The 1,135,000-nt window shown below is 35.9% G+C and overlaps 36 protein-coding genes, 1 long non-coding RNA gene and 1 other non-coding gene across 60 annotated transcripts in view; 19 read left to right on the top strand and 19 right to left on the bottom strand.

Annotated features, from left to right (window-relative positions):
- Positions 1-12,107, top strand: part of LOC113519936 (ankyrin repeat domain-containing protein 13D) — a 19,508-nt gene extending 7,401 nt beyond the window's left edge. Inside the window, 7 exon segments of the mRNA XM_052902237.1 lie at positions 431-677; positions 1,282-1,428; positions 2,318-2,435; positions 3,035-3,279; positions 4,820-4,965; positions 7,177-7,426; positions 8,664-12,107. Of these exon segments, the coding sequence (XP_052758197.1) occupies positions 431-677; positions 1,282-1,428; positions 2,318-2,435; positions 3,035-3,279; positions 4,820-4,965; positions 7,177-7,387 (1,114 nt within the window). The 3' untranslated portion in view covers positions 7,388-7,426; positions 8,664-12,107.
- Positions 12,108-17,904: 5,797 nt separating this feature from the next.
- LOC113519916 (uncharacterized) lies at positions 17,905-144,057 on the bottom strand. 3 transcript variants are annotated; one of them, XM_052902229.1, is made up of 2 exons: positions 140,735-144,056; positions 17,905-26,714 (listed from the first exon to the last, which is right to left on the bottom strand). In XM_052902229.1, the coding sequence occupies exons 1-2, from the start codon at positions 143,566-143,568 to the stop codon at positions 26,657-26,659; spliced, it is 2,892 nt and encodes a 963-aa protein (XP_052758189.1). In that variant the 5' UTR covers positions 143,569-144,056; the 3' UTR covers positions 17,905-26,656. The 3 variants fall into 3 exon arrangements, with proteins under 3 accessions (XP_052758189.1, XP_052758191.1, XP_052758190.1); XM_052902231.1 differs by lacking the exon at positions 17,905-26,714 and adding an exon at positions 98,138-98,339 and having other exon boundaries at positions 140,735-144,057; XM_052902230.1 differs by lacking the exon at positions 17,905-26,714 and adding an exon at positions 102,630-102,991 and having other exon boundaries at positions 140,735-144,057.
- On the bottom strand, positions 143,573-145,517 carry LOC128202325 (skin secretory protein xP2-like). Its single transcript, XM_052902250.1, has 3 exons — positions 145,416-145,517; positions 143,633-144,558; positions 143,573-143,588 (listed from the first exon to the last, which is right to left on the bottom strand). The coding sequence occupies exons 1-3, from the start codon at positions 145,515-145,517 to the stop codon at positions 143,573-143,575; spliced, it is 1,044 nt and encodes a 347-aa protein (XP_052758210.1).
- Positions 145,518-147,780: 2,263 nt separating this feature from the next.
- Positions 147,781-153,446, bottom strand: LOC113519943 (phosphatidylinositol-glycan biosynthesis class X protein). The gene is made up of 5 exons (XM_026905177.3): positions 153,126-153,446; positions 151,975-152,122; positions 151,022-151,176; positions 149,596-149,752; positions 147,781-148,977 (listed from the first exon to the last, which is right to left on the bottom strand). Exons 1-5 carry the CDS (start codon positions 153,257-153,259, stop codon positions 148,822-148,824), a joined length of 750 nt encoding a protein of 249 aa, XP_026760978.2. The 5' UTR covers positions 153,260-153,446; the 3' UTR covers positions 147,781-148,821.
- Positions 153,447-162,642: 9,196 nt separating this feature from the next.
- LOC113519931 (protein yellow) lies at positions 162,643-191,655 on the top strand. The gene is made up of 3 exons (XM_052902234.1): positions 162,643-162,812; positions 183,449-183,722; positions 188,339-191,655. The coding sequence occupies exons 2-3, from the start codon at positions 183,458-183,460 to the stop codon at positions 189,457-189,459; spliced, it is 1,386 nt and encodes a 461-aa protein (XP_052758194.1). The 5' UTR covers positions 162,643-162,812; positions 183,449-183,457; the 3' UTR covers positions 189,460-191,655.
- A 233-nt stretch (positions 191,656-191,888) lies between these two features.
- On the top strand, positions 191,889-205,675 carry LOC113522312 (uncharacterized). Its single transcript, XM_052902236.1, has 10 exons — positions 191,889-193,403; positions 194,428-194,529; positions 195,479-195,610; positions 196,586-196,733; positions 197,966-198,166; positions 199,218-199,366; positions 200,158-200,285; positions 200,777-200,930; positions 201,580-201,675; positions 204,083-205,675. The coding sequence occupies exons 1-10, from the start codon at positions 193,380-193,382 to the stop codon at positions 204,311-204,313; spliced, it is 1,365 nt and encodes a 454-aa protein (XP_052758196.1). The 5' UTR covers positions 191,889-193,379; the 3' UTR covers positions 204,314-205,675.
- A 36,199-nt stretch (positions 205,676-241,874) lies between these two features.
- On the top strand, positions 241,875-265,758 carry LOC113519944 (myosin heavy chain, muscle). The gene is made up of 25 exons (XM_026905193.3): positions 241,875-241,974; positions 242,636-242,904; positions 243,502-243,645; positions 245,493-245,677; positions 246,262-246,457; positions 247,005-247,068; positions 247,264-247,362; positions 247,901-248,004; positions 249,762-249,899; positions 250,040-250,309; positions 251,080-251,250; positions 252,980-253,159; positions 253,565-253,724; positions 254,458-254,510; positions 255,200-255,287; positions 255,835-255,952; positions 257,312-257,429; positions 257,784-257,920; positions 258,305-258,431; positions 258,875-259,084; positions 260,347-261,233; positions 261,698-261,776; positions 262,255-262,500; positions 262,732-264,567; positions 265,285-265,758. The coding sequence occupies exons 2-25, from the start codon at positions 242,698-242,700 to the stop codon at positions 265,366-265,368; spliced, it is 5,901 nt and encodes a 1,966-aa protein (XP_026760994.2). The 5' UTR covers positions 241,875-241,974; positions 242,636-242,697; the 3' UTR covers positions 265,369-265,758.
- A 1,856-nt stretch (positions 265,759-267,614) lies between these two features.
- Positions 267,615-281,864, top strand: LOC113516510 (multiple inositol polyphosphate phosphatase 1-like). Its single transcript, XM_052902233.1, has 7 exons — positions 267,615-267,918; positions 271,673-271,821; positions 272,335-272,601; positions 273,929-274,027; positions 277,503-277,690; positions 278,999-279,265; positions 281,366-281,864. Exons 1-7 carry the CDS (start codon positions 267,630-267,632, stop codon positions 281,532-281,534), a joined length of 1,428 nt encoding a protein of 475 aa, XP_052758193.1. The 5' UTR covers positions 267,615-267,629; the 3' UTR covers positions 281,535-281,864.
- A 2,116-nt stretch (positions 281,865-283,980) lies between these two features.
- On the bottom strand, positions 283,981-294,736 carry LOC113513830 (multiple inositol polyphosphate phosphatase 1-like). The gene is made up of 7 exons (XM_052902232.1): positions 294,419-294,736; positions 290,923-291,071; positions 289,700-289,978; positions 288,557-288,655; positions 287,535-287,744; positions 285,889-286,136; positions 283,981-284,738 (listed from the first exon to the last, which is right to left on the bottom strand). The coding sequence occupies exons 1-7, from the start codon at positions 294,618-294,620 to the stop codon at positions 284,483-284,485; spliced, it is 1,443 nt and encodes a 480-aa protein (XP_052758192.1). The 5' UTR covers positions 294,621-294,736; the 3' UTR covers positions 283,981-284,482.
- A 12,133-nt stretch (positions 294,737-306,869) lies between these two features.
- On the bottom strand, positions 306,870-339,111 carry LOC113509981 (uncharacterized). Its single transcript, XM_052902249.1, has 16 exons — positions 338,912-339,111; positions 338,191-338,407; positions 324,134-324,244; positions 323,563-323,761; positions 322,672-322,851; positions 321,194-321,298; positions 318,688-318,843; positions 318,086-318,143; positions 314,033-314,191; positions 312,797-313,013; positions 311,842-311,952; positions 310,400-310,454; positions 309,454-309,597; positions 308,670-308,849; positions 307,701-307,805; positions 306,870-307,076 (listed from the first exon to the last, which is right to left on the bottom strand). The coding sequence occupies exons 1-16, from the start codon at positions 339,060-339,062 to the stop codon at positions 306,885-306,887; spliced, it is 2,340 nt and encodes a 779-aa protein (XP_052758209.1). The 5' UTR covers positions 339,063-339,111; the 3' UTR covers positions 306,870-306,884.
- Positions 339,112-340,530: 1,419 nt separating this feature from the next.
- On the top strand, positions 340,531-347,971 carry LOC128202324 (uncharacterized). Its single transcript, XM_052902248.1, has 4 exons — positions 340,531-340,624; positions 340,732-341,438; positions 343,679-346,472; positions 347,832-347,971. The coding sequence occupies exons 1-4, from the start codon at positions 340,531-340,533 to the stop codon at positions 347,969-347,971; spliced, it is 3,735 nt and encodes a 1,244-aa protein (XP_052758208.1).
- Positions 347,972-349,357: 1,386 nt separating this feature from the next.
- On the bottom strand, positions 349,358-362,196 carry LOC113509186 (odorant receptor Or1). Of its 2 annotated transcripts, XM_052902257.1 has the most exons (8): positions 361,498-362,196; positions 360,233-360,446; positions 357,324-357,434; positions 356,137-356,335; positions 354,291-354,470; positions 352,919-353,023; positions 352,110-352,265; positions 349,358-350,231 (listed from the first exon to the last, which is right to left on the bottom strand). In XM_052902257.1, the coding sequence occupies exons 1-8, from the start codon at positions 361,646-361,648 to the stop codon at positions 350,157-350,159; spliced, it is 1,191 nt and encodes a 396-aa protein (XP_052758217.1). In that variant the 5' UTR covers positions 361,649-362,196; the 3' UTR covers positions 349,358-350,156. The 2 variants fall into 2 exon arrangements, with proteins under 2 accessions (XP_052758217.1, XP_052758218.1); XM_052902258.1 differs by lacking the exon at positions 357,324-357,434.
- Positions 362,197-364,351: 2,155 nt separating this feature from the next.
- On the bottom strand, positions 364,352-366,211 carry LOC128202323 (uncharacterized). Its single transcript, XM_052902247.1, has 2 exons — positions 364,478-366,211; positions 364,352-364,363 (listed from the first exon to the last, which is right to left on the bottom strand). Exons 1-2 carry the CDS (start codon positions 366,209-366,211, stop codon positions 364,352-364,354), a joined length of 1,746 nt encoding a protein of 581 aa, XP_052758207.1.
- A 784-nt stretch (positions 366,212-366,995) lies between these two features.
- LOC113515160 (uncharacterized) lies at positions 366,996-368,391 on the bottom strand. Its single transcript, XM_052902256.1, has one exon. The coding sequence runs from the start codon at positions 368,343-368,345 to the stop codon at positions 367,131-367,133; it is 1,215 nt and encodes a 404-aa protein (XP_052758216.1). The 5' UTR covers positions 368,346-368,391; the 3' UTR covers positions 366,996-367,130.
- Positions 368,392-372,357: 3,966 nt separating this feature from the next.
- On the top strand, positions 372,358-426,123 carry LOC113519918 (sodium-dependent serotonin transporter). 2 transcript variants are annotated; one of them, XR_008253717.1, is made up of 14 exons: positions 372,358-372,531; positions 388,922-389,065; positions 390,313-390,472; positions 390,890-391,024; positions 401,194-401,413; positions 410,551-410,689; positions 413,491-413,625; positions 414,378-414,556; positions 414,705-414,874; positions 415,453-415,577; positions 419,892-420,076; positions 420,541-420,724; positions 422,746-422,867; positions 426,020-426,123. XR_008253717.1 is itself a non-coding variant. In XM_052902255.1 (13 exons), the coding sequence occupies exons 2-13, from the start codon at positions 388,973-388,975 to the stop codon at positions 422,815-422,817; spliced, it is 1,797 nt and encodes a 598-aa protein (XP_052758215.1). In that variant the 5' UTR covers positions 372,358-372,531; positions 388,922-388,972; the 3' UTR covers positions 422,818-425,579. The 2 variants fall into 2 exon arrangements, 1 of the variants encoding a protein (XP_052758215.1); XM_052902255.1 differs by lacking the exon at positions 426,020-426,123 and having other exon boundaries at positions 422,746-425,579.
- A 1,765-nt stretch (positions 426,124-427,888) lies between these two features.
- On the top strand, positions 427,889-434,854 carry LOC113519919 (uncharacterized). 3 transcript variants are annotated; one of them, XM_026905146.3, is made up of 7 exons: positions 427,889-428,069; positions 429,969-430,154; positions 431,086-431,181; positions 431,572-431,777; positions 433,006-433,137; positions 433,716-433,914; positions 434,695-434,854. In XM_026905146.3, the coding sequence occupies exons 1-7, from the start codon at positions 428,034-428,036 to the stop codon at positions 434,779-434,781; spliced, it is 942 nt and encodes a 313-aa protein (XP_026760947.1). In that variant the 5' UTR covers positions 427,889-428,033; the 3' UTR covers positions 434,782-434,854. The 3 variants fall into 3 exon arrangements, with proteins under 3 accessions (XP_026760947.1, XP_052758214.1, XP_052758213.1); XM_052902253.1 differs by lacking the exon at positions 427,889-428,069 and adding an exon at positions 428,744-428,912 and having other exon boundaries at positions 433,714-433,914; XM_052902254.1 differs by lacking the exon at positions 431,086-431,181 and having other exon boundaries at positions 433,714-433,914.
- A 1,334-nt stretch (positions 434,855-436,188) lies between these two features.
- On the top strand, positions 436,189-440,250 carry LOC113519920 (uncharacterized). Of its 2 annotated transcripts, XM_026905148.3 has the most exons (5): positions 436,189-436,483; positions 436,947-437,102; positions 437,816-437,911; positions 438,381-438,520; positions 439,889-440,250. In XM_026905148.3, exons 1-5 carry the CDS (start codon positions 436,397-436,399, stop codon positions 440,082-440,084), a joined length of 675 nt encoding a protein of 224 aa, XP_026760949.2. In that variant the 5' UTR covers positions 436,189-436,396; the 3' UTR covers positions 440,085-440,250. The 2 variants fall into 2 exon arrangements, with proteins under 2 accessions (XP_026760949.2, XP_052758212.1); XM_052902252.1 differs by lacking the exon at positions 437,816-437,911.
- Positions 440,251-441,425: 1,175 nt separating this feature from the next.
- LOC113519947 (U1 spliceosomal RNA) lies at positions 441,426-441,590 on the top strand. Its single transcript, XR_003402335.1, has one exon. It is a non-coding gene; the product is annotated as a U1 spliceosomal RNA (small nuclear RNA).
- A 3,186-nt stretch (positions 441,591-444,776) lies between these two features.
- LOC113519933 (probable ATP-dependent RNA helicase DDX56) lies at positions 444,777-454,747 on the bottom strand. Its single transcript, XM_026905164.3, has 11 exons — positions 454,482-454,747; positions 454,166-454,390; positions 452,790-453,052; positions 451,613-451,873; positions 450,218-450,413; positions 449,362-449,511; positions 448,322-448,419; positions 447,179-447,320; positions 446,063-446,290; positions 445,035-445,105; positions 444,777-444,903 (listed from the first exon to the last, which is right to left on the bottom strand). The coding sequence occupies exons 1-10, from the start codon at positions 454,539-454,541 to the stop codon at positions 445,040-445,042; spliced, it is 1,689 nt and encodes a 562-aa protein (XP_026760965.2). The 5' UTR covers positions 454,542-454,747; the 3' UTR covers positions 444,777-444,903; positions 445,035-445,039.
- Positions 454,748-456,875: 2,128 nt separating this feature from the next.
- On the top strand, positions 456,876-608,067 carry LOC113519921 (E3 ubiquitin-protein ligase Ubr3). The gene is made up of 32 exons (XM_052902242.1): positions 456,876-457,471; positions 494,335-494,548; positions 509,056-509,181; positions 510,273-510,417; positions 510,936-511,057; positions 511,976-512,117; positions 513,943-514,351; positions 515,766-515,998; positions 517,565-517,720; positions 574,806-574,987; positions 576,595-576,719; positions 583,290-583,432; positions 584,130-584,293; positions 585,226-585,374; positions 586,090-586,253; positions 586,324-586,519; positions 586,763-586,875; positions 587,985-588,059; positions 589,690-589,810; positions 591,079-591,152; positions 592,397-592,541; positions 596,488-596,623; positions 597,953-598,190; positions 598,691-598,924; positions 599,289-599,609; positions 599,983-600,232; positions 600,577-600,837; positions 601,010-601,320; positions 603,315-603,590; positions 605,566-605,784; positions 606,492-606,631; positions 607,813-608,067. Exons 1-32 carry the CDS (start codon positions 457,255-457,257, stop codon positions 607,928-607,930), a joined length of 5,919 nt encoding a protein of 1,972 aa, XP_052758202.1. The 5' UTR covers positions 456,876-457,254; the 3' UTR covers positions 607,931-608,067.
- On the bottom strand, positions 519,528-529,249 carry LOC116413096 (uncharacterized). The gene is made up of 10 exons (XM_052902243.1): positions 528,709-529,249; positions 527,767-527,923; positions 526,519-526,656; positions 524,315-524,532; positions 523,761-523,886; positions 522,433-522,557; positions 522,104-522,337; positions 521,492-521,623; positions 520,527-520,696; positions 519,528-519,733 (listed from the first exon to the last, which is right to left on the bottom strand). Exons 1-10 carry the CDS (start codon positions 529,171-529,173, stop codon positions 519,600-519,602), a joined length of 1,899 nt encoding a protein of 632 aa, XP_052758203.1. The 5' UTR covers positions 529,174-529,249; the 3' UTR covers positions 519,528-519,599.
- LOC116413097 (uncharacterized) lies at positions 534,589-544,745 on the bottom strand. Of its 2 annotated transcripts, XM_052902244.1 has the most exons (10): positions 544,198-544,745; positions 543,467-543,623; positions 542,485-542,622; positions 541,059-541,276; positions 540,144-540,245; positions 539,664-539,788; positions 537,765-538,004; positions 536,501-536,629; positions 535,526-535,695; positions 534,589-534,817 (listed from the first exon to the last, which is right to left on the bottom strand). In XM_052902244.1, exons 1-10 carry the CDS (start codon positions 544,660-544,662, stop codon positions 534,672-534,674), a joined length of 1,890 nt encoding a protein of 629 aa, XP_052758204.1. In that variant the 5' UTR covers positions 544,663-544,745; the 3' UTR covers positions 534,589-534,671. The 2 variants fall into 2 exon arrangements, with proteins under 2 accessions (XP_052758204.1, XP_052758205.1); XM_052902245.1 differs by lacking the exon at positions 540,144-540,245.
- Positions 547,003-571,308, bottom strand: LOC113519932 (uncharacterized). 4 transcript variants are annotated; one of them, XM_026905162.3, is made up of 10 exons: positions 570,733-571,308; positions 551,963-552,104; positions 550,525-550,662; positions 549,939-550,156; positions 549,638-549,730; positions 549,132-549,259; positions 548,424-548,663; positions 548,214-548,345; positions 547,889-548,058; positions 547,003-547,251 (listed from the first exon to the last, which is right to left on the bottom strand). In XM_026905162.3, the coding sequence occupies exons 1-10, from the start codon at positions 571,288-571,290 to the stop codon at positions 547,073-547,075; spliced, it is 1,998 nt and encodes a 665-aa protein (XP_026760963.1). In that variant the 5' UTR covers positions 571,291-571,308; the 3' UTR covers positions 547,003-547,072. The 4 variants fall into 4 exon arrangements, with proteins under 4 accessions (XP_026760963.1, XP_026760961.2, XP_026760962.2 ...); XM_026905160.2 differs by lacking the exon at positions 570,733-571,308 and adding an exon at positions 564,326-565,024; XM_026905161.2 differs by lacking the exons at positions 549,132-549,259; positions 570,733-571,308 and adding exons at positions 548,875-549,002; positions 564,326-565,024.
- Positions 576,845-581,041, bottom strand: LOC128202321 (uncharacterized). The gene is made up of 2 exons (XM_052902246.1): positions 579,504-581,041; positions 576,845-578,979 (listed from the first exon to the last, which is right to left on the bottom strand). The coding sequence occupies exon 2, from the start codon at positions 578,972-578,974 to the stop codon at positions 577,103-577,105; it is 1,872 nt and encodes a 623-aa protein (XP_052758206.1). The 5' UTR covers positions 578,975-578,979; positions 579,504-581,041; the 3' UTR covers positions 576,845-577,102.
- Positions 608,068-619,346: 11,279 nt separating the features above from the next.
- On the bottom strand, positions 619,347-632,110 carry LOC113519938 (forkhead box protein fkh-2-like). The gene is made up of 6 exons (XM_026905170.3): positions 631,527-632,110; positions 630,353-630,476; positions 629,116-629,262; positions 627,883-628,090; positions 621,011-621,085; positions 619,347-619,748 (listed from the first exon to the last, which is right to left on the bottom strand). The coding sequence occupies exons 1-6, from the start codon at positions 631,718-631,720 to the stop codon at positions 619,558-619,560; spliced, it is 939 nt and encodes a 312-aa protein (XP_026760971.2). The 5' UTR covers positions 631,721-632,110; the 3' UTR covers positions 619,347-619,557.
- On the top strand, positions 622,033-627,625 carry LOC128202322 (uncharacterized). Its single transcript, XR_008253716.1, has 2 exons — positions 622,033-622,171; positions 627,474-627,625. It is a non-coding gene; the product is annotated as an uncharacterized LOC128202322 (long non-coding RNA).
- Positions 632,111-633,152: 1,042 nt separating the features above from the next.
- LOC113519922 (unconventional myosin ID) lies at positions 633,153-928,774 on the top strand. 2 transcript variants are annotated; one of them, XR_008253718.1, is made up of 18 exons: positions 633,153-633,403; positions 664,170-664,350; positions 670,547-670,668; positions 671,768-671,987; positions 675,394-675,591; positions 677,880-678,119; positions 679,050-679,200; positions 680,132-680,289; positions 681,187-681,308; positions 682,325-682,475; positions 683,380-683,526; positions 684,784-685,010; positions 686,387-686,536; positions 687,762-688,057; positions 688,481-688,674; positions 689,116-689,297; positions 690,116-690,621; positions 928,569-928,774. XR_008253718.1 is itself a non-coding variant. In XM_052902261.1 (17 exons), the coding sequence occupies exons 1-17, from the start codon at positions 633,315-633,317 to the stop codon at positions 690,303-690,305; spliced, it is 3,018 nt and encodes a 1,005-aa protein (XP_052758221.1). In that variant the 5' UTR covers positions 633,153-633,314; the 3' UTR covers positions 690,306-693,828. The 2 variants fall into 2 exon arrangements, 1 of the variants encoding a protein (XP_052758221.1); XM_052902261.1 differs by lacking the exon at positions 928,569-928,774 and having other exon boundaries at positions 690,116-693,828.
- Positions 720,919-739,825, top strand: LOC116413098 (uncharacterized). The gene is made up of 5 exons (XM_031910112.2): positions 720,919-721,051; positions 735,747-735,874; positions 737,224-737,360; positions 738,657-738,841; positions 739,528-739,825. Exons 2-5 carry the CDS (start codon positions 735,752-735,754, stop codon positions 739,578-739,580), a joined length of 498 nt encoding a protein of 165 aa, XP_031765972.1. The 5' UTR covers positions 720,919-721,051; positions 735,747-735,751; the 3' UTR covers positions 739,581-739,825.
- LOC113519923 (cationic amino acid transporter 2) lies at positions 741,965-771,410 on the top strand. Of its 2 annotated transcripts, none has more exons than XM_052902267.1 (14): positions 741,965-742,293; positions 756,631-756,879; positions 757,301-757,429; positions 758,048-758,203; positions 758,715-758,819; positions 759,331-759,468; positions 760,118-760,266; positions 760,828-760,925; positions 761,492-761,631; positions 762,731-762,833; positions 764,077-764,234; positions 764,806-764,972; positions 766,269-766,377; positions 766,539-771,410. In XM_052902267.1, exons 1-14 carry the CDS (start codon positions 742,191-742,193, stop codon positions 766,673-766,675), a joined length of 1,941 nt encoding a protein of 646 aa, XP_052758227.1. In that variant the 5' UTR covers positions 741,965-742,190; the 3' UTR covers positions 766,676-771,410. The 2 variants fall into 2 exon arrangements, with proteins under 2 accessions (XP_052758227.1, XP_052758226.1); XM_052902266.1 differs by lacking the exon at positions 741,965-742,293 and adding an exon at positions 746,705-747,100.
- On the bottom strand, positions 774,851-837,917 carry LOC113519946 (high affinity cationic amino acid transporter 1). Its single transcript, XM_026905200.3, has 11 exons — positions 837,743-837,917; positions 793,479-793,710; positions 790,833-791,117; positions 789,179-789,283; positions 787,446-787,732; positions 786,149-786,386; positions 785,182-785,284; positions 784,337-784,497; positions 782,816-782,958; positions 780,261-780,369; positions 774,851-779,482 (listed from the first exon to the last, which is right to left on the bottom strand). The coding sequence occupies exons 2-11, from the start codon at positions 793,708-793,710 to the stop codon at positions 779,364-779,366; spliced, it is 1,782 nt and encodes a 593-aa protein (XP_026761001.2). The 5' UTR covers positions 837,743-837,917; the 3' UTR covers positions 774,851-779,363.
- Positions 809,383-814,541, bottom strand: LOC128202327 (uncharacterized protein K02A2.6-like). The gene is made up of 2 exons (XM_052902259.1): positions 814,390-814,541; positions 809,383-813,437 (listed from the first exon to the last, which is right to left on the bottom strand). The coding sequence occupies exon 2, from the start codon at positions 813,428-813,430 to the stop codon at positions 809,570-809,572; it is 3,861 nt and encodes a 1,286-aa protein (XP_052758219.1). The 5' UTR covers positions 813,431-813,437; positions 814,390-814,541; the 3' UTR covers positions 809,383-809,569.
- On the top strand, positions 848,363-866,496 carry LOC113519941 (cationic amino acid transporter 2-like). Of its 2 annotated transcripts, none has more exons than XM_026905174.3 (15): positions 848,363-848,655; positions 855,531-855,668; positions 856,267-856,418; positions 856,954-857,082; positions 857,290-857,445; positions 858,705-858,809; positions 860,006-860,163; positions 860,340-860,456; positions 861,078-861,175; positions 862,075-862,214; positions 862,718-862,820; positions 863,489-863,607; positions 863,802-863,944; positions 864,397-864,505; positions 864,725-866,496. In XM_026905174.3, exons 2-15 carry the CDS (start codon positions 855,586-855,588, stop codon positions 866,170-866,172), a joined length of 3,060 nt encoding a protein of 1,019 aa, XP_026760975.1. In that variant the 5' UTR covers positions 848,363-848,655; positions 855,531-855,585; the 3' UTR covers positions 866,173-866,496. The 2 variants fall into 2 exon arrangements, with proteins under 2 accessions (XP_026760975.1, XP_026760973.1); XM_026905172.3 differs by lacking the exon at positions 848,363-848,655 and adding an exon at positions 852,094-852,251.
- LOC113519928 (uncharacterized) lies at positions 866,524-948,810 on the bottom strand. 5 transcript variants are annotated; one of them, XM_052902262.1, is made up of 21 exons: positions 948,661-948,803; positions 948,213-948,280; positions 947,266-947,392; positions 945,125-945,243; positions 944,724-944,859; positions 943,624-943,737; positions 943,125-943,227; positions 941,970-942,093; positions 941,578-941,694; positions 940,892-941,059; positions 939,233-939,322; positions 937,678-937,762; positions 936,806-936,902; positions 936,111-936,203; positions 935,583-935,682; positions 934,763-935,035; positions 933,225-933,386; positions 880,244-880,317; positions 868,259-868,367; positions 867,331-867,545; positions 866,524-866,672 (listed from the first exon to the last, which is right to left on the bottom strand). In XM_052902262.1, exons 2-21 carry the CDS (start codon positions 948,276-948,278, stop codon positions 866,573-866,575), a joined length of 2,472 nt encoding a protein of 823 aa, XP_052758222.1. In that variant the 5' UTR covers positions 948,279-948,280; positions 948,661-948,803; the 3' UTR covers positions 866,524-866,572. The 5 variants fall into 5 exon arrangements, with proteins under 5 accessions (XP_052758222.1, XP_052758224.1, XP_052758225.1 ...); XM_052902264.1 differs by having other exon boundaries at positions 868,259-868,355; positions 948,661-948,801; XM_052902265.1 differs by lacking the exon at positions 934,763-935,035 and having other exon boundaries at positions 948,661-948,797.
- Positions 883,503-932,947, top strand: LOC113519930 (transforming growth factor beta-1-induced transcript 1 protein-like). The gene is made up of 6 exons (XM_026905157.3): positions 883,503-883,652; positions 920,567-920,617; positions 921,389-921,562; positions 929,163-929,258; positions 930,285-930,419; positions 930,875-932,947. The coding sequence occupies exons 1-6, from the start codon at positions 883,650-883,652 to the stop codon at positions 930,947-930,949; spliced, it is 534 nt and encodes a 177-aa protein (XP_026760958.2). The 5' UTR covers positions 883,503-883,649; the 3' UTR covers positions 930,950-932,947.
- LOC128202328 (uncharacterized) lies at positions 917,362-918,683 on the top strand. Its single transcript, XM_052902273.1, has one exon. It carries the CDS (start codon positions 917,469-917,471, stop codon positions 918,222-918,224), a length of 756 nt encoding a protein of 251 aa, XP_052758233.1. The 5' UTR covers positions 917,362-917,468; the 3' UTR covers positions 918,225-918,683.
- On the top strand, positions 945,908-971,567 carry LOC113519926 (uncharacterized). Of its 5 annotated transcripts, none has more exons than XM_052902272.1 (10): positions 945,908-946,183; positions 956,672-956,843; positions 957,806-957,897; positions 958,394-958,518; positions 959,679-959,934; positions 962,109-962,239; positions 963,309-963,412; positions 964,175-964,279; positions 964,749-964,877; positions 967,381-971,567. In XM_052902272.1, the coding sequence occupies exons 2-10, from the start codon at positions 956,792-956,794 to the stop codon at positions 967,446-967,448; spliced, it is 1,062 nt and encodes a 353-aa protein (XP_052758232.1). In that variant the 5' UTR covers positions 945,908-946,183; positions 956,672-956,791; the 3' UTR covers positions 967,449-971,567. The 5 variants fall into 5 exon arrangements, with proteins under 5 accessions (XP_052758232.1, XP_052758231.1, XP_052758228.1 ...); XM_052902268.1 differs by lacking the exon at positions 945,908-946,183 and adding an exon at positions 949,008-949,283; XM_052902269.1 differs by lacking the exon at positions 945,908-946,183 and adding an exon at positions 949,010-949,283 and having other exon boundaries at positions 959,679-959,862.
- Positions 971,568-975,269: 3,702 nt separating this feature from the next.
- On the bottom strand, positions 975,270-980,758 carry LOC113519925 (uncharacterized). Its single transcript, XM_026905153.3, has 5 exons — positions 980,464-980,758; positions 979,797-979,966; positions 978,910-979,052; positions 977,169-977,347; positions 975,270-975,683 (listed from the first exon to the last, which is right to left on the bottom strand). Exons 1-5 carry the CDS (start codon positions 980,577-980,579, stop codon positions 975,314-975,316), a joined length of 978 nt encoding a protein of 325 aa, XP_026760954.1. The 5' UTR covers positions 980,580-980,758; the 3' UTR covers positions 975,270-975,313.
- A 2,119-nt stretch (positions 980,759-982,877) lies between these two features.
- Positions 982,878-1,079,285, bottom strand: LOC113511366 (metabotropic glutamate receptor 2-like). The gene is made up of 16 exons (XM_052902260.1): positions 1,078,606-1,079,285; positions 1,073,140-1,073,282; positions 1,068,659-1,068,829; positions 1,065,230-1,065,374; positions 1,043,048-1,043,299; positions 1,038,290-1,038,464; positions 1,007,260-1,007,366; positions 1,005,258-1,005,407; positions 1,004,626-1,004,759; positions 1,003,175-1,003,341; positions 1,002,531-1,002,689; positions 996,914-997,076; positions 991,020-991,233; positions 987,388-987,539; positions 986,360-986,471; positions 982,878-986,048 (listed from the first exon to the last, which is right to left on the bottom strand). Exons 1-16 carry the CDS (start codon positions 1,079,216-1,079,218, stop codon positions 985,819-985,821), a joined length of 3,087 nt encoding a protein of 1,028 aa, XP_052758220.1. The 5' UTR covers positions 1,079,219-1,079,285; the 3' UTR covers positions 982,878-985,818.
- Between the last annotated feature and the right edge of the window lie 55,715 nt (positions 1,079,286-1,135,000).

Here is a 1,135,000-nt window from a genome sequence, read left to right as displayed (position 1 = left end):
CAATGCTTTTGATTTGCAGAATTTGGTAATTTGATGTAAATCAATATACATGTCTCGCTCTGATCATGTAATATTAAACATTGCTGGATAATCACTGCATAGTATAAAACAAAGTCGCTTGCCACTGTCTGTCTCTATGTATGTTTAGTTGCGGTTTTTTTTAAATAGATAGAATCATTCAAGAGAAAGTTTTATATGTATAATATAATAGAAAAACACTGATAATTTTATTGTACTTATAAGTACGTTATGATACATTTATTATGTTTATATATTTATTATATTCTGTATTCGAAATTATATTCTGTAGTATATTTAGTAACAGCATTGCATTCGTGCGCAAGTATAAAGTAAAGGATCTTTTAACCTTTCCATGGGTCGGCCATTCTTTTCATTCAAAATTGCATAAAAAATTCGCTCCACTCAACAGAAACAAGAGCGGCATCTGGGGCTGGCGGCAAGACAAGACCGAGAACGTGAATGACTTCGAGTGCAAAGTGTTCAGCGCCAACAACGTGGAGCTGGTGTCGAAGACGCGCACCGAGCACTTACCAAATGCCAGCAGCAGCCACGCCAGCGCGGCCGCCGCCGGCGCTGCTCGCGCGCCGCTTGCCGGGCTGCTGGCGCTGGCCGAGCCCTCGCCCGCCGACACATCCACTGTCACCACGCCCGACGAGGTCACTACTTTGCAATTCATATTTAATTGCATGGCATATAGTAGTCATAAATATATTACCAAAAAAAATATAGGTCTTATATGAAAGATTACTATCTGAACGACTTAACAGACGGCGGACGCAAATTGTCGACACGTGGACGTTAACGCATGAAGACGATGGCGGGGACTGCAGGAGGTGTGGGTTATCGATTGGCAGTTGAGTCGCTGCATACCGCAGCGCGACCTTTCAATATGTTAAAGATAAACCAGTGGTCCTTCGTGCCGGATCAGTGGTTTATCTTCTAAGATGTGATTGCCGATAAATTAAAATATTTATGCAAATACTAAAGAATTTATAATAGTATTAGAATGACTGGTGAAAAGTCATTGAAAAGTCAAGTGTCGTGCTGCGGCGGGCAGCGACCCTCGCTGCCAGTCGATGCCCTGCGGCTTTCGCGATTCTCGTTGTCACAAATATTCCACAGCGTTACGTCGGCTAGTGACTCAGTTGTTCGGTGCAGTGTGATAAAAAGTAGGGATTTAAATATGTTAAAGTTTCATCATTTCTAGTATTAATTGTATGCGTGATGAAATGGACGCGTGATGAAATGGACGCTTTCCAGGAGCCGCGTGGTGAGGGTCCGGTGTCGTGGCAGCAGTACTTCTCCGCGGGCTGGCTGCCGCGCGACGTGGGCCGCGCCCGCTGCGTCGCCACCAAGCTGCAGAAGTTCCGTGCCACGCTCTGGCTCTGCGAGGACTACCCGCTGCAGGTCACTATTATTACTTTTTTTATAATTATTATATTTATTTATTTATTCATAGGAAAACCAGGGCTGCACTAGAGCAAATAGATTAGCAAACAGTTTAGGATCACAAAACAAGCCACTGATAGGTTTTCACAAGTAGCAACAATATAGATACAAAGCGCTGTACACAAAGCAACAAAAATAGGCGTTAACAAAAAAAAAAATGAACAGACAAGAGGAATGAAAACAAAAAAATAATCTATACTTATAATAAATCTGTAGAGAGGTCAATTCTGCACATGAAATATATTTCCAAAATAATTATCAGGCGGTGATTAGTGATCGATACTGATGCCAAAAATGCAATCAGTAAAATTTTTGTCTCTCTGTATGTATGTATGTTCGTTATAGAACCAAAAACTACTCGACGGATTTTAACGAAATTTGGTACAATTATTCTTCATACTCCTGGGCAGGTTATAGTATACTTTTCATCACGTTACGATCAAAAGGAGCAGATCAGTGAAGGGAAATATTGGGAACACACAAAGAAAAAGATCACTAAGGATGACCAATATGCGATTCATACATACTTTCTCAGATTCTTACTACATATATATTTTAATTTTTAAATTAATGCCAACTCAACCTCCTTTTTTTTAATGGTAACCCCACCTACGCTATCAGTATACATCGGTGAAAATGAAAGAGCAAGTCAGTTTGTCCATCATGATAAAAACACCTGGAATTCGGCACGATGGTTTCCAGGGGCGACCACGTGGAGGTCGACCTGACGTGGGACATTGCTAACAATGGGACTGGTAGTCCGCATCATTAACAATCCTCCCCCCCCCCCTCACTCAACCTACCTAGGACATACAAATATTTTTTTTTACTTCAAATTGTTCCACAGTTACAAGAGCAAATAATGCCAATCCTGGACTTGATGGCGGCCATCTCATCACCACACTTCGCCAAGTTGAAGGACTTCATACAAATGCAATTGCCGTCCGGTTTCCCTATCAAGATCGGTAAGTTTTGTTAACTCTATATTTTTGAAAAGTGCCTTGTTTAATCTTTGGTTGCCAATCATAGTTTTTATATTATCTGTGCTTGCCACTATATTTGTGTGTGAGCGCATAACTAGTTTCTGATTTTTTTACTTGCATACTCGTAGTAGTAAGAAAACCATCAAATTGGTCCTTCGAGTCTAATGGGCGCAAAGTATTTTACAGAGTGCTATCAGGCTCGAAGGACCAATTTTTCAACAGTTTGGTGGGGGATTTTACCAAAGGGAGACTTTGTACAAAAGTCGTTTGCTTGGGCATCTCTATCCCGTTCCTGTTTCTACCGTGAAGCAGTGGTGTTTGCATGGCTGTGTTTCCGTTTGAAGGGTGGAATATGGCGGTGAATTTACAAGGTACAGAGGAATAACACCTGAGTCCTCAGGAATGGCAACGCATGGGGGTATCATGGACAAAACAGTATACTCTGTTATGTCCATGGTACTGCTCATGTCTATAGGCGACGGTTACCACTTTCCATCAGTTGGGCCGTCAGCTTGTTTGCCATTCTAAGTTGCGTAATAAAAGGTATGATACATTATATCTTTATCTCTGTGAACACGCAGAAATCCCTCTGTTCCACGTGATGAACGCCAGGATCACGTTCGGTAACATCTTCGCCACATCGAGTCCTGTTCGGCACGTGGAGTGCATACAGGAGGGGACGCGGCCCGCATGTATAGTCGACGATGGCTGTTTCGCGATAGGCAACGGGTACAGGGACGCGGCATGCCGTACTTCCTGCGATGACGATGGCCTGCTTCAATACGCTATCCAGCAGAGCCTGCTTGACGGTTCCTGCGATGATCAGGTCAGGTCAAAATACCATAACAACTTTGTAAATTTTGTAGCAGAATTAAAAACAAAACGACGATTTAAAAGGCAAATAAGTCAATTTGAGTAGAGATTGTTTGTATTTAGCTTGAGATATCAGCTAATATTTCCGTAGTGGAAAGGAATAGGATAAACACAATATAAAAGTACGATAAAATTTAATAGAAGAGCAAATACAGAAAAGCAACGATTGATTTTAGCAGTGTGTCAACTAAATTTAAAAACATGTTTTTAAATTACAACCGGCCAGTAATTTATAGCTGTATGAAAATAAACCTATTTCTAACAGAGATGATTTGAATTTGAAAATGGAATGGTAATTCCATTTGTATTATTGATAACTACTGGTGGGGCATATGATTAATGATAGGTTAGGATGAAAGCCTGTTGTACTTTTTAAGAAGACGTTTGCTTGTTATAATATGCTATTCAGTATAGCTGGCTCGATATCTCCTGGGGGCCTACCACGAAATGATATTCCGAAGTTTCGGACTCAGTTTCGTGTTTTTATTCATACCTAAATTGGCCCAGTAAATGGAGCTTAACATTTCGTTCGTCATAAATCCTACCATAAAAGTCCAATAGAATAATATTTTAATATTCTTAATAATTTTAAACGGTAAATATTATGTCATTTTAACATCAAATTTGTGTTTCGTTCGGCTCCGAAAATACGGAAAACATTTCATGGTAGGCCCTCTGGAGCTTTTGTTTAAATTAATATTATAAATAGGAAAGATTAGATTTTTTTTTTTGTAAAGGACAAACTCAAAAATATTGAGCAAATTTTAAACATTATTTTACCTATTAACAACTACATTATCAATGTGTAATAAGACTGTATTTATTTTATTTTTGAAAAATTTATAGATTGCTACTGTTGTAGCACTTAAGGTTCGAAAATATTTTTGCTTGATCTGTTTTAGAAAATCAAATGACACGTCTTCTTACTACGTTGTTTTATTGCGAACTGAAGTAATAATCCCATTTTACTAGTACTTATATTATAAAACATTAGGTGACGGCGTGTAGTGTGTTTGTGTGCGTAAAGTATGGATGTAAGGTATATGCTGGGGGCCTACCATGAAATGAAATTATGAATTTTCGGGCTCAATTTCGTATTTTTATTCGTACCTAAATCGACCTAGTAAATGGAGCTTAACGTTTCGTTCATCATAAATCTTATCCTAATAATCCAGAGGAATGATATTTTAATATTTTTAATAATTTTAAGCGGCATGTATTACGTAATTTTAACATCAAATTTTTATTTCGTTCGTCCCCGAAATTTCGGAATATATTTCATGGTAGATCCTCAGTATGGATTGGTGTGTGGACTGTATGTTAATATTACATAATATATATATATATATATATATATATATATATATTCCTTTATTGATCTTTATGAATAATATACTGTAAATAGCTACAACACCTGTAGGTGTACGAACTAAGCGTGTGAAGTCGGGGCGTGTCGCTAGTTATTGAATGAATGGAATCCTGGTGGTGTGCAGGTGGACGTGTGGGAGGCGCTGCGTTGCGAGCGGCCGCGCAACCCTTCGCCGCCGCACCTGCCGCCCTCGCCGCCCTCGCCGCCCTCGCCGCCCTCGCCCACCGCCGCCGCCGGCCTGCTCTCGCACGAGGACTGCCAGCTGCAGAGGTTAGCACGCACGCACACACGCACGCACGCACGCACGTACAGACACGAATACGCACACATACAAAGCGAGAGAAGGAGAAAAGATGAACTTTATTTGAGGAATAACACCTGAGTCCTCAGGAATGGCAACACATGGGGGGTATCATGGGCGAAACAGTATACTCTGTTATGTCCATAGTACTGCTCATGTATATAGGCGACGGTTACAACTTTCCATTAGGTGGGCCATCAGCTTGTTTGCCGTTCTAAATTGTATGTATATATATATATATATATATATATATATAATAGTCGAAAATAATTTTGGCTTTATTATTAAATATAAAATGGCTAATAAGGCAAATTAATTAATGGGTTAATATAAAAATGATAAAGTGAAAATTTTACTAGAACACACACTACTTGATGATGCCGTGTAACACATTAATTGCACAACACATTCAAATACCTATATCTGTTTGTTTTTGCCATATATTGATTGATCGAGATAAAAAAAAGCCTATGCTATTCACCATATTAAAATTTCATGGCGGTTTGTTGAGCGATTTGGCCGCTAAAGTTTAATATATAAAACAAACTCACTTTCACATTATTATAATTGTATTATTATTGTATTTGCTTTTGACGCGTCACTATTGGCTTGACGTTTTTCTAGTTTAAACAAATTTTATTTGCAGGCGCTGGCGGTTATAAACTAGTATTATATAACTGGCTATTAAATTAGAATTATTTTGGCTAATTCCGCTACCATTAGTATGTGTGTGAGACTGACAACACATTTTTTTTTGATGGGTGGAAACGGTATGGTAACCCCGCCTGCGCTAACGGGATACGCTGGCGGAGCACCAGTGAAGGGTGATAGATGAGAATGAAAACAGGCCAGTTAGCCCATCATGATGAATTCATCAGGAATTAACCATGATAGTTTCCAGGGGGAACCGCGTGGAGGTCGACCTGGTTGGGTATATTGCTAGCAATGGGATTCTCAGTCTCCATTACTAACAATCCCTTGTTAAAAAGTGGCAACACATTGTTAAAAAGGTATAAATAACAACACGGTCGAAAATTTGTCATTTGTAGTTTGGGCGTTGATCGATTTTAACTTCGAATAAGTTACTAGCAGCAATCTAATTATTTACCTAAAGATCCCTCCTTTAGAGGTACAACACGTATTGCAAAACGTGCGTGAACAAAATGCCAGTCGGAGATTGATGGCTAATATGGAAGGTTAGATTATAAGTTTTGGTAGTAATAGTGGTGGTCAATCCTCGAGTGTTGCCAGTCACACACGTACAAATGGTAGCGGAATTAAACAAAATAATTCTATTTAAATAAGCAGTGATATGGACTTCCGTAAGATAAGACCTAGTTCAGTAAATATTGTTGTATACATTCGCGCGTGTAGTTTGAAGAGTGGTCGTTCTTGTTCTTGTTTGAGTTTTATAAGTTGTACTTATTTATTGGCTGCTAAAAGAGGCTAGGTGTTTTTATTAAAGCAAAATTGCGTATATATTTGTATGTTTCTTATATTTTTATAAGCTATTTAACTTGCAATGTTTTTTAGCCTCATGAACTTACATTCTTGGTTGTGCTCTCAGATATAGCGTGTGGTACTTTATAACTATTTTCTTACTGTTTTGTACAAAAAGATAAATCTTAAATATATATATATATATATATATATATATATATATATATATATATATATATATATATATATATATATATATATAGGTATATTTATTATATAAGTAAGTAGGTATTATATGTATTTATGTAATATTTTATTATATATTATATTTTTTTTATTTAACTATGTATTTGTTTATGTATTAATAGTTTTAGCACTTCAGCTGCCCGCTAACGAAATGTTTTCTAACTATATCGGGTTGACTGGAAGAGATCTCTGTCAGAGATAAGTCCACCCTTGTTCACAACATTTATAAATACATTATTTTACATGTAACTTACAAGTGCAATAAAGATAGATAATTTATTTGCATTACTTACAACACACAAATTACAATATAAATATAATATACATAAAAAACGAGAACATAAATGATTAAAAAATATACATAAAGCTAAGTAAAATTTTTGATTTGTGCGTGTGCCATAACAATACAAAACGGTCGCAACTCGGTGAACTCAACAAGAATTGGAAGTGGAAGCTACGTAGTTGCTACCAGTTGACCGCTAGCGGTTCCGCAGAGCGATCGAGGCGTCGCTGCGGTCGATGTCGCTGGGCGAGCGGCCGCCGGAGCTGGCGCCGCCGGAGCTGGAGCCGGACGCGGAGCTGCAGGCCGCGCTCGCGCTGTCGGCGCGCGAGCACTCGGCGCGCGAGCACGAGCGGCTCGCCGAGCGGCTCGCCGAGCAGCGCGCGCTCGACGAGGCGCTGCGCCTCTCGCTGCTCGACAACTAGCGCCCGCCGGCGACACTCGCAGCTGCTGCACCACCAGCGGTGAGTGCGGCCAGCGGGGGGACACTGACACCTGCTCCACGACTAGCGGTGAGTGCAGCCAGCAGGGGGGACATTGACAGCTGCTCCACTACTAGCGGTGAGTGCGGCCAGCGGGGGGACACTGACAGCTGCTCCACGACTAGCGGTGAGTGCAGCCAGCAGGGGGAACACTGACACCTGCTCGACGACTAGCGGTGAGTGCAGCCAGCAGGGGGGACACTGACAGCTGCTCCACGACTAGCGGTGAGTGCAGCCAGCAGGGGGAACACTGACACCTGCTCGACGACTAGCGGTGAGTGCGGCCAGCAGGGGGGACATTGACAGCTGCTCTACCACTAGCGGTGAGTGCGGCCAGCGGGGGGACACTGACAGCTGCTCCACGACTAGCGGTGAGTGCAGCCAGCAGGGGGAACACTGACACCTGCTCGACGACTAGCGGTGAGTGCAGCCAGCAGGGGGAACACTGACACCTGCTCGACGACTAGCGGTGAGTGCAGCCAGCGGGGGGACACTCACAGCTGCTCCACGACTAGCGGTGAGTGCAGCCAGCAGGGGGAACACTGACACCTGCTCGACCACTAGCGGTGAGTGCTGCCAGCGGGGGGACACTCGCAGCTGCTCGACCACTAGCGGTGAGTGCAGTCAGCGGGGGGACACTCTCAGCTGCTCGACCACTAGCGGTGAGTGCAGCCAGCAGGGGGGACACTGACAGCTGCTCCACGACTAGCGGTGAGTGCGGCCAGCAGGGGGAACACTGACAGCTGCTCGACGACTAGCGGTGAGTGCAGCCAGCAGGGGGAACACTGACACCTGCTCGACGACTAGCGGTGAGTGCAGCCAGCAGGGGGGACACTGACAGCTGCTCGACGACTAGCGGTGAGTGCAGCCAGCGGGGGGATACTCACAGCTGCTCTGCCACTAACGACAATTTTGATCGATGGATTGACCACGTGACAAGAGATGATTACCAAATAACGATGATTGTACGTGCACGTGTGTGTAAACAGGCAAGAGCTGTTCGTCTAAATATATTGAAAGAAATTTATATTTTTTTTTATACCACTGAGGTGGCAAACAAGCATACGGCCCACCTGATGGCAAGTGGTTACCGTAGCCTATGAACACCTGCAATACCAGAGAAGATAAATGAATCTGATTTATATAGAGAAACAATTTATTTTAGTAGAAAACAACAATAAGGTAATAAGTCATTAATCAAAATGTTTTTAATTTTCAGATCTCAATAGAAAAATATGATGCGTCCACTAAAAGAAGACTTTGCGCCTAAAAGTACTTTATGTTAGTTAAAATGTGTACTCTAGTGAACCGTTCATATATTTATTCAGCGTTATAGTAACTGACGAGGTTGATCGCTACCCGACTGTGACACTTATGATGATGGCATGAAAGTTTATAATTGTTTGTCGAATGTTTGAGAAATAGGGGGGTCTATATAAGATGTGTTCGAAATAAGGTGGATTTAGAATAAGCAAGCGTATATTTTTAAATTTTCCTTTAATGTAATCGTGTTAAGAGCATTCTATGAGTATTTTTTAGTTATGCAACTTTATTAGCGAACAAATTTTGTTTTTTTAATTGTAAATCCACCTTTATAACATCGTTCCAAATTCAAAACCAGTTTTATTTTCAATTATATTTATAACAGATGAAAATATAAATTGAATAAATTTAGGAATTTTGTAGATATAACTTTGTCGCGTGAAGCGTATAAATAAAATAAGAAAAAAGGTTGTGTTCCAAATTTGAAAATTGTTTAGAATGTAATGGACGCTGTGGCTTCGTGAGCATTTACTGGTCAAATTAACGATGGAAATATTTATTATTCCTTTTAAATTATTCCTTTATCTTTTTATCTCAGTGTGTGCTAAACAATGATTGGTTATTATTGGCTAATACCTTTGTGAAGTCATTTTTCATCCCTATTTTTACCAAATGTGAGTAAAACTTAAGAACTGACTCTTAATAATAATGTTAAATAATAACTATCGGGAGTTATACTGTGTTGTAGTTATTAATTTGTCGGCTTTACTCGTGTTTTAACTACAGGGATGCCCGACTAGTTACTAAATGGGAGCTCTTATTCATGTGCGCGGTTCATTGCTGTGTCGCGAGCAGCGTGTTTTTATACCGATTTTATAGCAATGTTACGCAAACATACGTTCTCATGTCACCGGGTGACGGGTTTGATTCCTGGGTCAATCCATCGGGTGCAGTTGGGTGTCATTACAAACGACGCTCTGGCGAACCGCGCTCATGAATAAGGGCTCCTGTTGAGTTTGAAGCTAGTCGAGCTTCCACGAATTTAAAACTGAGTAAAGCTGACACAAATGATTGCAAGGCTTTTAATATGTAGTTCGAAATTAAAAATCTTGTTTTAAAGACAAACACACATTCCGTCTTCTTATTTATTAAAAGGTTCGTTTAACGTCGTATATATTTTTTATAATTTATCACTTTTTCAAATTAAGATAGTAGTATAAAAAATAAATGACAACGATCCATTAATTCAAGTAAGTGTTTAAGACTATGAAATATTAAATAATTCCCAATATTTAATAATGATAAATTAATATTTTCCAATATTTATTAGTAATTAATTAAATGCTTTCCAATATTTAATAGTAACTAATTAAATATTTTCCAATATTTAATAATAACTAATTAAATATTTGCCAATATTTAATAATAATTAATTAAATATTTTCCAATATTTAATAACAATTAATTATATTCCACTAATTAATAATGTAAATTAATATTTTCCAACATTTAATCCAAAAAGTCCGTCCAATTGTTCTTATTAAACTATATAATTTTTTTTTCATATTGCCAATCATTGGGTAGTATACTGCACTGAAATATTACAAAATTATTTAAATATATTTTTTTTTTTACAATTCGTAATAATTTTAAAATTGTAATAAATTTGTTTAAGTTACAAATAAATAATTGAAGTTACAAAATATACAATTAGTTAACATAGATATATTGTGAGTCGTATGTTTTTTTTCCTTATGGATTTATATTGGAATGACCATAATATTTTTTTATTTATTAATTTATTTATTAAAATAATTATAATAATAAAATACCAAATAAATATAACAATAATGCTTATATATAAAATTGCATTATATGTAATGCTTCAATGTATGAATTATGTATGATGGCTATTGGTTATTTAACATTAGTGGTTTGATTTGATGTTACTATAATGTCATCCTTCTCAATCCTTCACTGTTAGACAGGGATGGTAACACGAGATAGGAATAGTTTTATCAACTAGACCAATATATCGAAAAAGATCTACGAGTTTCCTTGAAATAATTGTAAGTAATTAAATATTAGAGACTTATACCAAGGGGTTTAAAAACACTTATGTATACGAATCATAATAGGACTTGCTATCAACCCACAACATCAACGGCATTGCATGTGTGCTGCCGGCCTTTTAAAAAGGAATATGATCTTTTCTTGAAGGTTACGATGTCGTATCGGTTCGGAAATACTGCTGCTGGAAGTATGGGTGTAATAGGAAACAAGTCATGTACTTTTTGATGGGTGGTAATGGAATGGTAATCCCGCCTGCGTTATCGGTATACGCGATCAGGGCACTAGTGATGGGTGACAGGTGAGGATGAAGCAGGTTTATTAGCCCATCATGACGAATTAAATAAGAATTGTTCACTATGGTTTCCAGGGGGAAGCATGTGGAGGTCGACCTAATAGGGCATATTGCTAGCGATGAGGCTGTCAAACTCCATTGTTAACAATCCTTTTCCCCCCTACAAGTCATGTATTAGGTGCATTTAAGTGTTAAATAAATAAATAACTGGTGTTGTCACGATTGAATCGGTTTTGTTTTTTGTAATATAATCGTAAATTTTTCATTTGCAAATAATATAATAATAATAATATATTACCTTTGTTCTTTTTTTTTTTTTTTAAGAATGTAATCAGTTATAAATGTTTTTTTTTTTCTAATGTATAACTGGGCGATGTAAATGCACTAGAATGTTAATATTTCTCTCTCACCACGAGAGGTGTTTTAAATTCTGCGGGTTATACAAAGTAAGTCTATTATGATTCGTGTAAGGGGGCCTTTTTAATTTCCCAAAGAAGTATGGTATTTTTGATTTATAACAATATTTGCAGAATAATGAAAATGGGTAAATATCTTACTACATTTACACAGTCTATTCGTCCAGTGTCTCGACAGAATACCGTCCCGAATTGGCACGTAATTATCCGGGACGTGTTGGACTACTGGTTGTTCCTTACACTGTGATATTATGTTTATCACATGCAATATGTTTTACTTTTAATACCTTGACGCTATTATGAAGTCGCTAAACATTCTTACTTTTAGTAATTCATAGGTCGAGTATATTTGTATGTTGAAGGCAAAATACTAAGTTTTATTTTTCATATGTCCATCTATGTTGTATATGTATTTATTTTTATTGTAAAATTTTACTCTTGGCAATTTTAAGTTTAATGAGGTTATTTCTGTGTTGCCATGTTGCTGGGTTTTAATTTAATAATTGTATTTTTATCATGGCTACTTAATTTCTAATGTATTTTAATTTATATTGATTTTATTGCTACAATTTGTAAAGGTATCTAAAATGATCACTCTTAAATACATTTGCACTGGTCAGATAGTGTTTTTTTATTTTATTTTTTTATTTGAAGGGTGAAAATTGATATTTCACAGAATGAAGTCATATTAGTTGACTTATCGTGACGAATTTACTAAGAATTATCCACGATGGTTTACTGAGAGCCACATGGTAGGCAACCGGATAGGGTATATTGCTAGTAATATATACAGCTAAGTATGGCCCGTTACTAAAAATCCCTTCCTCTCATGTTTGCTATTTGTACTCTTTTAAAAATGAATGAGTAATGTGGCTATTTTAAACTTTAAACCTTACTGATGTCGCCAATAAATTGTTGCAATAAAGTGTTATATATATATATATATATATATATATATATATATATATATATATATATATATATATATATATATATATATATATATATATATATATATATATATTATATATATATATCTGATAACTATATATTATGTTCCTATATTGATGGTGAAAAAAATATCGTCACCCATTTCAATATCGCCCTAATTGGTTGGACAACTATTTTCGAATATGTTAAAATGCCAGCCTAATTATATATATATATATATATATATATATATATATATATATATATATATATATATATATATATATATATATATATGACATATTTACTACACATAACATGTTTAAATAGAATTTAATGAAAATGTAAACAAATGAATTCTTTTGTTAATTTATCAATTAAGACAATCTTCAGGTGTCTATTGGTATGCAATGAGACAGGTTGGCGGAGAGTGAAATACCACTCGTTGATGGCTGTAAACTGTTGTACTTCAGATTTACATGATAAGTACTCTGGACTTAACTATTTACAATATCTCCTTTATATTAACTGTTATGTGATAATATGTAATATAATATTAGGAATATGTAGTCCACTCCTTTAAACCGATGTTAGTTTTAATAATACGGTATCAAAAAATATTTTTCCCTAAAAAAAATTTTTAAAAAGAACAACCTGTACGTAACTTAACAGCACTACCAAAGTACGACATGTACATGACTTTTATTATATTGTCCTTGATACATACATCATCGTCATTATATCAGCCTTTAACTGTCCACTGCTGAACCTTCCCCATAAGGAATATAGTCGTTGATACAGATACATCTATATTCGGGGTTTTTATTATTATTATTTATTGGTAATATATTTTTTTTTCAAGGAAATTAAAAATGCTTTTTGAACCACCCTATTAATAAAGACTGACACCAATTTTAAGGAATGGGTTACCTTAATTGACATACTGTAAACAGTCTCAGCGACTAGGCATATGAGTTAACGACGTGATTATCTGAATTATTGATCTCGCTGGCGTTCTCCAAATGATCATTATGTCATTATTGTTGATTTAGTTTCATCATTTACTATATTCTCTAAATAAAGTTTTATCAGGCAGACAAATTTGATCAGTATCATTAAATGTCTCTATCAAGTTTATTGTCGTCATTTAGTCATATGACAAGCTCTGATCTAGTTAATTTTAAACTTCAATTTCAATTTGTCAAATTTAAATTCAATTTATTCGCAACAATACTACATACATTGTGTTGGATATTTTTTTAAGTAACAACAAGATATGATAAAACAACTTTACAATAAAACAGAAAAAGTATAAAGTAACAAAATAACTGTCCACCAATAAAAATTGTATTTCGCATTGTTTACACATATTTTAAATACACAATCGGGACTTAATGCGATGTAAAACGTTTTACAGGTAAATAGTATACTTGCTTTATTGCTTACGTTTTCTATATATACATATATATTATATACACGTTATAATTATCAATAGAAAATGTACTTCACATTTCTTATTGCCAAAATGGCTGCTCCAAACCATACTCACTCACTCGTATATCTACTTATATTTACTTATTGAAAGTCCTTCTACAATTCATGTTATATTGGTGCAATAAAGTGTTATATAAAGTAAATATATGCAATTTATAAATATTAATAAATTAACAAGTGTCTAATCGTGTTTGGTTATTAAGATTTATTATTATTTATTTTTGATTTTTGATTTATTAAAATTTCTAAAATCATGAATGTTACATTAGCATTGTACAATAAACCTTATTTTTATACCCACAGTTAAAGAATAGAACCTCAAACGTAGGAAAATAGGAATCGAATCCGTTTACTTCCGTTTTGGTTTCCTAATTTTCTTCGCACTGGTGATAAAATACTTCGATTAAGATGGTACGTGCTAAATAATATTGTAGTATTGTGAATTGCGTAGCAATAATTGAGTTGTTATATTTAAGACTATATATATACATTAATATAATATTTCGGTTAACCACGAATATATATATATATATGATGGTCATCTCCTGTCCATCATCATTTCAACCATTATCTGTCCACTGCTGGACATAGGTCTCCCCCATAGATCGCTATAAGGAACGGTCCTGAGCCACCTGACTCCATCCACTGACTCTCTGCAATGCATTTGAGGTCGTCACTCAATCTAGTGAGGGGCCGTCCTACACTGAATTGGCCCGTACGAGGTCGCCACTCAAGAACCTTTCTTCCCTGTTCTCGGTTCTTCGAGTTATGTGACCAGCCCATTGCCACTTCAGTTTGCTTATCCTTCCTTATACCATACCATACCAGCCGTGAATTGTCCACTGCTGAACATAGGCCTTTCTCTATTAGAGGGGGGGGGGGGGGGGTTGCCAGTAGCTGCCACGCTTGGTAGTCGTGGCAACTACTGCCATCTTATAAATGTTAAGAGGTTTTGACGCTTAACCGTCGATGTATATAAACTTTGATGGACATTTTGACAGTTTTTACTGTCCTGAGCGGGACTTTTGTACCCGAAGTCATTTATTATAATAATTGTCACTGACTTCCCTACAATTAAATGGTTTTTAGAATCCTTACGTTATGTCTTAGTAATATTTGTTTTGTTTTAATCACATGTCATCCACACCGTACTGTAGTGTTCGTAACATAGTTCTGGAAGAGATATACAGTAAAAGTTCTTTATTCGCAGGGTATACTCTCCGTAAATTTGAAACCGTGAATATAGACAGGCGAAGTACTTATACAGTAGCGTTACCATTTGACAACATACTTTAGGCATAGTTGTAATAAAGTCTGTTTTACTTTTTTATTAGTCCATTTGCTGACGCGTTTACAAAGGATACCTAATCCTTTTTAATAATATTTACCGATTAGAACCGCGAATATAGAAATCTTTAACCGCGAATATAGGAATTGGGTCGCAATTTTTTAATCCGCGAATAGTGAAAACGTGAATAAAGGAAGCGTGAATAAAGAGCTTTTACTGTAAATGTATAGCTTATACGAATGGTGTGGCAAAGTGTAAAAGGTTTTTATATTATATATAGGTGACGGATACCACTTTCCATCAGGTGGGCCGTCAGTTTGTTTGCCATGCCATTTAAAAATATAAAAAATGTAACACCTATACAGTGTAATTTGTATAGAATTAATTATACGTGTTATTGTAAATAATCACTTATGTATTTATTTCAATAAGATATTATTCTTGTTCCAATCAAATGTACAACCCTTTAACTGTATTGTAATGGTTTAATGTAATTATATTTCTGTATATTGAATTTTTAATGGTTGTTTTATTTGGATGCCGTACTCTTTTTTAATGGATGATAATGAAATGGTGCCCTGTCACCATATACCTTTTTGATGGGTGAAAATGGTATGGTAACCCCGCCTGCGCTAACAGGATACGCTGGCGGAGCACCAGTGAAGGGTGATAGATGAGAGTGAAAACAGGTCAGTTAGCCCATCATGATGAATTCATCAAGAAATAACCATGATAGTTTCCAGGGGGAACAGCGAGGAGGTCGACCTGGTTGGGTATATTGCTAGCAATGTGATTCTCAGTCTCCATTACTAACAATCCCTTTCCCCACGTCACCATATACTGTTAGAGCAGGCGGGGTTCCTATACCATTATCATCCATTATAAAAAAAAACCTAAAGGTTATCTGGAAGAGATTGCCTAGCGATAAGGCCGCCTTTTGTATCACTTCTCATTAAAATTTACTGTATTGATTTTTTTTATAAATGATGCATTAGAGTGTAAATAAATAAATGCACATCCCCGTGTATGTACACTTGCACTACAAAACGAATAATGCAAGTGTGTTACTTGCTTAATAATTTTATTTAGATATGACCCTATAAATTCGACAGTGTAATAAATGCCTAACGTAAAATATTCCGCAATGGTCTGCTGGTTATTAAGACCTTGATTTTTCAAACTGCTTTTTTGTTATTAGCATTCGCATATTCATACCTATTTGCAATTCATCTAATTGTTAGTGTGAGAAAAAAGCTAACAAGAAATTACATAGAAGTAATGATAAAAACTGTAAATCATATGGTTGCCTCCTTTCTTCTTATGCAAATATAATTAGTAAAAAGAGGATGAAAGATACACCACCTGTTGTCATCTTTCTCAATTCATAGCAGTGTATAGAAAATGTTTGATACGTCAATTATTTATCAATAACAAATTTTACATTACTAGATAATATATTGTGTTGATAGTTTATGTAGAAAGTATGCAAGCAGGTTGTGTCTAAATTTATATCAAAACTATTATTAAATGGTAGTTATATTTGGTTATACGGCCTATAGTATAACATTTTCTAATTTACTTACCAATATTTACAGCCAAACACTATTAATTATACAATTATATATACAATCTAATACACAATATATAAATAAAACTTCCTTATATAATTAAAAATTTAATTTAAAGTAAAAAAACACTCCCGCAAACGTTTCCCGTTTTTTCTGTTACTTTTTCAGTTTTGTCACATGTTTGTAAAACTTGTGAGTTTTTTTCTTTTCTACAATGGCAATCGGTCTTTATTTTTACCAATTCAGCCAGCATCAAGTATTTTATTTTTAGCTTCATTCTTCAGAATATCGCCAAGTTTAATGTTTCCCGCCTTTTTCGATCACCATATTATATATTCAACGATCATTATTTATTTGAATCAACGAAAATCTTTTTAACCAACATCAATTACAATTAAGGTAGTAGTAACAGAAGAACATAAGCATTCCTCTTGAGGGATTTTGCCAGTAGTTGCCACGCTTGGTAGGTGGATTGGCTTTGGTTTTAAGAGGAACGCTGCTGCCCGTCCCTTTCCCTCCTTTAGTCGCCTCTTACGACACCCACGGTAGTAATTGTTATTAATATCAAATGAAATCAAAGACATCATGGATTCGTCTGTTTATTAAGAATAGATAGTGTTGCCATGCGATGGAATTGTAGTTTTAAGAATCATAAATATTCAGTTTTTGGCAGTTCGAAAAATATACATCTTTTAGTTTTATCTTAAAAGTTATTTAACAATATACTTTTTATATAATTTAATTCTTACTTTCCATGTTGATTTAAATTTATATCAACATGTAATATATATACATCAGACTGTATCGGAAAATGTATAATAATCCGAAGCTTGTGACCTATTCATAAAACTGAACAACTTTTCAAAGGAACTCGAATCAAATTAGAAATATCATTTTTGTACCCCTTATACTTACTAAATTGAGCACATCAGCACACCATATGAAAAGTAGGTATATCGTTATTTTCATATTTCAATATGAAACTGAACAACTGGGAATGTTATTCAGTTTAATGATAAATTATCACTTGTTTTCAAATTAGCATACTTTTTCTATCTAATCCTGCATATTATTATGTTTATACACAACGTTCAGAAATACTTATTTTTTAAGGGAGAGAAATAAATAAACGCGCACAATGTTATCTATGTATTTAAAATTTAATTTTCGTTACTTATATACAAATTACAACATTCACTATTATAGTAGTTATTAGTTCACCTATATTTACACATGTAATAGTACACTTTAGAAGCGTAATTTCATTTATTCAAGTCATAAATTACACCAGGAAACTTCGGAATACGAGTACTCACGAACGATAATAACCAACAACATTGTTACACGGGAATCGAACCGGCCACCGGTGTTGACAACCATATTGTATCAATCGGAATAGAAAAATGGGATTGTACACTAGAAAAGTAAGGTTTGCCGATGTTAATATACAAGAGGAGAAAGGGTATAACAGTCCAAAAGGTAATAGTTACGAAACTGAACAACTGTCACCAAGAAGCATGATCTCTCATGATCAATATAATCATCACGATCAATTGAAATCTAAATGTGAAAATAATTTTTTAGATATTAGATTTTTTCATATTTCGACTTTCAACTTTTTTGAGGAAAGTTGTTCAGTTTCATTAACAACATTGTTCTGTTTAATTAATAATACGCTCAATTTCGGATTGATATACTTTTTCTCTTATATCATGTAAACTAACCGGTGTTCGCCAATACTTCGATTTCCCGTTCATTTTATACTGCACAGGAATAATTAATTGTACTTACTAAATCTATAATGTATAAAGATTCCCAAAGAAAGTAACGAGAACAATTAAAATCATCGAAAACTTAAATAATAACGAAATAAATAGTTATATATTTTTTTTTATATATATAAAAAAGTTTTCACCGACATCAAGTTCTTATGATTCCTATGAAAATATTGATTTTCTAACGCATGATGTTATTTTTATAATTCTAAAGTAATCTATAACCATATTTAGGTACACTGGAAACTATACAGGTTGTGATTTGTGACAGAACAAATAATTTCAAATCTTATTTATTTTAAGAGCTTCTAAGAAACTGAACAACTTTCTTTAAAAGCAACAATCTTTTATACAAACTGCGCATTCATAGTATGGTAGATTTAGCATAAAAAATTCAAAAATTGTTTTCATATTTCGATCTCTGTATTTACTTCGCAAAAATTGTTCAGTTTCATTAATACCGATACTAGATTTTTTATTATTGTAGATACTATATTTCTATTACACCTTATTACTGTCCATATGGAAATGATCATAATCTGAAAATATGTTATGTGTAATATTTAATAATTCATATAATTTAACACGCTTTCAATTCCGTCACAAAACAAAAGATGCTAGACTAGACCATAACGATTTTTGTCACGCTAATTCAACCTCTATTTACTGCATTTAAAACAAAAATTCAAATGTACATAGAATTATAATATATATATATATATATATATATATATATATATATATATATATATATATATATATATATATATATATATTATATGAGATGCACTCTTCACTGGTTTCAGACACACAGTTATATTGCATATCGTTAATTTACGATTAGTATTATAATGTGAATAACTATAGATTGAGGTTGTGGTTACATGCGGGCATTAGCGACTGCATATGAGCGTTAGTGTCTTCATGCGGTCGTTAGCGACTACATGCTGACATTAGCGACTGTATGCGGGCTTTAGTAACCGCATACATAACGGAGTTATTACTATAAGAATTGCAATTGAATAGAAAACAGAACATTTGAGTTCAACCGCAAAATTATAGTCTTTTATATTGGAAAAACTAACATTAAGTATATAAGACATGCTATAGAAAACGAGCTAATTGTTTAGAAATCACAAGAAAGTGAATCGGTGTATCTACTAAGCTAACACATACGAGGCTGGCTCAAACAAGAGTATCCATCGTCTCACTTGATATAGCGGAAAAGAGATCACGAGCTATGGATACTTCTCGTTCTAGCCAGATGACACTGGTAGCCGACAATTTTAAATTTAAATATTTTTAAAACTGGCACATAAGAAAATGTAATAAAAAAAAATATTAGCTGTGACAATAGTTTCATATTCGAAATTTGAATTATGTACTTAAAGGTGTTTAAGTGTATTTTTTCCTATAGTTTTTAATAAATCGAATGGTCTTTCTAGTTTCGCACGGTACAAAAAACATCAATTTACTAAGTATTTAATAAATAGCTATGAAATTTTAAAACATGCCGACCATTCATTTGAAACAGGAAAAGAGGATGTTATTTAAGTAGTAGTAGTATAAACTGTTTTCAGATGATATTTATTCACATAAAAATTAAATACTGGGCGAAATTAAATACTATCCATTCTGTAGTGCCATTTCTCTTAACTTTTCTTTAAAATTAAAATTTCATTTTGTTGTCACAACGAAATCTGCGGCTCGTGAACTATATGCGGCTCTTTGTATGTGAAATGCGGTTCTTTAATTCCATACGCAAGTATTATTTATTTTATAAAAAAAAAAAAAGATTAAAAATTAAAGGATTAGGCGCCAAACTTTATTTATGAACGTACTATTTATTATTGGCAAGAAAAAAAAAATGTGCCTGTTTAAAAACTTTAAAAATTTTATTTATGAAATTTGAAATTCTATTAAGAAAAATGGCGCATTCAAAGCTCAGTCCCACTGTTTAACATTCTCAGTATACTTACGTGCATTATTACAGTTTATTTAATTGTATCTTTCAATTGAGAAGTTATTAACATTCCTGAAAAATGTTTGAATAATATATGTAGACTACCAAGTAGGTATACGGCCAGTTTACTTAATTCATATTATTTTTTATATATGTACTCGTAATTTAATTGTCGGCTAACTACATTGTCTAAATATTGAAGTGACCGCCGGACGTTACATTTGAAAATCGAAACAGTCTTTATCAACGTACCTATACAAATCATTATTAAAAAGTATTCGAATGTAACCGACACACAGGAATTTAAATTTCAAATCCAACGTCCAACAGTCCCTCTGTCAATGGTATACAAAAAAAAAACAAGACTCCCGTACAAAAGTTACACTTAATATTGGCCCAGAAGATTGATAATTCATAAAAATAAGTCATTATCTCGTCATAGTCGTAGAATACTGACGGATGTTTACATGTAATCTTTGTCAGATCCGTCAGTATTCTACGACTATGACGATCTGAGGACGAGACATAAGTGGAGTAGAATACTTATTAAAAAAATAAAAATTTCTTTGTCTATACACTATAATTTCTTGTTTTATTTTTTTTTTTTTTAAACAATTGGGAACGTTTGATAACAGCTATCAGTAGCTGGTTAGAAATGAGTGTACAATTATTTTAATGCGTTCTATTTTCAGGGTCGTTTAGTGTCGCACTGTAGGTGCATCTTGTATTTTTTTTTTGTATACCAATGACTGCTGTACATAAATTAAATGCATCGTACATCGCCACTTAACTTGTCTAACTACATTAATTACACAGTCCAACTGGATTGCACTCGTTTGGAACTATGCGCTGCCGCCGGCGCGCCTTGTCATATATCACAACTAAATAATAAATTATATACTATATGCACTTTATATTTCGTCACTGTACGTACCCGACTGTACTTAATTTAGGGATATGGTATTTTGTGAGCATCTACAATATTTCTACGATCAATTTGAGATTCTTTAATCGATAATTTAAAAAAATTCGAAAGTTTTTTTTTAAAGAATCTTCGGAAGCGACGCGTTCAGCCAGTAACATTTTATAAGTACTTAAATGCAGTTTTTATTTTTTTATTTTTACTTACACTGTTTTGGTCATTGTCAACGACTTCCGTGTACTAGTTAAGTGCACACGCGGCTAACGTGTGGAAAATGTATGTCGATAGAAAGAGACAAGATAATAATTTTTAAGTTTTAAATTCTTAGTTGGTCGAGTCATCGTTTTTCTAAGTGCTTTTCTAACGGGTACTCAAAATGCAAATTCACTTTTTACCACACTCTTCAATTGGCGGAAGATAATGTTTAACCATATTAGTTAACATTTTTAATACAGAAATTATTAATTATTCAAGCAAAATATGTAATAAACCTAAGCAAGTTATTTGCAGGAATTTATTACTTAATTTTGATATTAGATTACCTATTTACCTACATATATGTACTTGTCAACGTTAATGGTCGCAAAAACCATTTACATGTCATAAGTGTTATTTATCATTGTATAAAATAAATCTTTAGTTTATGTTTTCATATTTACTATGATGTTCGGTACTTGGGCTGCGGCCAATATTAGCTATTGTCTACTAAGTGAAATTGGCAAGTCGAAATTGGCAAGTTTTCGCAACGCCTATTCTATATAAGAACAAATAACTAGGTTGTACCACTTCCATAGGTTTTTATATAAATCATATGACTTGACCGGTTTCGCAGTATGAAACTTATAAATTTTATGAATTTAAAAATCGCCAAATTTACATAGGTAACGGTAATAAACAGAATTTACAATAAAACATAATTATTATTTTTAACAGATTACGTTAACTACATTCATCATTTAATTTTAATTAATTGATTGATCAGCTTTCAATGAAATTTGGTACATGGATATACTATGTCATAGATAGGACACTTGTATTAAATAAACGCGGGCAAAATTTCTAGGTTCAACAATAAGTTACATAAAAATAACCGCTTACCAACGAGCGTTTTTTATAGTAGCATATCATTGCAGCGATATATAAAAAAAAAGTTATAAAGTAGTTAACATGTTACTGGCTGGTCGGTCACTATGAGATGCTACAAAGGTTCGCAGAAGATTAGCAAGGCATAACTGTGTGAACTTATCTGTATTGTGACGCCTGTTACTAGTAAGAAACGCGTGGGAATGACAGTACCCTATAATTATTGTATTGCAGTGTTCTTTTTTTTACAACTCAGGGGGCAAACGAGCATGCGGCTCACCTGATGGTAAGTGACTATCGCCGCCCACGATCACCCACAACACCAACGGCATTGCAGGTGTGCTGCCGGCCGTTTAAAAAGGGATATGCTCTTTTCTTTAAGGTTATGATGTCGTATCGGTTCGGAAATACTTATGTTCTTAACACGCCTAGGTTTTAATACTGCACGTTGTAATGGCAGCTTACATGTAACATTCAAGGTTTATAAAAATGATAATAAATCAATTAAAAGTAATTGCTATTAGGTACATAGTGTTATATAATCTAGATAGAGTATCTGTCAGCAAACGCTTCGCCAAAAATAGGACAACTTTTTCATTCTTTTAATTTTGAGTCATTATGCAGATTTTACGAATCATCAGTGCGTGACTAGGAATAGTAAAATTTTACAATTATTGTTTGCAACATAAAAAACGATGTCGCAAGTTTTGTTTTAAAAAATACACACCAGCCAATAGCTGGCTTATCATTTTTTTGATATTCAGTGCTCCGTCTAGATGTATATATCTAGTACGTATACCTACGTATAAAGATTTATAAAAATGCCTAATGATAAATGTAATTCAGTAGGTAGTTTTATAATAATTAATTGATATTCGTAAGTAAAAAACACATGATATACATTTTCGTTTTATAAATTCACGTATAGTGGTTACAAAACATAATTGCTTGATAGTATTTATTTGATATCTTAATGCAAACATGATTTTATACAGTATTAAAACTTAAGCTAAATTAAAATACAAATGAAGTGTTTTACATTAAAATGCTATTAAACATAATAATAAAAGCTCAGATATTTAATAGTTAACACAATTTTTCAAATATAATAACTTATAAAAATACAACAAAGATGAGAATTCGATGGATCACCCCACTTTTATATATAAAAAGCCAATATGCGTCATCTATCAAAACCAATATCAGTGTATATAAATACATAAATAAAGGATTAGTAGCTATGTTACTAGATCTACGTCTAGATAGAGTTTCAATTTCATTATTATTACGTGAGAGAGTATTACGCGTCAGCAAAAAGTTGGCTGTTTTTAAGACGTTTTTGACACTCGATGCTCTATCTAGATGCATATGATCTAATGTAAGTATACATATAATATTAAAACAGAAACCATTAGGTACAATACTTTTAGGCTTTGGTTTCTAATAAAAGTATTTATAGGAAATAGTAGTTAAAGCTTCAATTATAGACACCATCGTTTCTCAACGTCAAAGTCAAGCATTACAAGCGCCAAAAATAGATATCTTTCATACAAACTTGTGGTCCTTCCTTCACTGTCGTGACTTCCAAGTTGAGAAATGATGAATTACAAATACAGATCTTTTTTTTTTAATGTTGGCATCATAAGAACATTAGTTAGTGTAACAATTAGACACAGACGATCGGAACTTCGTGAAACGGAACGGAAATGTGATAAAATGTTTCACTCGATGGACAAGGAACTATGTACACAAATTTACTGTACTATAAATCGAAAAATACATTTCTTATGTTCAAATTTTATTAAGGTAAACGTTCTGATCGCCTTGTTATACAGATCAGTTCACAGGCTATGGTCACAGTCCAGGTGGGACGGCCGCAGTGTTGCGACGATGGGGGACTAACAACATCGGACGGATCATTTCGTTCACCATTGGGCTCCACGAGTATGGGGTGAAGAGTGTTTGTTAAATATGTAGTGAACTAATAATGACAGAATAGTTTTTTCTTTATCTTTGACAAGAATTTTGTTCTATATTTAAAGTTATATTTTTTTCAATGCTCGACGACAATAATTTTGTTCCGTATTTAAATTCAATTTAGTTGTTTTTTTGTTGATGGCCAGTAAGTAACAAAGGAAATTAGACTAACACATTATTTACAGCTATCAAATGCGAAGAGTATTCGTTGGTGTGTCCCATTAAAACTTTTAAAATTCGTAAAGGTAGTTTGTTACCTATATATGTATACATTTATATAGGTCCATATAGGTCTTAAAATGATTTATCATTGACAATATTCTTTTGTAAATGATATTTAAAATTTTATAACTTATTTGTGTCGAGATACTTGTAAATCAGACTTTAAAATTAAAATACTATAATGTATTATTTGAACCAGAGATATTGAATGTGTCTCAGAGAGCAAAAATTTACTCGCGAGTGGGACTAAGGGCATTTCCATAGGAATAAGGACAATGTTGTTTACTCTTATGGCATCGTATAGAAGCTATTACAGTTATAGCAGTATGGAATGCATAACGGCCAGTATGTTTATAAAATTACTGGCAACTCGCTCATTGCAATGATACGTTGATGATATATTTTTTTATTCGTAAGACACGAGCAAGGAAACAAAGTGTCATACGCCACGGCAAGAATGAAAAAACTTGAAACAAAATTTTATAGTATATTTCAATAGAATTCAATGAAAATGCAAAAAAGAATAATTAAATAGACCGAAAGACAGTTTGTTGATGTTCAGTACGTACGAAAAATCGATTCGTACGATTAAATAATCGACTAATTAATCGATCGAATGTTTCAATTCTATCTATTTATATTTCTGATATTATTATTATTTCATGACGATTTTCATGAAACTTGGTTGCCTTTTCATTAGTTCTATTGAAACAGGTTTTTTTTTATTGGCTTTTGTGGTAATAGTAGGCTAATGTTAATATAGCCCTATTAAGGTACTCTAGCTCATTTATGTCCCACTACTGGGCATTATGATATAACACCGTTATTGTTTGATAATATTTTAAGTTAAGAGTTATACCTACTTGGTAAAACTCTTAATTTTTTCTATGAAAATAAAATACATATAAATTTTAGATTAGGTACTTGGTTTCATATAAAATAAAATATATTTCGTATAATTCTAAGTCTCTTGAAATAGTGTCAATAATTATATTTTAATAACCATTCGGTTTAAGTATGTTTAATTTTGGCCATAAATATTTTTTATACTTATGTTAATAATATAAATATTAAAATATCTAATATTCTGTCATTTGTTATCGTTTAGATAGAACTCTCCACCCGGACTCGGGGAACTTACGAACAGAGCAATCAATGACCAATTCGGTAGTTGGTACTTGATGGTTACATAAATTGTATTTGACTTATTTGGTACCAATAGTCTTGGTATTTCATATTAATGAATTAAAACAAAAAAGTATAGACATAACGCTATTGGTTACAAGAGTTGCGTAGGTGTTGCCATGTTTAAATACTTTGATAACTGATGTAAATAACCACTGCAGTTTCGTCTCAGGATTTATTTATTTTATAATGTTTATCAAGATCGAACAGTCCAGAACGTAATAATATAATAGAAAAAAATTACAGTGTTTTGAATTGATTAATAACGTTTTTTAGTAGTTTGAGGTAATTTAAAAACGAATTTCTGACAACATTTCTGCGTGAAAAGATGTTGATATTGATTTTTAGGAAGTATTTTCTTGAGTACGATTTAAAATATTTATTTGTATGGTTTTGGTACAAATTTTGTATAAAATTATTTGACTGAGCGTGGCTTTGTCACATTGAGATGGTACCTAATTATATATTGAGCTGCGAAGTTGTCGTGTTTGCTAGGTCTCAACTCGGACTAGCTTGCGTCGATTTGATAATAGATGGCGGTAACTTACGTAGTCTATACTTTTTTATTTATCCGAGATTATTTTTGTGTCTATGTAACAATCATTAGGTACCTTCCAGACTGAGCATTGATTGCTGTTTGTTGCTTGCTGTGTCGGTAGGGTCCCCGTGCCCCGGACTCGTGTAAGGCCGCACCCCTCCCCCCCTGCCGTCGTCGCTCACTGCGGGTGCGCGGGCGCAGGCGGCCCGCGCGGGGCTCGCGGTCAGTCGCCCGTTGCGGTCACTGTAGTCCAACTCCACGGGCTGTTGTAGCTCTTTTGACTGGAAAGAAGAGAAGGCATATATTAGGTTTTATTTTAGTGCAATTTTGAACGAGCATGGTAACGCATAAGGGCTATTGTGTGTGTCACAGTATATTCTGTGATGTCCATGGTAATCAACATGTTCGCCATTCACATTCAAAGGTGAGAAATAAAATAGGGAAGAAGGTCTCTATAAAAAATTGGGGGTTGTTAGAAAATTAATATAAAATCTTCATGGGAGTAAACTATTGATTGTAAAAAGATGGTGTCCCACAAAGAAACTGACTTCATTTGTGACAAAACCAGTTAATTTGCTGTAAAACTAAACTGCTGAACCGATTTTGATATTTTTTTTATACAACTTAGAATGGCAAACAAGCTGAGGGCCCACCTGATGGAAAGTGGTAACCGTCGCCTATAGACATGAGCAGTACCATGGACATAACAAAATATACTGTTTCGCCCATGATACCCCTCATGCGTTGCCATTCCTGAGGACTCAGCTGTTATTCCTCTGTACCCAGTAAATTCACGCCATATCCCACCCTTCAAACCGAAACACAGTCATGCAAACACAGCTGCTTCACGGTTGAAACACGAATGGGACAGAGGTACCCAAGCAATCGACTTTTGTACAAAGTCTCCCTCTGGTAATATTTTGTGAGACCAATCTGCCAGTATATCTTTTCAGAAAAAAAGAATTTTTCAAATCGGCTTTCAACTGACGGAGTCATGAGGTAACAAACATATTATGAAGTACTTTTGACTGATTTTGCTAGTCAACAGTACTTTTGATTGGTTAAGAGTTTAGACCGCAACATGTATAGTATTAAACGTCGCAGGAAAGTTGGCTGTACAGTTAAAAGTCCATCAACTGTAAAATATAAACTACCTCAAGCGAACTTAAAGGCTAATGAGTAATTACGTCCCTCCACATTTTACTATATCAGACGTTATCGATCAATCTTCTTGCATGCAATTCAGGTTTTTATCAATTTGATCTCTATTACAAAAGGTTGAACGTTTTTATTCGTCTGCGATATCAAAGTTACATATTAATTAATTAAAAAAATATTGTATTTTAGTCTAAGATCTCGCTGCTGACTTGTGCAGGTATCAGACTTTTAATGAAAGATGGCGAAAATATACTGAGTACAGAGGAATAACATCTGAGTCCTCAAGAATGGCAACGCATGGGGGGTATCATGGGCAAAACAGTATACTCTGTTATGTCCATGGTACTGCTCATGTCTATAGGCGACGATTACCACTTTCAATTAGGTGGGCCGTCAGCTTGTTTGCCATTCTAAGTTGTATAAAAAAAAAATATAATACATTGCACCAGGGTTGCATGCTCTGCATCAATTCCCTATGACCACAGATAATATAATACTATTGCTGTTACTACATCATGATCACTTAGAACAAAACAAAGATATTGGATTAAAATCCTTGCGGTTGCTTTGAATTCGGATTTATTATTTTTATCTTTGTTACCTCATAACTTTGTCAATTCTAAACTGATTTTGAAAAATTCTTATTTTATCTGAAAGGATACATTTACGGGATTCATCTTATAGAAATTTCATTAAAATAGTTTCAATAGTTCAGTTGTTAAACCAAAACAACTGCTACAAATGAAGTCGTTTTTTTTTGTGGGACACCATCTTTTTACAATCGATAATTGACTCCCATGACGATCCCCAAGAAAGCTCGTGTATAGAAAAGAATAATTAGACTTCTGTTTAGTGTAAATCTTATTAAAAAGCAAGTTTATCAAATTTATCAAAATTACCCATTTTCACAAGCAAACCAACATAAAGCAGGCAATTAAATGAAATTAAATAAAATGCATCCGGCATTTGTATTATATTTTCGCTTATTCTCGTTTAAAAACTTCATAATTTATTTTAATTTCCAAAGGTTTGTAAGAGATTGCTCTAGCAATAAGACCGCCATTTTTATCTTTATGTATATACATGTATATTTACATTTTATGCTACTATATTTCACTGCATTGTTTATATGCTATTATTTATTTTTGTTGCTGGTACAATAAAGAGTTAAACAAATAAATAATAAAGATATAAATAAATTTATTAAAAAAAAAGTATTATTGCAGAAATCAGCGTTGGGATCTTAGTCTATTTGTAATCACTTTATCGGATTAATTCTTGTATGAAGTATAGTGTTTGCACGCTACGTGCTTATGCGCTGATCGACGGTTTTGATGAAAGAAAAACTTATTTGTATGTTAACTAGAGTCCGGAGGTTGCTTTCAATAATTACTTTGATATGTTAATCCTGTAGACGCAATATGTGTTACTTTTATTATAAAAATCTTTTATTAATCAGAAATTTTAAATGCAATAACTTATAGGGAATAATATAGATAAAATGGGGAAAGAGATTATTAGTGGCTGTAAATTCATTGTTTGCATCTTAAATTATATAGATGGAGTATCGAGTCTCAAAAACGGGAGAACTTTTTGTCAGCTAATTGTCAAATTAGGAGGGAAAGGGATTGTTAGTAATGGGGTCAAAATAGCCATATTACTAGCAATATACCCTGTCAGGTCGACCTCCACGTGGTTCCCCCTGGAAACCATCGTGACTAATTCTAGTTTAATTCGTCAGGATGGGCTAACTGACCTACTTTCATCTTCATCTGTCATCCCTCACTGGTGCCCCGCCAGTGTGTGCCGATAGCGCAGACGGGGTTACCATACCATTATCACCTATTAAAAAAAAATTGTCAAATTAGCTGACTCGTTTTATCAGTGTTCTATATACTTACACCTACAGTGCATTTTGACGTATCTATATTGAATTATTTAATAAATAAAATTAGTTTATGCGCATTGAAAAGGTGCAAAAATAACTTGAAACAAAATAAACATAGAAGTTATAAAGGAAACACTGATAACTATTTATCACGCAAAATTGTATGAAAAAGTTGGCCCGCTTTTATCGAAGCATTTGTATGGAGATATTCTATCTATTCTATATAATCTAAGGCTAACATATAGATAGAGGTGGATAATACATATATAGTGGGGGGAAAGGGATTGTTAGCAATGGAGTTTGACAGCCCCATTGCCAGCAATATGCCCTATTAGGTCGAACACCACGTGGTTCCCCCTGGAAACCATCGTGCACAATTCTTGTTGAATTCATCACGATGGGCCAACTGACCTGCTTCATCCTCACCTATCACCCCTCACGCTGCCCCGCCAGCGCATCCCGATAGCGCAGGCGGGGTTACCATACCATTATCACCCATTAAAAAAATACATATATAGTAATATATATATATTTCAGTTACAATATTTATATATTGGTTTAATAATGAATATGTTAAAAGTCTGTTATCCAATACTATTTTTATAATCCGACCGATATGGGTGATATCGTGACCTTTTCTTACGCCATCAATGACCAGAGGAACCCAATATATAGATATTGGATCAGTACTGATATTACCTAATACCGTATCAGGTCAATCTTCACGTGGTTTCCCTATAAACCTTTGTATTTAATTCTTTTTAAATTCGTTACGTTGGCCAACCTATCATCTTTCACTGGCGCTCTGCCATCGTATATCGAGAGCGCAGGCTGGGTTACCATTCCATTTTCACAGATTAAAAAACAAGATTTTTTGTAGGGAAATTTGGCAGTTGATAAATTAGTAACATCAAATAATATTAGCATGTTTATAATTTAATTTAGTGATTTAAAACGCAGCGATAAACGATGTCACGTTTCGTAGACACAATAGATTTAAAATATTTGAATTCAGGACGCAGATTTCGGTGTTTAAAATATTACTTGTTTGTCAACAAGCAACAAGTTGCTTCCAGATGTTTTGTAAAGAAAATAGTCATAAAATAATATGTCCTTTTGGAAGTCGCTTAAGTAACCGCCGTTAATCTTGAGTTAATCTCGAATTAAACCGGACTCAAGATTAACTAATTATGAATACAAATTAATTAATATGGAACCAATATAAACAATAGAAGATATCGCGTAATACATAAACACACAAAAAAAATATTTCGAACTGCCTTTAAAAATTATCTTTACTCACAATTACGGTAACTGTCATTAAAATAACAGACAAATTCATGTCAAGTGTAGTAACAAGGTTTTATAATGGCAACATTTGTGTGCATTAACATGCGTTTTTACCGGCCTTAAATGGTTTAAGTAGTTATAGAGCATTCCACTATTGCGTGCCATGAATTTATTCATTTGTACACGTTATGAATGACGGGTATTCGCATTAGCAAACAATTAAATGTTGATCGATATACATTATTAAATAATTATTCTGAGTAAATATTTCTCTCGATATTTACGAAAAAATATAAATATATACATATTGCACACAACGCCATCTAGTTTCAAATTTAGTAAACTTGTACTATAGATACTAAATAATCGATACATATTTACTTTTTTTTTAAATACATAAATACTCATAGGACAATTAACAGCCGATATGGTAAGTGAACGTCGAGGACTTCACCGCGGTCCCCTTAGAAGCCATTCTTGGGGACCCGAATTGACTTCATCCCTATTGTTTCATCTTTTAATATTCCATCCTTATACATTAAAAAAAAATGTGGTAACGCACAATCTACAGATGCGCCAAGCCAACTGTCCGCACGACGCAGCAGACTGGAGCGATGCACGCGAACTTGACCCAGTTGTTGGAAGCGATGAATTATTTAGCGAATACCGGCGGCGTAGTCCGCGCTACACGATTGCACGCAACATTTTGCATGCGGTGCGTTACTTACTGGCCGTCAGTGTTGCCAGGTTGGATACTATTTTCGCATTTTTCGGTAAAAATTTATGTTATGGAAAAATTTTGATGAAATACAATTGTTAGTCGGTAAAATATGTATATTTCTTATGGCAGTCTATGGTTCCCCATAGACTAGGTTCAGCAGTGGACAGATAACGGCTGATACATGATGATGAAAATATGTATGTAAATAAATACTGGAAAGATCGCTTTTAACGATAAGGTCGCCTATTGTTTTCCCATTGTGATCATTTCTTGTAATTGTTTATATCTATAATAAGTTTACTATTGTAATCTTTTGGAGGAAACAATAAAGAAATCTATCTATCTATATACTTATATATAACGTAGTTGGTCTAGAAAGTAACAATTAAAAAAAAATTAGAGCCAAAATCACACTCATACACGTAATAAACCATTGCAGTGGAGGATAAAAACAAGGAAGTTAGAATGTTGTGTTTCAAACTACTTTGGTGGTGGGAAGATATCTATGCCCTTGTTGTTAAGATATGCTCTTGTTGAATCTAAATTTGAGATACAGTATTAAATTCTGGGGACATAGCTGTGATTACAATATACATAAAGCTTTTATATTGCAAAAAAGATCTTAAAGTTCTCACAGTACCTGGGTTATATTTGCTAGTGCTTCTTACTGACATGTGGAGAACTCTAAGTTTATATGAAAATGAAGAGGGAAGACAGATAAGATTGAATACAAGAAAATAAGATGTGGTAAATACTTTTTGTCGGGGGGTAAGAGATTGTTAGTAACGGAGACTGAAAATCCCATTGCTAGCAATATATCCAACCAGGTCGACCTCCTCGCGGTTCCCCCTGGAAACTATCATGGTTAATTCCTGGTGAATTCATCATGTTGGGCTAACTGGCCTGTTTTCATTCTCATCTATTACCCTTCACTGGTGCTCCGCCAGCGTATCCCGTTAGCGCAGGCGGGGTTACCATACCATTTTCACCCATAAAAAAAAAAAACTTTTTGTCCCAGACTCCAAGTTGCAAAACAATGTGCCTTGTACCATTCAATCAAATTATTTAATAAGTTACCCACTGATATGAAAAACAGAGCTATTTTGTTGAAATAATGTTTTTATACTTTAGACGAATTTATTGTGTGTTTGACAAGTAATTTAACTTTGTTATGACAAGTAATTTATCTACTTTTTTTTATACAACTTAGAATGGCAAACAAGCTGACGGCCCACCTGATGGAAAGTGGTAACCGTCGCCTATAGACATGAGCAGTCCCATGCACATAACAGAGTATACTGTTTCGCCCATGACACCCCCCATGCGTTGCCATTTCTGAGGACTCAGATGTTATTCCTTTGTACCCAGTAAATTCACGCCATATTCCACCCTTCAAAGCGAAACACAGCCATGCAAACACAACTGCTTCACGGTTGAAACACGAATGGGGCAGAGGTACTCAAGCAATCGACTTTTGTGCAGTCTCCCTCTGGTATCACTATCTATTATAAGCTATCATTTTGTTTTCTTTTATTTTTCCATTATTTTTAAATTGACCTTATTGTTTATACTTTATTATTTCTTTAATTTTTTGTTTATAAAATATTGTAACTTATTTAAAACACAACTGTATGATTGTTATTGAATAAATAAATGAAATGAAATGAAATGAAATGAAAAATTGAGGATTTGTTGGATAATTTAAATTAATTTCAGGACGCGGCGCCCATAACTGATGGGTGGGTTCTAGGCAGTTACCAACACTGTATAATGGACAATCCGGCCCAATGTATGTATGTAGTTGTTTAATATACAGGTAGGAGAACACATAAAAACAAATTGCGCCTTGCGGCAAGCGTGAAATCACATCAGATTGGAGTCCACGTAACGTTTCACAAGAGGAGATCACATTAGAAATGCATTTAATTAATTTCATTACCTGTGACTTTTATGTTTATAGCCTCATTTAATTAATGTATGAACGAGATAAAGCGACGTTAATGTAATTGGATTCACCGTTAGGTGGATCCGTGAATGTTCTTTACAGGACTTTTTGTCGTATACCACTCGTCGTATATTACTTACAAGAATTTCTGAAATATGCACATTTTAATGGGTGAAAACGGAACGGTAATGTCGTCCGCGCTATCGGTATATGCAGTGACGGATAATAGGTGAGGATGAAAGGGGGAGACTTTGTACAAAAATCGATTGCTTGGGTACCACTGTCCCATTCGTGTTTCAACCGTGAGGCAGTTGTGTTTGTATGGCTGTGTTTCGGTTTGAAGGGTGGGATATGGCGTGAATTTACCGGGTACAGAGGAATAACACCTGTGTCCTCAGGAATGGCATCGCATGGGGGGGTATCATGGGCGAAACAGTATACTCTGTTATGTCCATGGTACTGCTCATGTCTATAGGCGACGGTTACCACTTTCTATCAGGTGGACCGTCAGCTTGTTTGCCATTCTAAGTTGTATAAAAAAAAAGCAGGTCAGTTAGTTAATCGGGAAGAGTTCGAGAATCAATCACGATGGCTTTTAGAGGGAATCGCGTGGAAGTCGATCTGACAGGGTTTGTTGCAAACAATGGGGCCACTAGATCATACTATTACTAAAAATCTCTTTGCACTCGTAATACGAAGATTCGCAAGAATTAGTACCTCTATTTTGCTTTGCAATAAATATATCTTTACTAGCTTTTCCTGCGGATTCGTCTGCGTCACCGTTGTAATAAGTAATTTATTATTATTTCTTTACATACCTCATAATTTAATAACTTAAGGTAGATATGTAAAATCTTAATATATATATATATATATTACATCTCTAGATGTATTTCATTATTATTCACGTTACCTCCAATCAAACTGTTTTTATAACGGCTCCTCTCCTTTCAAAGGTTGCCTGGAAGAGATCGCTCTTAGCGATAAGGTTGCCCATTGTTTTCTCATTGTGATTATTTCTTGTAATTGTTTATATCTATGTATAATAAGTTTTCTACTGTAATGTTTTGGAGGGAACAAGAGTGTCTGTCTATCTATCTATCCATGTCCTTCACTATCCTAAATAAACAGTAAGTTTACGTGCACGAGCGGCTTTACCCGCACGAATCTATCTAAGTATATAAAATCTATATAAAAGACGATATCGATTGACTCTCCGACCTATTTACTAATGGATAATCAAAACCATTCGGTTTAGTATTTTGAAATTTTGCAAATAGTTTCTTTATCTATTTATCTGTTTTACCCCTAGGGGTAAAATGGGAATTGGACTCTCATTTCCGCGCTTAGCCTCTCATTTGGGCCGTTGTGCGTATGAGTCGTGGCTAGTACAGCCAACCCAGATCCGCCCAGAAACACAGAAGCTCCCTGAGATCTTCACAGTCCTCACGGAGCGACCTCACCGTTCCGAGGATTTCTAAACGTTGATGGGCCACAGCTAAAAAATCTGTTATTTTGATTTAAAAACTAAACTACTGCACCGAATTTGATAAAATTTCTACGAGATCATTCTATAAGTATAGCATTTTGGATAAAAAAAGAATTTTCCAAATCGGTTTATAACTGACGGAGTAATAAAGGTGATGAATATAAAAAAAAAATTGAGACCTCCTTTTTGAAGTCGTTTGAAAATCAATGAATACTATAAATGGATTGTATATTACATTATTCATTGTTTGTTTAACAAATATTTTACAATACTTTTACACCATACTTTAATATAATGAAAACAATAGAATTGGCTATTGTTTATGTTAGACTCAATGGTTTTAACCTTTAAACATAGGATTCAAGTTTCCTTAGGTTGGTTATTTTAACCGGTAGGGCCGTAAGAATGGCAAATGGGCTGGAGTTCCGTGACGTACGGATAAACAATCTCACGTCTAGAAAGTTTGTAGCATTTTCTATACTTTTTACATTTTCTAGACTTTAAAAAGAAGGAAATTTTCAATTTGTTTGTGTTTTTTTTTTTTTATATGTTTGTTACCTCATAACTCCGGCTGTTGTAAACCGATGCGGAAAATTATTTGTGTATTTAAAAGGACATATATACAATTTGGTCCCAATCTAATTTTATCAAAATCGATTTTGTAGTTTAGTTTTGACATTGTTATAACTGGTTTTGCCGCTGGCTTTTTTTAAATCAATTAGTTTTTTGTTATAAACACAATACAATACTCTGTATCCTATAATTTAAGACGTTACTGTAAATATACATATATAATAAAGTGTTACAAACAAATAAACTTAATTATATATCGATAACATAGTCGACTGTTACTATTTTCAGTTGGGTGAACTGTCAACTTATTTTGCTATTTATAGTGATACAAAAAGTCGAAAGATCAATTCGAAATAAGTATATAATATGTATGCACAGAGATATTGCATATCTATGCATCTTTTACCGAATATATCTTGTACTCCAATATTGCTTTTTTAAAGCTTTTGCAAAAGATGCTTTTTTAATTATACAGCACTATCATACCTATTTGTACAACAATTAGTCCATTACCTTAAGGTTATCTTGAAAAGATTGCTCTCAGCAATTAGAACGCCTTACTGTACTTATACAATTGTATCGTTGTGTTTGAAAATTGTCTCGCTTACTTCCTATATTGTATAATGCAAATAAAGTGTACTCATTCATTCATTCGTTTGTTTTCGATCAAGATTTGCGGTTTGAATTATTGCCGATCAACGCCTTACTGTCCGACTCGACCCACTAAAACTGCGTAGAGATGTTGCATCTCTGTGCATCTTCTAGCGAATTTATTATGGGGAGTGTTCTGAGGAATTGTTCGGATTGATACCTGCTGCTGATTTTAACTATCGTACAAACCGCCACAAACTAAAGTTACATTCCAACCATCTGGACGTAAGTCATAATTAGGTCCAATTATCCACTAACTTATTGACAGATAAGATCAAAATTGGGGTCGAAACGAGAAAATTTCATTATTTATTAATAATCACATTTATTTAGCAGGTATTCGTAGACTGAAAAGTAACATTTCGCTTAAGTATTAATCTAAGTTATGTTTTATATTATGGCATGTGAAACGTCTCCCTACCTCTATACGGTGCGTTAAATTTTTGACTATTTTTAAAAACTTAGTTAAATCCCACTACTTTTCCTTATAATCACTTAGTTCCGCAGGGGGAAGAGATAATTAGTAATGCGGACTGCCACTGCCATTGCTAGCAATTTACCCTGTCAAATCTACCTACCCGCGGTCTGCTCTGTTAACCATCGTGCTGAATTTCAGGTATATTCGTCACGATGGGCTAACTGAACCGCCTTTTCATTCACACCTATCATCCCTCATTGGTGCTCCGGCAGCGTATACAGTATATCTTTATAGCATTATACCCAACTAGGTCGACCTCCTCGCTGTTACCCCTGGAAATTATCATGGTTAATTCCTGATGAATTCATCATGATGGGCTAACTGGCCTGTTTTCATTCTCATCTATCACCCTTCACTGGTGCTCCGCTAGCGTATCCCATTAGCGCAGTCGGAGTTACCGTTGCCATACCATTTACACCCATAAAAAATAAAAATAAAAAATACCTACTTGTACAACAATTAGATTGTCTTGAAAAGATTGCTCTCAGCAATAAGACCGCCTTACTGTACTTATACAATTGTATTGTTGTGTTTGTAAATTGTCTTGCTTATTCCCTATATTGTATAATGCAAATAAAGTGTACTCATTCATTCATTCATTCAAATTATTAATGTTAAAGAAAAGACTGTCTGCATTCAACCGTGTGACGTAGAATTTAAAATGGAATTTGTTTCTAAAATGTTTCATTTAAATAGTATTCCAGTGAAAAATATATAGCAAGCATTACCTATATATTTTATTTGCAAAATCTATAAATTAGTTCAATAATGGATATATTATATATCCAATATATAATACAGATACGAAGAACCCTAGCGAATTTATAAACATCCCGACTGGTATGAGCGAAATTAAAATAATCTTTTTCATAGCCATTCAAAATTGCATAAAAAAATCTATTTATGGCCGTAGGTAGGGGGTAGGGGCATTGAGAGGCACTGCCCTACCTTAAAACAAAAAACCCCAAGAAAATTAGACAGATTCGCTTTTTCGGAGTCACTTAAACAGGGCTTTTGGCCTACCAAAGAGTTCGTTTGCCCTACCTTACATTTGGGTCTAGCGACGGTCCTGAATCTAATGTAAATATATATCCCTACTCATTGTTTTTTAAATGGATGATAATGGAATGGTAACCCCACCCGCGCTATCGGTATACACCGGCGGGGCACCAGTGAAGGATGATAGGTGAGGATGAAGCAGGTCAGTTAGCCCATCGTGACGAATTCAACAAGAATTGTTCACGATGGTTTCCAGGGGGAACCACGTGGAGGTCGACCTAATAAGGTGTATTGCTAGCAATGGGGCTGTCAAACTCCATTACCAACAATCCTTTCCCCCCCTATTTATTGTTAGGTAACAGTACGAAATAATGCCATTATGATTTGCAACAATCAGATGATATTTTAATACTTGGCACGTTGGCATTTGGTCCTCACAGTAACCACACAAAAGATTTGAACGTTAAATGTCATTGTTACCCAAGTTGTGATTTATAATTCCGCACGTTAAACTCGGTTTAATGTGTTTTAGTTACAAAGTACCAAGTTTATCTCACGAATCTTGATATCGGTTTGGAATTCTCCTTCTAATGACCAATCTATACATATAATAAAATCGTAACTGGTCGCTGTCTGCACTTGGAAGATATATTTTTTTTATATCACTGTGGTGGCAAACAAACATACGGCCCGCCTGATGGTAAGCGGTTACCGTAGCTTATAAACGCTTGCAATACTAACGGTATTACGCGCGCGTTGCCGACTCTGAACAAAACCTCTTTACGCTTCTTTAAAAGAACCCTATGCTGTAGTCTCTTGGAAAAATCTTTGACAGGTAGCTCAATCCATAACTTAAGCGTTCGTGGGAGAAAACATACTTGAAACACAAGGGAGTTTGATGACCAAATTCCCTTGTTAAAATTATTCTGCAGTCATATTTTTTTTTAAACAACTTAGAATGGCAAACAAGCTGACGGCCCACCTGATGAAAAGTGGTAACCGTCGCCTATAGACATGAGCAGTACCATGGACATAACAGAGTATACTGTTTCGCCCATCATACCCCCCATGCGTTGCCATTCCTGAGGACTCAGGTATTATTCCTCTGTACCTCTGGACAGAGGTACCCAAGCAATCAACTTTTGTACAAAGTCTCCCTCTGGTTGGATGTTTATTATAGTTCGATTATGGATTTAAATAAAAATCTAATTTGGACAGAACCACGTATTTCTCGAGTCAGCCAATATCTACTTTTCTATGTCTGGAAAACTTACGTAATAATACATAGATTATGACCTTCTTTCGACTTATGAGGGAAATTTAGTGCGTGCGAAACCCGAGGCAAAAGTTAGTGATCCACAAGGCCATTAATAAACCTAAATAGAAGGTAACAGAAATTGCATTATTAACCCAAAACGGGAACTAGGTCGGGGGGTATCCCCATGCCTGAGGACTCAGGTGTTATTCCTCTGTACCCTGTAAATTCACGCCATATCCCACCCTTCAAACCGAAACACAGCCATGCAAACACAACAGCTTCACGGTTGAAACACGAATGGGGCAGAGGTGCCCAAGCAATCAACTTTTGTACAAAGTCTCCCTCTGGTGAAAGAAGTTATTATTAGATAATTTAAACACCATATCAGTTATTTTGTGCCATTCTAACGAGCCATTTGATTATCCAGCGCGCCTAATGACCTATAACATTTTAATGGTTGCTACACAAACGAACATACTGTAATAAAAACAAAAAAAAAACCAGTCAAGTGCGAGTCGGATTCGCGCAACTAGGTTTCCGTATCAAGTTAATTTTTTTTTAAATAACTACAAATTTACGGTTTTCGCATTTTTTCTTTACCTGTGCTACATGATATTGCTTCTTGCCAAATTTCATGATTCTAAGTCGACGAGAAGTACCCTATATATATAGGTTTTGATTCCCTTTGCGAATGTCAAAATATGCGATATAAATGGTACAAAAACGGTCGTATCTTTTGATTGCGTCGATTTAGAAGCTTGATTTTTTCACTGGTTTATGATATTGGAGACCTGAGTATGTGATATTAATTTCAAATTGATATCTCCACGCGTTACTAAGAAAAAGGGTCTTGACAAACGGATAGACGGACAACAAAGTGATCCTATAAGGATTCCGTTTTTTCCTTTAGAGTACGGAAATTTTAAACCTTTAAAGTACGGAACCTTAAAAGCAACATAAATCGAACTGTAGCTGCCATTAGGTCTCTGTAATAAACTTTCATTATTGCGTTTTTATATTATATTACCTATCGACGACTCGTACTCAGTCTGCCTCCACATCGAATATTTCAGACATAAAAATTACATGCAAAGAATTTGCTGATTAAATTTATTTGTTTATTTATTTTTATTTAACACTTTATTACACCAATATAAAAATAGGACTTGTATATATATATATATATATATATATATATATATATATATATATATATATATATATATATATATATATATATATATATATATATATATATATATATATATATATATATATATGTATATGTATATGTATATGTATTAAATTTCATAATAAATAAAAGTTATCATTCAAAGTTATTATTCATTCACTTACCCTTACTGGTAACTACATCGATGTTATCCTGTATCTTTAATGAGTTATCGAAGTTGCCTTTTTTGCGCATTATAATCTACTTGTTCTATTACAAACTAGAAAAAGTTGCGATGCAGTTATAATTGACCTTCAGTGGTCTAGGTTCACGTACTGGTCACATGCCAATTGGCTCAATTAACTGACCCCGGGGTCGGTTGACAACTGTTGACATCTCGTGATGTCAATCGAAGCCGCTTAACAGTAATACACAACTATACGAGGTCTGTCCGGAAAGTTCGTATAAAAGTGTTCTGGAATGCGAGAAAGAGGAGTGGGGAGGCCATGCGCAGGACCCCTTCCTTATGTCCCTAACAATGCTTCAGTTCTGGTCTGACCGCCGTGCGGTGCGAACTGGCTTGTCACGCCATCTGTGAAGTTACCTCGAACTTAACGAAACCCCGTCGGCATGGAGCCCGCTTCCGTTGAAGAGCAGCGCGTCGTAATCAAGTTTCTCTCGTCGGCAAGAATCACGTAAATTTTTGCCGATCTCAGAACAGGTGAAGGAACCAACCGTCCACAAGTGGCTAAAAAGATTCAGAGAGGGCAGAGAAAGCGTTCAAGATGACCCACGTTCAGGACGTCCTTCCACTTCACATTCCGACGAAAACGTGGAAAGAATTCGAACTTGTGTTAATGGGGACCGTCGTTTAACGGTCAGACAGTCGTGTGGCACGAGTTCGTCCAGAATTGGCGCGAGAGGGGCGTTGGATTCTTCACCACGACAATGCCCCTGCCCACACCTCTCTTGTTGTCCGTGAGTTTTTGAGTAAAAATTCCATTACGGTGACCGAACACCCCCCCTATTCGCCGGATTTGGCCCCGTGTGACTTCTTCTTGTTCCCAAAAACCAAATTGGTACTTCGGGGGCGGCATTTGGGGGACATAAATGAGATAAAAAAAGCTACGACGGGGCAGCTGAGAAACCTACAACCAGAGGACTTTCAAGGAGCCTTCTCACAGTGGAAACGGCGTAGGCACAAGTGCCGTATGTCACCGGGGGAGTACTTTGAAGGGGATAAAATTGATTTACCTGAATAATTGTAAAATAAAATTTTTAAAAAACTTTTATACGTACTTTCCGACAAACCTACACCTTTTATAAGGATATAGGTGAAGGATAAGCACCATAAACGATGGTGATTGAATTTAATAGACAATAATAAATAGACTCTTTATTGCGCACAAAAGAGATGTATACAAAAGTCGTTTGCTTGGCTACCTCTGTCCAATTCGTGTTTCTACCGTGATGCAGTTGTGTTTGCATGGCTGTGTTTCGGTTGGAAAGGTGGGTTATGGCAGTGAATTTACAGGGTACAGAGGATCTATACTTGAGTCCTCGGGAATGGCAATGCATGGGAAGTATTTGCCACCTTTGTTTGTGGTATAAAAAAAGTGCGTAAAGTAATAGAAATTAGGAAATATCCGAAAATTTTCAATAAGAAAGACAGGCTTTCAACAGCTTGGAGACAAGTGATTAATACACTCAAGACACACGATAATTCGTTTAAACGCAGTGTGGATACCGTGAGTGCGTTATGTGGGGGTTTTTTTTTATTGGATGAAAATGGTGTGGTAACCCCGCCTGTGCTAACGGTACGCTGGCGGGGCACCAGTGAATGGTGATCGATGAGGATGAAAACAGGCCAGTTAGCCTATCATGATGAATTCATCAGGAATTAATCATGATAGTTTCCAAGGGGAACCGCGAGGAGGTCAACTTGGTTGGGTATATTGCTAGCAATGGGATTCTCAGTTTTCATTACTAACAATCCCTTTCCCCCCTATATTACATTATTATCATATATGAGAAATAAATCTTAAAAAAAAAACATTTGTGAATTACAATTAAGTGCTGTTTAGCTCGAAGGGAGATAGCGTCGGCATAATTTCGCAATCCGCAAACCGATGCCAGTTTTATTCTTTCACATAAAAAAAGTATGAACGTATAAAAAAATTACATGGCTGTTCCTGAATTGCGGATAGCAAAAACCTTTCCCCTTTTTTTTGTTCACTTGTACATGTCGGGGGAAAGGGTGGTAGGGGGGAGACTGGAACATTCGACATTTGGTAGATAGAAAATTCGACGGAACGTTTCAGCGTTCCTATTGTATTAAACGAGTTAAGTTCTTTAAAATTTCTATTTTCATTATAATATGAACATTATGGTAAACCATTTTGATAAAGAGTGAAAAAATAGTCATCAAAACCGGTCCACAATTGGCGAAAATATCGCGTAACGAATGTGTGTAACATGATCAATGCAGTCGAGCTTATTGCTTCCCCATTTTTTAGTCTGTTAATTTATTAAGGTTATTCACCAGGTAAATAAATTATATATGTATATATACTGTACTGGTCGGTACTGTTCATGTCTAGCGACGTTTACCATTTTCCATCAGGTGGGCCGTCAGCTTGTTTAACATTTATTTATTAATTAAAATAACTATCTATTGACCAAAGATACAAAAGGTGTACTTCATGCTAGTAGCATTATCTACCAGTGAATCTTTAGGATTAACAATGAATCGCGAACGTGGTATTTTATTATCGAGATAGGTAAAGAAAATAAGTTAATTATGTATATACAATTAACCCTTAAATACGTGAAGTTTCAAATTTGATACCGGGGTTATAAATCGCATTGGGCGCCTACAATCGATTTTATTTTAATATTTGGCTATTTATATGTTACGAAATGTTTTTTTCAAAATAAATATATAAAAATATCGTTTTGATTTTCTTCTATTATTTTTCCCCATTAGTAAACACAGTAAAGGGTACACTTATATTTTTTTTATTTGATTTAAAACATTAGGCTTTTAAGGGTTAATTATGTATACATACATAACATAAAATGATAATTATAATAATTACATACATTGGGGGGAAAGGGATTGTTAGTAATGAGGACTAATGGTCCCATTGCTATCAAGCCCTGTCAGGTCGACCTCCACGCGGTTCCCCCTGGAAACCATCGTGAACAATTCTTGTTGAATTCGTCACGATGGGCTAATTGATCTGCTTTATCCTCATGATATGAGGATGATAGATCCTTCACTGGTGCCCCGCCGGTGTATACCGATAGCGCGGGTGGGGTTACCATACCATTATCACCCATTAAAAAAAAATCTTGGTGAGTCCGTCACAATGGTCTAACTGACCTGCATTCGTCCTCATCTATCACTACTCCCTAGTGCCTCGCCAGTCTGTACCGTTACCATTCTATTACAATCCATTAAGTACGTACAACTATGTTAAAGTAAATGCTGTGAATACCTATAATAAGGCATGTGCATTAATATTGTATTATATTTAACGTTTGTTATACCTATATGTTATAATGCAATATGCTGCTGGTGTTCCTTAAATAAATAAATAAGTAAATAAATAAATAAATAAGTACGTATATTTACAATATATACAATTCACGATGACAAAGTCAATTTAACTAAAATAGCATCTAAACCTATGTAAACTGGGTGTAAAATTGTATCCTGTTTTCGTGGAAATTCCTCATAATTCACCTTTACGGCGGAAATTAATTAATTAAATTGACGCATCTTCCGTGTAGTAATGGTGGAAGAATACAATGTCAGCCACTCGTTCTCGCCGCCAGGACGCAGTAAGGCGAGGGAACAATACACAATGGAGCGTGGGATAAAAGAAAAATTCGAGAGAAAACCTACCTAAAACATGGTCCTTTTATAGGGTATTTTTTTTAATGGGTGGTAATGGAATGGTAACCCCGCCTGCGCGGTTGAAGGTGAGGATGAAACAGGTCAGTTGGCCCATAGTGGTGAATTCATAAAGAATGAATTACAATGGTTTCCAGGAGAAGCCGCATGGAGGTCGACCTGATAGGGTATATTTGTTAGCAATTGGGCTGTTAGATCCTGTTACTAACCCTGGAAGAGATCGCTCTTAGCGATAAGGTCGCCCATTGTTTTCTCATTGTGATTATTTCTTGTAATTGTTTATATTTATAATAAGTTTACTATTGTAATCTTTTGGAGGAAACGATAAAGAGTATCTATCTATCTATGTACTAACGATTCCTCTCCTCCCTCTTATGGGATATTGAAGGCATAGAAAACGTTGTATATATTAGTACTCCCGTATTCATAAGAACGTCAAACATTTCATAAGCTATTTTATCTATTGAACTGTTTTGTCTCTTTCTTTTTAATTAAATTTACAATTTGAAAGGAAGTCACAGTGTAATAGTTAGTTGTATATTGTTTGTTGCTACTTGAGACATAAGATACCTTTTATCTTGTTAAGAAAAAATATATCCGATTGGAGGAAAACAACATTCGCTATGATAATTTTTATTTTGGACTTTTTTTGGTCCATTAAAATTTATTAGTAACAATGTTCTTAAAACTAATGTTAGTAAATTTACATACACACATACACACAAACACATACACACTCACTCACACACACACACACACACACACACACACACACACACACACACACGCACGCACGCACGCACGCACACACACACACACACACACGCACGCACGCACGCACACGCACACACGCGCGCGCAAACACACACGTATTTTTAGAGCATTAAACAGTAAATAAATAAATAAATAATCCCAAAGAAAAATTGTTTTAACAGAGAATTATTATCGACCAAATAAAGTATCGTGGAAAAATTATTGGTATTTAATTAACGCAGTTTATCATTTACTTGTACAAAAACTATGTAGACACAAAAAAAAATCTAATTACGAATTGTAGAAAAAAAGAGGAAGGCACCCAATTCGAACACGCACAGGGGGTGTGCCACCCCCTCTTTAGTGTGGGGTGGGACCACCCCGGGCACACCCCCTGACCCAGTAACCACCCGGCGCCCTTACGCTTAGGGCACACTATAAACAATCCCGTGGGACTACACCGAGATTCACGTGATATTGTTTATAATATAAACGTTTTGTTTAATAACATAATATATGTTAATAAATATATGTTATTATTTTATTTATATAAATATTTTATTTATTTATTTTATGTGAGAAATTAATAATAAGAAAATTTACAATCTGGTTAAATATTGTTTATTTAATTTATGATTTAGGGTATTGAAAGTAAATAAATAAATAATTATTTTAAATTAAATATAAATATATATTCATTACAGTATATATAAATATATACTGTAATGAAGTTGTATAAATAGATAAATAAAAAACTTTTTTTTTTTTATTTAAAGCGAATTGGTGTGCTTATTAAAAATTACTTTTCTGAATAAATTAATAAGATAGAGAAACAAGAAGAGAAGAAGGAGACTGGAGTTGCAGAAGTTATCACAAAAAATAATATAACAATTAAATTAAATTTAATAATCTTGCAATAATTATAAATAATGTCTAAATATATATATTTACTTTCTTATATATGTATATATATACATACATATTTATATATATAAGAAAGTATAAATGTCGATGTACACCGTGCCTAATTTGGGATTTGGATAAATGATAACGAATCAGATCAATCTAGATTGGAATTTGTTCCTAGGAACACAGCGGATTTAATTCTGAAAGATAATCTAACTAGATAAAGATAACTTTAACGGTAGATCTAGGGAATGACACTCTACAATCGATCTCAATTGTAAATTTAGCCTTATAACTCTAGATTTCCACGTCCTGGTTTTATCAATAGACTTCAAAAACAAGGAGGCTCCCCAATTCGGTTGCATTTTTTTTTATGTTTATGAACCTCATAACTTTGTCAGTTGTAATACGATTTAGAGAGTTCCTTTTTTTATCTGAAACGATATACTTACCGATTGCTCCCTATAGACATTTTATCAAAATCTATGCGGTGGTTAAGTTTTTACTCTACAACATTTTCAAAATGTTTTTCACTTCTGTAAAGCTGTGTTTAAATTTGTTACTCTACAAAATTTATAAAACACTTGTGTTTTATAGGTGAATTTTTCGAGTCCCTCACCATCGACAACTTCAGTTGTAGATTCTATTTTTAAATGAATTTTAAAAATATTCCATTTTTAAATGCCGAAATTGTACTAGTATCGAATTTTGTGATTGACGTAATGATAACGTTCGATACATTTATCGGTATTTAAGTTCAAGTCAGTTTTGTTTCGATATTCAAATCTGTCTAAACTTAGGTTCAAAGCTTATTTAAATTTCATAACATAATATTAATAAAGCAGTATTAGATTTTCGAATTATAATGAAGAATCCTATTATATAATATAATTATATATATAGAGGGGAAAGGCATTGTTAGCAATGGAGTTTGGCAGCCCCATTGCTAGCAATATGCCCTATCAGGTCGACCTCCGCGTGGTTTCCCCCCGGACGGATAATGGTTGAAATGATGATAACAGTTCTGAAAGTAAGGATTTTGCTTAAATATTAAGTTGAAATTTTATTTTTAAAAGATATAAAATGGCCTTCAGCATCGATCCCAATGTCACCACAACACGTGCGTGTGTTCACGGCCGTTATGAAACATAGTGGTGTGCACAGTACAATGACGCGTCGCTGCGTAACGAGATTACAGACGTGACTGCCATCTCGCAATGTATATCTACGCGTACGTATACTACGGACGTGTGATCTCGTAATGACATTTAACATTTTATACCAATTTTATCCAAATATTGTGGTAAATATTAGGGATAGACCTATGTACACTTGGAATGTATACACGTACCAGAAAGAGACTTTGTACAAAAGTCGTTTGCTTGGGTACCTCTGCCACATTCGTATTTCTATGGTGAAGCAGTTGCGTTTGCATGACTGTGTTTCGGTTTGAAGGGTGGGATATGGCGTGAATTTACTGGGTACAGAAGAATTTTTAATGAGTAATAATAGAATAGTAACCCCGCCTGCGCTATCGGTATACGCTGGCGGGGCACCTGTAAGCGGTGATAGGTGAGGATGAAAGCAGGTAAGTTAGCCCATCGTGACGAATTCCACTGGAATTAACCACGATGGTTTCCAGGGGGAACCGCGTGGAGGTCGACCTGATAGGGTGTATTGCTGGCAATGGGTCAATTAGACCCCATTACTAACAATCTCTTTCCCATCCTCGGTTTGAAAAGTGGGATATAGCAATAATTTACTGGGTACAGAGGAATAACACCTGAGTCCTCAGGAATGGCAACGCATGAGGGGTATCATGGGCGAAACAGTATACTCTATTATCTCCATGGTACTGCTCATGTCTATATACGACGGTTACCACTTTCCATCAGGTAGGCTGTCAGCTTGTTTGCCATTCTAAGCTGCATAAAAAAACGTACGTGTACTATTTTGCAATATATACGTATCAATATATGTACTATCTCGTAATATGCATATATATATACACGTATATATACGTTTTTTATAGCAATGTATATATAAAATACGTATTTCAGTTTGTCAATTAATTAATTTAGCTCCATTGACGACTAGACAGGACGTCCTGTTAATATTACAATGTATATACATATGTATATGTTAGCGAATCCGCTTACGTCCGTTTGCGTTTACATCGGACTGGGAGACGTTAATGAAGAGATCAGGTTCAATGTACTTTTTAGTCGATTTAAAAAAGGAAGCCCCTCTATTCGACTGTATTTATATTATATATTACACCAGAGGGAGACTTTGTACAAAAGTTGATTGCTTGGGTACCTCTGTCCCATTCGTGTTTCAAGCGTGAAGCAGTTGTGTTTGCATGGCTGTGTTTCCATTTGAAGGGTGGGATATGGCGTGAATTTACTGGGTACAGAGGAATAACACCTGAGTCCTCAGGAATGGCAACGCATGGGGGGTATCATGAGCGAAACAGAATACTCTGTTATGTCCATGGTACTGCTCGTGTCTATAGGCGACGGTTACCACTTTCCATCAGGTGTACCGTCAGTTTGTTTGCCATTCTAAGTTGTATAATATATATATATATATATATATATATATATATATATATATATATATATATATATATATATATATATATATATATATATATATATATATATATATATATATATATATATAAATAAATTTTGTTAAAAAAACTACTAAAAGACTAGCGCCATCTATCTTTCTCTCTGTACTACTATTTATGCCAGGTTGTCTGTAAGAGCTTGCTTCTAGCGATAAGGCCGCCTTTTGTATATGCACGTTCTGTATAAATACCTACTCCTTGTATACATCTCTACTGTACGCATTAGTTTGTTATATTATTATATCTATCCTATTTAAGAGCTGCGCTCTTGTCGGTGGATCTCTTGCCACTCACTACGATTTTCAGCGAGTCTCTTCACCTCTTGATACGACACGACACCAACTCCTTCCTTGATCTACCTGATGTAACTATGTCTCGGTCTCCCTCTCCCCCTCCTTCCATTATAATGTTAATATTATTATTATTACAAGAAAAAAATTGCCTCTAAAATTATTCTTAACTACCTATATCACGCGGTTTTACCCGTGTGAATCAGTATATAAAGTTTCCTATGTGCTAAGTTAGGATTTAACCTATTCGTGTATTAAATTTCATTCAAATCTGTTCAGTAGTTTTTACGTGGAAGAGTAACAAACACCCATTCGTCCATCGTTATAAAATTTGCATTTATAATATTAATATATTTTCAAATTGATAATATTGGTAATTATAATGAGATATAGCGCTGTGACACACGGACGGACGTGTGAACAAACTCGTATCAGAAATGGTTCTTTTGTACCATTTTTGTACGGAATCCTAAAAAGTGACTTTGAGGAAGCTCCCTATAGAGACTGCTCTGCTTTGGTCACTGCAACCATTTTTTTTTAATTTGTTTCAATTATATATATTTTAAATTTTATGATTTGATACTGTTAAATTGTATAGTCCTCTCGTGAGAATGTTCGCCGAGAGGACTAGATTATTATTAGTGATTAAGTATTAACATAGTTTTTAAGTACACTTACTAACAAGAATGGATCCAAGTTATCTAAAAATAAATAAATAAATAAACATATAAAAATACTATGTATTCACACAAATACATTATTTGTATGGTTAAACTTATTGAAAAAAGCCAATAGCTGATTTTCTTGCCTGTTCTTCTTGGCTGAGATTGCGCTCCGAATGGACGGTAATGAAAAAATGACTATTCAAAAATGCTTAAATCTAAGTTTACTTTATTTGTTTACTTCCTTCTTTCTTACTTCTTTCTTTTTCTGCACTATAGGGAAGTGAAATTAAAAAGTTAAATAATAATTATTAAAAAAAAAAAAAACAAATAGCTTCCCTTTCCACGCCAGCAGTATTGAGGCGAGTTACTGGCCACGTGTGCGTACAGCTCGCGTGCAAGTATGTCCTGCGAGTCGATTGACAACTTGTTGGCTTGCTGTCGTCAATTCGAGGAAAACTTTTCTAATATTGTGCACGGTATTGTTTGTGATTAATTTATTTTCTTACTAGGGTTCCGTATGTAGTAATCTTATTTTTTTTTTTTTAAATGGATGATAATGGAACTGTTATCCCGTCTGTGTTAACAGTATACGCTGGCGGGGCACCAGTTAAGAGTGATAGGTGAGGATGAAAATGCAGATCAGTTAGTCCATTGTGATTAATTCATTTGGAACTGGGCACCATAGTTTCCTGGAGGAACCGTGAGGAGGTCGACCTGACAGGGTGTATTGCTAGCAATGGGACTACTAACTTACGAGCACGTCCGAGGGCCACAAGCAAATCCGAGGGATACAGCAAGTGAAATAATACAACTGTATTTATATGATTTGGTTGTTTATAGTTTTTTTTTTAATGGAATGGTAACCCCGCCTGCGCTATCGGTATACACTGGCGGGGCACCAGTGAAGAATGATAGGTGAGGATGAAGCAGGTCAGTTGGCCCATCGTGACGAATTCAACAAGAATTGTTCACTATGGTTTCCAGGGGGAACCACGTGGAAGTCGACCTAATAGGGCATATTGCTAGCAATGGGGCTGTCAAACTCCATTCCTAACAATCCCTTTCCCCTCTATGTTTATAGTTTAGCAATGGACAGAGCAAGAGTCGGCACTACCCTTATATTCATGAAACTAGTTAATGAATTTATGCAACCATTTTAGAAGTATCAACACGATAAAATTAAATAAATACTCATAGTGTTGTACAACTACATATCTATAATTTACTGCTTTAAAATATCGATATAATAAAAAACTTGACTACTTTACGTGTGTTAAACTTTAGTTTTTTTTTTACTTATTAAAAAGTTGTAAAAGCCAAAGAAATGAGCTTGGAGTGATGTCTTTCTTAATGAGAGTTCGAGTCTATCTAACTTTACTAAATTAGTAACAGTCTGGAGACTGGATGCTGCCTTTCCCTATCAATTCATTATTAAGTGGTTTTATTTAATTCAAGACTAGCTTCAACTCGCCGTTTTGCTCGTAATAATAAAGACAAAACATATTCTATGCTAATCCAAACAGTTTATTATATTCATCTATGTATGAAATTCCATTTAAATTCAAACTATAAGCAGAATGTTTTTTTTTTGGTGGGTGAAAATGGTATTGTAACCCCGCCTGCGCTAACGGGATACGCTGGCGGAGCACCAGTGAAGGGTGATAGATAAGAATGAAAACAGGCCAGTTAGCCCATCATGATGAATTCATCAGGAATTAACCATGATAGTTTCCAGGGGGAACTGCGAGGAGGTCGACCTGGTTGGGTATATTGCTAGCAATGGGATTCTCAATCTCCATTACTAAAAATCCCTTCCCCCCCACTATAAGCATAATTAGTTAACGAACGTCAATACAAACATTTACGTACTTAATAATACTAGAAACTTAAAAAAACGACTTCTAGTTACTGTGATTTAAAAACTAAAGTGCTGAATCGATTTTTAAAATATTTCTTTGCAACTATGCAACCAAGACCAATTATTTTTTTTTAGATAAAAAATAAATAATTCCAAATAGGTTTACAACTGATAGAGTTATGTATGAAGTAACAAACATAAAAAAAAAAAAAAAAACTGAAAATAAGAACCTCCTTCCTTTTGAAGTCATTTGAAAAGAGAACAGAGACAATATATATCGAAACTACATATTTTTTTTTTATAACACAGAGAGCGTACGAGCATACAACTCACCTGATGGTAAGTGACTCCATCCACGATCACCCACAACATTGGAGCCTTTATAATTTTTTTTAACAACACGGGGGGCAAAGGAGCATGCGGCTCACCTGATGGTAAGTGACTACCGCCGCCTATGGTCACCCACTACACCTACGGCATTGCAGGTGTGCTGCCGGCCTTTTAAAAAGGAATATGCTCTTTTCTTGAAGGTTATGTTGTCGTATCGGTTCGGAAATACTGCTACTGGAAGTTGATTCCAAAGAGTGGTTGTGCGTGGAAGAAAGTGCCTTGAAAGACGCACGGTGGAGGACCGCCACTCGTCCAGATGGTTGGGATGAAATTTTAGTTTATGGCGGGTTGTACGATGGTGAAAATCAGCAGCAGGTATCAATCCGAACAATTCCTCAGAGCACTCCCCATGATAAATTGGGAAGATGCACAGAGACGCAACATCTCTACGCAGTTTCAGTGAGTCTAACCGGACAGTATTTTACAAACATAATATTATTGGGGGGAAAGGGATTGTTAGTAATGGAGACTAAAAATCCAATTGCTAGCAATATACCCAACCAGGTCGACCTCCACGCGGTTCCCCCTGGAAACTATCATGGTTAATTCCTGATGAATTCATCATGATGGGCTAACTGGCCTGTTTTCATTCTCAACTATCACTCTTCACTGGTGCTCCGCCAGCGTATCCCCGTTAGCGCAGGCGGGGTTACCATACTATTTTCACCGAAAAAAAAAAAAAAAAATTTATAAACTTCATTCATTATTGAACCAAATAAGCCAATTAACGATAAAGATTTATGAATAAATGTATGTGTTCGCTGTGGATTTATGCAAATAAATCAGTAATATGAAGGAAACGATGCGTCGCGTCGTACGTACGCCGACCCATTCTGCCGTGACGGTTAGCGTTAAGATATTTGTGTATGGTACGCGTGCCGGCGTCAGGATTGTATTAATTAATGATTAATTCAGTTTTAAAATGGATGATAATGGTATGGTAACCCCGCCTGCGCTATCGGGATACGCTGGCGGGACACCAGTGAGAGATGACAGATGAGGGTGAAAGTAGGTCAGTTAGTTCGTCCTGACGAATTCAACTAGAGTTAACCATGATGGTGGGAGGAAAGGGATTGTTAGTAATGGAGACTGAGAATCCCGTTGCTAGTAATATACCCAACCAGGTCGACCACCTCGCGGTTCCCCCTGGAAACTATCGTGGTTAATTCCTGATGAATTCATCATGACGGGCTAACTGACATGTTTTCATTCTCATCTATCACCTTTCACTGGTGCTCCGCCTGCGTATCCCGTTAGCGCAGGCGGAGTTACCATTTCATTTTCACCCATCAAAAAAAGAAACCATGATGGTTTCCAGGGTGAACCACATGGAAGTCGACCTGACAGGGTATATTGCTAGTAATGGGGCTATTTGACCCCATTACTAACAATCCCCTTCCCTCCGATTAATTCAGTTATTCATAACTTGTTTTGTGTATATGTTGTTCCGGGTTCGATTCCTAGATCTGGTCAATTTTACAGGGAGCACTCTATTCGGGTGTATGGTAACTCGTGAGATTAAAAATCCGGGGACGAATTCTAAATGTTAACTACAGAAAAATAATATTTCCAACAAATAAAAAGAAAAAGGAAAAGGGAAAAAGAGCAGGAAATTTTTTTACTAACGTCAAAATAATTTCCAATAAAAATGTAGGTCGCTAAATGTGGAAATATTAAAATTGTGTTCTATAAAAGAACTCGACTTCAATTGTAGTAAAAACAATTATTTATATTTAAAAAAATCCAACTATTTTATTTAACAACTAAATTACTCAACCGATTTCGATAAAATTTCTGTAGGACCAATCTGTAAGTACATACTTTTGTTTAAAAAAAAGTTCGAATCAATTTATAACTGACGCACACATATAAAAAATAATACTGAATAGATAGATAGATAGATAATTTATTTGTATTACTTACAGCACACAAATTACAACATACATATACAAAAAAGCGACATAACATAAATGATAAAAAAAAAAATACATAAAGCTAAATACAATTTTCGTTTGTGAGTGTGCCATAGCAATACAAAATGGCCACAACTCAGTTTAACTCAAAAGAGCAAAGCACTGATATTCTGTTGCGGCCAAAGGGAATAGGGTAACAATAAAACAATACTACCAGATTATCCAGAATTGAAAATTTCTTCTTTTTTTAAATCGGTAGTAAGCAACCAAGTATATCTGATTTAAAACTAGATAGTAGCTAGGTATTTTATGATACAAATTACGACTAATGACGTATAATGGTCACTATTGCATTAAGCAAGTAATAATTCTATGTAACAATTGTATATTGCATGAATATTTTGAGATAAACATACTGACAAATGTATCTATATAATTATCATCATACTATGAGGAAGCTTGCCAAATAACCAAGTAGACAATAATAATATGTTACTCACACGACTTGGCGACATGCGACATATTAATTTAATGGCAAGCGAAAAAAAAAAGAGAGAATTTTTCACAACTCCAAATGCGACCCTGTTGCAATTTAAGCCGGCTGAGTTTTTAGGTCGAGATGGGCCGTCAAACGAAATTTATATTTATGCCAACAGCGATACGAATGATTTTCCTATGTCAATAACGTTTTATGTGGCACATGTATGTTGTATCCCGGCGAGATCGATAACGTACGCCTGTGTGTGTTGTATATGTATACGTACATGGTATTGGCGTGTGTGCGTTAAAAGGAAGGATTACAACAGAACAAAAATAGGTTTTATTTATTTAGGATTTCTCTGTTTGCCGTAACTACGTACTTACAAATTGAATATCTCTATTTGTCAAGTAAGATGAGACAAATCGACAGAAAAATGTGAAAACGATTCATGGCTTAACATAGATTTGACTGTAATTCAGCTGTACGTTTTCAAAAAAATAAAAAAAAAAAAAAAACCTAATTTGATCGTATTGAAGTAAAGAGATTTTTTTTTCATAAACGTGGTACGAACGAACGAATTGATTTAATCAGATTTTTTTTTTATAATTAATAAATTATATGCGCGTGGTATTTGAGATAACATTTATTGTTGGAACGAGATAAAAAAATATGATGTCCGTTTCTATGCCAAATAAGTTCATGTATGTGGAATGTATGTTGATTGGTTGAGTCGATAAAGAGCTAGGTTTTTTTTTTAATGGATGATAATGGTATGGTAACCGCCTGCGCTATCGGTATACACTGGCGGGGCACCATTGAGAGATGGCAGATGAGGATGAAAGCAGGTCAGTTATCCTATCCTGATGAATTCAACTAGAATTAAACACGATGGTTTCCAGGGGGAAACCACGTGGAGTTCGACGTGATAGGGTACACGCTAGTAATGCGGCTATTTGACCCCACTACTAACAATCCTTTTCCCCCCAAAGAGCTAGGTGAGAAATAAACATATTTTTAAATTTATAATATTACTAGTTTGTTTGATTAAAATTATTTTGTTTAATTCCACTACCGTTAGTATGCGTGCGACTAATGTTAGCGGAATTAAACAAAATAATAATTTAAATCAACTAATTAATGGTACTAACTTCCGCAAAATAACACCTAGCTTAGTAACATTAATATTTGTTAGGAGTGTTCCACGAATTTCTTTGCGTGAATTGAAATAAAATATAGAAATAAAATGCAAACCTATGTGAAAATATTTACAACTATATTATTAATAGATAAATGTGGTGGTATGATCCCGGCATAGAATGAGTATCCTCTTCCTTTCCCGTGGGTGTCGAAGGATGAGCAGCAGCGTCCTTCTTAAAATATCACCAAAACGCTTAGATTAAGCGTGGCAATTACCAGCAACCCTCTCTCCTCTCTTTGGTGAGCGAGGTGTGTGAGGTTGTGTGTTCCCTCGACAATAGGTCACACAATCCTCAGAATTTCGTGAAATATTCTTGTAAAATAAAAAAAAAAAAAAAAAAAAAACCCTCTCTCCTCTTACAAAGGAGGCCTATGTTTAGCAGTGGACAGTTAATGGCAGATATCGTATGGTATGGTAATGGCAAATGTATAGTTGTATATAATTTTTTTTTAAACACAAAAGAAAACATTAAAGTATGCATTCGTGACGACTTGTCTATTATGATTATGTACTTATGGTACATACATGCGAAAAGTTTATACTTGCAACTATCGCCATGATTGCATTGTACAGTTTGAATTGTAATGTGGATAGCAGAAAATTGTATAGTTTATTTTTGTATTTATTTTATTTAAGTTTTTTATTTTTATTTTTTTATACAACTTAGAATGGCAAACAAGCTGATGGCCCACCTGATGGAAAGTGGTAACCGTCGCCTATAGACATGAGCAGTACCATGGACATAACAGAGTATACTCTTTCGCCCGTGATACCCGCCATCCGTTGCCATTCCTGAGAACTCAGGTGTTATTCCTCTGTACCCAGTAAATACACGCCATATCCCACCGTTCAAACCGAAACACAGCCATGCAAACAGAGCTTTACAACATTTTTAAAAGTAGTTATTGTGACATAACGATAATAGTTGGACATATAGTATCGCCAAGTTATTTGTAGTTATTGATATTTTCTTCAATATTGTAGAACATACTTTTGTTCTATCACCAATAGTTTCCGCAGCGCACGCGACGAAAGATATTTTATAGCATTTTTTTACATCTCGAGTTACCTTACTAAAGTTTTAGTAAGGATTCCTAATCTTTTCTACCAATAAATATAGCTTATGTTACTCAGGGTGAATGTAGCTTTCTAATGGTGAAAGAATTTTTGAAATCGGCAAAGTAGTTTTTGAGTTTATTAATTACAAACATATATATATACACACAAAAATACAAATCTTTTCTCTTTATAATATTAGTGTAGATATTGTGTTTACATACTTGTTTGACTGTGTGTTTATGTTTTGATCATGCTGTTTACACATATTTTTGGAGGATTAGCTTGAACAGAAGATTATTGTACCGTATAAATTAATATAACATTGTTCATACTCTGCCTATTGAAGTAAAATAAAATAAAAATTGTTCATGTTTTAATGGTAACTGTTATGCGCCAAATAAATTTCTTTCTTTCTTCTTTCTTTCTTTCTGTACAAATAAATTGTGTTTTATTCTTGTAGTTCGAACGGCATAGATGCAGCGTGTAGCCCGTAATAAAAATTTATGCTAGTTAGAATTTTTTTTCTGTATGCAAAAACATCTACTATTCAACTGATTTAATAAATAATTTGTATAAATGTTGGGAATTTTGAACGAGTTTGTATGAAAAGTAAATATTTTCCGAGGTAGGAGACCAGAGATTTTGTATTTAGATTCTTGGTATAAAACTATAATAGTAATATCTTTCAATATCTTGCTAGTAATGGATAGAAATAAAAAGTAGGAATAATATCTGAAACTACTGAATTAATTCTGATTTCTATTAGAAAATATTATAATTTTCACTAATAGAAAGTTAAGTGTATCATTAAAAAAAAAACTAAAATGAAATGAAGTTGTTCTTGACCAATATAGATTATTCACTTCAGAACGGCTGCAATTATTTGGTTGTTTGTTTTGTTGTGTTTGTTTAAAAACTCGTACGGAATAGTAAAGACGATGGTTTAAAAAGTCTTCATGTAGAAAAAGTAAGTGGGCAAGTGAGAGAGAAGACAAATTTTTTGATTTTTTTTTTAATTTTAAAAAAATTTGAATTTTTGGACAGATTTTTAAAATTATCGACAAATTTGAGTTTTGTTCTCATTTGCTTCACTAGTACATCCGAGCGAAGCCGGGCGGATTGCTAGTAAATAATATTTATTACCTTTTGATATAATAATCTTGATAGAACATCAGAAATGTACAAAATGGCACAAATAACAGGACGGTACCATTTAGAATAGCGCATCGCCTTAAGCCTTAAAGGAAACGGATGTAATTTATAACAACTGTAGTTGTACATCAACATCTAACTTTCACCCTTACGCCTGTTACAATAAGAGTTTGCCATTTGTACAGAAAGTTTTAACTGCTATCTCGTGGCCATTGTTTTAATTTCACCTTTATTGCTTTCGTAATAAGAGCTTAAGAATAAATGGGGTAAATGTACCTATATCTTATACGTGTATGGTTGATTTATTGATTGTTAAATATTAAACAGCTACATCTGTAGAATCTGTAGATTGTGCTGTAGCTACATTTGTTTTTATAATGATTAATATCAGCGGGTCTACCATGAAATGAAATTCCGATATCGTCACCTCTATGGAAAATTTACGAATCTGCAGTTTTTTCAAATTTGACATTTCTTTAAAAATCTACATTTTGCGTCGTATTTTTATAAGTAGTACTTATTGTGGCTTATTTTCAAATTTCTATCTCTAACGGTTAAAGAAATCGAGTAGTTCGAATCTCCATATTTTTGTGATATACCCAAAGTAAGCTTACTTAGCATATTTTTAAAGTATTTTCTATAATAAACACTTTAATTTGAAAATTTCAATATTTATTTTATCAATTTTTCAATCCTAATTTAGTTATTTTACATGAATGATTGCTATAACGTTGTTATTAAAACTGAAGTTTTCTCCAAAACACGTGATTTATACCTTGGTATATTTACGAAAGTGGCACTTTCGTTAGTTTGCCAGATATTAAAATAAATTATTTTCTTTGGCAACTTACGAAACTGCCACTTTTGTAGATTTGCTGTTGTATAACTCAACACCTAGGAACTTTCATGTATGAAGGTGCAAAATAACGAATATGCATTTATTTCTGACACTTGTAATATAATAATAATTAATTAATTAAGTACATTTAATAAAAAACAGGATTTTAAAACTAAAATGTTAGCATAATCTTTTACAGTAGTCTTCTGTCAATAGTTATTTGCATTCTAACGTTTCAAAACGTTCCCCTGTAAAATGTATCTTTTTCAGTTTCGTCAAAACCAGTTATTTTGATTTAAAAAAATTAACTACTAGACCGATTTTGCAAAAAAAAATATGAGAAAATCCCTTTATTTATTTGAAAAATATAAATCGATTTGAAAAAGATTTATATTAAAGACGGCTTAGATATAAAGTAACAAGCATAAAAAAATACAACCGAATTGAGGATCTCCTTTTTTTTAAATCGGTTAACGAATAGCTAAATCACCTTAAAATTGGCGAATGTATCCCATCTCAACGGACATATATCAAAATACCCACAAAACGGATTGGCGCTGATCCCTACGCTGTCAATTGGCGCATCCCGGCCGCATCGATCCCACGGGACGCTGGGGATTACCTCGCAAACGTAATGGGATTACATCACTGATTCCTTTTACGTCCCACCACGCCCACATCCATTCTTATATGTCTACAGTCCATAGATGTAGGAAGGGAATGTCAGGTATTATCTGTTTTTTTTTTTTTATTGTTTTTATACAACTTAGAATGGCAAACAAGCTGACGGCCCACCTGATGGAAAGTGGTAACCGTCGCCTATAGACATGAACAGTACCATGGACATAACAGAGTATACTGTTTCGCCCATGATATCTCTCATGCGTTGCCATTCCTGAGGACTCAGGTGTTTTTCCTCTGTACCCAGTAAATTCACGCCATATCCCACCCTTCAAACGGAAACACAGCCATGCAAACACAACTGTTTCACGGTTGAAACACGAACGGGACAGAGGTACCCAAGCAATCGACTTTTGTACAAAGTCTCCCTCTGGTTTAATCTATGTTCTTAATTGTTTATAATAAGTTTGCTATTGTAATCTTTTAGAGGCAACAATAAAGAGTCTCTATCTATCTATTGTATATCTGGTATTGCAGTTTCGGCCACTTTCTATCATCGTACGGTTCGCCATCGGCGGGGAGTTCACCCTCATACCTTACAGCTTAAATGGTCGCGTACAACGCGGTTTCAGAGATGTTTTCTCCCATGAACACTCAGGTTATGGAATGAGCTCCCCGCAGAGGTTTTCCTTCCCAAGAGACTACAGCATGGGGTTCTTCAAAAGGGGGGTAAAGAGGTTTCTTCAGGGTCGGCAACGCGCGCGTAATACCTCTGGTATTGCAGGCGTTCATAGGCTACGGTAACCGCTTACCATCAGGTGGGCCGTATGCTTGTTTGCCACCTCAGTGGTATAAAAAAAAAGTTTTTATCATTTTTCATCGTAATATTTATATATATAATATGAACAAGCGTGTCGTGGCGGCCTTTAATTGAGGCAGCGTTTTATAATGTAACCTTATTATTATGTACTAGCGGCCCGTCCCGGCTTTACTCGGGTGGACATTTTTACATTTTAAAAAGTGGCCATTAAGGCTGCACACGCGACGGGAGCTTAAAAATGGAATAACTTCTCCCATTTTCCCAACATTTCCCTTCACTGCTCTGCTCCTATTGATCGTAGCGTGATGAAAAGTATACTATAACCTGCCCAGGAGTATGAAGAATAATTGTACCAAGTTTCGTTAAAATCCGTCGAGTAGTTTTTGTTTATATAACGAACATACAGACAGACAGAAAAAAAAATTACTGATTGCATTTTTGGCATCAGTATCGATCACTAATCACCGCCTGATAGTTATTTTGGAAATATATTTCATGTACAGAATTGACCTCTCTACAGATTTATTATAAGTATAGATTATATTATTTTACACTTTAATTAAGCAGAAAACGCTTTTTATTTGTATTTTATTTTTTTTTTTTTGTTTCTTTGGCTTAAGCAGTCACTATGAATTAAGGTATAAGCTACTTTTTACCCCAGTCAGAGGATAGGACGAAGTTTTAAGTAAATACCAGTATATAAATGAATCCGCAGGGGGAAAAGGATTATTAGTGATGGAGACTGAGAATCCCATTGCTAGCAATATACCCAAACAGGTCGACCTCCCCGCGGTTCCCCCTGGAAACTATCATGGTTAATTCCTGATGAATTCGTCATGATCTAACTGGCCTGTTTTCATTCTCATCTATCACCCTTCACTGGTGCTCCGCCAGCGTATCCCGTTAGCGCAGGCGAGGTTACCATACCATTTTCACCCATCAATATATATATTTTTTTTTTTTTTTTTTTTTTTTTTTTTTACAACACAGGGGGCAAACGAGCATGCGGCTCACCTGATGGTAAGTGACTACCGCCGCCCATGGTCACCCACAACACCTACGGCATTGCAGGTGTGCTGCCGGCCTTTTAAAAAGGAATATGCTCTTTTCTTGAAGGTTATGTTGTCGTATCGGTTCGGAAATATATATATATATATATATATATATGATTTTAGTTTATGGCGGGTTGTACGATGGTGAAAATCTGCAGCAGGTATCAATCCGAACAATTCTTCAGAGCACTCCCCATGATAAATTCGGTAGAAGATGCACAGAGATGCAACATCTCTACGCAGTTTCAGTGGGTCGAGCCGGACAGTAAGACGCCGATCGTCAACAATTCGAGCTGCCCGACTTTGAATGCGGTCTAACGGAAGGAGTTGGTACTGTGGCGCTCCTGCCCACAGGTGAGAACAGTATTCCATGTGTGGCCTCACTTGAGCTTTATACAGTTTCAGGCGGTTTTCTGGCGTGAAATACCGTCTCACCCTATTGAGCACCCCCAACTTTTTGGAAGCTATCTTAGCTTTTTCCTCCAGATGACCGCAAAACTGGACGTATATATATATCGATATATATATATCCCCAGACTCGACTTATTATCAAGGGAAGTGCCCTGAAAGTGAGGTGATACGACAAACGGTGTCTTTTTTGCGGTGAACGCGCAGACTTGTGTCTTCTTAGGGTTAAAGTGAACAAGATTGCGTTCACCCCAGATCGAAACTTTATCGAGTGAAGTTTCGATTTTAGACACAAGTCTGTTCCGGAGCTCATCGGTATGTGCCCGCGAGATATATATAATATCTCCTGTATATATATATGAATATCACTATATATATATATATATATATTTTAGTGTTTTAACACAACTTTATAAAACGGTAACCAAGTTTTGTCGGAGTAGAAACATTCAAGTGAAATTAATGACAAATCCAAATGTTTTTTTATGCAACTTAGAATGGCAAACAAACTGACGGCCCACCTGTATGTATATATATGCCCATATATATATATATATATATATATATATATATACATGAATAGCACACTCACCTATAGAGTGCTGTGAACCGTGACCCCTTCACGAAGCTGATATTTGTGAACGTCTATTTGCCCCGAGTCGCGCGAGGTCATTGAATGGTGACCCACTTACGTTCGACCCCCAAACTCCTGAAGGATCAAGTCAAGGGTGCTTTTGCATTTAATTTGTAAACCAGTAAGTGTTAATACATTTATATTGAGGAACAATGTAAATTTGTTGTAGATTCACTTTTTTTTGATGGGTGAAAATGGTATGGTAGCCCCGCCTGCGCTAACGGGATACACTGGCGGAGCACCAGTGAAGGGTGATAACAGGCCAATTGGCCCATCATGATGAATTCATCAGGAATTAACCATGATAGTTTCCAGGGAGAACCGCGAGGAGGTCGACCTGATTGGGTATATTGCTAGCAATGGGATTCTCAGTCTCTATTACTAACAATCCCTTTCCCCTCTATGCGTATATATTATGAACATATTTAGAAAATTATATGCTCATATCAGTCGTTTACTGTCCACTGCTGGACATAAGCCTCCCCCATTTGGGGGAGTTTTGCCAGTAATTGCCACGCTTGGCAGGCGGGCTGGCAACCGCAGTTAGGCTTTGGAGATGTTTTAAGAGGGACGTTGTTATACGTCCTTCGCTCATTATATTCCCTTAGTCGCCTCTTACGACACCCACGGGAAAAGGATGGCCCATTCTATGCCGGGACCACTAGCATTAAGAAAATTACTTACGATTATTTTTTTATTTATTTAAATAAATTTTAACTCAATACACTTTGTAATATAAGCTTAAGTGACTTGTAAAACTAGATATCTAAAGCGCACAGGAACGGATTAAGGGATTTAGAATTACGTACCAAGTAACTAGAGCTTGTCGTGATTTACAACTTTAATACGCGGACGAGGTAGGCAGGGGCACGCCGACTGTCCAGACGGTTTGAATGCAACACTAATTGCTCGCGTTTGCCTAAACATATTTTAAATATGTATCCAGCATCCATAGAGAAAAGCTTTATTATTATCTATTTATTTATTTTTAATATTTAAATTTTCATTTATTTACTGCGCTTATTTATATAAATACTACTTTCTGTATGAATACGTCTTTATATTAAATTTAAATGCAAAAATTAAAAAAATAAATTTAATAAAAGTTTCTTTCTACTCATGATTACTCATACTGCCCGCTGGTAATTAATGCTGGTTTCCACTTAGGGTCTTGCATGAAGAGAACTCTTACAGAGTTAAAGTCGTCTGTTGTACATCTTTATTTAATATATACTATATGTTTGTAACTTTTTGTGTACAATAAAGAAAAAATAAATAAGGTGGCCAAGCAAACGACTTTTGCACAGTTTGGTGTTTCGAGAAGACGATTGTGAGTTGACCGACTTGTAATTTATGAATATGTGGGACGAATAAGGGAACAGGCTAAGGTCGCGGTTAAAAAAATAGTTAAATTATATAGCCCCTCTTTACTTAGATCCGGCCCTGTCTGTAACTAAGTCGCAACAAATCAGGTCGCTTAACTCTGAACACGTTTATAACTACCAACAATGTTATTAGATTTGTAGATTGACGCAGTTACCTAGTTAGTACAATGGTTACACTGATTGACTAGTTTGTTTTTTTTTTTAAATGGATTATAATGGAATGGTAACCCCCACCCGCGCTATCGGTATACACCGGCGGGGCACCAGTGAAGAATGATAGGTGAGGATGAAGTAGGTCAGTTAGCCCATCGTGACGAATTCAACAAGAATTGTTCACGATGGTTTCCAGGGGGAACCACGTGCAGGTCGACCTAATAAGGTATATTGCTAGCAATGGGGCTGTTAAACTCCATTGCTAACAATCCTTACTGATTGACTAGTTTGTTTTCCGTTTGACTAGTTGCGTCTCACGGTCTCGTCTGTGCGGGACCCGTTAGTCCTGGCGTGAAAAATAATAGCAAATTTATCAGGACTACGACGTGTCTTGAGAGAGGAGACCTGCTCTTACCATCAGGGGGCGGGTCGCTGCCGTCGGAAATGTGGTGAGTGCGAAAGCGAACCCATGTCTCCGACATATGGCACCTCGAGGTTATATCGTCTGGTTTTTGGTGGGTACACTCCCACCTTATGGAGGGATTCTCACAGTACCCATTCACCTCCCACAAGGTGTATGGGGACCCATATAATGCATAAAGCATTTTCCAGACGTTAAAAAAAAAAAGGACTACGACGTGTGGTCAGCATAGAATGGGCCGTCAACTTGTTTGTCGTTCTAAATAGAATAAAAAAGTACCACTTTCCATCTGGTCGGCATTAAGCTAGTTTCATAAAAGATTACCTATGACTTTAAAAAAACAGTACATTCATATGGTTCGTTGGGTGGGTGTCCTCAAAAATCAATTACTACTTGCACGCCGTCAATGTTTTCCCTTCGCGCTCTACCGTACGGAACCCTCCGTTTGTCAAGTGATTGTCACTTATTCCTAGTCCCCTCTTATTGTTCTTTTTGATTAAATCAGTTGAAGGTGTCACGCGAGTGTTGTAGGTAGTTGGGTTCCTTGGATTATTATTTATTTAATAATATTAATTTAGTAATGGCGGTATTAAAAAGTAGAATTAATGCTATTTACGCTTAACTGCGATTGCCAGAGGGGAAAGGGATTGTTTGTAATGGAGACTAAGAATCGCATTGCTAGCAATATACAAAATCAGGTCGACTTCCTCGCGGTTCCCCCTGGAAACTATTATGTTTAATTCCTGATGAATTCATCATGATGGGCTAGTTAGCCTGTTTTCATCTTCATCGATCACCCTTCACTGGTGTCCCGTCAGCGTATCCCGTTAGCGCAGACGGGGTTACCACTCCATTTTCATCCAATAAAAAAAAACTGCGATTGCCAATCCGCCTGCCAAACGTGGCATGCAATTACTGGCAAAACTTAAGCATAACACAGTTAAGCAAACACAACTGCTTCACGGTAGAAACACGAATGGGTCAGAGGTGCTCAATCAAACGGCTTTTGTACAGTCTCCCTCTGGTCATGATATGAGATGACATGATATTCAGGATGATATTTTCCAAGGGGGACCACGTGGAGGTCGATCTGACAGGATATATTGTTGGCAGTGGGACTGATAGTCCGCATAACTAACAATCCCTTCCTCCACTGAGTTTGTTTAAGTACTATTTACTGTTAAATTGATCACACAGGTTACACTCTGGGTTTGTTGCACGCGTCCGTGTAACCTAACTTCAGGTTGCAGCTGAAAATCAGTGCTTTGCTTTTAAGCAGAACTATCACTGAGCTGTAGCTTATTTGGGACACTGCTACACACATGGCGAAAACATATTTTCGTATTTCTTTTGTTTTATATTAAAAAAAAGTGTAAATAATTTGATTCTATAAACTCATTTGTTAAATTTACATGTATCATGAATGCCTCAAATAAAGTGTTTATCTATCTATCTATCTATTTACCTGTAATTGCGTTGCATAAAGTTCAGATAGTATACTTAAAATATTTGTATTTTTTTATTTATTTATCTCGGCCAATAGACAGTATTCGCGTAAAATCGCGAGTAAAGCCTAGCTAGGTTGCCAAGTCAAGCTGGGAGGTGATTGCTCCGACATTACCACGTATCCGGCTCATCATCAATTCGTTGGATTTGTAAATAATGAGCCAGTCCGCTAGTTAAATTCACAGTTATAGCAACTGATCGCGTACAGTTAGCGCGAAAACTTAACTGTTGGTTGCCGCATCTATTTACCTAGTTATCGTGGGACGCATCAAGAGATACTATCGACTTTTTTCTTTTCTTTTTTTCTTTTTTTTTTTACTAAAGAATACTTGCAAATAGTGGCAATGGTAGAACCACTAACGTCTTTAATGCAAGAGGTGATTTGTTATTCACGCAGACGTGATAGAATTTGAATTTTAGATTAGTCTTAAAGTTGTTAATGGAGGTGATTGTAGTTTGTAACTTGTTACTTAACAAACGAGCGTTATACATTAAGTTTTGGCAAACTAAACGTGCTGTCTGTAGACAAAGGGTTTAGTGACTATTTTTTTTATACAACTTAGAATGGCAAACAAGCTGACGGCTCACCTGGTGGAAAGTGGTAACCGTCGCCTATAGACATGAGCAGTACCATGGACATAACAGAGTATACTGTTTCGCCCATGATACCCCCCATGTGTCGCCATTCCTGAGAACTCAGGTGTTATTCCTCTGTACCCTGTAAATTCACGCCATATCCCACCCTTCAAACCGAAACACAGTCATGCAAACATAACTACTTCGCGGTTAAAACACGAATGGGACAGAAGTACCCAAGCAATCGACTTTTGTACAGAATCTCCCTCTGGTGAGATGGTTTATGTTATTTACATATATATTATTTATTTTGTATAGGTATACATTATTAGCTCTTACTTTCTTTACATATCCCCAATAATAAATTTACCGCATTCGTGATTTTCTATTCATCTCGAAGGTTGATTAGTAGAGAACGCTACTAGCATTAAGTCCGTATTTTGTGCCATATTTTCTTTATTTAAATAAAAAAAAAAAATATAATGGACACACATTTTTTTAATTATTTACTGTTGCGGGGCTGGTTTTTGGCCACAATAGAGAAGCAATGTTTTGCCCTATTTGAGGGCAATTCAATAAATTGAATTGTGACCATTTTGTGTTGCTGTGTTTGCGTTTCTGATGAACAAAACATTCAGTTCCATTTACTGGGCCGATTACGGTATGAATGAAAACACGAAATTGCATGTGAAAACTCGAAATTTTATTTCATGTTAGACCATTGTCAAGTTTACATTGATGTTTCCATATAAAATATTGTTATAAATTGTTTATGGTATTATTTATATATATTTTTTTGATGGGTGAAAATGGTATGGTAACCCCGCCTGCGCTAACGGGATACACTGGCGGAGCACCAGTGAAGGGTGATAGATGAGAATGAGTTTTCATTTAGTTAGGTCAGTTAGCCCATCATGATGAATTCATCAGGAATTAACCATGATAGTTTCCAGGGAGAACCGCGAGAATGTCGACCTGGTTGGGTATATAGTTAGCAATGGGATCCTCAGTCTCCAGTACTAACAATCCCTTTCCCCCCGGTATTATTTATATATATACTAGGTATACCTATGTTAAAATAAAATATAAGTTTTGATCTCTGAAATTTTATTTCATGTTAAACCATCTTAGTAAGATAGTAAGTGATCATCGCAGTCTATAACAAGACCAGAGTTGTTACTGTTTCCAAAAACGGCGTCACAGTATAAATCACAGTCTAAAGAACAAAGAACTCTTGTATAATGATGCACAATTCTGGCCTGTTACAATAGCGTTCTGAAAATTTGTCATCTAACAATGAGGTACAACTGTGCCTTCAAAAGCAGCTGTTAATATTTACGGATTTTCTAAACGGATGAACGTCAAAAACAGCAGCAGAGTCCTTTAAAAACAATAGATAATTAGAGGCCGAGAAGGATTTGTTCTCGAAAAAAATATCGACTGTGTTAGTGCAGAATCAAAACAAGGTAAATAGCAAAAAGGAATTTTTAAAATTATACGTTCTATTAGTGTGGGACACTTGTTTATACAAAAAAAAAAAAAAAACTTTTTTCCACACACCGAAATTATCTATTTCACTAGTTTGAAGGTTCACTTTGACCCTTGGTTCAGGGTTTTATTGAGCCTGTATGAATGTAACTAGTTAGTTTTACTGGCCAGACCGGCGGCCAGAAACCAGGTCCGTAGCTAGGCAGTAATTTGGCTAGCTAAATTACGCCTGATTGATTTAGAGTTTGTATGAGTTTATATAGGCATAATACTGCTGATTTAAATGGAAATTTACGGGGTAACAAACATAAAAAAAACAACCGAATAGAGAACATTCCTCTTTTTGAAGTCGGTTGAAGAAGTAATAAAAATCGCCGATCACTGTACACAGCAGAGGAAGTACTTTCCAAATCGGTTTTACAACTGAAGGAGTTATGAGGTAACAAAAAAATATACAACCGAATCGAAAACCTCTCTCTTTTCGAAGTTGGTTGAAAATGTAATAAAAATCGCCAATCACTGTACACGGCAGAGTAGGTAAGTACTTACCGCCTGCAATGGCGTTACACCAACATATCTTAGATCTTTTCTGCAAAATATGACAAGTTTATTACTTATATAGAATTCCTTGCGATGAATCGGCGGTACAGCCGGCGAGGGGGCGGCGGGGGGTGGCGGGGCGCGGGGGCGGCAAGGGTCATCGACCGCGTGGATGGAGACTGCGCGGCTCCACGATACAACGTGAGTACGGACCGAGTATCAAGTCACTCGGCTTCAAGAGCACGTATTGTATTTTTAGCAAACATCAAACAGGAGGTTCTATTTTTAAATATATATAAAGCATTTTTGTGTACACACACACACACACACACATACAAAAGTGTACATATACATGTTGCAGTCAAAATTCTTAACTAGTCAAAAGTACTTTTTTTATGGATGATAATGGAATGGTAACCTGCCTGCGCTATCGGTGTACGTTGGCGGGGCACCAGTGAGGGATGATTGGTGAGGATGAAAAGGCAGGTCAGTTAGCCCATAGTGACGAATTCAACGATAAATTAGTCACGATGGTTTCCAGGGGGAACCGCGTGGAGGTTGACCCGATAACGTATATTGATAGCGATGGGGACTAATCTCTCCATTACTAGCAATCCCTTCCTCCCGAGGGAGTCAAAAGTACTTTTGACTGAACAGGTTGGTTAAAAGTGGTTTTGACTGAATATTATTGGTTATTAGTACTTTTGACTGCAAATTTGCGGTTTTTTTTAATGGATGATAATGGAATGGTAACCCCACCCGCGCTATCGGTATACGCTGGCGGGACACCAGTGAGGGATGATAGGTGATGATGAAAGCAGATCAGTTAGCCCCTCTTGAGCAATTCTGCTAGAATTAATCACGATGGTTTCTAGGCGGAACCGTGTGGAGGTCGACCTGATATGGGTGTATTGCTGGCAATGGGATTGGTAGCCCGCATTACTAACGATCTCTTCCCCCCAGTCAATATAGGTTTGTAAAAGGTTTTTTTCATGAATAAAGGAGATAGATTACAAATTAGCATTATTGTTGTTGTTAAGTTTTGATAAATTGACATATCTCTGAAGGAGGGAAGATGGCAAACTAACCCCTGAAGAAGGCCCGGAGTTTAGAGCCCCAGGGCAAAACTAAAACCGGCGCACTATGCGAGCAGTATTCAAGCTTCCTGCATCTTTCCTGGAAGAGAATCGCCCCGGAAATGAAACTGTCTCAGGTGTCGGAACAGATTTGTTTAGATAAGACCGTTTTTCTCATAATGGAATGGTAACCCCGTCTGCGGTATACATTAGCGGGGCACCAGTGACAAATGACAGTCGAGAATGAAAAGGTTAGTTAATCCATCGTGATGAATACACCTGGAAATCAGCACGATGCTTTCCAGGGGCGATCACGTGGAGGTCGACCTGACCAAGCATATTGCCACTGTCCACTGCTGATCACAAGCCTTCCTCATAAGGAGAGTTTTTCCAAGAGTTGCCACGAAAAAGCTAGTAAACAGTATAAAATTTCAATTTAATATTACAAAAAAAAAAATCTGTAAAATTTCAAATTCATAAAATTAGCGGTGATTATCTGTATACTGCTTAATATATTGTATGTGTGTATGTGTGTGTATGTATATTGTGTATGTAAATTTACTTACATTAGTTTTTAAGAATATTGTTACTAATAAATATTTAATGGACCAAAAAGTCTGAAATAAAAATTATTATTATTATTATTATAAAAACGTTAAATATTTCATAAATCTATTTTAGCTATTGAACTCTTTTGTCTCTTTTTTTTCTGCTAAAATCTCGCTTCGAATGAAAGTAACAAAACACGAAAGTGAAAAAAAAATAGTACATTATGAGAACTCTTCTGTTAAATTCTCAGTTTGAATGAAAGTGTTAAAACACGAAAATGAAAAAAATTAGCACATTATGATGTTTTTATAATGAAAACAAAATATAGCAAATAATACTTAATCTAATATGCTTAGGTTAGGTTTATATTAAGTTTAGATAAATTATGTTTAATATAAGTTACATTGACGTGACCTCAAGCATGCTTGAACCCAATAAAACATTGATTTCTCAACACTGTTTACCGTCGTGGTGAACATATTACATTCTGTTCGTGGCAATCGGGTGCAAAATTATATAGTAGCATTTATTAAATAAATGACTTAGTATACCTAACTCTGTATATATCTCTAACTATACTCTTTGGAATCAACTCTCAGCAGCAGTATTTTCAAACCGACACGACATCATAACCTGCAAGAAAAGAGCATATTTCTTTTTAAAAGACCGGCGGCACACCTGCAACGCCGTTAGTGTTGTGGATGATCATGGGCGGCGGTAGTCACTTACCATCAGGTGAGCCGCATGCTCGTTTGCCCCGTGTTGTAAAAAAAATCCTTACAATAATATAAAGATAAAAAGTGCAGTAGCTGAATAAGTATATTCGTAAAAAAGTAGGGTTAAATTTAAAAAAAATTGTAATTTTCATAATGCCAGTTTTTAAATTTTTTTAAATTGAACAGTCGATACGTATAGCATCGGTATGGGTGCTGAAACTCGTGTTTTGGAAACTCAAATCGGGTAACTTTTCGTTCGAATCGAAAGTTGATAAATATTCATTATCATCATCATCATCATCATATCAGCAGTTAGCTCTCCACTGCTGATCATAGACTTTCCCCATACGACGAATTTTGCAAGTAGTTGTCATGTTTGACAGGCAAGTTGGCAACTGCAGTTAGGTTTTTGGTGATGTTTTCAGAGAGCCGCTGCTGCCTATTCCTCGACAATAAAGTCCCTTTAGTGGCCAATTACGACAGCCACGGGAAAGGAAGGGGCGGCACAATCTTTGTCGAAACCACGGGGCAAATTGATAAATTACTTATTTACAATCAAATGAAATATCTCAAGCGGTTCCATCCATTTCAATATTAAAAAAGTTAACTTTAAAAAACACTTAAAAAAGTTAAAGAAACACGAAAGGGTGAAAACAAAACAAAACACAATTTATTTCATACTGGTCCTAAGAACAATAATTTTACTATAATATTGAATTCACTCCACTGTTTTACCATTAAAATACGGTGCGTGGAATATTGGGAGTTTTGGCGCGACACGAGCGGCGCGCCTTGCGGTTGAAACGGAATCCATAGCACGAATTACTTAATTACTCTGTGGTCGTATAGAGCCTGTGGTCATTTGTGTGGCGTGGCCTGTACTCGGCAGACTATTTAGTTATATATTATATAGATAGATATTATATAGAAATAGAACTTAAGTTATACAGATAGAGATATTTTATAAAAATTATATAAATATAAATTATAAAAAAAAAAAAATTACATTTAAATATCGAAACTATTTCCAAAAACTTTTACATGCATGATGTTAGTTGGATTAATATATTTTTTTTATGTATTATAATGGAATGGGTTTTTTAATGAATGATAATGGAATGGTGATAACCTTGCTAGTGTTACGCCATATACGTATACGCCATCACCAGAGAAGCTCACCAGTTTGTATAAAAATCGATTGCTTGGGTACCTCTGTCCAATTCGTATGTCTACCGTGAAGCTGTTGTGTTTGCATGGCTGTGTTTCGGTTTGAAGGGTGGGATATGGCGTGAATTTACAGGGTACAGAGGAATAACACCTGAGTCCTCAGGAATGGCAACGCATGGGAGGTATCATGGGCGAAGCAGTATACTCTGTTATGTCCATGGTACTGCTCATGTCTATAGACGACGGTTACCACTTTCCATCAGATGAACCGTCAGCTTGTTTGCCATTCTAAGTTGCATAAAAAAAAGAAAATAAACTTTAGAGGAAAAAAAAAACAAAACAAAGGAATAAAATTTAAAAGAAAAAAAATTATATATTTAAAAAAGTAATTGTTGAATCTCTTGTGGGCTCTTCTCAACAGAGCAATTTTCCAAAGCAGAGGCAGTAGATTTAAAAAAAAAATACGATCTAAAACTGCTTGTAAACAAGAATATTTGAATAAAGGTAATTTAAATTTGAATAGACGAAGTCTCAAAATCTATCATAGGTATCATGACCCGAGATCTAGCAACTACGATAGTTATACAAATATTCTAGGTTAGTATTTACATGTGTATCTAATATCTATCTGGGTTACAGGTCATCACCCTGACTCTGAAATGTTCGTTCGCTGAGTTCGGCGTAGTGATGTACCGAGTTAGACTCATTCGAGTATTGACTCGAATATCTGGTATCTCTGTCCCATTCGTGTTTCTACCGTGAAGCAGCTGTGTTTGTATGGCTGTGTTTCGGTTTGAAGGGTGGGATATGGCGTGAATTTACAGGGTACAGAGGAATAACATCCTGAGGCGACGGTTACCACTTTCCATCAGGTGGGCCGTCAGCTTGTTTGTCATTCTAAGTTGTATAAAAAAAAAATCTAATAGGTACTCGTCGGAGAAGGGAAGAAATGGATAGTAATGGGGTTGAAATTCTCATTGTTAACAATATAGGGTATAATACCATGTCGACATTCCCGTGGTTGCCCCTGGAAACCGTCTTAATTAATTCTTATTGAATTTGTACAATGGGCCTACTAACTAAGCTGCTTTCATCTTTACCCATAATTTTTCAGTCAGTGTAACGTACCAATAGATAATGTGGACCACCAGTCTCATTGGTAGCAATATATCTTATCTGGTCGACCTCCATGTGATCCCACCTGGAAACCATCGTGTTGAATTCCAAATGTATTCATCACGATGGGCTAACTGATCTGCCTTTTCATTCTTCAGCGCAGGTGGGGTTAACACTGCATTGTTATCCATTATACCATTCCATTTTCATCTATAAAATAAATAGAAACTCAGGTACCCATTATACAAAAGTCGGATAATGAATTTTCGAGTATTTACAGTACGAGTCTGATAGTAAAAAGAACTCGAATGCTTGATCGAGTACAGGATATGATTTTTTTACGGGTAACAAGATACTCGAATACTAAAAAAGGTCATCTGAGCACATCACTAGTTTAGTGTTGTAAAACTGGTGAACGAACTGTTTGTTGCGACAGATCGGTAATATCTGAACATACAGTCTTATTATTATTATAAGTGAGAAAGATGTGTGAATATTTGTTATTCAATCAATGTTTACTAGGCATTATCCATGCCATATACATATGGATACCGATCCGATATATATATATATATATATATATATATATATATATATATATATATATATATATATATATATATATATATATATATATATATATATATATATATATATATATGATTATAGGTCGTCACCCATTTCGAAGTTTGAAGGGTGGGTGGGTGGATTTATATGTACCACCTTAGTCCTCAAGAATGGCAACGCATGGGGGGTATCATGGGCGAAACAGTATACTCTGTTGTGTTCATGGTACTGCTCATGTCTGTAGGCGATGGTTACCACATTTCATCAGGTGTCCGTCAACTTGTTTGCCATGCTAAGTTGTATAATATATATATATATATATATATATATGTGTGTGTGTTATAGTATAACGAAAGTAAGGCATATTTTAAATGTAAGGCACATTTTCACACACAGGGCACACCTTCGACTCACTATCTGCAACATAGCGACAATGCAATGAAGCTTTTTTTTTTAATGGATGATAATGGAATGGTAACCCCGCCTGCGCTATCAGTATACACCAACCAGGCACCAGTGGAAGATGATAGGTCAGAATGAATGCAGGTTAGTTGCCTCACCATTACGAATTGGACAAGAATTAACCATGATGCTTTCCAGTGGGAACCGCGTGGAGGTCGACTTGAGAAGGTATATTGCTAGCAATGGGGCTACTAGACCTCATTACTAACAATCCCTTTCCCCCCAGCAGCTTGTATTTTTTTGAATGGATGATAATAGAATGGTAATCCCGCCTGCGCTATCGGTATACACCGGCGGGGCACCAGTGAAGGATGATAGGTGAGGATGAAGTAGGTCAGTTAGCCCATCGTGACGAATTTAACAAGAATTGTTCATGATGGTTTCCAGGGGGAACCACGTGGAGGTCGACCTAATAAGGCATATTGCTAGCAATGGGGCTACTAGACCTCTATACTAACAATCCCTTTCCCTCCAGCACCTTAATACAAGCTTAATAAAAAGCGAACAACGCCGCCGGGCGGAATGTTATCGAAATATTGCGAACGGAATGGAATTCGTGGCATTTATGTAATAATCGAAGTTGCTGTAACCTATTAAATGAAATGAACGAAGTTATGTGTCTAATTATATTAGCCACATCACTTTGTTTATTCTAAGATTTTTTTTTAATTATTATCGATTTACTAATACGATAAAGCTGAAGAGTTTGTTTGTTTGTTTGAACGCGCTTACCAGAGGGAGACTTTGTACAAAAGTCGATTGCTTAGGTACCTCTGTCCCATTCGTGGTTCAATCGTGAAGCAGTTTTGTTTGCATGGCTGTGTTTCGGTTTGAAGGGTGGGATATGGAGTGTATTTACTGGGTACGGAAGAATAACACCTGAGTCCTCTGGAATGGCAACGCATGGGGGGTATCATTTGCGAAACAGTATACTCTGTTATGTCCATGTTACTGCTCATGTCTAAAGGCAACGGTTACCACTTTCCATCAGTTGGGCCGTTAGCTTGTTTGCCATTCTAAGTTGTATAAAAACAAATATGGGAGATATTTTAAAAAAATAATATATAAGGGGTTTTAATGAAAGAAATAGAAGCCGAAAGAATATATTATTTTTTAATTTTTGTCTGTCTGTATGTTTGTTCCAGCATCTAGCAAAAACTAATGCACGATATTTAATGCAGGTTTCACAATTATATATCTGAAGGTCTCACTTTATAATTGAGATTGTGTTCCACAAAAAAAAATACAACCGAATCGAGAATCTCCTTCTTTTTGAAGTCGGTTGAGCACAGTGTTTTAATTTGATACGTCATCTAGATGTCATCATATCCATGATTCCCTACTCCACGCGTACGAGGGGGGGGGGGGGAAGGGGAGTGTTAGTAATGGGGTCAAATAGTCACATTACTAGCAATATACCCTGTCTCCTCCACGTACACGAACACGAACCTCCACGTGGTTCCCCCTGGAAACCATCGTGGCTAATTCCAGTTGAATTCGTCAGGATGGGCTAACTGACCTGCTTTCATCCTCATCAGTCATCTCTCACTGGTGCCCCGCCAGTGTATACCGATAGCGCAGACGGGGCTAACACAGCATTATCACCCATTAAAAAAAAACTCTACGCGTACGAAGTAGTGGGCAAAGAACCACTAGCGAATAGATATAAATCATAAAAAAAAAAAAAAAACCGCCACTAATTACGACTGTTTTTTTGACAAACATCCTATTGATGTTGAAATGTGTGTCGGGACCAATTGTGGTGTAATGTACACCTTGGCAAGCGGCCAACTGCCAACAAACGTCACCCCGAATAACCCTGTCCCTTGACTGTCTAATGACATAAACACTTCACGCAGAACTGACAGATGCGCACGATATTCTGGTAAGTTGTTTATTCCACAAATGATGATTACGCGACGCATTATTTAGGAACATGATTTCACAAAGTCAACAAATCTGATATGAACTTTTAGGCGATGTATACTGTATTAGCTGAACCCCGGAGTTTCGCTCGCGGTCATATCGTGATGTTAAATAACTCTCCTTAAGAAATGAGCTGTCAAATGTAAAAAGAATTTGTGAAATTCGACTGGTTGTTTTAAAAATTATCAAAGCCTAATCGCATTTGCCAACCTTGGCAAGCATGGCAACTACTGACAAAACCCACCATATGGGGAGGCTTATGTTCAGCAGTGGATAGTTAATGATAGTTTATATATATATATATATATATATATATATGATTGGTATTTCTAAGAATTGTCGCTTTATTATATTAGTATAGATTTATCCCCTTTTTTATATAAATGAATTATAAATGTATGTATGGATATAGAAATTTGACACTAATCTCTCTATGCCTATCTTGCAAGGGACTTGGCGTGAACAAAGTAGTCGATTCTAAATCCATCTGTATTTTTTGTGCGTATGTTAAGCAATACCTTTGCCTATTCCAAACCGATTTTGTGAACTCTTTCTGTATTGGACTATTCCCATATAACACAAGTTTGTTGTTTTTTTTTTTTTAAGAATAAAATTGTCTTATTATAATTGTGAATATAAGTCATTTTATAAATTGCAAATGTGACAAATTTTGGAATCGTTACGAAATAACATATTTTGTGTATCGTATAAAACTGTGGTTCAAATGAACTGAAGAGATTATTTATTTTAGTATCAATTAAACAAAATTGATTCTTGTAGACTTATTAAATATGTGAATAGGTTTGAATTATTCAATTGGTCTATAATTCTAGATTGTTTTTAGGTCGACATGCGTATTAGTCGACGACAGTGAATCAATAATGCTGTATTATCATTGATACTAAGTCTAGTTACTTGAATAGAAATTAATGTAAGACCTTCACAGAGTCGTATCCACAAGACGTATGAATCAATAAATTTAAAATTTATTAACATAAATTAATAATTTGTGTTTATTAATAAACTAACTGTACTGGCTGATTGTAAATTTCTGTATTTTGCTATAGTAATAAGGTATTTGATCTTATTAAATTCACTATAAGTGTTTAAACATGTTTGTATTATTCTTTACGTGGTGCAATAAACAAATAAACCAAATTTTGCCATAATTCAATCGGTATTGATGCGTGGATAGATTCGGTCTATTTACAATTTTATAGTATAATCGGTATAATTAAAAGTACCCGTAACCGGCGAGCGTGTATGAAAAGATTGATGAATGTGGAAGAAGCAAAATAGTTCTATTTGAATCGAAGCATTTGACGTTCCCTACCTAATGGGAGACAGGGGTTTTTAGTAATATGGACTACCAATCCCATTGCTAGCAATATACCTTGTTAGGTTGACCTCGACGTGGTTCCCTCTGGAAACTATAGTACTGAATTCCTCGTTTATTCTTCACGATGGGTTAACTGATCTGTCTTTTCGTCTCACCTATCATTCCTCACTGGTGTCCCACCAGTGTATACCGTTAGCGCTGGCGAGGTTACCTTTCCATTGTCATCTATTAAAAAAAATGGGAGACCAGCGTGACAGATATGTATATATAATTCTGTAAATATACCTATTTTTGATCTTAGTTAATATAATAAACTTGTAATTAGACGAAGTATCTACTACACTGAAGATATTTAAGAAAAAATGATGAAGATTTATTAATTTTTCTTAGATTTTTTGTCTGTCTGTCTGTAAGTTTGTTACGACATTATGCACTACAGTATCAAATAGGTTACGTCTGATAGTTGTTTAAAAACGACCGTTTTTGAGAAGTTTATGTTACTCGTCGCTCCATCTAAATTGTATCTGATCTATGTTAATAGGGATCTTGATAGTTGCATGGAAACCGAGTTGGTGGGTGAGTATAGGTATTTATACACCATAAATATGTATGTCGGTCTGTCGCACCTAGCGGATACATGTCAAGAACACACCTTTTAGTACTCATTGCAATTTGTATGAATAAGGTATGATTAGACGCCATTTATCACTTAAAACACTACGTACGTTGAGTTTTATTCTAGAAACTAACTGCATCCTGTGACTTTTCACGCGTGATTTATGATGGAAGTATTTATAAGTATGTTAATGTGAAACATCCGGTGATGGAGTGAAAATACCTACAATATGGTCTAAAACTGTTTAAACTAAAGATTTAAGTATATAGGGTGAGGGATGGGCAGCAGCGTCCCTCTTAAAACATTTCGAAAAGTCTAACCTAGCCTGTTTGGCAGACGGTTAGCCTAAAGCCTAACTGCCTGCCAAGCGGAGCAACTACTAGCAAAATTCTCATTATGTGGAGGACTTAACAATGTCCAGCAGTGGACAGTTAACGGCTGAAATAAATATAATAAAATATATATGTTTATATACATATTTTTTTTAATATTTACTAAAACTTATATATATATATATATATATATATATATATATATATATATATATATATATATATATATATATATATATATGTACTAAACAGATCAGCCTGTGATTGAGTCGTTGAGAAGAGCAATTGAGTAATAAATAATTCGACTTATCAAAAAATATGGTAAACATTTTGTTTTACATTTTTATGCACAGAACCCTATAACGTACAATAAGGTAACAACTTAATACAGACTTTACTTAGTGTTTTTATGCACGGAACCCTAAAAAATACTTTAAAACAATCCATTTCGGACATAACAGTGTACTTGAACGGATTTGAAAAATTCTTTTTTTCCTCTTAACTCGGTGCAGTCATCAGATGATGGCGCGCTTTTTCTGTACCGTAATCTCTTTTAATGCGCTTAACATCACAAAAATTTATTTTATACTTTTTTTCCCCTTTACACGAACTTTTTATTTATAATGAGTTTGTATTATCTACAAAGGCGGTTAATGAATTCTTTTTTTAATTATTTTATATTAAAAAAAATTACAGGTGGTTCAGGACCGTTGCTTATGGCATTCTATGGGAGAGGCCTATGTCCAGCAGTGGACAGACAATGCCTGAAATAATAATGATGATATTAAAAGAAATTGTCATATTTTTCATGATAATTATAGTAGAGAAGTAAACACATTTTTATGCAACTTAGAATGGCAAACGAGCTGACGGCCCACCTGATGGAAAGTGGTAACCTTCGCCTATGACATATGAGACATGAACCTTTGAAAAAAATCTTAAACATAGTTTAAGTTGGTATGACTTGAACCTTTCTATTTTTTTAAAGATGATAATGGAATGGTAACCGCGCCTGCGCTTACGGTATAAGCTGGCGGGGCACCAGTGAGGGATGATTTGTGAAGATGAAAAGGCAGGTCAGTTACCCTATCGTGACGAAAACACCTGTTCACCACGATGGTTTCCAGGGGGGACCCGCGTGGAGGTCGAACTGAAGGGGTATATTGCTAGCAATGGGACTGATAATTTGCATTGCTAATAATCTAATTTCCCTCTCCTTAACCTTTGTATTACGTCAATAATATGAAACTTGAAGCTAACTAAAGGTAGCCAACAAGAAACAGTTGTAAAAATGTCACCAGGACATCATGTCACCGTCAAAGACTGGCAGCGGTAATAAAGGTAGTCCGCTGTTCGCACCCTCGATAATTTTGTCGTTACCCGTTACCACAACAATGGACACGTGCCCACAGCCGCGCTACAACAAAACATCGAATTACTCAACGCACACCGCTCATTTAACCTTTAACACTTCGAAATAACGTTTAAACTTCTTTGACACCACGAGGTTACCTTTCAGAATTGCAAATTCCCATTGCGGTTGCTTTCGACCTTAAAACGTTTCAATTAAAGTTCTTTTTTGTTCGGCAAATGTTATTGTGGTGGCATGATGGGAATTCCTATAGGTGCTCGCTCGGCAGCCATTCTATACGATGTATTAGCATTGCGACGCGGAACGACGTGTGTCTGTATGTCTGTGGTGCGAAACTCTTGAATTACGAGTAAATCGGTTTCAATGGACTTTTAATTGACGTCATTTTTGTAATTGGGAAATAAAATTTGTATTAACACGATTTTTTTGGGTTTGGAGTAAAAAAATATGTATATATGAAATGATAACTCCTTTTTTTTTCCAGTGCAACGTTTAATAAATTTGCATCCTTTAATTGTATGCGTCGATTCATTTTTTTTTTAATTATAAACAAGGCGAAAGCGATATACATGTAATTATCTAAAAAAGAAACCTATTTTTGTATTGCTTTGCTATCGCCCACAATTTTACAATATTCAAGACACATATAAATACACTAGAATGTTTACATTAGTAATTTAATTATGTTTACGTTAAAGTTCATATGTGTAGCCGTTTATACTATGTGGAGGGATAGACAAATAAACATAGAGACATGAATAATTTCTAAATCTATGCACCGCTATTTGCTCTCTCTCTGTTTAGCGTAATGGTTGACTGGTAGAGAATGTCAACAGGCTTTAAGTGGGGGAGGGGGGATTAAAAATAAAGAGTTTAAATAAACTGAAAAAAATAAAAAAAAAATAAAAATAATATCGGAATAATATTTGAATTTTCATTAAGTTGGTAAAAAATTTATAAAAATAAAAAAAAAATTGCCTGGAAGAGATCGCTCTTAGCGATAAGGCCGCCCATTGTTTTCTCAGTGTAATATTTTCTTGTAATTGTTTGTATTTATAAGTTTACTATTGTCTAATCTTATGGAGGTAACAATCAATATATCTCTCTCTCTTCAGTCGTACACTCTTGGCAGAATGGTCGTGGTTTTCACAATGACGGTGGATCGTCGGTGAGTCGTCTCCTTCGCGATTGAGGTCCTCGCAATATGTCTCCATCTACTTCTGTCCGCCGCCGAGCGAGAGCACTCCACAATAGATTTCTGTGTGGCCGTTTTGATGAGGTCAGTCCATCGCGTTGGCGATCTACTCCGAGAACGTTTGCCAATCAATATACAATCTATCTATTTATTTATTTATTAGTTTAGTTACAAAATTAATTTAAAAAAATTCTTAATTGAGAGGCAAAAGTTACATATTCCAGCAAGTTATCTCTATGTTCCATTTGTCTGCTAGATTAGACTGTCATATCTGTCTATTTACTCTATTTACTGTATATCTGTCTGTTTACTGTATGGATAATCTGGTAGTATTGTTTTATTGTTACCCTATTCCCTTTGGCCGCAACAGAATATCAGTGCTTTGCTCTTTTGAGGGCGAAGCAATAAACTGAGTTGTGGCCATTTTGTATTGTTATGGCACAATTTTTTTTTAATAATTAACTGACCTGCTTTTATCGTCACCTATCATCCCTCACTGGTGCCCCGCCAGCGTATGCCGTTAGCGCAAGCGGAGTTACCATTCCATTTTCATTCATAAAAAAAAATGTAGATACCTAGATAGAGGGGGGAAAAGGATTGTTAGTAATAGAGACTGAGAATCCCATTGCTAGCAATATACCCAACCAGGTCGACCTCCTCGCGGTTCCCCCTGGAAACTATCATGATTAATTCCTGATGAATTCATCATGATGGCCTAACTGACCTGTCTTCATCTTCATCGATCACCATTCACTGGTGCCCCGCCAGCGTATCCCGTTAGCGCGGACAGGGTTACCATTCCATTTTCATCCAATAAAAAAAAAAGATACCTAGATAGATAAATAAACATAGCTGAATGTACATAGGTATCTTAAGAACGAATATAACACACGGCAACCACAACACACGACCTCAAACTGAGGTCACGACTTATGGAGTGGTTGGCGTGACATACTAAAGGGTTACGACTCTAAAATACTAGTTTAATACCTACATTTTAACATTACAGCTTCGGTATAACCCTAAAACTTGTACAAATACCACAGTTATATTTACAACTATTTTATTTTTTTATTTATTTAACCAATAATCACTTGAAACACACTTGTAACTTTTTTCCAAAATAATAGATCGTCAATGATCACAAATATATTTATAGATAGATAGATACTATTTACTGTTCCCCCTATAGATAGATAGATAGATAGATAATTTATTTGCATTACTTACAGCACACAAATTATAACATATATAAACCAGAGGGAAACTGTACAAAAGTCGATTGCTTGGGTACCTCTGTCCCATTCGTGTTTCAACCGTGAAGCAGTTGTGCTTGCATGGCTGTGTTTTGGTTTGAAGGGTGGGATATGGCGTGAATTTACTGGGTACAGAGGAATAACACCTGAGTCCTCAGGAATGGCAACGCATGGGGGGTATCATGGGCGAAACAGTATACTCTGTTATGTCCATGGTACTACTCATGTCTATAGGCGACGGTTACCACTTTCCATCAGGTGGGCCGTCAGCTTGTTTGCCATTCTAAGTTGAATAAAAAAAAGCTCGCACGTGACATCCTTGGTGTTGCAAGGATTGTTAGATTAAAGCTCCCATTACTATAGTTCCCCCTCCACCCTTCTAGTTGCCTCTTACAGCGCTCTGGGGATGAAAGAGGGATTATAACTCTAAATTAAACCACATAGAAAATGTATATGAATCCACATCTAATAGAGTGATATGTACATTGTAGTGGGACGTTAAATGGGTCGTCACAGTATTATTATATTTATTGATAGAAATTATTAGGGATCCTTACTAAAACTTAGTAACGTAACTCAAGGTGTAAAAAAATGTTATAAAATATCTTTCGTCGCGTGCGCTGCGGGAGCTATTGGTGATAGAACAAAAGTATGTTCTACAATATTGAAGAAAATATCAATAACTAGAAAAAACTTCGCGATACTGTGTGTTCAACTATTATCGTTATGTCACAATAACCACTTTTAAAACGTAAAAATGTCTACCCGTGCGAAGCCGGGATGGACCGCTAGTATTAGATAAAGTTCGAGCCTATTTAGCTATTACAAAATAGCATGCAAATGTCCCATTTTGATAGGAACTGATTAATTTATGCATCGCCAACAATTATACTAGATATATATCTATTCTTTTTTGAAAAATTCGTCTACGGAGTAAGAGCTTTTGCTAAGTAACCATTTATCAGAGGGAGACTTCGTACAAAAGTCGATTGCTTGGGTACCTCTGTCCCATTCGTGTTTCAACCGTGAAGCAGTTGCGTTTGCATAGCTGTGTTTCGGTTTGAAGGGTGGGATATGGCGTGAATTTACTGGGTACAGAGGAATAACACCTGAGTCCTCAGGAATGGCAATGCATGGGGGGTATCATGGACGAAACAGTATACTCTGTTATTTCCATGGTACTGCTCATGTCTATAGGCGACGGATACCGCTTTCCATCAGGTGGGCCGTCAGCTTGTTTGCCATTCTAAGTTGTATAAAAGAAAAGGTAATCCAATTTTTTTTTTATTATTAATAATGGTTGTCATAGTAACGGATTTGAAATAAAACTTGATAATGACACAAGAATACTTGAATTGTATGGGCGCAGTTTATTTTTAGCTGGCTTCGCCGCTGTATTCACAAATGTTGATTTACTGGACAGCACGAGCTGTGTTCTTGAATTCTTTCGACCTATTAGTATACAACTCACGGCCTGCTTCACTTGGCGGCGTCTAGACAATTTTTTTAGAACTGGATCTAGGCGGACTCGTTGCCCGTTTTGGGCCGGTCTAATCCTGTTAATTCTCGGGACAGATTGTTTTCAATCTTTATTTAATGCAACGGTGTTTTATTAAAATTGTATAGTGACAAAGAGGATGTAAATATAAGATGCAAATAATGTAAAATACATTTTTTTTTTAATATTTTAATTGATAGATAGACAGATACTCTTTATTGTTTCCTCCAAAAGATTACAATAGTAAACTTCTTATAAATATAAATAATTACAAGAAATAATCACAATGAGAAAAATTATAGATAGAAAAATAAATTATTTAAATCATTATTATTAAAAAACAATGTTATTTTATAACTGATGGAGTTTTTTTTTAATGGGTAATAATGGAATGGTAACCCCACCCGCGCTATCGGTATACACCGGCGGAGCACCAGTGAGGGATGATAGGTGAGGATGAAAGCAGGTTAGACTATCGTGACGAATTCAACAAGTAGGTATTAGCCGTGATGGTTTCCAGGACCGCGTGGAGGTCGACCTGACAGGGTATATTGCTAGCAATGGGGCTGTCAAACCCCATTACTAACAATCCCTTTCCGCCCAACTGGCGGAGTTATGAGGTGACAAACGTAAAAAACAAACAAATTGAGAATCTCCTTCTTTTTAAGTCGGTTAAAAATAGATCCAGTTAGATAAGTTACACGCGAATAAAGTCATAGGCAAAGCGATAGTCAACAAACAATGTGAGAGCACTTGGAAATATCACACTGTACAATCAAAACAGTACGCGGCGATGGATCCCGTAACTCTTTGTTCCACGTCCAGTGACAAACGGACAGACAATTGAAGTCAAAACCATGAGCGTTTATTGTCCCGGCATTGTTTAACGATATAATGAATGGGGGACAGTTGTTAAAGGAGAATAAACCATAATAGTTATGTATCTAGGGTTGACATTTGAAAACTATGAACAGATTAGTTGTGGTAAATCGAAAGCGTGTAAGAAAATTATGTTTAATATGAGTTGAGACATACAGTATATAATATAAATCATCTCAGTATAACATACGTAGGAAATACCAAAGGGAGACTTTGTACAAAAGTCGTTTGCTTTAGCACCTCTGTCCCATTCGTGTTTCAACCGTGAAGCAGTTGTGTTTGCATGGCTGTGTTTCGGTTTGATGGGTGGGATATGGCAGTGAATTTACTGGGTACAGAGGAATAACACCCGAGTCCTCAGGAATGGCAACGCATGGGGGGTATCATGGGTGAAACAGTATACTCTGTTATGTTTATAGTAGTGCTCATGTCTATAGGCGACGGTTACCACTTTATATCAGGTGGACCGTCAGCTTGTTCTAATTAAAATAACCTTTTTAATATACCAACTCATTTGTATTTGACATTTTATATTAGCTTTTACTCGTGATATGTTTCATCACCGTTATCATCATACCAGTCCTTAACTGTTCACTGATGAACATAAGCCTTAGGTTTTGTCAGTAGTTGCCACGCTTGTCAGGCAGGTTTGGCAACCGCAGTTAGATTTTGGTGACATTTTGAGAGAGACGTTGCTGCCCATCCCTCGGTTATCCCTTAGTTGCCTCTTACGACGTCCATGGGAAAGGAAGGGGTGGCTCATTCTATATCGGGACCACATGCTTCTTATAGGGGAGGCCTATGTTCAGCAGTGGACAGTAAGAGGCTGATATGACGAAGTACAAAATTAAGCACTAAATAAATATGTATTATTTTGTTTCTTTCCTTCTATATATATATAAATTTCTGTCTTGCACTACTACTGCCCACTGACTACTTCCTATGCCACTGCGTTAGGTTGACTGGAAGAAATCTCTTTTAGAGATAAGTTCGCCTTTGCTAACATTGTTATTAACTTTAACTTATTGTTGTTACTGTATGTTTTAGTGCAATAAAGAATATATATATATATATATATATATATATATATATATATATATATATATATATATATATATATATATATATATATATATATATATATATATATATATTATTAACTATCGAACATGCTATGTAACCGATTAATTTACTACGGTGCGATTCAAAATGGTGTGATTACGACAAATCGATAATAAATTAACACGCTGTTTAGTTCAGGTTTAAAAGAATATAAAATAGCGTAAAGCGTAAATGCAAAAAAAGTCTCTCGACACGTGTAAACGAATGATCGAAATGAACTTGGTACGATTACATTCGATTAGTTGGGTATATTTTCGTGCAAAACACGCGAAACATTGTTTCGTCGTTACTCGTGTGTTTGTTTGTTGTTACTTCCTATTTCTTAAACAGTTTTAGTCATTTATTTATTTATTATATCAACTGGATTAGTTTTACAGTCTCCTTATACGCTCACTCGGGGGGAAAGAGATTGTTAGTAATGGGGTCAAATAGTCCCATTACTAGGAATATACCCTGTCAGGTCGACATCCAGGTGGTTCCCCTGAAAACCATCGGGGCTAATTCTAGTTGAATTTGTTAGGATGGGCTAACTGATCTGCTTTCATTCTCATCAGTCATCTATCACTGGTGCCTCATCAGTGTATACTGATAGCGCAGACGGGGTTACCATACCAGTATTATCCATTAAAAAAAAATACGCTCACTCAGGAAGCATCATGCCTTTTTACAGCAACTAGTGGTCGTTCCGGAGTCGAAATTCGACCATAATATATATATGTGTGTCCCAGCATAGAATAGGCCACCCCTTCCTTTCCCGTGGGTGTCGTAAGAGGCGACTAAGGAACTTATGTTCGAGGGAAGAGCGTCTCTTTTAAAACATCTTCAAAAGCCTAACTGCGATTACCAACCTGCCTGCTAAGTGTGGCAACTACTGGCAAAAATCCACTTATGAGGAAGGCTTATGTTCAGCAGTGGACAGTTAAAGGCTGAAATAATAATAATAAAATGGTGACAAACAAACAAACTCACTTTCACGTTTATAATATTATAAAACATAATCAATGATCAAAAACAATTATGATTTAATGCAAAAAAATTCACAAGTGACATCACACTGTATTTCAACTGCAAGAAAAACCGAATCGACCCACATGTATTTTTTGGTCGACACTAAAAAACACACGTAATTCAATCCAGTTCTCGTCACAGTTAAAATAATATAACAAATTTAGTTAAAAAAAAAAAGGGTCAAGACTGTTTACCAACTCTGATAAGAGAGCATCGAACGTTTCCAGGAAAAATGTCTGCGAATCGAGATTAGTTGTTGGAAAAAAGGCAATTTTTCCTGTAAGCGATGTCGGTATATTATTTTACAGGAATACAGAGCGGACCCGATGTGGATAATTTTGAAACATATAATATATATAAATAATAACAAACAATATGTAAACAATGCATGTTTTTAAAGTATCGTCGTAGCAGTCATTAACTGTGGGGTGCAGTTCAGCAGTGAAGTTAATGCTTTTAGAACAGTATTTGTTTATAAGTATTGTACTCAAAAGGGAAGGGGGGGGGGGGTATTAAGGGGACTTTTTTTAATGATGATAGTGGAATGGTAACCGCGCCTGCGTTCTACGGTGCCTGGACGCCAACGAGTGGTGATGGGTGTGGATGAAAGCAGGTCAGTTGGACCATCGTGATAAATTCAACAAGAATTACCCCCGGTGGTTTCCAGGAGGAACCACGTGGAGGTCTAGTAGGGTATATTGCTAGCAATGGGGCTGTCAAACCCCATCAATCCAATGGTAGAAGGATGGGCAGCAGCATCCCTTTTAAAACATCTCCAAACGCCTGACTGCGGTTGCCAACCCGCCTGCCAAGCGTGGTAACTATTGGCAAAAACCCCCAATAGAAGGGAGAGCTATGTTACAGTGGAATGTTAACCACGACCACTTAGAGCTCGACCTGATAGTATATATTGCTAGCAATGGGTCTGGAAAGTTTGCATTACTGGCAATCCATTCCTCCCAAAAGAGAAGGTAAGTACCATCATATGTTTTTTTTTATACAACTTAGAATGGCAAACAAGCTAACGGCCCACCTGATGGAAAGTGGTAACCGTCGCCTATAGACATGAGCAGTACCATGGACATAACAGAGTATACTGTTTCGCCCATCATACCCCCCATGCGTTGCCATTCCTGAGGACTCAGGTATTATTCCTCTGTACCTCTGGACAGAGGTACCCAAGCAATCGACTTTTGTACAAAGTCTCCCTCTGGTTGGATGTTTATTATAGTTCAATTATGGATTTAAATAAAAATCTAATTTGGACAGAACCACGTATTTCTCGAGTCAGCCAATATCTACTTACCTATGTCTGGAAAACTTACGTAATAATACATGGATTATGACCTTCTTTCGACTTATGAGGGAAATTTAGTGCGTGCCAAACCCGAGGCAAAAGTTAGTGATCCACAAGGTCATTAATAAACCTAAATAGAAGGTAACAGAACTTGCATCATTAACCCAAAACGGGAACTAGGTCGGCTTGTTACGCGGGAATCGCGGGATTGGCATAGATTAATGACATTTGTTACATCTCCACTAGTCATTTTAACATCGGATGAATTTAAAAAATGAACGTCAATTTTAAAAATGGAAGTCAGTATTCGTTTTATAAAATGTCACTTTTGTCGATGGCTTTTTAAAAATGGAATTTATAGATACCTATATGTGAAGCAATAATACATTCATTCTCATTTTTTTAAATCATTTCTATTAGGTGGCAACGACATGATTTTATTCAAATATTCATATATTGGGGGGAAAGGGATTGTTAGTAATGGGGTCAAATAGCCCTATTATAGCCATATTACTAGCAATATACCCTGTCAGGTCGACCTCCACGTGGTTCCCCCTGGAAGCCATCGTGACTAATTCTAGTTGAATTCGTCAGGATGGGCTAACTGACCTGCTTTCATCCTCATCTGTCATCCATCACTGGTACCCCGCCAGTGTATACCAATAGCGCAGACGGGGTATATATATATATATTAAAAAAAATTCATATATATATATATATATATGAATATTATATATATATATATATATATATATATATATATATATATATATATATATATATATAAGAGAAAGACTGCCTCTACTTAAGAAGCCTCAATTATTTTTAGGCATACAAAATTACCACTAAGTGACTACGCCTACTTAAGATTGTTTTAACAATTTACTCAAGCGGCGAGTAGTCAAGTAGCTAAACGTTTCAACAACAAAATTTTAATTAAATGTAATCGCATAGATTATATTTTTATTAGTCTACTCGTCACTTGACTAAATAACTGACGGTTAGAACGAGCCTTTATTGACATATGCGAAAGTACCGCATGTGACGGTAATAACAAGTGTATTGATTTAGTATTTCTGCTATACTACTCGTCACTCGACTAAATTACTGACAGCTTGTTAGGGGCTTTATTGACTTGGGCGAAAGTACCGCGTGTGAAGTGTTATATTGATTTAGTACATCGACAGTTCGTTTAGTGCAGGGGTTTCCAAACTTATTTTGTTTACTGCCCACTTTGAGAATTTTTTTTTGGTGGCCCCCATTTTTCACCTACTTAAAAACCACTATTACTTCAAATTAAATTAAACCCCCTAAACCTCTACACAACGCCCCCATTTTTTTTCTGGGTCTCTTGCCGCCCCCCTTTAGACCTGCAGCGAGATTTTGTACAAAAGTCGATTGCTTGGATACCTCTGTCCCATTCGTGTTTCAACCGTAAAGCAGTTGTATTTGCATGGCTGTGTTTCGGTTTGAAGGGTGGGATATAGCGTGAATTTACTGGGTACGGAGGAGTAACACCTGAGTCCTCAGGAATGGCAATGCATGGGGGTATCATGGGCGAAACAGTATACTCTGTTATGACCACGGTACTGCTCATGTCTATAGACGACGGTTACCACTTTCCATCAGGTGGGCCGTCAGCTAGTTTGCCATTCTAAGTTGTATAAAAAGAAAAACAAGGGGGCGTTATCGCCCACTTTGGGAAAGGCTGGTTTAGTGCATTGTTGACATTATTTCGTGTAAAAGTAGCAGTAAAAATAATAATAAGCAAAGTGTACAAGGGGTACAAATATAATAAGAGCATCCTGGTGTCGATATCCATTCGTATACCTTCTAATTATGCTCGAGCACGTCGAAGGACTTTTTCCATGTTCCGTTGTGAAGAATAGAGCTAGCAAAACAGGCTCCTCTTCCACTAGCACTGACTCTGCTCGACGGTGTCGTGAGCCAGTATCCGGACTTGGATATGTTTACTTGTAAACTTGTCGAGTTTCAGCAGTATGGCAATAAATTATTTAGAAAGCTTCCAATTATTAAATAATAAATAAAGTAATAGTTTGTATATATTGTGATAGCTGAGGGAGCGAATTGGGAAACTGTCAAACTCACTTAGTTGATTAATATGAATAAATAAATGAATATTTAATCGTAATTTACATTTATATTTATAATTACATTTATATCTATTACGTTCTAGATCAGACCTGGCCAAATGGCGGCTCGCGGGCCAAATGGCGGCTCGCGAGTCAAATGGCGGCTCGCGAGTCAAATGGCGGCTCGCGGGCCGAATCCGACCCGTGGTAGAATTTTGTCTGGCCCCTGAAGCATTGTATATATTATTATTAGTTCTTGTCTAACATAAATTAATGCATAAAAAATTTTAGATAAAATATTAAGCAATACTTATACACATTATCAGGGCCGGTGGGAGCCAAAATTTTCTTCCGGACAACCGCTTTTTTTCAGAGCTTAATAAATATTTCGATTCAAAAATGTTGGTTTTAAAATTCATTAATCGACATCCTTAGCAAAAATTAAACTTAAAATTAGAAAAAAAAAAACTGTTTAGCCCGGGGTCAAATTGTCATCTGCAATATGGCTCGACTATCAAAATATTTGCCCACCCCTGCTCTAGATTATATAAATAGAGTATCGAGCTACAAAAATGGGTCAAATTTTTGTCAGCTAATTGTCAAATTAGCTGACTAGTTTTTTTATCAGTGTTTGTTATTTATTTATTTATTACCAGAGGGAGATTTTGTACAAAACTCGTTTGCTTGGGTACCTCTATCCCATTCGTGTTTCAACCATAAAGCAGTTGTGTTTGCATGGCTGTGAAAACACAGGCGACTTTTGTACAAAGTCTTCTCCCTGGTAATTATAAATTAAATTTTAATTCCACCTTTTTTATAGTCGCTTGAGAATCGATCCAAATAGCGTGCTACTGCGAAATAAACCGCGATACTATCTTATTGTCAGTTACGTAACAATACCAATGACCCTTGTAGGTCATATTGAATGCTGAAGGGTCGAGACTAAAGGGCATTAGCATCGAATTATGCAACCAGATGAAAAGCAAAAAACTATAAAGCCAACAGCGCGGGTCATCATCCTTGGATGATGATCTTAGTGCGGGGTGGACGATAGGATTATCGATTGTCGATAAATTATTTACTCGAATTCAATTAGAATAATCCATTATATTGTAATTAAAAACGGCGCTGGTAGGAGAGGAGGGCAGCGACAATAATAAAATAATATTAAGAGAGGCTTACCAGTATAATTTCTTAGACAATCACAATGTAACACAAATATGTCAATCAAGAATAAAAACAAAAGTATCAAAGACATATTCATATTATAAAAATATAAATCTAAAAAAGGTAAACTTGTATGAAAGGAGGTCTGTCGCCAACAGTAATAAACTAAGATGTAATACTTAATTTACTATTTGTACTATAATAATAACAATATAATTTATTTGCTCAAATATGGGTATTACAGATGTTACATTAATAGGTTATTACGCCTCCGTATTTTACCATAAATGGTGTACAAATCTCTTAATATAAATATTACTCAATTTCATATATCAGAATGTCTTCATTATAATAGATTACAGAAAACAGAGAAAACCACTACATCAAAATTTGTCTTGTCTCTTGTCTCATGGGAATACAACGCAGTCATTTATCGTTTGTTCACTGCATCAGACCATCGCATACGTAATTGTTATAATAATCACATAGAAAATTTGCTTGTGTTTTCAACAATCAGTCGGCTTTGCAATCGTTTCCATAGTAGTACGCACAGAACCGGAGTGTGATTGACACGACTTCAGATCCACTCATTGAGTGGCACTTGAATCGATTAAGCAATTATTACGAATAGAATCGATATCTCGCGCCCGGCGCATCACTACGTCGGCTGAGAAATACCGACAAAAACATAGCTGTAGGTAGCGGACGTCGTTAACTACCGTTGTTGTTTTATTATTTGTAAAAACTAAAAATGTCGTGTATTAAACTTAGCTTAATGCATGAATACCTATTTTAGAGTTTTTTTTTTAATGGATGATAATGGAATGGTAACCCCGCCTGTGCTATCGGTATACACTAGCGGGGCACCAGTGAGAGATGATTGATGAGCATGCAAGCATGTCAGTTAGCCCATCGTCACAAATGCAACAAGTATTAGTTACAATAGTTTCCAGGGGGAACCGCGTGGAGGTCGACCTAACAGAGCTTGCTAGCAATCATCAGTTCTCATTACTAACAATCCCTTCCCCCCCCCCCCCCCCCTATTTTAGAGTTAATTTTTTTTATGGTCGTCATCATAATTCTCCATTACCGACAATGTTTCAGCCGACTTCAAAAAAGGAGGTTTTCAATTCAGTTGTGTTTTTTTTTTATGTTTGTTACCTCATAACTTCGTCCGTTGAAAACCGATTTGAAATTTTTTTTTCATCTGAAAGGATATACTTACAGATTAGTCCCGTAGAAATGTTATCAAAATCGATTCAAAAATTTTGTTTTTAAATCGAAATTAATAGATTTGGCACGTTTTTTTTTTGTTGGATGAAAATGGTGTGGTAACCCCGCCTGCGCTAACGGTATACGCTGGCGGAGCACCAGTGAAGGGTGATAGGTGAGAATGAAAACAGGCCAGTTAAGTCAACATGATGAATTCATCAGGAATTAACCATGATAGTTTTCAGGGGGAACCACGAGGAGGTCGACCTGGTTGGTTATATTACTAGCAATGGGATTTTTAGTCTCCATTACTAACAATCCCTTTCCCCCCCTAATTTGGCACGTTTGTAGTCGGAGGTTCTTTTTGTTAAATAAAATCTTAAATTATTTATAATCATACTTTTGTCTCTCGGTTTTCTTTGTTTATGCTATAAAAAGACTGATGTCTATATATTTTTTTTATACAACTTAGAATGGCAAACAAGCTGACGGCCCACCTGATGGAAAGTGGTAACCGTCGCCTATAGACATGAGCAGTACCATGGACATAACAGAGTATACTGTTTCGCCCATGATACCCCCATTCGTTGCCATTCCTGAGGACTCAGGTGTTATTCCTCTGTACCCTGTAAATTCACTGCAATATCCCACCCTTCAAACCGAAACACAGCTTTGCAAACACAACTGTTTCACGGTAGAAACACGAATGGGACAGAGGTACTCGAGCAATCTACTTTTGTACAAAGTCTTTCTATGGTAAATGATGTCTACATGTGGAATGTTTAATTTATGGTAAATTTATTCTCTCACCACATCTTACTTGAACATGGGTGCCATGAATAATTTGACGGCTCATTTACCCATCGATTAGCGGTTGATTATAGTTATTAAGTATTTATACGTACGACTTTACATTTTAATACCAACAAGCCATGTAGTGCAGTGATGGGCACGTTAACATACTATAAGCTGGGGGGAAAGGGATTGTAAGTAATGGAGACTGAGAATCCTTGCGGTTTTCCCTGGAAACTATCGTGGTTAATTCCTGATGAATTCATCATGATGGGCTAACTGGCCTGTTTTCATTCTCATCTATCACCCTTCACTGGTGCTCCGCCAGCGTATCCCGTTAGCGCAGGAGGGGTTACCATACCATTTTCACCCAACAAAAAAACATAATATAAGCTTCCTTAGCTTCCTTGGGAGGTTCTGTCAGTAGTTGCCACGCTCCTAGACTCCCTTAGTCGCCTGTTACGACATTTACGGGAAAGGACGGGATTTTTTTTTAATGGATGATAATGGAATGGTAACCCCACCCGCGCTATCGGTATACACCAGCGGAGCACCAGTGAAGGATGATAGGTGAGGATGATAATTTAGTATTTGAATAGCCCATCGTGACGAATTCAACAAAAGTGTTCACGATGGTTTCCCATTCGTGTTTCAACCGTGAAGAGGTGTTTGATAGGGCATATTGCTTTAAAGGGTGTTATATGGCAATTTACTCCATTGGAATAACACCTTTCCCCAGGAAAGGAGGGGGGGTTCATTAGCGAAACATTCTATGTCCATGACCACACGGCGCAATTCTAAAATAAAAATAGGTAATTTACTAGTAGTATTTGAATAGTATACTTATTAAATTTGAATTCTACGCTCGTATACTGAAACTATGAGTGATTATTAATTCTACATGCCGACTCCTTATTAATTATACTGAAATTAATTTATTTATAATTATGTAGGTATGTATCTAATTATTATGAGTTTTATTAAAATAATACAGTTAAGAATGTCTTAAATATGTGCCCTATTTAACCCTCCGCCAACCGTGTGTTTTTTATTGTACACCGTCAACCGTCACGGACGATATCGTCCCAGACGATAATTAGACCTGCTTAAAGGTAAAGAAAAATTCCAAAAAAATTCCGGGAATATGTTCTAGATTTCTTTTTTCCGTTTCCATAGTTCTTGACTTGAATACTTTGCCCGCTGGTGAAATAAAATTTTGTAACCTTTACAAAAACCGTAATTTCTAAGATTTCACTCAAAAATCGATATCTTGGATTTAAATTAGTTTTGAGAAGAAATGTTTCGGAGGTTTATTCTTCATATAATCGCCTTTCAAAACCTTGCCTGTGAGGTACGCGCGTGTGTAAATTTTTTTAACAGAGGTGTTCGGGGCTCTCTCCTTTATTTTCTTACAAAGATACACGTCAGGTCCAAACTTGGCGCGGACGATATTGTCCTATACGGTTGGCGGAGGGTTAATAAAAGCGTTATAAAGTGTAGGCACGTACTTATATTTAATTAAAAAACCATAACGCATAATCATAATTGGCGCTCTCGAAAAACATCTCGAAGCTTCCACAGTGTCGCCGGTAACGAGTCTTTATTATTAATGGCCAATTATTTTAATTAGTTTGAAACTAATTGAACATGCCACGTCACTGGTGATAGTAACTTTTTTATTTTGTCCGTTGACTTTGTAAAAGAAACTTTAATTGTCCGCTCTATGAGATTGTTAGAAAAAAAAAAAACAATTTTAATGAAGAGCTTATTAACCGTCATGTCTTGGGGGGGGGGGGATTGTTAGTAGTGGAGACTGAGAATCCCATTGCTAGCAATGTACCCAACCAGGTCGATCTCCTCGCTGTTCCCCGTGGAAACTATCATGGTTAATTCCTGATGAATTCATCATGATGGACTAACTGGCCTGTTTTCATTCTCATCTATCACCCTTCACTGGTGCTCCGCCAGCGTATCCCGTTAGCGCAAGTGGGGTTACCATTCCATTTTCATCCACTAAATATATATATATATATATATATATATACTGTAATCAAAATACATAGATATTCTAGTATATTATTCACCCCTAATACTAATCCTCTTTATGGGGAAATATGGGATAATAATAATAATAATAATAATAATAATAAATATACACAAAAAATTAGTATTACAAGAATCAAGTTGAAATAATCAACAATGGTTACAATTCACTCGCATATGAATAAAATGGTCTGTTCTCAGTGAAGCGTTTATAGATAAGACAGCCTATCTAGATATATATGATCTCACGATATCCACTATAGATACCTACCTACAGTGTTACAGTGGTGGTGAACGGCACAGGAAAGTTACACAAACTGCCGTAGAAAGTCAGACATCGCTTTTCCATCAGTGTCTATTTGGAAAGTTACTCGTAAGAGTTTACTCTAAGCCTTTTAATATATTTACTAGCAATGTATAAAATGTGACTAGTTTTTTTTATGGGTGAAAATGGTATGGTAACCCCGCCTGCGCTAACGGGACACGCTGGCGGAGCACCAGTGAAGGGTGATAGATGAGAATGAAAACAGGCCAGTTAGCCCATCATGATGAATTCATCAGGAATTAACCATGGTAGTTTCCAGGGGGAACCGCGAGGAGGTCGACCTGGTTGGGTATATTGCTAGCAATGGGATTCTCAGTCTCCATTACTAACAATCCCTTTCCCTCATAAAATAAATGTGTGACTAGTTAGGTGGGTGTGTATCTTTATTTTTTTTTAATGAGTGATAATGGAATGGTAACCCTGCCCGCGCTATCGGTATACACCGGCGGGGCACCAGTGAAGGATGATAGGTGAAGATGAAGTAGGTCAGTTAGCCCATCGTGACGAATTCAACAAGAATTGTTCACGATGGTTTCTAGGGGGAACCATGTGGAAGTCGACCTAATAGGGCATATTGCTAGCAATGGGGCTGTCAAACTACATTGCTAACAATCCCTCCCCCCTTCCCCCCCAATATGTATCTTGATTATATAGATAGAGCTTCGAGTCTCAAAAACGGGTCATTTAATTTTAGATATAGTACATTTACATAAATACACATAATGTTAACAGAGATTTAAAAGAGTAGGTAAAAATAAACGAAAGAAATAAAAAATAAAATTCAACCAAATTGAGAAACAAATTTTTTTTTTAAATCCGTTCGGTAGTTTGGTTTTGAAATTAAAATAAATGGTTGTGTCACAATTGAATTAGTTTTTTTTTTATGAAACAATCTTTTAACTCCGTGGAATGAAAGTGATAGTGAATGTATCTAATAATGTTATCAACGTATACGAGTATACTGGTGGTCTACCATGAAACGAAAATCCGAATTTTCGGGCTCAATTTCGTGTACCAAAATCGACCCAGTAAATGAAACTTAACGTTTCGTTCATCATAAATCCTATCCTAATGGTCCAGATGAATGATATTTTAACATTTTTAATAATTTTAAACGGCATGTTTTATGTAATTTTAACATCAAATTTCTGTTTCGTTCGCGCCCGAAATTTCGGAAAATATTTCATGGTTGGCCCTCTGATACGTTCTGAAGTTCTACATATTTTATAACGGAGCTCGTGGTATTAATATTTTATCATCTTCACCCTTCAGCCATGTTGGAGCATATCGTCACGTTTTATCACGTTACGCCTCTTGATATTTAATCTAGTGTAAAAATGCCGGTGCGTACAGTTTCATAGTAAACAGGTGGGTGTCAAAGAGTATATAACCGAGGAATAAGTGAACGCACTTCATACAAGCTACGTAAAACGACTCGGTCAGGAATATCTTACCAATCTACACAAAAAATTCTCCTTTTCTTGTTATGTTGGCCAGCTTGATATTCAAAATAGAAACGAATAGATTATAATTATACTATAGTTTGATAGTAGTAACGCGAATCATGTGATAAAAAAAATATATAAATATTGTCTCAAATTGCACGTTCTGATGAACATTTATTTGGCAAAATGAAAACAAAAGATACCATTCTTAAATATAATTATTAATTTATACAATAGTACTTTGTGGTCTCAATTTCGTAAAATTATATCATGGGCGAAACAGTATACTCCGTTATGTCCATGCTACTGCTCATGTCTATAGGCGACGGTTGTCACTTTCCATCAGGTGGACCGTCAGCTTGTTTGCCATTCTAAGTCGTATAAAAAAAAAATATTGACACAAGTTCTCAACGCTTCCCGTAATATCTGGTAAATTTGTAGAGTAGACCTCGTAATAGAATCGGTATTAATTATATACAGTCGTAATTCTTACGTCAAAATAAAAAAAAAAACATATGAAATACAAAGCTAAAACTGCTGTTACACAAGTAGTTTAGATGGCAACCATTTGTATCACATTTGACAGTATCTTTGTTAGTTAAGTTGGCACTATTGTGTTTTCATCATTTAACTAAACGTTGGCATGATGTTTCCTGACCAAATTCATACATTAAAAGCTAGTATGGAATTTACGCAAGGCTGGTAGGTACAGCGTAAAGCGGAGACAGTTGGTAGGAACGACACGTGACGTCACACAGTTATATTGTGCGGAAAATGTGTCTTTAAGACCTACGTACACGTTCATTTTGACGTCAAAGAAGATGAATCAGAAATGTAAATCGTTTGGTCCAGTCTATGTACAATATATTGAATAAAAAAAATTAAGTTGTTCTAAATCTACAAATCTTTTATAACTACATATTTTGTTTCGTCTTCTGAAACAAATTGAATTTCGAATTTGATATGCGACGGCCTGCTCGTTAATTTTACATTATTGGGGGGAATGGGATTGTTAGTAATGGAGACTGAGAATCCCATTGCTAGCAATATACCCAACCAGGTCGACCTCTTCGCGGTTTCCCTTGGAAATTATTATGGTTAATTCCTGATGAATTCATCATGATGGGCTAACTGGCCTGTTTTCATTCTCATTTATCACCCTTCACTGGTGCCCCGCCAGCGTATCCCGTAAAAAAAAAAAAAAAAATACATTATTGAGATATTAGATTCACCTTTTTTTTTCAATGGACGATAATGAAAATATAAAAAAAATACAACAGAATTGAGAATCACCTTTTTTTAAGTCGATTTTTTCGCCATGCGCTAACGGTATACGCTGGCGGGGCACCAGTGAGGGATGATAGGTCAGAATGAACAGGTAGGTCAATTAGCCCATCATGATGAATAAAGCTGGAATTTTACACGATGGTTTCCAGGGGATATTGCTAACGATGGGATTTGTAGTCCGCTTTACTAACAATCCCTTCCCCTCTCATTATTGAGTATTGTATATTATATGTGTTAAATGTTATAAATATTAATCTTTTAATTACACATATATATATATATATATATATATATATATATATATATATATATATATATATATATATATATATATATATATATATATATATATATTGTACTGATGCTTTCCTGGGTGAGCGTTTTTTTTGTTTTTGTTGGTTGAAAATGGTATGTAGTAACCCCGCCTGCGCTAACGGGATACGCTGGCGGAGCACCAGTGAATGGGTGATAGATGAGAATGAAAACAGGCCAGTTGGCCCACCATGATGAATTCACTAGGAATTAACCATGATAGTTTCCAGGGGGAACCGTGAGGAGGTCGACCTGGTTGGGTATAATTGCTAGCAATGGGACTTTCAGTCTCCATTACTAACAATCCCTTTCCCCCCTAGTAATTTTGGTTAAAGTGATCAATTTGCAAGATTTTGACGTAATAATGAACAAACATTGCAGCTTAAAAGCTTGTAATAATGGTATAAAGATGTTTACCAGGAGACTGCGGAGTACGTAGATCTGTTTGTACTTACCTGAAACAAAAGAATATATATATTGTTAGTTACAGTTGTATTTAATTTTTTTTATACAACTTAGAATGGTAAGCAAGCTGACGGCCCACTTGATGGAAAGTGGTAACCGTCGCCTATAGACATGAGCAGTACCATGGACATAACAGAGTATACTGTTTAGCCCATGATACTCCCCATGCCATTCCTGAGAACTCAGGTGTTATTCCTCTGTACCCAGTAAATTCACGACATATCCCACCCTTCAAACCGAAACACAGCCATGCAAACACAATTGCATCACGGTTGTAACACGAATGGGACAGAGGTACTCAAGCAACGACTTTTGTACAGTTTCCCTCTGGTATATATATATATATATATATATATATATATATATATATATATATATATATATATATATATATATATATATATACATCTCTGATGGTTCGTACATCTGAAGTAAATACATGTATTATTAATTATTTATTTATTTGTTAGAATACGGTACAAGATGATAATATTTGTGCTGTCCTAGTATGGGAGGTGGCTGTAGAAAATACATAATAAACAATAACATGTCAACGCGGTTTTTTTTGATGGATGAAAATGGTATAGAAACGGGATACGCCTGCGCTAACGGGATACGCTGGCGGAGCAACAGTGAATTTTCTAGTCGATTATCAACTTTTTAACTATGTAAACAACAAAAACCCAATTAAAAAAAAAAAAACATCATTTATAAGAAAAAAAAAAACAAATAATCGAATAATGACTGTTTAGAGCTTAGATAAAGAACTTTTGTTATTCAACTTGGCGTATTTGGTAAACAGTAAACACAGAAATCAATTAACACAAAAACCTTTTCAGTCTAGTTGTTTGTTTATTTTATTTGCTGTTATTTCGATGAAAAGATATCCAAGTAGGTAGCTACGACAACTGTTTACTAAATATGTCAAGTAAAAAAAAAATAGATGACAGACAGTTTTATTTGGAGTATCTACCTACACAGAGTAATGTCGTATAAATTATTGTGAATCAATAAATTATTCTATTAAAATGCTCTCAAAAATGGAAATGTAATAAAGGAGGTCGACCTGGTTGGGTATATTGCTAGCAATGGGATTCTCAGCCTCCATTACTAACAATCCCTTTCACCCCGAGACAAAACAGTTTAACAGCTAAAATAGGTTTATGAGACGTTTGACGTTATTGTCAAAAAGAGGATATATTTATTACATGGTTTAAAATTTAAGCTTTGCAGTTTTTTTTTTTTTTATTTTAGATTAAGTTTAATAAATTTAGGTGTTTTGTCTACTTTGTGGAGTTTTTCTGCTTTAAGAGCGATCATACTAAAGTGTCAGACGATTATTAAAAAAACATCGAATAATATTCATTCATTTAAAAAGAAATGTTCTGGTAAAAATTTCAACATTTTTAGTTTTTTCAGTCAAAATCCAAACTTTTAGCGACAGCTTAATGGATGATAAACATTTTAGTTCGCTGTTAGGTAAATTTTTAAATAATTGTTTAGAAATATTGGACATTGTTTCGTTATCACACTTTAGTATGAAGTTTATAACGGATAAGTAACTATAAAAAAAAAAGTTATTATAAAACAAACCCATTCGTACGGATGGTTAATTCTAGAAAAGCATTTAAATTTACGAAAATTGAATATAATAGAAGTGTTCGAATTTTTAAAAATGGAACATAATCGTGGTGCTCATGAATGGAGGAGTCGCGTGAACAGCGGCAGTGACCTTGTGGACTACTCGACTGGGCCAGGCTATTGCACCGCACGAGCTGTGTGCCCCCCCACGCTGCCCCCGCGGGGCCCGCACGCAAATTATTGAGCCACCTCCCTCTGCCCGCGCGCCGCTGCACTTCCTTCCGCGGTGTTCGCGGCCTCGCCTCCCCTCCCCGCTCCGCCGCTCGCCCGGGAATTTAGTTTCACTGAGCACCGGGATTGTGTTAGGTTATGATTTATAAGGATAGATGCGGGTTTTGGGACCAGACGAGTAAAGTAGGTTTAATTATAAGCTAGTGTTAGTACGTCGAGTATTTCTATGCATTTCAGTTTGTAGCATTTTGAAAAAAAAAGTTTTGAAAATATGGGCGAAACAGTATACTCTGTTATGTCCATGATACTGCTCATGTCTATAGGCGACGGTTACCACTTTACATCAGGTGGGTCAATAGTACAATATTCGATTATATAGGTACCTGCATACAAATGAATGCAATGTTGTGATTTTAAGTACTTTAAAAGGAGAAAAGTTAGACAAAATATAATACTATATCTTACATAACATCTCTATCCTAGAAATAAAAATAAGTAGTACTTTTTTTTTTTAATGGGTGAAAATAGTATGGTAACCCCGCCTGCGCAAACGGGATACGCTGGCGGAGCACCAGTGAAGCGTGATAGATGAGAATGAAAACAGGCCAGTTAGCCCATCATGATGAATTCATCAGGAATTAACCACGATAGTTTCCAGGGAGAGCCGCGAGGAGGTCGACCTGGTTGGGTATATTGCTAGCAATGGGATTCTCAGTCTCCATTACTAACAATCCCTTTCCCCCTATATAAGTAGTACTGTATTCTAGTTTCATATATATATATGTAGATACAGCGACAGATACACTGCATTTGAATAATATTTTATTATTTTACAAAAACAAAAGAAAAACAGCATCTGTTAAAATCTGTGCTTCCCATAGCATCGACATGGGAGTGAATCCCAGCAATTGTAAAGTCAAATTAGAAATTTCCCCTTTTTTTGTGGCAGTAATAGTTGTGAAATGGATAACTTAATTTCATAATTATGGATAAATTTATGGCAATACTTAACATAAAAAAAAAATACATTAATCTTATTACACAAAACTTATTAACCTATTCAATTAAAAACATATCATATAGGTTTAATATGTCAGTTAAAAAGATAGTTTTTATCTATCTATCCTATTTAAGAGCTGCGCCCTTGTCGGTGGATCTCTTGCCACTCACTACGATTTTCAGCGAGTCTCTTCACCTCTTGATACGACACGACACCAACTCCTTCCTTGATCTGCCTGATGTAACTATGTCTCGGTCTCCCTCTCCCCCTCCTTCCTTCTATCTTACCTTCTATTATAATGTTCAAAAGTTCGTCATGTCGTATCAAGTGTGCCAACATTTAGTTAATTATAGTTTTTATGTTAAAAGTAGATTTAATTTTACAAGCCGTTTATTTTAAAATCTTAGAGAATATTAGGGCATTTTTTTTATAGGTGATAATGAAATAGTAACCCCACCCGCGCTATCGGTATATACCGGCGGAGCACCAGTGAAGGATGATAGGTGAGGATGAAACAGGTCAGTTAGTCCATCGTGACGAATTCAACGAGAATTGTTCACGATGGTTTCCAGGGGGAACCACTTGGAGGTCGACCTGATAGGACATATTGCTAGCAATGGGGCTGTCAAACTCCATTGCTAACATCCCTTTTCCCCCCAATATTAGGGCATTCGTTCATACACGCCAAAATACCAGACTTAGTAAAATGTGTTGAACAGTTTTAAAGTTTCACAAACAAATAATCCACCCGTGCGAAGCCGGGGCGGGTCGCTAGTTATAACTATTTTCGGCATTTCAGATCTCACTCCTTTGCTCGCCACGTCAACTTTCCCACAGTCCATCAATCTCTTTTTTAATTTACTTTTATTACTTAAACTATGGAAAAAAATAATAAAAAAAAAAACACTTAGGCAAGGGAATAAAATGGTAGAGTTCCATTTATCTTGTAAGATTCATTGTATGTATGTACAACTTAGAATGGAGAGCAAACTGATGGCCCTGTGATGGAAAGTGGTAACCGTCGCCTCATAGACATGAGCAGTACCATGGACATAACAGAGTATGTTATACTGTTTCCCCCATGATACTTCCCACGCGTTGCCATTCCTGAGGACTCAGGTGTTATTCATCTGTACCTTGTAAATTCACTGTTATATCCCACTCTTCAAATCGAAACAGCCATGCAAACCTCGTTTGCTTGGGTACCTCTGTCCAATTCGTGTTTCAACCGTGAAGCAGTTGTGTTTGTATGGCTGTGTTTTGGTTTGAAGGGTGAGATATGGCGTGAATTTACAGGGTACAGAGGAACAACACCTGAGTCCTCAGGAATGGCAACACATGGAGGGTATCATGGGCGAAATAGTATACTCTGTTATGTCCATAGTATTACTCCTGTCTATAGGCGACGGTAACCACTTTCCATCAGGTGGACCGTCAGCTTGTTTGCCATTCTAAGCTGCATAAAAAAAAAGAAAAAAAACATCGTTTTGTGTAAATATCTAAATTGGCACAACCATTCTTAAGTAGTATTATAGACTATAGAACTATTTATAAAGCTAAACTAAAATTAAGTTCCTTGTTTGAAAACCGCATATTTCGCGGAGCCGGCCGTCCCACATTTACCTCCCAGAGGACTCGGGGAATGTCACGTTTTTGCAGCCTGTTTTGAATTATAAAACGATCCGTGCAACAGCTGATCGGCGAGGTTGCCGCGCCGCGCCTCCCCCGCGCCTTGCGACGTTGCCGCTACGTGCGAGCCCGGCTCAGAGGCGATCGACCGACTAGCCGACCCCCCTACCACCGGCACACGACATTTTCCGACATCTGCATCTGAAATAGTTATATCGAACCCTTTTCGGTCGAGAATTTTCGTTGCCGTATCTGTTTTCGCGTGTACCTTCTCGTAATGTATTCAGGTTACGCGGTCGGTGTTTTGGACATATAGGTATCTATTGTATTAGAGCATTCTGTGGTACCTAGTCTCTTCTACTAATAGGAAGTGTAACTCGCCTTAACAAGATAATTTTTAAGTATATTTAGTCTCCTATCCGAATAATGGGTATTGGTGACCCGTACGCATGCTAAAGTTAAATGAGTTAAGTGGCCGCTTGAAAATCAGCGCTGTATAGGTACATCTCGCTGGAGGTGTACGTATATATAATAGCAACAGCTGAAGCGGCTCCAGCAACCAGCAAAATGAATTGTTTTTTTCTTTTTTATTGTTGTTTTCTTAAATATTATTAGTGGTAATAAAGACTATCTATCTATCTATCCATGAAAACTAAGGTGTTACACTTCACTATCCTATAATTTGATTACAACCAGCTTGATTTACAGGGAAACGGCGTTGGCACAAGTGCATTATGTACATGAATAAAATCCAATGGAAAAAACTCTCACACGCTTTGTCATTGTTGTTTTCTTCTAATCTATCTATCCATGAAAACTAAGACACTAATGATTACCGCTTGATTTAGGTACTCCATGTTGACTGTTTCTGTTGATTGTTGTCTTTCAGATCAAAGCACAATTTCCGTATTGCTTCATTTAGGATGTATAGGACTGTAGGATTATAATTTTCATTATCTCCGTCTTTGAGGTTACCTGTTTTTTTAGTTTAAAAAAATGGAGTCATTTTAAATTGCCGTATGCCTTCAACTACCCATTTTTTATTATTCTCCATAACAGTAATAGTCGGGGGAAAGGGATTGTTAGTAATGGAGACTGAGAATCCCATTGCTAGCAATATACCCAACCAGGTCGATCTCCTCGCGGTTCCCCCTGGAAACTATCATGGTTAATTCCTGATGAATTCATCATGATGGGCTAACTGGCCTGTTTTCATTCTCATCTATCACCCTTCACTGGTGCTCCGCCAGCGTATCCCGTTAGCGCAGGCGGGGTTACCATACCATTTTCACCATTCAAAAAAAAAAACAGTAATAGTCGAAAAATGCCATTGTATAATCCATTTATTACGATTTATAGAGCATTTATTTATTATTACTATATCAGCATAAATGTTCACTGCTGAACATAGGCCTGTCCCATAAGGAGAGTTTTGGCAGTAGTTGCCATACTTGGCAGGCGAGTTGGCAACCACAGTTACACTTTGATCTTACGCAAAAGGCCGCAGTTTTTTTTTATGAATGATAATGAAATGGTATACGCTAACGGTATACGCTGGCGGGGCACCAGTGAGGGATGATAGGTGAGGATGAAAAGACAGGCCAGTTAGCCCATCGTGATAAATACACTTAGAATTCAGCACGATGGTTTCCAAGGGGGACCACGGGGAGGTCGACCTGTAAGGGTATATTGTTAGCAATGGGATTGATAATACGCATTACTAACAATCCCTTTCCCCCCCAGGCAACCGCAGTTAGGCTTTGGTGACATTTTAAGAGAGACACTGATGCACATTCCTCGACCATTAATCGCCTTTTACGACATCCACGGGAGACGGCTTATTTATTTATATTATTGTTTAATACAATAAATCTTACTTTATCTTCCTTAATGTAATTAATTTTGCTTCCTCCGAATTCAGAGATTTCTTCCGAGTAAAACGTCAGTTACCAGGAACGCTTGTACTCTCAACATTTCTAGTAAAGATATAATGCAAACGTCAGTTTGGAGGATACCCGATAATTTGGCGGATATTGCTACATATATGTTGTATGAGGAAGTCCTTGACCGACTTCTCTGAATGCTCTACAAACCCATATATGATTATTAGGTCACGTCCTTTAAAATTAACGATTTTCCTCTTTTATTTTTGTCCACAGCTCAGTACGCGTGGATTTTGAAAATCCAGTAACCAATTCTAGAAGGCATATCAAGATAATACAAGATTTTAAATAGATTCTTTTTATACAACTTAGAATGGCAAACAAGCTGACGGCCCACCTGATGTAAAGTGGTAACCGTCGCCTATAAACAACAGAGTATACTGTTTCGCCCATGATACTCCCCCATGCGTTGCCATTCCTGAGGACTCAGGTGTTATTCCTCTGTACCCAATAAATTCACGCCATATTCCACCCTTCAAACCGAAACACAGGCATGCAAACACAACTGCTTCACGGTTGAAACACGAATGGGACAGAGGTACTCAAGCAATCGACTTTTGTACAAAGTCTCCCTTTGGTGACTGATAGATTAAAAAATTTTGAGTTAAATCTTCAGGTGCACAACTGTGACAACCACATTTAATTTTGTTTAACAGACATTGCGTGATGCAAAAACAATTGGCAGTCAGACGAAAATTCTAAAAAATATTCTTTTGTCTTCTATTGCTTTCATTAACCCAGGACCCCTCATCAATTTTTATTAAATATCTCTCATACATTCATAGTTACAACTTTATTATATTAGTAATTCAGAAAGGCCTTGACCGACTTACTTGACTTTTTACATATAGGTCAAGTCCTTCAAAATTAACGACTTTTCTCTTCCTTGAGAATTGTTTGTAATATACTAACTTTAGCCTGCAACTTCATACGCGCAAATCTTGGAAGTTACCAATTTTAGAAGACATATCAAGATAATATCAGGTTTTAAATACTAAAGAATTTTGAACTGGATCTTAAGGAACACAGCACTGAAAATCACATGCAATTTTGTGCAACAGGCTATGCGTGATCATGGGTAAAATATAGAGACGCGAAAATTCCATAAGTTATTATGTTGTCTTCTATTCTTCTCAATAAAACTTCTAACATTATTTCTTATTAATTGTCTTCTATTATGTCCACTGCTAAACATAGGCTTCATCTTATTGGGGGTTTAGCTAATAGTTGCCACGCTTGGCAGGCGGGTGTGCAACCGCAATTAGGCTTTGGTGATGTCTTAAAAGGGACGCTGCATATCCTTCGACTATTAAGTTGCTTTAGTGGTCTCTTACAAAACCTACGGTAAAGTAAGGAGTGGCCTATTGTATTCTGGGACCACACGGCAGTGTACAGTCATAATCTAGTTACAATTTTGTTATATCTACCTCAGAACATCTTTTTTTTTATGGGTGAAAATGGTATGGTAACCCCGCCTGCGCTAACGGGATACGCTGGTGGGGCACCAGTGAAGGGTGATAGATGAGAGTGAAAACAGGCCAGTTAGCCCATCATGATGAATTCACTAGGAATTAACCATGATAGTTTCCAGGGGGACCGCGAGGAGATCGACCTGGTTGGGTACATTGCTAGCAATGGGATTTTCAGTCTCCGTTACTAACAGTCCCTTCCCCCCCCCCCCCCTAAAAATCATGTGGTTTCAGCAGAATTAGAAGCGGAGTTTTGAACAATAGGCAAATACAAATCTAAGACTACATACGCGCCTTTTTTAAGGGATCAGGCCTTCTTGGAAATTAATATTAAATACGCCAATGATTGGGCTAGAATCGTATATCAACAGTTAGATATAAGCACATATTTCCTTTGAGAAAGTAATTTTTTATCATCATCTACTTCTTTCCCATTATTTGGGAATGATACAGCACGTTTTGCGTTCCATTCATTTGTCATTACAAAAAATAAATTCATATTTTGTCTTTTATTTTTATTACCATTTGCGTGTTTATTCTTTATTTCCAATCGTCAACTTTTTTTAGAAACATGATCTGAAATACAGTAGAAAGAGTCTATTATACGTTCAAGACTTGAACATTCTATATATAATTGTAAATACAAAGTAGGATATATATATATATATATATATATATATAGCACTTGTAAATTACATTGTTAATGCATTTATAAATGTTGTGAGCAAGGGTGGACTTATCTCTGACAGAGATCTCTTCCAGTCAACCCAATGCAGTTAGAAAGCATGTCGTTAGCGGGCAGCTGAAGTGCTACAACTATTAATATTTAAGAATACGATATATATTATATATATTTGGTACACTATTCCCAAAGAGGGTTGACGTCAGGCAGGTGGCCGGTCGTAAAACTAAAGAACCAAATCTTTTTGTGATGCAAATAATTGGGATAAGGTCAGGAAGATGATGATATGCTAAAACAATGCAGTCTATATAAATATATAATATCAAATATTTTAAATTCGCCATTGTCTATCTTTAAATTTGATATTACAGCGAAATTATCCTAAGCAATAGTGTGAGGTAAATTTCCAGTATGACTACTGGAATAAAAATTGCCGAGTCTTGGTGATACTCTGGAATTTTTCCGTCATGCATCCTGCATAATTTTGTCATTCGTCTCGGAATTTGTTTTTTTTTTTGTTATATTAACAATGATATTTCCCAAAGATGTGGGAATTTAAAAACATTTAATTACATAATATGTGCCAGGATCACCATATTCTAAGACAAGACTGAGCCTCTAATACAACCTAATCCTGACAATCACTACTAACAAACCTCCCTCTACCTACACTCATGATATCAATTAGACAGCGGCCTCTTTACAAGAATTTATTTTGCTTCTAACCATATATTAAATATGACAACGGAAATATCTCACGACTTCTGACTGGCTGATGGTTTTTGAACAAATCCTGGATCCAGATGTTTTCCCAACAATGTTTTTATATTTTCCTAAAAGATTACAGCATCAGATTAAAAAAAAGGCTTAATAAGGTTTTTTAAGTTTGGTAAACGCGCACCCATCACCATTGACATTACAAGGATTCCATAAATTGCGAGAACGGTTTCTAGTCTTTTTGGTGGTTGAAAATTGAATGGTAACAGTGTACTTCGGGGGGGAAAGGGATTGTTAGTAATGGAGACTGAGATGCCTATTGCTAGCAATATGCCCAACCATGTCGAACTCCTCGCGATTCTCCCTGGAAACTATCATGGTTAATTCCTGATGAATTCATCATGATAGGCTAACGGGCCTGTTTTAATTCTCATCTATCACCCTTCACTGGTGCTCCGCCCGTCGTTTCCCATTAGCGCAGGCGGGGTTACCATACCATTTTCACCCAGCAAAAAAAAAAACAAAAAAACAGTGTATTTGATAGCGCTGGTTGGGCTCTAGTAAGTGGTGATACCTGACTATGAAATTAGGTCAGTTAGCTCCTTGTGACAGATTCAACAAGAATTAACCACGATGGTTTTCAAGAGGTCGACCTGACAGGCTATACTGCTAGCTTCGTTCCCATTACTAACGATCCCTCTCCCCCAACTTTTATTAACCAGGCGTACATGTTTGTTTGCTACTTCAGTAATATACAAAATTTGGATGTAGAACCAGATTGTAGATCCCAGTGAATGAGGGACCAGTTTCGCTGATAAGCACAGGGGATGCTATAAACCTTAATGGGGGACTTACAGAACGTCAATCGGCCAATTTACCTCTGAAATTACTGTCCCTTTTTAATTAAGGAAATACGAAACTCTGCAACGAAATTTCTGCAATGTACAAGTAGTCATGGTTCGTAGCACCGTCCACATTTTATTTGAATTAAAAATGGCTAACGACTAGCATCAGCTTTGCATAGATTTTTTTAATAACATACAGTCCATGTTATTCCCTTAATATGTAGATATGATGTTACCAGAGGGAGACTTTGTACAAAAGTCGATTGCTTGGGTACCTCTGTCCCATTCGTGTTTCTACCGTGAAGCAGTCGTGTTTGCATGGCTGTATTTCGGTTTGAAGGGTGGGATATGGCGTGAATTTACAGGGTACACAGGAATAACATCTGAGTCCTCAAGAATGACAACGGATGGGGGGTATCATGGGCGAAACAGTATATACTCTGTTATGTCCATGGTACTACTCATGTCTATAGGTGACGGTTACCACTTTCCATCAGGTGGGCCGTCAGTTTGTTTGCCATTCTAAGTTGTATAAAAAAAAGATGTATATAGTATAGATGAACGAATTTTTAAAATCTGATATATATTTTTTAAATTTATTCATAATAAATAAATAAATAAATCTTAAATTCTTGACTTATTATAATATGAGTTTAAATTTATGTTCAGCAGTGGAAAAATATTGGCTGAAATGAAAATGAGGACATGTTGTTTTTATATTTTATTATTTTATTTAAATATAATTTATATTTCTTGAATATCTAAATCCAAAGACGTTGATAAAAATCAGACCCATCTTTTTACGAGCGAACTGAAATATTTTTCCTAAACAAACACGTGTTGATAGACTATAAAAATCTTTTTAAGTCTCCTCTCTTATATGGCGCGTCCTACGGTCAAATATTAGAGTCGAAACGTAAGAAAAAGATTTTTATTCTGCTACATGATCAACCAGAGTTTACGAACGCAATTTAAAAAAAAAAAGAACTTGACAGTTCACTTTTCCTATTTTTCCCAGTCATTTTACCTATTTTAGGTAATTTATTAAGTTTCGTCGAATTTTTAAACCATTTTTTTTATACAACTTAGAATGGCAAACAAGCTGACGGCCCACCTGATGTAAAGTTGTAACCGTCAACTATAGACATGAGCAGTACCATGGACATAACAGAGTATACTGTTTCGCCCATGATAAATTGCATTGCATTGCATGACTGTGTTTCGGTTTGAAGGGTGGGATATGACGTAAATTTACAGGGTACATAGGAATAACATCTGAGTCCTCAAGAATGGCAACGCATGGGTAGTATCATGGGCGAAACAGTATACTCTGTTATGTCCTTGGTTACTGCTCATGTCTATAGGCGACGGTTACCACTTTCTATCAGGTAAGCCATCAGCTTGTTTACCATTCTAAGTTGTATAAAAAAAACCTCCTTGTTCGTTTTGAAGTCACAAGTCTGACTCCAGTCAGTCAGAGAAGTCAGAAAACTCGTAAGAGCTATAAAATCTTTCTTTCTTCTTCTTTCTTTCTATTTCTTTTAGGATATATTTATTCAATTACATTGTAGTAATATCTAGAACTAAAATCGCTTGTCACTAATGTAAACCAAGCATTACAGTCCATTACCTCACTGCTTTTAGTTCGAGTCCCTGAGTGCATTGTCCTTACTGACACTAATACATCACTTCAAAATTAACTTACAACACCATTTTGAACTTTATTCCCTATGGAACAAGTGTGCAGGTGCGCCGCGACAGGGCGTGCTCTTTGCCAGACTTTCCCACAGTTTTATAAAGCGCAATTCCTATACATTGTAAGAGGTATTGAACTCTCAAGAATTAACAGTTTCTAACCTTTTAAGGCCTGTCTACTCTTAAATTGTCTGTCACTGTTTAGAATTGGTATGTATTATGTTACCAGCCTAGTTTCGCAAGTAAATTCAACTGAAGTATAATGTTCACTCGACTTTTTTTTTAATGAATGATAATGGAATGGTAACCCCACCCGCGCTATCGGTATACACCGGCGGGGCACCAGTGAAGGATGATAGGTGAGGATGAAGTAGGTCAGTTAGCCCATCGTGACGAATTCAACAAGAATTGTTCACGATGGTTTCCAGGTGGAAGCACGTGGAGGTCGACCTAATAAGGCATATTGCTAGCAATATGGCTGTCAAACCCCATTGCTAACAATCCCTTTCCCCCCTGTTCACTCGACTTGTCTTTGGTGAGACAATGGGATCGATTCTGAAGTGTCATTTCTTTAAAGCTATCTTCTAAACTAACGTTTTAATTTGATACTTTCGTAAAAGCATTATTTTCAAGTTCATTATAAACTAACCTCTTATTCATAAAAATTGAAACCTATAAATCTTTTTCAACAATTACATTGTTCCTTCACTTTCTTTCAAATTAAGAATTTAACTCAATAGAAAGGGAGGATTGTTAGTAATGGGGAGGGTAGTCCCCATTGCTATCAATATATTTATTTATTTATTTAACTCTTTATTGTACCATAAATAAAAATATACAATGACAAGTGAATAATTCAAGTGAAATACAATAACATAAATACAGACTGAAGTATACACATAAAGGTACAAAAGGCGGTCTTATCGCTAGGGCGATCTCTTACAGACAACCTTTGGTTGAAGGAGAACAGATAGAAATGGGCAGGTGGCGCAAGAGTGAATTAATAGAGAATTAAGTGAGTCAATATACCCTATCAGGTCGACCTCCGCGCGGTTCCCCCTGGAAACTACCGTGACTTGAATTCGTCACGGTGGGTTAACTGACCTGCCTTTTCATTCTCACCTATCATCCCTCACTGGTACCCCGCCAGCGTATACCGATAGCGCAGGCGGGGTTACCATGCCATTTTCACCCATTAAAAAAAACTCAATAGAAAGACAGCAGTTCAACAGTTAAAATAGTTTTTTTAAGAGATTTTCATAAATAAGGAGGTTATTTTATAATAATTTAGACTTAAATCTTTCAGAAATTTAATTCATATTGATTTTTAGAATAAAGATTTCGTTGTAATATCAAATTAGAATTTTAAATTTAGACAAGGTTTTCTTTTTTCAAAAGAAACTTTATTTTCTGTCGTTAATTTTTATACGACAACTTTTTTGCTATTTTAGCTTTGCTACTGATGGTCTACCTGGGGTCTTTTTTTTATTTATTTTTATTTTTTTTTCCTTTATTAATATATATATAATATATAACATAATAATCCAATCAGATCTGTTCCAGTAAAATTGTCAATCAATAGACATAGGTACAGAAAACTGCGTCATAGAATCGACTACGTTGGCAACATTGTGTAGGAGTAGTCTATGGATTTTAAGTTCAGCATGCTCGAGTTACGTTGAAGGTTAGTTAAGTTTGACAAAATAATGTTCACTGATAATCTGATAGTAATAAATAGTCCAGAATGTGTCACATGGTGTTCTCTACAATAGTCCCAAACAACAAAGTTTGTACTAGACAACAGGTAACTGAAAAGGGATGGCCTACCATTGTATGTACTGTGAGACTGTAGACAAAGTTCGAATTTCAAATATAAAAAATAAAAAAAAAACAATAATAACAAAAAAAAGTATAATAAAAAAGGTCGATATAAAAACCGGTTACTTATGAGAACTGTAATCTTTAATCGTCTTACAAGGACGAGTGTTTCAAACGATGAAGTTAATATGAAAAGTTTGGATCTCCCCAATAAGGTATTTATCGGAAAAAAGTTCCCGGAAAGATTCTTAACTGCCGAAAATAGAATTTGCCCAAGTTCTTGTTGACTAAAGTCTTTGCGTAACAATATTGTTTTAGTTAACGATTATAGTACCTTACCAGGGTGTAATGATTAAGAAATTTTGATTGATGATTGATTGAGATGATTATGAAATGATGATGATGATCCTTCATCATCATCATTTCAGCCATTATCTATCCATTGCTGAATATAGGCTTCCCCCATAGACTGTGTTAAGGACTAAGGAATAAAACATCACCAAAAGCCTAACTGCGGTTGCCAACCCGGGGCAAACTGGGGGGAAAGGGATTGTTAGTAATGGAGACTGAGAATCCCATTGCTAGCAATATACCCAACCAGGTCGACCTCCTCGCGTTTCTCCCTGGAAACTATCATGGTTAATATTCCTGATGAATTCATCATGATGGGCTAACTGGCCTGTTTTCATTCTCATCTATCACCATTCACTGGTGCTCCGCCGGCGTATCCCGTTAGCGCAGGCGGGGTTACCATACCATTTTCACCCATCAAAAAAAAAAAACCCGGGGCAAACTGAAGATAGATAAAATTCAAAAAAAATATTGTTTTGTATTTATTCTGTTGCTCTTAATAAGACCACTCATTTTTTTTAATATTTTCCATGTACATGCATCATCGTCATCATCACTACCTGTCCACTACTGAATATAGGCCTCCCCCATAGACTGCCATAAGGAATGGTCCTGAGCCACTTTCATCCACTGACTCCTTGCAATGCATTTGAGTTCGTCACTCCATCTAGTGGGGGGTCGTTCTACACTGCATTTGGCCGTACGAGGTCGTTACTCAAGTACGTTTCTTCCCTATTGTCATACAAATTTTTTCTAGTTAAAATTTTATTGCGTTAGTAAAATAAAATATTAGTAAAATTTAAGAACCCCATACACGATTTTTCATAACCCTCGTATATTTAGTGTGAACATAATTTAATAAACAGACTTCACAGATGTGGCGCATCTGTCAATGTCAGAATTAATTTGTGACAGTATCCAATGGGTGGTTTCTTTGATCACCATCAAAGTTAATCGTTCGAGATGAATAGCACACATCCGGAGTCGATTCAAAGCGTAGTGATTAGAGAGAAACGAAATATCTGAGTGTTCATTCGTTTGTCAATTAAGAAATAGATTAAAATTGGCCAATTTGTTTGAAATGGAAATAAATTAGTTACTACTAACCGAGAAGTGCTAAAGATAAACTTATCTTTGCCACTTCTTTAGAATTTTTAATTTCGTAAGTTGTGATGTAATATATACCAACTATATGAAAAGACCAATTAGTTAACGGCAGTTTATGGGGGAGGCTTATGTCCAGCAATGGACGAATAATGGCTGATAATGATGGTGATATATACATAAACAAATACACAGATATTACTATAACAAACAATTAACTGTATTAGAAGAGCAAATGAAATAGTCTATGACTCGAACAGAGTAACCAGCAAGATTAAGTTTAAAGGGAAAGTAAGAAAAAAAAAGTTTATATAATATATATATATATATATATATATATATATATATATATATATATATATATATATATATATATATATATATATATATATATATATATATATATATATATATATATATACAACTTAGAATGGCAAACAAGCTGACGGTCCACCCGATGGAAAGTGGTAATCGTCGCCTATAGACATGAGCAGTAGCATGGACATAACAGAGTATACTGTTTTATACTTATGTATTATAAAGTATACTGGTTTCGTCAGTAAACAGTAGATCTTGGGTCTAGTCAAGTCAGTCACTTCTGCTATAGACAATATTTTACTTACTCGTAAAAAAAAAAAAAATTAAAATTCACAGTCTCTTAATTCAGCTTCCATAGACATTGTCTATGATAACTGACTTAGTTTACCTTGAGATCTTGCCAACAATCAACAACATAGTGGTAGAACTGCGTTGCAAGACATGGCATATTTTTTACATTTTATGTTTTAAATAGTTACCTACGCATCTAATAAAGTTTACATCATGCTTTCATAACCTTAACTCATCCAAGTATTCGCAGAGCGTAATATTTAACAACGTACAGCGAAAGTGACAGAAATATCGCGTGACAGGAACATAACACTGACTCGAGATTGCGTCATAATTTTCATAGAGCTCAGTATGGCGCGCCCTTAAATCTTCATATAGCCAAGAATGACTTTATGGTTAATATTCAGTTTTACACACGTCTTAATGGCTTCAGTGTGTGCGGCCCATGTCTATGGGTTTTGCTATATTCTACATAAATGTAAGCAAGTTTTATTGGAATTATCACGGGAACAGTTTCTATATAAAAAAAAAAATAGTATATAATTGCAAATGATAGTATAATATCCTCTTTATATTGTGTTGTGTTTGCATGGCTGTGTTTCGGTTTGAAGGGTGGGATATGGCGTGAATTTACTGGGTACAGAAGAATAACACCTGAGTCCTCAGGAATGGCAACGCATGGGGGTATCATGGGCGAAACAGTATACTCTGTTATGTCCATGGTACTGCTCATGTCTATAGGCGACGGTTATCACTTTCCATCAGGTGTTTCTGAGCATTAAAAAGGTCCAGAAATAATAAGACGAAATAAATATAGAAGTTAGAAAAGAATCACTCATAACTATTTATTACGCAAAATTTCATGAAGAAGTTGGCCGCTTTTTGTATGTATGGAGACACTCTATTTATGTATATAGTCTAAGGTAGTAATATATACAATCGGATCAAAGTATTAAAACTACGAAGGAGGCGACAGGCGCGTTACGTTTGACGCAGACAATGGCGCGGTTGTATTTCTAGTCATCTACATACAAAACCGAAACAGGCCTATATTACAACTGGCATGCTCCTACAAATAGGGTTGGCACTAAAACAAACTCGAAGTATTATTTAAATACGATTTATAACACGAAGAACTTATGTACAATATAATAGAAGGTAAGGTAGAAGGATGGTGGGGTAGAGGGAGAGTGGCGTAGTTACATCAGGTAGATCAAGGAAAAAGTTGGTGTCGTGTCGTATCAAGAGGTGAAGAGACTCGCTGAAAATCGTAGTAAGTGGCAAGAGATCCACCGACAAGAGCGCAGCTCTTAAATAGGATAGATAGATAGGTGATTTATAAATCTTAAATGATCGGAATTTTGAATCTTTTTTTATAAAACTTGATAAAATGGAAAGAAAAGTTGACGGCCCACCTTATAGACATTATAGAGTAAAATGCCATACTCATGGTACAACTCATGCATTGCCATTCCTAAGGACTAAAGTATTAAATACATACATATCTGTCACGCCTGTCTCCCATTAGGGCAGGCAATAACAAAGGAACGCCAAATGTTTCGATTCAAACAAACCTCTTTCGCTTCCTCCACATTCATCAATCTTTTCATACACGCTCGCCGATTATGAGTACTTTTAATTTGGTCCTTCTTCTAAATACTAAAGTATTATAGCTACGAATTCCGTATTATTTTTCGCATTGGCATAATCTTTGCCTATTGCCTATCCTTCAAACCGAAATACAGAGGGGAAAGGGATTGTTAGGAATGAGGATCTAACATCTCCATTGCTAACAATATAGCCTATCCGGTGGACCTCCAAGCGGTTCCCCCTGGAAACAATCCTGGTTAATTCTTGTGAATTCCGTCACGATGGGCTAAATGAACTGCTTTCATCCTCACATATCGTCCCTCATTGGTGCCCTACCAGCGTATATTGATAGCGCAGGCGGAGTTACCATATCATTATCACCAATTAAATAAAAAAAAAAACGAACGTACGTTGACGCACAAAGTTTGTTAAATTGATGAGATTCATTTATCATTTATTTAATTCAGTTATTAACATTTGTTTCTGGCAAGTAAATTTCATTTCGTTTCATTCATTTTAAAGAGACTATGTTACAACTGTGAAGCAATTGAATGCATGCCTGTATTTCCAATTATTTTTGGTGATAATAATATATTAACTCCGCTGCCGTAAGTGTTTTACAGTTGTAACATAGTCTCTTTAAAATGAATGAAATGAAATGAAATTTACTTGCCAGAAACAAATGATAATAATTGAATTAAATAAATGAGGAATGAATCTCGTCAATTTAATAAACTTTGTATGTCAATGTAAATTTCATTTCGTTTCATTAATTTTAAAGAGACTATGTTACAACTATGAAGTACTTGATGCATAGCTGTATTTCAATTTTTATTTTTGGTGATAATGCTAACTCCGCTGCCGTAACTGTTTCACAGTTGTAACATAGTCTCTTTAAAATTAATGAAATGAAATTTACTTGCCAGAAACAAATGATAATAAATGAATTAAATAAATGAGTGAATGAATCTGATCAATTTAACAAACTTTGTGTGTCATTAGAAACTCCCAACTAACTCTCGGATGATTGAACACAACAAATTGGGTTAACAAACTAAACTAGAATGATGACCGTATGTAAATTGGTCTCATGACATATTGGATTCAAATATACTCGGTGAAATAAAGGTATATCGAGTGACACGTTTGTTGGTAACAGAGGTTTTTTATACCATGGATGTGGTAAACAATAAACAACTAAAGTTATCGTATTTCTCTGATCATCATCATCATGTCCGCTGTTTACTGTCCACTGCTGAATACAGGCATCCCATTATTGGTGGTTTTGCCTGTAGTTGCCACGTTTGGCAGGCGGGTTGGCGACCGCAGTTAGGCTTTGGTGATGTTTTAATAGGGACGCTGCTGCCCATTTCCCGACCTTGAAGTTCTTTTAGTTGCCTCTTACGACAAACACAGGAAAGGAAGGGCTGGCCTATTCTATGCCAAAACTTCGCAACTGCTTGCTAATATTATAAACTAGCTGTATTTCGCGGATTGACTCACGTCAATCAGATGGCAGATTAGACTAAGAATGCATTTTACGTAATAATATTAATAATATGACATGTACAATTTTAATGCTTTATAACTATAATATCGACTATTTTTAAACGTTGACATAATTAACTAATTCAATGTAACAATTAATATGTATTTAGAATAATTATTTGGACATACATAATTGATAAATTTTTACTTAACATGTGCTAAGACAAAATTTGCATGCCTTTAGATAAGGCGAAATGTGTAGCTCAGTTACCATTTTAAGACCTTTGTACCACATTTCGAGCAAATAAATTATTCTTATTCTTATTCTAATCAGAATATAAAGTACACTATGTGCTAAGTTAGGATATAAAATATTTGTGTACCAAATTTTATTCAAATTTGTTCAGTAGTTTCATTTCATTCATTCGTTGTTACAAACTTTGGCATTTATTATATTAATAGGATGTGAAAGTGAGTTCGTTTGTATGTTTTAAGTATTGCTACTTAGCTAATCAACAGGTAAATAAATACTGGCAAATAAAACATTGTATAGACAAATACGTGAATAAATTTATTTCGCTCAAATATAGAGAGAAAACATAAGAGTTGGCAACCCTGTGTATCTAAGTATACCCACAACAGCATATTGTCATGCAAATCTCTGAAACGAACGGTATGGAAAAACATAATTTCGTAAAGGACTGAAGGTTTTTTTTTATACAACTTAGAATAGCAAACAAGCTGACGGCCTACCTGATGGAAAGTGGTAACCGTCGCCTATAGACATGAGCAGTACCGTGGACATAACAGAGTATACCGTTTCGCCCATGATACCCGATCGCGTTGCCATTCCTGAGGACTCAGGTGTTATTCCTCTGTACCCAGTAAATTGACGCCATATCGCACCCTTCAAACCGAAACACAGACATGCAAACACAACTGCTTCACTGTTGAAACATGAATGGGACAAGGGTACCCAAGCAATCGACTTTTGTACATTTTGAAGAATAATATTATACAATACGATATAGATTTTTTTAATAGCGACTAGAGACCTGCCCGGTGTCACTTAACTCTATCAAACTAATATACCATATTAAGGTGGTTGGTCATAAACAAAATTAGATAAGACACACTAGATGGCGCTGGTATTGGAACATGTGGTTATTATTAATTAATTAATCGGGCCTTCTCTTGACCCGCCGATCGGTAGGGCGGGTGAGGTAGGGGCCTCGGGGCGTACCCCATTGCCCCGGCTTCAACTCTGGAGGCTACTACCTCCGGGTCACTTGATTTTAAGCCGACATTTTTTTTTATACAATTTAGAATGGCAAACAATCTGACGGCCCACCTGATGGAAAGTGGTAACCGTCGCCTATAGACATGAGCAGTACCGTGGACATAACAGAGTATACTGTTTCACCCATGATAACAAAGTTCCCCTCAGGTTTAAAATATAGTTATTTTACGATAGAACATTTTTTTTATAACCGGATTGGTTTTTTTAATAGATGATAATGAAATGGTAACCTGCGTTAACGGTATAAGCCGGCGGGACACCAATGAGGGACGATACATAAAAATTAAAAGGCAGGTCAGTTAGCCCATTGTGATGAATATATCTGAAATTCAGCACGATGATTTCCAGGGGGGACCGTGTGAAGGTCGACTTAGTAGGGTGTATGGCTAGCAATAGGACTGATACTCCGTATTACTAACAATCCTTCCCCTCCCCCCCGTGTGGATGTAACTAGAAAGACATAATGATTAAAGTACTCTCTTCCTATATTATATATAGGGTATATTGCTAGCAATGAGACTGGTAGTTTGTCGATCGGATTCGTTAAGTCATTGCAGTTAGTGAAAGGTGTCTTAGTAACAATTAACTACAGTATTCAATACAATTAACATGTTACCTTTGTCTGTCCATGCATATTCATAACTAACACAAAAGGCCCGCGGGGTCGATGAACTGATATTATTTGGTGTTATAAGACCGCGTTACACAAAGGAACCTTTACGTATATATATATGTCCCGCCAGTAAGAACTAACCTACTTCAGCGCGCTCCCTTAACTCACACATTACGGTTACTAAATAATATTATAAACATCATTGATATATTTAGTAGCAGCCTGCCAAAGATATTAGAAGCGGCTCAGAAATATCTAGAGTCGGGTTAAATACATTTATTATAACTTTGTATGTTAGCACACTAGATTTATAATATTGATTTGGCTTTTGCTGTTATAATGTTATAATTATTTTTAATGAATATATATATATATATATATATATATATATATATATATATATATATATATATATATATATATATATATATATATATATATATATATATATATATATATGACATGAGACATACCATGGACATAACAGAGTATATTGTTTTGCCGATGATACCCTCCATGCGTTGCCATTCCTGAGGACTCAGGTATTGTAAATTCACTGACATATCCCATCCTTCAAACCGTTTTTCAAGGCGCTTTCTTTCACGCACAACCATTCTTTGGAATCAACTTCCAGCAGCAGTATTTCCGAACCGATACGACAACATAACCTTCAAGAAAAGAATATATTCCTTTTTAAAAGCCCGGCAGCACACCTGCAAAGCCACTGGTGTTGTGGGTGACCATGGGCGGCGGTAGTCACTTACCATCAAGTGAGCCGCATGCTCGTTTGCCCCGTGTTGTAAAAAAAAAACACAGCTATGCAAACAAAACTGCTTCACGGTAGAAACACGAATGGGACAGAGGTGCCTAAGCAAACGACTTTTGAACAAAGTCTCCCTCTGGTAAATTTCTACCCGTTTTTGTTATTCAGTTTATAATACTTTAAATGTCTTCTCGAAATTCTTAAGTTACACAAATTGCGGTAAAGTAATATTATTATGTTATGTAAGCAAGGTGAACGCACTTAGCTTACCGAGTTTGAACCTGTGACCCCGTATTCGCAGTCGGATGAGCACGGCTCCCGATTCTTTGCATCCAATATTCTTTCAGGTAGATGTTACTTTATGTATCTATGTATTATTATTGATATTTCCTTTCCCTTATAAATACTTCCATTTAATTCTGCCATCTACTTTATATAATAAATATATACAAAAGTCGTTTGCTTGGGTATCTCTGTCCCATTCGTGTTTCCCGTGAAGTAGTTGTGTTTGTATGATTGTGTTTCGGTTTGAAGGGTGGGATATGGGGTGAATTTACTGGGTACAGAGGAATAACACCTGAGTCCTCAGGAATGGCAATGCAAGATAGGTATCATTGGCGAAACAGTATACTCTATTATGTCCATGCTACTGCTCATGTCTATAGATGACGGTTACCACTTTCTATCAGGTGGGCTGTCGGCTTGTTTGCCATTCTAAGTTGTATGAAAAAAAAGAAAAAAAAAACTTTTTATGTTTTTACGTAATAAGTCCGTAATTTCTAAGCTGATTTGTAAATTTTTTTATCTGAATAAGTAGGTATATTTACAAATTGATCCCATACATATATTATCAAAATGGGGTAGTAGTTCAGTTCAGGGGGAAATGCAGCAAGTCTCCTAGGTACTTTCTTATTCCTCTGTACCCTGTAAATTCACGCCATATCCCACCCTTCAAACCGAAACACAGCCATAACAAACACAACTGCTTCACGGTAGTAACACGAATGGGACAGAGGTACCCAAGCAATCGACTTTTTTACAAAGTCTCCCTCTGGCAAAACCGAATATAACCGTCTGGTATAACCGAATTGAAAACATCTTTTTACTTGAAATCGGTTGAATTGAAAAAGCACAATGGATATCTGGCAACCCTAAGTTGGCTTGTAACTGATGAATGATAGATAGATAGATAGATAATTTATTAACATTACTTACAGTACACAAATTACAATAAAAAAATAACATACACATAATACACAGCAAAAGAGACAAAAGAATAAAAATAAAAAAGCACAAATAAAAAAATACAAAAACAAAAATATATACTCTAACAATCTCCTTTCTTACCCTTCCTTCATGCGTGTGCCATAGTAACACAAAATGGCCACAACTCAGTTTATTGCTTTGCCCTTAAAAGAGCAAAACAATGATATTCTGCTGTGGCCAAGAGTCAGTCGCGAAACTTCTCATTAAAAATTTACAATATAAAAATATATATATATTATATATAAATAAACTGCATTGTATGTGTCCATTATATTTGCCTTCATTTGATATTATATTCTAAATAAATAAATAACAGATACCATTAGATGAGGGGTAGTCAGAGGTCACTTTCTGTCACATTCAGATGAATGAATGAATGATACGATTTATAACAAGAACTGTCAAATAGTGTATTAATCGCGAATAAGTTTGATAATAATTTACATAATTCAGTCGAAAATTAAAAGTGTTCGTAGACGCGGCATTAGGAAACTACCAGTTGTCTATAAAAATAAGAAACACGATCGGTCCTATAAAGAATTCACGTCGTATTCTAAAAATTAGAGCCAATAAAATTTAGTACATTTAATAGGGTATAAAATATTTTTTTCTTCTTTTCTAAACTTGGCCCGATACAGTTATGACCCGAACGTTACACGAAACTGAGTTATGGGTTTAATAAATTTTACGAGCCATTTTACTGGCAACACTTATTTAGGTTTCCAAACCTAGGATGCCTGTACACTGTTTTATGTATTTCTCGGAATATTTTCTACTCGGGTGAAAGTGTCGCCCTCTAGTGTCAGGAGTATCTAGTCATATTTAGTAATTATTATTATTATAATTTTTTTTATACAACTTAGAATGGCAAACAAGCTGACGGCCCACTTGATGGAAAGTGGCAACCGTCGCCTATAGATATGAGCAGTACCATGGACATAACAGAGTATATTGTTTCCCCCATGATACCCCCCCCCCCCGCCCCGCGTTGTCATTCCTGAAAACTCAGATGTTATTCCTCTGTACCCTGTAAATTCACGCCATATCCCACCCTTCAAACCGAAACACAGCCATGCAAACACAACTGCTTCACGGTAGAAACACGAATGGGACAGAGGTACCCAAGCAAAGTCTCCCTCTGGTGAACATTATCAACATCATACCAGGCGTTAATTTTCCATTACTAAATATACTCCTTCCGAACATAGTGTTCTTCTATAAGTGATAATGGAATAGTAACCCCGTCTGCGCTTACCGGTATATACTGGTGGGGCACCTGTGAGGGGTGATAGGCTAGGATAAAAGCAGGTTAGTTAGCCCATCGTGACGAATTCAACTAGAATTAACCACGATAGTTTCCAGGGGGAATCGCGTGGAGATCGACCTGATAGGGTGTATTGCTAGTAATGGGAAAATTAGACCCCATTACTAACAATCCCCTCCCCCCTCCCCCCAATATAGTATCCCCGGAATAGAATAGGCCACCCTTTCTTTTCCCGTGGGTGTCGTAAGAGGCGACTAAGGGGACTTAATGGTCGAGGGATGGGCAGTTCCTAAAACATTAATCACCAAAAGCCTACCTGCGGTTGCCAGCCCGCCTGCCAAGTGTGGCAACTATTGGCAAAACCTCCTTTATAGGGGAGACCTATATTCAGCAGTGGATATTTAACGGTTGATGATGTTGATGAAGCGATATCACTTTTCATCTGAAGATCTGGCAGCTTTTTGTTCTTTATAGGATTACCAACATAAGATACAGCTAAACATTTCAGTACAATACACTGGTATTAGATTTAACTGTTCTTACATTTATAGGCAACCACATCATGTCTTGTATATACATATATATAGTATAGGTATGTCGTTATAAACTGTCCCAAGTACAATGATGTCAGATCTAATCAGATATATCAATATTTGTTACGTCAACAAAAACATAAAATGGGTGGACTCTCTGATCCAGTACAGACTGGTGACACAAGAGGCAGGATGTGACAGATTTTTTTGAGGTACCGTACTATTATTGTAATAATTATTAATTCTGATTACAAAACACTAGATATATTATATATACCTAGTCCTGTATGTCTCTACCGTGAAGCAGTTGTGTTTGCATGACTGTGTTTCGGTTTGAAGGGTGGGATATGGTAGTGAATTTACAGGGTACAGAGGAATAACACATGAGTCCTCAGAAATGACAACGCATAGGGGTAATCATGGGCGAAACAGTATACTCTGTTATGTCCATGGTACTGCTCATTTCTATAGGCGACGGTTACCACTTTCCATCAGGTGGGCCGTCAGCTTGTTTGCTATTCTAAGTTGTATAATAAATTATTTATGAATAAATAAGAGGAAATTATATATGTATATCATACTGTAATAGTAATATAACATATATAATATATTTTGATGCTACGTTTGAAGTCGTTCTGTTTTGGCGGCAAAAATCGATTTGAGAAACCTTAATTTTTGTACCAAGCGACTAATTAGTATGTTCCAATCCAAACAAAGAGCGTTCCTAAGTTTTGATTTATATTTAGAAAAATCTTGACGCACTACCGAGCTTTCCAGTAGATATTAAAACTTTTATGAGTTGGTATCAAAATAAAGATACATTTATATATATATATATATATATATATATATATATATATATATATATATATAAACGACAAACAAGCTGAAGTATCAATGGGCTAGTAAAAGAACCGACTACCGATGGGGAAGGAAGGTTTTTGAATGGCGACCCCGTACGACCAACCGCAGTGTAGGACGACGCCTCCACTAGATGCAGTGATAACTTCAAATGCATTGCAAGTAGTCAGTCATTGTATGTGGCACAAGGCTGTTCTTTATGGAAGTCTATGGGGGAGGCTTATGTCCAGCAGTGGACGGATAATGGCTGAGATGATGATAATGAGGTTTCGCCGATTAGGGTATTTTCAAAGGTTAATTTTACCCAAGTTTTATTGCGTGCAATCAATTGAAGTATGGCTGGGAATTAATTCTATTTGTTGTCTTCAACTAAGATTAATTGACAGACAACAATCACTTTTCCATTTATATTATTACTTCAAATATTAATTAATACAAGAGAACATAATTATACGAATTGAATGGAAACACGCCGCCCCGAAAGCTTTCAGTCAGAAGTTAAAAACATTCCGCACTTGTTTGTGTATTGATTTATTTAAATCCCCAAATCTGTTGACAGCGAGACGAGAAAAACAAGTGTTTCCGTGAAAATAAAATGTTTTCCACCTCTGTAGATCTCCAAAATAGGTATATTTGAACGCACTAATTGGAGTGACGTAATTAATTAAATGCGAAACACGAAACGTCTCTAATAAAAACAAAACGGTGGAACTAATTAATTAAAAATATGAAAGCCCAAAGGGTGAAGTAATTTGTATCATTTATCCAACTGCGGAACGTAGGGTAATGTTTTTATTATTTTTTTTTTATACAACTTAGAATGGCAAACAAGCTGACGGCCCACCTGATGTAAAGTGGTAACCGTCGCCTATAGACATGAGCAGTAGCATGGACATAACAGAGTATACTGTTTCGTCCATGATACCCCCCATGCGTTGTTATTCCTGAGGACTCAGGTGTTATTCCTCTGTACCCAGTAAATTCACGCCATATCCCACCCTTCAAACCGAAACACAGCTATGCAAACACAACAGCTTCACGGTTGAAACACGAATGATGATTTACCAGATGGAGATTTTGCACAAAAGTCGTTTGTTCGGACACTTCTGTGCCATTCGTGTTTCTACTGTGACGTAGTTGTTTGCATGGCTGTGTTTCGGTTTGAAGGGTGGGATATGCCAGTGAATTTACAGGGTACAGAGGAATGACACCCGATTCCTCAGGAATAGCAACGCATGGGAGTATCATGAGCGAAACAGTATACTCGATTATGACCATGGCACTGGTCATGTCTATAGGCGACGGTTTCCACTTTCCAACAGGTGGGCCATCAGCTTGTTTGCTATTCTAAGTTGTATAAAAAAAACAGGTCGAGCATTTTTGACAAAAATACACGTAATTTGATCCGGTTTTTCTTACAGTTAATACGTTACTCAAAAAATTTATTTAATTTACAAATTGTTTTTGGTAAACCAAAATTAAACCAATGTACCGTCATTTACTCTCTCTGTTTAGCGTAACAGTTGACTGGTAGAGAATGCCATCAGGCATTAAGTCTGCTCCGTAGACATATTACAATGTCTGCAAAAATATAAATGAACAAATAAATGTGTACTTATGAAACTTTTAAAAAGAAAATATATAAATAATTATATACATAAAATAGAATACTACGAATACGAAACTGCTAATTCTAGAATTCTAAAATTTTGGACATAGGTTTTTTATACAACATAAGTGAAATGTTTGTATATGACAATATTTAAAGGAGTTAAGGGGTTAAGGGGCCGTCTGAAAATCAGCGCTATATAGGTACATCTCGCTGGAGCTGTACATATATAGCAACAGCTGAGGCGGCTCCAGCAACCAGCAACATTAATTGTTTTTTTATTTCTTTTTGTTGTTTTAATTTTTTGTTTTCTTAATACTGGTAATAAAGGTTATCTATCTATTTATCTATCTATGTATATAATAGTGCGTCATCTGCCCTTTGTCTTTTTCTCAAATTCAAATCATTTATTGCACGAATATGGGTACATACATAAGATGAAAATAATAATTACATGTCCATTATTCCACATTCTACCATATCGGCATGTACAATATAAAATTAAAGTAATAATAACTTATATAACAATAAAAACTGTCAATAATAATCGAAAGCGACAGCGTCAGGCTCTACTGGGACCGATCCATCATCACGGACAGGACAGTTCTTGCGAACAAACCTGATATCGTGGTGATGGATCGGGCACTTTCGAGGGTGTTTTCGGTGGATGTCACCATACCGCATGACGAGAACCTCGTGAAAGCCGAAACTGAGAAAAAGAGAAAATATCTCGACCTGGCTCACGAGGTGACCGAAATGTGGGGGGTGGCGTCCACCGAAATCATTCCAATCGTTTTGTCGGTGAACGGTCTTATCCCAACCAGTCTGGAACAACATCACAGACGGTTGGGATTCCAAGGGGGCTCACTCCCGGGAAAGATGCAGAAAGCGGTGCTCTTAGATTCTGCTCGCATTGTACGCCGGTTTTCCTCCCTGGGGCCCTGAACCCGAGCAGACTGTCGGGAGTTAGTTGCCATCTCCTCTCCTTAAGAGGGGAGATGTGAATTTTGTAAAAATTTAAAAAATAATAATAAAATGTAAAAATGACAATAAAAATAATGTCTCAATGTCCTGTACCAGACCCAAAGGTTGTCTGGAAGAGACTGCTCAGCGATAAGACCGCCTTCTGTATCACTCTTTATTAATATTTACTGTATTTGTTATTTTTTTTTTACTTGGTGCCTAATAAAGTGTCAAATAAAATAATAAAATAAAGTATAAGAAAGGAATTGTGAATATTCAATCTCTAATGGAGTAAAATTTCCAAACTTTACGCGTACGAGGTCGCGGGGAAAAGCTTGTATAGCATTGCTTAAAGTAACAGGGGCGCAATAAAATCAATGTAGCTCTGCTTCAAACCTTGGACCAGGCAGGCTGAATGCCGTGGGTGTGAATAGCACAGTTGTATATTTTATATTCGAGAGAGAAAAGGACAAAAGACATCTGTCGATTTATGCGTTGCAACCTGCAGTGTAGTTCCTCTTACCAATTATTTATAAACGATTTCGTAAAAGAAGGAGGTTGACAATCAATTCGTCTTTTTTTGTAGCTATGTTGCGCAGTTACGTCGTCACGTCTGAACCGATTTTAATAAATCTTTTTTTCATTGTTAAGTTGTCAAAATATTTGCATGCCTACATCTCTACAAGGCAATTAAACAGGTGCCAAAATAGTACCACGTGGCTTTTGTAATAATTTTAAACTGTTTAATGCAAATAAATTAATTTAATTTCATTGATAAGTGTTTACTCTCGTATAGGTTCCCTATTATTTTTTGTACCAATCTGTAAGTATATATTTTCAGATAAAAATATTTTTTTTAAATCGATTTACAACTGATGGAGTTATGAGGTAATAAACATAAACAAAAAAAAAAATACAACGGAATTTAAGAACGGTAATGGAATTCAAACTGTAAGTACACTCTTTCAAATAAAAGAAAAAAAAAAAAGATTTTTCCAAATCGACGGAGAGATATATATATATATATATATATATATATATATATATATATATATATATATATATATATATATATATATATATATATATATATATATATATATATATATATATATATATATATATATACAGGGGGCAAACGAGCATACGGCTCACCTGGTGGTAAGTGACTACCACCGCCTATAATCACCCACAACACTAGCCTCATTGCAGGTGTACTGCTGGCCTTTTGAAAACGAATATGCTCTTTTCTTGAAGGTTATGATGTCGTATTGTTGTATTTTCGAAAATTTTAATCTACTCAGGCGAAAGTCGAACCTGATCTCTCTCTCTTCATCCGCTTCATTACTGAAGATCGTGTCCTTGAAATGTGTCTGTATATATGTACCTGATCACTAACATATAAGTAAGGATTTGGTCCTATAGAAAAAACCGATTTCAAATATGACAAAACCAGTTACTTTGTTAAACTCCAACGTATATTGTTAGCTCAGACGGGGTTACCATTTTATTATCGTCCATTAAAAAAAAATAGAAATAAAAGGGTGGTAACACCAAGCAAGGCATAATAGCAACACGCTCTCATTAAATCTTTTTCTGTAATGTACTTTAATAAGATTTTTATGCTTATTTTCATGTAATTTATGAATCGAGGCAAAGGAAACATTAATTCTACAGCCCTTCCGTTCCCACCGTTAACATAAAGGTACCTACGTCTATAAATATACAAGCATCTACATATGCTTGTACATATGTATGTCTGTCTATATTACAATCTAGATTTTTCAGTTTCTGAGTTACGATTCGCCATGTAATCTCGGCATAGAATGGACGAAACCTTCTTTTCCTTTAGCTCATCATGACGAATTCAACTAGAACCAACCACGATGGTTTTCAGGGGGAATCAACCACGTGGAGGTCGACCTGACAGGGAATATTGCTCGTAATGGGGTAATTTGACCCCATTACTAACCCTTTATCCACATTACGCCACAATTAGGCAGGCAAAGTTTAAAATACTTAAATATTGAATGAACAATGTTAACAATTCTTAGGGAGACCTTGTACAAAAGTCGATTGCTTGGGTACCTCCGTCCCAGTCGTGTTTCAACCGTGAAACAGTTGTGTTTGCATGGCTATGTTTCGGTTTGAAGGGTGGGATATGGCGTGAATTTACTGGATACAGAGGTATAACACCTGAGTCCTCAGGAATGGCAACGCATGGGCGGTATCATGGGTGAAACAGTATACTCTGTTATGTCCATGGTACTGCTCATGTTTATAGGCGACGGTTACCACTTTACATCAGGTGGGCCGTCAGCTTGTTTGGCATTCTAAGTTGTATAAAAAAAAAAACAACAATAAAAAACTTCACTATCCTTGTCTAGATTAAGTAACCTACCATTTATTTATACAGAGGAAATCAAATAAAATTGATTGATAATCTGCCTATTAGCTATAAAGTGCCCATAATGGACTATAACAAGACTAAGAATGCCCGAGTCGATCATTATGCAATTTCTTGCAAATCAAAATGTCAGCCCTTTGATAAAGATTGTAAATAAATAGGCACAATGTCCAATTATTGGCCCATCAAAGTGTAGTGTATTTTAAAAAAAAAAAGAAAATATACTTTTCACCATCGATTTTCGCTGTCCTTTACTCGCGACTTTGTCTGTGTACGTGGGAGACATTGATAGACAGTGAGAAATAGTCATCGCCATGTAGTCCCGGCATAGAATAGGCCATCCCTTCCTTTCCCGTGGGTGTCGTAAGAGACGACTACAGAGAGCGAGTGATGGGCAGTAGTGTCCCTCTTAAAACATCTCCAAAACCTAACACCTAACAGTTGTATGTCGGGGGGAAAGGGATTGTTAGCAATGGACTTTGACAGCTCCATTGCTAGCAATATGCCCTATCAGGTCGAACTCCACGTGGTTCCCCCTAGAAACCATCGTGAACAATTCTTGTTGAATTCGTCACGATGGGCTTACTGACCTACTTCATCCCCACCTATCATCCTTCACTGGTGCCCCGCCGGTGTATACCGATAGCGCGGGTGGGGTTACCATTTCATTATCACCCATTAAAAAAAAAACACCTTACAGTTGTATGTCGACCCATCGGGATCTTTTGTGCTTAATCGGACCCTTAGTTTCCATTATTAACAATCCCTTCCCCCCAGTTTAAATGGTTGAGCCATATGAGCACCAAGAGGTAATAAGCAAATTCACTATTTATAAAGTTAGTAATAGAAGTAAGGGTTACCAGAGCGACACTGTATAAAGGTCATCTGCATGGACGCCTCTGTTTGACTTTTTTATGCAACTCAGTATGGTAAATAAGCTGAAACACCCATCTGATGGAAAGTGGTAACCATCGCCTATAAACATGAACAGTACCATGGATATAGCAGAGTATACTCTGCCAGCCATGATACCATATTTTGGTAAGACTAAGGTATTATGACTTTGTGCCCTGTAATTTCACAGCCATATTCCACCTTTCATCAGAGGGAGACTTTGTACAAAAGTCGATTGCGTGGTTACCTCTGTTCTATTCGTGTTTTAATCGTGAAGCAGTTGTGTTTGCATGGCTGTGTTTCGGTTTGAAGGGTGGGATATGGAATGAATTTACTAGGTACAGAGGAATAACACCTGAGTCTTCAGGAATGGCAACGCATGGGGGGTATCATGGGCGAAACAGTATACTCTGTTATGTCCATGCTACTGCTCACGTCTATAGGCAACGGTTACCACTTTCCATCAGGTGGGCCGTCAGCTTGTTTGCCATTCTAAGTTGTATGAAAAAAAAGCCATGCAAACATAACTGCTTCATTGCAGAAACACGAATGGGACAGAGTTTTCCGCAAAACATTTGTTCTTACATGACTGTATTTCGGTATGAAGGGTGGGATATGGTAGAGAAATTACCGGGAACTGAACAGAGGTAGGGGGAACCGTGTGGAGGCCAACTTGAAAGGGTATATTGCTAGCAATGGGGTTATTAGATCCAATTACTAAAAAACCTTTTATCCCCAGCAAAATGTATTTGTAAAATTATAAAAATGGAATGGTAACTCTACCTGCGTTTTCAATAACATCGTAGTTCTCAGGAATGGCGCGAACGTATGAGGGGTACAATGGGTATTCTGTTATATCTATGATAGTGTCTATAGGCGACGGTTACCACTTTCCCTCAAGTGGGACGACAGCTTGTTTGTAATTCTAGGTCTCATAAAAAAAGTATATGGATGATATAGTTTTCCTATTGATTGCGCCTACGATAATATTGATTTTACTTTAATGAAACCGTTTTATAAAATGGATTACGATTCAAGACAGACAGCCGTCGTCTTCCCACGGTTTCCTCTAATTATTTTAATTTGTGGCCTAGTTTTCTAACAGTTAGCAAAGTTTAAGTAAATAATCGTGTATATATATATATATATATATATATATATATATATATATATATATATATATATATATATATATCAACGGTCAACTATTTTTTTATTCTTTATTGATACCAGCTAACCATTAGGTAAAAACAAAAAGCGTATGAAGGGTAAATGTATAATACTAATTACCAGAGGGAGACTTTGTACAAAAGTCGTTTGCTTGGGTACCTCTGTCCTATTCGTGTTTCAATCGTGAAGCAGTTGTGTTTCGATTGCCAACGTATACTCATGTATACGATTGCCAACCTGCCAAGCGTGACAACTATTGCCAAAACACTCAAATGGGAGGTCTGTGTTTAGCAGTGGACAGTTAAGGGCTGACATCATCTTCATCTATAATTTAAGATTGTGTTCCAAAGAAGAAACTGGCTCCAATTGTGGCAAAGCCAATTATTTTGATTTCAAAACTAAACTACTAAACTTATTCTGATAAAATTTCTATGGGACCAATCTATAAGTTCGCCGCCGGTTCGCACCTGTACTGCTCAGTTTGCTGCCACTTATCAGGCTATTTCTATGCTCAATTCTCTGATTGCTCAGCAGCCAGTTAGCCTATTAATAAATAAATAAATAAGTATGTCCTTTCGGATAAGAAAAGAATTTCCCAAATTGATTTACAACTGACGGAAAATATCGTATAGGAATTTATTTATTATTGTGACATGGGCTTTCTTCAGACTCAGATACTTGCAACACTACGACCTCGATGGTATATTGTGCTGGCCCATTTTTTTAAGTTCGTACTTGTAAAAATATACTGAGAGTGACTCCACGCAAAATAAAAAAATTCTGGAATAACTTTTAGGATTACAGACCATCGGAAGTTTCATCTTAATTAGTTTTCATGGCTGCCAACTTCCAAAAAAAACAGTATAATAGAAAATAATTTACGGAATCGTAATTGATTTTGGATTACACCGTTTTGTGTGTTGGCAGCTTTGGAGATGAGGAAATCACTTTTTTAACGGGATGCAAATGGAACGGGGCGTGTTCTGTCCAGCTGTCAAGTTGACATGATTTAAATTATGTCATCTTTCGACCCGAGTCTCCTTAAGGAAATTTTTTTTTATACAACTTAGAATGGCAAACAAGCTGACGGCCCACCTGATGGAAAGTGGTAACCGTCGCCTATAGACATGAGCAGTACCATGGACACAACAGAGTATACGGTTTCGCCCATGATACCACCCATGTGTTGCCATTCCTGAGGACTCAGGTGTTATTCCTCTGTACCACGTGGAGGTCGATCTGACAGGGTGTATTGCTAGCAATGGGTTAATTAGACCCCATTACTAATAACCCTTTTCCTTCCGAAAAGGTAGGTCAGTTAGCCCATCGTGATGAATACACCAGGAATTCAACACGATGGTTTCCAGGGCGGACCGCGTGGAGGTCGACCTGGTAGGGTGTATGGCTAGCAATAGGACTGACAATAGGACTGTGCCCCGCCGGTGTATACCGATAGCGCGGGTGGGGTCACCATTCCATTATCATCTATTAAAAAAAAAAAAACCCAAGCGAGTTGCACAAAACATAAATCGATTGATTACCTATAATTGTTTGACTTAACAAGATATGATAAATTTGCAAATAGATCAACTACTAGGTATATTTTTGCTCTAATATATTACTGTAGATACGTTTTAAAATGTTAATACATCTAGATACATTAAACTGTACTTAATACAAATAGGTTTCTAGATAATACTAAGACGGCCGACATAGATTTAAACCGTTAATTACAGCGCTTTAATGGCGACCTACATTACTGAACATAGACTAAATGAAGATAGATAACGCAAACTATAAAAACTAAAGTATAACATATTCAACTAGATGCAAAAATATATATTTTTCGGTTGCAAATCGTCTTTCATAGATAGCGTTGTAATCGTCATCATCATATCTGTTCACTGATAAAAATAGGCCTCCCCCATAAGGAGGGGTTTGTCAGTAGTTGCCACGCTTGGCAACTAGCCGAAACAGTTTAAAAAGTATCCTATGTATTAAGTTAGATTATTACTTATTCGTGTAACAAATTTTAATATTTATTTATTTATTTATATAATATTATTAATAATATATTATTATAATAAAATAAAATCCATTCAGTAGTTTTTGCATGCAAGAATAAGCTTCAGGCATATAACATTACGCTGCGACCAATAGGAGCGAAGCATTTGTGAAAAATGTTGCAAAAACGGGGAAAATTATTCATTCTTCAGGGCTTCTATTGCGTGCGCTGCGTAAACGGTTCAAGTTACCCAAAAAATATGTATGAAAGAATTAATTCTCTTTAAATGATCTAAAAAAAATTTTCGCGACAGTATATGTCTGTCTTTTAAAATTGACTCACTGTAACATTTTTTATGGTAATCAAATTTGGTCGAAATTAATGAGTTATTATCAATTATTTGCCAAAGAGTTTTATCAACATAATAATACACCTATCCCCCGATTTACACGGTAGATACGTTCCTGAGGAAAACGTGTAAATCGAAAATTAAAAATTTTCAAGTCAAAACCGTGTAAATCGAAAAGCTTGCAGAAAATGCATAATTTTGCTGTTTAACAGTTGTGATTTTTTTCAATATTTTTAGGTGTACACAGAAATAAAAATAAAATGCATTGACAGGTTAAAATATGTAATATATTGTATTAATCCTTATCCAAATAAATGTGTAGTCGATTAAGAGTATTTAATTATGAACAAAATTGTTCTTGACTTTATTTAATTTCAATTAACATCTTAGAAGATACTACAATTTTACAATAACCCCGCAACAAGTAAGGGGGGGGGGGAAGGGATTGTTAGTAATGGAGTCTAATAGCCCCATTACTAGCAATATACTCTTTCAGGTTGACCTCCACGCGGTTTCCCCTGGAAACTACCATGTTTAATTCTTGACGAATTCATCAGTAGCGTTTGTATGGTTGTGTTTCGGTTTGAAGGGTGGGATATGGCGTGAATTTACTGGGAATAGAGGAATAACACCTGAGTCCTCAGGAATGGCAACGCATTGGGGGGCGTCATGGGCGAAACAGTATACTCTGTTATGTCCATGGCACTGCTCATGTCTATAGGCGACGGTTACCACTTTCCATTAGGTGGGCCGTCAGCTTGTTCGCCATTTTAAGTTGTATAAAAAAAAAAAATGTTTTGACATAAACGCTCTTTTGACCATAATCTGCGAAACAAACTATACATAAGAGCACTTGTGCATGTCGATGCGATATCTATTTAAATGCATATCTATGTTATAGACTGTAATTTACATGTACAGATGCAAATGGACGTTAATAGAGAATAATGTGTGTTTATCTGTTTATGTAGGTATCTAAAAAGCGGAAAACTTCGTATCTCCACCATGTGTTTAGACACTTTAGATAGAAAATTCTACATAGACTATTATTTATTCTAAATCGCCGTGTGTGCTCGGCATAAATTTACCAGAGGGAGACTTTGTACAAAAGTCATTTGCTAAGCCACCTCTGTCCCATTCGTGTTTCTACCGTGAAGCAGTTGTGTTTGCATGGCTGTATTTCGGTTTGGAGGGTGGGATATGGCAGTGAATTCACAGGGTACAGAGGAATAACATCTGAGTCCTCAGGAATGGCAACGCATGGCGGGTATCATAGGCGAAACAGTATACTCTGTTATGTCCATGGTACTGCTCATGTCTATAGGCGACGGTTACCACTTTCCATCAGGTGAAAATTGATGAACCTCCATCTTTTTTTAGTCATAAAAAATGCATGTAATTAAGTATATTTGATGAAAAACTATTCCAAATGGAAGATTTTCATTCCAAATGCAATGAGCATGCCAAATAAGTGGATAGGCAGACGGAAGCCTGATATTAAAGGGGTGTGGTATCATCAATAGACAGACCCCTAATGATAAGATTTATGACAAGAGCGTTCGTGCTTTTTTTAATGGATGATAATGGATTAGCTACTCCTGTCTGCACTGTAGGTTAGGATGAATTAGATCAGTTGGCCCATCATGACAAATTTAGCAATAAATAAATCACGAGGTTTTCCAGGAGGATAGGTGTAGATTCCGCGTGTAGGTTTTTTTTTTATGCAGCTTAGAATGGGAAACAAGCTGACGGCCCATCTGATGGTAAGTGTTTACCGTCGCCTATAGACATGAGCAGTACCATGGACATTACAGAGTCAACTATAACAAATATACTGTTTCTTCCATGATACTTCCCATGCATATCTGAGGACACAGTTGTTATTCGTCTGTACCCTGTAAATTCACTGCCTAATCCCACCCTTCAAACCGAAACACAGCCATGCAAACACAACTGATTCACGGTTGAAACACGAATGGGACAGAGGTGTACAAGCAAACGACTTTTGTACAAAGTCTCTCTCTGATAAATACTTGAGGGAGAATTTAAAAAATGTACAAATTAAAAATAAAAAAAAAAAGTGATACTAATTTTGTCATAATTAAAGTTCTTTTTTGAGAAGCAATGAATGAATGGATGAATGTTGTTTTTTCATATACAAACTTGAATGTGAAGAAATCGAAAGAGGCTTGTTTGAATTAAGGCATTTTGGCATTCCATTGTTTCTGCCTACCCTAATGGGAGATAGGCGTGACAGATATGTGTGTATGTATATAAATGTCTTAAATACATAACCACAATAGAAAAAAAAAACACTTTAAAAACATATTTATTTAAATAAAATAAGTTTTAAAATTATAATCTAAGTTTAGGTTTGGCGCCAAATTATTTCGGTTTGATTAATGGATTCTATAAAAAAAAAAAATATTTTAAAAAAAGAAACTAATTTCCATATTCAAATTTATCCGTGTCCAGGTCTCTCTGTGTGGGTGGAACCATTTAAATGTATTTTCAATGAAGTTATTAATATTGCTATTTCATCATTGTGATAAATTGACGCGATAACAAATATAAATTAACGCCCCTAATAATTAATATTGATAAATAGCCTTTGCCAATGACGTAATGGCGAATATTTTTTTTACAAGTTAATTATGCGACCATTTTTTTTTTATTGTTTTTATTTTTACGTAATACGCTGTGTGGTTCCGTAATAGGGTCAAATAGCCCTATTACTATCAATATACCCTGTCAGGTCGACCTCCACGTAGTTCCTTCCTGGAAAGCATCGTGGCTAATTCTAGTTGAATTCGTCAGGATAGGCTAACTGATCTGCTTTCATCCTCATCAGTCATCTATCACTGGTGCCCCGCCAGTGTTTACCGATTGCCATACCAATATCACCCATTAAAAAAAAGCCCCCTATAATAGTTTTTCTAATATATCTTCTAGTACAGACAGCGACCATTTACGATTTTATTATACGTATTGATAGGTTGATGTGACGAGTCCGGCTTGACGCAGAATCATCGTACTACGAGAATATTGATTGACTCACCCATCCCGGCGCGTTTAGTATCGATGCGCCTATATATTTTATCCTATACATTTTTTCTGTGAAGGAACAATGCACAAACAAGATGGATAACATTATTTGCATAAATTTGTATAAATTATTCGAATGGATACCTCTGTCACACTTATTGATTATCGTCGTCAAGAAGCATGTTCGCATCCTGTGTCCCAATTTCAACGAAGAGACACTGTATACTCTGCTTAAACAGAACTGCTTAAATATATTATAGTAAAATCACTGGATACTAGGATTTAAGTTTTTTATCACTTCACAAGGTTTGGCATTCGCAAACAATACCCGGATGAAGAACATGATGTAGTGAATGTTCATAGTTTCCTATCAAGAAGAATTGTTATCATCATTGCTATCTTAGTAAAAAATGCTCGATGTACGAGGTTTGTCCGGAAAGTACGTATAAAAGTTTTTAAAAATTTTATTTTACAATTATTCAGGTAAATCAATTTTATCCCCTTCAAAGTACTCCCCCTGTGACATAATGCACTTGTGCCAACGCCGTTTCCACTGTGAGAAGGCTCCTTGAAAGTCCTCTGGTTGTAGGTTTCTCAGCTGCCCCGTCGTAGCTTTTTTTATCTCATTTATGTCCCCCAAATGCCGCCCCCGAAGTACCAATTTGGTTTTTGGGAACAAGAAGAAGTCACACGGGGCCAAATCCGGCGAATAGGGGGGTGTTCGGTCACCGTAATGGAATTTTTACTCAAAAACTCACGGACAACAAGAGAGGTGTGGGCAGGGGCATTGTCGTGGTGAAGAATCCAACGCCCCTCTCGCGCCAATTCTGGACGAACTCGTGCCACACGAGCTTTGAGGCGTCTGAGCACATCGACGTAGAATTTTCCATCAACTGTCTGGCCTGGAGGGACGAATTCTTGATGGACAATCTCCCGAACATCGAAAAAAACAATCAACATTGTCTCGGCCCTCTCTGAATCTTTTTAGCCACTTGTGGACGGTTGGTTCCTTCACAGCATCATCCTCATAAACTGTTCTGAGATCGGCAAAAATTTCACGGCCATTCTTGCCGAGTTTCGAGAGAAACTTGATTACGACGCGCTGCTCTTCAACGGAAGCGGGCTCCATGCCGACGGGGTTTCGTTAAGAGGTAACTTCACAGATGGCGTGACAAGCCAGTTCGCACCGGACGGCGGTCAGACCAGAACTGAAGCATTGTTAGGGACATAAGGAAGGGGTCCTGCGCTTACCTGGCCTCCCCACTCCTCTTTCTCGCATTCCAGAACACTTTTATACGAACTTTCCGGACAGACCTCGTATTATAGAAAATGCTGGTTGCATTATATAATATGCTTGTTGTATTACAGAACGTATTCGTCGTATTATGAAACATGCTTCACGTATTATAGGTAATGCTTGTTATATTATATAAGGTGCTTGTTGTATTACAAAACATTTTCGTCGTATTATGAAACATGCTTCATGTATTATAGGTAATGCTTGTTATATTATATAAGGTGCTTGTTGTATTACAAAACATTTTCGTCGTATTATGAAACATGCTTCATGTATTATAGGTAATGCTTGTTATATTATATAAGGTGCTTGTTGTATTACAAAACATATTTGTTGCATTATAAAACATGCTTCATGTGTTATAGAAAATATGCATTGTACTATATAAGGTGCTTGTTGTATTACAGAACATATTTGTGGTATTATGAAACTTACTTCGTGTATTATAGAAAATGCTCGTTTTATTATAATATGTGCTTGTTGTATTACATAACATATAAGTAGTATTATGAAACATGCTTCGTGTATTATAAAAATGCTCGTTGCATTATATAACATGTTCGATGCATTATAGAAAACGCTTGTTGTATTATTGACTGTTGTAATTGCATTATAGGAAACGCTTTTTGTACTATAAAAAATATATATTTGCTAATTTTAACTCGGCACTCTTGTTAGTTAAAACAAACGCGCTTTGTTAAATGAGTGGACCATTGAGCTGGACGTTCGGTTATTCAATTAGAACATTAGTATTGCGTCATACGAGATAACTGTGTTTGTTTTATGGTTCTGCCAATGTAGCTAGACGGGTAACGTTATTAGATGAAAGATAATATATTTATTCGTTTATCCATTGCATTTTATAAAGCTTAATACTTATATAAATTTATATAATAATTTAGAGGTCAAAAGAGGAACAGGAAGACCGAGGATTAACTACATGGGACAGATAAAGGAAACACTAGGCATCATGTCGTATAGGGAGATAAAGGATATGGCCTGGGATAGAGCTGGCTGGAGGAAGATGCATGAATTAGTTGCAACGACAAGAGGAAACTCTTAAATGAAAATGAATGAATACTTATATAGTATGCCTTTTAGTCTGGTTAGTAACAATATGTTCCGGACATGGAAAGTCTCGGGTCAAGACTTATAGAAATAAATTTAAAAAAATATTGATTAAAACACCTTTCTTTTATGGAAATAGTTGTGAGTCCAGCAGTGGGCATAGGTTATTTTAAAGGTCTATGATAATTCAAACATATGATGATCAATAAAAGGCATAGCTGCCTTTTAATTCTCATCTATCATCCCTGGTACCCCGCCAGCGTATACCATTGGGTTGCCATTTCATTATAATCCACTAAAAAAAAGTAATTTCAGAAATTTGCACCTTCATATAAAATTAAATTTCGACTAGACGACACTAATGTGCGTGTGAGACATACATAAAATTATGTTACCATGGCCTCTTAATACCTCTTCAATGACGATTGGGTTAAATAAATTAAGGTTTCACGCGAAACTACGCTAGTGGATAAATGATAATTAATTCTGTTTAAAAAACGTTTAAATAAATTTAATTTGATAGGAAGGGTCTTAATAAGACCCCAATATGCGACAAAACAGTATATTTAAAATTTTATCTGCCTGTATGTTTGTTCCGACATCACGCAAAAATTACTGCGCTAATTTCAATGCGATTTTTACAGTTGCATTCCTGAAGGTGTAACTTAAAATTTGATGTATATTTTATTTTGACACACCAATCAGGAGTGCTCCATTTTAATAGATTTTCTACTTTTGAAGTCCAAGCGTATGAAGTAACGGACAGTAATGTGTTAAAAAATATATAGACTGTGTTATGTTCATATAAATACCTAGTATTTATCTAAAAATACCACAGTCTCTGTGGAAATAATCTTTTTTAGCGTGTCATTTTGTTTTTTAGACGTTTAATACCTAATGAGTTGGACGTTCGTTCGTTAAAGCATTTATGGGAAGGGAACAGTTTTATTACGACTTTAAAAGTGAATTGTGATTTAAATTATTTAAATATTTTTTTATCATCAGTTTTCCATCATAAAAAAAGCTCTATTCATACAGTTTTCCTAGTATTATGTGAAGATGAAAAAATTTTGAAAAAACTGTTATGAAAAAAAGTTTGTGTGGAATTTAATATAACTACGCTTGTATCATTATTTTTGACATGTCACTGTTTCTAAAGTAAACATTTTACGTAACTACAAAAATTTTTACGACACTAAAACTAAACACATTTTTAAAAAAGAACTTAATTTTTTTTTAATTAATAAACAATAAATTGGCATAACTAATAGGTACGTAGCGGAAATATTTATTGCCTGAATGCCTGAATGTGACAGAAAGTGACCTCTGACTACCCCTCGTCTATGTTATTTATTTATTTAGAATATAATATCAAATAGAAGCGAATGTAATGGACACACAATGCATTTTATTTATATTTCTTTTTATTATTATTTTTAATAAGGAATTTCGCGACTGACTCTTGGCCACAACAGAATATCAGTGTTTTGCTCGTTTAAGGGCAAAGCAATAAACTGAGTTGTGGCCATTTTGTGTTACTATGGCACACGCGTGAAGGAAAGAAAAGAAAGGAAATTGTTGGTTTATATATTTTGCTTTTTGTTTTTTTTTTTTTGTTTTGTTGCTTTATTTTATTTTCATTCTTTTATTTCTTTTACAGTGTATTATGTGTATGTTTGTATTGTAATTTGTGTGCTGTAAGTAATGCAAATAAATTATCTATCTATCTATCTACTGTTATGGATTTATAGTAACAGGATAATACGTTCGGGGGCAAATTTGTCGCGACTCGTAAGTATGTAAGCGGGGTGGGACACCGTTTTGCACACAAATGACCCGCGTGTGTGAACATTGAACCCGACACGCTATTTTAAGATCTATTGATTCTCAAATGGACCGCCTGTCTGACCCAATAAACTATTACATAAATAAACAACCCAAATAATACGGGGCAATAATATGAAATCTCGTAGTTTGATGGAGTAACAGCATAAATATAATAATAACACTTTATAATTCAGACTACAATTTGGTCCATTTTGTTAGTAACATTTCCTTACAAACTATGTTAGTAAAAAAAGAAAAGCAATTAAAGTAAACATTTAATTAGAGCAATTCACTCAGATGTGACCCAGCCGACTAGATCAGCATCTGAATGAAAAAATATATAGTATATTATTTCGATAAAGAAATACAAAATAGTATGCGAAATATTAACGTACTCACTTGCCAAATAACGGGTGCCAAAGATGGAATGATGATGGATCATGAGGATGCGGTGGGAGATGCGGCGGTGGCTCCCCTAATGGTGTAGTGCTGCCAACTTCCGGTTCATCTCTCCGTCGGCCCATAGAAGCTGCAGGGGGGTTGGCAGACCTTCTCGAGGTGCCCACCCCGGATGCAGCGGCTGCCGTAGGCTCCAAAAGGTTTTGTAGGGATTTCACACTGATCCTTGGCCGCGGAGACTCTTGAGAACTAGTGCTGCTACTTCTTTGACTCGACTGTGTTTCAGATTGTTTTATTGATTGCAGATAATTGTTGTTCGGGTAGTACGGTGATGTTGGACTCTTCTGTTGTCCTGTTCTTGGGGACCGTTGACTCCCCATCATATTTGGGTTGAAGTAGGGTATCTGAAGCCCCGGCAGTGGCATGTTAGGTCGGATGTTTGGATTCATTCCGGGATACATGCTCTGGAGGAATGGATTGTGTGCCATCGACCGCTGGTTGCTGTTGTAATTATGGGCTATTGGGCTAGTGCGAGCTGACGAATGTGGTTTACTTTGATGATTCTTTGTCGAGTGAACATAGGGATTCTGAACGTCACTTGTTTTAGATGCCAATTCTTTCATCTGAGCTTCCATAGCACTGGGCTTCTGTCTTTGTGATGCGTTCGCATGATTCATTGCTTCTTGCCACATCGCAAATTGTAACCGATTGTCATAGTCCATAGGGGGCATCATAGGAAATCCGGTGGGGCCCATAAATCTGGCGGAAGGATTAAACATCTGAGATAAGTCTGGATAATTTGACCCTGTATATCCGGATGAATTTAGGGCTTTTAAAAAGTCCATATTTTGTGAACAAGCAGCCATTGCTTCTAACTGACTGAGATAGGGTAACCACAACATCTGATTGAGAGCTGCTGATGTCGCAGCGTCGATGTCGCCAGCAAGAGCATCCATCGATGGGATAGGTTTTGGCTGGCTTGTTTGATCAGGTTGCGGCGTCGTGCGTGTTTGTTCGCTACTAGGCGTACTTTTTACAGAAGCCGGTTTTGGTTCTTTCACCTTAGGAGATGTTAGCTGATTTTTGGCATCATTCTCGATTATGTTTTCTAACTGTTGTAACGATACGACGAGTATCTCGGGATCTTGTAGTACAGCTGGGAATGCAAACGCTTCGGGTAATCTTAATTCTGGCCTTTGTATTAATAATGCTGGGATTTCTCTCCCAGGTGCTTCTAAAATATCATTAAGTTTGTCTTTTGGTATTAATAAAGGATCTGGAATGTTAAAATCTGGGCTTGTCTTTAAAACGTGTAACTGTTTCATTGGGGATGCTTCTGTACCCGATTTATGTGTTGGTCGATCTGGCTTTTTCTGTTTAGACTCGTGGTCATCACTGCATTTATTAAATACTTTACTAATTTTTGCTAAGTCTTCTGAGGACTCACGCTTTATTCTTTTCTCTTGTGGTTCACCAAAATCTTTGTTTAACTTTCTTATTTCATCTGAGCAACTAGACACAGTAGGACTGGCAGATTTTCTGTGTTTACCCAAATTTAATGGCTCACACTGTTGTTTAGTTATCGTGACTTCAGACGTATACATTTTAGGAGACGGCGACGATAAAAGTGTTTCTAAAAATAATGTTTGTTTGCTTTTTGTAAGTGGCATAGTGAATATTTCTGGTGATGACGGCACAGCGGGAATACCACTAGGCTGTGGGGATTGCATAGCATCCGATTCTCTAGAAGGTGCTCGCGGTATTTCTATCCTTCTCGGCGACGCATGCGGAGTGGGTAACCTACGATGTACACTCAAATCCTTAGGTTGTTCATCACTTTTATCTGATAAACTGTCTTCTGCTGCATTCGTGGTTTCTGCAGCACTTGCCACGACAACAGGTGAAATATTTTTCTCGACATGTTTTATACTCAAATCCGTTGGCACTAATTCTTCATTGTTAGACGTCTGTTCTAAATCTTTCGCAAAATCTACTGATGTAATCTCAGGTGCAACAGAGGATTGATCATTTAAGTCACACATTTCCGCATTATTTATTTCATCTTTCTCCACTTGTTCACTAATATTTACACTTGAATCATCATTATGCGTTTCACTTGATACCATGGTATCACTTTGATCGGGTACTGATTGTGACTGTTGTTCTTCATAAGTTTCTTGAGTGTCAGGTACATTTTCAGTATACAATATGTCAGAGTTATCGATATCACTCTGTAGCCTCTTTTCAGCATTATGATCGTAATCTAAATGGTTAACTTCATTTGGTTCTTGCAATTCTGATCCGGTATTTAACGTTTCAATCGTGCATTCCGCTGGTGGATCTGGCACAAACACTTCATCTGACATATACGTTTGTTCAACGGATTGCTGGTGTTCCGGTGGAGGAAGATGATCACCAATATGATGAAGATGAAGAAGACCTTGCGCAGCAGTAATACTACTACGGCCTGGTGACTCTAACGATTGTTCCAGTCGATCAATGATATCTGCGACTGGTGCACCACCTAATAACATATCTTCTTCCTCCTCAGCATAATCACCAGAGCCATGAACGAGATGAGCGAGCTTGTCCAGCGCCTGCCCTAGTATTTGATTATCTTCACAGCCTTTCTCGACCAGAGATTCCAATAGCGCTTCATCATGCGGACCACCTAGTTCTGGCAAGTAATGTGCTTCGCTAATCGTATCAAACAAGTCCTTATGCACGACCATGTCATTCGGAAAAGTGTCCTCCTCCACTGTGCGTTCCGGTGCATGTGTTTTACGCTCGAAAAACATCTCATCTGCCTTCGGTTCTCCAAGTTCGAAGGACATCACGTCACGCGCCACTTCCTCTTCGGGTAAGAACGCGTACTGACCGTTCGTAGACGCCTGCAACTCCAACTCAAGTTCTTCACCGCGCTGCTGATTAAACTCCAGTTCGGCCACCGCTAGCAAGTTGTCCAGCGGGGTGGGCTCCGCCGGAGGCGGAGGCTGCTGCACCACTCGCGGCACCGCGATCGTGTGCGAGGGGATGTGTGACTCCAGATCGGGAGCTAGCCACGCGGGCTGGACCGTGGCCGGCTCGGCGCACTGCTCGGCCCCCCGGTCCGGGCGGTCGACCCTTCTCCGGCGCGACCTGCCCGAGCGGCCGCGGCGGCGGCGCTCCTTGCGCTCGCGCGGCGGCGGCGCCGGCACACGGATCGAGTTGTAGATCTCCGTCCGCGGGATCACGCGCCAACCGTTCGGGGTGCGCGCTATACGAATACGATTTCGCGGGTCGTAGTCCTCGCAGTGGACCTCCTGCACGGTGCCGTCGTGCTGGCGAGCCCAGAGGAAGACGGGGCGCAGACGAGGTGCAGGCGCGGGCGCGGGCGCGGCGGCGGCGGGTGCGCCGGCGCGGGCGGCCAGGCTGCGCGCGCGGCGGCGGGCGGCGGCGGGCGCGGGCGCGGGAGCGGGCGCGCTGCGGCTGCGGGCGGGCGAGCGGCGGGCGGGCGCGGCATGGGCGCGGGGGCGGGCGGCGCGAGGCTCGCCGCCGCCGCCGGGCGCCCGCGGTCGCGGAGACACTCCGGCGCGCCGCAGCGGACAGCGACAGCGACAGGCGACGACCGCGCGGACGCGGCCCCGAGGCGGACTGGCGCCGGGCGCGGCGCGCGGCGCTCGCCCCGCCCAGCATCGATCGCCGCCCGCTGCACCCGCCGCCTGCCGCCTGCCGCCTGCACCCGCGTGTAAACACGCCGCGCGCCCCGGCCCTCGCGTCACACCCGCGCCTCGCCGTGCCTCGCCGCGCCCGCGTTTTACAAGTGTGACCGTAACTGGCACTTTCTTGCCATTTTAGCACTTATGCTGTAGCGCGTATTGAAATAATGTACATAATATTACTCTGAGTTTAATTTAGTTTAGTAGAAATTATTTCTAATATTTCATTACTTAGTTAAAGGCCTGGGAAATATTTAAATTACTTGTAATTAAAGTACAAATACATATTTGGTATTTGTGTTTCAATTATCTCCTAAAATTGTAATTAATAATTCGTATTTCAAATACCCGATAATGAGTTTTGCTATTAATATTTCAAATAATTATTATGGTTTAAAAATACAATTAATTTTATTCATGAATACATTTAGCGATAAAGAAAATAACGCTTGATAGCTTTCATGAGGAAAATATCGTGTTTACGAAAGAAAATTTTTTTTTATTGATTTTATCTAAACAAAAAAATGCTTAAATTTTATACATTTTGCCTAGCATTGCTTAGTTTATAAAATTATAAGAGTTTATGTTTTAGTGCTATTTGTTAATTTGTTAAACGTAAAATAACTTGGAAAGTTTAACTTGCGTATGTTAAAAAAAACTAGGTTTCTTATCTGAAATTACATTCCGAACTGACCAATAGAATCAATAGAAAAATATATAATAAAATCATAAAATTACCATTTTATTTTCTTTTATATTAAAAATATATTAAAGTAAAAATTATTTTAATTTATCAGGCAGACTATAAGATTTAATTTTTTTTTAAATATTTAACCATTATTTTTTAATAGAATCTTATCATATGCAGAGTCAAGAGATTTCTTGTCAAAATTAGCTAAAAATAAATAAATCACTTTCAGATTTGATAGATTTTTAGCAAAAATCTGCACTTTGAAGATGGCCACACTGCACGTTTACGTGGCCTCGTTAATCTTAAATCCATATCTGTGGGGCGCGCGTCCACGGTCGCGCGTCTCCGGCACGCCCCCGGCCGGACTTGAGCCGTGGCAGAGGTCGCCACACATGCCTCCGTGCCTGACGTGACTCCTCAAGAAGGGGGGGGGTTGTTGTTAGTCGTTAGTCATGGGACCTAGTGGCACCATTACCAGCAATATATTCTCTCAAGATCTCTACGCGCTCGACAATGATTTGACTTCATCATCATCATGCTTCACCTGTCTATAGGTGACTGTTACCACTTTCCTTTTTTGTCAATTATATATATAAAAAAAAAAAAAAAACTTATCCCTCCCTGATACCCAGTTAGTGTACATCGATAGTGCAGGCGGGGTTAAGGACCTTTCTATCGTAGCCTTTAAAAAAAATAATTACTTCTCGAACGGCAGAAATAGCTGATTGTTCATAATTGGCTTTCACAGAGTAAACATTATCGACGGGGGGTGTAGTCCCCAGTCTGCAGTTAATGCGTTTACCACTTAAATGAGGTAAACATCAGTAACTAATGTGTAGTAAGTAGGTATTTATTTAGAAGGGAAATAACGTCAATAAATATAAGGAGAAATATACGTTACTTGTATATTTAAGATTAATATATACTATATATTTTTTTTATTTAAATTATACTTAGAAATAATATTAAGTTTAAGTTAAAATAGAATCAATAAATAAGTAAGTAAAAACTTTAACATGTTTTAAGCCCGGTTTTTTTTTTAGAAAAGCAAGGGATCCTATATTGCTTCAGCATTGAAGCCCTGCGAAGAGCATCTCACATGCTCTTTACAAGAATTTAAAATAATAAGCATACTGTTTCACACATTTAAGAGGTTGAGGCAGGAGAGGACAATGTACAATCACAGATGGCGCTATAGTGTTCTGCTATTCGATATTTAAACGAAAGTATTGCGGTATTTCTAAAAGTTATTTTATTTCTGTCATTATGGCACTTTTTTATTTAAAAAAAAATTAATTAAAAGAATTCCAAATAATGCTTAAAAGTACCATGGATTTTCACTATGGAAAATATAGCTATCGAGAGAATAATTTTCCTATATTATTTTCTAGTGAAAAGAAAGAGGTTTAATTGGTGAGTACAGTATCATATTATAGTCAGGACGACCTCCAAATGGTTACCACTAGAAACCATCACGATTAATTCTTATTGAACCCTTCGCGGTGGGCTAACTGAACTATCATCGGGGAAAAAGGGATTGTTAACAATGGAGTTTGACAGTTCCATTGGTAGCAATATATGCTATAATAATAGGTATTAGGTCGACCTCCACGTGGTTCCCCCTGGTAAACCATCGTGAACAATTCTTGTTGAATTCGTCACGATGGGCTAACTGACCTGCTTCATCCTCACCTATCATCCTTCACTGATGCCCCGCCGGTGTATACCGGTAGCGCGGGTGGGGTAGCCATTCCATTATCACTCATTAAAAAAAACTGACTTATCATCCCTCACTGGTACTCCACCAGCGTATACCGATAGCGCAAACGGGGTTACCGTTCCATTATCATCCAATAAGAAGTATTGAAAATGAGTAATGAAAATGGTATGGTAACCCCGCCTGCGCTAACGAGATACGCTGGCGGAGCACTTGTGAAGGGTGATAGATGAGAATGAAAACAGGCCAGTTAACCCATCATGATGAATTCATCAGGAATTAACCATGATAGTTTCCTGGGGGAACCACGAGGAGGTCGACCTGGTTGGGTATATTGCTAGCAATGGGATTTTTAGTCTCCATTACTAACAATCCCTTTCCCCCCTAAGTATTTTATTATCTCTGATTAAATAGAGATTGGAGAATGAACTTTAAAATATAAATATTTTCTTTAAATACTTTCATCATCAAGAGAGGGCCAAACTTGGTAGAGAAAATAAAAAATATATAATTTTTACTATTATTTTTTTTTAATATAAAATTTTTTAACAAATTAATTATAATTAAAATTTCCAGTCATGTTTAACAAACAAATAAACATTTAAATTTTACCCCCTTATTTATAAAATTGTCTTATAAACTCATTTTAGCTATTGAACTGTTTTGTCTCTTTTTTTAGTGCTAAATTCTCAATTTGAAAGAAAGTGACAAAACATTGTAATAGTTAAAATAGGTTTGTAGGAGAATTTAGTTTTTATTAATAAGCGAATGTTTTTTATACAACTTAGAATAGCAAACAAGCTGACGGCCCACCTGATGTAAAGTAGTAACCGTCGCCTATAGACATGAGCAGTACCATGGACATAACAGTACACACACATACTGTTTCGCCCATGATACCCCCCATGTGTTGCCATTCCTGAGGAATCAGGTGTTCACGCCATATTCCACCCTTCAAACCGAAACACAGCCATGCAAACACAACTGCTTCACGGTAGAAACACGAATGGAACAAAGGAATGGAACAAAAGCAATCGACTTTTGTACAAAGTCTACCTCTGGTGAGTATTAAGTCCGTCTTTTGTACCAGACTTTTTTCTGTATTGTGGTCAATAAAGAATAAATAAAATAAATAAATAAACGTGGATTATTCCTGGACATTTACTTTCACATTACAACCCAGAACATCCAAATTTGAGGCAACTCAAAAAATTTCCTTTCCCAAATTGATTCAATTGAGAATTGAATATACAACCTCATATGCAAAGCAATGCAAGTATTGCACCATGGAGGATATCGAATATTTTTTTTTTTAATTTCAAGTAACTCTGTGTTAGATTGACTGAAAGAAGTCTCTTTTAGAGATAAGTATGATACAATGGATTGTGCTCAGAGGAATTGTTCAATATGATGCCCACAGCCACTTTCTACCATCGTACGGCTCGCCATCGACAGGGAGTTCATCCTCATGTCCTACAGTCTCAGTGGTTGCGTACTGCGCGGTTTCAGAGATGTTACCTCCCACGAACACTCAGGTTGTGGAATGAGTTCCTTGCCGAGGTTTTCCTAAGAGACTACAGCATGGGGTTCTTCAAAAGGGGGGTAAAGAGGTTTCTTCAGGGTCGGCAACACACACGTAATACCTCTGGTATTGCAGGTGTTCATAGGCTACGGTAACCACTCACCATCAGGTGAGCCGTATGCTTGTTTGCCACCTGTGGTATAAAAAAAAAGTTTGCCTTTGCTAACATTGTTATTAACTTCTTGTTGTTACTGTATGTTTTAGTGCAATATAGAATTTTTTTTATACCACGAGCCGTACGATGGTAGAAAGTGGCTGTGGGCATCATATTTAACAATTCCTCTGAGCACAACCCATTGTACAGGCGGTAGAACACGCAGAGTGAGGCAAAATCTCTCCTAAGATTCAAGGGATCGATACCGCTTGTGAGTCTGGGATCATCGACAATTCTCATAAAAATCACAGTGTCTTCTTTCGTAGCCCAACTTTGTACTCGTGTATGGTCTTGAGCAGGTACATGGAGCCCACCACTATGACGACGCTGGTGCCCACCGCCACTATGTAGTAGTGGTCCGTATTCCCCACAGGAACATCCCATATCAATGTGTCTGTCATCTGAAAACGATTTGTACAGGAATCATTGTTACGAACATCATATTGGGTTTGCTGGAAGAAATCTCTATTGGAGATAAGCTCGACTTTGTGCACTATTATGTTTTTTTTTGATGGTTGAAACTGGTATGGTAACCCCGCCTGCGCTAACGGGATACGCTGGCGGAGCGCCAGTGAAGGGTGATAGATGAGAATGAAAACAGGCCAGTTAGCGCATTATGATGAATTCATCAGGAATTAATCATGATAGTTTCCAGGGGGAACCGCGTGGAGTTTGACCTGGTTGGGTATATTGCTAGCAATAAGATACTTAGTCTTAATTACTAACAATCCCTTTCCCCCCAGAGAGGATGGGGAGGACCGAGGAATAACTGCAAAGGACAGATAAAGGAAACACTAGGTGTCATGTCGTATAGGGAGATCAAAGATATGGCCTAGGATAGAGCTGGCTGGAAGAAAACGCATGTATTAGTTGCTCCAACAAGAGCAACTCTTAAATGAAAAGAGAGAGTTTAGTTTTTAAATCAATATAAACAGTTTTTGCCACGAAATATACAAGTAAACTTTCTTGTAAGACAAAATCGTAAATTGATATACATATATTAATATTTTTAGACATACCATAGTGTACGGTATCACTTTCCAGCTGCACTTCTCTTTAGAGCTGCCATTGCATAGGAGGCTTATAGATGGGACGACTGCCTTGTTGCATAGCTCTAGACGCTGGTCGGGACAGCGCAGGTACAATTTTGGTGCCTCTATTTCATTTCTTGCTGTGCTATAAATTGTATTTTAGGATAAAGTTTCATGTGTACTTATTATACCACTGAGGCGGTAAACAAGCACACGGCCCACCTGATGGTAAGCGGTTACCATAGCCTACAAACGCCTGCAATATCAGAGACATTGTGCGCGCATGGCTGACCCTGAAGAAACCTCTTTTGAAGAATCTCAAGCTGTAGTCTCTTGGGAAAACCTCGGCAAGGAGCTCATTCCATAACCTGAGTGTTCTTGGGAGAAAACATCTTTGAAACCGCGTTATACGCGACCATTTAGGCTATGAGGTATAATGTATAGGGTATGAGGGTAAACTCCCCGCCGATGGCGAGCCGTACGATGGTAGAAAGTAGCATCATATTGAACAATTCCTCTGAGCACAATCCGTTGTACAAGCGGTAGAACATGCAGAGTGAGGCAAAATCTCTCCTAAGACTTATGAGTTTGATATCGCTTGTAACTGTGCTTGTAAGCTTAATACTTTGATACCGATAATATTATGTAAATAAATAAATTGTTAATTTATTTATTTACATTTTAATTATTTTAGTCAATATACATTAGGAACACATTAAGTTTATATTCATGCATTTCATCCCACAAAACTCCTCGTTTTTATATCTCTTCTAAAGACTAAGGATCATTCTAGACCAACAGAGTAATGGCGAAGAGCATTGAAATAGTCATACTATAGCAGACTGAGTGATGCCTTTGCTTACTACGGAGCAATAAGCCGCCTTGTATGCGACTCTAAGTGCTCTTGAGTGTAGGTAATTTTTTTTTAATGTATGAAAATGGAATAATCCCACCTGTGCTATCGGTATATACCGGCGGATTATAAGTAAGGTATGATAGGTGAAGATAAAAACAGGTCAGTTTGCTTATCGTGACAACTCAACTTAACCACGATAGTTTCCAATAGGGGAACTTTGCGGAGACCGACCTGACCAATTGCTAGCAATATACTCTATATTGTTAGCAATAAGCCTGTGAGATCCCATTACTAAAAATCATTTCTCCCTGGAGCTAAGGGTTACAGTAAGGTATGGTTACAGTTACCACTTTTATTAGTATAAAATTTATTAGTATAATTATTTTAACGGTGAGGTCGTTCCGTGAGGCCTGTGAAGAACCCAGGAAGCTTCTGCGCTTCTGGGCGGAGCTTGGTTGACTGTACTAGCCACGACTCATACGCACAACGGCCCAAATGAGAGGCTAAGCGCGGAAAATAGAGTCTTTCTCACATTCACATTCATAGTAAAAAAATTACCTTCCACCAGACACTGCCTGATGATATCTAGCATGCACTGGCAACCACAAATATGCTTCATTATGCCTGATGTTATCCATCACATAAACAGTACTCGGGTCGGATTGTTCGGCCGGTAGTTCTATATTTATGGGATTCTTTGGTATCGCATTTAGCTGAAACATATAAGCACAAAATTAATTTTTTTTTTATACCACTGTGTTGGCAAACAAGCATACGGCCCACCTGATGGTAAGCGGTTACCGTAGCCTATGAACGCCTGTAATACCAGAGGTATACCGCGAAACCGCGTTGTACGCGACCATTTAGGCTGTAAGGTATGAGGGTGAACTCCCTGTCGATGGCGAGCCGTACGATGATAGAAAGTGACCGTAGGCATTCCATTTTTATTATAATTTAATAATTTATATTCGGTCAAGACACAAGCGATCGATGCGGTGTCTAACCGACTGCAGAGGTCGCAAGGTGCAGGGCGATAGACAACCGACTTGCGATCCGCTAATCTTCGACACATGTCATGTAGCACCATATTTAGTATTTATATATTTTTTTAATTATAAGTATATTTTATGACTTGACTGGATTCACTTTTATCATATCATCATCACTCACTGGTGTCCCGCCAGCAAATATTATAGTATTACCAAGTTGGGGTTGTCATTATCAGCCATGAAAGAGAGGGTGGGGAAGAAGAGATTCATTAGAAATGGGAACTAGCAATACTATTGCTAGAATAACATATCCTTACAGGTTGAACTCCATGTAGTTCCTTTAAAACCTATCACAGTTCATTATTTTTGAATTCATCACAATAGGCTAACTGGCCTGCTTTTATCCTCACCATCATATCATTGGTGACCTGTCTGCATATGCCAATATTGCAGGTGGAGTTGCCACTCCATTATCATCAATTAAAATAAAACTTACGATAATAAAACATAAAAAATACTTACTCTATTGGTTCGTCTCAAGTCTCCCAACTCGTCAGGGTTGGTGTACACTCCGGGCGGCAGGGTCTGCTCCAGTCCCACTATACAGTCTCTGTATAACCATCTTTCTTCATCCTCTTCAGTGTTGAACAGTATCCTATATGTTATATTTCTGGAAAATGTGATTAATTCAGGTTTAGTGAATTTATTTTCAAGTTAATTCAGGATTGAAGTAGTTTGTAAAAATTAGAAAGAATATATTAGGATAAAAAGATGTTATCCTTTAAACTAATATTTTAAAATAATTTAAAATATTTTAAAGTAATATATAAATTAGAAATGTATTACTATTGTAATTTTTACATTTTTAACTGACTTTACAAAAAGGATGTGCTCAATTTAGTTGATATTTTTTGTTACCTTGAATACTATTTTATTTAAAGGGATATACTTAGAGTTTGGTCCCATAGAAACAAAATTGGTTGTGTTTACCAAAATTGTTTTTAAGAATTTTTTTTTTACCAAAATAGTTTATAAACATAAAAAAATTGGTAGTTTAATTTTTAATCTAAAATAATTGGTTTTGTCACAGCTGAAATCAGTTTTTGGTGAGATATTTAATTATGTAGCAAACAATTAAATTTATATCTATCTACAACTTCTTTATAATATTTATTAATATGAATATTAATGAATGAAAATGAATACTTAAAATGGTTACACAGATTCATATAAAATTTGATATATGGGCCAAAGGATACAGTTAATACTAAAAATGCAAAAATTTAAAAGAATGTTTTGATAAAGGTTATTCATTTACAGATATTTGTGCCTTCATCACAACATATTAGGAATTATCTATCCACTACTCAACATAGGCCTCCTCATAGTCCTTGTAACTTAATCATAGTTAAATGGCTGAACTTATTTCAATAAAATTTGGTAAACAAATGGATTATATCTTAAATTTATTATTTTTTATCCTATCACTATTAGCTAGTAACGCTTATTATAAATTGTGAGTTTAATTAGCGTAAAAATGCTTTTTAATAAGTAAATATGATAATTAATGAACATCTCTTTGTGAAGAATTCGAATGGAATTCTCAAACATATAATTAAAGTAAAATAATATAAAAGTTTGTTTTTATTTTAAATTATATAGAATATTTATACCTGTGAAAGCCTTCGTTGTGAATACCTTGTTCTACTTTTACGTTAAATTCGCACGGATTTGCAGTAATATCAAAAATAAAAGATAAAAAAAGAAGGCATATCTTCAACACAGCTATTCTATTATTAACATACATAATTTCTATAAAACTACATAAATGCTGCTGGAATGGTTATGACTAATCTTGTGGGCTTATATTCAGTATACGCTTTATTACATTTTAACACTTATTTATTATTAAATTTAATTAAATCTTTTAGAATTGCATACTGAAAATCAACATCATTATGTATTTCATTTCATTTATCCTACCTACCTATAAAACGTCACAGATGACAGCTGACATTAACTGTCAATATGGTTATAATAGCTAATGACATTTTGTATCGTTTAGTTTTACGCATAAATTTAATAATTACAGCCATTACTTCTAGAAGAATTATAGTACGTACAGTGCTAATAGTGTCTTTTAAGATGAAAAAATTTCTCGATATGAAGGAAATTTCATTTACCTTAATGTCTTTAATTGCCTTAACGTCCTTATTATTGGTATTACCTAAATTTCGGAAGGTTCCGTGTGGTTCAGTGACAGTGACAATCTTTATTAAGGACTATTTCTCAAAGCTATTTCATGTTGTCTATAGCAAATGCTGGGCAAACACCCGGAATGGGCAAAAAGGCATCAATGTTTAAGATTGTTTTTCCACAAAAATAACCGAATTTGATTGTGGTAACACCACTTATTTTGATTTAAAAGCTTCTAGCTTCTGAATACATGCATACATACATGTTGCGTTTATGTACAGTTGTACTTATTAAAAAATCGCTCTTATGATAAACACCTACCTACATTATAAAGTATATAATATTATAAAATAAAAAATATGATCACACTTATAATTATTAAACGGGTAATCAGGCATTTGTTGCACGGAACATTCGATATGCCTAACATTAAATAACTGGGGAAAAGGGATTGGTAGTGATGTGGTCTAACAGCCCCATTACTAGCAATATACCATATCAGATCGACCTCCATGCGGTTGCCTCTAGAAACCAACATGGTTAACTCTTATGGAATTCGACACGATGAGCTAGCTGGCCTACTTGTGTCCTTACCTATCATGGGGAGTGTTCTGAGGAATTGTTCGGATTGATACCTGCTGCTGATTTTCACCACCGTACAACCCGCCACAAACTAAAGTTTCACCCCAATCATCTGGACGAGTGGCGGTCTTCCACCGTGCGTTTTTTAAGGCACTTTCTTCCACGCACAACCATTCTTTGGAATCAACTTCCAGCAGCAGTATTTCCGAACCGATACGACAACATAACCTTCAAGAAACGAGTATATTCCTTTTTAAAAGGCCGGCAGCACACCTGCAATGCCGCTGGTGTTGTGGGTGATCATGGGCGACGGTAGTCACTTACCATCAGGTGAGCCGCATGCTCGTTTGCCCCCTGTGTTATAAAAAAAAAATCTATCATCTACCATTGGTGTCTCGCCAGCATATACCGTTAACGCAGGCAGGCTTACCATTTCATTATCATCCCATAAAAAAAAACATTAAAAAACTTTTATGCATGACACTCGCATTCTTATCTAATCGAGGTATAACCTACATACACATGCAAACTTAACAAGCATGTGCCCCAACTAGTCTTATGCTTTAAAAATACTTGTAGATTTTGTTACAGTGAGGAAGAAACGCCGCAGCACTTGATTTGTGGCTGTAGCCACACTCACACTTACACATAAACGATATATTTCTTTTGGAAAATACACTGAGGAGAAAAAAAAAATCGCTAAAAAACGTTTTAAAATTTCTATCATTGATAGGAATTAAGAGCGAACTTTAAAAAAGGGTGAGCACAAAATATCATGGAAAGGTCGCAGTGTCACATGTTTTTGTTTCTGTAAAAAGCCTGTTTTTCAATAAAAAGAATAATAATTATAACCTACATGTGGTAATACTACAAAAAAAAAAATCAGAATTACTTTTTTTTATTTCATTTTAATTATTTATTTTGTGATACATAGGTAACATACCTCTATGATCAACCTCATCTATCGAGGTATACAAATTAGTAATTATATAAGAAATTATATATATATATGTGTACACATTTACAGTAAAATTGCATTTATCTCCAAGGAAATTGTGTTTCTGAAAACCTGTGTGTGTGTGAAAATCTGAATAGGACAAAGGTACCCAAATACACGACTTTTGTACAATGTTTTGCTCTGATAAAACTTGTACTTGTTTATATTTATTAGAAAGATATTCTTTCGCGTTTCTGGACTGAGGGTTAGCCTTTAAATACGAAGTGTATTCATTAATTCTTCACTTGGCTTACCTTTTGTTCGGACCGGGCTCGGAATCGGGAATTCAAGGCCTAAAACCGGTCAAACCAGTAAAACAATGCGTCGTTAGTCACACAATCCAGGCGCTATTGAATTTGCTAGCTAATAATCCAAAACCTCGTCCAAATCGAGAAAATCTTATAACAAAATAAAAATGTAAAATAAAAACCAAATACGAGTAATGGAGAATTTGAGTTGAGTATGTATTGGGTATTGTTTAAGTTCAAGTGTAGCTGTAGATAATATGTAGCTAGCTATTGTTTAAGTTACTTACCTCTAGATAATATGTAGCTATATCTATCTATTTTAGTTTTATAATTCTATAACGAATAAATAAAATAATAGATTCTACAACGAATACGTTAAAATGTTTAAGATATTGGATAACAGACTTGTTAAAATATTTGAAAGTATATATGTTTTTTGTTTGTTTTATACAACTTAGAATGGCAAACAAGCTGACGGCCCACCTGATGGAAAGTGGTAACCGTCGCCTATAGACATTAGCAGTACCATGGACATAACAGAGTGTACTGTTTCGCCCATGTAACCCCCATACGTTGCCATTCTTAAAAACTCAGGTGTTATTCCTTTGTACCCTGTAAATTCACGCCATATCCCACCTTTCAAACCGAAACACAGCCATGCAAACACAACTGCTTTACGGTTGAGACACGAATGGGACAGAGGTACCCAAGCAATCGACTTCTCAAACAATCAGGTGGACCGTCAGCGTGTTTGCCATTCTAAGTTGTATAAAAAAAATACCACTCCTTATACAGGATATATTCTCACACCCACTAAAAATGGCTGCATACCATTTCAGAGTCTTTTCTTCTAAGGAACGTTCAATTAGTGAAATAGGTTTCCTTCTCAAGATTTTCTTTAGAGATTACAATATGAGGGTATTTAAAATGTACGTAGATATAACGGTCAACAAAGCTCACGTGACACCGCTATTTTTTTTAATATGAAATAGCAGTCGGTTAAATCGAAAAGGCGCTATAAGATAACAAACAAACAAGTTTACTTTTACATTTATAATATTAGTAAGGATTGTAACTGAACATTTTTCCCTAATAAAGAGTTTTCTAGTGGTTGATAATGGAATAGTAACCCTTTCTTCGCTGTCGGTATACGCTGGCGAGGCACCAGTGGGGGATGATAGGTGAGAATGAAAAAGCAGGTCAGTTAGCTCATCAAGATGAATACATATAGAATCCAGCACGATGGTTTCCAGGGGGAACCACGTGGAGGTCGACCTGACATATTGCTAGTAATGGGACTGGTAGTCCGCATTACTAGCAATCCCTTCCCCCCGGGATGACAGGAGACTTTGTACAAAAGTCGATTGCTTGGGTATCTTTGTCCCATTCGTGTTTTTTACCGTAAAGCAGTTGTGTTTGCATAGCTGTGTGCTGTGAATTTACAGAGTACAGAGGAATAACACATGAGTCCTCAGAAATGACAACGCATAGGGGTAATCATGGGCGAAACAGTATACTCTGTTATGTCCATGGTACTGCTCATGTCTATAGGCGACGGTTACCACTTTCCATCAGGTGGGACGTCAGCTTGTTTGCCATTCTAAGTTGTATTAAAAAAAAAGGTGAGGATGAAGCAGGTCATCTAGCTCATTGTGACGAATGCAACAATAATTAACCATGATAGGGCATCTACATTGTTAGCAATGGGGTAGTCACATTTCATCAACAATTCCTTTCTCCCCTGACACTTTTGTTTTTTTTTTCCATAAACTACAATGACCGTTCACTATCAAATAAGCTGTACGCTTGCTTACCCTTGCCACATTTGTTAGATATAAAAAAATAAATCATAAACTGAACTCGTGAGCTAATTTATCTTCTCATTCTACCTCCTTGACATATTTCCTAACATGTTAATGAAGGACTAGTTAGAAATTAACTACTTTTTAACAAAATGCTCCCACTTAATTTTCATTAATTTTGTTAGAAGCTCTAATATGAGGTCAAAGGAACTATAGTTAGTGTGGTCGTATTTCATAATGCAAACAAAACGTTTAACATACTATTAAAAACGTTAACTGAATCATGTTTAAATATGGTTACACTAACTAGTTAATTTACCTACCAGAGGGAGACTTTGTACAAAAGTCGATTGCTTGGGTACCTCTGTCCTATTCGTGTTTCAACCATAAAGCAGTTGTGTTTGTATGGCTGTATTTCGGTTTGAAGGGTAGGATATGGCGTGAATTTACTGGGTACAGAGGAATTACACCTGAGTCCTTAGGAATGGCAACGCATGGGGGTATCATGGGCGAAACAGTATATTCTGTTATGTCCATGGTACTGCTCATGTCGTTAGGCGACGGTTACCACTTTCCATCAGGTGGGCCGTCAGCTTGTTTGCCATTCTAAGTTATATAAAAAAAAATTAGGTCACTGACCTTCTACTTCATCCATTTTTAATGGATTTATCATCATCATATTAGATATTAACTATCCATTGTTGAACATAGGCCTTTCTCGTACGGGAGAGTTTTGCCAATAGTTGCCACGCTTAGCTGGCGGGTTGGTAACCATCAAGGTTTTTTTTTCAATGGGTGATAATGGAATGGTAATCCCACCCGCGCTATTGGTATACACCGGCGGGGCACCAGTGAGGGATGATAGATGAGGATGAAGCAGGTCAGTTAGCCCATCGTGACGAATTCAACAAAAAATTGTCCAGGGGGAACCACGTGGAGGTCGACCTGATATTGCTAGTAATGTCGAACTCCATTGCTAACAATCCCTTTCCCCCCGCAACCAGCAAGGTTGAAGTTAGGCTTTGGTGATGTTATCAGAGAAGACGCTTCTTCCCATCCCTCGATTAATAGACGTCCATTCTATTCTGGGACCACATGGAATTTCCCCACAAACGACACCCACTAATATGTACTCTATTAAATGTAAATGACGTTATTAATGATGGTATAAACCGACATTAATAATGTCGTATTGATAATAATATCAGCGGGTCTACCATGAAATGAAATACCGAAATTTCGGATTTAATTTCGTGATTTTGTTTATACCAAAATCGGTCTAATAAATGGAGTTTAACATATATGTTAATAATGGAGTTTGTCATACATCCTATCATAAAAGTCCAATGGAACAATATTTTAACATTTTTGATATTTCCAAATGACATGTATTGTGTAATTTTAACATCAAATTTGTGTTTCGTTTGGCTCCGAAATTTCGGAAAACATTTCATGGTAGGCCCTCAGTTCTCAGAAAAAAATTTGATGTTATTCATTATATGTAGGTACGTTTATTTTACACCGAGGAACTGTTAGTCATAAAAACAAGGAATCGAATTTGTCATTCGCTAGTTCAAGTTTGGTGTCTCGTTGTCTATAAACGTCGTGAATTATTGGCAATAGTAGGGTTACAATCTATTCAGATTTATGCGGACGTATGTATGCGGCCGTGTTGTCCCGGTATAGAATAGGCCACTCCTTCCTTTTCCGTTGGTGTCGTAAGAGGCGACTAAGGGATGGGCAACAGCGACCCTCTTAAAACATCTCTAAAGCTTGACTGTTTGCCAAGCGTGGCAACTACGGGCAAAACCCCCCAAGGGAGGATTATGTTCAGCAGTGGACAGTTAAAGGCTGATATGATGATGTAAAAATGACTATTCAAGAATGCTTAATTCTAAGTTTACTTGAATAAAAATAGCCCCATCAATCCAAAACATAAGCATTAGAAGCCCTTACATAGTCCTAAAGTGACAGTTTGAGCATCTATGTCAGCGTCAGCCCGTGGCATCGTAGGGTCTTACTTCTTTGAGGACAGCAGAGGGTAACCGCGCGGTTACTGTTACTTCAGACCGATATGTGGCTATGATCGAGGAGTTTTTCATACCAGAATAGCAAAACTTTTCAGGTTTTAATGCCCGGACGTGGTTTCAACAGGATAAAGATAAAGATAAATTTATTTGCAAACATGTGTACATAGTAAGTGCAAAGACATACTTGTTGTTCATTGTAGGATTTGTATAGTCCTAACATGTTTTGCTAACATTAACGTGCAAAATATTATTTCAAGGACAGTGGCAATTTCAAGTGCCTTACAAAGTAAATCTATACTTTCTATCTATCTATGCCTTACAAAACATATTAATATTTTGTGAAGATTAGATATAAACTAAATACTTAATGTTTTTGTTAGGAAAGAACAATATTAACAAAACCATATTAACAAAGTCAAATAAAATCATATAAAATTCAAAAGAATGGAGGATTCAGGAATTCAGGATGGAGCTACTTCCCACACCTCTAACACTGCTATGCCCGATGTCAACTTTTCCCTAGCAAAGTTATCTCTAAGAGAGGAGACATTTCCTGGCTACCACGTCGGGATCTGACTCCGATGGATTTTTTTGCGGGGCTACCTTAAGGCTAAAGTGTACGATACTAACCTGCAGTCAATTGATGCCCTGAAAGAAAACATCCGCAGAGGAATGCAAGCATTTCAGCAGTGATGTACCGCGCAGTCATAGACAATTTTAGAAGTCGTTTGCAAGAGTTTATTTTTAATTTTTTTTTAAACAACTTAGAATGACAAACAAGCTGACGGCCCACTTGATGGAAAGTGGTAACTGTCGCCTATAGACATGAGCAGTACCGTGGACATAACAGAGTATACTGTTTCGCCCATGATACCCCCCATGCGTTGCCATTCCTGAGGACTCAGGTATTATTCCTCTGTACCCAGTAAAATAAATTCTAAATATAATCCGTGGTCGTAACGGATTATATTTAGAAGACGTTATTTTCAAAAAATAATTCTCGTTTTTTAAATAAATAAAAATTTGTATTGTAAATAAAAATTCATAATGTAATTAGTTTTATTTTAATTTTTTTTTTCAAAAGACTTATAGGGCCACCTGTAGGTATGTAATGATATTTTTAATTGTATATAATTGCTAGCAATGGGGCTATTAGACCTCATTACCAACAATCCCTTTTTCACGATTAAGTTATATTGAAACAGATTACAGTTAGCAGTGTTTTATTACCAGTTATTAAAAGGTTATTAAAGGGGTAAAAGGGATTGTTAGCAATTTAGTTTGACAGCCCCATTGCTAACAATATGCCTTATTAGGTCAACCTTCACGTGGTTTCCCCTGGAAACCATCGTGAACAATTCTTGTTGAATTCGTCACGATGGGCTAACTGACCTACTTCATCCTCACCTATCATCCTTCACTGGTGCCCCGCCGGTGTATACCGATAGCGCGGGTGGGGTTACCATACCATTATCATCCATTAAAAAAAAGGTATAACAATAAAGCTCTGTAATTTCAAATAATAAAAAAAAAGAATTTAGAACAATAGTCTATTTTATGAGTAAAAGTACAGGTGCACTAGACTAGACAGACAAATGATAAACACATTTCATTTAATGTAAAACCTTATTGCGTTGCAATAAAGATCATTAATGTACGTTATCCGGTGTCATGCAGTGGGAGTGAGATAATTTCGGCAGATATTCTGCGTTTGACCTCTAGTCTCTTGAGGCACGTTGCGTGTTATAGGCGGTGTCTATAGGTCCACAAGTCATTGAAGACACACTTGGAATAGGGTGACACTACTTAGCGAGAAAATAGTACAGTCCGACTGATTACTAGTTAGGTTGACTAGAAGAGATCGCTATTTTGCGATAAGGCCGCCCATTTTTGCCTCTTTACCTATTTTGTTGTAATTAAGATAATTTTTTCTTTGTGTACATATTTTTTATTTTGTGTATCTTGGAATGGCAAACAAGCTGACGGCCTGCCTGATGGAAAGTGGTAACCGACGCCTATAGATATAAGCAGTACCATGGACATAATACAGTATACTGTTTCGCCCATGATACCTCCCATGCGTTGCCATTCCTGAAGATTCAGGTGTTTTTCTCTGTACCCTGTAAATTCACTGCCATATCACACCCTTCAAACCGCAACACAGCCGTGTAAATACAACTGCTTCACGGTTGAAACACGAATGGAACAGAGGTGCCCAAGCAAACGACTTTTGTACAAAGTCTCCCTCTGGTAGATGTTATGTAACTTTGTCATTTTTTGAGGGGTATAATAGTGTTTTCATTCATTTTCATACATTCATTCTCTCAGTGTGATAAGTCTTCCAGGCCTTGTATGTTTATTGCCTTATCAGAATTTTGGGTTTTGGTAAAGTACTATGGAACTGTTCATATCTTTATATCTATAATAGAAAGTTACCACTTTCCAATAGGTAAGGCGTCAGCTTATTTGGCATTGTAAGTTAAATATAAAAAAATACCTTCAATATTGAAGTTTCATTAGTTCTAAATAGCTTTAGTGACGTTCCTGGACTATTCAAGGTGAAAGCCTGTCGAGAGCAGTTTTTTTATTGGCGAAAATGCTTCAGTGATTGTAAATTGTAGTTGCCACGCTGAGCAAACACTGAGCAGATTGGCAACCGCTGTTAGGTTTTAGAGATGTTTTAAGAGGGACACTGCTGCCCATTTCTAGCCCTCCCTTAGTCGCCTCTTACGACACCCACAGGAAAGGAAGAGGTGGTATTCTATGTCGGGACAAAACGGCCTATAAAGTATTACGATACAAAAAGTTGTGAATTTTTCACGTACGTTTATTTCTAGAGGGAGAATTTGTATTAAAGTCGTTTGCTTGAGTACCTTTGTCTCATTCGTGTTTTAACCGCGAAGCAGTTGTGTTTGCATGCATGTGTTTCGATTTGAAGGTTTGGATATGGCGTGAATTTACAGGGTAAAGAGGTATAATGCGTGAGTCCTCAGAAATGGCAATGCATGGGGGGTATCATGGGCGAAATAGTATACTCTGTTATGTCCATGGTACTGCTCATGTCTATAGGCGACGGTTACCACTTTACATCAGGTGGGCCATCAGCTTGTTTGCCATTATAAGTTGTATAAAAAAAAGTACGTTTTATTATTTTTATAGACTGTCTCACAGATAGTTCTAAAGTGTGGTCACCCGCGCATGACGGTATGCGACCTGCAGTTTACTATGAAACGATTTACTCGCTCCTCGTAATTACCTACTATGCACTATCTGTCTCTTTCCTTCGCTTTATGTCAGAATAAGTGGACACTTAAGAACCTGTCTTGCTCGGTTCGCGGCTTCGTGGTAGCACTGCAGATCGGCACAGCAATTGGGCCGGTCTCACCTCAGTTTACGTTGGTTCACGACACTTGTTGCCCGCGTTTGCATTCGAAACAAACAATTATCAACTTGTGCTGCAGTGACAGTGGTGATTTCAATACGAACTTCACCAGAGTTTTCATAGGTGAGTGAAATATTTTTTTTTCTTTTTAAAAGATTACAAATGGCCAGTCTTATAACGGATATTGCCACAGATCAAACATCGTTCGTTGAAGCTTTTTTTTTTATTTGAACTTTTTGGATGTTAATGAAAAATATATCTTTAAATTACCGTTCTCATGATTTATACTCTACTTATGGAGGAATAACTAATACCGTAGTTGGAAAATCATTCAAAAATCATTCACGCGATGATCTCGATATGCACTTGCAATTAGTCAGCGATTCGGCTTGGCATGATTAGTTTTTTTTTTTTTTTTTTTTTTTTTAATAAATAATCTTTAATATACTCTTTGTTACAATACAGTTTGAAGTCCCTAACTCCCGAGGTAGGTATGAAAAAACCTGTGTATCAGGAGTTAGTGCCCTCTTCCATATCTTGTTGTTTTACATTTTTAGTGAAACAATATGAAACAGAGAAGTAACAAATACAAAAACAAAAATTACAATGGAGCCCATAATTTTAGAGAAACAATAATTTATGGGTTCAGTGAAATTGTGATAAAAATGTATGCGTGTGTATGTGTGTGAATGTGTGTGTGTGTGTGTGTAGTTAAATCAGTGAACTAACTAATCATCCAGTAATTTTTTTTTAATGGATGATAATGAAATGCTTAAACCGCCTGCGCTATCGGTATACACTGGCGGGGCACCAGTGAGGGTTGATTGGTAAGAATGAAAAGACATGTCAGTTAGCCCATCATGACGAATTCAATGATAAATTTGTCACGATGGGTTCCAGAGGGAACCGCGTGGAGGTTTTCTTTTTTTTAGAACTTTGAATGGCAAACAAGCTGACGGCCCACCTGATGGAAAATGGTAATCGTCGCCTATACACATGAGCAGTACCATAGACATAACAGAGTATACTGTTTCGCCCATGATACCCCCCATGCTTTGCCATTCCTGAGGATTCGGGTGTTATTCCTCCGTACCCAGTAAATTCACGGCATATCCCACCCTTCAAACCGAAACACAGCCATGCAAACACAACTGCTTCACGGTTGAAACACGAATGGGACAGAGGTACCCAAGCAATCGACTTTTGTACAAAGTCTCCCTTTGGTAAATGATGATGATGGTGAAGATGAGGACTGCTTCCGAATTATTATACAGATTTTTAAATTTAATTTAATTTACATTATGTTTACGTACATTTTTGAATTTTCCAAGTGAGATGTTTATGTCGTAACTCAAAAGGGCTTGCGTATAATGTTACCGCGTTATCTAATAAGATAGGTACACGTTGGACTAACCCACGACGATATTTGCCTACAAATAGTGTCCACTTAGCGGAAAGGTACCAATAGATATACGATTTGTCACATCAAGTTTGAACCTTGCCACAATGGCATAAGGCTCATTATAGATTATCGGATCCTATTGCTGACAGGATATATTTATATTATGATCACTATTTGGATGCAGGAGTTGTTCTAATTATGATAATCCTAGTCCGCAAATTAGAATATTTTGTACTATAAAACTAGGTGCTACCATGAAACTATTCGTTCCGAAGGCGAACGATGCGAGACCTAGATGTAATTATATCTTTAAATTCCGAATTAAGTTTTGTGTTAAAAATTGAATATTTAATAAAATACACTTATCTGCGGTCAAGCAGCTGTGCTTAAATTACTCTGTGCTTAGTTTCAAATACGCGTTATGGGAGTTCAGGTTTTTTTAATGGGTGGTAATGGAATGGTAACCCCGCTTGCGCTATCGGTATACACTGGCGGGGCACCAGTGAGAAGTGATAGGTGAGGATGAAAAGGCAGGTCAGTTAGCCCCTCGTGACGGATTCAAAGATAAATTAGTCACGATAGTTTCCAGAGTAACCACGTGGAGGTCGACCTGATAGGGTATAATGATAGGAATGGGGACTAACCTCCCCATTACTAACAATCCCTTCCTCTCTGTCACACCTACGTATGTAGATAGGTATGCACTATATCAAAATGAAATTCGAATATATTTCAAAACATTCTATAAAAAACCTTTTTAAAGCATCCTTACATATGGGATACAAAAATAGACAGCCAAACATCACCGACTTGGTTTCCTAATCAGACATCTGTCGACGAAATCCTAAAATAAATCTTAGCAAAATATGCAGATACGGTAACCGATTAGCATTCAGTACCACTGACACGAATTTAAATAGATGTCGCAACTGAATTAACTTTATGCGACAATTTTTGGCCCTAACCAAATTAGGTCCGTATTCTTAAAAAAAAAATCTATGAAATGCATGCAGTTATTTTAATTTTATTTGAACATTTTTTATTACAAAGTAGATGTGAAAGAAGCGAAAGAGGTTTGTTTGTATCGAAACATTTGGTGTTCCATTGTTTCTGCCTACTTTAATGGGAGATAGGCGTGATAGATATGTATGTATGTATGTAGATGGGTCTTTTATGATACATATTAATATTTTGGGTAGAGTTAGTGTCCTCAGATTATATAGATAGAGCATCGAGTTTCAAAAACGTGTCAACTTTTTGTCTGCTAATTGTCAAATTAGGCGACTTGATTTTTTTATCATACGTATATATTGTTTCAACCGTAAAGCAAATGTGTTTGCATGGCTGTGTTTGAAGGGTGAGATATGGCGTGAATTTACAGAGTACAGAGGAATAACTCAGGAATGGCAACGCATGGGGGGTATCATGGGTGAAACAGTATTATCTGTTATGTCCATGGTACTGCTCATGTTTATAGGCGACGGTTACCACTTTCCATCAGGTGGGCCGTCAGCTTGTTTGCCATTCTAAGTTACATAAAAAAATAGAACTAACACACAAAAAAGTATAAAACAAAATAAATATGGAAGTTAAAACCTCACCAAAACTCAAAGCCAAACCGCCAGCCAAGCGTATAATATATTATTCTTTAAGTGGTTCAATAAAGAGTTAAAAAGAATTAATGATATTAAATAAATAAATATTTTTTTATTTTTTATAACAATAATAGGATATCTCATAATACGAACGTGGAAATGTGGGCCGAGGTGTAGCCGAGGCACGCATACGTAAGTCCATCAATGCCTAGTTGTGGCCAAGGTTTATATAGTTCTTTTCTCAAACAATGCGCGGAAATCAAAAACACAATTTTATTTTTTAAATTCAATGACGAATAACGAACAATAATAATTTTTCACGCGCCATAATGTCCCTTTGTTTTTTTTTTTTCAATAAACAGCTTTCTATTTGCAAGCCAGTTCGAAATTTAAATAAAACCTTTTATTAGTTCCCTTGGTAGCCATGTTTCGAAGTAAAAGGTATTTTACACATTTTTAAATTACAGGACAGATATGAGTTTACATATATTTATCTGGCCGCAAAACACGACAGATATGGATATTCATACAACTTTTGCCGGCCGCTGCCCGCATGTATCTGGCCAGTATGGCAATTTTGATTTATCTCGAAGAAGATTGTCAAAATAATGCTCACATTTCCAAGCATGTTTGAGAAAAGTATATAGCTACTATTTTTTACATAATACCGTAGAATAAGTATAACTAATGCATTATGTATGTATGATAATATGTAACGTAACATCGCCCTTAATAAATCTTTGGGTATATTATAACTTAATTATATCATAAATGTTCTAAGAATATCATCTAGCGATACGCAACTACTAATCCGGCTATTAATTATTCGGCTGAGCAAATCATTTAGATTATTCGAATGATTTGAAAATCATTCGACTATTAATTTTATTCATTCTCCATTCATCCATTTTGCAAGTATTGCGACGCACGCGCACACACACACACACACACACATTTTTTTGTAGTTGTACATCATTGTAGTTTCTTTATTATAATTTTTAATATTTTTTTTACTCCTATATAGGTGTAGTCGTATATTTCTGTAAAATAAAGTTTCATTCTTTGTCGTCTAATGTCGTCCGATTACTAATATCGTTCATTAGTATTCGTTGGCGTACGAGTCGCCACGAACATAGCCGAGTCGACCCGATCGTTCGAATGTTTTAATTTTTTAACGGATAAGAATGTTGCCAATTTAAATTCAGTAAAAATTACCAATTTTCGATAAAAGTAATTACAGTTTTTATTAGAAAATTGTGAAAGTATTACAACACGTATTATAAAATTATATCATCATTGTATCATCTGAATTCACACAGTATATAGTAAATGTTTGTTAAACACAAGGTATGCTGTGGTTGCCTATAAATGTAAGAACAGGAGATTTAATCTACCAGTGTATTGTACTAAAATGTTTAGCTGTGTCTTATGTTGGTAATCCTATAAATAAATAAATAAATAAATGGTTACTACTATAAGAGAGTGGAAAGAAAAAAAAATACATATTAATCTTTTTCCACTGACTTATAAAAGAAGGAAGTTCTCAATGAGTTTGTATTTTTTTTTTATGTTAGTTACCTCATAACTCCGTCAACTGTAAACTGATTTGGTATTTATTGTTTATTTGAAAATATATTATAATACTTACAAATTTGTCCTATAGAAATTTTATGAAAATCTGTTCCGTGGTTTAATTTTGAAACCAAAATAATTGGTTTTTCTATAAATGAAGTCAGTTTTTTTTGTGGACCACAATCTTACGCGTAAATTATTGTATCTGTCGAATAATTTGTTTGAAGCTGGTGTGTTTAGTGGTCTACTCATAACGCAGATATACTGATCATATTATCAGCCGTTTTTTTCAATGGATGATAATGGAATGGTAACCCCACCCGCGCTATCGGTATACACCGGCGGAGCACCAGTGAAGGACTATAGGTGGGGATGAAGTAGGTCAGTTAGCCCATCGTGACGAATTCAACAAGAATTGCTCACGATGGTTTCCAGGGGGACCCACGTGGAGGTCGACCTAATAAGGCATACTGCTAGCAATGGGGCTGTCAAACTCCATTGCTAACAATTCCTTTTCCCCCATGCTTTTAGTATTAGGTCCGGAAAGGTGAGCATGAAAAAGCAGGTCAGTTAGCCCACCGTGATGAATACACCTGGAATTCAGCACGATGGTTTCCGGTGGAAACCAGGTGGAGGTCGACATGATAGTGTATATTACTAGCAATATGACTGATAGTGCTTATTACTAACAATTCCTTCCCCCCACCATTTCAGCCGTTAACTGTCCACTGCTGAACATAGGCCTCACCTATAAGCAGGGTTTTGCCAATATTTGCCATGTTTTTACGCAAGTAAAGCTTTGGTAATGTTTAAAGAGGTATGCTGTTGCTCGATCATTAAATTTCCTTAGTTGCTTCTTATGACATCCACGGAAAAGGAAGGGCCACCCCTTCTATTTTGAGTCCACACAGCTATTTATGTTTTAATTATATGCAATTATATTATTTTTAAATTTCTCCTTAACTTTTTTTTATAGATAGATATATACACTTTATTGTTTCCTCCAAAAGATTACAATAGTAAACTTATTATAAATATAAATAATTACAAGAAATAATCATAATGAGAAAACAATGGGCGACCTTATTGCTAAAAGCGATCTCTTCCAGACAACATTTGGATGGAGTGGAGTAATTAGTATTACTATTTGCTAGCTCTATCCCGTGGTTTTGCCTGCACGAATCAGTATATAAAGAAAGAAGTGGCCCGTTCTGTGCCGTGGCCACAGCGGGGGTTGCCATACCATTATCATCAATAAAAAAACCAATTCAGCAATTTTTTTTTGTATGAAATAGGTCGTTATTATGATAGTTATAATAATAATAATGTGCCATACATAGAAATAAAACTGCAACCGCTCGCTTCAACAAGAACAAAGCGCTATAATATAGAAATAAAAAGGCAAATTAACACGTCTGCAACGTTTGTAATTAGCGGAGCGTGGCTGTATAATGGTTTCAACAGAAAAATTCAGTCGAAAACTGGCCTTGTGATTGCATACGGGAAGTTATTGGTCGTTATTTTCGACAGAATTTCAAATAAATTGTCTACGTTAACATGGCGCGCCCCTCCAACTTTTTACTTCGACGTGTGTGACTGTTTTTTTTTTAACTTAGAATGGCAAACAAGCTGACCATCCACCTGATGAAAAGTGGTAACCGTCGCCTATAGATATGAACAGTACCATGGACATAACAGAATATACTGTTTCCCCCATGATACCCCCCATGTGTTGCCATTCCTGAGGACTCAGGTGTTATTTATAAAAAAAAAACAAGGTTTCGAGCAAGGAATTTTATCCTCATGCCGGACCGCCACTGAAGGTATTTCCTTACGAACACAAACAGAGCACTACGTCTGTACATAGTCAATTGCTTGGGTACCTCTGTCCCATTCGTGTTTCTGCCGTGAAGCAGTTGTGTTTACATCGCTGTGTTTCGGTTTGAAGAGTGGAATATGGTAGTGAATTTACTGGGTACAAAGGAATAATACCTTAGTTCTCAAGAATGACAACGCATGGGGAGTATCATGGGCGAAACAGTATACTCTGTTATGTCCATGGTACTGTTCATGTCTATAGGCGACGGTTACCACTTTCCATCAGGTGGGCCGTCAGCTTGTTTGCCATTCTAAGTTGTATACAAATAATCAGATTGACTATGAGCTTGTTAGTCATTCCAAGTTGAATATAGAAACACGAAAAAAACATTTTATGTAGGTAGATTTAAAGTGCGTAGGCGAGGATTAGTTAACCTAAGTTTTAATGAATGCAGTAATGCTATATCATATAATGTCACCTTGAAAATGTCGGTGTTACCTGCTTAATTTGGGAAGTACATAGCATTCTCTGTACTCAGTAAATTCACGCCATATCCCACCCTTCAAACCAAAACACAGCCATGCAAACACAACTGCTTCACGGTTGAAACACGAATGGGACAGAGGTACCCAAGCAATCGACTTTTGTACAAAGTCTCCCTCTGGTACAATCTATTTATTCGACTTAATTAAAAGAATTCACTTATCAGCAAACTTATCACTAATCGAGAAAGCCAATAAAGGACTTGCATCCAGAGCCGTAAAACTCATTTTCATTCCATTTAGTGGAGGCTCGTCTTACATTGTGTTTGTATGTACGGGGTCGCCATTCAAGAGTCATTCTTCTCCATCGGTTGTCGATTCTTCGAGCTGTATGCCCAGCACATTGTCAATTCAGTTTACATATCCTTCGAGCTTTCGTTTGTCATTTTGGTTCTTTGGCGGATATCATAACTTCGGATTTGATCACGCGTTTGCTCGTACGGGGTCGCCACTCAAGAACCTTTCTTCCTCATCAGTTGTCGGTTCTTCGAGCTCGTGACTATCCACTGCCACTTCAGCATCAGACTGGAATATTGCATATCATATAAAATACGGTTTTACAAGTTAATTAACATTCAAATTGCAATATTTTTTGTCATCTAAAGTGACATTTTACATTATTAAGGTAAATAAAAAAACAATGTGCAGGCCGGTTTATTCTTTATGTTCTTAAAATTGCTACGGTGGCATCAGTCAAGTCAGCGTCTCAATATACGCTCACCCATCCCATATATGGGACGCGATATTGCTTAACCTCCTCAATCGAAACCAACTACGAGTTCTAGCTGTGAACGCATCTTTTTACACATTTACACAATACTGTAGACAATTTCTTTTTCTAAAAATCCCCAATTAATACGGCGGCTGAGAATAGAACTCAATATTTTTATTTATTTAACACTTTATTTCACCAATATTACAATAGTGGCAATGGACTGGTTACATAGCTCGAAGAATCGACAACCGATAGGCTAAAAAGGTTCTTGAGTGGCGACCATGTACGGGTAAACGCAGTGTAGGACGACCCCCCACGATGAAACGACGATTCAGTGGACGTAGGTGGCTCAGGACCGTTCTTTAGTCTAGTTCGTTTAGTCTAGACCGTTCTTTACTTTAGTCTATGGGGGAGGCTTATATCCAGCAGTGGACGTATAATGGCTATACCATATATATATATATATATATATATATATATATATATATATATATATATATATATATATATATATATATATATATATATAGTGGGAAGTAGAGTGGAGTAGAATTGGATTATAGTTTTCAACCGACTTCGAAAAGAAGCTTTTCAATTCTGTTGTATTGTTTATACACACCCATTTAATATTATTATTATTGCCTATACACTGATTTGACAATCTTAAAATCTTAAATATTACATTCACAAAGTTATGTGTTAATTGACTCCCAAATTATACCTAACACTCGCAGGTGTTTCTATAACAATAAATATATATCTAAAAACAAACAACTCTCTTTGCTAAAACACAATACCCCTTTTATTCATTTGCAGTTGAGTCATACGTTTGCTATTGAGTGATATATTACACATATATTCATATTTCATTTGAACTATTGTTATTAAATTAACTATTTTCCATTACTGAAGCGTGAATTTTGTATTTTAAAAACATATTAAGGAATTCATTGTTTGTTTTACTTGTATTGACTCAGTTGGCGATAATTAAGCGGTTTTTGAAAAGACGGACGTTTTGAACCCGTCTGTATGTTTTTGTATACATATACCTATTCTCATTGGCGTATTTAAATATATTTGTTAGGGAAGCCTGGCGTCTTAAATATGGTACACAGCCCATTAAATATGGTATGATTGGACACAAGACGTGTCTGAGAGTAACTTCTCAGACATGTCTATGTTTTTTTATGCAACTTAGAATAGCGAACAAGCTGACGGCCCATCTAAGGGAAAGTGGTAACCGTCGCCTATAGACATGAACATAACAGACTATACTGTTTTGCCCATGATACCCCTAGCGTTATCAATATTGAGGACTAAAGTGTTATACCTCTGTACCCTGTAAATTCACTGCCATATTTCACCGTTCAAACCGAAACAGCCATACAAACACAACTGCTTCACGGTAGGAACACGAATAGGATTGTGGTGCCCAAGCAAACGACTTTTGTACAAAGTCTCCCTCTGGTATTCTATGTATCATGAAACAATAATACGATTCCCCGTTCTAAATTCAAATATTTTTAAAACAAAAATTTAAAAAGAAAAGGTCTCGACAACCATCTGTGTGTATTACATATTTGGTTTTTGAAATAAGAATACTGACATTAAATGCCAGTATCAGTGGTATTCTATGTATCATGAAACAAGAACAATACGATTCCCCGTTCTAAATTCAAATATTTTTAAAATAAAAATAAACAAAAAAGGTCTCGACAACCATCTGCGTGTATTACATTTTTTGGTTTTTGAAATAAGAATACTGACATTAAATGCCAATATCAATGTTACCACGATTGTAATTGCTACTTTTGACGGTGCAATCTAGTTGTCTATATTTTTGTTTGTCTGTCTTTAAAAATAGAGCAGTGATTGTTTAAATCAATCGTTCCTACGTAAAGTACCATAATTCTTGTCACGTAGTACTGTGTAAGTTGGTGCCGAATTTGTAGGTCATGGCGTACTGGTCGGGGCGTGTCTTGCGAGGAAATGTCATATGTTGGTTTTTTTTTTTATTCTCTCTATGTATTTACAAGGCTCTCGTCTTGTTTATAATCTAAATTACATTATTCTATAAACGTCACTGCGTAGAAACGATCCAATTTGTATATTATGCGGTCGTGCCTTATAATAGCAGCTTTTTAATGCTGCTTTTCGTATTGGTAGCTTTTTTAATGCTGCTATTTCTATTGGTTTACACTGGCAGGCCATTTGTTTTTTTAGTGGATGATAATGAAATGGTAACCCCGCCTGCACTAACGTTATACGCTGGCGGGGCACCAGTGAGGGATGATGGGTGAGAATGAAAGGCAGGTCAGTTAGCCCATCGTTATAAATAGGTACACAGTGGAATTCAGTACGATGGTTTTCAGGAGGAACCACGTGGAGGTCGACCTGACAGGGTTTATTTGCTAGCAATGGAACTGCTATAGTCCGCATTACTAACAATCCCTTTTCTCTCAGATGAAACAGGACAGTTGGCCCATGATGAAGAATTAATCAACCAATTAACGATACTAAATTAACCAAGATGGTTATCAAGAACTGCGTGGAGGTCGGCCTAATAGAGTACATTTGGGGGGAACAACACTCGAGGATTGACTACTTTTACAACGAGCAGAATTTCTATAACCTTCCATAGTTGCCATCAATCTCCGACTGCCATTTTGTTCACGCAGATTTTGTGACACGCCTTTCACGCGTTTCGAGCTTAACTGACCTGCTTCATCCTCATCTATCATCATTCACTGGTGCCCCGCTGGTGTATACCGATAGCGCGGGTGGGGTTACCATTCCATTATCAGCCATTAAAAAAAATTGCCTGCTTATGTTGAACAGTGGGCAGTTAATGGCTGTTAAAAAAAAAAACAAATATATGTTGTAACACAATTTACGATACCTATACCGATATATACCAGAGGGAGACTTTGTACAAAAGTCGATTGCTTGGGTATCTCTGCCCCATTTGTGTTTCAACCGTGAAGCAGTTGTGTTTGCATGGCTGTGTTTCGCTTTGAAGGGTGGGATATGGCGTGAATTTACCGGGTACAGAGGAATAACACCTGAGTCCTCAGGAATGGCAATGCATGGGGGTATTATGGGGGAAACAGTATACTCTGTTATGTCCATGGTACTGCTCATGTCTATAGGCGACGGTTACTACTTTACATCAGGTGGGCCGTCAGCTTGTTTGCCATTATAAGTTGTATAAAAAAAAAACGATTAAAATAAATTATTATTGTTAAATACCGATATGTCATTTCTCATTAATAACATCAATTAACCTTGTTATCAAGGTGTAATGGGGTTTTGTTCATGACATATTCAATGGGTAATGTTTTTAAAACGCTTTGAATGTTCAATGAAAATGACGTTTGTTTTCGTCACATGGACGAATTCTAAGAACAAGGAATTACATAGAAGGAGTGATAAAATTGTCAATTCACACCAGGCTAGTGTATAGAAAATGTTATACGGCCGTATAACCCTACCAAATTCAGATGCAACCTGCTTGCATACTTTCTACATAAACTGTGTCGAATATATATACTACTATGAATTGGGAAAAATGACAACTGATCGTGTATCTTTCGTGCTCTTTTTACTAATTATATTTGCATAAGAAGAAAGAAGACAACTATATGATTTACAGTTTTTATTTTTATCATTACGTCTATGTAATTCCTTGTTCTTAGGGACCAACTGACCTGTAGGGTCACTCTTAAAATAAATTCCAATGAATCGACATTGATATTGAGACGTTTTGCACTCTCGAATTGCAACACTAGCGACATAATGGTTCCATATTGTACTGATAGCTGCATATTAGCGTAACTTGTCAATGCAAACTATTGTGAACCGATCCCAATTATAACTTAATTCCTAACTGTTGTTTCATGAGTGCAGTATAAAATTGTCATTGGCAGTACATTAGATTAGAGGGGGAAAGGGATTGTTAGTAATGGAGATTGACACCCCTATTGTTAGCAATATACCTTATCAGGTCGACCTCCACGTGGTTCCCCCTGGAAACCATCGTGAACAATTCTTATTGAATTCGTCACGATGGGCTAACTGACTTGCTTCATCCTCATCTATCATTCTTCACTGGTGCCCCGCCGGTGTATACCGATATTTTTTTTTTGGACGATAATGGAATGGCAACCCCGCCTGCGCTAACGTTATACGCTGGCGGGGCACCAGTGAGGGACGATTAGTGAAGATGAAAAGGCAGGTCAGTTAGTCCATCGTGACGAATTCAACGATAATTTAGTCACGATGGTTTCCAGAGAAAACCGCGTGGAGGTCGACCTGATAAGGTATATTGATAGCGATGGGAACTAACCTCCCCATTACTAACAATCCCTTCCTTTTGCAGGCGATTCCATTTCTACGAATTAAAAAAAAAAGACAATAGTAAGGAAATAGGAAAATCGACGACTATCGCATGCAACGATTAGGTCACCAGTGAGCCCTTCGTGATGCATTACAATTAAACTCGTTAGACCTCGTCACGAGAACAGTCGCAAACGCGATGACCGCCCATTAATGTAATTAATTAGAATTCCCCACTTAATTGTGTTTTAAGGTTTTTTTGAAGGCAAGGCTGTATAATGTACGCTCCTTAGCACATTAAGAATTACTTATTAAATTCAAATTATCTTCATTCAAACAGAACTTGTTTATAAGCACTTTTAAACCGACCTTTTTTAATCTACTGCAGTTTTATATATATATATATATATATATATATATATATATATATATATATATATATATATATATATATATATATATATATATATATATATATATAATATGTTAACAGCGATTTAAAAGATTAACTGTTGAGTTTCTTGTGGACTCTTCGTCGTTATATATATAAAGATATAGGCGATCAATGACAATTCCGGCATATCCAGGCCATAAGGACGAAGTTGCAGGTAAAAGCTACTATTTAAATAAAGATTAATTATTTATACTCTATTTAATGATTTAACTAAGATTTTAATAATCAAATAAATCTGAATCACAACATAATACCATCAGGCTGGTTGTATGCTTGTTTACTGCTTTCGTGGTATAAAAAATAATAATAAGTACATTATAAGACTGTACTGTCATATTTAATACGTAAAAAGTGGGAAGAAAGGGATTGTTACTAATGGGGTCTAACTGACTCTTTACTAGAAATACACCCTATCAGGTCGAACTCCACGTGTTTCTCATTGAAAGCAATACAGGGTGTATTCAGTACACATTAATCAGGTCGAACTCCACGCGATTCTCATTGGAAACCATCGTAGTTAATTCTAATGGGATTCATCACGATGGGCTAACAGACCTGCTTTCATCGTCACCTGTCATCCCTCACTAGTGCCTCCCCAGCGTAAACTGTTAGCACAGACGGTGTTATGGAATAGTTCGTTATCGCCCATTAAAAAAATACGTGAAAAGTTTTTTAATTGACAAATAATGAGTTCAAAATACATTCTAAGTATGTATAGGTAATTATTCATAGAGTGTTTTTCCCAACATTACTGGTATATTTGCAATTCCATGCCTATACAAACGAGGACACGGTCAATTAATTAGTTACATTGACACCAAAGACTTGTACATAATATCACATAGATTGCTATTTATCACTTATAAACAAAATTTTATATTACATATGCAATAAATGGTATGTATTTCTATTTAATAATCGTGACAGAAATACGTGTGAGACAGAGGTTACTAGAGGTACCCAAGCAGTTTTGTATAAAGTTTTCATCATGTTTCTCGTTGAATACATATGTATAATATAAATAAAATAGATAGATAGATAGATAATTTATTTGCATTACTTACAGCACACAAATTACAACATATATTGATATATATAAAAAGTGAGATAACATAAATTGTTAAAAAAAAATACATAAAGCTAAATACAATTTTTCGTTTGTGCGTGTGCCATAGCAATACAAAATGGCCACAACTCAGTTTATTGCTTCGCCCACAAAAGAGCAAAGCATTGATATTCTGTTGCGGCCAAAGGGAATAGGGTAACAATAAAACAATACCACCAGATTATCCATACAGTAAACAGACAGATATGACAGTTTATCTAGCATACAAATGGAACGTAGAGGTAACTTGCTGGAATGTCTAAAAATAAATATATATAATATATATTTATACTGAAATACAAGTGTCAGTGTTGCCAGATTGGATATTTTTCGCACTTTTCAGTATTTTTTTTTCTATTGGTGAAATTTTGGAGAAATTTTAGAAAGTGTAAGAAGTGAAAAGTGAAATAGACTTGGAGAATTATGGGTGTTTTTTTGGAAATTTCGGATAATACTTTTAGTACTTGTAGGTATAAAGATAATTAATTACAGTAAAATATATGACTAAAAATATATAACGGAAAGAGAAGAAGACGCAAAATTAAAAACAGAAGGAACGACCTTTTTTTACTTGTCCTTCATTTGTGTTGGAAAACGTAGTAAAAAAATCAATACAATTTTATGATAGGGCAAAAAAACCTGAAAATTCTATCGATAAGGAGAAAAAAATATTTAACGTTTGGGTAAAAATCAAAATTCTCACCTGGCAACCCTGTATATATACACTATTTCGTACCTTGTAATTAATTATATAATTAGTAATGCAAATAAATTAAATATCTATCTGATTTATCAAATTTCACGGCCATGTCTTACTACTCAAATTTAAATGATTGGACAGACGGAGGCGTTGTCTTGTCAAAGGCTATGTTTGACGTAAATATTTGATTGAAATGTATGAAATAGTTTGCTTGTATGTATAAATGATATGAATGTATGAATATGTATAAAGCATATTGTTCGGTCTTTTTCCAAAAAAATATTGTAATTTTTCTTTCTATAAACCATCCTCGAACAAATATATAAGAAAAAAGTTATTCGAACTGGTCCAGCCCTTTTTGAGTTATGCGCTTAGCGTTTTATTTTTATTTACAAAGAATTCTCATCCCCAATGTTTTTTTATGCAACTTACAATAGCAAACTAGCTGACGGCCCGCCCGATAGAAAATGATAACCAATACGAAATAAAGTTATTCTTTCCAGAAATAGGAATCTTCATCATCATTATATCAGCCGTTAACAGGTCCACTGGTAAATATAGGCCTCATCCATTTTTTTTTTTAATTAGTGATAATGGAGTGGTAACCCTGCCTGCGCTTTCAGTATACGCTAGCGGGGCACCAGTGAGGGATGAGAAGGGTGAGGATGAAACAGGTCAGTTGGCCTTTAATGACGAATTCCTAAAGTATTAATCAAGATGGTTTCCAGGGGGAACCGCGTGGAGGTCGACCTGATGGAGTACCTAGATCTCCATTACTGACAATCCCTTTCTCCCGGCCTCATCCATTAGGGAGGTTTTGCCAGTAGTTGCTACGCTTGGCAGGCGGATTGGTAACCGCAGTTAGGCTTTGTCGATGTTCTAAGACGATTAAGTTCCTTACTCGCCTCTTACCAACTTCTTAATTCGCTATAAATTATTTTATCGCGGTACTTTTACGGTAACTTAAGATGTACAACAGTCTATTCAATAACATACCTTATTTCTATACATTATTGGTCACACAATCGATTGTATTTATAAACAATGACCGCTTTACTACAATAGTTTTACAATGGTTATTTATAAAGTCCAATAAGGTTTTAGGTCATTCACCGCATATAAAATTACTAGCTTTTACCCGCGACTTAGTCCGTGTGATCGGATATGTTTACTGCCTGGGATATTAATGTAAAGAGAGGGACTGGCTGAAAGCCAGCGCTGTGCTGCTGTACACATTGCATTGGGACACTCACAGCATCAGTTGAGCTAGTTCCTTTTGCCTAATATGATAATATGGACTACCAATCCCATTGCTAGCAATATATCTTGTCTGGTCGACCTTCACGTGGTCCCTCCTGGAAACTATCATGGTTAATTCTTCATGAATTTATTATGATGGATGGCCTCTTTTCATTCTCATCTATCATTCTTCACTGGTGATCCGCCTGCGTATACCGTTAGCGTAGCATTACATTTTCACCATAAAAAAATGTAATGTATCTAGAAAACATCCTGTCGTTCATCAGTGTGTTTTATTACGGTTTAAATGGGGGAGAAGGGATTGTTAATAATGGGGATTAAAAAATTTGTTAGCCAATATTGTATTTTAGATAACAGATCAGACAATATTGTATTTATACATATCCGTTATGGGCCCAGTATATAGATATTGTAACTAAAATATATAGATATAGCTACATATATATTACTCATACCTAATAATTAGGTAAAAGAAAATAAAAAGTAATGTTTTTATTTTACTTAACAAGTTACAGTTGGAAGATCAAAATTTTTTATGCAATTTAGAATGGCAAACAAGCTGACAGCTCACCTGATGGAAAGTGGTAACCGTCGCCTATAGACATGAGCAGTACTATGGACATAACAGAATATACTGTTTCGTCCACGATACTCCCCATGCGTTGCCATTCCTGAGGACTCAGGTGTTATTCCTCTGTACCCTGCCACTGCTAAATCCCACCCTTTATACCGAAACAAAGCCATGCAAACACAACTGCTTCACGGTAGAAACATTAATGGGACAGAGGTGGCCAAGCAAACGACTTTTGCACGAAGTCTTTGGTTAATAGAATATATATACATATATAGAATATAATATCTAGAATGTGAATGTTTTTTATTTAGAAACATGAATGAAATAATTAAAAAAAGTTCTGCAGTCAGAACTTTACCAGAGGGAGACTTTGTACAAAAGTCGTTTGCTTGAGCACCTGTGTCCTATTCGTGTTTCTATCATGAAGCAGTTGTGTTTGCATGGCTGTGTTTCGGTTTGAAGGGTGGAACATGGCAGTGAATTTACAGGGTACAGAGGAATAACACCTGAGTCCTCAGGAATGGCAACGCATGGGGGGTATCATGGGCGAAACAGTATATTTTATTATGTCCATGGTACTGAAGTATAAGGTAAGAATTTACTAATCGTGTTATAAAGAAATGACGGTTACTAATATAATATATATGTGTGTGTATGTATGTGTAAATATATGCATAGATGTAGGTATATATTTATGTATATGTGTATTTATACGATTAAATGTAATGTAATTAATTTAATTTTGTCAAGTTTGTTTAAAAATTGTCACAATATTGTACACCGCTCTACCCGCTTACATTGATGCTTCTTTCCACTTTGGGTGTTGCTGGAAGAGAACTCTATTAGAGTTAAGCTCGCCTTTGTACATTTCATTACCTCTGTCAGATTCTTATAACTGGTTTGTACAATAAATAATTAAATAAATAAATAAATATGAAAGCGAATTAGTTTATTACTTATCTTAGTTTTTTAATTCAAATGCTTAATCAATCACCATTAGATTGAACAGTACACACGCAGTATTCGACAAAGCCGCGCGTAAGAACTAGTATTACTGTATATTAAGCTTCTGTTAACTTTATAGGTGCGTGCATACCTAATTGACATTAAATAGTTTCATTAACTATCTACTTAGTTTGACTGCATATATTTCCTTCTGACCGAGGTCTCTCGGAACTCCATTCTGGCCTCATCCAAGGTCTAATTCCGGGGTACCTTTCTATTCACACGGTACCGACAGTGCGCGGTCGATTCTAGAAACTTCTGACTATTTTACTATCAAGTAATCAAGTGAAAGGGTAAATAATAATGGTAAAGACATTAATTACGTAGAGTTATAATTATTCTTCAAGAGAATTATTATTAAAAATTAAATAATTTACTATTTACTATTTACTATTAAATAAGTTACTATTAATTTTTGAATTTACAGAGTACAGAGTAATAACACCTGAGTCCTTAGGGATGGCAACGCATGGGGGTATCATGGGCGAAACAGTATGCTCTGTTATGTCCATAGTACTGCACATGTCTATAGGCGACGGTTACCATTTTTCATAAGATGGGCCGTCAGCTTGTTTGCTATTCTAAGTAAAAAAATAATTTTATTTGCGATTGATCTTATTGCCGGGATATTTACATTATAGTCGTGTGGTCCCGGCATAGAACGGTGGTCCGTTGTTAACCCTCATGCGTTGCTATTCCTGAGGACTAAAATATTATGTATGGGGTCCCGGCACTTCTGTGTGGTCCTAGCATAAAATAGACCCATATATCATCCCTCACTAGTGCCCCGCCAGCGTATACCATTTCATTATCATTCATTAAAAAAAATACCAGGAAATCTGTGTATTTCAGGCGGGACGTATGCTTGTTTACAAACTCAGTGGTATAAAAAAAAAATTCCTGAGTAAATTTAGAAAGGTTCGTTTTCTATATTAAGCCCCATAGAGAACCGAACACGGGACCCCATTTCAAAGCCCCCATTCCATTCACATCCATTAAAAAAAAAACATTTCAAAGCAACGTGTTCGCTTCTGAATCACCGAGTTTGAAACGTATGATGGCATGTCAGAAATATTAATATACATTGCAAATAAATGTGGAGAGTAAACGAGGTGATTCACCTGAACAAACAGACAGTCAGACAAACAATTATTATTGTTATGTTATTGTGAAATACTTAAATAAACTTACGCTATATCGTAGACAATGCCAATTGTGAGTGTTACCTGTTAGAAAAATATGTTTTTCTAATTGAACAATCATTGTAGGACAGTAATATGTGGAAAATTACATGTGAGTTTATACAATTCTTGTCTTTTGTCTTTATTATTGTTTTTTTTTTAATACAACTCAGAATGGCAAACAAACTGACGGCCCACCTGATGGAAAGTTGTAACCGCCGCCTATAGACATAAGCAGATAATATACTGTTTCGCCCATGATACCCCCCATGCGTTGCCATTCCTGAGGACTCAGATGTTATTCCTTCGTACCCAGTAAATTCACGCCATATGCCATCCTTCAAACCAAAACACAGCCATGCAAACACAACTGCTTCACGGTTGAAACACGAATGGGACAGAGGCACCGAAGCAAACGACTTTTGTACAAAGTATCCTTCTAATAAATTATTAATATACGTACTAATATTTAGCCGTGACTTTATCCGCGTGATTTTTTTCAAAAATTCGCACCTGGCATAGAATAAGCCACCCCTTTCTTCCCAGTGGGTATTGTAAGAAGCGATTAAGGGAGGGCGTAGGATGGGCAGCAGGGCCTCTTAAAACATTTTCAAAGCCTAATTGCGGTTGCCAATCCGACTGCCAAGCGTGGCAAATACTGGCAAAACTGCCTTTATGGGGCAGACAGTTAATGGCTGAAATAATATATAAATTATTATATAAACTCGAGCGCGAAATACGCAAATGGCCCCGAAATATCGACAATATCAAGGTCATCGGTTCGAATACATCTCGAACTCGTTCGTTTTGCCATTTCAATATATAATTACGTCATACGATATAATAATTTTATTCTTATATAATAACTGGCGACCCGTCTCCGATTCGCATGATGTTTTTTTTTAATGGGTGATGATGGAATGGTAACCCCGTTCGCGCTATCGGTGTACGCTGACTGGGCACCAGTGAGGGATGATAGGTGACGATGAAAGCAGGTCAGTTAGCCCATCTTGACGAATTCCACTAGTCTTAACTACGATGGTTTCCAGGGCAAACCGCGTGGAGGTCGACCTGACAGGGTGTATTTTTTATGGGTGATAATGGAATGGTAACCCCACCCGCGCTAACATTATACACCGGAGGGGCACCAGTGAAGGATGATAGGTGAGGATGAAGCAGGTCAGTTAGCCCACCGTGACGAATTCAACAAGAATTGTGCACGATGGTTTCCAGGGGGAATCGCGTGCAGGTCGACCTGATAGGATGTATGACAATGACAATGGGTCAGTTGGACCTAATTACTAACAATTCCTCTCCCCCGCATGATATGTTCTTAATAAGTTATTATAATGTATCTCGTTGGTTTAACTATTGTAAGCTATAGGCATTTCTAATATCGATACGGCTTCAATATCCATATATTGGGTTTCTCTGGATATTGACCGTGGAAGAAAAGGTCATCGTTTATTTAATTTTTTTTATACAACTTAGAATGGCAAACAAGCTGACGGCCCACCTGATGGAAAGTGGTAACCGTCGCCTATAGACATGAGCAGTACCATGGACATAATAGAGTATACTGTTTCGCCCATGATGCCCCCCATGCGTTGCCATTCCTGAGGACTCAGGTGTTATTCGTCTGTACCCAGTAAATTATCCATATCCCACCCTTCAAACCGAAACATAGCCATGCAAACACAAGTACTTCACGGTTGAAACACGAATGCGACAGAGGTACCCAAGCAATCGACTTTTATACAATCTCTCTGGTATTTTTAAGGATATTGCCCATACCATATCAGACTTAAGCTAAGGTTGCCAATCTGCCTGCTAAACGTGGCAACTGCTGACAAAACCCTCCATCCTTGGAGGGTTCGTTCGTTCTGCTTACGTTCAGCAGTGGACAGTTAAAGGCCGATATGGTGATGATGAAATGAAAGTTTACTTGTTAGCATATTATTGTCAGTAACAGGACATCATGCTTAACGATCCCTTATCCACCATAAATTCAAAGTTATAATGTTATTAAACTAGTTTACTACAGTCATAAGCTATTTATTTATTTACTAGCAACCCGTCCCGGTTTCGCACGGGTGGACATTTTTACAACATTTCAAAAAGTGGTTATTGTGACATAACGATAATAGTTGGACATATAGTATCGTGAAGTTTTTTGTAGTTATTGATATTTTCTTCAATATTGTAGAACATACTTTTGTTCTATCACCAATAGTTCCCGCAGCGCACGTGACCAAAGATATTTTATAACATTTTTTACACCTTGAGTTACGTTACTAAAGTTTTAGTAAGGATTCCTAATCTTTTCTAGCAATAAATATAGCCTATGTTACTCAGGGTGAATGTAGCTTTCTAATGGTGAAAGAATTTTTGAAATTGTTAAAGTAGTTTTTGAGTTTATTCATTACTAACATACACACAAAAATACAAATCTTTCCTCCTTATAATATTAATGTAGATAACTTTTTTTTTATACTTCCAGCTCACTACAATGGGGGGTAGGAGAGCCCTCATAATCTTGTACCTGGCGTACAGTGCCACATGCATGGACCAGCTGAACATACGCTTCGAGTGGAGACAATTGGATTATCAGTTCACATCTCCCGAAGCGAGGCAGCAAGCCATCGACAACAAGAACTTCATACCGAAGAATAATATACCCATGGGCATAGAGATCTTCGAGGAGAAACTCTTTCTGACCGTCCCGAGGTGGCGTTCAGGAGTTCCGGCTAGTTTGAACTATGTTAATCTAAAAGGTTGGTATTTTCTTTTTTTTTTATGATACTTAAAATGGCAAAGAACAGTTCCTTCGAAGCATTCATCCCTGTTTTTTTTTTCAATAATAATAATGCTTATTTATTTATCTCACAATTTTTTTAAATAAATAAATAATAAATAATAATAAATAAATATATAATATATAATATATATATAATAATAATAATAAATAATAAATAATAATAAATAAATAATAATAATTTTTAAATACAATGAAACATTTAAAATAATACCATAGATACATCGAAGTTGTAGAGAACTGGTGCCTGAACTGGGTATTCAAAGAACCCGTATCACAAGGCACCAGGCCCCCTCCCTGGCATAAAACAGTTTATGGTAATACATACAATTGGAGAACACAAAAGTTGTTAGGCGTAGCAGATGTGTGTATATGTATTATGTGTTCGTAACACATGTAGATACATATACACACGTAGTTATATAATATTGTGTTATGTTTATTAAGATACTTCCCTGTAATCTCACCCTTTAAACTGAAACATCACGCACCAAGCACCTGCTTAACGGCTGTAATTCGAGTGGACTGCGGGGCGGGGCTGGGGGGGGGGAGGGATTGTTAGTAATTTGGAGGTTAGTCCCCATTGCTATCAATATACCCAATTAGGTCGACCTCCATGTGGTTTACCTGGAAAGCATCGTGATTAATTTATCGTTGAAATCGTCACGATGGGCAAACTGACCTGCCTTTTCATCCTCACCAATCAACCCTCACTGGTGCTCCGCCGGTGTATACCGAATTTACAAGGTTCAGAGGAATAACGTCTGAGTCGTCAGGAATGGCAACGCATTGGGGGTATCATGGGCGAAACAGTATACTCTGTTATGTCCATGGTACTGCTCACGTCTATAGGCGACGGTTACCACTTTCCATCAGGTGGGCCGTCAGCTTGTTTGCCATTCTAAGTTGTATAAAAAAAAAGCGCAGGCGTGGTTACCGTTCCATTATCATCCATTAAAAAACCCGAGTGGGACAGAGATGCCCATGCAATCTACCTCTAATATGTTGGTATGTATAGATTGTAGAACTAGTTTATAACTATTTGATCAAGGTCGCGTTCGTAGGAGCAATGTCGAATTGCATAAGTGTTATGCGCCGTACACTATAACAGTATACCGCAGCGCTACAATGTCACAAAATCAAAAGAACTCGCTCCCATTTTGATGTTACAAATTTTTTTTATACAACTTAGAATGGCAAACAAGCTGTAGGTCCACCTGATGTAAAGTAATAACAGTTGCCTATAGATATAAGCAGTACCATGGACATAACAGAGTATGCTGGTTCGCCCATAATACCCCCCATGCGTTGTCATTCCTGAGGACTCAGGTATTACTCCTCTGTACATTGTAAATTCACGCCATATTCCACCCTTCAAACCAAAACAGCTATGCAGACAAATGCTTCACGGTTGAAACACGAATAGGACAGAGGTATTCAAGCAATCGACTTTTGTACAAAGTCTCCCTGGTAAATTCACTTCGCCATTGTATTTCAATTTCTTTTATGTTCAGTTGAAAACTGTTAAAGAAGATCTCATTTTCAGTGGATCTTCAAAAAATTCGCCTGTATTTTCTTTTGTTCATATATTACGCGACTTTAAGAAGAGAGAGGTATTTAATTCGGTTTTACTTAAAAAAGTTCTTAATTTGTGTTTTTACGTTTGTTACCTCATAACTCCGTCATTAACAAATCGGTTTGGTAAATACTTTTTTTTTTATCAGATTGATCCCATAGAAATTTTATCAAAACTGGTTTTGCTACAGTCTTATTTTTTTTTAATGGATGATAATGGAATGGTAACCCAACCCGCGCTACCGGTATACACCGGCGGGGCACCAGTGAAGGATGATAGGTGAGGATGAAGTAGGTCAGTTAGCCCATCGTGACGAATTCAACAAGAATTGTTCACGATGGTTTCCAGGGGGAGCCACGTGGAGTTCGACCTAATAAGGCATATTGCTAGCAATGGGTCTGTCAAACGCCATTGCTAACAATCCCTTTCCCCCCGGTTTTGCTACAGTTAAAGTGGGGGTTTTTATGGAACACAATCCAGTGTTTTCGGTTTGACAGAAATAGGTATCATATTATTTTGTTTTTGCGAAGCTCAGTCCTGAGGGCCTACCATGAAGTGTTTTCCGAAATTTCGGAGCCAAACGAAACACAAATTTGATGTTAAAATTATATAATACATGCCGTTTGGAAATATTAAAAATGTTAAAATATTGTTCCTTTGGACTTTTATGATAGGATGTATGATAAACGAAATGTTAAACTCCATTTATTGGTCCGATTTTGGTATAAACAAAAACACGAAATTGAGTCCGAAATATCGGAATTTCATTTCATGGTAGACCCCCTGTTTCTTGTTCGTACGTTATTGTCTAGATTCCTTCTAAAGTTAATAGATTAATTTAAAAAACAAGGAAAATCTATGCCGTGGCTTTAACATGTAAAGTACTTCGTGTGGGTTGCAATGAACTTGTAAGTGCATCTCGATGGAATATAATAGACGGAATTTCCATTCGCAGGATATCCTTTTAAAAGTTGTTGGTAATGTGCATTTATTTCATAGATACGGACTAGTTAATTATCGTTTCCCATCCGATGCCATTTTTATCGATGCATCGTTGAGATTGTATTTTTAAATAGTTCATTAATTAGTTACTAGATATATCTCGCGACATTGCCTCCGCTCCGCTTCACTTCATTCAAATCCTTTCAGCAGTCTGAGTTACAAATATTATAATGTTGATATATTTGCTTCTAAACCATTAATTTTCATAAAAATGGTAGCTAAACAATTAGTAACAGCCACCCTCTCTCACGAATTTAGTAATGCGTGCACATAATTAGTAAATTATAAAATACATGTGTATATTTAAATATCTTTTTTTTTGTTTGTTTCGTATAATTGGTACCAGTGATGTGGTTGTGTCAATGTTATTTATAATTTAACTTAATTAATAGATATAATGGTCAGCTCCATTTCTCGGCAATATTTGCATGTTTACATACTTTCTTTCGTTCTGTAGTTAACGTTATTGGTAGTACTATTAATCACATTTAAATGTAATTTCCCTCCTATCTTCGTGAACGTTTTGATTTTCTAGATCCCCATAAATGTGTCTTCCCGTTCGACGAAATCTCTTATCCTCAAAATTCCTTCACACTCATCTACGCGCTATAGTGGTTCTTTTGCCGTCCATGCTGCTAGATTGTGGAACTCTCTTCCCATATCTATCCGTGAGAGTCAATCCCTAAATATTTTTAAGAGTAGACTTAAAGAGCATCTTCTAACTCTATGAACATATATTTATTTATCTATATATCTAGTACGTATATTGTATATATATGTGTATGTGTGTGTAAGTATATGCATAGATGTAGGTATGTATGTATGTATATGTATATGTGTATTTGTACGATTAAATATAATGTAATTAATTTAATTTTGTTTGTTTAAAAATTGTCACAATATTGTACACCGCTCTAGCCGCTGACATTGATGCTCCTTTCCACTTTGGGTGTTATTGTAAGAAAACTCTTTTAGAGTTAAGCTCACCTTTGTACTTTTGATTACCTCTGTCATATTCTTAAAACTAGTGAGTACAATAAAGAAATAAATAAATAAATAAATAATATTGTATTACTGTTTGTTAACTTTATTAAATAAAAAAAAAAAAACCCTAATGCTGATGTCCAATACTAGTGCAAACAAAAAGTGCTGTAAATGAAAAATGCGTTAATATTAATAACTATACAATAGGATACATTTGATTGTTTGTTTTTAATGAATAAACCTAAAAACTACTTAAACGATTTTAAAAATTCTTTCACTTATAGAAAGCAACATTTTTAGATGGTAACATAATATTTATATTATTTTTGGAAATTTTATTTACCCATGCGAAACTTGCTGAATCACTAGTTTCAAATGAGAATGGAATGCTCGCCATTAATGTTTAACTGCTGTTTTTTGGTCTTTCCTGTTGATCAAATATAAGTTCTAAACAAACAAATTACAATATGTTCACGTACTTTCCAAATGAAATCTACTTTTACATATTAAATACCACTGTTCTTGAAGGGGAAAAGTAATTGTTAGCAAAGGAGTTTGACAGCACCATTGCTAGCAATATGCCCTATTAAGTCGACCTTCACGTGGTTCCCCCTGGAAGCCATCGTGAACAATTCTTGTTGAATTCGTCACGATGGGCTAACTAAACTGCTTCATCCTCATTTATCAACCATCACTGGTACCTCGCTAGTGTATACCGATAGCACAGGCGACGTAACCATTCCAATATCACCCATTAAAAAAAATACCACTGTTCAATTAAAAACAAACAAGAGCAAGCGATCAATTTACGATCGTCTAAAACTACAAACATCATGAGGTAGATTGTAAGGAAATAAAAGAATGATTTGTTAAGTAATGACTCAGGATATTCATCATATAGGTGATTATGAAGTGATTTTTTTCCTAAGTCATAGACAAAAATTTCAATTACATGTCGATCGTATTGTTTACTAAACTGCGTTTTTATTAAAATTAAACTTTTTGCATTACAGACAATTCGACTACATCTCCGAAGCTCATGCCTTACCCAAGTTGGGCAGCTCACGCTACCGGCTTGGATGGAAAACCACCAGAAATAATCTCCCCATTCAGGGTTCGCGCTGACCGTTGCGGTCGTCTCTGGGTGTTGGACAATGGAAAAATTGGGAATTTAGAAACCAGCCCCACTAAATACCCGCCGTCCATTATTGTTTACGATCTTAAGACAGATAATCTCCTTCGAAAATACGTGATACCTGCTGATCAAGTTAAAGAGGAATCAGGTTTTGTGAATATTGTGATTGAAGACACAGATTGTCAGAAAACCTATGCTTATGCAGGTGATGTTGGCAAAGCGGGTATTGTTGTTTACTCGTGGGACAGAAACGAATCCTGGAGAATATCACACCACTTTTTCTACCCGGATCCTTTTGCTTGCGATTTCAATGTCAAAGGTCTCAACTTTAGTTGGACTGATGCCATTTTCGGTATGGGCATATCAGGTCCAAATTCCGATGGTTATAGCACACTGTACTTCCATCCGATGGCTAGTTACAACGAGTTTAAAGTGTCCACAGAATATCTTCGAAACGTAACCGTAGCTGAGAATAATTTCGAAGCCTTCCAACAATTGGGAACTAGAGGTCCTAACTCGCAATCGAGCGTCTCTTTTCTCGATCAAAAGACCGGTGTTCTCTTCTACTCTCTTGTGAATCTGAACGCTGTCGCGTGCTGGAAGACCTCGAACAGGGAATATCTGATGAAGAACCAAGGCAGAATCTATATGAACGACGAAACTATGGTATATCCCACTGACATAAAGGTTGATTACAATGACAATTTGTGGATTTTATCAAATAAATTGCCGATTTGGATGTACACGGATTTAAACGAAAATGAAGTGAACTTTAGGGTGTTCTCCGCCCCTGTCCTCGAAGCGATCAGCCACACCGCTTGTGACGTGACCCCTCGATCGGATATTCTCGATAAATTCAATCGATTTGGCAACAAAGTCAAGAATGTCACGAATAATATTGTGTCAAAATTGAAGCCTAACTCCGCAGTGACCTGCAGTTCTACATCGATAGGCATGCTTGTGTTACTAAGCTGGTTTGCGTTTCTTGTGTCTAATTAAATTGTGAAAGGTGAAGCACACGCTCGATTTATCGACTGAAGTCCAAATGGCATCGTTTGGCATGGCATACTGATCAGTATACTTGAGTTATTAAATACTAACATGCGGCAAGTGTTCATGGGCGACGGTAACCGCTTCCTATCAAGTGGTCCGTCTGATACTTTGCCTCCCCAATTAGACGAAAAAAAAACTTTCTTTTACGCGCCAGTATGATGCAGCCATGATATTTTTTCTCATCAAACGAGAACATGATTTAGAATTGGATGTATGTCGACGATAATGATTGAAAAGTGAATTCAAAAGTGTATTTTTTTTATTACGATCGAAATAATTGTTAGTGTCAATATTTATTGCGGTGCAGTGACTCAGTAATGGGTCGTATAACGTTAAACGTCATTATGCCAGTTACATTTTTTACTCTTTTCTTTTTATGACGTAATTGATTTTCTTGAACTACTTTACTTGATCTTGGTAATGTTTGAATAATCATTTAGAGCTGTGCAGTAGCACTTTGTGTGTCAATTTTATATCTTATATTAGGCCGAATAGAGACCAAAATATTCTGACAATATCAAGATGGAAAAAATTGCTAAATCGCAGTTGACATTAAAAAGGTTTAGACTGGAAGAAGGTTTGCTATTAATGAATAGTTTTGTTGCGTCAAGGCAGTTCAGTCATTTCCAATTATTAAAATTTTCATTAGTACATTATTCTGAGTAGTATTATCTATATGTATGTATGTATATATATATATATATATATATATATAAAAGGAAAGATTTGTGAGTTTGTAATGTTTTTTTTTTAAAAACTATACTACATTAGCAGCGAGTAACATGGGCTGTAAATTATTTTTTGAAATTCTACCTACCCGTGCGAAATCACACGACTGTAATCCCATACGGGGTAATTAGAGGCGCATGCCAACTGTTGCCGTCGACATGTCCACATTCCGACGTGCATATTAGAATTTATTGTAGCAGGGGCAAGTCCACCGCTAATTGGACATATGATTGGTGTTTACCGTCACCGGAGAGTTGGTCGAAAATTAAAAATTGACACATATAGTTTTTTTTTTTTCTATAAAACAATGATTAGTCTAAATAGTCGATTGTTGACCGTGTGTGTATTATAATATGAATGCTGTGTTTGTAATTAATAAATAATAATTGGTCTTTGATTATTTAAATGTCTAGAACTTCTACAAGGGGGTCGCGGAAGGTCGCGAAGCAGTGAAAAATCAACAGTTCCGTAAATACATCGATCAATCAATAATGAAGTATCAATACATAATGAAGTATTTACAACAGACATCGATTACATGCCTGTTTGAGATACTTCATTATGTATTATTTATTTTATTTTATCGATACCTAGCTGTGAATATAAATACAACTGTACGGATTTCATAATTGTGCTATAATAAAATTTATACACATACGAAACCATGGAGGGTAGGGGGTCGCAAGATATTTTTACATAATAAGGGGGTCGCGTCATGAAAAAGATTTGTACAAAGTCTCCCTCTAGTGAGGGAGATTTTGTCCCTCTGAGACAAGTCGATTACTTGGGTACCTCTGTCCCATTCGTGTTTCTACCGTGAAGCAGTTGTGTTTGCATGGCTGTGTTTCGGTTTGAAGGGTGGGATATGGCGTGAATTTACAGGGTACAGAGGAATAACATCTGAATCCTCAGGAATGGCAACGCATGGGGGGTATCATGAGCGAAACAGTATACTCTGTTATGTCCATGGTACTGCTCATGTCTATAGGCGACGGTTACCACTTTCCATCAGGTAAGCCGTCAGCTTGTTTGCTATTCTAAGTTGTATAAAAAAAAAAGATTGAAAAAATACTGTTTTAAAGGAAGTATTGTAATTGTTATAGGTACATAGTATACTCTATTTAATTTTTTACAATTGGATAAATTCATTATTTAAATTTAGATATATAATATAAAGCATATACAGACAAATAAATAATCAAAGATGCAACCCTGTGATTGTGACAGCCATAGGCGTAAGTCGTTACCGATCTATTTATTGTAATTAATCTATATTTTGTCAGTCTGTTTGTACTTACATAATGTCTGTCTTAAAAAGTGATATTGTATGTTAAGCAACGTTAGTTAGCCTATACTAAGTCATGTTTCGCTGTAAATATATAAATTTATATGTTAATTAAACGCTGTAAGCTTTATGTGACTTTTATTTGATTGTTTTTCTTTTTTTGCAATCGATGATAATAGAATAGTAAGGAGTATCATATTAACTGTGATTTCAGTTTTGAAATGTAATTCAGATGTATGAGCTTATATATCTATATATATGTATATTTATATACATTAGTATTTAAAAGATTAAATACTTCTGAAAAGTATATATATATATATATATATATATATATATATATATATTGATGGGTGAAAATGGTATGGTAACCCCGCCTGCGCTAACGGGATACGCTGGCGGAGCACCAGTGAAGGGTGATAGATGAGAATGAAAACAGGCCAGTTAGCCCATCATGATGAATTCATCAGGAATTAACCTTGATAGTTTCCAGGGGAACCGCGAGTAGGTCGACCCGATTGGGTATATAGCTAGCAATGGGATTCTAAGTCTCTATTATTAACAATCCGTTTCCCACCGAACAAAGCAGGTCAGTTGACCCATAGTGATGAATTCATAGAAAAACAATCAAGATGATCTCCACGAGGAATCGCGTGGAGGTCGACCTGATGAGGTATATTGTTAGCAATGGGGCCTCTAGTCCCATTACTAACAGTTCCTTCTATTGGATTGGTTATTTGATTAGTTGTTTTTTTTTGTTTAATTCCGTTACAATAACTATATGTGCGATTACTAACACTCGAAGATTATCAACTATGATCACAGCTATTATTGTTACCAGAAGTTCTGTAACCTTCCAAGTTCAAATCGAGGTCATATTATCTGAACAAAATTAGAATGTTAGATAAAACTTAGCATTCATTTCCAATTCGACTATTGCAATTAAACTACGTATTATTGTTTTTTGGATGGCGAACGTGCTGATGGCTTACCTGATGATGTAACAGACTATTATATTAGTATAAGTGATTTACAAACGAAGTTAATACCAATATACCCTAAAATATATTCTGAGGTACTCGTATAGCGTCATCTGTTGGTAATTATGTCAAATATTGATTTCTTGTACCATTAACTAGATGGCGTTACTAGTTTCAGAGTGGGTTTAACTATTATGCCGAATAAGTTTGTAATCTAATACATTATGAAATAATAGAGCCTTGTTACCATCGCTTTACCAGAGGGAGACTATGTACAAAAGTCGATTGCTTGGGTACCTCTGTCCCATTCGTATTTCTACCGTGAAGCAGTTGTGTTTGTATGGCTGTGTTTCGGTTTGAAGGGTGGGATATGGCGTGAATTTACAGGGTACAGAGGAATAACACCTGAGTCCTCAGGAACGGCAACGCATGGGAAGTATCATGGGCGAAACAGTATACTCTGTTATGTCCATGGTACTGCTCATGTCTATAGGCGACGGTTACCACTTTCCATCAGGTGGGCCGTCAGCTTGTTTGCCATTCTAAGTTGTATAAAAAAAAAGCTCATCTTCACCTTATAAAAAAAAAAAAAACTAACTCTTCTGCCTTATATATTAATAGGTATAGACAATAAATACAACACCATAAATTGCAGGCCCATAAATTGTATAACAGATTATGAAACGGCGTTCAATATTGTTATCTACTTTTTATGGTACGTAAGTACCCTATAAATATTGCGGAATTGTTATTAAATAATGCATGTATACTTTGAAATACAAAGGCACCGAACGTACCTCTAATAAACAATTGACGTATTATTTTTGAAAAAAAATGTTACTGTTCAAGATATTCATAAATTAAACCTCAAAATGGCGGAAGTGATGGAAGAAAACGTATGTTTTAAATTATTATTATTATATTAAATATATTGTAAATACTTATATATTATTAAAATATAATGTTTTTCCATTTTTAATGTAGTAAGTAATTATTTAATATATAATTCACTGTATGGTGAATAAACTATTATTTACGGCATAATATTATATTTTATTACATTAATTATTATTATTATTTAATTAATTCTTTATAACACAATAAAACTTTGCACAAGTGGCGAATTTATTGCAATATGGCATTCTCTTCCTAATAGTTAGCCAACTATTAGGTAAAAACAGAAAGCGTATGATAAAATAATTATTGTATAATACTAAATTATACATGATATATAAAAAATACACATATAGTACATATAAATTACTTTTAATATATATGGATATACTAATACATATGATATATACATTAAAATAACGATAAGCATTATGAGATATAGTAACTATTGAGTAACCTGTAACTAGAGCTGGGTTTGTTAACAAATAATTGAATAATTCTTCTTTTAGAAATAAGCTTACTGGGTGCTCTGTGTAGGGCAACAGGGATTTTTTTAATGCAACTTAGAATGACAAACAAGCCGACGGCCCACTTGATAGAAAGTGGTAACCGTCGTCTATAGACACGAGCAGTACCATGGACATAACAGAGTATACTGTTTCGTCTATGATACCCCCCATGCGTTGCCATTCCTGAGGACTTAGGTGTTATTCCTATGTACCCTGTAAATTCACTGCTATATCCCACCCTTTAAATCGAATCACAGTCATGCAAACAACTGCTTTACGAAAGAAACATGAATGGGACAGAGTGCCCAAGCAATCTGTACAAAGTCTTCCTCTCTTTTATTCCAAAGGCTGACAGCAGTGATGGTGAAAGAATTGGACATTTTATATAAATAAGATAGTTGTAATAAATTTTACAATACCTAGATATATTTTTGGAGTGAAAATTTCATTTAATCAGTCAACTATAGCTAAATAAAGGATTATAATATTTTTTTTTATATCATAATCTATTTTTAAGGAGGTCGTTACCATAAAACAAAAATGTGTCAATTTCATCAGAGGTCCGAATTTGTTAAAATCCCTCATAGTTCTTATTTGCATGGGAGTTGTAATACAGCAGGTAAGAAAAAATTTAACTTTTTATACCCTTTGAACAAAGCAATCATAGCCTATGGTGTCCCATTGCTGAACAAAGACCTAAATCAACTGCTTCCATCTCGCACGATCGCTTGTCAATCCAAAGGAGTCTTCGTGCAACCGCTCAAGTTTGTTTCACCATCGCATACGAGATCTTCCGCGACTTTTTTGTTTTTCACCTATCACTTGGTATGTGTAGTACTCATATGTCCTGCCCAGATGCCGTTTATTGTGTTACGTCAGCCATTTTTGTTTTTCTTTTTCTATTTAATTTGTACTTTTATAATCGGCTTCAATATAAAATAATGAAAATGTAAGCTTACCAATAAATTACCTGACCATAAGACAGTTTGTTTTAGTCCAAATCAATAATGGTACAAATCAAAAATAAATTAATTGATTGAATATTTTGATTTATTACTAAACTTAGTTACTAATTCTATATCATATTAGTTCTAATCTATAATAGATTATTTAACTGATTAATGTTTCGATTTGTTATTGATTTTCATTACTAATTCAATATCATCTTAGTACTAACCAATAATAGACTGAATATTTTGATTTATTACTAAATTCAGTTACTAATTCTATATCATATTAGTTCTAATCTATAATAGCTTATTTTAACTAATTAATGTTTCGATTTGTTATTGATTTTCGTTACTAATTCAATATCATCTTAGTACTAACCAATAATAGATTAAATGTTTTGATTTGTTATTAATTTTAGTTATTAATTTAATATCATATTAGTAAAATAAAAAAAATAGACTAATTGAATGTATGTGTCTGTGATAATTTCATCAAAACTAAAGATAATTTCATTAAGAGACAGACAATAAATTAAATAATATACATGTTCAGTCTATGCATTTAATCAACTTGCATTATTATCAACATTGTTTCACATTCTTCTGTTAATTTTTAAGGTTACATTGTGTGTCACAAAAATATTAAATAAACCAATAACAACGTACACACATTTCGACTTCAACAAAACAATACTGTACCCGAGCGTGACTTTCTGTCGTGAGCCACCGTACAAATACGACAAGCTACTGGTATGTAAATATATATTTAAATCAAAAAAATATTTTATTTATTTATTTAACTTTTTATTGCACCAGTAACATAAAAATATACAATACCAATTCAAGTGAAATACAGTAACATAAAATACAGATTGAAATATAAACATAAAGGTGCAAAAGACGGTCTTATCGCTAGGGCAATCTTATAGACAACCTTTGGTTAAAAGAGAATAGATAGAAGGTGAAAATGATGTAACCACTAGCGCATCTGTTAGTATTTGATTGAATTAATAATTTTTACACGTGTGTGCACGAGTACTTATATTGTTAATAATATTAAATATATATATATATATATATATATATATATATATATATATATATATATATATATATATATATATATATATATATATATATATATATATAATTTATTAAACTAATCCCCAAAGAGGTTGACGTCAGGCGGCTGGTCGTAAAACTATAAACCAAATAATTTAGTAATATGGATAAAACCATATTATGTCGACCCCAAATAATACTTGGGATAAGGGCAGGAAGATGATGACGATAATTTATTAAAATACTTATCTATCTTATATCTTATATTAACTTTTCAACAGTCTTTAAAAAGGAGTTCTTAATTCGTTTATATATTTTTTTATATTTGTTACCTCATAACTCCATTCAGTTATATACCGATTGCGAAATATTTTTTTTTTGCTGATAGGATATACTCGTACTCACAGACTGGTCTCATAAAAATATTATCAAAATCCGTTTAGTTCTAAAATTTCGTACTTCAATAACTTAAAAATTATTACTATCCATTTTGAGGTTTGGAGAGCACGTAATGCCATCTTTTGGTAAGCTACGACAGACTGTTTATAACGAAGACGGTCTAAAAACTTTTGAAACCAGAGGGCGCTTTCACGAGTAGTATAAATTAAACACGAATAGTATAGCTAATAGTATTATTATATTGTTCTAACAACAAATTTGCAGGAATACGGCCTCTTTTCTCATCCTCGATTGACATCGACATGGGCGACGTTCAATTTCTCTGCAGTCGATCTCGACGTGCTGTGGCAAGACATCACTTACGATGCTGAGGAAATATTTGTGGATTTCTCGTTGGATGGACGCAACGATAGTGAGTTTTATCCTAATTACTCACCAGATTGAGGCTTTGCACAAAAGATGAAGATGTCAGCATGCGTACCTTAGACTTACTTATTTCTGAATCCAAATAACTTTTTTTATACAAAAGTCGATTGCTTAGGTACCTCTGTCCCATTCATGTTTCTACCGTGAAGCAGTTGTGTTTGCATGGCTGTGTTTCGGTTTGAAGGATGGGATTTGGCGTGAATTTACAGGGTACAGAGGAATAACACCTGAGTCCTCAGGAATGGCAACGCATGGGGGTATCATGAGCGAAACAGTATACTCTGTTATATCCATGGTACTGCTCATATCTATAGGCGACGGTTATCACTTTCCATCAGGTGGGCCGTTAGCTTGTTTGCCATTATAAGTTGTATAAAAAAAAACTTACCATATCCGTTCTTAACTATTCACTGCTGAACATAGGTCGCCCCTATCGAAAGGTTTTGCCAGTAGTTTGTGTTTTTTCTTGTGGATCTATTGAATGATTTCTATGAACGTCAATCATATAAAAATATTCTATGTGGGAAAGTCCACAGCATTTGTATGTTTTTGGATTTAAGATATTGAAGTTTATAAGAGGTAGGTATTTTGGGTTTTTTCTTGTGGATCTATTAAATGATTTCTATGAAGTAATTAATAAAAATATGCTGAGGGTAAGTCATTTGTTGTAAGTAATTTGAAATGGCAAACAAGCTCACCTGTTGAAAATTACCAATTGTCGCTTATAGATAAAAACATAATTATGTACATTATACCATAAACTGTAATATTTTTATCTCCCATGTTGTGGATTTCCTTAAGAATAAGCTGTTATGTTCACAGACTCAGTGATTTCAAGTCTTATCCAGGCAGTAAATTTTTGTACAATTTTATTTTCAATACATTGAAATTTGTGTACAAAAGGGGACTTAATTTAGATAGATAGATAATTTATTTACATTAATTACAGCACACAAATTACCATAAAAAAATACACATAATACACAGTAAAAGGGATAAAAGAATGAAAATAAAAAAGCACAAATAAAAAAAAACAAAATATATAAACTAACAATCTCCTTTCTTTCCCTTCCTTCATGCGTGTGCCATAGTATCACAAAATGGCCACAACTCAGTTTATTGCTTTGCTCTTAAAAGAACAAAAGTATTTAGTTATTTTTAATAATGCAATAACTATAAAGAACACAAGACAAATATTAATATTCTCTTCACAAATAGATTTGGAGTTAAAATCGACATTGGGCTTCATGTACGGCCGTTGCTACACCCTCTCTCCTAAAATCATCAGCACAGAAGCAACGAAAGCTTCCGGCTACTCGATTAAGTTGCAGCACAGCGCAGCCGATGTGGCCACCGCGAGTGGCACCTCTCCGCCAGGATATCATGTTCATTTACATTACTACAGGGAGCCGTTTACAGGTAACTTTGTTTTTCTATAAAATTCCTCCCTCCTCCTCCTCCACCCCTCCCCCTTCTTCAGCAGTGGACAAAACAGGACAGTGGATTCTTTGGCTTAGATGGTGTTTTAAGAGGAACACTGCTGTTCATTTCTTGACCATAGTTCTCTTAGTTGCCTTTTATGACACCCACGGGAAAGGAAGGTGTGACCTATTCTACAACGGGACCACATAGCAAAAAAAGTCATTACATGTTGCTTAATAAATTTTGCATTCCCAGCGTTGGCATGTTGTTTTAATATATATCGGGAACTTACAAATATAGGTGTCATTATCATCAGTCGTTAACTGTCCACTGCTGAACATATGCCTTTCCCAGAAGGGGAGTTTTGCCGGTAGTTGCCACGCTTGGCATGTTGGTTGACAACCGCAGTCATGTTGTCAATCCGCTGATTAAACTTAACAATGATGTTAATTTTAATTTGCTTGCCTACTGGGATGGTATTTTTATCACCAAAAATGGTAATGCATGAGGGAAACCCTTAATATAATAGTGAATTCTGTGATAACAGTTGTGCTGTTTATGTTTATAGAAGTTGCTTATCACATACCACCAGATGGGTCGGTTTCTTTGTTATTCTAAGACACAAAAAAGATGCATAGGAGCCTAGATCAGACCCAGTAAATAAATGCCAAATAAATTTATACATACTTATACGCTGCTGTATCTTTGAGGTAGTTACCATCATATCAGCTTTTAACTGTTCACTGCTGAACATAAGCATCCCCCTTGGGAGATTTTGCCAGTAGTTGCCATGTTTGGCAGGCGAATTGGCAGCCACAATTAGGCATTAGAGATGTTTTAAAAGGGACGCTGCTTCTCATCCCTCGCTCTCCCTTAGTTGCCCCTTACGACACCCACGGGAAAGGAAGGGGTAGCCTATTCTATGCCGGGACCACACGGCCAATATTGTAAACGAGGGTAGTACTAAATAGCAACATCTGGAGTATCATTTTCATGCATACGGTAGAGAAGTCCTCTAGAGAGCTCTTTTTCTTTTTCCTTCCTCTAGAAGTTTACGTATACAATGGTGGACAAGTGGACTACATATACGTTAATATAGGGGACACGATGGACGTCAAGTTGAAAGTTGAGCAGTACGTGAAGATCAGCGCAGAAGACGACCCCTGTACCTATATGGACAATTACAGCGCCAACGAAGTATGCAATTATAGAATTTAAACCTTATATCAAAAACAGAGGAGTTAGAATTAGTTGGTAGAGTTTCGTGTCTTTTGCTACAGCAATATCATTTTGTGATTTTGATATAAGGTAGCAAAACAGGTAAAAATTTATTTTATCAGTTTGAAAGGTATGAGCGATTTGAGACCCAGAGCTAAGTACCTCATTTTAGTGTTTAGTAGTGGAAAATATATTTAATTCCAACCGACTTCAAATATAAGGAGGTCCTTATTCGGTTGTGTTTTTTTTTTGTATTTGTTACCTCATAACTTGGTAAGTTCGAAATCGATTTGGAATTTTTTATTTACTTAAAAGGAACAAATTATAAATTGGTACCATATAAACTTTATTAAAATTGGTTTTGTATTTTCACTCATTAAAAAAATACTCAAATTGCTAGCAATGGGTTTATTAGGCGTCTTTTTTAGGCGTCTCTTTCCCTCATCTCGTAGGGGGTTATTAATAATGGCCACAAGTTAAGCTGTATATTGTAATAAAAAAAGAGTCTGTTCCCTTACAATATTACGCTTCAAAGACCCTTACAAAATGTATATTCTGTGATTAACTACTTCTTCTTATTTAAGAGTTTCCAACTAATTGAGAATTTAATTGTCTTTGACCTCTCTATACGACATGACATTTAGTGCTTCCTTTATCTGTGATCAATATCAAACGATTTTTAAGCTCACAGTTATATGTAATTCATAATTTAAAATTCTGTATCATTCAAATATACAAAAATGACATAAAATTAATTTTGTTCTAACCAGTGTACTACGCAATTCGTATGGGATCAATCAGGAAACCAGGCCGGCTGTTCAGGGCCTTGGATGAACAGCAGTCTACCGTACTGTAACACTTTTAGAGGAATGAGAGAACTTATTACTTCTTATTTGACGCAAGTATCGAAATATCTTACTTATATTATATATATATGAAAATTTATTTATTATTATTATTTAAGCCGTTAACTGTCCACTGCTGGACATAAGCCTTCCCCATAAGGGGAGTTTTTTTTGATGGGTGAAAATGGTATGGTAACCCCGCCTGTGCTGTCGGTATACACTGGCGGGGTACCAGTGAGAGGTGACAGGTGAGGATGAAAAGGCAGGCCAGTTAGCCCATTGTGACGAATTCAATGATAAATTAGTCACGATAGTTTCCAAGGGGGATCCGTGTGGAGGTCGACCTGATCCCTTTGCTATCAGTATACCCTATATTGATAGCAATGGGAACTAACCTCTCCATTACTAACAATATCTTCCCCCCTCCTAAATTAGTTAATATAATAACCTGTGTTAAGGGGCCACAGCTTCAACCCCCTTTATTATTATAGTTTTTTTTTTTTACTTTAGATTAACTAACCCTAATTAATTTTACTTTTATCAGTTTCTACATCAAACCAAATTGCAGCGTTTGTCCACGTTTCTGCCGTTCCTATCTGTACAATTCATTCGTCAACGACCGCCAGAGCTTCTACGCCTGGGACTCAGCTATGAGACAGTGGGCGGTGCGAACTGGCGATGATACATTGGAGTCACAAGTAAATATCTAATACTACATTAAAGGACTAGGTAATATGGATACCGATCCAATATCTGCATATATATTTAATTCTTCTGGACATTGATAGCGGAAAAAAGGTCATCGCCCATTTCGATATCGCCCATATCGGTCGGTGGTAGATTATCACGATAAACTTTAGAGCAAAACTATGGGATTTTATTCACCTGCCTAGAAAATATATTAGGAATTCTTAGAATCCAACAGAAGAGTATGCATTGACGGATATAGAAAGCAGAAAATAGGACTCACCGACCGGGTTAACTTGCTGAGTAGTTGAAGCCTTTTTTTTATACAACTTAGAATGGCAAACAAGCTGACGGCCCACCTGATGGAAAATGGTAATCGTCGCCTATAGACATGAGCAGTACCATGCACATAACAGAGTATACTGTTTTGCGCATGATACACCCCATGCGTTGCCATTCCTGAGGACTCAGGTGTTATTCCTCTGTATCCAGTAAATTCACGCCATATCCCACCCTTCAAACAGAAACACAGTCATGCAAACACAGCTGCTTCACGGTTGAAACACGAATAGGACAGAGGTATCCAAGCAATCGATTTTTGTTCAGTCTCCCTCCTGCCTAAATGAAATATGGGGAAATCAAGTTATTTTGTTGTTTCAGCTTTATATTTATTTTAACGGAATGGTGGTAACGGTGTATGAGGAACGTTACAACTATGACTGGAGTTTGTTTTTATCGGACCTTGGAGGAAGCATTGTAAGTATTTATTTAAGATTTACACTTTAATAGTTTTTTTTTAATGGATGAAAATGGAATGGTAACCCCGACTGCGCTATCGGTATACGCTGGCGGGACATCTGTGAGACGATAGATAAAAAAAAGGCAAGAAAAAAGCAAGACAGTTGGTCCATCATGACGAATTTATTAAAAATTAACCATGATGGTTTCCAGAGGGAACCGCGTGGAAGTCGACTTGACAGAATATATTTCTAGCAATGGGACTGGTAGTCACATTACCACCAATGCCTTCTCCCCCTAACAGCTTCATTTGTGGCAATAATCTCTATTAGTTGAACTTCACGCTGTTTCCCCTAGAAATCGTGTTTATCCTCTCTTTTCGGGGGAAAGGGATTGTTAGTAATGGAGACTGAGAATCCTATTGCTAGCAATACACCCATCCAGGTCGACCTCCTCGCGGTTCTCCATGGAAACTATCATGGTTAATTCCTGATGAATTCATCATGATGGGTTAACTGGCCTGTTTTCATTCTCATCTATCACCCTTCACTGGTGCTCCGCCAGCGTATTCGGTTAGCGCAGGGGGGGTAACCATACCATTTTCACCCATCAAAAAAATCCTCTCTTTTCATCCCTCACTGGTCCCCGTCAGCGTATACCAAGAGCGCAGGCGGTTTTAGTTACTTTAGTTACACTCATTAAAAAAAAAATTATCGATTGAAAACATTCAATCATTTATATATATATATATATATATATATATATATATATATATATATATATATATATATATATATATATATATATATATATATATATATATATATATTTATGTATCTTTTCTACTTTTTCTTGAAGTCCTATCTACTGAACAGGTGTAACCTCGCCAAAGAACAGAAATCTCATCAGCCAGCCTTGAAATTGAAGCAAATAAACCCCACATATGCGTTGCCGAGCGAGCATTCCTTATTATATCACCACGATAAATATTTCATTGACGAATATTGATTGTTACGTCTCTGGCTTCAAGCCAGTCTTTACGTATTTAGTACTAAAATGAAAAACAAGTTGCTTTTTTTTAAAAAAAAAACAAAAAGAATTTCATACGTCAATATTTTTAAATGTCTACCAAAAGTGAATGATTTTAGTATGCTTTTATTCTTTCAACCGACTTTAAAAGGGGAGAAAGGGATTGTTAGTAATAGAGACTGAGAATCCTATTGCTAGCAATATACCCAACCAGGTCGAGCTCGCGGTTCTACCTGGAAACTATCATGGTTAATTCCTGATGAATTCATCATGATGGGCTAACTGGTCTGTTTTCATTCTCATCTATCACCCTTCACTGGTGCTCCGCCAGCGTATCCCGTTAGCGTAGGCGGGGTTACCATACCATTTTCACCCATAAAAAAAAAAAACTGACTGAAAAGGAGATCTCCATTCGTATTTTTTTTATGTTTGTTACCCCATAACTTCGTCAGTTTTAAACAGGTTTGGAAAATTATTTTTTTGTTTATAGAAATAAATAGTTATCTTGATTTAAAAACTAAACTATTGAATAGATTTTAATATAATTACTATGGGACGAATCTGTAAGTATATCTTTTCAGATATATAAAGAATTTTCCAAATCGATTTACAACTGACGGAGTTATGAGGTGACAAACATATAAAACAAAACACAACCGAATCGAGAACCTCCTTCTTTTTGAAGTCGATTGATAAAAACAACAGAAGCCTTTGCTTTTTGAAAAGCCTATTTATAATTCTGTTGAGCAGCAGCAGAAAGTGTGTTGGTTGCTTTAAAGGAAGCTGGCGTGATGATATGGTGATGTTTTAAATAAAATACAAAATTTGTTCACAACACTGCATTGTCTTCTGATGTAGCAAGAAGAAGAAGAGCGATTGTTGCCATATACGTAAAATATAAATTTTATTTTAGTGCTGCAATAAAAAAGGTTGCAACATCTGTACATGCTGATAGGATGACAGCTAAATGCATATCGAAAAACTATGTAAAACATATTATATATAACATTTTGAGACGTGTTTTTGGTAGGAGTAATAGGTATAAACTATTTGTGACCATTATTACTCGTATGCAGCTTTGTACAAAACTCTTTTGCTTGGCCACCTCTGTCCTATTCGTGCTTCTACCGTGAAGCAGTTGTGTTTGCATGGCTGTGTTTCAGTTTGAAGGGTGAGATATGGCGTGAATTTACAGGGTACAGAGGAATAACATCTAAGTCTTCAGGAATGGCAACGCATGGGAGGTATAATGGGAGAAACAGTATACTCTGTTATGTCCATGATACTGTTTATGTTTATAGGCGACGGTTCTCACTTTTCATCGGGTGGATCGTCAGCTTGTTTGCCATTCTAAGTCACATAAAAAAATTTACATTATATTTTTTATTTCTTTCAGGGGTTCCTTCTAGGCCTCTCCGTGATCAGTCTGCTGACGATATGTGGAAATATATGGCGCAATATTATTAAACCTTCGATCAAACCTTCAATTAAGAACGGCATCAGGAACATCAGTAACACCACTATCATGCCCAAACAGACGTCCAAATACGAGGAGTTTATTAAGAATTGCACTGAATGGAACTTCAAAAATAAACCTTATCGTCCTTCAAACGGTCTTATTATGTAATTGATGTAATTTGAATGCTATCGACGGTGTCCATTAAATCTATTTTTGTTTGCTTCAGCCACCTTTAGCTGCGAGCCAAGCTGAAGGCGGCTATTTTAGAACTATTTGATTGTTACGACACAGTTTCCTAATCTTGATATTTTCATGTTCGGAAATGTTTAGTATTTAGTGAATATTGACAATTATGAGGGAAAATTATATCAGATTGCTAGAGTTTTCTTTTAATGAATTATAATGGAATGGTAATCCCGCTCTTCTTCTTTATCTAAGCTCTAAACAGTCCTTATTCAATTGTTTTTTTTTTCTTATACTTGATGTTTTTTTTTTTAATTAGGATTTTGTTGTTTACATAGTAAAAAAATTTATAATTGACTAGAAAATTGTTTTGTACCCGTAGGATTTTTTTTTAATAGATGATAATGGAATGACAATCCCGCTTGCGCCAACAATATACGCTGGCGGGGCATCAGTGAGGGATGATAGGTGAGGATGAAAAGGCGGATCAGTTAGCCCATCGTGATGAATACACCTGGAATTCAGCACGATGATTTTCTGAAGGGACGCCGGACATACATATCTATTTACGAAAAATTGATGTTATGAGCAAAAGAATCCAAAACACTATTTTTTTTTTATAAAATTACTCTGTCTGCCTATTTATATGTTTATTCTAGTATCACACAAAAACTACTAAACCAAATTGAATGCGGTTTTTAGAGTTATATTCTTGAAGATTTAACTTAAAGTCTGGTATATATTTTTCTCAAACATGCTTGGAAATGTGAGCATTATTTTGACAATCTTCTTCGAGATAAATCAAAATTGCCGTACTGGCCAGATACATGCGGGCAGCGGCCGGCAAAAGTTGTATGAAAATCCATATCTGTCGTGTTTTGCGGCCAGATAAATTAACTCATATCTGTCCTGTAATTTAAAAATGGAATGACCTTTTACTTCGAAACATGGCTACCAAGGAGGTAACTAATAAAAGCTGTTTATTAAAAAAAAACAAAGGAACATTATGACGCGTGAAAAATTATTATTGTTCGTTATTCGTCATTGAACTTAAAAGTACTATACAAGCCTTGGCCACAACTGGGCATTGATGGACTCACGTATGTTTGCCTCGGCTACGCCTCAGCCCACATTTGTACGTTCGTCCATCAATGCCTCAGTTGCTGGCCGCTGCAGTAATGTACTATTATCTTGGTATATCATCTAGAATTGGTCTATTTAATTGTTCTTTCTACTTCTCAAATCCGTATACGAAGCAGCGGGCAAAAAATACATAGATATAAATGTAAACCGGGATTTTATTATCATATTAAAGTTTAACCTTATATATAAAATTGATATATAAATAAAAAATAATACATAAGTTTAAAAAAAGATTTTTAAATTCCATTATTATTTAAACATTATTTACAAGTGCTTTTTAGAATATTGGTCATATTTATATCTTTAAGTAAGGTACTTAGATAATTTAATTTAGTTAATTAAAGTATTTTATTCAAATTTGAGTTCTAGTAATTACGTTTAAGTATGATTTAATTATAATTATTAGAACTAATATTTTTTTTTTATTATTAAAACAATAATAATAAAATAAAAGTTATGATTGCACGTAAATGTAAGATCTTTATGGCCAGTAATAAAATATTTACGCTGTAAAATTGTAAATGTCTTTGAAGTCAAAGTTTATTTATTATATTAATAATAAATGGTTAATCGAGCATCCATATTGGTTTTTATTATGTGGCAATATAGTTTATTTATTCGATGCAATGTGTAAACATTTTGGTACACTTTATAAACTTATCTTATGTGGGTGGAAAGGGATTGTTAGTAACGGGTTTATATGGTTTGAAGGGTGGGATATGGCGTGAATTTACTGGGTACAGAGGAATAACACCTGAGTCCTCAGGAATGGCAACGCATGGGGAGTATCATTGGCGAAACAGTATACTCTGTTATGTCCATGGTACTGCTCATGTCTATAGGCGACGGTTACCACTTTCCATCAGGTGGGCCGTCAGCTTGTTTGCCATTCTAAGATGTATAAAAAAAAAAAAACGGGATCTAACAGCCCCACTGCGGGGGGAAAAGGATTGTTAGTAATGGAGACTGAGAATCCCATTGCTAGCAATATACCCAACCTAGTCGACCTCCTCGCGGTTCCCCCTGGAAACTATCATGGTTAATTCTTGATGAATTCATCATTATCATGATGGGCTAACTGGCCTGTTTTCATTTTCATCTATCACCCTTCACTGGTGCTCCGCCAGCGTATCCCGTTAGCGCAGGCGGAGTTACCGTTACTATACCATTTTCACCCATAAAAAAAAAACAGCCCCATTGCTAGCAATATATCCTATCAGTTCGACCTCCACGCGGTTAAGGTATAATTAAAAAACTGGTATGTATCTTATTTTGATACATCATCTAGAAGTAGTCTATTTCACTGGATTTCCTACTTCAGAAATCCACGCATGCGAAGTAGCGGGCAAAATCTAGTATTTTATTAATTTCATATTATATACATATATACATGACTTCTTATTTTTGCTAATTTGCTAAATTATGAACAGTGAATTTACAGGGTACAGAGGAATAACACCTGCGTCCTCAGGAATGGCAACGCCTGGGGGGTTTCATGGGTGAAACAGTATACTCTGTTATGTCTATGGTACTGCTCATGTCTATAGGCGACGGTTACCACTTTCCATCAGGTGGGCCGTCAGCTTGTTTGCCATTCTAAGTTGCATAAAAAATATATAACACACTTATAACAACCTCGGTGCAAAGTGTAGGAAATAAACTAAACCGGCCGCTTTGGTTTTATTTATTATGTTAGTAAAAATATATGTGCTCATACGGGAAACGGAATGCGGACTGTGACCGCTTCGGACGAAGCATTCTGGAGTTTGAAGCTTAGAATAAGACACGAGAATCTTTTCAAATAATTCGAAATAAGGACAATCAGCAAATTACTAGATACATTTCCGTTACGGCGTACAAATAATAGAAAAAGATGCCATATGTTGTTGTCTCGTTTTATCCCATGCATACCGTGATGCCACAGCGAAAATGTATCTGTCGATAGATTCGATTGCCACTTATCTAGGGAGCAAGCACGGCAGTTGTTTTTTATTAATATATTTATATTGTGTGTAATTTTGTTTTTAAATTTAATTAATTTAAAAACAAATTAGAAATTATAAAGGTATTATTTATTCTTAAAACTTGAAGTACTGCTGTAGGGAGTTAGTTTTTATAGTTTGTCTCACGATTTGTGACGATTGAAAACACGGTTTTTCTTTGTAGAGCACTTTTGCGTTCTAAATTCAAATATTTTAAATCTAACGTGTTTACGAAGCATCTCGTCGCTCATCAGTGCATTTTATTCGATTCAAAATAAGAATAGTGGTATTTCTAGCCAGTATTTATTTTGTCACGATGAAGTCTCTATTTTTATTTCGGAGCAGTATCTATTCATTGTCAATCCACCGTAAAGATTATAGTGTTCTTAAAATATAGATTAGTATAGAATTACGACAGATATTTAAAAAAATCATAGCGTATTCTTTGATGTTCATAGTTCAATTCACGTCAATAGTCGATAATATTGGACATGGTACATTTAAATAAATACACATAACGTTAATAGAGATTTAAAAGAGTAACTTTTGAGTTTTTTGCGTACTTTTCTCAACAGATTACAATTTTACGAACCCTACAGTAGATTAAAAAAAATGGCGATTTAAAAGACTTTGAATTTTGAATTTCTGATAAGTTAATAATTTCCATCAAGTGAACCGCTGGCTCGAATTAAAAAATAGCAAAAAATTTTTATGTTGCAAAAAACACAATCCGCATTATTATTTCAGTGAGTCAAGCCAGCACTATGCCACTGCCAATAACTAACATACTTTTTCTTCTGCCAGTACTAACGAAAATAAAAAGCGCACATTATGTTTTTTTTTTAAGACGACAAAACCAGCCATTTTGTAACGAGTGCCAGTGTTAATATGAAATAATTAAATTTTTTACAATTGCTATTTCTAAATAAATTATAAAACAATTTATTATTTTCATGTATCTTCATTTTGTGAAACCGGAAAATGACTTATCATTATTTTTTATCATTACATTTCTATTTATATTTGAAATACAATACACACACAGTCCCTGTTCATATACACTAAACGGATTTTGATAAAGTTTAGTGTGGTGATAACATAGTATATCTATGAATATGTCTTTTTTTATACAACTTAGAATGGCAAACAAGCTGACGGTCCACCTGATGGAAAGTGGTAACCGTCGCCTATAGACATGAGCAGTACCATGGACATAACAGAGTATACTGTTTCACCCATGATACCCCCCATGCGTTGCCATTCCTGAGGACTCGGGTGTTATTCCTCTGTACCCTGTAAATTCACGCCATATCCCACCCTTCAAACCGAATGTGCTCTTTTCTTGAAGGTTTCGATATGGATATATAAACATGGTTACAAAATATTAGATACCCTGACCACGATATTGTACAGTTTTCAGTTCCACGTGTGCAAAGTAGAATACTAGTAAACTAATATAACCTGAAAAACGTTAATTTGTTCGCTCACGAAAGTAACAAAAGTGTTAAAGAGTTTTAAACTGTTTTAAACGAAAGTTGAAAAAGTTCGGATATGATAACACCAGCCTAACGACTTCAAAAGACCGAGAAAGTGTGACGTCACAAGACAATTTCTTTTTTAAATGTATGAATATAGAATAGTTACTCCGCCTGCGCTATCGGTATACGCTGGCGGGGGACCAGTGAAAGATGATAGGTGAGGATGAAAACAGGTCCGTTAGCCCATCGTGATGAATCCAAAAAGAATTAACCACGATGATTTCCAGGGGGAACCGCCTGGAGTACGACCTAATAGAGTATTTTTTTTTATGGGTGAAAATGGTATGGTAATCCCGCCTGCGCTAACGGTATACGCTGGCGGAGCACCAGTGAAGGGTGATAGATGAGAATGAAAACAGGCCAGTTAACCCATCATGATGAACTCATTAGGAATTAGCCATAATAGTTGCCAGGAGGAATTGCGAGGAGATCGACCTGGTTGGATATATTGCTAGCAATGGGATTCTCAGTCTCCATTACTAACAATCTCTTTCCCCCCGAAAGAGTATATTATTAGGGTTGTGGGCATGTAGGGGTGTGTGGCACCATCGTGCCCCCAGCAGTGGATCCTCGCTTGGCACTCATTAAGCATATGGTTTTGACCATAACCCGATATATTTTAATAGCTGCTTCAGAATTGAATTGGTTGGCAGCGCTCAACAGGTGCATACCAAATGATGCATAGGGAGAGAGCTTAGTGCATCAACTTTACGGATTATGAATTTTTTTATGATATTTAGTAAACAAGTTGACGGCCCACCTGATGGAAGGTGGTAACTGTTGCCTATAGACATGAATAGTACCATGGGCATCATTGAATACATAATTATACCCATGGTGTTATAGACTTATATTAATTTTTGTTTCTATATCTGGCAATAAGCGCAAATATTGGCTCCACATCAGCAGTTAACTGTCCACTGCTGATTATAGGCCTTCCCCTATTGGGGGGTTTTGCCAGTTAGGCTTTGGTGGTGTTTTAAGAAAATCGCTACTGCCCACCCGTTGATTACATTATGCTCTTTTAGTCGCCTCTCACGGTACCTACAGGAAAGAAAGGGGCGGCCCATTCCATGTTGACGCCACACAATTTAGGCTCGTACCAATGTAATTTGTATGTGGTAATACAACGATAACATTCTCTCTTGTAACCAGTGGGTCTACCATGAAAAGAAATCCCGAAAATTCGGACTCAATTTCGTGTTTTTGTTTATACCAAAACCAGACCAATAAATGGAGTTTAACATTTCGTTCGTCATACATCCTATCATAAAAGTCAAAAGGAACGATATTTTAACATTTTTAATATTTCCAAACGGCATGTATTATGTAATTTTAACATCAAATTTCTGTTTCGTTTGGCTCCGAAATTTCGGAAAACATTTCATGGTAGGCCCTCTGATTTCTTGTAACGATACTCGTTCGAAATTATTCACTTCACACCGCGGTTTTTTTATTATTGCTATATGAACCTACAGTCTAGTTGTCAACCATACATCCAACCCATTCCATACACGTGGTATCCCATATGCATTTTCATTCCTAAGGACTAAGATGTTTTTTTTAACGAATGATAATGGAATAGTAACCCCGCCTGTGCTAACGGCATACGCTGGCGGGGCACCAGTGAGGGATTATAGGTGAGAATAAAAAGGCAGGTTCGTTAACCTCGTTAAATCGTTCGTTAAGTGATAAATATATCTGTAATTCAGCACAATGGTTTCCAGGACCACGTTGAGGTCGACCGTACAAGGTATATTGTTAGCAAATGAGACTGGTTGGCCGTATTATTAACAATGCCTAGAATAAGTGTGTGTATGTGTATGTATGTTTATGCGTATATGTATGTATGTATGTGTGTGTATGTGTATATATTTATTATTGAATGTATATATATGTATACATATGTGTTGCGTATGTGTAAAAATATTATTGTGACTTCAACGATTGCCTATTTATTTGATTTTTTTATTTTTTCTGCTTTTCCTTTCACAATTGTCAACTACATAACCTACGAAATTAATTTAGAAAAACCTGTTATTGGTCAAACTGCTTTGTTATAAAATATTTGTTAATTTTATTCGTAAACCGCTGTTGGTTTTTTAAAATAAATAAATAAATAAGATGTCATGCCTTCGAACTATGTACTCTTCAAACATAAACACACGGGGAGAAAGGGGTTGTTAGCAATGGAGTTTGACAGCCCTATTGCTAGCAATATGCCCTATCAGGTCGACCTCCACGTGGTTCCCCCTGGTAACCATCGTGAACAATTCTTGTTGAATTCGTCACGATGGACTAACTGGCCTGCTGCATCCTCACCTATCATCCTTCACTGGTGTCCCGCCGGTGTATACCGATAGCGCGGGTGGGGTTACCATTCCATTATAACCCATAAAAAAAAAAATAAACATACACTTTTATATTCCCTATGCACTATATCCATTGCCTTATAATATTAGTCACTCAAATGTACGTAGATAAATTGTAACTTCAATCAATTTAGATGCAGCCAATACGAATTGGGATCACACTCATCGATTTATTATTGGTTAGGATTTAATTAATTAAATAATAGATATTATTGCAACAGATACATAATTAGAATTAACGGACCTTTTTTTAATGCAATTTAAAATGGCAAGCAAGCTGACGGCCCACCTGATGGAAAGTGGTAACCGTCGGCTATAGACATGAGCAGGGTCATGGACACAACAGAGTATACTGTTTCGTCCATGATATCCCCCATGCGTTGCCATTCCTCAGGTGTTATTCCTCTGTACTCTGTAAATTCACGCCATATCCCATCCTTCAAACCAAAACACAGCCATGGAAACACAACTGCTTCACGGTTGAAACATGGATGGGACAGAGGTACCCAAGCAAACGACTTTTGTACGAAGTCTCCCTCTGGACCTCTTTTTTCAACCGACATCAAGAACCTCCTTCGTTCTCAATCTGAATGTATTTTTTTATGTTTCTCACCTCATAACTCCGTCAGTTCTAAACCGATTTGCACAATTCTTTTTTTATCTGAAAATATATATTTACAGATTATCACATGAAAATTTTATCAAAATCAGATCAAAATGACATGTTTTGTCACAATTAGAGGATTCGATCTCGGGATCCCAAAACCGGGATCCCGGGATCCCGGTTTTGGGATCCGGGGTCGAAATTTCGGTCCCGAAAATCTCGGGATTTTATGTAACAAATCCCGGGATTTTCGGGATTAACAAAAATTTTTACGAATTAAATTAAATTAATAAAAACAAAACACATTTAATGTCTATTTGGTATTTATTGGTCATCTTGGATAAACAGCTGATCGATTGAATTAGTCTACGACGGCGTTGTGTGTGAATGTGTACAAAAGTTCGTCTTCACGGCGTTGTGTGTATGTAAGTATTATTAAACTATATTATTATGGTGGTAATTAGCGCAACAATGTTGTATTATGAATGAATAAGGAGTAATGAAAACATATTAAAAATAACAAGTTTTCATTTTCTAGGTTATGTTGTTCTTATTAAATTTATTTCATAGTGAAAGGTGTAGGGTAGGGGACTAAAATCTATACAGCCTAATCTTATTTCAATTCTTTTCTTGAATCCTCTTTGTTATTGGGGGTCTTATTTTTTTTTCTGTTTTAGGCTACTAAAATATCGCTATCTAAAGAAAGTTTTTTATATTAGACGCAAAGAAGATTTTGTCTGTGTGGAGTCATTACTTAGTCAAAAAACAGGGTAACGACATTTCTAAAATTATTAAGAAGGAAATGAATATACTGGAGGCAAGTTTCACTTGAGGCTTCAATTTGGAACAAGTCTTTATTGACAATTCCTCCAACTTCAATTGAGCCTGAACGCGCTTCTCATCTTCTGCATATATGTCCAACAAACTCACAAGCAGGCTTCGAGATGAAACATTGGACGCTTTATTATTTTTAAGATTTTATTTTCGCAATATTAAATTAGTCTATTTTAAATATAAAACGTGATTACTGATTTATCTAGAATAAAACAAAATACGTATTGTTAATTATTTTTCTAGGGTTCTTTAAGTGAGTTTAATAAAGTTGATTTTCTCAAAGTTTAATTTTTAGTAAGTATGTATTACAATTTGTAAAGTACAAATTTGTTTAATATAGCCTTAAAATGAAACTATTGCCTATTACCAAAATAAAAATAGAATAATTGAAGATAATTTACCGACTTTTTATTGCCACTGCATTCCTAAATTGATCCTGGGATAGATCCCGGGATCCCGGTATTATCTTTCAGTAATCCCGAAATCCCGGGATTAAAAAAACCAGTCGGGATCGTATTCTCTATTTACTGGGTACAGAGGAATAACACCTGAGTCCTCAAGAATGGCAACGCATGGAGAGTATCATACAACAGTATACCCTGTTATGTCCATGGTACTGCTCATGTCTATAGGCGACGGTTACTAATTTCTATTAGGTGGGCCGTCAGCTTGTTTGCCATTCTAAGTAGTATAAAAAAATATATATAAAAAAATGGTGTTCAGAAATTATTAAAATATGTCTACTAGTCTTTCAATGAATGAAGATGGAATGATGCACGCGCCTATACGAATATACCAATAGCGCAGGTGGGTTTACCACTCCATCTTCGCCCATTAACCCTTCTTTGCATAATAGTGGAAATTTCCATCACAACATTCAAGCCCAAAAATTATATAAAAAGACAATTTCACTTTAAGTTGATCGTGTCTGGATACCTTTTTAATGTTCATTGCAGATAAAAAAAAAAAATAGCTGACAAATTTATTTTTTAACCATTTTTCCTTTAATTTTGAATATCAATTATATCACCTTGATTTATTTCACCAATAAAAAAAAACATGAAAAGAACGGTTAAAAAAACGACTTGCTTCATCCTCACCTATCATACCTCACTGGTGCTCCGCCAGCGTATACCGATAGCACAACTGGGGTTACCATTCCATTATCACTCATGAAGAAACAAATAGCAATTTGTACCTTTTTGCATAGTGATTACGTTACAATTCCACGTCTTCACCCAACTATATATAGGTCACAATACAGATTTGGTGCTCATTTGTCATGCTCCGGTGTTCAGGGTGTCGTGACGTTGTGAATATATATAGACACGACGCTCAGCGTGAGTCACTGGGCCTGGACGCGCGGGAATAGGTGGCAGACTGTGAGAGATTGCCCGATTTTAGACAACCTTATCGACAACAAGTATGTTCTATTTTGAAATGCTAAAAGAAAAAAAAAATAAGCGATTTGACATGCAGATTGAAAATATTTGAATTTAGAACAAAAAAAAATAATAACTGATTTTGCCGCATAGTCCCGGTATAGAATGGGCTACTCCTTTCTTTTCGATATGTATCGTAACAAGCGACTAAACGAATTTAATGTTCGAGAGATAGGCTTTGGCGTAGTTCTTTAAACATCACCAAAGCCTAATTTCCGTTGCTAAAAGACCTGCCAAGCGTGGCAAGTACTTGCAAAACTCTCTTGTATGGGGATGTCTATGGTCAACAATGGATAATTAACGGCTAATATAAAGGGTTATATCAAAGAGGGTTGACGTCAGGAAGGCGGCCGGTCGTAAAAGTATAAGCCAAATCCTTTAGTAATATGGATAAAACCATATTACGCCGACCCCAAATAATAATTCGGATAAGGGTAGGAAGATCATGATGAAGGATTATACTCAGCGAGCGTGATCTTTGTCCAACTTGAGTAAATCTTTCAATTGAGCTCTCAATTTCGATTCCAAGAAAAGCCAACGTCGTCGAAATATAAAATTTTATAAAACACTCGAGACATCAAGTTTTCTGAAGATTCGAAATTTAAAACAGGTCACTAAAATTAGACAGAAATCGTACTTGTTGAAATTCACCCGGAATTATGTATCTACAAGGAGCTTAATACAAGGGAATCTAATTTCAAATTAGAATCCAAAACCGAACAGTTTCTTTTAGAAAGCCTTATTAATTACCAATTATTAGAATATTATTGGACAAGAGCTGATAGCACACCTGATGAAAAGTATCAACCGTCACCTTTAGACATACCAGAGACTTTGTACAAAAGTCGATTGCTTAATAGACATAAATGCACAGTGAAAAAAGATAAAAAAGATACATGTACAAAAAATTAAAAAACATAAAAACAAAATGCATAAAATTAGTAAAAAAATTTTCCCTTCATACGTGTGGCACAGTAACACAAAATGGTCACAACTCAGTTTATTGCTTTGCTTTAAAAAGAGCAAAACACTGATATTCTGTTGTGGCCAAAAGTGAAATTCTATAGAAAAAAAAAATAAAATAAAGAAATATAGATAAAATACATTGTGTGTGTTCATTACATTCGCTAGGTGCTAGTGAGCATCCGGAAACAGTTTATTTTGTATCAGAAACTCATAATGTGTTGGCGGTCAGCCGACGGTAGTTTACAACATGCGAGATGATATATTATTCAATACATTACTAAGACTAAAGACACGGGTGTCGGTTAGACGAATAGTTTCGCTTTTAGAAGATGCAAGCTGTTTACAGAAATTATCTAGAATTCTCTTGGCAGATCTGTTGATGTGCACTGCTGTAACGTCAGTACCATCGTCATAATATTTTGATTAATATATATCTCTAAGGTTGCTGGTTATATATATCTAGTATATGATTTTATGTGCTAGTTGACCCGACAGATTTTGTCCTGTAACTTTAACGGAGTATTCATCAACTTGGAACATAAAAAAAATGACAATTTGTTCTCAGATGATGAAACTAACTAGCAAAGGATTTATTTCTTGCTATGCTACTTTCATCTCGAATGATGATGATGGTTGATGATCAAAAATCAATATACATAATTTTAATACTACAAGCAACCTTCACGTTTAGACGCCACGCCAGCATACACTGACCATCAGTGTATGCCGGCTGCAAATCCAGCGATCCGGAGGTTGACGCCTACGGAGTAGAAGCCGGGATAATGGGGTACGCCCCGAAGCCCCTACCTCGCCCGCCCACACTCCGGCAGGCAAAGAGAAGCCCTTGATTGATGATTGCAACCTTCACCACTTCTATCTGTTCTCCTTTAACCAAAGGTTGTCTGTAAGAGATTGCTCTATTTATGTTATGTTAGTGTATTTCATTGGAATTATTCAATTGTCATTGTATATTTTTGTTTCTAGTCTAATACAGAGTTAAATAAAATAAATAAACAAACCTTACGCTAGGTTTCTAAAAGAGAAGCCAAAGAAACCAGAGTGACAATAACTTCTGTCCTTTACGCATTGCAAGTTTTAATCCAATACGTCTACATGTAATTTTTTGCCGTGTGGTCCTGGCATAAATGGACCACCCCTTCCTTTTGTGTCGTAAGAAGCGACTAAGAGGACTTAATGGACGAGGGATGGGCAGAAGAGTCCCTCTTAAAATATTTAATTACTAACAGTACAAGACATAAATTTAAGAAAGTTAGGAAAAAGATGCAAGATATTTTGCTTAATTTTAATAATGATTTGTCGGTATTTTTATTGAGTATTTATTTAATTCAATAGTACACTTTATTTCTTAAATAAATAAACAAATATAGGGAGATATATTAAGTTTAAAACGTTATGTAAATATGTAATAACTTTTTAAGTAATCTTATAAATGGTTTGCATTTAATTTTATAACATTCACGCATTTATTGAAGGCGTTGAGTTGTTAATTTAAGAAACGGGAATTCTAATGAAAGCTGTAATAGGTATGTATGCTATTTTAGTGACTAGGGCATTTGGGTATGTACGTAGATTCAATTTCAATGTAGTGTTGAGCTTTTAGCTACATAGCTAAAACCTCAAACTGAAAGCCTTATAGGATCTCTTTATTCATCTGCTTTTTTTTATTTATTTTTTTATACAACTTAGAATGGCAAAAATGGTGCCTGTTAATCTGATGGAAAGTGATAACCGTCGCTTGTAGACATGAACAGTACCATGGACATAACAGAGTATACTGTTTCGCCCATGGTACCCCCTATGCGTTGCCATTTCTGAGGACTCAGGTATTATTCCTCTGTACCCTGTAAATTCACGCCATATCCCACCCTTCAAACCGAAACACAGCCATGCAAACACAACTGCTTCATGGTAGAAACACGAATGGGACAGAGGTACCCAAGCAATCTTACTTTTTCTATTATGACATTTTTTTATACAAGGTGATAGACATCAATTGTTTAATGTAGAAGATATTAAAATATAAAGCCTTATTTACTTATAAATTAAATTTGTAACTAAATTTAAGAAATGTTATGTCCTATCAGACACGTACATATGTGTGATGCGAAAAAAAAGTTTTCCAAATTTTGTTTAAAATTGTGAATATTTTCTTGTGAAAAATTTAAGAAGTGTTATGCCCTATCAGACACGTATGTGTGATGTGAAAGGAAAAGCTTTTTCCATTTCTTTTTCAGATTTGTGAAATTTCTCTTATGTTAAATTTAAGAGAAATATTATGCCCTATCAGACACGTATATGTGATGTGAAAGGAAAAAAATTTTCCAATTTTTTTTTCAGATTTATGAAATTTCTCTTGTGTAAAATTTTGAACAAAAAAATATGCATATATAATAAAAAGAATTTAACATAATTAAATTGTATTTTTATTATTAAAAATTAAAATAAGTAATATTTTTTTACACATGACTATATTTTATTTATTTAAACGTTAATAAACAGTAAAATTATATGTGCATTTGGTGTTTTCTACCTATATTCACAAAAAAAATCTTATCTATCATTAAAGCTGCATAGTATTGCCGTCAATGGTAAAAAAACCATTAAAAAAGCTCCACATTACAGAAATAACCTGACCTACAAATGTTAAAGGACATTGTCTTGCAACTACAGAATAGGTGTTTTATCGTGCGGGCTATATTTGGCCTGTGTGAGACACAGGCCAGCTGGAGTGTCTCCAGTCCATGTGTTTATACACTCATTCATAACCTTCGAGCTATTTAGGCCGGCCGCGTATTGTTGGACATTTTGTAAAAAAAAATATTAAGCCCATCGGACCTTTTCACAAACAAACAAACAAAACAGGGGGAAGGTATTGTTTGTAATGTGGACTACCAGCCCCATTACTAGCAAAATACTCTGTCAGGTCGACCTCCACATGGTTCCCCCTGGAACTTCATCATGCTGAATTCCAGGTATATTCATCACGATGGGCTAACAGACCTGCCTTTTCATGCTCACCTTTCCTCTCCACTGGTGCCCCGCCAGCGTATACCGTTAGCGCAGTTACCGTTACCATTCCATTAACAATAAAAAAATACATGCAAAATGTTGGAATTCTTTCTAATAGTCGGGTGGAGAAAGAAAGAGAGAGAGAAGACAGTATCTGATCGTATGCGACTAGCCTTAATCTACGATAAGTGTGGGAAGCTCTTAAATTTAGGGTGAAAATATAAGAGACGTGAATCATCTGTACCTTTTTAGACGGCGTTGATGGATGTTACTGGAACGCAATATGTTATTTACATTGACATTAAAATGCTATTTCAATTCACATTTGCATTTGTCCTTTATTAAAATACTGTATTAAAAGAATGAGATTTTTTATTACGCAGTTGCAACGGTTGCATAGTGGGCATATAAAAATAAAAATGTAAAAAAATAATAAAAAGAATGTCTCAGTAGCCAGTAACAGTAGAAGTATTATCATATTTGGAATTTGAATTTATTATTTATTTACTAAATATTGGTGATTGGCAATCACCAATATTTAGTAAATAAATAATTATAGTAGCAGATATTTTAGCAGCATTTTTTTTTCAATATATTACCTATTATTATTAAAATATTCATAACCAACGATATTTATAGGTTCTTCTTTTCTATGCATAAACTAATTCTTTTACTTTTAATATTTGGCTGTATAGTACTAGTTCCGTAGCCTGGTTTGTAAAAAAAAATTGTAAAATGGCGGAACAAAAAAAAGAATGCGATTAGTGTTGCAATAATATCGAATGTTTAATTACTTTTTAAGAATACATTAAATCTTTTATTTCGCGTAGAAATAATTAAATTCAGATAGTTTTACGACGTTTACGTTGGCATTGTGTCATATGCATGACATTAAAGATGTTCCAGAAAACATTATCACAGGTAAAACAGAATATTCTAGATAGTCTGTGACATTCGATTACGTTCGATCTATTATAAAGTGACGTTTGGCGATACTAATCTCGATTAAAGCCCGGCAAATACTTTAATATGTAAATTAAACTATAATACACGTGTAAACAGTCGAGATTTCCTTGTAACATCTTGTAATGAGTGTACAAACGAATAAAAAGCTAGTGCTTCGCATTTTAAAGTCGGGAATTGATTGTAAATTATTTTTATTAAGAATAGAATTGGCAAGCAGTCGGTTGTGAGGTGGATTATGTTACTGTCGATGCCCAGTTCTGGTGAGTCACGACTCTGACAGGTCAGTTAACTAGACCTCGCTTCTGGCTTCTGGATGTAGGCCGTGAGATTCTTTAACCAGAGGAAGGTTCTCCAAGGAGTATCTTGATTTTTTAAAATACAATATCAAACAAGCTGACAGCCTACCTGGTGGAAAATGGTAACCCATAGACATAAATCGCACTATGGATGCCACATAGCACACTCAAGTGTCCGTAGTGCCCCCCATGCGTTATCATTCCTGAGGATTATGGAATAGATAAGGAGGTATAACAATACCTCTATATCCTGCTGCAATTTCACTCCCATTTCCAACTATTCATACCGGAAGGAAAGGGATTGTTAGTAATGAGGTCTAACTGACTCATTCTTAGCAATACACCCTATTTGGTCGACCTCCACGCGGTTCTCCCTGGAAACCGTCGTGATTAATTCTAGTGGAATTCTTCACGATGGGCTAACTGACCTGCCTTTTCATCCTCGCCTTTCATCCCTCACTGGTGTCCCGCCAGTGTATACCGGTAGCGCAGGCGGGGTTACCATTCCATTATCATCCATTAAAAAAAACTATTCATACCGGAGGGAAAGGGATTGTTAGTAAAGGGTTCTAACTTTTTTATTGCTAGCAATACAGGGTGTATGTATGAAGTCGACCTCGACGCAGTCCCCCTGAAAACTATCGTGATTGATTCATTGATAAATTCGTCACAGTGGGCTGACTGACCTGCTTCATCCTCACCTATCATCCCTCACTGGTGCTGCGCCGGTGTATACCGATAGCGCAGGTAGGGTTACCATTCCATTATCATCCATTAAAAATACTATTCATACTGTAACACAACCATGCAAGCATAGCTACTTCATGGCAGAAACACGTGGGTTTTTGATGAAGCTTTAAAATGTAATCTAACTTTTATCATCTTCATATCAGCTTTTAACCGTTGACTGCTGCTTAAGCCTCCCACTTGGCGAGTTTTGCCAGTAGTTGCCACGCTTGGCAGGCGGATTGTATGGCAACTATATTTAGCCTATATTCAGCAGTGGATAGTATGGTATGGTATATTAAGATGTAAGCGAAATAAACCACTACAATAGCAATGTCCATTTCATGACAATTCAATATCAATTTGTTTAGAAAGGTCTGTTTGAATCGAAGCATTTGGCGTTCCATTGTTTCTGCCTACCCTAATGGGAGACAGGCGTGACAGATATGTATGTATGTATGTCAATATCAATTGAAAGTGAGTCAAACTCCATATAGATATTTAGAAAATACGAATGCTAAAAAGGACTTTAAAGGGAGACTTTGTACAAAAGTCGTTTGCTTGGGTACCTCCGTCCCATTCGTGTTTCAACCGTGAAGCAGTTGTGTTTGCATGGCTGTGTTCCTGTTTGAAGGTTGGGATATGGCGTGAATTTACAGGGTACAGAGGAATAAAACCTGAGTCCTCAGGAATGGCAACGCATGGGGGGTATCATAGGCGAAACAGTATACTCTGTTATGTCCATGGTACTGCTCATGTCTATAGATGACGGTTACCACTTTCCATCAGGTGGGCCGTCAGCTTGTTTGCCATTCTAAGTTGCATAAAAATAAAATTAACAAATTTAAAATGTAAGCCAGATATATCACTATATCAGCCGGTAAATGTCCACTGGTGAACATAGGCCTCTCTCTTACGGGTTATGCCATTAGTTGCCACGCTTGGTTGGCGGGTTGGCAACCGCAGTTAGGCTTTGGTAATATTTTAAGAACTACATTATCGCCAATTCCTCCACCTTTAAATCCCTTAAGTTAACTTTTAAACCGTAGATAGTAATTTTCAATAGAAATTAATAAAAATATAAGCAAACAAATAATTGACTCGGGGGAAAGGGATTGTTAGTAATGGAGATTGAGAATCCTATTGCTAGCAATATACCCAACCAGGTCGACCTCCTCGCGGTTCCCCTGGAAACTATCATGGTTAATTCCTGATGAATTCATCATGATGGGCTAACTGGCCTGTTTTCATTCTCATCTATCACCCTTCACTGGTGCTCCGCCAGCGTATCCCGTTAGCGCAGGCGGGGTTAATACCATTTTCACATATATAAAAAAAAAAATAAAAAAAAATAAAAAAAAAATAATAATAATTGACTCAACCATAAGACAATCTATTAGTGTCCATAAAAAGTACATTTAAAAAGTTAATTAATTGATTCAATGTTTCGATTAGTTACAAATAACATTTAGGAAGTGTTTCTGTTCATAATTTTAACAAAATTTGCTTACGTTATCTATTTATTTATTTTTTATTGCATTCCATAATAATTATAATTAGTACATTTCAATTATGGACCCTGTTGGGCACAGCAAGTAGGAGAGAGGAGGACAACACTTTTTTCACTTTCGAAATAGTCTAAGGATCTGTTACAATATTATCCAGTCATTGAAATTGTATCACGATAGCTACGTATTTTCTGTAGTATTATTATATAAGTATTGGTGTGTATGTATTCATATCGTAATTGTTATTAGTATTATATAGTTATTTAATATATTCTGTAGTTTATAATTATTTATATTCATATTGTAAAATTAATTAATAAATAGTTTAATAATAAAATTTCAGCGATGTCACTTTTAGCTATATCATTAAATTATATTGAAACTGGCTATGAATAACATGCTCTTTTATTGGATAGTTGTGTTAAAGGCATTATGAATGACAATATCACTCGTAATCTGGGCACAGTTCGTTTAACAGAAACTTCATAAATATTTTCTAATTTGAAACGTGTACTCTACTGTTTTCTTTATTTATAGTTTAATGTACTCGGTTACCAATAAGAAGGATTTACGATCCGTACGAACGTTTCACACTTTGTGTTCAGTGTAAGAATTTCAGTATGTGTAAGTGTAGGTTTATAGGTTCCAGTAAATAGATAGATAGATAGATACTCTTTATTGTTTCCTCCATAAGATTACAATAATAAACTTGTTATAAATGCAAACAATTACAACAAAATATTACACTAAGAAAACAATGGGCGGCCTTATCGCTAAGAGCGATCTCTTCCAGGCAACCTTTGGATGGAGAGGAGTAATTATAAACTGAATTATAAATATTACAAATTAATTTTATAACACAATAATAATAATATATATATTTATTTAATCAGACTACATAAGGCCCATTTTGTTATTTATAAATTGACTTAACCTATGTTAGTAAATGAGCGGTCATAACGCTCTTGCATTGACAACCTGTCCCACCCAATATTTTAGGATGCGACAGTACATTTTATCAGCAGTTGTCTTCAGGACACTGTTTGGGCTAACACGCGCCCTACCCAACAGCGAAACAATTCGTTTGCGCCGTATTACGTAAAAATCATCCGTACGCTCCCGTGCAAACATGTGTGACGCACTACAGCGCCACAGCACACACAGCACGATATATTGAAATAAGACAAAAAAAAAACCGAGAAGTCGATTGAAAAGTAAATTTATACTAAGGAAGCTAAATAGGGGATGAATAATAAGAGAAAATGATCTATCCAGATATCTTCCATTATCTCAAAATTTATCAGATAAGATCTATGCTATAATAATTATAGGACAGTAAGAGATATTATAAAGTTCCAAATAGAAGCTTAGGCAAGAGAATAGAAAATTGAGACGTTTAGAGTGTCCTCTTGCTTTGTCTAAATAATTATTATATAGACAAAAGCCGTTGACAATAGATTATCTCTGTCTATTCCTTTAAAGGCTTGGAACAAATCGATGATTAAACAAATATGTAACATTTTACAAGAATCGCAAATATTAATGCAAATGTCCAAAAGAAACTTATTTATTTTGTTAGATTAGATTGAAAAAATATTTGAAAGCTTTCGAAATGTTTGAAAGATTCCCGAATGCGCGGTAAGGATTATGAAATGTTTATTTTGTCAGTCAAGTGGAGCAATATTAATATATAATATTGCTCCACTTGATAATCCCGTTATTAATTATAAATATGAAAGTTTACGAAAAAGTCTTGGACGTTTGGAACTCATTCATGTAAAAATAAATGACGTCTAGTCATGAGGTGGTTTGTTGTTTGGCATAACAAGTTATATAAAAAGAAAAAAAAATATTTGATACCACTTTTTATATTAGTAGATCACGACCTGAGTTAGGACTACTTGGACTAATTTTCAAATTTATTTTATTACTTACTCAGACAATAAGATAATCAATGAAATGTTTTCTTATTATTTTAATAAAAAAAAAGGTTTTTTTATGCAACCTACAATGACAAACAAGCTGATGGCCCACCCGATGGAAAGTGGTTACCGTCGCCTATAGACATGAGCAGTAGCATGCACATAACAGAGTATACTGTTTCGCACATGATAATATAATATTGATGTTCCCTTCAAAGTATATGTCGGCTATTAAAAACATCTCTTCTAAAGTCTTGGTTGCTTTCCAAATACTGTTCTCTACACACTATCCACCTATTTCGTAAGAGAAAAACTGTGTAAAAGTCATCTGCATTATCTGATAACTTTGTTTAACTCTTACTCTTTCTGCCAAGCAATTGTACTTGCATAGTTACCAGAGGGAGACTTTGTACAAAAGTCGATTGCTTGGGTACCTCTGTCCCATTCGTGTTTCAACCGTGAAGCAGTTGTGTTTGCATAGCTGTGTTTCGGTTTGAAGGGTGGGATATAGCGTGAATTTACTGGGTACAGAGGACTAACACCTGAGTCCTCAGTAATGGCAACGCATGGGGGGTATCATGGATGAAACAGTATACTCTGTTATGTCCATGGTACTGCTCATGTCTATAGGCGACGGTTACCACTTTCCATCAGGTGGGCCGTCAGCTTGTTTGCCATTCTAAGTAGTATAAAAAAAAAAAAAAGTTAAGTTTGAAGAGTGCGATATGAGACTGAAATTATAGGGTATTCCACTACTATTTCATTCGACGATCTTGAGTGTGTATCTACACAAATTTATTGGTTTTTTTTTAGTGGGTGATAATGTAATGGTAACCTGACCCGCGCTATCGGTATACACCGTTGGGGCACCAGTGAAGGATGATAGGTGAGGATGAAGCAGGTCAGTTAGCCCATCGTGACAAATTCAACAAGAATTGTTCACGATGGTTTCCAGGGGGAATCAAGTAAAGGTCGACCTAATAGGGTATATTGCTAGCAATGGGACTATCAAACTCTATTGCTAACAATCCCTTTCCCCCCAAATTTATTGGTTTGATTTGAAAGTGTTTTTTTTTTTAATCTTAATAGTCACAGACTTTAATCTTGTATCTTTAAATTATTAAATTAAATTTGCACGCCTACAATTTGAAGGCAATTAAACAGATGCCAAAAAGTTCTGTCACATGGCCTTTATTATGTTAAATGTATGTTTAAAGCGAATAAGTATTTCATTTCATTTCACATCATTTCATTTCATTACGATATCTTAAGCCTCAGGAGTAACACATGAGAGATTCCATGGATGTCACAGTGTATTCTGTAATTACGAAGACCATGTTTATTCTAGTAATCTTAAACAATACAATTACAAAATCAGACTCTGTCTTATGCCATGCGAATCTCCTGCGAGCTATTATGGTATCACAATCAGTACGCTGTAGTGTAGTGGGCGCGTTACGGAAGACGTTGTATTTTATTGAGGTCGTAAATTTTTTGTACAACAAACGTAATTTGTCCGATCTTTAGATACGGCCCCAAAATAAAACTCATAGTTGTGTCGGTTTGAACAAAGTAACCAGCACTTTACGTTTTTTTTGTGTATCTTTTACTCATGCTGATGATCAGGTTATTGAAATAAGAATGCTACCATATTGTACAAAAGTCGATTGCTTGGGTACCTCTGTCCCATTCGTGTTTCAACCGTGAAGCAGCTGTGTTTGCATGGCTGTGTTTCGATTTGAAGGGTGGGATATGGCGTGAATTTACTGGGTACAGAGGAATAACACCTGAGTCCTCAGGAATGGCAACGCATGGGGTATATCATGGGTGAAACAGTATACTCTGTTATATCCATGGTACTGCTCATGTCTATAGGCGACAATTACAATTTTCCATCAGGTGGACCGTCAGTTTGTTTGCCATTCTAAGTTGTATAAAAAAAATTAACATATGTTCTGAAAGATGACAAATTTAGAATGTATTCTATTTTATGCATTTTTTTGTGTTTTTGGAAATTGCAATAAAGCTGAAGACAAGTGACACCCGAAGAAAAGTGACAACCATCGCCTTTAGACATGAAAAACACCATGGGGCATGCTTTGTTGGTTTAAAGACTAAGTTGCCATACTTCTGTACTCTGTAATTTCATTTTTATATCGTATCATATCATATCAGCCGTTAACTGACCACTGTTGAACTACCTTCTTGGAGGTTTTCCATTAGTTGCTACGATTAGCAAGAGATTTGACAACCGCGGTTAGGCTTTGGTGATGTTTGGAAAGGGATGCTGCGGCCCATTTCTCGGCTATTAAATTCGTTTAGTTGCCTCTTATGACACCTGCGTTTACTGTGGTAGAGCCACGCTGTAATCCTATATGTATCATCAAGTATGTATTCAAGGCATTTCCAATTTCATCCTTCAAACCTAAATACAGTAATGGAAGTACCATTATTTGGTGGTAGAAACAAGTGGGGTAGAGGTAGTTATGTAATCAACTTTGATACAAAGTATTTCTTTATTTTTCTAGTAGTTTCTTCATCTTGTACAAAAACTGCAGTTAGGCTTTGGAGATATTTTAAGAGGGACGCTGCTGCCCATCCCTCGCCCTCCCATAGTCGCTTCTTGCGACACCCACGGGAAAGGAAGGGGTGGCCTATCCTATACCGGGACCGCACAGCAAACGGGTTATAATTCCATTATCATCCATTTAAAAAAGCTACGTTAGAAGTTTACGTTTATAACAATGGCGGCCTAGACAATGAAGAAACTCTTCCGACCAGAGGGCGTCATTACGCGAGTGGTAGTCGTAAATATTTAAAACGGTAGAACGTTTTTATTTAGATGCCACCGGAAACATGCGAGTTCCTGGGCAAAAGCCCTTTAAAAACAAACGTCACATTTTTTATGTCGACAGAAATATCTGAAGTTATGTGTAAATCTGGCCAACGTTTGAATAGCATTCACTGATGTTCCAGATTCATGGTTATTATGTTACTCTAGTGGGAGACTATAAAATATTGTCATTTTGCTTACATACTGTGTTCTCATTTTTAGTCGCGTATGGTCGGTCGCGTACAGTGCGGTTTCAAAGGAATTTTTGTTGCGAACGCTCAGGCTGTAGAATGAACTCCTTGTCGAGTTTCTTTTTAAAGACTACAGTATGAGGTTCTTCTAAAAGTGTATTTTTAAATGTTTTTTCAGGGTCGACAACGAGTACGTGATCTATATGCTATAGGCTATAGGATACAGTGACCGTTTACCATCAGATGGGCTGTATGTTCCCTTGCCATTTTTGTGGTACACAACAATTTAGAAGATAGGTGAGGGTGAAAGTAATCCAGCAGATCTACTCTTGAATCTAATATCAATATCAATCCAATCTATTTTTTTTTATGGGTGAAAATGGTATGGCCTGCGCTAATGGGATACGCTGACGGAGCACCAGTGAAGGGTGATAGATGAGAATGAAAACAGGCCTGTTAGCCCATCATGATGAATTCATCAAGCATTAACCATGATAGTTTCCAGGGGGAATCGCGAGGAGGTCGACCTGGTTGAGTATATTGTTAGCAATGGGATTGTCAGTCTCCATTACTAACAATCTCTTTTCCCCTAATCCAATCTATTGCCAATGACAATTTTATACTGCACTCATGTAACAAGTTAGGAATTAGGTTATAATTGGGATCGGTTTACAATAGTTTGCATTGACAAGTTGCACTAATATGCATCTATCAGAACAATATGGAACCATTATGTCGCTAATACTGCAATTCGAGAGTGTAAAACGTCTCAATTTCCATATCCCACAGGTTAACCCGTCGTGACAAAAGACAAGTCGCTTCCCGCCGTCTGTATGCTTAACATAAATATTTTAAACTACGTAACGAATTTTTATGTTTTTTACATCAATACATAGAGCAATTTAAATTGTTTCGTATTAATTTGTTGAAATATGCACGATTGTCAAGATATCAAAAAAAAAATTAAATCGACTAAGAAAATGCTGAAATATAATATAACAAAATAATATACGAGGAAATTGCTTCTTCTTTTTTTTAGAACTACAAAAAGTCAGAATTGGCATTCTATATTAGAAAACTATTTCTTTTTATTTTATTTACTTTTCTTTATTGTACACACCAGTTATAAGAACATGACAGAGGTAAACAAATGTACAAAGGCGAGCTTAACTCTAATAGAGTTCTCCTCCAGCAACACCCAAAGTGGAAAGGAGCATCAATGTAAGCAGGTAGAGCGGTGTACTCGTACAATATTGTGACAATTTTTAAACAAACTAGACGAAATTAAATTAATTATATTATAATTAATCGTATAAATACACATATATAGACAAATAAAAATATATTCATAAAGATAGAAGATGTTCTTTAAGTCTATTCTTAAAAATATTTAGGGATTGACTCTCACGGATAGATATGGGAAGAGAGTTCCACAATCTAGCAGCATGGACGGTAAAATATCCACTATAGCGCGTATAATTTCTATAAACATTTTAATGTTTAAAGACGTGGTCCAAGGTCGACCTCCTCGCGGTTCCCCCTGGAAACTATCATGGTTAATTCTTGATGAATTCATCATGATGGGCTAACTGGCCTGTTTTCATTCTCATCTATCACCCTTCGCTGGTGCTCCGCCAGCGTATCCCGTTAGCGCAGACGGGGTTACCATACTATTTTCAACTATCAAAAAAAAAGTATACTGAGCGGATAGTGGTCATGTCGAAAATTACGTTTACTACAATTTCAATAAACATCTTTTACTACTTCATTAGGAAATATATTCATAATAAGCCTTGAACTAATGCATAAATTAAAACTAAATGCACCTATCAAATCTAAAAGACATAACTTTACTCTATTTGTCCCTCTAGTGTCATTGAATTATGGACAAAATTCGTTCCTTTGGCAAGCTAGCAACTACTTAAGTACTCTCTCTAAAACCTTTAATCTTCTATACTTATAATAAATCTGTAGAGAGGTCGATTATGTACATGAAATATATTTCCAAAATAACTATCAGGCGGTGAGTAGTGACCGATACTAATGCCAAAAATGCTATCAGTAAAATTTGTCTGTCTGTCTGTATGTTTGTTATAGAAACAAAAACTACTCGACGGATTTTAACGAAACTTGGTACAATTATTCTTCATACTCCTGGGCAGGTTATAGTATACTTTTCATCACGTTACGATCAATAGGAGCAGAGCAGTGAAGGGAAATGTTAAAAATGCCCACCCGTGCGACGCCGGGACGGGCCGTCTAGTATATAATATAAGTAAGATATTTCGATATTTGCGTCAAGTGCCTGGCGTCGCTAGTAAATAAATAAAAGCTTACAGCCCACCTGATGGAAAGCGGTAACCGTCGCCTATAGACATGAGCAGTAGCATGGACATAAAGTATGTAAGTAAGTAAGTAGATTGCATTTTTGGCATCAGTATCGATCACTAATCACCCCCTGATAGTTATTTTGGAAATATATTTCATGTACAGAATTGACCTCTCTACAGATTTATTATAAGTATAGATTTATTTATTTCATCAACTGAGCGAGCTTTACAGTCTCCCAATACGCTCACTCAGGGAAGCATCAGTACAGTAACACATATGTATAATTAAATGGAATAATAATAATAATCATCATCATATCAGCCTTTAGCTGCTCACTGCTGAACGTAAGCCTCCCCCATGGGTGGGGTTTTCCAGTAATTCCCACGCTTGGCAGGTAGATAGGCAACCGCAGTTAGGCTTTGGAGGTGTTTTAAGAGAGACGTTAACGCAAAACCTCGTAACCCCGTCTGCGCTATTGGTATACACTGGCGGGGCACCAGTGATAGATGACTAATGAGGATAAAAGCAGGTCAGTTAGCTCATCCTGACGAATTCAACTAGAATTAGCCACGATCGTTTCCAGGGGGAACCACGTGGAGGTCGACCTGACAAGGTATATTGCTAGTATTGGGGCTATTTGACCCCATTACTAACAATCCCTTTCCCCCTAATTCCAGCAATTTGGAGGCGAGCATATAAAAGAGTCACGCGATCTCAGATTAAGGTGTTCAGTTACATTGAACATAAAACCTTATCAGAGGCGCCACACGTTTGCGACAATCGCACGACCGTTTCTAAATCGGTCGCACGCCCTGCCGGTTATTTCAGCTCCGCTAAATATATCCCGACAAAGAACGTTAATGTGGGTCGAAGCGGGATGCCTTTTGCTTTTCGCTTACGGGCACGTGTGTTTGCGTAACGCGCCGTTTGATTTTATTTTTTCGATCGACAGATGTCGAGGGATAAGGTCGTTTGTTCTGTAACAAGTCCGTATAGAGGAATACATAAAAAGCATATATATTTTTTGTTCTTATTAAAAAACGAAAAAAATATTATTTTTTTATTTTTATTTTTTGTAATTTTTTAATTAAGTGATTATTTTTATTCGTATGAAGTGTATTATGCGTTTCAGATGAGTGTATCAAAATATTAAATGTTATTATATTTTCTATAATTTAAATTTAATATTGAATAGTTAATTTTTTGCATTTTAAATAAAATTAAATAATTATAGATTATATTACAATTTGAAACAGCAGCAGTATCTAATTATAAAAGTTTTTTTTTTCAATCCGCAAGAACAACAAGTATAGCGTAAAGATAGCCAAATTATTTTCGATTTGGTTTCTTCAAAGAATTATTTTATTTTTATATATTTTTTTGTATATTTTGTATTTTTTTTTATAACTCAAGCATTAGAATGGGAAGTCCAAAATGTCCATATAATCTCGTGCCAAGAAATAAACTATTCGTATAAACTCATGTTTTTTATACATGTTTATTTCCTTTTGTCAAATAAAAAAAAATTTAACCAGTCTATATGAGTGTTTTATTAAAAAAAAAATATCTACATAGAATTTTTTAAAATAAGATTCTTCAAAACTTGTCTATCTCGTTTTAGTTTATCAGTCAGTTTTACATATTTATAAATTTTTGAAATTGAGTTTATTTATTTAATATAGCAGTCAACGAGACATCTGAAGTAAACATATTCTCTGTCCAAATAATTAACAAAGTCTGAAAGCAAATTTCAGTTCATACAATTCATAATGTAAATAAAACAAGCAATCCTGTGGTATTAGTAACAGAAACAAAGAATTAGAATTTAGAATACAATTCCATGGTAAGAATACATAACATGCCCGAAAGATAAGCAATCTGTAGTAACAGTGGGCTGGCTATATAACTAGAAGAGTCAACAAACGATGGGGAAGAAAGATTCTTGAGTGGCGACCCCGTATGGGAAAACGCAGTGTAGGACTACTTCCCACTAGATGGAATAACGACCTCAAATATATTGTAGGGAGTCAGTGGATACAGTTGGCTCACCTCTATCCACTGATCAGTCTATGGAGAAGTCAGCAGTGGATAGATGTGATGATGATGATATGATGATGATGAGATGATGATGATGATGATATTTACACTTGATAATGTCTAAATTGCAATTATCTAAGAGCAGACAATTCTTGCTATTCACCTTTTTCAAGATATCTTTTCTTCTTTTAATTCGACTTATGAAATGAGCCCCCTGTTGAGGTTTCTCCAAGAGACTACAGCATGAGAGTCTTCGAAAAAGGGGTAAAGAGGTTTCTTAAGGGTCTGCAACACGCGCGTAGTGGCTACGTTAACTGCTTACTATCAGGTGAGCTGTGTGCTTGTTTGCCACCTCAGTGGTGTAAAAAAAAACAAATATTTGTCCAGCAATGGGACTCCTCAGGCTATTAATTGTCTGAGTGACACTCACAGCATTATAATAAATAATCCTTACGTTTTATGTTTATTATGGGCATTGTACCAGAGAGAGACTTTGTATCTACAAAAGTCGTTTGCTTGAGCACCTCTGTACCACTCGTGTTTCTATCGTGAAGCAGTTGTGTTTGCATGGCTGTATTTCGGTTTGAAGTTTGGGATATGGCAATGAATTTACAGGGTACAGAGGAATAACACCTGAGTCCTCAGGAATGGTTACACATGGGGAGTATCGTTGGCGAAACGGTATACTCTGTTATGTCCATGGTACTGCTCATGTCTATAGGCGACGGTTACCACTTTCCATCAGGTGGGCCGTCAGCTTGTTTGCCATTCTAAGAAGCATAAAAAACAATTGTATATAGGCCCCAATTTACAACATGTAATGACAATCAGTCGACAATAATTCTCTCATACTTTTGTTACAGCTTAGCGAGTCGACAGAAATGAGTCTATAGCAACAAAAATTTTTTTATTCAGTGCCGAACTAAAATAACCTGAGTCTTCAAACTTAACAATTGAACATTCTTGGCAGCGGCGGAGCATAAACTGGGATTTTGCATTTGACCAACGCAAACATTTCGTACCTATTTCTCTTCGTGTTACGTGAATTGCACATGTATTTGCATGTTTTTATGATATTTTAAACATATCTACATATATATGTATTATATGGCCGTGTGGTGCCGGCCTAGATTAGACCATTCCTTCTTTTCCCCTAGGTGTCGTAAGAGGCGACTAAGGGAAAGCGAGGGATAAGCAACAACGTTTCTCTTAAAACATCTCTAAAGGCTTACTACTGTTGTCAATCCGCCTGTCAAACGTGGCAACTACTGGCAAAACCCCCAAGGAGGTTTATGTCCAGCAGTGGACAGTTAAAGGCTGATATGATGATGATGATGATGGTGATATATTATGAATATGTTATAAAAAGACGAACTCGAGACTTGACGTGATACAAATTACTACATATATTTTAATTTATTATACATATTTTAAATACACTACTTTCTTGCTCGTTCTTCTTGTGATGAGACAGCTTTCCGAACGAGCGGTAGATTAAAAAAAATGTAATGACTTTTCAAAAGTGCTTCAATGTAAGTTTATTTGAATAAATGATTTTCTATTCTATTCTATTCTATTCTATTCTACTATCGGGATAGTGTATTTAAAATGTGTTAACAACGCGAAAGTTTAAAAATAACTGTAACTATGTATTATAAGTAATTTTTCGAAATAAAGTTCCTAATTTATTTAATATTTTCAATCGACTTCAAGAAAGGAAAGTATTCTTAATTAGTATGTTTTTTTTTTATATATTTGCCACCTCAGAACTTCGTCATCTATAAACCGATTTGGAAAATTCTTTTTTTATCAGAAAGGATAAATTTTAGAACGGTCTCATAGCAATTTCATCAAAATCGGTACAGTCAGCGGCGGCCTAGGGGGCGGCGAACAGGGCAATATCCCGGGGCCTCGCTCTTGCAGTGGCCTCGCATAACATCCCAAGCAAATTTTAAACAACTAGTGTGTGGCATTTTGTCTAGTGGCAAATCGCAAAAACTTCCTGATTTAGGCATTTTAATCGTGAATGAACAAAATTGCCAAAAACAATTGTAGAAAAAAAAATGTAAAATAAGACATAGCTTTTTTGAGTCAGCGGAAAATTCCCAATAATTTGATATATAGTTGCCACACTTGGCAGGCGGATTGGCAACCGCAGTTAGACCTTTGAGCATGTTTTAAGAGGATCGCTGCTGCCCATCCCTCGACCTCGCTGTATATACAATGGCATAACCAATTTTGAATTTATTTTAAATGTTATATTTGCAATCGATTGAGTGCAAACACGTGTTGTACCATTAATAATTTTATGACAACTATATCTTTTATTTTTCTTTGTGGAACAAATAAACTTATTTACTGCGAAGAAGTATCCACTTGTAAACATATTCAGCATTCTAAATTCAGATATTTTTGAAATAATATGTTTACGAAGTTGCTATTTTTTTGGAATGTCATTTATTATTAAAACAGTATTATTGTGGAAAAGAACATGCGTTTTTTCTAAAAATATCGGTGTTTTTAATGGAAATCAAAATATACTAGTGTTTTTAGGGATCCTTACCAAAAAGGTATAGACGAACCTTTAACCATAAAGCTACTATAACTATAAATTCGATGTATGGTCCCAGCATAAAATGGGCCACACCTTCCTTTCCCATAGTGTCGTAAAAGGCGACTAATGGAACTTAATGGTCAAGGGATAGGCAGCAACGTCCTTCTTAAAACATCACCAAAGGTTAACTGCAATTTGCCAATCCGCCTACCAAGCGTGGCAATTACTGGCAAGACCTTCCTCTTTATGGGGGAGATCTATGTTCTACAGTGGGCAATTAACGGCTAATATGATATGAATGATACGGTGGCTAGCAAGCATACAGCCCGTCTGATGGTAAACGGTCACTGTAGCCTATGGACGCTTGCAACACCGGGCATGTCACGTGCCAGTTGCTGACCCTGAAGAAATCTTAATGGACCCTTTTTGAACAACCTCATACTGTAGTCTTTAGGGAAAACCTCGGCAGGGAGCTCATCCCACAAGTTAGGCCCCATTACTAACAAACCTTTCCCCCTCCATCGTTTCACCTTATCGGTATAACCTATGTATTAGTGCTTCCTTCGCGGTAGATATAGGTAAATATGTAGGCGTGATACCAATTGCTAAAGAACATCTTAGCTCTATTTATAAGGCGAGTCTGTTATAGCACGTCAGAGGCAGTCTTATTACAGTATGTTTACCCTGACCGCCCGCGTACACAAGATAGAATATTTCAACAATGATTCGTCCTCGACTCCCATACTACGGACCGCTTAGTTAAATGATAAAACGGTTGGCATTCTGGCGGTTATGGAAAATCTATTTCGCCATTTTCATTTTCACCTATAAAAAAATTCGTTTATTTTTTTATAGGTGAAAATGGTATGGTAACCCCGCCTGCGTTAACGGGATACGCTGGCGGAGCACCAGTGAAGGGTGATAGATGAGAATGACAATGGGGTTCTTAGTCTCCATTACTAACATTCCCTTTCCCCCCAAATTCGTTTATTTGTTTGTTACTTAATAGCACCTTAGTGGTTTGATGAGTCACTATGTCCTTTGATAAGTCCCGGTTATGTGGGCAAAGTCGCGGATAAAAGCTAGTAAAAGAATATTATTATTTTATCAGCCGTCATTGGTCGGCTCTATAAGGAGAGTTTTACTAGTATTTGCCACGCTTAGAAGACTTATTGGCAACAGCAATTAGGCTTTGGTAATGTTTAAGAGGGACGCTGATATCCATACCTCGACCATAAAATTTCTATAGTTACCTCTTAAGACACCCAAGGAAAAGAAAGAGATGGCTCATTTTATGGCGTTCCGTTACATTATATTACTAAACATTTAACAACTTATTTTTAACTAGCGGCCCGTCCCGGCGTCGCACGGGTGGACATTTTTAACATTTCCCTTCACTGCTCTGCTCCTATTGATCGCAGCGTGATGAAAAGTATACTATAATCTGCCCAGGAGTATGACGAATAATTGTACTAAATTTCTTTAAAATCCGTCGAGTAGTTTTTGTTTCTATAACGCACATACAGACAGACAACAATTTTACTGATTGCATTTTTGGCATCAGTATCGATCACTTATCACCGCCTGATAGTTATTTTGGAAATATATTTCATGTACAGAATTGACCTCTCTACAGATTTATTATAAGGATACATAAGAAGTGTTTTATATTTGGCAAAACGAACTGGCTCAGCTGATGCAGCTGAAGCTGCACAGCGCTGGTTTTCAGCCAGTACCTCTCTTAACAAAATACTCGTTTTGTCCGTTTTAAAACGAGTCGAATCCCTATGAAAAATTCTATGTAGCCAGAATATCGTTTTTTTTTCATAATAAGCTAATTTGGAATAATAATAAAAATATTGTGATAGTTATAACAGCCTATCTATATTTTTTTTTATCTTGGGCATGTTAGTTTTTTGTACTGTCTATTTATTTACAAGAATGCACTTTTCTATTCTCTTTAGTACCATCTGAATACGTCAGCTAAACCGTCATTATTTTTTAATGGGATTTAAATCTGTAAATATACTCTTTGGTACATCCAGAAACAGTTTTATCTAAACTCAACTACTGAATTCAAACTATACGATATTTTTTTTTATAATTTTAAAAATAGAACACAATAATTATCTGTGCTCATTAAATTTAACTTTTTTTTTATTGTGTCTATGCCCTAGTATAACCGCACTTAATTACTAAATTCAAATTATACGAATTCATTTTTTTTTAATTTTAAAAATAGAAAACAATAAATATCTGTTTTAAATAAATTTACCTGATTTTTTTATTGTCTGTGCTCTACTATAACCGCAAGCACCGACAGCGTTCGGATATTCTCACCGATGTTTATATTTTGTGCAACGTTATATAAAGGTTGAAGAATGCCAGAACATTACACCAGGTCATAGATAGACTTAGGTATTTAGTTTGCCTGCGAAATTTTTAAAGCATCGTCTTATATTTACTTACTGTATTAGTAAATCTTTGCCGTATATTGTCAGCATGGAATGGACCACCTAGGTTTATTCAAATAAATTGAAATTCATTAAAAAGGATCAATAACGATTCAAAACAAGTTAAAATAATAATCTTTTCTCAAACATGCTTGAAAAAGTGAGCATTATTTTCACAATCTTCTTTGAGATAAATCAAAATTGCCGTACTGGCCAGATACATGCGGGCAGCGGCCGGCAAAAGTTGTATGAAAATCCATATCTGTCGTGTTTGCGGCCAGAAAAATTACTAAGTAAGCTCATATCTGTCCTGTATTTTAAAAATGGAATGACCTTTTACTTCGAAACATGGCTAAAAACCAGTTTATATAACAAGCCTTGGCCACAACTAGGCATTGATGGACTCACGTATGTGTGCGTCGGCTACGTCTCGGCCCACATTTACACGTTCGTCCATCAATGCCTCAGTTGCTTGCCGCTGCAGTATTGTACTATTAATCGCGGCGGCACTTACGTACTTGATCCCTGGACATTTTTTATGTGTGCTATTCTATTTCATCATCATCCACCTGCATCCACTGACTCCCTGCAATGCATTTCAGGTCGTCATTCCATCCAGTGGGGGTCTTTTTTTTAATGACTGAGAATGGTAACCCCGCCTGCGCTATCGGTATACACTGGCGGGGCACCAGTAAGAGATAATAGATGAGGATGAAAGCAGGTCAGTTAGCCCATCCTGGTGAATTCAACTAGAATTAAACTCGATGGTTTCCAGGGGGAATCACGTGGAGGTCGACCTGATAGGGTATATTGTTAGTAATGGGGCTATTTGACCCCATTACTAATAATCCCTTTCCCTCCTCAAGTGGGGGGTCGTCCCACATCTAATTACATTAAGGTAATTCACTTATCCCGGTAACGAATTAATCTAAGCCAGTCTATTTAAACAAATTAATACCTTGCTACCTGAACTGTTAATAAAGGTGCGATGGCGTCGAGCCAACGACCACGCGATGTGTCGTTTGTGTGTGTGTGTAACAGATTACTTGCAAATAACTATAGATTTGCAAATTCGTTTTTGAACACCATGGATTTGGTATTATTTTTGAGGATGAAAATAGAATGGTAACCCCGCCAGCGCTATCAGTATACACAGGCGGGGCACCAGTGAGGGATGATAGGTGAGGATGAATGCAGGTAACCCATCATGATGAATTCAACTAGAATTAACCACGATGGTTTTTAGGGAGAACCACATGCAGGTTTGAAGGGTGGGATATGGCGTGAATTTACTGGGTACAAAGGAATAACACCCGAGTCCTCAGGAATGGCAACGCATCGGAGGTATCATGGGCGAAACAGTATACTCTGTTATGTCCACGGTACTGCTCATGTCTATAGGCGACGGTTACCACTTTCCATCAGGTAGGCTGTCAGCTTGTTTGTCATTCTAAGTTGTATAAAAAAAATCTAATCTGTACAAAGTCTATTTAGAGAAGAAAAATGAAGGAAGGCGTAGTAGTGTGCAAGTTACTATGCGCCAATTAATTTTGCATTTTCCATTTGGTAATACGAAATTTACACTCGAAACTTCGTCTCACGATACGAGTAAACTGCTAGATCGACGAGGAATTAAATAATTAAAAAAAAAAAAGTTACCGTCATCTGTTGAATCTAGCGTAAATATAATAGTTAATACTCATCGAGTGACTCATTTTTAACTCCAGCCGGTTATAAATAAAAAAATCTCCAGATTAATTTATTACAAGTATTTACAGAGACATCTGTAATAGTATGACGACAGTGTACCTAAATAATTCTTAGATTTATTATTCTGTAAATTAGTTTAATGACCTTATTATGTTATAATATGGTTAATGACCTCCATAAGATTTTATTTTTACATTATTTTGCGTAAATTAGAGAGAGAGAGAGTTAGGTTCCCGATCGTCTCCCGATGTCGTGAGAGTTTAACTCACTATTCTAAATGGCCATACTAGAAAAGGTGTAACCAAATCTATCTATCAAATCACAAGACAACAAGAGAGGACAAGAAAGAACAAGACAGCAAATATTTTCATCCCATTCTATCTTATAGACTCGTAAGCCTCTATATTATAACGTTTCTATCAATAGATTCGTTTGTACTTTTTCAATCGAGCAGAATTCACCGATTGGATCGTCATCATTAATGAGACGATCTATTTCTCATTCCCACTCAATCGTTTGTCACTTCTCTAGAGGAATGGAGGGTTTACCGTGAAATGAAATTCCGAGTTTTCGGACTCAATTTCATGTTTTCGTTCATAGAAAAATCAACACCGTAAATGGAGTTTAACATTTCGTCCGTCATAAATCCTACCATAACAGTCCAAAGGAATTGTATTTTAATATTTTCAATATTTTTAAACAGTATGTAATAAGTAATAACATCAAATTTGTGTTTTGTTCAGTCCCGAAATTTTGGAAAATATTTCATGGCAATTTCCTCTATTCTCTGTTTGATATTGTGTTCACAAATTAGAGTTTATGATCTCAATTCCAATATATTTCGAAAATCGATGTGTCGAACCTCCATTTTCGATTTTCTGAATCGATTATTGAGGTCCATCGATAGATATAAGATAGATCGATACAAAAATGAATAGATCTAGATTGATCTATTCTGTATTATGTAGATACTGTAATTATTTATTACTTTACTCACGTTTTGAATTTAGGAATATTCGACTAATTTCGAACTTATTTGGAGTCTTTATTCATGAGCTCGGTTCACGGCTTTGTCGCGAGCTGCACTATATACAATACAGTGTGACTCACGATAGTTATTATATAGATATTGTAGCCTAGCAAGGCTGAGAATTTTGCTCTTTTTTGTAGAAACCTGTTCATTTTTTTGTGTAATTTCATTTTTTACCAAAATGCATATGAAAAGATCGAAAATGTTTATTTGAACGTCGGTTTTCTCATGGATCGTGATGAGATTTCATTTCGAATCGATTCAATAGATATTTTTTTCTCAAATTCATATTCATCATCGTCATCATTCCAGCCATTATTCGTCCACTGCTGGACATAGGCCTATCCCATAGATTGCTATAAGTGACGGTCCTAAATTACCTACATTTGGGGGAAAGGATCGTTAGTAATGTGAAGTAATGGCCTCATTGCTAGCAAACCTTGTTAGGTCGACCTCGACGCGGTTCCCCCTGGAAACCATTGTGATTAATACTTCTTGCATTCGTCACGATGGGCTAACTGACCTGCTTTCATACTCATCTATCATCCCTCACTGGTGCCCCGCCAGTGTATACTGATAGCGCAGGCGGGGTTACCATTTCATTATCATCCATTAAAAAAACCACCTACATCCACTAACTCCCTACAACGTACTCGTATTTAAGGTTGTCATTCCATTTCAATTCATATTATTAGAAATAAAAATGTCAATCTAGCCTACAATTTGATAAACAATCTTCACGGATATTAAGATACCTGACAGACCGAAGTCCAGTATGAATAAATATATTAAGAGATTCATATTTCGATGTAATTCGACATGTTGTGACAGGAGAGAACTGTTTGTTTTGATAGTTAATTAAATTATGATTTTGGTGGATCGTAGCGTAAGTTACATGGATTATAACAGTATTTAATATTTAACTACGTATCTGTCATATTTCACTTGAATTTTATGCTTTAATTTGCATTTCACATACATAATCAAAGCCACTTTAAAGTAATTCATTTATATATTACATACTTTTATTCTTTATTTTTATTGAGAAACCTTTTTTTTTTTAAACAACTTAGAATGGCAAACAAGCTGACGACCCACCTGATGGAAAGTGGTAACCGTCGCCTATATACATGAGCAGTACCATGGACATAACAGACTATACTGTTTCGCCCATGATACCCTCCATGCATTGCCATTCCTGAGGACTCAGGTGTTATTCCTCTGTACCCTGTAAATTCACGCCATATCCCACCCTTCAAACCGAAACACAGCCATGCAAACACAGCTGCTTCACGGTAGAAACACGAATGGGACAGAGGTACCCAAGCAATCGACTTTTGTTTAATTATTGCTGACAAAATGGACTGTCCCATCCTAAAATATTGGGTGGGACAGGTTATCAATGCAAGAGCGTTATGACCGCTGATTTACTAACATAGGTTAAGTCAATTTATAACTAACAAAATGGGCCTTATGTGGTCTGATTAAATAAATATTATTATTATTAATTAATCTTAATTCTTATTAGTGGATTAAAAAGTAAGAAAAAATAAGTTATCCCCGTGTAGATCCTGACTGTAGATTCACGTGAGTCTAGACTTGAAACACAGAGTAATGATATATTTTTATAGTCTGCTTCATCTTTATAGGTGTCATCCCTCATTGGTGCTCCGCCAGTGTTTACTGATAGCACAGGAGGGCTTATCATTCCATTTTTATTCATTAAAACACCTGATGGAAAGTGATAATCATCACTTACATGTAGCATGCATGTATATAGATAGCTCCTTAATCCAGTGATCGCTTTTTGCAATCTCTAAAGAAAGAAAACAAGTAATGACTTATGAAAACTCAAAAGTGATAACTGATATTGTTTTCAATCGACCTTCATCAATGACATCAGACGGATAAAGAATTCTATCTTTACGTGTCTTTTGTTTATTTCACTTTTATATGACTATTATTATAATACGAACATGAACATATGTTCTGTAGATTTTCCTGAATTTCCTAATTTATTATATGTTCAAAATAATCCTATATAAATATTGATAATTACAATTTTTTTTTTATTGAAAAGAAAATTGAAAATAAATTAATAATAACAAAAATACAATAAATCACGTTAACAGACAGTATAATGAATTCAACTATTAACAGATTTAAAGTAAATACAATTAATAAATAACAAAATAAATAAAAAGGAATCAGAAAAAAAAATTGTAATCAATATTGTCAAAAAAAAAAGAGACCAACACAGAAATAAACTTTGTCAAATGAAATTGTTACTGAGAATTTAATTAAAGAGGGTATTTAATTGAATAATATTTTTAACGGCTAACCCTGACATTTTGTTTTGAGAAAGCTTAACACCATAGTCCTCGAGAGTATAAGTATTTTGTAATGTTCATGGTAAAAACAAGGAAATCTTTGTGTTCATGCTGTTGTTTATGTCTATAGGCGACGGTGACCATTTTCCATTAGGTAGGCCTTTTACTAGTTTTTCATTTGGAGTCGCATGTCAAAAAATGTTAATATATCAACGAATTTAGATCTGATAAATAAATAAATACAGTTTATTCGAGTTAGTTTGCACTATTATGGGTCCAGTCGTTTTTTACTTCTTACTTTTCAAAATAAAAATATAATATTAAAAATAAAAATTTTCCTAATTCTGAAAAACTTGTTTAGCTTAAACAATGTTTTTAACGCGTGAGAAAAATCGAAAACAGCGCTGTCTATTTCAGATAATTGTTTAAACAACTCATTCTGTTTTGAATCAAGATTCCAAGAAAGTCTTCAACGTCTTAAAACTAAAATTAAATTATTGCCCGTAAACAATATTTTATAATTTACCATCAACTCTATAAATACTAAAAACCATACCGGATATCATTTTTAATAATCATTCCAGTGTCATTCCATTTGCAGCATGCAAAATCAAGATCGAGATCACCCGTAGAGGAAACGCCAACGAGCATGAGGCATCCAGACGCGAGTGAGTGTTGGGGACTCGCTTCAGCGAACGCTCCCGCTGTAGTGAAAGCTAAGCTCGTCTGAAAGTGTAGCCTGGGCAGGTTGGCATCCGCCTAAAATGGGGTGATCGCGAGCGATGGTATCGAATTGCTGGTATAAAAAGCATCAGAGCGCCCCGCCGCCGGTCAGAACGGCTTCAAACGTGAGTACGCACGCACGTACCCCGCGCGCCCAGCGCTGCGTCTATAGTGTCCGCGAGTGCTTATGCACATCAGTGCATCAGTGTACATCCGCCAGCTGATTTATCGATTGGATTGATTTGTGAAGTGGTCTGTCGAGAAGTGAGAAACTTCGTGGTGTTTGGTTTATGGTTCAGTCGATCGTTGAGCGAAATTTCTAAGTGATTGATTGATAATGTTGATCCATGCCGACATAGATGAACTGTTTGTTTAATTAACATGACAAATAGTATATGAAAGTATAAATAAAACAGACACATTTAATATTTGCACTAGTTATTTAATAGCAAACAAGTTTACTTTTAAATTTTAACTGACTGGACAAAACGTAATTGACCCATCGACCAGCACCATAAAAGACAATAATAAGAATCGAATAAATCGGTTGGCGTGTGTCCAGACTCGCATTCCATGTGACGTAACATCCGTGAAGGGCCGATTGGGATAAGCTAATAAAAAACTTGCGCATAAAAGTCGTGTATTACGCAAACGGCGTGCGCGCTGGCACCGTTCCCGAATCTGCTACTACTCGGATTACAGCCACAAATAGACGCGCGTTTCGGGGCCGGTTCTTGATCTTTGAAAAGTTTCGTAGACATTAACGTGTGGTGTATATATTCGCAGGAAGGCTCCAGGGCTGTGTTCTCGTGTCTCGACTAGCCCAAAAGTCTCGTTAGCCCTCCGAAATGCCGAAGCCTGTGGTCCAAGAGGGAGACGATCCCGATCCGACCCCATACCTGTTCGTTTCTCTTGAGCAGAAGCGTATCGATCAGAGCAAGCCCTACGATGGCAAGAAGGCATGTTGGGTGCCAGACGAAAAGGAGGGCTTCGTGCAGGGCGAGATTAAGGCCACCAAGGGTGATCTGGTGACCGTCAACCTTCCAGGAGGCGAGGTAAAGGAGCCAATATCGAATGGCAATCTTAACATAATACAGTTATCTCTAGATAGCTAATTAAAATAAATGAATGAAAGAAATTTAGATTAGGGTTACATACATATTGAAAACCATAAGGGTTTTTTTTTTTGAGTTAGTAACAATCAATTAGTAATAACATTATCAACAATCTATCCATCTAAATTATTATTTATACATTAATATTAGTACACATCGATTATCGAATTATAAGATAAAATAAATTATTGGGTATTAAAAATCATTAATAGAACAGAAACCATACTATTACAAAATTCATTCATTGTAAAATATAATTAATGTTGGGAATGTAATTGAGGAATCGTTTTTAACGGTATTAATAAGTCATTACATTAGTAAAAAGTTTTGGAAACTACTGTAAAAGTAGTAAATTAATTTAAAAAGAAAATAGTTGTGGTGAATGGATTCATGTATTTCAGATCACATGCACTATATTTTACAACTGACATAGGAATAGATGTTTAATGAATTACTCAACTTGATTTTAATATTTATGAACGAATTAATAAAGTCTAATTTTCTTACATATACTAAATCCATCTATTAAATGAGCAGGAGAAGACATTAAAAAAGGAACTCCTCTCACAAGTAAACCCGCCGAAATTCGAGAAAGTCGAAGACATGGCTGATCTCACGTACTTAAACGATGCGGCTGTGCTCCATAATCTTCGACAGCGATACTATGCGAAACTCATTTATGTAAGTAGGCGCTACAAGCGCCTTTACCATTATTAGAAACTAATGTAACCTTCTGTTCCACAGACAAAAGACTTCAAGAAGGATCTTGTAGGTCAAGTCAACCCACCTAAATACGAGAAATGCGAGGATATGTCCAACTTGACATACCTCAACGACGCTTCAGTTTTGTATAACTTGAAGCAAAGATATTACCATAAGCTTATCTACGTAAGTCAGGAATAGGGCCAGCGGTTGGAGTTAGCGTTGCAGTGTGCATGTTCACCTCACCTTTCTTATCTGTCATCGCTGTAGACACGTCTATTGGATATTGGATTGCAACCAAGTACTAAAGTGCACTCGTTACCCGTGAAGAGCGCAATTAATCTTGGATGGATGTTTTAATTTGTGTATTATAAATAGAATCGTCAATACGTTGGCTGAATCTATTTTGGTGGCGATTTATTAGTTATTTTGGTGGTGTGAAAATATTCTCCGCGCTTCGTAAATCTTTTCAATACAGCTCCCAAAGTGAACGGATATAGATAAATTGTGTTAGACAAATATAGATAACGGATGCATTCGCCCGGTTTTCTTAACATAGTATCTTATTTCTCTTTAATATACAATGCATATAAGCATCGAGCAATACACTGTAGATATATTATCGAGTCAATACTCGACTTTGAATGTATTAATCAAATTAAATATATTATTTATAAGTAAGTAGTACATAAAACATATATTTACTCTATATCCAGCACATAACTTGGCAATAGATCAATGAAGCTATTTTCGAATCGTCAACTAACGAAAGTATTTACGATTTTTGATTATTCAATTTTGTTTTGTCAAGTATAATTTTAAAATAGAACGTGTCTACAGGACTGGACAGTCCAATCCAATTTCCAAATGTGACTAATCCCTGACCTCCTTTTACCAGACTTGAAACCTTTTGACAGGACAAGTCGGTGTTCGGGACTTCGTTGGAGCTCTTCATTTCTATTTAGGTCTTTGCGTTTAGATTATTTATGTTTTGTTTAGTATAAAATTGGGTGTGTTTTTTTTTATTTCCTATTCTCTTGATAGAATCTGTTACTCTGTTTTGATTTCCTGTAGAGTATAAAAGTACCACTACAGTACTCAACCTCTACGTGTCATTATAAGTCTATTTTCGTTTTTAATTTTTTTTTTATTATGTTTCTTTCGTGTCAAATGTGTGCAAGAGAAACTCTGTAATTAACAATAAACTCATATTTTGGTTCACAAATTTGAATTACTGATCTATAAAAAAATACGTTTTTGCAGAGAATTCTTTTGCACAATATTCAAAATCAGAGATTTAAAGTATCAATACAATACTATCTCTGTATTTGTGTGTGAGTTGTGTCTAAATTATGTCATTTCATCATGATTCATCACATTCGATTCGTTTATCTTTTCTATTCTATTTTACATACAATCAATTAATTAGTAAATCCTTAAATATTATGGTATTCATATATAAAATTAGTTGACGAGAATTTAATGAACTCTAAAGTACGTATGAGTAGTAATTTCATTAAATTCTCGTCAATCAGTTAAATTAATATAAAATTTATTTTTCATATATTAAAAAATGAACATAAATTTTAAATGTAACATTTTCGAATTCTTCATTTTCTTTATTTTCCATCACATTCACTGATATGATAAGGAATAATTATCACTTTCGTCATCACAATATAATTTTTAAAACATGTTCATTTTTTTGTATATTCAGTCATTTTTAATCATGACGCTATGGTATTCTTCTATTCTTTTCACTTTATTCATATCATCAGATGCATTGTTATCACCAGAAGGAATAATCGTCACTTTCATCACCGCAGACGTACTCGGGTCTCTTCTGCGTCGCCATCAATCCCTACAAGAGGTTCCCCGTGTACACCACACGATGCGCCAGGCTGTACCGTGGCAAGCGTCGTTCGGAAGTGCCCCCCCATATCTTCGCCATTTCCGATGGTGCTTACGTAAACATGTTGACCAACCACGAGAATCAATCTATGTTGATTACGTAAGTATGAAAATACTTTTATTGTATTTTATTGTAAAATCTTTATTGTAAATAAATTACATTGGACACATTAAAATATTTACACTACAGTGAGACTTTGTACAAAAATCGATTGCTTGGGTACCTCTGTCCCAGTCGTTTCTACTGTCAAGCAGTTGTGTTTGCATGACTGTGTTTCGGTTTGAAGGGTGGGATATGGCGTGAATTTACAGGGTACAGAGGAATAACATTTGAGTGCTCAGGAATGGCAACGCAATTCAACAAGAATCGTTCACAATGGTTTCCAGGGGGAACCACGTGGTTCTTAATCGTTTCTTACGACACCCACGGTAAAGGAAGGGGTAGCCCATTCTATGCCGGGACCACACGGCAGTGTTAATCATATTTTTTGTTAATTGATTTTAAGTTATTCTAAAATTTTTAAATTGTTAATCAACCGAATACAAAAAAGGAGATTGTCGTTTCTGTGTATGTATTTTTTTATTAGTCTATTACTTCATAACTTCGTCGTTTTTAAACCATTCATTCTTAGGTAATGGACTATCTATGAATGATAATAATAAATTGTTTTCTACCCTGACCAGCGGTGAGTCTGGTGCTGGTAAGACTGAGAACACGAAGAAGGTAATTGCGTACTTCGCCACCGTCGGTGCGTCGCAGAAGAAGGATGCCAGCCAGGAGAAGAAGGGATCCTTGGAAGATCAAGTCGTCCAGACTAACCCTGTCCTTGAAGCCTTTGGTAACGCCAAGACCACCCGTAACGACAACTCTTCCCGTTTCGTAAGTATATATTTTTTTTTAATTAATTTTATATTCTTATAGATCCATCTTCACACCAAGTTCTTTATTCACTCCCTTATCCCTTGATTCACTCACTATCATAAGAACGTTCATACGAAAGCTCACCTAAGTGTGGCAATGTCGGAATTAGCTGCCAATTTTCAAAAATAATTTAACAATTTTCAATGATCTTGATTAATTTATTCGAAAACCGCTTTGATCAGGAATTAAAACGTTTAAACTATAAAAATAAGTTGGAAATAAATGTACCATTAAAGATATTTTTTTAATTTACTGCATCTTTTGCTTTGAAAGTTTTGGATTACTTTGTCGCTATCAAAATATTTTCCTATTGCATGACCGACATTTTGAATCACTATTAGAGTACTTAAAATTTGAACCTAGAAATAACCACAAAACTAGTTAGTCAGTCAGTCAAAACTGTATCAAAAGAAAATCTACTTCTTCGAACATCTAATATCAGTCTATTGACATTAAGCATTTTGTTTGTTACCGTACTAACAAAAATGTATCCTCTCTTCCACAGGGTAAATTCATTCGTATTCACTTCGGTAACTCCGGCAAATTGGCTGGTGCCGACATTGAAACCTGTAAGTACTATGGAAGTCGACTGTACCCTTAAGGCTAGCACCACATTAGGCTGATCTTTGGTTGCTATCATCTACTATAAACGCCAATACACCAAATTGCATCTAAATTACTACCGGCATCGAAGATACGCTAAATGTGACCCTAGCCTAAAATCTTTATTGGAATTAGTATCTAAAACAACTTGTTTTCGCCAGACCTGCTCGAGAAGGCTCGTGTAATCTCCCAACAAGCTCTTGAGCGTTCCTACCACATCTTCTACCAAATGATGTCCGGCTCTGTACCTGGACTTAAGGGTGCGTATACGTAAAACTGGAATGAACATACACAATTGAAATTTACTTTCACAATAGTTGAATCTAATTTTGGATTTTATTTTAAATTCTTGCCATGATATTCAAGATTAATTTATTATAATTAATTAAACTTTAGTTTTAGATATCAAATGGCAAAATGAAAAAAATAATGTTTATATTATGACAAAAATTATTAATAAAGAGATAGAATAATAATAAGAATTGGAAATTATAGTAGTTATATATTACAGTATTAACAAGTTATATTAGTTCTTAAGATGTCCGAAATAATTCTTTACACATATACACACTACACACAAATACACAATACTATGTCATGACCGTCATTTAAAAATTCAATTACTATAATTTACGACTTATGATTATTTGTAGCATTTTACAGTTTACTACATTTAAAAATTCTCTTGGAACTATATATTGATACACAGATATATTGGCGTCCTCACTTTCTACAAATAATGTCTACACTACAACAAAACAGTATGTTATGTGAATTAACATGCATTTCAATATTTAGAGATGTGTCAGCTGTCAAACGACATATATGACTATGTCATCGTATCACAAGGAAAAACTACCATCCCCAACGTAGACGATGGCGAGGAATGTACTTTGACCGACGTAAGTGCCTACCTACTGAGACTAGGTGACCTGTCGGCAATTACCACTGTTTTTCTTACCACCCCAATTGCTGTTCCGCATAGAACCGGTCAGCAATTGAGATATTTTGCTACTGAATATGCACGAGAACACAAAATAGTTATAGTACTTTTCTTATCCCCGAAAGCCACAAGGACGTTGGCGTGTTTCCTTAAGTTTGGTTTTCCATCATCAATTATTAAACATGACTGTAATTGATGACCTTTTTAGACATCTGCTTTTTGTCCAACAACATCATGGACTACAACATCGTCTCACAAGGCAAGACTGTTATTCCCGGCGTCAATGACGGCGAGGAAATGCAAATCACTGACGTGAGTCCAGATTATGACTACTGGCTCATTTGGTCTTATCGATGTTTTGTACTTTGGCTACCTTTATCGCTTCCTGCTTCGCTTAAGGCTGAGCTGTAACTCAGTCAATGCATGTGTAAGTCAGATCTTGGCTTGATGTTCACAGAAATGACGATGCTAAGCAACCGGGTGTCCGACTATCCCCTCTTAAGTCAAGGGACGACACGTATACCTGGAGTCAACGACGCAGCAGAGTTCGAATTGACGGTTGTAAGTCGCGAACTGAGCATGGAGCGTGCGTCTTGATTCAGATATACGGTGATTGGTTATATATATTGAAGGTGAAATTTCAGATCTGACCTATACATGACATGCTCGCTCCTTGCAAGTGTTCAAAAGGGCTTTATGCACAAGTTTTATCACGGAAATATGTAATCGGCCCAGATCCCGATCCAGCACAAGCACCCCAAAAAACTAATATGTATACTTACACAACACAGACATATAGGGTACCCCACAACTTAGGATCTGGCAGCTTTGGCGTCGTGTTAATTCCGGTTGTTTAATCTACAGAAATGTGCTTCTTATCAAACGACATTTACGATTACCATAACGTCGCCCAGGGTAAGATTACTATCCCCAACGTCGATGACGGTGAAGAATGTACATTAACCGATGTAAGTGTAAAGGGAAATCGAACTTTCTGACTGTTGACATGATCTGATCGAAATGGCTACGTGACGCACACGGTATATTCTGTATTTTATAATACAAATACAGAACAAGTATGTGAAAGGACCATTAATATTGACTATAATGGATATAAGTGTAAACAAATCTATCATAGAAAATAGTTAAATTAGATTTTTTAAGTAGATATTTTTGCGACAGTCCCATAGGTTTGAATTGGTAAATTGTATACACTCTATATATGTGAAATTCAAAATTCTTTTTGTGCACCCCTTTTGAAAAGTATACTTTTCTTAATGCTCCTCCTGTGTGCTAATGCTTTTCTTCAATAACTAACACCTCCGTAAGTATTTTAATGTGTTTTAATAGAATTTACTATTAGAGTAATAATTTTAATTACTCTAATATCAATATCTCAAATATTTACGAGTATATATGTAAAATCAATATCATTATCATTATTTAAATTATTTTACCTATAAACCTGAATATTATTTCCCTTAGAACTTTAAATCGAAAGACAATAAAAACTTCGAGCTTCTTGTACTAACACGGTATGTTCAAGTTACTACAGGCCTCAAAATTTTCTGTTAATTTCGGTCCATTTATCTTTGGCAAGATGCTAATGATTGCGATTTTTTTTTACAATTTTATTAGTATAATAAAATTGATCGAGTGAAGATTTTTGAAGTAGTTTAAAAAACAGAAACATTAATATATTTTATGGTATTATAGCAAGCCTTCGACATTCTGGGTTTCACCCAAGAGGAAAAGGACAACGTTTACAAGATCACCGCCGCTGTCATGCACATGGGTGGTATGAAGTTCAAGCAGAGGGGTCGCGAGGAACAGGCTGAAGCTGACGGTACTGAGGCAAGTATCAGTTAAAGTAGTATATATCTTCAACTTCCAAGAAGAGTATTTACTCACAAAAAATTTACTTCATCGCGATGTCCCAAGATTTTCTCAATTGTTAATGTGAATATTCTAATATATTTTTTATATTTTTCCAGGATGGTGAGAGGGTTGCCAAACTTCTCGGTGTCGACTGTCAGGACTTGTACATGAACTTGTTGAAACCCAAGATCAAGGTCGGTAACGAGTTCGTCACCCAGGGTCGTAACAAGGACCAGGTGTTCAACTCCGTCGGTGCCCTTTGCAAGGGTGTGTTCGATCGTCTCTTCAAATGGCTGGTCAAGAAATGTAACGAGACCCTAGATACCAAGCAGAAGAGGCAGCACTTCATCGGTGTACTGGATATCGCCGGTTTCGAGATCTTCGACGTAAGTATTGAGGACTTGGGTCTTTTGAAAAGGTGATTGGCCTAAATAAGTCAGACTTATCCATACATGGATCATAAGTCAATTTATAGATGAAATAAAAAAATATAGCCTGAACTTAGATATATCCATATATGGAATATAGTTTAAACATATCATACATTTGAATTGTGATGTACATCCTAAACCAAAAAAATTGCATCACTACAATTAAAATGACATTCTACGTACAGTCAACATGACTACGAATTTGTTTAATTGCTTCACTAATAAAAGAATTGTTATTTATTTTTTGTTAAAGAATGTTATGATTATGTACCATTATATTATTATTATATTGACTAGTTATTATATATATTATTTTATAAGTAAAGAGGAGGAGTAATCAACAAAACTTGTCAATATGTATGATGTTAATGATAATTTATTTCTTAGTACAATGGCTTTGAGCAACTTTGTATTAACTTCACCAACGAGAAACTCCAACAATTCTTCAATCACCACATGTTTGTATTGGAACAAGAAGAATATACCAAAGAAGGAATTCACTGGGAGTTCATTGATTTCGGAATGGACTTACTGGCCTGCATAGATCTTATTGAGAAGGTATACCGAGTGCGCTTAATCCTCGGTTGGACCATGAGTCATCTATAGTGGCATAAATTTTAGCTTTTCATGTCGTTCCGCGCTCACTAATGGTGGATAGGCTAATTTAGTATTTCCTAACTGTGCTAACCTGTCCATTTATATGGGTTTCCTATTCTTTATAAAAGTACAACGGTTTCGAGCAACTCTGCATTAACTTCACCAATGAGAAGCTGCAGCAGTTCTTTAACCACCACATGTTCGTACTCGAACAAGAAGAGTACAAGAAAGAGGGCATCAACTGGGCTTTCATCGATTTTGGAATGGACTTGCTCGCTTGTATCGATCTTATTGAGAAGGTAATAGTCGAATGGGTTAAATATCATACCCGTCGACGCTGGGGCTCTCACGACGGGATCAGTGGTTGTATCGTTGTCATAGGCTGTCCGAGTAGAGACAGGAGTAGCCTTAATATCTATCCCAACTCATTATTGTAACTGAAGTGCGGAACAGAATCCGCAACCAGTCTTTTTCCTTCGCTTAACATTTCACATTCACCTGCAGTACAACGGTTTTGAACAACTCTGCATTAACTTCACCAACGAGAAACTACAGCAGTTCTTTAACCATCACATGTTCGTCTTGGAGCAAGAGGAATACCACCGCGAGGGCATCGAATGGACTTTCATTGACTTTGGCATGGATCTCCAAAATTGCATTGACCTTATTGAAAAGGTATATGGCGACAAAGCAACAATGAACGCTTGCATCTCGCCATTAGAGTATTCGAATAATGTCTGTTATTTTTTATTTATGTTTTATAATTAAAGTAAAATTTCTCATGTTCAGAAATGTATAACAACTGAACACCTTGACTGACTTTACTCGAATCACTCTATCAATGCTATCTGCTCGTTGTGATTTTGTAATTCCAATTGTGTGTCTCTGTTTGTTACTATCTCACATAAAGACACCAACATCCACATCAAACAGTTATCCACGACAGTTATTAATAATCATATACGATTATTTTACATGTTTCAACGGTCCAGGTGAACGGGTTTAATCAGCTCTGTGTTAACTTTACCAATGAAAAATTGCAACAGTACTTTAACCATTTCATGTTCGTACTAGAACAAGAGGAATATGAAAGGGAAGGGATTCAGTGGACCTTTATAGACTTTGGTATGGATCTTCAAGCGACAATAAATTTAATAGAAAAGGTATATCATACAAAGCTTGAAGTTTAGGGTCGCGATAGAAGAAGCTTCAGGCTGCAAAGGCATCGCCTGCAAATGCAAAAGTAATGATTACTGGCTGCATACTCCCCGCTCCCAGTAATTGCGTAGTAAAGGATAAAATCGCTTTCACACGCAATCGTTCGTTTAGAGAAACTAAGCTATTTGCATATCCTCTTGTACGTTATGAGATTCCTTAAGCTGACGCGTAATTTAATAGAACAATAATACACTGCTCTCGTAGGACTGCACAATGTTACAGAAACGTAGTTTAATTTTACAAATGTAAGATCAACTGTCAACCATCACCATTTTGCTTAAGCTATATATTCTTAATAAAATTATTTATTTACTATAAATATTTATTGTAAGCACGAAAAATATATATATCTTGATAAATATAGTTTTCGCATAGGTTAAAATCGCAGCTACAAAGTAAGCTATGGGCTTCCTAATATTACAAAGCCAATTACTTATTACATTATACTTATGCTACAACACAAACACATACAAATAAACAATTTGCATGCTGCTTCAATCATAACGCTTAACAATTAAAATACACGTGTTTAATACAGACTATGTTTTTTAATATAGAAAATATATTATAAAATATAGTTTTGCACTTCTTGGTTAATTCACAAAAAGAGACAGAACATTATCTTCTTTATTTTTAGTTCTGTTTTTTAATTTTTTTTATATATATATTACTGTACATTTTTTGGTGTAATATTTAATCAGAAAATTTGATTTAAAATAGTACTTACTCATGTTCAGCCAACAAAAGGACAGTATTCCTTCCAGGACATTATAATCGCTTCGTGTTCTAATCATTCCGGTTCAATTTCAGCCCATGGGTGTCTTGTCCATCTTGGAGGAAGAGTCTATGTTCCCCAAAGCCACCGATAAGACCTTCGCCGACAAGTTGAACAACAACCACTTGGGCAAATCTGCTTGCTTCGTCAAGCCCAAGCCCCCCAAGCCCGGTTGCCAGGAGGCTCACTTCGCCATTGGCCACTACGCCGGTAATGTAAGTATCTAAAAGCCTTACCTTACCTTTTGAGATTTCAACATTCATTATCAACATTCATATTCGAATAAAAACATAAGAAAGAATATTACACTATAGGAACTGTGACATATACAGTGTATTATGTCTATAGTGCTGTTCTTGTTTATAAGCGTCGTTTACTAGTTTGCATCAGATCGACCATTAGTTATATTTTCATTCCACTTAAAAAAAACAAACTATATATGGAAATAACCTACTATCTCGTGGTAAACTTTAATAGGTTCAACTGTGTTGACTATGTCTAACGTTCAAGAGCCATGACGGAAATTCTAATGAACACAAATTTTGCACATTAGATTTGAACTCACGACCATTTGTTTATTTTTCCTGATTTAATAGTTAATTAACATATTTGTGAAATAGGTCGGCTACAACATCACTGGCTGGCTTGAAAAGAACAAGGATCCCCTCAACGACACTGTCGTAGATCAATTCAAGAAGGGTCAGAACAAACTGTTGGTTGAGATCTTTGCTGACCATCCCGGCCAATCTGGTGATGCTGGCGGTGGTGGCGGTGGCAAGGGTACGTATCATTTCTTTTTGACTTAGTACTTAAGACTTCATTATTCTTCCATTTATAAATATAATAATGAGTTTACTAGCTATATTAGATAGGGCGAAGCTGAGCGTACAGGTATGAGCTGATTACATCTGTGAACATACTAGAGCAAAACTAGAGCACCGTATACGGATGGTACGTTGCACAATTCACGACATACTATTATGTTGCATCATAGAAATTTCATCGTGGAACCAAAACCAAGTTCAAGCTATACTTCAATGTTCTTGGTCCATAAACAAAAAATATCATAACACCATACTAAATGGTAATGGAAACTGTGTATCTAACTGCGATCATTCTGACTTACTGTTTTGAATAAAATAGGCGCTGGTGGCAAACGTGCCAAGGGTTCTGCCTTCCAGACCGTATCATCGCTCTACAGGGTAAACATGTTGACCATGCCCTTACTTTGCTTCTGTGACCATCTCGTCGCTTTCTTCGTCTGTCAAACGCTTTCAACTGTCACCAATACTTCTATATGAATGGTGTTACTATCATTTTTACTTTTATCATCTATATCACTGTTGCAACTTCAACTGCTTTTACCTTCGTGTCCGTCCGTGTCAGTGTGTTTGCAGCACAGCTCATGTCGGCGTTACGCTCCCTGGTTATTTCTAGTAGTACAGTTGGTACCTCAATGATAATGTTGCAATCGTCCACGAACTAATCAATGCTTATACATGTATATTCATAGGCGGTCGCGGTAAGAAGGGTGGTGGTTTCGCTACTGTCTCCTCAGCTTACAAGGTTATTTAATTTACGTAAACGAGTTGTTTTTCTTTTGTTTATCATCTAATCGATGTATAATCCTACCTGGATGTAGCTATACACCGATTTTAATGTTGAGTGTAGTTGGACATCATATTTTGAGTATCGTAGATGTTTTAAGGTAATCACAACAATACTCAATTGTGATTAATATGGATTTTAATAATGTAATATAATGCACCACCACAGACATTTGCGCGCACTGATCACTAAGTGTGGCAATATGATTTATCGCACAGCTGCGTTTGTAGTCCAGAAGAACAGAATATACCCACTTACTGGAATTATTTTTTTCAAATGCATGCAATTTCAGTAAGAATGTTCTAGTGAGACCAATTACTGTAGCACAGCTGGTAATACTAAGCTTATGTTTGTTCGTGTGTTTCTATGTGTAACCTGTGTTATTAATATATTATTAGGTATCATGATTAATTGTCTCATTATTTAATTTATTATGTCTATACTTCAATGACATATCATTATCATTCATTATAATGTGTGTGAATTTCTGTAATCACAAATTTGTATATTATTTCACTTTATTGTGAAATTATAAGGATATTGTTTCTTTTGAGCAAATAAGAATATTTTTTTATGTAACGCTTTATTTCGTTTGCAAATGCGAGCCGTTATAGCTAGATTGTTACTTACATTTTTAAACACTACAGGAACAACTTAACAACCTGATGACAACGCTGAGGTCCACTCAGCCTCACTTCGTGCGTTGTATCATCCCCAACGAGTTGAAACAGCCTGGTAAGTTAGAAACAAAACATTGTCTTGTACAGATCTTAAAGAACTACTTTCCAAAGCTCCCAAAACTTGCATCACTTAATTTGAAGTTCGAATATGAATTGTTAAATTTCCAACAGCTATACACTTATGTAAATTTTCAAACCTTCATTTACTTTTGGGAAGTCATTTATGAAATCTATTTTCTTTATACGAAAAATGTATGTTAATTTAGATTTTTCTCTCATTTAGACATCTACAACTGAAACATCTTTTTCTGATATTCTTTACAAACATTTTAATACTCTTGTACACGTATGTATAAAGTTAACCTATTTTAAAATTATTACCAAAGAAAAAATGATCTGAATATTATTAAAAAATAGTCACATTTCAATGATCGTCTCATGACGGCCTTTTTAATTATGGTTGTTCATGCAGAATTTAAAGAAAAATATCTATAACAATATCCTTTCCGTCAGTTAAAGTATAGTATAAAACATTTCTATTTTCTTGTTTAGGTTTATGTTGTAAATATGATTCGGTGTTGATAATCAACTTTGTCCATTAGGTCTCATTGACTCCCACTTGGTTATGCACCAGCTGACTTGTAACGGTGTACTTGAAGGTATCCGTATTTGCCGTAAAGGTTTCCCCAACCGAATGGTCTACCCTGACTTCAAGCATCGGTAAGACTCTAAAGCTCATGAAAAATTTTCAGCCCACAAACTATTTTTGCATTAATTCGACAAATATATTTGAAACATTATCAAATGATATTATTTATTATGTTATTAAATCAAGAGATAAAAATTTGTTTTAAAACCACTATAAATTCAGTTGCTGAGTCTAAACAAATTTATTTTAACACTGGAAATATGTGGAACGATTTTATTTCTGGTATTGCAGCTGACTCTTTTGACGTCAAATAGCCTTCCAGTCATGCATTACTATGAGTAACACTTTCTAAAATTATTTTGATGAGTGTGATTCAATTCTGATTTATACTTTAAAATGTTGAGTGTTTATTATGTTTAGACTATGATATTTCTTTCTTAGTATCGGTTTGTTTAAATTTTATAATTTCAAATTTATCTAAGATATGAATAATCAACAGCATTATTTAATGAACAGTTACATGATTCTTGCACCAGCCATCATGACTGCTGAAAAAGATCCCAAAGAAGCAGCTAGGAAGTGTTTGGAATCGGTTAATCTTGACCCTGAAAGCTATCGTATCGGTCATACTAAGGCAAGGATTTTAAAAATAGATACCATTACCGAATGGCGTTAGCATGAACTCTTTATTCCCCGAAGACTCACGTAAACTCTAAAGAATAGAGTTGGTTTATTATACCCTACCAATAAGTAGTGATACCTGTATGCTCATTGTTTCTAGGTTTCTCTTCTGAGTAGTAGTTATTATTTTGGTTTGCACCTATAGAATAAAACTTGTCCATGACATACAAAAAGTATGTACGAGTTTTATAAATATGATAATTAAGAAAGTTCTAACTCACGCGTAGTATTAGAATAACCGTGTTTACATAATTAGATACCTAATCATGCGTTAGAAATTTCTTAAGTATTCGAATCCTTTCTTCCTTGTGACATTCGGATTAGATGAACGATTCGACTTCATTGACTTTCCTTCATTGTGTGCCAATATTTGATAATGTAGCTACAAGATCCTGGCCCCTCAAGCTGTGGACAAGGAAACTGATCCTAAGAAAATCGCCCAAGTCATCCTGGAGGCCACTGGTTTGGATGTCGAGTCCTACCGTCTCGGTCACACCAAGGCATGTCTTGAACCCGTTTCTGTAGTTAGCCGTGTGATACCCACAGGCGAATTGCGAAGCTTCAATGCTTTGTCAAGTTACAATACCACCTTTTGACTGGTGCCGTAATTTGGCAGAAGTATACACTCAAAGCTGCTTATTGTCAGAGCCCAAGATACTCTGGCTCTCGTTTGTATTTCAGCTGTCCTCACCACCCTACACACCCAATAATCAGTAGTAGTATTTTATTTTGTGTGCTCCCTAACGCAGATACAAAATTCTGTGCCCGAACCTGATCAAAGAGCCAATAACACCAGAGAAAGCCACAGAGAAAATTCTCGAACAAACCGGCTTGGATTCGGAGTCTTTCAGGCTTGGAAAGACCAAGGTAGCAACAGCATGCCACACATCACATTACTAATCGCTATATGTCGGTGTTAGCATGTCATTTCCTGGCTTTACTACATCTAAGCTGCATTTTTTCTTCTCAATTACAATTAATGCTTAATTCTTTTACAATGTCCTGATCCACTAACTTTTATGTTATCGTAATGAAAATTTGTGTTCGTCCTTATTATATATACATATATCTTAACTGTATATTTTTCTTAGAAGAATATATATTTACATTTCTATTTACAAATTTATTAAGAATATTTATAAATATATATGTAACATTAATATTAATTTATACTTGCTACAATAACGTAGCTGTCTCTTAACACTTAATACGTACGAGCAGGTATTCTTCCGCGCTGGTGTCCTGGGTCAGATGGAAGAGTTGCGTGACGACAGGTTGTCCAAAATCGTCTCATGGCTCCAAGCCTACATCCGTGGTTACTTGTCCCGTAAGGAGTACAAGAAGCTACAGGAACAGAGGTAAGCAATAGACTTTAATTTCAATATATGGACAGATGCTCTTGGATTTAATAGCTTTCATTTATATAATAATATAACTGGATTATGTCTGATATAGGAGATATTAAAGAAAAATTTTCGTAATAAGTTTAATAGAATTCTATTTTTTTTTTATTATTTTCGTCTATCTTTCTGTCTGTCTACATATTTGTTCCGGTATCACACAAAAAACTACTTGATCAAAATAAATTTCAACAGTTGCTGAATGTTTAATTTAAAATATGGTGTATATTTTATTGTGATATTTAATTTAAAAGTAGCCATCTACCTACTTACTAACTTCAGAAATCCACACGTACGAAATTGCGGACAAATTCTAGTTTCAAATTAAAATATTTTGTTTAGGCTCGCTCTCCAAGTTGTACAACGCAACTTGCGCAAATACCTGCAGCTCCGCACCTGGCCATGGTGGAAAATGTGGCAGAAGGTCAAGCCTCTGCTCAACGTCACCCGTGTCGAGGATGAGATCGCGGTAAGTGTCTCTCATCGCTGCGTACCTGATTAATATGATTAACCGCTATGGCCCATATACTTTAATATAGTACGCGTGATTCATTTGAACGCAAATAGATCGACCGCACCCACCTGCCCGTTACGTGACACCGCAGCACCTGCCGCTGCCATTTCTGGATTCCTCCCCTCTTCAGCCGCTACCCGCGCGCTTTTTCCTTGCACAATATTAATGCGGGGGCGATCGTCCCGCCGCTGGAAAACTCCAGCGGTGCTCAGTAGTGGATCGGTCGGCGTCGCGCGCACCCTTCCTGCACTTACGAACGAACCGAACCTTTTGTATTCCTCAGTGATTTGATTAATGATTTAATATAAATTATAATAATTAGGATGGCTACGATGACGGAAGTATTACATGTGACTGAATGGGATGGGACAATGAATAAAAGTGGTGATGTTTTGCAGAAATTGGAGGAGAAGGCACAAAAAGCACAGGAAGACTTCGAGAAGGAAGAGAAACTCCGCAAGGAGCTCGAGGCCCTTAACGCCAAGCTCCTTGAGGAGAAGACCAACCTGCTGTCCAGCCTTGAGGGAGAGAAGGGCTCTCTATCTGAGATCCAGGAGCGTGCCGCTAAACTCCAGGCGCAGAAGTCTGATATCGAATCTCAACTTAGGGTGAGTACTTATGATCATGCAATTAATTATTACTCCACTTTGTAAACACTAATTAAACCATCAGTGACAGCATCATTAACATAGTGACAGATACGCGTAAATGACATCCTATCGCTCGATCGATTAGCTTAATAATTATTTAGGAAAATAAAGTTTCTTAAAATGTTTTGGATTCTAGAAAGCACTTTTTGATATTAATATTGCTTTTGAGAATTGAGAAAGTGTCCTAATTGTATGCAGTGATTAAAAGAATTAGTATTTTTTTTTTAATTAAAATTGGTTGAGGAATGAGTAGCAGTGTTCCTCTTAAAACATCACCAAAGTCGAGCTACGGTCGCCAACTCGCCTGCTAAGCTTGGCAACTTTTGACCAAACTCCCCTTATGGGGGAGGTCTATGTTCAGCAGTAGACGGCAGTTAACGGCTGATATAATGATGATGATTCAATTTAACATCAATACATATATAATAATATGAAAAATTATTTTAGTTCTAAAAACTGTATGTAATATATATAATTTACCAGCTTGTTTTTTATTATTGAACTAAATAAAATCATCGCTAAAAATAAGAAAAGTAATTTGGTATTATTAATGACAGTATTTGACACTCCTAGGGGCGTAGTACATTAATTTCTGCAACTGAGATCTCGGGTTTAATTCTCGGGTGAAACGACTTAAGAAAAAACTTTTATAAATTGACTCAAGTGTAGGTGTTCTGGGTGGTGCTGCCAGATATTAGTCATTTAGTTTTTCGTAACTGGGTAAATCAGGAAATTGGTGTAATTATGAGGCATTTATTTTTATTATAAATAATTTTGTTTACATTGAGTTAGTTTTAAATAAAAGGAAGTAAATACAAGATACAGTGTTGCAAATGACTTCACTGTAACTGTAAATCGACTTGTTTCTCTAAATAAACACAGATTTGTTTACGTGTTTGGTACAGTTTGAGTTAAAAATATATTGCGCGTCCGCTAGTTGCACGGTTTTATTGCAAACCATTAATTGATATTAGGTGACGATTGATAAGAAGCAAACTTATAGATACTAAATACTTATCGGTTGTCTAGTAGTCACAGTACAGGCTCTGATTACACAAGTACATACACGTTCAACATAGAAATTGCTGGTAACTAAAGCGAAAGTCGTGTTTCATCTTAACATTATTCACTCGTGTAAAACTAGAGCGTGTAACTCTATATTTACTTAATTATAATTTTAACTAAGTAAATTGTTAATAAAATACTTTACTTTCTTACAGGACACCCAAGACCGCCTTACCCAGGAAGAGGATGCTCGCAACCAGCTCTTCCAAGCTAAGAAGAAGCTGGAACAAGAAGTATCTGGTCTGAAGAAGGACATTGAAGACCTGGAATTGGCCCTCCAAAAGACCGAGCAAGACAAGGCCACCAAGGACCACCAGATCCGCAACTTGAACGATGAGATCGCCCACCAGGATGAGCTCATCAACAAGCTCAACAAGGAGAAGAAACACATGCAGGAGGTCAACCAGAAGACCGCCGAAGATCTCCAGGCCTCCGAAGACAAAGTCAACCACCTGAACAAGGTTAAGGCTAAGCTGGAGCAGACCCTTGATGAGTTGGAGGACTCTTTGGAGCGCGAGAAGAAACTCCGTGGTGATGTTGAGAAGCAAAGGAGGAAGGCTGAGGGTGACTTGAAGCTGACCCAGGAGGCTGTTGCCGATCTGGAACGCAACAAGAAGGAACTGGAACAGACCATCCAGCGCAAGGACAAGGAAATCGCCTCTTTGAACGCCAAGTTGGAAGATGAGCAGTCCTTGGTTGCCAAGCTCCAGAAACAGATCAAGGAGCTCCAGTCCCGCATTGAGGAGCTCGAGGAGGAAGTCGAATCCGAACGTCAAGCGCGCGCTAAGGCTGAGAAGCAGCGTGCTGACCTCGCTCGCGAACTCGAGGAGCTTGGTGAGCGCCTTGAAGAGGCTGGTGGCGCCACCTCCGCTCAGATCGAGCTCAACAAGAAGCGCGAGGCTGAGCTCAGCAAACTCCGCCGCGACCTCGAGGAGGCCAACATCCAACACGAGTCCACTCTTGCCAATCTCCGCAAGAAGCACAACGATGCTGTCTCCGAGATGGGTGAGCAACTCGACCAGCTCAACAAACTCAAGGCCAAGTACGTATATTTCATAAACTTTTTACTTAATTGAAAATATTATGTATACAAAACTTCGGAATCGATTTTACAGTATGAACGGTATTATTTGTAACTACGTTAATCAAAAGATATTGTATTGAAATTGTTTATTGAACTTAAATGTAATTCAGGGCTGAGCATGATCGTGCGTCTTGCTACAACGAGCTTAACAACACGCGCGCGGCTATCGATCAAGTCGCAAGGGAGAAGGTAACATGTCACCTTAGAGGCATGTGTACCGCCTGGGGTGAATCCTGCATGGAATCTAAATTTTTTACTATCCGGACAAACACATAAACACAAACCTGTATACAACATAGTGACAGAATTGTGGTCCTCCAAATAATCACCCCCTTGATCATCAGCAGAGCGACAATGATCCCTCGGTTGATACCGGTTTTGGTGGTTTATTAAATTGTTCTTGTGATATTCTATCTATTCAGGGCTGAGAAAGAGCGCTCTCAATACTTTAGCGAAGTCAATGACCTTCGTGCCGGTCTCGACCACTTGTCCAACGAAAAGGTACAAATGGATAAAAAATAAGTGTTGGCATCAGCAATATTATGGCAGGACATATAGCTTCGCTTTCGCAAATAGTGGACGATATAAATAAAAACACAACATTCAAAATCAAATACATAACTCATCATATTATTCAAATTATTTTTACTAAACAATTTAAAAATTTTATTCGAATAGCATGAAAGATAAAATATTTTTTGTTACCATAAATGTGTGTTTAATAACAATTTATAGCTATAGTTTAGAAGAGGTAAGAAATCGACTAACGCATGCTGAAAAGAAAAATAGGGAAATCGCATAAGCAAATTAACATTTAGTCATCTAATAAAAAGAAATTGTGTGTATTTAACAATAATTCAATTCTTTATCCAGATTTGATTATTGTTATTATTATAACATAGTTTAATAATAATTGCAACAAAAGTTAATTGCTATTAACTTTTGAGTATGAAATGCTAATAAAACGTTTTTGAAATAGGCTGCCCAGGAGAAGATTGTCAAGCAATTGCAACACCAACTCAATGAAGTCCAGAGCAGGTCTGATGAGGCCAACCGCACCCTCAATGACCTGGATGCCGCCAAGAAGAAGCTGTCCATCGAGAACTCTGACCTTCTCCGCCAATTGGAGGAGGCCGAGTCCCAGGTGTCCCAGCTTTCCAAGATCAAGGTGTCGCTCACCACACAATTGGAGGACACCAAGAGGCTCGCCGACGAGGAAGCCAGGGTTAGTATCATAAAAAATGAAATTTAATTTACATATAATATACGAATTTTTTAGATGACGGTATTATTATCAAAGGTTTTGTTTTGTAAAACAAATTTGTGTTCGATTTTGTTAATATTGATATAAAATATCTTTCTTTTAAAAAGGGCATAAAAATTTTTGAGATCAGTTATAAAGTTTAGTAAATTTATTTATACCGAATTAGCTTATTTCTTTTTTTTTTATTTACAGGAACGCGCTACTCTTCTTGGCAAGTTCCGCAACCTGGAGCACGACTTGGACAACATCCGCGAACAGGTCGAGGAGGAGGCCGAAGGCAAGGCTGACTTACAACGCCAATTGTCCAAGGCCAACGCCGAATCTCAACTGTGGCGCTCCAAGTACGAGTCCGAAGGTGTTGCTCGCTCGGAGGAACTCGAGGAAGCCAAGCGCAAGCTCCAGGCTCGCCTCGCCGAAGCCGAGGAGACCATTGAGTCCCTCAACCAGAAGGTTGTCGCCCTCGAAAAGACCAAGCAGCGCCTCGCCACCGAGGTCGAGGATCTGCAACTCGAGGTTGACCGTGCCACCGCTATTGCCAACGCTGCCGAGAAGAAACAAAAGGCATTCGACAAGATCATTGGAGAATGGAAACTCAAGGTTGACGATCTCGCCGCCGAGCTTGACGCCAGCCAGAAGGAATGCCGCAACTATTCCACTGAATTGTTCCGCCTTAAGGGCGCCTATGAGGAAGGCCAGGAACAACTCGAGGCCGTCCGCCGTGAGAACAAGAACCTTGCTGATGAAGTCAAGGATCTCCTTGACCAGATCGGTGAAGGTGGCCGCAACATCCATGAAATCGAGAAGGCTAGGAAGCGCCTTGAAGCTGAAAAAGACGAGCTTCAGGCCGCTCTTGAAGAGGCCGAAGCTGCCCTCGAACAAGAAGAAAACAAGGTCCTGCGTGCACAGCTCGAACTGTCTCAGGTCAGACAGGAGATCGACAGGCGTATTCAGGAGAAGGAGGAGGAATTCGAGAACACACGCAAGAACCACCAGCGAGCCCTCGACTCCATGCAGGCTTCCCTCGAAGCCGAGGCTAAGGGCAAGGCTGAGGCCCTACGCATGAAGAAGAAGCTTGAGGCCGACATCAATGAGCTCGAAATTGCTCTTGACCATGCTAACAAGGCTAACGCCGAGGCCCAGAAGAACATCAAGCGTTATCAAGGCCAAATCAAGGACTTGCAGACCGCTCTCGAAGAAGAACAACGTGCCCGTGACGATGCCCGTGAACAACTCGGCATCTCGGAACGCCGTGCTAATGCCCTCCAGAATGAGCTCGAAGAGTCGCGTACACTTCTGGAACAGGCCGACCGTGCCCGCCGCCAAGCTGAACAGGAACTCGGCGATGCTCATGAACAACTTAATGAATTATCCGCCCAAAACGCTTCCCTTTCTGCCGCGAAGAGGAAACTTGAGTCTGAATTACAGACCTTACATTCTGACCTGGATGAGCTTCTCAACGAGACCAAGAACAGCGAGGAGAAGGCCAAGAAGGCCATGGTCGATGCCGCCCGTCTTGCCGACGAGCTCCGTGCTGAACAGGAACATGCTCAGACCCAGGAGAAACTGCGCAAGGCCCTTGAACAACAAATCAAGGAATTGCAGGTCAGACTGGATGAGGCCGAAGCTAATGCCCTTAAAGGAGGAAAGAAGGCTATCCAGAAACTCGAACAGAGAGTTAGGGAGCTCGAGAATGAGCTTGATGGCGAACAAAGGAGACACGCCGACGCCCAAAAGAACCTGCGTAAGGCCGAGAGGCGTATCAAGGAATTGACCTTCCAGGCCGAGGAAGACCGCAAGAACCACGAACGCATGCAGGACCTTGTCGACAAACTCCAACAGAAGATCAAGACCTACAAGAGGCAGATCGAGGAGGCAGAAGAGATCGCCGCTCTCAACTTGGCTAAGTTCCGCAAGGCGCAACAGGAGTTGGAAGAGGCGGAAGAGAGGGCAGACCTGGCCGAACAAGCTATCAGCAAATTCCGTGGCAAGGGACGCGCGGGATCCGCAGCGAGAGGAGTCAGTCCGGCGGTGAGTTAAATAGTATTTGTTTACATTATAAATTCTATATCTTCTCTGTTACTTATTAAAGTATTCGTATTTCTTCCGTTCAGGCGTCCATTAAAGGGCGTCCATAAGTCAGCACTGGAGTATTATGTAAGTTGGCAACTCTTCGTTGCACGTCCCCCACGGCACATAGAACAGTGCATCTTTGTATCGAGTCCAATATAGACATTAGTTCCTCCATCTTGCATTCTATACCAAGCACGTGTCCTGCATGTGATCGAATAAAGGGGCTCTTACATGGGCAATTTTTATACATCAACGGACCGAAAGTAATTAACATATGTAATGGATTATACAATTTTTCCATATCGATCAATATTTGTATGGCATCATGTCTAGCCACAGTTTAAATATAGTATGTATATCATACATAACCTCATCAAATGTAACATCATAGTAATAACAGTTTAATGTTACGAGTAACATGTCATATTGGTTATATTAACGGTCAAATTTAAAAAAAATTAAGTGTTCTGAACAGACATTGAAACCAATAATATAGGGGTTGGTTACTGTTAATTACCCTCCAATATCAATGACAGGATAATACGCTCTAAGGAGAGTAGCTTACCTTGTCTTGGCCGGTCCAATCAGAAATATTGTGTATTCTGAATTGCCCATGTAAAGGGGCCTTAACTTGTTACAGCAACAGATGTTACAACGTTTGTTTTTGTGTTGCAGCCCCAGCGCTCGCGCCCCGCGCTCGCTGACGCCTTCGGCACCTTCCCACCTAGGTTCGACCTGGCGCCCGAAAACGATTTCTAAACGTTCCACAAATAAAAACGGACTGTACAGATTTTTCGTTGATATTATTGTAACCTAGTTTTTTATACCAGTTGAATGTGTTACGAAAGCGTGAAACGAGAAACTGTAAAAATCATTTTTTTTTAAAACAACAAAAAAATATACACTAGTGATCTAATCTTTTTACGAAAGGCTATTTTATAACTTGTTGATATTTATTTATATTATTTATTACCGTGAAATACTGTATGTATCGAGCGTATGCGAGTGCGCGAGAGTGTGGCGCGCGGCGGCCGCTAGCTCCGCAGAGACACGCCCCCCACCCCCCTCACCGGCGCCCGCGCGCCCCACCCTCGCGCTGCTCCTTTGACATCTAATAAAGCGATATCGTTGTCATAAAATACTAAAATATTGATGGGTTTTATTTCATATCACCTTTAATTATTACCCCAAAAATAGTTGTTTTTAAATGGAAATATAAAAACGTAGAAAAAAATATAAAAATGCATTAATAGGTTAAAATTTGCATTTATTTATAATTTTCCCAGGAAACTTAATAATTTAAAACAAATATATAATTATTGTATTTATTATGAATACAGTTAATGTAATTGTAGAGAATAATGTATCTTTGGAATATTACATTTTAATACATTGCTTGAGCAGTGCTTGTCAAACTTTTTGCAAAATCTCTTGTTTTTCATTTCTAGTTAAACCTAATTTAGGACCAATGATAGTTTTTTTTTATACAACTTAGAATGGCAAACAAACTGACGGTCTACCTGATGAAAAGTGGTAACCGTCACCTATAGACATGAGCAGTACCATGGACATAACAGAGTATACTGTTTCGCCCATGATACCCCCCATGCGTTGTCATTCCTGAAGACTCAGGTGTTACTCCTCTGTACCCTGTAAATTCACGCCATATCCCACCCTTCAAACCGAAACACAGCCATGCAAACACAACTGCTTCACGGTTGAAACACGAATAAGACATAGGTACCCAAGCAATCGACTTTTGTACAAAGTCTCCCTCTGGTAAAACGTAAGAGTCTAGTATTATACTATATATTTAGTACTATACTCATTTTAAGTAACTTAAATAACAATTTTTTACTTCAAAAGTAGTTTTAAAATATATACTATTATGCCATCAGGCCTCCCCAAGGGGGAGAGGGTTCCACGCTTGTCAGGCGGGTTGGCAACTACAGATAAGCTCTTGACAATGTTTTAAGAAGGACGCTGCTGCCCATCCTCCAGTCATTCCGTTAGTCGCCTCTTACGACACCCACAAGAAAGGAAGCGATGGGGGAAAGGGATTGTTAGTAATGGAGACTGAGAATCCCATTGCTAGCAATATACCCAACCAGGTCGACCTCCTCGCTGTTCTCCCTGGAAACTATCATGGTTAATTCCTGATGAATTCATCATGATGGGCTAACTGGCCTGTTTTCATTCTCATCTATCGCCCTTCACTGGTGCTCCGCCAGCGTATCCCGTTAGCGCAGGCGCAGTTACCAGACCATTTTCACCCATCAAAAAAAAGGAAGCGATGGCTCATTCTAAGCCAGATCACAAAACGTTAATATATATGAATATGAAATCAGAATTAATAATATCTATAAAGCAAAGTGAAACTGAGAAATTTTCACAAAGAAAAGACCTTGCGGGCCCGTGAATACTTAAGCAGCTAATTCCAGTAACTTTTTGAAACTCACGATCGTAACCTTCGTTCCAGTAATACTCTCCAACTATGTATTCCCTCTCACCGTACTGGTTTCGCTTCAAACTCTTTTCTCCTACATTCTTCACGACTCTGGAACGCACTTCCTCATGCTATTAAGAGAGTACCGACTAAACCGTCTTTCAAAAAAAAACGTTCACGCTGGCTTTTTTACTTTATCCGAGCAGTATAAGTACTTTATATTATTTTCAATTTCGTGTATAATATAGTATATGTCATATATGTGTAAGTATATTTGTTATTTATATATATTTATTCATTTATATATGTAATTTTAGTATGTATGTATATCAATAATTAGTAGTACCGCATTCGAGTATTCTGACACTTCCCTATGGTTGACTGGGAGAGAATGCTTTTAACATTAAGTCATTAATGTTAAATCATTAATGTACACATATTTGTACTAATGAATAAATAAATAAATAGCCTATTGGCCTAGATTATATGTGATAGGAGAAACGAGCAGGGAGAGAGTTCCACTCCTTGGCCCTACGCATGAGGAGGGAAGACGCAAAGCGCTTCGTACGTACAAATGTTACTCTCAAAGGAGCTAGAAATAACGCGTTCGCGAGCAAACCCGTGTAAGCAATTAGTTTTAATCAATCAGTACAAGGCAAACATTGCCGAATGTTACGTTACCATTCAGTTCAACGGTAACAGCGTACCGAATATGCTGGCTCGTTTAATTATAACAAATTTATTTCTTCACATTGCATTCTGTAAAGAATGTTATTGGAATTCTTGTCCTTACGTGCTTTTTGGCGGGAAAACCCTTTACGACGATGTACGAGGTGATATTAGAGACATTACGGATTTGAAAGGTAAGTAGTTCACTTCCCGTTATTTTACATTAAAATATAAATTCAGATAATTTTAAAGACAAGAATTTTAGACGTGGAATATAAATGGGGTGATAGGTTCGCGCGAAATCTTATAAAATCTCGTATACCTATAGTCAGCGAACCGGGCAATTGCCCTGGCCGGCAATTAGAAGCAATGGAACCAGTAGTCCTTATAATTAAAAGGGCATATTCCTTTTTAAAAATCCGGCAGCACACTAGCAATGCCGTTGGTGTTGTGGGCGATCATGGGCGGCGGTAGTCACTTACCATCAGGTGAGCTGCATGCTCGTTTGCCCCCTGTGTTGTAAAAAAAAATTAGCAATCCTTCCCCGCCGACGATTGACGGTTCACCTATATAGCCACGAGCACTCGCGTCATCTTTTTTTTTTCTCGTCATACATTGATGACAAAAGAAAACATGCATACATGAAATGAAATGAAATGAAATGAAATGAAATGAAATGAAGTTAATTTATTTTGCATGTATACTTTAAGGTATCATAAGACTAAAGAGTCGTTGTCAAATGATGTCGTAAGGCTCGATATTTTAAAAATTATTAATTTAGCATCGATCGCTCTTGTTAAGAGCGATTACATAATTTTTTCTCAACTATCTCTCAAATGTGCAAATGTCGTCTAGTGTGTTGGAAGAGATCTCTTTTAGAAATAAGTTTACCCTCGCTTATATTGCTATTGATAAGATATATATATATATATCTTATATATAAAATTCTCGTGTCACGGTGTTTGTTACCAAACTCCTCCGAAACGGCTTTACCGATTTTTATGAAATTTTGTGTGCATATTGGGTAGGTCTGAGAATAGCCCAACATCTATTTTTCATACCTCTCAATGATAATGGTGACCAACACCAAAATATTCTTTTTTATTTTTTTTGACAATTTTTTTTTTATTTTTATTTTATTATAACTAAGCATTGAAAATACACACAACTTAAAATTTTCACCGTTTTACGATCAACCCCTGTTTTTTAATTGCGATATTTATATTCTGAAAAAGGCAAGATGGCAATCGAATATAATAATTGTAGTACGAGAAATTTTCATGTATAGTTTTAGAAATAATGTATATGGTAAAACAACGTTTGCCGAGTCAGCTAGTATATATATATATTTCATACTTCCAGTCAACCTAATATAGTGGTATAGGGGGAAAAGGGATTGTTAGTAATGGAGACTGGGAATCCCATTGTTGGCAATATACCTAAACAGGTCAACCTCCTTGCGGAGAAAATATCATGGTTTATTGTTGAGAGATACATCATGATGGCCTGTTTTCATTCTCATCTATCGCCCTTCACTGGTGCTCCGCCGGCGTGTCCCGTTGGCGCGGGTGGGGTTGCCATGCCAATTTCACCCAACAAAAAAAAACATTGTGGTATAGGAAGTAGTGAGTTGACAGTATTTTAAAATAGAAAATACAATACTAATATATAAAAATATATACATGTTAAATATACAACAATACATATTAAATAAATAAGAACACATTAATGAAAATGTAACACATTTATACACTGCATCTTTGACCTTGGCACGCCATTTACAAGTCTATTAATTTGGTTTTCTATTTTAGAAATCCTCGCGTATAAAGTATCGAGCAAAACGCTATTTTATAATATAGGGGCATTGGGGGAAGGGATTGTTAGTAATGTGGAGTTTAGCCCCCATTGCTATCAATATACCCTATCAGGTCGACCTCCACGCGGTTCCCCCTAGGAACTATTGTGACTAATTTATCGTTAAATTCGTCACAATGGGCTAAATGGCTTTACCGTCTTCACCTATCATCCCTCACTGGTGCTCCGTCAGCGTATACCGTTAACGCAGGCAAGATTACCATGCCACTATCATTCATTAGAAAAAATATATACGGGCATTCCCTAATTAATTAAATTGACAATGTGTTTTGTATATATATGGAACAATATCTACGAATAATTATGCGTATATTTATAGTCAGTCAAGGTCAAATTCGAGATTATAACGCGATTATATTTTTTCTCCATCTTTGTATGCCAATTATACATGTATGTACACGTGTATGTATGTATAGATACATCTCTAGATTTATCGATGCGTTGACGATTAAAAACTTTGCTTTTCAATCGACTTTAAAAACAGAGAGACTTTGTACAAAAGTCGATTGTTTGGGTACCACTGTCTCATTCGTGTTTCAATCGTGAAGCAGTTGTGTTTGCATGGCTGTGTTTCGGTTTGAAGGGTGGGATATGGCGTGAATTTACTGAGTACAGAGGAATAACACCTGAGTCCTCAGGAATGGCAACGCATGGGGAGTATTATGGGCGAAACAGTATACTCTGTTATATCCATAGTACCGCTCATGTCTATAGGCGACGGTTAACACTTTCCATCAGGTGGACCGTCAGCTTGTTTGCCATTTTAAGTTGTATAAAACAACGAAAAGAGAATTTTTTTTTATATTTTTCACCTCATAACTCCATCAGTCATAAACTGATTTGGAAAATTATTTAACCGTAAGGATATACTTACAGATTACTCCCAAACAAATTTTAAATAAACCAGTTTCGTCGTTTAGTTTTTAGATCGAAATAACTGCTGGTTTGGTTTTAGTGTATATTCAATTTAGTTAGCAGGATACTGCTTTCAAAAGATGCTTAGCCCTTCTTTGCATAATGGTGACATTGAATGCCCAAAAAGTATATAAAATAACAATGTCACTTTAAGTTGATCGTGTCTGGATACCTTTTGAATGTACATTGCAGAAAAAAAAATATAGCTGTCAAATTTATTTTTTAACCCTTTTTCCTATAATTTAAAACATGAATATATATATATATATATATATCATCTTGATTAATAAATCATGCAAACAAGGGTTAAGATTCCGCTATCACTCTGTATACTCTTCTAGAACTAATTCACAGAAATAATCAATTATATTGTTAATACAGTTGAGGGGGGAGGGGGGAAAGGGATTGTTAGTAATGGAGACTGACAATCCTATTGCTAGCAATATACCCAACCAGGTCGACGTCCTCGCGGTTCCCCCTGGAAACTATCATTGTTAATTTCTGATGAATTCATCATGATGGGCTAACTGGCCTAAAAAAGAAATACAGTTGTGGGATGTGCAGCAGTGTCCATCACCAAAGCCTAACTGGGGTTGCCGACCCGTCTACCAAGCGTGAGAATTAATGGCAACACAAATAGTTTGACAATTAATGTTATTATATGGTTTGGTAAAAAATCCTATCATAGGATAGGAATTAGCAGCGAACTTTAAAAAAGGGCGAATACAAAAGATCATGGAAAAGTCGCAGTGTCACAGGTTTTTCTGCATGTCTTTTTTTTATACAATTTAAAATGGCAAACAAGCTGACGGCCCACCTGATGGAAAGTGGTAACCGTCGCCTATAGACATGAGCAGTACTATGGACATAACAAAGTATACTGTTTCGCCCATGATACCTCCCATGCGTTGCCATTCCTGAGGACTCAGGTGTTATTCCTCTGTACCCTATAAATTCACGCCATATCCCACCCTTCAAACCGAAACACAGCCATGCAAACACAACTGCTTCACGGTTGAAACACGAATGGGACAGAGGTAGCCAAGCAATCGACTTTTGTACAAAGTCTCCCTCTGGTAAGCCTCTGGTATGCCTGCTTGTTTTTCAATAATAATAAAATGGTATGGTATTGTTAATAACTTTGCTATTTATCATCAGGATGCGTACCGACCAGCGTTTGGATACTCGCCAGGCATGGGACCAGGAACCCGAGCTCCTACGATGTCCGTCATATGATGGAAACTGCTAAATTAAAAGAAGAGATATTAAATTGTTATTATAAAGGTCGAGGACAAATGTGTGCTGAAGTGAGTGTCAAATGATAGGTCCTTTTTTTTTAATGGATGACAATGGAATGGGAACCCCGTCTGTGCCAACGGTATACAGTAACGAAGCACCAGTGAGGGGTGATAGGTGAAATGAAAGGGCAGGTCAGTTAGTCCATCATGATGAATACAAGAATTCAGCACGATGGTTTCCAGGGGGGACCACGTGGAGGTCGACCTGACAGGGTATATTGCTAGCAATGGGATTGGTAGTCCGCATTACAAATAATCTCTTCCTTCAGCTAACAGCTTCCTATTATTACTAGCATTCTCATCTATTATCTATCACTGGTGCCCCTACACTGTATACCGACAGCGTAAGCGGGGTTACCATTTCATTTTTATTTAAAAAAAGCCAACACATTCTGTCTCGTGAACTCGCTAGCGATAACGATTCTATCGATAGATTTGTTAGCAGTTTATCCAGAAGGACTTATTAATTAGAAAACTAGATGGCGCTGTTTCATGTATACTAGTTTTATTGATCCATTACAGGATATCAGTAATCTCTACAATTGGAAATGGAATGAAACTATGAGTTCAGAACCTGATTGTCTGGTAAATAAAGGATACAACGAGCTCAGGCAACTCGGAAACAGGATCAAGGAGAAATTCACAAATCTTCTAGAAAACGTGAAACACTACCAAATCAGGCCAACAAACCAACAGAGAACAATTGAGAGTGCCAAAGCGTTTACACAGGGTCTCAAGAATTTTACGTTCAACATCACTGATCCCGTAGAAAAAGACGTGATTTTAACTGTGAGTATTCTGTATCAAGACCTTTGGATCCTGGCATAAAATAGGCCAACCCTTTCTATCCGGTGGGTGTCGTAAGAACCGACTAAGGAGGGCGAGGGATGAGCAGCAGCGCCCCTCTTAAAACATCTCTAAAGCCTTACTGCTTTTTAAAAACCTTTAATATTAACAAATTTGATGTGGGGATTGTTCAGAGCATAATACATGCTACTATGACCAAAATTGCTTTGTGCTTAAGTGAATTAGTAAGTAGTATTGTTTAGTCATAATTATAATAGTAGATAACTTGTTTAGATTTTAGGGGATTGACATGTTAAAATACAAAAATCCCAAATTAAACGTAGATTAAAAAAAAAGCTTTACTGCGGTTGCCAATCCGCCTGCCAAGTGTGGTAACTACTGGCAAAACTCCCCAAGTGGAAGGCTTATGTTTATCGTTGGACAGTTAAAGTCTGATATGATAATAACTCTGTATCAGGTCAATTAGAACAATAAACATACAGACCACAGATATATTTTTTTTTTATACAACTTAGAATAGCAAACAAGCTGACGGCCCACCTGATGGAAAGTGGTAACCGTCGCCTATAGGCATGAGCAGTACCGTGGACATAACCGAGTATATTGTTTTGCCTACGATACCCTCCACGCGTTGCCATTTCGAGGACTCAAGTGTTTATTCCTCTGTACCCTGTAAATTCACTGCAATATCCCACCCTTCAAACCGAAACACAGCCATGGAAACACAACTACTTCATGTTAGAAACACGAATGGGATAGAGGTGTTCAAGCAAACGGCTTTTGCACAAAGTCTCCCTCTGGTAGAGTTTCTGTGATAATGTTAGCATTACTATATTTTGAGCTTAAATAAGGCAGTAAAATTATTTGTTATGAAAACATATTTATGGCTTGACACCATTAAAAAATGGCAACAAATGAAGGGTACTATGATCATCAATCACCGTTTCTTTTATGTATCAAATATTTATCTACAATATCCGTGGTATTGTTCACGTCAGTTATTTTACTGTTACCAATTGTCATCAGGCTAGATCTAGTTGACAATTATTGTAAGTTATTATAGTAATTATTGATGACAAATATTGTAAGATGTAATAAAAATTGTAAAACTATATTGCAAAAATAATATATTTGAAAACTTTTAAGTAAAATAAATAAGTAATGAGAATTTTTTGTGTTAGAAATGAATTTCAAGCATGGAACTTGTTTAATAAATTAAGTTTCATTTTAGTGAGACATTTCGAATATTTTTGAATTCGTTCTAGTGTATTATAATTTATACTGTATAATAAATTTACCTTTTTCTCAGCCTTATAAATATTGTTCCAAATACCTGAAAGAAGTATGGGATGGGACTCGAACTCAGATGGAGATGAACCGCTACTATGAGACCGAAGAATTCAAACAAGTAAGAGTATATTACTTAATAAACTAGCCGTTTCTTGCGGCGTTGTTCGCTTCTAACTATATAGTTCCCGTAGGTATATCATTGCCGTTGGAACTCTTCATGAATCTGTTCTTATATTGTATTATATAGTAAAATGATAATTACGTGCCCAATACCTTCATAAAGTTTCAGCCAATTCAACTGATCGGTTATTTTATAGCATTTTATATGTGATTCGTTAGATTAATATAACTTTTTTTTATTTATGAACCGATTGAAATAAAATAAGCATTTAATATTAAATGGAGTAAAGCGCAACGCATTAGTGAAAACCGTGTTAAAATCGGTCAAGTCGTTTCTTAAGATTAGCGCGCACAAACGTACAGACAAACAGACAAGCGAACAAAAATTCTAAAAATCATTGTTTTGGCCATCATTTAAACAAGGGGGTTTTATATAATAGTTTTTCTTATACATCTTCCATGTATAGATAGCGACCAGTTACAATATTATTATATGTATCGATTGATTGATGAAAAAAATAAATAATTTGACTAAATGTTTTATTTATATATTCAACAATTTATATTTATACTGCACGAACAAACCTGCACGTGCTTTACCTACTCCAGTTAACCTTGTTAACAATAGCTTGAAGTGAGAACCAGTTCTAGCAACTATACGTACGTATATGATTCTTTTTATCTAATATATAAAATTCTCGTGTAGAATGACAAACAAACTGACGGTGCACCTGATGGAAAGTGGTAACCGTCGCCTATAGACATGGGTAGTACCATGGACATAACAGAGTATACTGTTTGTATTTCTGGTTAAATTAATTATATATATATATATATATACATATATATACATATATATATATACATATATATACATATATATACATATATATATATATATATATGGCAGATTTTTTTATACAACTCTGTAGCAAAGAAGCATACGGCCTGTCTGATGGTAAACAGGGTCACCGTACGTCAATCTTTGAGTGTTATCCATCGTACGCATACTAATGGCAGTGGAATTAAACAAAATAATTCTAATCAAAAACCCAGATGTACCAAATATGGAATTTCTCATAATAACACCTAGTTCAATAAAATAGATAATTATACATATTGGCAAACACATATTAGCATATTTTGCAACGCGATGTAAAATGCAAAGTGACTTTGTGAAACCAATTCTTCACGGCTGTAATAATAATAAATTTATTTGCTTTAAATAGGGTAGATATCGGTGGTCTTACATTACATAAAGTTTCGTGCCTATTTAGCCATTACAGAATAGCATGCAAATGTCACATTTTGACAGGAATTGATTAATTTAATTTATGCATCGACAACTATATTAGATATTTATCTATTCTTTCTTGAAAAATTCGTCAACAGAGTAAAAACTTTTGCTAAGTAACCATTCACGTAACACAATTTTAAATTTATTTAATGGAAGTTCCTTTATATCCGTAGGTATATTGTTAAAGATTTTCAAACACATCATATAGGAATTTCTTAATTAACGGCTAGTTTTAGGAATTGTATTGGTCATTAGTTTTTTAGGGTATCTTGCGCTTCTTTGTATTTGCTCTTTTGCTTCTGTAAACATGTGCTTATTCAATTTAACAAATATACCTGCTTCAAGTATATACAGACTGGGAACAGGTAATATATTTAGAGACTTAAAATAAGGCCTACAAGAAACATCAGGTGCAATATTACATATAGCACGTATACAACTTTTTTGCGCGACTAGAATTTTCCCAACATCAACGCCATTACCCCAAAGTAGCAATCCATATCTAATCATGGATTCAACATATGAAAAATATGCTGTAATAGCAGTATTTTTATTGGCTATCTTGGTTAATTTGTAGAGTGCAAAAGGGAATCTTTTAATCTTTGCACATACCTTTTCTATTTGTTCTTTCAATGTCAATTTAGAATTTATTGTTAATCCTAGAAATGTCACACAATTTGCAACATTCACAAGAACGCTATTTGATATTAATAGCTACAAAATATATTTATTTTTGTATATATTTTAAAAATTGCGTATATGTAAAATTCATTGCTAAATTATTTTGAATTAGGCTGAACTTGGCGGTTTTATTTTTGGTGAATTTTTATTAAGATATCTTCCCGGCTTAAAACCTCGTGACCCAGAGGCGGTAGTCTACGGAATTGAAGCCGGGGCAAAGGGGTATGCCCCAAGGCTCCTACCTTGCCCGCCCACACCATCTGACGGGCAAAGAGAAGACTCGGATTGATGATATATATATATATATATATATATATATATATATATATATATATATATATATATATATATATATATATATATATATATGATGTAATGATAACCCTGCGCCTGCGCTGTCACTGTACACTGGTGTTGCATTATAAGTTGGGATGAAATCAGAGAGACTCATCGTGATGAATTTATCAAGAAATATGAGGAACCTTCTGGAGTACGACCTGACAGGGTCCGCAGCGAATGGAACCTTTCACGTTGTAATCCCTCCTTACCTTACTTAATGGTACAGGAGTAACATAATTTATTTATTTTATTTCTTCTTATTTATTCCCTGTCTTGACGAGGTGGGCGTTGACAGCCCCGACACAGTTATATTAACTAATGTGGCTGTTGTCGTTACACTACCCTACTTTTGTAATTTATAACAATTTTTTATAGTTCCAATAAATAAATGTAATACCATTTACTTTGGCTATAAAAGCAAAAACGCCGGTTCGCACCTGTACTGCTCAGTTTGCTCCCACTTATCAGACTATTTCTCTGCTCAATTCTCTGATTACTCAGCAGCCAAATATTGATATATTTAATGACAAAATAAATATATTTTTAAAATGTTGTACAAAATTTGTAAGTTTGTAAAATAAACCTATGGCTCACTACACGTTTTGGGAGACTGTAAGCGTGGTGAGTAATTTTCAAATAAATAAATAAAATAACAAACAGACCTATCAAAAACCACAGAGGCTTGTCTGGAAAAAAAAATACAACCGAAAAGAGAACGTCTTTATTTTTGAATTCAGTTAAAAATGAATGAAGCAAAAGATATGTAAGGATAAAGGTCTTTTTTCTTTTTGCCTACCCCATACCCGCTACCCCGCCTGCGCTAACGAGATACGCTGGCGGAGCACCAGTGAAGGGTGATAGATGAGAATGAAAACAGGCCAGTTAGCCCTTCATGATGAATTCATCAGGAATTAACCGTGATAATTTCCAGAGGCAACCGCGAGGAGGTCGACGTAGTTGGGTATATTGCTAGCAATGGCATTCTTAATCACCATTACTAACAATCCCTCTCCCCCCCACCTACAAGAAATTTAGCGTGTAAATAGATAGATAGATATGACTTTAACTTAATCGACTGTTTTCGACCTAACACAGGGACCTAGAGTTTTTAGAGGAATTCTTGATATAATTTTTCAATAATCGTATCTCTTTTCAGTTACAGACAAACATGAAAACTCGCACGAATCTTACTGAACTATCAATAAACAATATAATAAGTTTATACGACCTGTGTAGATTCTATCGAGGGTACTCCGAGTCTAACATGTCACCATGGTGCGCCTTGTTCACGAATGACGAATTACCGCTGCTTGAATACTCTAAAGACTTACAACATTATTACAGGTAAATATTTCAACTATTTGATAATTTATACTTTTTTTTTTTATTTAATTCTACACAAATCCAAATTCACTTGTTGATCTGTGTTTGAAAAGGTTTCAAGACATTTTATGTAAATGATTAATTGCATAATGTTTCTATAAATTAAAAGATTATTTTGCAAGTAAAATGGATGATATAATAATATAATATAATTGAATCTTAAATGTAGGATGTTGTATCTACACTGTCTACACTCTACACTAATATTATAAAGAGGAAAGATGTGTATTTTTATGCGTATGTTTGTAATGAATAAACTCAAAAACTACTTTGCCGTTTACAAAATTTCTTTCATCATTAGAAAGCTATATTCACCCTGAGTAACATAGGCTATATTTATTGCTAGAAAATATAAGGGATCCTTACTAAAACTTTAGTAACGTAACTCAAGGTGTAAAAAAAATGTTATGAAATATCTTTAGTCGCGTGCGCTGCGGAAACTATTGGTGATAGAACAAAAATATGTTCTACAATATTGAAAAGAGTATCAATAACTAGAAAAAACATCGCGATACTATATGTCCAACTATTATCGTTATGTCACAATATCCACTTTTTAAAATGTTGTAAAAATGTCCACCCGTGCGAAGCCGGGACGGGCCGCTAGTACAATATATATTTGTAAATGTATGATTGTAGTAACTTACTTCAAAAATTTGAATATTAATGTGACTTTAGTATTAATATAACTTATAATTAATAGTTGGCAATAAATATAATACATGTAAAAATGTTGCATGCCAGGCTGCCTTAATGTTAAGGCTACACAAAATGTACAATACTATCTAAATTTACTACATTCATCGCAATAAATTTCATTTCATTTCATTTTACCAGTGGGAGACTTTGTACAAAAGTCAATTGCTTAGGTACCTCTGTCCTATTCGTGTTACAACCGTAAAGCAGTTGTGTTTGCATGGCTGTGTTTCGGTTTGAAGGGTGGAATATGGCGTGAATTTACTGGGTACAGAGGAATAACACCTGAGTCCTCAGGAATGGCAACGCATGGGGAGTATCATGGGTGAAACAATATACTTTGTTTTGTCCATGGCACTGCTCATGTCTATAGGTGACGGTTACCACTGTGTTCACACAGTGGGCTGACAGCTTGTTTGCCATTCTAAGTTATATAAAAATAAAAAATCATTTCAATTCATTACATTTTAGGTTTTGCCGCAATTACAGTCATATTTTTACATTTCGGAATACAATTTTTATCGTTCATATTAAACCTATTAGTAAGATCGTAAAATAACCTTTTATTCCCAGAAATGGCTACGGCAATGCAATAAATCCTAAACTTGGTGAATTGGTACTAAAAGACTTATATCAGAGTTTCAATAATACTATTCAAACTAACGATAGGAGTTTCACTGCGTACTTCTCACACGACAGCCTGATCGAAATGGTTTATAGCGCTCTGGGACTATTCCAAGATCATCCACGATTAACTGGCTCCGTAAGAGTAAAAGATAGGAAGTGGAGGACCAGCTTGCACACGCCATTTGCAGCTAATATAATCGTTGTTCTTAATAGGTAAGTTGATAGTAGATAAGCTATCGTAAGTTGCCTTGAAAAGAAGTAGTCGCTGCTCTATTTGGCTTGGCGTGGCTGCGTTTCTGCTTGAAGGATAGAATATGGCAGTGCCATTACAGAGTACAGAGGTTTACCACCGTCAACTGGGGGAAAAGGGATTAGTGATAATCTAATGGCTTCATTGCTAGCAGTATACGCTATGAAGTTAACCTTACCTCGATTTGCTAGAAAAATGATTTCTAGGAAATTAGGTGATTCTAAGAATCTAGGTAGATTTCCGTGTAGTCCCAGCATAGAATAGACCTTTCATTTCCCGTGGGTGTCGTAAAAGGCGACTAAGGAAGATGAAGGATAGACAGCAACGTCCCTCTTTAAACATCTCCAAAGCCTAACTGCGGTTGTCAGCCCGCTTGTCAAGCGTGGCAACAACTAGCAAAATCTCCCTAGCGGGAGGCTTACGTTCAGCAGTGGATAGTTAAAGACTGATATGATGATACGATGAACTCTTGTTGAATTCATCATACATCGTTCATCCTCACCTATCATCCCTCACTAGTTCCCGCCAGTCTATACCAATAGCACAGGCGGGGTTACTATGTTATTTTCACAAAAAAAAACACTATCAACTTCAGGATTAGAAACAAATGAAAAGTAAACTATGAACATCACATTCCACTGTTCATATCTATACGCGGCAGTTACCAATCAGGTGAGCTATCAGCTTGTTTGCCATATAAAAAAAATCACCTTTGAACAATAAGTCACCTTTTTGTATTTATACAAGTGCATCTATCACTACATAGTATAAAACAAAGTTGCTGTCGCTGTCTGTCCGTCCTTATGTATGCTTAAGTGTTTAAAACCATGCAACGGATTTCGAAGCATTGCGGCGGTACCGGCCCGGCCGGCAGCGTGTGCCTATAAATAGCGCGTCGAAGGCCGCGCTTCGTCCTATAGCACTTTGTCATGTTTGTATTGTCTAATGACAAAAAAAAGCTGTAAACGTTGTTTATAAGGACAATCTGTAGTAGGTAGGTATATTTAGTATCAGCTATGCACTCGTGCGAAGCCGGGGCGGATCGCTAGTTGTATTATAAATTCCAAATTTACTCGTATGCTTGTGTCTTCATATTATGTCTTTTATCATCATAATCATTTCAGCCGTTAATTTTATGGTCGAGGGATGGGCAGCAGCGTTCCTCTTAAAATATCTCTAAAAGTCTAACTGCGGCAGCCAACCCGCCTGCCAAGCGTGAAAGCAACCCCCCCCCCCCTTTTTTGCCTGAATTCGGCAGTGGACAGTTAACGGCAGATATGATGATGATGAATGATCTATTTTCTTTTTCGGCTTCAGTATCTTATTATATTTTTACGGATGTTTAGGTTTATAGCTTCTTGTCTTTCTTGGAATCATAGGCATAGTAAGGAATATTTACAAGAAGTACCTGGTATCTTTAAAAAGCCACATCTCAGGCGTGCCTTTGTTCAAACTACTCGGACTCTGGAGTAGATAGTTCTGGTTTCATCACCCTCCACTACATTATATAAACCTATGCTTACATTCGACGCCGAAGAAACGGCTGCTCGCGTAATCCTGGAATGTAAAGCTGTAGCCTATCAACGTTTAGAAATCCTCGGAACGTTGAGGTCGCTCTGTGAGGCCTGTGAAGAACCCAGGAAGCTTCTGCGCTTCTGGGCGGAGCTAGGTTGGCTGTACTGGCCACGACTCATACGCACAGTGGCCCAAATGAGAGGCTAAGCGCGGAAAATAGAGTCTTTTTCACATTCACATTCACCTCCACTACTTTATATAAACCTATGCTTACATTCGACGCCGAAGAAACGGCTGCTCGCGTAATCCTGGAATGTGAAGCTGTGACCTATCAACGTTTAGAAATCCTCGGAACGTTGAGGTCGCTCCGTGAGGCCTGTGAAGAACCCAGGAAGCTTCTGCGCTTCTGGGCGGAGCTAGGTTGGCTGTACTGGCCACGACTCATACGCACAGTGGCCCAAATGAGAGGCTAAGCGCGAAAAATAGAGTCTTTTTCACATTCACATTCACACATGCTTACAATCAATATTTTCATTTCATTCCATCAGATGCAGTACAGAAACAGAAGCCCTCGTTAACCAGAAATATAGAGTGCAGTTCTTCATAAACGAAATTGAGTTCCAACTCTGTGACAACAAGACGTGCGATTGGAAATCCTTTGAAAACAAATTGAAGCCCTTCCTTAATAGCAGTTTGGATTTCTGTGGAACTACTTAGTGATAAAGAGGGATAAAAGGAGAGAGAGGGGACCCTCCTTGCTGCATTTCTCTTCTCTTTGCTGTTTCTGACAGGATCCATTATTAAATCAAATATATGTAATAGCAAATCTTGAACTGCTTTTAATAATTCTTTTCGTAAACTATAGAATTTGCTCCCACGTTGGTGCCATATTTATATGAATTAAAAATTTAATTTTACGCAGAAGTTTTTTTTAATGTTTTATATGTTTTTTTTTATACAATTTAGAATGGCAAACAAGCTGACGGCCCACCTAATGGAAAGTGGTAACCGTCGCCTAAAGACATGAGCAGTAACATGGACGTAACAGAGTATACTGTTTCGCCCATGATACCCCCCATGCGTTGCCATTCCTGAGGACTCAGGTGTTATTTCTCTATACCCTGTAAATTCACGCCATATTCCACCCTTCAAACTGAAACACAGCTATGCAAACACAACTGCTTCCCGGTAGAAACACGAATGGGACAGAGGTGGCCAAGCAAACGACTTTTGTACAAAGTCTCCCTCTGGTGTTCAAATTGTTACATCATATAAATTGTAAATATTCATAAATTTTATAATTTATTTTTAATACAAGTAGAGAATAGAATATTTAAAAATAAATTATTTATTAATTGTTAATTTAACACTAGTATTTATAACTTAAAAATTAAAATTAAAGGTGTTACACTTTATACATGTTGCAGTCAAAACTCTTAACCAGTCAAAAGTACTATTGACTGAACAGGTTGGTTAAAAGTGGTTTAGATTGAAAATTATCGGTTATTAGTTCTATTGACTGCAAATTTGCGGTTAGGTTAGGTTAGGTTTTCTTTTTTTTTTTTATACAACTTAGAATGGCAAACAAGCTGACGGCCCACCTGATGAAAATTGGTAACCGTCGCCTATAGACATGAGCAGTACCATGGACATAACAGAGTATACTGTTTCGCCCATGATACCCCCCATGCGTTGCCATTCCTGAGGACTCAGGTGTTATTCCTCCGTAACCAGTAAATTCACGCCATATCCCACCCTTTAAACCGAAACACAGCCATGCAAATACAACTGCTTTACGGTTGAAACACGAATGGGACAGAGGTTGTGTACTATCTCCGACACTGTTTCTTCTGCATATCAATGATATGTTACAGATCAGTGATATTCATTGTTATGCAGATGACAGTACAGGAGATGCATTATACACCGGTCATGCAAAGATCTCGCGGGCACATACCGATGAGCTCCGGAACAGACTTGTGTCTGAAATCGAAACTTCACTCGATAAAGTTTCGATCTGGGGTGAACGCAATTTTGTTCACTTTAACCGTAAGAAGACACAAGTCTGCGCGTTCACCGCAAAAAAGACACCGTTTGTCGTATCTCCTCACTTTCAGGGCACTTCCCTCGATAATAAGTCGAGTCTGGGGATTCTTGGCGTCAATATATCTAGCGACGTCCAGTTTTGCGGTCATCTGGAGGAAAAAGCTAAGATAGCTTCCAAAAAGTTGGGGGTGCTCAATAGGGTGAGACGGTATTTCACGCCAGAAAACCGCCTGAAACTATATAAAGCTCAAGTGAGGCCACACATGGAATACTGTTCTCACCTGTGGGCAGGAGCGCCACAGTACCAACTCCTTCCGTTAGACCGCATTCAAAGTCGGGCAGCTCGAATTGTTGACGATCGGCGTCTTACTGTCCGGCTCGACCCACTGAAACTGCGTAGAGATGTTGCATCTCTGTGCATCTTCTACCGAATTTATCATGGGGAGTGCTCTGAAGAATTGTTCGGATTGATACCTGCTGCAGATTTTCACCATCGTACAACCCGCCATAAACTAAAATTTCATCCCAACCATCTGGACAAGTGGCGGTCCTCCACCGTGCGTTTTTCAAGACACTTTCTCCCACGCACAACCACTCTTTGGAATCAACTTCCAGCAGCAGTATTTCCGAACCGATACGACAACATAACCTTCAAGAAAAGAGCATATTCCTTTTTAAAAGGCCGGCAGCACAACTGCAATGCCGTAGGTGTTGTGGGTGACCATGGGCGGCGGTAGTCACTTACCATCAGGTGAGCCGCATGCTCGTTTGCCCCCTGTGTTGTAAAAAAAAAAGGTACCCAAGCAATCGACTTTTGTACAAAGTCTCCCTCTGGTAGGTACTTTTAACTGTTATTTTAGTCAAAAGTATTATTGACTAAAGCATACGGTCAAAAGTACTTTTGACTGATTTTGCTAGTCAATAGTACTTTTGACTGGTTAAGACTATTGACTGCAACATGCATACGTTATTAACTGAAATAAATTCACTATCTTTGTATATAAAATCTGGAATACGATCCTTAAATATTTCCAATGATTTATATGTATTAATTTATTCAAAAAGAAGAATTTTTAAAATACCTAATAAATAATAATAATAAAAAAAAATATTTCGGTCTTTTTTGGTCCATTAAATATTTATTAGTAACAATATTCTTAAAACTAATGTTAGTAAATTTATATACACAATACACACACACACACACACACACACACATATAATATATTAAATAATATGCAGATAATCACCGCTGCACAATTCCATTGGAAATTGCGCAGCAGTGACCAACGTACACACAGTGCAGCCTGCTTGCTATCATACTCAGGATGCTGTTGGCGCCGGCACGTACTCTGCGCACCAGGGATGCACACCTTTTTCACATCGTGGCATAAAAACATTTTATACAATGCTCAGCAAACATCCCTGACGCGCTACAGAATCGTGGCAGCCCCATCAACACCCTGAACGCGTTATTATATTGGATACGGAGGTCGCTGTAGGAATTTTGAGTATAACATGCATAGAAAGATGTGCAATATGATAAACACTTCCATTATGAAAACATAGGCATGGCTAACTCCATGTCTTAAGCTAAATAACATGCTTACTTCACATAATTATCTCCATAAACAAACAATAAGTAATTGAATTAGGAAAACAATGGGACCGATTCCGTTTATTCTCGCGTTACTAGATAGAGATGCCAGATTTGGATTGGCATAATCTAAACTGCAGAAGTCCAAGCTCGAGGTGTAAGACGCAAATTTCCTCTCGAACTCTTCCCATGTGCATCCTTCGGGGGGACAAAGTTCAGTTTCGTCCTCGTTAACAAAAAGCTGGACGCGGTAAGACTGGCCGTCTGATTCGTGGCATCTGCAATTTTTTAAATTGAATATTCATTATTGGTTAATCAAATACATTATAATTATTGGTATACACATATCATATTAGACCATTCAAAGAGGTTTTTTTTTTATACAACCTAGAATGGCAAACAAGCTGACGGCCCACCTGATGGAAAGTGGTAACCGTCGCCTATACACATGAGCAGTACCATAGACATAACAGAGTATACCGTTTCGCCCATGATACCCCCCATGCGTTGCCATTCCTGAGGACTCAGGTGTTATTCCTCTGTACCCAGTAAATTCACGCCATATCCCACCCTTCAAACCAAAACACAGCCATGCAAATACAATTGCTGTACGGTTGAAACACACATACACACGTAATAACTCTGATATTGCAGGTGTTCATAGGCTACGGTAACCACTTACCATCAGGTGGGCCGTATGCTTGTTTGCCACCTCAGTGGTATAAAAAAAATTCAATTTCTGACTTAACACATTTTGTCTTTTTTGCATTTTTTACGCTTACTTCTCTACATAGTATAAAATAAAGTCGCTTCTATCTGTCTGTACGCTTAGATCTTTTAAACTACGCTACGGATTTTATTTCGGTTTTCCTCAACAGATTAAGTTATATAATTTAGATTTTTTTTTATTATTTCAGCCGTTAACTGTCCACTGTTGGACATAAGCTTTGCCCATAAGGGGAGTTTTGCTAGTAGTTGCCACGCTTGGAAAGCGGATTGGCAACCGCAGGTAGGCTTCTTCGAGGCTTTGCCCTCCCTTAGACGCCTCTCACGACACCCATAGAAAAAGAAGCGGTGGCCTATTCTACGCCGGGACACACACGCCAGTATGGTTTTAGCATTGTCGTAACCCAATATGGTACATGTGTACTAAATTATACATATATATATATATATATATATATACATGTATATATATATATATATATATATGTATATACATGTATAATATGTATATATATATATATATATATATATATATATATATATATATATATATATATATATATATATATATATATATATATATATATATATATATATATATATATATATATATATATGAGATACAGAAGGACATAAGTTATTTATCATAACTCGATCAAACGGACGAAGTTGCGGTCATAAACTAGTCATCAATAACCTTACCTGTTTAAGACAGCTATGATGTTAACAGAGAAAGAAGATATGTAACTGGTCCGCCACTTTCTGTTCGGCTGTCTCCTTATACCTTCTAGAACGAAATCGTCTTTGTATAAGCCCAGTGCGCTGAACGTCATTTCAAGCATGGTATCGTGAGTGAAGTACGAGACGATCTTCCTACCTCCACCTTGCACTACTGCTTCGAAGTTGTCGAACATATCTTTCAGGACTGGACCACCGAGTCTTACGTTGACCTGATGGTATAAATTACCTTTAGTATCATTTAAATTATATATATAAAAATGACGATTTATAAACTAGATTCCCTTTTATTGTTTTTTTTTTATACTACTGAGAATGACAAACAAGCTGACGGCCCATCTAATGGAAAGTGGTAACCGTCGCCTATTAACATGTGCATTACCATGGACATAACAGAGTGTTTCGCCCATGCCCCCTATGCGTTGCCATTCCTGAGGATTAGTATTATGCCTCTGTACCCAGTAAATTCGCTGCCAAATCCCATCCTTCAAACTGAAACACAGCCATGCAAACACAACTGCTTTACGGTTGAAACACGAATGGCACAGAGGTACCCAAGCAATCGACTTTTGTACAAAGTCTGTCTCTGGTAAATATTTATCTATTTTTTACTCACATTTCTCTTTAAACTTATCTTGCTGATTACTCTAAATTATTTTATTTGCTCTTCTAATACATACAATTGATGTATGTACTTATTTATGCATGTATATATTTATTTATTTATTTCATTATGTGTATATTTATATTAATATATTTAAATATTTATAACATATAAATATATTATAAGATAAAATAGATAAATAATATAAAATCCTGGCTTTTAATATTCTATTAAATTAAACTATAAACTATATCATAAATAACATACAATTCTACGCAATACATAATTAATTGAGTACAATAAAGATTTTACAATAACACCTAAACATATTATTAATAAATGTGAATTACATAATCTATTATATATATATATATATATATATATATATATATATATATATATATATATATATATATATATAAACTAATACATTTCACATATACATGAATATATTAAATATTACTTTTTATATTTTCTCTATTCAATAATGCACCACTTACTTATTTCTCTGTTGGCCCAATAGTTGAGTGGTAGAGAACAATGACCAGTGTTAAATCCACTATATATACATTGTTTTAATATGCATTAAAGTTTAAATAAATAAATATATACATATATATACTAAAAGATAATTTGATTTTTTTTCAAGAATAGACTCTTTACCTTTAACAAACAAGCACTTTGGGATTAATTCATTTTAATCCTATATTTTTGTTTGTATTTTGTAATTGTTGTTTGTCATTATATCTCAAAGCCTTTCGATTAAAAGTAAAAATCATCAAAAAATGCCTCTATCTTTAATATAAATAACAAAATACACAAAAAAATCAAGTCATTTTAAAAAGAGAAAACGAGATAATATTTTTTTTTTTATATTTCTGGACTTGAGCTTCTACATTTTAAATATGGATATTGGAAGGTCATTCTTGATTTCCTAATAATTTCATTTCTTAATATTGATGACATCTCATAATCTTTTAATGAAAATATTTCAATACAAACTCACCCAAGACCCGTAACCATTTCTATAGTAATGCCACACATCATCTTCATACTCCAAGACGACTAAATCATCATCGGTGAACACTGAACACCAAGGAGACTTCAGAGTCGGCGTCCAGGAGCGGTCAAATCGACAGAGCTCGTAAATGGAGTATATGTCGTTGGAAGACAACTTTGTATTGATACCAAGACGTTGCTGGACATTATTCTGAACCTGTTACACATTAAAATTGTTTATCGATTCATCTATAAATAGTTAAAACTGCCATTCAAAATTGGCAATTACAAGCATTTTTTATATGCCACTTAGAATGGCAAACAAGCTAACGGCCCATCTGATGGAAAGTGGTAACCGTCGCCTAAAAACATGAGCAGTGACATGGACATAACAGAATATACTGTTTCGACCATGATAACCCCATGCATTGCCATTCCTAAGGGCTAAGATGCTATGCCTATGTACTCTGTAAATTCACTGCCATATCCCACCTTTCAAACCGAAATGCAAATACAACTGCTTTACGGTAGAAACACGAATAGGACTGAGATAATCAAGCAAACGATATTTGTACAAAGTCTCCCTCTGGTGAAACACAAGAACACGAGTTATTTCTAATAAGGATTATAAGCATCCTTCCTTTGCTGTAGTCGTCATAAATGGCGACTAAGAGAACTTTATAGTAGAGGGATGGGTAGCAGCGTCCTTTTAAAACATTACCAAAGCCTAACTGCGGTTGCCAACCTATTTGCCAAGCGTGGGAACTACCGGCATAACTAACTTTATGGGGGAAGCCTATGTTCAGCAATATTAACGGCTGATATGATATGATGTTCAAAACGTTCAATCCATAAAATGGATAAAATGTTCGGTTTGAAGCATTACTGTATGTTTGCAAGCAAGGTTATGTAGATTACGTGACGAAAATAATAACTCGTGTACATACATTGTATTTTGCAACTAAATATTGGTTGTTTGTGTATCTAATTTAAATTCATATCTACTTAATTACGAATTAGAATACTCACTGCTATAAACTCAGCTGAACTATAATAAGCAGTTAGTTGATCGTCCAATTCTTGACTTGCTTTTGTCTCCACTTGATATTTCTCACAATTTTCGTAAGGCTAAAACAGATAATGATATAAATAACGAAAGCTTGCAAAGACTACAAGTCGGATTCAAAAGGTTGTTTACTTTTAAAATATCTACAACGAAAGGATTTTTTTTTGATGAGTGAAAATGGTATGGCAACCCCGCCCGCGCTAACGAGATACGCTGGCGGAGCACCAGTGAAGGGTGATTGATGAGAATGAAAACAGGCCAGTTATCCCATCATGATGAATTCATCAGGAATTAACCATGATAGTTTCCAGGGGGAACCGCGAGGAGGTCGACCTGGTTGGGTATATTGCTAGCAATGGGATTCTCAGTCTCCATTACTAACAATCTCTTTCCCCCCACAACGAAAGGATTAGAGTTGGTAGTCTGAAAGACATAAAAATAATGCCAGGGACATCTTGAATATATATCGTTGTTTGTCGAATAGTTGCAAATCAAATTTTAGAAATTAATAGTAGGTAATCGTCGCCTATAAACATGTACTACGGACATAACAGAGTGTACTGTTTCGTCCATGAAACCTTCTATGCGTTGCCATTCTTGAGGAATGCTATGACTCTGTACCCTGTAAATTCACTGCCATATCCCACCCTTCAAACCGAAACACAGCCATGAAAACACAAGTGCTTCAGGGTAAAAACACGATTGGAGCAGAGGCACCCAAGCAAGCGAATTTTGTACAAAGTCTCCTATTGGTAAATACAATTATAGATTACTGTACACCATAAAAATAATCAGAATAATTACTGACCTTCTTCGTTTGTAAATAGTTTAAATATAAAGCAGTACTTGTCTTACCTTATAATCGCATATGGGGTCAGCTAAGCTGTTGCACGTCGACCCATTGGGATCTTTTGTGCTTCCCCCTGCCTTATACCATCATTTCATAGTTCCTTTGTGTTACATTAACGATATCCCGCGGTTTAAGATATCTGTAGTCCCCTGGTTCTGGATAAGCCGTTCCCAGTAGACTCATACGCATACTTGCCAACGAATCGCAGTTGCACATCAAGTGTTCCATGGATTCCGATTTCTCAAGCAGTACTTACTCTTATAAGATCATCTCTATCCCACGGACCATCAACTGAGAGACTCAAATTGGTGTTATCAGTGAATCCGTGCACAAAAGCTTTAGAGCTAGTAACAGTTCTCTGCTCATTTGTAGTTCTGAAGTAATAGCTGTCATTAGAACTCGGCAGCAGTTGAGGGTACTTTTCTCGGAGCCGTTTGCCAATACCATACAGTTCTTCATACCCTGTCCCTGTTAAAAACGACGCGGATGCATCGATAGTCTCGTTCCAGGACCAGCGACGTAAATTTTCGATATCCTGGAGAATTCATAAATTAAATAGAAAATAATATGCATTGCGCGACAAAAAAATCAAAGAACGTATTAACCTTAATTCCTAATGTCTCATAAATGACCGTGATATAAATTAAAAATACCTATTTTATATAAAAATAATTTTATAAGTTTTTTGTAAGTTTATTTTTGTCTCTGTAGAACACACAGACGAAGTGATCGAATCTGTTTCCTGTGTGTATTTCTTTTTCTAAATAAGAACAGGTCGTTTTACCAATTTTATTGTTAAAAGTTTCGTAAGCATTATATTTTAATGTAATAACTGCCGGTTGAACTCACGTGTAATTAGATCGAAAACTAAGTTCAGCACGACTAGTTTCGGTATCAATTCGTGATCCTTAATCGTGAAGCGAACACGGGCGTGACTGCGTGTCTCTATGTGACTAGTCGAGTATTTTCAATCTAATTACATGTAAGTTAAACCGGTAATTTTTACGTTTTACCAATAACAAATATACCGTAATTTTACCAAAACATGTAACAATTTCTTACTTATGTTACCTACTATCTTAGATTATATAGATAGAACATCGACACTCCATTGTCAAATTTATGATACCATCGATGATGTAGGACATATACTATTAGAGTGTCGTATAAACACGAAGGAAAGAGAAGAATTCATGCGCCACTTTGACTTAAATAAATTTAATGTTGGTCTTATTCATTCTATATTAGCTGAAGCTAAACCAGAAATTTTTGAAATTCTCTGTAAATTATTGATGCCCATTAATCCTCTCTTTCCGTGTCTAGGAAATACAGATAAAGCTTTATTTGAGAAATCAGTGCAGGGTACGATAGGGTTGATATACCAGAAGAAGGAAAAAGCCCTTAAAAACAATAAGAAAATAAATATAAAAGATACAGGTCTAAAGAATCCAATGTTCCAAACTCTTATAGTGTTAATACCTGTGAGCACAGTTGACTAGAGCCAGCTTCGTAGCTGGATATAATCTCGTCTTTTAGTCCAATTATCACTTTGATATCATCAATAACGCTATCTCCAGGGTTCCTGTTGCCATGTCTGTTCAATGTCCACGCACTTACCGCCTCGCAATCTGTACAAACATAAACCATAATGTTAGTAGTAAAAAATACATAAACGGTTCCTAATGACTTTAAATTTAGTAAGTTTTACCAGAAGGAGACTTTGTACAAAAGTCGTTTGCACCTCTGTCCTATTCGTAAGCCGCTCGTAAATAACCCGCTAAAGACAACAATAACAATTGTTTGTACGTATGGATATTACAGTATACTTCGAGACGTGTATAATCTCTTATACCAAGACTTGACTAGACCCAAGATCTACTGTTTACTGACGAAACCCTGTGCGATCCACCAATTACATATTTCTTGAAATCACAAATGAAACAACATAGTTCAGTGCACAATTACGTAGTATTGTAGTATTGTTTTTATTTTATTAAGAGGGAGAACATAAAGCTGAAAATTATTCTTAGTAAATACTTGTTTATATTAGTGTGAGCATTGCGTCTGAGCATCTTCCGCTAGATTAGCAAAATATTATATCTTTTTGCCTTGCCATGATCGACCTACTAGCGTCTATTACGTTAGATATATCCACAGGAAACAAATTCTCGATCATAACACTAGTTGTATGTAAAGTGTCAATCACTCAACTGATACATGATAATATATCGTTTACATCAATGATAAGTAATGATTGAGATCATCGTCTCTGTAACTCACTTCCTAATAACTTGAAGACGGCATAATCATTAAAAAAACTTTAAAGCAAATATCATAAGATTCCATTTTGAAACTTCTATTTCATTGAGCCAAATTTGATTAAATATATCTATGTATGTATTGTTAATATGTATATGTAGGAGGGAAAGGAATTGTTAGTAATGTGGACTATTAGCCCCATTGCTAGCAATCCCTGTCAGCTCGACCTCCACGCGGTTCCCCACGGAAACCATTGTGATTAATACATCTTGCATTCGTTACTATGGGCTAACTGACCTGCTTTCATCCTCATCTATCATTTCTCACTGGTGCCCCACCTGTGTATACCGATAGCGCAGGCGGGGTTACAATTTCATTGTCATCCATTAAAAAAAAATTATATATGTGTATATGAGGGATTGTCACTAATGCTTACTACTAGTTCCATTGCTAGAAATATTCCTTGTTAGGTCGAGCTTCAAGTGGCCTTTTCTGGAAACAATCGTGCTGAAATCCATATGAATTCATCACGATAGGCTAACTGACATGCCTTTTCATTCTCACCTATTATTCTTTACTGGTGCCCCGCCAGCGTATACCGATAGCGCAGGCGGGGTTACCATTCCATTATCACCTATTCAAAAAAGAACAAGTAAATTTGATTATTTATTTATTCATAGGAAAACCAGGGCTACACTAGAGCAAAAAGATACAGTTTAGGATCACAAAATAAGCCACTAATAGGTCTTCACAAGTAGCAACAATATAGATACAAGGCGCTGTGTACACAAAGCAACAAAAATAGGAGTGAACAAAAAAAAAATATGAACAAACAAGAGGAACGAAAACAAAAAAAAAAATGATGAATAAAATACAAAATAAAAATTAATTGCTAGTATTTGATTAAAATATGGCCTTCTTATCCATACAATATTTATTCAAACTGACTATAAATAAAAAATTGCCTACTCAGTTGGTCTCTCACTGATATTATATTTTTCGAAAATAGATCTATATTAGGACTTTTAGAAATAGTATTAAAGTTGTTGCTAGCTCGCCAAAGGATATAATTATATAATGAAATATAATAATATAATGAAAAAATGCAATGATACCCAGCTCTAAGATTTTAACGCTAGTGACTTAACATAATTCGCTGGAAATTAACATAAAATGATAACGTCCAGATAGGTTATCTATCAATACACACTGGAGATGGCATGGTTCAAGAACAACATACACTATATCAGATTGCTTAGATAAAACTGTGATTATTTATTTTACCATTTATTTTTTTAAATTTTAAAATATCTCTTTTCTCGAAACCTTTGTAATGGAGACACTATGTCTATATAATCTAAAACTAGACCAATTAAATAAAAAAATCGATAATTTAAATTAATTAATTAATTTAATTTCAAACCTTTTATAATTATATCCTCTCCATCCAATGGTTGCCAGGGAAAGATCGCTTTTAGCGATAAGGTCGCTTATTGTTTTCTCTACTGTGATTATTTCTTGTAATTGTTTGTATCTATAATAAATTTACTATTGTAATCTTTTGGAGGAAACAATAAAGAGTATCTATCCATCTAATAAAAAATATGAATTTCAGATGAATTCATCACAATTGGCTAACTGACTTGCCTTTTCATTTCTCATCTATCATCCCTCACTAGCGTCCCGCCAGCGTATACCGTTAGCGTAGTCGGGGGTACAAATCATGTATTGAAAAAGTCTTTCCTTGGTGCCCCGCCAACGTAAACCGATACCACAGGAGGGACATTTCACTTCCAGTCATTTAAAAAAGTTCTACATCTCTATTTGACATAATGTTACATAGTTACTCAATTTAATAGAGGGAGACTGTACAAAAGTCGTTTGCTTGGGTACCTCTGTCCCATTCTTGTTTCTACGGTGAAGCAGTTGTATTTGCATGGCTGTGTTTCGGTTTGAAGGGTGGGATGTGGCAGTGAATTTACAGGGTGCAGAGGAATAACACCTGAGTCCTCAGGAATCGCAACGCGTGGGGGGTATCATGGGCGAAACAGTATACTCTGTTATGTCCATGGTACTGTTCATACTGACTGAAAGATAAATTTTTCTGCCAACTTAAAACATGATATAACTTTATTTTTTTCTTTATGACCTTTGATTTTATTGTTGAAACCCACTTTTTATTATAAAAACTTATTTTTTACGAGATAAAATCTAGAAATTCTAAATTCCAATATTCTCTTAACGATCATTGAATTCTTTTTTTTTTTAAACGTGATAATACAATATTTATTTACGTCAATACTTATATTTATTACTTATTCATTTATTTCGGCACAGCAACAGTAATACAATTCACATTACATTGACTATAATAAGCTTTATAACTAAATAATTGTTTTAAAATTTTACACCGTTAAAGGTTATTACGTTTACAGTCACCGGGTTTTGTTGCGAAGTATATTAGTTCTTATACAGGTTCAATTCGAAATAGTTAGCATCTTTTATTTTATAAGTACACTACCATAAAAAAAAAGTACACTACCAGTAAAACTGAATACATTTCCATAGAAACATGGGTTACAATTATTTTTTTATTTAAAATTTTCGGATTTTTTTAAGTGATATATTATTCTTTCTATAGCTTGGGTAGTTCGTTAGTTTCATATATAGCTTACGACTTCGATATCATACCTGTTTAAAACTATGGTTTACTTACTTGGTAGATTAGGTTGGTCCCTTATGTCCCCTCGGACGGTGTCGTATGGTGTTTTCGAGGAGTACAACTGAAAGGAGCACTGCGCGTTCCAGTAGCATGATCTCCCACTGAGCACGCCACTTACAGATATGAACACGAATATTAGATATGGCAACATTTGTGTCTGTATTCTAAAATAAATCAAATCTGCCATCTCTGACATATATATGTAATATTTATCTGATTATCGCTTTATCCACACTTGAAATTAACGGTATGTTCACACACTGTGTTTTTATTTTCCGCTTGCCAAAATATTATTTAATTAAATTAAATAAATAAAATAAATTTTTATTTTTCCATTTCTCAATCGCAATAATTTTATTCTTGAAATTCAATTTATTTAATGTCTAATTTTTATTTTGTTTTATTAAATTAAATTAATTATTTTGTTTGCATTTCACAAGCACAATAATTTATGATATTTAATCTTGTAATCCAATTAATTTGTTATGATATTATTATTTTATTAAAATAAAATTTCTAATTGCAATTCACAATCACAATAATTTTAATCTTGAAGTTCAATTTATTTTTTGTCTAATTATTATTTTGTTTCATTAAATTAAATTTATTATTTTGTTTGCATTTCACAAACAATAATTTATGATATTTAATCCTACGATCCAATTTTTACGATCATTTGTTATATAATAATATTATTTGTTTATTAAATTAAATTTCATTTTTTTGCATTTCACAATCACAATAATTTTACGTTTGTTATTTAACTTTTTGTTGTTGAATTATTTTACATAAATTAATTAAATAAAATAAAGTTTTGCATTTGCAATTCACAATAATTATTTATATTTAAGGTTATTATTATTGATTTATTAGTGAATACACTTAATAATTATTTACAAATGTTATTTGCATTTATACGAAAACACGTTAGCACCACAATTCGCTTCGGTTGAAATGAATGAAGTAACAGTCATTTGCATTTTTTGTACGTACATTTTATTTTTTTATTTTATTTTACTTTATTTTACTTTACATATAAAAACTTACATCAATTATACCTAAATATTACTGGAAGTCCTCGTCCTAATAACTTGAATACATCATGATGATTTTAAAGCAATCATTTATGTACAGTATATTTATATAAAGGTATTGAAATTATGTATGTATAGTACATAATAGATCATTTAGTTGTATGTTTTATAAAATCGCACACTTAGTTTTATTGTTACTAACTATTAATAACTAAATACTTCATTATACTAAATAAATAGTATATTTACTTACAGTAAAAACTTTATATTTGATTTTAAAGTTATATATTTGTTTTAATGTTTTTTTTTTTTTTTTACAACACAGGGGGCAAACGAGCATGCGGCTCACCTGATGGTAAGTGACTACCGCCGCCCATAATCACCCACAACACCTACGGCATTGCAGGTGTGCTGCCGGCCTTTTAAAAAGGAATATGCTCTTTTCTTGAAGGTTATGTTGTCGTATCGGTTCGGAAATACTGCTGCAGGAAGTTGATTCCAAAGAGTGGTTGTGCGTGGGAGAAAGTGCCTTGAAAAACGCACAGTGGAGGACCGCCACTCGTCCAGATGGTTGGGATGAAATTTTAGTGTAAAAGGACAGTTGGCCTATCGTGATGAATTCAACAATAAATCAGTCATGATGCTTTCCAGAGCGAACCGTATGGAGGTCGACCTAGTAGAGTCTATTGTTAGCAATGGGTTTGCTTATCTCCATTACTAACAATCCCTTCTCCCCCCTTAAATTCATATTGGTATTCTTTTTTTATACAACTTAGAATGGCAAACAAGCTGACGGCCCACCTGATGGAAAGTGGTAACTGTCGCCTATAGACATGACCAGTACCATGGACATAACAGAGTATACTGTTTCGCCCATGATACCCCCCATGCGTTGCCATTCCTGAGGACTCAGGTGTTAATCCTCTGTACCTTGTAAATTCACGCCATATCCCACCCTTCAAACCGAAACACAGCCATGCAAACACAACTGCTTCACGATAGAAACACGTACGGGATTCGTATTATTTATTCTAATATTGATACCACAATGATATTAATATCACGACCATCGTTATTATTGTTAATAATTCTCCTTACCGATATGGCAACGTAGCAATTCCTTTTCTTCTTGCCCTTTTCCTATATCTATTTGGGATCGACGTAATGTTTTTGCGCAGTGCACAACCCAAGAGGTTTTTAGTGGGTGAGAATCCCATAGCACCCATTCGTCGTCCCACCGGCGGATGGATCACTTTCGAAGAATTTCCCCTTGATAAAAAAGTCGGGTTAGGTGGGAGCCTCCGGATGGACCACTTTGCCCCAGCTTAAATTCCGGAGTCAACTACCTCCGGTTGACGGGAACTATGTTTCGCTGAGAGTGAGGCGTGGTTTTCTGGTAGCGTTGTTGGACGTCCTCTCCTCTCTTCCAAATAATGAGGATTTTTTTAATCATTTTTCGACTTTATAATTGTAATATATAATGTAGAGACTAAATTACCTTTTACCTTACCTTACTTACCTTACATTTGCATACCTCTGCGGGCTGCTGCATGTTGTGTATCTACTTGTATATGTAACTTCTTATTGTACCATTTAGCAAGCGAATAAATATGATTTGATTTAAATATAATAATTATTTAATAATTGAATATATGTGGATATATATATATATATATATATATATATATATATATATATATATATATATATATATATATATATATATATATATATATATATATATATATATATATATATATATATGTTTTATTTTAAATATACCGGGTGTAAGGGGCAAGTTGGCAAAAACTAAAATAGTGAAAACATAACATTATCCTGAACTGAAAACCATAGGAAATTCTTTCCACAAAATTTAAAATTTATTTCTTGCTTTTCATTTAAAATTTTGTAATCTATGAATACTATACTTTTTTTGTTATTCAACTTAGAATGAATACAATTTAATAATTCACAGTGGAATCAGCTGTATCAATATATATATATATCAAGGGAAAAAGGTACGTACAAAAACTACCTACGAAGAAGCGCGTTATTGAACGCACATTGTAGGTATCACACGTCGTTTGGATCGTATTTCAATGACATTGCATGATGTCAAAACTGGCAATCATTAATTCTATGGCTGTGGTGCATTTCTGACGAGAAAATAATCTGCCATTTGTTTCAGACCATTCATTTGTATCAGCTATTTTCGTATGGGCAAGTCTGTATTTAAAAAATATTAATACATATCCTATCAATCAATAAGGTCGTCTCTTTGCCCGCTAGATGGTGTGGGTGAGCGAGGTAGGGGCCTCGGGGCATACCCCTTTGCCCCGGCTTCAACTCCGGAGGCAACAACCTCCGGGTCACTTGGTTTTAAGCCGACATACACGGATGGTCTGTGTATGTCGGCGTGGCGTATTAAATACACATACATACATATCCTACAACAACAACAACATGGCCATCTCTTGCCCACCGGATGATGTGTGGGCAGGCGAGGTAGGAGCCTCGGGATGTACCCCACTACCCCGGCTTTTACTCCGGAGGCGACGACCTCCGGGTCACTGGGTTTCTTCAGCCGGCATACAATGATGGTCTGTGTATGCCGGCGTGGTGTCTTCACATATCCTACAGACACCATCACAATACCCATTCGACACAAGGTGGCGCCACTAGTTAAAAATAAACATATATTTTTAAACATACATTCTGTTACTAGCAACATTCGTAATATGTGGAAAAAATTTCAAAACACACCGCCTTGTACAAACCTGATATCTGTGGTATTTTCATTCGCATTACAATGTAAATAAATTATGTAAATGAAGTAAAATTACAAACTAGTAAAACTACCATGTCTTAATCACCATCTTCCATTACACTGGTTATAAATTTCTCATGCAGCACGTTCTTTATGCTAATAAAGAAATGCAAATTATTTTTTATTAGTACTCCCTGCCGCCTGCAGCGGGCCTGCCTCACCCCCTCTCAAACACTCGTCAGTTACCATTCCCTGATGGGTGTCTCTAGTCTTTTTTTTTATACAACTTAGAATAGTAAACAAGCTGACGACCCAACTGATGGAAAGTGGTAACCGTCGCCTATAGATATCAGCAGTACCATGGACATAATAGAGTATACTGTTTCGCCCATGATACCCCCCATGTGTTGCCATTCCTGAGGACTCAGGTGTTATTTCTCTGTACCCTGTAAATTCACGCCATATCCCAATCTTCAAACCGAAACACAGCCATGCAAACACAACTGCTTTAAGGTTGAAACACGAGTGGGACAGAGGTACCCAAGCAATCAACTTTTGTACAAAATTTTCCTCTGGTAAAGTCTCTAGTCTACACTTCAATAGCCGCTGATGTCAGAGAAGGATAGGGGATACAATATTTACGAGGTATGAAGAGAAGTAACACCTGAATTCACATTTTTTTTGATGGGTGAAAATGGTATGGTAACCCCGCCTGCCTTAACGGGATACGCTGGCGAAGCACCAGTGAAGGGTGATAGATGAGAATAAAAACAGGCCAGTTAGCCCATCATGATGAATTCATCAGGAATTAACCATGATAGTTTCCAGGAGGAACCGCGAAGAGGGCGACCTGGTTGGGTATATATATAAATATTATTAATTATTATTTAATTTTATAATATCTTATTTATATGTTTGATCAAGGTAATTGCTCTTTTTCTTCTTGTTTATCGTCATCTAGTTATGATTCTACTTTCAGTGACCCTATCCCTCTAAATGAGATTTTAAAATGGAATTTTGACAGCACACATAAGAACTTCAATATAGTTCATATTAACGCACAAAGTAGTCCAGCCCACTACCCGGATCTACTTGCATCTTTTGACGTCAATAATGTACATGCTATTCTAGTCTCGGAATCCTGGCTGAAACCATGTCTGTCATCTGCCTCATACGATTTGCCTGGTTTTAATCTTATTCGTAATGACCGAGCATTGGCAGGTGGCGGTGGAGTCGCAATTTATCTTCGCGTTAATTTTGCTTACAAGATTATAAATTGTTCTAATAATTCCAATCCTTCTTATGATCCTGAATTCCTATTTATCGATGTCAATCTTTCACATTCCTTGGCGTATTTTATAGTCCTCTATCGATTATTTTGATTCTCTTGAAAATACCCTAGAAAACTTAATTCCATCCTATAATCACACCATTATTATGGGTGATTTTAACACATGTCTCCTGAAAGATGACTTCCGCGCAAAACGTCTCACCTCTCTTGCTGTCTCTTGTAACCTCCATATCCTACCTCTTCAGCCAACGCACTTTTTCCCCAATAGTAATCCTTCCCTGTTAGATCTTATGTTTGTTTCGTCCTCTGATCTTGTCGCTAGGCATGGTCAGTGTCCTGCAGATGCCTTTTCATACCACAATTTAATTTACCTTTCTTACAAAATTCGCCCGCCTAAACCTAAGCGTAGAGTGGTAATGCAGCGCAGTTTTGGTACCATGAACTTGGAGCAGTTGCGAACTGATGCTGCCGCATGCAACTGGTCAACGATTGGTAGCCAGAACTCAGTTGATGAGCAAGTCAAATTGTTCAACTCCTTTCTCCTAGAGTTATACGATCGTCATGCTCCTGTTCGTCCGGTGCGTCTCAAGCATATTCCTGCTCCCTGGCTAACTGATGATATTAAAGCTCTTCAGGCTAAAAAAAACAAGGCAAAAACGAAATTTAAATTAAACCCTGATAAATATCGCGACCATTACATTAGAGCTAGGAATCTCTGTAATAGATCAAGTAGGGAGGCTCAACGTCGCCACATCCATACATCTGTCGAAAACGAAGACCCAGCTAAAGTCTGGAGGTTTCTCAAATCACTTGGAGTTGGAAAAACTCAAAGCTCTCATAATAATAATACTGACATTGAAAGTCTTAATAGACATTTCTGCTCTTCTGTCGATTTCAATATCAAAGACAAAACTAGTACATTAAATTCTCTTTCATCTTTTCCAACTCCTAATATAACTCCTTTTTCATTTAATCAATTTTCCGATTGTGATGTTAGGAGAAACATACTGGCTATTACGTCGAATGCCACTGGAAATGACAGCGTTAGTCGTAACATGATTATCCCTATCCTTGATATTATCCTTCCCACTATTACTTCCCTCCTTAATAATTCTGTTTCCTGTAGTGTCTTTCCTACTGTATGGAAAGATGCTAATGTAATACCTCTCTCCAAAAATAATAAACCATTGACTTTCTCTGACTATCGCCCTATTTCTATACTCCCTTTTCTGTCCAAAGTTTTAGAACGCCTTGTGCATCATCAGATTTATACCTTTCTTTTGCGAAATTGTCTCCTAATTCCTTTTCAATCAGGTTTTCGCCCAGGTCATAGTACGACTACCGCTCTCATCAAAATATCTGATGACATTCGGCTTGGCATGGACAAGTCGCAATTGACGGTGTTGACATTACTGGATTTTAGTAATGCCTTCAACACCGTGGATTTTGACATTTTACTCGCCATTTTACGTTCTCTTAACATATCTCCAACGGCTATTGATTGGTTTCGTTCTTACCTGTCTGGGCGTCGGCAGCGTATTCGTATTGAGGATATTAACTCTTCTTGGTGCAACACGACTGCTGGCGTTCCTCATATATATATATATTATCTCCTCTTCTTTTCGCATTATTTATCAATTCCATTACACATAATCTTCGATCTTCCTACCATCTCTATGCAGACGATCTCCAAATTTACTCTCAAGCCAGTTTTAGTAATATCACTGATGCAATTTGTATCATTAATGAAGACCTTTCCCGTATATCAGACTGGAGCAAAGCTTACGGCCTCACCGTAAATCCATCAAAAACGCAATGTATTATTATCGGTAGCCCTCATTATATATCTAAATTAAATTCAATTAATCTTCCACCAGTAGTTTTTAACGGTCAAGTAATTAAATATAGTACTAGTGTGAAAAATCTCGGAATACATTTTGATCAAACACTTACCTGGTCTTATCAAATATCTCAGTTAAGCCGTAAAATATTTGCTTCAATAGGTAGTCTCAATCGGCTGCGAAACTTTCTACCAGTCGGTACCAAGACTGCATTGGCACACTGTCTACTACTTCCTATTCTAGATTACGCTGATTCCTGTTATGTTAATCTTACAGAAGATCAATTAAATAAACTTGAGCGACTTCAGAACATATGTATACGGTTTATATTTAATCTTCGCAAATATGACCACATTTCTGATTTCCGCAATCAACTCAAGTGGCTTCCAATTCGCCTTCGCAGGAACTGGCACATCCTATCTCTTCTTTACACTATTCTTTTTCATCCTTCAACTCCCGATTACCTCAAAATGTGCTTTGAGTTTCATGTCGATTCTCAGGGTCGTACATTGCGCAGCGCGAGATCCTTTCGTTTAGTAACTCCTATTCATTCTTCTAAATTCTATTCCTATTCTTTCACTATAAAAGCTATCCGTCTCTGGAACTCCTTACCTCTTTCTATTAGATCAGCGCAATCTCTTGCCTCGTTCAAGAGGCAGGTAAAATCTCATTTCCTATCTCTCTAATTTGCTTTGACGTTTACTATGTGTAAGATTTATCTTGATCTATTTAGTATATTTATGTTTATGTATTATTATTTATATTATATATATGTATGTTTATGTATTATTATTTATATTATATATGTATGTTTATGTATTATTATTTTTATTATATATGTATGTTTATTTAGGTTATGTAATCTTATTTTTATATTTAGAATTTTTTGCATTTTGTCTGATTCCTTTTATGCATTTACTGTGTCCGATTTGCGCCATCTACCTTTCTCTCTGTACTTATCCATTCTTTATGCCAGGTTGTCTGTAAGAGATTGCTTGTAGCGATAAGGCCGCCTTTTGTATATGCACGTTCTGTATAAATACTCCTTGTATACATCTTTACTGTGCGCAATAAAGAGTTTATTATTATTTTTTAAATTTCACTAAAATTCTCATCTCCCCTCTTAAGGAGAGGAGATGGCAACTAACCCCCGGCAGAAGCACTATTATTATTATTATTATTATTATATTGCTAGCAATGGGATTCTCAGTCTCCATTCCTAAAAATCTCTTTCCCCCCACTGAATTCACATTATATTATTATTCATATATATATATATGATATTGTCTGTCCCATTGGTATATGCTGGGGTTGTCACCAATGAGTGATGATAGCTGAGAATAAAAGTGGATCAGTTAGCATATCTGAAGAATTAACCACGATGGTTTCCAGAAGGAACCGCGTGCAAGTCGACCTGATTGCTATCATCTCTCACTGGTGCCACGCCAGCATATACAATTAGCACAGATGGGGCTACCATTCTATTATCATCCATTAAAAAAAACATAGTATGCCACTATGTTACAGAGCTTAATAAAAAAAATAAAAATAAAAAAATTAGATTAATTCGTTCTTGTCAATATATCACACGTTTATAAAGCAACTACGTATGAAGAATAGATACATCAATCACCAATAGTAGTGATAGAAAATGACTCAAACATCGCAAAATACCAAGAATATAATTCTAAATAGAATATCGTTATCATACATATATTATATTATATAATATACCTATTATATCTTCGATTGTGACGTACTGTTCACACCTTCGTAGCGTGTTAAACAATTAGTCAAGTGTAATTCAATGGTAAATAAAAAATTTATAAATTTATTTGCATTAAATAGGATAGGTATCGGTGATCTTATATGACATGAAGTTTCCAGCCTATTTACAGAATAGCAAGCTTTGTACAAAAGTCGATTGCTTGGGTACCTCTGTCCCGTTCGTGTTTCAACCGTGAAGCAGTTGTGTTTGCATGGCTGTGTTTCGGTTTCAAGGGTGGGGTATGGCGTGAATTTACAGGGTACAGAGGAATAACACCTGAGTCCTCAGGAGTGGCACGCATGGGGGGTATCATGGGCGAAACAGTATACTCTGTTATGTCCATGGTACTGCTCATGTCTATAGGCGACGGTTACCACTTTCCATTAGGTGGACCGTCAGCTTGTTTGCCATTCTAAGGTGTATAAAAAAAATGCAAATGTCACATTTTGATAGGAACTGATTAACTTATGCATCGACAACATTTACTAGATATTTATCTATTCTTTTTTGAAAAATTCGTCTACCGGCTAAAAGCTTTTGTTTATTGACCATTTACGTAATCCAATTTAAATTTTGTTTAATGAAAGTTCCCTTATATCCATAGAAATATTATTAAAGTTTTTTTACGATTGGTGTCTATTTTTTATAGGATTTTTTTTCTAGTAAATGGCTTGTTTTTAGTAATTGTACTTTTTTATTTAAATTTATGATAATGGAATGGTAATCGGTATACACCAGCGGGGCACTAGTGAAGGATGACAGGTGAGGATGAAGTAGGTCAGTTAGTCCATCGTGACGAATTCAACAAGAATAGTTCACGATGGTTTCCAGGGGGAACCACGTGGAGGTCGACCTAATAAGGTATATTGCTAGCAATGCAGCTGTCAAACTCCATTGCTAACAATCCTTTTCCCTCTAGGAATTGTACTAGTGATTAGTTTTTGAGAGTATCTTGCGCTTCTTTGTATTTGTTCCTATTACTTATGTAAACATGTGTTTATTTAATTTATTAAATATTAAGTATGTACAGGCTGAAATAATAGATTTAGTGTCGTTTCTCTATTATCTAAGTATTTTACCTTCAAATGTAACGTGTAAAGCACTTAGTTGGCATAGTGCGGCCAATCGCGGAGAGAACATTTTCACTTCGATTGCTCGCGTTCATGGAACATATTGTCCCTGTGTTTTTAATCGATGATAATGGAATGACAGCCCCGTCTGTGCTATCGGTATACATTGGCGGGGCACCAGTGAAGGATAATAGGTGAGGATGAAAGCAGGCCAGTAAGCCCATCGTGATGGAATAAACAATAATTAATCACGATGGTTTCCAGGGGGAACTGAGTGGAGGTCAACCTGTCTGGGTATATCGCTAACAATGGGATTGCTAATTCCCATTACTAACGGCCCCTTCTCCCCCCATTGTCCCTGTGTTAACTCAGGATGGTTTTGTTACATGTCTCTTTTATAGTGAAAATGGAATGGCATCTTCGTCTGGGTTAATGGAATACGCTGGCGGGGCACCAGTGAGGGATTGTAGATGAAAATGAAAACAGGCCAGTTAGCCCATCATGATAATTTCATCAGGAATTAACCATGATAGTTTCCAGGGAGAACCGCGAGGAGGTCGATCTGGTTGGGTATATTGCTAACAATGGGATTCTCAGTTTCCATTACTAACGATCCCTTTCCCCCCAAAGTATATATTTCGACCATGGTAAAAACTGTTCAATTCTCAAAATACTTGGCTTTTGATGACGAATTCAGCAGGAATTAACCATGATGGTTTCTAGAGGAATCAGTATTGAGGTCGAACAGTTTGAGTATATAATCTGTCCCACTCTGTGGTCACATGTTTTTTTTAATGGATGATAATAGAATGGTAATCCCGTTTGCGCTAACGGTGTACTATAGCGGGGCACTAGTAAAAGGTAATAGGTGAGAATGAAAACGCAGGTCAGTTAGCCCATTCTGATGAATACACCTGGAATTCAGCACTATGGTTTCCAGGTGGGACCACGTGGAGGTCGACCTGACAGGGTAGGGTAGGGTGCTGTATATTGGAAAAATATCACATACCGCCGTCAGCCGATTTACTATAGATACTCAATTGTATAAAAGAGGAATAAATAAAACAATTCTTTTTCGTGTGATAAACATTCTAACATAATTATAATTTTGTACTTCCTTAACCAATTTCTAATTGTATAGAAACTCCTGTTGCTCTCCATTTTAATATTTATTTAAGTTCTATCGATGCATTGATGTTGCAATACAGTGAATATATGAGATATATATGTATATATATATATATATATATATATATATATATATATATATATATATATATATATATATATATATATATATATATATATATATATATATATATATATATATATATATATATCATATAAGATTAAATATTAAATAAAAATATTTTTTTTTGATGGGTGAAAATGGTATGGTAACCCCGCCTGCGCTAACGGGATACGCTGGCGGAGCACCAGTGAAGGGTGATCGATGAGTATGAAAACAGGCTGAAAACAGGCCAGTTAGCCCATCATGACAAATTCATCAGGAACTAACCATGATAGTTTCCAGGAAGAACCGCAAGGAGGTCGACCTGGTTGGGTATATTGCTAGCAATGGGATTCTCAGTCTCCATTACTAACAATATCTTTCCCCCCAAAATATATATTTCGACCTTGGTAAAAATTGTTCAATTCTCAAAATACTAGGCTTTTGATTGCAATTTCCGTTACGCCTTGTTAAAGAATAGATTAGATTAAAAAAGTACATAGATACATTACCGGTGACATAATAATCTACTTACACCGTCAATCAGTAATAACTAGATTTACAAACACCTTTTAAATCTATTCAAATAACGCCCCAAAGTTAATTAGATGGCAAACATATTTCGGCAAATTATTAGCATTAGCTGAACAAGCAATATGATAAGTAAAACAGCAAGTATTGTACATGAGCATTCCATTTCACTAGAAGTACTTAATCTTTGTTACGGAAGGGGGGGGGGGGGGGTGGAAGGATTATTAGTAATGGGGATTAGCAACCTCCTCGCAGTTCCCCCTGGAAATCATCGTGATTGATCCATTGGTGAATATGTCACGATGGGCTAACTGACCTGCTTCATCTTCACGTGTCATTCCTCACTGGTGCCCCGCCAGTGTTTACCGATAGCGCAAGCGGGGTTACCATTCCATTATCATCCAATAAAAATCTTTGTTACAAAAAATTCTGTATATGCGTATCTATTCCAACGTTTCTGCTACTGAGCGTATGTGCTTGTGTAACTAAGCATGGCTATACCATAAGCATAACGGGGCGGGAAGGGGTGAGGGCGTACTCACTCCAAAATAATCTGATGCCCATGTCATGAGAGCGGAGCTTTCAACTACATTTTAAAACATATCAGAGTTTTTTTTTTTATACAACTTAGAATGTCAAACAAGCTGACGGCCCACCTGATGGAAAGTGGTAACCGTCGCCTATAGACATGAGCAGTACCATGGACATAACAGAGTATACTGTTTCGCCCATTATACCCCCATGCGTTGCCATTTCTGAGGACTCAGATGTTATTCTTCTGTACCCAGTAAATTCACGTCATATTCCACCCTTTAAACCGAAACACAGCCATGAAAGTGTACATGCATCTTATTTTTTTGGACTAGGACTCTTAGAACATGATCTTCCACCAATGGAGATGACAAAGTATCGTCATCATATTAGCCGTTAACTGTCCATTGCTGTTACTGATTGAAGACTCACAGCCATGAACGCCGCGAGTGACAGTGTAGTGATGCCTCCTGCAGTGATCCGAGCCACTCGGACTGAACGCGTCATGGGTAGGAGCAGAAGACGTCTCAGTTTCGCTGAGCATGCATACCACGGGCAAGTATAGACTGCATTCGCCACGTTAGTACTCTGAAACGTTATAAAAATTCCGTATCATGATGTTTGTTCGACTAATTTTTAAAATCTGCACCTAAATTACGAGTACTAGTAAATACACCATGTACCCTTTTGTATAGGGATTCCGTCACCCGTATCCAATAGCGAGGACAGCATGCCTTAAATACTGTACCGCAAACCAGAAAGAAATCTCCAAAATCGCTCAACCGATTTTAATCAAATTTTCAATGTATGTTATTTGCTCAAAATCGAGAGAAAGAATATTGTTTATCTCGTCATAAGAAAATAAAGGACCCAGTAGGTGGCGCTAGGATGTAAAGCAACGTTCGCCGTGTTAGCTAGTCAGCTGTCCGCTTTTTCAACCGGTTTCATTAACAATTCTCAGTTCGGTTGTATTTTTTTATGGTTGTTACCTTATAACTTCGTCAGTTCTAAACCAATTTGGAAAACACTTTTATATGTAAAAGCATATTCTTACAGATTGGTCCCATAGAAAAATTATCAAGTTTTGCAGTTTTGCTTTTAGATTAAAATATGTGGCTTTGTCACGATTAAAGTCGGTTTTTCTTTATTTATTACCATTATTTTCTTCAAATATGTAAAGTATGAAGTAGAATAAATATACAACTTTATTACCTCTTCAGAAAGTTCATTTCCTTGATAACAGAACAAGAAAACTTGGAGCATCATCACCAAAAGGTACGCCAACATTGCAATAAGGCGCAAAGTACTTTTGGTCTCCTGTAGAAATCATAAGAATTTGAGTACCAGAGAGAGATTTAATACTAATTTATTTGCATTAGTTATGCAATAAGTATGTACTCACATACTTATTATCGAAATTCGAGATACAGCCGCAATTGACGCTACTGATTGAATTAGAGATGACGATTCTTTTCCAAAAAAATCAACCTTCAAATCGAATCGAATCGAAAAAAGTCTTAAAGATCGATTCTTAATAATCGAATTTTTAAGTCGCATAATTCGATTCTTCGATTTATCGATCTCCAATCGCCATACCTACATTGAATAACGAAGCTGAAGTAGAAATGGACAGGACACAGAAAACAAGATGGACGATTGACCAAGACCATATTAGATGGATAGACACTTCTATTCCTCTAATATGACCTTCTATAATTAACCACTGTCAAGAAAGGGTTAGACAATATTCTGTAGACATAATTTAGATAGTGAGGATGCATGATCATTATTTCAGCCATTATCCGTCCACTACTGGCCATAAGCCTCCCCATCGACTGCCACAAAGAACAGTCCTGAGCCATCTGCATCCATTAACTTACTGGGGGTTTATCCTACACTGCGTTTACCCGTACGCAGTTACCACTCAAGAATCTTTCTTCTCCATCGATTGTAGGTTCTTCTAGCTATGTGACCAGCCTATTGCCACTTCAGCTTGCTTATTCAGGCTATGTCGGTTGTTTTGGTTCTTTTGCGGATATCCTCATTTCAGATTCTATGACGCAAAGAGACTTCGAGCATAGCACTCTCCATAGCCCGCTGGATGCGGTTGATAGATAAGGTGGCAATTGCCGCTAGAAAAAAAAAAAAACTATTCCTGATTAAATAAATGATTGTACTCACAAATACTAATTGGTAAGCGGTGACGCATATGATGAAGATAGATACTGTGAACTGAGCGAACAGTGGTTCCGAAAATGTTTCTTGTATCTTCACCACTGTAGAGAGTATAGCTTGGTGCTCAGTGATGCAACGACGGAGACGGCTAGCAACTATCTTCTCTTGGTCCGGTGTTAGTACCCACTGGTGTCAAAAAAAATTTTATTTATGGAACAGTTCTAGTGAACTGACAGCTCACCTGATAGATAGTGATAACCGTCGTCTATAGACATGAACAGCACCATGGAAATCACAGAATACACTGCGATGATAATTCGTAGTACATTAAACAAATATTATATATACACACACACGCACGCACGCACGCATGCCCGCCAACCCGCCCGCTCGCACGCCCGCCCGCACGCACGCACGCACGCCAGCCCGCCCGCTCGCCCGCCCACCGCACGCACGCAAGCATGCACGCACGCACGCACATACATATACACATAAACTAGCGCACGTGCTTGTGTTCGCGATAATATACTATAATACCAATAAAACATTGATAAAGATCAAAGGTAATAATATAATATAATGATGATGACGAACTGTTTTCAAAACTTCCTCATAAAAGATTCGTTGACTTAATAAAAATAATATTATTAAAGCTATTTTAGATTTAGTTGTTTCGTGATTTACTATCACCGATGATCTTTGTATTTATTGAGAACAATAGAATGAAAAGTTGCCAGATTATATTCCCTACTCAAAAACTTTGGTTTTTGAGTAGGGAATATACACCCACCTGTCCAGTATGGATTGCGTTCTGGCACAACGTCTTCAAGGATAGCCCTAGAATCTTCAACCTGCAGCGGCACTGGGCTATACAAGAGGTCACCAACGTATCCATACTCACATTCACAGCGGCTGACAGGTTCACAGCAACTACCTACAAATGGACTATTATTAAAACCAGAAACAGATAATATTTATTAATATAATGTACGAAAAAATTTAATTATTTATTTAAACTTTAATGCACAGTGAAAATCAGTTTTTTTTTTAATGGATCGTAATGGGCTGGTAACCCCGCCTGCGGGGGGAAAGGGATTGTTAGTAATGGAGACTGAGAATCCTATTGCTAGCAATATACCCAACCAAGTCGACCTCCTCGCGGTTTTTCCTGGAAACTATCATGGTTAATTCCTGATGAATTCATCATGATGGGCTAACCGGCCTGTTTTCATTCTCATCGATCACCCTTCACTGGTGCTCCGCCAGCGTATCCCGTTAGCGCAGACGGAGTTACCATACCATTTTCATCCATCAAAAAAAAAAAACCCCGCCTGCGCTATCGGTATACATTAGCGAGACACAAGTGAGGGATGATAGGTGAGAATGAAAAGGCAGGTCAGTTAGCTCATCGTGATAATATATCTAGAATTCAGCACGATGGTTTCCACGAGGTCCACGTGAAGGTCGACCTAACACTATATTTCTGAGGGGAAAAGGATTGTTAGTATTAGGGTCTAATTTCCCTATTACCTTCGACCTCCACGCGGTTCCCCTTGGAAACCATCGTGGTTTATTCTATTAGATTCTATTTTGATGGAAAACATCATGACGGGTTAACTGGCCTGCTTTCATCGTCACCTATCATTTCTCACTGGTGTCTCGCTTTTAAAAAAAAACCTATATTTTACCAATATAAGTATCATAAAAATATGTCATTCACACAAATAGAACCCTACCTGGTAAGCGTATGTTAACTCGAAAGCCGGTGATTTGTACTTATCATACGGATACCTAAAAATATTTATAATACAGGATGATTATAAATGAATATATAATAACAAATATAGAAAATAAAGTAGCTACTTATTAAATAATTGAAGAGAAAAAAACACGATCATTCAGGTTCAGGTAAATTGGAATAATTTAAATTATATCGATTATATCCATCAAAAAAATTTGCACACATGATGGGAAAGTCCTGGTCAGCCCATTGTCAAACTTATGATACCATCGATGATGTGGAACATATACTATTAGAGTGTCGTATAAACTCGAAGGAAAGAGAAGAATTCATGCGCCACTTTAATTGTAAATTTAATATTAATAAATTTAATGTTGGCCTTATTCAATCTATATTAGCTGAAGCTAAACCAGAAATTTTTTGTAACATCTTTGTAAATTATTGATGCCTATTAATTTCTCTCTTTTCGTGTCTAGGGAATGTAGATGAAGCTTCATTTGAGAAATCAGTTCAGGGTACGATAGGGCTGATATACTTGAAGAAGGTAAAAACCTTTTAAAAAAATGATCTCGACGTTTCGAGCATGTTACTCCGGCCGTGGTCATAAGTAGACTGAAGTAGCACTGGCACGTCTTCGCTTCCAAAGCGAATTTTGTTCTTCTACCCACATCACAGATATTGTGTCATTAAACTGAAGATTCAAGTAAATTTTCATCCTCCACGCATTAATATATATATATATATATATATATATATATATATATATATATATATATATATATATATATATATATATATATATATATATATATATATATATTTCTTACATTATAGATATAATTTACCCGTTTTTAAATAGAGCCTCGAGCCTCAAAAACGGGTAAATTTTTTGTCAGCTGGTTATCAAATTAACTGACTCGTTTTTTTTTTTTTAATAATGCTCTATATACTTACGCACAAAATGTATCTTAACATATCTATATTTAATTATTTATTAAATAAAGTGATGTGTTGCGCATTAAAAAGGTGCAGAATTTATAAGACAAAATAAATATAGAAGTTATAAAGGAATCACTTATATAACTATTTATCACGCAAAATTGTATGAAAAATTTGACCCGCTTTTCTTGAAGCATCTGTATGGAGACACTCTATCTACATAATCTAAGATATGTTATTATATCAGCCGTCAACTGTCCACTGCTGAACATAGGCCTTCCCCATAAAGATAGCTTTGGCAGTAGTTACCACAATTGGCAGGCGAATTGGCAACCGTTGTTAAGCTTTGATGATGTTTTATGAGAAACGCTGCTGTCCATTTCTCGATCATTAAATTCCCTTAGTCGTCTCTTTCCAATTTAACCGCTGACATAGACTTTCGTAAAATAACACCAAATTCAGTATAACTGTTACTTATAATTGATGTCCAATACTAACCAGGCCTGCAAGGGTAACTGACGTTTCTCAGCACTTATGCCCCATCCTATTACCGTCACAGCAGACAAGAACACAAAGGAGAACAGCAACATTGTCGTCTCCCGGTTAATACTGAGGACACAACATTTTATTAACATTGACTTACCAAAGAGACACTTTGTACAAAAGTCCTTTACTTGGCTATCTTTGTCCCATTCGTGTTTCTACCGTGAAGCAGTTGTATTTGCATGGCTTTGTTTCGGGTTGATGGGTGGGATATGGCAGTGAATTTACAGAGCACAGAGGAATAACACCTGAGTTTTAAGATTGGCAACGTATGGATGAAACACTGTACTCTGTTATGTTCACGGTACTGTTCATGTCTATAGGCGACGGTTACTACTTTCCATCAGGTGGGTTGTCAGCTTGTTTGCCATTCTAAGTTGCATAGAAAAAATGAATCAGATTTAAACGCAAAATTTATGTCATACTTGAAGAAGTATGACATCAATTTTGAATTATGAAGCTATGCTGAAGACCATCCAAGCTTCACGACTTTGGAGTGCACTGCTTGAAGGTATCTAAGAACATCCAAATAGATTCATGTTCAGAAGAAGAGTCCATGCTCACCTTATGAATTCATTACAATAATAGAAGCTCAACTTTTATTTATTAATATTTTGTTTTTATTTATTTATTATTATTATTTCAGCCGCTAACGGTCCACTGTTGGAAAAGCCTATCCCATAAGGGGAGTTTTGCTATTAGTTGGCACTCTTGGCAGGCGGGTTGACAACCGCAGTTAGGTTTTTAGAGATATTTTAAGAGAGACGCTGCTGTCCATCCTTCGCCATACTTTAGTCGCCTCTTACGACATCCACGAGAAAAAAGGGGTGGCCTATTCTATGCCGGGACCACACGGAAATTTAGACAATTCTTTTTAATTATATTTGCAAGATTTAATTTCTAACTTCACCTGTTAAGAATGTATTTCCCTTCATCCCTGTCTTCAGCTCTTAAAACTGCGTCAGATTCGTCGATCATTGCCTCGACCGTCTCACGCCTTATTAATACGTTAAGAAGCTTCAACCCTAAAACTATGTTGGTGAAAAGCAGAAAAGCAGCACTGGTCATCAGGGATATGTCTCCCCATACTTGGAACAGTTCTATGGTTTGAGTGATGACATAAATTCCTGATAGAAAAATAAAACAAAAATGACATTTCGTTGCAAATTTAAAACTATATTTTTTTCTAAAATAAATGATGTCTATATATATTTAAAATATATTTACCAGAGGGAGACTTTGTACAAAAGTCGATTGCTTGGGTACCTCTCGTATTCAACCGTGAAGCAATTGTGTTTGCATGGCTGTGTTTCGGTTTGAAGGGTGGGATATGGCGTGAATTTACTGAGTACAGAGGAATAACACCTGAGTCTTCAGGAACGGCAACGCATGGGGGGTATCATGGGCGAAACAGTATGTGTGTGTACTGTTATGTCTTTGGTACTGCTCATGTCTATAGGCGACGGTTATCACTTTTCATCAGGTGGGCCGTCAGCTTGTTTGCCATTCTAAGTTGTATAAAAAAAAAATTATGAAGAATTGTACGAGTCCTTATTCGTATAACAATTTTTCGTATAACATCCTTTGATGTTAATAAAAACAAAACCATATAAGCTGTTCATACTTCATACATATGTTCACTGCTAAACATAGACCCCTCCTATTGGAAGCAAGGGGTGGTGAGTTGCCAGTAGTTGCCACGCTTGGCAGGAGGGTTGGCAATCGCAGTTAGGCCTTGGTGGTATTTTAAAAGCTGCTGCTCCGACCATTAAGTTCCCTTAGTCGCTAACACCCATGGGAAAGTTGTCACTTTCCATCACGTCGTAAGCTTGTTTAGAGAATGGCAGTTTTAGCACAGTTGTGTAAAAAAAATTAAAATAGTAAATCAATATTTAAATTGTGTTTTTAATACCAAAATATAGGCGGGAGAAGGAATTGTTAGTAATGAAGATTAGTAGCCCATTTCTACCAATATAGTCTGTCAGGTCGACCTCCTCGTGATTCTCCCTTGGAAATCATCGTGATTGATTTACTGTTATCCTTGCCTATCATCCCTCACTGGTGCCCCGCCAGTGTATACCGATAGTACAGGCGGAGTTACTATTCCATTATCATCCATTAAAAAAAATACCAAAAAAACACTTACCAACCAAAAAATTAAACGAGAAAAATATATAAAAATTTATAATGAACTTTTTTGTGCCTCGGAAGTGGCGCGGAGCCCAGTACCCCAACAATTTCATAATAGACAGAGCCATGCTGAGTGGCAAATTGGTGTTTTGCACAATGATTTCCATGCTCTTGTGTTTTTACGTTACTCACAAATTGACTAGCCGAATATTATGATGAACAAAAAAATTGTGCCTTTTATTTGATCCATTTTTGACAATGCAGGGCTTAAAAACATGTGAACGAAATATAAAAAGTAACATTTTAATTTATAAAACCTATATTCATTTTTTTTTAACGATTTCTATATATAGGTCCCGGCAGAATAGGCCACCCCTTTCTTTCCCGTGGGTGTCGTAAGAGACGACTAAGGGAGGGCGAAGGATGGGTGGCAGCATCCCTCTTAAAACATCTCTGAAGCCTAAACGCGGTTTCACGTTAGTCAACAAATTGTCTAGCCGAATATTCAGCATGAACAAAAAAGGCTGATATACTTTTTTTTGATACATTTTTGAATAGCAAAGGGCTTAAAACAGCCCACCTGATGGAAATATAAAAAGTAACATTTTAATTTATAAAGTACCATATTACATTTTTTTTAACTGTTTCTATATATGTTGCCATTCCTGAGGACTCAGGTGTTATTCCTCTGTACCCAATAAATTCAAGAGACGACTAAAGGGCGAAACACAGCCATGCAAACACAGCTCTTCACTTGAAACACGAATGAGACAGAGGTACCCAAGCAATCGACTTTTGTACAAAGTCCCCCTCCCTCCCTCTGACATATAGTAGGTACCGTATGAGCATAATTTCACTGCCATATCCCACGCTTGAAATGGAGAGTTAACGGCTGAAACACAGAGATAATCAATAAATTAGAAATTTTTACTAAATACTTTGTATGATATATAGGAATCTCTGTCTCATCCATATTTTTACCGTATAATTGTGCTTGCATGGCTGCGGTTTTTGGTTTGAAATGCATAATTAAAGAGGCAAAATTACAGGGTACAAAGACATAACATCGTAGTCCTGAAGATTGATGGTGATACATAGGCGAAACAGTATACTCTGTGTCCATGGTACTGCTCATGTCTATAGGCGACGGTTACCACTTTCCATCAGGTGGGTCGTTGTCGTTGACAGATATAAAAAAAATGTATCATAAAAATATACAAAGCCATTAAAATAAAATAAAAACGTATAAATATGAATAGTTTTATATATTAAGTATAAATTTATTTCAAATTACATAGTTTTTAACTTAAATAAATAATGTCTCTGCAACTAATTTTTCATTGATACATAACAAAATAATTTATAATTTAATTTCACAAAATAATACAATAAAGTTTTTTTTTTTCAAAAAAGACAGGGGGCAGACGAGCATGCGGCTCACCTGATGGTCGTGACATTTCTCATGATCACCCACAACACCAAAGTTGAGATATTCTGCCGGCCTTTTAAATATACAGATCTTTTCTTGAAAATGTCATATCGGTTCGGAAATATAATGCTGGAAGATGATAAAAAGTGGTTAAAATAAGAAAGTAAAAACGCATAAGACATGCATCCAGATTTTATATATTTAGTATTTGTCGGGTTGTCAAATGGTGGGTAATATGTGATGGTAAATGGGGGAAAGGGATTGTTAGCAATGGAGATTGACAGCCCCATTGCTAGCAATATGTCTTGTTAAGTCGACCTCCACGTGGTACCCCCTGGAAACCATCGTGAACAATTCTTGTTGAATTCGTCACGATGGGCTAACTGACCTACTTCATCCTCACCTATCACCCTTCACTGGTGCTCCGCCAGCGTATCCCATTAGCGCGGGTGGTTTTACCGTTCAAATTTTTACCCTTCAAAAAAAAATGTGATGATTAATTAACATGGGATTGCATAAAAATTTAACCCTTTTGTAAATAAAATGTAAATTTTGTTGTCAAAATAAATCATCAAAAACACATTTTTAATTATATATTTTTTATTATTTTTTCTATGTATGTTACATAAATATACACAGAAAATATTGTGTATTTGAAAGTCTCTAAGATTTTGAAGTATTTTAAAAATGTTTCCGATTGGCGAACTGTACCGATGTTACATGATTGCTATTTACTTATAAACTGTCACCGTTCCAATTAAGTAATTAAGTTATTAATCAAATTGTCACCTATGGCAACTGTAACATGCAATTATAACAAAAGATATATTCCCGCACTATAAATAATGTCGATTCAATGTTGACATAGATCATATTACATCTAGATGGAGTGACGAATATCAAAAACGTCTCAAGAAATGATAAGCGAGTAATTGTCTCTTTTTGGTTTCTTTGATTATAAGGATTTTTTTTTTATAAATATATTCAATTTCGGTTTTATAAATAATAACTGAAATTCTTACAAATATAATCTAGCAGCCCGTCCGGGCGTCGCACGGGTGGACATTTTTAACATTTCCCTTTACTGCTCTGCTCCTATTGATCGTAGCGTGATGAAAAGTATACTATAATCTGCCCAGGAGTATGAAGAATAATTGTTAAAATCCGTCGAGTAGTTTTTGTTTCTATAACGAACATACAGACAGACAGACAGACAAAAATTTTACTGGTTGCATTTTTGGCATCAGTATCGATCACTAATCACCGCCTGATAGTTATTTTGGAAATATATTTCATGTACAGAATTGACCTCTCTATAGATTTATTATAAGGATAGATAGATATCAAAATAAGTTTGTTTGTTTGTTAACCTATAGCGCTTTGACAGTTTAACTAATGACAATAAAATATAGTATACACGTACTATATTAAATGGAGAAGCATATATGTAGGTTACTCTTTATTCCGGTCAGTATATATATCTCAGTCATGTGGATGTGGTGAGATGATGACTCATCAATGTTTATTATATATATCAACTTTTACATATTCATTCATTTATTCATTCATTCATTCATTCATTCATTCTTTCATTCAATCATTCATTCATTCTTTCATTCAATCATTCATTCTTCTTTCATTCAATCATTAATTTATTCGTTCATTCAATCATTCATTCATTCTTTCATTCAATCATTCATTCATTCATTTATTCATATCATGACGCTTGGTCACGGGACTCATTCGCCAGATGCGCGCGCAGGTCGCGCAGGCTCTTTGTGATTGTGGGCTGCGCGTGCATCCCGCGCACGGGCCAGCGACGAGAGAGAAAGTGTTTTGAACTGATTGATTCAAAAATCTATTTGTTTTATTGTAAAATAATTATTATATTTTAACTATTGATTAAATATATTTATAAGATGAACTCTACAATCAATTCTACATGGACAAAAACGCGGGTAAAAGCTTGTATTCTAAATAATTTTAATACGACGTAATCTATGGGATTACATAAAATTGTTATAGGTTTGTTAATATTTTTTTTATGCAAACTTAGAATGGAAAATAAGCTGACGGCCCACCTGATGGAAAGTGGTAACTGTCGCCTCAGGAATGGCTTGGGGGGTATCATGGGCGAAACAGTATACTCTGTTATGTCCATGGTACTGCTCATGTCTATAGGCGACGGTTATTACTTTCCATCAGGTGGGCCGTCAGTTTGTTTGCCATTCTAAGTTGTATAAAAAAAATTATGTGCCTATTACGTGCGTACATGTAAATCTAAATGAGGTGTAAGATAAATGATGAGAGAATGCTCTCATTTACGAATAAGTCGGGCTGTTTTTAGCGAAGTGTCTATCTATATAGTCGCATTCTATCTGTGAGTAGTACATAATTATTACTTCTTCTGAAGTCATTTTTATTCTAATTTTTGTTTTCCAGTTAACAAACATTATTAATAAAATCGGAAAACAAAACAAAAATTTGCCTGTAAGGTAAGATATAAGTTAAGATTATTAGATTGGGCTCAACTTAAAAAAAATTATACAATAATGTTTTACAGTAAAAACTGTCAAAATGACAGCTGTCATCCGCACTATACTACGACGCAAAGAGTATAAATATTGATATAATTTTTCTAATCGCCGTCATTTACTTGCTTCAATAATGTGAATAAGGAATAAGACGCCTTTATGATCTGTGAACAAAAATAAAATTTTGTAATATTATTAAAAAACTACCGATCCTCCCCGGCTTGTCATGATTTTATTTAATATAAAATACTGCTTATATTACTTTTTAATAGTAAAATAAATATCTACAAGTGAGCGATTTTTTTTTAATATCAGTTAAATATTTTTTTTTACTTACAAACACAAAAAATCAAATATTTTCTTTTTATAATATTAGTTTAGAAATACTAACCCCCTTATTCAGAAAAACTAAATTCTTCTATAAATCTATTTTAACTATTATATATATTTTTTTTAATTTCTTTCAAATTGAGAATTTTGTGTAAAAGGAAGTGACAATGCCAATAGCGACAATGCAAATAAATTATATAAATAATAATAAGAGAAGATTTGATTCAACTTTGGATAATATAGTAAAATACATCTGTGTAATGAAACGCACAGGTTGTCAATTCGAAAAAGAAAAAAAAAGCATATCAAAATTTGAAAATGGAATTTCTCTTTACGGCTACAGAATAGATATTAGCTATGATAACTGACGTGACTTACAGCCATAAATGAAGCAAGGGAAAGCGTGGTAAACCCTCCGGCGGTGATGCGAGCGATGCGCTTAGAGCGCACCATGATGATGATCAGCTCACGTCTGATTGATGGCGACATCGTGTGCCAAGGACTGAAGTATGCCGCCACAGAGATATCTGAACTCTGCATGTACAAATAAAATTTACAAATAAATGAATGAGATAAAATAGTGTATACAGTTATTTCTTATTGTATATATATATATATTGTATATATGTTATATTTACCAGAAGAAGACTTTGTACAAAAGTCGATTGCTTGGGTACCTCTGTCCCATTCGTGTTTCAACCGTGAATCAGTTGTGTTTGCATGCCTGTATTTCGGTTTGAAGGCTGGGATATGGCGTGAATCTCTCTCTGGGTACGGAGGAATATATATATATATATATATATATATATATATATATATATATATATATATATATATGAAACAGTATACTCTGTTATGTCCACGGTACTGCTCATGTCTATAGGCGACGGTTACCACTTTCCATCAGGTGGGCCGTCAGCTTGTTTGCCATTCTAAGTTGTATAACAAAAAAATAGTGTGTGGGCCGTCAATTTATGTATGTATCACATCTCCTATATTTAGAACTAACAAAATTTTTCATCGTGCCACCCACCAAATTGTTTATAATTACTCCCCTCCATCCAAAGGTTGCCTGGAAGAGATCGCTCTTAGCGATAAGGTCGCCCATTGTTTTCTCATTGTGATTAGTTTTTGTAATTATTTATATTTATTTACTATTGTAATCTTTTGGAGGAAACAATAAAGAGTATCTATCTATCTATCTATAACAGTAACGAATATATTGTAACGTACATACATTGGTAAACATATGCACTTGAGTGTCTTGTGATCGCATACCCGCATTCTACTTTTCCTTTTTTGCTCAAGCCAATTCTGTACTTTTAGAATAATAAGAAAACTTGTTATTAACCTTAATATTTTAAATATTAGTATGTAAATATTAACTGTTACGCTGTTGGTTTCTAATAAATAAATAAGTGAATTTTACTGTGACGAGATGTGAAGAGAAAATAAATCGATTATTACTGATAAAAACAAAATCTTAAATAGGTGTATATGTGCATTATGCCAGAAAAAATTATAGTTTTATTTCTTATCCTATTTCTTGGGAAATCTGATAAAATTATCTAGCCGCTATGTTGATATATATTTCTCAATTTCCGCAGGAAGTCTCAAAATCCCTTTCTTTACAGCTATCTATATATATACTAAGTACTTGTCAAAATTCAGACTCGTCGGTCAAATTTTTAAAAGATTGATCGATTAGATAGCGAATGACTCATAGATTAAGAACAATATCGATATTTTGTGCTTGTATTAGATTAAATATAATAATATTCAAATACAAACTTCAAGTTAATCATAGATTAAGAATAGTACCTATATGAACTCTACTATATATTTAAAGGATTAAATTTTTCACGTGCCATAATGTTCCTTAGTATTTTTTTTTTCAATAAACAGCTTTCTATTTGCAAATCAGTTCGAAATTTAAATAAAACCTTTTATTAGTTACCTCCTTGGTAGCCATGTTTCGAACTAAAAGGTCATTCCATTTTTAAATTACAGGACAGATATGAGTATACATAGTAATTTATCTGGCCGCAAAATACGACAGATATGGATTTTCATACAACTTTTGCCGGCCGCTGCCCGCATGTATCTGGCCAGTACGGCAATTTTGATTTATCTCGAAGAAGATTGTCAAAATAATGCTCACATTTCCAAGCATGTTTGAGAAAACGTAATTTTTACATACATAGCATCTTGTTTGAAATGCTATTTTAACTGAGAAGAACGAGCATGTAACATTATGTATTATTTATTTATTTAATACATTATTAGTCTTTATACTTATTATTCCGCCATGTAGGTCCCGGCATAGAATGTACCACTCCTTTCTTTCCTGTAGGTGTCGTAAGAGGCGACTAAGGGAGCTGTATGTTGGAGGGATGGACAGCAGCGTCCCTCTTTAAACATAATATAAAGCCTAACTGCGGTTGTCAACCCGCCTGTCAAGCATGACAACTACTAGCAAAACTTCCCTTATTGTGAAGACAATTAACGGTTGACATAGTAATAATAAATACTTATTATTCCCCATGTGACCCTGGCATAGAATAGGCCAACCCTTCCTTTCCCGTGGGTGTCGTAAGAGGCGACAAAGGGTGAGCGAGGGATGGGCAACAGCGTCCCTCTTTAATTTACTGAGTACAGAGGAATAACACCTGAGTCCTCAGGAATGGCAACGCATGGGTGATATCATGGGCGAAACAGTATACTCTGTTATGTCCACGGTACTGCTCATGTCTATAGGCGACGGTTACCACTATCCATCAGGTGGGCCGTCAGCTTGTTTGCCATTCTAAGTTGTATTAAAAAAAAAAAAACTTATTATACAGCATCTTTACCACTTAATATTATAAAAAACTGTTCGACTAACCTCCTCAGATAGTTGGTTTCCATTGTAACAGTAGAGAAATACTTGAAAGCACATGTTTACCAAATACGTTCCCATTGAGACGAGCCGTACCATATTATTGGTTGCCTGAAATTAATGTAATAAACATACAATTTGTAATAATTACAATCATACATACAAATTGATCAAAATTAAGAAATTTCATGTAACTATTATAACATTTGTCGTTGAATTTTTTTTGTTTTAACCTGACGTGTAAAGAATCCTGTGTATTCTTTCACATATGACAGTTATTTTATTCGTCAAAACGTATATAGTCAAATAGAAACGTAGAAAAATTCATTCGATGATTAAAATGTATTATTCATATATATATATATATATATATATATATATATATATATATATATATATATATATATATATATATATATATCATGTATGTTCAGCATTTATAATTTATTTAAAATTCTCGCCCAAAAGAAAAATAGATAGAATAGAAGATACCACAGATATTTTATACAAATAATAGTTATAAGTTTTTTTTTTATCCTTCCAGTCACTTCTTACGACATCTTGGGCGTAATATAATATACACTTCGACAAGCATTAGCACGTCTGTGTTCACACCACATAAAAATATACCATACCATACAAAAGCAAACCAATATGGTACCATTTTTACCATACCATTGGTTTTTACTTAGTTTTCATTTTTTTATACTTTTTTGTGTCACATTACATTAATATTTTATACGGCCTTGAAATTAAACATGGAAAGGAACAAATAGAAACAAATTATTTATAGGTAGTGTGTAGTCGTGTACCATAGGTCCAGGCATAGAATGGGCCACCCCTTCCTTTCCCGTGGGTGTCGTAAGAGGCGACTAAGGGGACTTAATGATCGAGGGATGCAGCAGCGTCCCCCTTAAAACACCACTAAAGGCCTGACCGCGATTATTGCTTGATTGCGTAAAACTTTGAATGAAAATTGAATAGTAACCCCGCCTGTGCTATGGGCTTCGCGGGCGGGACGCCAGTTAGAGATAATAGGTGAGAACGAAAGCAAGTCAGTTATCCCATAATGACATATTCCACAAGAATCACGATAATTTCCGTGGGGAACCGCGTATAAATCGACCTGATAGAGTATATTGCTAGCAATGGGGCTGTTTCTTTTTATTATTTTAATGGATAGCAATGGAACGGTAGCCCCACCTGCGCTGACGGTATACGCTAGCAGTGCACCAGTGAGGGATGATAAGTGAGGATGAAAAGGCAGGTCAATAGCCCATCGTAATGAGTACACCTTGTATTACAGGACGACAGTTTCCAAGAACGTCCACGCGGAGGTAGACCTGATAGGATATATTGCAAGCAATGGGACTTGCAATCCACATTACTAACAATCCCTTCCTCCCCTCCCCCTTTAGAAGTAGTTACCGATTTCAAAATTAGACACGTACAAAGCTAGTTCTGAATATAATACGAGTACATACCGAGACTAGTTGAAACGCGGAAACACAAATGATGATGCGTGACACATTGAACTGGGCGAAAGTCGGCTCAGAGAAGCAAAGTTGGAGCTGCTGTGCCACGTCCAGCGCTCTCTGATGCTGCATCGCACATTTATGAAGACGGCTTCGTATCAGTTCCCCTTGTTTCGGACTTAGGAGGTGCTGTGGTGAAATATTAAGGTTTTAATAATACACAACCTGCATTTATGTGAAATATTGAATGTTCTACATGATAAAGAATGAATAAAAACTTTGTATCTAGTATTGGATATGCCATAATTATTACGCCATAAAATCTTGAGGGGAGAGAGATTATTAGAAATGAAATCTACTTCCGCACAATCCCAAAAAAATAATTTTTGAGTAGTTCTCTTAGGTTCAAAACAAACTTAACGATCTATAAATGACCTCATAATAGTTTTATAAAGATCTCCGTGTTTATAATTATGAATAAGACACGACACAGTTATTTCAACTAATGTGGCTGTTATCGTACACTACTTTTGTAATTTGTAAAAATTTTTATGGTTCAATATTTTTTTTTATACAACTTAGAATGGCAAACAAGCTGACGGCCCACTTGATGGAAAGTAGTAACCGTCGCCTATAGACATGAGCAGTACCATGGATATAACAGAGTATACTGTTTCGCCCATGATACCCCCCATGCGTTGCCATTCCTGAGGACTCAGGTGTTATTTCTCTGTACCCTGTAAATTCACGCCATATCCCACTCTTTAAACCGAAACACAGCCATGCAAACACAACTGCTTCATGGTTGAAACATGAATGGGACAGAGGCACCTAAGCAATCGACTTTTGTACAAAGTCTCCCTCTAGTATATACATATAGTATAAAGTCAAATCTCTCACCGATTTATCAACCTCCAAATCTTTGCCCAGTGTTCTCAAAGACAAACCGATCAGTTTCAGCTGACAGTGGCACTGAGCGATCAAGGTGGTCACCATCGTATCCTTCGCCACGTTTAGAAACGCTGACACGAACAAAGCGTACACCTGGTGTACGAAAGTCAACTCATATGTTGGTGACTTGCTCGTGTCGTATGGGTACCTGTGGAAACATTTACATTATCATCATTGCATAGCCGTAACAAGGGGGGAGGAGGGCAACGCCATAGCTTAAAAGACCCAATGCTCTTAACATGAAAGGCCCAGGAAAATTAGAATCGCTTTTTCAAAGTCACTTAATTATGGCTTCTGCCATTTTTTTTATACAACTTAGAATGGTAAACAAGCTGACGGCCCACCTGATGGAAAGTGGTAACCGTCGCCTAACTTGCAGTAGAAGTAGCTGAAACATCCAGCGATGTATCTAATCCACTTCCAATATTGTCCACACCAGATCATCAGTTCCCCTTTTCAGGTAAACGTTAAGTGATATATATAATTTTATCTTATGGTGTGTTTATTTGTAATTTCTTACCAAGCCCGCAGTGGTAAATGGCCGCGCTCAGCACTGGTGGCAAAGCCTGTGATTGTGAACAGTGTCAGACTGAAGAACGCCACCAGCTGGACTGTCGTATCTTTGTCACATCTTGAAAACACATATATAGATATTCTTTATTGTTTCCTCCAAAAGATTACAGTACTAAACTTATTATAGATACAAACAATTACAAGAAATGATCACAATGAGAAAACAATTGGCGGTCCCTTCGCTAAAGGTGATCTCTTCCAGAGAACCAGAGGGAGACTTTGTACAAAAGTCGATTGCTTGGGTACCTCTGTCCTGTTCGTGTTTCAACCGTGAAGCAGTTGTGTTTGCATGGCTGTGTTTCGGTTTGAAGGGTGGGATATGGCGTGTATTTACTGGGTAGAGAGGAATAACACCTGAGTCCTCAGGAATGGCAACGCATGGGGGGGTATCATGGGCGAAACAGTATACTCTGTTATGTCCATAGTATTGCTCATGTTTATAGGCGACAGTTACCACTTTCCATCAGGTGGGCCGTCAGCTTGTTTGCCATTCTAAGTTGTATAAAAAAAAAAACTTAAAGTTTGTTTTCTTATAGAACAGAAATTACATACTGTGTCGTCAATTATCTTTTATTAATTACATTTCATCATCATCATTTCAGCCGTTAACTATCCACTGCTGAACATAAGCCATCCCATAAAGGAAGTTTTGCCAGTAGTTTGGCAGAAGTATTGGCAACCACAGTTTTTTTTTTTTGGTAGATGAAAATGGTATGGTAACCCCGCCTGCGCTAACGGGATACGCTGGCGGAGCACCAGTGAAGGGTGACAGATGAGAATGAAAACAGACCAGTTAGCCCATCATGATGAATTCATCAGGAATTAACTATGATTGTTTCCAGGGGGAATCGCGAAGAGGTCGACCTGGTTGGGTATATTGCTAGCTATGGGATTTTTAATCTCCATTACCACACCACACAACACGGACCACAGAACACGGCAGGGAAACAGCTTCATAGTATAATATTATAGGGGGGGAAGGGAATTATTAGTAATGAGATTTAACTGCCCCATTGCTAGCAATCACAAAATCACAAACCCTATCAGGTCGACCATAGTGGTTAAATCTTGTTCAATTGGTCACTATGGGCCAACTGACCTGCCTTCATCCACACCTATCAGCCTTCACTGATGCCCCGCCAGCGTATACCGATAGTGCATGCGGGGCTAATATTCCATCTTCACCCATTAAAAAAAAGTAAAATTGTCTATATTTTCATCGAATTTATAGACAGATGTTTCAAATTTTATTAGCAAATATTTGACAAAATGGATTAAAAATTTTGTCACAGAGAGACATGTGACGGTTCGCCTATAGTACAATAGGTTTAATACCATAAGTACATAAAAGAAACAGGGGTTCCTATGGGTGACCGCTACGAAAACTGAGCTATTTAATATAAACAAACTTTAAAGTCAAGGTTCACAATAGCGTACAGAGAAGACGTTACCATATATGAAATATTGACACAGAAAGGAAACTCCTTTGATGTGTTTCCAAAGTGTAGTGGATGTCACAAGAAAATTTAATAAATTAAACAAAAATATATTATATTTTATATATAACTAAATTATAGTTTACCTTTTATCATCAGATGTAAAAAAGGATGCATACAACACAGTTTAATAAGGTTTATGAGAGCCTTTAAAGTTTTATAAATTCGATAATCAATTTAATATAAAATACCAAAATACGTTAACATATAATTAAATTGAATTTAAAGAAAAGTTCAGTTCGAATAATAGGCTAAATCTGATTATTGAAATATCTACCCTTCGGTGACATAATCTATGACGTTATTAGAGAAAGAATAGAAAGAAAAGAAAAAAAGGGGGAGCCGGCAGATCGGCGGGCGCGCGGGAGTCGCTTTTTAGGAATTGCGAAAAAAAAAAAAAAAAAAAAAAAGGAAAAAATGGCGCAGGAGTGGTGTTTTAAGGAACTGCGCAATAAAATAAAAAAATAACTAGGATATAGATCTAGGAGGGACTGGTTCGATGAAGGGGTTTGAGATCTTAGTGTATCACTATCGATTAAGTGTGTGAAATTAATCAATAGAAGACTGGAGAATCCGGTGAGCTTGTTCCATTTATTACTACGTAGTTAGATTTTTGACTGTGATCACAGGCAAAGTCTATACTTAATATTTTTCCCAACAACTATTAAAATACGTATTTAGTCGAGTCTATATACCTTTAGGTAATGCGTATATCGTTAAATGCAATCACATTTGAACAAAGTTTACATCAATATAATTTACGTACTTACGTTATTCTACTCATATACAAAATCCAATTATATGGTCGTTTGATAGAACTTCATCAATTTGATTCAATGTTCTAATTGTCCAGTTTTGGAAAATATTTATTAAATCAGCTATTAAACTATTATAATACTAACTAGTTTCATATCTAGTTATTATAAAGTATTTATTTATTGAGGATAATAGACTAAAGTGACTATGGTCTGGTCTCATTGCTGGGGAAACAGCCATTGATGAGAGAGAGAGGGTTATTGAGTGGCGACCCTGTGAATGCAAGTGCGGTGTGGGCTACCTCCATTGTTTGGAGTGACTGTTTTATGTGTATTGTGGGGCCGTTCCTTGTGTCAGTCGGTGGAAATTGCCTGTGTTCAGTCGTGGGTTGGTGATGGTTGAGACGATGATGATGATGAAATATTTGTATTTATTACACTATTACAGTGTTGGTTTGGAATATCTGTTCATACTTAACGCTTCATGGTGAAGTGGTTTTATACCATTACTCGGTCGACCAGATTAATGATTCTTAGTCTATATTTGATTATCCATGGCTACATGTGGGGATTTGTTTTACACCAGATGTACAAAGAGACAGCTTAACTGTTGCAAGTGATATTATGTGAATGTAATACTTTTAATACATTATTAATTGTGTTACTAGATAAATTCATGTGACTGTGGGGTATTTATGGTAAACAAGCCTGTATTGTTTAAATAGATATTTTGTCTTGATTTATTATAAACTTTAATATTGATTTTGTTGTAGTAAGCAAGCTGATAATAACAATTCTGTGTGTATTACTGATTACTAATAATATTTAATTATGCTGATATTATAGGTGTGGATTTATTTCCTAATGGTAATAAAAGTACTGAAAGATTCTCTGACTATAGTTGCTCTTGACTAGGTGTGGGGTTCAGTATGGAATTGGTACTGTATGACACTTGTGAGGCTATGTATTTTGCTCATATTTAGAAAGGAAGTTGTCCTGGCGATGGGGTTTGTATGTATGTTGTTTGTTCATGTTATATTGACTAGACAAGTTCAGACAGGGTTAATATTAGTGAATATTTACTGGATTTATATTTAATATACATGTTTTGAATATTTTATGGGAATAGTATGGAGATATACAAGTAGTAAAATATAATATTAGTATTTTATAAATTTAATTATTGAGTTATATGTTTATGTCGGACTGTATCCAAGGAGATATTATCCTATTAATATCAAGTTAGGACAATTACTTTAAATATTAATAAAGCAAACATTAACACTGATTATTCACTTCTTTAATAAATTTACATTAGAGGTTAGGAATCAAATAGATAGCATATTGGGAAATCTTCACCACTCATGTATTTGAGGAATGTTCTTGATAATTAGTACTGTATGTATATATTATTGCAAGTACAATTGCAATAAGAATGTTAAACTTCTAATCTTCTGTTCATTCTTGAATTTGAAAGTAAGCTTGGCTACTGATATGAATATAAAACTGCAGCATTACTGGATACTATTAATTATTTCTGGTGTAAACCATGATTATTTATGTCACTGATAATTTAGTTGTATATTACGGTTGATATATGATGATTTTATATTTAAATATATTAAACAAATACAAATAAACAAACTTGCTAGTATTTGTTACGTTGACAGTTGTGATAGATAATCAAAATTCAATTCAATACATCAATACGTCATTCAATACGTCATTAATATGACAGATGTCAAACAAAAGGAGATTATACACGTTATGATTCTATATCTAAGTCTATAGAAAATTTATATAATTTTCTGTTATTTTATAATAACTGTAGGGGAAATATTGGAATTATTTATATGAGAAATTTTACTTAAATGATATGATAATTATTTAAAGACCTAATTTCTTAGGGATTTAATCATGATGATTTAAACACTAAAACATTTGTTTATCTGAGAAATCCTCTTAGTAAATAGGTTTACTAAGACACTAAAAGGAAGTAGATATAGTATAACTATAGTACAGCTACAATAATTGTATGGGACTTACTGTCCTTTCTATACAAATATATATTTAATCTATATCTTTCACATTATAATTATGCAATATATTGCCTCTACTACTACAACATACACAAATAGGACTTATTGTCCTTCCTATATACCTATATATAATAATTGACCTGGCACTTTAATGTGTAATTTATCAGTACTTATGACAACAACCAATTAGGACTTCTAGTCCTCTCTATAAAGCTACATAATTATTTAATCCGATTATTTCACAATGTGATTAATCAAACCTCTACAAATATTACAAAAGATCTCTATTACTCTCAACACAATAATAGCTTGTTGGACTTAGTGTCCTCAAACTTATAGAAAACCCAACTGGTTATTTCACGAGACGTTGTTAACTTGTGATTAATCAGTGTCTTTTAAAGGACTTATAGTTCCTTTAGATATATCTCTCTGAATAAATAATTGGTTAATTCACAATGTGGTTAATCAACAATAATATTATATATAATTAACTGGACTTATAGTTCATTCAATAGCACTCATTACTTTTAGTAGCTCTCGACCTATGTGTTGGACTACTCGTTCTTAGGCTCCGGCCTAATCAACAGATTTAACTTGAACCTTGAGTATTCTTGGTATTAAGTAAATAATATTAAATTGACAATGCTATGTTATGATATAGCAATTATCAACATTATATGGCTTGGCCAATTCCAGGGTGTGGAAGGTATCCCCTATCACACAAATCTTCATCTCTATCGGACTGTCTTCACAGGTGATCTCTAATGTCACATTATAGGGCCGAAGGGTTATGTCCCAACAAAGTAAGTTCTGGTGTCTGGGTGATCTCGCTTCTTGGTCTGATCTCTTGTGGAGCCGAAGGGAAACCCCCATTGAGTAAGCTCGTAACAGGGTGACGCTGGGAAACAGTTTCGTACTGTTAGTGGGTGATCTCTATGTCGCCATATAGGACTGAAAGGGTCATCGCCCATGAGTAAGCTCTCGTGTCGGAGTGATCCTGGGATTTCAGTTCCGATCCGTTTGCCTCTGGCAAACACTAATTTATACTGGAAGCATCGTGGGGCTGGTGGAGCCACTGTAATGTTGAAGTAAATGTACTTATGTTTGGTTTGGAACTGAGAATACTCATTCCCTTATTACCATCAGAGTGCATTAATAAATAGTAATACCCTTCCCTACCTTTTGGAGGAAGAGTTATAGATAGTTGGAAAGTCTTCCACTGGTCCGGGCGTGTGAGGGGCCCGACCGCTCCCCCATTTTTTTTATTATTACAGTTATTCTGTAATTTACTATTAAATTAATATATTATATTCTAACTTCCTAGTTACATGAATTATGAGTATAATTCATTAATTATTCTTAATCCTTAAATATTTATCAATCATCTTCATTATTTAACTCCTATCATATACCAATTAAAGAACCTTTTGGTTATTACACACAACGGGTCCTACATTACTAGACGATCACACATTTATTTATCTGGCCAGATGATCAAGTGTTCTACTATAAGATCTGTTCAATATTATATGTTTATTGTAAAGGTTATATGATTCATAGGGTGTTTGGGGTATATAAGGCAATATAGGTATGGGGTTATATTGAGGGTGTTAGGCCATTCCTTAGGGTAAGTTTTCATTAGATTTTCATGAGTTTTCATTAGGTTAAGCCTTCGTAGGCTTTTCTTAGGCTTTGTAGGTTTTCCATGTGTAGGTTTAGTTTAGAGGGTAGTTAGATTATATAGGGGTGCACAAGGGGCACCAGGGGGATCATAACAATTGGTGCCGTGACCAGGATATAATTGGTTCATGGCTATTTACATATCAGATCAATAAGAACACTTGGTCACAATTGGAGCATGTGACTTTAGGGATTGGTCATTAAAATATGAAGGAGTTATAAAGTTAAACAGTAATATCTGTTAATAATATAATTCAACTCCAACTTTGAAGATTATGACTAAATAATTATACTGTCATAATTATTATAAAATCAGATTTATAGTGCTTACCTTATGGTAAATAAGCCCATATTAATAATTCTTTTACTCTGAATTATTTTAATTATATATGTAGGTTAGGTATACGGGATCCATTCATTTATTCTTATATTTAATATAGATCTAGGATTTGGACCTAATTTCATGATCTCTATGTCTATAGGTAAATAGCCTATTTTACTGTTATTTTATGTTATTAGGATTTAATTTATCAAATTCATTCAATCGTTACCTATTGATTACCTATTGTTCCTATCGTTACAATTGTACAACAAATTACATAATTTGGTTTTTTTTTTTTATTTACTCTGTATCAATTGAATAAATTATATTAAGAACTACACTAATAGGTACATAACAATAGCAGCAAAGATAGCTTGCTACGTTATACTCAGTTCACACTGATCTAATTTTATGCTATAGGACACATTTATTATTCTTTTGCTTCATTAATTCTCAATTCTTACTGAACTATTAATTTAACATTATATTAATTTTATAAACAATAATTATGCTATAATGACTTATACATAAAATTTATTAATCTCATTTTATTATTAAAGAAATAAATTAAGATGAATTAATGACATTATTTATTTCTGAGGAAATATCCAATTGATTTTTATTTCATAAACTTTTATGATGCAGTGACATTGATTATATATATATAAAAAAAAATCAAATATTATATAATTATGATTTGATTTTAATTTAGGATGTTTAAATAGCTTATACAATGTTTTATAGGGGTTTCAAATTGAAAGTTAGACGTTTCATAAAAGATCATTAAGGTTAGTTAGGGCCTTTAGTTACTTTATTTGATTACCTAAATTTGAAAATTTAATTAGGTATTTTCATATTGTTAAATTTAATTCCAACAATTTATTAGGATGCTATTATAAATATTTTATTTAGTTTTCTTCACATAATTTCTTTATTTCATTTTACAATTATAGTTCAGATTTTATTTGATTATTTACTTATTTTGACTTAGACACTTTATTATATAAAAAAAAAAAACCCTTATACTTATATCAGAGGGAGAATTTGTAGGTTATTTATTCAAGTACACTTTTACATGCCTAAGTATTTTACATACTTAGATTTTGCGCACACTTAGTTATTTAGTTCTTTGTAGTTGCACATAACACAAGACATCTGTATCTTTTGAAATAATAATTTATTGTACAAAATAAATTAATTGATGTATCTAATGTAGTTGTTTGTATTTATGTTAGGTTTGCTATTGTGATCTTTTGGGGGCGGCGACGGGGGGTGTCTATCTACCTATCTAATGTGGTTACATAATATTTTATTATAAAACTTATTGATCATGTTATTTCTGAGAGTATTAAGAAATAGTCATTGGTAATTTAAGTATATTAAAGGAATTTCTTATAATAAGAGTTTTAAACTATGGGGGCCGTTTGTATTATTTTATGCAACATATTTATAGGAGTCTTAAAATTGGGGGGCCGTTCAAAATTTGTCAGACAGATAAGAGTTTTAAACTATGGGGCCGTTTGTATTATTTTATGCAACATATTTATAGGAGTCCTAAAATTGGGGGGCCGTGCAAAATTTGTCAGACAGGGGGGCCGGTGGTGATAAATTATTATTTATATTAGCTTTACTTCTATGATTAAAATTAATAAATAAAAATTAAATTTATTTGAATTTTGTTAGGGACTACTATTTTTTTTTATTCAATGAACACTAGGTTATTTCTTAGATGAAATATGTATTTGTGGTTACTTAGACGCTTCATAAAGTTTTATTCGTATTGTTTAAAAATTTATTTGAACATCTTCATTTTAATATTTAATTAACTTGGGATTTTATCTAATCATTTATTTACACTTAGACAATTATTTTAGGATTCCTTTTTGCATTTATTACATTTTAATGCTTAAATTATTTCACTTCATTTCGCTTTAGGTTTTTTACTTAGGCTCTTTCGCTTGTTGATATGTTATACTCATACATTTAAGCTTTTAATTATGAACTTCCATTTAGATGTTTTAACTCGTATCTTTTAAATAGATACTTTATCTAAATTTACTGATACAAATAACGTATCTATTAGGTTCTTTACTTGAAGCTCTTCACATATTTAGGTTTTATACATTTAGACTCCTCACATACTTAGGCTTTTCATACATTTAGGTTTTATAGACTCCTTTACACACATTTAGGATTGTATTCATTTATGCTGTTTATGACATTGTAATTACATGCATTGAATTTATTACATATAAATAAACGAGTATAAAAATTTTAATTATAAAATTTAATGGATTCACTCTATCATTACAGCGTATGCAAATTAATTATAAATAATTATTTACAAATCTATTCATAAATAAATATTATGCTTAATTATTAATATATTGAGTAGAAATTTTAAGGCTATTCATAACATTCAACAACACATAACTTCGGGTTTAAAGATCTTTTTAATACTTTTATTGTTTTGAGTCTTAAGAATGTCAGAGTGTTAGGCTAGTATCGATGAATCAATGAAAAATTTAAATGATGATTTTAAGCTCTGTAAAGTTAAATTATATACACATATGTGAAGTACATTTTTAGGGTTGGAAAAAAAAATTGTAACAATAAACTTATCTTGTTGTAATTATCAATCCGGTAAACTCCTTGATAATTAGGGGGCCGGATGTGACGGTTCGCCTATAGTACAATAGGTTTAATACCATAAGTACATAAAAGAAACAGGGGTTCCTATGGGTGACCGCTACGAAAACTGAGCTATTTAATATAAACAAACTTTAAAGTCAAGGTTCACAATAGCGTACAGAGAAGACGTTACCATATATGAAATATTGACACAGAAAGGAAACTCCTTTGATGTGTTTCCAAAGTGTAGTGGATGTCACAAGAAAATTTAATAAATTAAACAAAAATATATTATATTTTATATATAACTAAATTATAGTTTACCTTTTATCATCAGATGTAAAAAAGGATGCATACAACACAGTTTAATAAGGTTTATGAGAGCCTTTAAAGTTTTATAAATTCGATAATCAATTTAATATAAAATACCAAAATACGTTAACATATAATTAAATTGAATTTAAAGAAAAGTTCAGTTCGAATAATAGGCTAAATCTGATTATTGAAATATCTACCCTTCGGTGACATAATCTATGACGTTATTAGAGAAAGAATAGAAAGAAAAGAAAAAAAGGGGGAGCCGGCAGATCGGCGGGCGCGCGGGAGTCGCTTTTGATGAATTTCGAAAAAAAAAAAAAAAAAAAAAAAAAAAAAATGGCGCAGGAGTGGTGTTTTAAGGAACTGCGCAATAAAATAAAAAAATAACTAGGATATAGATCTAGGAGGGACTGGTTCGATGAAGGGGTTTGAGATCTTAGTGTATCACTATCGATTAAGTGTGTGAAATTAATCAATAGAAGACTGGAGAATCCGGTGAGCTTGTTCCATTTATTACTACGTAGTTAGATTTTTGACTGTGATCACAGGCAAAGTCTATACTTAATATTTTTCCCAACAACTATTAAAATACGTATTTAGTCGAGTCTATATACCTTTAGGTAATGCGTATATCGTTAAATGCAATCACATTTGAACAAAGTTTACATCAATATAATTTACGTACTTACGTTATTCTACTCATATACAAAATCCAATTATATGGTCGTTTGATAGAACTTCATCAATTTGATTCAATGTTCTAATTGTCCAGTTTTGGAAAATATTTATTAAATCAGCTATTAAACTATTATAATACTAACTAGTTTCATATCTAGTTATTATAAAGTATTTATTTATTGAGGATAATAGACTAAAGTGACTATGGTCTGGTCTCATTGCTGGGGAAACAGCCATTGATGAGAGAGAGGGGTTATTGAGTGGCGACCCTGTGTGTGCAAGTGCGGTGTGGGCTACCTCCATTGGTTGGAGTGACTGTTTTATGTGTATTGTGGGGCCGTTCCTTGTGTCAGTCGGTGGAAATTGCCTGTGTTCAGTCGTGGGTTGGTGATGGTTGAGACGATGATGATGATGAAATATTTGTATTTATTACACTATTACAGTGTTGGTTTGGAATATCTGTTCATACTTAACGCTTCATGGTGAAGTGTTTTTATACCATTACTCGGTCGACCAGATTAATGATTCTTAGTCTATATTTGATTATCCATGACTACATGTGGGGATTTGTTTTACACCAGATGTACAAAGAGACAGCTTAACTGTTGCAAGTGATATTATGTGAATGTAATACTTTTAATACATTATTAATTGTGTTACTAGATAAATTCATGTGACTGTGGGGTATTTATGGTAAACAAGCCTGTATTGTTTAAATAGATATTTTGTCTTGATTTATTATAAACTTTAATATTGATTTTGTTGTAGTAAGCAAGCTGATAATAACAATTCTGTGTGTATTACTGATTACTAATAATATTTAATTATGCTGATATTATAGGTGTGGATTTATTTCCTAATGGTAATAAAAGTACTGAAAGATTCTCTGACTATAGTTGCTCTTGACTAGGTGTGGGTTCAGTATGGAATTGGTACTGTATGACACTTGTGAGGCTATGTATTTTGCTCATATTTAGAAAGGAAGTTGTCCTGGCGATGGGGTTTGTATGTGTGTTGTTTGTTCATGTTATATTGACTAGACAAGTTCGACAGGGTTAATATTAGTGAATATTTACTGGATTTATATTTAATATACATGTTTTGAATATTTTATGGGAATAGTATGGAGATATACAAGTAGTAAAATATAATATTAGTATTTTATAAATTTAATTATTGAGTTATATGTTTATGTCGGACTGTATCCAAGGAGATATTATCCTATTAATATCAAGTTAGGACAATTACTTTAAATATTAATAAAGCAAACATTAACACTGATTATTCACTTCTTTAATAAATTTACATTAGAGGTTAGGAATCAAATAGATAGCATATTGGGAAATCTTCACCACTCATGTATTTGAGGAATGTTCTTGATAATTAGTACTGTATGTATATATTATTGCAAGTACAATTGCAATAAGAATGTTAAACTTCTAATCTTCTGTTCATTCTTGAATTTGAAAGTAAGCTTGGCTACTGATATGAATATAAAACTGCAGCATTACTGGATACTATTAATTATTTCTGGTGTAAACCATGATTATTTATGTCACTGATAATTTAGTTGTATATTACGGTTGATATATGATGATTTTATATTTAAATATATTAAACAAATACAAATAAACAAACTTGCTAGTATTTGTTACGTTGACAGTTGTGATAGATAATCAAAATTCAATTCAATACATCAATACGTCATTCAATACGTCATTAATATGACAGATGTCAAACAAAAGGAGATTATACACGTTATGATTCTATATCTAAGTCTATAGAAAATTTATATAATTTTCTGTTATTTTATAATAACTGTAGGGGAAATATTGGAATTATTTATATGAGAAATTTTACTTAAATGATATGATAATTATTTAAAGACCTAATTTCTTAGGGATTTAATCATGATGATTTAAACACTAAAACATTTGTTTATCTGAGAAATCCTCTTAGTAAATAGGTTTACTAAGACACTAAAAGGAAGTAGATATAGTATAACTATAGTACAGCTACAATAATTGTATGGGACTTACTGTCCTTTCTATACAAATATATATTTAATCTATATCTTTCACATTATAATTATGCAATATATTGCCTCTACTACTACAACATACACAAATAGGACTTATTGTCCTTCCTATATACCTATATATAATAATTGACCTGGCACTTTAATGTGTAATTTATCAGTACTTATGACAACAACCAATTAGGACTTCTAGTCCTCTCTATAAAGCTACATAATTATTTAATCCGATTATTTCACAATGTGATTAATCAAACCTCTACAAATATTACAAAAGATCTCTATTACTCTCAACACAATAATAGCTTGTTGGACTTAGTGTCCTCAAACTTATAGAAAACCCAACTGGTTATTTCACGAGACGTTGTTAACTTGTGATTAATCAGTGTCTTTTAAAGGACTTATAGTTCCTTTAGATATATCTCTCTGAATAAATAATTGGTTAATTCACAATGTGGTTAATCAACAATAATATTATATATAATTAACTGGACTTATAGTTCATTCAATAGCACTCATTACTTTTAGTAGCTCTCGACCTATGTGTTGGACTACTCGTTCTTAGGCTCCGGCCTAATCAACAGATTTAACTTGAACCTTGAGTATTCTTGGTATTAAGTAAATAATATTAAATTGACAATGCTATGTTATGATATAGCAATTATCAACATTATATGGCTTGGCCAATTCCAGGGTGTGGAAGGTATCCCCTATCACACAAATCTTCATCTCTATCGGACTGTCTTCACAGGTGATCTCTAATGTCACATTATAGGGCCGAAGGGTTATGTCCCAACAAAGTAAGTTCTGGTGTCTGGGTGATCTCGCTTCTTGGTCTGATCTCTTGTGGAGCCGAAGGGAAACCCCATTGAGTAAGCTCGTAACAGGGTGACGCTGGGAAACAGTTTCGTACTGTTAGTGGGTGATCTCTATGTCGCCATATAGGACTGAAAGGGTCATCGCCCATGAGTAAGCTCTCGTGTCGGAGTGATCCTGGGATTTCAGTTCCGATCCGTTTGCCTCTGGCAAGCACTAATTTATACTGGAAGCATCGTGGGGCTGGTGGAGCCACTGTAATGTTGAAGTAAATGTACTTATGTTTGGTTTGGAACTGAGAATACTCATTCCCTTATTACCATCAGAGTGCATTAATAAATAGTAATACCCTTCCCTACCTTTTGGAGGAAGAGTTATAGATAGTTGGAAAGTCTTCCACTGGTCCGGGCGTGTGAGGGGCCCGACCGCTCCCCCATTTTTTTTATTATTACAGTTATTCTGTAATTTACTATTAAATTAATATATTATATTCTAACTTCCTAGTTACATGAATTATGAGTATAATTCATTAATTATTCTTAATCCTTAAATATTTATCAATCATCTTCATTATTTAACTCCTATCATATACCAATTAAAGAACCTTTTGGTTATTACACACAACGGGTCCTACATTACTAGACGATCACACATTTATTTATCTGGCCAGATGATCAAGTGTTCTACTATAAGATCTGTTCAATATTATATGTTTATTGTAAAGGTTATATGATTCATAGGGTGTTTGGGGTATATAAGGCAATATAGGTATGGGGTTATATTGAGGGTGTTAGGCCATTCCTTAGGGTAAGTTTTCATTAGATTTTCATGAGTTTTCATTAGGTTAAGCCTTCGTAGGCTTTTCTTAGGCTTTGTAGGTGTTCCATGTGTAGGTTTAGTTTGAGGGTAGTTAGATTATATAGGGGTGCACAAGGGGCACAAGGGGGGATCATAACAGACAGAAAGGCGTACTCGCACCGATGTCGCCTATTGGTTTCTAATGCGAACTGCCGAGGAATAAAATACACTTCCTGCTTCTGTTTCCAGAGAAATACTATCTGGAACTCTTCAAATCTATAGTGAATAAGTACTATCAGTACACGTTATACATTGCACTACCATCTAGGTTAGCACTCTCCATCTTAGATCTTATCATCACTTACCATCAGGTGACCTAAGATCAAGCGTAAACTCGTCTAATAAAATAAAAAAAAAAAGTTAAAAACTGAATTACCTTCTAACAATCCTTTTGGCCTCCTCAGTCTGGACATTTCCCAACACCTGATCACAATCATTGACTATTCTCCTTATCATTTTATTCTTCACCGCTAAATTTATGAACTTCACAGCTTGCGCCAAGTTCGTGAACAGAATGAACGATGTTGCAGTCATCAGCGGGAGATCTCCCCATATTACAATCAAATCTGCTATTTGAGCGAGGAGATAGACTCCTAGTAATATGAAAAATATCTTTAATAATTAATAATAAATTTCATACTTTCGGTTTCGGCTAGTTTCGGCCAGAAATTCTACTTCGGTCTTAGCTTCGGTTTCGGCCAAAAATTGGCCGAAATTTTCGGCCGCGCCGAAACTTTGTGTGTGTTGTGTGTGTGTCTAACTGAAAGTAGTTTTTTTTAAGTTTACTTCCAAGAGTAAGACATAATTTAAAAATTTTTTTACATATATTTTATTTATAAATATATATTTGTTACATACTTTAATTAGTGTTTATTGTTACCCTTTAACTATATGTGTGTTTGTGTAAATAATTGTGTAAAAGATACACTAGATTTCAATATAGAAGAGAAATTTTAAATATGTTTCAATAAGTTTCGGTTTCAGCCGAGACTGAGACCGAGCCCGAAAGTTCGGTTTCGGTTTCGGCTGTAAAACCTGTTTCGGTCGAACACTAATTTTTATTTTATTTTTTTCAAAGCTATTCAACATATTCTTACCTTGTAAGAACATAAAAGACAAAACCGCATAACAATCGTAAATCAGTTTTCTGGTCCCTTGCAAATTATCCGGTGGCCAAAAGCCTACCAGCCTCAGTGCGGTTAATGATAAACTAAGCGATAAATTGACATTTTTTACCATTATTTGCATGTTTTCTCTCTGAGCAATATTTAATGTTCAATGTACAGGTACAATGTTAGATTAATCGACAATGACAACATATGTCTGGCCCACAATAAAAGCAGAAGCGTTGGTCTAACACAATTATCAATAAATGCAGTGGTCGTAAACAGTTTCGATAAACCGTTATCAATCTTTTTGACCGACTTCAACAAGAAGGAGGTTCTATATCGATATCTTAAACGATAGTTGGCTCTTTTAGATTATATAATCTAGGAAAGCCAACTTTTGTAGGAAGTAACCCGTAAATTATTTAAAATATATACAATAAAATATATATATCTGTCTACTGCCAAAAATAGGCCATCGCCCCTTCCCAATGGGGGAGCGGGGGTTGCCAGTAGCTGCCACACTTGACAGGCAAGTTAGCAACCGCAGCTAGACTTTGGTGATGTTTTAAAAGAGGCGCTGCTGCCCATCCCTAGAACATTAAGTTCCCTTTGTTACGGCACCCATGGAAAAAGAAGGGATAGCCCATTCTTAGTCGAGAATGTACACGAAAAATTAAAATTAAATACTACTAAGTGAAACTAGAGAAACTGTTCCCTACCACTGTCGTCTCTGCACACATTGTTTGTTTGTAAATCAAACATTACAATAGCAGAATAATACGTTATTAAACTATTATCACTATTACAATGAAAGTTACCTGCGGACAATATTTGCCTACGTGGCCAGTAAGCTGTGGTTAGAAATCATACAAATGCACACCATGTAATTAATGTCAGGCTACAATTAATAACTCAGTCAATTTTATGTAAACATGAAATGAGCAAAAGTTCAATTTTAAATTATGTTTATACAAATAGACTTGGTTACAAGCACTTTTAAATTGTAATTTTTTTTTTTATCTAGTGCAGTATTCGGGGGGGGGGGAAGGGATTGTTAGTAATGGGCTCAAATAGCCCTATTACTAGCAATATACCCTGTCAGGTCGACCTCCACGTGGTTCCCCCTGGAAACCATCCTATCTAATTCTAGTTTAATTCATCAGGATGGGCTAACTGACCTACTTTCATCTTCATCTGTCGTCCCTCACTGGTGCCCCGCCAGTGTATACCGATAGCGCAGACGGGGTTACCATACCATTATCACCCATTAAAAAAAAATGCAGTATTCGGAAGATTGCTGTATAAATTTATAATAAATACCAACTAAAATTTAGTACCTCATATCACAGCGCGAACTTCAACTACAGGAATATGGATAGAACAAACCGCTTTTTGTGGATGGAAGGAAAATTACTCATTATTTAATTCTAGTGCCGTTTAATTCGATTATAGCGCCATCTATTGGCAGATTATAATAACCAGATGTTAATGTTGTTGTCATTTAATATTGCCGATATCTAATTTGAGTACGACGCATTTATTGGTAAACAAATTATACAACATATTTTTAGTTAGTTATTTCCCGCGTAGCCTATCGCTATTGACCCATGGCGCCCACATTACCGTCGGAATTGCCAGTGTATGCCGATCAAGTTACGGATATTGGTTCCTTTGCTAATCTACTAACAGAGCTCTCAAAGTGTATTGTACATGCTGTCGCGGATGGCAGAACTGTCACGAAAGCTAATAAACTTTTTATAATAGCTGCAGCCGAGGAAATCTTGGTGCGGTAAATTTTCAACCATCAGTTGAGAACCACTGCCACCTGAGGACCGAGGAAATTATTGAGGGAGTCCGTTACGAACTCAAAAAGTTCAGACAAGAGTTTAACACCCAATCCATCGCCTCTCAACCACCATTTACCTCTTACGCAGCAGTAGCTTCTAAATCAAAATTTGTTCCTGCACCCAAAGTCAAATCCAATCCGGCACTGATCATTAGCTCCACAGAAGAAGGCTCTACCAATTCCCACGAGGTGGTGAGTAAGTGGAAGGAGAATATCTCTTTTCGTCAACTCGGCTACGCCCCGTGCAAAATTCAGCCCATCTCCAAGGGTAGAGTGAGAGTCGAGTTTGATAGCCCGCAACACTGCAAAGAAACTATTGAGCGGACTAAATCGATCCAGGGATTAGCGGCCCAGGAGGAAAAACTTAAACGCCCACTGCTCATACTCAAGGGCATCAGCAAGTCTATTGCTCGTGAGGAACAGATAGAAATAGTTTGCTCACAGAATTCCATTCAGGAAAGTAACATTAGATTGTGCTTCCTCACTAGCAATCGTAACAGTAATTTATACAACGCCGTGGTTGAGGTATCCCCTGACGTCAGGTCTACTATCGTCTCTCTAGGCCGTGTTAACGTCGAGCACCAGAGAGTTCACGCGGAGGATTTCTCTAGGTTCCTGCAGTGTTTTCTCTGCCTCCAATTCGGCCACACTCGGGCCAAGTGCACAGCAGTAATTCATCCCTGCGCCCATTGCGCTGCTACGAACCACTCTCTACCAGACTGCCCCCACCAAAAGGACAAATCTAAACTCCGTTGCTACAACTGTCATATTTTTAACAACAAAACCTCTTCCACAAATTCTGAATTACCTAACACCCGTCACTTAAAGGAAAGTCATTCCGCTATAGACCGAAAAATTTGCCCTCGTATCATTCGCATGCGACAAATTGTAGAGCAGTCTGTCGACTATGGCCTACAAGAACCATCCACTAGCAGTTCTGCAGTGTAACTTAAATAGAAGCTACAAGCGGCGAGTTATAGCCACAGCGAAGTCAGAGCATATTAGTAGAATTGGCAAAAGACTGGCTAGTTTGCCCTCTGGGACTCGAGCTTTCTGGTCTCTTGCCAAAGCTGCACAAGGGAATTTCTGTAAGTCATCTTTTCCACCTTTGCGCAGGGAGGATGACTCGTTGGCCCAGAACGCTAAAGAAAAGGCCGATCTTCTTGGATCCATCTTTGCGTCAAACTCGACATTGGATGACGGGGAGAAACCACCACCGACCATCACGTGTTGTAGGAGCTCTATGCCTGACATTAAATTCACGCATAGCTCAGTGCGTAGAGCACTTTTCTCCCTCGAAATCCATAAGTCGAGTGGGCCTGATGGTATTCCTCCAATTGTGCTTAGGACGTGCGCACCAGAGTTGGCTCCGGTTCTTACGCGTCTTTTTCGGCTTAGCTACTCATCGGGCATAGTCCCAAAGTTTTGGAAGACTGCTCTGGTGCATCCGATCCCTAAAAAGGGAGATCGCTCAGATCCAGCTAACTATAGCTATCACTTCCTTATTCTCGAAGGTTATGGAATCCATCATTAACCGTCAACTGCTCCGGTACCTAGAAGAGCACCGGCTGATCTGTGATCGCCAGTATGGCTTTCGACAGGGACGTTCGGCCGGTGATCTTTTAGCTTACTTAACACACCGATGGGCAGTGGCAATCGAGAGTAAGGGAGAGGCCTTAGCAGTTAGTCTGGATATTGCGAAGGCCTTTGATCGGGTGTGGCATAGAGCGCTGCTTTCAAAGCTACCTTCATTTGGGTTGCCTGCGAGACTGTGCATTTGGGTCGCCAGTTTTCTCAAGGAACGTAGCATTAAGGTCGTAGTCGACGGTGCATGCTCTGATTTAAAACCTTTGAATGCTGGTGTCCCGCAAGGCTGTGTACTATCTCCGACTCTGTTTCTTCTGCATATCAATGATATGTTACAGATAAGTAATATTCATTGCTATGCGGACGACAGTACAGGAGATACATTATATACCGGTCATGCAAAGATCTCGCGGGCACATACCGATGAGTGCCGGAATAGACTTGTGTCTGAAATCGAAACTTCACTCCATCAAGTTTCGATCTGGGGTGAACAAAATCTTGTCCAATTTAACCCCAAAAAGACACAAGTCTGCGCGTTTACCGCAAAAAAGACGCCGTTTGTCGTATCTCCTCACTTTCAGGGCACTTCCCTTGATAAAAAGTCAAGTCTAGGAATTCTGGGCGTTGATATATCTTGCGACGTCCAGTTTTGCGGTCATCTGGAGGAGAAGGCTAAGATAGCTTCCAAAAAGTTAGGAGTGCTCAATAGGGTGAGACGATATTTCATGCCAGAACACCGCCTGAAATTATATAAAGCCCAAGTCAGGCCGCATATGGAATACTGTTCTCACCTGTGGGCAGGAGCGCCACAGTACCAACTCCTTCCGTTAGACCGCATTCAAAGTCGGGCGGCTCGAATTATCGATAGTCAACGCCTTACTGTCCGACTTGACCCATTGAAACTGCGCAGAGATGTTGCGTCTCTGTGCATCTTCTACCGAATTTATCATGGGGAGTGTTCTGAGGAATTGTTCGGATTGATACCTGCTGCTGATTTTCACCACCGTACAACCCGCCACAAACTAAAGTTTCATCCCAATCATCTGGACGAGTGGCGGTCTTCCACCGTGCGTTTTTCAAGGCACTTTCTTCCACGCACAACCATTCTTTGGAATCAACTTCCAGCAGCAGTATTTCCGAACCGATACGACAACATAACCTTCAAGAAAAGAGTATATTCCTTTTTAAAAGGCCGGCAGCACACCTGCAATGCCGCTGGTGTTGTGGGTGATCATGGGCGGCGGTAGTCACTTACCATCAGGTGAGCCGCATGCTCGTTTGCCCCCTGTGTTGTAAAAAAAAAAAAAAAAACAATACTTCAGTTTGAGGCCCTTGATAATAACCAGATTCACGACGCGGTAACTCAGCTCACCAAGGATATACACGCTGCTTGCAGGCGCAATATTCCCAAAAGGACAGGTAATCGAGACTCTAACCCCTGGTGGAACGCCGAGCTAGAGGCCCTAAAGAAACAGTGTATAAAACTTCATCACCGCATACATGACTTGTCTGTGACGGGTAAACCCCTCGGCAGCACACTCGACGAATACCGAGCTCTTAAAGCTGAATATGCTAAGAAGATATCCTTTGCATCTACCCAACATTTCAAAGAGTTTTGTAGTGCTCAAGGTAAGGAGGATGTCTGGGCGATAACCAACCGACTGATGAAATATAGCAATAACTTCCGGTCCCCTCCGCAAACTGTAAGAATAGGCCAAATACACACCGATTCATGCGCCACTACTGCCGCCGCTCTCTTAAATCACTACTTCCCGGATGATGGTCCAGATACTTCTGTTCAACAGCGCCTGCTTAGAGCCGAAGCCAATAATATCCCTGACACTGATGAGGACATACCCTTCACCCGTGAAGAGGTAGAGGAATGCCTGGCTTCAATCTCACCTAATAAAGCTCCCGGTAATGACTCCCTGACTTCCGATATCTGTTTACACGTGTTTAAAGCCATCCCAATGGTAATATTGGGCATCCTAAACCGATGCCTACAAATCGGGTACTTTCCTGAAAATTGGAAGGATGCCCATATTAAGATTATCCCCAAGCCTGACAAAATTGATTCGAATGACGTATCAGCTTTCCGTCCAATCGGTCTTTTGCCAGTATTTGGAAAGTTACTAGAAAAACTTTTTATCAATAGGATTAACTTTCATATACATCAGTTAGGATTGGACAATCCACGGCAATTTGGATTCAAACCGCTTACATCGACAACAGATGCACTACAACATGCTATAAATTGCATTACTGAAGCGCAGTCTGCTGGAGATCAAGTGGTGGCCGTGTCGCTGGATATAAGAGCAGCCTTTGATAATGCCTGGTGGCCCGCTTTGTTCTCCAGGTTAAAACGTATAAATTGCCCTAGGAACTTGTACAACCTCGTCCTTAATTACACTAAGGACCGTAGAGTAATACTTGATTACGGCACAGCCACAATCCAAAAAAATATGTCAAAAGGTTGTATACAGGGCTCTGCTTGTGGTCCTTCTTTATGGAACCTAATTCTTGACGGACTTTTTGATGTTCCTTTGCCTGAGGGATGTGATGTGCAAGCTTTTGCTGACGATGTGCTGCTTATTGTCCGGGGCTGCACAGTGGACGAAATCGAGACCCGTACCCGTATCGCTCTTCGGAGCATCACCGAATGGGGACACTCTGTAAAACTCCACTTTGGCCCGGCCAAAACGCAGGCCGTTGCATTTACTGCCCGGGCCAGAAGCGCAAAAATCGAAATCGACCAGCAATCTATTCCTATTCGGGAGGAGATAAAACTCTTGGGAGTCATAATTGACTGGCGCCTTAAATTTATAAAACATGCCTCACACATCGCTCTCAAAGCCTCTAAACTATTTAACAAGCTAGCTCGAATTACTCGTCCCACCTGGGGCCCTCACCCTGACAATATAGCGACACTATATCGACAGGTTATAGAACCGATGTTTACGTATGCTGCTGGTATCTGGGGCGGTGCCGTTCGATTTACCACAGTCAAACGTAGGCTTCGCACGGTGCAAAGGCAATTCGCTATCCGTGCTATCCGTGCATTTCGTACGGTTTCTGCCGCGGCAGCGATTGCATTGGCACAATTCGTGCCACTTCATCTTAAGGTCTTGGAGTGCACCAAATTGCACAAAGTTAAGGTAACCGGCACACTGGATTGCTTACCTGACGATATAGAACTGGCAAAACCAGTCAAAACTCGACAGCTACTCCATCCGGCTGAGAGACGCACCTTTGAGTTTGCGCTGGCTAACAATGAAGATGATATTAAGCGTTTAACGGCGGGCACACAATACATGATCTATACGGATGGTAGCAAGCTGGACTCAGGTGAAGTTGGTGCGGCAGCAATAATCTATCGACCATCAGGGCAACCTGTCCTAAAAAAGGTGAAACTCTGCCGTACCAACACAGTGTTTACGGCTGAGCTCACTGCCATCAAAATCGGTATTCAGTGGCTTGAAGACACGAAAGTTTCGGATGCTAGTATTACCATACTATCAGACAGTCGCTCAGCCCTTATGGCATTGCAACAGCGCAGCAATAGGGAGCCGACAGTCAATAGCATTCATAGAGCCATACACACATCCTCCAACCACTTTAATTTCGTCTGGGTCAAGGCTCATGTGGGAATTATCGGGAATGAGCAAGCAGATGAAGCCGCCAGAACGGCGGCCACTCTAAAAGTGGCTTCCCAAAAGAATTCGTTCCCGATGTCCTACGCTCGTTACTGCATCAGAAAAGACACATATAGTGCTTCCAACAATGAGTATGTGGCCGAGACTTCTTCGTCATTAATTAGCAGTTGGCTTCCCACACTTGATAGTATTGCTGCGTATAGAAAGGCTGTCCCAATATCATTCGCTATGACTCAAATAATAACCGGGCATTCTTTTGCAAAGCAATATCTACATCGCTTCCGCATTACCGATAACAATACGTGTCCCTGCGACAACAACTCAATCCAGACTATCCAGCACCTGTTGCGTGATTGTCCTATATTCGCTACACAGCGGCACAACCATGTAAGCCGCTGCGCCATGCTTAGAGTCGCACCATACCAGTTAGATGATATCATCTCCAAGAGTCTGCTGTTGATTCGTTTGTTGATTTCTGCACATACATTGTAAACAGGTTAAAAGTCATCAATAATACATAGGTTTAGACAGTCCATTGTACAAATCCATATACATTTTTTATACATTTACATACATTTACCATATTTCGAACATGATCATCATAGATATTAATAATTATAATATATATATAAAAAAAATAATAAAAAAGAATAATATATAAAAAAAAAATAAAAATAAAAATAAATAAATAAAAAAATAAAATAAAAAAAAAAATGAATATAAGTGATATAAGTTTTACTGTGTCAAAATTAGAACAAAAATAATAATAATAATATATATACATACATATATATATATATATATATATATATATATATATATATATATATATATATATATATATATATATATATATATATATATATATATATATATATATATATATATATATATATATATATATATATATATAATAAATAAATAAATAAAATAAAAAAAAAAATAAATAAATAAAAAAAAAAAAAAAAAAAAAAAAAAAAAAAAAAAAAAAAAAGAAAGCATATGTATATGTACTAGTACGTATATTTGGTATTATAAAAATAATATAAAATACTAATAACCAGCAGCTGTACATATATCATTCAGTTCGTCATTATACACGCCCTGTGTGTTTTTGTAGTGTGTTTTCATAAACGCCCTCCGTCATCTCTTACGGCCGGTAATCGGTCGTCCCTCGAACTGGAGACCGGTAGACAGCAGAGGTCGCCAGTTCGGGGGCCGACCACATACTCTTTTTTGTTGCAGTATCCGGCCGTAATGCTCCTCAAATATTGGATCTAAATTGCGTCCTCCATGTACCCTCTTGTATAGGCATTCCGTCACCCGTATCCAATAGCGAGGACGGGATGCCTTAATGATTGTACCGCAAACCATAAAAAAAAAAAAATAAAAAAAAAAAAGTACCTCATATCAATAATAGATGGCACTGTCAAAGATTTAAGGGAGCTATCGTTACATTTGTTACGCAAAATTATGTGAAATGTATCAATTTGCCAATTAAATTTGTATCTTCAACTTTCCAATATGAGTACAATTGTTATCTGTCTAGAAGAGCCCGCAAGAAACTTAAGTCACTCTTTTAAATCTCTGTTATATACCTGGTGACCGCCAACCTTAGAGACGATGTAGATATGGAGAGGTAGCGTAGGGCTTTGTCGGTCCGAGCCAATATGTTGTCCCGCCGATTTTCGCGATGTACAAATGCAGTGAAAATAACACTATTTAAAGCGTATTGTGCATCGTTGTATTCGGCGAGTCAGTGGTTCCGGTATACTCGGGGGGCCTGCAATGCCTTGCGTATCCAATTTAATAATAATTCCAGGTTGCTGTTGCGGCTCTCGCGCTTCTGTAGCGTCTCAGCGATGTTTGCCGACGCTCGCACAGATAGTTTTGACGCAGTCTGGCGTAAAAAGACAGCTTCGTTTTTACGTCGAATACGCGGGAGTAGCAACAGTATCCTGAACATGTTTGTTATTAAATTGGATAGTCCTCTCGTGAGAATGCTCGCCGAGAGGACTAGATCATTATTAGTGATTAAGTATTAACATAGTTTTTAAGTACACTTACTAACAAGAATGGATCCATGTTATCTAAAAATAAATAAAAAAAAAAATATTGCCTATTTATTTTAGACGTGGGTTATAACAGGACAATCATAATATCTTGGGGGGAACAGGGATTGTTAATAATGAGATCCAACAGACCTATTACTAACAAAATACCCTAATAGGTCGACCTCCACGCGGTTCCCCCTGGGAACCATCGTGATTAATTTTTGATGGATTCATCACGATAGGTCAACTGACCTGCTTCATCTTCACCTATCATCCCTCACTGGTGCCCCGCCAGCGTAAACCGATAGCGTAGGCGGGGTTACCATGCCATTTTCACCTATCAAAAAAAAATATTGTTACTGTTACGCAATACTACAGATACCAACATCAGTTATTAAATAACAGGTATAGGAATATTGAAAATTGCTAATTTTTACTAAATATAATACATTGGCAATATTCTTGACTATTAACAAAAAACGGACAATCGGGTCGACTCGGTTATGTTCGTACCGACTCGTGCATGAACAACTACTAAATAAATCATTTTAGTTATTAGTAGAAACGTACATTGGATGAAAATAATAGGCGAATAATTTGAAAATCACAAACATGACCTCCATACATACATACATACATACATATCTGTCACGCCTGTCTCCCATTAGGGTAGGCAGAAACAATGGAACGCCAAATGCTTCGATTTAAACAAACCTCTTTCGCTTCCTCCACATTCATCAATCTTTTCATACACGCTCGCCAGTTACGGGTACTTTTAATTTGGCCCTTCTTCAGCACGTCGCCTATTTGGTCGACATACGTCCGTCTAGGGCGACCCCTACCAACATCTCCATTCATTCATGACCTCCATCGATTCTAAAATTTATATTGATATCCGACCACAATATTTACCAGAGGGAGACTTTGTACAAAAGTCGATTGCATGGGTACCTCTGTCCCATTCGTGTTTCTACCGTGAAGCAGTTGTTTGCATGGCTATGTTTCGGTTTGAAGGGTGGGATATGGCGTGAATTTACTTGGTACAGAAAAATAACACCTGAGTCCTCAGGAATGGCAACGCATGGGGGGTATCATGGGCGAAACAGTATACTCTGTTATGTCCATAGTACTGCTCATGTCTATAGGCGACGGTTACTACTTTCCATCAAGTGGGCCGTCAGCTTGTTTGCCATTCTAAGATGTATAAAAAAAATAATAATCAGAAGGGATTTTTAAAAAATAAAAAACAAGGGTTAAATACAACAGTATGTATTTATTTTTTCTAATCCACAGTACATTTAATCACAATTTACTTAAATTTAATTTAATTTAATTTATTTATTTATTTAATTCCTTATTGTACACACCAGTTATAAGAATATGACAGAGGTAATGAAATGTACAAAGGCGAGCTTAACTCTAATAGAGTTCTCTTCCAGCAACACCCAAAGTGGAAAGGAGCATCAATGTAAGCGGGTAGAGCGGTGTACAATATTGTGACAATTTTATTTATTTAAATGCAGTTTTTCCTTACAACTCTATCCGCGTGTCTAGAATATTCTAAATTAACCGGGATAACATTCTTTGTACTTTGTACTCCATTTCATCCCATCCACTGTCTTTGAGAATTTATCTAAATATTTCTAAAAACAAACTTAGTCCACGGTTCACTTTTAAACCATAATTATGCTTTAAAATAATAAATAAGGAATCGTAGTATCAATAATAAAAACTATTAAATATCTATTTCATACTGGAATATTTCATTTTGGAATCAACTGCCAGCAGCAGTATTCCCGAACCGATGCGACAACATAACCTTCAAGAAAAGAGTATAATCCTTTTTAAAAGGCCGGCAGCACACCTGCAATGCCGCTGGTGTTGTGGGTGATCATGGGCGGCGGTAGTCACTTACCATCAGGTGAGCCGCATGATCGTTTGCCCCCTGCGTTGTAAAAAAAAAATACGAAAAATGCAATGAATTATCTTTTATTTATATATTTATATAAATAAAAATATTAGACTTCTACTCGAACTTAACTCGTTTTTATAACAAATAATGGAAAATGAAACAAACAAGAATTTATGAATGTTTAAAGACCATGGTTTAAATTCTTCTCGTCTACTTGTTTTAGCAATGTGAACAAAGAATACGATGCCTTTATGATCTGTAAAATAAAAAAAAAAAATAAATTAATCAATTAGGTATTTTTTTATGGGTAATAATGAAATAGTAACCCCACCCGCGCTATCTGTATACACCGGCGGAGTACCAGTGAAGGATGATAGGTGAGGATGAAGCAGGTCAGTTAGCCCATCGTGACGAATTCAACAAGAATTGTTCACGATGGTTTCCAGGGGGAACCACATGGAGGTCGACCTGATAGGGCATATTGCTAGCAATGGGGCTGTCAAACTCCATTGCTAACAGTCCCTTTCCCTCCATTAAGTATTAAATTAGGTATTAAAAATAATAAAAATAGCTGACACTAGCTACTTGTCCTTTTTATACTTCGTATATATTCTATCCTCTATCCTTCTCTGACATCGGCGGCTTTTGAATCGAGATTAAAACTATTAAAGTTCGAGCACTGGCTCGTATTTCAGAGGGGGTGAGGCCAGATCGCAGGGGGGGGGGCAGAGAGTGCCCATATTTTTTTTTAACGATGACAATGAAATGGTAACCCCGCCTGTGCTAACGGTATACGCTGGCGGGGCACCAGTGAGAAATAATAGGTGAGATGAAAAGGCAGGTCAGCCCACCGTAAAAAATACACCAGGAATTCAGCACAATGGATTTCCAGGGGGACACATGGAAATCAGCCTGACAGGGTATATTGCTAGAAATAGGATGGTAGTCCATATGTCTAATAATAACCCCCCCCCCCCCAAAGTCTATACTGTATTTTTAATATTAGTATTTAAACTGTACTACTTATTTCTTTGCCCAAATATACAAATGTACAAATATACAAATGTTTATACTATGATAAAAGTATAAATAATTAAAGATTCTACAAAAAGAAAACCGAATGCAATTGTGACAAAACCGGTTATTTTGTGTTAAAACTGAACTAGTGAAACGATTTTGAAAAAAATAATAAAATAATAAATCTGTAAACATATCCTTTCAGATAAAAAAAATCAAATCTGTTTATAACTGACGAAGTCGTGAGGTAACAAACATAAAAAATATCGGACGATCGCAGCGCGACTCATCGAGGTTACTAGTGACCCGAGAGCTGGTAGCTACTTTGCCCAAAAGATAAGTTTGGCAATCCAAAGAGGTAATGCTGCCAGTATCTTGGGTACGCTGCTTCGGTGTGGGATTATTTATAATTAGTATTAGTATTTAAGGAATTTTATATTAACTTTAATTTATTATTGTATTGTTTTTATATAATAAGAGCTAACGTGATATTGATAAAAAAAAAACTGATTTCAATCCAACAAAATTGCAGGTACCATCCTGTAGAAGCACACTTTACCATAAAAATTGTTATTCAATGACCATTAAAATTTATAATTAAATACCAAAAAGTATACGAGAACTGCCATTTAGAAAATTTAAAGATTCATTAAAACATTGGCTTGTTGAGGAGTCTTTACAGTGTGCAAGAGTTTTTGATACAAAAAGGTAAACAACCTATGTACTTGAATTACCTGTCGTGTTACAATGCAGCTGTCATCAATAGACCATGATTTGACAGTGACATTTCTTTCTTTTTTATTGTTGACAAGTGTCTGACATTTTTGATGTATTTTTATATATATATATAACATTTCGAATTTTAATGACTTATTTAACATTTATTCTTTTTAAGTTTTAATATTTGCATGCCTAATTATGGCGAAATATGAAGACTTATACTTATTGTAACATCTACACACTTACCATGTTTCTTGTAAATAAATAAATAAATAAAAATAAATAAATTGTGGAAAAACTACTACCGATTTTAAATAAAAGTTCTATGTGACCAGAAAATACAATTGTATTGAGAACTTTTTGAAGTCGGTTGATAAATAAATAAATAAATAATTACAGCCATAAACGAGCTGAGCGAGAGCGTCGTGAATCCGCCAGCGGTGATCTTTGCTATGCGCCGCGAACGGGTCATCACGATCAGTAAGTCGCGCCTGAGTCGTGGGGACATCAGGTACCAAGGACACAGGTATGCGGCTGTTGATATTTCAGAACTCTGCAACACCAATAGCTTTTTTTGGAACCTATTTTCTTAATGCGTGAAGAGAAAATAAAGTAGTGACCCGGTCTACGCTATCGGTATACACTATCGGTATACACAAGCAGGTCAATTGGCACGTCTTGACGAATTCATCAATAAACCGTAAGGATTTCCAGGGATTACCGCGTGGTGGTCGACCTGTTAGGGTGTATGTATAGCTAGCAATGGGGCAGCTAGACTCCATTACTGACAATCCTTTCTTCTTTGGTACCTATTGGCGCATACCAGTAGGCCCCTTTGGTACCAAGGGGGTAGAGGATCCCATGGGGGTGTCACAGTATATTCTGTGATATCCGTGGTGCTATTCATATCTCCAGCTAGGCGAAAATTACCAATTTCTGTTAAGTGAACCAAGCTGCTTTGCCTTACCAGATTATATACATAAAAGAGAATATACAAAAATTTATCTGTTGCAGATAGTCTGGGAGACTTTGTACAAATGTCGATTGCTTGGCTACCTCTGTCCCATTCGTGTTTCAACCGTGAAGTAGTTGTGTTTGCATGGCTGTGTTTCGATTTGAAGGGTGGGATATGGCGTGAATTTACACGATACAGAGGAATAACACCTAATAAAAAAAACTATTCTATAAAATATGAATAAAACATACTTCTGTGGACAATTGGTTGCCTTGATAACAGTAGATGAATACTTGAAACGTCATATTTGTCAAGTACGTTCCCATTGACAGTAAACGCACCATATTACCGGTTTGCTGGAAAGGAAATAAAAAATATTCAAAAATATATAAAATGAATGGTATGGAATGATGGGATTTATCAAATATTTATAATAAACTAGCGGCCCGTCCCGGCGTCGCACGGGTGGACATTTTTACATTTTAAAAAGTGCCCATTAAGGCTGCACACGCGACGGAAGCTTAAAAAATGGAGTAACTTCTCCCGATTTCCCAATATTTCCCTTCACTGCTCTGCTCCTATTGATCGTAGCGTAATGAAAAGTATACTATAACCTGGCCAGGAGTAAGAAGAACAATTGTACCAAGTTTCGTTAAAATCCGTCGAGTAGTTTTTGTTTCTATAACGAACATACAGATAGACAGATAAAAATTTTATAATATAAATATCACCCCCTGATAGTTATTTTGGAAATATATTTCATGTACAGAATTGACCTCTCTACAGATTTATTATAAGTATAGATTTATGATTCACATAATTAAGTTTGTGTTCCATAAAAAACCGACTTCAATTGTGGCAAAACAAGTTATTTTGATTTAAAACTGAACTACTAAACCGATTTTGATTGAATTTCTGTAGGATCAGTCTGTAAATATGGTATATCTTTTGATATAAAAAAAAAGAATTTTCCAAATCGGTTCACAATTGATAAAGTTATGAAGTAACAAACATAAAAAAAATACAACCGAATTGAGGAACCTCCTTGTTTGGGGGGAAAGGGATTGTTAGTAATGGAGTCTAACTGACCCATTGGCAGCAATACATCCTCTCAAGTCTACCTCCACGTGGTTTCGCCTGGAAACCATCGTGGTTTATTCTAGTGGAATTCGTCACGATGGGCTAACTGACCTGCTTTCATCGTCACCTATCATCCCTCACTGCCGGTGTATACCGTTAGCGCAGGCGGGATTACCATTCCATCATCACCCATTAAAAAAACAAACCTCCTTATTTTTTAACCAGTTTGAAAATATATATAAACTATATACTTAATATTCGTTATATGTGTCCAATAAAAAAAAAAAAAAGATATATCAATACTACTACTAAAAGGCCGGCAGCACACCTGCAATGCCGCTGGTGTTGTGAGTGATCATGGGCGGCGGTAGTCACTTACCATCAGGTGAGCCGCATGCTCGTTTGCCCCCTGTGTTGTAAAAAAAATACCTACTTCATGAACATAAAGATAAGAAGAAAGTCTCTTCTTATTGTACTGAAAACGTGTACTGAAGTACCTGTGTCTCATCAGATTTTTTTAATTTCAGAATCATCAATACATACGGACACTAGTTGGAAGGCTGTGACGCATATTATCAAAAGGGACACGTTGAACTGTGCGAAGGTGGGCGCTGAGAAACAGTTCTGCAATAGTACGGCTGCTTCTAACACGGTCTGATGCTGTATAGCGCAGTCTCGGAGGCGAGCACGCGCTATTTTTTCTTGATTTGGTGACAGCGACATCTAGTGATAAACATATGCAACTTATGCATTATATTTTTTAAGGATGTAGATCAGCCTTTCCCAAAGTGGGCGATGACGCCCCTTGTGGGCGATGCTGGCCTAAAGGAAGGTGATAAGAGACCCAGAAAAAAAATAGGGGCGTTGTGTAAAGGCTTGGGGGGTGATTTGTTGATCTTGAAGTAATAGTGGTTTTTAAGTAGGTGAAAAAATTAGGGGCGCTTGAAAATCATTTATTCTCAAAGTGGGCAGTAGACAAAATAAGTTTGAGAACCCCTGATGTAGACGGACCCTTTCGTGTCAGCCTCAAATCCTTTTTTGAATTAAAAATTAAACTTTTGAAGCAATGTTGTTAAAATTACTATAAGATCAATCTGTAAGTATTTCCTTTCAGATAAAAAAAAAATTCAAATCAATTTACACTTGACGTAAATACAATCGAATTGAGAACCTCCTAAACAACGCCATCTAGTGATTATTTGGAGATATGCGTCTAACAACATTTCAAGCTTCTTTCAGGAGCACATGAATTGTTTATAAAGGTAGGTACAGATACTCTTTGATCTCTGTTTGACTCCGTTGCAAAAATTTAATAAAATCTACAACAAAGAAGTCATCATAAAATACTCTTTTTTTATTATTATTTTTTTTTAAATCGATAAAGATTTTCCCGTATTAATTTAATCACGATGTACTATCTAGTACCTAATTAAAAAAAAATATGCAAATTAAAATGGCAAACAAGCTGACCGCCCCCCCGATGGAAAATGGTAACCGTCGCCTACAGACATGAACAATACCATGGACATAACTGAGTATACTGTTTCGCCCATGATACCCCCTAAACGTTGCTATTCCTGAGGGCTCAGGTGTAATTTTTCTGTGCCCTGTAAATTCACTGCCATATCCCACCCTTCAAACCGGGGGGAAAGGGATTGTTAGCAATGGAGTTTGACAGCCCCCTTGCTAGCAATATGCCCTATTAGGTCGACCTCTACGTGGTTCCCCCTGGAAACCATCGTGATGAATTCCAAGTGTATTCAACACGATGGGCTAACTGACCTGCTTTAACTTCACCTATCATCCTTCACTGGTGCCCCACCTAGAGATTTATTTTAAATATAATTTTATTACCGCTGCGCCCATAGTTGTATCATAATATTGATTAACCTTCCTCAAGAAATGAACTATAAAAAGAATGTTTTAAATGCGTCTGATATTTAGAATAGAACAAAAAATATTTATTGCCAAAAAAACACAATTACAATAGAAAATACAAAAATATTGCATATATAAAAAGTGTCTCATATCAGGCAAAAGGAACTGGCTCGGCTGATGCTGTGAGTGTCCCAGTGCAATATGGACCGCTGCACAGCGCTGTCTTTCAGTCAGTACCTCTCTTAACAAAATACAACATACAATACTTCCAGAATTTTTTTTTATACAACTTAGAATGGCAAACAAGCTGACGGCCCACCTGATGGAAGTGGTAACCGTCGCCTATAGACATGAGCAGTACCATGGACATAATAGAGTATACTGTTTCGCCCATGATACCCCCCATGCGTTGCCATTCCTGAGGACTCAGGTGTTATTTAGGTATTCCTCTGTTAGATTAGCGCGTAACAAACATACGTTTAATTATATATTAATTATTTAAAAAACTAACCGACTTATCATCATGCAAATCTTGACACAAAGACTTCAGAGATAGTCCGATTAGCTTCAAACGGCAGTGGCACTGGGCAATCATGGTGGTCACCATCGTATCTTTGGACACGTTCAGGAAAGCAGTCACACACACAATGTACACTTGGAGCCCGAAAGTGAGCTCGTACGCTGGTGATTTTGTCGTGTCATATGGATACCTATTAATTAAAAAAAAAAACTTGTAATTGGCATACTCATTTATATCAGCCGTTAATTATCTACTGCTGAACAGAGGGAGACTTTGTACAATACTCGTTTGCTTGGACACCTCTGTCCCATTCGTGTTTCAACCGTGAAGCAGTTGTGTTTGCATGGCTATGTTTCGGTTTGAAGGGTGGGATATGGCGTGAATTTACTGGATACAGAGGAATAACACCTAAGTCCTCAGGAATGGCAACGCATGGGGGGTATCATGGGCGAAACAGTATACTCTGTTATGTCCATGGTACTGCTCATATCTATAGGCGACGGTTACTACTTTCCATCAGGTGGGCCGTCAGCTTGTTTGCCATTCTAAGTTGTATAAAAAAACCTTTTCCATAAGGAGAGTTTTGCCAGTAGCTGCTACGCTTGGCAGGGAGATTGGCATCCGCAGTTAGGCTTTTAGTGATGCTTTAAGAGGGCCTCTGCTGCCCATCCCTCCACCATTTAGTTCCTTTAATCGCCTCTTACTATACCCACGGGAAATCAATTGATGGTATATTCTATGCCGGGACATGCATATTATATTTGAGAGAGAAACAAAACGTCATACATTCATATGCACCTTGCACCTTATTTTATGATTGCAGAAAGTCACATTTTAAAAACAATCAGAGACATTAATTGAAAATTTGTAAAGTTGTAGGACTTCGATATGAACACATCCTTTGTAGAGTTTTTCAGTTTCAATAGAACACTGGATTTACTGTTTCTAATGTCTGCAGATAGATGGCATTAAAACTATTTCTTCAAAAATATTATATTATTATTTCTAAATATGTAATAAAGTTTTTGAAGATGTTTAAATATTTCTTACTTAAATTATACCCAAAGGATTTAAAATAAACGTGACACATGGACGATATACATAAAACAGTTTTTATTCTAAATCTAGATGATAAAACAACAAATTACAGTTAGTAATCAATCAAAATCCAAACATACCAAGCCCGTAATGGTAGACTGCCATGTTCAGCGCTCGACATTAATCCAACAATGGTAACATACGTCAGGGTTAAATACGTCAACAACTGGATCTTGGTCTGACGATTGCAGCTTTGACAGAACAATGTTATAACTTTATAAGCATATAAAATAAAATATAAATTATAGGGTTAGAGACTTCGTATAAAAGTTGTCTCTCTGTATAAGTTTTATATACATTCATATAATTAATTAGATATCAATGAAAATGACAAGGTATACAGCAGACTATATATATATATATATATATATATATATATATATATATATATATATATATATATATATATATATATATATATATATATATATATATATATATATATATATATATTTGTACAAATAGTTCTATACCATTCGTGGTTGTGTTTCCAAGCAGCTATGGTCATAGGCATAAAATCATAGTTTTAAGGAATGCATGAGGCAAGAACGTGATGGAATACACTGAGGTGTAAGTACTTATAACTTTATTACAGGATTATTTAATGTCAAATTATTATATAATATTAAGGTTTATATTTAATTACGCCCAATTCACTAATGAAACATGGGTACCCATTACCCAAGCAAGAGACTTTTGTACAAAGTCTCCATCTGATAGTGGTTTTATTCCAAAATAAAATTAAAAAAATATTTCTGTATTTTTTTATGCAACTTAGAATGGCAAACAAGCTGACGGCCCACCTGATTGAAAGTGGTAACCGTCGCCTATAGACATGAGCAGTACCATGGACTTGTTTGCACTATTTTGTACTATTAGTACCTACATTTTGTAAAGTAATAAAACATTATAAAAAATAAATGTTAATAATACCTACAAGATTTTACTGTATGGTAGTTACGCTACCTCTTAATCATTTCAGTTATCGACTGAATACCATTCGATTCATTAATAATAATCCTATTGTTTGGCAAATGAAGGGCATTATTGTCCAAGTTTCAACACAAAAGGTAGTTTACATTTAATTGTTCTAGTCTTGTAAAAACATAAAACCTAACTAATGTACAAGATGAATCGAAATTCACAACAAAATCGAAGTTTACCAGAGGGAGACTTTGTACAAAAGTCGATTGCTTGGGTACCTCTGTCCCATTCGTGTTTCAACCGTGAAGCAGCTGTGTTTGCATGGCTGTGTTTCGATTTGAAGGGTGAGATATGGCGTGAATTTACATGGTACAGAGAAATAACACCTGAGTCCTCAGAAATGGCAACGCATGGGGGGTATAATGGGCGAAACAGTACTCTGTTATGTCCATGGTACTGCTCATGTCTATAGGCGACGGTTACCATTTTCTATCAGGTAGGCCGTCAGCTTGTTTGCCATTCTAAGTTGTATAAAAAAGAAAAAAGAAATCTATTCTTTATAAACCATGCATCGGATTTATATACGCGTTTTAGTCTTTAAAATATTTTTTTTTTATTTTTATTGCAGAAGTTTTTGCTACAGTAGTGTAACAATAGAGTTACAGAGCAGACAAAATGCATACCTCACTTCTGAGGAGAGACGTGGTCAGTAAAATCGTGAGCATAAGAAGAATTGAATAATTTATTACATAAAATAGAATATTTACTTTGAAATTTGAATAAATACTTTGAAAATTAGAATGTTAACTCGAAGAACGTACAAGAATTGTGCAAATAAACTATCAAGATAAAAAAAGATTCGAAAATTTCGACCCATCGAAAATTATTTGGAGCGCAATTTCAGGGAAGGAAGTTGTATAACAAATTACCAATTGATCTGAAAACTATCCAAAATTGGAGAATATTAAAAATCAAACTCCATGCCTTTCTGTTGGAAAAATGTATTTATAAAATAAATGAATTTTAGGGATATATTAATTGTGAGTTGTTTGTGGTTGCTTGTTTTTTTTTTTTTTTTTTTTTGACTGAAACTGTTATTATTATTAATTCGTTGATTGTATCTAACATTGTTTATATGTAAAATTCCTATCATACCTATTCGACACAATGTAATATTGTTATGAATAAATTGAATTGAATTGAATATTTGCTTTTTTTTTTATTTATATAATGTGTTCTCTTCGATGGTGCCACGGGCCCCATGTGATACGAGTATAGTAAGGCCAGATAATTTTAATGTAATAAATTGCAAGTGTGACTTTTTTATACTTTAAATCGTCTATTAATATTTATATTATACGATATAATAATAATATTTTATACGAATAATTTATATTAGATGAATATTTACGTCTGTAATAATTTTAATAATTCAAACTAAAATAATTAAATTCTATTAAACCTTAAATTTGAAAAACTTTCATTTTTTCATTAACCTTTTAAAGATTTTCAGAAATGTATAAAAGGCAGTATTTTGTAGAGGTCAAATAAGTTCATCAGTTAAATGATTTGGTAATTTTTTTATGCCACCAAAATGGAAAAGTAACGGTGAGCTATTACCGCAGAATATGAACACCTGCAATATCTTTTTAACGAATACAAATGAAAGAGCGACCTCTCCTGCGCTCTCGGTATACGCTAGTGGAGCACCAGTAAGGGATGATAGGTAAGGCTGAAGGAAGGTTCACCAGAGGGAGACTTTGTACAAAAGTCGATTGCTTGGGTACCTCTGTCCAATTCGTGTTTCTAGCGTAAAGCAGTTGTGTTTGCATGGCTGTGTTTCGGTTTGAAGGGTGGGATATGGCGTGAATTTACAGGGTACAGAGGAATAACACCCGAGTCCTCAGGAATGGCAACGCATGGGGGGTATCATGGGCGAAACAGTATACTCTGTTATGTCCATGGTGCTGCTCATATCTATAGGCGACGGTTACCACTTTCCATCAGATGGGCCGTCAGCTTGTTTGCCATACTAAGTTGTATAAAAAATTTTTTTTTTCATTACCTTTTAACAATCGCTACAGCTTCTTCATTTTTAACACTCCGCAGAACATCGTCAGAACTATCGACTATCATCTTTATCAATTTCCTTTTGAGATACAAGTTTATAAATTTCGTGGCATGCGCCAAGTTGGTGCCGAGAAGGAACAACGTGGCCGTCATTAAAGGAATATTTCCCCATATCACGAAAAGATCAACTGCCTGAGTTAGGAAGTTACCTGAAAAATTTAAAACCATTCTGTAAGTATTCTTTATTGTCACCATATTGCTGAATATAGGCATCCCCCGTCATCCATTAGGTCCCGAACCATCTGCATCCACTGACTCGCTGCAAGGCGTTTATCACTTCGTCTAATGGATGTTCATCCTACACTACATTTTCCTGTAAGAGCTCGCTCCTCAAGAACCTTTCTTCCCCATCGGTAGTTGGTTCTTGGAACTATATGACCAGCCCATTGTCACGTCTGCTTGTTTATCCTTTGAGCTATATGTGTCCGTTTGGTTCTTCGGCGGATTTCCTGATTTCGGATTTTATCACGCCTAAAACCTCCGAGCATTACCCCTTTTTGTAGCGAGGCGAAGGGACTACATAACAAAAGTATACAAAAATAATTAAATTTAAATGAAACTTTTTTTTTTAATAAAAAAAAAGAAGGACTTCAATATGAAAGTGCAGGAAGCAAGAGATGTTTGTAAGGATAGTCTTTGACACTTGATTCTTTCCCCTCAAAGGACTTGGCGAGAAGATAGATCGATAGGAGGTCTTCGATTCATCTTTTTTTGGAATTATATTACGAAATAACATGGCCAGTTCTGAATTGATTTTAATAATATATTTTGCATACGATAGGATTTACTTGCGTGTTATTTCCTGTTTTATTTTGTGATATTCGAAGCTACAAATTTTCTTTGCAAAAAAAAAACTTCTTGTTGCGAAACAAAATCTTGTGATGAAACGATCCCAGGTTCTAATGCAGACTTTTTCTATTTAATGTATCTACGAAACATGTCATTGTTTATTAATATTTTTTATGCAAACTTAGAATGGCAAACAAGCTGACGGCCCACCTGATGGAAAGAGGTAACCGTCGCGTATAGACATGAACAGTACCATGGACATAACAGAGTATACTGTGTAGCCAATTATACCGTTCATGCGTTGCCATTTCTGATTACTAAAGTGTATGTATTTTAGAATGATTTAAATCACAGATTTTATTTAGGAAAATAATTTTTTTAAATATCAAATAATTAAATTGCAGTTCTTACCCACATAAAACGTAAAAGATAAAAAACCGTAATATTTATAAATTAACTCATAATTTCCCTTGAAATCATCCGGTGCCCAAAATCCTACTAATCTCAGTGCAGTTAATGAAATAATTAGAGAAAAGTTAACATTATTTACAATAATATTCATTTTTCATAACACAATTGCACGTAGATTCGATGACAAATGAGTTAAATCAGAAGTTTGACGGTAAATTTATTTGCTCGCTAACACTTTGCTAGACGAATGCAGCTGTAAAAAACATTTGGCTAAGTTTTTTTTTTTTTTTTATATTTTAAAGGGCTTTTACCTTCTTAAGGTATATCAGTCCTATTGTACCCTGAACTGATTTCTACAACAAAACTTTATCTACCTTCCCTAGACGCGGAAAGAGAAGAATTAATGGGCATCAATAATTTACACAGATGTTCAAAAATTTCTGGTTTAGCTAATATAGTTTGAATAAGACCAGTTGTAATCAAATAAGAAATGTGGAAATGACGAATTAAATACCCAAAGTTAATATTTAACGCAGTGTTCACTTTATTTGTGTCTTTCGATCACTATTGTTTTCTATAAAAAGTATTATTTCGTAAATTAAATAAAAACATTGTAATAGGTAATTTAAATTTTTCTCTTACACGAGTAGAAAATTAACAGTTTCAAACAAACTGAAAACTTTACAAATAAATTGAATTATTTTCTCTCTCTCTCTCTCTCTTTCTCTTTTTCTCTCTTTCTCTCTCTCTCTCTTTCTCTTTCTCTTTTTCTCTCTTTCTCTTTCTCTTTTTCTCTTTTTCTCTCTTTCTCTCTCTCTCTTATTCTTTTTCTCTCTTTCTCTTTCTCTCTTTTTCTTTTTCTCTCTTTTTCTCTCTCTCTCTCTCCCTTTTTCTCTCTTTCTCTCTCTCTTCTTCTTTTTCTCTCTTTCTCTCTCTCTTTTTCTTTTTCTCTCTTTCTCTCTCTCTCTTTTTCTTTTTCTCTCTTTCTCTTTCTCTCTCTTTCTCTTTCTCTCTTTCTCTCTTTCTCTCTTTCTCTCTCTCTCTCTCGTCTCTCATCATTCGATTGTACTTTTTTATGTTAGTTACCTTAGGAATTCGCCATTCAAAAAGTGATTTGAAAAATTCTTTTATTATCTGAAAGGATATACTTTTGAATTGATCCCGTAGATATTTTACCAAAATCAGTTTAGTAATTTAATTTTTAAATCAAAATAACAGGATTTGCTAATGAAGTCGAATTCCTTTGTGAAACAATACATCATAAGTAAATTAATAACTAATAAAATGTATATATTTGGATGTATGTGTTTATTTATGTATTTGTATATGACTATGCTGTCACAGATATTATTTTTAACAGATCTATTTCTTTTAACGCGCCACCTACCTATTTATGCTTTAATTCCTTCTACCCAAAGGTTGTCTGGAAGAGATTGCTTAGCAATAAGACCGCCTTTTGTACTACACTATACGCATTGAAAATTGTTTAACAAATCATGTTATGTTGGTGGAATAAAGTGTTAAATAAATAAATAAATATTCATAATTTAATAATTTATTTCGTGATTCACTGTTCATCACAAAGGTTGACTGGTAGAGAATGCTACTAGCATTAAGACCAACTTTTGTATACTTGGTCCTTTGGTCAATAAAGTTATTTAAATAAATAATTAATTTTCGAGTGATGACGGGACAAACATACAGACAAACAAACTTTCTAAAAAAATATTGTCTTATCATCTGATTGGTGATATTGAAACTCCTTTAAATTAATTTCATCATATTAGTAAGATTATGAAAATAAAATAATATTTAAATATAAAGGTCGATGACCCCTGTAGTATTCATTTAAAATAATTGTCAACTATCCATAAACAGACAAACATGTGATTATAATTTCAATAATCATTACCTACGGCTAAAAACTACGCTTTGTTGGTAATTTTTACTCTTGTACAGCTAGGAACGTTGCAATTAAATCGACTAATTAAATAATTATCTGTAATAATACAAAAGCGTTCATAAAAACCTGTTATTTCATAACATTAAAATCACTAGCTTTCAAATAAATTAACATCGGAAAATACTATAACTGTCCTACGTCATTCTCTCCTTTTGTATGTGTGCTATTAAATATATGCATGTTTACATCTCACTCTCTCTATGTATATATAATATATATATATATATATATATATATATATATATATATATATATATATATATATATATATATATTGGGGGGAAATGGATTGTTACTAATGGAGACTGAGAATCCCATTGCTAGCAATGTACCCTATCAGGTCGACCTCCACGCGGTTCCCCCTGGAAACCATCGCGAATTCTCGTGAAATTCTTCACGATGGGCTAACTGACCTGTTCTCATCCTCACCTGTCACCTCTCACTCTCACTGGTGCCCTGCAAGTGTATACCGATAGCGCAAACAGGGTTACCATTCCATTTTCACCCATTAAAAAAAATATGTCATTAATATGTCATTATATCACAAAAAAGGCCACATTCTTGACCAGTACCTGTAATATATATATATATATATATATATATATATATATATATATATATATATATATATATATATATATATATATATATATATTACTCCTCTCCATCCAAAGGTTGCCTTTGTTGAAGAGATCGCTCTTAACGGTAAGGTCGCCCATTGTTTTCTAAGTTATAATAATAATAATAATATAATAATAATACTTTATTATGCAGACTACAATGCGGTCCAATTTTGTTAGTAACAATTTTCTTACAAACTATGTTAGTAAAAAAAAAAAAGAAAAACAAATTGATTTAATTAAGCATTTCACCCAGATGTGACCCAGCCGACTAGATCAGCATCTGAATGAAATGCCCAATTATAGGCGAGTTATATTTCTCGCCTATTACTTTTAGAATGCTGTTGGTGCTTGTCCTAACCCTGTTTAGCAATGATGCAGTCCTCTTTCTCCTTACAGCGTAGTAGTCATCTACGCGAGATTGAGCAAACATGCTAGAAGCGCTACAAAAGCGAGGCAGCCCCAACAGCACTCTAAAACTATTATTGTACTGGATTCGTAGGGCACTGAGTGAGGCCTGTGTGCAGTTAACCCACAGACTGCTCGTGTAGAATGTTTGGCAGTATGCTTTGAAGAGTGTGATTTTTACTTCTTCACTACAACGGGCAAACCTGCGAGCCAACATGTTACATCTAACAGCCAGTGCCCTACGCTCCCTTGCGACATCAGTTTGACCTTTAAGGTCATCAGTAACATAGTGCCCTAGGTATTTAAATTTATGCACTCTTTTTATATTTGCTCCGTGTAATTGGATATCGGGCACATGCGTGGGACATTTACCGTTGGCCTTAAATATCAAATACTCTGTCTTGTTTACATTGTATTTTAGCCCATGACTCGCTGAGTACGTCTCACACATATACATAAGCTGTCTTAGGGCTCTAATCGTTGGAGTCAGCAGCACCATGTCATCAGCATAGCTAATGTTGTTGATACAGACATTATCTACGTGACATCCAACACGGCTACTGCTGAGTCCAACAATCAGATCATTTATGTACAAATTGAAGAGCTTGGGCGAGGTTAAACCACCTTGCCTCACTCCGCATTCCAGCTTGTACTCCTCGGAAAGCGCATTTCCCCACCGAACGTTGTTTACCTGATTGGTATACCAATACTTCAATATATTAATAAGTCTACTACATACGTTATTGTCTTTAAGCTTTTCCCAGAGGATATCATAAGACACAAGATCAAAGGCCTTGGAAAGATCCAGAAAACATGCAAATACCGGCGTTTGTCTGCTTGTATAGTACTGCACAGTATGCTTAAGACTCAGAACTGCCAATTCGGTAGATAGCCCAGGACGGAAACCGAACTGAGCATCATGTAAATGTAGATGTTTGTTTAAATATGAGTCAAGCAAACTGTCCAACACCTTAGATACAACAGTTGCCAGTGAAATAGGTCTATAATTGTTACAGTCCGAGATATCACCAGTTTTATTTTTTAAAATTGGCACAACCACCGTTTTAATTAATTTGATGGGTAAATACGCATGACTTAAGCAAAAGGAAAAGAACATTGATAAAACTCGCGGGAGATGCACTCCGGCATACTTGAGATGTTCTATGCTGAGTCCATCATATCCGGGAGACCTACCCCGCTTCATCATTCGAATGGCATTTGCCACTTCAGCGCTAGAAAAACGAAGCAGATCCTCACTTCCATCGCATTCAGCGTATATTGTTGATTGCGCTGGTCCCAATGGCGAAACAACTGTAAATTGTTTTTTAAACATATTTGCTATCATCTCAGGTGTGCTACAGTCCGCGACACGAGCAGGCAGACCAGGTCTTATATTGATGTTATTTGTTGATTTCCAGAATTTATTAAATTTCTTAGATCTGTGATGTGAAGCCACGATATCCATTTTAATCTGCTCTTGATGATTTTGACACCATCGTAATTTACTTTTATAAATTTTCCTGCTTAAACACATTTCTTTATATACAGGCCCGCACTGTGGTTTATTATAAAAGATCCATTTTTGATATTTAAGATTGGCCTCCCTGTATGCATCGCGGACATGTCTGTTCCAACCGATTACATTCTTTTTTACACATTTACCGTACACACAACTAGTTTGTAAAGCGGCGTCTGTTAGCACTTTAATAATATCTGAATACATTTTGTCTAAATAGTTTTTGTGCTCCGGTAACTTACAACTTTTATCGGCACATAATTCAAAAACTTCCGGAAAATGCATTAATTTAAATTTACTGTTACATAGATCATGGTATCTATTAGTTTGATCATTATTTCTTTCACCCCATTTAATCTTACAACTATTATACTGTGTCGTCAGTGACACTTTTTGTCTGACAACACTAAGATCACAACTCAAAATTAATGGCAAATGATCCGACCAATAAATATCCCGACCCACATTTACATCTGTAACCGTACTCCAGGCCGCCTGTGTAACAATACAGTGGTCCAACCATCGTGTACAACCATGAGCGTCACTTATAAACGTATAACTTTGTGAGTCTAGTCCTAATAATTCAATGTCAGCACATGTCCAGTTTTGATCACTACAAAAATTAGATAACTCATTAGCAAATAATTCACCGGGATGTGCGTTAAAGTCCCCCAGTATATAAACAGCTTCAACATCAGTACTCTGAATAATCGAATTTATTTCACTTAAACACTGGGCGAACTCGGGTAAATTGTCAGTTGCGTCGGTAGGCATATATACGCTGAATATAAGTATAGATCGATCAGTGATCGAGGCCCTAATCGCCGCAAGTCTCACACTCTCACATTGAATAATAGACACTTCGTGAAACACGTTCTTACGCCATAACAGAGCTACGCCGCCGTATGGCCTTCCACGAAGTATTCCCGCGGATGTATCCACAGCCGACTTACCTGTATATTCAAATTCGTCGTGAACCTGTCCTAGGTAGGGAATATCATGTGGAAGCAACCAAGTCTCTTGAAGTGCCACCAGGTCAGTAGTCTGACACAAGCGTCTAACATCTTCAATAGAACGCTTAATTGACTTACAATTATAAGTTACAAATTGTGTTATATCTTTTTTCTTATTCATTTTTATTATTATTATTTTCACCTTTACCAACTGGATGTTTTAGGTAGACATAACGTCTGAAAGATATACCATCCGGCCAAATTTCATCATTCAAAAACTGCTGTATTTTATTTTTAGAAACAAACAATTTATAACAATTGTAAGATCTTTCTTTTTTCGTGTTTATTTTATGTAAAGTAACTATATCACCTGTCTTCTTTTTTATGTACTCACTTATGTCCTCTTCCTTCGTATCTTTTGATACGTTAGATATAAAAAGTGGCACTTTAATTTCAGCTGCCTTAAACCTTCCGTTCGCATCCGTAGACGCCTTTCCCAATTGTCCTATAAATCTATATTTCTTAACCTTTTTCTTAGTAACATACGTCCAATCGTTTTTTGTTACTATTTGTTCTCCTTCTTTCGTATTAGTTGGGCTTAGTACCTCTGCCATAGTACGTGATCGATCTCGATTCCTTCTCACTCCAGTGACTTTTACATTCATGGTAGGTGCTGTTTTCGCACTCGAAACTGGTTTTTCGATTGATACCGTCATGCGCTGTTGATTCTCATAATCCAAAGTTTGTGTTGTACCCTCCATCACACTTTTAGTATTTTTTTGCGGTGATAAGATTTTGTTGTCACAAATTTTTTCATCTGTATTAGATACAGGAATGTTTTGCAATCCCATAGGCCCACTATCACATGTAAAACTGTTTCCAAATTGCGCTCCTCGCTTTTTGTTTATATATTGAAAATCATTTAAGACAGACGCATGCATTAAATTTTCCATACCCATCTTCAACTGATTATAGTCATCGACAGTGACATAGTTTTCATGAACGTGTTTAAGATCAGTTTTCAGCATTACAATATCTTTTAAAAGACCCGTAACATCTACATGGTCAAATGTGACCGGCGGGAGTTTATGCAAATCTTTGGCAACAAAAATAGGCATATCCTCGGTGTTCGTACTTTTTATTAGATCTATAATATCGTCCAGTTCTCGCACATTCTTCCCCTGCTTGCGACGTATCTTGCGTTTTGCAGTTGGTATTGAGTCGAACAGCATACTTTTTGCGGTCGATATATCCTCCGGTGAGAAAGCACTATTACATATTAAATGTATACTTTTTTCGTCCATAACATCCACTTTGTTTATAATGAACGCTAATACTTCATTTATAACTACATTACACGAATTACATTTAATCACATTAGAGGCCATTTTTAACAGCTACTTAACGCACCGACCGTTTGTTAGCGCGGTCACTCACTGATGTTATAATAAGTTTACTATTGTAATCTTTTGGAGAAAACAATAAAGAGTATCTATCTATCTATCTATATAAAATAAATTATAAATAAAATAGTACTGATCGGATTACAAACTTTAAACATAACTGTAGCCGGTCCAGCATTTGACTACTCATAATATGAATGATAACATACGAATATGATAAGCACTATGATAACTGCCCGCATGTACCGTCGCTGTAGCTGACCGATATGGTTATCTGATAATGGACTTCATGTTACAGTTGATATTTTAGTACACCCCATATTAAATGACAAAGTAAATTCTATTTCATATTTTAAAACAATACACATATTTAAGTACCTGTGTTTGCATGGTTATATTTCGATTTAAAAGGTGGAATCGTCATCTTATGGAATGGCCTTCTTAACTGGCCACCGCTGTACAAAAGCCTTCCCCAGAAAGGGAGTTTTGCTAGTAATTGCCACGCTTAGCAGATAGGTTGGCAACCGCAGTTAGGAGGGGAGAAAGGGATTGTTAGTAATGGAGACTGAGAATCCCATTGCTCGCAATATACCCAACCAGGTCGACCTCCTCGCGGTTCTCCCTGGAAACTATCATGGTTAATTCCTGATGAATTCATCATGATGGGCTAACTGACCTGTTTTCATTCTCATCTATCACCCTTCACTGTTGCTCTGCCAGCGTATTCTGTTATCGCAGGCGGGGTTGTCATACCATTTTCACCCATCAAAAAAAAAAAACCATCATATATATTGAATGGCAACGTATGAGGGTACTATGGACGCTACATAACAGAGTATACTGTTTCGCCCATGATACTACCCATGCGTTGCCATTCTTGAGGGCTCAGGTGTTATTGGCAATGCTTTAACTGTTTCTGATTTAACCCTCACTCTAAAAATAACCTGATGTGTGACACTTAAACTATATATTTAATGAATTTCAACCGGCTTAGAAAAAAATTCTCTCAAATCCGGTCTGCATTTTTTTGGCATATTTCACACGATAGCTCGGTTAATTCTGTATAAATTTTCATAGTAATTTTTTTAATCTACAACGCTCATAAGTCGATTTTAGGAATTAAGATGGTCAAAAATATTATACCGTGTATTTTGTTTTTCTTTTTTTAGCTTTATTTTATCATATAATATTGTTCTTCATATAATAAGCATGTTTTACGGACCAAATACGTTAATAATTCAACAAAAATTAAGAGTATTACCATATTTTTATTATATAAGTTGTTATAATTTTTTTTTATTATATGTATTTCAAAATAATATATAATGTAGTACGAATAATTAACATTTTAGTTTTGTTTTTTTTATAATAATTAATTATTTATTTATTTTTCACTTTCTGCATGTGATATATCAGACTGTGTTTGATTTAGCTGGTAATAACTATTATTGTTTACTATCGCTGCTTTTTTTATACAACTTAGAATGGCAAACAATGGGCCCACCTGATGGAAAGTGGTAACCGTCGCCTATAGACATGAGCAGTACCATGGACATAACAGAGTATACTGTTTCGCCCATGATACCCCCATGCGTTGCCATTCCTGAGGACTCAGGTGTGATTCCTCTGTACCCAGTAAATTCACGCCATATCCCACCCTTCAAACAGAAACACAGCCATGCAAACACAACTGCTTCACGGTAGAAACACGAATGGGACAGAGGTGGCCAAGCAATCGACTTTTGTACATAGTCCATTTCTCCCTCCATATTAAACTAATGGGAATTTTCTACGATTTTTTTTATGGAAAAATTCATAAGATATATAGACACGTATATATAGTATAATAATAATGATAAAAGAACTACAATTTATTCTACACGGTGGGTACAATCGATCAAACAGCTATACATCGGCCTGTATTAAGTAGATTGGTCAAATCTAAGAAGATCACAAGACGAGCGGGGGCGTGTCTATCGTAACTGTGCGTATTTATTTATCTGTCTGTCTTAAGTCGGATATAGACGAGTTTACTGGACTAGATTTTATTTTGCGGAGCTCCATGCCACTGGTTAGTTGATTAGTATTTTCCAACATTTATCAGAGGGAGACTTTGTACAAAAGTCGATTGCTTGGGTACCTCTGTCCCATTCGTGTTTCAACCGTGAAGCAGTTGTGTTTGCATGGCTGTGTTTCGGTTTGAAGGGTGGGATATGGCGTGTATTTACTGGGTACAGAGGAATAACACCTAAGTCCTCAGGAATGTCAACGCATTGGGTGTATCATGGGCGAAACAGTATACTCTGTTATGTCCATGGTACTGCTCATGTCTATAGGCGACGGTTACCACTTTACATCAGGTGGGCCGTCAGCTTGTGTGCCATTCTAAGTTGTATAAAAAAAAAACCTTGCTAAAACAGCAGAATATTAATGTAAATATTGACATTTGAGAACGAAATGTAAAGTATCACACACAAGCCCGAGAGGTTTAAGTGGTACTAAAAAACTCCCAATTTTTTTTAAATGTATTTGCATGCTAATTAAATTGAAAAAAATAATTACATACATACATATCTGTCACGCCCGTCTCCCATTAGGGCAGGCAGAAACAATGAAACGTCAAATACTTCGATTCAAACAGACCTCTTTCGCTTCTTCCACATTCATCAATCTTTTCATACACGCTCTCTCGTCTTTATCCTGTTTAGTTGATTAGAATTATCTTGTTTAATTTCACTACCATTAATATATTTGCTAACATTCGAAAAATGACTACTGTTATTATTAGAAGAAGTTCTACAACCTTCCATATAAGTCACCAATCTCCGACCGTTATTCAGTCCGCGCATGTGTTGCGTAGATGATGCAAAAGATGCCTCGTTTTGAGGTGAAACACGACAACACATGCGTGCACATATTAATGACAGCGGACGTCTACAAACAAAATAACTCTAAACTAAAAAGGATAAAAACGAGTGAGAATTAAGGATTTCTTGATCAGTATTATTCCCAAAAAACTAAGCTTGAGGTTTCGCTGCTTGCGTTCATAAAAAGAAGATATCCGAAAAAGAAATGATGTAGACCAAAGAATAAACAAGTTTAGCTGTGGATACTGACTCATCATCGTTGACTAGTCTCAACGTAAGAGAGAGGAGAGTTTTTTTTTTTTGATGGGTGAAAATGGTATGTTAACCCCGCCTGCGCTAACGGAATACGCTGGCGAAGCACCAGTGAAGGGTGATAGATGAGAATGAAAACAGACCAGTTAGCCCACATGATGTTCATCAAATTAACCATGATAGAGAGCGAGGAGGTCGAGTTTGGGTATATTGCTTTTCTCGGTCTCCATAATGAGAGAGGAGAGATTATAATGCCTTGTAATTTTCACCATCCTTCAATTCGAAACATGTATATGCAAGGACAGCTGCTTCATGGCAGAAGAACGAATGAAACAGAGGTACCCAAACAGATGACTTCGTAAAAAGTTTCCCTCTAGTATAGACGAATGTCATATTATTGATTTAATGAAAATAGATACCACGTCATCAGTCCTACAGCTTCTTTGACATGTCTAATTTTAAGAGACGACTTCGACCTACACACTGACTAGAGCCAGAATGTCTAAATCGTTTATTATTTTCTTTATACAACTTAGAATGGCAAATAAGCTGACGGCCCACATGGAAAATAGTAATATGGACATAACAGAGTATGCTGTGTCGCCCATGACACCCTTCGTGTGCTGCCATTTTTTAAGACTAAGATATTTTGCCTACATATCTATGCTATGTCCAAACACTGACCAAAACCAGAATGTCAAAATCGTTTACGCCTGACAATTCACATATTTATCACATAAAAATTGTTGCTTTTTAAGCGTAGCACGAGATATGGACATGAGTCCAGCAATGGGACGTTGTGTTGTTTAGATTAATCTCGTGTGCACATCACCTAATGCAGCGTGAAAAATAACAAATGAAAATGTAAGTGAGCCGGGCAACTTGTTGCTGGTGGGCGGGCCGGAACGCCCATAGGCGGCGAGCAGCGTGGCAGCACGGCGGCGGCGACAGTGGCTGCGGCGAGCTCGACCTACCACCACGTCATGACGCACATGCTCAGGTTCGACATGAGTTTCCTCTCGCCGGAACGCTGACGACTACTCAAACAGAAGGTGAGTTCAAAATACCCTTTTAACATATTTCTTTTTCTTTTTTTTTTTTGTAACTTTTTAAGGTTTATTGAAAGTGTTTGAAAAGTTTTTCTGTAACTTTTTTTTTGTTAATTGTCATCATTCAGAATTCAAATCATTTTTATTATAACTATGTGTGTAATCACCAACATCGTCTTATCAGCTGTTGTCTGTCCACTGTTGGATATATGTAGGCATACTATAGAATATTATGGGTAAAAAATTCTACACTTTTTTTTTTATTTTATTCTACTGTTATAAATTTTTCTTATGCTAGCTATATAATATTGTACACATTATTGGTCTTCCTAATAAATAAATTTTGGAATTTTTTTCTATTAATTTTCTTACATTACAGCTATTACATTACAGCTATATTTTTTTATATAATATTAGATACTTATATACAAGGTAAAATGGAATCAATAGCTTTTCTTCTATTAGTTAAATTAAAGAAACATCCGTATCTCAACCCACGTTTCTTTGGGGCAATGTTTAGTTTCACCGCTAGAACATTACTTTGGAAGGAAAAATTTCCATTTGTATACCTTGGTTTATTTGTTATAACACTTTTATGTCTTATTTTCGAATAATAAATAATATTATTATGGAATGCAATAAATAAATAAATAATTGTCTAGTTAGCTACCTATTAGTTTAGTATTTTAAAATACTGAATTCAGTAACTAACTGTGAACATACTAATTTGGGATAGATAGATTGAAACTTTAAAGATAAAAAGCAATTAAAAAAAAAACTCTCTTCCGTATAATTACTTACTTGTATCACAATTTTATAATCTCTCTTATTTACGTAAGATATCTTTGTACAAATGTAGATTACAGTGCGGTTTCATAGGAATTTGTTCTCGCAAACATTCAAGCCGTAGAACTTTCTCTGCCGAAGTTCTCTTTAGAGATAGCACTTATGGGGTTCTTCAAAAAGGGAACTTAAAGTTTTTCTTGTTCCTCGTCGCGTACTTGACACCCTTGGTGTTACAACTGTCCATATCTGATGATTGATGATTATTTACGATAAGACGAGCCGTAAGCTTGTTTGCCACTTTTGTGGTGAAAAGGAAAATTCTGTTCGCCTGTATATATAATAGCATTTTTTTTAATAATTTTAGATCATTATTTTGATAACTGTTACATTAACTAAATTAAATATATAATTGTACACAAATTATATATATAAAAATAAAGTTTGTAGTCTGCAGGATATAAAAATATGATATGGGAGTGCATTCTGTTTCGACTTCAAAAATAAGGTTTTAAACTGATTTGGGATTTTTTTTTTATCTGAAAGGACATCCTTACAGATGGGTCTCATAGAAATTCTATCAAAATCGATTCTTTGGTTTAAATTTTCAATAAAAATAACAAGTTTGGCCACTATATTTTTTTTTATGGGTGAAAATGGAATGGTAACCCGCCTGCGCTAACGGGATACACTGGCGGTGCACCAGTGAAGGGTGATAGATGAGAATGAAAATAGACCAGTTAGCCCATCGTTATGAATTCATCAGGAAATAGTCATGATAGTTTCCAGGGGGAACTGCGAGGAGATCGATCTGGTTAGGTATATTGCTAGCAACGGGATTCTTAACCCCCATTACTAACAATCCCTTTCCCCCCGTTTTTTTATACTTTTTTTTTTATACAACTCAAAATGCCAAACAAGCTGACGGCCCATCTACTGGGAAGCGGTAACCGTCGCCTATAGACATGAGCAGTACCATGGACATAACAGAGCATACTGTTTTGCCCATGATACCCCCCATGCGTTGCCATTCCTGAGGACTCAGGTGTTATTCCTCTGTACCCAGTAAATTCACGCCATATCCCACCCTTCAAACCGAAACAGCCATGCAAACACAGCTGCTTCACGGTTGAAACACGAATTGGACTGAGGTACCCAAGCAGTTGTTATTCCTCCGTACCCTTGGCCACTATTAAAGTAGGTTCTTTTAGAGGACACAATTTTAAATTATTTACAGTCTGTTCAAAAAGAGAGGAGCCGTTCAAGCATAAAATTTCTAACAATAAATTAGAATAATAGTAGCTACAGGTGTTTTACATTCAGTACTGTACCTGTTTATTATGGTTTCACTCGCGTAGAACAAGTTCCATGAGGAAAACAATAAAAACAGCCTATTTTTTTTACTCAAAGATTCAGTTCAAGTTCAGTAATTATAAAGATTTACCACATAAGAATATATCCCAAAAAAATGCTAAAACACATGTCTTTTAATTTTCTACCAAAAATTTAAATAAAAAAAGTAGGAATCTGCCATCGTACGGCTCGCCATCGACGGGGAGTTCACCCTCATACCCTATAGACTAGATGGTAGCGTACAACGCGGTTTCAGAGATGTTTTCTCCCACGAACACTCAGGTTATGGAATGATCTCCCTGCCGACATTTTCCCAAGAGACTACCTCATGGGGTTCTTCAAAAGGGGGCTAAAGAGGTTTCTTCAGAGTCGACAACGCGCGTAATACTCCTGATATTGCAGGTATTCATAGGCTACATTAACCGCTTAACATCAGGTGGGTCGTATACTTATTTGCAACCATAGTGGTATAAAAAAAGTCTACTAATTAAACTTGGCCCTTCAGAATCATTATCTTCCTATCCTTATCCCAATTTTTTGGGAACGGCGTCATGTTTTTATTACGAGACGATATTTCAAAAAATATTAAATCTTATCTCTTACTTATTTAATAATATGTATTTTATATTTACTTTATATGTACTTTATAACCGTATGGTCCCGGCATAGAATAGGCCACCCCTTCCTTTCCCGTGGATGTCGTAAGAAGAGACAGGGAGCTTATGCTGGAGGGATGGGCAGCAGCGTCTCTCTTAAAACATCGCCGGAAGCGAAACTGGCAACCCGACTGTCAAGCGTGGCAACTGGCAAAACCCGCCCTTATGAGGGAAGCTGTGTTCAGCATTGGTCAGTTGGCGGCTGATACAACATGTACTTTATTGCAACAATATAAAAAAGTTATATGAAGAATAATAATAAATAATAATGAAAATAAAGAAAAAAACCGGTCAAGTGCGAGTCGGACTCGCGCAACGAGGGTTCCGTACAAAATCATCAAGTGTATTTTTTTTTATTTATGAAATAACTACAAATTTACGATTTTGTGATATTCATCTTTATTTGTACTACACGACATTGCTTCTTGCCTAATTTCAGGTTACATTAATTACAGGTTTTGTTTCCCTTTACGGATACCAAAATATTCGATATAAATGGAACATAAACGGCCGTATCTTTTGATTGCTTCGATTTAGAAGCTCGATTTTTTCACTGCTTTGAGAAATTACAGACCTGAGTATACGATATTAATTTCAACTTGATACCTCCACGCGTTCCTAAGAAAAAGGGTCTTGACAGACGAACGGACGGATGGACGCACGGACTAACGGTCCTTATAGGATCACTTTATTGTCCAATCCGTTTTTTCCTTTGAAGTTACGAAACCCTAAAAAAGGCGTAAAAATAATAAAGTAAATTAAGAAAATAGAGTAATAAAGTTATCATTGACCTCTGCCAGACAACCTTTGGGGATAAAGAAGTGGGATGGGATGGGATGGGATAAACATTATTATTATTACTCTTATTTTACTGAAAGCTTTATTATGAATTGACAAGTGTCTTAAAGCTAACAGATTTCCATAATAAACTTTCAATCCCTTTTTTACCGTCGCGAAGTTGTGCGTCTTTTTGTATTCCATGGGATATATTTTAAGGAATGTGTTTAAGAACTCCATAAGCTATTGCCTATATCGTTCTTTCATGGACTACCGAGGGGGAAAGTGTCCAGTTTATGTCATAAAAATTTCATTTACCATACGCACTACTAATAGAGTATAATTTCCCCTCAACCTCTGTTTTTTATAAAGCTTTGCATGGGTGCAGTGCACGAGTAGTAACAATGTGGTGTCAGTGTGGAGTGATTACTATGGTATCCATTTCATCCTTCATAACTTCACATAATTCAAAACCAGCTCTGGTTACAAGTTACTAAATAATTATTATAGCTCGCTCTTTGTACAAAGTCTTATTGTGCAATAAAGAATAAATAGATAAATTTTTATTTTTATTTTAAATACTAGCGGCCCGTCCCATCTTCGCACGGGTGGACATTTTAAACAGTGGCCATTAAATCTGCACACGCGACGGAAGCTTAAAAATGCAGTAACTTCTCCCGTTTCCCCAACATTTCCCTTCACTGCTCTGCTCCTATTGGTCGTAGCGTGATGAAAAGTATACTATAACCTGCCCAGGAGTATAAAGAATAATTGTACCAAGTTTCGTTAAAATCCGTCGTGTAGTTTTTGTTTCTATAACGAACATACAGACAGACAGACAAAAATTTTACAGATTGCATTTCTGGCATCAGTATCGATCACTAATCACCCCCTGATAGTTATTTTGGAAATATATTTCATGTACAGAATTGACCAGAATACCAGAGGGAGACGTTGTACAAAAGTTTTTTATTTAATATATATTTAATTTGTATAACTTCAGTAGAAAAAAAATCAGGTCATATCTGTGTATAATATTAGTAAATGAGAAAATGTATAATTGAGGCGTAAAAATAATTTCGTAGCAAATTCTAAGGAAACGAAAACAAAGTGAGCGCGCCACGCCAAGTATTTAGAAAGCGCCAACTTTAGTGGTATTCCATGTTTTCTATTCATCCGCGAGAAACGACAAGTTCTTTTTTCTTAACCGCTTGTTTAAAATTTAATTTTTTAATACTTTAAACAAACATTCTACTACAGGATGATCAGCAGCTTACTTAGATTACTTAGCTTAGATACAGCTTTGTTTATCTGTTATTCTAAGTAGTATAAAAAAATCATTAACATGCTTTTAAATTATTCATATCAGTCGTTAACTATACACTGTAAGATTTTGCCAGTAGTTGCCACGCTTGGCAGACGGGTTAGCAACCGCAATTAGGTTTTTACAGATGTTTTAAAAGCGACGCTGCTGCCCATCCGTTGACCATTATGTTTCCTTAGTTGCCTGTTTTTTTTTTTTGATGGGTGAAAATGGTACGGTAAGCACGCCTGCGCTAACGGGATACGCTGGCGGAGCACCAGTGAAGGGTGATAGATGAGAATGAAAACATGCCAGTTAGCCCATCATGATGAATTCATCAGGAATTAACCATGATAGTTTCCAGGGAGAACCGCGGAGGTCGACTTGGTTGGGTGTATTGCTAGCAATAGGATTCTCAGTCTCCATTACTAACAATCCCTTTCCCCTTTTAGTCGCCTATTATGACACCCACGGGGTGGCCCTTTCTATGCTGGGACCATACGGCTAAATTAATATATATAAAATTATGCTACATCAGATTTCGTGTGTTTCGGTTTAAAGGGTGAGATATAGTAATGAAATTACAAGGTACAAAGATCTTGAGGGTTTTTTTAATGGGTGATAATGGAATGGCCTGCGCTATCGGGATACGCTGGCGGAGCACCAGTGAAGAATGATAGGTGAGGATGAAGCAGGTCAGTTGGCCCATCGTAACGAATTCAACAAGAATTGTTCACGATGGTTTCCAGGGGGAACCACGTGGAGGTAGACCTAATAGGGCATATTGCTAACAATAGGGCTGTCAAACTCCATTGCTAACAATCTTTTTCCCCCCGATCTTAAGGGTTGTCCTCACTAATATCATGAATGGTATCATGAGCGAAACAGTATACTCTGTTATGTCCATGGTACTGCTCATGTCTATAGGCGACGGTTACCACTTTCCATCAGGTGGGCCGTCAGCTTGTATGCCATTCTAAGTTGCATAAAAAAAGTAATACTAAGTGACTTTTTGCTAATGTAGCTTTGTATAAAGGAAAAAAAATTCGAATTTATTAATTACAAATAAACAATGAAATTTTCCCTCTTTATAATATATGTAATATTAGTATAGATGTCTCCCTCGACGTTACGCTCATCGGGCTTCAGGTTTGAAGTTTCAACTTAAATAGTTTGGAGGCTAGTCTGCAAGTTGTTATCGGGTCGAAGAGCACCAACTTATTTAAGTTAGCCCTACTTGACCTTCACACTAAATTATTCAAATATTACCCATCAAGGATTTTCTATTGTATTGTTGTTTTACAACAGTATTGAATATCGATCGAGGCAATGATTATTAAGATCATGTTCCACAGAAAAAAACCGAGGGCCTACCATGGAATGTTTTCCGAAATTTAGGAGCTGATCGAAACACAAATTCGATGTTAAAGTTACATAATACTTACCATTTAAAAACATTAAAAATATTATTCCTTTGGATTTTTATGGTAGGATTTATGACAAACGAAATCTTAAGCTCCATTTACTGGGCCAATTTAGGTATGAAAGAAAACACGAAATTGAGTCCGAAACTTCGAAATTTCATTTCATGTTAGCCCTCTCATGTATTTCAATTATAGCAAAACTAGTTTTTTTTTATTATTATTATTTAAAAACAAAACTACTTAACCGACTTTTATAAAATTTCTACGGAAAAAATTTGGAGTTATGAGGTAACAAATATAAAAGAAAAATACAACCGATTACCAAAGCGCATTTTTGAAGCTATTTGAAAATTAAAATGCCCAATAAGAACAATGATTTTAATAGTAAACATTAACCGAACTACTTATTACTTAATAGTTAAATAGGTATATCACAACATATTTATTATATTAATATATTATATATATTTTGTATATATTTATAATATTATTCGATGTCAATTTATATTAAAAGGTATAATTAATTTTTTAAATAATGTATGTTCGCCAAACGCTGTTTTAACCTAACAGTTAACTGGTAAAGAATGCCATATGCCATTTGTACAAATTTTATTGTGCAATAATGAATAAATAAATATAAAAAAATCTTCAGTTTATAGTGTATGTATATAGTTATAGTGATTCTTACACCAAGCAAAACAAAACACTTTTCCGGCATGTGGATAGAATCCTTCGTCACGGGTCGTGCACATGCGACCTTCGCCCGGCCCTGTTTGAAAGGGAGTAATCGTCGGAATTGCGGGACAATGACAACAATTGCAATTATTTTTAAGCGACTTTCAAACAGTGGAGATTCTCGATTCGGATATTTTATTTTATTTATTTACTTTAATGCACAGTGTAATTATAGATAGATAAATAGATACTCTTTATTATTTCCTCCAAAAGATTGCAGTAGTAAACTTATTAAAGATAGATATAAATTACAAATGTTTACACTAAGAAAGTTTTTTTTAATGAACGATAATGGTATGGTAACCCCGTCTGTACCAACGGTATACGCTGGCGGGGCTACCAGTGTGGAATGATAGGTGAGAATGGAAAGGCAGATCAGTTAGCCCATCCTGATGAATACACCTGGAATTCAGCACGATGGTTTCCAAGGGGGACCACATGGAAGTTGACCTGACAGAGTATATTGCTAGTAATGGGACTGGTAGTTCGCATGACTAACAATTCCTTCCCCCCTCCTCCATAAAGTTAGGAGTGCTCAATAGAGTGAGACAGTATTTCACGCTGGAACTCCGCCTGAAATTGTATAAAGCTCAAGTCAGGCCACATATGGAATACTGTTTTCGCTCTGGACAGGAGCGCCACAGTACCAACTCCTTTCGTTAGACCGCATTCAAAGTCAGGCGGCTCGAATTGTTGACGATCAGCGCCTTACTGTCCGGCTCGACCCACTGAAACTGCGTAGAAATGTTACATCTTTGTGCATTTTCTAACAAATTTATCACGGCGAGTGCTCTGAGGAATTGTTCAGATTGATACCTGCTACTGATTTTCACCACCGTACAACCCGCCACAAACTAAAGTTTCACCCCAACCATCCGGACAAGTGGCGGGTTTCCACCGTGAGTTTTTCAAGGCACTTTCCATGCACAACCACTCTTTGCAATCAACTTCTAGCAGCAATATTTCCGAACCGATACGACATCATAAACTTCAAGAAAAGAGCATATTCCTTTTTAAAAGGCAAGCAGCACACCTGCAATACCTATGGTGTTATTGTTTTTTTTTTATACAACTTAGAATGGCAAACAAGCTGACGGCCCACCTGATGGAAAGTGGTAACCGTCGCCTATAGACATGAGCTGTACCATGGACATAACAGAGTATACTGTTTCGCCCATGATACCCCCCATGCGTTGCCATTCCTGAGGACTCAGGTGGTACTCCTCTGTACCCAGTAAATTCACGCCATATCCCACCCTTCAAACCGAAACACAGCCATGCAAATACAACTGCTTCACGGTTGAAACACGAGTGGGACAGAGGTACCCAAGCAATCGACTTTTGAACAAAGTCTCCCTCTGTTGTGAATGCTCAGTGGCAGCGGTAATCGTTTGCCACCTGTGTTATAAAATAAACCATTCTTTTTGAGGTGATTGAAATAGCAGTTTTTCTATATGAAGCAAAAAACTGCTTGTTTACAACAAGCAGTCTTTAAAAGAAATTCTAAATAACAAGTTAGTTAACAGTGATAATTTTCATTGTACAATACGAATATACTGGAGGCTCCTAAAGTGAGGTAATCTGCTGAGGTATGCACTATGCATGCCTGTGAGAGGCTTGTGCGTTCCGTGCCTCGCATTACTGTCATTTTACTGCAAGATACGAGCTGTGAGCGTTTTTATTACAAGCTTATATTTAAAAATAAATAAATAAAGCTTTTTTAGAGATACTCTGTAAAAAGTCTCGCTTCTTCTACTCATTTCCTTATTCAACTAATCAATCAATAACTTTCTTTAACTTTTTTTAAACATCTTTCAAAGAAATTAGGGGTTTGTTATTCATAATTTTTTTTTAGTAATTTCACGTGACTACCTTGTTAATTTGTGTTGTATAAAATAACGTAATATATAAGTAACCTTTCCACTGCGTATTGAAAAAACAACTTCTCTCTGGCCTTTTTCGTAATCTCTCAATAAACTACGTGTCACTTTTATAAAACTTTTATTAACAATAACAGTTTGAAATCGGTTTAGATCATTTTTTTTTTGTAATCTATGAGGTTTATTTATATGTTAGTAGTTCTGTGACGATTGAAGTTGACATTTTGGTTCGGATTGATACCTACTCCATTTTTTCACCAAGTTTCAACCCGCCATAAACTAAAGTTCCATCCCAACCATCTGGATGCACTGCTTCTGGTGTTGCGGGTGATCATGGGCGGCGGTAGTCACTTACCATCAGGTGAGCCGCATGCTCGTTTGCCCCCTGTGTTATTAAAAGATTTAACAGAATTTCTTTTTTTTTGTAACTACTTGCGAGTAATATCATTACGTCGTTAATTCGAGGCCGATTCTGATGATTTCTTTTGCAAGGTTTACTGTCATGTTTGTCCGATATATAAATTAGTGAGGTTTGCGACTGACATTTTCTTTGCAGAGCAAAAAACTACATGTTTTCAACATGCAAATATATTTTCGTTATCAATTTTATTAATATTGAGATCAGAAAGAAAGAAAGTAATATTTATTTAGTACATTCTAACTTGTATAAAAAAAAATTAAATGTTTTTATACATTGAATATACATAAAGGAATTTAGAATATAAATGATGGAGCAACACAATAACCTGGTACAGCATGTATGTACTACAGCTATTAATTACTTACTAACTTAACTATATTAACAATTATTAATTATTTAACAATTTTCTTATTGCACTGCACGCGTAAACATAGAAATGACTCCATAAGCATCATTATTATCTACTTTAATTATTTTAACTGGGAAATACATAAACATTTGCACCAAAATCAATTAAAATAGTTGATAATCTATAGATATGTTTTCGTGCGTACACAGTAACTGCTTCGGTGGGGTACGTGCACTAATAATATTGACCAAACTTTAACCAATTACTCGCTGAATTCTTCGGTGACAAGTGTCGAATCACTGCAAGGTTTTGTCCCATACAAGTTTTTACATTAGTACCCGGTGTGCTATTTTGTATATAGTATTTGAACTAAATAAAATATACCAATATATAAAGTTTCCATTGCTAAGCCTTCTCCTTGGGGGGGTTTGCCAGTAGTTGCCACGCTTGACAGGTGGATTGGCAAACATAGTTAGACTTTGTTTATTTGTTTGTAGTTTTAAGAGGAACGTTGCTGCCCATTCCTCGACCTCCCTTAGTCCTCTCTTACGACACCCACGGGAAAGCAAGAAAATCATTTTACCATACAGTACAACAAAACGTCACTTGCACCCAGCTACTCCCTGTAAAGTAAACAAACTAAACAATATATATATGCATTTAACATGTGGAAACATCTTTTAACTGATCATTGCGTTAAAAGATAAACGAAAAATTCCGTCCTTTGCTCAAACAGATGAAGAAATTCCATCAAAAATGAATTAGAAAACTTGAGAGGCTCTTGTATTTATATAGGTTATAGAATAATTATTTAAAATCGATGAATTTATAACTAATCCCTTCAGTTTATTTTTCTTTTTAACATTCTCTTATTAAAAAGCTGGCATTGGTTAACTTTTGTCCATTTTTTAAACCAAATTTGTCTAAATACACAGAGTGGAATAGAAATCGTTAGCATGTTTTGAAAGGAGTTTTCAATCGACTTCTAAAAGGAGGTTCTCAACTTTGTTTAATTTTTTTTTTTGTATTTGTTACCTTATAACTCCGTCAAGTTAAAGTTTCTTTCAGTTATTTTTTTTTATTAACTGAAAAGATTTATTTACAGATTCGTTCCATAGAATTTTTTTCAATTTCAGGTAGTTTAGTTTCAAAATCAAAATGATTGGTTTTTAATATCAATTGAAGTCAATTTGTATGTATGTACTGTTTATTACTTCTTGACACCTTGACAATAAAAAAATTAACATAGACTGAAGAAGGGCATATGTACTTTATATTATTCTCAATTTCGTGTATAATATAGTATATGTCATATATGTGTAAGTATATTTGTTATTTATATATATATTTATTCTTTTATATATGTAATTTTAGTATATATGTATATCAATAATTAGTAGTACCGCATTCGAGTATTCTGACACTTCCCTATGGTTGGCTGGGAGAGAATGCTTTTAGCATTAAGTCCGCCATGTACACATATTTGTACTAATGAATAAATAAATAAATAAATATGTTACTCCACTTCTTTTTAAAGGACAATTAAATCTCGTACAAAGTCGCGAGTAAAAAATAGTACGAAAAATATGTTGCGAACAAATGCCTCCGTACCCTGTAATTTTATGGCATATCCCTCCCTTACCGTGTACCCTGCCAGAGTATACCGATAGAGCAGGCGGTTTCACCGTTCCATTATCATTCCATACAAAAATATCAGTACCACTCGGTGCATTTTTTGAATAGAGAAATAATAAAGCAACTCTTGATATCATTCATATAATATAAACATATAATTAGATTAATATAAACATACACATAATTTATTTAATAAATAAATATATACATATACTAAATAAATACATAAAAAAATTACTATGTAAAACAATTTACTGTAATCATCATCTTCCTACCCTTATCCCAATCATTTGTGGTCGGCGTAATATGATTTTATCCATATTACAAAAAGATTTGGTTTTTTAGTTTTACGACCGGCCACCTGCCTGACGGCCACCCTCTTTGGGAATAAAACAATTTACTGTAATATACAAGCAAATAGCAATATATGACTCAAACAGAGTAACCAGCAAATCTAAGTTTAAAGGAAAAGTATTTTTTTTTTTTAAGAAATAGACACGCAATTTATTTTTAACAGCTAGTTTGCAATAGATTCGTCGAAACATTTTATTCGTTACGACCTTTTCGGATACTAAAACTTGCTATTAAGACAAAATAAATTAAAAACATAAGAGAGAGTGTAATTTATAATCTATTTAACTTTTAAATGGTATAAACAACGTTGGATATCACCCGTTTTATTGACAATAACATTTGAATGCCCTATAAAGCGTACACAAAAGCTCGCGGAACCCTTGCGTCTGCTCTTTCGACAGCCCCTAATTTGGTTACGAGTAAGCACATGCATTCCTATAAGCCAGTAATTTGCTGTTTTTTTCCTTAGGTAATCTGTTTTAAGATTTGTAAACATGTAAATCTTTACTAATTTTTTTTTATGGGTGATAATGGAATGGTCACCCCACCCGCGATATCGGTATACACCGGCGGGGCACCAGTGAGAGATGATAGGTGAGGATGAAGCAGGCCAGTTAGCCCATCGTAACGATCAACATTTGAATTTAGCCATGAATACAGAGTGACTATCATTGTGAATATCAAGTTCGGGCTTGGTTTTTACAACATCGTTATGCGGGTGATAGGTGATTTGATTCGCGGCACAAGTTTGTTCTGCAAGCTGCATTTTTAAATAGATAGCAAGGATGCCGCGGCACTAGTAGGTACATTGTATTCAAGTTTCTCCAGAAGACGTGACCAATCAATGTGATTATTCACCAACTTATGGAGACATGACAGACTATTCATAAAAGCTGATTGTTAAGTTTATTTGAATAAAATTTAATTATTATTATATATAGGTATATTATATTTCTGTATATACTTACCGTGTTCCTTTTAAATAAATATTCGCTCTTGCATTCACACGTGCGAACTTGGGATACAATTAAATCTAATACTTGTTAACATTGTGCTAAAATTCGTTCTCAATAATTTTAAACTCACCAACTGGGCACACCTCTGCTTACTTTCCGGTAATTTTTATTTTGCAATTAATTTTATTTATACTGTCTGCCGTTCAGCCTGGCCATCTGCGCTCTCTCGAAGATTAGATAAAGCAAAACCATAGACAAAGGTAAAAACAAAATTACAATAAGTCATTTTTTTAAATAAAATAATCTACGTCTACTCGTAAATTAATATTTGTTGTGTACCTCACATGATTACGAGTACCTTTTCTTTTTTACATGGGGAAATCCTCACGAGAGACCCACACACACCGGAGGAGGCATGTGGATACTGCCGGACTCTTACCGGCTAAAACCACCACCACCATGATTACTAGTATCTTTTAAAAAATTATCTGGGTTTTTAAAATTAAGACAGAAACAAACGCTATCAATTACAAAAGGAAACATCGAAATCGTTTCAGAATCGATAAAAAGATAACTTAATTTATACTAAACAAATACATCGAATCTAATTTGAAATAATTTTGGTCAAGATCAATTTCCCAAAGGCATATTTTTTAAGAAAAGTTTTCAATTTTTTACCAAAAAACCTTCCATTATCTTTCGATTAAAAAAAATATGAATAAATAAATAATATTTTTATTATTATAAAGATTATATAAACAATGGAAATAAAAAATACAAACGCTCAGCAAAAGGTGTCCCCTCAGATTTATGCTTCCTACAGTTCCGATTGTCAAAAGATTCCTATAATCTCTTACAATATAATTTATTCGCAAAACATGTGTGTAAAAATATCACATACTTAAAATTTTATATCAGTACCGTAAACTTGCCATGTGGTCCCGACATAGAACGGGCCACCCCTTCCTTTCCCATAGGTATCATAAAAGATCCCTTAGTCATCTTAACGATCGAAATACAGGCAGCAGGGTCCCTCTTAAAACATCACCAAATGCTAACTGCGGTTACCAACCCGCTTGCCAAGCGTGGCAACTACTGGCAAAATACCCCATTATGGGAGAGATCTATAGAAATTTTATCAAATTCGCTTCAAAAGTTTCATTTTAACTCAAAATAACTGCTTTTAGCACTAGTGAAGTCAGATTTTTGTAGATAATTACTTGAAGTTGATTTAAAACTACAGACGAATCGAGAAACTTCTCGGTTTCTCTACTAAAACTAAAATCGGTTAATATAAAAGGTCAGCAGTGAAGCTACTCCAGTACAGTACACACGCCTATATTCATTAGGGATCGCTCTCCATTTATTAACTCTAAATGACTCTGAAAAGATCTCATTGTTCGATCGTTAATCGAATAACACAGTTAAGTTAATCTTAATAGCAGTTAAACGTTAAACCTAAGAAATAAGATGAAGTATAATTGAATGACGAGAATAAAACTGAATAAAGTAAGCCAAAATATGGCTGTGTTTTGATCTCAAAAGATATGGTAGTTTGATTAGAAGAATTGAAGATTGTATGCCACAAAAATCGACTTCAGTTGTGTACAAAATTAAATATGTTGATCTAAAAATTAAACGACTGGATCAATTTTTACAAATAGACTTGTTTACAAGCATTTTTAAACTGTAATTATTTTAAATGAAAGCGGTTTGGTTCGAAAAGTTGTTATCTGCTTAGAAAAACCTACAAGAATCTCAATAAGTGCTCTTTTAAATCTCTGTGAGCATATATGTATTATAAATACACATTTTTTTTAAATATATGTAAATAAAATTACATGGTCATTTAAAAAAACGTACATGATCGTTTAACACCATGCACGTTTGTCATTCAAGTGATCACAATTTTGACCTTAGTAATGGCAAATTATGAGTGGTATCACGGGTATCAGAATTTATTCTGTGACGCTCACGGCACAGTTACTGTCTATAGGCGACCGTTACTACTATCAATCAGGTGGGCTGTCAGCTTGTTGGACATTCTCAGTCATATAATTATTTTTTTAAATATCTGTCATATGAGAGAAGAGAGAAATCTAAAAGGACTTAATTTCGAAAAGTACTCGTAATTATAATCAACATTCTGTAAATCAAAAAAAAATCTCATACATACACAACAATTGCTTAATCCTCAAGCAAGAATACCATATCTTAAAAGAAACCAAGTATCGAAATTAAGGGCAGAACTCTGAACACCCAGACCCGAATACAGAAAAGCTCAGTCCTAAATTGTCGTGACCAGAAATCAAATCCGAAACCTCATTGCTACGAGTCCTCTACTGTACCTTGGAGATCATCAGAAGACAAATATAGCCGAATTACAACGCGCTTCCTTTATTTACAATTTATATTGAGCGAGAAAAAGTCTGCATTACCATCAGTCCTCAAATTAGGCCAGACCTGTATCTTGGGGACTATAAAACTATTTACGAAGTCGATTAACGATTTACACGAGTAAATCCGCATGTTACAATAATTCAACACCACTCGGCGATCTCAATTTAAATCTTCAGAGGCCACCGCAAAGCCTGTACAGTGTACACACGGGGTCACTTCATTATTTTTGTTTGCAAAGCAATCTATCGACAACGGGCGGCTGTTTGCGCGTCTGTGTCAACACAGCAAATTGTGGCATGTTTACAGCCACAATGTCCATCTTCTAAGTCAAAGAAAATGGATTTTGGCAATGTTACTTTGTGGGCTTAACGATACGGGATTGAAGATTCTAATTTAAGTCATGCCAACGAATGATCTCGTGATTGTGCATACAGAACTTCAGAAGTTGTTAATTGTAAACGAAGTAATAATTTAGAAAATCCGGGTCATAAAAAAGAAATTAATATTTTTAGCGTATTGTTATACATAAATCTAAATCAATAGCATGTTTATAAAGAATTTACATTATTATCTGAGTAGAAAAAAGTAAAATACATTGAAAGCATGTATACAACGGAAATTTTATGAACTTACTACGTTTGTCATTTTCGCCATTTGTTTCGACTTTATCCGGAAGACTTCTTGAAGGTGCGTATGTCACTTCGCATCACAGCGTCTCGCCATGCACAAATGAAGAATGATGGATTGGTTGATGTCAAAATAATTGTCAAAAATAACAAACATAGTAAGTTTATAAGTTTCCCGTTATGTTATGTTATGTTATGCCTCTGTACTCTGTAATTTCATTGCCATATCCCACCCTTCAAACCGAAACACAGCCATGCAAACACAACTGCTTCAACGTTGAAACACGAATGGGACAGAGGTACCTAAGCAAACGACTTTTGTACAAAGTCTCCCTCTGGTAATGTTTGCTAAAATGATCCCCGCTCAGCATAATGTTGCAACCGAGGAGCTATAGCGCTGATTTTCAGCGGTAGCCGTTTGGGTAGGACTAGCATATTAACATTCTGCTCTTCTAAAAAGTATATTGAAAAAGTTTTATTATATTATTTATATTTATTTTGAAATGTGGAAGATGGCAATGAAATTACAGGGTACAGAGGCATAACACCTAAGTCCTCAGGAATGGCAACGGATGGGAGGTATCATGGCGAAACAGTATACTGTTTTATGTCCATGGTACTGCTCATATCTATAGGTGACGGTTACTACTTACCATCAGATAAGCCGTCAGCTTGTTTGTCATTCCAAATTGCATATTTTTTTTGCTACATTGAATGTAATGAAACAATGCTCCCGCGCAGGGGGAGAGCCCGGGGCCGGAGCGGCGGCACGGCGAGAGCGAACCGCCCGAGATGCCCCCGCCGGACACGCCGCCCGCCCCCAACGCGCCCCCAGACCCACCGCCCGCCGCCACCGCCGCCGCCACGGCTAACAGCACCGTCACTGTAAGTTACGAAATGGTAACCCCGCCTGCACTGTCGGTGTACCCTGCGGGGCACCAGTAAGGGATGAGATGAGGATTAAAGCAAATCAATCGACCCATAGTGACGAGTTCAACAGGAATTACGATGGTTTGCAAGGGGAAATACTAGCATCAGGATTGTTGTTTTAATGTAAATAACTACTGGTTTGAGTCGCGTGCGCAGTTAGTCTCGCACTCGCTTCACACCCACTCATGACTAAGGGTCCCGAATGTTCCTGAAACTAGTCGAGCTTTCTCAACCAAAATACACGTGAGCTAAACCGGTAGCTCTTACATTAAAATACAAGTACACCTTTCGTAGATACTCGTTGGTATGTAGAATAAAATCTCCATAACCGAACATCAATTATCCGAATATTCGATTATCCGGACTTATGCTTCACGGCTCTAATTACCGATTTAGAATCTATTATTTTTATAGCTCATATTTATTTTATCGTTTGATTTGACCATTTAGATTATATTATTTTTGATTATTAACACCTCCGTTTTTATTTGATCCGGATAATCGTGATTCTACTGTATACAGTATAGCTATGTCTAAAAATTTTGGTCCCGCCAGCTTAACCAACTGGACGTCACGTTTAATTATCTTTCATTCTGTCCTTTGTGGGATTACTCAGTGAACCTATCTATACTTATACCTGATCAGATATTAGTAATACGACAGCTATAAAGATTTTAAGAATATTTTGCTGAACTAGGTGTTTTCTTGCAGAAGTCTATATTACTGGTTATTTGATTAAAATTATTTTGTTTAATTCCGCTACCGTTAGTACAGCATTCGCAGACGCACACATACTAATGGTAGCGGAATTAAACAAAATAATTCCAATTGAATAACCAGTCACTGATAAACCGTTTTCTTAAATTGCTGTTCATTTTAATTTAATTTATTCGTAACAATATTACATCGTGTTGGATATTTTTTTTTATAATTTATAAAATATAATAAAAAAAATTACAATAAATTGAAAAAGTATGAAGGAATGAAATAATTAATAATAATTGTACAAAAATTATAAAATTTAAAAATGTCATTGGTAAGCAATTTTAATACAGCACATATGAAAATTGCTTAGCCACTCTATATTTGAAGGATTCGAGATCCGAGGTTTAAAAATCATTAATTGAGTAGATGCACCTTTCCAACAAATGTTAGTAATTATTTCGATTTGCCATATCATTGAAACTTAATTTAATCTGCAGCAAACCCAAAAAACCTGTTCGGTTGTGGTGTCGTTAACTCCGGAGCGGCAGCGCGAGACATGGGCCAAGAAAGCGGAGTTTCTACTGGCGGTCGTGGGGTTTGCCGTCGATCTGGGCAACGTGTGGAGATTCCCCTACATCTGTTACCAGAATGGTGGCGGTAAGTTGCAGAGAGTTCTATATTTATTACCCTGTTATGCAAATAACAATAGAATACATTTTATATTGACTTCAAAAAGAAGGAAGTCCTTTTTTTTATACAACTTAGAATGGTAAACAAGTTGACGGCCTACCTGATGAGAAGTGATAACCGTCGCCTACAGCGGGGAAAGGGATTGTTAGCAATGGAGTTTGCCAGCCTCATTGCTAGCAATATGCCCTATTAGGTCGACGTCCACGTGGTTCCCCCTGGAAACCATCGTGAACAATTCTTGTTGAATTCGTCACGATGGGCCAACTGACCTGCTTCATCCTCACCTATCATTCTTCACTGGTGCTCTAAGGAGCAAGGAAATAACAAAAAAAAAGCAAACTGCAAGTACTGGGACAACAATAAAATCCAAACTGATTTCCACAGGTGCATTTCTAATTCCGTACTGCGTGATGCTGTTGTTCGGCGGTCTGCCGCTCTTCTTCATGGAGCTGGCCCTCGGTCAGTACCATCGCTGCGGCTGCCTCACGCTCTGGAAGAGAATATGTCCAGCTCTCAAAGGTATGTTCTTATTTATTGAACATTAATACACCTACAGAGTGTAAAATGCGTACTTTACACAATATGGCGTTATCTACCAATCGACCATAGACCATAACAGAAAATATAACTAACATTAAATGTTAATTGAAGTAAACCGCAACGCATTAATGGAAACCGCGTTCAAATCGGTTAAGCCGTTTCTGAGATTAGCGTACACAGACTTACACAAACAGACAAAAATTCTAAAAATCATTGTCTTAGGTTTTATTGCGTTCATAAAGCCCTCCCTGTAATATTTTTTTCTTGTATATCTTCCATGTACAGACAGCGACCAGTTACGATTTTATTATATGTATTGATAATAGTTAAAAATTAAAAAAAAAAAACATTATATTCGAATACTTTTGAATATAGTAGACTTTGTAACGAGGTGATCGAAGTCATAGAAAAATGCCATAGTTATTGCCATTAGCTACGAAACTGTGAAGACATGTTTATTTATTTGTTACAAAATCACGCCTAAACGACTGAACGGATTCCAATAATCTATGCTAACCCTAACAAAACGGGGGAAAAGCGATTGTTAGTAATGGAGACTGAGAATCCCATTGCTAGCAATATACCCAACCAGGACGACCTCGCGGTTCCTTCTGGAAACTATCATGGTTAATTCCTGATGAATTCATCATGATGGGCTAACTGGCCTGTTTTCATTCTCATCTATCACCGTTCACTGGTGCTCCGCTAGCGTATCCCGTTAGCGCAAGCGGGGTTACCATACCATTTACATCAAATAACGTATCAATATAAAAAGCATATCATACACCAGTTTTTAAGTTTTATTTTTTTGCAATGGATGAAAATAAAATGAGTCACGTGCAATTAGACCTTATAGGATCATATTGCTAGCAATAGGGTATAACCCCTCCCCATTTATAAGTTAGACCTTAAGGAATACAACTATCCAATTTGATGTAACAGTTTTTGAATTATGCCTGAACAAACGTATAGATTTATAAATAGATAGATTTATTAGCCAGGTCATTGTTTTTTACAAATATTGTTTTATTGCGATGTACAAATATTCGTCTTATAGTTTAAAACATGGAAACTCATTATTGACTAGGTACAAGTTATTATATTTAACAGTACATCGATTATTCATTCGAGTAATAATAATAAAATCATAATATAGCGGTTACCGTAGCCTATGAACGCTGGCAATACCAGGGATATAACACACGCGTTGCAGAACCTGAAACAACCTCTTTACCGCTTTTTTTTAAGTTTATTTTAGTTTAGTTGGAAGATAATTTGAGCATTCATGGTAGAAACATCTCTGGAACCGCGCTGTACGCGACCATCTAGGCTGTAGGGTATGAAGGTGAACTCCTTATCGATGGCGAGCTGAACGATGGTAGAAAGTGTCAGTGGACATCATATTGAACAATTCCTCTGAACACACATTATTGTATTACTAAAATAAAAAGTAAGATGAGATTACAAAAAAATGCAAACCACAATAAAATACTTGAGCCAGCTAAGTGATTGTCATCGGATATTGAGAGACTTGCCCTCTGGGACAGCTCTCGGTCTGTTTGTTCGTCACTTGCCGTATTGGGCGTCCATTAATACCTTTATTTGGGATCCGGATTGTCGATAGGGAAATCATTCCGGTGTAAATACTTCAAACGGCTCGTCGTAAATTAAAGTGATACTTATTAATTTCCCGTTACTTATGTCTATATTTTGTATCGAATAAAAAAGAATATAAATTTTACAAATAAGCAAGTATCCTAGGCACCCTACCAGCTGGCAGTGATCTCAAAGAAATATATATATATATATATATATATATATATATATATATATATATATATATATATATATATATATATATATATATATATATATATATATATTTTTCAATTACTTATATCTAATTAAATAAATTATGTCTATAACCAAGTTAAAAAAAAATTACAAATAATAAAATGATACTTTATACGCAGTGTTGCCAGACTGGATACTTTTCTTGTGAGTTTGGATAAAAAATATTGTATTCGTGAAATTTTGAAGTAATGAAATTCTTGAAGAATTCTAGGTGATTTTTTTGAGGACAGGAAAAGAAACATCTTACCTGTTACTCTCAGCTGGAACTATTAATTGAATTGGATGATTCTGTAATAATTTATATGCAAAAAATATCTTATATGAACGAGACAAAATCAAAAGAGAAATTTATTAATAATAAAATATAGAACTGTTAGTAATAAATAATTTAAGATTGTTCCATAAAAAAAAAAAACAAAATTAGGTCAATTGCTGTAAAACCAATTATTTTGATTTGAAAACTAAGTTCCTAAATCAATTTGGATAACATTTTTTTGAGACCAATTTGAAAATATATCTATTCAGTTAAAAAACCAATTTTCCAAATTAATTTACAACTTATGGAAGTCACGAGATAACAATCATGAAGAAAAATACCACCGAATTGAGAATCACCACTTTTTTTGGAGTCAGGTTGAAAAGTATCGCTGTTTATACGAAGCAATTTCACTAATGTTAAAAGAATGGGCGAAACAGTATACTCTGTTATGTCCATGGCACTGCTCATGTCTATAGGCGACGGTTACCACTTTCCATCAGGTGGGCCGTCAGCTTGTTTGCCATTCTAAGTTGTAAAAAAAAAAGAATGAAATGCAGACAAATCCCCATTGAAAGGCTCGTCTCATCGGATGTCCACTTTGGAAATCAAACTGGAGTGTACACACAGTACCTTTTATATAAGGTGATACATTAGGCTAGGAACTTTATAAATATACAGTAGGCAATGCTTTTAACGCTAAGACAAATGGTCGAGCTGTGAGTAGTGCGGATGGGCCTTGTTAAAATGTATGAATGGGCCGATTGCACTCGTTGTGGGACAAGAGGAACTTACCATAGTGATGTGCCGTGTTGGGCTTTGATATTCGAATTGTTTTGGTACGTTTCGAAAATCGAATATTGATTGAAGTTTTTGGACTCGGATAAGTACTCAAGTATTTGTGGATGTTTCGCGAGTACTTCAACAGTGCCGTTTTGCAATAAGCTGCAAAATGAACGACAAAAAAGAGGCTATTCTTTCTGTTTCTATTTTTTCATCTCCTTCTCTTTTTGTTAACTACCTTCAATCGTATATTTTACTGTAATTATGTACCATATGTACCTATACAGAATTTACAAGTACTAAACCAATATAATCCAAACTATAACCCAAAATTTTCAATAAAAAATATTTAAAAATCTCCATAAAATTATTTTTTTTTAAATTTTGCGTATAGAAAATTTTTCACCCAAAATTGTGAAAAATATATAATCTGACAACACTGTAAAACATATACAATTATGAACCTTTAGTGTATTGTAACGATGTTGCCACATTTGTATAACATTTGTTACATTTTTCGTAATTTACCAAAAGATACAGAGAGTGCAATTGTAATCATTAGCTCTCATTTTTCATTTTTCTCAAAAAAAAAGCGTTAATCGAAAAATGAGAAAAGCTTAGAGAGCTTTTTTGTAGAGCTTCCCATACTAACTTAATAGTTGAACATATAGGCATGGTTAGTATCGGATTAAAACTTTCTGTTGTTTATCTATTCTGGTTTAATTGGAAAAAAAAATTACTATAGTTTTAAACGCATGTTCTATGTGTATAAAATAAACATTTTGTTAAAGTTAAAGTCATTATGTTCAAGTTAAAGTCGGTTGAAAGAGAAAGACTTAGTACAAACGTCGTCTGTTTGTTACCTCTGTTTCATTCATGTTTCTGCTATGAAACAATTGTGTTTGCATGGTTGTGTTTCGGTTTGATGAATGGAATACGGCGATAAAATTACAGGGTAGATAACACCTTAATCCTTAAAAATGGTAATTCATGAAGGGCAGTATACTCTGTTATGAAATGAAATAAAATTAATTTATTTTGCTTGAATGCAGGTAGTTTTAAATTAAAGAAGTTTTCATTTCCCATATATATTCTACCTTTATGTCGACCATATATCCATAGTACTGTTCATGCTTATAGGCGACAGTTACCACTTTACATCAGGTGATCCGTCAACTTGTTTACCATTCTAAATTGCATAAAAAAAATATTTTGAGCCTCCCATAGTAACTTGAAATCTAGTCAATATAAGGGTGTTAAAGGGTTTAGCCGGATAAATATGTCGAATCTGCCCCCAAATGGGAACCTATAGGAGGGAAAGGGATTGTTAGCAATGGAGTTTGATAGCCCCATTGCTAGCAATATACCTAATAGGGCATTAGGTCGACCTCCACGTGGTCCCCCCTGGAAACCATCGTGAACAATTCTTGTTGAATTCGTCACGATGGGTCAACTGACCTACTTCATCCTCACCTATCATCCTTCACTGGTGTCCCGCCAGCGTATTCCGATAGCGCAGGCGGGGTTAATATTCCATTACCACCCATTTAAAAAAAAATGGGAACCTATATCGAAATATATAGGTAATGTATCGGAAGATATAGGTTCCCATTTGAGAGCAGATTCGACATATTTATCCGGCTAAACCCTTTGTCTTTTTTTTTAAATGTTCAATTACGCTAGTAGAAAACTCTTTTGAAAGGACGGTAATGATTTTGATATCATCTCTATAGAATCATTGATTTGTATTCAGTATAAATCGCTGGAATATTACATATCATTTGAGTAGAGAGTAGATACCTAAGCGTCGGTAGATCTGTCGCGCAAATATTGGCTCCCCTCTTCATTGCGCGGTACTTTTCAGGCCAACACTGTTTTTATCCTACTATTATTATAAACTAGCTATGCCCGCGACGTCGTTCGCACGGCGTATTCAATTTTTTTCATAAGAACGAGACGTTTTACCACAGTAAAATATAGGGTGAAAGTCCCCAAAAATTTATGAAGGGAAAAATTGCAATGTCTTCGAAATTTCCATGAGTGCCAACTACGCTCTAAAGACTTTCTCTTACTTGTTTATCCTCTTCATAAAACCAATTTCATGTCTCACTCTTTTACTCTTCAAACATCACGACTCTGGAACTAATTGCTCAATAGTATACACGCTCTATCTAATAAATTTAAAATAAACTTGCCTTCAAGAAAAGTGTTCAGTCTTACCTATTGAATTCTGTAAACTAAACAAAATAATCAAGTAGGCAGTAGTTCATCATATATACACGTATGTGCATGTATGTGTATATTTTATATGTAGGTATTAATATATAAATAGTAATTACCATTTTATAATAAAATATAAACAAAATGGCACAAATTTACTGGGTACAGAGGAATAATACCTGAGTCCTCAGGAATGGCAACGCATGGGGGGTATCATGGGCGAAACAGTATACTCTGTTATGTCCATGGTACTGCTCATGTCTATAGGTGACGGTTACCACTTTCCATCAGGTGGGTCGTTAGCTTATTTGTAGTGTAGCTTCTAAGTAGTATAAAAAAAAATTTTAACCGCCATCGAGTCCTCTGCACAACCTAAAGGTTGACTGATAGAGATTGCCTATAGCATTAAGTCTGCTATTTTATTGGTCAATAAAGTTTAAATAAATAAAAACATTACAAAATATATCTGACACCCCACTGGAAATTACAATCGCCAGCATATTTAATCTGGTCTATTATATTTTAAAAAAATATCCCATATTTTGACCCAGACACTAAGTTCTACACAAAATTTGCTCAAAATCGGTCTAGTAGTTTTTGCGTGAAGCTTGTACAGGTATGATCTCTACCTAGTTTTTTTTAATGCTTTATAATGGAATAGTAACCCCGCCTGCGCTATCGGTATACACTGGCGGAGCACTAGTGAGGGATGATAGATGAGAATGAAAGAAGGCAGGTCAATTAGCCCATCGCGATGAATACACTTGGAATTCAGCACGATGGTTTTCAGGGGGGACCACGGGGAAGTCAACCTGGTTGGGTATATTGCTAGCAATAGAGCTCTTAGTCTCCGTTACTAACAATCCCTCCCCCCCCCCCCCCACGATCTTTCTAGTTGAAATTTTATAATAAGATTGACTAGTAAAAAATGCTTATAGCATTAAATCCACCTTTTATGCCATATTTTATTAGTTCCTTACTTATTGTAAATAAAATCTCTATATAAAATAGATATTAAAATTTGGAAAAGTGATTGGATGATTAGATATTGATATTTGTCACTTAAACATCTAAAAAGATTTAAATTTTTGATGCACTAATGAATACTTATCCGTATTTGTTTCGACAAAGCCACTAAATACAGCTTATAAAGGTTCTAGGTTAAAATTATTTGACCCATATTTCTTTGGAAAAAAATTTCATTTTCACGAAAAGAATGCTAAAGATTTCGATGACACTTATACGTAAATACTGCGTCTTAATAAACAACATTTTTGTGATTTTTCTACTTCTTAACCTTGACTTAAAATACACAGTTTTTCGATGTGTGCGTCAAAAGGGACGCTAAAATATTTATTAATTGCAACATCAGAATTTGGCGCGAATTTATTTAAATTAAAAAACAATTACGCCACAGCCAATGTAGCTAATATGAACCACAGCTACTACTCTTTATCTATGCTTTCGGGCCATAGGTACAATTCTTAATCTATAATTTTAGTCCATAGGTAACATTCTTAATCTATGACTTTGAACCGTATCTACTTACCTTCTTTTTCATTAAAACTAAAACCTGGAAACATGGAGACTGAGAATTCCATTGCTAGCAATATACCTAACCAGGTCGACCTCCTCACGGTTCCCCCTGGAAACTATCATGGTTAATTCCTGATAAATTCATCATGATGGGCTAACTGGCCTGTTTTCATTCTCATCTATCACCCTTCACTGGTGCTCCGCCAGCGTATCCCGTTAGCGCAAGCGGGGTTACCATACCATTTTCACCCATTAAACAAAAAAACCTTTCTTAAACCTACTTTTTCTGTTACAAAGTTTTGTTACTTTCATTCAAACTGATAATTTAGCAGAAAATAAAGAAATAAAATCTATTCAATATCTAAAATAGATAAGAGGTTTGACTTTTTAAATAATAAGAAAGTAAATCTATAATTTTAGTACGTTTTTAACTCTTGATTCTCCAAAGATCTGAAGTTAAGATATTGCGAAAATCTAAATATCGTTTTTTCTCAAACTCAGCGAACTTTCAGGTGCGACTGCCAGCTTGCTGCGTGATGTATTGGCCCAGTAGAATGATAATAATGGCCGGATGATAGATATCGAGTTATAATTTAACCAATAACCGCCTCTCAAACTTGCACTTCTTTTCTCGTCACACTAGAAAGTTTATTGGTGAAATTTTTCGACGTTTCTGATTTATTTTATTCACACTTTGACATTTTATTATACCGATATATTTTGTTATATCCAATAGTAGGTAAAAAATAACCTATAAAAATTAAGAAATTGTGTATAAATCATAAATACCTACTTTTTAATGCAATTATAAATATCTAAATATTTAGAACAAATTTTAAATTTATTGGCTACAAGTTTTCACAATTTGACTTTATTATTATTGTTTTTTTTTTCTATAATTTTTTTACCAATTTATTGACCGATTCTAAAGATTATTGAAAATGTTTAGGAACTATCATACAGACAGGTAGAACTTGACACAAAATAATACAGATGTTTCTTTATTTTATTTTTTTTTTTTTTATTTTTCAATATTGAAAAGAATTAATATAAAATTCCATTTTTTTTTAAATAAAAATACAGAATAATCAATTTAAATTATTTTTCTTTTGAATTATTATTTCTTTATAATTTTTACATAAGTAGAATAAATAAGGAAAAAACTCAACTGTAATTTTTTTTAGTCGAATATAATTATGTGTATATAGTACATAATATTACAGTAGGTATCCTTATATAGAATTCGTCTCATAAATATGCGTTCATCGTTATGAAACTTCAAGATATATCTTCAGTCATTTTGCTCGCTTATCAACATGAATGATAGGTACCAACTCCCCGACCGTAGTTAAGTATCTTTCGACAAACGCATTGAGATTGATTTTATATCTAACTACGTCTGATGTATTATTACTGCGAGTAGTATAGTATTTTTTATTTCTTTTTTTTTTGATGGGTGAAAATGGTATGGTAACCCCGCCTGCGCTAACGGGATACGCTGGCGGAGCACTAGTGAAAAGTGATAGATGAGAATGAAAACAGGTCAGTTAGCCCATCATGATGAATTCATCAGGAATTAACCATGATAGTTTCCAGGGAAAACCGCGAGGAGGTCGACCTGGTTTGGTATATTGCTAGCAATGGGATTCTCAGTCTCCATTACTAACAATCCCTTTCCCCCCAGTAGTATAGTATTATATCATGTGTCTTTATCGAAATACTGACGAGGCCATAATTAGCAATAAACAAAATAAATAGCCGACATTTTCATAATTATATCTGATTTTTAGCTCATACCCGGATATTGAACTCCAATGCAACAAATCGAATAAAATTAGATTCGACAGCAACACAATTCTGAATCGCGCAATCAACTAACTCGCAACATTTACGCGGATATATTGAGTGTCAACTCGCCATCTTGTTGTTGATAAACTAATTAGCGGAACGCGATGCGATATCATTTGATTACACCGCCGACAGATGGCATTGATTCGATTTCAACATGGCGCCCGGCAAACGTCACAACTTCGCGCCAAGTTTGCGCCGCGAAAATTGACGCGACCGTTTATTAATTGGATTTTGAGTGTTTGTTAAATTATCGGAAGGGAAGACTGAATGCTCTCTAAGTGAGCTTTAAAATCAATGTATTTGTAACAATTTTAAAGACAGAAGACTAGGCGTTGCCTATTATTTTGTCTACCACTTTACATAAACTCCGATCTGCATTTATCCGAAGTTTATGACTGAAATAATTTGTTTTCAAATGGATCACACCATATCATTTATTCTCGCTACGCTCACATTTCTAACACATTTTCTTTTATACACCCTATAGGTATTTTAGTTACGTCCGCAAATCAGACCAAATACCGTCGTACTTACCTGGGGGAAAACGGATTGCCAGCAATACACCCTATCAGGTCGACCTTCACGTGGTTCCCTCTGGAAACGATCGTGGTAAATTCTAGTGCAATTCTCCACGATGGGCTAAATGACCTGCTTTCATCATCACCTATCATCCCTCACTGGTGCCCCGCCAGCGTATACCGATAGCGCGGGTAGAGTTGCCATTCCATTATCGCCCATTAAAATACGTACTTACCTAAAGTTTATTTGAAATTACGTTATTTAAAATAACTTTGTAAAAAACGAAAGCATTGATACACTTTTTTAAAATATATGTAATTTTTTCATTAACTGTCTGTTTATACATTCCTTATTTTTTATCTTTTTTTTTATTTTAAAGGTATAGTTTGCAATTTAAATCAAAAACGCTATTGAAAGAAATATGTTTATGCATGGACAAAAATTTTAAAACATTTCATCCTAACTTAACTGCTCGATCTGAACACGATTTTATAGGCTTTAATTAAAGCTTAAATATATACTAATAAAACATGGCAACAAAAAGACGACCTTTTTTATATCATGATTGTTTTGGAAAAGTATTCAAATTCAGAGACTCTCTTAAAAAAATTAAAAATACTGATAACGTTTATTCCTTATTTGTAAGTTTCCTTTCGATTCTTCTACTTCAATTATTGTTATAACAGGAACCATGATCAAACAAAAATTGTAAATTGTCACAGTGTTGTACAACGCTCTATCCGCTGACATCCATGCTCCTTTCCATTTTAGGTTTGCTGGAAGAGAACTCTTGTAAAGTTAAGCTCGCCTTTGAACATTTGCTTTCCACTGTCATATTTCTTTAGGTATTGTTATTGTATACAATAAAATATGAATAAGATAGATAGATAGATAATGTATTTGCATTACTTACAGCACACAAATTATAACAGATACGGATATACATAAAAATCGATTTAAAATAAATTATTAAAAAATAAATACATAAAGCCAAGTACAATTTTTCCTTTAGTGCGTGTGCCATAACAATACAAAATGATCAAAACTCAGTTTATTGCTTCGCCCTCAAAAGAGCAAAGCACTGATATTCTGTTGCGGCCAAATAAATTTACTAAATAAACCCTCACAGGTGTAGGATATGCGATTTGCATGATCGACATCTATATGGGAATGTACTACAATACGATCATCGGATGGGCGGTCTACTACCTCATCGCCTCGCTCGCGTCCATCAACTCCGAGCTGCCGTGGACAAGCTGCAACAACCCATGGAACACCCCACTCTGCACTCCAGTCACCAACCCCCAACAAAACCCCAATGGTACCACGCCGGCTAAAGAGTTTTTTGAGTAAGTTCTCAACTTTACAGCTATCTGTAACAACACTGCATTGAAATTTCTTTTTGAACGATTTGAGGGCGACCAAAGTCTTTTGGGTATGTATTCTAGTATTAATTCTAACAATTAACAGTTTACCTGGATGATATAATCCAGTCTGAATAGTATGGTATTGTAGCTATTACTATGTATTTTAACTTTTTTTTATGCAACTTAGAATGTGCAAACAAGCTGACGGCCCACCTGATGAAAAGTGGTAACCGTCGCCTATAGACATGAGCAGTACCATGGACATAACAGAGTATACTGTTTCGCCCATGATACACCCCATACGTTGCCATTCCTGAGGACTCAGGTGTTATTCCTCTGTACTGTTATATAGCCGTGGTTATGTACAACATACGAACATAAAAGTGCTGAACTGCATTTTCGAAACAGTCAGCGGTTAACAATAAGGTATGCGTCATACCATCCATTTCCAGCGATTTTTCGATATATTTTAATTCAGACCGGATATGAACCTCAGACGAACAAGACGCTTTGTTAATTTTCATAATAAAGACTCGTGCTAATTAAAATAATTTTCTTTTTAAAAAGTCTCATCTGACCCACCCCGTAACAGTGGTGTCAGAAGTGGGATTGTTTTAGCATCGTAATTGCTAAACTCCCATCACGCGCGGGGAAATATATGAGACTTTCGTTCTATTCCCAACACCGTGTTGTGCTGAACTCTGTGTCGTGCTGAACTCTATGTTATTTTGAACTCTGTCTCGTGCTGAACTCTGTGTCATTCTAAACTCTATATCGTGAGCTGTACTACATTATAATCACGTCGCACCAGTGTTTGACAAAGTCGCGACAGTAAGTCTTGAAAATTAATAATTAAGCCTGCCGACTTGTCAACCGTTCCACCTGAAGTCTGCTGCACCGAGCTAATATAACCGTTCCGGTCTCCTACGCGTTACAAGCGTGTAGCCTTGTCGTCGCCGCTTCGTGTCGCCACCATCTCCTGACAATTCAAAATAGTCTACCTCCGCTTCGCGATGTCCTCGAGTTTACAACTAGCCGTCATCCTGTGAGTAAAGCATTTGTATTTCTGTTATTGTCACGTTCAGTCAGAGCATACTTTCAACTTTCTTTTCCATTTCTTCCAATTTTATATAGCAGAGAAATGACGAGCAAATCAGAAATGTCTGTTAATGAACTATTCCCCATTCAAGTTCTATGTAATTTTATAAATACATATCGGGGAGAACGCGAAACGCTTACAGCATTTTTAACTAATTGCCAAAATGCCTTGGAGCTTGCGTCCGAGAATCAAAAAAATTTACTATTTAAATTTATTATATCACGACTTGAAGGAAAAGCTCAGATAACATGTTCAAACAAAGTTTTTTCAAATTTTGAGGACCTTAAGTCCTTTTTAAGACAAAATTTTGGAGAGAGAAAACATTATAACCATCTTCTATTAGACCTACAGTCATGCAAACAAAGTGCAAATGGGTCAGTCGCCCAATTTGCATTAAAAATCGAAAGCTGTTTAACCGATTTACAAACCGAAATCCATAATTCTGACTCATACAAAAAAGATATACCAGGTAGAATCGCAATGACAGAGGATCTAGCTTTGTTCACTTTTTGTTTAGGGTTGAATCCTAAATTATGTAATATTGTGCGTTCAAGGCATCCGAATTCCTTAAATGATGCTATAAATATAGCCTTAGAGGAGGAGAAAATACAAAATCTAATATATAACTCTATTTCTAAGTCTAAATGTAAAGTTTGCGGAAAGCTAGGACATTCCGAGAATGAGTGTTTTAGTAAACAGAGACGCGTAAGTCATGGTAGCCAACCAATTCTTGTGCCCTACAAGCCTTCAGCGTTTACGCCATATCAAGGTAAACTTGCCTCTGAAAATTCTTCACCTATTATTTGTAGGTATTGTAAAAATATAGGTCATGATATTTCCCAATGCCGAAAGCGACAATATAATAACTCGAGGTTTCACAACCAAGGTAACAAGAACCAAACATATTACAGGCAAAACCAAATTTCAATCGAATCGCCGCCGTCGCCAGTTCTGTGTAATGAAAACAATGACAACAATCATTTAAACTGAAATATCGGGTATCAAACTTTTGCCGCCCGATGCCCGATACTCAGAAAGGCGCAAAAACAATTGAACCAATTTCTTCGAAATCGATAAAATTACCCAATATGGTCACTGTATCCTCTGTTTCAAAGAATCGTAATAAATCCACTGTATCTAATAATAATTCTATTTCCACTGTTTCTAACACTGTATCCACTGAATCTAATAATTACACTGTATCAAAAAATCCTAACAAATCCACTGAATCCGACTCATCATTAACTTCTATCTCGGCACCTGAGCCAATCCGTAATGATGGTCCCTCTGAGTCTCCACTGTCTTCTATTTCGCATGAGCGTGCCACTGGCAGTGAAAATACCTCTCTTAATATAAAAAAACGAAAAATTTCTAAATCCACTGTGTCCAAACCTATAAAAAAACAAAATCTACTAGACCGACTCGACCTAGAGGAATGCCTCATGATCTATGACATATCTCAATCAAAGAAAACATCTCTCCCATACATCCAAGTTAATACGTCTCATTCAAAAAAAACCCTTAAGCTATTAATAGATACAGGTAGTTCTATTTGTTTAGTAAAAGCATCTAGTTTAACAAGTCCACTGAATCTTGAGTCGAACACGGTTAAATTTAAAGGAATTAACGATGTCAATTCCTACTCGGAAACAAAAGGCAGATTAATGCTTTCTATAAAATTAAATAGTAAAATTTCTTTCCCATTCTATTTCCATGTTGTTGATAATGTGAACCTTGATTATGATGGAATTATAGGTTCTAATTTCCTAACTACTAACAAAGCGACGATATCTTATTCAGAATCAAAATTACAAGTTTCCGACGAGCCTCACGTATTCTTCGAATTAAAAACTGCTGAACCAATTTATGTAATTCCGGCCCGAAGTGAAATGTTGATAGAGTGTTCAGTTTCTAATCCGGACTTAGAAGAAGGATTGATATTAAATACGACATTGCAAGCTTATCCAAAACTCTGTTTCTCGAAATGCCTCACTAAAGTCAAACCTAACGGTAAAGTAAATGTATCAGTACTAAATACATCGGAACATGATGTTACACTACGTTCCATACAATTAACCTTAGAACCAGTTTCATTCATATTGGAAAATAGCAATTCAGACTCTTCCGAATTTATTAATTACGTCTCTCCCGAAAATTCTATCTCTAGTCTTAATCGAGAAAAATTAATTCAAGACGCGCTTCGCTGTGAGCATTTGAATAAAGAAGAAGAAGGCGCCTTGCGTACTTTATGTTCGGAATTTCACGACATATTTTATTTAGAGGGAGACCAATTAACCGCAACAAAAACAATTAAACATGAAATCCGTACAACATCACAAACTCCTATACACGTTAAAAGTTATCGTTTCCCCGAAATCCATAAGGAAGAGGTTAGTAGACAAGTAAAGAATATGTTAGATCAAGGTATCATATCTCCATCTGTGTCCCCGTGGTCTGCCCCTATCTGGGTAGTACCAAAAAAACAAGATGCATCTGGTAAGCCTAAGTGGCGCATCGTAATCGACTATAGAAAGTTAAATGAAATCACAATAGGAGATGCCTATCCTATTCCCAATATCACGGATATATTAGATCAATTGGGGCACAGCAAATATTTTACTACACTTGACTTAGCATCTTCCTTTCATCAGGTAGAAATGTCAGAATTTGATGCTGAAAAAACCGCTTTCAGCGTTCCCGGTGTTTTCGGACAACCAGGTCACTACCAATTTAATAGAATGCCATTTGGCCTTCGAAATGCTCCATCTACATTTCAAAGACTTATGAACATCGCACTGTCCGGTCTTCAGGGTATACACTGTTTCACATATATGGACGATATAGTCATTTTCGGTCATGACCTTGATACCCATATTCGTAAATTAAGACATGTATTCGAAAAATTACGTGAACATAACTTAAAACTTCAACCCGATAAAAGTGAGTTTCTGAGAAGGGAAGTTCAGTATTTAGGTCACATTATATCAGATGAAGGAGTGAAACCTGATCCAAAAAAGGTCGAATGCGTACAAAAATTCCCAGTTCCTAAAAGCCCACGTGACATAAAGTCGTTTTTGGGACTAGTTGGTTACTATCGCCGCTTCATAGACAACTTTTCACATATCACGAAACCTTTAACTAGCCTACTAAAGAAAGACACAAAATTCGTTTGGCTATGCGATCAACAGAATGCTTTCGATCTCCTTAAAAGTAAGATAACTACTGCACCAATTTTGCAATATCCAGACTTTACTAGACCTTTTGTACTCACCACCGATGCCTCCAATCACGCCGTCTCCGCAATCCTATCCCAAGGCGAAATAAATAAAGATTTACCAATAGCATATGCCTCTCGAACTCTAAATAAAGCCGAAGGTAACTATTCTACCACCGAGAAAGAGTGTCTCGCTATAATTTTTGGCACGAAAGTATTCCGTCCATATCTTTACGGACGAAAGTTCCATATCGTCACAGATCACAAACCCCTACAGTGGCTGTTTAACTGTAAAGATCCCAGTTCAAAATTAATCCGTTGGAGACTCAAGCTCGAGGAGTATGATTACGAAATTGTATATAAAAAGGGAAAAATCAATTGCAATGCCGACTCTCTGTCTCGTAACCCCATTCCTTTCACTGGTCCAGAAATCGCTGTTAGATCTAAAACATATAAAAACAATTTTTATATTAATAATAATAATACCCAAAGTCCTACCTCAGTTTCCTCTAAACATGTTCTTCCTGTTGACTCCGATGTCCCTTCCACATCTGAAACTTACGAAAAGTATTTACAAATTAGTCAACAACAAAATAATACTTACAACACTATAATAGAAGAACATAATGAATCACTGCTTAAAGCTAAATGCAAGATGATCACTTACCCGTCTGCTATCGATCTTGACGACTCTATCCCATACTGTTCTGAAATTATACAATTATCCAAAAATCAGAACGACGTAAATGATATTCGAAACATAGAGCGCGAATTATACACATTTTATAGTACTTCGAATGACAAACATATATTCACACATTTATTTTTACGAGTCCATCACTACGATGAAATCTCTTATAAAGATATATTTAATATGCTGCGAGATTATAGAGATATGATAACTACTTGGTACATGGAAGAAAAGGAGTTCGCCATCTCAGATTTTAAAGACCCTTTTAACAAAATCTCATTCTTAAAAATTTACAATATGTTATCTTTCCTATTTCACAACACAGGCATCAAAATTCACATATATCACAATAACATCCTATTTCCGACTCCTCCTGAGGTCCTTAAAATATTAAAGGACCACCACGACTCACCCTCTGCAGGTCACCCAGGTATTACACGTATGTATGATCAACTTAAAACAATGTACTGGTGGAAAAACATGTACCAAGATATAGAGAACTATGTCAAAGCATGCAAATCTTGCCAAATCAACAAGCCCATGCGTCATACGGGTAGAGCCCCGATGATAATCACGTCAACTGCTACAAAACCCACTGAAAAAATATTTCTGGATATTGTAGGCCCTTTACCTAAGACTACACCAAATAAATATCGATTCATTTTAACATTACAAGACGATCTAACTAAGTATTCCCAAGCCTATCCAATGCTAACTTGCTCAGCCCAAGAAACAGCCCAGATGTTAGTTCATTTCATTTCTCATCTTGGTATACCAAGAAATATTGTCAGTGATCAAGGTACAAACTTTTGTTCAGATGTATTTAAACAATTAGAAAGACTTTTCGGAATTAAACATATATTCGCATCACCATACCATCCGCAAACCTGTGGTGCACTAGAAAGAAGTCATTCAACGTTAAAAGAATATTTAAGATCCTACATAGACGAAAATTATCATACATGGGACCTTTACCTAAATACTGCCATGTTAGCATATAACTCTAATGTTCATTCGACTACAGGTTATTCCCCTCTCGAACTCTTGTTAGGATTTAAACCCTATACGCCTCAATCCATAGATCGTTTAGAAAATAATACATATACAGACTATATCCGCGCACTTAATCATAGGTTATACTATAGTCGTAATAAAGCATTACAAAACATACACAATTCAAAAGAAAGGTCGAAAAGGTATTACGATTCCCATTCTAGGCCAGTAACATACAACGCCGGCGATATGGTGTACATACGTTGTCACCACAAACAAAACAAAGCATTGTCGCCAGTATGGAAAGGTCCATATAAAATCATTAAAATAAACGGCAATCATACAGTGACACTCTTGATCAACCGTAGACATGTACGTCATCACTATGACGAAATAAAACTTGCCAACCTGTGAATCACTGTATGTAATAGTATCCTTCTCCGTCTCATTTCAGACACGTCACAATGCTGTGCTCGTGCCGCCAGTTTGTCTACACGTTAATAAAGTTAAAAAGTTTTCTTCTATATCATACCTTATTTATGGACATCAGCCTCGCGTTAAGAGAGGTCTGATAAATGCAGGTGGATCATTACTCAAATCCTTGTTCGGAACATTAGATTCGAATGACGCTATTAAATTCTCAGAAGCTATCGATGATGTACAGTCAGATGAAAAACAGTTAGCTCATTTAATGAAAGAAAATATTCATGTTATAAAGTCTACAGTATCTACCTTTAATGACACATTGTACAAAGTTACTGAAAACGAAAATAGGTTAAATAAAAATTTTGATATTATCAATAAGATGTTTGAACAAATTACAAATTCTAATGATAAGCTAGAAATAAAAACCCACTTAAATTCTATGTTAAATTGCCTTGACAGCATAATTATTACATTATCGTTCGATATAGAAGATATTAATAACGCAATACTATTTAGCAAATTAAATATTCTGCATCCGACTGTACTAAGTCCACATCAATTATATAATGAGCTCGAACGCAACACAAATAACTTGCCTAAGCATTGCGAACTCCCTGTATCCTTATCACTACAAAATATACATGATATCATAGATGCATCTAAACTAGTTTGTTATTATCATAACAGTAGAATTATTGTAGTTATAAAAATACCGCTCGTCCTTCCTCAACTTTATAATCTTTACCATGTAATACCGATTCCAGTGCCGTATGATATCTCAAAACCTGACACCTATGCGCTAATCGCGCCGACTGCTCGTTATGTGACAATAACAGCTGATCATTTGTTTTATTCATTTGTTGACGATGTTTCCAAGTGCAAGCTAATAAGTGATAAATACTATGTGTGTGATTTAAACAACGTGTTTTCTACTATTGCGCGGCCAATGTGCGAAATAGTGTTGATAACGGAAGTAGTGAATAAATTGCCAAACTCTTGTGAAGTGAAACTTTTAAAAGGTAACATAGACACGTTTCATAGAATAAGTAACAATCGATGGATCTATGTCCAATCGGAACCCGGGAAATGTCACATTTCCTGTGATAATGATTCCAATAATTATAATGAATTACTGTTTGGTATAGGTATATTCAAGTTAGAAGAAAATTGTAAAGCATTTTTCAAAACTCTCCAGTTTACGTATAAGAATAGCATAAGGTTAAATGTAAGCGCTACTACTGAAATTTCAAATTTCAACCTCATCGAAGATGACTGTTGCGAAAAGAATAAACTAAATAAAACTTTATCGAAATTGCCTTTCGTAAAATTAAATAATGTTCATAATTTAGATTCACTTTTGCATGCTAGTGTCCATCTAGACAGTTTCGAAAAGGAATTAGACAAGTTAGAAAATCCTACACATTTTCAAAAATATAGTGTTCAATATATGTCTGTAAGTTATGTTGTTTCAGTTATATTTCTATTGTATCTGTTATATAAGAGTAGAAAATTTATGTGTAAACGAGATTCGTCACGTTACTGTGTTCAAATATTTAATAACTGTAGCAATAAACAGTCTGGTTCTAAACAACCTATACAAGTTGTAAGCACTATTGATAAATCAAATAAAATCACCGACTCTTCAGATACCGAAGAACTAGAGATCCAGAATCCAACTCCAGTAAAAAAGAAATATTATCTTTAAAAAGTCATCCCAATATCAGAATTAAATAAAAACAACATTATATTTAGTTAAATAGTTAGATATTATAGAATCACTGGGTCACTGGTTCATCTTAACTTTACTATTTGTCTATTATTAGTATTCACTTAATTCTAATAATTTTGAATGTAACTCTAACATAAATAATAATTTAGTTATTACCAACTGTTAATTATATTAGTTCATTCAGTTTTCTATTTATGTCCTATTACGAATGTTTTAACTATGTTTAAACCTTAACTTTACTGTATCAATCACTTCTATATTATTATTCTATATCTTTTGTCTAGCACTTAAGGCTCATTCTTTATTTGTCCGACTGAGTTTCACATCTTATCATATTGAATTTATCATCATTTTCAACTATGATGATAAATCTTAACGGGGGGGTTGTTATATAGCCGTGGTTATGTACAACATACGAACATAAAAGTGCTGAACTGCATTTTCGAAACAGTCAGCGGTTAACAATAAGGTATGCGTCATACCATCCATTTCCAGCGATTTTTCGATATATTTTAATTCAGACCGGATTTGAACCTCAGACGAACAAGACGCTTTGTTAATTTTCATAATAAAGACTCGTGCTAATTAAAATAATTTTCTTTTTAAAAAGTCTCATCTGACCCACCCCGTAACAGTACCCTGTAAATTCACTGTCATATCCCACCCTTCAAACTGAAACACAGCCATGCAAACACAACTGCTTTAGAATAGAAACACGAATAGGACAGAGGTGCCCAAGCAAACGACTTTTGTACAAAGTACATTAAATGTATTTTTATGCATAATTAAAAAATAAAATATTAGCACTCTACACCCCTTCCCTATATAAACTATATGTGTGCGAAATTTCATACTCCTCCATTCGCGCAATTTTCATAAAAAGGGATACAAGTTTTTGGTTCACGAATTATTATATAGATAATAAAAATACTTAAGTCCCCCAAAAATGGACGTAATTTTTCTACAGACGCAATGTACTGGAGCAACAAAGGTCGAACGGTCTGGATGACATGGGCCCCATCAAGCCGTCTCTCGCGTTATGCGTCGTCGGAGTATTCGTGCTGGTTTACTTCTCTTTGTGGAAAGGAGTCAGGAGTACTGGTAAGGTGAGAACAATGAATGTCACACTATACAATATTTAATAGTACACTCCTCGCAAAAATTAAGGGAACATAAAATTTTTTTAAATTTTTGGGTGATTTTCAACAGGCTGTATTTCAGTGAAAAATAATCGTACAGGAAATTTAAAAAAAGGGTTTTGAAGCTTGAAAACTCTAGTTTTCAGATTTTTTGGTGAAAAAATTTTTTGAGCTCCGGTTTTCATGCAATTCTTAAACAAAGCTGAAAATAATTTTTTTCTAAATTTTCTAGGTTTCGTTTTTCACTCTATGGGCATGAAAAAATTTTTTCGAGCTACTCCATTGTATAAGTCTCTTAGCGTGTTTATTCAGCTTCAAAAATCGCTTTGGATGGCTCAATTACGACCATTTGTCTCCGAGATATCGAACTTTGAATGCAAAAGCATCCTTTTCCATTCAACTGCTAATATCTCTGGAACTACTGGTCGCACAGCAAGCGGGCGCCGAGTTTCTTTATCTGCATAAAATTTCCAATTAAGCACAGTCAAGAGTTAGTGAAAAAAAAATTTTTTTCCACCTCTAACATTGAATTTAAAAAAGTGGAAAAAAGTGACTTTTTCTCCTTTTTTGGTTACTTGGCTGTATCTTCGCTAATATGGGCGGGAAAGCTAAGGTTTGAGGAAAATTTTACAGTCTATTGTTCCTTAAAGAACCCCCTAAATCCCTGGAGCGATCGGTTCAACGGTTTTTCCCGAACCAATTGATTGAAATTTTGGAAAAAATAAGGGAACAAGGTTTTTGTCCCTTAAACTCACCCTAATCCATTCAAAAATCAATAATTTCATTTGTTTTTCACTTTTAACTCAATTTTTTGTTTTTTTAAAAATTCATTATCAAAAAAAAATCGAAAAAAATCAAGAAAATTTTATGCAGATAAAGAAACTCGGCGCCCGCTTGCTGTGCGACCAGTAGTTCCAGAGATATTAGCAGTTGAATGGAAAAGGATGCTTTTGCATTCAAAGTTCGATATCTCGGAGACAAATGGTCGTAATTGAGCCATCCAAAGCGATTTTTGAAGCTGAATAAACACGCTAAGAGACCTATACAATGGAGTAGCTCGAAAAAATTTTTCCATGCCCATAGAGTGAAAAACGAAACCTAGAAAATTTAGAAAAAAAATATTTTCAGCTTTGTTTAAGAATTGCATGGAAACCGGAGCTCAAAAAATTTTTTCACCAAAAAATCCGAAAACTAGAGTTTTCAAGCTTCAAAACCCTTTTTTTAAATTTCCTGTACGATTATTTTTCACTGAAATACAGCCTGTTGAAAATCACCCAAAAATTTCAAAAATTTTTATGTTCCCTTAATTTTTGCGAGGAGTGTAAATAGCTATAGATATGTAGCTACTTATCTGAAAAGATATAGATTGGTGCCATAGAAATTTTATTTAAAACGGTTGCAGTTTAGTTTTTAAATCAAAATAACGTAATGGTGTTCCGGCTTCGATTTCCGAGCGGGTCGAATTAGGACAATGAACTTTTCTGAATTAACTGGAATCTAGTATTCTTAGTTTTACCATAATTAATTCATTGGTTGCTCTTCATAACTCGGGTTGTCCTAGCTTGAAGATCAGTCAATTGGTATATTTTTTTTAATGGGTGAAAATAGTATGGTAACCAGTGACCAGAGGTCGACCTGGTTGGGTATATTGCTAGCAATGGGATTCTCAGTCTACATTACTAACATGAGCTAACTGGCCTGTTTTCATTCTCATCTATCACCCTTCACTGGTGCTCCGCCAGCGTATCCCGTTAGCGCAGGCGTGGTTACAATACCATTTTCACCCATCAAAAAAAACCGTTATCCTTACTAATATTATAAATGTGAAAGTGTGTTTGTTTGTTTGTTATCTATATGTGACATTTGGTATATACTTTTTTTTTTTTATTTTATTATCAATAAAAATACAAGTTACAGAAGTTACTATACGGGATGAAGAAGGGAAGAAGATACCCTACTTATATACACGTACCATATGTTTTTTTTTAATGAGTGATAATCGAATGGTAACCCCACCCGCGCTATCGGTATACACCGGCGGGGCACCAGTGAGGGATGATAGGTGAGGATGAAGCAGGGCAGTTAGCCCATCGTGACGAATTCAATGAGAATTGTTCACGATGGTATCTAGGGGGAACCACGTGAAGGTCGACCTAATAGGGTATATTGCTAGCAATGGTGCTGTCAAACTCCATTGCTAACAATCCCTTCCCATCTACCATATGCAACATTTTTATCACGGTTACGCGCACGGAATCGCGGCTAAAAATTTATATGTTCATAAACCTGGATAGAAAAAGCCTATAGTCTTATCTATCCCATATAGTATACCTATGTATACCAAATTTTATGATGGAAAGCCGTTAAAACGCCAAGAAGAAACAAACTCTATTTATTTATATTTATTTATTCTTTATTGCACAATAAAACTGTGTACAACTGGCGAGCTTAATGCCATATGGCATTCTCTATCAGCTAACCATTAGGTAAAAACAGAAAGCGTATGAAGGGCAGATGTGGTGAAAAATATGTGACATAATTATAGTAACATACTGAAATAATTATACATAATAAATGCACAAAACAACTATAAGCATTATGAGATATAGTAGCTATTGAGTAACCTGTAACTAGAACTGGTTTAGTTGACTCAACAAATAATTAGTCTTCTTTTATAAGAATGCTTACTAGGTGCTCTGCGTAGATCTACAGGGATCATATAATAGTATTAATAAGGTTTTTTTTTAATTCCAACTTCACGTCTATAGGTGGTGTGGGTGACTGCTCTCGCTCCTTACGTGGTACTGTTAATTCTGCTGGCTAGAGGGGTCACTCTACCAGGCGCAACCGAGGGCATCCGATATTATCTCACTCCAGAATGGCATAAGTTGTTGAACTCCAAGGTAAAGTATACTTGACTACTACAGAATCTATGTGTAGTTTTATATATATGTGATATTCATATGTGTATGATAATTGGAACGGCAAAGGGAGGGAGACTTTGTATAAAAGTCGATTGCTTGGCTACCTCTGTCCCATTCATGTTTCAACCGTGAAGCAGTTGTGTTTGCATGGCTGTGTTTCGGTTTGAAGGGTGGGATATGGCGTGAATTTACTGGATACAGAGGAATAACACCTGAGTCCTCAGGAATGGCAACTCATGGGGGGTATAATGGGCGAAACAGTATACTCTGTTATGTCCATGGTACTGCTCATGTCTATAGGCGACGGTTACCACTTTCCATCAGGTGGGCCGTCAGCTTGTTTGCCATTCTAAGTTGTATAAAAAAAATAAGCTGACGGTACACCTGTTGAAAAGTGGTAATATAAATAGCAGCATAGACATAGCAGAATACACTGGATATGGTACCCCTCATGCTTTACCATTCTTAAGGTCTATGATATTGTCTCTCCTTTCCATACCCTGTAACTTCACAGCTATATCCTGTCCGTCAAACTAAACACAGCCATGCAAGCACAACTGCTTCACAGTAAAAACATGGATGGAACAGAGGTGCCTGTACTTGACGAAGACCGTAACAAGTCTCCGTAAAGTATTTATTACACGACTGCTTAAAAAAGAAGGGCAATGTTTTCAGGTATGTGAGTATATATATGAGTTTTTATTCCTCGAATTTTTTTCTTTCTTCATCAGGTATGGATAGATGCGGCCTCGCAAATCTTCTTCTCCCTAGGTCCCGGGTTTGGTACCCTGTTAGCGTTGTCCAGTTACAACAAATTCAACAACAACTGCTACCGGGATGCCCTCATCACATCTTCCATCAACTGCCTCACGAGCTTCCTCGCAGGATTCGTCATATTCTCCGTCTTAGGGTAAGTAAATTATCATGTTGAACATATACCATATTCGTTATGCTCAAAAACTAAATATCAGAAAAAAAATTTGCTAATGATTTTAGTTTAATTCTAAAATTTTACCAGTTTTTTTAAATAAAGGTTTTGGTTTTCAATTCTTGATCAGGTACATGGCTCACGTGCAGAACAAGAGCATAGAGGAGGTGGGCCTCGAGGGTCCTGGGCTCGTGTTCATCGTGTACCCGGAGGCGATTGCGACGATGACGGGATCCGTGTTCTGGGCCATCATATTCTTCTTGATGCTCATCACGCTCGGCCTGGACAGCACTTTTGGAGGTACACTGCTTTTGGTATAGCATCCACTAGAGTCTCCATAAAAAACATCATCCTTGTGTTATAAACTCTATCAATGTTACAAAATCATTTCTCTTAACCGACTGTCAGCACACAACCAAAACTATTAAATCTAGAAAGCTGAAATTTGGGATATATGTATATTTTTAACGTTAATGTTACAACTCATTTAACCATAGGGAGACTTTGTACAAAAGTCGTTTGCTTGATCACCTCTGCCACATTCGTGTTTCTACCGTGTAGCAGTTCTCTTTGCATGACTGTGTTTCGGTTTGAAGGGTGGGATATGTCAGTGAATTTACAATAACACCTTAGTCCTCAGGTGGCACTCAGGAATGGCAACACATGGGCGGTATCATGGGTACATAAACCGTTAAGTTTTATGGTACTGCTCATGTCTATAGGCGACGGTTACCACTTTCCATCAGGTGGGCCGTCAGCTTGTTTGCCATTCTAAATTACGTAAAAAAAAGATTAGAAATTTTTATTTTAGAGATAGAGATAGGGAACGGTATTGTGAAGTGAAGTCCAATATCTAAAAGCAATACTCGTTCGTTCAGGACTAGAAGCGGTCACAACTGCGCTGTGCGACGAATACCCGAGGGTGCTGGGCCGACACAGGGAACTGTTCGTGGCGTTTCTGTGCCTCTTCATTTACATCTGCGCCCTGCCGACCACTACATACGTGAGTTATATAAATCTATTTCATTTCTCTTGCTTGTGTAAGATGAAAGATCCTCGATTACCCAAAGTCGTGAAGTTTAATTATCATTTACACCATTGCTGATATAAGTTTCACCCATAGATTGAGAGACAGCACATGGAGATCAAAATATCCCCGTATCACTCCAAATATCACTTTATGGTTATTCGACACTTTTTTTTTTAATTTAACACCTATACGTAACGGTTCCACGTTGGTAGGCCAGATAATCATCATCATCACATCTGCTGTTTATTATCCATTGCTGAACACAGCCTCTCCCATAAGTGGGGGTTCTGCCAATAATTGCCACGCTTGACAGGCGGGTTGGCAACAGCAGTTTGGCTTTTGGTGATATTTCAAGAGGGTGGCTGCTGCCCATCCTTCCAGAATAAGCTCCCTTAGTCGCCTCTTACGACACCCACGGGATAGGAAATGGTGACCCATTCTATACCGGGACCTATATGACAATCCTATCGATTACAGATGAATTATCAAAAAGTAATCTAAACATTTCCGTGTAGTCCCAGCAAAGAATAGGTCACCCCTTCCTTTCCAGTGGGTGTCGTAAGAGGCGACTAAGAGAGGGCGAGGGATAGGCAGCAGCGTCCCTCTTAAAACATATCCTAAGCCTAACTACGGTTTCCAATTCGCCTGCCAAGCGTGGCAACTACTGGCAGAACCTTCAAGGGAGAGGACAGATGAAAGCTGGCATGATGATGATGAATCTAATAAGATCAGTTAATTTAAAATGTCTTTCCATTGAAAGTCTCTTAAAAATCTCACGTAATCAACAGAAAACAATGGATCGTGTTTCGAGTCAAAGGGCGGGTAGTAGATAAATTACATGTATGTTATCTGTGGGGCTGAGCGGATGGATTCACTGCATAATTCATACACTAGGGGCCATGACTAGACCGTTGTGATAGTGCGAGATTCATTTACACTCATTTCATTCCCTTTGCCCCTTGTAAACACCGCGTGCGAATGGTTTGCCGATTGTGGAAACGAGGTTAATGGCTCGTGGAACTCTTAGCTTAGTTTTAGTTTTGTAATTGGATTTTAATGTATTTTTATTCCATTCTCCTTTAAAATAACATTTAAAGTGGATAAGAAATCCATAAAAACAACATATTAAGTACCTATTAATTCTATTATTTCTTCGATTTATTTTACACAAGTGTAAAGTGTATAAATACTTAAAAGATAAATTAAACTTTAAAAACTTCCGAAAGGAGTTTTTAAAGTACGTAATCTTTTAACACTAGATATAAATAAAAAACTTGCTATTCCGAAGTATCGTTTAGAAAAAGTTAATAGATCTTTTATGGGAATGAACATTCAATTTTATAATAAGATGCTTAAAATATAATAAGATATGAGCAATATTTTGGATCTAGCTTTTAATAAATTTGAAACTGTAATTAAAAAACACATTGAACAAAGTCTATTATTATAAACGTGCATGGTGTTAATCGATTATGCATGGGCTTTTTAACGACTATGTGATTTTAGTTATAGTACATTTAAATAAATATATATGAACCTATAATATATACATGTTAACAAAGATTTAAAAGAGTATTAGAGATTTGAGTTTCTTGCGGACTCTTTTCAACAGATAACAACTTAGAAACCCATAGATAACCCGTAGATTTAAAATCAGAAACAATGAAACGCCAAATGCTTCGATTAAAACAGACCTTTCGCTTCCTTCATATTCTTTCATCCACGCTTATACACGCTCACCGGTTACGGGTACTTTTAATTTGGTCCTACTTGAACAAGTCGCCTATTTAGCCGACATACGTCTGTTTAAGACAGTCTTTATTTATTTATTTATTTATTTAACACTTTATTGCACCAACATAACATGATTTGTTAAAACAATTTTCAATACGTATAGTGTAGTACAAAAGGCGGTCTTATTGCTAAGCAATCTCTTCCAGACAACCACTTTACCCACATTTCCATTCTTATTCAATAAATCTCTTTCGTAAATCTTCTTTCATCCATCCTCTCCAAATGGCCAAACTAATGCAACATTCCCTTTCTGATTTTTGTCACTACATCGTCTTTCAGCCTATACTTCTCTCTAATCACACTATTTTGCACTATTGCATTTGATTCGTTAAAAAATAATCATAATTACAAGTCAATATTAATTATGTCACCATTGTAATCGCTATTTCTGCAGAGCAAAATCAACTTTTGAATATATTCGTAGTAGAAAAATTGCAAAAAAAATTGATGTTTTTCACGCGATGCTCCAGATTAATGTTAACCAAATTAATGCCATTTTATTACGTGTAGAAATTGAAGACAAATCTAAGCGATACAAAGTACTTTCACGGATTAGGCAAATCGAAATCATAGACGCAAACATTTTCTACACAAGAAAGGGATCTTTAGTAAAGCTGACCGGGGCAAAGGGTCACGCTCCATTATCGCAAATCAACATATAAATTGGAGAGACCTTTCAGGCATTACTGTATATATGATAATTAACAATGCGGTTAACAGGAATGCCATTTCCATTAATTTAATGCTCATCTTGTGAGACCCTAGACCTGACCAGGTTTCACTTCATTCAATGATTTCATATTGGTGGTCGTTCTAGGGATTATATAGTATTGAAGAAGCTGGCTTTAAATAAATAGAGTGATATTAAGGTAATGATGATTAATATTAGGCAGGTAACAGTTCTTCTAACGCCTATTCTTCCACCGTGCGTTTTCAAGGCACTTTCTTCCACGCACAACCATTCTTTGGAATCAACTTCCAGCAGCAGTATTTCCAAAGCGATACGACAACATAACCTTCAAGAAAAGGGTATATTCCTTTTTAAAAGGCCGGCAGCACACCTGCAATGCCGCTGGTGTTGTGGGTGATCATGGGCGGCAGTAGTCACTTACCATCAGATGAGCCACATGCCCGTTTGCCCCCTGTGTTGTAAAAAAAAAGAGAGTGCTCAGAAGAACTTCATCTCATTTTCCATCTTCCCTATCCCGATATCGCACCACGAGGATGGACCAGCGACTATATTCACACACAGTAGATCGCCTGCGATCACCTATAAATAAGTTTGTAAACTCTTACTTGAACCGTAACATAATAATATGGAATGGACTTTCCCGTGTTTCTTTCATTCTATATCATCAGGGTCTTCAAACGTAGCGTGAAAAAGCACTTAGTAAGCTGGCATAGTATGACCATCCATGAAGGGGAGGAAAGAGATTGTTAGCAATGTAGTTTGACAGCCCCCTTGCTAGCAATATGCCCTATTAGGTCGATCTCCACGTAGTTCCCCCTGGAAACCATCGTGAACAATTCTTGTTGAATTCATCACGATGGGTTAATTGACCTGCTTATTCCTCACCTATCATCCCTCACTGGTGCCCCGCCGGTGTATACCGATAGCACGGGTGGGGTTACCATTCCATTATCACCCATTAAAAAAAACCATGCATGAAGAGATGTTAAGGGAGGGATTGGTTGAAAGCCAGCGCTGTGCAGCTGTTCACATTGCACTGGGACACTCGCAGCATCAACTGAGCCAGTTCCTTTTGCCTCATATGAGACACTTCTAATACATATATGTAATATTTTTGTATTTTCTGTTGTATTTGTGTTTTCTGGCAATAAATATTTTTTTAATCTATTATACAACATTCTCCTTTTGCTTGATCACATTCATGGATCATGTTGTCTGTGTGTTCGCTCACTCAGGATGGAGTAGTCACGTGTCGTGCCAAAAAAATTATGGAGAGTCCATTTATATTACCTATTTCTTTAATGCAGTTTGAAATGGCAAACAATCTGACTGCCCACCACATCACATAAACAGCAACGTGGATATTACTGAATGCACGTGATGCTCATGATAGAACTCATGCTGTGCTATGACAACATTTAGGTTGCTAAGAATCCCATTGCTAGCAATATACCCAACCAGGTCGACCTCTTGGCGGTTCTCCCTGGAAACTATCATGGTTAATTCCTGATTAATGCATCATGATGGGCTAACTGACCTGTTTTCCATTCTCGTCTATCACCCTTCACTGGTGCTCCGCCAGCGTATCCCTTTAGCGCAGGCGGGGTTACCATACCATTTTCACCCATAAAATGTTTAGGTTGTATAGTCCTCAGGCATACCTAAGTAGATATAAGTAGAAGGTGCGGATTCAAATCCTCTGAAACTTTGAAAATTTTCAATTACACAATAATTATTGGAATATATATGACTTTCATATTTTAATGATTTTTTCTAAGATTCTTTTGATATGTTTCAATCAGGGTGGAGTATACCTGGTGGACCTACTGAACGTGTACGGACCGGGGCTGGCGATCCTGTTCGTGGTGTTCGCGGAGGCAGCCGGCGTGTGCTGGGTGTACGGCGTCGACCGGTTCTCGGAGGATGTGCGCAGCATGCTCGGACACACTCCCGGCTGGTTCTGGAGGGCGTGCTGGTCTTATATTAGGTGAATATACTGTAATCTTAGTCGCAGCTTCAAATTATAAAATTCTATTCCGGAATAATAATAAGTCTCCTGACAAGGGAATGGCGCTTCCTACGCTACCTGTTTACTCTAACGAAGTACCAGTGAGAGATGATAGGTGAGGATGACGACAGATCTGTTGGGCCATCTCAGAATTTACTATAATACTATGATTTTAAGGCTTTTATAGCTTAAAAGTCAATTTGATAATGTACACGAGCACGTATTTTCTTCTTCCTACTATCCTGAAGAAGGTCTGATAAAAAAAAAACGAGTCAGCTAATTTAACAATTAGCTGACAAAAAGTTGACCCGTTTTTGAGGCTCGATGCTCTAAGATAATTATCTAAGATGAACCTATACGAGTCTATAGCTTATGCTCTTTATTACTCCCAGGGTAATGGCATAATGAAGTCGACTCTAAGCTTGTATTACACTTCTCCACAGCCCTGTGTTTCTGCTGGTACTGTTCGTGTTCTCGGTTCTGGCGCACGAGGAGATGCTCGGCGGGGAGTACACATACCCATCCTGGTCGATCACCGTCGGCTGGGTGATGACCGGCACCACCGTCTCCTGCATACCCCTCTACATCTTGTATAAGCTATTAATCACGCCTGGTAGCTTGAAAAACGTAAGTATGGCTTTAAAGAACATCTTAAGTTTTATCGTCATTATATTACGGAATTAAGGAAGTGATGGCCCATTCTATGGCAGGATAACATGGCAGTACATGAAATGTAGCAGTAAAATCACAGGGTACGGAAGTATAACGTCTTAGTTCTCAGGAATGGCAACGCATGCGGAGTACCATGAGCATCCCCTTCATTTCCCGTGGGTGTCGTAAGAGGCGACTAAGGGAGGGCGAAGGATGGACAGCAGCATCCCTCTTAAAACATCTCCAAAGCCTAACTGCGGTTGCTAACCCACCTGTCAAGCATGGTAACTACTGAAAAAACCTTCCCAAGGAGGAGGCTTATGCTCAGCGGTGAACAATTAAAGGCCGATATGATGACGATGATGAATCTGTAGTTCTATCACCACATTCCATCAGACGAGCCGTCAGTTTATCTATCTTTCTAAATATTATAAAAAAAGACCCTAGTATCACTGCAATCTCACATCATATCTTGTGACTTAATTTATTTGCTATTCACTTGACTTGTTCGTATCGTATGTAGGAAATATCGACTGGCAGCTCATTCCATAACCACAGCGTTCAGTGAATGGGAAAATTAGCAACTTTCTCATAAACATTGTAAACTATACTTTTACGTTCACGCTAGGGATGTTAGACTAATATTTTTTTAACCTAAGTACATGGAATCATCACCATCACCATCATATTAGCCGATATCTATATATCATAGGCTTCCCCCATAGATTTGAGGATTTTGCCAATAGTTGCCACGCTTGACAACCGTGCTTGGCTAGTCTAAACCTGTCTCGTGGAAGATACAGAAGTATATAACGAGTATATAGGTACAGAAAAGTATCTGCTCACCCCACAGTTGAGTCATAGAGAACGTCTTTAGGTGATATATCTGTTATATGAAACTCCGCTATTTATTTATTTATTAAATACAAGAAATTTACAATATGAGTACACTGGACCCCGCACTAGGCGAACCTGTATCGCGGGAGTCCATAACCTGACCGATACGGGCGTGAGTTGTAACTTTACAAAATTCTAAAACCGCGCGCAATTCATTTTAACGTAGGAAGGTGAAATAACATAATAGTGAGATTCTAAACCAGCCAATAAGAAATCATTTTAGCGGTTAGGTGGTGCAGTAGTCTCGTGCGTGCCAGCAAGACGGCTTGGCACCAAAACACGAAAATATATTTAATCTGAAAGAAAAAAATCTTGGGTCTGAAAGGGATAAGAGACTACCATGACACGGTGATTTATAAATTAAATTAGTGAGCCAATTTTACAGAAACAACAAGTTAGAATGGCATCGTTCACTGATATAAAATATATAAGTAATTGTTGGTAATTATAATAAGTTTACCACTGTAATCTTTTAAAGGGAAAAATAATGAGTATCTATCTCTCTATCTATAGCGGGATACTAAAAATAGGGCTGGATAATGTATATCAATATATTGCAGTTACAATACCGAAGGGAGACTTTGTACAAAAGCCGATTGCTTGGGTACCTCTGTCCCATTCGTGTTTCAACCATGTAGCAGTTATGTTCGCATGGCTGTGTTTCGGTTTGAAGGGTGGGATATGGCGTGAATTTACTGGGTACAGAGGAATAACACCTGAGTCCTCAGGAATGGCAACGCATGGGGGTATCATGGGCAAAACAGTATACTCTGTTATGTCCATGGTACTGCTCATGTCTATAGGCGACGGTTACCACTTCACATCAGGTGGGCCGTCAGCTTGTTTGCCATTCTAAGTCGTATAAAAAAAAAAAAACAATACCTATATATTGACTTCGTAACGGATATATTAAATATCGGTTGTCCAATATATAATATCGAAATGAAGCGTCCGATCTGAATGAATACAGATATCCAACTGGTATGAACGATATAGAAATAGGTAATGACCTTTTATCCTATAGGAACCCAATATATCGATATCATAGCGGTATTTATTTTACCGATACCTAAATAAAAATATCTCCACATTCTCAACAGCGAATAAGAACAATCACACAACCCGAGGAGACCACGATACCGCCGGTCGACCCGTCTCTTTGCAACCTGTGACCTGATACGTGCACTGCTCCCACGCTAACCCAGCCACCTACTGTCGAGTGGTTGGTGTGAAAAATTATATATTATATACACATATTATATAGGTGAGCAATATTTGTCGATATTATCGCAATATCGATTTCAAGAATTTTATAATCACAATTTAAATGTAAAATATAATATCGTCATTGAAGAATATCGATAATTTTATTACGATAATATCGAATTATCGATAATATACTTACGATAATATCAAATTATCGATAATATTGAACGATAATATTGATTTATCGCTAATATTATCACAATAATATCTCATTATCGATAATATTGTTAAGATAATATCAAAATATTGATAATATTGTCAAGATAATATCGAATTATCGATAATATTGACACGATAATATCGAATTATCGATAATGTACTTACAATAATATCGAATTATCGATAATATTGTTCCGATAATATCGGATAATATCGATATTGAGCTAACGATATTTTTATCGTCATTTTGACAATATCACTTATTATTTTCATATATATTTGATGAATATTATAACTTTTATTATATAATGATATTAATTATTTCACGCTGCTTTAATAAATCAATGTAATTTTTTATTTTCTTATTGAATATTAAAATAAAATTAAATATAACAAATTTATATATTGTGCTGTATTCGACTAATTTTGAACTCTTTGCATTTGAAGTAGGCAAAAGTAACTGTTTATATATAATGAATAATACTTATATATTATATTAATATGCATTTAAAAATAATCTTAGAGGTTTCATAGCTGTTGTAATGTAAAACATATATGTACCTATAGTGTTAACAATATTTCGTAAAGGAATAACTTATCATTGTTATAATTTTGCCAATATTAGAATTAGAAATAAAACTAATAATATTTAGATCGTAAAATAACTGTTAACTATATATGTAGTCGGTATTATTATTATTATATACAACGAAAGTACTATCAGTAGATAATTTATATATTAAAATATATAAAAAGTAGTTTCGAAATATGTAATTGTGTACATATAACAATAATGCTGGTCGGACTATAAAAAAAATATACATGTGGCGGATTGTTCCTTTTATTAAACAAATTTAATTCATTTCAATGTTGAAGCAAAGCAAACCCCACGTATGTGTAAGCTTAATAAAAAAAATAAAAAAAAAAACATTTCTGTATTCTCGGGCAATGAATACAGAAATGTAATAGCTTAATACTATGTAAATATATATTCATCGGTGTTAATATAAAATAATATATAAACATATATAATATCTTATCGATGCATATTTTCGGGATCACATACATAGGTTTCAAGTCTAGTCAACGTCTAGTCGTGTGCATTATCTGTAATGTACATACCTTATAGGAATAATTACAAATAGTTAAGTAATATATTTAACGTAATATTTAAAATGGAGCTTCGTAGATATATTTTGTTTAATATGAAACGAATGATCAATACATGCGAAAATAACAAACCATTCGTATGAACATCCAAAAATACTGAAACCAACATTTTCTGGTATATCTACAGAATGGATGTAATTGTGAAATTTCCTAGTGGTTGATAGTAAACGTTTCAACGTGTATTTTACGATTTTGTTAATTCGATATCGTTATATTGATGTTGCTTACTTAATCACAAAAAAAAACCTTATTTCACATAATATTAGAGTACTAATTAATGTAAAATTTTATAGGCGAGTATATAAATTACAAATGCATACATTACTAGAAATATATAACCTATATGTGGCTGTTATTTGTATTGATATAGTAATTGAATATATAATGTTTAAATAGTAAAATGTACTTCCAAACACGTAGTATATTGTATGTCACTGTAGGTACTAACACGTCTCTGACAGGCTAATCATCTAGCTTAAGTACGAATAACTATTTTGTGAGCGATGATAACTATTTTCTTCAACAGTGATAAATTCTCATTTCCATCATTATTTAAGTAATGTAATACATGTATTAAGACTATAAAGTATTAAATTAAAGGTTTCATCTGAAGTTACTACGTTAAAATGGCAAAAAATAAAATCGGTCTGGCCACAATGTTAAAATCACGATGAACTAGTTCTGAAGAAATGTTTAGAAAAAGTCTACAAACAATATTTAACGCATGCATTTTATAATATGCAGTTTATATATATTTAAATTCAATTCTAAAGCTTTGTTTTAAGATCGAATAGTTTTTTTTGTGACAATTTGAACCCAGTTTTTCTTCATTTTATTACTGCGTAGAGCAAAATTTTTAATTCATGATATTTAAAGTGTCTCTATTAAAATTAAATAAAATCGTAGTACTTCAATACTATTTTCACTGACGACAAATATGTTTTGTTTAATTAAAATCTATAATGGAGTAGGATGTCTCAGGAAACTTTCTATTCAGCTAAATGCATTCAAAATAATCATATATCTAGCATTTTAGATTGTGTATTAGACTAAGTGTTTTTATAAAAAAAAATAAAAAGTTTTAAAACCATAGTTCATATACCCACAAAGTTATATTAAATATTATAAATTTACTTTTTGAATTTTTTAACAATTATTTTTAGATGTCATTTTATTTTTAAATACATATTTGTCATTTTTAAATGTTAATGGGTAAGTAGTGAAGTAAATGTCGTTGCTGTGTATGAATAGAATATGTATTGGACATCATAGTGTGTGTTTAAAAAAAATAAACGGCAAATGTGTAGACACGGCCTGTGGCAGCCATTACAGGTCGCTCTATCCATTTGTTTCACAATTATATTGTTTTTATTTCTATAACACTAGTTGATGCCCGCGACTTTGTCCACGTGGTATTTGTTATTCCTGTTTAGTATGTATCGATGTATGCACCTACCTATTTATTATATCTGCACCAAAATTAACAAACGACGTGTCGTTCTCACTCTTTGCCTTAGGTCAAAATGACTTTACTTAAATAGGTTGTGTGCTAAGCTGTATAAGTTACTATAGCTTTTTTACTATCTTACGGGAACTCTTTATTTCCAAATGATGAGGTACCACCATGCTAAATTTCATTTACATCGGTCCAACAGTTTCGCAGATTAGCCCGTACAAAAACACAAACAGATAGAGAAACAAAAAATCTGAATCTGTTCTATTTCACTTCTAATATACCCCTGACTCGGTTTTTAGCGTTTTTTTTTTTTCTATTTACAGATATTCGACCTCTACAGTTTTGTTATATGTATAGACAGACGAATACCCGATGTCTAAATGACAGGTGTATGTTGCTCCGCAAGAAGACTTCAATCACGAACGCACTGAAATACATCTTTAATTATCTAAGGGCTTTTTTTAATAGATGAGAATAGTATGATACCCCCGCCTGCTCTATCGTTATACGCTGGCGGGGCACCAGTAATAGATGACAGATGAGGATGAAAGCAGGTCAGTTAGCCCATCGTGATGAATTCTACAAGAATTGAACACGATGGTTTCGAGGGGGAACCGCGTGGAGGTCGACCTGATAGAGTATATTGCTAGCAGTGAGGCTGTGCTCTTTCCCTAATAAGATCGATGAGATCAACTCCCTCGCAATCCCCACGTGGTTATTTTCTGACCAATTCACTATGATGGGGCTACTTTCTCATCTACATCATATATTAACATATAATATAATTTTACCTTTTGCTATTAAATTGGTTACACAGGTTACACTCTGGGTTTGTTACACGCGTCCGTGTAGCCTAACTTCAGGTTGCAGCTGAAAATCAGTGCTTTGCTTTTAAGCAAAAGTATCACTGAGCTGTAGCCTTTTTGGGTCACTGCGACACACTTGGTGAAAACATATCTCCAATATTCATCTTTTGTTTTATATTTGAAAAAATGTAAATAATCAGATTGTATAAATTTATTTGTTAATTTACGTGTGTCATAAATGGCTCAAATAAAGTGTTTATCTATCTATCTATCTATATCTCTCTCAAACTTACACTTCACTGATGCCCTGTTATTATATACCATTAAGATAGGTGAATGCACCATAGAATAAATACTTAATATTATAATCCATAGTGCTCTTGCTGACTTCGAGAGTCCCATAAAAGGGAATTTGATTATTGAGAGTCCCATAAGAGCCCTTCTTACTAGTCATGGGTAATACCGAGGAGAGGGCTTGTTAGCCATGGAGTTTGACAGACCCATTGCTAGCAATATACCCTGTCAGGTCGACCTCCACGCGGTTCCCCCTGGAAACCCTCGTGAACAATTCTTGTTGAATTCGTCACGATAGGCTAACTGACCTACTTCATCCTCACCTATCATCTCTCACTGGTGTCCCGCCGGTGTATACCGATAGCACGGATAGAGTTACTATTCTATTATCACCCATTAAAAAAAAGTATGGATACCAATCCGATCTCTATATATTGGGTTTCTCAAGACATTGATGTCAGAAAAAAGGTGATCACCTATTTCAATATCGATCGGATATCTATTTTTGAGAGAGACTTTGTACAAAAGTCGATTGCTTGGGTACCTCTGTCCCACTCGTGTTTCAACCGTGAAGCAGTTGTGTTGGCATGGCTGTGTTTCGGTTTGAAGGGTGGGATATGGCGCGAATTTACTGGGTACAGAGGAATAACACCTGAGTCCTCAGGAATGGCAACGCATGGGGAGTATCATTGGCGAAACAGTATACTCTGTTATGTCCATGGTACTGCCCACCTGATGGAAAATGGTAACCGTCGCCTATAGACATAGGCGACGGTTACCACTTTTCATCAGGTGGGCCGTCAGCTTGTTTGCCATTCTAAGTTGTATAAAAAAAAAAAAAGAATATGTTAAAAGCCTATTATTCAATATTATTTTTTGGATAACAGACTTAACATATTCGTAATTATACCAGTATATAGATATTGTAACTATAGGAGTTTTTTCATGATTTTCTTCCCTTTTCATTGGTATTTATGCACAAGTGAGATACGGATGAATTGAAAATCTCCATCTTTTAAAAAGGAAGCTCCATCTAAATAAAAAGTACCTAATACTCGCCTCTATGCCGCCAATGCGCTGTCATCTGTCATTTTATTGAATACCTATACAAAATATCCAAGAAATCTTAGCAAAAAAAATTTACAACGCAAAATTTGGAGTGTAAGCTAATGGAATCGCCAAGTGAAAATGTTAATACCAAAGAGGGGTGGTAGCATGTTCCTTTTACGACGTATGTATGGCGGGCAAGACTGTAAGCTTCAATACAAGTTGTGTGAGTCCTGCGTTTCATTTTTTTGTAAAGGTAGCACTTAAATATGTCTAATCTACCATTGTTGTGTGGTACCAGTATAGAATGAGCCACCCCTTTTTTCCCGTGGGAGTCGTAAGAGGGGACTAAGAGAACTTAACAGTCGAGAGATGGGCAACAGCGTTTAAACATCACCGAAAGCTTAACTTTGGTGGCCAAGGCCAAGAGTGGCAACTACTGGTAATCCACCCCCCCCCCCCCCTCTTATTCCGAGGCTGATGTTCAGCAGTGAACAGTTTATACGATGATGATTCTACTAACTGACCACGCAGATCTTATCTCGGATTAATCAGACTGAGACTCCGTACAAAAGTCGTTTGCATGTACATTCCTCTCCATCAGGCATATCCTCTGCCCATCTGTGTTTTTGCCATGAAGCGGCTATCCTTTTATGCCTATGTTTCCATTTTAAGGGTGGGATATGATAGTGACGTTATAAGATACGAAAGTATATCCATAACCTCAAAATAGTAATTATGGACATGACAGAATATCCTGTGAAGTTCATGACGTACATGTCAAAGTTGTCGGTCAACTTCGACTTATTTGGCATTGAAAGTCATATTTACTTTAGAATTACACTGACATATGGTTGGTAATTCATGGCCAACGAGATTAATCTGTTGACATATGCATGATCTATAAAATTATGCCATTAACAATAATTCCTATAATATAATTTTCATGGTGTTTGTCCCCAAATTTATCAAGTAACATAAATATATTAGAGTCTATATAGATAGACAAACCAATGGACAATTGCAAATCTTTGCAGACATATTAAGGAAGTAAATCATGCAAGAATTTGTTAAGTACCTAACTTGTATTATATTCAAAACTTGTTATTTATATTCGAAGGGTCCCCTATTCAACCGAATGACATAATAATACGGCCGAAAATTTCTAAGCTAACACTAATATAGATGCATTTTGTTTTATACAACTTAGAATGGCAAACAAGCTGACGGCCCACCTGATGGAAAGTGGTAACCGTCGCCTATAGACATGAGCAGTACCATGGACATAACTGAGTATACTGTTTCGCCCATAATAACCCCCCATGTGTTGCCATTCCTGAGGACTCAGGTTTTATTCCTCTGTACCCTGTAAATTCACGTCATATCCCACCCTTTAAACCGAAACACAGCCATGCAAACGCAACTGCTTCACGGTAAAAACACGAATGGGACAGAGGTACCCAAGCAATCGACTTTTGTACAAAGTCTCCCTCTGGTAAGATGCATATTGGTTCGTAGGTTACTTTCTGAACTAATTAGGAAACCCATTGTTACTTTTAGGAAAATACCTAATAAATGTCATTTTAACAATGAAACTGCTTCGTACGTACGTACTTAAGACATTTATATCTTCTCAAAAAGAGGATATACTTACTTATTACCTCGCGTACTCAAGTACTCAAGTACTCGAGTACTTAATACAGAATACAGGATTCGAGTACCCGCGATACTCGAACACTAGTCTATTGTAATATTTCGTTATCGTTCCATAGACTTTATAACTTTTTTAGTTAATTATCAAGAGCAAAATTATTAAATAAGTGTTAAATTCATTATATAAGTAATTATAATGTATAATTTATTCTTACAAACATAATCAAGAAAATACTCGAATCTGATGAAGTATAAAAGTACTCGAACGCTTGTTCGAGTCTTTAGACTCGAGTCAGGATGCGATCACTTTTTTAATGAATACCAAAATACTCGAATACAAAAAAAAATGCTTCCTCAGCACATAACTAGACCTCTCATGTTTCTAACGGGCAACGTAGCCGCTTCCCGTTAGATGGACCGTCAGATCGTTTGCCTTTCTAACAGTAAGAGAAAACAGGATTAATCTCTTCAGAACCTGTACGACTCTAACTTGGAGGCACTCGCTAAATGGTTGAGCTGCAACGGCGAGGTATGGGGCGTGGGTCCGACGGCGGTGTTCGCCAGCGCCGCCGCTCTTTTCCTCTACAACGAGCTGGAGGGTGCCATCTTCGTGACCGGGGACCACGCTCCGGTGTCGCTTTTGGAGAAAACTCTCCTTGTAAGACACTTGGATTACCTATTGTTTAATTTATTTTTGCCATAGTCCGCTCGCATAGTTTTCAAACAAACTACTGTGTTGCGTGAACTATTTCAATGAACTTAGACACTATACAATGTAGCTCAAAACCATCAAATCCCAAGCATGACCATCAACACGTAAGTTGTTAATGTTTCAATTATGATCTACGGGTAATTACAAAAGTGAACTACGACAGACTTTTACTAGCTCTTCAATTCTTGATATCAAGAAATTTACAAGCTGACGACCAGTTTGACGAAGTAAGAAGTCTGCTCTAAACAGATTTGGAAAATTTTTCTTTTATCCGAAATGATTTCTTGATCACTTGCAGCTTGATCCCATAAAAAATGTATAAAAATCGCTTCAATAGTTTAGTTTTTGGATCAAAATAACTGATTTTGTCACAATTTAAGTCAGTTATTGTTTTGTGGGAAACAATTTTTAAACTGATCCGTTCCATTAAAAGTATTCATTCTCGAAAAACTGGGTCTTTTGAAATTCTAACTATTAAAACCGACTTATTTATGCATTATCAAATACGTATAATTTTGTATATTGTAAATTATAAAAACCTTTCCTTCCCATCATAATTACGACAACTTTATCAGAAGGAGACTTTGTACAAAAGTTGTTTGCTTGGGTCCCATTCGTGTTTCAACCGTAAAGCAGTTGTGTTTGCATGGCTGTGTTTCGGTTTGAAGAGTGGGATATGGCGTGAATTTACTGGGTACAGAGGAATAACACCTGAGTCCTCAGGAAAGGCAACGCATGGGGGGTATCATGGGCGAAACAGTATACTCTATTATGTCCATGGTACTGCTCATGTCTATAGGCGACGGTTACCACTTTCCATCAGGTGGGCCGTCAGCTTGTTTGCCATTCTAAGTTGTATAAAAAAACTTACCAACAGTCCACCATGGTGCTGGGAATGTTGGCGCTGATGATACATCTGTGGGTGTGTTCCATGCGTTTCTTCCAGTACTACCTGGATACACTCATTAAAGATGTAAGTGCCTATCTTATTGTGTATACTAATATATTAAAATTGTAACTAAACATCAAGAAAATTGACATAAAGGGTTCTTCATAAGAACTATTGTTCTTGAAGATTGAGGCCAAAACAATCATTTTTTAAATCTTTAGCTATCTATCTATTTGTATATTTATTTCGGTGTCACACACAATCTCCTGTACTATATTTATTTGCATTTTTAACCAACTTCCAAAAGATTCTCATTCGATTGTATTTTTATGTTTGTTGCTCATAACTCAGTCAGTCAAAACTGATTTGAAGAATTCTTTATTATACGGTTTTATTCCTATATCCCTTCCCCTATCTAGAAATTAAGGTACTTAATGTTATAGACTATTTTATAATTTGTAACATTTGTCGTAGAGTTCAAATATGCTTCTTGAGATGACAACAGTCGGGTTATTGGGGGCTCAAAGCGAAATAGTGCCCCTTGGCCCCCTCACACGGTTCCTCCGGCAACAGCAGCCCCAGATACACATCACCGTGTGCTGGTTCCTATCTCTGTGCTATGCTGACTACATCAGAAAACACTACTGTCAGAGATTCAACATTCCATATTTGGAACAGTGGTTAGTACACTATCATTATTCTTTAAACTAAATCCTTAGGAGGAAAGGGATTGTTAATAATGTATTTATCAAATGAAAAAGCTGGTCAGTTAGCCAACTGACCTGCTTTTTCATTCTCACCTATCATCCCTCACTGGTACTCCGTCAGCGTATACCGTTAGCGCAAAGGGATTACCATTCCATTATCATCCATTACAAAAAAAATACTAAATACTTAGTGACAGAAGGATTGTTACTAATAGGGCATGATGGGCCTTGGAATTGGAATGGAACTGATCTGCCTTTTCATCCTTACTGGTGCCCCGCCAACGTATTCCAATAGCGCAGGCAGAATTACAATTCCATTATCACCCGTAAAAAAAACTTATAGGGCATGATAGGCCCATTGTTAGAAAATGGGCAAATTATTAATGATAGGATCTAGCACCCTCATAGCTTTCAAACACACATTTCGCCACGTTGAACCAACAGACCTAACTTAATTCATTCACCAGAGGAAGACTGTGCAAAAGTCGTCGACTTAGATATGTCTATCCCATCCAAGTTTCTGTCATGAAGTAGCTATGTAGTGAAATCACACGATCATCATCAGCATCATACAGCCGTTAGCTATTCACTGCTGAAGATAGTCCTCCCCTTATTAGGGGATCTGCCAGTAATTACCATGCTTGGCGAGCGGAGTGGCAACCGCAATTAAGTTTTAGTAAAGAGAGATGCTGCTGTCCATACCTCTAACTTGAAGTTCCCTTAGTCGCCTCTTACGACACCCACGGAAAAGGAAGGGTGGCTTATTCTATTCGAAACCACACGGCGCAAATTACAGGATACAGAGGAACATCATAGTCCTCGGAAATGGTAATGCATGATAAATAAAATAGATACCATATTAGTATAATATTCTGTAATATCCACGTATCGGACGTAAATGCGAAAATAAGTTTGTTTGTTACGCTTTCACGTCTAAACCGCTGACCCAATTATGAATTTTGGTATACAGAATAGAGATAGGAACCCTGAAGACGTTATAAGCTACTTTTTCTCCCGGCCAGTGGAAATATCTCGGTCAATGTTGGACAAAGTCGCCAACGATGACAACGGCCTCCTCTATCGTCTAACATCTCTTCTCATCTCTAAATATCAACCGGTGGATCTATCATTCTATTTTTATTATTCACAAACTATAAACGGTGGTGAATATGTAATGTTTTGTGCTCGTTGGTGGCGGCAGGCAGGCAGAACTACACGAGCGAGCGTCGTGTGGCTTCCACCGCACCATGGAGAAGATCAACAGCTTCGTCGGCTCCGTCCACCGGCGGATGCGCGGGTACTCCCAACCGCAGCCGAACAGTGACGCTTACACGTAAAGATCATACTCTCATCTCAGTTTTAAAAGTTTATACATAGCTTTGGAGATTGGATGTTTGTTACTTAATTAGAATGAAAGACTATCCAAATAATGGGCAATATATATACAGTTGTCCGTGAACAAAATTTTCCTTTAGTCTAGCATTTGCACAACACAGACACATTTTGAGATGAAATTTAAAAAGTTTTATTATAACCGAACCCCAAAGAATGTAGTTAAGAGACATTCTTTGAGATCTTTAATGTGAGCAAACGAAACTTGAAGAAATTTTAGAGACACAAAGAGAGATCTTCTAGAGTCCTAGATATATAAGTATGTAGAATATTTTTAATCTATTTCACATGGGCCGTGTCACGATTAAAAGCTAATAATATTATTAATGTAAAAGGCTATTGCCGGAATTTATTGTTGGTTACTTTTTGCCACCCAACACTAAAACTGAATTTCATAACGCAACTCTGTGTCAAGTCTTCGGTAAACATAAGAGGGAATTTTGTAACTATCTCTCTCTCTCTCTCTTTATCTCTCTCGTGCAGCAGTCAGAAACTTAGGCGTAATGTTGTAAACTAGAGTGAGAGCGCATCGTCTAAGAATGCGACATCGGTGGATGTCAGCGGGGCCGCAAGCAAGGTGTCAAGGGGAAATGCCGTGTGCACCGCCAGCGACTCAGTGCTTAGCAGGAGACAAGACGCAGGGGTCTGCGTGCGACTCGTCAGTCAGTCAAGCGAAACAACGGTTGATGCAATTGAGAAGCTCAAAGCCTATATCACCGTGAGGACAGCTTTTACATTTCCTGATGACATAAATTCTATATTTCTTAGAAACTTTATTATTATTATTACAGCCGTTAACTGTCCACTGCTGGGCCAAAAGGACCTTTCCTCATAAGGGAAGTTCTGCCAGTAGTTGCCAAGCTTGGCAGGCGTATTGGCAACCGCAGTTAGGCTTTTAGAGATGTTTTAAGAGGGACGCAGCTGCCCGTCCCTCGCCTTTCCTTAGTCGCCTCTTACGACACCCACGGGAAAGGGGTGACTCATTATATGCCGGAGCACACACGGCGAAACTTAAATGCTAAAAACTTAGTACATTATATTTATGCAGTTTGGAATGGCAATCAATTGGTCACCTGATCGAAAGTGATCACGTGATGGAAAGTGATAACCATCGCTTATAGACATGACAAATAAGATAAACACCGCAGAATACAATGTTGACCCCCATGTTATCTAGTAATTTTTCAAACCAAAACATATTAAAACTTTTCGGATGACCTTCTCTAATAGATGCCTACAATAAGAATAGAATATTGAAAACTTATCTGCCAAAAGCTAGCTAGCGGATTCTTTCGTAAATTTAGAATTCCACAAATGCGCATCTATGTAGTAAAGCTGTAGGCAGACTGGTAAGGACATTGGCTCCGGCATGACGTCTACCATCTAGGTACAATTTCAAGTTCGCCAACTCGGAAATTTTCAATCTTTCAAAAATTAACATTATTGGAATATTATTATCTAGATAATAATAATTATAAACTTGAAAAAAAAATTACAGGCAACAAGGTGCGAGTGTTGCGGTACACAGGACCCCGGCGTCTGTAGTTCTAGCAGTGCAACACCTAAGGAGACTAACAAGCCTTGAAGACTTGCCGTGGAGAAATATGGCTGTACTGTAATTTGATTGATAATGCATTTACGATTCGTTATTAAAATATCTTGAGGATATTGTGTTTTATTTATTCAAATATATTGCTATCACCCTATTACTACCAAGTCTAAGCCGTGTGGTCCCAGCATAAAATAGGCCAACCCTTCCTTTCCTGTGGGTGTCGTAAGAGACGACTAAGGGAACTTAATGGTCTAGAAATGGGTAACAACATCCCTCTTTGAAAATCACGTAAGCCTAAAGTGGCAAATCCGACTGACAAGCGCGGTAACCACTGGCAAACTTACATTTTGGAATGCAATAAGAAATAAATAAATAAATAAACCCTCTAAGGAAAAGGCTTATGATTAGCAGTGAACAGTCAAAGATCGATATAATGATGGTACCAAGTCTAGAGACCAGACCAGACCAAACAGGCAAACAAATCTTTCAATAAAGCCGTTTTCATTTTTGGGTGCAAGAGATTAAAACAAGACGTTTGATATTGTTGTTTTGTTTTATAACTTTGTTGGCTGCAGATTCGTCAGCCTACAGAGAAGAGAAGAGTAACAGAAAATCGAGTTAATCATACTAATGAATTACGGTGTATGCCCAAGGGCGTCTGAACTGTTCCAACCTTAGCTTAGACAACCGTATTTCGACCATCGAAATACATATGGCGGCGATGCTACGACTGTCTATGCAACGTATGAAAACTTACATATTCCTAGATCAAGAATAGCACCTGCGGTATTAGTATTATTTTATTTATTTTAGTTAATTAATAAAAAAAAAATAAGGTTAATGTTTCCATAGAACTTTATAATACTTATCATTTCTTTTTTTACATTGACATTATAAATAATTTAATTAATATATAGGATGATAATTAATATGTTCTAATGGTGACCATCTGTTAATTGACATGTTTTATTTTATTGACAATTTTATTGACAATTTTAATGTATGACTCTAAAATAATTAATGTTTTGTAATTAATCGTATTGATTGTATGGGTAGGCTGTTTTCCTTTGAGACGTTAATAACATCTTACGAAAAATTGTAACATACAGCTCACAATAAATTTATTCTATTCTATTCTATTCTATTCTATTCTACAGCTTTGCGCGTATGCATAAACTACCCCATCTGTTAATATGATCTACCCTTGTATTAAATTTCATTCAAATTACTTCAACCGTTTAAGCATGATTAAGTAACATACAAACATCTTGATAAACTATCACATTTATAATATTAGTACAATTTTACGATGGATACCATTAAACTAAAAAAATATACACGCCTACCTACAATGTTTTCATTTCTAACTAAAAAATATCTAGGACCCAGTAATATACTTAGTCTATGAATGTTTTTGTTTTCCATAGAGAAAAACTTCGATTATAACTAAGTCTATTGAGATAAATCTACTATTTCCTTTTAAAAGAATGTGTGGTTTTAATTGAGCAAAAAATATAAAGTCAATTTTACAATGACAAGATGTCAGGCTGTCAAATCATGGTGTAATAAATTTACAATGTTTTCGTCATATTCCATTATAAATCCCCTATTTACTTTTGCAGATCTTTAATTTCTACTAATTGATCAAATGTTATTCTTTGAAAAAATATTAGAAGCATTCTATATAATGTGGCAAGACTCTGCATGGAGTTACTTGCATTATGAATTCTACGAGGTAAGATTCAATTGGGGTGTTGATTTCTGTGAGTTGAATCCATTATTTTTACTGATTTTGTTCGTCTATCATATAAGGAGGTTGTGTAACTGCTTAGACCAATTGATTGGAACGTATCCTGATGTTATAATATACACAATCTTTTATAGAATAATAGCCAGCTTGTTCCCCACCCTACCAGAACAGAATTCGTTTCCTGCCAGAAAGATCTTAAACAATATTTCTTGGTCCTTGTTTATTAAAAATTATTGTTACTTGACGAATATTTCACACAACAGGAGAAGCATAACACTACTTCTCAACGGACTCTCCCATTCACACCTCTTGCAAAAAAATCCTAAAAGTTAACTAAAGTAAGGGTTTCTACAACCCTTCAGAACTAGGTCAAAATCTGTGTCGCTCATAACCAATACCAACTGCAGGGCTTCATGCCATCTAATGAGTCAATGTTAATATCTGACAGTTAATTGAATGGGCGAAATGCGGCGAGGGTATACTATCAACAGTACCAACTGTGTTGTGGGCAATGGGCGCGGCAGCAATAGCACACCGGCTCCTCACGGCGCTGTTCCGACGGTTCATGTTCCGGCAGATTCCTCTTTGGGAGATCATGTTACAGGTATATTGCTAAACTTTTTTATTATATTTAGAATAGCCGACAAGCTAACAGCCAACCTAATTGGACAAATAATAGTCTCCGTCTAAACTCGTATGAGTAGTGCCCTGGACTTGTGATGCCCAAGGTACCCTCCATGCATAGCCATTCCTGAGAACTATTGTGTTATGCTTTCGTACCTGATAATTACGATACTCTTCATGGTTTACCATACTTAAGGAATATGTTTTTATACACATTTTATATACAAGTTAAAAAAAGGAGGTGTCTTGGTTTCTTTTATCGTCACAACCTTTCCACGAAAAAACTATGACCCCATGAGACTTAAATGCTAAGAAAGTTCTTAAAATTTTATTTGTGATTACTTTAGGCGAAAAATAATTTTTGCAAATCAGAGGTAATACTGCCAGTATTTTAGGTACGCTGCCTGGATATAACACGTTGGAACATTATATCACCTCAGGTCCTAATTATTATAGGGTTTGACCAATATAATTAAAATAAAAAAAGAAATAAGCAAGTCCCTAAATAGATAAAAAAAAAAACAAAAAGAAGTTTTGCATACCAACAGTAATTCTGCATATTTCGTGATGTATTTCATATTCATGTGCATATTTCGCCAATTCTGAAATTTATGACGATGCTTAACTAATTTCTATTTGGTGTACTGCCTTGTCTATGGCTAGACCTTAAATTTTGAATTAATCCTATTCCAGAACTTACTGTTCATCTGGATGGTGATATACAGCCTCCACTTTTGGATGGTGCTGGTGAAGGTGATGAAACTACTCGTGGAATATTGTTATAAAGATGTAAGTTACAGACACTCTCTCACTACAACGAGGGAGGTTTTTTTAAAGGATAATTATGGAATGATAACCCCGCCCGCGCTAACGTATTTCGTCGCTTACGTCGACTTTGTACAAAAGTCGATTGCTTGGGTACCTCTGTCCCATTCGTGTTTCAACCGTAAAGCAGCTGTGTTTGCATGGCTGTGTTTCAGTTTGAAGGGTGGGATATGGCGTGAATTTACTGTGTACAGAGGAATACCACCGGAGTCCTCAGAAATGGCAACGCATGGGGGGTATCATGGGCGAAACAGTATACTTTGTTATGTCTATGGTACTGCTCACATCTATAGGCGACAGTTACCACTTTCCATCAGGTGGGCCGTCAGCTTGTTTGCCATTCTAAGTTGTTTAAAAAAAAAGATCACCCAAATCAATAAATAAATGATAAAACAATATGATGACATTCTTTAAAAGTTTATTTGTTATTTAGGAACACCAAGTGCAATCAGAAGAACACTTAGAAGGTAGAAAGATTATGCAGCAATGGCTCATTTGGATGTGCGGAGTGACACCGCTAGCAGTCTACATCCAAACAAGGCCCCGACCAGAGCCGCCGCCGCTCATGATATGGTAGATATTGGAATCGAAGAACAAAGAGGTTTCTTCAGGGTCGGCAACGCGCGCGTTATACCGCTGGTATTGCAGACGTTCATAGGCTACGGTAACCGCATACCATCAGGTGGGCCGTATGCTTGTTTGCCAACTCAGTGGTATAAAAAAAAATAAGTACCTTCAGGGGCTACCGTTCAAGGGTTTGACAACAGCCTTAACTACCAGTAGTTAAGGATTTTAGACCCTTGAAACAGGGTTTCTAATGGAAGCAAGATAAAGATGCTGTCTAACGTTGAGGCAAATCCCAAATGAGATGCTGAAATATTAACGATTTTGTCTCATGCTCAAACTATCCAAAAGCATCTCATCCTATGCAGTGTATAGAAACCATAATGCATCTGGTACGACTAGTCTTAACTTAAAGCCACAATGTGTCTCAGCAGCTGCCTCAAGATAGAACAGCCTCAGCTTTCCTAAAGTCGAAACTGCTCAAATATTAACCGTTCCATTTAGTTCATTATTGATCACTGTTTTTTTTTTTTTTTATATAATATCAAGATGGCAACAAACAAAGCCCATCTGATCTTAAAGGGTCATAATAGGGGGGAAAAGGATTGTTAGTAATGGAGACTAAGAATGCCATTGCTAGCAATATACCCAACCAGGTCAACCTCCTCGCGGTTCCCCCTGGAAACTATCATGGTTAATTCCTGATGAATTCATCATGATGGACTAACTAGCCTGTTTTTTTCTGTGTTGGGAACAACGTGGAGGTGGACCTAATAGAGTATATTGCTAGCAATGGGGCTGTCAAACTCCATTGCTAACAATCCCTTTCCCACCTAATATAGTTATAATTAGGTAATTCTTTAGTGCAGTTTACTAGGCTTATTAATAGTATGGATTGGTAGTTAGGTCTTCTCTAATTGTATAATTGTTACTTAATGTACATTGACGCTTATCTGTGAGAGCTTTATACACCTTTAATTGATTTGTTCATATGGCCTTAAGCTTGGTAGGAAGGAGTGAGATGTTTTTGTTCAAGTAAACTTAGATTTAAGCATTTTCTAATAGTAATTTTTCACTTTTACTTACTTATAACATTGTATATTGTCTGCTTAATTGTTGTGAGCATATTGTTGGTGTGTCTTTTATAAATAAATAAATAATATCATTTGTAGAGTACACGATTATAATTTTCAAATCATCATCATCATCATCTTCCTACCTTTATCCCAATCATTTGGGGTCGGCGTAATATAATTTTATCCATATTACAAAAAGATTTGGTTTTTTAGTTTTACGACCGGCCACCTGCCTGACGTCAACCCTCTTTGGGAATTTTCAAATAAAATTTGATATTAACATCCTTTTTATCTTATCCAGGATTACAACAAGCCCCTGGCAACGTCGAGAAATGGGACCCCATGGATATTACCTAAACCGCCCTTTATCGTCCCTTCAATCAACAACAGTCACGGGCGACCGACAGCAAACGACAACTCTACGTCGAGCATTTAGTGACTCTAAGATAATGATAAAAGAAACTCCTAAGAAGAGAAGATATTCAAAATCCGTTTAAATAAAATTGGAAAATTCAATAAATATATTAAACAGAAAATACTCGTTTTAATTCCAAATAACTTGATAATCACATTACATGGAAACTACATATTGAGGGAGGAAAAGGGATTGTTAGTAATGGAGACAGAATCCCATTGCTAGCAATATATCCATCCAGGTCAACCTCCTCGCGGTTCCCCCTGGAAACTATTATGATTAATTCCTGATGAATTCATCATAATGGGCTAACTGGCCTGTTTTCATTCTCATCTATCGCCCTTCACTGGTGCCCCGCCAGAGTATCTCATTAGCGCAGGCGGGGTTACCACTCCGTTTTCATCCAATAAAAAAAAAACTATATATTGAAAAAATCCTTAATCTTAAATACGTACGTAAAATATAAAAGAATGCATATGTGTAGTTAACATGTATCCCTTCCTTTATACAAACCAATGCGCGCTCAATACACTGTTTCTTTGTACACCACGCAACACTACACACGCTAATAGCCACACTCTTTTAAACTGATTACCGCGAGAATTTCCAGTGACGCGACATTTCGAATATGTATCCGCATCGAATTGATTTTGCAAATATCTACCCTCAAAAATAAGTATTATATTGTTCATCGAATTTATTTTGCAAATACCAAAATATAACCCTCCAAAAATAATATTGTTTCGTATACAAATTAGGAATCTGTAATTAGCTAATCTATGGTGTAAATATAATATCTTTTAATTATGATGATGTAAATTAAAATATAATAAATAAAAAATAAAACTTAGAAGAAAATTTATTAATTTATTTGCCACTTTATTTAATAAAAATAATGCCTACAAATGTATATACATAGACTATTTAATGTATATGTGTATATACAAAAAAAAATCAATACATAAATGTAATTTGATTTATATTGAACGAATTCTATACCGTTTACGAAGTTGTTTAAAAAAATAGGAAAAAAAAATTATGCCCAAAACAACATTGCGATCATAAATTATATGTCATCACTCAGCTATAATCCGTAACAAATATTTTATCAAACATTTTTTTTTTTGTAACTCTACCTATGTTAGAACTATAATAAGTTCGTCTGACCATGTAACCTTATTTGTTAATTTATATTTTCTCTGTCGGTGATTGCAAATCTTTTGAGAAAATAAATTTCTAAAAACTATAATTTTAATGCACGTGGAAACTACTTATTTTAATTTTCGAAATCCTTTTTCACCACTAGTAACCCTATTTTTTTTATAACATTTAGCTGACAATAGATGTCACTATTATATAATTAGACGGCGATATTAAAATTTTCGCACCAACTTATATAAGGTCACGCAAGGTGAAGAGAAGCATACTAACCTTGCGCAGGGTGTACCGTGATCAAGAAGGCGGTTGCCCCGGGCTGGCTCCAGCCATTGCACTGCGGTTGGAATTGGTCAGTCTGTGACCATCCCAAATGGGGATTCGTCGTGCGCGTAATTTTTGGTAGTTGGACATGCGTTTCTGCGCTGTCCTCTTGTAATTAATACAAAGCAAACAATAAATACTCCTTTCTTTACTAGGAATTATAAAAAAATGGGCAACCGCCATTTAATGTTAGACATGAAATGAAAATTGTAAGCTATCGTAAATTATTACGAACCAAACCGCGATGGGAAGATCTCGAGAGCCAATATAATTATAAAATTACCTTCCTTTAAACACAGAAATTATGGCTAAATATAGAATTCACATGACAAAATTTGATGCAGACCTATTGTTATTGTAAATCGATAATATTCCTAGAAACCTATTACAAATTAGGTTTATAAAAAGAATTGTAAACATAAAACTGAAAAATTTATCCGTCGTACATTACGTGTCAATATGGAACGGAACATAATTTTCAAGCGACTTCAAAAAGATCTTTAACTATGATTCAATTAATGCCTTACTGCCATAGATTAAGGTAGTACCTAACATACTCTTTCTATGGTACGCTATTAAATATATAAGAATATAAAGCGTTTATATAATGAATCGTTGTCTCTTTTTTTTTACGCTAAATTCCGAATTTGAAAGTAACAAAGCAATGTAATAGTTAAAAAAAAAAAGTAGGTTTTAATTTTTATGAATAAGGGGAGTATTTTCTACATTTCTCTATATTTTTATTATGACATTTAGAATGGCCGATAACAATTCGTATTTTTACCGAGTATATTTTAAACGTACTGTTTCTATTATAATTTCGTCAACATTTAAGTAGAATTTTTATGAAACAAAATCCTGGTTATTTTAGGACCTTTCTTATAAACCCCTTAGCCACATTAAAGGTTTGATATGACATACAAAGGTTCAAAAATTATGTTCATACTGCCTATACCAGCTGCATCGTCTGTATAACTGGGACAATAATAGCCTACCTATTTACTTGTCCATTCCAAGTACTACGTGTACGCCAAAATTTATGTCGATTGGTTTAACTGTGAAAGCGCCAAAATGCAATTTTCACATATTTTCGTATGTAGCAAACATTTGCATTTCGATTGTATATTCCTAACTTGTTCAATATCTTTCTCATATATTTAAAAAAAAAATATGCCAACTTAAACATAACTGAAATAACAAATCTTGGCGTACAACTACATATGTATGAGCATTTTGTATTATTTTTCATGATAATCCGTAGGCACACTAGAGCGTTCATAACGAAATATGTCCAAAAGGGGTGCTCAAAATTTCAAAATGGACGTACTAGTTTTTAGTGGGGTAACATATAAAAGGGCATCATTTACACATTTTAAAACTATTTTTTTATTTATTTTTACGCTCTATAATTTAGGACTTATAATTGAAAATGTGAGAAAAATAAACAAAAAAAAATTAAACAGGGGGAGGGGGATCCTTATCTTCAGAGTTCATAAAAACAAAAATATGAAACAATTAATCGCATAACTTTATTAACATTTATTTTTATGCTGCAATATTCACGTGAATATTACAATAAAAAAAAAAAATAAACTATCACAATTTTTGAGAATTTATAAAAATACCTTCACAAACAAATTAAATTTTGCTGTTGGATTTTTAAGCACAGTTACGGCCTAAAATACAGACATCCTATTTGAAATAACACTAATAATAATTACGAGTTTGATATATCAAAAAAAAATTAAATTAAGTCATTTTTTTTTTAATACAGGGGGCAAACGAGCAGGCGGCTCACCTGACAGTAAGTGACTACCGTCACCCATGATCACTCGCAACACCAGAGCCAATGCAGATGTGCTGCCGGCCTTTCAAAAAAATTCATTTCCTAATAGATTTTTAGTGCTACATTTAGCCAACAGATGGGAGTTGTTAAAATTTAGATTGCAATACGATTCTATTACGGGAAAATGTAAATATTCCTAGCACTAATTTAAAAAGTTCTACTCATTTATTGATCGATATTTGTATATTGTAATATTTCTTTTTTTTTTTTATACGACTTAGAATGGCAAACAAACTGACGGCCCACCTGATGAAAAGTGGTAACCGTCGCATATAGACATGAGCAGTACCATGGACATAACAGAGTATACTGTTTCGCCCATGATACCCCACATGCGTTGCCATTCCTGAGGACACAGGTGTTATTCCTTGAGTGAGTTTAACTGAAATGTTTCTATGAATATGTTTTTGTCACGATACCACACCTCCCCGAGCGAACACAGGACAGGTCTATGGGACGGGATCAACAGAAAAATTGTTTTTCTCACTAAATGCTTTTTCACGTTTCTTTTAAAGGATCCGAAATTAAAGCATAAAGGGAACACACCACTGATATCTCACAATGTACGGTACAGTTCACATAGAACATCACAAAGTTATTTGAACGCGAGCACTGGCTGTCTACCATGTGAGGATCCAGGCCCATCCTCTTGGTGCAATATCGGAAAGGGAAGGTGGAATAAAAAAAATTATTTCTTCCGAGCATTTCCTATGGGATAGGTGGTGGAGGACAATGAGGGAGGGAACATCTCTTTGTAATGACGTTTAACTTAACCTACCGGAAATTGTTTGCGATCAGATCAACCTCCATGCAGTTCTCCCTGGGAATCATAGTGGCTAATTCTTGTGGAATTCGTCACAGCCAACTAGTCTGTTTTCATCCTCACCTATCGTCCCTCACTGGTGCACATAGTCAAGTAAAAGGTGGTAACCATCAACTATAGACATGAACTGCACCATAAATATCACTGAATACACTGCGATGGGGTACCACTCACCCCTCACATATTGTCAATCTTGAAGGCTATAGTTTATATATACATGAAGAAATTCCGAAACGAAATCTCCTAATTAATCTAGTAACAGCTTAGACAATGTTTGGTTACCAGGAATCCCAAGTTCGAATCCCAGCAGAAATGTAGAAGACATTTCTTTCAGACTTCATAATTCGTGTTTGGATCATATAAAAATTGTCACATGCAACGAAATAAATCCATTAATACTGTAAACCACGCTAAAAGCCTTCTTCATTTGCAAGGCACCTAAAAAACTTGACAACAGAGGGCGCTTTTACACCAGTAAAATAAACACTGTAAGAGTAAACCTCATAATAGCACCATATTTAAACCAAAAAATGCACTTAAACGGAGATTGAAAGAACCCCCTTTTTAGCTATTTAAAAATGCTTGAACCCTCGCAAAACTTCGTAGTTTGTAAAAAAAAATAAAGATTAACATAATAGAAATATTTATTATTCATTGACAGTATGCCACAAGCACGGCATCGAATCCCTGACGGTACTAACCGAATCCAACAACTAACCATACGAGACGACCCGACAAGCGGCCCCGCGCGCACTGTGTAAAAAAAACACAAGATCAGACACATTTTATTGTACACTCATACAGTTGTTAGAAAAACAAAAAAACAATAATGTTACATTTGTTAACAATTTCATAACAATAGTTTCATCCGTTCGAATACTAACAAAGGTTATGTGTCGCCAGCGGCGGCTCTTGGCTTCGCGTCGAGACTCTTCAGCGGATCGTTGTGCCGTGCCTGAAAATAACGATATAGGTATTAATAATGTAAATAATAATTCAGTTTGAAGGTTGGGATATGGCGTGAATTTGCTGGGTACAGAGGAATAACACCTGAGTCCTCAGGAATGGCAACGCATGGCTATCATGAGCGAAACAGTATACTCTGTTATGTCCATGGTACTGCTCATGTCTATAGGTGACGGTTACCACTTTCCATCAGGTGGGCCGTCAGCTTGTTCGCCATTCTATAGTATAAGTTTACTACCTTTTTATATTTATATTTTTATATTTCGAATATGTATCCCAAAGAGGGTTGACGTCAGGCAGGTGGCCGGTCGTAAAACTAAAAAACCAAATCTTTTTGTAATATGGATAAAATTATATTACGCCGACCCCAAATGATAATTGGGATAAGGGTAGGAAGATGATAATGATATTTCGAATATGTCTTTTGATACCTATTTTGTTTTTTTACTTGATTGACATATCACTACACAGTATAAAACAAAGTCGCTGTCGCTGTCTGTCCGTCTCTATGTATGCTTAAATCTTTAAAACTACGCACCAGACTTTGAAGCGGTTTTTTTTAATAGAAAGAGTGATTCAAGAGGAAGGTTTATATGTATAATACATGCATAATATTGTAGAGGAACACTGATAATTTTAGAGGTTTCTAATGTGATGTAATGCGTGTGTAATGTAACCCGTGCGAAGCAGGGGCGGGTCGCTAGTTGTATATATTGTGTACGTCTAAAAGGAATTATACTGGTAAGCCCCTCTATATTATTATTTTATTATTGTCGCTGCCCTTCTCTTCTACCAGCGCGGTTACTACAAGTAAAAGCGGCTCGTTTGCCCACTAAGTTATTAAAAAAAATAAAAAAAAAAATAAAAAACTCATGCACCTCCTGTATGATGACACCTTCGTGCTGAACATATCAATGGATTATATGTATTAATATTATGATATTACCTGATATTTCCGTCTCTTTGTATTCTCGTAGTTCTTATTGTGTTTCTTCTTCTTGGCTGGAGGGGCGGTTTCTGTTTGCTGCTCAGTGTCCGCTGGTTCCTCGCTCCTCAAGGCAGCAGGAAGCAAATACTCAGGTATATGTGCTAGATGTGGCTGCACTTTTACTGTGTGAAGGGCCTTATCTCTCCTGAGAGCTGCCAAGTCTGAGGGATTCTCTTCGAAGTAGCCCTAATGAAAAAAAATTAAAGATGTAAGAGAAATATAGGAAGAAATAGTAAAAGGGTATGATTCTTGGATGAATTCAGAGAGAAGATTAGTCGTTCATCAATGTATTATGTTATATAGATGTCATCATGTTAAATTTTTTTTATGCAACTTAGAATGGCAAACAAGCTGACGGCCCACCTGATGGTAAGTAGTAACCGTCGCCTATAGACATGAGCAGTACCATGGACATATCAGAGTATACTGTTTCTCAGGATATATTTACTGAGAACTCAGGTGTTATTCCTCTGTTCATACAAGTAATATTAAAAAAATATAGAAGAAGCGAAAGAGATTGATTTGGAATAAAATTAAATCGGCGTATTGGCGTTGTACGCCTTGTGTTCCCGGCATAGAAAGTGTTACCCCTTCCTTTCTCATGGATGTTAAAAGAGGCAGATAAAAAAAACTTAATGGTCGAGGGATAGGTAGCAGCGTCCCATCACCAAAGTCTAACTGCCGTTGACAATCCGTCCGCCAAGCGTAGCAAGTACTGACAAAACCCCCTTACGGAGAAGCCTATGTTCACCAGTGGACATAGGCTACACTTGATATAACAATAATTGGCATTCAACTCAGACGTGACGGATGCGTATGTATGCAACGGACCTGCAGCGGGGAGAAAGGGATTCTTAGTAATAGGGTCAAATAGCCCCATTACTAGCAATATCAGGTCGACCTCTACGTGGTTCCCCCTGGAAACCATCGTGGTTAATTCTAGTTGAGTTCGTCAGGATGGGCTAACTAACTTGCTTTTATCCTCATCAGTCATCTATCACTGGTGCTCCGCCAGTGTATACCGATAGCGCAGACGGGATTACCATACCATTATCACCCATAAAAAAAACGGACCTGCAGCTTCTTGCAGTTGATCAGCTCGTGCTTGATCTCCTTGAGGCGCGCCTCGCGGACGGCGATGCGGGTGACGGCGCGCCAGGCGTCCCGCGACCGGTACCGGAACCCCTCCACCTCCTCCAGCGCGAACTCGTACTTACTGCAAGGGAAGCATCATCGTCACACCGACGTTACAAATGGTAAGTTTACACGGTACATTCACTACAACAACATAATAAGAGATGATGGTGATGATAATGATGACATAACGAAGACTGATTATAACATAATGAAGCCTGATGATGACACAATGAAGACAGATGATAACATAATGAGGACTGATGATGACATAATGAGTGCTGATGATGACAAAATAAGAACTGATGATGACATAACGTGAACTGTGATGACATAATATGGACTGAGGATGACATAATGACAACTGTGGGCCTACCATGAAATGTTTTCCGAAATTTCGGAGCCAAACGAAACAGAAATTTGATGTTAAAATATGCCGTAAAAGATAATACATGCCGTTTGGAAATATTAAAAATGTTAAAATATTGTTCCTTTGGACTTTTATAATAGGATGCATGACAAAAGAAATGTTAAACTCCATTTATTGATCCGATTTTGGTATAAACAAAAATACAAAATTGAGTCCAAAATTTCGGAATTTCATTTCATGGTAGACCCGCTGATTTTCTATTTTAATTGATAATGTAGCTTTCTAGAGACGAAACGAGTTTTAAAATAGTTTAAGTAGTTTTTTATTTTTTTTTTAATTTATCCATTACAAACAAAGAAACATACATAAAATAAAATCCTCCCTCTTTACAATATAGTTTAAGATATAAAAGCTTCAATACGAGTACATTCAATAGACATAATTTTTATATGTCTAACAGCCAGCAGAAGTACAGAAGACAAGTTGACAGATAATTGAAAATAGACTACATATTATTTCATGTTTGTAATTACATACATTAAAAAAATATTATGGTAAATTATCGAATGACAATTACAACACTATGTCTTACTTTTTTTGCACTATCAACATGAAATGACGATCCTAATATAAAAAAAAAAAAACAATTTGTTATAGACACTTCGTTGTCGTGTAAATAGATAAAAATTCACTACATATGAATGAATACTTACTGGAGAACTTTCTGACTCTTGAAGCCCTTTGAAAGGTGCGCCTCTACCGCGTCCATCAGTGGCTTCTCGCGTATTGACACGAACGACAGCACCGAGCCCTGTATGATTGTAAAAACATGTTATAATTGTATTACTAGGAAGGATATCGCACATTTCATGCTTAACTTTTTTTAATGGGTGATAATGGAATGGTAACCCCGTCTGCTCTATCGGTATACGCTGACGGGGCACCAGTGAGGAATGATAGATGAGGATGAATGCAAGTCAGTTAGACAATTGTGACGAACTCCACTAGAATTAATCACGATGGTTTCCAGGGGGAACCGCGTAGAGGTCGACCTGATAGGGTGTATTGCTAGCAATGGGTTAGTTAGACTCCATTACCAACAATCCCTTTCCCCTCTCATGCTTGATTTATAACACTGGCTATCTACCCCGGCTTCGTACGGGTAGATAGTAAGGTAAATTAGTAATTTACCAGGATATGTTTACTGACCGGCATAAAAAATAGCGTATATAAAGAAATATATTTTTTCATCCATAATAAACACTATACGGAATGGAGATTTTTTTTTATACAACTTAGAATAGAACACAACAACTATCATCTCATAATCTCCTCCTCATCACCCCATCACACCATTCCGGATTTATGTCCAATTCTTTTACTGTCACCGCTATCAGCCTTTGGAATAAAATCCCTGTAGATCTACGCAGAGACACGACTTTCAAACCTTCAAGAGCATATATCAAAAGGCCGGCAGCACACCTGCAATACCGCTGGTGTTGTGGGTGATCATGGGCGGCGGTAGTCACTTACCAGGTGAGCCGAATGCTCGTTTGCCACGTGTTGTTAAAAAAAATCCTTTTTAAAAAGCCGTCAATATATCTGCAATTTCTCTGATGTTGCAGATGCTTATGAACGGCTGTAATCACTTGCCATCAGATGAGCCGTATGCTCTTTTGCCCCCATGTTATATATAGAAAAAATCCCGTAAACTTTACATATATAAAATGTATAACAATTATTATAAGCTTGCCTGGTTGTTGCCCCTGGCGGTGCGCCCAGCTCTGTGCACGTAAGAGTTCACGTCGAGCGGGAAATCAAAGTTGATAACGTTCGCCACGTGTTGGAAGTCTATACCGCGAGATACGCCCGACTCTTTATCCCTTTTTCTCTTTGAAGCTTGCTGTAAAACAATACATTTATTAAAATATTTAAATTATACTTTTTTTTTATACGACTTAGAATGGCAAACAAGCTGACGGCCAATCAGATGGAAAGTGGTAACCGTCGCCTATAGACATGAGCAGTACCATGGACATAACAGAGTATACTGTTTCGCCCACGATAACCCCCATGCGTTGCCATTCCTGAGGACTCAGGTGTTATTCCTCTGTACCCTGTAAATTCACGCCATATCCCACCCTTCAAAGCGAAACACAGCCATGCAAACACAACTGCTTCACGTTAGAAACACGAATGGGACAGAGGTACCCAAGCAATGGACTTTTGTACAAACTCTCCCTCGCTCCCTCTATACTAATCTATTTATACAAATTTATAGACCGTGGGTAAAAAAGTGTTACCAATAGGAATCAGCAATATACCTTGTCAAGTTGACCTCTCTACATAGCCATACAAAAACTAATGCAATTATATCCTGATGATTTTATCATGCAACAAATCAACCTATCTTCATCATGTCAGCCTTTAACTGTCCATAAGCTGGACATAAGCCTTCCCCTTGGGAGGGTTTACCAGTAGTTGCCACACTTGACATACAGATTGTCAACCGCAGTTAAGCTTTGGCGATATTTTACGAAGGATGCTGTTGCGCATCGCTACACAAATCATAATTCCGAGCATATTTCAAGTTAAATAAGTTGGATTACCTTTTTCTTTTTGGTCCTCTCCTCTATGGGCAATATACCACCGTCGGGCTTCTCCAGAGCCTTCTCATCCGAAGCTATGATGATCTGATACCGGCCCCTGTTGAACTGGTCCACCGACAGGCACCGCACCGCGGCCGGCAGCTCCGAGTTGAGCACACACGAGCTGATCTTGAACTGTTCCAGATAGAGTTTTAATCTGAAGAGGGGATAATGAAAGGTAAGACGATGGAACGATTTGAGATTTTCAATTGAATTTACTGGGTACAGAGGAATAACACCTGAGTCCTCAGGAATGGCAACGCATGGGGGGGTATCATGGGCGAAACAGTATACTCTCTTATGTCCATGGTACTGCTCATGTCTATAGGCGACGGTTACCACTTTCCATCAGGTGGGCCGTCAGCTTGTGTGGCATTCTAAGTTGTATAAAAAAAAAAAGTATTTTATGTTTGTTACTTCAAAGTTCTGTCATTTATAAACCAGCCCCTGCTTCGCACGGGTGCACATTATATCACACACATTAGAAACCAAAAAAATATATATTATGCATGTGTTATACATATAAACCTTCCTCTTGAATCACTATTTAAAAAAATCCGTTGCGTAGTTTTAAAGATATAAGCATACGTAGGGAACATACAGACGGGAAGCAACTTTATAAAATACAAATAGATATTATTACTACACATACAGATTAGTTCCAAAATAATTTTATCAAATTCGTTTCAGTATTTTAGTTATTAAGTCAAAATAAAGTACGTATTTTTTTTCTGTGTAACAAAATAAACTTGTTATATTATATATAGTAAATTATATATAGTAAAATTTATTAATTACAAAATCATCTTTTTTTAAGTAGCTTACAAAAACAACCAAATTTAAGAAAAAAAAAAAGGTATTTTTGAAGTGGATTGAAAATTGTGAAGATTCATTTATTAAGAAAATTGTTAGCTACAAAAGTTAACACGCACTTATGCGTATTTATAACCATAGAACAGTAATTTACATACAAAACAAAATATACTATCATAGATTATGATATATTACGTCGTAGTGCAATCCACATCGAAACGTCGTCATAACATTAAATGCCCAAAAATTATATAAAAGACCAAGTTCACTTAAAGTTGATCGTATCTGGACACCTTTTTAATGTCCATATGTGCAGAAAAAAAAAACATTGCTGTCAAATTTATTTTTTTAACCATTTTTCCTTTAATTTTGAACATGAATTATATCACCTTGATTTATTTCACCAATAAAAAAAAATATGCAAAGAAGGGTTAAGTCCCGATTGTGTATTTAAAATAAACTATTCTCTTATTGCACTGCACGCATTACCATAGATATGATTCCATATATGACATTTCAATTTGCATAAAAAAAATTACTTACTTGTAACATCTGTCCACTGTTCGTACAAATATGATACTCTTCCCCCTGACAAGATTCAGTTTGAGCAGTGCATACAGTATAGCCGCTTTGTCATCCTCTTCGGCGAACAAATGATAGTGCTGCAGCTGTGACGACGGAGCCAGTTCGGGCTCCTCTAGTTTCAACGTGACAGGATTGCGGAGGACTATCTTTTTAAGACTCAGCACATCATCTGACAGTGTCGCTGAAGCGAGTACTGCTTGATAAATTTTCGGTAGGTGACTAGAAGTAAAAATGTTTTGATAAAACATTAGTATTTTTTTAATGGATGATAGTCGAATGGTAACTCCGCTTGCGCTGATGGTATAAGCTGGCGGGCACCAGTGAGGGATGACAGGTGAGAATTAATAGGCAGGTCAGTTCGCCCATCTTGATGTATTCAAATAATTCAGTACAATAGTTTCCAGAGGGATGTCCACGTGGAGGTGGACCTGATAGGGTTTAATCAAATAATTAGACAATAAAATCTATCCTCTTTACATTAGTATAAATAAAGTTTGCTGGTGAGATAGCAATCCACACATTTCTCAATATGGCAACTTTATTAGTCTATGTTTGATGTATGTAGAGTGTTGCTCTCTGGTTGCTGTCTGGTAATTGTAAGAAAAGAAATATGTCGCCTCTAATACATTTTATTCTTTATACTCCTGGGCAGGTTATAGTATACTTTTCATCACACTACGATCAATAGGAGCAGAGCAGTGAAGGGAAATGTTAAAAATGTCCACCCGTGCGACGCCGGGACGGGCCTCTAGTTCCAAATAAAAAGTCACCTAATGGAGTATAACCCAGACTCGAGACAACTTAGGAAGTTAAGGCTGCCAAATAGTTAGTCAACATTGAACTTAAACTTATATTTAGACAGATAGATAGATAATTTATTTGCATTACTTACAGCACACAAATTATATAGATATACATAAAAAGTGAAATAACATATATGATTTAACAAAAAAAAATACATAAAGCCAAATACATTTTTTTCTTTTATGCCTGTGCCATAACAATACATATTTCTCATTCACATTAGCTTGTACTAACTTTATCTTAGTCCTACAAGATAGTAAAATACATCTTCTATAGTGACAATGAATTTCTTTTTGTAAAAATAACTTACAGTTAAATAAATAAAGCTCACCTTAATAATTCTTTTATTTCATCTTCATATCCAAAGGAGAATACCAAATCTGCCTCATCCACCACCAGCATAGCTAAATCGTCCTTTACTCTCATGTTATTTGCTTTCAAATGTGCAAGCGCTCTCGACGGAGTGGCTACAACTATGTCTGGTTTATCCAATAACAGGGACTTCTGTGTCTGCATGTCCCCGCTTGCCGAGATATCCACACATCGCACTTCCCATGCACATTTTAAGGTTAGATCTCCTATAACAGATGCAATCTGGAAGATTTTTTTTATTCTTATTTTTGTTGAGGTTTCACCCCAGTGATTAACCCATATGGAATATCTGTTTGTAAGCCTGCCAAATCAGTTTGTCAGGGACACTTTGAGACAGACCCATTCACATTCTTCTTCTCATTTATGTTTCTACTGTAAAGCAGTTATATTTGCATGGCTGTGTTTCAGTTTGAAGGGTGGGATATAGCAGTGAATTTACTGGGTACAGAGGAATAACACGTGAGTCCTCAGAAATGGCAATGCATGGGGGGGGGGGGGGGGTATCATGGGCAAAACAGTATACTTTGTTATGTCCATGGTACTACTTATGTCTAAAGACGACGGTTACCATTTTCCACTAGGTAGATCATCAGCTTGTTTGCCATTCTAAATTGCATAAAAAGGAAAGAACCTCATGAAGGCAAATTTAGCAATAAGGCTGCCCACTGTTTTCTCAATGTAATCTTGTAATTGTATCTATAATAAGATTTCTATTGTAATATTTTGAGGTAAACAATAAAGATCTATATATCCATCTAAAAATATTAGAATATGGCCGCTAATCTATAAAGTCCATTACTAACAATCTTCTATATTATTTATACTTAATACTAATTGGCTTTTACTCACAGCTTTATCCATATTACTGGGTAATGTTAATTGAATGATATAAATAAATATTATCCCTTCCTTTCATAAATATTATGAGTATACAAAGTTTCATAAAGATTGATTAAATACTTTTTTATGCAACATAGTAAACAAACTAATTGCTGACCTGATGGAAAGTGGTAATTGTCGCCTATAGAGATGTAGATGAGCTAAACAGTGTATACTGTGTTGTCCATGATACCTCTCATGCTATTACTATATCTACTTTTACAGTAATAATATTATTTTGTAAGAAGAAGACAGATTTTATTGTTTTTTTGTAATGAATAAACTTATAAACTGCTCAACAGATTTTAAAAATTCTTTCACCTATAGAATGCTACTTTATCAGCAAGTAACAAATTATAAATATTATTTTCGAAAATTCTAGCTATTCGTACAAAGTAGGTAGGATCACTAATTAAAGATAAACACGAATATCTAAAAAAAATTACAAGTACTCACTTGTCCACACAGTTCTTTGCTGGGAGACAAAATCAAAGCGTGTATAGCTTGATGACGAGTAGTGTTTTTCAAGTTTAAAATCTTCTGAATAACAGGTATTGTAAACGCAGCCGTCTTTCCTGAACCCGTACGTGCACGCATAAGGACATCTTTACCTTCTAGAAGCAGCGGAATAGCTGTTTCCTGAATCAACGTGGGTTCACTCCATGCCAACTGCGAAATCGCCTAGAATCCACAAAGAAATAATCGTTAATAGCCTTTCAGTGCGGTTAAAACGTTAATGTATTATATAAGTGAACTACTATCACGAGTTTACCTTTAAAATACGATCATCGAGCTCCATTTCGTGAAACATAACCTTTTTCTCATCATCCATGTTGTTTACAATTTATAACCAAAAAAAACACCAAACAAATATTCTTAGAATTTAGTCTTATTTACAGCATTAAATTACAAATTGATTATAGTTTTGAATTGTTTAACATTATATTAATAAACGTTATTCAATAAAAAGTATATATTATTAAAAATGTGAAGAATTACGATATCAATATGATTGGATTGATTGATTTTTTTTAAGCTAGAGGCTAGTGTTGCCATTTATGCCACTAAAAAAAAACAGAACAGAGAAGTTTAAAAAAAGAACGGACGGATTTTGCTATTAAATATCATGGTTTTATAGTGTAATGCCTAAGAAAAAAAGAAACTAGAGAGTTCTATCGATAGATCGAATGATATTAATTATAATTAATATATATGAATTAATAAACATAAGATGGATGTAAGAAAAGGAATTTTTAATAAAATGAGTGATTTAATAATATACCGAATTAGACCGACTCAATTAAATTCTTGACCTGATGTACTCATATACTCAAATGAATTCTAGTCACATGTTAATAGTAAAATGTTAAGTTTTTATGCTCTATCGTTTCATTCATCTTTACCTTAATTACCAATAGTAAAATTATTAAATGACCGAATGTTTATTATCTCCAATTAAAAATAAAATTTAAAAATCAAATGAAAATTCACTCCAGTTTGATTCAATGTTCAAATAATCATATAAATATTTGAATCCGAGCAATTAACGCAGTCCTCTGACTTTGAAATTGATAAATGGCATAAAAAGGGGACCGCGGGTATTATTCTCATTCCATGGCGAAAAGCAGCTTACATACATATTTTGCTACTCAACGTTACCAAAACTATTTATTTTTAGTCATATTTAAAATATTTTTCCACAAATCGATACAATTTCCTTTACTTTTACCAAATCACAAACTTGTATCAGTTTTTATCATACTTTACATACATGAAGGACTTTGTATAAGAACGAAAAATGCAGTTACTGCCATTGATATGTTTAAAATTATTTTCCAGAGGGCTTGGTTCTTTATAAAAAACGTATAATGTACTCTCGGATACATAAATTATATATCCAAGAGTACGTTATATATTTATAACGATTATAGCGAGTTATGAAGAGGTCCACATTTGGAGTTTTCTTGCGAGAAATAATCTGAAATGAGGATATCCGCAAAAAAGCTGAAGTGGCAAAGAGCTGGTCACATAACTTGAAGAACCGATAACCATCAAGAAGAAGGTTCTTGAGTGGATTGTAAACCTTAATATAAAAATTAAAAAAAAATGTCTGATTTGCTTCAAATTTACTATTTATGTTTCTTGATTGATTTATTAATTTATAAATAATTAAGATAAACATGCATTGAAAAACTTCAAGTTTTTGAATTAATAATAATAAAGTTATCATCTCTTCTTTGGTCTATATTTATTATTTTGAAGGGTTAGCACCTTAGGTTGCTACGTTTGTAATACATATTTAAGTATTTTGTGCATATTTGCTAAAAATCTTCATATGCCTACTGCAATTATTTATGTCATCTTTATTCACTTTTTAAATTCGGCAACGCCAGACAATATTCAAACTACAAATAAGGACTCCTATTGAACTCAAAACTAGTCGGGCATTACCGAAATGGAAACGTTAGTAAAACGAATATAAATAATTACAAATAAGCATGAGTCACGATAGATATTATTCATATACATTCGTCTAGGTGCAAATAATGAAATACAAAATATATAAATATCACCCCTAGGATTAATAAATGTTTCCTTTATACAAAGTTATCTACTACAATTAATGTAAAATATAAATAATACATATTTTTCTAATGTATTAACAAAATGAGATTCCATATAAATATGTATAAAAGCATGCCGAAAAAAAAAACGCCGCAATATACTTTTTTTACAACCAGCTATAATAAATATTTCATGCTTCTCACTTTGAAAATAACAGACTTCCATACAACCATTTATCCTTTATCCATACTTACGTGCGAGTGTAGTCACGGACAACAGGTTAAGTTTACTATAATGTCGTTGCTAAAAATGCCAAGATGATAAGGACAGAAAATACGCATTTTATTTCTTTCGTACTCATTTGAAGACGTATCTATATTATCTCTTTCTAATTATAACATTGCCAGTGTATCGTTCTTCAGAGTTGGCCGGTTGTGGCCGTACTCTTTAGTGTTACCCTTTTAATAAAATATAGGTACTTATCTTGAAAATAGGGGTAAAATATATCTATTCAAACATTATAATAAACGTTATGATTAAGAAAAAATAAAGTTTATTTTAAAATGCCTAGGATGGTAGTTAAAAAATAACACTAGACTCGTATTGCAAATTCATTTTCTAAGAATGGCTAATTACCATGTCGTAATTATAAATAACCTTTTTTTTTCTATGTTAACACCAAACGAATGGCCGAGTTGTTTCTGTAGGTATTACAATATTTCAACTTGTTAGATTAAAAAGAAGTTATTTACTTTCATCTTACTTACCGCTCAGTTGTTAATATTAATAAAAAAATTCAAACAAAGTCAAAGTAGTTTTTGGAAATATTAAAGATGATGTATTGCGAGGGCGTTACGGGCCACAGTTCATTGCCTTATGTAAAACTTGAAATTGTGTTTCTTCCGTGAATGACCGAAATAATACGGTGTCCTTTGTGTATAATGAGTGTTAGTGTTAAAGTTATATAAAAAAGTGTCAAAATGTCTACATCATCTGCACAAGTTTTGATGAAAAAAGGTAAACGAGGTGCAGCTGGCTACATACACGCGGAATGCGTAAACGGATCCCCACAGCACCTTGGACCACTTTTGGATGTGCTGCTAAATCCTAGCAAGTCTATTGATGAGTGGGAGACAGTGGATTGGTGTCGTTGGCTCATTGCTGGCGGTAGAACGCCGGACGAGTTCGCGGCCATAGGTGAGTTATAACTGTACTCTAGAATCTACACCTTCTTTCTAGGTTATGACCATCGTTTATTGCCTTATTTGCGCGCGATTACCTTTTTTTTGCATTGCCACACGTAGTGCAGTGGTGTCTGCATGATCTTTCATTGTCTGACATTGAATTTAGTTATTTTGTATTCCTGCACATATCTTCTAATTTGTACCCATATCTACCTGATAACTGCTGTCTGGTTGGCATTTATATTTTACATATCAAAGGCGTTGTAAACAATGATAAGATATAAAGTTTACTTATTGTTTGTGTTTACTATAAATATTAATAGTAATTTAGATATTCTTTCTTAATTGGCTTGGAAATTGTTAAAAAAAAAAAGTATGTCAATTAGCTCTTTTCAAATGGAATAAGTCATTAATAAAAGTAACACAAGTTTTAATTATATTTTAATTCATAACATTACAGCATAAAAACAGTAGATTTTTATTTAGACTTTTTTTTTTTTAATTAGTAAAAAACATATTAATGTAGTATGTGTAGGCTTCAGTTAGTACTTGTTAAATAGTTTAATTACATCTAAAGTTGACAAGAGTGACCTATTTCAGAGACACTTTACAAGTTCATGGCTTGTCTGATCAATTTAGGTCAATGTAGGTCTTCTGGTATCTACCGTGTTCCACTTTTGCATTGTTATCTGTATTATACTTTTATCATGCATTTTTTTTATGTGCATGACCTTACTTAAACATTATCTTTTTCATTTTGAATTGTCTTGAATATAGGAATTTTCTACTAATTTATATTCCATGACTGCCTTGATGATTTTTCTTTAAATCAACAGGATTTCTTCCCATTCTGGTTCTATACTACCTAGTTATCTCACAGCCTTATTAGTTGGTTTTTTGAACAAAATTTTAAATGAATTATATAGAATACTAACATTTTGAAGTAATAATGTTTTTCTTTGTTGATGTCTTGTTTCATTATTTGGGATCAAATCTTCTCAGTTTTACCCTCCTAGACAAGTGGCATAGGAGTGTATCAATAGAATTAGTATGGCTGGCATATCCATGAGATAGAATGAGATGGCAATATTTATCTTTTTTTTTTTCTCATGTAACTGCTAACTGTAACAATTCTATCAATAGATTTGTTTGCCCCTTGTCTACAGGAACTGGATTGTTATTTCTGAGAACTAGGATTTTTTAAGGTTTTTTGTTACATTTTTACACCAAGTCAATGGATGTCTTCATCCTCCGATGAAGCCACCCGTTGACTTGGTCGTCCGAGAGGAGAGTCTCTCAGACAGGTTTAGAACAAATTGAACCATATTATTAAAAGTACCCATAACCTGCGAGCATGTATGAAAAGATTGATGAATATTGAAAAAGTGAAAGAGGTTTGTTTGAATTTACTTACCCTACCCTATGGGAGACAGGTGTGACAGATATCTATGTATGTATGTATGTATGTATGAACCATACTATCATTCACTTTTCTTTTTACATGTCCATGCCTATCTGATGTGGGTTTTTGTCATCTCATTGATAATAGGTGTTCATTTCTATTATGTGTATGCATATATTCCTATTGAACTTTATCCATAATGGTCCATCCTAAGTCCATCATAATCCCCCATCTCCCCAGATCAACCTAAACATTTTTATTTCATTAATATTCATCTTTTCCCTTGTGCCCTTTTTCGATGCTCTGCCCTATGTAAAAATGCTGGACATACTTTGGTTTTATAACTAATAGTAGTTTTTTATAATGGGTAATAATGGTATGGTAACCCCGTCTGCGCTATCGGTATACAGGGCGGGGCACCAGTAATAGATGATTGATGAGGATGAAAGCAGGTCAGTTAGCCCATCTTGACCAATTCAATCAGAATCAGCTATGATGGTTTCCAGGGGAACCACGTGGAGGTCGACCTGATAATCCCTTTTCCCCCAACTAATAGTTGTTAACCATATATAAAACTATAGGGTTAGCAAGTGCCCTTAGATAGATAATTTCTTTGCATTACTTACAGCACACAAATAATAATACAAATATATACATATTACAGACATACACAATAAAAAAAAAAAAGAATGAAAAACGAAAAAGCAAAATATATAAAACAACAATTTCCTTCTGTTTCAGTTATTACTACTGCATACATTTTCAGACTCAAAATTCTTACACCACTATTTTATATGTAGATTATTTTTTAAGACACAGATGTACTGTGAGTCTATGCTTTTGCTACTGGTACTGGCAGCATCTTTTATGGGATGCAAATGGAACTGTAACCCTACATGCAGTTGGTACACATTGGCAAGTTCTGTGAGTGGGGGAAAGGGATTATTAGTAATGAGGTCTAATAGCCCCATTGCTAGCAATAGACCCTCTCAGGCCGACCTCCACACGGTTCCACCATCATGGTTAATTCTTGTCGAATTCATCATGGTGGGCCAACTGATCTGCATTCATTCTCACCTATCATCTTCCACTGGTGCCCCGTCGGTTTATACAGATAGTGTGGGCAGGGTTACCATTCCATTTTCATCATTCATCAAAAAAAAAAGTCCTGTAAGTGATGATGATAGGAGAGATTCGAAGTTATGTCAATTGGCCCATTATAATAAATTCACATAGAATTAAACATGTAGATTTACTGGGTAGATGATGCCCTAATAAGACTTATTGCATCACTGGGGTAATTAGTCATCATTAGTAATAGTCCCCTGCTATCATTGCCCTTTTTCTATGGGTGAGAATGGTAACCCCACCCGCGCTATCGGTATACACCGACGGGGCACCAGTGAAGAATGATTAGGTGAGAATGAAGTAGGTCAGTTACCTGATAGGGTATATTGTTAGCAATGGGGCTGTCAAACTCCATTGCTAACAATCCCTTTTCCCCCATTCTCATAGCACTTTTTTTTTGATGGGTGAAAATGGAATGGTAATTCCGCCTGCGCTAATGGAATACGCTGGCGAAGCACCAGTGAAGGGTTATAGATGAGAATGAAAACAGGCCACATACTTATTGAAAATTCTTCAACAATCCATGTAATATTGTGCAATAAAATATTAAATAAATAAATAAATATAAAGGTGACAGTTGCATCTTTCCATCAGATGGGCCAATATTGTGTTTGCCATTCCAATTTGTCTAACCTTACAAAAGAAATATTCGCCACTTCTATTGGACTAATATTTTAATATTTTAAAAAGAAGAGACTTTTTTGTTTGTATTGGATAAACTTGAAAGTACCTAATCAATTCTGTAAAAGTTCTTTTACTATATTATCAGTGAGTAATATGGGCTGTCCGTGTGGTCCCGGCATAGAATAGGCCACCTCTTCCTTTCCCATGGGTGTCGTAAAAGGCGACTAAGGAAAGGCAAGGGATGGGCAGCAGCGTCCCTCTTAAAACATCACCAAAGGCTAACTGCGGTTGCCAATCCACCTGCCAAGTGTGGCCACTACTGGCAACACCTAGGGGAAGCTAATGTTCAGCAGTGGACAGTTAAAATGTGCACGACGTGCGATTATTAAATTGTTTATGACCACATTTTTTTTTTAATAAATAATACCATGTCAGGATTGCAATGGCATGGTAAATGGCATGGCAATGGCATAGCCCTCCTGCGCTATCGGTATACACTGACGGGGTACCAGTGAGAGGTGATAGGTGAGGATGAAAAGGGGGGTCAGTTAGCCCATCGTGACGAATTCAACAAGAATTGTTCACGATGGTTTCCAGGGGGAACGACGTGGAGGCCGACCTTATAGGGCATATTGCTAGCAATAGGGTTGTCAAACTCCATTGCTAACAATCCCTTCCCCCCGCCATGTCAGGATTCTACCAGTTTCAAAATGGTAACCCTACATCTAATGCAGTGTGTGAGTTCATCCAACTTTGATATCCATTGTAGGGATGAGTGGCCACTAGCACCAGCCAGCCTAGTGATTAGCGAGGAATTAAATACAATGTTACGCTCGCGTTATCTTAAACGCACAAATTGCTCGCGTGCCCGTTACACCATGACCATTGACATATCGTTAGTCGTTACATCAACAGGTTGGTCAAATTGAGCTTACCCCGCACACATAAAAGAATCTTGTCGCCATTGTATTATGGTTTATTTTTAATTGGTTTTAAAAAATAGGAAGTTTTCAATTCGCCTGTTTTTTTTTTGTGTGTATGTGTGCGTGTTAGGCGATATATCTGCCAATTGTAAAAAGATTTTGATATTTTTTTTTTCAATTATAATGATTGTTAATTATAAACTTGCGCGATTTTTTACACAAATCACGTATAAGTCGATTCTGAGACGCCTTTTTCTAAACCTATCTCTAAAAATAAAATTTGATGTCACAGCGAATCGCTGTGTGTACCTCGGCATAGAATAAGCCATTCTTTTCCCGTGGTTGTCGTAAGAGGCCACTAATTGAACTTATGGTCGAGAAATGGGCAGCGGCGTCCCTCTTAAAACATTACTAAGATCCTAACTACGGTTGCCAACCCGCCTGCCAAGCGTGCCAACTACTGGCAAAACTCACGTGAAATTATCGAATGTAAATATTAATTTCAAAGATAAGGAAAAGCGCCTCGGAATCGACACCGATGTTTACCTGTAATTGCGCTGCGTTAAGGCCAGAAATAAAAAAAAATGAAGATTATTTTTTGTCTAATAAAATCCAGTTATAAAACTTATTAACATACATAAATATCTAGTTTTGTACCAAGAGCATCGCAAACTACTTGTTTACTACCAGATTCGTAAATTTCAAAGTTCACGAGTTCAAATCCGGCTAACACTAGAAAATGACAATTGACATTTCCAACTAACTCTCGAGAGAACACTAATTTGTTTTTTTTTTTTTTTTATCAAATACAACAAACGCGGGTAGCTATATCGCCTGCCTGTAAATCAAAGACTCATTATACGCTAGGTTACGTGAGCAAGTCGAGTGTTGCCACTATGAACTTGCTTGTGATATGTTCGCAACTGTAAGAGCTGGCAAATGTTTCTGACTATCTCCTTTGAGATTACAGTTGTGATTATTTTTTGCGAGCAGTGCCCGCGTCATCGTTTGTCATAATTATTGACTGAAAGGTAATCTAAGCTATCTTACTTATAAGTACTTTTTATTTAATGCATGATGATGAAATGGTAATCCCGCCTATGCTGACGGTATACACTGGAAGGGCAGCGTCAATGAGGTGGGAATGAAAAGGCAAGTCAATATTAATACACCTAAGATAGTGGGGGGAAGGGATTGTTAGCAATGGAGTTTGACAGCCCTATTGCAAGCAATATGCCCTATTAGGTCGGCCTCCACGTCGTTCCCCCTGGAAACCATCGTAAACAATTCTTGTTGAATTCGTCACGATGGGCTAACTGACCTGCTTCATCCTCACCTATCATCATTCACTGGTGCCCCGTCGGTGTATACCGATAGCGCGGGTGGGGTTACCGTTCCATTATCATCCATTAAAAAAAAAAAATTGATCGTGTAGTCTCTCATTAAATTTAAATTAAATTAAATTTCTGTTTTGCACTACTACTGCCCACTCATTACTTCCTATGCTGCTGCTGCGTTAGATTGACTGGAAGAAATCTCTTTTAGAGATAAGTTCGCCGTTCGTTACTGTATGTTTTAGTGCAATAAAGAAAATATATATGTATATATTAAATGGATTTGAATCTAAATAAAAAACAAATTTGCTATCACATTTTATAATATTAATGTAAAGCTACTATTCTATAGTGATATTATAAAATACACCTCTTCAGACATAACAAATAAATTAACATGACTACAAAATGTTTTTGCGAGACGATCAACGTGTAAACAAATAGCAAAGACGATCCAACACGAGGCCAATGATATGACAAAACAACTTGTGGCTGGTTGTAGTTTTAATTGTACATGTCAATGACTGGTATATTGTATTGTTTTTAACATTAGACAGTGTAAAGTTATTAAGGTTGCCGCGATAAGGCGAGCGAGAACGATTCTACTGTTAAGATAAGAGTATCATTACGTAACCGCCGTAAGGGAAATAGAAAATAATTATTTCGATAACACGACTCGTGTTATGTTACCTGGGGGTCTACCATGAAATGGAATTCCGAATTTTCGGGCTCAATTTCGTGTTTTCGTTCGTGCGGAAATCAGCCTAGTGATTAACGAAATGTTAAAATCATAAATCCTACCATAAAAAGTCCAGAGGAACGACATTTTAACATTTATAATAATTTTAAACGGCATGTATTATGTAATTTTAACATAAAGTTTCTGTTTCGTTCGTCTCGGAGATTTCGGAAAATATTTTCAAGGTAGGTAGGTACTTTGAGCTCCGTCGACTATCGTCTAGTACAGCGATTCCTAATGTGGGTTTCGTGGAACCTAGAGGCTCTGTAAAAAAGTCACGAAGTTTCCACGAGATTATTTATACAGTGAAACAATTTCATTCTTCACATTAAAAGTTAAAGGAAATTATAAAGTGATATACTTTTAAAATATATTTTTTTATACAACTTAAAATGGCAAACAAGCTGATGGCCCACCTGATGGAAAGTGGTAACTGTCGCCTACAGACATGAGCAGTACCATGGACATAACAGAGTATACTGTTTCGCATATGATACCTCCCATGCGTTGCTATTCCTGAGGACGCAGATGTTATTCCTCTGTACCCTGTAAATTCACGCCATATCCCACACTTCAAACCGAAACACAGCCATGCAAACATAACTGCTTCACGGTAGAAACATGAATGGGACAGAGGTACCCAAGCAATCGACTTTTGTACAAAGTCTCCCTCTGGTTTCTAATAAAAGCTTTTGTTCTTATTTAAATTACAGTGTTTTTGATTTGTAATCATTTGATATGAGTTTCCATAATATAAAAGATATTTGTTGGGCGTTCCGTGATCTTAAATGTTTAGGAATCGCTGACACGATATCAGAACACAACATTGTGGCATTTTGTCGTTCATGTGTGATTTTTAATTAGAGGAAATGGCGAGGAGGCTATTGTTAGTGAATAACTGATGTAATGCAGAATGCAGTAGTAAAACGCATATGTAGTTGTAAATATAGCTTTTGGTCACAACAGAAAATCAGTGTTTTGCTCTTTTAACGGTCAATTAATCAATCAATTGATTAATTAATTGAGTAGTGACCATTTTGTGTTATTGTGGCACATACATGAAAGGAAAATTTTCCTGTGTATAAATAGACAGATATTCTATCTATTATAAATGTATATAATACTTATTATAAATACAAACCAATATATATATATATATATATATATATATATATATATATATATATATATATATATATATATATATATTTAGAATAAATGAATGGTTTATTTTCTCTTCAATTTTTCAATTATTAAATGGTAGTAGTAGGTACATTTTTAATTCGATATGAAGACCAATTTTCTTGCACAACAGAAAATCAGTAACGGTTTAATCAATCAATTGAAGAACCTGTGTTATTGTGGCAAAAGTATAAATAGACAGATATTCTATCTATTATAAATGTATATAATACTTATTATAAATACAAACAATATATATATATATATATATATATATATATATATAATATTATTATAGTATTCTTCATGACAAACAACTTTTGAATTGGTTTTCGGATCGTGGATGATCCGAATGTTGTGTACTCAACCAAGACAAGACGTTACCAAATATGACGTGACATCGATTTGTCACATTCAATTTGACTCATACAGGCCACAAATGTGCTTCAGAGAAGCAATTAATATTTTTTTTGCTGAATAAATTAAAAGCGTCCGCTGTTTTAATTAACGATTGATACGTTTAGGCGTTATTCAAAAAGGAGGTTCTTTCGTCTGTTTTTGTTTTATGTTATACGAAATCTTTTAATTTTTAATAATTTTGATTTTTTTTTTAAATTTTGTACAATTCAACCCTAAGAAAACACAAGTCTGCGCATTCACCACAAAAAATGCTAGTTGTCGTATATCCAGTGACGTCTACATTTGCAGTCATCTGGAGGAAAAGACTAAGATGGCCTCCAAAAAGTTAGAAGTGCTCAATAGAGTGAGACGCTATTTCACAAACTGAAGTTCCATCTCAACTATTTGAATGAGTGGCGGTCTCCACCGTGCATTTTTTAATCCACTTTCTTCCACGCACAACCACGCTTTGGAATCAACTTCCAGCAGCAATATTTCCGAACCGATACGGAATCGTAATCTTCAAGAAAAGAGCATGTTACTTTTTAAAAGGCCGGTGGCACACCTGCAATGCTGTTGGTGTTGTGGGTGCTCATGGGCGGTAGTCACTTACCATCAGGTGAACCACATGCTCGTTTGCCCCCTGTGTTATATTGAAAAAAAAAAAAACTATTAACCAATTAATAATATGGTACAAAAGACAGTCTTTATATTAAGAACATTCTGTACCAGTTAAAAAGTGATATTTATTTTATATCTAAAATAGCATTTCTGATTGCGTGAAATTAGTCGATGTCTGTATGGTGAAGTCTAACTCACGAATATTTGTTATTTATCGAAATAAATAAACTAACGTTTACGAATATGTCTACGGATGTCTACGAATAAGAATATCGGTCTGGGGAAGTCAGTCGCCTTTAGTAGCTATATATCACCCTGAAAACCATTGAGGCTAATTACACACGTTCGCCACTGTGGGCTAACTAGGGAGAAATAGATTGTTACTAATAGGATCTTACAGACCTATTATTGTCAGGTCGACCCCCACGCGTTTCCCCCTGGAAATCATCGTGATTTAATCTCGTTAATTTGTTATGATGGGCGAACTGACCTTTCATTTTCACTTATCATCCTTCACTGGTGCTCCGTCAGCGTATACCGACAGCGCAGGCGGGGTTACCATATTCACTTTTACTCATTTTAATAAAACTTACTGAAATCATTGTATCCTTTACTCGGGTCCCGTCAATTTTTGTTCATTATAACACCCGTTCACATAGACGAATGCACCGTATCATCTTAATACTGAGATATTTTTTCAATGACTTTCAAGGTCAAGACCTGTCTACACTATAAAGACATTTGAAAACTACACCTTACATGGAAGTCTAAAGTCTAGACATTGAACTCGTCCATAATTTTTTAATAGTTATTTTTTTTATTTTCTACTTTGTTTCATTTGTCTCATCTGACTCATTTATTTTGACGTTACAATCATAATGTGATGAGACATCAAAAAATAATTGAAGTCATCTTGAATAAAATATACTAGAAATCTCTAGAAATCTGTTCGATACTCGAATAATTCTAGAAATAGAACCCCGCCCTCCCGAGCCATTGCAGTGTCTTCGTCTTTTCCGCAACTACAGTATCCCCCTTTCCTTTTCCACATACGTCTCTTATTCTTCTTATTTACCAATATCTATGACGCATTTCCAATGTACCCTTCCTTTTTTCTCAGTCCTATCCTCCATACCGTAAGTGGCGCAAACCACCAAAAAATGCATTCCTAAGAGCGGTTTCGGATCGAACAGATCCAAACCCGTAAAAATATGGTCCGGAGTAGTCGTAGTCGTAGTCGTCTATTTCTGTGATAATTTACGCACTAGATCCGATTTCCGTCATCCAATTTGTTCCGTCATTCTAGAATGTCCATTTCAGAGAAGATTTTTGTCAGATCGAAGTAGCCATTGTATTATTTGTATGAACGCTCGCGCATTGCGTTCGGCTTGAATCCGAGTATTGCCAGAAGTTGACGTTTGTTAAAAGGACTCATGATCAACGACAACACTCTGCTGTGGCTTTACATAAAATGACGGACGTATGCCAAAAGGTGGCTCCTGAATTACTTGAATTTGTATCAGAGATCGGACTAGTGTGTAAGCAATATCCGAACTCGGTCCGTGTAATAATTGTGATAAGGGTAGGAAGCTGATAATCTTCAATAAAATGTACCAGAAAAATGTACTTATATTTTCACTTTTAATGCATTTTTCGCAAAAGTTACGTTTGTCCGTTTATTCTTTCATCTGCGTTTTTTTTTTTTATTTTATTAAAATTAACATTGTAATGTTCATCATATATTAAAAATGTTCATAACTTGACGAAGTGTGGCAACGTCGCGTTATCTGTCAATTGTAAAAACAATGGAGGATTTTTCAATATTTTCCACTGATTATTTAAAAAGTGCTGTACCTACGAACTGTAATGTTAATCATGCAGTAATATACTTATAAAGCTGTCTCTGTAAAAATTTGGTATTAGAGGGCAAAAAAAATTTAAAAAATTCCATAGCAAAATATGAAGTAGGTGCAAAATTTTGAGTAGTAAATTTATATACAACACATTCTATAATTATGTCCGTGTGGTCCCGACATGGAATAGGCCACCCCGTTCCTTTATCGCGGGTCTCGTAAGAGGCGACTAAGCGAAGGCGAAGGATAAACAGCAGCGTCTCTTTTAAAATATCACCAAAGGCCTAATTGCGGTTGCCCCCAACTTTGGGGGAGATTAATGTCCAGCGGTGGACTGATAATGGCTGAGATGATGATGACATTCTATGATTAATATTTTAGTTCGCTGAGTAATCAATCGGAAATATTGAAAATTCTTTGTTTTTGAAAACTGACAGCTAATTGCGACGTTGCCACACTTCGTTATGAATGCTCTCAACAAACAAAGCCGCTGTCCGCGCCTATCAGTTTCTCCGTTAACTTCTAAACCATGAAACGGCAAAATCCGTTGCATGGTTTAAACTTAAGGGTTTCTCTTATTATTGATATATTTTTTTCGAAATATTTCTGTGTCTGTACATTTTTAACAAACTTTGTTATTTTATCCTTACTAATATTATATAATTAATTTAAGAGTGTGCAACGGCTAAAGCAATCGCTGTTAAATTTAGTGTACCTGTACACTGAAATATAAATTTAGTTAAGATGAAATTTAGTGTATAAGTACTATATAGAATGAAGAAAGACAGGCTACTTTTTATCCCCGGTCAGAGAACACATTCCGGTCACGTGGATGAAGTTGCGGTTAAAAACTATAGTACGTAGATAAATTCAATGTTTTTTTAATAAAGTCGCCAAAAATCAATTATTTTGTCTTACACTAGCTAAACCTTGAAATATACAACAGCACGATGTTACCGTGCGGAGCCGGATCGGATCGCTAGTCTTACATGAACGAATCAACGTATCAACACACCAAACGCAATGTGGCGCGTCAAGTCAAGCTCACGGGTGAGTGGCTGGAAGCAGTAACAATGTGCTGTCTCCGCGAGATGTCTTGGGCTCCAGCCGGGGGAGCGTTGACTCGCGGCCGTTTCGTACCGTGCGTTAGTCACCGGCCGTCGACCCCGAACAGCTGATCGGTAAGGCTGCGCGCCCACTAGCAGCCGCGATGCACTCGCTGTTCACGATCTGCAGGGTACGAGTAATCGGAGACAGTGTACCGACTCGAAACTCATTAATCGATGATGACTCGTAACGTGTGGCTTTTGCTCCACAATAAAACGAACACCGACTTTAAACGTAGCAAAATTAGTTATTTTTGATTTAAAAATCGAACTATGAAACAGATTTTGATGAAGTTTCTATGGAAATAAACTGAAAGTATATCCTTTTAGATAAAAATAATTTAAATCGATTTATAAACGATGGAGTTGTGAACAATAATTTTAAGCGCTTCCCTGAAAAAAAAAAAGGTTCAATTAAGAACCTTTTTTTTGGGAGTTCTGACGAATTGTCGTCAAAATTCTTTTGCGATTATATCACGCGATTGCGTCCATATTCCGAACCGATTTTCACATTTCTTTTTGCGATTAGTAACGTTTACGTCCGTGTTAGACCAAATTTAGCTACGGGACTATTGGAGCTGTCGTTATTGTAATACGCTGCTGTACTATAAGAATAAGGACTAGGTTATTTATTCTTATGGCTGTAACATGTCGCATTGCGCATTTTGTTGTTATAATTCAGAAATACGACAAGGAGTTTACTCTCATACCTTACAGCCTAAATGGTCGCGTACAACGCGGTTTCAGAGATGATTTCTCCCACGAACACTCACTTTATGGCGGTCAGGTTATGCCGAGGTTTTCCCAAGAGACTACAGCATGGGGTTCTTCAAAAGGGAGGTAAAGAGGTTTCTTCAGGGTCGGCAACGCGCACGTAATACCTCTGGTATTGCAGGCGTTCATAGACTACGGTAACCGCTTACCATCAGGTGGCCCGTATGCTTGTTTGCCACCTCAGTGGTATAAAAAAAAGTCACTCCCTGCGGTAAATAGTGTGTTTTTACTATGTATATGTGTTCATCACAACTACAGTAGGTATATTAATTAATGTAACCTATTCTTTAAAACTGGTCTTAGTATTTTAATCACTATTTTATTTTTATTTTTTGGTAATATAATTATTTACATACATACATACATATCTGTCACGCCTGTCTCCCGTTAGGGTAGGCAGAAACAATAGAACGCCAAATGCTTCGATTCAAACAAACCTCTTTCGCTTCTTCCACATTCATCAATCTTTTCATACCCGCTCGCCGGTTACGGGTACTTTTAATTTGGCCCTTCAGCATGTCGCCTATTTGGTCGACATACGTCCGTCCATATTATTATTTATTCTAGGAAAAAGATTTTTTGAAACCCTATTAATGAATACAAACAATAGTTTTAAAAAACTGGGCATGCACATGTGTGATAGAAATTTATATTTTTTTTTTAGATTTTTAAAACTTTTAGATTGAGTGTCAATTTAACCAAATTATTATTTTTATTATTAAATAAATTATTTTCTTTTTGTTTCTTTCTTTCAAATTCCGATAGGAAGTTTTTCCATTTGTTTGCATATGTATCTATTTTAATTTTTTTTTTCACATCGATTGAGTTTATATCGTGCTCATGTTATTTTTATATTTATTGATTCACTTTTTTGTGAAGCATTTTCTGCTTGTCTCGCCTTTTAGTAAATCGAAACTGCTCATTTTACTATTTTGTAATTGAAATATCTACATTACTATTATTAAAGATTTTGTTTTGCAAAAATACCGGCTTCAATTGTGACAAAACCTGTAATTTTGATTTAAAAAGTAAACTGTTGAACCGATTTTGATAAAATTTCCATGGGACCAATCTGTAAGCATGTATGTCTTTTCACGTAAAGAACTATCCAAATTGTTTTAGAATTACGAGGAAAGAAACATAAAAAAAATACAATCAAACTCCTTCTTTTTGAAATCGGTTGAAAATACTAGTGTCTACCATACAAGGCCTAGCCCGGTCCATATACTCAACCTGTCAGGTCGACTTTCATACCCCATTTGCCCTGGAAACTCTTTATTTTTTGATCTGTGCAAGAGAAATATCGTTCTCGTGTGCGCTATTGGTTTGTACTAGCGAGAATCAAGTGGCAGATGCTAGGTGAACATTAAGCAGGCCAGAACCCATCGTGTTGAAATCAAGAACGATTAACCAAAGTGGTTCTAGGGAAAACCGCGTGGAGGTCGAACTGATAGGGTATATTTCTAGGCATGGGGCAGTTAGACCTCATTACTAATCCCTTTTCCGGGAGGGAATGGGGCTGTCAAACTCCATTGCTAACAATATGCCCATATCAGGTCGACCACCACGTGGTTCCGCCTGGAAACCATCGTGAACAATGCTCGTTGAATTCGTCACGATGGGCTAACTGACCTGTTTCATCCTCGTCTATCATGCTTCATTGGTGCCCTATCAGCGTATACCGATAGCGCGGGTGGGGTCACTATTTCATTATCAGCTATAAAAAAAATCCCTTTTCCGATTCCTTTACCTAACTATCGAAGGTTAATTTTTCTTGTATTCATTACGATGGGCCAACTAATCTGCTTTCAACTCGTTGATGCTCCACCATCGTATACCCTATAGTCCAAGCGGAGTTACCATTCCTTTATTAATATCATCATCATTTCAGGAATTATACGTCCATTGCTGTTCATAGGCCTCCCCCATAAACTGCCATAAAGAACGGTCCTGAGCCATCTGCATCCATCGACGATTTTGTATTATTATTATATTGCCGTTAACTGTCCACTGCTGGACATAGTTCTTTTCCATATCCTTTTGGGGTATACATACTGTATTGTCATTCCTGAGGACGGGATTGTTACATCTTGGGTCACCTATTAAATTCTAGACTGAAACACTATAACTATACCATTTCAGCCGTTACCTGTCCACTGCTAAATATGGCTCTTCTCCGTCTTGAGAGGTTCTGTCACTAGTTGCCACGCTTGGCGAGCGGGTTGGTAACCTCAGTTAGGCTCAGGTGATGTATTAAGAGACATTCAATGAAAAAAAACCTGCTTTAATCCTCATCTTATCATCCCTCGCTGCTGCCCCACCAGCATATGTATACCAAAGCTGATGAATCTTTCCATTATAAAAAAAAAAAATTAAACAAACAAACTGTCATATAATATTAATAGAATTGCTGACGAAGTAAAACGTTAAAATTACATGAAGATCCTATTTAAAATGTTATGATGCTGTGACATAAGTATGGTACCGTTTTAACCATTTAGTTGCGGAATTCTAAAACAGGTTGTGTGTACATAAATTATACTGCTCTTTACACACAATGTCTTGTGAAATATATTACTTTAATCCCCAAGGGAAACGACTGGCATGTTCCCGCAATCAGATAAAACATTCCCCATATATAATATTGTTTATGTACACACATTGTAAAAGAATATACGATATTTTCCTTTGCTCGTAAATACTCACTTGCTATGGTAATAGACCTGTGCCCACTATTGGGACGTCAAATTCGTTATGGGATGTTGTGATACGTGATTGTTGTGATATGTACGGTTAAATAGGAAAGGAATTCTTAGTAATGGGGTCTAATAATCCCATTGCTAACAATATATACCTTATTAGGTCGACCTCCATGCAATTCTCCCTGGAAACCATCGTAGTTGAGAAAGAAAGAGATGAGATTTATTTCGTAAAAACTAAACTGTAGTTATTTAAGTAACAATACTGATATTAATTTTGTAATTTTAAATGGGTACAGGTGTTGTGGTTTTAGAACTGGACTCCTAAATAGGTTATAATAACCTGTGTTAAGGGGCCACAGCCCCAACCCCCTTTTGTATAATGGGGATATTAATATTTATATATTAAGTTATTTAAGTAAAGTTATTTCTTGACAAATTCGTTATGATAGGGTAAGTGACCTGCATACATCCTCACCTATCATCCCTCACTGTGTTTCGCCAGCGTATACTGATAGCGCGGGCGGTGTTACCATTCCATTATCACCTATTAAAAAAAAAAAAGAAAGGACGGCTGCAATGTAAGTTTTCTTTTTATCATTTTTAATAAGTTGTTTTACCCTATACCGCCACATACCATATTTGTTTTTCTTACCAGGATAAAATTTATCCTTTTTCTCAAGTTGGCGCAAACAATACACATTTACAAAGTTTAATCAAAATCGGTTGTGCAGTTTGGAGATTAGCATGAACGAACATCGGGACCCGAGATTTTTATATATTTAGGAATATAATTACTAATAGACAATTTTGGAATTAGCTCACCAAGAAAAATCGTGATTCCACCATGCGTTTGACATTGCCACTTATCTTGCTCTTGCAGTTATCCAGCAATTATCATCAGTGCATATTACAGCGATCAACCTGCCGCTCTATAGTTTATGCACACGATAAAAATACAGTTAGAAAACAATTTAAATAATTATAAATTATATATTTTATTACATTCCAAGTATTATAAATACGAACGTCTGTAAGGATTTAAGTAAAATTTTGTATACGAATAAGTTATATCCCAATTTAGGACATAGATTGGAGAAAAGGATTATTAGATCTAATAGCTCCTTTTAATATATTCTATTACGTCAACGTCAAATGCTACTTAACCTAAAACCTAGTCCAGCCGTAAGTTCTGTCACAAATGAAAATAAATTTCTTTTTATGAAGTAATGTAATATTATTAAAATTTATACCTTCATATTTATTAAAGTCTCAGCAAAAAATTAAGAAATATTCTATTCGAAAGAACCGTCTTTGGCTTTTATACAGGCCTTTAATCTGTCTGGCCACGAATCTATAGATTTATGCACTGTTTCCAAGGGAAATTTCGCCACTGCTTGCTCCAAAGATTTTTTTAGAGACTCAATGTCGCCGTGTCGTTTAGAGCAGGCCATGTCCTCTAAAACTGAACATAATTTGAAATCTAAAGGGTTGAGATCTAGGCTAGATGAGGATCAGTCTTCAGCTCTTATAAAATCCGGAATGTTGGTTCCAAGCGAGGCTTGGGTAGTTCGTGCATTGTGACCAGGTGCAGGACCCTGCTGGAAAGCCCAAGGTATATTTTTAAAAAGTATATTGCTAAGAAGTTTCACAACACGATCCAAGACTATCTTGATACACTTTGGCTGAAGTTTTGACTCTTTTTCACAAAAATGTAGTTTTGTAACTCCTTGATAAGTCACGTCCCACCAAACCATCACTGATGCAGGATGATGACCACGTTGTATCTTTCGGACAACTTGAGCAGCTTCTTTAGAACTATCAGCGTATACTTTATCATTTTGTTTATTTTTAGTGTTTTTCAATGGTGAAAATTTTATCATCGGTAAAGAGGATATTTCTGTACCTTTCACCTACGTATCGCGACAGAAGGCGTTTCGATCGATCCACTCTCTTTAATTGTAAAGATTAATTTAGGGCATGTTCTGTATATCGACGATAAGCACCGAGCTTCAAGCCTTGTTTTATTATACGAGACAGAGTCCTAGCGAATCTTCATTTCTCGCGATAAGATTTTTTGCTTCCTAATGAGGTTTCGACAAATTCTGACTTTAACGGCATTAACAGCATATTAGTTATATAACTAATAATTCCTTTTCCCTCGCGCAGGCGAAGTTACCATTTCATTTTCATCCATTAAAAAAATTAAGACCATAGGACACTATATACCAATTAAATTACCGATGTATAATAAGTAGGTGAGGTTATAGTATACAGCTAGTATAAATATAAATTTATAATATTTATAACGGAAATTTTATAATTTCGTTGATTATGGCAATAAATAAAGGGATAATAAAAATAAATACTCGAAATCCTTCAATCTGAGTGTGAGTAGGCTTTATAAATTTGCGGACTCATGTCTGTCAATATAAATTGACCTGACTCATCTCGAAAAGCTGTTGATAGTTATAAGAAATTAGTGTGTATATTGCAAAAATATAGATAAAACAAATGGATGGATGATTTTTATTATTTATTATTTCTTTTTATTTGTTAAAATAACACGTAAGAATGTTTGTTAGAATCTATTTCTATTTGCTTATAAATTAATATATACATATGTATAAATGCCTAGCTTGAAGGCTGTTTCGATTAAATCTTCAGATACTATTGATTTTCTCGTTAATGTACTCGTATACTAGTGACAATACTGATTTTAATGATACATTTTCCAAATAGAATCATTAAAATCAGTATTAGAAGATGTGGTGTAACGTATGTATATTTAGAACTATATACCAGAGGGAGATTTTGTACAAAAGTCGTTTGCTTAAATTATGTTTGCCTGGCTGTGTTTCAGTTTGAAGGGTGGGTTATGGCAGTAAATTTACAGGGTACAGAGGAATAACACCTGAGTCCTCAGGAATGGTAATGCAGGGGGGGTATCATGGACGAAACAGTATACCCTGTTATGTCCATACTGCTCATGTCTTTAGAAAACGGTTACCAATTTCCATTAGGTAGGCCGTCAGCTTGTTTGCGATTTTAAGTTGCATAAAAAAAAGAATAAAATGTCCCGCGCCTGTGCTTTTAATTGTCGTTCAGTTCAAAACAAGATCGTTATTCACAATTAGACAATGGCCTATTTGCATAAACTTGGGCTAATCGCAAGCACTAAGAATGACTCATCAGGCATACCTAGTCTGCTGAATGGCCTAATAGGACGAGTTTGAAATTGAATGTTGATAGCAATATTAATGTCAATGTTTCATGACACATAATTTGTCTCTTTTTAACCGACTTCAAAAAGGAGGTTGTGACGGTTCGCCTATAGTACAATAGGTTTAATACCATAAGTACATAGAAAAGAAACAGGGGTTCCTATGGGTGACCGCTGCGAAAGCTGAGCTATTTAATATAAACAAACTTTAAAGTCAAGGTTCACAATAGTATACAGAGAAGACGTTACCATATATGAAATATTGACACAGAAAGGAAACTCCTTTGATGTGTTTCCAAAGTGTAGTGGATGTCACAAGAAAATTAAATAAATTAAACAAAAATATATTATATTTTATATATAACCAAATTATAGTTTACCTTTTTATCATCAGGTGTAAAAAAGATACATACAACACAGTTTAATAAGGTTTATGAGAGTCTTTAAAGTTTTATAAATTCGATAATCAATTTAATAGAAAATACCAAAATACGTTAACATATAATTAAATTAAATTTAAAGAAAAGTTCATTTCGAATAATAGGCTAAATCCGATGATTGAAATATTTAACCTTCGGTGACATAGTCTGTGACGTTATTAGAGAAAGAATAGAAAAAAAGAAAGAAAAAAAAAAAGGAGGGACGGCAGATCGGCGGGCGCGCGGGAGTCGCTTTTTAGGAATTGCGCAATAAAAAAAAAAAAAAAAAAGAAAAAAAAATGGCGCGGGAGTCGTGTTTTAAGGAACTGCGCAATAAAATAAAAAAAATAACTAGGATATAGAGATCTAGGAGGGACTGGTTCGATGAAGGGGTTTGAGATCGTAGTGTATCACTATGGATTAAGTGTGTGAAATTAATCAATAGAAGACTGGAGAATCCGGTGAGCTTGTTCCATTTATTACTACGTAGTTAGATTTTTGACTGTGATCACAGGCAAAGTCTATACTTAATATTTTTCCCAACAACTATTAAAATACGTATTTAGTCGAGTCCATATACCTTTAGGTAATGCGTATATCGTTAAATGCAATCACATTTGAACAAAGTTTACATCAATATAATTTACGTACTTACGTTATTCTACTCATATACAAAATCCAATTATATGGTCGTTTGATAGAACTTCATCAATTTGATTCAATGTTCTAATTGTCCAGTTTTGGAAAATACTTATTGAATCAACTATTGAACTATTACAATACTAACTAGTTTCATATCTAGTTATTATAAAGTATTTATTTATTGAGGATAATAGACTAAAGTGACTATGGTCTGGTCTCATTGCTGGGGAAACAGCCATTGATGAGAGAGAGGGGTTATTGAGTGGTGACCCTGTAAATGCAAGTGCGGTGTGGGCTACCTCCATTGTTTGGAGTGACTGTTTTATGTGTATTGTGGGGCCGTTCCTTGTGTCAGTCGGTGGAAATTGCCTGTGTTCAGTCGTGAGTTGGTGATGGTTGAGACGATGATGATGATGAAATATTTGTATTTATTACACTATTACAGTGTTGGTTTGGAATATCTGTTCATACTTAACGCTTCATGGTGATGTGTTTTTATACCATTACTCGGTCGACCAGATTAATGATTCTTAGTCTATATTTGATTATCCATGACTACATGTGGGGATTTGTTTTACACCAGATGTACAAAGAGACAGCTTAACTGTTGCAAGTGATATTATGTGAATGTAATACTTTTAATACATTATTAATTGTGTTACTAGATAAATTCATGTGACTGTGGGGTGTTTATGGTAAACAAGCCTGTATTGTTTAAATAGATATTTTGTCTTGATTTATTATAAACTTTAATATTGATTTTATTGTAGTAAGCAAGCTGATAATAACAATTCTGTATGTATTACTGGTTTCTAATAATATTTAATTATGCTGATATTATGGGTGTGGATTTATTTCCTAATGGTAATAAATGTACTAAAGGATTCTCTGACTATAGTTATTCTTAACTAGGTATGAGGTACAGTATAAAATTAGTATTAAATGACAAGTATAAGTTATGTATTTTACTCATATTTAGGAGGAAAGTTGTCATGGCGATAAGGTTTGTATGTGTGTTGTTTGTTCATGTTATATTGACTAGACAAGTTCAGACAGGGTTAATATTAGTGAATATTTACTGGATTTATATTTAATATACATGTTTTGAATATTTTATGGGAATAGTTTGGAGATATACAAGTAGTAAAATATAATATTAGTATTTTATAAATTTAATTATTGAGTTATATGTTTATGTCAGACTGTATCCAAGGAGATATTATCCTATTAATATCAAGTTAGGACAATTACTTTAAATATTAATAAAGCAAACACTAACACTGATTATTCACTTCTTTAATAAATTTACATTAGAGGTTAGAAATCAAATAGATAGCATATTGGGAAAATCTTCACCACACATGTATTTGAGGAATGTTCTTGAGAATTAGTACTGTATGTATATATTATTGCAAGTACAATTGCAATAAGAATGTTAAACTTCTAATCTTCTGTTCATTCTTGAATTTGAAAGTAAGCTTGGCTACTGATATGAATGTAAAACTGCAGCATTACATGATACTATTAATTATTTCTGGTGTAAACCATGATTATTTATGTCACTGATAATTTAGTTGTATGTTACGGTTGATATATGATGATTTTATATTTAATTATATTAAACAAATACAAATAAACAAACTTGCTAGTATTTGTTACGTTGACAGTCGTGATAGATAATCAAAATTCAATTCAATACATCAATACGTCATTCAATACGTCATTAATGTGACAGATGTCAAACAAAAGGAGATTATACACGTTATGATTCTATATCTAAGTCTATAGAAAATTTATATAATTTTCTATTATTTTATAATAACTGTAGGGGAAATATTGGAATTATTTATATGAGAAATTTCACTTAAATGATATGATAATTATTTAAAGACCTAATTTCTTAGGGATTTAATCATGATGATTTAAACACTAAAACACTTGTTTATCTGAGAAATCCTCTTAGTAAATAGGTTTACTAAGACACTAAAAGGAAGTAGATATAGTATAACTATAGTACAGCTACAATAATTGTATGGGACTTACTGTCCTTTCTATACAAATATATATTTAATCTATATCTTTCACATTATAATTATGCAATATATTGCCTCTACTACTACAACATACACAAATAGGACTTATTGTCCTTCCTATATACCTATATATAATAATTGACCTGGCACTTTAATGTGTAATTTATCAGTACTTATGACAACAACCAATTAGGACTTATAGTCCTCTCTATAAAGCTACATAATTATTTAATCTGATTATTTCACTATGTGATTAATCAAACCTCTACAAATATTACAAAAGATCTCTATTACTCTCAACACAATAATAGCTTGTTGGACTTAGTGTCCTCAAACTTATAGAAAACCCAATTGGTTATTTCACGAGACGTTGTTAACTTGTGATTAATCAGTGTCTTTTAAAGGACTTATAGTTCCTTTAGATATATCTCTCTGAATAAATAATTGGTTAATTCACAATGTGGTTAATCAACAATAATATTATATATAATTGACTGGACTTATAATTCATTCAATAGCACTCATTACTTTTAGTAGCTCTCGACCTATGGGTTGGACTACTCGTTCTTAGGCTCTGGCCTAATCAACAGATGTAACTTGAACCTTGAGTATTCTTGGTATTAAGTAAATAATATTAAATTGACAATGCTATGTTATGATATAGCAATTATCAACATTATATGGCTTGGCCAATTCCAGGGTGTGGAAGGTATCCCCTATCACACAAATCTTCATCTCTATCGGACTGTCTTCACAGGTGATCTCTAATGTCACATTATAGGGCCGAAGGGTTATGTCCCATCAAAGTAGGTTCTGGTGTCTGGGTGATCTCGCTTCTTGGTCTGATCTCTTGTGGAGCCGAAGGGAAACCCCCATTGAGTAAGCTCGTAACAGGGTGACGCTGGGAAACAGTTTCGTACTGTTAGTGGGTGATCTCTATGTCGCCATATAGGACTGAAAGGGTCATCGCCCATGAGTAAGCTCTCGTGTCGGAGTGATCCTGGGATTTCAGTTCCGATCCGTTTGCCTCTGGCAAGCACTAATTTATACTGGAAGCATCGTGGGGCTGGTGGAGCCACTGTAATGTTGAAGTAAATGTACTTATGTTTGGTTTGGAACTGAGAATACTCATTCCCTTATTACCATCAGAGTGCATTAATAAATAGTAATACCCTTCCCTACCTTTTTGGAGGAAGAGTTATAGATAGTTGGAAAGTCTTCCACTGGTCCGGGCGTGTGAGGGGCCCGACCGCTCCCCCATTTTTTTATTATTACAGTTATTCTGTAATTTACTATTAAATTAACATAACTTCCTAGTTACACGAATAATGAGTGTAATTCATTAATTATTCTTAATCCTTAAAGCTTTATCAATTATCTTCATTATTTAACTCCTATCATATACCAATTAAAGAACCTTTTGGTTATTACACACACAACGGGTCCTACATTACTAGACGATCACACATTTATTTATCTGGCCAAATGATCAAGTGTTCTACTAAAGATCTGTTCAATATTATGTTTTATTGTAAGGGTTTATATGATTCATAGGATATTTGGGGTGTATAAGGCAATATAGGTATGGGGTTATATTGAGGGTGGTAGGCCATTCTTTAGGGTGAATTTTCATTAGATTTTCATAGATTTCATTAGGTTAAGCCTTCGTAGGCTTTTCTTAGGCTTTGTAGCTTTTCCATGTGTAGCTTAGTTGAGAGGGTAGTTTTTATATAGGGGTACAGAAAGGGGGGGACCATCACAATTGGTGCCGTGACCAGGATATAATTGGTTCATGGCTATTTACATATCAGATCAATATGAACACTTGGTCACAATTGGAGCTTGTGACTTCAGGGATTGGTTAATGAAATATGAAAGAGTTTTAAAGTTAAACAGTAATATCTGCTGATAATATAATTCAACTCCAACTTTGAAGATTATGACTAAATAATTATACTGTCATAATTATTATAAAATCAGAGCTTTATAGTGTTTACCTTATGGTAAATAAGCCCATATTAATAATTCTTTTACTCTGAATTATTTTAATTATATATGTAGGTTAGGTATACGGGAGTCCATTCATTTATTCTTATATTTAATATAGATCTAGGATTTGGACCTAATTTCATGATCTCAATGTCTATAGGTAAATAGCCTATTTTACTGTTATTTTATGTTATTAGGATTTAATTTATCAAATTCATTCAATCGTTACCTATTGAAGTCAATTGTACAACAAATTACATAATTTGGTTTTTTTTTTTCATTTACTCTATATCAATTGAATAAATTATATTAAGAACTACACTAATAGGTACATAACAATAGTAGTGAGGATAGCTTACTAGGTTATATTCAGTTCACATTGATCTAATTTTATGCTACAGGACACATTTATTATTCTTTTGCTTCATTAATTCTCAATACTTACTGAACTATTAATTTAACATTATATTAATTTTATAGACAATAATTATGCTATAATAACTTATACAAAAAAATTGATTAATTTCATTTTATTATCAAAGAAATAATTTAAGATGAATTAATGACATTATTTATTTCTGAGGAAATAACTAATTGACTTTTATTTCATAAATTTTTATGATGCAGTGACATTGATTATATATATAAAAAAAAAAAATTAAATAATTATGATTTAGTTTTAATTTAGGATTTTTAAATAGCTTATACAATGTTTTATAGGGATTTCAAATTGAGAGTTAGACGTTTCATAAAATATCATTAGGGTTAGTTAGGGCCTTTAGTTACCTTATTTAATTATCTAAATATGAAAATTTTATTAAATGTTTTCATATTGTTAAATTTAATTCCAACAATTAATTAGGATGCTATTATAAATATATTATTTAGGGTTCTTCACATAATTTATTTATTGCATTTTACAATTATATTTCAGATTCTATTTGATTATTCACTTATTTCGAATTAGACATCTTATAAAAAAAAAAAAAAAAAAAACTTTATATTTATATCAAAGGGGGATTTTGTAGGCTGTTTATACGCGTGCATTCTCTACATGTCTAAGCATTCTACATATTTAGATGTTGCGCACACTTAGTTTATTTAGTCCTTTATAGTTGCACATAACACAAAATATTTGTATCTTTTGAAATAATAATTTATTATACAAAATAAATTAATTGATGTATCTAATGTAGTTGTTTGTATTTGTGTTAGGTTTGCTGTTGTGATCTTTTGGGGTATCTATCTATCTATCTAATGGGGTTACATAATATTTTATTATAAAACTTATTGATCATGTTATTTCTGAGAGTATTAAGAAATAGTCATTGGTAATTTAAGTATATTAAAGGAATTTAAAGAGAATTTATTAAAAGAGTTTTAAACTATGGGGGCCGTTTGTATTATTTTATGCAACATATTTATAAAAGTCTTAAAATTGGGGGGCCGTGCAAAATTTGTCAGACAGGGGGGCCGGTGGTGATAAATTATTATTTATATAAGCTTTACTTCTATGATTAAAATTAATAAATAAAAATTAAATTTATTTGAATTTTGTTAGGGACTATTATTTTTTTTAGTCAATGAACACTAGGTTATTTCTTAGCTGAAATATGTATTTGTGGTTACTTAGACGCTTCATAAAGTTTTATTCGTATTGTTTAAATTTATTTTAACGAATTTATTTGAACATCTTCATTTTAATATTTAATTAACTTGGGATTTTATCTAATCATTTATTTACACTTAGACAATTATTTTAGGATTCCTTTTTGCATTTATTACATTTTAATGCTTAAATTATTTCACTTCATTTCGCTTTAGATTTTTTACTTAGGCTCTTTCGCTTGTTAATATGTTATACTCATACATTTAAGCTTTTAATTATGAACTTCCATTTAGATGTTTTAACTCGTATCTTTTAAATAGATACTTTATCTAAATTTACTGATACAAATAACGTATCTATTAGGTTCTTTACTTGAAGCTCTTCACTATTTAGGTTTTATACATTTAGACTCCTCACATACTTAGGCTTTTCATACATTTAGGTTTTATAGACTCCTTTACACACATTTAGGATTGTATTCATTTATGCTGTTTATGATATTGTAATTACATGCATTGAATTTATTACATATAAATAAACGAGTATAAAAATTTTAATTATAAAATTTAATGGATTCACTCTATCATTACAGCGTATGCAAATTAATTATAAATAATTATTTACAAATCTATTCATAAATAAATATTATGCTTAATTATTAATATATTGAGTAGAAATTTTAAGGCTATTCATACACATAACATACAACAACACATAACTTCGGGTTTAAAGATCTTTTTAATACTTTTATTGTTTTGAGTCTTAAGAATGTCAGAGTGTTAGGCTAGTATCGATGAATCAATGAAAAATTTAAATGATGTAATTACGCTGTAAAGTTAAATTATATACACATATGTGAAGTACATTTTTAGGGTTGGAAAAAAATTGTAACAATAAACTTATCTTGTTGTAATTATCAATCCGGTAAACTCCTTGATAATTAGGGGGCCGGATGTGACGGTTCGCCTATAGTACAATAGGTTTAATACCATAAGTACATAGAAAAGAAACAGGGGTTCCTATGGGTGACCGCTGCGAAAGCTGAGCTATTTAATATAAACAAACTTTAAAGTCAAGGTTCACAATAGTATACAGAGAAGACGTTACCATATATGAAATATTGACACAGAAAGGAAACTCCTTTGATGTGTTTCCAAAGTGTAGTGGATGTCACAAGAAAATTAAATAAATTAAACAAAAATATATTATATTTTATATATAACCAAATTATAGTTTACCTTTTTATCATCAGGTGTAAAAAAGATACATACAACACAGTTTAATAAGGTTTATGAGAGTCTTTAAAGTTTTATAAATTCGATAATCAATTTAATAGAAAATACCAAAATACGTTAACATATAATTAAATTAAATTTAAAGAAAAGTTCATTTCGAATAATAGGCTAAATCCGATGATTGAAATATTTAACCTTCGGTGACATAGTCTGTGACGTTATTAGAGAAATAATAGAAAAAAAAAAAGAAAAAAAAAAAAGGGCCGGCAGATCGGCGGGCGCGCGGGAGTCGCTTTTTAGGAATTGCGCAATAAAAAAAAAAAAAAAATGGCGCGGGAGTCGTGTTTTAAGGAACTGCGCAATAAAATAAAAAAAATAACTAGGATATAGAGATCTAGGAGGGACTGGTTCGATGAAGGGGTTTGAGATCGTAGTGTATCACTATGGATTAAGTGTGTGAAATTAATCAATAGAAGACTGGAGAATCCGGTGAGCTTGTTCCATTTATTACTACGTAGTTAGATTTTTGACTGTGATCACAGGCAAAGTCTATACTTAATATTTTTCCCAACAACTATTAAAATACGTATTTAGTCGAGTCCATATACCTTTAGGTAATGCGTATATCGTTAAATGCAATCACATTTGAACAAAGTTTACATCAATATAATTTACGTACTTACGTTATTCTACTCATATACAAAATCCAATTATATGGTCGTTTGATAGAACTTCATCAATTTGATTCAATGTTCTAATTGTCCAGTTTTGGAAAATACTTATTGAATCAACTATTGAACTATTACAATACTAACTAGTTTCATATCTAGTTATTATAAAGTATTTATTTATTGAGGATAATAGACTAAAGTGACTATGGTCTGGTCTCATTGCTGGGGAAACAGCCATTGATGAGAGAGAGGGGTTATTGAGTGGTGACCCTGTAAATGCAAGTGCGGTGTGGGCTACCTCCATTGTTTGGAGTGACTGTTTTATGTGTATTGTGGGGCCGTTCCTTGTGTCAGTCGGTGGAAATTGCCTGTGTTCAGTCGTGAGTTGGTGATGGTTGAGACGATGATGATGATGAAATATTTGTATTTATTACACTATTACAGTGTTGGTTTGGAATATCTGTTCATACTTAACGCTTCATGGTGATGTGTTTTTATACCATTACTCGGTCGACCAGATTAATGATTCTTAGTCTATATTTGATTATCCATGACTACATGTGGGGATTTGTTTTACACCAGATGTACAAAGAGACAGCTTAACTGTTGCAAGTGATATTATGTGAATGTAATACTTTTAATACATTATTAATTGTGTTACTAGATAAATTCATGTGACTGTGGGGTGTTTATGGTAAACAAGCCTGTATTGTTTAAATAGATATTTTGTCTTGATTTATTATAAACTTTAATATTGATTTTATTGTAGTAAGCAAGCTGATAATAACAATTCTGTATGTATTACTGGTTTCTAATAATATTTAATTATGCTGATATTATGGGTGTGGATTTATTTCCTAATGGTAATAAATGTACTAAAGGATTCTCTGACTATAGTTATTCTTAACTAGGTATGAGGTACAGTATAAAATTAGTATTAAATGACAAGTATAAGTTATGTATTTTACTCATATTTAGGAGGAAAGTTGTCATGGCGATAAGGTTTGTATGTGTGTTGTTTGTTCATGTTATATTGACTAGACAAGTTCAGACAGGGTTAATATTAGTGAATATTTACTGGATTTATATTTAATATACATGTTTTGAATATTTTATGGGAATAGTTTGGAGATATACAAGTAGTAAAATATAATATTAGTATTTTATAAATTTAATTATTGAGTTATATGTTTATGTCAGACTGTATCCAAGGAGATATTATCCTATTAATATCAAGTTAGGACAATTACTTTAAATATTAATAAAGCAAACACTAACACTGATTATTCACTTCTTTAATAAATTTACATTAGAGGTTAGAAATCAAATAGATAGCATATTGGGAAAATCTTCACCACACATGTATTTGAGGAATGTTCTTGAGAATTAGTACTGTATGTATATATTATTGCAAGTACAATTGCAATAAGAATGTTAAACTTCTAATCTTCTGTTCATTCTTGAATTTGAAAGTAAGCTTGGCTACTGATATGAATGTAAAACTGCAGCATTACATGATACTATTAATTATTTCTGGTGTAAACCATGATTATTTATGTCACTGATAATTTAGTTGTATGTTACGGTTGATATATGATGATTTTATATTTAATTATATTAAACAAATACAAATAAACAAACTTGCTATATTTGTTACGTTGACAGTCGTGATAGATAATCAAAATTCAATTCAATACATCAATACGTCATTCAATACGTCATTAATGTGACAGATGTCAAACAAAAGGAGATTATACACGTTATGATTCTATATCTAAGTCTATAGAAAATTTATATAATTTTCTATTATTTTATAATAACTGTAGGGGAAATATTGGAATTATTTATATGAGAAATTTCACTTAAATGATATGATAATTATTTAAAGACCTAATTTCTTAGGGATTTAATCATGATGATTTAAACACTAAAACACTTGTTTATCTGAGAAATCCTCTTAGTAAATAGGTTTACTAAGACACTAAAAGGAAGTAGATATAGTATAACTATAGTACAGCTACAATAATTGTATGGGACTTACTGTCCTTTCTATACAAATATATATTTAATCTATATCTTTCACATTATAATTATGCAATATATTGCCTCTACTACTACAACATACACAAATAGGACTTATTGTCCTTCCTATATACCTATATATAATAATTGACCTGGCACTTTAATGTGTAATTTATCAGTACTTATGACAACAACCAATTAGGACTTATAGTCCTCTCTATAAAGCTACATAATTATTTAATCTGATTATTTCACTATGTGATTAATCAAACCTCTACAAATATTACAAAAGATCTCTATTACTCTCAACACAATAATAGCTTGTTGGACTTAGTGTCCTCAAACTTATAGAAAACCCAATTGGTTATTTCACGAGACGTTGTTAACTTGTGATTAATCAGTGTCTTTTAAAGGACTTATAGTTCCTTTAGATATATCTCTCTGAATAAATAATTGGTTAATTCACAATGTGGTTAATCAACAATAATATTATATATAATTGACTGGACTTATAATTCATTCAATAGCACTCATTACTTTTAGTAGCTCTCGACCTATGGGTTGGACTACTCGTTCTTAGGCTCTGGCCTAATCAACAGATGTAACTTGAACCTTGAGTATTCTTGGTATTAAGTAAATAATATTAAATTGACAATGCTATGTTATGATATAGCAATTATCAACATTATATGGCTTGGCCAATTCCAGGGTGTGGAAGGTATCCCCTATCACACAAATCTTCATCTCTATCGGACTGTCTTCACAGGTGATCTCTAATGTCACATTATAGGGCCGAAGGGTTATGCCCCATCAAAGTAGGTTCTGGTGTCTGGGTGATCTCGCTTCTTGGTCTGATCTCTTGTGGAGCCGAAGGGAAACCCCCATTGAGTAAGCTCGTAACAGGGTGACGCTGGGAAACAGTTTCGTACTGTTAGTGGGTGATCTCTATGTCGCCATATAGGACTGAAAGGGTCATCGCCCATGAGTAAGCTCTCGTGTCGGAGTGATCCTGGGATTTCAGTTCCGATCCGTTTGCCTCTGGCAAGCACTAATTTATACTGGAAGCATCGTGGGGCTGGTGGAGCCACTGTAATGTTGAAGTAAATGTACTTATGTTTGGTTTGGAACTGAGAATACTCATTCCCTTATTACCATCAGAGTGCATTAATAAATAGTAATACCCTTCCCTACCTTTTTGGAGGAAGAGTTATAGATAGTTGGAAAGTCTTCCACTGGTCCGGGCGTGTGAGGGGCCCGACCGCTCCCCCATTTTTTTATTATTACAGTTATTCTGTAATTTACTATTAAATTAACATAACTTCCTAGTTACACGAATAATGAGTGTAATTCATTAATTATTCTTAATCCTTAAAGCTTTATCAATTATCTTCATTATTTAACTCCTATCATATACCAATTAAAGAACCTTTTGGTTATTACACACACAACGGGTCCTACATTACTAGACGATCACACATTTATTTATCTGGCCAAATGATCAAGTGTTCTACTAAAGATCTGTTCAATATTATGTTTTATTGTAAGGGTTTATATGATTCATAGGATATTTGGGGTGTATAAGGCAATATAGGTATGGGGTTATATTGAGGGTGGTAGGCCATTCTTTAGGGTGAATTTTCATTAGATTTTCATAGATTTCATTAGGTTAAGCCTTCGTAGGCTTTTCTTAGGCTTTGTAGCTTTTCCATGTGTAGCTTAGTTGAGAGGGTAGTTTTTATATAGGGGTACAGAAAGGGGGGGACCATCACAAGGTCCTCAATTAAGTTTTTTTTTTAAGTTTGTTAACCCCATAATTTGGTCAGTTTTAAAGCGATTTGGGAGATTCTTTTTTATCTGAAAGGATATGCTTATATATAGTTACAGATTGGTTCCATAGAAATTTTATCAAAATCGGTCCAGTAGTCTAGATTTAAAATCAAATTAACTAGTTTTGCCCGAATTGAAGTTTTTGTGGAACACAATCTTAAATTATGATTATTGCTTTTTGAAATAGTAATAGAGTATCCAATAGTTATTTTTAAAAAAGTGACTGATAAAAGTCACTTTTTCAAAAATAACTATTGCATGCAATTACTTGTCACAAATTACATATTTCATATTAATAACATATATAATGTATTATTACTAGATGTGTCATTTAAAATTACTATTTATTATATATATATATATATATATATATATATATATATATATATATATATATATATATATATATATGCGACCCGACCCGGCTTAACATTAATTACAAACAATCAGAGGGGAAAGGGATTGTTAGCAATGGAGTTTGACATCCCCATTGCTAGCAGTATGCCTTATTAGGTCGACCTCCACGTGCTTCCGCTAGAAACCATCGTGAACAATTCTTATTAAATTCGTCACGATGGACTAACTGACCTGCTTCATCCTCACATCCTTCACTGGTGTCCCGCCGGTGTATACCAATAGCGCGAGTGCGGGGTTACCATTCCATTATCACCCTTAAAAAAATCAATCAAATCTTTGCTCTTTATAATATTAATATTTTTGACTGTCTGTTACCACTGAATGTAAAGCTGTCTAGACGAGCAACGGTATATCGGTATCAAGAATAAATATGTATTTATAGGCAAGAATTTGGCCGACCTGTTCCTCGACCGAATTTGTTATTAGTTGATCATAAATATCTTGAAATCAATTAGATAAACCAGACTGGCATGTTAGTAATGGGGTCTAACAGCCAATAGGGCTAGCGATATATCTTAATAGATTGACCTCCACGCGGTTCCCTCATCGTGAACAATTCTTGATGTACTCGTCACGATGGGCTAACTGATCTGCTTTCATTATCATCTATTATACTTCACTGGTGCCCTGACAGTGTATACTAATATCATTCCATTCTCACTCATTAAAAAAAAACACATACGGCTCAAAACATTCATATTTTTAAATACATTTAAGACACTTTTTTGGACTGTATAATTAACTTAGTGATCCAACCTAACCTTACCCAGGGGGGAAACGGATTATTAGTAATGGAAACTGAGAATCCCATTGTTAGCAATATACCCAACCAGGTGGACCTCCTCGCGGTTCCCCCTGGAAACTATCATGGTTAATTCCTGATGAATTCATCATGATAGGCTAACTGGCCTGTTTTCATTCTCATCTATCACCCTTCACTGGTGCTCCGCCAGCATATACCGTTAGCGCAGGCGGGGTTACCATACCATTTTCACCCATCAAAAAAAAACGAGGCACCAGTGGAAGATGATAGGTGAGAATGAATGCAGGTCAGTTGGCCCAGCAATGGGGCTATTAAACCCCATTACTAACAATCCCTTTCCCCCCTGTTTGGCAAGGCTAGGTTGGGTTTCACTTTTTTGGAAAAAAATGTAGAAGTGTTTAACAGTTAATATATAGTATTCAATTTAGTAATAAATTTAGAAGTTAAAAAATGCATAATTGTTTGCACAAAAAAAAAAAACATATTTAAACAGGATGCATAAAAGAATAATTACGAAAGATTATCGAGCACGAATAAATGGAGATGTCGGTACGGACCGCCTTAGACGGAAGTATGTCGACCAAATAGGTGAGGAAGGACTGGCGGGCGTGTATGAAAAGATTGATGAATGTAGAGTAAGCGAAAGAAGCCTGTTTGAATCGAAGCATTTGACGTTCTATTCCGACAAGCTTTCCGTTGTCAGCGTTGATATTTAGTAAAACAAATTTATGGATTTGTATAACAATAAAGAGGCCATTCGACGTTTGACTGGACTATTCTTTCTGCCACTTTGTAAAGGGAGTCGTGATTAGACGGTTCGCAGACAAAACATGCTTATGAATATTTTCCTATGATTTGTAGTTCGTGATTGTTCTTTGGAAAGGTAACCTTTGTATACCTTAGTAAGTGGAAAGTAGATATCTCGCCACCCGTATTGAATGCTTCAACATCTGAAACGATCACCTCACGATCTTATTTCAATAATTTACTTAGTAGATTCGCTTCAAAATATTCGCACAACTAGAGGCAGGGAGACTTTGTACAAAAGTCGATTGCTCGGGTACCTCTGTCCCATTCGTGATTCTACTGTGAAGCAGTTGTGTTTGCATGGCTGTGTTTCGGTTTGAAGGGTGGGATATGGCGTGAATTTACAAGGTATAGAGGAATAACACCTGAGTCCTCAGGAATGGTAACGCATGGGGGGTATCATGGGCGAAACAGTATACTCTGTTATGTCCATGCTACTGCTCATTGTCTATAGGCGACGGTTACCACTTTCCATCAGGTGGGCCGTCAGCTTGTTTGCCATTCTAAGTTGTATAAAAAAAATATCATATATTTAATGACGCGCCTAGTCTTTGCACGGTTAGTTTATAAATTTAATAAATTTATATGATTACTATATTACTATATAATTATTTTAAAAACAGTCGGTGTTACACGCTCATGATACTAATACAGCTGCCTATGTGTGAAAAAATTTTTAATATAGCTTTAGTATTTTTAGAGTTTATCCATTATAAATAAAAAATGAAATCTTTCCTGTTTTTAATATCAATTTAAGGTACGACAATATGACATATACTCTACATATTTCATTGTAAGTATGGAATCCAACTACTAACGTACACGAATAGATAATCTTAAAACGTTAAACTTACTAATGTTCATTATAATTAGGGTAAATAAGTTGAAACGTCATTACCTTATGACGTTAACGTCGACATGTAGGGCTGCCAAACAATATCAATAGAAATATTGGAAACTTTCATTTGGGGTGTTGAAAAATGATAGATATATAAAATACCGTATTTCATTTATTATCATCATCATCATTTCAGCCATTATTCGTCCACTGCTGGACATAAGCTTCCTTCATAGATGCCATAAAGAACGTTTCTGAGCCACCTGCATCCACTGACTCCCTGCAACGCATTTATTATAATAATATAATAATTTATTTCCTTTCAAAAACACGGTATATACATAGTTTCTAGTTATAATAATGTCCCTGACACTACAGCATAATGCTGAGCACGGACCTCATTTTGCAGGTATTGCGACGCACGCACACACACACTCATCTTTGATGAAACTGTTATAATACGAATTGTTTTATTTTTATATTTTTTATATATATATTCTTCTTATATATATATATATATATATATATATATATATATATATATATATATATATATATATATTGTATTGTTTCTTTATTATAATTCTTAATATATGAAGTTTTTTAACCCCTGTGTGGGTGTTGTCGCATATTTCGTAGCGTATATAATCCATAGTGGGGTAATCTAGCATTTGTTGAAGATTGATGTTATGGTAAACGCAACACTTTATTTAGCCCTTAATTCCCTGAAACCCTTATTTCTCCTAGAAGCCAATGGCGCAAGAAGCTGATTGAATAAATTGTTATAATTACTTGCAATATAGGTCAGGTCACATCGACTTCGACGCGGTCCCGGCTCTGAATTATATATAAGGTTTATTTCTGGTGAATTCGTTACGAAATACGAATTCATTACGAATGGGTCTTTTTTTTAATGGATGACAATGGAGTGGTTGCCCCGTCTGCGCTAACGGTATACGCTGGCGGGGCACCAGTGAATGATCATAGGTGAAGTGATGAGGCAGGTCAGTTAGCCGATCGTGATGAATACATTTGGAATTCAACACGATGGCTTCCAGAGGGGGACCACGTGGAGGTCGACCCGACTGAGTACATTGCTAGCAATGCGACTAACAACCCCCCCCCCCCCCCGTCCCCCGTTACGATGGGTCAACTGCTCTCTCTTCTTTCTGACTTCAGTCTCACCTGTCTACAATTAACAAGGACTTCGCCAGTTTCCCCAGGTGGGAAGTAGGTGTTTCCCAATCCATCAAGGATGTAAATGGAGTGGCTATTTTCATACATCAAAAATAAAATAAAATCGGCTATCGTTATTTTCCCTCTGCCGCCATCTACTGGGCGTATGTATCATTTTTTTCTTATAGAGACTAAAAACTATTCTATCTCTCAAACTAAAGCATATACACATTTACAAGATCTCATTAAAATCGCTCGAGTGGTTTCGGAAATTACCGTGAACGAATATCGTATCGCGGGATTTTTATTTTAAGACCTGGTAACCCTATCGACTAGGGCAATAACCACGAGCGGGCATTATGCCTGCGCGTGCGCACGCCATGTAATTGTCGATGCGTCGCTCTATTGCAGTCAGTTTTATGTTTCGATGTGTTTGTTGATGTAATTATACGAGTACAACTTCAAAATGCACGACTTTTTAATTCAACGATGCTCTTTAAATGCATACTAGCTTTAATACGCGGCTTCGTCCACTTAACTGGAATTTGTTTATTGACCATTATAATGTGTACCCAATGTCTTTCTCTATAACATATAGTAGATGTATATTAAATTTTTAAACGATTGATAAAACAGTTAAGACGCCAAGATCACTTTCCACCAAATGGGTTGTCACCGTCAATGTTTACGATTCTAAGTTGCGTAAAAATAGAGAAGGTTTGATAATAGATTATACTACTAATAGATTTATAATATATTACTATTCCCAACCAAGTCGATCTCCTCGCGGTTCTCCTTGGAAACTATCATGGTTAATTCCTGATGAATTCATCATGATTGGCTAACTGGCCTGTTTTCATTCTCATCTATCACCCTTCACTGGTGCTCCGCCAGCGTATCCCGTTAGCGCAGGCGGGGTTACGATACCATTTTCACCCATCAAAAAAATATAGGTACTACTAATTACTATATACACTATAGACCTTTGTGCAGAAATTCCTACTATATTTTTCACACAATAATTTCAACTATGGTCAACCAGTGGTCGAAATTCCTTTTTATTTTACAACTTAAAAATGCAATCAAGCTGACGGCCGACCTGATGAAAAATGGTAACCGTCGCCTATAGACATGAGCAGTACCATTGACATAACAAAGTATACTGTTTCGCCCATGATACCCCCCATGCGTTGCCATTCCTGAGGACTCAGGTGTTATTCCTCCGTACCCAGTAAATTTACGCGATATCCCATCCTTCAAACCGAAACACAGCCATGCAAACACAACTGCTTTACGGTTGAAACACGAATTTATCCTTTAATTTTTTTTTTGTGTATGTCTATCTATGTCTTTTGTTATTTGTGTGCTGTAATTAATGCAAATAAATTATCTATCTATCTACACGAACATAGATTCCTCCCGACATAGTTTTTCATCGTACCTTATCATATCATCATATTTCTTATGGTCACGTATTATTTGCACAACTATTAATGATGTTAAACAATGACATTTGCAATCATCGTGGATGACGGAGCACTTCACCGACGGATCTGTCCGACTGACATCTTTGCTTATGTTCAATGATTTTTTTTTATCTTTAGATGGATCTGTTATTTGACTAGAACCTCTTCATTTCTCAGAGATCTCATATATAATTAAATGAAAAGTCATACTAATGATATCCATTGTGTTTGCTTGTCTAGGATAGACATTATTCTCTAAGGCTTCTCTTTTTTGTATTTACTCGCACGATTCTAGCGTTTAAGAATATATAGTATACTGATTACGAATAAGTAATACAGAAATATTTCGCAAAAAAAAAAAAATTGAGAAAGAGGAACGCGTGGGTGACGTTCGTAATTGAACCACTACCTGCTTACCATCAGGTGGGGTGTGGTCTGCTGACAGTGACTAGCTACTATTTTTTTTTTATATAAAACTTAAATATTGAACTAGCTCACGGCCCTCCTGATGTAAGATGGTAACTGTCACAGAATAGCACCATGCATGTCACAAAATATGAGTACATTGTGATGCCCGGACTCCTCAAGCATTGCGGCTCCTGAGAACTAAGGTGTTGCGTCTCGTAGTATCAAATTGACTTGCCTTTTTAATTTTTCAAGGCACTTTCTTCCACGCACAACCACTCTTTGGTATCAATTGCCAGCAGCAATATTTCCGAACCGATACGACATCATAACCAGAAAAGAGCATATTCCTTTTTAAAAGGCCGGCAGCACACCTGCATTGCCGTTGGTGTTGTGGGTGATCATGGGCGGCGGTAGTCACTTACCATCAAGTGCGCCGCAGGCTCGTTTGCCTCCCGTTGTAAAACAAAAAACACTGTTATATCTCACCCATCTTTTATTTAGTCTTCCTCCGGTACTAAAAATAATAATGTACAATTGTTGTCCACAGTTCGCAGCTACGACAAACACGACAAATGCGGGCTCGTGTGGATACCGCGCGTGGTCGCGTACAGGTGTCGCACGTGCGGCATTTCGCCGTGTATGTCGATCTGCCGCGAGTGCTTCCACCGCGGCGACCACTCCACACACGACTTCAATATGTTCCTGTCGCAGGCGGGTGGCGCGTGCGACTGCGGCGACAAGTCCGTCATGAAAGAGGACGGGTGAGTTGACAGTCCACTTGGAGACTTTTGTTACGATTTGAAAGTATAATCTTTTCCATGACGCCTCCAGAATTGAGATCTGGGAAAGGAGCCGTCAACGTCATGTAGAAAACTCTAACATTAATATGCGCCAACGGTTTGACCCCGGGGTAATGATCGTGTTTTTATGCGATGTTGGACATTCGAATAAGGAATATAGAATCCGAAACTACATTGTAGTACATTGTAGAATAGTCTGTAATGTGATGCATTCGATACAACCTGTTTTTTTTTTAATGGATGATAGTGGAATGGTAACCCCGCCTGTGCTAACTGCCTGTATATGCTGGCGGGGCACCAGTGAGGAATAATAAGTATAGATGATTGTTAAAAATGAAAAGGCAGGTCAGTTACCCCAAAGTGATGAAAAGATTTATTTAGCACAATGGTTTCTAGGAGAACCGCGTGGAGGTCGACCTGAAAGGGTATATTGCTAGCATATGAGACTGTTAGTACGCATTGCTAACAATCCCTTTCTCTTCGATACAACCTAGGGTACTTTGAACAAAACAAAAAGCGCGTCAATTAAATCAATTAATTTTTAGAAAAAAAATCTATTCACGAATTTGTGTAGATAATTATGCGTTACATAATACAGACAAATTGAAAAACTTCTTTTGGTAGTCGCGTAAAAATCTGCAGTACTCTCTGATCGTATTATGTACTAGCTCTTTCCCCGCGACTGACCGTATGAATCAATATGAAGTAACCATGTATTAAGTTAGGATATAACCTACCCGTATACCAAATTTCATTAAAATCCGTCCAGCCATTTAAACGTGCAAGTTGCAAACGTCCATACATACAGTCTCATAAATTTTCAGATTTATACTTGTAATATAGTGGTAGTGTGTCTGAGCGAGCACGTAATATGCTGATGTATTCGTGTCGTGTATGTATGTATTTTGACGTCATATATAAAAATGAATATAGCTTGAAGCAAATCAATGCACAGTAGTCACTTATAGTGGCAGTTTGCGAGATTGCGAGGGCGGCGATGACGTCACACGGCACGACCTCTTGCCGCGAGGCCAACAGGAAGGAGTTTACGTCTCGGTAAACGCGGAACGGGTTGTTGCTTAGATAGACACCGCGCCATAGTTCCATCCATGGTAATACCGCAAATTATGCCCGACACCATCTACGGCGAATGTTAATAATCTTATAATATTTGTAGTTGAACCGACGTGTATACAGGATAAGAGTTATTAAACAGCCGTTTAACATACGCCTGTCTCTTATTGGGGTAGGCAGAAACAATAGAACACCAAATGCCTCCAACAACATTTCGAAACTGTGTTTTATTAGTGAAACTGATTTATTTTTATAATGAATCTATTTATTTGTTGTGGAGAGATTGGCATCGTCCCTCTTAAAACATCTCAAAGATCTTACTGCGGTTAACAACTCGTCTGCCAAGCGTCGCAACTACTGGCAAAACCCCCCTTATGGGGAAGGCCTATGTTCAGCAGTGGACAGTTAACGGCTGATATAATACCAGATATATTTACCAGAGGGAGACTTTGTACAAAAGTCGATTGCTTCGGTACCTCTGTCCCATTCGTGTTTCAACCATGAAGCAGTTGTGTTTGCATGGCTGTGTTTCGGATTGAAGGGTGGGATATGGCGTGAATTTACAGGATACAGAGGAATAACACCTGAGTCCTCAGGAATGGAAATGTATGGGGGGTATCATGGGCGAAACAGTATACACTGTTATGTCCATGGTACTGCTCATGTCTATAGGCGACGATTACCACTTTCCATCAGGTGGACCGTCAGCTTGTTTGCCATTCTAAGTTGTATAAAAAAAAATAAAAAGAAATATTAGTCTTGTTACTGTATGCAATAAAACAATAGATACAAATAAGTAGAAGATGCGACAAACAATGCAAGCATTTGTATGTCTATGCATTGTTATTTTTAAAACAATATAATGCCTAGTAGTTAGTCAACATGGTATTGAACTTGACCTCACCGCTGGCGACGTCGCCGACCTTGGGAACAGGGTGACCTTCATTAATACAGGTTATACAGGACAAGTGGAGTGTCTTTTCTTGACTTTCGACAATAGGCTTCTGCGTATTTTTAACTTCAAATACTATTTCGCATATATTATTCTGTTTTTATATATCGTCTTTAGATTTTATATCTTCGCAATTTTTTTTTATAATTTATAAGCCGTTGGATAGAGTTCACTCCTTTCTAGTAAATTTTACACCAAAGGTTTATTTTGTACAAAAATCGTATGCTTGGGCACTTCTATCCCTTTATGTTTTCACTTTGAAAAAGATGTGTTTGCATGGCTATATTTCGGTGTATGCAGTGGAATGTGGCAGTGAAATTACAGGGTACAGAGACATAGCATCTAATTCCTCTGGAATAGTAACGCATGAGGGGTGTTATGGGTGATACAATACAATATATTCTGTTATATTCAAGATACTGTTTAAGTCTATAAATGACGGTTACCGTTTTCCATCAGGTGGGCCGTCAGCTTGTTTGCCATTCTAAGTTGTATAAAAAAAATTGTCGTGATTAAAAGTCGCTCTGTTTTTGTTTTTGGTTACATAATAATTTAAGATTTTACAACAGTGGGGCTTATTCTGAGGTATAATTTCGCTAAACTTATGTCTTAATATATATTATAATTTGATAATTTCACAAAATTACTGTTGATATAGACTATCATAAACTAAAATTATAATAATGTTGATTCAAATTTATTAAAAATTTTGCTCTTATTGGTCCTTACAATAAAGGTTTTGTTGTGATATTAAACTAAATTTTTTATTAAATTTTAGAAAAAGGTATACAGAAATGGCAGGTAAGTTATAATTTCAGATGGTACCTTAGAATTTGCCACAATTACGTGTTCCATCTAAAACAATGGATGTTACGATAGATTCTAGATTCCCCACTGGTAATATCATCTGGAGTAGATCGCTGGCTGACACCCAAAACGGTATCTATGCCAAATTGGAAATACATATTGTGTGCTCTTATTTTTAATCCAAGTGTCACTTAGTATCAATTTATATCTTGTTTTCAACCAATTTCGAAAAGAAGGAGGTGCTCAATTCGGTTGTAGTTTTTTTTTTTTAATGTTTTTTACCTCAAATTTATAAACCCATTAGTAAACAGTACAATCAATCAATAATTTATTTGTATATGTTTATTACCTCATAACTCCGTTACTTGTAAATTGATTTAGAAAATTCTTTTTTCTATCTGAAAGGATATACTTACCGATTGGTTTCATAGAAATTTTATCAAAATCGGTTCAGTGGTTTAGTTTTTAAATCAAAATAACTGGTTTTGTCACAATTGAGGTCTTTTTTTTTTGGATATAACTCTTAATTATCTTAATTCGATGGCCCACCTGAAGGAAAGTGGCAACTCTCGCCTATAGACACCTAACAGAATATTTTGTGTAGCCCATGATACTTTATTACTACTAGCAATGGCAGTGGCGTAACAATTGTGTGGCAGGGCTGGCAGAATGCCACAGGCCCCCGACCCAAAAGGGCCCCGGCTCAAGAGGCTGCGAGCTCAGATTTTTTTTTTGCATTGTACCTGAGTTAAAATATATAAAAGATAGGGCCCCATCAAAAGAATTTGCCACAGGCCCCAAATGGTATAGTTAGGCCACTGAGCAATGGGGTTATCAAACTCCATTGCTAACAATCCCTTTCCCTCCTTGGTGTTGTAAGTGAGTTGCATGCTCGTTTGCCTACTGTTATAAAAAAAGTATAAAGAGGGAAGATTTAATTGTTTGTTTGTAATAGATAAAGTAAAAAACTACTCAACTGATTTTAAACATTAATTCACCTTTTTTTTTCTTTTTTTTTTTTTAATACTTAGAATGGCAAACAAGCTGACGGCCCACCTGATGAAAAGTGGTAACCGTCGCCTATAGACATGAGCAGTACCATGGACATAACAGAATATACAGTTTCGCCCATTATACCCCCCATGCGTTGCCATTCCTGAGAACTCAGGTGTTATTCCTCTGTACCCAGTAAATTCACGCCATATTCCACACTTCAAATCGAAACACAGGCATGCAAACACAACTGCTTCACGGTTGAAACACGAATGGGACAGAGGTACCCAAGCAATCGGCTTTTGTACAAAGTCTCCCTCTGGTAGTTCGTTAGTTCAAACATAAAAATAATACATACAGAATAGAAATAGCGAGACGTAAACCAGTCCTGAACATCAAATATTGATTATTAATATTTGATCCTGATCCATAGATCCGCGTACACCTGAGTTTACATTGTGCCGCATGGAATGTCAGTGACCCCTAATACGGAAACCTCAATGCGAAACTCGGACTCGCACTTGACTGGTTTTTGATACTATAAATAGAATATTATAAAATAGGCATGACAACGTACAAAGCGTCGCAAAAGGCATTCTTCACGCTGCCCTTCTGTGTGGTAAGCGGCTAGGGTTGTCACTTTATGAATTTAATTATTATATGCATTTCATAATGTTTAATAACAATTAAAGTCAATTAAGTACTTATTGGTTGACAATACTAGAAAAACTACATTAAATTGGAATAAAATGAAAAAATATATTAATTTTATGTGTTTTTTTTAACATTTTTATTGCTTTTAAAAAGATATTCAGCTAATGACATTCGTGCGGCTTTTTTGTCTACATTCAATATCATAAATAGTCACTAAACTGGTTTGTCATAGATATATTTACAATTAAGTTTTTCGATTATTCGTTTATTGCAAAACTAATTCTAAAAAAATTAAGACAGTATGAAATCAATTAGTTGCATTAATTAATTGTTTTATATATATATATATATATATATATATATATATATATATATATATATATATATATATATATATATATATATATATAATGTTTATACATTTTTTATATGTATTTTATCTTTGTCGTAAAGATAAATACATAATTTGTGTTCCCAAAGAGGGTTGACGTCAGGCAGGCGGCCGGTTGTAAAACTATAAGCCAAATCCTTTAGTAATATGGATAAAACCATATTACGCCGACCCCAAATATTAATTGGGATAAGGATAGGACGATGAAGATGATATCTTTGTCGTAAAATTAACTAAAAAAACGCATTGTGGGGTTATACTGTTTGGTAGCAACCCTATATGCATCCACCAAGATACGTAAGCTCTATTGTGCAAACGAGATATAGTTATCTCACTGCACACACGCTATGAACTTAAAACTTACTCTGTCCTTGACATTGACGTGTTAACATTACAAAATACCAAAGCTATTGTCTGATATAACAGTCTTATCGTAATGTAATAATTATAGTAATTAGCTGTAAAATTATATCAATATAGTAGATTGCTAGCAATATCTTTTAACCTTTACTATTTTATGCAATAAGGTTATCTATAAAATGTAACCAGAGGGAGACTACAAAAGTCGATTGCTTGGGTACCTCTGTCCCATTCGTGTTTCTACCGTGAAGCAGTTGTGTTTGCATGCCTGTGTTACGGTTTGAAGGGTGGAATTTGGCATGAATATACAGGGTACAGAGGAATAACATCTGAGTCCTGGTTAATTCTTATTAAATTCGTCACGATGGACCAACTGACCTGCTTTCATCGTCACCTATCATCTCTCACTGGTGCCCCGCCAGCGTATACCGATAGCGCAGACGGGGTTACTATTCCATTTATCATCCATTAAAAAAAAATTTAAGATATCCATTCCTTAAAACTAATGTTAGTATTCATTAATAGGGACTCAGAAAGTATGTTCTTTTTTTTTTAATCCTATTAAAAGTTTTTATAGTGTTTATTAAAAATAATAGATATTATTATTATTTATTTAGAAAAATAAATTCAAGTTCTGACAATTTTTTAAATTTGCATTTTTTTTTTTTTGCTTAGGTTCTATAAAATTGTTTCTAGGAACAAAAGTTCTGAGACCCTACTAAGAATGCTAAAACTAGTTTTAAAGAATTAATTTAGTTAATTAATATAGTGTATATAATTTAACTAATTGCTAGTATCAAGTGTCAATAATAGTATATAATAAAAAGTTTAATAAAGTTAGTATGGCTGGGATTGCCCAGTTTACATTCAGCGCATTTAAAATGGTCATTTCAAACCCCTTGGTCAACGCGCGGCAGTTAGGTGATGTCACGGTTGATTACCTCATTCTTAAGTCCTCTGCTCGCTTTGCAACAATGCTTAATGTACAGTTTTATAGAAGTTTTCTAAATTATATATTAATTATAAAGATTTGTTTTGTTTTTAATTATAATGGATAAGCTCAAAAATTGTTTAACATATTTTAAAAATATTTGACATAAAAAGCTTCATTATTAGCGTCTAATATAGGCGGAATTTAGTTTTCAAAAATATGGGGCGATATTTAAAATTTTATTTCGATCGGTTACAAGCAATTTTGCACTCTATGTGTGTACTATTCGATTTAAACTATTTATTTTGTCACTTTCCGTCATTAGAGATCGTGATTCCGAAGCAAGTTGAGCTTTTTCGATCTAGTTACACGTAAGTTAAACCGGTAGTTATTACATTAAAATTAATTTAAATTTTAATATATTTGGATACAATATAGAGATTTATAAACATACATACATAAGTGGTTACGGGTCCAACTCGTTAAGAAATATTAAAATTGATGTACAGTCACTTTCAAAACTACAGTAGACTTTATCTGGGAATCTTCTTTTGAAGTCGGTAAAAAGTTGACGCTAAACTTCAATAAATTTCGCAAATTAACTAAAATGTGCCATTATAGAATGATGAATTAAACCCGAAATAGACGTCCGGAGCTTGCATGCAATGCCTTACCTCCGCAGTGCCCTTGACAGAGGTGAATGCTGTATTTAGCGGTCGAACTATCAAAACCGGTCAAGAGTATAGACGCGAACCCGGCACTAATAGGCTCCGCTGTTTAAGGGTTTTAACCCTGGCTTAGTTTAAAGGGCTTTAAAAAAAAAACATCCATTAGCTTAAGACCATTTAGGATCAGACGAGCTGTATGCTTCTTTAGCACTTTAATGGAATAAAATAAGGTTTTTTTAATGGGTGCAAATGAAAGTGTAAGCGCTGTCGATATACACTTATGAATAAACTAGACATGTTAGAGTTGTGTTTAAATGAATTAAAGGAAAAGGATATATTCCCTGATATTGTTTGCTTATCGGAAACTTTTGTTAGAAATGGAGATGAAAATAATATTGTCTTAAATAATTTTAAATTGGCTACTTCTTTTTCTCGATTAAATGAAAAACGCGGTGGGGTATGTATTCTTTTAAAAAGATATATAGAATATAAACACATTCCATTTCTTAATGATCTCTCAATTGAAAAATATTTTGAATGTTGTGGAGTAGAAATACCATTATGGAACTGCATTGTTATCTGTATATACAAAATACCTGGTACTAATAATAATGTATTTTTTGAAAATTTTGAAAATATATTACACAAAATATCTTTTAGAAGCAACAAAAAAATTATTATTGCAGGGGATATTAATATTAATACTCTTATAAATGACAAAAATTCTTGCTATTTAAAGGAAGTTCTTCTTAATTATAATTTACAAATGCATATAAATAACCCTACAAGACATAACACGTGCATAGATCACATTTTTAGCAATATTTCATCAGCTGAAGGTAGGGTTCATGAACTTTTCTTGTCAGATCATAATACGGGTCAAACTTTGACATTTAAATTACATATTCAAAAACCTATACTACGTTATCATTATATAATTAAAAGAGACTTTAATGAAGACAATATACGAAAATTCATAGATGTCTTAAGTAGTTTATCTTGGATAGAAGTGTTAAGTGAAACAAACATAAATAATGCATTTGATTCATTTCATGACATGTTCTGTTTAATGTATAATCTTTGCTTTCCAATACAAAGAGTCAAAATAAAGGAAAGAAGTAATAAAGTAAAATGGATCACAAAGGGAATAAAACTATCATGTATATATAAAAGAAAACTCAGATATAATATTTATAAAAAAAATAAAGGCTACAATAAAAAACAATATTTAAAATATGCAAAAATGTTAAACAAATGTATTAATTGTTCAAAAAGAATAAATAACAGTAGATTTATTAAATATTCAAGGAATAAATGCAAGGCTACTTGGGATGTAATAAGTAGAAAGGAATGTAATATTATAAACAGACAAGACATAAGATGCATTGAGGTCGAAAATAAAAAAATAAACAACCCTCAAGAAATTGCTAATGCATTCAACGACTACTTTATCTCTATCACTGGTATAAATACATCAAAAAGTTATAATCAACATAAAAGTATAAAAAATTTATGTTCATCCATATTTATAATACCTTGCAGTGAAGATGAAATAATAAAAGTAATAAAGTCCTTGAAAAATACTCGCTCGGTGGGATTTGATGATATTTCAACACTTATATTAAAATTGGTTGCTCAAAAAATTGCACCGGTGTTGACTTATCTTATAAATTCTTCTTTTACACAAGGAAAATTCCCGAAACGTCTAAAACATTCTATTATAAAACCATTACATAAAAAAGATGACAAAAATAAATTAAAAAATTATAGGCCAATAACACTGAACTCAATATTTTCTAAAGTATTTGAAAAATTAATGTATAAAAGATTAATCGACTTTATCAATAAATTTAATATAATTAAAGAAGAACAGAATGGATTCCAAAGAAATAAATCAACTACTTTGGCTGCCTTTTCTGTCATCCGTAACGTAACAAAATTTATTGACAGTAAAAAACGAATAACTGGAATTTTCTTTGATATGACAAAGGCTTTTGACAATGTAAATCATAGAGTATTGTTAAACAAATGTGAACGATATGGTATTAGGGGTCGTGCTTTAGACTGGATAGCAAGTTATATTACAGATAGAAGACAGTGCGTCCAGATAAATCGCATTAATAATATATGTATGACTAGATCATTTACATCAAATTATCGTTGTACTTTATCAGGAGTTCCTCAAGGCAGCATTTTAGGTCCATTGCTGTTCCTTTTGTATATAAATGATTTGCCTGATATAACAAAATATCGATGTACTTTGTTTGCTGACGATTTATCTGTTCTTATTCCAGACGATGAAAAAACATTAAGTGACTATGAAATTGTAATCAATAACACAGTGAAAAGTATAGTATCTTGGCTTCAGGATAATGACTTAAATGTTAACATATCTAAGACCAAATTTTTGCAATTTTCTAATTATTCCATGCCACCAAAAAATATTGTTATAAAATGTAAAAATGAAAAAGTGACTGAATGTAATGAAATTAAATTTTTAGGATTTACCTTGGATAAAAATTGTAACTGGAAAGCTCATACTAACTACGTAAGGAAACGTTTAAATAGTTTTGTATATGCTCTTAGGCGATTAAAAAGAGAGGCCAATGAACAAACCGCACTGATAGCGTATCATGGTTATGTGGGTTCAATTTTAAGATATGGGCTTCTGCTTTGGGGAAATTCTATAATGTCGAAAAAGGTCTTTATAGCACAGAAAAAATGCGTAAGAGCTATCTGTGGTGTAAAACCAACAGATACATGTAGACCATTATTTAAAAAACTAAAAATATTAACACTTACATCCATGTATATTTATGAAGTAGGAATATTTGTTAAACAAAACCCACAACTTTTTACAAAACTTTCAAATATGAATGAAGTCACATCAAGAGATCCCACAATGTTGAAACTGCCCATCTGCAGAACCACACTGTATCAACAAAACTGTGATATAATGACTATTAAAATATATAATAAAATACCAAAATCAATAAGAGAACTACCAGTAAGTCACTTTAAATTACGGTTAAAAAAATGGTTACTGGAATGCAATTTTTATTTAATAAATGACTTTTTAAAAAATTAAATGAATGTATGTAAATGTGTAATTTCATTTGTATTGTATGACATTTGTTATATTATTGACTTGTTATGTATTTGTTTTTGTTTAGTTTGTATTTGTATTTGTTTAGTCTGCTACCACTAGTATGTTTGCGGCTGCCAATATTTATGGATTGATCCTACTAGGCTATTAATATACGTAAGCCACTAAATTATAATACTAAATTTGCATGCCTTTAGATAAGGCGAAATGTGTAGATCTATTATATTTAAGACCATTATTATTACCACATTTCTAGCAAATAAATAAATTATTATTATTATTATTACTTATGCAAACTTTATTACTCAGCTATAGCTGGTATATACGCTACTTTGCGTATACTGCACTTACGGGCCGAGACCAAGTAAGTGCAGTGTGTGAGTTTTTGTGAGTGTGCGTGTGCGCGCCCATGCATGCATATGCATGTGCATGCTCGCGCACCTATGGCTATGTGTATGCAACTATTACATGTTATGTCACTGTGGTATTATTAAATGTTTCGTTTTCTATTTGCAGGAATTTTCGAACAATTCTGCATGTATTCAATATTACAGCTTTTTGTAGTGTTGTATATAGTGTTTTACGCAGGTCTATTTCTTTCAGGCTATGGTGTAAATGTTTGGGTATAACACCTGTGGTTGAGAGGACAATGGGTATCACATAAACTTTTTCTTGTTTCCAAAGTCTTGTTATTTCGTCTTTCAGTTCTGTGTATTTACTTATTTTTTCTGCTATTGTCTTCTGGATGTTATGTGTATTGGGGACGGCGATATCTATTAGGTAAGTTATTTTATTCGTTTTATTTTGTAAGATTATGTCTGGTCTATTGTAATGTATGGTCTTATCAGTGAGTATGGCTCGGTCAAAATATAGCTTATGTGTCGCGCTTTCTAACACAGTTTGTGGAGTGTATTTGTAATATGGAGTATGTGTGTTTTGTATTAGATTGTACTTGTGTGCTAGGTTTTGGTGAATAATATTAGCTACTTGATCGTGTCTGTGCTTGTAGTCTGTCTGTACTATTGCCTTGCATGAGCCTGTAATGTGTTGAATTGTTTCTGGAGAGCTATTGCATTTTCTACATGTATCAGAGGTGAGTGTTTTTGTAATATATTTCTGATAGTTTCTGGTCTCAATGACTTGATCCTGTATAGCTATGATAAAACCTTCAGTCTCCGGGTATAAAATTCCTCGACTTAGCCATGCGTTCGATGCTTCTTTATCGACATTGGATTGACATAAGTCGTGTCGGTGTCTCCCATGTAAGGACTTTTCAGACCACGCCGTTAGTTTAGTTTGATTGTTGACGAGCATCTCATTTGTCTGTGTACTTCCATCTTTCAAATTTAAAGGTGTCAATTTATTGTCATTTTGTACTATGGATTTGTGAAGCGCTGATGATTCCATTTTGCTGAAGAAATATTGTCTTAAACTTGAAATTTGTGTGTTGTGTAAGTTTACGATATCAATCAAACCCCTGCCTCCTTCTTTTCTAGGTAGAGTTAATCTTTGTATGCAAGATCTAGGGTGGTGTTTACGATGTTTTGTCATATTTATGTTGATTGTGCGCTGTAATGATTTTAGGTCTGATTTGGTCCAGTTTATTATGCCGAAAGAATAAGTTAGTATGGGTATAGCATAGGTGTTTATCGCTTTAATCATATTTTTGGAATTAAGTTGGGTTTTTAATACCGCATTCAGTCTGTGCCGGAATTGTTGCTGTAGTTTTAGTTTTATTTCTTTATGGTTTATAAAAAGTGCTTGGTTGTAACCTAAATATTTATATACTTCTTGTTCGCTAAGTGATGTTATTTGTTCTCCTGATTCTAATGTGTAGTTATATGGGTGTTGACTTCCTGCCCTAATGGAATTTATTTTACATTTCTCTAATCCAAACTCCATTTTTATGTCATTTGTAAATTGTTCTACTATTTTCGTTAATTGGTTCAGTTGGTTTTCGGTTTCGGCATATAATTTTATATCATCCATATACAATAAATGGTTTAATACATTTTTATTCATATTTGAAGACTGATCATCAGTTTCTTTATAGTTTAAAGGGTATCCTACTGAAGAAGAGTTAAGCATATTTGAGAGAGGATTTAGAGCCAAACAGAACCAGAGTGGGCTGAGGGCGTCTCCTTGGAATATGCCTCGTTGTATTTTGATCGGTATAGTTTGTATTGTAGCTGTGAGAGTTTTAAGTTGTAATTGTGTTGTCCAGTTTGCCATTGCTGTTTTCAAGAAAGTTGTTATTTTTGGATGAATTTTATACATTTCTAAGATTTGTACTAACCAAGTGTGAGGTATTGAGTCATATGCCTTTTTATAATCAATATACATAGTGTGTAAGTTTGATTTAGCTTTATGAACTTGTTTTAGTATTACTGAATCTATAATTAATTGCTCCTTACATCCTTGAGAAAATTTCCGGCATCCTTTTTGTTCTTCGTTCAAAATATTATTAGTGTCAACATGTTGATATATTAATTCAGCTATGCAGGCAGTAAGTATTTTGTATAGTGTTTGTAGGCAAGTTATAGGTCTATATTTGGACGGATTTTTACGGTCATTGTGGTCTTTTGGTATCATAAATGTTATTCCCATTGTTAGATGGGAAGGCATCGTATTAGAGTCTTGGATAAAATTGTTTATGTAGTTAAGTAAATGGATATGAGTATTTGTAAATTTTTTATACCAATAACAATGTATATAATCTGAACCTGGTGATTTCCAATTATATGAATTACGAAGTACCTTTTCAAATATATCTGTCGGAATATGTTCAAATGCCATTGGTTCTATTGTTATATCACTTTTGTTAATTTCTTTTTGGATCCAATCAGCAGAGCAATTGTGTCGAACAGGTTGTTCCCATATTCCTGCCCAGAAAGATTGTAATTCTTCGGGGTTGGGTGTGTCAATCTCATTGCTATTATTGTGTTGTGTGTTTGTCGTATTTTGTTTAATGTTTCGGTAAAATTGTTTTTCGTTAGTGTCGAATTGATTATTTTGTTGTTTTCTTAGTGTACATGCATTATATCTTCTTAGCCGACCCGATGTAACTGAAAGTTTTTGTTTCAGTGTGTCTAATATATGTGTAAAACATGTATTTGGTGATTCATGTATGGAATGGATTTTGTACTGCTCTTTTATTTTATTTACTTGTATCTTATTATTATTATTATTACACTGTCGAAGCATCAGTGAGGAATAATAGATGAGCATGAAACAGATCAGTTTACTCATCGTGACAGATTCACCAAGAATTAACCATTATGGTTTTCAGAAGGGCTGCGTGGAAGTCGACATACTATAATATGTTGCTAGAAATAAGATAGTTAGACCCCCATTACCACCAATTCCTTTCCCTTCAACTTGACAAGTTAGGTAGATAGATACTTGCCATTATTGGCACTTAAATAATGGACAAAACAAACCAGTTTTATCTATGTCTTCAGTTGCAATTTGTAGGATAAAATCGAATCAGTACAACTGTCCGGTTTTAAGCGTTCTTAATATGCCATAATGTATTCTTGTTCCTCTTCCTTTCCCGTGGGTGTCGTAAGAAGTGACTAAGGTAACTCAATGGTCGAGGGATGGGCAGCAGCGTCCCTTTTAAAAGATCACCAAAAACCTAACTGCGGTTGCCAACCTGCCTGCCAAGTGTAGCAGCTACTGACAAAACTCACCCTTATTCTGGTTTCCTTATTCTGTCAACTTGCACAGGCAAATTATTGGTTACGAAGTGACCAAAATTATTTTCCATTGTAGTGTTTAATTCTTTAGTGGTACAGAGTAAGAATACAAACGTGTTATCATTCCTTTTCATATCCAAGATTTCTCTGGTTTTTTATTTAAGCGTGAGAAATTATTTTGGACTATCTGTGTAACTACATATTTTTGTATGCCGTGCGGTACAGGGTATGAGTCTACTGGGAACGGCTTATCTAGAACTAGGGGACTACAGATATCTTAAACCGCGGGATATCGTTAGGTTAACACATAGGATCTATGAAATTATGGTATAAGGCAGGGGGAAGCACAAAAGATCCGTATGGGTCGACGTGCAACGGCTTAACTGACCTCATATGCGAAAAATAAGATAAGATGGCGTACAGGCTAAACATAAGTAAGAAGAAGAAAGTCGAACGATATTGTATTGTTAACATCTGCATGTATACACACATGTTTTACAAATAAATAATCCTGAATCTTCAAATGGAAAAAAGGAAGCTCTTAGTACTATGATGCAACTTGAGATCTTCAATCTCAGGACCGTGAATGACACTCCTGGTTCTATGAAATGAAATGAAATGAATGAAAGATCGTTGCATTGCTAGCGAGTCCGTGAGATAGAATGAGATAGCAACGTCATATGTCTCATTCTAACTCATGGTGACACTTGTCTAGAGGCCCTGATATTCATACGCTACGACTACCATATTACACACCCTAAAGTTTTTGACACTTTTGGTGCATACAAAAATATACCATATTATCGCAGTAATTGGATATTATTTCTATTGCAGGTTCTGTAGTAATCACGGCAATAAATGTCCACGTCCAGGGACGGCGCCGGCGGAGCTCATGTGCGTCGCCGAGGCCATGATGCCGCGTCTCATATTGCGACTACTACAGCATTTCAGAGAGAACAGGTGATTATGCTCAGTATATGATTTGTACACGTTTATCAGTCGATACCGCTGTTCGGAGATTTTCGAAGGAGGAAGCGTGCTGACGCGCGCGGTCGGCTGCTATCGTTGTCGAACAGATGCAATTTGCAAATCATTAAAAGTATAGAATAATGTAAATCATAATTTTTGTTTATTTGAACTTAATACTAAGATAATTTTTTGATAATTTTACTGTTCATTTGAAGAAACTGTTATAGCTGAGAAGAATGGATAGGAAACTTAATTGTTTAAAAAAAAAAATAATAGTAGCATATTTTCATATAGCGTATCTTTATTAAATTCAGGAGATTTTTAATATCTTAAGTTTGTTATATGTTTTGCGTCACTTTTCAATTCAGTTCAAAGAACGGATGAAGTTTTCAATTCTGTGGTGTATTTTTATGTTTGTTACCTCATAACTTAGTTAAAGACCGATTCGGTAAATTATTTTTACTATCTAAAAGGATATTCTTTCAGATTAATTCCATAGAAATATATTAGAAATACGTATTATATGTATATCCCATAGAAAATCAGTAATTTAGTTTTAAATCTAAGTAACTGGTTATTTTAAATCAAAGTAAATAATTTTGCTACAATTAATGTATTTTTTTATGGAACTTAAATTATAACAGTAAAAAATATATATAAATAAGGCAGAGTTCTTTTTTTTATACAACTTAGAATGGCAAACAAGCTGACGATCCACCTGAGGGAAAGTGATAACCGCCGCCCATAGACATGAGCAGTACCTTGGACATAACAGAGTATACTGTTTCGCCCGTGATACCCCCCATACGTTGCCATTCCTGAGGATTCAGATATTATTCCTCTGTACCCTGTAAATTCACGCCATATCCCACCCTTCAAACCGAAACACAGTCATGCAAACACGACTGCTTCACGGTTAAAACACGAATGGGGCAGAGGTACGCAAGCAATCGACTTTTGTACAAAGTCTCCTTCTGGTAATTCTTCTAGAAATAATGAGTATAATGCTGGAGTTATCCCATAAATTTCTTCAAATTGTTACACTATAAGTGACTATAATATAAGTAAATCCCGTGTTGCAGTGTAACATCAGGGCCGCAGACGCCGTCGGACAGTTACAGGAAGTCGGTGCAGGAGTGCGAATACTACGTGCAAATGCTAATGGAGTTCAACAACATGGGCGACCTCATGAGGTCCGCCATGACCGAGGCACTCATCAATCCCCAGGTATGTCTGACTACATTCACTATATTATATACTTTTGGACTCGACACTAGCCTGTCAACCGACTTCGAGAAAAAGGAGGTTCTTAATTCAATTTTTTTTATATCTGTTACCTCGTAACTCCGTCAGTTGTAAACCGATTAAAAAAGGGGGGGGGGGAAGGGATTGTTAGTAATAGAGACTGAGAGATCCCATTGCTAGCAATATACCCAACCAGGTCAACATCCTCGCGGTTCCCCCTGGAAACTATCATGGTTAATTCCTGATGAATTCATCATGATGGGCTAACTGGCCTGTTTTCATTCTCATCTATCACCCTTCACTGGTGCCCCGCCAACGTATTCCGTTAGCGCAGGCGGAGTTATCATTCCATTTTCATCCAATAAAAAAAAAAAAACCGATTAAAAAAAGCTTTTTTTTTTTTGAATTGAGAGAGATACGTTCAGATTAGTTTTATAGAAATTTTATTAAAATCGTATCAATAGTTTTAAATTTAATAAATTGCTGATGCTTGATTACAGATGTACCGCAACCTGGTGGTGCCTCCGTTCCCCGACACGGAATACGGGTGCTACATGGCCGAATCGCACAAGATGTACGAAAAAGCTATAGACTCATTTCCAGCGCCGGAGCCACCTGACGAGTTAGTATATCAAATTTCTGATATTTGTTTGTTTTATACCATACCATAGCAACCATTGTTCACTGTTGCACATAGGCCTCCCCATATGGGGGTTTTGCCAGTAGTTTCCACGCTTGAGAAGCGGGTTGTTGTTGAGAAGCAGTTAGGCTTACCTCTCCATCATTAAGTTCCCATAGTCTCTTACTACAAAGTTTCTCTCTTATTTTCTTTTTTTTTCACTACAATGTCATACACTCTTAAAGTAATTTTTATATGTTTTTTTTTTTAATGGATGGTAATGGAATGATATGGAAAATACAAACACAAAGCAAGACTAGGCAATACCATAAAATCTACTTGGTCTTCAGTACCTTACCGCGAAACACTGCCAACGAGTCTTTGCTTACGTCTATATCCAGATCTAAACCGCATATATGATTATAGATATTGCATATTCTTGCAAGCGGAGCACTCAATCCTTAATTAGTTTTGCACAGTGGCACATAAAATATTGATGGGATACGTAGGTATACTGTGTGATAATGTTATGGTAAAGCTGTCTTATGCATCTTTTTTTATACAACTTAGAATGGCAAACAGGCTGATGGCCCACCTGATGGAAAGTGGTAACCGTCGCCTATAGACATGAGCAGTACCATGGACATAACAGAGTATACTGTTTGTCCACGATACCCCCCTCCCCATGCGATGCCATTCCTGAGGACTCAGGTGTTATTCCTCTGTACCCTGTAAATTCACGCTATATCTTACCCTTCAAAACGAAACACAGCCAGGCAAACACAACTGATTTACGGTTGATACACGAATGGAACAGAGATACACAAGCAAATGGCTTTTGTACAATGTCTCCCTCTGGTGAGCCCTACTAAACAAATGCAAACAATAATAATTTGTAAATACAATCTTGCACGCTCGCAGTTATAAACACCTGCCGGCCCTCGCGCCCCGGCTGCAGCACAACACGCTACTGGACGAGTTCATATTCTGGACGTTCAAGTACGAATTCCCGCAGAACATTGTGTGTTTCCTGCTAAATATGCTGCCCGATCAGGACTATAAGGTATTGTTTGAAAACTGTTTAAACATCCTACTCTTTTATGAAGAAAATTTGTTTTATTCTAATGGGATTTTTTTTAATGGGTGATAATGGAATGGTAACCCCGCCCGCGCTGTCGGTATACACCGGCGGGGCACCAGTGAAGGATGATAGGTGATGATAAAACCAGGTCAGTTAGCCCATCGTGACGAATTCCACTACGATTAATCACGTTGGTTACCAGGGGAAACGCGTGGAGGTCGACCTGACAGGGTGTATTGTCAATTAGACACCATTATTATTAGGAGTACAAATAAGTTTCCGCCGTTTTTTAACACAAATTAAATATTTATTATAGAAGAACGGTAATATAGATTTATATAAAATATTGCCCATCACTTGCAACCACTTTTTCCCATCTCTCAGGCAGCATTCGAATTCCACGTCTGAAGAACTCCTTGTCTTTTGAGGCTATCCACGAATCAACCCAATTTTTGGTATCCTCATAAGATGTAAACCGCTGCGTCGTCAGAGTATGTGCCATGGACCGAAACAGGTGATAATCGGACGGTGCAATGTCTGGTGAATACGGCGGGTGGGGTAACACTTCCCAATCAAGTGTTTCCAAGTACTTTTTTACGGGAGCCGCAACATGTGGACGAGCATTGTCATGCAGAAGAATAATTTTTTCGTGTCTAGAATAGTATTGAGGGCGTTTTTCTTTCAGAGCTCGGCTCAATCTCATCAATTGTGTTCGATAGAGGGCTCCAGTAATTGTTTCGCTCGGATTAAGCAACTCATAATACACTACACCTAGCTGATCCCACCAAATACACAGCATAAGTTTTTTTCCGTGAATATTCGGTTTTGCTGTTGATGTTGACGCGTGGCCAGGTAATCCCCATGATTTTTTTCTTTTTGGATTGTCATAATGTATCCACTTCTCATCACCAGTTACGATACGATGTAAAAAACCCTTTTTTTTATGTCTAGCTAGCAGCATTTCACTTAAGCATAATCGGCGTTCAATATCTCTCGGCTTTAATTCGTACGGAACCCAATTTCCTTGTTTATGAATCATTCCTAATGATTTTAAACGATGTGAGACTGCTTGCTGAGTGACTTCTAATGTTAGAGCAAGTTCTTTTTGTGTTTGAGATGAATCCTCCTCCAATAATTCCTCCAATTCTGCATCCTCGTAAATTTTTGGCCTTCCACTGCGATCTTTGTCTTCTACGTCGAAATCACCGTTTTTAAACTTTTGAAACCACTCTCGACACGTTCTCTCACTCAAAGCACCCTCACCATATGCTTCTACGAGCAATTGATGCGCCTTAGCAGCAGATTTCTTTAAATTAAAGAAGTAAATTAATATTTCCCGCAAATGACGCTTATTTGGCTCAAATTTTGACATTTTCAAGTTATAAAAATTATATTTTACCAATATCAAATCAATAATATTAATAGGTTATGTTGGTCTTGAATGTCGAAACTATTTTTTAAGCCGGTTATCATCTGCGAAAGCTAACCGAAACTCCGTGCCGCGCCATCCACAATAAAACGGCGGAAACTTATTTATACTCCTAATAATAATACCTTTCTCCCCTCTAACGGGATATAACTCCATTTTTTGGATGGAGAGGAGTAATTATGAACAATTTGATTGGAGGCACGATGAAATTCTATTATTTCTTAATATATAAATATGATACATGTAATAATGTAAAATATATATCCCTACTATATATATATATATATATATATATATATATATATATATATACACATTGAAATGTAGTAATTTATTTCCCAACAAATGAATAACATAGTGTGTACTGCACGGTTGCAGGAACACCTGACACGAACGTTCGTGATGCACTACGCGCGCATCCCGCTGGTGCTGGAGGCGGCGTCGGACCCGGACACGCTGTCCAACCGCGTGGTGCACATGTCCGTGCAGCTGTTCTCCAACGAGGCGCTGGCGCTGCGCTGCGTGCAGCAGCTGCACCTGCTGCACGTGATGGTGCTGTCGCTGCGGCTCATGATGGGCAAGATCCTGGTGCAGAACACGCTGCACGACCCGCACCACAACTTCCACTACGTCATCGACTGCACGCGCCGCGTCATGAAGGAGCACTGCTACTGGCCGCTCGTGTCCGACTTCAACAACGTACTCTCGCACAAGAGCGTCGCGCTGCTCTTCCTGCAGGACGACGCGCTCGTCGACATGTGGTTCGAGTTTCTATCAATGTTGCAAGGTGCGTTCTGGATTTTTGGTTTACAATGAAACAAAATTTGTTATCTATGTGGTGAGATAATACTCACCAATATTTATAATATATGTCAACTTTTATAATATAATTGAATCTTAAAAACAAGCAGACAAACAAACATTTTGTTATATATATATATATATATATATATATATATATATATATATATATATATATATATATATATATATATATATATATATGTATATATAATATGTCACGGTCACGGCACTCGCTCGCAAGATGCGCGCGCAGGTCACGCAGGCGCTTTGTGATTGTTGGCGGCGCGCGCATACCAAGCATGTACGAGCGACGAGAGAGAGAGTGTTTTGTTAACTTGGACAATTTAAAATTTTGTTTATTCTAAAATACTTATTGTTTTTGTTAATTATTGATTAAATTTATTTACAATATGAACCCTTACTATCAATCCTACATCTTCATCATGTCAGCCTTTAACTGTCCACTGCTGCACATAAGCCTCCCTCTTGGAGGGATTTGCCAGTAGTTGTCACGCTTGGCAGGCGAATTGGCAACGTTAGGCTTTGGAGATGATTTAAGAGGGATAGACTTTTTGTCAGCTAATTTGACAAAAAGTTGACCCGCTTTTGATGCTCGATGCTCTATCTATATAAAGTTCCTTACTGTGACTAGACAGTATTCGTGATAAACAACAAGACGCCGATTATCGCTGTCTCGTTTCTTCTCGTGCAGTCTGTGACGATTATTTTTATGTCGATAGATTCATTTGCTATTTGTCCAGTGGATTAGATGTAATCTAACTGGTAGTACAAGAAATTAGTATTTTCAAACTGTACTTTTATTGTATTATTATAAATGAAATATTATGACTGCAGGTTTTTGACTCTTGAGACAAATGCTTTTTTAACATGTTGAGCCAGGCGCCGAATTTGCTATCCTTTCCGTCATCCGGCAGCCGGCGAGAGATACAATGTTGTATGCTATCGCCAAGGGATTACTTTAGTACTAATGAGATAAGGAATTCTTTGTCGCGCTATTTTGGACGTTTTTTACGTGTATGTGTAATGTATGTGTGATTCTATTCCATATTTTCGTATGATGTATAGTAAAACCACGTACGTACATTCGAGAAGTGATCAGTTACAAAAGACCTATCCAAGTGTACAGATTGTTCGTAAAAAGAAAATTTAATTTAGTTTTGGAAATAGTTCTTGTCCATAACATTGAATATGTCCGACGCTGGTCACACCGAAAATTCTAATGCTGGTCCCCAGAGACCGACGCTGGCCACACGGAAAGTTCGCTACCGGTCCCTACGGACCGGCGCCGGCCACTCGGAAAGTTCGCTGCCGGTCCCAATGTATTAATATTGGTATGGTCCAGTGATAAATTAATAGAATAATGTACGGGCGCGCAGGCATGAACGTGAACGTGCGCGAGGTGGGCACGCACATCGAGTTCGAGCCGTCGTCGTACTACGCGGCGTTCTCGTGCGAGCTGGAGGCGGCCGCGTACCCCATGTGGTCGGTGCTGGGCCACCTCACCGAGCCCGCGCACGCGCCGCTCGCGCGCCGCCTCATCGCCGCCGCGCTCACCTACCTGCAGGACTGGCTCGACGCCGTGCACTTCACCAAGCCGCACATGGAGCGGGTGAGTACACGTACATACATACATACATACACACGCACATAGCTCGCAACACATCCTGCCTAGTAATCTACCCTGTAACACCGGTACTCTCCACCATATAACGCGGGAATTAAAGATTCTATTAAAAAAAGATATCGCTGGAACATTATTTCAGATACCTCCGGCAGCGAATAAACATGTAATAAAACTGTTAAGTTTATTTGAAATTAACTATTTTTTAGTTTATATTTAAAATGTTCTTAATTTTATTCCATAAAACTATCATTTCATAACATAATTTTTTTCTTTATGAAAAATGAAAATGGAATATTTATTTGCTTTAAACAGACATTTGACATTATAAAGGCCATACGACAAAACTTTTTGGCATCTGTTTAATTGCCTTAAAATTGTAGGCATGCAAATCTAATTTATTATTTAAATGAGGATACAAATTTAACTTAGAGATTATTAAGATTATAGAATAATAAAAAAAGAAAAAACAATTCTCAAGCAATTATCAAGTCAAATCAATAAATGTGTGTTTATATTCGATTTAAATTCTTTTTAACGTGGAAACTTAAACGGGAATCATTTATACATACCGCGTTATACGGGAATACTCCAATAACGCGTTTTCTTTTAACGCGGAACGAATCTACCGTGTTATAGGGAGGATTATTGTATAACTAACCCATTAATGTTTCTACTGTAAAGCAGCTATGTTTACACAACTATATTTAAATTTGAAAGGTAGGATACGATAGTGAAATTACAGGATACGCAAGTATAAGATATGTATTTTCGTGAATAATGGATGTCATGTGCATTAAGTGTATTACGTGGTGTTCACGATGCTACTTACAGAAGACAGTTATTATTTTCCATCAGACTAGTCGGTTGCTATTACAATACAAAATATACAATATAATAATACAAAAGTCGATTACTTGGGTACCTCTGTCTCATTCGTGTTTCAACCGTTAAGCAGTTGTGTTTGTATGGCTATGTTTCGGTTTGAAGGGTGCGATATGGCGTGAATTTACTGGGTACAGAGGAATAACACCTGAGTCCTCAGAAACGGCAACGCATGGGGTGTATCATGGGCGAAACAGTATACTCTGTTATGTCCATGGTACTGCTTATGTCTATAGGCGACGGTTACCACTTTCCATCAGGTGGGCCGTCAGTTGTTTGCCATTCTAAGTTGTATAAAAAAAACAATATTTTTCGTTTGTGTTTTTATACAGTCTGGTTTCTTACTATTCAATTCGAAATTGCAGTTTTTTTTTTTTTTTTTTTTTTTTTTTTAATTTAATTCGAAAGAGAACTATATGTAAAACAATATAAATTTCTCTTATATTAACGTGTGTGATACTATATCACTGGGGAGAAACCAATGAGTTGCGTGTGTTAACAGTATAAATATTTTAAAAGTGTAAGTAGAGGAAGGAAGGGAGAGTCAAGAGAGAGTAAGGGTGGGTAGTGCATAAATCGGTGAATGGATGAAAATTGTTTACTTTTATGTGCACAATAAAATGTACGTGTATAAGTGGTGAGTGGTAATGATGGCGGTGCGCGGTGCAGGCGGAGGTGATGCAGGCGTCGTTCCACTTCCCGCTGCACCGGTACCTGGCGGCGTTCCTGTGCGCGGGCGTGCGCCACATGCGGCTGGCGGCCGCCGCCGTGCTGCCGCCGCCGCGCCTGCTGGCGCTGCTCGCCGTGCACCCGCTGCGCGTGCAGGTACGTGCCCAACGCTCATCGTCATACATCATCACTCTTAACTCCTGTACACTCGTGCACAAGCTGATGCTTAACGCTAAATGTTTACTAATTCCAATTTCAAACTCTAAAATTGATCAGTTTGTTCTCGGATTGCATTTTAATTGAAGACTTAAGTTTAAAACCAGAGGAAGACTTTGTACAAAAGTCGTTTGCTTGGGCATCTCTGTCCCATTTGTGTTTCTACCGTGAAACAGTTGTGTTTGCATGGCTGTGTTTCGGTTTGAAGGATGGGATATGGCAGTGAATTTACAGGGTACAGAGGAATAACACCTGAGTCCTCAGGAATGGCAATGCATATCACGGGCGAAACAGTATACTTTGTTATGTCCATGGCACTGTTCATATCTATAGGCGACGGTTACCACTTTCCATCAGGTGGGCCGTCAGCTTGTTTGCCATTCTAATTTAGAAACTAGAACTAGAACTTATAAAAAAAAAAAAGATTGGAATCAGAATTAATTTAAATATAGTTCTTGATGGTTCATGATATAAAACGACTATTTTTTTAAAAGGTTTCCTTTGAATTTGTGTTTTTATATGATTTTAAAATTACATTCTCTTTTTGAGTTATGAAAAAAAAAGACGGTTGTAATCGTACCATACAAATTTTATTAAAATACAGTAATTTTATTGATCAGTTATCAATTTTATATTTTGCCGTATTTTTTTAAATATTAAAAAGTCGGCAATCGTATTATTTAATAACGGCTATTTATTAGAAATAGCAGAAATATGAAATAACATAAAATATATCTTGCAAATATACATACAGCGGGATTCGTTAATCATAGATATAAAAAAAAAATATCAATTTTTGCATTGGGCTTAGTTTAAAAGTTGGCGTGTATATATATAGTCTTAACAATATATCGTATTTTTAATTAAAAAAAAAAAAACTAAGACCAAATGTTTCGTATAATTAAATAGATCAATTTATACAAGATTTCTGTATTTAACAATAATGTGATAATAATATAATTTTATTATTATATTCGGATATTTGTTTGAGTGCGTGCCTGACAACCAAAATGGCCGATGCGTTGGTTTTCGACCATTTTAATAGTTGCGGCGGGTGGTGCGGCGTCTTAAATAGGAGATACCGCTAACAATAGCTATAGAATTTTATTAAAATAAATAAGCTAAATTCCTTAGTAATTACAAACGCGCAAGTGAGTTTGTTTATGACCTTTTTTAACGGCTCAACTAATTGTCATGAAGTTTGATACACATGTATTATTTGAAATTGAGAAGGACATAACGCTACTGTTTTTACTGTTCTCATAAGGATTCCGGTCAATTGACATATTTCCATCATCAGGATGAAGTTGTGGGTAAAAACTAGTATTACATAAAGAAGTAATTGTGTGATTTTATTTATTTATTCATTAGTACAAATATGTGTACATGGCGGACTTAATGCTAAAAGCATTTCCTCAACCATAGGGAAGTGTCAGAATATTCGAATGCGGTACTACTAATTATTGATATACATACATACTAAAATTACATATATAAACGAATAAATATATATATAAATAACAAATATACTTACACATATATGACATATACTATATTATACACGAAATTGAGAATAAGATAAAGTACTATAAAATAATAGTAAAGTTAATATAAGTGATTATATTTAAAACGCATTTTTGCGCGCAATTCCATATCTATTGATTGGAACTCGTGACACGTTAAACATTGAAAACGATGCGGTAATGTAGCTGTGATATAAGAGCCCCCCCCCCCCCCCCCCCCCCCCCCGTTCTTTATGAGTAATACTGGAGGTCCCGCGAACACTAGTGTGGCCCTGAGCGTGGTGGGTCGCGGGGCGCTAGCTGGGTTCGCGCGGCTGACGGGCGCGCACGTACGGCGCGTAGTCATAGGTGAATAGCTTGAGCGCCACGAACCCGCCCGAGCCCACCGCGCCGCGGTGCGACACGCCCGCCCCGCTTAGCAGCACTCCGCCTGCGCACGCGCACACACACGCCAGTGGAAATACAATGCTCGCCGCCACCCGCGTTTACTGGGTTACGCTGCCAGGGTACACCAGTGAGGAGGATGATGGTTGTTAGGTGAACACCCCACACGAACAAAATTAACGCTCGAAGATTCGAACGCAGTGATTAAAAATGGGAATTTATTTATCCGTACTTTCTATATCCAGATCGTCTTTGTTTGTCCTGTTATTAGTCGGTTTTTTGTCTATCAAATGTTTTGAAACCATTCAAAAATATCAGAACAAAAAAATGATTGTTTATTTACAAAAGTTTCAGTAATGAACTGCAAAATATGCTTAAAAATTTGTCTCTCAACAACTTAACAGTCTAAATACTTATTAAACTTAGGAAAATATGTATTTAAAGATGATGAATGCTAATAAAAAAAAAAAAGTCAAAAGTAATTTCCATCATCATCACCATATCAGACATTGACTGTCCACTGCTGAACATACTCCTCCACTAAGTAAGGAGGAGTTTATCAATAGTTGCCATGCTTAGTAGGCGGGCTGGCAACCGCAATTAAGCTTTAGTTGTTTTAAGAAGGTAGCTGCATGTTATAAATAAATTGTTATACTTTTACTAAAAAACATGAATATATATTTAGCCAAGAAATAAGTAAAAAAAATAAGTGATTAAATTATTATTATTAATCATATTTGAAAGCTAAATCGATCAGATGAATTTATACTCTAATCGGGCCTTAACAAAATCACAACAAAACAAATCCTAAATACGAAAAGAGCGTTGTCAATACATACGAGTATATGGCTGCAGTGGTTGTATGTCGATGAACGGCACAGTGCTCTGCGCCGCATCATTGTCAAAGTCGCTGTGTGTGAACTCCATGAACTGGTCGTGCTTGGAGTCCACTGGCAACGCAACAGCGCTCCGTGTCGGTAGACTGGGCCGGTTCAGATTCAAACGGCTCCTACGAACAACTATTTGTCAGAGGAAAGCTGTGTACAATGCCATCGTCATGGGTATCTCTGACGACCAGACTACTATGCTTTTATAGATGTGTTCCTGTTTTTTTTCTTTAATGGGTGAAAATGAAATGGTAACCCCGCCCGCGCTATCGGTATACACCGACGAGGCACCAGTGAAAGATCATAGATGAGAATGAATGCAGGTCAGTTGGCCCACCATGATTAATTTGACAAAAATTAAACATGATGGTTTCCAGGGGGAACCGCGAGGTTGAGTATATTGCTAGCCATGGGATTCTTAGTCTCCATTACTAACAATCCCATTCCCCCCGATGTGTTCCTGTTTGTACAATGGAATATAACAGTCAAATCATTGTCCATTCGATGATCTGTCCTCCTAGATGGCGGGACACCAGTGACAATCGAAACCATCAGTAGATAAGTTGTCATCGCCGTGTACTTTGGAAAGTAAAAGAGCTAAAATACCTTAAAGTTTGAAGGCGAATGTCTTTAACTAGTGCGTGTCGCCAGAGATGACCAATGGTACAGAAAGATGACAAAAAGAATGGGACGTCGGAAGCGAGTAAAGGAAGTTGGTGTAGACACAACAGTTGTGAAGGAAATACATGCCAGAAATTGTAGTAGATCGGAAGGCCGAGACGTATACCCGTGTGTCTTTGCTCTAGAACTGGTCAGATCACTAGAAAAGAACACGTCTGGCGCTCGTTTGCCATTCCTAGCGTACTAAGAGTACAACAAATGCCAAGTCTAAATATTTAGTTCTTTCTATTACTCACCTAGGATTTTCGCTTGCGTCTGTGTTATCGTTGCCTAACCACATACTGTTGTTGTAAGACAGACGGCCAGTTTGGAAGTTGAATTTTGTGATCCGGATGTACAGGTTCAGATGCGAGCCGAGCATGCGAAACCTATAATAAAGATATTAACATCAGTGATTGGTGAACGATCAACGGTTTTACTTCATTAATGTATTACCATTTAACTGTCTATTGCTGAACGTAGCCTCCCGTTTTGGTTACCAGTAGGTGCCACGCTAGGCAGGCGGATTAGCAAAATGTTTTCAGAGGAACGGTGCTACCCATCCTTCGCCTTTTCTTAGTCGCGTTTTCCTATCCCCACGGGAAAGAAAGTGGTGGCCTATTCTATGCCGGGACTACACGGTCAAGATTTTACAATATAATACATTATTCAAAGTCGACGTTCTTCTAATTATACGAGAGTTACCTCTTAACGCTAAGTGGTCTAGAACTTGTTTGCTCTTGCGTGTAAAATAAATAAAAGAAACTGTAAGAACGAATAGGTCACAGTAACTACGTAATATGCTATTACGTAACTATCTGATCGATCTTCAAAGAGAAGCAATAACATAGGCAAACTATGATAATCACCTAACTCCGGTCAAAACCCATCCGGTCGGCGCCACCACATCGTCTAGATCGATAGCTCTTGCAATGTGACTCAATGTGTGGTAATCTACGCCATTTTGTTGTTGGTCAATATTGATTCTTTCTATCGGGAGCCAAGATCCCGGACTGACGAATCCCTCTTGATGAAGGGTGCTCTCGCTGATTTGAAAATGGAACACCTTATCAAGTTTCACCAGACGAATTCCGGTTACAACCCTAAAAGATATCTCTGCTTTAATAAATTGTTATTAAAATATAATCATATGAAACAACATCTCTTCAAAGAGATCCGGGTGAGAATTGTTACTAACTTGTTTTCTCGAATATCGGAGGTGACTTCCTTGAGACTGAAGTAGCGGTCAGAGTTTTCTGGGTCGTCGCACAAGCACATGCAGTATGAACAGTGCCAGAACAACCAGCGCCACCACGAGTTCACCTGCGACAACATCCAAAGCGTTACGAAAGGATGACACGCAAAATCGTGAAGCGTTTCACATTAAAAAAATATATAACAAGAGAGAAGAGGAGTTTCTTCGCCCACTAATTCCCACAAAGAATACTTAAAGAAGATTACGCTACACCAAGATGGAGTGCGCTTAGATCCAAAGACCCAAGAGTTGTTGCCCCAGGAGTTGAAGCTGGGGTAAAGGGGAATTCCCCGTAAGCCTTGCCAACCCTTACCCAAGGATTGACGACCATCGATAGATTGATGTAGTTTTGTAGGTATTAATTGTTTAACTATTGTTAAAAGTATAAAATTACTATTTGAGAAACTCATCTCCGTCATAGTACCTTCACCAGAGGGAGACTTTGCACAAAAGTCGATTGCGGGTACCTCTGTCCCATTTGTGTTTCAACCGTGAAGCAGTTGTGTTTGATGTATGTATAGATGGTCAAATATTTATATTTATTAGAAGTTTTTTTTTTATGGATGATAATGGAATGGTAACCCCACCCGCGCTATCGGTATACACCGGCGGGACACCAGTGAATGATGATAGATGAGGATGAACTAGGTCAGTTAGCCCATCATGACTAATTCAACAAGAATTGTTCACGATGGTTTCCAAGGGGAACCACGTGGAGGTCGACCTAATAAGGCATATTGATAGCAATGGGGCTGTCAAACTTCATTGCTAACAATCCCTTTCCCCCCACACTATTTATTAGAAGTTTACACTCCAGTATATGATAGTTGGCAATTCGATCCCTACACGTGTTTCTATTGGTCTGGGAGATTTGTTTTTTATTAGCGTGATGGGGCGACTCGTCGAGTTTCCTAAAATATTGTTGAGCACAATGATAGCTGACTCATCAGTCATTCTCGTGAACGGGTCTGCTCATGTTTGCTTGTTTCTTTTCTTATTAGTAATAATATATATAGAATTTAATTCTAACTATAGTTACAGTATACATGTAACAATCATTTGAAAAGAGTAACTGCTGATTTTCTTGAGGGTTCTTCTCAGCAGATACCAACATTCCGAACTCAACCATATTACAATCATATAAAATTGACAATTTAAAAAAGCTTGTAAACAAGTCTATTTAAATAAGGATTATTTCTATTCTATTAAAAAAAAAGTGGAATAAAGCTAATACTTTCGATTTTACTCTGTGTAATAAAAGCTTTTATCACCTGATGTTGGGTTACGAAATTTTTCCGGCATTTATCGTTATTTTCACACCTCTCTTTGTTTTGCTTCCCAAGCGTCCGTCCGGTTTTATACTGAATCCATTCGTAACGACGATGGCTTTTGGAATTCTGTGTACAATATTTTATTATTAATTTATAAACACTTAATACGACACGACGAACTTATGAACATTATAATAGAAGGAAGGAGGGGAAGAGGGAGACCGAGGCGTAGTTACATCAGGCAGATCAAGGAAGGAGTTGGTGTCGTGTCGTATCAAGAGGTGAAGAGACTCGCTGAAAATCGTAGTGAGTGGCAAGAGCTCCACCGACAAGACCGCAGTTCTTAAGATAGACGGATAGATAATTTTAAAATCTATATTGAAAAATAAAAAAAAAAAAACTGTCAAAAAGCTATTTGGTCATTTTGACCATGAATGTTTATGAATCGGAATTTCAAAGTCGATTTCAGAATTGACTCTAAAATGAAAGGACAGAGGGAAAAAAAAATTGTAATAAAATTTGTAAACTTTGATAAAAAAAAAATAGTAACGTACCGCGGCAGCAATTGTCATATCAGCCTCGACGAACGTACAGTTGAGTATGGTGCCTTTGCACTTGGGTTGCTGTGAGCAAAATTGGTCTTTAAAGCAACCATAGTTCTTGGCTACTTTGTAATTGACGCAGTTTTGCTGGCATGTGCTCTCCTGGTTCATGTCTATTTCATTCTCTATATAGCCTTGCAGTAAACGAATTATTTCATCGTAAGTTTTGCCTGTAAATCGATATCGAAATGAAATTAAATGAGTTTATTTGCATTAAACAGTTTATAGTACATTACTGCAGCGGCCATCAACTGAGGCATTGATGGACGAACGTGCGAATGTGGTATTATCAATGCCTTCGTGGCCAAGGCTTGTTTAAACAATGCGCGGAAATCAAAAACACAATTTTACTTTTTAAATTCAATGACGAATAACGAACAATAATAATTTTTCACGTGCCATAATATTCCTTTGTTTTTTTTTTTTTAATAAACAGCTTTCTGTTTGCAAGACAGTTCGAAATTTAAATAAAACCTTGTATTAACCTTCTTGGTAGCCATGTTTCGAATTATATTTCCATTTTTAAATTACAGGACAGATATGAGTTTACATAGTTTTATCTGGCCGCAAAACAACAGATATGGATTTTCATATAACTTTGCCGGCCGCTGCCCACATTATCTGTTCATTTTTGATTTATCATATATGCTCACATTTCCAAGCATGTTTGAGAAAAAATTATTACAAACAACGTGGTATTATTTTAGCACCTGTTTAATTGCCTTAAAAGATGTAGGCATGCAAATATTTTACATTTTATAAAAAAAAAAGCGGTAAATAAAATTATAATTCAATTATATTATTTAAATTGACCTTACATATTAAAAGTCTAGGTTATAGTACATTATGTCACTTATACATATATCTACACATAACAACTAATACAATAAATTTATAAAATAGAAAAATTACAATAGTAGGGGTAAAATAAATAAAATGTCATTAACACTCAAGATATTCCTAAAAAAAAAAGTTTGTCCAAAATTTAGTTAGCTCTTTTTTAAATTTAATCAGAGGCAATACCTGAATGTCAGAAGGTAACCCATTAAATATTTTTTGTGTCATAAATGAGATGTTTTTTGATATAGCGTCAATGAACTTTTTGGGACAAGTAGTTTATTTTTTCTCTGTGTCCTGACTTGTGCCTTTATGTCCCCATGTGTTGTGAATAAATCTGGATGGTTCTTACTTTGAAATACATATATACTCGTAAAGGTCATCTGACTTCGTCTGTGACTGTCTAAATTAATATTATAATGGAAACAGGTTTTTTTTTTGTTTTTTATAATGGACCAGCGAAACGTCCCGACTTCGCACGGATGCAATGTTGATACTACATATGTAAATAGCGTCGCCGGCCCCCCATCACATTACGACATCACATTAGAAACCTAGAATTATGTGTTCTTCTACAATATTATGCATGTATTATACATACAAACCTTCCTCTTGAATCACTCTTTCTATTAAAAAAAAAACCGCTTCAAAATCTGGTGCGTAGTTTTGAAGATTTAAGCATACATAGGGACGGACAGACAGCGACAGCGACTTTATATTATGTAGTGATAAAATCAAAAAATCCTTTAATGGTTTTAAATATTCTTTTACTTGTAAAAAGCTACATTATCTGAGAGTAATATAGTAGTGCTAGCTAGATATATAGCTGATATATATATATATATATATATATATATATATATATATATATATATATATATATATATATATATATATATATATATATATATATATATATATATATATATATATATATATATATATATATATATATATATATATATATATATATATATAGGATTTTTAGTGACTAATATAAAAAATTGTGTCCGTTGGTAAACGCCTCACATGAGAACGTCTAAACCGATTTGGCAACATTTAATATAGTGTACAATACTTTTCCTTTGCGAAAACCATAGAAACGTTCTGATGGTAACGCTTCATTTCGGCTCCATACATGAGTCCATAACACAACACGTGTAAACTGTATATAAAGGTACACAAGTAGTAAAAACCTTGGTTATGGTTGCTAGAACGAATTTTGAAGTATTTACACACTACGTAATAAATTCAAGTACGAACTAACAAATACGCTTTAATTATATGGTAGATTAAAAATATTCAGGGTGATCACGTACCCCGTTCGTGTTGTAAAGGGTCGCAACGGTATAGCTCTCTGTTGGCATCAGCCAATGCATCCCTAGTGGCCTGTGCTGTCAGTAACACGCTTTGTACATAATGCGATCTTGTTGAATTCGCCTCTGTTGTTGTGTTGCCTGTAAATTAGATAAGGTTATTTTTAGATGTGGCAATGTTTTTTTTTTACTTTTTTTTCATACAACTTACAATGGCAAACAAGCTAACGGTCCAGCTGATGGAAAGTGGTAACCGTCGCCTATAGACATGAGCAGTACCATGGACATAACAGAGTATACTGTTTCGCCCATGATACCCCCCAAACAAAAAGTACTCGACGGATTTTACCGAAACTTAGTACAATTATTCTTCATGCTCTTGGGCAGGTTGTAGTATGCTTTTCATCATGCTACGATCAATAGGAGCAGAGCAGTGAGGGGAAATGTTGGGAAAACGGGAGAAAATTACTCCATTTTTAAGCTTCCGTCGCGTGTGCAGCCTTAATGGCCACTTTGTAAAAATGTCTACCCCTGCGACGCCGGGACGGGCTGCTAGTATTCAATATAGGTACACATTTGACAATTTTATAGGGTGGGTATTCCCTGATTTTATCTATCAATACAAGCGTCACTATTAGTTAGGTACCTACACTTGAAATTTTATTATATATGTACACAAGTACATATTATTATATACATAATAATTATTTGAATAACATGTTAATTTGCGGTTTATTTGTTACGGTTTTATTTGTGTTTTTTTTTATTTATATTAACATATGTACTGTAATACTGATATTATATATCGTATTCTTGTAAATAGATTTTAAACAAGGATATTTTTCCTTGTCAGAATAATTATGTTATAATCTAATTGTAGAATTATTATTATAATTTAAACTCATTTCCACTGGTCGTCAATTCTTTTTATACAACTTAGAATGGCAAACAAGCTGACGGCCCACCTGATGGAAAGTGGTAACCGTCGCCTATAGACATGAGCAGTACCATGGACATAACAGAGTATACTGTTTCGCCCATGATACCCCTTAAGCGTTGCCATTCCTGAGGACTCAGGTGTTATTCCTCTGTATCTTGTAAATTCACGCCATATCCCACCCTTTAAATTGAAACACAGCCATGCAAACACAACTGTCTCAAGTTAGAAACACGAATGGGACAGAGGTATCCAAGCAATCGACTTTTGTACAGTCTCCCTCTTAAAAAAATACAATAAAATATATTTGAAACCTGGTCGATATATCTTCAGTAGCATCCAAGAGAACTGCATCATGGCGTAGCCCTTGATCTCCGCCAGGACTATGGTGTTGTACAAGTCGTAGATGAGCTGGTGTGGAGACACTTGTAGCTCGCACAGCTCCGATCGATTATAGTATTTACGTTGTTCCTATAACATACATTGACATATTATAATGCAACATATAATTAAATTATAGGGTACAGAGTCAAAACCCCTTAGTCTTTAGGAATGGTATGGACGATATCATGGGCAATACAGTATATTCTGTTACGTCCATGATAATGTTCATGTCTATAGGTTACCATTATCCATCAGGTGGGTCCTGAGCTTGTTTGCCATTCTAAGTTGCATAAAAAAAGAGCTGTTACACTACTGCAATCGTGGCTATTTTTCCAATTTTTATTATGTAATAAAAACCTAATAAGTACAAAAATAAAAAAAAAATGACGTTATGTCGAAATTCGATTTTTTCGTTAATACTCGTAATTTTTTCTGGTGTTAAAAAGAATTAATGGTCCGAAAATGAAACATTCGATCCCTATCATTTTTAGGCTGTCAAAAGTTATAGATATAAGTCAGCAATTTCTCCGAAGACGACTTTTTTACAAAAAAGAAATTTTTTCATTTTTCTTACTACGTTAGTAACAAAAATGAAAGTGATTTAGATGAACTACTAAATTAACTGGACGCGCTGCGTCAGCATGTACTTTTTATCATTTTCGTATCTTGATTTCTTTAAATAAAATGTTAAATTAATCGCTAGATATAATTTTAAAAGATCTCCATTTTACCCTTTATTCATTTACTCATTATTGCTAAAGCAATCTCTTCCAGATAAACTTTATGTAAATGATTAAAATAAATATAACATATAATATAAACGAATAAAAAATAAAAACTCCTTATTTTCAAGTGTACAAGATACAAATTACCTGCACAATAATGTGGAATATTTTATCAATCAATATTGACTTTTGGAGCTGAGACATAGCTCGAGACACGGCAGTCTTAGGATCACTAAGCACACTCGCCGCCAAACTCAACCACTCCCTGACGCGGGCTGGCTTCACGCCCGGCTCGGTCTGCTGCCTCATGAACTCCAAGAACGTTGCGTACATCTCTTGGATGTGCCGCACTTGCTTCTGCGGCTTTTTCCACCACGAACTGCTCAGCACTGGTGGGGCGGCTAGCGGCCATCTATGAATTTCATCGTCGAATGATACAAACACCTTGGCCAGGTCAATGTCAGCGGAGCCTGACGTACGCCACTGCTGGTCATTTAAGTAATCCCATTGTTGCCTTTCAATTGTATAAAGTTTGTTTCGGATCTTATCTATCGGAGACAATCCGTTTGTTGGAACAAATGTGAATACCGCGAAGAGCCATGATAACCTCATTACGTCGCGGATTTATTTTATAAAAATGATAGCGAACTTGCGTCCAGGACGCATCACCTCTGCAGAGTGGCGTCGGTGGGCGCGTGCGGCAAAGGTTGATTATCAACGTGTTGCGTAGTGAAGGCATACAAAAACCATCCACGGCTCATGTCGATAAACTTGGATTATTTTCTGTTTGAATTTTTACCTGATTTCTGTACACAGGACTAAATCAGAGTTGTTAGTTGCTCGTAAAATTAATGCATTCAATTTTACCAGAGGGAGACTTTGTACAAAAGTCGTGCTTGGGCATATCTGTCCCATTTTTGTTTTAACCGTGAAGCAGTTGTGTTTGCATGGATGTGTTTCGGTTTGAAGAGTAGGACAGTAGTGAATTTACAGAATACCTAGGAATAACACTTTAATCCTTAGAAATGGCAAGGCATGGGGGTATCATGGACGAAACAGTTATACTCTGTTATGTCCATGGTACTGCTCATGTCTATAGGCTATGATTACCACTTTTCATCAGGTGGGCCGTCAGTTTGTTTGCCATTTTAAGTTGCATAAACTCAATTTATAGAATATGTGTATTAGGTATATGTATAGATATATATTTACATATGTAAAGAATGCATGCCTCTCTTCCTCCCTCCTTCTGTTGTAACTGAACAGCAAAACGCGTCGCAGTAGTATGGAACTCTCAAAATTATCGATGTCATTTATCGTTTATCCTTTGGTTTATTTCTTTGCGTTTCACATACAATTTAATATTAATTATTATAATTACACAGTACAGTTTATATATGGGCAAGTGGACGCCCGTGCTCTTCTTTTTTCCTGCTACTATATATATATACTATCCATATATATACTATCCACACTTCCTAAATTGTCTCACCTTGCCGCCCGCTTCGCTAGAGAGAGAAAGAGCGATTTGGACGAGTATAGCCAAAGAAAATATGTTTTTTTATAGAACTTTGAATGACAAAAGAGTTGATTACATTTTTTGGCATTTTTCAACTTGTGTTTCTTTAAATAATTGTTGAGTTTAAATAATAGAATATCCCCATAAAAGTATGCTAATGACTTTAGCTTCCCTCTTTATAATTACAACCTTCCTTCGCCTATATGTATGTTGTCTAAAATTTAAGATTGGAATAAAATCGATGGGTCGATTTTTTTTTTAATAAAATGTTTTTTCACTATTACTTAATCGATAACTTTACAATGAATGTTATCCATGTGATAGTGAATGGTCGTTTATGTAACTATCTGTTATTGTGTACATGCATACGTAATATATTTTGTTTTGTACAATTGGAAACAAGCACTCGCGTTACATTTTATACTGTGGCTTCCATGGTATCCCCCATATATTTTTACTTCTGTTAGCTAAGGAGCTGAGCTTCTTTTGTCAAACAAGAAAATGTCAAGTCTAGCGTACTTTTTCCTTCAAAATTAGAACACAATAGATATAGTTGGAAGCAGTTTTCGAGTATGACGAGTGAGCTATCGTTACATTTCAGCAATTCATCCCACCAAATCCCAACCCAGTTCTAATTAGAGCTACTTATGTAGAAAACATTTGTAAGTCTATGATGTCTCCAATGGTGCTGTTAATGATTATGGGTGACACAGGATCGGTTGTCAATTAGGTTGTCTTTACTGCCAGATATTTTATTCTCTAATTTTTTGTAGTACAGGTTATTTTTGATCAAAGATTTATATAATGTAAGTGAGATGTTTTATGCGTATGTCCAGTTTGTTGTTCTTAATTTTTTTTATACCACTGAGGTGGCAAACAAGCATACGGCCCACCTGATGGTAAGATTACCGTAGCCTATGAACGCCTGCAATACCAGATGTTTTACGCGCGCGTTGCCGACCCAAGTCTTTTACCCCCTTTTGTTGTTCTTTGTGTATGTTTTTGTCATAATCTGACCCATAATAACTTTATTATCATTCGAAGTGATGATATAAAGTTTTTATCATCAAGTCGTTTCTCCAAATAACCTGTTCATATTAAAAATGATAATTACCTTTGCCAATAACCAATCATCTAAAATGTACCCCACAAAATTTTTGGCCCTATTTATCACTTTGTTGAGCTTGAAGCCAACTTTATTGTTTTTTAATATGCTCACCTAGAAGGACACATCATCATCATTATACCAGCTGTTACTGTCTACTGCTGAATATAGGTCTCCCCCATAAGGGAGGGTTTTGTCAGTAGTTGCCACACTTATCAGGCGGGTTGGCAACTGCCGTTAGGCTTTTGGTGATATTTTAAGAGGGATGCTGTTCGACCGTTAAGTTCCCTTAGTCTTGTTTTATTACACGCCTGGACCACGTGGAAGAAGGTCACGTGTACATAATAAATATTAAAAAAAAACGACTTCATTATGCACATACAACTATGACGGAGAACACATTCCATTGGTCATATTTGAATTTAGAACGTGGAATCTTGTATGAAAATAATTTTTCTATCGCAACACTTTTTAATTACAGTAAAAGAAAAATAGCAGCTGCAGTTTTCATAAAATTAATTGGGGTTAAACCATGTCGATTGCAGAATTGTAAAAATCTGTTCATAATCGGTGACGTAACGTAGCCACAAAAAAAAAAAACGAACAAACGAAACGAACGTTTAAAAATGAAGGGATTTTTAGTTTCTTAAAAATTAAAACGTAAACAACATGCCATCAGTTTATCGATTAATTTAGATAAAAAATATTTATTATTTAATTAATGTTGTTAGATTTTTTCATGAGATGTTATCACGGTTTCACGTTATACTAACAGTAGATAACTACTTTCCAATTACTTGATAAAATAAATGTTATTACCACTTATAAAATCTGTTCAAGGAAAATTATTGTCAGTTTTCAGAGTTCCGTTGTGAATGACCAAAACTATAGTTTGATTGTTACCTCTCCTAGTATTTTGATAAGTTTAAAACTGTTATTAGAAATACTTATTGAATAAAGCCTATTACACATTAAACGATAACTTAAATGACAAATGTGCATGATATTAGTCGATCATGCACGGGCTTTTAACGACCACGTAATTCCAGACATTTAAATAAATACACATAATGTTAAAAGAGATTTAAAAGAGTAACTGTCGAGTTTCTTGTGCGCTCTTCTCAACAGATAGCAATTTTCCGAACTCTACAGTACTCTACAAACTCCATTACTAACAATCCCTTTCCCCCGGGGGGTTATCTTTAGTAATGTATAAATTGAAAAAGCCTGCGGAACCCTATTATCGTGCAATTAGACTCACATGTCTGATTTTTTTAGATAACCTTAAAGTACCCGCTCCTTACTACTGTGTATATGTACGTAAATACCCATGCGTCCGAAACACGGGCTTGTTGTTTATATGTCGTTATCGAGTATTTACGAATATAATCTATAAACCGCTAAAATTCCCTGAAATAGTGTCCGCCTAGGGTTGCCATCCGTTCGGGTTTCCCCGGATTTGTTCTAGTTTAGAGGGCATCCGGAATGAGTTCGGGCGGGGCCAGTCCGGGTTTAAACAATTCTAACTGATTATTAAAACAATTTGTTACAGACTGTAAAAAGATTCTGTTTTGTTAGATATATTTAAAATGATGATAAAAGATGACTAAATTTATTTTTAAATCTGAAAATAAATAGGCGATTTATGTTTTTTATTACACTAACTATGTTTAAAAAACAATGTCCGGACATATCAACAGGATTTTAAAACCCAGAACTCGGGTTCTGGGTTCTAAAGTCCGGGATTTTCACGCGTTTCGTCCTGGTTATCAAAGCTTAGAGATGGCAACCCTAAGTACGCTGTTATCGGTACAAGTCTACGTATCGAGACAGAGTGGCCGCCGCGAATGCGCTATATAATAATCTATATTATTATGTGGGTAACCCACATTTTAAGTATTAGAGATTATCATTTACTAGCTTTTAACCGCGACTTTGTTCGCGTTACCGGTAAAAAAACTAGATAGACGATCTTTATTGTTTCCTCCAAAAGATTACAGTAATAAATTTATTATCGTCGTCATATCAGCCTTTAACTGTCCACTGCTGAATCTCCCCCTTGGGGGATTTTGCCAGTAGTTGCCACGCTTAGCAAGCGGGTTGGCAACTATGTGATGATGGCTTTGTGTAATTTTAAGAAAGTTGCTGCTGTCCATCCCTCGATTAAAAAGTTCCCTTAGGCGCCTCTTACGACATCCACGGGAAAGGAAGGGCTGGCCTATTCTATAGCAGGACCATACAGCGAGTAAATTTATTATAGATACAAATAATTACAAGAAATGATCACAGTGAGAAAACAATGGGCGACCTCTAATCGATCTAAAAGCGATCTCTTCCAGGCAACCTTTGAATGGAGAGGAGTAATATTAACCCTTTAAAGCCAGATTTTTTAAATCAAACAATATATAAGTGTACCCTTTACTGTGTTTACTAATGGGGAAAAATAGTAAAAAAATCAAAACGATATTTTTATATATTTATTTTGAAAAAAACGTTTGGTAACATGTAAACAGCCAAATATTAAAATAAAATCGATTGTAGGCGCCCAATGCGGTTTATAACTCCGGTATTATTTGAAACTTCAGGTATTTAAGGATTAAAATTAGCAATAGCCTATATCCTTCTCCGTTCCATATTCTACATGCATACGGTATTGCACTACGATGACTTTGCTTAAAACATTAAACCACCAAGGGCCAACAAAGCAGAATAGAAGATCATCAAAAAGAAGGAGGTTCTTGATTCGGTTGTATTTTTACGTTTGTTACCTCATAACTTCGTCAATTTTTAACCGACTTTAAAAATTATTATTTTATCTGAAAAGATACACTTACAGATTGATCCCAAAATCGCTTCGGTATTTTAGTTTTTGAATCAAAATCATTAGTTTAGCCAGCACTGAATTCATCACTGAAATAGACTTATTTTTTTTATAATTTTTGTACAAACAGCCTCAGGTCTTTTTATGATTTTACTGCTTAGTTCAAAATGTTATTATATATGTATATCGTATGTTGAAAAGACTTCGCAAGAAACCCAGCAATTAATCTTTACAAATCAATACAAAATTTTGTATTTATTTATTTACTTATTAAACTTTAATGCACCCAGCCGACCGTAGACAGGAATAACAGAAAATATTAATAATAGAGTAATAAAAATAGAGTTCATCAGAATATCTATATTATTCTTTAATTTTTTTGTTTTTTATAATCTTAAGTAGTAAATACACAGTGTATGAACACTTGATTTTGAACATGATGGATGAGCCAGGCGTAATTGCGTTCAACCAATCATATTTATTATTATAAAGATTATAAAAAAAATAAAGAATACAGAAATTGAATTTAGAAACTGTTGTCTTCTTGCCTCTTATTTCACTATAGAATAAAAGTACATTAAATCTGTAATAATTTATTATTTAATATACTTAAGAAAAATAGTACGCTATGTTACATTGATAAATCTGATAAAGAGATGCGAGCATTATGGTTGTGGTGAGGAGGGATCGCGCGGATGACGGACGCGCACGTGCGGCGCGTAGTCATAGGTGAATAGCTTGAGCGCCACGAACCCGCCCGAGCCCACCGCGCCGCGGTGCGACACGCCCGCGCCGCTCAGCAGCACTCCGCCTGCGCACGCGCACACACACGACAGTGGAAATACAATGCTCGCCGCCACCCGCGCTACTTACTGGTTTACGCTGGCGGCGTACACCAGTGAGAACGACAGATGAACATGTGACGGGACAGGAAGATTTAACCAAGATTGTTACCAGGAGGGCTGTTATTTTAAGTGCTGACAATTAAAAATTCTGTATATAAAACAATTCGGACAACAACAAAAAACGCCTGAATAGATTTTAATAAATTGTAGTTAAGATCCGAGATGGTCATGTCAGCTTTAAAAAAACCCAATCGTAAACAGTCCATTCGTTTAGGAGCTCCGATGGTACAGACAAACACACAGACACGTTAAACTTATAACACTCCTCGTGGGGGCTGCATCAAGTGCGTGAGACCGTTTGAATTTATTTTCTCTCGCGTCTTTTTATTTTTTTCATTTATATATTTTAGAGATTGCAAATTTGAGTATATGATATTAATTTCAACATGATACCTCCACATGTTCCTCAAAAAAAGAGTCTTGAAGGACAAACGGACGGACAACGAAGTGATCCTATAATGGTTTCGTTTTTTCCTTTGGAGATATGGAACCCTAAATCTCAGTTTAGAATTTGTGATTATCGCGAATATACAGACAGACGCGACGGGAAACTTTGTTTTATAATATGTAATAATAAAATTCAATATTTGGAGAAAATTAATATCGATACATACGTCCATACGGTTCCAGTGGTTGCACGTCAATGAACGGCACGGTGCTCTGCGCAGCGTCTTTGTCAAAGTCGCTGTGTGTGAACTCTAAAAATTGATCGTGTTTAGAATCCACGGGCAGTGCAGCAAGGCTCCGTGTCGGTAGGTTCGGCCGATTCAGTGTTAAACGACTCCTAGAAGGAACACCATTTTTTATAGGAGAACTTTCTATAAAGTCTTCTTTATTAGGTTTCTTTAAGAGACATAAGGATTTGCAATGTATTTGCGAAATCCTGCTATTTCAGGCAAGCATGAGCTGCGATAATTTTAGCTGTGCCTTGTGTTTGCCACCATTGTAGTATAAAAGAATTAATACGTTACTACGTACACAAACACACACACATTCGTTATGTTATTAATCTTTAGAGGACGTTCGGATTTTTATAAATACCGAATTTGGTATTTATCCAATTTGTTACGTATTTTTATGCAACTACCAAACAAAAAAACAGAATTTGTTTAGGTACATTACAAAATACAAGTACACACGTAGTCTCAGATGTCAGGAACATGGGAGTGTTATCGCAAGTTTTTATATAAAAATAACGTGGTCGATTTAAAATCCAATGTAGTACCACATAGTTTCAGTCTTTACTCAATATCTGTTTCAATTTATAATAAACTACCTACCTATATAAAATGAAAATAAGTTTGATAAATTTGTTAGATTATTAAAAAAAAATCTTTTTCAAAAAGGCTTATTATCAGGTTAAAGAGTTTTCCAGTGATAAAAATCTATAGTTCTGTTCGAATAGAATGTCTATCTCTCTCGCTCCAATTTCTAAAAAGTAAATGTGTTCATTTATACTAAATTTGTCTATGTACTATGAATCCGTATGAGATATTTATAACATTACATAATAAATAAATATAGTATGGTGTTGTATGTTCTTAGAACATACAAAAATTGTCATCCAAAAAATTCCTTTCACTGCTCACCTAGGAGTTTTGCTTCCATCTGTGTTGTCGTTGTCGATCCACATGCTGTCTTCTGACAGGTGGCCTGTTTCAAAATTTAATTTTGTTGCCCGGATATTTAGGTTCAAATGTGCGCCCAGTATTCGAAATCTGCAAAAAAAAATGTATTATGACCACTACTCGTTCAAAATTATCCCATCTGTTGTCAAGAATCTCTAGACAGTATTATACATAAACACTTCACGTTGCTTAACAGGGGACAGATTATTGTGCCTTGCGAAATCCAGGGACAAATTATCTGTAAATGATCCAAACGGTAATTTGAAAGATTCAGAGATCTATGCTAAAATCGAAATCTTGAATTTCTCGGACCGCAGGCTCTCTGTCGCAGTCGCTGAGAAAGCATTAACATCACATAAATTTTACTATTATAATAAAATTGTCTGTACATAGGAAATATTTAAGGCCTTAATAAGACTAATAGATGCCAAAACAATAATTTCTAGAAATTTTGTTTGCCTTCCTATATGTTTGTTCCAGCATTACGCAAAAACTACTGCACTAAACTGAATGCGGTTTTCTCAATTATGTTTCTGAAGGTCTAACTTAAAATCTGGCATATATTTTAATTTGATACGCCATCTAGAAATGGCCTGTTTCATTGGTTTTTCTGCTTTTAAAGTCCACGCGAACGAAGTAGAGGGCAAAAAGTTAGTCACTAGTACAAACTTAAAAGTTACAATAATAGCTGGTCCCACATCTTCGTGTGAAATTTTATTATAAGAGTTGTAAGATGTCATCTCGACTGTAAAATAGCTAGCGCAATATTGGGCCCAAAAAGCATAGTTTTTGGGTCCGATATTACTATGCACGTACCAGATGTAGACAGTATCATCATCATATCAGTCTTTAACTGGCCACTGTTGAATATAAGCCCCCCTTTGGGGGGTTTTGCCAGTAGTTGCCACGCTTTGCAGGCGGATTAGCAACCACAGTTTGGCTTTTGATGATGTTTTAAGAGGGATACTGCCGCCCATCCCTCGACCATAAGCTCCCTTAATCGCCTCTTACGACACCCACGGGAAAAGAGAGGGGTGGCCTATTCTATGCCGGGACCTCACGGCTAAATAGTATATTCAGTAATATTTGGCTTTAATTGAGATTTGCATGAAGATGCCTCATTTAGAGGTGAAACTCGTGTCGCAAAACGTGTATCACTGTTAATTACTAAATATGTATTGCTAAAGAACACAATAACGTAGATAAACTATGAAACATCACCTACCTCACTCCAGTTAAAACCCATCCAGCTGGCGCCACCAGATCATCTAAGTCGATAGCTCTTGTCCCATGATTCAGAGTGTGGTAATCTATGCCGTTTTTCATGTTTTGATCATTTATTTTGATTATTTTGTTGGGGAGCCAAGAGCCGGGACTGACGATACCATTTTTAAGAAGTGTACCTTCGCTGATTTGAATATGGAATACATTATTCTGTTTCACCAGACGAATTCCAGTTACCACCCTGAAAATTATTTATTGTTAAACTGTCATTTAAACATGTGTATTCTGAAAATATGCTTTTTACTGATATAGTCTCCGATAATACTATTATTAGTTGACAAATAACATTGTTTATTTTTTTGCATTTTTGGTAAAAATTGAAGATTATGCCAATCTATTTTCTTTCTTGAAAAGATTGTCGAATCAACTGAGTTTTGAAATTTAAAAATAATTTACGGATATCTTATTCCCATTATAAAAAAAAATACCAAAAAGGATTTAATGGGGGATGACTTCATCATGTAAATTTCGCGTTTTATTAGTAACCAAGTAACTAGTCTGGCCATAAATACTGTTACATAAAAACTTTTCTTTTTTTCATCTTTTTAATTTAAATTTAAAACACGTTTATTATTTTAAAAACTTCTTTCCATTTTGCGCGATTTCACATGTTTTTTTGTATTCATTATCAAATTACAATGTGGAATGGGGTGTTAAAGAAAATAGGATTGCAGTGAGATCACCTTGCACAAAGTATATTGCGTAAAGATATAAAGCCGTCGGTCATATTCCAGACACTTCAAAAACTTGCTATCAGCCGTATGTTCGTATATTGTACTATCAACAGATACAACAGCACTTCTTCTGTCGAAAAACAGAAAAGATCGGAGTGGCCGCTTGCTGTTAGAACTACAAAGGCTGTTAATGCTAGAATTAGTTGAAACCCCAAAAGGAAGCAAAAAATCTTATCGCGAGAAATAAAGATTCTCGCTAGGACTATGTCGCATATTATAAATCAAAACCTGAAGCTCGGAGCTTATCGTCGATATACAGGGCATGCCCCTAATCAATGTTTACAATTAAAGAGAGTGGATCGATCAAAACACCCGTCGCGATACGCAGGTGAAAGGCACAGAAATATCCTCATTTCCGATGAAAAAATTGAAAAACACTACAATAAGCAAAATGATAAAGTATACGCTCACAGTTCTAAAGAAGTTGCTCAAGTGGTCGGAAAGGTACGACGTGGTCATCATCCTGTATCAGTGATGGTTTGGTGGAGCCTGTCTTATCAAGGAGTCACTAAACTACATTTTTGTGAAAAAAAGGAGTGGAAACTTCAACCAAAGTGTATCAAGATCTTGACAGTCTTGGATCGTTTTGTGAAACCTTTCAGCAATACACTTTGTAAAAATATATCTTGGAATTTCCAGCAAGGCACAGCAGGCACGAACTGCCCAAGCCTGGCTTGAAACCAACGTTCTAGACTTTATAAGAGTTGAAGACTGACCCTCATCTAATTGAGACCTCAACCCTTTAGACTTCAAATTATGGTCAGTTTGAGAGGACATGACCTGCTCTAAACGACACGGTGATATTAAGTCTCTTAAAAAATCTTTGAGGCAAGCAGTGGCGAAATTTCCCTTGGAAACAGTGCGTAAATCCATAAATTCGTAGCCAGATAGATTAAAGGCCTGTATAAAAGCCAAAGGTGTCATTTTGAATAGAATATTTTTTTTTATTTTTTGCTAATAAATATGTAGGTATAAATTTTAGTAATATTACATTACTTCATAAAGAAAAATACATTTTCATTTGTAACAGAATTTACGGCTGGACTAGGTAGTTATTGTCTTGTAACATATGCACGTCCTTATGTGCACTATAACTAACTACTAACTTGTTTTCTCGAATATTGGAGGTGGCTTCCTTGAGACTGAAGTAGCGGTCGGAGTTTTCTGGGTCGTCGCATAAGCACATGCAGTATGAACAGTGCAAGAACCACCCGCGCCACCACGAGTTCACCTGCCGACAATTTCTAATTTGTCCAATTTTTGTTTGATAACAATTTCGTAATATAGTTAAATCATTGACTTACTCTTTTTACTCTTAACGAATTCCTTAATATTCCAAAATCAATGATGAATAGTAAAAATATTGCTTTTTATAAAAAAAAATATATATATCACAAAAAAAGACCAACTTTAATCATGTAAAAACCAGTTATTTTGATTTAAAAACACATATATCTTTTTTATTTCTAAATCGGTTAATAAAACACGGAGTTATGAGGTAACAAATATAAAAAAAAATACAACCGAATTGAGAACCTCCTCGTTTTTGAAGTCGGTTAGTAAAAGAATAGTTATAACAGTATTACTTGGTACGTATTTCCTTTTTGAAGAGTACAATTGTTTGCTTCTCCAAACTTGGGTCCGTTACTATATCGAATCCATTCATAACGACGATGGCTTTTATAGCTCTGTGGATAATACGACTATATCATTATTAATTTCCTACATAAGATATATGGAAACATTCTTCGCTGTCCACGGACCACAAATTAGATATTTTGTCGTCCGTGCATAGCGCACTTCTGTTTTAATATATATAAATGCTTGTCCATTCCCATGGGTGTCGTAAGAGGCGACTAAGGGAGGGCGAGAGATGGGCAGCAGCGCCCCTCTTAATGGACAGTTCAAGGCTGATATGCAGATGAGGACTAATACTATATGAAAGTGATTTTGTTTGTCTTGGCGTTGTTACTTCATTTTTAACATTATTTGAGTTATTTTTACTATTATTTTATCCCTGAAACGCGCCCATTAATAGGAGCTCCTATCGAGTTCGAAACTAGTCGGGTATCGACATAGCCGATATAAATAATTACAGTGCAGCAATTACATTAATATTTGTACATACATAATGTTTTTACATTTTCGGGCCGGAGAGCGTTAATTGCCTATGTACGTATTTAGAATTCTTCTTATCTGCACTGCAAAATCAAGTATAGTTTCCTCTGTTTTGGGAGAAAAAAGTAGACACTTTCCACGTCACTCCATTCAGTGAATACCACCTGATGTTGTTTTTGCTATCTTAAATTTTATTCGATTTTAATTTCATGCAAAAAATACGAATTATTCAAGCAGACACCAAGGTAGGCTTTCCAGTTACTTCGGAGAAAAGATAGATGGTAACGTAAAGCAATTGCGGTCTTTTTATATTGAATCTATATTATTCTTATATTGTCGTCTATATATAATACATAATGAAAATATAGATAATAATAACTCACCGAAGTACACACAGTCATATCGGACTTGACGAAGTAACAACCAAGTATATGGCCTTTACACTTAGGTTGTCTCGAGCAAAATTGGTCCTTAAAACAATTGTAGTACTTGGCCACATTGTAATACTCGCAGTTTTGCCTACATGTGTTTTCATTGTTCATGTTCACTTCGTTTTCTATATAACCTTGCATTAGACGGGTTATTTGATCGTAAGTTTGCCCTGCAAATTAAGTACATCCCTTCTTTGCGTTATTTTTTTTTACTGGTAAAATAAATCAAGTTGATATAATTTATGTTCAAAATAAAAAAAAATGGTTAAAAAAATAAATTTGAAGGTATCCAGACACGATCAACTTAAAGTGAACTTGATCTTTTATATAATTTTTGGGCATTCAATGTTATGATGGAAATTTCCACCATTATGCAAAGAATAGGGATATACTGCAACTAGCTTTTTGCCCGCTCCTTTGAACATGTGGAATTGAGAAGTAGGACAACCATTGAAACATAACAACTTCTTATTGGCGCATCAAGATAAAATATACACCAGTTTTAAAATTAGATCTTTAGGAATACAATTGTGAAAACTGCATCGCATTTGATGCAGTAAGTTTTGCGTAATACCGTAACAAAATGCGTATACGTATAAGAGAAACAGACAAAATGTCTAAAAAATATTATTTTTGCTTCTATTGCTGTTATTATGATCCTTCATATCAATTTTTCTTCTATATCTCCCATACACAGACAATCTAGTTACAGTTTTATTATGTCAGTAAGAAGTAAGGTGGTATGACCTAAACGTTTTATTGTTTTAAAATCTTCTTAAAACTGTTCTTAAACTACGTCGAATTGTATTCCTGTATGTTCCTTGAATGAAATCTCTGTTTAAATCTCAGATAGTTAAGAGAACATGCCATAGTTTGTTCCACTAAAATAAAAAGTTTTTGGAATTCTTTGTCGCCTGCAGACTGCTTCTAGCCTATCAATCTGTAATAACTCATTTGCAGTAACGTGCAACCTTACAGTTATATGCAAGGCTGTACCTAAATGCACCAGATGTTAGGAATTTTTTAATTTATTCAAAAGTACTTTAATGATGCCGTGTAGGACCCGGCATATAATAGGACATCCCTTCCTTTCTCTTGGCTGTCGTAAGAGGCGACTAGGGAAATTTATGGTCGAGGCATGGGCAGCAGCGTCCCTCATAAAACATCTCCTAAACCCTGACTGCGATTGTCAACCCGTCTGCCAAACATGCCAATTATTGGCAATCCAAAAGTTGGAAAAGGCCTATGTTAAGCAGTCGATAGTTGACAGCTGATATGATGATTATCGTGATTTCGATGAAACCATCCGACAAAGATTATGCGGTATTAATACATCAATTAAAAATTGAAAGCTAAAAGGTAACGAACACCACTGGACCTTCTATATGTTGTAGTGGGTCGCAGCGGTACAGTTCCCTTGTCGCATTAGCCAAAGCATTTCCAGTCTTCTCTGCTATCTGTATAGCGTCCCCTTCATATTGCACTCTCGTCTGATTTACCTCTTCTGTTATGTTGCCTGTAAATTAAAAATCACTATTGTAATACTACAAAAGTGAAAATACTTTAGCTGTATCCTCCTCTCTCAATTGTATCCGAGTCTATATTTTGATCCCTTCTACATGCATAAAATCAGCAGTTAAATTTTCTGTAGTAACAATATAAATAGCATATACATGTTTTTGGTCCTCTGAATATGTCTTTAGCTATCTATAAAGCGTCACTCGTATTTTCGTACCCTTATCATGGTATATTCATGATTACATACATCCTTGTGTTAAATTATAATAATAATTTAACCACTATCTACTTATTTACATATTAAAATTTTATATATATATATATATATATATATATATATATATATATATATATATATATTGTGGTATTGTTTTATTTTATTGTTATTTTTCCTTGTCAAAAACATTGTTTTAATTACATAATTATATACAGCAGGAATTATTTAAAATTTATTTGAGGTCTTCTAATTATCTTGCTACATTTTTTTTATTGTATTTATATATATATATATATATATATATTATTTTTTTATTATGTATATATTGTATTTATGTAAATATTCGCATATACAATAAATGTTATATCATATTTTGACAATGAAATTTGGAAACAGAATTCAGAAGTTTTTTTTAATGGGTGATAATGGAATGGGAACCCCGCCCGGTATACGCTATCGGTATACGCTGGCGGGTCATCAGTAAGAGTTGACAGGTGAGAATGAAAAGGCAGATCAGTTAGCCCATCGTAACGAATTCCACTAGAGTTGAACCGCGTAGAGGTCGACCTGATAGGGTATATTGTTACTAATCCCTTGTATACTTATGTAGATAGGTTTGTTGTACCTGGTCGATATATCTTCAGTAGCATCCAAGAGAACTGCATCATGACGTAGCCCTTGATCTCCGCCAGGGCTATGGTGTTGTACAAGTCGTAGATGAGCTGGTGTGGAGACACTTGTAGCTCGCACAGCTCCGATCGATTATAGTATTTACGTTGTTCCTATAACATATTGTTGTTTAATTGCCACCCTTTAATATGGTCAAGTATGTGAAAGATATTTTACCACGGCCAGAATAGAAAATATTCAAGATTTTATTGTCTTTAAAACTAACATGCTTTTAAAGCTTATTTTTCTTTTTACAATTCTTTTAATGTATCTTATGGGAAACTTTTGTGAAAACTGATGTTTCTGAAACTTAACAATTTCGAATTTGCGTTGATTTGTGAGTTCCTTTCTTCTTTTATATGTGTACGAGCAGAAAAATCTCAACAATTGAAGTAACTTTATATTGATTTAAACGATTTGTGTGATAACTTCCCTTTAAGTGTAGTTCAGTGCAGTCGAGAAATAAAAATCGTACGATTTTGAGTTCGTGTGAGTTGAGATTCTTGCCTTTGTATCTGATAATAAACGTCATACCTGCTGATGGTATAAATAGAACCCTCGAGTCACCTCGTCAGTGTATTAATAGAGAACAACATCCCCCTTTTAAAAGAAGATACCTACTTCCAAAAGTGGTACTTTTATGGGTTGTTCAGATTAAATACAAATACAATATGTACTACAATTTACCTGCAAAACGTTTTGAAACATCTGATCTCTTAATACTGACTGATGGAGCTGAGACATAGCTCGAGACACGGCAGTCTTAGGATCACTGAGCACACTCGCCGCCAAACTCAACCACTCCCTGACGCGGGCTGGCTTCACGCCCGGCTCGGTCTGCCGTCTCATGAACTCCAAGAACGTTGCGTACATCTCTTGGATGTGCCGCACTTGCTTCTGCGGCTTTTTCCACCACGAACTGCTGAGCACTGGTGGGGCCGCTAGCGGCCATCTATGAATTTCACCGTCAAATAATACAAACACCTTGGCCAGGTCAATGTCAGCGGAGCCTGACGTACGCCACTGCTGGTCATTTAAGTGAATCCATTGTTGCCTTTCTATTGTAAAAATTTTGTTTCGTAGCTTATCTACTGGAGATAGTCCCTTTGTGGGTACGAATATAAACAACGCAAAAAGCCATAGTAACCTCATTATGTCAGGGAATTACTTTATATATTATAAATAATAGCGAACTTGCGTTCAGGACGCATCATTTCTACAGAGTGGCGTCGATGGGCGCGTGCGGTAATTACCAGTTGATAATAAATATGTAGTGATGTCCCTGAGAGACATCCGTAACTAGTGTCGATAAGGTTTTAATTTAAATATAATATAATGTATTTTGTTTTTTATTTTAATTTTTTTGTTATACAACTTAGAATGGCAAACAAGCTGACGGCCCTGTTGGAAAGTGGTAACCGTCGCCTATAGACATGAGCAGTACCATGAACATAACAGAGTATACTGTTTCGCCCATGATACCCCCCATGCGTTGCCGTTCCTGAGGACTATATTATTATACTCAGATCTGCAAAAGCGGTGAAAAAATCAAGCTTCTAAGTCGACGCAATCAAAAGATACGGCTGTTTATGGTCCGTTTATATCGCATATTTTGACATTAGCAAAGGGTATTAAAACTTATAGGGTACTTCCCGTTAACCTAGAATCATGAAATTTGGCAAGAAGCAATGCCATGTAGCACAAGTAAAAGAAAAAATCTGAAAACTGTAAATTGATTAATTGAAGTAATTAGCACAAAAAAAATAAAGCTAGATGATTTTGTACGGAACCCACGTTGCGGGAGTCCGACTCACGCTTTTTTTCGTTAGTATAGTAATTTTTGCTTAGTGTACTTAAAACTATGACAGTACTTAATTACTAATGTAGTAATCTCCTTAAAAGTAGTTTTTATTTGCTAATTGATATACAAGTGGAACGCGGAATCGTTCCTATAAATGGTGTCTATTTCTCAACAAGTTATTTTTTGCTTTACAAAGAAATACAGCAAAACTGCAACTTTAATCGACACTAAATTAATCTCGGTGCAACATGATTATGATGCCTATAGATTGCAAAAAGAATTGTCAAAATCAGTTAAGAATTGGCCACGTGGCTGCAAAGCACATGGCCACAAATAGTTCTAATAACACCCTTACACTTCTCTTACCACTTTATAAGTCTGGCTTTATGTCAGACTCCTTCACCATTTGAGCTTCAATCTAAATTTTTACCAATTTCAATAATGAATTACCGTAATCATGATTCACTGTTCATTCCAAAGTTTGACTGGTAGAGAATGCTACTAGCATTAAGTCCGCCTTTTGTACCATATTTTCTTTTGGTCAATTAAGTTTGTCTAGTTCCTTTGTTTGAAAGTTTTCCCAATATTGTACACCGCTCTACCCGCTGACATTGATGCTCCTTTCCACTTTGAGTTTGCTCCAAGAGAACTCTTTTAGAGTTAAGCTCGCCTTTGTACGTTTGATTCCCTCTGTTATATTTTTGTGTATAATTGGTGTGTACAATAAACTATTAAATTAAAGTTATTAAAATAAATAAACCATGTTATCAATGTCGCCTAAGAATTGATGACGACTGATGACGTCATTTTAAATTAAGATATTACTGTACGAGGTCTGTCCGTAATGCGAGAAAGAGGAGTGGGGAGGCGTTTGATTCCCTAACAATGTTATATTTTTGTGTATAATTGGTGTGTAATCAAGTTTCTCTCGAAACTCGGCAAGAATAAACATATTCAAGAAAATTAAATGTCAAGACAATATTAAAATAAATAAACCATGTTATCATTATGACCGAACACCCCCCCTATTCGCCGGATTTGGCCCCGTGTGACTTCTTCTTGTTCCCAAAAACCAAATTGGTACTTCGGGGGCGGCATTTGGGGGACATAAATGAGATAAAAAAAGCTACGACGGGGCAGCTGAGAAACCTACAACAGAGGACTTTCAAGGAGCCTTCTCACAGTGGAAACGGCGTTGGCACAAGTGCATTATGTCACAGGGGGAGTACTTTGATGGGGATAAAATTTATTTACCTGAATAATTGTAAAATAAAATTTTTAAAAAACTTTTATACGTACTTTCGTACAAGAATGTATGACTTGTTTCTTTTCATAAGGTACAGTTTTTTCTTAATCAACCCAGTATATTTTTTTATATTTATTTATATATCGCCTTTCATACAATTCATTATAGTCGTCATTAATCCATTCATCCCTTTTTGGTCCCAATATTCTTTAATTTCTGCCTACATATTATCAATCATGAAAACCACGACCAAAAACTTCAAACTTTTTGTACATAGTTTTTTTTTTCTGTTGTCCTTTATCAACATACTCATTCATTATAACATTCGGGTCTTTCTGTTTCATTTATCTAGTTAAGTTAATCCTTATCTTTTCCTCATCAACTTATTTTGAAAAGAAATAGTTTTTAAAATTTCTGCAATGATAATGTAGAAACAAAACGCGGATACGTCTTAATTTTATTTATTTATCAAAATGTTACATTACGTTATAAAAATGATTATATAATGCTAAAGACTAATTGAGAGGCGGCATCAGCTCGGTGGTATCTGTGTCAACGTCGTAATACTCGTTGACGGGCGTCTCGGCCTGTATGTGCCGCGAGAAGTCATAGGTGAACACCTTCAGCGCGATGAACCCTCCGTTACCGTCCGCGCCGCGATGCACCACACCAGCACCGCTCAGCAACGCACCACCTACACACACACATATGCAACGTCTCAGAAATATTCCACATTGATTTAACAGCAATAGTTGTCTCCTTGGGTGGGTAAGGCCGTCGTTACTTCCGTTTGTAATGATTTGTTATGTTACATACAATATTTCAATAATTTGTCCCGTTGATCAATCAGTTTTTCTTCTCTTTTAATCGTTCGTCATCAGTGATTGTGGTTCTGTTCTAGATCGTCAATGTTTTATTGTGTTACGTTCAATTTCCTACTAGATTGCGTCACTAAAAGTTTATCTCAAGTCTTTATGAGATCTTTTAAACAATCCTCATCTATTTATTTTTACTCAATATGGCTAATGCACATATGGCAAGTCAATTCTTTCAATTCTCCAAGGCATGACGTCATGTCAGAAATGACAACAAATGACTATTAGCATATAAGTTTTAGTGTTCTATGGTATCCACGATGGTATTTATATCTGTTAACGATGATTACTATTTTATCTTCACTATACCAAGTGAACTGTCAGCTTATTTGTCAATCAAATTTGCATAAACAAAATAATTCTACCGTCCTTAATTAATAACGCCAAGAAATCCCATTTATTGTTTTTTTTTTAACATTTAAATTGAAAATGTTACGTAAAATATTATATCTTTACCTTTCAACGTCTGCACTGGTTGAACGTCAATAAAGGGTACAGTGCTCTGCGCGGCGTCAGCGTCAAAGTCGCTATGGGTAAACTCCACGTATTGATCGTGTTTGGAGTCCACTGGTAGTGAAACGTGGCTTCGACTCGGTATATCAGGGTAATGTAGCTCCAAACGGGACCTGAAATAAACAAGTGATCACTACACTTCCATTCATGTTCTAATTTAGTGTTGCTAGTATTAACATGTTATTATCAGCATGTTAACAGATTTCTTCGGAAATTGAATAAGTTAATATAATCTCCAATGTATTTGTTGAATATTAAAAATTATTACCTCGGTGTATCTGTACCGTCGGTGTTGTCATTGCTGATCCATTGGCTCTTGTCATATGCAAGACGACCGGTTGCGTAGTTGAACGGTGTCGACCGTATTTCGAAGTGTAGATGGGATCCAATCATGCTAAATCTATAATAAATTGAGAAATAATAATTAGATAGGAATTTGGTACTTGTAAAATAAACATAATTGAATTGTAATTACTACCTCACTCCAGTTAAGACATGACCGGCTGGCGAGTCCAATTCATCTAAATCGATGGCTCTTCGTTCATACGTCAAAGTATGGTAATCAACGCCTTCTTTTATTCCACTTTCAAATGGATCAAATTTTTTAATCGGTACCCATGTGCCAGGAGTAATAGATCCTCTCTCACTTAGAGTACCTTCGCTAATTTGAAGATGGAATACTTTACCATGCTTGACTAGGCGAACTCCAGTGATGACCCTGGAAAATATTCATATATATGTTATGTAACGTAATTTACAAGGGTTTTAAAGTTAGGACACCCGCACCCATGCTGTTAGTAGGTATATGTTTACTTTGTCTCCAAAGCAGTGATTTGATATTTTAATATCTAACTACAATACATTTTTAGCGGAAAGTGTAAATATTATAACACCAAACTATAAATCCCTCTATTGTATTCGGGACTAACTTATTGTTCTTTACGTCTGCCACTGCTTCCTTCATGCTGAAGAAACGTTCAGCTGTGTTGACGTCATCCTCGCACAGGCAAAGGCAGTACGAACAGTGGAGGAGCAACATTCTCCACCATGAGTCGACCTTAGGAAAAAAGCAGTTGAAAATGAACATGGGAAAAATAGCTTTTAAAATATGGAAGTTTAGTGTTATATATTCATGCACCTATTTACACTAATTGTGCGGGTGTCCCTATAAATACGAGGGACTAACTTGTTATTTTTAACATCGGAAGTGCATTCGTGGAGACTGAAGTACCGGTGAGATCTGAAGTCTGCGTCGTCACACAAACACATACAATAGGAGCAGTGCCAGAACAACCAGCGCCACCACGAGTCCACCTGTAGACACTCTGACAATAGTCACTATTCGAATTTAAGATGCAAAAAAGATCTATTTACAATCTGTAAATCAAATTCAGTTATAACAACTAGACACTTTGTCACAATATTGTACACCGCTCTACCCGCTGACATTGATGCTCCTTTCCACTTTGGGTGTTGCTGGAAGAAAGCTCTATTAGAATTAAGCTCGCTTTTGTACATTTCATTACGTCTGTCATATTCTTATAACTGGTGTGTACAATAAAGATTTAAATAAATAAATAAAAATACTGTAGAATTGTTTCTACAGAATTGATAAGAGAACATTTATTTATTCAATAGCTATGAAATCAATCCTCTATCCGTTTTGTGCTTTGAATAACAAACAGTTTTCACCTTTGTTGTCCCCCGCATACAACTTCCGACTCTTCCAAGTGTGCGTCCGTTTTCATACTCGATCCACTCATACCGGCGGTTGCTTTTTGCACTCTGAAATTTGTAACAAATACTTGTGTAAATTAAAATTGTTGATAATATTTCACCAATTATTTAGGTTTTTATATCATAACTGCCGTCCTATCAATTTCATAAAGATATCAGTGACTCCCTAGAATTTAATCTCTCCTACAATTCCTAAAAAAATGAAATTTGCGTTTGTTATCGCCAAATGATATGGTTTCAAGTGGTTATTACTTACCGCAGGGCACACCCACATATCGGAGTCGACGAATTGACAATCTATGATCCTGCCTTTGCAAGCCGGTTGCTTCGAACAAAATTGATCTTTGAAGCAACCATGGTTCTGTGCTAAAGTGTAAAACGCGCAATTTTCTCTACAGGTTCCATCGGCGTTCATGTCCACCTCGTTTTCGATATATCCTTGCAGTAGACGGGTCACTTGGTCGTAGGTTTCGCCTGTGGAAATGAGCATAATTGATCTGTTTATTTTGTTTTAGACATTTTTACTATTTTAATGATATAAAAAATACAAATGATCAAATATCTCCTATAGTACAAGTTCCTTGTATTTGACGCTCCATTGTTTCTGTCTACCCTAATGGAGGACAGGGTTGACAGATAGGTAGGTAGATATGTACAAGTTTTTCGTTGTTTGAGACTAGACGGTATTGTGTGATATTCTCGGATATCTTTTCTTTGTTGTATTCTAAAATAAAATTAACTAACTTTATCGTCCCTTTATCCATAACCAGTTTTGCTTCGAATCTACATTACTATCTGACCTTTGGATATATCTCAGGTAAAGATTGTTGAACTTTTCATACCTTCAATGTGCTGGGGTGGATCGCATCTGTACAGGTCCCGTTTGGCCTGAGACAGGGCCGCTCGCGCTGCTGCTGCGGTCTGGTTTGTCCTTTGTCCGTATCTTTGTCTCGTTAGACTTGCCTCTTGTGTGAAATTTCCTGTAATATTAATATTGTAGATTTTTAATACATTAGTAATTATTTTGTATCGCTTATTCAAATAAGTTCATTAATAATATTTTAATTCCATAAAGGGACCATAACCTTCATGACTCATATCATCTTTTGTATTGTATTGTAAAGTTTTTATTGTACACAATTTATATTGGATACATAAAAACATTAAATATACAATGACATACTTATCCCATGGAGATATTTATAACAGTCGATCTTTGAGAAGCTGAAAGAAAACTATAGTATGTTCGAAGGTAAAAATTGTACAGCTAAAGATAAAACTTAACAATATGTAAATAATAATAATAATATATTAATATATAATAAACCTACACAATACGTTACAGTTTGTTATGAAAATACTTTCGTGTATTAGAACTTATGTACTACGAATATAAAGTATAATTTAGTTTGTGTTTGTCATGTGTGCGGTTTTGTGGTCTGTCAGATATATTAACATATGAAACTACCTAAATTGAATGGCTTTATAAGTGATAACGGCGATACAAACGAAGTGCATTGTACCTCATTTTAAAATGTAATTTCAGCATTAATTTAAGTACTATGTAAACGTAGACTCATATGCAAATGTAAATTTGTCTCCTCATTTCCGCACTAAGCCACTCATTTGGGCCGTTATACGTGCGAGTCGTGGCCCAACAAACTCTACCCAGAAGCCTCCTGGTAATCGTTCCAGGAAGCTTCTGTGCTTTACTATGGGTATTAGCTCGTAGGTTATTAATTGATTCGTATTTAATTTAATGTAAATAAGTTATGACACATGCCACGTGCCTTATTTGCAATATTTATTAATTTTTTAGCGAACGTTAGCAAGATATAAGTAAACGCAGCGTAATAAACTTAATAATATGAATGAACAAACAAGTAATCCTAACAATATTACATATATTAGGTAATAAATTAATTTGTGACTATATTAATTTTACGACAACAAAATTAGAGGGAATCTATTGGAAAATTTTGAGCCTCAATGTTATTGCGTGTGTGAATATTGTTGTATTAGCCGTTAACTGCCCACTGCTGAACATAACCCTCCCTTATAAGGGGGGGGGGGGGGGAGGTTGCCAGTAGTTGCCCCGCATGGCAGGCGGGTTGGCAATCACATTTGTCTTTTGATGATGTTTTAACAGGGACGCTGCTGCCCATCCCTCGACCATAAGCTCCCTTAGTTGCCTCGTACGACACCCACGGGAAAGGGAGGGGTGGCTTTAAAAAACTTTAAAATATATAATATAGCAATTATTATGTGAGTATCGCTCACCTCTTCCGTACACTCTGAGGAGCATCCACGAAAACTGCATCATGGCGTACCCCTTGATCTCTGTCAGCGATATGGTATTGTACATATCGTAAATAAGCTGGTGGGGTGACAGCTGCAAGTCGCACAAGTCGGGATGTTGGTCCTGGAAATAGCAATTGAATAATTAAATTTGGGTTACCCGCATTTGTTCAATATGTTGGAACGCTAATTGGGAAGGGGGCGCCACCCTTCTTGATGCATTTATTCCATGTTTAAAATATTAATGACATACGAGTAATAGGTATAAGTGTTTTTTTCCTTTATTTAGAATACTTTTTTTGTTTAAATGAAAATGGCAAACAAGCTGACGGCCCACCTGATGGAAAGTGATAACCGTCGCCTATAGACATGAGCAGTAGCATGGACATAACAGAGTATACTGTTATTGTATATTGCCCATATTACCCTTTATTTATTTATTTTCATTTATTTGATTAAACTAATAATGACAAAGTAAAGAACACAATACATTGAGAAAAACATAAAAGAAAACATTGAGTAAATTTGTCACCAACACCGTTTACCACAGTTTCGATTCAAATATGCATTGCCATTCCTGAGGACCAAGGTGTTATGCTTCTATACTTTATAATTTCATAAATGTATATAAAATATTATTTAATGTAGTAAATTACAATTTTATCTTTAAATCAATATTAGAAAATAAATTATAACAATTTGTCAGAGGAACTTCGTAATGAGTTCATTATGAATATGACATAATTTACTAATAAGCATGTAATGAAATATTCATTACTTTTAGGTTTATGTAATGGAATGTAATATTTATCGATTAGCATGTATAACCTAATTATCAATTAATATGAACATACCATGGAATTCTTCTACTAAATTCTCATACATAACAATACAGGTATACCTTTTTATTGTTGTAATATATGTTTGAAATTGTTATGATGAATGTCATACAGAAAGAATGATGATGCGTAAAACATTTTTATTCAACGTCTCTTTAGAATGTTATAATCATTTTATGTTTGTCATCAAACCAACAAACGTCTACGTTTTTCTTTTCAAGATCCATAGTTTGTTTTAAATTCTCTTTACGATGAACACCATTATTTAGTAAGTACTAGTATTGTGAAAGTTACTACTTTTGCTTGGAATGTGGTTAAAGTGGAACAGACATAACAAGAAATTGAAAATAAAATATCATTGTTCGATAAGCGAACGATATTGCCTTGAAATGCTAATTTCGACAAATTTTTTACATTGAATTAAAGAATTAGGTATTTACATGCAAAATTGTTTACATTCAGACAAATTTTAGTAAATATATTTTGGTCGTATAGTAAAAATGCCCTTCATATAAAAGTAATCACTTTTGAGAACATTGAATAAACCTAATTATTAACATTTTTTTTTCGCCAGACGAAGGCAGTTTCTCTATCCAAAAATTCCAGTGTTTGTAACAAAATGGCAAAAGTGTGACGTTTGCATTAATTCCAATTCCTATATAATGAACATAAAACACTATTCGTTGATTGTTGAATGTTTTTAGCCTCGTGTTACCAATTAAATATTAGATGCTTCGTTCATGTAAGCAATTGGTTTCAATTACTCCACACAAGATATGATAAATATATATATTTTTTTTTATTGAATTAGTTATTCGATGTTGATGGAACTTGCAAAATAAACGCATTAAAATTGTAAGAAGAATGACATCAAATAGTTCTTAATTCTATTCAAGTTTTCTTGTTTTTTTTTATACAACTTAGAATGGCAAACAAGCTGACGGCCCCCCTGATGAAATGAGACAGTCGCCTATAGACATGAGCAGTACCATGGACATAACAGAATATACTGTTTTGCCCATGATACCCCCATGCGTTGCCATTCCTGAGCACTCGAGTGTTATTCCTCTGTACCCTGTAAATTCACGCCATATCCCACCCTATAAACCGAAACACAGCTATGTAAACACAACTGTTTCACAGTAGAAACACGAATGGGACAGAGGTACCCAAGCAAACGACTTTTATACAAAGTCCCCTTCTCTTTTGTTTGATATCCAGTAATATGTCGAGTGTATAATATTTTTCTATTTAAATCGTTTCTACTACGTTAAAGACATTCAAAATAATGTACGTTCAGCACGTCTCGTGTTGTGATAACGCTTCTGGATCGTATACATTATGTGGGCGCGTATCTAAAGTTATTACATTAATCACTACGTTTGTTTATGATATATTGAGTCGTATAACTATCGCGTATTGATAGTAATGTTATTATATTACGCGCCGTCATTAAATTTTAAAACTGAACCTTCTAATTGGATGTTTTGATGTACATACAAAAATTTGTTGTTTACTGCTAATTTCGATTAGAAAATTGGAGCGCGCAATTTCATCACATCAACTTGTATTTGTTACCTGCAATATTTTTCGGAAAAGATCGCCGTGTTGTATTGAATGTTCCAGCAGCTTCACTGCTTGTGGCACCGATGTTTTCGTGTCCATAAGTATGCTTTCAGCTAAATCCAACCATTCCTTCACTGGTGCAGGCACAGAACCGGGTACCGCCTGGCGTTTCAGAAACTCGATAAACTTAACGTACACCCCTTCGATGAGCTGTATTTGCTCCAAGGGCTTCTTCCACCACCACGATTTCAAGGGTGGTCGGGGTACCGGCTGGGTTGACTGGATTCGACCGTCGAAAGCGACAAATGCCTTTGTTAGCTCGACGTCACCGAGGCCGGACTCGCTCCATTCCGGATCAAGAACGTTTATCCATAGTTCTCCTTCAATTGTGTAGAATTCCTTGCGTATATTGTCAAACGGCGAGAGATGGTCGGCTAACACGAATGTCAGCAGCGCAAAAAGCGCTGTTAACCTCATTGTGACGCGTTGTTGTAAGGTAACGTAGTATTGTACGGCACGGGGCGCACTGAACTAAGCCGCTAGCGCAGGCAGCGGCGGTCGAAGTGAGGGAACAGCTTGCTATACACTTTGACTGACTAGTGGGGATCGTTTAGTGATGCTCACACAACGTCCGACCCCTCGTATATCGATGTTTATCTTATGCACGACCTAATCTCTCACTCCACGAACGAACACTGGAAGAAAAGTGACATCGTCAACATATTTTATTGTGGCGTAAAACATTGAACTTTCAATCGACCTCTAGCAGCCAAATGAAATGCCATTGTTTTGCTTACGTTTCCGCGATGGAAAGGAAACGTTTGATTGTTTCAAATTGATGATTGTCAATTATTCTAATTGACTCACGGATTTCGGATGTTTGCACAGCTGTTTTGTAATGGTATGTAAAAATTAAAAAATCAAAATCACGTTGACATTTTTTTATTTCATATGTATATTTTTACCCATACCATTAATGCTGCTTTATTTTTTTAGTACAATTTTATCGCTTATGTACAAATATCTTTTGTTTAATAATTAAACTTTTTCATATGATATATAATCATAACGAATCGTTGTTGTCGAAAACAAATCGACATCGATCACCGGCTCTGGTACAACACTACCGCATTACTGTTGCCCATAGCCGTGTTTATATTCCGATTATAATGAGTCTTATATCCGTGTGAATATGGGCCTTTTTAACGTGCCACCGGTATTGTGACATGGCGGTATTATTATTGCTCGTTTGCAAGTAATTGTACAGTCGCGTCAGCTGACGACTCCCGCAAACCTGCTTGGAACGTGTTCAATTTTTATGTTGCTCTTTGTTTGGGATTCTCGGAAATGGATGAATCGAATTGCAGATAGCAAGCAAATATGTGCGTGCACTTAAAAGTGATTAGCGACCGAACTATTTTCGATATTTATTTATATTTTATATATATATATATATATATATATATATATATATATATATATATATACGAGGTCTGTCCGGAAAGTTCGTATAAAAGTGTTCTGGAATGCGAGAAAGAGGAGTGGGGAGGCCAGGTAAGCGCAGGACCCCTTCCTTATGTCCCTAACAATGCTTCAGTTCTGGTCTGACCGCCGTGCGGTGCGAACTGGCTTGTCACGCCATCTGTGAAGTTACCTCTTAACGAAACCCCGTCGGCATGGAGCCCGCTTCCGTTGAAGAGCAGCGCGTCGTAATCAACTTTCTCTCGAAACTCGGCAAGAATGGCCGTGAAATTTTTGCCGATCTCAGAACAGTTTATGGGGATGATGCTGTGAAGGAACCAACCGTCCACAAGTGGCTAAAAATGTCAAGACAATGTTGATTGTTTTTTTTCGATGTTCGGGGGATTGTCCATCAAGAATTCGTCCCTCCAGGCCAGACAGTTGATGGAAAATTCTACGTCGATGTGCTCAGACGCCTCAAAGCTCGTGTGGCACGAGTTCGTCCAGAATTGGCGCGAGAGGGGCGTTGGATTCTTCACCACGACAATGCCCCTGCCCACACCTCTCTTGTTGTCCGTGAGTTTTTGAGTAAAAATTCCATTACGGTGACCGAACACCCCCCTATTCGCCGGATTTGGCCCCGTGTGACTTCTTCTTGTTCCCAAAAACCAAATTGGTACTTCGGGGGCGGCATTTGGGGGACATAAATGAGATAAAAAAAGCTACGACGGGGCAGCGGAGAAACCTACAACCAGAGGACTTTCAAGGAGCCTCACACTCTCACAGTGGAAACGGCGTTGGCACAAGTGCATTATGTCACAGGGGGAGTACTTTGAAGGGGATAAAATTGATTTACCTGAATAATTGTAAAATAAAATTTTTAAAAAACTTTTATACGTACTTTCCGGACAAACCTCGTATATATATATATATATATATATATATTTTTTTTTTTATTTGGCTAAAGTAGTAGGTGAATCTTTGGTATATCTTTTTATCGAAATAACAATGCATAAAATAAACAACCAACTAAAATAAAAAGGTTTTTGTATTCATATGTTTTTTTTTTTATTAAATTACTAAATTCCTATTAGATAAAAATACATTATAATTGTGTCAAGGATAGAATAAAATAAACAGATAGTACATTACTTAATTACTTATTATTACAACAACGAGTCAAATTGTCTCATTATGTACCAATGTCGATATTTTTATCTCTTTCTATCGATGTGTTATTACAATTATAATTATCGATAGATAAAAATTTAATATTTTCCCTTGCACTAGACCATTTTGTAAATTGGATATTTCCTGTCTCACGTTTTATTTTACAACCAAACTTGTCGACGAAATGATCACACAAACTGAGTGCGGAAGCTTATGGATTGAAGTAAACATTGTTTATCATTGAGACCCAAATGTGCTTTCGACTCGTAATATATTTTGCGATGGGATGATTCGTTATACAAGAATTAATAGTAATAATATTATTATTTACTAGCTATCGTATCAAAACTGTTGGGATTAGAAAATTGTAATAATTTTGAAATTATTTTTCGGATATCTCCACACACTTAAGAGACTTAGAGACAAGAATGCGCTTAAAGTGAGGGAAAAAGCTAATGTATGTAAAAGCGAAAATTAACTGCCTAATCACGTAATGTCCAAAAACTTAGATTTATGCTCTGTAGAAACATATACAAATTGACAAACGCATTGAAAATATCCGTTTTGAAGTCACTTAAGATGTCTCATTTATGGCATCAGTATGGTAACAAAACTCTATAGATAGCAAAAAGTATTTTGAAATCGATTCAAAAATTATCAAAATAATTGTATAACCTTCACACGAAAAATACAGATGAATTGAGAGTCTCTTCTTTTTGAAAATAAAAGATAGTGAAATTGATAATTTTTTTTATTCAAGTCCATAGAAAATAATTCTCCTACACGACAAGTGGGTAAATTAATGGATTAACAAACATACAATTGCTATAACAGTTGTACACGTCATAATTATTATAATGTATGTACTTTTATATAACTATTATTAAATTTATGAAGAACAAAGACAATATACTTGTTTACAATAGGTATGTATAATGCTGTCTTAGCTTAATTTCGCGTCTACGTTTAGTCATCTTTAGAACGAGATTCCTACAGAGATACGAAAAATAGCTTGTATTAGTCATCAACGCCTTTTGTTAGTTTAGTATCCATAGACAATGGACCTATACGAACTGTTAAAATCATTAGAATTTTTGAAATGGCTTTGCTAAAGCTCGCCTGAATTGTGTGGTCGTAGGAGGTTATTTCAAATCCATGCCTAATACCTGGCATTCTTTGATTTGAGTACATTGTCTAGGGATATTAAATTTTAATTTCGTGCAGGTATTTTTTTTAATGGATGATAATGGAATGGAACCCCTTGTACGCTAACGGTATACACTGTCGGGGCACCAGTGAGGTGATAATAGTGTGATAGGTGAAAATGAAACGGCAGGTCAACCCATCGTAATGAATACATCTGGAATTCAGCACGATGGTTTCCAGGGGGACCGCGTGGAGTTCGACCTGATAGGGTATATTGCTAGCAATGGGACTGGTAATCCGCATTACTAATAATCCCTTTTCCCCTCTTCGTGCAGGTATTTTGTTTACAAAGGTAATTTGTAGTTTTAATTTGTAAGTCTTTTAAAAATGATAATTTTAGATCACCATCAATAATATCAGCCTTTAACTGTCCAATGCTGAACATAAGCTTCCCCGCTTGGGGGTATTTGCCAGTAATTGCCACGCTTAGCAGGCAGATTGGCAACACAGTTAGGCTTCAGAGTAGTTTTAAGAGGGACGCTATTTTCCACCCCTCGCTCTCCCTTAGTCGCCTCTCACAAAACCAACGGGAAAGGCAGGGCTGGCCTATTCTATGCCAAGACCACACAAGATAAGTTTAGATACACCCATCTTTTCTATTTTTTATCTATATTATCTACATGTGATTCATAACATATACAGCCTCAAAGTTCACTGTCACGTGATAAAACTTGTTTCTGTGCTTCGATAGGTTCGCATGCGAAAAACATTGCCAAGTCACTTGATTACGTCACTCTTTAAAAAGTGCGAACCATTTATTCTGTTATGATTTTTTATGTAATTCAATATTATAAATAAACGCGCTACGTTCATCATCATTGCCTTGTCTTTACTCATTTATTTGGGGTCGGCGTAGTGTCTTCTACAAATCCCTGTCGACTGTTAACTCTTCTTTGCATAATTTTTTTATTGGTGAAATAAGTCAAGGTGATATAATTTATGTTCAAAATTAAAGGAAAAATTTATAGCTATGGTTTTTTTTTCTGCAATGGACATTAAAAAGGTATCCAGACACGATCAACTTAACGTGAACTTGGTCTTTTATATAATTTTTGGGTATTCAATGTTGTGATGGAAATTTCCACCTGTATGCAAAGAAGGGTTAAATTTATTTAATTTAACAGTCGACAGATTACTTTCAATCGGGATAAAATTAATATACGAGGTTTGTCCGGAAAGTACGTATAAAAGTTTTTTAAAAATTTTATTTTACAATTATTCAGGTAAATCTATTTTATCCCCTTCAAAGTACTCCCCTGTGACATAATGCACTTGTGCCAACGCCGTTTCCACTGTGAGAAGGCTCCTTGAAAGTCCTCTGGTTGTAGGTTTCTCAGCTGCCCCGTCGTAGCTTTTTTTATCTCATTTATGTCCCCCAAATGCCGCCCCCGAAGTACCAATTTGGTTTTTGGGAACAAGAAGAAGTCACACGGGGCCAAATCCGGCGAATAGGGGGGTGTTCGGTCACCGTAATGGAATTTTTACTCAAAAACTCACGGAACGATCTTGGCGCAAATTTTTTTCATTTGAAGTTCGTTTCTTAGAATTTCGTGGACCACGGTTTTGCCCAAATTAAGCTCTTCAGCCACCTGTCTGACCGTTAAACGACGGTCCCCATTAACACAAGTTCGAATTCTTTCCACGTTTTCGTCGGAATGTGAAGTGGAAGGACGTCCTGAACGTGGGTCATCTTGAACGCTTTCTCGGCCCTCTCTGAATCTTTTTAGCCACTTGTGGACGGTTGGTTCCTTCACAGCATCATCCCCATAAACTGTTCTGAGATCGGCAAAAATTTCACGGCCATTCTTGCCGAGTTTCGAGAGAAACTTGATTACGACGCGCTGCTCTTCAACGGAAGCGGGCTCCATGCCGACGGGGTTTCGTTAAGAGGTAACTTCACAGATGGCGTGACAAGCCAGTTCGCACCGCAGAACTCGCAGACCAGAACTGAAGCATTGTTAGGGACATAAGGAAGGGGTCCTGCGCTTACCTGGCCTCCCCACTCCTCTTTCTCGCATTCCAGAACACTTTTATACGAACTTTCCGGACAGACCTCGTATGTACACGGAAATAAACCTTATTGGTCACTAAAATTATTATCGAAATCGGTTCAGAAATGACGAAAGATTCAAACTTTCTTATTAAAAATATTTGTACTTTTTTCTTTTTTTTTCTTATTGTTGAGTTTAATCAGTTTGTGATACTAGTCTATGATTTGCTCTTTGCCCTTCGTAACTGCGGTAGGATATAATAGCTAATATTATAAGACAACATAATCTAATAATAGGTACTGGTGTATCTTGTAATCTGTTTCTTTATTATACTTTACTACTGCGCAATTAAGGTTCATATTCTGATAAACGTCTTTTTTTTTAAATGCATCAAAACCAATGCCGTGGTATTTAAACACTTTTATTTAAAAATGTGCCATCAAAAGTCGCTTTACACTTGGAAAAGATATCGCGTGATGTCGAATAGAGAACATGCTATTTTTTTAAGCCGTTTAATATAAATTATTCGCAAAGAAGTTTTTTGCTAATATATGTAAATTTATTTCCTTCTACCGTCCAGTTTTAACAAGCATATAGCCTACAATTATTATTTAAATCGAATTTCGATTTAAACAGTCTCTTAAAATCATTATAGTCATATTCAATTGAGGCAACGTTGGAATTTTAGGTATGTGTTAATTTTCAAAAAACAATTGAACAATTTTTGTAGACGGTCACAGTGAAAAATAATATTCTTAAGAGCGATAATATATATACATATATATACAAGACGAGACAATCATTTAAATAGAAACAAGAAATAATATCTACATAAAAATGTGGCCAGACTTACATAGTGACCACAAAAGAAGTGTAAGTAATTTTCAGTATTTCTGTTTATTTAAAAAATGCTCTGAAACGATTACATTTCTCCATTCATTAAGATTCATTAGAGTGATTTTTGTCCAAAAAAAAAGTGTGTTAATTTTTTGGAAAGATTTTAGAAACTTAATACTTTGCTAGTATCTACGGTTACCACTTTCTCTCACATGAACCGTCAGCTTGTTAGTTATTCTAAGTTGCTTAAAAAAGATTTACCCCCCCTCCCCTTTAGTTATAAAATCGTCAAATCTCTCTATGTTTCTTTAAATCCATTTTAGCTATGGAACTATTTTATCTCTTTAAGTTAAATCTCCAATCTGACAGAAACTGACAAAACAATGAACTAGTTAAAATAGATTAGTAGAACATCTTAATTTTTATGAATAAGGGTGTAGAAGCTTATGTTCAAAACGTTTACTATAGGGGGAAAGGGATTGTCAGTAACGGGGTCAAATAACCCCATTACTATCAATATACCCTGTCAGGTCGGCCTCCACGTGGTTCCCTCTGGAAATCATCGTGGTTAATTCTAGTTGAATTCGTCACGATGGGCTAATTGACCTACTTTCATCCTCACCTGTCATCTTTCATATACCGATAGCGCAGGCGGGGTTACCATTCTATTATCATACATTAAAAAAAAAAACGTTTACTATAGGCATTATGAATATATAATACCTCCATACGGGAGTTACATAATTTGTATGAGAGGGGACAATGTAGTGAGGACGTCGGAAGTTTGCTCAGCCCTGTCCTATCATTGAGATGGGAGTTAATTGACCCGCTGACTCATGGCGACTATTGTTGCTATACTGTTATACTAATATCAAAGTCATGAATTCAATATTCATGGCAAAACAATACTTAAGCTTAAGCACATTAGGTCCCTTTCAGAGAATCTTGCTAAAAATTATCATGCTAATTTGTAACACGTTTTCAAACACGTACTAGAAATTAATTAAAATAGATGAATTGCTATGAATGGTTTTACTATGGAATGTAGATAATATGTTAAAAACAAACATTTTCATACAAATTGGTACCTCTGAAACTTAGTCTCATGTCCACAAAGGATATAGTGTGTAGGATGTGTGGAAACATTTACAGTTTTTTTTGTTGTAAACAATAACTTTTTTCTTTGTTGCTTGATTTTTAGGTTAAGCATTAAGCAAGATAGTAATTACTTGCTTTGTGTTAAACATAATTTAAATTTTCTTTCTATACTTATATATCGATCTATACTTTAACTAAAACTACATTTAATTTGGCGTCAAATTTAAATATCATAATTACTGCATATATTCTTTTTTTTATGCAACTTAGAATGGCAAACGAGCCGACGACCCATCTGATAGAAAGTGGTAACCGTCGCCTATAGACATGAGCAGTACTTTGGCTACTATTAATATTTTTAAATAGACGATAATGGAATGGTCACCCCGTCTGCGTTAGAAAAACGGTAGCTCAGTAAGCTCATCGTCATGAATTCACTTGGAATTGAACACGATGGTTTCCAGGGGAATCCTCGGGTTGGTCGATCTGACAAGGTGTATTGATAGCTATGGGGTTACTAATCCCTATAATTAACAATACCTTTTCCCCCAAAATACTGCATATATTAGGTAGCCTAACTAACTGCCAATTCGTTTGCCAAACGTGACAACTATTGGCAACGCCCCCCTTATTGGGGAGGCGTATGCCCATCAGTGAACAGTTAACAACTGCTGTAATAAATGTTGTGTAGTACACATGTAATATTTCACTTTGTTTATCTCAATTTTTGTTCATCTTTGCTCGCCATAGTAACTAACGCATGTTATGTCCAACAGTGGGTAATTAATGTTTGAAATGAAGAATAAGTGGTACTAATTGTTTCCTCAGCGAACATAATACTAGCTATTTTGTACTCGTCATTTTACAACTGGTTTTGAAAACCTCCACGTAACCAAAAACCTGTTTCTTTCTCTTTGATTACGTTAATGTTTAAAATAGTTTACATTCGTAACCTTTAAGAAAAGAGCATATTCCTTTTTAAAAAGGTCATAGGCGGCGGTAGTCACTTACCATCAGGTGAGCCGCATGCTTGTTTGCCCCCTGAGTTATATAAAAAAAAAAGACAGTGACACTCTGAGAGTGCTGATAGAAGTGAAAACTTGAACGATTACGGGTGTATTTTTTGAATCGACAGAGGGGTCGGTTACGGTAACAATGTCCCGAGTTCAATGGTTTTTTTCCATTTCGAAAAAAGCCCAACGCACTTAAAGATTTCATTTAAAAAAAAAACAACGTCTAATCTCATATGTCAAGTACAGACTACCAAACGGATATAGAGTAATGCGGACCTTGTTGTGGGGCTCAATAGCCTGTAAATAAAGACGTGACAAATGACCTCATATCACTCGAGTGCAGACGAACTGTGGATAAATCACACAATGCAAAACGTTAACTGACCAGCTTGTGTTGGATACCTAATAACAGGGTTCTGTAGCTTTATTTGAAGTTTTTAAATTGACTGCCTATATCACAGCAGTGTAAGTACTTTTGAATTGACGAAATCAATTAATTTAGCATTATTAAAAGACATTATTTTAATGAAATTCAGACTATGGTTAAGATAAGGCAAAGGAAACAAAATTTCTCGATAGGCTTAAGACATTTTAAAGGACAACCTTCAAAATGTCTTAAGCCTATCGAGAAATAACAATATTGTGATAAGATTTTGACCTCTCCATGCATTCAAATGTTCAAACATTTGAATACGTTGAGACGTCCGTCGTAGAAATAATTTATTGTTTTCGTACACTGTCTTCAGAAGATCACGTCTCCCCTCTATATCTTTGTTATTATATTAAAACACGCAGATATCCAAATAAATATAACGAAAATTAGTGTAGTTTCTGGATTCAAACACGATTTATTTAATGTTAAATATTGATCTTACTCGTTTAGAATAGGTTGCACTAGGAGTTCAGAAAGATCTTGATGATAGGTGTTACTAGTTCCTACAAGGAGTTTGTTTTTGTCATTTGTTTACGGAATCCTATAATGTAACAGTACTCTTGACTGCTTGATGTACCTTACATATATCGCGTGAAGCCATTATTGCACATACAGTCTCATGTTTACAATGTTTTTCATCCGGGGCAGCATCGTTCACAATGTGGCACAGTTACGGAATGCTATGTTTGCTAATTGTATGTACGTATGTAATGTGTACGTAACTAACAAACCTGAATGTCCTCGAGGACCAATCGGAATAAGTTTCTCCCAAGCAAATGTTTGTTTGGCGGGTCAACAAGTGAGTGCACTCGCTCCAGTAGGCCAGGCAACGCGCCCGGGTCGTGCGACACACACCACTCGGCGAAGTTCTCCAGCGTGCTCCTCTCTAGTTCCCGCTGGAGGTTCACGTATTCCCGCATCTGTCGGTTGGCGGCCGCCACCCTGTTCAGCAAGTCCGTCATTTCGTGCAGCCTCAACTCTAACCTCGCACCGTTGCCCGCTTTTTTGGTCAACAGCATCGACACGGCATTAGTCCTTCGCAGACGCATTTCCAACTTTTCGATCGACCGCGACACGACGGCGATACGCGACAAGATTTGCCTCTCCCCTCGCCTAACGAAAGGCAGGTCTACTCCATCGGTCGCGTTGAATCGCTTGCCGACCACGTCCCAACTATTTATAATGTCCTCGGCGACCTCCTTGCCGATTTTAAGAACGTCTATGACTTCGTCGATTAATGCGCACGAGGTGTGCGCAAGCGCGATTAACGCGAGAAAGGTGCGCAGGCGTCGGACGGCCATGGCGGAGGACGCGGGCGCACTGTTCGCCCGCCTGTGACGGCGCGGTGTGGCCAGCTGTGACAATGAACTTGCCGCTCTCCCATAAATTAATATTGATATAATCAAACACAACATGTTTATAACTTCTTTCAATATGTGTTATGAATGTAGACACCTGTCTTATAATTTTTATAGACAAGTATTTATTTATTTATTTTATTTAAACAACTTTATTGACTAAAATAAAATATGGTACAAAAACCGGACTTGATACTAGTAGCTATCTCTTCCAGTCGATCTTTGTGATGAACAGTGAATCACGATCGCGGTACTTCATTATTGGGGTAGGTAAAGAAACAAAAATTATACCTATACAAAATAAATAAATACATTATATATGTACAAAATTAATAACGGCCATTGTATTGCATTGTTATTTGAAATTCAAATTGATACATACTGAAAATTGATTAGTGACCGCATAAAATTATTAACTGTTTATAAATAACAAATAAAAATCGGTAAAAAAACTTTTAAGTTAAACGGTTTTATTTTATGTGCCCTGAAAACTACAAAATAAATAAATAGTTACTTACCTATCAACCTACGTAGGTGATCTCGGTCATTAATATCTCTGATGGTAGTGGTTGTCATAACATGAACCATGTCAGCGGCCGAAAGGCAGTTCATGAGAGAACACTAACACCAGGGTTTGCTTGGTAGGTAAACTAAGCAGCCCACACTATAACAAGTAGGTATTTTGACCTTCTAGTTCAGAAATATTTTAGTACTAGGCAGAATAGCTTTTAGGCATATTAGACTAAAATAAAAACGTGGGGCCCATTAACTATTTCTGTATTACTTTCTACTATACTAAGTGTGGATTGCATCGACTTATTATAATCGTCATCATCATCATCCTAGCGGTTTATCCCGGTCGCATCCGAAACCTCATAACTCCGGAGTCCAGGTTCCGCTGAATCGACTTACTATAATCGTAACTGGAGGTTTTGACCATCAATAACCAGCCGTTACGGCTTCACTAGCGAACGCCGAGCTCATGATCTACTAAAGTATAAGATATGCTCTGCTATAGGTATGATTTCAGAGGGGCCCCATTATTGCATGGTGCATCATTATTGCATGGTTTCTTACCTAATAATTTAGTATAATCTAATTCCTCAATACATAGCCCTTCCAGAGACTTGACTCGACTTAGAGCCACGTATGCTTGTCCTTCCTCAAACCATTTTGAGCCCAAATATACTACTGCATGGTCGACGGTGCTGCCCTGCATTTTATGGACGGTGAATGCCCATGACAAAACTAAGGGCAACATCCTTTTTTCAGCCGTACCATAATTGAATTTTGCTGGAAACTGTACGGCTTTAGGGTATATAACGTGCATGCCGTCTGTGCCAAAGTCAATTAAAACTGATGATATATCTGTTTCGTACATTTGGGTTCGACGGAACTGAGGCCAAAAAATTTCTGTAATGTGGCCTATAGCGTCATTTACCAATCCTTTTGTAACGTCAATGTTGGACCGCAACATTACTTTTGCACCTACAAATATTTCAAGTACTGATGGTAAGCCTCCAGTCTTATTTATATTTGTTGGTATTTTTTGTTTATTGTTACCATGTTGTTCCCACGATTAAGGGGCATTTTAACGGTCGACCCCCCCCCCCCCGCAGTTTAGTAAAGGGGCAAAGCTTAATATACAACAAGATGCGCCCAATCTTGAGGTGGAAGCGCTTACGACATTACATTTTTATCCACCCTAATGCCATACAGTCCTCGGCACGTTTTAACCTATTACCTTAACTTGGGTGGTATAACTACCGCTTACTAACGAGGTATCTAATTACCTATTTTTTTTTTATCTGCCCCTCTAACGTCACACAATCTTAGACGCAACTGTTCTCGATACGACTAATCATGCCCCCACCTAATACGCCATTTTGTAACAGCGTCCATCTTGAATTTGAAATTTTGACATAATGACAGTATTCTGCAGTGTAGTCTTATTATTTGATACCCATATTATGGTGGTTGTGGAAAAATATGTACCTAGTCCGCCATATTGGAACGGCGTCCATCTTGAATTTTAAATTTTGACATAATCATCGTGTTTTACTAGTGTAGCCCTTTTATTTGATACCCATATTGCGGGGGTTAAGGAAAAATATGTAATCCGCCATTTTGTATCGGCGGCCATCTTAGATTTATAATGTTATTGATTTTATTATATTGTATTGTCATCTAAATTAAATGTGTGTACCAAATTTCAGATCAATCTGACAACGGGAAGGTGCTTAAATTCCAATTTCTAATTTTGACCCAAATAAATAAATACCGTACAGGTCGAGCTAAATAAAACCATTTAATAAAGGCTCAATTTAGAAGTCCAGTGCGTAAAATGAAACTGGAAATTAATTAATTTAATACCTACGTTATTTTGTACGCAATAAAAAAATAGAAACATTTGCATCGTGCTACGAATTTTAATGAAAATGTATATAAATGTATAATTCATTAATTTTACCAGAGGGAGACTTTGTATAAAAGTTGTTTGCTTGGCCAACTCTGTCCCATTCGTGTTTCTACCGTGAAGCAGATGTGTTTGCAAGGCTGTGTTTCGGTTTGAAGGGTGGGATATGACTGTTAATTTACAGGGTACAGAGGAATAACACCTGAGTTTTCAAGAATGGCAACGCATGGGAGGTATCTTGGGCGAAACAGTATACTTTGTTATGCCCAAGGTATTGCTCTTATCTATAGGCGACAATTACCACTTTCCATCAAGTTGACCGTCAGCTATTTGCCTCATATTATTCAGATAGTGTTTCTGTGATTATTTGAACAAAAGTTATACTTTATTGCTGTTGGAATAAAGTGTAAATAAATAAAAGTGTAGTAAGGGAAGTTCACGAATACCCTTTTAATGGCGAGGTTATCAGGTAGCTGGCAACACCGATTTAGCGGCACACCCCACGCGCAATCCCACCACTAGTGAACAAAAAGTTTATTGAAATACTTTCGCTCTCGCTATACCCGACCGTGTTTTTTGTACCGACCTCTGACCGCTTTATAAAATTCTAATGTATTTTAATGAGAACCTTTAAAGATGCAAGTAATAGTATAATATCCGTATTTTTTTTTTATTTTATTTAATGAAGTTATCGAACAGTAATATAATATATATACCATAATATTTACCATAGTTTTTATGTATAATTATTTTACTATGTTGCTATAATTATGTCACATATTTTTCGCCACATCTGCCCTTCATACGCTTTCTGTTTTTACCTAATGGTTAGCTGGTAGAGAATGCTATGGCATTAAGCTCGCCAGTTGTACAAAGTTTTATTGTGCAATAAAGAATAAATAAATAATCTATGCCATATATAATATATTATGATAATAGTTTTACGTCCTAGTATTTTTTTTTAATTGTTTACAATATATGGAATGGTTTCCCCACTTGCGCTATCCGCGTATGCTGGCGGGATACCAGTAAGGGATAGGAGGTTAGGATAAAAGCAGGTGAGTTGATACACTGTGACGAATTTCTTAAGAACCACGACACAACAGGAGGGACCGCGTGGAGGTCGGTCTGGTTGGATATATTGCTATATACAAGGTATTTTCTCTATATCCTGTAAACAGTATATTTTTTTATCCTCTAGAAGGGTTAATAAGATTCTTCGCTGTCGCTATTAATAATAATATTTGGTGGGAGAAGGGATTGTTAGTAATGGGGACTAGTAGTCCCATTGCTAGCAATACGAGGTTTGTCCGGAAAGTACGTATAAAAGTTTTTTAAAAATTTTATTTTACAATTATTCAGGTAAATCAATTTTATCCCCTTCAAAGTACTCCCCCTGTGACATAATGCACTTGTGCCAACGCCGTTTCCACTGTGAGAAGGCTCCTTGAAAGTCCTCTGGTTGTAGGTTTCTCAGCTGCCCCGTCGTAGCTTTTTTTATCTCATTTATGTCCCCCAAATGCCGCCCCCGAAGTACCAATTTGGTTTTTGGGAACAAGAAGAAGTCACACGGGGCCAAATCCGGCGAATAGGGGGGGTGTTCGGTCACCGTAATGGAATTTTTACTCAAAAACTCACGGACAACAAGAGAGGTGTGGGCAGGGGCATTGTCGTGGTGAAGAATCCAACGCCCCTCTCGCGCCAATTCTGGACGAACTCGTGCCACACGAGCTTTGAGGCGTCTGAGCACATCGACGTAGAATTTTCCATCAACTGTCTGGCCTGGAGGGACGAATTCTTGATGGACAATCCCCCGAACATCGAAAAAAACAATCAACATTGTCTTGACATTTGAGCGGGATTTTCTTGATTTTTTTGTTCGTGGTTCCCCGGATGTCTTCCACTCTTTGCTTTCACGGCCATTCTTGCCGAGTTTCGAGAGAAACTTGATTACGACGCGCTGCTCTTCAACGGAAGCGGGCTCCATGCCGACGGGGTTTCGTTAAGAGGTAACTTCACAGATGGCGTGACAAGCCAGTTCGCACCGCACGGCGGTCAGACCAGAACTGAAGCATTGTTAGGGACATAAGGAAGGGGTCCTGCGCTTACCTGGCCTCCCCACTCCTCTTTCTCGCATTCCAGAACACTTTTATACGAACTTTCCGGACAGACCTCGTATACCCTGTCAGGTCGACCTCCTCGTGGTACTCCCTGGAAACTATCGTGACTGATTTATTGTTAGATTGGTCACGATGGGCTAACTGACCTACCTTTTTATTCTCACCTATCACCCCTCACTGGTGCTCCACCAATGTACACTGATAACGCAGGCGATCTTACCATTCCATTATCATCCATTAAAAAAAAATAACAATAGTCTCTAACAAAAAGATATGAGTGAGAGAGTAACCTATTTTTTCAATTAAAAAAAAAAAAACAAAATTTGTTTTTGAGTTGATGAAAATTTGTTAAAATGCTTATAAATTTTTATCAGTTTTTTATCTTATTCATTATAAGGTCAAAACCTAAAGAACATTTACATAAAAACTCATTGATGGCGTGGTTTCTCAAATTGTAAACGTATTTCCCACGAATAAAGACTATACTAATTCGCTCCTCGCGTCCATCTCTTCTACGCTTATTCCTCTAAGTCACTTTATATTTGCACTCATTTTTTTTTTTACAATAAGAGCATTCATAAGCGTCTTATTACGTATAAATTATGTTGAAGTTAATAACCTAATACTTATCTAAAGGTGAAACCATTCTGATTCCGTTGACCTTTGTGTTATTTATCTAACTTGATAGTTCATTAAATAAAGCGACAATTGACTGACTGATACATTTATGTACAGCCCAAAAACCAGACAAAAACTTGGGATTTTGTATAAAAAAATAAATTAAATTAATTTACTGGATACAGAGGAATAACACCTGAGTCCTCAGGAATGGCAACGCATGGAGGTTTCATGGACGAAACAGTATACTCTGTTATGTCCATGGTACTGCTCATGTCTATAGGCGACGTTTACCACTTTCCATCAGGTGGACCGTCAGCTTGTTTGCCATTCTAAGTTGTATAAAAAAAACAACTCATGCACGTAATATATGAACAGAAATTAATAATGACAAAATTATATTTAAATGAATATTATGTACTAAGTTTTACCTGCGACGTCGTTCGCGTGACTACAATGTGTTTACCGATCAAGATAAAGAGTAGCCTTTATCTTTCCCCATCTCATACAGTACGCGTATACCAAATTTCATAATGATTGGTTAAGCTGTTAAGGAGCTATAAGACAACAAACAAACTCCCTTTCGTATTTATAATATAGTAAAAATGTAATACAATATGCCAAACCTTTAAATTCTTCAGGATTAACTCGAGCAAACTCCTTCCCATTGGATGCTTATTGGGATTAATCGACAGTGAATGGATGCGTTCCAATAATCCCCTTAGCGCACTGGGATCATGGGATACGCACCACTTCGCAAAGTCCTCCAGGGTCATCTGTTCCAGTCCGTTCTGGTTCTTTTCATACTCGATGTACAACTGGTGTGTCGCTTCCACTTGATATATTAGTTCGGCTAACAGGTTCAGCTGGCTCTCCAGCCGTTGACTAGTTATCTTACACGCCACACTCCCAATTTGATTGACGTCCAAGTCCAACCTTTGTATGCGACTGTTAATGTGTTTCAGCATGCTCATCACTTTCTTCTCATTATTTTTGATGAGGATCGGTGGTAGGTCTTCATCGTTAAAATGAGTGGAATCGACCAATTTCCACGTTTTTATGATATCTTCGCTGATCACCTTGCCGATATGGATGATTTCGACGGCCTCGTCGTATAAGGCATTAGTCAAGTTTGCAAATGCGAGTAGCAGCACCACAATGACGCGGTGCAGTTGAGCCGACATATCGGGATACTTGGCCGCAATATCCGCCCGAGCTTTGTTTTATTTACACTCATAAAAGTTGCCAGTATGTAATGAAAAAATTACCGAATGGTAGAAATCTTAATACGTATATAAAAATTCTGTGTTTTTGTTTGGAAAATGTTTAAAACATTTTCGAGACAATTTTGTCGATTTTAATGAAATTTTGTAAATTTTGCCCAAATTTGAGAGTTAGGGTTTATCTCGATAGAAAGAAATAGACTCGGAGAGTGGCAGTAAGAGGCAAAGCAATGTTTGCTGAGTCAACTAGTGTATTATGTTAAATAATGATATTTTTTATTGAAACTTCAATACATAATTATATAAGTGTAGATACATATGGCGGACTTAACGCCTAATGGCGTTTTTTTTTTTTTGATGGGTGAAAATGGAAAGCTAACCCCGCCTGCGCTAACGGGATACGCTGGCGGAGCACCAGTGAAGGGTGATAGATGAGAATGAAAACAGGCCAGTTAGCCCATTATGATGAATTCATCAGGAATTAACCATGATAGTTTCCAGGGAGAACCGCGAGGAGGTCGACTAGGTTGGGTATATTGCTAGCAATGGGATTCTCAGTCTCCATTACTAACAATCCCTTTCCCCCAAGCGCCTAATGGCGTTGTCATCAACCACGAGGCATCAATCAATATTATTCGAAGTCAATTTTATTATTCATCCTTTTTACAAGGGATCAGCAGTATATCAGCGTTGCGGATACTCTGCAACTTAGTGCTGAGTTATTAACGTTTTCACCGTAATAATCGTTCATAAAATTATCTACACATTTCTGTTTTGCTTATAAATTTATAAATTACGATTTTTCTAAGAAATCACTTTCCCTATATTATGATGGTAAGAATAATAATATATTTAAAGAATGTGTTGCATAAAAAAAACCGACTACAAATGTAACAAAGCCAGTTATTTTGGTCTTAAACTATTGAACAGATTTTGAGAAAACGTGTATAGGACGAATCTGTATATATATATATATATATATATATATATATATATATATATATATATTCTTTATTACACTTGATCAATACATATAGCAAGGGAGGGCTTATCTCTAAAAGAGATCTCTTCCAGCCAACCCAGTGTAGTTAGAGAGAAAATAATTAATTGGCGGGTAATCTAGTGCAGTAACCTAACTAAAAAGCAACTAGACATATATTCTTTCAGATAAAAAACTATATCCAAATAGGTTCATTACTAACACAGTTATTAAGTAACACATTTCTGTTTTGCTTATAAATTTATAAATTACGATACGCAGTACGGTTATTAAATAATATTATAAATAAACATCATTGATATATTTAGTAGCAGCCTGCCAAAGATATTAGAAGCGGCTCAGACATATCTCGAGTCGGGTTAAATACATTTATTATAACTTTGCATGTTAGCACACTAGATCTATAACATTGATTTGGCTTTTGCTGTTATAATGTTATAATTATTGTTAATGAATAAATAAATAAATTATGCGTTTGTAATGATGAATAAATAATTTATCTATCTATCTATCTGTTATTGAATAGGATTGAGATTGTAGATACCTCTAGTAAAGCCTCTTCGCCCAAAACCTAAAGAGAAATATACAGTCGACGTTCCATATTAATACATATAATAAAAACGTAACTGGTCGCTGTCTGTACATGGAAGATATATAAGAAAAACTATTACGGGGAGGCTTTATAAACGCAATAGAACCTAAAACAGTGATTTTCGAAATTTTATCTATTTGTCTGTATGTTTGTGCACGCTAATCTCAGAAATGGCTTAAACGATTTGAATACGATTTCCACTAATGCATTGCGATTTGCTCCACTTAATATTTAGTGTTTGTTTTATTCCAATCTAAAATGCTATAAAATAACCGATCAGTTGAATTGGCTGAAACTTTTTTTTATTATATATATTTTTTTTAATGGATGATCATAAAATGGTAACCCCACCCGCGCTATCGGTATACACCGGCGGGGCACCAGTGAGGGATGATATGTGAGGAGATGAAGCAGGTCAGTTAGCCCATCGTGACGAACTCAACAAGAATTGTTCACGATGGTTTCCAGGGGGAACCACGTGGAGGGCGACCTAATAAGGCATATTGCTAGCAATGGGGTTGTCAAACATCATTGCTAACAATCCCTTTCCCCCCTATTATATGTATTGATTTTCGGAAATTCGCTCTACTCGTACGCCCCTGAGTCACAACTATTTCATAATTGCTTGAAAACATTAGGCCAGGCGTTATTTTCCCGAATACAATACAAAATTTCATAATTCTGGCAACATTTGTATTATTTAGGTAAGTTTCCCTATTCAGCCCATCACTGTTTGAAAGTTCGCCGATTTACTTATCAAAATCTATATTTAGATGCATACGCACTGTGAATCATTTGCGTGTATATATGTTGATAGTTGTTGTATCTTTATGATTTATTTTTCAAAAGGATTTTTCTTTATACAACTTAGAATGGCAAACAAGCTGACGGCCCACCTGATGGAAATTGGTAACCGTCGCCTATAGACATGAGCAGTACCGTGGACATAACAGAGTATACTGTTTCGTCCATGATACCCCCCATGCGTTGCCATTCCTAAGGACTCTGGTGTTATTCCTCTGTACCCTGTAAATTCACGTCATATCCCACCCTTCAAACCGAAACACAGCCATGCAAATTTCAAATTTCAAAAATGTATTCTAAAAAGGAGAAAGTCCTCGATTTTTTTTTATACATCTAGCATTTCTCCTGGGCAGGTTATAGTGTACTTTTCATCACGCTGCGATCAATAGGAGCAAAGCAGTGAAGGGAAATGTAGGGAAAACGGGAGAAGTTACTCCATTTTTAAGCTTCCGTCGCGTGTGCAGCCTTAATGGCCACTTTTTAAAATACGAGTATAAAAAAGTCCACCCGTGCGACGCCGGGACGGGCCGCTAGTACAAAAATAAATACATAAAATATTACTATAACAATTAATTGATTTTTCTAAGAAATCACTTTCCCTATATTATGATGGTAAGAATAATAATATATTTAAAGAATGTGTTGCATAAAAAAAACCGACTACAAATGTAACAAAGCCAGTTATTTTGGTCTTAAACTATTGAACAGATTTTGAGAAAACGTGTATAGGACGAATCTGTATATATATATATATATATATTCTTTATTACACTTGATCAATACATATAGCAAGGGAGGGCTTATCTCTAAAAGAGATCTCTTCCAGCCAACCCAGTGTAGTTAGAGAGAAAATAATTAATTGGCGGGTAATCTAGTGCAGTAACCTAACTAAAAAGCAACTAGACATATATTCTTTCAGATAAAAAACTATATCCAAATAGGTTCATTACTAACACAGTTATTAAGTAACACACATAAAAAAGTACAACCGAATACAGAATCATTCTTTTTTGAAGTCGGTTGAAAATAAATATAATATGTAATTTTAACATAGTCTTATTATTTATATTATTGTTCCAGAGTCTATTCTACGAGATATTAGCGGGGATATGGGTGCGGAACGGGCTGCAGATCAAGGGGCAGGCGATGACCTACATCCAGGCGAACTTCTGTAATTCCATGGTCGACATGGACATATACTGGTTGCAAATATGCGCAGCCCACCTGCCTGCTGATCAGTTCCTTGACATGTGCATTGATATGTAAGTGAATTCAATGGATTTTTTTAATAAATGAATAGTTTTGGCGGAGAGAGACTTTGTACAAGTTGACTATCAACAGAAGTACTCATATCCATTAGCATATTTTAAATTATTTTCCAGAATGATCCGGTTTTTTATAAAAGATATACTTTATAGATATACTTTATATGACAGATATATCTTTGGATATAGCTGAAAGTTCCTCTCGCGTCCTGGTTTAAGTACCAGGCAATTCTGGGATGGACACGGGAGTCCCCTTAATTCAGTTTACTTGACGACTCTAATCGCCCAGTTGATATTTTGGTAATGTCAAACGAAATTATACCTAATAAATATTTACAGCATTTGTTTTATTTACTTTTTTTTTTTTGTTATATTTGGCACCGATACTTACTCGAAGGATTGCATTTAAATAGTCCGAAGCAAGAAGATTAAAATTGCTTCAAGTCTATTTTTAATTGTCCCCCCTTAACTATCAAATTACCCCCCTGTAGGGCGTGGGCTCCATTTTGAGAAACATCGCCTTAATTTGTATTATATTTATCAATCGTTAAGCGACTATTCTCACTTGACCATCTTTTACTTTGAGTGATACAGTGAAATTCGGAGAATAAGGAGTTATATCATCATAGATGATATCGGTACGATTTGATATCTGTATATTGCGTTCTCTGGACAATGATGGCGGAAAAAAGGTCATCATTTATTTCGGTATCGCCCATACCAGTCGAATGTCTACATTCATTTCGATCTATCAGCGTTTACAAATTGGATAATACATATTGGATAACTGATATTTAAATTATCCATTTATGAGCCAATATATAGTTATTGTAACAATAGATATTGCTATGTATTACACATCACTATATCATCATAGCTCTCATGATCATCAAAATGATAATGAATGGGTAGTGTATGCAGTTATTCTGTTCTGTGCAGTGCAGTAGTTATAGGTGACGATTACCACTTTCAATCAGAAGAACCATTTATTAATATAATAAATAAATAAATAAATCCTTTTTTTTATATATATTCTTTATTGCACTTGTAAGTTACATATAAAATAATCTATTTATAAATGTTGTGAGCAAGGGTGGACTTATCTCTGATAGAGATCTCTTCCAGTCAACCCAGTACAGTGAGAAAGCATGTTGTTAGCGGGCAGCTGAAGTGCTACAACTTTTATGTCTGTTATTTAACACAATGTCTTCGCCTATTGCGAACCGATTTTAATCATTCGTTATTATTATATATTCTTTATTGCACTAAAACATACAGTAACAACAATAAGTTAATAACAATGTTAGCAAAGGCGAACTTATCTCTAAAAGAGATTTCTTCCAGTCAACCTAACGCAGTGGCATAGGAAGTAGTGAGTGGGCAGTAGTAGTGCAAGACAGAAATTTAAATAAATATTTACATAAATTATAAATAATTATATATATACATATATACACACACACACACACACACACACACATACATATTCGTTACCTAATAGATATTGTTTATTCCCGTATTGGCCTCTACATTAATTTTGTCTCGATTGAAGTCAATGCTTACTTTTTTCAGTGAATTGAAATCTTAAATTTGCAATTTGACAGGTTCGGTGTGAGAGAATGGTTGAGCATGCTGCCGATGACGTTGGTGCAAGCCGCCGAACAGGACGCTATGGTGGAAGGACTGCTCACCTTCCTCGCCATTCTGGTTTCCTCACAGACCAATCTAGGTAATTGCATAATATAAGAGACGGATCATTTCCGTACTAATTTACCTGAATTATCTCGACGATTCGATTTCTCTTTTATATTGTGTAATAAATGTACTTATTGTAACCCTATTCACGCACACATAGAGATGGGCAATCCACCTGGGTGGGTTTAAAGTCTGGTGGGTAAAAACCGGGTGTTTTGGGTTTATTGGGTTTAAACCCCATAAACACCCAAATTTTTGGGTGTTTATGATTTTGTACTTCATCATCGTCATCTCAGCCGCAAGACGTCCACTATACTGGACATAGACAATATTATTATGCAGCCTACAGAATAAAAAACTTTTAATTTGATTTTGAGTTTATTAAGAAAGAGATGAAAGTAAAATGTAAAACTACAGTCAATCACTGTCAGATTCAGAGTTATTACAAGCGATGAATTGTATAGGTTCGATAGGCTCTATTTCGTCTAAACTGTTATGTTCATTTACTTGCTCAATGAAAGCTTCTAAGGTATTTTCTTCATTAAACTGAATGTCCTCGCATTCAGCTTTATGTTTAAGATTCCAGTTATAACAAATGAATGAAATTTTTTCAGTTCTTTCAGTTGTAAGTCGATTTCTTTTGTTATTATGTATGTAGCCTTGGATACTAAAGGAACGCTCAGTGGCTGCCGAAGTACAGGGAGCTGATAGAATACGAATCGCTACTTTGCTTAACTCAGTGGAACCACAAATACCTTTCCACCATATTAGGGGCTCAATGCTATCTAATGAGCTCCATACAAATCCTCTGGCCCAAAAGTTTTCTTTAGCTTTATAACACGCCAAATCTGCCATTACATTTGACAAACTTAAGTGTTGGCTTAAATTGTAGATAAACTCCATACCCTTAAGTTCTTCCTCTTGAGTAAGTTCGACTCCTAGAGTCCTGGGGTCTAGAATATATGCTGCAAAATGTATTGGCCTCATTGCCATATTGCATCTTGAAGATACTGATGTTAGAATCTGCTGTTTGCTTTCTTCGCTCAATGTCGAAATCTCATTTAATGCAAAACGTATCTTAGCTTGTACATCTCTAAATGTAATGTATGTGCGATGCAAACGATTCTGGTCGCTCTCTAAGTAAAATATGCTTTCAGTGACTGGTTCCAAAATACTTATACATTCCCCTGTCTTCGTCCAGAAATCATCACTTAGAATTAAATCTTTAATATCTCTTGAAATTACCACATCTTCTCTAACTGTTAATATTTGCAAAGCTATCTTATTTGCTTTCAAACTTTTTAACGAAGTAACATGACTTCCCCATCTTGTAGCACAAGGCAATTTTAGTGTTTGTGTAGAATCTTCACCCTGCCTTGATTTTATCAACAAGGAACTTAATCGTTGACTCCTTTTAACAGTTTTTATTATATTTATGGCTTGCATAATAAACACAGTTACTTCTTGTATCTTTACAATATCTTGGCACAACAAGTTAAGGATATGTGCACAGCAACCGAGAGGAACAACATGTGGATATTTGAGTTTTGTTAATTCGAATACCTTTTGTATATTTCTAGCGTTATCGCCAATAAGTACAAGAAACTTATTTGCTCCATACACTTTCATTACTTTTTCAACTTCTTGGCTAAGGTATTCACTAGTGTGAGGATTACTTTCTGTATTCAAACTTTTAACGTATGCAGGTTGAGGTTTTGATATAAGAAAGTTTATTATTCCTTCATTTCTTAAATTAGACCAGCCATCGCACTGAAGGTGTAAGTAACTACAAGCATTTAGTTCCTCATTTAACTCAAAACGCATTTCTCTATATATTTTATCTAAGTATTTTGTCGCTAAAGCTTTACGTGAAGGTATTTTAAATTTTGGTTGCAATTTTTCGAAAAATTGTATCCATAAAGGATGTTGCACCATCGATAATGGCGTCCCTGTTACAAATATAGCTCTCGCTAATTCTGTTTTTATATGATCATCGGTGTCTTGAAACTCAGCATTTATTGTAGTGTTAGCAGACGACGAGGGGCTTATAAAAGAATCATTTGTCTCTATCTCTGACAGTCCAGACATTTTGGTTTTGGACGAGCTATCTTTTATAAGTTTCATAGAGTCTTTTAATGTTTCTGGAGATTTTGGACAAGTGATAAGATGTTGAAGCATTTTGGCAGCATTACTGAATTTGTAGACCTTATTACAAAGCTTGCAAGAAACAGACTTGTTTGGTAAAGTACGGTAGTGCTCCCATATGCGTAAATCTTTAGGTCTCCCCATTGAACCTAAAAAAATGAACGATGATTAGTTGGTCTGACGAAAATTCAACAATAGAGTGCCTATTTTTTTACAATGATTATTTCTTGTTATTTACAATAAATTTAATAAAAAAAAAATAAAATAAATACAAAAAACCTTTGTAAAATTACATCTCCTCGGAGGATTAAACGCAGACGCTAGTTTATTATCGTATTGTTCTGTATTTTTCTCAGCAACTTCTTTAATTCGATTAGGTACTTACGCATATTATGTTAAAAATAAATATCTAGTACACATCTTAGGCTATCCACCATTATTATCCAATGACGACTCTCAGCTAACTATGCACTATCATCCAAAATAAACGTGTATGGAAAATTTTATCCCAGTCGGTTGAGGATTGAGGATAATTGCATCAACATACGAACATACCTACATACTTTTATTTACATAACGCAAGCTAAATAAAAGCTTGTAATAATACATCTAATTTTAAGTTAAAATTGTTAAGTGATCATGATATAATTGTATCATTCAAAAATCCACTTACCTTTAATTATTTCTTGTTAAGTATAAATATTATTTCAAATCTGCTCCCTTAATATGCACTTTTTTACTGCTTTTCCTACCTAACACGTTACCAGGAAGTCACGTTACCAGAGTCAGAGTAATAGTGAACACGTTTGACAGTGATTGTCGTCGCCTCATATTCAGCGTCGACGAATAGGGGAATCCCCAGTCATAATGTATTGCATGCGTGGCGGTCTTACTTCAAATCCATAAACAAAGAGATAATTACAGAACTCGATACTAGATGGCGCTGTTTTTGTTTGAAGAAAGTTTGCGGGCTAAAATACATAGAATTTCATCAATGACTTCCACAAAGAACAACATTTCTGTTTTTTCTAAGTCCGTATCTCTTCCGTATATTTCATAAGATATAAGCTTGGGCTACATTGTTATGCAACGTGATTTTGTCGCTGTCTTGCTAGCAGGGTTGACAGATATACGATTTAAATCGTACTCATACTATTATTTGTCTATTTTTTAATGTACGATCGTAAAGATTATGATCGTAATTCGCACAAAAACATACGACTTTTTGGTTACCTGGCAACATTTTTATTATGAAACGAACATGCTCACATCATCAGTCACATGCAACAATTTATTGGGGATTTCCCCTTCACATCTGGCAGTCCTGCTTGCTAGAATATAGGTAAGTCAGCCACAGTTACTGACGATCGATATTTAAAGGGTATTGTTTTTGTGCTAAATATTTCATAAAAACGTTATTTAATACTTTGTGTATTATTAATTTAGTTGATAATCACTGGAAGTAAAATGGATGCTAATTTGAGAGATCAAGATCTTCGTATAAAACAGTTAATAAAAGAAAATCTACGTAAGTACTCTTTTTATACCTAGGTAGGTAAGGTATAATAAACACAAAAGGTACTTAGATCGCGTGTGTTCGAAGCATTTATTCTAATAAATTTAATTTAAAATTGTAGAAAGAAAAAAATGTCTGCCAAGCCGTAGCCGAAGCCGATCTCCAAATATATTTGGCGATAGTGAGACCCAGTGTCCAGATGATTTACCCAGCGTCGTCGCAACAAAGAAAAAAAACGAGGATAAAGTAAAAGAAAATTTACTGAAAGAAGAAACAAACTGTTCTAAATGCTTAATTTATGGAGAAGAGGATAAAAGAAATGAGTATTTCGGACTGTTAGTGGCTCAAGAATTTAAATATATACGGCCATGTGTGCGAACGAGGTGTTATGAAGAAATTTTAAAGTATCTACGGGAAGCAAAAGGCCAACATGTTGATCAACTGCAACATGAAAACACTGAAAATTAATTACTTTCATTTTATTATATATAGATTTTTAAAATTTCCTGAAATATTATTAGTTAACGTTTTATTTAATATTGTAGAATTGATCAATACAATTTATAAAAATAATTTATTGGTATTACTTACATATTTTCAAAAAAATACGTAAAAACCTATTTTTTTGGGTGATTATGGGAGTTTATGGGTGTTTATTGGGTTTTTACCAAAGCACCGGGTTTAAACCCGGTGCTTTGCCCATCTGTACGCACACATGGATAAAAAAGTTTATTTTTTTTGTTAAAACATTTCTATGGAGACACTGCTTATATAATGCAAGATATAACCTACATATATAGATAGATTATTATTACCAGAGGGAGACTTTGTACAAAAGTCGATTGCTAGGGTACCTCTGTCCCATTCGTGTTTCAACCGTGAAGCAATTGTGTTTGCATGGTGGGATGGTATGGCAGTGAATTTACTGGGTACAGACGATTAACACCTGAGTCCTCAGGAATGGCAACGCATGGGGGGTATCATGAGCGAAACAGTATACTCTGTTATGTCCATGGTACTGCTCATGTCTATAGGCGACGGTTACCACTTTACATCAGGTGGGCCGTCAGCTTTTTTGCCATTCTAAGTTGTATAAAAAAAAATAAAGATTTCTCTTTATTGTTTCCTCCAAAAGATTACAATAGTAAATACAAACAATTACAAGAAAAGATTACACTGAGAAAATATCGGGCGGTCATATCGCTAAGAGCGATCTCTTCCAGGCAACCTTTGTATGGAGAAGAGTAATTGTAAATAAATTTAATATAAAAATCACTTATAGGTAATGATCAGTACAAAGCTGTGGGATATTGATGCAGTGTTACTGAACAGAGAAATATTTTTTTTTTTTTTATACTACTTAGAATGGCAAACAAGCTGACGGCCCACCTGATGGAAAGTAGTAACCGTCGCCTATAGACATGAGCAGTACCATGGACATAATAGAGTATACTGTTTCGCCCATGATACCCCCCATGCGTTGCCATTCCTGAGGACTCAGGTGTTATTCCTCTGTACCCAGTAAATTCACGCCATATCCCATCCTTCAAACCGAAACACAGCCATGCAAACACAACTGCTTCACGGTTGAAACACGAATGGGACAGAGGTACCCAAGCAATCGACTTTTGTACAAAGTCTCCCTCTGGTAAAAAATCTTTGAATCCACTTGCATTTTCTATGACTCAACACATTGCGTGTTTTGCATATTGTTGCGTTGAATATCGTTCTTTGTTGTCGATAAAGTTATGAATGAACACAATGCTCTATACGGTTTTTGTTGCTATCAGAATTCCTAGTACGTTACTCTGCACACTGATAACTGTCGTTCCCTTATTACCTTTATTAATAACCAATTTAGCTTACTATGTATGTATTAATTATGTAACATTGCCAACGTAGAAAACTCCTTAAACCATATGTCTATAACAGTTGATTTTTGTATGAATTCCATTCCCGTGTACTTCCGGCATAGAATGGGCCACTCCTTCCTTTCTTGTGGGTGTCGTAAGAGGCGACTAAGGAAGGGCGAGGGATAGACAGCAGCGTCCCTTTTTAAATATATCCAAAGCCTAACTGCGGTTGCCAATCCGCCTGCCTACGTGGCGACTATTAGCAAAACTCCAAGGTTGAGGCTTCTATTCAGCAGTGGACAGTTAAAGGCTGATATAATGATGATGATAGGAATCCTATTAAACGCAAAAACTACTGAATGAATTTGAAAGAAATTTGGTACACGGATGGGTTATATACTAACTTAGCAAATAGGATACGTTATGGACAGATTCACACGGGCAAAGCCGAGGGAACAGCTAATTCCTAATGTATTTTTTGTTTTTAACATAGGAAAAGTGATAATGAATGATAATGGAATAGTAACCCCGTCTGCGCTAACGGTATACGCTGGTGGGACACCAGTGAGAGATGATAGGTGAGAATGAAAAGGCAGGTCAGTTAGCCCATCGTGATTAATACTCTCGAAATGAGGGGATAATGGATAGTAAAAAATTGGGATTAGTAGCCCCGTTGTTAGCAATACATCTTGTCAGGTTGACCTCCTCGCGATTCCCCCTGGAAACTATCGTGTTTTATTCCAAGTGGATTCATCACGATAGGGTAACTGACTTGCTTTTTCATTGACACCTATCATCCTTCATTGGTGCTCCACCAGCGTATACCGTTAACGCAGGCGGGGTTACCATACCATTATCACCCATTTAAAAAAATACTCCCGGAATTTAGCACGTTGTAGTCCAGAGGGGACTGCGGGGAGGTCGACGTGACAGGGTATATTGTTAGCAAAGGGGTTGAAAGTCTCCATTACTAACACTTTCCTACCACCATCGATATTGATGATGAATGATTAAATTGCAAATCTCATGCATTAGATCAAAACCTGTAATAGGATATTTAAGAGGAATAAATAAATAATGATGTTGGCAGGCAACGACGAGCTGACCCAGTCCCGGCTGGAGGTGAGCACGCTGCTGGCGGCCGGCGACAAAACGCACTCGCAGCTACTCGAGCTAATGCCGGAGAGGTCCGGCAACGCGCACACCAGGAATTTCGAGACCGTGCTCAAAGAGGTGAGTAATCGGTGATGATGTCAGGTGACTACCAGCGTATGCAGACACGGTTGGAGCATGATACCAAGGAGATCCGGCGTCGCGTAAAACAAGCTTTGAGAACGTGCTCAAGAAGCGGGTGATTGGTCATTGGTCCGGTTTAGTCATAAAAAATGTCTGGTAATAAAAAAAAAGCCATGTGCTCCTGGTAAAGAATGGGTTACCCTTTCCTTACCCGTGAGTGTCGTAAGAAGCAACTAAAAGATCTTAATGGCCGAGAAATGGGCAGCAGAATATCACTAAAGGCCTAATTGTAGTCGCTACCCGCCTTATAAACCGTAGCAATTACTGGCAAAACTCCCTTCTGGGGTGAAGGGGGGGAGGCCTATGTTATATAGTGGGCAATTAACGGCTGATATAATAATAAAAAAGACAAATTAATGCGTTTGCCGACAAACAGTGTTTCAGATCATAATAGTAAGATTGTAATACTATATATATATATATATTTGGTTTTCTCAAAAGACTACATCATGAGCTTCTTCAACAAAAGACCATAAGGATTCCTTCAGAATCAGCCACATTCGCACAATACCCCTAATATATAGATCATATACATACGGAGCGTCGAATGTCAAAATGGGCTGGAATTCGGTTAGCCAAAAACCTACCTAATTGTTATGTTGTTTTAAATGATTAATTGATCTATCTTGAACAGGTGTCAACATACCGCCCCCCACCGAAGGGCTCGGAGAATCTAGAGCAGGGCCTGTTCGTGCCGAAGCCGATAGTGTGGGAGCAGTATTACGACCCGCTGCACGTGCTGCGGCGCGCCGTGCACAGGCGGGACTTTCATGCGTCTATGGACCGCTTCACAGCCTAGTGAGTGCACGGTATTTGTATTATCTAGTATAAAGGGCATCTTGACTGGAAAGAAAAAAACACATGCCATCCCCATATGCAAGAAATCTTTTCATTGCATAGAATTAATTGTGGTTATTTAAGGATAAACAAGAATTAAGATCCATCTAAAAACTGTTGAGGTTTTGTCTGGGGTTTTCTCAGCAGATAACTACATTCCGGACCCAGCAGTAGAATAATAAAAATGACGATTTAAAGAGTTTGACAAGTCTATTTAAATTTTTTTTTTTATTTTGTAAGAGTAGAGAAAGAAGACAAAAATGGAGGAATGAGACTTAAAAGATGAATAAGAGGCAATATGGTCAAAAAATGATTCAATGTTGAGAAGGGTAAATGTAACTTTCACTTTGGCTGTTCGGATAAAAATCCCTAAATAAATGTGAAAAAAGTTTAGAGGAGGATGAGATTTGACAAAAGTAATATCGGATCGATGCGGGAGTAAATCTTTCCCAAAATTATAATGGTAATTTGGGAATTATGTAGATATGTTTATTTGTTTATATATATATATATATATATATATATATATATTTCTTTATTGCACTTGTAAGTTACATATAAAATAATGTATTTATACATGTCGTGAGCAAGGGTGGACTTATCTCTGACAGAGATCTCTTCCAGTCAACCCAATACAGTAAGAAAGCATTTCGTTAGTGGGCAGCTGAAGCTTTAACACTTTATTGCACCATAAACAAAAATATACAATACAGTGACAATTGAACAATTCAAGTGAAATACAGTAACGTAAATACAGATCGAAATATACACATAAAGGTACAAAAGACAGTCTTATCGCTAGGGCAGTCTCTTACAGACAACCTTTGTTGTAACATGTTTTTTTGGGGAAGTCGTTTTAAAACGAAGTTCCTATGTGTATGTATTGTGTGCAGCGTACGCGAGAAGCAGAAGGAGGCGGGGGCGAGCACGGCGACGGGCGGCGCTGCAGGCGGCGGGGCCGCGGGCCCGCTGTGGCCGCCGCTGCGGCCGCCGCGAGCCGCGCCCGCCGGCGCCGGCGACCCACGCGCCCTCTGCGCCTCAGGTCACCACTCTATTGCTGCACTCACTTGTGCATACACTGCCAACATATTACCATTAACATTCATTTTCACCGTATTGACATTTTACACTTGTTTAAGTAGCTAGTTACACGAGTTATTCAAGTAACTTTTTTATCTTAAAATATTGTTAAAGTGTTACCTTATATAATACGATTTTTTCTTGTTAATTTACTGATTAAAGTCATTAATATTCTTACTGTGAGATATAGGTAATGTCAATTTGTTATTTATTTTCTTATTTTTTCTTACGATTGATTTATTCGCTTTCAATTGTAATTGCAGTATTTAGCTGCTTCCTCCCATAGACCACCAAAAAATATTAAGATGAGTCTTAATATTTTTTGGCAGGCTGTTTGTTGACGAACTAAAACATATTTGAAAAGTCAGCGGTAACAAGTAAGATTTGTGACTGCTGATTTATAAAATGACGTTAGTGCTACATTCATAATCTTTAGCGATGGGATATCAATTACATACAAGTTGTAACTATTGGTTATACTACGTAATAAGATCGGTCATAACATCGATGGACCGCTGCGAGTCGCTCGTATTTGACATTTCCTCTGTCGTATTCGTGCTGATTTTCTGCGGCGGTAGATCGACAATCTAAAGCTCAAATTCTAACAAGAATTTTCCGGTAACCGCTAAAAAGTCCAGAAGATCTACTGAAACGACCTAGTGTGTTGTCACCGGCAGGCGTGCTGCACGGCGCGCTGCTGGCCGTGCTGCACCGCGGCGTGCACCGGCGCGCGCCCGACGCTGCGGCTCCACACGCGCCGGCCGACCACGTGCTGGCGCTGGCCGTGTACCTGCTGGACGTGGCCGCCGAGCTGGCCGCCGAGCGAGCGCGCGCGCACGACGTACGTACCACGTAGCGTGCAGCGCAGCGAGCCGCCAGCCGCCAGCGAGCTAACCGCGCGTGTGTTGCAGCGCGACGTGTGCGTGGCGGAGGCGGAGGGCGGGTCGCGGCCGCCGCGCGTGGCGGGCGTGCCGCTGCTGGGCGCGTTCGCGGGCGCCGCCGTCTGCGACAACGCGCGCACCATCGTCGGCTCGGTGCCGCCGCACGGCCCGCGCCACCACCCGCCGCCACCGCCGCACGTCTACCCCTCGCACTACCACTCCGACAGTCAGTATACGCATATATGTATACCACCTGAATACGCTGTACACCTTCACGGCCTCTGCCCTCTAACACGACATTTAAAGGAAACCTGTAGTGTTTAAAATATTTTTAATCCTTCGAGCCGGATGAAAATTTTCTTTATTTTATCGATGGCTTTACAAATTTTTATTTTATACTCAACATATATTAATCTCTTAATAATAACTTATTTTAATGGAATTACAAAAGAGCTAATGCTATTCGCAGGTGACACAGAATGGGAGCCATCAGAATCAGTAAACACTAGACTTCCGCCGCTATCGAAGACGGTATCACTGCCGACAACGAGTACGGCGCTGGCGGTCCCCACATTGTTACAAGTACGCTATACCCTCGCTTCAATTTTTAAAAGTTAAATAAAAATACCCTTTACTTGAGATTGGTAAAATATATATATTTTTTTTTTTATACAACTTAGAATGGCAAACAAGCTGACGGCCCACCTGATGGAAAGTGGTAACCGTCGCCTATAGACATGAGCAGTACCGTGGACATAACAGTATACTGTTTTGCCCATGATACTCCCCATGCGTTGCCATTCCTGAGGACTCAGGTGTTATTCCTCTGTACCCTGTAAATTCACGCCATTTAAAATTCAGAATCAATTAAAAACTCTGTTTTTTTTTTTTTTTATTTATTTTTATTATGAAACCAACACAAAAATAAATTGCAAAAAGAATTATAAAATATGTTTTTCTTTACACAATACAAAACTTCTTGTTGCGGTGAAAAATGTACTTTTCCAGATTTTAAATTTAAATATTTTTAATATACTTATGATGTATTTACGATTTCGCTATTTGTTTTTTTTTATTGAACAAACAGTATTGTAGTACCAACAATTAGGTCTTTGTTGTTGAATATAGGCATCTCCCTATTGAGCAGGTTTTGCCAGTAGTTGCCATGCTTGGTAGGCAGTTTGGCAACCGCAGTTAAACCTTGTTGATGTTTAAATAGGAACTCTGCTGTCCATATCTCGATCATTAAGTTCCCTCAGTCGACTCTTATGACGCCCACGAGGAAAGAAAGGAAACATTATTTTCAACAAACTATTCTATGTCGGAATCGCGAGCCGAACAAAATGTAGTTAATTATTGTCAAGACTTAGGTAGTTCTTGTATTATTCCTTTGTGGTCCCGTGTGCTCCCGGCGTAGGCCAATAATAAAAAATAATATAATAATAAATAGGCCACCCCTTCTTTCCCGTGGATGTCGTAAGAGACGACTAAGAGAGAGCGAGGGATGGGCAGCAGCGTCCCTCTTAAAACATCTCCAAAGCCTAACTGCGGTTGCCAACCCGCCTGCCAAGTGTCGCAAATACTGGCAAAATTCTTCAAATGGGAGGCTTATGTTCAGCAGTGGACAGTTAAAGGCTGACATGATGATGATGACTTAGGTAGTTCTTACTTTATTATTCATTTGTCATTAGGTAGTAAGAGGCGACTCGGTACCGGACGACCAGTCTGATGCCAGCGGTGATGCACCCCACATACGAGCATTAGAGGTGAGCAATAATTAAATAGGGTCCCGCAAAAAAAATATCTGGGGGGGGGGGACAAATTTCTCATCGACGGCGATGCGTTATGCCACGGGTCACGTCATGTGTCCCCTGTTTCGCCAAATGGCAAAAACCCGTAACAGGCGAGCGTGTATGAAAAGATTGATGAATGTGGAAGAAGCGAGAGAGGTTTGTTTGAATCGAAGCACTTGGCGTTCCATTGTTTCTGCCTACCCTAATGGGGGACAGGCGTGACAGATATGTATGTATGTATGTAATGGAATAATAAGCCCGCCTGCGCTAACGGTATACGCTGGTGGAGCACCAATGAAGGATGATAGGTGACAATGAAAAGGCAAGTCAGTCAGCCTATCGTGATGAATCCACTTGGAATTGAACACGATAGTTTCCAGGGGGAATCGCGAGGAAGCCAACCTGACAGGGTGTATTGCTAACAATGAGGCTACTAATCCCCATTTTTAACAATTTAAATCAGTTATTTTGATTTAAAAATTAAACTACTTAATCCATTTTGATAACGTTTCTAAAAATTTTTTTGTTGGCATAAAACTATAAGCATATGCTTTAAAAAATCAGTTTACAACTTTTTTTATGCAACTCAGAATGGCAAACAAGCTGACGGCCCACCTGATGGAAAGTGGTAACCGTCGCCTATAGACATGAGCAGTACCATGGACATAACCGAGTATACTGTTTCGCCCATGATACCCCTCATGCGTTATCATTCCTGAGGACTCAGGTGTTATTCCTCTGTACCCTAACTGGTTTATAACTGACAAGGTTATGAGATAACAAACATGAAAAATAGAACAGAATTGAAAAACTAATTCTTTTTAAAATTGATTAAAAAAGGAAAATATTTTTATTTCCAAATATTAATTATATGTTTATTTTATTTATTTATTCATTAGTACAAATATATGTACATGGCTGACTTAATGCTAAAAGCATTCTCTCCCAGTCAACCATAGGGAAGTGTCAGAATACTCGAATGCGGTACTACTGATTATGTTAAAAAATAAACCATACAATCTACGTTAGGAAGAGGTGTAAGGCTGTATTCTCTCAAACGTAAAACGTGCAATTCAATGAGGAACCGCGGTCTCCATGCTGTCTGCTTAACTTGTCTATGGTCATGGCTTTTTGCTAAAAAAAAATACTTGTCGCACTCGTAACTGTTTTTTCTACAACATATATAATGAAACAATATAAAAATAAATAAACAAAACAAATTTACTAAATTTCATCAAATTAAACCTACACGGATGTGACACCAGGGAAGGATGAATGAATGATGAAGGTGAAAATGAAAAGGTAGGTCATTCTTTGTGATGAATATACCTGGCATTCAGCACGATGGTTTCCAGGGGGAACCACGTGGACGTCGACCTGACAGGGTATTTCTACACAGCAACTGCTATCAATGAGGTTAACAGTCCCTGTTACTAACAATCTCATCCCCCCCCCCCCCCCTGCTTGCCTTATCATGTCCCCCCACTTATTTATAGTGGACAGTTACAACAGCGACGCGGTATTTATTACTTGTACATAAAAGTTTTAAGTGGCAACAAAGCGATGAAGCTTGCGCTACAAACATGCCATTGGTCGGTCGCAGGACGTGAGCGAGCGGTCGTCGCTAGCGCTGCAGCTGCTGAGCGGGACGGAGATGACCAGTGATGCGCAGATGACGCTCGCGCTCGCTGATCCTGTCACACCTCCGGACTCCACCGATTACGGTATTGTTATCAACATTTTAATTCTTACATTGTACACTAGAAAAGAAAGAAAGATATATTTTATTCAAGTAAATTTAGATTTAGGCATTTTTGAATAGTCATTCTTTCTACCGCCCATTCGGAACGCAATTTCAGCCAAGAAGTACGGGCAATTAATGTAGATCTGCCTGTATCGGACCATAGATTAATAAGTTTTTTTTTGTTCCACGACATTCCTTTTATTCATATTATTTGATTTATTGGTGTCTTTTGATTGTTAAAATATATACAATGATGTCCTAAAAGTGATTAAGGTACGATGGGACTGACGTGCCTAAAAGGACAAAAGTCCCTAAATAAATAAAGATAAAAAAAAAGTACGGACAAGAACCTCAATTGTTGTTTTTTTTTTTTCAATAAAATTAACTATATATTTAATGAATATGTGTAAATACAAACTACAAAACAATATCAGATCATTGAATTTTAAATATGTAGTGTGTATTTAAAACAAATAACTCCTGAACTATTGGTATCCTCCAAAGATTGATGCTTTTGAGGTAATGCACTTATTCAATTTTTTATTTGATTTATTTATACTTTTACAACCATTTGTATTTTATACTTATATGATAAAGAGGAAAGATTTAATTGTTTGTTTGTTTGTTTGTTTGTAATAGATAACTGTGTTAAATAAGGTAATAATAATAGGAAACTTGTATTAGACATTTCAGATATAGAAATATTTAATTGGTAATTCTTAATATTATTATTTCTATATAATATGAAAATGTACTCTTTGTTATTTATTTTTAATTTGTTTTTAACTATTTAAAGGATTTTAATGCAATTTCTAAATATTTTGTATGAAAAGTTTGTATGTATAATTTGTATGTGTGGATGATAAAATGATTCACTGGTCTGTTCTAATATTATAACGGGGAAAGAGTAGAAAACTTAAAAACTATTTAGCTGATTTAAAAAAAATATTTACTCATAGAAGGCTAATATTAACATGCTCGTAGGCGGTATGTTATTTTCGAAAATTCTGTTTACCTGTCCTAAATAGGACCAGATTGTTTGGAATTCAAAAACGTCAAACATAAAGCAGGAGCTGTTGAAGCGTTTTGTCCCTTCTCGCACTAAATTTCTGTTGAAAAAAAAAATCCATAAATTTAAATGAGAGGAAGGGGCGAAAAGCTGTAATGATCAGAAGAGGTTTATAGGATGTTTGTAGTGGTAACGCGTAGCTACAGTAAGTGTATGTGTGTGTGTGTGCGCGTGCGCAGAGATGGCGGGCGCGGAGTGGTGCGCGCTGCCCGCGCCGCCCGCGCGCGCGCCGCAGCCCTCCACCAGCACGCAGGTACGCACGCATACACGCATACATACATACATACACACACGCATACATACATACATACATACATACACGCACGCACGCGACGCTGATGGATTTCAAAACATTTGTCAGGGCCACCTAGCTCATTATAGTGGTTGATTCATCATCGTCAAGATAATTTGAGGCAAAGTTACTAAATTAACGAATTTTATTTATTTTTTACCAATACAAGTGATAATTTATCATATTTTTTTATCTTTGTCCTCTTATGTTATGCAACTTTGTAAAACACATTTTAGCCAGAAATGTTGTGCGACTGGGATATTGTCTCTAGATACAAAATAGTAAACAAAAATAAAAATCTCGATTCCAGCGCCATCTAGTATTTTCATTATTTACTTAGTGATTAACCGTCTTAAAAAAGACCTTAGACACCTTATATTTGTACATAACTAAAAACCACTTGAGTCCACGGAATGGCACGGATGGGGGGTATCATAGATAAAACGGTATACTCTGTTATGTCCATGGTACTGCTCATGTCTATAGGCGACAGTTGCCACTTTTTATCAGGTGGACCGTCAGCTTGTTTGCCATTTTAAGTTGCATAAAAAAAAACCACTGGCATCCTAGGATGAACATCAGACTGTTCTGGGATTGGCACGCCTCATCCGTCTCCCCCTAAATATGTCTACGATACACATATATGTTACACACAAATTTAAATTTCCAAACACAGCTCGATAAAATCTTATTTCAGCAATATAAAGGTAATCGTATGTACTAAATAATAACAAGGAAAATAACATAAATGGTGGGAACACACTAATGTAATGTGTACAGTGCTTAATATGCAATTAACAAATATTACATTACCTTAATTGCCTTCATTGCACATACTAACATAAATATTTACATACTAACATAGCATTTCAAGTTAAACTATTGTTATAAAAAGTTGTATTTTTTGTTTGTAAATTAAAAATAAAATGTCCTTGGCTTAAAAAAACTATATTAGCAACGAGTAAAATAATCTATACTTTATTAAAAAAAAATTACCAATCTTTTTTTTTGTGGTATGTTTACGGCTTTGGATATATATATTTTAGCCCATTTTCATTTCTATTACTTTCATTCCAGCAAATATTTTTCTTGAAAAATGTATATAATTTAATCGATCTTGATGTAATCATAGTGTTTTAATGGTGTGGAGGAGACATACCGATCTATTTGTCCTCGTGACGTGCATGCATGGCTATGTGCCCCAGGTGCAGGTGCACGGCCAGCAGGAGGAGTCGATCCCGGTGAACGAGTCCATCATATCGCTGCTGCTGAAGCTGCACTCGCAGCTCTCCGGCCGCCTCGACTCCTTCTCGCTCGACGAGCCCGCGCCGCACTCCACCGAACCTATAGGTGAGCCATGTTTTTCTACACTAGGCGTGAACTGACGATTTGAATACATTTTTACTGCTTGGAATTATATTTATTTATTAATTCTTTATTTAAACACTTAAAGAAAAAAAAAAGCGGTATTATCGTTAAAGCAATCTCTTGCAGACATATCTCTGGGTAGAGGAGAAAAGAAAGGAATCGGTAATTATTTGGCGCAAGAAGTGAATTTAATAAAAAAAAAAACTTATGATAATAAGTAATAAAAATAATTCACAATGGTACACGCCGCATGAGGTGGACGAGAACCATGAACGAAGACCTCATGCGTGCGTTCTACAGGGCTACAGGGACAGAAACAGGCAGAACAGGATACCGGGCAGTAATGCACCGCGAGTTTCTGCGTCTTTTACCGGATCTAACCGTCTCGGAACAGAACCTAGCCGATAGAGTTCGGTACATACAGCGCTCTGGTATGTTTAGCGCGACCGAACTCGAATGATTGCGAAGTGAAGTTGTTCCAGAAGCAAACTCCACAACCGTGGAGCAACCCGTCCAAACGTGCTACCTAGCGTAGAGGTGGTTGCCAAAACGCCTTCAGAAGCGGATGTGGACGGAACAACTTCCCAGGATATAGAGCATGTGAGGAGCATACTAGAAGAGGCGATTCTAGAAATCCGAAGAACTCCCCTCGAAGAGAGACCGAGGCTTCCCCGGATATATTCAAATGTGGCGACGCGCGATGCCATTGAGGCCGCAAATGGACTGCTATCTCAGTACCTTGAAGGCAGCGGTGACATGGGAGAGACGAGTTCAATCATGTTTGGCGCTGCGTTGGCAGTATACCGATATACCGGCGCAAAAATGCCCCGGGCTGGACGTAATATCCAAGGGGATAATGCGAAACCAGCCTGGAAAAGAAGGATTGAGCGACGGATCATCCAGGCCAGGGTCCTCATTGGCAGACTGCTCTGCTTCAGCGAGGGCAATACACGCCCGAGAGTTATGCGCTCCGTAAAAGAGACCTTTGCTGGGACAAGTATACGTCTGTTCCAGCCGGACTTCGGGTAAAAACTTACGGAGTGTATAGACGACCTGAAGCAGAAGATCGCTGCATGGGGGAAACGACTCCGACGGTACTCTGAGAGGGTCGAGAGGTATCAACAGAATCGTCTCTTTATAAGTAATCAACGGAAGTTGTATAGGAACTTGGAGCGCCCAAAACTACAGCATACTACAGCCCAAAACAGCCAATTTCGTCGCCTTCTGGCGACAGCTGTATGAGGAGGGCGCATGGATGCACGGTGTTGAGGAAGCATGTGCTCGAATAATGCCGATGAACGTCATTGCCATTACGGAAAAAGAGGTGGTTGCTGCGATCCGTCGGGCTCCGCACTGGAAAAGTCCGGGAATCGACGGATTGCAGAACTACTGGTTAAAGGCGTTCTCGGCGAGCCATGCGATCTTAGCCGTGGAATTCCAGAGTGCCCTTGAAAACAAGGCACTCCCGAACTTCCTTACAACCGGGATCAGTCATTTAGTTCCTAAAACGAAGAATACCGCGGATCCATCTAAATATCGCCCCATAACTTGTCTTACGACAATATGTAAGACGTTAACATCCATTCTGAGCGCTAAGATCTCATTATGTGTACGAAAACAAGATCCTATCTAGCGCTCAGAGCGGATGCAAAGGTGGTAGCCGCGGATCGAAGGAGTTTCTCCTCATTGATGCTATCGTTGGCCAAGTGATTAAACGGAACCGTCAGAATTTCTCCGCCGCTTGGATAGACTATAAAAAGGCGATCGATTCCGTGCCATGGCTCTGGAGGATACTCGAGCTGTACAAGATCGACGATACGGTTCGAGTGTTCCTGGAGGCATGCATGGGGCAGTGAACGACGATCCTGACTATCCAGGACGAACGATTGACGGATACTGCTGACCGGATTGAGGTTAAGAGGGGAATATTCCAAGGCGATTGAGTCCACTTTTGTTTTCCCTGTCCCTGAATCCTCTCAGTACTTTACTGGAGAATTTGTGGACTGGATTTCAGTATCAGAGAAGAGGTACACGAGTGTCTCACCTTCTGTACATGGATGACTTGAAACTACTAGCTCCGAGCGTCGAACACCTGACGGAGCTGCTAAATATCGTAAACATATCTTTGTTTAATGGCCTAGGTGCAGCGAAATAATCACTGGTTAGGCAGCATCTTCGTTAAATAAAATTGTACATTAATGTTCATAACGGTAGATACTATAATTATTACTTGTTAAATTGAGTTTTTTTGCACTCAATGCATGAACACAGCCTCCCGCGTCGCTGATCTGATTGAATAGTAATAGTATGGCTAGGTTAGGTGATAGAACACTATATATTGCCATCTCATTTTTCTTTATTCTGTATATGTGTGTGAATGTGTATGTATGTGTATGTGCGTATGTGTATATATATGTGTATGTATATGTGTATGTATGTGTATGTGTATGTTTATGTATGTATATATATATGTATGTGTATGTGTATGTACGTGTATGTGTATATGTATATGTATAATGTAGATTTGTATATGTATAGAATACAAACGCACAACTTATATAACTGTTTTTTACTTGTGACGCTATGGTTCTTGCTGAAAAACAGCGCTGTAGCGCTTCAAGCGCTGCAGCAATATGCTGAGCACGGACCTACATCACAGAACATTGCGACACACACACGCGCACGCGTACATTATAATTTAATTGCTATCTATTTGTATATAATTATTATTTTCTTTTGTTTGTTTTGTTTTTGATTTCTTTTGTTTTTGTTTTGTGCGCTACTGTGTGGACCGCATGTTTCTTTTGATTAAATTATTTCTTTCTTTCTAAACGATTATAGTAGCTCTGTTAGGATGGCACTCGGATAAGACAAGTGCGCGGTCTTCCATGTGCAGAGGGGACGGGTCACTCGAAACTGAAGGGATCGTTACAGATCCCTCCAATATCAAAACTCTCTCCGAGGCTGAAACATACCGGTATCTGGGCATGTCACAAAACATCGGTGTGAGGGAGACTGATTTGAAACAGTCAGTCCCCGATGAATTTTTTGCGCGCCTTACAAGAGTACTGAAAAGTTCCTTGTCGGGCGCCAATAAGGTCCGATCATATAACGGCTGGATTATATCCGTACTCCTTTACACTTTTGGCGTGCTCAGATGGTCTCAAACCGAACTCGAAGCCCTGTCTCGGAAAGTCCGCACAACTATGACCCTCCATAGAATGCATCACCCGAAATCCTCAATCATGAGGCTGTACATCCCGCGGAAGGCTGGTGGTCGAGGCTTGTTAAGCGTTAAGACCATGCATAACCGCGAGATCGACAGCCTCAGGACATATTTTCTACAAAAAAGCCGCTTATTTTGATAATCTTTTTCGAGATAATTCAAAATTGCCGTACTGGCCAGATACATGCGGGCAGCGGACGGCAAAAGTTGTATGAAAATCCATATCTGTCGTGTTTTGCGGCCAGATAAATTACTATGTAAACTCATGTCTGTCCTGTAATTTAATAATGGAATGACCTTTTACTTCGAAATATGGCTACCAAGGAGGTAACTAATAAAAGGTTTTATTTAAATTTCGAACTGGCTTGCAAATAGAAAGCTGTTTATTGAAAAAAAAAGGAATATTATGGCGCGTGAAAAATATTTATTGTAAATTGTGTTTTTGATTTCCGCGCATTGTTTGAGAAAAGTACTATACAAGCCTTGGCTACAACTAGGTATTGATGAACTCACGTATGTGTGCCTCGGCTACGCCTCGGCCTACATTTGCATGTTCGTCCATCAATTCCTCAGTTGCTGGCCGCTGCAGTAATGTACTATAGAGTAGATATGAATGTATGCTTTGTTTTGTTGTCCTTAAATAAATGAATATAGCATATAGAAAGTTTGTTGTTAATCGTTTGGTAATGTGCGCCGACGCAGGCGATGGGCCGCATTTCATCGGCAACGTGGTGCGCAAGCTGGCGCGGCTGGACGCGCGCTGCGCCGCCGCCGTGCAGCACGTGCGCCGCGCGCTCTGGCCGCACCAGCGCGAGCGCCAGGCCGAGCAGCGCGCCAGGTACACTGACACACTGACACACTGACACACTGACACACGCACACTGACACACTGACACACTGACACTGCCTCCCCCCCGTCCATCATGTACACCTTGCAACGTGGTGCGCAAGCCAGGTACACGCACACTGACACTCCCTCTACCCATCCATCATGTACACCTTACATATATACATATATGTCTGTCATGCCTGTTTCCCATTACAGTAGACAGAAACAATGGAATGCCAAATGCTTCCATTCAAACAGACTTTTCACTTCTTCCACATTCATCAATCTTCTCATACACACTCGCCAAGTGCGGGTTTTAATTTAGTCCCTCTTCAGCACTTCGTCTGTTTAGAAAGATTCTTTGTAAACACGTAACAACACAATAAATAAACAGTAGGATAACTCTTGTATCTAATATCAATCCAATATATAACCAATGACAATGTTGTACTGCACTCATGAAGCAACAGTTAGGAATTAGGTTAGAATTAGGATCGATATGCAATAGTTTGTATTAGCAAATTACAATAATATGTATTTGGTCGACATACGTCAATCTAGGGCGGCTCCTACCTATATCTCCATTCATTCTCGATAAATCTCCTTCATAACCCTTCTTACATTCATCCTATCCAAATGGCCAAATCAACGCAACACTCCCTTTTGAATTTTTCTCACTACAAATACATAGTTTTTCAGTCCACACTTATTTTAGCTTTATATGTTCTCCCAGCAATTGTTACACTGGTAAAATTTTATATGAAGAATACTATTTATTTATGTATAGTGTACAATCATTCATCGAATTAGCAATGAGGAGGTCCTGCTTAGGGTTAAGGAAAAACGACAAATTATTAGAACTATCGAGGACAGAAGGGGAAAAATGTTAGGACACTTGATACGACACGACGAACTTATGAACATTATAATAGAAGGTAAGATAGAAGGAAGAAGGGGAAGAGGGAGACCGAGACATAGTTACATCAGGCAGATCAAGGAAGGAGTTGGTGTCGTGTCGTATCAAGAGGTGAAGAGACTCGCTGAAAATCGTAGTGAGTGGCAAGAGCTCCACCGACAAGAGCGCAGCTCTTAAATGGATAGATAGATAGATAGATAGGTACAATCATTATAAGGAAAACAACATGCTAATTAACAAATAAACAATAATATACTTACATTGAGTTTTTTAGTATAGATATAGTTTCACTTCTTTCATATCACACTATTTCTTACTCTATCTTTTAATAATACATCTATGTACGCCGTTTACAAGAAATTTATACTTTCCTCAAGAAAGTATTTCTCTAGAGAGGTATGAGAAAGTATTTATGGGTGCAGGGAGCGGCAGGAGAAGGAAGAGCGGTCGAGGCGTGCTCGCGAGCGGCAGCAGCAGCTGATGCGCGAGTTCGCGGACCGCCAGCGGCAGTTCATGACCGCCATGCAGATGGAGGGCAACGACGCCGCCGCCATGGACTGGGACGAGGACGACCTCGAGAAGGACTACGACTGCGTCATATGCAACACCACCGCGCCCACCACCGCCGCCGACCCCATTGGCCTCGTCGTCCTGCTGCAGGTGCGCCTTCCTACTCCGCTCCGGCTGCCCTCCATCAGTATCAAATAATAGTTATAGCATAAGGCATGGTAGGGAACAATGGAATCTAATTTTAAAATAGTAAATTTTTAGAAATGCAATGTACACTTATTATTTCAATTAGAACTTGCCTCTGTTCATTCTACAACCTGAGTGTTTCTCTGATTACCACTTTTTGTCTGGTGGATTGATAACTTGTTTGCCATTCAAAATGAATTATATACAGAATACGAATTGATAATATAGAGTTATGTCTATAAGTAAAACATTTTACATTATATTTTGAGGATTTCACATAAGCCTCTGTAATGCCACCAAAGTGTGGAGGATCTAAATTTGATTGTATTGTCTGATCTCTTAATTGTAAGTTGAAATCACAGTATTTTTTAATCAATTATGTATTAATATTCTAATCTTTTTGTTCTAGCTTACTTTTGTACAATCTAAGGTATCGGGCATTAAAACAATTGCTATTATTTTAGTCGACGTCGGTGCTGGGTCACCGGCGGCGCGTGGATTTGGAGGGAGCGACGGGATCAGAGTCCACGGAGGAGGACGGAGGAGGGTTATATGGGGGAGGTGCGAGTACCGCAGAAGCTGGAGCACGACTGCCACTGTCGGAGGCGGAACGTGCGAGACTAGCGGCACAGCGTGAATCTACTGCCGCCGCACACTACTACCGCATGCACGATGACCTCGCGGACCATTTCGACAAGGTATTAAAATATTAATAAAAGGTCTTAATTTGTATCAATTGGACACAAATCATAACTAATAACGCAACTTTTAAAATATTCGTAGTGTAGTATTATTTAATTCCTTATAAATTTAACTTCATTTCTTACTGTATGTTAAAGTAAAAAAAGCTGTGGAATACCTATAATAGGCATGTGCACTCATATCGTATTGTATTTAATGTTTGTTATATGTGTTATAATGCAATATGCTGTTGGGGTTCCTTTAAATAAATAAATAAAAAAAAACTGCTTTGTCATTAGATTTTTACTTTGAATAAAGATGAATTGAATGGCACTTAATTTATTATTTATTGGAGTTGACATAGAGCGGGTGTGTGGGCAGGAGTCGTGGCTGATGAGCGTGTCGGTGGGGTGGGAGGGCGGCGTGCACGTGCAGACGTGCGGCCACCACGTGCACCTGCGCTGCCTGCAGCTGTACCTGCGCTCGCTGGCCGCGCCGCAGCGGCCGCACAACCTGCACGTCGAGCGCGGCGAGTTCCTGTGCCCCGTGTGCCGCCAGCTCGCCAACACCGTGCTGCCGCTGGCACCCGCACCCGCACCACCACCACCACCGCCACCACCACCGCCCGCCGCCGCCCACCGCACAGACGCGCAGCTCGCCGACCAGATACAGGCCATGCTCGAACAGGACCGCCCGCCGCCGGTAACTATTATATTATCGGTTTTGTTCATTTTAATATATACGTTTATGAATACGTTTTTTATGTCATCTGGCGTTTATACACGATAATATATATCAATCTATTAGTTCCCCTACTAGGGACTAGTCTTTCCATTGGGAATGAAAGTTGGGTTTATGTTTTGATATCGTAAAAAGTTTCCTAATTTAAATAGAATTTCATTTGGAGCATTTCTTCTCTTGCTTTATTCTTTCAGTCTCCTCTCACTATGATCTAAATATGAGGAATAAATAAACGTTAACTCGGGGATATTAAATTATATGTGTACATATATATTTTAATATCCCCGAGTTAATACGATTTTCCAATCGTACAATTCGATAATTTGGTCGACAGAGCCCGTCCCGGCTGTCGGACGCGATGGGCAAGGCGATGAAGGACATGACGGCGACCGCGAGCGGCAAGCTGCGGCAGCGGTACGGCGTGTCGCCGGCGGGCATCTTCACGTTCGTGGCGTCGCTGGTGCGCACCAACCTCGAGTGCGAGCTGGTGCAGCGCGGCGGCACGCTGCTGGCCCCGCCCGCCACGTCAGCCGCATCAGCCGCATCAGCCGCGCCGCGCTACAAGCCGCGCAACGACTGCATCGGTCACTACCACCATCTTTGCTCTAACTTTTAGCTTCAATCCTCGTACAGTTATAATTGCACCTCTATAGTCTAGATGTTTTTTAATGGAATAAAAATGGAATAGTAACTCCGTCAGTGTTATCAGTGTACGCTAGCGAGGATAAGTCAGAACGAAATCAGGTATGTGGGTCTATCGTGACGGATTTACCAGGAATTAACTATGATAGTCTTATGGAGAATCACGCGGATGGCGACCTCATAAAGTACATTACCAGCAAAGAGACTGTTAAACCTCATTGGTAACATTTCCCCTTTCTCTCCTTCTTGATGTAGATAGTTTAAAGTTCTCTTACACGTGATACAGTTCCCCTGATGTCGGTGGCGGGCGCACACGTACGCGTCCTGCGGGAGGCGGGCGCGGGGCTAGGCGCAGCCGCGACCTGGCGCGCGCTGGTGCCGAGCGAGCGCGAGCGCGAGCGCGAACACGAGCACGAGCAGGCCGGGCCCGCCGTGGCGTCCGCCGCGCCCGAGTCCCGCCCCGTGCCGCTGCTGCTGCGCGACCCGCTCGCGCTTCTCATGCAGTTCCTGCTACTCGCGCCGGAGAACCCGCCGCACATGGATATTCGTAAGTGTCCGGCTCGAAGGACTGTAAATCCTTAAGGATTTAAATTTATTTTATTAAAGTCATCGTTTGCTACTTGGACAAATCAATAACAGTTATAGTTTAGTAAGATAAAGTGAGTGAAGACGAAGCGAGCAATGATTAATTTATTAAGAATGCAATCGTTCTCCGCCAGAGCACTTCACGTTCATCGTGCGCGCCCTGTACGCGCTGAGCTACTACCAGATCGTGTGCCAGTTCATAGCGAGCACGACGGCGGAGGGCCGCGCGGCGCTGGCGGCGGGCGGGGGTGGTGGTGCAGGCGGCGGCGGGGCGGGGGACGGGTCGCTGCGCGGCGCGGTGCGCGCGCTGCTGGCGGCGCTGGCGGGCTCGGAGCTGTTCACGGAGGACGGCCCGCCGCGCGCCGCGCCCGCCCACGCACACGCACACGCACACGCACACGCACACGCACACGCCCAGCCGGACATGCACCGCATGGAGGCGCAGGTACCGTCCGCCACATTACAATATTACCATCTAGCGGGGGAAAGCACTCACTCACCCGCCCTATTGCGGTCAGTTGTTCACAATAAATCATTTTCTTTTTATACATATTTATCGACCAGATTGTTTCTATGTTTATACAGAAAAATGTAGTCACATGTCGTATTACAATAATAACATTCTATGCATAAATATATTTAAATGTTTTCTATGTAGAATATTTATATATTAAAAATATATATTTCTATTAGTTGTCTAATATTAGATTTACTTAGGATTAAGTAGATAGATATTCTTCATTGTTTCCTCCAAAAAATTACAATAGTAAACTTGTTATAAATATAAACAATTACAAGAAATAATAATAAAAGCGATCTCTTCCAGACAACCTTTGAATAGAGAGGAGTAGTTATAAACAGTTTGATCGGAGGAGATTAGATGACATTGTATAATATATTTAGAGACGTTGTTGTTATTGTCACTAGTAAACTAGAGTGACATATTAGTGATATTTATAGTATGCGATGTCAGCCTCCCATAATCTTCCAAGTGGGGCCTTGATATTTATAGTATGCGATGTCGGCCTCCCATAATTTTCCAAGTGGGGCCGTGATATTTATAGCATGCGATGTCGGCCTCCTATAATCTTCCAAGTGGGGCCGTGATATTTATAACATGCGATGTCGGCCTCCCATAATCTTCCAAGTGGGGCCGTGATATTTATAACATGCGATGTCGGCCTCCCATAATCTTCCAAGTGGGGCCATAATATTTATAGTATGCGATGTCAGCCTCCCATAATCTTCCAAGTGAGGCCATGATATTTATAGTATGCGATGTCAGCCTCCCATAATCTTCCAAGTGGGGCCATGATATTTATAGCATGCGATGTCAGCCTCCCATAATTTTCCAAGTGGGGCCGTGATATTTATAGCATGCGATGTCGGCCTCCTATAATCTTCCAAGTGGGGCCGTGATATTTATAGTATGCGATGTCGGCCTCCCATAATCTTCCAAGTGGGGCCGTGATATTTATAGTATGCGATGTCAGCCTCCCATAATCTTCCAAGTGGGGCCGTGATATTTATAACATGCGATGTCGGCCTCCCATAATCTTCCAAGTGGGGCCGTGATATTTATAGCATGCGATGTCGGCCTCCCATAATCTTCCAAGTGGGGCCATGATATTTATAGCATGCGATGTCAGCCTCCCATAATTTTCCAAGTGGGGCCGTGATATTTATAGCATGCGATGTCGGCCTCCTATAATCTTCCAAGTGGGGCCGTGATATTTATAACATGCGAAGTCGGCCTCCCATAATCTTTCAAGTGGGGCTATAATATTTATAGTATGCGATGTCAGCCTCCCATAATCTTCCAAGTGGGGCCGTGATATTTATAACATGCGATGTCGGCCTCCCATAATCTTTCAAGTGGGGCTATAATATTTATAGTATGCGATGTCAGCCTCCCATAATCTTCCAAGTGGGGTCGAGATATTTATAGTATGCGATGTCAGCCTCCCATAATTTTCCAAGTGGGGCCGTGATATTTATAGCATGCGATGTCGGCCTCCTATAATCTTCCAAGTGGGGCCGTGATATTTATAACATGCGAAGTCGGCCTCCCATAATCTTTCAAGTGGGGCTATAATATTTATAGTATGCGATGTCAGCCTCCCATAATCTTCCAAGTGGGGCCGTGATATTTATAACATGCGATGTCGGCCTCCCATAATCTTTCAAGTGGGGCTATAATATTTATAGTATGCGATGTCAGCCTCCCATAATCTTCCAAGTGGGGTCGAGATATTTATAGTATGCGATGTCAGCCTCCCATAATTTTCCAAGTGGGGCCGTGATATTTATAGTATGCGATGTCGGCATCCCATAATCTTCCAAGTGGGGTATAATTATCCTGTTCTTGTTTTATATTATCTGAATGATGTCCCGGTAGCGGCGTGAGGAGCAGCAGTGTACGATTGTATGGTCGGGCAGGTGCAGGAGCTGCTGCTGCCGTTCGTGCGCATCGCGGCGCTGCTGCGGCACCACGTGTACGGCGGCGCGCTGCCGGCGGGCGCGGGCGGGCCGCAGCAGGAGTTCTGGCGGCTGGCGAGCTACCTGGAGCTGGCGGCGGGCGACGGCGGGCCGGGCGGGCCGGGCGCGCCGGGCGCCGCGGGCCGCGCGCTGCCGCCGCACGCCGCGCCCGGCGCGCGCGCGCCCCGCGCCTGGGCGCGCGCGCTCGGCACCGCCGCGCAGCGCGGACAGCTCGCCGTGAGTACGCCGCCCGGCTGGGCATCCTCACTAAGCTCGTTGCATGTGCTACTGCCGCCGCACGCCGCACGCCGCACGCCGCACGCCGCACGCCGCGCCCGGCGCGCGCGCGCCCGCGCCTGGGCGCGCGCGCTCGGCACCGCCGCGCAGCGCGGACAGCTCGCCGTGAGTACGCCGCCCGGCTGGGCATCCTCACTAAGCTCGTTGCATGTGCTACTGCCGCCGCACGCCGCACGCCGCACGCCGCACGCCGCACGCCGCGCCCGGCGCGCGCGCGCCCCGCGCCTGGGCGCGCGCGCTCGGCACCGCCGCGCAGCGCGGACAGCTCGCCGTGAGTACGCCGCCCGGCTGGGCATCCTCACTAAGCTCGTTGCATGTGCTACTGCCGCCGCACGCCGCACGCCGCACGCCGCACGCCGCACGCCGCGCCCGGCGCGCGCGCGCCCGCGCCTGGGCGCGCGCGCTCGGCACCGCCGCGCAGCGCGGACAGCTCGCCGTGAGTACGCCGCCCGGCTGGGCATCCTCACTAAGCTCGTTGCATGTGCTACTGCCGCCGCACGCCGCACGCCGCACGCCGCACGCCGCACGCCGCGCCCGGCGCGCGCGCGCCCCGCGCCTGGGCGCGCGCGCTCGGCACCGCCGCGCAGCGCGGACAGCTCGCCGTGAGTACGCCGCCCGGCTGGGCATCCTCACTAAGCTCGTTGCATGTGCTACTGCCGCCGCACGCCGCACGCCGCACGCCGCACGCCGCACGCCGCGCCCGGCGCGGGGGGGCCCCCCGCCTGGGCCCGGCGCTCGGCACCGCCGCGCAGCGCGGACAGCTCGCCGTGAGTACGCCGCCCGGCTGGGCATCCTCACTAAGCTCGTTGCATGTGCTACTGCCGCCGCACGCCGCACGCCGCACGCCGCACGCCGCACGCCGCGCCCGGCGCGCGCGCGCCCCGCGCCTGGGCGCGCGCGCTCGGCACCGCCGCGCAGCGCGGACAGCTCGCCGTGAGTACGCCGCCCGGCTGGGCATCCTCACTAAGCTCGTTGCATGTGCTACTGCCGCCGCACGCCGCACGCCGCACGCCGCACGCCGCACGCCGCGCCCGGCGCGCGCGCGCCCGCGCCTGGGCGCGCGCGCTCGGCACCGCCGCGCAGCGCGGACAGCTCGCCGTGAGTACGCCGCCCGGCTGGGCATCCTCACTAAGCTCGTTGCATGTGCTACTGCCGCCGCACGCCGCACGCCGCACGCCGCACGCCGCACGCCGCGCCCGGCGCGCGCGCGCCCGCGCCTGGGCGCGCGCGCTCGGCACCGCCGCGCAGCGCGGACAGCTCGCCGTGAGTACGCCGCCCGGCTGGGCATCCTCACTAAGCTCGTTGCATGTGCTACTGCCGCCGCACGCCGCACGCCGCACGCCGCACTTCGATCACACTGATAATCTTCGACTATCGAGGGTCGAAAATATAAGATAATTACATAAAAAAAGAGTGTTCCATTGCACAACCTGAAAAAATCACGTAACTAGCCATTGAATGTTGCTTTTTTTAAAAACATTCGAATTTAAGATAATACTTATAGAAAAATGTAAAAAGAATCAGAAAGTCACTAATAACGTGCAAATCGCACTCCCGTATTGTAAGAACTGAATTGTAAATATCAAAATGGTCTTAAGTAAATAACAATGTAAACCCCATCTATGTGATTTTACACTGACAAAATAAAATAACACCGAATAAGACAACTAGTAACAATATGGCCATATGGTCCCAGCCACCCCTTGCTTTCCCGTGGGTGACGTAAGAGACGACTAAAAAAGGGCAAGCGATAGGCAGCAGCGTCCCTCTTAAAACATCTGTAAAGGCTGACTGCCGTTGCCAATCTGCCTACCAAGCATGGCAACTACTAGCAAAACCTTCCTAGGAAGAGGCTTGTGTTCAACAGTGGGTAGTTGAAAGATGCTATATTGGCTAAATGTCGGTGGCGCGGCAGGTGCGGCGGCTGCTGCGCGGCGCGGCGGGCGCGTGGGCCGGGCCGGCGCTGCTGGCGCTGCCGCGCGACTACGACCGCCTGTTCACGTACTACCACGAGCGCGTGTGCCTGCAGTGCGGCGCCGTGCCCAAGGAGGCCTCCGTCTGCCTGCTGTGCGGCACGCTCGTCTGCCTCAAGCAGCCCTGCTGCAGGCAGCACCAGGTGGCCGAGGCCGTGCAGGTACTACTACACCCGCCCGCTACACTACACTACACTACACTACACTACACTACACTACACTCTCAGCGCGCAATCTTACTTTGGAACAACTGGGTTAACTCTCTATCAATTAAAAAGTCCATTGCTTGTTACCTTTTGAAACATAAACCACTTAATCAAAAGATCTAAAACGTGTTATAGTACATTACTGCATCGGCCAGCAACTGAGACATTGATAGACGAACGTGCAAATGTAGGCCGAGGCGTAGCCGAGGCACACATACGTGAGTCCATCAATGTCTAGTTGTGGCCAAGGCTTGTATAGTACTTTTTTCAAACAATGCGCGGAAATCAATAACACAATTTAACTTTTTAAGTTCAATGACGAATAACGAAGAATAATAATAATATATATTTATTCTGGTGGACTAATATATAATATATTTATTCTTTTCGCTTACAAAATAATCACAAGATTAGTGCAAAATCTGTAATAGTTAAGACTAGCTGAGATTAGCTAGTAATTCTCTTTATACCTCGTAAATATTGTATCTACTCTCCTTCTCTGACATCTGCGGCAACTGAAGCGTAGACTTGTGGCATCCATTAGCGTATGGTAACTGACGCGTGTTTCAGAGGGGTTGAGGTCAGGTCGCAGCAGGCGGTGGGGGGTTTCCGTACAGTACTTTAGTACTATTAGTAATACTGTGGTTGTACTGTGTCGGCAGCACGCGATGGAGTGCGGCGGCGGCACGGGCATCTTCCTGGTGGTGACGTCCACGTACATCGTGGTGATCCGCGGCCGCCGCGCCTGCCTCTGGGGCAGCCTCTACCTCGACGACTACGACGAAGAGGACAGGGACCTCAAGTCAGTCTCCTCGACTCATCACTATTTTTTTTTTTCAAACAAACTGGCCACTTTGTGTAGAATGACCGTCTACATAGGACATATTATTATTATTATTAATAAGTGTGAAAATTTGTATGATTAATGTTACTCTTTCATGCAAAAATTACGGGACGGATTTTTAATTAATTGCTATATTAATTGTACTCAAAGTTTTATTTTTTTTTTATTTTTACTATCTACTACTAGTGCGAGTATGAGGATGTAGTTCTTTTTTATGAATGAATGAGCGAACGAATGCTTTAACGATGTACTTCTGTTACGCACCTAAAGTTTCCGAGTCGTATAAGGCTCCTGGCATAGTTTGCTAGTTGACGGGTTTACATGCCCTCTAAAATCCGAAGCAAGTGACGGTCGTATTTAAACGATGTGAACATTTAATAATTATATTATTTTATGTTAAGAATGTTTGTAACAAAGTGTGGCAACGTCGCAATTCACTGTCAGTATTCGAAAACAATAGGAGAATTTTCAATATTTCTGATTGATTAGAAAACTGCTCTGCATACGAATTGGAAGGAAAATCATGCTATAATATTATAGAATAACATTATTTTAAATTATTTATTTATTTTACTTTGAAAGGGAAACATACAATATCTAAAACATATAAAATAGTATACACAACCATAACATAAATCAGTAAAGTTTCCACAATAAACCAAACTAAATAATCGAGAGCAGATGATCATTGATATTATATATGATATTGATGAACATAAAAATATATATATATAATAGTATATACATACACACACGCACACACACATATAAATATGTGCGTATGCATACACACACACACACACACACACACACACACACACATACACACACAATTATATTATATTATTATTTAAGAGAATATTATCTTTGAGCTGCCACTGAATATATAGATTTTGATGGCGAAAACGTATTTGGAAAATTTCAAAGCATAATATGAAGTAACTGCAAATATTGATGGTAACATTGTATGCGACATGTTCTACTATTAACATTTTGGTCCGCTAACAGAGCGATTTTCAAATGATCAGTTGGGAATATTGGAAAATGTTGAATCGTTTATTGAAAGTTGATAGATAACTGCGTCGTTGCCGCAGTTCGGTGAGTAAAAATAATGAATGGTGTTTATTGGTTGGTGGCAGACGCGGCAAGCCGCTGTACCTGAGCCAGGACCGGCTGGAGCTGCTGCAGGCGCAGTGGCTGGCGCACCGGTTCGACCACACCAAGCGCACCTGGGTCTGGCACCGCGACTCGCTCTGAGCCGCCGCGCCCACGCACGCACACGCACGCACACGCACGCACACCCACGCGCACCCACGCGCACCCACGCACACGCGCACGCCTCACAGGTCGTATCCACTGTTATTGTTACCGCTTCCGAAAAGTTTATACGCGGCGTGCCCCTCTCTAATATTTGTATCACACACGCAAACACAGAAATAAGACCAAACATCACCATTGGACCATATTACGTATTTAAAAATACCATATGGAACGTTCCAGCAATTCTCACACATGTCTATTATAAATACATCTACCTAAATACTACTTTTCAATCCTACTTACTAAATCAAATGTTTTATGCATTACGCTTAATTTTTATGCAGTTTTAATAATACTGTTTCACTCTATCCGATGTATTTTAAAGATATTACAGTATCCGGTTGCAATTTTTGTCCGCCGCAATGATTTAACGCGACTAAATTTTGACATATGTCTTATTGTTTCTGTGAATAAGTCAACGAATAATTATTGTAAATTATTACCGTTCCAATTGAGACAGACTTTATAACAGGGGTGGTCGACTTGACTAGACTCGAAATCCACTGTTTACTGACGAAACCCCTTTCTTTTTTATTTTATTAAAAGGGAAAATATGTATCTGAAAATTATTCTTAGTAACTACTTATTTATATTAGTGTGAGCATTGCGTCTGAGCATCTTCCGCTAGATTAGCAAAATATTATATTTCTTGCCTTGCCACAATCGACTGGACTAATAGTCGCGATCGGCCTGTTGACCACACCTGGTATACAGTAAGCCAGTTTTATTGTAACTATTAGAGAAATTGACTAGTTAATAGTATTTGTAAACTAGATTATTTATAACTTGATCTCTCTATCTCTTTCTTCACTTTGTTCGTAATGAAAGTGTGTCACCATTAACGAAGGGTTTTTGTTTTCGTGTGATCTACTTAGGATATTTAAACGCTTTCATTTTTTTTTTTTTTATTTCTTTCGAAATAAAACGATGGATACTTTTTTTTATGTATTTTGATCTACTTATTTGTAATTATATTGATACGTTATAATTTTAATATAATCTCGACTAGTTTGCGCTATTCTCTTGTTGTCTCTTTCTAAATATACACCAATAGAGAAGGAGACAGAATTTATATGGAGGGTAGTGTATTCAAGCCTGACTGTGAAAAAACCAATGATTAATATTGAGTATGAAATATTATTTTTTTAATATGGAAACGTCTTGTTTCTTATTTCAGTATTCATACGTTCCGTTTACCGTCCGTTCGTTCTTCTATTACCTACGTGTCTTAAGTTTTTTTATTTCCCCCCTCCGTTAATTTATTTTTCGCTTGTGATTTTTTTATAGTCAGGCTTATTTTTTTTTTATATAATTAAGATTGTATTGTAGCCCTTTACATTGTCCGATCTCGCTGTCTTTCACTTGTATACAATATTGGTGCATGACAAATGTTCGGTCAGTGTAAACGCCCGTCGAATGTCGACCCATGGTCCGGCGGGCCTTCGTTTAGATAGCACCATAGCACCAACATTGGGCCAACATTCGACCCAACTCGTCGTATATTGCCAGTAAAAGATTTTAGAATATACAAAAAGATTGTGCATTTCACATTTTTTTTATTTTATATAGAATTAAGTCTGTGATGGAAAATCAATAGAGCGGGATAGCTATATGATGCATAGTGCAATAGTAGTTTTTTTTTCTTATTATTAATTTGGTTTGTAGAAATTTTCATTTGGCTTTTACGTTTTTTTTTTTTTACTCTAATGTCGTTTTTAAAGAGAATAATAAATCGTTCGTAATTAATGCACAATCTAGGTACGTTACAAGATCTTTGCGTGAAACTTGTTAATAATGATTGATTGGTATGTAAATATTAGGTGTCAATTTCAACAGATGTCCAATGGGTGTTGCCACGGCTGTGAATATGTAAATTTACTTTCTCTGTTAACACAGTTGACGATGTCACATTAGAGTATAATATTAAATTATTATTATTTTTAATATTTTTTTTACACACACATATATATATATATATATATATATATATATATATATATATATATATAATTAAAACTATATACGATATTAGATTAACTTCGGATAGTCCATACCAAATAATGATGCCCTTTGCGTGCCCACGCGAAATAAATGTGAAATAATGAAATCGTGTTTTTTTTTAATATTGAGAAAATTGGACCAAGACATCACGCTATAATGAACTTTACGATACTAGTAATATGGTTGAAAAATGAATTTATGGAAGAAACATTTACAATTGATACTTCATGTTATACTATTGAGGACAAGTTTACATATATTACTTTTTTTAGTAAAAAAAAAATTACTATTCAAGTGAGCTATATTAAATATTGAGGATCTGAAATGACCACAAATTGAGCGAAGTCAAGATAATATGAATAGAAAATACATACTAGATAAAACAAAATATTAATACTGTGTATGCTTTAAATACACAATCGAGACTTGACGTAATATAAAAGTTTTTACAGGTAAATAGTACTTACATACCTGCTTCTTTACTGTCGACGTTTCGACGTGGATTGAACCATGTCGTAGTCACGACACGACTGAAGTGAGGTACGTACGTAGGTACTATTTGCTTGCAAACGTTTCTCGTCACGTTAAGTCCCAATTGTGTATTTAAAATATGTGTAAACAACACGAGAAAGTTTAAAATTAACCGCATCTATACTAGACAATACAATACAATGATAATTTTGCAATGAATAGTTAGTGTTAAGATGGAAAAAAAAAAACAATAAAGTAAGATATATTTTGTACAGATCCTCTGAATACGGTATGGGTGTGTCTGAGGGGTGAACTTCGCACGTTATAAATTTGTAACCCTGACGTGTCTATATTAAAAATAACATTTTATGAACCCAGTTTTTTTTTTTTTTACTTGTCCTATTTAATAAACAATCTTGACTCTGTGTGCTTTTAAAGATATTGCTCAGTCATTTATATTTGATACTGAAATATTAGTGTACAAATATAAATAAATATTTAACACAGAAATAATTTGTTCTTTTTATTAAAATTGTTTAAGGGTACTCGCTAAAATTGTTTATTTAAAAGGACAAGTAAAGAAAGGAGGACTTGAAGGGGGATAATCAATAGGCCCAGTGCTGGTGGTATATGGGCGACTGAGTCCTGAGCTGCTCAATGTAGCGTTTGCATTCATTCGCTTCAACATACCCTAACATCTATTATTCCTTATTATTCATAAAAACTAAACATATCTATTTTCAATTTAGTGATTTATCACTTTTTTTTTAATTGAAAATTTTACGTAAAAGATTAAAAAAAAACTATTTAAAAAAAAATAGCTAAAAAAAGGTTTTGTACATTTGATGTTTACATGAATAAGGGGATTATTTTTATTCATATGTTTTACGGCTCTGGATGTAAATTCTTTTAAGCGTAAAGTATTAAGCAGCATTCAGGGTTGCCAGGTTATAACGTGCGAACAGTATTTATTTCTCTATTACAGCTTAGTCCCCAGCGCATTTTGTTAATTTTAAATCAAGAATTGTGCCCTTTTTTCATAAAAACTAAAATGTCCTACCTATTTTAACTATTACACTGTTTTGTCACCTTTTTTTTTTCAAATTGGAAATTTTAAAAATAGAGACAAAACAGTTCAATAGCAATAATAGGTTCACGAGTGGTTTGATGATTTTATGAAAAAGAGGCTTAGTAATTATTTACAAACCAAATTGTATTTCATTGGTGTCGATTCTGAGAAGTCATATGTAACTACATATAAAAAAAATACTATATATACTTAAGAACAGCACACACAAAACAAGAACAAAAAAAAACCAAAACCAAACAAACATACAAAATTGTATACAAATAGAAAGCAATTAAATTAAATTCATTTCAATTAAATGTCTAAATTAAAAATCTAAATTAAAAAGAAATAATAATAATAATCAACATCTCAGACGGTTGGGATTCCGAGGCGGTTCACTCCCGGGAACGATGCAGAAAGCAGTGCTCTTAGATTCTGCCCGCATTGTACGCCGGTTTCTCTCCCTGGGGCCCTGAACCCGGGCCGATTGTGCTTCTGCCGGGGGTTAGTTGCCATCTCCTCTCCTAAAGAGGGGAGATGTGAATTTTTGCAAAGTTTAATAGATAATAATCAATAAACAAACAAACAAACAGTAGGATAACTCTTGAATCCAACGTCGATCTCAATCCGAATCTATTGCTAATGACAATTTAATACTGCGCTACTTCAATGTAAATTAGATTTTTCTAATTAAATCAATAAATTATACGCCTTACTGTCCGACTTGACCCACTGAAACTGCGCAGAGATGTTGCATCTCTGTGCATCTTCTACCGAATTTATCATGGGGAGTGCTCTGAGGAATTGTTCGGATTGATATCTGCTGCTGATTTTCACCACCGTACAACCCGCCACAGACTAAAGTTTCATCCCAATCATCTGGACGAGTGGCGGTCTTCCACCGTGCGTTTTTCAAGGCACTTTCTTCCACGCACAACCACTCTTTGGAATCAACTTCCAGCAGCAGTATTTCCGAACCGATACGACAATATAACCTTCAAGAAAAGAGTATATTCTTTTTTAAAAGGCCGGCAGCACACCTGCAATGCCGCTGGTGTTGTGGGTGATCATGGGCGGCGGTAGTCACTTACCATCAGGTGAGCTGTATGCTCGTTTGCCCCGTGTGTTTTAAAAAAAAAAAATATTCTATGATACCCCATAAAATTGTACTCATTATAATAATTAATTTAATTGTCCACTGTCGAACATAAGCCTTCCCCTTGGAGAGCTCAGCAGGCGGATTGGCGACCGCAGTTAAGCTTTTAGAGATGTTTTAAGAGAAATGCTGCTGCCCATCCCTCGCCCTCCATTTATTCGCCTTAACGATACCCACGGGAAAGGAAGGGGTGGCCTATTCTATGCTGGGACCACACGGCAATTAAATTATATTATCGTGAAATAATTAAATTAAAATTTTTGCTTAAGAAATAAATTTAGAAATACGACGCCTCAGAATCGACAAGTACACTTGTATCCATAGTTTTGGATGTAATATGGAGCTGTGACGATTTAGAGTCGTACATTAGGTGTTTTGGATATTTTCATATAAATGTCTTTACTACGCAGTTTGCTAACATCACGCTAGCATCTTCTCTAGGTCGTACTGTAAACCAGCATCTTTATTCATAAAAACGTCTAATCTAACTTTAGCTGTTAGTGTTTTTATTTTTTTATTTTATATGAAATAACTAATTTTAAAGAAAGTGACGATTAATCTAATAGGATTTGTGGATATTCGTTTTTATGAATAAGAGTGGTAAAGCTCTGATAAAACGACGCTTTTTATAAAATGACAATCGGAACATTATATCTTTATTGTGGTATGGTGTTATCTCGATTTGGTCGTATTATAATTTTCATGTGCAATCTGGAGTTACTGAGGCCTTTGTGTTGTATAGAAGTACATTTATTTATGGAAGACGTACGCTATCGATATTTATTGCATTTCGTTGAAAATAAGTTTTTTTTTTTATTTTAAATAGTCGGCAAAGGCAATGGAATCATTCTATCTGTAATGATATGTAGAGTACAGCTCGTTGCGACTTGTGAGCGCCTGCTGTGTGCATATAAATATTGATAGTGTAACAGTTGTTAAAAGAAAAAAAAAATATTGTGTCAAAATTATATTATGTAGTCGTAGTCGTTATAAAATTTTGTAGTTGTAATAGTTTTACTGTCAGTCTGTTTTGTGGTTACAACGAACGTATGTTGACAAACGACGGAGTATTCGTTATACTTAATTGTACTAGGTTTTTTTTTTTTTGTGTACACGACGCCGCTGTAGCCCCGCGTCGGTGGATAATAAGCCGTATTGCTATGACGATAAATAATAATTTAGTTTGTATATTGTCATTATGTGTTGTCGTACCTCAGTACCGCGTCTCGAGTGCTCGCACCATCCGAGTAATTTTGTTAATTCTTGTATGTATATTGTTCTTGTATATATTCAATCATTAAAGTTGTTGATATTTCGATTGTGATTTTATTTAACTCTCTCTTTAGTCTAAAAATTTGCATAGACAGATAGGGGGCGTTCAAGTATTGGCTAATGCAATTTTTTAAGATCCCCCCCCCCCATATAACGCACCGTAACATCTTTCTGTAACCCCCTCCCCTTCTGTAAAGTTACTTGACACCGACATTAACGAATACTGACAACGAAAACAAAATTAAATTGAATTCCCTATGAAATATAATATAAATGAAAAGGCTTGCCAACTTTTGAAACTGCCCTAGTTTTTTTTTATTCAAATAAAAAAAATCTTATATAAAGCTTTCCTCGAACTCCCTCTCGCCTTTGTAACTCCTAACGTTTACAAAATCCTCAAATTTCGTTATGTAATACTTGAACACCCCCATATATTGTCGGTGAAGGAATAAAATCCACTTTTTTATATTGGATTTTTAGTTTAGAAGCTTGTCCTTTCGCCATTACATATATATTAGGGGGGGGGGGGGGGATATCGTTATGAAATTACATGGTATAGAGGCATAACACCTTAATCTTCAGGAATGGGGTATCATGGGCGAAACAGTATACTCTGTTATGTCCATGGTACTGCTCATGTCTATAGGCGACGGTTACCACTTTCCATCAGGTGGGCCGTCAGCTTGTTTGCCATTCTAAGTTGTATATAAATATATATATATATATATATTTATATATATATATATATATATATATATATATATATATTTTTTATACAACTTAGTTCTCTTTGTCGCCTCTTACAGCACCTACAGGAAAGGAAGGGATGGCCCATTCTATGCCAAAAAATAAAAGGATATCATTTATAAATTTATCCAAAAAAAAATAAAAAAACAACATTTGTTAAAAGTTTATATTGTACATCAACTATGATTTGTTTAGAGGTAGAACATCCTACTCTTAAATTAAACGGCTAACGTGATTACAATTAATAAAACAGTTAATTTTGTATCGTACGCCGCATTAATATCATCTGTAGGCGGAGTGAGTAACCAAGACAACGTTATTGTAGGATCATTATATCCCTTCGTAGCGTAACAAAAGCTATATATTAGATGCATTTCAAATATTTCGTCTGTCCAATAACTAATAGCGCAAAAATTTTATGGCAAAGAGAGCAGATTGTAAATAAAATTTCGTCCGTCCCACTAGTCTCAGTGTCGTCCCATGGTGGGACAATTGACACTTGTCCTATCTGTAGGCTGCTACCGTGGGATGGACGAATAAAGTTTTTCGTTGGCAACGATTGATTGATTACAATTCTTAACATAAGCTCGATAAAGTTACATACAATATTTATTATATATTTCAATTCATTAAACAAAATTTCATCAAGTAAATAAATTCTGACGAAATATTTGCATCATCTATAACTATAATGAAATAATTATATTTTTTTTTTGTCAAAATAAAATAAAAAAAAAGGTTTTATCACAGAAAACAATAAATACTAATCGAACGTATATTATATATAGATGGCATCTTAAAAATATGCACCAAATTGCAAAATAAATCTATCGTAAAGAGTCACTATGTATAAATTCAAACTAAGAATAGTAAGTATAAATATAAATACTGAATATAATTCTATTCAGTTATTTCTGTATAAAAAATTTTTCAAAATATGTACCCTAAAATAATTTCCGTCTAATCGAAAAGGAATGTTATTTTAAAAAAAAAACCAATATAAAGTGAACTCTATGTACCATATGTTCAACTTATTAATGCATTACATTTTATAGGCGATTTTTATGACCATTTTTATACAATACTAACCAAATATTTGGCAATACTACAATTAGTGCTCACTTATCAGGCTAAGAAAGGGAGCACTAATTTATAGCTAGTGGGTTCGCCTTAGATATCACGTCACCGTCGCAGGGTGACCTTGAAATGTTTCGTTACGGGTTTATATTTATTATTTATATGTATTTAATAATAATTATATATTAACCGATTAATTTCCCGCACGACGCATCCTGCCTGTACACGAGGTGATATATATTTTTCATTTATAATTCTCCAACATTTGGCTGTCAGCAGTCAAGATCAACATTGTCGCAGTTTGCGTGTCATATATTAGTTAAATAGCTAATTTATTCACATCAATTACAGCAAACAAATAAGAGAGACAGTAACATATATTTCTTCTTTCTTTTCACGTGTATGCCACAGTAACACAAAATGGCCACAACTCATTTTATCGCCTTGCCCTCAAAAGTGCAAAGCACTAATTTTATTAGGTATTTTTATGTTATCTATCGTATTTTTATAACCTTTTAATTTTTATAATAACCAAAATATTCTCTTAGAACTATTATTTATTTTAAACAGAGATAAAGGAGTTCTTGTAAAATTTGGCCAAGTGTAAATACAGCATGATACGCCGTGCGAAGATACAGCGCGTAATACAAACCCGTCGAGCGAAACATTTAAAGATTATGGATAAATACGGCAACATCCCCTCGTGTTCTATTAAAATAATGCCTTACTATATACACATAACTATCATATTATATATGTAGGTACAAGTTCTAAAAAATTCTGAACACATTTTCAATAAGATATGGGACTTTATAATTCATAGTGTTCAAATTACGTTACGCCCATCCGCCGTCCACATCACCACTTTCTTGTCTATGGCACAAATGTAACAAAAATATTTGCACCTCGAAACGAATACAATAATTCTATTTATATTTATACTATATATATTATAATAAGTAGGCAAGCTGAAACTAAAATACCGTTCTCCGTATCCAATAGGCCAATTATTTAATTAATCTATCACTAAAAAAGCAATATTTACGTATATAGGGTGCGCTCTCAAATCTATATTTTTATTATAATCGTTATACTTTTATAACTGATAACCTTCCATATAATGGTTCAAATCTGATGTATTCACTAATTAATACTATTTGACACGACTGAATTACGTGATCATGGAAAAATATAGTTGTGTTATTTCTATAAAATAAGTAAAAAAAAAAAAAACTAAATTAATTGGGTAAAACTAATTTAGTTAATAGTGTAATACCAAATATTTAAACAATTTTAGTAATCAAAATAATTTAGTTTTAGTAGGGTTATGCTAAAAACTAAATTACATTGAAAATAATTTAGTTTTTAGTTTAAACTAAACTATTTAAAAAAAAACTAATTTATTTAACATAATTAAAAAGTGAACACATCAGATTTGCAATAATTAATTAACTAAAAAACTAATTGCGTATATTTTATGCACAGTTAAATTATACAATAGAACACTATTAATATATTTATTACAATATACTGGTCGTTCTGAGATCTGTTCGTCACCAATCTGGCTCCAATACTGTTACACATTTTCTATATTATATTTTCCGTATAATTTGAACAAAATGTGATACTTCTTGGCATTGTTTGCAATCTTTTTAATCACTTTTACTGTCAACTGATGACTATTAAAAAAAAAAAATATAACTATTTTAACGAAAAATCGTATTTTAAAATTTGAAAAAAAAAAAGAAACAGTTTTTTACGTGTTTTTAGAAGTCAACAACGTTCCGAATCCAGCGGTGGGATCATTATAAAGTGACTATTTAAAAAATCTCTGTTTTAAATTAAAATTTATTTTTATTATAAAATAATCTGTTAGCGTATCTAAAATACATGTTTTGAAAACAACTGCTTTTACTACTTCCATTAAATTGATTGTGGCCATCGAAATTTGTATTGGACATAGTACATTCTAAACATATTATAAAACAGAATTCACCTTTAACCGACTTCAAAAAAGGAGGTTATATGTTTGATTGTTTATATATATGTTTTCCAATCCTTACTTGTCGGGTCCTTTTTACCCTATACCCCTGGTATAATCGTGTTGGCCAAGAAGTAGCACATTCTATCCATTCACATTGCGTTGTAACCACACCGTGCGGTCATGAACACTCGTTGACGCTTGACGCCAACAATCGCGCCCGCATCATCACTCACCATCCTCACAATACAGGATAAAAAGTCTATGTCATACTTTAGCCGAAATTAAAAATAGTGGCCATATATTTATAATTAATTTTATTATTTAATGACATTTTGAATTCTACTTTGAATGACCCCTTATTCATATAAAGGTTATAAAAATATCCTACAAACTTATTACAATTATTACAAGGTTCTGTCACTGTGTTTCAAAATTAAAAATTAGTGCAAAAAAAGGGCAAAACAATTGAATATCAAAAATAAGTTTATGACAAAAATGTTTGACGTTTTTATGAATAAGGGGCAAATGTTTGAAACGAAGGCAAACAATAATCTTTGGATGTAGCGAAATGACAATGCGGAGTCGAGTGCGCTTGGCCCCAGCGCTCTATGGTCCATATACTATTACAGCAAATAACAATTATTGTTACACCTAACCAAAGGTAACTACACTACGCTAAATTACTTGGCAGATATGTTGCTTCATTCTGATAATGTTCTGGCATCTCTGTATATAAAAAAAAAAAAAAAACATCTAACCTGTTTCGTAACCGAGTCAGCAAACTAGTCACGAAATAGGAAAAACAGTCCTCCTTCGAAACGGCGGTCACAATGTAGGAACTCCCTTTGCGCGACCGGTCGCGAAGGAGGAATTCCTCTTATTACAAAAAGGTCTAAAGATAAAAACGCGAGTTACTTTACAAAACTATTGTGGTTATCTTATAAAATGATATTACTGTATATGTAAATAGAAATACAACGATAAATTTAAATCGATCGGGCTTGATTAGAACACAGTCCGTGGCGGACGATATACTCTTGAACTATCCTAAACGAGAAGTGCAGCCACTTACAATATTACATTGCCACTTTACATCCACTCTTGGTTTATATTTTTTACGCATACTGTGGATTTGCCATCAAAATATAACTTTACAAACGTAATAAAGCGTGTGATATATTATTGTAAATTCACTGCCTGTTGGCGCATATGCAAATCATTGCGGGACAATACACAATATGCCAAACGTCATACATTACCTAGTGCTACGTTGGGTGTTATATTCTACCCTCATTTTTCAAAAAAAAAAAAAACTAAAACCACACAAAAATCTATTTTAACCATTACACTGTTATCTCTTTCAAATGGGTAATTTAGCACACAAAAAAGAGACAAAACAGTTCCATAGCTAATATATGGTTTATGAATGACGGATTTTATGAATAAATCATGTTTGGTGTCACAATTTTTAAATTAATAGTTTCCATCCTGATATCGAAACTGAATCAAAGGTAAAAAAACACAGTAATTTTCGTAATTAAAACTGTTTTTAAATCATTTGTGATTTAATCAATTTTCATAATGGAATCATGATTACAAATAATCTTACGTCTCCAATGCCTAAGATGATTTTTTTTAAATGTTATTCTAAAACCAGTTTTCGCGAGGTTTCAAAATAGGCTTCTCATGATCATATCATGACAGAATCACCACTAACACCCAACAAGCACCGCCTACACATACAAGCTGTCGAGCTAGCCAGGCCTTACGATGTCGGCGCTCCGGTGTTATAAAATCTCGGAGGGCCAGTAGGACAGCGGCGCGTGGGGCGCGGGCGGCGCGGCCGGCGTGACCGGCGCGGCGCCGCCGGCGGGCGGGCAGTCGCAGTGGTGCAGGCGCTGCACCACGAAGTTGCCGTAGTCGTCCGTCAGCGCCGCGTGGCACACGTGGCGCCGCCCGCCGTCGCTCCACAGCCGCTCTGTAAGAGAACGAATGTTTTTTTTTTATTCAACTTAGAATGCCAAACAAGCTGACGGTCCACCTGATGGAAAGTGGTAACCGTCGCCTATAGACATGAGCAATACCATGGACATAGCAGAGTATACTGTTTCACCCATGATACCCCCCATCCTGAGGACTCAGGTGTTATTCCTCTGTACCCAGTAAATTCACACCATATCCCACCCTTCAAACCGAAACACAGCCATGCAGACACAACTGCTTCACGGTAGAAACACGAATGGGACAGAGGTACCCAAGCAATCGACTTTTGTACAAAGTCTCCCTCTGGTGATCTATTGAGAAGACTCAACTCAACAGTTATTTATTTATTTATTTAACTCTTTATTGCACCATAAATAAAAATATACAATGACAAGTGAATAATTCAAATGAAATACAGTAACATAAATACAGATTGAAATATACACATAAAGGTACAAAAGGCGGTCTTATCGCTAGGGCAATCTCTTACAGACAACCTTTAGTTAAGGGAGAACAGATAGAAAAGGGCAGGTGGCGCAAGAGTGAATCAACAATTTTCGTGCACAAAATACAAAAACATGTAATGCACAAAAATATCAAATACATATAATTTATTAAACTACTTACTATAACAATATATATACATACATACATACACATACACATACATATATATATATATATATATATATATATATATATATATATATATATATACATATACACATATAACATACATACAAAATACATAAACATACACATATAAATACATACATAGCACACACAAGGAAATATGACAAATCTAGTCCAAAAATTACAAAGGAGTGGAAAAGAGTAACTACAGTGAAAGAAAATGTGATTTATAATATTTTTCATAATTATTTTCAATTTGCTTATGTTTAAGGTAATTTTATATTTGTATTGGTACTGACTATAATAAGCTGTGAGTTCTGTTTATATGTGTAATAAAGTGTTCTTTACTCCGTCGATCCGGATGAGTCTGCCATAATTGCGCTCAACTATATTTTAGTTAAATGGCTCGGTCCACCAATGGCAGTGTGCCAACCGATCTAGAACTTATAATGAGCATGACTGATTCACATTACTTGAATACATGACAAGTACAAATTATTTAAATATATATCTTATATGATAATCACAATATTTCATTATAAGTATTGAATTAATCTCAAATCTATAATTTGAGATTTAAATAATATTTAGATCATTAAAAATAAGTATATAAAACACACTGACCAGTGCTGATGTCCACGTCGGTCATTAACTCTTCATTCATTAGTGCTGTTAGTGCATCTTCTGTATGTTTTGAATCTGAAACAATTCAATTATCTATAATAAAGACAATTTTAGTCGAGTGTGGTCCCCGCATAGAATAGGCCACCCTTTACTTTCCCATGGGTGTCGTAAGAGGCGACTAAGGAAGACGAGGGATGGACAGCAGCGTCCCTCCTAATAGGATTTATTGAAAATCGATTCTTTCATATGGAATATGGTCATTATTAATGGGGGAGAAAATGGTAGGTAACCACATTACAAAAAATGTTAGACACAAAAAGCTGACTTAATACTATATAGCACTCTCTAACAGTAAAGACAGAGCCGCAATTATTTACAACAAAACTAGCTTATCATAAACTGTATGAATACCTAGTAAACAGAACATACTATTCAATTGACGATTTCCTTGAAGATAAATGTAATAAATTTCCATAATTATATATTTTTACTATAAATGTGACATTGCTGATTTTTCTTTTTATATAATATAATTTTTTTCTTATGTAATTGTAAATTTGTATACCTCGATAGATGGGGTTGATCATAGAAAACTTATATTGTTTTACCATCCATTGTTACCTATGTATCACAATATAAATAAATAAATAATAAATTAGTATCAAGAGACCCAACAAAATTGGATGTACCATCATGTAGACGCACACTTTACCATAAAAATTGTTATTCAATGACCATTAAAAATTTATAATAAAATACCAAAAAGTATACGAGAACTGCCATTTAGCAAATTTAAAGATTCATTAAAACATTGGCTTGTTGAGGAGTCTTTTTCAAGCAAGAGTTTTTGATACAAAAAGGTAAACAACCTACTTGAATTACCTATCGTGTTACAATGCAGCTGTTATCAATAGACCATGATTTGACAGTGACATTTCTTTCTTTGTTATTGTTGACAAGTGTCTGACATTTTTGATATATTTTTTTTTTATATATAACATTTCGAATTTTAATGACTCATTTAGACGGCTGTCACTTGAAGGTGTTAGTGAATACACGTTTTTTGTTGGAATCTTTATTATTTAGTGTTATATTGTGTTGAGAATCCTTATATTTATTTCATTTTGTCCTGTGTTTGTCCTATTTTCTTAGTGGTGTGTGGTAAGTAGTTTCTTATGTGTATATTCGCTCCACCTCCGTAATTATGGAGGTGAGCGGTGATGAGGATCCTCCCGATATAGGAGGTATACCTATAGAACCCATCGATGATGGCTTGGAGCCCTCTCAATCCCTGGTAGGTAATACAAGGAAAAGACGAGCGTCTTTGGATCTTGACAATAGGGATGGAAAAAAAACTAATCCACCCTCAGAATCAATACAATTTGTTTACACCAGACCAGGTTTTGAGAGTGACTCAAAAGCAAAGTATAATCCCCAGGATGCGGCTCCTTATTCCGTACATGTAACAAGAATAGAACCCGATGTTTCAACTGGATTATCAATAAAACTATTAAGATTTGCGCAGTTCTTACACAAAAATAAAATCACAGGAATCAGGAAGGGGGGTATCAAAGCATTAGGTCGTAATAGGATATCTGTTGAATTTAAAAATCATTTAGAAGCCAACAATTTTGTTGAAAATCCACTCCTTACAGATAATAAATACTCTGCTAGCATCCCAAGATTCCAAATCTCCCGAATGGGGGTTGTTCGTAATATACCTAATGACTGGTCCCTTGAGGAACTGGTCCAAAATATCGATACTCCTCCTAATTGTGGACAAGTGATAAGAGCTAGACGATTAAATGTCAAATCTCATAAACCGGACAACTCAGTCACTTGGATTCCCTCATCTTCAGTTGTATTGACTTTTGAAGGGCAGGTTCTTCCAGAAAAAGTTTATTGTTTTGATACCTCTCTCCCGGTTCTGCTATATAGGTTACCTCTTATTCAATGCAGAAATTGCTGTAGGTTTGGCCATATTCGTACTCAGTGTCGATCTAAACCTAGATGTTATTATTGTGGTGCTCAACATGCAGGTGATGCATGTGATAAAAGTAAGGAACAACCACATTGCATACTCTGTGACAGTGATAATCATGCAGCTACAGAGTCGGTGTGTCCCGAACATGCAAGACAAAAAAGTATAAAAATTGTAATGGCTGAAGAAAATATAAGCCACATGGAGGCATCTGTCCGATTTCCTTCTGTAAAGCGGTCATATGCTGATGTAACATCGACTCAACAAAATTTACACCAACCTCAAACCTCTCATCCTCTAAACTATCAATTCTCAGTTACATCATCTCCATCCTCATCACCCAGAAAATCATATCGTGAAACAGTCCTTTTAACTCCCCGACCTCGTCCCCCCATGGGTAAATCGTATGACATATCTGCACATAATAATATTACTCAGACACCCAAATCCTCTCAACCTAATGGTTGTGCTGCTATAGGCCAACAAAAATATGAGGAAACAACTCCTCTCCCTACCCCAAATGACAATCTTGTGGAACTTCTTGTTTGTACCCTCATTAACATTATATCAAAATTTTCAGATGCATTACCGAACAATGTCCAACAATTACTGCAGCTCCTCCTCTCCTCCTTCTTAAAAAATGACCCTAAACCTCCTACAATGGAATACTAGGAGTATCTTAAATAAAAAACATGATCTTATATATTTACTCAATAAATTTAAACCAGTGGCATTTGCCATCTCGGAGACATGGTTAAGACCTGGCACTACATTCAGAGTGCCTGGCTACTCATGCCTCCGGGATGACAGAGCCGACGGATGGGCGGGTTCCGCTCTTCTGGTTACAAAATCTACTAAATTCTCCCAAATCCCCATCCCCTCACACAGTCCAGAATTTCAAATAGTAGCAGTCAAAACCTTTGGTATTACCTTAGTCTCTATTTATATCCCTCATCCAAATCAATCCATACTCTCTGAGCTTCAGTCACTCCTATCGACTCTCTGTCCTCCTTTTATTATCATGGGAGATTTTAACTGCCATCACACATTATGGGGCTCACAATCCACTGACACAGTTTCCACATACTTGTTAGATCTACTCGACGACATTGACCTCTGCGTGCTGAATGATGGATCTAGTACCCGTAGAGTATCCCCTCTTCAAAACCCCAGCTGTCCTGATTTAACACTTGCATCCCCTACCCTAGTCACTAAACTTACATGGCAAGTCCTACCTAATTCATATGGTAGTGACCATCTTCCTATCTTAATTACATTCTATAATACTTATTCCAAACCTACGTCTGTCCCCAGTCCACTTCTAAAATATAAAACAGATAAAGCTGATTGGCATAAATTCTCCAGTCTTTTAGAAAATAAATTTTGTTCCCTCCCTGCCATAAGTATAAATAATTTTAATGAAACCTACAATAATTTTGTTACTTTTTTAACATCATAATGATTCGATCCCCCTTAAAAATTCTACTCTTAACAAAATCCCTTCCCCCCTTGGTGGGACTCTGAGTGTACAAATAGTGTCAAGCTGCGAAAAGAGGCTGAAAGAACTTATTTATCAAACTTGACGATGGATAATTACCTCTCCTATCGTAAGATAGCTGCTCGCACAAAGAGACTGCTCTCCAAGAAAAAATCTTCAGGATGGCATAGGTTTTGTGAATCCTTATCTCCAAGAGCCTCCCCCTCTCTTGTATGGAATAAAATCAATTCATTTCGCAATGGAACTATTAATCATAATTTAACATCGAATGATCCCTCGTTATGGGTAGATGCTTTTTTTGATAGGCTTGCTCCACCTTTTGTCCCCTCAGAAGATTCCCTTCCTTATGCAACTCCTCCAACTTCTAGTGGTGACAGAATGGATGAACCATTCTCGTTACCAGAATTGATTTGCGCCCTTGATCATCTCCATGACTCCTCTCCAGGAATTGACGGCATCCCATATTCTTTTATATGTAATCTACCCATGTCAGGTAAAAAATACTTTCTGATATTATTAATTGTGTCTTCTTATCTGGAATAGTACCTGAATATTGGAAATCCCAAATTATAGTTCCCATCTTAAAACCCCAAAAGATCCTAACGATCCAAATTCTTACAGACCGATTGCCCTATCTTCGGCCTTGGCAAAAATTCTAGAAATTCTCATTAAACATAGACTTGAATGGATTTTAGAAAGTAAGGTTTATTATCCAAATTACAATTTGGATTTAGACGTGGCATGGGTACTACAGATAGCCTTAGTGTCCTTATTTCGGAAATACGCCTTGCTTTCTCCTGCAATGAACACCTCATAGGAATTTTCCTTGATATCTCGTCTGCGTATGACAATGTCCAGCTTCCAATACTCAGGCAAAAGCTGCAAAATCTGAGTATTCCTGTGAGACTGACTACTATCATATGTAATCTCTTAATGGCTAGATCGATTTCCTTGCGTGTTAATGGCTCTCTTTTTCCTTCAAGACTGGTCTGGCAAGGTCTCCCACAGGGCTCTGTCCTTAGTCCCCTTTTATATAATATCTATACATCTGACCTTGAATCCTCCGTTACTTGTTTCTGCAAAATCCTACAATATGCGGATGACATTGCTATGTATATCGCCTCAGATTCCTTTTCTGACTCCTCTTCCCGCCTAAATTCCGCGTTATATTACCTCAATCAGTGGCTAGATGATCATGGGCTAACACTTTCTATACCAAAGTGCTCAGCGGTCGTTTTTAGCCGCAAGAGACAAATCCCCGTTATTGAACTCTCTCTAAATAACGAACCTATCTTAGTACAAGATAAAGTAAAATTTTTGGGTGTTATCCTGGACTCAAAATTAACAGGCCTGCATCATTTAAGCTACGTAGTAAATAAATGCGAAAGTAGTATTAATATCTTAAAAGCCCTTTCTGGTGTACGTTGGGGTTCTCATCCATATAGCCAAAAACTCTTATATAATGCTATTATCCGAAGTCACTTTGACTATGGCTCATTTCTGTTAGAACCTTGCAACAAAATTGCTCTAGCTAAATTTGACAGAGTTCAAACTAGGTGCTTACGTATAATTATTGGTGCAATGAAGTCATCTCCAGCAAACGCTCTGCAAGTCGAATGTCTAGATCCCCCTCTCCATCTACGTAGACAATATCTCTCAGACCGCTTTTACCTCAATATTGCTCAATATAACTCCCATCCTCTCCTTCCTATCTTAGAGTCTCTCTCAGAACAAATAAACCTATCAAGTTACTGGACCCATAAAGAACCCCTCCCATCCTTAAGAGCTTTACCAAGTACAAAAACCCGATCTCACTTATTAAAAAAATAGACCGTAACCCTCTTTTCGAATTTGATTATGATTCTCTAATTTATCGTCCTAATGTAATTCTAGATTTTGGATTAGTAAAACATTTACCTTTTGCTAATCAAAAGTTTAACGCTATTGTCGCGGAAACATGGCACGACTGGCTTCTGATGTTTACAGACGCTTCTAAAACTGACAAATCAGATCATGTTGGAGCCGCTGTATGGATTCCAAAATATAACGTTGTCCTCAACTTCAAATGTTTTCCTTCATCCTCAACATTTACTGGTGAATCCATAGCTATTATGGAAGCAGTGTCCTATGTAGAAACACATAAATTAAACAAAACCCTCATTCTTTCGGACTCCCTAAGCTGTTTACAAGATATTTTAAAACTACCTTTTAAATCCAAAGAAAACTTTTACATAACTTTGCAAACTAAACAAATTTTACATAGGTGCTACAAGTCCGGTATTAATGTTACCCTTGCGTGGATTCCTAGTCATTCAGGAATTATTGGGAATGAAACAGCAGACTCTTGGGCCAAAAATGCTATCCAACATGGTAATAATTACAATTTTTATTTCACTCGAGATCTACGTTGTCAGGCTAAACCACACATGTTAGAAGCTTGGGATAACTTGTGGCAAAAAACTAGACAATCTAAAGGCAAGTATTATGGTAATATCCAGCCCTTCATCCCTATAAAACCATGGTTTGCTACTCAACGAAACTTAGATAAGTGGGTTACATCAGTTATATGCCGCCTACGTTTGGGACATGTCTGCACACCCGTATTTTTATACAAAATCCGAATCCAAGATCACTCTCTGTGCGAATGTGGCTTAGCGGAAGGAACGTTAGAGCACCTATTTTTTGAATGCCCCAAATTGACCCTTCCCCTCTATGACCTGTTGCCTCGTACCTTTCCACGTCCTGTAAATATTCCATTCCTTCTTACCTTAGTCCACTCTCCTTTGGTTAAGGTACTGGCCAAATTTATATGTACTAATAATATAAAAATTTAAAATATAAGTATATGTCACTCTTTACACTTCTCGTCTTTTCATTCCTTCCGCGCATTGTCTTTGCTATAATACACTTATACACACATATTATATTAAATTTATTTTTCCTTTGCATGTATATAACATATTTTGTGTTGTCCTCCTTTCCAGAAAACTCAACTGAACGATTTATCTTCATTACTGAAAAATGTCATAATATAAAATACACGGAGTCTTCTCTAACCCTGACATTGGCAGAAAATCACCGTTGCTTCTACGGTGGAAGCCATATTTTAAAAAAGAAGAAGAAGAAGAAGAAGACTCATTTAACATTTATTCTTTTTAAGTTTTAATATTAGCACGCCTAATTGTGGCGAAATATGAGGACTTATACTTATTGTAACATCTATACACTTACCATGTTTCTTGTAAATAAATAAATAAAAAAAAAAATAACAGTTAACTTTTGCTAAAACAGATATGTAATTATGCGGTGAAAAATATTGAATATTGTGGACAAATAGTTACAGACATACCTATAGAAACTGCCAAATATATGATATGTCATATGATACTCTACCCAACTCGTCCTTAATGCCCGGTTCCTCTTTGATGGTGTGCGGCTCGAGCAGTGTTATTGGCGTGGTGGGCGCCGAAGGCGTGGCTGGTGCGGTCGGCGTGGTCGGCGTGGCCGGCGGCGTCGGCGCCGCGTCTGCTGATGGCAGCGCGCCGCCGCCGCCCGCTTCACCGCTGCTGTTTGAACTGCACTCCGGGCTGTAAGGCGCCATCTGTGGCACACAAGCGCAATCTGTTTAGTCTCGCTTGTCGATAGAGCACTATAAATGTTATCGGTCATATCAGTATAAATTAATGATAATTTGACGGCACTAATCAGTGTAGATAATCTTAAAGAAAATTAACTAACCTACTTCAGCACGTTCCCTTAACTCACGGCTTAAGTACGGTTATTAAATAATATTACAAACATCATTGAAATTTTTTTTTCTTATTCAACTTAGAATGGCAAACAAGCTGACGGCCATCGACGTCCATCCGACGACATCACGACTACCATCAGGTGGGCCGTCAGCTTGTTTGCCATTCTAAGTTGTATAAAAACAAAATACTATGTTTGTCATTTTCGACAATTGTGTCGGCTTTATTCAGAAGTCTTCTTCAGAGAACGTACAGTGCTTTACGTGACGTAAAGCACTGTACGTTCTCTCGCGTCTCGCTTCGTTGTACACCGTCGGAATTAAGTAAGTAAGTACTTAAGTAAGTACTTCATAAAATTCCCGTTGTGCATATATGTATACATTATCAAAATATTAATATATTTTTTTAAAGATAATATACTAATGACAAGCAGAATTTATCTTGTAATTTATAAATAAATAACTAATTATGAGATTGATAATGATTTAAGACATAGCTAAAACTGACATTGCTGCAATTTTATTATTAAACTATTTATTAATTAATTTTACAATATGAATATAAATAATTATAAACTACAGAATATATTAAATAACTATATAATACTAATAACAATTACGACATGAATAGATACACACCAATACTTAAATAATGAATAATAATAATACAGAAAATACTCGTACGTACCTATCGTGATACAATTTCAATGACTGGATAATATTGTAACAGATCCTTAGACTATTTCTAAAGTGAAAAAAGTGTTGTCCTCCTCTCTCGTACTTGCTGTGCCCAACAGGGTCCATAATTGAAATGTTATCTACAAATTATATTATGGAATGCAATAAGAAATAAATAAAAAAAATATATATATACTAACCCTGAGACTCCTGCGTCGGCGCGGAGTCACCTCAGCCATCTTGTAGCTGGTGTCGATGGCCCAGTACGAGCCCTTGCCCGGGTCGTCCTTACTCCGCGCCACCTTCATGAAGCATTTGTTCAGAGACAGGTTGTGTCTTATTGAGTTCTGCAATACAAAACATTATACCGCTTATTTACATATAATAAAATTGTAACTTTAACCATTGTAAATGTAACCAAAGGAAGATTTTATATAAACACAAGGGTACCTCTGTCCCATTCATGTTTCTGCAGTGAAGCAGCTGTACTTTCATGGCTGTGTTTCATCTTTAAGGGTGGAATATGACAATGAAATTATAGTGAACAGAGGCATAACACTTACAATTAAGCCACACAAATGGCAACTAGAATCATTGTTGAATACTTTAAATTTTAAATACGAGCCTAGGTGGTTGGAGATTAGATTTTAGAATTTTATTGTTAGTATTTAGTATACCATAAAACCAAATTGAATTTGGTGTTTATTCTGGAAGATTGAACTTAAAGTATGGTGTACATATTATCTTGATATCCTACAGACTTTTTTTTTGTGTTTACAACTTAGAATGGCAAACAAGCTGACGGCCCACCTGATGGAAAGTGGTAACACCTGAGTCCTCAGGATAGACATGGGGAGTACCATGGACATAACAGATTGTACTATTATGTCCATGATACCCCACATGCGTTGCCATTCCTGAGGACTCAATTGGGAGGTGTTATTCCTCTGTACCCAGTAAATTCACGCCATATCCCAAATTCAAACCGAAACACAGCCATATACAACTGCTTCACGGTTGAAACACGAATGGGACAGATTACCCAAGCAATCAACTTTTGTACAATGAGGTAATAATTGGGATATGGGAGAGGTAATGAGCTCTCCCGTATCCCAAAAAATACATCTAAAGATTTTTGCATCCCAGTAATAGAGCCTTGGTGGGTCACTCTTGATTCCAATGAATCGATATTGAGTCTAGCTCTCTCTAATTGCAGTACTGGCGATATAATGGTTCCATATTGTACTGATAGCTGCACATTAGCGTAACTTGTCAATGCAAACTATTGTAAACCGATCCCAATTATAACTTAATCCCTAACTGTTGTTTCACGAGTGCAGTATAAAATTGTCATTGGCAATAGATCAGATTGATATTGGTATTAAATTCAAGAGTAGCAATGAGTCTACTCTTGTCTTAGTAGTGGTCACAACTCACCATCCATCCCTTGCCAACTTCTTTATAGTACGGGAATGCATTACAGATGTAGTTGTAAATCTCGTTCAGTGTCATCTTGCCATTTGGTGAACTGCTGATCGCCAGCCGGATCATGCTGGCGTAGCTGTGGACAAGTGAAATATACTGTGTAGTCCTGCATACCTGGATTTAAAACACATGGCATTTGTTATTACTATTGAGTATGTATGACTGTATGTAACCTATTTATTATGTCTGGGAATACTGGACCCGAAATTAACAAATCACTTGTCAGTCTCACTCTTTGCTTAGGTCAAAATGACTTTACTTAAGTAGGTCATGTACTAAACTATATAAGTTAATATAGTTTTCTAACTATCCCATAGGAACTTTTTAATTTTCCATGATTAAAAATACCTAATATGTTGACTGTGGATGTAAGGTGCCACCATGCAAAACTTCATTTAAATCAATCCAACAGTTTAGGAGATTAGCCCGTACAGACAGACAGACAAAAAATTTGAAAATCTATGTTTTTTTTTCATTCAGTACAAACATTCAACCTCTATAGTTTTATTATATGTATAGATGATGTTATTTATTATTAGAACAGTATTTCAATCAATTTATTATTACATACATACACATGTACACATTACTGATAAAACTTAATGCTTTAATCCTTTAATATTTCATGATATACCTACATTTATTATCTAGCAGTAATTAAATAGATATAATATCAAAGTATTTGTACCACACACAGGTACTTGATTATCTTGAAAATGGAATCCACATTAAGGATATATGATAGATTTCAAGAATGTAACTTATTTAGAGAATATTCAGCTTCTAAACATTTTTTTTTTTAATTTATTGACACTCTCAAGACAAAATAGGTACAACTATAAAATAAGAACAGTTCAGAGTTGAATATACTGTCTGATAGTACAGTATAGTACTTATAATATTTTAATAAGTCATTACATGCACTAAATAAAGTCCATTATAGAATAAATAGTGTTCTGGCAATACTTATTTGCTTTAATTACTATTATTACTATATAATACATCAAGGACACTATGAAATATTTGTAAATAAAAATTACTTCATAATCCGTATGAAATGTATTTGTGAATATGTAAGAGTTCACCTACAAAAGTGATTCACATAATCAGGAAAAGTGATAATTACCTGTAAGCTGGTTTGGCATGTTTGATTTTATTCGTGTTCTCTTTCTGATCAGTCTCCTTGTTGTTATTTTCCTGTTGTAGGGCCAATGGCTGCACATCTTCGTACAGGAATCTCGGTATTGGCCCCAGCGGGCTGTGGCGTGGCGGGCCAGGGCTGTACGCCGGCAGCCACTCCACGCCTGGGGACTCATTCATTGTCCCATTAACACTCACTTTAAATTCGTAACACAATACCTACACTAAGTTTTCATTACTCAGCACAAATACAGACTCGCGTCACTCGTTTCTCATCCCAAGATGCATCGATGTGGGCGTGGATCACTCGCTACCTTTTAAAGACGATACTCTTTGAAGAACATGAAGGATCCTTGAAATGACGACCTCACACAAAACACTACGACGGAATTAATAATTTAATCGTGAAAAGTACAGATGTAAGCGATATATATTAAAAAAAAGTAATATAGTATAATAAAATATAGCATTTAAAGGAAAACGTAAATGAAAATTTGTAATATCGAAAAAACTAAATTATTATGACATTTGATGCACCTACAACAAGGAAAATGGCGGCGGACAGATTGTATGCGTTCCGATACATATATGTACGTAATATTATATAAGTTTAATGAAATTAAAAAAATTAATAATAAATATATTTTTAAATTTTAATTCAGTGAGTCATAGTAATGTAAATATTTTAAGTATCTAATTAATCTTAATCACCGTAAAAGAATCAAAGAAACCGATATAGCCCGAAGGATAAATATGTTGATGTGCCAATGGGCTGTCACGTAGCTCAAAGAACCAACAACCGATAGGGAAGAAAGGTTCTTAAGTGGCGACCCTGTACGGGCAAACGCAATCATCTGGACGAGTGACGGTCTTCCACCGTGCGTTTTTCAAGGCACTTTCTTCCACGCACAACCATTCTTTGGAATCAACTTCCAGCAGCAGTATTTCCGAACCGATACGACAATATAACCTTCAAGAAAAGAGTATATTCCTTTTTAAAAGGCCGGCAGCACACCTGCAATGCCGCTGGTGTTGTGGGTGAAAATGGGCGGCGGTAGTCACTTACCATCAGGTGAGCCGCATGCTCGTTTGCCCCCTGTGTTGTAAAAAAAAAAAAAAGAGTAGAACGACCTCCCCACTATATGAAGTAACGATCTAAAATGCATTGCATGGAGGCAATGGATGCAGGTGGTTCATAACTGTTTCTTATGGCTGTCTATGAGAGAGGCCTATGTCTAGCAGTGGACAGATTTAGGCTGAAATGATGATGATGATGGTTAATCTTATGATAGCCGTATGTAAGTATTAATACATAAAAAAGTCTATGTAGACTAATTAAGGGACTTGAATCATATCCAGGCAAGCCGTTTTTTATCATTTATCTCTATTTTTAAGATAAAGAGATCTATGTCTGATTTACTCATAAATTTAATATAATCAAATATAAAGTATATTTTATAATTTAAGATAGGAACCAGCAGCAATAGATGTGTGCTTGATTCAAGCTGCTGAATATATATATACAGCCTATTTATTTAATTTGTTTATTGGCAAGTATTGTAGGTTCAGTGTAGCCAGCATTAGGATTAGAATTTAAAAAAACTGTCAGAAACTGTCAGTTTGAATAAAATGTTGCATTAGTGAAGTCGTTTCTCAGTTGCCTTAAAAAACGGTTTATTGACAACAGTTAACAAACACGTAAATTATTTTAAATAAATTGTATGTGAATATTTTGTATTGTTGTGACTGTATATTGTAAAGTGGCGTAATAAAAATGGCTACACAGCCAGAAGTCGGTGTGTCCGACTTTGTCCTGTTGGACAATTTGACAACGGACAACTTTGTCGAGAATCTCCACCTGAGGTAAGCCGCACAATTAATTATACCTACTTATTGTTTTTTCTTAACTTCTACATAATTGATAATTACAGTCGATACGTACTACATACGTCAACAAATACGTAAAATTTGTTCAATTATTAAAAAATAGTATGTAAAGTTAAACGTAATATTACCTGTTATTACTCATATGTTTGAGTATAAATCCACAAATGATCAAAAACTAAACCAGGCCTTGTTATTTTCACCTGTGTAAATAGTTTCTGCAAAGCTCAAAAGATTCTGAATGGAACAGATGGTACTTAGGTGGTCAATAAGTATATTACTTCTTAGGTAAACCAACTCATTGCCAAAGCCACAAGTTATAAAGTATACTGAATTAGGCACACACATTATAATTCCTATTCATTTAATAAGTCACGTATAATGTTACTTGGATGAAGTTTGAACTGCTTTTATGGTTACCCTCTGACCATAAGGATTTTGATTTTTATTTGTATACATGTAAGTATAGTGTAAAAAATTTTAATGCATAATTTAATTAATTATTCATTACAATTCTTTACTAATCTTACACACCATATACCAGTTTTGAAATAACTTAAACAAGTTTAAAACAAACTTGAGTTGTATTATTTATTTATTTTATTCTTATACTATAATATCTATAGCTTACAGAGGATCTAGAAACTTCTAAACATTACAACCAGTTATTATGTAAATTACACATAAATAATTACAATTTACAAAATAATTAAATTACAAAATCAATAAATAAAAATGTTAACATTAATAGAGCAATAAAATAAAATGTCAAATTTAAATCATAAAAACAAAAGAAAAATGATAAAACAAATTGAAATTTCATTCATTATTATTATATCAGTTTCATATTGAAAAAATGTAAAAATTATATCACCTGTATTTGTATGTATAACATGATTTTTATATTTAAAATAATAAAATTACATTAGATGATATTTGTACATAGCATATATTTAAGCAAAGTTGATAGCTTAAATTAAACTTGATGATTTTAATAAGAGAACTTGTACGAAGTATACCTATGCAAAAAAAAAGAAATAAAGAATACATATAAAAAAAAAATGAAAATGCATAAAAGAAGTAACATAGGGAGACTTTGTACAAAAGTTGTTTGCCTTGGTTCCATTCGTGTTTCAACTGTGAAGCAGTTGTTTCTGCATGGCTGTGTTTCGGTTTGAAGGGTGGGATATGGCAGTGAATTTACAGGGTACAGAGGAATAACATCTTGAGTCCTCAGGAATGGCAATACAATGGAATTCAGGAATGGAATGACAATGGGGGTATCATGGGTGAAACAGTATACTCTGTTATGTCCATTGTACTGCTCATCTCTATAGGCGAAGGTTACCACTTTCCATCAGGTGGACTGTCAGCTTGTTTGCCATTCTAAGTTGTATAAAAAAAAAAAAAGAGAACTTGTAGAAATCAAAACAAGAATTTATACAAATTGACAAAATCCATAAAAAAAATTTAAAACTATCCATGATATTGCTATAAATAGATCTGATACTTTATTTTTTCTTAAGATCAAATATTTTATCATATCCCAAAATTATATTTTAATAATATCTTTTTATGGCTTTAATGGCCTGCCAAATGCACCATTGTATAATGTGCAAAGAATTGATATATTTAAAATTATTTTCCACGGAGACCTGACTCCTTAAAAAGGCATATAGTGTACTCTCGGATATGTTTTTGTTATGGATAGTTGATAGCACTCTCTCAACTGGGCTGTCAGCTTGTTTGACATGTTGTAAAAGAGAAGGGAACCCAAGAATGGGGCAAATCCATAAAAAAAAATTTCCACATTGTTAGATAGATATACAATTAGATCAACTTCCAAGCAGTTCCCCTTGAAAACCATTGTGGTTAATTCCTATTGGATTCATCATGATAGGCCATCTGATTTGCTTGCCTATCTCACTCATCATCTCTCATTCATCATCATCTCTCACTAATCATCTCTCGCTCATCATCCCTCACTGGTATCCCATCAGCATATACAGATAGTGTAGGTGGGGTTTACCATTCCATTATCATCCATTTAACCCGGAGTGGGCATCAGACAATTCTCGGGTGGATAAAGTGGATAAACCTATGAATAGCATATAAACAATAGAATTTATAATGGCAACACCACTCACTGAGTCCCATTGTCAACATACTGATCAAGTCTGATGTCATCACATAATACTGAGGTGTCTTTCATGACTTTTCCTTATACCTTATTGTTTGTAATGACTGTTTTAATTACCCTGTTATCATTGAATTGAATAGAGGCTCTTGTTTGAAAAAAAACACTGACATCACAAGGTATTTTTTTCTGTTAATAAACTTTAGAAATTTAATCAATTTTAAGTAGTAAGTATTAATGTTATAAAATCGCCGTGTGGTTTTTTTTATACAACTTAGAATGGCAAACAAGCTGACGGCCCACCTGATGGAAAGTGGTAACCGTCGCCTATAGACATGAGCAGTACCATGGACATAACAGAGTATATTGAGTCCGACATAGAACAGACCACTACCTTCCTTTCCCGTAGGTGTCGTAAGCGGCGACTAACCGCCCATTCCCTGCCGGGAGAGCAAGGAATGGGCAGCAGCGGCCCTTTTAAAACATCTCTAAAGCCTAACTGCGGTTGCCCATCCGCCTGCCAAGCGTTGTAACTACTGGCAAAACCCTTTCCACGGGGGAGGCTTATGTTGATGTATGATGATGCATGTTGTAAATGCGAGTCTGTAGATCTCTTGAAAAAATTTTGTTTCGGTATTCATTAGGATTGAGCAGAGCACGTTGCTTAAAAAATTTTTTTATCATAAGAACTCAAAACTAGAAACTTTGAGCTTTAAAATCCTTTTTTTTTAAATTCCAGTACGACCATTTTTAAAATTTGGCATTTTTTTTTTGATCCCTTAATTTTTTCCTCTAGTATATAATGGACGTGTGTTTTTATTTTGTCAGGGAATTTCACAGTTGTCATTTGGCCTGAACAGAAACTCAGTGTTTTGCCCTTTTGAGTGCAAAGCACTAAACTGAGTTGTGGACATTTTGTGTCACTGTGACACATACCTACACGACAAAAATCTTAATTACTTTTTTATGTACTTGCCTTTTTAGTATACTGTTATCTCTTTTTGTGCGTGTTTGTTGTTATTTGTCTGCTCTAACTACTCGTAATAATTCGTTGTTACAACTCTTAGATTACGCTCAGGACATTACGCAAATGCAAAATTCGCTTTTATTATGAAAAAATTTAATAATCCGAATTGTAATATTTGTAACACATTGCATGATGTTCAGCATATGATATTCGAATGTACGAAATACAAAATACAAGTATTGATACAGAAATATAGTCTCAATAGACAGGAGATTGGTTTATTTTCAAATATACTCGCAAAACCACATTCCGGAATGGCAAAATCTTTAATTACTATATTTTTGTATCAATAATTCCCTTTATCAAAATATACTACTAAGATTTTATGTATTATTTATTTATATATTCATATTTTAAGTATGTGAGGTATTTTTTAAAATTAGGGTATGATGAGGCTGACATATCCTTATAGGATAAAAGCCTCGAAATAAAAAAGATTAAAAAAAAAAAAACTACTCGTAACACACTCATAAATTAATATATACTATTTATAAATAGGGAGACTTTGTACAAAAGTCGTTTGCTTGGGTACCTCTGTCCCATTCATGTGTCAACCGTGAAGCAGTTGTGTTTGCATGGCTGTGTTTCAGTTTGAAGGGTGGGATATGGCGTGAATTTACTGGGTACAGAGGAATAATACCTGAGTCCTCAGGAATGGCAACGCATGGGGAGTATCATGGGCGAAACAGTATACTGTGTTGTGTCAATGGTATCGCTCATGTCTATAGGCGACGGTTGCCACTTTCCATCAGGTGGGCCATTAGCTTGTTTGCCATTCTAAGTTGTATAAAAAAAATCTGTCCCAACATCGCATTTACGTCTGTGCTATAGAGTCACTGGTAACAGGTCTGTAGCAACAAAATACCGCACACTTGAATGTAATAATCATGAATACCGTTCCACACGAGATATGAAATTTCCCGAAGGTAATAGATATTGCGGTGTGTTCATATATTCTAGTCTAGTGTCTATTGAAAGAGCATTGTGCCAAATAACAGTGTAAAACTGAAATTGCACGTCTCTATTCGACGATCGCCTCTCACCGCAAATGGCCAAGTTTAGTTAAGCAATATGATTCCGCTTTGTAGCTTAATTCCGGGAATGTTTGTAGCTTTAGTGAGCTTTCTGTTTGTACGTAGGTTTATAAGTGACTTCTCTAAGGTAAAAAAGTTAGATATGTGGCAACTGGCAACGAATTCATCGATGACTTGGAATCAGATATCGGACGTTGCTGTCTTATCTCCACAATCTTATCTGTTGTATCTCATGGATTTGTGACGATTCCATTGACGGACTCGCTTGCCACTTGCCTAAATAAAAATACAAACTGTATTTTTTTTTTAATGAATAAATAAAAACTCTTTATTGTTACCTTCAAAGAATGATATCGATTATAAAGATTAACAATATGTACGCAATTAAATTATATTATTTTTAAATTTATTATTAATTATTGTTATTATTAAATTATATTATTATTATTATTATTAAATTATAAACTTAAATATATAAAAGTAAGAAAAAGAGGCAACACTGGACGGTCCTATCGCTAAGGCAACCATAGGTTGGAGGAATAATTAAAATTGTGTCTGGTGAAGGCGTAACAGAAAAATAAGAGTAAAAAAGGAGTAAAAAGGCTAAAGATAAATTTAAACGCACTATAAATAGTATAAATAAAATTATACTTACATGTAATAATAATAAAATACTTAAATCTACACATATAGTTGCTAATGAATAATACATACACATATATATGGATATACATATATAGACTTATATAAAGACTGTATTAGATAGGTACTACGGCGGAGATGGTTTTTTTAAATAGTATTTTTTACTTGGAACTTAAAATTCTTAAAATTTTGTGTGAATGATACTAGGTCAAAATATTTAGGAAAGCGATTGTTAGGGTTTACTTCCTTGTTTATTCGATACCTATTAATTATGTCACAATTGCAATCGTATCGTATATAAATACAAATACTGTCATATTATTTCACTGTAAGGTATTGCTTAGATTTTTTTTTCCATTAAATAGATATTATTTTTTAATAATTTTAAATTTGGAATGGGGTCAGATGAAACGAATGAAAGTCACTACAAATTGATAGATAGATAATTTATTTTCATTACTTACAGCATACAAACGACAATAGACATAAATGCACAGTGAAAAAAGATAATAAAAGATCAAAAAAAGAAAGAAATTAAAAAAATTAAAACAAATTGCATTAAATAAGTAACAATTTTTTCCCTTCATGCGTGTGCCACAGTAACACAAAATGGTCACAACTCAGTTTATTGCTTTGCCTTAAAAAGAGCAAAACACTGATATTCTGTTGTGGCCAAAAGTGAGCCGCGAAATTCCATTGAAAATAATAATAATAAACAAAAAAAAAAGAAATACAGATAAAATACAAGTTGTGAAAAAAATACAAATCGATGTCAAATATACTTAATATAAAACTCAATTGAAGATTATTCAATGCAATTTCGATTTAATCCCAATTCGATAGCGTTAAAAATCAGCCCGCTGATTCAGTTCCATAACAAATATCTGCACTTGATATAATTAAAACTGTTAAAGTGAAAGTTGTCATAATTTAAGATCTTCAAATAGTTATTAAGATTTTTTGGATGAGAAAAAAAAATGTCGTGACTGTGAAATAATAATGTAAAAGGGAATATATGTATATAAAAATAATAGGAATATATGTATATGTAGCGTAGATTGTATAAATAGAGTGTCTCCATACAAATGCTTGGAGAAAAGCGGGTCAGCATTTTCATACAATTTTGCGTGATAAATAGTTATGAGTCATTCCTTTATGACTTCTATATTTATTTTGTCTTATAATTTCTGCAACTTTTTTTTTATTAAACAATACGTCAAGATACATTGTGTCCATATATAGACAATATATAGAATATTGATAAAAAAAACTAATTTGACAATTAACTAATTTGACAATTAGCTAATTTGACAATTAGCTGACACAGAGTTGGCCCGTTTTTGAGACTCGATGCTCTATCTATATAATCTATGTAAATTAATCTATACTTAGTCTAAATGCTGTTAGCAAAAGAGGAATAAGTAATTTATGTTCAGAACAAGGATAAACCTATTCGAGAAACATCCGTAAGTCTAAATTCTCCAGAAGGGGAGGAAGTAATCTGGCCAGAAATAACTGACACCGATATATTATTGTACGTTAACATGGCTCTATAGTTAATGTTTAAACTAACACTTTCTAAGTAGTGTCAAATCATTACTGAGTCTCACTTCTCGATGATGACAGATGATTGTAAATATTTGAAATCTGTATGCGATTTTTAATTGTTTACCTTTTCTGGTCATTTTCTTTGTTGATCCTATATTAATTTTGTTGTGATTGGTGCAGTTGTTTTTTTTTTTTCTGTAAATCTACCAAATTTGGTATATTTGATAAACCGACCTCCTTGTGGATACACACTCTGTCTCACACTGGAAACTATCGTGGTTAAATCCTGTGAATTGGCAATGATGAGCCAACTGATCTGAATTTATACCCATCCCACACCCCTCACATCAGTGAGGTACCCATGTACTTCACTGATGTTCCACCGATACCGCAGGAAGAGACACTATTTTAATCCTACTAAAAAAAATAGTACGATTTTAAAGTTTTCTAAGGTTATCTTTTAAAAAAAATATAACTGTCCATTGCTGAACATAAGCCTTCCCCTTGGGGACTTTTGCCAATAGTTGCCATGGCTGGTAGGCGGATTGACCACAGCAGTTAAGGCTTTGAAGACATTTTAACAGGACGCTGCTATCCTTTCTTTGCCTTCCTTAGTCGACTTACGACACCCACGGGAAAGGAAGAGGTGCCCTATTTTATGCCGGGGTCAAACATGCTATGGCATAGGAGTACTAAATGCACTATTCACAGCCAAGACATGCGCGCTCGTAACTTTGCTTATCAAACGGCCCATGGAGTACCTAATTTGGTGTATATTTGTAAACATTATCTAAACAATGGTTGCCATGAATGCCGTGTGATATTTAGTGTTCATGGACAATAAAGCTGCAGTAAATGTCAACAGCTGGCGTGACATTCAGGCAGACGCCTCGATTCTTGTACGAAAAGATTTTATTGTATTTTTCGGATACCTGAAATAGATATAATGAAGTTAGTATTTAAGTTTATGAAACTTTCTTGTGTTACACATTCTATTATATTATACGTAATGTCATAGAAACATCTAATTAATTTTGAAGGTCTAACCAGTGCTCTTTTTCAACCCCAAGGGAGAAAAAGGGTTGTGTATTATAATTAAAAATAATTATAGTTGATCTATAAATATTTGTCCTGTTTGACAGATTGATTAATGTATCAATCAACGCACAGCCCAATTCGATAGGAGCTTTTTAATGGATGAAAATGGATTGGTAATCCCGCCTGCGCTATTAGTATGTTGACGGGGTATTAGTGAAGGATGACAAGTGAGGATGAAGTCCAGTCAGTCACCTCGTCGTGTTTAGAAATTAAAAAAAGAAAAATAAAACAATCTCACGTCACGGAAACAATGGTCATAGATGAAGAAACAAGCAATTTCATAAGGGTAATACAGAGCTCTTAAAAAGTAATTGCGTAGATGCAGATAGTATCTAGCATTCATTATTTTCATTACGACAAGCTCTAAAGCGTACGTGATAGTTACTAATTACTACAGATCCGACAGATAATTAAAACTTGCCATCGTATATGTTTATCACACTACCTACATGAAGAAGTGGAAAAATCCCGCCAAAATTCTCACGTCATCTGTCAATAATTACTCTGTAATCCAAATATAATTATTGACCAGAGAGTAAAATTCCAGACAAATTATCATATTGACGACTAGGCAGCATGGTCTCCGACCTTAGCCTGTTCCACAACGGAACAAACGTACTAAAAAAAACTGACTAGAGAGTGTGGTTTCTGGCACAAATACAGGAGATTCCTTAAAATTCCAGACAAATTATCTCTTTGAAGACTAGGCAGCATGGTCTCCGACCTTAGCCTGTACCAAACGGAACAAACGTACTAAAAAAAAAAAAAAAGGAGATTCCTAAATAGTAGGTAAATTTTCAAGTATAAGTGTTTAAACGTCCAAATAATTCAGGTTAAATTATTATTGTTTACGTAAATGATCGCGTTAACTCCCGTCCTTTATAAACGATAAATATGCAGCGCGAAAGTGTAAAAGTTAAGATTAAAATTTTAATATAATCGTATTCATAATTTATTTTATTTATGTTTTGTTATATGTGTGTATTATACAATATATGCTAAGAGCCTGTTGTTGCCTTAATCAGATCAGATAATAAAATAAAATTGATAAAACGTGAAATGATGATTTACAAAGAAAATAACCAGTGACTTTTATAGCCCGCAGAAAGCTGGAGTGTCTGACCATATATTATAAGCAAATGCGTTTTTTTTATTAGGTGATGATGGAATGGTTACCCCGTCCGCGCTATCAGTATATGCTGGCAGAGCACCAGTGAAAGATGGTAGGTGAGAATGAAAACAGGTTACTTAGTCCATCGTGACTAACTCAAGAATTTATAGTGACGGTTTCCAGGATGAGCTGCGTGGAGGTCGACCTGATAAAAATATTTTGCTAGCCATTTAAGACTCCATTACTACCAATCTTTTTCCCCCCAAGCAAATGCATTGTAATGGCGTCGTTATAGGAAACCGATTGATGTAGGTAATTTAGCCACTTAAAGAAGTGGCAAACAAATCTATCGATAAAGGGGAAAAGGATTGCTAATAATAGAGCCCAAATACCCCATTGACAGCAGTATATCAGGTCGATCTCCACGCGGTTCTCCCTGGAAGCCTTTATAGTTAATAATTGTTGAATTCGTCACGATGGGCTAAACTGACCTACTTCATTCTCATCTGTCATCCCTCACTGGTGCCCCGCCGTTTTGGTTACACACCGGCGCTAAAAGCGCAGACAGGGTCACTATTTCATTTTTACCCATCAAAAAATCTATGGATATAATTATTATCGCTAGTGAGTCCATGAAAAATAGAATGAGATGGCGATATCCGGTTTCAAAAAAGGAATCGATTATATCGATACATTTGTTTACTACTTGTCTAGGAAAGTTGGATAGTTTATGTAGGATGTCAGTGTAGTATAATGGACAATTAGCGGATAAAATGACGATGGCTCTAAACTGGTGTTTCCCAACGTTGGGCCCACGTCCCACAGGTGGGCAATTTGATAGTTAAGGGGGGGGGGGGGAGGCAATTAAAAAATGGACTCGAAGCGATTTTAACTCTTTTGCTCCGGGCCATTTAATGCAATGCTACGTGTAGATATCGGTGCCAAATTTAACAAAAAAAAGTAAATAAAAAAAAATGCTGTAAATATTTATTAGGTAAAATTTCATTTGACGTTACCAAAATACCAATTGGGCGATTAGAGTCGTCAAGTAAACTTTGTCGGGAAGAATTATGTATGGGTGCATACAAATTTTAAAAATGTTCAAGTGGGGCATGGCACAAAAAAAGATGAGGAAACACTGCTCTAAATGCTATCCGCAAACGTTCAGAAAAATACCAAAGTCATTGAAATTTTGATGTCTATGTGAAAGATACTCTATCTAATCATAACTGATAGGGTTTGATACGGTGGAACTATCGATTCGCCTGCTACAAATATTTATTTCGAAACTATTTTTATAACATGATTTTTTTATGGATGCTAATGGAATGGTAACCCCGCCTGCGCAAACGGCATACGCTGGCGGGGCACCAGTGAGAGATGATAGGTGAGGATGAAAGGACAGGTCAGTTAGTCCACCGTGATGAATACACCTGAAATTCAGCACGATGGTTTCCAGGGGGAACCACGTGGAGGTCGACCTGATAGGGTATATTGCTAGTAATGGGACTGATAATCCGCATTACTAACAATCCCTTTCCCCCTCCTCTCTAATATTATGTGAAAGGCAGTTTGTTTGTTATCTCTTAATGACTTGACAGCTTAATCAGCCACCATTAAATTTGATGTACACCCATAGGATTTCATGCTATAGATATTTAATGGAGGCTACTTATCCCAGCCAGTGAATATTTCCCGGTCACGCGGACAATGTCGCCGGTAAAAGCTAGTAAATAATAAAAATGGAATGATATGAAAAACATTTTTTTTGTCATAATTATTGCCGAGATATTATAATGCCCATCTTTTGTTAGTTTTATTGATCAATAAAATTTAAATAAATACATTTTATACACATAAATAGGAAATATTCCACGCGTCATATATTGAGGCCTACAAGTATAGGCTTGGTACCACAATAACACTGATGAAATATAAACTGAACCTTATGCCAATGTGTTAAGGGTTGTATCATTTTAGTAAAGCAAGCTGCATATTCTAGTACGAACAGTCTCCTAGAATATCTCCTATAATGTCTTTTCCTATTACATACCTGTGCAGTAAATGGTTAGTAAATGGTTGTGTCATCATCATTAGTGGAGACTTTAGCGATTACGGCCAAAGAAAACTGAATCTTGAGCGCATAAGAATTAAATACAGTTTAGTTGCACAAATAGCGTGACGATTACGGGTCACGTGCCTAATGAACAATAAGTAGTGGGTCATTGACCGCGCGAACCCGTAGTCCGATAGTCCCGGGTCAAAATGCCAAAGAAATGCGTATACTGGTGCCAGTTGTCCTGTGAATTGATTGATCATCAGAATATCATTGTTTAAAGTCATTCAGCATATATAGGTACCTATTTTTTTTTTGGTTACACTTTTTGCTTAATGGCAAACAAGCTGATGGCCGCTCTGATGGAACTTGGTAATCTTCGCCTATATACATGAACAGCGCCACCCACATTACAAAATACACTATTTTTCCCATGGTACCACTCAGATTACATGGTACAGTGTTCTGATTTAAGGGTGTTGGTATGGCAGTGAAATTCACTGCCATATCGAACCTTACATTAAGGAGGGGGATTGCTAATAATAGAGATTAAAAGCCTCATTGCTAGCAATATACTCAACCAGGTCGACCTCCACATGGTCCCCCCCTGGAAACCATAGTGCTAAATTCCAAATGTATTCGTCACGATGGGATAACTGACCTGCCTTTTCATCCTCATCTATCATTCCTCACTGGTGCCCCGCCTGCGTATACCGTTAGCGCAGGCGGGGTTACCATATCATTATCATCCATTGGAAAAAAAACCTTTATTAAAATCCAATAAGGTCTTTCTCGAAGATGATTTTTCGGGGATCGAAAATACGGTATTTTCGGCAATGACTGTGCTTCTGTGCATCTGTTCACACGAACCTACATCCATACATAAGTCCACAGGCTATATTACGAGAACAGAATGACCGTGACATGAATGATAATCTATAAACACAATCATTATTCATATCCACTGTAATCGGCAATTCTAAAATTATGTAGTAAGATCATCGAATTCATTTGGCTGTTAATATAAAAACATAAGTGAATCATTCACTTCATCATAGGATGACGTAACGTTTACGCGTCTGTTGTGTGCCTACGCATTGTGTAGATGGACTTCGTTTTACATATTGGTTTAATTATTATAAACTCTTAACCCGATTATGTTGCGTTTTCGCAAGAAATTCTATTTCTGTGTTCAAAATATATAAACAAGCCGACGGCTCACTTGATTGAAAGTGGGAACCAATCGCCTATAGGCATAATCACTTAAATATTACAATGTGAACTGTAACTATGTATGTCTGTAGTATCGAAACTAGGGCCCCATTGCTAGCAATATACCTGTAGTTGTTCGGAGGAAATAACTATAACAATTAACTTTATCTATTTACATATATTATATACAAAATAATATATAAAAACAGAAATTAGAACTGTAAGAGGCAAGCGATCGTGATGGAGAGAATGACAGCAGAAATTAATGTAAGAAGAAGTAAACGTCGCTGTCAAGTCTGTACGACCAGTCCGAAGGAAAAAAAAGATGAAATGTCTATGTACAATTTAATTAACCTACTCGATGCAAAAGAAAGTAATGGTGTTGATAAGTGGCTATGAGATGAATATGTACAATATTTATTTACAGACGCCATATAGTTAACCAGTTCGACATCCACGTGGTCCCCCCTGGAAACCATCGTGCTGAATTTCAAGTATATTTTCATCAAGATGAACTAAATGACCTGTCTCTTCTTCCTCACCTATCATCACTCACTGGTGCCTCGATAGCATTAGCGGGGTTACCATTCCATTATCACCCATTAAAAAAAATCCCTTATGTATTGCCATTTCAGAGGATTCAGATATTGTCCATTAGTTAGCCTGTAATTTTATTATATATTGTATGTACAATACTTATATATATATATATATATATATATACTATATATACTATATATACTAGATATATAATAACAGTATTCATACAAATGTAAGTTCTTGTATTGTACATTAATAAATTTCAAAGAGTAACGTATTTTGTGGGGATTTTCTCAGCAGATAACATTCCGAACTCAGCAGTAGAATTATAAAAAAATATATACTGTTAAAGAGCTTGTAAAGAAGCCTATTTGAATAAAGATTATTATTTATTTATTTATTTATAGGATTACCAACATAAGATACAGCGAAACATTTCAATACAATACATTGGCAGATTAGATCTAACTGTTCTTACATTTATAGGCAACCACAGCATGCCTTGTGTTTGATAAACATTAAAATGGAATTAAATTATTAAATATCATTAAATGAATAAAGATATTAACAATATGAATAGTAATACAATATAAATAATGGAAATTGTAATTAAATTATTTTAAATTATAAATAAATATAATGTAATGGCGAGGTACATCAACATTTTAATTTAGCCATGAATACAGAGTGACTATCATTGTGAATATCAAGTTCAAGCATGGTTTTTACAATATTTGGTGATTTGATTCGCGACCCAAGTTTGTTCTGCAAGCTGCATTTTTAAATATCTTCAATATAAATATAAATTTTAAATATATTCAAGTTTCTCCAGTAGACGTGGGCAATCAATGTGATTATTCACCAACTTATGATGATATGATTATTTATTTATTTTACACTTTGTTGCACCATTTTCGAAAATAATAAATACAGTAACTAAAAAATAAAAAGTAAGTAAGTAAAAATATAAAAAAAAATTCAATATAATAATAATATAATAAACATATATATACAATATAATAATAATATAATAAACAATATAATAATCATACACATACGACAGGAGAGAATGAAGGAGGAAGATGAAGAGATACCACATGACAACAGTACTGTTATTATTATTTAATTATTTATATTCTATTCTATGTTGCCTTTTAATTACTGTTAAGTGAGAACATGTTGCCATGTTGCTTGATCTCAGAAACACGAGCGAGACAGAGATATACGTTCAGACGACTTTTATACAAAGCTTGCTTATATTGTGTAGAAAAAGTTGATACACATTCGAGTGTGTACGAGTAGAGCATCAAGAGATAAGTGAATATGTTCTATGTTTGTTGTTCGAGTTTATAATTAACGCAGTCTACGCATCTGGAGAAACGCGTTCACATGTCAATGGCGTTCACATAGCACGGCGACTATTTATACAGTGGCACGTGTGTGAAATCGTAGCTCCATTCCTGCGGGTCACAGGCGCACGCGCATGCTGTCTGCTGTGGTTCTTTTTTAATGGTAACCCTGCCTGGACACCAATGAGGGATGATAGGTGAGAATAAAAAGGCAGGTCTGGAATTCAGCACAATGATTTTCAGGAGATTATGTGGAGGTCGACCTGTCAAGGTATATTGCTAGCAATGGCACTGGTAGTCCGCATTACTAACAATCCCTTCCCCCTTCAGCTGGTGTGGTTATGAGAATGTATGGAGCACACGCGAAGACGCGCGTTGTGACGCTGAGTTGACAATTTTGGAAGTAATTTCTACTAGAGGAATATTTTTTTATGGGATAAAAATGGAATGACAACCCGCCTTCGCTGTTAGTATACGCTGACGTTACTAGGAAATAATAGTAGGTGAGAATGAACTCATGACAGTTGACTTGTCGTGCCGAATTCACCACGATGGTTTCAAAGAGGTCCGCGTCCATCTGATAAGGTCTATGCTAGCTGTGAGGCTACTAGTCCCCATGTTTTTTTTTATTGGTGATAATGGAATGGTAACCCCACCCGTATATACTGGCGGGGCACCAGAGAAGGATGATAGGTGAGGATGAAGCAGGCCAGTTAGCCCATCGTGACGAATTCAACAAGAAAAGGGCATATTGCTATCAATCCCTTTCCCCTACTAGTCCCCATTACAACACAACACAACAACAAACCCTTTTCCCCAAAATGATATTTTGTACTTTATATTGAGACGATGCCCGTGGATTCTTTAGGGATTTTATTTACACAATGCCTCGGTCCATATAAATATTTCCCGACCTAATGTATAGGTTGTCGATGAATACCAAACGCTCCTTTTACTCTCGTTCGTTTTATTCGAACAAATTATTTTTAGCTTATACTGCCAATGGAGTGGTGAAATTTGGAATTGGCTAAGGAAAGGATTCTATTTTTGTCGTCGAACAGTTTATTCGGGTAGCTCTGTTTGGAATTGAAAGGAGAGATATGGAAGTGAAATTATTGGTCGGGTCGGGAGCGTGTGAGACGTGCAATAGAGAGTACAATCCCGGGATCCCGAATGACAAAGGCCATTAAATATGCAGCTACAATAATTATATATAAATTTATTGTATAAATTAAAACAAATAATTAAAAATAATTTTGAATGACTATAGACGCAAAAAATAAAATTATGCTATCAATTTTCTACCAAAAACTTCTATATTACAAGTAATATAGAAGATTTTGGTAGAAAATTGAAATAAAAATAAGATTAAAATCTTGTATTGTAATTGATTAACGATGACATAATGTTGTCTTTTGCATCTGTGCTATCCTTTTTTAATTATTTGTTTTAATTTATACAATAAATTTGCATATTATTATTATAGCTGTAAATGTAACGATCCGTTGCTTTAATCATTCGGGATTCCGAGATTATGTTCTTTAGATACAATGCACTTTATTGTAAGCATTTACGGAGTGCGGTGGTAGATTATCCGCCATTAGGCAGGTCGTTATTATAAACGACATCTTAGTTGGACAACGCTTTACTGTGGTTTCGTGGTCTCAAATTCAAAGTAGTCTAAACCTTTTTTTTTACGTGATTCATGTTTAGATTTTTTAAAAATGGAAAAGTGATCGTCTTGTTTTATTCTCTGGAGAACATGTAAAGTCATTGTCCAATAGTTACACTACGTCAGAGGTCTTAGTCACTAACGAAGGTAACCAGGGGGGAAGGGATTGTTAGAAATGCTTTGGCCCATTGCTAGTAATACACCTTATCAGATAGATCTCCACGCGGTCCCTCCTGGAAACCACCGTGGTTAATTCTTGTCGAATTCCTCACGATGGGCTAACTGACCTGCCTTCATCCTCATTTTTCATCTATCACTGGTGCCTCGCCGGCGTATACCGATAGTGCAGGAGGGGTTATTATTCCATGATCATCCATTAAATGGGGAAAAGGGATTTGTTAGCAATAGAGTTTGACAGCCCCATTGCTAGCATAATGCTCTATCAGGTCGACCTCCACTTGGTTCCCCCTGGAAAACGTGAACAATTCTTGTTGAATTCGTCACGATGGGCTAACTGACCTGCCTTCATCCTCATGTATCAACTATCACTGGTAAGTACTAGCGTATACTGATAGTGCAGGAGAGGTTACTATTCCATAATCACCCATTAAAAAAAGCTAAGGTAACCAAGAAAGATTTGATTAGAGACTGAAGCACTATCACGAGTGATGGGTGCCCTTGTCGTTGACTAGATTGTATGCTTTGTCGTATAAAGAAAAAAAAATACCAATATATCAGCAACATGGAACCTTGTACATGTCTTCCCTACTGCAATGCGAGTGGTCAGTCGTTTGTCTATCCATGCTATAAGCGACTAACGATATAAAAGCTATGAAAGAAAGAAATAACAATATTTTTTGGTTATAAAACCTAGGTATAATCAAAAGGAAATTAACTGCAGTAACTAATATATTGTCTGTCTGTGACTAGCGGGTTTCCTTCAACGGAAATAGACGTGAGCGTCACCATTTCCGTACCGTTCTGTCAGCAACTCGCGCGTCCTTGTTGAAGAAAACTCCATATAAAGCGAATATCAGTAACCCATATCCAAATGTGATAGATATATAATTTATTTGCATTACTTACAACTCATAAATAAAAACAGATGTAGATTCATACGCAAAAAAAAAAAATAAAGAATAATATAAAAAAAGGAACATAAAAGAAGTAATATAGGGAGACTTTGTACGTAAAAGTAGTTTGCTTGGGCACCTCTATCTATTCATGTTTCTACCGTGAAACAGTTTTGTTTGCATGGCTGTGTTTCGGTTTGAAGGGTGGGATATGGCAGTGAATTTACTGGGTACAGAGGAATAACATCTAAGTCCTCAGGAATGGTAACGCATGGGGGGTATCATGGGCGAAACAGTATATTCTCTTATGTCCATGGTATTGCTCATGTCTATAGGCGACTGTTACCACTTTCCATAAGAAGGGCCGTCAGCTTGTTTGCCATTCTAACTTGCATATTTTTTCATTTGCTATACAATTGTATCAATTGCTTAGTCTTTAAACCGAGAAATCATTTGTTTTTTTAAAAAGATTAATAAAGATGGAAGAAGAATGGTAATCCTGCCTATGCTATTGGTTTATACTGGCAGAATGCCAATGAGGGATGACAGGTGAGGTACATTAGCCCCTCCCGATGGCTTCATCAAGTACAAACCGTGATGGTTTTCAGGGAGACCATATGGAAACTACCTGACAAAGCAAAGATACTCTTATGTTAAGATATCTTTGTTTGAATTGGAGCCACTAATCAGTCTTACTAACAATCTCCTTTCCCCGAAAATACATTACCTTCTTAGACTCTATTTCTTCGTCTACATTCTAAACAGAGTACATCTCTGTCTAAATTGGATTTTTTTGTATTAATAATAGAAGTTTAATTTGAAGTAAGTTAATCATTGCCGTATGATCCCGGCATAGAATAGGCCGCTCCTTCCTATCCCGTGGGTGTTGTAAGAGGCGACTAAGGGAGAGCAAGAGATGGGCAGCAGCGTCCCCCTTAAAACATCTTCAAAGCCTAACTGCGGTTGCCAATCCGCCTACCAAGCGTGGCAACTACTGGCGAAACCCCCCAAGGGAAAGGCCTATGTTCAGCTGTGGACAGTTAAAGGCTGATGTGATGAAGTTAATGACGTCATATCATCAGTTTGTTTAAATGACTGTCAGCGACATCACACATCTGATGTGAGGTAAATCAGCAGTTGAATCATTTTGACAGATCTTTTGATTTCTCTTTATCTTTTGACAACCGCACACAGTATCTTGGTCATATCTTTGAAGTCCTAATATTTTCAACACTTTTTCAGACGTTAATAATGGCACACGTGTATCGCTTGCCGTCTCTTACCAATTCATGCTTTGACTAATCTGTTTTCTCATTCGGTCGCTCTGCTAGTGGTCCCCGAAGACTAAAATAAGATGGCAACTTTGATCTTACTTCAAAAAGGAGGGGGTTTCGGTTCACGTAAATAAAATAAGGAACCCTAATTAATGTTAATGGACATGCATGCCCATATGCACAGTGTTAAGTTTTTGCCTGTCTGTTGTTACGGAACTATTGTTTGGTCACGGTCGTGGCCTCACAGTACTATTGTTTCTCGAACTTGAAAGCTTACGAATGTAAACTCTTTGAGACTTACAACATTACATATGGCGTGTACTACTCAGTGAGCAATCAGCCTCCCCATTAATGTTATCTTGCTGGTTTCCAATCAAAAATTCGTGATTTGCGATCAAAATTGTGTGTCTGAATTTGCGACCGGGATCAAGTGTTTTTTTTTTTTTTTAATGGATGATAATGGAATGGTAACCCCACCCATGCTATCGGTATACACCGCCGGGGCACCAGTGAAGGATGATAGGTGAGGATGAAGTAGGTCAGTTAGCCCATCGTGACGAATTCAACAAGAATTGTTCACGATGGCTTCCAAGGGGAACCACGTGGAAGTCGATCTAATAAGGCATATTGCTAGCAATGGCGCTGTCAAGCTCCATAGCTAACAATCCCTTTCCCCCCACTGGGATCAAGTTGACGGCTCAAATTATAGGATAAAATTGAAATTTATAAACATGAATTAATACACAGTATATGCACTGTACAATATGCAACCACTCTTTGGAATCAACTTGCAGCAGCAATATTTCCAAACCGATACGACATCATTTAGTAGAAGTCACTTACCATCAGGTGAGCCGCATGCTTGTTGGCCCCCTGCGTTGTAAAAGATCAATGCTTTATCTGTTCTTACCCACCAAGAAGAAATATTATTGGGACGTCATAGAATAATCTGCTGCCGATATATAACTCATTATTAGTATTTTTATTCATCTTCATTATCATCATATCAGTGATTAACTGTCCACTGCTGGGGGAAAGGGATTGTTAGTAATGGAGACTGAGAATCCCCGTTGCTAGCAGTATACCCAACCAGGTCGACCTCCTCGCGGTTCCCCCTGGAAACTATCATGGTTAATTCCTGATGAATTCATCATGATGGGCTAACTGGCCTGTTTTCATTCTCATTTTTCACCCTTCACTGGTGCCCCGCCAGCGTATCCCGTTAGCGCGGGCGGGGTTACCATACCATTTTCACCCATCAAAAAAAAAAACCATGATAGTTTCCAGGGAGAACCGCAAGCACAACGACCTGGTTGGGTATATTGCTAGCAATAGGATTCTCAGTCTCCATTACTAACAATCTCTTTCTCCCTTCAAATGAGTATTATATATAAGTATTATATATTAATAGTATTTAAAAGCGTAGATCAGTCTTCAAATTTAGTCTGTTGATGAGTAAGTACGGTGAGTAAGGACGCCGTATGCCCTCGCGTGAGGTCGCGTGCGGCGCATACGAAATGCACGCTCAATGAGAAAGCGTGTCATAGGACGCGAGCGTAAACATAAACATACATTGTACTGGTTAGTGGGGCTTCGGTAGAAGAGGTTTCAATACATTCCTTGCACTTTCATCGCTATATGAGCGTCCCCTGTGTTTGGTGGCATTTTTTAATGGATAATAATGAAATGGTAACCCCGCCTGCGCTATCGGTAAACACTGGCGGGGTACCAGTGAGGGATAATTGGTGGGGATGAAAAAACAAGCCAGTTAGCCCAGAATTAACCATGATGGTTTTTAGGGGGAACCGCGTGGAAAATGATCTGTTAGGATATAGATAGATAGGTAGATAATTTATTTGTATTACTTACAGCACACAAATTACAACATAGATATACAAAAAAAAAGCGAGATAACATAAATGAAAAAAAAAATACATAAAGCTAAATACAATTTTCGTTTGTGAGTGTGCCATAGCAACACAAAATGGCCACAACTCAGCTTACTACTTCGCCCTCAAAACAGCAAAGCACTGATATTCTGTTGCGGCCAAAGGGAATAGGGTAACAATAAAACAATACTACCAGATTATCCGTACAATAAAAAAAAGATAGATATACAGTAAACAGACAGATATGACAGTTATCTAGCTATATATAGATAGCAATGGGGAACAAACCTCCCTATTTACTAACAATCCCTGCCCTCCGACATGGGTATGTGTTTATTGATACATGGGTCTGTTTGGAGATTGTAAATTGAATCTATCATCTAATTGCAAGTTTTTAAGGGGGTGGGGGGGTATTAGTAATGTGGATTGCCAGTCTTATTGCAGCTATATATGTTACTCTGTCAGGTGGAACTGCACGTGCTTCCCCATGGAAACCATCGTGCTGAATTCCAGGTGTTTCTTCATTCTCACCTATCAATAATTAATACATAGAGTTAAAATAACGTATAGTACCTACAAACACAAGAAACAGGTTTTTTTTTTAATGAGTGAAAATGGAATGGTTTACCCGCCCGCGCTATCGGTATACACCGACGAGGCACCAGTGGAAGATGATCCAGGTGTTATATATGAATTCACAAGATTAACCATGATGGTTTCCACTGACCTGTCTATTTGACCTCTCACTCATTTTCCCCACCACAAGAAACAAGGGTAATACTGAAATCAAATTAATGTTAGGTACTTAGCGTATCATCCCTATAGTGCAGGCGGGGTGGGGTTACCATTCCATTATTATCAATTAAAAGAAATCATTAAAAATTGTTTGTTTTTGGAAAATGACATATTGACTTGTACGTTTGTCATAATATGATTATTGTAATATTACTCACTATGTACTTGTAGCTCGTGTTGATACAAGATATATAGGCGTCGTAAAGATATGACACAGTTTGTCATAATAACTACAAGTGCACCTTTCCGTCCGTTTGAATTGCATGATATGATTATTGTAGTCGCTACACACACGGAGACAGTATTGTCGTTGTATTAAAGTAAAACCTTCACTACTGTACGCGGTTTTAAAGATGTTTTCTCCCACGAACGCTCAGGCAATGGAATGATCTCTGTCGAGGTTTTTCCAAGAGACTACAGCATTGGTTTTTTTTTTATATATACAACTTAAAATGGCAAACAAGCTTCGGCAAGGGTGGACATTTTTGTAACATTTTAAAAAGTGGTTATTGTGACATAACGATAATAGTTGCGACATACAGTATCGCGAAGTTTTTTGTAGTTATTGATATTTTCTTCAATATTGTAAAACGTATTTGTGTTCTATCACCAATAGTTTCCGCAGCGCACACGAGGAAAGATATTTTATAGTACTTTTTACACCTTGAGTTACGTTATTAAAGTTTTAATAAGGATCCATAATCTTTTCTAGCAATAAATATAGCCTATGTTACTCAGGGTGAATGTAGTTTTCTAATGGTGAAAGAAATTTTAAAATCGGCAATGTAGTTTTCGAGTTTATTCATTACAAACATACATGAACTTACAGGGTACAGAGGAATAACATTTGAATGGCAACGTTTTCATATATTCTGTTATGTCCATGGTACACATACAGGTGGGCCGTCAACTTGTTTACCATTCTAAGTTGTATAAAAAAAACACACAAAAATACAAATCTTTCCTCTTTATAATATTAGTGTAGACGAATAAAACTATTTTCCATTGTTTCTAGTCTTATGTCGTTACTGCATATAGATTATGAATCATCGACTATTGAATAACTATCATATGTCTAGCGAGTATACTCTGTTATATCCATGGTACTGCTCATGTCTATAGGCGACGGTTACCACTTTCCATCAAGTAGGCCGTCAGCTTGTTTGCCATTCTAAGTTGTATAAAAAAATATATATGTCTAGCGAGTAATAATAAATTATAATAACTCGTGTGTATATTTGCGAAAGGGTGTGGGTGTGGTATTATTGATTCTTTGGAGTCATAGCCGTCAAAAAGTAGAAACGTGTTTATTATCGTTAAGAAATCGTAAAGAATTATGAAGTGTTTGAAGTACGAATGGCTAATATATAGTAATATCTATATATTCTAGTTACAATATTTATATACTCGTCCAATAATGAATATGTTAAGTCTGTCATTCAAAAAATACATACATACATACATATCTGTCACGCCTGTCTCCCATTAGGGTAGGCAGAAACAATGGAACGCCAAATGCTTCGATTCAAACAAACCTCTTTCGCTTCCTCCACATTCATCAATCTTGTCATACACGCTCGCCGGTTACGGGTACTTTTAATTTGGCCCTTCTTCAGCACGTCGCCTATTTGGTCGACATACGTCCGTCTAAAAAATAATATTGGATAATAGATTTTTAATATATTCGAAAATAGATATCCGATCGATATGGGCGATATCGAAATGCGTGACGACCTTTTTCCGCATCAGTGTTTTTATTTTTTTATATAACTTAGAATGGCAAACAAGCTGACGGTCCAGCTGATGGAAAGTGGTAACCGTCGCCTATAGACATGAGCAGTACCATGGATATAACAGACTATACTGTTTCGTCCATGATACCCCCCATGCGTTGCCATTCCTGAGGACTCAGGTGTTATTCCTCTGTACCCTGTAAATTCACGTTATATCCCACCTTTCAAACCGAAACACAGCCATGCAAACACAACTGCTTCACGGTTGAAACACGAATGGGACAGAGGTACCCAAGCAATCGACTTTTGTACAAAGTCTCCCTCTGGTAAATCGTGTATCGAGGAACTCAATATATAGATACTGAATCGGTATCCATATTACTCATTTCTAGTTTAAAGGATGTAGTGTAGTGTGTTTTAAAGATGTTAATCTTTGTTGTAATGGCAACGTGTGTGACATGTCAATGGTGTGGGTTGGTTGCCAACCCACCTGCCAAGCGTGGTAACTACTGGCAAAACCCAATAGGAGGAGGCCTATGTGCAGCAGTGGACAGTTAACGACTAATATGCTATGGCATGCTTCGTTTTAAAACTTAAACAATATTCCCATCAGGGGGGAAAGGGATTGGTAGTAATGGAGACTGAGAATCCTATTGCTAGCAATATACCCAACCAGTTCGACCTGCACGCGGTTCTCCCTGGAAACTATCGTGGTTAATTCCTGATGAATTCATCATGATGGGCTACCTGACCTGTTTTCATTCTCACCTATCACCCATCACTGGTGCTCCGCCAGCGTATCCCGTTAACGCAGGCGGAGTTATCATTCCATTTTCACCCATCAAAAAAAAAATTCCCATCATCAATTAAAACCATAAAATTAATATAAATACTTAAATGTTTTCGCTGGAATAGAATCGAATGACGTCATATATACAAATGAATCATTGAGTAAAATGTACATACATAACGTTTTAATATCGTGACTCACTCCCGTCCAAGGAGATACTGCTTATTTCCTTGTCCATTCGGTAAATATGTCGAATCCCTTGCGTGCGACTATATTTGTCCTGCAAATCGCCCCTAACACGCTTTTCTAATATAGTTGGGGTGTGCCCTAACTGTGTACGACCGCCTCCGCAATGATTGGCTAAACGTGTTTTGTTAATCAGGTTTCAGATATTTTTTTTTTTTTATTAAATTTTGGCCAACGATCTTTGCTTTAGCAGTGCTGGTTTTGTAATCTAAAATCAGACAGGGAACAAAATTCAATGTTTAAATGTTTAAATAGGAGAACTCTAAATAAAAACTATCTGGCTTGTGCCGTAGTTTTAGACTATAATATGCTCTTTTCATTTGAAGAGATACGTATTTAAGCTCGCGCTTTTAAACCATGTGACTGTTCGAAAACTTATGCTAACTTATACATTTTACTTTTTTCCATTTGCAATAGTTAATTTTTCAAGTTGTATTCTTATCAGATTTAAAAGTAAAGATGGATATTGCTATCCATCTTTACTTTTAAATCTGTTACTTTAATAGTCAGCTTATTTGAATCGTTTCCATAGTTTCTTCAGCTAGGAGTGCTGACTCTTGTCAATATTTTTATCTTTTCCTGATGACTGATTACAATATTCTGTACTTTTTATTCCCTATGATATAATCTATGTAAATTTTCCAATATTTAAAGATTGCAGTTCGTAAGATCTCCTTCAAATGTATTATTTTGTCGGAAAGCCCATTCGCAAATTTTATAATGGCGGCTAATCCCAGTTCTAAACAAGTCAATACGCCGGTTGAATGGATCTACTAGTTTGTGATGAAACAGAATTTGTACAAGCGCCTGAGCACGACTGGCCCCGCGCTGATCTTGAACTACAAACCTGTACCGCAGGCGGTCGGCCGGTGACGTCAGACTGCTCGCGAACTCATAGTTTTTCAACTTGATCGTTAAGTGCAGTTTATACTGAAAGCTACGCTGAGCGGACTTAATTTTGTTTAGCTTAGCTCACTTAGCTTAGTCTACATGCAACTATTATGGAGCTAAGCGAAGCTTAATTTTTATAAACTATAAATTTTTTCCCACACTATTTAAATTTGGATACTTTCGCTTCTATTCTTTGGGACTCGGGAGTTTCAACATCCTAATCAAAAAACAAAGTCAAGTTTCCTAGCTAACTAAGTGATTTGACCTCTTAAGAGTAAACTAATATGGGTATTATAAAGGTATATTTAAAGCTAAGAATAAATATAAACGCAATATCGGATAGAATTGTGCTCTTTCTCAAAGGGCGTCTGTTCGTATTGTTGGACTACCCAGGTCACGTAATTCGTTTATTTCTCCTGCCTTAGCTCTGTGCACGCAGTGTGAACTAAGAAAAAGAGTGCTAAGCTGAAAAAAGTTAGGTTTAGTTAGCTTTGCTTTCAGTGTAGCTTACGCTTTACACGTACTCGCTACATCTACTATTACCACAGCTATTAATGTACTTGGCTCATAATAGTACATAAGCTATGGAGCTTTTATGTTGCTATTATAATTCTTACATGATTATTGCCATCTGCGCTATTACTAGTTTAAATAGTACATTCCATTTGACTATGGATTTTACTAGCTATGCACTTTACTGCTTCTTTGTAAATTTTATTTTTATTTCTTGTAGTTTTATAGATGAGAAATTATACGATTTATCATCTGTCTTTTATTATTATACCAAGTTATACTTATGGTTTGTAGACAAAAAAATCCACATCATTTCAGAAAAAATTGCCATCTGTAAGATCGATAAACAAAGACAGTATGAAACAGAAATGCATAATTTTTGCGAATAATTTTGTACATTCTTCTTTTAATATAGTTTATTTTCTATATCTTGTTCTGTTATTTGTTTTGTAGTAAAGTTTTGAAAATTTGAAATCTGCAGGTCTATACTTGAATGTAATATCGTCATTAATCGACAATGTACAACAATGATTCCTATTTATTGTTTCAAATAGGGATCGGTTTGCAAGAGTTTGCATTGAATGTTACACTAATATACATGTATCAAAACAATACGGATCGTATTATGTCGTCATTATTGCAACTAGAGGGTGCTAAACGTTACAATTCCAATATCGATCTATTGGAATTTATTTCAAAACCCCACTAAAAAGTAACCTTACTTGTCTATACACAAAACACATTTCGGACGCTTTCAACATAAGACTAGTTCGAGAAAATATAATTTTTTCCATACTTTTATTATAGTTTATAATTTTAACTGTTTCTATATGTAATATGGGTTGTGAAAGGGCCTGTTAATTGAAAATCATTGTTCGATATATTCTTTTGTATAGGTCGCAATTCGGCACTCAATATCTTCAAAACTTAAAACGTTCAGTCAAGATCAATCACGATTACCCTTTGTCTCTTGTTTTTATGGGTACATTTTACGATCATGTCCACGCTTTTCGGTGACTGTTTCGGCTTTTCGGCTCCCATTCGCTACGGGCGAAGCTTGCAATGTCGACGACCCGTTTGTCTGGTTATGGATTTCGGCACGCGACCTTATATAAGCCAGACGGCTTGTGTAGGGTGTAACAGAAATTGTATAAACATCCGAAATACAGCGAGTAATTTAATTCATTGAACAACTCTCTTTTTTTTATACCACTGAGAGGGGCAAGCAAGCATATGACCCACCTGATGGTAAGCAATCACCGTGGCCTATGAACGCCTGTAATACCAGGGATATTAGCCGCGCGTGGCCGACCCTGAAGAAACCTCTTTATCTCTTTTTTAAAGAACCCCATTAAAATATGTAGTCTCTTGGAAAGTTTTTTGTACAACTCGTAGAAATAAGTGACGCCCACCTGATGGAAAGTCATATTCGTCAATTCCTATGAGCAGTACCATGGACATAACAGAGTTACTGTTTCTTCCATCTCCCCTCATCTTTGCTATGTCATCAAAGATTGAGGACTCATTTATTCTTTATAAGATCACGCCATATCCCACCAAAAACCGATTAACACAGCCATGCAAACACAACTCCTTCACTGTTGAAATACGAATGGGACAGAGGTACCCAAGCAATCGACTTTTGTACAAAGTTTCCCTCTGGTAAAATCTCTTTCAATCGATCATTAGATGAAGAGATCGCTTTTCTTCTTTCAAAGGTACGTGAGTATTAACTCATTTTAGCCCTTTTTAGTATCCTCTAAGTATTGTGATTAAATTAAATTAGGTTAATGTCATTAAATTAGGTTTTTCGATAATAAAATTAAGTAAATTTAAATATTTGGTATAGACTGAAAGAACTGTTTTGGTATATCGAGCTCGACCTGTTATGGTGAAATTTTACCGTTGGTGTGGGACTTTATCATTTGATTAATGTAACTACCTTTGGAATTTGGATTATCGTAGCCAGTTTTAGTTTTGTTGGTAATACTAATTTATTGCTTACGTATTATGAATTTGTTTTTATTTCATCTCTAACAATACATTTCTGTATTCCGTAAACCGTGGCACCGTAACAAAAATTTCTGGGTTGTAATTCTTCGAATGAGTTTCGTGTAATATTGTGTTTAGATTATACAATGATAAGTAAAAGTGATATGGGCGTCACAGTATATGCAATAAAAGAAGCCCACAGTGCTGTTCCTGTCTATGGTTTGGAAATGACAGCGATTAGCCTCATATAAAAAAGAAATTGAGGCGATAAAACTTCCAATCAATCTAAATTTAGATTAATTAGAAGTTAAACCAATTGGTTTAATTTCCTTATATCATTAGTTCTATGGCTATTCTTACGGTTTTCTTATTCAAACCAATTTCAATGTCAATGTCAATGACAGAATTATCAGCGATGGTGTGATTTGAATATTTGCATGTCATTTCGTCTAATTATGCTCAGGGTTTTATTTAGAAGCTGCCCTGGCCAATTACAATTGTAATCTCACTTAGTTTACGATCTTTATATCGTACTTACTATGTAACTGTATAAAATTAGATTTGCATTACGTCCAAATTGAATTATTTACTAATTAGTGCGCCCATGAATAATGCTTTTAATTTCAAAACAATCTAGTGGATAGAATTGCAAATTAGTAAAAGGTACGATAAAAGATTAATATAAAAAGTTGTTTTTGAAAGGAAAAGTACCAATGTAGTATGTTTAAATAAAATTTTATGAAAATCAAAACAAACTAATAATTAATCTAACCGTAAGACATTCTGCTGATGGCCAATAGTAGAACATATAAAAAAAAAACAATTAATTGATTGAATAATATTCTTCCACTATCAAAATTTTCATTGGTTTCTATCGTAGTAGACTATAAATTGACATCTTAGATATAGATAGAGCATTGAATTTCAAAAACGAGTCTTTTTTTGTCAGCTATTAGTTGACTCGTTTTTTTATCAGTGTTCTATATACTAACGCACATAATGTATCTTGATGTTTCTATACTTAATTATTTAATAAATAAAATGAATTTTTATGCTTTAAAAAGATGCAAAATTTATAAAACTAAATAATTACTGAAGTTATAAAGGAAACACTTATAACTATTTATCATGCAAAATTGTGTGAAAAAGTTGACCCGCTTTTCTCGTAACATTTGTATGGGTATACTCTATCTATATAATCTAAGATTTACATAGTAGTTTGTTCAAAAATAAATAGACCATTGCATGAATATCACGATACGAATGTTTACAATTTAACACTTTATTCGCATTTAAAAGCCCATCAGTTTTTTGTTTCTCTTTCATCAGATAAAAAAAGTAGCGTAATCAGAGCTAAGTGAATAGATTGACAAGCGTTCTAATAGATTGATTGTACGGAACATCTCGTTAACGAGCCGTGACCGAGTGTTAATCGCACGCGACTCCGTGTCCGATTTCGTCGCGGGCTTCGATTGACTCGTGCTGGCATGCCGGGTCTATTACTATCCTCATTTGTTACAAATTACTTCATGTAAAGTTACATTGTCTATTTGTGATCTGGAGAGATTCAGTCTTCCTTTTTTTATTTAAATGTTTTCTCTTGTCGGTGCAACTAATTCATGCATTTTCTTCCAGCCAGCTCTATCCCTTCCATATCTTTGACTTCCTTATACGACATGACACCTAGTGTTTTGTTTTTCTTTCCCATATAGTTATCTTTCGGTCTTCCCCTTTCTTTTTTGCCCTCTATTTTTACTTCTAATAAGGTGGCTCAGCGTTTTGCCTCTTCTATTCTCTATTGTTTTCTTTATTGTTTTTTTTTTCATTACCCCTTTTGAAAACTTGCTCATTCGTTACTTTTTCTATCCAGCATGTCCTTTATATTCAAGTCCTCCTAACATGAGTCATATTTGAATTTGTTTTGCTTGACCTACTAAGTTTATTGGGCTTCACGAACTAGTACATTTACATTGATAAGTTATACAAACAAATCCTATTATGATTCGTGGACAACAACGTTTCTCAATCGTAGGGCCTGACCCTTGGGGGGGGGGGGGGGATCGCGTTTATTATTAAAGGGCAACGCTGTCTGTTGAAAACTAATGACCTCGAAAGATTAACGTATCGATGCGCAACATTACTAATCCGATTACTTATTATTCGACTAAGCAATTCATTCGGATTATACGAATGATTTCCAATTGTTTGGTGGTCACTTGTTATCACTTATTGGTAGTAGTGTGATAGTACTGGATACAGGGAAACGACTACTAATTAGTAAAATAATTTTATTACGAAAATTAGTATATTACCAATACTAAATTAGTCGAATAATACAATTAGTAATTACTTATTATTCGAATAACAAATTCATTCGGTTTCGCGCACCGTGTTACTCTTATTATAATTTTATAGCGATGGGGATGGACTTTTGATTTAACTTTTTGGCTTTTTCGTAAAAGACGACGCCCTACATAAAAATGGTGAAGAAACAATCGTCTTTGCGTAGGTTTTTTTTGTGCAACTTAGAATGGCGAACAAATTGATGGCCCACCTGATGGAAAGTGGTAACCGTCACCTATAGACATGAGCAGTACCATGGGCATAACAGAGTATATTGTTTTGCCCATGATATCCTCTGAACCTTGTAAATTGGATTGTGTTCCACATATACTCTGTCCATGTCCATGGTACTGCTCATATCTATAGGCGACGGTTACTGCTTTCCATCAGGTAGGCCGTCAGCTTGTTTGCCATTCTAAATAATATAAAAAGAAAATATATCCACGAAATATACAAAAGGCTACAGCAAAAACTATCTTAATTTTATTGAAAAATTTAAATTTCTAAACCCAACACCAGAAACTAAACAGCTATACATTTTCTTAATAGATAATAGCTTATTTGTTTTTCACCGTGTTCTTCGGTGACGCCATTCCTTGCATTTGTTCATTGTTAGTCATGCATGAGACGCACACATTTGCGTATTCTGATCGGTGATCTAAACGTTATGTTTGTGTATGCATGTGTACTGTTACATCACTAAGTGCACACTAAAGAGTTACACACGTCCGCTGTGTAATGTATTATCGTAATACTTGTGTTGAGATGCCCAAGTAGAGTAATGATCGTTCTCCGTTGCGCTACAAATAAAGTTGGTTAATTAAATTAGGCTTCTGAATTCCGTATCAATAGGTACTAAATCTAGAAGTTGTGAGGGCGATGTTCATAAAGAAGTCTCTTTTGAGGCTTCCTCAATTGTAAATCCCCAAATATGGAAACGGATTTACTTATATAGCATAACATATCGGGTTGGTCACATAGCTCGGAGAACCGGCAACCGATGGAGAAGAAAGGTTTTTCAGTAAAAAACGCAGTGTATGACGACTCCCTACTGGATGGAGTGACGACCTCAAGTGCATTGCAGGGAGTCAGTGGATGCAGGTGGTTCAGGACCGTTTTTTATGGTAGCCTATGGGGGAGGCTGATGCTCAGCAGTAGACGGATAATGGCTGAGATGATAAGAGAATATTCCTTCCTATAAGGCCGGCAATACACCTGCAACTTCTGTGTGGGTGCCTATGGTGCCGGTAATCACTTACCATCAGGTGAGCAGTGTGCTCGTTTGCCCCCTGCGTATCATCACTACATAATATAAAACAAAGTCACTGTCGCTGTCTGTCCGTCTCTATGTATGTTTAAATGTTTAAAACTACGCAACAGATTTTGAAGCAGTTTTCTTTAATAGACAGAGTGATTCAAGAGGAAGGTATAATACGTGAATAATATTGTAAAGAAACACTGATAATTTTAGAGGTTTCTAATGTGATGTAATGTGTACCCGTGCGAAGCCGGGGCGGGTCGATAGTATTATATATACATTTTTTTTAATGGGCGATAATGGAATGGTAATCTCCACCACCAGGGGCACCAGTGAGGGATTATAGGTGACGATGAAAGCAAGTCAGTTAGCCCATCGTGACGAATTCCACTAGAATTACCCACGATGGTTTCCAGAGGGAACCACATGGTGGTCGACCTGATAGGGTGGCATAATAGAATATATTGTTGATGCCATAAGCACCTGTTATTTGTGCTTTATTCTTTTTTTGTTTTCCACCAGATTCAAACACAACAAGATTTACACATACATCGGCGAGGTGCTGGTGTCAGTGAATCCGTACAAGTCGCTGGACATCTATGGGCCGCAGCACATGGCCCAGTACAGGGGCAGGGAGATGTTCGAGGTGCCGCCGCACGTGTACGCCGTGGCGGATGCCTGCCAGAGGGTGTTACGACAACAGGTCAGTACAAAGAGAAGGTATACAAACCTCCTTAGACAAATAGGATTTTTAGTTTTTTTTTAATGAATGATAATGGAATGGTAACTCCGCTTGCGCTATTGGTATACGCTTGCAAGGCACCAGGGAGGTATTATATCCAGATAAGATATGATGAACTCAGGCTAGTGGCCCATTGTGAGGAATTCAACAGGAATAACATCTGAGTCCTCAGGAATGGCAACGCATGGGGGGTATCATGGGCGAAACAGTTTACTCTGTTATGCCCATGGTACTGCTCATGTCTATAGGCGACGGTTACCACTTTCCATCAGGTGGGCCGTCAGCTTGCTTGCCATTCTAAGTTGTATAAAATAAAAAAAAAATTAACGTGACCATCTCGGAATCGTCTAGCGCCCTCCCTAGGGTGAAGAGCTGAGTTTTCAGTTATAGGCAAAGATATGTAAAGCATATATTCCTTTTTAAAAGTACACAAGCAGCTGTAGCACACCTGCAATTCATCAGGTGTTGCGGGTGCTGATGGGAGGCGGTAGACACTTACCATCAGGTGAGCTGCGTGCTCGTTTGTCCTCTGTGTTATAAAAAAAGTCTAAGAGTACATATGTGCCCATTTTAAGGGATCAGTCCCCCTTCCCTCCAAAACATAATCCTAAATACACCAATTTTTTTTATACCGTTTTAGGTGGCAAACAAACATACGGCCCACCTGATGGTAAGTGGTTTCCGTAACCTATGAACGCCTGCAATACCAGGGGTATTACGCACGCGTTGCCGACCATTTAGAAACCTCTTTATTCCTTTTTTGAAGAACCAATAGTTACGTAAAACCAAAACTGCGATATGATTGCGTTAAAACTGTTTATCGGCGATTCTATAAAACGGCCACCATAAAACGGATATGGGTTTCTTTTACGACAAACCACTGATTTATAATTGAATTAATTTAACACCACCATAAGAGTAGAACACGATGCCAACGTGTCAATTGCGTTCTCAAATTAGCAATGAAAAGAAATAGTCGAGTTGTCGTATTGTCGTTCGTATATGGTCCCAACGTTCAATAAATTAATGTCAGTCATTGATAGTACCTAATAACCTTTCGTGGGCTTGGGGGGGAGGAGGGATTGTAAGTAATGGGGTTTGACAGTACTGTTGCTAGCAATATACCTTATCAGATCGACCTCCACGTGATTCCCCTTAGCTATCGTGGCTAATTCTTGTTGAATTTGTCACGATGGGCTAACTCACCTGTTTCATCCTCACCTATCATCACGCACTGGTGCCAGTGTATACCGATAACGCAGGCCGGGTTACCATGCCATTATTATTATTAGGTACCAGCCGCCATTAATGGGTACCAGATTTAATAAAAAAACATTACGCATGTCAATCAACTGTAATATACTTGTATCGTATATATATATATGTGTATATAAATAAAATAAATGTTAGATAATACCGTAAAGTTATGTAATATCCAGGTAAATATACTCATAAACACATGTCTGTATTGTCCAGGAATCGAACCCTCGGTAGGTGAGGCAGCGTGTTGAATCGCTTCGCCACTTGAGTCGTTACTTAGCACCGTACTGAGTGCCTATTGTCTTGTATCCAAACGACATTTGGACGTTGTCCAAATGAGTCGTAAAGAGTGGCGGCCGTTTTATCGCCTACCTCAAAGGCGACCACCCAAGTCCTTAAAAGGACGCATACGAAACTTACCGAGGTGTGGCGAGTTATGTATTTTTTTTACTAAATTTACAAAAATGTGAATATGAACCAGATGGAGACTGTATAAAAGTCGTTTGCTTGTCTACCTCTGTCCCATTCGTGTTTCTGCCGTGAAGCAGTTGCCACGTTTGGCGGACGGGTTGGCAACCGCAGTTGGCTTTGGTGGTATTTTAAAGGGGACGCTGCTTTTGCCCGTGCGTGTAATGGACATGGTTTCCACAAAATATTGATAATTCTGACGTTGTCACACTGCACTTAGTTTTGGTATATGAAATTTTAAGTCTTTTTTTTTATACCACTGAGGTGGCAAACAAGCATACGGTCCACCTGATGGTAAGCGGTTACCGTAGCCTATGAATGCCTGCAATACCAGACGTATTACGCGCGCGTTGCCGACCCTGAAGAAACCTCTTTACCCCCTTTTTGAAGAACCCCATGCTGTAGTCTCTTGGAAAAACCTCGGCAGGGAGCTCATTCCATAACCTGAGTGTTCGTGGGAGAAAACATCTCTGAAACCGCGTTGTACGCGACCATTTAGGCTGTAGGGTATGAGGGTGAACTCCCTGTCGATGGTGAGCTAGCGACGATGATAGAAAGTGGCCGTAGGCATCATATTGAATTAATTCCTTTGAGCACAATCTGTTGTACAAGCGGTAGAACACGCACGTCTTTATATTGTAAGAAAATACTTGCACTCTTTTACAAAAAAAAAAAAATAAAGAGAAAAATAATGGTTTTATAATAAATACGGGACCGGTTACGCCGTTTACTCTGTCTTTTACCAAGATTACCGTAGAGTGGTTATAGTGTTCAGTAAAAATTTTACGGTCGCAAATCACAAGAAAAAGTTTTAAAGTATTTCAACATAATTCTACATGGCTTCCAGCTGTAATTTCTGAACATTACTCAAACATCGTTCCACAGAAGTATACATTTTTAGTTTTTTTTTTTAAACGGTACTGACTTGCAATGACTTATCAATAATTACATGAATTATAAAAGAGGTAGGTGTGGGTAATATATGGGTGATTCTCTGTAAACTCGTAATCGGCTGTCCCGACTGTTTTTTTCAAAAAGTAATATAATTACTTTCATAAAAATCATTTCTAATGAAACTTTGACCCCAAAAATTTACGGGCCCATTGTTTTTAGAACCTTAACTATTTTAGTTTTTTTTCTAAAAGTGATCGAAGCTCTAAAAATACAGTCCCCTAACTGTCCCCATCACTGTATTCCCGCTTAGAAACGAGATTTATGAAGAAGTTATTGAAACTACATACATTTGGCAGTTAATATAATAAGAAAAAATATAAAATTAATATATTTTCGTAAAACAAGGTCTCATTACGAATTCTATTATATTATAAACACTTGTAAACTTTGTCCCTAGAATTTCCATACAGTCCCCTGCCAAAAATTTATATATTAAAAAAAAACTGTAATATTTACAAAAGTTTTTTAGAGAGAAACGAAACGCAATTACTATTGGCAACCTTGCCGAAAGTGGCAACGAGACATCATTTTGTTTATAGAGCTTCATTTGTAAGGTAAATACGCGTTTGGTCCGCTACCACACACAGTCCTCTGGTAAGTAATATTATTTATATGTTAATTACTTTAATAATCGCTATATAGTTTATTGTTTTATTATTTATGTCTAAATTGATAGGCAGGTTCCTAAAAAACTATTTTACACCAGTTTTGTAAATATTGTGAAATCTAACCTAAATATAGCCTGAAAATGCAGCAGGGGACTGTTTTAAACAACAGGGGACTGTGTATTTTGCATATTGGTTATTGTTTTTATATATTGTTGGTGTAAATTTATCCGCTAAGTATGATTGCTTTGCATTATTTTCCTTTATAAACTTATTTTATACAGGTCGATCAAACATACATTATATTTTGTTCCTAAAAAGAAAAAAAAAATCCCGAGGGGAACTACTATAAAAAAAGAAAGAAGCAGAGCGACTACGATACGAAAGAAGAAAAAATATTCTGAAAAGAGATAACAAATAAGAGAAAAGGAGAAGTTGAAGTACCAAAAGAAAAAAGAAAAAGGTTTGTGAAAATTTTTAATGGTCATCTCGTGAGTACAGAGCTGCCTGAAAGAAGTGGAATGAATATTGTACTATATACCGAGCCAACAAACTAAGACTGAAAAGCGTCACTGATAATTTTGTACGAGAAAATACACCGTTATAAGATCCAGAAGCAGATACTTTGTCTACAAGACCCGCCGCTCTAGTTCAAGTTCAAATATCTCCAGCTCCAAGCCCAGCAGTTTCCAGTACTAGTCTACAGCAAAGAAGAAAAGAAGTCTTAGAACAACAAAAGAAGTTTAACAGAGAAATAAATAAATAAATTGTGAAGTACAAAAAAAATTAGCGAGATTTAATAGTAAATACAAAAAGATCGTTGAAGGTATACCTAAGACAAAAATTTTGAAAATGTTAGCGGAGCCTGATCAAAAAAAGAAGTATATACGTCATTAGCAAGCAGTTGAAAAAAAATATTTCACACTGTAACGTACCAAAGAGAGACAAATCTTAAAAAAAATTGTTACTGGCAGAATTGTACAAAAGTACAGGTACTAGATAGCTAATGAAATAAAGTCGATGTCTAGACCTGGAAAAAATTCTAATCTCAATGGTTTAGATGTACCTGTAGCTAAACGATGTAAAATACCTGATAAAAACAAATTGATGACAGAAAGGATATAAAATGTGGATTTCTGAAATTCAAGATTTTAAGACTAAATGGAACCGACTGGTGACTAAATATTTGAAAAAAACATTTGGATGTCCAAGAGAGCTCATAACACATTTACAGACAGATTTACACAAATTTTTGGATCACCAGCGAAATATTGTTCACAAATATAAAACAATGAATAATTTAAAGTCAAATCTACAAGATGATGAAGTTCTGATCCACGTAGGTTTTAGCGAGAATTATAGCACTAAATACGCAAAAGAGATACAGAACTTTCATTTCGATGGATCTCGAGCACAATTGAGCCTGCATACCTTAGTGGTTTACCTACGAAATTCCATTCTTTCTTTTTGCACAGTCTCCGAGAACATAGCCCATTCATCTGCTGCTCTTTGGACACATCTACGACCAATTTTCAATACTCTTCCATGTGGCATCGAACGACGGCATTTCTTGAGCGATGGCCCTGTAACAGTCCCCTGATACCTCATACAGTCCCCTGTCATGATTTTTTGAAAAATCGTTAATAACTCAGAAAATACGTATAAATTCAGTGGGCCTCCTTATCTAACTAAAATAATAGTTAATTTTCTTCGAAATACGACACGGTTTTTTGGCAAATGGCAAAAATAATTGTTAGGACAGCATTTGTATGGGACCTGTACGAGCTTACAGAGAAATACCCATATTATATAATATATATATTAGTTACTAAATCTGGTCCAATAACGAATAATATATATATAAAAAAAAATAAGTACAGTTAATTTTAATGAGAAGTGATACAAAAGGCGGCCTTATCGCTAAGCAATCTCTTCCACACAACCTTTGAGTAGAGGATATTGAGAAAAACGACAAAGGGTAGGTGGCGGCAAACAAGCTAACGCCCCACCTGATGGAAAGTGGTAACCGTCGCCTATAGACATGAGCAGTACCATAGACATAACAGAGTATACTGTTTCGCCCATGATACCCCCCATGCGTTGCCATTCCTGAGGACTCAGATGTTATTCCTCTGTATCCTGTAAATTCACGCTTCAAACCGAAACACAGCCATACAAACACAACTGCTTCACGGTTGAAACACGAATAGGACAGAGGTATCTAAGCAATCGACTTTTGTACAAAGTCTCCCTCTGTTAAACGACAGATATTGAAGTTTACTGGTAGATGTTGACGGAATCGAAATGGGAGATGACTTTCCCGCCATTAATGTCCAGAGGAATCCAATATATATGTAGATATTGAATCGGTATCCATATTGCCCATGCTTACGATACTTATGTAAGAATGCCTTTATATATATATATATATATATACATATATATATATATATATATATATATATATATATATATATATATATATCGCACTTGTAAATTACATTGTTAATGCAGTTATAAATATTGTGAGCAAGGGTGAAATTATCTCTGACAGAGATCGCTTCCAGTCAACCCAATTTCTACTTGCTATGGTTTCCATAATCGATAATTCTAACCTTTTTATTGGATGATAATGGTAACCCTGCCCGCGTTAACATCATCAGTGACGAATGATAGGTGAGCATAAAAAGGCAGGTCAGTTAGACTACACCTGGGATTTAGCACGATGGTTTCCAGGGGGGACCACGTGGTGGTCGACTAACAGGGTATATTGCTAGCAATGGAACTGGTAGTCCGTAGTAGTATTATTAACAATCCCCATATGTTTGTATTAAAATTATATTCAGTAATATTCAACAATTTTGTTCCAGGGCAAAGATACGTGCGTGCTAATATCAGGGGAGTCAGGATCGGGGAAGACGGAAGCGTCCAAATTTATCATGAAGTATATAGCCGCTAATACAACGCAAGTACACAGAGAATACATAGACAGGTGAGTTCATCATACACGTCGAGTGTTTCCACAAAGTTCGTGAAAAAGATTTTTTTTTTCAAATTTACGCTAGTACAGTGAACGCTCTATATAAGCAGCCTCTCTGTAAACAATATTCTTTATATTTTATTTATTCTATTATTATTATATTATATATTATGTAGTTAGTAAAACAAGTAAAAATATGTTCTAGACAGTAAAGTATTTTTATACTTTTTTCCCCCTATAAGCAAGTTTTCCTAATAAGATTTTTTTTATTGAAAGTGGTTCAAATGAGTGTAGTATGAGTATATAGAGCGTTCACTGTATATAAAATAAAATAAATCAAGATTAATGTTTTTAAGGGGAAAATTAATTTGTAATTAATTAAATAAAAATGGCGAATTGTTAGCTATTTATTTTTGTTTTCATTTTTGTTAAAAATTAAAAATTCTATTTTTCAATTACCACGTAACATTTAGGCTTTTATAATTAATTTCTAATTGTAATAAGTATATAATTTTTTTTATATTAACGATTGGTTTGTCTCCTGTTACATTGAATTGTCATATGCTCGCCGAATGTTCACCACAATGGTAGCAGTGATTGTAAGGATTACAGACATGAGAATGTTTAATATTGAATGAATGAAAAGTCTTTATTGTTTCCTTAAGAGAATGATACAGATTATAAAGATAAACAATATGTACACAAACAAAATTAATACTTAAAACTTAATTACATAAAGGCAAGATAAAGAGGCAACAATGGGCGGTCTTAACGCTAAGTAGCGATCTCTTCCAGGCAACCTTAAGATCGTCATCATTTCAGCCTTTAACTGTTCATTACTGGGTATAAACCTCTCCCTTTGGGGTTTGCCAGTAGTTGCCACGCTTGGTAGACGGATTGGCAACCGCAGTTAGGCTTTATAGATGTTTTAAGAGGGACACTGTTGCCCATCCTCGCTCTTCCTTAGTCGTCTCTTACGACGTCCACGGGAAAGGAAAGAGTGGCCTATTTTATGCCGGGACCTCACGGATGACCTTAGGATGGAGAGGAATTATTAAAATTGTGTCTGGTCAAGACAATTATTATTAAATTTATCCATTTTTTTTTTCAGGGTAAAAAATGTATTAATCCAGTCAAATTCGATACTGGAAACATTTGGCAACGCAAAAACTAACAGGAACGACAATTCGTCGAGGTTCGGCAAATACATGGACATTCACTTCGACTACAAGGGTGACCCGGTGGGCGGCCACATCAGTAACTACCTGCTGGAGAAGAGCAGGGTTGTCAGCCTGCAGCCAGGCGAGAGGAACTTCCATTCGTTCTATCAGGTGAGCAGTTTATATCTATGGGAGTTTTTTTTAAATATATTTTATTTATACCACGACGATGACAAACATGCTTCGTCTATGCTAGCAACATTTGGGGTGTTACAAGCGCGTTGTAGTCCTTGAAGAAATATTAATGCATTCTTTTTGAAGAACTCCATACTGTAGCCTTTAAGAACTTTGGCAAGGAGCTCATTCCATAGCCTGAGAGTTTGCGGAAGGAAACGCCTCTGAAAACACACTGTATGCGACCGTTTAGATTCTAGTGTGTGAGAATCAATTGCTTGCCAATGAAGAGCGGTGGGATAATAAAAGGGGAGCCATGGTTTCGATTAGTGTGGTAGGCTATGCTCGAAGTTTCTTTACGTGACAGAATCCGATCCGCAAAAGAACCAAAGTAACCGACATAGTCAGAAGGATAAGCAGCTGAAGTGGCAATGGGCTGGTCACATACTTGAAGTACCGACAACCGATGGGGAAGAAAGGTTCTTGAGTGGAGACCCCGTACGGGCAAACGCAGTGTAGGACGATTTTTTACTAGTGACAACTTCAAATGCATTATAGAGAGTCAGTGGAGGCACGTGGCTCACCGTTCCTTATGGCAGTCTATGGGGGAGGCTTATGTTCGACAGTGGACAGATAGTTTATTTATTTATTCATTAAAATAATTATAATAGTAAAAAACAAATGTTATAACCCTAAATTTTTTTTGTACAACTTAGAATGGCAAACAAGCTGACGGTAACCGTCGCCTATAGACACGAGCAGTACCATGGACATAACAGAGTATACTGTTTCGCCCATGATACCCCCAATGCGTTGCCATTCCTTAGGACTCAGGTGTTATTCCTTCGTATCCAGTAAATTCACGCCATATCCCACCCTTCAAACCGAAACACAGCCATGCAAACACAACTGCTTTACAGTTGAAATACGAATGGGACAGAGGTACCCAAGTAATCGACTTTTGTACAAAGTCTCCCTCTGGTCTTCTACCCGACTCTAGACTTTTTCGAGCCGATTCTAATAAAAAAACATCGATGATACATATAATAGCTTATTCAGTATATGTTACTACCCGAGTTAAGGGATGTACTAAAATAGTTTAGTTCTGACTGACAGGATTTTAAACCTAATCAGAAAACAGCATGTGCTTACGTAGTCACTATTCGGTAATGGCTGAATTAGGCTTTTGGTGAAGTTTTAATAGGGACATTGTTGCTTACATCTTTGACCATAAAATCCCCTTAGTCGCCTCTTAATACTGGTAATATATATTTTACATATACATATATGGTATAGTGCTAAATAATCAACAATTAAACGTACAGTTACTTAAACATTATTTATCTATCTATCTTTCATTGCTATCACGTACAAAAATGCCTAGATTAATTTATCAAGCCGCCGGCTGCTGATATTTGCTTTATTACCTTTTATTACATAGACTAATCCATTTAATATGCGGTTTACGAGCTCCTATATTATTATTGATGTTACCTTCATCGCGTTCCCTAAAACGATCACTTAGCCTTACAACCATAATGTTATTGCCCATTGAATTAAGAACTTTTATGTTTTTTTTTAAGAGTCAGGAAGTGATGCGATCAGCTATTTATTTCTTTAATCTTTAGTACAAAGTGTGTGTACAAGTCGACTTTTTTTTTATACGACTTAGAATGGCAAACAAGCTGACGGTCCACTTGATGGAAAGTGGTAATCGTTGCCTATAGACATGAGCAGTACCATGGACATAACAGAATGTACTGTTTCGCCCATGATACCTCTCATGCGTTGCCATTCCCGAGGACTCAGATGTTATTCCTCTGTACCCTGTAAATTCACTGCCATATCCCACCCTTCAAACCGAAACACAGCCATGCAAAAACAACTGCTTCGCGGTAGAAACACGAATGGAACAGAGGTATCCAAGCAATCGACTTCTGTACAAAGTCTCCCTCTGGTAAAAGCATTTTCTCCCAGTCAACCTTAGGGAAGTATTAGAATTCGATTGTGGTACCTAGTTTTAATTGATGTATATACATACTAGATACAAATATAAATACTATACATATCATTGTCATATCAGCCTTTAACTGTTCACTGCTGAACATAAGCCTTCCGATAAGGGGTTTTGCCAGTAGTTGCCACGCTTTGCAGGCGGATTGGCAACCGCGGTTAAGCTTTAGTGATGTTTTAAGAGGGACGTTGTTGCCCATCTCTCGTCCTTCATTAGTTACTTCTTACGACAAATAAATATATATAAATAAATATTAAATATGCTTACATATAATATAAGATTGTACGCTCGGATGAATTATAATAATTTACCTAAATTATCTTGGGTGTTTTGACCAGTGTCTTGTCTTTTATAAGACGTTTATGTTGTACCATGTAGCGCGTATATCCTTTCAGATTAAAAGAGATTCTAAATCGGTTCATAGCTGACTGAGTTATGAGGTTGAAAGTTAGGAAATTCTCAATTTGATTGTATTTTTTTTTTTATTCTTGTTACCTCTTTTTAAAAACGAGGTTCCATTCCCAAAGAGGGTTGACGTCAGGCAGGCGGCCGGTCGTAAAACTATAAGTCAAATCTTTTTGTAATATGGATAAATAAAACCAATAGCCCAAATAATAATTGGGATAAGGGTAGGAAGATGATGATGCCTCGTTTGGAAAAAAGTTTTATTTTTTTATTTTTATATTTATAAACCGATTTGAAAAATTCCTTTCTTTCTGAAAGGATATACTTTCAGATATTCAGATAGATATATATAGATATACTTATAGATTTCAGATTCGGTCCACATAGAAATTTTATCAAACATGGTTCCAGTAGTTTAGTTTTTAAATCAAAACAACAACTCTTCAAAGCATACTGCCAAACATTCTACACGAGCAGCCTGTGGGTCAACTGCACACAGGCCTCACTCAGTGCCCTACGAATCCAGTACAATAATAGTTTTAGAGTGCTGTTGGGGCTACCTCGCTTTTGTAGCGCCTCCAGCATGTTTGCTCAATCTCGCGTAGATGACTACTACGCTATAAGGAGAAAGAGAACTGCATCATTGCTGCACAGGGTTAGAACAAGCACCAACAGCATTCTAAAAGTAATAGGCGAGAAATATAACTCGCCTATAATTGGGCATTTCATTCAGATGCTGATCTAGTCGGCTGGGTCACATCTGAGTGAACTGCTTTAATTAATTTGCTTTTCTTTTTTATTAACATAGTTTGTAAGAAAACTGTTAACAACAAAATGGACCAAATTGTAGTGTAGAGTAATAAAGTATATTATTGTTATTATTATCACTATTTAGGTCGGTTTTTTGAGGAACAAAATCATAAACAATGCTAATCTTTTTTTTTTTAAATGTTGTCTTTAAAAATTATTTAATTTCTTTTACAGTTGCTGAGTACGAACAATGCACATACGAAGAAGTTCGGTCTTAACACGACCACCACGTACAAGATACTAGGCAGCGAGCGTCCAACGGCGCAGGATTCCAAATTGTTCTCAGTAACAAATAGTGCGTTCACGTCGCTCGGTTTCTCGCAGGCTGTTGTTACTGACATATGGAATATAGTCGTCGGCGTCATATTGTTGGTAAGTGACCAAAAGGTCCATACCATGGAATACCATGGAATGTCTTCCGAAATTTCGAAGCCGAACAAAATACAATTTTTTTCTAATGAATGGTATACACCGGTGGAGCACCAGTGAAGGATGATAGGTGAGGATGAAGCAGGTCAGTTAGCCCATCGTGACATTCCACAAGAATTGTTCACGATGGTTTCCAGGGGGAAGCACGTGGAAGTTGACCTAATAAGGCATATTGCTAGCAATGGGGCTGTCAAACTCCAATGCTAACAATCCCTTTCTCCTAAAATACAAATTTGATGTAAATTACTGCAGCGGCCAGCATACATCATTATTACGAACATATCAAATTTTCCGTCTTGAACATAATCCGAGGACACATAGTTTTGAGTTTTATCAATATCTATCAACTTTCTATATTCACTTTTCTCAAACAATGCGCGGAAATCAAAAACACATCTCTCTTTTGTTCAATGACGAATAACGAACAATAATATTTTTTCACGCGCCATAATGTTCCTTTGTTTTTTTTTTTCAATAAACAGCTTTCTATTTGCAAGACAGTTCGAAATTTAAATAAAACCTTTTATTAGTTACCTCCTTGGTAACCATGATTCAAAATAAAAGGTCATTCCATTTTTAAATTACAGGACAGATATGAGTTTACATAGTAATTTATCTGGCCGCAAAACACGACAGATATGGATTTTCATATTATTGCCGTTTATGCCCGCATGTATCTGGCCAGTTATATTATATATGTAGATTTATCTCGAAGAAGATTGTTAAAATAATGCTCACATTTCCAAGCATGTTTGAGAAAAAGTACTTTATACATCATTATTATCATAATATCAGTGTTTAATTGTCCACTGTTGAACATAAGCCATGATCAAAGTTTTGAAGATTTAAAATACCTATCAACTTTCTAATTCACTTCTGTATTCTTCCAATTTAATTAACAATTACTTGCTAATTACGTATGAGTAATAAATTGTATGGTTGTCAAGATTCAAATCGAATTGTCCGTTTGCCAATACCGCCGGGAAGCGAGCGACCGCGACGGAAATCATTATGGCCAACCCTATTAGTAAATCATGCATGAGAATGCTACGTGTTATTGGGTAACTTAATTTACATTGCTAAATTGTCCTCTTTTACTTATAGGAATTACTGTTTGGTACGCTGAAGATTTATATACGCACTAGCGGTCCGTCCCGGCTTCGCACCGGTGGTCATTTTTTTTTATACGACTTAGAATGGCAAACAAATTGACGGCTCATCTGATGGAAAGTGGTAACCGTCGCCTATAGACATGAGCAGTACCATGGACATAACAGAGTATTGTTTCGCCCATGATACCCCCCATGCGTTGCCATTCCTATATATTATTATTCCTCTGTACCCAGTTAATTCACGCCTTCAAACCGAAACACCGCCATGTAAACACAACTGCTTCACGGTTGAAACACGAATGGGACAGAGGTACCCAAGTAATCGACTTTTGTACAAAGTTTCCCTCTGGTAAAACATTGGTGGACATTTTTACAACATTTTAAAAAGTGGTTATTGTGACATAACGATGATAGTTGGACATATAGTATCGCGAAGTTTTTTTGTAGTTATTGATATTTTCTTCAATATTGTAGAACGTACTTTTGTTCTATCACCAATTGTTTCCGCAGCGCACACGACGAAAGATATTTTATAGCATTTTTTTTACACCTCGAGTTACGTTACGAAAGTTTTAGTAAGGATCCCTAATCTTTGTACAAAAGTCGATTGCTTGGGTACCTCTGTCGCATTCGTGTTTCAACCGTGAAGCAGTTGTGTTTGCATAGCTGCGTTTCAGTTTGAAGGGTGGGATATGGCGTGAAATTACTGGGTACAGAGGAATAACATCTGGGTCCTTAGGAATGACAACGTATGGGGCGTATCATAGACGAAACAGTATGCTCTGTTATGTCCACGGTACTACATATATCTATAGGCGACGGTTACCACTTTCCATCAGGTGGACCGTCAGCTTGTTCGCTATTCTAAGTTGTATAAAAAAAAAGAGTGTAGTATTCCCATTACTAGCAATATATTGTAATAGGTCGGCCTCCACGCGGTTGCCCCTGGAAACGATCGTGGTGAATTCTTGTGAAATTCGTCACGATTCGACCTATAATCTGTCACTGGTACCCTGCCAGCGTATACTGATGGCGCAGCCGGGGTTATCATTAAATCTTCACCTTCAGAGTAGAAGTTTTACTGTAGGAGCTTAATGAACTGGTTAAGTTTGGGTGCAGGGCGAGCTGACGTTCAGCGAGGGCCAGGAGGGGCAGCTGGATGTGGGCGGGCCGCTGCAGGCGTGCGCGCGGGCGCTGGGCGTGGCGGCGGAGGCGCTGCGCGGCAGCATGGCGGGCCGCGTGCTGGCGGCCGGCGGCGACCTGGTCAGCAAGCGGCACTCGCTCTGCGACGCGCACTACACGCGCCTCGCGCTCCTCAAGGCCGCCTACGACCGCCTCTTCACCTGGATCGTGCAGCAGGTGCGTCCTCCACTACACATTGTTCTTATATTCATCATTTCAGCCATTATCAAATCTACTGCTGGACATAAGTCTCCCCCATAGACTTTTTTTACAACACAAGGGCAAACGAGCATGCGTCTCACCTGATGGTAAGTGACTACCGCTACCCATGATCACCCACAACATCGACGGCATTGTAGGTGTACTGCCGGCCTTTTGAAAAGGTATTAAGAAGACTGCCCTAAAGAACGGGCCTGAGCCGCCTGCATTCACTGACTCCCTGCAACGCATTTCAGATCTTCACTCCAACTAGTCTCTGAGGGGGGGGGGGGGGGGGGGGGGGGGGTCGTTTTACACTGCGTTCTTGTATTAATTATACAATATTATCAAGAGGGGGGGGGGGGTAGAGATTGTTAGTAACGCGGACTACCGTTCGCATTGCTAGCAATATGTCAAGTCGAGCATCACGTGGTCTCACTCTGAAAACCTTCGTGCTTAATTCCAAGTGTATTCGTCACGATGGGCTAACTGACCTGTCTTTTCATCCTCACCTATCATCTCTCACTGGTGCCCCGCCAGCGTGTACCGTTTGAATTCGTGATTCTCGCTTAATTAAAATAACTGAACACAGACCTCTCCCTATTGTGGGGTTTTGCCAAACATGGCAAGTACTGGCAAAATCCCATTTGGCAGGCAAATTGGCAACCGCAGCTTAGGTAATGTTTTAAGTTTTAATAGGAATGTTGCTGCTCGTTTCCTCGACCATTGAGTTCCCTTAGTCGCCTCTTACGACACCCATCTTAATTTTTTTTTTTTATACAACTTAAAAAGGCAAACAAGCTGACGGCCCACCTAATGGAAAGTGGTAATGAAGGATGGCTCTATGCTGAGAACACACGGCAATTAAAATAATTTGTATATAGTATTTTTTTTTATATATTATTACAGATCAACAAAGCCATAGAAGTGCCAGCTGGGACGTACAAAAACACGCTTATCGGTGTCTTGGACATATACGGCTTCGAGATATTTGAAACGAACAGTTTCGAGCAATTCTGCATCAACTACTGTAACGAGAAGCTGCAGCAACTGTTCATTGGTGAGCATCGTCGTCATCACAACAATTTAAGGGAGTAGTAGTTTTGTACAAAGTCTCCCTCTGGAGATGTTGTACAAAAGTCGATTGCTTGGCCACCTCTGTCGCATTCGTGTTTCAACCGTAAAGCAGTTGTGTTTGCATGGCTGTGTTTCGGTTTGAAGGGTGGGATATGGCGTGAATTTACAGGGTATAGAGAAATAACATCTGAGTCCTCAGGAATGGCAACGTATGGGGGGGGGGGTATCATGGGCGAAACAGTATACTCTATTATGTCCATGGTACTGCTCATGTCTATAGGCGACGGTTACCACTTTCCATCAGGTGGGCCGTCAGCTTATTTACCATTCTAAGTTGTATAAAAAAAAAAAATTGCATCCTATCCGCACGCGTCTCTATTACAAGAGGATGTACTACGGCTACCACTCTGGTTGCTTCGTGATAAACTGACAGGTATACTTTAGACGCGGCTGTTTCTTAGTATTTCTTTTTTTTAAAGCTGAACAAGCTAACAAGCTGACGTCCCACGTGATGGAAAGTGGTAACCGTCGCCTATAGACATGAGCAGTACCATGGACATAACAGAGTATACTCTTTTGCCCATGATACCCCCCATGCGTTGACATTCCTGAGGACTCAAGTGTTATTCTTCTGCACCCAGTAAATTCACTGCCATATCCCACCCTTGAAACCGAAACACAGCCATGCAAACAACTGCTTCACGGTAGAAACACAAATGGGACAGAGGTGCCAAGCAAACGACTTTTGTCAAAGTCTCCCTCTTTTGTCTACTTTGTCAAAAGTATGGTTATGGTGCATTTTCGATGGGAAAATAATCTGCCATCTGAATCGGGCCATTCATCCGAAGCAGCTGTTTTCATTTTGGCCAACCTGCCCCTTACATCTGGTTACCCTGTATATCTGTTACCCTCAGAGCTGGTGCTGAAGCAGGAGCAGGAGGAGTACGCGCGAGAGGGCATCCAGTGGACGCCAGTCAAGTACTTTAACAACCGCGTGATCTGCGAGCTGGTGGACGCCCCGCACCAGGGCATTATCGCAATCATGGACGAAGCCTGCCTCAACCCCACCAAGGTATAGGCTGTTTCAATACATTTTGTATAAAAGATAGCTGCGTGGGGACGTCTGTCCCACTCGTACTTCTGCCACAAAGCAGTTGTGCTTGCATAGCTGTGTATCGGTTTGAGGGGTGAGATGGGGCAATGCGAACACTATCAGTGTTATATCAGGCCCCACTGCTGAAGATAGGCCTCTCCCTAATGGAGGGTTTTGTCAGTAATTGCCACGTTTGGCAGGTGGATTGGCTTTTAGTGTTCATTCTCATTCCTCGTCAATTTAGTTCCCTTAGTGGCTTCTAACGACACCCACGGGAAAGGAAGGAGTAGCCCATTCTACGCCGGGAACATACGGCGTATAATCTCTCCGATCGCCATTCCGTCCACGCACGTTTTACATCACGTGTTTCACTTTTAAATGTCTCATTTTAAGGAAAATAATACATCGCTGCTCGTGTTGATCGCGTTGTTGCAGTTGCACTCATGTACTAATGTTAGTAGAATTAAACCAGAAGGAGACTTTGTACAAAAATCGATTGCTTGGGTACCTTTGTCCCATTCGTGTTTCAACTGTAAAGCAGTTGTGTTTGCATGGCTGTGTTTCAGTTTAAAGGGTGGGATATGGCGCAAAATTTACTGGGTACAGAGAAATAACACCTGAGTCCTCGGGAATGGCAACGCATGGGGGGTATCATGGGCGAAACAGTATACTCTGTTATATCTATGCTATTGCTTATGTCTATAGGCGACGGTTACCACTTTCCATCAGGTGGGCTGTCAGCTTGTTTGCCATTCTAAGTTGTATAAAAAAAAATTCTAATTAACTAACCAGTATTGCTGTATGAACATAAAATATCCCAGTCAAACAGACGAAATCGTGGCTAAAAATTAAATATACATATTTTTTTTTTTGCAGATATCCGATAGTCAGTTACTAGAGGCAATGGATAAAAGGCTGAGCGGTCACAAACACTACACGTCCCGCCAACTGTCGCCCACAGATAAGAAACTGAAGCATTCCGTAGACTTTCGAATAACGTGAGTGTCTCCAATCCGCTTTTCATATTGAAACTCTGTACTCTAATTATAAGTTTCAGAAATAAAATAAAAAATTAACAGATATTCAGAAACTTGCAAAAAAGACGTAGATCCTATGGTTTACAATATAAAACAAATGAAATGAAATGGAATGGATAGAATGGATGGAATGGATGAAATGGATGGGATGGAATGGATGGGATGGGATGGGATGGAATGGAATTTAATTTATTTGCTAGAAACATTGTACAAAAACAAAGTCACTGAAACTGGCGATGGGGCTTTTTTTTAATGGGTAATAATGAAATGGTCACCCCGTCTGCGCTAACAGTATACACACCAGTGAGAGATGATAGGTGACGATAAAAGCAGGTCAGTTAGCCCACCGTGACGAATTGCACTAGAATTAACCACGATGGTTTTACAGGGGGGAAAGGGATTGTTAGTGATGGAGACTGAGAATCCCATTGCTAGGAATATACCCAACTAGGTCGACCTCCTCGCGGTTTTCCCTGGAAACTATCATGGTTAATTCTTGATGAATTCATCATGATTGGCTAACTGGCCTGTTTTCATTCTCATCTATCACCCTTCACTGATGCTTCGCCAGCGTATCCCGTTAGCGCAGGCGGAGTTACCATACTATTTTCACCCATAAAAAAACCACGATGGTTTGCAGGGGGAACCACATGAAGTTCGACCTGACCTGTATTGTTAGCAATCAGGCAATTTTTTTTATGCACCTTAGAATGGCAAACATGCTGACGGCCCACCTGATGGAAAGTGGTAACTGTCACCTATAGACATGAGCAGTACCATGGACATACTGTTTCGTCCATGATACCCCCCATGCGTTGCTATTCCTGAGGACTCAGATGTTACTCCTCCGTTCCCAGACCCCATTACTAACAATTCCTTTCCCTCCGCTGGCTGGCACTAATGGGGAATTACTTGATTAGTAATTCTAGTTCGAATCCTTAAATACAGCAAATGGAATTCGATTTGTCACTGTGCAGTCACTACGCTGGCGAGGTGATATACGCGGTGACCGGCTTCATGGACAAGAACAAGGACTCGCTGTGGCAGGACCTCAAGCGGCTGCTGCGCTCCTCCAGCAACGCCTCGCTCGCAGACATGTGGCCCGAGGGCGGCGATCACATACAGAAGGTACGTTATATATTATTACTCATTTAACGTCATTGTCGTAGAATACTGACGGATCTGACAAAGATTACATATATAGATCCGTCAGTATTCTACGACTATGACGATATCAGCCATTAGCTGTCTACTGCTAAATATAGGATTTTTATACAACTTAGAATGGCAAACAAGCTGACGGCCCAACTAATGGAAAGTGGTAACTGTCGCCTATAGACATGAGCAGTGCTGTGGACATAACAGAGTATACTGTTTCGCCTATAATACTCCCCATGCGTTGCCATTCCTGAGGACTCAGGTGTTATTCCTCTGTACCCAGTAAATTCACGCCATATTCCACCCTTCAAACCGAAACACAGGCATGCAAACACAACTGCCTTCCCCATACGGGGAATTTTGCCAGTATTTGCCGCGCCTGGATTGGCAACTGGACACTGCTGTTCATCCCTCGACCATCAAATTCCTTTAGTCGCCTCTTACGACCTCGTAGGAAAAGAAGACTTTACCAGAGGGAGACTTTGTGCAAAAATCGTTTGCTTAACTACCTCTGTCCCATTTGTGTTTCTACCGTGAAACGGTTGTGTTTGCATGGCTGTGTTTCGGTTTGAAGGGTGGGATATAGCGTGAATTTACTGGGTACAGAGGAATAACATCTGAGTCCTGAGAAATGGCAACGCATGGGGGGAATCAGGGTCGAAACAGTATACTCTGTTATGTCCATTGTACTGCTCGTGTCTATAGACGACGGTTATCACTTTCCATCAGGTGGGCCGTTAACTTGTTTGCCAATCTAAGTTGTATAAAAAAAGGAAGGGGTGACTCATTCTATGCTGGGACCATACGGCGGAAATTATTATCATTCGTAAAAAAAATTGTCATCACCTCCTTTGATAATGATGTTTGGCTGCAGACATCGAAGCGGCCTCCGTCGGCGGCCACGCTATTCCGTAACTCGATGTCCGCGCTGGTGGCGGGGCTGCAGACCAAGGAGCCGTTCTACGTGCGCTGCATCAAGCCCAACCCGCTGCAGACGCCCAACACGTGGGACGACCAGCTGGTAAGTACGCCATGGTACTGGTCCTCTTTCTTTAGGAGTTCTTCCATAGTTGAAATCAGCACAGCTTGTTCTGCTGGGCTTCAATTAGTTATTGACAGACCTTATTTTTTTTAATCTTCTACATTCTTTTTGGTCTTCCTCTCCTTTTGTTGGAAAGAAAAAAAGAAGGGAATAATTTAATCGAAAAAGCATGCGGCCCACACAGTAGCGCAAAAAACAAGAACAAAAGAAATCAAAACAAAACAAATAAAAGAAAATAGCAAATGTGTACAAATAGAAAGCAATTAAATTATAATAATAATTAATAAACAAACAAACAAACAAACAGTAGGACAACTTTGTATATGTTTTACACTATTATAGACTGCGGTAGTCGATTGTTATCTGATGACCCGTATGTTTTATTTTAGCTGTTTCAAAACTGCAAGATTATTGCATTTAAAATCTACTAATAAAAGTAGATAGGATAGTATTATTAGTATAAGAGTATAAGTAGATGAAAGAGTAATAAATTTGCGCTTTTTAGGGTTCCGTACCTGCAAAGGAAGAAACGGAACCCTTATAGTATCACTTCGTTGTCCGTCCGTCCGTCTGTTAAGACCCTTTTTCTTAGGAACTCGTGGAGGTATCAAGTTGAAATTAATATCATATACTCAGGTCTGCAATCTCTTAAAGCAGTGAAAAAATGAAACTTCAAAATCTATGCAAGCAAAAGATAGCCATTTATGTTCTACTTATATAGTATATTTTGACATTCGCAAACGGAATCAAAACCTATTGGGTACTTCTCGTTGATCTAGACTCACGAAATTTGGCAAGAAACAATATCAAATAGCACAAGTAAAGGAATAAATCCGAAAATCGTAAATTTTACAAAAAAAAATGAAAATAAACTTGATGATTTTGTACGGAACCCTCATTGTGATAGTCTGACTCGCACTTGATCAGCTTTTTTTTAACGCTTATTTACTTTAAATTTTTCTGTTTTTTATTTTTGGTATTATCGGCATTTGCTAGACTTGTCCCGTTTTTTAATGGGGTCTGTTTCAGTTCTTATGGTATAAAATACATTCATGGTTTTATGTTAAAATTATTTTTAGTTTTTCCCAATTTTAACATACAATCCAAACATTTTTATTAATTTTTTTTTTAATAAAATTTATTTTAATATTAGATAAGTAAAAAAGCAATGCCCGAATAGATTCTCGTCGATCACTGCTTTAAAACATGATTGTACAAACTCGAGTGTTTCCTCAGGTTCGCCACCAGGTGGCATACCTGGGCCTGGTAGAGAACGTGCGTGTGCGCCGCGCCGGGTTCGCGTCGCGGCAGCGCTACGACCGCTTCCTGAAGCGCTACAAGATGCTGTCGCAGTACACGTGGCCCAACTTCCGCGGCACCAGCGACAAGGACGCCGTCATGGTGCTGCTCAAGGACCTGCAGGTCACCGACGTGCAGTATGGCCACACGAAACTCTTTATTAGGTAATAACGCCTGAAATGCGCCATTAAAGTTTACTTTTGAACTTCTTGTAACGCATATTACACGCGTATGAATATTGTATTGTAAATTGAATGAATGAATTGTCAAGGACCAGTTTTTTATGCAACTTAGAATGGCAAACAAGCTGACGGCCCACCTGCTGGAAAGTGGTAACAGTCGCCTATAGACATGAGCAGTAACGTGGACATAACAGTACACTAAATCACCCATGACACCCCCTATGCGTTGCCATTCCTGAGGACCCAGGTGTTATTCCTCTGTACCCTGTAAATTCACGCCATATCCCACCCTTCAAACCGAAACACACTATTTGTGTTGCAATAGTGTGTCACTACTCTTTAACTCGAAGATATCCTAAGGTGTATTCAGCTGTTTTTTTTTTATCTAGTTTATAGAAAAAATATAGATTCTAATATTTAATTCTAATATTTTCTTTTTTAAATATATCATAATGAGGAGATATTACCACATTGAAAAAAAATATATACAGATTAAAATAAAAAAAATATTAATGGATGACAGTTAATAATTGGCTATACTGTTAGTTTGCATGTGGTAAAGTATGGCTGTGAAGTTACCATGACTCGTAATTTTTACGTCGTAAATGTTATTAACAAATGAGAATGACTCTGGTGTTGCAAGCATACTAGGGCCGTATTTTTTTTAATGGATGATAATGGAATGGTAACCCCAACCGCGCTATCGGTATACACCGGCGGCTCCAGTGAAGGATGATAGGTGAGGATGAAGCAGGTCAGTTAGTCCATCGTGACGAATTCAACAAGAATTGTTCACGATGGTTTCCAGAGGGAAGAACGTGGAGGTCGACCTAATAAGGTATATTGCTAGTAATGGGACTGTCAAACTCCATTGCTAACAATCCCCCCCCCCCCACTAGGGCCGTATTTTTTTTTAATGGGTGATAATGCTATGGTAACCTCGCTTGCGCTATAACCTAATCCTAACTAACTAGCTACTGCTAAAATAGAACCACGTGGAGGTCGACCTAATAAGGCATATTGCTAGTAATGGGACTGTCAAACTCCATTGCTAACAATCCCTCCCCCCCCCCCCACTAGGGCCGTATTTTTTTTTAATGGGTGATAATGCTATGGTAACCTCGCTTGCGCTATAACCTAATCCTAACTAACTAGCTACTGCTAAAATAGAACCACGTGGAGGTCGACCTAATAAGGCATATTGCTAGCAATGGGACTGTCGAACTCTATTGCTAACAATCCCTCCGGGATGCCAAGGAGGGCCTACGGCCGTATTAGGATCTATATCTATGGCCGTCATGGTCACTAACGTCACGGTAACGTTTGACCGTGTGGTAATAATGGTGGTGGTGATGCAGGAGCGCGCGCACTCTTCACCAGCTGGAGGCTGCGCGCGCGGACCTGATCCCGTCCATCGTGGTGCTGCTGCAGAAACTCTGGCGCGGTACCATCGCCCGTATGCGCTACAGGAGGATGCGGGCGGCGCTCGTCATATACAACGCATGGAAGTGAGTCGTACACTATTATACAATCTAAGTCTAGGCTACTTTAAGTCGATATTTGGTTGCTGATCATCCGCGAAAAAACGTCAAAACATGTAATTGATACAATTTTTTTTTATACATCTTAGAATGGCACACAAGTTGACGGGCCCACCTGGTGGAAAGTGGTAACCGTCGCCTATGGACATGAGCAGTACCATGGACATAACAGATTATACTGTTTCCCCCATGATACCCCCCATGCGTTGTCATTTCTGACTTAGATGCTCACACAGGTTTATTTGTTCAGTCAGAGGGCGCTAAGTGTAGATTAATTTAATAAAAAATAAGTTACTCATTTACTTTAATTTTATTTATAACTATGGGGAGGCATATGAAGTTTTTAGAAAAGACTGAAGTTGTTTGAGAAGCTCTAAAGTGTATGTGTTTAAAAATTTAAATAAATACTCGTAAAATACTGTTCATTTTTCTAAAATACTATTTAATATTCTTCTCAGATCTAAACATACTTTATTTGTTGGAAAAAGTTGGAAACCCTAGTGTCTAGGTCATACTACGGTCATACTACGCGAATGGATGCGTCACTATATCGATGGAATGTTCGTGCTCGGCATCGGAGGGCTTACCATAAAATGTTTTCCGAAATTTCGGAGCCAAACGAAACACAAATTTGATGTTAAAATTACATAATACATGCCGTTTGGAAATATTAAAAATGTTAAATTATTACTTTGGACTTTTATGAAAGGATGTACGAAGAATGAAATGTTAAACTCCATTTATAGGTCCTATTTAGGTATAAACAAAAACACGAAATTGAGTCCGAAATTTCGGAATTTCATTTCATGGTAGACCCGCTGTTCGATCGCCGATCTTCGGTCGGCGGAAGATCGGCAACACCGAATTACACGTTTTGTTATGTGGCGCGTAACACTCAGCAGGCAGCCCTAGTTTTACCTCTATCAAAAAGATGTTTTTAATGTTAAAAGTATAATATTTTTTACAAGATGTTCGTTTGAAAATCTTAGAGAATATTCGGGCATTACTTTCACACACGTTAAAATACCAGACATACTAATATGTGTTGAACAGTTTAAAAGTTACACAAATTAATATTGCATTCGTGCAAAGCCGGGGCGGGTCGCTAGTTATTATATCTCACTCTCTCCTCTGACTGCTCCATTGTTGAGTATACCCGTGTATATTTTACTACGCTACTAATTATTCACAGGCGATACAAGGCCAAGCGCTACATAGCGGAGCTGCAGGCCGAGCTGAAGCGCAACCGCGGCGTCATAAAGTGCTGGCCGCAGCCCCCGCGGCGGCTGCCGGCCGCGCTGCTGCAGGCCGCCTACCGGCGCTGGCGAGCCTACCTCACGCTGCGGCCCGTGCCCCGCGACCAGTGGCCGCAGCTCAAGATGAAGATCAGCGCCGCCAGCGCGCTGGCCGCCCGCCGCCAGCACTGGGGCGCCGCGCGGGCCTGGCGCGGCGACTACCTGGCCGACGACCACTACAACGCCAAGTCGGGTCAGTCTCTGCCTACGTAGCTCATCATCATCCTATCAGCTTTACCGTCCAGTGCTGATCATAAGCCTCCTGCTAGAAGGGTCTTGCCAGTAGTTGCCATGCTTGGCAGGCGGATTGGCATACCGCAGTCAGGCTTTGGAGATGTTTTAAGAGGGAAGCTGCTGCCCATCTCTCGACGAATTCCCTTAATCGCCTCTTATGACACTCACGGGAAAAGAAACAGTAGCTCATTCTATACCAGGATGACAGGCAAAACCACCCCTTGTCAGGGAAGCGTATATTCAGCAGAATAATGTTTGTTACTTTTTCACGCAAAAAGTAGAGATCAGATTTGACTGTAAGTTTTATGTATTGATTTGCACGAGTAAAGCTGTGGGAAATAGCTAGTCTCAAATAAATGATTGATTCGTTATCTTGTTGCAGCTCTATACAAAGCATCGATAGGGAACCTGCAAAGGACGCAGCATATCGGCAAGGCGTTGTTCTCGTGTAAAGTGCACAAGTTCAATCGATACAACAAGCTGGCGGAAAGGTGCCTGCTCATCACGGACTCGGCAATATACAAATTGGACGCGAACACCTTCAAAGTGCTCAAGAAACCCACGTCCATATCTGAGGTACGAGATGAGTCATATTGGATACTTGGCTGATGATTATGAAGCTTTTTTTTTATACAACTTAGAATGGAAAACAAGCTGACGGCCCACCTGATGGAAAGTGGTAACCGTCGCCTATAGATATGAGCAACACCATGGACATAACAGAGTATATCCTATATATATCCTTCACTGGTGCTCCGCTAGCGTATCCCGTTAGCGCAGGCGGGGTTACCATACATACATATTTTCACCCATCAAAAAAAACTTCTTAAGTTTGCATCGAAACAGCATTGCGGCGAAACAGTAAACTCACTGTTTCGCCCATGATACCCCCCATGCGTTGCCATTCGAAAAAAGTACTTTTAATTTGGCCCTTCTTCAGCACGTCACTTATTTGGTCGACATACGTTGTAAGGCGGCCCCGTATACAAATAATTAGTTGGTGGTGGTACCGTGTAGGTGGGCGCGGTGCGTATAATGAGCAGCGAGGTGCAGCTGGTGGTGGTGAGCGTGCCGGCCGCCAACAACGACCTCGTGGTGGGGCTCGTGCCGCCCGCCGCCGCCGCCGCCGCCGCCGGCAGCGCCGCGCCCGCAGACCTCGTCGGCGAACTCGTCGGCGTGCTCGCCAACAGATACCACATGTATGTACATATATTACTATACTGGCTTTTATTTTATTTACAATCATTTTGGGTATAAAACATTTGATCTTATAAATTAAAAGTACCTTACAAAATCTACTTGGGTCAAGCGTGCAATTATTGAAAACAGAAATTACAATAAATTAATTTTAAATTTTTTTGTAGCATTTAAACATTACGAAATTATATAATAATAAAATAACATTAATTAAAATATTAAGGAATGTAATAAAATTTAATTTATTCAGTCGATTAGTTTAAATAGTAAAAAGAAATAACAATTGGATATCAGATTGAACATGTTACAAAAAGATGTTTGGTACAAATGGTGGGCTCAATGATATAAAGCATTCTCTACCAGTCAACCTTTAGAATCGGTTACCCCTGTAAAGCATTCGTCAAGATGGCCTTATTGATCTGTATTCAACCCTACTGGTGCCCGTTTATCACCCCTCACTAGATAGCGCAGGCGGGGTTACCAGTCCATTTTTATCTAATAAAAAAAAATTACTTTTGTTTTACAAAAGTCTTGAGACTTTAGTTTCAAGTCAAAAAATGGGGGGGGGGGGGGGGGTAGAAACGGAGACTAAGAATCCCATTGCTAGCAATATACCTAATCATGTCGAATTCCACGCGGTTTCCCCTGGAAACTATCATGGTTAATTCCTGATGAATTCATCATGATAAGCTAACTGGCCTGTTTTCATTCTCACCAATCGCCCTTCACTGGTGCTCCGCCAGCGTATTCCGTTAGCGCAAGCGGGGTTACCATTCCATTTTCAAATATAAAAAAAAAGCCACAATAATGTTGTTCTCAGGTTGACAAACGGCGAGTTGACGGTAGAAGTGGAACGAGGAGCTACGACCCGGTGCACGCTGGGCGGCAAGACGCGAGCGCTGCAGCTGCCCGCCGCCTCGTCGCCCGCCTCCCCCGCCGCCCCCGCGCCACACCCCTTCACGCACGCACACAACGTCATCACCTACCACCCCGCCTCCGCGCGCGCGTAACCTTCAACCGAGCGTTCCTGGAATGACGAGCATTCCCGGAATGACACGCATCTGTCGAACGACTGCATACCCGAAGCGGGACCCGCGTGACTGCTACGTATACGTTACAAGTAAGCAATTATCACATTTAACCCACCATTAATGACGTCATCACAACTGTAATATTAATAAAAAAAAGCTAAGGACGCGTCAGATGTGATTTTTTTAAATTTTATAATTGAACCATACTCTAATCTAGTTATTTACAATCATTGCGTGAATTTACAGGGTACAGAGGAATAACACCTGAGTCCTCAGGAATGGCAACGCATGGGGGGTATCATGGGCGAAACAGTATATTCTGTTATGTCCATGGTACTGCTCATGTCTATAGGCGACGGTTACCACTTTCAATCAGGTGGGCCGTCAGCCTGTTTGCCATTCTAAGTTGAATAAAAAAAAATAATTATTAAAGAAAATTAAAATTTTTAACATCTGAATAGGGCTGTAGAATTATTAAAAAAAAAAACATGCTTACAATTAATTTTAATTGAACAAACACTGTTTCTATTCTATTCATTCTTTCAAATTTGGATTATCTTTCTTCAAGTAGACTTGTTTATAGGTACTTTTAAATAGTTTTTTTTTTTTAAATCTACTCCAGGCTTCGGAAAGTTGTTATTTGCCGAGAAGAGTCATAACTTTTTAGTTTTTGACTTTACATTTAACTACTTGTATTTTACTGGTGCAACTGATATTTTTTTTCCTAAAGAAAAGTGGATCGAACAAAGATAAAAAAAAATACTAAAATTTTTACTTACTTGATTGATTGACTTCGAAAAAGGTCTCGCCCTTTTTCTTTTTTTCAATTCAATTGTATTTTTTATGTTTGCTATTTCATAAATCCATCATTTATAAAACGATTTGGATTTTTTTTTATCTAAAAGGTTTTATTTTCAAATTAGTCAATTATAATTTTATCGAAATCGGTTCAGTGCTTTTTACATCAAAGTTTTTTAGGTTTGGTTTTGTCACCATTTCAGTTGGTGTTATTTTTTTATACCATTGAGGTGGCAAACAAGCATACAGCTCACCTGATGGTAAGCGGTTACCGTAGCCTATGAAGGCCTGCAATACCAGAGGTATTACGCGCACGTTGTCGACCCTGAAGAAATCTCTACACCAGTTTTGAAGAAGACATATTTGATATTTTTGTAAAATAAAATCTTAAATTTATTGAACACCTATTTCTTTGGGAAAAAATATTTAGTTTCATAGATAACAGTTTTTAAAAGGATGTTAATGGTTTTGTTGAAAAAAAAAAGAGAAAAAAAAAAATTAAAAAAAAAAGACACCATACATTCACACTAACAGAACAACGAGTTTTAGTATTCATGTATGACATTTATTGTAATTATTTATAATAAGAATTGTGATTTAAAGTCGGAAGCATTTAAGTCAATAAAACAAAAAAAATCCGAAATGTGATTACATCCATATGATAGAGGGAGATATATATAAATATATAAATATATATATATATATATATATATATATATATATATATATATATATATATATATCACATTTTAAAACAGGTTCAGTTATATTTAATCAATTTGATGATAAAAATAATTTAAGTGCTGATCTATAGAAATAATATTGCAGTCCTTTTTATTCTTCGTATCAGTGAAAGAGATGGTGCATTGTACACTGGACAGAATATTAATGTACCTACGTATTAGTCACGAGTTATTTAGTTCATAATAATATTAAATAATAATAAATATTGTTAATTTATTCAAAAGTGATAATTAATGCTAGTTTTTATTCGAGTAATCATAGTGAAATATTTTTGTTATTTTTTTTTTAATTATATCTTTTTTTTTACAAATATTTTTTATTGTGGCGTGTAAACTTAATAATGTGATGATAAAAAAAAACAATGGTTCTACAAAGAAAAACAATAATAATTATGTACTGTTGATGATAAAAATTAAAATGGTGCCTCAATTTATTCATGACGTGATGGCTGTGGAGAATATTTTCCTTTGTCACTCTTAATTAGCATTATAAGTAATTAAGAGTTGGTGGATATTTTTAAAATTAGAACGGCGGTAATTGAACATAATTTAGTAGGCATAATTCAAATTGTACAAGATGGAACTCAAAACAATATAATTGACTAACCGAAATGCCTTATTTTAAAATAAGAATAACCGAATGTACCGACCGAAATTTGGAACAAAATGGAGACAGGGTAATAGTGAAAACATTTTTATTGGTCAGTTTTATGAAATTGGTATATGTTTTATTTTTAGGTTATATAGATAGAGTATTGAGTTTCAAAAACGAGTCAACTTTCTGTCAGATAAATTGTCAAATTAGCTGACGCGTTTTTTATCAGTGTTTTCTATACTCAACCATATAATGTACCTTGATGTATCTATATTTAATTATTTAATAAAGAAAATACAGTGTTTACCCATTAAAAAGATGCAAAAATTATAAAATAAAATAAATATAGAATTTATAAAGGTAACACTCATAATTATTTGTCACGCAAAATTGTATGAAAAAGTTCGCTTTTCCTGAAGCATTTGTATGGAGACACTCTATCTATATAATCTAAGGGCTTCTTTTAAACATGCAGTTATCTGAACAATTTCTTATTATTTCCAAATTTATCTCCGCTAAAAAGGAACCCTGTATAGTCCCTGTGTTCTTATGCAAATATACTTAAGAAACACGTAAGCATCTATTCGAAATTTTTATACAATTTCCATCTAATAAAACAAGCACAGAGTAGATTAAAAAATAGCCGCATCTTATCCAGCTCTAAATTATAAATAACTACGTAAAAACTAAAAACATTTTTACACTAATTTATGATTGCATAATTCATAATTAATAATTGTCAATATTTTGTATAGTAATATTATTAAAATATGGAAATATTTTGAATTCGCATCGAGACGGTCGTCTAGTGGAGGGGTAACTTAGTAAGCACATTGGCCTCACTATGACGTAGAAGCTATGAATTTAAACCTCACCCGTTTCGAAATTTTTTCGAACATTCACCTATAATTCTAATTATGTCTATATTTCTCATATTTTAATAATATTTATAAACCATTTACAACTTGTTTCTAATTAAAAATATCCTGTAAATAATAAAATGGATAATAATTCTTTTATTTATTTATTATATTCGCATTTTAAATGTTTTTAATCGATAAATATGTGCCGCACCTAATGTGGTTTTATGTATTAAAATAATGTAAGAAACCAATTAATTAACGTACAAACTGTATTTATATTATTATTATAAATTATTAAAATAAGTCAGTATTAATTAAGTTTTGTTGATAGACAACGATAACACGTTATTGGTTGACGCAATAACGTTATAACTGTTATAAATAACGCGTTGTATATAGCTGTTAATTGTATGTTGAACGAGTGATTAGTGTCGGACGTGCCTTGTTGTGGTGCCATGAGATTTGTATTACAATATAATAAATACAATATTTTTCTTTTGAAATGTTTTTTTATTGTGTGAAATTATCAGCTATTTATTATCTGTGGAGACGAATGATTAAACTCGTCAGCCATTAGTCGAGAGAATTGTCAGCTTGTTTGCCATACTAAGTTGAATAAAAAAAAAAATCAGCCGTTAACTGTCCACTGCTGAACATAAGCCTTTCCCATAAGGGGAGTTTTGTCAGTAGTTCTTCTAGAGATGTTTTAAATGAGACGCTGCTGCTCATCTGTCTACTATTAAGTTAGTCGCCTCTCAAGATGCCCATGAAAAAGGGGTGGCCTATTCTATGCCGGGACCACACGGACATATTTATTTATTTAAGAACAACCAACAAAGCATACATTTATATCTACTTAAAATACATTATAATAAGGTTACATTATAAAATGCTGCCTCAAAGGCCGCTACGATATATATATATATATAACTAGAATGAAAAATTATAAAAACTACAATATTAGTTATACAATAAATAGTTAAACTACAGTAATACTTTGGATTTGAAAGATTTGTACACTTATAACCTATACATATGTGCAATGATACATGTCATGCTGTTATTAAGCTGATTAAATTAAACTAAACAATCTATACAAAGTGGATTTGAATTTGTTTAAGGTCGTGTTAATATCAATATTATTAATATTATGCAATCGTGACAACTTGTACTAGAGGGACACTTTGTACAAAAGTCGATTGCTTGGGTACCTATGTCCCATTCGTGTTTCAACCGTGAAGCAGTTGTGTTTGCATGGCTGTGTTTCGGTTTGAAAGGTGGGGTATGGCGTGAATTTACTGGATTCAGAGGAATAACACCGAAGTCCTTAGGAATGGCAACGCATGGGGGTATCATGGGCCAAAGAGTATATTTTGTTATGTCCACGGTACTGCTCATGTCTATAGGCGACGGTTACCACTTTCCATCAGGTGGGCCGTCAGCTTGTTTGCCATTCTAAGTTGTATAAAAAAAATTGACTATACTGTAACTGCATAGTGTATAATATAATGTAAACAAATAAAATAACGGATTTATTGATTAAAAATTATTTTAATTTGTCTATATATCACACTATATCCCAGTGATAATTGCGTAGCGTGTATTAGTGGTTCTGAATACGGATTAACGGATCAAGATCTGTCACGGATAACCGGAACGTAACGAGAACTCCGCCGAATGCAGCTTACAAAGTTTCCCGCGTAATATTGGTATGTTTAATAATTGAACTAGACTGGATACATGTTACTTACATATAATATGGTAGTTTTTATATAGAAATGAATCGGAAGTGAAAATTTGATGTCCTTTAGTCTAGCATCGATGAGAATTTATGTATGACGTTTTTTAATGGATTTTTTTTATACAACTCAGAATGGCAAACAAGTTGACGGTCCACCTGATGGAAAGTGGTAACCGTCGTCTATAGACATGAGCAGTACCATGGATATAACAGGACACACACATATATAAACGTAGAGTTTTTTTATAAAATAGAATATTAAAAATAAGTGAATAATAACAGAATATATGTATAACGTCAACAGAAGATATTTTTCATTTAAAATTAATTAATAAATAACATTATAAAGAAAACAACCAGTATATTTGTAGCCAATAACAAACAATACCTTCTCCAATATACGAGGTATTACGTTTAAAAACGTTTTATACTCACGACTGTAATCGTTTATGGGGTAGTTTTTTTTTTGATGGGTGAAAATGGTATGCTAACCCCGCCTGCGCTATCGTGATACGTTGGCGGAGCACCAGTGAAGAATGACAGGTGAGGATGAAGCAGGTCAGTTAGCCCATCGTGACGAATTCAACAAGAATTGTTCACGATGGTTTCCAGGGGGAACCACGTGGAGGTCTACCTAATAGGGCATATTGCTAACAATGGGGCTGTCAAACTCCATTGCTAACAATCCCTTTTCCCCCGCGATTATGGGGTAGTCGGGGGCTTTTGTCGACTGTTATCGTTAGAGTGAATAAACACATTTTGTCGAGAATATTTCGAAATATATATTTTAAGGTTTGGAGGGTGGGATATAGTAATAAAATTATAGGGTACAGAGGTGTAACACCTTAGTTCTCAGAGTTTGAAGGGTATTATAAGCGACACCGTATACTCGGCTATATCCATGATACTGTTCAGGTCTGTAGGTGACGATTTGTTTTTTAATTGGATGATAATGAAATGTTAGCCCCTGGCGGGGTACCAGTAAAGGATGATAGATGAGGATGAAAGCAGGTCAGTAAGCCTATTATTATGAATACACCCGAAATTCAGCACGATGGTTTTCAGGTGGGGGGGGTGGGGGAGCACGAGGAGGTTGATCTGCCAATGGTATATTGCTAGCAATATGACTTGTATTACGTATAACTAACGATCCCTTCCCCCCTATAGAATATGATTACCACTGTCCATCAGGTGGGTCGTCAGCTTGTTTGTCATTCTAAGTTGCGTAAAAAAAATTCAACGTGGCAATGGCGAGCATACCGCCGTTATTTAGATTAATTTATTTTTATACGTTTTTTAGTATATTAGTTAATTTGTTTTAATTACACTAGATAAATTGACATTATCTATTTTAGTAACAGACTCGTGGGCGTTTAGAATTTATCGCGCCGTAGGTACTGTAATATAAAATATAAAAATATAGCAAGCAAGTTGACAGTCTACCTAATGGAAACTGGTAAATGGCGCCAAATGTCATGAACGACACCATAGACTTCCTAAGGTTCCTTCTCTAATAATTTCTCTAATGTTCATTTGGAGAGTATGTTTTAGCATTAAGTCCGCCTTGTACAAATATGTACATGTACTAATGAATAAATAAATAAATGTATAGACATGACAGTGTATTTTGTGGGCCCATGTACACCTCATTCCTGAGATCTAAGTCTGGTGAAAAAATGTAAAAATGAAAAAACTTTTAGGGTTTTTATAGTCTATGGTCTGGCAAATTGCAAATGTATTATGTTCTGTTACCTTGTAATTGTTACTTTTTAGCTGATGGCTTTCGCCAATGTCGCAATAAATGAAACAAAAAAGTCTATGGTCTAGGCATGTACCTAAAACGGAGAAGTGCGGTGACCTTCGTAAGTGTCGATATCTCTGGAGCTTAAAATAAATAGCATTCTGTTTATTTGAATTGCTCCAATTTACTTACTCCACAGTAACAATTTCATGTCGAAATCTTTCGTAATCATTATGGCGGGTTTAATTAAATTCCAAACGAAATTAACACGCCTGTTATTACGAAATATACGGTTTCTATAACAATAGATAGCAATTTAATAAGCCATGGATTGATCTCTACACGTCTCTGTACAATTCTTGGTAGAATATTTGCATTAATATAAAATTAAGTTCGTGATTTATAGAATTTGTCACTTTCGAAATATCTAGAACTCGCTGATAGTTTTTTTTTTTTTAAATAGATTTAAAAAGTATTGTTGGTGACAGGAAATATTGTTTTAATTGCTAGTAACATATCGTATCAGTTCGACTACTACGTGCGCTTCGTAGAGACGATCGTGATTAATTTTTGGGTGAATTCATCAAAGGAATTTATCTTGTGGAATTCCACATTCAAACGTTTTTCTTTGTAGAGGAAGATGCTGTTTCTTTTTTTTTTTTGTAAAAAGTTTGTAAATTTTTTTTGACATTTGAATTTGGCGTTTTAATATTTAAAAGGGCAAATTAAAAATTTTAAACGCTGTCTTCATGATAAAAAACCCGTCTATACAATTTATCAATCAAAATGTATATCAAACCCTTAATTGTATAGAATCAGAACCAAAAAATCTTTAATTTTTTCTCAATCGCTAGAATTTATCATAGACGTAGTATAATGTGCTACGTACTGACAAAAACGCATTCACAAAAACGAGACAAGAAAATGATAACATTGTGCGTATTTTGTAAATGTGTACACGTGACAGACTTGAATTTGTATAGAATTAAAGTTGCAAAAATAGCAAAAATTTACGTGTATGTTAAATGTAGAATTAATTTCTATTCAGGGATCTTTGGAATTCTATTTGGATTCAATTAAATTGTACAAGTGTACGACTGTACAAGTGCAAAATTACAAAAATACAACAATTTTACATATTAACAATGTCACACACAAATAAGGTAATAATAATGAGTCTGTATTAATATGAATAACAATTTGAATAAAAATTCATCTAACTATATACAATTTACAATTAATATATTTCTAAAATTCATTTATTGTGTAAATGTGGATTTAATTAAATGTCAATTCCTGTAAAAAACATTTCTCTCTTTTATATTGCCTATCTACATATATACTTCGTAACCTAAGGTATTACGAAAGAGAAGGCATTTATTTGTTGATCTTATTTAATATTATATTTGAAGCGTTTTTAAAAAGTAAATTGCTTGTTATGAAACCTAGTATTTAAGGTGAAATTGGTCGGTTTAAAATGGACAATTTGTCCTTCTATCATTTCTATCTAACCCAAATAGGTTACGACTAACTGACAGGCGGTCTAAGTACCCATATATCTACAGTTTGTTAATTAACGTAACCCATGTCACAAATATTCTAGTATTAAAAAAAATATGTTTAAGCTGCGCTGACAGCTAATCTTTTTCCCTAATCTGTCTATTAATAAGTTTTTTTATTTATTTATTTATAGCAAATTCAAGATCAGCAAATCAGTAACTAAGTCACTAATAGGTTTTTAGGGGGGAAAGGGATTATTAGTAATGGAGACTGAGGATCCTATTGCTAGCAATATACCCAACCAGGTCGACCTCCTCGCGGTTCCCCCTGGAAACTATCGTGGTTAATTCCTGATGAATTCATCATGATGGGCTAACTGGCCTGTTTTCATTCTCATCTATCACCCTTCACTGGTGCCCCGCCAGCGTATCCCGTTAGCGCAGGCGGGGTTACCATACCATTTTCACTCATCAAAAAAAAATAGGTTTTTAAAAATAGTAACAAGATTCTAACACAGCCATGCAAACACAACTGCTTCACGGTAGAAACACGAACAGGACAGAGGTACCCAAGCAATCGACTTTTGTACAAAGTCTCCCTCTGGTTGACGATACTGTGGATGAGAAATTATTTCTAGTTAAAAAAAAATGTCATTTGAAACCCTATTAATGAATATTAACACTAGTTTTAAGAAGTAGGTTATGTTAATTAACGTACTATGTATTATTTGAATATAAACCGTAATTGTAATATAATATAGGTCTACCTAAGGCACGTCGTTTGAAATTATAGGGTTTTCTCAAGTAATCTGAAATTAGTATTAAATTTTGGTATACTAGAGAGAAAACTTTAGGTATGTGTGTAGATTTATTTTTTAATGGGTGAAAATGGAATGGTAGCCCGCGCTATCGGTTTACACCGACGAGGCACCAGTGAAAGATGATAGGTGAGAATGAATGCAGGTCAGTTGGCCCACCGTGATTAATTCGACAAGAATTATATATGATGGTTCCCAGGGGGAACCGCGAGGAGGTCGACCTGGTTGGGTATATTGCTAGCAATGGGATTCTTAGTCTCCATTACTAACAATCCCTTTCCCCAAAGTATGTGTGTAGCTGAATCCATGTAAATAGATATAGACATACGTGGAGGGGTCGAGTGGTCATTTAATTTACAATGGCTAGTTTATTGCTACCGTCATAAAAATGCGCACTCCCGCGTAGGTCATAGGGCGGGTGTGAACTTGACTCTGACATTACGTGTAGTTTTGTGCTTGCGTTTACATTAATGGGTGGGTTTTATATAATTTAGATAATAAATTCATTGCCTCAATCCACTTATCCTGTTTAGGACTGTTCAAGACTTTTTGGTATGAAGATGATTCAGAACCAGATATGGCCTCATTAATGAATTCCTCAAAATTGAATCTCTCAGGAGGTTTAATCTGGCTACGATCGCGAAGCTGTCGCCCCATCGTTGCCTCGATTTCATTTTCATCCCTTTCATTATCTTCTCTCAACGACTCATTATTTTCATCGCTACCATATAGTAATCACAAAAAAAAAAAAAAAAAAAAAAACTAGTGGTAAAAGCAAATGTTTTGATTTAAAACCCGAACTACTTAATAATTTTTTATGAAAATTTCTACAGGACCTGTAATTCAATCTGTAAGTACATCGTTTCAGATAAAAAAGATTTTCCAAATCGGTTTAGAACTGACGGAGTTATGTGGTAACAAAAATAAAAAAAAAAATACAACCGTTTTTAGAATCTCCTTCTTATCTGTTTGGTGTCTTTTTCATGTTCATGATTAGAGATTAGTACGCGTAACACTCGAGGATTGAATACTATTATTTTTACCAGAGGGAGACTTTGTACAAAAGTCGTTTGCTTGGACACGTCTGTCCCATTCGTGTTTCTACCGTAAAGCAGTTGTGTTTGCATAGCTGTGTTTCGGTTTGAAGGGTGGGATATGGCAGTGAATTTACTGGGTACAGAGGAATAACACCTGAGTCCTCAGGAATGGCAACGCATGGAGGGGTATTATGGGTGAAACAGTATACTCTGTTATGTCCATGGTACTGCTCATGTCTATAGGGACGGTTACCACTTTCCATCGGGTGGGCCGTCAGCTTGTTATACGATAATAAGTAATAATACGATATTTTTTTTAAATGGATGATAATGGTATGGTAACCTCGTCTGCGCTATCGGTATACACTGGCGGGGCACCAGTGAGGGATGACAGGTGAGGATGAAAGCAGGTCAGTTAGCCTATCCAGACGAAGTCAACTAAAATTAGCCACGATGGTTTCCAGGTGGAACCGCGTGGAGGTCGACCTGACAGGGTATTTTGCTAGTAATGGGGCTATTTGGCCCTATTACTAACAATTCCTTTCCCTCCACTGCACGACATTAGATGCGATTTTAAATGTTGTATTCCTGGAGGTCTTGGTGTATATTTTACAAAATAAAATATAATACATCATCTGAAAATAGTCAATTTTCATTGATCTACTTGCTTCTGAAATCCGCATTCGCATTTAAGCTTTGGTGATGTTTTAAGAGGGACGCTGCTGCCCATCCCTCGTCCATTAGGTTAGTCGCCTCTAACAACTTACGACACTCACAGGAAAGGAAGAGGCCTTCTATGCGGAGACCACACGGTGAATAATAAATAATACCTTTGTAAATATTGAAATAATAATAACACGTCTCTATTAATTGCACAAAACAATATATCTAGAATTCCATGTAGGCTTCCCTTCAAATATTCGCTTGAGAGAGACAAAAGGAAACGTTAATTTGAACTATGAAAAGTTCCCTTTGTTTGCTGGGTTTTCAATTCGTTCACATTTTCTTTTCATAGGTAACAAAAGCAGAAAACTTTTCTTAGTCACTGAGTTTTGTATTTTTTTACAATAAAAAAACGAAATGTCGTCTCGAATGCTAAAAAAACGAAATACGCTGTTAGTAGGGTTGCTATCTTTAACATTTGGCAACTGGGACAAGACGCGTCAAAACCCCGGATTTTAGAGCCAAAGAACCCGGACATACCAATAGGTTTTTTTTTTAAACAGTCATTGTAATAAAAAACAGTTGAAACCGTCATAAATTTCCTATTGATTTTTTTTTGAGACCTTAAAATTAATTTTAGTCATATTTTATCAACATTTTAAATGTACCTAACAATATATAATCTTATTACAGTTATAGATAGATAATTTATTTGCATCACTTACAGCACACAAACAGCAAAAGATACAAAAGCAAAGTGAAAAAAGATAAAAAACGATACATGTACAAAAGATTAAAAAAAAAATCAAAAACAAAATCAGAATGCATAATAAAAGTTTTTTCTTCATGCGTGTGCCACAGTAATGCAAAATGGCCACAACTCAGCTTTTTGCTTTGCCCTAAAAAGAGCAAAACACTGATATTCTGTTGTGGCCAAAAGTGAGTCGCGAAATATCACTAAAAAAAAAATAATAAAAAAGAAGAAATATAGATCAAATATATCATATATATCAAATATATATCAGTTTGCTACAAATTGTTTTAATGATCAATTAGAATTTTTTTATTCCTAAAATAAAACACAAATTATTAAACATACTCTGTTATGAAAACATAACGTTATTAAAATATTAAACCTAATATAATTCAATTAAATTTTGAAACAAAAATTTTAAATTACCTACTGAGACCATTTTACTATTCAGTCTTACAATTTTTATGGTAACTCTTTTAATTCAATACTACGACCAGCCCCGTCCAGAAACTCTCCGGATGCTCTCTAAACTAGGGCAAATCCGAAGAAACCTAGACAGATGGCAACCCTAGCTGTTAGGGTTCCCGTCCTCGCATGCATGTGCAAATTTTTTCTTGTTAATATAGTAAAATTGTAACAAAAACGTGATGATGATGATGATCATCATCATCATATCAGCTTTTAACTGTCCACTGCTGAACAAGCCTTTGGGGGGTTTTGTCAGTAGTTGCCAGTAGTTTACATAAAAGAAATGCATACTGCATGGCTATTAAAGTATACAACCATCTACCAAATTACATTAAAGAAATAACAACTCATACTGTGTTTAAACGTAAACTTAAGGATTGGCTGTTATTTAATAGTTTTTATAATATCAATGAATATTTTACTAAAAAAAACAAATGTACTTGACAACCTATACTAAAGATGTAATTGGCACTTTTGCTCTTAAGTTTTATTTTCTCTTTATTGTAATAAATTATGTAAACAAGCTGACGGCCCACCTGATGGAAAGTGGTAACCGTCGCCTATAGACATGAGCAGTACCATGGACATAACAGAGTATACTGTTTCGCCCATGATACCCCCCATGCGTTGCCATTCCTGAGGATTCAGGTGTTATTGCTCTGTACCCAGTAAATTCACGCCGTATCCCACCCTTCAAACCGAAACATAGCCATGCAAACACAACTGCTTCACGGTTGAAACACGAATGGGACAGAGGTACCCAAGCAATCGACTTTTGTACAAAATCTCCCTCTAGATTCAAATATAAATAAATATTATTATTTTAAAATTTTGTGTCTGTCTGTATGTTTGTTTTGGCACCACGCAAAAAGTATTGCACCAAATTGGATGCGGTTTTCTCTATTGTATAATTATTGTATATTTCATCTTGATACGTTATTTAGAAGTAAATTATTTCATAGGCCTTCCTACTTCTGAAATCCACGTGTACGAAGTAGCGAGTAAGAGCTTACCAAGCCTTATATAAAAATATACAATAAAAAAAAATACAGTGAAATTACAATAAAAATCGAAGTAAAAAACACGCAAAAGTAATTAGCAACTTTAATATACCATTTGAAGACGTTACATTAGCTATACGAAAAGAAACGGCTACTTTGTAGACACATTAGATTGAAAATAATCGTTGTGAAATCCAGAAAACTTTGCAAGCCCTTTCAAAGAGTCACCTTTACCAACTATTCTCATTTCTCTCTATAGAAAGACGAACACGTATTCATTGTTATATATGTACGTATATCTATCTGCCCACGTAAACGCAAGTAAGACACGATACCGTTCAGTTGATTGAAATAGTTTTAACTCGATGTTGTTTGACAATACTTAGTTGGGTAAACAAGTGAGATTTTATATTGGCTGAATTGTCTCGTCTTCCGATTGCATGGATACATTATTCATGAGTAGGTATTTTTTTTTAATGGGTGATAATGAAATGGATACCCAGCCTGCGCTACCGGTATACACTGGCAGAACATCAAAGAGAGATAGGTGAGGATGAAAGCAAGTCAGTTAGCCCATCGTGACGAGTTCAACAAGGATTATTCACGATGGTTTCCAGGGGGAACCACGAGGAAGTCGACCTGATAAAGTATACTGCTAGCAATGGGGCTGTTAAGCTTCATTGCTAACAATTCCTTTGCCCCAATGAGTATTAGAGTAGGTATTATATCTAATTATTTAAATACTTTTGTATAACTCGAGGGATAAGCAAGCTGAAGTGGCAAACAAGCTGACGGTCCACCTGATGGAAAGTGGTAACCGTCGCTTATAGACATGAGCAGTACCATGGACATAACAGAGTATACTGTTTCGCCCATAATACCTCCCATGCGTTGCTATTCCTGAGGACTCAGATGTTATTCCTCTGTACCCTGTAAATTCACTGCCATATCCCACCCTACAAACCGAAACACAGCTATGCAAACACAACTGCTTCACGGTAGAAACACGAATGGGACAGAGGTATCCAAGCAATCGACTTTTTTACAAAGTCTCCCTCTGGTATATGCATATAAAGATGCACATATCTCGAAGATCCGACAACGGATGGGGAAGAAATGTTCTTGAATGGATAGTGCAGGGTCCGATGGTGCAGGCGGGGTCACCATTTCATTAGCATCCATTAAAAACTTTGAAAGTGGTGCTAATAATTTTTAAGTCCCTTTTGTTATACACGAAGGCCAGGAAAAGAAGGAAGGAAGGTAAGCCACATTAAAAATGTAGCTTACCAGATGACAGCTTCACGTGTTCCCCGAAACGTGTAGGGAATGATGTTGATTTTTTAAAATATTCAAAATATGAATTGGAAAATTCATTGATTTAGACCAGGATTCGAACTTGGGATCTCCATTGCGTTGTTTGACTGAGCCATCACTGATTTTAACTGTCAAATCAACAATGAAAATGGATCGCAACTTTGTAAAACAATTTTATCAAAGATCGATCTGTAGACACAGTCACATTTAAATAAATACATATATAATATATAATATTTGTTTTATTTTTCTTTTTTTTAATTTTATATTCTTTTTTATATATATATATATATAAATATTTTTTGTGTTGTTTCTTTATTATAATTCTTAATATATGGATATTTTTTAACCCCTGTGTGGGTGTTGTCGCATATTTCTGTAAAATAAAGTTTCTTTCTTTCTTTCTTCCTTTCTAATGCTTTAAAAGAGTAACTGTTGAGTTTCTTGCGGGCTCTTCTCAGCAGATAACAACCTTGCAGTAGATTCATAAAAAATTAATATTTAAAAAGTGCTTGAAACAAGTCTGACTGAATAAAAATTAATTTAATTTGAAATATTCCGATTTTAATCGATTCAAAATTCGTTCTATATTTTTATCTAAAATTGAAAACCCTAATTCGTCCAACTTTAGTATACTACGCCTTTAAAGGTAGGCGTTTCAGCTCACTATAAGGGTTTGTCGGACATTTTATCCCGAAATGGTAAGTTGACACTATTTCAGAAGGGTCATCAAGGTGCCTTATTTGTTGAGATACCGACCTGATTTTAGTTTCGAATTTAACAAAGTCACTCTGAACTCTGAATATCAAATAAGGCCGTAAATATTTAAAAATACTCGTAAATAAATGTTCATGACTATAATCACTAAAAGGGTAGTCAGAGGTATTTTATATAGGTATACGTATTCGCAATTACATTAGAGCTGGGTGTCTGGTTAATTAAACAAGACACCTATTGTGATCATCAGCCGCTAGTTGGGATTGTTAGAGACCAATTACTACCGAGGTGTTTTTCTTATAATAAAAATAAATTGTTTAAGTATTAGTTAGTACCATTTTTTATTTTAGAATGCGGTATCATGTGTCTATAAATAAATTTTGTTTTACAACAAACAGTTTTTACTCTGTAAAGAAAACTGCAGCTTGAATCGACAAACTAATACTAAAGAGGGTAGGGGCTGTGGCCCCTTAATACAGGTTATTATATTTTATATAGGTTATTAGGTTTTTTACCAGAGGGAGACTTTGTACAAAAGTCGATTGCTTGGGTACCTCTGTCCCATTCATGTTTCAACCGTGAAACAGTTGTGTTTGCATGACTGTGTTTCGGTTTGAAGGGTGGGATATGGTAGTGAATTTACTGGGTACAGAGAAATAACATCTGAGTCCTCAGGAATGGCAACGCATGGGGGGTATCATGTGCGAAACAGTATACTCTGTTATGTCCACGGTACTGCTCATGTCTATAGGCGACGGTTACCACTTTCCATCAGGTGGACCGTCAGCTTGTTTGCCATTCTAAGTTGTATAAAAAAAAACCTATTTAGGAGTCCAGTTCTAAAACCACAAATACTGTACCCATTTAAAATTATAATATTAATAAACTTAAGAAACTAACGATTAATATGAGAGCAAACTATATTTATTTATTACATCCACTGGGTGAGCCTTACAGTCTTTCAATACGCCCACCCAGGAAAGCATGAGTACAATAACATATAAAAAGGAATATTAAACAAAAATAATATAAAAAGATTCAACTGAAACAAAAAAGTCTGAACACAAATACTCTGTGGTCACTCGACGAAACTCCAGCAAGTTGGAGGCAAATACATCTGATTGCGGATACCGGCTCAAAATATCATTGAGTAGTTTCAATGCAAGAGATAGGGGAGCCTGCTTAGCGAACTCTGTTCTTCTTAATGGGAAATACTGTATTAATTTTATAATTTATTCTTTAATTAATATTTAATAGTTAATGGCATAAATGGTAAATCCTTACTAATATTATAAATGTGTAAGTGTGTTTGTTTGTTACCTTATACCCATTGTCTCATAGCGTCTTAACGGCTGAACCAATCACTATAAAATTTGGTTAGTAAATATAATTACAGATAATGATACAAATTATGAAGATTAAGAATATGTACACAAAAAAAAAAAATTATATCACTGAGGTGGCAAATAAGCACGGCCCACCTGATGGTAAATGGTTACTGTAGTATATGAACACCTACATTACCAGGGGTATTACGCGCGCGTTGCTGATCTCGAAGAAACCTCCTTACTTCCCTTTTGAAGAACCCCATGCTGTAGTCTCTTGGGCATACCTCGGCAGGGAGCTCATTCCATAACTTGAGTGTTCGTGGCAGAAAACATCTCTGAAACCGCGTTGTACGCGACTATCTAGGCTGTAGGGTATGAGGGTGAACTCCCTGTCGATGGCGAGCCGTACGATGATAGAAAGTGGCTGTGGGCATCATATTGAACTGTTCCTGTGAGCACAATCCGTTGTACAAGTAGTAGAACACGCAGAGTGAGGCAAAATCTCTTCTAAGACTTAAGGATATTTAATAACATAAACTTAATTACATAAAAGCAAAATAAAGTGGCAATAATGGACGGCCTTATGGCTAAATAGCGATTTCCTTCAGGCAATCTTAAGATGGAGAGGAATAATGTGGTCAAGCCATGTAATGGTCTGCGGAGGAGGCCGCGGGGCGCGGGACGCGGAGCAGCGGCGAGCGGACTCGCGGCTCGCGGACGGCAGACAGACACAGCATAGTGGTAACCGCGCACGCATATATTCGCACAATAAATTGTCGGGCTAAACTTGTATTTTACAACAACATTCCGCTCTTATTCTCCCTGAACAAATGATATATATTCTTTATTGCACTTGTAAGTTACATATAAAATAATGTATTTATAAATGTTGTGTGCAAGGGTGGACTTATCTCTGACAGAGATCTCTTCCAGTCAACCCAATACAGTTAGAAAACATGTTGCTAGCGGGCAGCTGAAGTGCTACAACTATTAATACATAAACAAATGTACAGTTAAATAAAATAATAAAATGATACATGTATTTAAATTTTATAACGATTGGTCGAGTCGTTAAAGTTTTAAGAGGTACGAATAAACAAACACATTTTCGTATAAGTAAGGATTCATGCCTCCAGTCAGCGTATTATTTACCACGGAGTGTCACTATACTGTGCTGCTCGTACATTTGAGAGCAGTGTATCCGGTCTTGTAGAGCACCCTCCGACTTCCGTCCCCTGCATAAGTACTAGTGGGCTTTCAAAGAGATATTTCGAATTTAAATTCTTCACAGATACTAAGATTTAAATAGATAGAGTAGTAGAAAAGGCGGTTTGAATTAAAGAATGAAGGAGACTCGTATATATATATATATATATATATATATATTAATGGACGATAATGCAATGGTAACCCCGCCTGCGCCAACGGTATACGCATCAATGAGAGATGATAGATGAGGATGCAGGCAAGCAGATTAGTTAGCCCATCGTGAAGAATACCACGAGAACTAACCACGATGGTTTCCAGGGGAACCACGTGGAGGTCGACCTGATTAGCACCATTGCTAGCAATGGGGCTGTAAGACCCCATCGCTAAATATTAATTAATAAATATATTAATTACTCTACAAAAGAATATTGTTCTTTAAAGGTGTTCAACAAAGTTCTATAATGCAATCGAAGCTTCAAGCAAATCTGAATTAAGATATAAAAATACATTTGCAATCAAATCGAACTGTTTACATATTGCACGTGGAGGTCACGTCGTATCGAGGTCACGGTAAATACTCGAAATACCAAGTCGAGAAATTTTATTTATGAGTAATAACAGTTTGTATCGAAATATCTAGAAGTTACTATGTTCACACTTATTTCTAACTTAACTGCTACTAATTAACAATGAAGCCAATATAATTTACTACGTCCAGATTATTCATTCATGAAATTATCGATAGGGTTGTACAATTGCCAATTAATTAATAGTTTTTCAAAAACTTGAAGTTTTTCAATTTAATTGTATGTATATTTTTTTACGTTTACAAAATATATGTTTATTTGAATAGATAGATAGATAGATAGATACTCTTTATTGTGTCCTCCAAAAGATTACAATAGTAAACTTATTATAAATATAAACAATTACAAGAAATAATCACAGTGGGAAAACAATGGGCGACCTTATCGCTAAGAGCGATCTCTTCCAGGCAACCTTTGGATGGAGAGGAGTAATTATAAACAGTTTGACTGGAGGCACGATGAAGATCCTATTATTTCTAAATATGGAGATATAATACATGTAATAATGTAAATATATATTCCTACTCATGTATGTAGTGACAAAAATCGAAAAAGGAATGTTGCATTGGTTTGGTCATTTAGAGAGGATGGATGAAAGACGAATTACGAAAGAGATTTATCGAGCAAGAATGAATGGAGATGTCAGTAGGGGCCGCCCTAGACGGACGTATGTCGACCAAATAGGCGACGTGCTGAAGAAGGGCCAAATTAAAAGTACCCGTAACCGGCGAGCGTGTATGAAAAGATTGATGAATGTGGAAGAAGCGAAAGAGGTTTGTTTGAATCGAAGCATTTGGCGTTCCATTGTTTCTGCCTGCCCTAATGGGAGACAGGCGTGACAGATATGTATGTATGTATGTATGTATATATACCTACTCACTATTATATACATATATACACATGATAACAGAAATGAAATTTTATTAGAATGAAATATAAAAATAGTTTAATAAGCTTCAAAGTGCTTCAAAATGATACTGTCAATGGGTGCACCGTAAAATTTCGAACTCACATCACCTTAATAATGCGATGGTATACGCCATTACGCCTAATTATATGACGTTATAACCAAAATGACGATCAATTACCCACACGTCGCTGTGCCATGTAATAATTAAAATCATTGAAACCGTACCATACACGATGTGCCGCCTACAAGCACTTTATGATTTCAGTTCCCCGAACGAACGTTTCATTTTCACGTCGTATTTTGGCGTTTATAAGAATCTTCTATTTAGGTATTTAGAAAATTATTAATTGAAAATTATTTCCCACAAAAAACTTAAACCATTGTAGGGATGATGGCTTGAAAACTTAAACCATTGTAGGGATGATGGCTTGAAAACTTAAACCATTGTAGGGATTTTGTTAAAATTTTAACGGAATCAATCTGTAAATATACATATTATATTTAATTTTCTTTTTCAATCCTGTTTAGAATTGTCAGTTTTTTTTTTGATGGGTGAAAATGCTATGGTGATCCCGCCCGCGGTAACGGGATACGCTGGCGGAGCACCAGTGAAGGGTGATAGATGAGAATGAAAACAGGCCAGTTAGCCCATCATGATGAATTCGTCAGAAATTAACTATGATAGTTTCCAGGGGGAACCGCGAGGAGGTCGACCTGATTGGGTATATTGCTAGCAATAGGATTTTCAGTCTCCATTATTAACAATCCCTTTCCCCCCGAATTGTCACAGTTATCTACACTAATATTATAAAGAGGAAAGATTTGTATTTTTGTGTGTATGTATGTTTGTAATGAATAAAGCAACAACTACTTTGCCGTTTTCAAAATTTCTTTCACCATTAGAAAGCTACATTCACCCTGAATAATATAGGCTATATTTATTGCTAAAAAAGATTAGGGATCCTTACTAAAACTAAACTAAACTAACTAACTAACGTAACTCAGATGTAAAAAAAAAATGCTATAAAATAGCTTTCGTCGCGTGCGCTGCGGAAACTATTGGTAATAGAACAAAAGTATATTCTACAATATTGAAGAAAATATCAATAACTACAAAAATCTTCGCAGTACTATATGTCCAACATTATCGTTATGTCACTATAACCACTGTTTAAAATGTTCTAAAAATGTCCACCCGTGCGAAGCCGGGACGTATGAGAAAAAAATACAATCGAATTAAGAATCTGCTTCTTTTTGAAGTCGGTTAAAAATGAATAGCAAAACGTGTCGCTGAGCGCAATTCTCGAGAACGGTAGAATGGATTCGACAAATTTTTTTTTTAAACATTCATTGAAATCCTAGGAGAGTTCTTACGAAGAGAAAAGTTGGAAAAAATTCAAGGAAAAACATAAAAAAGTCTATTTTTCTTTTTTTACATACAAATTGTTGCTTCACGTGTAGAGGGGCAGTCACTGTCCCTAATTATATAATAATTTTTGTTAGAATGACGTCTGTCGAGTCAATTAATTTTTTTTTTATACAACTTAGAATGGCAAACAAGCTGACGGCCCACCTGATGGAAAGTGGTAACCGCCGCCTAAAGACATGAGCAGTGCCATGGACATAACAGAGTATACTGTTTCGCCCATGATACCCCCCATGCGTTGCCATTCCTGAGGACTCAGGTGTTATTCCTCTGTACGCCGTAAATTCACGCCATATCCCACCATTCAAACCGAAACACAGCCATGCAAACATAACTGCTTCACGGTAGAAACAAGAATAGGACAGAGGTACCCAAGCAATCGACTTTTGTACAAAGTCTCCCTCTGGTAAAATAAAATAAGATTATAAAAAAACCGACTTCAATAGTAGCAGAATCAGTTATTTTTATTTAAAGACTAAACTAAGCTACCAATTTTGATAAAATGTCTATAAAATTAATTACATATTAATATTAATATTACATAGTATATCCTTTTAAATAAAAAAAAAATCCAAATCGGTTCACAACTGACGGAGTTATGAAGTTACAAACATAACAAAATACAATCCAATTGGAAAACTTACTTTTTTTTTCTTTTTCAATCGTGATAAAATTATAACTTTAAAAATAAACGCAAAAAAAAAATTAAAAAAGAAAAGTTCAGTAAAAGAACAGCGACTTTAATTAATAAATAAAATAAATATAAAAACAATTTTTATTCAAATAAACTTATTAATAAACATTTTTGAATTGTCACTTTTTTTTTAAATCTACCGCCCATTTCGGAATGCAATTTCAGCTGAGAAGAAACACAGCTGTTGCTTTTTTGAAATAAGAATTTAATGTACAACAGAAGTGACAAATGTTTGAATTTTGTACTGTAAAGACACGCGATTCCGCGTTATATGCAGTAGTTTTATGTATTTCTGCGTATTAGTAAGCCTGAGATTGCCGTGTGGTCCCAGCATAGAATAGTCCCCCTTCCTTACGCGTGAGACACCCACGAGTTAGAGGCAACTAAAGAAACTTAAGGGTCGAGGCATGGGCAGCAGCGTCGCTGTTAAAACATCTCCAAAGCCTAACTGAGGTTGCCAATCCGCCTGCCTAGCGTGGCAACTACTGGCAAAACCCTCCAAGGGACGCTTATGCGCAGCAGTGGACAATTATGGGCTGATATGATGATAGTCTAAGATCCCGTTGCTGACTTTTCCAGGTATCAAGTTTTTTTTTATTGAAATTTATAAAAAAAATAACATAGATAAGTTGGGTTTTTTTATGGATGAAAATGGTATGGTAACCCCGCCTGCGTTAACGGGATAGGCTGGCGGAGCACCAGTGAAGAGTGATAGATGAGATTGAAAACAGGCCAGTTAGCCCATCATGATGAATTCGTCAGGAATTAACCATGATAGTTTCCAGGGGGAACCGCGAGGAAGTCGACCTGGTTGGGTATATTGCTAGCAATGGGATTCTCAGTCTCCATTACTAACAATCCCTTTCCCCCAGATAAGATGGGTTGCCAAGCGACAAATTATCTTTAATGAATTGCTCGTGGGGAGTAGCATAGGTATATACAAATTTTAGATGAATGAAATGGCTTTTGAATGGAAATGCTGTGAGGAATGTAAACACGAGGCTTAGCTGTTTCCAGTTAACCGTAACCTTGGGTTGCCAGATAAAAATAAGTACGATCGATAATTTTAGTAAATTTATCCTCATCGTGCTACATCAAGTGGAAATTTGTTCTTCTCTGTACACGAGATACGAGTAGCCTTAAATTGTATAGATAGAGCATCGAGCTTCAAAAACGCCTCAAAAAATTAACTGACTAGTTTTGTTTGTCAGTGTTCTATATACTTACACATAAAATGTATCTATAATAATATAATACGTCAGTATTATTTAATTAATAAAATTAGTTTTCACGCATTAAAAATTCAGATATTATAACACAAAATAAGTATAGAAGTTTTAATAGAATCACTCATACATAATCATACATTTATCACGCAAAATTATATGAAAAAGTTGACCAGTTTTTCTCGAGCATTTTTGTGGAGACACCCTATGTATATAATCTAGAACGATAGGGCATAGTTTTGTCCATAAAAAAAAAATTTTTTTTTATAGACAAAACTATGCACTATATTTTTTTTGTCTATAAAAAAATATAAAGTTATTATCGTTGTTCTAGTGATCGTTTTGGAAAAATAACAGATTCGAATCATTACAAATTTATTTATTATTATTTTATTTATTAGTTACTCTACGGGTAACTGGGAGAAAATGCTTTTTTCTTATACCACTGAGGTGGCAAATAAGCATACGGCTCACCTGATGGTAAGCGGTTACCGTAGTCTATGAACGCCTGCAATACCAGAAGTATTACGCGCGCGTTGCCGACCCTGAAGAAACCTCTTTACCCCCTTTTTGAAGAACTGCATGCTGTAGTATCTTGAGAAAACGTCGGCAGGGAGCTCATTCCATAATCTGAGTGTTCGTGGGAGAAAACCTCTCTGAAATCGCGTTGTACGCGACCATTTAGGCTGTAGGGTATGAGGGTGAACTCCCTGTCGATGGCGAGCCGTACGATGATAGAGAGGGCCGTAGGCATCATATTGAATAATTCCTCTGAGCACAATCCGTTGTACAAGTGGAGAGTGAGACAAAATCTCTCCTAAGACTTAAGGGTTCGATACCGCTTGCAAGCCTGGGATCATCAACAATTCTCATAGCTCGTCGTTGCACTGAGTTGAAGGGTTCAAGCTGGTATTTAGGTGCTCCCGCCCATAAGTGACAGCAATGCTTTCAGCTTTACGTCACATATCTGTACTAAAGAATAAATAATTAAAACATTTTAGTAACTTTCAAGATAACAACATAACTTTCAAGAAAAGAGTATATTCCTTTTTAAAAGGCCGGCAGCACACCTGCAATGCCGTTGGTGTTGTGGGTGATCATGGGCGGCGGTAGTCACTTACCATCAGGTGAGCCGCATGCTCGTTTGCCCCCTGCGTTGTAAAAAAAAATAACTTCTTATATATAACATAGTATTCTACGAGTTTTTTTTTTTTAATTATACTACATTAAAAATACTATATCTGCATGTGATTATAAAAGGCCTACAACGTAATGCGCGAAAATTACTTTAATATCATCCTAAATTCAAGCAACAGGTATTGAAATACCAGGCTCATATTATATATATGGGTCCCATACATATAATTTGCACCTTCATTTACGCCTCGTGTTCCGGTAGGTAGCAACCTGACCCCTGAAATGCACGATATATTATGCCCTTATGATTCTTTTGCGTACGTGACACAAACAGAAATAAGACAAAAAAAAATATCGAAATACAAAGCAAGTTTTTGTTTGAAAGGTGACATCCCTTTTTTCTAGGGTTGTCAAGTAACAATAATTAAATTTAGAATAACTGATTCGATACGTATGTATGTTATACTTTTATTTTATTTATTCTCACCGTATGTTGACTCCGCTTTTCGCAGTATTCCAATTTTGATTATTTTTCTTTAGTTCGTTCAATCTAGAAAAGGGGCCACCTACGTTATTTCACGTTTCAGGTATGTGTATATTCTGAGACCTTCATAAATGTTATATATAATATATATACATATATAGAGTACAATAAAAGGCCGGCAGCACAACTGCAATGCCGTTGGTGTTGTGGGTGATCATGGGCGGCGATAGTCACTTACCATCAGGTGAGCCGCATGCTCGTTTGCCTCCTGTGTTGTAAAAAAAATATTTGTTCACATGCTGATTTAATGTTGGGAGAAACATCAGGCGGTTAAGAGTTAAACCAGCTCCACAACACACGGGCTTTTTTTTTCATTTAAGAGTTTTTTCTTGTCGGTGCAACTAATTCATGTATCTTCTTCCAGCCAGTTATATCCCAGGCCATATCCTTGACCTCCCTATACGACATGACGCCTAGTGTTTCTTTTATCTGTCCCATGTAGTTATTCCTCGGTCTTCCTCTTCCTCCTTTGCCTTCTATTTTTCCTTCTACTATGCTCTTAAAAAAATCGTCAAGTCTTATAAGGTGGCCCAGCATTTTGCCTCTTCTATTCTCTATTATTTTAATTAATGTTCTTTTCTCGTTCACTCTTTTCAGGACTTCCTCATTCGTTAGTTTTTCTGTCCAGCTTATCCTTTCCATTCTCCTCCATGTCCACATTTCGAATTTCGAATGCTGGCTTACTGTGTAGAAATGGATCACCTAAAGCACAGATAATATAGTACTACTGTACTGGATAGTACTGAAGCAGTTGTGTTTGCATGACTGTGTTTCGGTTTGAAGGGTTGAGGTTTAGGAGGTAAGGGTTTGAGGGAAGAGATATGGCGTGAATTTACACGGTACAGAGGAATAACACCTGAATCCTCAGGAATGGCAACGCATCGTATCATGGACATGAGCAGTACCATGGACATAACAGAGAGTATACTCTGTTAGGTCCATAGTACTGCTCATGTCTATAGGCGACGGTTACCGTTTTCCATCAGGTGGGCCGTCAGCTTGTTTGCCATTCTAAGTTGTATAATAAAAAATATCCGCCATTTACACTATCTAGATGTATAAGTTTAATAAATAAATAAATATATGTTGGCATAATTTATCAAATCATCCTCATATCAGCCGTTATTGATGAATATAGGCTTCTCCTATAAAGGGGGCTTCTTCAGTAGTTGGGAGACGAGTTGATAACCGCAGTTAGACTTTGGTGGTATTATGAAAGAATTAAAGAGCTACAGTTCTCTCGACTATTAAATTATCTTAGTCGCCTCTTACGGCATCTACGAGAAAGAAAAGGATGTGCCATGCAATGCTGGGACCATCGGCGCTGTATCAAATAGTAAAACTATTTTAACCAACTACAAAAAGAAGTATGTTCTAAATTCAACTGTATGTTACGCGGCATTATCTTCTAATTGTGAATCTATTAATATTTACACCAAGTCTCTCGTTTAATTTCGGAAGTTGCTGTTGTGGACTGTAAATTCGTCCGTATGGTCGCTCAGGTTGATTTGAAGGAATAAATCACAGAGACGCAAATTTACTGCTATCGACGTTTATTGCGGGGTAGCATAGGCGTAGTATAACGTACTACGCACTGAACGACTCGCAATGCAATCACGAAAACGAGACAAGAAAATGGTTACACTGGTGTGCGTGTTTTGTAAATATGCTCATGTGTATATGAATGGAATGGAAGTTGTAACATTTTTTTTTATACAACTTAGAATGGCAAACAAGCTGACGGCCCACCTGATGGAAAGTGGTAACCGTCGCCTATACACATGAGCAGTAACATGGACATAACAGAGTATACTGTTTCGCCCATGATACCCCCCATGCGTTGCCATTCCTGAGGACTCAGGTGTTATTCCTCTGTACCCAGTAAATTCACGCCTTATCTCACCCTTCAAACCGAAACACAGCCATGCAAACACAACTGCTTCACGGTTGAGACACGAATGGGACAGAGGTACCCAAGCAATCGACTTTTGTACAAAGTCTCCCTCTGGTCAACATTGTCAAATATTCATGTATTTATTATAATTTTAATTTCGATCCCTGCTCGTTTATAACTTTATTTGGATTTATTTAAATATGTATTTTTTTTTACCAATTCTTGTACAGAATATTTTTGATTGTTCTACAATATTGCATTTAAAGAGATAAATGTTTACAGTGTAAGTACGTGAAAGTGTGCATTTGTGTTTTTTTTTTTTATTTATATATATATATATATATATATATATATATATATATATATATATATATATATCTAATTTATATTATATCTAGATACAACACTTAATTCTAGCTTTGTTTGCTTAAAATTAATACCACTTCAAAACGTAAAAATAATTTGAAGTTGTTTTATTCCTGCTGTAGGCGACTGTTACCGTTTTATTTATTTATTTATATATTCATTAGTACAAATGTGTGTACATGGCGGACTTAATGCTAAAAACATTATCTCCCAGTCAACTGTAAGGAAGTGTCAGAATACTCGAATGCGGTACTAGTAATTATTAATATACATACATACTAAAATTACATATATAAACGAAAAAATATATATAAATAACAAATATACTTACACATATATGACATATACTATATTATACACGAAAATGAGAATAATATAAAGCACTTTCCATCAGGTGGGCCGTCAGCTTGTTAGCCATTCTAATTTGAATAAAAAAAAAAATCATACCCCTGCCAAATCAGCTTCAAGCTTATATTGTGTAGGTGAGTGACCTTGTCTATCTCGCTCTAACATATATTTTTGATGTTGTTAATACTTTATAATCTAAGCGAGAGAAAGTACAAGAATGTTGTTAAAACTTTCGTGGTCACAAATTATATTTTAATGTAATGACCGCTCAAGACTAAGGGTCCCGGATGGTCACGAAAGTAGTCAAGTTTTCCAGACCAAATTGCACGTAAGTTAAACAGGTAATTATTATATTAAAATACAAAAATGTTGCCATTATAAACGACCAAATCTTAATTTTGTCAGTCAACAGTTATATTTAGAGTTATTTCGTGGAAAAAAATATTTACTGAGTCTTCCTTACATTAATGTTTTAATAAATTGTCAAATAAAACAAAAAAAACGCAACGAGTTTCGTGGAAAAAGACAGTACGTAATTTGCGTGTGTAACGTGAAAACAAAAATACACATGAATAGACCTACTCTCTTTTGACAAAGCGCGCATAGACAATTAAAGCAGTCTCTGTTCTCTGGCTACGCTGTAAAACAAAATAAAATGCATGGACTAAACAACCGACAACCCTACGTTACAAATGTACATATTTCTCTCCTTTGCATTTCGCCTGTAAATAATTAATTTCTTTGCCTCTTTTCCCGTTATTCAGATAAATAACGATTGGATAAAAGCATTAACACGAAATACACACGTATTCGTAGGTATATTTGATCCATCTTAAAATTTGCATGGATTTTATAAAACTATTTATTTATTTATATTTTATTGTACGTAAATATTACATACGAGGGTTGTCTTTTGTGTCGTTTGAAATAAGTACAGCCAATCTAATAGATTATTACCATTTATTGTTTTTCAAAGAATTCTCCGCGACATTTAATACAATTTTGCATGCATTCAAACCAGTTTTTAAAACATTTATTCCATTTCGAAGTGGGGGTAGTCAAAATTGCCGATTTGTATGCGTCAACAGCTTCTTCGGGTGAGCTGATAACTTTGACCACGAAGACTGCTTAATTTTGAAGAACATAAAAAAATCGTTAGGGCCTAAGTCAAGGCTGTAAGGCGGATGATCTAAAATTTCGACATTTTGGGAGCTCAAAAACATCTTTGCGGGGCGGTATGCGAACTTGCATTGTCGTGGTGCAGTATCATTCGACATCCTGAATTGTATTTTCGAAATTCGGTGATGACTTGTGGCAAATGATCTTCTAGTACAATAGTGGCGACGTGACCATCCTTTGCTACAAACGAGGCAATAACTTTTTTTCGAAGTGCTCCGTGAACGTATGACGTTGGTCAATTTTGGCTCATTCTGGAAGATCCAGACACTTGACAGCTGCTTAGAATCTGGATCGTAAGCATATATCCAAGATTCGTCACCATTAATCATATCATAAACATGCTTTATTCATTGTATAATATAGTGTTGTTGTATTGTTATTGTATTTTTGTTGTACATATCTATATGGGTATATCTTGTCTGTTAAGTGTATGTATGTATGTATATGTGTGTGTGTGTGTGTATGTATGTATATATGTGTATGTGTATGTATGTATATATGTATGTATATGTATGTATATATATATGTATGTTTGCTGTCGTCGTTCGTAATGTCACGTATGGGCACCACAGAATATCAGCGCTGTAGCAATTAAATTGCTGCAGCACATGCTGAGTGGTGACCACGTTGGCAATAATAAATGTAAAGTTTTTTTTTAATTCATAATTTATGTAACTTTTTGTTGTTGTCAATAAATGTTTTCTTTCTTTCTTTCTTTCTTCTTCTTTGTCTCTTCTCGGGTGAATCGCAGCAGAATTTTGCGACACCAACTAACAAGGGCTGTTTTTTGGTCGTTGCTAAGCAAATATCCAACGAGAGATCAATTTTCTTAAGCCAAGTTCTTCGTGCAGGAATTTTTGGACAGTGGTCCCTGAAATGCCCACGGATGCCTCTATTTCACGGTATGTCACATGATGATCTTTGAGGATTAGTTGCCGCACGGCTTCGATATTCTCTTGCGTCATGGCATCATGGTTTTTGGACGACCTTCACGTGGCTCGGTACTGAGGCTAGAGCGCCCACGGTGAAATTCTAAATACCAGCGTTCTATAGTCCTAAGACATGGTGCTGCATCACTAAATACACAAGTGATCTCCTCAAAGCACTGAAGTCGCGATAATCCCCTTTGAAAGTTGTAGAAAATTGTCTTGACCTTTGAATAGACGATACAATAATACTATTCGACTAATCTGAAAACATTGTTTTGTTTTCGAATTTTAAATTTAAAAAGATGAAAATGCCATTTTTTTTTAATAATTGCGGGAGGTTGGCAAACGACACGACTTAAAAGACGTAGTTATAATTTATTTAGTATAAATCCATACAATAGACGAGCTTCACTCTATTAGTTTTCTTCTAGATTTTTCTTTTAAATGTAATAGTGTAGTAATAATTTTACACTTTGATTTTGAAATAATAGTATGGAACTATCTTGAAGGTATTTAATAAAAAAAAAAAAACTATATATTCAGCGAAATAATAATCAAATTCAAGGATTAATAGATACTAAGTCCATGATAGTCTTTTTTTAAGCCAGTATGTTCAGACAGGATTCGGTTAAGGTGAAATATTCTCAATTTGATCATTTTTCTTATTAGTAATTGTAAAATGAATAACTATTTTTGGCAATCATTAAAGTTTCCACCTCTGTTGTTCCATATCAATTGTGTAACTGTTGAATCCACCGTTTTGCTTTGCGGAGCAAAATACTCATCGTGGAAAAACAAAATTTATTTAGATAGATTCTTATCCGCGTTCCAAATTCAAATGGGTACTTTAAATCCAACGTGTCTACGAATCATTTTGTCGTTGGTAGGCTCGTTTGATTGGTTTTAAAATAAATCAATGCTAATTTTATTATTAATTTAACCACCCGCTCTGGCTTTGCATGGACGCAAATTGTACATACAACCTTCCGTATAAAAATATTTAAATGACAGTGAATCATCATTTACGTGTAGAAGAAGTGAGCGGAGAAACAGACAGACGCGGACAGCGGCTTTGTTTTCTATATAATTTAAATCTATATTAATTTTTTTTATACAACTTAGAATGGCAAGCAAGCTGACGGCCCACTTGATGGAAAGTGGTAACCGTCGCCTATACACATGAGCAGTAACATAGACATAACAGAGTATACTGTTTCGCCCATGATACCCCCCATGCATTGCCATTCCTGAGGACTCAGGTGTTATTCCTCTGTACTCAGTAAATTCACGCCATATCCCACCCTTCAAACCGAAACACAGCCATGCAAACACAACTGCTTCACGGTTGAAACACATATGGGACAGAGGTACCCAATCAATCGACTTTTGTACAAAGTCTCCCTCTGGTGAGAGTGAATAAATTGTGTTCCATAACAAGAAACCGACTTTCATTGCAACCAAACTAGTTATTTTTATTTGAAAACTAGCTGACCCGGCAAACTTCGTACTGTCTCAATCGATAAATAAAAGATTTAAACTTTTGTATAAAATAAACTTGAAACAAACTTAAAAGGAATCCATAATTAATAAAAAATCTACATAAAAATAATCCGAAAGATAGTTGCCAACTTTCATATTTATTCACCTTTTAAACCTTCTCTGGACTTCCACAAATAATTCGAGACCAAAATTTGCCAAATCGGTCCATTCGTTCTTAAGTTTTAGCGAGACTAAAAAGGTCGGCAGCACAACTGCAATGCCTTTGGTGTTGTGGGTGATCATGGACGGCGGTAGTCACTTACCATCAGGTGAGCCGCATGCTAGTCTGGTAATTACTGCTCTTTTCCACTCAGCGTTTGCTGGAAGAGAACTCTTACAGAGTTAAGCTCGCCTTTTGTGCATCTTCATTTAATATATATTATAACAATGTAATTTATGTGTACAATAAAGTTAAAAAAAAATAGCCGATTCGAGAAGTACCTTCTTTTCGAAGTCGGCTAAAAATGTACGTAAACTGTTTACGCGAAAATATAAGTTTAGTTGCAGCCGTGTTCACGTGTCCACCCACCCACGTCGGAAGGTGTAAGGTGTAAGGGTGGGATATAAACAAGGGCACGCGACTGTGGCGTCCAGTCGGCACAGACGCACACCGCCGCTGGTCGTGCTGGGACCGCTCACCGCACACACCGGGAACAGGTTTGTGCACCCATGCAACCCACAGATATGGAGTTTATAGATGGCGCATATAAAGTTTACAGGGTGTTTCACCAAGTCATTGGCATTTTTAAAGGAGTGTTCCATAAGTGAAAATAGATATTTTTTTTCAAAGAAGATTACCGTAGGTTTGGGAAACGGCAAAAGATTTTTGTATTATATATTAATTAGTTATTAATTAACGTTTTGTATGTATTTATTTGTTAATTGATTACTAAATTAGGCGACGGTTTTCGTTTTTTATCAGGTTTTTAACAGTCAATTTGTTAACCGACTTCAAAAACAAGGGGGTTTTGAATTAATTTTTTTTTATTGTTACCTCATAACTCTGTCAATTCTAAATCGACTTGGAAAATTCCTATTTGATCTGAAAGGATATATTTACAGAATTATTAGAATTTACATCAAAATCGGATTAGTAGTTTAGTTTTTAAATCAAAATAATTGGTTTTATCACAACTGAAGTTGGTTTTTTTTGTGGGAAACAATCTTTAATTATTTTCTTTTTTAACTAGAATTAAAAAACTTTATTATTATTACAATGTTATGTTTAATATTAAGATTACTATGGCACGATATAAAAAAAAATAACAAATAAAAGTGAAATATATGAATGAAAAATGATTTTTTTGCGAAATATTTTTTTTTCAAATTACATTTTTTTTTGTTCAAAAAACACTCCTTTAAAAAGATTGCAATGATTTCAACTACATCCTGTATTTTGAGTGTGAATTAAGTCCCTAATTAAGTTGATTAACTTCTGCTTCGTTTCGATTTTGAGATCTCATTGACAAATATTGCTAACAGTTTAGAAAATCGACAAAAACAGAATTACTGATGATATTTACGAAAGTATTTAGTGCGAGAAGAGTTTTGCTGCCAATAAAATGCTTTTAAAACATCAAATGAAGTAATTAATGGAGCCATGCTTAGTTTAATATAAATTAAGGTATTGCGTCATCTATTTTAAATTTATATCTGTGGAAAATATGAATTACCAATATATTAAGAGTTGTTGTGATTGATGTATCCATTTTATTTTGAAAATTATCTTTTAATGAACGTGACGTAATGGTATACTTTTTCGATTTACAAACTTTTACAAAAATATTTAAAACATTTGTTTATATAAATAGTTTTTAACAAAACTCTGGCTATGTGGTTAAATATTGCTTAGTGTAATGATGTTTATTTTTATAATTTTATGTCTGAGTTTTTGTCTGTTTGTCTCTCTATCTGTTTCGGTATCACGCAAACTGTTACACCAAACAATGCGTTTCTCACATTTGTATTTCTAAGGGTCTAACTAACTTCAAATCTGGTTTTACCTCCATATGCCATCTAAATGTGGGTACCTATTTCCAAAATCCACGCATACGAAGTTGCTGGCAAAAGCTAGTGTTATTAAAAAATTTAGTTTTTTTTTCCAGTCAATCGTATAATTTCTTTTTAAATAGTTTGTTATTTAGTATTTTAAATAAGTTTGAAATTTGATTGTACATGTAAAAAAAAACATATAATTAAAAAAAGATAGCTTTGGTCATATTAAACAGCGTTATCTAATCCTAAACTAAATTTAAATGGGTTCTAAACAACTGATAGAAATACTTAAACCCTTATATAATACGTAAATATTAATATGTGAAGCAAAAACTTTGTAGCCCTTTTTAAGAAAATTGCGCGGACGGAAAGAGTATGAAATTTCGCACACTTATAGTTTATATAGAGAAGGAGTGCAGAATGCTAATATTTTTTTTTAAATTATGCATAAAAAATACATTAAATCAATAAAAAAAAAAGACATTACATACACTACTACGTATTTGACACACAAAATATACTCTTTTGTTTATTGTTAAAGTCTGTGGTCAAATTGAGAATAGATTAATATTATTTGTCTATAGTCTTATACCTTTCTACTTAACTTACTTTCTTAGGATATTATAATTAATTTATAACTATACTAATTTTTGTAATTTGTCTTGTAATTTTATATTGTTACCCTGTAATTGTTACTTTTTGGCTGATGGCTTTCGCCAAAGTCACAATAAATGAAAAAAAAAATGTCTATAGTCTCACTGAATGTCAAACGTAACCATAATAAATTCATTTATTACAATATATAAATTATGGTCGAATTTCGACCACTGGGCGGTCACTAGTTCGTTTAAATACATAAATGTTATACATAGATCAGTACAAACAGGTATATTCATGAATATATATGTATGTATTGTGCAGGAATCGAATTGGCGATCATTACAAAATGAGGTGATATGTTAAACCGCTTCACCACCAAGGTTATCAAAATTACCTTTATTATTGAAATTTGATTATTGAAAATTAATTTAATTGTAAGCTTTTTCCTCCTATGTACTCGTTCCATTAGAATTTGTACACAATTTTAGTAACTTTTTTTTCTCAAAAAATACGAAAGGAAACTTTGATTTTTTTTTTATTTTGTCACTGGCATTGTTTAAATTTACCAGCGTTGGGACGTGAATTATTACTGAAATATTCTTTAAATGAAAATATTCTGACAATTAATCGATAACCGGAGGGAGACTTTGTACAAAAGTCGTTTGCTTGGGCACCTCTGTCCCATTCGTGTTTCTACCGTGAAGCTATTGTGTTTGCATGGCTGTGTTTCGGTTTGAAGGGTGGGATATGGCAGTGAATTTACAGGGTACAGAGGAAGAACACCTGAGTCCTCAGGAATGGCAACACATGGAGGATATCATGGGCGAAACAGTATACTCTGTAATGTCCATGGTACTGCTCATATCTATAGGCGACGGTTATCACTTTCCATCAGGTGGGCCGTCAGCTTGTTTGCCATTCTAAGTTGCATAAAAAAAAAGATTACATTCGTACTACTAGGGACATTAGCACACTATCTTTCATAGAAGGACAAGCAAGCTGAAGTGGTAATGGACTGGTCACATCGCTCGAAGAACCGACAATCGATGGGGAAAAAAGGTTTTTTTTTTGGTTCGTTAATTAAAATACTGTATCATCATATCAGCCTTTAACTGTCCACTGCTGGACATAAGTCTCTCCCTTGGGGAGTTTTGTTACCACGTTTGGCAGGCGGATTGCCAACTGCAGTTAGGCTTTAGAGATGTTTTAATAAGGACGCTGCTGCCTAGTCCTCGTCTTCTCTTAGTCGCTTCTAACGACGCCCATGGGAAAGGAAGGGGTGGCCTATTCTATGCCTAGTAGAGAATACTGTATAGATGCCTATATTTATTATTTCATCTATCTATAATAAAAGACAATGATGATAATGCCACTTTGGTGCTTTATAAGCCATAATTTGCCATAGACATTTTATTATGTCCTAATGGAAACATGTACCATATTATTATGACATTTTATTATATCCTAATGGAACTTCATACCGCCCACAACGCCATCTATTAAAAGTAATCCAAAATAGCGATTCTCTCTCAGTTTGTGCAATTTCTTTAAACGTATTAAAATTAAACTAATGTTGTAAATGAACAAAGGGAATATTGGCAATAAATCCAATTAGGTAATTTAAAAGTGTTTAAATTAAAACGTTTACAAAATAAAATTATTCCTCTTTCGCAAAATATACACAAAAATCAAGTTGTATTGGTAACTTTCACCTTTTTTTATAGTCGGCTAGATGTCTTATTGAATAAAATTACTCCTATTTTGAAAAATATATACAAAAAACAAGTTGTATTAGGAATCTCCAGCTTTTTCTGTAGTCGCCTAGAAATCTCATTGAAAAACACAATTTCCGTTCTGAGCACCTGTCAGTGTTTTACAATCGTTTATTATTTCCACGTCAATGGGAAAGTTCATTGAAATAAATCTTTGAAAAAGTTGATTTTATTGCTTACTTGTATAATTGTGTGCGTTACAGCATGGTGTTTTTTTTAATGATGAAAATGGAATGGTAACCCCGCCCCCGCTATCGGTATACACCGACGAGACACCAGTGGAAGATGATAGTTGAGAATGAATGCAGGTCAGTTGGCCCACCATGATGAATTGGACAAGAATTAAATATGATGGTTTCCAAGGGGAACCGTTTGGAGGTCGACCTGAGAGGGTATATTGCTAGCAATGGGGCTATTAGACCCCATTACTAACAATCCCTTTTCCCCTTGCAGCCCAGTGTGTGATAGTTGACATTTTGGCAATTTTTATCGGATGATTTTTATGGTTCTATTTACATATTCTATTTTAGGTACAAGGGTATTCTTACTGTAGGATTTTTGTCCGTCTGTCACAGCACCATATCTCAGTGACTATTAAGTGATTATTAATACATAAAATAATGTTACATAACTTGACTGTAACATTATTTTTTATTGCTAACAGAATTAATAAAAAGAGGTTTTCAGTTTGGTTGTATGTTTTTGTTTTTATTTTTTTATAACTATAAACTACATATCAGCTATAAACCAATGTAGATTTTTTTTTGTTTCAAAGGATATAAATACTTGCTAGATATATTACTTACAGATGGTACCATCATCTTTAATACCATCTTAGAAACTTTACCAAATTTTTTTAAATAGTTTAGTTTAAAAATCAAAGTTTTTTGCTACAGTTGAACGTGGTTTTTTTTTTTATGGAACGCAATATTAAATTATAGTGTACACTATACGAGACATATTATTAGACTATTTGTGTGTTTATAATATTTTTTTTTGTATTTTGTATTTTTATCATCTTTTTCTTAAAAAAAAAAACAGCAAATCTTTCATAAACATATTTTGCGGTTTTGTAAATGTTTCCTCCCATGAACACTCAGGTTATGGAATGAGCTCCTTGCCGACGTCTTCCTACAGCATGGGGTTTTTCAAAAGGGTGGTAAAAAAGTTTCTTCAGGGTTAGCAACGCGCGCGTAATATCTCGAGTATTGCAGGTGTTCATACGTTACGGTAACCTCTTACTATCAGGTAGGCCGTATGCTTATTTGCCGCCTGAGTGGTATAAAAAAAAAACTATTTTAACTATTGAACAGTTTTGTCTCTTTCTTTTGTGATAAATTTTCAGTTTGTTTTTTATACCACGATGGTGAGAAGCACACAGCCAGTCTGATGGTAAACAGTCAGTGTAGAATATGGACGCCTGCAACACTAGGGCTGTTACGTACGCTATGCCGACCCTGAAGAGACCTTAATATAAACTATTTATATATTTAGTTTGAAAGAAAGAGATAAAACAGTGTTATAGTTAAAAAGTTCGTAGGAGGTTTAGTTTTTATGAATGAGTGGAGGAGGGGGGGGGGGGGATAATATACATGTATTTCATTATTATATAATTGTATATTCTATTTATTCCAAGATATATATTAATAGTTTCTATTCTAAAGTTTATACAAGTGTTCCAAATATTTCATCGTACTAGGAAATTAGCTATACAATGTCGGTTATTGGATTCCGGTACATTGTAATGTTATATTCGTTGCCTGGTTCCTAATAACACATGGTACAGCATAGCTCGACAAACAGGCCATTGGTGATTGCGTGGCATTTATTTATTTATTACTATTATTGCTTTTCGTCGGAGATTTTAAGATTCCGTGATTTTAATGCATCGACTAACTAGCTGCGTTGTCAGATAGTGTACGAATACATATTATGTGTTATTCGTGCTATTTATTCCATGGAAATATTTTTATTATTTGGATTTTGTCCAGAACGTCATGTGGCCCCGGCATAGAATAGGCCACCCATTTCTTTTCCATGGGTATACTAAGAGGCCAGGAATTTACAGGGTACAGAGGAATAACACCTGAGTCCTCAGGAATGGCAACGTGTAGGGGGTGTCATGGGTGTAACAGTATACTCTGTTATGTTCATGGTACTGCTATTGTCTATTGGCGACGGTTACCACTTTTCTTCAGGTGGGCTGTCAGCTTGTTTGCCATTCTAAGTTGCATAGAAAAAGGTAGGATATACTTGTATGTTATTTTTGAAAATTCTATCCATCTATGCGAAACTGGGTTGGGTAGGCAATAATGTGATATAATCAATCGATATGTTATAAGCAAAGCCTCCTATATTATATCTTTTTTTTATACAACTTAGAATGGCAAACAAGCTGACGGCCCACCTGATGGAAAGTGGTAACCGTCGCCTATAGACATGAGCAGTACCATGGACATAAGATAGATATATATCGTTATATATTTCAGAAAACATGAGTGTGTTTTCTGCAACTATATCTAATGATTGGAATCGAATTTTAGTACTAAGTCACTAAGTCCTATGTCCTACTAAATCCCTCGCCCATATTTTAATACATTTCAAAGATCGGAAGTTTTCGTAAATATTTACGTGTATTTCTTATGAATATCTTGAAAAAAAAAAACTCTTACAAAGGGTTGCCAAATAATGTTACTTAGGTATGCATGAGCAATTTCACATTTTAATGAGCATTACGTGCCTCAAAGAGATCTAAGTAGGCAATTCCATTTTTTTGTGTAGCCAAATGAAAATATGCCAGATGAATAGGTACTCTGTTAGGGTGCTGAATGAATTGGAACCACTCACTCTTGTGTCATAACCTGACGATGTATTAAGGAAAATATGTTTATTAAATTAAAACACAAGCTGTGTCTCCGACTTCGCTTGCATGGAGAACGAAATTTATTTGTTTCGATAGAACTTAAATGGAAAGTTTTGAATGTTTTGTTGAAATTATATTTAAAACAATTTTTAAATGAAATTAGTAACAAATTTAAAAATTCGAATAATTGATCATTTATGTTTGTATTACTTTTGGACATCTATCATATCGTCACCTTTATGGTAAACTTACAAAACTGAAAAAGATACGTTTTACATGGGAAGTTTTGAAACATTAGAATGCAAATAACTTTTGACAGAAGACTATTGTAAAAGATCATGCTAACATTTTAGTTTTAAAATCCTGTTTTTTATTGAATGCGCTTAATTAATTATTATTATATTACAAGTATCAGAAAAAAATGCATATTCGTTACTTTGCACCTTCATACATGAGAGTTCCTAGGTATTGAGTTATACCTATAACAGCAAATCTACGAAAGTGGCAGTTTCGTAAGTTGCCAAAGGAAATCATTTATTTCAATATCGGGTAAACTAACCAAAGTGCCACTTTCGTAAATGTACCAAGGTATAAATCATGTGTTTTGGAGAGAAACTCTTGCTACTCACAATTTTCAACAACAAGTCTCTTCACCTCTTGATACTACACGACACCAACTCCTTCCTTGATTTGCCTGATGTAACTACGCCTCGGTCTCCCTCTACCCCTCCTTCCTTCTATTATAATGTTCATAAGTTCGTCGTGTCGTATCAAGTGTCCCAACATTTTTTCCCTTCTGTACTCAATGTATCGAGGTATACACCAATAAATACGTAAAATATAGTACAGTGAACGATATAAATCAAATAGTTAACTGTATTGTAAGTGTAAAATAAATAATCTATGATTCAAACAGAGTAACCAGCACAACTACCTATGTATTTTATAACAGCTATTTTAAATCTCAGATAGAGTAACCAGAGCACGGAGCCATTTGCCGAGTAAATTCTGTGAAGTATTCTCGAACCCTTTATCGGATTTCTTTATATAATAGGTAGTTAAACAGATACTCTTTTAAATGGTTTGTAACTTAATTGTATAATTTTAAATTCTACAAGTCGCAGAATTATTAAGTACCTAAGTATTTTATATTATTCTCAATTCCGTATATAATATAGTATATGTCATATATGTGTAAGCAGTTGTTTGCATGGCTGTGTTTCGGTTTGAAGGGTGGGATATGGCAGTGAATTTACAGGGTACAAAGGAGTAACATCTGAGTCCTCAGGAATGACAACGCATGGGGGGTATCATGGGCGAAACAGTATACTCTGTTATGTCCGTGGTACTGCTCATGTCTATAGGCGACGGTTACCACTTTCCATCAGGTGGGCTGTCAGCATGTTTGCCATTCTATGATGTATAAAAAAAAATATGTGTAAGTATATTTGTTATTTATATATATTTATTCGTTTATTTATTTATTTATTCTTTATTGCACAATAAAACTTTGTACAAGTGGCGAGCTTAATGCCATATGGCATTCTCTACCAGCTAACCATTGGGTAAAAAGAGGAAGCGTATGTATGTTTATATGTGTAGTTTTAATATGTATGTATATCAATAATTACTAGTACCGCATTCGAGTATTCTGACACTTCCCCATGGTTGACTAGGGGAGAATGCTTTTAACATTAAGTCCGCCATGTACACACATTTGTACAGAGGAGGATTTATAAACCATTTTCAATGAATGCCTTTTTTGTTTTTTCCTATGACTTCGTGTACTTCGATTTTGGAAGTAGGCAGATCTGTAGAATGGTGTATCAAGATAGAATAGAAATCAGATTTTAAATTAGACCTTCAGGAATACAACTGCGACAACTGTATTCGATTTAGTGTAGTAACGGATGATAATGGACTGGTAACCCCGCCTGCGCTAACGGTATACGCTGGCGGGGCATAAGTGAGGGATGACAGGTGAGATGAAAAGGTAGGCCAGTTACCCCATCGTGGTGAACACACCAGGAATTCAGCACGATGGTTCCCAGAGGGGCCACGTGGAGATCGACCTTAAAGGGTATATTTTTTGATGGATGATGATGGAATGGTAACCCCGTCTGCGCTATCGGTATACACTGGCGGGACATCAGTAAGGGATGATAAGTGAAAATGAAAGAGTTGATCAGTTAGTCCATCCTGATAAATACACCTGGAGGGGGGAAAGGGATTGTTAGTGATGGAGACAGAATCCCATTGCTAGCAATATACCCAACCAGGTCGATCTCCTCGCGGTTCCCCCTGGAAACTATCATGGTTAATTCCTGATGAATTCATCATGATGGGCTGACTGGCCTGTTTTCATTCTCATCTATCACCCTTCACTGGTGTCCCGCCAGCGTATCCCGTTAGCGCAGGCGGGGTTACCATACCATTTTCACCCATCAAAAAAAAATACACCTGGAATTCAGCACGATGGTTTCCAAGGGGGACTACGTGGAGGTCGACCTGACACTATATTGCTAGCAATGACACTGGTAGTCCGCATTACTATCAATCCCTTCCCCTCAATTTAGTGTAGTAGTTTTTGCATGCTGTCGGAACAAACAAACAGACAGATAACCATGTTTGAAGATGATTGTTTTGGCTTGTATGTTTTTAAGACCTGTATTTTTCCTTAAATATCTCTTCTATACACAGACGTCGTGTAATTAAATTTTTATTATAATAGTATAATATTCTTACTAACGTGCTGACACAGCGCGACGGCTAAATCCCGCGTCGCAAACAATTATAGAATTAACGACGTTGAGAATTAAAATAATTATTTTTCGCTTGCTCATTTGTTTGTTTATAATATTTTATTGTTGGGGGAAAGGAGTTGTTAGTAATGAGGACTTATAGTCCTATTCTGGGGGGAAAAGGGATTGTTAGTAATGGAGACTAAGAATCCCATTGCTAGCTCTATACCCAACCGGGTCGACCTCCTCGCGGTTCCCCCTGGAAACTATCATGGTTAATTTCTGATGAATTCATCATGATGGGCTAACTGGTCTGTTTTCATTCTCGTCTATCACCCTTCACTGGTGCTCCGCCAGCGTATCCCGTTAGCGCAGGCGTGGTTACCATACCATTTTCACCCATAAAAAAAATACAGTAGCATTGGGGGGAAAGGGATTGTTAGTAATGTAGACTGAGAATCTCATTGCTAGCAATATACCCAACCAGGTCCACCTCCTCGCGGTTCCCCCTGGAAACTATCATGGTTCATTCCTGATGAATTCATCATGATGTGCTAACTGGCTTGTTTTCATTCTCACTTTTCACCCTTCACTGGTGCTCCGTCAGCGTATACCGTTAACGCACGCGGGGTTACCATACCGTTTTCACCCATCAAAAAAAAAATACAGTAGCATTTCCGTGTGGTCCCTGTATAGAATAGATCACTCCTTCCTTTCCCGTGGGTGTCGTAAGAGGCGACTAAGGAAGGGCGTAGGATGGGCAGCAGCGCTTAAAACATCTCTAAAGTCTTGTGATTGTCAATATATATAATATGTCTGCCAAGCGTGGCAACTACTGGCAAAACCCCCCTTATAGGGAAGGCTTATGTCCAGCAGTGGACAGTTCAAGGCTGATATGATAATTTTTTTTATACAATTATCATGGCAAACAAGCTGACGGCCCACCTGATGGAAAGTGGTAACCGTCGCCTATAGACATGAGCAGTACCATGCACATAACAGAGCATACTGTTTCGTCCATGATACTCCCCATGCGTTACCATTCCTGAGGACTCAGGTGTTATTTCTCTGTACCCAGTAAATTCACGCCATATCCCACCCTTCAAACCGAAACACAGCCATGCAAACACAACTGTTTCACGGTAGAAACACGAATGGGACAGAGGTACCCAAGCAAACGACTTTTGTACAAAATCTCCCTCTGGTGGACAACCATGACAGTAGCATACAGTACAGATTGTAATATATACATAAAGGTACAAAAGGCGGTCTTATTGATACTGCAATGTCTTACAGACAAAACTACCGATTATTTAAAAAAAAAAATTATATCTTTATATTAATCACTAATTGCTTCGACACCACGTAGGTATTTTTGCGTTTATATATATATATCGCTCATTTCTTCTCAATTCTTTATATTTCTCAGTCGATCGCGTGAATGGTACTTAGATATTTCCAGACATTATTAAAAATAATTGGATTACATATAGAATTCATGTTCATATCAGTCTGTCTACTGTACTACAGAAGCAAACAACTATCTCATTACACCCACAAGAAAAGACGTACAATATCGAAGGTGGGACAAATTAATTCACTACGTATCAGGAGTGAGACGTATTTATCATAACGTATATATATATATATTTTTTATACAACTTAGAATGGCAAACAAGCTGACGGCCCACCTGATGGAAAGTTGCCTATAGACATGAGCAGTAGCATGGACATAACAAAGTATACTGTTTCGCCCATGATACCCCCATGCGTTGCCATTCCTGAGGACTCAGGTGTTATTCCTCTGTACCCAGTTGCTAATCCGCCACCTTTATGATAGGATGTATGATCAAAGAAATGTTAAACTTCATTTATTGGTCCCATTTTGATACAAATAAAAACACGAAATTGAGTCCGAAAATTCGGGATTTCATTTCATGGTGGACCCGCTGTTTGTGAGAGGAAAGGATTAAAATGATTAGCTCAATTGCACGAAAGTTAAAAAATAAACTAAATTTATTTATTTATAAACTACTCACCACACTTACAGTCTTCCAAAACATGTAGTGAGCCATAGGTTTATTTTACAAACTTACAAATTTTGTACAACATTTTAAAAATATATCTATTTTGTCATTAAATATGTCAATATCTGGATGCTGAGCAATCAGAGAATTGAGCAGAGAAATAGCCTGATAAGTGGGAGCAAACTGAGCAGTACAGGTACGAACCGGCGGTGCCGATAGTAGTCTACAAGCACGCAATCGCATGCAGCGTTGGGGTGCGTACAAAGAACAACGGCTAAGAGTTGCAGGATTGTCTATTCCGCCGTTGAGCAACCGATAATAGTGCATCATCAAATTGCACTTTCGCCTTACTTCGAGCGTTTCTAGACCTACTACACCGGATACGAACAGTGATGGGTAAATAAGGATAGTAGCCGTAAAGTTTACTATATAAAACACGCAAATTTCCTTTGAACTATTTCTATTATTATTTGGTATTTTGTTTCATCATTGAATATAAATAATTATATATATAAAACATTAATATTTTGTCGATGGAAATAATAGATAATAGAAGTGCTTACATTATTATCTTTCAAACACAATAAATACAATTTACACATGGTGAAATTACCTCATTTCTATGATGTTTATTATATGTTATTTATATATTATATTATGTTTATTAAATTTAAAAATAACTAAAATTTATTTGCAGTACATATATATGTATATACTCGCCTAACTCGTGCTTCATATGTTTTTTATATGGTATTTATAGTGATGTGGGAAGGAGGAAGGAAAAATGGTCACATAAAAGCTAACACAAGTGAATTGAATTAAAGCTCTCCATATTACAATCTAATCCTATTATCCTGCTGATATTATATGTAAAAATTTGTAAATATGTTTGGATGTTTGTATGCGTTTAAACGGCTGAACGGATTTGAATGAAAGGTATATTTACGGATAGGTTTTTTTTTATACAACTTAGAATGGCAAACAAGCTGACGGCCCACCTGATGGAAAGTAGTAACCGTCGCCTAAATATATGAGCAGTACCATGGACATAACAGAGTATACTGTTTCGCCCATGATACCCCCATGCGTTGCTATTCCTGAGGACTCAGGTGTTATTCCTCTGTACCCAGTAAATTCACGCCATATCCCACCCTTCAAACCGAAACACAGACATGCAAACACAACTGCTTCACGGTTGAAACACGAATGGGACAGAAGTACCCAAACAATCGACTTTTGTACAAAGTCTCCCTCTGGTAAGGTTATATTCTAATTTAACACTTTGGATAATTTATTTGATATACACGAGCAAAGCTGCGGGTAATAGCAGTAAAACAATTTTATGAAATTGTTTTATTTTAGAGGTTTTTTTTTAATACACCATTTCATCCCACACAAACCATTTTGTCGTACGAGACACGCTGCTCACGTACCTACGAATCGTGCATTGCATTTGATTGGGGATATGCTTACTCAGTACGACAATATAGGCATTTTTGCTGATCGAATGGAAAAGTTGGTTGACGTAGCTTATAGATTACCAGAGGAAGACTTTGTATAAAAGTCGTTTGCTTGGGCACCTCTGTCCCATTCGTGTTTCTACCGTGAAGCAGTTGTGTTTGCATGGCTGTGTTTCGGTTTGATATGGCAGTGAATTTACTGGGTACAGAGGAATAACACCTGATTTCTCAGAAAAGGAAACGCATGGGGGGTATCATGGGCGAAACAGTATACTCTGTTATGTCCATGGCACTGCTCATGTCTATAGGCGACGGTGACCACTTTCCATCAGGTGGGTCGTAAGCTTGTTTGCTATTCTAAGTTGCATAAAAAAGATTCCTGTATTCTCTACGACATGTCTGTAATGTTTATATTGATATTTAGCTTGAAATTGATTTTGACATTGTATTATATACTCGTATGATTATACCATAGTGGATTTAAGTTACAGAATTGACATGTTACGTGAAATTAAATATAATGTTTTTTTGAGTTAATTAGTTAATTATAAAGTAAATAAAAAAAGTAAAAATGTATTTATTACCAAAATATGTTTTTATAAGTACAAAGTTTAACATTGAAATAATTGGATATATTTAATTGAAATATCATACTCGTATATATAACTGGAACAACATTGAAATAACATTAAAATAGTTAATTATTAGTATTAAATATTGTAAATAATTTGACATGTACAAAAATTATAATTATTCGTAGTATGCTGAAGTTTAATCATCTGTAAACTGCAGGTATCAATAAACAAATAAATTAATTTCATCTTCCATCCATTTCATTGACTTCAAATGGTATAGAACTCGATTAAATCGCCTTTATGTTTGTACTATAATATCTGTTATAAATTAAATAATACTAATAAGGAAAAAGCAAGAAAACAATATAATATATAGGAAATAAGAAGAAAAAATGAAAAATAGAATCTACATTTCTAATACGAAAATAATGGTTGAAAATAAACCAATCGCAGAAACCTGCCAGATAATTACATGCAAAAGAAGCAAATGTCCGCGTGTTATTACTTGCTATGACGATAATAGAAGGCGTTCCGAGACTGTAATCAGTGGGTAAATCTAGATCCACAGCGAGATATCATGTATTACGGTTGTTTACGATACGAAAACGACTTGTAACTAAGGAGTGAATTAACAATTTATATCCTTAAACGCGAAAGTATCTTTACAATATTATGTTTATTACGAAATCACGCTTAAACGCCTGAAAGATTTTAAATGAAATTTGATACTTCGATTCTGAACTAATATATAAGGTACTTTTATTCCAATTCAGATGAATAAAAATAAGGCTCATGACTTGTGTATCATCTTCGTCATATCAGCTTTTAAATTATCACTGTTGAACACGAGCCTTCTCCTTGGGGGGTTTTACCAGTACTTGGCACACTTGGTAGTTAGGCTTTGAAGATGTATTGCCTGAGGAATGCTGCTGCCCATCCCTCGCCCTCCTCTCTTACGACACTTACGGGAAAGGGGTGGCCTATTCTATGCTGGGACCATATGGTATACAGAACGGTACAGTGTATAGCTAGGTATACATTAAAATTTTATGTTATTAAAAAAAACAGCAACGTAAATGGTAATATTATTACACAATACACAATAAAAGTACAGTCAGCAACAGAAGTCGTTGCACATAATTAAATACTAAAAATTTCAAAATTTCCAAATGTCACGTAATAATGTCAAATCAAATTGTAAATAAATTAAGATGGTTTTGACACGGACGTAAATCCTGCTAACAGAGCAAACAGAGTGATAAATATCAGATTAGAATGTGTAAAGAAAGCGATGTGAGAACCCCTTTTTTGAATTACAGAAAAAATGTCCAGCCGAAGCGGTGTGGGATACAGCGCAGTGATGGTGCTGCTGGTGGCACTGGGGGCCGCAGTCGAGGTCTACGACGAGCCGACGCCAGGGGATGTCGATATCGACATGGCTTACCAGGTGAGGGGCTGGAATATGGTATAGACGGTTTTTTGACGCATGAAAATTAAATGTTAATCCAACCTGTGATGCGGGTTCACTCTGGCAAGGTGCCAGTGAGGAATAATAAATGAGAATAAAGGCAAATCATCGTGGCGCCATCTGTTATAAAAAGTAGTTAACAGAAACTTAATAGAATATTGAACGGCAAATAGACAGATGTAGACATGAATAGTAGGGATGGGCAACACCGGTACCGTTCCAATATCTATATATCGGGATCCTATATCTAGTATAATCGGTTAGAATACCTATATTAATTTGAATCGGGTGCTACACTTTGATAACCGATATATAATATATCCCTTTATTAGGTCAGTATATAGATTTTGCAACTATAATACCCCTACTATTGACATTTTTCTATTTTATAAATTTATTGTATTAGTTGTTATGTGTAGATATATGTATAAGTGACATAATGTACTATAACCTAGACTTTTAATATGTAAGGTCAATTTAAATAATATAATTGAATTATAATTTTATTTACCGCTTTTCTTTTTTTATAAAATGTAAAATATTTGCATGCCTAGATCTTTTAAGGCAATTAAACAGGTGCCTAAATAATACCACGTGGCTTGGAATAATTTTAAACTGTTTAATGCAAATAAACTCATTTCATTTTATAATAATGTATATAAACAAAGTTTTGTTTTTATTATTGTTCCATTTAATATTTCAAAGTTAGCTGTTATATAAATGAATAAATGACTATTGCTATATAATTTAATTTGCCATTAAATTAAATATAATATAATTTGCCATTCTAAGTTGTATAAAAATAAAAAAAATAAAAATATTGAAAAATGCTTAAATTTAAGTTTACTTGAATAAAATATTTCTTTCTTTCTTTCTGTAAATACATACCATTAACTTTCGAAAAATAAGTAGGAAACTTACGTACACATATAAGTATACTTTATGAGTATAATAAGTTATCGAAGAAGGAGCTATCGATATCTTAAAGCCACAGCTTCAGAAAAAACTAAAATAAAAAGTGAAAAATAAATTCGAAAAATAAATAATATGTGTATTATAAATTTAACTCGAATTTATTTTTCACTTATTTTTTTTTTATACCATTAAGGTGGCAAACAAGTATACGGCCCACTTGATGTAAATCGATTACCGTAGTCTATAAACGGCTGCTATACTAGGGGCATTATGCGCGCGTTGCCGACCCTGAAGACAGCTCTTTACCCCTCTTTTGAAGAACCCCATGCTGTAATCTCTTGGGAAAACTTCGACAGGGAGTTTATTTAATAACTTCTTAATAAAAATATTTTTTTCAATTTAAATATTTACAGGAAGACAACGATATAGACACGGGACCTATCGTTGAGAAGTTGCATGATCGTCCACTGATCAGCGCGAAGGATGTACTGATGTACCAACTCCTCAGGGAGCTGCAGGGGAGGGATGCGCGTTCCAGGCTACTCTACAGGTAATTAGTGACTTCTAGAACTTTCCGAGGAAGACTGTATACAAATCGTTAGTACTCTCATTTAATAGATATACCTTGATTGTTTCAACCGTGAAGCAGTTGTGTTTGCATGGCTGTGTTTCGGTTTGAAAGGTGGGATATGGCGTGAATTTACTAGGTACAGAGGAATAACACCTCAGTGCTCAGGAATGGCAACGCATGGGGGGTATCGTGGGCGAAACAGTATACTCTGTTATGTCCATGATACTGCTCATGTCTATAGGCGACGGTTACCACTTTCCATCAGGTGGGCCGTCAGCTTGTTTGCCATTTTAAGTTGTATAAAAAAATATATTGGAGTTTGGGGTCATTATGGTGGATTTATTTGGTACTGTGATTCAAGAAGACACGCTCAAAATAACTGTGACCCTGCGACATTGTTGAGTTGGGCACTCAATATTATCGTAGGGGTCATCCATGAAGTGATTTTTTCCTTTATCATTTGGGTTTTTTTTAATGCGTGATAATGGAATGGTAATCCCGCCTGCGCTATCGGTATACGCTGGCGGGGTTATCTTTTGGGTAGGACAAACAACACAGTGGTAAGTTAAAGAATAAGGATGAAAAATAAGTACCTCCACGTGGTACCCCCTGGAAACCATCGTGCTGAATTCCAAGTGTATTCATCATGGGGGGTAACTGACCTGCCTTTTCATTCTTATATCTACCATCTCTCACTGGTGCCCCGCCAGCGTACCTATACTGTTGGTGCAGGGGGAGCTACCATTCCGTTATCATCTATTAAAAAAGTCTTTTAAATTACAATTATTATTAATATAGTTTTTACACAGTTATCTTTAGGTCTATAGGTATAGAAATAGTATTATTTTTCTAAAGAAAAACTATTGTCAGGAAAATATAATGATGCCAGCATCAAAAATACGACTAGACCTATTTCACAACACCTCCAATATATGATTTTTTTTTATGGGTGAAAATGGTATGGTAACCCCGCCTGCGCTAACGGGATACGCTGGCGAAGCACCAGTGAAGGGTGATAGATGAGAATGAAAACAGGCCTAACTGGCTCATCATGACGAACTCATCAGGAATTAACCATGATAGTTTCCAGGGAGAACCGCGAGTAGGTCGACCTGGTTGGGTATATTACTAGCAATAGGATTCTCAGTCTCCATTACTATCAATCCCTTTTCTCTCCCCAATATATGATATTGACTTTTAATTTTTAGTGTGGTAAGAATATTACTAAAAAGAAAAAAAAAAATACTATCTATGTGTACAAATTATTTTTTCTAGAACGAATTGGCACAAAGACAAGAATGCTGTAAGCCAAGGTAGGAATGTGCCGATTTCATTGAGCAATAAGGATCCTGTTCACAAGAGATTGACGAGCATTTTGGGAAGGTTCAGCGAGGAGAACAAGAACCCAGAGTCCACGAGGCCGCAGCAGAAATGGAAAATCAAAAAGGGGAAAGCTATTGGTAAATATTTTAATGTATAATCCTGTTTTTAGAATTCTAAATCCTTATCGATATTATAAATGTGAAAGTGAGTTTGTTGATTATTAGTTACTTTTAGAACCTTAATGGCTTAACCAATCGCTATAAAATTTGGTATTCACATCATTATTTCAGCCATTAACTGTGTACTGTTTTTTTTTTGTTGGATGAAAATGGTATGGTAACCCCGCCCGCGCTAACGGGATACGCTGGCGGAGCACCAGTGAAGGGTGATAGATGAGAATGAAAACAGGCCAGTTAGCCCATCATGATGAATTCATCAGGAATTAATCATGATAGTTTCCGGGGAGAACCGCGATGAGGTCAACCTGGTTAGGTATATTGCTAGCAATGGGATTCTCAGTCTCCATTACTAACAATCCCTTCCTCCCCCCCAACGCAGTGGACAGTTTTTTTTTGATGGGTGAAAATGGTATGGTAACCTCGCCCGCGCTAACGGGATACGCTGGCGGAGCACCAGTGAAGGATGATAGGTGAGGATGAAAATAGGCCAGTTAGCCCATCATGATGAATTCATCAGGAATTAACCATGATAGTTTCAAGGTGGAACCACGAGGAGATCGACCTGGTTGGGTTTATTGCTAGCAATGGGATTCTCAGTTAGTCAGACAGTTAACGGCTGATATGAAAAACAAAATTATTTCCAGGTTCACAAATGGTTTGCTACTTCAAGCTATGCGCCTTCCGGTCGCCGGCCTAAACCGAATAGTCCATTCGACTGGCAAAAGGGATCCACGATTGTACAAAACTTTTAAACATCTAATAATAAAATAATGTGTTTGTCGTCTGTACATTTAAATTATTAATAGATTGTTAACGTGCGCGAATAACTCCCGTTCACAAATGTGTCCTAACTGAATAAGTAGTTAAATTTAACGTTACTTTTATTACTTATCTATTTTTTGTAATGATAAGGTTATTTTTCAATAAATTAATAATATCATTTCGATGTTTTTTTTTTTTTTTTAAGGTCCCTCCAGAGGGAGACTCTGTACAAAAGTCGCCTTTATGTATTTCTGTCCTAGCCATAGACTTAGTAAAATGTACACTCCATTTTTTTTTAATGGATGATAATGGAATGGTATACACTTGAGCTAATGGTATACACTGGCGGGACACCAGTGAAGTATGATAGGTGAGGATGAAAATGCAGGTCAGTTAGCCCACCGTGATAAATACATTTGGAATTCAGCACGATGGTTTCCAAGGGCGCTACGTGGAGGTCGACCTAGTTGGGTATAGTTGGGTATGCTAGCAATGGGGCCCTTAATCTTTATTATTAAAAATCCCTCCCCGCACGTACTCTCCTAGCCATGTTTTACGCCAAATGTTGGTCGCCAAAAACTTGTCCAGCGTTGCTATTTAATGGATGGTAATGGAATGGTAACCCTGCCTGCGCTATCGGTATACACTGTAGGGGCACCAGTGAGGGATGTTAAGTGAGGATGAAAAGGCAGGTCAGTTAGTCCATTATGACGAATTCACCGATAAATTAGTCACGATGGTTTTCAGGGGAAACCGCGTGGAGGTCGACCTGATGGGGTATATTGACAGCAATAGGGACTAACCTCCCCTTTACTAACAATCCCTCCCCCCTTTCCAGGGGTGCTAGGAAGGTTAAGTTTGGCCCTGCCTATGTGTATTATATACATATATAATTGAAACAGTTTTTATTTATGGGATGAATTTGGAATACCTACCAGAGTTAAAGGTTAGTATACGTTGATGAAGTGCCAGTGAGAGATCTTTGGTGAGGTGAGGATGAAAGCAGTTAACTAATACATTAGAACAAGTTTTCAAAGGAAGACTTTGTACAAAAGTCGATTGCTTGGGTACCTCTGTCCCATTCGTGTTTCAACCGTGGAGCAGTTGTGTTTGCACGGCTGTGTTTCGGTTTGAAGGGTGGGATATGGCGTGAATTTACTGGATACAGAGGAATACCATCTGAGTCCTCAGGAAAGACAACGCATGGGGGGTATCATGGGCGAAACAGTATACTCTGTTATGTCCATGGTACTGCTCATGCCTATAGGCGACGGTTACCACTTTCTATCAGGTGGGCCGTCAGCTTGTTTGCCATTCTAAGTTGTATAAAAAAAATATATGTATATACTGCCTAGTTGATTACTTCTATTATATACAGTTTATAATATATTTAATTAATACCTATTGTTTTCGATTTCAGCGATGATAAAATTTAATGTATCAAAGATTACAATTATGCATATAATATGTTATTATAACAATACATAATAATAATAGTGCTATAAATATATTTATATTATACCTAAACCTTAATATATAACACATTTCCACGTATTAAATTTTCAATTTATACAAAGACGCAACTAGTCAGATCACTTGAGCTCAGATTAAAAAGCCATGGGCCTTTTTAATAATTTGGCATCACTCCTCGTTTTTATTCATGTATCTACAATATTTAAAGATATGGTCGATTTATTACCTGTTAGTACGACTGCTGATTTAATAAAAGAACAAGGCTATACTTGTGAAGAATACGATGTATTTCCAGAAGACGGGTATATTCTTGGCCTGTTTCGTAGTAACTGTACACTACGAAATAACAGTAATCTATAGGGAGAAAGGGATTGTTAGTAATATAGACTACCAGTCTCATGCTAGCATATACTCTGTCAGGTTGACCTCCACGCGATTCCCCCTGGAAACCATCATGTTGAATTAGAAATGTATTCATCACGATGACCTGCTGAGTTGCTTTCTGTTGTCACATATAATCGCTCACTAGAGCCCCGCCAGCGTATACCGTTAGCGCCGGTGGGGTTACCATTCCATTATCATCTATTAAAAAAAAAAAACAGTAATCTATAAATAATAAATGTAATAAATAACAAAAATAATAATAGTATCCTGTTTTTCATGAAAAAATATCAAACAAGATAAATGAGAACTTCTATTGTATAAGTTCTAAATAAAATTCTCTATTTTAATATATCAAAATATTTTCCACATTTTCAGATATTTGGCAACATTGCTTACCTTTCAATGTCAACTAGTCTACCCTAGTCTATTTATCTTTACGTTAGATAGTTATGTCAATGTCAAATTATCAATTCCAATCTGATTCTGATGCAATAGTACCAATGCAATTTCAAATTTTCTCTCACTTTACTGTTTATTACAGTTGTATTAAAATTCTAATATTAATACAAAAACAAGTTCATTAAGATTAGATATTTTGGGTTTATAATTAAGTGAGCCAAGTTATTTTTTTTTGTAGTGTTTAAAGTTTAATTCTTATAGGTTAGGAGCGGTAGTGTCTTGTTACAAAATGCCATATCGAGGTGAATGTGATGAAAATGGGACTCTTATGAATGGAAATGGGCTCGTGAATGGAGGCCAAGTGTACACCGTGAAACAGGCCTTCGAGGATGGTAAGATATTAAATATAATTTTGTGTTTTAAGTTGTTTAATCGTTAATTACAATAGCGATCGGAGAATAGTCCTGAAAAGAGATTTTATCGCTGTAAAGGTACTTCTGAGGATAAAACAGATTAAAATTATTATTTAAATAATTTTTAATATTGGTTACATTAAAATTAAGCATTGAAAGTGCGCGAAACGGCGAAACCGGTTGTGTGCTTTTTGTAATACATTTTTATAGATAAACGAAAGTGTTTTTCAAATAATATCAATTAATATATTCTATCCTGGATAGAGGATTGGCGCTAATGAGGACTAATAGCCCCATTGTTAGCAATTTTGTGGTGAATTTATCACTAAGGGCCAACTAATCTGATTTTATTTACTACTATTAGTGTGGACTAGTAGTATAGGCAGAGTTATAACAGCATCCTGATCTATTAAAAAAAATTGTATTTAATAAAATTCATACACATTTTATGTCTATGTGTTTTTTTATTATGGGTGAAAATGGTATGGTTACCAGCATCCTGATCTAACGAAAAATGTATTCAATAAAGCACCAGTGAAGGGTGATAGATGAGAATGAAAACAGGCCAGTTATGATGAATTCATCAGGAATTAACCATGATAGTTTCCAGGGGGAATGCGAGGAGGTTGACCTGGTTGGGTATATTGCTAGCAATGGGATTCTCAATCTCCATTACTAACAATCCCTTTCCCCCCTATGTCTATGTGTTATGTATGTCAATTAATTAAAACATAAAATTAAGTTCTTTTTTTTTATTTTTAAATGGTGATCTTGGAACTATAATATTGTGGAGTAAAGAGACTACAAGTGGAGGCCCAGTATAATATATCAAGTATATATGTAGACATTAATTTATGTAATGGGGGTTGGCCCCTTAAAATGTGCATTATGTATCCACAGATGTATTTTTGTACATAGCTAATAACTTTTCTCTAATCATGTGGTGGGCACCAGACAATTTTGGGGGGTGGGGTTTAATAATAATGAATAAGGATAGAATTTAATGAAATATGCAAAACAAATTGTATTATGATCTGAGTAAAATGGGCTTTTTAACCACCTAGTAGGTAAGATTACAGCTACTGGTAAGAAAGAGTTCTAGTATTATACATATAATTATTAAAAATCTAAACATAATTTCTTGTCATTTTTAGTGAAGAAACTTTTACTACTTCCATAAATTTATATTTTTTTAATTAACTTGAAACGAGAAGGAGGATTGATTGGTTTTTTTTTAATGTTTGTTACCTTAAGGCTTTGTCAGTACTAAATCAAATTAGATATTGTTTTTATCTGAAAGGATATGCTTCAGTTTGATCCCATAGAAATTTTATCAAAGTTAGTTTAGTAGTTTAGTTTTTAAATTAACTGTTTTTGTCATTTTTTTTTGTGTGACATCCTTCATTATAATTTTACACTTCTGTACTATAATGTAATGTTATAAAGAGAAATGATTTGATTTTGTTTGTCATCACTGCATAGTATACAACAAAGTCGCTTCCCATTTGTCTGCCTCTATGTACCATGTATGCCTGTATGTATGCTCAGATCTTTAAAATTATGCAATGGATTTTCATGCAGTTTTTTTAATAGATATAGTGATTCAAGAGGAAGGTTTATATGTATAATACATGCATAATATAGTAGAGGAAAACTGATAATTTTAGAGATTTCTAATGTGTAGACTGGCCGCTGCTATTTACTACCAGCATTGCATCTGTGCGAAGCTGGGGCTGATGGTTAGTAATGAATAAATTGAAAAGTAATACCTAACAGATTATAAAAAATTTCTTACCCCTTTCACCATAGTCAAAACTGGGGGAGTGGAGGGGATCGATGGGCAATGCCCTACCTTAAAAGGCCCAATGCCCTACCTTAAAATGAAAGGCACTATGGAAATTAGACAAATTCGCTTATTCAGTCAATTATGGCTTCTGCTCTATCAAAAAGTTCTTTTGCCCTACGTTAAACTTGGGTCAGATTCAAATACATATTGTTTAAGAAAAACTTTCTTAACAAAAAAAAATATTGGAATGAAATTAATCGTGCTGAATACCGTGTGGCTAATGGCCGTGTGGCCCCGACATGGAATAGGCCACCCCTTCCTTTTCCGTGAATGTCGTAAGAACCGACTAAGGGAGGGAGAGGGATGAGCGGCAGCGTCCCTCTTAAAATACCTCTAAAGCCTAACTGCGGTTGCCAACCCGCCTGCCAAGTGTGGCAATTACTGGCAAAACCCCCAAGGGGGAGACTTCAGCAGTGGACAGTAAAAGGCTGAATTGATGATGCTGAAATATACACGCGCGGTCTCTCCAAACGATGTGGCGTAAGCGAGGAAAGGTATTGGCACTAAATCTCTTTTCTCCAAGAATTCAAATAATAGGATACCAATATACAAGGAATAGTAGCCCCATTGCTTGCAATATCAGTGTCGATTGCAACCGTCCCATTCGTGTTTCAACCGTGATGCAGTTGTGTTTGCATGGCTGTGCTTCGGTTTGAAGGGTGGGATATGGGGTGAATTTACTGGGTACGGAGGAATAACACCTGAGTCCTCAGGAATGGCATGGAGGGTATCATGGACGAAACAGTATACTCTGTTATATCCATGGCACTGCTCATGTCTATAGGCGATGGTTACCACTTTCCATCAGGTAGGCCGTTAGCTTGTTTGTCATTCTAAGTTGAATAAAGAAAAATATTCTGTCACGGTTGAAGTCGGTTAAGCGATATTCAAAAGGACACGATATTTAATTCGCCATTTTTTTTGTGTGTATCTATCCACGCGATATCTACGTCAATTCTGAACTAATTTTGATAATTCTTAGGGTTATTGCATACTGGACATTTCTTATTTCTATGGTTAGAGATAATTATTTATTTATCCCTTTTAAATTTTAGTACGTTTTCGCCTATCTATGTTTTGTTTTTCTTTTTCTCCGTTATTCCGATCCGTCTGTATGTATTTTGAGATCGTCGATTCACCTACAGGTTGTCTCACATTGCATTACACTGTACTGTACGAGGTCACCACTTCTTAACCGTCTATCTCCGTTGATTGTAGTACTATAGTAGTATTAGGCTGGCCCATTGCCAGTTCAAGCTGATATTTCGGATTATGTAAACCATTTAGTTTGTCCTAGGGACATCGTCATTTGAGCTCTCTAATGTACAGTTTGTCACAGTAAAAAATTGGTCGATTCCTCCTGTCAATCTTTATTTTTAATGTTTTGTATTACATAAGAGCTTTCAGCAGCGAAAATTGATTTGCCTTAAATAAGTGATTTACAATACCCCCTGAGAAGGGTGTAAGTAAGAGTCTCGGGTTTTTTTTTTGATGGGTGAAAATGGTATGGTAACCCGCCTACGCTAATGGGATACGCTGGCGAAGCACCAGTGAAGGGTGATAGATGAGAATCAGTCCAGTTAGCCCCTCATGATGAATTTATCAGGAATTAACCATAATAGTTTCCAGGGAGAACCGCGAGGAGGTCGACCTGGTTGGGTATATTGCTAGCAATAGGATTCTCACTCTCCATTACTAACAATCCCTTTCCCTCCAAGAGTCTCGGGTTAGCTCATTTAAAAAAACATGCCTACAAATATTTAAAAGACTGGTAACGCACAAGCAACTCCTTTTGTGTTGCAGAGGTTCAGGTAGCGACGCTAGTCGCTTCCCACAGGTGGACAGTCTGCTCGTTTGCCTCCCTAAAGATAAAAAAAAAGCTCTCTTTATTTCGATGTTCTCTGGGAATAATTACACCCGGGTCATTGTTTTAGTCCTAGAATGATTCAGGAACTATTACAAATTAGTTTTGTCTATTGTTACTCTGTTAAAATATTGGGAAGAGACGTCACTCCTGGCTGAAGAACTTGCGGGAGTGATTTATGAGTGAGCATCATCTCACTCTTTAGAGCAACACCTTCAAAAATTAGAATTGCTCTTATATTGTTTAACCTTCGATAGGATTGTCAGGTCGATCTAAACGCGTTTGGCCCTGGAAACCATCGTGCTAATATCCAGGTCCATTCATTGCGATGGGCTAACTGACCTGCCTTTTCATCTTCAACTATCGTCCCTCACTGGTACCCCGCCAGCGTATACCGATAGCGCAGCCTATAACTATCCACTGCTGAACATAAGTCTCCGTCTTGGGGGATTTGCCTGTAGTTGCCACGCTCGGCAGGCGGATTGGCAACCGCAGTTAGGCTTAAGAGATGTTTTAAGAGAAACACTGCTACCCATTAGTCGTCTCTTACGACATCCACGAGAAATGAAGGGGACGTTATATGTTTTGTTTAAGCTGATCCTTTTTTTTACCTGAGTATATGCAACATACAGGCTCATACACCCCGGAGGCGAAGTATGGGTATTGCTGGACTAAAACCACTTCGGTGTCCCTCGATGCACCATAGTGTTAGGTCCCAGGTTCCGTTTGTACACCACTCAGATTTAGGGCAGGCACCTGATACTTAGCTAAGTTTCTGCGTAACCACGTCTGTCAAGTCAACCAGTTTATAATAGGCGTTAGTAGCACTTTACATTGGATAGTATATTTCAAAACGGCCAAACAGCACGGAACTGATTACGTGAATGTTTTTCTCTTATATTTTTTTGCTGATGCATTATTTTCGCAACTGTGTGCGCGCGCGCTTACAGTACCCAGTCAAGTGATGTCCATACTGCCAATCAGTGCAATTGGCCGGTCGTTCCACCAGCCGCGTACTCTTATTAGTGACGCTGAGCCGCAGACACCAGGCACTAACGCAATGCTGTTCCTTATACGTACGTAATGGTTTATTTTTTTTTTTATTATTTTTTTTATCTCTATCTTAGTTTCACCCGCGTGGATCGGTATATAAAATGCTAAGTTAGGATGTAATTTATTTTTTAGATAGATAGATACTCTTTATTGTTTCCTCCAAAAGATTACAACAGTAAACTTATTATAGATATAAATAATTACAAGAAATAATCACAATTAGAAAACAATGGGCGACCTTATCGCTAAAAGCGATCTCTTTCACGCAACCTTTGGATGGAAAGGAGTAATTTATTTATTTTACAATTTATTGCACCAACTTAAATAAATAACATAAAATATTTATTTATTAATTTTATCAACTTAGTGAGCTTTACAGTCTCACAATGCGCTCACTCAGTAAAGCATCAGTACAGTAACGTGTAAAAATATATGGAAATATATTAATTACATTTAAATTACAACATAACAATATAAAGTGTTACTAAATTATCTGCATTCCCTTTAATTTCGTGTCTCAAATGCAATAAAATTTTTCATAAAAAAAAATTTTTTTTTTTTTTTTTTTTTTTTTTTTTTTTTATACAACTTAGAAAAACAAGCTGACGGCCCACCTGATGGAAAGTGGTAAGTCGCCTATAGACATGAGCAGTACCATGGACATAACAGATTATACTGTTTCGCCCATGATACCCCCCATGCGCTGCCATTCCTGAGGACTCAGGTGTTATTCCTCTGTACCCAGTAAATTTATTCTTCAAACCGAAACACAGCCATGCAAACACAACTGCTTCACGGTTGAAACACGAATGGGACAGAGGTAAAGCAATCGACTTTTGTACAAAGTCTCCCTCTGGTGAATAAAAATAAATGTAAATTTTTCACCCTGTATAAAAAGTGCCTCTTAAAAAACGTTACAAAAAAAAAGAAAGAAAAAAAATTCCATAGAGTACAAGTTTGTACTCTTGTTCACTGTGACATTAAATTTACTGTGACATCTTTTTTGTGTCGAGGTTAATTAATTATTAATGAGAAAAAAACTTCATTCAAACTTGATCTTGGTCTTGAATGTGGATTTACGTAATACATATATAATATACTAGTGGTCGAAATTCGACCATAATATATGTATATTGTAATAAATGAATTTATTATGATCATGTTTGACGTTCAGTGAGACTATAGACAAATAATATTAATCTATTCTCAATTTGACCACAGATTTTAATAATAAACAAAAGAGTATATGCGTGTGTGTGTCAAATACATGTTAGTGGGGGGGAAGGGATTGTTAGTAATGAGGAGTTTAGTCCCCATTGCTATCAATATATCCTATCAGGTCGACCTCCACGCGGTTCCCCCTGGAAACTATCGTGACCAATTTATGATTGAATTCGTCACAATGGGCTATCTGACCTGCCTTTTCATCCTCACCTATCACCGTTCACTGGTACCCCACTAGCTACGTATACCTACGTATACCGATAGCGCAGGCGGGGTAACCATGCCATTTTCACGCATAAAAAAAAATACATATTAGTGTGTATAATGTTTTTAGTATTGATTTAATGCATTTTTTATGCATAATTTAAAAAAATATATTAGCATTCTGCACTTCTTCTCTATATAAACTATATGTGTGCCAAATTTCATACTCCTCCGTCTACGCAATTTTCGTAAAAAGGGGTACAAAGTTTTTGCTTCACGTATATATATATATATATATATAGACACTTACATAATATCGTTATTAAAGTCTACGGAATAAATTGAATCGTGAACAAAGAATATCTTGTTGTTCCTAGCGGCTGAAAGCTGAGGGACATAGAGGTTTTCCGTCGAGCTCTTCGAAATAAATAAAATGTGTCTTGACTCCTGGCTGTAACGTTCAATTTACCTTGCCAGAGTACTAGTCGCTTACCACCTTTTGATCGTAAAAACAATTTTTGCAATTGGTCGGTTGCTAATAACACGCTAATAATACTGAGATAATTATGAGATTCCATAAGAACTCTTATACCCAAAATGGAAAAAAAATCGGCAAACGCGTAATCGATCATTATAATAACTGAAAACTGAAAACGGGGGGGGGGGGGGGGTTGTTAATAATGCCAACTGGCACTCTTATTCCTAGCTATATATCCTAATATACTTTGTCTGGTCGAATTCCACGTGGCCTCCTGGAAACCATCGTACTGAATCCCAGGTGTATCATGACGGGCTAACTGACCTGTCTTTTCATCCTCACCTGTCATCCTACACTTGTGCCCCGCCAGTGTATACTGTTAGCGCAGGTGGGGTTACCATACCATTCTCTCTCTCTTCGTCTTCTTCATTTCTGAAGGTCGTGTCCTTGAAAGGTGTCTGTTGCCTCTCTTATGATGTTATTCCATTTTGCACGGTCTTCAGTTTCTCGCAGGGCAGCTGAGCAATTGATACGTAACGGCGGTTACTTGGTCCGACCATCGAGTAGGTGATCGTCCGCGTGGTCTTTTTCCCCTCTATCTTGCCTACAACCATTAGCTTGTCCAGATTGTCGGACTGTCGTCGAGCAACATGACCGAAGTATCCAAGAATCCTCCGATAGCAGACTGTCGAGAACCTATTTTTTACGGGAGTTGCGTCAGGATAGATATATTCGTGCACTTTGCTGTCTAGGCAGTTCGCAGCTTCCTTCGCCAGCACCACATCTCGAGAGCATCATCCTTTTTTCACTCCTTTGCTCCTTTTTTTTTCCATTTTCATCATTACATTATCATCCATTAATAAAATATAAATATTCTATATTTTTTATGTTATTACTTGCAATCTAAGTATATGTAAGTGTTGTGACATTGCATGACATTTTTAACATTTCCCTTCACTGCTCTGCTCCTATTGATCGTAGCGTGATGAAAAGTATACTATAATTTGCCCAGGAGTATGAAGAATAATTGTACAATGTTTCGTTAAAATCTGTCGAGTACTTTTTGTTTCTATAACGAACATACAGACATTTTTGGCATCAGTATCGATCACTAATCACCCCCTGATAGTTATTTGGAAATATATTTCATGTACAGAATTGACCTCTCTACAGATTTATTATAAGTAAACTAAAAAGGTGGCTAATAGAGAAATGTTTTTACTCACTTAATGAATATTTTAATAAATTTAAAGCTAAAATATATTGTGATTAAATTAATTGACTGTTATTCGTAACTTAAAGTAAATATGTTGACATATATATGACGACATAAATGTGTGCCATTCGGTTTTGTTTTGTGTTTATAGCGTGGCACAAATAAATGAATTTTGTACGCCAGACTCTGGTGAAGAGTGTGAACAATATTTAAATATTGTGTACCATACTTTTTATCACTTTTCAAACATCATCACCTTTCTACCCTTATCTCAATTATTATTTGGGGTCGGCGTAATATGTTTTTTATCCATATTACAAAAAGATTTGGTTTATAGTTTTACATCTGACGTCGACCCTCTTTGGGAGGGGGGAAAGGGATTGTTAGTAATGGAGACTGAGAATCCCATTGCTAGCAATATACCCAACCAGGTCGACCTCGCGGTTCCCCCTGGAAACTATCATGGTTAATTCCTGATGAATTCATCATGATGGGCTAACTGGCCTGTTTTCATTCTCATCTATCACCCTTCACTGGTTCTCCGCCAGCTTATCCCGTTAGCGCAGGCGGGGTTACCATACCATTTTCACCCATAAAAAAAACCCTCTTTGGGAATTACCACATTTCAAACATAATAAAGTTATTTATATTTGTAGGTGAAAAATTTTATATTTCATATTTATTAGGTAATGCGGAAAAGTATTTATCAATAAAATCATGCGTCGACATCAAGGTCTATTCAAGGCGATATTTTACGTAGTTTACAGTGGGGATTTATTGTTTATGTAAAGAAAATGGTGTACGCGACCTACATGCTGAGTATTTGTTACATTTGCTGAATTGAAATCAATGTAAAGCCCACTAGACACGTCTAGAGAGATATATCACATTTATGTTATAGGTAATAATATTTTTAAAACTTAGACTCATTTTCAACCGTGGGAGACTTTGTACAAAAGTCGTTTGCTTGGGCACCTCTGTCCCATTCGTGTTTCTACCGTGAACAAGTTGTTTGCATGGCTGTGTTTCGGTTTGAAGGGTGGAATATGGCAGTGAATTTACAGGGTACAGAAGAATAATGCCTGAGTCCTCAAGAATGGCAACGCATGGGGGGTATCATGGGTGAAACAGTATACTCTCTTATGTCCATGGTACTGCTCATGTATATAGGCAACGGTTACCACTTTCCATCAGGTTAGCCGTCAGCTTGGTTGCCTTTCTAAATAGCATAAAAATACACACAAAAAATATTATGTAATACATTATTCGTTCCACCATAATTATTGGCAGTTATTTTCCATGGGCAATAAAATGTTATCAATAAATACGAGCGCTTGTTCGCTTGTTACCATGCAAATACCCACAATAACCAGTAGCCCTAAGTCCTTACCTATTAACGCAATGACAAATAACTAATGATATCTAATTGACGGTATAAGCGGGTAAAATAATTCGGAAATAAAAATCGGTAAAAAAACTTTTAAGTTAAACGGTTTTATTTTATGTGCACTGAAAACTAGAAAATAAATAAATAGTTACTTACCTATCAACCTACGTAGGTGATCTCGGTCATTAATATCTCTGATGGTAGTGGTTGTCATAACATGAACCATGTCAGCGGCCGAAAGGCAGTTCATGAGATAACACTAACACCAGGGTTTGCTTGGTAGGTAAACTAAGCAGCCCACACTATAACAAGTAGGTATTTTGACCTTCTAGTTCAGAAATATTTTAGTACTAGGCAGAATAGCTTTTAGGCATATTAGACTAAAATAAAAACGTGGGGCCCATTAACTATTTCTGTATTACTTTCTACTATACTAAGTGTGGATTGCATCGACTTATTATAATCATCATCATCATCATCATCCTAGCGGTTTATCCCGGTCGCATCCGAAACCTCATAGCTCCGGAGTCCAGGGTCCGCTGAATCGACTTACTATAATCGTAACTGGAAGTTTTGACCATCAATAACCAGCCGTTACAGCTTCACCAGCGAACGCCGAGCTCATGATCTACCAAAGTATAAGATATGCTCTGCTATAGGTATGATTTCAGAGGGGCCCCACGTTTTTATTTTAGTCTAATATGCCTAAAAGCTATTCTGCCTAGTACTAAAATATTTCTGAACTAGAAGGTCAAAATACCTACTTGTTATAGTGTGGGCTGCTTAGTTTACCTACCAAGCAAACCCTGGTGTTAGTGTTATCTCATGAACTGCCTTTCGGCCGCTGACATGGTTCATGTTATGACAACCACTACCATCAGAGATATTAATGACCGGGACCACCTATGTAGGTTTATAGGTAAGTAACTATTTTTTTATTTTCTAGTTTTCAGTGCACATAAGATAAAACCGTTTAACTTAAAAGTTTTTTTACCGATTTTTTATTTTCTAGTTTTTAGTATTTAATGAAAATGCCTACCGAATATTCCTCATTCTATCTAATTCATTTAGTGCATCATTATTACATGGTTTCTTACCTGATAATTTAGTACAATCTAATTCCTCAATACATAGCCCTTCCAGAGACTTGACTCGACTTAGAGCCACGTATGCTTGTCCTTCCTCAAACCATTTTGAGCCCAAATATACTACTGCATGGTCGACGGTGCTGCCCTGCATTTTATGGACGGTGAATGCCCATGACAAAACTAAGGGCAACATCCTTTTTTCAGCCGTACCATAATTGAATTTTGTTGGAAACTGTATGGCTTTAGGGTAAATAACGTGCATGCCGTCTGTGCCAAAGTCAATTAAAATTGATGATATATCTGTTTCGTACATTTGGGTTCGACGGAACTGAGGCCAAAAAATTTCTGTAATGTGGCCTATAGCGTCATTTACCAATCCTTTTGTAACGTCAATGTTGGACCGCAACATTACTTTTGCACCTACAAATATTTCAAGTACTGATGGTAAGCCTCCAGTCTTATTTATATTTGTTGGTATTTTTTGTTAATTGTTACCATGTTGTTCCCACGATTAAGGGGCATTTTGACGGTCGACCCCCCCCCCCTGCAGTCCAGTAAAGGGGCAAGGCTTAATATACAACAAGATGCGCCCAATCTTGAGGGGGAAGCGCTTACGACATTACATTTTTATCCACCCTAATGCCATACAGTCCTCGGCACGTTTTAACCTATTACCTTAACTTGGGTGGTATAACTACCGCTTACTAACGAGGTATCTAATTACCTATTTTTTTTTATCTGCCCCTCTAACGTCACACAATCTTAGACGCAACTGTTCTCGATACGACTAATCATGCCCCCACCTAATACGCCATTTTGTAACAGCGTCCATCTTGAATTTGAAATTTTGACATAATGACAGTATTCTGCAGTATAGTCCTATTATTTGATACCCATATTGTGGTGGTTGTGGAAAAATATGTACCTAGTCCGCCATATTGGAACGGTGTCCATCTTGAATTTTAAATTTTGACATAATCATCGTGTTTTACTAGTGTAGCCCTTTCATTTGATACCCATATTGCGGGGGTTAAGGAAAAATATGTAATCCGCCATTTTGTATCAGCGGCCATCTTAGATTTATAATGGGTGTCTGAGAGTCTAGTGTCTGAGTGTCTTGTATCCGAGTATCTAGTGTCTGTATGTCTAGTGTCTGGGTGTCTGATTGTCTAGTGTCTGAGTGTCTAGTGTCTGAGTGTCTAGTGTCTGAGTGTCTAGTGTCTGAGTGTCTAGTGTCTGAGTGTCTGAGTGTCTGAGTGTCTGAGTGTCTGAGTGTCTGAGTGTCTAGTGTCTGAGTGTCTGAGTGTCGAGTGTCGAGTGTCGAGTGTCGAGTGTCAAGTGTCGAGTGTCGAGTGTCGAAGTGTCAGTGTCTAGTGTCAGAGTGTCTAGTGTCTGGGTGTCTGAGTGTCAAGTGTCTGAGAGTCTAGTGTCTGAGTGTCTTGTATCCGAGTGTCTAGTGTCTGAGTGTCTAGTGTCTGGGTGTCTGAGTGTCTAGTGTCTAAGTGTCGAGTGTCGAGTGTCGAGTGTCGAGTGTCGAGTGTCGAGTGTCTAGTGTCTGAGTATCTAACGTCTGGGTGTCTGAGTGTCAAGTGTCTGAGAGTCTAGTGTCTGAGTGTCTTGTATCCGAGTGTCTAGTGTCTGAGTGTCTAGTGTCTGGGTGTCTGAGTGTCTAGTGTCGAGTGTCGAGTGTCGAGTGTCGAGTGTCAAGTGTCGAGTGTCGAGTGTCGAGTTTCGAGTGTCTAGTGTCTGAGTGTCTAGTGACTGGGTGTCTGAGTGTCAAGTGTCTGAGAGTCTAGTGTCTGAGTGTCTTGTATCCGAGTGTCGGAGTGTCTAGTGTCTAGTGTTTAGTATCTGAGTGTCGAGTGTCGAGTGTCTAGTGTCTGAGTGTCGAGTGTCTGAGTGTCTAGTGTCTAGTGTTTAGTGTCTGAGTGTCGAGTGTCGAGTGTCGAGTGTCGAGTGTCGAGTGTCGAGTGTCGAGTGTCGTCGAGTGTCGTCGAGTGTCGAGTGTCGAGTGTCGAGTGTCGAGTGTCGAGTGTCGAGTGTCGAGTGTCTAGTGTCGAGTGTCGAGTGTCTAGTGTCGAGTGTCTAGTGTCTAGTGTCTGAGTGTCGAGTGTCTGAGTGTCTAGTGTCTGGTGTTTAGTGTCTGAGTGTCGAGTGTCGAGTGTCGAGTGTCTAGTGTCTGAGTGTCTAGTGTCCGAGTGTCTAGTGTCTGAGTGTCTTGTATCCGAGTGTCTAGTGTCTGTGTGTCTAGGGTCTGGGTGTCTGAGTGTCTAGTGTCTGAGGGTCTAGCGTCTGAGTGTCTAGTGTCCGAGTGTCTAATGTCTGGGTGTCTCAGTGTAGTCCTATTATTTGATACCCATATTGTGGTGGTTGTAGAAAAATATGTACCTAGTCTGCCATATTGGAACGGCGTCCATCTTGAATTTTAAATTTTGACATAATCATCGTGTTTTACTAGTGTAGCCCTTTCATTTGATACCCATATTGCGGGGGTTAAGGAAAAATATGTAATCCGCCATTTTGTATCAGCGGCCATCTTAGATTTATAATGTTATTGATTTTATTATATTGTATTGTCATCTAAATTAAATGTGTGTACCAAATTTCAGATCAATCTGACAACGGGAAGGTGCTTAAATTCCAATTTCTAATTTTGACCCAAATAAATAAATACCGTACAGGTCGAGCTAAATAAAACCGTTTAAATTAAAAAAATCAGACGAATTGTATTATGCATGGGTATTATGGATACCGCTCCGATATTTATATATTGAGAATCCCATATTTTTGTTTTGGGTATCCGATATTTATATACTGGGTATCCGATATTTATTTATTGGGTAACTGATATCTATATATTGGGTATCCGATATCTATACAACACAGGTATGCAAACACAACTGCTTCATGGTAGAAATACGAATGAGACAGATGTGCCTAAGCAAACTACTTTTGTACAAAGTCTTCCTCTGGTTTTGTTTGTGTACGTGGTGACTGATGTCAAAATGTAATGGTAACCCCGCCCGCGCTATCGGTATACGCTGGCGGGTCACCAGTGAAGGATGATAGGTGACGATGAAAGCAGGTCAGTTAGCCCATCGTGACGAATTGCACTAGAATTAACCACGATGGTTTCCAAGGGGAACCGCGTGAAGGTTGATCTGTTAGGGTACATTGCTAGCAATGAGGCTGTTAGAGCCCGTTACTAACAATCCCTTTCTTCCCATATGATTTTGAGTAACCTTCGTCTGTTTTATCGGTGTACGCTGATTGGGTACCAATGAGTAAAGATGAAGTCATATTAGTTAGCTATTGTGAAGTTTTTATCAGGATCCATGATGGTTTCCTGGCGAGAACTGCATAGTGATTGACCCCTAAGGCTATATTGCTAGCAATGGGGCTTCCAAATGGTGTGATTGCATACCGTAACTTATTGTATGATTGAGATCTATACTTCCGAAACCTATAGCAATTTATCGACTTTTTATTACTGGTACATGTCTTTCGATAAGAGGCAGTTTTTAGTCTAGGAAAGTAGTGGAAAGTAGCAGTAGGTTCAGATCTCAGGAATGGGAACATCGTCACGCAAAGACACTCAGTTTTATGAGGAATCAGGCAACGGACACCTAGAACTAATTCAAAAAAGTTGATTTCCTAAATCGGCCCTACCTAGAATGTAATATGGGACTTCATTTACGCAAAGTAACGTGCCTACTAATGCGTCACGGAAGTTTTAACCTATTCATCTTATCAGTCGGTAACTGTTCACCATTGAACATAGACTTCACCCATGGGGGTGTTGCCAGTAGTTGTTACGCGTTGGCAGACGGCTTGGCAATCGCAGTTAGGCCTTGGTGATGTTCCCTCGACCATTAAGTTCTGATAAACACTTCTTACGACATCCACGAGTGGCCCAATCTATGATGCCCACAGCAGTATTTATTGACTTGTTTTAGGTGGAATAAAAGCTGGGGTATCCCGCGCGGCGCGTCTGGCGTACAGCGTGCTGTCGCGTCGGAAAGCTGCCGAGGAGGGCGCCGCTCGACTTGCCAGGGTCCTCTCCGCTTTGGACCTCACCGCCCTGGGCGTGGGGAGCACCCTCGGGGTGGGCGTGTATGTGTTAGCCGGAGATGTCGCCAAGAACTATGCCGGACCCGCTGTGATACTGTCATTCCTGCTGGCTGCTGTTGCTAGTGTTTTTGCTGGTGAGTGCTCTATTTGCAGATCTACTCCTGAATCTAATAACAATATCAATCCAAACTATTGCCAATGGTAATTTTATGCTGCACTTTTTAGAATGGTAAACAAGCCGACGGCCCACCTGATGGAAAGTGGTAACCGTCGCCTATAGACATGAGCAGTACCATGGATATAACAGAGTATACTGTTTCACCAATGATACTCCCCATGCGTTGCCATTCCTGAGGATTCAGGTGCTATTCCTCTGTACCCTGTAAATTCACTGCCATATCCCACCCTTCAAACCGAAATACAGCCATGCAAACACAACTGCTTCACGGTTGGAACACGAATGGGACAGAGGTACCCAAGTAATCGACTTTTGTACAAAGTCTCCCTCTGGTAAAATCAATCTATGTTTTATGTTATATCTATCTATGTTTTCAGGTCTATGCTACGCAGAGTTCGGTGCAAGAGTACCCAAGGCAGGCTCCGCTTACGTATACAGTTATGTGTGTGTTGGGGAATTCATAGCATTTATCATTGGATGGAATTTGATACTGGAATATATTATAGGTAAGGTTGCATTTTTATTGCTTTAATTTTAATTTGAGGTGACTGGCCACTAAACAAAATTAGACACGAAATACTAGATGGCGTTAGAGTCGAGACTTGTTGTTTTTGTTGACTATTTTGTAATTCAAGATAAATTGAGGCGAAATTTCTAAATTGGCGAGTGATTTTTTTTATTTTTTATCGATATAATAGTTACTTATTATAATTTTTGTTTTTATTCTCTTGTAACTTTGCAAAAACACATACTAGCAAGTAACATTGCGATTCTGTGGGTTATGTTTGATTCAGGAAAAGATCGCGTATTATCTGTCACTTTATATTTATGTTTAATAATAAAAATTAATCGCCAATTTAAAATTTTTAATTCAAATTATGTTTGATTACAAAATAATCAATAAAAATCACAAGTTTCGATTCCAGCGCCATCTAGTATCACTTGTCTAATTTTGTTTTTTTTTTTGATAGATTATAATGGAACATAACCCCGCCTGCGCCACCGGTGTACACTAGCGGGGCACCAGTGTGAGATGATTGGTGAGGATGAAAAGGCAGGTCAGTAAGCCCGTCGTGACGAATTCAACGATAGTATAGAACTTATTTTTTAATATCTCTGTACAGGTGCAGCGTCAGTAGTGAAAGCCCTAAGTGAATATCTGGACTCGCTGCTGAATAAAGCGATCTCGTCGTATCTACAAGAGGTGTTGCCGATGGACTCGCCGCACTTGGCCAGTTATCCAGATTTGTTCGCTTTTGCCGTCATTATGGTGTTCTCTGGTAAGACATCTCTCAGTTATATGTAAATTATACATTTATAAATTTTATACCTAAACCTTTCTGATAAATCAGTCTATCTGTTATTGAATACTGCATTAAAATATTTCTAGTAATTTCTGAGATTCGCCACACAGATTATTTTTTTTTTACAACTTAGAATGGCAAACAAGCTGACGGCCCACCTGATGGAATGTGGTAACCGTCGCCTATAGACATGAGCAGTACAATGGACATAACAGAGTATACTGTTTCGCCCATGATACCCACCATGCGTTGCCATTCCTGAGGACTCGGGTGTTATTCCTCTGTACCCAGTAAATTCACGCCATATTCCACCCTTCAAACCGAAACACAGCCATGCAAACATAACTGCTTCACGGTTGAAACACAAATAGGACAGAGGTACCCAAGCAAACGACTTTTGTACAAAGTCTCTCTCTTTAAATAAAAAAAAAAAAATGGATAGTAATGCTGCGGACGGGATGGCGTTAACATTATTCTATATTTACAGTGGCCCTCGCATTCGGCGTGAAGGAGTCGTCAAAGTTCAACAACTTCTGTACGGGTGTGAACCTCTGCGTGGTGCTGTTTGTAATCATATCGGGCTCGTTTAAAGGTATCCCCTTTTGTATTAATATTGGAGTTTTTTTTTTTTATTATATTTTATATACCTGCCGTGCGGTCCCAGTATAGGATGGGCCATTCCTTTCCCGTGGGTGTCGTAAGAGGCGACTAAGGGAACTTAATAGAGGGAAGGGCCAGCAACGTCCCTCTAATAACAATACTGAATAATGCCCACTGTCGAATGTAGGTGAACCCTTAAAGGAGAGGCCTATGTTCAGCAATGGGCAGTTAATGGTTGATGTACAATAATATTCACACAGATTTTTTTATACAACTCAGAATGGCGAACAAGCTGACGGCCCACCTGATGGAAAGTGGTCACCGTCGCCTATAGACATGAGCAGTACCATGGACATAACAGAGTATACTGTTTCGCGGGGTTACCATATCATTTTTACCCATAAAAAAAAAAAAAAGGTTATATAAGTGTTCGCGGTGTCAAAAAGCGTTGGACCACTGGTAGTTTTTTACTCTGTGGTTTGACATAGTGTATATAATTGCAGCTGATACCAAGAACTGGCGGATCCCAGCGTCGGAAGTGCCCCAGAATACTGGCAAGGACTTCGGTACCGGCGGCTTCGCGCCGTACGGGCTCGCCGGCATAATCAAGGGTGCTGCTGTATGCTTCTACGGATTTATCGGTATGTACTCAAAAATTTTCTTTATACCTCTTTAATTCTTTCTTCACTTATTTATTTATTTATTTATTTATTAAATACAAAAAAAAAATTACAACAGCGAGTACATTGGACCCCGCATTAGGAGAACCTGTATCGCGGGAGTCCATATGAGATTACCAAGACATGGTGGTTTACAAATATAAACTAAATTAAAATACTAAGCCATATATATATATATATATATATATATATATATATATAATGTAATTTGTACTCTCTTTTCTGCACTAAGCCTCTCATTTGGGCTTTTTTGCGTAAAATTTAGTATATGTGTGAAAAAGTTGAACGATTTTTCTCGAAACATGTGTATGTAACACTCTATTTATATAAGCTACTAGCGACCCACCCCGGCTGCAATACTGATACTAAATAGCGCTGCCGGCCCATTAGAAATCTCTTAAATTATCAGTGTTTCTCTACAATATTGTGCATGTATTATACATATAAACCTTCGTCTTGAATCACTCTATCTATTAAAGAAAAACCGCTTCAAAATCCGTTGCGTAGTTTTAAAGATTTAAACATACATAGGGACGGACAGACAGCGATAGCGACTTTGTTTTATACTATGCGATTGAGTGTTACTTTCATTGGGCGATTGGTCGGGCAGGCTTCGACTGCGTGGCGACGGCGGGCGAAGAGGCGCGGCGGCCGCAGAAGTCGATCCCGTTCGCGGTGGTGGCGTCGCTGCTGGTGGTGTTCCTCGCCTACTGCGGCGTCTCCTCCGTGCTCACGCTCATGCTGCCCTACTACATGCAGGTGAGGCAATCCGCTGCCACTCCACCACGCCTCGCCTCGTACAGGATTTCGTAGAGAAAACCAAGTGAAAATCTCTGGCTTTATCTACTTTCGTATTGGTCTTTTTTTATGCAACTTAGAATAGCATACACGCTGACGGCCCACCTGATGGAAAGTAGTAACCGTCGCCTATAGAGGACTAAGGTGTTTTTTTTTTGATGGGTGAAAATTCTATGGTAACTCCGCCTGCTCTAACGGGATACGCTGGCGGAGCACCAGTGAAGGGTGATAGATGAGAATGAAAACAGGCCAATTAGCCCATCATGATGAATTCATCAGTCGACCTGGTTGAGTATATTGCTAGCAATGGGATTCTTAGTCTCCATTACTAACAATCCCTTTCCCCCCAGGACTAAGGGTTATGCCTCTGTACCCTGTAAACTCACTTCCATATCCCACCCTTCAAACGGAAACACAGCCATGCAAACACAACTGCTTTACATTTGAAACACGAATGGGACAGAGGTACCCAAGCAATCGACTTTAATAAACTATAAGAAATATATATCATCATATTTTCAGGATGAAAAAGCTCCCTTCCCGTTCGTGTACGATCGTCTGGGCTGGTCGTGGGCCAAGTATGCGGTCAGCGTCGGCGCCATCTGCGCACTCTGCTCCAGGTAAACGATGTATTCCCAGTAATGATTTAATGGAGGAATGAGACGTGTATGTTGAATGAATGACAATACCAATGGACGATTGAATAAACATCTGGTTGAACGAATGGAAGAATGAATGAGTGATTGGATGGAGAAATATCAAATGAATATTTTTGATAATGCAATTTAGAATGGCAAACAAGCTGACGACCCACCTGATAGAAAGTGGTAACCGTCGCCTATAGACATGAGCAGTACCGTGGACATAACAGAGTATACTGTTTCGCCCATGATACCCCCATGCGTTGCCATTCCTGAGGACTCAGGTGTTATTCCTCTGTACCCTGTAAATTCTTTGCAATATCCCACCCTTCGAACTGAAACATAGCCATGCAAACAACTGCTTTACATTTGAAACACGAATGGGACAGAGGTGCCCAAGCAATCGACTTTTGTACAAAGTCTCTCTCTGGAAATATATGTTTTATTACTGCACCCTGTTGTTTACAACAAATAAACGATTAATGTATGATTGAATGTGAGAACGAATGAAATAATAAAGTGAAGCTGTCTGTTGGCATGCGCAGCCTGCTGGGCGCGGTGTTCCCGCTGCCGCGGATCATCTACGCGATGTCGTCGGACGGGCTGCTGTTCCGCTGCATGGGCCGCGTCAGCCAGCGCTTCCAGACGCCGCTCGTCGGCACCATCGTCGCCGGACTCTTCACCGGTATGCTTGCAGTTTAAAAACTGTTTTAGTCTGGAAAACTTAGTACTGGAAAGTAAGTGCGTGCTGTTTTTCAATTCAACTTGTTTCAATCTGGAAAACTTTAAGCAAGTGCGCGCCGCTGACCCCCTGGAGGTGGGGGGAAAGGATTGTTAGCAATGGTGTCAAATAGCCCCATTACTAGCAGTATACTCTGTCAGGTCGACCTCCGCGTGGTTCCCCCTGGAAACCATCGTAGCTAATTCTAATTGAATTCGTCAGGATAGGCTAACTGACCTGCTTTCATCCTCATCAGTCATCTATCACTGGTGCCCCGCCAGTGTATACCACACACAGTTACTATACCATTATCACCCATTAAAAAAAGACCCCCTGAAGGTACCTTAAAATACTTTTTTTCGAAGAACCCATATTTTTTTTATATAAAATGAATGAATGATGGTGTCCAACTTCAATTGTGACAAAATCAGTTATTTTAGCTCCAAAAAACTAAAGTGCTTAATCGATTTCGTTAGAATTTTTATGGGATCAATTTGTAAGTATATATAACCGTATTTATATTTACCAGAGGGAGACTTTGTACAAAAGTCGATTGCTTGGGTACCTCTGTCCCATTCGTGTTTCAACCGTGAAGCAGTTGTGTTTGCATGGCTGTGTTTCGGTTTGAAGGGTGGGGGATATGGCGTGAATTTACAGGGTACAGAGGAATAACATCTAAGTCTGCAGGAATGGCAACGCATGGGGGAATCATGGACGAAACAGTATACTCTTTTATGTCCATGGTACTGTTCATGTCTATAGGCGACGGTTACCACTTTCCACCAGGTGGGCCGTCAGCTTGTTTGCCATTCTAAATTGTATAAAAAAAACCGTTCAGATAAAAAAAAAAATCCAAATTGATTTATAACTGACGGGGTTATGAGGCAACAAACATAAAATGATACTACCGAATTGAGAACCTGTTTTTTTTAAGTCGGATGAAAAAAAAAGAATATATTAAAAAAGAATTATAATAACCATTTCCCGCGTGGTCTTTCCATTTGTCTATGTCTGCGTTCCGTTTCGCACACTGTTGATATGTTTGTTCTAATCTATATTGCAGGTACCCTGGCTATGATCTTCAAATTAGAGCAGCTGATCCACATGATGTCTATTGGTACCCTCCTCGCGTACTCTATGGTCGCCTCATGCGTTCTATTGCTCAGGTATTTTATATTTTAATACTCTCCAACTGTCATTCCCCTCTCACCGTACTGGTTACGCTTCAAACTCTTTTCTCCTACATTCTTCACGACTCTGGAACGCACTTCCTGATGCCATTAAGAGACTACCGACTAAACCGTCTTTCAAAAAAAAAACGTTCACGCTTACTTTTTTACTTTATCCGAGCAGTAAGTGCTTTATATTATTCTCAATTTCGTGTATAATATAGTATATGTCATATATGTGTAAGTATATTTGTTATTCATATATATTTATTCGTTTATATATGTAATTTTAGTATGTATGTATATCAATAATTAGTAGTACCGCATTCGAGTATTCTGACACTTCCCTATGGTTGACTGGGAGATAATGCTTTTAGTATTAAGTCCGTCATGTACACATATATGTACTAATGAATAAATAAATAAATAATTTATTAATTTTAGTTGTTAATGTGTTTGAATGAATGAAGTTAATGAATGGCTGACTAGAATGAGTAGATGGAATAAATGAATGGAATGAGCGAATGAAAAACTCTTTGTTTCCCCGAATCATACAAATTATTAATGTCAACATACATTTGTAACTTGTATTATTTATACAAGAAACAAAGTAAAGAGATAATAGTGGACGTTATTTTCGCTGAATGATTCCTTCCAGGCAAGCTTATGATGTTTGTTTTTTACTAAACATATTTTTTGAAAATAGGTATTTAGTGAAAAAAAAAAAACAATTCAGTTTATAGATGACGGAGTTATGAGGTAACAAACATAAATAATAACATAATACGCAATAAACATAAAACTTAAAAACTGAGAGCCTACCATGAAATGTTTTCCGAAATTTCGGAGCCAAACGAAGCAGAAATTTGATGTTAAAATTACATAATGCATGCATGTTTGGAAATATTTAAAATGTTAAAATATTGTTCCTTTGGACTTTTATGATAGGATGTATGACGAACGAAATGTTAAACTCCATTTATTGGTCCGATTTTGGTATAAATAAAAACACGAAATGGAGTTCGAAATTTCGGAATTTCATTTCATGATAGACTGGCTGGTCGTATGGTCCCGGCATAGAATAGGCCACCCCTTCCTTTCCCGTGGGTGTCGTAAGAGGCGACTAAGGGAGGGCGAGGGATGGGCAGTAACGTCTTTGTTTTAAATATCAGTATGCCCAGCAGTGGACATTTAATGGCTTGTACGATAATGATGTAACTTCTTTGCACGTTGCACGCAGGTACGAGTGCAGCGCGGCGTCGCAGCGAGTGGCCGCGCCGCCGCTGTCGGTGCGCGGCGTGCTGCGGCCGCTGGCGGCCGTGTGGGCCGCGCCCGACCCCCACGCGGTGCCCACCAGAGCCAGCGCCGCGCTCGTCGCCGCACTCGTCTCCACTTACGGTACATATCTTACTGAGATTGCCTTAATGTTTTACTATAATTGTCACATATTTTTCACCACATCTGCCCTTCATACGCTTTCTGTTTTTACCTAACGGTTAGCTGGTAGAGAATGCCATACGGCATTAAGCTTGCCACTTGTTGCCATAAAAAAAGTAAATTCAAACCATTCTGAACTGAAAATCAGTGGAAATTCTTTCCAGAAAATTTCAAATTTCTTTCCTGTTTTTACTAATATTGTGTCATAATTTTTTTTTATACAACTTAGAATGGCAAACATGCTGACGGCCCGCCTGATGGAAAGTGGTAACCGTCGCCTATAGACATGAGCAGTACCATGGACATAACAGAGTATACTGTTTCGCCCATGATACCCCCCATGCGTTGCCATTCCCGAGGACTCAGGTGTTATTCCTCTGTACCCTGTAAATTCAGTGGCATATCCCACTCTTCAAACCGAAACATAGCCATGTAAACACTGTTTCAGTTTTTGCCAACCTGTCCCTTACACCCTTTATACCATTTATCCGCACCGTCAAAGCAGCAGGCTAGTAATGTATAAATTCCCCAGGCGTGTGGTGCTTCATAATGATGTCGAGTATCAACAAGTACGGGGACGCGATACTGCGAGGTGAGGCTGGTCCCACCGCCATGCTGGTCATTGGAGTTGTGCTGGTTGTGTTCACGCTGTACGCCATATCCAGGCAGCCGGTCTCGGAGAAGAAATTGGCTTTCTCTGTAAGTATTTATTTATTCATTAGTACAAATGTGTGTACATGGCTGACTTAATGCTAAAAGCATTCTCTCCCATTCAACCATAGGGAAGTGTCAGAATACTCGAATGCGGTACTACTAATTATTGATATACATACGTACTAGAATTACATATATAAATGAATAAATATATATAAATAACAAATATACTTACACATATATGACGTATACTATATTATACACGAAATTGAGAATAATATAAAGCACTTATTGCTCGGATAAAGTAAAAAAGTGAGCGTGAACGTTTTTTTTTTAAAGACGGTTTAGTCGGTAGTCTCTTAATGGCATAAGTATTATTGTTATATCTTCGATTTTGGTTAATACACTTCAAAGAAAGGAGTGTCTACAAATTAGTGGTATTTCAACCGATTTCGAAAAAAGGAAGTTCACAATTAAGTTATATTTTTTTTCATGTTTGTTACCTCATAACTCCGTCAGCTGTAAACTTATTTGAAAATTCTATTTTTATTTGAAAAAAAAATTCAGATTGGTCTCATAGAAATTTTGATAAAATAAAAAAATTTACTTGTTTGAGTTTTTAATATAAAATAACTGGACTTGCCTGGGTTAAAGATGGTATTTTTTTTTTGGAATAATATCTATTTGGTTTCTGTTCTTTTAATATAGTAATCGTGTAACATACTTATAGTTGACATTCATGCTCCTTTCTTCTTGGGGTTTGCTGGAAGACCCTTTCCTTTCCCGTGGGTGTCGTAAGAGACGACTAAGGCAATTTAATGGTCGAGGGATTAACAGCAGCGTCTCTCTTAAAACATCACCAAAGACTAACTACTATTGGTACCCCCTCCCCCTCCCGGGGGAATGGATTGTTAGTGTTGCGGACTACCAGTCCCATTGCTAGCAATATACCCTGTCAAGTCGACCTCCACGCGGTCCTTCCTGAAAGCCATTGTGTTGAATTCCAGGTGTATTCATCACGATGGGCTAACTGACCTGCCTTATCATTGTCAGCTATCATCCCTCACTAGTGCCCTACCAATCTATACCGTTAGCGCAGGCAGGGTTATCATTCCATTATCATCATTGAACCCCCCCCCCCCCTCTCCTTATGGGGAAGACTTATGTTCAGCAATAGACAGTTAATGGCTGATTTGATATTGTTTATTTAATTTAGAAACATTTTAAACTGTTTTTTGATTTGTTATTCTATGAAATTTGGTTGTGAACAAATGTTTAGTTTTGGGTCAGAATGCCCCTAAATCGTATGTCTGATGTCACCTGTAAATCGTTTCTTTTCAGGTGCCGCTGGTGCCTTGGTTGCCCGGTCTCAGCATCCTCATCAATGTGTACCTGATGCTGAATCTGGATTATATGACGTGGATCCGGTTCGCGGTCTGGATCGCCGCTGGTAAGATAATGTTATTTAAAAAAAAAACATGTTCGTTTTTTAATTATGTCTATGGTATATATACGTATAACGGAATTTTATGAATTTATTACGTTTGTGTTATGGTATGATTATGGCAAAAATTGTGATAGTTGGTAAATAAACTCTAAATCCTATTCCAGGTCTTCTAATCTACGTTACATACGGCGTGTGGCATAGCAGTGAAAGACGTCGAACCCAGGACTCCGTGCAATTGACTCAGTTCCACGACAGTCAGACAGCACTGCTGAATAACGGTCTACAGCACACGGTCGGCTGACACGAGGGAGAGAGAGTAAGAGAGGGGGATAGAGTGAGGGAAACAGCCGGCGGGAGACGGGAGACAGAAAGAGATGCGATCAGCCCTAGTGGTACCGTCATATCTTTTGTATCCAGTATTTGAATTTTGTATAGTTATTTAAAATTATTATGTTGAAATGCGACATACTATGCTGTTGCTATATATCATTTTATATGTGTAAGTTTAATCAAAGTATCTGACATATAATATACTTAGAAAAAGATGTTTAAAATTGGGTCCATATACATATACAGGATCCCAAAAATTGGGGGAAAAAAATATGAGGAATATCGAAAAGAATAGAATAAAATCCATTTGCTAAATGGTTTATTGGAACAAAAGCATTTCCAGTTTTTTTTTTTATATTCTCTCTCTCTCTTTGTCCACTTCATTACTGAAGGTCGTGTCCTTGAAAGGCGTCTGTTGCCTCTCTTATGATATTTCTCCATTTTGCACTGTCTTCAGCCTCTCGCAGGCCAGCTGCAACTAATACTCCGGTAACGGCGGTTACTTGGTTCGACCATCGACCAGGTGATCGTCCGCGTGGTCTTTTCCCCTCTGTCTTGCCTACGACCATTAGTTTGTCCAGATTTTTGGACTGTCGACAAGCAATATGACCGAAGTATTCGACAGCAGACTGTCGAGAGCTTATTTTTTATGCGGAGTTGCGTCAGGATAGATGTGTTCAATCGCTTTGCTGTCCAATGAATTCGCAGCATCCTTCGTCAGCACCACATCTCGAGAGCATAAATTTTTTTCCGCTCCTTTGCTCTTATTGTCTACGACTCGACCCCATATAAAAATAAAGAAAAAACATTTTTTTTGAGAGAGAGGTGAGAGTTTTTGTACAAGATTTAAAACAACAAATATAAAAAACGTATGCCTATATAAAGACGGGACTTATGTTCTATTATAGTACTGCTAACAATAATTAGAGTCTGATCTGATGGGTTATATTGCTAGCAATGGGGCTGTTATCCCCCATTGCTAACAATCCTCTCCCCTTTTTAGGTATATTATGTGTCGAAGGCGAGTGCGTCACTGATAATCGTATTTAGTTGCTTGACGCTTATAGACTGTAACAGTAGGAATTGGGACCACTAACGCGCTATGGCAGACAATATAATTATTGCATTTAGCATTTGTATATTAAAAAATTGCATACAAATCATTATGTATGACTTTAAATTGTATTGAGTGTTAATTTACTGTATCGCAGTATGATATCGTACGATTATATCGTCACGATATAATAGAGGATTATTATATCGCGACGATAAAATTGTACGATAAAATACAGTATGTATAGTGTATTGGAAGCTTTTGATTTTCTGCGACAATACCATGTGAATGGAAATTTATAAGCAACTTCGTATATTTCATTCATTTGTGTTTCAACCGTGAAGCAGTTGTATTTGCATGGCTGTGTTTCGGTTTGAAGGGTGGGAACACGTTGATACTCCCATCAACTTCTAATCAATTTAATTGATTGTTTTCATACCAATCGGAAATCTATGATTAATCGACATGTCTCCTAAATAAAAAGATTGAAACAAGAATCACAGAAACACATCGTAATACGGAATTTATCCAAAATACGATGAAATCAAATATGAAAGTAGTTGATTTTTTTTATTTATGTTGATGCAAACACAACTGCTTCACGGTAGAAACACGAATGGGACAGAGGTAGCCAAGCAATTTACTTTTGTTTAAGTCTTCCTCATTTGAGATGTTATTAAAAATTGTAAAGAAAAAAAATATGGGTAAAAACGCTCACTCTTTTTTTTTAAATAGACTTTAAAAAGAAAGTCCTCAATTTGGTAGTTTTTTTTCTACCATTTTATATTTATGCTTACTGTACTTATACAGTTGTATCGTAGTGTTTGTAAATTGTCTTGCTTATTCCCTATATTGTATAATGCAAATAAAGTATACTCATTCATTCATTCATTTGTTACCTTGTAACTTTTTTTTTAACAAAATCGATTCTGTAGTCATTTTAAAATCAAAAAGTTTTAAGAAGTTATTGTATAATTTGGAAATGGAATAAATTTGGATCATAACTGTAATCAATAATGTAATGTACGTCTGTAAACGCGTTGTAACGTTTACTTCTAACTTACCGCTAAATGATGTTTACAATGTAAGGTTGACAAACTGCATATAAAATAGATAGATTTTTGTATTGTTTTCTTTTTAAATGGCGTGCTCATTACTTTTTTGCAAACTGTTATCGTAACTTGTAACAATAAATAACTAGTGTTGCCACAGTAAAATTTTGTGGGATACAATCTTAAATTATTCTAACTTATTATGAGTATTCTTTCGTTGCTGTACTTGGTTTTTTTTATATCATCTTTTTTAGTCTGGCCTTACTTAGTTTTATTTTGGCTCTTGTTTTTTTTTTTTTTCTATTCTCTGCACTTTTTGTAAAACGTCATAATATCAAAATGTAGAGATTTCAGTTGTAACTTATTTGGTGAGGTGATCACTGGACTCTTAGGTATGATGGATCTCCTACATGGGATATTAATATTGTGTCGTCTATTTATTTATATAATTATATTTTATGGGAAACAACTGTGTTTCTATGAAGCGATAGTTTTACACTGTATTGTCTGATATTAGTGTAATCCTTTATACTGAATATTTATTTTATTAAAAATATATATATATAAAAAAAAACAAATATTAACGTCAACACTTTTTTTTTGTTATTTTGATTTTTTGTAATAAAATATATAGAAGTAAATTATAAACTTTCTCACACATGGCAACATTGATATATATATATACTCTCTTATTCATAAAAACCTATTGTATCTATTGAACTGTTTTGTCCCTTTCTTTTGTTCTAAATTCTCAGTTTGAATGAAAGTGACAAAATAGTGTAATAGTCATAATAGGTTTGTAGGAAGTTTTAGTTTTTCTGAATAAGGGGGTGACTATTATGTCGCCTATAATTTCAAGCATCAAAATATTGCAGTTGTTTCCCTAATGCCCAATGTTTATATGTATATTACACAAATACTTAGAAACTGTACTTAGAAATCTCCAATTTTGGTTCCTATATATTTCACCAAAGTATGTTTATGTAAACGACTCTTAGATTACATAGATAGAGCAACGAGTCTCAAAAAACTGGTCTTCGACTCAAAAAACTTTTTGACAGCTAAATTGTCAAATTAGCTGACTCGTTTTTTTTTATCGGTGTTCTATATACTTACGCACACAATGTATCTTGACGTATTATTTAATATTTAAAATGAATTTTTGCGCATTAAAAAGATGCAGAAATTATAAGATGAATATAGAAGTTATGAAGTCGTCACCTTTATGGTAAACTTAGGAAACTGTAAAAGATACATTTTACAGTGGAACGTTTTGAAACATTAGAATGCAAATAACTTTTGACAGAAGACTATACTGTAAAAGATCATGCTAACATTTTAGTTTTAAAATCCTGTTTTTTATTGAATGCGCTTAATTAATTATTATTATATTACAAATATCAGAAATAAATGCATATTCGTTACTTTGCACCTTCATACATGAGAGTTCCTAGGTATTGAGTTATACCTATAACAGCAAATCTACGAAAGTGGCAGTTTCGTAAGTTGCCAAAGAAAATCATTTATTTAATCGTTTTCTTTAACCGTTAGAGATAGAAATTTGAAAATAAGCCACAATAAGTAGTATGGCGCAAAATGTAGATTTTTAAAGAAATATGAAATTTGAAAAAAACTGCAGATTCGTACATTTGCCATAGAGGTGACGGAGTAATCACTCATAATTATTAATCGGGCGAAATTGTTTGAAAAAGTTGATACGTTTTTCTCGAAGCATTTGTATGGAGACACTCTATGTATATAATCTAAGAATGGACCATATTGCATCGTGTATAGCGTGTTGTGATTTCAGTATTAGGGCTGTGCAACAGCACTTTAGGATAAGTGAATCAGATTCACCGTTAATTAAGTAAATACTTATGTACATGTAAATACATGTTGAGAGACCATTCCTCGCTCGGCTGGAGAAGTAACTCCTTTCTATTGTAGATAAGTGGTAAATTCTATCGACAGACTCGTTATCGCTAGCGATACATCAGATAGAGTGAGATGACGATAGTCGATGTCTGTCTCTTTCTAATGCGAACGCTAACCGAAACGGTTCTATGGATAGAATAGTTTGATTTTAAACTCTTCCGTTGTTTACACATATTTTAAATACACAATCGTGATAGCTTCTTTATTACCGACGTTTCGACATGGATTGCACCACGTCGTGGTATATGTAAGTACGTAGGTACTTTGGTATGTAGGTACTTAGGTATATAGGTACTTAGGTACGTAGGTACTTAGGTATGTAGGTACTTAGGTACGTAAACATTTAGGTACTTAGATATGTAGGTACTTAGGTACGTAAGTATTTAGAAACTTAGATATGTAGGTACTTAGGTACGTAAGTATTTAGGTACTTAGATATATAGGTACTTAGGTACGTAGGTAATTAGGTACTTAGATATGTAGGTACTTAGGTACGTAGGTATTTAGGTACTTAGATATGTAGGTACGTAGGTATTTAGGTACTTAGATATGTAGGTACTTAAGTATGTAAGTACTATTTACCTGTAAAGGCTTTTACATCGCGTTAAGTCCCGATTGTGTATTTAAAATAGATTAGTTTGGTACTATTCTTGGGGTTTTTTTTTTAGAAAAGATTGTAGTTGATACTACTTTTGTAATAGGGTTGCCAACATATAAAAAAAAATATATTGGGTTTTGAGCAAAAATTATTCGGAGTGACACGATGAAGCAATGCAATATAATTTTAGCAATTTGACTGTGAATTCTAAAAAATTAATTTTAGATAAAATAAGACAGTATTTATGTGAAAATAAAAGTATTTTTAAAAGTCTTTAAGACATATTTATTTGGTGCAAAAAGAACTTGTTAATTTATATTTGTTTTAAATAAACAATAAATAATTATTAAAATTAATTGTACAAAAGCATTTAAGTATATAAATTATTAATTCTTTTAATTTTGTTCCGAAATTCTGAATGTATTTTAATTTATTAAAACAAATTATTGATTAAATGCTATTTTATTTATTATTTTATTAAAAAATAAAGTATATATAAATACATTTAACTTTATTTAAAAGTAAAATGTATTTTACAGTGAAATAAAGTTAGTTGGCAACTCTATGTTGTATTCCTGGTATATGTTTGCCACACGGCCTGCCATTGGTGGTCTCGGGAACAGCTTACCACCAGGCGGGACGTATTTTCATTTGTTACCTATCGTCACAGTACTATGAAAACCATGTATGTGCATTAAAACAAATTTCATAATAATATATTTTATACAGAACAAGTGATACTACTAGTGTGAGGGTAGTTTATATATAATGACGACTGGAAGAATATCGTTCCACCTATAACGCCATCTATTAAAAGTAATCCGAAATAGTGATTTCCATACATTAATAATTCTCTATTGATAATTTTGCTATTTTTAATTGAACTCTAGGGTTTTTTTTTTATGAGTGAAAATGGTATGGTAACCCCGCCTGCGCTAACGGGATACGCTGGCGGAGCACCAGTGAAGGGTGATAGATGAGAATGAAAACAGGCCAGTTAGCCCATCATGATGAATTCATCAGGAACTAACCATGATAGTTTCCAGGGAGAACCGCGAGGAGGTCGACCTGATTGGGTATATTGCTAGCAATGGGATTCTCAGTCTCCATTACTAACAATCCCTTTCCCCCCTGAACTCTAGGGTTTAACAGACTAGTTTTTCTTTGAAACCACCCCTTTGTTATTATAATATTCAAATTGGTCTTGACCTCGTCTCATTAACGAGATTAGATGAACGAACAGCAATTGATTTTTTAACCGATTTTAAAAAAAGGAGGGTCTCTATTTGTTGTATTTTATGTTTGTCACCTCATATCTCCGTAAGTCCTAAACCAATTTGGAAAATTCTTTTTTTATGTGATAAGATATAGTTTGGTCCCATAGAGATGTCAAAATCAGTTCTGTAGTTTAGTTTTTAAATTAAAATATCTGATTTTGTCACAATTGAACTAGTTTTTTTTTTGTGGGACACAATCTTTTATTATATATATAGATTAGAACATTATACAGTGAATTTTGTCTCTACTAAGTCTGTATAGGATTTTTTTTTTAAATTCGAAATTATGTCTCTTACCAGGTTTTCCCAGTACAGTGACGCTAGTATATGATTATGAAATTATTTTGATTCCAATACCACTTTGAATTAATTTTGTGTGTTATGAATCAAGCACTTTATGTACTTAGTTTTCTTTTTCTCGAATATTCTCACCGTGCAATATTATTACTTGTATTTTTCTTCTCAAAATCAGGGGTTCTCAAAGTTTGTCTGTTTGGTATGCATTTATAGTTTAATTTTAGTGTATTACTGTTTGTACATCTTAGTGTACAATAATAAAAAATATCTATTTTTTAATGATAATTAGGCAAAGATCCTGTGACAAAATTTATTGGTACAGTTTGGGAACCTCTGATTTATATATTATCCAAAATATACATAATCGTGACTAACTATAGTGTTCAAAAACTTTTTCTTTTAATCCTGTAACATCAAAGAGTACATACAATTTTATTTATTTAAACAGTTTCATTGTTAAGGCTATTGTACACGATGGACAATTCTAATATAGAAACACAAATATATACATACAATTATATGTATGTACCTACCTATATTATTTCAACTGCGTACTTACGGGAATTAGTGTGCATTCCTTAAAATCCTTCGAGTAGTTCTTATTTCTATAACGAACATACAGACAGACAGACAAGCAAAAATTTTGCTGATTGCATTTTTAGCATCAGTATCGACCACTAATCACCGCCTGATAGTTATTTTGGAAATATATTTCATGTACAGAATTGACCTCTCTACAGATTTATTATAAGTATAGATAAATAGATTGGTTATCGTTATAGAAACAAAAACTACTCGACATATTTTAACGAAACTTGGTACAATTATTCATCATACTCCTGGGCAGGTTGTAGTATATTTTTCATTACGCTACGATCAATAGGAGCAGAGCAGTGAAGGGAAATGTTGGGAAAACGGGAGAAGTTACTTTTAAGCTTCCGTCGCGTGTGCAGGCTTAATGGCCACTTTTTAAAATGTAAAAATGTTCATCCGTGCGGGACGGGAAGCTGGGACGGGCCGCTAGGCCAATATATAATATTGAAAGAAAAACCCGCTCGTAATGTAATGGATATATATATATATATATATATATATATATATATATATATATATATATATATATATATATATATATATATATATATATATATATATATATATATATATATATATATATATCCGACTGGTATGAGCGATATTGCAATGTCATGAATGTCCAGAAGAAAGCAAAATATAGATGTTAGATATTACCATTTCTACTTATATGCAAATAGGAATAATTTTGTATTTTTTTTGTATGAATTAATATGTATGTATGGGATTCTAGGTACAAATTATGATATTAAGACAAAATCTTTCCTATCAATGAGCGCTGTGAAAATTGAAAAGAAACTAGCTTTTTAAGTGTTTTGTAAATTTGCATTAATTGTGTTTTAATAAACAGTATGGCTTGTGATATGTTTTTAATTTTAATAATTATGAATTTCGTCACCATAAAATTAAAAACTTTAGTTTCTTTTTTATTATGCAACTTAGAATGGCAAAAAAGCTGACGGCCCACCTGATGGAAAGTGGTCACCGTCGCCTATAGACATGAGCAGTACCATGGACATAACAGAGTATACTGTTTCGCCCATGATACCCCCATGCGTTGCCATTCCTGAGGACTCAGATGTTATTCCTCTGTACTCGGTAAATTCAGTAATATATAATGAAACTGAAACAATTTTGATAAAACTTCTATGTTTTCACAGAAAAACAAGAATTTTCCAAATCGATTTACAAATGATGGAGCGATGAGGTAACAAACGTAAAAGAAATTCATCCGAATTAATAACCTGCTTGTTTTTTGAAGTTGCTTGAAAGTACTTGAAAATTGCTACTAAAAGTGACTTTCGTTGTACACGAACACGTGTAAGTTTATAAATAACTATTATTCTCAATTAAAAATAATTTATTCTCATAATGTTACAATCTATCTCCGTTAAATCACAGTTAAAATTAAAACTAGAACTTATGTCTACTAAGTTACATCACAAATATTGTCTCACAATCAAATCACGTGCATTTTAAATGAAACCACTCTAGCGGGTGTTTTTTATCGATGTTTCTGTTAAACATCTAAGTAAATTATTATTTATTTATAATATTAAGTAATTCTATGAAATTTTTTACTAAATTTTATGTAAAACAAAACGGAATATATAATTGTTAAGAATGATAAATCTGTTTCTATAACATTGAATTATGCATATTATGTGAGTCTCTAAGGAATCCTTTGTGCTATATTTGTATGTATGATACATGAACGCACTGCTTTTAGTCCCTTATACAGTACTAATTGCGTAGACTTTTCATAAAACTAAATGTGTACAAAATAGTAAAAAAAATATAAGCCTTTATCTACATACAAACTATTAGGCATGTTTCTTACAATTGAAACGACCATAGAGTAGTTTCATTGTAAATTAATAAACAATTGTCTATGACACATAACAGTTTCTGGTAAGTTCGCTCTCATGTAGATGTCACATTAATATTCAAGCAAAAGTAAAGCAAAATAAAAAAAAAAAAACTGTTTGTTAGGGCCACTTCATAAAGCAACAATAGCGGGCTATGTTCAGAGTTTACATGAAAAGAGCCCTCTGCGTAAACACTCTTATAAACAGTGCAGTAAGTATGAGAAAGAGCCCTTATTTGTAGCTCTATCATGAAGCTTGAATCCGAAGATCCTAAGCCGAATTTTCTGCATACCATGATATTCGTTCATATAGAAATCGGACCCATAGATGAAGAGTGATGTTTTATACGTCATAAACCTAATCAATCATAGTGTTAAAATGATCGAAACTATACAAATTTGAAAAATTTCTAACTTTTTTTTCATGTCTTTTTTATAACTTTTAATTTTTTTATTTTACAGTTAATTTCTTGATTCATTCGGTTCAAGTTTCAATATTCATGATAGCTACATTTCTATATAAATTAACAACATAATACAATGCGTAGAAATGGCTCGTAAACACTATTTTATCTACGTTGGGTTTAACCCGTTTAGAACAAATAGGCGTCTCTTCTAATTTAACAATACAACTTACATCATCTATTTGTGTATATCACATTAAACTAGTGTGTATAAATTTGTCGTTACATAGTTATCACTGGAATTGTACAAGTTGAATGTACTAAAATTTTGAATTACATAGACAAGAGTGTCACCATACAGATGCTTTATATGATTAATCGTTTTTTTAGGGTATTTTTGACACTCTAAGCTCTATCTACATATATATGATCTAGTTTAAAATATGAAAATAATATAAACTGTGCTTTACATTTTTTCACAGGAGTTATAGGAATGGAAGTAATTTATACAATTTTAACATATTTTAAAGATCATTATAAGTAATAAAATAAAATAGGTACATAATTCACTTATATAAGTTTATCCTTAGACAAAATTAATATCATACCTACCTTTCTAAAATAAATGTAAATTTAATATATTCTACTAGATAAAAGTTTATTCCCTGTATAATTTCTTAAAACTTATATATTTCCAAATTAAAAAAAAAAATAAACTTTTTTAAATAAACAAATTCATTTAGAGTCTTCGAAGACTAAACAAAATATGTTTAAAGAAAAAGTCTAAAGCCTAAAGAAAAAAATATATTTTAAGAAAATATAATGTAGTTTTCTAAAGAAAAAATATTTCCATTATAAATTTAAGTACAATAAATATACCATGATAATGCAGTATTTATTAAATAAGAGCTATTGGTAATCGCGAGCGAAGTCACGGGAAACAGCTTGTTCTACATAGATTTTGTTGCTTCCCAGTCAAATGGACTATATCAAGTTTTCTTAATTCCAATTTGTACTATTGTATAGAAATTTCGATAAGACAGACGCTTCGTCACGATTACACTCTAAATTATTTATTAATTTAATTAACCTTTCTTTAATGGTCATGGTATTTACTTAGTTGTAATATTATTTTATAAAAAAAATTAAACATTATTTAAAAAAAAAAAAAAAACAAACCTCTCATAAAGCTATTTTAGCTACTGTTTTGTTTTTTTCACTTGCAATACATTTTTAATTAGAAAGAAAGTAATAAAACACTTTAGTAACTAAAAAAACGTTTGTAGAAGATTTCTAGTGTTTATGAGTAAAGGGGATAAGGTGTAATCCCCACCTAACACAAACATTAGCATTCATTAGTAAGTAAATTTCCAACTTACTCATTCCTTTTTCTAAGTTATAAAGTGTAAATATATACTACACCAATATTCTGAGAATTGATATTAAAACCAAAACCAAGTCTTTTACTATTTGATTTCATTATGTTTTCTGAGTTCCTTGTAAAATTTTGTTTAGGTTAATTAGGTGATAATTACAATTAATCGTTATAGTTTTAATTCAAAATTGCTTGAAGATTACTTTGCAATGCATAAGTTTCTAATATACGTATTACTCTATGTCACTTTAATAAAGTCAGTAGTCTAAACGAGTACACATGTTGTTTACAAGAAAAACAAAATGTATTACGAACACTTGAACTGATTATAAACAATTAATGGATAAAAAAATACAATTAATAAGTACGTTAATTCGCCGTCAAATTCATACACGAATATTTAAATACAGAAATAAAAAATTAAGATATATATAAAAAAAAAAAAATAGAAGAAAGTAAATTTAGAAATGGCAACACTTAAGGTACGGTACTCACGCGCTTCTAAAATTTGTCTCAAACAAATGTTATGTCTTTAAAATTGTTGTGTGTATTGTTTTCTCTATTTCTACTATACATGGTAAAATTTAAAACATTAGCACCCTTTTAAGAAAGTATTTTGCTAGTGAAACGGAACGCTCCCCCTGAAGAAATATGGGTTGAAAAATAATCTCATATTAATTTGACAGCCGGTCGTGTCGTGTTAAGAGAGGCTTAAAATGTTTTATCGTTTTTTTTACGAAAATATACGTTTCTTTAGAATTTTTTTTACAACACAGGAAATACTGCTACTGGAAGTTGATTCCACTGAATGGTTGTGCGTGGAAGAAAGTGCCTTGAAAAACGCACGGTGGAAGACCGCCACTCGTCCAGATGATTGGGATGAAACTTTAGTTTGTGGCGGGTTGTAGTACGGTGGTGAAAATCAAAATTACTATTTTAACTGGTAAAATACTCTCTAAATTGAATATTAACGATTAAAAGATTTCACTCTGATTAAATATACTATTTTAAAACCCTGTAAAATGGTTTTCACCCATTTTAAACCTAATTTAACTATAGGCACAGTCGGTAACCCTATTCGTCACTGTCGGAAATTAGTACAAAGGCTAAGTTGTTGAGGCCTTAATAAAAAAAACTATAATAATTTTGAAACCACAAAAGTACTTATATCTAATTTCTTTTTTATATTTGGCATATTTAGTAAATTTTGTTATATAAAAAATAAACTATTTATAATTATTTAATTATAATTTTAATTTATTTATGGTTTTATATTTTATTATTAATAAGTGCAATGTCATTCAAGTACTGTAAGAGATCCCTCTATGGGATAAGTCCGCCATTGTATATTAGATCTTTTAATATGTCCAATATAATTTATTTACAATAAAGATTTTACAACACAATTTACAATTAATTACTTATTTAACATATATTAATTTTATATAAAAAAAAAATAGTTTTTATTAATTACCTAATTATTAAAAAAAAGTTTTTTTATTAATTAGGTATGTACTTATTTATGATTTAGCATTTTTTTCTCAAATGCATTTCAGGGAGTCAGCGAATATATGTAGGTGGCTTAAGACCGTTCCTTATGGCAGTCTATAGGGCAGGCCTATGCCCAGCAGTGGATGGATAACGGCCGAAATGGTGAAGATGACGATGATATTTGTTTGTTTGTCCTATTTTTAAATAACTACTTACAAAAAAAGATATATAAATATTATTTACTAAATATGCCACGTACATAAAAAACAGGTGACCCGCACATTTTAGGACTATCCCTGCATTACTTGTAACCATAGTCATATTACTGTATACATTTCCTAAAAACAAGGAATTACATAGAAGGAATGATAAAATAAAAACTGTAAATCATATGGCTGCCTCCTTTTTTCTTATGCAAATATAATTAGTAAAAAGAGGACGAAAGATACACCGTCAGTTGCTATTTTTCTCAATTCATAGCAGGCTAGTGTATAGAAAATGTTTGATATGTCATTTATTTGTCAATGACAAATTTTACATTACTAGGTTATATATACGACACAGTTTATGTAGAAAGTATGCAAGCAAGTTGCATCTGAATTTGGTAGGGTTATACGGCCGTATAACATTTTCTATACACTAGCCTGCTGTGAATTGACAATTTTATCACTCCTTCTATGTAATTCCTTGTTGTTAGTACATTTCGAGTGGTTATTCAAAACTTGGTAGTCATGTCATGCTTGTCCTCCGTTTTACCGTTGCCGTTCGCCATCGGTATTTCCTTCTCGTTCAACGAACTGTTCCTGATGCCGTATACGAAGTATATGAGGTAACCTGTAGGTGAATTAAAAAAAAAACATGACATAAATTAAAAAAATAATTATATTTAATAATTATAGATTATTAATGAATTTCACAATTAATATAATGAATGGAGATGTCGGTAGGGGCCACTCTAGACGGACGTATGTCGACCGAATAGACGACGTGCTGAAGAAGGGCCAATTTAAAAGTACCCGTAACCGGCGAGCGTGTATGAAAAGATTGATGAATGTGGAGGAAGCGAAAGAGGTTTGTTTGAATCGAAGCATTTGGCGTTCCATTGTTTCTGCCTACCCTAATGGGAGACGGGCGTGACAGATATGTATGTATGTATTATAATTTATATAGATTAGTAGGACTCGACCTTGCCGTGTGGTCCCAGCATAGAAGAGGCCACCCCTTCCTTTTCCGTGGGTGTCGTAAGAGGCGACTAAGGGGACTTAATGGCCGAGGGATGGGCTGCAACGTCCCTCTTATAACATTTTTAAAAGCCTAACTGCAGTTGCCAACTCGCTTGCCAAGCGTGGCAACTACTGGAGAAACTCCCAGATATTATTATTTAAAGCGAGTTTCTTTATACAACTTAGAACGACAAACAAGCTGACGGCCCACCTGATGGAAAGTGGTAACCGTCGCCTATAGACATGAGCAGTACCATGGACATAACAGAGTATACCGTTAATAATAATTGGGATAAGGGTAGGAAGATCATGATTTATTTGACTTTTATCTATCACTAGCCATATAATAAAATGGTAAAAGCAGTTTGAAAAATAAAAACAGAACTCACCTATAGCCAGCCATATGACGAATCGCACCCAAGTCTGGTAGTCCAGTTGGACCATAAGGTACACGTTCATGCAAACACTCAGGTACGGTATTAGAGGCACTAGGGGTACCTGGAACGAGGGATTAGTCCATTGTATTGGGTTTTTAAGTCCTGTGATCCCGGCATAGAATGGGCCATCTTTTTTTTTCCCGTGGGTGTCATATGCCTCCCCTATATGGGAGATTTTGCCAGTAGTGACCACGCTTGGCAGGCGGATTGGCAACCGTAGTTAAGCTTTGGATATGTTTTAAGAGGGATGCTGTTGTCCATTCCTCGCCCTACTTTAGTCGCCTCTTACGACATCCACGGGAAAGGAAGGGGTGGCCTATTCTATGCCGGGACCATACAATAGGCAATATGTATTTATAATAAAAATAATAATAAGAGAGTTAGGTAATGAGATTTTACCTGCCTCTTGAACGAGGCAAGAGATTGCGCTGATCTAATAAAAAGAGGCAAGGAGTTCCAGAGACGGATAGCTTGGGTAGTGAAAAAATAGGAATTGAATTTAGAAGAATGAATAGGAGTTACTAAACGAAGGGATCTCGCGCTGCGCAATGTACGACCCTGAAAATCGACATGAAACTCAAAGCACATTTTGAGGTAATCGGGAGTTGAAGGATGGAAAAGAATAGTGTAAATAAGAGATAGGATGTGCCAGTTCCTGCAAAGGCGAATCGGAAGCCACTTGAGTTGATTGCGGAAATCAGAAATGTGGTCATACGAGGTCTGTCCGGAAAGTTCGTATAAAAGTGTTCTGGAATGCGAGAAAGAGGAGTGGGGAGGCCAGGTAAGCGTAGGACCCCTTCCTTATGTCCCTAACAATGCTTCAGTTCTGGTCTGACCGCCGTGCGGTGCGAACTGGCTTGTCACGCCATCTGTGAAGTTACCTCTTAACGAAACCCCGTCGGCATGGAGCCCGCTTCCGTTGAAGAGCAGCGCGTCGTAATCAAGTTTCTCTCGAAACTCGGCAAGAATGGCCGTGAAATTTTTGCCGATCTCAGAACAGTTTATGGGGATGATGCTGTGAAGGAACCAACCGTCCACAAGTGGCTAAAAAGATTCAGAGAGGGCCGAGAAAGCGTTCAAGATGACCCACGTTCAGGACGTCCTTCCACTTCACATTCCGACGAAAACGTGGAAAGAATTCGAACTTGTGTTAATGGGGACCGTCGTTTAACGGTCAGACAGGTGGCTGAAGAGCTTAATTTGGGCAAAACCGTGGTCCACGAAATTCTAAGAAACGAACTTCAAATGAAAAAAATTTGCGCCAAGATCGTTCCCAAGCTTTTGTCCCCGGATCAAAAATCACGAAGAGTTGCTTGCTGTGAGGACTGGTTGGAAGCCGAAGAGAATGGTGACTTTTTGAACCGAGTTATCACTGGAGATGAGTCTTGGTTCTACGAATTTGATGTCGAATTAAAATCCCAAAGCAAAGAGTGGAAGACATCCGGGGAACCACGAACAAAAAAATCAAGAAAATCCCGCTCAAATGTCAAGACAATGTTGATTGTTTTTTTCGATGTTCGGGGGATTGTCCATCAAGAATTCGTCCTTCCAGGCCAGACAGTTGATGGAAAATTCTACGTCGATGTGCTCAGACGCCTCAAAGCTCGTGTGGCACGAGTTCGTCCAGAATTGGCGCGAGAGGGGCGTTGGATTCTTCACCACGACAATGCCCCTGCCCACACCTCTCTTGTTGTCCGTGAGTTTTTGAGTAAAAATTCCATTACGGTGACCGAACACCCCCCCTATTCGCCGGATTTGGCCCCGTGTGACTTCTTCTTGTTCCCAAAAACCAAATTGGTACTTCGGGGGCGGCATTTGGGGGACATAAATGAGATAAAAAAAGCTACGACGGGGCAGCTGAGAAACCTACAACCAGAGGACTTTCAAGGAGCCTTCTCACAGTGGAAACGGCGTTGGCACAAGTGCATTATGTCACAGGGGGAGTACTTTGAAGGGGATAAAATTGATTTACCTGAATAATTGTAAAATAAAATTTTTAAAAAACTTTTATACGTACTTTCCGGACAAACCTCGTATTTGCGAAGATTAAATATAATAATTATATTTTTTATTCTGTAATAAAAAAAAATTGTGAGGACCACGTGGCGTGGACTATGCCCTGGACGCGGCAATGAAATAAGAGCGCGAACTTTACTACTGGTCACACGTAAATGTCCCGCGATGATTAATAGTTATTGGATAAAATGCATTTTTTTAATTTTCTAGTCAACAACGCCATTCTTAAAGCTGTTCACTGTGACTAAAGCGGCAACGTCGCTTTTTTACACGGAGTGAAAACCAGAGGGAGACTTTGTACAAAAGTCGATTGATTGCTTGGGTACCTCTGTCCTTTATCGTGGTTAATTCCCGATGAATTCGTCATGTTGGGCTAACTGGCCTGTTTTCATTCTCACCTATCACTCTTCACTGGTGCTCCGCCAGCGTATCCTGTTAGCGCGGGCGGGGTTACCGTACCATTTTCACCCTAAAAAGAAGTGGCCACTGACCGCGAAGCTGAGATGTTGGAGGTGGTGGCGCGGCTGCCGGTACAGCACAGCGAGCAGCACGAGCAGCGCGCCGCCCAGCGCGCCCAGCGCCGCCGCGCCGCCGCCCCACCCGCCCACCACGCACGTCACCAGCGACAGCACGACTGCAACATCACCGCCACGGGGTAAGGGATTGTTAGTAATGGAATCTAGCTGATTCATTGCCAACAATGAAACCCAAACCCAGCTAGGTTGACATCATGCGGTTCCCCCTGGAATCATGATGAATTCATCACGATGGACTAGCTGACCTGCTTCGTCCACACCTCTTACTCTTTACTGGTGCCCCGCCGGTGTATACAGATAGCGCGGGTGGGGTTACCATTCCGTTTTCACCCATCAAAAAAAAAACACCACCATCATCATCATCATCACAACAAGCTACATCAGGAATTTGGTTCGAGTTTTGTTTATATTTTTTCTTGGTTAGTAAAATTTATTTGATAGTGTCCGTATAGTTGACCGTATGGTCCCAGCATAGAATAGTTCACCCCTTCCTTTCCCGTGGGTGTCGAAAAAAGCGACTAAGGGAGGGCGAGGGACGGGCAGCAGCGTCCCTTTTAAAACATCTCCAAAGCCTAACTGCGGTTGCCAATCCGCCTGCTAAGCCCAGCAAAACCCCCCAAGAGGGAGGCTTATGTTCAGCAGTGGACAGTAAAAGGCTGATATGATAGTAATATGGTGATCCGTATAGTTTGAAGAATTATTGTGAGGTAGTAACGACAAGCGCTGACTACAAACAGATAGAGAATTATAAAACATAACTCGTTTTACACGAAAATAAAACGTAACCTTTTATTTTTTGCATTTATGCATCAGGTACACCATCATATTAGCTGTTAACTGCCCACTATTATTTTTTTTATACAACTTAGAATGGCAAACAAGCTGACGGCCCACCTGATGGAAAGTGGTAACCGTCGCCTGTAGACATGAGCAGTACCATGGACATAACAGAGTATACTGTTTCGCCCACGATACCCCCCATGCGTTGCCATTCCTGAGGACTCAGGTGTTATTCCTCTGTATCCAGTAATTTCACGCCATATCCCACCCTTCAAACCGAAACACAGTTATGCAAACACAACTGCTTCACGGTTGAAACACGAATGGGACAGAGGTACTTAAGCAATCGACTTTTGTACAAAGTCTCCCTCTGGTGATTAAACATAGGCCTTAATTTGGTGATGTTTTACTAGAGACACTGTTGCCCATCTCTCGACCATCAAGTCCCCTTAGTCTCCTTTTACGACATCCACAGGAAAAGATGGGATGGCCTATTCCATGCCGGGTCATCATGGCAGTTCACGAAACTTGTTGTGATGAAATTTGTATCAGCCCTATTTGAAAGTATAAACACACAGATAAAAACAATTTTCAAAATTAGTTTATAATTGAACATAAAAAATTACAACTGAATTAAAAACCTCCTCCGTTATTTGAAGTCGGTTGATTAACATTATAAAATGTATGATTACTTACAGAATATAAATATAGTAGTTTTGGCAATATTGGCCGAGAGACTGGTGGGTGTCTTCAGACCTAGCAGATTGAATGTTTGCCGCGCGACCGTGTACGGAGTCTCGGGCAGAGGTTTGCTGGACCGCTGCAGGTGGCTTGCCACGTCATCGGTGTCCTCATACCTTCAAAATTAATAGACTCATGACTATTCTTCTGGATGAGGTACTCAGTCAGTGGTAGAAATGAACTGTTCCCATTATTGTTACAGTTTAGAGAAAAAAGATAAGGGAATGGAGAAAGGAAAAGTAAAGCTTTCTTTCCTTTTCCTTTTTTAAGGAAGACGAAAAAAGAGAGAAGAAGAAGAAAGAATAAAGAAAGAAGAAATGAAGAAAGAAAAAAGAAGAAGGAAAGAAGAAAGAAAGAAGAAAGAAAGGAGAAAGAAAGAAAGAAGAAAGAAATAAGGAAAAGAAAGAAACTTTATATTGCACAAATATACGTAAGCATCCACACAGGGGTTAACAAAATGACTATGCAAAAGTCGTCTACATCAACCGTTCCAGTGATGTTTCTGCTTCGAAGCAGCTTGCTTGCTTGCATTACTATGTCTTGGTTTGAAGAGTGGGATATTACAGTAAAATTATAGGGCACAAGGGAATTTTTGTCCTTAGTAATGATAACTTATGAAGAACCGCACAGTCAGCTAATGTTGTCTTTACGTAACTGTTACCACTTGTTCATCAGGTAAATCCCACCTACACTACTAGGTTAATGAAAAGTAAAGCTAAAAACTTTAGCTCATTTTGCTGTATTTTAATAAATCCGTCAAGATGTTTGTCTTTATATCATTACAGAAGATAAATGTTTACCTCAGTATAAGCACGCTGGTAGCGACGATGGTGTACGCCAGGAGAGTGCCAATTGACATCATGTCTATTAACTGGTTCAGGTTGAAGATCGCCGCCATTAATGCTGGAAACGATACGAATTCTGTTTTAGTTAGTTTTCGAAAGAGCAACATTTCGAAGAACCTGAAATCAGGAGTAAGTTTTATCCATTTTGTGGTACGTCTGCATTAAGGGATAAGTATGAATAGTAAGTTGCAAGTAATAATACGGCTGGGGTGGAAGGGATTATTAGTAATGTGGACTAGCAGTCTCATTGCTAGCAATATACCCAACCAGGTCGACCTCCTCGCGGTTCCCTCTGGAAACTATCATGATTAATTCCTGATGAATTCATCATCATGGGCTAACTGGCCTGTTTTTCATTCTCATCTATCACCCTTCACTGGTGCTCTGCCAGCGTATACCGTTAGCGTAGGCGGGGTTACCATACTATTTTTACCCAAAAAAAAATACTCTGTCAGTCAATCTTTACCCTGAAAACCATTGTGCTGAATTCCAGGTATATTCATCACGATGGGCTAATTAACCTGCCTTCTCATCCTCATCTACCATCCCTCACTGGTGCCCCGCCAGTGTATACCGTTAGCGCAGGCGGGATTTTTGGAATGGTACCTAATTATTTATTGACCGAAATAAAGTAACCAACTCATCTATATGTCGAATACATACCATGTGTATACCAAAATTTTATAGTGACTGTTTTGGCAATTGCATAAGAGGTAAAGACGTGTAGTCCCCGCATAGAATGAGCTACCCCTTCCTTTTTCGTGGGTCTACTAAGAGGTGACTAAGAGAACTTAAGTGACGAGGGATGGGAAGCAGCGTCCCTACTAAAACATCTCTAAAGCTTGACTGCGGTTGCCAATCCGCCTGCCAACCGTGGCAACTATTGCGACAGTTAAAGACAGATATGATTATAAATATATACCTGATAACAATCCACTTAGAATAGTCGCAAGCACAGGAGTCTTAGTCCAGCCGTTGATGGCAGATAATGGTCTGAACAATACGCCATCACTGCCCATCGCATACAGCACGCGGGGCAATGGGAACATGGCGCCCAGCAGGCTGGTGCAAAGTGCGAAGATGGCCCCAATAGTGACAATCCATTTGATGACCGGCAGGCCTGTTTCCGTGAACACGTGGGGGAAAGGGGCATCTGCGTCCTGGGAACAAGAACAATCACTAGTTATTCCATTAGAATTATTTTGTTTAATTCTGCTAACATTACTATGTCTGTGACAATTAACGCTTGAAAATTGATCACCACTATTACTTCCAGAAGTTCCACAACCTTCCATATTAGTAATAAATCTGAAAATTCATAGTTTAAACTCCGAGCAGCGATCAAATAATTTACCTGAAGATGCCTGGTTTAGAGGTTACGTGTCGCAAAAGGTGCGTGAACGAAATGGCAGTCGAAAGATGATGAGGAGATTTATAGCTAATATGGAAGATGTTAAGGAGCCTCTAGTGTTAAGGGTTAACTTTACCTTCGGTGTACACGTGCCCTTTGAAGCACCAAGCACGTGACAATTATTTCTAAACGATTTAAAAATGAATGAATAAATGTGTGAAAACTCTTTATTAAACAATGATCTGTATCCTTTTTTGAAGGAAATCCTTCAAAGAAAGAATACTGATAACAAAGATTAACAATATGTTCACAAAAAAACATAATTAACTTGTAAAATGAACAAAAACATGTACAGCCAACATATTTGAGTTGGAATTCGATCTTGAGAGCTGTCGAACTGTGATTCCAATTCGTCACGATGGGCCAAATGACCTAACTTCCTATAATTTTCACCTATCATCATTCCCTTGTACCCCACCAGCATGTACTCGTAGCACAGATGGGCTTATTATCAAATCACTGAAAAGTCTACACATACCCATTAGCTTTTATTTAATAGAATAACTACCGGTTTAACTTACGTGTCATTAGATCGAGAAAGCTCGACTAGTATCGGGATCAATTCGTGACCCTTAATCATGAGCGGCTGTGATGTGAGCGCGGGCCTGACTGCCATTAATTTTGTTAAAAATATTTCAGTGACTTTAGGTATCAGAGAGAATGACGTGATAGTATTTTATATTTATACAAGAGTTTAGAATCGATTGTTTTTTTTTTATTTTTATTCTTAAATAGAAGGAGACCATACAAACTCTTCTGCATACACCTTTATCTGCTAACCAGTAAAATGTATGAGTTTTATACTGACCTGTAGATAATACGGCCACATCATGGTCAGCACTGTAGCTATGCTGAAGTACGACACGAAAATGATAACCAGAGACATCACAATGGACAGGGGGATATCTCTCTTGGGATTTTTAGCTTCCTCCCCCGTGGTGGCAACACAGTCGAAGCCAACGAAACCGAAGAAGCATTTCGCAGCGCCGGCCATCACGCCAGCTACTCCCCACGGCATGAAGCCTCCTTCGCCCGCTTCGCTTCTGTGTTCCGCTGGTATGTCCTCTAACTTAATCCTCCAGTTGTCTGGATTACCTAGAGGATAGTTGATTAATTTATAAACCCTGTTTAAGCTAAAAAAATGCGGCTGAGTGGTGTTATCTGATTTTTGGTTCCAGTATATTGTAGTGTTTTGTTTTATACAACTTAGAATGGCAAACAAGCTGACGGTCCACCTGATGGAAAGTGGTAACCGTCGCCTATAGACATGAGCAGTACCATGGACATAACAGGGTATACTGTTTCGCCCATGATACCCCCCATGCGTTGTCATTCCTGAGGACTCAGATGTTATTCCTCTGTACCCAGTAAATTCACGCCATATCCCATCCTTCAAACCGAAACACAGTCATGCAAACAACTGCTTCATGGTTGAAACACGAATAGGACAGAGGTACCCAAGCAATCGACTTTTGTACATAGTCTCCCTCTGGTAGACATAGGTAGGTGTAGTACATAAAAAATCCCTCTAAATCTTGGAAACATAATCCTGGAATTTTAGTTACCAAGATAGAAAAAGAAAAAGTGGGCTTATATTTATATCATCGAGGTAGTAAACTAAAAGATTGGCCGTGTGGTCCCAAAATAGAATAGGCCCTTCATTTCTTTCCCGTGGGTCTCGTAAGAGGCGACTAAAGGAAATTAATTGTAGAGGGATGACCAGCAGCGTTCCTCTTAAAATATCTCTAAAAGTCTAACTGCAGTTGCCAATTTGCCTGTCAAGCATGGTAACTACTGGCAAAACTCCCCTTATGGAGAAGACTTATATTTAGCAGTGGACAGTTAACGGCTGAAATGATGAACCTAAAAGACGTATGAGTAGATCCTCTGAGTGAGCTCGGGTATGAACTTACGCTCTCTTATCTCTCTGTATTACCTTTCATATTGTCTAGCTACCTGTTCTTTGGTTTCTCCCTTAACATCTATGAATTTTATTCCTTCCAATTGATTACTGATAAATAATAACGTAGATCCACAAATGCCTATCTGGCAAATTAAATATATAGGATGTATTCAATTAAACAGATCAAAGTGGGAATTTAATAATAGACATAGAACTCTCTCTCGGGGGGAAAGGGATTGTTAGTAATGGAGACTGAGAATCCCATTGCTAGCATTATACCCAACCAGGTCGACCTCTTCGCGGTTTTCCCTGGAAACTATCATGGTTAATTCCTGACGAATTCATCATGATGGGCTAATTGGCCTGTTTTCATTCTTATCTATCACCCTTCACTGGTGCTCTGTCAGCATATCCCGTTAGCGCAGGCGGGGTACCATACCATTTTCACCCATCCAAAAAAAGAACTCTCTCTCTCTCTGCTTATGTTTTTCATCCAAATATAGTCTGCACCAATTTAAGACAAATATGGATAGGTTATTCGTGGGACCACGAGCTCCTACCGTAGATCACATCATCGCTTTTCATCAGGCGAGATCGTGATTAACTATGGGACAGTAAAAGAAATCCAAGATAATTACTTTTGACAGCGCCGGCGATGACCACGACGATGACAGTGATCATGTTCAGCGCTGTGAACACATTGTTCAGTTTTGTAGACTCCTTCACGCCGATGGCCAGGAGAACTGGAAAATAAATTAATACATTAGTAAAATGGAAGTAAATCCTATCCTATCTTTTTTTTTTAATGAAAGATAATGGGATGGTAGACCCGCTTGTGCTATCGGTATACGCCGGCAGGGCACCAGTGAGGGATGATAGGTGACGATGAAAGCAGGTCAGTTAGTCGATTGTGACTCTATCCTATCGTTAGCAAACCTAATTAAATTGAGGTCTGTGGGGATAGATAGTTTAATATTTTGCTGAGCAGCTTCAGTAACATTAAGCTCAGGTTCATTTAATCTCTCATCCTGATTGTAAACCATAGTGGTGGTCATGATGTGTAAGTCGCGATCAACCAACCGACAACTTTATAGATACTTATCCCACACTGATGGATGCCAGTAGCGCCAATATAAAATTATAGTAGGAATTGTGTTACCATTCAAATTTCATCCTTAATTTGCATCGTCATAAAGGCTGTATGTGGATGGATCATTCAAAATGCTTGTCATAGCAATATAGATTATACGAAAGCCTTATATTTTTATTAAGAGGACTTTCGAATTCCATCTAGTAGCAACTTGCATAATCCTCACGAACATTTTAAACTTCAAAGTGAGTTTGTTGCCTTATATCTCGTCATCTTTCTACGCTTATCCCAATTATTATTTGGGGTCGGCGTAATATGTTTTTTTCTTCCATTCTTCTCTATTCGCAGTCATTTCCACATTCACTCCCATTCTGGTCATGTCATCTTTCATACAGTCCATCCATGTCTTTTTAGGTCTTCCTCTGCCCTTATAACCTTGTTGCCTTATAACTTATCATTATGAAATTTGGTACATACGTACTGTATAAGATGGAGAAGTATAAAGGATACTTGTTGTCCTGGTCTGTAAACATATCCGGCACACGTAGACTAAATCATAGGTAAAGACATATATATATATATATATTATTATACATATTTATTATTTAAACAGCTTTAAATTTTTCGTGCCATAACTACGTTGCAAGTACAACTGGAGGATCCTAATTAGCTATGGAGTTTAAAAATGGAGTAACAACCTCAAACCAATTATAATAACAAAAGATAAGGAAAAAAGCAGACACTAAAATATGGAAATGACGCTAAATTTGCGTCACTGTAGGCAGCGTTTGCATTTTGCTCAATACATACACTAGCCATCTTATTTATTATTATTGATTGAAACAATGCAATCACAAAACGAGACAAGACAGACGTTACACTAGTGTGTGTGTTTCATAAATGTGTGCACGTGACAAATCTAAATTTGTATGGTATTGAACTTGCAAAAATAGCAATAATTCATGTATTTGTTAAAAATTTTAATTTCGATTCAGAGAAGGAACTTTATTTAGATTAAATTAGACATTTTTTCTACAAATTCTTGTACAAAATACTTCTGTTTGTTTTAGAATTGTTTTAGGCTTTGGTGATGTTTTAAGTGGCACGCTATTACTCATTTCTCGACGACACATACGGGAAAAGAAGAAGGAAGGGTGGCCAATCTACGCCGGGACCACATGGCAGGTAAGAAATTTACTTACTCGTAATAAGCAACACCAATGCAAACGCGAAGAAGTCCGGATAGTCAGCTAAGAAGCTGATGTTGATCGGCGCAACTTCGGTCATGGTTTTCGCCATGGTGTTATTGCATAAGCTGTCAATGTAATTGGCCATCCCCTTGGCCACGCTGGCTGTTCCGATCACGTACTCCAGGATCAGGTTCCAGCCAATTGTGAAGGCGATGAACTCGCCTACACTTACATAACTGTAGACGTAGGCCGAGCCAGCTTTTGGTACTCTTGCGGCGAATTCTGCATAGCATAAACCTGGAATAAAAAAAAAACATTATCATAAGTGGTCAATACTTTTGTGGAGTTATTTTTGTTAAGAAACTAGTTACCCGTTCCGGTTTTGCACGGTTTTTAAAAACAAAAGTACAGCTCATATTTCTCTGATAATGTAGCGTTCTATAGGTAAGAAAATTTTAGAAATCAACTAAGCATTTAAAGAATTTAAAAAAATAAATCTTTCTTTTTTATTTTTAGTTATTTATTTAAATTCTAATGCACTGTGAAACTCTATGTATATGTCGGAATTAACACCGGACGGTGTTCTTTACCAGTTAACCATTTTTTTTGATCGGTGAAAATGGTATGGTTACTCCGCCTGCGCTAACGGGATACGCTGTCGGAACACCAGTGAGGGATGATAGATGAGAATGAAAACAGGCCAATTAGCCCATCATGATCAACTCATCAGGAATTAACCATGATAGTTTCCAGGGAGAAGCGCGAGGAGGTCGACCTGGTTGGGTATATTGCTAGCAATGGGATTCTCAGTCTTCCTTTTCCCCCACCAGTCAATTATTGAGAAAACATAGAAATAAGTAGGCGGTACAATAAAGAGAAAAAAAATCTTTCCTGTCTATGAATAAATGAATTAAGACTCGTTATCGTTCCCTTCAAAGAGTTATATCGAATATAAAGTTTAACAATATTTACAAACAAAACGAATATTTAATTATATAAACTTAATCACATAAAAGCAAGATAAAGAGGCAACAATATTTTTTCTCTATAATGTTACTACAGATTATAATTTTTTTGTGTCAATCAGAATCGAACTCACGACCACTGGGATTTATAAAAGAAGTTCTATATCACCTGGGCACGATGTTTTCTTCCTATAATTTTAAATATATGAAAATTTTTTATCAATATGTCCGTTAACGCTAATTCTTGTTTATTTATTTTACACTTTAATCCACTATTTATAATATAATAGATACAATAAATATTAATGGGAAGTGATACAAAAGGCGGCCTTATCGCTAAGCAATCTCTTCCAGACAACCTTTGGGTAGAGGACATTGAGAAAAAACTCTAATCTCCGAAACCGTCCCATCTGATTTCAATGAATTTATGTGATACAAGCGGCCCGACCGCTGTCCATGATCACCCACAACACCAATGGCATTGCAGGTGTGACGCTGACCTTTTAAAAAGGAATATGCTCTTTTCTTGAAGTTTATGATGTCGTATCGGTTTGGAAATACTGTTGCTGGAAGTTGATTCCAAAAAGTGGTTGTGCATGAAAGAAAGTGCCTGGAAAAACGCACAGTCGAAGACCGCCACTCGTCCAGATGGTTGCGATGGGACTTTAGTTTGTGGCGGGTTATACGGTGGTACAAAATTAGCAGCAAATACCAATCCGAACAATTCCTCAGAGCACTTCCCATGATAAATTCGGTAGAAGATACACGGAGATGCATCATCTTTACGCAGTTTCAGTGGGTCAGTAAGGCGCCAATCGTCAATAATTCGAGCCGCCCGACTTTGAATGCGGTCAAACGGAAGGAGCTGGTACTGTGGCGCTCCTGCCCACAGGTAAGAACAGTATTCTATATGAGGCCTGATTTGAGCTTGTAATTGGTCATAGCTATACCTAGTATATTTCATGTTAGGCCATAAAACACCGGCAACGAGCCGGGCCAAGTTCACGTTTACTTTTATATAAAATTCGTATATTGTTATACAATGCGATAAATATTTGTACATGATTCAGATATTTAAAATGGCTTAGTTTTATCATGTTACATGCAATTTCCGCGATGAATTGCTTTAAATTTGATGTTAAAATTTTTAAAGTTTATTTATGTTTTGGAGGAAACAATAAAGAGTATCTATCTATCTATGTTTTTGGATATTCAGAGATATAAGATTAACGTTTGTCTTGTTTATTAACACGTACTTCTATTATAAATATACTACTTTATAATTTACTAGGGTACCTTAGTCCCATTCGTGTTTTAACCGTAGACCAGTTGTGTTTGCATGGCTGTGTTTCGGTTTGAATATGGCGTGAATTTACAGAGTACAAAGGAATACCACCTGAGTTCTCAGGAATGGCAACGCATGGGGGGTATCATGGGTGAAACAGTATACTCTGTTATGTTCATGTGTTATGTACTGCTTATGTCTATAGGCGACTGTTACTACTTTCCAAACGTGGGCCGTCAGCTTGTTTGTCATTCTAAGTTGTATAAAAAAAAAGATTGTAAGCTCTTTTAAATCGTCATTTTTTTACATAAAATTTTGTTTTCAACCTGGATATAAGGATAGAAGCTTTGACATTATTTTTTCTCTAGCTACTAAAGTAGGTGAGAGAAAATAGAAAAGAACACTCACCAGCAAAAGCCGAGGCAATAGCCGCCACCAGGAAACTCAAGGTCACGGCCGGTCCAGCGACTGTCTTAGCGACCGCGCCTGCCAACACATACACCCCCAGTCCGAGGGTACTGCCGACACCCAGAGCAGTCAGGTCCAGTAGGCCCAGACATCTGGCCAGCTGCGATTTATTGTCGTCCTCTTCTAATCGTTTGCAACGGCGAAGCGCCGCGAATATGCGTGCACACCCCATCTGTAACAAAATATATATTTTACTTAAATTTCGTTTGAATGGACAACGTAAAATTTCTTTTTAAAAACATAACGTGACAGTTATCATTCTTTTTCACACGAAAACCTACGTCACCTATAGCTTGCAAAAAGGAGGGAAATTTAAATTTAGAATTCTAATATTTGTTATTGTACATTTTTTTTTGTTCAAATAAGTTATTACTGGCCAGTATTGTTATTTTTAAAATAATGTTAAATAAAAACTTTAGTGTACCTATATTAAAATATATATTTTTTTATTTTATATAATATATATTTATATTGGTTTATGATAATTATTTATTTATTTTTAGATATTAATATTTTTACTGAACTACCAGTTATATTTTACTCAGCTATGTAAGACTGGCATGGCTGTATTTTATCTTTCAATTAAAGATTATACAAGATAAGTAAATGATGTAAAATAAAACAATAATTTATCTGAGAATAACGTAAATTTTTATTGCCTTAGATGATAATCATCATAATAATATTGCTTGAGATTTAATGTCTACTAAAAAAAGCAATTTTAATTGTGGCTGAATTTATTTGTGGTCTCAAATTTGACAAATTAAATGTTTAATAAGTATACATAATTAGTTCAGAAAGAAAAAAATTAAGGAAACACCACAAAATTAATGCGATTTGAATCTTATCTTCTGAATAATTATAATTAGGTATAATTTGACGTGAACTTTCAATAACAAATTTATTATTTTTTATATTCCACAAAAAAAACCTTAGTAGTGACAAAAATATATATTTTAATTTTGAAAACTAAACGACTGAACCGAGTTTAATAAGGTCGCTATGGGATCAATTTGTAAAACGGTTTATAAATGACGGATTTATGGCAAATATAAAAAAAAACTATAAACAAGAAAAAAATCTATAAACGCTGTGTAAACCTTCTTTTTATTGAAGTCGCTTGAAAAGACTTCTTCTAGTCTATTTAAAGTGGCGTAGGACATAGTGAAGAAGTGCAAGTGACATTTAGTTTTACAAAATCAGTATTCCTTAAGCGCAACGAGGTTGAATTTCTTAGTAATCGTTCGATTCCCGGTGCGAGTAATTTGGAACACGAAATTTTTCATATTTTTTTTAACGGATGACAATGAAGTGGTTACCTCGCCTGCGCTAACTGGCGGGACTTGAATGAGGGATGATAGTCGAGGATGACGCAAATCAGTTGGTCCAGCATAACGAATTCACCAATAAATCAATATGATGATTTCCAGGGGGAACTGCGTGAAGGGTTGATCTGATAGCAATGGGATTGCTAATCCCCATTACTAACAATCCTCCCCAACATTTCCGTTTTGGCTAGTGTCTAAGTGTTTTGGATTGTTACCCCAAATGTTCGTTGCTAAATTCTTATAACACAATATTCTGGCTTGAGGACCAGTCAGTTAGTGTAGCATACATGCATACAGGATACATCCTGCGGTTTTACCCGCTTGAATTAGTGCATTAAGCATCCTATATGTTAAATTACGATCTAACTTACTAGTGTACCAAATTTCATTCAAATCCATTTCATATTTTTTGCTTAAGAGAGTAATAAACATTCCTCCACCTATTCCTCTATCCAACGTTACAAACTTTCCCATTTATTATACTATTAAATTAAATTAAATTAAATCAATTATAAATTCACTATGGTACAAATAAGAAAAAAAAAAGCGAAACTACAGTAATTGTTGTTTTGTTGGCAAATTGATGGGAGTACCCATTGATGTCGTACAAAAGGTATACACCGTGGGCAGGCAGCGTGACGATCAAGGTCGGCGAGGTCACGGCACGTACCTGATGCCTCGTCACGGATTTGTCCACAGCGTGACACTTTAATTAATGATCTTTCACGAGCCTTGATATTTTAGGATGTAGCTGATCATTTATTTATTTCACTAATAAAATTGTAACTAGAGGATGTTTTTACATCATGATGATGATATAATGATAGATGATGACTCTATAACGTGGTGATGATATGGTGGTAGACATTATAGAAAAGATTTAAAATCACTCTATTTTTCCAATTTTGTTTAAATATAATTGATTAGAAGACTGTCATCATTGTGTTGATATTTATGTATTGTATTTATATATATATATATATATATATATATATATATATATATATATATATATATATTATTTATTTTGATTTTGAAAACTAAACGACTGACTCAAGTTAAATAAGATTTATATGAGAACAAATTATAAGAGGAAGAGGAGACTTTGTACAAAAGTCGTTTGCTTGGGTACTGTTTGCATGGCTGTGTCTCGGTTTGAGATTTGAGATTAGATTGAGAACACGAAAAATATAAATTGAATTAAGAACGTATTTCACTATGAAGTAATGTAAAAAATTAAAAATATAATAGAATTAAAACAAAACACATTAATGTGTCGTTCGTGTATCGTCGGGGAGTCACCGTAAGTTTATTTTCCTTTATCAATTTACTCGTACCACATTGTATGTTTATATGGCAGCATACAAATACCAGAGGGAGACTTTGTACAAAACTAGATTGCTTGGGTACTTCTGTCCCATTCGTGTCACACTTCGGTAAGCTACAAATATGAACGCTCTAAATATCTAAACAGACGTTCCAAGATAGATCCTTTGCTCTAGAACAATATCAACAAAATCTAATTATATTTTTTTACAGTCGTTAGAAATGTTATCAGCTTTACTGGTAAACAATAAGACAAGTAATATTTAGATTTTTAAATCCAGCAAATCTCAGTGTGGTATAATTTTAAGTCTACAAAAAAAAAGAGGATTGTTACTAATGAGATCTAATTTCCCCATTACTAGCAATACAGAGGGTGTATTGGTGTGTAAGCAGGTCAACCTTCTGTGTTAGCAGGTCCTCCCCCTCCTCCGCTTTCTCCCTTAAAACTATCGTGGATAATTCTTGTGGAATTCGTCACAATGGGCCAACTGACTTGCTTCATCCTCACTTACCATTCCTTATTGCTTCGCCAAGGGGGGAAAGGGATTACTAGTAATGCGGACTACCAGTCCCATTGCAATATACCCTATCAGGTCATCCTACCCGTGGTCCCCCCTGGAAACCATCGTGCTGAATTCCTGGTCTATTTATCGCGATGGGCTAACTGACCTGCCCTTTCATTCTCATCTAACTTCACTGGTGCCCCGCCGGTATATACCGATAGCGTCGGCGGGGTTACCATTTAATTATTACCCATTAAAAAAAATGTACGCCCAACGATGGTAAAACAGCGCACTCTATACAACATCAAATTAACTATATCTATGTTTATACGAATAAATGATTAATTAATTGAAATATAGGCAAATCGAGAACGACCTCTTTAATGGAATGGCTTAAAAAGAAAAAAAAAAAGAAATAAACTTACCAGTATAGAAAAAAAAAAAACCACAGAAAAGCGAAAGTTTATCTAACGTGGCTGATACAAAAGTACAGTATCACTCGGTGACTCGAATTAAACAATGACAGAATCTCTTGTCACGGCGTCTGTTTGCACATACTATCTCTTTATGATCACATTAAACAAGAAATTATATTTACATCATATTTATAAAAATATACTGTCTTTCTATCCGTCTGTGCGTAATAAAAACTGTTAATATACATGTACAATGAGGATTTTTTTTGTAATGGATGATAATGTAATGGTAACCCTGCGCTGACGGTATACGCCGGCGGGGCACCAGTGAGGGATGATAGGTGAGAATGAAAAAGCAGGTCAGTAAGCATATCGTGTTTTTTTTTATTGCTAGAAAATGGAATGGTAACCCCGCCTGCGCTAACGGGATACGCTGGCGGAGCACCAGTGAAGGGTGATAGATGAGAACGAAAACAGGCCAGTTAGCCCATCATGATGAATTCATCAGGAATTAACCATGATAGTTTCCAGGGAGAACCGCGAGGAGGTCGACGTGGTTGGGTATATTGCTAGTAATGGGATTCTCAGTCTCTATTACTAACAATCACTTTCCCCCCCGAACTCAGATGTTATTCCTCTGTACCCTGTAAATTCACTGCCATATCGCAGCCTTTAAACCGAAACACAGCCATGCAAACACAACTGCTACACGGTAGAAACACAAATAGGACAGAGGTGCCCAGTAAACAACTTTTGTACAAAGTTTCCCTCTGGGAAAAAAAAAACTTTTTCCATCTAAAACAATTGTAAAAGTATATTCTTTTAAATGGAAAAATAATTTTTCAAATTGGTTTATAAATAACAGTGTGGTGACACACAATATAAGGTGTCAAAGTTAAAAAAAAATTTCAAAGTCTCCTCTCCTCCTGTTTCAAAGTCGTTTGAAAATTCAATATTAATCAATTTATAAACATAATTATTGCAGTACTTTAAGACTGGCTTTTTTTTTACAAGAAATTCGCTTAGAAACCAGTACTCTATCTGTACTCAATAAAACCAGTCATAATATTAAAAAAAAAGAAATAAGAACACTAAATACCTATATACTGTATTTATCTTCTTTTTATTTAGGGATTCAAACCCGTTTTCTTTATTAAAAATCGCTGACCTTAGGTTATATAGATAGAGTGTCTCCATATAAACGCTTCGAGAAAAGTGGTTTAATTTTTCAAACATTTTTGCGTAATAAATAGTTATGAGTGGGGGAAAAGGAATTGTTAGTAGAGGTCTAATAATCTCACTGCTAGCAATATACCCTCTCAGGTTGTCCTCGACGCGGTTCCCCCTGAAAACCATCATGGTTAATTCATGTTGAATTCATCATGGTGGGCCAAGTGACCTGCATTCATTCTCACCTGTCATCTTTCACTGGTGCTTCGTCGGTGTATACCGATAGCGCGGGCGGGGTTACCATTCCATTTTCACCCATTAAAAAAAAATAGTTATGTTTCCTTTTTAATTTCTACATATTTTTGCATATTTTGCGAATGTGTAAAAACTTTTAATTTATTTATTAAATAACGAAAATAACAATATATATATATATATATATATATATATATATATATATATATATATAATAATAATAATAAAATAAAATAATAACAATATAATAATAATAAAATAATAACAATATACTCTGTTATGTCCATGGTACTGCTCATGTCTATAGGCGACGGTTACCACTTTCCATCAGGTGGGCCGTCAGCTTGTTTGCCATTCTAAGTTGCATAAAATAAAAGAAATTAAATAGATGAATATAGATGCGTCAAGATACATTATGTGCGTAAGTATATAGAACACTGATAAAAAGACGAGTCAACTAATATAAGCTGACAAAAAGTTGCTCCGTTTCTGACACTCGATGCTCAATCTATATAATCTAAGTCGCCGACATAAACCTGTAGTGAATTGATTTGAAACAAAAAAAAAAAAAGAATTTTTAGTGCTGCCAGAAAAGTAATATCGCAGGTATTTTAAATAACATTGACGTTTGGTTAAAGCATGCGGTACACGATCATTGTAGCTAATATTATTTCTACATATTTTTTTTAAGCGGTTTGAAAAAGGAATTTTAAATAAAAACAATTTGTTGTACTTTGATCTTTTTTTTTTAATGGGTGATAATGGAATGTTAACCCCACCCGCGCTATCGGTGTACACCGCCGGGGCACCAGTGAAGGATGATAGGTGAGGATGAAGTAGGTCAGTTAGCCCATCGTGACGAATTCAACAAAAAATATTCACCATGGTTTCCAGGGGGAACCACGTGGAGGTCGACCGATTAGAGTATATTGCTAGCAATGGGGCTGTCAAACTCCATTGCTAACAATCCCTTTCCTCCCTAATTTGATCATTTGAATTTTTTTGAATGTTTCAGTTTTTTTTTACCGTTGCTTTTTTATTTTTCATTATTATATCAACCGTTAACTGTCCACTGCTGAAGATAGGACTCTTCCATAAGATATCCGCATGACTGAGATACATTTAGCATCCGGGATAAAAAGTAATCTGTCCTTTTTCATCTCATATAGTATCCCGTATATCAAACTTCATTCTGATTGGTTAAATGGTTAAGGTGCTATAGGTCAATAAACAAACAAACTCATTTTCACATTTATAATATTAGTAAGCATGTATGGATTTAAAAAAAATATTAATATAGCTAGTAATAATAAATGGCGATGTCATGTCTATAGGCGACGGTTACCACTTTCCATCAGGTGGGCCGTCAGCTTGTTTGCCATATTAAGTTGCCATAAAAAAAACTTTTTAGTAATTCTGTATTTTGTATAATATTTATATTATTAATTATTAATAATTATATTAATAATTGAATAATATTTATATGATTATATGTATCATATTATATAGAACTAACAGTATTTAGAACTAACAGAATTGTTTATCGTGCCTCCCACCAAATTGTTTATCCCTCCTCTCCATCCAAAGGTTGCCTGAAAGAGATCGCTTTTAGCAGTAAGGTTGCCAATTGTCTTCTCACTGTGATTATTTCTTGTAATTGTTTGTATCTATAATAAGTTTCCTATTGTAATCTTTTGGAGGAAACAATAAAGAGTATCTATCTATCTATCTATTTTGGATATTCTTTTTCAACTGATTTAAAAAAAGAAGCAAGGAGATTCTCAATTGGACTGTGTTTTTTATGTTTGTTATCTCATAACTAGGCTATTTATAAACCGATTTAGATAATTCTTTTTTTATCCCAAAGGTTTGGATTCCATAGAAATTTTGTTAAAAACGATTCAGTAGTTGAGTTTATAAATAAAAAAAATTAAAAAAAACTGGTGGTGCCACGAATGAAGTCGGTAGTTTATTTATGTAGCAAAATCTTAAATTATTTTATATCTCCTTGACATCGGTTTCGTGTTGGGTTTTCCTCTTATTAAATATTATTCGTTCTTCGAAACTGTTTTATTTAAACGAACTTTGATACGAAATATATTATAATAATATATTTTATATACAAAATATATTATAATAATATATTTTCATAATTGGATTACATAGTACAAACTCAGTTTAGTTTGGCCTAGATGGCGCTGTCCCAGATTATTTAAAAAGTGTCTCAAACATTCTCGTTTGTCGTACATAAGTATAACAGTATAATAAGTACTGTCTAATCATAATGAAGCACTAAAAAGTAAAAAAAAAAAGTATAAAATAAGCATAATTTAGTAGAAACATCACAACCATACCAGCTAATAACAAGAAGAAATCTTTTTATTAGCTGGTAATTAATGCTCTTTTCTAATTAGGGGTTTTTCCAGAAAACCCAGGAAGGACTTATACCAGAGAACTATCCATCCTGAATAAATAAAAACAGTAAAGGGTTACAAAAAGGTGTAACTACATATCTATTAAAAGTTCTAGTGGTAACACCTAAGCCTGAATTTATCGAATTCAGTTAAATGTATTTACTTCGCATCTATAGTTAAACCGACAAGGTCTTTGCAACTAAATTTCAGGTATTAGTTACCTAATAAATCTGAATCGTCAGCTAATCTATTTTTTAGTTACAAATTATGTAATTTGTAAAAAAAAAAAATAACTATACTAAACAAGTAACGCCTGCAACTGCGAATAGTCAATAGATAAAGAGAATCATTCTCGTTGACATTATATAAAAAGTAATATTCATATCATTGTTTGTGGGGAGCTTAGCAAAACTTATTACTTACATAAAGATAAGAGCATCGACCGTAGCAACTTTGTCTCGTGTGGAAAAATAACCTTTGTAAATAATTATTTATACGAATTTAACCGTCTTTTATACTTTCCAGAAGTCATCTGTATTTAGAAACATAACGGTGAAAATCGGATCCATTTTAGTAGTTTTGCTTGATACCGGATAAAGACATCCGGATTAGAGACAGACAAAATTTTCAAAAAATTTTTGTTTTTAACTTCCATTAGTATTATTTACACGTTGACTGGTATGGCAATTTTTCGAAATCTGGTAAAAAATGACAATTTGATTTAGTCACATTATATTATTTAAAACTCTAATACATAGTTATCATCAAAAAGCATAAAAAGTTAGGTTCTTTTTCCAGAAGCCATCTATCGATATTAGCACTGATATATTCCGAGTTTAATCATAGCTGCACAAAAATGACAAGTAAATACAGGAAGAGATGAGTCGTAGTTGGCGTCTTGGAAAAGAGAAATAGCAAATTTATTCCATAAAAAGGATTTCTTCCAGTCAACCTTTGAATGTCTAATAGAAGTTATAACTTTTGTCATGTTTGAAGTTTTTTATGAGATAATTTTTACTAATACGTATTATCTCGGCATAGAATGGGCCATCGTTTCCTTTCCCGTGGGTATCGTAAGATGCGACTAAGGGAATTTCATGATCAACAGCGTCTCTTTTTAAACATCACCAAAGCTTACCTGCAGTTGCTAACCTGCCTGTCAAGCGTGGCAACTACTGGCAAAATCCCTTCAAGAGGAATATGTTCAGCAGTGGACAGTTAGCAGCTTATATGATGATGATGGATGTATAGCGACCTACACACAGCGCCATCTAGTCGCAAAATAATAAAGTTTGTACTATAACACTATTATTATATAATTAAAATAATTATAACTTTATTGTTGCGAATTCTAATTCGTAAGGAAAGAGAGGTGGGTTTTTTTATGCAACTTAGAATGGCAAACAAGCTGACGGCCCCCCTGATGGAAAGTGGTAACCGTCTATAGACATGGAGCAGAACCATGGACATAACAGAGTATACTGTTTTGCCCATGATACTCTTTATGCGTTGCCATTCCTGACGACTCAGGTGTTATTCCTCTATACCCTGTAAATTGACTGCCATATCCCACCCTTCAAGCCGAAACACAGCCATGCAAACACAACTGCTTCACGGTAGAAACACGAATGAGATAGACGTGTCCAAGCAAACGACTTTTGTACAAAATTTCCCTCTGGTACCACGTAAGCCATCAAAACCACAGTATAAGTAATAAGTACTTTAAACTTTATTTGTATTACGTATAGTTTATGCTACTACTTACCTATTTCGCTTGTGACGTAGTGTACTAGCTAAATTAGAGTATTAGTCAAGGTTATTATATTCTCACTCTAACTTATGTACTTATAAACATTTATTGAATAATGCGTAACGGATACAGCGTTGCACAATGCGCGGAAACAGAGTGGCACGTGTGTTTCTATTTACGGAAATATTGCATTACCAGAGGGAGACTTTGTACAAAAGTCGATTGCTTGGGTACCTCTGTCCTATTCGTGTTTCAACCGTGAAGCAGTTGTGTTTGCATGGCTGTGTGTCGGTGGGATATGGCGTGAATTCACAGGGTACAGAGGAATAATACCTGAGTCCTCAGGAATGGCAACGCATGGGAGGTATCATGGACGAAACAGTATAGTAAATATACTCTGTTATGTCCATGGTACTGCTTATGTCTATAGGCGACGATTGCCATTTTCCATCAGGTGGGCCGTCAGCTTGTTTGCCATTCTAAGTTGTATAAAAAAAATGTGTATTGCGATATATAAGTCTTTAACTGTCCACTGCTGGACATAGGCTTCCCAGTTGGGAGTTTTTTAAATGGAAATAATGGAATGGTAACCCCGCCTGCGCTATCGGTATACACTGGCGAGACACCAGTGAGGGATGATAGGTGACGATGAAAGCAGGTGAGTTAGCCCATCGTGACAAATTCACTAATGAATCAAACACAATGGTTTTCAAGGGGAACCGCGAGACGACCTGTGAGAGTATATTGCTGTTAATAGGATTGCTGATCCTCATTATTAAAAATCCCTTTTCCCCCCAATAAGGGAATGGTAGCCCTGCTTGCGCTAATGATATACGCTGGCGGGGCACCAGTGAGAGATAGCAGGAGAGAATAAAAAAGCAGGTCGGTTAGCCCATCGTGGTGAATACACGTGGAATTTACGTTCATTTACACGTGGTCCTTTCTGGAAACCATTGTGGTTTCCAGAGAGGACCATATGGAGGTCGACATGACAGGATAGTTCGCAATACTGACAATCCCTCTAAAGGAGTTAGATTTTCGTAATGTTTTAAGAGGGACGCTGCTGCCCATTCCTCGACCACTAAGTTCCGTTAGTCGTTTCTTACGACACCCACTGGTAGGGAAGGGTTGGCCCATTCTATGCTGGGACCACACGGTAATATGAAATCATACATATTAATAATCAACGTTCAATAAAAATAAATGATATATTTAATGGACTGTGATCTTAGAGAACGATGAGTTAAAACAATGAATCGTACGTAACGTTAAGTGGTTATTGTGGTACGTGAGTAGTTGAAAATGTATCTGTTATATTGAAATACTAGTTGACGCCCGCGACTTTGTCCGCGTGGTGTATGTTATTCCTGTTTAGTATGTATCGATCTTTTTTTTTTTTGCTTGGTGAAAATGGTATGGTTACCCCGCCTGCGCTAACGGTATACGCTGGCGGAGCACCAGTGAAGGGTGATAGATGAGAATGAAAACAGGCCAGTTAGCCCATCATGATGAATTAATAAGGAATTAACCATGATAGTTTGCAGGGGGAACCGCGAGGAGGTCGACCTGGTTGGGTATATTGCTAGCAATAGGATTCTCAGTCTCTCAGCAATTCGTCTTTTTTTTTTAATGTTTGTTACCTCACAACTCCGTAACTCTGTCAGTCAGTTAGTATTTACTTCCGCATTCCGTATCAAACTTGTTTTAATTAAAATGAAAGGGCTCGTTTTTTTACATATACTCTTTGGTATGTATATATATTTAATGTATATGTTCAACGACCTTTATCAACAGTTGAATGTGTTCTCATATTATTAACATATAAGCCGTGAGCCAAGTAATCACCACATTTAGCGGTGTAACATACTTATTTAACCGACTCATAAAAGAAGTGTGTTCTTAATTCAGGTGTATGTCTTTTTTTGTGTACATCGTTCACATCGTCATATCAGCCTTTAAGTGTCCACTGCTGAACATAAGTCTTTTACTTTGGGGATTTTACCCCCCAATGGATGGTATGGGTTTTTTTTTTATTTTTATGTATATATATATATATATATATATATATATATATATATATATATATAAGGGCGAGGGATGAATAACAGCGTTCCTTTTAAAACATTTCCAAAAGCCTAACTGCGGTTGCGAATCCGCCTGCCAAGCGTGGCAAATACTGGCAAAACCCTCCTAAGAAGGAATCATATGTTCATCAGTGGACAGTTAAAGACTGATGTGATGATAATTATCATCATCATCATTACAGACAAAACCCGTCCACTGCTGGACACAAGCCTCCCCCATAAACTGCCATAAAGAACGGTCCTGAGCCACCTGCATCCACTGACTCATTGCAATGCATTTCAGGTCGTCACTCCATCTAGTGGGTCCGTCTGTCTTCTCTATCGCGTGTCGGTTCTTCGAGATGATGACGACGATAGACACTAAATAGGTAAATAAACATTAGGGAATACAAGTCATTTATATCATTTCACGTGACAATGATTGCTGAATCAAGATTAGATATGTTCGTTCATTGTTCTACGCTTGTCCTTATATTTGCACAGTGGAGTCTCGAGTGTCATTGTTGATAGAATAGTATTAAATTGCTCACTGCGAGTATAAAACCTCTCTTGTTTATTTAATTTAGTATTTTTTCTCAGTAAAAAAAAAACAACTAATTTTTGATAAAATTTATACGTAACCAACACTCATTTTCTTTTTTTACAACAGCTTTAAAACGTTAAAAAAAATATTCACGATAGTCTCTCATAGTTGTTTTTTTTTAGTTTTTTTTTTGTGAAGTTGCACACGCGTTACTTAATCGAAAATGATGGTTTTGAAAAAATAAAATTTTACGTTGTTTTTAATTTGAAACTTATTCACCCCCTTTGGAGTTAAAAAATAACTTCAAAGGGGGGTGAGTTGACATTGCATTCGTAAGGGGAGTTAGAATGATGCAAATGAAACTACCGATACAATTAGTCTGTAATATAATTATTAAGAAATCTTAGACGGTAGACATTCTCCGCTGTAAATAAAGTCACGTACAATAGTAAATGTACTTACAAAATATATATTGAAAAATATTACTCCACTACGGTTCAGTTTCTATTCCTTTCTTTTTGTTATTATTAAATATCTTATATGCTGTCTTTACTATGGCGTAATCGGGTTCAGAAGCATTATTTTCTGATATTTCGTTTTTTTGTGCAACTTAGAATGGCAAACAAGCTAACGGCCTACCTGATGGAAAGTGGTAACTGTCGTCTATAAACATGAGCAATACTATGGACATAACAGAGTGTACTGTTTCGCCCATGATACTCCCCATGTATTGCCATTCCTGAGAACTCAGTTGTTATTCCTCTGTACCCTGTAAATTCACTGCCATATCCCACCCTTCAAACCGTAACACAGCCATGCAAACACAACTGCTTTATGGTAGAAACACGAATGGGACAAAGGTGGCCAAGCAAACGACTTCTGTACAGTCTCCCTTTGGTAAATATAATTATATTAAATGTGAAACTGAGTTTGTTTGTTTGTTACCTTATAGCGTCTTAACAGCTTAACCAATCACTTTGAAATTTGGTATACACGTACTATGTGAGATGGATAAGGAAATAAGCAAATTTTATCCCTATCAGAGAACGGAGAGCCTACCATTAAATGTTTTCCGAAATTTCGGAGCCAAACGAAGCACAAATTTGATGTTAAAATTACATAATACATGCCGTTTGGAAATATTAAAAATGTTAAAATATTGTTCCTTTGAACTTTTTTAAAAGGATGTATGACGAACGAAATGTTAAACTCCATTTATTGGTCCGATTTTGGTATAAACAAAAACATGAAATTAAATCCGAAATTTCGGAATTTCATTTCATGGTGGACTAGCAGGTCTCGTTACGCGGACATAGTCGCGGGTAAGAGCTAGTAACTGATAAATATAATGATAATATTCAGTAGGGCGCTGTCAAAAGGCCTCGCGTCGAGGCCGTGCGGTTTTCCTGTGTCGCCTCTCATTGAACAAATGAGTTTTAGCACGTTTTTACTACACATTCTTTAGAACTTTTTATCAATAAATGTGTTCATCTCTTATCTTCGCGCAATTTGGATGGCATACAAGCTTGATGGATATATTTTTTTTAATGCGGGCGAATGGAATGGTGAACCTGTTTGCGCTATCGGAGTACACCGACAGGGCAGCAGTGACAGATGAAAAAAAAAAGAACGAATGAAATATTTTTATTCAAGTAACCTTAGATTTAAGCATTTTTGAGCAATCATTTTTTCATTACCAATGAAAGGAATTCAATGTCAGCTGAGAACAACTGGCAAAAAACTCGACTTTTTGTTTTATACAACTTAGAATGGCAAACAAGCTGACGGCCCACCTGATGGAAAGTAGTAACCGTCGCCTATAGACATGAGCAGTACCATGGACATAACAGAGTATACTGCTTCGCCCATGATACCTCCCATGCGTTGCCATTCCTGAGGACTTAGGTGTTATTCCTCTGTACCCTGTAAATTCACTGTTATATCCCACCCTTCAAACCGAAACATAACAATGCAAACACAACTGCTTCACGGTTGAGACACGAATGGGACAGAAGTACCCAAGCAATCGAGTTTTGTACAATGTCTCCCTCTGGTATTTGTATGCTGCCAAATAAACATGCAACGTGGTACGAGTAAATTGATAAAGGAAAATCAACTTGCGGTGACTCCCCGACGATACACGAACGACACATTAATGTGTTTTGTTTTAAATCTATTATATTTTTCATTTTTTACATTACTTCATAGTGAAATACGTTCTTAATTCAATTTATATTTTTCATGTATTCTAAATTCTAATTTCTAAAACCGGTCTACCGATTTTAATGGAATTTTCAATCGATTTTATAAAGAAAGGGGTTTATAATACCAGAGGGAAACTTTGTACAAAAGTCGATTACTTGTGTACCTCTGTCCCATTCGTGTTTCTACCGTGAAGCAGCGGGTGTACCATGAAATGAAATTCCGAAATTTCGGACTCAATTTCGTGTTTTTGTTTATACCAAAACCGTCTCAATAAATGGAGTTTAACATTTCGTTCGTCATACATCCTATCATAAAAGTCCAAAGGAACAATATTTTAACATTTTAAATATTTCCAAACATGCATGCATTATGTAATTTTAACATCAAATTTCTGCTTCGTTTGGCTCCGAAATTTCGGAAAACATTTCATGGTAGGCTCTCAGTTGTGTTTGCATGGCTGTGTTTCGGTGTTTCGGCATGGGATATGGAGTAAATTTACAGGGTACAGAGCAATAACACCTGAGTCCTCAGGAATGGCAACGCACGGGGGGTATCATGGGCGGAACAGTATACTCTGTTATGTTCATGGTACTGCTCATGTCTATAGGCGACGGTTACCGCTTTCCATCATGTGTGCCGTCAGCTTGTTTGCCATTCTAAGTTGTATAAAAAAAAAATCTGTTTTATTTCTTTTTATGTTTGTTACCTTATAACTCTGTCAGATATAAACCGATTTGGATAATTTTTTTTTTGTCTGAAAGGATGTTTCTAGAGGTAAGTTTCATAAAAAATTTATAACAATCGATTCAGTTTAGTTTTAAAATAAAAATTAATGTAACTGGTTTCGCCATAATAGAAGTCTTTTTTATATAATTTTTTTTTATCATTTCCTTCTTTATACCGTGTGCTGTCTTCCTCGACAGAGAAGTATCGTAAATAAAACACTAGTGTCACAGTAACTTGCACGACCTCTCGCCCGCACGCTACCCAGTCGAGTGTCGGGGGTGCGGGCGGTTGGCAGTGACCGGCTTTATTCAATACGTCACATCTCTCCTTTTCCAAAACAATTTTTTTTTTTAATTTAACACTTAACAGTCATAATTAGTGCAAGTAAAATTTCAACCTTTTTTCAATACAAGTTTTAAAATTAACACAACAATCATAATTAGTGCAAGTAAAATTTCAACATTTTCCAATACAAGTTTTAAAATTAACACAACAATCATAATTAGTGCAAATAAAATTTCAACATTTTCCAATACAAGTTTTAAAATTAACACAACAATCATAATTAGTGCAAGTAAAATTTCAACATTTTCCAATACAAGTTTTAAAATTAACACAATAATCATAATTAGTGCAAGTAAAATTTCAACCTTTTTCCAATACAAGTTTTTTTTTTTTTTTTTTTTTTTTTTTTTTTTTTTTTTTTTACACAACAATCATAATTAGTGCAAGTAAAATTTCAACCTTTTTTTCAATACAAGTTTTTTTTAAAATTAACACAACAATCATAATTAGTGCAAGTAAAATTTCAACATTTTCCAATACAAGTTTTAAAATTAACACAACAATCATAATTAGTGCAAGTAAAATTTCAACATTTTCCAATACAAGTTTTTAAAATTAACACAACAATCATAATTAGTGCAAGTAAAATTTCAACATTTTCCAATACAAGTTTTTAAAATTAACACAACAATCATAGTTAGTGCAAGTAAAAAATTTAACATTTTCCAATACAAGTTTTAAAATTAACACAACAATCATAGTTAGTGCAAGTAAAATTTCAACATTTTCCAATACAAGTTTTTTAAAATTAACACAACAATCATAGTTAGTGCAAGTAAAATTTCAACATTTTCCAATACAAGTTTTAAAATTAACACAACAATCTTAATTAGTGCAAGTAAAGTTTCACTATTAGGTATGGCCTTACAAAATGTCGATATAAAAATATAGGTATAGCCTTAAAATAAACTTAATTATAGTCCTTAAGAATATATAACCTTAAAAGGAGACTTGCTACTGCAATTAATAGTTTAAAATAAAAATAACTATTTGGCTATTTCTATTTGGTTATCCTCTTTTCCTCCCTTTTCATTCTCATTGTAAATTTCCCACTGTCCTTCCACCTTTTTTAAATGTACTATATTACGCCTTAATTCTTGACCAGTCTCATCATTTTTTATACTGATATCTCCTGCTTTAACGCCAATGACAGTGTGTGGAGTGGGATTAAAATTTGGTGTTAATTTATTTTCTTTAATCATATTTTTCATGTACACCTTTTCACCTACAGTAATATCATTATGTTTCGCTTTCCTTTTCCTATCTTCTATAATCTTCCCCATTTCTTTCATAGATTTGTCTTTATCGTATACGTCTAGATTGATATGTCTATTTTCCACATCTATAACTGAAGGAATTTTGTCTCTAAACGATCTGCAAAGAAATAATTCTGACGGCGTTTTACCAGTTGTGCTATGTGGTGTACTATTGTACATCATGAGGTAGCGTAGGAGTTCGTCTCTCCAATCAGACTTCTGCGACTGACTTATCTTTAACCGTTTTAGGATGTCACGGTTTTGTCTTTCTACTTCTCCATTCTGCTGCGGCCAATATGGTATCGAATTATGTAGAGTAATACCAAATTCTAAGCAAAAGGACTTGAACTCCTCGCTGGTAAACTGTCTTCCATTGTCTGATGTTATACTAACTGGAATACCAAGCCTTGAAAATATTTCTTTTAAGATGCCGATTGTTTCTAGGGACGTCACAGATTTCATGATTTTGATTTCCTTATAACGGCTGTAATAATCTACCACTACGAACAAGTAATGCCCACTTGGTAGCGGACCCAGAAAGTCGACAGCTATATCTGTCCAAGGATGTGATGGTAATTCTCGTCTTTTCATTGGCACAGGAAAACTAGGTCCTGAGACTAAGATGCAGCTCTTGCAACTTTTAACCGTATTTTCAGCATCTTTGTCAATCTTTGGCCACCATACCTTAGTACGTAATCTATTTTTCATAGCGACTATACCAGGATGACCCTCATGAGCTGATGCGAGCACTGGTTTACGTAACTCAAATGGAATTACAATTTTGTTGCCTCGCAGTAGAATGTCGTCATGTACCCAAAGTTCATGCTCAAACAGTTTATAATGATTAACTTCCGGGTCCCAGTTTTTCCCAGCGAGACCCATCTTTACTAATTGTATATAATTGTCTTTTTGCGATGCCTTTATTATGTCTTCCATAGATATAGCTAGTGGTCTTGCTAGATGTACGATTTGGTTGACATGATATTCGTCATCAAAAGGATTTAAATTCTGGGTGCGACAAAGTCTAGAAAGGGAATCTGCGATATTATTCTTACCAGAACGATAGACCACTTTGAAATTGTACGCTTGTAATCGTAATACCCAACGCTCAATTCGTGCGCAGGGTTTAGATCGTGGTCCAAATATGATTTCAAGAGGCTTATGGTCTGTAACTAATTCGAATTCTTTTAATCCATATAGGTACATGCAAAAATGCTCAATAGCCCAGACCAAAGCTAAAGCCTCCTTTTCGGTTTGGCAATATCGCTTCTCGACACTAGTTAAACTTTTATGGCCGTAAGCGATTATGCGTGGCCCACGTATATCATACTGAATCAAAACTGCTCCCAATCCTACTGGACTAGCATCTGCAATTACTTGTGTTTTATCATGGGGATCATAAAAACCTAATGTGTGTAAATTAGTTAATATTTGTTTTAAAGTTGCAAATGCATAAATTTGCTTTTCTTTCCAGAACTCAGTAATATCAGCATGTTTAGAAAGCTTATACCTTAAAATCTCGCGTATTGGTTCAGTGATTGTGGCTAAATTTGGAATCCATTTTCCGATATAGTTTACAAGTCCTAAAAAACTTTGAACTTCTTCAACAGATTTTGGCTCTCTAAATGATTCTATAGTTTTAACGTATTTATCTAGAGGCTTAATACCCCCTGGGGTTAGCTCATGCCCTAGAAATTCTATCTTTGATTGTTTAAAAATACATTTCTCTTTATTGAGTAACACATTATTGTGTTCCAAAATGTGTAAGACATGTTTTAGTCTGGCATTGTGTTCTTTTTCGTTGCTTCCAAACACGATGATATCGTCAATAAAATTTATAACGCCTGCACAAGAAAGAAGCATTCTTTCCATGATTTTCTGAAAATGTTCAGGTGCGCACGAAATCCCAAACATTAAACGTTTATAACGAAATAACCCCTTACTCGTTATAAATGTAGTTATGTCCCGACATTTTCCACTGATCTCAACTTGATGAAAAGCGTCCTTGATATCAAGTTTAGAGAAGATGCGAGCTTTTCCTAATTTAGGCAAAAGCTGTGTCATAGTAGGTAAAGGATGGTTCTCTCTCATGATGGCTTTATTTGCACATCTCATGTCAATACAAAGCCGTACGTCTCCATCGCTCTTCAGAATAGGTACGAGAGGAGAGACCCAATTTGCGGCTTTGTATACAGGTTCAATTATATCTTTTTTTACCAATTCGTCAATTTTCTTATTAATTTTATTTTCCAGTGGAATAGGTACCCTTCTATAAGGTTGACAAATAGGGGTTATTGATTTATCTATAGCGATATCTAATTGAACGTCTTTAAATTTTGGAAAAGTATCTGAATTTAATAAATTAATACTTATCCCTAATTTTAATATATTAAGACTCATAGCCGTCTCTTTGCCTAACAAGTTACGAGTACCATTATTTATAACATAAAATTTTGCTGTTCCCTTCTCAGGTCCAACTGTAACTGACGCTTCAAATGATCCTAATACATCAAGTGGATCTTTAGAGCCGTACGCCATAAAAGTTTGGTCTGAACCTTTTTCTTGATTGAATATTTCAACTGCATTTAATTTCAAGTATGCCCAGGTTTTGTCGTCTATTATGTTACTTTTGCTACCTGAATCAATAAGCATGTTTACACTAACACCACCGATTTGACAAGTTATTTCTGCATCATCATCTATATGGAATATATAGTTTATATTTGGTGATACTGTAGTTTCAGGAGATTTGGATGATTGCTTAGATTCTCCATTTAATATTTGTTTATTTGATAGATTAATCGATTTATATTTTTTTATGTTTTGCCGTTTAACTGGCATTTGCACACCTAAGCGCTTATTTCGCCTAGTGCGACATTGGTTCTTAAAATGGCCTATAAATCCACATTTTTGGCAGGAGCTATTTCTAGCAACACATTGTATATCGTCACTATCATGATATGTACTCCCGCATCTAGTACACCGTATACTTTTATCAGTTGGTTTTGTTCTAATTTTGTTTACAAGGTTGGGTTTTCCTTGGTATTCTTTTAACTGCCTTTCGACAGTCTCTATCGAGTTTGCTTCCACAATGATTTTTTCTATTGTAGTCGAATCGCCTTGCAGCAGAATCTTTTTCCTGAGCTCTGACGAACTACATTTTTCTACAATTTGATCGATGAGATCATCTTCCTTACGAGCAAAATTGCATTTCGAGCTTTGATTCCGTAGCCTAATCAGGAATTTATCGAATTTTTCTTCAGATTCTTGTTTCATTAGTCTGAATAGATGCCTTTCATAAACATAACTCTGTTTAGGTGAGAAATACTCATCTAATTTTTCTATAGCTATTTTAAAAACATCACTTGAATCGGTAATATCTACGTGTGCTCCCGGTAAGTTATAATATACATCTTGTAAAGCAAATCCACCCGTATGTAGAAGTATTGCCCTCTTTTTCAACGAGTCTTCAGTTCCCGTAGCTAACAAATAAATATCTAGAGCCCGTTTCCACCGTTCCCATCTAAGGCCTAGTGAACTAGGATCGCCTTCGCAATCAAAATTTTCTATAGATGACAATTGAGACGTCATGTTTGATCTGCAAGAAAGGACAAAAACTTACAGTTTTTTTTTTTTTTTTTTTTGTTGCTATCAATATTATTGTAAGTTTAAAATTAATGAATATTATCCTAATAATACGTCTAACTATCCTATAGTACATTGACATAGATTCATAGATTTATACTTTCTATTCATTATGGAAGCAACCTCTAGTATTAAAACGATTAATTTCATAAACTTGTATCTACCTAGATATTAGTTTATGTGAAATTGTGGTTTGATGAGTCTTGCTCATTCGTATCGTACGGTGTACTTCATCTGTCATAATAATCATTCTGACTTGGCTAAATATGCAGGTACATTTTGTTGTATATATAGTTAGCGTCCGCTAATAATACCCAACTCGTATCGCCATAGTCCTACTATTTTGATTTATTATACCATAATGTAAATATAAACAAAGAGCTTGCGTTACGGTATGCGTGGATATCAACAAACTCTAACCACAACTACAACACTGAAACTTTGTTTAGGCACATTTAGCAAGATTGTTTTTTGCGACTATGGTACTTGAACCCATTAATATCAGTCAAAACGGGACAAAAATCAAGACCCACGCTCGCCCGACTCGAACACATTGATATCGGCCAAAACGGGGCAAAAATCACAATCCACACTGCGCCGCAACAACTGTTTATATATACATATGTATGCATTTTACATTTTTACGCCATATTACGCAGCAATGCTTTTGTCTCCTCTCATAATAAATAATACTATAGAAATTTCTATATAACATTTTATCATAACTATAATAAAATAATGAAATTTCTTAATTATTTTCTTTACTTTAAATTATAGAAATATCTTTCCTTTATTTATTTACTTATTTTTTTTTTTTTTTTTTTTTTTTTAAGTATTTACATTTTGACTGATAAGAACAGGGAATTTTGTAGTCACAAGGGGTAATGAAATATCTTTGTACTCACGTTTTCTCCTCGTCGCCAAAATTGTGCTGTCTTCCTCGACAGAGAAGTATCGTAAATAAAACACTAGTGTCACAGTAACTTGCACGACCTCTCGCCCGCACGCTACCCAGTCGAGTGTCGGGGGTGCGGGCGGTTGGCAGTGACCGGCTTTATTCAATACGTCACATACCGTATACTATGATTATGTCAAATTTTATAACGATATGTCGAGCCGTTCGGATGCTAAATGATAACAAACAAACCCACTTTCTCATTTGTAATATTACTTTGTAAGGATGTGAAAGTCACTCTGATAGTTTGATTGTTGCTTGCTGACATCATAGATACATGTAAGCGCGGGACGACGCCAGAGAGAAGAGAGAGACGTGTCATAGACAAACAAGGTAATAAACAATTGCACATCTGACAATAGACTCGTTTACATAGACAATAGAATTTTTCTGATGGTTGAAAATGGAATGGCAACCTCGTATTACAACTTTGACGAAGACACGAACTTTAGCAGAGAAATGTATTGTACAGCGAACAAGCAAGAGAGAATAAACATTGTTAGGAAATACAAGATCGGAATCATGAAAGAAAACGTTCTAAAATTGAATCCGTATTAAAAAGTATGTAATAAAATGTAAGAATATTATTTTAAATAAATATGGAAAAAATTAACTAAAATGATGCAAACTGGCTGATACAAACTTTTTAAGTTAGGGGGAAAGGGATTGTTAGTAATGGAGACTGAGAATCCCATTGCTAGCAATATACACAATCAGGTCGTCCTCCTTGCGGTTCTCCCTGGAAACTATCATGATTAATTCCTGATGAATTCATCATGATGGGCTAACTGGCCTGTTTTCATTCTCATCTATCACCCTTCAGTGGTGCTCCGCCAGCGTATCCCGTTAGCGCAGGCGGGGTTACCATACCATTTTCACCCATCAAAAAAAAAACTTCTCAAGTTTGCATCAGCCAGTCGCCAACACCTCGCTTGCACTATTGTGATACGCTGGTGAACACTAATGAGAGAGGATAGGAGAGGACGAATTTGGTCAGTTGGTTGTGATGACCGAAGGGAGATTTTGTACAAAAATCGTTTGCTTGGGTACCTCTGTCGCATTCGTGTTTCAATCGTGAAGCAGTTGTGTTTGCATGGCTGTGTTTCGGTTTGAAGGGTGGGATATGGAAGTGAATTTACAGGGTACAGAGGAATAACACCTTAGTTTTCAGGAATAGCAACGCATGGGGGGTATTATGGGCGAAATAGTATACTATGTTATGTCTATGGCAGTGGTCCTCTTAAAACGTCTCCAAAGCCTAACTACGTTTGCCAATCCGAATATCCGAATTTTTTGTAATGTGGTCAATAAAGCATAAATAAATGAAATAAATAAAATAAATATATCGTCACAGTCGTAGAATACTGACGGATCTTTATATGTAATCTTTGTCAGATCCGTCAGTATTCTACGACTATGACGATATGATTATGCAAAACAAAGTCTCGGACAAATCGAGTTTTTAATATTAGCAAACCGTATTCAGGCCTAGACGTAGACGAGTTAGACAGTCGATAGAAAGTTGTTATGCAAATACAGTCTGTGCTCTTCAACAACCACTGATAACTATATCCAGTGTAGCGTAATTAATTTAAACTAATTTTTAGCAAATTAATTAATTCATCTCTATAAATGACACAAGTAATTTTGATTTATTAGATAAACACTTCGTACATTGTGCCTTTCTGTGGAAAAGTACATCTTCTCTACAGAAAGGTATTATACTAAAGTTAATTTGAAAAAATAATCTTTAAAAAAAAAAAACTGAAACGACTTCAAAAAAAAGAAACTAAAATCAAGAAACGAAAAACGAGTTGATATTAGACTTTTAATTTAAAGGACAAAATCTGTTTGAAGTCGGAACAATGAAATTTCTATGGTACTTATTTTTTTTTTAATGGATGATAATTCAAATTCAAATTCAAATTCAAAAATCATTTATTCATGTAGTAATGGAATGGTAACCCCACCCGCGCTATCGGTATACACCGGCGGGGCATCAGTGTAGGATGATAGGTGAGGATGAAGTAGGTCAGTTAGCCCATCGTGACGAATTCAACAAGAATTGTTCACGATGGTTTCCAGGGGGAACCACGTGGAGGTCGACCTAATAAGGAATATTGCTAGCAATGGAGCTGTCAAACTCCATTACTAACAATCCCTTTCCCCCCTATGGTACTTATTATAAAATATATCTATTCAATTAAAAAAAAAAGAATGTATCTAATTGGTTTATAAATGATGGAGTTATAAGATTACAATAATTAGGGGAACCGTGTAGAGGTCGACCTGATTGGGTATTTTAAATAAATATAGAACCTGTCATTTGTTCTATGTTGTAATAGTTTAGTTTACCATCAAACTGTATGGTAGATTGCCACTTTTAAATTAAAAGAAAAGGTGAATTCTTACAGCCTTCAAGTAGGTACATTCGTTTATCAATTTTCCATTACCTTGCTTGGAAAATAAACCTCGTTATCGCGAATTGCCTGATTGCCTTCGCTAGCAATTGGTAAAGTCGCCGCCAAAAACATACCACGAAATGCTCAAAATTTAAAAAATTAACTTGTCAATAGACAATAAGAATTTGGTGATTATAAATAAAGCAAATTAGTTTTGTTATTTTTTTTCAATGGATGATAATGGAATGGTAAACTTACCTGCGATAACGGTATACGCTGGTGGGACACCAGTGAGGGATGATAGGTGAGAATGGAAAGGCAGGTCAGTTAGCCCATCGTGATGAATACACCTGGAATTCAGCACAATGGTTTCCAAGGAGGTCGACCTGACAGAGTATATTGCTAGTAATGGGACTAGTAGTCCGCATTACTAACAATCCCTTCCCCCCCCCGCCCCCCGGTTTAGTCATGTTGTAGGTATTATTATTATTTTATTACTGAAAGACGGGTTTTCCATGATCTTTAGTGTTCACCCTTTTTTAAAGTTCGCTCCTAATTCCTATCAATGATAGAAATTTTAAGATGTTTTTTGTAGCAATGTTTTTTATCTCCTCATGATATAGAGTGTGTCTTCCAAAGGAGATATATCGTTTATGTATAAATGGGTTACAGCTACACATTCAGTGCTGCGGCGTTTCTTCCTCGTTGTGACAAAATCTGTAAACGCAATCTACCAGAGGGAGACTTTGTACAAAAGTCGTTTGCTTCGTCACCTCTGTCCCATTCGTGTTTCTACGTGATCCAATCGTGTTTGCATGGTTGTGTTTCGGTTTGAAGGGTGAGATATGTCAGTGAATTTACAGGGTACAGAGGAATAACATCGGAGTCCTCAAAAATGGCAACGCATGGGGGGTGTCATGGGTGAAACAGTATACTCTGTTATGTCCATGGTACTGCTCATGTTTATAGGGGATGGTTACCACTTTCCATCAGGTTGGCCGTTAGCTTGTTTGCCATTCTAAGTTGCATAAAATAAAGACGCTTTTTGGGCATAAGCTTAGTTGGGTCATATCTTGTAGGTAGGTTTATTATTGTAATTGTATGTACTAACATCTTGTTTTTTATTCATCTAAATTTAAATATTGTTCAAAAACTATATTTATCTAATCTCACATATTGTTCAAACATCATATATAAGTTTGTATTAGTAAAAAAATATAAAAAAATGTGATTTTTTTACAATTTACAATGGAAAACAAGCTGGATAATTCACTCGAAGGAATGTAGTTTCTTTTAATGGATGAGAATGGAATGCTAACCCCGCCTGCGCTAACGGTATACGCTAGCGGAGCACCTGCACCAGTGAGGAATGATATGTGAGAATGAAAAGGCAAGTCAGTTAGCCATTCGTGATGAACCTGGAATTCAGCACGGTGGTTTCCAGGGGGGGACCACGCGGAGTTCGACCTAACAGGATATATTGGCAACAGTGGGGCTACGGGAGGAAAGGGATTGTTAGTAATGGAGACTGAGAATCCCATTGCTAGCAATATACCCAGCCAGGTCGACTTCCTCGCGGTTCCCACTGGAAACTATCATGGTTAATTCCTGATGAATTCATCATGATGGGCTAACTGGCCTGTTTTCATTCTCATCTATCACCCTTCACTGGTGCCCCGCCAGCGTATCCCGTTAGCGCAGGCGGGGTTACCATACCATTTTCACCCATAAAAAAAACAGTAGGGCTACTAATTCTTAGTACATATCTCTCTCTATATCTCTAGCAATACATTCATAGTGTGCTGATAAGAATTGGCCATTTAATTACCTTTGTTTTTTTTTAGTAAACCGAAAAAAAAACAGAGTTAAACATTTCCGTCCATGTTTGGAATCCGCTTGCTCTCTTATCACCTAAGTGGCGCGACCTTCTGCCTGTCACGCCATCTGTCTGCCCTTATAAAATTCCATAAAGATAATGTGAATTTACATTGAAATTTAATATCACAAGATAGGAAATACTTGGAAATAGGAACCGTAATGTATCCACTTTCAACCGATTTCAAAGAAGGCGGAGTTTAAAATATGTTTTTACTAGTTATGTTCTGCAGATTCGCTAGTATGAATAGAAAAAGTATCTTATTTGTTAAGTTAGTTATATTAACTGTCAGTTATTATTTGTTGTTATTATTATTTCAGCCGTTAACTGCCCACTGCTGGATATAGGCCCATAAGGGGAGTTAAGCCAGTAGTTACTACACTTGACAGACGGATTAAATCGCAGTTAGTTGAACCGCAGAGATGTTTTAAGAGGGACGCTGCTTCCCATCCTTCGCGCTCCTGTAGTCGCCTCTTATAACACTTACGGGAAAGGGGGAAAGGGATTGTTAGTAATGGAGACTGAAAATTCCATTGCTAGCAATATACCCAACCAGGTCGACCTCCTCGCGGTTCCCCCTGGAAACTATCATGGTTAATTCCTGATGAATTCATCACGATGGGCTAACTGGCCTGTTTTCATTCTCATCTATCACCCTTCACTGGTGCTCCGCCAGCGTATCCCGTTAGCGCAGGCGGGGTTACCATTTCGATATCGATATAACCAGAATTGTTAATACCATACTGTATTAACAATTCTTGTTGTACATTACCAATCTATGTCGATGAATGAAACTACCTTTTTTATACAGTACAAAATCCTGTATGTTATTACGCAAAATGTTCAAATAACTTGTAGACAAAGGATTTCAATACTAAATTTAAATATTTTATACTTAGCATGTTTACGGAACATTGTTTTGTTCGACGGTGCATTTAATTTGTTTTAAAATAGGAATAATTTAATAAATAAATTTGAATCAATTAATTAATATTAGGTAATTTTGTCACGACTAAATTGTTGATTTGATTCTTTTTATAATACACAATCTACTTTTTTTTTGTTATACAACTTAGAATGGCAAACAAGCTGACGGCCCACCTGATGGAAAGTGGTAACCGTCGCCTATAGACATGAGCAGTAGCATGGACATAACAGAGTATACTGTTTCGTCCATGTTACCCCGCATGCGTTGCCATTCCTGAGGACTCAGGTGTTATTCCTCTGTACCCTGTAAATTTTACTGTAAATACTACTTGAATAATAGAGTATAAATACGTGGAACACTTGTGAATGATAATATTATCTGTTCTCCTTTAACCAAAGGTCGTCTCTAAGAGATTTCCCTTTTGTACCTCTATGTATATTTTTTTATTTACAATGGGCTTTTTTATAACCATGTAATTTTACACATAGTACATTTAAATAAATACACATAATGTTAACAGAGATTTAAAAGAGTAACTGTTCAGTTTCTCGCGGGCTCTTCCCAACAGATGACAACATTCCGAACTCTGCAGTAGATTAAAAAAGAAAAAACTATTTAAAAGTGTTTGTAAAAAAGTCTATTTTTGAATAAAGATGATTCAAATTTGATTTTGTATTTTCTATGCTACTGTATTTTAAATTAATTTTCTAATTGTCATTACATATTTTTATGTTTTTAGTGCAATAAAGAATTAAATTAATAAATATATGTTAGTCTAATTATATGTTTATATTATATGAATTTATCAAATATTGCTTTATTTATTTCTCTATTCAATAATGCACCGCCTACTTATTTCTCGGTTTGCCCAATGGTTGACTGGTAGAGAACACCGTCCGGTGTTAAGTCCGCCATATATATATAGAATTTTACTGTGCATTAAAGTTTAAATAAAATAAAAATAAATAAATATTAAAAATGCTTATAATTAAGATGAATTAAATAAAAATTACTGTTATTTATTTATTTTGTGGTGGGTGAAGATGATGTCAGATAAGTTAGCTATTGTGACGAATTCACCAATAATTAACTATGATAGTTTCTAGGTTTTTTTTTACAACATGAGGTAAGACAATGAGGGGGTCGACCTGATATACTGCTAGCAACATTGATGTTAGACCTCATAGCAGTCGTTTCTATAGGATATTATACGTAGGTATTTATTTATTTATTCATTAGTACATATATGTGTATATGGCGGACTTGAAGCTAAAAGCATTCTCTCCCAGTCAACCATAGGGAAGTGTCAGAATACTCGAATGCGGTACTAGTAATATATACATACTAAAATTAATATAAACATACAATTTTGAGTCATCAAAAAAATATATTTATTTATTTATTTATTTATTACATCCACTGGGTGAGTCTTACAATTTTCCAATACGCTCACCCAGGAAAGCATGAGTACAACAACATATAAAAAATGGAATATTACACATATATAACAAGAATAATGTAAAAAGACTTAAACAAAAACGTCTGAACACAAATACTCTGTGTAATATATATATATATATATATATATATATATATATATATATATATATATATATACATACCTATTCGTATTACCAAATATATTTATAAATATAAATAAATGTTATTTATATTCGTGGTTGACACATGGTTGACAGCTGTCAATTTTTTGTGAAATCAAATTTCGATCGAGTAAACAGCGATGTAGGTTGGTAGTGTATGTTTAAACAATTTTTTTTTTTATATACAAATCTCCGCCTAACTTATTTATAAGAATTAGCATACTACTTGATACATATTACTATTGATATTGTGAATATTTTATTTATTTATTTCTCTCGCAAAATGACAACGTAATAAAATTTACAACTATATAGGTTACAATTTATGTATGTATTATAAGTAAATAACATTGATGTCAACCCTGCAGGGGCACCGCTTTTTTTACAATACTCAGAGTGGCAGATAAACAAGCTGTTGCTATGTTTGACAGAAAGTGGTAAACGTAGCTTATGTACGCTATATATAATATCAAGGCAATTTTGAATTGATTTTGATATTGTGTTTACAATTGATATTACAAACTAGCGGCCCGTCCCGGCGTCGCACGGGTGGACATTTTTAATATTTCCCTTCAATGCTTTGCTCCTATTGATCGTAGCGTGATGAAAAGTATACTATAACCTGCCCAGGAGTATGAAGAATAATTGTACCAAGTTTCGTTAAAATCCGTCGAGTAGTTTTTGTTTCTATAACAAACATACAGACAGACAGACAAAAATTTTACTGATTGCATTTTTGGCATCAGTATCGATTACTATTCATCGCCTGATAGTTATTTTGGAAATGTATTTCATGTACAGAATTGACCTCTCTACAGATTTATTATAAGTAGGTATAGATGAATCGATTGTTTTATTTTATTTTAGGTAGGTAAATACATATTATGTGATTGATTTTGTGTAGCAAAAAAAAATCGACTCCAAACGTAGCAATACCTACCAGTTATTTTGATTTAAAAATTAAACTACCGATCCGATTCATATATATATATATATATATATATATATATATATATATATATATATATATATATATATATATATATATATATATATATATATATGCCTGGAAGAGATCGCTTTTATCGATAAGGTCGCCCATTGTTTTCTCACTGTGATTATTTCTTGTAATTGTTTATATCTATAATAAGTTTGCTATTGTAATCTTTTGGAGGAAACAATAAAGAGTATCTATCTATCTATCTATATAAAGAATAATTGACCCGACCATAAAACAGTTTGGTGATGTACAATACGAAAAAAGAATGTTATTGTGCCAATTCCTAAGTATATTCTAATCTTTTATATCTTCTTTCCCGTAGGTAGTTGTACATGACAGACGTATAAATAAGTTGCTTACTTTATAAATAAATACATTTTAATTGTTTTTATTATTTTTATTTTCATCTTAATTTATGAATGAACTCTTTAAATATATATATATATATATATATATATATATATATATATATATATATATATATATATATATATATATATTTTATTCAATAGAGACACTATACGAAAATAATATTAAGTATTTATAAAAGAAGTAATAAAATGGCGTCATACACTCGTTGCGTCTCAGACTTAAGGGCTATCACGTTCATTTAAAAGGTCGCAGTTAAATAAAGACAACCTTGCAGCTGCTGATTCTCAGCGCTTAATTTAATTTGAAAACTCGTTACCATCAATATGTGTATTTTATCCTTTTTACGACATGACCGGTTATTTTTTTTTGATGGGTGAAAATGGTATGGTAACCCCGCCTGCGCTAACGGGATACGCTGGCGGAGCACCAGTGAAGGGTGATAGATGAGAATAAAAACAGGTCAGTTAGCCCATCATGATGAATTCATCAGGAATTAACCACGACAGTTTCTAGGGAGAACCGCGAGAAGGTCGACTTGGTTGGGTATATTGCTAGCAATGGGATTCTCAGTCTCCATTACTAACAATCCCTTTCCCCCCGACCGGTTATTTAGGTCCTATGAAGTCCGATGACTATTTTACTTTTTTGTTTACCTTCTTATGTCCTATATACATATATTAATCAATACATATAATAACATCTGAGCATTATCTATTGGCAATTTTGCTGTAGTTTTATTACCAGAGGGAGACTTTGTACAAAAGTCGATTGCTTGGCTACCTCTGTCCCATTCGTGTTTCAACCGTAAAGCAGTTGTATTTGCATGACTGTGTTTCGGTTTGAAGGGTGGGATATGGCGTGAATTTACAGGGTACAGAGGAGTAATACCTGAGTCCTCAGGAATGGCAACGCATAGAGGGTATCATTGACGAAACAGTATACTGTGTTACCACTTTTCATCAGGTGGGCTGTCAGCTTGTTTGCTATTCTAAGTTGTATAAAAAAAAAGGGTACAATAGTATTGTTTAGTTTGTTTATTTAATTTAGTATTGTTTAATTTTGTGTTTCCTTCACTTGTATTTACATTGGTGTAAATTTTACTGGCTGTCAAATTAATATTTAAGTGTGTAATTATGTATTATTCTAGTTGTCTGTTTGCTTTAAATAAATGAATTTATTTAAATAAATAAATAAATGAATAAATACATATAATAAAATCGTAACTGGTCGCTGTCTGTACATGGAAGATATATAAGAAAAACTATTACAAGGAGGCTTTACGAACGCAATAGAACAGATTTTTTTTAAGAATTTTTGTCTCTGTCTGTTTGTCTGTACGTGCATGCTGATCTCAGAAACGGCATAACCGATTTGAATTAGGTTTTTATTAATGCCTTAAGGTTTGCTAATTTTTTTTATACAACTTAGAATGGCAAACGAACTGACGGCCCACCAAATGGAAAGTGGCAACCGTCGCCTACAGACATGAGCAGTAGCAGAGTATACTGTTTCGTCCATGATACCTCCCACGCGTTGCCTTTCCCGAGGACTCGGGTGTTCCTCTGTACCCTGTAAATTCACGCCATATCCCACCATTCAAACCGAAACACAGCCATGCAAACACAACTGCTACACGGTAGAAACACGATTTTACGAGTGTACAGTTTCTTGTACATAATTAACAGTAATTATTGTAATTATGCGTTACCCATTATGTACACGAGTAGATATTTATAACTATCATTGCAATGAAGGTTAACATAATATCATTCTGTTTAAATTGCACGAATTACACGAATTACACGAATTACACGAAAAGTGGACAGTAAACACGAAATTGTATTATTATTATGTACAAATATATTAAATAACCGGACGAAGTTTTTGTAATTGCTAAAGTTGTTTGTTTTTTGTTTTTAATTTTCTTGATACTTGAATGTTACAAACAATCTAGAAAAAACTCTGTGGATAGAATAATTATTGCTAGCAAGTTCATGAGATAGATAGGCTTGTACTTTATTGTACTAGCGCTTTCAGGGGCGACCGCGTGGAGGTCGACCTATACCTACAGGGCATATTAATATCATTCTGACTGCTTGTCCGTGTGATTAACAGTGCCTTTCTTTCGAAATAAAAAAGTATAGAGAGATAAATGGTAGTCTTTAGAACTGTCACTGCTAGCAACCCTGTCAGATCGGGGGGAAAGGGATTGTTAGTAATGGAGACTGAGAATCCTATTGCTAGCAATATACCCAACCAAGTCGACCTCCTCGCGGTTCTCCTTGGAAACTATCATGGTTAATTCCTGATGAATTCATCATGATGGACTAACTGGCAATGGGATTCTCAGTCTCCATTACTAACAATCCCTTTCTCCCCATCCCTTACTGGTTAGCGTATACCAATAGCGCAAGCAGTGTTACCATTTCGTTATCATCCCATTAAAAAAAAAATATTTATTTAAACCTAATTGATCTAATTACAAAAAAAAAATAGTAAATTCTATCGCAAAGTGATACAAAACACAGCCTTATCGTTAAGAAATCTCTTCCAAGTAACCCCCGTATGGTAATGCGCGCGCGCTATTGGTATACACTGGCGGGGCACCAGTGAGAGATGACAGATGTGGATGAAAGCGGGTCAGTTAGTCCATCCTGACGAATTCAACACGATGGTTTCCAGGGGGAACCACGTGGAGGTAGATCTAATAGGGAATATAGCAACGGGCTATTTGACTCCATTACTAACAATTCTTTTCCCCCTGAGTAGAGGATATTGAGAAAAAAAAGACAAAAAACTACCATGTCTATAAGCAAAAACTACCATGTTTTTGTACTATAAATGTGCTGATGCATTTTTTTTTAGATTATATTAAATAGTTTTTTTTTTGTGGCATAAAGAAATTGACGTATTTTGTTGGTTCACTTATTCTTTTGCTCCTTTTTGCTTTGTATATATATACATATATTTTTATGATTATATTACCTTCCTAAGGACGCCATGTTTCCATACCAGCTTACAATTCTTTCGCCCACAATGCAGATCACTATATCGCTATGTTTTAAGTGAGAACTGATATCAGACGCTCGAGGTCTCTCTGTCCTGATTCGGCCGATGTCGAGAGATTACCTATAATATAGTTTCGCAATAAAATTAATACAATAGAATTGTGACCACTTCAGTTAGTTAATAACATATTATTATTGTTTGCTGTTGAAATTAACCACTTAAGAGAAATAGATCTTGAAATATTGGTATATATATTTTTTAATGGGTGAAAATGGTATGGTAACTCCGCCTGCGCTAACGGGATACGCTGGCGGAGCACCAGTGAAGGGTGATAGATGAGAATGAAAACAGACCAGTTAGCCCATCATGATGAATTCATCAGGAATAAATCATGATAGTTTCAAGGGGGAACCGCAAGGAGGTCGACCTGGTTGGGTATATTGCTAGCGATGGGATTAGCAGTCTCCATTATTAACAATCCCTTTCCCCCCTATGTACATATATTGGGTTCCTCTCGATAAAAAGGTATCACCTATTTTGATATTGTTCGTTCTTATTGCATATCTAAATGTATTCGTTTCTATTTCTTATCCGTGTGTGTCGTAAGTAAGACGGAACTAAGGAAACTTAATAGTCGAGGGATAAACAGCAGAGTTCCTCTTAAAACATCACCAAAACCTAACTGCAGTTGCTAAACTGTTTACCAAGCGTGACAATTATATATATATACATATATATATAGTAGTTACTAATATATTAGTAACTATATCCTTTTAGATAGAGCGAAAAAACAACGTTTCAAATCGGTTCATATTCGACGGAGTTCTGCGTTAATTAACAAAAAAAAAATACATCCTATTTGAGAACATCTTTTTTTGAAGTCGGTTGAAAATTATACAGACATTATCTAATTATGACATTATTATATGTATATAAATATTCTGGTGTCTAAGGTGTGTGAATTTTTTGTACGAGCGAAGTGAGTGGATTTGAAACATGTTTTTAAACGCACAGTAAAAAATAGTAAAAAAAAGTGTATGACGCAAAGACTTCAAGAGATAGAAAAAATATTTTGCCATTTCGTATGAGTGTGTGCATGTGTTTATTTATAGCGGTAGAGTGGTTTTTGGTAGTGGTAACTTGGTACTTAATAAATATTTGTTAATTGTACCTATAATTAACAAGACTCTAAATATATATAATATTTTTTTTATACAACTTAGAATGGCACCACAATACCACCCATGTATTGTGTAATTCTACATTCGTGTTTCTACTGTGAAGCAGTTGTGTTTGCATGGCTGTGTTTCGGTTTAAAGGGTGGGATATGGCAGTGAATTTACAGGGTACAGAGGAATAACACATGAGCCCTTAGGAATAGCAACGCATGGGGGGTATTATGGGCGAAACAGTGTACTTTGTTATGTCCATAGTACTGCTTATGTCTATAGGCGACGGTTACCACTTTCCATCAATTAGGCCGTCAGCTTGTTTGCCATTCTAAGTTGCATAAAGAAAAAAATGTGTAAGCAACTTTGTTTGTTGATTTATATAAATTCAAATTTTATTCATCCTTATTCAAATAGAATTGTTTATAAAAACTTTTAAATCGTCATTTTTTATGTCTCATCTCTACAGTACATTTGGAAAATTATTATTTGCTGAGAAGAACTTTTAAGAAACTCAAGAGTTACTCTTTTAAATCTCTTTTAACATTGTGTGTTTTTATTTAAATGTACTATGTTTAAAATTACATGGTAATTAAAAAGCGAATGCATGATCGACTAACATCATGCATATTTACCATTCAAGTAATTGTTTAGTGTGTAATAGGCTTTGTTCTATATGTGTTTTCAAACGATTTAAACCTTTATCGCACCACTTAAAGAATAATACAAAGCAGTATATATTTATAATAATATATAAATATATATTACATATATGAAGTACAAAAGGTGATTTTATCGCTAAAGCAATATTTTCCAAACAACCTTTGGGTAGAGGTGAAAGAAAAATACAGTAGCTATTTGGTTTATTATTTTTAATAGGTGAAAATGAAATAGTGACCCCATCTGCGCTATTGGTTTACCCTGGCGCGGCATCAGTAAGTTTTTTTTTTTGATGAGTGAAAATGGTATGGTAACCCCGCCTGCGCTAACGTGAAACGCTGGCGGAGCACCAGTGAAGGGTGATAGATGAGAATGAAAACAGGCCAGTTAGCCCATCATGATGAATTCATCAGGAATTAACCATGATAGTTTCTAGGGAGAACCGCGAGGAGGACGACCTGGTTGGGTATATTGCTAGAAATGGGATTCTCAGTCTCCATTACTAACAATTCCTTTCCCCCCGGGGTTATAGGTTAGGATGAAGCAGTTTAGCTGGGCCTATAGGGACGAATTCAACAATTATTAACTAAGTTTCCAAGAGGAAAGGCGAGGAGGTCGATCTGGTAGGATATACTCTTATTGCCAGCAAGGAGGCAGTTAGACCTCATTACTAACAATCCCTTTCCCTCATATTTGATTTTTTTGTTATCTCTTGGTGCTTTAACGGCTTAGCTTGGCAACTGTGTCATAAAGGGGGATAGGGATTGTTAGCAATGGAGTTTGACAGCCCCATTGCTAGCAATATGCCCTATTAGGTCGACCTCCACGTGGTTCCCCCTGGAAACCATCGTGAACAATTCTTGTTGAATTCGTCACGATGGGCTAACTGACCTGCTTCATCCTCACCTATCATCCTTCATTGGTGCCCCGCCAGTGTATACCGATAGCGCGGGTGGGGTTTCCATTCCATTATCACCCATTAAAAAAAAACTGCGTTACGTAATTTGGTATAATAATAAACGTAAAATGGGGGAGGAGGAAGAAAGGGTTTGTTATTAAAGGGATCTAACTGCCCCATTGCTAGCAATACACCCTATCAAGTCGACTTCCACGCGGTTCCCCCTGGAAACCATAATGGTTAATTCTAGTGGAATTCGTGACGATGGGCTAACTGACCTGCTTTCAGCGTCTCCTATCATCCCTCACTGGTGCCCCGCCAGCGTATACCGATAGCGCAAACAGCTACCATTTCATTATCACCTATTAAAAAAAAACGTGAAACGGTCATGCCTGGACGACAAGGTCGCTAAGTAAAGACTAATGAACTATAATACATATGTATTGTTATATTCATATACATATGTATTGTTAATATAATTACTGTTATGTTTGAACAAAAGGAAGCCAGCCAATGATCTAACTGCGTTAAAAGCGACTTGTGAATTTAAAACGATCCTCTCAAGTAGACCACAAACGAGTTTGAATAAAAACTAGATTATAGAACGAACTGTCTACATCAGGGCTTCTCAAAGTGGGGCACGGGTACTAGGTGGGGTATTAATGTAGTAATGAGATTTAACAACCTCATTGCTAGCAATACAGGTTATATTCCTATCAGGTCGAGCTTCACGCGGTTCGCCTGGAACCATAGTGGTTAATTCTTGTTCAAGTGGTCATTATGGGTCAACTGACCTGCCATCATCTTCATGTTTTTTTTGATGGGTGAAAATGGTATGGTAATCCCGCCTGCGTTAACGGGATACGTTGGCGGAGCATCAGTGAGGGGTGATAGATGAGAATGAAAACAGGCCAGTTAGCCCATCCTGACGAATTCCACTAGAATTAACCACGTTGGTTTCCAGGGGGAACCGCGTGGAGGTCGATCTGATAGGGTGTATTGCTAGCAATAGGTTAGTTAGACTCCATTACTGCTCCATTACATTACAATCCCTTTCCCCCGCGACTGTCATTGGGTCCCATAAACAAAAACCAAACACAAAAAAATCATCTTTCACTTGTGTTCCGCTAGCGTAAACCAATAACGCAGGCGGAGTTACTAATTCATTACATTCAATTAAAAAATGGGGGTACCAGGATCTGTAAGTTTCCTGTGATGGCAGGGTAGGAGGGACATTCCCCACCCTAACTAAGAGAGGAGGCCTGCCCTACACCACCTACAGGGCGGGCCGTCGCGTTGGATACTCGGTAGTCGTACAAACGGGAACCCGGGATCCAACATAAGCGCCTCGAGGTACGTCGTGTGGTTTTTAGTGGGTACGAATCCCACACACCCCAGCTGCCCTCCCTCCGGCAGATGGGACGGTCTTGCTGAAGATTTTCCACACGATAAACAAAAAAAGGATCTGTAAGTTTGAGAACCTCTGGTCTAGATGTAGTATAGTACCGCCATGTCGTCCGGTTCGTTTCCGAGGAGCGTGTGACATACATCTAATGCATTAAACATATAAATAGGTATTTACAATGTAACAGTGATTGTAAGGTCGCCCCGTATTGATAACTAAGTGGCTGAATAAATTGTTCTGAACATATTTTTATCTATTTGTATCCTTGTTTAAGCAATAAATTAGATTTGCCTACAATTTTAAGGCAATTAAACAGATGCCCAAAAGTTTTGTCTTGTCTGTATATATATATATATATATACTGCATACGGAGGAATAACAGCTGAGTCCTCAGGAATGGCAACGCATGGGGGGTATCATGGGCGAAACAGTATACTCTGTTATGTCCAGTAATATATATATATATATATATATATATATATATATATATATATATATATATATATATATATATATATATATTTTTTTTATTGCATTAAAACATACATTAACAACAATAAGTTAATAACAATGTTAGCAAAGGCGAACTTATCTCTAAAAGAGATCTCTTCCAGTCAACCTAATGCAGTGGCATAGCAAGTAGTGAGTGGGCAGTAGTAGTGCAAGACAGAAATTAAAATAAATATATACATAAATTATAAATAATTATATATATATATATATACATAATGTCAAATGTCTGTTAAAAGCAAATAAATATTTTATCTCATCTCATTTCATTTTATTTCATTTCATATTATTATGCATATATTATTTTTTATAACACTAAGGCTAGCGTAGAGGACGACTGGGGAAGCAAATTACTGTATTAACTACAATCTTTTACACTTTCTTAAAACTAAAAACAGTAACCTTTTTTTTTATACAACTTAAAATGGCAAACAAGCTGACGGCCCACCTGATGGAAAATGGCAATCGTCGCCTATAGACACGAGCAGTACCATGGACATAACAGAGTATACTGTTCCGTCCATGATACCCCCCATGCGTTGCCATTCCTGAGGACTCAGGTGTTATTCCTCCGTACGCAGTAAATTCACGCCATATCCCACCCTTCAAACCGAAACCAGTGTTTTTCAATCTTTTTCATGACACGACTGTTCCCTAATATGAAAAAATATTTCGCAACTTCCGAGTCTTCGCTTTTTTTTCATCTATTTTGTAATATTACAAAGATGTATGGACTGAATACTTTAATCCATACAATATTTTTATGCATTTGCATAATTAAGTTTCGGATAAATACAGAATTCAGTTTCTGATAAAAAAATTAACTTGAATGAATTTAGAATTTTAGGAATTAGTTATTTTTGGAATTTTCGTAAATAATATAAACAATATGTTACATATTTGATAATATAATAGTGTGGGGGGAAAGAGATTGTTAGTAATGGGGTCAAATAGTCCTATTACTAGCAATATACCCTGTCAGGTGGACCACCACGTGGTTCCCCCTGGAAACCGTCGTGACTAATTCTAGTTTAATTCGTCAGGATGGGCTAACTGACCTACTTTCATCTTCATCTGTCATCCCTCACTGGTGCCCCGCCGGTGTATATCAATAGCGCAGACGGGGTTACGATACCATTATCACCCATTAAAGAATATATAATAGTGTAGCTATTCATTGGAGAGAGAATTTTAAATTTTTAAATTTCTCGAGTAGTTCTTGAGATTATCCAATACAAACAAACAATCAAATCTTTTCTATTTATAAATATAAATATCTCTTCTAGTATTATAGAGAGGTAAAGTTTGAATGTAAATGTATAACCTCCGGTAATACTGACTGATTTTGAAAATTTTTTATTTTGCTCAATATATAGTATATACTAGCTGACTCGGCAAACGTTGTTTTACCATATACATTATTTCGAGAACTGTGCATGATAATTTCTTGTACTACATTTATTATATTCGATTGCCATCTTGCAACCCTATTGTGGCATATAAAAATCGTGATAAACAAACAGGCGTTGATCGTAAAATGATGAAAATTTGAGGTTGTATATATTTTTCAATGCTAAATCATAATAAAATAAAAATGGAAAATATTTGTCAAAAAAATAAAAAAAAATTTTTGGGGTGGGTCACCCTTATCATTGAGGGGTATGAAAAATAGATGTGGGCCGATTCTCAGACCTATCCAATATGCACACAAAATTTCATAAAAATCGGTAAAGCCGTTTCGGAGGAGTTTGGTAACAAACACCGTGACACGAGAATTTTATATATAAGATATATTTTCAATAATTAAACACAATAAATATACTTAATGACTCAAACTTTTGTTTAAAAAAAAGGTTATTATTTATTTTGAAATTTTTTTATAATAATGCTTTCGAAGTAAGGTTTACGAAAAAAACCGCAGTAATACCCACTACCCTAATTGAAGTCGGCAAAAATTCTATAATATAGCGAGCGCTGCTTGAACGGCTGGAAGTTAAGGACATAACATTTAGTTTTACAAAAAACTCCGCGACTCCATATGTCTAAGTTTAATATCTCAGCCGAAAAGATGATTTTTATGTTAATAAAAGTAAAATAAATTGTACAAGTATTTAATTTTGAAATCTTAATATAATATTAGTACATTACTTTTATATACGGCAAAATACCAGCCTTACTAAAATGTATTGACAAGTTTAAAAGTTGCGCAAACATATATTGCACCCGAGCGAAGCCGGGGCGGGTCGCTAGTTATTATTATAAGTATACATTACTAGTATATCTACATATAATATTGTGAAACAACATTTTGTTTATGGACCTTCGCACAAATATCGGCCGTTAGAATAGTCAAAGCTCTTTAGAGGTCACTGCGTCGTGTTTAGTGCAATCAAATACAAATAGCTTTATTTTGTTTGAAAATCGGTATAAAGTATGGTACATAATATTTAAATATTGTTCACACTCTTCACCAGAATCTGGGGTACAAAATTCATTCAATTGTACTACTTTTTTTATATTATTTTAAGGGCTTTTACCTTCTACAAGTATATCAGCCCTATCGTACCCTGAACTGATTTCTCAAACAAAACTTTATCTTCCTTCCCTAGACGCGGAAAGAGAAGAATTAATGGGCATCAATTATTTACAGAAATGTTCAAAAATTTCTAGTTTAAGTTCAGCTAACATAGATTGAATAAGACCAACATTAAATTTATTTAAGTTAAAGTGGCGCATGAATTCTTCTCTTTGCTTCGAGTTTATACGACACTCTAATAGAATATGATGCACATCATCGATGGTATTACAAGTTTGACAATGGGCTGACAAGGACTTTCCCATCATATGTGCAAATTTTTTTGATGGATAATGACCAGATCGTGGACGAACAGCTAATCTTAATTTAATTTTTTTATTATGTTATGCTACTATTATTTTACTTATATCGTTATATTATATTATATAAATGTCAACATATTTATATATTAATAATAAATTATATATGTAAATTATAAATTACAATCAATTAGTTAAGTCATATATTTAAGATTTAAAATTATTAAAGTATTCATTAACCGAGTAAAACATTTCTCTATCAGCCACCTTTTTAGTTTCTTTTTAAATATTTTATTTATTTATTTATTTATTTAACACTTTATTGCACCAACATAATATGATTTGTTAAAACAATGTATTATTTTACACATACAAATATTTTACAATGTTACAAACAATAAAAATCTCTTTCTTTTTAAGTCGCTTCAAAATTACCAACATGGGAATACACGATATCGATTGTCAAAATAATAATCAAAATCGGTACAGAATTTTTTATACACTTACTAGCATTTTTTACATACTTTCCCCCCACGACTAGTTAGTTAAGGATGCATTTATACATATAAACCTTCCGTAATAGAATATCTGTATAGTAAAACCCGTAATAAAATCCGTTACGTGGTTTAGAAGAAGTGAACGGAGAAACAGACAGACGCGGACAGCGGCTTCTTTATACTATGTATGTGAAAATTTTGTATTACAAATAATATATATTGTTTATATATCTATGTATGTATTTACGTCATGTTTGCTCGAGCATAGAATAGGCTACCCCTTCCTTTGCCGTGGCTGTCGTAAGAGGCGACTAAGGGACGGCGAGGGTTGAGCAGCAGCGTCCATCTTAAAACATCTTTAAAGCCTAACTGCGGTTGCCAATCCGCCTACTAAGCGTGGCAACTATGACAAGGCTAACTAAGGCTAATATGATGGCAATGATGCTTTATATGTTCCATTTGTATGCTAGATAAACTGTCATATCTGTCTGTTTACTGTATGGATAATCTGGTGGTATTGTTTTATTGTTACCCTATTCCCTTTGGCCGCAACAGAATATCAGTGCTTTGCTGTTTTGAGGGCGAAGCAATAAACCGAGTTGTGACCATTTTGTGTTGCTATGGCACACTCACAAACGAAAATTGTATTTAGCTTTGTGTATTTTTTTTTATTTATGTTATCTCGCTTTTTTTCGTATATGTATGTTGTAATTTGTGTGCTGTAAGTAAGTAATGCAAATAAATTATCTATCTATCTATCTATCTATCTATATTGCTATATTTTTTTTCTTTATTCGAAAATGCACCGCCTACATATTTCTCGGTTTGCCCAATGGTTGACTGGTAGAGAACACCGTCCGGTGTTAAGTCCGCCAAATGTACATAGAATTTTACTGTGCATTAATGTTTAAATAAATAAATAAAATAAACGATGTGAAGATTTTATATTATTAATAATATATAGGAGGAAAAAAGATTGTTAGCAATGGAGTTTGACAGCCCCATTGCCAGCAATATGCCCTATTAGGTCGCCCTCCACGTACTTCCCCCTGGAAACCGTCGTGAACAGTTCTTGTTAAATTCGTCACGATGGGCCAACTGACCTGCTTCATCCTCACCTATCATGCTTCACTGGTGCCCCGCCAGTGTATACCGATAGCGCGGGTGGGAATACCATACCATTATCACCCATTAAAAAAAAACTAATAATATATAATATCTATGTATTTATAAATAATAACAAATAATTCTAAGTTTCAAATTTCGATTTTAAACGCTTGCACGTGTCATGGCGTCTGACGTGATGTCGCCTCTCTTTAAGTACGTTACACAGCCGTACGTTTATTTTTTTTTTTGTTATTGACAGATTAAAAATAATATAATTACACACGCCTTAGTTATTTGTCATGTTCCGGAAAGGATTTATGGAAAATAATTCTGGAAGTTTCTAAATTTAAAATTTTAAGAAAAAAAAAAGGAAAGAACGAATGACGGAAGATTGTATGGTATGAAATTATTTGTAGATATATTTTTTTACAACACAGAGTCAAACGAGCATGCGGCTCACCTGATGGTAAGTGACTACCGCCGCCCATGATCACCCACAACACCAACGGCATTGCAGGTGTGCTGCCGGCCTTTTAAAAAGGAATATGCTCTTTTCTTGAAGGTTATGTTGTCGTATCGGTTCGGAAATACTGCTGCTGGAAGTTGATTCCAAAGAGTGGTGGTGCGATACTGTGATGTCTATGGTGTTTGTTTAGTATGAAGTAGATAAACCTGATGCAAACCATTGCCAGATGCGAACTCAGAAATAGTTTGTTGTAAAAAAGTGGTTTTTTTTTTATACAACTTAGAATGGCAAACAAGCTGACACCTGATGAAAAGTGGTAACCGTCGCCTATAGACATGAGCAGTACCATGGACATAACAGAGTATACTGTCTATATACTTTGGCTTTCTTTACTTACCTCGTCAGTGAGCTGGCTTGATTATATAGTGCTAAATATACTGCGTACATTATAGCATGGTGCAGATGACAGCTTACTAAATATAGGATATATTACTAAATACTAATAAATAAATATGAAAAGGAGTTTGTTTGTTATTCTTTAGAGCCTTTAGGATTAACCAATTGTTAAGAAATTTAGTGTATGGTACACTTTTTATCTCAGTTTATGAAAATATATATACATAATGGCGAAGAAACCTATCCTGAAAATAGACCTCCCCATAGACTACCATAAGGAACGACCCCGAGCAGATGGTGGAGGGATGGGCTGCAGCGTCCCTTTTAAAATATCACTAAAGCCTTACTGCGACTGTCAACCCTCCTACCAAGCGTGACAATTATTGGTAAAATTCCCAAAAGGTAAACACCAACAGTAAAACTCCATAGACTGCCATAAGGAACGACCTCGAGCAGATGGTAGAGGGATGGGCTGCAGCGTTCCTCTTAAAATATTACTAAAGCCTAAATGTTGTTGTCAACCCGCCTACCAAGCGTGGCAAATACTGGTAAAATCCCCAAATGGTAAATACCAATAATAAAATTTATTAGTAAAATAATATTAAGGTGTAACTTATGAAAGATCTATCCCGTTAGCGCAGGCGGGGTTACCATACCATTTTCACCCATCAAAAAAAAAAAAAAAAAACTTATGAAAGATCAATAAATTCCACGAAACATATGATTGAAACAACTATACTGTTTCCTCCTGTTATTGTACGCACATTGTCCGCTGCTAATTAACGCTCTTTTCCACTCAGGGTTTGCTGGAAGAGAACTCTTACAGAGTTAAGCTCGCCTGTTGTACATCTTTATTTACATACATACGTACATATCTGTCACGCCTATCTCCCATTAGGGTAGGCAGAAACAATGGAACGCCAAATGATTCGATTCAAATAAACCTCTTTCGCTTCTTCCACATTCATCAATCTTTTCATACACGCTCGCCGGTTACAGGTACTTTTAATTTGGCCCTTCTTCAGCACGTCGCCTATTTGGTCGACATACGTCCGTCTAGGGCGGCCCCTACCGACATCTCTATTCATTCTTGCTCGATAAATCTCTTTCGTAATTCTTCTTTCATCCATCCTCTCCAAATGACCAAACCAACGCAACATTCCTTTTTCGTTTTCTTTATTTAATATACATATATTATATGTTTGTAAATTTTTGTGTACAATAAAGAAATAAAAATTGAAAGAATATCAAATAAGAGTATTCGATTTTCTTATACCTCTGAAAACTTGTTCGATACAATATAAATCATCAAAACATTATGCTGTCACGCGAAACTTACTACAACGTAAATATTATAGGATGTTATTGGAAAAATGTTATTACTCCGTTAATGAATTTGCTTCTAGTGATTAACGTAAATAATAGTATGAAAAATAAATTTGACATAACTATTTTGTATGAACTTGACATTGTTAATTGTGAAATATGTTTATTATTATTATTATTACATTACTTTTAATACTCAATTTAATTTAATGCTTTTTTGTAGAATCATACATAGTTATAGATATAATGTACATTGTTTTTTGAACAAATGACTAATTGAAATTGTGTATTGGGGTTTGAAGCGCCGTTTTTTTAAACCCATGTCTAAAATTATAATTCCAATTTGATGTCACAGTGAAAATTTTATTATAAAGGCCGATATGAATTAATTTTGTAAATAGAGTAAAGTCAAAATTTATTATAATTTTTGTTAATGATAGTTCATTAAATAGTTATTTTGTGAAATTAAAAAATTGAAATATTTACTGAAAGAGATATGTTTAGACATTTACCATCTTAGTTTTGGGCCTATTGTTGTCAACTTTAATATTAGATTTTTAATAGATTCTCAAAGTGTTGGCTGTTCTGAATAGAAAGTACTGGTTTCTTTTGTTGAAGATAAAAGATTAATAAATAAATTCAAATAATATTGCAAGCGTATTAATTTTAATTGTATTATCATAATATTTTTTTTATTTAATAAATATATTGATACAAATAACTCTATTATATAATTATTTAATAATAAAATAAATAAAGTTTTAATAACGAACAAAAAACATGTAGGTAGATAGCAAAACTAAATAGTCCGAAAAATATAATAAAAAAAAAAAAACTTTTACTGACCTCAAAATAACTGTTTGAAAATCGAACACATAAATTAATAATTCACAGCACAACACCTATCCACCTAGTCACTGTATAGTGTCGCGTCGCAAGCGCACAAATTTCACGTCAACTGCAGAACGCGAGGCGACCGGCGCACGCGCATACGTCTCTTGCACTGATCGATACGATAGATAGTTATAGAAGTGAACGTTACTGGTTACATTTTTTTTTTTTTGTTTCTTTTTAATTTTCTTTAGCAATACTATTAAGTAATATTTATTTACATGACTTTACCAATTAATTGGCGACCTTCGTGATCTAGCGGTCTACACACACAGCTGTCGCGGGTTTGGTACCCGCATAATACAAACAATTGAATTCAAATGTTGTATATAAATTTCCATTTGTTTTTCTGTGTAAAGGCATTTTTTATTTATTTATGATTGATAATCAAAGTGGAGATCTGGCGCTCTGTAAGGCCATTGTGAGGAATCCATCGAACATTGAGCCAAAGATTTTTTTGTATTTTAATTGTATTTTTACAACAGCCGTTAACTGGAGGGAAAGGGATTGTTAGTAATGGAGACTAAGAATCCCATTGCTAGCAATATACCCGACCAGGTCGACCTCCTTGCGGTTCTACTTGGAAACTATTATGGTTAATTCCTGATGAATTCATCATGATGGGCTAACTGGCCTGTTTTCATTCTCATCTATCACCCTTCACTGGTGCTCCGCCAGCGCATCCCGTTAACGCAGGCGGGGTTACCATACCATTTTCACCCATCAAAAAAACAGCCGTTAACTGCCCACTGCTGAGTATAAGCCATCCCCTTAAGGTGGGTTTTGCCAGTAGTTGCCATGCTTGGCAGGCGGGTTGGCAATCATTAGTTAAGCTTTTAGTGATATTTTAAGAGGGGTGCTGCAGATGATTACTCGACCATAAAGTTTTCTTAGTTGCCTCTTACACCACCCACGGGAATGGAAGTGGTGGCTCATTCTATACCGGGACCACACGGTGAAAAATATATTGTATCACTTACTAATTATTATATTAATATGAACAAAATTATTTGCGCCGTAAAAAAAAAAGGAAATTAACCGTGACAACTAATAATGTTTCGAAGGCATTTGATGAAAGACTTTTAATTTTTGAACTTGCAACTCTGTTTCTGCACAGTGAATTTTATTCTGTAGAGAAAATTGTCCTTTCAACTACCCTGATCCTGTAATTCTATCCTTAAATTTTCTGCTTCTACACTCTTATTTTTTTTTTCGTGTGAATTTTCCTACTTTTTAATTAAACTTGAAAATGGCTAATGGCAACCCAAAAAGCCAAACTTCATTCCATTAAAAATTTATTAAAATCTGTTCATTAGTCTAGTTTTTAATTTAAAATAACTGAATTTCTCACAATTGAAGTCGGTTTTTGCGTTAGACACAATTTTTGGTTATTACACTTCTTTTTTTTTATACCACTTAGATGACAAACAAGCATATGGCCCACCTGATGGTAAGCAGTTACCGTACCCTATGAACGCCTACAATACCAAGGGAACCTTTGCCGACCTTGGAGAAACCTCTTTACCTCCTTTTTGAAGAACCCCATACTGTAATCTCAGTCTACAAATGGGTTTTCATGGGAGAAAACATCTTTGAAACCGTGTTGTACACGACCATATAGGTTGTAGGGTATGAGGGTGAACTCCCTGTCGATGGCGAACCGTGCGATGATAGAAAGTGACCGTGGGCATCACAGGATATTGAACAATTCCTCTTCACACTCTTTATTTGAGGGGGAGGGGAAGGGATTGTTAGTAATGCGGACTACTAGTTCCATTGCTAGAAACATACCCTGGAAGATCGACCTGGAAACCAACGTGCTGAATTCATTACGATGGGCTAACTGACCTGCCATTCCATTCTCACCTATTATCCTTCACTGGTGCCGTGTGGTCCCGGCGTAGAATAGGCCACCCGTTTATTTCCCGTGTGTGTTGTAAGAGGTTATTAAGGAACGGCGAGGGATGAGCAGCAGCGTCCCTCTTGAATTATCTCCAAAATCTGACTGCGGCTGCCAATCCGCTTGTCAAGTGTGGCAAATACTGGCAAAACGCTCCCAAAGGGGAGGCTTATGTTCAGCAGTGGACAGTTAAAGGCTGATATGATGATCCCTCACTGGTGTTCCGCCAGCGTACATCATTGGCGCAGGCGGAGATACCATTTTACTATCATACATATAGCGCTACTCATGGACATAAGACAAATGTCTAACAAATTTATTTTTAAGAGAGAAGTCTATGAATATCTTTGGAAAAAACTGTGAAAGCAGTTCATCATCTTCATCATCATCACATTTGATCTCTATCGTTGTTTGTGTTATCGTATATAATCTATAAGTATGTAGGTATATTTATATATGTACTAACTGACTCGGCAAACGTTGTTTTACCATATTCATTATTTCTAGAACTATACATGAAAATTTATCATTCTACAATTGTTATATTCGATTGCCATCTTGCAACCCAATAGCGGCATATAAAAATCGCGATTAAAAAATAGGGGTTGGTCGTAAAACGATGAAAATTTGAAGTTATATGTATTTTTTTTATGTTAAATGATATTTAAATAAAAATAAAAAATAATGTCAAAAAAGTAAAAAAAAAATTTTAGGGGTGGGTCACCCTTATCATTAAGGGGTATAAAAAATAGATGTTAAACGATTCTCAGACCTACCGAATATGCACACAAAATTTCATGAAAATCGGTAAAGCCGTTTCGGAGGAGTTTGGTAACAAACACCGTGACACGAGAATTTTATATATGAGATATTTATATTTGTATGTATTTTTATGACAAATTTGTATATTTACGTAATATTTGTTTAATGTATTCATGTATGTATATTTATATAAACATAATGTGCAGTAGTTCTCTATTGTATGTGTTGTGATTTTTTTCACCGCATAATAAAATTTCTGTTTTGCCAAAGGTAGTCAAGCGAGAGAACGCTATATAGTATTAAGTCCGCCTTTTGTACCAGACATTTTTTTGTAATATGGTCAATAAAGAATAAATAAATAAATAAAATAAATACATTAAGAAAAAAGTCTGTAGGTGTCTAAGACAGCCCGCGCAGATCGTGACGGTCGAACGGCAGCCTTCACCTCAATGTAGAAGCATTACTGTCCCACTACAGATGTAGCTATGTAAATAATTATTAAGTTGATAACAAAATCCGGTATAAGTATAGCATTATATCTCATGGCTTTTTCCGCCTAAATCCTTATTAATATTATAAATGTTAAAGTCTGTTTGTTTGTTACCACTTGGTGTATTAGCGGGTTAACCAATTAATATGAGGTGAAGGGCGGGGGGGGGGGGGAAGAGACTGTTAGTATTGCTATACAAATAATCAAAACATATGGTTTCATGTGTGCACAGTACTACAAGGTAGACATTATAGGATATTATTGGTAAAATGTTGTTATTCCGTTAATGAATTTTCTTCTAGTGATTAACGTAAATACTGGGGGGAGGGATTGTTAGTAATACAGACTATCAGTCTCATTGCTGGCAATATAACCTATCAGGTCGACCTGCCTTTTCATTTTTACCTATCATCGCTCATTGGTACCCCGCTAACGTATACCGTTAGCGAAAGCGGGGATACCATTTCATTGTCATCTGTTAAAAAAAAAATATGAAATTAGATATACACGTAATATTGTACGTGTGTAGGGAATGGGGAAGGACATAGGATACTTTTCATTCCTGTTAATTAATGTATCCTGGTTATGCGAAAGAAGTCGTGAGTAAAAGTTAGTCATTATATAAAACACTAATCTTGGCTTTTAATCGATTTCAGAAAAGACGGAGAATCTCAATTATGTGTTTTTTTTTTAAACGGTTTTTAAACGGTTTTTTAAACGGTTTTATTTAGCTCGAGCTGTACGGTATTTATTTATTTGGGTCAAAATTAAAAATTGGAATTTAAGCACCTTCCCGTTGTCAGATTGATCTGAAATTTGGTACACACATTTAATTTAGATGACAATACAATATAATAAAATCAATAACATTATAAATCTAAGATGGCCGCCGATACAAAATGGCGGATTACATATTTTTCCTTAACCCCCGCAATATGGGTATCAAATGAAAGGGCTACACTAGTAAAACACGATGATTATGTCAAAATTTAAAATTCAAGATGGACGCCGTTCCAATATGGCGGACTAGGTACATATTTTTCCACAACCACCACAATATGGGTATCAAATAATAGGACTACACTGAGACACCCAGACACTAGACACTCGGACACTAGACCCTCAGACACTAGACACTCAGACACCCAGACCCTAGACACACAGACACTAGACACTCGGATACAAGACACTCAGACACTAGACACTCGGACACTAGACACTCAGACACTAGACACTCGACACTCGACACTCGACACTCAGACACTAAACACCAGACACTAGACACTCAGACACTCGACACTCAGACACTAGACACTAGACACTCGACACTAGACACTCGACACTCGACACTCGACACTCGACACTCGACACTCGACACTCAGACACTAAACACTAGACACTAGACACTAGACACTCAGACACTCGACACTCAGACACTAGACACTCGACACTCGACACTCGACACTCGACACTCAAATACTAAACACTAGACACTAGACACTCAGACATCCAGACACTAGACACTCAGACACTGGACACTCGGATACAAGACACTCAGACACTAGACTCTCAGACACTTGACACTCAGACCCCCAGACGTTAGACACTCAGACACTAGACACTCGACACTCGACACTCAGACACTCGACACTCGACGTCACTCGACACTCGACACTCGACACTCGACACTCGACACCCGACACTCGATACTTGACACTCGACACTCAGACACTAAACACTAGACACTAGACACTCAGACACTCGACACTCAGACACTAGACACTCGACACTCGACACTCGACACTCAAATACTAAACACTAGACACTAGACACTCCGACACTCGGATATAAGACACTCAGACACTAGACTCTCAGACACTTGACACTCAGACACCCAGACACTAGACACTCAGACACTAGACACTCAGACACTAGACACTCAGACACTAGACACTCGAAACTCGACACTCGACACTCGACACTCGACACTAGACACTCAGACGCTAGACACTCGACACTTGACACTCGACACTCAAATACTAAACACTAGACACTAGACACTCCGACACTCGGATATAAGACACTCAGACACTAGACTCTCAGACACTTGACACTCAGACACCCAGACACTAGACACTCAGACACTAGACACTCAGACACTAGACACTCAGACACTAGACACTCAGACACTAGACACTCAGACACTAGACACTCAGACACTCAGACACTCAGACACTAGACACTCAGACACTAGACACTCAGACACTAGACACACAGACACTAGACACTAGACACTCGACACTCGACAGTCAACACTCGTCACTCGACACTCAGACACTAAACACTAGACACTAGACACTAGACACTCAGACACTCGACACTCAGACACTCAGACACTAGACACTCGACACTCGACACTCGATACTCGACACTCAGATACTAAACACTAGACACTAGACACTCAGACACTGGACACTCGGATACAAGATACTCAGACACTAGACTCTCAGACACTTGACACTCTGGGCCCCTCTGAAATCATACCTATAGCAGAGCATATCTTATACTTTGGTAGATCATGAGCTCGGCGTTCGCTGGTGAAGCCATAACGGCTGGTTATTGATGGTCAAAACCTCCAGTTACGATTATAGTAAGTCGATTCAGCGGACTCTGGACTCCGGAGCTATGAGGTTTCGGATGCGACCGGGATAAACCGCTAGGATGATGATGATGACGATTATAATAAGTCGATGCAATCCACACTTAGTATAGTAGAAAGTAATACAGAAATAGTTAATGGGCCCCACGTTTTTATTTTAGTCTAATATGCCTAAAAGCTATTCTGCCTAGTACTAAAATATTTCTGAACTAGAAGGTCAAAATACCTACTTGTTATAGTGCGGGCTGCTTAGTTTACCTACCAAGCAAACCCTGGTGTTAGTGTTCTCTCATGAACTGCCTTTCGGCCGCTGACATGGTTCATGTTATGACAACCACTACCATCAGAGATATTAATGAGCGAGATCACCTACGTAGGTTGATAGGTAAGTAACTATTTATTTATTTTGTAGTTTTCAGTGCACATAAAATAAAACCGTTTAACTTAAAAGTTTTTTTACCGATTTTTATTTCATTTTTTATGTTTGCTACCTCATGACTACGTCATTTATATACTGAGTTAGAAAATTATTTTCTTACTGGAAAGAATATACTATGAGATTAGTTCAATAAAAATTTAAGCGGTTCAGGTAGTTCAAGCTTTTTAAATAAAAATATCTACAATAGAGTATGCTGGTAGAGAATGCCATATTTGTTTTGATACAACATAGAATGGTAAACAAGCTGACGGTCCACCTGATGGAAAATGGTAACCGTCGCCTATAGACATGAGCAGTACCATGGACATAACAGAGTATATTGTCTCGCCCATGCGTTGCCATTCCTGAGGACTCAGGTGTTATTCCTCTGTACCCTGTAAATTCACGCCATATCCCACCTTTCAAACCGAAACACAGCCGTGCAAACACAACTGCTTTACGATATGGTATTAAGCTCACCACTTGTACAAAGTATTATTGTACAATAAAGGATAAATAATAATAATAATAGAGTAACAAAATCAAAGTTGGTGTTTTTCTGTCGAACACAATGTTATTTCTCTTACTATTCCCCGTACGAGAAACTAAAATAAGCCTAGATTCTATAAACTATTAATTTGCATAAATTAATATTTGCTCTTAAGAAACGAACAGGCGTTATGACACTTTTGAACGAATGAAAGTGGAATTAGTTGACGCAGGATTATTGCTATTTAAGGTTATTTTTTAGAGTGGTTTGCCACTTTAAAAAGGTTTATATTTACTTTTAGATATGTCTTTATGAATTTCGCATTTTGGGGTGGTCACACTCCACCTCCCCTTCTCTTAATTATTATTCGCAAGTAGTGTCTTTTTTAATGGGTGCTAATGGAATGGTAACCCCACCCGCGCTATCGGTATACACCGGCGGGGCACCAGTGAAGGATGATAGGTGAGGATAAAGCAGGTCAGTTAGCCCATCGTGACGAATTTAACAAACATTGTTCACGATGGTTTCCAGAGGGCACCACGTGGAGGTCGACCTAATAGGGCATATTGTTAGCAATAGGGCTGTCAAACTCCATTAACAATTTCCCCTCCAGTGAGGGATGTTAGGTGACGATGATACAGGTACGTCAGCACATCGTGACGAATGGCACTAGAATTAACCACGCTAATTTCCAGAGGTACCGCGTGGAGGTCGACCTGATAGGATGTATAGCTAGTAATGGGGGAGTTAGACCTTATTACTAACAATCCCTTTTCCCCATCCGCAGGCAGTAACGGATGTTAGGTTAGGACAATTTCAGGTAAACCCACTGTGCAAATTTATTAAGATTTAAAAACGGTAAGACAGTGGCTGATGCGATATTATTGATGGACTTAGGTAGGAGTCTGATCGATTGTTCATCTTTGTTGATTAAAATTTCTCAAAAAGTTCTCAATATTAACTCTTGTCACTTTACGACTTTTTAAATTTCTACTGCCTCACAGGAATCTCCAATTATTTCTCTAAAATAGCGATCTTAATAATCTTAACACTAGATACAAATTCGAACTTGTTGTTTCAAAGTATCGTTTAGAAAAGTTAATAGGTCTTTTATGGGAATGGGCATTCAATGTTACAATAAGATATTTTGGATCTGCCTTTTAATAAGTTTAGAACTGTTATTAAAAACATTTATTGAACAAAGCCTATTAAACATTAAACAATTATTTGAATGACAAAAGTGCATGGTTTTAGTCGATCATGCATGGGCTTTTAACAACCATATAACTTTAGATATAGACATTTAAAAGAGTAACTGTTGAGTTTCTTGCAGGCTCTTCTCAATAGATAACAACTTACCGAACTCTGCATTCATAAAAATTACATACATATTTGTCACGTCTCTCATTAGGGTAGACAGAAACAATGGAACGCCAAATGTTTCGACTCAAACAAACCTCTTTTTTTTTTGTTGGATGAAAATGGTATGGTAATCCCGCTTGCTCTAACGGGATACGCTGGCGGAGCACCAGTGAAGGGTGATAGACGAGAATGAAAACAGGCCAGTTAGCCCATCATGATGAATTCATCAGGAATTAACCATGATAGTTTCCAGGGGGAACCGCGAGGAGGTCGACCTGGTTGGGTATATTGCTAGCAATAGGATTCTCAGTCTCCATTACTAACAATCCATTTCCCCAACAAACCTCTTTTGCTTCTTCAATATAAAAAAAAAATTTAAAGTGCTTGTAAACAAGTCTATTTGAAAAAAAGATGATTTAAATGTGAATTTGAAATGTGATCTGATTTCCAAAATTCTTTTTTAATCTCAATAAACAAAGGTAAATTAATAGTTTAACCAATAAAACTTTAACATTTTAATTGGTCAAGAAATTTTAATATATCCCTATGTATAGGTACTTGAGATTTTATCATAAATAATTGGCGATACGAACAGTGATGTTATCACTAATGTGTCATGTCACAATTATGTGTGAATACCAGAGAATTAACAACATGAACAAAAAAAAAAAAAATTTAAATCGATAATTAAAATGTAATCTAATCGCATTGCGTCAAGGAAACTAAGGTACATATCTATCGGATAACACTAATACAGCGCTGGTGATTTTGTTGCCTCTAATATAACGATTGTTTAATTTAATTTAGTTTTAGGAAAAAATTGATTACAGTTTGTATGGGGGTAACGTCCACTTAGTATATGCATGTGTGTCTGTATTGTATATGTATGTGTATATATGCATATCTGTGTATTTCTTATATATAAAATTCTCGTGTCGCGGTGTTTGTTACCAAACTCCTCCGAAACGGCCTTACCGATTTTTATGAAATTTTGTGTGCATATTGGATAGGTCTGAGAATCGGCCAACATCTATTTTTCATACTGCATAATGATAAGGGTGACCCACCCCAAAATTTTTTTTTTATTTTTCGACAATTGTTTTTTTTATTTTTATTTTACTATGATTTAGCATTGAAAAATACATACAGCTTAAAATTTTTACCCTTTTACGATCAACTCCCTGTTGTTTAATCGCGATTTTTATATTCCGCAATAGGGCTGCAAGGTGACAATCGAATATAATAATTGTAGTACGATATATTTTCATGTATAGTTCTAGAAATAATGTATATGGTAAAACAACGTTTACCGAGTCAGCTAGTGTATGTATAAAGATATAAGTTTAGTATGTAGAATTAGGATATAAGTTTATAATTGTTCAAAAAGCTGCATGTACAAGAGCGTAAAGCTGCAGACAAACTGCAATGCAGTTTTGCGGCACCAAGTATATATACTGTCTATGTATATGTTTACTTGAAATAAATAATAATAACAATAAATACTTCCTTCAATATTATTGTAATTTGCTAATACAAACTATTGCATATCGTTTCTAATTCTAACCTAATTCCTAACTGTTGCTTCATGAGTGCAGTACAACATTGTTATTGGCAGTACATTGGATTGATATTAGATTCAAGAGTTATCCAACTGTTTATTTATTTATTTATTATTATTTTAATTTAGACTTTAATTGAACAGAAAACGTTGTTATTTTGTATTCTATTTATTTCTTTTTTTTTTTACAACACAGGGGGCAAACGAGCATGCGAGCCGCATGCTGAGGTAACAAACATAAAAAAAATACATGCGAATTGGTAACCTCCTTTTTTGAAGTCGGTTAAAAAGAACACCTTAAATTATAACGGCTTTTATTTCGAGCCTTGCTCATTTGTCCACATGATTGTTCATTTATTTCAATTAAGAAGAATGACAATTTAAATTTGTATTAATATTGCCACGTTTGTCAATTTTAAACCGATTTCGACAACTTTCTTTTTATCATCAAAGAAGTATTGAAAGAAAGAAAGAAATAATTAAATCAAAGAAGCATGTGACTCACACAGTAGCACACAAAACAAGAACAAAAGAAACGAACCGGCACACAAAACGGCAGCACACCTGCAATGCCTTTAGTGTTGTGGGTGATCATGGGCGGCGGTAGTCACTTACCATCAGGTGAGCCGCATGCTCGTTTGCCCCCTGCGTTGTAAAAAAAAACATAATACATGCCCTTTGGAAATATTAAAAATGTTAAAATATTGTTCCTTTGGACTTTTATAATAGGATGTATAACTAACGAAATGTTAAACTCCATTTATTGGTCCTATTTAGGTATAAACAAAAACACGAAATTGAGTCCGAAATTTCGGAATTTCATTTCAAGGTAGACCCGCTGATCTTGTACACGCTGCTTCAAACGGATTCATCTTTCGTCATAAATTTACGATAACATAATCAAATACCAATCAATTGTAGCGGTTATCAGATAAGACAGTTTCAGCCAGCGAGCCACCAGTCCGTATTGTTTTATACACGAGAATCTAGTAAAACATTATAATAAACCTGAAATAAGATTTGGAATAACTGAAATATCGATTCTAAATACTAATTAAGTGAAAATAAGTTACAGTTTTGTGCTTACGTTTTGTGATAATCATATTATAGTGTTTATAACCTTAACCAAATATTTTTTTATTTAGTTAAGATATATATGTATATATAAATTTCATATAAAGGTGTAGACATTGTTGTGTCGTCTTTAATATAGAAGGAATCGTTTTCAGGTATGATAAACTTTCTAATTAAAATATTAGATTTCAACGCTGTGTGGTCCCAGCATAGAATGAGCCATCACTTTCTTTCCTGTAAGAGTCGACTAAGGGACCATAATGGCCGAGTGATAGACAGCAGCGTCCCTCTTAAAATATCACCAGAAGCCTAACTACAGTTGCCAATTTGCCTGTCAAGGGTGGTAATTACTGGCAAAATCCCTTATGTTCAGCAGTGGGCAGTTATTGGCTGATATGCTGATAATGATTACTAGCTTTTACCTACGGATTCGTCCACGTAGTCGGGATATGTTTACTGACCGGGATAAAAATTTATCCTTCTCCATCTTATATAGACTGTTAATATAAATATATACCAAATTTCATAGTAATTGGTTAAGTCGTTAAGGCGCTATAAGATAGCAAACAAACTCATTTTCGCATGGGGGGAAAGAGATTGTTAGTAATGGAGTTTGACAGTCCCATTGCTAGCAATATGCCTTATTAGGTCGACCTCCACGTGGTTCCCCCTGGAAACCATCGGAAACAATTCTTGTTGAATTCGTCACGATGGGCTAACTAGCGCGGGTGGGGTTACCATTCCATTATCATTCATTTAAATAAAACACGAATCTGATAAATAGTTACGGTGTCATTACGGATTTTTTTTATTGTGTTTGTTACCTCAAAATTTTATCATTTATAAACCGATTTGTAATTTATTTATACGTTCGTTTTTTTAAATTATTTTGTATAACCTGCCGATTTAAATGGACTAGTTCGTTAATACTACACCCTCAGTGCTAGAGGCCTATTAATTTCGGCGGGTTATACATACAAAGCAATTCCTGTAACAATTCGTGTAAAATGGGGTTTTAACCCCTATGATTACTTTTTCGAAGCTGGAGCTCGCTAACCCATATATAGCCAATTTATTTTAGCTTTGAAGTTATTTAAATTAGTTATAATGTTTTGGAAAACAAACCTTGAGAGGGAATTCCACCTTTTACCCGTACACATGAGGAAATAAGGCGTAAATTGTATAATGCAAATAAACACACGTCTAAGTAAATCTGTTCGGATAATGTGAAGCCTTTGTTTTGTATGAACTTAATAAATTAGTCACTGATTACGGAGCAGCGTGTTTTAAAGAGGTTAATATAATATAAGTTTTAACAGATACTTTTTTTTATGCAACGGCAGTGAATTTACAGGGTACAGAGAAATAACACCTGAGTCCTCAGGAATGGCAACGCATGTGGTGTATCATGGGCGAAACAGTATACCCTGTTATGTCTATGGTACTGCTCATGTCTATAGGCAACGGTTACAACTTACCATACCATACATACCAGGTGGTCGGTCAGCTTGTTTGCCATTCTAAGTGGTATATAAAAAAAATTGTTAAATGGAATAATTAACAAATTATTAAATTAAAAATAACCAATAAATGAGTCACGAAACCTCTGTTTTTCTTAGTTTTTCATATAATAACAAGAGTGTTAACCTAAAAAGTGCCTAAATTGGAGATTTATACCTATATTTATACAACATACTGAAAGATAAGTAAGCCGAAGTGGCAATTTGCTGGTCACATAGCTTAAAGAACCGACAACTGGTGGGAAAGAAAGGTACTTAAATATACTTAAGTATACCTTTAATAGGCATGTGCATTAATATCGTATTGTATTTAATGTTTGTTATACCTATATGTTATAATGCAATGTGCTGTTGGTGTTCCTTAAATAAATAAATAAATAAATACTCGGGTGGACGATCCCCAACTAGATTTTTTTAATGGATGATAATGGAATGGTAACGCTGACTGCGCTATCGGTAAACTGGCGTTGCACCAGTGAGGGATGATAAGTGACGATGAAGCAGGTCAATTATTCCATCGTGACAAATTCACTAATGAATCAATCACGATGTTTTCCAGGGGGATCCGCGAGGAGGTCGACCTGAATAGGTATATTGCTAGTAATAGGGTTGCTAATCCCTATTACTAGCAATCCTTTCTCCCTCCCCCCTCACTAGATGGTGCGATGACCTCAAATGCAATGCAGGGAGTCAGTCAATGCAGGTGACTTGGGGGCCTATGAAGGGGACCTATGTTCAGCTGTCGACAGTTCACTGCTTGGTGATTACTGATGACGATGATCTCTTTCTCAAACATGCTTGGAAATGTGAGCATTATTTTGACAAACTTCTTAGAGATAAATCAAAATTGCCGTACTGGCCAGATACAAGCGGACAGCGGCCGGCAAAAGTTGTATGAAAATCTATATCTGTCGTGTTTTGCGGCCAGATAAATTACTATGTAAACTCATATCTGTACTGTAATTTAAAAATGGAATGACCTTTTACTATGAAACATGGCTACCAAGGAGGTAACTAATAAAAGGTTTTATTTAAAGTTCGATCTGGCTTGCAAATATAAAGCTGTTTATTGAAAAAAAAAACAAAGGAACATTATGGCGCGTGAATTATATGAAAATTATCATTGTTCGTTACTCGTCATTGAACTTAAAAAGTAAAATTGTGTTTTTGATTTCCGCGTACTGTTTGAGAAAAGTACTATACAAGCCTTGGCCACAACTAGGCATTGATGGACTCACGTATGTGTGCCTCGGCTACGTCTCGCCCCACAGTTGCACTTTCGTCCATCAATGCCTTAGTTGCTGGCCGCTGCAGTAATGTACTATTACTGGTGCCCCGTCAGCGTATCAGTATACGCTGACGGGGCTGACGTATCAGTATACCATTTCTTATTCCTCACACGAAAGAGACTTCGTCATTATACGTCAGAGACATATTAATATCATTCTAAATACTGAATGACGAATTGTGGGAATTACTAGAAACTGTATTAAGATATGTACGTGTTTTAATTAGTAATACAATAAAATAAATATACTAAATTATACTACAGTATTAATTGTGTAAATATTAGTTCCGATGCGGAGCACTTTGCGGCTCTGATAGCGAACTTTTTCCTCATTGTAATAAAAATGCCTTAATATTAATCATATTTCAGAGCTGCCAAAAGACTTATGAATGATTATTATACAGGGTACAGAGGAATAACACCTGAGTCCTCAGGAATGGCAACGCGTGGGGGGTATCATGGGCGAAACAGTATACTCTGTTATGTCCATGGTACTGCTCATGTCTATAGGCGACGGTTACCACTTTCCATCAGGTGGGCCGTCAGTTTGTTTGCCTTTCTAAGTTGTATAAAAAAATCACGGCAACGCGTAAAATCCAATACGAATCGAGATAAACTCACCAAAACCTAGGAAAAGAAGTCACAAACCGTTTCGCAGTTACTGTAAACATTTTCTTAGTTTTAACCGCGTGAGACAACTTTAGATTATTATTTTTTATCTTATCAAACTCGATGTTATCGTAGGTATGCGTTTAGTTACTCTCGTGTTACTCGATTGCTCTGTTTTATGATCTCACCCAAATTGGTCCATTGTATAAATGCGGTGATGTGAAACAGTGTTTTGTTGCTTCTATTTAGTGTAACTAAACTAAAATTATTGATGTAGTGATAAAATTGTGAAGTTTAAACGAGATTAGTGTTGAAGCATACGGTTCGACTGATAGTAAGTGGACAAAATAGTCTGTAAACGATTCCAAATTGAGGTACAATTTTACACGTGGTCGTCCCTGGAGATGTCCTTGTTATGTATAAGACAGAATGTCAAATTAACAGTCCACGTGATGTCGACTCTGAAGTAATTGAAGATTGTTCCCAAAAATTTTATACCTTATTCTTTTATTTTTATGAAAAAATTGGAATGGCAAACAATCCCATGGTGTATCAAACAAGAAATGGTACTCGTCGATATGGACTACTCTATTATACCCTGATGATATAGATATTTCAGGATACATTGTCTTTTGTTTTTGATGGGTGAAAATGGCATGGTAACCTCGCTTGCGCTAACGGGATACGCTGGCGGAGCAGCAGTGAAGGGTGATAGATGAGAATGAAAACAGGCCAGTTAGCCCATCATAACGAATTCACAAAGAATTAACCATGATAGTTTGCAGGGGGAACAACGAGGTCGACCTGGTTGGGTATGTTGCTAGCAATGGGATTCTTAGTCTCCATCACTGACAATCTCTTTCCCCCCAGGATACACTGTCATGTCCATAATACCACTCATCATCATCATTTCAACATCAGTCGTTAACTGTCCACTACTGAATGTAGGCGTTCCCAATTTTTTAGCTTTGCCTAATTGCTACACTTAGCAGACGGGTTAGTAATCTAAGTTTTTTTTATGGTTGAAAATTGAATAGTAGGAACGAACGGGATACGCTGGCGGAGCACTAGTGAAGGGTGATAGATGAGAATGAAAACAGGCCAGTTAGCCCATCATAATGGAATTTACCATGATAGATTCCAGGGAGAACCGCGAGAAGGTCGACCTGGTTGGGTATATTGCTAGCAATGGGATTCTCAGTCTCCATCACTAACAATCCCTTTCTCCCCTAGTAACCGCAGTTAGGCTTTGGTGCTGTCCGTCCCTTGACCACTTAAAATTCTTAGTCGCTTCTTAAGACGTCTAAGGGAAATGTATGAGCGGTCCATGCTATGCCGAGACCACACGGTTTAATGTGTTTCGTATTAATTACTTATGGCGTTTCTGAATATACAGTGAGTCAACTGTTTGCCTGCAGGTGCGCCAAAAATAAGGTAGGTTTGCAATCTAAGGTGTGGACTGTAAACAATTTAAATACTTACTTCAATGTATACAAATCACCAGAGGGAGACTTTGTACAAAAGTCGATTGCTTGGGTACCTCTGTCCCATTCGTGTTTGAACTGTGAAGCAGTTTTTTTTTTACAACACAGGGGACAAACGAGCCTGCGGCTCACCTGATGGTAAGTGACTACCGCCGCCCATGATCACCCACAACACCAACGGCATTGCAGGTGTGCTGCCGGCCTTTTAAAAAGGTATATCGTGTTTGCATGGCTGTATTTCAGTTGAAGAGTGGGATGTGGCAGTGAATTTACTGGGTATTTAGAAAGATTACTACAGTTTCAGAAACTGAATATTACAGTACAATCTTATTGTGTAATGCGAATCGAAAGATTAACTTAACCGATACGATAAGACTAACTGATCTTAGATAAGATTTGGTCCAGTATGCTCTTAGATTAATAGGTAGCTACAGTACGTACGTACTTACTGACAATTTATATCAATACACAACTGGTTTTAGATTTATTAAATCGCCAATGTATTTGTATTTTTATTGATTTAACTTAAGAATTTTTTACTTCTTTATTCTATGTTTGTTACTTCATAGCAATAAATTTCATTCATTCATTCATAACTCCGTTAGTTTTTTATCTTTTTTTATTTAGGGACATTAGTCATTTTAGGTACGTCAGTCACATCATAACTTAATCAGTTTTAGAACATCATTGTATACATTTTAACAATCAAAAGATACCGCCCGCAAAATCAACGAAAAAGGAACGAAAGGAATGTCGTGGAACATTTATATGATATATATATAGGTGGGAAAGAGAGAAAGAAAAAACTACTTTTTTTTATACAACTTAGAATGGCAAACAAGCTGCCGACCTACCTGATGGAAAGTGGTAACCGTCGTCTATAGACATGAGCAGTACCATGGTTATAACAGAGTATACTGTTTCACCCATGATACCCCCCATGCGTTGCCATTCCTAAGGACTCAGGTGTTATTCCTCTGTACCCTGTAAATTCACGCCATATCCCACCCTTCAAACCGAAACACAGCCATGAAAACACAACTGCTTCACGGTAGAAACACGAATGGGACAGAGATACCCAAGCAAACGACTTTTGTACAAAGTCTCCCTCTGGTAATAAATTTAATAATTTATGGTGAAATGTAGATCTACATTAATACCTACATCAAACCATATCATACACCAGACTCGCATCTTTAAACGAGGGTCTGTTAGAAAAGTCCGTCAGTTGTAAACCGATTTGGAAAATTTCTTATTTTTTTTTTTAATAATAATAATAATTAAATTTATTGCCATTCTTCACAGAAATTATAATGTACATATATTAATTAATCAATATATTGTGCAGTATTCGTATGCGCCTGGCAATAGGTACAAACTCACCTTTTGCTAGACTGATGTTCGGTCAGCGCTGATTTTCAGTTTGCACCTACACGGGGCACCGTTTCATTATCAAATAGTTATATATATATATATATATATATATATATATATATATATATATATATATATATATATATATATATATATATATATAATATATATATATATATATATATATATATATATATATATATATATATATATATATGATATTACACAAAAAGTAAAAGAAAAAAAAAACAAAAACTCAAATAAATAAGTATAAAAACAATGAATAAAAGAAAAAAAAAACAGAACACTTAACAGAACAGAAAATGTAATCTAAATTTAAAAGGACATACATACTTACAGATTGATCCTTATAGATAGACATTTTAACAAAATCAGTTAACAGTTTAGTTTTGTTTCAGTTAAAGTGGTTTTGTCACAGTTGTAGTCTTTTATAAAATATAAAAGATGCAATACGTATAATAAGTCTATTGAAAAACATTTTTAAAACAAGCTTTCATTATCACTATACATCGTTATCTGTGTGGTCCCGGCGTAGAATAGGCCAGCACTTCCTTCCCCGTGGGTGTCGTAAGAGGTGACTAAGGGAGGGCGAGAGATGGGCAGCAGCGCCCCTCTGAAAACCTAACTGCGGTTGCCAACCCCAGGTGGGTGGGTGGGAAAGGGCTTGTTAGCAATGGAGTTTGACAGCCCCATTGCTAGCAATATGCCTTATTATATATATATATATGTTGTAGGTAGTGTGAAGCTGTCCAGATGCGGGATCCCAGTGAGGCTGGTGTGGGCTAATAAATGGCTTGTACAGCGTTCTGGACTTCCGTTAAGAGGACGCGTGTGTTTACTCCAGAGCAGTTGGACGCTGGGAATCTAAGAAGGTAATGTATTTATTTACAAGTTAGCCAGAGACATAACACCTGAGTCCTCAGGAATGGCAACGCATGGAAGGTATCATAAGCGACACAGTATACTCTGTTATGTCTATGGTATACTACTCATGTCTATAGGTGACGGTTACCGCTTTCCATCAGGTGGGCCGTCAGCTTGTTTGCCATTCTAAGTTGCATCAAAAATTTTACCCTATGTTCTTCTCCATTCCAAATTGTAACCGTATAACGCTCTTTTCAACCGACTTTAGAAAGAAGGACGTTCTCATTTAGGTTCCTTTTAATGTTTGTTACCTCATAATTCCATCAGTTATAAAACTGATTTTGAAAATTCTTTCTTTATCTGAAAGCATGTTTGTGCAGCTTGGACAAATAGAAATTTTACCAAGATCGGTTCAGTCGTTTAAATTTTAAATTGAAGTAGTTTTTGTGAAATATTCTTACATCATTGAAAATAACGACCTTAATATCGTAAGAAAACGTGTGCAGGAAGATTAATCCACTGATCCTCCTGCACCCTGAGCGTTTGAATTTTAAAGGTAAAAGCTTTTCATTTCTTAGTCCTTAAAATGTGACTGTGGTCTTCCAGATGCCTGAGCCGCTGGGAGCTGACGGGTCTGGGCGTGGGCAGCACCCTGGGTATCGGCGTATACCTGCTGCTGGGGTACGTCGCGTACAAACTGGCCGGGCCATCCGTCGTGCTGTCCTTCCTCATAGCCGCAGTCGCTGCTTTCTTTGCAGGTATGCTATTTTTAATGGATGAAAATGAAATAGTAGCCCGTCTGCGCTATCGGTCTACATTGGCGGGACATCAGTGAGGGATGATAGGTAGAGGGAAATCAGGTCAGTTGACCCATCGTGACGAAATTCATCAAGAGTTAATAACGATGGATTTCTTAATGGTTATCATCCATGGAATGATTACCTCGCCTGCGCCATCAGTATACAGTAAGGGATGATCGGTATACTTTGATGATGCTGATAAAATAGCTCATTTGGCCCATCGTAACGAATTCAACAATAAAGCAATCACGATGGTTTCCAGGGGAAACTGCGTAAAAGTCGACCCAACAGGGTATATTGCTAGCAATGGGATCGCTAATCTCTAATACTAACAATACCTTCTCCTCCCAATCATGACGGTTTCTAAAGGGACTGCGTGGTGGTCGACCTGAAAGAGTATATTGCAAATATACCTTATGTGGCAAGCAGCAACAGTCGTCATTGTAGGTGTTATAAAAAAGATAGGATTAAAAAATATCTAAACACTTTTCAGCGCTGTGTTACGCAGAGTTTGCGTCGAGAGTACCACGGGCTGGTTCGGCGTATATTTATACTTACGTCAGCGTAGGGGAGCTCGCTGCATTCGTGGTTGGATGGAACAATATACTGGAAGGATTATTCGGTTAGTTTTATTTAATTATTTTTAACCAGAGGGAGATTTCGTACAAAAGTCGTTTACTTGGCCACCTCTGTTCAGTTTTTCATTACTGCCCATTCGTAACGCAATTTCAGCCAAGAAGAATAGGCAAAAACTCAGCTGTTGCCTTTTTCAAAAAGTTTAATTATATAAATATTCGGTGATTTAAAGACTTCAAAATATAATTTTCAGGTACAGCCAGTATAGCCCGAGGACTGAGCTTGTTTGTAGACTCGACGGTCAATAACTCTATGTCGGAATGGTTCACGACATTTGCTTCTGTTGCCGACGCTCCTTTCTCACAGTACTTCGACTTCTTCGCGTTCTTCCTCGTTCTGATATTGGGAGGTAAACCTGATTTTAATAATTATAATCCTTACTAATATTATTAATGTGAAAGTGAGTTTGTTTGTCACCTTTTTATCGTTTTAACGACTTAACTGATCACTGTGGATTTGGATGAATTTAAAGAATGTTGCGTTGGTTTGACCATTTGGAGAGGATGGATGAAGGAAGAATTACGAAAGAGATTTATCGAGCAAGAATGAATGGATATGTCGGTAGGGGCCGCTCTAGACGGACGTATGTCGACCGAATAGACGACGTGCTGAAGAAGGGCCAAATTAAAAGTACCCGTAACCGGCGAGCGTGTATGAAAAGATTGATAAATGTGGAGGAAGCGAAAGAGGTTTGTTTGAATCGAAGCATTTGGCGTTCCATTGTTTCTGCCAACCCTAATGGGAGACGGGCGTGACAGATATGTATGTATGTATGTGAAATTTAGTTTAAATATATTATATGGGATGACTACTTTTTAATCCCGATCAGTGATTATATCTTGATTACGTGGATAAAGTGTAAGTTTCTAATATAAATTTGTCTTCATTCAACAATTCTGATGATTTTTTTAACTGACTATCTAAATAACTATCATACAACAAATAGATAGATACCTACAGTTCATTGTTTCCTTTAAACGATTACAATAGTAAATTTATTATAGATACAAACAATTACAAGAAATGATCACAGTGAGAAAACAATGGGCGAAATTTGTTATACCACTGAAACGGCAAACAAGTATACGGCCCATCTGATGGTAAGTGGTTACCGTAGACTATGAACGCCTGCAATACCAGAGGTATTACGCGCGCGTTGTCGACTCTGAAGAAATCTTTTTACCTCCTTTTGAAGAACCCAATGCTGTAGTCTTTTGGGAAAATTTGGGCAGGGAGCTCATTTCATAACCTGAGTGTTCGTGGGAGAAAACATTTCTGAAACCGCGCAGTACGCGACCATTGAGGTTGTAGGACATGAGGATGACTAGACATGACTGGACATGACTCCCTGTCGATGGCGAGCCGTACGATGGTAGAAAGTAGTTGTGGGTATCATATTGAACAATTCCTCTGAGTACAATCCATTGTACAGGCGGTAGAACACGCAGAGTGAGGCAAAATCTCTCCTAAGACTTAAGGGTTCGATACCGCTTGTGAGCCTGGGATCATCGACAATTCTCATAGCTAAAAAATTATAAACAATTTGATCGGAGGCACGATGATAACTCTAATAAAAATATTATGATGTTTGTGTGTTTATTGTTACAGCGCTGTTGGTGTGGGGTGCGCGGGAGTCGATCCTTGTAAATAACGCTCTCACCGCACTCAATATGATTATCATCGTCTTCATAATCGTGGGGGGTGCTGTTAACTGTACGTTTATATTTTTCCGTTAATTATCATTAGACAATAATATTATAGCTACATTTAATTCATTATAATTATAGTGAAATTATTATTTTTATTTACAGTGATATCACCTGTGACAAATCATAAAATGTGATTTTCGCATGCATGACCTTATGTCGCACTCGCTGCTAGTTGCTATTTAATGTGAAATATGAGTTAAGATTTTTATAATAAGAGCAAGCGAATAGACACTTTAATGCAGTGTAATAAAGTCTATTCGCTCGCTATGTACGGTACAGTCGGTCGTCTGATGCGATTTCACTTCACTGCTAATCGAGCTTAGTCGATGATTCACGAATAAATCCGAACATAGTGAATATCTGTTTAATAAGAATTTGTTTAATAAGTTTTTATATTTGCACGCCTACAGTGTGGCAGAATAAGATTGGACTATATTTCTTGTAAAGTAACACCTATAAAAATGTACCTTATTCCAGCAAATAAATTATTAAAATTTCAATCTCAATACCTAAAATTTTATTTAGAGTGATTTGTATCACTTTTTGTGAAGTAACTTAGCTGGAGTGACATATGATTTGGCGTGGCATATGAAATTTCACTTGTGACATGTGAAATATTCCAAGCCTAATTACCATACCTGCAAATGTAGCTAGTTGTTTAGAAAGCTGTATTTTCTTTTTTTAATGGGTGAAAAGGGGATGGCAACCCCACCTGCGCTATCGGTATATGCTGGGGTGAATGAAAACAGACCAATTGAATTGGTCCATTGCGATGAATTCTACAAGAATCAACCACGATGGTTTCTTGGTGGAACTGTGTGGAGGCTGACCTGATATATTACATTGTTAACAATTATTGTGTACAAGTTGGAAGGATTATGACTTGTAATACAGGTTCTTCAAAACCTACTGCAAGTACCAGTATCTCCCAAAATTGGTCTTACATATTTAATTGTAATTCAAATTCTTCTTTTTTACTGCCTTTTGTGAAGAGAAAATAAACCATTCATTCGTTCATTTTTGGCAGAGAAATTATCGATACTGTGACTTGATCTTTATGTCACCAAGATTGGCAACATGAGCGTGATATCTTAAAATTGCAAGCTTCTTTAGGTCTGTCTGTAAAAAAAGAGTTGTATTTTCATTTGCTATTTTATTTTTATAAAAATCTTCAGTTATTCTTTATATATTAATTTTCAGCAAGCTTTGAAAATTGGTACATATCTGAAAATGAATTACCTCCCGAGAACGGATCAGGTGGATTCTTTCCCTATGGAGTAATGGGAACTATGAAAGGTGCGGCAGTCTGCTTTTACGCCTTTGTTGGTTTTGATACCATAACTTCTGCTGCTGAAGAGGTAAGTGCAAAAAAAAAATACATATTTGGCTTCAGAGGGTAACTTTTCCTTTTTATTTTTTTCTTTCTTTTAAAAAGTGTCTGCAAGTATCCTTTGCTTCCCTGTGCTGTTCTATCTAAGTACAGTTGCCTTTATCCTAAATTTTCGCTTTCCTTTTAATCTTTTTTAATTTCCAGGCTCGTGATTCACGCAAATCCATTCCAATGACGATCCTGATTGCGCTGGGCTGTTTATTTTGCATCTACGCCGCTGTGTCTATAGTTATCACTACAATGGTACCCTACCATCAACAGGTTTGTATTAAATACTTTTTAATTTTATTAATCTCGTAAAAATTTTATTACCAATGGTCATCATTCCAGCCTGTATGCAGCCTTGACATAGATCTTCCCGAAAACCTTATGTGATTTCTGCTTTTTACATTACTAAATTGATATACCATACCATACTATACCATATCAACCGTCAATTCTCCACTGCTCAACTTTGTATAAAAATCGATTGTTGGGTACCTCTGTCTCATTAGTGTTTCTACCGTGAAGCAGTTGGGTTTGCATGGCTGTGTTTCGGTTTGAAGGGTGGGATATTACATGAATTTACAGGGTACAGAGGAATAGCACCTGAGTCCTCAGGAATGGCAATGCATAGGGATATAATGGGCGAAACAGTATGCTCTGTTATGTCCATGGTACTGCTTATGTCTATAGGTGACGGTTACCATTTTCGATCAGGTGGGCCGTTAGCTAAGTTGTATAAAAAAAACATAGGTCTCCCTCTATTGAGGAGTTTTGCCAGTAGTTACGCTTGGCAGGCGGCTTGGCAATCGCAGTTAAGCCTTGAAGACATTTAAAGAGGGATGCTCTTTCCATTCGCATGTCAGTATTAATAATACAGTCACGTCTAACTCATTTCAGGATAGTATAGCAACGGTGGCCGCCGCCTTCTCTTACGTGGGCTGGGAATGGGCCAAGTGGATCATTTACGTCGGGACCATATGTGGCATTTGTGCCAGGTAACGAAAATCTTGTACTTTTTTAATCACTTTAATTTTATATAATATAAATAATGTGAAAATTTGTAAAGATATTTGGATGCTTGAAATGGACAAATAGACTTGAATGTATTATATGCACTGATGGACCACAAATAAATAGTTAAAATTTACTAGATCAAAGCCACAGGACAGAGCTAGATAAAAGTATTTTGAAGAGGGTCAGAGGGAATTGGTCAAAACTCATATACTCCTTTCCCTTTTCCATCCTATTACTGGAATACGGGTGATAGCTTCGCAAAACTATCTTATATTTTTCTCAATTAGGATAGCGTTTTGATGCTGTAGTTTAGGCCAATCTATTATACTTCTAAGCCTCGACTATAGAGTATTTTGTCTATCATTTTAAATTTGAGTAGCTGATCTATGACGAATGTTTTATTCTATCAAGACAGAGTTATCCTATTGTTTTTTTATTTATTATTATTATTGTTTTTTTTTAATTAAATTTTATCTGAGCAGGAAACGCTTTTTATTTGTATACTATGTTTTTTTTTGTTTTATTTCTTTTGTTCTTGTTTTGTGTGCTACTGTGTGAGTCGCATGCTTCTTTGATTAAATTATTTCTTTTTTCTTTCTATCTCAAATCAAAAATTGTATAAAGTATTTTTTTTTTATATCACGATGGTGGTAAATAAGCATACAACCCATCGATGGTAAATGGTCACTGTAGCCTATGGACGCCTGCAACATAAGGTGTCACGTGCACGTTGCCGACAACGAAAAAACCTTAATATATCCTTTTTGAAGGATCCCATATTGTAGTGTCTAGGAAAAACTTCGGCAGGAGCGAACTAGCTCATTCCACAGCCTGAGCGTTCGCGGGAGAAAATTATTGCTGAATTATTTCCTGGTTCCAGCCTCATAGGTGCCATGTATCCGTTGCCTCGGCTACTGTATGCCATGTCGTCCGATGGATTATCCTTGCACTGGTTCAACAATGTTACGAAGAAGCGGAAGACCCCAGCTGCTGCCACAATTGTTCCTACTATTATAATAGGTAAGGCTGAATTTTTACAACCGGCTTCAAATACGGTACAGTAGTTTGGTATTTCAATCAAAATTACTGGTTTTTTGTTATTGGTGAAATAAATCAAGGTGATATAATTCACGTTCAAAATGAAAGGAAAAAAGGTTAAAAAAATAAATTTGACAGCTATGTTTTTTTTTCTGCAGTGGACATTAAAAAGGTATCCAGACACGATCAACTTAAAGTGAACTTGGTCTTTTAAATAATTTTTGGTCATTCGATGTTATGGTGGAAATTTCCATCATTATGCAAAGAAGGGTTAAATCGGGATTTGGAAAAACCTTAAAAATATTAAGGTTCAATATTTGAATCTTAGAGTGCATGGGAAGCCTATGTTCAGCAGAGGTCAGATAATGGTTGACTTGATAATTATGATGACCTTAACCTATGATCCTCATCTGTCAAAGGGTCAAGGATCAAATATGTATTTACAAAAACGAGAAATGATCATGCATACTTTTTATGGTTCACAGCTGTACTGGCGGGAGTTTTGGAGACAAATCAGCTCATTATGATGATGTGCATCGGAACACTCCTCTCCTACACTCTTGTTGCTGTCTCCGTTATCGTATTACGGTATAATATTTTTTCTTAAAAAGTTAATGAATGAAAATGTAGTAAATTTGTAATTTTTTTTATGGAATTTAGAATGGCAAACAAGCTGAATGCCCACCTGATGGAAAGTGATAATCGTTGCCAATACACATGAGCAGTACCATGGACATAACAGAGTGTACTGTTTCGCCCATGATACCTACCATGCGTTGCCATTATTGAGGACTAAGGTGTTATTTCTCTGTACTCTGTGAATTCACTGCCCACATTCTCCTGAAATAAAGATACACTTGGAAATGTACACTATTATAAAGTGCTGTGTGATCTCGGAATAGAATGGGCCACACCTTTTTTCCCCATTAGTGTAGTAAGAGGCGGCTAAGAGAACTTAATGGATGAGGGGTAGATAGCAGTGTTCCTCTTAAAACATTACCAACAGCCTAACTGCGGTTGCCAAGCCGCCTGCCAAGCACGGCAACTACTGGCAAAACTTATGAGGGAGGCCTAAGTTCAGCAGATTTGGAATTTTTTTTTGTCTGTGGGGATATAATTATACCAGATTGGTAGCACAGACGTTTCATCAAAGTCAGTTCAGTATCTTACGTTTTAAAAACAAAATTAATGTTGCCACAATTGAAATAGTTTTTTTTTTTTATGAAACACAATGTTAATTATTTTATTACTTGCAGCTACTATTCCGACGCTATCCCTACCGTATCGCAGAGTTATCACAAACAAATATTTGGCTGTCGTTCACCACCGTCGAAAATATCCACCCGTGTTATTTATACCACACTTATATTATTCAGTAAGTTTTTAATTTATTTTTTATTTAAATTAATAATTTGATTATTATTACATATTATAAATAAATAATATTAATTTTTAATAATTTATTTACATTTACTGGTAGAGGATGCTACTAGCATTATAACCGCCTTTGGTACTTTATTTTGGTCAATAAAGTTGTTTAAATAAATTAATAAATACTTTTTTTTTCAGTATTTATCTGCATAATAATCGCATTAGTGGGAGTGTATGGTGAGAATGTACCGGTACCTCTTGGTGTCCTGCACGCTGTAGCTTTCTTTATAATTATCGTTATGGCAATGCAGCCGAAGGTCAAAGAAGATATCTATTTTAAGGTTTGCTTGATAAATATTATCTTCTATATTAGATTCATCATTACACTCATCACCGTCTCACTATTCAGCATATAAGAGGAGAATTCTGGTCTACTATATACTCGTTTATGTTTCATATCTACATTTATATGACCCACCCAGACGTACCGACTCTTCGCCGTCCCTCGACGGGGGTCGAAGTGCGGTGGCCTAAGCCGAGGCCGAGCCACTCTGGCGCCCTTAGGCGCACACACACACCGCAGTCCATAAGAAAGAGTCGACACCTCTGTCGCTCCCCTCTCGCGGGCTTGGAGTGCCATCAGCACTCGCCCCTGCATTCGCGTCCGGTGAAGCTGTAAAGGCTACACACGGCCAACAGCAAACACATTCAGAAAAAAAAAAACATTTATATGTTTTATATTTTATTTTTCATTGAGTTTACTTATACATATATTATTTTATTGGAATTGCAGACTCCACTGGTGCCCCTCATCCCGTGCATCAGCATTTACATCAATATCCAATTGATGGTTTTAATTAACATACAAACTTGGATTCGTGTTGCTGTTTGGACAGTAATAGGTATTTATAAACTATAATTATATATGTATATATATGAAGATGTATAACCTTAGTCCTCAGGAATGGCAACACATTAAGGGTATCGTGGGCGACACAGTATACTGTGCCATTCTAAGTTGCATAACAAATATATTTTTTGTTGAATTTTGATAGACCACTGTCATTCTGAATTTATGTTTAGCTGATTTGCAAAATATATCAGTAGTTTTTATTTTTCAGGAATAATTGTATATGTTCTTTGTTTAAACTGCTATAAACGTAATAAGAACAATTATCTACAAAAAAATACAACTATATTTACTCATGTGGGTAAAAATGGAAAGCCGTCCGTACAAATTGTGGTAGAATCACCTACACCTCCTGGTACTGTAAGAAGCAATAGTGAAGGAATAGATAACAACATACAAATAGATGATAGATGCGAGTTTGTTCTTAATGTTATAGAAGAAATTAAAGATGACACTGAAATGAAAACTGAAGAAAATATAATACAACAAGCAGTTATAGAAACAAATTATGAGAAAGAAGCAAAAATAATAGATCTTTTAGATCAAGTGTTACAAGCGGAAGAAGACAGCTACGGTGAAATAATCAGTTTAAAAGATGACAACAACGTTAACGAGGAAGTTACCGAGAATGTAATTCAAAGAAAGTCTTTGGGCGAATTATCAGATGCTGGATCTGATATATCATTAGGTAATCAAGGGTTATCTAAATATGATGTTATAGCACAAGTACACAGAGAGGATTTGTCAGTAGTTAGTGAAGAGGAAGAAAAAGATGACGGTGAAACTATAAATGAGCATGTGAATAAAATATTAGAAGCTAATCAAAGTGAAACTAATTCTCGTACAGATGAATCAGGGTATTCGGATACATTTGATAAAATGGCGTTGAATGATTCAATAGAAGATGTCAAGGAAGCTCGTCCTTATATACCAGCTCCGCCACCATTCGATGAAAATGTTTTTGAAAAGTCGTATCTAAAAAAATCTTATTCAATGCCAAAAGCAAAGATCAAACCTGTTGACGTTTCATTAGAATCGGAGGAAGAAACCAGACCTGGAGAGAATCTTCAGTCAAATAATCCTAGTGGCGACAACTCTAACGGTGATGATTATATGATTTTCGGTAGTGAAAAACAGATAGATTTCATGTCAAAGTTAAGTAACATTTTTCAGAATAAAATAAACACAGAAAATGAAGAACAAGAACACAGAAAACGATCACATTCTATAGGAGACGCCACAGAACATATAGATTCGACAACTTCAAACCGACCATTGATATTTGAAGATTTGAAGAAAGAAATCATTGCTAATAAAGGTAAAACTTTGCGACCGACAAATATTGTAGATAATTCCAATGACACAGAACCTGAAACACAGGTCGAAGATGACGAAAATTCTAGTATGAGTAGACAAGATTTGAAGACAAAACTAGAATCGATATTTGCTAACGGTGGTACAAAACTGGTAAAGCCGAGACTGATGAAATCAAATCCGCCAACTCCAGAAGAAGTGTATCAAACGGATTCTTCTAGCAGTGAAAGTATTTATAAGAATGCAAAAACAGAGAAAAACGACACATTGAATCGACAGAAAGCAAAATTTAGTGTAGTATTAAATTCGTTCAGAGAAAGTTTGAATACTGACGACAAAGTGTAATTGGGTACAAGTAGTAGTTTATAAAGTTACGAAATTGGATACGTCTACCAGTCTTATGATTAAGTGCCTTATTTATCAATATTGGAAGTATTCATATTGTGACTTGCAGATATATTACGAATTTTAGTTTAAGACCAATCAGGAATAGAAGCAATAACTTATAAAGTCTACTTAGTACTGAACTTAAATATTTTATTGCGTGTATGGTTTTGAACAAAAAATATTTCAAAGACTGAAGTGTCAAACTTAGCAGCGTCATAGTGTGTTAATGTGTATGTAACAATTGAAGATATTATTAAATTAAAAAAAAATATTTAAACTAAACATTTGTTTCAATAAAAACTACTGAAAAACTGTGTAACATTTATAAGGAAATATAAAAAAAAAAATATGACAATAATCAATTAATTTCTTGATTATATAGACGTTGGATGACTTCTTTGAGTTCCATTTCATTGGCACATCCTAATAATAAATCATCAATTATTTGCTCGGAGACTCTGCAAAAATTTTATATATTATTTCATTAAGCAAATTTATCATTAAAATAATTTAGTTAGCATGCAATAAAGATTAGCTTCTCTGTCCATACAGAAGTTTATTAAATTTGCTGAATTGCATTTTTATATTTTTTTGGTGTTATGGTCGCCTCAAACGACAGATAATTTTCATACAAGCATAGCATTTTCGTAACCACTATTGTAACAATCTGATAGATATTTGTCACGATTGTAGATGATGATGATGATCATCATCATCATATCAGCCATTAATTATCCACTGTTGGACATAGGCCTCCTCCATAAGAGGGGTTTTGCCAGTAGTTTTTAGAGATGTTTAAAGAGGGACGCTGCTGCCCATCCCCCGACCATTATGTTTCCTTAGTCCCCTTTTATGACACCCACAGGAAATGGAGGGATAACCCATTCTATACCGGGACCACACAGTGAATGATCAACTAATTATAATATATTTTAATATTATAAACATGAAAATGACTTTGTTTGTAACCGGCTTTTACCAATCTTTTAGAAAATTTGGTTTGAGGTGGAGTAGAACATAGACTACTTTTGTCCTACAATATATTAAGCTTTTTATTAGTATATCATAGTCAGGTAAAAACAGAAATACCATAAACATTCTATAACTTATATTTACCTGCCAATCACCTCCCATGGCTTTCCAACCACACTGTTGGCATACATGGGACTTGTGAGCATGTGCTGAACGAATTGGGTCCTGTATTGAAATAGCTTGTCGGCCGTCTGCTCTGGAATATTGAACGTGAGCCGAAAACGTTCTGCATCCTTGATAGAAGGAGGTTTTTGATAAAGTGGCTTGGGGGCTTTCTTCTGAATAGTCTCTTCCAGTATCTAAGGATTAAATATCATTTAAGGTAAAATTTTTATTATAACTATTCTAAAACATATTTTTTTATACCACGAAGGTAGCAAACAAGCATACAGCCCGTCTGGGGGCAAACGATCACTGCAGCCCCATCGGCTATACCCCATAAGCTAGAGATGTCACTTGCGTGTTGCCGATCATGACGAACCCTTAATATATCCTTTTTGAAGAACCCCCTATTGTAGTTTCTGGGAAAAACCTCAGCAGGGAGCTCATTCCGCAGTCTGAACCTTAGCGAGAGAACACTCTTCTGTAACCACTCTACACACAACCACTTGATTTCTAGCGTGTAAGAATAAATTACCTGTTGATATGCTAGAAGTCATGCCAAATTCGGAAAGACTTATAGCAAGCACGTCGTATGCAAGAAATTAAACTTCATGTGGTACAAATCGGGGGTAAAATTTGTATCAGTTTATTAACAGCTCTGGCACTTCATTTTACAAAATTTATATATATATATATATATATATATATATATATATATAGACCGCCATTGGAAGTGGACAGAATCCATACTAGGATACCCTGTGTAATGGTATTCTGGCCCCCATACTCGGCCACTGGCTATACAAGGAACAGATAAGTAAACCATATTGTTAAATGTAATTATAAAAGTCTGAAAATAATAATAATAATAAATGAAATTAGGTTGCATGAAATACTAGTAGGTACCGACCCGTAGTAATTGCGGTGTACTGGGCTGCCGAGGACTCTCGCCGCTGATGCAGACCAGCTGAGCATTTTTAGCGCCTGTTATTTTCTCATTCCTGTTACTGTTACAAGAACTGAAATATTAGAAGAAAAACATGCGCAGGCGTTTGTAAATATCTACAATCATCTAATTTTCAACCGACTTTAAAAAGAAGGAGGTGAGTATCTCCTCCTGTTTTCTTTTTTATCTGAAAGGAGTATATCCTTTTAATGAGTTTTTTTTTATACAACTTAGAATAGCAAACAAGCTGACGACCCACCTGATGGAAAGTGGTAACCGTCGCCTATAGAGACATGAGCAGTACCATGGACATAACAGAGTATACTGTTTCGCCCATGATACCCCCCATGCGTTGCCATTCCTGAGGATTCAGGTGTTATTTCTCTGTACCCAGTAAATTCATGCCAGTATAAGTATGAGATTAAAATATCACCAAAGCCTAACTGCGGTTGCCGACCCGCTTGTCAAGTTTATGTTGTATTTGAGTTAAATATAAGCATGTACTGTCTAATAAATAATGTACACGCAAATAGTATCTCAGCGAGGGGAAAGGGATTGTTAGCAATGGAGTTTGACAGCCCCATTGCTAGCAATATGCCCTATTAGGTCGACCTCCACGTGGTTCCCCCTGGAAACCATCGTGAACAATTCTTGTTGAATTCGTCACGATGGGCTAACTGACCTGCTTCATCCTCACCTATCATCCTTTACTAGTGCCCCGCCGGTGTATACCGATAGCGCTGGTGGGGTTACCATTCCATTATCATCTATTAAAAAAAAGTGTCTTTAATATCAAAGTAATATCAAAGTGCAATATATCCTTATAATTTACTGAATAACTATAATATAATTGCAGAGACAAGCGCGAAACGGTAATGAGCTCTAATCATAGACAATTCTAGTTATATTCTTTACTGGATCATAGACTATAAGAGACCGAGATCCTGCCTACAAGTACTTATAAATTATACACATGTTGAAGTATATATATACATTGCGTACATTGCATCATCATCTTCCTGCCCTTATCCCAGTTATTATTTGAGGTCGGCGTAATATGGTTTTATTCATATTACTGAGTATTATTATTTCATATTATTAAGTATTTGGCTTATAGTTTTACGACCAGCCGCCTGCCTGATGTCAACCCACTTTGGAAATATTTTTTTATGTATGTTTTATACAACTTAGAATGGCAAACAAGCTGACGGCCCACCTGATGGAAAGTGGTAACCGTCGCCTATACATATGAGCAGTACCATGGACATAACAGAGTATACTGTTTCGCCCATGATACCCGCCATACCCCCCATGCGTCGCCATTCCTGAGGACTCAGGTGTTATTCCTCTGTACCCAGTAAATTCACGCCATATCCCACCCTTCAATTGTATAAATAAATAAATAACCACAAAATCATGTGACTGATGTCCAACAGTAGTACAAATCAAAAACAGATTAAACGATAAATTTTTTCGATTTATTATAAATTTCACTTTAGTGTTTCAGTAGTAATTTGTACAAAATTTGGTAACATTTTGAATTTTTATTGAAAGAGAGTGTAAAACTGTTCAACCCTGGATGATGGTCGTTATAGTACCTTATATATATAAAATAAATAAATCGGTTGAAAATCTCCACAGGATTGACCTACTGAGGGTTCTCTTTTTCCTGGTGACCCAAATGACATTCGTGGCGAATAAATTTTATGTCACGTCTAGACGTGTCGCCCCAGGGGTTGGTCCCCCTCCCGTGCCATATGTACTCTTAACTATGATGTCATGAGCGGTCCCTTCAACTAATTACCTAACTATGTGTATATATATGTATATATATATATCAACGACGTATGTGTTTTTTTCACAACACACATATATCGTTTGATCCTCAAGTTGGGATACCCTGTTTTATTAGGAACCAGAGATCGAAACTAAGGCGATGCACTGAGTATTTCTAGACCTGAGTTAATTCTGAAAAGTTCATTTTCTTAATTGACTTGCCCTGTAATTCAACCTGGGACCTCATTTACACAAATGACATCCCACAAAAAAAAACTGCGTGTTATTTATATTTTTATAGATTATGACAATTGAAGACATAATGTTTTTATGTAACTTTAAATGGCAAACAAGCTGACGGCCCACCTGATAGAAAATAGTAACCGTTGCCTATAGACAGACTTCAGCAGGCGTATTGGTAACCGCAGTTAGACTCCATCCCATTCCTTGACCATTAAGCTTCCTTAGTCATCTCTTACAACACCCACGAGGGTGGCCCATTCTATACCGGGTTCATACGGCAAATATATTGTAATATATATATTTTTTTACAACACAAGGGGCAAACGAACATGCGGCTCACCCGATGGTAACTGACTACCGCCGCCTATGATCACCCACAGCATCAAAGGCATTGCCGGTGTGCTGCCTTTTAAAAAGGAATATGCTCTTGAAGGTTATAACGTCGTATCGGTTCGTAAATACTGCAGCTGGAAGTTGATCCCAAAGAGTGGTTGTGCGTGGAAGAAAGCGCCTTGAAAAACGCACGGTGGATATATTTGTAACATTATGGAATGTAAAAAACCAACTTGTTAGTGATCAAAGTTGCTGCCGTGTGGTCCTGGCGTACCGAAAAATACCCGTTACGGACACATGGACAGAAATAGCATTTAATGGCAAATTGTTTGATCTAAGTGTCTGTGAGGTAATCTACTCTAGTAGCAATGCAGTTCTGATTGACTCGGCCTTGACCAATGCGATGTTGATCTCACTAATTTATCCATCACTCAATCAAATTTGCGGTACGTACTTAGGTACGTACTCGTACATGTTTTATACGACTTCTAAAACGAATAGGTTATGTTTTATGCGACTTCCATCATACATCAGCCTTTAACTGCCCATTACTGAATATAACGTAAGAGGGACCCTACTGCCCATCCTTCGGCTCGTAATTGAGTTATATATATATTTTTTTGGGTCCTGCTCATATTAATATCGTGCGATTGAGGTTGCCGTTTTTTTACGAAGCAAAAAAACTGCTTCTTACCAAGCAAAGTCTGTCATAAAGGCTCACAAGTTTTTATTAAATTGGGTACTTGAAATAATTCAAATATTAATTAATAAATCCAAATGACAATTCAATAATTTTAATTTGAATTAAGAATTGAATGTTTTAGAATTCAATGTTTTTAAAATTAAATGTTTTTAAATTGAATTTAGAATTCAATGTTTTTTAGAATTGCATGTTTTCAAATTGAATTTAGAATTCAATGTTTTTTACAATTGCATGTTATCAAATTGAATTTAGAATTCAATGTTTTTAGAATTGCATGTTTTCAATTCGAATTTAGAATTCAATATTTTTAGAATTGCATGTATTCAATGCGATTTTTACCTAATGAACAATAAGTACGTTTTAACAGTAACAACGTAGTTACTAAACTTATTTGGGTTTCTGGCACAGATTCAAAATTTACCAAATACAATACCGTTTATACCATTTAAATACAATGACAGTTCACCATTGTAATATTGCCGGGAACACGGCAGAATTGATTTCGTATACCGATACAGAACATTAGATGGGAGATACGGATAGTGGAAACGAACTCGGGCGAGTCACGAAACCTCGCTTCCCTGGTGGTTCCAATCGATCCCTCAGCCTTGACCTTCCTGTATATGACGACTGACAGTATGGCAGGGAATGGAACGCGATGGTACTAATGCGCTGGCCAAATATAGTTTTTGTCGGAAATGACAAACGACTTGGGGCGCAGTAGCCACTCTAGATATTGTTTGCGGTAAATTTTTATTTGCATTGGTCTCATGAAAAAAGATTAAGTAATAGAGAGATTTGAACTATAGTGGAATCTCTTACAGTCTACCGTTTAGAAGTTACTTTTCAATTTTAAGGGCTTTTACCTTCTTCAGGTCGATTGCTTGGGTACCTCTGTCTCATTCGTGTTTCAACCGTGAAGCAGCTGTGGTTGCATGGCTGTGTTTCGGTTTGAAGGGTGGGATATGGCGTGAATTTACTGGGTACAGAGGAATAACACCTGATTCCTCAGGAATGGCAACACATGGGGGGTATCATTGGCGAAACAGTATACTCTGTTATGTCCATGGTACTGCTCATGTCTATAGGCGACGGTTACCACTTTCCATCAGGTGGATCGTCAGCTTGTTTGCCTTTCTAAGTTGTATAAAAAAAAAAGTATATCAATCCTGTCTTACCCTAAACTGATTTCTTAGATAAAATTGTATCTACTTTCCCTAATCACGGAAAGAGAAAAACTAATGTGCACCAATAATTAAGAGAGATGTTAAAAAATTTCAGTTTATTTAAGTTCAGCTAATATATGTCGAATAAGATCAATATTTTATTAAGTTAAAGTGGCGCATGGATTCTTCTCTTTCCATCGAGTTTATACAACACTCTAACACTATATGCAGGGGGGAGGGATTTTTAGTAATGCGGACTACCAGTTCCATTGCTAGAGATATACCCTGTTAGGTCAACCTCCACGTGATCTCCCCTGAAATCCCGGAAAAGGGATTGTTAGTGATGGAGACTAAGAATCCCATTGCTAGCAATATACCCACCAGCCAGGTTGACCTCCTCGCGGTTCTCCCTGGAAACTATCATGGTTAATTCTTTGTGAACTCGTCATGATGGGCTAACTGGCCTGTTTTCATTCTCATCTATCACCCTTCACTGGTGCTCCGCCAGCGTATCCCGTTAGCGCAGGCGGGGTTATCATACCATTTTCATCCATCAAAAAATAAATCCCCTGGGAACCATAGTGCTAAATCTCAGATGTATTCATCACGATGGGATAACTGACCTATCTTTTCATTCTCACCTGTCATTCCTCACTGGTGCTCCGCCAGTGTATATCGTAAGTGTAGACATGGGATTCCATTCAATTTTTTTAATGGATTAAAAAAAAACACTATACACATCATCGATGGTATCACAAACTTGACAATGGGGTGACTGGTTTTACGATTATATGTGAATGGAAAGGCAGATCAGTTGGTCTATCGTGATTAATTCATCAAAAAATTATCCATGATAGTTTCCTTGGGGAACCGCGTGGAGGTCGACCTGATATAGTGGGGTTATTTATCCCCATTATTAACAATCCCTTCTCCCTCCAGTCGTGTGTAGTAGTCCCGGCATAGAATAGGCCAGCCCTTTCCCGTGGGTGTCGTAAGAAGCGACTAAGAGAGAGCGAGGGATGGGCAACAGCGTCTCTCTTTAAACATCTCCAACGCCATACTGCGGTTTCCAACCCGCCTGCCAAGCGTGGCAACTACTGGCAATACTCCATGGGAGGAGGCTCATGTTCAACAGTGGACATTTAAAGGCTGATATGGTGATGATGTCCGTTGACTTACCATCATGTGGTAACAATATTTAGTATTTACAATAGTCAGTCTTTACATATATATATATATATATATATATATATATATATATATATATATATATATATATATATATATATATATATATATATATATATATATATAGTTTGGGAAATGAAGTCACTCATTCTCCAACGCCATATCTCGATTCCTCTAACAAGAGTAAATTTATTTAATTGATCGACAGACATGTAACTCATAAACTATGAGAGAGAAGGATAGAACTACAATATAACTAATTGAGTAAGCCGTAAACTTGTATGCTATATTAAATAGTTTATTTTAAACTGACTTCAAAAAGAACGAAGTACGCAATTCGGTTGTATTTTTTTTATGTTTGCTTTTTTTTTATACCACTGAGGTGGCAAACAAGCATACGGCCCACCTGATGGAAAGTGGCAACCGTCGCCTATAGACATGAGCAGTAGCATGGACATAACAGAGTATACTGTTTCGCCCATGATACCCCCCATGCGTTGCCATTCCTGAGCACTCAGGTATTATTTCTCTGTACCCTGTAAATTCGCGCCATATCGCACCCTTCAAACCGAAACACAGCCATGCAAACACAACTGCTTCACAGTTCAAAACGTGGTTAATTCCTGTCAAATTCTTCACTCAACAAACGAGCCAACTGACCTGCATTCATCCATTTGCATGTATTGATAGCGCAGGCATGGTTACCAATATTATTATTATCTTTGAAAAGTACTTAAAAACTGTTTCATTTTCGATATCCGGTGATAATCGCATATTATTGCAACACTGCGGAATAGAATAATGTGACCTCGCGTTATCTGCCGCGTATTTTAAGGGCCATAAACTGTATAGGAACCGTAGGCGGCACAGTTAGTAATTGAAATAAATTGTCCTGATAACAGTTACGGCTGTGTAATACCTCGAGGACGCGACGGACAATGTGGATGATAATGGCAATAACGTATTAATATGAATATGCAACTGGCCATTTAAAAAAAAAAGAATCATTTAAATCGGCCCATCATCATCATAATATCATGTGTTAACTGATAAACATAGGTCTCCCACTATTGGAAGGTTTTATTCTTTTCTAAACATTATGTAGCTTGTATGGATGTGAGACTTGGACATTAACTCAGAAGGAAACTTAGGGGGGAAAGGGGTTGTTAGTGATGGAGACTGAGAATCCCATTGCTAGCAATATGCCCAACCAGGTCGACCTTCTTGCGGTTCCCCCTGGAAACTATCGTGGTTAATTCCCGATGAATTCATCATGATGGGTTAACTGGCCTGTTTTCATTCTCATCTATCACCCTTCATTGGTGCTCCGCCAGCGTATCCCGTTAGCGCAGGCGGGGTTACCATACCATTTTCACCCATCAAAAAAATAGATCAATGAATAAATAGATAGAGCCTTTGAAATGTGGTGCTGGAGAAGAATGGAGAAAATTAGCTGGAGGGTTAAGGAAAAGAGACAAATTATTAGTATATAGGCAACGATTATCACTTTGCGTCAGGTGTCAACTGCATAATGCATAAAAATTGTTTCCGAAAAAGATTCCTAGATGGCGTTAGTGTTCAATAATTATTACAAAGCTGACGTTGATGCTCCTTTCCACTTTGAGTGTTGCTGGAAGAAAACTCTATCAGAGTTAAGCTCGCCTTTGTACTTTTGTTTACCTCTGTCATATTTTTATAACTGATGTGTACAATAAAGTATTAAATAAATAAATAAATAAGCACACAGTCGCGGGAAGGTATATCTAATGATTAATAACATTAAAATGATTAGATTATAATTTTATTTTAATCTATATTTTTAAATTTATTAGCTTGATAATAATGATCCAATTGATTGCCCAATGATTCAACTTGTTTCACTTCGTATAGATAAGGTTCCGGGTCATATAGCAACCAAGCTTTCCGCATTAATAATCTAAATGTTTAAATCTAGTACTGCTTTTATTTATTTAATGTATTAATTAGTTATTTATTTAATATGCATATATTTATTTCGAATATTTAGTCGTTTACTATCTATATACATTATTGATTCCTATGGGGTTAAAACCCTGCATGAATTATAATATGATTTGCTTAGTATAACCCGCCGATGTAAATAGTACACCTTTGTTAATATTACGCTCTCAATGCGAGAGGCGTATTAAACTCGGCGGGTAATGCAAAGCCATCATGATTCGTGTAAGGCGAGCACCTTTTTTATGCAACTTAGAATGGCAAACAAGCTGACGGCCCACCACTGATGGAAAGTGGTAACCGTCGCCTGTAGACATAACAAAGTATAATATAAAAAAAAATGTTATTCCATCAAAAATCGAAACCGAAATCTCTTTTACGTAAAATAACATTATTTCCTTTGCAACAGGTAAATAATATGTTTATGAATATCTCTTATCGTATATAAATAGGTATAATTAAATAATTATGGATATGTATATATATATATATATATATATATATATATATATATATATATAAATGCATAAATTTTTATATCTTGTATTGATAATATATGATATGTATTTCGACCCAAAGGTTGCCTGGCAACGTATGCATTCGAATATTAAGTATTAAAGTTGACACCTTTATTAATATTATAAATTCGAAAATGAATTTGTTAGTTCATGTTTTTTTTTGCTCATGTCTGTAGGCGACGGTTACCACTTTCCATCAGGTGGGCCGTCAGCTTGTTTACCATTCTATGTTGTATAAAATATATATATATATATATATTTTTTTTTTTTTTTTTTTTAATCTCTATTTTATGTCACTGTATTTGACTTAAAATGTTCAATTGTCATTATATATTTTTGTTTATGAAATAAAGAGTTAAATAAATAATAAATAAATAAATAATTTGAAACAAGGAAAACACGGGCTTGGCAAGAATTGTGATTGGACAGTTATACTGAAAAATAACAACTTGATAAAGTAAAAATTCCTAAATTATTCTATCTTTCCGATAATAAAGATAAAGCGTTTCCACACTTTTAGAACATTACGCAAATGGGGGATTAGTGTATATTTTTATTAAGAAATAGTGACATATAGATAATTTCTTTAAATGCGTGACACACAAATTGGCAATGTTATCACATACTTAATTCGATTGAAATATCTATCTAATCGTACCAATGCAACAACCGTCACTAGGGACTATGTGAAAATTGATAAAGATCTGCTTGGCTGTTTGTTTGTAAACTTGATTATATAAAAATAAAGGTATATATGAACTGTTCAATGTTTGAAGTCCCTGTACTGGAATTTTGACAGTTGTTGCCACGCTTGTCAGGCGGGTTGGCAACCGCAGTTTTCTTTTTTTTTTTTTATTGGATGATAATGGAATGGTAACCCCACCCGCGCTATCGGTATACACCGGCGGGGCCCCAGTGAAGGATGATAGGTGAGGATGAAATAGGTCAGTTATCCCATCGTGACGAATTCCACAAGAATTGTTCACGATGGTTTCCAGGTGGAGATAGACCTAATAAGGCATATTGCTAGCAATGGGGCTGTCAAACTCCACTGCTAACAATCCCTTTCCTCCCTGGCATCAGCAGTTAGGCTTTAGTGATGCTTTAATAGGGATGCAGCTGCCTTCCGCAATGCCTTCTAACATGTGCAACCTTCAGTTTCCGAACTGGAGGCCATACAGTACCTGGGCTTGCCCAGGTATTGTAGGCAATGCCAGGATTGCTGACTGGAATTTTTGAAAAGATTTTTGAGTACATTTTGAAAGGATTTTAAAGCAGTCCACGGGAAGGGATAGATAGGGTGTCACTATGTGGAAAGATGTGGGATACGATAGTGACAGCCGGGGGTACGTACCGAAAGAATTATTCCGAAAAAATTATTCTACTGTGTCCATGGTACTGCTCATGTCTATAGGCGACGGTTACCACTTTCTATCAGGTGGGCCGTCAGCTTGTTTGCCATTCTAAGTTGTATAAAAATAAATACCGTACAGGTCGAGCTAAATAAAACCGTTTAAAAAAGATGGACCCAGGGAAGAAACACATATTATCATCTCAGCCATTATCCGTCCACTGCTGAACATAGGCCTTCCCCATAGATTGCCATAATGGACGGTCCTGATATATATTTATATTTTTACGTATATATAAATCATATATTTTAAAATTTCGTCCTTGGTTTTATGTAGTTATATAGGAGATAAGTCTAAAGTTTAACTAGTCGACTTTGCTAATCAACAGTCATATTAAGGAAAAATATATTTCTAGATATAAAAATAATTATCAGTAACAAACATTTGTTTGTATGTATTGTACATGCGGAATATACTAGACATTCCAAAGTACTGGGATTAAACGTATGTGAATACGTAAGCTTGAGTTTATCGATATAAATACAATTGTTTGTTAGAGAACCTAGATAATCTATTAATTCAACTGTTGATTTTTGAAACAACACATTTTTCCTCTATCTATCTATCTATTTAAGAGCTGCGCTCTTATCGATGGAGCTCTTGCCACTCACTACGATTTTCAGCGAGTCTCTTCACCTCTTGATACGACACGACACCAACTCCTTCCTTGATCTGCCTGATGTAACTATGTCTCGGTCTCTCTCTCCCCCTCCTTCCTTCTATCTTACCTTCTATTATAATGTTCATAAGTTCGTCGTGTCGTATCAAGTGTCCCAACATTTTTCCCCTTCTGTCCTCAATAGTTCTAATAATTTGTCTTTTTTCCTTAACCCTAAGCAGGACCTCTTCATTGCTAATTCGATTTTTTTCGACTTTTTTCCTCATACTTGTTAAATCGGAAAGAAAGAAAAAAATACTTTGTAGCCTTTCGTATTAACGAGACGCACGCAATGAAATCTAAATACCAAAATATGGGGGGGAAAGGGATTGTTAGTAATGGAGACTAAGAATCCCATTGCTAGCAATATACCCAACCAGGTCGACCTCCTCGCGGTTTCCCCTGGAAACTATCATGGTTAATTCCTGATGAATTCATCATGATGGGCTAACCGGCCTGTTTTCATTCTCATCTATCACCCTTCAACGGTGCTCCGCCAGTGTATCCCGTTAGTGCAGGCGGGGTTACCATTCCATTTTCATCAAAAAATAAATACCTAAATATTATTGAGTTAATGAAGGACAATTATTTGTGACTAGCTTTCATCCGCGACCTCGTCCACATGACTGTGACATGTTCACTAAATGGAATAGTAGTAAAATGTAGCCTACGTCCAAATGTCATGTGTATACAAAATTTATAGCTTAAAAAAAATGTTTTAATTGTTACCAAATAAAGACATATCGGCTTGAGTGAACGCTGATTTCCTCTCTAGCAATTAGTCAGCGATTTGTATATGGGAAATAAAGCGTAGGTGTAACATTCTGGTAACGCATTGCCGATCAACACACTATATTTTTGTCTCTATTTCTTAAATGGTAATAGAAAGAGAGCATAAGATTTGCGCGCCTTACTGTGGTTGAACATTTAATGGAATTCCTTATATAGACACGCGATGATTTATCTCGGAATTTAGTAATTTTTTATGTGTGTAGTTGTGAAATTTAAATATTAAATTAGATTTTAGAATGATAACTATTTGTTTACTAAATGATTGAACTCTTTTTTATTAGGGTATAGTTTTTTTAATACAATATATATATATATATATATATATATATATATATATATATATATATATATATATATATATATATATACTACTAGCTGACCCCGTAAACGTTGTTTTACCACTTAATGCGAAATATAAAAATCGCGATTAAAAGACAGGGGTTGATCGTAAAATGATGAAAATTTAAAGTTGTGTGTATTTTTCAATGCTTAATCATAATAAAATAAAAATGGAAAAATATGTTAAAAATATAAAAAAAAAATTTTTATGGAGAAGTATGAAAAATAGATGTTGGCCGATTCTCAGACCTACCCAATACGCACACAAAATTTCATAAAAATCGGTAAAGCCGTTTCGGAGGAGTTTGGTAACAAACACCGTGACACGAGAATTTTATATATAAGATATATATATATATATATCTTATATCAAAAAACAAATTATAAATCTTTTATTTTCAGTTTTATATTTATCAAAATGTGTCAGGTATCGTTGCGTGTGCCATTAGGAACTGTTTTTCAGGTAGTTAAAATAATAATCACAATGTTAAGACAACAATGGCCTAAATAGTTAGTAACATAATTTTAATGTTAATACATCTTGCAATAAAATAAATAAATAAAAAAAAATGACAAAGGTAAAGAAGTTTTGTTGGAATCATCACCACTCCTTCATCGTCACTCATCACTCATCATCACACACACACACCATCAACACTCTCTAAACGTAATTTGTACCAAATCAAAACATTCGATATTAATCATTCGATCTTTTATTCGTACTACCATTGGACATCATCAGACTATCTTTTTATCGACTTTATAATTTGTTTGTTTATATTTTGATTCAATTCTTTTGAATTACTGTTACTAAAACTAAACAATACTGGTCCAAGTATCTTACCCTGTGGCATCCCCACCGCACAGTTGCTTTACAATCGTCGTCACCTCGCACCTGGCCGGCGTCACCATCGGCGTCTGCGCAAATAGAAATGAACAAATAATAAATACACCACTGGACAAACACTGGACACTCTAACACTATATGCAGGGGGGAGGGATTGTTAGTAATGTGGACTACCAGTCCCATTGCTAGCAATACACACAGTCATGTCGACCTCCACGCGGTCCCCCCTGGAAACCATCGTGCTGAATTCCAGATTTATTTTATCACGATGGGCTAACTGACTTGCTCTGTCATTTTCACTTATCACCTCTCACTGGTGCTCCGCCGGTGTATACCAATAGCGCAGGCGGGGTTACAATTCCATTATCATCCATTAAAAAAAAACAGCGCCATCTAGTCGGACGTAAACTAAGCACAGACTGTACTTACTATGGAGTCTAAAAAAATATAAACAAGTAAAAGCCTAATCAGTAATAACGTATTTGTCTCCAACTTGCTGGAGTTTCGTCGAATGATCACAGTGTTTGTGTTCTAAGATTTAGGATCTAATGTTATTTCTAGTTGAGTTAAATCTTTTCAATATTATCCCATTTAATTAAATGTATTATTATTCCTTTTTATATGTGTTATTGTACTGATGCTTTCCTGGGTGAGCGTATTGGAAGTCTGTAAAGCTCATCCAGTTAACAAGTCACATCAATACATATCACCTTCTTGCCGCTGTGAAAAATAAGCACCCGAAGCACTATTAAAATAAATTACGCGTGCAAGAATTAAATAGCTATTAGATATTTATGCTGTAACAAATCGCAGCTTAAGTCAACTAAGACGCTTAAGCTATATACTTATATCCCAATCGCAAACCAAATAATTTTGGAAAAAAAAGCTCATTCAGTTGATGGAATAAATAAATAAATAAATGACTGCAAAATAATTAAGAGAGAAGAAAAAGAAGTCCTGCCTCAACGCGTCACTTTTCATAAGGTGGGCCGTCAGCTTGTTTGCCATTCTAAGTTGTATAAAAAAAAAGCTGCGACACAGTCTCTTTGTGACTAATGTAGTTATTATCGATCCTAGGAAAAGAAAACTGTAAATTAAGCTAAGGTTCCCAAATAAACCTTTTTATTTTTTTATTATAAACAGACCGATTCATAAATAGAAAAGGTTGCATTGTGCGAGAATCGAACTCGTGACCATCAGAAAGTGAGGGAGGGTTATTGAACCATTACACCATCAAGGTGTTCAAGAAATGAACACATCAACAGTTGCAACAGTCTGCAAATTCCTATGTATACTTAAGGAGAACTAGAAGCAATAAAATCACTACTATGGCAACACGACAGATTCCTCGAGACGTTTTTGTAACAGATATTTCAGGTCGACTGCTGAGTACCTGTTTATTGTTGATAGCAATTTGTCCGCGAGTGAAAAATCTCACGCGTGCTTATAGAGATATTTCCATGGAATATTTCCTAAATTGTTATTATATTTTTATACCATAACAATTAGGATTGTATTGCACAAAAAAACTACTTAAAATATGGAAACAAAACTAGTTATTTTGATTTCAAAACTAAACTACTAAACCTATTACACACACACACGTACGCACGCACGCGCGCACGCACGCACGCACGCACGCACGCACGCACGCACACGCACACGCGCACGCGCACGCGTACACGAACACGCACACGCCCACACAAACCATGCACCTACGTGTACCCAAACTCACATGAAACATTATATAATTAAATTAACCCTATTCGCCGCACCATAACTGTAAAATGACTTGCTTTGACTTCCACGAGACAGGCTTTGTCTAGTGTGGGGTCTTTTTTTTAATTGATGAAAATGGAATGGTCACCCCACCTGCGCTATCGGGATACGCTGGCGGGGCACCAGTGAGGGATGATTGGTGAAGATGAAACGGCAGGTCAGTTAGCCCATCGTGATGAATTCATCAAAAATTAATCACGATGGTTTCCAGGGGGAACCGCGTGGAGGTCGACCTGTTAGGGTATATTGCTAGTAATGGGTTTGTTGGATCTCACTACTAACAATCCCTGTCCCCCCCCCCCCTAGTGTGGGGTCATAGCTATATTGTACAATAGGCATATTTGTTCAAGGAAATAAAAATATTCTTATTCTTAATATTCTTATTTTGATAAAATGTCCATGGGACCAATCTGTATGTATATCCTTGCAGATAAGAAACAATTTTTCCAAATCGGTTAACAACTGTTGGAGTTATGAGGTAACAAACATAAAAAATACAACTGAATTGGGAACTTTCTTTTTTAATTTGGCTGAAAAACATAGTAGTAGAAATAGGATCTGATTGTCTAGCTGATGAAAAACGTCACCTATAGACTTTCACAGTGATATGAGCTTCGGAGGGCATATTTTGGTTACCCTCCCAGAGGGAGAGGAGACTTTGTACAAAAGTCGTTTGCTTGAGTACCTCTGCCCCATTCGTGTTTCTACCGTGAAGCAGTTGTGTCTGCATGGCTGTGTTTCGGTTTGAAGAGTGGGATATGGCGTGAATTTACAGGGTACAGAGGAATAACACCTGAGTCTTCAGGAATGGCAACGCATGGGGAGTATCATGGGCGTAACAGTATATTATGTTATGTCCATGGTCCACTCTTCATGTCTTTAGGCGACGGTTACCACTTTCCATCAGGTGGGCCGTCAGGTTGTTTGCCATTCTAAGTTGTATAAAAAAAAATGTTACCATGGCCCGTCAGCTTGTTTGCCATTCTAAGTTGTATAAAAAAAATGTTACCATTCTTTAAGACTTATCGTGGATGATAATAGAATGGTAAGCCCGTTTACATTACGGTATACATTGGCGGGGCACCAGTGAGGGATAATAGGTGAGAATGAAAAGGCAGGTCAATTAGCCTATCGTAACGAATACTCCTGGAATTCAGCACGGTGGTTTCCAGGGGGAACCACCTAAACAATTTACTAAAAATCTAGACTATTTGCTTATTCCTTGGCACCCTGACATAACATTGTCATGCCCCACTTTTATACTCAAAATAGAACCATGCAAGCATAGTTTGGCAACATACAAATGAATGGGGAAAAAGGTATTTAAATAAAAAAAAACCAGTTACGTTACTATAAAATTTTCTAATAAAATATCAACACGACTCAGCGTAACATCAATTCATCAAGGTTTCTGCGTTCGCTCACAGATCCCGTCCTAACCCTGACTTCCAGACCCATAAACAATCCAGCGCAAAACGTGCACTCCCCATAAATGCAACCATTACGTCATATTGAGATAACGCTACGCTCTGAGAGCGGTTCGCATCGTGAGCAGTCCACGTCGTGACTTCGTTCGTATCGTACGCGAGTGACTTTGTTTCTCCACCTACGACACTACAACACCATGGTGAGTGTTATTAAATTCCCAAGACGTTTTTATGCAACAATCTTTTTGTCACTGGAACGAATCTTGTATAGATACACGTTTTATTATTAGCGGTAAATTTATCAGTGTCTAAATTTGCTCGGAAACTTTTCTGTAGTTTTAATATTTACGAAAATAAAATGTTGGGTGAACGCCGGCATTTATGTATCGCGCAGTGAATTTCGGGACTGGAACGCATAAAACTATTGTGAACGTACAAATGTCTTTTAGTATATTCATAATTTTTATTTTTTAATTCACATTTTCTTAAATAATATTCAAAGTAAACTCTCTCTCTCTCTCTCTCTCTCTCTCTGTGTGTGTGTGTGTGTGTGTGTATGTGTCTGTGTGTCTTTTAAAATATAAGATATACGAATGTAAATACTTAGTCCATTTTTTTATGGGTGATAATGGAATGGTAACCCCACCCGCGCTATCGGTATACACCGGCGGGGCACCAGTGAAGGATGATAGGTGAGGATGAAGCAGGTGATGATGAAGCACAATTGGCTAACTGGCCATTGTGACGAATTCAACAAGAATTGTTCACGATGGTTTCCAGGGGGAACCACGTGGAGGTCGACCTGATAGGGCATATTGCTAGCAATGGGGCTGTCAAACTCCATTGCTAACAACCCCTTTCCCCCCACTTAGCCCATTTAGTTAACGTCAAACCTTCTCAAAAACATATTTTAGCTATTAAGTGTTTTGTTCTTTTCTTTTACACAAATTTCTCACATTGAAAAACAATGATAGAACATTCTAACAGTTAAAATATGTTTGTACGACGTTTTTTTCTAATTAGGGGATTAGATTGTGTGAAAAATTGAAAACACAGCCTTGAAAAATACCAATATTTAAGATATTACATGAAAAATATTTTAATCATAGGTTGTAAAAACAAAATAAAATTCTTGATATGTATTTTTTTTTTCTATTTGCCATAACAACAACAATTGTGGCTATTTGTGGCGGTGATATTTAAAATCTACTATTTAATCATAGATTATATAGATAGAGTGTCTCCACAGAAATGCTTCGAGGAATACGGGTCAACTTTTTCACATAATTTTGCGTAATAAATAGTTATGAGTGATTCCTTTATAACTTCTATATTTATTTTGTCTTATAAATACTGTTTAGTTAGTTACACGTGTTGGAAATATTCATACGAATTGGTAATGTAAAAATATACTTGTTGTAAGCATTTATAGGCTATAATAACCATTTACCATTAGACTGGCTGTATGCTTTGTTGTAAAAGGAAAAAAAATGAATTAACTGACAGCTACTCTGTATACCCAATCCACTGTAGTTAGCAATGATCTTGTTTTTCAGTGTAACTTGCTGCTTAATTTAACTTCCATAATAGTCATTATTTGATACCATTATGTCGTAATCGACAATCAATCAATCGTCAATTTATTTATACTTTATTGCACCAAGTAAAAAGAGAAATAACAAATACAGTAAATATTAATGAGAGGTGATACAAAAGGCGGCCTTATCGCTAAGCAATCTCTTCCAGACAACCTTTGGGTGGTCGAAACTCGATCATAACATATATTGTAATAAATGACTATAGACAAATAATATTGATCTATTCAAAATTTGGTCACAGATTTTAACAATAAACAAAAGTGTATATATGTGTTATCTGTGTATCAAATATATGGTAGTGTGTGTAACATGTGTTTTTATTATTAATTTAATTTATATTATTACTCTTTCTCTACATAAACTATAAGTGTGCGAAATTTCACACTCCTCCGTCCACGCAATTTACGTAAAAAAGAGTACATAGTTATTGCTCCACGTACAAATTATATATATATAAAATATTTATAAAGAAGAGGGAACATTTTAAATTTAGTTTTTCGTAGAAGAATCAGTCCTTGATAAAAAAAAAAGCAGTACATGAAAACCGATAATACTGACGAGCTGTTACAATAATAATCAAGAAAATTCTACTGTAACGTGTTATAAATAACATACAATGAGATACTATCGAAAATTATAAGTATTAGCTTGTATACAATGTAATTTCATGGTCATCTCACTTGTACAATAATATAAATGTGACAGTTTGTAGAGATTTCTGAATATTGTTTACTCCACGATACTTAAATACGAATGGATTTAAAAAAATAATACATCAAATGTTAGAGTAACAGATATCCTTTTTTTATATATTATTCTAAGGCGTTTTTAGACGTAGTACATTTAAATAAATACATATAATGTTATTTTTTAAAAAAAAATTTATACAACATAGAATGGCAAACAAGCTGACGGCCCATCTGATCGAAAGTGGTTACAGTCGCCTATAGGCATGAGCAGTACCATGGACATAACAGAGTGTACTGTTTCGCCCATGATACCCCCCATGCGTTGCCATTCCTAAAGGACTCAGGTGTTGTTCCTCTTTACCCTGTAAATTCACGCCATGTTAATAGAGATTTAAAAGAGTAACTGTTGAGTTTCTTGCGGGCTCTTCTCAACAGATAACAACATTTCGAACTCTGCATTCGTAAAAAGTGCTTGTATATATGTAATAAAGAAGATTTAAAATTTGATCTCATATTAAATTTTGTATGGTATTATTTTGTCCAGATTTTAAAATAAACGGGTGAATGATAAAAATCATATTACGAACAAAGTTTATTGTAATGTCGTAAGTGTTTGTCGCAAGTAAATGGAAGCATTTCTGGATAGTAGTTTATAAAGGTCGATTTCAAAATTGGGACAAAATTTTAAGACATCCTTTTGGAAGGTAGTTGGAATAAAAATCGGTAAAAAAACTTTTAAGTTAAACGGTTTTATTTTATGTGCACTGAAAACTACAAAATAAATAAATAGTTACTTACCTATCAACCTACGTAGGTGATCTCGGTCATTAATATCTCTGATGGTAGTGGTTGTCATAACATGAACCATGTCAGCGGCCGAAAGGCAGTTCATGAGAGAACACTAACACCAGGGTTTGCTTGGTAGGTAAACTAAGCAGCCCGCACTATAACAAGTAGGTATTTTGACCTTCTAGTTCAGAAATATTTTAGTACTAGGCAGAATAGCTTTTAGGCATATTAGACTAAAATAAAAACGTGGGGCCGTTTAACTTAAAAGTTTTTTTACCGATTTTTATTTTCTTGTTTTTAGTATTTAGTGAAATTGTTTACCGAATATTCCTCATTTTATTTAATTCATTCAGTGCATCATTATTACATGGTTTCTTACCTGATAATTTAGTACAATCTATTCCTCAATACATAGACCTTCCAGAGACTTGACTCGACTTAGAGCCACGTATGCTTGTCCTTCCTCAAACCACTTTGAGCCCAAATATACTACTGCATGGTCGACGGTGCTGCCCTGCATTTTATGGACGGTGAATGCTCATGACAAAACTAAGGGCAACATCCTTTTTTCAGCCGTACCATAATTGAATTTTGCTGGAAACTGTATGGCTTTAGGGTAAATAACGTGCATGCCGTCTGTGCCAAAGTCAATTAAAACTGATGATATATCTGTTTCGTACATTTGGGTTCGACGGAACTGAGGCCAAAAAGGTGTCTGAGTGTCAAGTGTCTGAGAGTCTAGTGTCTGAATGTCTTGTATCCGAGTGTCCAGTGTCTGTGTGTCTAGTGTCTAGTGTTTAGTATCTGAGTGTCGAGTGTCGAGTGTCGAGTGTCTAGTGTCTGAGTGTCGAGTGTCTGAGTGTCTAGTGTCTAGTGTCTAGTGTCTAGTGTATAGTGTCTGAGTGTCGAGTGACGAGTGTCGAGTGTCGAGTGTCGAGTGTCGAGTGTCGAGTGTCGAGTGTCGAGTGTCGAGTGTCGAGTGTCTAGTGTCTAGTGTCTGAGTGTCTAGTGTCTGAGTGTCTAGTGTCTGAGTGTCTGAGTGTCTGAGTGTCTGAGTGTCTGAGTGTCTGAGTGTCTAGTGTCGAGTGTCGAGTGTCTGAGTGTCTAGTGTCTGAGTGTCTGAGTGTCGAGTGTCGAGTGTCGAGTGTCAAGTGTCGAGTGTCGAGTGTCGAGTATCGAGTGTCGAGTGTCTAGTGTCAGAGTGTCTAGTGTCTGGGTGTCTGAGTGTCAAGTGTCTGAGAGTCTAGTGTCTGAGTGTCTTGTATCCGAGGGTCTAGTGTCTGAGTGTCTAGTGTCTGGGTGTCTGAGTGTCTAGTGTCTAAGTGTCGAGTGTCGAGTGTCGAGTGTCGAGTGTCAAGTGTCGAGTGTTGAGTGTCGAGTGTCTAGTGTCTGAGTGTCTAACGTCTGGGTGTCTGAGTGTCAAGTGTCTGAGAGTCTAGTGTCTGAGTGTCTTGTATCCGAGTGTCGGAGTGTCTAGTGTTTAGTATTTGAGTGTCGAGTGTCGAGACTCTAGTGTCTGAGTGTCGAGTGTCTGAGTGTCTAGTGTCTAGTGTTTAGTGTCTGATTGTCGAGTGTCGAGTGTCGGGTGTCGAGTGTCGAGTGTCGAGTGTCGAGTGACGTCGAGTGACGTCGAGTGTCGAGTGTCTGAGTGTCTGGTATTTGGTGTCTGAGTGTCGAGTGTCGAGTGTCAGAGTGTCTAGTGTCTGGGTGTCTGAGTGTCAAGTGTCTGAGAGTCTAGTGTCTGAGTGTCTTGTATCCGAGTGTCCAGTGTCTGAGTGTCTAGTGTCTGGATGTCTGAGTGTCTAGTGTCTAGTGTTTAGTATCTGAGTGTCGAGTGTCGAGTGTCGAGTGTCTAGTGTCTGATTGTCGAGTGTCTGAGTGTCTAGTGTCTAGTGTCTAGTGTTTAGTGTCTGAGTGTCGAGTGTCGAGTGTCGAGTGTCGAGTGTCGAGTGTCGAGTGTCGAGTGTCGAGTGTCGAGTGTCAAGTGTCGAGTGTCGAGTTTCGAGTGTCTAGTGTCTGAGTGTCTAATGTCTGGGTGTCTGAGTGTCAAGTGTCTGAGAGTCTAGTGTCTGAGTGTCTAGTGTCTGGGTGTCTGAGTGTCAAGTGTCTGAGAGTCTAGTGTCTGAGTGTCTTATATCCGAGTGTCGGAGTGTCTAGTGTCTAGTGTTTAGTATTTGAGTGTCGAGTGTCGAGTGTCGAGTGTCTAGTGTCTGAGTGTCGCGTGTCTGAGTGTCTAGTGTCTAGTGTCTAGTGTTTAGTGTCTGAGTGTCGAGTGTCAAGTGTCGAGTGTCGGGTGTCGAGTGTCGAGTGACGTCGAGTGTCGAGTGTCTGAGTGTCTAGTATCTGGTGTTTAGTGTCTGAGTGTCGAGTGTCGAGTGTCGAGTGTCTAGTGTCTGAGTGTCTAACGTCTGGGTGTCTGAGAATCTAGTGTCTGAGTGTCTTGTATCCGAGTGTCCAGTGTCTGAGTGTCTAGTGTCTGGATGTCTGAGTGTCTAGTGTTTAGTATCTGAGTGTCGAGTGTCGAGTGTCAAGTGTCGAGTGTCGAGTGTCGAGTTTCGAGTGTCTAGTGTCTGAGTGTCTAGTGTCTGGGTGTCTGAGTGTCAAGTGTCTGAGAGTCTAGTGTCTGAGTGTCTTGTATCCGAGTGTCTTGTATCCGAGTGTCGGAGTGTCTAGTGTCTAGTGTTTAGTATCTGAGTGTCGAGTGTCGAGTGTCGAGTGTCGAGTGTCTAGTGTCTGAGTGTCGAGTGTCTGAGTGTCTAGTGTCTAGTGTCTAGTGTTTAGTGTCTGAGTGTCGAGTGTCGAGTATCGAGTGTCGAGTGTCGTCGAGTGTCGAGTGTCTGAGTGTCTAGTGTCTGGTGTTTAGTGTCTGAGTGTCGAGTATCAGAGTGTCTAGTATCTGGGTGTCTGAGTGTCAAGTGTCTGAGAGTCTAGTGTCTGAGTGTCTTGTATCCGAGTGTCTAGTGTCTGAGCGTCTAGTGTCTGGGTGTCTGAGTATCTAGTGTCTAGTGTTTAGTATCTGAGTGTCGAGTGTCGAGTGTCGAGTGTCTAGTGTCTGAGTGTCGAGTGTCTGAGTGTCTAGTGTCTAGTGTTTAGTGTCTGAGTGTCGAGTGTCAAGTGTCGAGTGTCGAGTGTCGAGTGTCGAGTGTCGAGTGTCGAGTGTCGAGTGTCGAGTGTCTAGTGCCGAGTGTCTAGTGTCTAGTGTCTAGTGTCTAGTGTCTGAGTGTCGAGTGTCTGAGTGTCTAGTGTCTGGTGTTTAGTGTCTGAGTGTCGAGTGTCTAGTGTCTGAGTGTCTTGTATCCGAGTGTCTAGTGTCTGTGTGTCTAGGGTCTGAGTGTCTGAGTGTCTAGTGTCTGAGGGTCTAGCGTCTGAGTGTCTAGTGTCCGAGTGTCTAGTGTCTGGGTGTCTCAGTGTAGTCCTATTATTTGATACCCATATTGTGGTGGTTGTGGAAAAATATGTACCTAGTCCGCCATATTGGAACGGCGTCCATCTTGAATTTTAAATTTTGACATAATCATCGTGTTTTACTAGTGTAGCCCTTTAATTTGATACCCATATTGCGGGGGTTAAGGAAAAATATGTATCCCGCCATTTTGTATCGGCGGCCATCTTAGATTTATAATGTTATTGATTTTATTATATTGTATTGTCATCTAAATTAAATGTGTGTACCAAATTTCAGATCAATCTGACAACGGGAAGGTGCTTAAATTCCAATTTCTAATTTTGACCCAAATAAATAAATATCGTACAGGTCGAGCTAAATAAAACCGTTTAAAAATATCTGGAAGCTTTAAGGTTGGATTTTTCGTTGCTATATCGCCGTTTTCAGTTAGAATTAAGGGGTTTTCATCTATTATTGTGGCATTTCTATTTCTCGCTTGAACACCGATCAAGGACTTTTTTAATACAACTTAGAATGGCAAACAAGCTGACGGCCCACCTGATGGAAAGTGGTAACCGTCGCCTATAGACATGAGCAGTACCATGGACATAACAGAGTGTACTGTTTCGCCCGTAATACCCCTCATGCGTTGCCATTCCTGAGGACTCAGGTGTTATTCCTCTGTACCCAGTAAATTCACGCCATATCCCACCCTTCAAACCGAAACATAGTCATGCAAACACAATGCTTCACGGTTGAAACACGAATGGGACAGGATACCCAAGCAATCGACTTTTGTACAAAGTCTCCTTCTGGTAATGGATGGACGTACCACTATGTAGGATTCTTTAACAAAATGAATTCTAATATGATGTAATTTTATCACATAGTGGAAGAAAGAAAGAAAGGAATATTTTTAATCAAGTAAACTTAGATTTAAGCATAAGAAAATCAGTTAACAGTATTTTTAACCACACCTCCCGTATTTACATCACACACCTTTATCTTATTTTTTTTTTATGAATGATAATGAAATGGTAACCCCGCTATGGTAAACCTCCGGTATAAACTGCCGGTATAAACTGAGAATGAAAAAGCAGGTCAATTAGTCGATTGTGATGAATTCACTTGCAATTTAGCACGATGATTTCTAGGGGGGACCACGTGGAGGTCGACCTTTTTGGGCATATTGCTAACAATATTGCTAACCCCCCCCCCCCCCCCCCCCCCCTTATCCTATTGAGGTGTGTAAAAACAATAGAATGCTATTTTGATTTGGTATTATTTTAGTTTTATAGTTGTTGATTTTCGTGTGGCGAGATGTACCTACTTAAGATTCTCGGAACGAACTAACCGTGTTTTATGAACGTAAGCCCTCTAATAAACCTATTTTAAACAGCTTGTTTTGTCACTTACAAATTAATTCGCAACAAAGCGGTATATATAAGTGAAGTGTGAAATAGTGAAATAGTTTAGTTTAAAAGAATGAGGCGAAATAATAAAACAGTTAAAAATTTAACCGACATTTATGATTCATTTATTAAAGAGTCAAGGTCGTTTGAAAAATCTCGACTTCTACTTAAATGCTTTCCAGGCGAAATATAAAAAAAAATCCATATTCCACTATCAATAATTAAAAACAAACTAGGTACAGTTTTTTTTTTTGTAACTTAAAGAGAGTATTACAGAAGGAGACTTTGTACAAAAGTCGATTGCTTGGGTACCTCTGTCCCATTCGTGATTCTACTGTGAAGCAGTTGCGTTTGCATGGCTGTGTTTCGGTTTGAAGGGTGGGATATGGCGTGAATTTACAGGTTACAGAGGAATAACACTTGAGTCCTCAGGAATGGGAACGCATGGGAGGTATCATGGGCGAAACAGTATACTCTGTCATGTCCATGATACTGCTCATGTCTATAGGCGACGGTTACCACTTTCCAACAGGTGGACCGTCAGCTTTTTTGCCATTCTAAGTTGTATAAAAAAAGAGTATAATACATTTACTTAATTTTACCTCATATTTGTTATATTTTTCATTCAGGATTCATTCTATCGCTATATCTTATCAGGACACTAGAGAGATATCTATACAAGTATAATAGGTATAATATCTTTCAGATCCATCTATATTTAGTGCATTTGCGAAATTCAGATAAAAAATATAACGAAATTATATTCTAAAGTTCAATCTGCGATTAATGCTTTTTTTATATTACTAAGGTGACAATCAAGCATACGGCCCACCTGATGGTAAGCGGTTACCACAGCCTAGCCTACGGTCAGCCTTTAACCATCCACTGCCTAACGTTCCTCTTGGGGGGTTTTGCCAGTAGTTGTAGACTATATTTATCGATAAATTTCAATCAATTTTGATAGAGCAATTAGATTTACAATACATTTATTATGGTACAATGACGTAATGCATAAATGGTAAAAATTTGCAATAGTTGCTTAGTGTTTTTTTTTAGAATACTTAATCCGGTAAGTCATCTAATAACAGATTAAAAAGCTTCTTTATAATGAGAGAGGAAATATACTGCGTCGAACTTAAATAATAAGATAGAGGTCAAGGTCACGAAGATTATTTTATAGATTAGAGTGTATGTGTTACAGACTGTTAACCGATTTTATATGGGGGGGGGGGGGAGTTATCGTTAGTAATGGGGTCTGATTTCCCTATAACTAGCAATATAGGGTACCAGGTTGACCTCTACGCGGTTCACCCTGGAAACTATCTTCTTTATAATGAGAAAGGAAATATACTGCGTCGAACTCAAATAATAAGTTAGGGGTCAAGGTCACGAAGATTATTTTGCAGATTAAAGTGTTATAGACTCTTAACCAATTTTATATGAAAGGGGGGAAAGGGATCGTTATATAGGGTATCAGGTCGACCTCCACGCGGTTCCCCCTGGAAACTATCGTGATTAATTCTAGGGCAATTCGTTACGAATGGCTAACTGACCTGCTTTTTCATCCTCACCTATCATCCCTAACCCGTATAATACCCCTATAGTAACCCCGCCAGCGTATACCGAAAGCGCAGGCTGGATTACCATTCCATTATCACACATTAAAAAAAAATTATAGAAAAAATATATTGAATCCAAAAATCATATGTATTATACTAATTATAACAAATAATATATACTACATATTTATTTATTTATTTATTTATTTTACACTTTATTGCACCAAGTAAAAAGAGAAATAACAAATACAGTAAATATTAATGAGAAGTGATACAAAAGGCGGCCTTATCGCTGAGCAATCTCTTCCAGACAACCTTTGGGTAGAGGACATTGAGAAAAAGACAAAGGGTAGGTGGCGCACTATTATATAAATATTATCATATACAAACATATATACATACATACATACATACACATACATATATAGAATATACACAATTAAATATATACATAACATACACATACTTAACAGCACACATACAATAGAAAAAAAATAGTAGGTAGTGAGTTCCATAGGTGGACTGCCGGAACAGTAAAGGACTTAGAATAAAAGGAAGAAGAATTACATACTTCTTTAATTAATACTACATATTATTTATGGATTTAATGCATTTTTTTCTCTAGATTCTGCCTATTTGATGTGTTTACCGTTTTCTAACATCATAATGTAAAACTGTTCTCATGACCTTCACTGTTGCTAATTGCTCGTGCACTGTAAATATTTAGTTACAAGGGAAACCGTCTTCTGTATAAATCCGTTCAATAGAATAAAATACCACTACCATTTTCTATCAGGCGGGCCGTCAGCTTGTTTGCCATTCTAAGTTGTATAAAAAAAAATGAAAATATAAATAAATAATTACCCGATCATAATACTGATGTCCATTACAAATAGAAATAATCTTTAATGCAAATAATTTACAAGCTCTTTTAAATCGTAAACTTTTATTTTTTTTATTTATTTTCTTTTTTATGTAAATTTGAATGACAAATAATAAGCCGACGGCCCACCTGAAGGAAAGTGGTAACTATCGTCTATAGACATGAGCAGTACTATGGACATAACAGAGTATACTGTTTTGCCCATGATACCCCCCCATGCGTTGCCATTCCTGAGGACTCAGATGTTATTCCTCTGTACCCAGTAAATTCACGCCATATCCCACCCTTCAAACCGAAACACATCCATGCAAACACAACTGCTTCACGGTTGAAACACGAATGGGACAGAGGTACCCAAACAATTGACTTTTGTACAAAGTCTCCCTCTGGGTAAGTAAATAGAATCTGGTAGGTAAATCGAATCGGTTGCTTCGATTTTTAGCGGCAACAGCGCCTAATAATGTTGGCATAATAGTGGTAACACGTTCCAGACGATATAAATAATATTGTGTGGTGTGAAGAAATAATTCAGGACACACTCGGGAACTGGGCTGACATTGATTTGGACGCATTTAAAAGTTTTATTATAGTACAAGCACTATCAAAACAATGTGGCGTTCTACTAGAATTAGGAGCATTTATTTGAATCTACGATAAAAATGTGGATTACGCCGCCGCTAATTTGGCTTAAACATGTATTTATTTGTAATTTCTATATGTAAATTTTGGTTTGAAAATATCTTAAAACTACATACGAATAGGTCCAGCCTGGGGAAGAGATTTCTTCAATGACATTTTAGATTTTGATGATTTTAAATTATAATCAGTACATACAATGTTACATTAAGATTAAACCTAAATGATTACTCATTTACTTCTTGTGTTAGTACAGCTGCGAATTTGAATAAATAAACACTACAAGGAAAACATTACATAAATACTAATTATAGACAATTTCAATGTATATATATATATATATATATATATATATATATATATATATATACATTGCTTATATGTACCAGTGCATATATATATATATATATATATATATAGTGAGAGATGATAGGTGACGATGACGATGAAAGCGGATCAGTTAGCCCATCGTGATGAATTCCACTAGAATTAACCAGATGATTTCTAGGGGATCCGCGTGGAGATCGACCTGACAGGGTATATTGCTAGCTATGCTAGCTTCTAATCGGCATTACTAATAATCTCGTAACAAACATAAAAAAAATATTAACAAAACAAACAACAAAACAAATATATATATATATATATATATATATATATATATATATATATATATATATATATATATATATATATATATATATATATATATATATATATACTTGCAACGCCTCCTACTCTTATGCATGTGTTAACAATTAGATACACACATCTCATCAACAAGATGACTAATTTACTAAACAAGTATACTTACATACACGCGATGACATTGTTTTTATTTATTCTACTTTGGTGGCAAAAACAAGCATACGGCTCGTCTAATGGTATAATACTATATCGTATTTTTAAACAATTTTATAGTTACCAGATAGATAGATAGATACTCTTCATTGTTTCCTCCAAAAGATTACAATAGTAAACTTATTATAGATATAAACAATTACAAGAAATAATCACAATGAGAAAACAATGGGCGACCTTATCGCTAAAAGCGATCTCTTCCAGGCAATATTAGTATACATGAAAGAGTGTCATGTCTTAAGTCATCATCATCATCAGTTCATCATCATCATATCAGGTGTTAACTGTCCTCTATTGAATACGAGTCTCTCTCATAAGGAGGACTTTGCCAGTAGTTACATGCAGGTGGGTTAGCAAACGCAGTCAGACTTTTGGTAATGTTTTACGAGAGACACTGCTGCCTACCCCTCGACCAGTAAGTTCCCTTAGTCGCCTCTTACGGCAACCACGGATAAGAGTCTTATATTGCACTTGAATATAGGTCTTTCAGCGAGGCGGGGGGTCAAATAGCCCCATTACTAGCAATATACCCTGTCAAGTCGACCATGGGGAGTATCATTGGCGAAACAGTATACTCTATTATGTCCATGGTACTGCTCATGTCTATAGGCGACGGTTACCACTTTCCATCAGGTGGGCTGTCAGTTTGTTTGCCATTCTAAGTTGTATAAAAAAAAAAGATTAAATGATTTTAAGAATGGCTCTCGTATATGGCATGCGGAACAAGATACGTGTTCAAATAAGATCCGCTTCGAAATTGTAAAACAAAGTGTACGATTATTGGAAGTATATTTAGTTATTGGACGATGCTTTTAGAGATAAGGCCGCCCTTTGGTATTGTACATTGTGTGTCAATTTACTACACATCAGTATACATAATAATAAGCTTTTAATTTCTTGCATTATTACAGTATTACTGTATTTATTTATTCTTTATTGCACAATAAAACTTTGTACAAATGGCGAGCTTAATGCCATATGGCATTATATTATTTCTATTATCAGAGGGAGACTTTGTACAAAAGTCGTTCGCTTGGACACCTCTGTCCCATTCGTTTTTCTACCGTGTAGCAGTTGTGTTTGCATGGATGTGTTTCGATTTGAAGGGTGCGATATGGCTATGAATTTACAGGGTACAGAGAAATAACACCTGAGTCCTCAGGAATGGCAACGCATGGGAATTATCATGGGCGAAACAGTATACTCTGTCATGTCCATGGTACTGCTCGTGTCTATAGGCGACGGTAACCACTTTCTATCAGGTGTGCCGTCAGCTTGTTTGCCATTCTAAGTTGCATAAAAAAAATCTACTAGATATGTTAATAAGTTAGCTTTATTTAATTGTTTTGTTATATTGTATATACATATATATTGTCTCTCTATGCAAGAACCCCAGTTTGGGTAAAGGCCTTCTCTTAAGATGCCCATTTCTCTATCCTGCGCCATTTGGTCCCAGTTAGGGCCAACTGTTCATTTGATCTCATCTTAACATCGTGACTGTGGTCTCCCATTGCCTCTTTTTCCTTAGACTCTCCATAGTGTATACATACATCTATTTTATGCGAGATAAATAGGTTTTCATAGATTTTGGTAGCTTCCACAGAAAACGGGATACAGAGTTTCACGCGGAAAATTACCAGTGATTCTATAAAAAAAAACACGGTCACAGATATCATAAAACAGTGCGTAATTTGTTATGTTGCACATTATCGTTTTCCTGTATAAAATACCATTTTAATAAATATTTTTTGATATATACATACACTTACGTATCGTTATCGAATTATGAAGGTTTGTTATTACTGTAATCAGCGTAAATAGTCGAGTTGCCATCGGCTTTGGCGATAAATATAATATAATAATAGTACTTAGTTATAATGTACATTAGTCCTTAGTGTGATTGGATAGGTATGTACTAGCGTTTTAAGCTGCGTTCAGACGTGTTCAATCATGTTATGTAACGTCAACTTTGCATGTGACAATACTGTGAGCATTAGATGGAAAGATTCTATGTATTTTATATTTATAATCTTCTTCTATTTACTCTGACAATTAAGAGTGTTAATTGATGAAGTGTGGCAACCTCGCAATTATCTGTCAATTTTTAAAAACAAACAACAAAAGTATTTGAAAAAATCCAAAGCAAAATATTAAATAGGTGCTATGTTTTTATTAGTAGATTTACATGCAACGTATTCTATGATTGGCGTGTGGTCCCAGCATAGAGTAGGCCACTCCTTCCTTTCCCGTCGATGTCGTAAGAGGCGACTAAGGGACGGCGAGGGATGGGCAACGGCGTGTCTCTTAAAACACGGCAACTCTTGGTAAAACCCCCCAAGATGGAGGATTAAGCTCAGCAGTGGACAGTTAAAGACCGATATGATGATATTATGTTATTCTATGATTAAATCTTTTAACTCTTTTTTTAAAATCAATCAGAATGATTGAAAACTCTTCAATTGTTTTTGGTAAATGACAGATTATTGCGACGTTGGCAAATCTCGTTGTGAATGCTCTTAAAAACTAGAAATGAAGTCGTCAGTTAATTTAAATAAAGTGTTAGACATATTAGACAATGTAATGTTATTGTGTAAGTTGGTAACAGCGATGCTAGATATTGTTGGCACTTGATGGTATTTGAAATTTATATTTATAACAGCAAACACCTGAGTCTCCAAAATTTTTGTTGTGTAGAAACAATTGTTAAAAAAAAATAGGTACAAACTTATCAATATATAGTACGGTCAACATCAAAACTCGAAATTATACCGTCTAATAGAATTTTGTTTAGTTTTTAAATGGGTGAAAATGGTATGGTAACCCCTCTTGCGCTAACGGGATACGCTTGCGGAGCACCAGTGAAGGGTGATAGATGAGAATGAAAACAGGCCAGTTAGCCCATCATGATGAATTCATCAGGAATTGACCATGATAGTTTCCAGGGAGAACCGCGAGGAGGTCGACCTGGTTGGGTATATTGCTAGCAATGAGATTCTCAGTCTCCATTACTAACAATTCCTTTCCCACCAATAGAATTTTGTTTCAAATAATTAGTTTCTATAAAATATTTATAATGTTCACCCAATACTGTACGGTGCTAATCTTATCGAGTGGGGGAAAAGGGATTGTTAGTAATGGCGACTAGAGGGGAACAGATCCGCGAGGAGGTTGACCTGGTTGGGTATATGGCTAGCAATGGGATTCTCAGTCTCCATTACTAACAATCCCTTTCGCCCTGGACTTAGGTGTTGTTCCTCTGTACCCTGTAAATTCACTGCCATATCCCATCCTTCAAACCGAAACCGTTAGAAACACGAACGACAGAGGTGTTCAAGCAAACGATTTTTGTACAAAGTCTCCCTCTGGTATATACAAGTGTTGTCATGTATAAAATTGTACACATTCAGTGCGATGTGTCATACATACAATGATTAGAACTATATTTAGAGGCTCAGACGCGTTTATTAATTTAATTTTATACATATAATAGCGTAGGTATTCTAATTCCGTGATCGTATAGTTTCAACAATTGCTCTAACATACGAGACACATTGTACAGAATTATCTTGCGGTCCAAAATGGGACTATTGCTCACTATTTCGTCACGGGTATTGGTCATGCGCAGTTTTTCCGTTACACAAACGACGGTCCCGTATGGGAATGTTAAAAATATCCACTTGTAAACAAATTCTATTTATATATATTACCAGTTCTTACCTGTATCTTTGTACGCCATATTTATTTTTAAGCATCTATTTTGTGTAATTCATTAAATAGCGATTTTTTTAAGTAACACAGATATATTCTTTATATACCCTATCCTCTTCCTTTCCCATGGGTGTCGTAAGAGACTAAGAGAAAAGAATTATGGTCGAGTGACGGGCAGTAGCGTCCCGTCTCTCGCCCTTCCTTAGCTGCTTCTTACGATAATCACGGGAAAAGAAGGAGTGGCCTATTCTATTCCAAAACCACACGGCTAGTGTACTGAACTAATACTTATTTTATTTATTTATATATTAGTACATATATATATACATGGCTGACTTAATGCTAAAAGCATTCTCTCCCAGTCAACCATAGGGAAGTGTCAGAATACTCGAATAACTATTATCGACTAGTAACTATTGATATACATGCATACTAAAATTACATATATAAACGAATAAATATATATAAATAACAAATATACTTACACATATATAACATATACTATATTATACACGAAATTGAGAATAATATAAAGCACTTACTGCTCGGATAAAATAAAGAAGTGAGCATGAACGTTTTTTTTTAAAGACGGTTTAGTCGGTAGTCTGTTATTATGTATATTTAAAAATGGGAGTTTATTTGTTTAACTTATAGCTTTAGTTTATTACCCAATTTCAAGTTAATTAATTAACTTATTTTTTTCAACTAATGTATGTACCCATATTCGTGCAATAAATGATTTGATTTGATTTGATTTGATTTGAACTTACAGTTAATTAACTTGAAATTAGGTATACACATAATACATGGGATGTAGAAATATACGTAAAAGACTGTGTCCCATAAAAAATAAAACCGAATTCAATTATAGTAAAACCAATTATATTAATTAAAAAACAAAACTCTTGGACCTATTTCGATAAAATTTCTATTAGACCAATCTGTAATTATATCCTTATAGATAAAAAAGGGATTTTCCAAATTTGTTTACAACTGACGGAGTTATGAAGGTATAAACTTCTCTCTTTTTGAACACTTTCTTTTTGAAGTCAGTCGATAATTCCTCATATCAATTTTTCTTAACTATCTCCCTTTCTTAAATGTCTCCCTTTCTTAAATATCTCCCATGTACAAACATCGTCTAGTTAGAATTTTATCGTATCTTTTTAAATAAAAAATAGAATTTTTCAAATCGGTTTACAACCGACGGAGTTATGAGGTAACAAATATAATAAAAAAAAAAACAATTAACAACCTCCTTCTTTTGAAGTCGGTGAAGAGGCGTAAATTTATCATTTAACATTTGGCACAATTATAAATCCTTTTTATCGCTATGCCAGTTTACGAGTAAACGATTAAGGGCCAAGACTGGATTATTTAAATTTAAAAGACCGTTTTGCAAACAATAAAAAAAAAAAAAATATTAACCTCAAAGTTTTATATTTGGCTCAAACATGTTTACTGAAATTAAAAGTAAACGTACTATTTAGAGGAAATCATAAAAAAAAACATTTGTGAGTTAAAAGAACATGTATGTATGTATGGTAAATAGGAATTCTATAATGCATTTACAGGTTAATAAAATGCATTATATGAGCATTTGTAAATGAAACGGACTTATTCTCGACCAACATCAAAAAGGAAGTACTCAATTCGTTTGTGTTTTTTTTTTTTGTTCATTACCTCATACCTCTGCCAGTTGTAAATTGATTAGGAAAATACTTTGTTTATCAGAAAGGATATACTTATAGAATAGTCCTATACAAATTTTATCAAAATCGCTTCAGTAATTTAGTTTTTAGATTAAAATAACTGATTGAAATCGGTTTTTGTTTTGTGGAAAATAATCTTTAATTATTTTATATTGCATTACTATAGTTTAACATTCGTAAGTTACAAACAAAAGTCCAATTGTAATAGACAAACATACAAGTTGATTTAGTTCTGTAAAGTCCGTAAAAATAACAATTTGCTTTCTAACTGCATTGGGTTGACTGGAAGAGATCTCTGTCAGAGATAAGTCCACCCTTGCTCACAACATTTATAAATGCATTAACAATATAATTTAAAAGTGCAATAAAGAATATATATATATATATATATATATATATATATATAAATTATTTATATTAAGGCGAACAATACGTACCAATGGACGATGGAATATTTAAAATCTTTGTATATACATAACTACAAAATGGAATGTTTTGTTGACATTAATGAAAATGTGAAATGTCGCAAATTTTTAATGGTGGATAATGGGATAGGCGAGGATCAATGCACGAGGACAGATCACATCAAAATATCTAAGCAGCCGACTTTTGTACACAGTCTCCCTCTGGTGAATTTTCAGACACCAAAATAACTCGGCAGTTTCAATAATAATTCTGGAGTATGTAGACAGAATCACAATGCCACCTACGCGCCACTATTTCTGTTTTCAACTATTTCAGATGCGTGCGACCTCGCTGCAGGGCCTGAGGTCGACATCTTGATAGCAATTGGCAATGTTTTGAGTAATTGTTTTGCCTAAAGTTACGACCGCATCATCGCTCAGCGGTTTCGTTGACATCTTACTGCTGTGGAATATCTCATTGTATTATTATTATTGAAAGACAAGCTTTTTCAGGCAGAAAAACTTGTGACACTGCGACCTTATTATGATCTTTTGTGCTCTTTTCCTGAGTCCTCAGGAATGGCAACGCATGGGAGGTATCATGGACGAAACAGTATACTCTGTTATGTCCATGGTACTGCTCATGTCTATAGGCGACGGTTACCACTTTCCATCATGTGTGCCGTCAGCTTGTTTGCCATTCTGAGTTGTATAAAAAAAGTATCTTTTGTACTCGTCCCTTTTCTAAAGTTCGCTGCTAATTCCTATCAATGATAGGGATTTTTACATGTTTTTTGTAGCGTCATTTTTTATTTTCTCAGAATACAGTGTGTTTTCGAAAGGAGATATATCGTTTATGTACGAGTGGGCTGTAGCCACACATTCAGTGCTGCGGCGTTGCTTCCTCATTGTGACAAAATCTGCAAACACTTTTTGGGCATAAGCCTAGTTGGGCCATGTGCTTGTTTAGTTAGCAGTATCCAATGGGAGCCCTTGTTAATACACACATATTATTTTTACTTAAAAGAATTAATTTTTTAGAGTAATTTTCTGAAAATCCCTTAATCAGGGTTTTTACTAAGTCATGTACATCACAACTCAGTGTAACATCTCAGTGTAAATTTAGTTAATTGTTAGATTCATTATGTAGTTATTATTTAAACTTTGCATTTTATTGTATCAAAATTTACACTTTTTGGGTAGTTACTTGAAGACCGTAGGTAGACTTTATTAAATTACTTTAACTGATTTGCCATAGCGACTTCAAAGTTATTTGCATAGGTACCATGGTCTACATTTCACTACTAACATTTTATACATAGCCTGTGGTGTCCCACTGCTGGGCAAAGACCACCTCCAATGGCTTTCCCTTCTTTTACAGTCTTTAGTTAATGTGTACAAATTTTATTAGAATCAGTCATGATTGTTTCTCTACCATCGTGTGAAATGGATTGTTAGTAATGAAGTCTAACAGTTCATTGCTAACAATATAGCCTATTAGGTCGACCTCCACGTGGTTCCTCCTGGAAACCATCTTTATTCTTGTGGAATTCGCCATAATGGGCTCACTGACCTGCTCTCGTCTTTACATATCATCTCTCACTGTTGCTCGCCAGTGTATACCGATAGCGCAAGCGGGGTTACTATTTCATTTTCACTTATTAAAAAAAACTAGGTTTACCGCGACTTTTATGACAATAAATACGTGGCTTCGAATCTTGTTTTTAGAAGTTTTGTAAATGGATCTTACAAAACTTCTCTACAGTTATCCGCGCACAATTAGAATAGAAAGCTGAGTCAACAGTTAAAATTGCATAATGCAACAGTCGCAAGTGTTCAAATTACTTCTCCGAATTCTCTACGATTTCACAGTCATATCTAACAGTTCTGTATATTATATTATAAAGATTTATAATTTCTACTATTGCCGTGTGGTCCCGGCATAGAATAGGTAAGAGGCAACTAAGGGAGGGCGAGTGTTGGGCAGCAGCGTCCTTATAGGGATAGATAAAGAAAATAACAACTAATTATATATATATATATATATATATATATATATATATATATATATATATATATATATATATATATATATATATAAAATATAAATCACCAAAGCCTAATTGCGGTTGCCAATCCGCCTGCCAAGTTTTGCAACTACGTGCACACCCCTCCCCCCCAAGGAGGAGGACTATGTTCAGCAGTGGACAGTAGACGGCTGACCTGATGATTGTATCTTTACAATATGAATTGAAATGGATGTCACAAATGTTTACATTCTGCGTGCCAATTTTTTTTAGCTGCTCGCGCTTAAAAGTTTCCTGAAATTTAAATCTGACTTTTCATTCTATTTAGTGAAATTTGTGTCAAAAAGTCGAAGATTTCTTTTGGATGTTCGGTAGATTTTACTTCGCGTGAAAAACTGCAATTCAATAGTGACCAAATATATATATTAATCAGTACTCTCGCTAGTTCTTATTTTTTGAAGAAAACACACTATTGACACACTTTTCACACTTACATTTAAAATATAGAATTTTGACCCAGAATTGTGTATCGTATATTGACAATTACGTTTACTCAGTAAATAAAAACTGGCTACATAATACATCCAACTATTTACGTAGTAAGTACAGGGTAGGTCCAAGTTTTTTTATCGCTTTTCACTGCCATATTATTAATGAATTGTCTTGAAAACATAAAATTAGTAGAAATTATCATTAACATCATATCAGCCTCCAACTGTCCAATGCTGGACATAAGCGTCCTCCTTGGGGTTTTCCATTAGAGATGTTTTAAAAGGGACACTGCTGCCCATCCCTCGACCTCCCTTAGTCGCCTCTTACGACACTCGTGGAAATGGAAAGGATAGTCTATTCTATGCTTTTTTTAATATATGATAATGGAATGGCAACTCCACCTGCGCTATCGGTATACACCGGCAGGGCACCAGTGAGAGATGATAGGTGAGCATGAAAGCAGATCAGTTTGGTCACAATGGTTTCCAGGGGGAACTGCGTGGAGGTCGGTGTGACAGGGCTTGCTAGCAATGGGGCTATTAGTCCACATTATTAACAATACCTTTCCCCCGGAAGTCTATTCTATGCCGGGACCACACGGCAATCATGCAAGCAAAAATAAAATACAATATCACTGACAAATTATGATTTCTTACGAAAAATAATCACCGGCCGAGACTATAATAAGGCATTAAGCACTTGCAATCTGCCATTTACAAATCTCAATTAGTGTTAACGAATCGACAAAAGTTCAGTGTTAAATGGGCAATTTACGTATGAATTGGCGAGAGTTAATGAACAAATTTAAGTGTGCACTTTGTTTAATTAAAGTTCAAAGGCGGTATGTTAGTTATACTTGGCTGTAATAAGCCAAAAATTTAGGTATTGTTCTGTGTTTTATTTTTTATTTTAATATTACATCTTATTCAACCGTTGATAAACCGACTTCAAAAACAAGGAGTTTGCCAATTCTGTAGTGCTATTTTATGTTTTTTTTACCTCATAACTCCGTCAGTTATAAATCTTTTTGGAAAAAATATTTCTCTTTCTCAAAATAATAATTTCAGTATCATATTGTATATTTTTACACCTCAGTTATCAAGAATGGCAGCACAACATTATCATGGGCGACACAGTATACTCTGTTATGTCCATGGTAATAGACGATGGTTTTTTTTTATGCGTGAAAATGGCATGGTTACCCCGCCTGCGCTATCGGTATACACTAGCGGGGACCAGTGAGCGGTGATAGGTGAGGATGAAAAGGCTCGTCAGTTAGCCCATTGTGACGAATTCAATGATAAATTGGTCACGATAGTTTTCAGGGGGAACCGCATGGAGGTCGATCTGATAGGGTATATTGATAGCAATGGGAACTAAACTTCTCATTACTAACAATACCTTCTTCCCAATAGACGACGGTTACCACTGTCGATCAGGTGGGCCGTCAGCTTGTTTGCCATTACCACTATCGCAAACAAGCATACGGCCCACCTGATGGTAAGCGGTTACCGTAGCCTATGAACACCTGCAATACCATTTGTATAACATAGTATTTACTATCATTTTGATAGAATGTTGTCATAAATTGACGGTAATGTACTTCTAACATACAAAATTGATAGTATTTCGCGTATTGTACGGTATTGAATAAAATTCTGGAAGTCTCTTTTTATATTTGATTTATTCTAAATATAAAGACTATTAAACGAATAGAAAAAAAAAACGCTGCCAGATATTCAATTGATTAACTCTTTTTTTAATAACGTTTACTTAAAAAAAGTCTCATATTAATAGAAGACCTCTTTTTTTTATACAACTTAGAATGGCAAACAAGCTGACGGCCCACCTGATGGAAAGTGGTAACCGTCGCCTATAGACATGAGCAGTACCATGGACATAACAGAGTATACTGTTTTGCCCATGATACCCCCATGCCTTGCCATTCCTGAGGACTCAGGAACAACTGGTACTGTATTGTAGCATATTTATTGTACATAATTTACATTGGACATATAATGAAAATTTAATATACAGTGGTAGGGGGGATTGTTAGTAATGGAGACTGTGAATCCCATTGCTAGCAATATACCCAACCAGGTCGACCTCCTCGCGGTTCCCCCTGGAAACTATCATGGTTAATTCCTGATGAATTCATCATGATGGGCTAACTGGTCTGTTTTCATTCTCATCTATCACCCTTCACTAGTGTTCCGCCAGTGTATCCCGATAGCGCAGGGGGGGTTGCCATTCCATTTTCACCCATCAAAAAAATGCAGTGGTAGGCGAACGAAGCCGCGGGTAAAGACTAGTTACACCTATAGCTGTAAATAGATTGAGAACCGATAAATATTCAGTCAACGTGCTGATCATTAGGCATTATAAATGACGATTACATATTCATATCAAGTTGTACCAATTGCATTGGTCAAGAAAGTAAGAGAGGGACGCAAAACAATCAGTTTACCATTCACCTTGACCCTGCCATAACGTGACCCACATATGTTGGTATGAATATGAATTATTATTCATGCGAATGTGTGTGGTACAAGTGACGAGCGGCAGCGATTAACTATTAAATATAGTGGTGTTCCTTTGTAAAGTTGATTTCAAATATAAAGGTCTACGAAGATTAATATATTAATAGCGATAATATATTAAAGTACAATGTAAATAATTAAAACAAATAACTTAGAAAATATATGCTTCTATATTGTATATTATTAGATAATTTTTTGAATAGTCATTAGTCATTAGTCATTTATTCAAAAAACAATGTACATTGTGTCTGAAATAAGGGAAAAACATACAAAAATCATTACATTAACGTGAATATTACAACCATCCAAACTATAATAATAACAATAAATTATAATAAATAAATTCTGCAATAAACAGTGTCAATTTCATAGTAATATTATATACATATGTCAAATTGATTTTTAATTATTTATATTAATCATCAGTACAGTAGTCATGTACGGAGTAGTAACATTTCTCCAATAAAAGGGATCGTAATCTAATCTTAAAAGAATTGAGGCTTCGTATAATTTTTAACTGGACAGGTAATTTATTAAATAACACTACTGCCTGATGACGTGTACCGTGTTTGACAATGTCTAGACGGGGCACAAAGTTAGTGCTAACATCCTTCCTCCTAGTACTCTCCCGATTTTTCTATTTTGCTCCGTTTCAGTTTTCAGAAGGACCTTTACAAAATCAGTAAGGACAACCAGTATATAGAGGCTTGGAACTGTTAAAATAATAATTATAAAGTCACGTTGAATTATCTACTTACGTATTTAACATTAGTGTTGCCCGATTATTTTCGGATTACAAATAAATAATTATAAATAGAGAAATATCAATTATGAAAATGTTTTATTATAAAGGGCAGTTTAAACGTTTAGTTCATTTAAACACGATTTATACTTCATCCATTTAAATATAAAAAAAGTTTATTTTCTTTATAAGATATCCTTGTGCAAATTTCATGATTATAAACCAAATAGTTTTTATATTTTCAGTCAGTTTCTCTTTTTATACACATAGAATGAAGTATTTATTGCTATAAACTTACATTTAAATAATTATTTGTCACTACGTCGTTAGTGTTAATGAAATGTCATCAACTTCTTAATGTCGACAACTAAGTTTTATAATAATTTTGATAATAATGAAAAACTTGCTACAATAACTTTACAATTAGAGTAAAATAATCTTATTCCTTTTATATTCGAATCAATTTCGAATATTTAATAGTTAAAAATAATAAAAATTTTCTATTTGCGATGACTTTCAAAATATTAAACTAAAATAAAACATTAAAATAAAACGCTGCCGCTCATAAATTGGACGTGTATGTTGGCCATTCACCACCACGCTTTTACTCAACTTCCGAATATGACAGACACAATTGCGTGACTCCTCGCGTATCTCCTTGACGATTATGTTCAGCACACGTGCTTGGAGGCACGTGCATACCACCTGCATACAATATGGAAGTACGAACTCGTGTTGCATTATATGCATGCAATTATGCAGCATACAGGTGACAAACGGGAAGGTAACAAAGGCCCAGTAATATTTTTCAAGATTAAGTATATTTTACTGCGCAAAAATGTGATACCGATTCTCGGTGTTCATATTTTAAAACGGATAAAACATACCGAATAACGACAGAATGATTCATAGACATATTTGAATTTAGAACATGTAAAAATTTAGTAATGTGGACACAACCTAAGAAAGAGGAATTACATAGAAGGAATGATAAAATAAAAACTGTAAATCATATGGTTGCCTCCTTTCTTTTTATGCAAATATAATTAGTAAAAAGAGGACGAAAGATACACCGTCAGTTGCTATTTTTCTCAATTCATAGCAGGCTAGTGTATAGAAAATGTTTGATATGTCATTTATTTGTCAATGACAAATTTTACATTACTAGATTATATATTGGACACAGTTTATGTAGAAAGTATGCGAGCAGGTTGTATCTGAATTTGGTAGGGTTATACGGCCGTATAACATTTTCATACACTAGCCTGCTATGAATTGACAAAAATAGCGACTGACGGTGTATCTTTCATCCTCTTTTTACTAATTATATTAAGAAGAAAGGAGGCAACCATATGATTCACCATTTTTATTTTATCATTCCTTCTATGTAATTCCTTGTTCTTAGGACATAACAAGCAGGATTTAAAAAAAAAAAAAAAAACAGAACTGGTCTGAGGGAGGAGGGTATAGACAAATCCGCATTCTAAATTCAAATATTTTAAATCTAATAATATGTATGCAAAATCTCAACGTGTATTGGCGCGTTTAATTTATTTTAAAATAAGAATAGTGAGATTACTGATCAACAATTTTGTCACGTTTAATACAGGGGGTCTACCATGAAATGAAATTCCGAAGCTTCGGACTCAATTTCGTGTTTTCGTTCATACCTAATTGGGCCCAGTAAATGGAACTTAACATTTCGTTCGTTATAAATATTACCATAAAAGTCCAAAGGAATAATATTTTAATATTTTTAAACAGTAAGTATTATGTAATTTTAACATCAAATCTGTGTTTCGTTCGGCTTCGAAATTTCGGAAAATATTTCTTGGGCCCTCTGTTTCTTTAAAAAAACCGCGCGTTAGATTATATTCAAATTTATTGTCAGATAACAGGATCTATTTCGTTAGTAACAGACTTAAAATAACCATCATCGTATCAGTTTTCAATTGTCCACTGCTGAACGTAAGCCTCCCTCTTGGGGGGTTTTGCCAGTAGTTGCCGCGCTTGGCAGGCGGATTGGCAACCGCAGTCAGGCTTTAGAGATGTTTTAATAGGAACGCTGCTGTCCATCTTTCACCGTCCCTTAGTTGCCTCTTACGACACCCACGAGAATAGGAAACGGTGGCTTATTCTATGCCGGGACCACACGGTCACTTAAAATTATGTTAGCAAGAAATTATAGTAGTCTATGGGGGAGAACTATGTTCAGCATGTTTCTATTACACTATTCAATAGCGCCTAAATTGTTGGCAATATATCCTATCGGCCCGACCTCCACGCGGTTTCCTTTGGAAACTATCATAGTTAGTTCTTGTTGAATTCGTCATTATGAGCCAAATGGCCTGCTTTATAAAGACTTTAAAAAGACCGGCATCATACCTGCAATATCTCTAATGTCGCGGATGCCTATGGACAGTAATCACTTACCATTAGGTAAGCCGTATGCTGGTTTGCCTCCTATGTTATAAAAAAAAACATAGTATATAAAAAAAGATCTATATAGCAATATACATTGCTAAACACGTTTAAGAGCGACGTAATGACCTTTTTCTTTTATGGGGTCGAGGTATTTTACGAGGTTAAACGCAGACCCCCCTAAGTCTCTAACGAGTACTAAAACTGGTAAAACAACGACGCATCCGTTTACAAGCTTACTATATCCACAAATATAGAACCTATAAGCTGAATGTAATGAGCTATCGTGACGAATGGCTAACGACCTGCTTCATCCTCATCTATCACCCTTCACTGGTGCTCCGCCGGTGTATACATGAGCGCGGTTGGGCTTCCTATTCCATTATCACCCATTAAAAAAAAAACAGCGTAAAATATTAAGGAAAATAATTATAAGTACCGATAGAATAATTTAGCTTTCTGTAAGAATTATTAAAATCACTTGAAGAGCTTTTGAGATTTTTTTTATTATATGATAATGGTATGGTATATATCATATAATAAAAAAAATCTCAGTATATAAGTATTTTTTACTGTGGTAGAGCCACGCTGTAATCCTATATGGTATTGCAGCATGAATGGGCCGGCTCGACCGGGGAAGTACCACACCCTCACAGAATACCGACGCTAAATGGTTGCATTTTTAGTGCGATCACATTCCGTATGGTGAGTGAGGGAGTCCGGAGGCCCATCCCAAACCCATCCCATACCCATCCCTTTCCTATTCCTAAAATCCTTTCCCCAACCCCGTCCCCCTATCTTACAACACGCAACCATGGCAGTGGAATTAAAAAAAAATAACATACCCCAGGGAGGTACCAGTAACCATGTTGCTGGAGAATCCTCCCTCGAGCAACCACGCTCGGGCTGCTCTGCGTATTCTGGGGGGGGCAAAATTCCGCTCTTTGGAACCAAGGGCAAACGGAGCAATATTTCTACGGCATCCCCTTCGCTCAATGTGAGCTTCTGCAACATCAGGGGATTACATTCTAACCTAAACGCTGTCCACCACCACCTAGAAACGGCGCGGCCGGCATTGCTCTTTCTAACGGAGACACAGATATCCTCTCCAAACGAAACTTCATACCTGACGTACCCGGGTTATAAACTTGAACATTGTTTTGTTTCGCGTGCCGGTGTATGCGCGTATGTCAGAGAGGATATCTGTTGTCGCCGCCTTGGAAATCTTGAAGGAACGGACCTGTCTGTTTTATGGCTGCGTGTAGACTGCAATGACCATCCTCGCGTCTATGCATGCCTATACAGGTCCCACAGCGGGAACATCGAAACCGACCAACTCATTGAGCACGTCCAAATGGCTACAGATTCCCTGCTCGAACAGATTCCTTCCGCTGAAGTCGTGATTCTTGGCGATTTTAATGCCCACCATACCGAATGGCTTGGTTCACGTACAACCGACTATGCGGGAAGATCTGTTCATGACTTTGCTTTGGCTTATGGTCTGACGCAGCTTGTTTCCTCGCCCACGCGAATACCTGATGTGTTGGACCATTCACCTTCACTGCTGGACCTTCTGCTGACCACCCACCCAGACAACTATGTGATTTCCGTCGAAGCTCCGCTTGGATCGTCGGATCACTGTCTGGTGCGGAGCGAGGTGCCTCTCATGAGTCCGATTCCACCACGTTCTACGGGTAGACGTCGTGTTTGGCACTACAGGTCGGCAGACTGGGATGAGATGCGGATTTTTTTCGCATCTTACCCATGGAGGCAGGTTTGCTTCGCACTGGGGGATCCCAACGCCATCGCCGATTCCATCGCCGATGTGGTGCTCCAGGGAATGGAATTATTTATTCCTAACTCTGTGGTACCTGTCGGTGGGAAATCCCAGCCCTGGTATGGAGCCTCTTGTAGAATAGCATCTCGCCTGAAACAGGAGTGCTTCCTAGCCTGGGCCAAAGGTGTGGCATCGCGAGATTCTAACATCAGTGCCCTTAAAAAGAAATATAACTTTGCCTCTAGGTCCTTCAAAAGAGTTTTGGCCACAGCGAAGTCAGAGCATATTGGTAGAATTGGCAAGAGATTGGCTAGTTTACCTTCGGGATCTCGAGCTTTCTGGTCTCTTGCCAAAGCTGCACAAGGGAATTTCTGTCAGTCATCTTTTCCACCATTGCGCAGGGAGGATAACTCGTTGGCTCTGAACGCCAAAGAGAAGGCCGATCTCCTTGGATCTCTCTTTGCATCAAACTCGACGTTGGATGACGGGGAGAAACTACCGCCGACCATCCCGCGTTGTAGGAGCTCTATGCCGGATGTTAAATTCACGCTAAGATCAGTGCGTAGAGCACTTCTCTCCCTTGAAATCCATAAGTCGAGCGGGCCCGATGGCATTCCTCCAATTGTGCTTAGGACGTGCGCACCAGAGTTGGCTCCGGTTCTTACGCGTCTTTTTCGGCTCTGTTACTCATCAGGTATAGTCCCAAAGTTTTGGAAGACTGCTCTGGTGCATCCGATCCCTAAAAAAGGAGACCGCTCAGATCCAGCTAACTATAGGCCCATAGCTATCACTTCCTTATTCTCGAAAGTCATGGAATCAGTTATTAACCATCAACTGCTCCGGTACCTAGAGGATCGCCAGCTGATCTCAGACCGCCAGTACGGCTTTCGACGGGGACGCTCGGCTGGTGATCTTTTAGTTTATTTAACACACCGATGGGCAGTGGCAATCGAGAATAAGGGAGAGGCCTTAGCTGTTAGTCTGGATATTGCGAAAGCCTTTGATCGGGTGTGGCATAGGGCACTAATCTCAAAACTACCTTCGTTTGGGTTGCCTGCGAGATTGTGCAGTTGGGTCGCCAGCTTTCTTAAGGAACGTAGCATTAAGGTCGTAGTCGACGGAGCATGCTCTGACTTAAAACCTGTGAATGCTGGTGTCCCGCAAGGCTGTGTACTATCTCCGACACTGTTTCTTCTGCATATCAATGATATGTTACAGATCAGTGATATTCATTGTTATGCGGACGACAGTACAGGAGATGCATTATACACCGGTCATGCAAAGATCTCGCGGGCACATACCGATGAGCTCCGGAACAGACTTGTGTCTAAAATCGAAACTTCACTCGATAAAGTTTCGATCTGGGGTGAACGCAATCTTGTTCACTTTAACCCTAAGAAGACACAAGTCTGCGCGTTCACCGCAAAAAAGACACCGTTTGTCGTATCACCTCACTTTCAGGGCACTTCCCTTGATAATAAGTCGAGTCTGGGGATTCTTGGCGTCGATATATCTAGCGACGTCCAGTTTTGCGGTCATCTGGAGGAAAAAGCTAAGATAGCTTCCAAAAAGTTGGGGGTGCTCAATAGGGTGAGACGGTATTTCACGCCAGAAAACCGCCTGAAACTGTATAAAGCTCAAGTGAGGCCACACATGGAATACTGTTCTCACCTGTGGGCAGGAGCGCCACAGTACCAACTCCTTCCGTTAGACCGCATTCAAAGTCGGGCAGCTCGAATTGTTGACGATCGGCGTCTTACTGTCCGGCTCGACCCACTGAAACTGCGTAGAGATGTTGCATCTCTGTGCATCTTCTACCGAATTTATCATGGGGAGTGCTCTGAAGAATTGTTCGGATTGATACCTGCTGCAGATTTTCACCATCGTACAACCCGCCATAAACTAAAATTTCATCCCAACCATCTGGACGAGTGGCGGTCCTCCACCGTGCGTTTTTCAAGGCACTTTCTTCCACGCACAACCACTCTTTGGAATCAACTTCCAGCAGCAGTATTTCCGAACCGATACGACAACATAACCTTCAAGAAAAGAGCATATTCCTTTTTAAAAGGCCGGCAGCACACCTGCAATGCCGTAGGTGTTGTGGGTGACCATGGGCGGCGGTAGTCACTTACCATCAGGTGAGCCGCATGCTCGTTTGCCCCCTGTGTTGTAAAAAAAAAAAAAAAAAATGGTAACCCCGCCTGCGCTACCGGTATACACTGGCGGGGCACCAGTGAGGGATGACAAGTGAGGATGAAACAGGTCAATTGTCTTATTGTGATAAATTCATAAAAATAACCACGAGGGTTCGCAGAGAGAGCCGCGTGGAGGTCGACCTGATTGGGTATATTGATAGTAATGGAACCGGTTGTCCCCATTACTAATAATCCCTTTTCTTCCCAGTTTTTGAGTTTATTACAGACAAACAAACAAATCTTTCCTCTTTACAATGTTAGCACAGATAACTGATTCAAATGACACCAAATGGTTGGCATAATATACTATTATATTGTTTACCTGCGGTTTGTTCCGCCATGTTGAGTTCACAGTGACGCCACATGTCATAAAATGTCCATCGCTGGCTTACAATTAACTCTATTTTTACACAAGATCGAATGACAAACAAACCGACGGCCCGTCTGATGGATTGTAGTAATTATAGTGTACAACATGAACAATACTACGGATGAGATGGGTGTCACAGCATATACTTTGACACTCATGGTGCTCCTCGTACGTCGCCGTTTCTAAGAACAAAGACGTCACGCCTTCGTTACCCGTTATTTCGTTGCCGTACATTACGGTGTCATTCGCATTAAACGAAATAAAAAAACCAGTTCAATACAGAGGGACTACCATGAAATGTTTCCCGAAATATCGGGGTCGAACGAAACTAATTTAAAAAAATTGATGTTAAAATTACATCATACCGTTTAAAAATATAAAAAAAAAAAAAATGTTAAAATATGATTTCTTTAAAATGTTACGATTGGATTTATGACAAACGAAATGGTAAGCTTCATTTATCGTTCAGACCGTTCAGACCGGTAACGGAAAACACGAAATTTACTACGAAAATTAGGAATTTAATTTCATGGTAGACTGCTAGCTTTTTTTTTAATGCATGATAACGGAATTGTAACCTCACCTGCGCTATTGGTGTACGCTAGCGGGGCACCAGTGAGGGATAATAAGTGAAGATGAAGCAGGTCAGTTAGTCCATCGTGACAAATTCACCAATGGACCAACCACGATGGTTCCCAGGGGAAACCGCGAGGGGGTCGACCTGACAGGGTATATTGCTAGTCTCTATTACTAACAATCCCATTTCCCCCAAGGTAGACCGCCAGTTTTTGTATCAAAATGAAGGAATGATAAAACGAATGATGGTATCAAGTGAAATGCACAATATGGAGAACGTTATCAGTAGATTAGATTGTCGCGCTCGCCGCTCGTACGGCCTTGGCTGTGACATTTCTGATAAAGGTGCGTGCAGATGGAACCCGAGCATTCGTTCGTTATTTTAAATTAGCACTCGAGCGAATGTTACACGTGAAAGCTTGAGCATTTGGTGGGAGAAGGGATTGTTAGTAATGGGGATTAGTTGCCCCATTGCTAGCAAAGTACCCTGTCAGGTCGACCTCCTCGCGGTCCCTCCTGGAAACCAATGTGTTTAATTGATCGCTAGATTGGTCACGGTGGATCAACTGACCTCCTAACTATCTCCTCACCGATCACCCCTCACTGGTGTCCCGCCATCGTATACCGATAGCGCAGGCGGGGTTACCATTTCATTATCATCCATTAAAAAAAAAGCTTAAAGCATTTTATCCAACATTAACGAATCTCCTCGACTTCGGACAATTTTTTTTTCTAAATAAACTTAATAAAAATAATAATAAACTCTTTATTGCGCACAATAGAGATGTATACAAGGAGTATTTATATAGAATGTGCATATACAAAAGGCGGCCTTATCGCTAGAAGCAATCTCTTACAGACAACCTGGCATAAATAGTAGATAAGTACAGAGAGAAAGGTAGATGGCGCTAGTCATTGTGTGAGTGAGCAGTAAAAAAAAATATTTTTTTTTTAAAGATACAATATTAATACATACATATTATATATACCCACACATATATACATATCAAATAAATATACTCGTATATAAAAATTTGCCAACACTTGAAGACGGCGAAAGATAAATGGTGAACGCTCCGGTGTACACACGCCTTAAGGATCAATGTGACATCATCATGTAAAAAAACTTTGAATGAGGATGTAGTGGGCACGCACTGTGTCCGCTTACTTACGTGACAGCTGTAGGTGGTTACAATTTGGTGGTACTCATTGCAATCGGTATTGTCTCACTAATATAATAAAAGCTGATGTGGCTACGGGCTGGTCACACAGCTCGAAGAACCGACAACCGATGGGGAAGTAAGGTTCTTGAGTGGCGACCCCGTATGGGTAAACGCAGTGTAGGACGATCTCCCACTAGATGGAGTGACGACCTCAAGTGCATTGCAGGGAATCAGTGGATTCAAGTGGCTCAGGACCGTTGTTTGAGGCAGTCTATGGGGGAGGCCTATGTTCAGCAGTGGACGGGGAATGGCTGAAATGATGAGGACGATGATAAAATTGTAACTAGACGATTTTTGTACACGGGAGATATTTAAGAAAAGTTTATATGAAGAATTATCGACTGACTTCAAAAAGAAAGTGTTCAAAAAGAGAGAAGTTTATAGCTTCACAACTCCCGTCAGTTTTGAACCGTTTTGGAAAATTCATTTTTTTTATCTAAAAGGAGATACTTATGGATTGGTTCCGTAGAAACTTTTATCAAAATTGGTTCACTAGTTTAGTTTTTAAATCATAATAACTGATGGTCTACCATTAAACGAAATTCCGAATTTTCGGACTCAATTTCGTGTTTTTGTTCGTACCAAAATCGACCCAGTAAATGAAGCTTAACATTTCGTTTATCATAAATCCTATCCTAATAGTTAAGAGAAATGATATTTTAACATTTTTAATAATCTTAAACGGCATGTATTATAATTTTATCATCAAATTTCTGTTTCGTTCGTGCCCGAAATTTCGAAAAATATTTCATGGTAGGCCCTCTGGGTTTGTTACAATTAAAATCCGTTTCTTTTTAGAATACAATTTTTAATTATAATAAGAGAAGCAAAAACATTCTTTAGAATTCTTATGTGTTTCTATTTCTTTACTCCGGAATCATGTAAAAATTACTTGACAAAATTGAATGCGGTTATCACAATTAAATTTCTGCAGATAAACATACCACTTTATATCACCTCAAGTTAGATCTGGATTCATCAAGGTAGAATTATCTTGTTAAGTCATCGAGAAGTCTTCCAAAATCAAAATATATGAAATCGCCGGTAAAAGCTAGAATATTTAGGGCGTAAGGGTCGAATAACTTTTAAATATGTGATAATGGTATACCTTGCCTGCGCTATGGATATGCGCTGATGGGATACCAGAGGAAGACTTAAACAAAAGTCGATTGCTTGACTACCTCTGTCCCATTCGTGTTTCAACCGTAGAGCAGTTGTGTTTGCATGGCTGTGTTTCGGTTTGAAAAGTGGAATATGGCGTGAATTTACTGGGTACGGAGGAATAACACCCGAGTCCTCAGGAATGGCAACGCATGGGAGGTATCATGGGCGAAACAGTATACTCTGTTATGTCCATGGTACTGCTCATGTCTATAGGCGACAATTACCACTTTCCATCAGGTGGGCCGTCAGCTTGTTTGCCATTCTAAGTTGTATAAAAAAAAGAGTGACAATAACACGGATGATATTCAGGATGAAGTCAAGTTAATTGACCTGACAGAAGGTTGTACCATAAGCAATGAAATTTTTATACATTTCCAATGACTAGATATCTGATCATAACCGTCTATTACACGGGAGAAGGGATTGTTACGGGCTACCAGTCCCATTGCTAGCAATATACCCTGTCAGGTCGATCTCCATGCGGTTCCCCTGGAAACCATCGTGTTGAGTTCCAGTTTCACCACGATGGGCTAACTGATCTGCTTTTTCATTATCTATCTATCACCCTTCACTGGTGCCCCGCCAGCGTATACCGTTAGCGCAGGCGGGGTTACAATTCCATTATCATCCATTAAAAAAAAAAACCGTCCATTACACGAATCAGAAATAATAAAAACAGTGGAAGTTTTATCTTTTAAATAATAAATTAATAATCAATTGTATTTTATCAGATAATTATTGGTAGATAAATGCATACCTGAACATTTTGTTTGCGAAAAATCGTAGCGTAGACGCAGTTCGTATAATTGTTGGTGCAGTAGCTGCTATAAAAATACATACATAAGTGAAAATGTCTATTGGAACAATACCAGAGTTTCGGTTGCATAAAGACAACTGGAGGATATACGTGGAGCGACTGGAACAGTATTTAATTGTAAATAAGATACCTGAAGAATTACATGTGCCCACGCTAATAACGGTTATGGGGGTGGAGACATATGAGCTACTAGTGACATTGTGCAAACCGAGCAAACCGAAAGCGAAAACTTTTAAAGAACTAACCCTTATCCTGGAGAATCACCTTCAGCCGAGTGTTTTGGCTGAAAGATATAAATTCCGACAGAGACAACAAAGAGCAGGCGAGACCCTAGCGGAATATATTGCGGCATTGAAAAAAATGTCTGACAAATGTGAATTTGGTAGGTGGTGGAATGAAAGTTTATGTGACCAGTTCATCTTTGGTATCAGAAACGAGACAATACGACAGAAGCTTTTCTCAGAAGATAACGTAGACTTCGTGAAGGCGTGTCAAGTGGCCGAGAGTATAGAAACGGTTGGAAAAGAAGCGACTGCGTCCGCTGATACGTCTAAGGTGGATACAGGAGCGGAAGGAAGGCAGACAAGCAGTTATAGTTGGCGGAATCCACGCCCCTATCGCCCACCACAGCAACATTGGAGTTCACGTGAATCCAATAGCAGGCAGCAATCTCAAATATGCAGTGTGTGCTCTGGAAGGCATGAGACATCGGTCTGTCGATTAGCTGAGTTTGCGTGTAGTGTGTGCCATTCACAAGGACATATGGCACGAAATTGTCCTTCGAAATAAAAAAATAAATAATGATATAATATATATATATATATATATAATATGCTGATGATTCATACACTTATATTATCCTAATAACAATGCTAATCTATTGTTATATATGTTTTTGAAAAGCTTTGTTTGACTGGGGTTGACACAGCTCACCGTCTGCCATCCCTGTTTAAATACACCTTTAAACATGTTGCAAGCATGAACATTTTTTTGGATTCTATAGATAGAGCATCGAGTGTTAAAAACGTGTCAACATTTAAACATTTAGAAATAGAAATATCAATAAAATATCAATGTATGGTGTCACTTAATCTATATAATCTAATAATATTACTTTATCTAATAAAAATATTACCTGCCCTTGTTTACTATAGCTGTAATGTATTTGGACTTTGGCTTTATTGCACATATGTGGATAAATTTAAAATTAATTAATTTAGTCGAAAATATATTAGCATTTATTTGAAAGAGGATGTTTTATTATATCAACTAGTACTAGTTGTGCTAGAGAGAGATCGCTTTTAGCGACGAGATCGCCCATTGTTTCCTCATTGTGATTATTTCTTGCAATTGTTTATACTTATAATAAGTTTAGTATTGCAATCTTTTGCAACAACAACAACAGGACTTCTCATTGCCCGCCAGACGGTGTGGGCGGTTGAGGTAGGGGCCTCGGGGCGTACCCCTTTGCCCTGGCAATCTTTTGGAGGATACAATAAAGAGTATCTATTTATCTAGATGGCGCCCTCTGGTAGTAATCCTCACTGTCCAACAAGGCACCGGGAACGATTTCAATCTTATGATATGAGTTGATGTTCCCCGTATTCGTACCAAGCGCTTCACTTTATCCTTTCTTAAACAAACAGGCAAGGAATGGAATTATCTTTTGGCATCAGTTTTCAAATCCCTTTAACATGGGGCCTTTTAATTTAATTGACCATAATTTAACCTGATCTTATATACTCGTATATACCGTATTCCATATACCGTCTGCAGTAAAATACAATCAGCATACCAACTGGACACCACTGCTTGCACATATTTACTTGTCTAAACGAGAATTTATAGATTTTTTGAATAGGGAATAAAATATTTGATTGCAATGAACACGCACACTCCAAAAATACAGATTTTAAACACATTCTTTTACCAATGGAAAATTAAAATATCAACATTAAGTTATTTAACTTGGGCTTTATTTTTAGTAAAAAAAAAAAAAAAACTGCGAAGCTGAAACGGGTTTCTAGTTACCTATATGAAATAGATGAAATACTAGATTGTGTCTCCTTAATATAATATTTTTTTGATAGCCCATCTGATGAAAATTGGTAACCATCGATTTTGAAATAATTTTTATATTGGTAGACATAAACAGTTGTGTTTGCATGAATATAACAAGGGTGGGATATGGCGTGAATTTCGGGTGAGAATAACACCTGAGTCCTCCCATGGAATGGCCATTCCATGAGCGAACTCAGGTGTTATTCTGTTATGTCCATGGTATTCACTGTCTATATCCGACGGTTCAAACTTTCCACAGCCATTGTTTGCAAACACAACTCTAAGTTGAAACACGAATGCGAGAGAGGTGATCAAGCAAACGACTTTTGTACAGTCTCCTTCTGGTGAAAAAGCTTAACTTGTACAATAACAAATGATTTTGATTAATGCATGTATATTTATTTATATACAATAATATTTTATAAGCTGCATATATAAGAATGATATATATAAAAATAAGAATCGGTATATATAAGAATATCTATATAATTATTTAAAATTTTTGGTTTTTGCCAGTACTTGTCACACTGGGCAGGCGGTTTGGCAACCGCAGTTAAGAGACGTTTTAAATGGGACGCTGCTGTCCATCCCTCGCCCTCCCTTAGTCGACGACACCCTAGAAAGGGGTGGTATACTCGTATTCTATGCGGGCACACACAACTTTTTTTTATACCACTGAGGTGGCACTCAAGCATACGGTCCATCTATTGGTAAGTGGTTACCGTAGCCTATGAACGCCTGCAATGCCAGTATTATTATTCGCGCGCTGCCGACCCTGAAGAAACCTCTTTAGGGATTTAGGGGTCTCTCTCTTCAAAAGGGGGGGCTTTTAAAGAACCCCATGCTGTAGTCTCTTGGGAGAACCTCGGCAGTGAGCTCACTGCACTCATTTAAAATTATAACATTTATTTTAATACTGTAACTTAAGAAAATACAGTTATGTTTTTACGAAATAAATCTCATTTAATTTCATAATTATTATTTGTTAGAGTCGTTATTAAGTAATTAATTGTATCCGAGTATCAATGTTTATTGAACAAACGATTCAATTATCCGTTTGTTTGTTGCAGTCCGACGCGCCCGTCATTTGTAGCAGCTGCAACGCACCGATTGAAGGACGAGTAAGTATATTGTAGAAGCATAGCCTGCTTCAATATAAACCTTATTAATGAAGCATTAAGATCGTGTTTCATAAAAAAAAACTGACTACAGTTTTTTTTTTATACAAGTTAGAATGGCAAACAAGCTGACGGTCTACATGATGGAAAGTGGTTACCAGTACCATGGACAGTGGTAGCAGTACCATGGACATAACAGAGTATACTGTTTCGTCCATGATACCCCCATGCGTTGCCATTCCTGAGGACTCAGGTGTTATTCCTCTGTACCCTGTAAATTCACGCCATATCCGAAACACAGTCACGCAAACACAACTGCACGACTTCACAAACGATATAAAGTCTCTCTCTGACGAAGTTACGATGTAATAAACATAATATATATATATATATATATATATATATATATATATATATATATATATATATATATATATATATATATATATATATATATATATATATATATATATATATATATATATATATATATATTTTAAACAAAGCTATTTTAATAGCTTTGTTTTGTTTGAAAAGCGGTATAAAGGATGGTACATAATATTTAAATATTGTTCACACTCTTCACCAGAATCTGGCGTACAAAATTCATTCAATTGTACTACTATGCTATGCTATTACTATTTTACTTACATATATCGTCATATTATATAAATGTCAACATATTTACGTATTACAGATTAGTCCCATAGAAATTTTATCAAAATCGGCTCAGTAATTCAGTTCTGAAATGAAAACGATTGATGATATTTCTAGATCGTGACAGCGCTGAACAAGAAATGGCACCCGGAGCACTTCACGTGCAACACGTGCAAGAAGCCCATCGACGGCGCCAAGTTCCACCAGCACGACGGCGGCGTGCACTGCGTGCCTTGCTTCTCCCAGCACCACAGCCCCAGGTGCCACGGCTGCGGTGACCCCATTACTGACGTGAGTACGATTATTTATTCTTTATTGTACACAAAAAAAAAAAAAACATGTAATATAAATTAAATAAGGATGTACAACAGGCGAGCTTGACTCTGTAAGAGTTCTCTTCCAGCAAACCCTGAGTGGAAAGGAGCATTAATTACCAGCGGGCAGTGTGCGTACAATAATAGGAGGAAATAGTACAGTTGTTTCTATTAAGAAATAATAAATATGTTGACATATATACAAAGTAACTCATATAATTAAAACCAAAATACATACATATATATATATATATATATATATATATATATATATCTCCTTTATTTCGACCAAAATATTCTATATCTAAGTACCCGTAACCGGCGAGCGTGTATGAAAAGATCGATGAATGTGGAGGAAGCGAAAGAGGTTTATTTGAATCGAAGCATTTGGCGTTCCATTGTTTCTGCCTACCCTAATGGGAGGCAGGCGTGACAGATATGTATGTATGTATGTATTCTATATGTTCAGGGTATATTTACTAGCAATGGAACTGGTAGTCGGTTCCCTCCCCTCATTCCTTTTCAACCAACTGTTGCCAACCCGTTTGCCAAGCGTGGCAACTACTGGCAAATTTCCCCTCATTGAGAAGTCTTATGTTCAGCAGTGGACCGTTAAAGCCTGATAGGGTGAAGTATAACTGCCGTGTAGACCCGGCATAGAATGTGATTGATACCTTTTATTTTCTCGTGAGTGTCGTAAGAAGCGCGTCTAAGAGAACTTAATGGTCGAGGGATTAGATTCTCGTCTATATTTGATGTTGGTTAAAAAAATTAATTGATGCAGAATTAGCTAAAATATAATGTAATATACAAGAAATACAATCGAATTTAGTTTGAAGGTCATACAATAAGTGTGACTGTGCTTTATTAATTCATAAACAAACATAATAAAACATTACCGTGTATGTACATAATAAGTGTTTATGCATACAATATTTGTTATATACGTACTTGCATACTAAGGCTGTCACATACGGTGTACATATTTTTTATGTCCACTGTTGAACATAGGCCTTTCCCATAAGAGAGTTTTGCCAGCAGTTGCTACCCTTAGCAGGCGGGTTGGCAGCCGCAGTTAGTTTACTTGCCTCTTACCACACCCACAGGAAGGGTTGGGCCATTCTCTGTCGGGACCACGTGGCACATATGCCACATTATCCTCTAGTACTAGCTATATCTGGCAGGATGGTCTGCGTGAATCATGAAGTACATAAAGTATCCTATGCCCTATGTTAGGATACAACCTACCCTATGTATCTTTCATTAAAATTAGTTCAGTAATTTTTGCGTAAAAGTGTAACAAACATCGAACTATTCATTCATCCATACATCACAAACTTTCTCTGTTATTGTCATTATTTTAAATAACATTTAAAAATATTTTTATTTCGTTTTATATTATTTTCAACTGACCCGTATGTGCTATCAGTATACACTAGGAGGGGGGGGGGGGGAGGTACCAGCGAGGGATGATATGAGAGCATGAAGTAGTTCAGTTGGCACATCGTGGCAAATTAATCAATTATTAACCACGATGATCTGTAGGGGAAACCGTATGGAGGTCGACCTGGCAAGGTATATTGCTAGCAATGCGGAAGTTGGACCACGTTACTAACAATCTCTATACTCCTGAAATAATGATGTCGATGCTATGTAGACAGATTTAAATGTACGTAGATATAAACATAACAGTTATCACAGGGTGGAAGGGATTGTTAGTAATACAAACTACTAGTCCCATTGCTTGCAATATATGCTATATGGTTGACCTGCACGTGGTCTCCTCTGGAAACCATTGTGCTGAATTCCACGTGTATTCATCACGATGGGCTAACTGATCTGTTTTCATTCCTACCTATCATTCCTCACTGGTTCAGGTGCTCCGCTAGCGTATACCGTTAGCGCAAGCGGGGTTACCATTCCATTATCATCCATAAAAAAACAGACGTAGATATAAACATAACAGTCATCACAACACACTTGCGAGTAATCTAAGCAATAAATAATACCAAGGTTCGTGACTCATCTAACAATATGTTGGCTTAATTAGATAAAGCGATAGATATACCTACTTCACACTTGTTAATGGCGTATTAATTTATGAAAATATCTTCATTACCGTTAAATTGTATGGTTTAATGTAAAGCCTTAATAATTATTCTATTTAATATAAAATTCACTTTTCACGCAAAAATTAATGAATGGATTCGAATGAAATTTGGTACAAGGGTAGGTTGTATCCTAATTTAGTACACAGGATAGGATACTTTATGTACTGATTTACGAAGACGGAACCACGAGATATGACTAGTAATAAACAATAATAGATATTTTTAATAACACTAGTAATTAAATTTGAATAGAATTTTATTATTTTAACCGACTTTAAAAAGAAGGAGGTTCTCGATTCAGTTTTGTTTTGTTTTTTTTTTGTTTGTTACCTAATAACTTCGTCAGTTCTAAACCGATTTCAAAATTCTTTTTTTTTTTATCACATATGAACACTTAAAACGTTGCAACTCTATTTTTGGGCGTGTAAATTATTCAATATAGATAGATAGATTATAAAATGGATATTCTATTTCCATTTCATAATCTATCGACAATTCATAACCTATCAAAAGTTATGAATTGATAATAGCTTTGTGGATTTTAAAATTAGAAAAACTAATGACCTCAGATAGTTTTTTTTTATACAACTTAGAATGGCAAACAAGCTATATATTGACGGCCCACCTGATGGAAAGTGGTAACCGTCGCCTATAGACATGAGCAGTACCATGGACATTACAGAGTATACTGTTTCGCCCATGATACCCCCCATGCGTTGCCATTCCTGAGGACTCAGGTATTATTCTTCTGTACCCTGTAAATGTACGCCGTATCCCACCCTTCAAATCGAAACACAGCCATGCAAACACAACTGCTTCACGGTTGAACCACGAATGGGACAGAGCATGTTAGTCAGTTCTAATTTATCGTTTCAAAGAAATCAAATTATCTACTTATAATAATATTAGCCGTCTTACTCATTTGTTCGCTTCATGATTCATTCAACTTGTACTTTATTTTGTCTATGACAGTGATTCTCAACCACTGTGCCGCGGCACAAAGTAGGTGTGATAAATAAAAAAAAAAAAGATTATAAAGTAATTTTTGACAAGTTATCTTAGAAAAATCTAAGGAGACTTAGTTAATAAAAATTAATCAAGAATTATTATATATATTATAAATAAATAAAAACGGTTTATTTATTTTATGACATGCCAAAGGATATACTTATAGATTCGTTCCATAAAATTTTTATCAAAATCAGTCCAGTAATTTAGTTTTTAATCGAAATAACTGTTTTTTTCACAATTCAAGTTTTTTTTTGTTGTTATGGGATCTTCAATTATTATTAAATACGTTACTAAGAAGTGTGTAGTAAGTTGCTTAAATATTCGACGAAACCACAAACCACTGGAGTCTAGGGTTGTCACTCACAGTGTAAACTATAATTAAAGAGTTTTGTTAAAATTTAAAACCAATTTATTTGTAACAATATTAGTGTGAGTCCAACACGGAAAAAAAACCTGTTAAATGCAAAAAAAATTGAAAAATGTGTATAATTCGCGAAGATATAACGTAATATTAATTAGTATTGGTATATTTATTTAATAATTAAATTAATAAAAAATAATTATAATAATATTATTAAACAATAAACTGAGTTGTAACACTTATTACACTATCATCTTCAAAATACATTCCAAATTGAGTTGTACCAAAAGCAGTTCTAACCGGTTTTAACACGGATTTAGTTCACTATTTTTTATTACAATGTCTACCAATTAGTTGAGTATATGTTTTGAATTATTTTGCATTGAATCATATTCTATAACGAAGCGCTTTGTTGCTTCAATAACATAATATATAGGTATGAATGTAGTAAACGTATAAAAAGTATTTGCATTATGATTATTTAGATATTTAATTTATTTATTTTATTTTATTTATTTACAAGAAACATGGTAAGTGTATAGATGTTACAATAAGTATAAGTCCTCATATTTCGCCATAATTAGGCGTGCTAATATTAAAAATTTAAAAAGAATAAATGTTAAATAAGTCATTAAAATTCAAAATGTAGTATAAAAAAATACATTAAAAATGTCAGACACTTGTCAACAATAAAAAAGAAAGAAATGTCACTGTCAAATCATGGACTATTGATGACAGCTGCATTGTAACACGATAGGTAATTCAAGTAGGTTGTTTACCTTTTTGTATCAAAAACTCTTGCACGCTGTAAAAAGACTCCTCAACAAGCCAATGTTTTAATTAATCTTAAAATTTTCTAAATGGGAGTTCTCGTTTTCTTTTTGGTACTTTATTATAAATTTTAATTGTCATTGAATAACAAAGGATATCAGTTCAGTTAACGACCACTTAATTTATAGATTTATTTATTATTATTAATTTGATTTATTCATTTTTGTGAAATAAATTTTCTATAAATAAAATAATTAAGATTGATAGATGTGACAACCCTATTAAGGAGACAGCCCGTGTGGGTGCGTGGCGGCATTTAAGGTCGTGGTTGTGACTGAGTCAGAGTTGACCGTGATTCCGGAAGCAGACCTTAGATGGGAGGGACGAAAGCATTACCTTGAAGTCGTATTGTCACTACATACTTGTATGACGACCATAATGAAAGGAGACTCTGTACAAAGTCTGCATAGGTTATTAGTTCTGCCGCCAGGCAGTCTACTTGCCTAGTTGTTTTGCATGTATAAAAAACTTGCCATGCACGATTCATATTTATTTATTTAAAGCAACCCCAACAGCATATTGCATTATAATACATATAACAAACATTAAATACAATACAATATTAATGCACATGCATATTAAAGGTATTCACAGCATTTGCTTTAACATAATCATACAGTATGGAATGAAGTAAACAATTTTAAGGAATTAAATAATACTAGACTACAAATATTTTAAAGCTGTGTTTCGGTTTGAAGGGTGGTATATGGCAGTAAAGTTACAGTTACAGAGGAATAACACCTGAGTCCTCGGGAATGGCAACGCATGGGGGGTATCATGGGCGAAATAGTATATATATTCTGTTATGTCCATGGCACTGCTCATGTCTATAGGCGACGGTTACCACTTTCCATCAGGTGGGCCGTCAGCTTATTTGCCATTCTAAGTTGCATAAAAAAAAGTATTCAAGTACATTGTGCTACAAAAAAAAAACCCCAAAATTTTGCTTCGCAAATAAAACAGCAATACTCGTGATTAATATTGGCTCACTGTGAAAAGAAAGCACTATAGATTTGAGAAAAAAAAATATCTAAAAATTGTGCAGAATTGAAAACGCTTAAAAAGAAATTGTGACAGAAAGGTGACCGGCGGGACTAAACAGGTTTTGATCGAGCCCAAACCAGTGCCAGACGTGGGGATTTGAAATTAGTTTATATTCAAGGTCGCAAATTCATTCCTAGCCGATGCAAAGACATTGAAATACATCGGAGAATAAAAATATAATAAAAAAAAAAAGTTAAAATGAATGAGCCATTCTTTGGAATCAACTTCCAGCAGCAGTATTTCCGAACCGATACGACAACATAATCTTCAAGAAAAGAGGATATTCCTTTTTAAAAGGCCGGCAGCACACCTGCAATGCCGTAGGTGTTGTGGGTGATCATGGGCGGCGGTAGTCACTTACCATCAGGTGAGCCGCAGGCTCGTTTGCCCCTGTGTTGTAAAAAAAAACCCCCCCTGCGCTATCGGTGCGAGCTGGTAGCGTGCTTCTGAGAGATGACAAGACGAATTCCCCAAGAGTTAACCACGATGGTTTCCAAGAGGATGGTTTCCAAGAGGATGGTTACCGAGTGGAGGTCGACCTAGTAAGGTATATCGCTAGCAATGGGGCTATTAGACCCCATTACTAACAATCCTTTAGCATGGTTAATTCTTATGGAATTAGGTACGATGGGCTAATTGACCTGCTTTATCACTTACTGGTGTCCCACCAACGTATACCGATAATGCAGGTGGCGTTATTATTCCATTATCACTTATTAAAAAAAACAATATTGGACGGGACAACTATTTCTTTAATGGATGATAATGGAATGGCAACCCTATCCGCGCTATCGGTATACGCTGGAGGGGCACCAGTGAGGGATGATAGTTGACGATGAAAGCAGGTCCATAAGCCCATCGTGACGAATTGCACTAGTATTAACCACAATGGTTTCCAGGGAGAACCGCATGGAGGTCGACTTGATAGGATTTAATACTGAGAATGGATCAATTAGACCTGTTTACTAACAATCCCTTCCCCTCGATGCGACAACTAGTAATAATTTGAGATTTACTATCCCATTAAGGTCTATTAAACCATTATACCGTTCCCTTGAAATTCTTAATATCAATGCAAATGAATGTATGTTAAGCTCAATTCGATATTCAGCTCACTCGCGCGACGCAAAAGGAAGCCACCATCAATTCGTCCATTGTTTGGGCCCGATGATATCATTAGCGCTAAGAAAAACATCTCGAGTCATCATTTGGCGTAGGGACTGGGTGCTCGGTATATAGTAATCGAAGTTTACCATGTACTTGTTAACTCATGTTTGCATTGCTGTGTCTCGGTTTGAAGGACAAATATTAGATACATAAATTATAGGGTATAGAGGCATAACATCTTAGTCCGGGGGGAAAGGGATTGTTAGTAATGGAGACTGAGAATCCTATTGCTAGCAATATACCCAGCCAGGTCGACCTTCTCGCGGTTCCCCCTGGAAAACTATCATGGTTAATTCCTGATGAATTCATCATGATGGGCTAACTGGCCGGTATTTATTCTCATCTATCACCCTTCACTGGTGCTCCGCCAGCGTATCCCGTTAGCGCAGGCGGGGTTACCGTACCATTTTCACTCATCAAAAAACATCTTAGTCCTCAGGAATGGCAAAGCATGGGAGGGTATCATGGGCGAAACAGTATACTCTGTTATGTCCATGGTACTGCTCATGTCTATAGGCGACGGTTACCACTTTCCATCAGGTGGGCAGTCAGCTTGTTTGCTATTCTAAGTTGCATAATAAAAAAAAAAGTTAATTCAATTCGGTGCAGTAGTTTTTAAAAACTATACAGACGTTTCTAAACAAACATACAGACATAAAAATGCCAAAAAGAATATTGTTTTGGTTTTTCTTTTCTTTCTCATCTTTTTAAGGACTTTTAAAATCGATTTTTTTTAAATATTTTCTATGTATAGACATCGTCTAGTTAAAATTTTATTTTATTAGTAAAATTTCATTTTGCAAAGTGATTTATACTGCTGAATATAGCGCTTTTGGGTTGACAACTGTGAGTAGGCTTTGGTGATGTTTTAAGAAGGACGCTATAGCCCATCCTTCGACTATCGAGTACCCTTAGTCACTTACGACACCCACGGGAAAGGAAAGGGTGGCCCATTCTATGCCGGGTAAAGGATTTATAACTATTGTGTAATCGAAATTATTGATGATTTTTCGACGTGAAATAAATTTAAAATGACACTTTTTAATTTTCAGCGCGTGATCCAAGCTCTAGGCGTATCATGGCATGCTCAACACTTCGTCTGCGGCGGTTGCAAGAAGGAGCTGGGCGGTGGTGGCTTCATGGAACAGGTATGGATTTGCATGCCCACAATCTTAAGGCAATTAAAATTAGCTTTTAGACTTTAGCGCTACGTCTTTTACGTTTTCTAAGAGACAAAGTAATAATTAGTTATATCAATTAGGTAACACAAAGAGAGTAAAAATTTACATAAAACTGCGAGAATAAATTAAGTACATAGATATTTTTATACAGTTGTTTTTTTTTTAATGGATGATAATGGAATGGTAACCCCGCCCGCGCTATCGGTATACACCGGCGGGGCACCAGTGAGAAATGATAAGTGAGGATGAAGCAGGTCAGTTAGCCCATCGTGACGAATTCAACAAAAATTGTTCACGATGGTTTCCAGGGGGAACCCTTTAAATTGCCTACCGTAACATCAGTGGCGTAACAATAGGGTGGCAGGGCTGGCGAAATGCCACGGGCCCCCGACCCAAAAGGGCCCCGGCTCAAGAGGCCGCGAGCTCAGAGTTTTTTTTTTACATTGTACTTGAGTATTTTATTTTACGTGAAAAGTTTTTTTTTTATTGATAGGGCCCCATCAAAAGAATTAGCCACAGGCCTTAAATGGTATGGTTATGCCACTGCGTAACATGGAAGAGTTACAAGCGACTTACAAGCGATATCGAATCCTTGAGTCTTAGGAGAGATTTTGCCTCACTATGCGTGTTCTACTGCCTGTACAACGGATTGTGCTTACAGGAATAGTTCAATATGATGCCCACGGCCACTTTCAACCATCATACGGCTCGCCATTGACAGGAAGTTCACGCTCATACCCTACAGCCTAAATGGTCGCGTACAACGCGATTTCAGAGATATCTCCTACGAACACTCAGGTTATTGAATGCCGAGGTTTTCTCAAGAGACTACAGCATGGGGTTCTTTAAAAGAGGTTACTTCAGGGTCGGCAAGTCGCGCAATGTGTTCAGTGCAAACATGTTTAGTGGTACTTATTATTTCTTTTTAATAGTAGTACATAAGTTTAAAAAATAGTCTGTAAATATCTATTCAACTCTATGCTCTCTCCGCAGAGCGGTCGCCCATACTGCTCGGCGTGCTACGCCGACCAGTTCGCGGCTCGCTGCGCCGGCTGTGCCAAGCCCATCGTGGACAAGGCCATTATCGCGTTGGACGCCAAGTGGCACCGCGACTGCTTCACTTGCAATGTAAGTTACCTTCACCCAAAGCTGTATTGAGCCCTTATATATCATCATCATCACCACAATCATCACCGCCACAAGCATCATCACTACCACAAGCATCATCACCACCACAATCATTACCACCACCACAATCAATTCTGTTCTCAATTCGGTTGTTTTTTTATGTTTCTTACGTTATAATTCTGACATTAGTAAATCATTTTAAATTTATTTTTTTTATCTGAAAAATTTACTTACAGATTTGCCCCATAGATTTTTTATCAAAATCGGTATAGTAATTTATTTTCAATTAAAAAACAAAATTTCCAAAATCAACACGTCTGATTTTGCTACTTATAACTAATAATCTAAAGTTTTACTATAATCTTATGGTTTTACTCTTATGTTGAAATTTTAGAAAACAATAAAATTTGTTTTCTTTTAGAATGCTAACACTTAATTACAATTTATATTTGCAGAAATGCCGGAACCCGGTAACAGACGCCACCTTCTCTGTACTGGACAACAAGCCCATCTGCGGCAAATGCGCTTAAACCACCTACCTACACGTCAAGTCACAATCTTATTTATTTATCCATCGAGTATTTACCTAAGATTATTATGTGTTAGTTTACATTAGTTCATTTAGCAATGCAAATTAGACTTACATTGATTGTCGCAAAACGACACATTGCGTGGACGACATTGCGTGGACGAAATGGCGGTCGGAGATTGATGGCTAATGTGGAAGTTTGTGGAATTTCTGGTAATAATAGTAGTCAATCTTCGAGTGTTCGCAGTCACACATACTAATCGAGCAGAATTAAACAAAATATTTCTATGATAATTAGATAATAACCAGTGTTATGGAATTTCGCAAAATTACGCCAAGTTCAGTAAAATATTAAGCAGATTGCTCGCATGGAATGACGGTATAAGTAATCTATGTGTTCATCTGGGACTTAGTCTATTCATGTACCAATTTTCATTCATAACTGTACAGCCAATCCAGCATGAATGAGCAATAAACTAAAATAGAATAGTAAGATCAAGAAATTCAAATATCTGTAAGCATCTTTTATGTAGCCTAAACATTTCATAAGCATGGCCGAAGGGGGGGGGGCATTGAAGAGCAATGTCCTACCCTTAAAGGACCAATGTCCTACCTTAAAATGAAAGACCCAAGAAAATTAAACAGATTTGCTTTTTCGAAGTCACTTTATTGAGGCACCTGCCCTACCTAAAACTTCATTTGCCCTATCTTAAATTTGGGTTTACTACGGTCCTGTTAGACGCTATAGAATTGTGTAAGGGATTTGTTGCAATACCATTAATAAAACTTAATAATAAGCGAGCAAATATTGATTCACACCATAGACTTTGAGATTCTATTATTACTTCCATAAATTTTATCATATCGGCAGATTGATAAGAAAACACTGGTTTGGTACCAGGATTCGTGTTCAACAATAAACTAGATAAGATATCTATTGATTATTTTCATTCTACTACGAATTGTAAGTTGAAATGTTGTAAAAAATAATACACTTCTATTCGAGCAGTCGTGTTATAAAAGAAAAACTTTTTGAGTGTTTTATGATGATAAAAACAAATTTTTCCTCTTAATAGTTCTCCATTTAATGATCCTAGTAGTTCCCCGTTTAATGCTCTTAGTAGCTCCACTTATACTACTCCTGTTAGTTTCCCAATAATTACTCCTAGTAGTTTTACTTTTAATGATCCTAGTAGTCCCCCATTTAATACTCCTAGTAGCTCCACTTGTATTGCTCCTAGTAGTTTTTTTCTAATGATCCTAGTAGTTCCCCATATAATGATCCTAATAGTTCAATATTTAATGCTCCTAGTAGTATTACTTTTAATGATCCTAGTAGCCCCCATTTAATGCTCCTAGTAATTCTACTTATACTGTTCCTGTTAGTTTCCCAAATTATGCTCCTAGTAGTTTTATTTTTAATGATCCCAGTAGTTCCCCATTAATGCTCGCCTAGTAGTGCCTCATTTATTGCTCATTAAAACACTCAATAGTTGCAAGTAATATGCACTAAATTGCGTTGCTAAATAAACAAAAGCACTTAATTATAAAAAAAAATTGATGCATTTCGATTTAAAACTCGATAGCAAAGCTATGACAGTATATTTAAGGAAATAACGTTTTAAATTATAAATATTGTGTTAATAAAGACATAAATATTGATATACTAGAATTTAATGTAATCAAAGTAAGAATAGGAATTTGCAATGACCTCCATCTGTCAAAGAACTGTCACTTAATAGTACGGGGTTTGAAAGTAAGCTATTTTGTATACACATTTTTCTACTAGAATTAATTATTTTGACAATTGTGACGTCATAATATGGCGGAGTGTCAAACCTGTTGTTATTTTGATAGCATTGAGTGGTTAAATTACTGTGATGCTTAGTGGGCTTTCAGTGATTTTATTTATTCGTTATATATTCAGTAGTACCCACGTGAAAAAAAAATATTTTTTACGCTTTACTCTAATCGCTGTAATAAATTATTATTGTTTTTACGATGGTTTTTATTTGGATCATGTCATTTCTACATTTTTAGACATAATATAAAGTGGTAAGCTATTACCATAGCATATAGAAGTATAGTAGGACATAAAAAATGGTAAACGTTTTTTTAAATATATACATATAGAAAAATACATTAGAAAATTTATGAATGTGGCTGGAAAATGTTAGAAATTACGTAAGTATCAAGGTATGGAGTCTCACACTCAGCACGACTGTGCAATAGTTTTTAACATTTATTGTACACCTTAAAGAACATACTTCACTTACCTTGTTTTTATCACGTCCAGTATTCTGAGCTCGTCCCTCGTCATCCAGTCTACTACTAGGACGCGGTGAATCATTCACCTTCACTGTCTCTTCAATATTCTTGCATTCTTGTCTTATGTCCTTATTGGAGCAATTTATTTTTGATACAGGGCTGGTGTCGACCTAAAATTTGAATAAATAATAATCGTCTACGTGGTGATAGACTAAAAATACGCAATGAAATCATTAAAAATACACAATGATATGGCCAATATATCTAAAGAAAGTAAAACTAAAAAAAATTAAAAACCAATAAAAAATACTATATACTCTTCTCTCTAAACTCTTTTTTTTTTTAATTGAAACCCAGCCAACAAGCTCGTTAATAAGCAAGCTAATGACCTGAACTTTTAGAACGAAGTACGAGATCTTAATTCTTAGAAAAGATAACACAGGGAGACTTTGTACAAAAGTCGATTGCTTGGGTACCTCTGTCTCATTCGTGTTTCAACCGTGAAGCGTGTTGTGTTTGCATGGCTGTGTTTCGGTTTGAAGGGTGGGATATGGCGTGAATTTACTGGGTACAGAGGAATAACATTTGAGTCCTTAGGAATGGCAACGCTAGGGAAGGTATCATGGTCGAAAGAGTATACTCTATTATGTCCATGGTACTGCTCATGTCTATAGGCGACGGTTACCACTTTCCATCAGGTAGGCCGTCAGCTTGTTAGCCATTCTAAGTTGTATAAAAAAAATGTAAGGTGTCATAGGCATCACAGTATACTCTGATGGCGGTGCTGTGCATGGTAATAGGCGAGGGTTACCACCTTTCATCACGCTGGCCGTCAGTTCGTTTGCAATTTCAAGTTGCATAGAAAAGATCAGTGTCCAATAGTGGGACATAATATATTTATACAGATGCAATAACCAAGTACCAATTACTAGCACTGGACATAATATAGAAAGTTACACATTTCTGAATTGAAGATTTTATATGTATATATTAGATACAAGATAAAGATGCCACATTCTTTATTTTGGACTATAGATATGAAGATCATAAAATGTATTTATAACTTTGGGTACTGATAGTTCCACTCCTTCCTTTCCTGTGGGTGTCGTAAGAGGCGACTAAGGGAACTTAGTGGTCAAGAGACGGGTAGCAGCTCTCCTCTTAAAACATCTCTGAAAGTTTGCCAACTCCACTGACAAGCATGGTAACTACTCGCAAATGCCCCTTATGGTGAGTCTTATGTTCAACAGTGGACAGTTAAGGACTAAAATGACGATGTTGATGATGTTCACGTCTATAACTTACTATTAGTAATTCTCAGTAACTAGTTTGCTGCTCCACGCGGTTCCTCCTGGAAACCATCTTGAACAATTCTTGTTGAATTCATCACGATGGGCTAACTGACCTGCTTCATCCTCATCTATCATCCTTTACTGGTGCCCCGCCGGTGTATACTGTTAGCGCGGGTGGGGTTACCATTTCATTATCACCCATAAAAAAAAACTAGTTTGCTGTGTTCTTAGTACAATGAAAATGGTGTAAGCACCTCAGATTTATTTTTAGTATCTTGAAGATCTCTTCTAATACCATTGCCAATCGTATTAAAATTTTGCTGGTTTGGAGTCGTTGGTCTATTGCGAATATTTTTTACTTTAGAACTCTGAGCGGACAGTTTATTTTGGGGTGCATTTGCAGTAATTCTTGGGGTGAGGTCTTTTATTTTTGCAGACCTTGGGGTGATGGTTTTACTGCGGCGAGAAGTGCCTTTAACAGGGGACAGATTCGGACTTGGTTCACGGCTGATGTGACTTGATGTGCACTAAAAATAATGAAGATCTTTGTGACATTAAGATCTTGAATTGCAGTACTCAGTAGTTTGAATGGTTTAATTAGTAATAATAATAAACTATTAAAATAAATTTATTCATAATTATAAGCACTTTCTAATAGTTATTTTTTATTAACCTGCCCATAGCAAAAAATGCAATTTCGGCTGAGAGAAATAGGCAAGAAAAACAGCTGTTTCCTTTTAACTGGCGCCATTCATTGGTAAGACTGAGGCTCTAATGAAGAGAGAAAAAATCTTCTATCTTCCTTTATTTCTATTATTTTATACTTTTTTTTATTCCTCCAGACCAATGTCGCTGAAATTTTGTTTATCCAACATCTTTACAACTAATGACAGTACAATATATAATCCTTAATATTATAATTACAAAATGGCCGACGGCACAAGATGGCGGACCATGTATATTTTGTTAACTCTGTTAATAGGGGATATAAAATGATTGCGGATTACATTATTAAGGCTTGTTTAAATATATTTTTATAGATATTAATTATTAAATTGTAAATAGTTTACTTACAGTTCCAACAGCTTCCACCATAGTTTGTATATCCGTGTCTCGGGAGAGTTTACGCTTGGCATGACCTGAGTGAGGGTCGCGCATCAGCGGACGGCGAGACCTGATTATATATATTTTTTATTTTACTTTCTTCCACTTTCCACCAAAACATCAGTAGAAAACATATAATACGTTTTATTTATTTACTGTTCTTTTCAGTAATTGTTTTGAAAATAAAATACAGTTTATGTTATTTGCTAGTTATGTAACTTTCAATAGGTGAAAAAATTTTTTAAATCGGTTCAGAATTTTTTTGAATTTATCCATTACAAACAAAAAATAAAAAAAAAATTACCTCAGTTTAGATGAAAATAATTTATAATGTCTCAATGATTTAAGCAATCGTAGATTTGGTATAAACGTAGTATTTGGGATGAAGGAGAGTTTATTTTTTATTCCAGCCAATCAGAGTCATGTGAACGACGTCGTGAGCGAAAACTAGTATAAAAAGTCTACAGAGTAACAACGTTGATTGCCATTAAAACAAACCTAGGGGACTTCTTGTGACCTTTGGCTGGCGGCTGCGTTTCAGGGGGCTTCCGAGTGGAGCTAGTCAAACTGCCGCGCATTTTCGACGTGCCACTAGGAAAATCAATATAACCAATGAAAAACATTTAATGTAAAAAGATATACGATGCACACTTAGGCATATTGTTTCAAGCAAATGAGAGCACGGGTTCGTTTCTCGACTAACATAGGTAATAAAGATTTTGGAGTCTGGGTGTTCAAGTTATTTTAAAGGACGTAGAGTTCTAAACAAACTGATCACTCAGAAGAAGTGTGAAAGACATTCGATATTTTATCATCATATCAGCTGTTGTCTGTCCACTGCTGAACATAACTGTGAAATGAACTCCCTGGTGAACTTTTCCCCAGAGATTACATTATGGAGTTCTTCAAAAAGGGTATATTATGGATTCTTCAGGTTCGGAAACGCGCATATGACACCCCTGATATTGCAAGCGCCCAACATAACTGTTTACCATCTGACAGGCTGTATACTTGCTGGCCATCTTTGTGACATAAAAAAAAATAAGCAACAATAACTGCTTCATCTTATTAATCCTAAGATCACAGACACATTTAAAATGATCAGCGTCTAACTGAAACTTGCAAGCAACCTGGTTTCAATATGATATAAGAAAACCACATATAGAGGTTAAGATCAAATGTTTTTAATATACCTGGATTGGTTATCTTTAGAGCCTGATGCTTTCGGTTTGAGGTTGATGCGTAAACTTTCCAACGAGTACATGGAAAGTCGAGCATCGGCTTCTGTTACTGAAAGAAAAACCAAATTCATTTTAAGTCGACACAACATTCGTGTCTGTGAAATAGATAGATAGATACACTTTATTGTTTCGTCCAAAACTTATTATAGATACATACAATTACAAGAAATGATCACAGTGTGAAAACACTAAAAGTGATCTCTTGGCAACCTTTGGACGGAGAGAAGTAATTACAAACAGTTTAATCAGAGGCATGATAAAAATTTTATCATTTTAAAATATATATGGTGATGTAATATATATATTTTAATTATGTTAAATGAAAACCTTAATTTTTTGTGACTTAGAATGGGAAATTTTACCAAAAGATTACCTGCAGTTGCCAGCTTGCCTGTTAAGCGCATCAACTACTGGAAACTGAGTGAGACCTATGTTTAGCAGTGGAGAGTGACGGCTGATATAAGTATATTAAAATATATGAATTTGGGGGGAAAGGGATTGTTAGTAATGGAGACTGAGAATCCCATTGCTAGCAATATACCCAATCAGGTCGACCTCCTCGCGGTTCCCCCTGGAAACTATCATGGTTAATTCCTGATGAATTCATCATGATGGGCTAACTGGCCTGTTTTCATTCTCATCTATCACCCTTCACTGGTGCTCCGCCAGCGTATCCCGTTAGCGCAGGCGGGGTTAACATACCATTTTCACCCACAAAAAAAAATATCTATGAATTTAAACTATGAGTTAAGCTATCATAAATAATTATAATGTAATATGATTCATCAAGTACCTCCAACTCTTTAAAGTATGTAAAAACTTACTGGATTTAGAACCGACTTTGGACCAAGTACCGCGAGACTTCTTCTTGCTTATACTTTTTCTAGACTTCTGGAAATGCGACGAATTCTGTCGATAAAGAGAGTGTTATGTATCTTTTTACTAATATAATTAAATTATAACTTGACGACGTTTGTAAATTTTTTTATACAACTTAGAAGGGCAAATAACCTGACGGCCCACCTGATGAAAAGTAGTAACCGTCGCCTATAGACATGAACAGTACCATGCCCCCTATGTGTTGCCATTCCTGAGGACTCAGGTGTTATTCCTCTGTACCAAGTAAATTCACGCCATATCCCACCCTTCAAACCGAAACACAGCCATGCAAACACAATTGCTTCACGGTTGAAACACTAATGGGACAGAGTCGGCCAAGCAAACGACTTTTGTACAAATTCTCCCTTTCTCCTCTGATCTTGGTTGCTTTTCCCATTTCTTAAATCCACGCGTATGAACCAGTGGGTAGTTAGTAATATATAATGATCCTGTATCATGATGTTCCTCCACATCAATCTCTAAAATCGGTTAAGCGATTTTACTGAAATTTCGTAAATGTGCATCGTTTGTTTCAACATGTGTGATAGGAGGTTGAGTTTCTTGCGTGCTCTTCTCAACAGATAACAACTTTTGGAACTCTGCATTCATAAACAAATGACGATTTAATATGTCCTTTCGTACAAGCATCTGTTTGAATAAAGACGATTTGAATTTTAAATTTGATAGTTCCATCGTCTTCATTCTAAGTGGCAGTAGGAGGTAAAACATCATTTGCCGGATCAGTAAGTTGCTTTTGTACTTGAATAGAGTTATATTTTGTTTAATTCCGATACTATTATTATGTGTATGAACGGAAACTGCTGTAAGATTGACCACCACTTTAAATAAATAAATTACTACCAGAAGTCCTATAACCTTTCATATTAGCCATTAATCTCCGACTGTCATTTTGTTTACGCACCTTTTGCGACACGTATTTCGTCTATAAACGAGGCATCATCAGACAAATTAATAAATCGCTGCTCGAAGCCCAGTGTTCACCGTTCGGCACTTAAGCGAAACGAATACTAGGCTCTAGATCAGCCTTTCCCAAAGTGAGCGATAATTGATCATGGGCGGCGGTAGTCACTTACCAACAGGTGAGCCGCACGCTCGTTTGCCCCCTGTGTTGTAAAAAAAAAAAAAAAACACCCGCTTGTGGGCGCTGCAGGCCTAAAGGTTAAGAGACCCAGAAAAAAATGGGTACGTTGTGTCTACACAACGCCCCCATTTTTTTCTGGGTCTTGGGTCAGGCTTGGGGGGTGATTTGTTGATCTTGAAGTAATAGTGGTTTTTGAGTAGATGAAATAATGGGGGCACTAAAAAATAATTTATTCTCAAAGTGGGCAATAGACAAAATAACCCCTGCTCTAGATATTAGGCGGAATTAAACAAAATAATTCTATTCAAATAACCAGTGATATTCAGTAAAATAGTTATTTTGTACATTTTAATTTGTTATAGGTATACATATAAAATTATATTACTTTTTTCACTTACAGTATTCCCAGTACTCCTCATGTGATCAGACATTTTCGCAGCGTATTCACTGAGAAGCATTTCCAACTTAACGCAGGTTGGTATCACATCCTAATCCGATTGAAAGAAAAAGACGAATTGAAAATTAAAGAAGAAGATTATTAAATTAAAAGATTTGTAAATAAACATTATGTTATAACTGTAAGAACAACCAAACTGACATACTTGTATTATATGTTTTATGAGAGACGGGACATTAATTCAATAATTTAGGTAAACTATGATAATATACCTGAATTATCTTAATGTTTTGAACATGTTACACCGACCGTGGTCACAAGTAGACTGGTCTAGTGCTTCTACGCTTTTGAGGTTCAAGTATTTTCTTCTACCCACACAATGATTGCGTTAATTCCCATCTCTTATAAAACATAAAATATGCAGCGCGAAAAATATGAAAGTTGCTATTACACGTATTTTTGTCGAGAATGCTAATAGCCACTCAAGATTAAAGATCCTGGTTTATCCTGAAACTAGTCGAACAATCTTATCGAAAATATACATAAGTCGATCGTTTTTTTTAATGACACTTAGAATGGTAAACAAGCTGATGTTCCATCTAATGGCAAATTGTAATTGTCGCATATAGACGTGAACTGCTTCATGGATCACAGAATGATTGTTATGTTTATGGCTTCATCCTGAGGACTATGGATTACTTTGGATTAGCATAATAACGCTGCTTGAGAACTAAGGTATTATGCCTCTATATCCTGTAACTTAACTACTACATCTCATCACTCAAACAGAAACACAGCCATATAATGCAAAAATATTTGCTTCGAGTCAAAAATACAAGTGGCCTCAGTCTCACAAGCTGATATGTTTTTTGTGTAAAAATCTCTTTTTTCTTAACAAACCGACTTCAAAAAGGAGGTTCTCAACTCAGTTCTAAATAGATTTAAAACATTATATTTTATCGGAAAGACATTTTTACAGATTGATCCTAAAGAAATTTTATCAAAATTTGCTTAGTAGTTTAATTTTTAGATCAAAATAACTGGTTTGGTCACAGTTTAAATATTTTTACATTAAGAATATTTTAAATTATTATAATTAATATTTTGAATTATTTGTGGACTGAGTTTCCAGTCGACATTTTAGAGTTCTAGTAGGGAATCTTTAAAAAGCATATATTAATATAGATACTCTTTATTTTCTCTAAGAGATTACAGTACAGTACTTACTATAAACACAAACAATTATAAGACTATATAAAAAAAAACAATGGGCGAGTTAATCGCTAAAAGCGATCTCTTGAAGGCAACCTTTGGATGGAGAAGAGTAGTTACAGACAGTTTGATCGGAGGTAAGATAAACCTTGTTCATTTTTAAAGTTCCTTTAGAATCGGCAATGTGTATATGGCATGTTTTATCCAGAACGTACATACATAACAATAATCGGGTTTACCATGATCTTTTCCATAAGCTTGTTCGCCACCTTTCTGGTCTTAAAAGACAAATGAAACCTACACACTTGATTTGCAGTGGCTTCACTGCTTCTGTTAATTAGGAGCGAGATTAACTTGAACTTTAATTGAATTATGATATTATTAATATAATTAGATATCTGGTTATTTCTCCAAATCCTGGTAGAGTATACTACATGCAAGTTCTTACGTCATAGTAGAGATTGGCGGCAGCAGGCGTAGGATCTGGTCCTGGGAGTGGCACTTCTCGAGCCAGCCGCAAGAGGGCGCCGAGTCCACCCGGCGTTGTTCCTGTCCCATTCCCCGGTTCTACTAGAACTCCAGCACATCCGGTCTGCTGCAGCGATTTGTGCGCAACCTGCCAGTATGTACTGTGAGTTCAGTTGATCTAAGAGGGGGAAAGGGTTTATTAGTAATGGGGTTTAATAGCCTTATTGCTAGCAATATTCCCAATCATCTCCATCTTTATGTGGTCCTCTTTGAAAAGCAACGTAGTTATTTCCAGTTGAATTCGATTTGACTTCATTTCTACGTCATTCCTCACTAGCATCCTGCTAGCAAATACTAACATCGTAGGCCCGTATCCCAGCCCATTTTCACCTCATTAAAAAAAGTTAGTTGATCCTGATACACGAGATCAAGTTAGGCTTTGCAAATATGTTAAGAGGGAGCATGCTATCTATTCTTCAATTATTAAGTTTTCAACAAGGAAGAAAGTATACGCATACAAGTACTAAAGCAGAAATTGTTTAAGCAAGTCTAGTACTGTATTACGGAATAAATAAGCACGAATACTGTTTTTTTTTTTTTTTTTTTTTTTAAGGAAGAACCTTTTTAATTGATTTACGAAAGGACTCTGAATCCGAATTTTCTTACCTGGAATGCCTGCAGTATATTTTGATGAAGGGAGACGATTCTCACCATCTGCGACTGGAATTGGGTGTGTTTCGCGAAAGGCAAAGCCACTGTGTTATTGCGCTTTATGTCTTGGATCTGTGAATTATTATGAGTATAACGTGTATTTTAGCTAATTTTAGAAATCTCAGGTTTGTTTTTACTAAGACACAAACAAAAAGGTCTTCTAAATACATAAATGCGATGTATGTTAGTATTACCAATAATTAGAGCAGTTTTAGTTAGTATAAGAAGAAATATTGCTAAGCCAGTATAGACTTGAGATCTTACAACTTTTTGTAGTGAAAGAATTTGGTTACGAGGTTTGGGATTGTTTACATTTTATATTTTTAATAGAATAGGTCTTTACATACCTGCCTTTGGAGCTGATACAAGTATATTCTATTAAACCTCGAGCAAAATTCAGTGGCACGACGAGACATCTTTGTCAGCACTTCGGGTTCTAAGTTCAGAATGTTTTGCTGTTCCACTGTCTCTCTGGAATTTATTAAAAAAATTTATTCGTTTCTTCTAATTTTAGGTTTCAGGTACAATCCGTGTTTAATGTAATAGGTTGCTGTGTTGTTTTTTCAGTACATTTAATAATCGTTACATTATGACAAACGATACAAAAGCCTTCAGTTTCAAGTTCAGTCTTTAAACCACTTAAGTTAATACGCTATTAAAGTAAAGTGTAGTAGCCCTTTATATTTGCTGGTCACGATTATATTAAACTTAAGCTTTGAATTGGATATCGATATGAATTAAAAAAAATTGCGTATATCAAATAAGCTTACTGGTAGAATCGAGCCCGTAAGTCTGATGCGAGAATTTACCCCTCTTTGTGTGTTTAACCGCTTATATAACGAATTGTGTTCTGAAGAAGTAATCGGAATTATGTCCACAGCCAACTTTTATCATCGCATCGCCCAATATCAACAGGGAATTCATTCTCACTTACTAGAACCTAAATGGTTGCATACAGCGCGGTTTTAGTTACTTTGAGCGAATGCTCAGATCATGGAATGAGCTCCCTGTCGAGGTTTTTTCTAAAGATTCAAAAAATGTTGTTAGGTTTCTTCTGGATCGGTAACATACACGTGGCACTCCCAGTATTGCAGGCATTCATAGGCTACAGTGACCGTAACCATCAGACGGGCTGTATGGTTGTTTGCTACCTTTGTGGCATAAGAAGTATTACTTGAAACTTTCAGGATGGAATGGGAACTAGCATATCTATTTTAATTGTAATGTTTATTATTGATATTTTTTATAGCAACTGGTGATAGTTACAATACCCCAAGTATCGCCCAAATATGAAAACACCATCACAGAAATTTGTATCTACTGCTTAAACTATCATCTTTTTAACAATCTGCAAATATCATGCCTAGCTTTTAAATAAATCTTTGCTATAATAGTCTTTTGACATAGGATCGAGTCATTTGACTTCACCTGCTTCCTTAATATAATGTCTATACATCGCATCTTCTCTATTGATTTTTAAATCAATAATCATAATAACTTACATAATGCTGAGAAGCTCTTCAGTCAATTTGATCCTTAAATCTTTAACTTTAGCAAAATATATGGTACTCTCTATCATATTGGTGACATTCTCTGAAGACTTGCCTGAAAAAAGTCCATAAGTAACATCAATATTATGATTTACTACTTTTAATGTATCCTATCTCCTAAAATCTTTATTCTCTAATTGTTATTTTTTTCCCCTGTCTTAGTGATTGATTATTGATTACCTTGCCTTTGTTTGCTAATTTATATCTAGTTTGACTGATTGTTATTTAAACTTTTAAATATTTTATAACTATGTGTGTATATGTATTTTCATGTGTTCATATTGTATCTGCTACGCCTAACAACTTTTGTGTTCTCAGTTTGTATGTATTAACATACGTCAACTAGAAGTAATTAGTTTTGTGGATTTCCCTGCTTCTGAAATCGACATCTATAAAGTAGTAGGCAAAAAATCTGTAAAGGAATAATCTGAAAGAATCTAACTTCACATACTTGACACTTTATCGGGTGTGGGCGACTTTGATTTCGGCGATAGGTCATCATTTTGCTGTTCTCGTACTGTATTCGGGCTGCCAAGAGAGTCGTTCAGCGCTTCGTCTTCGGGCCCTGTGGGATATTTTAATTTAATTTACCTGTCTTCATAGCTACAAGGATCACGAGATATTTGTTTCTTTTTTATTTCCATAGAATACCATGGAAATGTAAACAAACAATTAGCTCGACTATAAGGCAGTCTGCTGATCCAACTGTCTAATTGATTAAATGTTTTGATCTGATACCAATTATTATTTACAAATGTTTAGCTTTACATTTATTTTTTCAATGCGCCACTTACCTGTTCATTCTTTAATTTTTCCTACCCAAAGGTTATTTGCAAGAGATTGCTTAGCAATAAGACCACCTTTTGTATTACACTATGTTTATTGAAATTTCTTCGTTTCTTTTTTTTATGCAACTTAGAATGGCAAACAAGCTGACGCTCCACCTGATGGAAAGTGGTAACCGTCGAATATAGACATGAGCAATACCATGGATATAGAGTATACTGTTTCGTCCATAATACCCCCATGCGTTACCATTCCTGAGGACTCAAGTGTTATTCCTCTGTACCCTGTAAATTCACGCCATATCCCACCCTTCAAACCGAAACACAGCCATGCAAACACAACTGCTTCACGGTAGAAACACGAATGCGAGAGAGCTGACCAAGCAAACGACTTTTGTAAAGTCTCCTTCTGGCGAAAAAACTTAGCTTGGACAATAACAAATGATTTTGATTAATGCATGTATTTTAAATTATATACTATAATATTTTATAAGTTGTATATATTTATTATTTTATCTGTAATATTGGCGCAAAAAAGTGCTAAATAAATAAATAATTTTATATTTCGAGAGTATTTCTTTGTCGACTTGAATTTTTGTCTTGTCATTAAGTTTTATTGAAATAAGCCTAAATATAGACTCTCATATTCGAGAGGGATTATACTCAGATATGAGTAAATTGTAAAATACAAGAATTAAGTGCAATACATCCTGGATCTGCGCTACATTCTCACTGGCATTATCGTATGCATAATCTAGTCACTTACCTGACTCGTCATCCTTATCATCAAATATGTGGAACACATCAGAGTCTTCCTTCTCAGCCTCATTTACAAACATAAATACGTGTTGATTGGTGTTTTCTTGTGATGGGGAATCATCGTCACCTTTTGGTTGTATATCCTAGATAATAAAACACTGTCTAAATTGTTAGGAGAGGAACTGGCTGAAAAGCAGCGCTGTGCAGCTGTCCACATTGCACATTGCATAGACATGAGCAGTACCATGGACATAACAGAGTATACTGTTTCGCCCATGATACCCCCCATGCGTTGCCATTCCTGAGGACTCAGGTATTATTCCTCTGTACGCTCTAAATTCACGCCATATCATAATTATCATGTTCTTCAGAAAAAATCTTAATAGGTATAATAAGTGCTAAACTTACAGGCTCCATTATATTAGCTTCTTCTTCGTCCTTCTCTTCTCTCATCTTCTTTAGTTCAACATCCAATAATTCCTTGAGACAGGCATCGGGTAGCTGCTCCAAAAACTGATAAGGATCATCTGAAAGTAATAAACATCTCATAGCGTCGAGATTGAAATTATTAGTAAGTAATTTTAAATCAACATCAGGGAGATTTGCCATTTCCTGTCCACTACTTAACATAGACCTCCCACTATTGGGGGGTTTGCTAATAGTTGCCACGCTTGGCAAGCGGGCTGGCAAGTGCAGTTAGAATCCGGTAATATTTTAAAGAGGGACGCTGTTGTCCTTCTTTCTACCACTAAGTTCCCTTTGTCGCCTTTTACGACACCTACGGGAAAGGAAGGAGTGGCCTATTTTATGCTGGGAACCATACGGCCGTTATATATATTACTTAGGTATGACCTCAGATTAATTAGATCGGTTAATCATCTTTTAATCTTTACTACCCATCTGTTGCCCATTTTATTAATTAGTAAACGTACATTATGTATAAATAAACACAAATAAATAAATATAAAAAAAAATATAATTGATAATCACAAATATTAACACATAACAGATTTTTTTACAAATTAAATAAATATACATTAATTTGATATCCCAAAGGTTTCAATTTAAATAACCATTAGCGCCATCTATGTGCATAATGTTAATACTTGCTAGTCTTGTGATTGAACTATGGATTCCGCTGCTTGAGCTGACGAGGGCGCTACGGTCGGCGCCCGTATTGGCTCCCGCCTCTTCTTCAAAATATGGCGATCTAGCCACTATGTAAAATTTTGCTCCGGCGCGTTAATTCATGATGTCGTTGCTTTTTTCGATATGAAATACCGAATTGTTCCCCAAAAGACTTGCTTCATCATCGTGTGTGTTTGTGAACTTGGTGTTCCTTGATATTGGACAATTGAGTCGAAATCCGGTTACCGGTCACAGCATCACTCCCGCCAACTCTTGGTGGCAGCTCGCAACGACTCCTGTACTACGAGGAGGTGCCCTGATAAGGGCTACAGTTCAGTGGTGTTTGTATTTTTTTTTAATGCATGATAATGGAATGGTAGCCCCACCCGCGCTATCGGTATACACCGGCGGGGCACCAGTGAAGGATGATAGGTGAGGATGAAGTAGGTCAGTTAGCCCATCGTGACAAATTCAACAAGAATTGTTCACGATGGTTTCCAGGGGGAACCACGCGGAGGTCGACCTAATAAGGCATATTGCTTAGCAATGGGGCTGTCAAACTCCATTACTAACAATCCCTTTCCCCCCGGTGTTTGTATTGTGTCCATATTTGCCTGTGGTTATTGGAATAAACCTTTGGGAAACGTTTCAATTGTAGGTATTTCGATACATCTACCGCGGCTTTTCAAGAATCTTTCCCGTCTGTTGTGAGCCTTCAGCTCTATCTTTATATTTTTTAACTGTCATACGATAAAATTCAATTAACAATAATATAAATATGGGCCGTGTGGTACCGGCATAAAATAGGCCACTGTTTACTTTTCCATGGGTGTCTTAAGAGACAATTAATGTAGGACGAAGGATGGGCAGCAGCATCCCTCTTAAAACATCTCTAAAACCTAACTGCGGTTGCCAATCTGCCTGCCAAGCGTGACAACTACTGGCAAAACTCCCCAAGGGGAAGCTTATGTTCAGCAGTGGACAGTCAAAGGCTGATATAATGATGACGATACAAAAATATTAATCACAAAGTTCTCAAGTTTGGATAATCTGTGTTATGGGAACCTGGCAAATAATATTTGGGGATAAAAGTTTGTCTGGAAGAGATCGCTTTTAGCGATAAGTTCGCCCATTGTTTTCTCATTGTGATTATTTCTTCTAATTGTTTATATCTAGAATAAGTTTATTATTGTAATCTTTTGAAGGAAACAATATCTATCTATCTATCTATCTACAACTTAGATCACCCAGATGCGAGTCAATTAAAAAGGTTCATTTTCAAAATTAGTTTGATCGATAATTGAACCCAGAACCACATCACGCTAAGAAAAGCGCTTATCGCTGCACCGCTGAGGTCGTCATCATAGGATTTGTGTTGTAAAAAATCTACCATGAAAATACACAGGTTGACTGTATCTTACCTTTGCAGACAGTTTCAACTACGTCTTGCTCTTTGACGAATTTTTCCCATATCCTCTGTTCCTGCTGCTTTACCCGTTCACGACGAGACGCCTTCCAAGTTCGCTGCAGCTCATCGCCCTCGATGTACTGGAATGATTTACAACTAGCTAGTTTTTACTAGATATCATGTCGTATAGAGACATCAAAGTAATGGCTTGGAATAGAGCTGACTAGAAGAAAATGCGAGTCAGTTGCACCGACAAGAGGAAACTCTTAGAGAAGTTTTTACTGACGACATCATATGCGTGACCGGGAGTAGAATAGAGAAATAGATAGATAGATGCTCTTTATTGTTTCCTCCAAAAGATTACAATAGTAAATTTATTATAAATATAAACAATTACAAGAAATAATATTAAAGAATAGAATAGAATTTAATTGCTAATTTTGTACATAGATATAACAGTAAACATTGCATTAGACTTGACATTAGTATCAACAATTATACACTATCTGGGATTCAACATTTAGATTGTATCGGTTAACCGGCGTAATATAGTCTGTCTTTATCAATTCCAAATAATACGTGCATACCATTCTATCACGACTAACCTTTATGGCTCATTTATGAAGGTGGTGGATAGAGGTTTGTAATGAATGGGGACCAGTGGCCCCATTATTAGCAATATAACCTGTTAGGTCGGCCTCCACGCGGTTCCCCTTAAAAACATTGTGGTTAATTTTTGATGAATTTGTGGGCCGACTGATTTGCTTTCATCCTTACGTTGTAGTACGATACGACGTCGTATCGTGTCATTTGTCAGGAATTGCAACGTATTAGATATATACCCTTATATAATGCGCGTTACAGTATATTCTATGTCTATCGTAGACATAGAATGCCTTCACTTTTTATAATACAATATAACTTCTTTAAACAAAAATTTATAGAAAATTATTGGCTCACCTGCAAATTTTTTACTTCAACTTTAGTCTCTGGCATGAAGGAGAATCCTCTGACGCAAGTCTCCATGACTGGAACACGTTAAATTTTAATTCTGTTGTGTCACGTTTATAAAAATTATCGATATCTAAGCGAAAACTAAGAAAATATTAATCAAATCTCTCGTACAACCGCCATTAATAAAACTGTCAAAAATTCGAATACAATAATGTCGCCAGTGACATATTTCAAATTTGGCGGTATTGTCTATGCTTTTCGCTTGTTGGATTTTTATAACGACAACTATTTGATAGCCTACAAAAATGGACCGAAGCTCAAGTTCAGGTTATTTTTAAATGCCAAAATTAACACCATAAGCAAATAGTAGAAATATAGTTACTGAATATCTATTATAAGTAAAAATAGATAATGGTGTAACTTCTATATCTTTAATTAATTACAGAATACCTACATACTAGGGATTTGTATAAATATTAAAGTATTAAAGCAATGTAACATAGTAAACTAATTCGAATGGCTGCACATGCCAAACTAAGTCTAAAGGACATGAGTGTAGTGTTTATAATTATCCTCTTTGGTCATAAATAGCGATCACATGCCGGCAAATGACCCCAAGCGTTGCCAATAGCAACGCATGGCACCAACAAATCAATCAGACCAGAAAAGTGAAGCCAATTAGTGAAGAACTATTTACAATCAATATTTAATTACACTAATAGACAATGGGAAACATTTATTCTTAATTAATAATAATAAACAGATTTATTTCTAATAGACAATGGGAAACATTTATTCTAAATCCTTTTGGACTCGTAGTAGTAGAGTTCGAACGAGGACGTACTATAGGATCGCTTATTTGGCTTTTTTATAAATTTAAAAGCGATCCGAGTTAAAATTATTTTTGTCTAATTGTCTGTTAGTAACATTGCTGTGCATAAGTGCATTATGTTATTCAGTGCAAGGCCGCCGCCCGGCATGGGTGCGCCACCGGTACCACTCGCTAGACACTTCCCTCAATGGAGCAGGACGGCGATATTAACCATTGGCGGTTCGAATCCGGAAGAAAACACCGATGTATGTAGTGTGTTTGATTTATTATAGGTAGAAATAGCTAATATAAATAACATATAAAAAATACAATCATAGCCTATCATTTTAGCCTTTTTTATCATCCGGCTTCTAGAGAATCTCGAAGATGCTCAGGTTCTTTTGTTGACTAAGTGCATTATCATTATTTCTGTTGAAAGCTGTACTGCTTGATGGACAAGCAGGCGTGAACTAAACGACAAATAATGGCATGAGGATTATTTTGGTTATATTATAATGTGTAGCGAGGTACTGGAGCCTTCGAGCACCTATATAGTTTGTGCCCATGATTTTAGCTAAGATTGCAGGTTCTTTCTAGGAGATAACATTCCGAGCCTAGCTAGGTGTGGATTATATATAGCAATGTCTAGATATTTGAGTTATAATATGTACCAGTACTAAATTTTACTAGAGGAAGACTTTGTACAAAAGTCGACGTATGTACGTGTTTCTACCGTCCAATAATTAATGAATTAGAAATCTGTTATCCAAAAATTAATATTGTCCATACTGCATGATTTTTATTTCCATCAGGTGGGCCGTCAGTTTGTTTGCCATTCTAAGTTGTATAAAAAAATAGATATCCTGTTATCGAATATTGGATAACAGATTTTTGTTATATTCGAAATGATATCCGACCGTGATAACTTTTTTATTTTCCTTATTAATGTTCAGAGAACCCAATATATAAATATCGGTATCCATATTACTCACGCCTAAGCCCAGCAGTTCAGAAAATGGCGATTTCAAAGAATTTGTATACAAATACGATTTTTTTTTTTTATTCTAAAATCTCAATAATATCCAGTTGTCCAAAATCACAAGTTTTGGTGAATGAAAATGAAATGGTAACCCCGCCTGCGCTAACGGAATACGCTAGCGGAGCACCAGTGAAGGGTGATAGATGAGAATGAAAACAGGCCAGTTAGCCCATCATGATGAATTCATCAGGAATTAACCATGATAGTTTCCAGGGGGAACCACAAGGAGGTCGACCTGGTTGGGTATATTGCTATATATGGGATTTTTAGTCTCCATTACTAACAATCCTTTTCTCCCCTCAAACTCACAAGTTAGGACAAGGGTTTCTTCTTATAAGAGAGGGATCTACGGTAATACTCGTATTCCAGCTGTTTTATAAATAAAAATACAAATCATAATGAAGATTAACATCATCTTAACCTTCAAGAAAAGAGCATATTCCTTTTTAAAAGACCGACACCACACCTACGATTTTACACTACCAACGACGATTCTGATGTTGCGGGTGATCATAGGTGGTGGTGGTCACTCACCATCAGGTGAGCATACGGCTCTCATATACAATTTAGAATGGCAAACAAGCTGACGGCCCACCTGATGGAAAGTGGTATCCGTCGCCTATAGACATGAGGAGTAGTATGGACATAACAGAGTATACTGTTTCGCCTATGATACCCCTATGTGTTGCCATTCTTGAGGACTCAGGTGTTATTCCTCTGTACCCTGTAAATTCACGCCGTATCCCACCCTTCAAACCGAAACACAGCCATGCAAACACAACTTTTTTTTTTTTTTTTTATACGACTTAGAATGGCAAACAAGGACGGCCCACCTGATGGAAAGTGGTAACCGTCGCCTATACACGGACACAGGACAGAGCGTTGCCATTCCTGAGGACTCAGGTGTTATTCCTCTGTAAGCAATCGACTATTGTGCAAACAAACTGCTTCACGGTTGAAACACCAATGGGACAGAGGTACCCAAGCAATCGACTTTTGTACAAAGTCTCCCTCTGGTATCTCTGGCCAGTACGGCAATTTTGATTTATCTCGAAGAAGATTGTCCAAAATAATGCTCACATTTCCAAGCATGTTTGAGAAAAAAAATAACACATTACGCTCATAAAAAGGTACCTATTGAAAAAAATCGCCAACATTGAATTAAGTAAATTAAATACATATGTTGCTTATATAACGGTTTATGCGCTTTTCAAAATAACAAACGTTTGTTTTGAAAGTAAAATACTTTCACAAAAAATTATAAAGTGTATTTATTAATATATTTAGAAGTATCTATACATATGTGTTAGTTTTAAATTTGTTTATTGTTGTCTTATATATATATTTAATTATTAAGTTATTACAGCCGTAAACTTCCCACAAAAATAATAAATAAATATATTATTAAGTATATTTTACCATAAGGAGACAAAAGTCGTCTGTTTGGCTACATCTGTCCCATTCTGTGTTTTAGTTTGTAGGGTAGGATATGGCAATGAAATTACAGGGTACAAAGGCATAACACCTTAGTTCTCAGGAATCGCAACACATGAAGGGCGTCATGAGCGACATAGTATACTCTGTTATGTCCATGGTACTGCTCATGTCTATAGGCGACGGTTACCACTTTCCATCAGATGGGGCCCTAGTATGTTTGCCATTTTAAATTGCATAAAAGACTATGTGTCTTGTAAAATTTTTGACTTTCATAATTATAATTGGACAATGCGAGCTGTAATAATAAATGCTGGTAACAGTAGTTAAGTAGCCTTAATGTTTATGTAATATATATGCTTATGTAATTTATATAATTACGCCTTAGATTATATAAATCGCTGGCAGCTAATTAACAAATTAGCTGACTCGTTATTTTTTTAGAGTGTCTCCATACAAATGCTTCGAGAAAAGCGGCTCAACTGTTTCATACAATTTTGCGTGATAAATAGTTACGAGTGATTCCTTTATAACTTCTAAATTTATTTTGTCTTACAATTTCTACATCTTTTTAATGAGTAAACACTCATTTTATTTATTAAATAATACGTCAAGATGCATTTTATGCGTAAGTATATAGAAGACTGATAAAAAAAGAATCGGCTAATTTGACAATTAGCTGATAAAATGTTGACCGGTTTTTGAACCTCGATGCTCTATTTATATGATTTAAGGTTTAGGCATAATTAGCACACTTTTTTTGGTAGGTCTGAGTCGCGCAAAGGACAAGGGATCCGTCCTCATTATGAAAGATGAACTCAAGAATAATTATACACTTAGAATATAGTTAATATGGATAGGTTATTAAATTGCCACACATTTTTTTTTTAATGGATGATAATGGAATGGTAACTCCGCCTGTGCTAACGGTATACGCTGGCGGGGCACCAGTGAGAGATGATAGGTGAGAATGAAAAGGCAGGTCAGTTAGCCCATCGTGACGAATTCAACCATAAATTTGTCTTGATGGTTTTCAGGGGGAACCGCGTGGAGGACGACTTGATAGGATATATTGATTGCAATGAGGACTAACCCAATTGGTAACAATCCCTTTCTCCCTCATTGCCACACATTTAAAAAGATATCGTGTGACTGATTAACATATTATAGCATACCATACATACTCGAACTCATGCAATGAAGTATTTCATTGTGAGAATAGCCTAAATTTATTAGACTTAAATATTATTTCCCGTTTCAGTCGAGGTGCATAGATATACATAGATAGACTACGGAATTCACTTGCAGATTAAGTCATTATCTGTTCCATGATACCGCGCGATGCCATCAGCGGTGTTGGCACCGAGCCCAGCTGTGTAGCGACAGAAGCAAACCCGTGAGTCAGCGCCACGGGACCGGTGTGCGGCGGCGCGATCGATAGACACTGCACCCCTCCCCGGCCGCCCCCTGCACCTGCCCGGGCATCCGCACGCCGTCCGCACCGCACGACAGAAAAATAACCGAGAAAATCCGCGAAAAACCACCAATAATATTAATAAACCGAAAATAATTAAACCGCCAATACTTCCGGTTCAGTAGTTCAAGGTCGCGCCGGTCGTCGACCCTCGTTAAGTTGGCAAACCCTCGGCGCACTGTGCCATGTAGTCGGCACAAGCAATACGTATTTATTATTGAGGCGTAAATTTATTTTTAATTATTACGTGAAGTGGGCAAGGCCGTATATTACGCCGAGCACAAATGTTGATTCGCCACCATTACGAGAGCGCGCGTGCTCGAAGCCAGTTCACGACAAAGGATTTCGCGTTGTTTCCCACTGAGGACTGAGAATTGTGGATAACAGTGAGTGATGGCATCCAAGGTGCTCGTGCCGACGGCGCCGTTCGCCAAGCTGCAAGTGAGTACGCTCTCGTAGTGTTTAAAATTATCCTTCTTGAACTGCCGCGTAAAATCATAGGATCAAAAGTGATAAGTCACTGCGGACAAAGGAACTGTTAGGTCAACGCCATCACCGTGTGCCAACGTATTCTGACACATGCAACCTTCGCACTGCAATATCCGACCGGTCGATCGTTGAATTATTCATGTATGGTTCGACTTTATTTCGAATTGAATTTCCTTCTTGTACAAAGGTTTCAGGTCGTAGTTTTATAAGCTTCATTGATTATTATTTATGTTTTTGTTGTCTCTATTTTCTTATATTTATTATATGTTCATAATTTGCAGTATATAATGTAAAAGCTGTTTACGTAGTAATAGTAAACAAAATAGTATCCCCTACGTAGTATATTGTCTTTCATAGTAAACCATAGATTTAAATAAGTTTTATACTATTCGCACTTATAGTTGAATTGTTGTCTCATAGGAGTAAACTGAAAAACTGTACCTGTTACACTCTGTACCTTTCTAATTCTACTAGAATCTTAAAGATTACACTATTTAGATCACGAGGTGTAATTCCGATTGTATGTAATGCATTTATTATGTTTTTTTTGGTAGAATTAAAACAATATCTTGACGATAATTGATAAAGATAAATATATTTGCATAAACATGTGTGTGCACTAAATACATACTTGGTGTTTTAATCAAGTTATAGTTTTAACATGTTTTGCCAAGGTTAGCATGCAAATTTTTTGTTTGGCGAAATGTAGTATTACAAAAAGAAATATTGCAAATTATACAATGTCAATAATAGCAAATAATAATAATAATATTTGAAAACAAATGTCATAAAAAGTATTCTAATAGTCTAATCTTTTGTTTTTATGCAACTTAGAGTGACGGTCCACCTGATAGAAAGTGCTAACTGGCGTCTATAGACATGAGCAGTACAATGAACATAACAGAGTATACCGTTTCGCCCATGATACCCCCCATGCTTTACCATTCCTGAGGACTCAGGTGTTATTCCTCTGTACCCAGTAAATTCACGCCATATCCCGTCCTTTAAACGAAAACACAGGCATGCAAACACAACTGCTTCACGGTAGAAACACCAATGGGACAGAGGTGTCCAAGCAAACGACTCTTGTACAAAGTCTCCCTCTGGTATCTAATTGATATTCCTAAGAGTGTAATCTCTCAGATTAAGTATTCAAAACAATTACCAATTCGACTATCAACATCACCGTTTCCAGTTCTTTCTTTCATCAGGAATAAATTAGTGTAATGTGTACATTTTCAGTTTACTGGTGCTGTTGATGTTACTTAATTGAATTTCTAGCCTTTCATCAGTACAACGTTTGTTTATTAGATTGTTTTTAGCGGCGAGGCCGCCTCTTTTGTAATTGCACATTCTGTATTAATAATTTTACGTACAGCTATTTTTATGCTATGCGTATATGCAATATTATGTCAAAATACAGATGTACGTAATCTGCGTAAATGTAGATACATACATACATACATATCTGTCACGCCTGTCTCCCATTAGGGTAGGCAGAAACAATGGAACGCCAAATGCTTCGATTCAAACAAACCTCTTTCGCTTCTTCCACATTCATCGATCTTTTCATACACGCTCGCCGGTTACGGGTACTTTTAATTTTGTAGATCTAATATAATTTTTTATATATAATTTTTTTTTTATATATCTACTTATGGCAACTATGTATTGTTGATAATTATCAATAATACTTTGTTTTGTGCATGTGTGAGTTGTTTACACATTTTTTTTTTTATTACTAACACTGAATATAAATTAGCAAAGCAAGGCCTAGGTATAATTTTTTTTATACAACTTATAATGGCAAACAAGCTGACGGCCCACCTGATGGAAAGTCGTAACCGTCGCCTATAGACATGAGCAGTACCATGGACATAACAGAGTATACTGTTTCGCCCATGATACTAACCATGCGTTGCCATTTCTGAGGACTCAGGTGTTATTCCTCCGTACCCAGTAAATTTACGCAATATCCCACCCTTCAAACCGAAACACAGCCATGTAAACACAGCTGCTTCACGGTTGAAACAAGAATGGAACAGAGGTACACAAGCAATCGACTTTTGTACAGTCTCCCTTTAGTAATATCACGAGTTTGCCAGTGCAATGATTAATCAAATGACTAATATTTATGTACGCAGTCAACATTGACTTCACAAGTTGAGAATTTCTACAAGGTCCCGCGTACTATAATCATCAGTCACAATACAGCTGGATCATACACATGATAATGAGTTTATGTTAAAAATGACTTCTCATATCAGACGTAAACTGTCTATTGGTGAACATAGGCTTCCCACATAAAGGAGAGTTTGGCTAGAAGTTTCCGCGTTTGGCAAGCAGGGCGGCAACTATAGTTTTAAAAAGCTACTGCCCATTTTTCGAACATTAAGTTCTTTTAGATGCCTTTTATGGTACCTATGAGAAAGGAAAAGGTAGCCCATTCTATGCTGGGTATTTAAAGGAGGGTCGTGTCAACCCCAGAATTGTCTATTATGTATTTTTATATCATCAGAGATTTTTTTTTTCAGAATTCAAAGTCGATTAGCCTATTTAACTGTCTTCTATAGATGGAGGAAGTTATTAAGGAATTGGGTCTAGAAAATTTGACTATTTTACCCAACTTCGGTAAATATAATTTCACCGTTTAAACGACGTTAGGTGATAATATGATATGATGATAAATGATGAATGATGGTGGTCAAATTTTAATCACAATATAAATAACAGTACTGAAATACTGTAATACGAAGTAGCGGGGGGGGGATTGTTAGTAATGGTGAGTAAGGACCCCATTGCGAGCAATATACCCAACCAGGTCGATCTCCACGTGGTCTCCTCTGGAAACCATCGTACTGGAATGGAATGGGAATCCCGCCTGCGCTATCGGTATACGCTGGCGGGGCACCAGTGAGGGATGATAGGTGACGACAAAAGTAGGCCAGTTAGCTCATCGTGACAAATTCCACTAGAATTAACCGCAATGGTTTCCAGGGAGACCCGCATATATCTATCATAGTGTCTATCGACCTGATAGGTTGTATTGCTAGCAATGGGTCAGTTAGATCCCATTACTAACAATCCTTTTACTCCTGTAACGACTGGTTTAAAGCCATTAAAGCGCTAAGAGGTAACTTACTAATTTAGAGATTTCATCAATTTTGTTCAAAGATGCTTTTTGCTGTGTTTGTTAGTTCATTATTTTTGTCAACCAGATAAAGAAGGCTCCATCAGAACCTAGCGGCAGTGGGTTCATCATCGGCGGTGGAGATGCAGCAGCGAGGGTTGCACATTTGGAGCACAGTGTGCGCTTCCTACAGGAACAGCATCGGTTAATGCTTAGCGGACTACATACCGAGATAGAAGCCTTAAGAGAGAGGAACCGAGGTATTTTATATGATAATTAATTAAATGAGAAAGAAATATCTATTTTAAACTGGATCTCTTATCGAGGGTACAAGTAGCAAGGTATTCATTGATAATCGCTAATGTTTATCGCTAGAGAAACCATGAAATAATGGACTTGCTGGCAATGACGATTTCGTTGATGGATTCGCTTGTTATTTGTCTAAAGCGCCTGATACTCGAGAATCATAAAATTTGTATTCTTAATTGGATTGAAATATAACTACATAAGATGGGATGATGACATTAGGAAAGTGGCTGGAATAACACGGGGTAGAGTGGCTCAGGAAAGACGAGAGTGGAAACGGTTCGAGGATGCCTTTGCGAATTGGCAAACAGATCTTCAGAAAATAAGCAAAATGCAACTACTAGAATAAGTTATTTTGTCTTATTAAGTTTTTAAAATTTAGTGCTTGTTTTTAAAGGTAGTGTAAAGTTGATCTGAATAAAGGCTATATTATTATTATAATTGGATTGAAAAATGTATTCTCCGTCAGCTTGATCCGATAGGGTTCAGGTTACTGAACTGTAAGAGATGGATAGCATTCCTGGTTGTTATTTTTTATGTTATAAAAATAAGGACCCATCTGGTGACAAATGTTAATTATCGTCAATTATCATGAACAACACCATGAATGGATGGTAACTGACTCATGCGTGGCCAATTTTGTGTATGTGTGTGGAGTTATGCCTCCTTTTCTTTTAAAGTCTCTGTTATATCCCACACATCAAATCGATGTTACAGAGGCCGAATTAAGCCATTTCCTGTAAGGTATATGATTAAAGGCGAATTTTACAACCTTTTCCAAACGTTCTTAACCCCAATATAGTTTGCCAACTAGCGAGTTTTTTTTCTTTTAAATAAATATTGAGAATGATAATAGTGATAATGATAATTTACAAAATGACGATGATTTTCCTTACGACCCTTTTTTTGTTTGTAGACTTGCAGTTCCAATTGATATTCAATAAAGAATCATCACCAAAGACTGCAAACACTCCTGCGACTGCCGAGGAGAATGGTGAAAACAATGAGGTAAGATTCAATCACAAATTCTTGATATGTAGACTTTAAATTGGCGCCTACAAATCTAGAGTTCATAAAACTTGTGATCATAATGATTTATATGAAATAGACTATTTCTGGAGTACATATTTATTATACGAAGAAATAAAAATACTTAATAATTCTCTATAATTTTCTAATATGATTAGATTCTGTAAAATATGTGTGCACAGAGAATGGACAAACCGTTAATGGCAAAAGTGAAAAAGATGAAAATATGGCATCAACTCCAAATAATTGCCTAAAAGTCATAGTGACTAATCTTAAAAGAGGGCGTGGTGGAGTGGCGTCCAGGGACGCAGAGGTCCAAAGGGTGGGAAGACCAAGAGGAAATAAAACTCTCCTGTCCAAAGAAATTGTCACTATCGACTTAATCCTCACTTCTGATGGTTTTCTCTGCTATTAGGCTGCCGTTTACCAACAATAATTCTATAGAATGAATCTAAACTTAAAATATTAATTACAGAGGGAAACAAACCTGAAACGCGAGGTGACCCGTCTCGAGCGCGAGGCAGCAGCAGCACGGGGTGAGGCACGAGCTGCAGAAGCTCGCGCGCTCCAGTTACAAAGGATAGTCGACGCGCAGACTGAGTATGTATTGCCTATTTCGTTGTACTTCTCTAACCGAAGTAAATTTTTCTCTTCTAATATTCTTAGTCCAAAATCCATGAGATTTATTACAATGGGATAGACTTGCGCTATGGTTATACGTTGGCGATAGTACCTGAGAGATAGATGATAGTTTAGGTTTAAATCAGGCCTTAGGTTTTGACGATGTCCAGGAATCAATCCCAATTGTTTTCAAAGGAACTTACGTGGATACCTGTATACATTACTAGCAATTACACTACTCGTTTCTGTTACTAACAATCTCCTCGTTTCCTGGATTTTTGAAAAATGGAAATTAGTCTATATCATGTTTTATTTTCTCTTATAAGTAAAAACCATTTGGGTTAATAAGAATATTATCTAAATAGGTCAAAAGGCCAAGAAGAGGATTCTTAGCCTCTTTGGAAAGGGCTTCATTAAAGGCTTCAATGCCCAAATGGCTACAACAGTGGCGAATTGTGTTATAAACTTTCAATAGTCTATCATGTATCCAGGAATTTTGGTATTTGAAGATTTATATAATAATATTCTGTAATTAACATTTACAATCAGAGACCTTTTGAATTATCATTTCGAAATCGAAATATTGAAAACTAATTGATTCGATAGATTTTTGAAATTCTATTTTTTTTTTTTTGGTGGAAAGGGATTGGTAGTAATAGTCTAACAGCACCATTTAATTCACGTTAAATTTGTCACAATGGGCCAACTGGCCTACTTTCATCCTCACCTGTCACTGGTGTCTCGCCAATGCATACCGATAGCACAAGTTTTTTTTTTTATACAACTTAGAATGGCAAATAAGCTGACGGTCCACCTGACGGAAAGTGGTAACCGTCGCCTATAGACATGAGCAGTATCATGGACATAACAGAGTATACTGTTTCGCCCATAATACCCCTCATGCGTTGCTATTCCTCAGGACTCAGGTGTTATTCCTCCGTACCCAGTAAATTCACGCCATATCCCATCCCTTCAAACCGAAACACAGCCATGCAAACACAACTGATTCACGGTTGAAACACGAACAGGACAGAGGTACCCAAGCAATCGACTTTTTACAGTCTCTCCTCTCATTTTCAACCATAAAAAAAAATCAATTTTTTATAAGGTAGTTGTAGCAACTGAATGAAACTAAACAGGAAACTGCGCGAACTGGAGCTGAGAAAGTGCAGCGTGTGCCAGGAGGGCGCGGAGGGACGCGCAGGCGCAGGCGCAGGCGCAGGCGCGGCGGAGGAGAGCCGCGCGGAGCTGCGCGCGCGGCTGGCGGAGGCGGAGCGGCTGGTGCGGCGCCTGCGCGGCGACGCCGAGCGGCAGCGCAGAGAGGTACTCGCGGCGGCGGCGGGGGGCGCCGTCACTAACCTCTTGTTTGACGGCGCGGCCGCGCGACACGCACACGTATGTCACGCAACACGTTTCGCAGCTATAGACGCGGCTGCGCACACGCGGCTCTTTTCAACCGTGTCGATCGCGATCAGTATATATACATAGATCGAGTTAGACTAAAATAACAATGAGCGGATAGCCAGAATTGGAACATATTAAAATAATAACGTGCTTAATTATCTGTGAACGTAGTTGGATAATAAAAAAATATATATATACATATATATTTAAACTTTATAGAAAATAATTACACTAAAATACTTATAAAATGATCTTAGTATATTTATGCTAAATAAAAAATAAAGGAATGGGGAGTAAATGGAATTCGTTCGCTTAGTCTAACTCTATCTTAATATTTTCGACCGTGATCTCGTTGTAGACACGGTTTTTTCCTATTGAAATCTAATAAATTTTAATAAAATTTTGCTGAGTTAACGAGGCAGTCAGATGATGGTAAGAATTAGTTTAATATTGGTGTACCTATGTTTGATGTGTCCAATGTGAAATTATAGAGTTACAGTACTGGAAAGATTTTTCTAATATTCATTCGATTCTGATGCACTTGTAGAGGTGTGTAGACGTGGGCTTGATGATATTTATATATATATATATATATATATAGATTCAGAAAGAGTGAAAGAAAGAAAGATTTAGTACGAGATTATATAATGAATAATATTTACAGTAAGTAAATCCAAATATAATAAGTCACGATACAAAATATAGTTCGGTAAAATTGCTAAGACAATAAGATTGTCAAAAACGAATTTTCTTTTCTACAACTATGTAGGTTTGAAAGAGGTTGGTAGCCTACACACTAATTAAAACTAATTTGACAACAAGACAGAAATTCGAATACGACTGAGCAATCTAAATAATGTCTTACTTGCACTTAGTTTTACTTATTTTTACGACAGAATTTTCTTTTTCATCTAGTAACTAATATGAATATTCAACAGTAAGTTTGTGTGTATAAATGATGTAAATTAAACTCTATTCATGAGCCCCCACTCCGCCCCTGACTACGACTCTGTTGGTGCATCAGAATTGATGTTGCCTATTCATCCTTTGCCAAAAGATTTTGTATTGTTTTATTTAAACATATATAAACATATTGCGAGAAATATAAATAAAACACGCTGTGTGCTGCTGTGTCTATAACTGGAAAACTTCGCACATCGCACTAGCGTGTAATAAGACATAAAATAATCATTGATATCAGTAATCAATTTTTATATACAAAATAAACTATTATCAGAGGGAGACTTTGTACAAAAGTCGATTGCTTGGGTACCTCTATCCCATTCGTGTTTCAACCGTGAAGCAGTTGTGTTTGCATGGCTGTTTCGGTTTGAAGGGTGGGATATGGCGTGAATTTACTGGGTACAGAGGAATAACATCTGGGTCCTCAGGAATGGCAACGCATGGGGGATATTATGGGCGAAACAGTATACTCTGTTATGTCCGTGGTTACTGCTCATGTCTATAGGCGACGGTTACTACTTCCCATCAGGTGGGCCGTCAGCTTGTTTGCCATTCTAAGTTGTATAAAAAAAAACGTAGCTAATTTGCATGTTTTGTATTCAGATACTGTATTACCTATCCTGTGATTGGTTGCATGCTAGAATTGTAGTCATGAAGTTTAAAATTTTATTCTAAAGTATGAAGGTACATTTTGAATGTCCATGCGGTGCCTGCATTCGGATCGAACGGTGGGATATGGTAGTAAAAAAATTGAGTGCAATTATACTTACCGAGTACTAGCCCATAGGAATGGATGGAGGACGCACCAGGATGGTCTATATTGCTGTTCATGCCTGTAGACGGTTACCAGTTCCCATCAAGTGAACCATTAATTCACAATTTCAAGTCGTATAAACAAATTCAGCATAGCAATGCAAAATTTCACACAATTTCAATGTTAAGTTAATAACTGATTTATTTCTTGTACCTAAAAGTCGCATATCTTTTTGTTTGTTGACAATTGATATCCCGCCAAAAATATTTTAAATAAAAAACATGCTGCTGTATAAAAAAAGTGTATTCGAAATTCAAATTTATCAGCAGCCAGTAATGTTTAACTTTTTAATGTAATCTACGTACTCTAAAGGTCAATGCCTTAACATGTCTATGCCAGTGTTGGTAATTAACTGACAGTAAGCCTGAAGGACATTTTAAACTAATAGTTGCAGTGCATGAAGAACTCTTTGCATGCCAGTCTCCGAGCGAGTGGCCTCGATGGAGGTTACGGGTACCAGAACAACTACCACTTTCCGCCAGTACACACGCCAGAGTTCTGGCGGGAGCCGCTTAGAGAGTAAGTTTCAAATGTCTGTTTATGAAGGAAATTTTAGATTTCAAGCGAGCGAGAGATAGATCGCACAGGAAACTGTCCACTGCTGAACATAGGAGTTCCCGTAATGGGGGTTTTGCTAGTTGTTGCCATGCTTAGCAGGCAGGTTGGCAACTGCAGTCAGTGTTCTAAGAGGGACGCTGTTTATTTATTTATTTAATTCTTTATTGCACCCAAAAACATAAAAATAAACAATGACATATAAACAATGCAACTGAAATACAGTAGCATGGAGTACAGAAAATATACACATAAAGGTACAGAAGACGGTCTTATCGCTAGGGCAACCTCTTACAGACAACCTTTGGTTAAAGGAGAACAGATAGAATATAGGCTATTGCTCACCCCTCCACCATCGTTCGCTTAGTTGCTTCTTGCGATGCCCACGGGAAACAAAAGGGTAGTTCATTCTATACCGGGAATACATGACTCATCGGTCAATTGGCTTGACTTCATCTTTATCTATTATTACTCACTGGTGCCCCGCCAGCTTATGGTGATAATGCAGGCGGGGTTACAGTTCCACTATCATCATCCATCATCCAATTTCAATAAACTTAAAAAATAAGCAGGTTTTCAATTCGTTCGTATTTTTTTATGTTTGTTACCTCATCACACCGTCAGTTTTAAGCTGATTTTAAAAATTCTTTTTTATCTGGAACAGTTTTCAACCGTAAAGTAAAAAGTTGTGTTTGCATGGCTGTGTTTCGGTTTGAAGGGTGGGATATGGCGTGAATTTACTGAGTACAGAGGAATAACACCTGAGTCCCTAGGAATGGCAACGCATGGGGGGTATCATGGGCGAAACAGTATACTGTTATTTCCATGGTACTGCTCATGTCTATAGGCGACGGAATTAAAAAAAAATTACTATTTTGTGATTGAACTGTTATTTTGGAAAATTATTTCTTGAGAAACTCAGTTTTATCTTGTCGTATCTCTTTTAATATTTTGTATTTATTTAAATATGTTGCGATTAAAATAACACGGTCGTTTAATAGTTAACTAACATGATGTGTGTACAATGTTCCAGGGATTACAACCTAGTGGGGTCCCGGGGGCGGAGCACCCGGCGGCCGCTGACGCTGCCCGAACTGTCGGGCCAGCAGATACACCGCTCCACCGTGTATGCTAATAGTACGTAGATTTTAAACAATAAGTGAGAAAATTATGTATACGTACAAATATATATATATATATATATACACACATATATATATATATATATATATATATATATATATATATATATATATATATATATATATATATATATATATATATATATATATATATATATATATATATATATATATATATATATATATATATATATATATATATATATATATATATATATATATAATCAGCCTTAATTTAATTTTCATAAGCCTCTCCTTGGATGCAGTAGGGGGGGGGGGGGATTGCCAGTAGTTGGCAGGCGGGTTGGCAAACGCAGTTTGACATTTGGTGATGTTTTAGGAAGGACATCCTTCACTATAAGCTCCCTTAGTCGCCTCTTACGACACTCACACTACCCTTGGGGGAATCGCGTTTGTTATTAAAGGGGGTCACAGTTTGTTGAAAGGAAAATAAAACTTTGAAACATTCGTTTAATGTAATAAATTAAAATAATAAAAATTAGTATAAAGTAGTAAATAAACTATTAATTAAGATATTATAATAATATTACAGTGACGGGGTCACAAGAGGTATTACTCAATTTTTTGGATTTTTCGTGGGTCGCATAAATAGTTGAAAAACAATGCCCTTTTGTATTGATTTAGATTTTTTACATGTAACATATAATATGTATATATTAAAAAAAAGTATATAAGAATATGTATTAGTTACGTAGTACCTGTCTAATAAAAAAAAATGTTTCTTTAACATTTTCAGATCATACACGGGGCCGAGGAGCGAACGGATACGATTCAAAGAACAAAAAGGGCCCCACGACGAATGGTGAGGCGGCAGTCGTAAAATCGCCCGAAGAACCATCAGGTAGGCGCAATTATTATAGCCTACAGTTTCCCGTGCTATATTGAGATGATATAAATTTATTTTATATATATATATATATATATATATATATATATATATATATATATATATATATATATATATATATATATATTATAATATTATAAATCAAAAATTATATTTTCATTATATTTTTCCACACATCGACTTTTAACAGTTTCATAAAACTAGTTCAAATTGATTGATTGATTTTTAAATTATCAGCTTTTAAAAATAGAACATAAAAAAGAGCGCGAACAATGTAGGTGTTATTTTGTTTTTTAAATCTGTTCCAAATTTAAATTGAAAAGAGTTTGTTGTCAACATTATGTTAACCTATTTTTTTTTTCTATTTAATATATTTTTAATTCACTTATAATAATTATTAGTTTATTTATAATAAATACTGATAGATTTTTTTTTGTTTCTTTTATTTCTTATCAAATTTCAGTTATATCCCGTTTCAATACGACATGCACGAACGTTTTATCGAAAACACGAAATAAACATATAGCGGACCAAATGACAATGTATCCAGAGTTGAAAATCGTGGTAACAAAAATGATACATCACGAAAAGGGTGAGAAATATCGCTTGTTTCTTTCTAACAAGCAGTGTCTGTTTGTGCATGTACGTGTAACTAATACATCCATGTTGTTAATACTGAATTATCATTTATTTAATATCTAATTATTATTTATCTTCACTCATACAAATGATTATTTATTTTTCATTTAATACTATTATTGCTGATTCTGAACTCTCATTTCTCTAATTTTTTAACCTATTTTAATTTAAATTTGATTATTTTGCCAAATTACTGTTTTATGTTGTGCGACTAGCCAAAGTCCAAGCTGCAACCAGCAGGGTGTATTGCTAGCAATGGGACTGGTGTATCGGTACACGCTGACGGGGCACCAGTGAGAGATGATAGGTGAGAATGAAAAAGCAGGTCAGTTAGCCCATCGTGATGAATATACCTGCAATTCAGCACGATGGTTTCAAGGGGAAGCCATGTGGAGGTCGACCTGATAGAATATATTGTTAGCAATGGGACTGGTAGCCCCACCCTGTCAGGTCGATCTGTCCGTGGTCCCCCCGAAATCTATCGTGCTGAATTCAAGGTGTATTTTTCACTATGGGCTAATTGACCTGCCTTGGGGGAAAGGGATTGTTAGTAATGGAGACTAAAAATCTCATTGCTATCAATATACCCTATCAGGTCGACCTCCACGCGGTTCCTCCTGGAAATTATTGTGACTAATTTATCGTTGAATTTGTTACAATGGGCTAACTGACCTGCCTTTTCATTCTCACCTATCACCTCTCACTGGTACCCCGCCAGTGTATAGCAATAGCGCAGACGGGGTTACCATGTCATTTTCATCCATTAAAAAAAACTAACCTGCTTTTTCGTTCTCACCTATCATCCCTCACCGATGCCTCGCCAGCGTATACCGTTAATGCAAGCGGGGTTACCATTCTATTATTATTAAAAAATAAAACCGACGAATCCTGCGCGGCTGGGCAGTGTTCGGAAAAGTACGCCACATCTCATAAAAAAAATATCTCCATGTTTGAAGATGAAGGTTTTCCGGGTGAGCAATCTCACCCCAGGATGCGAGTACTTCAAAAAGATATCTGAGAGTATGTACAGTTGTGCTTTTTTATGAGACCTGTTTGACTGAATGAGAAACGATAACCCCTTCCTTTAGGGGGGAAAAGGGATTGTTAGTAATGGAGACTAAGTATCCCATTGCTAGCAATATATCCAACCAGGTCGACCTCCTCGCGACTCCCCCTGGAAACTATCATGATTAATTCCTGATGAATTCATCATGATGGGCTAACAGGCCTGTTTTCATCATCATCGATCACCCTTCACTGGTGCTCCGCCAGCGTATTCCATTAGCGCAGGCGGGGTAACCACTCCATTTTCATCCAAAAAAAAAAAACATCTTTACTGTGGGTGTGTAAAGAGGCGATTAACGAAATTTAATAGTTGAAGGATGGACAGCTGCCTCCCTCTTAAAACATCACCAAAAGTTCAACGACGGTTGCCAATTTGCTTGCTAAACTTTGCAACTACTGGCAAATTTAATTATAGAGGAGGCCTATGTACAGCAGTGGACTGCTAATGATTTATATGGTGTTGATGATGAATGAATAATCAACAATGACTAACAATCACTTTCCATTTAACATCGGTGGGTGATTATTATTATTGTTAGTGAAAGAAGGGCATTTTCAGACAGAAAAACCTGTGACACTGCGCCCCTTACACGATTGTTCGTGCTCGCCCTTTTTTAAAGTTCGCTGCTAATTCCTATCTTCCCTGATTAACAATCTCTTTCCATTCAACATCGTCGGGTGAATTTGAGTACTAATAGTACATTACTGCAGCGGCCAGCAACTGAGGCATTGATGGACGAACGTGCAAATGTGGGCCGAAGCGTAGCCGAGGCACACATGCGCACAAATTGCACAAAAAACGCACAATGCGCGGAAATCAAAAACACAATTTTACTTTTTAAGTTCAATGACGAATAACGAAATTTTTCACGCGCCATAATGTTCCTTTTTTTTTTTCAATAAACAGCTTTCCATTTGCAAGCCAGTTCGAACTTTAAATAAAACCTTTTATTAGTTACCTCCTTGGCAGCCACGTTTCGAAGTAAAAGGTCATTCCATTTTTAAATTACAGGACAGATATGAGTTTACATAGTAATTTATCTGGCCGCAAGACACGACAGATATGGATTTTCATACAACTTTTGCCGGCCGCTGCCCGCATGTATCTGGCCAGTACGGCAATTTTGATTTATCTCGAAGAAGATTGTCAAAATAATGCTCACATTTCCAAGCATGTTTGAGAATAAATTTTTTTCTTTAGGTATTTAATTATATAAACTTAGGGTAAAACAGATTTGTAGGTTAATTAATTAATTTGATTTTATAATAGTAGAGAACTACCAGAATAAATACCATAAGATACCGAGATTGTTTATTTTTATGGGAGAACATTGAAAATATTTTCAAATCATTTCAATGAAGAAATAAAGCACCGTACACAATTGTTACAGCGAGCACAACAGAGAACACGCGGCCGAGGCAGCGCAAGCATCGCAAGCACGCGCCGGACCACACGTAACTGTCGTCTCGCTTACACCGCCCCGTGCCGACGAGGATGGACGATATCGCGTGCTAACCGGCTGTAGCAGAGGTTGAAATCGTGCTAGTCAATTGATAACGATAAAATGCAATGTCGATAGTAAAAACGTTCCTAATATAGCCCTTATGTAAGCGAGCAAACTGTCAAGCACTAGAGTCAAACGAGTGCTAACTTTATAGGCGGAATTAGACGGTTCAAATCGATTTTAACCTTTTTATGCTTCATCGATAAAATCTATAGTGAAATTGTCTAAACAGGACTTTTATAATTCATCGGTAATGTGCCTTTGCGATGAAAGCTTCCGACTAACAATTGTTTTCACCAATATAGGTCTTCCACAAGCTATATTCATCGAAAATTAACAGCAAATTTAACGTCAAAGTTGTGACAAGCTCAACTTCTAGCGTAATGGACTGTGGGTTCGCTCGCCTTTCTTAATTATACAATTAATCACTTTTGATGAACAATTTAAGCAAATAATGTTCACCATACATTGCAAAATGAGTCAAATTTAATGAACCATCTAATTTCAGCCTAGTCGTATTTGTTAAGCAAACTCTTTGAAGTTACGAGGAAATTAGTACTTAAGCTCGTTTGAACAAGAAGCATTTTGCTTGCTCGGTGGCATGTGAAAGGTCTCTTATGCAATGAAGTGATTTTGCGGATGTGAACGTATTTTAAATGTTTTTTATTTATATTGTAAGCAACAAATATATTATAATCGAATATATGATAACCCGTTGTAATAAAAACTTTGTATATTGTTCTTATTTTAACACGTATAGTAGTGAACTAGTGGATGATATAGAATCTCCCGTACGTACAGCGCCATCTACCGCTCAATGCAAAACTGTAACAGTTGGAACCCATGACTAGATGGCGTAAGAAGCGACATGCTTGCTTTCTATTTGATATATACACGATGCAAATGTTGCTCTTTGTAAAATTATTTTACTTTATTGTAAGGACCATATGAACGAATTTTCTAATAGATTTAAGTTAAAATTATTATATAATTTAATTCATAAAACAGTAATTTGACGAAAATATTAATTTAAAATATTAAGAGATAAATTTAAAGAAATGACACCTTAGAATCGGTCGTATTATGAAATATATAGGACTGCCGGTCCTACCTCTATATTTTTATGGGATTGCTGCATTGTTGCTGGCAAATATGTAGAAATACAATTTCAACCTCTGCTGTTAGCTGGCTTCTATACGTATAGTATTTCGCCCAAGATAACATGTTCTGATAGAAGGGGATGCTACTGGTACCGAGCCTTTTACTAGCACCGTGGAAAATAAAACATAAATTGGGCATTCCAATTAATGAAGCGACTAAATGCGAAATGGCGAATACGTGATAGATTTTTGTAGTTACTTTTGTTAATTTTTTATTAATAGATAAAGTATTAAGACCTTTTACTGCCTTGAAAATTTTTGCTTATTCAGCAAAAGAATTAAATTGTTCATTAGAATATTTTTGTTGCATTACAATTTTGAATGAAACAAGCTCGTGTTCTGTATTTTCTTCAGGTATCATCTTGTATTTGCTTTATTAGAACTGAAGGGCATGAACTTTGAAACGTTTTTCTTTTTTTGCATTTTAGAAAATTTACAAATGAGAGGGTGAATGGACTGAAGTTTTAAAAAAATGATTAAATTAAACATAAAACAACCTAAAAACATGGAGGCGTTCAAACATGTACATGTTTATTGCTAAATGTACGGTTAGGACTGTATTTCCTTGAAATAAATACTTCTTATATACCTTTATTACCGTGTTTATGATAAATTGATTACGCATTTTGTGTACCTGATTATTAACTGTTGACTATTTTGTATTCCACGATGCAATATTACACAGGATTTGTGTCCAAATGGCCAGAAAAAGTTTTCATTGAATTCAGTTGGGATCATGTGCATTTTTACTAGTACAGTCAACATCGAAATTCGATGAACACACACCATTGAAGTACGCAAATAGCATAACAGGTTTTGCTCCAAAATTTGATGGTATAAGGTCAAAATTAGCCTAATATAAACATATGTATGTTACATAGTGGAGTTTCAAAAACTTGACATGTTCCTCGATTTTTGATAGTAACCGTGCTTTTAAACTGGAATATGTTGACAAAGAAAATATGCAGTTGTATCCATATTTTAAAGTTGCCAAAAGCAGTCACTTTGTTTCCATTTCTGGATTTTGCTAATTTGGAGAAATGCGGATTAGTTAATAACGTCTGGTGATTTAGAAGGACTTCTTTTCTGGGTTGTTTATGATTTACGCTATAAGATTTGTGGTTTTTATACGAAGAAAAACTTAAAGCCATTGTTATATTTAGACGATATTTTGTGGTTTATGTAAAGTAAATAAATATTGTTTTTTTTTTAATACTGCAGAATAGAATTCACCTACTTACGTGAAACAGTAAAATGCTGTTTGTTTAATGTTTAGACTATCGCATTACATGTTTTATGGTTTATAAGACACGGGAATTAATGTGATCATTTTGGTAAACTGTGATAATTTACCAGAGTTATCTCGACGTTTCGACCATGTTACACCGGCCGTGGTTGCGAGTAGACTGGTGTACTGCTGTCATGTCTCTGTTTCTAAGGCAGAATTTTCCTTCTACCCACCCATCGGTTACCTAAATGATTGCATCAGTTCATGTCTCCTATTAAAACCTGTTTTTCTATTTTCTAGTAAAAACATTTTTACATCTTTGTACCCTGTTTTGTTAACTACAAATCTTATCGCGTCATCTTAAATGCTATAGACAAAACCAGTAACTTATATTAGCATTTATTAACATCGTATGGATACCTAACACAGAATCGTTATATACTATGGAGCCTTATCTATGGTTAGTGCGTGCAGTGTAGTAAACGGCTTTACGAAAGGAGTCTTCTGGCGATTTTCTTGGTTAGAGAGGTAGTCTTCACGTCGTTCATTACTACGACGGAATATTCCCAAAGGAATTCACATCGGGGTCATCATTAAATGTAATATAAATTGGTCTCACTTTTTCGCGCTTAGCCTCTCATTTAGACCGTTGTGTGTATGAGTCGTGACTAGTACAACCAGACAAGCTCCGCCCAGAAGCACAGACGTTTCCTGGAATCTTCACAGGCTTAACGGAGCGATCTTTCTGTTTCGAGGATTTCAAACATTGAGGGGCCACAGTTACACATTCCAGGATTACGTGAACAGCCGTTTAGTAGACTTCAAAACAGCCTCGACATAGATGGCTTTCGGTGGCCCTTATGGTGTATAACAGTTTATTTAAATGGCAATGATACGTTATGTGGTCACCAGGTTACCACTGTTGTGGATTGAATCGATATGACGAGGTTAACAGTGCAGTATATTTTAACCGATTGATTATTTACTTACATGTCACTTGCAACTGACAATTTTAAAAGATGAAAATGATTTTAAATACTAGATAAAAGGTAGTTAAGATAGAAATAGTGGGGCGAAACATGAACCCAGCAAATTCAGTGCTAAATTGGCAATTTAAAAACCTCTTAATAAATAAACTATTTCCTTACTAAACTGCACGCACTAACACAGATAAGACTGCATATGTAACAGCATGGTTTTTTTTGTAGATCCTGTGATATACCTTTTTTAACATAGCCTTACTGTTTTAACTATGTTTTTTTCTTAATACTTAAGGCTCAATATTTGATTCGTGAATTTTGCGAAATCCATTTATGACGCTATATTTAATATGGTATTGTAACAGATTTTAGTTTTCATTGTTTCATTGATATTGCTACTGTTACCTGTGGATCTATTTATAAAAGATTAGCTTAGAAGACTAGTTTTTACCAGCGACTATGATCGGGATATGTTTACTGGTCGAGATAAAAATTAGCCTATATCCTGCTCCATCCCATATACGTATATACTTCATAGTGATTACTTATATCCTTAGATTATATAGATCAACTTTTACATACAATTTTGCGTGATAAATAATTATGATTCCTTTATAACTTCTATATTTATTTTGTCTTATAATTTATGCATCTTTTTAATGCGTAAACACTCATTTTATTTATTAAATAATGTCATAATGCATTTTAGGCGTGAGTATATAGAACACTGATAAAAAAAGACGAGTCAGCTAATTTGACCCGTTTTTGAGACTCGATGCTCTATCTAAATATTCTAGGGTTACATCCTTAAGGCGCTATAAGGTAAGAAACAAATTCACTTTTATATTTATAATAACTGTAAGGATTTTCGGACTTTAAACATAGTAAAGATAGAATGCTATAATTTTAATTCAAACTGCGTCCAACAAGTGAATTTGTTGTCTCAGAAAGCTACAATGAAGCAATTCACATGTTTCATGGTTCATTTATAGAACCGTTACATTGATATATAAATGAAATCACCAAATGACATGTGACGTAAAAAACCGTTAATTTTAAAATAACTGTTTATAAATATAAATAAACAAGCCATATATAGGTTTGATTAGTAAATATAAAGTAAAAATATAGGTCTGCATTTTCTTCGAGAGAACGATCCATGTTTGTTTGTATTCTTTTTTTTTATATTACAAAGGACACAAGCATACAGCCCGTCTAAAAGTAAACGCGTGAATTTACTGGGTACAGAGGAATAACACCTGAGTCCTCAAATGGCATCGCATGTAAACATGGTATACTCTTTATGTCCATGGTAAAATAGGTGACGGTTACCACTTTCCATCACGTCAGCTTGTTTGCCATTCTATGTTGTATAAAAAAAAAAAAACGGATTTTGCTAAAATTGAATTTAACGTTACGATAAAAAAAATACTATTATTAGTTTTTCTTCTCCACCTTTTATTGCCATTTTGAGTCTAAAGTTGTTTAGAGTGAAACAATTTAATACTGATACAGTTGTAATTGTGGTATAATTTAATATTCGTCTCATTTAGTGATTTTTTTTTTCTGAGAGAGTATTTTGTTTCATACATTTTCATATTTTTTTTTAATGAACGATAATACAATTGTAACCCCGCCTGCGCTAAAGGTATACGCTGTCGGGGCACCAGTGACAGATGATGAGTAGATCAGATAGTCCATCGTGACGAATTTCACTAGTATTAACCAAGATGGTTTCCAGGGGGTAACACGTGCAGGTCGATGTGATAGGGTGCATTGATAGCAATGGGGCAGTTAGACCTATTACTAACAATCCCTTTCCCCCCATATATGTATGTTAGGTATGTATAAGATTTTAAACCGATCTTTTTTTAATAGATCTACAGGTTATGCGTGGGAGTAATGTAAACCTTTCAATGGTATATTTGTAGCCTTATCCATATTAATATAAATATTATTATTATTATTATTATAAAATATTATCATAATTATTGACATAATAATATATTTATTGCGACCAATGTAGTTTCATTTAGTAACTAGATCTTACCCGCGACTTTGTCCTCGTGATCAGGATGTGTTTACTGACTGGTATAAAAAAGGCCTATACCCTTTCCTGTCCTATATAATACGTAGTATAAGGTAACAAACAAACGAACTCACTTTTATATTTATAATATTAATAAGTGTAAGGTCTTATAGGCATATTGTTATTGATAAAATTCATTTTAGAATTCATGATTTTTTCTCATGACATGAAATCTATTGATATATAAATGCCATTTAAATTGTTGCCAATAAAATATTGTCTATTAATGTTGGGTAATATATAACAGTATCTATATGTTTTAGTTACAATATATTGAAATATATAGATATCGATATACATATATTGACCAGTATATAGATGCTGGTCCAATAACGAATATGTTAAAAGTCTGTTAGCAAAAAACCAAAAAATAATATTGGATAATTGACTCTTAACATATTCGAAAACAGATATTCGACCGATATAGGCGATATCGAAACGGATGATAACTTTGACTTTTTGCGTTATCAATGTCCAAAGGAACTCGATATATAGATATCGGATTGATATTTTTTTTTTATACAACTTAAAATGGCAAACAAGCTACGATGATGGAAAGTGGTAACCGTCGCCTATAGACATGAGCAGTACCATGGACATAACAGAGTATATTGTTTCGCCCATGATACATCGAAACATAAATATATTATAGATATATCTATGTTTACTAGTTGATTTTATCTATATATCTAGCTTGGCTAATTTTGTGATGATACCCTATGCAAACATGGACAATCTTGGTATACATACATGCATACCAGAAAGAGACTTTGTACAAAAGTCGTTTGCTTGGGCACCTCTGTCCCATGCGTGTTTCAACCGTGACACAGTTGTGTTTGCATGGTTGTGTTTCAGTTTGAAGGGTGGGATATGGCAGTGAATTTACAGGGCACAGAGGAATAACACTTGAGTTCTCGGGAATGGCAACGCATGAGGGGTATCATGGGCGCAACAGTACACTCTGTTATGTCCATGGCGCTGCTCATGTCTATAGGCGACGGTTACCACTTTCCATCAGGTGGGCCGTCAGCTTGTTTGCCATACTAAGTTGCATAAAAAAAAAAATGCAGTATACGACATGCCCCACCTGATGGAGCGAGCTCTAATGCATTGCAGAGTGAGTGAATCGATATGCACATGACTCAAGACCGATTGTTATGTCAGTCTATGGGGGTGGTATACAATCAACAATGGACAATCAACGGCTGAAATGACGATCTCGGTATAAGTATTTTAAATATGGAATTCTTCTCAACCGACTTCAAAAAGAAGGAGATTGTCAATTCGGTTATATTTTCTTTTATGTTTGTCACCTCATAACTCTGTCAGTTCTAAATATATTTGGAAAATTCATACAGATTTGGAACTTACAGATTAAGTCTCAACAATTTTATCAAATTTGATTGAAGTCGATTCAGCAGTTTAATTTTTAAATTAAAATAACTCATGTCGCCACATTTGAAGTCGGTTTTTTTTATGAAACACTGTGTTAATTATTCATAACTAGCGACCCACCCCGGCTTCGCACGGGTGCAATGCTGTACCGCTATGTCCTTGCATTTTAAATCTGCAATATCTTCGGAAATATTCATTTAAATTACATGCTGTAAAGTGCCATTCTGATCTATATTAAATGGACAATGTAATTTAGGTACTTAATTGGATAAAAATTAAGGTTGTATTGCATAAAATCACTTCGTAAATAAGCCATTTTTTTCCCGTAAAATGCAATAAAAAATTGTTATTGTGGGTTATCCTTAAGAGATAGACATATACCATCGCGGACTTTTTTGTTGACCTTTTTAAGGTGTACAATACTGTAGTACATTATTTTGATTTATCTCATGGGGTTCAGCCAGCGTTTGCATTGTAAGCGCAAAATAATGTGGTTATTTACGACATCACATTAGAAACCTCTAAATATATCAGTGTTCCTCTACAATATTATGCATGTATTATACATATAAACCTTCGACTTGATTCACTCTATCTATTTAAAAAAAAACCGCTTCAAAATCCGTTGTGTAGTTATAAAGATTTAAGCATACATAAGGACGGACATACAGCAACAGCAACTTTGTTTTATACTATGTAGTGATGTAGGAACAAACAAAGAAACAGACAGACAGACAAAACTTCTAATAATTATTATTTTGGTTATTTACAGATTAGTCCCATAGGAGTTTAATCAAAATCTATTTAGAAGTTTAATTTTTAATTCAAATTTTTTTGGGTTTCGTCACAATTAAAGTCAGTTTCATTTATTGTAGGAAAAAAAAAAACTTTAATTATATGAAATTATTATTTTAAAAAAAAAATAATAATCCAAATCATTTACTCACTTCGAATCATCAATATAAACTTAATCATTATTGTACAATACGCTTAGCAACCATAACAATGATTCAGTTATAAACTTGTCCTCTGACTCCAATAATTTATGTAAATATTCATTAAAATTTGCTAATCTATTTCTAATATCACATTTGTACGCTACACTAGCTGTGTTAGCTAAACATCTTATTAAATATACCAACTGGTGTTGTTTCTCTTTACTTGAATTACAATTTATAATACTCACGACTGCATCGATCATTTTGCTTACCAACAGCCAAGGCAGGGGTTTGTCGTCGAAGTACTTGTGGCAGGACAGTATGAAGAGAAGATGTGATGAGGCCATTGATATTTCAAGCGTCGACAGCGCCTCTACCATCGCTTCAACGTGGTCAACACTGAAACAAATAGTTGGAAAGTTTACTTTTTTATTGCTTAATTTAATAGACTTTAAAAAAAAGGAGGCACTCAATTTGATTGAGTTTTTATGGCTGCTTTTTTTTTTAAACTTAGGATGGCAAATAAGCTGATGGCCTGTTTGATGGAAAGGTAACAGTCGCCTATAGTCATGAATTAATGAAATAAATGAAAAAAAAAAAAAATATTGTTTCCTCCAAAGAACGATATATTTACGTAAGTTAACAATATGTACACAAAACACATCTTAATTACAAAGAGGCAACGATGAGCGGTCTTATTATGAAATAGCGATCTCTTCCAGGCAAAGGTAAAAGCAAATAAAAGTTTAACACTAGACTCGGAGCATCGATCTAATTATTCGCCTGGAAATGCCTTTTTAAAAAATTAAACACGTGTCGCAAAATGTTCGCGAACAAAATTGCAGTGGTAGTCCGCAATTGATAGCTAATATGGAAGGTTGTGGAACTTCTGATGGTAATAAACAAAATAATTGTAATCAAATAATCAGGGGGTTTACCATGAAATGAAAATCCATATTTTCGGCCTAGATTACGTGTTTTTGTTCATACCGAAATCGGCTCAATAGATAGATAGATAGATAGACAATTTATTTACATTACTTACAGCACACAAATTACAATAAAAAAAAATAAAATAATAAAAGGAGCTTAATATTTTATTCGTCATAAATCCTACCATGAAAGTCCAAATGTACAATATTTTAACACTTTTAATATTTTCAAACGATATGTATTATGTAGCAGTGCTGTTGGGGCTATCTCGTTTTTGTAGCGCCTCTAGCATGTTTGCCCAATCTCGCGTAGATGATTTTGTTTTCTTTTTTTTTTTCATGGGTGAAAATGGATTGGTAACCCCGTCCGCGCTAACGGGATACGCTGGCGGAGCACCAGTGAAGGGTGATAGATGAGAATGAAAACAGGCCAGTTAGCCCATCATGATGAATTCATCAGGAATTAACCATGATAGTTTCCAGGGAGAACCGCAAGGAGGTCGACCTGGTTGGGTATATTGCTAGCAATGGGATTCTCAGTCTCCATTACTAACAATCCCTTTCTCCCCGCGTAGATAATTACTACGCTATAAGGAGGAAGAGAACTGCATCACTGTTACACAGGGTTAGGACAAGCACCAACAGCATTCTAAAAGTAATAGGCGAGAAATATAACTCGCCTATAATTGGGCATTTCATTCAGATGCTGATCTAGTCGGCTGGTTCGCATCTGAGTGAACTGCTTTAATTAATTTGCTTTTCTTTTTTACTAACATAATTTGTAAGAAAACTGTTAACAACAAAATGGACCAAATTGTAGTGTAGAGTAATAAAGTATATTATTATATTATTATTATTTAATTTTAACATCAAATTTGTGTTTCTTTCGACGTCGAAATTTTGGAAAACTGGTGCGCTGGACCTTTTAACAGTAGAAAATATGAAATATTACCTTAAATCATCTTTTAAGTGGTATCCAAAATGCACCAGAGCGTATAGAGCCGCGTCTCTCACATCTTCATTACCATGCAGCAACGCAATCAGTTTAGCCAGGCCTCCCTGAGCCCTTAATAATTGGCATGGCCTCACACCAGAACCTGCCAAGTTGCCAACAGCCCACGCTGAGGTCACCTTTAAATGTTTTATTACCATATCATTTCCAAAGAACTAAAAACAGTTGAGTGTCTTACAAATTCTTGGTTTTTTTTTATACAACTTAGAATGGCAAACAAGCTGACGGCAAGCAAATGACTTTGTACAAAGTCTCCTTCTGGTAAGATTCCTAAAGCAATTTGCTGAACTATTGGTACGGTAATTGTCATGTATATATAATGAAATTGGAATCAATTTCCAACAGCAGTATCTCTGAATCGATACAATATTGTAAACTTCAGGAAAAAAGCATATTCCTTTTTAAAAGGTGTTTTTTTAATGGATGATAATGGAATGGCAAACTCGCTTGCACTAATGGTACACAGAGATGTTTCCTCTCACGAACACTCAGGTTATGGAATGAGCTCCCTACCGAGGTTTTTCCAAGAGACTACAGCATGGGGTTCTTTAAAAGGGGGGTAAAGATGTTTCTACAGGGTCGGCAACGCGCGCGTAATACCTCTGGTATTGCAGGCGTTCATAGGCTACGGTAACCGCTTACCATTAGGTGGGCCGTATGCTTGTTTGCCACTTGTAGTATAAAAAAAAACATTGGCGGAGCACCAGTGAGGGATGATAGGTGAGAATGACAGCAGGTCATTCAGCACGGTGGTCTCCAGAGGGCACCACGTGGAGGACGACCTGGCAGAGTTTACTAACAATGAGACTGGTAATCCGCATTACTAACATTCCCTTCCCCCGTATTTGTGTAGTATTGCAAGAGCTCAAGGGCAGCGATAGGCACTTATCGCAGTTCTTAGGCCCCTATATTATAAAAAAAATTTAATTGGAAAAGAAAAAATCCTATATAAAGCGATGCCATTTCTGAGCTGTCATATTATGCTTTGTATAGCTAAATCCCTCCGTTCAAACTGAAGTCATGCAATCACAGCTGGTTCATAGAAGAATTATGAGTGGAACAGACTTTGTGTATGTCTTCTGTATGAGTATGCTTCATGCAGAAGACATTCTGGTAAGAAGTAGTAATATGTCAAACTAACCAAATTATTATGGGGGAAAGGGATTGTTAGTAGTGGGGTATAACTGCCCCATTAGTAGCAATATATTCTATCAGGTCGACCTCCATATGGTTCTCCCTGGAAACCATCGGGGTTAATTCTAGTGCAATTCATCAGGATGGGCTACCTGACCTGCTTTCATCGTCACCTATCACCTCTTACTGGTGCCCCGCCAGCGTATACCGACAGCGCAGGCAGGGTAACCATTTCATTATCATCCATTAAAAAAAAACAAATTATTATACAATTAGATAGATAGATAAATAATTTATTTGCATCACTTACAGCACATTGGTACATACTTAAAATAAAGAAATAAAAGAATACATATACTAAAAAAAAAAACAAAAGGAAAGTACATTAACACAAAATGGTCACAACTCTGTTTATTGCTTTGCCCTCAAAAGAGAAAAACACTGATATTCTGTTGTGGCCAGAAGCCATTATTAAGAATTAAGACAGACTAAAAAATTACCTTTTTCTTATATCAAGTAACTTTAATAAGAGAAACATTTTACTCACAGTGAGTTCTGTTGTAAGATTACCAAGGGCAGCTACAAGGTATGGCCCTGCTGCCTTGGTAACTGCTATACATCCTCTGGAGTCGCCGAGCGCAAGATTGCTACAGCAGCCTGCCGCAGCACATTGTCTCTTCACGTCATTACCTGAAAAGGAGGAAATAGTATAGCAGTATGACATTTCTTTCCACACACAACGGGCTCTCCAAAGAACTAGCATTGTAAAGACTTATTACAGGATAGATGAATATACTGATACTTGACAGAAGTAAACTCTAATTGAATTTCTATAAGTGCAAAACCTAATGCTTAACATTATTTTTTTTATTATTCAAAGACAAAAAATACTATTCAAAGACGATTATTACTAGAGACTTTATAAAAAGTAAAACAAGCATAGCTGTGTTTCAGTAAGTAAAATTACTTAGTTCTTAAAAAAGGTAACATATGAGAAGAATTGTGTTACAGTACATTGTGCCTGCTGACATACGGGATAGTCCTTCCATTACTTCCTTCAAGAGAAGACTGATATCACATCTTTTAACCAATTGTACATGATAATTCTATGAACTTATACATATGTATATATACATTTATCTATTTATGTATTTATTTATTTATTTATATTATTCACAATTTGTGTTTGTTGTATTTACATTATTTTCACCGGTACCTTTCCTGCACTGGATTACCCAAATTAAATTATTTTCTCTCTAACTACACTGGGTTGGCTGGAAGAGATCTCTATGCTAGCAAGTTGTTAAACTAATCGTCACATGTATTGTTTAAGTGCAATAAAGAATATATATTGTTTTTTTATGGAGGTTAATATGCAAACAGCATGTTTAAGTAAAAAAGTAGTAATTTCTCATTATAACATGTTACTGATACCTGATAACTCCCTCACTAGCCCTTTTAAAGCGCCCTGTATACTTAGAACTTGATCTATATTCTTTTTGTCATCAATAAGGACATTTTTCAGTTTGTGCAGTTCAGCTGTAGTGACTGAAGACTTTGTTTTTAGGCGGTTGGCTATATCACACAGTTGTTCAGATGTTAAACTAAAAAAGAAAAATGTAGAATTATTTTTTTAAGCAACTTAGAATAGCTGACGGGCCACCTGATGGAAAGTGGTAAACGAAGCCTATAGACATGAGCAGTACTATGGACATAACAGAATATACTGTTTCACTCATGATACCTCCCATGATACCAGTCCCCATTGCTATGCATTGCCCTTCCCCCTGAAACTATCGGACTTATATAATTTGTCACAATGGGCTTATTTTTCATCTTTACCTATCGTCACTGGTACCCCACTAGTGTATAATTCACGCCATACCCTATGCGTTGCTATTTCTGAGGACTCAGGTGTTATTCCTCTGTACCCAGTAAATTCACGCCCCTTTAAACCAAAACACAGCCATGCAAACAACTGTTTCACGGTAGAAACACGAATGGGACAGAGTAAACCATGCAAACGACTTGTACAAAGTCTGGTAATTATTGGAACATTTTATACTTTGTAATAAAAGTAGGAATATCTAATACAATTTACTTTAAACTATCTACGGAGCGATATACATCACTGTCCTCCTCTCTTTGAATTCTTCTATTCAATTTAAGCAAATTTCGCGTTGATTCTCTTATAAAATCCACTGGTTTTTCTTCCATCTCCTAATTTGAATTGTATTTAAAAATGTTCCTTGGAAATAAACAGATTTCTAGTAAATTTTGCGGTATTTAATCTTTTGGTTATAATAAAATAATTATTTTGCAAAAATTAAAATTCAGTAAAAATAAATTAAACATAACAAATGGATAAATAAAACAAAACGACAGATAACTGCATATCTCAGTATGTATATATCATTAAAAGCTGACACTGCTCTTAAATGGACCAAACTAGGAAATTAATCTATGCAACCACATAGAAATATAAACACGTCTTCTAAGCGAATAATACAAATAAATGGTAATAGTGTAAATGTTATTATTAGAAGAAAATATAATTATAATATGTTTCTATCCAAAACATTGATATTGATAGATGTTACAAAAACTTTATTTACTTTGTAGTATAAAATTGTAAAATTTTATCAAATGGTTGCATAGATAATAAACTTTTTTATTTTAATGTGTCAGCCCCTACTGTCAATTATTAACAAAATTGTTAATCAAATCTGATATTGTCATTCGCCTATTGACGTTACTGATTGACTTCTTAATTTTTTAATTTTCTGATAGGCTTAACAATAGCATTCATACATACTGCTTAGACTGATAACTATTTTCCTATATGTAATATCATATACCTTATTTTACGTATTTACTCATAATGAAAATTTATAATTATCATTAATTAAAATGATTTATTTAGTCGTTTCGTAAAACATCTGCAACTCTGTAGTTTGGTTGTAGTGAAAACTGTAATCACAAACTAAATACTGATGTATTTAATGGATCATAGTGGAATGGTAGCTTCGCCTACGCTGTTAATGTACGCTGTATTCCCTGCTAGGTCGATCTCCACGCGATTCCCTTGGAAACAGATGCGGTTAATTCTTGTGGAATTTATAAAATAGGGTTAATTGACCTGCTTTCATTCTCACCTATAATTTTTCACTGGCGCCCCACCAACGTATACTGATAGCGCAGGTGGAATTGACATTCTATTATCACCCATAAAAAAGTACTTCTTACTAGCATTCCGGAAGACTAATGTATGCTCTGGATATACTTACTGCCTGTTTCCTATCTGATATTATTATATTATCATCATCATTAATTCAGCTATTAATCGCCCACTGCTGGACAATTTGAAATTAGGTACTACAGTGATCATATTATTTTCTTAATTGCATATTTTTTTATTCAACTTAGAATGGCAAACAAGCTGTCAGCCCACCTGATGGAAAGTGGTAATCGTCGCCTATAGACATGAGCAGTACCATGGACATAACAGAGTATACTGTTTCGCCCATGATACCCCCCATGCGCTGTCATTCCTGAGGACTCAGATGTTATTCCTCTGTACCCAGTAAATTCCCGCCATGTCCCACTCTTCAAACCGAAACACAGCCATGCAAACACAACTGCTTCATGGGAGAAACACGAATGGGACCGAGGTACCCAAGCAATCGACTTTTGTACAAAGTCTTCCTCTGATAAATACATATATAAGAGTCCTATTTTTTGATATACGTCGACCTTAGTTTCGTTAACAATCAGAAGATTTATCAACAACTTTCTCACACTTTTCTATTATAGTCGAGTTCTTTTTTTAATGGATGATAATGGAATGGTGATACCGCCCACGCTAACGGTATACGCTGGCGGGATATCGATGAGGGATGATAGGTGAGAATTAAATGGCAGGTCTGTTAGCCTATCGTGATGCATAAACCTGGAATTCAGCACGATGGTTTCCAGGGGGACCACGTGGTGGTCGAGCTGTTAAAGTATATAATAGTTGGGTTAGGAATGATAAATAAATCGAGAATTTTTCATTACTGTCATGTTGGTAATCACCTACAATATTATAGCATTCTGTCATGTCATCTGTGCCTATCTGTTATTTTTATAAAGGGCCTAAAATCCATGTATGTACAACTCTTAGATTATATAGACAGAGCTTCGAGTCTCAAAAAACAGGTCAACATTTTGTCAGCTAATTGTCAAATCAGCTGACTCGTTTTTTTATCAGTGTTCTATATACTTACGCATACAATGTATCTTGACGTATCATTTAATTATATAAGCATTTACGCATTAAAAATACGCGGAAATTATAAGACAAAATAAATATAGAAGTTATAAAGGAATCATTCATAACAATTTTTCACGTAAAATTGTATGAAAAAGTTGAGCGTTTTCCTCGAGAGCATTTGTATGGAGACACTCTATCTATATAATCTATGGTACAACTATAGTTGAAAAAAAAAAATCAAAACACGTAAAACATCAAAACGATTTATTTTCGTAAATATTTTTACTAATAGTAGATATAATTTATTACCATGCGCAGGGCAAGCAAAAGACGGTAGTGACAAGTTGTGTAAAAAAAATGACATTTTATACAATTTACGTATCATAACAATATACATTTTTACTTCGTACAAATATAAATACAGGAGCTATTAATATATAGTTTAGTTTTATAATCACTAATTTTTTTTTTTTAATAAACGTTGCATCACAGCGTAAAGAGCTTTCGTACTAGCCGTCCAACGGACAAGTCTAGACAGAACGTGTCTCGAATTGTCATATAATCATTCGGGACATGTTAATAGAGTTACACCACTAGTTCTTTACACTGTGGCGCGATGGAAGTTTTATTTTAGTAATATGTTAGTAATACTTTAGTAGTATATAAATAATTGTGGACTTTACATTGTGTGAATGAATAGTGATAAATACTCAATCTAATAGTTTTGCCGCCTTTTTTAACGGTCGGTTCCGTTCAAATTTGGCGCCATTTTTAACAGTCAGTCACCCTTAATTTTATTGCACTCTAATTTTTGCCATTCTAAATATTTGACCAAATTGCGATCGTTAGATTGAGCAATTATGGTTTTAGTATAGATTAGGAGATTAAGGACTTTTAGGACTAATTTAATTAGCTGTTAGGACAATAGGTATCAACGTATTTCAAATAAAATATTTGCACGCCATACGGTTGAATGCAGAGATACTATTCTTTAACTACTTCTTATGTAATAACTTGTATTCAAGCAAATAAAGTTATCATTCATTCATTATTTAATAAAATAGCAAATTAAAATTTATATGTTTATAATGAGTCAGCAGATCGTCGTAATATTATCAGTTAAATAATAATCAACAAATTAGATAATAAACAATAAATTTTAGATATTATTTTAATTGAAAAAGTTAGAAAAAAATTCTGACTAGTTCAATCAACTGAATTGGGAGGAACAAAGATATTTTGTACACTACCTATTGATTTTCGAATCCTAGTTGGGTTAATTATTTATTATAATTTATATACTCTTTGATTGTAACATTTCGTGCCATTTCTGAGTGGCGATACAGTAAGAAAAAAATGTATCGTCGCTTCTTTTCACGTCCAAGATACCGTAAAAGCAGACTGGGAGAACAAAGCACAAATCACTAGTGCAAGGGAAGCAAATCTCGATATGCAACTGTACAATGATTAAAGCGGGCGGAAAGGGATTGTTAGCAATGGAGTTTGACAGTCCCATTGCTAGCTTTATGCCCTATAAGGACGACTTCCACGTGGTTCCCCCTGGAAACCATCGTGAACAATTCTTACAGATAGATAGATAGATAAATAATGTATTTGCATTACTTACAGCACACAAACAGCAAAAAACACAAATACAAAGTAAAAAATTATTGAATTCGTCATGATGGCTTAATCGACCTGCGTCATCCTCACCTATCACCCTTCAGCGTATACCGATAGCACAGGTGGAGTTACCATTTCATTGTCATCCATTAAAAATAAACATGATTAAATCAGGCTATAATCTTTGAGGGATTCGGCTATATCCTCCTTATGTAGCTTAATGGGAGAGATTCAAAAGTGGAACGTTTTGAATTGTTAATATCACATCAACTTTATATTATATATTTAGAAGTAGACAATTTAACAGTTGTAATGACTTGCCAAAGTCTAAAATAATGAATGAAGACCAACGTTGATAGATCTGTCGAATATACTCACAATTAAGAAAGGAAGCAGGGAAAGTAGATAAGGTTTTGTTTGAGAAATCAGTTCAGGGTACAATAGGACTCACATACCTGAAGAAGTTAAAAGCCCTTAAAATAATATAAAAAAAGTACAAGAAGCAAGAGAGTCTTCATATTTTACCGACCGATATTAAAATTCAAAGCAGAGGTCAGCATATTTATCAGATATATCTTGGATGGCATTGTCGACCTTTGTTTGCAAAATATCTTATGCCACACAACCTAGTAATTTTACAGCTGGAACTCACTCATCAAAGTGTAACATTGTGTAAACATAGCAGTCTAGCTATAAGAACATTAGACGAGACAGATGTTCATATGTAAGATTTGATAAACTTCCTCATTGTACCAATCCCAGCAGGATTAAATATTGCAATTAATGTAATAGACATAGAAACAAAGTTACGTACCGATCTATTAGTATTAAGTATATTAGAATACACGTTATGATAGGCACCTATATAGATAGTATTATTTGATTAAATACAAAGAGTGATAGTAGAGCATGGCTTTACATTTATATATCGATACTTATTTACTAATCGATTAAATATTATTTTTAATACGTTAACCTATCCAAACGCAACAGTCTTAATTTTTAAACATTATCCAATGAAAGCGAATACCAATTCTGTCAGTACTGTCCTGGCTCAAAGCTGTACCCTGCGCACGTTGTTTTATATCAGTTACCTTATCTACTAGGTATTTGATATAACAAATGCAATGTTAAACATTAAATACACCATATATACATAACACATCACTATTTGTCTTTACTTTTTATATATATACATCCATTATTTACAAAAGATAATGCCTACAGCTAGCAATTACTATATTTTTATATGAAAATGTGGATTTATTTACATAAATTAATTTGTTGTCGATTATTTGTAATGGAATAGATTTGGCTCTAATATACAAAGCCACTTATATTGTTTTTTTACACGCATATCAACGAAGCGTTCCAATATACATAATATATGGCTACAATTGTAAATTAGGCTAATAGGAAGAACTATAGATGAATCACCACTAATGCATTCATTTGCCTCGACATCATTTAAACTATTACCGGTTTCCGTTCCCTCATTTTGCAGGAGCAGCTTTTCTTTTTTAAACTATTGTTACTTTTTCTTGTGAAAACTTCTGTGAGCGATTTGGACGAATGTTGTTGCTATAACGTAACGGCTTTATCATTACCGACATGTACATTGCTCGTTTTGTCCGTAATATTATTCGTGATTGAGTTCACGTTGTTGCATTGGACTGCATCGTTGGTTTTTTCTTCCACTCTCTGTGGCTCGGTGTTTTCTTTCTTATCATTAATGATTTTAGTTTGGCCGTTTATTAGTTTGTTGAAATCTGATGGGTCCGTTTGAGTTTCTTTATCTGCACACGGTGGTTCTGAAAGTATTTAGTTTTCAATATTATTTTCAGAGTTAGTTTATTTAATTTCAATGAAGGATGTTCAATAAAAAAAAGCTATTAAATTTCATTTTCTTTTATCTAAGCTTTTACATTCTTTCATTACTGACTTTTACTTATTTCTTTTACTTACTGACTAACAAAACTGAATTAATAAAATTTTCCCCTAATATTTCTAATTTCAGTTTTTTTTTTTATAGCATTATTAAGTAATTGTATTTTATTTTCTTTATGTTGGGTGCACTTATTATATGCTTTTTAATAATTGTTTAATAAAGTAATATACTTACTCTTGTTTAGCGTGTGTGTTACAGCATGCGTAGGCGCAGGCTTGCGACTATACCGCACCGGCATTATGCTTTGACGTACGTTTCGTTCCGGTCGGATTAGAATTATATATAACTGGAATAGACACAATATTAACGTTATTTTTATTGAAAATAATGTCATAATAATAATAATACCACACTGCTAGTGGGAACATCTAAGTTAGACAATTACCATCATCTTATCAGCCATTTACTGTCCACTGCTGAACATAGGCGTTCTTCATAAGGGTTTTGCCAGTAGTTGCCATGCTTGGCAGACGGTTTGACATTCGCAGGTGCTTTGGTGACTCCTGGACCTAATTAGGACGGATTGTAATAGGTTTTTCATTTCTATCAATCCAATTTACATAGCTACTTCAACTCATCACGTCGGAAGCCAGATTGTTTGTTTTTATTTAAATTCTTTTTACATACTTTTTGGTAATTCAGTTTGCTGTTCTATATTTTAAACTGAGTCAAAATTCAAAATTCAAAATTCAAAAATCATTTATTCATGTAGGACATTTTAGCCGCTTATGAACGTCAAATTTTTACATTATAATTTTATTTTTTTCCCTATCTCATATAGATCAATTGAGAAGAACTGGCAAGAAACTCAACTTTTTTTTTTTAAAGCATTTACAATGTATATTTATATAGGTGTCTATGGAAAATTCAGTGCATGAACAACTATTGATTGTTTGTTTTTATTAATAGGCTTTGCTCAGTAAATATGATTTAACATATGTTTTGGTAATTCAATTTTTGATATCTTATTCTATATTTTAACTTTTTCTAAACGTCGGGGACAGCAAGTTTGTCTTTAAATTTTTAATATTATGAATATTTTTTTTTGGATAAGTCAAGATTTATATATTTTTTATATAAATTGAGAAGCAACGGTTTTTGAATTTCTCTCTTAATGAGTTTGTTCTCTCTTAATGAGTCTATTTTTTGTAATATATTTTTTTTTTTGTTGTAAAGTTGTAAAGATTAATTGATTTGGATACCTTTGGGGAGAACAAGCAGACGAGCGTGACACTAGCGCTGAGGGAAATAGTGACAGCCATACTGGTTACGCGGAGGGGCACGTGGCTCGCTGTACCGAAGTATAGAGGTACGAATGCCAACCAAATGACGCACGTCGTGTACATCGTGAAACCTGGAACGGAAATATAAAATAGATAGATAGATACTCTTCATTGTTTCCTCTAAAAGATTACAATAGTAAACTTATTATAGATATAAACAATTACAAGAAATAATCACAATGAGAAAACAATGGGCGACCTTATCGCTAAAAGCGATCTCTTCCAGCCAACCTTTGGATGGAGAGGAGTAATGAGAAACAGTTTGATTGGAATAATATAATAAAAATATATTTATATGTTAGTAATAGAATAAATATGTAACTTATATTACGTACATGGAATATATATATATCATCAATATCTATACTTATAATAAATCTGTAGAGAGGTCAAATATATTTCCAAAATAACTATCAGGCGGTGATTAGTGATCGATACTGATGCAAAAAATGCAATCAGTAAAATTTTTGTCTGTCTGTCTGTATATTCGTTATAGAAACAAAAACTACTCGACGGATTTTAACGAAACATGGTACAATTATTCTTCATATTCCTGGGCAGGTTATAGTGTACTTTTCATCACATTACGATCAATAGGAGCAGAACAGTGAAGGGAAATATGTCTGTTACATCAAAACCACTGAACCGTGAGGAAGGACATAGGCTACTTATTTTACGAAAAACGACGGAAACGCGGACGAAATCGCGGGTAACAGCTAGTATATAATAAAATCGTAACTGCTCGCTGTCTGTACACGAAAGACATATAAGAAAATCTTTTTTATATATCTTTATAAGGGCTTTATGAACGCAACAGAATCCAAAATAATATTTTATTCGAATTTTTGTCTGTTTGCCTGTACGTTTGTGCACGCTAATCTTAGAAACGATTTAACCGATTTGAGTGCAGTTTTCACTATGGCGTTGCGGTTTGCTTCACTTAACATTAATGATTGTTTTTTTTTCAATCAATCAATCAAATATAAAAAGAGAGGACCACAATAGAAAAGATGGATGGACTGCGCAAAAGAGGATATGCGTAAAAAAGATTGAACATGACAACGGACAGGGATCAGTGGAAGAGGGAAATATACTGGGTCGACCCTAAATAAGTACGGTAAAGGGAAGGCGATAATGATGCCGTCATTAAACTTTTAAATGACATTTGATACCCGTTTTAAACTAACAACGTAAATCAACGGTTTAAAATTATACATTTATTTTGTACTAGCAAATGTCCGCAACTTTATTTGTTATTTCTTCGATTAACATTTTTAATTTCCTTATTGAAGTGAACTATGTCTGGGAATACTGGACCAAAATTAACAAGTGACGTGTCTGTCTTCACTTAAGTAGGCTGTGTATTAAGCTGTATAAGTTACTATAGTTTTTTAACTATCCCACGAGAACTCTTTAATTTTTCGTGATTAAAAGTATTCAAAATGTTGATCGGAGATGTAAAGTACCATCTTGCAAAATTTCATTTAAATCGGTCCTGCAGTTTCGGAGATTAGCCCTTTCATACAGACAAATAGACAAACAAAAAATTTGAAAAAATCTGGATTTGTTGTATATGATGTGGCGAAAGATAATGTACATCTTATAAACTTGACAAATGCAAGATCTTATCTACAATGTTTTTGGCCAGTGGCGTAACTATATCATTTGGGGCCTGTAGCAAAAACATTTGATGGGGCCCTCTCATTAAAAAAATATATATATATATATATATATATATATATATATATATACATATATATATATATATATATATATATATATATATATATATATATATATATATATATATATATATACATATACATGATACATATATATATATATATACATATATATGACTGCGTATTCTCGGAAAGTAGAATCTATCAGAACATAAATATATTCGACTGCAATCCAAAAATTAGTGTATATGATACAGCTGAATCATTACTCCATACTGGATCTGTAATTTTGATGCACTGCACATTCCTTTGTGCGAATATTAATATTTCATGCTATATAAAAGCGTATGTAACTCAGTGTTCAAATTTAGCATTTTTATTTCAATATTACTTTGTAAAACAAAAAAATACACATACGATCTGTTGAAATAATTTGGAATACCAAGTATTATTAGCAGGTTTAGTTTTGAATCAAATGTCGATATCAATTAAATTAATTATCAATGACTATTTTACACTGCACTTATGAAACAAAAATAAGGAATTAGGTTAGAATTGGAATCGATTTCTAATAGTTCGTATTAGTAAGTTACATTAAAGTATGTGATCAGAACAATATTCTATTTTTTATTTATTTATTTATTTATTAAAAATAATTATAACATTATAACAGCAAAAGCCAAATCAATGTTATAAATCTAGTGTGCTAACATACAAAGTTATAATAAATGTATTTAACCCGACTCGAGATATGTCTGAGCCGCATCTAATATCTCTGGCAGGCTGCTACTAAATATATCAATGATGTTTATAATATTATTTAGTAAACGTACTGCGTGAGTTAAGGGAGCGCGCTGAAGTAGCTTAGTTCTTACTGGCGGGACATTAAACGTAACTGGATGACGGCGCGCGTTAACATAACCATTCGGTACTCGCAGTTGGACTGTCTCTAGCACTTGTGAGTGATGCACCTATCCGCTAACACACTCACAACATTATGTCGCTAGTGTTACGATTCGATAATGTGAAATGTTTATGAATAAAAAATTTACCAGAGGGAGACTTTGTACAAAAGTTGTTTGCTTTGGCATTTTCTACCGTGAACTAGTTGTGTTTGCATGGCTGTGTTTAGGTTTGAAGGGTGGGATATGGCAGTGGATTTACAGGATACAGAGGAATAACACCTGAGTCCTCAGGAATGGCAACGCATGGGAGATATCATAGGCGAAGCAGTATACTCTGTTATGTCCATGGTACTGCTCATGTCTATAGGCGACGGTTACCACTTTCCATCAGGTGGGCCGTCAGCTTGTTTGCCATTCTAAGTTGCATAAAAAAAAACTATCTAGAAGCGTTCAAATTCTTTGATTTTCCTACTTCTAAAACCCACGATGGCGAAGTAGCGGGTATAATTTAGTGTAAAATAAATCCAATACAGTTTTATATAAATTTGGTTCAAGGACAATCAAATGTTCATTTAGATTATAATCATTTGAACTGTAATATAATAATATTCTGTCGGCATTGATTTGAATGCCTTTGATGTATGTTATGTAAATACAATAATAATTCAGAAGCCCCTATATATTATATATATAGAGCTTCTTAATTATTACATTAATCACATATGTAACAGGAATGATATAGGTATGTATTATTTTATACACTTTTTGAATTTACTGGGTACAGAGGAATAACATCTGAGTCCTTAGGAATGGCAACGCATGGAAGGTATCATGGACGAAACAGTATACGCTGTTATGTCCATGGTACTGCTCATGTCTATAGGCGACGGTTACCACTTTCCATCAGGGGGCGGTCAGCTTGTTTGCCATTTTAAGTTGTATAAAAAATAAATAAAAAACTTACCAATGTGTTTGCTCTCATTGAAAGCTTCTGGAATCTTCCGCGTGAGTACCGCATACACTGTACACACCAGGATGAGGACGATTGGGTAAAAGAACGCGATCATGTATGACGCGTCCACGTATGAATCGCAGACCAGCATGTTGTCTTCCCTGGTGGGGTAGTGGAACATGGCGCGCGCTGGTGCCACTATCATCCATACAACCACTATTAAAACCTGCAATAAAACCATTTTTTTTATACTATTTTTTTTTATACAACTTAGAATGGCAAACAAGCTGACGGACCAACTTATGGAAAGTGGTAACCGTCGCCTATAGACATGAGCAGTACCATGGACATAACAGAGTAAACTGTTTCGCCCATGATACCCCCCATGCGTTGCCATTCCTGAGGACTCGGTTGTTATTCCTCGGTACTTTGTAAATTTACGCCATATCCCACCCTGAAGGGTGAGTTTTCGGTTTGAAAACCGAAACACAGCCATGCAATCACAACTGCTTTACGGTTGTAACACGAATGCGACAGAGGTACCCAAGCAAACGACTTGTACAAAGTCTCCCTCTGGTCATATTTATTTATATTTCCCGATTTTTTATTCGTATTGAAGCGAGTTGCCATATTACTATTATTATTCCTCAGGAATGGCAACGCATGGGGGGTATCATGTGCGAAACAGTATACTCTGTTATGTCCATGGTACTGCTCATGTCTATAGGCGACGGTTACCACTTCCCATCAGGTGGGCCGTCAGCTTGTTTGCCATTCTAAGTTGTATTAAAAAAAAATACTAGTACAAACTCTCATAGTTAACGTGAATGGGAAATTACAAACTGAAAATTTCTAAGTTTGGATTATGTAATTTTCTTTTCATCAAATATTATGTAATTTCTGAAATGGACGCGAGAAAGTCCAGTTTTTATAAAATACAAACGACCATAAAAGGAAGGCAGACCTCTTCATTTTCACAGGACCGTCTTATAAAATAATTTTAGCAGAATTTGCTGGCCTATTGAACAAGATACACTGAGAAGATGATTTAGTATATATACTACCTCTCTACTTATTAACTTTTCTCTTTCCAAATTAATACCGACTCATTAGCGAGAGGGTTTCAAGAAATTGCTTGTACAGAATTTTCCAAACACAATGTAATAATCTTTTTTTTATACAACTTAGAATGGCAAACAAGCTGACGACCCACCTGATGGAAAATGGTAACCGTCGCATATAGACATGAGCAGTACCATGGGCATAACAGATTATACTGTTTCGCCCATGATACCCCGCATGCGTTGCCATTCCTGAGGACTCGGGTGTTACTCCTCTGTACCCTGTAAATTCACACCATATCCCACTCTTCAAACCGAAACGCAGCCATGCAAACACAACTGCTTTACGGTTGAAACACGAATGGGACAGAGGTACCCAAGCAAGCTAGCTTAGTTTTTAGATCAAAATAACTGGTTTTATCACTTCGTTATCACGGGAATTAATTATTTTTTGTGCCCAAGTACGTTGAACTTGTGCAAAAAGTATCCATTATTAGAACTAATTAACAGAAATGCTAAACATATTCGACATTTCAAAATATATTTCTTCGTATCCTGAATATAATGGAACGTCAACTTTTATATAGCTGTGATTTCAGATGGCACATTTTTTAGATGCAATTAATGTTAATAGATTGATAGGAGGGAACAAATGTTGGGACACTTGGCACGACACGACGAACTTATGAAAATTATAATAGAAGGTAAGAGAGAAGGAAGGAGGGGGAGAGGGAGACCGATGCATAGTTACATCAGGCAGATGAAGGAAGGAGTTGGTGTCGTGTCGTATCAAGAGGTGAAGAGACTCGCTGAAAATTGTAGTGAGTGGCAAGAGCTTCACCGACAAGAGCGCAGCTCTTATATATGAAATGAAATGAAATGAAATGAAATGAAATGAAATGAAATGAAATGAAATGAAATGAAATGAAATGAAATGAAATGAAATGAAATGAAATGAAATGAAATGAAATGAAATGAAATGAAATGAAATGAAATGAAATGAAATGAAATGAAATGAAATGAAATGAAATGAAATGAAATGAAATGAAATATTTGAAATGAAATGAAATGAAATGAAATGAAATGATAGAAATGAAATGAAATGAAATGAAATGAAATGAAATGAATGAAATGAAATGAAATGAAATGAAATGAAATAAATGAAATGAAATGAAATGAAATGAAATGAAATGAAATGAAATGAAATGAAATGAAATGAAATGAAATGAAATGGCATTTGTGAAGTTTATAAGATGTCCATTATGTTTCGCCACATCAAATATTAATTATTGAATTTATCCATTTTCTATTTTATACAGGTACATCATATATTTAATTCTCAATTACATATACAATAAATCACTATTAGTACGAAGTGTCACTTTGGTCATGCAATACAAACAGTTAATAAAGCTACTACAAATAATAAAATGATAAAAATGACAAATAAAATTAAAATTAAAATTAAAATTTAAATTTCATCTAAGTCAATGTCACAGCATTTATATTTTACAAAAACTCATTAATATTGTAAAAATTATTTTCTATTAACCATGTTTTCAATTTTAATTTAAAATAATTTAATGGCAATTCTCTTATTTTTATTGGTATCCTATTATAAATTCGAATAGCCATTACACCGCAATTTTGTTGATGCAGCGTTGACTTACAGGTGGGTAGTTTCAGTTGTGTGGGGTCTCTGGGTGTGAATTTATTATATTCTGTCATTGTTGTAAATAAATACAAATGTTTTTTTACAAATATTCCCACCTCATAGATATACATTGAGGTAAGTGTCAAAAGCTTTAATTTTTTAAATAGAGGTTTACAAGATTCTGTTGGACCAACACCACAAATCGCTCTTATACATTTCTTTTGCGCGATAAAAACTTTTCTTACTAATACCGAATTTCCCCATAGTAGAAATATCGTCCTATCTAACCGTGGTAAGCGGTAAGGACTGTGGTTTCATTGGCTTCTCTTTTTAACCTTCTTAGAGCATACACAAAACTGTTTATACGCTTCCTTACATTATTTGTATGTCCTTTCCAATTACAATTTTGGTCCAATGTAAAGCCTAGAAACTTTATTTCTTTACATTCGGTTACAATTTCATTATCACAATTTATAAAAATGTTTATTGGTTTCATGGAATAATTCAAGAATTGCATATACTTAGTTTCAGATATATTGACACTTAAATCGTTGGATTGCAACCAGTTTACTATGTCTCTTATTGTGTTCTTTATAGTAATTTCATAGTCAGATTTTATTCTTTCATTTTCAGGAATAATAACTGATAAATCGTCGGCAAATAAAACACATTGATATTTAGTTATATCTGGCAAATCATTTATATATAGGAGGAATAGGATAGATAGATAGATAGATAATTTATTTGCAGCATAAAGATAACAATACAAACATACACATAATACAGAATTACACAGTTAAAAGAGATAAAAGAATGAAAAACAAAAAAAAAAACAAAAAGCAAAATATATAAAATAACGATTTCCTTCTTTCATGCGTGTGCCACTGTAACACAAAATGGTTACAACTCCGTTTATTGCTTTGCCTTCAAAAGAGCAAAACACTGATATTCTGTTGTGGTCAGGGTGTTAATATGAACAAGCACTTCAGCCTACTTTACTTTGAGCGCGTTTATTTATAATTTGTCTTTTTTTAGGGTTCCGCACGAAAACGGTACAAAGGAACCCATATGATGCAACTTTATCCGTATGTTTGTTTGTTTTTTAATGGATGAAAATGACATGGTAACCCCGCCTACGCTATCGGTATACACTACCAGTGAGAGGTGATAGGTGAAGATAAAAGGCAGGTCAGTTAGCCCATCGTGACGAATTCAACGATAAATTAGTTATGATAGTTTCTAGGGGGAACCGCGTGGAGATCGAGCTGATAGGGTATAATGATAGCAATGGGGACTGACCTCCCCATTACTAACGATCCCTTCCCCTCATGTTCGTCCGTTTGTCACAACGCTATATTTCAGTAACTACTAATGCTACCGATTTGAAATTTGGAACAATTTTACATACGAGTATTATTGGCCCGCATATATTATAATGGAAATAATAAAAAAAAAAATTCATTCAAAAAAAAAAAAAATCAATCCATAAGGCCATTCAAAATTTCAAAATAGTCCTCGCAAATTTTGTAAAAAAAAAAATTAAATCGGTTATGTTTTGTTTTTATATCATGAAAGTAGCTAACAAGCATATAGTCCGTTGGATTGTAAAAGGCCACTGTAGCCAATGGATGCGTGTAACACTAGGGATGTCACGTGCGTGTTGCCGACCCTGAAGAATAAGACCTGAGTCCTCAGGAATGGCAACGCATGGGGGGTATTATGGGCGAAACATTGTACTCTGTTATGTCCATGGTACTGCTCATGTCTATAGGCGACGGTTACCACTTTCCATCAGATGGGCCGTCAGCTTGTTTGCTATTCTAAGTTGCATAAAAATTTTTTTTTTTTACGTATTGGGACAATAGAAGAATACTAAAGTTGTTATGATAGGACAGACGTATTGTACAGACATTAATATGAGTATCACCACTATCAGTAGCCATTACACGTATGTAATAGGAAAGTCCTAAACAAATAAAGCTACTCACATATTTGTTTTATATTTGGGAATTCTCTCGTATGGGAGTTTTGGCTCTTTCTTAGGAAACTACGTAGTTACACCACAAATACATACCAGAACACTGTAGTTATAGATAATTGTTAAATTTTTTTGGTCACAAGAAGCGGTTTTTTATAGGTAATAATGGAACGGTAACCACACCCGCGCTATCGGTATACACTAGCGGGGCACCAGTGAAGGATGATAGGTGAGGATGAAGCAGGTCAGTTAGCCCACGTGACGAATTCAACAAGAATTGTTCACGATGGTTTCCAGGGGCAACCACGTAGAGGTCGACCTAATAGGGCATATTGCTAGCAATGGGGCTGTAAAACTCCATTGCTAACAATCCCCTTCCCCCTCACGAGAAGTACTGTAACTTGGTGTTGTCATTCGGCTAATATCGAACTGATTAGCGAGTTAATGTCGTTGTTCTTTTATAACGCAGGGGGCAAACCAGCACGCAGCTCACTTGATGGTAAGTAACTATCACCGCCTACGAGTACCTGCAACACCAGAGGCGTGCTGCCAGTCTTTTAAAAGGTCTTTTATTGCGGGTTACGATGTTGTAATGGTTTGGAAATGATGTCGTGTATGATGTAACAGTGATGTTCAGGTATTAAAAAAAAATTTGTTCACGTACTTTTTCGGACACGTGTTTCATCTCTAAACAAGGAAGTTCGGGACGCAAACTGTGGATTTTCACAAGATAACACCTAGATCAGTTTAATATGTCCTTGGACTGTATCCGAGGTGAAACATATATTATAGCCAATCTTCTATTATTTTATTCAGCCTATTTATGGAGCCCATACAAAATTTACCAGAGGAAGACTTTGTAAAAAGTTATTTGCTTGAGCACCTCTGTCCCATTCATGTTTCTACCGCGAAGCAGTTGTGTTTGCATAGGTGTATTTCGGTTTGAAGGGTGGGATGTGGTATTGAATTTACAAGGTACACAGGAATTACACCTGAGTCCTCAGGAATGGCAACGCATAAGAGGTATCATGGGCGAAACAGTACGCTCTGTTATATCCATGGTCATGTCTAAGGTTTAGACATGACCTTAGCTTGTTTGCCATTTAAAGTTGCATAAAAAATGCTGTGCTCAAAAGGCCAAGTTTTGGACTGCAAAATTTTAATTTAGTCTTCATCGATTTGCAAAGAAATAGTATAAATAATAAAAAATCACCTGAATAGAGACTAGAGCAGCACATATGGCCAACTGTGAGCTTGGTGAGATCAGGATTGGTCTTTTCGCCGAGTGCTTGCTGGCGTTAAAAATACGCGAGATTCTGTTAGTCTTTGTCAGGAGGGCAGCGTAGACCACTGTGAAACAAAAGCCGGTGCCAAATCTGAAACAAAAAATCAAACAAATTATTGACGACGATGTCTCGGCTGCTTTTGGCCATGGCAACTATCTCTTTGGGCATCAGTTGTACTTCATTGATGGTCTCTATAGTAGTGTTAATTGAAAAGGAACGAGGGCACCTATTTGTTAGATTAACAATGAATGTTTACAAAGCAATCTCATCCTGTCATCTGTACCATTATCACCCAACTCTATTATCTTATAGAAGAAGGATATTAGCCTATTGCTATTCGCCGACGGCCAGGCGGTCTGGTACAAATGTACATATTGCTTACCAATTAATATACATGCATGAATTAAAATGGAAGCCATTTTTAGTTATTTAATAATGGAAACATATTTTATATCTTTACACAGATATAAATTATAATACATATTTGGTAAAAATAAAAATCATTACGAATCATTATCGACTGTTTATTCGGCTCTTTTAAATATATTATAAGATTTTTGTATATAATTTCTAATAAATATTTAGTAATAAATTTATATTATGGTAACCCTTCATACAGCATGGATAAAAAATTTTGACCTGTTTTAGTGAAGCGTTTGTATGGAGTCACTTTGTATGTATGTAATGTAAGAGAACATAAATGGATATATAATATAACATTTCCTCAGAATATTGTGCACTGTGTAAAGGTTTAGATGGATTGATTGCTTATACCGTCTTCTCCTATGAACAATGCGGCCCTCCGCCGAAGCGAGAGGGTCGCGACAATTGCGCCGCTAAATGGATTAGCCGTGACCTCTTTTGTGACCCGAAATTTAATATCGAACCAGCCCGGGACAAGTTCATTAAGGGCGCAAAATACAACAATGTAATTAATGGCGAACAAAATCTGATAACTATTTGTTTTAGCAACAAGTTGATTTTGCTACACGTATTGTGAATGGTGAAAAAATTTATATTGATTAATATTTTTGGGTCGCTGCGACACGTATGGCGAAAACATATTTTCGTATTTTATCTTTTGTTATATATTAAAAAAAAGTGTAATTAATTTGATTGTATGAACTCATTTGTTAATTTACGTGTGTCTTAAATGGCTTCATCAAAGTGTTTATCTATCTATCTCTCTATTTGTTACGTGCGATCTCTTTTGCTGTTTCGAAATTTAAATTTTATCGTTCCTTTTAATATAAATTTGATCCTGTCTCATAAGATTTAACTAGCTTTTAGACGTCGTCTGCATAATCACTGACCGCAAATAAAAGTAACCTACGTTTTTGTCCATGACATATACTCGTAGTATATATACCAAAATTCATAGTGATTGGTTAGGTCAGGAAGACTTTAAAATGCAACAAATAAATAAATTGGCACATTTATAATATTAGTAAGGATTTAAGCATCATTGAGTATAAATTCTTAATATATAAAACAAATGAAACGGACCAATATACGTTGATATGTCTAGTACTCGTAGATATTAGAGTTAAAATATTCAAATTTAGAAATAGATTTTCAAAATAGATTCAGAATCGGAGAAGGTATTGATAACAAAAAATAATTATAGGTGAATACTGAAACTCAACTTTTTGAAAGGTTTAAGACTTTCTTTTCACAAATATGGCTTAAGAGCACAAAAACACAGTCCATTATTAATGCCTTTTGGTGGAATTTCGATAAATTTTTCATGCGCATACATAAAAAAATATTGCCAGCTTACATTTCGATAAAACTTTTCCCATCCGAAAATAGTGTAACAAATTACAATAATCACGACAATAAGTTCAGTATTCATTACCATCACGTACCATTTGCCGATAACTGTGAATTTGACTCGGTTTTCAGTGGTTAGAACGTGTTCGGAATCGTTGAAACTGGGCGTCGATAGCCCCAAGCCAGATGGTCGGATAAAAGTTTAGAGCCATTGGTTGTTTTTCATTGCGGGCCTCGCCACCGAAATTGGGAAGTTGGATTGTAGGTTTCAAATTTTGCTGCTTTAGTACTTGCTAGTGAGGGTTGTGTTCGTATATAATATATATAAAGTATATTATTAGGAAACGAATGATAGTATGACAATTTATTTCAATACTAAAAATAGATTTACCAGAGGGAGACTTTGTACAAAAGTCGATTGCTTGGATACCTCTGTCCTATTCGTGTTTCAACCGTGAAACAGCTGTGTTTGCATGGCTGTGTTTCGCTTTGAAGAGTGGGATATGGCGTGAATTTACTGGGTACAGAGGAATAACACCTGAGTCCTCGGGAATGGCAACGCATGGGGGGTATCATGGGCGAAACAGTATACTCTGTTATGTCTATTGTACTGTTCATGTCTATATGCGACGGTTACCACTTTCCATCAGGTGGGCTGTCAGTTTGTTTGCCATTCTAAGTTGTATAAAAAAAAATATTTTTGATGAACACGAAAGGTAAATTCACTTCAACTTTATTTATTTATATATTTTCTTGTTGCAATGTCTTTACACTTTTCGCCGTCTTGTTCCGGCATAGAATGGGCCACCTCTTCCTTTCTCGTGATTGTCATAAAAGAAGACTAAGAGAACTCAATGGTGAAGAGATAGCAGCAGTGTCCCTCTTTAATTTTTTTTTGTTTAACAACACAGGGGGCAAACGAGCATGCGGCTCACCTGATGGTAAGTGACTACCGCCGCCCATGATCACCCACAACATCAACGGCATTGCATGTATGCTACCGGCTTTTGAAAAAGGAATACGCTCTTTTCTTGAAGGTTATGATGACGTATCGGTTCGGAAATACTGCTGCTGGAAGTTGATCCCGAAGAGTGGATGCATATCACCAAAGCCTACGGTTGTCAATCCGCCTGCTGGGTAAGGCAACTACTGGAAAAACCTTCCCAATAGTAGTAGACCTATGTCCAGCAGTGGACAGTTAATATCTGATATGATCTTTACAGAATAGATCCCAAGACAATAAGGTACAAAAAAAAACATTTTTTCTGGTAATTTAAGTACTATAATAAAAAGAGTGGACACTGAAATCAGTCAATATAGGTAGTCGCTAACATCACCTATTGGGGTAAAGGGATTGTTAGTAATGGGATCTAACAGCCCCATTATTGGCAATATACCCTCTCAGGTTGACTTCCACGTGGTTCTCTCTGGAAACCATCATGTTCAATTCTTGTCGAATTCATCACGATGGGCCAACTAACCTGCATTTATTCTCACCTATCATCTTCCACTGGTGCCTCGTCGGTGTATACCGATAGCGCGGGCGAGGATAACAGTCCATTTTTACCTATTAAAAAAATCTCCTTTTTTCTATAATAGATATCAAAGTATATGAATCAATCTATGTAAGGAATAACAATTTTAAGATTTTAATCCAGAAATCTAAAAGCTGTGAGAAGCAAGTTCTCAGGTCGGTCAGCGAATTTGACCAATTCGTCACATTGAGATAAAATGCTTTTTAAGTGTTTCCTAGAAGAGTTATTTGTATTCTTCTTTGAACTTTGGTTTCAATTATTTTTTTGTTTTTTTTTTTACAACACAGGGGGCAAAAGAGCATGCGGCTCACCTGATGGTAAGTGACTACCGCCGCCCATGGTCACCTACAACACCTACGGCATTGCAGGTGTGCTAGGTGTGCATATTGACTGATTACGTTGGCAAATAATTTTGTTCTTAAACAGTACCTTGTGGAGTTTATTTAAGTATTATATAAATTTTCTAACGATTGAAGTTAGAAAATGATTATTAAGATAGATAGATAGATACTCTTTATTGTTTCCTCCAAAAGATTACAATAGTAAACTTATTATAGATATAAACAATTACAAGAAATAATCACAATGAGAAAACAATCGCTTTTAGCGATAAGGTCGCCCATTCAGGCAACCTTTAGATGGAGAGGAGTAATTATAAACAATTTTAATTTATTTGAAAAAGTAAATAATTTATTATTATATATTCTTATTACTCTTGCAAATTATTATTTATATTTACAAGTATGTAACTTGTTAATTTATATTTATTATAATGTCTAACCTAGATAATACAGTAAAGAACCTGTTAAATAAAAATAGATCTAAAAATACAAGTCTTCTTTGATAGTCGATTAAAAAAAAAACAGATAAATATAGTACTCATATTTCTGGCAACGGCCAGTAACGTAGCTTTTAATGACGTATTTACGTATAACATAAGAGTGTAGATGTTTTTTCCCAGAAAATCTTTATAGAACGCTTTCAGGTAACTACTTTTCCGATGAAAGGCTGGAACTTACATTTTCAGCTTTTCCGCCGTCTTAGCCAGTATTCACTATTTTATTTTTCTTGGTTTTTTTTTGGAATATAAGGTTTACTGGTGGAGAATGCTACTAAGTATGCTTTTTGTACCTTATATTTTTTTGGACAATAAAGTTATTTAAATAAATAAATATCTTTTTAAATATTTACTTATATCCGTTATTAGTTATTAGTAATAATAAAAGTAGAATGATATTTGAAGTAAATATAAATCTCTAAGTTATTTGCATTGTCCTATTACAGGAACTTGATTTTTATTTAACACAAAATGACCTAAGTTGACCAGAAACTTGATGAAAATTTTAACCGTCATCTATAGACATGATCAGCATACATATATGATTAAATGGACATACATATATGATTAAATTCATGGTATCCCCTATGGGATACCATTCTTAAGGAATAAGATTATATATTTTTACACGAATACTCTGTGATTTATTAACTAATATATTTATATGCATAAAAAAAAAAAAAACTCTTATCACTATGTCCACTCGAGGACGCTCAACCGATTTTAATGAAATATTGTAAGTATACATTTTTTGCTCCAACATCAAAGACTGAATAGTTCTTTTAAAGGTCATTATTAGAAAAAAAAATATCAGATAGGTATATAGTCTACTGGGAACGACTTATCCAGAGCCAGGGGACTACACATACATACATACATATCTGTCACGCCTGTCTCCCATTAGGGTAGGCAGAAACAATGGAACGCCAAATGCTTCGATTTAAACAAACCTCTTTCGCTTCCTCCACATTCATCAATTCATACACGCTCGCCGGTTACGGGTACTTTTAATTTGGCCCTTCTTCAGCACGTCGCCTATTTGGTCGACATACGTCCAGGGGACTACAGATATCTTAAATCGCGAGATATCGTTAAGGTAACAGATATAATCTATGAAATGATGGTATAAGACAGGGGAAGCACAAAAGGTAGGTCGACGTGCAACGGCCAAGTTGACCCCATATGCGAAAATAAAATAAGATTGAAAGGATCAGATTTTGTTATTAAGCAATTTAATAGCAGGCGCTCTAGACAAGTGACAAGCGAATTTGTCGATGGAATCGACATCGCTAGCGAGTTCATGAGTTGGAATGAGCCACCCGGCGTTGCTATCGAATTCGTTTGCCATTTGTCTAGAGGCCCAGATGGCGATTCGTCGAAAGTTTTAACAATTCTTACCTTTGTATTGAGCAGAGTATATCAGTAGGCCTAAAGACCAGGGCGAAGGTGACCAGGTAACACATAAGAATACCGGCGAGCAGAACGTAAGATAGCTCCCTCCCGCTTGCACGCACCACGGGGGTGGAGCTGTGGCGCATCCAAACACCACACACGAATCTGTAAAAGTTCTTCAATATTAGTCCTTATGTTTGCCGTGTAGTCCCTCCATAGAATGGGCCACCCCTACTTTTACCGTGGGTATCATAAGAGGCGACTAAAGGCAATTAATGGTCAACTGCTTCAACATGAATGGGACGGAGGTGCCCAAGCAAACTACTTTTATACAAAGTCTCTCTCTGGTATTGATATTATCTCATTTGAAATCATTTTTATTACACAACAAATTTTTTAATATATTTTTATTACTTTATTTCATTTACAGGGTACAGAGGAATAACACCTGAGTCCGCAGGAATGGCAACGCATGGGGGGTATCATGGGCGAAACAGTATACTCTGTTATGTTCAAAATACTGCTTATGTCTATAGGCGACGGTTACCACTTTATATTAGGTGGACCATCAGTTTGTTGGCCATTCTAAAAAAAATTCAGAATTGAGATAAGATTGTAAAAAAATACAGAAAAGTAAAACAATGACTTACGCTGTAAGTAGTATGCCTACAGAAGAGAACGACATAGCTCCAATCGCCCAAGCGGAGTCCGGTCGCAGGTAAGCTTCAGGGATGGGCCTACAGTGGGTCCGGGTAGGGTCAGGCAGGGTACCACGTGGACACACCATGCACGCTGTCTCCACCAATGGCGAACGAATCTGAGGGAATAATGGAATGATGATTTTTTTATACAATAAAGTTTGCAAAGAACTATACAGTCCGTTTAATAGTAAATAGCCATTGTAGCTTATGAACGCCTGCAAGGCCAAGAACTTTACGTGCGTATTCCTGACTCCCGAAGGGGGAGGCTTTTGTTCAGCAGTGGACAGTTAAACGCTAATATGATGATGATGATGATGATTACTGACTCTGAAGAAATCTTATTATCACCTTTTTAAAGAACTTCATACTATAATTTTTTGGGAAAATCTCGGTATTAATTCTATTCCATGGAGGTTATTCCTCAGCCTGACTGTTCGCAGGAGGAAACTCATCTGTATTCAACCGTTTAAGATTAAGCATAAAATTAAAATTAAAAAATGTATATAATAGGTGGCTGTACGTATCATTTAGGAGAATTCCTTAGAACATCGTCCGTCATACAAGCGGTAGAAAGAAGAATGAAAATGACGCTTACCAATTTCCATTAGATGGGCGAACGTTCGTTAATACATATCACATCATCATTTTATCATTTCAGCCATTTATTTGTATTTCAGCCATTTATTTGTCTATTGCTGAATATAGGTCTTCTCTATAGATTGTCATAAGGAACAGAAGTGTTCCTTGCTTGTTTACCATCGAAGGGATTTTGCCAGTTGTTGCGACGCTTGGCAGGCAGCTTGGCCACCGCAGTTTGACTTATGGACATTGCTGTTGCTTGAAGTTAGTTGCCTCTTACGACACCCACGGGAAAGGGAAGGGTTTTTTTTATACAACTTAGAATGGCAAACAAGCTGACGGTCCACCTGATGGAAACCGGTAACCGTCGCCTATAGACATGAGCAGTACCATGGACATAACAGAGTATACTGTTTCGCCCATGATACTCCCCATGCGTTGCCATTCCTGCGGACTCAGGTGTTATTCCTCTGTACCCAGTAAATTCACGCCATATCCCACCCTTCAAACCGAAACACAGCCATGCAAACATAACTGCTTCACGGTAGAAACACGAATGGGCAAACAATCGACTTTTGTAAAAACTGGAGACTTACCTCCCTATTACTAACAATCCCTTCCCCTCTATTCTAAGCCAGGACGTCCCGGCAATAGACTGCGTACTATTTATAATTTCTGGTCTTATATTTATGTACTTCGATATCGTTACATTTTAGTAGGTCCAAAAATAATACAGTATATCACATATAATGTGTGATAACACTGTAAGTAACGATCAAATAACCCTTTACGATATCATAACAGACGATAAACGTGCAGACCTCATATTGGGTACAGTTGAAACAGTGCCAACAGCAGCTCTCCCCCTCGACGTACTGCTTGGCTTGGCCAAGCTCGCACTCAGCACTGCACACTGACTCCGGTGGACGAGGCTCGCCCCACTTAAATTGGATATCTGTAACGTAGTCCATTTATTTAACACTAGAGTCTCGCCCCGGCTTCGCACGGGTAAATAGATTGATAATTTTTTTTTATTATATATTATTTTATTATTATTTAGTATCTATTAATAATTGTTGGTAATGTAACATAGTTCTTTATATTGTGATATATGTAATTTTCTATGGGTGTAAGAATTTTTGAAATTGGTTAAGTAGTTTTGAGTTTATTCATTACAAACTAGCAAACATCCAAAAAATATTGTTTTTTTTTTAATTCCAACTGATTTAAAAAAAGAGTACTTCCTTATTTCAGTTATATTTTTTTATGTTTGTTAAGTTATCACTAATTATTTTATGCAACTTAGAATGGCAAACAAGCTGACGGCCCACCTGATGGAAAGTGGTAACTGTCGCCTATAGACATGAGCAGTACCACGAACATAATAGAGTATTCTGCTTCGCCCATGATACCCCTCATTCCTGAGGACTAAAGTGTAAATGACATTGCTTACCGTCGAGATTCAGAAACAGTTTCCCGTCCAGATATTGGCCAACATTTACCCATCGGTAGTGACCCTGGGATATTTGTTTGAAGTGCAGGATGTTGTAACGGGCAGGGCCGTCTCCGTTCTGGTCGAATTGGAACTCATCGCCGCTGAGACCTTGAACGCAAAGACATAAATAGAAATTGCACATGTGGCAACAAACAAACAAAAATTTTACCGAATTGATAAGATCCTTTTTTTGAAGTCGGTTAAAAAGACGGAGGTTCTGAATTCGGATGTATTTTGTTTAAGTACTTTTCTAAGATTTGGATTTTATTTTATTTGAAAGAATATACTTGTAGATCGGTCCCATAAACTTTTTTTTTATTTCCATGATTGGTATTGTCACATCTGAAATAGATTTTTTGTGGAACTTTATTTTAATTGTGTATTTTTTTTTTATTTAAACTTTTATAACTAAAAGAAAAAATAATATGCCCAGAGAACCAGAGAGAAAAAGAGAATAAATCGTAACAATTTTACCTAAACGATCTTGTTAATTTTCGACTTTTATAAACAATAGATCAAAGCTTTCATTTTTAAATTGTCAGCATTTGTATTAGCTGGTCGACTAATCGATATTTATCAACCACAAGTGTCAACCTTGCGGGGAAAGGTAGTGTATAAAAGTTGATATACGGTAAACACTTTCAGGTATCGGAAAAAGTAGAAATAAATAATTGAAAAATATAATGTCCATTGGTTTTTTTTTGCAGATATTTTGTTAATGATACTGTATTACAGTGATTTTCAAAGTTTTCCATGGCGCAATCCCCTTAGTATGTAAAAATATTTCGTAATCCCTTATCCTTCGTGACTTCTACTGTAATTTATCTGTATGTTTATTGTATTACAATACAAATATCAAATCCAATTATTTTTCATAATTAGTTTAAATAACTAAAACATTTCGATTTGCAAAATTGGTATTTTCTATTGGCATCGCGACCTTCCGCGACCCCCTTGAGGAGGCTTGGGAAATTCTCACTCAAAAACACTATCATTTAATAAATTAACATAAATAAAAACACTTAAACCTTATTTTTAACTGATGAAATGTTTTCTCTTTTTCTTTTATGTTAAATTGCCAATTTGAAAGAAAATAACAAAACAATTTAATAAATAAAATGGAGTAGAAGGTTAGGTAAGGTTTAGTTTAGTTTTTTTTTTTTTTTTTAATAAGGAGGCAAGTGTCTTTTTGAATTTATAACTAACTTTCTAACTAATTAAAAATACCTTGAGTATAGTAGATTAATAATAATAAATTAATTAAGAGGCCGCTTATAGGCTCGCTCACCGCCATATTGGATTTTAATTTACTAGGCGACATGTAGGTACTTATATCGAGTGTTATATTGACGGCTTTTATGGAGCTGTAGTGGGTATGTTCATCATCATCATCATCCATATCAGCCATTATCTTTCCATTACTAAACATTGGCCTTCCCTTGGGGGTTTGGCCAATAGTTGCCACACTTGGCAGGTAAGTTGAAAACCGCAGATAGGCTTTGGTGATTTTCTAAGACGCACGCTGCTGCCCATTCATCGACCATTAAGTTCCCTTAGTCGCCTCTTCCGACACCCACGGTAAAGAAAAAGAGGTGGCCCAATTTATGCCAGTTCCAAATGGCAACCCCAAGCAATATTCTAATTTAATTTGCGGATTTAGGATATTTAAAACAATTTTTTAGTATTGGTTGTTAATAAAACACCGTTAAACTTACAGCGTGTATTACAAAAATATTTTGTATGAAAATGACCCCGGCTCAACCAACTTAAGGATTGAAATCATTAGCATATTTTTTATCATAAATGCAAAAAATATATGCGCAATTTTAATAGATACCCACCTTAGTTCATCTAATATTCCTTTAATCAAAAGAAATCCAGTGATAAATCCTGTGAATTCAAAATATAACCTACCAGGTGTCCTATTATTATGCTAATTCAGCACATTAAATATACGTACCGGTGAAATTAACTTTTCTGAGATAACGCAGTAAATCTGCGCCGCTCGCCGGTCGCATTGCGTCGCACAGTCCTGGTTTACCACCGCACACAGCTGCGTGCATGTCCCTGTATTAAAGAATAGTCGGTTATACAATTTGTTTAATATCTACTATTTGTCTCCGAGATGTTAAAAAAAAAAGCATAATCCTTTTTAAAAGGCCGGCAGCACACCTGCATTGCCGTCGGTGTTGTGGGTGATCATGGGCGGCGGTAGTCAGTTATCATCAGGTAAGCCGCATGCTCGTTTGCCCCCTGTGTTGTAAAAAAACAGACATGGATATCAAAGGCGCGCATTTAAAGCCGGATCGACAAGATTGAGATGTGGCGCCGGTGCAAAAATTTGGCATTTCTTAATATAACAGAATAGAAAAGGGAATTTTGCTTTGATTTGGCCATTTGGAGAGGATGGACAAAAGAAGAATTACGAAAGAGATTTATCGAGCATGAATGAATGGAGATGTCGGTAGGGGCCGCCCTAGACGGACGTATGCCGACCAAGGCGACGTGCGTAAAGCGACGTGCTGAAGAATGTGGAAGAAGCGAAAGAAGTTTGTTTGAATCGAAGCATTTGGCGTTCTATTGTTTCTGCCTACCTTAATAGGAGACAGGCATGACAGATATGTATGTATTCTTGAACGATGCGCTATTCAAACGCTTTATATCTGGCAAAATTAGAAAGTGAAGATCTGCCATTTGACCATTTGCATGCAACGATTCCTTCAGTATTTTGCACATATGGTCAAATTTAGGTTGTAACATTTAGAGAAGTTGTCGTAGACATTAAATAAAAAGGAGTTGAAGAAGAGCACCGACACGATGGATTGATGCAGTAATATAAGTCTGCTAGATGATGCATACCCAAAAGTGTATACTCATAACCCAAGACTGCACTGTGGTGATAAGAATGCCATCTTCGTGTGATGATGACCCTCAGTGATAAGAAAATGAGAGAAATTAACGATATTAGTTCTTTATCCATCTTCACGCCAAGTTTCTTGCGAGGTAGGCAGAGAGAACGGAACTAGACTAAGTTTTAGTGTTCTATCTGAAGAAGGAGTCACGCCAAGAGTTTCTAGAATCGGCGTATATGAGGTGAATTATTAAAGTAGATAAAGTAGGAGATATATCACCATTTTATCAGCCTTTAATTGTCCACTGCTGAGCATAGGCCCTTCCTTGGGGGAATTTTGCCAATAGTTCTTACTCTTGGCAGGCGGATTGGCATAGTAATATTATCTTTAACCTTGTATATTTTATGATTACCAAATGCAGAGTTAGCAATTAAAAATGTTTGCAACTACGCAGACGTAGGATTAATATAATAATGGCGAGCTAAATATAAGTTAAAAAAATATTTAACATTCAACGAAAACAGCACGAGAATCTGAAAGCCATGTAATTTTGCGAAAGTGAATATTTTTTTTTCTGAGAAACGTCAAACGGCGCGGAAATGAGATTGTTTTACTGAGAAAACTTCAGAAATAAACTATATCATATTAAGAGTTTACATATTTCTCGGAGAAAGTTGTTTACTGTGGACTCCAGGTCACAGCGTCAGGTGACTGGTAACGGATCGACGATCTGATTCCAACAGGCTGACTTTCTTTGACGTCTATTCGAAATCATATTGAAACCACGTCAGACAAAAAGGTAAGATAACGTCTATTTGGCTTAGTGAAGTGATTCCAGTAATATGAGTAAATGGTATTTCATTTTTAACCGACTTCAAAAAAGGAGGACATCACATCTTTGATTGTATATTTTTTTACGTATGTCCACCGATTTTTTCTTCATTTCTATACCGACTTCAAAAATTGTTTTTTTATTCCATAGAGTCTACTCCTGAGGTGGTCCCATTGTCATCAAGTTGGGATCTGATGATGGGACGGTAAAATTCAAATGTTATTGGCATATATATGGTGTTTCATATTTTTTCAAAACTTATTCAGATATTTGTATCTGGTAGTCATCATCTCATGTTGCTGAACTGATGATGAAAGACACATCTCTTAAATGGTTAGGAGTTAGAGGATAATTCTAAAATACTTTTAGCACGTAACGTCAGTGGGTTTTTAGACTCCCTTAATTTACTTAGTTGAGCTGATGATGGAAGGTTTAACTCCTTAACGTACAGGAGTTAAGGGGCAATTCCTTGAATATTATAAGCACGTAAAAATCGTTTCTTAGGCTCTATCAAGTTATTTGGGTGATTGTTTCTGAGAGTCATCATTTCATGCTGCCGAGATGATGATAGAAGACGTAGAACTCTGTGTCAGTTAACAAAATACATATATTATTATTTGATAATGACCAATAGTATCATTAATAAAAATAAAAATAAAAAGTTAAAAATAGAAACTAAAATCCACACTAAAGCTAATTAGTTTGTAAACTTACTTACACTTCTTCTATAATACGAATATAGTTTGTCAGTTTGATTTAATTGCAACTTGGAATATTCAATACAATGTAACATTGTTTATGAATAAATTGAACTGAATCGAATATGAGTTTTAACAAGAAGCTTCCAGAACAATTCCTTTTATTTGTTTACGACGAAGCAAAAGGAGGATAACAGAATTTATGAAGGTGCATCACAACAATAGAGTGTAGTATTTAAAAAGATTAATTTTTTTATAAAACTAAGTTTAAGGTAACAAGATAATGATGCGTTTTCTTAAATATTCCAGTTTACATTCTTTTTTTTATATATTTTTTTATATCCCTGAGGTGGCAATCAAGCATACGCCCACCTGATGGTAAGTGGTTGCCGTAGCCCATGAACGCCTGTAATACCAGGGGTATTACGCGCGCGTTGCCGACCCTGAAGAAACCACTTTACCCACCTTTTGAAGCACCCCATGCTGTAGTCTCTTGTTCATTCCATAACCTGAGTGTTCGTGGGAGGTAACATCTCTGAAACCGCGTTGTACGCGACCATTTAGGCTGAATTCAATTGAAAGGTACTAATAATGTTATGAGATTTCACAATGTGAAATCATAAAAGAAAAACAGATTCTGTCAGTCGGGGATCTACTTATTTTAGAACAAACAAACCTAGAGAGTGTTTGCTATGAGTATATGTATGCTCTGAATGCCGACTCTGAACCTTGATGGATGGGACGACAAAAGAATATTTAAAGCTTTTTTGTAGTATCGATTATTAGTCACAGAAGCATTTTTACTGTCATTCTTAGAAACCCTATAAACCTTGTGTTTTTCCGCCTACCGCTACCTACCAGGTCTACTTCTTCTTACCGGGGAAAAAAAATTACCATCTCTCAAATTACGAAATTTTATTAACATCTGTTGGAGAAGTTTCGGATGTTAGTGTGAATAAATATTTTAACACCAGATTTTTATTTGTTTATTTGTTTTTATAAAACTTAGAATGTCAAACAAGCTGACGGTCCACCTTATAGAAAGTGATGACCGTCGCCTATAGACATGAGCAGTACCATGGACATAACAGAGTATACTGTTTCACCCATGATACCCCCCATGCGTTGCCATTCCTGAGGACTGAGGTGTTATACCTCTGTACCCAGTAAATTCACGCCATATCCCACCCTTCAAACATGCAAACACAACTGCTTTACGGTTGAAACACGAATGGGACAGAGGTACCCAAGCAATCGACTTTTGTACAAAGTCTCCCTCTGGGATCCCTCTCCCTCTTGATATTAATAGGCAGTGTATTCCAAAGGTGAGATGGTAAAAGATTAAGAATGTATATTATATACTAGCTTAATACATAGGATACTTTACATAGTGATTTACGTAGACAATGCTAAGAGAAATAGCTAGTTGCAATTGTCAATTTCATTCGCCCCTACTTGTAAGTACCTAAACACAAATTCATAATATCTTCACGCCAATTTCCACAGCAGTATTAAGTTATCTCAGCAGTCTTCCAAGCGTGGTATGAGTTTTTATTCCCGCGTGATCTTTTCTGTTTGTATGTAAATCCATAGGATGTGATGTTACTTCTAATGCAGCGACAAAATCGTGGACAATTGGGAATAGCGAACAAGTTTTTGATCGGTGTTTTTTAAGAGACTTTTTTAAGGGGATTTCTCACAGTGTCATTATGTTTTTATTTATACAAGTGTGTGTATCCTGTCAGCCATCAACTGTTCACTGTTGAAGGTAGGCCTCTCCAATAAGGAGGGTTTTGCCAGTAGTTGTCACGCCTGGCAGGCAGGTTGGCAACCTCAATTTGGCTTTGGTGAGGTTTTAAGAGCGACGTTGCTTCTCATCACTCGATTATTAGCTACATTTAGTCCCCTCTTACGACATCCACGGAAGATGAAGGGATAGCCCATTCTTTGCCAGGATTACACGGCAATGTGTATATAACCTATGATTCCGTCGCCAATCTGATAATTAAATTTTTTTTTAGATTTTTTAATTTTTTTTTTATACAACTTAGAATGGCAAACGAGCTGAAGGCCCACCTGATGGAAAGTGGTAACCGTCGCCTATAGACATGAGCAGTACCATGGGCATAACAGAGTATACTGTTTCGTCCATGATACCCCCATGATACTGCGTTGCCATTCCTGAGGACTCAGGTGTTATTCCTCTACAGCCATGCAAACACAACTGCTTCACGGTTGAAACACGAATGGGACAGAGGTACCCAAGCAATCGACTTTTGTACAAAGTATCCAACTTTTAAATACAATACAATATCATGAAGTTATATAAATTATAAATAATAATTAATATATTATAATAATTAATTTATAAATACAATGTCAGCAATATATATATATATATATATATATATATATATATATATATATATATATATATATATATACATACATGTTTTATAATTACTTTTTAAGCAACCGAAGCCACAGTATAACATTATGCTGTATTAATATATAATAAAAATATGCAAGCTGTGTAAACCGCATGCATATTCATGAACGATATTGGTTTTCGATGTATGAAAGATTAATTTTTAACAATTCACCCCTCTCAGTATATCGAATTACAATTTGCTCAAAATATAATTGATGCTCTCAAACTCATGTTTATTCATGGTATGATTTAACTGAGGAATGGTTAAATTCATATATTTTATTAATATCTAAAAATTATATGTATCATATGAAAGGTACTCGTATATTCAAGGGGTCTGTCCCATTCGTGTTTCAACCGTGAAGCAGTTGTGTTTGCATGGCTGTGTTTCGGTTTGAAGGGTGGGATATGGTAGTGAATTTACAAGGTACAGAGGTATAATACCTTAGTTCGGGGGAAAAGGGATTATTAGTAATGGGGTCTAATTTCCCCATTACTAGCAATACACCCTATCAGGTCGACCTCCACGCGGTTCTCCCTGGAAACTATCGTGGTTAATTCTAGCGGAATTCGTCACGATTGGCTAACGGACCTGCATGGGGGGAAAGGGATTGTTAGTAATGGGGTCAAATAGCCCTATTACTAGCATTATACCCTGTCAGGTGGACCACCACGTGGTTCCCCCTGGAAACCGTCGTGACTAATTCTAGTTTAATTCGTCAGGATGGGCTAACTGACCTACTTTCATCTTCATCTGTCATCCCTCACTGGTGCCCCGCCGGTGTATATCAATAGCGCAGACGGGGTTACGATACCATTATCACCCATTAAAAAAAAACGGACCTGCATTTGTCGTTACCTATAACCCTTAACTGGTGCCCTACCAGTTTATATAGATAGAGCAGGCGGAATCACCATTTCATTATCATCCATAGAAAAATATCTTAGTCTAAATGGTAACGCATGGGGGGTATCATGGGCGAAACATTATATTCTGTTATGTCCATGGTACTGCACATGTCTATAGGCGACAATTACCACTTTCCATCAGGTGGGCCGTCAGCTTGTTTGCCATATTAAGTTGCATAAAAAGAATGTTAACTTGGCGAAATCATTAAATGATTTATTTATTTTTTATTTACTAGTGACCCATCCCGGCTTTGCACGGGTGCAATGCTGATACTAAATATACAACAGAATACAATATATATATATATATATATATATATATATATATATATATATATATATTTAAACGTATCGTAACGTACTTACAATTTCGAGAAAATAATCAGTGTATTTTCTACTATATTATGCATGTATTATACATATAAACCTTCCTCTTGAATCGCTATGTCTATTTAAAAAAAAATAACATCATAATCCGTTGCATAGTTTTAAAGATCTAGGCATACATAGGGACAGACAGATGGGAAACGACTTTATTTTATACTATGTAGTGGTAGTGATTGCATAATCAAACATTGTACAAGTAGCCAGGTTAATGCCATATGCATTCTTTACCAGCTAACCCCCTTCCCCTCCTTTCTGATAGTTGGAGGTTCGATGCCGATAAAATTTACATCTGTATGCACGAGCATGTTTGTTCGTATCGATCCGGGTATTACCTTATTTGTGTATGTATTTGAAAAAAAAAACTGCTCAGTTTGGATCGACATAGCACTATATACCATGTATTATTACCTCTTACCCTGCGAATTCTACGTGACTGGAATATGTGTATTGTCTGGAATAAATTCTTCTCCATCCAAAATATTACTTCATCATCGTCATATCAGCTTTTAACTGTCCACTAGTGAACATAAGCTTCCTCCTTAGGGGGTTTTAATAGTAATTACTTCGCTTGGCAGGCAGTTTAGCAACCGCAGTTAGGCTTTAGAGATGTTTTAAAAGGGACGCCGCTGCCCATCCCTCGCCTTTCCTTAGTTGCCTCTTACGACACCCACGGAAAAGAAAGTTGTGATCTATTCTATGCCGGGACCACACGGCCAAATATTGCATGTATACCATGAATTAGTTAAAACGTTTAGGCATTAAGACTTAACAAACAAACAAAGAAAAAATACTCACTTTCATATGTGTAATATTAGCTGCATTCCGCGATTTGCAATATAATCTATCTGTGTACCAAATTTCATTCAAATCCGTTCAGTAGTTTTTGAGTGAAAGAATACCAAACATTCTCACAAAGTTTCACCGTTATAATATATAGTAAGAGGGATATTAAAGAAAATAACAAAATAAAATTGTTTAGAAAAAAACCAAAATCAACTAGTAGACTATGTAAATAAATTGTAGAAAACACCCAAAAAAAAAAAGAAATAAAAACTAAACTACTAAATCGATTTTGATAAAATTAAAAAGTTCCCGTGTGGTCCCTGCATAGAACAGACCACCCCTTACTTTCCCGTTGGTGTCGTTAGAGGCGACTAAGGGAGGGCATGGGATGGGTAGCAGCGTCCCCCTTAAAACATTTTCAAAGACTAATTGCGATTGCTAATACGCCTGCCAAGCGTGGCAACTACTAGCAGAAGCCGCCTAGGGGAGGCTTGTGTTCAGAATTGGACATTTAAAAGCTGATATGTAGATTTTTTTATACCACTGAGGTGGCAAACAAGCATACGGCCCACCTGATGGCAAGTGGTTACCGTAGCCTATGAACATCTACAATATCAGAGGTATTACGCGTGCGTTGCCGACCCTGAACAAATAAGAAGATATAATGATATGACGAAACATAACATTACCAGAGGGAGACTTTGTACAAAAGTCGATTGCTTGGGTACCTCTGTATCATTCGTTTTTCAACCGTTAAGCAGTTGTATTTGCATGGCTGTGTTTCGGTTTGAAGCTTGGGATATGGCGTGAATTTACTGGGTACAAAGGAATAACACCTGAGTCCTCAGGAATGGCAACGCATGGGGGGTATCATGGGCGAAACAGTATACTCTGTTATGTCCATTTTCAAATGTCTATAGGCGACGGTTACCACTATCCATCAGGTGGGCCGTCAGCTTGTTTGCCATTCTAAGTTGTATAAAAAAAAAAGAAATAAAAATGCAATCGAGTTGAGATTTTTGAAGTTGGTTATAAATCAAAATCAACACGGACACTATATTACTTAGCTGAAAAGGAAATATATTGGGGGGTTCAAGCAAAAGTTATTGCCTCAGAAATGCGGACAATCCGTCATCAAGGTTGGAACGATGTCCATAAAAGAAACGACGTATCCTGATCATTCTGTTTAGCCGGCTTGTATCACTTCTGTTTTACGATGTAGTACCACGCAGCCCTTCTATTCCTGTACCCTTATTAACAGTTCACTTTATATTGGACTTAATACCATTCACATAGTGTTGAACATTGAAAGAAGTAAGTGAATAATTTATTTTTAAAATATTATCTATGTTTTATACAAAAGAAATATACTTCAGTTGTGGCAAAATTAGTTTTTCAACCGTGAAGCAGTTGTGTTTGCATGGCTGTGTTTCGGTTCGAAGGGTGGGATATGGCGTGAATTTACTGGGTACAGAGGAATAACACCTGAGTCCTCAGGAATGGCAACGCATGGTAGGTATCATAGGCGAAACAGTATACTCTGTCATGTCCATGGTACTGCTCATGTCTATAGGCGACGGTTACCACTTTCCATCAGGTGGGCCGTTAGCTTGTTTGCCATTCTAAGTTGTATAAAAAAAAGTTATTTTCATTAAAACTAAACTATTGATAAAATTTTCACTGGACCAATTTGAATTTTTTTTTTTAATGTAGTCCGTGTGGTCCTGACTTAGAAAAGGCCACCTTTTTTGTGGTTCTCGTAAGAGGCGACTGAAGCAACTTATTGGTAGAGGGATGGGCAGTAGCGTTCCTCTTAAAACATCTCTAAAAGTCTAACTGCGGTTGCCAATCCGCATGCCAAGCGTGGCAACTATTGGCAAAATCCTCAAATAGGCGAAGACCTATGATCAGCAGTGGAATGAATAAATGAATGAATTTTATTGCAAAAAAATGTCGTACAATAAAGTTATATGGTAGTTTTATAATGGTTTCACACATTTTGTCATTACTGACGTGCAACAGTCATTACATAAGATATGTCAAAATATTTTTTTAATATGTAATAATATATATATATATATATATATATATATATATATATATATATATATATATATATATATATATATATATATATATATATTGCACTTGTGAGTGAGCAAGGGTGGACTTATCTCTGACAGAGATCTCTTGCAGTCAACCCAGTACAGTAAGAAAGCATTTCGTTCAGGCAGCTGAAGTGCTACAACTATTAATACATAAACAAATATACAGTTAAATAAAATATTAAAATACATAATAAAATATTACATAAATACATACAATACCTACCTACTTATATAATAAATGTTAAAAAAAGGAATATACTACTTACATTAGAAATTTCGTTTAATGATTTTAAGATTTGACGGTTCAATTAGAAAAATACAAAAAAAATATATTACTCAAATGGACAGAAAATGTGATTTCAACCTCTTAAACAAAAGAGGTACAAAGAAAGAGGGACTCTCTTGTATGTCGACAGGAGTATAATATAATAACATAAATTTTTTAAACGTTAATTGTACAGATATAATAATAATTGCAATACAGAAAAATCAATCCTTTATAATGTGTCAACATTTTATATTTTGTAAATATTCCTGGACACTATAATAACATTTACTTATTAGCCATTTATGTACTTCTTTTTTAAATTTATTATGGATAGTTAACAGCGAACATGATGATGAAGAACATGCCCACTACTGCACCAGTGAGGTTGTTTATATAACCCTCCATGATATGAGTCATCCGGCGTATATATTCTGTCTCATGATCTACTACGATTTCATCGACGAATTCGCTTCCTTTCACATAGAATAAAAGTCAAATGAGTTATTACATGAAATTGTGTCTCGGGAAACTGTTACGTGCTAAGACCTAAGATATTCTTGAGGAGTTCGTGTTTCTGAACTTCGTGAAGGTTTTAATTCACACGACTACAATTCATCATCAGGACATAGGCCTTTCCCATCGACTGCCATAAAGAACGGTCCTGAGCCACCTGTATACACTGACTCCCTTCATTAAAGTCGTTACTCCACTAGTTACCAACTGCGGTTCGCCAGTCGTCTGCCAAGTGTGGTTTTCTTAAATTGTAAAACAAATGAATGTAACCACTTATATATGATGACTTCTGTAAAGGTTGTCTGTAAGAGATTGCCCTAGCGATAAGACCGCTTTTTGTACCTTTATGTGGACATTTAAATTTATGTTACTGATATGAATTGTTCAATTGTCATATTTTTTTGTTTATGGTGCTAAAGAGTAAATAATTAAATATGACGTATTAAGATTTACAGGCAATATAATGTAAAACGGATTTTTGTACCGAACTGAGGGCCTACTATGAAATGTTTTCCAAAATTTCGGATCCAAACGAAACAAAAATTCGATGTTAAAATTACTTGATACATACCGTTTAAAAATATTAAAAATGCTAAAGTATCGTTCCTTTTTACTTTTATGGTAGGATTTATGACAAATGAGATGTTAGGCTTCATTTATAGGGTCGATTTTGGTATTAACAAAAACACGAAATTGAGCCCGAAAATTCGGAATTTCATTTCATAGTAGACCCCCTGTTCAGCATTTGCATTCCGAATATTTACTAAGCATACAACTTCGACATAAAGGATCTGTAATAACATGTTTTTACAATACAAACAAAAGATTGACAAATGAAAGTGGTAACAAACATGAGCAGTACCATGGACATTACAGAAGATATTGTTTATAAACTCATTTGCCATTCCTGAGGACTCAGTGTTATTCCTCTGTACCCTGTAAATTCATATCCCAAAAAAAAAACACAGACATGCAAACACAACTACTAATTAAAATATTTGGAGGTAAAAATGATTTTGTACAAAGTTTTCTTCTGCTGTATATACATTAAACGGTTTTATGGTATCACTTTGTAATATATAAGGAAACGCTGTTTGCCCTGATTTTATAAAAAAAATTTGTTTGGTAATTAACTATAACTTTTTTGACCTTCTATTCAGAAATATTTTTTCAGAATACAACAAAATAAAAACGTGGGGCCCATCATTTTAGCTTTCTACTATACTGTGTGGATTTCATCGACTTATTATAATCGTCATCATCATCATCCTAACATTTATCCCGGTCGCATCCGAAACCTCATAGCTCCGGAGTCCAGAGTCCGCTGAATCGATTACTATAATCGTAACTGGAGGTTTTGACCATCAATAACCAGCCGTTCACAACGGAGCAATCTAATGATATCGTATCTATGATTTCAGAGGGGCCCCACGTTTTTATTTTAGTCTAATATGCTTAAAAGCTATTCTGCCTAGTACTAAAATATTTCTGAACTAGAAGGTCAAAATACCTACTTGTTATAGTGCGGGCTGCTTAGTTTACCTACCAAGCAAACCCTGGTGTTAGTGTTCTTTCATGAACTGCGACATGGTTCATGTTATGACAACCACTACCATCAGAGATATTAATGACCGAATAGGTAAGTAACTATTTATTTATTTTGTAGTTTTCAGTGCACATAACATAAAACCGTTTAACTTAAAAGTTTTTTTACCGATTTTTATTTTCTTGTTTTTAGTATTTAGTGAAATTGTTTACCGAATATTCCTCATTCTATTTAATTCATTCAGTGCATCATTATTACATGGTTTCTTACCTGATAATTTAGTACAATCTAATTTCTCAATACATAGCCCTTCCTTCTGCTTGTCCTTCCTCAAACCATTTTGAGCCCAAATATACTACTGCATGGTCGACGGTGCTGCCCTGCATTTTATGGACGGTGAATGCCCATAAAACATCCTTTTTTCAACCATAATTGAATTTTGCTGGAAACTATATGAAGGTAAATAACGTGTGCCGTCTGTGCCAAAGTCTTAAAACTGATGATATATCTGTTTCGTACATTTGTGCGACGGAACTGAGGCCAAAAAATTTCTGTAATGTGGCCTAAGATATTTTTGAGGTCAATGTTCATGTTTTTGACCTTCAAGTGAATGGTAAGCTTCTTATTTAAATTTGTTGGTATTTTTTGTTTATTGTTACCATGTTGTTTCCACGATTATCATTTTGACATCATCAGTAAAGGCAAGGCTTAATATACAACAAGATGCGCCCAATCTTGAGGGGGAAACGCTTACCATTACATTTTTATCCACTAATGCCATACAGTTCTCGGCACGTTTTAACCTATTACCTTAACTTGGGTGGTATAACTACCGCTTACTAACGAGGTATCTAATTACCTATTTTTTTTTATCTGCCTGTATTATGTACCTAGTCCGCCATATTGGAACGGCGTCCATCTTGAATTTTAAATTTTGACATAATCATCGTGTTTTACTAGTGTAGCCCTTTCATTTGATACCCATATTGCGTTTATGCCTTCATCGGCGGCATCTTTATATGCTATTGATTTTATTATATTGTATTGTCATCTAAATTAAATGTGTGTACCAAATTTCAGAAATTACAACTAGAAGGTTGTAACCACTTATATATGATGACTTAAAACCATTTAAAAAACCGTTTAATAATAAAACCGTTTAAAAAACCATTTAAAAAGAATTACAATATTGCTTTAAATAGTTTTTTGATCCTTTTTATTATGCAATTTAGAATGCCAAACAAGATGATGAACAGTACCACGAACGTTTCAAAGTATACTATGTCACTCATGATATTATACATGCGTTGCCATTCTTGAGGATTAAGGTTTTTTTATTGTCAGAGAGGTAAACGAGCAGACGGTCCACCTGAAGGGAAACGGTTACCGTCGCCGATGAACACCTGCAACACGAGGGAAGTTGTGCGTTGCCGGCCTTTTAAATGTTTGTAGGCACGTTCTTTTTAAATTCCTCATGTTATCTTGTAAATGTTTTGCCTAAAGACCTAACTGCAATTGCTAACCCGCCTGCCAAGCGTGGTATCTACTGGCAAACCTCTACTGATGAAGCCTTACGTCCAGCAGTGGACTGTTAGTTACTGATATGATGAAGATGAAGGTATTATGTCTCTGTACCTTGAATAAGGCTGAATTCTGAATCAATGATAAATTTACATGTCAATTTGATAGAGAATGAATTCTGAATTTTTAATTTCTCGTTACAGTTAACAAAAGAGATACTTAAAACAATACTGTTAAGAGGCTCTTGGCTTACAAAATGATTGAATTAGAAGGTTTTTTTTTATGATCTTAATTCATTAATTTTTTTGCATTTTTTTTGGACTTTCGATATGAAATGAACCTATAGCGACCTACAGTTATATTTATTAACTAGCGGCATTTATTCGCACAAGTGGACATTTTTACATAAAAAAAAAAAATGGAGTAACTTCTCTCGTTTTCCCAACATTTCCCTTCACTGCTCTGCTCCTATTGATCGTAGCGTGATGAAAAGTATACTATAACCTGCCCAGGAGTATGAAGAATAATTGCATCAAATTTCGTTAAAATCCGTCGAGTAGTTTTTGTTTCTATAACGAACATACAGGCAGACAGATAAAAATTTTACTGATCGCATTTCTGGCATCAGTATCGATCACTAATCACCTGCTGATAGTTATTTTGGAAATATATTTCATGTACAGAATTGACCTCTCTACAGATTAATTATAAGTATAGAAGATAAATATAGATAACAGGGGGAAAGGGATTGTTAGTAATGAAGACTGAGAATCCCATTGCTGGCAATATACCCAACCAGGTCGACCTTCTCGCGGTTCCTCCTGGAAACTATCATGGTTAATTCCTGATGAATTCACCATGATGGGCTAACTGGCCTGTTTTCATTCTCATCTATCACCCTTCACTTATGCTCCGCCAGCGTATCCCGTTAGCGCAGGCGGGGTTACCATACCATTTTCACCCATCAAAAAAATATACATAACAATTTTTTCCTAGTTAGTTATCACGTTCTGATTTCATAACGAAATTTCCTTAGAACAAAATATAGATTATTAACAAAATGCTAATAGTTCATATTTCCTTAAATTTAATTGATATTTTCAAATGTAAATTCATTACTTTCACACTAGTTTTGTATTTATGTATAGTTTTAATGTATAGAATGGTTTATTGACAAAAATCCTACCAATGCTTTTTTAATTATACAGCACTATCACACCTACTTGTACAACAATTAGTCCATTACCTTAAGGTTGTCTTGAAAAGATTGCACTCAGCAATAAGACCGCCTTACTGTACTTATACAATTGTATCGTTGTGTTTGTAAATTGTCTTGCTTATTTCCTATATTGTATAATGCAAATAAAGTATACTCATTCATTCATTCATTCAATGCAGGGTAGAGCGGATAAAACTATTTAATGATTGAGCCGGGCGAACTGTGAATCAGTCTAGCGTTGATTTTCGAGTTGTGAGGACGTGTTGATTGCGTATATTACCATGTGATATTTATATGTGTAAAAGTAAATAAAATAAAATAAGTAATACAATTGTACAATAAGTAATAAAACTTATTATTGAGGTATAAATTAATTATTAATTATATTATTAACGATTAAAAGAAATACGTAAATTGATTGGCCACTTCAGAAATCATGTAGAAACTCAATGGTAGAAGAACAAAAGATGCCAATGCTCTGAATTATAGCCGACCGCTGCTATTTCTTTAATAAAATTATGACTGCTATGAACGTGCCACCGTGCAATAGCATTGCATTGTGCATAAAAATAGACGATAAGCGGTATAAGGAATTTGAAATATGTCAGCAAAAATAAAGGACGGGGACAATACGAATGCTTTTATGCAGGCAGTCAGGACGGAGGTAAGAAAAATAAATAATTCCTCAACTAATTGGAATGGCAAATAAATTGTTAAATTGATGGAAAGTAGATAATTTTTTTTGAATGGGTGAAAATAGAATGGGCTTGCCGGCGTGGGGGGAAAGGGATTGTTAGTAAGGGGGTCAAATAATCCCATTACTACCAATATACCCTATCAGGTCGACCTCCACGTAGTTCTCTCTGGAGACCACTGTGATATATATATATATATATTACAATATCGCATGTTTCCCGTATATTCACCTTGCTTGGGTACCTCTGTTCGATTCGTGTTTCAACCGTGAAGCAGTTGAGATTCCATCGTTTCCATCAGGTGAGCCGTCAGCTTGTTTGCCATTCTAAGTTGTATATAAAAAAAAATACTATTCTTGAGGACTAAGGTATTGTAACAGCATAGATATGAGTTAAAAATTGTTGTAAATAACAATTTAAAATGATATAGTTGTATCATTAAGTGTCCACTGCTGAACATATCCTCCCCCACAAAGAGGGGATTTGCCAGTAGCTGCCACGCTTGGCAAGTAGATTGGCAACTGCAGTTAGGCTTTAGAGATGTTTTAAGAGGAATGCTGCTGTTCATCGCTCTACCATTAAGTGCTCTTCGTTGCCTCTTACGACACCCACGGGAAAGGAAGGGGTGGCCTATTCTATGCCGGGACCACATTGCTATGGCCATGTAAATGATACATAAAAATAAATATCTAATACAATTTTTAAATAGGTAAATTACATATGTACAAGTATAAAAGTGACTCGCCTGTCAAGCGTAGAAACTACTGGAAAAATTTCCCCTTATAGGCAAGGCAGGATATGTCCAGCAATGGACAGTTATCCGCATATAATTTATAAGTCATTCTATTATTATTCCTGAGACATGAAACAAATGACAACAATATAATTCGTCAAAGAATTACTTTTAAGCAGTTTTATTTTGTTTTATTTATTTACTCTTTATTGCACCACTTAAAGAATAATACAAAGATATATCACATTTATGGAGTACAAAAGGCGGCCTTATCGCTAAGGCAATTTCTTCCTTAAGGTAGTCTACCTTTGGGTAGAGGAGAAAGGAAAAAAAAAGATCATTTATTATATTTTATAGCAAAATGTATTGCTTCTCTTCTATGAATGTAAATAAAAATATAACTGTTTGATATACAAAATTTTGAAAATGTTACGTTACAAATGAACTATTGCAATTGCAGAGAATTCCTTTGTACTGCAGTTGGGCCTGCTGTTGTTAATTTATAATGGATTTTAAATTCTGCCATTGCGTTCGTTGGCTGTAGAGAAAATGGAAGCTTCAAAGCGACTACAGAATTGTGAATCGTTGTGCTCTTGGGTATTTTCTATATTTTCTTAATTTTTTTTAGAGACTGCGTCCGTGTTACTGGAATATATTCATTGATTTTCATACAAAGCAACCTATGTCCCTCTTCATCCCGTAAAGTATTTGTTCTCCTTTAATCAAAGGTAAAAAATAAGCTGTAAGAGATTGTCCTAGTGATAAGACCGCCTTTTGTACCTTTATGTGTATATTTTAATCTGTACTTTGTGCTACTGTATTTTTTTTTTATGGTTGATAATGGAATGGTAACCCCACCCGCGCTATCGGTATACACCGGCGGGGCACCAGTGAAGGTTGATAGGTGAGGATGAAGCGGGTCAGTTAGCTCATCGTGACGAATTCAACAAGAATTGTTCACGATGGTTTCTAGGGGGAACCACGTGGAGCTCGACCTAATAGGGCATATTGTTAGCAATGGGGCTGTCAAACTCCATTGCTAACAATCCCTTTCCCCCCTGTGCTACTGTATTTCAATTGAATTGTTTATATGTCATTGTTTATTATTATGTTTCTAGTGGAATAAAGAGTTAAATAAATAAAATAGTATTTGTATATTTCATAGTGATCGATTAAGCTGGTATTGATATTGATTTAATAACTTTATCACTTGAAATATTAATGTTCTTTTCACAAAGTCTTTTAGCATCATAATTCCATTTCATCTCAGGTTTAGTTTAACTTTGGTTTAATCAAGTGAATCTCGTTTTTTAAATTTACCAATTTTTGATGCTACTTTCAGTTTTCCTCCTAGGTTAATCACTTTACAGTAAGTTTTTTGTGATACTAAGAGTGTTAAATAAGTTGACGGCCCTTAGAAAGCAGTAAGTCGCCTATAGACCATAATTGTACTAAAGATATCACAAAATACATTACATTTTTCATGGTACTCCTTACGATTTGCCTTGCCTTATCTTAAGGCGATCACCGTCATTACTTATGCAAACACAACTTATGTAAATGTACGTAGAATCTTTTTAACATTTTTTTTCCATATTTCTGGACTTATTTCATGTAAAAATATTCCTCTATCGCATAAGAGTGTTGTCTAGGAATTAGTATTTTTTTTTTATACAACTTAGAATGGCAAACAAGCTGACGGCCCACCTGATGAAAAGTGGTAACCGTCGCCTATAGCCACAGTACCGTGGACATAACAGAGTATACTGTATACCAATGATACCCCCCATGCGTTGCTTTGCGTTGGACTCAGGTGTTATTCCTCTGTACCCAGTAAATTCACGCCATATTCCACCCTTATATATATATATATATATATATATATATATATATATATATATATATATATATATATATATATATATATATATATATATATATATATATATATATATATATATATATATATATATATATATATATATATATATATATATAATTTGCGTTTAATAATCTTGCCCTTCAGTGGCATTCGTGGCCGCATTCTTAGCTAGAATTTCAAGGATAGATACGGGCTTAATCCTGCAGGGTCTAGGCCTTGGATATCTTTTTAATTTAATAACGTATTTTGATGTCGCCGTCCCTTAAATTATTAAAATAATATGGAGTGTTCTAGACCCGAACGTATACGGCTTATACTTTGTCACGATGAAAGCGATATAAAATAACTTTGAATACCCCATTTGAGATTACATTCTTTTTTTATGTTTATTACCCAACCCAGAAATGGTAGCTAGATTTCTCGTGTTCCATGTGTAACAGAGCAAAGAATTGGATTTATATTTTTAGGTTCCATAAAATACTTGTGGTACGTTTTATAAATTGGCTTAATGAAGAATTGTATATGAAACTTTTAGGCCCCAAAATGGGGCAATCTGAAACATTTTGTCTACATTAGACTTATCAAAACCATACTTAGTCTAAAACATAATTTGGTTTCTATGTTGCTTTACGTAATACTAGACTTTATCCTTAAATTCGTCTGCCTGATTGGGTTAAATGCTAGTATCATATCGTACATGTATATTAAATATCATAGTGGATCAAATGTTAAACCGTTAAGATATAACAAACAGACTCACTTCTACATTTACAATATTAGTAAGGATTTGAACAAATTCGCTTGAATAAAAGAACTTTAGTATTGCTGAATGGACAAGTTGTCGTTTTTGTTAGTTTTTTTTTTTAGTATTTTGTCTATCATAATGTAATTTATCAGATAATCGATACCTCGAATATTTAAGTCAATAATAATTGAACGAATTATATGGCCCCCATAATAAGATTTTAAAATGTACTATAAATACGAAAGTTGTTTCATCAACTTTCGAGTACATATTTTGTTCATATAGGAAATTTTGAAAAGTCTGTCTCAACTGCCAGAGATAAGGCAGAAAGGGTATGTAAGATTCTTGTCCATTAAAACAATACAAAATACCTTGAGAAAATTATCAGATCTCCGGGTTCACATCTCATCTGATAATGATCAGAAAACTAAGGCAACGACCTGCCCTGTAGATGGAGTAGAGCAGGCCTCCTAACAACTTGACTAGGGTGGGGCTTGGAATTTCCATTCTAACTATTAGAAGAACTGGCAATATTCACTGATATTTATCTTGCATTAACCTAATTCATTTAGCAAAAGCTATGGACTTCAGCTGGTTAATTTAATAACACCGAAATAAGATGCTGTAATACTTCCAGTAGTAGTAATTTATAGTTTCGTAGCAATTCTGAAGCAACAGACCATTGGTAAACTTCGTTTTAATTAGTTGCTGGTAAAACATCGTCTGGGTAATTAAAAGCTGTGCTGTAACTTCTTTTTATTAGTGAACTAATTGATCAAAGACCTTAAACTAAAACATAATTTTATGTGTAGTTGGATGATTTTATATTAAACAGATTAGAAGCAATCAATATTGTTTGATAATTTTGGTGCTATTCATATCTGTATGCGACAGTTATTACTTTCCATCAGGTGGGTGGTCAGCTTGTTTGCCATTTTTAGCATCATAAAGTTTTTTTATTTGTGATTTTGAATTGGTATTTTTAATTTCAAACTCCAAATAATTAGAAATGTTACAGGTATTTTTTGGCTTTGCTATGCTGGCAAGTTCGCGGGTAGCGCTCCCTTTGTTTACCATCGGATCTAACGTGGATTAAAGTGAGCCTACTGCGAATATTTAGATATCTATTGGTATTTAAATATATTGACATAGTCACGTGGATCAAACGTTATAAGACAATAATGTAAAATAAAATGTAAAAACGAACGCTAAGAATTTGGAAACGAAAGTTTAATCGGCACGTGTTCCCAGTGATGACTTACGGAACCGAAACATGATCCTACACGGTTGCTCATATGCAAAAGCTTTAAGTTACTCATCGAGCTAAAACCAGGGCTATGCTTGGAGTTTATATGCGTGATAGAATCTGGAATGAGGATATACATAAAAGAACCAAAGTGACCAACATAGCCTGAAGAGTAAGCAAGCTGAAGTATGACAATGGGTTGATCAAATAGCTTGAAAAATCGTCAATCGATGGGGAAGAAAAGTTTTGAGTGAACACACACCTTTGACAAGAACGCAGTGTAGGAAAATCTGCTACTAGATAAAGTGACGATCTTAAAGGCATAGCATGGAGTCAGTGGATGCAGGTGGCTAGAGTTTCTTATCTAGTCAATAGGGGAAGCCTAGGTTCAGCAATGGGCAAATAATAATAAACTTACGTTTTTAAATACCGGGATAATTATGGTGTCCCGAAGCAAATTTTTTAGGTTTAAAATTATATTTTAAAATTTCGTTGTATATACATAAGTTTTAAAATTAGAACCAGAATATTTATATATGGAACTCAAATAAAAAGTCCATATCGATGAAATTGCTTTGACAAAAATGGTCCCAATTGTATATCCCAAAATTGAAAGTTCTCAATGCCATTATATCGAACATTCTTATAACGTTATTTCTAAGAAATGAACAACATTTCGAACAAATAGCTGAACGAAACTAACATGCACGGAAACGGAAAGATACAGAATTCCTGTTAAGTGCCTTTTAGAGCTGTATAGCCTTCAGTGTAAAAGCGAAACTTGATGTCTCGGTGTATGGAGAATAGCGTACTAGCGTCACTGTAAGCGACCTTTGAAATGGCGACGAATAGGCTTTGAAATGTCTTTTCATGTTCTAAAACGATGTCGAGGTGTGCATTAAGCATACGAAGCTTGAATGTACAGCTGTTTTCCTTCAGTTATGTTTGATTCTTCATTTTTAGTTATTATCCTTACTATTGGATGCCAGTGGATGGAGATAGCTCAGGACCGTTCCTAATGCCAGTCTATGTGGGAGGCCTATTTCCAGCAGTGGACGGACAATGGCTGAAATGATGATGACGATGATCCTTACTATTATTAATGAGCAAGTAAGTTTATTATATATTTCATGTCTAATCCAAATATTATGAAATTTAGTATATGCTCGTACATATAACTAGAAATGGGAAAAGACACAAGGCTACTTTTTGTACTTGCCAATCAATATATTCCGATAATATGAACGAAGTTAAACGGCGAACAAAGTAAAGTCTAGTAATAATTACAAAATAAAAGCAATCTAACAAGATTATTCCTAAGTTAAAACATTTTGTGTCCAGATAGTATAGAATTATAATTATATGGATTGTGGATATAATGGATTGTGCTCAGAGGAATTGTTCAATATGGTGTTATTCCCACCCTGTAAATTCACGCCATATCCCACCCTTCAAACCGAAACACAGCCATGCAAACACAACTGCGGTACACGAATTCGCCATCGTCTCTCTCCGTCTTACAAGGATAAAAGTGATAAATTGTTCATCCCACCCTCTAAGAGAGAGCGAGGGATGGGCAGCAGCGTCCTACATGATAGCGTAGGTGGCCAAAGGTGTTTAGAAGTGGACAGTTAGAAGCTATATGAGATGATAAATATAAAGCATTATCATTCATTAAAAAAAAATTCCAGGTGTATTTATAGATTAGTCGTAATGTAAGACATTTTATTAATTTATTAATTTTAACTATCTATAAATATGATTCCGTATATATGACAAAATAGCCCCTTTATTAACCTATCTCTAATAACACAAGTGCTAATCAAATTGTCCGACGGAAGTAATCAAATCTGAGTCCTTATATGCATATGAGGCCGGACTGTATCAATTATACCCAGGGGTAGATCGGCGCTTGGATTAGAGGCACAGTTGGGAATTATCCATTTGTATTAGTTAATATGTGAATCTATTTAATTATAAAATTTATGTTATGTGACATAAATTTGTGTAATGTAGATAGCTAAATAGATACTCATTATTGTTTCCTCCAAAAAATTACAATAGTAAACTTATTATAGATATAAACAGTTACAAGAAATAATCACAATGAGAAAACAATGGGCGACCTTATCGCTAAAAGCGATCTCTTCCAGCCAACCTTTGGATGGAGAGGAGTAATTATAAACAGTTTGATCGGAGGCACTATGAAATTCTATTATTTATTAATTTTTTTTTATACAACTTAGAATGGCAAACAAGCTGACGGCCCACCTGACGGAAAGTGGTAACCGTCGCCTATAGACATGACTGTTTCGCCCATGATAACCCCCCATGCGTTGCCATTCCTGAGGACTCAGGTGTTATACCTCTGTACCCAGAAAATTCACGCCAAAAATTTTATATAGAGACATGATACATGTAATAATGTAAAATATATATCCCTACTGATTATATACACTTATATACATATATATATATATATATATATATATATATATATATATATATATATATATATATATACAAAAATGTAATATAATGTAATGTAATATCTTACGATTATTTATCACTTGAGAAAGTAAGACTACTTTTTTAACTTAAAAAAAAAGAGGTTCCCAAATCGGTCGTATTTTTTTTATGTTTGTTAACTCAAAACTCTGTCAGTTCTATATCAATTTTGAAAAAATCTTTTTTTTTTAACTGAAACTTTATACTTACAGATTGGTCTTGTAGAAATTTTATCAAAAATATGTACAGTGGTTTAATTTTTAGATTAAAACTGGTTTTATCACGACTGTAGTTGGTTTTTTGTAAGACATAATCTTCCAATATTTTTATACCACGAAAGTGGTAAACAAGCCTATCTGGAAGCTTGCAGAACGGGGGCGTCACGTACGCGTTGCCGACGCTGAAGAAACTTTAATACAAGTACACCCTTTTCCAAGAACCCCATACTGTAGTCTCTAAGGAAAACCTCGGCAGGGAGCCCATTTTTTTTAATAACTAAAGTTTTGCAGGCATGAAGGGAAATATAATTTGGACCGGATAACGTGTTTTGTATCAGACAGCGATAAACTGTTTCTCAGAGGTTTCTTTGTGTAAAATTTCCTAGTTCCTAGACTATTTTTGGCCTCAAATACATTGCAGGGAGTCAGTGGCTACAGGTGGCCCAGGCCCGTTTCTTATGGCAGTCTCTGGGGGAAGTCTATTTTCAGCAATGGACAAATTATGGCTGAGATGATGATGATGAAATATAGTCATGCGAATTAAGACCTTCACAAAGTACAGAAACATAAACTTCGTAAAAATATCTTAGGTCTTAGCACGTGGCAGTTTCCCAAGACACAATTCCATGTAAAAAACTCATTTTACTTTTATTCTAACCAAGAAAGCAGAACAGAGAAATATACGAATCATTGTTGTTCCATTGTGAATAAGTACGTACGTTGTATGAATAACTAACGAGTATTCAATCCCTTTCTTTTTTAGCCGCAGTGTATTATACCTCCTCTCATTACGGTGGATCATTTGTGAATAACTCTCTGTATTCGCTCTCTACTCTGTATGCATTGTTATATTCTCTATAACTGATGCAATCACTTTAAAATTTTCATTTCTGAACTAATTTTTATTAACAATCTCGTATGCATATTTTTTTTAATGGATGATAATGGAATGGTAACCCCACCTGCGCTATCAGTTACACTGGCGGGGCACCAGTGAAGGATGATAGGTGAGGATAAAGCGGGTCAGTTAGCCCATTGTGACGAATGCAAGAAGTATTAATCACAATGGTTTCCAGGGGCACCTCGTGGAGGTCGAGCTAACAAGGCTTGCTAGCAATGAGGCGATTACTACACATTACTAACAATCTTTTTCCCCCGTATGCATAGATTTGGGAATTATCACTTCTAAATGAGATATATACAAGGAACACAACTGTAAAACAGTATCCCATTTACTGCGGTAAAGATAAATTAAAAAAAAAATTATTATTATATTCTTAATAAAACTTCATATAAATTTTTCTTATATATCTCCTACACACAGATACAGTTACAATTTTATTATATATATACAGACTAGGTACAATTAGGTAGGTAGGTAGGTAGGTAAAATTTGTATATGTATGTATATGTATCTAATATCCGGCTCGAAGGACCATAATATTCGGTAGAGGAATATTAAAAAGTATGTCCCTTTAATATTTTTTTTATGCAACTTAGAATGGTAAACAAGTTGACGGCCCACCTGATGGAAAGTGGTAACCGTCGGCTACGGACATGAGCTGTACTATAGACATAACAGAGTATACTGTTTCGCCCATGATACCCCCCATGCGTTGCCATTCCTAAGGACTCGGCTGTTATTCCTATGTACCTTGTAAGTTCACTATCATATTCCACCCTTCAAATCGAAACACAGCCATGCAAACACAATTGCTTCACGGTAGAAACACGAATGGGACAGTGGTCCCTAAGCAAACGATTTTTGTACAAAGTTTCCCTCTGGTAAAATATTCCTCTCAAGAATATCTTTTGTGCTGTAGAATGGCGTAAACACCGTCTAACACATAATAGAATGTTAGTTAATAAATCAAATAATATTTAATAATAATAATAATAGCACTATTTTTATATTAATTTCTTTTTTTTTTATAAATTTATAAAAAAACATCTTAATCCAATTAAATTAATTATCCTAAATCTCAATTAACGTAATTCAATATACGAGTTGTGTTGAGAAAGGAAGCAGGATAATGTGTTTTAGCTCTATGTTTACCTTAACAGCTTATTAACGTCACACCGTAGAGTACGGGTCTCTTTCTATATAAAAAGAAATTATAGTTTCTTACACTGTGGTAGTAGTACCACAGTGTAAGAAACAAGCAGTAGTGCAACGCCTTCGTGCAAGTGTTATAAGGTAGCCTTATATTATGACGACGAGTAGAGTATGTAAGGGTCAAATATTAAATACAAAATTATAAAAAATATATATTACATTTAAGTTTCGATTATACATATTTGGATTTTTCAGTACAGATATTTTTTATTTATTTATTTATTTATGGCAATAAACAGTCATTTACAAAATAATTAACAACAATATACATTAAAATTTTAGAACAATAGACAAAAACAGTGCCAATAACAGTATTGTTAAAACATAGAGATAATTATTTATGACATCCGTTCATGGAAACACGCTTTACCAAAATCAGGTATATATATATATATATATATATATATATATATATATATATATATATATATATATATATATATATATATATATATATATATATATATATATATATATATATAAATTTATCAAAATGAAGAAAAAGAAAGAAGAAGCGCCGATTTAATTGCAACATACAAGTTTTTGAGTTAATTTACTTTTAAAAATATGAACAGATTCATAAAACGGACCTAATTAAAAAATTCTCTATTGAAAATGTTGGTGGATTGGTAAAGAAAGGCATTACATGTAAAAGATATTTTTAACTACTATGAAATACTTCTATCTACATAATTATTATCATATAGGTCGTAAACTGTTTACTGCTAAACATAAGCTTTCCCCCATAGACTGCATTGATCTTGCCAGTAGTTGTAATGTTTGGCAGATGAGGTAGACTTTATACAAAAGTCATTTGCTTGGATACTTCTGTCCCATTCGTGTTTCACCCGTGAAGCAGTTGTGTTTGCATGTCTGTGTTTCGGTTTGAAGGGTGGGATATGGTGTGAATTTACTTTGTACAGAGGAATAACACCTGAGTCCTCAAAATGGCAACGCATGTGGGGTATCATGGGCGAAACAGTATACTCTGTTATGTCCATGGTACTGCTCATGTGTATAGGCGATAATTACCACTTTCCATCAGGTGGGCCGTCAGCTTGTTTGCCATTGTAAGTTGTATAAAAAAAAGATGAGTTGGTAACTGCAGTTTTTAATGGGTGATAATGAAATGGTCAACCCGCCTGCGCTAACGGTATACGCTGGCGGGGCACCAGTGAAGGATGATAGGTGACCATGAAAGCAGGTCAGTCAGCCCATCATGACGAATTGCACTAGAATTAACCAAGATGGTTTCCAGGGGGAACCATGTGGAGGTCGGATGATAGGATGTATTGGTAATAATGGGACAGTTAGACTCCATTACTAACAATCCCATTCCCCCTGCTAACTAGGCTTTAGTGATTTAAGAGATACACTGCTTCCCATCCCTTGACCATTAAGTTTCTATAATTGTCTCTTACCATACGCATGGGGAAAAAGCGATGGTTTATTACCGGGACCATCCCCCTACAACACACGATAATTAACTATCCCATCTCGGCACCATACTGAATTCGTAAGTACAAAACTGCCCTTATTCCCCGTCACCCAATTACGAAGCGAAAGCCAATGTAATCCTTGAGTAGTCATTAATCCTTCGCTGTGATCGAAGTTTAGGTATTCCGATCGCTGTATCATATGAAAAGAGATTGACTCAAACCATGTCTGGCCCGTCATTTACATCCGAAGATTATGTACTTACCAGGGCACTATATATTCTGTGTTGATTGCGAGGTCCCTTAACACACCTATACGTATCGCAATGTTATTACCTATATTAGATTTTAGGTACATGGAATATCTAACTATGTGTTTACTGGGATAAGAGAGATTTTACTTTGATAACGAAATTATGGGTGTGTTAATGATCATTGCACGCACACTGCATACATAATCATGCTCTGCTACCAATTATATTATTTTTTTTTATACGCGATTCTGTACTTGAAACGGGAATACTCGTGCATTATGTTTGAGAAATAATTAAAAAAAGAATACAAAAAGCGACTTAATATTTTATTCGAGTAAAATTTTGGTATATCTGTGTGGTCTCGGTATAGAATAGGCCTCCTAGAATTCCTTTCCCGTGGGTGTCGTAAGAGGCAACTAAGGAGGGCGAGGGATGGGCTTCAGTGTCCCTCTTACAATATCTCCAAAGGCTAACTGCGGTTGTCAATCCGCCTGCCAAGCATGGCAACTAGTGGTAAAACCCTCCAAAAGGGAGGCTTTTGTGCAGCAGTGATCAGTAAAGGATGATATGACAATAATGTTGTCTTTACGTTTTTAAAAAATTGTAGGAAATGTATAAGAAATAAGTTTTTTTTAATACAACTTAGATTGGCAAACAAGCTGACGGCCCACCTGATGGAAAGTGGTAACCGTCGCCTATGTACATGAACAGTGCCATGGACATAACAGAGTATACTGTTTCGCCCATGATACCCCCCATGCATTGCCATTCCTGAGGACTCAGGTGTTATTCCTCTGTACCCAGTAAATTCACGCCATATCCCACCCTTCAAACCGAAACACAGTCATGCGAACACAACTGCTTCCCAGTAGAAACACGAATGGGACAGAGGTACTCAAGCAATCGACTTTTATACAAAGTCTCCCTCTGGTAATATAATTGTAAATATTCACAGAAAAAGTCATATATTTGATAAATAATAGGAAGTCTCTACTAATGTTTAATTCAGATAGATCAGCAGTAGTAACTCTGATATAACTTTCTTAATTATTGTTAAACTTTTAATTATTTATTTATTTTTTATTGAACAAAAAAAATGGTACAAATGGCGAGCTCTCCAAGTTAACCATTAGGTAAAAGCAGAAAGCGTTGCAGGGCACGTGTGTAGAAAATAAAAAAAAAATATATTTCTACCTATATATAAATCGATATATACCAGAATGGAGAGAATCTTTGAAATTTTTATTAGCTTTTTTAGAACCGGCAGAAAATCTAGATTTCCCCACAGAGAAAAATCAAATCAAACATTTATTTACCAGTTCTTTGAATTAAAAATTGTAATGGTTTACCAATTAACTAACTTTTTAAGTGTCAACCAACGATGCTGATCTTGTACAAATATGGATAACGAAGCCCGAAAGGAGACATGTATTAATGTTTTTCAATTTAAAGTTTTAATGTTGACATTTGACAAATATTGCTTAATACATTTTATTCTGTAAAAAAGTGACTTCAATCATACATACACACATACACATCAATCAATGAAGATGCTGATCTAGACCACCTGTTATTAAAAACGGTTTGATAATGATTAAATTATCCTTCACAAATTTGTGGTAAATACAGTCGAAAAATTAGTATTGTTCAGTGAATTTAGTGTACAAATGATTAATTCTGAACTTTTTTTTTATACAAGTTAGAATGACAAACAAGCTGACGGCCCACCTGATGGAAAGTGATAACCGTCGCCTATAGACATGAGTAGTACCATGGACATAACAGAGTATACTGTTTCGCCCATGATACCCCCCATGCGTTGCCATTACTGAGGACTCAGGTGTTATTCCTCTGTACCCTGTAAATTCACGCCATATCCCACCCTTCAAACCGAAACACAGCCATGCAAACACAACTGCTTTACGGTTGAAACACGAATGGGTCGTGTTCAAAAGAACTAGTTTCCAGAGCCGTTAAAGACTTTGTACAAAAGTCGTTTGTTTTCGGCTTGGCCACCTCTTTCCCATTCATGATAATACCCGAGTTCTCAGGAATGGCAACGCATGGGAGTATCAAGGGTGAATCAGTATACATCCATGGCACTGCTCATGTCTATAGACGACGGTTATCACTTTCCATCCATTCCATCATTCCAAAAAAAATCTTTTTCAAAAAACAGATGTTTCGTGGATACTTTAAATTGAAAATATTCAAATTAGAATATGTGTTACATAAACATTTTAAACTTTAGTGTTTCCCAAAAGAAAAACTGCTGTTACAATTGTCAACAAATTTATCTAAGACTAATACGGGAATCATCATATCTTATCAGCCCTTAACTGTCCACTGCTGAGCATAAGTCTTCCCCTTACTGGGAGGTTTACCAGTGGTTGCCATGCTTGGTAGGCAGTTTGGCACAACCGCAGTCAGGCTTTACAGATGTTTTAAGATGGATGCTGCTGTCCATCCCTCGCTCTTAGTCGGTTCTTACGACACCCACGCGATAGGAAGGGGTGGCCTATTCTATGTTCGGACCACACGGCTAAATATGGATGTAAAACCAATCAATTGCATATAAAAAATAATGTGACAATATTGTAATAAAATTCCAGAATTGAGATTGTTATTTTATGGAGTCAGTTGAGAAAGGCAATGTTACAAGTAATATATTATCGGATCGTAACATAACAGGAATTGCTACCGCGCGTACCTTCTGGTATTAATATTTACTGGTACCCACTTATTTTTTATGACCCACGTGACTTTTGTGCCCTAAACCTAGGGCTGACAATATGTGTAAAATTTAATCCGACACAAATCTCTAACGGTCCATATTTAAAACTTTTTTTTTAACTTAATTGAAAATTCGTTCGCGAAATTTACTCCAGGGCTTTAAACCTATCCCATACAAACACCGATTACCGTACAAAGTAAAATAAAATTCTATGGCTTCAAACACTCGAATACAAAACCCCACCCAAACGTTATTTGTTTCCCAAAAGAAGATAAAGTCGGGTAAATTCGGATAGATGGCAACCCTACCCAAATCCGTGCGATCCCGAGCATTACAGTTTGTTACGATATCGCTTCTCGACCCAAAACACCCCCGATTTTTATCGTAAAACCATAAAATTTTAATATTAATTCTCATACCCGTCATTGAGGGCATATTTTACAGTTATTTCCCGAAGTTCCGAACGGTATTAATAACCGCTTTTACATCTATTTCCCTTCCTTTGACATTTTTGATCAACGAGGAAAGCAAAAATATATGAGCGTGAAGGATTACATAGGGACGCGTGCAAGCTACCGGCGTAACTTTACTGATTTTATGAGGATTTACTGGTAAAACACTTTTTGACGGTTTTTTTTAATGGGTGAAAATGGAATGGTAACCCCGCCCGCGCTATCGCTATATATCGACGGGGAACAAGTGGAAGATGATAGGTGAGAATGAATGCAAGTCAGTAAGCCCACCATGATGAAAGCAACAAGAATTAACCACGATGGTTTCCAGGGGGAACCGCGTGGAGGTCGACCTGAGCTAGCTTACTAGCAATATACCCTATATTGCTAGCAATAGGTCTATTAGACCTCATTATTAACAATCCCTTTCCCCCCATTTTTGACGGTTAACTTATTCTTTTTTTAAGCGACGTCAAAAAGGAGGTTAATAATTTGGTTGTATTTTTTTTTAGTGTTCGTCACTTCATAACTCCGTCAGTTGTAAACCGATTTGGAAAAATCATGTTTATCTTGTAAAGATAAACTTACAGACTAACCTATCCTATCTATATATCCTGCCTATAGGCATTTTTTTATACAACTTATGACATGTAACATGAGCAGTACCATGGACATAAAACAGTATATTGCTTCGCCTATGATACCACCCATGCGTTGCCATTCCTGGTGATTCAGGTGTTATTCCTCTGTACACTGTAAATTCGCGCCATATCCCACCCTTCAAACCGAAACACAGACATGCAAACACAACTGCTTTACGGTTGAAATACGAATGGGATAGAGGTACATAAGCAAACGACTTTTATAGAAAGTCTCTCTCTAGTAAATTTAGTAGTTTAGTTTTTAAATGAAAGTAACTAGTTTGCCACAATGGAAATTGGATTTTTTTGTCGAATACAATCTTAGTAGAATCTATTTTTTATTTATAAACACGCGATTCAGCAATTATTTGTGAAGTTATGATGGAATGAAATTGTTTGAATATTGATTAGTTTAAACAGTTGACAGTGTGGCGTGTAAACCTTGTATACTGGGGGGAAAGGGATTGTTAGCAATGGAAACTGAGAATCCCATTGCTAGCAATATACCCAACCAAGTCGACCTCCACGTGGTTCCCCCTGGAAACCATCGTGAACATTTTTTGTTGAATTCGTCACGATAGGCTAACTGGCCTGCTTCATCCTCACCTATCATCCTTCACTGGTGACCCGCAACTGTACCGATAGCGCGGGTGGGGATACCATTCTATTATCACTCATTAAAAAAAAACCTTGTATACTTCCGACATAAAAAGGGCCACCTCTTCCTTTCTCGTGGGTGTCGTAAGAGGCAGCTAAGGGAACTTAATGGTCGAGGGTTTTTGATGGATAAAAATGGTATGGTAACCAAGCAAGGGTGTCCAAGCAAACGACTTTTGTACAAAACTTTTGTTTTGTCTTTCTCTGGTAGATTTATTATTTATAAACGTTTCGCATTCTCGAACCGTAACACTAGCGACATAATGGTTCCATATTTTTTTGATAGAGGCACACCAGTGTAACTTACCAATACGAACTATTCCAATTGTAACCTAATTCCTTATTTTTGTTTTTTTAAGTGCAATATAAAATTGTCACTGACAATGAATTGGATCGATATCGACATTGGATTGATGATTGGCCCAATAAAAAATATATGAAATATCGATTAATCAGTACATAACATTAATATGAAGCACCCGATTGTAATGAATATAGATATGGGCGCTATTAAAATAGGTTTTTTTGCCATCAAAATTCTGTGAAACCCAATACGTAGATATTGTAGCGGTACCCATATGGGTGGCTTTAGAAGATAAAACTTACCTTATAGAATACGCGAATGCCAGGACAGCGTCGGAGACGAATTGCAGTTGCCTCTCGAATTCTGTGTTGTCCAGTGAAAGTCTCTCTGTCCCGGAGCAATACCGCTCATACTGCCAGTTGTAAGGAGTCCTGGGGCTGCCCGGGTATCGGCACTGGAAGTGATCTTCCCAGAATTCTGAAACCAAATGCATTAAAATTTTACTAATATAAAAAAAATTTAACTTAACTATATTTGTATGTGGGAGATCGTATTGTACTGTAGCGTATCAGCGATTAATCTCCGTCTGCTGGATATAGCCCTCCTCCGTAAGGGGGAGTTTTGTCAGTAGTTGCCATGTTTGGGAGGCAGGTTGGCAACCGTAGTTAAGCTTTGGTGCTGTTATAAGAGAGACGCTGCTGCTCATCTCTTGATATTTAAAGCTGTTGCCGTATGGTCCCTACCATAGAATAGGGCATCCCTTTCTTTCTCGTGCGTGCTGTATGAGGCCACTAAAGGAATTTAGTGATCGAGGGATATGGCAGATAAATTAATAGACGTATTTTAATAAAACCAATAGATACTATAGCAATTTTTTTTTTATTTTTATCTGGCTGTTTGTATGTTTGTTCCGATGTCAGGCAAAAACTACCACATCAACTTAGACATGGTTTTCACATTTGTATTATGAAGTTCCAAATTTAAATCTGCTGTTCATTTCATTTTGATATCGCATTATTTTTTCTAATAAAAATAATAATTAAAAATTGTGTTACAGAAATTAAAAAAAAAAAAATAGAAATTGTAACAAAATTAATTATTTTGATTTAAAAACTAAACTTCCGAACCGATTTTAATAAAGCTTCTAAAAAAAAGGGAAAAAGAATTTTTCAAATAGGTTTAGAACTAATAGAGTTATGAGGTAATAAACATAAAAAAAATAACGTTATTGACAACCTTCTTCTTTTTTAAGTCGGTTGAAAATTTGTGTATAAAGTAACGTATATTAATATAACATAAATATATATGAGCTAAGCAAATATTAGCTGCGTGGTCTCGGCGTAGAATGGGCCAGCCCTTTCTTTCCCGTAGGCGACTAAAGAAACTGAATGGTCGAGGGAAGATTAGCTGTATCTTTGCTTATGCCTTTTAAAATGTCACCAAAGTCTAACTGTGGTTGCCAACCTGCCTGCCAAGTGTGGCAACTACTGGCAAAACCTGCCAAGGGGAGGCTTATGTTCAGCAGTGGACAGTTAAAGGCTGATATAGTAATAAATAAATATTATTCTTTAATTCCAAGAAAGTCGCATTTATTTACGAGAGAAATCCTATTTACCCGTGTATAATAATGTAAAGGAAAAGATACGAATTCTAGGCACTGGGGGCCTACCAAGAAATGAAATTCCGAAGTTTCGGACTCAATTTCGTGTTTTTGTTCACACCTAAATCGGGCCAGTAAATGGAGCTTAACACTTCGTTCGTCATAAATCCTACCATAAAAGTCCCAAGGAATAATATTTTTAATGTTTTTAAACGATAAGTATTATGTAATTTTAACATTAAATTTGTGTTTCGTTCGGCTCCGAAATTTTGGAAAACATTTCATGGTAGGCTCTCTGATTCTGGTCATTCTTTCGTTTCATAGAATGTCAAATTATGCAATAAATACTATTTTTGCCTACGACTTGGTCCACGTAACCGGGATAAAAGGTAGCCTATGTAAAGATTTCATGACGACTACTTGACTTGTTTAATTACAAAGAATTAACAATGACATTAAATAAATTAACAGTGTTTCAACCTACCAGGTTGAAGACCGCGGAGGTCGACCTATCAGGTCGACCTCCGCGTGGTTCCCCCTGGAAACCATCGTGAACAATTCTTGTTGAATTCGTCACGATAGGCTAACTGGCCTGTTTCATCCTCACCTATCATCTTTCACTGGTGCCCCGCCGGTGTATACCAATAGCGCGGGTGGGGTTACCATTCCATTATCACCCATAAAAAAAAACCGTAAAGCAGTTGTGTTTGCATGGCTGTGTTTCCGTTTGAAGGGTGGAATATGGCGCGAATTTACAGGGTACAGAGGAATAACACCTGAGTCCTCAGGAATGGCAACGCATGGGGGTATTATGGACGAAACAGTATACTCTGTTATGTCCATGGTACTGGTCAAATCTATAGGCAACGGTTACCACTTCCATCAGGTGGGCCGTCAGCTTGTTTGCCAATCTAAGTAGTATAAAAAATAATAATAAAAAATCCGCATTTTGCAATGACAAAATCTTTAATTGCATTTTTGTATCAATGATTCCCCTCTATTTTAGTACTTGAAATTACTAATTAAGGTTAAAATAAGATGAGGCTGACATATCCTTAAGAGATATAAATTTTTTTATATTTTTTTATACAACTTAGAATAGCAAACAAGCTGACGGCCCACCTGATGGAAAGTGGTAACCGTCGCCTAATAATCCTATAAGTAAAGATAATATAAAAAAAAACCTAAAATGAAATAAAAATCAATTGCCCCATACATGTAAATATACCACTTCAGCATATCACACCTCTTTGACTAATTCTTTTTTATTATGTTTGTTATTGTCAGAACAAGTTTTGTATAAAAGATAATGCTTGAAAAATCGTATAAAAAGGAGTCGAGTTAGCTTTTAAAATTAGAAAGGATAATGGTTTTTACTTTAGATTATTAATTTTCATTATGTTTATCAACTAATTAAGCTCTGGGTTAAAAATGCCGAAAAATTTTTTGCTCTAGAGATGGGATGTTAGTGGCGAAAGCTGCTAATACCTCGGAATGCCTGCTGAATTAACGTTACCATTCTAAACAAACTGAAAAACAGAGAGAGTTAACGTCGACTGTTCAAATACGAATCCTCTAGTACTTTGGCCATATTATCCGAAATGCAAACTGTATGGAACGTCCAATTGTCCACGGTTCTGTACAAGGCAAATGTTCTCGAGATAGATCACCAATGCGACGGAATGACCTCATCAAACCTGCCACATAGCAATCTATTGTGGAATGTTCTCACTCGGCTCTGAGAAGTAATAGATGGAGACACATTGTTAGGACCCCAATCGTGAAAGAGAGCCTCATCGACGATTCATCATAGTCATTAAAATCACTACCACTCAAGACGACGCGAGAACCTCTGGATTACTTGCGTCCTTATTTGGAGCCAAAATTAACTCTGCTTATTTCCTGATTTGGTAAACTATTAACCAAGTTAATTCTCTACCACAGTTTACGTCACATAAATCATATAACACACGCCATATAAAGATTCGTACAATTTAATAACAGTGGAAGCAACAAAAGGTGTCTTATTGTGCTTGATTGAATACATTTTTTTCCCAAAATCCCACTATTCACGTTTCTTATTTTCCTTGAATGTGGTCCTCTTTTATGTGTGTGTTAACGTTTTATTATGTTTCATTACATTTTTTTCTATTTATAAATGACTAGTCAATAATAGCTACTGAACGATGTTATGTACTTATATATAAACTATTTTTATCTGTGACTTCGTCTGTATACCAAAGCAGTACTTTAGAATTACCTACGTTTATTGACTCCCTACACATTTTAGGCATGATTTGATTTGACATAAATTCATCTAATATGGGATAAAATTATACTTTTTTTTATGCAACTTAGAATGGCAAATAAGCTGATGGCCCACTTGATGGAAAGTGGTAACCGTCGCCTATAGACAGGAGCAGTACCATGGATATAACAGTATACACGGTATACACGGTACATATATTTACGATGCAAACACAAATGGAATAGAGGTGCCTAAGCAAACGTCTTTTAAGCAAACTGCAATTACTACGCCAGAAGTGAATATAGAATTATATACTAAAATCTTTATTAATATCATACATGTGAAAGTGAGTTTGTTTTTTTGTTGGTTTATACCGTTTTTACTTTTTAACGGCTTAACCAATCACTGTTTGGTATATTTTTTTAATGGATGAAAATGGAATGGTAACCCCACCTGCGCTATTGGTATACGCTGGCGGGGTACTAGTGAGGAATGATAGATGATGATGATGAAGGCAGGTCAGTCGACTCATCCTGAAGAATTCGACAAGAATTAACCACGATGGATTCCAAAGGGAACCGCGTGGAGGTCGACCTGATAGGGTGTATTGCTAGCAATGGGGCTGTTTCAAATTATTTGTAACAATCCCTTTCCACCTAGTATACACTGTATGGGATGGAAAAGAATATAGGCTACATTTCATCTTGGATAATGAACATATTTCGGTCACGCGAAGAAAGTAGCAGTTAAAAGTTAGTAGCTAATAAATGAATTTAAATTAAATACAAATTTAATTAATGTAATCATTTAATTAAATACGATATTAAATTTATTCCAAAATATATAACACCACATACTACAAATTTAATTAAATGTAAATTAATATTAATTAAAAGGGCTTTTTAATTAGATACATCAATTTTTGTTCTTGAATTTTATAGAAAAAGTGTATATATTTTATTTTCTTCTTGCCGCTGAACATAGGTGTTCCCCATAAGAAGGGTTTTGCCAGTAGATGCCACGCTTGGCAGGCAAGCTAATAACCGCAATTAGACTTTAGTGGTGTTTTAAGACCCTTGACCATTAAGTTCTTTTAGACGCCTCTTACGACACCCACGAGAATGGAAGGGATAGCTGGGATCACATGGCAGTGTTTAAAAATATTGTACCTTAATTAAAAAAAAAAAAAAAATATATATACAAATGACTTACCGACAAACCAAGGATTTCTCTTGTTGTTCTTTACGTTCAATGATAGAAAGTAATCCCTGAAGCCTTTGACGTCATTGGCTTGAGGCTGCACGCTGATCGTGCCTTCGACAGCTCGTTCATTGCCGTCGGAGACCAGGGACCTGGCGCTCCATCCATCAGATCCTACCCAGCTGAACGCGCCCGTAGCATTCCCTCTCTCAACTGCCCTCATCACTCCGGCCACTTCTTGGTCTGACCCGAAAATTATTGCACCTAAAACAATATACATAACTTTTTATTTTATTAACTGTGGCAGCTGTAGATGAAGCATGACCTTAGTATGATGATCAGTGAATGTCCCAAGATGGCTCAACTGAGCTGATTTCAGTTTCGCCAATCATCCTGGTTTTACTAACAGGGGAAAGGAGTTGATAGTATTGGAGTTAAAAACTTCTAGTTTAATAATCTTTTAGATCGACTTCCATGGGATTCTCTTGGAAACCATCATGGTTAGTTAAAGTTGCTTAATTCCTCAGGATGGACAAATAGATCTGCTTCCATTCTCACCTATCATCCCTCACTGGTGCACTGTCAATGCATACCGATAGCGTAGGTTCTACTATTATTATACATAAAAGTATGGTACCGGCATAAATATACGGGATTCTTATGGTGCGGCTTGTCGCGGGCTACTTACTGAAACCATAAGAATAAACAGACTGAGTAGAAGTGTCACTTTACTTTCTTTTTACTTTCATTTCGAAAGCGGCACCGTTGCCAAATGTACCCCTCTACCCTTCAGATCCTGTATAAGTTGCGAGGGTTGTCACAAATTTATTCGCATTTAATAAATAATTTTATGATACGCCCCGACCCATGTGCAGACGAGATAGATGCGCGCTCTCATAGCGACGTCAGCATTTCATTATTGTTGATTTTACGGAAATGTTTGGTTTTTTTTTTCCTATTGCAAAATCAAAGATTGTGAACCACAAAAGAACCGACTTCAATTATGACAAATCCAGTTATTGTTTATTTAAAAACTAAATTACTGGATCGATTAGTTATGTACATTCAGATAAAGAATTTTCCAAATCGGTTTAGACCTGACGGGATTTATTGAATGAAATGTGGGATTGTGATGTAACAAATATAAAAAAAAAAAAAATATAAAACCGAATTGAGAATCTCCATCTTTTTGAAGTCGATTGAAAATAATAAAAAAAATGCGTTGCCGACCCTGAATAATACCATTATATCAGAGAAAGACTTTGTACAAAAGTCGATTGCTTGGACACCTCTATCCCATTCGTGTTTCTACTGTGAAGCAGTTGTGTTTGCATGGCTGTGTTTCGGTTTGAAGGGTGGGATATGGCGTAAATTTACAGGGTACAGAGGAATAACACCCGAGTCCTCAGGAATGGCAACGCATGGGGGGTATCATGGGCGAAACAGTATACTCTGTTATGTCCATGGTACTGCTCATGTCTATAGGCGACGGTTACCACTTTCCATCAGGTGGGCCGTCAGCTTGTTTGTCATTCTAAGTTGTATAAAAAAAAGAAACCTATTTACCCCTGTTTTGAAAAACCCCAAACTGTAGTCTCTTGAAAAAGGGATTTTTCTATTGTATTTGTTTAGTAACATAATTGATATAAAATATAACCTTGTTACAGCAATTGGTACATAAAGTGTCAAATTGGAATGCCTTACAGCCATTTGACGAGGGTTGTGGCTTATAGTAGCTCGTAAAGTTTACTCAACATGAACACAGCATCGTAAACAATTTTGTTGGTCTAGATTTTATCAATTCAGGGTTCCGTAATAAGAGAGTAAACCCATCGTTGTACCAACTAGGTACATCTGTCTCTGTTTGTATCTGCATAGGGTTCAAATTTCTATACTTTTTTTTATTTAGAATAGCAAACAAGCTAATGGCCTACCTGATAGAAAATGGTAACCGTCGTCTATAGAGGTGAACAGTACTATACATCTATCTATTTATCTATTTAAGAGCTGCGCTCTTGTTGGTGAAGCTCTTGCCACTCACTACGATTTTCAACAAGTCTCTTCACCTCTTGATACGACACGACACCAAGTCCTTCCTTGATCTGCCTGATGTAACTATGTCTCGGTCTCCCTCTCCCCCTCCTTCCTTCTATTATAATGTTCATAAGTTCGTCGTGTCGTATCAAGTGTCCCAACATTTTTCCCCTTCTGTCCTCAATAGTTCTATAGATATCGCGGAATAATTGTATTTTGAATATTTTTTTTAATAGGTGAAAATGTAATAGCGACTGCGCCTGCGGTATATACTGGGGACAACATTGAAAGATGATAGGTGAGGATGATGCAGATCAGAGGATTTGGTCTACCTGATAGGGTATATTGCTAGCAATGGGGCAGTTAGAATCTCATTCCTTCCAAGTATTTTGGCCGTATAAACCTACCAAATTTAGATACAACCTGCTTGCATACTTATTACATAAACTGTGTCGAATATATAATCTAGTAATGTAAAATTTCTTATTGACAAATAATTGACATATCAAACATTTTCTACAAATTAGCCTGCTATGAATTGAGAAAAATAGCAACTGATCGTGTATCTTTCGTCCTCTTTTTACTAATTATATTTGCATAAGAAGAAAAGAGGCAACCATATGATTAACAGTTTTTATTTTATCATTCCTTCTATGTAATTTCTTGTTCTTAGTTCTAGTCCGAAATCATTGTCAGACAGAAATTGCGAATGTGACAACTTACTCAATTAGAAGTCCTTAATCATTATTTATCAAAATATTGCATTACTAAATTTAAAAACGTAACGCATTATTGTTTTGTTAACGTAAGAAAAAAAAACCTTTTTCATAAATTGTACCCATAAATTAAGGTAAGGGAAATGTTCTTTTTTTTTTATCAATTGTAAGAGATTTTTTTTTTATTTAACAATGGCACGGTACCCTCGGGGCGGACGTTCTTTTTATATATTATTTACTTTTTTTATATTATTTTCTTTCTCGTTATATTGATTTCTTTGTTGGTATATATTTATTTAAGGCTGTGTGGTCTCCGCATGGAATAAGCAACCACTTCCTTTCTTGTGGGTGTCGTAAGAGGCGACTAAGGGAGGGCGAGCGATGGGCAGCAGTGTCCGTCTCAAAACATCTCTAAGCCAACTGCGTTTGCCAAGCGTGACAACTACTGGCAAAACACCCCAAGGGGGAGGCCTATGTTCAGCAGTGGACAGTTAAAGGCTGATATGATAATGATGATGACGATGATGTATGTATTGTTTTTTTTATGCAATTTAGAATGATAAATAAGCTTATGAAATGTGGTAACCGACACAAAGCATCAGAGATATTACAAAGTATACTGTGACGTATACAATGCCCTCCACGCGTTTCTATTCTTGACGACTTAAGTGTTTTTTTAATGGGCGATAATGGAATGGTAACCCCGTTTGCGCTATCGGTATACGAAGCACCAGTGAGGGATGATAGGTGACGATGAAAGCAGGTCAGTTAGGTCATCGTGACAAATTATACTAGAATTAACCACGATAGTTTCCAGGGGGAACCGCTTGGAGGTCAACGTGGCAATGGGTCAGTTAGACTCCATTACTAATAGTCCCTTAACCTTTCGACGATTTAAGAGTTATGCCACCGTACCCTATAATTTCGATGGTATATCCAATTCAGACCCAAACAAAGCCACGCACAGTGTTACCTTCCGTCAAAGAATGACGTGAAAAATATCCAGTTTGTGGGGATATTTGTATAATTAGACTTTTGTTATTTTTCACGCAAAAACTACTGAATTAATTTGAGTGGATTTCGTTACACAGATAGGTTATATCCTAACTAAGAATATAAAATATTAAGAACATAATATTTACATATATATATATATATATATATACTGGTTTGTAATATTCTTTAAACGATGCAAAAAAGAATAAATAAATAAATATTTTATTACTGATTTACGCAGGCAGTGACGCGGGTTATAGCTAATATTATACATATATGGGAAAAGCTGTTTGTTACGTTTTGACATTTTAACGGCTGAATCAATCGACGTGAAATTTGAAAGATGTGTACAATATGTTCTATTTACGCGGATGATATTGCGGGTAATGACTTGTTTACGATGAAATAATGACTATCAGAATCGATCAGTACGAGTCAACAACAGGACAACTTGGAATAAAGTTGTCAATTCAATTAGCATAAGAATAAAGTAGGCCGACGACGAATATCCCTTGTCCGAACACCGTTCGCATATAGTGTGTGATTCGTATGTTAATGTAATACCAAATATAAGAATACAGGGTAGATCCAGAGTGTATGAAATGTAATAAAATAAGCAAAACATATTGTTTATTTTAGTTTCCTTACATTTACGTTCCTCAAAAAGGGAGACTTCGATCGTGAAAACACGTGCGCACAATCACGCACGCGCGCGTTTGTATACACGTACACACACCCACATACCCGACAATACACACACAAACACACACACACACACACAAACACACACACACACGCACGCGCACACACGCACACACACACACACACACACACACACACACACACACACACACACACACACACACACACACACACACACACACACACACACACACACATGCACATGCATTAGAATGCACGCGTTAGAATGTCTATTCCGCAAAGAAAAACGACAGATTTATATGTGTGTGTTCACGTTTGAAGTAATTTTTTTAGCGGATTAATATATAAAATACTATACTTGCATTGTAAACAATTTATTGTTTTCGCAAGCCTCCGTTGTATTTTTAAGCACTGAATAAATATTTTTGAAGTACGAGTAAATAAAACCGACAGGAGCTGTTGTCGTTGTTGTTTTCTATTAAGGAGTAAATATACTATTTTTTTCTATCGATACTTAATTTTATAGAGGGAAAAATACACATTTTAACATCACAAAAGAAATATTTACACGTGCCGGTATAACGGTTGGACACGATCGTGTTATCAGCGAATTATGTTACAATGTTGAATTGCAAATTGATATTATCCTTGTTAGAATGACTTCAATAATAAGGTAACAGCGTAAAAAGTAACTTCATTATATTAGTTTCGCTTAGCTGACGGTCCAACTCAGTGTTACCTAACCTTTTTTACGCCACGTCCCACTCGAACATTTCTAAAATTTTTATACCCCCATACATAATTTTTCCCGACATAGTTTACTTGACGACTCTAATCGCCAGTTGATATTTTAGTAACGTCAAACAAAATTATACGTAATAAATATTTACAGCATTTTTTTTAAATTTACTTTTTTTGTTAAATTTGGCACCGATATATACTCGTAGCATTGCATTTAAATGGCTCGGAGCAAGAGGGTGTAAAATCGCTTCGAGTCCATTTTTTAATTACCCCCCTTAACTGTTAAATTGTCCCTCTGTGGGGCGTGAACCCTACGTTGGGAAACACCGGTCCAACTGATGGATGGTGTTAATCGTCGCCTGTAAACCACGGATATGATAGAAAAATCTATGATGCCTATGGCATGGCGGCCAGGAAGTTATGCCTTTGTACCTTGTAATTTCGCTGTCATGTATAATATAATTAATACTCCTATAAGATGTATAATATAATAATTTATATCTGAATATATTTTTATGATAATTTTTTTTTAATGGATGGCAATGGAATAGTAAACTCACCTACGCTATCGGTATACGCTGGCGGGCTACCAGTAAGGGATGATAGGTGACGATGAAAGCAGGTTAGTTGGTCCATAGTGATGAATTCAAAAAAAAACAATCAAGATGGTTTTCAGGAGCAACCGCGTGGAGGTCGACCTGATAAGGTACATTATTAGCCTCTAGTCCCATTACTAAGAATTCCTTTCTCTCCGATACTCATGTGTTTTAATACCGTAGCCGTGTGATCCCGGCGTAGGATAAACCACTTCTTCCTTTCGTGTAGGTGTCGTAAGACCCGATTAAAGGGTATTAATAGTCAAGAGGTGGTCAGCAGCGTCCCTCTTAAAACATTACCGAAGCCGAACTGCGATTGGCAACTCGTCTGCCAAGCGTGGCAACTACTGGCAAAACTTCCCTTATGGGGAAGTTATCGAGTGATATGATGATAATACCGAAATAACCGATTGCTACTTATGGGTATTTTCCCCATAAAAAACACATTATGCTCCACAAATGGCTTCGTATATTAAATTCTCTCAAAATTGATATGGAACCAACAAGGGGCCTTTATGGATTATAAAAAGAATTGTTGAAATCGGTTTTGAATTGACAACGTTATTGTGTGACAAAGTATGCTTTAATATATTCTTAAATTATATAGACAGAGTCTCGAGTTTCAGAAACGGATAAAATTTTTTAATGAATGAATTTTATAGCTTGAATATTGTCAGCTAATTGTCAAATTAGTTGACAATTTATTGGTTTGCCCTCAAAAGAGCAAAACACTGATATTCTGTTCAATTTTAAGTGCTTTTATTAATATTGCCAGTGTGTAAAATAATGTATTTTAGTTTCTGTTTATTTTTTAATTGTTAAATGTATACAGTCTTGTTGTAGTTACTCCATGTCAATATTAATTTCCCCATAATACTAAAGGGGGTTGGTGCTGTGGCCCCTTAACACAGGTTATTATATTAACCTATTTAGGAGCCCAGTTCTAAAACCACAAATACTGTACCCTTATATAACTATAATATTAATATTAGGAAACTATAGTTATGTTTTTTTTTTACGAATAAATCTCATTTCATTTCATTTCATTTCATTAACACATGCACGAGAAAGAACAAGTCGCTGTATAACGATATCTCGTTCTATTGCACGCACGTAGCATAAGGTTATCTCTGTCACGCAGCTACGACGTTTCTATTGATAGATCCACTCGTCAATTGTCCCTAGTGACTGTTTTATAAATCCAGTTAAAAGAGCAACCGCCAGCAGAGTCTCGATCAGTGTTGCCAGATGATAATTATGATTTTCACCTAAACGACGAATATTTTTTTGCACTCAAATCGATATGATTTTCAGGATTATTAACCTATTACAAAGTTATGTAGTTTTTCACTATGTTATGCAACGTGCCACAAAATTGAATGACAAAACAGTTTTCCCTTCTGTTTTTACTTTTCTCTTTACGTTATGTACCTACAGTTATATATTTTAATGTAATAATATTAATAATAAACTCTTTATTGTGCACGAAAGAGATATATACAAGGAGTATTTATACAGAATGTGTATACAAAAGGCGTTCTTATCGCTAGAAGCAATCTCTTACAGACAAATTGGATCTTGAACTATGATCTTGGACACTTGCACAAAATCGACAATTACTGATATCTATCACCCAACATGTCCAAAAAAACATTACCCAAGTTTCTCCGAGTCCAAATATCCCAAAAATTTCTCCGAGTAAAAACATTTCTTTGGCGAATAGAAAAATTTTTACCCAAAGTTATGAAAGAAATATCCAATCTGGCAATGCCGGTCCTGATGAAAATCCGACGTAAATATCGTCAATAGAGCTTGATTAATATTCACAGACTAATGCGATTCGGTTATAGATGCAGAAATAAATCTGGGGAAATATGGTTGAGCGCAATTTACCGTTATGTCTTATCGAATCATTTACGCATTGTGATCAAAACAGATTTAAGATTTGAGAGAGAGAGTTGTATAAAAATGATCAGTAAATTCAAATAAATGGCCGCGTGGTCCCGGCATAGAATGGGCCACCCTTTCCTTTCTTGTGGGTATCGTAAAAGGTGACTAAGAGAACTAAATGGTCGAGGGATGATCAGCAGCGTCCCTCTTTAAACTTCATCGAAGTCTAACTGCGGTTGCCAATCTACCTGTCAAGCGTGATCACTACTGTCAAAAATCCCCTAATGGGAGAGGCCTATGTTCAGCAGTGGACAGTTAACGGCTGATATAATAATAAAAAAAGATAATGATATTCAGTTTCAGTTACTTCTAATTTTTCCTGAAAACCAAAAACACTAAATAATTGTTATGCTTTATTAAAAGGAGACTGTACCTAAGTAATTTGCTAAATATCTCTTTTTCTTATTCATTCATTCAATACAGATGTGCGCAAAACTACACAAACACTCATACAACATACACAACAATTGGTACATGTTCGCGCACGAACACGCACACATGCACTCACACGCACGCACACATACATTCATACACACACGCACGCATACACAAACACACACACACACACACACACACACACACACATATGCATGCACACACATGCATGCATGCATTTAGATATACTTATTACTAATACTAGATAATATTTATGTCTTAATTTTATGGTACTATGATTTGTATTTTCATTGTTATGGAGGAGCGTGACCTTCTGATACAGGTGACAACACTTACTAGAAGGTCACATAAACTATCTAAGTATTGTATCAATTTTGTTAATAAATAAATATTTTTTCATTTTCATTTTTCATCTCTTTTGCTCTAATACTTCTGCCCTCGTGCAGTTGTGTTTGCATGGTTGTGTTTCGATTTGCAGGGGTATATTTCTTTTTTAATGGATAAAAATGGAATGGATACCCCGTCTGAGCTATTGCTATATGCTGGCGAAGCACCAGAAATGGGTGATAGGTAAGGATTAAATTAGATCCTTTGGTTCATCGTTAGAAATTTCATAAGTGGTTTTTTTTTTTAATCGATGATAATGGAATGGTAACCCCACCCGCGCTATCGGTATACACCGGCGGGGCACCAGTGAAGAATGATAGGTGAGGAAGAAGTAGGTCAGGTAGCCCATCGTGACGAATTCAACAAGAATTGTTCACGATGGTTTCCAGGGGGAACCACGTGGAGGTCGACCTAATAAGGTATATTGCTGGCAATGAGGCTGTCAAACTCCATTGCTAACAATCCTTTTCCCCCCTTTCATAAGTGGTTAGATGGTTTTCAGGGAGAACCGCGTAGAGTGGTTTTTTGTACCACCTCAGTGGTATAAAAAAAAGAGTTTAGCCTGCTAAGGTATATTGCTAACAATGGGGCTGTTAGACTCCAATTCCTTGGGGGGTACAGTAGTGAACATAGCTATAAAAGTAATGGTAAGAGATGCCCAGATCAAAGTTAAAGGACTTTCGTAATGTCTCTCTCTGGCGAAAATAAAAAAAATTGTTCTAAAATTATTTGTTTAGAAAAAATGTTCATCTTAAGCTTTCTCAGTACCTTGTCAAGGTACTAAAATTATGTCTTTAAAATTGTAAAAATTAAGAATAAATTAATATACTTGAGATAATGAAGATTATGTAGGTATTTATTTAACACGAATAATTCTGAAAAGAGTTTATAAATAATTCACAAAAGAATTTAATTAAAATATTTCACATTGTATGTAACGAGCATGATTTCTTTTTAATTTTCCTCTCTAATTCAATTATTATACATTTGATTTTTTTTTGATAAGTTATGAACGGTTTTTTTTTTTATTCTTTTGAAAGTTGCTACTCGCCTAAGCTTTCTACGGGTGCGAATTCCAAGTAGGATGTGTTACATAAATCTCTCGTAAAATATCTAAATGCCAGTGAAGTCCGTATCAAAATCCAATCGTGGTTTAAAAGTAAGCGGAGGAAAAAACAGGTATATATATATATATATATATATATATATATATATATATATATATATATATATATATATATATATATATATATATATATATATATATATCTTTTAAAAAATCTGGTATTTTACTTTGCAACGTCAATTAAGTTTTCTCTTATTTCTGTCTATAATCGACTGGTAGATAACGCCATATGGTTTAAGTCCGCCATTTACACTATCTAGGTGTATAAAAGTTTAATAAATTAATAAATAAACACTACTTTAAAAATTACGTACACTTCTTCAAGATCACAAAATATTCGCTTTAAATAAAGAATGTTATAATGTTTGTACGTAAATATAATCTTACCAGAGGGAGACTTTGTACAAAAGTCGATTGCTTGGGTACCTGGCTTGGCTGTCTCATTCGTGTTTCAACCGTGAAGCAGTTGTGTTTGCGTGGCTGTGTTTCGGTTTGAAGGGTGGCATATGTCGTGAATTTACTACAGAGGAACAGAGGGTACAGAGGAGTAATATCTGAGTCCTCAGGAATGGCAACGCATGGGGAGTATCATGGGCGAAACAGTATACTCTGTTATGTCCATGGTACTGCTCATGTCTATAGGCGACGGTTACCACTTTCCATCAGGTGGGCCGTCAGCTTGTTTGCCATTCTAAGTTGTATAAAAAATATGTATAGTCGTACATACGAGTACACTTTTTCAAAAATTAAATTTACCAAAATGGAAAAACTTTTTCATTTATTAGTGACAATATTGTGTCTCATTCCTCTAAAAGTTTCCACCGTCTTGTCTAATATTCCTGACGCGGAGCAATAATGCTTACGTTGTCTGAAGGTTAGGGTAAAATATAGAAGAATATAATATTCAATACATACATAACTATGTTACGAGATATATTAAAAAACAGATGTATGTTGCGGAATCGCTTGAAAGAAATAGGAAAATGTTTTTCCTAATTATTTAAGTTAAATAAGTATCAGTCTTTCATGTTTAATTTAAAATCCGTTTTATCATTGAAGCGTGTTTGAGTAGTAAACCACTAAATATAATTAATATTTTTACAAAATTTCAACCTTAAAAACTTGAGTTTAGGTTCAAAATAATTTTCTCAACTTTTTGAATCGATTTTCAATATTTTTTTGAAAAAGATTTAATTTTTTATTTATTTATTTAAATCTTTATTGTACACACCAGTTATAAGAATATGACAGAGGTAATCAAATGTACAAAGGCGAGCTTAACTCTAATAGAGTTCTCTTGCAGCAACATCCAAAGTGGAAAGGAGCATCAATGTCGCGGGTAGAGCGGTGTACAATATTGTGACAATATTTTAACAAATTAGACAAAATTAAATTTTTACATACATATGTATTTTTACGTACATATATGTCATGCCTGTGTCCATTAGGGTAGACAGAAATAATGGTGAAGGGGAAATAAAACACAGCTACCCCAGAAGGGTAGCGGCACTGCTGGAGAATCCGTCCGTCCCATTTCAATCTTTATTTTTTTATATTTGTTACGCGATTCTTGGTAACGGGCCCCTTTTTTTATACAAATTTACATTTTATATTTTTCTATTTAGAACATATTTTTGGATGACCTTTTTGTTTTATATATTACTAGTTTATTTGCATATCAATTTAGTGGATTTCAAAACCAATGAAATGGATTTTTTTTTATACAACTTAGAATGGCAAACAAGCTGACGGTCCACCTAACGGAAAGTGATAACCGCCGCCCATAGACATGAGCAGTACCATAGACATAACAGAGTATACTGTTTCGCCCATGACACCCCCCGTGCGTTGCCATTCCTGAGGACTCAGGTGTTATTCCTCTGTACCCAGTAAATTCACGCCATATCCCACCCTTCAAACCGAAACACAGCCATGCAAACACAACTGCTTCACGGTAGAAACACGAATGAGACAGAGGTACCCTAGCAATCGACTTTTGTACAAAGTCTCCCTCTAGATGGTGTATTGAGATAAAAAATATACCAGATTTTAAATTAGACCTTCAGGAATACAATTATAAAAACCGCATCTCATTCAATGTAGTAATTTTGGCTTAAAATTCGAACAAACATACAAATAGATTGAAGAAATTTCTAGCTATTACTGTTTTGGCTTCTATTGGCCCCTATTGAAACAAGTAATTTTGGTATGTAGGTATAGAAATTTTTTTTTAAAAATAATGTATAACATATAATACTAGCTGATAATGTAGCTTCCTGTTGGAAAAAAATTAATTAAATTAGGTTTAGTAGTTTTTAATTTTATTCATTACATGTTTGTTAACAAACGAACAATCAAATTGGTTTTTTTTATAATATAGAAGTATAGATATATATATATTATAAATAGGGATAAAATCAGCGATTTAAATTCTAATATTTTCAATTTATTATATATAAAAAGCAATATCTTGTATTATATGAATATCTTATTGATTTTTAATACTTTTCATTGATTTTGAAATAAAAAAATTACTTTTCAGTATGAATTTTGTCATATATATATATATATATATATATATATATATATATATATATATATATATATATATATATATATATATATATATATATATATATATATATAACTGACTTCAAAAAAGTAGACATCCCTATTTGGTTGTAATTTTTTTTAATGTTCGTTACCTCATAACTCCGTCATTTATAAACCCATTTGGAGAATAATCTTTTATCTGAAGGTATACACTTTCAGATGAATTCTAAAGAAATTTTATCAAAATTAATTCAACAGTTAAGTTTTTAAGTAAAATAACTGGTTTTTCTACGATTGAAGTCGATTTACGTTTGTCGAACACTATTTTAAATTATTTGTTACTTCATCACATCTGCTATAAATTAAAACTGTTATTTCATTTCTAACAATGTTAAAAGTATTATAGGAAGGTTTCTACGTTAATATCTATTTGTTGAACTTGTTACGCCAGCGTTGGCTAACGACTCGTAAATTCCTGCGACCTAGCACATTGTGGTCTGCTGGACTCGGAAACTAATTAGTTTGGTGGTCAAGTCGCGGATTTATTGGTTCGCTCGTTATACTACCGACGGTTACTGTTCTTTATAGTGTTAACTGGATGGTAGAATTGAATTTTCGAGCGATTTCAAAAAGAAAAAGTGACTTTATTCGCTCGTATTTATTGTTAAGTTTGTTACGTTCGTTACTCAGTCAGTTGTAAACCGATTCGGATGATTCCTTTTATTATAATAATATTATTTACAATCATTTTGGGTATAAGACATTTGATCTTATAAATTAAAAGTACCTTATAAAATCTACTTGGGTCAAGCGTGCAGATTTTGAAATATTTTTTTTTATACAACTTAGAATGGCAAACAAGCAGACGGCTTACCTGATGGAAAGTGATAACCGTTGCTTATAGACATGAGCAGTATCATAACAGAGCATACTGTTTCGTCCATGATACCTTCTATGAGTTGCCATTCCTGACGACTTAGGTATTATTCATCTGTACCCTGTAAATTCACTGCCATATCCCACCCTTCAAACCGAAACACAGCCATGCAAACACAACTGCTGAATAACATCTCAGTCCTCAGGAATGGCAACGCACGGGGGGTATCATGGGTGAAACAGTATACTCTGTTATGTCCATGGTACTGCTCATATCTATAGGCGACGGTTACCACTTTCCATCAGGTGGGCCGTTAGCTTGTTCGCCATTCTAAGTTGCATAAAAAAAAATCATAAACCATTCTTTTTCAGCTAGTTAAGTGCTAGCAAATCAACGAATTTTCCGCGTGGTGTCCCGAACAATTGTAGGTATTTATGCAAAAAACATATTGACATTCCTGTGCCGAATGCGAGAGGAATTTCCACGCGGTACGATGGTGTATGTAAGTACGAATTTCACTAAAGCTGACTCAGTTGTGAGCAATGGGGCGGATGGAGCGTCGACTGAAAATTAGTAGTTATAGTCCATATTTATTTATTTATTCTTTATTGTATAATAAAACTTTGTACAAATGGTAACTTAATGCCATATGGCTCTACCAGTTAACCATTAGGTAAAAAACATATTGACGTCTATCAGTAATTTTTTAATGTTATATATATAAATATTTTAGATACTTTTAATCACGGAAAATTAAATAATTCCTGTGGGATAGTTAAAAAACTATAGTAACAGGCATAGTACATACAGCTTAGTACACAACCTACTTAAATCATTTCGACCCAATAAGGAGGTTGAAAATATTAATCGAAAGAATAAGAAATACCACGCAGGCGAAGTCGCAGGCATCAGTATGCCTTGGGAGAGACTTATTTCCAGCAGTTTAATTAATGATAATGGAATGGTAACTCTGCCTGCGCTAACGGTATACGCTGGCGGGGGATCGGTGAAGGATGATAGGTGATGAAAAGGCAGGTCAGTTAGCCCACCGTGATGAATACACCTGGAATTCAGCATGACGGTTTCCAGGGGGGATCACGTGGAGGTCGACTTTATAGTTCGCATTACTAACAATCCCTTCCTCCTATGTCCAACAGTGGGCTATAGTAGACTGATAGTGTGTATGTGTGTGTGCGTGCGTGCGTGTGAATGTGTGCGTGCGTGTGAATGTGTGCGTGCGTGTGTGCGTGCGTGTGTGCGTGCGTGTGTGCGTGCGTGTGAATGTGTGCGTGCGTGTGTGCGTGCGTGCGTGTGTAACAAATGGCTTTCTTAATTTTTTCTTCAAATGAAAATGGGTTAATTACAGAAAAAGTGTAACACAAAAGATGTCGGTTAAAATTCAATTTGAAAAAAATCACGACTTCACATCATACAATTGTAATGCTGATTCGAAATCGAGCTCGCGGAGTTTTCAAATTTAACATTCCCATTTCCATTTTTCCTCAAATCTGATTGATAATATTGAAATCTGTAATCTGATCTCAAATGACATTTAGCTGTCGAAATCCACCATCGCCGAGTACGTATTCAGAATTTTCCTCAAAAATCCCATGGCCTTTATTTATTTTCACCCACGTATTTAATTCATGTCCGTATTAGAAATTAATATTAAAATTAAATTCATTTTATATTTAGCTACTTGGAAATTTTGCATAAATTGCAAATTGTTATAGGAATATTATTAAAAAAAAATTAAAATCTTGTTTTTCATAACCACCCACTGGGGTCTCTATTGCCAAGTCGCTGTGTACGTTGAAAAAAAATATTTTTTATTTTTTTTATACAACTTAGAATGGCAAACAAGCTGACGGTTACCACTTTCCATCAGGTGGGCCGTCAGCTTGTTTGCCTTTCTAAGTTTTATAAAAAAAAAAAATAGATATCTGACCGATATGGGCGATAATATTTTTCCACTATCAATATCTATTACCAATATATAGATATCGGATCGGTATTCATATTACCCATACCTAATAGAAACTATTATAAGTTTCGAGCGTTAAAATGCCAATTAATCTGTGCCCACTTGTTTGGATTCAGAAATCGAATATCGACTTATCGTAGCATCCATCCGATATGAAGGTACCCAGTTTGCTTAACTCAATTACGAAACATTCTGTATCTGGCGATCGTCACGTACCACCAAGTGGTCTAGTTTTGATGAAATTTGAGACATAATGAGTTGGAATATGGCTGGTTTTACATTGACAGGTGAGGAAGTAAATTTTGCTCAGTGATAAGGAATTTGGGAATAAATAAATACCTCTGGACAAGTAATACCGCCATTTAGTCGTAAACTAATCAGAGCTTAACTATGGGTTAACATTGGTTATTGGTATATTTTTTATTATGCATGAAAATGGAATGGTAATGTCGCTTGCGCTATTTCATGATAAAAACAATTTAATTTAAGACAATATTATTCTAGAGAAAATAAGTTTCTTTAATTCAACAAAAGAATTCACTCATATACATTGAAAATTCTATTGTCTTAAATTTAGCTTCAGAAAAATCTTTGTTCCATTGCTAGATTTTCTTTATTTTAGTTTCAGAATATTCTTCATTCTTTTGCTTCATAGTAAGGTTAGTTTTTAGGATTTGGTTCAATAAGTTTGTTTTCTTTCAAATCGTTTTTTTCTAAAAACAAATTTTTCAAAAGAATTTTCTGAATTTTTTTTAATACGTAAACTTTCAATTTTAAGATTAGATGTAATTTTAAACTTTACACTTTTTCGTAAATATTATATTTTTTATATATCTTTACAATATCTAGTTGAAATGTAATCTATTCTAGATTTGCTTCTATATAGTGATGAATATTAATCTGTAATTACAGCGACATCTATTAATGACATATGATTTACATGAACTAAACTTATGAATATAAATGAAATTGGTTTTCAATTTGAAAACATTTATGATTTCATAATAAAAATGTCACATTTAATTAAATGATATAAATCATAATTTGAATTAAATATTAAGTAAACATATCTTTTCGGTTTTAATACGTGCACATCTTTAATATGATGTAAATATATATGAGCTAAGTAACTATAGATAGATACTCTTTATTGTTTCCTCTAAAAAGTTACAATAGTAAACTAATTATAAATATAAACACTTACAAGAAATAATCACAACTATTGTTTGGAAACTGCAAGAAAATCGTAATTTTTTGATTAGATAAGCCCTTTTACCTATGTGGAACAATGAGGGATAATAAGTGAAAATTAAGTCAGTTAATATCATGACAAAGCTAGAAACTGAGTGTGATAGCTCCCAGGGGGCAGCATGTAGAGGTCTACCTGATAGGATTATATTTTCAGTAATCAGGAATTTATCCGTATTACTTATTTTATCTTTATTCCTGTTATAACTTATTGTTTAAAGAGGGGGGAGGAGGGGGGGGGGGGAGATAAAGGAGGTTGATACAATATCAGGATTTCAATATCAGGATTAAGCCTCATATCGTGAAAAAGTTGTGTTTGTATGGCTGTGTTTCGGTTTGAAATGTGGGATGTGGCAGTGAATTTACAGAATGGTACAGAGGAATAACACCTGAGTTCTCAGGAATGGCAACGCATGGGTAGTGCTAATGTCTATTGGCGACGATTATCACTTTCCATCAGGTGGGCCGTCAGCTTATTTATCATTCTAAGTTGCATAAAAAAATTGATCCCGTATAATACAAAATCAAACTTGATATATATATATATATATATATATATATATATATATAATTTGGCACTGAGAGCATATGTTACTTTTTATTCTTGTAACGCAGACAAAGTCAAGATCATTATTAGTTGTTCATAAATTAAAATATTACAGTTCGATTTAATTTAGTTAAATGAACGTTTCACAGGCAAAATTCAATTTAAATAATTTTACATTTTTAATTAACTCTCCGTCAAAATGGAACCGGGCTCATTTAAATGCTAAAACTCGATCATCCCATTGGTTAACTGGTGGATAATCTGTATATTAGTTCCATTAACCTCTAAGATCAGAGTTTAAAAGGGTTTATAAACAATATTCATATAGGATAATATGAAATCAAAGATGTTTCTTTTTCTTGTAGTTATATCTTTATAACATAATTATTTCTTATTATAAATTATTTAATCATTAATATAATCTGGTATGTACGAAGATATTTATTGATTTTTTTTTATTTACAGACGTTAAAAATGAATATGGAATTGTTTACTTATTTGTATCACCTATTCAAACCAAATATTCTATACAATTTTATAAATCAGTAGAAATTGAATAATAAATAATAGTGAATAAACTTAATTAAAATATTTTAAAAATACATGTTAAATATTTTAAATAGCTTTTCCACAAACAATAATTATATTACTGGTTGTTTGAATAGAATAGAATAGGAACATTTATTGCCAGTAAATATACAATTACAATATAAAATATAACTAAAATATACAAAAAGTGTCCCACACCCGGCAAAAGGAACCGGCTCAGCTGATGCTGTGAGTGTCCCAGCGCAATGTGGACAGCTGCACAGCGCTGGTTTTTAACCAGTACCATTTGATTAAAATTTATGAAAGATTTGAAACGAATCTAGTGATATGGACTTCCGCAAGATAAACACCTTTTTCAGAAAAAATATTATACTGTAATATTTTGCATGTAAAGAGAAACATAAAAATTAAATAAGCTTGCAGAGAATAGACCTATAGGTACTGAAATGACCGTATTATTCTTTCTGAATTTAGAATTTTTATTTCATATAATTATTGTCCCAATATATTTTATAGCATTAGCAAATTCTTAGTTTTATATACGGCTAATTTCATATTGATTTCACACTGTATAAATTTCGTAGTGTTCCATTAAAATAATACAATCTAATCCGAGTAAAACAGCAACAAGTCATTGTCATAATCCAAGGAAAACAAAACGGCGAACGGCGGAGCTCATCTAATCCCGCGTAAAAGAAAATTGGGGGTATAAACTAACCTTGTCCTATCAACCCTCGCCATATTGTGGTAACACGCTTCAGATAAATAACGTCTGTTCACGGTTGTACAAAGTAGATAGCAGCTGCTACGCAGAGACAATTTCTCGCTAAACTGGCTACAGAAATTGAATCTCCACACCCTATAACCAATCATTAACATTTAACGATGGGTACATTTGGATGGGTGATTATAATACGCTCAGTTCTATTTATTGATTGAGAGTTTACGATTAGGTGTAACCGGTCTCTTTAAACGGCCTTAAAAAGGAGATGTTATAAATTCATTTCTTATTTTTTTGTGTACATTTGAATGGATTATTATAATACACTTAGTTCTATTTATTGATCAAGGCTTTACGATTAGGTGTAATTGGTGTTTTAAAACAGATTTAAAAAGGAGATGCTGTAATTTTTTTTTGTGTATATTTGGATGGGTAATTATAGTACGTTTAGTTCTGTTCATTGATCGAGAGTTTACGATTAGGTGTAATCGATCTCTTTAAGCGGCCTTAAAAATTTATTATTATTATTTTTTTTCTGTACATTTGGATGGATCATTATAATATGCTTAGATCTATTTATTGACTGAGGGTTTACAATTAAGTGAAACCGGTCTCTTAAAATGACTTTAAAAAGGAGATATTGTTCATTCATTTTTTGCGTACATTTGGATGGGTATTTTCATACGTTAATTATATTAATTAATTAAGGGTTTATCATTAGGTATAACCGGTATCTTGAAGCGGTCTTAAATTTTTTTTGTGTATATTTGGACAAGTGATTTTAATACGCTTAGATCTATTTATTGATTGAGCGTTTACGATTTGGTGTAACCGGTCTCTTTAAGCGGCTTCAATAAGCAGATGGTCGTAAACACGTATTTATTTTTTATGTATATATCACGCAATATCTTCGCCGTATTTATCTGTGGCTGCAAATTTTCAATTCAACTCTGCTTTTGATCCTTCTTGGAATCGATGGAGTTGTGGGTCCGATAAGTTTTTTTTTTTATTTTCGGAGAAAAATCTACTTATTAATATTCGATTCCGCATTCTAAATTCGAATACTTTGCATGTAACATCTCGTTTTTTTTTTCTAAATACGAATTCTGAGACTGGTTAATATTGATGTTGCCATGTTAAAGTTGCTGTTTTTATTTTTTTTTTGAGAAAAAAAAATTGTATAAAAGGATTTGTAACTAAGTTTCTGAAGTCACTAGCTATGTCTGCGACTACGTTTGTGTGACCAGGATAAAAAAAAACTCTAATAATAATATGTATTTATGATAAATAGATTGTGTATGCCGCATTTAATGATTATTGTTTGAGCCTGGTTACCAGAGGGAGACTTTGTACAAAAGTCGTTTGCTTGGGTACCTCTGTCACATTCGTGTTTCAACCGTAAAGCAGCTGTGTTTGCATGGCTGTGTTTTGGTTTGATGGGTGGGCAGTGAATTTACAGGGTACAAAGGAATAACACCTGAGTCCTCAGGAATGGCAACGCATGGGGGTTATTATAGGCGAAACAGTATACTTTGTTGTGTCAATGGTACTGCTCATATCTATAGGCGACGGTTACCACTTTCCATCAGGTGGGCCGTCAGCTTGTTTGCCATTCTAAGTTGTATAAATAAATAAATGTTGTTTGAGCTAATAAATAAATTAATAATAAGTTATTTTAAATACACAATCGGGACTTAACGGGATAGAAGCTTTTACAGGTAAATAGCACTTACGTACCTGCTTCTTTATTGCCGACGTTTCCACGTGGATTGTACCACGTCGTGGTCACGCCACGACTGAAGTGAGCGTCGTATTCGCCTGACAGCGCGTATTCTCTTCGAGTACCCTCATACTGTCACCATTATTATCTAGAGCAGGGGTTCCCAAACTTATTTTGTCTACTGCCCACTTTGGGAATAAATTATTTTTTAGCGCCCCTATTTTTTCATTTACTTAAAAAATACTGCTACTTTAAATTAAATTAATAAATTATTGTGTAAATTCTGTAAATTCATCATTTTATTCTGAGTCTCTTACTTTAGGCTTGCAGTGCCTACAAGGGGGCGTTATCGCCCCCTTTGGGAAAGGCTGACCTAAAAGTACCCAGACATCCACTTCAGTCCTGTTGTGCCCACGACGTGGTTCAATCCACGTCGAAACGTCGGTAATAAAGCAGCACGTATGAAGGTACTGTACGTTTTCACAAAAACAGCTGTGAGTAAACTGCATAAAATCTAGAAGACAGAAGAAAACAGACAGACAGAAGACAATGCATATAATGAAGAGTTTGGTTTTCCAATTTGTCTGTATAGCGCAGAAACTTGGACGATCAGGCAACAAGAACGCCGAAAAATTTATGCTCTAGAGATGTGGTGCTGGCGACGACTGCTGCAAATACCTTGGACTGCCTTTCGAACTAACGTTTCCATTCTGAACGCACTGAAAATCAGAGAGAGATTGTCGTCGACTGTTTGTATACGAATTCTCAAGTACTTGGGCCATATCATCCGGAATGAAGATTGTATGGAACGTCCAATTGTCCAAGCGGTACAAGGCAAACGTTCTCGGGGTTTTTTTCTTTATGGGTGAAAATGGGTAACTCCGCCTGCGCTAACGGGATACGCTGGCGGAGCACCAGTGAAGGGCAATAGATGAGAATAAAAACAGGCCAGTTAGCCCATCATGATAAATTCATCAGGAATTAACCATGATAGTTTCCAGGGGGAACCGCGAGGAGGTCGACCTGGTTGGGTATATTGCTAGCAATGGGATTCTCAGTCTCCATTACTAACAATCCCTTTCCCCCCAACATTCTCGGGGTAGATCACCAACGCAATGGACTGACCTCATCAAAACGGCCACACAGCAGTCTTTTGTGGAATGCTCTCGCTCAGCGGCGAACAGAAGTAGATGGAGACAGATTGCGAGGACCTCAATCGCGAAGGAGAGCCTCATCGACGATCCACTATCATTGTGAAAACCACGACCACTCTGTCAAGAGTGTACGACTGAAGAGAGAGCGATGTAGGTACTATGTACTTACCTGTAAAGGCTTTTACATCTTGTTAAGTCCCGATTATATGTGTAAACAATGTTAAAGTTTAAAATTAACTAAAGTTTAATATTAACTATAAGTTATTATTAGTAGTTAAATAATGGGAGCAGATAAGGTTCGTCAAGATATATTACCGTACCAATATAATACCATAGCAAGATTAATATCCCATTCTTATGGCATAAAAATGGATTGTACGGTTATAGCAGGTAAAGGGTTACAATAAAAAAAAAAATATGCGTTTTGTATAATGTGGTGTACGCGTAAGAATTTTTATGAGGGGCCCTTCGGAAAGTATGGCAACATCTGCATTACCTGTCAAACGTTAAAAGAAAATCATACGCCAAATTACGTTTAACGCCTCGAATTTGAAATCAATTCCATTTTTACATAAGTTTGCGAAGTAAAAAATTATGTTCGTTCTTTCTAAGTGGGATTTTTTTTTTCTTTTCCTTTAACGACGAAAGTTGCAAACAAGCATACAGCCTGTCTGGTAAGTTTAGTTAGTCCGAAATGATATGATTTAGTTCACTATTATCCAATCATAAACTTTTATCTATTAATAACATCTTTTACAATGTAATCACTATTATGAGTGATGATAAAATATCCATTTCTGTTAAAATACATTTGTTAAAACTTTAAGCAGAAATTTGAGATAAAAAAAAAATAAGAGACAATTTTTTACTTAAAGTTGGGTAAAAAATTACCTAATCTGGCAACACAGGTCCTCTATCACGTTATCGTTCGTTCACCATAACGCCTACAGTCTAGACGCCTCTGACTGTATAAATGCCATGACATTCCGTAAACACTTTCTTCCATGCACAACCAAAGCATGGAACCTACTCCTAGCAGGAGTATTTCCATCCAAATAGATACAACATTGAAACCTACATACAATAAACGAGCATACTCCTTCTTAAAACGCTGGCAACACACATGCAACTTCTTTTGCGGGTGCCTATGGGTGGCCTATGTTATATAAAAAAAAAAAACTACCCCGTTACAGACTGAGGTCGTGAACATATTATTAAAGAACTTATTCAACATACCTCTAGCTCTTGGTTTCATCAGCAGTTTCTTGATGATGTTGTCGTAGGAATTTTCTTCCGCCACCCCGGAGTCTTTCACCAACTTCTCTTTCACCGCTATGCAGATGCCGTTGCGGGCTAGGAGTGCCTCTAACTCTTCGAAGGCCTGTAAAAAACTTTTCATTGAACAAATATTATGGTAAAAATACATAAATAGTAGGATTTTGTGCATAATAAATAATAAATGCTAAATATAATCAATTCAATTCCTTAATCCACAAGCCATATATATACAAACACACATATACACATACGCGCACGCACGCACACACGCACGCACACACACACGCACGCACGCAAGATATGTGTGTGTGTGCGAGTGTGCGTGCGTGCATGAGTGCGTGCAAGCGTGCGTGCGTGCGTGCGTGCGTGTGTGTGTGTGTGTGTATGTGCGCATGTCATGAGGAACAAGCAACGAACATGGGGAGACACAGTCCAATATCTCTGTATCCGTGCTAACTTAAAAAGTTTGTTTCATATTGGTCCGATCTGGAATTGCACCCAGGACCTCATATAAGCAAAGTAACGTGCCTACCACTATGCTTCATAGGTGGTCAAAGTAGTAACAAATAGTTAATAATGAAGTGTAGTAGTTTAGTGTAATTTTCAAAATTTTATTTTAAAAATTCAAATGTCTTAGTTTTAATTGACTCTATGTACTAAAAAAATTTTTATACAAAAAAAAAAACCATACTGTTTTATAAAATACACACTGTGATAGTATGTATTTTATAAGACAACATCAGCAATTTTAAACCTTTTTTTTTTATAAGTGTTTTTCAGACCAAAAAATGGCGTTATTAATAATTCTGTCAATAATATAATTAATGCCAATTTTGAAACGTCATTTTAAGTAGTGCAACATAAATTAATTCAAATTTATTCCATATATCATTTTCAATTTTACTTAATCATAATTATTATGAACTATAAAATATTATATGTCAATTTGCATTAAGTTTAAATTAATTAAACTTACCATAAATTAATTTGTATGTGAACTAATTGAAATTGATAGCTTTCAAACTGGACTTTATGCATTTTATATTTGATAATGTAATTGCAACTCTGTGCACTTGATATAGGATTGAAAGTGTGATGAATTTGTGGCAAATAGGACGATTTAAATATTCACGAAGCTATCGATAATATATACATATATCATGCGATTGATTTTCTTGCACTTCTTTCGTACTTCTTTCGTATTCCCGTGCATCGATTGAATAGTTTATTTAGATTTAATTGTTTAGTAGTTTGGACAGTAGTTGATTAGTACAATATGAACAATAGTTTTTTTTTTTTATACCACTGAGGTGGCAAACAAGCATACGGCCCACCTGATGGTAAGCGGTTACCGTAGCCTATGAACGCCTGCAATACCAGAGGTATTACGCGCGCGTTGCCGACCCTGAAGAAACCTCTTTACCCCCCTTTTGAAGAACCCCACGCTGTAGTCTCTCGGGAAAACCTCGGCAGGGAGCTCATTCCATAACCTGAGTGTTCGTGGGAGAAAGCATCTCTGAAACCGCGTTGTACGCAACCATTTAGGCTGGCATTTTCTATTTTATTAAAAAAAAAACAAAGTAACCGACATAGTCCGAAGGATCAACAAACTGAAGAGGCAGTAGACCGGTCATATAGCTCGAAGAACGGACAATTGACAGGGAAGAAAGGTTTTCGAGCGGTGACCCCGTACACAGTGTAGGAAGACCCCCATTATATTTTTTATTTTTTTATGCCACTTAAAATGGCAAACAAGCTTACGGCCCACTTGATAGAAAGTGGTAGCCGTCGCTTATAGACATGAACAGTACCATGGACATAACAGTGTCGCCATTCCTGAGGACTCAGGTGTTATTCCTCTGTACCTTGTAAATTCACTGCCATACCATAGATGAAGTGATGACCTCAAATGCATTGTAGGGAGTCGGGAAGGGATGTAGGTGATTCAGGACCGTTCCTTATGTACATGCATTAATGCCAATTTAGATGTTATATATAATGTAGTAAATAATTAAATATATATATATATATATATATATATATATATATATATATATATATATATATATATATATATATATATATATAATAATATACATATTTAAAATATAAAATAACCTACCTGTGTGTAAATTCTATTCTAGGTAGTATATTCATTTATTTTAACATCCACTGTATAAGTAGGTAGATATTATATTTATTTATAGTATATGTATTTATGTAATATTTTATTATGTATCTTAATATTTTATTTAACTGTATATTTGTTTATGTATACTAAATATTAATAGTTGTAGCACTTCAGCTGCCCGCTAGCAACATGTTTTCTAACTGCATTGGGTTGACTGGAAGAGATCTCTGTCAGAGATAAGTCCACCCTTGCTCACAATATTTATAAATGCATTAACATTGTAATTTACAAGTGCAATAAAGAATATATATATATATATATATATATATATATATATATATAAATTCAATGGTTAAATATTTGCATGCCATTTAATGTGGCGAAACATAATGGACATCTTGTAAACTTGACAAATGCAACATCTTATCTACAATGTTTCTGGCAAGTAAATTTAAATTCTTTCATATGTCTTGAAATAAAGTCTTCTCGTCTACATTTATTTGGAATATAAACACATGAGACTTGATATAGAGTAAATATTGTATGCAAATGCCCGTCTTATTCGTATATTTAATTATTGAATTTTTAAAGTTAATTTGGTACCACGCTTTGTAGTATTAGAGGATTGCGCACATTCAAAATGTATGTATGCTCATAATTTTGGAGGCAAATACACGAACAGCGTTAAATAACGTGTCATTTTAAATTAACATTATAATAATTTATAATTAAATTAATAATAAAGTATAATTAATTAATAATAAAGTATAATTAATTATTAATAAAGTATAATTAATTAATAATAATAGTAATTGGAGATCAGTCCAATAGTAGTAATTATTATATTTATTATTTTTATCTTTGTCCGAATTAATCGAGTCTACTAAAGTTTGCGTAAATTTTTATTATGTTAGATAGATAGATAGATAGATACTCTTTATTGGTTCCTCCAAAAGATTACAATAGTAAACTTATTATAAATATAAACAATTACAAGAAATAATCACAATGAGAAAATAATGGGTGACGTTATCGCTAAGAGCGATCTCTTCCAGGCAACCTTTGGATGGAGAGGAGTAATTATAAACAATTTGGTAGGAGGCACGATGAAAAATTTTTTGTTAGTTCTAGACATGGGAGATGTAATACATATAATAATATAAATATTATCCCTACTCATTATATATATATATATATATATATATATATATATATTATGTTATACTAGAAATAGATTATAGATATTATATACAAACCTTAATCCCATAACTGGACTCCTCATAAATGATGGACACGTAACTCCATCCCAGCCTCTTGACAATTTCCACCATGGCTTTCACTTGGTGCAGGTCAGATGGGATTGTGCGCGTGAAGTATTCAAATCGGGCCTTGTTCGACAGCTCCGGTGATGTTGAGAAGAATGATACCTGGATATAAGAAAATATATGTATTTGACAAGTATATATTTGTCTACAAAAGAAAGGAGGCCATTTGTAAATGCAGCAATAAACGTTCTTTAAAAAATCAATCAAGGTCGTCAAGCCCTTCTTGAGACGGGTTGATAGAGACCTCGGGGAGTTCTCCTTTACCCCGGATTTAACTACTGGGGCATCTACTCCCTTGGATCTCTTCCTTGCCCCGAGGTCTTCACCTAACGCTTCCACCAGAAGGATCAGAAGATCTGTCGTCGTCGTCGACCAATCACATAAATCACAATAAAATATCCTATACTGGGGGGGAAAGGGATTGTTAGCAATGGAGTTTGACAGCCCCATTGTTAGCAATATGCCCTATTAGCTCGACCTCCACGTGGTTCCCCCTGGAAACCACCGTGAACAATTTTTGTTGAATTCTTCACGATGGGCCAACTGACGTGCTTCATCCTCACCTATCTTTCTTCGCTGGTGCTCCCGCCAGCATATCCCGATAGCGCAGGCGGGGTTACCATTCCATTATCACCCATTAAAAAAAAATCCTATACTCCAAATTTGTATATAAACTATCTATGTACCATTCAATTTAAATTCGTACAGTAATTTATGATGTAATGTATAGGTATATCTGTGCAAACTTTCGTATTTATAATTATATTTGTGTACGAAACATAAATCTAATTCCTTTAGATTAATATTTAAAAAAAAAATAAAAGAGAAGTAATATGTCTCCATAATTATTATGAAAGAGCGGTTTCTCCTAACACAAGCAATCTTTGCTTAACAGGAGTAACCAAACCCTGTAATGTAAGTAACTACCTTTGTATAAAGAAATACATTTATTATTGTATTATTATTTCTAGAAAATTCACATCTCCCCTCTTAAGGAGAGGAGATGGCAAACTAACCCCCGGCAGAAGCACAGTCGGCCGGGGTTCAGGGCCCCAGGGAGAGAAACCGGCGTACAATGCGGGCAGAATCTAAGAGCACCGCTTTCTGCATCTTTCCCGGGAGTGAGCCGCCTCGGAATCCCAACCGTCTGAGATGTTGTTCCAGACTGGTTGGGATAAGACCGTTTACCGACATAACGATTGGAATGATTTCGGTGGATGTCACCCCCCACATTTCGGTCACCTCGTGAGCCAGATCGAGATATTTTCTTTTCTTCTCGGTTTCGGCTTTCACGAGGTTCTCGTCATGCGGTATGGTGACATCCACCAAAAACACCATCGAGAGTGCCCGATTATTATTATTATTATAAGAAAGAATCGGATAATACGTAGTTTTATTCTATTAAAATTCCCTAATAAAAAATATCCTAAACAATTGCGGAGATAAATAAAGTTTCTTGGACTAATCATGTACGATAGCAGAAAGAAAATATTGTATAAGTGTTCACAGCCAATCGAGCAAAGCTGCGGGATACTGCTTATTATTTTGTTTTTTATACAACTTAGAATGGCAAACAAGCTGACGACCCACCTGATGGAAAGTGATAACCGTCGCCTATAGACATGAGCAGTACCATGAACATAAAGGAGTATACTGTTTCGCCTACGATACTCCCCATGCGTTGCCATTCCTGAGGACTCGGGTGTTATTCCTCTGTACCCTGTAAATTCACGCCATATTCCACTCTTCAAACCAAAACGCAGCCATGCAAACACAACTGTTTCACGGTAGAAACACGAATTGTAATATCATTGAAGTATTTAAGTTTAAACCTAAGAAAATGTACAGATAGAAAATTAATTAGTGCTGGTAGGTATTATTCTTTAGTTAGGATTCTACCCAACAGAAAACAATGAGTTTAATTAAAACATAATGCTATTGCGAAAACGTCGCCACTTTAAACTTTACCTCGATTATTAGTTTGAGTTAATTTTTAATTAAGTTAATTAATTAAAACATCATAATATTTTTAATTAATATTATTCTATGAACAAAAATTACTTTTTCACTGGAAGGGACATGAACAAAATTAAATTGCCAATTTACAGAATGCCTGTTTGTAATGATGACGGTAGATTATTAATATTTATGTTATTGTAATTTTAAATTTATTATTTACAATTAAAAAGTTTACAAATTTGTCTCTTTTACTTTGGATCCTATCTTATATTCGCTTATTAGTAAAACGCCTCGATTTTGAATGAATGAATGATTTATTTGATTGATTTATACATTTTGCATGAATAGTAGAGCATATCATCGTCATTTCAGCCATTATCCGTCCACTGCTGGACATAAGCCTCCCCCATAGACTGCCATAAAGAACGTCCTGAGCCACCTGCATCCACTGACTCCCTGCAATGCATTTGAGGTCGTAACTCCATCTAATGCTAATGCTTACATTTTTTGCATCAGTTTGTTGCATCTACTATGAATTAGATGGGTTTTCTTAAAAGATAGACTTATGTTTATGAGTTTTTTGGCCTATAAAAGAGTGAATAGTATTCAGTAAAGATGCTCATCGTTTCGATTACAATATTTATCTTGTTATTTCAAATGTAATATATAAAATTCTCGTGTCGCGGTGTTTGTTACCAATCTACTCCGAGACGGCTTTACCGATTTTTATGAAATTTTATGTGCATATCGGGTAGGGCTGAGAATCGGCGAACATCTATTTTTCAGATCCCTCAATAATAAGGGTGATCCACCCTTAAATATTTTTTTTTTTATTTTTTTAACATTTTTTTTGTCTTTATTATGATTTAGCATTGAAAAATAGATACAACTTTAAATTTTCACCCTTTTACGATCAACTCCTGTTTTTTAATCGCGATTTTTATATTCCGCAATAGGGTTGCAAGATGGCAATCGAATATAATAATTGTAGTAGGATAAAATTTCATGTATAGTTCTAGAAATAATGTATATGGTAAAACAACGTTTGCAGGGTCAGCTAGTATAAGAATTTTGCATCTTTTTTTTTATTTAAACGTACAATAATATTTTTCCCATATAATAAGTAATAAATGTACATTACGGTAACCCTATCTACGTACACATGGATGAAAAATATCTGTTTTTAGCGAAGCATTTGTATGGAAACACTCTGACAATTTAAGAAAAAAATTGGGGAAAAAGGGACTGGAAACCATTATGGTTAATTATTCTGACAATAATTACGACGGGCCAACTGACTTGCTTTCATTCTCAACTCATTCCTCACTGGTGCCCCGCCAGCCCGTTACCATTCCATTATCATCAAAAAAAAAAAAAATGTAAAATAATAAAATATTAAATTAGTGTGAATTTGTATCATACGAAAATAATGTTGATATTTGAAACTAAATATTAGACGCTCTTTTACTTTTGGATGAATAAAATAAGTTTTTTTATTACTTACACTCTAATACGTCTTTGAAGTTACGTCTAAGATAAAAATGTTTCGTATCAACTCAAAGGAAATCACTGTTAGTGACTTCCCTGTCATGCATGTAGCGCCATCTCTTATTTGGCATGTCAGTCTCATATTAGCTTTGACGGGGCCTCGTAATCAGTCCTTTTGCTTTTACATACTAGGTACATAGTAACATTTTTCATTTCATAAAGCTTTATCCACATAACGCCGAACTAGGGGGGAGAAGGGATTGTTAGTAATGGGGACCTATTGCTAGCAATATACCCTGTCAGGTCGACCTCCTCCTGGAAACCATCGTGATTGATTTATTGTTAGATGCGTCACGGTGTGCTAACTGACCTGCTTCAGTCTCACCTATCATCACTCACTGGTACCCTTCTAGCGTATACCGATAGCGCAGGCAGGGATACCATTCCATTATCATTCATTAAAAAAAAAAAACGCCGCACTAGACCGGGAAGGGACGGGTCAAAAAACCCTTTAAGAGGTATAGATAAAGGATGATAGGTGAGAATGAAATGGCATCTTTGTTTTTTATTAATGGGCGATAATGGTATGGTAACCCCGCCTGTGCTATCGGTATACACTGGCGGGGCACCAGTGATAGATGACTGATGAGGATAAAAGCAGGCCAGTTAGCCCATCCTGACGAATTCAACTAGAATTAGACACGATGGTTTTCAGGGAGAATCACGTGGAGGTCGACCTGACAGGGTATATTGCTAGTAATTAGGCTATTTGACCCCATTACTAACAATCCTTTTCCCTCGAGGCATCTCTGTTAGCTCATCGTATAGAAATCACAATGATTTCCAAGGGAAACCGTGTGGAGGTCGATCTGATAGGGTATATTGCTAACACGAGGCCAGTTAATCCCCATTACTATCAATCGCTTTACCCCCCGTACCCCCATAATGCCTAATGCAGTCTTTACCTGTGGAATCTTGAAGAGTCGTAGTAAGTTGGCCACTTGTACGGAGGTGACGCTCGAGGCGGCCCCGACCACTCCTGATATCACCTTCCGAACTGCGGTCGCGTTGCAGGCGTACTCAGCATCGTCGATGTTACTTATTGAGCCTGGGTATAGGTAAAACATATATTAATCTAATGGTTAATGATTATACATATATAATAGATAATGGGTCAGACCTTTCTTTCCTGTGAGTGTCTGAACCCTCTGATCGACCCGATTTCCACGTGTGTTAGATATTTATTTTAAATTATATTAATTTTCTTAAACATCTTGTGTCAAAATGTATTGATCAGGTAAACTTGCCACAACATGTGCACACAGCATGGTCCCGGCATAGAATGGACCACCCCTTGTTTTCCCGTGAGTGTCGTAAAAGGCGACTAAGGTAAGTTACTTATTTTTTAATAGATGAAAATGCAATGGTAACCCCGCCCGGGCTATCGGTAAACACCGACGAGGCACCAGTGGAAGATGATAGGTGAGAACGAATGTAGGTCAGTTGGCCCACTGTTTCAAGCATTAGGTTATGGAATTCATTGCCTGTTGTTATTAGAAGTACAAAATCCATTGATGCTTTCAAACGACAAGTGAAAGATTATCTTTTATCTATCTGATTCTTCTTCATTTAAAAATTGGCATTCTTTATTTATGTATTTATATAATTATTTATTTTATGATAGGTTGTTTTCCTTGTGCCTATAATTATTTATATGTATCCTAGTATTGGGTACATATTTAACATATATGCATGGGATTATATAATTTTGTTTGATTGATATGTATATGTATGTGATTGTGTATGTATGTATGTGTATGTATATGTATATATATGTATGTGAATATGTATGTATATATGTGTGTATATATGTATATAATTTTTATATATTTTTAATTTGCAAAAGATGCTTTTTTAATTATACAGCACTATCATACCTACTTGTACAACAATTAGTCCATTACCTTAAGGTTGTCTTGAAAAGATTACTCTCAGCAATAAGACCGCCTTACTGTACTTATACAATTGTATCGTTATGTTTGTAAATTGTCTTGCTTATTTCCTATATTGTATAATGCAAATAAAGTATACTCATTCATTCATTCATTCATATATATATTATATGTTTATATTATAGATTTATTGAATTTTTTAAATATGAGTACCTAATATGTATTATTACATTTAATCTATACTTATAATAAATCTGTAGAGAGATCAATTCTGTACATGAAATATATTTCCAAAATAACTATCAGGCGGTGATTAGTGATCGATACTGATGCCAAAAATGCAATCAGTGAAATTTTTGTCTGTCTGTATGTTCGTTATAGAAACAAAAACTACTCGACGGATTTTAACGAAACTTGGTACAATTATTCTAGATACTTGATTTATTAGACAAACACAATTAAATTAAAAAACAAAATTTCAAAATTGATAAATAAGATTTTTTTTAAAGAATTGGATAAACATGTTAACAGCACACCTGGTGTCATGTACCTGCCATTTCTTTAAACCTTAAATTTATATACAAATTTATAAATAGTGTCATGTGCAAAAAATCTGTCAACTTTTAGTTTTTTTTTTTTAGTACGTTTGTTCCGTTGTGGAACAGTCTAAGGTCGGAGACCATGCTGCCTATAAACTTTTAGTTAGAGAAACTTAGAATAATATACCTATATGAATTTATACTGCCGTGTGGTACCTGCATAGAATAAGCCACCCATTCCTTTTCCGTAGGTGTGGTGAGAGACGACTAAGGAGGGCGCGGGATGGGTAGCAGAGTTCCTCTTAAAACATCACCAAAGCCTAACTGCGGTTGCTAATCCGGCTGCTTTTCATCACGCTACGATCAATAGGAGCAGAGCAGTGATGGGAAATGTTGGGAAAACGGGAGAAGTTACTTTATTTTTAAGCTTCCGTCGCGTGTGCAGCCTTAATGGCCACTTTTTATAATGTAAAAATGTCCACCCGTGCGACGTCGGGACTGTACGCTAGTTTATAATATAATAATATAAATAAAAATAAACAATACTATGTGATTTTAACGGCCATCAAAAGTGGACGGTTCTATCTGTAAATTGCGGTGCCCCTACCCCCATAGGGTCACGTGTCTTATGTGCTTACTTATTATAATAACTAATTTGTACCACGCAGCATGCGAATAAATATAAATAAATAAATAATAATTTATCACTTATTTTTTTTATACCATTAAGGTGGAAAACAATACGGCCCACCTGATGGTAAGTGGTTACCGTAGCCTATGAACACCTGCAATACTAGAGGTATTACGCGTGCGTTGCCGACCCTGAAGAAACCTCTTTACCCCCCTTTTGAAGAACCCCATGCTGTAGTCTCTTGGGAAAACCTCTGCAGGGAGCTCATTTTACAAGCTGAGTGTTCGACTTGGCCAGGCGTGTTTGTACAGGCTCTGTTTTTGCACAAATTAATCTATACAATTTGTTCCTATAATCATTTTTTAGAAATCTTGCGATGAAAAAAGTATAGTACATACCCCCAATAAAACGTATAATTTACAAGCAGTATCTCGTAACTTTGCGCGCGAGAATTAGTACATAAAGTACTTTATGTACTAAGTTAGTATATGACCTACACGTGTGCCAAATTTTATATAAATTAGTTCAATGGTTATTGCGTGAACAAGTAACAATCATCCATGCATCTATTATTATAAATTCTCAATATTACTTTTTATGTTATCTCATAAATATTGGTTTGAAGGGTGGGATATGGCGTGAATTTACAGGATACAGAGGAATAACACCTGAGTCCTCAGGAACGGCAACGCATGGGGGGTATCATGGGCGAAACAGTATACTCTGTTCTATCCATGGTACTGCTCATGTCTATAGGCGACGGTTACCGCTTTCCATCAGGTGGGCCGTCAGCTTGTTTGTCATTCTAAGTTGTATAAAAAAAAAGATGTAAGAATAAAGAATTTTCTATATGGCCATTTATTTCCTTTGATTTTACACACAAGTGACTTTACTTTGCACACAGCAATATAGTTGTTGATTTGCTCTTCTAGTAAACATTATGTTCGAAATATAAATATAATTGTATCGTAGAGAAATAGTTTTGCATATTGCATAGAATTGCAGGAGAACAGCTACGGCTCGTAACGTTTTGTAATAAATGAAACACTCAAGTAACGTCTGCGAGTGAAATAAAGCCAATGAAATTGCAGCGAAGACTACATTTTGCTGTTAGTATATGGTAGATACAGGGAAGCCGATATATTTGTTAACAAGTTATTGTTACTCAGCTAGAATTCTTATTGGTTGCTATTGTTCTACAATGATATATAAATGATTATTTATTTATATTATATTTATTGCACCACTTAAAGATATACATACATACATACATATCGATCACGCCTGTCTCCCATTAGGGTAGGCAGAAACAATGGAACGCCAAATGCTTCGATTCAAACAAACCTCTTTCGCTTAAAGATACAAAACAATATTTTAGCTTGCTTAGTATCAATAAAACTTAAAGTACTTCTACATAACTGTAATTGTATATATTTAATGTAGATAACACCAATAGAGTTAAAATTTTCTTAACTGTAATCTTCTAGTTAAACTTTAATGTTATTTCCTTTATTCTGTTTATTTTTATAACTTAATATTGTTAGATTTGCATGTATATTAATGTATATTCCCCTTATTGGCAGGATTTTGTCAGTAGTTACCACGCTTGGCAGGCAGATTGGCAACCGCAGTTAGGCTTTAGTAATGTTTTAATAGACACGCTTCTATCCATCTATCTAAGTTTTCTTAATTGCCTCATACGACACCCATGAGAAAGGAAGGGTTAGCCCATTCCATGCCAAGATCACAAGGCATGGATAATGATTATCAGGAGACAGGTAACTTTACTGTTTGTTTGCCAGTTTCTAACGACAAAAGAGCTTTTTTTTTTTTAATTGATACAATTTATAGTGTAATTTAGAAACTCAACTATATTTTTTTAATGGATGATAATGGAATGGTAACCGTGCGCTGTCGGTATATGCGGAGCACCACTGAGGGATGATAGGTGACGTAAAAGCAGGTCAGTGAGCCCATTGTGACGAATTCCACTAGAATTAACCACGATGGTTTCCAGGGGGAACCGCGTGGAGGTCAATCTGGCAATGGGTCAGTTAGACCCTATTATGTTAGTAATCCCTTTCCCCCCCTACTCAACTATATTGTATGCGGATTAATCAAGTATTTCTCTCTACCATCAGCAGATTGGTATGCAGAGATTGAAGGTGAAATATATGGGAGTTGCTTTTTACAAAGTACGTAAACAACTTCGATGCAAATAAAGTTGCGGCCACTGGTACATAATAAAGCTGCAACAGTGCAACCACTTTCATACTAGCTGCAAGTTTGTTGAGCGGAAATCGAAAATAAATATCGAAAGGAAATCGTGTAAATCTTGCAACGTGCACTTCAAAAGAGCATCTGTGTGACGACGTTCCACGACGCTTAATGAAAACTTTAAATTACAACTTGGAGAGATATATCATTAAAGTAAATGTGTGAGATGCAGTTGCATCGACTAAATGCAAAGAAGTGTACGCTTAACGATGCATCTTGTAATATAAATACATGGACTATTTTACTTTTAAAATATCTTCATAAAAAGGAAGTGCTCAATTCTGTTGAATTTTTTTTTACTAATTTGAAAAATTCTTTTTTTAAATTTCAAAGAGATATCTTAGTATAGTTCGATTTTTAAATCAAAATAGTTTTTGCACGATTGACGTACGTGTCTTTTTTTCTGGTGGAATAAAATGTACCTGTTTATATTATAAATTTAAAAGCTATATGTAAATATTGCTTTACATAGAAGCGTGACAAATTATGATTATGTACTAATCTCATTATTACTTATTTTAAAACAGATAAACGAATTTATGTACGATGAGATGTCAGCGGTTTATTCGATTTAAAACATTACACGTGTCAATCATAATAAAATTTATTTGAAATCACCGCGAGAGAAAAATCTACCGATCGCAAAAGGAATTATCAAAATCAGTTCGAAATTGACGAAAATATAGCTTAACAAATTGTGAGTCCTCTTCTTTTTCAACCGACTTCAAAAAGGAAGGGTTTTCGTTTTGGTTGTATGTTTTTTTTTGTTTATTACCTCATAACTTCATCGGTTGTAAATTGATATGGAAATATCTTTAATATGAAAGGATATACTTACTGGTTATTCCCATAGAAATGTTATCGAAATCCTTTCACTAGTTTAGTTTTTATTTCAAAATAACTGAATTTGTCACAATTGAAGTCGGTTATTTTGTGACCCAAAATCAACAATAAAAAGAAATAAATAAATGGGCTACAAATAAATATATATCTTGTTGTAAAATTAATGAAATAAATTTAATAAATACGTACCTTTGATAAAATCCACCGCCATTTCCAGTCCATAAGTGTCTTTATCACAGTCATCTAATATATGAGCTCCAAGCGTCACTCCCGGCAACAATTTCAGTTCGTTGTTAATTATATCTAACGTGTATAACATTGTCTCTAACGCCTGAACACCGCCTTGTGGCATCACTGGCCCACAAGTCATGTTATCGGATCTCTCGTGCACCATCATTAGGCCTCCGAGTACTAAATCGCCTTCAATAACTGCTTCTCTCTTTATGGGCCAGTGTGGATGGTGTTTTTTGTCTTTCACTTCACCTATTTGATCGTTGGACATGTTTAACCAATCGCTTTCCCTTTCGTCTCTCAGCGGTATCATATCGTAACTAACTAAATCTCTATCGATTAAATGTAAACCATCTTTGAAGTTACTAATGGAGTCATAGAGGTTGCTATCTTTTAAATCATCCAAATTTGGCACGTTCGTGTGTTTATGCTTATGCCGATGGTGATGTCTGATGCTTGGGTTCTCTTTGTAGAAGTCACGCTCGTCCCTATATCTGTCTGGCCTCATTTCCGATCGCTGCGTGATGATGAGGAGCATAGTCGTCGCCAACCAGCGCTGGCCGGGTCGCATGTTACTGTTGTGTGTCTCATGCCATGCTCAAGTGTTGGGTCCATGTTGGTGAATGCAACCCGTACATTTTAATCTGTAACAAATGAAATCAATTTTGAATTATGTTTTATGAAATCACTTAAATATCTCTTCGTTTTATAATTAGGATGGTATTTTTTGGCATCAAGTTTCTAGGCCGATGATAGGTAAATGCTGTACCATATAATTATCAAATAGTTTATAATTACTCCTCTCCATCCAAAGGTTGCCTGGAATAGATTTAGAATCGCTTTTAGCGATTAGGTCGCCCATTGTTTTCTCATTATGATTATTTCTTGTAATTGTTTATATCTATAATAAGTTTACTATTGTAATCTTTTGGAGGAAACAATAAAGAGTATCTATCTATCTATCTATCTATCTATATTATTTTTAAAAGGATAGCGGTACATCTGTAATTCCTACTATGTTGTGAGTGCTCATGGGCATCTTCACTAACCATCAGGTGAGCCACATGCTCGTTTGCACTCTTTGTTATAAAGCAAATAAAATATTGCAGTAAGTATGTAAAATATTTACCTACGCTTTCACACTATAGCTCGTTAGACTCTCGTAGTCTATTTGGAAAAAGATATTATGTATTATAGAGACAATCTGATGCACAGGAATGAAAAGAGAATGCACGTTAAATATTTTTGGTAAGTTAATTTACATTAATATCAAAAAGGGGATTTTATTTTTTTCTTGGTAATAGATAAATTCAAACAATACGCAGCTGTAATATGGGCTGTAATTATATATATATCACTTGTAAATTACATAGTTAAAGCATTTTTTTAAATCATTAAAAATAATTATGCCCATGTTACGGCCGCGTATTGTTTGAATTTATCTATTACCAGGAAAAAAATAAAATCCTTATATATTTCATATAAAAAAAATAACTAATATATTTCATAGAATCACAAAAAAAGAATAATAATGATCAGTCGTATTCATGATCCGTACCCGACCCAAAGGTCCCCGTGACACTTGCGGCATTTCCGCGTTGGATTGCCTGAGATATGGATTGGATTGCCGCATTGGATAGATGGAGAGCCAGATACGTACCAGAACGATATATATATATATATATATATATATATATATATATATATATATATATATATATATATATATATATATATATATATATATATATACCAGCGTGAAGTTGGTGTAGGTCGCTAGTCAGATTATTTAACAAAATTATATAAAAAGTGGACAAGCTAAAATTAATGATATTATATCCTTACAGTTTATATATATAATTAAATGTAATTCAAATAATTTGAAAACAGCCCGTCTCTTTTCAAATAAAATAAACAATAGACAATGTCAAATTAAACAATAGACAATTTCTGAGTAATTTTTATCGGAACAATGTTTAGAAGGACTTGACATGTCCTTTGTTATTTGCTTGGAAAGGTTTTTTCCTATTAAAAATTTGTAGCAAAACAATATTACTTCTAATTTATGATCACAAATTTTAAATGACAGTAAAATATAAATTTATCATTATTATATCAGCCTTTAAAAGTCCACTGTTGAACATAAGCCTCCCCCTTAAGGGGATTTGCCAGTAGTTGCCACGCTTGGCCGGCAGATTGGCGACCGCAGTTAGGCTTTAGAGATATTTTAAAAGGGTTGTTGCTACCTATTTTTCGTCCTCCCTTAGTCGCCTCTTACGACACTCACGGGAAAGAAATGGGTGGCCTATTCTGTACCGGGACCACACGGCAATATAAATTAATTAAACTGGGGGGAAGGGATTGTTAGTAATAGGGAGGTTATTCCCCATTACCACAGATAATGTAATGTTATACTAGTCATTACTATTAATACACCTTATCAGGGCGACCTACACGCGGTTCCCCTTGGAAACCATCGTGACTAATTTATCTTTAAATTCGTCACGATGGGCTAACTGACCTGCCCTTTCACCTTCACCTATCATCCCTCACTGGTGCCCCGTTAGTGTATACCGATAGCGCAGGCGGGATTATCATTCCATTATCATCCATAAAAAATTTAATTAAACTGAATTAAAATATAGGAATGTGTATAATATATTTCTATTCATATAATTTTCCTATTACGAATTTACAGGGTACAGAAGAATAATACCTGAGTCCTCAGTGGTAATGCAAAAAAAAATGACTGTCCATCTGATAGTAAGTGGTAATCGTCGCCTACATGAATGAATACCATAGACCGACCAGAGGGAGACTTTGTACAAAAGTCGATTGCTTGGGTACCTCTGTCCCATTCGTGTTCCAACCGTGAAGCAGCTGTGTTTAATTAGAGCTTAATAAAAATATAAATAAAAAAAAAATAAATCAGACTATAGTCTGCTAATGTTTAATATTAGTACGAATAAAAACTCGACCGATTAATCGAACGATTCGATTTGTGACTAACTTCATTTTGATAGTGTTTGTGTTATAATTTCAACATTAAAACTTGGTTATCAATTTTCATTAACTTTCTATTGAAATAAAAGATCTATAGAGATACTGGTTCTCGAATAACAAAATTCATTAATTAAAAAAATATTAATTAAGGATCTTTGACAAGTGTAAACAAAAAAAGTTAATTGGCCGATCAGGTTTTATAGTTTCCAAAGAATATAATGAATGCTCCGTTTGAGCTCAATTTCTTCTTTTTTTTTTTCTACATAATATGTTTTGTATGAAATATTATTTTGTGAATAAATTACTTTTTTAAATGGCTAGGTTGTCAAAAAGCTATAGATTTGGACAAATACTAATTATCGAAGTTTGAAAAGTTTGTTTCAGTTCGAATTAGACTTGATATTTTATAGAACGTGTCACTGTCTGAAGGTTCAAGTCCATTTATCAATATTTGTGTTTTGTATTTGATAAATTATTATTTGATAAATGTACACGTAGTATGTAGAGAACAAATAAAAGTAAATTTAGTATCTTTTTAAATTATTAAGAGAGACGGGGAGTTCATCCTCATGTCCTACAGCCTCAATGGTCGCGCACTGCGCGGTTTCAGAGATGTTTCCTCCCACGAACACTCAGGTTGTGGAATGAGCTCTCTGCCGAGGTTTTCCTAAGAGAATACAGCATGGGGTTCTTCAAAAGGGGAAAAAGGGTTCTTCTTTCACCCTTCAAACCGAAACACAGCCATGCAAACACAACTACTTCACGGTAGAAACACGAATGGGGCAAAGGTGCTCGAGCAAACGACTTTTGTACAAAGTCTCCCTCTAGTCATTTGTTTGCCTTTCTAAATATCATAAAAAATTTAAGCCGTAGGTAAATGTACATATCCTAAAAAGAAATGTCTGTCACTGTAGATAACGTTCTCTGTATGATTAAAGGGTTTATCAAATTCTACCTTAGTATTCAATCCAGTTTGCCACATATTCCGAATGGCTGTTCAGTTCACCGCATGTTAACTCAGCATTCAGTTACAAAGGCAAAGTAAACATTCACTAGCGTTGGCAGGGCAATGATAAAATCTGGTTTTCCATTACTCCATCAGTTTCTAATACTCTCGGCTCAGAGAGATCTGTTCATGATTTCGGTAAAACTTAATTAAAAACTGTGTCCCACAAGCAAAAATGTTTATTTTAACTGTGGCAAAACCATTTTGATAATATTTCTGTGAAGTCAATTTGTAAGTTTTCCTTTTCAGATGAAAGAATTTTCCAAATCACTAAGACTGTGTTATGATGTTACAAACATAATAAATAATACAACGGAATTGGAAAGCTCCTTATTTTCGAAGTAGGTCGGAAAAACAATGTTCATTCCAAAATCAAAATTTTGAAGAATGAGAAATATTTATTTTCATCAAATGAATTATAAAATTATTTTGTAAGCACTTCAAAAGGTTTTTAGATCACTTTTTTAATTTATCTACAATAAAAAAATTCTTGATATTACTATATTAACATGTTTCAGAAAATATTATGTATACCTATATAATAGAAAATTTTACAAGATTGATAGAATAAGTATACTTTATTTGCATTATACAATATAGGAAATAAGCAAGATAATTTACAAATACAAATTTACAACGATACAATTGTATAAGTACAGTAAGGCGGTCTTATTGCTGAGAGCAATCTTTTCAAGACAACCTTAACGTCAGAAAAAGGCATTCATAGGCTACAGTAAATGCTTGTTTGCCACCTCAGTGGTAAAAAAAATATTGTCGCTCCGTAATTTGAAGGTAATAGTTAAATAATGTTTTTATTTAATGTTATAAATACATAAGTTATGACGTTTTATTATGTTTTACAAAAGGCGGTCTTATGGCAAAAACAATCTCTTTCAGACAATTTTTACTTTTTGTTTCCTATCACTTCAAAAGGGCTAAGGTCAATAAGGGTCAATAAGGGTCAATAAAAGTAAAAGGTCAATAATTAGATTGAGATGTTACACGGTATAGTTACAAGGTGCTTTATAGTGATGGTTAAATATGAATTTTATTACGACTGAAGTTATTTCGGAGCATTTGGCGTTCCATTGTTTCTGCCTATCCCATGGGAGACAGGCGTAACCGATACATATCCGATACGCCTGTTACGCATGGCAAGGGGTAGCTCATTCTATGCCGAAATCACATAGCATTTATGTATATATGAAGTTATTTAACTATTTTTGTTGTGGGAGAATGTCTTAAATCTACGCAGCATTTTAGTAAATGTTTTTATAACACAAGGAGCAAATAAACTTGCGGCTCACCTGATGGTAAGTGGCTACCGCCGTCCATGATCACCCGCAACACCAACGGCATTGCAGTTGTGCTGCCGGCCTTTTAAAAAAGAATATGCTCTTTCTTTGAAGGTTATGATGTCGTATCAGTTCAGAAATACTGCTGCTGGAAGTTGATTCCAAACGATGGTTGTGCGTGGAAGAAAGTGCCTTGAAAAACACACGGTAGAAGATCGCCACTCATCCAAATGGTTGGGATGGAACTTTAGTTTGTGGCAAATTGTACAGTGGTGAAAATCAGCAGCAAGTATTAATTCGAACAATTCCTCAGAGCACTCCCCATGATAAATTCGGTAGAAGATGCACAGAGATGCAACATCTCTACGCAGTTTCAGTGTTTCGAGTAGGACAGTAAGGCGCTGATCATCAATCCTAACAATTCCTCAGTCAATAACGAAACGATGTTGCATCTCTGTGCATCTTCTACCGAATTTATTATCATGGGGAGTGTTCTGAGGAATTATTCGGATTGATACCTGCTGCTGATTTTCACCACCGTACAACCCGCCACAAACTAAAGTTTCATCCTAATCATCTGGACGAGTGGCGGTCTTCCACCGTGCGTTTTTCAAGGCACTTTCTTCCACGCACAACCATTCCTTGGAATCAACTTCCAGCAGCAGTATTTCCGAACCGATACGACAACATAACCTTCAAGAAAAGAATTGTATTGTGGGTGATCATGGGCGGCGGTAGTCACTTACCATCAGGTGAGCTGCATGCTCGTTTGCCCCCTGTGTTGTAAAAAAAACGAGTTTAATCACTGATATTATAATCGGTGAGAATTTACTGTCATATTGGCTCTATATTAATTTTGTGATCATAAAGATAATTTTTTCTTACTGCATTGAAATATTTAATCCTTTCAGTATTTTTTTTTTTTTATATAAAACGTTTAGCTATATAATATGAGTTGGTACATAGTTGGAAAAAGTTGAAAAGGTTAAATTATCTTTGGACGGCGCAGTCCTGACCCAATTTTTAGTTGAAAAGGGTGTCATTAGGGTGAAATGATAACATTAACTTGAGCTGTCGTATTAACTTTTGGTTAATGTGACGCAGGTTAAAGTAGATGGGATTTTTAAGCGACTTCTAAAAGAGGGATGGTCACGTCTTTGGTCCTTACTTAATATTGTAAATGTAAAAGTGAGTTTATTTACTGATGATCTTATAGCATTTTAATGGCTTAACCAAACACTTTGGTATAGTCATCATAACTATACATTAAACATCTATTTATTTAACTCTTTATTGCACCATAAACAAAAATATACAATGACAAGTGAATAATTCAAATGAAATACAGTAACATAAATACAGATTGAAATATACACATAAAGGTACAAAAGGCGGTCTTGTCGCTGGGGCGATCTCTTACGGACAACCTTTGGTTGAAAACAGATAGAAAAAAAAGAAAAAAAAAAATAAAAAATAAAGGAGAACAGATAGAAGTGGGCAGGTGGCGCAAGAGTAAATTAGTAATTTTTCTTGCATAAAATATTTTTGTATTTTATGCACAAAAATATTAAATAAATACAATTTATTAAACATCATCATCATCATCGTCCTTTAACTGTCCACTGCTGAATATAAAGCTTCCCCATTGGAGGGTTTTGCCGACTGCCAAGCGTGGCAACTACTGGCCACGCTTGGCAGTCGAGTTGGTAACCGCAGTTAGGCTTTGGAGAGTTTTTAAGAGGGACGCTGCTGCCCATCCCTCGCCCTCCCTTAGTCGCCACTTACAACACCCACGGGAAAGGAAGGGGTGGCCCATTCTATGCCGGGACCACATGGCGTCGGTGTCGGTAGCGGCGGGAAATTTGGTATACACGTACTATGGATATAGAAGGAAATCGGCTTTAAAATATTGATTTATATTTTATTGTACACAAAAAATCATACTTATAGTGTATATTAAATGAAGATGTACAACAGGCGAGTTTAACTCTGTAAGAGTTCTCTTCCAGCAAAAGTTGAGTGGAAAGGAGCGTTAATTACCAGCGGGCAGTGTTTTATAACAGAGCCATTGCCGTTCATGAGGACTCAGGTGTTATTCCTCTGTACCCTGTAAATTCACTGCCATATCTAACCCTTCAAACCGAAACACAGCCATGCAAACACAACTGCTTCACGGTAGAAACGCGAAAGGGACAGAGGTGTCCAAGCAAACGACTTTTGTACAAAATCTTTCTCTGGTCTCTCTCTCTCTCGTCTGCAAAAATTAAGCTACAAAATCAAAATCCAGTTATATCACACAATCAAAATTAGGAGTATTTATTTTAAACTGACCTTGAAAAGAAGATTTTCAATTCAGTTGGATATTTTTATGTTTGTTACCTAATAACTTTGTCAGTTGTAAATAGATTTAAAAAAAATCAGCAGGCAGTGTCTAGACTGTACTTTAGTACTATTACTTATACTGTGTTACTAGTTACCTGTAATCGCATTGCTCGCCTTCGACAGGGAATACATCCTCACACATTTAAGCTAATTGGTAACGTACAGTGCGGTTTCAAAAAAATTTTCGCTTACGAACGCTCAGGCTGTGGAATGAGCTCCCTGCCAAGGTTTTCCCTACTGACTACAGTATGGGGTTTAATAAAAAGGGTATATCATGGTTTCTTCAGGGTTGGCAACACGCACGTGATACCTTTAGTGTTGCAGGCGTCCATAGACTACAGTGACCGTTTACCATCAAACGGGCTGTATGGTTTTTTGCCACTTTTGTAGTATAAAAAAAATGCATCGCGTTAAGTCCCTTTGTGAATTTAAAATATGTAAACAACATAAAAGTTTAAAGTTAACCACGATGGCTTTTAAATGGGACCGTATAGGTGGAGGTCAGCTTAACACCGTTTATTGCTACATTGTTAGCAATATGCCAAGAAACTATCGAACTGACCCAAATCACTGGTACCCCGTCAACGTAAATACTGCAGCTGGGATTTCAATTCTTCTGTCATCTATTAAAAAAACCTTACTCGAAATCGGCTTTTTTCATTCCCTTAAAAGGCGTGCAGCAAACGAATTGTTTGTTTTATTTATTCCACAAAGTTTTATAAAATCATTTTCAAATAAAATCAACCACTAGAGGGCCTCTTTAAAGTTAGCTAATTTGAATACAATTACGTCCTTGGGGTGAATTTCAATTTGGACTTTGGATTGAAGTGAAACGCTTTTGTTTTTGGCCACAATCGTTATCAAAATTTAATATTTACTTTCGCTTGAAAAATTATTACTGTGTTACTTCCAAGCCCAAAATGGGTAAGATTCTTAAATCACAATGTATATTAATATTATAAAGAGATAATATTTGATTTATTTTTTAATTTAAATTACCTGGTTAAATTAAAAAACTATTCCACCAATTAAAACAATGGATCATCTTTATCAGAGGGAGACTGTATAAAAGTCGTTTGCTTGGGCACCTCTGTCCTATTTCTGTATCTACCATAATGCAGTTGTGTTTGCATGACTGTGTTTCAGTTTGAAGGATGGGATATGGCAGTGAATTTGCAGGACACAGAGGAATAACACCTGAGTCCTCAGGAATGACAACGCATGGGCTCATGTCTATAGGCGACGGTTACCACTCACCATCAAGTAGACGTCAGCTTTGCCATTCTAAGATGCATAAAAAAATCATCTCAACTATTATCTGTCCACTGCTAGACATAGGCCTCTCCATAGACTACTATAAGGAACGGTTCTGATGTTTGTTAGTCTTTTACGCAAAAACTATTGTACGGATTTGAATGAAATTTAGTACAAGGGTAGGTTATATCCTAACTTAGCATAAAGGATACTTTATGTACTTATTGATTTAGGCGAGTAAAGCGGCGAGATATAGCTAGTTTATTAAAATCTAGCATCGCAACACAGGGAATTGAAAACGTATATGTACAAGAATTCTGTTTTTTTTTCCAACTAAACGAAGGGCGTTGGTGCAAAGCTTAGTTATCTTCGCTTGTCCGTGATCATCTGGTATTTACGGCCCTTTCAGGACTTCTCAAGGTTTTTATCTTGATGAATTCCTCACTAATGATAAAAGAGTCTTTTTTTTCCCTTGGAGCCTTTGATCCGCGGAAATCCTACTTCTCCGAATACTTAATATAATACGAGAAGTAACAGTCTTAGAGTTTAATTTAAAATGAACGTCTCTGTTGTAACCACAATTAATTTAAAAGAAAATTTAAATAGAAGTAATGTTCATTACAGAATCAGGTCAGATCCGTTACGAGGTAGTTAGAGCAAAGATAGAAGATTAGAAAAAAATAAAATATATATATTCTTTATTGCACAAAAACATACAGTAACAACAATAAGTTAATAACAATGTTAGCAAAGGCGAACTTATCTCTAAAAGAGATCTCTTCCAGTCAACCTAACGCAGTGGCATAGGAAGTAGTGAGTGGGCAGTAGTAGTGCAAGACAGAAATTTAAATAAATATTTACATAAATTATAAATAATTATATATATACACACATGCATTCACATATATACATACATACACATACACATATATATACATATACACATACACATACATATACACACATACATACACACGTTAAATACAACATATAAATATCAAATACAAGAGAACACAATGATGACAGTCTTCTAATCATTTTTATATTTAAATTAAATTGGAAAGATAAAATGATTTTAATCTTTTTTTAAAGGAACTGCTAGACGGGCTATTCTGAATATTCACGAAATTATAATATTATAAAGGAACATTTAATTTTTAGGTTTGTAAATATTTTACAAACAATAAAATTACATAATTTAACCAGCTATCTAATAATTGGCCTGAAGATGCCTCGTTTAGAAGTAAAACACGTGCTGCAAAATGTGCGTGAACAAAATGGCAGTCGGATATTGATAGCTAATATGGAAGGTTTTGGAACTTCTGGTAGTAATAGTGGTGGTCAATCTTTGAGTATTGGCAGTCGCACACATACTGATGGTAGCGGAATTAAACAAAATAATACTACTGGCTAACTAAATAACCATTTTTCTGTTTGAATTGTTTAAAAAATCTTTCAAAATTTGGAAAGCTATATTATTAGCGAGTGCCCATGGGCAATCCGGAGCAAGCTGTAAGTGAAGCAAAAATAATGTCAGAGACTTTTGAATAAGCAAGCAAATAAATATTTTAAATACACGGTTGGGATTCAACGCGATGCGACGGGATTATATGTAAATAGTACCTAGACGTCTGATTTCTATTGCTGACGTTTCGACGTAGATTGCAACACGTCGTGATCGTAGTAAGACTGACTGAATGACATTATCTTTTTTCCGATCATGAATTTAAATTCTGAACAATGAAAAAGTTTAAAATTAAGCAGGTTTGATGAAAGGGATTGCATCGTAAAATTTCAATTTTTTTATGCAACTAAGAATAGCAAGCTGACGGTCCACCTGATAGAAAGTGGTAACCGTTGCCTATAGACATGAGCAGTATCGTGGACATAACAGAGTATACTGTTTCGCCCATGATACCCCCCATGCGGTGCCATTCCTGAGGATTTAGTTGTTATTCCTCTGTACCTTGTACATTCACTGTTATATCCCACTCTTCAAACCGAAACACAGCCATGCAAACACAATTGCTTCACAGTAGGAATACGAATGGGACAGAGGTGCCTAAGTAGACTTTTGTACAAAGTGTCCCACTCCTTAATTTTAATTAGAAGCACTTAATAAAAGATTTATTAAAATTTTTGTTATTCTCGACTCTGACCGTGCGAGGTAGACGTGATATATACTCGTGTACATATAATCTTATGAAATCTTGAAGCTTCTTGAAAGGTACACAAATTCTCTTAAGAGATTTATAAAAAAAATATTTTACTGGGCCACTGTGTATGTTTTTCATAAAACAGAGTCACTTCTGTCGTTTACTCCTGGCTGCTATGCATTTTTTTAATATGGGTCTGTTATTTTTGTATTTTTTTCTTCATCTTGAAATGTTTATACAGAGTATGATAATGTTTGTCCTACTTTGATGAGGTCGCTGTGTGTACATAGATAAATAAACAAAAAAAGATACTGTTTTAATAAAACTGGAAGTCGAGATGTTTCTATGTTGGTAATATGAATCCTTGTGGTGAAATATTTAAAAAAATAGTTGTAATTTAAGTAAAATACTAGTAAAATACATAATCCTGGACAGATTTATTCATTTTTAAAATGAAAAAAACTGTAAATTGGTTTTGCATTTACGATGTTTATATCTGTTATAAAGTAATTTTTCATAAAAGAATCCGTTTTAATATAAAAAAAAAAAAACAATACATACAATACAATTTCTATTTTCACAGGTTGACTGGAAGAAATCCCTTTTTGCGGGAAAAGTCCGCTATTGTATTTAATCTTTTCTTAAGAACTCTATATCCTATTAAGATTTTACTGTTCAGTGAAGTGTTACAAACAAACAAATAAACATACTTTTATAAAACTAAGAATTACAAACAGGCTGACAGCATATTGTATCATGTACATGTATGATTTGACTTTATAAGCTTATTAATTGTTGTTAAAACTCAAAGAGTAAGTGTATTAAAATTTCATCATCGGTCATCTAGTTCGATACTGTCAATTAGGAAAATAATTTGATACATTTATTTAAGCAGTTGTCTTTAAACTATATCAGTTACGAGGTAGGCAGATTGCTGAAAGTTTTTACCAATTCTTAGTTCTATTTAAAGTAAGTTCATTTCCATCTTTATTTAATTTAATAGCCAGATTGTTTCAGCTTTAATCTTACTAATAACAATATACGTCAGACTCGTTGTAAGTTGTTAATTGAATTTCCCTTAATCCTTTTTCTATTAACTCATCATGCTGGCGTACAATAAACGTATAATTGATCACTTTTCTTAATCTCTCGTTTATTATTATATCAAATTTTAAAGAATAATATTTTGGACCAAAACTCAATCCTTGGGATAATAAATATCAGCTGTAGATTGTTATATTCATTGCTGAACATAGGATTCCCTTTGGTAAAGATTTGCCTATAGTTGCTGTTAATGATAATGATGGGAGAATGGAGAATTAATAATAATTAATAAAATTACGGATACTTGATAAAAAAGATTTTCATTTGACAATACAATTTGACAGACATATGTTTTTTATGAAAAGTAAAAAAAAAGCAAACGCATTTAACCTACAACAATTATAAAGAGGTTTCATATAAACAATTAGAGATAACGAATTCTCAACAGTTGCCACGCTTATTATTGGCAATCACAGTTAGATATATTCATATTGGCACATTCTATACACTTTGCACTGCCCTATATTTTCAGTTTTCTTAAAACACTGATTCCGTTGGAAGCGTGCCATAATGTGCCGATAATTGCTTCGAATACTGGCATTTTGCTACATTGCACCAAGCGCAATCATTGCATGACTAAGTGCAGTTTGGTGAAGACATAACACTGTTGGTTCTGTCCATAATAGAGCACTAATTAGCACTGTTAAAATGAATTACTGCCTTTTAACTCTAAATAGAATTAGTGAAGCTTCGCATGATATCCTTGTTTATACTAATAAATAGTTAGAACTAAAACTACCTACTGATTATTCGATTAGAATTATTTTGTTTAATTCCGCTACTGTTAGTACGCGTGTCGCACGTGTACTAATGGTAGCGGAATTAAACAAACCAGCGGTAATGGTTAGCGGTAACCAACACTCGAAGATAGACTACTATTATTATTACAAGAAATTATTCAACTTTCCATATTACACATAAATATTTGACTGCCATTTCGTCCACGCACATTTTGCGACACGTGTTTTATCTGTAAACGAGGTAAGTTCAGGCAAATTAACAGATCGATGCTCGGAGCTTAGTGTTAATGTGTTAGTTATCCGGTACCCAAACTTTCGCAGTTTGAGATTGATGGCTAATATAGAAGTTTGTAGAACTTCTAGTATTAAGAATCGTAGTAGTTTACATTTGAGTGTTGGCAGTCGCACACATACTAATGGTAGTGGAATTAAACAAAATAATTCTAATCGAATAACCAGTGATATAAACTTCTACAAGATAACACCTAGTTAAGTAAAATATTTAGATACGTGAAGCAGTTGTGTTTGCATGGCTGTGTTTCGGTTTGAAGGGTGGAATATGGCGTGAATTTACTGGGTACAAAAGAATAATACCTGAGTCCTCAGGAATGGAGTATCATGGGCGAAACAGTATACTCTGTTATGTCCATGGTACTGCTCATGTCTATAGGCGACGGTTACCACTTTCCATCAGGTGGGCTGTCAGCTTGTTTACCATTCTAAATTGTTTAAAAAAAGAAAAAACTAAAACTAGAAAATATATCTGACCATTAATTTAATCATGCAAGTCCTAATTAACACCCGTGTTATAAATGATTTTTACGAAGTTTTAACATTGTAATTTTATGTTGTCTAAGTACATAGAGTGAATAAGCAATTTTAATATATACTGTATCTGTGACTTGCCTTACCAATGATATTTGTTAATTTTATAATTATTGTACAATTATTATTGATTAATTCATTCCTTTATACTTTTTCTGTTTGCTGCAAATTTTTTTATGATGTCTTCTTATAATTTATAAAAATATTCAACACAATGTAATATTGTTAAGAAAAAAATTAATTAAAAATAATATATAGAAACTTCTATTAAAATATACGTACATTATAATTGAAATTATGTCTTTATAAATACTCAGCTAATTTGCAAATAATATTTGGATTACAACTTTACTCTACTTCTATTAAACATGTAATGAACTCAATAGTATTAGGTACTTCGAAAAATAATCTAGCTTCAAACCTTTTTCCAAAAATTTGACTATCAAGTAACTTTAGCCTAATTCAACAAACGTCAGTTATCTTTTCTACTTATCTTTTGGATTTAGAAATACATTTGAATATGAGTATTAAATAATAGGGGTCAGTTGTACTTTACACATGCCAACAACACTTAGATCAATACAAATGGACATACATTTGAATACAAATGTTTGTGCAGTGTGTGTTTCGAATCCATAATCATCAGAAGGGGAGGCAGTGTGTTGAATAGCTATATCACTTATGTTATTTTTATACTTATAGAAACGTTTGTCCTGACTGACTAAGCCAGAACTGTTAAGTCTAGAAAGCTATTTGGAATATATTTTATTTTATAATGTAAGTATTGGCTTAGAAACGATGTTTGAAAATTTTAATTAGAAAGGGAAATACGACATTATACGTGAAAAAATTTGGGAAATAGCTTGTCATTCATATGTAAAGGATTGAATGAATTGAAATTAATTTTATATATAGTGTGTAGAAGATGATATGGCCAGAATGAGAGTGAACGTGGAAAATGACTGTGAATAGAGAAGAACGGAACGGGAAAACATTTTACAATAATTACAAATAATAATAGGGATAAAAGAAGGAAAATTTTGATGACGATGATAATATAGATAGTAATACCGTAGGTTAATAAATTAATGATCTATTAATTAGTCAACATAGGATAAAGTGTTCTGGTGATAATGCATGAGGAGACAAACAGGATAAAGTAACGAACGAAAGAGAAACAGAGAGAATAAATAGTGTCATAGATAACACAGATAACATTTTAATGTAATTCGCCTGGAAAAAGCTGCGTGTTGTAGCTAATAATTCTCATAGTAATTATACGTCTATGTAGATATATACTCGGATGGTAGTTTAGATAATAGATTGAGATTTGTTATTTTAGTACGCTCTAACATCTTACAGATGCAATTTATCTTCCATCTAATCATCACAATGTTTGGTAGGCCGAACCCTTTTCAAGGAAATGGTATTTAGAATCGCGTTTAATTGTCAAAAACTAAAACCCCACCCTTATAGGGATTAACAAGTCCCTCATTGCATTCTACATTTCTTGCTGTTTGTAATTTCGAAGGTCTGTGTGACGCAGTTGCAAGCTCTTTAATTTTACTTAAGGGACGTCTTGGGTTGATTTGTCGTCAGCCCAAATAAAGACATGATTTTTTATAAATTCAGCTTGGGTTTATACGATTAGGTTTGTGCTTCTAAATTGTAAATTGTGTCATTGAAAATCGAATTGTAAATGTTGGTCTAAAAATCGAGTCGGTGTTATTGTAATTAGTCGTAATCGTGTATTTTTTTATGTACATATGTTCCCCGATTACTCGAAGTTGCCTGGATCTATTTGTTTTTTTTTTTTTATCTAAAAGAATATATTACATATTGGTCATAGAAATTTCACCCATATATCATCCATAGAAATTTTATCAAATTATTATAGATTTGGTAGTTTAATTTTAAAATCAAAATAACTGATTCTGATAATTGAATTCGGGTTTTTTTTTATGAAATTCAATCTTAAATGTAGTATGCTTAAATTTAATTATCGTTTTCAAGATGTTACAAAAAATAATCAGGAAAACAAAGTAATATTAAAATGAATGAATGAACTTTATTTGCAAAAAAAAAAAACAAGTATACAGTTATTAAAATATGTATAAAAAAAAAAATTTAAATTTTTTTTAATATATGTATAATACCACGTATTTATATTATATTATTATTATTTACTGTCAGTCTGTTACGAATACCATCAGTATCTACGTTTTAGACAAAATTGAGTTATTTGGACATTTTTAAGTCAATTTCAAAACAAGGGGAGATCTTCAATTCAATTACAATTCTAAATTCTTATTGAACCTCTTTTCGCAATCCCTTTTGCGGTCGATAGCGTTTACTTCCCTATTGGTCCCATAACGTGTGTGACAATTGAAATAGCTTTATTTTTTTGGAACAAAATTTATTTGTTATATTTTGAGTTTACTTAATGGTCGAGGGATGGGCAGTAGCATACTTCTTAAATCATTACAAAAAGCCTAACTGCGGTTGCTAACTCGCTTGCTAAGCGTGGCAACTACTGGAAAAGCTCTCTAATAGGGGAGGTGTATGTCAACGACTAATATGATTATTCTGAGTATTGTTTAGGTATTTTGACATAGCCTTTGTAAATAATATTTTTATTAATATAACCAATTGACGTTGCATACATGATTACAGTCTTCTTGCTTATTTTTCTTACTTTTTAATCGAAAAAATAATAACTATCATAAGTCATTATATCATCATCATGTCAGCCATTAACTGTCCACTGCTGAACACAAGCCTCCTAATAAGGGAAAAAATTACCAGTAGTTGCCACACTTGGCAAGTGGGTTGGCAACGGTAGTTATACTTTTGTTAATGTTTCAAGGGAGACGTTGCTGCCCATCCCTCGACCTAATGGTCTTAATAGTTCCCTTAGTCATCTTTTACGACACTCACGTGAAAGGAAGACGTGGCCCATTATATATATATATTATAATTTCTGAAATATATTTGATGTACAATAATCAATAACCACAAAAACAAATTAATTTAACGCCACAAGGTGTTTAATACCCAATTTATAGTCAATATATTTGGGTGATCCGGAGTGCTGGACCCGGGTAAGCTCGTTCCGGTCTCTAATAACCGGGTAACGGTTCGTGCACCACTAATAGGGGTATAAACATTAATTAGCCCCTACCAATATTTGAGACGGCCGTATTTAAACATCAGTTTCGTGTGTTTAACTCATTTATTGACAATTCTAATATTATCTGTATTGAAAATTGCATGTGTAAAAATAAAAAAAAAAAAAATAGTAAATTTACAATTTTTAACATTTTCTATGGATTTGGCAATTAATAAATTCACATTACTATCTCAGACTAAGAACTAAGTGCTTGTCTAAATATTACACAGAAGAAATGTCATAAGATGGTACTTATTTCTTTGTAAATAGTTTACAATAGTAGAAGGATAAAGTGGAGCAAAAATATGCTTATTGTGAAACAGATTCTATTTGTAGACTCTATCTGTGTTTCCTAGTATACTTAACAGGAAATACTTGAATGGAGAACAAACTTGGATTCCTTCTAGACTAGCCTTTCCCAAAGTGGGCGATAATGCCCCCTTGTGGGTGCTGCAGGCCTAAAGGCGGTAAGAGATCCAGAAAAAAATGGGGGCGTTGTGTAGAGGCTTGGGGGGTGATTTGTTGATCTTGAAGTAATAGTGGTTTTTAAGTAGTTGAAAAAATGGGGGCGCTAAAATATAAGTAATTTATTCTCCAAGTGGCATTAGACTTATGACACAAATAGATTTAATAACAAAGAAATGAGCCAATGTGTCGTGCCATGATTTTTTATACAACTTAGCATGACAAGCAAACTGACGGCCCACCTTATGGAAAGTGACAATCGTCGCCTATAGACATGAGCAGTACTATGGACATAACAGAGTATACTGTTTCGCCCATGATACCCCCCATGCGTTGTCATTCCTGAAGACTCAGGTATTATTCCTCTGTACTCTGTAAATTCACGTCATATCACAACCCTTCAAACCAAAACACAGCCATGCAAACACAACTGCTTTACGGTTGAAACACGAACGGGACAGAGGTACCTAAGCAAACGACTTTTGTACAAAGTCTCCCTCTGGTATAAATATTTTCCACACAATGTATCTACTATCATTACACAGTAGAAATGCGCATATTATGATAGGTGGTTGGAAGTACACTTCAAGGCAAAGTGCAAAACGCATACGTTAGGAAAGTTTCATAATTGCCCCAATAACTTACAAGGTTGTGCCTGCCTGAGATGGTGTGAGCACGTCTTGCGAAGTGATAACCATGTTATGTAAAAGTACCGTTCTATAGATACAAAGAAAAGGGAAAAGAGAAGCCATTAAACGACATGGCTAGAACATTTCATAGAAATATGAAACAGTTAAATTGTTATCGTGGAAGAGGATGCATGTAACAGGAATAAATGATGCCACATGATTAGGAAAGTTGACCCTGATTAATGGGGAAAAAAACGGGGCATAAGAAGAAGAATGCGTAAGGGAAACATCTTATCTTTAAACTGTATTATTAATACCACTATCAGTGGTATTATTAATTTTAAAATAATGATAGTCTTATTTGCAGATTAAAATTTAGTGGTCTATGATAAAGAATCGATTTGGCAGGAATCGAATCGCATTTCTTAGTTACTCAAAGTCGAATGCCTTTCTGGTACAGATAAGGTTTGTTCGCAAATTTTCAATTCATTTTTAATTATTCATAATACTTTTAACTGTTAAATTAGATTCTTCTATATGAATGCTCTTTCTATATAGTTTGTTTTAAAATGGTGATTGGTCCATATAAATAGGTACTTTTTTTGAGTACGATGATGCTAAAAATGCAAATAGAATTCTTCTTCTTGGGTACCTCTGTCCTGTTCGTGTTTCTACCGTGAAGCAGTTGTCTTTGCATGGCTGTGTTTCGATTTGAAGGGTGGGATATGGCGTAAATTTACTGGGTACAGAGGAATAACACCAGAGTCCTCAGGAATGGCAACGCATGGGGGATATCATGGGCGAAACAGTATACTCTGTCATGTCCATGGTACTGCTCATGTCTATAGGCAACGGGTACCATCAGGTGGGCCGTCAGCTTGTTTGCCAATCTAAGTAGTATAAAAAAAAAATAGAATTTTAAAAATTAAAATTTCACAAAGAAATTCAATATCCTTTTATTATAAAATAGATTTCAAACATATTAAATACGTCAACATCAGACTAAATAAATTCTTGTATTTTATCTCCGGAAAGTCATCTTTACGCTAACTGCGCTCTGTCAAACACAGAAAGATTTTTTTTTCATATTTCCAGGCATTTTTTTTTGTCATTCAAGACATTTAAATAGCTTTATAAGATTGAAATAGACATAAGCGAAAGAGTTATCCGATTATATTCATAATTTTAATAAGAATTCCATCGTGCATGTCAGAGATAACTACGAAGAGGGAGTCTGTACTAAATTGTCTAAATATGATACCTCTGTCTCATCTACTACTACTACTGCTGTTTCTACTATTGAAGAATCATTGAAAAGGTGATTATATATATATTTAATACATATATATTTATATATATATATTCTTTATTGCACTTGAAAATTACATTGTTAATGCATTTATAAATATTGTGAGCAAGGGTGGACTTATCTCTGACAGAGATCTCTTCCAGTCAACCCAATGCAGTTAGAAAGCATTAGTACAAACAAAAGATGAGTCTACGTTGATCACGCAGCTTGGAATATTCTTTTATTTCAAATTACCTTTCCTTTGTACTTGTTTTCTTTAGCATTTATCACATTTTGGGTTTGAAAAGGTATCACCGTTTATACTATAAGGAAAACAAATTTGAAATTAAATGAGATAACTACATATCTGCAAATACACATAATAGAGTCGAAGATAAAATCATTAAACCTCCTGTATTAGAAATTTTACGTAAACTTATATTTTCAAAACCATAAAGAAAATTCAGTTAGATATTATAACAAAGCGGGAAAATGGAGCCGATTATAATAATTATTATCACTTCCTTATACATTTTCCCCTAGAAAAACACCATATTTATTACCGTCTTAACATTTGCGAGAAACTCCAAATACGGTATAATGTCATAGTAGAGACATAAAACGGTCGTAATCTTCGATACGCGATCCTCAGTCCGAATTGCCGAGCAAGGGTCGTAAAAGTACTATCAAAGGTTAATATAAATACTAAAGTTTATGCTCCTATTATTGTCTCATTTCAATTACAAAAATGTTTGTATCAATGATTGAAATTCTTTGAAGAGTTATATTGTAATTGATGTTTGTTTAATATTTTATACAAATATTATTGTATTGAAGTAGTCTCACATATGATAAAAATAATTGTAACTTTGCGTCGAAATGACCTTAAATTAGGAACATTATAGTCAATAGAAGTCACTGGTTATTTTTTTTTATTAGAATTATTTTGTTTAATTCCGCTACCATTAATTAGTGTATTAGTACATATGGTAGCGGAATTAAACAAAATAATTCTAATTAAGGAACCAGTGATATGGACTTTTGCAAAATAACACCTAGTTCAATAAAATAAACAGAAGTCAAAACGAAATAAAACAATAAGATGCTAACTCTGACCTATCATTGAAAAATTTAATTTAAAAAGAAGCATTCAAAAATTCGTAAGCAAAATATGAAGTAGTAGCAAATACTTTACTTAGGTGGCAAATAGACTGTAATAAAGTCCAATGGCTCTCTTGCTGACACTATATGCAATGCTGTCATGTTGACCTACGTTCGTGTTGGATCTCTTTGGAAAATATAGTCGTTAATTCTTAGTGAATTCATTAATCATGATAGGCCAACTGACCTGATTTCATTCTCGCCTGTACTCCCATTGGTATTATTTCGCTCGCCGTATTTATTTTAATTTGTTCTTGTTAAATACTTCCAATTTTTTATAGTCATGGATTTATGATTAATATTTCAGTTCGTCATCAGATCACTTTTTAAATAATCATTCGGGATTACTGAATTCTTTTTTTTATTCATATATCTATAGTACAGACATCGTTACACTTCATTAGAATTCTTCTAGAGTTATGCGTAGTATGAGTAACATACTAATAAGCAAAAATATACTTCCTGAATCGTGATATCCTACATCACACAATCGATAACCTTTTGTCAAAACCAAGTAAGCCCAAGGGAGAGGATTATTCAAATTTATTCGCAAATCATACAGAAATGAGGCTCGATGTCGGTAGCAGGTGAAAATGCATTCTATATTTGTACCAGTATACTCGTATATTACCTGTACTCGTATATTTAATCTTGTTTGATATTTTATGATATGGAAAAGAAGGAGTTTCCCAATAAAGTTGTAAAATCTGAATCTTTTTAAAAGAAATCGATAAATTTTTTTGTTTATTCGATTACAATTATTTTGTTTAATTCCGCTAACATTAGTATGTGTGTGACTGCCAACAGTCGAAAAAAATATATGTATAATACTCAGAGGAACTTAGAAGACTAGGGCCGTGAAGGGAAGCCAAAAGGAAACAATAGAGATGCGTGTCAATTTCGAATTTGGTAAATAATAATATAAAAACTATAAATAATATATCTGGTCACTATTCCACAAGGAGTATTGTTTTGGTTTGACTGGTAAATGAAGAATTGCTGAAGAAATATATCGAGCGAGAATACCAAAGGTGGTGGTATGGGTCGCACTACATGAACGCATGTGGAGCTATTGGGTGACTTAGTGAAAAGTATTCGCAACTGTAGATTGTATTAATAAATTAATGAATGTGAAGGTGCTAAGTGTCATTTGTTCAAACCAGAATATTTGACATTCTATAGTACCTGCTTGCGACGATGGGATATAGGCATAACGTAGATATAGTAGACTGTAAGTATCAGAAAAGAAATAAATACCAAAATCCAGTTAAAATACTCGTAATCATAAAAAAATAAATAAAGTGGAGCACTTTCTTTTCTCTAGTGAACTAAAATGGTAATCATGCAATAACATTAATATTAATTAGCTTTGCATTATTTTTTTCCCATAAAAGTAATATTGTTAGATTGTATAGGACTTTGTTGAGTTTTCGTATTCTTGTACTAGTATTTGGTGTAGGTTCCTTTACATACTTTTTCAAGCAACTCCAAAAATAAGGAAAGATTCGAACTCGATTGTAATTTTTGTTTATTACCTCATAACTACAGCAGTTGTAGATTGATTTGAAAATTTCTTTTTTATTACAAAGGATATACTTACAAATTGGTCCCATACAAATTTTATCAAAACTTATTCTGTAGTTTAATTTTTAGATCAAAAAAATTCTTTTGTCACAATTTCACGAAGTCGGTTTTTTGTGAGACAATTTTTACACGACATCCTGAGCATGAAAAAAAGTAGTGACGTATTTTTTCATCGTTGCTCTTCTTTCCATTTAAGAGTTTCCTCTTGTCGGTGCAACTAATTCATGCATCTTCTTCCAGCCAGTTCTATCCTAGGCCATATCCTTGACCCCCCTATACGACATTACATCTAGTGTTTCTTTTATCTGTCCCATGTAGTTATTCCTCGGTCTTCCTCTTCCTCTTTTGCCCTTTACTTTTCTTTCTACTATGCTCTTTAAAAAATCATCATGTCGTATAAGATGGCCCAGCATTTTGCTTCTTCTATTCTCTTCGTTACTATAGCAAATAAAATATAGCATGTAATAAAAACATCTGTTTCTGTTGTGACCTTCGTAATGTAGTTGTTTTCTGTAAATGAGGTCTCGGCTTCATTTCTCCGTCAGGCCAATTTAATTAACCAACTTTTCTGAATTGGTCGGGGTACGAGCGTTCTGGGTTTTACCGTCAGTTGTTTGTTGTCTGATTTCTCAGAACATAGGGTATTCTAATTTGAGGAATAGGCAATTTGTGTAGATATGGGGGACTTATTAAAAAAAAAGTTTCTACCAGAGAACAAAAGAAAAGCCAGAGAACTGCAAATACGAAGTGAAACTTTTGAGCTTTATAAACTTTTGTTTAAATAAATATAATTTTTGGTTTTTTAAGAAACATATTTTTAGGAAGTATTTTAATTGTTACCAATATATCAAAATAGCAATACATTTTCAAAATGCCCAATGAAGTTTCCACTTCAAAAATACACGGAAGAATTTTTGTTCAGTGAGCTACCTTTATAAAGTGAAGCAAATATTGCATGAGGTCTCATAATTTGCAAGTGTATATAATGCACAAGGTCGTTACTTGCATGTGAATTCTCAAGGTTTATATTTTGCAGAAGCAAACTTCTCTCTCATTAATTTAAGTATGTAGTTGCATCAAGTGTATATTTTTCTCTTTGGAAATGACACGTTATCGAGTGTAATACACTATGGATATGTTTTTTATACCACAAACATGGGAAACAAATATACAGCCAGTCTGATAGTGGGGAAAGATTGTTTATAATGGACACTAAGGGCCCCATAACTAGCAACAGGTCGACCTCCATGTGGTTCCCCTTGTAAACCATCGTGCTGTTTTCCTAGTGTATTCATCACGATGGGCTATGACCTGTCTTTTCATCCTCACCTACCATCACTGACTGGTGTTCCGCCAGTGTATATCGATAACGTAGACGGAGTTACTATTCCATTATCAAAGCCCGTCTGGTAGTTTTTTTTTATACAACTTAAAATGGCAAACAAGCTGATGGAAAGTGGTAACCGTCGCCTATAGACATGAGCAGTACTATACTACATAACATAGTAACAATATACTACATATACTGTTTCGCCCATGATACCTCTCATGCGTTGCCATTCCTGAGGACTCAGGTGTTATTCCTCTGTACCCAGTAAATTCACTGCCATATCCCATCCTTCAAACCAAAACACAGCCATGCAAACACAACTGCTTCACGATTGAAACATGAATGAGACAGAGGTACTCAAGCAATCGACTTTTGTACAAAGTCTCCCTCTGGTACTTCGGTCACTGTACTTGACGCTTGCAATACTAGGGGTATCACGCGTTACCGATCCTGAAGAAATCTTAATACATCCATATTGTTTTTTGTCCTTAAACCCGGACATTAATTTCCAGGTTTGCTACATAATATACTTTCATACACACTTACTGACTTACGGTGGGTATATATATATATATATATATATATATATATATATATATATATATATGATATATATATATGTATGTATATATATAGGGGATACATTTTGCTGCGTTCTTTTTTGTTTGTCTGTCTGTCTTTACTATTTTGTTGTTTATTCGTTTATGCACTTATGTATGTATTAGCTTATCGTTTACATTATTATTACCTAATTCTAATTATTTTTATTGCTAGTTTATTACTAATACATTATATATTGCCTATGTATACTCAGTATATAGATTTAATATATCTCACTTGCTATTTTCCTTACTGACTATTTTTATTATTTTCTCTCTATATTCTAGGAATAATTTTCTGCTATATTTCTTATTTATTATTTGTACATAACTATTTTCTTCTATTTTTGTATCAATCTACAAAAGGGGGGTAAAGAAGTTTCTTCAGGGTCGGCAGCACACGCGTAATACCTCTGGTATTGCAGGCGTTCATAGGCTACGGTAATCACTTATCATCAGGTGGGCCGTGTGCTTGTTTGCCACCTCAGTGGTATAAAAAAAAACCAGTTTCCTTCTTATCTCTAACATATCCATATTGGAGAAGTCCATACTGTAGTCTCCAAGGGAAACCTCAGCAGGGAGCTTATTCTATAGCCTGAGCATTGGAGGGAGAAAATTTCTCTGAAAAAAAAACCGTGTAATATTTGACGTAAATCCACTTAAATTGAATAACATGGCTGAATGTGCTTATTTGATAGAATTCAGTAACCAGACCATTTTAACACTTTTTAATCACAATGAAATTAATAATAATAAAATTATTGTCATAATAAACTGCCATGTGGTCCCCGCATAGAATAGTCCCTTTCTTTTCCATTGATGTCGTAAGTGGCGACTAAGAGACGGCAAGAGGAGTGCAGCAGCATCATTTTATTTTTTTTACAAATCCTTTTAAAATAAAATATCGTTAATACACTTATGAAAATGTAAAATTTGCCTAATTTTCTGCTACCAACGGGTTTGTAAATGGCACACGAAATATGGTCAGTAGAGCGAATAATTAACTACCTCAGGGACCTTATGTAGGTCTCTGAGGTTTTGATAGTCCTTTGAGATTACATAATGAGTTTCCCAACTCGTCTCACTGTAGAACGTACAAGAATAGTAATGGAGTAACATTTTTAGTTTTAGTAAATCCTTAATTGAATGAATGAATGTACGAAAATTTATTTCAATAATCCACAATACATACATATACTTATATTGCAAGTAATGACAACATTAAAAAAAATATAGAAGAAAAAAAAAAAATATAATATAAAGTAATGTTAAAATCAGCCAGTGTTATGGAAATGAAAAAGGATGCCAATTCAGCTTAAAGTTCCTGCAGAAGAAGAAACGCTTTCTTTCAATTAGCGTCTCATCACCTAGCCCGGTCCGTCATAATTGCATATTATTTGTTGATACAATAAATTTATTTATTTATTAGTACATGTGTACAAGGCGGACTTGTTAAAAGCATGCCCTTCCAGTGCCAACTTTAGGGAAGTGTCAAAATACTCAAATGAGATAATAATTGTTACTAGTAATAATTGATACGGACGGGCAAGCGTGCGTGCGTACGTGCGTGCGTGCGTGCGTGCGTGCGCGCGTGCGTGCGTGCGCGTGTGTGTACAGCATATATACAATTTTAATTGTGCAATAAAGAATAAATAAAAATGAATACTATAATGACAGAATTCACCGTTTGGTTTTTGCGGAGTTCAATGTGTCCTTACTAATATTATAAATATGAAAGTGTATTTGTTTGTTACCTTTCAGTGCCTTAACAGCTCAACTAGTTCTCATGAATTTTGGTACATACGTAGTAGTTGAGATGAAGAAGAAGATAGGCTACAATTTATCCCTGCACATGGACGAAGACCCGATTGAGAATCGAATTTCCGAATCGATACGACAACATAACCTTCAAGAAAAGAGCATATTCCTTTTTAAAAGGCTGGCAGCACACCTGCAATGCCGTAGGTGTTGTGGGTGACCATGGGCGGCGGTAGTCACTTACCATCAGGTGAGCCGCATGCTTGTTTGCCCCCTGTGTTGTAAAAAAAATCTGGATTCGCATTTATACATAATTTAATTTATTGATTAAAAAAAAATGGCGTCTTTAAAATTAAAAGACTAATACGCGAATAAATCCTATAGCCCTAGAAAAGAATTATCAAAACTAATTCCGAATTAAAGAAGTTATTTGTTCATCACGAAATAAAAATACAAGCGAATCAAGAAACACCATTTTCACGTGTAAAAACAATATACGCAAATCGTCGAAGAAAATTAATTTTCAAGCTACATAACAGGGATAATATTTATATTATTATATGTATCACATCTCCCATATTTAGAACTAATAAAATTTTTAATCGTGCCTCCCACCAAATCGTTTATAATTACTCCTCTCCATCCAAAGGTTGCCGGAAAGAGATCGCTCTTAGCGGTAAGGTGGCCCATTGTTTTCTCATTGTGATTATTTCGTGTAATTATTTTTATTTATAATAAGTTTACTATTGTAATCTTTTGGAGGAAATAATAAAGGGTATCTATCTATCTATCTACACTCGCGAGCAACCAAATCGACTCAGTCCTTGACGGCGCACATATGCATTGATTTTACTAAAACAACAAATGCCAATTATAAAAATGATATGGCATTCGAAAGCTTAAGACGTTAGCTTTAATTTGACATTATTATCATGGAAATCCATCAATTATTTCTTAAGTAAATGATGTCTGATATATCATTTTTATAATTGATATTGGTCGTTTTAGTAAAATCAATGCGTAATCGTATGTGCACCGTCAAGGGTTTCTTTTTTTGTTGGATGAAAAATGGATTGGTAACCCCGCCCGCGTTAACGGGATACGCTGGCAGAGCACCAGTGATGGGTGATCGATGAGAATGAAAACAGGCCAGTTAGCCTATCATGCTGAATTCATCATGAAGAATTAATCATGATAGTTTCCAGGGGGAACCGCGCGGAGGTCGACCTGGTTAGCTATATTGCTAGCAATGGGATTTTTAGTCTCCAATACTAACAAGTAAGGGTCGTAAAGGTCGCCGTCAAGGGTTGAATCGATTTGGTTGCTCGCGTGTGTAGATAGATAAAACCCGAAGGAAGCGAACTATAGATCTTGTATAATGATGATGGATGAACTGTTCCCCAATGATGAATAGTAGATAAAATGTTACGTTATTAATATAAACTGTATTTGTGAAAGCAAGTGATCCCTTCCATACTTTCGTACGAGTATTCCCTCGACTCGAGCCATTTAATTTCATCGCTCGCTCGCGCCGCTGGGTGCTACAGAATGGCGAAACGTTAATTAAAACATTAGTGCAAAGCCCACGGACAGTGAAGTTGTGGTGTATATAATTAATTGAATAAATACATTAGGGGTGTTTGGGTATTTGGGGGTTCTATCAGGGTACAGTGTAATCGTTTTACCGTTCCGGCCTATAATGTTTTCCGTTCTTCACTATGAATTAGATGTTTTGTGTGTTTTCCAACCTTTTTTGTGCCATGCTCCACTTAAATATTTCTAAAATTTTTATGCCCCCATACATAATTTTTGGTAACGTCAAGCCAAATTATAAATATGATAAATATTTACAGCATTTTTTTAATTAATTTCTCGAGGGTTAAAATTGCTTAGAGTCCATTTTTTAATTGCCCCCCTCTTAACTATCAAATTGCTCTCCTGTGGGGCGTGGGCCCCACATTGGGAAACATTGAAATAGACGGTGAAAAAACTTCTTAAAAGTGTAATGTTAAGAGATAGAGATGGTAATTGACCATCAGGTGGGCCGTATGTTCGTTTGCCGCCTCAGTGGTATAAAAAAAAAGTTGAATTCATCAACCGAGGTCGATCTCGCTTACTTGAATATCAATTGGAGTATCTAAACTTTGTTGATATCTATATCCTAATAAAGGCCTCGAAGAATATTGGATTATCGCCAATTTCTAGACAAGTGACGGCTTGCCATTTTTTGTGCATGTCGTGGCCAGATTTTGGAATTGATTATCTCATCATGTGGCCGAATATTTCATAAAGCGTTGTATTTCATGATATGGCCAGCTAAAACTGACAATAGTCTTTAAACGTCAGTGTTTAATGATATGTCAATCCACGTCTCGCCATATCGTTAAGGTTACTAAACATTTGGACACGAAACACTAGATGTCGCTACACTCGAGACTTGTAGTTTTTGTTGATTATTTTGTATTTAAAGAGATGCTGAAGCAAAATATCTAAATTGGCGAATGATTTTACTTACTTTTTATCGATATGGTAACAATTTATAGTAATTTTTGTCTTTATTCTCTTGTATTGTAAAACTTTGTTAAAAACACATACTAGCAAGAAACATTGCGATTGTGTGGGTTATAATTCATTCTGGAAAGATCGCGTATTATCTGCCACTTCCTATTGTTATACAATAATAATAAATTACTCACTAATTTAGAAATTTTACTTATAGTTAACTTTAATTGCAAAATTATCAACAAAAATCACAAATCTCGATTCCATCGCCATCTAAGCCATTTCTTGTCTAAGTTTGTTTAGTAACCAACCACACAATATACGGTTTCTACCACATTTGAGTGACTCTAGTAAAATGCAAGTAGTTTTATGTCGTAAATAATACTGTAAAAACCTATTCAATGGTAAATCTTAGTGTTTAACAGTAAAGTTCTAGTGTGATTTTAAATCCTAACTGCGGTTGCCAAGCCTGGCAAGCGTGGCATTTACTAGTAAAACCGTCCTTATGGGGAAGGACTATGATCATCAGTGGCCAGTAAAAGGAGGCTGATACAATAATAACTCATTCGCATAACTCTATACTTCTCAATGGTGGTCTTCTACCGTGTGTTTTTCAAGGCACTTATTTCCACACACAACCACACTTTGGAATTAACTTCCAGCAGCAGTATTTCCGAACCGATACGACTTCAAGAAAAGAGCATATTCCTTTTTAAAAGGACGGTAACACATCTGCAATGTCTTTGGTGTTGTGGGTGATCATGGGCGACGGTAGTTACTTACAATCAGATGAGCCCCATGTACATTTGCCCCTGTGTTGTAAAAAAAAGGAATATTGGTGTTACAGAGTATTTTGACGTGTACACGGTACTGTTCACATCTATAGGCGGCGGTTACCACTTTCCATAAAATGGTTTGCCATTTTAAGAAAGAAAAAACTGGAAACACGAAATATGTCACAGGCAATATTTCTAGTGTTACCGAGTGGATTAAAGAAAGTCTAACGCTTGAAGTTGGACGTTGTTAGAATACCAATGATGTAAATTTAAGTCCGGGTTTCAGGGACATTTAAGCACTGTAATCCAATGTAATCCGCATAAAATTTGTTCATTATGTACTAAAGGGTACACGAAGGTCTACAGAATAATTATATTAGGTATCAGAATACTGCAAATTGTTGTAAAAAATGATACTAAAATAATTGTACTCGGTACATTTTACTTTGGAAACAAAAAAAAAAGCGGCTTTTTCTTATACAACTTAGATTGGCAAACAAGCTGACAGCCAACCTGATGCAAAGTGATAACCGTCGCTTATAGACATGAGCAGTACCATGGATATAACAGAGTATACTGTTTCGCTCATGATACCCCCCATGCGTTGCCATTCCTGAGGACTCTGGTGTTATTCTTCTGTACCCAGTAAATTCACATCATATCCCACCCTTCAAACCAAAACACAGCCATGCAAACATAACTGCTTCACGGTTGAAACACGAATGGGACAGAGATACTCGAGCAATCGACTTTTGTACAAAGTCTCCTTCTGGTAAATAGCTTTTAACGTGATAGAAAACACTGATGAATTGCAAAATGTTACGTAAATGAGACTATTTGAATTTAAGACGTGGAATTATCTGTGAGCAAATTGCCGTTTGCCACGTGGTCCCAGTATAGAATAGGCTCTCCCTTCTTTTCCTGTGGGTGTCATAAGAGGCCACTAAAGGAATATAATAGTCGAGGAATGGGGCGTGATGAATGGCGTCCTCTTAAAACATCTCTAAAGCCTAACTGCGGTTGCCAATCTGTCTACCAAACGTGGTAACTACTGGCAAAATTCCCGAAAGGGGAGGCTTATGTTCAGCAGTGGATAGTTAAAGGCTGATATGATAATGGTGATGATGATGATGAATGTGATGATGATGAAATCGTCTTTCAAAATAGGAATATGCTCTTTCCTTGAAGGTAAATGTCGTATCGGTTCAGAGATACTACTGCTGGAAGTTGGTTCCAAAGCATAGTTGTGCATCGAACTAAGGTGACTTCAAAAAAAGATGTTTCTTGAAGGAAAAATGCGCGCGTAATCCAAATGGTGGCGATAAAACTACTTACCATCAGATGTCTGTATTGTTTGCCACCTCAGTGGTGAAAATCAGCAGCAGAGTATCATATCCGAGATCAATTCCTAGTAGCATCCTTCTTTAATACATTCGGTTAAATATGCACAGCAGATGCAATATCTTGTTACGCAATTTCAGTTCAGTTCAGTGCATTCCTTTCCCCCAGCAGTAGACAGTTAACGGTTTGTATAATGATGAACCTGTAAATATCTCCTATTAGAATAAAAAATATTTTTTTTAAATCGGTTTACAACTATTATGTTATTAGTTATTAGGTAGCAAACAAAAAATACAACCGACTCGAGTACCTTCTTCTTTTGAACTCGGTTAAAAATAGATTCAATACGCTTCCGTACAATGAATATTAAAGAATTCTTAGAAATCCCTCGTTATGAAACTATTCGATCTTCCCGAATATCGTAAGAATTTTTAAAAACCGAATTACCCGAAAATGTGATGTAACAAAGGGCACTATTATTAAAAAAATGTGGTTCGGAAACTTCGGTAGGTACATTTTATAAAAGAGAGAATGCATGCTTTTTTTGATTGAATTTAATAAGACATTCTTCGTTTGGTTATGACCCAGTAAAATATCTGCATAGAAACAAATATATGAAATAAAATGTAGTTCTGAAATTTACTCACTGGTATCAGGATGAAAGAAATAGGAATTAAACTGATATTTTAGTACAGGAATTTCGAATGACTCCTTGCAATACATTCGAGGTCGTCGCTCCATCTAGTGGGCGGTTGTCCTACACTGCGTTTGCCCGTAAAGGCCGTCACTCAAGAACGATTCTTTCTAATGGTTGTCGGTTCTTCGAGCTATGTGACCAGCCCATTGCCACTTTAGTTTGTTTATCCTTCAGATTATGTCGGTCACCTAATATGTACCATCGGGCGGGAGGAAGGGATTGTTAATAATGTGGACTACCAGTGCCCATTGCTAGGAATAGTCAGGTCGACCTCCACGTGGTTCCCCCTGGAAACCATCGTGAACAATTCTTGTTGAATTCGTCACGATGGGCTAACAGACCTGCTTGGGATATGGCGTGAATTTACAAGGTACAGAGGAATAACACCTGAGTCCTCAGGAACGCATGGGAGGTATCATGTGCGAAACAGTATACTCTGTTATGTCCATGGTACTGCTCATGTCTATAGGCGACGGTTACCACTTTCCATCAGGTGGGCCGTCAGCTTGTTTGCCATTCTATGTCGTATAAAAAAAAACCTATCATCCTTCACTGGTGCCCCGCCGGTGTATACCGATAACGCGGGTGGGGTACTATCCTATTATCACCCATTAAAAAAACCCTGACGGAAGCACAGTCGGCCGGGGTTCAGGACTCGGTATTAATATTATAGTCCGTCATTTGATACGAATGTTGGGTGCATCGATTAGCATCCATCAAGCCGCGCCCAGAGTGCATTGTTCGATTAGTACCACAGCCCATTTTAACCGATACAGCTATTGTACCTATCACATCACCGAGAGCCTTATTTACATTTAAACAGATTAGAAGAGTCGATAGGAAAGTCTAATTGAGTTTTAGAAGGACGGAAGGGTTCGCCCGTTTCCGGCGGCTCGCCCATTGGCAACGGCGATCGGCCAATTTCCTCGTAAAAATTGCCCTTAAAGTCTTTGTATCTTCCAACCGTAGGTAAAATATAAGTTATAAGGAAATTAAATAAACACATTTTGTGTTGCAAATAAAAAAAAAAAAAAAACTATACAACGATCTCATTTGTGACAAAATATACGATGAATAATGAGATGTTTTTTAGACACGTTAGATAGGAAATATTTGAATTAAGAATTCGGAATTTGTGTCTACAACTAGTTTAGATTATATTATAGCTAATACTAATAATAACTAATTTTTTTTCACAAAGATAAATGGCAGCTCTAACTGTCACATAATTAAAGATTGTAGTCAATAAAAATAAAACGATTTCAGTTGTGGAAAAATCTGTTATTTCGATTTAAAAATGAAACTACTGCGTCAATTTTAATACAATTTCCATTGGACTTATATGTAAGAGAGTCTTAAAAAGAAAGTTCCAAATTAATTTAGTATCGACGGAGTTATGAGGTAACAAAATATTAAAAAAAAAAATACAACAGAGTTGAGAAATTAATTTTTTTTTAAATCGGTTGAATATTAACACATGTCTAAGAGCTTTTTTTACAGGATTCTATAGGATTAACTCCTATGAAATCCTGTAAAAATAATTATTTTTATTTATTTATTTGTTGAAATAATTATAAGAATACAGTATATAGGTATAAGTACAGTATTTTTTTTTTATACAACTTAGAACGGCAAACACGCTGAAGGAAGGCTGATGGAAAATGGTAACCGTCACCTATAGACATGAGCAGTACCATGGACACAACAGAGTATACTGTTTCGCCCATGATACCCCCCATGCGTTGCCATTCTTGAGGACTCAGGTGTTATTCCTCTATACCCAGTAAATTCACTCCATATCCCACCCTTAGAATAGAATAGAATAGAAAATCATTTATTCAAATAAACTTACATTGAAGCACTTTTGAAAAGTCATTACATTTTTTTTAATCTACCGCTCGTTCGGAAAGCTGTCTCATCACAAGAAGAACGAGCAAGAAACTTGCGTGTTGCTCTTTTAAATAATTTTATTATTACTTTACATTTTTAAGTTTAAGTGTGTGAATACAAACCACCAATTAGCACTAATTCAATTAAATACTCAAAAAGAAAAAAATATTGAATACATAACCAACTGGTTAAACAATTAATAAGAGGAAATCAGTCATAGTGATTAGAGCAGACCAGTCCCTACAAGCAGCACCCGTTCACGAGTATGACAGATGAGCCAGCCATCACTGCGCTCGACCATATTTTAGGGAGCCCAATGACCCGGCCCACCACGCCGCCACAAGTCTGGACATTTTAGTGAGCATGACTACTCAAAACACTAGACCACGTCAAAGCTACTCACAATTGCCATCTGATAGATATAGTATTCACATTTTACATAAGAATGCATGCGGCAATTAATACAAAAACCTTAAACTGAAACATAGCCATGCAAACGCAACTGCTTCACGGTTGAAACACGAATGGGACAGAGGTAGCCAAGCAATCGACTTTTGTACAAAGTCTCCCTCTGGTATTTTACTCCACATGGATTATCACGAACAATGTCGACTGTAGCCAATGTGGTTAAAAAAAATTTGATTTGCCCACATTTTTCTGAGCGTATTTTAATCAATGTAATAGAAATTGATCTTACGGCCATCTTATGGATTAATTAAGTTTCACCATAAACGGAAACTTGGTTTGAAATGCAAATTGATACACATTATGATGTATGTGTTCTCTTTGAATTAAAGCAAGGAACCACAAGCCCGAGACATTCTCAACTGACAAAACAGCTAGCTAGAGATATCTCCTATCTAATTAAATAAAGCAAACTCGTTGTTTATCAAGATTATCCGTGCTCCGGAAGGTGCTTATTAAGTAAATCGATGTTAAGTCCTAATCTATCCTTGCCTTATTTCCCAGTACGGCGAATAAATAAGACAGCTAAAAGATATCCCTGGATAATTGGATGCTAATAAATAAATTATACGTAAAGACTGTTTAGCGATAAACAAAAGGTGTGAAGGAGGGTAAGAAGATTTTAAAATTGGTTTAAGTTTTAAGTTTTTTTTTTCTTGTGATCACATTACGCATTCAGTCATTAATTTTAGGTTTGTTTTTTAATTATTTTTTTTTTGCAATTCATAACATTGCTGGCAATTTGGTCAGTCGACTTTAATCAGGAAGTATCTAAATTGTAAAATTAATGATCTCTTTCTATAACCTATTAGAATAGAAGAGAATAGAATTATAAAATTCTAAATAATTCTAAATTTTTTTTTTTACAACACAGGGGGCAAACGAGCATGCGGCTCACCTGATGGTAAGTGACTACCGCCGCCCATGGTCACCCACAACACCTACGGCATTGCAGGTGTGCTGCCGGCCTTTTAAAAAGGAATATGCTCTTTTCTTGAAGGTTATGTTGTCGTATCGGTTCGGAAATACTGCTGCTGGAAGTTGATTCCAAAGAGTGGTACATAAATAAATAAATAAATAAATGTACATATAGCAGTAAACATTGATTTGAACTTGACTGACTTGACATCAGTATCAACAGTTATACCTTATCGGGTATGCAACAAATTTAGAGCAGGTATTTAATAATTAAATAATTTTCACAATATTTCGACGCTCTCAACATTATATACCATAATTGAAAAGATTTTTTTTTATACAACTTAGAATGGCAAACAAGCTGACGGCGCACCTGATGGAAAGTGGTAACCGTTGTCTATGGACATAAGCAGTGCCATGGACATAACAGAGTATACTGTTTCGCCCATGATACCCCCCATGCGTTGCCATTTCTAAAGACTCAGATGTTATTCCTCTGTACCCTGTAAATTCACGCCATATCCCATACTTCAAACCGAAACACAGCCATGCAAACACAACTGCTTCACGATTGAAACACGAATGGGGCAGAGGTACACAAGCAAACGACTTTTGTACAGTCTCCCTCTGGTATATATCAATTTATTACTTTAATAATAATTATCTATAAGTAAATCTTAGCACAAACAATAAATTTATACAACAATCCAACTTTTGTGGAAAACAGAAAGGTTTACTTACGTATTTCATCACCGCAAATAGGTTCTAAGGGGAGGGGGCGGGATTATTAGTAAGTAGTAGTTCTCCCTGGATAAAAACGTGTCGAATTTCAGGTGTATTCATCACGATGGGCTAACTTTCTTGTCTTTTCATACACACCTATCATCTTTCACTGGTGCCCCGTCATATTCCGTGAGCGCAGGCGAAGTTACCGTTCCATTATCTACCATTAAATATTAGATTCTAAACGAAGTCAACGCACAATCCTCAAAGCAGTTTCAACTTGGTATTAGGAGTACGATTTACTATTACTACACCCATAAATAAATGAGTCAATGACGTCGCGACGCCAATGGTGTTTAAGGAATTCGAGGGGAGCGTCAGAGGAAGAGGCGATATAATGACTTCCGATAAGAATAGCGGCATGGTTATTTCCCGTCAAATCGCTTGATTCTAGCGTTTCGTTACATATCAGGAGGCCAATTCGTATTTCTTTCGACGCAATCTCTAAATAGAGATAGAATTCGAATACTTTCTCTACTATAAAATCTCGAAATTCGAAGTCGTTTACTCGAATCACGTATTCTGAGCACGAATCGAAATACATTTCGAAAGAATCTCGAGTCGAAGAGTAAATTGTTGACATTTTATATAGATAATAATTCTACTACGCGTTGCAACGTGAATTCCGTTCCATGGACTTTCTGTTAAATTATGGTAATTTTATTACCAAAGAAATTACTTAAAATTTATTTATTTTTATTTATTTATTTAATTATTTATTTATTAAAAATAATTATAACATTATAACAGCAAGAGCCAAATCAATGTTATAAATCTAGTGTGCTAACATACAAAGTTATAAATGTATTTAACCCGACTCGAGATATGTCTGAGCCGCTTCTAATATCTTTGGCAGGCTGTTACTAAATATATCAATGATGTTTATAATATTATTTAGTAAACGTACTGCGCGAGTTAAGGGAGCGCGCTGAAGTAGGTTAGTACCTTTACGTTTATTTTTAAATTTGAATTTAAAAATAAATAAATTGTAAGATGTCATGCCTTTATAATATTTTAATATATATTCTACACGTGTTAATTATATTTTTGTCAATGAATACAATAATCCATTACGTTCATTATTTAGCGAAATAAATACTGAGTCCTAATGTAGGGAAAGATATTTTTAGTAATGCGGAGTGCCAGCTCCATTACTAGCAATTTATATATCAGGTCGACCTCTCCTTGATTCGTCCTGGAAACCATCGCGCTGAACTCCAGGTATATTCATCACGATGGGCTAACTGATCTATCTTTTCATTTTCACTTATCATCCCTCATTGGTGCTCTGCCAGCGTATATCGTTATCGCAGGCGGGGTTATTATTGCATTTTTAGCTTACCTTACCAGAGAGAGACTTTGTACAAAAGTCGATTGCTTGGGTACCTCTGTCCCATTCGTGTTTCTACTGTGAAGCAGTTGTGTTTGCATGGCTGTGTTTCGGTTTGAAGGGTGGGATATGGCGTGAATTTACAGGGTACAGAGGAATAACACCTGAGTCCTCAGAATGGCAACGCATGGGGGGTATCATGGGCGAAATAGTATGTGTGTGTACTGTTATGTCCATGGTACTGCTCATGTCTATAGGCGACGGTTACCACTTTCCATCAGGTGGACCGTCAGCTTGTTTGCCATTCTAAGTCATATAAAAAAAATTAAATCACAGATTTTTTCTTTGTTTTGATCATTGGAAGCAGTCGAAGGCCGGCCACTACGGGGCTCATCTTGAGTGGTCTCACGACCCCGTTTGAACTCTGCCACCCAGTTTTTAACAGTCGCATACGAAGGAGCGGACTTACCCGAAGTAGCAGACATGTCTTCATGTATAGCTTTTGGAGTTAAACCTTTCAAATTCAGGTATTTTATCACTGCACGATGTTCAATCTTATCCATTTTCAAAAGTAGCTCTGACTCGACTTACGGTATCACGTGTAAACGAACAATGAGTTACTGTGAATAAACTAAACTGTGCATACTTGTTGCTAAATAATGTAACTACAAAATGAGGGTAGTTATGAAAAAAAAAAACCAATGACTTTAACCATGTTAGGCTAAGGACTTTTCAAATGACCCTCGTATAAATGTGACACATATTTAATATTTGTCATATTTTGACGTGATATTTAACCTTAAATTTGAGTATATATATATATATATATATATATATATATATATATATATATATATATATATATATATATATATATATATATATATATATATATATATATAGTAAATTAATATAAAAAGGCCACGCAAGCAAAGTCGCGGAAAAAAACTAGTAAGTTAATGCTTTCAAAAAGGCCAATAAATATAAAGATGAATTTATGGGCTCAACCTTTCCAGAAGTCGCTAGAAATTACAATTATCATAATGTCGGTGTACAATTTAATTCACCCTCAGATCATTTTACGTGACTAACATTTCTTAATTAATATTACTAAGACTTTCAGATTATATCCCTCAAATGCTTTTTTACCCGATTTCTCGTGGGAGAATTTGTATTTTTAATTTCTAAGCTTACGTACTTGAGTATTAACCATGTCGTTCCGGCATAGAACAGGCCACGCCTTCCTTTCTCGTGGGTGTCGTAAGAGACGACTAAGGAAGGACGAGATATCACGGATGGGCAGCAACGTCCCTCTTAAAACATCTCTAAAGCCTAACTGCGGTTGTTAATCCACTTGCTAAGCGTAGCAAGTACTGGCAACCCCCCCCCCCCCCCAAGGGAGAGGCTTATGTTCAGCAGTGGACAGTTAAAGGCTGATATGATGACGATGATGAAAATACTTGAGTATCTTCCATTCCAATCATCTGGATGAGTGGTGGTCCTTCACCGTGCGTTTTTCAAAGCACTTTCTTCCACGCACAACCACTCTTTGGAATCAACTTCCAGCTGCAGTATTTCCGAACCGATACGACAACATAACCTTCAAGAAAAGAGTATATTCCTTTTTAAAAGGCCGGCAGCACACCTGCAATGCCTCTGGTGTTGTGGGTGATCATGGGCGGCGGTAGTCACTTACCATAACGGCTGTAAACTATATATATTTATAAATAAACATTATAGGAAATTTAAGCATCAAGCATAAAGCTAATTAAGCACGTAATGCTATACTTGGAACGAAACGAAATATTCAAATTGGCCGCCCATTGTTCGCACAATGACAGAAAAATGGACGGACCGGGTTAATTGAGCATTCGTCTCGCGCCCCCAACTTCTAAGGCTCAAGTAATATCGAAGTTTGAATGGTATTTTAATATCTTCGAAAATTCGTTAACAAATTTACTAAAAGGGGCTCGCTAATAATAATTGAGTGTTCGTAACTAACTTGTTTATTTCTGCAAGTTCTCTATCAACGCATTAAAGTAATATTTTGAAAGGAACGAATTAAAACACTTTATTGTTCCCTATTGATAATTACATAATAAATTATATTTAAAATTTGATGGCCTTCATGAGGTAGTAGGGAGCTCGTTGCGTTGCGCAAATGGAGCGCAGGGCTCGATTTTTTTTTATACAATTTAGAATGGCAAACAAGCTGACGGCCCATCTGATGGAAAGTGGTAACCGTCGCCTACATACATGTGCTGTACCATGGACATTACAGAGTATACTGTTTCGCCCATGATACCCCCCATGCGTTGCCATTCCTGAGGACTCAGGTGTTATTCCTCTGTACCCTGTAAATTCACGCCATATCCCACCCTTCAAACCGAAACAGCCATGCAAACAAAACTGCTTCACAGTTGAAACACGAATGGGACAGAGGTACCCAAGCAATCGACTTTTGTACAAAGTCTCCCTCTGGTTCCCGATCGAGTCAGTACAGAAATCGATCTATTTTAAATTGGCTCGATTTTCTGAATCGAATGTTCTGGAACCCCAGATATTGGAGGGAGGAAGAGATTACCTAATATATAATTACTTAATATACCTTGTCAGGTCGACCTCCACGTGGTCCTCCCTGGAAACTATCGTGCTGAATTCCAGGTGTATTCATCACGACGGGCTAACTGATTGACTGCCTGTTCATGCTCACCTACCATCCCTCACTGGTGCCTCGCTAGAGCGTATATCGTTAGCGTAGGCGTTACCATTGCATTATCTTCCATTAAAAAAAAACATTCGTCCTTATAACGTCCATAGGCTACAGTAATCGTTTTCCATCAGATGAGATGTATGCTTGTTTGATACCTTTGTGATACAAAAAAAGGTTTTCTACACTAATATTATAAAGAGAAAATATTTGTATTTTTGTGTGTATGTATGTTTATTATGAATAAACTCAAAAACTACTTTGCAGATTTCAAAATGTAATTCACCATTAGAAAGCTACATTCACCCTGAGTAACATAGGCTATATCTATTGCTAGAAAAGATTAGGAATCCTTACTAAAACCTTAGTAACGTAACTCAAGGTGTAAAAAAAATCCTATAAAATATCTTTCGTCGCGTGCGTTGCGGTAACTATTGGTGATAGAACAAAAGTATGTTCTACAATATTGAAGAAAATATCAATAACTACAAAAAACTTCGCGATACTATATGTCCAACTATTATCGTTATGTCACAATAACCACTTTTTACATTTTAAAAGTTCATAGAAATACCGACCAAAATTACACCGTGTTATTCATACTTCTGTTTAAATCCTTATCCAAATAAATCATATTGTTTTCAAAACTGTTTCAACTTATGTAGATTACTTTTTGAATTGTTCAAATCGGCTATTCCATTCAATAGATATTACGAATTTAATGAGTCATACAAATAGAAAAAATAACGCTGTCGCGTTGTACGTGTTATTCATACGTATTTATTAATACTTATCCAAGTAAATTATTTCGTATTAAAAATTGTTTCAATACCTGCAGATTACTTTTTGAATTTTTCAAATCATAGGTAGGTATATTCTATTCGAAAGATATTATAAGCTACCCAAGTATTTTTTTTTGTTGGGTGAAAATGGTATGGTTACTCCGCCTGCGCTAACGGTATACGCTGGCGGAGCACCAGTGAAGGGTGATAGATGAGAATGAAAACAGGCCAGTTAGCCCATCATGATGAATTCATCAGGAATTAACCATGATAGTTTCCAGGGAGAACCGCGAGGAGGTCGACCTGGTTGGGTATATTGCTAGCAATGGGATTCTCAGTCTCCATTACTAACAATCTCTTTCCCCCCGCTAGAAAGGTATTGTAGCAGAGCGGGAGAGGGGCAGGTGGGGCGGGCAGATCCATCTTGTAAAGATGTCCACCCGTGTGAAGCCGGGACGGGCCGCTAGTATTCAATAAAAAGGTCTTGTTGCCAATAAAAAACAGTTTTAGAATTACTAAAACGCTCTAAACTAATGATCCAATCGGCTCCGTGGGATATTGAGGCTTTATTTCGTTGAATGCAGCATAATAAAATAGGGGATAAGGGTGCCAGCCATATACTTTCAATCCCTTAATGTACTATTATTTTTCTCAAATCTGTTTTTATATTTTCGACTTAGTTTTTTTTTGTTTGTTATAAATCTACTAATTTTATTTAGATACGAGCCAATTTAAAGAGGTTTGTTTCCTAATTTGACCCGATTGAAAATAGAACCCGGGACTTCGTTAACGTGACGCAACATGTCCAACACTGCGTCACAAGGTCGTCATTACCTGATATTTAGAGGAGTAAGAATTGTTACTAATGGTGACCATCAGCCCCAGGTCTAGTAATATATCCTGTTAGGTCCGCGGCTGCGTTTACACCTTGAAACCATTATGGTGAATTCATCACGATGGGCTAACTAGCCTGACTTTATCCTTACTTATCATCACTCACTGCCTCATGCCTCATGCCCCGCCAGCGTACACTGATAGCGCAGACGGAGTTGGCATTCCATTATGATCCATTAAAAAAACACCATAGGGATTACGCATGCTCTCTAAACACTTCTATTTCGACATTTACATTCATAAATGTATAAATATATATGTGTGCGTGCGTGCGTGCGTGCGTGCGTGCCTGCGTGTGTATGTGTGTGCGATTTATTTTATTATAATATTGATGCATACTAAATATTTCTAACCGATTTAAAAACAATCCTAATTCGGTTGTAATATTCGGTTTGGTAGCAAAACGCACTTCTATAAGGTTGCCTAAAGATCCGGACTAAACAAGAATTTTTAATAACATTTAAAGAATTTTCGTGAAATTTTCTAAATATTGTTTGCTCCAAGATAAAAGTTTATGATAAAAAAAAAAAACAATACACTCGGCAGTTGATGCATGTTTTTGGGTAAAACATCACCCTCCTTTCTTAGACAGATGGGTAAGCCATGCCTTTTGCAATCATAAATAAAAAAAAAATAATCGACCGCACATTAGAGGGACGTTAAAAGTTTTAAACGGTTCGGCAAATATTTTATCCTTTGTTAACACGAAACCTCGGGACGGGCTGTACTGGGCCGTAGGTCTGAACATTCATCATCTACTTTGTAAGCGTATCATTACTCATCCAACGCCCACGTTTGTTTTAAAATGATTTTAATGACGAGGTTAGGACCTCTTTTTGAATTTATCCGAGGCCTATTGTAAAAAGTAGATTTTCCATTATACACACTAAAAAAAACATTGATTTGAATCGTGACACAATATATTTAGATTTATTCATTCATTCATTCATTCATTCATTGCCGGAAGTCGGTCAATTTTATAAGAACAGTGAGACAAATATAATACTGAGTAACGTTGGCGACTCTAATAAAACGTCATTCCCTAGTAATTTTAGAGACGCGACCTTAGAATGACCATAAACTGACGTCCCTTTGTCATCACAGACGTTATCATGGAGTTATCTACATTTCTTTTATAATAAAAAAAAAAAAATTAAAACGTAAAATAACGTTGAGACAGTTTACATATAAATTAAATCATAAAATAATATTACTATACAAAAGTATATGCCAAGAAATTGTCCTCTTCCAAATCCCTTAAAAATATATTTTAGACTGAAGTAATTTAATATTTCTTTTTTTTTTTACAAAATACATTTAATCTTATATATAAAATTCTCGTGTCACGGTGTTTGTTACCAAACTCCTCCGAAACGGCTTTACCGTTTTTTATGAAATTTTGTGTGCATATTGGGTAGGTCTGAGAATGGGCCAACATCTATTTTTCATACCCCTCAATGATAAGGGTCACCCTCGCCAAAAAAAATTTTTTTTATTTTTTGAAAATTTATTCTATTTTTATTTTATTATGATTTAGCAATGAAAAATACATACAACCTCAAATTTTCACCGTTTTACGATCAACTCCTGTTTTTTAGTCGCGATTTTTATATGCTGCAATAGAGTTGCAAGATGGCAATCCAATATAATAATTGTAGTAGGATAAATTTTCATGTATAGTTCTAAAAATAATGTATATGGTAAAACAACGTTTGCCGAGTCAGCTAGTATATTTATAATAATATTATAAAGAGGAAACACTCGATTGTTTGTTCGTAGTAGATAAATTTAAAAACAGGATCGACTTTAAAAATTCTTTCACCTATAAAAAACTACATTATCATACATACATACATACAATATCATATTATTTATATTACATAGGCGGCATATAATTTTCGAAAATTCTATCTATCCATGCAAAACCGGGCCAGATCGACTAGTTATTTATAAATACGTAACTTGAGAATCAATTCTATATTTTTCAATATATTCTAAATGTAAAATAAGTTAATAAATTATTAAAAAATATAACTAATTTAAAATACAATTTCGCTATAGATAAATGGTTATTGGCTCGTCTTTCAATCGAAACTGTGTTATTAATGTTACAAACAAAATTGGCATCCGATTTAGAATTTCAACAAATGAATTATGAATTACACAATTTCATCAAACAAGACATTGCTGAAGAGGTGTCCCTGAATGCAAACGAACCAGTGATATTTTATCGAGTGTTATTTATTTATTTAAAGGAACACCAACAGCATATTGCATTGAAACATATATAACAAACATTAAATATAATACGATATTAATGCACGTGCCTATTATAGGCACGTGCATTAATATCGTATTATAATTATACAGTATGGAATGTAGTAACAATTATAATGAATTAAATAACACTAGACTACAAATATTCTAAAAGTTGCATTATTAGTTATAAAAATATACATGTAATCTAAGTCGTGAGCAATATCAGTAAATACAAGTGAATTAAATTAACAAATACTAATATATATATATATATATATATATATATATATATATATATATATATATATATATATATATATATATATATATATATATATATATATATATATATATATATATATATATAAACCCGTCAATTTTCAATAAGTTCTTTCTCCTTAGGCTTATGTTTATCTGAATTTTTATATAATTAATACTTTTTCTTTAATAGATGAAAATGTAATGGTTACCCTGCCTGCGCTATCGATATACACCGCCGAGGCACCAGTGGAGGATGATAGGTGAGAATGAATGCAAATCAGTTGGCCCACCGTGATGAATTCGTCAAGAATTAAACATGATGGTTTCCAGGGAGAACCGCGTGAAGGTCGACCTGAGGGGGTCAATTGCTAGCAACGGGCCTACTAGACATTATAACTAACAATCCCTCACCCCCATAATTAATACTGTATCAAAAGAATTATTAAAACGAAATGATTTGCAGAAGGAATAGATCTTCAGCAGGTTTGTATTTTTATGCGACTACATAATTTAATTACGTCACCAAAGTTGCAGAAAGGGAGTTTATTCAAAGCCAAAATTAGCGTAAAGCTACTGGATAGGACGGCCCAATAAACTTTTATAGCATCGCTTTTAAATTAGTATACAACGCATTACTGTACCCTGTTAATTGGCATTTGAAACTAAACTCGCATCTCAGCTAATTATCTCTCGAGGAGATAAGAAAACATTCGATTAAAATGTTCTTAGAGAGTGTTAATGATTCTATATTACTTTTACTTATAGATCACAATGATAGTGGATTTGATTTTGTGATAGCCCACACGAAAAACTTGTGTAAATTTAAATTCTTAATCTCTAACTAACTCTCCAGTGATAGGTAGAAAATACTAATAATAAACTAAACTAGTTCCATAAATTTGAAAATAGCAAAAGCTGAGTTTCTTGCTTGTTTTCTTTGCCTGAAATAGACGGTTGAATCATAAAAAAACGACTGTTCAAAAATATTTAAATATTACTTTATTAAAAAATCTATCATTCTTTATTTCGTTCTTCTTTCTTTCTTTTTTTTTTTTACCACTAGTGATGGTAGTAGACTCTCCCGTTGGATTCTAATGCACTATATGGAACGTGACTGGAAAAGAAGAAAGAAGTACTTACCATCAGATCGGTCGTATACCTCTTTGCCACCTCAGGAGTATATAAAAAAAAAAATGAATTATGTAAAGTAAGAAAAAATCTATAATAAAATATAATAAAAAAAATGTCAAGCTGAAACTTGTTTCAAGTAAGTAGAAACATTTAACTGTTTTACGTTACGGCCTTGTAAAAATTCAAGTGAGCCTGTTTCGCGTTTGATATTGCCACTTCAAGTTATTATTATGATCCTTTCAAGTTATATTACTCTGATTCTACTACAGATATCATCGTTTTGGACTCTTTTAGGTAGTGAAGCCGAGATAACATCCTTTTATTAGCATATTAAGTGGCTTGGAGTTTCCTTCAACAATCAACCGTGAATACTGTATTAAAAGCGTAGTTTAAAGATGCAGTTACACCAAAACAAGCAGTGGGCTCTCTTTTATTTAAAAACACAGTTAGTTACAGTATTTTTTTTATACAACTCAGAATGGCAAACAAGCTGACGGCCCACCTGATGGAAAGTGGTGTTTACATGGCTGTGTTTCGGTTTGAAGGGTGGGATATGGCGTGAATTTATAGGGTACAGAGGAATAACACCTGAGTCCTCAGGAATGGCAACGCATAGGGAGTATCATGGGCGAAACAGTGTACTCTGTTATGTCCATGCTACTGCTCATGCTTATAGGCGACGGTTACCACTTTCCATCAGGTGGGCCGTCAGCTTGTTTGCCATTCTAAGTTGAATAAAAAAAAAGGAAGGGTTGGCCCATTCTATGCCGGCGCCATGGCAGCAAAGCCCCATACGCCAGTGTAAATGATGGAGCCCTCAAAGGATTCTTGTGATTACGATTCCACTCACAGCGAAACTTACTAATTGAAAACGTAATAAGATTCTCAATTTACTGATAAACTGTGAATTTATTTAAATTGGTATTTTCAGCGATTAGCCATCGTCCGACGCTTCCTCTGTTTGTTATGTAAATTTATCGATGGGAATTTTGCCTTGACGTCCGCTCATTGATCAAATGTATTTCGCGAGAGAAAGATGAGACAAATTAAGAGGAATTATTACGTATATTTTATCAATTTTCACAAATCCATTATTGGGTGGATAGATAGATAGATAGATACTCTTTATTGTTTCCTCCATAAGATTACAATAGTAAACTTATTATAGATATAAACAATTACAAGTAAATATAGATAAATATAAATAATTATAGGTTATTTGAAATAAAACAGTGATATTCAACTAGTTAATATTAATTTTGTAAGGATTAATATATTTTTTTACTGAAAAAATATATATATATATATATATATATAAAGGAAAAGGAAAAAAAGATGCTTGAGCCATTCGAAATGTGGACATGGAGGAGAATGGAAAGGATAAGCTGGACAGAAAAACTAACGCATGAGGAAGTCCTGAAAAGAGTGAACGAGAAAAGAACATTAATTAAAATAATAGAGAATAGAAAAGGCAAAATGCTGGGACACCTTATACGACATGACGATTTTTTAAGAGCATATTAGTAGGAAAAATAGAGGGCAAAAAAGGAAGAGGAAGACCGAGGAATAACTACATGGGATAGATAAAGGAAACACTAGGTGTCATGTCGTATATGGAGGTCAAGGATATGGCCTGGGATAGAGCTGGCTGGAAGAAGATGCATGAATTAGTTGCACCGACAAGAGGAAACTCTTAAATGAAAAAGAGATATGTTTATAATCTACTTACACAGATGTACAACATTTCGTTTTCACATTATCTATTATATTAAGACATATGTCTGAGTGTCCACCGGTAAGGGTATTCTGAAGTTATTTTGCAGACATACGCCCACAATATTTATTTTGCCCTGTCAGGTGAGATTATCTCAAATCAAATGTAATAAACAAGTTTGTACGAACTTGTACTTACGAGGTGAGATGTTTTTATGACCTACAAACTTTTTTATGTATACACATAATATATATATATATATATATATATATATATATATATACATAATACAATTATTATAGCTTTCAAATATATATATTTATTTATTTTACACTTTATTGCACCAAGTAAAAAGAGAAATAACAAATACAGTAAACAGTAATGAGATACAAAAGGCGGCCTTATCGCTATATATATATATATATATATATTGTTTCGTTGCTTTTTAATTTTCATTCTTTTATCTCTTTTACTGTGCATTATGTGTATGTTTGTATGTATTGTATTTGTAATTATGTGTATTATATATATATATATATATATATATATATATATATATATATATATATATATATATATATATCGTAAATATATATATATATATATATATATATATATATATATATATATATATATATATATATATATATATATATATATATATATATATTTGGTTTCTTGTTTAGCATTACTACTGCCCACTCACTACTTCATATACCATTGTGTTAGCTCGACAGGAAGAAATCTCTTTGAGAATTAAGTTCGCCTTTGCTTACTTTGTTACTAATTTGTTATTATTATTATGTTTTAGTGCAATAACGAATATACTGCCCATTCCTGACCCTCCCTTAGTCGCCTCTTACGACACCCACGATTAAGGAAGAGGTGGCCTATTCTATGCTGGGACCACACGGTCTGTCATAATATAATAATTACAAAAGATTCTTTTATGTATTTTCTTTTTGTTTTTTTTTTTTAATGTATTAGTTTTGTTTTATTTCTTTAAATATGAACCAGTAGCTAATGTTATTAGTATGTTGTAAGTAAAATAAATTATACATCTATCTATCTATGATTTTAAATAACTTCAGTAATTTAAACGTGAAAGTTTAAATTGAGTGAAGTTACAAAGAGAGACTTTGTACAAAAGTCGATTGCTTAAGTACCTCTATCCCATTCGTGTTTCAACGGTAAAGCAGTTGTGTTTACATGGCTGTGTTTCGGTTTGAAGGGTCGGATATGGCGTGAATTTACACGGTACAGAGGAATAATACCTAAATCCTCAGGAATCAGGCAACGCATGGGGGGTATCGTGGGCGAAACAGTATACTTTGTTATGTTCATGGTACTGCTCATGTCTATAGACGACGGTTACCACTTTCTATCAGGTGGGCCGTCAGCTTGTTTGCCATTCTGAGTTGTATATAAAAAAATATATTGTGGACTATGTAATAGTGTAACAATTGTTTTTTTTTTTTTCCAATATTTTGTCAATATTTTTTGTACTTACTTTCAATTTAAATATTCTCAAATTGTCTCGGCGCTCAAAAATTTGTTATAGTCTACTCTGATAAAAAATATTTTTTTTTTTCAATTTAAAGATAAAAAATAATACTAGGCCACCCAATAACACAATAAGATATATGTTACATGTTAAAAAGGACACGTTTATATAATACGTATTCCTCTTTGGTGATAAATAAGAGATGCGAGTTGCGCTCTGTCGTGTCGTGAGGAATGCAGATGGAGGTGAAAGGTCAATATTAATTATAAAAGGGTTTATGTGTTTACTATATAATTGAATATCTATATTAATATTATAATGAAGAAAGATTTGTTTTTTTTTTGTAATGAATAAATAAAAAAAATCGATTAAAAAAAAATTAGAAACACACGTAAGTACCGCTCTACCCGTTGCCATGCTCTTTTCCACTTTGAGTGATGCTGGAAGAGAACTCTTTTAGAGTTAAGCTCGCCTTTGTACATTTGGTTACCTATGTCATATTTTTATGTATTATATATTAGCGTATACAATAAAGTGTAAATAAAAAATATAAAAAATAATGTAGGAATCATCATCTTCCTACCCTTATCCCAATCATTTGGGGTCAGCATAATATGATTTTATTCATATTACAAAAAGATTTGGTTTTTAGTTTCACGACCGGCCACCTGCCTGACGTCAACCCTCTTTGGGAATATAATACAGGCATATAATATATATTTTTTAAAAATTTGATGTTTTAACAATAATGTAACAGTAAGTATCAAATATTTCCCTATTAAAGTTAATATAAAATATTAAATTATCTTTCTATCTATCTACTCTATTCTATCTATCTCCAAGGACTATGGTTGGACTTTGTGACGGTTCGCCTATAGTACAATAGGTTTAATACCATATAAGTACATAGAAAAGAAACAGGGGTTCCTATGGGTGACCGCTGCGAAAGCTGAGCTATTTAATATAAACAAACTTCAAAGTCAAGGTTCACAATAGTATACAGAGAAGACGTTATCATATATGAAATATTGACACAGAAGGGAAACTCCTTTGATGTGTTTCCAAAGTGTAGTGGATGTCACAAGAAAATTAAATAAATTAAACAAAAATATATTATATTTTATATATAACCAAATTATAGTTTACCTTTTAATCATCAGGTGTAAAAAAGATACAGACAACACAGTTTAATAAGGTTTATGAGAGCCTTTAAAGTTTTATAAATTCGATAATCAATTTAATATAAAATACCAAAATACGTTAACATATAATTAAATTGAATTTAAAGAAAAGTTCAGTTCGAATAATAGGCTAAATCTGATTATTGAAATATCTACCCTTCGGTGACATAATCTATGACGTTATTAGAGAAAGAATAGAAAAAAAAAGAAAAAAAAAAGAGACGGCAGATCGGCGGGCGCGCGGGAGTCGCTTTTTAGGAATTGCGCAATAAAAAAAAAAAAAAAAAGAAAAGAAAAAATGGCGCGGGAGTCGTGTTTTAGAAACTGCGCAATAAAATAAAAAAATAACTAGGATATAGATCTAGGAGGGACTGGTTCGATGAAGGGGTTTGAGATCTTAGTGTATCACTATCGATTAAGTGTGTGAAATTAATCAATAGAAGACTGGAGAATCCGGTGAGCTTGTTCCATTTATTACTACGTAGTTAGATTTTTGACTGTGATCACAGGCAAAGTCTATACTTAATATTTTTCTCAACAACTATTAAAATACGTATTTAGTCGAGTCCATATACCTTTAGGTAATGCGTATATCGTTAAATGCAATCACATTTAAACAAAGTTTACATCAATATAATTTACGTACTTACGTTATTTTACTCATATACAAAATCCAATTATATGGTCGTTTGATAGAACTTCATCAATTTGATTCAATGTTCTAATTGTCCAGTTTTGGAAAATACTTATTGAATCAACTATTGAACTATTACAATACTAACTAGTTTCATATCTAGTTATTATAAAGTATTTATTTATTGAGGATAATAGACTAAAGTGACTATGGTCTGGTCTCATTGCTGGGGAAACAGCCATTGATGAGAGAGAGGGGTTATTGAGTGGCGACCCTGTGAATGCAAGTGCGGTGTGGGCTACCTCCATTGTTTGGAGTGACTGTTTTATGTGTATTGTGGGGCCGTTCCTTGTGTCAGTCGGTAGAAATTGCCTGTGTTCAGTCGTGGGTTGGTGATGGTTGAGACGATGATGATGATGAAATATTTGTATTTATTACACTACTACAGTGTTGGTTTAGAATATCTATTCATACTTAACGCTTCATGGTGAAGTGTTTTCATACCATTACTCGGTCGACCAGACTAATGATTCTTAGTCTATATTTGATTATCCATGACTACATGTGGGGATTTGTTTTACACCAGATGTACAAAGAGACAGCTTAACTGTTGTAAGTGATTTTATGTGGATGTAATACTTTTAATACATTATTGTGTTAGTAGATAAATTCATGTGACTGTGGGGTGTTTATGGTAAACAAGCCTGTATTGTGTAAATAGATAATTTGTCTTGATTTATTATAAACTTTAATATTGATTTTATTGTAGTGAGCAAGCTGACAATAACAACTCTTTGTATATTACTGCTTTTAATAATATTTAATTATATTGATATTATAGGTGTGGATTTATTTCCTAATGGTAATAAAAGTACTAAAAGATTCTCTGACTATAGTTACTCTTAACTAGGTATGAGGTTCAGTATAAAATTGGTACTGTATGACACTTGTGAGGCTATGTATTTTACTCATATTTAGAAAGGAAGTTGTCCTGGCGATAAGGTTTGTATGTGTGTTGTTTGTTCATGTTATATTGACTAGACAAGTTCAGACAGGGTTAATATTAGTGAATATTTACTGGATTTATATTTAATATACATGTTTTGAATATTTTATGGGAATAGTATGGAGATATACAAGTAGTAAAATATAATATTAGTATTTTATAAATTTCATTATCGAGTTAGTTGTATATGTTGGGCTGTATCCAAGGAGATATGAACCTATTAATATCAAGTTAGGACAATTACTTTAAATATTAATAAAGCAAACACTAACACTGATTATTCACTTCTTTAATAAATTTACATTAGAGGTTAGGAATCAAATAGATAGCATATTGGGAAAATCTTCACCACACATGTATTTGAGGAATGTTCTTGATAATTAGTACTGTATGTATATATTATTGCAAGTACAATTGCAATAAGAATGTTAAACTTCTAATCTTCTGTTCATTCTTGAATTTGAAAGTAAGCTTGGCTACTGATATGAATATAAAACTGCAGCATTACTGGATACTATTAATTATTTCTAGTGTAAACCATGATTATTTATGTCACTGATAATTTAGTTGTATATTACGGTTGATATATGATGATTTTATATTTAATTATATTAAACAAATACAAATAAACAAACTTGCTAGTATTTGTTACGTTGACAGTTGTGATAGATAATCAAAATTCAATTCAATACATCAATACGTCATTCAATACGTCATTAATGTGACAGATGTCAAACAAAAGGAGATTATACACGTTATGATTCTATATCTAAGACTATAGAAAATTTATATAATTTTCTGTTATTTTATAATAACTGTAGGGGAAATATTGGAATTATTTATATGAGAAATTTTACTTAAATGATATGATAATTATTTAAAGACCTAATTTCTTAGGGATTTAATCATGATGATTTAAACACTAAAACACTTGTTTATCTGAGAAATCCTCTTAGTAAATAGGTTTACTAAGACAATAAAAGGAAGTAGATATAGTATAACTATAGTACAGCTACAATAATTGTATGGGATTTACTGTTCTTTCTATACAAATATATATTTAATATATATCTTTTACATTATAATTATTCAATCTACATCTACTACTCAACATACACAAATAGGACTTATTGTCCTTCCTATATTCCTATATATAATAATTGACCTGGCACTTTAATGTGTAATTTATCAGTACTTACGTCAACAACCAATTAGGACTTATAATCCTCTCTATAAAGCTACATAATTATTTAATCTGATTATTTCACAATGTGATTAATCAAACCTCTACAAATATTACAAAAGATCTCTATTACTCTCAACACAATAATAGCTTGTTGGACTTAGTGTCCTCAAACTTATAGAAAACCCAACTGGTTATTTCACGAGACGTTGTTAACTTGTGATTAATCAGTGTCTTGTAAAGGACTTATAGTTCCTTTAGATATATCTCTCTGAATAAATAATTGGTTAATTCACAATGTGGTTAATCAACAATAATATTATATATAATTGACTGGACTTATAGTTCATTCAATAGCACTCATTACTTTTAGTAGCTCTCGACCTATGGGTCGGACTACTCGTTCTTAGGCTCCGGCCTAATCAACAGATTTAACTTGAACCTTGAGTATTCTTGGTATTAAGTAAATAATATTAAATTGACAATGCTATGTTATGATATAGCAATTATCAACATTATATGGCTTGGCCAATTCCAGGGTGTGGAAGGTATCCCCTATCACACAAATCTTCATCTCTATCGGACTGTCTTCACAGGTGATCTCTAATGTCACATTATAGGGCCGAAGGGTTATGTCCCAACAAAGTAAGTTCTGGTGTCTGGGTGATCTCGCTTCTTGGTCTGATCTCTTGTGGAGCCGAAGGGAAACCCCATTGAGTAAGCTCGTAACAGGGTGACGCTGGGAAACAGTTTCGTACTGTTAGTGGGTGATCTCTATGTCGCCATATAGGACTGAAAGGGTCATCGCCCATAAGTAAGCTCTCGTGTCGGAGTGATCCTGGGATTTCAGTTCCGATCCTTTTGCCTCTGGCAAACATTAATTTATACTGGAAGCATCGTGGGGCTGGTGGAGCCACTGTAATGTTGAAGTAAATGTACTTATGTTTGGTTTGGAACTGAGAATACTCATTCCCTTATTACCATCAGAGTGCATTAATAAATAGTTATACCCTTCCCTACCTTTTAGGAGGAAGAGTTATAGATAGTTGGAAAGTCTTCCACTGGTCCGGGCGTGTGAGGGGCCCGACCGCTCCCCCATTTTTTTATTATTACAGTTATTCTGTAATTTACTATTAAATTAACATAACTTCCTTGTTACATGAATTATGAGTATAATTCATTAATTATTCTTAATCATTAAAGATTTATCAATCATCTTCATTATTTAACTCCTATCATATACCAATTAAAGAACCTTTTGGTTATTACACACACAATGGGTCCTACATTACTAGACGATCACACATTTATTTATCTGGCCAGATGATCAAGTGTTCTACTATAAGATCTGTTCAATATTAAGTGTTTATTGTAAGGGTTTATATGATTCATAGGATGTTTGGGGTGTATAAGGCAATATAGGTATGGGGTTATATTGAGGGTGTTAGGCCATTCTTTAGGGTAAGTTTTCATTAGATTTTCATGGGTTTTCATTAGATTAAGCCTTCGTAGGTTTTTCATAGGCTTTGTAGGTTTTCAATGTGTAGCTTAGTTCAGAGGGTAGTTATTATAAGGGGTGCAAAGGGGGGGACCATCACAATTGGTGCCGTGACCAGGATATAATTGGTTCATGGCTATTTACATATCAGATCAATAAGAACACTTGGTCACAATTGGAGCTTGTGACTTCAGGGATTGGTTATTAAAATATGAAGGAGTATAAAGTTAAACAGTAATATCTGCTAATAGTATAACTCAAAACCAACTTTGATGATTATGACTAAATAATTATACCGTCATAGATCTAGGATTTGGACCTAATTTCATGATTTCTATGTCTATAGGCAAATAGCCTATTTTACTGTTATCTCATGTTCTTAGGATTTAATTTATCAAATTCATTTAGTGGTTACCTATTGGAGTCAATTATACAACAAATTTACATGATTTGGTTTATATTTTATTTTACTCTATATCAATTGAGTAAATAATATTAAGTATTACACTAATAGGTACATAACAATAGTAGTGAGGATAGCTACTAGGTTATATTCAGTTCACATTGATCTAATTTTATGCTATAGGACACATTTATTATTCTTTTGCTTCATTAATTCTCAATACTTACTGAACTATTAATTTAACATTATAAATTTTATAAACAATAATTATGCTATAATGACTTATACATAAAATTTATTAAATTCTTTTATTGTGAAAGAAATGATTTAAGATGAATTAATGACATTATTTATTTCTGAGGAAATATCCAATTGACTTTTATTTCATAAACTTTTATGATGCAGTGACATTGATTATATATATATATAAAAAAAAAATATTATATAATTATGATTTGATTTTGATCTAGGATGTTTAAATAGCTTATACAATGTTTTATAGGGGTTTCAAATTGAAAGTTAGACGTTTCATAAAATATCATTAAGGTTAGTTAGGCCTTTAGTTACTTTATTTGATTACCTAAATTTGAAAATTTAATTAGGTGGTTTCATATTGATAAATTTAATTCCAACAATTTATTAGGATGCTATTATAAATATTTTATTTAGTTTTCTTCACATAATTTCTTTATTTCACTTTACAATTATAGTTCAGATTTTATTTGATTATTTACTTATTTTGACTTAGACACTTTATTATATAAAAAAAAACCTTTATACTTATATCAGAGGGAGATTTTGTAGGTTATTTTTATACATGTGCACTCTCTACATGCCTAAGCATTTTACATACTTAGATGTTGCGCACACTTAGTTTATTTAGTCCTTTGTAGTTGCACAAACCACAAGACATCTGTATCTTTTGAAATATTAATTTATTGTACAAAATAAATTAATTGATGTATCTAATGTAGTGTTTGTAGTTATGTTAGGTTTGCTGTTGTGATCTTTTGGAGGGGGCGATGGGGGGTGTCTATCTACCTATCTAATGTGGTTACATAATATTTTATTATAAAACTTATTGATCATATTATTTCTGAGAGTATTAAGAAATAGTCATTGGTAATTTAAGTATATTAAAGGAATTTCTTATAATAGTATAATATAGTTTTAAACTATGGGGGCCGTTTGTATTATTTTATGCAACATATTTATAGGAGTCTTAAAATTGGGGGGCCGTGCAAAATTTGTCAGACAGATAAGAGTTTTAAACTATGGGGCCGTTTGTATTATTTTATGCAACAAATTTATAGGAGTCTTAAAATTGGGGGGGCGTGCAAAAATTGTCAGACAGGGGGGCCGGTGGTGATTAATTTATTATTTATATAAGCTTTACTTATGATTAATAAATAAAAATTAAATTTATTTGAATTTTGTTACGGACTAGTATTTTTTTTATTCAATGAACACTAGGTTATTTCTTAGATGAAATATGTATTTGTGGTTACTTAGACGCTTCATAAAGTTTTATTCGTATTGTTTAAATTTATTTTTAACAAATTTATTTGAACATCTTCATTTTAATATTTAATTAACTTGGGATTTTATCTAATCATTTGTTTACACTTAGACAATTATTTTAGGATTCCTTTTTGCATTTTTTTTTACATTTTAATGCTTAGATTTTTTCACTTCATTTCGCTTTAGGTTTTCTATTTAGGCTCTTTCGCTTTGTTGATACATTACACTCATACATTTAGGCTTTTAATTATGAACTTCCATTTAGATGTTTTAACTTGTATCTTTAAATAGATACTTTATCTAAATTTACTGATACAAATAGAGTATCTATTAGGTTCTTACTTGAAGCTCTTCACATATTCAGGTTTTATACATTTAGACTCATCACAAACTTAGGCTTTTCAAACATTTAGGTTTTATAGATTCCTTTACACACATTTAGGATTGTATTCATTTATGCTGTTTATGACATTGTAATTACATGCATTGAATTTATTACATATAAAACTTATCTTATTGTAATTATCAATCCGGTAAACTTCTTTGATAATTAGGGGTCGGATGTGACGGTTCGCTTATAGGGAAATAGATTCAAGAGGGGAAGGGGAGTGCAACAGAATATTTGTAATTATCAATCCGGTAAACTCCTTGATAATTAAGGGGCCGGATGTGACGGTTCGCCTATAGTACAATAGGTTTAATACCATATAAGTACATAGAAAAGAAACAGGGGTTCCTATGGGTGACCGCTGCGAAAGCTGAGCTATTTAATATAAACAAACTTCAAAGTCAAGGTTCACAATAGTATACAGAGAAGACGTTATCATATATGAAATATTGACACAGAAGGGAAACTCCTTTGATGTGTTTCCAAAGTGTAGTGGATGTCACAAGAAAATTAAATAAATTAAACAAAAATATATTATATTTTATATATAACCAAATTATAGTTTACCTTTTAATCATCAGGTGTAAAAAAGATACAGACAACACAGTTTAATAAGGTTTATGAGAGCCTTTAAAGTTTTATAAATTCGATAATCAATTTAATATAAAATACCAAAATACGTTAACATATAATTAAATTGAATTTAAAGAAAAGTTCAGTTCGAATAATAGGCTAAATCTGATTATTGAAATATCTACCCTTCGGTGACATAATCTATGACGTTATTAGAGAAAGAATAGAAAAAAAAAGAAAAAGAGACGGCAGATCGGTAAG

This window comes from Galleria mellonella, unplaced genomic scaffold (assembly GCF_026898425.1).
Source record: "Galleria mellonella isolate WM207_F2 unplaced genomic scaffold, CSIRO_AGI_GalMel_v1 utg89, whole genome shotgun sequence".
NCBI classification, from domain to species: domain Eukaryota; kingdom Metazoa; phylum Arthropoda; class Insecta; order Lepidoptera; family Pyralidae; genus Galleria; species Galleria mellonella.
This window is presented reverse-complemented; position numbering and strand designations above follow the sequence as displayed.

Bases quoted from the DNA above. Each gene is read 5' to 3' on its own strand.
- LOC128202325 (XM_052902250.1), bottom strand. From the start codon at position 145,517: ATGTGTGGCGACCTCTGCCACGGCTCAAGTCCGGCCGGGGGCGTGCCG. The intron at 144,559-145,415 runs GCCACGTAAACG...TAAAATGGCAAG, and splicing joins ATGGATTTAAGATTAACGAG to AAAGTGCCAGTTACGGTCAC.
- LOC128202321 (XM_052902246.1), bottom strand. From the start codon at position 578,974: ATGGGGAGACCTAAAGATTTACGCATATGGGAGCACTACCGTACTTTA.
- LOC113519930 (XM_026905157.3), top strand. The intron at 920,618-921,388 runs GTAAGTATATTG...TGATATTTCTAG, and splicing joins ACGCACCGATTGAAGGACGA to ATCGTGACAGCGCTGAACAA. The intron at 930,420-930,874 runs GTAAGTTACCTT...TTATATTTGCAG, and splicing joins GCGACTGCTTCACTTGCAAT to AAATGCCGGAACCCGGTAAC.
- LOC113509981 (XM_052902249.1), bottom strand. From the start codon at position 339,062: ATGCAAATAATGGTAAAAAATGTCAATTTATCGCTTAGTTTATCATTA. The intron at 321,299-322,671 runs GTATGTACTCGT...CATTAATTTCAG, and splicing joins CCGCGTTTCAACTAGTCTCG to GCAACCAATAATATGGTACG. The intron at 310,455-311,841 runs GTTAGTATTGGA...AAATATTTTTAG, and splicing joins CAGTTACCCTTGCAGGCCTG to GTATCCGTATGATAAGTACA.
- LOC113519944 (XM_026905193.3), top strand. From the start codon at position 242,698: ATGCCGAAGCCTGTGGTCCAAGAGGGAGACGATCCCGATCCGACCCCA. The intron at 257,430-257,783 runs GTAGCAACAGCA...ACGTACGAGCAG, and splicing joins TCAGGCTTGGAAAGACCAAG to GTATTCTTCCGCGCTGGTGT. The intron at 264,568-265,284 runs GTGAGTTAAATA...TTTGTGTTGCAG, and splicing joins CGAGAGGAGTCAGTCCGGCG to CCCCAGCGCTCGCGCCCCGC.
- LOC116413098 (XM_031910112.2), top strand. From the start codon at position 735,752: ATGTCCAGCCGAAGCGGTGTGGGATACAGCGCAGTGATGGTGCTGCTG. The intron at 737,361-738,656 runs GTAATTAGTGAC...TATTTTTTCTAG, and splicing joins CGTTCCAGGCTACTCTACAG to AACGAATTGGCACAAAGACA. The intron at 738,842-739,527 runs GTAAATATTTTA...AATTATTTCCAG, and splicing joins CAAAAAGGGGAAAGCTATTG to GTTCACAAATGGTTTGCTAC.
- LOC113519943 (XM_026905177.3), bottom strand. From the start codon at position 153,259: ATGTATGTTAATAATAGAATAGCTGTGTTGAAGATATGCCTTCTTTTT. The intron at 151,177-151,974 runs GTAAGTATTTTT...TATATGTTTCAG, and splicing joins ACTTGAGACGAACCAATAGA to CTAAATGCGATACCAAAGAA. The intron at 148,978-149,595 runs GTATGTCTAAAA...AATCGTTTTCAG, and splicing joins AAGTGATACCGTACACTATG to ATGACAGACACATTGATATG.
- LOC116413096 (XM_052902243.1), bottom strand. From the start codon at position 529,173: ATGAGGTTATCATGGCTCTTCGCGGTATTCACATTTGTTCCAACAAAC. The intron at 526,657-527,766 runs GTTTCAAATATA...TCTAATTTACAG, and splicing joins ACTGAAGATATATCGACCAG to GCAACACAACAACAGAGGCG. The intron at 522,558-523,760 runs GTGATAAAAGCT...ATGTTGTCGCAG, and splicing joins ATTTCGTAACCCAACATCAG to GTGAACTCGTGGTGGCGCTG.
- LOC113522312 (XM_052902236.1), top strand. From the start codon at position 193,380: ATGGCGGAAGTGATGGAAGAAAAC. The intron at 200,286-200,776 runs GCAAGTATCGAA...TACTTTTATCAG, and splicing joins CTTATTACTTCTTATTTGAC to TTTCTACATCAAACCAAATT. The intron at 200,931-201,579 runs GTAAATATCTAA...TTGTTGTTTCAG, and splicing joins ATGATACATTGGAGTCACAA to CTTTATATTTATTTTAACGG.
- LOC113519923 (XM_052902266.1), top strand. From the start codon at position 746,989: ATGTCCATACTGCCAATCAGTGCAATTGGCCGGTCGTTCCACCAGCCG. The intron at 756,880-757,300 runs GTGAGTGCTCTA...CTATGTTTTCAG, and splicing joins TGTTGCTAGTGTTTTTGCTG to GTCTATGCTACGCAGAGTTC. The intron at 764,235-764,805 runs GTACATATCTTA...TAAATTCCCCAG, and splicing joins CGCACTCGTCTCCACTTACG to GCGTGTGGTGCTTCATAATG.
- LOC113519946 (XM_026905200.3), bottom strand. From the start codon at position 793,710: ATGGGGTGTGCACGCATATTCGCGGCGCTTCGCCGTTGCAAACGATTA. The intron at 786,387-787,445 runs GTCAGTATAAAA...TCTTGTTCCCAG, and splicing joins TGTGGCCGTATTATCTACAG to GACGCAGATGCCCCTTTCCC. The intron at 785,285-786,148 runs GTATATATTTAT...TATCGTTTCCAG, and splicing joins TCTAAGTGGATTGTTATCAG to CATTAATGGCGGCGATCTTC.
- LOC113519920 (XM_026905148.3), top strand. From the start codon at position 436,397: ATGTTATTCTTTGAAAAAATATTAGAAGCATTCTATATAATGTGGCAA. The intron at 436,484-436,946 runs GTAAGATTCAAT...AATATCTGACAG, and splicing joins TGCATTATGAATTCTACGAG to TTAATTGAATGGGCGAAATG. The intron at 437,103-437,815 runs GTATATTGCTAA...ATCCTATTCCAG, and splicing joins TTTGGGAGATCATGTTACAG to AACTTACTGTTCATCTGGAT.
- LOC113513830 (XM_052902232.1), bottom strand. From the start codon at position 294,620: ATGTCAGAGATGGCAGATTTGATTTATTTTAGAATACAGACACAAATG. The intron at 289,979-290,922 runs GTATTAACACTA...TGAATTCTCCAG, and splicing joins CTAGTCAACTGTGCTCACAG to GATATCGAAAATTTACGTCG. The intron at 288,656-289,699 runs GTAAGTACTGCT...TATCTGTTTTAG, and splicing joins ATAGAGATGATCTTATAAGA to CCTTACGAAAATTGTGAGAA.
- LOC113519931 (XM_052902234.1), top strand. From the start codon at position 183,458: ATGGGGGGTAGGAGAGCCCTCATAATCTTGTACCTGGCGTACAGTGCC. The intron at 183,723-188,338 runs GTTGGTATTTTC...TTTGCATTACAG, and splicing joins GAACTATGTTAATCTAAAAG to ACAATTCGACTACATCTCCG.
- LOC113519933 (XM_026905164.3), bottom strand. From the start codon at position 454,541: ATGGATGATGAGAAAAAGGTTATGTTTCACGAAATGGAGCTCGATGAT. The intron at 451,874-452,789 runs GTGAGCTTTATT...TTTTACTTCTAG, and splicing joins GAAATAAAAGAATTATTAAG to TCACCTACCGAAAATTTATC. The intron at 445,106-446,062 runs GTAATATCATAA...CGTTATTTTCAG, and splicing joins CAAAGAGACGGAAATATCAG to GCACGGCACAACGATCCGCT.
- LOC113519919 (XM_052902253.1), top strand. The intron at 433,138-433,713 runs GTAAAGATCATA...GTTGTAAACTAG, and splicing joins CCGAACAGTGACGCTTACAC to AGTGAGAGCGCATCGTCTAA. The intron at 433,915-434,694 runs GTGAGGACAGCT...AAAAAATTACAG, and splicing joins AGCTCAAAGCCTATATCACC to GCAACAAGGTGCGAGTGTTG.
- LOC113519921 (XM_052902242.1), top strand. From the start codon at position 457,255: ATGTCTACATCATCTGCACAAGTTTTGATGAAAAAAGGTAAACGAGGT. The intron at 510,418-510,935 runs GTATGTCTGACT...GCTTGATTACAG, and splicing joins AGGCACTCATCAATCCCCAG to ATGTACCGCAACCTGGTGGT. The intron at 598,925-599,288 runs GTATTAAAATAT...GTGTGTGGGCAG, and splicing joins TCGCGGACCATTTCGACAAG to GAGTCGTGGCTGATGAGCGT.
- LOC113519916 (XM_052902229.1), bottom strand. From the start codon at position 143,568: ATGTCCTTCGAACTTGGAGAACCGAAGGCAGATGAGATGTTTTTCGAG. The intron at 26,715-140,734 runs GTGAGTACGTTA...TCTTCTTTCCAG, and splicing joins TGGCACCCGTTATTTGGCAA to TCAAAAGAGCTACAACAGCC.
- LOC113519918 (XM_052902255.1), top strand. From the start codon at position 388,973: ATGCCCCCGCCGGACACGCCGCCCGCCCCCAACGCGCCCCCAGACCCA. The intron at 391,025-401,193 runs GTATGTTCTTAT...AAACCCTCACAG, and splicing joins AATATGTCCAGCTCTCAAAG to GTGTAGGATATGCGATTTGC. The intron at 410,690-413,490 runs GTGAGAACAATG...TCACGTCTATAG, and splicing joins GAGTCAGGAGTACTGGTAAG to GTGGTGTGGGTGACTGCTCT.
- LOC113519932 (XM_026905160.2), bottom strand. From the start codon at position 565,009: ATGTTGTGTTTGATTATATCAATATTAATTTATGGGAGAGCGGCAAGT. The intron at 549,731-549,938 runs GTAAGTAATAAC...TACAAATTTCAG, and splicing joins ATATGTGGGTGTGCCCTGCG to AGTGCAAAAAGCAACCGCCG. The intron at 548,346-548,423 runs GTAGTAATTACA...AATTTATTATAG, and splicing joins CATGTCTTAACTGGAGTGAG to ATTTAGCATGATTGGATCCC.
- LOC113519925 (XM_026905153.3), bottom strand. From the start codon at position 980,579: ATGGAAGAAAAACCAGTGGATTTTATAAGAGAATCAACGCGAAATTTG. The intron at 977,348-978,909 runs GTGAGTAAAATG...AAACATTTAAAG, and splicing joins ATCTTACAACAGAACTCACT to GTGACCTCAGCGTGGGCTGT. The intron at 975,684-977,168 runs GTAATATTTCAT...TATTTGTTTCAG, and splicing joins CACTTAAAAGATGATTTAAG to TGTTGACCACGTTGAAGCGA.
- LOC116413097 (XM_052902244.1), bottom strand. From the start codon at position 544,662: ATGAGGTTACTATGGCTTTTTGCGTTGTTTATATTCGTACCCACAAAG. The intron at 542,623-543,466 runs GTACAACAAACC...TTTAATTTACAG, and splicing joins ACTGAAGATATATCGACCAG to GCAACATAACAGAAGAGGTA. The intron at 535,696-536,500 runs GTGAGCAGTGAA...TGTTCCTTCTAG, and splicing joins GATGGAAGCAAAACTCCTAG to GAGTCGTTTAACACTGAATC.
- LOC128202323 (XM_052902247.1), bottom strand. From the start codon at position 366,211: ATGTATTCAGATATTATTAAAGTGCTAACAGACGCCGCTTTACAAACT.
- LOC128202328 (XM_052902273.1), top strand. From the start codon at position 917,469: ATGTCTATTGGAACAATACCAGAGTTTCGGTTGCATAAAGACAACTGG.
- LOC113519922 (XM_052902261.1), top strand. From the start codon at position 633,315: ATGGCTACACAGCCAGAAGTCGGTGTGTCCGACTTTGTCCTGTTGGAC. The intron at 678,120-679,049 runs GTGCGTCCTCCA...ATATTATTACAG, and splicing joins TCACCTGGATCGTGCAGCAG to ATCAACAAAGCCATAGAAGT. The intron at 683,527-684,783 runs GTAAGTACGCCA...GTGTTTCCTCAG, and splicing joins ACACGTGGGACGACCAGCTG to GTTCGCCACCAGGTGGCATA.
- LOC113511366 (XM_052902260.1), bottom strand. From the start codon at position 1,079,218: ATGCGACCCGGCCAGCGCTGGTTGGCGACGACTATGCTCCTCATCATC. The intron at 1,073,283-1,078,605 runs GTACGTATTTAT...ACCTATACCCAG, and splicing joins GGCGGTGGATTTTATCAAAG to GCTCAATAAGTAACATCGAC. The intron at 1,003,342-1,004,625 runs GTCTGCACGTTT...TTATTCCCTCAG, and splicing joins TCAACTGTACCCAATATGAG to ATTCGTTCGCCATTGGTGGA.
- LOC113519938 (XM_026905170.3), bottom strand. From the start codon at position 631,720: ATGAATGAGTCCCCAGGCGTGGAGTGGCTGCCGGCGTACAGCCCTGGC. The intron at 628,091-629,115 runs GTTAGTATATAT...TGTGTGCCACAG, and splicing joins GCCGACGCAGGAGTCTCAGG to ATGGCGCCTTACAGCCCGGA. The intron at 621,086-627,882 runs GTAGAGTATCAT...GAATTGTTTCAG, and splicing joins GGGCATTAAGGACGAGTTGG to ATTCAAAACATACAGAAGAT.
- LOC128202324 (XM_052902248.1), top strand. From the start codon at position 340,531: ATGGCGCCCACATTACCGTCGGAATTGCCAGTGTATGCCGATCAAGTT. The intron at 340,625-340,731 runs GTATTGTACATG...TTCAACCATCAG, and splicing joins ACTAACAGAGCTCTCAAAGT to TTGAGAACCACTGCCACCTG. The intron at 341,439-343,678 runs GTAATTCATCCC...ACAATACTTCAG, and splicing joins CTCGGGCCAAGTGCACAGCA to TTTGAGGCCCTTGATAATAA.
- LOC113509186 (XM_052902257.1), bottom strand. From the start codon at position 361,648: ATGAATATTATTGTAAATAATGTTAACTTTTCTCTAATTATTTCATTA. The intron at 353,024-354,290 runs GTATGTATTGAT...TTTCCTTTCCAG, and splicing joins CAGCCTTCCAACTAGTGTCC to CAAACCGGTAATATGGTGCG. The intron at 350,232-352,109 runs GTAATTATTTAT...TTTATTTTACAG, and splicing joins CGCTCAGCTCGTTTATGGCT to ATCATAAAGGCATCGTATTC.
- LOC113516510 (XM_052902233.1), top strand. From the start codon at position 267,630: ATGTTACTCTCAAAGGAGCTAGAAATAACGCGTTCGCGAGCAAACCCG. The intron at 272,602-273,928 runs GTGAGTATTCTG...CCTTTTTCTCAG, and splicing joins AAAAAGACGTGATTTTAACT to CCTTATAAATATTGTTCCAA. The intron at 279,266-281,365 runs GTAAGTTGATAG...TCATTCCATCAG, and splicing joins ATAATCGTTGTTCTTAATAG to ATGCAGTACAGAAACAGAAG.
- LOC113515160 (XM_052902256.1), bottom strand. From the start codon at position 368,345: ATGGCCTCTAATGTGATTAAATGTAATTCGTGTAATGTAGTTATAAAT.
- LOC128202327 (XM_052902259.1), bottom strand. From the start codon at position 813,430: ATGACGTCTCAATTGTCATCTATAGAAAATTTTGATTGCGAAGGCGAT.
- LOC113519926 (XM_052902268.1), top strand. From the start codon at position 949,155: ATGTTATTCAGTGCAAGGCCGCCGCCCGGCATGGGTGCGCCACCGGTA. The intron at 949,284-956,671 runs GTATGTAGTGTG...TTTGTCAACCAG, and splicing joins ATCCGGAAGAAAACACCGAT to ATAAAGAAGGCTCCATCAGA. The intron at 957,898-958,393 runs GTAAGATTCAAT...TATTAATTACAG, and splicing joins AGAATGGTGAAAACAATGAG to AGGGAAACAAACCTGAAACG.
- LOC113519941 (XM_026905174.3), top strand. From the start codon at position 855,586: ATGGCTTGTACAGCGTTCTGGACTTCCGTTAAGAGGACGCGTGTGTTT. The intron at 862,821-863,488 runs GTATAATATTTT...TATTACTTGCAG, and splicing joins GTCTCCGTTATCGTATTACG to CTACTATTCCGACGCTATCC. The intron at 864,506-864,724 runs GTATTTATAAAC...TTTATTTTTCAG, and splicing joins TGCTGTTTGGACAGTAATAG to GAATAATTGTATATGTTCTT.
- LOC113519928 (XM_052902262.1), bottom strand. From the start codon at position 948,278: ATGGAGACTTGCGTCAGAGGATTCTCCTTCATGCCAGAGACTAAAGTT. The intron at 947,393-948,212 runs GTGAGCCAATAA...AAATCATTCCAG, and splicing joins TTGAAGTAAAAAATTTGCAG to TACATCGAGGGCGATGAGCT. The intron at 867,546-868,258 runs GTCGGTACCTAC...TTTAATCCTTAG, and splicing joins GTACACCGCAATTACTACGG to ATACTGGAAGAGACTATTCA.